At 41.6% G+C, this 1153433-nt stretch overlaps 17 protein-coding genes across 52 annotated transcripts; 13 read left to right on the top strand and 4 right to left on the bottom strand.

The window, feature by feature from the left end:
- The first annotated feature begins 155192 nt into the window (after positions 1 to 155192).
- ERCC6 (ERCC excision repair 6, chromatin remodeling factor) lies at positions 155193 to 204683 on the top strand. 9 transcript variants are annotated; one of them, XM_074591280.1, is made up of 22 exons: positions 155201 to 155279; positions 156321 to 156754; positions 159282 to 159402; positions 160805 to 160930; positions 161666 to 161774; positions 163539 to 164265; positions 173466 to 173591; positions 177372 to 177530; positions 182076 to 182211; positions 189254 to 189424; positions 189909 to 190085; positions 191447 to 191563; positions 193014 to 193109; positions 194896 to 195114; positions 195815 to 195925; positions 196368 to 196487; positions 197563 to 197657; positions 199531 to 199676; positions 199763 to 200488; positions 201102 to 201303; positions 201646 to 201724; positions 202169 to 204683. In XM_074591280.1, exons 6-22 carry the CDS (start codon positions 163565 to 163567, stop codon positions 202595 to 202597), a joined length of 3810 nt encoding a protein of 1269 aa, XP_074447381.1. In that variant the 5' UTR covers positions 155201 to 155279; positions 156321 to 156754; positions 159282 to 159402; positions 160805 to 160930; positions 161666 to 161774; positions 163539 to 163564; the 3' UTR covers positions 202598 to 204683. The 9 variants fall into 9 exon arrangements, with proteins under 9 accessions (XP_074447382.1, XP_074447376.1, XP_074447379.1 ...); XM_074591275.1 differs by lacking the exon at positions 160805 to 160930 and having other exon boundaries at positions 155196 to 155279; XM_074591276.1 differs by lacking the exon at positions 160805 to 160930 and having other exon boundaries at positions 155216 to 155445.
- Positions 204684 to 211325: 6642 nt separating this feature from the next.
- On the top strand, positions 211326 to 215920 carry LOC141745222 (bone morphogenetic protein 7-like). Its single transcript, XM_074592553.1, has 5 exons — positions 211326 to 211614; positions 211806 to 211945; positions 212693 to 212809; positions 213608 to 213809; positions 215472 to 215920. The coding sequence occupies exons 1-5, from the start codon at positions 211326 to 211328 to the stop codon at positions 215918 to 215920; spliced, it is 1197 nt and encodes a 398-aa protein (XP_074448654.1).
- A 16053-nt stretch (positions 215921 to 231973) lies between these two features.
- DRGX (dorsal root ganglia homeobox) lies at positions 231974 to 248785 on the top strand. Its single transcript, XM_074592101.1, has 6 exons — positions 231974 to 232007; positions 234622 to 234719; positions 234970 to 235071; positions 237745 to 237917; positions 238249 to 238361; positions 248520 to 248785. The coding sequence occupies exons 1-6, from the start codon at positions 231974 to 231976 to the stop codon at positions 248783 to 248785; spliced, it is 786 nt and encodes a 261-aa protein (XP_074448202.1).
- Positions 248786 to 264422: 15637 nt separating this feature from the next.
- On the bottom strand, positions 264423 to 283924 carry C6H10orf71 (chromosome 6 C10orf71 homolog). 2 transcript variants are annotated; one of them, XM_074590158.1, is made up of 3 exons: positions 283573 to 283924; positions 272363 to 272533; positions 264423 to 270434 (listed from the first exon to the last, which is right to left on the bottom strand). In XM_074590158.1, the coding sequence occupies exon 3, from the start codon at positions 270256 to 270258 to the stop codon at positions 265609 to 265611; it is 4650 nt and encodes a 1549-aa protein (XP_074446259.1). In that variant the 5' UTR covers positions 270259 to 270434; positions 272363 to 272533; positions 283573 to 283924; the 3' UTR covers positions 264423 to 265608. The 2 variants fall into 2 exon arrangements, with proteins under 2 accessions (XP_074446259.1, XP_074446260.1); XM_074590159.1 differs by lacking the exon at positions 283573 to 283924 and adding an exon at positions 277594 to 277824.
- Positions 283925 to 316672: 32748 nt separating this feature from the next.
- Positions 316673 to 341771, top strand: TMEM273 (transmembrane protein 273). The gene is made up of 6 exons (XM_074592268.1): positions 316673 to 316857; positions 322297 to 322347; positions 323210 to 323320; positions 325547 to 325571; positions 338593 to 338619; positions 339447 to 341771. The coding sequence occupies exons 1-6, from the start codon at positions 316803 to 316805 to the stop codon at positions 339490 to 339492; spliced, it is 315 nt and encodes a 104-aa protein (XP_074448369.1). The 5' UTR covers positions 316673 to 316802; the 3' UTR covers positions 339493 to 341771.
- A 19867-nt stretch (positions 341772 to 361638) lies between these two features.
- Positions 361639 to 401454, top strand: VSTM4 (V-set and transmembrane domain containing 4). 3 transcript variants are annotated; one of them, XM_074591192.1, is made up of 8 exons: positions 361639 to 361775; positions 367296 to 367694; positions 375641 to 375709; positions 377179 to 377286; positions 381340 to 381373; positions 386364 to 386476; positions 387311 to 387372; positions 398808 to 401454. In XM_074591192.1, exons 1-8 carry the CDS (start codon positions 361721 to 361723, stop codon positions 398931 to 398933), a joined length of 966 nt encoding a protein of 321 aa, XP_074447293.1. In that variant the 5' UTR covers positions 361639 to 361720; the 3' UTR covers positions 398934 to 401454. The 3 variants fall into 3 exon arrangements, with proteins under 3 accessions (XP_074447293.1, XP_074447296.1, XP_074447294.1); XM_074591195.1 differs by having other exon boundaries at positions 397843 to 399019; XM_074591193.1 differs by lacking the exon at positions 398808 to 401454 and adding an exon at positions 391345 to 392727.
- A 6283-nt stretch (positions 401455 to 407737) lies between these two features.
- Positions 407738 to 569720, bottom strand: WDFY4 (WDFY family member 4). Of its 3 annotated transcripts, none has more exons than XM_074591165.1 (62): positions 569592 to 569720; positions 551092 to 551365; positions 543551 to 543665; positions 542842 to 542945; positions 541235 to 541381; positions 540681 to 540870; positions 539339 to 539528; positions 537151 to 537311; positions 536333 to 536785; positions 533202 to 533306; positions 532141 to 532331; positions 529003 to 529616; positions 524551 to 524644; positions 517936 to 518150; positions 516930 to 517033; positions 515751 to 515958; positions 515416 to 515492; positions 513929 to 514147; positions 512718 to 512902; positions 510032 to 510263; positions 507972 to 508123; positions 507373 to 507484; positions 507068 to 507258; positions 505354 to 505506; positions 504876 to 504949; positions 503884 to 504045; positions 502062 to 502153; positions 500942 to 501041; positions 499941 to 500146; positions 499161 to 499330; positions 498489 to 498614; positions 497901 to 498062; positions 497594 to 497791; positions 495948 to 496065; positions 495239 to 495396; positions 494563 to 494801; positions 491920 to 492029; positions 490785 to 490976; positions 489262 to 489401; positions 472455 to 472532; positions 471355 to 471558; positions 470487 to 470538; positions 468885 to 469051; positions 458498 to 458646; positions 457245 to 457365; positions 454680 to 454765; positions 452651 to 452713; positions 441174 to 441216; positions 440245 to 440364; positions 439716 to 439833; positions 438931 to 439040; positions 432441 to 432594; positions 432048 to 432139; positions 425389 to 425601; positions 424700 to 424847; positions 423674 to 423831; positions 421843 to 422001; positions 417766 to 417945; positions 414780 to 414962; positions 414076 to 414163; positions 411783 to 411894; positions 407738 to 410714 (listed from the first exon to the last, which is right to left on the bottom strand). In XM_074591165.1, the coding sequence occupies exons 2-62, from the start codon at positions 551350 to 551352 to the stop codon at positions 410648 to 410650; spliced, it is 9585 nt and encodes a 3194-aa protein (XP_074447266.1). In that variant the 5' UTR covers positions 551353 to 551365; positions 569592 to 569720; the 3' UTR covers positions 407738 to 410647. The 3 variants fall into 3 exon arrangements, with proteins under 3 accessions (XP_074447266.1, XP_074447265.1, XP_074447268.1); XM_074591164.1 differs by lacking the exon at positions 569592 to 569720 and adding an exon at positions 556724 to 556857; XM_074591167.1 differs by lacking the exon at positions 569592 to 569720 and adding an exon at positions 556724 to 556729 and having other exon boundaries at positions 551092 to 551353.
- On the top strand, positions 445977 to 453415 carry LRRC18 (leucine rich repeat containing 18). Of its 2 annotated transcripts, XM_074591190.1 has the most exons (3): positions 445977 to 446318; positions 448631 to 448745; positions 450670 to 453415. In XM_074591190.1, exon 3 carries the CDS (start codon positions 450761 to 450763, stop codon positions 451571 to 451573), a length of 813 nt encoding a protein of 270 aa, XP_074447291.1. In that variant the 5' UTR covers positions 445977 to 446318; positions 448631 to 448745; positions 450670 to 450760; the 3' UTR covers positions 451574 to 453415. The 2 variants fall into 2 exon arrangements, with proteins under 2 accessions (XP_074447291.1, XP_074447292.1); XM_074591191.1 differs by lacking the exon at positions 448631 to 448745 and having other exon boundaries at positions 450670 to 453411.
- ARHGAP22 (Rho GTPase activating protein 22) lies at positions 561676 to 722675 on the top strand. Of its 8 annotated transcripts, none has more exons than XM_074591170.1 (10): positions 561676 to 561791; positions 591543 to 591742; positions 599352 to 599439; positions 679614 to 679742; positions 699740 to 699947; positions 703999 to 704131; positions 708825 to 708898; positions 710739 to 710860; positions 713653 to 714559; positions 718671 to 722675. In XM_074591170.1, the coding sequence occupies exons 1-10, from the start codon at positions 561749 to 561751 to the stop codon at positions 718897 to 718899; spliced, it is 2133 nt and encodes a 710-aa protein (XP_074447271.1). In that variant the 5' UTR covers positions 561676 to 561748; the 3' UTR covers positions 718900 to 722675. The 8 variants fall into 8 exon arrangements, with proteins under 8 accessions (XP_074447271.1, XP_074447269.1, XP_074447272.1 ...); XM_074591168.1 differs by having other exon boundaries at positions 679614 to 679790; XM_074591171.1 differs by lacking the exon at positions 561676 to 561791 and adding an exon at positions 573030 to 573414.
- Positions 722676 to 722677: 2 nt separating this feature from the next.
- On the bottom strand, positions 722678 to 1040344 carry MAPK8 (mitogen-activated protein kinase 8). Of its 15 annotated transcripts, XM_074591187.1 has the most exons (14): positions 1040079 to 1040344; positions 939634 to 939762; positions 883546 to 883737; positions 749846 to 750012; positions 747077 to 747206; positions 745769 to 745827; positions 745505 to 745643; positions 740524 to 740689; positions 735986 to 736057; positions 733402 to 733584; positions 732431 to 732555; positions 731391 to 731454; positions 728982 to 729059; positions 722678 to 727972 (listed from the first exon to the last, which is right to left on the bottom strand). In XM_074591187.1, exons 4-14 carry the CDS (start codon positions 749965 to 749967, stop codon positions 727956 to 727958), a joined length of 1155 nt encoding a protein of 384 aa, XP_074447288.1. In that variant the 5' UTR covers positions 749968 to 750012; positions 883546 to 883737; positions 939634 to 939762; positions 1040079 to 1040344; the 3' UTR covers positions 722678 to 727955. The 15 variants fall into 15 exon arrangements, 14 of the variants coding, with proteins under 14 accessions (XP_074447288.1, XP_074447279.1, XP_074447280.1 ...); XR_012587527.1 differs by lacking the exons at positions 883546 to 883737; positions 939634 to 939762; positions 1040079 to 1040344 and adding an exon at positions 775254 to 775368 and having other exon boundaries at positions 722678 to 725853; positions 725953 to 727967; XM_074591178.1 differs by lacking the exon at positions 1040079 to 1040344 and having other exon boundaries at positions 722678 to 727967; positions 939634 to 939736.
- On the top strand, positions 785181 to 842781 carry FRMPD2 (FERM and PDZ domain containing 2). The gene is made up of 29 exons (XM_074593049.1): positions 785181 to 786663; positions 799089 to 799217; positions 801742 to 801899; positions 802858 to 802923; positions 804153 to 804342; positions 805557 to 805679; positions 807391 to 807522; positions 816895 to 816979; positions 820051 to 820201; positions 821825 to 821896; positions 822570 to 822744; positions 823484 to 823634; positions 823731 to 823869; positions 824778 to 824930; positions 827128 to 827313; positions 828217 to 828373; positions 830975 to 831185; positions 832084 to 832187; positions 833206 to 833308; positions 834397 to 834563; positions 834687 to 834885; positions 835359 to 835509; positions 836090 to 836194; positions 837549 to 837642; positions 838146 to 838231; positions 838431 to 838578; positions 839627 to 839841; positions 841122 to 841220; positions 842413 to 842781. Exons 2-29 carry the CDS (start codon positions 799094 to 799096, stop codon positions 842779 to 842781), a joined length of 4113 nt encoding a protein of 1370 aa, XP_074449150.1. The 5' UTR covers positions 785181 to 786663; positions 799089 to 799093.
- On the top strand, positions 865333 to 870570 carry PTPN20 (protein tyrosine phosphatase non-receptor type 20). The gene is made up of 6 exons (XM_074593048.1): positions 865333 to 865365; positions 865945 to 866035; positions 867305 to 867639; positions 869121 to 869336; positions 869601 to 869663; positions 870499 to 870570. The coding sequence occupies exons 1-6, from the start codon at positions 865333 to 865335 to the stop codon at positions 870568 to 870570; spliced, it is 810 nt and encodes a 269-aa protein (XP_074449149.1).
- Positions 1015469 to 1028379, top strand: GDF10 (growth differentiation factor 10). The gene is made up of 3 exons (XM_074591196.1): positions 1015469 to 1015850; positions 1021140 to 1022047; positions 1027361 to 1028379. Exons 1-3 carry the CDS (start codon positions 1015553 to 1015555, stop codon positions 1027550 to 1027552), a joined length of 1398 nt encoding a protein of 465 aa, XP_074447297.1. The 5' UTR covers positions 1015469 to 1015552; the 3' UTR covers positions 1027553 to 1028379.
- On the top strand, positions 1033200 to 1036894 carry GDF2 (growth differentiation factor 2). Its single transcript, XM_074591212.1, has 2 exons — positions 1033200 to 1033676; positions 1035378 to 1036894. The coding sequence occupies exons 1-2, from the start codon at positions 1033331 to 1033333 to the stop codon at positions 1036316 to 1036318; spliced, it is 1287 nt and encodes a 428-aa protein (XP_074447313.1). The 5' UTR covers positions 1033200 to 1033330; the 3' UTR covers positions 1036319 to 1036894.
- A 6359-nt stretch (positions 1040345 to 1046703) lies between the features above and the next one.
- RBP3 (retinol binding protein 3) lies at positions 1046704 to 1062090 on the top strand. Its single transcript, XM_074590104.1, has 4 exons — positions 1046704 to 1049751; positions 1057352 to 1057542; positions 1059800 to 1059942; positions 1061762 to 1062090. The coding sequence occupies exons 1-4, from the start codon at positions 1046704 to 1046706 to the stop codon at positions 1062088 to 1062090; spliced, it is 3711 nt and encodes a 1236-aa protein (XP_074446205.1).
- A 7184-nt stretch (positions 1062091 to 1069274) lies between these two features.
- On the bottom strand, positions 1069275 to 1089972 carry ZNF488 (zinc finger protein 488). Its single transcript, XM_074592102.1, has 4 exons — positions 1089810 to 1089972; positions 1076768 to 1076990; positions 1072923 to 1073151; positions 1069275 to 1070986 (listed from the first exon to the last, which is right to left on the bottom strand). The coding sequence occupies exons 2-4, from the start codon at positions 1076984 to 1076986 to the stop codon at positions 1069821 to 1069823; spliced, it is 1614 nt and encodes a 537-aa protein (XP_074448203.1). The 5' UTR covers positions 1076987 to 1076990; positions 1089810 to 1089972; the 3' UTR covers positions 1069275 to 1069820.
- A 3564-nt stretch (positions 1089973 to 1093536) lies between these two features.
- Positions 1093537 to 1151983, top strand: ANTXRL (ANTXR like). Its single transcript, XM_074591510.1, has 18 exons — positions 1093537 to 1094425; positions 1106431 to 1106502; positions 1106637 to 1106708; positions 1108841 to 1108922; positions 1109026 to 1109059; positions 1110927 to 1111006; positions 1111114 to 1111182; positions 1111385 to 1111465; positions 1111568 to 1111628; positions 1117849 to 1117947; positions 1120104 to 1120173; positions 1121307 to 1121385; positions 1125699 to 1125794; positions 1126520 to 1126558; positions 1129733 to 1129831; positions 1131514 to 1131681; positions 1132874 to 1132954; positions 1151607 to 1151983. The coding sequence occupies exons 1-18, from the start codon at positions 1094265 to 1094267 to the stop codon at positions 1151835 to 1151837; spliced, it is 1674 nt and encodes a 557-aa protein (XP_074447611.1). The 5' UTR covers positions 1093537 to 1094264; the 3' UTR covers positions 1151838 to 1151983.
- Positions 1151984 to 1153433: the final 1450 nt, after the last annotated feature.

The raw sequence follows: 1153433 nt of genomic DNA, 5'->3' as shown, positions 1-1153433 counted from the left end.
TCTTTAAAACATTCCTGCACCAAAAAGTCCCGCCTCCTCTCTCATTTAAGTTATCACTGTTCTGTTACTAAGAGTTTTCATTTGGGGGTTTTTCGACCCTCTTCTATGTTTTGTTTATCCTTAGTAAAATTTTTGGTTTCCGGTGAGATTTCAAAATCTTCTTGGCAATAAGACCTAGAAATATTTCACAGCTACCCGCCCACACCGAAACACTTGTGACCCAGCTGCTGATTGGACAGACAGGGGCTTTTATTTCGTATTTCAGTGCTCCATTTGTGTAGTGAGGAGAGCAGTAATTCGCTGGCTAATGGAGAATAATCTGAAAAGCATGTTAAGCCCATGCAGCCCTAGGTCTGCTTTCTTGTACGCTCACTCTGCCCTCCCCAATTTACATGTGGTCTCATTAACAACCTTTGCTCAAAATAATATTGTGTGATATTTTCTAGAGCTGGATCTTGGCCTGACTCATGCTGAAATCAAAGCATGTTATGTCCAGCCCTGGTTTTTTTCTCTTGCCTTGCTCCTCTGCTGCAGGTTTTGCCAATCAGGCTTTTATTCAGAAGTATTGCACTGTGCAATCCTCATGCCTGAGTTAGTAAAGTATCATTAGCACAGAGGGTCTTGCCGCCTAATGACAGATCTATCGCTGAAGCACTTGGCACGAGAAGGATTGTCTGGAGCGGGGGATACCACACTGGGACTAGGAAAACCTGCATTCAATCCCTTGTGGAGCAGTCACAGACTTCCTTCCTTCAGCTAAATCACTTCATCTGGCGCGTGTTTCAATTCCCCATCCGTGCAGGGTGGATAATGTTTCCCCCTACCTCCAACACATACAGTCATCTAAATCTTTGTGGGTCTGGGGTATTTTGATATCACACGGGTGAGGGCAAGGACCAGGGGGATACAGACCCAGAGAATCACAGGTGGCTTTCAATGAAATACCCAAGTAATCTGTGAAATACGGGGTTGGTAAATACCACAAAAGCAAGATGCAACTGATAACTAGGCGCATCTGATCACTGCGAACAAGGATCACATTTCCTAAGCCTGAGGAATGACTAAATATGGCAAAGGGGGGGAAAAACTCTATCAGAAAGCAAGGACTTTACTGAATTTCGTATCTTCAGTTTCCTAGCTTAAACAGATATAAAAGTGCAGTTCTTCCTGGGTCTGGGGGCTTGTGAAGGCAAGGAAAAAGCACATTAGTCGTCAGAACTTAATTTTCACATTACCACCTCTCCCTCTCCTAGAGACACCCACCCCTTCTGGTTTGTATACATCTTTAGTACACATCATTAATTACCACATGCTGATGAATTTCTGATGCTGTGTGAAATGTGGAGTTTCCAAAGAGTGAGAGGACGTGATGCAGGTCCCAATGGGATCAGAAGGATCCAACAGTAATCTTACAGCGCAGCTACCTATGGGAGTGGGCTAATTTACTGGGGAGAGATGACAACACGCTCAGTACACAGCAGGATGGGGCCCTGGGAATCCCTTTCCTAACCAAACCCACATCTCATTGTGTAATCTCTGAGTTATTGTTAGGGCTAGTTTTTTGGAACTCCACATTAATAAATGTCTCTCAACTTCAGCCTCTTCTCCATAAAGCATAACAAATATTTCACAGCTCCAGCCTCGTGGCCATAAAGCACAATCCTTCTCAGTGACCTGTGTTTTTCTTCGCAGTAATATTTCTCCTCTTATTGTGCCTGTCGTGGCGTTGCCGGCACAGCCCATCAATTAACAACAGTGCCTACAAAGAAGGGATTTTATACATGGAGTTAAAACAGAACCATCAGGCGTGGGGGTTTTAATCTCTCCTTGTGTTTCTGTACAAGTAGCATGAGGTGAAAGTGGCAGGAAAGGACGTTCTCGGGGGGGGGGGTGGGCAGCTGAGATAAAAGCCTTCATTTAACACCATTTAAATGTAAATTGTAGTGAAACATGTTAGTGACAGAGGGGAGGTTATGACTGATCAGATACGGGGCTTTGGATCGTTTGCCAAACCAAACTTCTTCTAGGTATTTTCCTTTTTTCTTTTTTGCATTCTTCTCCTCTCAGCACGTTTGATCGGTGACATACACAGGGATGGCTGCTATCAGGGAGTCAACAAACGAAGCTGCCCAGAGCAGGAGCAGGAATACGGGATAAAAAAGGAAACTTGGGCATATCAAAGATATTTAAGCACAGGGAGAACTTCAAGGGTTTCTTCCAGAGATAATGAACAAACTAATGCAAAGTGATACTGAAGGCGAAGACAGAAAGCAAGAAAGAGATCTGAGAATATTTCTGCTGGGGAGGAAAAGATCTTTGTAGAGTGAAAAAGGGATCAAATAACAAACCTCTTTCACAGCAGAAAGACCAAACCCAAATGATACCGATGTGTTGCTTCCATTCACGTCAGATGCAGACCTTGAGCTCAGACCAGATCTTGAGCTAAATTCTGACAGAAAAATATCCAGGGGGTTCATGTGATGGAGAAGTTCTGTTCCACAAAGTGAGCTGATATGCTGATGACAGCATGAAGAGTAAAATCATCAGATTTGGAATGAAAGATTCTGAGAAAGTGGGATTATAAATGTCAGGTTTTGAACAAAATATGTGCAATTTTGCTTTTCTGTGTCATCATATATCATATTGACATTAGAAGAAGTATTTTGTTATTAATTCCCTATGGAGGAATCCAGATGAAGCCCTTGTTTAAATTAGAGGATTTTTCACAGGGAAAATTTTGAAGAGCTCTGCACATAGTAAGTGAGGTCACCTTGCTAATTTGCACAAGTGTTTGTCCTGCTGTAGAGAAAAAGTTCTGGACTGAGCTAAAATCCTCTGCGGGCTATTAATATTTTTCATGACACTCCCAGAAGAGAAATATATCTGAAGAAAAAGCCTTAGCTTAGGAGACCTATATAGATACAAGGCAAAAATGTAGACTTAGGTGTCTATGAATGTAGACACGACTTTCCAAAGTTTGGATTTGCTTATTTTCACCAGATCTTATAGGAGAGCACGCATGATGGAAAATAGAGATCAAGGACTTCCACATCGCCCAGTCTACAAAAGCAAAGCCAAGGAAAACTTAAATAGCAGCTCTAATTCGGTGTCCTAGTGAATGACGTGAAGGCTTGTCCAGACCATTTTGTTAGTAGAGAATTGAAATCTCTCTTACAAAATGGAGTAATTGTGTAGGCACAATAGATCAGAAAGTGAGGTCTTCCAAGATCCGTCCAGGTGTCCGTCCTGCTGAGCCACCTAGGGCTCAAGTCACACCTCATGCTCTCTCTCTGTGTTTTCAAAGCCAAGGCACAGGCGTCTGATTCAGGCCCCCTGATCACTCTATGGAGAACCTGGTTTACTTCATGGGTGATATAAAGATTCAGGACTCAAAAGTCCTCAATAATAAGCACTCACATGCTTTTTCCTTGAACTTAGCTACCTCAGTAGCTCCTAAGTCTTTTACTGTAACTGCCTTGCATTCTCTGAATATGGCATTATGTTCATCTGTGCTGCCTGTCCTCAGAGGGACCTAACTGGTGTCAAGATGCTGATCTCTGAGTGTTGGTGTTCTGCATAGATTGATCCTAAAGTGCTTTGGTTTTCACACATTCAGTAATTAATAAACTCCAGGGAGAAAATCCACAAGTCATCATACAGAGGTGAATCAGGAGTCACTAAAATCCATGGAGTTTTTCCATATTTGTGGATGTTTTCATAAAATCTGGTCTTGGATCTTGAGTACTCATGGTTAGGCCCTTACAGTTGCTGGGACATTTATCTGCCACGATTTCAATTCAGTTGCCCAGTTGCTACTTGAAGTGTCAGGTTCCTAAATCTTACAGTCACCTGCTTTTTAGTGGCTTGAATTTATAAAACCATCAAAGCGAACTGTGTCTGTGCATTACCTGTAGCTCAAGCTTGCACCAAAGGATGGAGATGCCCAGGTTTTACATTTAAAATAGATAAAGAAAATTCCTGACAGATTCATCAATAGTATCATGTATCCACCATGGACTTTCTACTTGTTGAGACCATTATCATAGATATTAAACTAGAGGGGTCTATTATGGCGCTTCATGGCCCTATGGCCCTACATGCCTGAAAGACTTCCATGAAGATAAAATCTGGTCCTGCAGAAGCCTCCCTGTGCAAGCAATTAGATTTTCTAGAGATTTAAAAAGCATCATTTTTCTAAGGAAGCCATATTCACTTGACTTCAAATCATGGCTCTAAATCATCAAAAAATTCTGATCCTGATCACACACATGTTTATGGGATATTCAGTTAAATGGGACTGTCCCTGAAGAAAACTATGTGATTCACAGTTACACATGTTATTTGAGTTGGGAAAATTTTCGAACTTCCGGTGGTCGGTTGTGATAAAATGCAGTATAAGGTAATGTTCTGCAGTCAAAACATGGAAGCTGGCACAGAACAATGTAAACCCTACCTACACCATGCAATAATGCTAAAAACACCTTATCAAATTTTGACCCAGAAACACATATGTAGCAAGATAACAAATAACTCGTTCCTGGAGAAAAGCCCAGCACTGATTTATATCTTGCAAGCCAAATAAATATAAAAAGCCTGCCAGAACTGAACATGTAAATCTTAACCACCTCATATGGTTTCGTTCTATGAAGTGAAAAATATGAGGAAGAAGGTGTTTTTGCACTGTGAATGAGCTATTCAGGAAAAGTGCTATTTATTGAACTCTATGGGAGGGAAGTTAATTTCAGAAGTCATAAATATGATGAATTATAGCTAATATCTTGGAGGAATTAAATGGAATTGAAAGGAAAAAAGGTCCCTATTTTCATTTAAATAACAATTGGGGTTGAGCAATGTTAAATATAGGTTTACACCTGCCAGGAGCTGGCTGACTAGCAATCTTTGAAACCATCGCGGATTAGCCAGAGCGGGGACCATCTCACAAATCAGTGTCACCCGTGGTTTGTGTGTTCAGTCCTCATGGGGATTTGTGAGGCAGTGCTGGGTAATAATTTCAGCCTAGGGGTGGTTTGTGACCTATTTGCTTTCACTCTTTGCTGTTCCTACACAGCTGATGATCACGTAAGAAACCTGGAAGTGTCCCTGCTCCCACAGTGAATACTTTCAAACTAGAAGCTACTGTCAGGTTCAGTGCAGTGCTTTTTGGTGCCCTGATTTTATGAATACAGGTGCCAAGACTGTCAGATTGGGTCATCAAGGGCAAGTCACCTTCAGGCCCATTTCTGAAGCTCCCCCTCAGCTTGGACACCTGCTTTGAGATGCTTTGGGTCTGTTTTTCAAGGGGACTTAGTACTTGTAAGTCCCCACACACATCTCAGGTCTCACACACTGAGAAGGGCAAAAGGAGAGGTTGGATATTTGGATGCAGAAGTAAGGATGTTGCATTAGGAAAGTGGATAAAGAGATATAAGACTGGGAAGGAGGAGCACTGGAAGAAGGAGGTAGGGTGGAGATGGGCTTTGGGGCAGGACAAGGCAGAGGACATGGGGTATTGAGGTAGGATGGTGCTGTAAGCAGGTGGTATGAGGGGATAAAGCACTGCAACAAGAGAGCAGAAAGGTAGAGGCAGCGTAGTGTTGAAGTCAAGAAAAGCAGCCCCACTAATTGGATTTGTGAGCTGCTGTTCTTGTCTTTAAGCTGGAGACTATTAGTGTCTCCAAGATACAATCCCTTTTCCATTCACATAACCTTGTCCATGTCCACCCCTGGGCACATGCACAGGTACCTCCCTATTCAGACACCCCACATCACCCATGTTTACATCAGCAGGCACCAACATGCAGAGGTCCTCAGACTTCCTAATACATAGATCCCATTGCTCACAACACTGAGACCTGCAGGTGTTTGTTGTAACTTTATTGCCTTTAATAGCAACTTTCCATGGCTCCCAATACACAAAGATGTCTCAGCCTTGCATAACCTTGATGTCGCGAGCCTATGCTAATAAATCTGAATAAGTAATGGACAGATACAAATCTGGGTAATAGAGTTAAATATCCCTTCTTAACTCAAACACAAACCAGATGTTTTCCATCTACCAGCAGGCCTCCACAATTATCCACACTGCCCATGCCGTCCCCCCCGGCTCCCTGCCGGCCCCTTTCTCCTGGGTGATGAATATGATGCATCGCCATAGCTAGCTTAGGGATCAGGTTGCATTAATTCAACAGTACTTTTGTCAGGCAGGTTTGTTGTGTGTCTTTATTCAGCTGCTTTAAAGCACCTCCTGTTTTGTTTTGCTTTGTTTTATTTTGCTCCCCTCAATCACAACCTCTGCTTGGAGCCAGGGCTTTGCTGGGGAACTCAGCCCAGTCACCCGTACGGAGGCTGGAATAATATTTGGCTTTTTTTTTTTTTACAATGCAGTAAGTGATCTTTGCGGGCAGCATACGAGCAGTAATTAATACTTGACATATACTGTGAGGGAGAGCTCTGCTGGCAGGAGCTGAGACGAGGTGTCGTTGTTACACAGACCTTTGGGGTGGACGTGGGATTCAGAGGCATGCTTCCCTGCACAGCCTTGTGGTGTAATGCAAGCCCACCGGCCCTTCCTGCCATTCCAGCAGCTCAGAAGAGCTTCCAAGCAGGTGAAAATGGGCAGGCAGAGGACTCCATGTACAGCACAACCAAAAGCCCCATATTTTTTACTGTGTAAATATGTTATAATTAACAGTGGCTTCCCATAGAGCTCTTATGAGCTACTACACTGAAAACCATCACTGCAAGCATCGCTGTACAGCACTTGGAGAGCTTTGGTAGCCCACGCAACAGCCTCACAGGCAGCACTCATTGGAGGCTTTCTGGCCAGCTCATGACTGTGGCCTGAGGCCATCTTTACCTGCTAAAGTGGAGGAAATCTGTTGATCTACATATCTGGGATCACCATGATGCAGATGAAAAGGCAATGATGAACTAAACAATAATCTGGCAAGAAGCTCTCAAAATTTAGCTTACTTATTTTTAATTAAAAAAACACTTTTTTTCTCTCTCTCTCTATCCGGAACAAATTGAGAGCAATCCAATCTTGTAATTGTGTTTCCACCGCAGTGTGCCAAGGCAATCAGAGTAGCCAGGACCAAGCTGTCTTCTCTAAGAGTTAAGTTTTATTAGCAATCTTGCTTGCAAGTCAGCTGCTTGAACTCAAATTTATCCCTTGGATCTGCACAGCAGAGCCTCAGCATGAGCCTCCTGATCGCTCGACATAGAGAACCCTCCCAGCAGGATGATTAGAATAATGTGTGCAAGGATAGCACCAAAATTCAATTAAAAATGGCACTGTTTGTTGGAAACAGAGCGGGGAGAGCAGCTCCAATCTCAAAAGCCAGCTTGCTTCACTGGGCCAGAAAGCATGGTTTTACAGGAAAGGCCTATTACGGGGATTGCGTGACTTGGATAGTTGACTCTGGAAGATATGGGGTCTAAAATCTGGTATACATGGAACATTTGCTACCAAATTCATTTTTTGGCTTTCAAACACTGTCGTTGTCTTCTTCCCCATTTCCCCCCTCAAATTCTTTGGAACTTAAGGAGTAATTTTAATTGACCTTTAACCACGAAATCTTGGCTGGCGGAGCAGTCAATGCCTTCAGAAGGTCAAAGTTGGCTGGATGCAAACCAGATCCTAGAGCTCTGACCTCGCCAGACTTAGCAATCTCTAAAGAGAGTCCAAGGAAAAGTGAAGAGTGAACATGCTCTTCTCCAAATAGAAATTCCCTCCAGGGCAGGATTTAGGACAGAAAAATTTCCATCGCTGCAGCCCGAGTTGGACCTGTCCAGCAAATATTTAGAACTTCAGGGTGGCTTTCTGACTTCAGTTGGACTGAAGTTTGACCAGTGTTCCTGTCCTGGGGATTTCAGAGATTTCTTTCCTAGTACCAAGTCCAAAGAAATGAATAACATTCACCTTTAAAAAGAAAAAAAAATAAAATAAAAGAACATGAACATCTGGAAGTCAGTCCTCGCAAATGGCTGTGTATAATCAGGATTAAGCCATTACTGTGTCTTGCTTCTTAAATGATGGAAAATTGAATTGTTCTGAATTACAGTTCTCTTTGCTAAGAACCTGCTACAGAGAGAGAAGAAAAGAAAGCATTGCTTAAACAGCAGCAGCAGAAGAATTTCAGCTTTTGAAAAACTCAGGTTTCCCCTGCGTAAACCATTCAAACACTGGAATGTAAAGTAGTGATGAAAAATGAAAGCCATGTCAGCCCAGAAAGCGATATATTAAAGCAAAGTGTTTGGGAGTCAAAGGCCCTTAAATAAATCTAAAATACATACTTTATTTTAAGCCCTAAATCTGCTGCTGCTAATCCTCATATTTAAAACCAGAAATCTATTTTCCTGGAAAGCAGCTGAAGCAGGATGGAATTTGACATGTCTAGCGCAACACTAAGTCATTGTCTTCGATATTTGTTGTGTCCATCGCTACCAGCATTATATCTCTGATGTATTTCAAAATTACTCTAGTACTTTATTATACTCCAGTGAGTAGAATATAACCCTGGAATCAGGAGCCCGGCTCCCTGTCCCCTGCTGCAGTCAGTACGGAAGTTGTAGGTGGTATCCTAACCTGCTAACCTGCCCCATTTCCTCTGCTGACAGCAGTCACCATTCACACCTTGTCTTTTCATCAAACTTTGCACATGTTTAATCCTGTGCCAGTCACGGGGCTGGCGAGTCTCTTTGTCACCCTTTTGTAGTGGAAGGAACTGGAAAAGGGAGGTTCAATGAAGTGCCCAGGGGCATAGAGGGATGTGATGCTATAACAGGAGTTAGGAACTGGAGGTGACGTGGTCCCATGGCTATAGTACATGCCACTGGGAGCCAGGAAATCTGCATTTGGTGCCCAATGCAGCAGAGAGGTGATGGGGCTTAATGTGATTGCGTCTTTCCTCTGAACACCAGTTTCCTTTCATGCAATGAAAAGAAATGCAACGCAAGTTTCTTTTCCTGCAATGTCCAGGAGTCCCTGGGCAGGAGGGGTCAGCCGAAGAGGACATAGCACAGGGGGACTTTCCTCCAAGTGCCTCTGGGCGCTTCTGTGTTATGGATGCAGAAGCAAGAACAGATGCAGTGAGAAGAGCCAGATTGAATTGTTACTCAGAGATTTGTAAATTATCTTCCTCACTGTGTGAGCAGCACGGAGAAAAAATGACGTGTTGCTGTGAGATTCTGGTACGTGAACTTCGGGCTCTTCTGTGCCCAGCAGCAAGAGCGTTAACCTTGGGCAGAGTGGCACAGAGCCCTCCAGACCCCACGGCCAGCGAGGGCAGCAGGGACCTCTCCCATCACCAGTACAAAACAAAAACCTGTCTGCAATGTGAACCTCTACAGCATCCAGCTCTGCTCCCAGAATAGAGGGATTTTGTAAATTTTCTGCAGGCAGAAGCCTTTTGGGGAAGAAAAGCCCAGTCCTTCCGGAGGAGGTGGGGAATCACAGACTGCAAGCACTCGTCCCACCGGAGCCAATGCCTCCAGCTTCTGAACACACGCTTCGGTCTCACCAGATCTTTCAGTCCCTGTTTCTCCTTTCTTTTAATAGAAAATCCTATTGTTTTTAGGTTAAAATCAGAAACTCCCAAGAGGTTCAGTGGGATGTGACTAATTAGACGGCATGGATATAATCTGGTCTACATAAGCAGCGCCTAACTCCTAACACACTGCTAATGAATAGACCTGACCAATAAATGAAACAAGGCAAAGTTTTCTCCTGCCAAGTAATACATTTTTCTGCCAAAAATATTTGAAGCAAAATAATCTAAATAATTCTGTTGACTTTCAGTCCCAGGTTTTGATTTTCACTGGTTTTAAACTTCTCTGATCTTTGTGAAGGGGAGGTAGAGGGGCATGTTCCTGTCCTTTTTTTCCCACAGATAAAGGAAATAGAGAGGAGAGAAATGGAATAAAAATGCCAGTTTTCAGATCTCTCTCCATATCCTCTCAGATATTTTATTTCTCCCTCTTTTCTGGGTGGGGATTACAGTAGGAGAAAAAGAGGAGGGAATGTGTGAAATGAGAAAGGAGCAAGGGTTTCTTCCTTTTATCTCCTCTTGTTTGATTTCTTTCCCCCCCTTTTTACAAGAAGGTAAGAGACTGGATGAAATGATACTAAAAATTAACAAATTCAAATGCTGAAAAGATAAATCCAGTCAAAGACTTGTTAGGCAACACTGAATTAAAATGTTGAATTTTAATTTACTTGAAATGTTTATTGGAATTGAACACTTACAAAAAGCTGCTTCATAATAAGAAGCATACTCCATTGGTAGGAGACTCTAATTGACAAAGGAAGGGGACAAAAAAGAGAATAATCAGGGAAGCCTAAAATGCAGAAACATATTATTACAGACCCTCATTCTGGAATCTGTGACATTTCCCATAACATAAAGGAAATTTAGAAATACCTGTCAGTCTAAACCTTCAAGGCACCGAGTTTTCTCAACAACTCATCATTTCCACCGGAGTGCAGATCGTCAGTATCTCGCAGTATCTGCCCTCCACTCACATATGTCTGGTGTGAAATTTCACCAGGCTCCCTCCATATGGGAATGCCAGGGAAAAGCTGCTCCCTGTCTCTGGCCTTGCTGTGTCACTTGCTATAAACTTGACCGATGAATGAGTGTTATCACTATATGAGAAACTCAGCCATCCCCAGTCAAGCTGTGAAAATCGCAAACCCTGGGATAAAATAAACCAACATATAATCATTGCCACTGTTGCTTTTGCTATAGTCAAGGAAGTCTTCAAAATAGGTTTCCAAGCACAAGTTTCCCAACATCTCACCTCCAGATCTTTGTTTCACAGGCCTCGGCTACAAATCACAGCCCTCCACCCAGGGATGCTGATGGTCTATTCTATACTGAGCCTTCAGCGCTGTATGACTTTCTATAGCATACACCACGCAAGCAATGCTTTCCGTAGTTAGAGGAGCCCAAGGAACTCTTTTGTGTGATCTTGGTGTGACTGAAATGATTCTTTTGTGCTTGAACCAGGCAGCTGATATTCTCCGTGCTGGGGAGATAAATGTCAACCCGGGATGGTATTTCTTTTATTTTTAAATTATTCATCTATTTATTAAAATATGAGGAAAGGGGAAGAAATGGATGGTTTAAACATTCTTACTGGGAGCCCACTTTGTTGCCTAACAGCGCTCTGTTTGGAGGCAAGCTGTTGAAACCAGGCTGCCCTCTCTCCACAGATACTGGGAAGCAGCTTTTGTTGCTCTCAGGAAGTTTTTGCCTGTGTTTGGCAAGCTATGAGATGTTCCCTTCTACTGAGCAGGGACTTCCCAAACATCACATTCTTGTCCCAGAGGTGTTGCCTGCACTGAGCACCTGTGTGTCAGAGAGGGGCCAGACTTTCTCCGTAATTGCTCCCTGGCTTCCCTGCCATGCTCTGCCTCACACTGGGCCGAGCATGCAGGCTTTGTGGCCACTTTCCCAAGGAGTCTCTCTCTGGCGGATTGTACTGAGCTGTTTCTTTTTGGGAGGTCTTGATAATCAAGCACAATTGGAGGGCTTGAAACAAACCAGAGAGATTTTGTGGTCTCTTTTCAAATACTCAGGAATCACATATCAGGAATTACCAGTATCTCTGTGGAGGTAGAATCATGGGGACCTGGGGAAGCTGAACCCAGAATGGCAGCCTCGGGAAGCGATCTGGGTTCTGTGGACTCTCTGTGGGTATCTGTGCTGCACGGAAAGTGCCAACGAGCAGAGGATGTGCCTTCCTGCTTGGTGAGACCAGCAGGAGATGCTGTGTGATGTACTTATGACTTCATTAGCTCAGAACTGCATGACCTGCAGCCTGACCCATGGGGGTGTCCAGAGAGACACGTCCTCCCAGAAGCTCCCCATTTCTGCTGACGTTTTGATTGCCCCCATGGGGGTCAGGGGTCTGTAGTGCAAACGCAGAAACTGTGAAAAAGTATCTCACAGTGACCTCTCTACCAAGGAAACGCACTGTCTTCCTCATCCTCAGGCCTGTACACAGCTTTCATGGCTTCAGTGCCAGCTTTTGTGGACCAGAAATCACTCTTATGTTCTCTGCTTATACAGCTGCTTAGCAGCCCCAGGCACCAAGGCAATGCAAGGTCTAACAGCTAAGCCACAGTAATGCACATTCCCGCCCAGTCTGGCTTCCCTAAAATCCAGTTTCCAGAAGAAACCGCTGTCTTCTCCACCTGCCTTCCTAGCAGCCCATTACAGAGGCCCACAGGCCTCTCCTTTGCAAGCTGCCCCCCTCCATCAGGAGCCAGTGGGGTGAACAGTGCCTGTCCCACTCAGTCTACAAGGATAAGGAGGGGAGAGGGGCCTCCTTGGATTATTCTTTTCAGCAGTAGAAAGGGGAAAAAAAACCAAACCTCCTCTTGGTGAATACAATGGGAAAAATGAGATGAAGACATATTACTTTGCCCCCTTTCCTGCCCCCATGCATTCCCGGTCTGAGCCAGGGGAGCGAGAGCGCTGGAATACAACCTAAAGCCCTTGCTTTATTTTGCTGTTGCTTTCTTTTTGATATTTTTGGAGGGAGATGTTGCAGGTGGCCTTCTCAAACATGTTGACTGCATGTAATGGGGGGAGAAGTGGGAAAAGGCATGATTAGACTTTCAGAAAGGAATCATAGTCCTCTGGAGGGCTGGTGTACTTCAGCTATAAACATTTCAGCCCTCTGATCAAGATGGAAACAGCAGTATGTGACTCAGACACCACCATCCCGAATAGTCAAGGAAGACTTTACGAGTTAGTGCAGCTGAGCTCCATGAGAAATGCATAGTGTGCTGGCAGAAAGCAGCATCAGCTCACAAACAGCAAGCAAAGGGGCAGAGAAGAAATGACCACATCTATACCAGTTGCCAAGCTTCAGACTCTGTGCTGTCACTTCCATCTACCCGTGTATTGTGGAAATGCACCTGATAATGCCAAACCTAATGACTGTTTGGCCTTTGCTCCCACTGAACGCTTTGACCAGCCCTAGGCAGCACAGCACACGTGCTGTGGGCGTGTAACACTCTGCAGAACTGCTCAGTGTTGGCAAAGAGAAGGAACATCATGTCTTTTCCAGCTGTAACTCTTGCAAATCCATGGGAAACTTTTCCTCTCAAACATATCCATTAGTTTGCTATATTCTGTCTTGCTGGCTGGATTGTATTTCTGTGTGCAGATAGTTACAAAGTGGTTGCTTTAGCTACCCTCCATTTTGGTATCAAGCCACATATTTTCAACCCTCCAATATTTGTAATTAATATAAACAGAGGTTGCGCATATATTTATATGTGTTAAACTCCAAATTGGCACGTGTTCTCTTGGCTCAGCCAGGGCCTGGAGGCTTCCCCACACGGTGTCCCTCCAGGCTGCAGGGATTGCTTCCATTTCAAATAACAACTTTTCCTTGAAAGCCTCTGTGGCACCCGTGCTCTGTCAACAAGAGAGCCTCAGGACCGTGCCAAAGCACATGTGGTGGCTATATAGCAGGGAGCAAGCACTGGCTTTCATCCACCTGCCCCACAAGCATGTCCATGCTGTGAGAGCAGAGCCACGTGTGCAGCCTGTTGAGGAACCCTCCCAGCACCACGGGCTCTGGTCCACCACAAGCCACCTCCCAAGCCCCCATCGCCTCTCATTTATAAGGTGTCCTCACTGCTGAGGCCAGAATAGCTCTGCCTGTGCTGGGTTGCTGCCTGAGCACCCACAATAGCCAAGAAGACAGCCTTATCTCTTTCTGTCCCTCCGTCTGTCTTTCTCAGTCCTGCTCTGGGTTCCCTCGTCGAAGTGCCTGAGCACCTCCCAAACCGAACAGCTGCCTGACAAACCTTCTCCCCAGGGCTGTTAGGTTTTGGATGCTTTCAGATCCGCTTCCTCATTCTGTATTGCTCCTCACACATCATCTCGTAGCAGCAGACTCTCTGAATCCAGCACTCAAGCAGTAAGTGACAAAGGAATTGATTGCAAACAGATCTTTTCACTATGCATACATGTGAACGCATACTTATGTTCAAGACTGGAAACCTTAAAATTATTTCCTTGTATTTTTCCTACTTATTTCATGTTCCATTTTTAGCTGTGCTTGCAACTTATTTGGAACTTGCCCTCCTAAGTCACATGGATGAATTATCACTTCGCTTTTTCTGGGAAAATAATACTATAGAACAGTCACTCCAGCATACACAAGTACTACTGGCAAGGAATATGTAGGTAGTTTAGATTTATATGGCTGTAACTGAAAGCAGAAATTGGCTATATTCTGCCTGACTGTAATGTAAAGAGATAGTCACAATGGGCTTTTGTATGAACTTGGCTCCTAGAAATTATGGCAATAAAAATAGCGATGCCATCATCTGTTAATTCTAATTATTTCAAAAGTCAGACATGCAAGCCTGTTCTTAAAGGGATGAGCTGAAATGAAATGCCTAAAAAGAAAGTAGCAATTCTTTTAGAAGCAAAATAGAGGCAACATGAAGTCCTCCAGGAATTTGTATCATGGTCATCAGCACATGGTTTGAATACTACAAGTTCTTCTAGACAGAAACAATAAATGTTTCTCTTCCAACGATGTTGGGATAAGCCTTTTTTTTTCATGCTTTCAGTTTCTGAAGCAAGCTCCTGTTACTAAGATGAATTGTACATAAATGTAAAGAGGCGTTATGGTGACTGACCCATGCCTTGGTCACCTGCACACAGAAATGCCACCAGCCAGGCTGTGAGCCTTATATCTTAGCAAAAGATGGCCAGTAGACCACAGTCAACAGGAATCAGAAGCAGGAAAGCAGTTATAAGAATTTTTTTTCTTTTTTAATTACATTTTTTCCCCATAGGGCCTTGGAACTTTTCTCACAGCTTTGACCAGTATCCAAGCCTTATCCATCTCCTGTTCTTCTTGTCTTACAGATGGTAGTGGCACTGATTTACCCTTTTGTGTCTGTCAGTCTCCCATTAACAATATTTCAGATCTAAGCAATTCCAAGCAGGTCCTGCTGCGCAGTCTGTCCCTTAACAGCTCTGAAAGGGAACAAAATATTTCACTCAAATGCCACGTGCAACTGTTACATTTTGTTAAATTCTTGAATGTATGTGCTTACGTTCAAGTTAATTTAGGGCTGATGACAAATACCACACTGACAAGCCCAAAGTTCAACACAAATTCATCATCTCTTCTTCATGAGGCAACCTGAACATCTTCCAGTTGCCCATGAATCCATGAGGCTCATCCATCCCATGTGAGATTTCTTCCCTCACATCCTCTCCCTGGGGAAATTTGTGCTCACAGAGCCAACATGTTTGGGTCGTATTTTTGTGCAGACAGGAATTTTTGCAGCCAGTCATGCTGCAATTGTCATGCTGCATATGCTGCCAGTTAGTTCCCTCCTCCCTCTGTTGCTTCCCCCATTACAATTTCTGAATCCACTGGCCACTTTCAGTCACATTTGATAAAGTGGGAGAGGTATCAAAGATAAGACGCTCCTATAAAGCAGTGAAAATCAGGGCCTGGGTAGCAGACAGAGACCCCAGTTAGTGTCCTGAGTGAGGAAAGAATTGCAAGGTGAGAGCAGTAACTATCTGTCCTGTTCCATTGCCAGCTGGCAAGGAACAAACGTATCCCAGAGAGCCAGTCAGCACCACACGGCTCAAAAACAGGCTGTGGCACGTGCTGCTTTTGGCTCCGCAGGAGTTAGGGGACTTCTGGAGAAGAGATGAGGGTCTGTGAGGCATTTCAGGCAAAGCGTGGAAACATGAGGTCATGGGAAACAGTTACGTTGGTTGTCATTATACGGATGAAATACAGAAATCACATAGAAAAACAGGCTACATCAATTCACATGATCGGAAAATAACTTGTTTTAGTATTTGCCTGCTTGTTGTTCACTGCAGAAAAGGTGGGTTATGCCGAATGCCTGGCACTGGAAGACAGAAAGTGCTGAGCTGCAGGATGTCCCAAGGGGCCGGTGGAGAACAGTTTGTCCTCTGTGCAATTGAGTTTCCCTGTGTGGTGCTGTCGTGGACCTCAGACTCCACAGCAGATACAAGGCAACTGAAATTAGTTTAGCTCCGAAGACAGGTGACTAAACTCACTCAAATTAGCTTCTATTCGTGGTGGGCAGAGGACGTGTCCACAGACTGCTGCCACAGCCAAAGTTGTGTTAAACTGCAGTAAATGACTTACTCTAACTTCATGTGATGCTGGAAAATACACATGAGATTAACTAGGACGGTAGTTTAGCAAGAAAAGCACACCTGCTGGACCATTAATCACAATACCTTTGCAGCTTCTCATCTCTTTTTGTACAAAACGGTCTAATCCCAGTAATGATATATTTCTTCTGATGTGCTTAGCTTGCTTTTCCTCTTACGTTTCCCCATACAAAGAGTAACAATTGCAATTAAATGAGTGGAGAATCAGGAGAGGAAGATGAGGCTACCGATATATATATTGTGACAGCATTGCTTTCATCAAATGAAAAGACACATTCCCCTAAAGCAATCATACTGTGTTCAGGAACACATGTTGCCCCATCATGGAGTAATTCTGACTGGTCATTAGTCAAAATCAGAGCTTTTTCCTTCCCTGCCCATGTTTCTACATGGAGAAGACACATCGGTAATGAAGATGACTGCCCGCATTGGCTTTGCATGTGACCTTTCTCCAAAAGCAATTCTTTTACGTCAGTTTCACATAAAATGCATCAAAATCCTCTTGTCCAGCATCCTCAGGTCCCCCAGCTGGATGGCTAAAGCATGGGCCTATTCCCTGACCTTAGCATCCATTTTATTATTAAACTCGCAAAAGCAAGCAATTCTTCAGACTGGCAGGCCAGGCACCAAACCCAGGCTTTAAGAAACCACACACTATGCACATGTTTTGTTTCTACTAAGATCACTGGACGTGGCCAGCTGCTGACTCCTAGATTAATGACCAATGCCTCCTCCCCTCAGGTGTCCTACTTAGCTTTTCACTGGAGAAACTGGGCAGCCATCAGACCTGCTGGGATCTGAACCCCAAACTACTTTGGACATTGACCTTTCCAACACGGCATGATTTTTTTAAAACAGTTACTGAAAGTTCAACTAACGATTTATTTATTTTTTAATTAGTCAGCCCTTAGGAAGAAAAGGGGATAGACTCTGGCAGCTCCTTGGTCCCAGAGCTGCTTATCAGCATGTGCAGTAAACAGGGAAAAAATAATAAATACTACATTATCCCTCAAGATAAGGGATTTCAGAGTGAAAGATTGCTTCCCAATAGCAAACTTCAGGGCAATGTCATGGAAATGGGTCACATATTCCCGGAATGCAAAGTCTATCATGGGTCTTCCCTGGAGAAAGGGATTCTCCTTCTCTCCCGCGCAGCTCCCCTATGGCTCCCAGGCAGCTCCACTTCGGCATGGAAAGTCAAGGCGGCAGCCTGAAGGTGTCTGCATCAGCACCTGCACCATGACCTTTAGGAGAGGAGTGGAGCCCATTTTGTTTCTCATTTCAGAGAAACATAGAGTTTCCTAGCAAAACAAGTGGTGTTCAGGTCTTCTATATATCTGTGTAGAGATGAGGTATTCTTGCCTGCTTTGGGAAGAAGAGTACCTTGTGGGCTGAAGGAACTGTGCTCCCCATGGCCCATGCCGTCCCTGGCCTTTCCAGGAGCTTGCTCCTGCACCATACACTTTACAGTGGGAACTCAGCAAGCCCCAGACTGACCCCACCAAAGCTGGCCAAGGAGGAGAGAGGAGCTGCCAAAGCCCATCCCACCACAGGGCCCTCTGGGCAGGGGTCCTGCAGTTGACAGCAGAAGGTGGGCGATGGACCACTTCTGGGAGAGAAACAATGCTCCCCCACCTCTGCGGGAAGATCCTCTGGTTCCTGGCTCTGTTTGGCATTCACAGTGATGACTTGGCGTGTTCATGCTCTTTACATAAATCCTGATAAACTCCTAACCTCAAAACCATGCTGTAACTAGGGGCTCCTGTCTCTAGTTGCCATATTGTGTGAAAAAGTACTTCCCCTTATCACTATTACATTTGCTCCTGCTGCTCAGTTTCACTGAATCTCTGAGCTCTTGTTTTAAAGACAATGTGAATATTGATTCCCCTCTCTTATCTAACCCACCCACTCTCTTCATACATTCATCATGTCCACTCTTACTAATCTCCTCTTGAATATAAACTCAACGTTTTTCAGTCTCTGCTTATGGAAGTTTTGCTTGTCCAAATCAGTAACAGCATCAGTCACTACCTACCTGCCTCGAATAGGGACCAGCAGCCAAAAGATCAAGGTGGCCCTGTATCCCATTATTCGAAAATTAGATCAAGCACCACTTCTTTTAACATGGCTATGGAAATAACTTAAAGGAAAGTCTTATGACAGCATCGCTTGTCTCTGTTTGTAACATAATTTTGCTATTATTATATTCTGTACAGAAGGGCGTATGTTTTATTAATTGACAAAAGCATAAATAGCTTTTCTAGTTTCTATTTAAAGAGCTCTTGGCAAACTGTATAAGGGCTAAAAGAACACAATTTTTTTTACATGCTTTTAATCCCTTCCCTAAACAAATCCTCTGACTTGAATTTTTTACATTTTGAAGGCACTTGGGTTTATGGTTTGCTGCGTGATGCTCACTGTTAATGGTATTCATCACATTTTTGTGGTATCAACGTTGTCTGTTTTCCATAAACGTGCCATCATAATTCAAAACAGCAGCTTTCAAGTATCTTTTGCCTCTGCCCAAGGGACACCACATCACATTTTTTTACACTCTCAGCGGAACTGCAATAACCAAAGTATAACTTGCATGTCTTCAATGTTTAATCAAAATGTCCTGGCATTGTTTAAATACCTATTAATTTTGCTAATTTTCATCCTGACTGTTAAGTAACTGTGGCTGCTTTACAAAGAGACTGCATTTCAACCTCTTAAAGGAAAAAGACATATGCCTGGATGACAGCTTCAGATTGCAGAGACACCTTGTCTGTCTCACTCTAACGCTCCCTAGAGCTCCTCCTTTAGAGAGGGAGAGAGAAATTTGAGGGAATTCTCTTTATGTTACTGCGCTTCTCTCTTCATTATGAAAACAAGAGTCTTCCCTTCTTCCTCCATCCCTTCCAGCCCCTTCCCAGCATAAACTTTACTTCCGCTACAGAGACGTGACACAGGGCAGAACAGAAGAGCCTCAATTTATGTGTGAGCTTCAATAGCAGTGATTTGGTGCAGTTTAATGATGTAAAGGAAAATTAAATATTTACAGGTTTTTGTAGGATGTACAATGTTAGTTCTGCAATGAGGAAGACCCCCTGAATATCTTAGCTATCGTCTCGAAAGTATCCTTCTTCCCTCTAAAATAATGGTCCTTCTGAATTCCTGCTAGGAGTATTTGCATTCCCAGAAGTCATACCAGGACTAAAGCTATTAATCAAAAAGCTTCTAGGCAAAGACGTCACCTTGAAATTCATGTTTGTATCAGAGTCAGTGCTGAGACTAAAAGCAGTCCCTTGACCTGATTTTGTTGATCCACATTCTGTGGCCCAAGGGAGTTTATTTTTATTCTTTCTTTAAAATAAAAAAGGCACAATTAAAAATAATAATATATGAAAACACAAGCAAAGAGGAAATGAATAAGCATCAGGCTCAGAACAATGGGATGGGTCACAAATGACCCTCCAGGCCAAACAAGAATTGCAGTCTCGGCTCCAGCCCTTCAAGGGCTTCTGCATGTGTTTAACTCTACTTCCGCTGGCCTGATCCTGCACTGACTATGTCATTAGGGCCCTGAGTTCGGAAAGAGCAAGAGCAAGCCCTAATGAAACCATCTTGTCCAGGCACGTCTGTAACTTGAGGAGCATAAGCGTACCTCTGAAGTCATGCTGGTGTCCTGGCAAAGGAGAATTTAGTTTCTCCATGGGTTTGATGATGACTTGGGGAGGTGACCTTCCAGAGAGGGGCTGGTGGAGGTGAGAGAGTCATGGTTTCTCTCTGAGACCAAAAAGAGCTAATGTCCCTGCAGATCATCAGGAGACAGCATCCAACGATGGATACCAAATCTTCATTAATCATGGTTTCTCTGGGTATTTTTCTTCAAGATGGGACTGTTACACGTTGAAGTGGATTGCTCTTTGGTTTTGCCAACAGCGATGTTACAACCTTCTCTAGGAGTCTGAGCATCTTGTTATATTTTCAAGAAGGCATTAGGCCAAGTTGCGATCAACTCGTTCAGCTGCATGTTGATCCAAAACAGTCCCACAGAGGTATGCCTGTGGCTGAGATTATACCAAACTGGGGTTAAGTTATCCCAAGCTATTAAATAATCTGACAGTGGCCTCTTAAGCACACTTGAAGAAGTTTGGTTGCAGAAGCCTTCAGCTCACTGAAAAAAGTGTTGTCCTTTGCTGCAGCCTGAGAATCGGAAACGTGAGTTGTAAAGTAGACAAAAATGTAAATACAGGAGCGATGTGTTGACCACTGCAGGCAAGCTCAGGGAGCCAGGGGAACAGAGAGAACTGTAAGCCTTTGTTCAGATGCTGTGACACAGCCAACCTCGGGGAAGCTTAAGACAGAGATCTGCTATGGGCCATTCAATCACTAAAAGGAAGTAGAAAAGCTTTTACGAGCATTTGTACAAGATACCCAAACAATGAGATATGGTGGCAATAGGAGATTCTCATTACCCAAAACTGTGTAGAAAAAACAACGGAGTAACTAAAATCTCTCAAGTAGATAACCAAGGTTTTCAGCAGGAGTAGAAGAGTGAGCAGATCCTAAAAGAGTGCTGTGTTAAAAACATATAGAGCAAGTTACCCATATGGAGAAGAACACCAGGCAGACAGAGGTACAATTCCACCTGCATCAGTAGCTTTCTGAGGACTTTTAAAAGTGGATACTAAAGAAAGGAGTAACGCAAACACATAGCTAAAGATAAGTACAAGGGAGTAAAACAAACAATGAGGTACAGAAGCAGAGCTGCTACAGCACAGAAGGCATTTCAACTAGGAAAGGACATAAACGGGAACTGGGAAAAGTTCTATAAATAAATTTTAATTAGAGGAAGAAAAAGGAAAGTCTTGGTCCATTGCTAAACAGGAAAAGAGAGCAAATAACAAATGAAGCAGAGAAGCCTGGCGTGTCTCTTGATCCAGCCCTTATTTAAAAAAAAGCTGTTTGTGACCAGCTAATTAATGAAATTATTTTTAAAATGAGGTAGGACTGCAGGCCAAAACAGGAAAAGACCAAGTTAAAGAATACTTGGATGAGCCAACGGCATACAATTCAAAGGGACCTCATAAAGTTCACCTGAACTTATTCAAGTAATAAGATGAAGTAATCTGTGAATCACTAACAATTATTGTAAAGCAATTACTGTAAAGGAGTCACATAGAACAGGACAAGCCCTAGAGCACAGGAGAAGGGTGACTCTAGTGCTGATCTTCAAAAAGGAATAATGAGACCCCAGGAAGCTATAAACCACTCACCCTGGTTTCCAAAAAATCTGGAATGAGTTATTAAACAATCAGTTTTTAAATACCTAGAAGATGGTATGGTGATAAAAAGCAGTCCACTTGAGTTTGTCAAGAAGAGATCATGTCAAACCAGTCTAATTTCCCTTTTTCACAGAGTAGCTGGTTTAGTGAATAAAGAAGAGCAAGTGGATGTAATTTATCTTAGCCTCCCGACATGGTCGCATTAGGTATGAGCTAAAATGTAATCACAAAACAGGACGGGTGCACAACTGGGTGAACTTCACTCCAAAAAACACAGTTATCAATTGTTCCTATCAAATAGGAAGTTGTTCAAGTGGGATTCCTCTGGGATCTTTTCTGGGCCTGTTTCCATTCTTTTCACTAATGATGCAGATGATGAAATCTGTGGTTACTATTAAACTTGGAGAAGGTACAAGAGAATCGAAGTCAGAGGATAAAAGTGTACAAATGATCTAGAAAGATGGTCCGCAGCCAACCTGATTAAGTAACCACTAGGATAAAGTGCCACTTTTAGGAAGGAGAAATCAAATTCCCAACTATAAAGCTGGAAGAAATTTGTAAGCAGTGTGTCACGGTTTGGGCAGAAGAAGGTCTGAGGGATGTAGTAAATGACAGGCTGGATTTGTGTTGATAGTGCATTGCCCTGGCAAAAAATATAAATGCCCGAGTTGCGTGTATGAAAGTATCACGTGTAAGACAGAGAAAACAATTATTCTGCTCTGCACTTTGGTGTGGAGGTCTCAGTTGAAAGGTTTTATTAAGTTTTGGGCACTGTACTTTATTAAACATATAGATATACTGGAGACAAGCCAGGGGAGATCAGCAAGTATGATCAGAGATTTGGAAAATACAGCCAGTGAGGTAGAAAGAATTGCATTTGTTTAGTCTAGAGAAAACCGGTTAGTTTACAGAAGATGAAGGCAAGGCAAGACTTTGGTTCCTAAATACACACAAAACTCTAATAAAGATGACAGCAAGCCATTTTTCTGGTTGAAAGTAAGGACAAGAAGAGATGAGCTAAACATGCAGCAAAAGGCTGCTTAGGCTGGTGCAGAGGAGCCGAAGATTGTCCAATCCTCTTCACTGGAGAGGCTTAGGTACAGGTTAGGCAAATGCCTTCTAGGAAGGGAGAAAATACACTAGAGACCTCTCTCTCTGGAGACTCTTCCCTGCCTGAGGTTCCTGCAGCTTTGAGGCTTGGTAGCTGAGGATCCAGGTGTGTACTCTCTGATACTACAATGCAGTAACTCTGTCGGTGCTTCAATAGCAATGCTTTTACATATAGTAATGATCAGCCTAAACAGCCCTGCTCCCCCCTGCCAAGTATTCCTGGCTATCAGATTTCTTCTACTGCTGGTGAGGTAAAACAGATATAATGAAATAAATTGCTGCCTGCGATTTTCTTACATTCGCACAAAGAGGTCTTGGCAGCAAAAACATCAGTGTTGGTTACTATATAAGCACCAAGTGTATGCCCATTTTTATGGCCCCGGGAACATAGCCCGCCAATGTCTGTATTAGGGCAAAGCCCAGGTAGAGTTCTGTCTCCATTTTTCCCAAAAGCTTTGAGAGGGACTGGGCTGCATCCTAGCCGGGATTCACGGCATGCTCTGCCAGGCCACCAGTCTGCACCACCAGGACCACAGAGGGACTCGGGTGAAGCACTGGCAGGTCAGCAGAGGTGCATGCAGGCAGCCAAGCAATCCTTATCCTCAAGGGCTTGTCTGGGCAAGAGCCGGGGGGGAAACAGAGCCTGTGGGAAGGAAGAGCGTGGCCATGGTCACACCTGGGTCCAGGGCAGATCCTTGCCCTGTTGCAGCCTCTCACGCTGCCATCACTCCTTTGATCCTCTGAGAGGAACTGAGACCCCTTGAGCTCCTGAGCCTCTCAGCAGCTGTGCTGCTCAGCTCCCACCGCTTGGAAAGGGCTCTGTGTTCCCCAGCCGCCCTCTATGCTTTACAGGATGGCGTCTTTCATGCCCAATTGCACACAGGAGGGTCCAGAAATGAATACCACCTTCCAAGCATGGTAAAAAGAGGCGGCGGGGGGTGGGGGAAGCCCTGCCAGAATCATCCACCTTCAAGAATCCGTAATTCATACGCACAGCCAGGCATAACTTATCTTCAGTACTTGTTATTCCCCATGTCAGAAGAAGAGCATTCAGAAAACAGGGAAAATTAAGTCAATTAATTGAAACCGACTTTCCCCTCTCTTTTTTAGTATGCTTCTATGTATATCTTTAAAATTTATAACTTACCATGCTTTTTTTTTTAATTTTAAAATTTTAGAGCTGGAAATTTGCTGCTAATTCATTTCAATGCCACCTTTTGTTTTCTTAACTGCTCGGGTCTAGCACATCTGGTGAACAAGCAACATTTTGTGGGGGCCCAGCTATTTCCTGTGAGGCTATGATGTGTTTTGTCCTATCGCTACACCAGTCTGCAAGTGACACTGAGTTAAGGTACTCAGGCTGCTTTCCTGTCTTGAATGCTGTAAATCAGTGCCAAAAACTAAGGGCGTCAGGAAACTAATGAAGAGGAGAAGTGGCAGCAGTCATTAGAACAGATGCCTCCAGGTGATGGCCAAAGATAGTATTAGGGAAATGATGGAAATCTCTGCAAGGGAATCAAATGGGAGAGTATCATCAGTGGATAATTGAATTTTATAGTTAAATTGGAACTGTTCTAATACAGACACGATTTTGGATTTCATAGCTAAAGCACAGTTCCGTTTTGCACTGAAAACAGGAATTCAGCTTCTTTGTTATGCTTGAAAAATATGGTCTCCTCCTCAAATTGGCAGCACTTATCCCTCTGGGTACAAGATGAATGGTCTGGTAATTTGTTAGTTTGTGATTTGCAATTAATTAGAACCTTGGTCCTTTAAGAAATCTGTTCCAATTGTTCCTTTGTTTGAAACATCTCAACAATGAAATAATGCAGACCACAGAAACGTTCCATCTAGTCAAAATTCATTGAAACTTTGCACACAGACAATAGCTGAATAAACTAGTTTGCAATTAAAAAATTTGTAACTAATTGCAGACAGGGAATACTGTGACTTCAACAAAAGCTCATCCAATCATCTGTTTTCCTGTAGGGTGAATTTGCACATGCTAATCCCATTGGCTGTAAAGGATTTACATTCATTACTCCCTTTGACTTGGAGAGGGCTGAATGTATCAAGAAGACATCACTTGGCCAGTTCTGTTAAGTTTTTGCGTTTTGATTTGGTGCACAAAAGGCTGCTGATTCAGTGTATATTTAAGAGTCATTGCTGAAGAACCTCAGGCAACAGAGCTCTTAACAATCCTGAAGCAATGGGACCTTGTGCCCCCTTCACTCAGGTATCACCCTCGGTTCCGTCACCAACGCAGCACACTAGACCACTGGTTTCAACATGCGGGCTAGAATTCCCTAAGTGGCTTAAAAAACACAGTTCCAATGGGATCCACAAAAAGTAACTAAGAACTAACCGGTTGCAGGAGGCTCAAATTTGCTACACAGGAGTGCGTGCTTCCTTTAGAAATTTTGTAGCGGTCCCACAAACTGAAAAGCAAAGTGAAGTAAACCAGTAGCAGATTTGATTCCCGTGTCTTCGTTACCTGTCTGGTGTAGCTCTGGGCATCTACACCAGCTGTAAAACACTGGCACAGACCCAGACAAAAAAGGCAGGAGTAAAAAAAGAGGCGTATTTTAAAACATAGAGGTGCAAGAGGCACGTCAGCAGAAAAAAAAATAAAAATCACCACCAACAAAAATCACACTGGATTAGCCCAGGAGGAGAAATTTAATGAGTTCCTTTCCCAGGAACTGTGGCTGACAACAGCTTCAGTGGAGGACAGAGCTGTCCTTGGAAGGAACCTTCCAGGTCCACGCAGCCATGAAAGCTGTCCCTCTGCCGCATGCTAAGGAAGAATTAACAAAGTGGATCCCAAGGCTAAGAAAGCTGCTGTGGCAAAGGAGGGGGAACAGCTTTTCACACCACAGCAATTTGCAAATCCAAGCACCAAGGGCTTTCTTGGGTTCTGGTAAGGAACTGGAGAGAAAAAAAAAAAAAAAAAAAAAAGAAGAAGAAGAAATCACAAAGACTCTGACTGAAATGAAAAATGGCTGGTTTGGGTAGTTTTATGCAAGCTTTTGAAAAATATTTTTATAACTGATGCCAATTTATAAATTAAAATGTAGTTCAGAAGCAAAAGAATGCTTCTGTTTAGAAAAAGTTGAAAACAAATATTGGTTAACATTTAAACAGACTCATTCTTTTCCTTAAAGGAAACCATCTTTTGGTGTGTATCCCAAATTCATAAATACCTCTGATTCCCCCTTATTTGTACAGTGGGATGAGTTCATCTGGACAAAAAAAAAATAATAATATCTCCCTAAATCTTAAAATAGCTAACATTTGAAAATATCAGATGAAATTATCAGTTAGACATGAACTACTTCCAAAGATTTAACAAAGAACTAACAGAGGAATGACCCGTTGCCTGGGAAAGAGGCCACCGGAATGGGCAGGATCCCTGCCGATCCCAAGGCAGAAACACCCCGACAGTGAGCCCCAGCAGGGAGCCACGCAGCCCCCCTGGTGCGGAGACTCTGCTACGATTGCCAGCCAGGAGAGGAAATCGGGAGATGTAAAACACGAGGGAAACGCGGAGTTGCACAACTCCCGTGACAGAGAGAGAAATCCCAGAGCCGCCAAAGCCGGCGGGGGATGCAAACTGATTTCTTTGCATTATCTGTTAGGAAAACACTGCCCAGTGGAAAGCGTGGGAGGAAGCTCTTACCCCGCGGCAGGAGGGAGGTGGGCGCAGCGGCTGCTCCATCACGTGGGGCTGGCAGCGGGGAGGTGACCCAGGGCCTGTGGGACGTGGCCTTTCAACACAGTGGGCGTGTGACAGAAAAGAGGGGGCTCAAGAAGTCCCACATGGCAGAGAGGTGGCATATGCAGGCAAGATGGTGAGAAGTAGTTGGGACACGAGGGGAAAATCTGCTCTGGGAAATGCCACTGCCAGGAGAGCGGGATGGGGTGTCCTGCACATGGGTGCTGGGACACAGGCACAGATTGGGATCCTCAGGAGCCCTTATTTTCTTCCGGTGCTGGAAATGTTTATCCTGGGGACTAGGACAAAGAGGTTTGTTTTTTCTCCATGCTTCTGTTAGGAATTCCTCTGGGTTTCCTATCCAAAAACAATAAGAGGTTACAGAGGAAAATACATGAATGCTCTTTCTGCTCTGGGACAGAGATGGAGTGGGCTGATGGAGAGGCACTGAGCTGGTGGGACATGTATGTCCTCCCAGGGTTTCCTCCCAGCACATCCTTCGGGAAGGAGCGTGGCTCTCCTTCCTCTGACCATGCACCTCCCAGCTGACCTTTCTGGAGAACAGGGTGGCCAAGGCAGGTGTTCCTCAGGTTGCCCCCTTGGGAACATGAAGCTGCATCTGACGACTGGAGGTGCGATTTAGGCAGTCAATTCCAGTGTGCACAGGTCTGGCAGCAACTCCAGTCTGCAGAGAATTCAAGGTTATAGTACTGAGTAAGGCACTGTAAAGGCTAGCAAGCAAGACCACTCAAACCCAGGAGATTATAAAATAACGTAATAATATAAAACAATCTCCTGGAAGCAACCCATGAGCTGATGTGACTCTGCCTTTGGGTCTGGCAGCTGGACCAGTGGTGAGGAATCACACAATAAAGTAGGTCACGTGTTTCCAAAAGACCTTTTTTTTCCTTTAAGCTTATGAGAAAATGATGATTTATGAAAATCAGCTTGAAGCAAGGCAGTCGTTCTGATAATAAAACCTCAAAAGAGTATGGAGGGCTCTGTCATTACAGTAATGGGCCCCAGATAAGTGCTTCATCAAGAAGACTATACATCATTACTACTTACAATGCGCTGAAAAGATGGGGCAAGGGGAGAATGAATGGCATCTGCTACAAAAATAAACTACAAGAGAAACGGTGCTCAGTGCTTTTATATTTTATGCCATAAAATCCTCCATTTTGGAATTCAGTTAAGCCAAACATATGTTTTTCACCTCCTCTCATCGCCTCGGAGCGCTGCTAAAACGCAAAGACCTCAGTGCAACCTGCGGGTCGAGTCTCCCATGGCCGAGGTGGCCACCCGGCCTCGGAGGGCCCCGCGGCTGTCCCTCCGGAGCGTGCCCCGTGCCCAGCAGCCCCGTGCAGCAGTGGAGGGACATCCTGCTACCCTGTGTGTGAGCCGCAGAGGGAAGCAATTTCCTGCCTTGTTTAAAAGCACGGAGGTGGCTGGTGTGATGCTGAGGAAAAGCAAACACAGCCTCGCCTGGCACAATCGAAACAGAATTTGGTCTCGCGCCTCTTTTCTTCCCCCTCCGCCCATGCTTACAGCACGGCTGGACTGCTGTGGAGGTCGGGATGTAACAAATTGCCACAGAGCTTTGCTTTGCTCACATTTTTTGGTAGATTTATGTAAAGGAAAACACTTTTTCTTGGATTGCTGTGTGTCGGCCTCGATCCTGCTTCCCCCAGGATCCCCCAGCAGGTGAAAAACTGCTCCCAGCTTAACCATTAAAAGCTGTTCAGCCATGTCAGTGGAGTAAAAGCAGAGGCTGAACTGTAGGAAGGGCATGCTGGGGAGGGCAGGCTGCTGGCAGGTAAGGGGGGACAGTCCTGCTGGGACCTCCAACCAGTGTCACCCCACCAGGACCCGGGAGACCCAGTGTCCCCAGCCCGAGCCACTCAGGGAGAGCGCTCCCTGCTCGTGGGGCGACAACCAATAAATAAACAAAATAAATGGATAAAGACAAACCGAGTGTGGGTTCAGGCTCTGAGGCAGACTGTTTCAGTGCTGCTTTCCAGTGTCGGCACTGGTCTAGCGGCAAGGAAATGGGAATGTTTGGAGTGATAGCCACGGTGGGGTTTCATTCTGTTATCGGGTATCATATAAACTAGACACAGCTTCCCTTGCTAGGCTGCACCCTCAGTTGTGTGTACAACTGCTGCTGGTTTATGGCTGTTCAAAATGTTTCTTGTGATTGCTCATCTTCACTAGCAGCAAATTTTCATTCATAATTTATACAGTGCTTTTACAACTTTCACCCAAAGAAAAATAAGTGCAACAGCTGGTGAGTCTGTAGCTGAAGATGGCGATAAAAAGAAGAATAAAGTATCTCTGAAATGAAATTTCCTTTCCAGCACATGCAGTGGGCCCAACATAAAAGGCACAACAGAAAGTTTAATTTGAAACTAATTTATTGGTGAAATGTTATCAGAATCCCAATGAAGACAAATAAATCAACATGAGACTGGGAAAAAGATCAGCTGGTGAGGATGAAAGTTACCAACATAACAATCCGCAGCCTGGGGAGGAGTTACACAAACTGGAGTACATCAGCAAAGCCAGAGTGAAATGCTCCCTCCACAATTTTGCATTCCAAAATGAAATCATTTGAGGTTAAAATGCTGATGGGTGCAAATATTTATTCCTTTCACAAGAAGTAAATATAGATTTTTGACTGTGAAACCCTGCCTTGGTCCCATGCTTCTGTTTCACCCCATTCTGCAAAAGCACCAAGGTGCATGCAAGGAGCAGAGAAAAGGGAAGTGACATTTTTGGGCTATGTTGACTGAGCCTCACTAACACTAGATTTATATGTTTCTCCTTATTAAGGCAAAGGAGAGGTAAATTGGAGCATATGCAGCTCCTCAGTTGCTCTAAATCAGAAGGCCACAAATGTTTTAGTTTGTTTGTTTGTTTTTTTTTCTGGAAAGAAGATCTGGATGAAGGAGAAGCAAGAAACAAAAAGCTGACGAAAAAGCTTCTTCTTGCTCAAAGTTCACCCAGATACTGTCTCACGAGGAGAGATGAGCTTTTGGTTGAGGACCTTGCCAGAGGCTGCACACAGAGAAGTTGCCAGGGAAGCAGGATTTGTATGCCCTTGTAAAAGAGCAAAACTAAAGGTGCCTGAATATACTGCCAATCTCCTCTTTGCTTGCAACATCCAGTAGGGTCCTATATTTTGGGTGGCCTTTTTACGTTACTTGTTTTGCTCAGTAATTAGTGAGTGTCTCAGTGGAGAAGAGTCAGAGTGCCGAAGAAAACGATTTACTCGGTATTCCCTTTGTGACCGGAGGCATGAAATGCTGGACCCCTTTGAGGAGACTCTGCTGTCACAAAGTCTCCAGCCTATACTTGAGAGAAGGTTTTAATTTTACATGAGGCATAACCGCTTAGTGAAGCACCCCACAGCTTGCATTTTGAAGGATGCACTTTGGTTTAGCAATGGCGACCACAGAGTTATGCACAACTGTTCCAATTCAGTTCATGCACAATCAGGCACAATTGTATTTAATCAATGAATTCACTCCTGTGCGAACCAGGGCTCCAATTTGGACAGCCTTTTCTTTCCTATACTGTAACAAATTATTCCTATTGACTGAACAGAGTGTGCCAAAGTTTCGTATGCTCTGATTTATGTGGAATAATTAGCATGATATTGTCTGGGCTTGAGGTCACTCAGCTCTTTTTCTTGTGCTTCAGCATCCACATTTGTTCCCATTCTGTACCATTTAACACAGAGGAAGCAGGATCCAGTCATAAAGAATAGCTCCTCTGCTTCACAGCTTCCAATTCATACAGATTTTTCTTGCACAGCTTCTTACCTTTCCATAAAAAAACAAAACAAAACAAAACCCAAACAAACAAAGCAAAACAAAAAAACCCAAACCAACCAAACAAAAAAATCCAAACAAAAAAAATAATCCCCTGATATGTTGGTTTCAGAACAGCAGAAACACTGGCAAAAAGAAAATAGCAGCAGAAGGAGGGGTAACAGTTCATGTTAAAACACAAATGAGTGTTCCTGATCTTGAAATTGTTCCCTTATAGATGGTAATTCCTTGGGACAAGGTAGAGGTAATTTGTGAGGAATAATAACAGATACAAGTGCTTCTGCTCTCCACCTATCAGAGCACGACAGAGGATTTCTGCAGAGCACATGACTGCTAATTAAAGTAGAATTGGTTTGTTTTCAGAATGAACTTCCCAATCCTACTGAAAGAGGCAAGCAGGGGAAAAAAGAGGAAAGGGGGGGAAAAGCGGGGAAAAAATGCCAGATGAAATATTTTTAGAGCTAATTAGGCTCAGGAAGTTGCAATTGGCTTCATAACAGGAGAGTGAAATGAGAGGGATGTAAATTGGCTAGGGAGGGAGTCCTCAAGGTTTCTTGGTCGTTAAGACTGCTTTATGACAGAGCATCTCTTCTCCAGGTAGCCTGCATTGTTATTGTTCTATTAGAAGAGTTTATGTTCATTTTTCAACAGCAAATAATAGTCTAGGCTAAAAAGAGCTAAACAGGATGTTCTCTGCACGAGTCCTTCAGCTCTCTACCCTTTCCTTGGCATGAGGCATCCTCTCTGGTGGCCCTTGGGATCTCATAGCAAACCCTGCTTGTGGAGCTAGGTTTACATAGGGGTTGCTGTTTGTGCAGAAGGGAAAGCTAAAAAATGCTGCAATTAAAATTCTAGTTGCAGCATAGTGAGGTGCTCATGGCAGGGAGATGAGCCCAGAGCGAGAATGTCTACCCAGATAACCAGATCAGGCTATGTGTTATTGGCACCATTTCTACTAGGGAGATGTACCCTTTCATAGAATCACAGAATGGTTTAGGTTGGAAGAGACCTTAAAGATCATAGTACACATGGGAAGTATTTGCTGGAGCCAGATGAGTAGAGAGACCTTCCACAACCTGAGAGACCTGGAGCTGTAGGAGAGCAGATTTCACTCTAGGAGGGAAATGGGACCCCATTGTAACTGGGATCCAGCTCATCAGGAGAAGCTGATGCTCAGCCTAGTTCACATGCATCCCAGAGAACGAGTGAGAGAAGTCTTCTCTCCAAAGGCATGTTTTGAAAGAATGCAGTGTCAGTAGCAAAAATAAGCCTGGGAAAAAACTCTTTTTTTCTTCCCAAAACCAATAAATCTTAAAGCTAAGAGCTGTACTTTATCTAAATATGTGGTTAGAGTTTGGTTCATTTATTAAATAAACAGCAACAATCACCTTTCACGACAGTTCCAGCATACCACTCTACTGGAACACAAAGTCTGACCAAAGCAATCTTTGGTCTGCTTCTTTTATAAGCATGATTTTGCATCAAAGTGAAAAGAAAAATAAAGTGCGAGATAAGCTAATGGCACACCGTGCTGCAAGCGCTGAGCCTGAGCAGTTGCTGGAAGCTGAAGTTCATTGAAACAATGACATGAAATAGTTCATTTCAAAGGTGCTAGCTTCAAAACCTCTCACCCATTATTAGGATCAATATTTTCAGCAAACCTTTTCAGTAAAATTGCTATTTGATTGCAAATATAGTATGTCCCTCCTTCTGGACCTGAGAAATTTACGTGTTTTTTCTGCTGTTTCTCAGAGACAGCCAAATGGTGATGCTGAGGTGAGATGAGCAGGTGTGAACCACAGATATTAAACATTTCATGTTATTAGCAATCCACATCCATCCTCACCATCCTTGATTAAATTTCATTCTTACCTCTGGAGTAATTTCCAGACTGCCCTGATTGTCTGGCCACTGCTTTCCAAATTCATTACAGTAGTGAAGTGTGTCAGGGGCGCAGATAGGCTTTTCATCTCTTGTGATGGAAAATGTGGTGCAATTACAAGCGATTAAGAAATGTCATTCCCGAAGTGGAGCTAAGGGTCTCACATCCCACTTTTAGGCATTCATCTCCCAATTTGCACGTCTTTTAGGACACCATTGCTACAAGGAAGATTGATGGATCACAGATAGCTTTGCTGGCTGCTTACTCCACGCTGGCTTCTTCCCAAGGAGGAGCAGGTGGCACTTTTGATGTTACAATAATTCACAGTGAAAAAGAGAAGCCTGCAGATGGACCTGGCAAGGCACAAGCAAATTGCCTGCTAACAGATTCATGTTCTCTGAGCATCACCTAAGACACATGATAAAGAGAAACGCAGGATCGGGTTGCAAAGCGGCCTCTTATCAGGTGATGTCTCCTACTGATATCACAGAAGGCCTCAACTAATGAGACTTCAGCTAATTTGTCCTTGGTGTTATATTTCTGAAGAAGTTTAAATAGTGCATTCCTGGGGTGAGCTGTTCTGCACACCTGACATGAGCTGGACACAGTGCAATGGGAGGAGAGCTGCCCATGGTGTTTCTTCTGGTAATGTGTAGCACGTTAGAGAACACATGCAGGGGTCAGAGTTCTGTTTAAGTTTCAGAGTTTTCCATTGTACTTTATGGAATAAACATATCTGATTTCATTTCAAACAAGAAATGAGCCTGAAGAGAATTTCAGCTCCAGATGCCCCTGGAGCAAAGATTAAACGCTAGATCACAGTGTCTTAGTCAGGGCTCTTCAGATCTAAGTACCCCCAAACTGTGAAGTCATGAAGTTCGATCCAGGAATCTGGTCTTCCACTCCCAGCCAGCATTTCTGCACTGGGGTAATTTCATTGACTGTCTGGAGGGTTGTTTTTTTGTCAAAACGCAGATTAAAAGGGGAACAAGTTCCTAGTTATGAATGCTGTGGTTTGGGTAGGTCTTTATCTCCAACCTTTTTCTGACAGCTTCCTTTAAGACCTCTGGCCATTCTACCATCAGTGGGAAATTTACACACATATCCAAGAGCAAGATTTGGCCTTATGAGTTTTATGAGACTGGGATAAAAATAAGCATCTACTAAATCCTACAGCCAGACTGGGAAAGGACAGTCCTTATCAAGGTACTCATGATAGCAAATCTGCATACACATAAGTCTTAGATGAGGGACCAAAATTCTACTCTGCTTCCCAGACTCTCCTGCTACTCTGAAAACCAACAAAATATATACATTGGCAGAGAGCTGTGCCCAGAGCCTGGCTGCTCTGCACTACTTTCTACCATCTGAAGTCTCAAAAGGCCCTACCACAGCCCTTTAATGTCCATTCCAGTGCGCAGAAAATACTGTGCACTGCACTGGAATGGCTGTTCTACTGGGAAGAGCAGGAAGGCACTAAAAGGAGCAAATAATGGTTAACGCTAACGTAGGCAGTGTTGGAAGACAACAGGAGCAATCAACTCTTTCAGGACATGCATCTAGTTACAGAAGGCAGAAAAATATGCTGTGTTCACCAGGTCCACCATGGGTTGCTTGACAGTCCTCCAATATATATCTGGCACGTGCAAGCACTGAAGACCATCTTCAACAACAAAAGGCCGAGAGATCTCTTCCTCTGACGGCTTACTGCTGACCCGTGACCCAGCAGCCAAGAGAGATCACCCACCCCTGCTTGGTGTCAGTGAACTTGGTGTGAAGAAATCAGTGATGTTGGCTCATACAGAACAAGCAGTGGGAAATTTCCATGGAAAATTGAGCAGACAATGTCTGCTTAATGCGATTTACATGAGCTAGTTGTGGCTCTTCTGCCGTCCTGTATCTGCTCCAGATTCTGCCCCTGGGTTATGCTACCCACTTATATCTCCAGTGTGATCATTTTCAGCGTAGCCAAGAGTTTAAGAAATGACAGGTGATTTGAGTCAGTCACAAGACATCTTGTACCCATACATCCTAGAGAGCCCTGTGTGTTCACTGCTGCCTTAAAATCAGGCCAGCAGAAGGTGTCTCAAGGCAAGTACACACAATAAGTGATCCTTTAAGAGGAGCATGGTCAGTCATGGCTCCTTGTTCCATCCTTCCAACCCACAAGCATTGTACTGCCTTTCTCATTTCACCTGGAGAGGCCAGGAAGGCACTTTCCTTCTCCTCGAGGTACAGGATGACCTGACCTTCCCAGATTACCATTACCCACCTTATCCAGTTTCTATGTGTAGTCAGATTCTGCTTTCACTGCCACGTCGGCAAGCAGAACTTCTGCAGTTCCTACCCTTCAGGAGCACACATGATGCTGATTTGTCAGTGTCGCTGGTACCCCACCACCTGCTTCCTTCAGGTTTTCTCCATCTGGCTGTGGTGATTCACTGCACCAGAGGGTCTCAGGAGGCCCCATCACTCCTTCCTCTGAAAATCTTTTAAGGTCATGAAGGCAGAGCATCCCAAAAGACAGAGGGGGAGGATTTTCCCTTTGGTTGTGAGACAGTGATAACACTGATTCAGCTCACCGGTACCTTGCAGGCATTAGGTTTAGGTCTGTCCAGTGGGGGAAAGGTACCAAAGTGACAAAAAGTTCTTCTTCATCCACAGGTGGAGTCGCTTTCACACCTTGGCCATTCCGGGGGTGGGGATTGGAAAAGGGACCCCATGCATGTGCGCCATTCAAGAACAACATCAGGCTACCAGTTTCTAACTGGTCTCTTCAAAGCATCCCTGTGACCTTGTTACTGGCCAGGGCCACTGGGGACCCTGTATTAAGGGAATTGAGTGGAGCCTTTTCCTGCCTGACAATAAAATCTATTCTAATTATAGTTCCCTGCACACATACTGTCTGAAGGGCAGGGAAAAGCTTTCGCCACTTGAGTTCAGGACTGAAAAATTAGGTGGTGGGCTCTGGGCGGGGGGACTCGAGGAACAACTGCTGCAGGAGGCTGTTGGGATAACAGAGATGGCAGGAAAATTGATGACAACCTTGCCGCACACACACCTAGAGGAGGGACCTAAGGAAAAGCCCGTGGTCTGGGTTTTGAAGATTGCAGAACATGCAGCAAATTCAGCACCATGTCTCCAACCAGCTTTGGTGGTGTGCAAGGGGGTGACAGTCCCCCAGCTCAATGGGAGGAATCGTTTCCGCAGGATGCACCTCCGTACAGCTCTGCACACCCCAAACCGCTGCGGGGCAGGTCCTGACCTCTCACCGCTGGTGCAGGGGCTCCTCCTCCGCCTCACTGCTTCAAGGGGTCCCAAAGGAACAGACGTAGCATTTTTCCATTCTACACGAGAACGGATTTTGCACTCAGAAATTTTCCTTTCTCTTTTAAAATTCTAATAGGAAATCTAGAGGTTAGTGCTCTGTTTTTACATTCACATTTTGTTTTAAAACATTACAAAGACACTCAGTTTCAGAATTTTTATTTTACCACTTTTCCTTTGGACAAATCTCTACTGTGGAAAACACGGAGTGGAGAAAAAGTGGGAAAATGAAATCAGAGCCCCTCAGTCTCATTCACTCTATTGCAATTAATGGCGAGACAATACAGGAACAGAAAAAAAATATTGAATTTTGAAATATAAAAACATTTGTGTCTTTGAAAAAATATATATAAATCTAGGTCTAATTCAATGTCAAGATATTGCTAGCAGATTGGAAAAAAATATATGAATATATGAGAAATTTCTTCAATGGAAAAAAACCATTAATTTTCCAGTTGATATTGCTATTGGATTGTTTATTATCTTGGCCATATGAAATATGAATTACTCTTTAAATAAGGAAAGGAGGCGCACACAACTTCAGTCGTTCTCACAGCAGCCCCAGACGTCATTTTATGCTGGCAGAGCCAGCAGCTTCTGACAACATTTCAAGACATTTTTACAGAAAAATGTCTAAGTATTTACTATCTTAGACCAAGGAAAACAGAAATTCTGTATAAATGAGCAGCATAGAGGGAAAAAAACTGAAACATCTATAGTTTTTCTCCTTACATCATGCATCATTCCCAGATTGGAAGCCAGTTGTGCAGTGGTTTTCTAGTGGTGAGAGCAGGATATTGGGTTTCAGGACTCTTGGGTTAAATTATCGAATCTGCCATTGATTTGCAGTGTGACCTTGGGCAAGTTATTTAAAGGGAAATATGTAATTATTGGTTTCAATTGGCCAGGCTCGCTTACTGTCTATGGCTTTATAGCAGTCGCTATTTTTTATTAGAATGATTGGGGCGGGGGAGTGTCTCTTTTCTGGAAACGCTTTTTCGTGTATTAAAGGGTTTGAGGATTTTTTTAGTCTCTCTCATAAAGTATGGAAAACCCATACAATCCAACAGAGAAAACTAAGAATCTGGATTCTACAAGTAGCTTTTCATATACTGCAAGCTATATTCCTAAATACTCAATTTGAACAACATGACTTCCGTTAGTATAGTAGGTAATTGCATATGCACATCATTGAGTGAGCAGCATTTAAAGGAACAGTAAAGGAAAAGCAAATTGCACAAATATGTGACAAGATGAGAATTATTGCCCACTGTAATAATTTAAATAAAGACAGTACAAAAAAGCCCCAAAACCTCAAGGATTTGAGGGTGAAAGGAATTAATTATGAAAGGGGTTTTTTAGCAGATAATTTTGCTCAAAGTTAATGGGGTAAGCAGGAATGATCTCCAGACTTCTGTAAAAATATAAACTTTCCAATAGTTCTAAATAAAAGTGTCTTCTCGATAAAAAGAGCTGTCCACAGGTGGGCTCAAGCACTTTGTTATTTTTACTTAACATAGTAGCAGTGTTTCAAAAATAAGAAAATTCCCATTTTTCACACCTTGAAGTAGATACATTGAAAACAACAAAAGAAGGGTTGAGGGGGTTTCCCACGTATTCTCATGCTTTCTGGCTCATCTTTAGAATTCTTTCAAAATATTTCAAGATGGGAATTTTAATTGTGAAAAGTGTTGGGTGGGGAAATATCCCAATTTTTAACAACATAATTAGAAGAAAGTTTAAAGTTAAGGTAGTCCGTAAGTTAGGATTTGTTAGGATCTTTTCTGTAGCCCAATGGGACCGTGCAAAATACAGTATAATACTTATATGTCCTGCAGGATTATTTATTTTGAAGCTTAGCTATAGTTTATAAAGTGCTTAGAGATCCTCTGATGAAAAAGTAATAACTATGTCATCATCGTCATCATTGTTATTATTGTGAATATCATTATTTTTATTCCCCTGGTGAATTAAGAAATCAGTTTGTAAAGATTACAACAGCTGCGGGGAATGCGCCTCGATAACTTCTCTGTGTTTTGTACCATTGCCAAAAGAAGTTTATAAAACGCTGCAGGAGTAACCGTGTTCCTAGCTAACAGGCAGGAATTTGCTTGGGCTGTCAAATGTTCACCCGATATGACAAAGAAAAGTAATGAGTACACGGTGCGCCATTTTTCTTTCAAGGGACGCATAAAAGTCTTTATATAAATGCCCTGGGATTCACATTTTTAACCTCAGACAAACATTTGTAATTTGTAGGGGCATGCAAGGTGCAGTTATTACGGGTAACGTGTGGACTGTTAAGGGTGATGCCTGGTAAGTGACATAATGAAGAGGTCCCCTGTCATGAAAGCACCAGCTCGTGGTTTGTTACTAACCCTAAACCTGGGCTGTGGGAGCGACTGAAGCCACAGCTGCCACGACAGCAATGGCTCACCAGGGGCCTGAGGGGGCGGTTTCATCTCACACAGGGGTAGATGTTGCTGGCCTTTGGGGAGAACAGGCCCCGAGTACTCTTGTAGGAATGAATAGAGCACAGAATTCCCCAGGAATTTTGCCTATAAACTTTTCATGGTATAAGTGTCACATCCCAGACTTCTCACTCAAAATTAACTGCCGCTTGAGTGGACATTTATCTGACAAGTTAATCTAGTCATTTTATATATGGGAGGAAAAGACAGCAATGACTGAGGATATGAAGAAGGCAAGGTGACCAGAAATTAGGGCCATAAATTGAATCTTGGATGTCAACCTCTGCTCTGCCACAAACTCACCATATGACCACGGCCAAGTTCCTTAATCACTGGTGTACCCATTGTCCAAGTGTAAACTGGGGCTAAAAGCGCTGCCTGGCTCCTCTTCCAAGTGAGGATCGATGCAAGACACCTTGTGAGAAGTTCAAACAAGCTCCTTTTGCATGGAGAGAGTTTTGCTCACCAGGTATCTGAATCAGAGGCCAGTCCTGAAAAGGGATCAGTGGGATTTGTTCAGGTGAAGGCACGTTTAAATAGCGGCAGATGGAAAATTCTCCTTTTCTTTCTAAATTAGACATCACAAACAATGAGAAAATTAAATCCACTTCTCAGGATATGTCCCTGCACAGGAAGTTCATCGCAGGGGCGTTTCCCTGATAAGAGCTTTCTCTGGGAAGAAACTGAGTCTGTCTTTTGTAAGGGGCTCTGAAAAATAACTCCCAGAATCCAGATCCTGTCAAAATGATGTGAGAACATGAGCCATTTTACCATCAAAATATTTTGGCTTCAGAAACTAGCAAATCTTTCCGCCTCTCTATGAGAAGAGGCAGGGAAATGAAGTGATTGCTCACTGCCACAGCGCTCTGTGGCACTGAGAAAATCGTTTCGTTTCCTGCTGTTGTGAGACCTCACAAGCTCCTGGCACCTGGCCCTGAGCTCCAACCGCTGCCTCCTGCCTCCCGCTAGCAGACTCGCTGCTCACTGGCCGGCCGAGAGATGCTTGCTGGAGCATTCCCTTTTTTACACCTAAATTTCTCCTGCTAAAATTATGCCCCACTGGCTCCATAATAAAGCGTTACTGGGGACATAGCTTATACACTCGAGTGTCACCTCCCAAGTTCAGTTGCAGTGATGGGACCTGGAGGGAACACGCTGGCATGTCCCCTAAGCAGGCACACAGGAGCTCAGCAAGGGCGATGCCATTCCCAGCAGCTCTTTTCCATCCTGGGATAGCATTAGCTTGTACCTGGCTTAGCTTAACTGCGGTGTGGCCTGCCTACCATTGCCTCATAAATCATTTACACATTTCAATTTGTTTGGGGGCACTATTTTGCCAGTTTTAAACGGGAGGTTTCTTAATTTCTTGTTAGTGTTTGAAAGTTTTTCTTTATTAACTGAACCTTAGAGCTGTAGTTACTCCCAAATCCTTCTGTTTAAAATAGCACGGCCAGATGTTTTCTTCTGAAGTCTTGTTTCAAAAAGTCCCCATGGGCTTTCCATGACAAAATTCTTTCCAGCAAGCACCTTGTAACGCGTGAGCCCTGCGGAAGCAGGGAGAGCCCCGGCCTGATGCTCCCCTTCAGGGCCACCACCCTGCACCAGACGGGGGGAAGTGGCTCAGGCATGGGTGCTGTGACTGCCTGTGACACCTCCCCATGCTGCAGGCATGGACACTGTGACTGCCTGTGACACCCCCCCGTGCTGCTGTGGGGGACGACACGCAGGGATGGGCTGGCTGCTGGGCTGAAGGACGGGTGAGGAGTGAGGCAGCATTTGTGCAGCCCCCAGCAGGACACGTTCTCACCCAGGTGATGCCGGGGGCAGCTGCAAAACCCACAGGGCTAAATCCAGGCTTTTGCAAACCCTTTAAATTTCTGTCCCTGAGACCTCGGAAAACCTCAGCTTCAATTCACCTGCCAATACAACTACTCTTTCCAAGAGTGACCAGGCAGCTGGAGAGTTTTCCTGAGTCTGCAGCTTGCACATTAGCCTAGTGATGCTCAACAAAAAGTGCCTGAAGGGTCCTGGTGCCCCAAGGAGCTGGGATGGTGGCTCTTCCCACGCAGCCCCAGGACCAAGCCCACCTCTGCCCGCCCCAAATGTGCTCAGCGCCTCATTCATTTTGGGGTGAGCTCAGGCAGGTCTCCCGCTCAGGTCTGCTTCCAATCACCGAGTTGTGCTGAATAAAAGGCTGCTCACATCGGAGCCAGTGCGGGTCAGGGGTGGCCAGGGCAGAGTGCATGAGAACTTCCCTCCGTCCGGGAAAAATACTTTTAATAGAACAAATCTGGCTCCCCGCAGCAAACAGCTAGCCCACAGCGGAGGGGAGGGGGGCAAAAGCAGAGGCTTCTCCAGCAGCTGTCAGCCTGCCTTTATAGCAGCAGCTATTAAAGCTGGTTAATAGGAACCACCCTCCCACGCAGCGCTCTGTGGTCTCTGGCAGGTTGGAGCCAAGGCGAGCGAGCCAAGTGGACCATCCAGCAAAACCGAACACTGGAGTGAAAAGGGAAAGAGGTTTGTATCATGAGGTGTTGCAGTTTTGCCCTCTGACAGACAAGGGCAGCCCTGCATGGGCACCCTCTGAGAAGCTATGGCAGCTCGAAGACCCGAGAGGATTTATGGGAGGGCGGATTCCAGACCCAGATTTGCTCTGATCTGAGTTAAATCCCCAGCCCAATATTAAAAATCGGGTGGTCTGAAGAGCAAATCCTGCCCGGCAGGATGTGAGTAAGCTCCAAGCCAAGTCCCCGAGCTCTGGTTCACAGGGTAAACCCCGCAAAGCCGACAGCTGCTTCGGCTCCAGGCTCCCCTGCCTGCTGCCAGCCTGCAGCCGGGCAGAGCCGGGGCAGGCACGGGCCAGGGGCTGCACCGACAGACCATCGCCTGTGTAGGGTAGGAGCCTGAGTAAAGGCCACAGCTCCTCTCGGAGAAGTGAAAACTAGAAGGAAAAATGTGGCCGATCTTCATAGAAAGCTGGTACTTAATCTGTGTCTGTGCCACACTTTTTGCTCACTTTCTGGAAGGGCAAGCTGTGCCAGCCCAAGGACTCAGCCTGGAGGTGGATATCTTGCTTGTAATCGACCATTAGTTCTTAGGTGGTGCTTCTCACCCGTCAAACACAATCTGCTGCCTGAAGCTTAGGGGCCAGTTAGGATTTTTCTGACTCTTCAGAAGGTGGGGAGGCACCACAGCCAAAGGGACCTGGACAAAGTCACCCGCTGGTCTATGGACCACTAGAGAGAAACACAGATTTTCCAAGCGCAATCAAGTGATGCAGTTTCTAGATCAAATTACATTTTCAATTTTTTCCTAAAAAAGCATTCAACTGGGACGTCTTGAACCCAGTCAAGGCTGGCGCTGACGATTTGCTCAGAGCAGCCCTGATCAGGCAGCTGAGTCACTCCAAGATACTTACACTCCACCAGTGGGAAGGTTCAGCACCTGGTCTTGGCCATCTAAAATCAGAGGGCGACAGGCACCTCCATGGAACTTTTCATCCCACTTCCAGTGGCGTGCTGGGCATGTTGCATCAGCTGGCTATCAAGAGCACCAGGGTGCTGAGATAAAGTAGAGGACTAACATTTCCGTGGTTAAATCTGGGTGAACCCTGTCCAACCCCAAAAGCATTGCTACTGTTTTTGAAAAAGACACTTTCTCATCAGCTGAAGCAGAATGACGAAGAATGCCCCATCTGAGCCAGACTCCTACTGACCACCCTATTTTATCAAGGTCTGGGGAATTTTTCATTTTAGATATACAAATATTTTGTGGCTTTTTATTCATGGCAGCTGGACTTTATCAGCAGGTCACCACAGTGGGGAGATAAGAAGGTTGCTTCTCTAGGCACCCTAGCAGGAGTCTCACAATCCCAGTTTGGCTTATGTGGCCATTAAAAACCCCTCTAAAGTGGTTTTGACCTCAAGCGTCTTTCCATCAGCTCTGTGGTTTAGAGGAGTCTTGTGCTAACAGAGGAAATGAGGCTTTTGTGGGTCTATCACAGATTGAAGTATAGACATACAGACACACCCTTAAAACCACTTTTATTGCTTTTCACATAAATTTATAAGGTGGGACCTCATAAATTTGCCGTCACTTACTCCTGTGCCCACCCTTCTTGCACCACCTTGCAGCACGCAGCCCGTCTCCAGCAATGGGCTCCTTGTTCAAGCGGAGATGGAAGTTTTAGATCAGAGAAGCATTTTAGGAATCTTCAGTGAATTAGGCAAATTGTTTCTGTAAAAAGAAAGGGAAAGAAAGGAGAAAGAAAAAGGAAAGAGAAAAAGGAAAGGGTAAAAAGGAAAAAATAAAAAGAAAGAAGGGAAAAAAAACAGAAAAGGGGAAAGGGAAGGAGGAGAAGGAGGAGGGAAAGAGAAAGGGAAAGGAAAAAAGGAAAAGGAAAAATTCCCCTCCCTCACCCAACTTCAAGACTTGAAATATTTTTCAAATCAAATCGTAAGGAAATTTCATTCTCATTTGAAAACATGAGATATTTTAGAACGGTACTTACAGGAGGTAGTGTTTCAAACTCATATATCAGCTTTTGAAAATACAAACAAGGTGTTACATAGCTGGACATCTTTTAACGTTGTGGTGTTCGAGTTCCCAAAACATCTCAGAGATGTTTTTGCACAAATATATATATTTTTTTTTCCCTGCAAGCCCTGTGTGTCTGACTGGGGATGCGAGACACCCTGTCTTCCCTGTGTGGCGAGGAGGGCCAGTGAGGCACGTCCTTCACCCGTGCTCCTGATACCGGCAGGACCAGCCGCTGTGCACCACCCCGATGCAGAGCCCGAGGCCACAGACCTGCTCTCCTCCCTGCTGCCAGCAGAGGGAAATCAGCCCAAGAGGAAAATCATGGGCCCATCCAGTTGAAATGAATATTACAGCTCTCATACCTGTTTTAGCAGCAGACCTGCACTCAAGGTCTTTGGTTTTACTAGGATGCAGTTGGGCAGAGATTTCTTTGTAGCTTCCCTCATTCCTTTTCTTTTTTAGCAGCACATCTTCCAAGAGGCAGATCTCCATGCTTGGGTGTTAGACTCACTGTGTTCAGAAGAAATTTTCTTGGTGTGGAGCTAACATTGATTTTGCACTAAAAAAATCAAAAAGTAACTCCGGAGCCTGTGGAAGACAAAAGAAAGTTCCTGAAGCCTCCTCACCCTCCCACCCCGTGAGGAAAAGAAACGGGAAGGAAAAAGAAACTCCTATTGGATCCGAAGTGCAAAAATTTAGGGCAGACATGTCGAGGGCTTCCAGTTTTCTGACCAAAAATAGTACACCAACTACGAAAGCACGTGCTTTCCTCCAAATGTCACTGCTGGCAAGTGCCAAAACCCCACTCCTTTTCCCGCGGGAACAGGCAGGGGGTGACAACCCAGCAGGCAGCGTCCAGGCTGAGGGACACTGGGCAGAGCAGGGGCAGCTCCAAGGGCCAACCACCCGGTTTCTGTAGGGGCAGGAGAGCTGCCGGTCCGGGCCAGCCACGAGCTGTCTGACTGCATGGAGTCTTTCTTGTCAACGTTCAAACAGCTTTCGCTTTGCTCCTTCTTGCAGCCATGCCGTGGTCCCACTGGGATCGCAAAGGTACGTGGGACAAAGAAAACTGCAGCCTTATGGATATCACTTCAGCTGGCTAAAACACCTTCTGCCGTCTCTGTATGTATGTATAGATGGTCCCTCCATATTCATATTTCTCTATAGAAAACACCATGTCTTGGAAAAGTTCATCTTGACTGCTGTCTGTCAAAATATTTCCTTACTCCATTAATAACAATTATGAGTGTGTTTACATAGCAGCTAACATTTGCAAAATGCTTTACCCATGAATATATATCCTAATTACTCACAGAAAATTATTTCGTTACCCAAAATTAGCCCCTTTTGTTTGCCTGACCCGCTTCCAATCAGATCATGATTACAGCAAACTTAACGAATGCTTCGCACAGGCACCTTTCATCCTGTGGGTGGCTGGTAATTGTGTGATTGCTGCGAATTTCACTGCGCATTCTGCATTTGCTTTCCAAAATCGAAGCGCTTTTGACTGGACAAATAAATCACTGATATATCTCTGTAATGTCATGTTTTTCCTGAAAAAAAAAAAAAAAGGGCAGATAATTTTGAATTGAAAATTGACTTTGCATAACTGATATATCTCTGTAATGTCATGTTTTTCTTATTAAAAAAAAAAAAAGCAGATAAATTTGAATTGAAAATTGACTTTGCATTGACTGCCAAGCAATCTTTAGGTACTATTCATTGCTTTGCCAGCTTCCCTGACTGTAAACCCCTTTTTTCCCCGGCTGCCCGATACCGATCCAACCACACATACACATACTTTATATATACACACATACACATACATGTACATATGTATGTATATATGCATACATACATATACATACAACAGTCACAGGAAGAAAAAAGCAAAACAAAACTCATTACAGGGTAAAGAGCATAGTGACATTAGTTCACTTTGTAAAGATATAAAACCACCGTGAAATGGTGGGTGTTTAATAGCAAGAATCCCTGAAAATATTCCAGCCAAAGGGCACGAGTGTTTGGTGAAGTGAAGCATCACTGACAGCTTAGGCTGGAAGTTGTTCACAGAGACAAGACTAAACTGATACCTTTCGGATACTAAACCTAAAGCCTCTCAGGGGATCCCACTTGTACGTGCTACGCCAAAATCGTGACCGTGCCGGCGGCTGCACCTGCTGGCCGAGCACCGGGTGCCGGCAGGGCAGGCTGCCTGCATCGCTCCAGAGCTGGAGCCTCCACCGAGCAGGAGCTGCAGAAACAGGGCTGCAGCAAAGGACACAGATCTGTGATTCCCCCAGAGGAGGGAGCTTTGAAGAGCTGCTTTCCAGAGATTTTGAGCCTCTCTGTCTTCACAGATTTAAAATAGAGAGATGTGGACCGGGAAAGGGGAAAGGGAGAGAAGGAAATACACCCAGACGGAAACACGACCTTCAGTGGTTACAGACACTGTTGGAAGGCAGCTCATCTGAAGCCAACAGCGGGCAAAGCCAGTGTTTCAAGGCCAGCATGTGCACGCCGCAGAAAAAAAACCCAGCAAGACGCATGTGCAGCCCCTCTGCAGACAAATGCCCACAGCTGCCAGCTTTGCACCGCGGCAGATTTCATCTTGCCTTGTGCCCACGAGGACGGTGTTGCCAGGGAGGGGAGGGAGTGGGAGCAGCGCAACCATCATTCCTCAAAACCCCTTCAAACAAGGAAAAGGGGCAACAAGTGTATCACTCTGTACGTGGAGGGGACCCAAGCCTGCCACCTCCCAAACAAAGTTGGACGGGACCATGCTTGCTCCATTGAGAGAGCGGCTCTCCGGGGAGAGCAGGCGCGGGACAAAGCCTATTGTTTAGCTGCGCTTGCACCATCTATTCTTCTGTCCCCAACATACAAATTGGCAGGCGCCCCCAGGGACGCTGCCACACCAAGCCCTGCGAGTCCTGTGCAGGGTGGTGGTATGGAGCAGCCCCTCGGCACATCTCCAGCCTGGGAGGCCAGGAGGGGACGAGGCAGCTGCGGCGTGCACGCTCGTGCCCGGCCCTCCGGAAGAGAAGGAAACCGGCAGAGACAGGCAGCTAAGGGACAGGCAGGAGACAGGAACAAGGTCAGCACAAATGCAGGAACCCCCGGTCTCAGCTGCAGACAAAGGTAATTCGGCAAGCGGTTTTAAACTCCCGAGTGAGTAAGGGTTTTATTGGGAGCACTCCCAGCGGGAAGTAAGCAGAGGCTCCAGGTCTGGCACCACTCAGGCCATCAAGGCTGGGTATTGTCCGGATTTGCAGAGGGAGATCCCAAACTCAGGCCGTGGGTGCCCAGGTGGAGCCAAGCCTTGGGAACTGGTGACGCCAGCATCGGGATGTCTGGCGCGTCCCGGCGCGATTTAGATGCTTGTCACCAGGAAAAAATAGGCTTGCCTTGAATTGGGCAAACACGCCTCTCATCTGGACACTCGCTGCTAAAAACAGGCAGCTTTTAGAGCAGTACGGGTTGGATTTACAGTAAAACTGTGTCCTCCCCGCTCCCCGTACAGACAAACGCCCACAGCCGTGCGGGGCCAGCACATGCGGTGCCAGAGAAGCCGTACAGCTGTGCACCCCCGGGGGCTGCGCCAGACGGCGCTGGGATTAAACCCCCCCCACTCCCCCACCCAGGATTAAGCCCACCATTTATCAGTGGTTAATTAACAGATTACTGGGAGGCTGAGAGAGTCTTTTTAGATAGCTAGTGAACTGGTCTGCTTGGCCCACAAGCATAAAGCCGTTGGATTCACTTTGGGTCCAGTGCTATTTCGCAGGGCGGTGGGAACTGCAGATAATCACCGAAACTCGACAATTACTCCATTTTTCACAGATTTTCCCACCAGAAAACAGTATATGGGCTTTAAAGGTCTCCTCCTTTGAAAGGCCTAAAGTAGGACAGACACAAAACTGTTGATACTGGGGTTTTACTGAACGCATGGTTTGCCATTAATAGAAAGTTTTCATGAAAACTGTTTACTTTCTTTGGAAAAGTTTGGCTTTCGGTCAAAAGCAAATAAATAACCAAAATGGAATGGAAAGTTTTGCCTTCCCGTTTTTAATTTTCAAGCAGAAAAGATCATTTGCATGTGGTCTGGTGCCCCAGTGCCTCCTGGGAGATGGAGATGAACATTTTTGTGCTGCTCCAGCGGGGAGGCAGCTGTGGGGCAGCACGGCAGACACTGCCCTGGTGGGAGGTCACAGAAGAGAAGGCCAACAGAAAGGTCCCTGGGGCACCAGCGTGACTCTGGGTGACATCAGAAAAGGGAACCAGCTGGGAGGCAGCCTATATCTTTTTGTAACAATTCAAAATTATCTCTGAAGAGACAGGAAAAATGTCTGAAGAATCTATGGAGCCCCACTTTCCCCTCATTTTCTTGATGGAAGGCCAAAAATTTCTGTCACTGGAAAATGATTATAGCAAGTGGGATACCATCTCCTTTCTCTGCTTTGTCTAGAGTATCCACCTGAGGAGCTGGAGGGCCATGGAGGGCCAGAGCTGAGTAAGGACTTTACCACCCAGAAGCTCCACGTTCCAACACTTCTGTCCCTCCAGGCACATTTAACTAGCGATCAATTAACATCCTAGCTTGCAAAAAAAAAAAAAAAAAGAACAAGCCAGCCTGGAAACAGGCGTGCTCCAAACACCACAGGAAAATGAGATCTGGACCCCGTTAAAGACAAGGGGAGATGTTGCCCTGATTTCAACAGTGTTAGCACTCAGCTCAAAATGAGAGCGGCCTCCGCAGAATCTGCACACAGTCACAGGCAAAATTCGACCTTTCCCTAACTCTCATCCCGGGCTGTAAAGGATCAATCTCCTTATTGCTATGTACTAAGTGATATCTTGCAGGGCCCCACTGAGAAAACTGCTGCAAAATCTAAGCTACAGCTCCCCCACTTGAAAGGAACGACCTTCAGGCCCTGCAAACATCTGATTTCTTACAGCAGAAGGGCTGTGAAGGTGATGCCCCAGTCGCCTTGCAGCCCCGGCAGTGACGCCCGAGTGCCCAAGGTGCAGTGGCACCCACAGGGTCCGCAGCCAGGCCAGCCCAGCCCTGCAGCCCGCTCCTCTTCAAGCAAAGCTCCTGTGAGGAAGGAGCTCCCTCCCTGAACTCCACTTTGTCCTTCTCCTTCTCCTTCCCTCCTTGCTTTTTTCTTCTCTTTTGTGATCACACATTCCCATTTTCTGAAACATTTTCCACTGCAAAGCCGCACAGCGATCACATTAGCTGAGATGCTGCTCCTGCAGACATCATGCACAGGTGTGGTCCTTCGGTCTCTCCGGGCCAGCTGTCATTGCCGCAGGGCTGTGCAGGCTGAATCCCACACCCCCTGGTGCTGGTGGACTTACAGCGTCCTTTGCTCCCTGCAGCATCCTCCAGGCAGCCTGGCCATGCACAGAGACACATCTTTGCAGGTCCAAGGACTCCCTTTGCAACTGCAGGGCAGGGCTGGCCAGGTCCGTCCCGTGGCTAACAAACCACCAGAGTCGCGAGCTGAGGAAGTCAGCGTTTGGAGATTTCCCTACACACCAAGGCAACATGCTCAGTCACGAGGTTGTCGGGGCGCAGTGGAAGGGCAAGGGAGTTGCAGGGGGCCAACAGGCTCATTCCGGAGACACAGCAAGACCTCTCACTGCTTCCAGGAGAAAGCACCAACATTTTGCAGAGCAAGGGCAAAGATTCAGGTAAAGAAGGTGACTTGAACTGACTGAGCAAGATTGTCAGTCTGGAAGCATTTCAAGAGTAGGCTGTGCTGAAAATTTGGTCATTCCTCACACAACGCAGATCTGATATGCAGAATTCCATAAAGTAGGTTTGATCCTCTTTTAGAGAAAAATGTAGGTTTGGAGTCCAGAAACTGCTTTGCAAACCCACATTAATTCTTTTGCCACGGTCACTTAGGAAAAATTACTACAAAAGGCATTTAGAAAAAAAGAAGCACTCCAATTAATTCCTTTCTAAACAAGCCATTTGGGACTTCTGTTTCAAAATGGCTTTCCATTTTTTAAATGCCCTTAGGAATTTCATGCCACTGTATTTTTATAATTGAATATGTATGATGTGTTGCACAAAGTGACTGCAGAAACGCTCTGGTACACCCTCCAATGTTCTGTCTTTTACTTCTCTATTTTATGACTTCTTAAGAGATAAATCTGTGCTGCTCCAAACACAAACTGTTTGTTTTAACTGCTGAAACTCACTGCACCTTCATTTGTCCTGCACTGCCTTACCCTCAAAATGCTACTGGCATTTTGCACCCAGCGATTTGCCCTGGGAGCAAGCTCTCATTGCGGTTGGCACCATGCTAGCTGATCCGGAGCAGCATTGGAGTTTGGCGCTAACCGGCGACCTAGCACAGAACAGGACCTGCTGGGAAAAGATATGTTTAATTTATACAGCCAAAATTTGGAAATGCTGTCCTGGTTTCCCCTGGCTATTCCTTAAAAAGAACAAAAAGGAGGGTGGAGGTAGAACCAGGGGGAAGAATATATCAGCTACGGAGTAAACAGTTTGGAAGCCAAATATAATTGGCTGGTGAGTGCATATTGTGATTCACGAAGGGAAGGCTTTTTTTAAACTCCAGGAGCCACGGAGCAAGGACAGCCATGCAGTCATCTTCCTGTGCAAAACAAAAGCTCCGAGCCAGCGAGGTGCAGCACCAGCGTGCCGGGACAATGGGGACACGGAGCATTACCTCAAGCCTGCAACATGCCACTGGGTGACTGGCCTGGTGTTTCCACAGCCAGGCTATTGCTTTCAACATCAGGGTTCGGTGATTCAAGCCCCATTCCCTCTCAGGGGCTGTGAGTGCTACAGATCATTCCTATTTGGGGAGCATACCTTATCTAAGTCCATTATTGCCTCTGCCTAATATAAACACTGTTTCACTCCGTACAAGGTCTGTGCATTGAAAGTTTTCTTAAACCAAGGAAACCTGAAATAAATACCTCATTGTCTCGAGGACTTTATCACAGTGGTATGAAAGAAAACCAGTGTGTGACTGTTTTCCAGCAATAAAGTTCTTTCAGTCCCAGGAAGGATAGTTTTGATTTGTGAATTTATTGCTCTCACAGTTAGGACTTCACACTTGACCGAAGTAGCTGATATACTGTCAAGACTGATCTGGCATGCAGTCTGCAAACACAGTCTGTTTGTTTGACATGAAAAGAAGAGAGGGGGACTTTTTCACCCAATTTTTTATGGTTTTAACTTAGAAGATCTAAAAGTTTAAAACTTTGTCTTTTAAAGCAAAACAAAAAAGAAGATTCAACATCACCACGTTTCACAAACTTGTCTCCAAACTGCCAAAGTGCTGCTGTCAGGGGAAATGAATTCTGTTCTTGCAAAAGTCAAACACTGTTTTTTGAATGAAAAATTACTCTTACGAAATGTTCTTTGCTTCTTTCTTTTATAAAAAGTCCTTCAAAATTGACTGAATCTGAATGGAATGCTTTATTTCATTCAAAACTTTTGTCTTTCTTGTTTTACTTTCTGGCTTGCCATTTTGGAAGTGTTGACATACACTCGGAGCTGTAGCAGCAGAGAACTGCAGAATTTCCCATGTCTCTGGTGGCATGGGTCCTGGTACTAAATCACAGCTAAGCCCACCGCCTGCTTCTCTGTGCTGCCAAGGGGCAGGATACCAGGTGAGGTGGGTCTCTGGCTTTTCTCTCCCACGCCTATCTCTCCCCCTGTGCCTTCCCGATGGCTGAGCCCAGATTTTTGTCCCTGCTCACGAGGGTGTGCAGATGCGGGCTCACTGTTAGTGAGGAGCCCCTGACGCATGACAGAGCAACGTGGGCAACCCCAGACCATCCCAGGCTGCATTTTCTTCCCACACTGACGAACTGGGCTCCTCACCCAAACTCTGTCCCAGACAGTCTCCTTGCACCAGACAATGCCGATGCCAAGCTTCTCTGGCAAGGGGAGAGAGCTGACACAAGGACATTAAGCACCATGGCTCTGGCATAATTTAGGAGAGTGTCTGAGCGCCCCTGGCCATGAGTACAAAGCAGGGACCATGCTGGTGCTGCACGATCTCCCCTAAGATCAGCAAGCAACCTCTGCCAAATGCTCAGCAGGGTAGATGGCAAACTAAGTCTCTAGATAAAGACTCAAAGGTTCTTGTCTAAAACCACTGTAGTCCAAAATGCCCAGGCCAAGAAGCTCATTTGTCTGATTCAGACCAGAAGTCATCCTGTGGAAACACAGCTGAAGGGATTCCTGAGCATCCTGCCCATCAGACCATGCTAGGATACCTGCTAGGTATAACTAACATTTTGCATACTGTCTTTTGCCTGACTCTAGCAAGAGCCTTAACTCCAGCTCCGCGCCGGAGGGGCAAAGTGCAAACAGCCAAATTTCTTAAACTGTGTCTAAGCTGGGGGCAGCGAAATCCCACCTCGGCAGGGCGAGCAGGGTCCATCTGTCAGGCCTCCAGTCCAAACAGGAATCCCGGCTGGCAGCTTGGGTTTTAGCTGAAAGATGTATCAGGGCAGCATGGAACAACACAAGCGGTCCCTGGAGCAGGCAGAAGCACCGGGTGGAAAGGCTCGGGAGCACCAGTCCTGTTGAGGACGGACTCGTGACACAAAACAACAAACAGGGTGTCTGGCAAGCCCGGCGTAACACCCCAGGCACATGTGAAGGAAGAGTCACTCTAAACACAAGAATGGGACCAGATGAGTTGATTTCAATGGTTTATTGTAAGAAAGCTCCTTAGATTACGCAGATTAAAGTCTTCATGGAAACACTTCTGGAGACTGTGTGTTGCTCAGCTTCCTGCACAAGGCACCGCTTGGTCATGGCTATGTGGAATAGCAAACTTAGGAGAGGGGGTTTTATTAGTTTATTATTATTACAAGGCTACAGAGCTCCTGTGTCTCTATATCGGTTTCCTCTTGCACTGGAAGAAAGTAAATCTCCACTTCAGAATCACCCACAAGTGAAGGGTAAGACCAGAGGTAAAGCAAGGGTTAGCACTTAGGGGAGCATTTCCCCTCAGCCCCTGCAAAACACAGCCCAGGACTACCAGGCTGGAGAAGGGGAACAGCCAACTGCAGTTTTTCCCAGCTCTGGAGCTCCACAATGAAATTGAACAACCTGAATAATTGAGTTACTCAGCTGTGGGATCAGGGAAGGAGTTAAGGTTTCACACGCCAGCCTGGTCCTTAGCACAATTCTTTCACCCCAGTGGTGCAGAAGTCAGAAGATGAATGGCTGGTGCTGTGGTTGCATGTGAAAGCAGAAGTTCCCACAGTGTGTCCTCAAAGCTCTTCTGCAATCCCTCTGAGATCCTTCTTAGGAAGAGAGGCCCTTATCTGCCCACTGTGGTTTTCTTGGTGAAAAAGCTTTAATTTTTTGTGACTACAATCTTCCCAGTGAGTCTAAATATGTTGAGTGCCACTGCTGCTTTCGCCCTGAGCAAGGATTGCAAATTGAGCAATGAACCCTAGAAGTAAAAACCTTCATACTTAATGTTCCCTTCACAGCTCCCAGTCTCTTCCAGTGCCCACAGCCTTGCCAGCCCGTGCTCCAGCTCCTCCCCAGGGCAGCCCTGGGCTCACCTGCCTGACCTGCCTTCCTCAGTGACACCCCAAAACCTCCAAGCTGTACCAGCAAAACCAGCTTCAGTCACTTCTCCAAAAGCTCAGTAACACCATGAGTAAAGGAAAACTCCATCAGCCCAACACCTCACCTTCCCACACTTTTTTCCCCTCCAGGCATTTCCTGCCTACTGCCACATCTCCAGGGTTTCACCCAGGGAGGGAGGCAATGTCTAGCTGTGGCATCGCCAAGACCTCTGCCTGCGGCAGGGCATGGAGCTTCCCTCCGTAGACCACAGGGACAAGTGGGCATGTCCTCCCATTGCAGTCGGGGGCAGAGGAAGAGGGAAGAGGAAATGGTCTCTGGAGAAGCTTCTCTCTCCTTGGCAGCTGTAGAAGGAGCAACTAGCTCACACCAAATGTTTAACTTCTAGAGTGCTGACCTTAGGTATGGAGCATGTTGGGCACGCTGGCTTGTGACTGCTGCTCCTCCTGGGTGGAGAAGGCCACAGCTAAAATGCGCAAAACGCAGCTGAGAGGCCACAGAGAGCTGAGTGAGGGGTCAGCTGGTGGACAACTGGGAAATCACTGGCAGGAAAAGAAGGTGGGGGAGTGGCAGGCTTGGACTGAAACAGAAAAAAAAATTGTGATAAATGGAGGGGGGAAATAATTTTTACTATATTCAAAATCCAAGGTTTCCTTTTGCTTTCATGCTCTTTAACTCTTGTGATTTTTATCGTGCCTGTTTCTAAATGAAAAATCTCCTTTCAAAATGAAAAGCCAAAACCCTTCAGTTTGCAACTATCTGGGGGAAAGGGTCTGGTGCTTTAAAATCCCACCCTGTTGTTTTTCTTCCAAACTGCTTATCAAATTCAGCGTGATTCTGGATATCAATCCAACCACTCTGAAACAGGCTCTCGGTTAATTTACTTCCCCAGTATTAAAACTTGCTATTTCAGTTACCTTCCCTAACACGTCCCCTGTTTGTCCCACCCTTCTGTCCTGCTTTTCAGACCTGCAGCCCCATGGGACTGAGATTCACAGTCTCCAGGTATCCCCCAACAAGTGGGACCTCTCTGCTGGCTGTAGGTGTTCCTTGGTCCAAACGCTCTCTAATAACATACACATGATCATTTTTCAAGGTGCTGCTGGCAGCAGGAGAAGGCTCCAGTTATTAACTGTTCCTTTTAAAATTAGCAGCCCCACCACCTTGAACCCACACAGCAGACCCTGGGGAGGTTACCTACTCCTTTGTGTCCTCCTGAGGCAGCATTTTTTTCCCCCTGAATGGACGTGTAAAACTGCTATCATGGAGTGAAGTAACCGGCATTCATTTGAGGAAATACAGGAATCATGAATCTAAAGTATCAAAGCAGCAAATAAAACACCGAACTCACTGCACATCAGGCAAAACTCTTGTTCCAATGTTTTTGCCCCAAGACCCACCAGGGCCTTAAAAACATAAGGTCAGAAAATGACACGTCTATCCGAGCTGTCTCTGTTTCTTGAACCATGAAGACATCTGTGGGTTTTGTATTCAAGTATTCAAACTCCTGCCTGCAATCACAAGGGACACAAAAAGTTTGGAGGGTGTTAATGATAGCCATGATACCACCTAACCTGCAGGAGACAGGGCTCTGCACAGTGCCAGGCACACCAGAAGAAGGACATGATGGTGGGCAGCCCCGTCACCCTTGCACCACACTGCCCTGGCTCCTTCTTGCTCAGCAAGAAGAATTTGGACATAGGAGCACAAGGAGAGCAAGAAATCCGCCCAGGTCCTACAGGCAGTTAGGAGGAGCCCTGCAATGTGAGGGTAATTTTCATCATCAAGCAGTAATCATGTTTCCTTTCGACCCCTTCCCTCAGAAAAGGAAGAACAATTAAAAAGCCCAAAGATTTGGATGTATGAGCTGACGTTGCAAGCTTGCAACAAAAGCTTAAAAGCCTTTCCTTCACTGCAGATGTCATTCCAGAGACATTACCTGCCAAAAAAATAAACCACCAGTGAAACATTATGTTTTAAAATATAAAAAATTATGTTACATTTTTGCCAGAGAGACACCCCTTTTTTGAGTGTTTTCCAGGAGTTTCGTGGCTTATGGAGTCGATGGAGGCAGAAAATGATAATATAATTATGGCTAATGATTTAGGTGGGGAGAGGGGTGAGCAATTAATTTTTATTATGTTTATCAATATCTTTGGTCACAATGTCATGTGGAAAATGTTTTTTTTGTGACCCAGGAAATTGAAAAGCCATTTGTGGCAGCATGTTTGAGTAACATAAGTAATTATATATTTGTACAGGTTTTATGTGTTGCTACGATAGTTACTTCCTAGCATGTGGCTTATGCATTCTTGTAATTGTCTTATTAGGCCAGTTTGAGTTTCAAATAGCACCTATATTGCAGTGTTTAAAATGTTTGCTTTGGAAGGAATTATGGGACACAAAAACATATGGATCGCTTTATCATACATATAGAAAGCATACAGCAAAAAGCTGGCTTTCATTAGTCCATTAGTATGGATCTAGATACAGACTCAGTGTTGAGACTTGGTTATTCGTATGTTTATGACATTTAGGGCTGCTTTGTGTTATTGTGGATGTACATTCACTCTGCTGGAAATACAACACATCTCTCCACCGAATATTCCTTCTGGTAAATACTGTGAGACTCAGGATAATCAAAATCAGGGCTTGTTACCGGTGAAACAGATGTGCTTCCAACCAGCTGGTACCCCACCATCTCCCCTCGTCTCTCTGCTTCTTATCTCTCCTGCATCCTGTTGTTCTGCATTACAGTGGTGTTCCACGGCTCCAACTGGATGACTGAGACCTTCCTAAAGAGCGAGAGAAAACCAGCAAGGCAGACACGGTAAGGACAGAAAACCTTCTTGGAAGGCCTCTGACCTTCATTAACAAAAATGCTGCAGCACTGTGGATAAGATTTTATACGCTAGCATCCTCTCCCGTGCAAAGCAAACACGACACCGCGGGTGCACGGGGAGGAGTCAGTGCTTCAGCAGCTCTGCGTGGGTGAGCCCAGCCTGGCGTGGGTGAGGATTACTGCTCCCAAGGATAGGGCACCTCGTGGCAGTGGAGGGAAGGCTGGTGGATTCATGCCTGATACACAAAACAGATAGTCTGTCTTTAAACAAAACCCATAAACTTTGTCGTCATTCCCTCTAGTGGTAAAATCCAGAAGGAGCTGAAAACGTTTCTAAGCTTTAAGCTTCATCTGTCCTCTCAAACAAGACAGACTCATGCTTTCAATACTGTAGGTCATGGTCCCAGTCCCAGTGATGGTTCGAGTAATGTCATTTACAGGATCACACTGCCCTAGGAAATCTTTTGGGTGCTTCTAGTTTCCTGATAATATCCAGTAATTGAACGTCATACATCGCATTACAACAGCCAGCCTTTGTGAGGGCCCAGAAAGATGCTTTCCGGGATACTTCCGGGGAGCCATTGGCTTTTGCAGAGGAGGCAAAAAGCCAGCAAGTGAGAATTTATTTGGTGTTGAACACACCTCCATAGCCAGATTAGAGAAAGAGTGTTGCTTTACACCATCAGCTGAAGGGAAGCCTGCTGGGGCTGCGTGGCGAAGTGCTGCATTGGTTATCATACTTTCTTCTGGCAAATGCATTCATCAGCCAAACCCGCTGCTCCATGGAACACTGTGCTTGAAGGGCTGCAGCTGCCTCAGTTTCCCAGCACCTTTACACGATGCTGACAACAGCATACAGTCACCTCCAGTGGCAGGCCCTGGCACCAGTGGCTGCTGGCAGGGAGGCATCACAGCTTGTGGCCTCAGTATAAGCAAAGCAGGCAGGACAGAGAGCTGCTGAGCTCTGGATTCCTCCCTGGAGGCACGATGACTACGCTCACCTGAGCTACTGACATTTCCCTTGCACTAGCCCTTTCACTTGCAGCAAATAGATATAGTTGCTGTTGGGTATAATTACAACTGGGTGTTCCAAACATGGCTTGTGAACAAGTTTCCATGGATCTGAAGTTTTGAGAGTTAGATATCTTTCCATTACTAGTAACATTTGTGAAAAACAGAATTTGTAGGTACCACACACTTCATGGACCCAGATTTTAATTACTTTCATCTTATAAACTATTCAGCAGATTTACTTGTAAATTCTCAGAAAGAACATCCTTTGCCCATGGGAACAGCACTGAATTTGCAGAGGACATGCTGAGTTTCTCACGTTTCCCTGGGAGGCTCAGATCATCATTTTAGCTGCTAAGTAAAACTCTCTCTCTCTCTCTGTGTGGAGCCCCAGTCAAGATCTCTACGACATTCATGTTACCAATGGTGCATAGCGATGGTAAGATGGTCTTTGCCCTACGTACAGCATGGGCCGTCAGTGGGGTCTATAAACCATAGGCTATTTATCTTGTTCCTAACAGAATATGTATGATTAAAAAAAAAGCCCACAGCCATGTATAGAAACCTAATTAATTCTGTAGAGAATCCGGTCAAGGAGTCAGGACAATATCACACTGACTGGGTACCCCACCAACACAAACCAGTGGTGCCTGATGGGATTTATTCCTTTGGTAAGGCCAGGTTTCATTTTCACTCAGTCTGCTGTTTGGTTGGATTTGGGCAGAAAGTATTATTCCAGAACAGATCATTTCTGGTGACAGCATACCTCCTCAGAACACTTCAATGTGCAGCTCTGCTTCCTCCATTGCATCCGAATGGAAATTTCTTTTTGCAGAGTTTTGAAAAGCGAGATTAAGTGAGCTTTCCGTCAGTGTCCCTTTGCAGCCCTGGGGAACTGCGTGGGACCGTTTCTCCTGCGTAATTTCTAGTAACACCAAGGGTTGTGACCTCAGAAGAATCATCTTCTTTCCTTACTTTTGTTGCCTTTATCGGAGCAAAATTAAAACCTTTAACCCTCTGAGAATTTAGTGATTTCACACGCTTTGGCCCACTCTGATTTATACCTTTGTTAATGCGATAAACATTTTCCTGCTCTGTGACTGTTGGCCAGATTTTCAGTTCCCACTTAGCTGTCCCAGTGTAACCATCAATGATAAATGCTTTGAAAACAGGCCCCAAATTCCCCTCTGCCTCTTGCCTCGAGGGCAGAGTTGTTCTACTCGGTAAAATAAGAAAGACACCGTGTACAACTGGACTTGTACCTCTTTGATGGGTCATTTGAACTAATTCTTAGACCACTTTGCACACAGTCAGTGAATAACAGACTTTTAGTCCACTTGCTCTTCCAGTAAATTTAATTATCTATTTAATTGTACATTTTTTTCACATGATGTGGATCCACCTGATAAAAAATATTTTCATTTTAATTTTTTTTTTGGACGAGATGAAAATTAAAATACAGAAAACACACTGGGATTGACCCCAAAACACCTTTTGTTTCATTCTTGATATTTTTGTAAAGTATTTATTTTAAAGCAAAATAAATTAAACATTTACATAGAACATTTGTAATGAAACAACTAAAATGCTCTTCTCAGAAAACGCCTAAAGGAGATATTATCATTTTTTCATGAAGGGAAGGACTTGGGCAAAACAATTTTGTAAATTTGAGACCAATTTATACGTTTTGGTCACTCCGAGCCTACAGTTGCCAGTGAAACAATCCAACTGTTTGAGAAGTTCACATGGCTCTATTTACGCATCCATTCTGGTGGCAATTTTACCCCTGGCTCCCCATCTTGGGCTTCTGTTATTCGAAAGATCTTTGCCATGACAGAAGAAACAATGATCCTGAAGTTCACCACAAAGACTCACAGTCTTTGCTAGTCTGAAATCTCCCCCCATTCATAATTTATCTTACCCTCAAGCCCACTAATTTGTAAACTGCAAAAACAAAGACGGTGCCCAAGAACTGTGCAAGAGATTCCAGCTCTCAGAGCGCGCAGGAGTTCACCGAGTCCCCTGAGATAGCCTGTGAACTCAGCAGCACAAGTTTAATGTTGCCCAATAGCTTTTACAACTTACTTTCATGATCTTTTTTCAATGGCAATATAATAAATAATGGCAGTTTGGGATTTTTTTCCTTGCCTTTTTTTCGTTGCAACAGACAGAGAGAAAATCCATGATAAGCATCTGTTGTGGAGAAAAATTAAGTACAATATGTACACACAGAACACATATTAGTTTCCCAAATCGTCTTAATGATGGGCTATAAATATTTTTTTGGCCTGCCTGCAGGCATACTACTTTCGGCTGTGATCATGTCGGCTTCCACTAACCAGGCTGGATCTGTATTTTTAATGGACAAGTAACATAAATGTAGCTACAAAACAAGAGCTCTTTTTCCTTAGCACTGATCATAAGCTCCACCATATTTCACAAGGGTGTTGTATTACAGAAGAGTCACCTGTCTGACAGAGGTATAAAGCAGATGTCTTATTTGCACTGAGGATCTCGTGGCATTATCTTAAGAGTGCTGCAGGAACATGACGTTCTACCCAAATTGTAACTCAAGATGTTAGATGTTTGTACTCTGCCTCCTGAAAGGCTCTATTACGGTTTGGTTAGATCCACATCCTGTATATCCGACGACTGAGTGCCAAATAAATTTCTGCAGCTGCTCTGCTCCTCACCAGAAGCGGCTGCATTCCTGCACCACAGCAAATAACCTCTCACCCATCACAGAGCGCTGCTCTGAAGCTTATGTAGGTAAAACTCTATAGGGTGATCGGATGAAATTTGACAGAGAAGGAACTATCTGCAATGGTTGGTTAATTATATCATTAAATACTTAGCCACAGCTGGAATTAAGCAGTTGGACAGACTCTAGATAAAGGGGAATTCCAGAAAAGTATCATAAACATTTTGTTCCAACAACAGCATTTCATCAAAATTTCCAGTTCCCAAGCAAGTCTGAGGTGACTGCGCTTAATAGCACAAAATGTAGATGCTGCTAATTCTTGAACAAAAGTTGTACTACAGGGAGCAGCGCTGGAATCGCTGAGGTTTGGAGGTGGAAGAGAAGTGAACCAGGGAGGAATGGGATGAAGTCCATACAGTGAGGCAGCACTGGAAATGAATGGATACCGCACAGGAAGAAGAGCAAGAGCGAATAAAGAAAACGAGCCCTTCAAAGGAAACAAAGACATAAGAAACAAATGTTTAAAAATGGTAACATGTTAAATGAAACATGTTAAATGGATGAGTTATTCACATGACAAGATTGGTTCTGGATGTCGGTTTGGCAAGAAATTTGTGGATTTGCCTGAAGTTCAGAGCATGCACCTTTAAGTCCCGCTAACTTCAGTAGGACTATGCTTACACTTAAATGTAGGTACCTAATTAATTAGTCTGCTAAGACAAAGGCACAATGCACAGTCCTTGCCAATGGCAAACTCTTGCTGTCTGTCATGAATCTGGTATCAGGCAAACAAGCCCAGTTAGAGCAAAAATTCAATAAGGAACTTTGCAGCAAGTTCTGACAAAAAGAATCCAGGTTCATAGTTTTTTAATAAACTTTGTAACTTTCAAAGACCTTTACAAACTACTGGTTAATTAAAACTCCCATGATCCCACTGAAGTATAGGTAATTATGTGATGGTTCGGGGCAGGGAGAGAAAAAAGAAAGCTTGGGTTAACCCATCCCACCCAGTGACCTCAGCTGGAGGCACCTTCCTTGCCTGCAGGGCCTGGATTAAGCTGACTTGAGCAAGGGCCCAAGTTCCCTTTTCCCACACTGAAGGGGAATCTGAAATATGTCAACAATATCCGAGGACATCGGGGAAGAGAAATGAGAATGCAGTGGTGACCTGGAGGAGCTGCCTGCAGGACCAGGGCAGAAAGCACCGGGGGGCTGCTGATGGGCCTGGGCTGCTCCATCCCTTCTCAGCTGGTTCTCTCTGCTGAAGGACACCCAAGAATGATTTCAACAAAACCCAGCGGGTGCCCAAATCCCAAACCAGCTTCAGCTCAGCATCAGTATGGTGGTATCAACAAGGAAATACTCGTAAGACAGAGCTACGTCACAGGGAACAGTATCATGGACAAATTTGGCTTTGTCTGTCCGTAAATTACCTGGGAGAAAGTTGTAACTTTTAGTAGGGTAGTTGCAATTCCAGACAAACTGCCCACAAGAAGCAATGACAGTCAAGGGCTGTTTCATCTGGACTCACATATGCAGAGTTCTCCCCGAAAATGAATTTCAAAATCGCTGCCGCTGGTGGCAGCGTGCGAAGCAGCAGAAGCCCAGCCCAACTCTGAAACGCCAGGCTGAGCTGCCAGGGCTGGGGAGAAGTTTTTAGCAGACTTTTGAATCCTTTTGTCCACTTCCGTGGCAGACTCAAAAGCCTAAGTGCCCGCCCTGGGTGTGAGACAGAGGCAGAGGAATGGATTTTCCGCTGCATTAGAGAAAAAAAAGCTTTTAATGCAAAGATCCAGGTACGAGCTCTATCCATGACCCTTGCAGGGGCACTAAACTGTAAGGAGGGGGAGAAAGGCAGCAAACAAACCGTAGGTGAGCGACTGAATATAAAGCAATGCCTTGCTCAGGGGGTAAATCATGCGTCCAGGACAGGGGGTCACCTTGTTCTCTTGTGAGTACAGACCGTGCCTGCAGCGACCCTGGAGGTGTGCAGACCCAGCGCAGAGGTGTGAATGCCCAGGGCATGCCGAAAGCCGGCCCTGTCCCCAGGGCTTTGGCTGGCATGGAGACAAGCACACAGAAGAAACCGGCTCCCTCACACCCTCAAAGCTCTGAATGGGTTGAAAGGCAGCAGGAAATCCTGCACGATTCCTATGCTGGCAGGCTCTCCGGGCAGGAGAGGTGGTGGGGGAGGCAGTGGCCACAACACAAGCAGAGGAGCACTGCGGGCAGATACCAACAACCGCCCAGGAAAAAGCTGCCCAGCATTTGGAAACCATGCAGAGGCCAAAGAGATGGAGAGCCCAGAGGAGTGGCAGATGTGCGGTGTTTTTTGTAAGGTGCAAACACAGCTAAATAGAGGGCAGTGTTTTGATGCATAAAATGGAGTGGGATGCTATGTTAGCAGCACCCTTGGCACCCTGACAACTGGGACCTGATGTCAAGGTGCTCTGGGAGCAAGACCTGACAGCCTGGGATATGGGAAACCCAGCAGGGATATCAGGGCCAATATCTTGACCCTGGTGGAAAACACTAAGTGTAGCAAAGTTTTGGCCTTAGCTGGAACGGCCTAAGAGAACTCTGGACTCCAAGTCAGTCTGGACCTGATAAAGCTGGCTATTGCTACTGACAGCGGACCTGAAATGATTTCCCAGTGAATTCTTGCCTCCCCTCCCAAAAATGGGACATTATCCACCACAGGCTGAGGGGCAGGAGAGGGGATTCCCCTCCTGGAAGGCCAGAACTTGCCATATTAGGATGAACAAACTCAGCTTTTATTCTGTCTTTGTCCTTCTAGGAGTTTTCCTGATTGCAGTAGGTATGTAAATCCATCTCTGTCTGGTCCTTGTTGTAGCAGCAACCCAGGGGACACACCTTGGAGGGGAGCCCAGAGAGGTTCTGGAATCTCTGTCCCTGGAGATTCAGGACTCACCTGCTTTAGCAAGGGGCTGGACTAGATGATCTCCAGAGATCCCTTCTAGCCTAAATTCTTCTATGACTAATAATCCCCATCCTGACAAATATCAAATGATTCTCGTCACCTAAGCCAAGCTCAAAACCGGCTCACAATCTGGAGAACCAATGTTTCTTCCCTAACCTCAGATACTTGGGGAAAAAAAAGCCTTGAACTCCTGGAAGGGTGGAGGACCCCAGTTAGAAGCCATGGCATGCCGCTGCTCAGCCTTCCCTCCCCTCCCGAGCAGCTGCTAATGACTCACTCACCTCAGAAATGCTGCCAAGGGCCATAGGAGCCATAGGGACTGGGGGAGAATTCCTTTCTCTTCTGCATCCAATAATATTTGTTGAATAACAATGCTACCAGCTCTGAATCACTGCTCCTGTCAGCGGTCAGGTGGTGCACGAACGTGCTCCTTCATCGCTTCCAAACCGACCTCTTTGGCACGATGCTGGTACTAAATGGATCAATGATTGAAGTCCATTTGTCAAAAATCCATCAGGAGATTAAATCTAGAGCTGAGTGACAGTTTCATTTCGGATACTGAGCACATGAGAAACTTGGCTAGGTTGAAGTTTGAACAGAAGCGAAGCTGTCTGAACTGCTAAAAGAGGCCATTTGTCAGAAGGCATTTTGCTTGGGCCTCAAACAGCAAAATCTGGTACGTGTGATGGTTTTTATGATAGGCCTGCACTACCAGCATAGGAAAACAATCATCTGTGTTTTTTTAAACGGCTCCAAGATAAATCACAAGTAGTGTACTACTATTGATTTATTCACATCTCAATGGAATATTTGAGCTATAAATTACGGTTGAATAAACACAAACTGTGCAGAATTTTGCATTGTTTGAACTTGTCAATGGCAGGTCTTTCTTGTGTTTTCATTTTAATGTAAATCAAACTGTGAAATGTATGGATGCAATTTATTTCCAGTTATGTTTATTGGACTTGGGAATGACTTATTAACCAGGGGCTTTACTCAAATTCTCATTTGATTTCCGTGGATTTGACTGCCCAGCCTCTGTGGAGCTTTCATGGCTTGAGCAGTGCAGACCCTAAATCTGATACAAGAGACAACAGTGGTTTTCTCACAGTGCCCTTGTGGAGTCCTGGAGTGAGACTCTAATGGAAAGAGTACATCCTGTAGAGCAGAGCGCTCAGAAGAAAGGGCTGGTGTCTGGGTGAAATCCCTGCTTGGCTGCCAAGTCTTCCCTTCATTGCAGTGGGGCCAGGAGTTCAGTTTCTATGTGTAATTTAACTCTGTGGGGAGACTCGCCCTCCGCAATACACTGTAGATCCCCCCGGTGTCAAGGAAAAGACTGCAAGGATTCAAGAGAAGATAGTCTTTACACAATTTTGAAATAAGGGAAACAAACCCTAATAACACTAACCAAATCCAGATCAGTGAGGACAAAAAAGGTCAGTCCCAGGATGTGATGGTCTTTATAAGCAGTGGAGATGTTTTCAGCCAAAGTAGCCCATGCCTCTTCATGCCACGGTTGATGAGACCCTCTTCTTAAAACGGAACAGACACAGCAACTCTTGTCCTTCTTAGGACACAGGTTTTTCAGTCCTCCTTCAATTTCATCAGCTGAAAAATCCTGACCTGATATCTTGACAGCCGCTGCTCTGATGACTCTTCTCCAGCCCCACACTTCACTGAGTCCTCTGTGGGCCTTGAGGAAATCCAAGTGAAATCCTGGCTATGATGAAGTCAGTAAGAAGTTTATCCTCACCCTACAACAGACTTCCCCTTGTCACCCTGAGGAAGTCTCTCACTGCTGCGTACCTCAGTTTCTCCAGAGAATATAATGCCTTCCTGTTTGGCAGAGGTGTCATGAGGACAAACTCCTGGTGCCTGGGGACCACTAGCTGTGACGCTGATAACAGGCACAGGAAAGTTTCTGTGGGTCACTGGACACATTCCATTCTTATGACACTTGAATACAAAAGAGCGTTTAAATCAAAACATCACTGGTTAAAGTCAATTCTTAGTGAATGGCAGCCTGTAAATTTCTTAGCCTAAATTATTAAGAGAACATTGCATACTTTATAACTGCACGTTTGAAAATACTCATGGGGTCAGGCTCTCCTTTTAGCCCCAAAAACATAAAGTTGGAGTCACTGCCTGACTCCAAGGCAGTTACTCCAGATTTATTTCAGGGTAACTCTGAGCGGGATCCTGGGTTTTGTTTATGACTTTTCATTTGTATTTTGTGAAAACTTAATAAAAATCTTTTAAAACTGAAATACATGGTTCCATAAACCTCACATATGGGATCTTTAAACTCAACCAACTTATGAACTTAACCCTGACTTGTCTTTGTCCTCTTGGCCTTTTCAGCAGCTAGCACTCTTCAGCCATGTCTGTATTTACAGAGGTCAGAAAACCCTTAGATAGCCAACTCTTTCCTTTGCCTAAAACAATAACAGGAACGTATGACAAAACTGAACCACAATGTCTTGAAATGAAAAAAAAAAAAAGAAAGTGCACAAAATGAGGCTAGACAGCTGAGAGAACCCAACTTAATGCCTACAAAGTGGACAGCTTATTCAGGTTTAGTAGGACATGGCTTTAGATAACACTGGAACCTATTTAGAGGTGCTAGTACACAACTAGCACCTTTTTGTTAAGAGTTTCTGTTAATGCAGTAAAAAAGCTACATGTCCTGTCCTAGACGTCTTCCACTCAAAATTCTGCTTGTGACTGGTTCTATCCATGCTAGTGGCAGTTACGCAGAGATTTTAAGGCATGGGTTTTTATAATAGTCTATTCCAAAATGATCAAAGCTGGCCATGGGTTTTTCCACAGTGATTTCCACATTAGACCCAACGTGTTTGATACAATGTACATCTAATGCAAAGTATCTGGTTTTGATTCAAACGCTTTGAAGGAAAGAGAGTTCAAAAGTTACTACATCACCTAGCAACCTTTTCCAAGATTTGACAGTCCTCCCTTTTAAAAATCATTGTGTTTCTGAACATCCCAGTGCAATACATTGATTTCAAGGAAGTTTGCCCTGTGTAAGGAGAGAAACAGGCCTACAGAAAACTTTGAAGATTGGGAGGGTAGAAAGATTGTTTTAGATTCAGACCTGGGATAAGACCCTCTGGTTTAAACTCAATAGATCTGTGACACTTCATATCTCCTGAGGATCTGCCTCCTTGCTTTGCTCCCAAGCAAAAAAAAAGGTGTTGCAGGCTAAAATGTCAAAACTGCCTAAGAAAAATTTAATTAGTTGAGAAATGAGCAAACAGACCTCTCCAGAGGCTTTGAAAACCTTCACTTCAGCATTTTCAGGAGCTGTAGAAGAGTGAAGAATGAAAGGAGTAAAGGGCCTGATCTACATCCCTGGAAGCCCAGTGGCAACACATCCCAAAGAATTCAACATTAGATTTGGAAATGAAGAAGAATAATATGAAAAAGGTTAACTAAAGATACTAGTCAAATGCACAGATGGTGTATATTGAAGTACTCCTCAGTCAGCACCAATGGAGAAGCATTTACCTACCTCACAGGGAAATCAGCCTCAAAAGCACTGGGAGCTGCAGGAGAGCATCCTCTCACTTGAGTACCGGGAGCTGCTCTCCTCACGGGGGCTCACAAGGACACCCTGGGCTCACCTCAGTGCCCCTGGGCAGGCTTGAGCTCTGCAGCCTCCCAGACCACCGCGAACCCCGCCTGGAGCTGGTAGCGCTTCTGGGGGATGTGTCAGGTAGAGCAGACTGCCCAGTGAAACTGCTTAATCTTTGACAGCTGCAGTCAAAGGTCAGGCAAACAGCGGGAACCGTCTTCTCCATGTCACAGACAGCACCGTCTGACCAAGAAACCAAGGTCTTGATCACTCCGGCAAGCGCTTTCCAAACTCTTGTGTACCTTATTGCAAGCTCCAGCCTACCACTTAGTTCTTCTTAAGGGAAGACCTGACACAATGGGACCCTCACCTAATTCAGCACCACGCGAGCACATCCTAAATGGCTGGAAAACTGGAGAAGTGCCTATTTCAGAAAGAAGCTGATAACACAGAAACACCAACCTAGGGTATGGGAGGGAGCAGCGAAGCCAGCTGAGTCACTGATACTGGCCTGTACATTACTAAGCACCTTCCTTAATGATCTGGAAATAAAGCCTTGAAAAGGTGGAGCAGTTTTTAAGGTGGGATCATTTCAACGAAACAGAATCGACTAGGGATAAAAGAGATGCCTAGAGAAAATGTAATTATTGGAGAAATGAGTGCCAGGCATCTCCTGAGACCTTGGAAATATTAAATTTGCTCCATAGACTGGAGGAAGGCAGGCAAGGTAGGAAAGCACGGGCTTTACTGAAGACTACACAGCCAGAGCAGACAAGCTCAGCCTAAGCTCCAAGTTTTGCTCCTATGGCAAAAAAGTAGCAAATGCCATGGTTTAAGGTGCAACCAGAGGAGATATGATGCAGGACAGTGATGATTTTCCCCGTATCTGTAATAGTCACATGCTGGGTCACTGCTGTCAGTTTAGGTGTCTTTCAGAATACGATGCTGGATATTTGGGAAGCAAGCAGAAAGGAACCACTGAAATTATTTAAGGGCTGGAAAAAACATCATCCAACATAGGTCTTGAGAAATGTCATCAGAAGGGGAAGTCCACAGGCTGCAGCCCCTGACATTTCATCAGGAAATACTCTCCTGTAGCAAGGCATTTAAAAAGCTCCACACACTCAGCTTCTCAAAAAGAAGATTTAGTGGCGATTTGATTTTGGTGTCTAAGTATCCTCACATGTAGGATATATCAGTCACTAACAGATTCTTTTAATCTAGAATGGAAAACAGTAATACAAACCAATAACTGGCAAATCAAAGCCATACAAATTCCAGTTAGAAATGTAGCCATACTTTTTTTTTATCAATGTCTGTTGTTAGATGTTGAACCAAATGACCTAAAAAATTGGAGGATGTCTCCATCTCTTGAAGTACTCAGATCACAGCTGAAGCCCACCCTGGAAGAGACACTTTTTGCTAACACACATTACTGAACTCTGTCCAGGAGTAACTTTGAAAAATAAAGTGGCTCGTGATGCACAAGAAATCAGACTCGATGACTTCCTTGCAGGTTCAGCAGCATTGCAGTAATACCAGTGAGCTAAAGGCAACAGTTTTTTTCAGTCTTTGGCATGCAAGGGCAGGCAGTCAAGCATCCCCACGCTGCCCAACGTGTGGGGTCAAGATTTCCCCAGAAGGATAACTATCCCCATAAGTACCCCAGTGCTATCATAACGCTCCTCTCCCAAGCCTTCTGCAAAGCCAGTTTTGCGTTACAGTAGACTGACTTTGAGAAACAAATAATTGCTTCTCCAGCCTACGGTCTGTGGTCTGGTTTTGAATCAATCAGTGGAGCACACAGGTGGTGGAGGGAAGCATTCTAGCCCACGGCAGGAGGACTCGGCGAGCACAGCCAAAATAAGCTTTTATGTCCCAGCTGACATCTGTGGGAATGGACAGGTCTTTCACTGTGTGGGACATACACGATTTATACGACGGGATCCCTAAACACTTTAGTATTCATTATTTTTAAAAGAGGATGGATTCTGCAAGGGGGAGGGCATGTGTTTTCATACCTTGAGAACATTACTCCTTTACATGACACCAATATTTTAACTACTCATTTATTTTCTCTTGTCTAGTTGAACAGAAAAAAGAGAGGGAAGCATTTATTTACCAGCAAATTTTTATTACTTTTCTAGGGAATCAGAGAAGAATAACATTTCTTCCTCGTGTTGATTTTGTAAGATACTCCATGCATGTGATTTTTTGAGGAATTTTTTTACTTTTCTAAACACTGGTTCATGGACATCTAATCTTCAGCTGAATATGACACAGTCTTACAGAACTGCTGGGTGACATGGTCCAGACCTTAAGCCTTATATAAGTCAGGCTGCATTGCCGATTGAATATATATAGTTGCAATTTATTTTGTACATGCAAATTAGGAATATAATGAAAACATTTTAAATTATGAGGCTGAAACACCATTTTTACAGATGGCTTTTTCTGCCAGCGGGCAATTTGTTCTCCTCATATAAACATTAGGAAAATTTAAGCATCTGCTCCTAATTAGTTCCCTTGCACAAGTTACTGATGCCCGTAACTCACACTCCCCCATGCTCATTGCTGAGATCTCAAATGATTAGTTTGTTTGCACACTGCTCCTTGGAATTAGACAAAGCTGAAGACCTGGAATCACAGCTGTTCTCTCTGCACCAGAAATCAAACCAAATTTTATTGGAATGATGAAAATTGCCAAGATCAGATGACCCTGGGAAGCTAACGCAAGTTAATTGGGCCCCGGTTGACCCTAATGTAACCACATGAATTTGAGGAAAATCTGGCCAGTATTTGATTAATTTGTTTACAGAACATGTTGCTTGAATGATTTTTCTATACTAAAGCAGGTCTTCTTACCCAGGAAATTGTTTGTGTGTTTTATCCCTCAGCCATCATGGCTTCCTAACCAGAGTTGGGACAAAGCCATGATACATCTTTCAGAGCACCTTCAGCCCTAACCCTGCTCTGCCCTCTAACACCTGAGCTTTGGGTTTAGAGCAAATCAGGTTTTGGTTCTGGCCACGGTATAAAACTCTGTCACACTCATATGATGTGGAGAATCAACAGAGCCATCCAGCAACTCTTTTTCTACAGTTGATTAGAGCACTGTTTGGTTTAAACCTTTCCAGAAACCCTCACTCAAACTCATCTTTAATGTCTTTAATGATGTCACCAAAGGTTTATGCATTCCTTAAAAGCTTCCAGAAATGTTAGCTCTGGAAAGAATTTTCCTCAAACATTTTATTCACACAAAAGAAAGAGAAATTATTAGACTGATTTGGAGAGACATAAAACATAGATTCCCAAGCCTCCCTGTATTTTAGTATCTGACAGAAATATCTCATATGCCTTGTATCAATATGGATCCAGTTAACAAAAGTGTAGCAAAGCTCAAAAATTCTTCTGTCTATAAGACAATACAGCCACATTCATCCACAGTACACAATTATATTCATCAGCAACGTACTCAAACTTTACTTGCTTAAGAGCTAAACCAAAAGGTTTCCTATGTCTTGCATGGTATCTTTTGACTTTATTGTTCATAAAGTAGCACAAAGCAGAGCATTAAGAGAAGTCTAGTCTCTTTATGACTCTTCAAGTTTTAGCATCAATTAAAGTGGCCAGTCTTGTATACATTAAAAAAAAAAAAAAAGTGTGACAAAGATCTTACAGTCTAATGCCTCAGCTGCAAGAAACTAGATTTTAAAGTACATGGAGCTTTTAATTACACCCATCTCAGGGACTATTTCTTTGCAGTAGTCAAAACACTTTCCAAAGTTAAGCATCATTAAGCCCACTTTTAATACGGGTAATAGACCCCAAGAATGGAAGAATGGAAGGTACTTACCCAGTATCACCCAGCATACCGTTATTGAATACCAATTATTGAGAGCCTGCTTCAGTTCTCTCTTCACAGAAAATACCGCTCCCTTTCCAAGAATGCATAATCACCCATATGCTTAAGTCTTTTTCCAATGAAGGATGTTTTCTTCATCTTACCCAAACACTTGAATACAGATTAAACTAGGTATGCTGAAAAAACAAAGGCACCAGACTCAATGAAACCAGTTTTGTTCAGATTTGTGTCTTATGGATGAGTGACTTTGATATCTAAAGTTTTATTGCAACTGAGACATCTGTAAGGGTTTTTACCCATATGGATTCTCTCATTTCTAATAATGTGCACTCTTGTTCTGCTCTTTTCCCTACTGTCAGGTCCTCCCAACATAATTTTCTTCCACCTGGCCATCTGCTTTTAGAAGCTTACTTATCTTAGACATCTTTACAAGTCTGACAAATCTGGTGGAAGTCAGCCAATGAATTCAAAATGTGTCAAGGACACACACAGACATGCACACGTACACACAGTCCGCTTTTCTGCAAGAAATCAGGGCTCATTTCCCTAGACTCAATTGAAAAACCTAAAAAGATACACAAAAATAAATTTGCCTTCTACAAGTATTAAATCACTGCAATAATTAACTGCAAATTGGAGTGACTAGTATTTCAGTTTAAAAGACTCCAACATCGTCTAAGAATTTACTAGCATCTACTCTTGTGTTCATTAACACACCTGGTTAATACTCATGTGAATTCCGCTGATATCACAGTAGTCATATGTAATACCTGAACACAAAATCAGCCCTATTTGCTTTAATTAATAGAGACAGTAGGCCAGTGACTGCAGTGTGTAGAGATCTACTAAATATTTGGAATAAGAAAGAAAATGTACTATTTTTGCTCCTCGATAGACCAGGGCAAAGACCACCGAGTTTGTTTTTCAAGGATCTAAATAGTCTCGTGCTATTTATTTTCTCAGCAATGAGCTTCACCCTTTGTGTGCGGTCAAGTCTGCCTGGTGTGGAGTTATGAAAAGAAGTGGTTCTGATAGAAACGTGGTTCTACAGCAGCTCTTTACGTGTTCTTTGGTTGTGAAATCCAAGGGGCCATGCTGCAAACACCTTCACAAAGGGCCAGAATTTCAAAGTTCATATTCATCTTTGCACTATGTGGCAAACAAAAGTGTTGGGATGTGCTCTGGTCTGTGTCTATTAGATTAGTGGAAGTTTCTGTTACAAGAGCTTAACTGAAAAACACTGATTAATTGAGCACAAAATACTTTGTATGAAATACTTCCAGTTTAAAGACTTTTGCCGAAACATGCATTCTTGATGCATCTGCGGTCAGAGATTTCCACAACTGCCCAGTGAAATTGATTCTCTTACCATTTTGACAGCAGGTTGTCAGCAAAAATAACAGGAGCTGTCAATTTTGGTGAGCAGAAACAGTGTTAACAATTCTCCATATCACTGGAAATATCTCTAAATTTGGGGGTTGGTTTCATTCAGACTGAAATCAACTTTAAATATATATTTTGTCAAACTGGAAACCCAGTTTTTCTTCAGCTCTAGTGCCCACTTCCACCATGGGCTGGCCTGGCCAACCCTTTTCTTAAAAGTGTCTCATCAGAGGCAACATCAGTGTACCCTCTTTCAGAGAACAACATCAGTGTTTACCTATATTAGAGAAAAGAAAGCATTTGCTGCTGCAAGCTGCTATTCCACAGCCAAGAAATCCTCCCCCTTCTTACTTGGTTCTCAAGCAGTGCTTACTCAGGCAAAGGTCCCATTGACTTCGGTGGGTGACTGGTACACAAGTAGGAACTTCAAGATTTGGCCGACATATGTTTTGTAAGTAACCGCTAAGGGAAACGCAATTTGATCTCATTTCAAAGGCTGGCAGAACACAATATAGCATAATCACTAAAAAATCTAAGACAGAATTTCATCAAGCAAAAACAAACACTGTTCAGAAACGCAGCAGGAGACAGCCAGTCCTGAGTCTACAGTAATTGCAACATTGAGAATAGGAGTAAATTCCCTGAAGATGCTCCATACAGTAGCAAACCATCTGTCTAAACACTTGCAGAGAAGGCTCACGTTTGAAAACCCTGGATCTCGTCAAGGCCTTTGCCATTGGCTTTGGAATTGTAATGACATGGGATATTCACAGATGTTCTTTTCGAATGTCCCCTACTCCCTGTAAGCAGATAGATCTTGGAGACTGCAAAATGAACTACCAGGAAAGACAACAAAACCTTTTCCGCCTCCTGTTGCCTTTCTCTACAGTAGGGACTGAGGCTTCAAAAATCAATTAGCATTTTTCTGCTGATGGTCAATGGTAAGGAAAATGTTTCCTTCAAAGATTGACCATTGCTGAAACTGACCCCCACGTAGAATTTCATCAAGGCGCCCTTACACATGGCCCTGGACCACCAACCTTATCCTTCAGAACAAACATCTGTGATTCACAGCAACTCCAGAGAATACTTTCTAATGTACCTTGGGAAAATGATGACAGCTGTTGAGACCTAGCAAACACTAAGCCCTGGGTTTTTGCAGAACAAGTACAATTCGTCACTAATAGATCTGAAAACTCCAGCCCACAGCAGGGTCTTTAGTGAATGACACAAGTTTGTAAGGCAGAAAATAATTCATATTACAGTATAAAAGCAATGACATTTGAAGTTAAGGGTCAGCTGCCAATTCTCTTGTGAGCGCTATTTTTCAGGGCTTTAGAACTCAAATGACTACACACAACATCAAGTTGACAGTCTCAATGATTTTTCAAACAATGGATTAACTTTCTTAAGCTGATTTCAACACTTACAGAAGGTTTAATGGGAATTTTAGGAGTTGTGAAAAGAAAGCCCACTGAGAGGCTTACAAACTGGAATCTGCTTGTTCCTGTACTCAGCACAGTGTTCCGCACCAGAGAAGGCTTCCTCTGCTGCTGCACCACCGGGCTTCACCCCAGCAAAGAAAAAACCAAGACCAGGTTCATCCCCACAGTGTCCTGCAAGTGGCCCTCACAAGCAGATAGATAAAAATTGATGCTACGGGGATTTCATGCAGTGGGAAATCTAAACAGAATATTTCACTTGCAGTCAGCTTTCTTCTCAGCATCCAGCTGAACTTCTTATGTTGGGTTTTCAAGTCCCACCTGCTCGCACCCACCTGCATGGGCTCTCCTTGGTGGCTGGACTACATCACCCACGCTGCGTCGTACTCTCTCCCTGTAGTTCAGCTGCCACAGGATGATAATTTTTGATCTGATACACTCAACATTTTGCTCCATCTACAAAGCAAAGCTGTTGACAAATGTGGAGACCTTGGCTCAGGAAGAAATTCCAAACAGATTTTTGCACTTCATCCCAGGCATGCAAGGAAGGGAAGGAAGGGCTCTGCTGCTGGGCTACCTCCCATTGTCACCTGGCTACTGTCTGGCTAAACCTGCTCTGAAAGACTCACCTCAACCTCTACTTGCTGCACGATATTTGCTCAGTTTGGGGCTAGCCATATGACACCTATATATCAGTAATTGGTGGAGACAAATGTTCCAAGCATCCGCATCTGTGTTTCATAAAGGAACATGCGGATCTGATAGAGCCAGCCTGCAGGACCTCCCAGAGAACTGATGGGAACTGTCTCAGCTCCCCATGGGCTTCCAGGTAACTGCAGCACAGCATTTTCCCCACCTTGACAACAGGGAGCTGTCATAGCTGCTTTATGGCCCTTCTCAACGCAGTGTCTCACTGCCTCCCAGTTTTTATCGATAGTTTCTTCAAAACAGTGCTTTGAGGCAAGGAAGTCTCATATCCCTATTCACACACCAGGACAGCGAGGCCCACTTGTGATGGAAAGAAAGCACCAGGAGCCCAAAAGGTGCATCCATACGTCTGTTGCTTAGCTGGCTGAGCTATTCCCAGACTGGGATCCTCGAGGAAGGAGCATCAGCCACATCAGTGCATCTGCCATATAGTGGCTGTTGGAAGGCTGCAAGGTATCTAACAATTGGTGGAAACCTTAGCCAAGACACCATGGCCTCCTCTAAAGGCTGAGCTGGAGCTTCTTCCCAGCTTTACTCAGGAGCTCACTTAAAACCGCTTCCAGATCATTTGGACACTAGGTAAGTTTAGGTGCAAATGCATGCTCAAATTCATGGCTTAAATCTAAGCCAGACAATCATTTGATCATGTTGTCTTGGAAGGTATGTCACAGAGTGGAGATCTGGACCCAGGCTTCTCTCCTGTAAGTGGTCTTTCTCCCTGTAGCTTGCTTTACTCTTAGAGGCCTTTCCCCTCCCTATTTGTTTTTCCAGCAACAGCAAAAAAAAAAAGAGAGAGAGAGAAAAGAATAGAGCAAGAGGGGATGGAGAAGAGGAGGAAAAATAGGAAAGCCAAGGAAAAGCAGGAAAAGCAAGGAAAACAAAAATTTAAAACTACGTTATTTCTAGATAATGTTAACTGAAGAATTTTAAAAGATCAAAAACGCAAAAACTATAAAATATTGAAAAAATAACACCAGTACCCTAATATTTTTATTACAGCAACCTTTGGGTTAAAAAAAAAAGTGAGAAAGAAAACTGTGACCAGCTCCCACCAAGAGCCTTTAAAAATTTCTCATGACAAGGATTACAGCACATTTATGAGGTGGCCATTCCACATGCAATCAAGCCAACTGGCTTTTTGTGTTCCTAATAATAAAAAAGAGGTGCTGCTACACTAGTGTAATATTCCTGATGAGAGTGCTGAGATAAGCTTGCTTTCGGTCAGGTCCTTCTCAAATAAATTTTATAAGCTATGCTTGCCCCTTTTACACCAAGCTGCACGATCTGCTTTATATCTGCAATGGAAAATATGTTTATAAGAAATCTTCTCTACCCTGTTTTTATTTAACTTAATACCAGCATCAGTAGCATGGAAAATAAAGACCCAGGTTACATGCCAGGAGCCTTGGAACATAAAACCTTGCTGTGGGCCGATAATATCTCACTGATTCTTACGAGCCTCCAAGACTCTGTCCACGACCCCTCTGCAAAATAAACTGTATGAAATCAAAACTTGCACCCTTCTCAGAAGTCCAGTCCCTTCCTGTGGTGAACACTGCGATAACCAAAGGAATTCTATATTTAGGGACAGCACTTGTTCTTGACCTTCAGAGGATTGTTTCCATTGACACATGCTGAAAGAAAAGGGATAAAAATCCCCTTTGGGATTTCAGTTCAGATCTTACAGTTCTAATATGAAAATTAAACTGCCCCAAGCTGCTAGTGTTATAATACCGCCTGCTAAGTATAAAGCAGAAAGGGAAAAGTCCAGAGGACAATACTTCATTACATGGAAATTCTTTGAATCCCAAAGCCATATGGGACATTAAAAGCCTTGCCTAAATCCCTCTCAGATCAATGGAATTCAAGTGTTGTAGCAAACTTGTATCTGGAAGAAGAAAATTCTGATTTTCTGCATTTCTGAGAGCTAGGAGCTGACTGAGATACATCTGTAACTAGAAAAATAGCTTTTATTTTAGAGCAAGTATAAAAGCCAGGAGTCAAAATCTCTTTTAATCATTTAATCAGCAGCTTTCTCAGTGAATTAGGCTGCGTGCCCTCCTCCGGTTCAGTGAGATCTATGCTTCCCAGTCATAAAAAAATCATTTAAGACCTTTTGCAAATCCTGCATTTTATGAGTAAAGTTTCACAAATAGCTCTGGTTTGTGAACATTCCTACAATAGCACATTATGGGCGTCTGTCTTGAAAGTCTTGTGCTTTCTCTCTGCTGGAGTACAGTAGCTGCAGTGACCCCATCAAAACGTTTATAACTTACACAACTCAGCGGGTGCAAATACCTTCATGGACATACACAGGACATAGTTCATACAAAAATGAATTTGCCTAAGTTGTTAGTCAATCCATTATGAGAAACTAACAAATCTAGAGAGATGATGGCTTTGGTCCTGGAAAAAATTACGGGCAGAAAGAGAGAAAAGCACTATCACTTTCTTACCACAACCTCGAGTTCAAGAGCCTGTTCTGCTGGATCAGGAAAAGGACATGATCCCAAGCTCCCAGATCAGCAGCTGTTCCAGAAAGGACGTGACTCTGCTTTCGGGCTTTCTTGAAAACCATATTTGAAAAAAATTATTTTGCCCCATGCCATCCTCAAAGGCTGGTGGGTTTTTTTACATTACGAAAACTTTCCCTGGGACACAAAACCTGTTTGTTTTCTACCCAGACAGCAGAAGCCAGCATTTGGTAAAATATCGTAGTAACATACTAACTTCCCCGGCAATGTGAGTGACCCACTCTTTGTCACAAAAGGCATGAAAATGGCACAACATTGTAATGAAACTTTCAGAGCACCTCCCTAGCAGTTCAGGGGAGGGCATGCTGCAATTTTTTCTTCAATTCAGCTGGAACAGCTCACTCAGAGGAATAGCATGCTGTGCTTGTTGGCCTCCTTCCATTCAAGGTTATGAATCAGAGCTGTGTTAACGAACCCAGAGAAATCTCCTTCATGCTGAGCGCAGCAGAAGACCAACCAACATTTAATTGTCCTTGCTATTACTCTCGTCTGCTAGGCTCAAGGTAGAGGCTTCAAGCCCTGGGTGGCATGGCTATTCCCACGACACATTCCCCGTTGCACAGAACCCGTGTCCGGCACGAAGGCAGAATGGAGCATGACCAAGGAGTGTGAAGCAAGAGCTCTGCTTGCCATCACCTTGACTTTTCAATGTGCCGCAGAGAGATGTTGGTCATCCATTCTATTGCACCCTGTGGGTTCGCATAGACCTACCATCATTGTACCATCTGGTAATGATTTTCTGCAAGCAACAACATCATACGTTCTTGCCGGGAGTTTATATGAACTACATGGCTCCGGCTGCTCCAGATTCGGGAAATACCTTCTCTTTGGTAAGATCAGTGAGCCAAACCTCGATGTCAACGTTCTGCTCTTTTTCGTTGTACAGAACTCAGACCAGCCATGGTAAGCATCTGCCCCAGTCAAGATGCAATAAAATACAATCACCAGACCCTCTCGAGTTGCATAACGAAGGGCTTTTATTTTATGTCAAGCTTCTTTCTAGTAGCTTTTCCTCACATATGAAAGGATGATATGCAAATAGCTACACAGATTAAATGTTCCCTATGCAATAGTGGGCATTTCAGGAGACTGCGTAACCATGCTATGGTTTTTGTGGTCCTTTCCCAGCATCAGGCTCAGTTTCCCATCACCTCAGGCTGGGCTGGAAGCACCATGGCTGTCCAAAGCTTTCACTCTGCTCTGATCGCCTCTGATACAAAAGCAGCATTCACGCTGCAATAGTACAGCTGGCGATACAGCAAGTGAGGCTGAGGAGAGACAGGCACACAAAACCCCCTTCCATGCCACGGGGGCAGAGGCCAATCGTGAGGAGCAGCGAACAGAGTGATGCATGTTTAGGCAACTAGAGGTAATTAACCCTTGGCTAGTCTAACCAAAGGACTTGGTGGGCCTTCTGTCTCTTGAAGACTTTGAATCAACTTATGATAGCTCTGTTTTTAAAAAATGTACTCTGACTCTGCCACAACTCAGACCTCACAGATGAATCACAGGGTATCCCAGATGTATGCTATAGAGAGTCCACCCAGACAGCCATAAAAATCCCTATGGCCCTAAACACAATGAATCAGGCCTTGTTTAACCTACACCTGTGTTATTTCCAGGGTCAAAGCCAAACCGTTTGCACAGCTCCAACACATTTAAACAGAGTTGTGCCTGCTTATATCATGGGCCTGCATCCTATCTCCACAGAATATATGCAGGTTTTTTAACTTTTCCCAAACTTCTGAAAAACTTCCAGGCACCATGAAGCTTCACTTCTTCCAACTGAATCAGTGACTAATGAATCCTGGCCAGAATCTCTCCATTAAACACCCAGGTTTCTCGACTGTGCTGACCCATTTACACCCAAGAGTTTATTTTAACACAGGATTTTTTTTCCTCCTTCTCCAATTTCTTCCTTTTTTTTTTTTTCTTAACAGAATCAAAAAAAAAAAATGTAAGAAAGTCTCCGCTGATATTTGGTTACTCACCACATGCTGAGTAGAGTTTCCTGTTTAAAGAAGAGAGAGACTGTGTGTGTATGTATGCCTGTGTGTGTATGTGTGCGTGTGTGTGTGTGCTGGGGCCTTTTTATGGGTATCCTGGCCTGATAAACCCTTAGAAGAGCCAATACCCAGGCATGAGATTTTTCTGAGATATCTTGACCCAGCTAGCACCAAACACAGCTTGTGCACTGCAAGCAGGACTGGGCAGAGGTCCCAACAAATGCAAAACAATATTTTTAATTCATCTGGGGGATTTCCTGAAGCAAACCTTGGCATGGAAAGAGCAAACTGCAGTACAGCAAACATGGCGATGTTTGGCTTTGAGAAGGATTTAGCTGGCGATAGATGGCTTTAGTGGAGTGCAAGTTCTTCCCAAAGTTTGTCGCTGAAGCGGGGGTGCATGAGGTGCAATGAGAGAGCTACAGAGCATGAGAGAGAGGCAATTAATAGCAGATGGAGGGAATAAAGAACTGCTTTCAACAGGCCTCCAAAACTGTATGGAAAGAAGTGGGAAAGAAAGGCTGCAGAGAAAGCTCTCCTGCCCCTTGTAAGAGCTGCAGAAAAAGGGGCAGGGGAGAGTGGTGTGCCTTGAAAAACTAGATTTCCCAATATACAATATATACAACATATACATGACCCTGAAAAAGAGGGTCACATGTGGAAGGGAAGGAAAATACCAGAACTAAGAGTCAACGGAGACAATACTGAAAAAAATCCTTTCAAATCTGAAGGGTCACCATCCCTCACAATCTGATTATGGGTATTGTGAAATCTGGTGATTTTTTAAAAGTCCAGCTTGTGAAATCCCAGGATTTATGTGTGAACCTCATCCAGCATTCTCTCTCCGCTTCATGGAGACTTCTCGCCCCCACGCTTAGAAATGTAACTCACAGGTTACCTAAAAGCTCAGAAATCAGCTGCAAGGAACAGAACGCACATGTCTCCACTGTTGTAAAACTCATTTTAAGCCAAGCTCAAGACCTTGCAGGGCTCATTATTTAGCAGTAGTGGAAAATGGGAAGCTGAACTTTGCTCCCTTTTGACAGTCAGGGACTTGCATATCACTTTGGTAAAACAAAACAAGCTTGAAAACAATACGATTAGGTAAAGCCTTTTCTATTAATGTCCTAGCAAGAAATCCTCTATGGCAGAAACAATGTACTAATCTCTGATCTGCCTCTAATTCTATAATATCACTACAAGCACTATATTAAGCCTTATTGTTCCCTTCAGTAAAAGGCAGTTCTGAAACTGCATTTCTGGGGACAGCTTCACACAATTAGAGACTGAATAGCTATAAGCATGACTCCTGCAACTGGAGAGGAATGAGGATTTAGCATGGCCTTTCCTAAAAGACAGAAGACATGAGGATAAAGGTCAAGTACTTTGAACCAAAGGCTGGGGAAGAAAACCAGCTTCTTGCTACTGTAGGCAATGATACCGTCGTGTCTGTTTTGCAGATCTGCTAAGCTCTCTCATAAATGAATGCAGGGTGCATGTGGTAACTTGTATACCATTTTCTTACGAAGTTCCAGTATTATTAATTTGTTATACTTATGATTGTAAGTGTAGTCTAGAAAGAGAGTTAGAGAACAGACCCTAAAGGGTACTTCCACATTTTTAAACATGCATTTGTTGTAAAGACCAGGAGAAGGAGCAATATGAAAATAAAAAAAGGGGTTAGCACTCTTATTTCCAGCGCCTTGCTCTGGCTTTCACAGCTGCCTACAGTCAGGCGTATCACTGCCTTGGTGTCTTAGTTTTCCCAGAAATAATTGCACTCTACGGTAGGGAGAGCATTGAATCCGGCTACTGCTTGCAACCTGCCATGCATGTGTGAGGTATGGTTTAGTAAGTGATATTTACTACTCATAGGAAGGGCTGTATTTAAAAATACAAATTAATTTTCAGATATATACAAGACTATTGACATTGGATCCAGACGCCTCTGAAGTCACCAAATATATTCCTTGTTGACGTGAATATAAGCAGGATTTGGTCAAATACTCTTCCGCACAAGACACCAGTCCTTTCCTGGTGCTGACTGCCAGGCACCTCTGTTCTGCAGACTGTTCTAATCACAGTGCTACTGGATTTTGCACACATATTTTCAAAGAAAAAAAAAAGAAAGAATATGTCCTCTTCACTCTTTCAAGGTGCACTTGCCTCGGAGGGAGCACGCTAGTACAAAGGAAAAGGCTCACAGGTTTAAGGCTCATAATTTTCCTAGTAACGAATTCTAGTTTGGACCCCATTTGGAGGCATCAGACACTGGATAAGGAGTTTTGGCAGGTAACATGAGATTACAGTTGCTTCCTTGGGCAGCAGGAGGTAAGTCTTTGGTTTGTTCCATGGGAGGGACCAGAAAGGTGGCAAAGAGCCTCAAAACTTACTGGAATTAACTAGAATCAGGGATCATTGCAAAGCATCTTAAGTTCTTCATTTCCAATGCAAATTGGTCCAGTGCCACCCCTTCAGATGAAAGGATTTCCTATTTCTAATCAAAAGACAAAATCCAGAACTAAAGCAGAGCAAAAAGCTGCCAAAGTCTCAGCCAGTCCGCATCTGCCTTTTTCCTGTAGGTTCATCCAAAGCTCCCACAGAGTAATTGAAATATCACTATATAATGAAGCTTATAAAACTTTAATATAGGATTTATACTTTTTCATGTCTATTATTTCCAAAGCTTGCCTCCAAACTTTGTCAATAGGTTTCCCCAAGGGTATGGGTAAGGATCTCAGCTGCATCTGATTTGACTACATCCTAATGAAAATGGTGAGTCGATCAGTATCGGATATATCTGAGCACTCTCCCAAAATTACATCTGACATTTACAAGGAAATAATACTGTAAATTCAGCCTTAGGATCTAGTAGTTGCTTGTAAAGCAAGAATTGGCATTGGCAGGCTCATGTTGATCTAGAAATTTCAGGGAATATAAGAATTTCTTTGGCACAAAAAATCTGTGTCTGCATTGGCAGTAAATTTTAAGCATCCAACGTCAATCAGAAATGAAATTTCACAGCAATGTAATTCAATCCCACCCCTTGAGATCTGGCCAAAAAGGAAAACTTTTGCAAGTTGAAGAGTAGACACCAACCCATCCTCCCTTATTGCATAATGCAACCCAGCTCACATATGGTTCTGCTCAGTGTTATCAGACAACACAGAACCCTTCCATGAGCAGGAAATAAAGTCCTAAGGACAGGCCAGGGCAGTAAAGGGAGATTGGTGACAAGCTGCGTTGCCCCAAGCTAACTCTTGGAAGTAGAGGGCTGAACGCCATCGCTTCCTGAGCCAGCTGTCCGGCAGGGAGGACCAGGTTTTTTTCATGGTTTCATAATGCAAAGCCATTTCATCAAAACTGGTTTTCTCCCTAGTAAAGAGTTTTATCTTGTAAAGTTTCCAGCTTGAAGTTTCTTCCTCCTCCAAATTGCTCAAACTTTAACTTTTCAAAATAGCTTTTAATTTCAAAATTTAAGCTGATTGTAGTGTCTGGAAACCCTTTATAAATATCCAGAACAGAACAAAACATTTGACTATTATCTAAACAAAGTGCTGCACTTGACCCCAACCTTATTGCTCTTTTCCAGATTTTCAGTTCACCAATATTTTTCAGATTTTGACTTTCCGGCCTCTGTCAGGACAAAAAGGTTTTTCCAGTACTTTGGAAATCCTCACAAACGGAGAAAATAATTTCAAGCCTAGACCTAGTGCCATCCCCTTGCCCTGCTCCACCTGTAATTCTCAGTTTTGCCCTAGTGTCAAGGACGTTAAAAAGGTAGAGCTTTGTCATTCAAGAGCATGCAAAGACTGTAGCTGCAGTGGGGATAAAGGAGAGGGAACAAGAAAGGAGATGGTGCCAGGCAGATTGCACCTCCTGTGAACCTCAGTCCTGCCTATTTCTGTTTTCACTCCACCCTCAGTAAGCCTCTGCTGGAGCCAATGTGAGACATCTCCCAGCGCACCATTGCACACTGGGTCCTGGTGGCAGTTCCCTTTGTCTTCTGCACTTGATCCCACGTGGCTCAGCCGTGAAGTTCAGATCTCAGTTAGGGTCAGCCTCACTCACAGACTCGTTACTTGCTCTGGGTCAGATCCATAACTTTAGTGCCAATTCTTACTCAGCCAAAACTCCCAACTGACTCCCAGAAGACCTGACTGCAAAGTACGTCTCTGCCATCACTCATAGCTCTTGCAAAATATCCATGACCTTAGAAAAAACACTGGGTGCCCTTTTGGATTTAGAGAAATCCTCTTCTGAAGAGTTTCCATCCACTTCACCCTTGCCTCTCCAGCTTCAGTAGGACCTCTCCAGCTATTACAGGCCTCAGTGGGAGCAGGAGAAGATCACACAGCCACAAAAATTTGAAGTGCTTGTGAGGTCAGATTAGTGCTGCCTCTCCTTCCCTCTCATTTTGCTGCACTGGCCACTGTAACGGGCTGGAGAGCAATCTTCCAGCTAGAGACATACGAAGTAAGGAAATCCTGCAGAGATTGCTGTTCACCCACACCTGTCTGCTCAGGGGACTACTGCCCCTTGAAATCAGTAACAGACAAAGCTGGCAGAGGTGGGGATTCACCTGCCCTGGCTGTAGCCCTTTAGAACAAAGCGTATACCATAGGCTTCGTCTTCTCCCTCAGCAGCCGAGTTACCGCAGGAGAGCAGAGACTTCATCTCAAAAACAGCATCTCCTTGCCACACCTAGTAATGTCTGGGACAACAAAAGAGACAAGGCTTTAGGCAACACCCCGACATCACTGTATAGTGGGAAGAGAGGTGATGCTGAAGGTGCTTGTGGTGCACTGGGCCAGGGCCCCTTGGCTCCACTTGTTGCTCCTAGGCATGCCAAGAGAAACCAGCCCAGAAAGGGAAACAAACCCAACACCAAAGCAAGGACACCACTTAGCACAAAAACAACCAGACGAAGAGGCAAGGGTGGGCTGCACTCCCTGAAGGCACATAAAGCACGTTCACGCGCTGCAAACTGCACAGCCCAGCCCAGGGCGGGGCCACGTGGCTCAGACCACCGTCAGCAGACCAGAGGGCTCATCTCTGAGCTGCCACAAGAAAGGCAATCTATCAGATCTCCTCATTAAGCATGACTTTTTCTTACAAGCCCAGAGCTGAATACCCCATGTGCAATGGGACAGGGTGCAATGCAGCCAGTGTGAGCTCTGGGAACCATCTCGTGTGAGCAGGTCCTCCAAGGCAGGACAGTTTCAGCAGTTAAGTGTGAGGGGGAACAGGCTGTTTGTTCTGGCATCTCGTGCACTTCATTAAGCCAAAGAAGCAGCAAACGCTGGAAATGGCCTTTGCAGCTCTCTAGTGCCTCCATTTCTCATCCTCCCCAGTGCCTCCATTTCTCACCCTGATCTTTATAATGACTGGAGCTGTGTCTTAGGCAGGCTGAGTCTAACGGACTGATTTTCACCCCAGACATCTTAACACTACAGCAGATCTCAAGGCAGTGAGTGACTGTGAGTGCTCTGAAGTGCCTGTGTGAGTTTTAGAAGGAAAGAGTTCTATGAGACCTGGGTGTGGAGAAGTATGTGTTTCTCACAAATGTGGCCAACCCTACCGCCCCAAAACCATACATGAGATCCCCTGAAGAAGGCGGCTTAAAAATCACTGGATTTATCAGCATAACAGTAATGTTTCTGGGATTATTTTTATTTGCCTTCTGGTTTGGGGGCTTTTTAGATCATATTTATGTGTGTTTTTTTCTGCAACCATAAAACCTAAAAACCATGTTGAGATTTTTATTGTTCCCATGAATCCAGGAGCTGGAGGTTCACAGGATGTTCATGGGACCTACGGTAAAACTCATGAGCTAAGAACGCGTAGGCTTGCATGAGAGAGGCCGTTGTGTTGTGCTAAGCAAATTTAGTCCGTATAACAATATGTGAAGGGAAGCATGTGAGGAGGATGTTGTAAGTTCGTATGACGTGCCTGCGGGGGAGATGATGGGTACATAGGGGATTGTTGTACTTTAGGAGCAGAAGTTCATCTCTGGCAGGCATGTTTTCTGAAGCGCGCCTGGTTGGGGTTTTTTTGCAGAGTGCAGAAGTGCATGGACAGAGTTTGCTAGTGATCTGCCGGCTGCGTACAGGAGGTGTTAGAGAACACAGAAACTCAGGTATTTGAAGGCTACATGGACAAGGGTGTGACCAAGAACAGACACGAATGGAGTTGGCCTTTGGGTCAATCCAGACATAGATTTTTCTCTGAGCACAAATCCACTATAGGACTGCATGGTGACCCTGAATCCAAATCAGAGAGAGGATTCAATTTACTTTAATCACGTAGTGCTGGATGGCGGTGAATAAGCTCTAAAGCTAGAAGGTAAAGTACCAGAATCAGCTATTTTTGGCTGTTTTGTGTCCTTTCAGTCCTCAATGCTGGCAGACCCATGGCTTCCTCTAGTACTCCCACATGCTAATAGGGACCCTGTGACACAAATTCAGCCTTACACTGTTTGACTCTGAGATCTGCCGATATGCGAGCCACCCCTGTCCCCCAGGCCCTCCTCATTTCAGGTGCTCGCACGTGCAGCGTACCACACAGGCGCACCCCTCACAATAGCACAGCGTTTATCTGGAGGGGCAAACCCCGTCACAGCCTCACTGAGCTCCCGGAGCCACTGCAGCTGAAGCCAGCATTGTGTTGCTGCAGAAGGCAGGGGCAGGCAGCCAAGACCACCATGCCAGGCTCCCCTGTAAGCCCCGGAGACACGATGCTACTGAGGCTGCGCTGGAGTATCGGCTGCTCTGCGTCCCTGCTGCCCTGCAAAGCCCCACGGGAATCGGCAGCAGTGTCACAAAAGGAAACAGTCAGCGTTCACGACTTATTGTAATCCTCTAAAGACCACTCTATCTTTCAAGTGAGACTGCCTGTTCAAGCCCCAGAGCCAGGTATCTGGTTACCCTTATCTCAGGGACATAACTAGCATGCTATTATCAACCATTAAATTGTCCGATCATTTTTTAATATGCCGCCAACACAATTGACCTGGTGACCCCTCCCCTGCAGCGAATACCATAGGGAAAAACTTCCAGGAGACCCCCAAGAAACCCAGCACTCAGTAAACTGTCCCACTCTGGTTTTCTGGGCTGGCTTTACAGTGTAAACTGCTCAGTTGCGTCAGAGTCTGGCTCTCTGAAAGACCTGTTCTCAGAAATGCCTGTCTCATCTTCCTATCAAGATACAGTACTTGATCGTTTACCATTTTTCTCACAGTTTTCTGCCCGAGGGCCAGCAGCTCACTTGGAAGTTAAGTCCTAAATTGTTTTTCAATACCTATCACTTTACTTGGCGAATTCGGGTTTCTCAATTAGCTATCTTGGGGATTTTCACTGGGAGCACAAAGAAGTGACCACCAGGAACACAAAATACTGCAGACTCTCACATTACCCACCCAAGATTCAGTATGCTTTTAGGCACGCAGTAAAAAGGAGTCTGTTGCTAATTAATCACCTGATTAAGGTTCTGGGCTTGCAGATCTCATTTTTTCTACCGAGCCATGCTTTCTTTCACTGCCTGTCGACATCATCACTTGTCCAGTGTAAGCGCAGCAAGGTCCTCTTCGTGGGCATTGCTTTGGTGATCATCAGTGAAACAGTGGCTTCAGAGCCTGCTGACCTGGAGGATCACATGGAGATCTTAACTTCCACATGACGAACTGGTAGTGATAACTTAGAAATATTCCAACAAATACAGTAAAATAAACATTAGAAGAAATAAGACTTTTGCATATGCACAACACTCCCAGAAGCTTCATCAAGACCCTACACGGAGCTTGCAGGGCTGAACAGTGAAAAATAACCAAATTTTTTTATTACTTATTTTGTCATAATGTTCACTTCTGACCTTACTCTGGGAGCTGAAGCAGAAATGTCAAAAAGAGAGTGAAATTCTCCTTCAGCTGGAGGCAGTGTTGTTCCGGTCCACTTTAGCTTAGCCCACCAGGTTCAGAGCTGAATTTGCACTTCTCAAAATTACAGGGGTGGCCAGTGCCAAAGATAGGGAGGCAGAGCTATTTGAAGTAATTTTCCAGTGAGTTACTGTTTCACTGATGCAGTCATGTTACTGGCGAGCGCGGAACGGCTCTCAAGTGATCCCCTAAAACTGACAGGCAGCTGTTTTTCAGCATCAAAAAAATTTCAATTACAGCAAAATTCCAGGCATGACCCTTTCCACATGTAGTTTAGCTCCTATATAAATCCTTTTGGCAGCATCAGAAGGGAGGAAAAGGCTCTTTGGTCCAACAGTTTAAAACTTATTGTTTTTTTTAAGTAAATACTTGATAACATCTATTTAACACAAGCTCTATGTGAATACGTGTATAAGGAAAAAAAATCTGCATGTGAGAGATATAAGACTATAACTAAAGCTGGTTTGCAAATTTCCGACTAAACAAAGTTTCATCAGTAAACACTGCTTCCTTGAACGTTTCATCTGAAGCATCTCACGTTTGATCAAGTTTTGCTGAAGTTGAGACAAAGCTAAGTTTTAAGAGACTGACAATGAAATAGCTGTGTGTTGCTACGCACCTCCAGATGACTTTCATTTTTCAGTCTTGTTTTCTGAATTTCCAGTACACAACAGTAAAGAACGAATTGGAAACTGAAAATAAGTGCACCCCAGAAAACTTTCCCAAGAGCCAGAAATGCTGATTTTTGGTCACGCTTAATGACCACATCTTCGTTTGTGATTTGAGAAGTTCCCATCCTTGTTCTTGATGCTCTAGAAAGGTGAGATCAGATATTACTGAACAGAGACCAATTATAATAATAAAGTATTGTAATTTCTGCCAGAAAAGTGAAAAAAACAACGAGGGGAGGGAGGAGGAATAAACAATTTCCCAAGTAGTTTCTAATTCTCACCTCTTCAGTATCACTGTGCAGAACCACAACAGCCTCTGGTGTATTAAACGGAAATAGCTGCAAGCTCTTTGTTTATTTATATTTCTTGTTTTTGACCTCTGACAAAACGGTCAGTGATCCCAAAGATCCCAAAGAAGAAGCTGTAGCCACTTGTTTGAACAGTGACTGGGAACTTAGAGGGGCGTGCAATTTAAAGCATATCCCAGGTACCGACTTTCAGAAAGCGCTGAGAAGTCATGCCTTGGAAATCAGCCGCATTGGAGTATCCTCATTCAGAAACTCAAACACCAAGGCATTCAAAATCACTACCACATGGGCTCTTTGTAGTCCTGAAAGCTCAGTCTCTGATTAGGTTGATGAATGAAAACGTGGTCAATTTTGCTATTTTTAGAAACCGTTTTCTAAATAATAACTCCGTTAATCTCCTAACCAGATACTGGAAAATTACCTCCCGCTTAGTTAATCATCTAAAACACTGATAAAAACTTCACTGTGCCTTGATCACTCTGGGAACTTCCAACACTACTTCACGCAGAGCAGCCTCAACGCTATCATTGTCACCCTACATCATATACGTACACATATATCATGTACACACACACATATATATATACATGGTGCTTGAAAGAGCCAAAAATATGCCAGAAGGCCATTCTGGCATTACAAAAAGTTTTAGAGGTATGTGGAGTAACTGTGAAACAGGAGAATCTTTTTCTTTCTCAACGTATCTCAGCATCCGTATCTGCACTTCTTAAATACTATTTCAAGCGCTGGCTGTGCCTGTATGTGGGCCTTGTTCTCTTTCCTATCTGGGTCATTAACTGGAGTAAGTCAGCTCATGTGCAAAACATCTGTTTTTCGGTAAAGTCCTGCTTTTCCTCGGCTTAACAGCTGCATTGATTGAGGCATGAAGTCGTTGCTGAATTGTTCACAAGCAGTGTGACACGGGCAGAACAGCAACCTAGACTCCTTTCCAACCTTGGTTGCTTTCTTTCTGGTGCCAACTCAGAAAAATTAGCATCGTGAATGATGGATAGCATGCAATCAGCTGCCGCCAGGACTATTACCATCTCTAATTCAATGAAGGAGGAGGTGACCCAGTCTTGTTTATACTATTGAAATCTGGCTGGAGGGCTTTGGCTAGGCTGCAAAGGCTCAGTTCAGTCCATTTGGGGATTTATGTCAGCATTTCACACGTTCTGGGAAACTTCACTCGCCATGTAGACAGTGCCTCTAGCTCCAGAAGTTAACCTGGGTTATAGAGTATCTATGACAACCACACCATTACCCAAGGTGGTTTCCATCTCAACTCTAGTTTATGGCTAGTATTTCTAGGGCACCATAGGTGTGCACAGCATGCTTTACGGCCACGCACAACATGGAATCTAGGGCTCAACTCCTGCAATCAGGTCCACTGCTAGGAGCTCTAGTGACCAGGCTTTGTCTGGGAGGGCTCTGCTGGAACATCAGCATCTGGGTCTCTGCGTCTTGAGGCAGAATGAGGGAAAGCCCTAGGCAGTACACAGAGAAGTGTGGGTCAGGGTAGAGGGATGCTGAGACATGAAACTCTGGAGCACAAAACACTTTGGTCACAGGTAGTTTCAGATATTAACTCCGGTGGTTGCTATTAAAAGAAATCTTCACCTAATTCTTTTTTAATTACATTAATGCCATTCAGCCCAACTAACACCTGGACTTGCCTTGTTTATGCCTGTCTCTCCCCATGGATGAAAAAGGAGACAGAAGCAACAAAGATCCTAATTTCAGTACCTCGGTTAAGTGTCTGTATTCGGGCTGAAATACTGAGGAACTTGGAAAAGACAGGATTCCTTTGAGAAAAATCAGTACAACTACAGATGCTTTCAGTGAAAGCAGAAACATGGGGCGCAGGCACAAACAGATAGGGCATTCCCAGGAGCTGTGCGAATGATAGGCAGAGATCTCAGCTTACCAGTATTTAATCTTATCAACCAGTCAACCCACGTCAACCAAGCCTGGCCACTGCAGTCAGGGGCTTCTTGATGCAATGACATTATTGCAGAGTTTCTTTCTCAGATGAACCAGACTAACCAGCTGTCCTGTTCTGGCTGAATTTGAACCATTCTGTTCCTCTCAATGTAAATATGAGCTAGCTGTCCTGTAATAGCAGGGCCTTTAACCTCTCAGGAAACACAAAGCAACTGCCATCTGGTCATCTGTCTCTCAAAGGGCACATGTTTAAGAGAGGAAGCAGGAAGACGAAGTGACGTATGACAATGCTGAAGCCCCAAAGTATCGGTGACCTCAGTGCTTTAAGATCTGGCTTTGCCCCACGTGCATTCTGTTATTCTCCCTTGTTTGTGGGGTTAGCAGCCACACGCACAATTACTGCTGGACTGGAGGTCCTCCCTCCTCTTCATTTGACATTAATGAAATTGCAAGCAGATATCGCCCTGCTTTGGCAATGTTTACAAAGCTGTTACCTTGCTGGGCTCCGGGTTCAGTGCCAAGCGGAGAAAAAGCCTTTGAGGTTGCATTTACTGTTTTACCTCCTTGGATAATGTTGTGTCTGCTGGCTGGAAGCTGGATACCAGTACAGACAGAAACAATTAGCCAAGCCCTTCCACATCGGGCACACGAGTACCTGCATGCTACCACAGCTTAATGGCATTTGACCTGGGAGCCTGATCCTCCATAGACAGCAACTTTATTAAGAACGGCTCAAGGAAATCCCCCTCCCAAGCTGTGCTGTGCTAAGTTGCCCTCTGCTCGGTCACTCTTGACAAATACTGCATTGCTCACTAGGCCTTGGGGCATACACACAAAGCCACTACAATGGATTTTACTGGCATACCCAGCCTTCTCTGCTGTTGGTTATTGCCATCTTTCAGCACAGTGTCGTGGGATGTTTGTGCAAAAGGCTTAAATATTCATCTCTCCGGAGGTTCATTTGCACTGTAACATCTCAGACTTGGACTCTACCTTTTTTAATACATTCTGTGGGATTTGCAGCGTATAAACCAACACAGAGTGGTTTATGAGAAGTTTCCTCTGGCAGCAGCCAAAGTTTCTTGGAGCATGGGAGTTTCTGTGGAGGGTGTGAGTTTTGCTTCTTGAAGTGTTTTTGTTGTTGTTGTTTGTAGCCTGCTTAGCCCAGATTTACATGGCATTTTATGTCTGAGTGAAATCTAATGCCCAAAATGAAACAAGCCATTTTCTTGGGGGAAAAAAAAGAGTCTATGTAGTTTTGATATGATTGGCAAATATGACATCAGCAGAGGGCTCAGGAGCTGCACATCCAAGTCACGGTAAAAAGGCCTGAATATGTGTGACTGCTCATACGTACTAATTGTAGCTTTCTTCACAACTGAGACACCTTTCCAGATTACTCAACCATAAATGGCACACTAAAAAAGGTCTACTAAGACATGACCCATTCAAATTGCTTCTATGACACCACTGATGTAGCATATGAAATTCTGTAATGTTATTATTCCTAACGTCCCACTGAAATGACACGTGCAAGCTGGGACATAAAGAAAGAAAAATGGCACAGTCAAAGCCTCAGAGACTGTTCAGGGCAGAAAAATTGACCTTGGAGGCTTGGAGCACAGGCCTAAACTCATTTGCACTAGACTGGCTGTTGTCTCAAGAAGCTTCGCTTGCAGATGATAAGAACACACACTGTCTCTGTCTATATGTACAGCAAACAACAGGTTTGTTGTACTACAATAGAGTACAGAAAAGACACTCTGGTAAGAGTCACTTGAGGCTGAATCCTAAGGGATTCAAGATCTGGTGGTAAATTTGTGCTACAAAGCCTGAAGTAAAACACCACTCTCCTTCAATGTAAAACACCACCTGTCTATTTCTGGATTTCGGTTGTTCTACTAGGCCGCTCCAATCCAACTAGTCACCTCTTTCTAAGGCCATCTTTGTCTATAAGTTTACGTCATTCTCTTCACAAAAAGTGAATTTATATTCTAAAATGAGAGGAGAAGGGGTAGAACTTCCCAAACAACACTTTTTCAGTTTTGTTTCCTGCTATGGGTAGACTAGCTTAGAAATACAGCAGTAGGAAATATTCACCATGAACTGTCATTGCAGCTGTAATATAGATTCATAATTTATATCAAGTTCCTCAAAGTTTGTGGGCATTTTCAAGTAATGCTCCCCTCCCCCAAACCAGAGCTGAGTAAAACTGGGTTGCTTTATAGCTCCAGGTCAGAACTGTAAGAAATCCCCTCTTTTGACCTCAAAGCAGTTGATTTTGAGTACGCTTAACCCTCAGACCTTGGGCATGCGGATCAAAACCAAAGAAATCATTTACAACAGAAACCCTTTCACCATGAATCTGCAGAGCTTTCCTTAGGAACTGAAGGAAAGAAAGCTGTTGTTCATTCAGCTTTGAAGTAAGAGCACAAATTGTTTAGGATCAGCTGTGTTAGAGTAGCAGGATACTGCAGTGGTTTATTAATCAGCCTAGGATCCAAGACATGTGCCTTCATTTCCCACTTGTAAAACTACATAATGTGATTTTCAACTAGTTCTTTAGTATACAAGAGGGATTACAAATGTGGTGTATTCTGAATACAAAACTTGCCACTGGTGAAGGAGGATTTTAACCTTGATTTAAAACAGTAGGTGCTACAAGGGCAGAAATAGTAACAATCAAAATGGGAACAGAATACTACATGGAAGTGCCATAACCTGTTTCTTCATTCATTCAAAGTTTTCCATTTAGGATACTAAGTCTCTGAAAAGCAGACCGTGCAGAAGCAACATTGCTAATACAAAAACTAACTTGACATCCTATACCTGATGTTCAGAAGAAAGAAAAATCACTACAGAAGGGTTTTTTCACACATTTGGATGAATGTTTAATTCTGTCTTGTATTCTACTTTCTATTACTAATTGATTACAGCATTTACATCAGCTAGAAATTCAAAAAGTAGGTACACTTACTGGGATCACATTTCAGGCAGGTATGAAAATAACAAAACTAGACTAGCGGAGAAGCAGCCACATCCCAGGACATCCACCCTGGAGTTACTCAAGACTTCCCTTGTGTTGCCTACCCTGGCTCAGAGCAGGGCAAGAGGACCAGGAAAGGGGCTAGGGTATCATTCTGGGAGTCTCCTACAGGGCTTTAAGGCTCACACGTCTCAGTTTTTCCTTCCCAGAAGGGCTTTTAAGCTCTTAGGACATCTAGGGTCTAACGTGTAAGACAGGATGAGTCTCAGTCACCACAGAAAAAACAACACTAGGAGTGTTTTCTGCCTTTAGATCTAAGGGCCCTTTCCACAGGTTCTGGGACTCGTTGTTCCATCAGGTTTTCAGCAGCTCTTGAAAGCCTAGGAGTAGAAGATATCTCTAGCCACCAATCCAGACAGATAGATGTTCTCTTTTCAAAACTACAGCTTCCATGTGAGAGAAGAAGCCTGCAGTGAGACCCATAACTCCATAGGAAACCTCAACCTTCAAGAGAGCTCTGTTAGGTCAATAGCAACATGGATGCAGGCAGTGGGAACCTGACCCTGTGTCATGGGAGCATCCTGTTATCCCTGGCAACTTGACTAGAGAAAGCAAGCTGCCCTGGGTATCCAGCAGCCCACAGAGCGAGCCCACTTACTTGGTGGGCTGCCTTTCTAACTGGCTGTATCCTCCGCAACCCTAATATCTTTTGTCCTGAGAATCAGCCTCCTGTTCAGCCTTTGCCCTGTGGGAGAGAGAAGAGGTCACCTCCAGACCTCATACCTCCGACAGACAAAACAAAGGGAGCTGGAAGACTCAATGGGTTTGAATATATATACATAAAAAAAAAATTTATTTTTTTATTAAAGCAAGCTGAGAAACTCAAGTGTTGGATGTGAAAAGTAGCTAAACTCTGTATTATCCAATCCAGACACACCGAAACCTCTGTCAGCTCCTTCCAAGGGAGAGGGACCATTCATTGGCATTTCCTGCACTTTCTGCATTTCTCCTAGGAAAAGGAAAGAATCATTGGGCTTCCCTGGATAACCAACTCCCTACAAGCCCTATAGCAGTGAACTCCTTGAGCTCTAGAGAGGATGTAGCCTTTTCACCTCTCACAGCACAAGTGAGTCTCCTCATCTCCATCTGCTGAATGCCAAACAGGACTGCTGCACTCATAAATATGAGCCCAGATTGCTTATGACACTCGTAGATATGAGAGTCATGCCCTATCAATAATAAAAAAAAAAAACACATTTCACTAGGCAATCTTCCTGTTTTTTCTTCTCCATTGTTTACACTCTGGAATAAACTATGTTTAGAAAAGGCCATGCTTCCCTTGCAATAACTTACCTTATTAAGATTACTGTTCCTTAAGCACCATATACCTCTCCATGGACATTTTCCCTCCAACCAGTAGCATGCTCCTTATCTGCCTGCTCTTCCAAACAATAAAGCAATGAGCAGGACTCGCTCTTAAAACAACTGAGCTCTTTCTCAAAATCATGCCTATACCAATGCTTTATGACTGAAGCTGGCCAACTGACTGGGAATGATGAAATAACTGAGTGAGCTCAAATCTGTTTCCCCAGCTTGATTGAATGGGCATCATTTTAAATGTTAACGACTGAAGAGAAACAACCTGCCTTGATTAGCTGTGACTGGGCAGAGTAGTCACCTGGGATTTTTTACTGGTGGATATAAATTCTACATATGCCAATTATTCATGGAGAGCAATATACTCATTTGCAGGTGGATTGCACAAGCATTTGCCAATGAAAATTGTCCTATTAAAAGCTCCTTGAATGCTGAAAGCGCCCAGCTGCTCTCAGACCATCAAACAGCATTTAGCAAAACAAAAACCCTGTGAAGTGACTGGTACAACCAACATCCCCATCCTCACAATTGCCTAGAAGCATCCAGCTTGGAGAGGGTCCACTCATGCCAAGCATGCTCAACTTTTGTACTCTAGTACAAAAAAAAGAGTTCCTGACCCAGAAAGCTTGTCTTCAGTGCTGCTCCCAGTCCTCCCCTTGGGCTGTGGCTCTTCAGTCTCCTTAATCAAAAGAGCTGATTGAATTCTGTTTCTCAATGAAAAATAGCTGGTATTAAATGGAAATTTAACAGAGATGGCTCCTCCTCTCTCTTTTTCTGTAAGAGGACACCATTCACGATCACAGTGTTAAGATCTGAAGACTTAAACACTCAAACGCAGTGTGGTTTGTGTGGGAGCACTGTAAAATTTGTGTGGGATAGCCCATAAAAGTTTGCTTTAAAGTGCCGTGCCAAAAATGGATTTAAAAGATCAGGCAAGTTGTATGGGAATGGTGGCAAAGAAATCCTCCTCCAAACCACTTTTTCCTTTCGGCCACCCTACCCCAGGGCTGGTCACCCCCACAGCACCCACACTCATGTAAAATCTGTTACAGGAGACAGAAGCTCAATTCTCATTAAAGTCAGCAGGGTCTTCTACAACCCTTCACAACCAGCATGTGCCCATCACCCACCCGTCCGTCCCCTCCACCGGGTCCACCATGCAGAGCACCCCTTGAAGCAAGCAGGAGTTTTGCCAAATTAAGATCTGCAAGTTCAAGCCCTGCATGTTATAAATAATTAGCCTTAAAAATATCCACACAACAAAATTCACTGCCTGAGGACTTGTAAATGTGCGCGGTAAAAATAATTCTCTTGCTGCCTGTAAAATGTGTTTCTTATTAGAGATCTCTCCTGACCCCAAGAGTGCCCACACTGAATTTCTCTCTCTGCCCCTCGTGCTTACACGCATGCGCACACGCGCGCACATACTTTGTTCATTTCTAAACCTGGCAGCTGTAGCAGTAACAGCAGTTGTAGACATTTTGAGTATTTATTCATCCCCCATATGTTGGAAAAGTCTTTGGGGTTTCAAAATGAGATCCTTTGCCCTCGTAGAAAGAAGAATAAATATATTAAAAAGAATGTTACAAATTTGGCAAACATCACATCACAACATCAATCCAGACCCTCATCAGAGCGCAGCGAATAACAATGTGCAGATTTTATTAAAAGTACAAGAATGAAAAAACTGTTTCCCACAACTGAGGGACCTAAAGCCAAAAATAAGCAAGCCCGAACTCTAGCTTTGCCTGCGGTAATGAGCTGTTCCTCCCCTGGCGCAGCGCAGATGACTGTTCGCCTCACCCTGCGTTGCACTCCTTTCTCTGAGAGCTGTCAGTTAAAAAGGAGATTGCTCTGACCAAAAAAGAAAACATTTTCTTCAGTAGCCAATGAATGCTGAGCCCCGCTCTGCCCCAGCTTTATATATTCTCTAAAGCAAAAATAACATTTTTATGGATGAACGCTTTTCCACGCAAGGTGCCTTCTGTTCATTTTCCCACTACACAACGGCTGTTCAGTTTCCACAAAGATGCAACATCACTTGATCTGAACTTTAGTCATTCCCGATCAGAACTAAAGGCAACTTATTGGCACAACTGGCCACGGAAGAAGCACACGTAAGTGACCGTGTTCTGGGTGCGGCGATAACCACAGCCATCAGCACCACAGCTCAAAGAATTTTTTGAGGAGAAGGACAATTCTTTTCACTATCCTTTGGATTGTAATCACGGAGATCAGGCATAAGAGGGAGACGTGGTCACATAACAGTGTAATTCAGAGTTTAATCCCATTCTTTCTACTTTTAACCGAGGATAGCATGAGGTCAGAATTTCCCTGAATGAAAATATGGAATAACTATTGGTTCCACTGACGCTGCTCTGACTTATGCTGATGGAAACAAAACACTGTCTGGCCTTAAGGCCTTTAGTTTTTGAAAAGAACTTATTAGAGGGGTAGAATGCAGCACAGGAGATTAAAAAAAAATAGAGTCAAGCTCCCTGCTCCACATAGTTTCAGCCCAAACAAGTTCTGGGATTGATGCTGAAGTCACAGAGTGAGCTTTCAGACCTGTGCTCTGCAAAAACTCAGATTAGGTGATTGCAGTGATTTCTTCTGGCCTTTAAAACTCCAGTCTATAAGATGAAACTATATAAACCAGGATATGGTGAAAGATCCTTTGCCTAGTTCCTCTGTTTTCCTTTCTATTTCCTATTTATTCACTTTGTCACTGCTGTACTTTGTCTTTGCATAAAACAAAACGTTCTTCAGCTCATGAAAGAAATATCACTAAGGCAAGACTCTGGCTAATAATTCCCAGCAGAACCCCTTGGTGTATAATACTTATTTATAAAATTTGACATTGATTTGCAATTTCGACACTTGCAGCAATTTGATCTCTGCAGAAACTGGCACCTTTACATTGTCTTCAGAGCTGGAGGGTGTTTAGAATCATTCTTCGGACGCTGTAAACCAAGATCCTTATCCCACAAGAGGATTTTACACAGAACTTTGACTGCAAGTCTGAATCAGTTATATTAAACCTGAACATTTTTCAAGCAGTCAGACAAGTTTAAATTCCAGTGGAGCCAAAACATTTTCAGCCATATAACAACCGGCTTTTAGTGCTAATAAATGTCATTTTCCTCCTGTCTACAGCATGTCACTAGATTCCCCCAGCATGAAATGAAACTGCTCCTAAAGAACGCTAACAGAGACACACAATACATTTTACCTCTTTGGACTCCTGGAGTTGTGCAGCCAGGGTAATTCAGGGGTACATTCCAACCTCTAGTGCTTATAAAGTAATTTTTCTTTGTCCTCAAGACCACACTTGTCTCTCTGATGAGGTCAAAACGATGACTGGGATGGAGGAATGCTTGAGCGCAGATCTCATTTCCATCATAGATGGGGCTGCAGGTTACCAGACTCCTGAGGGCCAAAATCAAAGAGGGAGCCTACAACGTTGTAACATCTATTTTCAGTGGCTCCTTTCAGCTTCCTCTGTCAATCCAAACACAGTTCCCCTAGCTTTGTTCAGACTTGGGCTCACTTCTTACCATGTAAATATATGACTCGCCTTTACAGAATCAACAGAGAGCATGGTTAAACCAAGATCGTGCATATGATGGCATATGGCCTTTGACTGCCTCTGGCCATCTGCTTGCATCCCCCCGCATATATGTATGGAGTCCCACATGCCAATAGCTCACACCAAGCACAGAGTGAAAACAGCTAGCAAAATGATGTAGAAAGTTTTAAGCTAGGAGACCCACTCTGATGAATGTGCGCCAAAGAAGATCCTCAACCGCATTGTCTGGGGATAAACAGATCTATGAGAAAATGAACATAAAGGAATCTAAATTGGAATGTTGCACTACCCTACTGAATGCAGCCAAAATTTATTTCCCCGTTTACTGTCTGTAGCCTGAGCTAAGACAACCATATTACCTCACAGTGAATTAACTAGCTTGGCTGAGTTTGAACCCATGTCTCACAGGACCTCGTGGTGAGCTGTCAAGAGTGTTGCCCCAGACATATTAACCAGTGTAACCCTATTAATGGAGAGTAAGCTATGACAGATCAGAACAAGGCTCTAAACACAGATGAAAAATCCACTGGTATCCACTAAATGCATGCAAGAAAGTACTGGTGATAAGACTACATAAGCTTCCAGGTGTAAATTCCCAGTAAAAAGATACTGTGGTTTCTGAAATACTAATTTTAATTATTAAAATCTTCTAGGCTCAGTTACTTTCCCAAAATCACTTGAAAGTTTGACCAAAATGTTCAGCAGCTTCTAGAGCACAAGGATAATGAAAGCCTTCTCCAAACTTATTTTCACTATTAAAATAGGAGAGGAAGGGGAGGTGGTGGGGTTTTTTTAAATACAAATGCAGTAAAAGTTTTCACCAAAATAACAAAAAGAAAGAATTAAAACTCTTCCTTGGACATGTGTATTACAGAAACTACATTTCTTGTCCTCTCCTCTAGTGAGGCTCTGAGACAGGAAAAACAAAGTCAAAACAGTCGTATTAATAAAGCCATGAAGCATAATTATTTATAGGCATGTAGCCAGTATTCACCTGCCATAACCTGGAACTGCACTATGTCCCCCGATAGTGTGAACCATGATCAAGTGGAGGTCACAGACAGCTTTGGGGGGTAAAGGAAATCCAGCATTTTTGCTCCTGTTTAAATATTCAAATAAAAGAACATGGCTCCAAATCGGGGAGGTGGCTCTTTTCACTGGCAGCTGGGGGGTTGGCTGGGGTCACTGTGGAATTCAAGACCATCTGAAGGTAATAGGCAGCACGAAGAGTCCTGGGACTCTGGCTGGACGCAGATGCTGATTCATCCCTTGGCAATGATTGCCCACAGAAGCCACAAGCAGCAGGGAAGCAGAGGAAGCAATACGGGGAGAATTATAAAATACCTAAATATTCTACAGAGTTAGCCAGAGGATGTGAGTTATATTGATCTTGAAGTCATGAAGTTCTAATTAGCCATTTCACGTGTCACAGTGAGAGCTATGAATTCAGGCAGGCACATATTCACAGAAATACTCTATTATACATTTTATGATTTCACCCTGAGGCAAAAAGAACTTGAATGTAATTTCTGAAAAGAATTTGAATGTAATTTCAGAACCACAGTGTACACATATATAACACGAAGCTGCCTTCGTGCCATCTCCTGATACTGTTGTATCATCTTTCTGCTGAGGAGGGGAAGCTCCTTTCAGAAACCACAACAGTCACACTAAGACAAAAGCAAGAGTTAAGATGAATATGTGTTGGGGGCAATTGGACAATACAGTCAAAAGTGGTTCTTAAAAGTGGTTCATGGGTCATTTTAGCCCATGATCGAAAACTTCTAAGTATGGAGAAATCTCAGACCCATCATTTTCAACTAAACTTATACATAAGATTTCTCTAAGTACTTTAATCGTCTGGTTTCTGTTGGGACTGGAGTAGACAGAGGTTAAAATTCCAGTCCAGATTTACGATATGCCAAATGCGGGTATTGCAACACTGAGCCACAGAGCGATATTTAGTTCAAGCGTTCTGAGTCCTAGTCCATTAAACTAGTCTCACTTTCTCTCTGACGCTTCCTTACATGAGAGAGCCATAAACAAGCACAGCGTGACAGCTGTTACCGGGTTTTATTTCCATCAAACCTTTTTCTTTGGAAGTTTGCAAACAAAAAACATTTTTAGCAAATGTCTCATCTTTTACTATTTTTTTTTTCAAAACCTTGTAATTTAGCAAATTTAAACTGTTTGCCAAACATTGCCTTGATTGGAGAAGTTGGTAGAAAGAGGCAGGTATAAGGGAGGCAGATAGTAATTGGTAGTGTCTGGGGAAGGGGAGTTATTTTCTGCCAAAAAAGTGTTCAACTCTCAAAAACAAATGTTTTTTGAGTTTCAGAATTTGAGGCAGATTTCTGAAAAGAAAACAAAAATCTCCATGGTGGGAAAAAGACACACTTTTTTTCACTAGCTCTACATGATTCATCAGCTCAGTTGCGTGTTCGATGAAACAATAGCCTGAAGTTCACTGTGCTATTAATTAGCCAGAGTAATGGGGGAAGGCTGTTCTAAGTGAAGCACCAGCATGTATAATACAAAATATACGTGGAGAAGGTCAGAGCACCGTACACGAGCAGGGTGTAGTAGCAACAGGAAACGTCACAGAGAAGAGATCTTCAATTTGGCAGAAAAATAAGGTATTATTAGGCAGGTCTCATGGCAGTGGATTGGGTAGACAGATAGCTCACATCCAGAAGTTCACGCAACATCCACAAGCCAATAAATCCTGCCAATAATTTACACAACCGTTAGTTCTGGGGCAGCCCCACAAAGGCACAGCCAGCCTGCTTGCAGGGCAGAGTTGGACAGACTTCATGAGAAATGGTATCTCTGAACACATTGCCTGCTTAGGTCACCCCTGTATTATCCGGAGTACTTTCCTGTTCTTTACAAATAGCTAACTTTTCCTCTTCCTATTTTGTTAAAATGTAAAACCTGTCTTTACACCCTCTGATCCCTTGAATAACCAAGCAGGTAACACAGCATCTGTCTGACTGAAATGCTTGCTGATCACTGATCACTGAGTCAACTGAATGGAAGAATTTGAGTGAGAAAAGGTACCTTAGTCAGGTCTGGAGTGGAACTTATCCTAAGAGGAGATGGGGTCCAGAATCCGAATCTGAATCTTTGAGATCCTACCAAAAAAAATTCTGCTCTCTAGGAAAAAGATCATTTCTAAGAAAACTTCATTTCAAATTTCCCTGTCAAGAAATAATGGTTCCCTGTAGGAAAATTAGAAAAAAGTGGGCACGGGCAGGGAGGAGGGTGAGAAAACAAAGACTCCCTTTGTTCCCCATCCTCTGACTATCCTTAAGCTTTTGTCAGTTGAAAATCAGCTAATTTTTTTTTTTTTATTCTAACTTTGCCAGTTGGAACAGAGCAGTGGAACTATGTGCAAGCATTACTTTCTGAGTAGAAATAACACTTCCACATGGAAATGAAATTATTTCCAAAAAAGCAGTTCAAGAGAAACAAAACCTGCAATTGCACCCTATTTCATTCTGGTGAAAAAGCTTAATTTTTGACAAAAAGCTTTTACTTTCATTTAAATGGTTTTCTAACCAGCATATCTTACAGAAGATATTTTAAAGATCTGTTTCACAAATCAGCACGAGCCTTGCTAGTGCTCATCAGTGAGGCACGTGTTTCTTTGTCCAAAGCTATTACCCTTACCCAAAGCTTTCTGCCTCAGCCCTCGAGCTGAGCAGCTTGCAACTGCCTTGTTTCATACTTGAATGCCTCATTTACACCAATGAAAACGTGCCAGAGCCACTTGTGTTGGCTCACATCATATTCTGCTCGGCACAAAAGAACAGCGGGCAATTTCACTAGCAACGGCAATGGCCACTAGCATAGCAATGGCCACTGTGCCTGCGAGACCCACGGCAGCTCCAGCCAGGGTCATTTACAGCCCCACGCACGCTCCGCCGCTGCTCCGGCTGGGAAGACCAGCCTTTCCATTGGGGCTGTTTTGCTGTGAATGTTTTGGTCTCTCCAGCAGGAGATCAGAGGCAGATCAAACACACAGGATCCTCCCGCTGAACAGAGAAAGGGACAGGAATCACCATGAAGCCACTCTGCTTATGGTCTGGGCGGGAAAGAGGCGCTGGGTACTTTCTCTGCAGTTATAAAAAGTCGGAAGCACAAAACGTAAAGATATAAATGGAGCGGTTCGCATGACAACGGGCAGAGTTTAGGTTAAGTGCCAAATTCTCAGTGCAGCGAAAATGCCAGCCTTCATGAGGAATAACTGCCCCAGCCTCAGACCAGATGCCACCCAAAGAAATTCATGGCAGTGCTCTAGCAGCGCAAAACCAGCCCTGAACTGCTAAGGGAGGCGCTCTTCACTACCAAGAAGTCAGTAGCAGGGCTGAGAAGTTCTGCTCGGGATCCCTGAATTAATCCACCTAACCCAGGGGCCACACAAAAGGCTTAGCTTTAAAGATCTCAGTTTCTAGCCATGCTGGAGACTGGGCTCGAAGCAGACGATAGGAAAAACATCATGAAATCAGATGGAGCGCTCTTAAAAATAGCTGCTCTCCATACCTCTGATTGAATGGACTGATCAATATCTTTTTTTCTCTGGTGAAAAAAATCATCCCTCAGCCAAGGCAGGGATTGTAAACTTTGCTTAATTTGGCTCCTGCATAAGGTCGTGCCACCATTCATTACCTTCCTCCCCTCTCTGCTCTGACATTTGCAAGCCCTCAAGCCTTCCTGTGTGACAGGGCTGGAAAGGAAGATACTCCACTGCAGCCTGAAACAGTTTCACACACCAGTCTTTGTCCTTCTTGGGTTGCCCTTTGGCACAAGAAGCCACATTATAATCATCTCCTAGTTGGGAGAAATATGCAGGAAACACCTATGGAAAATATCTGATTATTCTTTCTTATTTTTTTTTTTCTGAGGAGTACAGGGAGGAGGACTGTTAAATTGCCCATTTGCAGAGAGTATTTTCTAAAATGTCCCATTAATAATCCATCTCCTTTCCTAGCTGACCTGCTAGGTAACTCTCTCAGTAATGCAAATTCCTGAACTCTAGATTCTGCCATGCCAATCTGTGGTTGTTACCTGTGTTAAGACTTATTTATGAAGGAAATTAAATGGTAGGAACATCCTGGATGGATGTACTGGTGATCTGATTTCATTTCTTCCCTGTGGCATAAGTTTCATTACCAAACACATCATTACCCTCTGGAATTCATTTCCACGAGATCCTCAGGAGTGGGAGTCAGGAGCCAACTACACATGCGTACAAATAACAGGAACAACCACCGCCAGAGTAGTTGGAAATCACTTCAAAATGCAGAAGACATATCAGCCTGGCTGTACTTTGGGGAATTAGCCAAGCACCATTTAACAGAAATTAGAATAATGGTGCATCCTCTGGTGGTTTTTTTCCATTATTGTTCACCAAGAATTCTTCCATAATTTCTTACAACTTTTTTTCACATCATTTCATACTGGTCACTAGCAGAAAGAGGAGATGGGACAAACTATTTGACAGAACTTACGAACCATTTCTATTTCCTATCTATTTGAGTAAAAGCCACTAGCAGCCCTTAAAGAAAACATTGGCACCTAGATGATGTTGGTGTGAGCTCAGCTCTGTATATGACCAAAGAATCAGTGTTTAAATTGCTTCATCTTTGATTCGGGCACGTAGGTAAGCATTTTCCTGAAGAAAGGCCCCTGTGTCTCAGTTTCCCACTTATTTAACAAGCACAGTAGATTTGTCACCTCACAAAAGCTTATGGCAAGGAGAAATATGTTGGTTCCCAAAGGGTGAGAGGGTGCTCTCCACCTGCCACGTTGCATCCCTACAAGAAAGCAGAGGGAATCAGCCAAGTGTGACCAGTCAGATTTTGAAGAAAGGCAGGTTCATGGTGGTAGCACTAATAAATCCTCTCAGCCACCCCACTTTCCCTTCAGTAGCAGCCTTTCCTGGGACTTTTAATGGACTATGGTCCTCCTGTGCCAAGCAAAATGAGGATCTGATTCTTGGCTGAGAACCACTTTGGTACACTGTGATAATAACAAATAAACAAAAGATCAGTTTTAAGCCATGAATCCAGATGCACAGCGCAATCCATGAACAGCTGACCAGCTAGCTTCTTTCCAGAGCTGATGGGGTTAGGATATTGTCTTTTTGGAGCTGCTGATGGCGAACTCGGGAGGCAAAGACAAGCAGGATCTGTCTGGTGTTCAAAAGTTAGAAAGGAAAAGCTCTTTAGAAAAAGTCAGAAGAGCAAATGGTGTCTCCACGGCGGGAAGATAAAGTAGCGATGACATCCAGCTGAACTGGGTGTTCACATTCATGCCTGAGAGGGACCTGAATCCCTACCCCTAGATCCAAATCTTACCTAGGTCTGGAGGGCACCTGCCCCAAGGTCTGTGCCTCGCAACCACCTACTCTAAAGAGGGCGAACCAAAACTTGTGTCTGAGTTTCCCATGCCATGGGGTGGCCAGAGAGAAAGGCCAGACTCAAATTCTGAGCTTGATCCGCTTCCACAGATTAGATCCCTTAGGGAAAACCAGAGGTTCAGCTTGGTTGCTTATCCCAGCATCTGTGCTTTGCACAGTGGCCTAGAAACCGCAGCAAGCTTGGCTCCCCCTTGGCACTGCAAGATTTCTGCTGGAGTTAACGCTGGAAAGCAACCAGAAATGGCCACAAATCAAAACCACAAAGGGCCTGCTGCAAGTCTCACAAACCTTGGTTTTGCACCAAGCTCATGGCAGCAACATCACTGAAGCTATGCGTGATTTGTAGTCTGTAAGTGAGAACAGAAGCTGGCCGTTTGTGTAGAGAAGCTAAATCCCTTTAATTATTAAAACATATCCTACTGCTGTTGAAAATCCCATTGCCGTTGGAAAAAATACACTTGTAATAAATGTATGCTATACATCAAAGGCCTCTTTTGTAAATAAAGCATTCCATTTTATTTTTTTTCCTAAAAAAAAAATTGGCCCAGGGACTAAATTAATGTTTGATCTGTTATCTTAGAAACATTTTAGAGTGGCAGATTTATCTGCTGTTTACGTTTTTCCTCCTAATACAGCAATGAATTATTCTTGTTGATAGGGGGAAATGATTTAATATAAATGGTTGGAGGGTCCTCTTCTGAAGTCAGTGGGAGATCTGGCTGGGCAGGAAAGGAAGCATTGGAGCAGAGGGTAGGAAAACTCAAAGAAGCATTCCTGCAGCCCCAAATGCATTTCTCAGAGCACAGCACCCATGCAGGCCTGCCCCGTTCTGGCCCTCAGAGACAAACAAAGCTCAAGCACCATTTCCAACATGTACAATATTTTGATTGTGAAACGGGAACTGTGCAATTACATCTTACTTATTATGTGTTATGAATTCATGGCTCTTGCTCTAATAAAAACCTACCTTGGCTTTGAACTGCACCAAAAGAGGTCTAGGCACAACCTGTTCTGCCCCGGTGCTGCTGGCACAGTGGGATGGAGCCACTGGCATGGCCTGCAGCCCATGATGCTCCCGCATGCTGCACCTCCCCACTCCATGCCTGCAGCCCCAGGCACTGAGCCAGGCTACCACTTTCCCCCCTGCAGCGCACCACGGGGACCTGGCCAGCCCTGCATTTATGTAATGCTTCATAAGCGAGACCGTCTAAATAAACAATGTGAGCACAACATCTGCTGCCCAACCCTACCCATTGTCTTTCTGGAGAGCTTCAATCAGCAGTCCCCACTACCCAAATTCAAATTAATGTAAGGATATTGACTGCACATTTCTGCTTTGACCACGTTTTACACTGCAAAGTTGCAGAGATGAAATAACAGACCCTCAGGGGGTTACAGGGGAAATATGTTCTTGGAGGTCCCATGGACCATGGATGCTTTGCATCTTCTTGTTGGCTTCCAGCCCATTTAGCTCCTCTGATCACAGGGGAGGGGGGACCCTGTCATAGCCATTTCCAAGGTGCCTGAAGGGAAGGTGCCATCCCTCCCTTACCCTCCTCACCCCATTGTTGGAGCCTCCGGGGCACCATCTTCTACCTGGAGACTTCTGTTGTGTCCTGAATTTTAGCCACACGTGCCCTGCTCCCTCTACAGTCCCAGGACATGTCCCTGATGCGTCATTTCAGTAGGTCTACTGGGAAGATCTCTAGGTGTCATAAAATGCTTGGCTCCATCCTCGTTGTCTACTCCATCCCTTTGTGGTGCTGGACTGGCACAAAGGGAATGGATTCAGGCTAAGGACTCACCCCGTGCTTGAATACTGCCCAACCCTCACCCTGCCTGAGCTGGATGAACTTGAAAAACATAGACCGTAAAAGAGCAAGGGGAAATGATAAATTAGTTCTCCAAACAATGATCTCCCATCTAGCTATGTCAGGCACTGATGGAACCTTAAGGCAGGGCAGGAATTCTTCTCAAGTAAACCACCTGAAAGCAAAGTGTCATATTAAGGGTCTCCAGAGAGTCAGAGGAGGACACAAGTATTTCCACCCGTCTCTATTCAGATTATTGATGGCTGGACAGGTCTGACAGGACCTTTCTGGAGATGCTGATCTCTTTCTTGACTACAGAGCCTCAGTGACTGCCTTAGGTTTGATGCCATTTACAGGGCTGAAGTTGGCAAAAAAACCCTCCAACCCCAAACGCATATTGCAGTGTGATCGTTGCTAACCAAAGCCATCAGCTGTGGGTGAGGGAAGCCTGGAAAGAAACCCTATACCAGGTTTCATGCATCATGAATGTAACCTGAATGAAACCAACCCCAGATATAATTGTTCCTCACTTAGGCCTTTTCACTCCACACTAATTCTTACAGTTGATATTTATAAAACTCTGTTACTCCCTGCCTGATCAGATCTGCAGACGAGGAGACTCTCCTGTGTGCCTTTGCCAAGTGTTCATACAGTTCCTGTCCCTGAACTTTCAAGTCATTCAGGCAACTCTTAATTCGATCTATAATAAATCCAGTTTTTGTTGGCAGGGCTTTGGAAGTACTCTGTGAGCTTTCCTCCTACCCATGGGGCTGAACTGAAAGAAAACCCACAATCTGAGGAGAAGAAACAAATGCAGAGATTGCTTTTGGGTAGCTGAGAGAGCAGGGTCTATTTTGGGAGTAACTCAATGAGAAATTTGTTTATGAGACTCTGGGGAGAAACAGAAGGTATGTGCTATAAACCAAAATAGGTCCTTTACCCTCTTCCTAAGTACTGCGTACTTGAAGGCCGCTTTAGGGTAGAAATGCATACAATCCTTGGAGACAAACCACAGGAACAAGAGTAAAAAGAAAAATAAGAGAGCTTTGCCCACCCACTCCCATAGCAATATCACTCTGTGAGATACCTAGCCCCACCCCGGGGCAATGGATAGGAGAATGTCTAAGCGGGCTTTGGTCAGGGTAAGAACCTCGGCAGTGCAAATACTGCTGCGGGTTGAAACACAGACCTACAAGGTGGAGTTTCAACCAGAGGCAGTTGGTGCCTTGTGTTCCTGGCTTCCATGGTTCCCAGGCTGGCTGGGGCCAGCTGCCTTCGATCCTACAAGAGATGCATGCAGGGATGGCCACATGGCTCTGCTGACGATCTGGCTATTAGATATTTCGTCAGGCAGATTGCACAATGATTTATGATGCCAAACACCCGCTAGAGAGAATACAGTGAGGTCTTCACAAGGGAATCAGTGGCTGGAAGTTTCATTGAGGTTTTCATAAAGGCTGAGTTTTTAGCTTCCTTATTGCGTTTGTATCACAAGCCTCACAAAGCAACCAACTGGCAATCCAAAGTATACATCCACATCAAGCCTATACACGTTTACATGTTCTGCTTCATATTACTGAGATTACAGACATCTTGGAGCTAAGCTCTGCATCAAACGTCTCCCTCTTATTCTAGACGAGATCATATCCTCACAGGAGCTTCACAGCTACCGGCAAAATTAGACCAAATTGGCTGGACCCCCCAAAAAAGAGGAAAAGAAATTAAAATATTCTAATGATATTTTTTTAAATGAAAGATCTCATTTTTAAAATGCTGAAACATTTCACATTGACTTTTTTTTAATACTATTTAGGTCAGAGTTTGTTTTCAGAATGGAAGTTTTCATTTAAAATTACCTACACTTAAAAAAAAAAAGAAAAAGGCAAAAAGTTTTTAACGTGAGCAAACTGACTCCAGAGCAACTTCACTGAAGTTAGATCTGAATTTTGCTGGAAATTAAAATATTTCCTTCTTTCCCCACTGTATCTGTTTACTACACCCATAACATCAGCTTAGCTCGGTCTCTGCATCAAAAGACCCACTTGCTGCTCCAGCCCTAAGTGATATTCATCCTTCAGCTATGAGTGAGTTTGGTTCTCTAATGAAGTCACACACACTCCATCGAGTGAGGTCACAGCAGTCACACAGGATGTCACAGCTCAGTCCTCTCATGATATACAGTACTCGATCATCTCTCTTTTCCACCCCTCCTTCTGCCAAGAGTGGCGGAGTTACAGGAGGGAAATACACTGCGTGCCGGAGATATGCAGCATACTGGGAAGGCCCTGATGGAATACTGGAGTAGCCCTCAGTCGTAACAAAGGTTCCTTTCCATTGCCCCAGTTATAGGCCATCATTGACTACGGATCAGGAGCAGCAGGAGCTGGACACCCTCCAAATCTGCTGAACAGAGCACCAAGACGCTGATTATAAAGGGGAAGTCTCCTCATGGCCTCTGCTTCAGCAGGACAGAGGCATCTGTGTGAAGGATCACACAGAAGGGTCTTACAGCCCCAGAACTGGAGGAGTTTGCACTCTGAGGTCCCTCTTCAGGCCCATCAATTACCCTTCATTAAAGGGGTGATGATTCTCTGCAAAATCTGATCTGCCTCTTGGGAAAACCAGAGCTGCAGCAGTTCACTCCAGAATACATTTCCACTTTACTGTTTTGCCTCGCCCTGTAGAACCAAATACATAAAATAATTGCGCTAGTGAGTTAGCTAGCCCGAAGCAGGCAACCTGGAGTCTACTCCTGCCTCGGCACCAGCAGGAGATTTGCCTATAAGATGCAATCAGGAATGAGGAAAACCCATCTCAGAAAACGGGTACAAGTGAGTATAATCAGCCTGTGCTCCTTTTTGCTGGCGACCTCTTTGTGCAAGAAGCCAGCCAGCTTGACTCTCAGATTCCAGCTGGATTTGCAGGGCAGATGGTTGGAAAGGAGCACGTTTCCTTCCCAGTAAAGGGGGTGCACGTGAATCGGGTTTTCTGTGCAGCAGTGAGCAAGGCACATGTTCCTTTTCAAAGCAGGACCGCACTTCACCAGCAAATACTCGCGTTAGGGAGCAGGAAACTGAAAGCAGCCCCGATGTCCTAATTATAGGCTGCTGCCTCTCCCAGCTGGAATAGCCATGGAAGGCCCTGCAGGAAGACCAGCCACCCCACAAACAGGGAGCCTGTCATTAAGGGCCAGCCAGTCCCGGGGCCTGCCATTCCTGCTGTCATTCCGCGGCTGTATTGAAGAAGGCAGGCTCTGTCTGCTCCTCTGTGCGTGCTCTGCGCGGGGCTCCTGGCAAGCTACCAGTTGAAGCCGTGGTGGGAAAGCCTGAAATTCTTCCTTTCCATCTACATTTCCCCTTCAGTTTCTCATGCTCTCCAGACAGTCACTCCTCCAGCTTTCCTTCCCTCTCGCCCCGACCCGCTCAGCACCCCAGCGAGGTGGTGACGGCGTTCTGCCAGACATGCTGAACCTGAAAGCATCCCTGTCTTGCCCGGCAGTCACCCAGGGAGGGAGGCGGTATTTATCACCACTCCATCGGCCGCTGCCAGACACTCTTGCCATTAAGATGTCAAAACAGGTTTCTCTCTGGAAATCCAACAGCCCTGCAGACTTACCCTTGCCGGCAGCAGCCCCAGTTGGACATCTGTTCCCTTTCAACCTCACACGTGCACTTAAAATGCCGGTACTGTCCACTTCTTCGGGGGATTAGGCTCCTATTAAAGCTGCCTTCCGCATGATTCATTGTTATCTCCTGGTGTTGATCTGATTTATGGATTGGCCTGTGTTAATTAAGGTCATAAAATTGGGAGCGGGAAAAGGCTTCCAGCACTGTGGTGCTGTTTAACATTGGGTTATTTTCCAGCCCCTACGTTATTTTGCAGGGCTTGGGAGATGGTGCAGCTGATGTCCTGTGGTCAGAAATGAGACTTCACTGGGACGAGCCTTTCCTGCCCTCTGAGCCTCGGGAAAGGAGGCAAGTCACCGGGAAGATGAAACCATCTCTGCTCAGCACTGGTGCACAGACACCAATGAATTCATAGCCCAAGCTGTTATTTTTCAGACTAGGCTTGTGTCTACGGCCCCAGCTGAGACTGGAGCTCCATTGTGCTATGCACTGCACAAGCATCTTATAAAGATTATGTGAACCTGACTTCCCCGGAAAGGGTGATTTCGTTCTCTGTTTCACTTTCCTCTTCCAGCCAACTTCATTACAAGGTTCCCATGAACTGGCTCAGAAATTCACTCGTTGTGGCCATATTAGCCACCAGGGACTTCATAAGTATACTCTTATTACACTTTTGTTTTAACATCAAACTTGGCCACTGTAAATCTGCTATGGCTCCACCATCAACCACAGCAAAATTGTTTTCTTCATGCAAACATGATGCAATCATATATATTTCCAGTGCCAGACAAAAATATTCTATGTCCCATAAATAAAAATGAAAAACCGAGCTAAATATTTCTATCTGAAAATTCAATTGAAAAAAAAAATAATCAAAAGCAATATATGAATAAACTTAATTCTTCTGTTAAGAGTTTGAAGACTTTACCAGAGGAATACTCAAGTAGGAAAGACTAAATACGGTAAATTCTTCATCACATCAAGTCTTCATTTAAAGAGCACATATCTTAAAAAAAAAAAGAAGGCAGAATTTATAGCCTGGTTGAAGGAATTTCTGGGTGAGTTTCTGTGACCTTTGTTATGCATGAGGTCAGATCGATTATCATAATGGTCCCTTCTGGCCATGAGCTACGAATCTGTTAATTTTAGCTCAATATCCTCTTTCTCTGGGGGCTAAGCTAACTGAAATGATATCACATTTTCCACTTTAGGACTAAAGACACACACACAGTCCCAACAGTTGAGCTGGCGTGCACTGCTGTATTATCGCACACTAACTTCTGTGTATATCTGAACCTTTATTCAGCTGGTTGATAAGTCACATTGTCCTCCTTGCATCATGAATTATTACTGATATCCCTGATGATCAAAACCAGACTGAGATAGTCCTTCTGCTCCACCCTCCAAGAACTAGAACATTTAAAAACAATTAAATATTCATCTTCCTTCTGACACAAATGTTTAAGTTCCTGTTTTAGAGTTCTCCTTGTATTCTATTTATGTATTATCACGGCTTATTTATGTATTTTACGAGGACCTGAAGTTCTCTCAGTCGCCCCCTTCCCATAGGTGGGGCTTTAAAAAAGAGTAAACAGAAACGGCGACACTTAGCAGTGCTGCAAAAAGCACCACAATGGTATCAAATCTATCAGAAGATAGATTGAACTATTTTGCAATTAAGCACACCAGCGTATTTCATAGCAGCAAGACCTCTCCGCGGCCAAGTAAAAGCCACAAACTTCATTTCCAGATCCAGCTGTTCGTATGATACAATGTTAAAAAAAGGTTCCTTTTCAACACAGATAATCCACCCGCAGTTAACTGGGAGCTGGCTATTCCGTTTTGGGCTCTTTAAACTGAAATTAAAGCATTTAGTCTTGGCCAGCCCAGCAGAAGCATTCTGCGTCAAGTCAATCTAACGCTCTTTTGCTTTCGGCCCCCGCGCCTCCCAGCTGTTGCACAAAGCGGGCACAGCACACCTGAATCCTTTGCGGGCTGCCCCCTGCATCCACTTCAAGATGTTTGATTCGACATTTTTCCTCACGGTACTTTCTGTGGGAAACAAATGAGTTATTTGGTCTCTCTTTCCCAACTTGGAATGAAAACTAATAGTGATATATGAGGATTTCCCTTGAGAGAAAACATCCAATTTTTGCACAGCGTCTATCCAAGATGTTGAACTTGGATAGAGGGAAGCTTTGGTGAAAGCAGAGAGGTTTTTAGCCCAGGGAAAATTATATAACGTTTAATCCTGATCAGTTCCCCAATCCACTCCTCCACAGGGACATCCAAAGAGCTGTGCTGGTACAAAAGAAAGGGAGAAGGAAGACACGTTGGGGGCAGAAAGGAGTGGCATGAAGCCAGGGCAACTTAATCCAGCTCTCATGAAACTACAGCCTCAGAAAGGGAAGGTCAAAATGGGGTTTACAACAGAAATGCAGACACAATATGATGATGGAGAGACATTCTGCTCTCCATAATATTCCTATTATCCTAAGCAAACAGAAGATGAGAATGAAAAGAACCACGGGGCTGTTCTGTTGTGTTTGTGTAAGAATGCCATTTTAATTCACTTTCACCAGTGCCTTTAAGTCAATTCTTTTTTAGACCTACTTTCTCATGTGAAATCTATATCCTGGCAATTTGGATCAAGATTGCCCCAGGTCAGACACCTGTAAAGCTGAACTGCAACAGGAAAGAATGGCACTTTTGTATTAACAGGCAAGAGACAATTCATAGTCATAGTTTTCCTGTTGGACCTTCAGGAGGAAGAAAGAAAGACTCGTCATGCAATTACAAATGTCCACATCATTATTCAATTTCTCATGACGAGAGATGAGTGAAGGGCGAGATTCCTCCCCCTTCACTCATCTCCATACCCACTTGCAGAGAGGCAACGCAGAGAGGCAGCTTCCAGGGCGATTGGGCATACAACAGATCCATGCCAAATCTGTCTACAAACAAACGCTTTTGTAGATTTAATCAGTTTTTAAAGACTTACACTCCAGGTTCTTTGCCTCTCCCAGACTTTGGTCTCCAAGATTTGTCTAGTAAGATTCCTGTGGCTTAGTCACTGAACTCTACAGTCAGGCAGGGGATTGGGAGGAGGAGGGAAGAGTCTGGTCATTTGCAGTTTATGCCAATATAAAACTACCATAGACGTCCTCAACACTAAGTAAAAACTTGCTTTTATCTCCAAAAAACACAGACAGTGCCTTGACCTAATGGTTCACAATGCAAAACATGTGCTGTGGGCTCCTAACCACCTTCATCCCAACCAACCCTCCCTTAGAGAATGCTCTAATATGTACCCACAACCCCTCGATGTTTTGCCAGCTGAGGTTAAGCATACAGAAAGTAACCTTAGTGAGGTGTCTTTATATCCCCCACCATCCCTGATGCCTGTGGTGAGAGCTGGGAGACCTCATTCACAAGCAGATGGGTTGGGGTGGCTGATTGGGTTACCCTTCCCCACCTTTCCACCCCCTCGTTCTCTCAGAGGTGGCGCCACTGCAGCATGGGTGGCTTAACTGCTCGTGAAACTGTTTCTGAACCATGATAGTTTACTGCCTGATGTCTTAAAGGCTTTTCCAGATGTGCTGGAAGCAACCTCCAAGGGAGAGATGAGACAAACAGCTGAGGACAGCAATTTCACCACACATTCCAGTTGCATCCATGGGTGCCTGTGACTCAACACCCTCAAGCTCTTCAGCTTTGCTCAGAGGCAAGGATCTCCCAGTAGACAGCTCAGCAGTGCTTGGGTTGGAAGAAGAGCAAGCACGAGCAGACCAGGCCTTGAACATGCCACCAGAAAGGGCAACTGGTGGCTCAGAGAAGTGCCAGGGACACTCTCCTTGCCCTGTTATCTTCCAGCAAACAGCTAATGCCAGCGCAGGAGGCAGCTGCAGGGAAGAAAGATGTTGCTGTTCCGTGCACGTCTGCTGCTGCTGCAGCCTGGAGGGTGTCTTCTCTTGCAACCAACCACTGGATTCTCTGAGCAATTCTGCTACGTTTCACAGCAGAGCTGCTAATTGCCTGGAAATGCTAAAGAATTATAGATCCTAAGGCAGAAAACATATATCAACCTTAACTCAAACAAAATTGCTGGATATTATTACATAAGCTGAAGCCCTATTATTTTCCCCATGCTAAGTGCCTCTTAATTGAAATCCCCGATTGTTTTTTCCAGGCCCCTCTCCAGCCCGCTACCCAAAGATTAGCGACGCATGTAGTAATGTGTTGTTAACATGCAACGGTGTGTGGTACGGATTGCCCACGATTATTTCACCAATTCCCTCTGTGGTCTGGTCTTCTTATTGAAGAAAAGGGTCTTGCCAGACTTAATTGAAGTTAAATAAGAAGAAATTTTTCCAGGGGCCACCCTCCACAAATTACAAATCACATACATGACACTCAATTTTGCAGCCCATAATCACATTAGCAATGCCACTGAACTGAACAGAGCTCCTTGGGTGAGCAAGAGTTACTCGCACAAAAAAAGTACTTGGTTACAGCCTAGGTTGGACCAACTTTAAACTGAAAGTTTCATAAGCCCTAGAACTGTTCATAATTCTGGGGCAAAGTTCATCCTTTGAAAAAAGTGATGCCAACTGTACGTCAGATGAGTGTGGGCTTTCTATTTAAAAAATGGAGTGTTTCTAACAACTTAATTCCACTGATGCTTTATGACTACAATCCCAAACATTGTTTTTGCAGCTGATGTATTAGAAATTAAATAAAACCCAGGAACCTCTGTAAGGACAAGTTGCACTGGATGGCATGCACACCTCCACGAGACACAATGAGAGACATATATGCTGAACAGAACAGGACAGAGCCAGTTCTGGTACCAAATACCATTTAATGTAGTTCAAGTCCACGGAAATGACTAGGCTGGGATTTTCAAGCTGAATGGAAAGTCGTGAACCTTGTTTCCAGTGTAACTTTCAGACAGCAGTGTGTCCTAGGGCTACAGGTGTAAAGCTTCAAGCAAAGGCTGTATCTTCTGTAGGCAACACAAAGCCTGTAGCAGCTTTGGGCTCACACAGAGGGGTCATTCACACCACCAGGAGAAATGCCACAACATTCCAGTTGCTAATGGACTTCATATGGGGTTTGCTGACCCACTGAGCTCCTCTCTCGGGCTTTGCCAAGCAGCCCAGCATCCCCAGTAGTCCTCCCATGCCACACCACTGCAAAGCCACACAAGTAGTGGGTCCTTTGGGAGTCAGCATCTAGTTCCTTTGGGATCCTTTTGTTCATAGACAATGCTGAATAACTGCGGCCACCGTGGCCAATATCAGTGACTGTATAGCTCCCCAGAAACAAAACCACAAGGTTTCAGACTGACTTGAACCACAGAGCTAGTCTGCACAATGAATGTCTGCACCACACATATCCACACTGTGTCAGAGCTGAAGGGCCCCTGGAGAGTCATGAAACACTTCCCTCCTCACAAAGAAAATTGACTTTTGTTCTTAATTCCCATTCTCCTGGGCTAGTTCTGGTTGCTCTCTGAGAGGGAAACCCAGCCCTGGCTCACTCTGAAGCTGGAACCAGGCCCCCACAGCGTGATCTCTCTTTCAGCGTGAATTACACGTTATGCTACAACTTTGACATTCCCTGGGGTTTTGCCATGCTGACATCTTATGTAAAGTGCCCAGGCTTTCAAAAGGGCTTTTCCTCACCAAAGAGGTGGCCAGAATGGCCAGGTGGAGCTTGCAGATAATCTCCTACCAGGAATGTCCTTCCCACACCCCAAACGCGCTCCATAATACTGTAAACAATAAGTAAAAGTTTGCTTCCTATGAAGGATTTTTGAAAGTCCTTTGGGACTACAGTACAGATCAGGACAATATAAGCCTTTGGGATCGCAAGTGCAGGAAACAATGAAACAATGTTCAATTTTTTATTATTTTTTAATAAAATGAATTCCATATTGTATTGCAATACTTCTATGAGACTGCATCTCAGCCACTCGTGGCCCTTAGCACACCCTCTTCACCTTCCCTGGGGACACCTGACATTTTAACATCAGCAAATTTGAACGTGATTTATTCAATTTCTTAAATATAGCACTTACCTAGTTATAAAATACTGACCCAATTCTTTTATATACAATAACCATTGTGCTTATGATGACTTAAGCCATGCGTATTATTTTTTAAAAGAATTATATTTACATGGAATGTTTAAGAAAAGAATTTCCCAGATTCCGGAAGTAGAAACCTCCTTCAGAACAGGAAGGAAATCATTAATTTTTACCTTAAAACCCAACAAGTGTAATGGTTTATTACCAGCAGGAAAACAGTGAGAGAGTTTCTTTTCAACTTGATGAGGTGAGTGTTTATATTAAGAGATTGTTCTGAAACTCCGGTGCCACCAGAGAGTGAATAACAACACTCTGATCATACCTCAACCCCGAAACATTTTACAGATGAAGTCAGTAATATTTTGGGATGAGGGGACACATGAGGCACAGTGAAAGATAGAGTCTTGCTCAAAGCCACCTCCGAGGCCAGTGGCAAAGCTGAGCATTGAACATAGGGCTCCAGTCCCTCACTTCTACTGGTCTGACCATGATTCCTTCCTCACTTCTAAAGCCTCAGTCACAAAGTCTTTCTCTATAGTGATTAATTCCTCTGTAACACACAGGACTTTAGGGACACATTCTGACATACTCTGAGGCTTTAGTACACCTTCTGCCTGGATTTTGAGCTCAGTACAAGAGGATTTGAGGAGATTGCCAGTAACTCATAACTTGACAGCATTTTGGAAAGTCCTATTTAGAAATTTAGAGAAGAGAATAAAAAAGATCTACCGCCCTGCTGCAGCACGACCACTGTGTGCTCACATCTATTCATGTCTCCCAAGTGACCTCATTTCTGGAAATGCCCAACATGGATATGCAGGGATCAGAGGAGCGTGATATAATAGGGAGTGTGTTTTCCCAAATAATTTCTGAATCACTGTGCTTGCAAAGCTGAACTGCTCCAACTCCAACACAAATCAAGAGGAAAACCCCACTCCCTGACAGACTTACAGGCTCCTGCCCAACATTAGGAGACTTGTGCCACTGCAAGTACCTCCTTTTGGCCAATAAAGTCTTCTTTGTGCTATCAGTGATCCTTTGATATATGTGAGTAACACAACACCAATACTGACATCCTGGCCATGTAATGATCAGGGAAGTGATGTCTAGCACCTTCCACATTCCTGCTGGTGATTCAGTTCCCTTTGTACCCTGCTTTGCTGCACAGCCTTGACAGTAAATAGGCTGCCCTACTGTGTCCCAAAGGTGGGGCTGCATTTCAACAGTGGCAGAAGTAATTCCTGAGCATAATCGTTTTCTTTTATTTCCAGGTTTCAAAGAGCTTTGAGATCCCTCAGAAGCTAAGGAGATATTACTCCTTCTATCCTTCTATAGAATATTACTCCTACAGACATGCACATACCCCTGGGACCCAAAGGCAAACGCAAGGGGAACTTCAGTCCTAGAACTGAACTCCAGCTGCATTCATCACCTCATCTGTTATTTGATGGACTCTTGCCAGTGGGCATTGTCAACAGGGGAAAAAAAAAAAAAGGAAGAAAAAAAAAGCCACTAACAACTTTCCAGCTAATATTTTAAGACTGTGAATTACACGCCATTTCCAAGAAAGGAGATGTATAGACATTTTGAGCACGTGTTCTGTCTTCAGCTGGACATGGGGGAAGGTAAGTCACTGTATGACAGGTCTTCCAGCATGAGCATTGCATTAATCAGTCAGGAGAGCTGGGGTAGAGGAGAGCTGCAGCCCCTTGAACCATATCTTCTCCTTTGGCAAATCCCCCCCTTCATGAGAATACAGCAAAAAGATAACCAGTAGGGAAGACGATTTGACATCAGGGTCTCCATTACATCCAGATATGTCAATGACTTTAAAAGATCTCCAGCTAACATGCATCAGTGAAAGCAAACTCCATGCTGGCGTGGCCCAACCCTGTGGCACATTTTGCGTACCTCCACTAACACCCATTCACCTTTCGTTAGGGAAATGGGAGGCACAGGCCCTGGTCCCTAAACTCAACTCTCAGACATCACTTTTAAAGAAGACTCCCCCTGCCTTAAGAGCAAAATTAAACTTAAAACCCACACACTTTCCTGAATGCTGGTATGCCCTAAAACAGCCTTCCCAAAAAAACCTTCCCAAACTTTTCCATCCCTCACTTGCTTCCTTTATTTAGTCACAGTTGGCCACTTCATACCAGCGAGCGGACTCCGTTGAATCTGGTGGTGGGCACATGTGTATGCAGTCACGGGCAAGTGCCTGTGCCCTGAACTGGATGAGCTCAGAACCGCAGGAGAGCAAAACTGTGTGTCCTGGACCTTCTGTACTGAAAAGGGCAACATATGATTCACCTAGCTTACAAAACCTTGGCATCTAAGTTTCTGGAGCAATACATTTTATGTTCCTGGTTTCTGTGAAGTAAGATGAAGCTACTGGGTGTGTAGCCAAATCAGGTATTGGAACCACACACTTGTTACAATTCCTCCTCTGTGGGATTAGCAGTTCTCAGAACTGGACACCAGCAGCTGGGGAGGTCAGCTAACTTGCACCCTCTGTATTTCTAACATCTGTGATCCAGTGTACATAAGATTCACCTTCCATAAGAACAGACAGAATTTGCACAGTTGCCACTGCTTACCCTTGGGCTTCAAGAAGAAGAGCACCTCCAGCATTTGCTCCTCAAAGCATCAGAGCTGCACATCCTCTTGTAGTGACTCACAGCAGCCTCAACCATCTGAGCCTGAAGCTCCGCAGAACATTAGGGACAGACATACCAGTGTGTGACTGGACACTGATTCAGAGTTTATGTCTGACCTCGTTGCCAGGACTTGGGGAAAAGGGGGAAGGAAGAACTGGATTGAAGTCAAGATCATTAATATCCTTCTACTTGAAGAACGAGTCCAGAGAGCAGAGGTAAGTAAGGTCAAATGTACATTAAAGTGGTGAGATATAATAGCCACCAGGCAAGGCTGAAGTCACAGGGCAATACTTGCCTTCTTTCCCCTCCCTCGAAACTGAAGAATTTTTGTCTAAGCTAAATTAAGTTTCTGGGCAAAGACTAATCCATATTTATGACCCTCTGTGCTGAGGCAGAATGAAGCAAGCTGCCAGATGCAGGGTGGAGGGGGCTGAAAATGAGTTGCTCTGGGCCTTCGGGATATGACCACTACTGTGCCACAGGACTGTTAGAGCTGCACAAACTGCTGGTCACCGCTGGGCTCCCTGTGATTTGCAGAGTGGCAGAGCACCCTTGCGCACTAGGGACTGAGATGTTTGGGACCTCTGAACCACTCTGCTGTACTTCTTCCCCACGTGGAATAAGGGGTACTCGGTAAACGGAGGCAGTTTGAAATGAGCAGTCCTTCTAAAAGTTGCTCCTCACAACCTGTTACTAGACCAAGAAGCCCCTTCCCGTACCACTGTCCAAATCTGGCTCCTTGTGAAACCAGTGGGAAGAATGTCTGTGCTTTCACTGGCAGGTCCCTGAGAAACCACTGGGAAATATATTTTCAGAAATACCTGCATTTTTCACAAATGTGGTAGGGACATCTCCATCTAGTGGTCTGGCCAGGGAAGAGAGCCTTACAGACTTCATGCTCCATTTCATCCTTCTACTCTGAGCAAGCCCGCTCTGTTTCATGTACTTCAGCTTCTCCAGCTGCACATTGATACAGCAACATTTCCCAAACTTCCAGGGGGTCCTGTTAATGTCAGAGAAAGGCCTGGATATTCTTGGCCGGACACTCCGCTGTGAGCTACAGCCCAGATTCCACCCACTCAGCTCAGCCAGAGCAGAAGGGGATCAAATTGTCATCTCAACATCTGTTTTGAATCCAGTAAGAGAGATGCTGTAGTGTCACACACACGCACACACACATACACACACACTCAAGTGCTTACAAATAACAGGCCGTGGTGACATCCAAGTGGTTTCAGAAGGTGGAGGTGTGAGCGAGGGGAAAATCTGGCTGTCCATCAACCCCCAACCACTATTTACTTGGCTCTCCTTAGCAGCAAGTATAGCAAGTGATAGCAAGCACTACCAACATTGATGCCCTTATCTCCTTAGCATCCCTAAGAGCCAGGGCAGTATTGCCAGCCTCACTTTACAACTGGGGAACCAAAGGCCAAGGGCAGCCAAAGTGAGTCAACCCAAGTTCCACACAAGCTAGAGACAAAATGAGGAGGTGAATGTCGGTCCTCTGCCGTTCAGCCTAGCCCGCTTGCTGAGTCCGCCCTTACTGACTCACTCTGAAGCCTGGCAGAGGGTCCAGAGCAAAGCTACGGCCCAGTATAAATGCAGTAATACAGCTTAATTCCCCAAGCTTTGTGTAAAGTAGTATCTCAGCCAGGGGACACACTCGGATACCTCAACAGGAGAGCTTTGTGTTGTCACCAAGTACGATGATGAATTGCCTGCTAGAAGTTAGATTTCATCCTGCGTGGCAGATGGGGAACAAGCCATAAAGATAGCTCGCAAGACTACGGAGGGGAGCGGGGCTGGGTCCTCCTGCTGACCAGGCACAGTGCATCCGCCTGACACAGGGGCTTGGCCCCCAGTGGAGCATTTTGAGGGGCAGCCAAAAGGGGAGAGTGGAAATGGATGGGGAGGTAGAGAAAATGGCAGGCACTTCACACAATGTAAGCAGACACGTTTGGGATGGAAAAAGCAGCTCTAATCAAATGGAACTCTGAATTTCCCTCTAGACACAGGGTATTAAAAATAATCCCAGCTGAACTTTACCCACCTCTCTCACAGCATCTCCCAGCTGCTTCAAAAATAAACAGCTCTGTCTGGGTGGAGCTGCAGCCACACGTCATCCTGGGCTCCCAACCTGAGTGCAGAGACAGGGAATAGATCTTCCCTGGCCCGGCTGTCCAGGGGGGTCTGCCATGCACAGTTTGTGACTGCAATGCCAACTGCCCCGAGGATAAGGCACAGTGAAATGAAGCACAAGGAGACGGGCTCTGAGGCCGTGAGCTGCTCCCACGCTGTGGCCACAAGCTGCTCCTTGCAGACCTGCAGCCCCCCAAGCTCACAGGCTCCCTCCCACCCTGCAGCCGCTGTGCTGCCCTACCCCAGCGCAGCCTGCGTTCCCATCCAGCTACCCGCTGGCCTCAGCCCACCTCTGGTGAGCACTTCATCCCAGTCTGCTCCCCCTCAGAAACCCACCACATGCACAAGCAGCCCCTGCTCCATTCCCACGCGCTAACACAGCGCTTCCAGACAGCCCCCACCCACTTGCTGGCACCCACACCTCCCTGCAGTCCTTCATCTTACACCTCTCTCCTTCCCACACACACACACCTTCCCATGAGCAGTCCTTGTCCCCCCCATTCTCACCCGCTTTTCCCCCAAAACTCCACCTCATGATGCTGCTCTGCCCCAAAGCCCCACATTCCCAGCACACCACTCCGTTCTGAGATGTCTGTCCTTCCCTCCTCTTCCCAGGCCTTGGCATCTTGTGCTGGTAGGTTTTGAGGTAATCCTGTGTTTTTCCAACAGTGCTGACAGTGTCGTCGTCCCCCACCACCATCCCGCCCCGGCACCCACATGGGGCAGCGCTTTGTCAGGTGTCCCAAGAATAGAAAGCATCAGACGTTCCCCCAGCATGCCAGGATATAACCTCCACGTGACAAGCTGGCAGGCAGCACACACCCCGCATTTTAAGAGGCTTTAGCACAAGTTACATAAATTCCAGTTCCCATGGGACTCTTTTTGCCCACAGACTCTCCAAAACCGGGACAGAAGTTTCACCAGGAAGGCTCTGGTGCCTGGTGGAGTGAGGGCCAAGATGGGGTGCAAGCTCACTGGAAGATCCAGGACCTCTCAATGACCATGTTTAACCACAGTTGTCACGGACTTTGCACCTCTCCTCTGGAGCTGGGCCAGCACCAAGTCTGGCAGCATGGGAGTCGGGGAACACAAAACCAAAGCTCTGTCGGTGCCAGGGAAGAGGACACAGTTTTGGGTCTGAAAGTTCTTGACTGGCTTTTGGGGTTTAAGTGGTTTATGTTGCAATCTCTACTGCTTTAAATTATCTGAGGTTAGTCAGGTATACAACATTTCCTGCACCAGGTTCTGATGATGGTCAGACACCAGAAAGCTTTACATTTTTTAACAAATTCTCTCTCAGGGACTGCAAGATCTAACAGGTACCTGGCAGATGACAAATGAGCCCATCCCAGGCTGGAATGCTGCTCTCCATCAGTTGTCTTTCTGTCCCCCACTCAGTCTAAAGACCAGGATCCCTTCCACCCTTGAACCCTGCCAACTTCTAACACTGTACAGAAACCCCCAGGGGAGGCAGAAACCACTGAGTCCAGCAGACTCCAAGTCTCTAGCAAGTTCCGAATTTTTGAAGGTGTTAACCTTATTTGAAAGGGGAAGCAAGTAACAGGGCTAGTCCACGGCAGAAATAATCAGACTGGGTGGGAATTACAGCTCCTTTTGACGGGGCCACACAATCCGCTCGGCAACAAACCCTTTGTTAATCTCCCACCTATTTCCTGCTGCAGCATTAATTGTCGGGCGTTACTCAGAGGGAGGCAGCAGGCAGCGGCAGGCTTTCCCTTCCGACCCAGCAAGAGCCACCGCCGCCTCACGGCGAGCACATCCATGCCACTTTGGAAAGCTCCCTTCCGAGGGACTTGGCCAAAGGACCATTTCCAATTCTGGCTGCTCTATTTCAGGCAGAGCACGTACACCCACCCTGGGCTCGATGCACCATTGCAGGCTTGCTTTTTTACTTTTCTCAGGTTCTATTCAGGCAAATTCTCCTTGACCTCCATCCTCTGCTATGTTTTTCTCAGAGAGCAATTTACTGATGCTCTCGGCTGTGCCGAAGCAGAGGAGCCTGCACTCTGCTCAGTCGCAGACAATCTCCAAGGAAGCCTCAGTCCGAGATGCAGCCACACGCTCCCACCCGCCCCATCTGCCATGGGTTCACAGTGGGAGGCTCCCAGCAGGGGAACCCCCCAAAAGAAGCTGCAGCCGTTGTTCCTCCCAAGCTGCCCATGTGCTGGAGGGGAAGAGGAACAAGGCTGGGCACCTTCCTGCTCCCAGGAGAGGTTTTTCCCAGCACAGACATGGTGAGAACTCAGCTGGAGTAGCAAGCCTGACCCAGCACAGGCGTGCAGAGAAGTGCCCGGGCTAGCACAGCTCTCCCTTGGTATTTTTAGAAATGTCTTTCTGGCATGAGTGAGGAGCTTTTCATGCGGAACGGACAGGGCATGGGAACAAAGCAGGCATGCACGAGAGAGACCCCTCAGGCAGCACTTGATGAGGGGTTTGGAGAACGTGACGGAGACTGGAAATCTAACGCTGGTGAGTTCACGAAGCGACAGAAAACCATCACTAACAATCATCTCCTTCGAGTCCAAGGCCTCACAGATGCTCCTGTCCCTCCTGCCAGCTGTATTCTGATGTGACAAATCCAAATTTTTAACATACCAGCGTGCTTTCCCCACCTTTCCTATATGGATTGCTCATTGTTCTCTCATTCCTCATGGCAGGCAATTGCTCCTTACAATGTAGATGTTAGAGTCACAGGTTTCCTGAAAGCCGTAGCACGGGCTGTGAAACTAAACAACACGTGCTGTACAATAAGTCATAAAGCATGTGTGAAAAATAGTTGACACAGAAGCTGCCATGGAAACCAGTGCTACCAGAGAGCACGCAGCCACAGAGCTCCCATTAAAGGCTGCAAAGTTGAACACAAACGCTAATCACTAAGGCAGAATATATTAAATTTACCCGCATGCCCCATTCAGTCTTCACAGCAAGTTAGCTGAAAACTGCGACCATTTCCGCTAGCAGCACTGGATGGCAGTTAGTAGTAATTAAATTACCAGAAATCTTCTCATAGAGAAATTCTTTTTGTCGTGTGTACCCTAGAAACTGTTTTTACTGACTAGGCACCGCTCTTCTCCCAGGGAATAGGTCTGTTTAAAACAGACTACAGGCATTTCCCAGGTTTGGGTTATATTCTCCTACTTGATTGTCTCCCAGCTCCCCTCAGAAACAATACCCTGCGAGCGAGAAAAAGCCCAGGCTGGAAAAAGAAACATGGTAAAACTAGATTCGGCTGTTCAGGCAAGATAAAGAGAGACACACTGAAAACTACACAATACATTGCAAGTATTACAGGCGTATCCCACACCGTGATCAAACCTGTGGTCCTTAGATACCAGCTAGAAGGAAGAGACAAAAAAATATTTGCATGTATAGACACCTTTTGACATCCCACAGGCAGAGGTAGAGGAACCTTGCCCTCTGTTGTGAATAAAGATCCCTACAGCCTTTCCTCACTCCCCAGCTGGGCATGTTTCTCAGATAGCCTCACTGGCTGGGCTTTGGACATGGGTGTTGTATGTTCTGATGTGATGGAGACACACCAGAACCCATCCCTGACGGCAGCATTTACAGCCGAGAGCGATGCTGAGCTGTCTGGTGTGGTCTGGATGGAGGCACAAGATGCTATTTCTTCCCTCTGCCACTTGCTTCAAAAGATTTTGATGTATCCAAGGGCCAGAGCTGTGCATTTAGAGTATTTTTCGTGCTCTCTCTCAGGGCCTGGTCTTTATCTCAGTGACTTCAGAGAGCTCCAGGATTGCGCTGTTCAGGCTATGAGGAAAGCCAGCTTTTTCTCTGACTCCACAAACATATAACAAGGCTTTTACTGACCTATAAAGGAAGCGTCTAGGCCAGAGTTGTCAAAAATAGGGCACCGGCAAACTTATTTCACCTTATTTTTAATCCACCTAAATACCATAGGTTGGAAAGTTCATCTAGTACTCAAATGTTTATAGGGATCTTACTTTGCTCAAGAGGCTATAGAAAGAGAAATGGTGGAAGAGAAAATAAAATCCTGATGAAGAAAAATTAGGACTGGTTAAAAACTCCTGATGGAGAAACATTAGGGCTGGTTGAAAAATTTGTCAGAATTCTTTTTCTGGACAGAAGTCAGATCCTTGAGTAAGTGAAATTTTTAGAGTATATGAAAAATGTGTGCTTTCTGTAGAAAATAGAGCCTTTGTCATAACCTTTTGACTGAAAAGAAAGTGATTCTGCCAGATGCTCCTGGCTAACCCTTTTTGGTTTATAGGTGAAAAGTTGCCTTGTTTCACAGGGAGATGCAAGAGGAAGAGGAAGGGTCAGGTAGGGAGGGGTCCAGTTACAGTTCTACAAGAAAAGATTTTAAAATAAACTACAGAATGAGAAAGGAAGAAGGATCCTGAACAGGAGATGAGACAAGAAAGTGTAAAATTAAAGCACAGGTTCAGATTTAATGAGGTGCATAAGAATGACAAAGTCAGTGCTCTTTTAATGTAGGAGTCAGAATAAGGTCTTTGGCCAAGACTGGGGCCTTTTCCACACATTCATCGCTTTCTTTAATGACAAGATCACAACCCATTTTTCCTACAGTGCTGTTCACTGCACGTACCTTGTTATTGTGCTCCAGCATATCAAACTACAATATGCACATTTTTTATGACAAGTAAAAGGTGTAAGCCTAGCTAACACAGATGGCCACATGACAGTCATGATGGGAAAAGGACAATATTTCCCATTAAACGAAGAGCCTTCAGTACATAAATACTGAAGCGTGACACGAGATTAAGCTGCAGCTCATCAGACTGGGTGCAGCTTTCCCTTAGACTCACTGAAATCCAAAGTTCTGCTGCTGACTCCACATCAGCCTAGGTTTGTTTCTTCAAATGAAGGCTGTGAATGCCATGGGTCCAAAGAAGGCATTATCTCTTCATTTGCTCTTTCCCCACATGACAAGATGGGGAGGTGGCTGCATTTCTGACATTTCCCATTTAAAGTTAAAATACTTCTACTGATGCTGCCAGGACGTATACAGACTAAATCATGTTAGGTCTACTGATGTCAATACAGTGGGGCAAATTTACACCAGTGGAACTTGTGACCCAAACTGATTTAGACCTCAGCAATTTTTCCTATGAGATAGACCCCAGAAATGCCAGTTTTATCTCCCAAGCTCGACAAAAGCAGCTTAAAGGCTTTCCCATCACACTCAAAGTGAGAGCTGATAAGGCTCAAAATCCAGAAATTGCTTACTTTACAACTCTAAGTCCCTTTCAAGCTGACCTTCTGCCCCGAAAACCTAAAACCCCTCACCAACAACTATATTTAGGCAACTAAAGAACTGGAACATCTGGGAATAATAACAGCAGTCTCACTTGGAAATGGCATTTATATACCATTGTCTAGAAAGCATCACCATGCTGCAAAAGCTTTACAAAATCCACTTTGTAGATTTCAGACGGGAAAATTACCTGCTAGACAATTTGTGGTCACCAGAGGCGATGAGTGACAATCACATGTAGGAATAATCCAGTTATTTAAAAAAAAAAATCTTAAAACAAGGCTCAGCAATGTGATCTAGCAAAAATAATAAGACCCTTTAAAAAGTGTACAAAACTTTCTTCAACCAGCATGTTTTTCACAGTCTTTTGAAGGTGTATTTCAACGTTGCCTTTCCAGCACTTAAAATGCAAAGCCATCAACAACTGACCAATGCCTGAGAAAGAGGAAATCAAACTGACGGGTATTTTCACCTCCCAAGCTGAACAGCATGTGAAAAAACAAACAAGCAGCCTTCAGGATCTCATAGTACTTTCTTTTGATTGCTTCCTTTTAAAGGGGGCTGCAAAGCTAAATGGAGCTCTGGGTCAATATTAGCAGCGTTAGTTGTTTGTCCAGCCTGCTCTTCATCACAGCTTGCCTAGGGCTATGCATGTTCAACACGTAAGTAAGAAAAATAACTAATCTCAGCTAAAAGTTCTTTGTAGATATCCAGATTTCTGTTGGTCCCCACTCTGATTCCTTGAGAATCCCTAAATGCTTTGGTAGCGTTGAAAAATAACAACTAACAAGCCTACTTCATACAGCCAGGGGAGTAGAAGCAAATGTGGGATCTAGCTTGACCCAACACTAGACGCTCAGGACTGTAAACTAGGTGCAGACATTAGCTGTTGGACCTCTGGATGTCCTCAGTAAAGATCTCTTTGCTGGACTGTCCTGTACCAGCAGTAGGTGATAATCTGCTGAAGCCAGTGGCTAAATTTGCAGCAAAGCACAAAAATAGCAGGTTACAGTTACACAGGACATCATATTCATTGGCTCTCTAATGCGAGGACATACTTCCTCAGGTGGGGGCTAACAGCTGTATCTGGATAGACAACCAGGACAACCCAGGCAATTCCAGTATGATGTGCCAATCCTAGCCAACATCTTCATGCTGTGGCCAAGAGTTGAGGTACAGCCAGTCAAGAACTCACTTGCATCGAGGCACATCAGTCGTGAGTATTTAAAAGCATTTGATGTATCATGCCAATACACGCAGAGATATTTGTGACCAGAATCTGACCTCATTTGAGGCCAATAACCCACTGCCTGTGGCTGAGCCACTCACTCAGATTTACGTCTCTGGTTCTGTCTGCCTGCAGCCATAGCAGCTCCATGTGATAATTAAATGCCTATTACACTAGTACAGTAGTACTAATTCCTGGATTAGCAGGAACATCTTAAATTTAGCAGCACAGCGTCAACACAGACAGCAAACAGTGTAAGACTGTGGGATTTGTTAGCATTTGCAAAAGTCAACACACAGGCACTTACATACCAACCTCTACCACAGCTGAAAGTAAAGGCTGGGCTCCTCAGTCCGACAGCACGACCACACCGATTACTGGGATCAACATTGAGGTCACTGTTAAGCTATGATCCAGTGAGCATCTGAGTTGCAAACCCCTTACTCTTTGTCACCATCATCCAATGCAGTCAAGGGAGTTTTGCTGAACCCCCATACGTGAAGTCAGCACCACCCCCAGTCTCTGTCCTCTCTACTCGGTATTTGGAATTTAGTCAGGAATGCAGGATGTCAGCCCAAGGAGATCCCCTGCAACTCCACCTCACTCCCACTCTCCCTACGCTCCACTTCCTCTCCTACCTCCCCATAAGTAGCAGCAAGTCTGCGAGGGTGGGTAAAAAACTTTTTGAGATAAGATTGCTTCCTTGAGGGGAACTCTGAAAGGAACCTGAGACATGCTGTTTGCGTGGAGCTTAATAAACTACGAAAAAGCAGCATTGTCTGGACAGCCCTGGTGTGCACTGCAAAGTGCCAAGCCTTCAGGGGAAGGGCAGCTCACATACTACTTAGCTGGTGGATCCAGGTCCACTCAGGACCATCTGTGATGTCCTCTTCAGCTCACCTTGGTGATTGTGCATCGTCTACGTGCTCGTTACATGCTTGGCAAGTGCCGAGGTCAAACTGAATTCCCACTGCCTCTCTGATTTCAGCTCTAGGCTCACTTAAAAACCCAGAGCTGTATCATGTAGCACGCATTCTTTAATTTTAAAATTAACTTCTGTGGGGACAAAAGGTGAAATAAAGTAGGGAAGTAGGACAGGGAAAGGCAAAGGAAATTGCTTTACTGGAACACATTTTATTAATTTTGGTACTGTCTCTTTTTCAGCTGGCCAAGTAATTGTCAAGGCTGTTTCAAATCCTGCAGAGGAGTTTGTGGAGACACGAGTGACATGCACTTGTCACGACTCAGCCAGTCAACTTGAGGTTCCCAAGCATCAGCCTCTGAGCCAACAGGACACTTCGTGACTCCACTAACAAAACCAATAATTAGAATTACAGAGAGTGACAGCTATGAAAAATAAACAGCAAGAAAGATTAAAGACTCCAAAGTTGCTCAACCAATGGGAGCTAAAGTTTATGTACTCAGTTTAAAAAAGACCTCTTAGAGCTCCCCCGTGGTCTTCTGGCAATTTGATTTAATTTAGTCTGTCCCTCCAACAAATAATTTTTAAATTAAAAGAAAAGAAAAGGGAAAAAAAAACCCAACCCAAACACTGCAGTGCATTTGTCCAGTGCTCAGACTTGGTTGATTACAGCTTTCTAGCTTCCAGGAAATCTTGGAAAGCTTTAAAAGCCAGAGGACTGTTACTGGATCTATGAATTCTTCTCTTCTGCAGATGTTTCTCCCTTTACTTACACCCTAATAGGGCTCCATAGAGGTAGGGCAGGAGGAGCTACTCCTGGTCCTGCCCCCAGCACCACTAAAGAAGTAAGAGGAGGACTGAAACACACACTTTTCAACCTGAACAGTGGAGCCATTATTACTTTTATCAACTGCTACACACAGGCTCAGCGATGGCTCTACGGATTCTCACTGTCCCTTGATTCTTACAAATTTACATTTCTGATCCTGTCAGTCAATGTTTCATATAAACATATTTCATCCTCTGATCTGTTTGTCCTCTGAATCACAAAGCATAATCATAGTTACAGACGGCAGAAATCAAGAAGAAAACTCATGAGAAAAGTTACCAAAGCTTCTTTGGCAAGGACGGCCAAGCAAACAAAGCTATGCTTTAAAAAAGTATGGTTTCCTTTTACCAGAAAAATAGGACTATGGTGTTTATATTGCCACCAGAGCAACTTCAGTAGCATAGTGACTGTAGAACTTTGCTGGGACATTGATTTAATAAATAAAATATCTCAATAAACCAACACCATTTCCTGAAACACCTGCTCTTGTCTGCTTCCTATCCAAGTTTTGGCATGATTGACTCTTGCTTAGCATTGAGATCTGATGAGATCATAGCCCAAAACAGTATGTTGAGAATTAAAGAGAGGAGTCAACCAACATCACCAGAAGCCCCAAATTCCCATTCAGGTCAACACTGGTGGGCTGCATGCCCTTTGGAAGTAATTACTGTATAGATGTTGGCAAGGCATTTAAGAAATCACCTTTTGTCCTTCAATTCATTTTTATCAGGAAAATAACCAGACAAGGAATGAGTTTCAGTTGTTCCAAGTCACTTATCTTTTTCTAGATTAAAATGGAATAAAAAGTAAAACGGGCATTTTTGCAGTACTTCAAACGCTGCTCTGTGCAGCAAAAAACAATGCCAACATTTTGAGTCAACATTACAACAATCAAGTCCCTCGCTATACTAATGACCTGCAAGTAAGTATCACTTTACATCCTCCTTCATATATTATCTCCCCTACACCTAATCAATGCCATTGTGATCTCAGTGTAATTTGTAGAATCCCTTATTATTTGTCAGTGCGAGGGGAGGGACACAGTCTTTGGGGACTGCTCCATAAGCCATGAGACTATGCATCAATTGGTAACATTTAAGGACTATTGCAATCATTCTTTACAAATTCCACTCTAATTGCTAGGCTGCCATTGACCATGCTGCATGCCAACAGTTCCCGGTAATAGGCTTCTTCACATGAGGAGTGAAAGAGATCTGGCAGTAAGTGGTAGGTAGTGTCAGTGGCTTTCCTGAGTAATTTCCTGAGTTCCTACAGCAAATGAACCTGTAAGACAGCTGCCTTAAAGTTCAAGAGGCATAATCAGACACAGATGTGAAATGAGGGCAGCTCTTTGGGCTCAGTGAGAGGAATACATCATTTTGAACACACTCCTCCATTGGCGGATAATTAGTTCCAATAAAATCGGGTGTGCACTGTTTGTCAGGGCTCTGAAAAGTCATTCACTCCCAGAACACAGATAACAAAACACTCTGCCTGACCCACCTGTGCTGTCATCGAGGTGAAACTGCTCGTGTTGAGATTATTTTTTTAAAGGTGTCTTATCAAAACAACTATTTCATACTCATTAGAAGTATTTCCACCAGCCTTTCTAACTACATCAGTCCCTCTCTGTCCAGTAGGTACAGCCCTGTCCTACTGCTGCAACCTGTCTGGGTTTGCCAAGGCCAGTGATAGCTGAGATATACAAGATTAAGTCCAGGTTTTCTGAAAAGCCCTCTCCACCTCTTCCAGTGATGGAGCATTGCAGAGTCAAGTCAAAAAGCCTTGGAAGATGGAGCACCCACTAGTGGGCACCACTGAAGGCCAGGCAGTATTAACCTTTGTGCAGGTTGGCTGCTCTCCAGTGAAAGCCACCTGGAAGAGCAGCAGAGGAGAGGCTCAGACAGACAGAATATGCAGCATCGTACTTGGAAGGCTGAAAACTACTGCTCAGGTGGAGCCTCTGCAAAGCAATTCAAGTGGCTGAGATGAGCATACCACAGCATTGCAGCTTTGCACCAAGGTGATTGTTTGTTTTCGTTGGGGTGCCTTTTTTTTTTGCCCATACTTAATTCAAAGGAGTTAAGATTTTGTCTGAGACTTGTTAAATCAAGAGGGAAAATCCCATTGACCACAAAGAATGGTGCACCGGTCTGTTTGCAAGGACACATTGTTGGTGTGACTCTAGTAGCATGAACAGACTGAAGATGCTTACATGATATTTACAGACTGGTTTACTCCTTGGAAAAACTCCTGAATGAATCCTGTAATGCTTCCCCTTTTTGTGAATCTTAATTACTTTGACATAATCCAATCAAAATGGCTCTGTCGAGGTTTAACCCCAGCCAGCAACTAGAACCGCGCAGCTGCTCACACGGACATCCCCCCTTTCCCTGTCCCCCCGTTTAGCCTCAGACGGCAACAAAGAACCACGTGCCACTCACTCGGGCCTTCCCAATATGGGAAGAATCAGAAGAAAAAGGCAAAACTCTTGGGTTGAGACAACGGCAGTTCAACAGAACAGCAGAGGGAAAAAGAAAAAGCAACAACAATAACACGGACAGAGGAATATACAAACATGATTACGGAACCGCCGCTCACCGACCGAACCTGGGATGCCCCAGCCCGCTCCAAGTGGTGACTTCCCACACCCTCCCCCGGCAGCTCATGGTGGGCATGGCTCACATGGCATGGAATACCTGTGTCCCTGCCGGAGCGTGCGGAGAATTAACCCTGTCCCCGCCGGAACCAGGACAGAAGGGTGGGGGAAAGAGGGGTAAAAAAGGGAGGGGAAAGGGAGGAAAAAAACCTCATGGCCTGAGATAAAGACAGTTTAATAGAAACAATAACAGAAAAGGAAAAATAACAGCATTAATAACAATAATAATAACGACACGGGTCACTCACTGCCCAGTGAATTCACCTTCCCAAGCAGTGATCGCAGATTCCCACCCCCCGGCTAGCCCCCATTTATATACTGAGCATCACATCTATGGTATGGAATATTTCATTGGCCATTCCATCCTTCTGTCTATGCTTCTATGGGAAGCTGAATAAAGTCCTTGAATGGTGTAAACATCACTTAGCAACAACTAAAACCCATAGGTATTATTGACATTCTTTTCACAGCAATCACTAGAAAGAAAATTAACTCTTTCCCAGCTGAAATCAGGACACTTACTAGAATAACCATATCCTTGAATGAGTATAGTCAATTCGTATTTGGAGACGAGCTGGATCTTACAGGTTTTGCTCATGTTCAGTGAGCACATCTTTCTGCAGCATTCCTCCTCCTCCCCTTCACAAGGAAGCCTGTAAGATCAGGCTGGGATTTTTTTGCCAGGCTCTCTATTCACCAAGCCAAGGCACTGTCCAGGCGCAGTACCCTGACAGTCTGATCTTTTCACTGTAGAGATAAATAAGAACAGAAGCTGCTGGCGTTCTCTTTAATCAATACTGCACTCCCTGAGGAGGCCAGAAGCCAGCCAGGATCAGAAAAGAGAAGCTGTGGTCACTGCAGGTCATGGCTGTATTTGCTTTCTGGCTTCCTTCCAAAGTAATACCTTTTCTTGGACCAGAGTTTATTTTGCATTCTGAAAATATTCTCAACAACACCATTTCCTTTTTCAAGTTATTTTTTGCACAGCCCTTTGGGAAACACCATAGCATGCTGGCCAGCGTGTGTGCGTGAGCGTGTGCATGCCTGGGTCTCACACCACCGCCCAGGACAGCCTCAGAGCTTTCCCAACAGCTTCTGACCCTTGCAACCTCCATTAAGTCTTGAGTGGTTGCTCAGTGCCCAGGCAGCTGCAAACATTACTAGTGGCAACAGAAACAGCTACTGGTTTAGTAGACCTAGGCCTTAACCGTATCTTGTCCTCTCACTCAAAACCATATCTTTTTTTTCAAATATCATATACAGCTCAGCCATGGCAACATCACATTGTGAGGTTAAACCATGCAGGATACCTGTCCCAGTGACTGAAGGGGAAGCAACCGCATTACTAACACCCTGATGACATTTATGCCAGGCCTTTCTGATATTGTTCTATGTTCACAGAGACCACGTACACCTTAGCCAAGGTCTTCTCCCAGAGATCAAACTGTAGATATCATGAAGGCAGTTGCAGAAAAGAGCTACATTCCCATCCAGCATCTTCTGATCTAGGATCTCCAGGTCAGTTGTCATAACTCTGCCCAAGCTTAACCAAAGAAGATCCAGTTTGCATCGCAGCCCTTTCGCTTCCAGTTCAGACACCAGACTTAGTGAACAGCCTCAAATCTTCCAGATGACAATAATGTTGGGTCACAGCTGACCAATCCTCCAGTTAGGAAATGGAAGATTAAACATCACTCGGGTTCCCCCAGCAACGAAAACACAGTGCATTTTCTTCAGCCCCATACTTTAGTTTCCCAGAAGATGTTTACCCACACGCTGACAGAGATAATGACATACTGCAGGTTTGGGGACTTGTCGTGAACCAACCGTAGGACAAACTTGAGGAGCAGATTGCAACCGCTTGGTGTTTCTGAAGGTGAAGAATGGCTCAGTGAGTAGGAGCAAAGGACGTTGATTAATCTTACTTAAAAATTACATGGCTGGCTTGTCCCTACAGAGTATTTTTGTTGTACTGGAAAAATAGCAGTTTGAAGCAAATGAGACATCACATTCTGTATTTAAAAATGCCTCTCTACATTATTTCTCCCTCAGTCACTATGGGGCTAGACCAGGCAATGCTTTCCATGGGTGCTGGACTGAATGTAAAAAGCCAGGGCTGGTGACGTAGCCACCGCCTCCTGAACAATGACCTGTTTCCCTTTTAGAAAAAAAAAAGAGAAAAGCTGAGCTTAAGCCAAAAATTTCATAGTGATCCAACTCTGACTCTGGCTTTTGGGTCAAGTATCAGGGTCAGCAGGGCCACTGTGGTACCTATTCAGTATTCTGCTGTTGGAAAATGTAGTTTTCTTGAACTTCAGATTTTCTGTTGAAAAAAGATGTCAGTAGAACTGACCCTGGTGAGAGGAGGGAAGCATGGAGGGAGTCAAGAAAAAACATTTCACTTCAAAAAATTCCCTGCATCCACTTTGTTCTTCATATCCTCATTTTCTTCAATGGACCATACTAACCTCCCAGCTGTCTCTTAATTTACTTGTAATGAGAGGGAGCGTGAGCTGCACCTTCCCTTATTCTTCCCTATTGAAATGACCCCTTTAATGCAAAGTGAGGAAGTATGCTGAATATTTCTTTCTATTTGCCTGGTGGTTTATGTGTATAGCACTAGTCCAAGTCATTGTACTGAAGAAAGAGAGCACAACCTCCCCCATCAGTCCAGGACACTGCATGGTCTCTATGCCTGTGTCACAGATGTCAGTATCAGAGACCTTTCCCTGGACACAGCTCTTGTCCCAGTTCGCTCTCAATTGCAGATCACTTGTGTTTTTCTTCTGCTCTCAACTCTACCGTAAACGTGAACTCACACACAAAATGATTTCCAAACAACTGTGAAGTGCAACTGCAGCAAAGGCTACCAAGCGAATGAGATTGCTTGTTTAGCTGCTCAGAGTGCCCCAGCCAGGCCAGACTAAAGGAAAAGAGAATAACAACTTCATCAAATGAGCCACACAGAATTACCACACCTCTTTGAGCGAGGCCATCCTTATCAGAATAGGCAAGCCCCACTAAAAGATTTAATTTCCTATGTCCGTGGGCAGTTTCTCAACAATATTAGAAACCTTTTGGTTTTCTTCCCAAAGAGTGGGTGGACAAAGTGGGGAAAATACAATTTCAGGAAAAAAATCTTCAGGACCACCGCAGAATCTGTGATCCATCAAGCTTTCTGAAATGAACCACTTCCACAGCATGTATCATCCGCTAGCCATCACACACGCTCTGCAGAAAAAGTGTCCCCCCCGGTGCAGATTGTCTATAAGTCAATGCCGTGCCTCCTTCACTTCTCACCCTCCCTGTCTCTGCATCCACACTGTGCTGCACTGGGAGCAGGGAAAGGGCCACTACGTGAGCGAAAAGGTCACACTTCTACTCATGGCCTCTCCTGGAGCAGCTGGGACTTCTCAGGATCTGCGGAACAGTCAGTTCCTTCTGCTTGATACCTATTTATTGAGCCACTGCTTTATCCAAGTGTACAGTAGAAGGTGGCCTTACTGTAAAAGCTGCTTTCCCACAGCACTCCTAAAGCTCGTCTGCCTAGATTTATGTTCCTTCTGTTAAATAAATGTAATAGCCCGTACCTCTAATGGTGACTAAGCCATGGTTGATTTGTGTTTCACTAAAGGTTTAGCTCTCGACAAACAAAGATGGTCGGATTATTACATATCTGATGTGAACTGGAGAGTAATGCAATGCTAAATGGCTTAATGAGCTGGAAGAAAGCAAGCTCTGCTTAACCACTGTTTTTGCAGGCCTGTTAATGTCTATAATTCATCCAAATAATTGGCAGATAGATGATCTATAGCAGCCAAGTAATTCTGGCCATTCCCACCTGGACAGTAAAAAATCTTGATGATTAAACAAAATGCCTGAATCTGTTGGTGGCAATAAATCCTTGTGTGTTGACACAGGATCTGAGCTCACAGAGTCCATGGAGACCAGGGATGCTCTACGCTGGCTAGATCCCACCAGGGCAAACTGTGGTTGGGCTGGCAAGACAAGTAGCTACAAAATTACCCTTGATGAAGAGGAGGTGGCAGAAAATAAAATGCTGATCTTAAAGCATCTGCTGCTATAGCTTATATACAGCTTTCTGGAAGGTAGAGCTGTGTAGCCTCCTTGACCTGACTGTGCCAGTCATCTTGTGAAGTTCTGTCAAGCCTGAGGTTTATGGAAAGATGGATGTGCCCCTGTGCCTCACAATTATCTTCCAGTGAGAGGAGCTTTTAGACTCTGTTGAATAAGACATGAGAAAGAAGTATGTCAGAGAAAAATAAATCCACCCTGATTTTAGTGTAGCCTCTTTCTTATGGCTACCACCCACTCAGCTTCAGAGAAATAAACACTGCAAAGTGGACACACAGCCTCCAGTACCCAGACACTGATGGGGTGCTCTGGGATGTATTAAGCTTTTTGACAAAGAACAGCAGCACCAGTGAACTTGTAAGGTAACAGCAAAAATACACAGAACTAAGCACTGCTCGTATGTGCTCCTAAGACACCAGAGCTGGGGTTCCCTTTCTGGCGCTGACCCAATACTTAGAAAAATGCTGCTGTTAGATGCAACACCAAGTCAGCTGTCAACACCATCTAGCTTCTGGGCCTACACACAGTTGCTAACATCTGCCTCTGAACAGATGATCTGAGCCTCCATAAACTCTGTTGAATCTAGTGACAACCGTGTGTCTCGGAGCAATCTGCAGTTACAGTTAATAGAACCACTCACACGCCAATCGTGCTAAGAACAGGGTTTGCCATTAGCAAGGCTCCATGCTTTAGATTCTTTCACGACATGTGACTGATGCTCCCTAACATGGAATTCATAACACAAGCAAGAGTTGACGGTGTAGAGAATTTCCCCTCTTCACCTCAATAAACTTATATTCTTGATCCTTGAATCATTCCAGTTATTTTTAGAACATCACCAGGGCCCCAAGTGGATGCAAATCTTCTAGGCATGAAAACAAGTAGACAAGGTCTTATGGGGAAAAAAAAAAAAGAAAAAAAAAAACAAGAGAAACAATTTGATTTAATTGTAATCTATTACTTTTGCAGACAGATGGAAACTAAGGTGTAAATCTAGGTACCTCCTCTGAGTTGATCAGTTGACATAGGCTATAAAAACCAGAAACAATGTCTTGGAAAACCCAAGATAGTCTTGATAAGAACTTTCATTATTGGCCATTGAATTAAAAAAAATTTTAAAAAAGCAACATTCTGTTCTCATCTGGCACCCTCAAAACAGCCACTAGAGAAGCCCATTCCAGAGTTACAACGGTGCAACCCAACCACCTTCATTTGCTCCCACACGTGCTGTTCAAAGCAAGGCTTTTCCCTGTTCTCAGCAGCACATGACTGTGCTTTCACAGTGGAAGGACAAAGCACCATGGATTTGATGTGCACTCTCAACATGCTATTATTTGTTTTGAAGAAAAATGCGCACAAGAAACCTCAAGCACTTCTTCAATAGATTGCAACTCTGTTCTCTCTGCATCTGGTTTACACTTGCTTTCATTCCAACTTATTTCAAGTTAAGTGTCCTGGTTATTAACTGGAACAAATTGCTCTCATGTTCCCTTCAGCTCAGTAATCAGGGGAAGATTTCACACTCATAAAAACGCATTAGATCGTTGTGATAACACTTTTGGGGGAAGGGGAGTTAATAAGAAACTCCTGCCAGCTTGAACACATTGGATACTTTCTCTTGAGCTAACGAGGGAGGATGTGCTCCACACCTCCAACAGAGGGACTCAAGCTAGTGCTGTCCACATGAACCACCAACAAAGCATAAAGAAATGTCCTGTCATACTTCCTAGCTTTGCTTTAAACAGGTCCTTCTGACAAGGAAGAGTAAGGGAAGGAAGTTGCAGCTCACATGCCCTTGATTATAAGTAAATCGAGAGACAGCTGGGAAGTTAATCTCAGATGTCGCATTTACAGACCATTGTCTTTGATGCAACGCATCTCTCCCTTGTGATATACTGCCTTCCTGTAAGCAGCTGGGAGTCCTTTAAAATATTGCCTTCCTAAAGATGACGTATGCAGACAACAGGTAGCTATTTGAAACACATTTTGGTATGCTTAACTCCAAGGAGGCACACAATCTATTGCTGGGCTGTTCCATGTAATCACGTGCAAGACTGGAGCCCACAGACTGCTTCCGCAGCATCCACGTCAGGTGGAATTTTGCTGTCAACCTCAGTGTGAGCCAGATCAGGTTCCTGAAGGCTCCAGCTGCAGCTCTCTCAGCATACTAAACTGATCTCCAGGCTCACTGCTGCTGAAAGGGTGAAAGGGTCTTGCTGACCCTCCCCACTGATAATTTTCACCTACATTAGTGAGCTGAATCAGGTGACAGATGGACACAGCAGAGTTGGCAGAAGAAAGGGGATGAGATGACACAGCCAGGAGCATGAGCAGGAGACACACACACACACTACCTCTCAACAAAAGTGTGTTAACGAAAATACTGTCAGAGAAGACTTCATGAAATGAGGTAAAACTGAGAAGCAGTTGCATAACAGCAATGTAAGCCCAGGCTGATGGTGGAAAAAAAGCCGGGAAAGCAGAGTAGCTTTGCTCCTGTATTCTTTAGGCGAAACAGCTAAAGAATAGGCTGTGGGACAGACTGGACCAGTTTGCTGCTCTACCAAGTCTGCATTTAGCTGACCCACCTCATCCGGTGGCCACAGCACCAGCACTGCCCGCACAGGGAGGGTGCAAACACCCAGTCGGCAACAGAGGGGTGCACAACAGCACCCTGTTCACCCACAACTGAAAACTAGCTTAAATCAGCTGTGAACAACTGTCTCCGATACAAGGGTCCTAAGTGCCAGGAAGGACTATTCTGCCCTGATTTACCTACCACCTGGTTGTATTAGTTTGTCACAATCTGATTATTCAAGCCTTCAGAGAGTTTAAGAGCATGCTGTGTTCCTAGTTGACAGTATGTTTAAGAACATGCTCTGTTCCTATTTGGCACTAGGTCATTATTGTACAATTTAAGAGTAAGAAGTTGTCAGGCTTCCAGCAGCACACTGTACATGGGGGACGATGTTTTTTGTTACTTAACCATTGTTTAAGTTTAAATAAAATCTTAATTGCAAATGGAAAAAAATCTGCCTAGTCAATTAGGCCAGGTCTGCTCTGAAGAGAGTTTCCAATGCCTGTTCTGAGTTTCATAATTGGGTAGTTCAATCCAGTCCAGAAAAAATTCACTGGAATGAACAATACGAAAGGGCTTGCTCCAAACTGTTACCAAACTCCCACTCAAGACACAAAATCAGCTGGAGAGCACCATCTATTGGCCAGAAAAAAATGCTGTATTGCTATCTTTTTGCCTTCTGTAACTGGAGGCCAAATGTGGCTTCACCACGGCTGAAGGCCCTGTCTCCGATGCCCGGTGGGATATGCCCAGCTGCCACACAGCCCTGCAGGGAGCGGGAAGGCACTCGAACCCACTGCCCACCTAGACACCCCGCACAGGGGCAGCTCTTTTACACATTGGGCAGAAATTTTGGCTCCTGAGGGGAGGACAGTCCGGGCAGTCCCAGTGCTTTATTTCAATGTCATTTTCCTCTCTGTTTGATTACTTCATGGCATAACCAAACTATTGGTGTTTTCTGATTCTGACATTAGACAACCACTGAGCCCTCATCTGAAGGTCCATCCCACAGACCAGCAGCATCCCACACCCCTGAAACCTATGTCAAACTGGCACCTGGCCATTGTCTCTGCATGGCGCTGAGCAAACGCATCAGCCCCTCGGCCTCCTTCTCCCCATGCACACAACAGCATCTTTGTGTGTGTCGCGGTACAGAAGGGGGAGGAGAGGACAAGCCTACATCAGTGCCTGTATTTTTGTGACACTCCATCAACAGTCCCATAGAATGCTGGCTTGTCCAGAAAGTGTATTTTTGACCACAGAATTCTGTTTCTGAAGATTTCTACTCCAAGCTGGTCTTATCTTTAGACTATCTCTATTTAGATGCCTAAGTTTAGATTTCAAGGGTTGGCCTACGAATCCTGCTTTTAACACAACTCCCTGGGGAAGACTTTTTTATAGCTAGCTAACACTTTTGGCCAGAGAAGCAGGAAAGAAGTCTTAAGTAGCTTTTCACTACTTTTTGTCTAATTGCCATTTGTGTTTATTAGAAACACCAAGAGGGCATAAAAATGAAGTTAATGCTGTCCTTGCCCCCAAGGGAGGCTGGCCCAGGCAAGGTCCAACAACGCAGGTCACCACCATACTCCATAGCACCGGTGCTCCCCTGGAAGAGCTCCTTATAAGTCAAATAGGTTGAAAGGTCTTGCTCAGTGTCCACCTCCAGCAAGGTCAGAAGGACCTGGCTGTGGTACAGACATAGGGGAGGAGCAGAGTCCCACAGCAAAGGCACTGCTGCGGGTAACCCGAGTTCAGTTTTCCAGAGGGACACCAGTGGTTCAGATCCTGACTGACCATGAGGAAGGCTCTGCACTGCCCGAGCAGTCACTCACAGAGGGAATATCTCCATCATATGCAGGTCTCTGGAGCATTTCCAGCTCCAGTAGTTTTCCAGAGACTTTTTACAGAAGCTGCACAGAGTAAAGTTGTATAAATAAAAGTTATCAGAGATAACTGAACAAAACTATCAGTGATATCAGTGAATTAAATAGCCAGTATGGTCTGTGTTTTGGGTTGAACTAAAATTCAAGTTTCCTGAGAAACAGAAAAGCTGTTCTGGTCAAACAGAATACATATTTCTTCTAGAAAGAAATCTGTTAGTGGGGTTAGAGGAAGGAGGTGGGAGGCGGGCGAGAGGCAGTTCATAGTTAAATACTGAGTGGGTAAAAACATCAAACTTCAGAGCAACCAAAATTGAGAATCCAGTCAGAACATCTCAGCTCAAATCAAACCCTGGCTGAGAAAGTACTTAACAGTGGCAACAACTGTAGCTCCAACATTTCTGGAAAGATCTGCCCACCGTACCAAATTTCCTGATCTAAAAATGCAGGATGAAACAATATAAATCTAACGGGACTTCATGGGAGGGAGAGGGGTCTTCTTTTGTCACGGCTCTTCCCCATGATCTCCATTCAGACTGGCCCAGGACACAATAATTAATGTGGCAGCACAGAAATGGAAAGGAGGGCCCTGGTAAACCACAAGTGCTCAAAAAAATCAGCAGCAATAAGCTAAGCTCTATGGTAAATTTCTGCTGCAGAGTAGAGAGGAGACGATTAAATCAGAAGCAAAAATTACGGCTGACAAATAGCTTGATACACTTCAGAGAAAGATAAATCAGCCTGTTAGCTACTGCAGAAGAGGCAGGCAAGGGAAGCTCCAGCAGACAGCACCCTGTCTGAGCTGCTTAAGTGGAATTCCCCTGAGAGAAGGCTGGCAGGTCTGAGGTCTCACAGCCCGGAGCACAAATTGGAAAATAATGAAGCTGGTCTGCTGCGATTGCTAGAGAGGTGACAGCGCTGCAAAACAAAGGGATTCTGGAGCCTGAATTAGGGCAGTGGGAGAGATCAGCTTGCACATACGGCAAGGGGTTGGGTTACATGTAATTGCTCCTGTGAAGAGTGGGTGGTTTGCAAGTGTTATGACAGCTGCAGAGCAGAGGATGTCTCTGCTATGAGACAATACAAAGCTGGACCAGAAAACAGGGAGGCACAAATCACCGAACTCTCTAACGCAGGGCAAGTACTTTGTCCCAAGGCACTTGCACTATGCTGGCACTCCAGAAGCAGACAAGTTTATCAGCACTTAGGTTCATCCGTTCATTCCCTCCCTGCCTCCAAAGAGCACACAGTGGCTGTACACAGACAAAGACATAAACTGCAGGGCAGCTAGCAGGTCCATTCACTGCACAAATCCATGCATATGAGTGGGACTTTATCTTCTCACAGTTCACAGGGCAGGGCTGGAGGACAGTCATTTTTCAGTCTAGGTCCGTCATCTTTACTGGGTTTTCATACTCATCACTTGAAAGCAAAAAAGCTTTAATTGCATGTTCTTAACATGACAGGTTGTCTTGCCAATATAATCTGTATTCATAAGTTCCCGGAACTGCACTGCTAATTACAATGTGATTTTACCCTTTAAATGACTGATACGCAACCTCACCTTTAACTCCATCTTTACATCTTTTATCTAGCAATGCATTTGGCAACCAGTCCCTCTTGTCTGCACTTTCTATTTAAGATACTTAATACAAATGAGCCAGCAACAGGACAGCTAGCACATTCCTGCACTAAAAGCTCCCACGCACACAAGAGCCAGCCTTACGTCTTGCTGCTTTTAAAAAGGGCACAGTGCTCACAAAGCTTCCCCTTGCATCCCAACAAACTGGGCACCAGTACCTTGTAAATGCACACTCAGGGAGCCTGGCAAACTGCCCACGGCCGAAGCATGAGCATGGCCTTGGGCTCGGGTGGTCCAGCTGGCCAGGGACGCTCAGCCTGTGGGCACTGCTGCTGCCGCCGGCTCATCAGCCAGCCCCACTCACCGTCCAGCAGGACCCCGTGTGTGCTGGTTTCTTCCCTGTTGGCATCAGCGTCCAAAAGCCTTTGGAAATGCTTCACACTGGATGAGTTTGCGGTGCAAGCAGGGCACGTTTTCCCCTTCTGATTTTATTCTACTGAGTCCCGCGCAGTGGTTGATCTCCTAAACTATATTCGGGTACCACTTGGCTTTCCTGTTCTAGGGAAATGGGCAAGTGAAAAAAGGACTTGAGCAAAAGGGGAAAAAGTTGTCCTAAAGAGCAGGACAGCTGTTAGCCTTCCCTCTGCCAGAGGGGAGCAGGACAGCATTTTTAACACAGAGAGCAAGGCAAAACTCCAGCTTAACAGCTCCGTTTTGACACTGCAGCAAGAAATGTTCTTCCACAGTGCTTTCCATACCAAGTACTGCCATGGAAATGAAATGGAGACCCAAATCCATCCTCCTTCCTGCCCCGGTGCCCAGGATTCCCAACATTTGATACCTGTGTGGTCATTTCCTACAGGCTGCTGTTTGGCCAGTCTTTGTTCACCCCCCTCCTCAGCCCTATGGTCACTTCCCCAAGGATATAAGCCCATTACAAGCCTTAATTACAGAGCCCACTTTAGCTCAGCCTGGGCAGACCCAAGTGCTTTCAGCACAGGAGTTCTCTCATTTCAGTCCTGGGGGAACCTACTTAGACAACCAATGCCACAAAACTAGTAGAGCCAGATTGTGCCTTGAAGGCTTGTGCCCATGTGGGAGCATCACTGAGCTGCACATCCTGGGCAGAAGCTGGAAATGCGATTCTCCAAGAGGAGGTGCAGTCCTTCCATGGACTGATAGCCATCTCTGCTGTACTGAAAGCACTGCCCCCTTCCCTCGCTCAGTGAGGGTGGCTTGTGCCTGACAGGTCCACAGAGCTCTGAAAGTAAGACCTAGAAAAGCACTGGGGAAGGGACAAGCAGGAAAAAAGCACTAAAAAGATAAAGAGGCTTTGTATCTGCCCTGCTTCAACACATGCTTCTTTACAAAAGCAAGACCAGGTATCTCCAGCTCATGCCCTGAAAGAACATCTCTTGGTTCGACTGATGTGCTTTCTCCTGGACCTGTCTTTGACGCAGAGCAAAACCATGCCCCATGCACCACAAACTTCAACTCTGTCAGGAAATCGAGGAGTAAAACTGAGAACGATGCTACAGAAACACAGTATCTCTCCTTCCACACCTCCCTGTCCTCACAGAAAGGGCAGACAGCTAGCACAGTGGCTTGCTGCAAAAGGAGGCAAAGCAGCGCACACCAAGCCATCACTGCTCAGCGCCCAAGAGAAGAGGCACTCCTGCGCCAGGTCACTCCTGCACATACTGCGTGGCAGGGGAGGTGAGCGGGGGACCTCCAGCCTGGGGGACGCAGCTATACACTCTGGCAGCCACTTCTTTCCCCCCGGTTGCCCTTTTATTTAATCGCACTATGGTGGCTCACATAAGTATAGGAAAAGCCTGTTTGACACTCACTAAAGAAAAATTTCCTTGCCTCTGATTTAACAGATCTAGCGTTTTCAGCAGAGAGGATCAGGCTCTTTGGCCAGCTGTCACTCCCACTTAGTTCTCTGAGAGTTTACCTGAGTAAAGTCTGAGAAATTCAGCCCTTCCACTGCAACCCAGCATGCACAAACCATGGGCAGAGCCACAGGAGTGTTGTCACTGATTTTGCTTGAGCCGTGATTCCACTTAGTTTTCTATTGAGAGAGGAAAGAGAAGCCCCCCCCGCTTTCTGCCCGTGCCCCATTCTCACTAGTGCTTGCACATTCTCCAAATCTATAGCACAATTTGCACAGGAGATCTTTTGTTATTTTTCCTTTCCTGTAGTAGCACAAATTTAACATGGAACAATCTTGGTCTTTTTGATGTCAGATATGACTCATGAGATAGACACTGGCTTTACTGATTAATCTTACTTACGCACATGTCTTATTTCTCCCCTATGACTTGCCAAGAGCATTTATTTCTGCTACACTAGGAACAAAATCTCAGCTATGTCTCCGGAGCATTACATATTGCAGACTCTGTCTCTTTGGCCCTCTGCATTAATTTTCTTCAAATGACACCAAGGGGCCAATATGTTAAGTTTGCACTATTGGTCTGACAAAATTTTGGCTTCTATTTATAATCATTTGTGTAAAAAGCATTAGTTTGGGTTAGCTTAGACCTATTGTGGAGGGAATTGCTCTAGCACAGATCATTCCAAAATTGCTTTCACTTTCTGTACTTGCTGAGGTTTGTGTTTTTGATGCAGTGTAAATTGTATCAGGGATACTGACAACCCTCTGACGTGCAATTGGAGGTGTACACTGGAAGCCTCTATTAATCCTAGATTTGGTCTCCTGTCCTTTTTAAGAGGATTTCTTTATAGAATTAGGTATTGATCCTACCCTAGTTATTGAAGTTGATTCACAGCTGCATGACTCTACGGCCTGCTGGCATAAAGAGTCTAAAATCAGATGAATACTACAAGCAGCAATAAACTAGATGCAACAAGGGCAATTACAATTACATACTAGGGATGGAGATTTCTGAGCCCCTCAGGACCCCTACCCCAGTGTTTGACTATCCTTACTGTTCTCTTTCTTCATCATCCAGAATCAAAAATCAAAGATTACTCCTCACACAGTATTCTCCCAAGTTTGGGTACATCATAGTTGTATGTGACCCATGCTACAGGGCTTCTGATGTTTCTTCAGGCTGACTTAACTGCAATAAATTTAGCTGTCATTAAGTTCTTTGATATTTAACCTGAATTTTGTTTTTAAAGTTGTCATAATACTTCTGGTTATAAATGAATGCTGTCCCCAGCTACTCGACAGGGAGAAGGACTGTGAAGCAGTGTATCTTCATCCAAAACATTCAGAGAACACAAAGGTTTCCGTAACAGTGAGAGGTCTAGGGTGGATCCCACTCAATCAAAGGAAAAATACCCTCTTCTCTTCATGGTTATTCATAGATATGTTGAAAAAGCTCTTGCAAGCTTCCTTTTGATGCAGGAGCTATGAGCTCCTAGACCAGCCAGATCAGCCTGCTCATCTTGTGGACTTTTCCAAGACAATTCTTTAGGATCACTCCTTGGAGCAACTTGAGAGCATAATGAACCCTGGAAAAGTCCTGTTGCTGTCAGCAGCCTACCCCTGCACACCTTATCTCCAATCATTCCTTACAATGCATCCAGCAGTTCTGGCAGCACTGTGTTCCCTACACATGCCGAACCACAATGATATGGATACACGGTAAGACAGATACTTCCAGGACTATCAACCAGCGTACCTGACGGAAGGGGAAAACCTGCACAATGCCACCATTCCCTTACACAGAAAGGATGCAAATAACCTATCAGATAAAAATCTTGTCTCTGTAAACCAATCATAGATCTACTTTATATTATTTTTGCAGAAAGATACAGGAGAAGAGGCATGCCAACATCCTGAATGGACTGAGCAAAGACATATATTTTAATGCAGAACTTACTGGCTCACAGTTCCTACTATGTGTCCCAAAGGCAAGCATAGCAATACCTTTTATATATACCTAAACAAAGGTAATGCTCTGCTTTGCTATAACTAACCAAATGGCAAAATACAAACCAGAGCTCTTATGTCCTAGAATTATACACTGTATACCCTACCATGTAGCAAGTACTAAACTGAATCTGTCTTAAGTTACAAACATGGGACTATTCACCGAGGAATTTTGATCTGAAGTTTTGGCTTTTGATCACTTCACAGGTAACTAAGAAAACAAACTGATGAGGTAACTGATTGATCCACGTTTGGGAAAAAAATACTGTGCTGATGTATACAGCAAGAGAATATAGCTACACAAGAACCATCCCTTGAAAAAACAGACCAGCACGGACAGAGTTCCAAACACCTCATCCCTTCCCTTTTCCTAGCTACATTGTAATCATATTTGGAAGCTTCTGGAATTTAGGAAATTTAAGGTTTTATACATGTGCTTATGAAAAGCCCAACAAATTTTTGCAACTTTAGCTGCATCTTGCTGTAATGAAAAGCCTCTTAGAAGAGGGTCTAAAGAGCCTGGATCTGCTCCAGAGAAATCTATGGAAGGTTGCTTATGGGTTTCAACCTTCTAGGCTCAAATCTAAAAAGATTCATTCACACAAAGAGCCTCAGTGAAGCCAAATAACTAGGCTTAGCCTAGGCTGCCCTGAGATATTTTATTACAGATGAAACCAATTCCCTTTGAAGATAAGGGAATGCTTTAGTCGATAGACTCTATTTTGCCTTTGGCTAGATGTGTGTAAATCTGGAGTAATGCCATGACGTTCATAAGAACCTCTCCCCAGATTTACAGTGATGTCACCAGGAGCAGCATACAAGCCCTGGTTGATTGAAAACGAGTACTGAACGCTTTAATTGAAACTGAATCATAAAGTAACCAGTGGGAAGATATTTTCTGAATTGCACTTGTGATTAGTTTTAATTTTTATTTTAATTTGTAGTTAATTATTAATGTAGCCATTAAAGTCTAAGAATTCACATAAATCAGCATGATTTATGTGAGGAATTGACCATACCTAATTAACTCCAATTATTGGTTATTAATTATTATTTTTTCTGGGTAACCAAGCCCAGAATGCCCATAGTGCATAGGTAACCAACCCTATAATGCTATAGGGTGAGCCAGAAAGTCTTGTCTGCTTTGAAAATGTATAGATATTTGGGATTTGTAGCATACTGAAATGCCCACATTTACTTCAGTATAACTTCCCCCAACTCAAACACATCCAAAATGCAGTGCAGGGAGAATTATGTTTTTTCTTAGGTAGACTTTCAATATCTTGCTTCCAAAACATTTGAAATTTTTGACCAAAATAAGCCAAAAACATATATGGAAAGAGAAAACTTCAGGCATAACCCCATATTCTTCAAAAGTCTCTTGTTCTGGGAGAAAAGCACTTCTGAGATACCTTTTTTCCACACTACTCATAATGCCAAACCATTAACCCAACGGCAAATATGTTAGGGTTATGCCATACTGTTAAATGCTATTTAATGTAACATTAAGAAATCACTTGAGTTCCTGGCAAAGTCTACTCATTCCTTTATAAATGTTTAAGGCTCAGAGGGACCATTATCATAATCTAGTCTGATCTTGTGCAAAACAGACAGCCAAGCATCAAGAGGGAATATGTTGTGGATATTGTTAGTAGTGAGGCTTTGTATATCCAGTCTGGACATGGAAGACTTCATGGTGCCATTTGGAAGTTGCACTGTTCTTTTAGTCTTAACCTATAAGGCTAAATTGGTGGAAATTCTCAAGGTAAATTTATTTACTCAGCCTTATTACTTATTACTCAGCCAAATTTATTTACTCAGCCAATTACTTATTACAGATTCATGTAATCTTAAGAAATTACATGATACAGAGCTAGGATTATACGACAGAATAGCCACTTACCTCATAGATGATCTTCACCTTTTCACCCTACTCTAACTTGCATCCAATACTGCCTACCATTAGATCATGGCCTCCATCAACTGCCTCTAGAGGCCATTACCTTTCAAACCTCCCAACACATGTAGTTAAATCCCTATGCTGAGCAAGGTCCCCCACTGAGGCTCACCTTGGGTCATTATGACACAGAAAGCAGGCTGCGGGGGCATTACTATTTCATCAATGATGTCAGTAGCCAGGACATTTATCCAGATCCTATTTCATTCTCCAACAGGCTCCTTGCCTCAGAAGATGTTATGGGGTCAGATCTGTGTAAAAGTCCAGAGCTGAGAACAAGGAGAACACCAGCCTCAGAACAGGTCAGAGAGGGGTGGTATCCAACACATGGTGGCACAGACAATAGCAACATGCTGTAAAGCAGCAGGATGTCTTCCTGTTATTCCTAGAACTGATATTCTGGGCCTAATCTGTAATCCCAAACTTTACAACAGTCTGATCAGCCTCTTGGCCTCATCTTTCTCTCACCTCATGCCCTCTGGATCTATTTAAAACAGTCCAGCTAAAATGATTTTCTTGGCCTGTTATTTGACCATGTCACATGCATCAAACCAGAGCCAAAGGCAGATCCAGTTCAGGCTGTGATTCAGGTTTGGTTTTAAATCAAAAGAATGCTTGTGCTTTGAGTAGATAGAACATTAACAAGTAACAATAATGTAATAGACTGTAATAACAAGTTTACTTTGGAAGAACACAGTCACAGATGAGTAAAAAGAAGAAACTAATCCCGTGGGTGATACGGGTTTAGAATTAATATAGTATTAAAACAGTTAGACCTTCAGACATACAAACCGATCCAAAATGCAGCAGGGTTTGTTTGGCACCAAGCTTCCAACTTCAACTCCATGCTAACAAAAATCAACGTTTTATATATTTTTGTATCTTTCCCTAACTTACATAAACCAATTTCAACCAATTTAAAGAGCAAAACCTTCCCTAACTACCAAAGTTCAGGCGCCTCTATTTTTTGCAGCTCCAACATTTTTGCTAAGACATCTCCTACTTTGTGACATTTTAATTATTCACAGCACCAGCGCTCTGCAAGCGGAACATGCTGTGTATTCTCCACTCACTCATTCATTAGTTTTAATTAAACCCTTTAATTTTATTTATGCTGTCATGGACTGATTAACAATTTGCAGCACAAACCAGGAAGTCTTAAACAGCACCTTGAGAAATCTTCCTTGCTCTAAACAGAGATCTGCTATAATAACTACAGATCTGCAGGATTGTGTTCTGAAAGGCAAAAGGAACCACATCAGCAGCTTTCCCAATGCAATTTTCTTTTAGCTGTTTAACAAAACGTATCTCAAGGCCTTTGGTGAAAATCACAGATGATGAGGTGTCCAAGGGATTCAACAGAATGAAACTGCAGACAGAGACTGTGAAAGTTGCTTTATTAGAAGCAGTATATGGCTGAGCTGGAGCAGAATGATGCAATCAGAACAGTGGACCAAGTCCCACTTCAGCAGTGACTCAGGACATTTTTAGTGTTGCCAAAAGGATGAAAGGCACTGTCTGGAACTTGTTAAAGGATAAATCCAAGCGACTCTAAACAGGGTCTTGATAGCTGTAAGTTACACGTTATATTATTCTTTTGAATTCCTGCCATCCATTTGAAGTGTCCGTAACTTGCACCTTCTGACAACAGACCTTCTATCTCTCAAGACCTTCATCACAGTGATCTCAGAGCACCTGGGCCCATCAGCATATGTGCTATACCTCACATTAATTCAAAGATTTAAGTCCACTTAAAACAGCCACCCATATACCTATGCACTGCCCTGCTCAGCAATTAATTCAGGTCCTCAGATTTCATAACAGCCCTTCTCTCACTCTTTACATCTGTTCTTTTCTCTACAGTCCCCCTCCACACATTTCCTTCTACCCCCATCTGCACACCTCAGCTCTGCTTCTCTTTCTCTTTCAGCAGTGTTTCATCCCTCCTACCTGACTGGAAAAAGACTGCCTCAGAGCATTATTTTCCTCCTTTCCCTGCTAGGTGTAGCTGTGCTCACCAGCTGAGGCAAGGCAGATACAAGTCTAGAAGAAGAAAAAAGAGGCATCTCCATTGAACAGAGCTCATTGAAAGATTTGGGGAGGTTACCCAGAGCTCCTGGGTGCTTTCTACTATCCCATGTCCCTTCTCCATGAACCACCTTTATTCCTGACAAAAAAAGGAGTGGGGGAAAAAAAGAGGTAATGGTACCCCCTCTCCCCCTTTGCTGGGATTAACTTGCAGGGTTTTCAGCTACCTGGTCCCTGCTTTAAAAAATTAAACTTCCAAGTCTCTGCTCAGTACAATATATGCCTTATACCACCCTGGGCTACTGTCGGCGGCTGTGGAGCCCCCAGATAAATACCCACATTTTTCTATGGTCTTTTCGTGCAACCTAGCAAAATGCAGTTTAGAGATAAGGAAGCAGTCCTACCGTGAATGAGGGAGCTGCGCATTATCTACCCCTTATATGGCACAGGATCCAAACTGCAATGGGAGGAGCTAATGGGGTAAAGGGGAGAGGGAAAGCCTCTTCAGGGACCACAACCCTCCCTACATAGCCACCATCATTAAGTCAATCCCTATTATTTTGCTTATAGGCTTGCAATTAGGGAGAAATAAATACAGAGTAAGGCACTGACATTTCATCTTCCTGGCCTCTGCTTTGAGTACAAACTGAGGCCAGACGGGGAAATCTGTTTGAGTGTGTCAGTCTAAAGAGGACTAAAACAACACAACTCTTTATCCTTTGGCACAGCCTTCAAAATCTACTCACACAAGAATTCAGCAATGAGCTATTTATAGAGGCTGAACTACCTCCAGGCCCTGTGCAGAAGGTTGTCCCAGGGGAGCCCAGCTAAGACAAAGCGGAGCAGCACAAGCTGAATCTGCCTGCCTCATCAGGAAGGTTGAATTTCACGCTGGCCAAGAGCATTCTGGGCAACAAATGAGGCCTCCCATAATGTATTCCAATAAAAACAGAGGCTTTAAAAAGAAATCAGTGTTTTGTTCCCTTCCAAGACACATAAATCGTTTTAAATTGCGCAATTTTAGAAGCCTCTGTGATTTCTTTTAGGCGATGCCTCCCTCTAGTGTTAAAGCAGGCAGGTGGTTGCTACTGGCTCTGGCTCTGTCAGCCTGGTTTTTGAAGAGGTGAAAGATTTTTGAGTACTTGAATATTTCTATGCTTCTCTTCCTGGCACTATCTGACCGTCCAAACATGACCTTAGCATGTCTCTGCCAAGGAGCTTTAGGAATCATCATACACTGCAAGGAGACCCAGCACAGGTCATCAGCAGGTGAGAGAGCAGCAGCCCACGGCCGGCAAGGTAAGATGGCAGCAGACGATCCTGGTTCTGGGATACGAGGGCCAGAGCCTCATCATAAACTTCCTGCTGAACAGCTACGAAGTATACAAAATGTGAAACGCCGGTTTGCAAAGACTCCATAAACTTCCAGGTTTAACTTCCCTCTTTGTCTGCAGGAGCCTGATGCAATTGCTCTGGCAACATCCCAGTACATGCTTACTCAGTACTTAAAACTAGTATCCATTTGTTTGCTTTTTATATGGGCTTTTAAAAGTGCTGCGTACATACTGCTATAAAAGATAGATAGCAAACGCACATGTGAAGCAATGATCTGGCTGCAAGTTCAGGAACAGTCCTCTACGAGCTGCCACAGATTTGGCTAGAAAATCACTTTTTTTCTTCCTCTGGAGAAACATACAGCCCAAATAAGCACAAACACAGCACTTTCCTAAGAATTTTGTATTGTCAAGAACTTCCTTATGTGTAAGCCTCAGTCCAGCAATATTTGTTGGAAATACAAAAGGTGAGCAATCTGACCACAGTAAAGTAGGGGGAGAACCCTTCACTTCTGGAATTTGTTCCCATTTGCGGTCATGATTTTTCCAGGCTAATAGTGCATTAGGAGTAGATGACTGCATTTAATTTCCTAAATGCACCACAGCAGGGAGAGAGAGGGAGAAAAAAACCCCAGTTTTATTTCTCTGCAATATAAAGAGTAAAAAATATTGCTTGCCACCAACTACACAATTATTTTCAAAGAGCTCAGCATCTCTCTTAAGTTGATATATTATCTTTATTACACTGGCATGGCTCTGAGAGATACTTGCCACTCAACTTGCTGGTACAGAGATACAGATGCTTTATTACTGTGGATGGAATTCCCATTTCTGCCAATGCTGCCGGCAATTCTGTGCCCTCCTGAGAAGTAATACAGCCCCTAAATCATTTATTATCTATTTTCATCACAACTTCACAGTTTTAGCGTTTTGTTTTAAATGCACTAAAAGTGTCAGTGTGCCTCAGTGTATAGCATTTTCACCACCAGCACAGAAACCTCCGAGGGTGTTGGCTCAGCCCCAGAACTGATACTTCATCAGGGAAGGACAGAAAACTAGAGAAGCTAAACTGATACGCACCAAAATCTGCCCCTGACGTCTGTTTTTTACCAGAACAGTGCTGCCTGTGGGCACCAGGGCACTCCATACCTGACTAACTGACCACTCTAGCATAGTCTTGGGATTTTCAGCTTCTAAACTGGCCTCAGGCAGGACAAGTGTATCCAGCTGATCAGCTCAGCCACGAAAGCAGCATTTCTAGGAATAGCCATAGCACAGGGAAGCACACAACTGCTTAGGGAAGTTTTAGGTGGAAGCTGAGGTGTCCATACCATTGCAGACCTCTCAGCAGATAAGGGGAAGTTTCTTCTCCTGAAATTCAGCCTCAAGATTTTACAAAGCTGTGTTTGAGGCTTCTTCCAAAATTCCTTTGGGGTCTTTCCCTCCACTATGTTTTAACAGGCCAGCCCCTTATTTCAGCACCTGGGGTTGTTTTTTTTATTTTTTAACCTAGTGCGTTTCAAGCTACTTGAAACGTATTTTTTCATAGCAAGGGAATTAGTCCCTAGAACAATTAACCAAGTCACGTAGTGGATTTTCTACTGTTCAATGTTTTTAAATCAAAATGTGATGCCTTGCTAAGCCATCTGTGCTACCTCAGCTCCAAGACGCAGGCCTGATGGAGGAGTTACTGAGTGAGAATTTTTGTTGTGTGCCACACAGGAGATCAGAAAAAATGATCTAATGGTCCTGTCTGGCCTTAAGCTCTATGAATCTATGAATAAATGAAAAACCTAGGCCTAAGCACTTTGGGACAAGGAACGTCTTTAAATATTTAGCAAAGCACTGCATCCACTGGGACTGCTCCATAAATAAGAGTAGCAGTCACATGCCCGAGGCTCAGCCATCTCAGGTCACCTTAATGCATGTAAACACTTGTGTGATGAGAGCTTGAAGATGTCCAAATCCTGGGGTCACTTAACTCTGAAAATGTAGTGGTTCAGATTACTTTTTTCTTAGCTGGTAAGTCCGAGCCTTTCTGTGCAGTTGCTCTGTTGCAATCAGTCCTAGTTCACGTACAGCATTTCCTCAGAACGAAATCCATAAATATGTTCTGTCACAAAGCCCTTCCTTAGCCTTCAGTTTGGCAAAATATATACTAAAATCTGTGGAGGAGAAGCCTAATTGAAAAAGCAAGACTGTCAGCAGGGCACACCCTTAACAGCACAACCAGGCCACTAAAGGGCTTGAGAGGACCATCTCCTGCTAAGAACCAGGGACTTACACATGGCAGGTTATTACTGGGTCCACTGGGATGTGTTTCTCATAGAATTCCCAGGCCATGACTCTCAGAATAATTTTTTAGAGTAGGATGGACTAAAAATTAAACCACTGCCCCTTTCCCTCTCATCACTGACAATAATTTACAGAAGCTGATTTTTCATTACCCAATTCAGAGTCACAGAAACAAGTTGCTTCCTTTCCGAGTTGTTATTCTATTTGAGCTTCCTTGGGAGCCTGTTTGCGTTTCCTCGCAGCCCTCCAGAACCGACAGCTGAGGTCTGAGCTGCTGCTTTGCACGGTCTGCCGGGATCCTTCCCAGTAATCCCGCAAGGCTGATAGAAAGGGAAGATGTCCACGCAATTTAATTTCCCAGTCTTGCTAGTTCAAGTAAAAGAGCATAATTACTACTTGTCGAAAGCTGCCAGAACCAGCTCCAGCAAGGACTTAGTGTCAACACTAATGCTTGCATGCGAAGGGGGTGAAGATCATGGCTACATTCACAACATTAAAAAAACCCTAACCAAACAAGCAGAACTACTCCTACCCAGCAAACCACACGGCCAGAGTGGTTTAGCAGAGTAGCGGCACTGCAGCTAGCAGTCATCTACATGTAGAAAAAAACTGAGGAAAATTAAGGTAAACGCAATGAAATACTGCACTAAAATACCCAGAAACATGGATGCATGGGACTCTGCCAGTGACTATGTGAAAAGATCACAAGCCATGTACGAATGTAGCTGAGAGCAGACTTGAACTTTTGGTTCACCGGAGGTTAATTTCTCTGTGAAAATGACTGCATTAAAAATATTACTTCAAAGTAATTTTGTTTTTTAATACGCATCTTGAACTTTTACAGCCTTTGTAATGGACAGTGCCAGGCATTAGCTGAGGCTGCGAACAGGTCGAAACCATAGCTCTCACCTGCTTAAGCAAAACGATGTGTTGAGGTAGAAAAGGTGAAGAAAGGCATAATGTTGGAAATGCATCAAGGATGGACCACCACGGAACCAGCTTTAAAGGCCTACAGAATCTATCCCTGCTATGACTTCAATGGAGCCACGTTGATTTTCAACTGCTGGGAGACCTGGCTTCAGCAGACTTCAGTCGAACAGCCTCCACACACACCACCTGGGAGCCTGACCCAGTTTGCAACAGACTAGTTGCACAATAGGCTTATTATTTATACATCATTCCCAGTGTACGTGGTGTTTCACAGACAGATGACATTGATCAGCCTCTGCCTGAAGGGCCTCCCACATTTTTATATCATGGTTTGAGAACACTCCCACAAAGATCATCTCAGTCCCATATATCCCCTCCTATACAGAGCACAACAGGGATCTTTATAAGCAAGCCCTCAATAAGGGATGTCTGGAGTCACAGTCAGGATCCCAGTGTAACTGCTTTGTTCTGTGAGTACCTGCCTTGAAGCAATAGTATTTAATATTGGATTATAGCCTCTTTCTTTTGGACTCAGTATTGACCATCTCCCACTTTAGTAATCTGGTAACCCACAGAAGTCTGCTAACATATAAGAAAATCTTCACTCATTTTCCTCTCAAGCTTGGAAAAGAAGCAGCCACTCCTCTCCTAGCAAATAATACAAAGTTCTTTTACAAAGTTCTTTTTTTCTTCTTCCAGGACAAGTTATCTTTTCCCCTTCATTAATCAGTTTCTGGAAAACTGAGCTTACCACTCAGTTTAGTTTTGACAACAGCTTGATGTTGCTCTGTCCTTAAATGCCCCCTTGGTTGCTGCCTTTCTGACTCTGCTGGAAGACTTTGCACTCCACATTTTCAATTGTTTCAGCAATTACAAAGCACTGCTCCTTGAATTTAGAACATGGCAACAAAGGTTAAAAATAAGCCTCCTTATTCTAGTCATTAAATACTAACTAAAGGATATTTGAAGCAATAGCATATTTCAGAGCAAAGGAAACAAAAAAAGAGTGTATCAACTAAGCACTGTCTTATTTGCCTGCTGACCTTTTGGGTCTTGGCCTTACAGACCTTACAGGGTCAGTTCTGTGTTTTCTTGAGACTTCCAGACATTTGGGGGCTGGAGAGAATAAGGGAATGGAAGGAAGTGAAAGGAACATCTTCAGTCAATGACCTGTAATTGTAGTTCAGAATAAAGCCAGGCCACCAATAATTTTGAGAGTTATTCATTAATACTCACACCAGCGGATATTAAAGGAAGTGGTATAGCGTGTCATAGAGAGCTGGCAACATGGAGAACTTGGAAGGATACAGTATTTTACTAAAACTGTCAGCGGTGGTGATTTATGAGAAAAAGTAACAAAATTCCTAGTCTTGGAGCAAGTGTGTAGAGACTCTGTGGGTGTGTTAGGTATGCCACAAATTTGGCTAAAAAATGTTTCTGTGATGTTTGAAATGCTTGAATCACCGGGTACTTCATTTATCAATGGTGTTTTACCCCAGCAATGTGGGCTCCATCAAGGCACTGTAGGAACACAGCTGAGAAAATGTCAGACAACCAATGTCTAGAGAGACTAAGACTTTCCTGGTACGAGAGTCCAGATAAGGGCCACCAAGATGAGAAGGGACCAGACCATCTCCCCTGTGAGGAAAGGCTGAAAAGAGCTGGGACTGCACAGCCTAACGAAGAAGGAAGGGAAGATCTCATCAATGTGTACAAATACCTAAAGGCAAGGTGTAAAGATGGCAAAGCCCAAATTCTAATAAAAGTTACCTTCTTTCCTTGTACACCCTAACCTACATCCTTAAACTTTTGTGATTAAAACATTACATCTAGTCATACACAAACACCATCTCTGCTATTCCTCTGTTAAACAACTGTGACATTTCTGAGTAGTTACAATCATAATCTTCTACAATCAGGGTGACTAATCAGTAGGATCTGGGACTTCTTTGGATCACAGGTGTACTATAAACGCACTATCATTACCAGGCAAGCTTTCTCTCTCATGGTCTGCAGCATTTTGCTGAAATTAAGCACAAGTTGGCTAAGCTACCATGACTGTCACTTGCTTATATATGCCTCGTCTCCACCCTTGAATAATTTACAAAATAATACTACATTTTTAAAAATCTGTGTCTTGTTTCAAGACATTCACTGCAAAAAGATGGCATTAAGAATACATGAAGCAGGACAACTAAAAGGCAATTGAAGAAAGCAACTCTGTGGTCAAAGTGAATCACAAATTGTCCCTGTTAAACTCTATCTGCCTCAGCATTTAATTAGCAAAACATTTCCACGTATATTCTACCATGTATTTATCCTCTCACAGCTGGCCCAAGGCTATCAGCAAGTAAATTCAGTTCTGCTGCCCAAAGGAGAGGGAGCTGGGTCCAAGACTCTCATGCCACTGGAATGGGAATATAGAATGACAAGAACAGATGGCACAGACCGTGAAAGGTGCCCTGAAGAAAATCTAGTGTTCTGCTTTTGTCACTACCAGAGAATTAGGAAGAAAACATAAAGGCAAGCAGAAAACAGAACTAACTGCTGCTACAGAGCCCAGCAGGCAGGAGAGCTGTAGCCCTTAAAACATTGCTCCTTTCGACAGTTGCTCACTAGGTCTATAAGCAATCCTGCTGCTATATCCCAGCTGTGTGGCACCCTTCTCTTTTTTTTTCTTTGCAGGAACCTTGAGCAAACACCATTTGCTCAACAATGCCTGTTTTTCGAGCCCTGGGCTGATCTGCAATTGCATGTCCTTCCCCGAACCTTTCAAGGGACAGACACCTGACGTGCAGGCAGCTCAAGGGGGGAAAATGAACTTCTGAAACGGTCCCTGCGAGCGGCTGCTGTGTGGCGGTGGTCTGTGGCACTTCTGCCACGAGCATCGATCCCCTGCGGCCTGGCCAGCCCGAGGTGACCCATGGGCCTGTGGGCAAGTGGCCCAAGCCGGGCCCGCGCCCGATAACACCGGGATAACGAGGCGGCCTGACGGCAAAGGCCTGCAGCTGCCAGCGCCCTCACGGACGCCGGCCACGGCAGCTCATCCCCAGCCGGCGGGCGGCCGCTGCTGGCGGGTTCCCGGCCGCCCGCCCTCTACCCGCTCCCCGCCGCCTGACGGGCGACGCATGCGCAACCGTGACGGTCACCGACGCTGAGGAAGTGACGCAGCCGTGCTCGGCGTGGGTGGGTGGTGCGCCGGTGTTGTGCGTCGGTGAGGTGTTTCGGCTGCCGGGTGGCGAGGTGAGTCCCGCGGTGGGCCTCGGAAGCCGCCAGTGGCCCTGCCCGTCCCCTGCCCGGGCAGAGGCGTTGCCCCCGCAGCCCCTCGCGTTTCCATCTCGGCCGGGCCTTCGGGCCAGCGGTCCTGTCCCGGCCTTGCTCTCGGAGAGCGGCGGCGAAGCACGGGAAGGTGGGGAACGGTGTAGGCGGGGGGCGGGCGGGCGGGCGGTGTCCGGGGTCCCTCGCAGGGAGGTGGCCGGTGCGCGGCCTTGTCATGTTGCCTGATGCAGGGTCGGACCCGGTGCGTGCTCGGAGCTGATGGAAGGAAACGCTGAGCCGTGACTGGGATCCACGGCTGCCATGGTGGGAGAGGTTGCTAAGGAAGCCCACCCGCCTTGATAGTGTCTTCCTGCAAGTTAGTGACAGCTCTTTCTCACCGAAGTTGATAAAAATATACATCCTTTCAGAAAACTGTCTCACTCTAAAGGCTCCAAACAATACCAGTCTTTGTAAGTCACTCCAGCGTCAGTTTCCTAACAACTAAGATGCTTTATGTTCTGCTTCAAAGCTGAATTGTCAAACTACAGCCAGCTGTTCTCATCAGTGCTTTCACTAGCAAGTCTTATCCTGTTTCAAAAACTTGTACTTTTTGGTTTGGGATATGCTAAGTTGCACGTGTTTTAGTTGTGTTATAGTCTTCTGGAGCCCACATTTGCACACAAGAGCTCACTCTCCTTGCCAGAGTGATTTTGAGAGGTGAAATTTGAAAGGAGAGTAATTTTTACAGGTTATTTTATTGGTCTTAATATCAGCGTCTTCCAGGAGTATTCCATATAGTTGCCTTTAAGAAGTTTTGGCCACTTTTTCCTTTCCATTATGGGAATTAGCACGGAGAAGACTTTTGGGGGAGGACTGATGGAGGAGTAGACTACTAGGTGTTTTAAAACAAGAATTTCTCATAAAGAAACATGCCTACTTTTATTTAGGCACAGCCTCCATGAGGAACTTTGTGTGTGTGTGAATGTTCTTATGGTGATGTGGCTCTTTTTTGTTGCCTTTGAGCAGAAGATGCCAACAGACAACAGCCATCTGCCAGACAGTATCCAAGAACAAGACCCTGTTGCTACTTCAAGCAATAATGGCCAGCATAATGTTGAGGAACTGGGAACTGAGCAAGAAAATAGCACTTGTGACAGTGACCTGGATAATAGTATTGGAGTTCCCAACTCTGCCAGCCAGTCATCGACTTCCGCGGCTGTTCCTTTGGAGGTGCCCAGAAGAGGACAACCCCTTTTACAGATCAACAGGCAGCAGATTCAGTCCATCTCATATAGTGCACAGGCTGCTGAGCTCAAAGGTCTAGGAGTTGATGTCTATGACCAGGATGTATTGGAGCAAGGAGTTCTTCAGCAAGTAGATAATGCAATTAATGAAGCTAATAAAGCCACAAAAATAGCTGATGCAGAGAAAGAATATCAGTCAGTGCTGGATGACATAAGGTAAATTGTGTCCTTTCTTACTGTTCCTTTCTGTTACTGACTATCTAATGAGGCTTGGTGTCTCATGTTTTTAAAAGCTGGAAGACGAAAAGATATTTTGAAAGCACTAGAGCACATGTACTCTTCTGAGTAACCCACCGTTTTTTAAAAGGTGAAAATATTTTTCACATTAGAGCAATGCTTCATTGCTCTTATTTGACTAATTCAGTCACGCATCAAGGCTGTAGAGGACAGCACATCTCCTTTTTCTGCTTTGTCTCCTACATTACAAACATGCATGTCTGTTTTCTGGGCAGTGGAGAACTGCATTGTACTCTATTATTCAAAGTTATAGTCAGAAAAAGTGCCAGTTCTTCGATTCTCTATGCTTCATGGGGTTATCTGCCTCCTGTTATGTGTCTTCTGTAACTTGTATGACTCCATATCATGAGCGGACTACAACCAAAACAACCTTATCACAAGTTTTTGTATGAAGTACTTAATGACACCTTAAAAGAATCAAATGCTTAATTAACATGATATAGCGATAGTAGAAGACTTTGAGGGATAGGAACCACAGACCTTTTGAGTTTTGATCTTGGATCTCCCTTTCTGTTTTTGGTCTCATTGTAGAGTTACCGTGTGAACTACTGCAGGTAAATAATACTACCCATGCATCTTTCACTGTATTGCATTAATGTTGGATTTTAGTGCTCAAGAGTTCTGTAGGCCTCCATTACCTATGTGAACTCTCACATAGCTCTCTTGTTATGCATATCCTTAATTTTATGCACTTCATTAATTTTCCAGTTTGGGTGTGGAGATGTGAAACTAAGTTAGTTTGCAAAACCGGAATCTAATTTGAGATGTTATGTAGCAGAAGGACGTAATAAGTAATGTGATCATTGAGAGGAAGAATGAAGCAGTGTAACTATTGCAATTAGATTATGTGGTTATTGAAAGTGTGGTACATGGCACTGTCAATTAGTTGATATTTTCCTCTTATTCTTTAAGGAGCATCCTATGATTTTTTTCTTACTGCTCTATTTTCACCTTTCACTTAAAGTTGTAAAATGAGATTTACATGGAGGGCGTACAAATGGTTTCTGTGGGTCTGTAGAACCTCTTCGGTATAAGATGTAATGTGCAAGTCTGAAAATTGATTTTGGATGAAATTAGAGAGATAGCTGGCTTGTTGAGCAGAGGGACTAACAAAAGTAAAGATGTGTAAGTAGAGCGTGGTAGTGTAGGTTAAAGTCCTGTAACACGATGAATGCATGACAAGAGGTAAAGTCAGGCAAGAAGTGGTTTTTGAGTAGTTGGCACAGAGTTCATGGTAGAAGCTGAATGATTCTGTAATATACACACAAATTTAATCAGAGGAAGGAGAATAAAAAGTGGTTGAAGTTTAAATCCCACAGTCCTGTTAAATAAAGCTTTGTGGAGGAGGACAGTAGTGGTAGGTGTCAAGAGACCCTAGGGCCAAGGAAGCAAGAGCCAAAAGGTGGGAGATGTGCGAAAGGATGGTGTACTTTGAAGCAACAGAACTGAAGACTGAGAAGGGGGACAGGGTGGTTCAAAAGTGTTGATAGAGAATGGAGGAGATGACAGTGATAGCTGTGGAGCTGGTAGAATACATCTCCTAGAAGAACAGTGGTAGAATCCAGATTAGAGCTCGAGAGAAACTTGGCCCAACAATTTCCTCCCTGACAATTGCAGAGACTTACATAGTGCTTTTCTTTGCCTGTGAGGTGAATAGTGAATAACGGCCACTTCACAGGTGTTGTAAAAAGTTTTCTTTGACATTTTCATAATGCTAATTCGGGTATCTTTATGACATATTCTGCTATTTGAATCAAGAAAGCTAGTTTTGTTGCTTCTGACAGTGGAGCAGTGGCTTCTTCCTTGCAAATGACTTCAGCAGCAGAAACAGATGGTATTAGCTTATAGTATCTGGTTCAACCTGAATTCCGTATTGTATATGGAAACGTGAAAAATGCTAGCACATGAGAAAGGGAAGTTCAATGTTGGTGTGCGTTTTAATTCTTTGAGCTCGTCTGTCTTCCTGAAACTTTATTTGTATCTTGTAGTCTGTTCTTTGTGTAAAAGAGACATTGTAAAGGTAAAAGAAAAAGGCTTCCTTATATAATGGCATCGAAGTATTAACATGGGATTTCCCATTTAGATTTTTGTTTTGCATTTTGTTTACCTTGAATAATAAAAACAACCACTATCATTTGCTTATTGTCATCATCAGACTTGTAACTTTTGACTAGTAAATATTGCAGTGGTTTGTTCAGTTTCCTTGCCTTTGGAATTTTAGTATTAGCAAAATTTTGTTTAAAAATATTTTATGAACTACGACTTTTTAAAGTGTTTAGTATTTCCAGTGTTGTTTAAATATGAGGTGCTTATTTATAAACTTACCTTTAGACCTTTTTTAATCTTACTTTAAATCTTCTGGAATTTCTAAATTGTCTGAATCGAGAATGTGCTGTTTTTGTTACCGGAGTTAACTAGTACATTGCAATCTTCTTGTTTTTTTCAGATCATGTACAACATCTCTGAAACAAATAAACAAAATTATTGAACAACTTTCACCTCAGGCTGCCGAAAACAAAGATATAAACAGAAAACTAGATTCTGTAAAACGGCAAAAATATAACAAGGTGATGAGATTACGTTAATTTCCTGCTGACAATACTTAGATTGTGCTTTGGTTTAAGTCTTGGATTATGTGATACAATTCTTGCTTAATTACATACTTCAGAGTCAATCTATAGTTGCTGTTCCTTCTCCTTTAAATGGTTTAATTTTCTGCCAAAGAATGTAAATAACCGATTTAAATATGTGAAAGTGAGAACTGAATTGTTTTTTTTTTTTATTTTATTCTAAATTCCAGGAGCTGCTCAGAAGACTGATTTGCATTAATCTAATTAAATCCCTCCCAGTAGTATTTGGAGAATTAGCAAAGCATTGTTAGGGCATATTCAATAGTTGACCTAAACCTCAGCTCTCTTGGTCTTCGTTCCTTACCTTCCTTTCCTTAATCCTCTTTCATTGTCTGTGTCTTTCTTGTACCAGTACACATCATTCCTTTCTGTGAGCCATTTTAGCTCGTTGATTTGGCAGAAACTTCTCCTGCTTTTTTCTGCCAGAGTAGTAAGTTAAAGGAGCTAGTCGAGTTAAAGGAGCTTATCATTTTCCTTAATGATAAACCTGACTGAAAAACTTAATGTCCTTTGCCCTCATATGCTTCTTCCCAGTCTCAGGCCATTTGCACCGACTCATTCAGTTGTTTGGTTTTTAAGCTTGATCATTTCAGCAGCTTGGATAACACTGTGCTCATAATTCGGCCAATTAAGAGAGTGAGGGGGGACAGTGGCATGGGACTAGGAGTAAGCCAGGTGGAAGTAGTGGGAAGAAATGCATTAAACCAGACTTACCACTAAAGGGTGTTCATGTAATTGGACACTGTATTTTGCTTGTTTTCATATTACTTGAAGTTATTTACGCAAGCATTACTTGCAGGGGAAGTTCAAACCTTGTTGCAAATTCATCGTTAGCCATCTCTGGCAGTCCTTGAAGTGTGAGGATAAATCCCTGTATGAAAACTATAATCTCCGAAAGTGGTCCTAATAACCTCAAGAGTGTTTTGGAGGCTGTTTGGAGGCAGACAGTGTATTTAAAGCTGGTCTTGAGCTACTTTTTTGCATGGAGAAGTGCCTTTTAGTACTCTTCCTTTTGTAGTATTTTAAAAACATGGTTAAAGACAACAGAATTCTTCTGTTATTGAGACAAATGGGAAAATAATGACTGGTACAAGACAGCTATTTCCTTAAAGCTATCATACAGGGAGTGGTTTATGATATAAAGTACTGTTGTAGCAGGGATAATAGTGCTTACACGGGAGATAATATATTGTACCATACATCAATATACTTAGCCTTTATGGTTTCAAAAGTGCTACATGAAGACATGTGCGGCTAGTGAACTGTTATACACTAAAAAGAAATTGCTCATTTTGCCATGAACTTGATTTTTACTGAAGTATGTGTCTCTCTTGTTAAGGAAATATTTTCAAAGCATGGAGTTACAAATGTGGAAAGTTACATTGCCTGTGTCTTTGTTTTACTGGTTGAAATTTCTTGTTATGTAAATGAAAGTTAGTAACACAAAGGAATCGCAATATCACCAGTAAGTATACAATTGAGGATATTACAATTAGGTAAAAGGTGTAACAGAAGAGCTAGCTATGAATTATTTTCATAGCAGTAATGAACTATACTTATTATAGCATCTGTAATGTTGATCTTTTTCACTTATTCACTTTGTATTTTTTGCTGTTGAATTAGCTGTGACCACTCCAGCATTAACTGTGTACAAATATTTATTAGGATGACAGACTGATTTACAGTTTCAGTTTCTTTCTAACAAAAGATTCCAAAACTTCTGGGATGATAAATAAATCTTGTATCTGTTTTCAGTGGGTTATTAACCATTAACCCAGTCTTGCAAATCATGAGGAAATTTTTTGGTGTTCTCTGTGCACGTCACTAATCTGCTTGATGGGCTTCTTTCACTAGAATCAACACATTTATAAAATGACCTTAAAAGATGTACAGAAAACTGCATAATGTGCATGTGAAATTTGTGCATATAAACAATCTGATCTTATTGTATGCATATCGTAAGATGATTGTGCACACAAAGTCGTGTGTGTCCTGTGGGTTGGAGCCCTACAGATATTGTGGTGACACGTTTTTTTTTTTTTGCACTTTTTTTTTTATTTCGAATGCAATACTGTGAACATTTGAATGTGAGCTTCTGGTGGAAAATAATGCAAATGTAGTCATTTAAGTCCTGTTTAAAAGGATAGCAAGTTTATGAACCGGTTTAAAAATTCAATTATGTATCTACTTGTCATTCAAGGAGCAACAGCTAAAGAAGATCAAAGCAAAACAAAAGCGTCTCCAAGCAATTCTTGGTGGAACAGAGATTCTTGATAAAGTAAATGAGATTGAATTTGAGGAGGATGAAGGTATGGGAGAAGGTTGAAAGTTCTGTTCTACTTTTATGTAACGCCTTTTTTTGTTTGAAGCTAGTTTACAAGATCTTTGCCAATAAGGAAATAAATTTCAGTGGTTTGCTTTCAAAGAGAGAGTTAAGAACACTTTTTCTCTGCACCTGCAGACTTGCAGATCCTGGCATATTCATGTGGGAAGTTTTAGAAAATGGATGTTAATCCATGTTCAGCTCAGTAGGGATGGCTGAGGCACATTAGAGTATTGGGCTTAATAAATTGGAAATCCTAACATTTTTTCACAGCTAATTTGATAAAAATGACTAACATCATGATTGAATTACATTTTATATGCTGGATGCTATCAATCAGCATTAACAAAATTGGTTTTTCTTACTGTTGGGAAGTATCAGTAGAAATGGAAGGAGGAAGTGCTTCTCTCTTTCAGGCTGCACTGTGATTTTGAAAATAAGGTTTCTTCCAAAGCAGGATATTTGTTCTCTCAGTGTTTCATTAGGTGTGCTTTCTCGCTGCTGTCTGCAAACTGAGCTTGGATTTTGTAACTCCAGCCTGGCCGTCTTTGCCACAGTCACTAATCTGCAGTATTCTGCAGGGCAAGTTTGAAACCCATTGACTTCTGCACATCATCTTTGGGTTATATTGTTATTTGCAGAAGTATAAACTCTGCGCCTCTGTGCTATTTGTCCATTACAGATGTGGCTAGAGTGGGTTCCAGATCTCACAGAGCTCAGGCTTCTTTCCTGGTTCAACAAATCTTAGAGGAGTCAAAACCAGTAAACTTTGAAAAGTAGAAAAGCGTCTTTAATCCTTTTTCGTTGAATGGGTTCATGCAGTAAAACTCAGGCACCCAGTGTGATGAAATGTAACTAGGAAGCGAATGGACCCCAAGACAGAAGAAATGGAGTTCAGCGGTTCCAGTAGTTTGAGAAACGGAGAGGGCGGAGAGGGAGGAATATCATGCCTGATGCATCATCATTACTTGTTAAACATGTTTTGGTGATAAATACAGTGCTTTAAATGGGACCATATACAGTAGTGTGTCATGCTGGCAATTCTGGTACAGCTATTTTGAAATTTTGCGCCCTAATAATAGATTTCAGTTTGGAATTCCCCTTCAGCTTCCTGAATTCAAGAGCTTTTCCACCTCTTTGGTTTCAAACACAAATTATAGTTTGTGTTAATATGTTTAGTAACTGTGTACACAGTCGAACTGAAGTGCTCTTCTATGGAAACATGCTGTGCAGCCAATCTGACTTTTAAAGTCATAATCCTAATTTTAGTATTGTAGAGTGGGAAGATGGGGTTTGTTTTCTTTTTTCTTTTTTTTTTTTTGAGGCATGTGGGAAGGCAGTCTTTTATGTGTTTTGTAAGATTTGTGTCTGTCCTGTATGAAATGTCAAATTTCAAGCTTATGAATAGGACTGAAAAAATGTTAAGATAGTTTTTGCTGCTGTGTGTTCTTTCAGAAGTATTCGTGTTTTTGTAGTATGTATAATGTCTCCTATATAAAGTTTGAGAAGTAGTTTGAAGTAAAAGTTACAGTTGGACTTTTTCAGCCTTCTGTTTGTTGGGTTTTGCCGTTTTTGAACTTCAAATATTATGTGAGACGGTAATTTGGGCTTTTAAGTTATATATATAAAAATTGAACTGAATGCATATAAAGCTGGGGGAGGGGGAAGGAGGTAAAAAACCACCCTTGTTCCTGTGTTTGAGTTATTCAGAAGGTATTAAAGATGCTGAATGTTCTGATTTTTGTTGTAGAACCTGGTCCATCATGTCTTGGGAGTATGCTTATGCCTGTTCAGGAAACAGAGTGGGATGAGCTTATTCGTACTGGCCAGATGACTCCATTTGGAACTAAAATACCTCAGAAGCCAGAGAGGAAGACACGACGATTAATGCTAAATGAAGCATCTGATTTTGAGAAGTACTTAGCAGACCAAGATAAGCTGTTATCTGAAAGAAAGAAGTTATCGCTTCACAAAGGAGCAAAAAAGAAAGTGCAAGCCAAAAATGTTAAGAGCAAAGCTCCTGCGTCTACTACAAAGGAAAAAAAGGGTAAAGCCCTGTCAAAAACAGATAAGCGGTTAAAAAAACACCTGAGAAGACTTCAGAAGCATGCCCTCCAGATACAGTCAAAGGCAGAGATTCCAAGAGAAAAGAAATATCTTGAGGCCAAGAAGTTCAAGCGTGAACAGGAAGATGACAGTGGAGAGTCTGAGTATGTACCTGATGAGGAGCTCTTTGATCCAGAAGCAGTAGAAGAGGAGGAAGAGCAGGCATCTCCTCATGCTGAGAATGATTCTGATTATGAACTCAGGAATTTGTCAAGAAAAAAAAAATACTTGGTGAAGAGAGATTTTAAAGAAGATGAAGATGATGCTGACTTCTTTCCAAGCTCTGACGAAGAAGAGCAGACACTGGGGAAGCGCAAAGTGAAGAGATGGCGAGATGATGGAGACGAAGACTATTATAAGCAGAGACTAAGGTTAGTCCTAGACATTTTTATAAGTAACACGAACAGATTATGTTGAACACACAAAGGGCAATGTCTGTAATACATGGCTAGGAACTAAAGTATGGAAAACGAAACAGTCAGAATAATCATAACCTTCCAAAAGAAATCGGACATACCGCTGAATTACAAGGACTTTACTGATAGATTTTTCTGATTGTTATAGGTCCTTCAGTAATAAGCTACTTCTGTATCAGTGTGTGTGTTTTTGTTTTCAGAATTCTGAATGTGCCCAAAATGGAGCATATAAAAAAAAAAAAAAAAAAAAACCCACGTATTACTTGGCAGCTTTATGCTTAAGTACTGCCTTTGTTTCTAGATCATATACCTACCTTTCAAAAAGAGGAAAAAAAAAAAAGCCTCTGTTTGATGGGCAAAATTACAGTGCAGACAGACAATGCCCTCCCTCTTCAGAAGGATGGCACTTTTCCACTGTGAGAGAAATCTTTGGTTTGGGATTGGGTGAGATGCTTAGGTTTTGGCTTTAAATTATTAACTGCTAGTCAAAAAGAAATCATTTGAAGAAATTATAGTTACATACTATTTCTGTAGAATCTGTTAGTTTATTGAAATCCGATGCAATTAAGTATAGTTTATAAGGCTAACAGGTTTATTTGAAATCAGTATTAAAAGGATCTTTTGAATTTAACCTTGCAAAAACTTTTATGCCAGAAAGGACAATATCTATATTATTTGATTATCAGCATATGGTATCTCTTGTATAACTTACATTAGAAGACAGAAGTAATGAAGACTGAACATTTATACGGCTCTTAGTCGAGTCTAAAAAGAGCTGCTCTGTTTGACAGTGATGTTTTCCTCTCTTTGGTCTTGATGAGAGTGAGGGTAAAAACATCCTTATTTAAAGAAATAGTGACAGTGGTGGTACTAGTGGTGTTTTCTGTTGCTATGATGACCTAAGGTTGTAAACTGAGGAAGGTTTCCAAGGAGAGTCCAGTATGTTGAGTGGAGAAATACACCTAAGAACACAAGTTATTTTTGAAAATGGCAGGTGAAACATCTTGTGCCAATCTGTGATTTATGAAATTTATATAACCTGTGTGTTGATGATCTCTCTGTAGCTACAGTGTGCTCTTGAGACGTTTTCTCTACTGATAGCATAGCTGTTGAGCTCCTAACAGTAAAACTGAGCAATATTTCCACTTTCACAACTGTCTGGAAAACATTTTGAAGGGGCAACAAAGTGACATGTAGTTTGTTAAGCTGTTAAAATGCGAACTAGACATGCCAGTCAAAAGATAAAGATCACTAAAATCGTTGTTTTGTTTTAATTGTTCTTTAACCACTGGCGTGTTGTCCCTTTTCTAGTATAAGGGTCGAACTTCATATAATGAACTTCACTTTGTTGATAGCATGCGTATTTTCAATTAACTACCTTCAGTAAATGTCTTTCAAGTACTTTTATAGTCCTCTAGAAAAATCACGGGTTCCAACTTGAAAACAGCTGCTCTAGAGTGGAAGGAGGAATATGTATTAGAGCTATCAGTGAAAGGTGATTGATGTGGTGCTAAGGCCCAGCAAAGGAACTCAGTTAAGGCTTGGGAACTCGAATTTTACACTTCTATGGAAATATAAAATCTTATGGATTTAAATGAAGCTGTATCAGAGAAGGGGTCAAGAAGCAGAGGTATAAACACCATCTCTTCCTGTGGTGAGAGGTTGGGTTGCTGTGGAGGAAGAGGTATCTTCTGATAGCATAGGTACTGACAGTTGTAGAATTACAGGTAAAAAAAACCTCAGGTGGGATGAGCCCAACTTCACTTTCATGTCCCAGGTTACAAAGGCAGATCAGGAGCTGATATTGAGGCAATAGGTTTGCTCTCCCAGGGTGCTACTTTTCAAAGTTAAAGCATAGTTTATTGCTCTTGAATAGAACATTTCAGCAAGAGGCTAATCTGAGCAATGTCCAAAGGGTCAAAAAGAAATATGTTTTTTATTGGATGCATTAACAAAAATTAATTGTACTTAATTGGTAAAATATTTACTATGTTATTGAATAAAACTGTACTCTTCACATTTAAATTAGACCAATATTAAATCATTTTTAATTCAGTGTTTTCATCAAGAGTAATTTATTTTGATTGAAAGTTTTAATATGACTCACAGTTTAAATTCATTCAAACACGTTTTTTAATAACGTTAAGATTGTGACAATTTATCCTTAGCAAAGTCATATCATAGACTACATTTCTTTTGGTTACTAAAGTTACAATAAAAGCCTAAATGAATTTTAGAAATATCAATAACTGTAATTGCTACCAAAACACTACATCTCTTAAAAATTTCATAGCTACAGTTATTGTGGCTGTTAAGCTGCAGCTGTCCACATTGACGTTTTTATGCTGACACCCCCAGGTAATCTTCATTATGGGAAGTGCCATGAGAAAATAAAATGTAGTGAATTAAGAAACATATTAAGAATGCTATAGAAATGCTGTCATTTGCTTACATTTATGTCTTGTTTCATGTCAGTTTTACTTTTGAATGCAAATAAATGGGTGAGATTATGGTATATTTTACCCCTGAGAGAGGCAGGGGAAAATCCTTTAGGATTACTTTAGTCTTCTGAACATCTAGTCTTGTGCTTGGTGCTGAATACAGTCCTGCGCTCTTAAAGATGGAAAATGAGTTTCCTTTACATAAAAACTTTTCAGAGATGGGACTTGAAGAGATTGGTCTGTGTCAAGGGGATAAGATGATGATGTTCTTAAAGCATGATAATTAGCTAACTGCAGGACTGCGAAGCATCTCTAGGACAAGAGACTGTTTTCAGCACAGGAGCTGGTGTTATCTGCAGTAAACAGGGCAGGCGGGAGAGCACCCAGCTCTTTCCTTTCCTCCTGAAGGCAACTCCTGAAGGCAAGATGTGATCAGTGGAACGTGAAAAGAGAATTCAGCTCACGTTCTCACTAATTTCAGTTCTTTTCCCTTGCGTGGGTCTTGCCTTTCTCTAGTTACTGTTACTGGAGCCATGTTGCTGTGCAGACACGCAGAGCAAAAATCTGTTCCAGAAAGGGTAACGTCTAAGGTGAACCATAGCTTTCAAGAGTAATGTAGCAAGGAACATCAGGGTTATGGAGACTAAGGTAAATAAGTAGGATGCTGTCAGGCAGCTAAAAGATAAGTTTCAGATTCAGTGAAAAGTAGCATATCATCATTCCCAACTGTCCTTCATGCTATTACCAGCTGAACCTAGAGGACTAAGTAATCAGTCTCTAGGATGGTGCTGGGGGTCTTGGAGACTTGATCTGCATAAACAGGTATGTTATGGATGTATATTTTTGTCATACTCAACAGTGACCATCTTGGTCTAGAAGTATTCAGAATTGGTGCTGGTGGAATCTTAACCTGGTGCCTCCTGCCTGGTGGAATGGTGGTCAGGTCATGGCAGAGCCAGTTTCTTTGAATGGAATGAATGAATTCACTATGGAACGAGTGAGGGAACACCTGTTTTCACCTTTTTTTACCTAGGACCACAAAATAAAAGTAACCTTGTATGCCGATTAAATGCATAGGAAATAAACCTTTTCTGTGTTTTCAGCAAGAAAAACTGATGTATGGTTTTCTTGTATTATTCTCAAGACTTTGCAAATGTGAAAACTGCGATTTGTCAGGATTGTTATTTTGTTTTGCATATTAATCCAAGTTTTCCTTTGCATGTATTAAAATCCAGTGCGTAAGTATAACCAAGTAATTTTTGCTGCTTATAATATATGTAGTTAATGTCTTACAGTATTAGTGATGTCAATAATATATCTGCATAAAGTAATATCTTGGAATCAAAACAAAAAATTATCAGTCTTATGGTCACTATTCCCATAGCAGTTGTCAGTATGCATTTGCCTGCTGCTTCAAGGAAGGAATTACATGTCATGTTACAGGAGATAAGTGCCATATCTGTGTCTTCTTCTGTATTCTGTATAGTTCATGGAGTACAGTTGTTTGAATTCTTCAGTTACTGTCCAGTGCTCAGAGACAAGGCTAGGAAAGCGGCTTCTTTCCGTGTCTTCCACGTGACATCCAAGCAGCTGAGTAGCTGGAAGTTGTGGCTATCAGTGTACAAAGCAGTTGAGAGAAAGAATCAAATCAAAAAATAAAATTTGCTTAAAAATAAGTTGTTTTTTCTCAAATCAGATCAGTTTTCGTGTGCTAGCTGTCTTTGAAGTATCTGAGTCACTGAATCTCTTGATGTTTCGGAGTTATAAATTAAAACAGGATTAAATATTACCTTCCCTAAAAGATACTTTCTTAGAGCATCCTAACTGCTCTTTAAAATGACAAAGCCGAGACACAAATGAAGATATATTTTGGCTCACTCACTGAGTACACCTTTCATTCGAAGCTCAAGTGTGTAATTGTCTACATCAGTCTTAATTTACTTATGGAGACTTGTGGTACTAACTGCATGTATTTCATCTGTTAGGATGTACCAATTAAATCCACCCATATAGACCATAAAAAGTTAGATCAGAAAAGTAATGCTGAATGCTTCAATTTAGCAAATTAGAATAATCTGTAAGGGATTCTTAGCTGTCTAAAATAGAAAACATATTGTGCTTCACAAATGCAAACTATATTAAACACTCAGCTTGGTTCCTGACTGTATTTTTTTTAAAAAATCAAATTGTTCTCATTACTGTTTGGGATGGAGAATTTCTTTCTAGGGTATTGCAATAAATGGGAAATGGGCTTAGGATCTCAATGCATTCTTATATTAAGAAAGATTTAATTGTATGATATATGGCTTTCATACTGCGCTTTCAGAATGAAACTGTATTTCTGTCAGTGACAGTGGACAACATAAAATAGATTTCTCAAAGGTCATGCTTTTATTTTCAAGAGACTTGGTGGTATAGTAAAACCTGTATATTCTGGTTGTTTAGACATACTAATGGTGTTTAACTGAGGTGCGTATGGTCAATACGTTATTCTGTAGTTAAGTGAAATATGAGCTATGTTTCTCCCTCCAAAGTTTGACTTCTGGGGAAAGGTACAAGAGCAGACTGACCAACTGACTGATGTGGTCTAGCAAATGGTGTTTGCCCTCCCATTGCTTCAGCCATTTACATATTTACACTATTTTAAAGAAAACAATGGCGCTTTAGTGTAGAATATCTTAATGCAATGTCTCACATTAACTTCACAGCCTTTCAAAAACTGAATAGCATCTTCAGACTTTGAAAGTTTTTGGTGGTAAAAACAAATTGCTGCTTTTTCTTTAAATGCATAATTGAGGGGAAAAAAACCTCCAGACCTTTGGAAGAGATGTAGTGCCAGAGCCTTCAGTACTACAGCTTGTGTAATTATACGCTTCAGTAAAGTAACAGATACAGTGTGTATAAAATAAATTTTTCTTAGGAAAATCAAGTATGGGATTTATTAGTTCAAATTCTAGACATATGTATTTTCTAGGTAGCTAATAATTTTAAGAGAAAACCCAACATTAATCACACTTCTTGCAGAAAATGTAGTAATTATATTAAGGTGAAGCGCCTAAATTCCTGGATAGCTGCAAGCTAAGCTCAGAACGTTTCTTCTTGGTTGTTTCTGGATCACTTTTTCTAATGTACACTAGAGGGCAATGTCTTTCTTCCCAGGGGAGACTGAAACTCCAGTGTTGGCTAGTGGTGATTCGTATTGGAATATAGAATCAGAAGCAAACTCGTGTACAAATTATTTCCCTGATTGAGTTTAATATGGATTATTTGTCTAGCTGTCACTTCAGAAGCGGTGCAGTCTACAATTGTTTTGATTTTAGTGTCGTAAGTAGAAGTTTTCCTCCTTGTTTTGAGTTTTGTCATGACCCGCTCAGATAAAACAATCAAGTTCTGATGTGCCTTGGTTCCAGTAACGACACAGTCTGAAGCAATGACTGTCAGCATTTGTGAATTTGAATCCTGCGTCTTTATCTGTAACTCAGAAGAATAATTGACCATCTGTGTCTGATAGCACAACATGGTGGTACTGAACAAAAATAAATGCTTTTTTATGCTGGGCCTCTAGAATGTGTCATATCTGCCTGCTGGACTCCAGATCATGAATGTTATTTTCCTAAATCAAAAATTTAACAGACTAGTCTAGGATAGATATTTCCATTCCTGTGTTAGGATAACTATATAAAAGTATCTGTGGGGAAAACTTTGACACTGTATATATTTTTAGTAAGTTCTTTTTTTACTACTTAACTGGATACATGATTTCATATAATGAAATAAGAACAATCCAATAATAAACATTAGCAAGTCATCAGTTTTTAATCAGAAAACTGAAGATTATCTTTGTCCATCCTATGGGTTTTTTCCCCTGCAAATGCTGCTTTTTCTCTCCATTGTGATTTTTGCTTATGAAGACTTCCTGTGTTAAGAGATTAAAATATATTCCAGTGAAGCTGGCACTCTAAACCTGTCCAGCATTGTGTTGTCTTAGTTAGTTTTTCAGTGCAATTATTTTTGGCAGTTAATGGAATTTGTGTATATTTGGAGATGGTGGTATTTATTTTCACTTAATAAAACAATACCACAGTTCCAAGATTGTGACTGGTTCCATAAAGTCAGGATGTGTTTTCCCAAAAGATGCTGGTGAAAAGCTGATCTAGAAACCTGCCATAATTAGCTTTCTTTCATGAGAAAGGGTGTATGATTGTGATGTTTGTATATGAAGTGTTGAACTCCTTCCACAGTTCTCTTGTTCCTAACCCAGGTTTTGTTAAACAAGTTTCCGAGAGATGCAGAAACCTTTAAGTGGAAATTTCAACAAGTAAGTGGTCAGGAAGACAAGAGAAACTCTATTAATGCTGCAACTGGAGAAAACACAGCTTGAGCTTAAATCTTGTTATGAGATTGCAGATCCCGTGGAAGATGATTTTGAATGACCTAACAGCAAGAAGAGTCTCTCTTAGTGTTTTCACCTTATTTCATACCGGAGAATGAGAATAGTGTCCTTACAAAGACAGGCATCATTGGTTTAGTTGCCCCAGAACTGCTTATGTAGTTAAAAAATACAAGGAGAACAGTAGACCTTTGTTGCCTGATTGGCTGGTTTTTTCCTCCACTTATGTGTTCAAGATAGAAAACTTGAATCAAATTTGATTTAAAATGGTTTTAGCTAAGAGGATTTTTCTCTAGTGGAGAAGGCACTTCTCATATCAGGCTGGAAGGAGTTACGATAAATGACATTGTGCCAGTCATGCCTGCTCTTAACATGACAGAGCTAGATAGCAGCATGGCTGAAGTCTTAGAAAGTTGGAGCAATGCTTGAGATGACGTTTTATGGTGCCTTCTGGTTTGTTTGCCAGGTTGGAAGTGCGAAATGTCAGAGATGGTAGCTGTCTTACAGGCAGTTCTTTGAGAGAAGTTTTAACAGTGACTTCTGTCTCCCTTCTTTTGGCTAGTTAGGTCAGGATATAAATCAAGGTAGTGAAACTGATTAAGTTTCTGTAGCTGATGGTAATGTCAGCTTTAGGCCAGAAATTAACATTTTTATGATATTGCTTCTTTTTCCTGACACGGATAAAATTGGGCTGGTAGTTTGAAAACATAAGGCACTCAGCCCATAAGCTTAAAGCACACTGTATTGTCCGTAGCAAGGCTGGAAATAAAATACAGTTTGCACGTCAACCTCTAGATGCAGTTTATCTTCAAATGCTTGAAAGCAATGCAGAGCTTTACAGAAAAATCCTGATTAATAACTTTTAAAATTAAAAAAAAAAAGAGGAAAATGTTAATTTCCTCATATTTTTAAATAGTTCAGAAATCCTTTTTCCCAGAATATGGAGTGTGTTTTGGGGAAGAGGGTTGGGGGTTTTGTTTTGATCTTTAGAACTCTGTTGATCCATTTTCCTGTTCTTTTTTTGGCTGCTACAGAGGCAACCTAAGCTAACAAGAAGCTGTTTGTGTAATGGGTAAATGGTAAAATGTTACCAGGACGGAAGCGGACTATTCACTCACCTGTGATGTTTGTCATGCAGAAACTAGAGGCGTACTGGAAAGCTGTTGCATCCTATGAAGTCCTTCTCCATGCAGTTATTGCAGGACTGTTCTGGAGCGCATTCTCCAGGGTTTCTTCAATGCAGTAGATTTCATTGCTAAGTGGCTTAACTTACTTTTTTTTGGCCTGAATTTTCCATTTGCATCTTTTCATACCATCACTACTATTTCTAGTTCTTTGGGACCTGAACGATTTTAGCTTTCCTGTTCTATATTTCAGATACTTCAGATATATCAGGTCTCCTTCAGCCTTTTTCTGAGACGAAATATGGCTGCTTTTCCACTGCATCTAGAAGAGTAACATAAGAATGTTTTTCATCTGTTCTGTAGCTTGCCAGTTGCTGTAGGGATTTTGTTGGTTTATACACCACATTCAGTGTGCCTGCAGTGAACGGCACTTTCATGGGAGAATTCCAGCAAAACCCAAATTGTCAGCAAAGTGCTGTGAATTGGTTAGTACATACCCAGCTAGCAGTAGCGTACACTTTACTATTACAGGTGGATGCTTTTGGGTCACTAAAACACAAGTTCATAGTTTTCTTGGATGTTGAAGATTTCTTTCGTACCTTTTCAAAAGCAGGGGAGAATGATGGGATGGGAAGGCAATTCTCTAACCTGCCTAGAGTCCAAATAAGATTAGACTGCAGACCACAAATCACTCTGTAATTTTATAACCTCAAAAAACTCATTGCCTTAATAATGACCGCTTAATAGATTTAGAGCATATCACCCCAAAGATTGTGATGTCTCCAGCTGAGTCCTCTCTATGAGATTAAACTGCTGCGCATTTCTCTATGTGAAGGAAGTTATTTAAATATTTGGTTAAATTAATAAAATAGCTTTGGAATACCTAAGCTTTATTCATATTTTTGTGGGGTTTGTTGTGGAGGTTTAGGAATTTAAGGTAGCCAGATTTTTTTGATGGTGTCAACTGTTGATTCCATTGAATTAGTATTTATGTCTGTAGAAAATTGTAACTAACTATACTAATTAGCTCTACTATTATTATACTATTAGCTATACTAATACCAAAGGATTACAATTTAAATCATGACATCAGAGAATGCATTTTTGTTGGGTTTTTACCTGATGGAAAAATTCAGTGTAATTTTCATATAGTATCTTTTCTATGCAATAATTGTATATCGACTCCTTGTATCACTCTAGGAGGTGGCAAAAAGAATGTTTGAAGGACAAAGAACATCAAACAGCTGAAGAACTTTCTGAAGAAAGTGACACTGAATTTGAAGAGGGTTTCAAAGTACCAGGATTTCTCTTCAAAAAGCTATTTAAGTATGTAGTGTGTACTTTATTTTAATATTGTGCTGCTGTATGGTGTTAATAATATTGGTAGTAGCAGTTATGGTGATTTCTGGGTGCCCTTTGCTGTAACTTTTACTTCAGTGAATGATGCTTCAGCTTCTACTTCAGTTGTTTCTGTAGGATTATTTCATTTTAAAAGGCTCCAGCATCAAACCTCAAAGAACCTAATTTATTACAAGCACAAGATGCAGTTCCATGAAAATACAGATGATAACTGGCTGATGTGAATATTGTGAATGCGTATTAGTTAAACTATGAATTGAGAAACTCTCCTTGTCTATTTTTATAAATGTTTTCTCTTACTGATAAGTGCTTTCTTTTAATTCAAGTGTAGAGTGGTAAAATAACTTTGGAGAACAAGGTGTTGGCAAGTTGTGATAAATGAAAACAAGAAATGTAGGTGTTTGTGATTGGGTGGAATGAGTGAAATTTTCTGCCAGCAAAAAATATGTAGAACTTTTTCTTTAAATAACTACTCAAAGTAACTACTTATAATTCATATTATAAAATAGTCTTGAACATTTTTCCCAGTAAAATTTTAAAATATGAAGAGTGCGTTCGTAATTCCTTTAGTAGGTGGAAAACACTCTACAACTCATTCTTTCATCGTTTAATGCTGGATTTGGACGTGACTGCTTTCTGTTTCAGTTTTTTAAGACCATGGTGCTCAGTGATACTTTCAAGTTCATCACAAAAAGCTATTTACAAAAGGCAGCTCAAACAATCTAGCAGCTGACAAGTTAACTTCGTCCATAATCTCTCCCTTAACTTTCATGCATAATAGGCTTGAATTCGTTTTTGTTGGCAACATTTTGCACAGCAGGAAAAACATCTTTTTCAAAAGCTAACTCTCTAGAATCTTATAATTAGTGTAGTAGAAAGCCCTGGTTTATAACGAGTGTGCATGGTATCCCTTCCAACAGGACCACTTAGTCTTAACCTCAAAGAAATTATTACTGTTGTCCTGCAGTTACTTCAGGAGGAAAGCACTAGCTCTGAAATGGATTGAGTTAATGACTTGGTTGCCAGGACCATACACAGCCAATATGTGGTCTCCAGTTGTTTATGCAAAGGTACTGCAGAAGTAATCATCCTGAGAACGGATGTGTGGTCTGAGCAACCCGAAGGGAATTGAAATAAGGCGGACAACTAAAAATTAATCTTGGAGATATCAGCCTCGCTAATGAAGGGTATCCCTGCAAGCATGAGTCAGTTGGCAAAACTTCCTAAGTGGTTAGAAAGATCAATTGAGTTGAATGATTCGTCTGACTTGTAACTTAAATGCTGAAATCTCCGATGTAGGTAGGCCCATAGTCAATAGGCATTAAACTTTCAGTTCTGAGCAAGTTCAGTACAAAATGTGGAGGTATATTGACCCAAGGAGGTGTGTATAGCTGTATACTGGAAGTGTTCCTCCTGTATTAGCTGAATTGAATTCTGAAAACGTTAGCTCGCACCAGAAATAGTAGACCCTTCTTTGGTAAGCCTGTTAAAGTGGACTGTCTGTTTCTTCCCTGTATACTTGTCTGCTTTGAGGAACATTCAGCAAAAATACAATTGGTGCTGCTGTGGAACAAAACCAAACATAGTGAGCAAGACTGACTTACAAACATTGCCTTATACTGTCTGCACTTAGCCTGAGAGAATGCTGTCTGTATAAACAGGAAACCAGGTTTCTTCATTAATTGCTTTCAGTGTGTGATTTCCCTGATACCTCTGAAACGCAATTTTATCTCGGCAGCAATGCAGCTAAACGCTGCTAGCTACTGTGGTGAATTTTGAGGGGTGCATCACAGCATGATTGCTCATGTGAAGTACAGTCCAAACACAACTAGTTTGGAAGACAAAGCGACATTTTTATTTTACTTCTGTGGTAATTTGGGGGTAAAAACCAAAATATTAAAATTGGTGCAATGAAAGCATAAGATTAAAGAGATTTGATTATCTCTCCTTACAACTGTAAAAATTATGGGAGGGAGGATTTACTTTAATTTTTGCATAGTTGCAATTATTGCATGTTTATATGATTATACAAAGAAAGCACCTGCATCTTTTCCATTTTTAGATAACCTTAGAGCAAAATTCGTCACAAACTTAATTCTCTACTGTGAAACTTTCTCAGGAGAAGGAGGAAAGGGAGAAAGATGCTTATAAATGAGGCTAGCTTTTAAGCCCTGGATGTAATCCTAAGAAATAATACAAAATAATATCAGGAAGTTCTTGAATGGTTGTCTTCTGAAGAGACATGCTGGACATTAGTCTGGGGGAGCAGCTTCTGAGTGGAATTAAGGTTCTCTGCAATTCTTTAACATTTCCCTCAGAAAGTGTTTTGTCTTTATGAAATGTCGTAATGGTAGCATCGTAACCCAATTATAGCTAATCCCGCAAGCCATTTCATAGTTGTTTTTAGATTGCTGCATTTTTAAGGTGAATTAATTTCCAATAAAAGGGGTTTTTTAAGGGCTTCTTGGTGTAATGCATTTGAGACACCAGCAGATAGTATGATGTCTGAACCATTAGATGTGTTCTTTGATCATCTTTTTCTAACTACTCAAGCCATTTGTTTGTCTCCGTTTAGCATTCTTTAAATCCATGCAGAGGTCCTCATGAATTGATTTTTAATAGTACTTAGTAGACACTAGTGTCATTAGCTGTCAGTAGTCCTAAATATTACTTGTTCAAAGAATGAAACAGGATTTTGAAATGCACACAAGACAATGCCCTAAAACAATCACTACTTAAAAAAAAAAAAGGGGGGGGGGGGTTTGCTCTTTGCTATGCTCTGCACTCCAGGAATGCATGCCATCAAGAAAATGTTATCAGTAACCTTGTTCTTCTTAAGTTACAAGACACAGAAGTGCTGAAACATGTTTTGGTTTTTTTTTTTATTGTATCTTAAATATACTGTTTCTTCATTTCTCTCTGTCCTGTTTTCAATTTAACCCATACATGTGATGTGTTATTCCTGCTTGTCTTGCTATTTCATATCCTTATAAAAAAGCATGTCCTAAAGTGATTCTCAGTGCAGCATCTTAGCTCCACCTTTTTAGCTTCCCACTGTAAGTCTTGCTTTCTAGTCTACATCTTTCAACTGGAATGTATTTTACATTGTTGCTTCTACAAGTTCCAGTGAATGACTGCCCTGATACTCTCACATAATAGTGCTCTGCTGCATCCCATTCACTGAAATAGTTTCTATTGTTTTGCCTTCCAAAACATTTTGCCTTTCTGGCTTTTTTTTTTCTTTCATTGGAAGAGACTAAATGTTATTAAATGAATTTATGTGAAAAGAAAGCATGCTTTGGCAGATGTGATCGGTTTTCACAGTGGAGTATAAAGTCTGTACCCCTTACAAGTCAAGCTTTTCCTTCAGTTCAAGGTATATGTTCCGAATAATATAATTTACTATATCCTTACATGTCATCTTTTCTGAAAAGATAATGCTTTGTTAGAGTAGCTTTCCAAGTTGCTTTTAACACTTAAAATATACATGAAATAAAATACCCTCTAATTACCATGACTATCAGTTTAATTAGAAATGTTTTAGTGTTGCATAAAGAATGAAAGTCACATGTAATGTCTGAGTGCATCAAAAATGTATGACCTAGTAAATACAACACTCATGTAAAACACACATCCAGCATATTACTGTAACTAGTATAAGAACCTTGCCAAATGATTAATTCATGAGTACTTTCTGTTATGATCTGTATTATCAAACGTTTGCCATCTTCTTTTTCCTTGTTTTAGGTACCAGCAGACAGGTGTTAGGTGGCTCTGGGAATTGCACTGCCAGCAGGCAGGAGGAATTCTGGGAGATGAGATGGGATTGGGCAAGACCATCCAGATAATTGCCTTCTTGGCAGGTCTGAGCTACAGCAAGATCAGGACTCGTGGTTCAAATTACAGGCAAGTGCTTCTCTGCAGACTGTCAGTCTGTGGAGCTCAATTAATATTTCATCAGATGTATTGCTGGTGGAGGAGGGTCCTGTGAATTATTAATGACATTTCAATTACAATATTCCTTTAATTCTTTTAGTGGGGGACATCAAAGGAAAAATTTTACGAGACAATGGAGCTGTAGGGCAGGAAAAATTAAACATGTAACACTTTTAATGAATTCCAGGCATTGATGCTTCATTTTGCAGATGAGCTGCACTAGATATTTTGGGTCAATACAGTGTCTAAGGTTAGCTTCCACAAATGGATTGTTTACAAACTCAATTACATTAATATCAATAGTTTACACAATATGGAATTTTAAATTAGATGTAATACCTTTAGTTCCATTTATTAAATTTTACATTAAAATATTTGTTCTGGCAAGCCACCAGGTAAAAGCTTTACAGGAAGTAGCAAGCTGATTTGCAATGAAAGTTAGAGTTTCTGATAGGCAGGGAATTATCCATGCCAAAAAAATAGCAGTAATAGTAAAAACACTAACTTATACAGAGGAATTTCCATCTACTATTTTTTTGTTGTTGCTCTTCAAACCTATGTTAGAGTGACTGGCCTTTCTTACAAGATCTCTTACGCTTTTTTGTTACTGAACAATGCTTTAAAATTCCTTCTTCATGGGTGAAATTACCGGAAAAGATACTTGTTGTTGTCCTTGGGTTTACAAATGCACGCGTGAATAATACTTGATTTTTCTAGTTCTGTTGGCCTGTTTACCTGATGTAAATTACTACATGCAATTAAGCAAATATCATAGTACTACGCTAAACAAAAATAATTAACCTTGTATAGAGGTATACTTAAATTACGTTCAACATGTACATGAATTGTAAAATAATACTTTAAGGAGAAAATATTACTGTCTTTTCTCCAGTTGCTGCCTACTGTAGCCTTTATATAAAAAAAAGCCATGTCTTTGATCAACTCAGGTGAGTTGATTTACTTTGATGTGGCTGCCTGATTTAAGGATGCTACTGTAGAGATTATTTTGTGTAATTATGTTCCCCGCCCTAGTTGGAATACCACTGAACGGATGGAAATGCTTCAGGAACATCTCTTGACATTGTTACACAGTTACAGCTTTAAGACCTAAGGTACTGCAGGGAAACTACAATAAAGCTTTGAAAAGGCCAGAATATAATTGCACACCTAAGTTGCAGTGTTCTTTCTGCATATAAGATAATGTGTTCAGTTTCATTTTTTTGGTTGGTGCATGTCATTAAGTCCATCATGATAGTAATTCCATGGGAAGAAACAAGGTTTAATTTTTTCATGAAACTTACTCTGATTTTGTTTGTGTGCTGTAAGGCAGTGGGTCTAAACAACTTGATCTTTGCATATTCAAGTATTTTCACCAAAGGCACTTTGAACTGGGAATACGGTAACACTGGCTAGCTAGCTTCTATGTGAAAACCATCTAGTCTAGTAAGCAGAAGACCTTCTGGTCAGTCTAGCTGAGAAGTAGGCCTTAAGAGTGGACATAGTTGTGTTGTCAGCATGTTTAAACGTCTTCCAGCCTGGCTCATATCTCATTACCTTGATGTGTAGGTGAGGGTGGTGTAGTGTACTACTGTATGAACCTGGCACTGCGGGCTTTCCCAGCCTTAGCTGGCCTTCCGTAAAATGAAGATAATACTGGCATTCTTGTGCAGAATTGCAAAGATTGTCATATTTGGAGGCACTTGAGTATTAAGACAGTAGGGTCACTTTTGTTGATATTCAAAATACTCAGCTTTATTTTCTATCAGTGAAACTTTCTGCAAAAGTATTCTTTCAAATAAGATAAATAGAAATTTCCTTTTGTAAACAGCTTCCAATTCCAATTTTCTGATTTTGAAGGAGCCTGAAGACTAGCTGAAGTAAGGAACTACTTGTTAAGTGGAGTATAACTTTTACAAAAATTAAAATGTTGTCTCACTTCTAACAGTTCCTGAGCCAAACAGCTGGGGAAAGACAAATGTCAGGTGAGGTATCATAGAAGCGTCGTGGCTATGGTGGTGTAAGGATGTGAGGGAAGCAAGACCTACAGAGGGGAAAGGTCTATTGTTAGACAAGCTGAAATAGTTGTAACAAGCAAAAACTTTCAGACTAATGGTCCCTCCACAAGAAAAAACAAAACAGCAGCAAAGCTCGAGTAACCCATCTCTAGCCTGTATCTAGGTTGAAATCTGTTGTTGAAACCTGTTGAAGGGCTTGGGGGTCCACAAGTTTACTTCTTTCCAAATACATTATTTTGTTTAATAATGATGTTACCTTTCCCTACAGACTTTACTTCATTTATTTGAGAGATCAGATGAGAAACTCTGCCATAAAGTTCATACACTGATTATTTACTCATCTGTGCTGCTCAAGATACTGAGATGTAATCATAGACGTTAAACATCAAGGCTCAGTCTCTCAGTGGCAGAGAGATTAATTTCCATGGTGATTACATAAATAAAAATCCATTGCCCCAGAAAATTTGTATTGCTCTTGCTGCCCCGTTCTTTTATTTTCACTAGGATTTAGTTGTCATTTCAGTTTGATTTCGTGCATGGCACATAGAGTTGGTTATAATGCAACATGTTTTCCTCTGCTAATTTTTTGAGTACTTAAAGATTATAAATCTAGTATGACTACAGCTTCCTTTTTCCTGGTGGTAAGTTGCAGGAATAGATCTTATTTGCAATTCTAATCACATCCAAGTGACTAAGAACTAATAACGGATACTTGCTGTGAATTTGGGTTTTATAAACCAGCAGCAACAGAAGAAGAAAAGGATTTGAGTATGTTGGTCATTTATGATATTGCCCATAAGCTATTACTACAATGCAACTGTGAAAAAGGGACAGAATACACTATGACACTATTCGGGGTAGGAACAGGGCAACATTAGTACCCTGGCACAAGGCACCAGTAAGACTTTGGTTTGAAATGTTATTAGTGTCACCTTTGTTCAAGGAAAACAAATATAAATTGCATGGGCAGCAGAGCAAATCTGTTGCAGGGATGAGGAGAATGAAGGATGGATGCCTCCTCAGTGTAGCAAGCAGAAGCGTGTGGTTTGTTTAGTTTTGTGAAACAGCACAGACTGTGAGAAGTTAGATGACCCTTTTATATAAATAAATAACAACTCTCAAGAGAAGAATAAAATGTTGGCTAGTGGAAAGCGGTTAGAGGCAGACTAGACACAGAAGAGGTTTCACACAACTGAGTGGAGGGGGAGTGGATTTTCTGAAAATTGATCACAGGAAGTGTGAACTCTTTGTCTAAGCTGAGGGGAAAAAAAAATGGGTAAACCCAGCATATGAGCTTGTTTGATGACGACCAGGGGAATAAACAGAGGTAACTTGTTAATACCCATGAAGAATAAGAAACTAAGGTGTTCTGGGAAAGTTGCCTTTTTTGCTATAGATATTCTTAAGAGCAGTGCCTTTTGGTATAGATATTTTAAAAAGCAGTAGCAGTGGTTATTTTTATTCATAGCATTAGCTTAAGCTGGTTTTTGCATCTTCAACTTGGAGTGCTGGGAATTTTTTAATTGGACTATGTAAGGTTGTTACATAACTTTTTTTTTTTCATATTGAAAGACATAAGCAACATCCAGGTTGTCAGTCTGCGTATGTATAAGCTTTTAATACAGAATATTATTTCTTAATGTCAGCTATTTCTAAAGGCATTAACAGTGTTTTTTTTAAAGCAGAGTATTGCTGGTGTCTGGCAAATCCTTCTTTATTGCTATATGTATGTGGTCTTGAATGTACACCATGATCTTTTGAATTGTTTATTTATTATCACTTGAATAGTCAGCCACACACAGATGAGTATGTAGTAACTGTAGCCATTTTCTTGTTTGGCTGTTGTGCAAGAGGTTTTTCTCTTCTTAACTTTAATACACAGAAAGACTGTTTCAAACGTCCTCAGTAATTCTCAGAAACAATCATATGATTATGAATAAGAAACTTAGGAGACAGTGTAAGCCCAGCTCAGACCTCAGCTTCCATGGATAATGTATTCTGCTGCTTTAGAGTCCTTGTCTTATCTGTAAATTATGGTGGTAATAGTGCAGTATATTACCAACATGAAGCAGAACACCTGTGTGTAAGTCCATTTGTGAGACACGAGCTACACATTCTTTTTAATAGAAGCAATAAAATAGTTGTTTGTTAATGATTTCTTTTCTCTTATAGAAACAGCAGCCACCCAAACCTGATTTGTATTGCCACACGAGGAAGTTCCCTTATGCCTTATTGTTTGGAGCTTTTCTATTTCTGTGTTTATCTTGATAGATGCATCCATTAACTGTTCAGTGGATAGATTCTTATAGCAGTACCCCTTTCATCTTCCTTTAAAAAATAGACTTCCAGAAAAACAAAGTGCCAGTTAATTTCCATAGCTCTCATATTACACTTGAACTATAAAGTGTGTCATTTTAATATGTGTGTATTTTAATGAGCCACTTAATATAGAGTATTTATGTCATGTTAAACTTTTTTTCTCTTGAATACTTTATTTTAGGTACCAGGGATTGGGTCCAACAGTGATTGTTTGTCCGGCTACTGTGATGCATCAGTGGGTAAAAGAACTCCACACTTGGTGGCCTCCATTTAGAGTCGCCATTCTACATGAAACTGGTTCTTATACCGACAAAAAGGTAACAGTTGACATCTGTTTTGTAATTACAGAAGCTCCTCTTGGAGGAGATCCAAGCTTTCTTCCCTTTTTTTTTTTTTCTTTTGTGCTTGCAAAAAAAAAAAAATCCCCTCTTTCTGAATGTTTCTGCGTAAGCTTGTGCTCTTTCTCCAATTGTTTTCAAAGAAGAAAAAGGTCGCTGTCTTGTGTAGATTTGTTAGGAAACTGGACAAAAAGGGGATGACACAAAGTACATTTACGTTATGATATAGACTAGCATTGCCTGAACAAATTAAACATAGTAACAGGTTTCTTGGTTGAGCTCTGCTTGTACTGTAGTCCATGCTAGGAGTTCATGACTAAGACTGTTTGTGTACCAGATATGTGCTTCTAGTACTGGTGAATTCTTTCTTAGCACTTTTGTGCATCAATATGTCATTGATCTAATATTCAATATGTTTTTCTTGCACAGGCAGTTTCTCTTCAGTTGGTCGGTATGTCAGGTGCTATCACCTAGTCTCATTTTCTTTAATAACAGTGTTAACTTTGTTTTCTTTTTTTCAAGCAGTGCCTTTCCTGTCTTTTAATTTTCTTGTTCAGCCTCTTAATATGCATGTAGTTGACAAGCCGGACTTGTCTGAAGCTTCAATCCTTGGTACCTTGCAGGAACAAAACAAGGAAAACTTAGATTTTTGTTTTCTCTTGGCTTCGTCTTTCAGATGCTTAAATGGATTTTCAGGATTCAGCAAAGCATTTTTAAATTTCTCTTTAAATATTTATTGAATTTCTTGTAATAACATTAAAATGATATGGTGCTTAATTGCACTTGATTAAACGTATTCTGAGGTAATTGATGCAGTTACAGTACATGGCCAAAAAGGAATAGCACACTCTAATGTGCTAATAGCTTCCTGTTGTTCAATTAACTTGGTATGTTTTCAAGCCCTAAAAGTCTGTTGACCTCAATAACATGCTCGCATGTCTTCCTAAATTAAATCGTGTGTGCTTATTTTGGGGTATTTGTTAATTAATGCATTTGACAGACTGGCTCAAATTTTTCCATCTGCAGGAATTTTGTCAGGTTTTCAGGACTTCACCTTTCCATTGTCCTCCCGCAACTGCTTACTTGACAACTTTTAAGGAATTTGTATACCATACAATCGCTTTAGATAGGCTCAGTTCTCTAATTCTGCCCTAATGCCTCATCGTCTGAGAGCTGCAGCAGTATGCTTTAAACAAGAGTCACTGCTGATGTGGTCTTCACCTTATGCACTTTTCTTTTGTAGAGGCTTCTAAATCAGAGAAGGGCAAGCTTTTGACTAAAGTTAAGTTTAAAAAAAACTTTAAAAAAAAAAAAAAAAACACCACCCCATATCACATCAAATACAGGCCAGGTGATTTACTCCAGCCTAGAATTTCTTTTCAGTGTACGTTCTTTCTATGAATAAGTTACTGCTGATCTGATCTCTTGACAATTCCATCTTCCGATAACCTGTGGCATTACAGGAGACTGCATTGCATATATTAACTTTATAATACTCATCCAGGGACCGTTCTGCCCTTACGCCTTGGCATAAGGCATAAACTTAAATAAATTTAAGAAATAAATAAGAAAATTATCGTTAAGCTGCGTAAGAACATAAATTTGTTCTTTGATAGAGATTAATTTTACATGGCCAAAGGCCAGGTAGCTGTGCACCTGTGCTCTCAATGTTGCACAGACCTGTTTGGAATTAAACTGACAATTCCGGGATTCGCCTGTTCTGTTAGTATATCATGGTTTATCACAAAGTAAATCAGAAGAGGCTTGTGTTGGACAACAAACTTGCAAGAAGACAGGACTGGGAAACTGAATGTTGTTCTTTGCTTTGGAGTAAGAAAAGTTACTTCAGCCTCTGGACTAACGGATGTTAGAAGGGTCTGAACCGATGGAAGAACATAATTGTTCCTCAAATTTTAACTGGACATAGGACAGTGAAGATCTTTAATGGATTTTTGAGGAATGCATTATCCTGTAGTGCTTGGCCAGCAGGTTGTTCATGGTGAAACAGTATTGCAGCTTGTTCTGTAAAGGCCTATAAAAGAGGGACAAATTATTTCTAAGGAACAGAGAAAGATTAATGTTAAAATTCATGAAGGAGAATTTTTGAGGAAGAGAGTTAAGCAATGACAGGTGTCCCGTAAGGCAAGACAGTATTTCATAGCAGAAAGAGGCAACAGCTGAAGTTTCATTTGATAAAACTTAAGTTGATCTTTTAGGTGAGATGCATCTACATAATTATTACCATAATATTGTCAAGAATCCTGAAATACTGGTAAATACTAAATCTTTCAGTACTGGTGAAATTACATGCTTTTATGAATAGGTGTTTTCTGTTGCACCTGCTGAAGTACCCAGCCGTCAATGCAAGATCCTGTCTCCCAGTTCTTTAGACTTGCCCATAGAAATATTTGCTTGACAGAGAAGAGTGAGGAGCAAATCCATTCCAATTGTTTTATCATAAATTGGTACTAGGCAATACCTTGCACACGTTTTTGGTCAGTGACAATTCTTTAGTGTCATAAAAAGATGCATGGATCATTACGTTGGCATATCCTCTCTTCCCAGTCCATTTTGATTTTCTTTGCAAGGAACTTTAGGATTTTCCATAATAAATGGTATTAAATAACAGCCTGAATTGTGAGTACCAGATTGGCTGCAAATCTGGTCAGCCTGTTTCAGATGAGTCATTGAGATGTACTGCTTAGGTATCTCTGCTGCTATAGTACTTGTGTAGGTTTTTAGCATATGTGATGCTTCAAAAGAAAGACTACTTCATTCCTTTGCTAAAATAACAATGGTAGACAATTTTGGCAGTAAGGGAGAGAAGCGTAAAGTTCCAGTTTTACCCCTTGAAATATGACTGCTCATTTAAAGGCCTTCAGCTGTCCACAAGGGAAGGCAGGTTGGTATTTTAGATGGTGGAAGGAAGACATAATAGCAAGTTGGATAGGTTTCTAAGACTTCAGAGCTAGTTAAAAGCATTTGGATGAAATGTAAAACTTGCTTTTTTATTATTGTTGTTTGCGATCACAGAAGATCATTTGGGATTTGTGTGATCGTAAATGTGCGTAAGTTGGAATCAGTAGTAAGAACCAGATTTAAGTAATAGTCTTCCCCTATGAAGTCAACTTTCAGTTTGAAAAACGTACAGCATTTGTGTCTAAATATGTCCTGTGGTGCCATCTTAGGCTATTAACCTCCTACTATGGTTTACACTCAAATCTGATGTAGCTTAAAGTGAGTTGTAAGTATCAAGTGCTTGGAGATCTCTAAGGATGAGAGAAAATAAAGAAGTAAATCTAATGTAGTGTATCATAAATACTGTTTTATTTATGGTATAGAACAGAAGATAAGGGGAAGAAAGCTCTGTAAGTGTAGGGGCAAAAAAGCCTCTGTACAAAGAGTTGTCCTGTTTCAAAACTTCTGATGACACATGAGCATTTGTAAATCATAGAATGTAAGAGGCAACATGAACTTTGGTTATCTTGGTTTAACATAGCGCGTATGGAGGGAGGCTGTATTTTTTAAGATCAAGGCTGAACTTCTAATTTCTTGGTCTTCAGAAGAGGTATCACTGATCTTAACAATTCTTGATGGTGGTAATAACATACCATCTGTAAAGCTGTAACTTTATTTTCCCTTATTCTTGTCAAATGCTGGACATACAATGCAGCTCTCAAAAGCAATTGTCAGTTCATGATACCTGAACCCGTGGAACCATTGATTTGAAGACAACTTTGCACACTGAAGATTTTAGACCTTGTACCCTGACAGTAGAGTACGGAATCTACATGTAAAGAAAATAAGCTGCAGAGTTTACACTTACTGGTATGACTGCATGTGAAACCTCTGTTTTAGCCAAAGGTTCTAATTCTGAGTTAAGGACCAGACTCAGATAAACTTAGTATCGTGCCACAAGAAGTAGCATTCTTGTTAAACATGTAGTATGTAGTAAGTGCTTTAGATCTTTTTATTACAACTTTTACATTATTAAACATTGTAATGTGTTCTTTTGAAGCCTCTTCATGGTGCCATTTAGATTGTTTTGTTGGGAGGAGGGAAATAATAGCGGTTTTATAGGTTGAATTTATGGATCTCTGGGCTTAATGGTTGGTTATGCGATACTGATAAGCCTTCTTAAGAATGCATTTTTGATTCACAAGTGATATATGGTTGTGTAAGTGACTATATATTATTTCTGTAGGTTCACGCTTGCCTTAAAGGTATCTGAATGTTTAGAGCATTTCATAGTTACCACTAGTCTAGTTCTTTAAGTCCAGTCTTAACATACACATTTCTATTTAAGAAAATTATCTTTTTTAATACACATTATAGAACAGTTCAGGTCCTCTTAAATATTTTTAAAAGACTACTTTATGCTAAAAAAGATAAGCCTTATTTCTATAAGCATGCGTCAAAAAAATTGTCCTGTTTTTGTAGCTTCAGAAACAAACTTGTAGCTACAGCAAGGTACCAACAGGAAAAAAACATTTTCTTATTTCCTTAGAATAAATCATAAACGTTTTAGCCTTAAGAAATGGTGCTTGCCAAAAATCTTCCCATCTTTGTATATTACATGTGTCCCAGTGAAGACAAGGCAACACAATCAACTTATCACCCTAACTTAGGAGAAAATACCGTCCTTGAATTGTAAAGGCTTGAAATAGCTGTGCTGAACAGAACTTCAAGATCAGAATTACTCTACTTGCATGTTCCTCTATTCATTAGCATCTTTTAAAGGCCAGAGTTCAGAATTTGAAAGCTAGATTCTGATGTGTAATCTTTTGGCACTAAGATTTATCTCTCTTAAGATGATTTTGGGGGGGGGGGTGGTTTTTGCATTGCTTGCTTCCTTTCTCTCTTTTTTTTTTTTTTTTTTTTTTTTTTTTTTTTTTTTTTTTTGTAGTTTAACAGTGCATGCCCTGAAATCATAGAATGGTTCGGGTTGGAAGGGACCTTAAAGATCATCTAGTTCCAACCTCCCTGCCCTGGGCAGGGACACCTCCCACTAGACCAGGCTGCTCAAAGCCCCATCCAGCCTGGCCTTGAACACCTCCAGGGATGGGGAATCCACAACTCCGCTGGGCAGCCTGTTCCAGCATCTCACCCCCCCCGCCCAGTAAAGTATTTTTTCCTAAAACCTAATCTAATATCTTAAACATGCCTGAATCTAACCAAACAGGAATTGTGAATTAAAGAATACATAATAAAATAGCATAAATTCTGAAATGCCACAGCCTCAAAACAGTGTGCATCCAATATTAAATCTGTTATCATGTTTTAAAATATTTAAAATTATTACAAAAACTGCAATTAAAGCAAAGGGAACCTCTGAGAAAGTACCCAATGCAGTAAAATGAGTTAATAAGTGTTGTAGTGTGAGTTGATAAAATTGTGTTGTTGTATTTCTTCATTGTCAGCACAAATCCTTGTTTATTAAAAATTTAGCTTGAAGGAAACTTTAATTAATTACAAGTTCAGTATATCCTGACTAGGATTCTGCTGTGGTGTGTTTACAGTGAATGGCCTTCATGTGCCTGTGTTTCACTTCTGTTCTCTCTGCTACCTGACAACGTGATTTATGGCTGTTGTTTCTACTAGTCCACTGTTTGCCCTCTAGGAGGGATTGGTCTCTTGAGCCTCCATAATAACAGCAGCACTTTCACAAAACATCTTTTAATGACAACAGTGTAGCATTCTGTAAGTCAGGCTAATTGCAGACATACCCTATTAATTGCAAAAACTAGGAGAGGTTACATATTTTACAAGCTTTTAATTTGAAATTGCCCGAGATGATTTGTCTGAAGTGTGTGGGTAGAGATGGCTCCAATATTCTATGACAGGCCGTTGCTGAGACTCTAGGACATGGCTGCAGACTACAGGCAATGTACCAGGTAGAATTAAGCTTTGGATGTCCTCACCTGCCTAGAAATCCTGCTCTGTCCGTATCACAAATTGTTCTAAAGATTGCATATTCTCTTGAGAATCACGATGTCAACATCAAATAACATGTCATAGTTTTATCAGGAGATGATAACCAGAAGTAGAAATTCTTGAACAGTTAAATGCAGAATTGCTTTTTTGAATCTTAGGGTATGTCTGAGCACAACATTTTACAGTAAGAGATTGTGAACTTTTAACCCCATCTGCATCTTTGAGGTGGATTTTTCCCTTTTGTTTTCGATGGTTTTGTTTTGTTTTCTTAAAGGCACTTCTAGTAATAAGGGTTTTGTCTTTCCTTTAGCAAATTCTGTGGTGGTTCTATTCTTTTTTTCTTTTACATTGGCTATGGTTGTTTTATCCAGAATCACCTCCCAGCCCATCATCTTCTGTTTAAGTCTTCTAGATTTATGTGGAGGATAAATGCAAAAAAGATGAGTCTTGAATACTGTGAATGCTGTGGAAGGTGATGTAGACTGTCCCTTCCCTACATAATTTACAGCTATAAAGGCTAGTAAAAACATGGGGAAAGGATATAACTTACAAGAGAAACACAAAATGTGAAGATTAATAACAAATATGTCAATCCTGTGAATGAAAAAAAGGTTGGACAGAATTTAGGATTAACCAAATAGATTTTTGTGATTGTTGTTCGGTTTTTCACTTGTTTGATTTTCCTCTAATGTTCTAGATCTTGCATGCAGTACACAAAGCTAGGTCTGTGAGGTGAATGTAGGAGAACTTGAAGAAGCCGGTTACTTTAATCAAATTTAATGTTTGTGTTTCAGGCATTGCCTAAAAAAAGCAAATTAAAAAAAAAACACCTCACTGTTTCCTTCTGACCAGGTTTCAGATCAAATTCTGATCTGTTATACCACAGCATTCAAGTGCTTCATGCTTTTACAGATGAGCTAAGAATCATATAATCAAAGCCTTGCCTATACTTATTTTCTTTTCAAAGTAAATTATATATCTGCTTTTTCAAAACTTCTTGTGTGTACTTTGCACAGCAAACCTGTAGTTCAGTAGGTCTGAGTTTTCTGTCTCGCGGTTACTGACAACATGCGCCTTTTGCTTTTAGGTGAAACTAATTCGTGAAATTGCTTCATGCCATGGAATTTTAATTACGTCTTACTCATACATTCGACTGATGCAGGATATCATCCACAGCTATGACTGGCATTATGTGATTCTGGATGAGGGTCACAAAATCCGAAATCCAAATGCCGCAGTCACACTTGCATGCAAGCAGGTACTTTATCAAAAACAAATGAAATCTTGTAAGTGCTGGGTGGGAGGTTCCAAAATCTAATAGCCTATACTACTTTATGATAAAAATACACATTTGGCCATTAATAAAGAATAAAAGCATAAGTCATAATGGTCTATACTGGACTATTTAATTTACTTAACGTTTTTAATGAGTTTACATCAATAAATTTATAGAAATATGGTAGAGGAAAAAAAAAAAAAAACAGAAATGTTAAATTGTGTAGTAACTTACCACTGGAGATAAATATCAAATTGCTGGTGTTCATTTTCTGCTAACAGTTGATGGACAATATATGCAGAAAGCTGTTTATTTCAGGAATATGAATTTCAGGAATATTTCAGGCCACATATTTTAAAATGAGAATTGATTGATGGTGAAATTGAATATCCTCTGAGCCTGGAGGGAGGTTACACCATGAACCATGAGAATAACTTTCTTTTGGTTTTGTATTTTTTATTAATAGTTCCGCACACCTCATCGAATCATCTTGTCTGGCTCCCCTATGCAAAATAACCTAAAGGAGCTCTGGTCCCTCTTTGACTTTGTATTCCCAGGGAAACTGGGAACACTACCTGTGTTCATGGAGCAATTTTCTGTTCCAATAACCATGGGAGGATATTCCAATGCCTCTCCTGTGCAGGTAAACGCATCAAAAATGTCTATTTGTTTGAAGGAAACTGTTATGTTGTTTCAAAACTGACTTTCAAATGTACCTTATCCTGTGTGTTCTAGATGCTAACGCAAAAGAGAGTTGCATGTGTTTTACTGCTCTGTGTGTGTGAAAAGAACTATGAGACCATTCCATCTGTATGGGGTTATAATTTATACACGAGTTTTTCTTGTCAAAAGCCCAAAAGTTTAAATCATTACAAGTATTATTTGATATAAAGTACAGAAAAGCAAGTTGGGGTGGGAGGTGACTGATCTCATATTTTGATGTATTTAAATAGAACTTTCGTGTTTGATATCAAGCTTTGGCAAATTATGCAATAGAGGAATTCTTAAATCCAAACTGAAAACTATTCTCATTGAAAAAAGCTAAAATAGGCATTGGAAGTCTGAAAGTAGATAAACTATTTAATTTTGAAAGCAAAAATTATTTGGAATATTATTTTGAAGAAGTCTATTAATCTCTGTAGTTGTGTTTCTCAGTATTTATGACTTTTTTCATTTTTCAAATTAGCTGATAGATAAATTGTCTGCATAATAATCTGCACACTGTTTCATATGAATGCTAATAAACTTGTTTCCTTTTAAATATTATTTGTAATGTTTTACACACATACATTCTAAAGTTTTATTTTCTTTTTGAGTTTAAGTGCTTCCCTTGTCTAAAGCTTAGTAATTTACTAAATTGGACAGCCAATTTGTTTTTTACGTATCAATAATTTATTATATTCTTTGTTTTGCTTTAAGAGAAACGAAGGTATTTTTAGCCATTATGTACAGTTAATACCCAACTCACACATCCATTACCCATTATAGAACCATATGCTCCATTTCAGGCCAGAGTGACCTTTAGTTTCTGTGATCATGGGGATTTTCTTGTACTGTTGGGTTTTGGTTTTTTTTTTTAATAGTCTCAAGCGGGCACTAATCTTCACTTATTGTCTAGTAACCACGATTGCTGCAGGGTTCTTTTTTGATCTTCAGTATGCGTATTGGCAGTTTTTCATGAGGATTTTGGTTTTGCGCAAGCTTACATTTACTACATAGATTGTTTTCTAAAAGAAATCTCTCATTTCTGTTCTCTCTTAAATTCCACTAAATTAGGAAAGATAAATTAGCAGTATAGAGAGACTTATTTATTCAGTGTTATTGTTGCTAACATGAATTTTATTGCAATTCATGTTGTGGTGAATAAGTAACTATAGATACACATAAATCATAAACCATCTGATTTTACAAGGACTTTTCTATTACCAATTATGGAAATTTGCTTGTTGATAAAATTAATACCAAGAACCAAAATAGAGGTTTTGCTTTTTCTTCCTTTTTCAGGTAAAAACTGCATACAAATGTGCCTGTGTGTTACGGGACACCATAAACCCCTACTTGCTGCGAAGAATGAAGGCTGATGTAAAAATGAGCCTTTCCCTTCCAGATAAAAATGAACAGGTTTGCTTATCTTTACTATTAGATCTGAGCCCTCTTCCTCCCCAAAATCCAGTCTTTCATGGACATTTAGAAATTATTTCTGCTAATAGCAGATGAAATCCTGTTTTAACTAAAGATAAGATATAGAGCTTTCAAGTTGCATTTTCTTTTCACACGTTTTCTGAATATTAAATGGTTGTAGTCTTGCAGGGACTATACAAGTACACTTTCATCTGAAAAACAAAGGATATATGAAGTGCAGTCAGGTCTGTTTAATACTGTCCTCGTAGGTCACAGGTGCATACGGATTAGTTGGCTGTGGAGTGTGTCCTATGGTGCATCTCTTGGACACTTCAGCATTGTTTCCTGCTGTAAAAAGGTTAATTTGGGTAGAAAATGGTAGAAAAGTACTTGATGGCAGTTGTTCATATTGCAAGCTAGCTGGATCTGTGTAAATTCTAATACATTTCCAAAAGACTAGCCTTTTGATTTAAAACTTATTTTCTCTACAAAGAAGTGGGATATTTTTTTAGGAAAGTAGAGGAGGTTGAAAAGGATTATTTAAACAAATCAAATTCCTACAAATACTCACGTCTAGTAATTTTTAGATTCTTCTGCCACTCAGGTTTCAGTGCTTCAGGCTTTCTTGTCCTCTGCTTGTTTTTTTCCTTCCTGTCTCCTCCCTCTTAAATAAAAGTAGACATGGCTAGTCTTTGTAAGCCAGTGCTGAAAGGTACATAATAAATGAGTAGGCCATACTCAAATTTATGCTGTGCAGTCTAGTGATCTTTTTTTAATCAAATTTTGAATTTTTATATACTTTAAAGAGTCTGGGCTATTTACTCTTGAAGATTGCAATCATAAACCGGTTAAACAAATTTAATTTTTGTTCGTATCAATCACAGGGCATTACATAAGTTTGACTTACGGCATAATGTTGGGTGCCTTGCAGGACGTGAGGAAGTGATTTTGTTCCATTTTAGCCCATGAGACCATCTAAAAAATCATTATGTGCTCGCACTCGAAGGCTAATGACAGAACAGATTACGTGTGCTAACCTAGTTTTCCCATGAGGTTCTAAGAATTTGCATGTTGTAAGGGACTTAACAGACACAGAAAGGAAAGCGTTTCCTATAAACATAGCTTTGAGAGAATGCTAACATTGCACAGTTACCTCATTAAAACTGGAAAATGGCAGCACTTTGAAAACTAAAGCAATTTGAGGGGAAAACTTAACAACGGGGAAAGGGGACAGAAAAACCCATGAAATCCATCTTAATGATTATGTTCATTCTCTAAAAAGTCAAAGCTTTTTTTATTCTAATTACTTCTATATAGTATCTTTTAACTTAGTATTTCAATATGTCAGATATCTGTGAAGCTTCACTGTAGCACATCATAAAACTTTAAAATTTACTGTATTTGAAGTTTACAGGTTGGGCTTGAGCAGTTCGTTTGTTTGTTTTGGTAGGTCCTCTTTTGCCGTTTGACAGATGAGCAGCGTCAAGTCTATCAAAATTTCATCAACTCTAAAGAAGTTTACCAGATTCTCAATGGAGACATGCAGGTTGGCATTAATTAAGGTTAATGGCAGGTAGGGTTTAATGGATAAAGTCATGGACTGACCTTCGCATTCTTCTAGCTGGATTCTGAGCAGAAAGGGAAGCAAACACGCTGATCTCAGTTCTGCTTTTGTGGATGTCTGCTTTTAACTCTCAGAAATGTTCCATGGAATATATAGAGTTAGTGATCCTTTTGTAGTGACGTGACCAGATAAAAATAGGAATGGAATGGCCTTTGCAATGTGTTTGAGGTGCTGGGAACAAATTATGGCTTGTTGGATGAGCTGCTGTAGGTAACTGTATGTGTGCTTTTAATCAATTGCAAAAGTGAAGCAAAGGAAAAGAGGAATTTGTCCTGAGAGTACAGTTCAGGTATGATAACTTTGTGATGAAACAGCTGATGATTTCACAGAGTCTTAACATATAGCAGAGCAAATAGCAAGCATCCTTTTTATTGTTTAACTAGTCACTTCAACATCTTTTGCCTCCATCCTCACAACATAAGTGTTGAAATTGCTGTGGCCAGGATGACAGCAGTAATTGAAATACAGTTTCAAATGCCTGCTGTTGCCTATCTAAAAAGTCTGCTGTTCCCTGTGACTCCTACATTGCACACATCTGGTCCATTTGACTTCTGTATGCATGCAGTGGATATTTTTGAGTCCCATTTTAGCTGCAGGATACAGATCTACTGTTAAGAGGAGAAGTAACATGTCTTGGTTATAATACCTCATTTCCTTGTCTTGTGAACTGTGAAATCCCTTCTCCCCTCACCCCCAGTGTCTCCAGTTAATTGTATGGTCAGTACAGCCATGTATATTGCAGTGTCATATAAAGCAGATATTGACTTTATCACTGGTTTGACTTTTTTATTTTTCCAGATCTCGCAAAGGTATAGTAGCCAATTTTTTTCAGGTGCCTAGCCATTTTAATTATCCCAATGAAAATTATTTTAAGGAGCTTGATCTTCAAGGGGTGGCTTGTACAAGACCATCTGCAGAAATTTCTCTAAAATGTTACAGCATGAGCTATCATATTTGCTAGACTTCTGAAAATTTTGAACAGTAAATGTCAATGCTTTTATTAGATGCTTTGTGATGACAGCAGTGAATCCCAACAGAAAAACAAAAACCCCACTGTAAAAACAAACCATAAATTATGAGCAGGCTCATCCAATTTGTAGTGATAGAAGATTAAGGGATTAGGTGTTTCAAGCTAGTTCGCTTTTATGAGTGCCCATTATATCAGAAGAATAAATAACACTTGTAGTATTATTGAATTAATAACTGAACGGAACCCTTCTAACATGGCATCAAAAGTGGTAATTTTCAGCTTCATATGTTTGTTCAAATATGTTTACTCATCTGGTCTTTGTTACTATGCATTCTGGTGGGTCTACTTGCATGGTAACTTGCTATCCTCAAGGTCTGTCTTAAGTTACCTGCTAACGTGGCGGGAGTTGGAAGGAAGGACACAATAATTTCAAGTAACAAACTTGGTGGAATTTTTCCTTTTGAGTAGGAAAAGTTTGACTATGAGTTACAGCTAGGGATTGCTTTTGCTATTGTGGAAATTGTTGCAGAATTCTCTTAACATTGTTTTTTTCCTAAAACTTTCCATGAAACAAATATTACCGTCCATTGGCTTCTCTAAAGAGCAAACCACTGTGAAAACCAAACTTCTTGATGATGACTGGATTAATCAATTGGTGTTTATTTTTCTCAACCACAACCCATATAGATACAAGTATTTGTCAAGAAAACAAAAATATTTTTCTTCTGTATTCTTTAGATTTTCTCGGGACTAGTAGCTTTGAGAAAGATTTGCAATCACCCTGACCTCTACTCTGGTGGTCCCAGGATTTTGAAGGGTGTACCGGATGCTGAAGTGGAGGAAGCAGATCAATTTGGATATTGGAAACGTTCTGGAAAAATGATAGTAGTAGAATCCTTGCTGAAAATATGGCACAAGCAAGGTCACAGAGTGTTGTTCTTTACTCAGTCAAGACAGGTAAGTTCACTAATTGTTTTTAGTTTTAGTTATTACTAAAACTAAAAAAGTGCATGTGTGTGTCCCAACAAAACTTGTAATTAGAACCACCTTTTGTAGTCTCCTTTTAAGAAAATTAACATCTTATTGAAAGAAAAACCAAAATTACTAATGTCTTTGGAATAATTGGAGACCAGTTCCCAAGTTCAGTAAGTTTGATTGGAATGACGCAGCATTGCACCAGGGTTGCCTAAATTCAATATACTGGGTCAAAGCTTGTATCAGTTATACCCATATATAATACCAGGCCAAAGCAGTGGTGATATATTTATTGTCCCCTACTGTGTAGTTTCAGGATAGAATTGGTAGTCAGTTTGTTCTCTCTGTTTAGTGCATGTGCACATCAAATCCTCGGGTTTGTGTGCTTTGGGCCAGCAGCACAGACAGTGGCCTTCATTTGTTTTCCTTATGTATTCATAATTTTGTCTTGTTTCCATGGATTCCCTTAGCATGCTGCACCATTTACCTCGTTAATTCTCTTGAGACCATGGCTCTGGATTTCCCAGTTATTTTTCTGATCATTTAAGATTCACAAGTTCTTGGTCTTCATCTTGTCTGTTTGATTGGCACTGCAGTTAGTATCAGAAATTCTTATGACTTGATCAGACAGTTGCTCAGCCTTTGCGTCTGGATTTCATTAGATTTTTTTCCATCACAACAGATGCTGCAGATACTTGAAGTCTTTGTGAGAGACAGAAACTATTCCTACCTCAGGATGGATGGCACCACAACAATAGCTTCCAGACAGCCCCTTATAACAAGATATAATGAGGTGAGATGTTGCATCCCACACACTGATGCCTGTTAGTGAGTATGGTTGAGTTCTTGCATTCCCTTTTGGTCTGTTTTTAAATATACTACTTCAGGTTTGAGACACAAAGCTGGGGAGTTCAGTCAAAAGAAATCACTTTCTTTCTGAGAGGAGAAAAAAAAGTCATCACTTTTTTCACACTTAAGTTGGGTTTTCTGCTAAGAAAAAAAGCAGTTGAAAAGGAAGGGGGGGAATTCTATTGGACAACCGTAAATGAAATTTAGATCAAACTACTTCTCTTTGTCAAAAGATATATTAGGCAAACAAGGACGTGTATTCCTTCTCTTGGCTCCCTTTGCATCTTTGCAAAGCATCCTGATAATAAAAGAATCCAGGAAATAAAAAAAAAATTATCTTGTAGTTTGGTAATTCTTGCTTTAGTAAATTTTCTCTTTTGTTATAGGACAAATCCATATTTATTTTTCTTCTAACAACTCGTGTTGGTGGCATTGGGGTTAACTTGACTGGTGCTGACCGGGTTATTATTTATGATCCTGACTGGAATCCCAGTACAGACACACAGGTGAGTTTGGTTCATTACATTCCATTTACCAGCTAAGTTGAAATAAAACTGAAGATGGAATGACATTTATCTCCTCCAATAATGTTAAAGCAGTATGTTGCTCTTCCCTAAGTTGCTGTTCCCAGCAATGGTTGCTTAGGGTGCAGTTCCACATTACGATTACTCTTGTGGCAAAGCCAATTTAAGTGGTTCCCACCACATCCCCTTTATGCTGTTATACCTTACCGCTCTTCAATATTGTTGATTCATATAGTCTGTTTAGAGTGTAGGCAAGCAAACAGCTGAAGTGGCCTGGGTTTTTTTGGTTTTTTTAAATAAATAAACAAACAAACTAGATGTTTCTGAAGGGAGAGTATGGCTGTGCAGGCTCTTCAACAGGCTTGACTGTTCATGGTGCAATACAGGGTAAGAAAAGGAGAAAGTGTTGCTTAAATTGGCCTTGTCACTAAATAATGATACGTAGCTATGCCCTTGGAAGCTGCTGTTAAGCCAATACCTTAAAGAAGTTGTTCTTTATCTGATGGTGTGATGAGACTGGTTTATCAGATCCCTTAACAGTATATGGGGCTTACATGTTTGAGAGGGAAAAAAATGGTTTTTAATGGAAATCCGACATGCAAATCTGAGATCTGCAAGTGTGTAGTCTGGCCTAGAGTGGTCTGTTTTAGTGGTTGGTTCAAGATGAAAGCTTTCAGCTAAGAAAAAGAAGAAAAGTTCAAAGGAAAGTGTATATTAAAGCTGTATTGTGAAATAGATCCCTTTTGGAATAAGTCTATATAAATTACATATCCTAGATGTGCTGAGTTCTAATTTAGACATAATTTATTTTTTGAGATTTTTTTGCATAGATTTCTTGGTACAATTGGAAATTTGTCTTACACATGTAAACTTCCTAAATTGTTTTCCTCTTCTGCTGAGTTAGTTGTCCTAATGCTGTAGAAATGCCACAGCTATGTAACTTCTTGAACTATTTATGAAATGTCCAAACTAGGTTTGAAACGGTGGTATCGATAGCTGTCTGTCGAACATATGTCTAAGAGGCTAATGTCCAGTAACCAAAGCTTTTGTGTTCCAGGCTCGGGAACGTGCTTGGAGAATAGGCCAAAAGAAGCAGGTGACTGTGTATAGGCTTCTCACTGCAGGTACTATTGAAGAGAAGATATACCACAGGTCAGTCAGAACGGTCCCTTGGATACAGCCATGTGCTCAAGAAAATATTTGTAGCACATCTGAGGTGGTGTAACAGTGACATACCTGTGCATGTACATACATGGCTTGTAACCCTCAACTGTGGCCATGACGGTCACATCACGAAAAACTGCTGAGTCTAATATTCTTCTAATATTAGACTCCCATCCATAGGGCTGTGCTGCTGCCTCTCTAGCTCCAAGACCCGCATGCCAAATATACCTCAGTAATCTGTTCCAGCAGCTGTGTCCAGCACATCCAGAATTCACTGTAAATAAGAGAGTATGAGGTATAGTCAGGAAGAAATGAGCCCCTTATTCAGAACGTGAGATTCAATAAGTCTGAAATGCAAATAGAAATCAACAAGTTCTTTATATTGTCCTTAAGATATATAAGGATGTATGTGGTATGTACATCCTTTTACTACTCTGCAAACCCAATTTGATTTTGTTTCCAAATCATTCCAAAGTTAGAGAATTAAGTCCCAAGAACACCCGTCATATTCACATTATTTATTCCAAAACGTAGCTAAAGCCTTAAAGTGCTTTTATTTTGAAATTAATTAAATCTTTTTATTTTGCTTTCCCATTCAGCTTTCTCAGTAGTTAGCTTCACTCACATGAATTCCAAATGAATGTACTTGGGAATCCTCTATTTAGGCATTACTCTTTAAAACTGGAATATCCTCTTTGAAAATGCAGATGAATGAAAAGCTCTAAATAATGAAATACCAGAACTTAGTAAGTGCCTTTTTTTTAATCTGTTTTACCACGTGGACACAAAGCATCCGCTGTTGGTTGGCTTGCGTCCCTCTGGTACATTTCTGTTTGAACAACACTGACCACATCAAGGAAGTGGGCTCTAAGGGTCAGGACATCAAAAATTCGTTTATTTCCAGAACAGTGCAATGGACTTTGAACTTCAAGTTGTCTTTTCTCTTTGCGTGTGTTTTACTTCCTGCAAATATGTGATCATCGTTGCAGGAAGCTATGAAGCTCAGTTAATTCTTAAAAGCTTTAAAGATGGATGCGCTACAGTAGCTGGCACCTATGTTTAAACTTAGGTTTTGCCAATTGGATTTAAAAGTAGTTTCCCTGCTTAATGCCAGTAGAGCCAAAACCATGATAAAAACACTTCTTGAGAACTGATTTCCAGCTCTATTTTGGGATGTATTTTTTGCACAGGAAAATAGTGCCTAGAACTTGCAATAAAAGCTATCTAGTACAAACATGGCACAGAAGTAGATTTACTAATAGGAGAAGACTTTGTGCGGACGAGTTCTCCCCCAAATTTGTTCCTTTCAGTCCTCTGCAGATGGGCTCTTTTTTTCCCTTCCTCTCAACCACAAGTCTGATTTCTCTTTTCAGTGGTTGTCATCCAGTCATCGCCATCAGACTGAGCCACTCTGCTGCTTTTGATTCTTCCAACCAATTGAACCATTAAAATGTTGTCGTTTTTTAACAAGCTCTTGGTTTTCTTTCAAGGAGCTTTCTGGCAGTTTTATTGTAATATATGCAAGCTTTTCAGTTTTAATGGACAAAAAAAATTCTAGCTGTGAAGTTATTTATGGCTTAGTTAAAGGATTCCTCATAGGACATTTCAGGATGGTGGTTACCTGTTGTGTTATGGGGTTGTTGCAAAACAATAAATCCCTGCATTTAACAATTTAGTTGGTTGTTTGAAAGTTACTAACTCAAGATTGTCTTTTGGAAACTTAACATCATCTTCCCACTGCTTAATTGTTCTGCAGGGTAACATTTGCACTTATACAGTCTTCTGTTTAAGTACTGTATTCAGTACTTAAACATAGCTAGACATTGTTTCATGCATAAAGTACTTTTTTTTTCTTTTTTAGACAAATATTCAAACAGTTTTTAACAAACAGAGTGCTGAAAGACCCTAAGCAGAGGCGCTTTTTCAAATCCAATGACCTTTATGAACTCTTTACTCTGAGCAGCCCAGATGTATCTCAGGGGACAGAAACAAGTGCAATCTTTGCAGGTACACATTTTTTCCTATTTGTTTAAAAGAAAAAAAAAATGTTTGAAGTGTTTGATAAATGGATACTAATTTCATTCATCCCTCAGGTACTGGTTCAGATGTTCAAGTCCCAAAACACCAATTTAAACGGAAACTTGAAAAGACACTGGATAATGACACTTCTAAGGGTGATCTCCATCTTACAGAAAGCAGCTTGCCAAAGTACAGCAAGCTATCCAATTCCTGCTCAACCACCCACGTGACAGATTCTTCTAAACCAATAGAGACAAGTGAGGGAACCAAAGGAAATTTTGAAACCTTTGACCAAAATAGCCATGCAAAAGATAATGCACAAGCAGCTACTAATGTAAGTTCGTTGAATAATAGCAAGGACGAAAGCTTGGAAAGAGCTGACAAATCTGTGTCCCAGTCATTGCCAGGTGAGGCAGGGTCTTCAGAGAATGCCAAATGTCTCAACGCCGTGGTGGCTGATGAAGTACATGGAGCAGATAATGCAAATGTCAAGGGAGCTTTTAGCCTTACATGTGGTGCTGCTGGCTCTTGGGAAAAGCAGGTTGCTAAAACTGAAGATGGGCAACTAGATAATAATCATTATAAATGTACCTCAAAAACAAAGCACAGGGTAGATATGCTGTCACATGAGAGCCACAAAGATAAGTCTAAAAAGAAACATCACAAAGATGCCAAATTTGAAGGAGAGCGCATTCCTCATCTAGTGAAACAGAAGCGATACAGAAAGAACAGTGAAGAGAAGGAGGAAGACTCAAAGAAAAATGATGATTACGTCTTGGAGAAACTTTTCAAAAAATCAGGTAACTATTGTTATTTGGCTGCTCAACATTATCAGACTATTTAAACAGAGGTATATAAAACTTATGCAAGTGAGGGAAGGGGCAGTTCTGTTACTCTGATGGTTAGAACTACAACACAAAACGTGGTTTATCTGTTATTGTAGTGAAGCATTAAAATGGTCGATGTTGAAATGCTCCAGTTATGATTGTGCTAACTACCTCGGCACAAACATCTCGGAGACATCTGCAGCCTTCCAGAAGCACATGCAGTGTTTCTTCTGGAAATAAGGATGCAACCAGCCTTCATTTACACAGCGGTTACGCTTCTATCTGTCCTGTCCATAACAATAGAAAAAGATCGATTTACCCACATAATTGCCAAGTCTGTTGTGAATAATGACCTCATCAGCACACCAGAAGTGGTTTGCTGTCAAATTGATTGCTTAACTGATAGAAGAGGGTTCTCTTATTAGAAATGACTATACTGAAGTGCTGTATATAATATATAATCAACCTGAAAAAGGAAAAATGTGATTGTGGCATTCAGTTAAATGTTGAATGTTTAATTGTACAGATAACCATGTAAATTAACAGATGTTCTCCTTCACCTTTTCGTGTACCTTCTGGTTTTTAGGGGTACACAGTGTTATGAAGCATGATGCCATTATGGAAGCTTCCAGTGCAGATCATGTGCTGGTGGAAGCAGAAGCAAGCAGAGTGGCCCAGGATGCCTTAAGAGCCTTAAAAGTCTCTCGACAGCGATGTTTAGGAGCTGCTTCTGGTGTGCCGACCTGGACAGGCATGAGCGGTCTTTCAGGTGCACCATCAGGAATAAAGTAAGTTCAGTTCTCACATTGCTTTTCCAAAAATAGAAAAGTTCCTTAGGATGCTGTGGATTTATCTTTATTTGCACTTGGTATTTGCAGTAACATGTATCAAAGTGGAATTTCATGTTTTATATTTAATATTGACGTGAAGGCATATTACAAGCTTAGGAAGTCCATTCCAAAGTGCAAAGTACAAAGAAAGCATTCTTGTTGCACAGTAGAGGAAGCGACAGTCTGGCAGAGGGCTCTTGAGAACCCTAAAACGCAAAGCCAGTCAGTGTCTTTGGCAAAACTATCCTAATCATTTTGAGAAGGATGTTTTATGGACTTACTTCTTCTGTGGGTTTTTAGGAGTCGGTTTGGTCAAAAAAGAAACTCCGTGCTGCTTTCTTCACATTCCACTTGTGCATCACCTGCGAAAAAGTGCAAGGTAAGAGACCCAAGCTAACATTGCTCTTTTAATAGCTGATATATGTGAAATGTTCTGATTTATGCAACAAATCTGATTTATACTGTAGATGTGTCTCATACCCATTTGTTGTATGATTATGTAGAATTCCAGAATTTTTAGTCACACATTAATTTAATTTTTCATCTTTTGATATAGCATCTTGATGAAGTATAATTAAGTAGAGCAGTCACAAATTGCAACATGGTCTGGTTATCTGTCTCAAGACCAACAATGCTTTTCTTTTGCTTCCTAAGTTTTAAAGTTGAGACCAGAACACGTTGCCTCTTTATTGTGTATTTCAGATGACTAGCTTCTGAGTGCTCACATTTGTTGTTTAAGTCTGAACAGCAGGCAGAATTTGTTTAACAGATTCTGTGGATCTCAAAATCCAACTTTCTCCATAGTCTGTATGTTTATTTGCAGGATGCAGATATAATGAAGAAAGAAAATGTGAAGAAGTGTAGTTCCAATGGGCATTTTGATGTAAAATCTGGAGAATCGTCATCCAGTGCACTAGACTCTTCATCTTTATTAGCTAAGATGAGGGCAAGAAACCACCTTATTTTACCACAACGGACAGGGAATGAGGGAGATGAGAATCATCAGCAAGCACCCGCCCCCGCCCCGGTTTCAACAGAATACGATGAACTGCTCGTGGATGTGCGTAACTTCATAGCGTTCCAGGCCCGCGTGGACGGCGAGGCTAGCACTCAGGAACTACTGCACGAGTTTGAGTCCAAACTGCCTGTGGCACATTCCTGTGTCTTTAGAGAACTTCTCCGCAATCTCTGCACCTTCCATAGGAGCCCGAACGGTGAAGGTGTCTGGAGGCTAAAGCCAGAATTCCACTGACCTTTGTCAAGGGAAGGCACCTGCCTGCGTGCTCAGCCACCGCTCTCCTTTCAAAGACTTACTGTTTATCTTTTAAAATGAGGAATTATTTCATATTCATGATATAATAATTGACTTGAGCAGTCAGTGGTGCAGTGCTTGTTGCAGGCTCAGAGCTAACTTTATTTCTGATTTACACTATTTATATGGAAGTGCCATCTACCTCATAGATGAAACAATACAAAATATCAGCACCTTTTATTTAAAAGAAATCTTAGTGTAAATGGGATGAAGAATACATACTGACTTTTTATTGCAATAAGAACCATGGGTGTTGCTGTGGGTTGTAAGACTTTTATTTGATTTCTGTGAAATTTGGAGAACAACTTCCTCAATTTCCTGTATGTTACTTGAATGGTCATGGGGCACACAGTGTACCATCAAAAAAGAAAAAAAAAAAAAAGAGGAGGAGATGGTAGTGGTCAGCCTGAGAGATTCACTTGTACCGAAAAGTGCATCAAAATCATTGTATGACACTTCCTTCAGTAGTGAGAATTTTGCTTTAAAGTTGGTGCTTTTGTTGTTGCCAGCATCTAGCATATGCAGTGTATCTTACATCACTACTTAACTTGGGAAATAATTCTACTGCCACAGAGGTTTAATCACAAAAAAAAGAAAGCCTGGCAGGATATTGAGAGGAATGACAGTTGATATTTATGGAAAACTTATTATATTATGGAAAACCCATTTACACCGTAATCATGAATTCGGTTACAGTCCCATACACCACTGGCAATTGCTTGGTACGGTATTTCTTAGCACTGAGGTGACAGTAGTTGTTATGTTTGTCACAGGTTGTGGACTGAAAATTGAAATCCCATGAAATGTTCATGGATCTCACTGTAATTCATGTCAAAAGCTTTCCAGTTCCCTGTTAGCACTTAAAATGTTATACCTTGACAAAGGCTGAGTGTTAGTTGGTCAGAGGGGGAATGGTTTGACTGTATTTTCCTAAATGTGATCTTCCACGTGAGTCACAGGTTATATCTGCTCTGCAGATAGGGAAAATCTCAGTCTTCCTGACAGTCAGACAACTTCTAATATCCATTTCCTTCCAAGGAAGGAAGGATTGGATTATTTGTAGCAAACCCAAGCGCTACATTGGCTCTGTCTTCAAGGTACTAGCTTGCTACATAAGGAAATCTTAAGGGGGAAAAATGGATACATTTTGAGAAGAAAACCAGGTTCTTGCAGCAACATTAAATTACTGTATGGCTTAAACTAGGAACAGTTAAATATGCCTAATGTCCTTCCTATCCCTAAGCTATTGAGAAAAGGGAAAGCTGAGCTACTTTTAGGGTTTTGTTCAGCGTGAAAGTATCTTGTTTACTTCAAATGAAAGTACAACTATGGAAAGATGAATGGTGAAGCAAAAGTACAAACTGTTACTTTGTTCTTGTAAAGAAAGTCTTTAAGATACTTCCAATGGCTTTTTCTCTTGTTTTGCTCAGTGCTAAAGGATCTGTAGAGATTTGCAAAAAGCGGTGCCTCGCTGTTTCAATAACTGCTCAGTTGGCTTTTTGCAGACTGGAGTTGGAGAGGGCAGATAGCCCAAGAATCTACTTCTTTTCCTCATGGCATTTGAAGGTGGGACTGTTCCACCATTTCCTGACATCTGTTTTTCTGATGCCATTTATATTCACTTACATTCCCTCTTTCAGGAGAAAGATGAAACCAAGGATCTAGGCTGCAATTACAGAACACTTCAAAAACTGTAAATCTGTTGATATGACTTAAAATGGATCAGTAAAAGAGTAAAAACAAACCAATTTTTCTGTTCTCTTCAAAGCTACAGAGAATTTTAATTGGTTTTGGGTGTCCTGCCCCCATGCGTTCCTGTGCCCCAGGAACAGACCAGGAGTTCAGCTCTCAGCAAAGCTGCTGCTGTCACCTTAGCTGTCCGTTGTGGCCTCCTGTTTTATTTGCTACTTCCAATCCTAAAGACATAGTTCCTATACTAAGGAAAGTTCACAACTTCTCACTGATCTGTTAATGTAAATGGACTTGCATGTGCTTTTTATAAATCCTTGGCTTTTATGGACTTATTAAAAAAGCAAAACCGAAAGTCTGTTCTAGAAGTCTTCTTTGGGGGCGGGGGGAAGAATGGGGTGAGGGAGCGATATTTTCTTGTATCATATGGCTCTGACTAAATGATTTATATTATCGAGTACACTTCTGTTCTTCATACAACTACAAATTATGCATCCTAGCAACTAGATTTTTTTTACAGTACTAGCTTTTGTTTAAAAGAGTGAATGAATGTTAGTATAATACTAAAAAAAAAAAATTTTAAAGCATTTAATCTCAAAAGTGTATGTGATTAAAGGTCTACAGGCTGATTTATCAGTAAAAGTCCTGGAATATAATACAGCTGCTATGCATTTTAAAGTAGAAGAGCTATTTCAGAATAATCCTACTTTTATTCCATAGTGTTATCCGATTTTTTGTTTAACTTTACCTGTGTAAAGTGAATTCCTTTCACATCTTCAAAGAATATCTAAAACAATTCCTGACTAATGATATTGCATACTCAAATATGTTTACCATTAAATAGCTTATAGATACGTAATACTCTTAAAACCTTGTATTTTAGTCTTATCAGTTTCCAAGTATTCAATGCTGCAGTTGGTCAGTTGGTAGTTGCTACTTTATTTGTTTGTGATTCCAAAAATCACTCATGTGGGATGCTTGTGTGTTTTTAATTTGTTTTCTCACCTCAGTAAAAAGGCGATAAAGAATGATCAAAACACAGATGTTAATTTAGGAATCAAGTTGAAAAAAAAAATCATTAAATCTTACTAAGGAAAGACATTTCAGCATGAAACTGAGTATAGTCTTTAAATTTAAAAAAAAAAAAAGTATACTGCAAGGAACTACTGAAAATTTCTTTATGTAAAGATGCTAAAAGCTGAGCACCATGCTACTCCAGAAATGTCGTGCCAGTGTAGATGATGTGACCTGCTACCCACACAGCTCAGCAGACAAATGCTGTTGAACAAAAATCTAGAAAGGTAAATAGCAAAAACTTGGATTGGTCTGTGTTTGTGGCTATGTACGGTGTTTGGGTAAAACATGCTGCACTGGTGTTTTAATGGCAGAAGTTAAAACTTATCATAATTGTTCCTTCTGGTTTCAAACTATATTTGTAGAGAGGGAGGTAAAAAAACCCTCTTGCTTTGTCTATTAAGATGTTTCCCCCCATCCTGTCCTCCTTTTACATTCTTGCAGGTGTTTATTCTCCTGTGTTCATCCTTTTGCTGAACACGTAAGTCTTGTATAGCCAACTCGCTCACCTCTGGTAGAACTAAACTCTAACCTAGAGAAAAGAGACTCTGCTAAAGTTGTAGGTGTTTGACTCTTCTGAACAATAATGATCCGCCACAAAAGAAATGTTAGCAAGGTGCTGAATGGATAGATTGATAGAAATGACGATTAAAAATGAGAGTATTTTTAAATCCATAACTTCATATTGTGGCTCAGCCTCTTCTCAAAGGGCTACACCATGTGGAGAATTGAGTCTACTACAGCTAATAAATGTTGTCCTCCCAAGTAAAGCTGTAGAGAATTGAGCTTTCATATCTGTAAGTTTTGGCTTCAGATGATAGTCACCTATAGACAGTCGTACTCAAGTCACAAGGTCAATTTTGCTTTTGATTCCAAGGTTGCTAAACTTGGCTAATTTTGACTGTCTTCTACTAGTGCAATTCTCTGCCTTACAAGAAGCTGCAACTGAAAGGACAAGACTTTCAAAAGGACTTGATGGGATTTTTGTTGTTCATAAAGTCCTGCAGCACTTCCCTTTGAGCTACTGAGTCATTAGGACTAAGAAGCTTCCAGTTCTTCAGCTGTTGTAAATGCAGCTCCACTGACATGGATAGGCTGATGCTGCTTCCTCGAGGACCTAACCTTCATGAGAGCCAAAACGCGTGTTATCTGGGACGCTGCGCGTATGTGATTGAAACAGCTGCAGAATGTTAGCCTTTCTCCAGTTTCTGTGTGTTTATTGACACTGCTGTACAGACAGGACAGTTAGAGGTGAGTTGCGTTCCTGAAGAGGGATACCTGTTGTACACAGGTTTTTGGTTGATTTTTACAAAGAATGATCTTGTGAGCTCCATTTTTCTCTGAACTCCAGTTACAATGTGAGAGGTGCTTTTCAAAGCACACGGAGATAGGTGATGGCAATGATTTTAGAAGCCATCTGAAGAGACCTTTGTGTGTTGATTCCCCAGTTAAATTTATGTATAAAGTGCATTTGGTTATATTGATGTTAGTCTGCAATTGAATCAGGGCTTTTTTCCTTATCTACCAATTAACTCTGTTTGATAGTGAATGAATACTGCCAGGACTCATAATGCCCCATCACTAGTGTGTAAGGAAAAAGCTCTTCACAGAGGGAGAACATTTTGCCTTCACTAAGACTGAGCAGAAACACAAAATATGTTCCATAAACAATGATACTACTGTATAACAGTGTGAAAATGAGAGGAGAATCTTCTTCACAGCATCAGCAGGGAGGGAGGAAATTTTGCAATAGATTTTCAAATGTTACACATTGAGATCTATCAAAAAAAAAAAAAAGTCCACATATAATGATATACCATCAGTGACAAAGATATCTAGGCAGGCATCGCGTAACTAGAAAAAGCTGTGGGGAAGTTATTGCTACAGGATGTATCCTTCCAGGAAACCTGTCACTGGAAGCAGTAATTTAAGCAATTAATTTGACAAAACAGTCTTACAGAAAACAGTAACTTGACTAATGTTCTTTCAAAAGGGTAATGCTTTTCTCCAACATGAAATAGTTTTATTTTTAGAAGAAGGAACTGGGTAGATGAATAATAAAATTTGTGAGATAATACCTGACTTGCATTTTTTTTTTTTTATACTGCTCTGATCGCTACGTCTAGTAACAACAGTTTAAGCAGTTTTGTCACTTGGAGGAAGGAGGTGTTGAGGAACACCAAGGATATCTTGGTGGTTCAGCAAGGAAGGACAATGCAGTGTCTCCTGTGCTGGTGGTGGCTGTGGTTTCTCAAATGATACATAAAGATGATGAAAAGACTCGATGTGGAGAGAACCCCGTAGCAGTTTTATCCAAACTTGGCTTACTCCTAGTGTATGGCGAAGTAATTACCTAAACCATGAGGAAAAATTAGGAAGGAATTAAGTTAGGTAGCGTAGTCACTGAGATGGCTTAAAATGCGGAGTAATCTACCTGTTTGGTCTTTTAGGAGCAGGGAGATCTGGATTCTCCTGCTATAAACCTCTGGGTGACTTTGGACATGGTACTATACTGCCTGCTGCATTGGTTTCCCCATCTGACGGGTGCGCCTTTTGGGGAAGGCAAGAAATCTTTCAAGTCCTTTGGAAGTGCTTCAGGAAATGACAGCACAGTACAAAAAAGTCCTAGTTGGGAAAAGAGAGGTAATATGGCATCTTATTGTCTAGCTCATTAATTCAGCAACCGTAGTTCACACAAAACTATCATACAAAATTGCTAAGAGTACAGTTTTTTGAAGGGCTTGGGTAGGGCACATGCCTTGGAGTCAGGATGTGCTGGCAGCACTTGGGAGTTTATCTCCTCTGGGAGAGGTATTTATATATTAGATACATGGTAAAAACACTCTCTGCTACTTAGGGCCATTTATAATTTCCCTGTTCCAACATTCAAGCTAAATGCTGAATATACGCTTACTAACTCAGTGGCTCTCTCCATCCACCTGGCCCTCAAGGGATTGCTATTCTAGGCGCTGGGGTGACGTCAACACTCCGACTTCACGCAGCATGGCTGATGTAGTACAGTCCCGTTCCTTCAGCTGAGACTTAGGAGCTGAAGCTTTTCTTAGTAATTCTTAACTTCGGTTGGTGACCCTGGTTTTACTGTCTCTACTGTCATTACAAGTAAAGAGAAGTCTGACATCTTTCACACAAAGGCCATTCCTCTTTTCTTTCTTAAATGGGTGTAAGACAGCTGCTGTGAAGTAAGTGAAATACCCTGTGTTCTTGCTTCCTGCCTGCAAAAGCCAGTGAAGGCTGCGGTGCATCGTTGTTGTGTTCAGGGAGCAGAAAACTACTCTTCCCCGCCTCCCGCGGAAAAAGAGATGTGTCACTAAACTAACTAGGAACTACAGAACCTGCACAGAGAGTGTACAAAGTGTCAGGCAGCTGTGTTGAGAAAGAAGCAACTTCCAGCCTGCTCTATCCACTAGTTCCCTATTATTTGCGCTAATGTGAAATTAACGGGAGAAGGGAGAGCGTATGCTGAGCCGAGCTCTTTGTTTCTGAATGGCAGGGTTGGACTTGCATTTAATCCGAACTTGCTAAGGTTCTGAAATGGACAATGAAAGCTCCCAAGTAAATGTTGCTCTGCCCAGTAATGATAGCATGTGATAAACGTGCCTTTTCAATATTGTTGTCTCATATTAATTGTAATGTCATCAAAGATGATATGGCAGTCCACATGATAAATCCCACCATTCTTACATGTAAGCTATACCTGAACGCCTGATGATTTTGAACTCCTCAGATCCTCCAAGCTGTTTATGCAGTCACTTGAGAGAGGGAGAAGGAAAAGCAATGCCAATGCTGAACTCTTTAGAGAATCCACCTGAAATTTTAAGTCGTTAACGATCTATCATAGCTCCCTACAGATTCCCTGCTTTTCCTGTGCTCCCAAAGCCACACTGCTCACAACATGTAAGTTGAGAGAACCTTTTTTTATTGTACAGATCAGGGAGGTTGAAGCCTTGCACTAATTGCAAACCAGTACGTAGTATCATCAGTGGAGCTATGACCAACTCCTGCATAAGGCTTACATAAGTGGTGAGTCATGCAGTCTTACGAAAGAATAGGGAGTGAGGCTTTCATTATGTTGTTTGCCTAATCAGAAATATGAAAATAAAAGAACACAGCACTCAGTGGGTTACGTTTGGCTAACTGTAGGCTGGAATTTCTGCAGTTGCACTACTACGATGGAGGCATTTCATTGTTTGTGGTCCCAGCTTATATTAAACAGAGAGGATTTTTTCATAAATCTTTGCCTCTAGGGCAGAGTTAAGGTTGTTTGGGAACCCTAGCTTTGTGTTTCCAGACATTAATGTCTGGAAGCAGCACCATGGGAGTAGAAATGGAGGTATATGCCTAGGGAGGATACTAGGAGTAAATGAAGAGGCCCAAGGGCAGGGTAGGGTTTGTGAGGATAAGCATGCAAAGAAGCAGTGGAGTGGAAGCAAAGCTTTTAGGATGACTGAAAAACAGTCTAGTGATGATTTCTCATATTTTACTAGTCCCTTTCCATGCTCTCAGGCAGGTAGTTGAATGGGTATTACTTTATCTAGCGCTGCTGTCAGCCATGGGCTGAGATACCACAGCCCTTAGAAGACAACTGGAGAGCTTTATGTGCAGGAATGGCGCTCTTTACACCGGTCTGAATCACCCATCACTGCTACCCATTTTCCTCCGTCAGTCCTCTGCAGCTCATGTGGCAAACTGAATCAGCAAGCTTGTCTTCTGGGGGAAAAAAAACCATAGCAATAATTAACCAATTTTTTTTCAAACATGTGGCTACACTAGCTGAAGGCTGGAATGAGTGACAGTAAAGGAGTCTGGAGCTGAAGAGCCATGTGGCCAAGTACCCTAGGAACTTCAGCTTTAGCGCAGCAAAAGGTGAGTGCCTGCTGTATCAGAGCTGTTTGAACAATCCAGATTAAACCTTTTTGTTTTTTTTTTTTCTTCAAATGGATAATTTGGGAGCGTGTGGAACTGTATGGTCTTTGTCGCCACCTCATTCCCCTATGGGCCCACATGCTTGCTCAGTGCAAGTGCTCCTGCCTAACGCAGCGTGCCGAAGCAGAGGAGGCAGAGATGTTTCTATCTGCCCCACAACCCACCTCCCTTTGCTTTCCTGCCTGGAAAGGCAACACGTGGCCCTGTGGCACAACCAGAATAGGCACTGCTGCGTGAACCGTCAGGAACATAGAACTGCTCCTCAGTAAGCTGCCAGACTGCCTTAAAAAGGACTAGTATTCAGGATGCTTAGGGGTTGGGTTGGTTTGGGTATCTTTTTTTTTGGGGGGGGGGGGGGGAGGTGGAACTCCCTTCACCAACCAAAGGCGGGGGGAAAGGCAAATTACTTAAAGCTGCTTTGGGAATTATTTAAGCCTTTAAAATGGCTTTTCAGAAGGCGTGTGCCTCCCCACGTCCCTAACGATGTCGAAGCCCTGCTGCCCTGCCGTGGCGGAATCCCGGCCTGTCCCTAAACCCCGACCCCGGGCAGCCGCGGGGCCGGCGCTAGAGACGGCGGTACCGGTGGGTACCCGGGGCCCCTCCGGGGATCTGCAGTGCCCATATCAAAGCCTTTTTTAGTAAAGAATGAGATTTTCACAGGCGCGCTTTTCTTTGCAGAGACTTGGGCTTCCCCTTTCACCGGCAGCCGCTCCCCCGGCCCGCTGATGTTAACGACCGAGCGGCGATGCCCCATTGAGCCTTTATAGGGCCTTAATGGCCCGGGCGAGGCGCGGCCGCCCGCCCCCGGGGGAAGCGGCCATCAGGGCTGGCTGGGCTCCTTGCCCCGCTCACTCGCCTCGCCGCCCTCAGCCTCAGCGGGCCGGGGCCGGCGGAAGGGCCGCTGCCTCCTCACCCCGCTGCGGCCACCCGAGGCGGCCTTCCCGAGCCAGCGCCGCCGGCCATGGCGGCCCGCCGGCTGTGGCCGTGGCTAGGCCTGGCCTGGCTGCTGAGCCTGCCGGCGGCCGGCGGCCTGCCCCTGGCCCCCGGCCCGCGGGACGAGGTGCTGGCGGCGGCCATGCAGCGGCTGCGGGAGGTCTTCGACATCGAGGAGCTGCCGCCCGACGTCCTGCCCCGCAAGAAGCCGCCACAGTTCATGGTGGATCTCTTCAACAAGGTGGCCGACGCCAACGGCATCACCCGCGCCCCGGGGCTGCTGGAGGGCGACGTGGTCCGCAGCTTCGAGGACCGAGGTGGGCCTGGGGCGGGGCCGGGCCGGGGCCGGGGGGCGGCGGGGGCCCAGCCGTGAGGTGAAACCCCCGCTGCGGGGTCCCCTGCCCCGCCGTGAGCAGGCCCGGCGGCGGCTGTGGGAGAGGCGGGGGCCGGGGTTGTTTTGTGGGGGTCCTGCGTTGTCACTAAGGGGGAAGGGGGTGTCTCTTTCCAGTTGTCATGGACCAGTACCACTTCTATTTCGACATCAGCGCCATGGAGAAGGGCGAGCAGATGCTGAAAGCCGAGTTCAGGGTCTTCAAGCTGAAGAGGACACACCGGTCTAGAAGGGCTGACATGAAACACTTTTGCAAAGTAAGTGGGGAAGTAAGCTGTCAGTTATAACATTTACTTGTGCTTTACGTTGTTAGTAATACTGAAAATGAGGAGTGCAACCGCTTACCACAAACCTGCTTTACTTTTATTTTCATTTGATGGTCGGCCTCAGTTGTTCTTTGCCTCCAGCGTGCAAAGAAGTAGGCGCAAGGTTTTGGCTGTCCTTTGCACAGTATGGCAGCGCGCTATCCCTAAAGACGGCTCCGTCAGACCTCTCTCAAGCCATACCGTGCTTTTCTGGGGTTTGAAACGTTTTGAAACTTAAATCGAAATTTGTCTGCTTGAGCCACTCAAAAAAAAAAAAAAAATAGCGATTTGGGATCCGTAGGAAAATCGTGCAGGTGAGGACTCTGATGTCAGTTGTACCTGTTCCTTTGGCAAAAGGCAGGATCAGACATTTTGCAAACCTAAAAGTAAAGCTGTGGAGGAACGGAAGACTCCCACAGTATCAGATGTTCAAAAGAGAAAGAAAAAGGATGATCAGGATATTCTTCTATAGTATCAAACAGTCCAGTATCCTGTCTCTGAACACATCTAGAAATAGGTGTATGTACTGATACTTGTTTTTCCCTTAAACCGCCCCAAACCAACTTTTTTGCTTGGTCTGGAATGGTAGTACAGTTTTCCAGCTATGATGTGTCAGAAATATTCATAATCTTCATTCTCCTTGTTTTGCTGGAACAATTGTTTTCATTCTTGTTGTTTTGTTGTATTGTTCTCATCAAGGTGGAAGTGTATGAGCTCTTGGAGAGTGGAAGTAAGATACAAAAAAAGCATCTCATTGCATCAAGATTATTGTCCCTGTACACAGAAGGCTGGGAAGTATTCAATGTCACACAGACGGTAAGCAGAGAATTCTGACTTCATTTTAATTCTAAATCTCCATTTAACTTCCTCTGTAGACTTCTTTATTTGTTAGTTTCAAGATTTGTTTTGTAGATACCCTTAAACTATAGCGGTATGTGAATGCCTTTCCATAGCAAAAAAAAAACCCCGAAAGTGGTTTAAAACATACATTTTCCTGGGTTTAAATCTCTATTCTCAGACTGTTTTTCATTGCCAACGCTTTATAATCAGTCTGAACAGCATGCTTGGATGATTGGCTGAGTTCCGTCTTAGGTCATGATAGCTCAGTTTGAGAATGGCCTGGCCTTATCTGTTAGTCTGTGATTATAACAATTAGATAAAGTAAATTTGCTTGATTGCGAGTTAATTTCTTCGAATGCCATGTTTGTTAGATTTAAATGAGTTTTAATGTTATGGAAAGTCTGGAGAGTTCATGTTGTTCTGTTATTAAGATTGCTATGAAAAATAAATTCCTGGATGAAATCAGAGAGGATATGTTTTAATGTTAATTTTAATTCCTAGACTCATCTATTCACTCGTAGATTCTCTGAAATTAATTATCTTCCTGTAAAAGTAGCTTTGGGGAATGCATATGGTTTTTTGTATTTTTAAATGTTGAATTACTGGTTTAAATATTAAGCTCAATTGAGTCTCAGCTATACAGTTAGCTCACTTCTGTTCTTATGCTCTCATAGCTTGTTGCCCGTTCCCTTTTCCTAATAAAAACATTGCTTAATCATAATGCTGTAATAAGAATATCGAAACGATATTTTTTCATTTCCCTTTCGTTACCAGGTTTCCAAGTGGGTTGGAAACAGCAGCTCCAACCATGGCTTTTTGATAACTACCACACATGTATTCAACAATAGAATTGAGCACAACCTGGTTAAGTTTGCTAAGAGCCAGGGCGCTTTGCAGGAGAGTAGAAATGCTCTCCTTGTCCTCTTCACCAACAGTAACAAACGGAGGTCTTCCAGCTTTGTACCCTCTTCCACAAGTAAGTTTGTTCTGATGTAGAATATGAACTCCCTGTTCGTTTTCTGTTATCTTCTGCTGCCTCGTGTATACCTCATCTCAGTATTTACTTGCAGTGTTGAAGAGTTTTGCAAGTTCGTCTTTGTTGCTTATCAGAATTTCATTCGATAGTTCTTGCTAGTAGGTCACCCACCATCTTAAGTTGCTTCTCCCCTCAAAAAAACAGTGTTTGTAGGAAATATTCAGGAAGCCTAGGGTGGGATCTGGTATATTTTGTTTGTAAGCGAGTGGGAGTTCTATTTTTTTTTAGTTACTGTTTATATTATTTTTGTGGTGGTGAAGTTTGCATGAAAATTGTAGATTAGGTTTAGGCAAAAAAAAACTCAGTGACCTGGAAAACTTGGTGAAAATGCTGGTAAAGCAACTGTAAGTAGAGTTATTAAGCACAGCTTTCAAGAGTGGAAGAGGTTGTTAAATAAGCAATTTAAACCTCTCTGTCCTTGGCTTGGTTTTTAAGCACCTATTTAACTTCAATGACTAATTAGCATTGTGACTAAAGGCTGCTTTCATCAAAGACAACGCCCTCATCCCTTAAATTACAAAACACAGTGTTTTACCTCTCCCACTGGTCTTCCAGTAAAACCAACTGAGGCTGGATTTTAGAGCCTGATAAATGCAAAGAGCAAAAGCTGCGAGAAGGGGCAAAAATTATTCTGTTTTGGCTTTGCAGGGTTTTCAGGTAAACGATTGCATTTGCGCATTAGAAAGAAACTAGGTAGGACTTGCACCAATATTAAGAAGTAGGTGGTGAAATTGATTAAAAACAAAAATAAGGCTGGCCTGTTTATTTTTGTTTTCCAAGGAAAACTTTTATAGTGAAATCCTGCATTCCGATTTAATGAGCATCAAGCTCCGTATGGGATGCTGTGCCAGAACTGAGAAATCAATACCCTTTTCTCAATGAAGAAACTCCTTAGACCCCCCTGTTTGTGGTCAGTGAATCTGCGCAGTTTGTCCTTCTACCAGCCTGTATATCAGTGGTTTTCAGCCTCTCTACATGGATCTTAAGGTCTCCATGGACATTTATTAAGGCTTCTCAGAAGGTACTTTGAAAGCAAACCTATTGTCAGTAAGCTTCATTTTCTAGCAGAATTCCATAAACCTGGTGGTAATTTTTTCAGATCGAAAAATTGAAAAATATTTTTAAAAATATTACTTTATAGGAGCACTGTCTGTTTTGCAAGTGTATGGGTAGCGTTCCTGCGAGGAGAATACTGGAGAGAGAAAAAGTCTGTGATCTCCACGCTCTGTTAGCACTGCTCAGCTTGATCTGTGTTGTAGGAGTGGCCGTGTAAAGGTTGTTAAAACCATTCCGACCAGATCCAGCTCTGAAAAGGGCCTGTGGAGTTCACAGAATGTATTTAGTATATCATTGAGCTTTTCCTTTGTATTTCTTCTGAGTTTGGGACACAAAATGAAACACAAGATGTGGCAGTTTTTGAAATATGGCTGAAATAGCAATTGAAAACACACACACCCCTTTTGGTACTTTCACAGTTGAATGTAATTTTTAAATCTATCCTGAAGACTTAGATGAAAATTTATGGAATAGGCTTTTGTGCAGAATACTGTACTTGGGAAATTAATTTATTTTCGGAAAGATTAACACGCAGCTTCCTTTCAGAACCGGAGATGAACTCTGCCAAAAATGATGCTTCACGTGTGCCTCGTGAAACTCGGATCACGGAAAGCAGCAACGCAGGCATGAGCAGGAGACCCCGAGCTGCTGCAGTCCCTTCTGCCAAAAGCCAGGTAACAGCCTGTCATCGAAGGGAGCTCTACGTTGACTTCCGTGCTATTGGCTGGTCAGGATGGATAATTTACCCGAGTGGATACAATGCATTTTATTGCAGAGGATCCTGTGTCTTCCCCTTGGGAGAAAGTCTAAATGCAACAAACCATGCTACAGTTCAGTCCATAGTCCATACCCTTAAACTGTCTGAAGATGTCAGCACGCCCTGCTGTGTGCCAGATGAACTGAAGTCCCTCAATCTTCTCTACTTTGATGACAAAGAGAATGTGGTCCTTAAAAATTACAAAGACATGGTGGCAACAAGGTGTGGTTGTCATTAGGGGGACCCTTTTTACCTTTTTTTGTCTGCAGTTGGCTTGCACCTGGATTCAGTTCCCCATTTGCCATTACCAATGGAAATGGCATTTTAGATTGCAGATCAGGAGAGTCAGAAGTTCATCTGTGCTTCAGATCCTTCTCCTCTCATCATGGCTGTGTGGAAAGGTGTTTAAGGATGGCTTTTGAAGAGCCATGGGCTTCTGGAGGGTATGCTGATCTGCATGGAGAGTTCTTTGAGAGCCTGTACACCAGAGGAAACCATTAAAAACAGGAACTTGCTATGTGAAGGAGTTAAAACACTCTTAAGATGAGTGTTCAAATTAAGGTCTTGTTCTGTATATTGAGGCACAGAATTTCCTATGATTTAACAGGCATGGTATCCTGCCTCAATCCAGGACGGGGTGCAGGTCTCAGTTTTGACTGCATGATCCAGTGGGGATGTACACTCCTACATAGACCTTTCAGCATAAGTGTTTGCCCAGAGCTAATCTCAGAGGCCTCTACCATCTGCAGCTCGTGCATTACCTGGAAATGCACTTATCGCACCAGTTCATGCAGAGACCTCCTTGTAAGTCCGCCTGGGGCTTGCTGGCCGATCTGAGGGAGCACATAGGTCAGCATTTGTCTGGAAACCAGGAATCTTCGCTTCAGACTCAGGGCTGCCACCTCTGTATGATCAAGCATCAACTGGTCCTCCTCTTTGTAAAATCATTCTCTTCCACCGTGGTCTGCTGGTGGCTGTTGGGCAGTGTGTCAGCAGAGAATTTATACAGGGGCTGTTCAATGGGATCCTAAGGTTGGGTCAGAATCCCCATAGTTTGGCAGGATGAAAAAAGACTGCAAAGCTTTGGACGTCTGTGAGAACATGCTGGATGCTGACCTGGTCCTGTATCTGAGGCAAGTTTGATGGAAGGTACGTCACTGATTCCCTTCCATTCCTTCTTGAAGAACAGGACATAGACTTGCAAGGGGCGCCCTGACCCCCGTTAATGCAGGCAATCAGCCCATTGCAGTTCCTCAGTCAGCTCACTGAGTTGTAACTTGAACCTGGTTAGGTTTCTTGTCTCCATGAATCATGGAAGGAGGTAGACTTCTCACAGAACATGACATCTCCCATGGGTAGAATGGAGAATCTTTTTCGTCCAATGAGATTAAAAAAAAAAAAAAAGGTATTTATGTACATGTTTTTCTTCCTGTAAATACTGATGTGTGTAATAAATTTATTTTATTTAAAACCCAAACACTTGGAGTATATTAACTTAATCTGTAATATAAAATGTTAATTTTCAAATAAATGTAACGTAACATTGGTATGGTTTTTGGTGTTGTATTTGAATGTCATGAATCGAATACTTTTCCAGAAGAGAGGATGTTGCCGATGGCTTCAGTGGGCACTCTATCAAGTCCTCTGACTCCATGTCAAGGAGTATAATGGATGATCAGAATAAATGTGTTTACCTTCAGGGAGGATCCAGTAATTATTCCTGAAGCGAAACTTGCATCGAAGCTTCTTGTAACTCTCACTTGAGTTGGGCACAGAGATTAAAGCCCTTCAGGTTTGTCACATGCGGCGTTTATAACAAAGGCTACCTCATGGAGGTCCTGAACTTAACATACCTGAGATGACTTCCATTTTCTTTGTGTCTGAGACCTTGTTTTCATGTATGTTGTAGTATCTTGGGATGCCTTCATTAAAATTCCACTAAGTGAGAAAGCCAGGACAAAAGAAATACTGTTATTTGCAGGTACAATGTATGGATGAGAAGGCTGGGCCCCGTATGTGTAGGCCAGGCTTGCGCTTGTTGGAACTACAGCCGGGGATGGGTGGAGTAGAGGAGACTGGGTAAGACAAGGATTTAGAAAGAAAGGGTGGCATGCATGGGTCGGTGTGCTGAGAAGGGCGTTCTCCTGCCTGGATGTTTCTCTGTGTCCTGGTTTGAGGTAAAACAACCGATTTTCTGTTCAGTAATTTTACTTTACAGCTAAGCCTCTTCTAACTAACCGAACTCTTTGCAATTAACAGCACATTGTGGAGACACTGTTCGCTTTCAGGGTGGTAAGACCTGATTGTTCTAATTTATGCCAAGGAACAGTATGCAGAGAGGCTCTTGCTTATGCTTGTTGCTATAACAACTACGGTCAGCAAACTTTGTTATTTGCCCCGTTGGAGGATTGGAAACAGAAAAGCGCAGAGGGGTCACACCTGTGGGGAGGAGCGGACAGGGCAGGTGACCCAAAACTGACCCACAGGGTATTGCATCCCATCTGCCTCATGCTCAGTATAAAAGCTGAGGGATCACAGGGTCAACTCTTTCTTCAATGGCTGACGTCTGAGGAGGACTCTGTCCCTTCGTCTGCCTTTGATCCTGATCTGTGCGTTCCCGAATCCAGTTCCCATCCATCGCAGAGTCCAGTCTGGGACTTTCCTGGTGCCTGCCAGTGGACGTGATCATCATCCTGTGTGCTCAATACTGGTTTTGCATATTGTATATATTTCATTACTTTCCTTTTTATTATTTTGTTAATATTTTTATTAAAGTAGTTTAGTTTCTTCTAAGCTCATGAGTCTCTCTCTCTTCCTTCTCTCCTTGGAGCGGGAGGTGGGGGAGAGCATCTGTTGTTCGCCTCAGTGGCCAGTCTGTCCCAAACCACCGCACTCTGGAAGGTTGCAGAGGCTGCTGTAAGTATCAGCAGAGCTGCGACTTTCCCATGTCGGAACAGCTCCAAGAGCAGGTCTTGCTGCTGGGAGCAGCAGTTAAGGCAAAGGAGCTGGTGCTCAATCCAGGCTGGAACAGGCAGCGGAGAGTTCAGGAAGCTCATGTCTGTTAGGGACAAAAGGCTTGATTCCCCGTAGCCAGGGAAACAGGCTCTAGTGGGGCTCCTGTATTTCCATCCAGCAGACCACATGTCGAACTGGTGGTGTGTGAGTTACACACGTGGAGGCACAGGGACTACAAAAGTGTTCGTCCTTTCTGCAGAACAGCCCACCATCAGCCATGCTGACCACACTGCCTTGTGTTCAGAATTCCCAGATAAATGGACAAAATCTTCCTCTGCCAGTATAAAACTACTGGGGAGGCGGGGGTGTGGGGGTGGGAATGTGTTTTGATCTTGGTACATGGTAAAGTGGAATATAAATTGGGTAGCAGGGTGGTGCTAAGTGCTGCATCAGCCACACCCAGCCGTTGGATCCAGGGCCATTGGCAAAGGGACCTTGGAAAGCATAAAGGGTCATAATCTCGCTTTACTGGTTTATTTCCCAGGCTGCTGTTTTGCACTTTTCCCTTCTCGCTGCAGAAGTATCTGTGTTGGTTTAAGTCTGTAGGAACCACAACTTGGGAGTGGGAAAATGTATCTACAGCAAGAGTCCAGGCAAGGTCAATTCTGAATAGTGACTTCAGCTGGTGCTGTCCATGCTTCTTGTGGTGGGGGCCCAAAGAACTGAAGCCAGAAGTTTTGATTGCCAAATAACGCTGCGAGAAGGACCGTATTTGGATCGGACCGGCTGAGGCAGGTTCTGCGCCCAACATGTTCCAGTCTTCTGTCTGTGACGTGACAAATGCTTCTAGCACCATCAGCTGTGTATCATAGAATCATAGGATGGTCTGGGTTGGAAAGGACCTTTTAAAGGTCATCTAGTCCAACCCCCCTGCAATGAGCAGAGACACCTTCAACCAGAATCAGCAGTATCCTTTACTGCTCAACTCAGAATCATCCATTTTTTCCAGGATATCTTAATCGGTTTCTTCTTGTTTCAGATGCCAGAAAAAAAAAAAAAGGAAAGTTTTCTATTGAAAAGCAAGTATGATTAATAAATAAATGATGGGCGCACTGAATATTAGCTACCATAGTGCTGCCCCACAATAGGTGAAATATGCACAGTCAAGCTAGGAGCACTCAGTAGTTTTGCACACATTAAATTATTTTTTTCTGCGCCACTCAACATAGTCTCATTATGCCCCATTAAACCCTGATAATTAAAACAAAATATATTGGAATTGTTTATCCTGGACTTTGTAAGGAAATGAGGTTCATAATAATGCCAAGGGAAAAAATTTACACTACACCAGAACTTGTAATTAGAATAACAATTAAGCACAAGTATGATCCTTTTTTTTTTTTTTTTAGAATAAAGGTGCATTTTCTTGTTATTCATTAACTGAAATAAGTAAGAATTTAAAAATAAGAAATGCTACACTTTGGAGTCTTTGTTTAATCAGAACATCATACGTCTAGGTGGCATACCAAAAAACAACAGCTATGGTTTTGGAGGGAATAGGGGTAGTGTTCAGCATGGACAGTCTGGAAAAGGGCTGGTGACACAGGTTATGTGTTGTTATATCACGTTGCATCACAACAGCAGCAAGAGAAACCAAGGCTGGTAGCAAACCCCGTTGTGATAAACACTGTACCAAGACCAACGAGGAGCACGCCTGGCCCTGAAGAGCTCTCCATGTACACAGCAGAAGCAAAAAGGAACGATTGCACTTTTTATATGCCGGATGCCGCCAAGAGACTGAAATTTGGAGGTATACAGAGGAGGAGTCCCACGTTAAAGGACTGAGAGCCTCGCGGCATCTTCCCCTGCCTCCAGCTCCAAGCCTCAGCACGGGCACAGCTACAGCAGGCGTGGGGTGTCTGAGGGGGCTCAGCTGGTGGCTGGAAGCAGAGTGCCCCCATGGTGGTGCATCTGTACAGCGCTCAGCTCTGCAACCCGGGGTCTGCTGGCTTGGGTCTCTGACAGCTCATGGCTCTCTCTGTCCTCTCCATAGCATGGGATCGGTGTGATTCTCCAATACACCTCGCATTTTATACCCACAGGCACACGGAAAGCAGGATTTCAGAGGCAGAAGGATTCAGACAATGACTAGGAAGAGAATCCAAGCCCGTGTTAAAGCTGTAGGGTTATGCTCAACCCCGTGATAAAGAGTTTGGCCCAGATTTGGAACCAGAAGAGGTCCAGGTACGTGCAGTCGTGCTCATTATTGTGAAAGATGAGGAAAGCACTAAACCTGGCCCCAACAACACTGCAGTGGGATGGTAATGGTATGTTGGGAGGGAGGGGGGCAGCTAACGGTAAAGAGCACACATCCACAAGAGATCAGACTTCCACAGTCTCCTGTTTGTAGAAATGTTTGTTTTAAGGGATTTCCGTGGTGCTTCTGTCGTGAGTTATAGATAACGGGAAGGGAAGGTGCGTCTTGGCACTGAAGCAGGGGAGGGACAGGCTGGGGCTGTCCTGGGGCGGGTAAGGCAGAAGGGACGGGCTTGGGGAAATTGGCCTGGGATGGTTTCCTTTGTGAGGGGGGAGATAAGTTAAACGTGCCTGCCCTGAGGAAGCTGGAGCACAGCAGTGCTGTAAGCAGCCAAAAAGCCTCTGCTCTCTTCTGTCGGCTCGGCACAAACCATGTTCAATAGGAGGCATCCCGTCAGAAACACTCCGAGTTGTTTCCAAACTGCCTGGGGTAGTTACTGTGGCTCCTGTTCTCCGTGTAGGAAATGGGGCATTCACATGCTTTACTTGAAAGATCCATGGAGAACAGTATTTCATAGCCCTGGAGCTTGTCTTCTGAAAAGAGCGGAAAGAAGCTGAGTGCCTATCATAACTTCCAGGGCTTTCCCACAGGTACCGAACCCTCCAGATTGTCCCCAGTCCCTTTAAGATCACACATGCAAATATATAAATGTGTATTCCTGCGGATTCTTTCTTATGTACCTTCACGGGCACATACATTCATGTTCAGAGGCAGCCTCCCTCCTGGTTCACCCCAAACTGCTTCCCAAAGGATGGTGCTACTTATCCGCAGCTGAGGTGGAGCGCTGATTTGGGAACATTGCCATATCCAGAGGGTGCGTTTCAATGGCTTTGTGCAAAACGATGTCACACCTAGGCCATTTCTCCCCTTCTGGCCTCGAGCATAGCTCACCTCCGGGGACAGTAGTTAGCAGGTGTGAACTCACCTTTGGTGAATGAGACAATTGTGCCTTAAAGCGGGTAATTAAATGTTTTCCTTCTTGCTACAGGGTTTATTGCTAGAAGCCATTCACAGGTAAGAGAGACTGCTAACTTGCTGTTGTCACAAGGATGTGTGCAGCTATAGATTCGCCAGATACTAACTGCCCTAATTCAGAGCTAGATCACAGCCTGTCTTGGCTCTGGAAAACAAAAGCTGTAAGTTTTGCCTGCAAGTGGGAAAGTGACCTGTCACTGGGAAGTGGTTGGCCTTTAACTGAAACCATGATTTGGAGATGCTGTAAATCCAAGCCTCATGACACAAAGTGGCGTTATGGCATAAATCCCACCACACTGGTTCTGATCTGCTCACAAAAATCTTGCTTCGTTGACTGTTGGGTTAAACGGAGTTGTCAGGCAGCATAAAACCAGTGTGTGTACTCAAAAATCTGTATAGACTCCGTACTGTGATCGACTGTTTGTCCACGTCAAATTTTCTGCTGAATGTGCTGAGCCAGTCTTGGTGTCCAGGGAACTGTGTCCTCAAAAGCCATGGACAAAAGAATTAAGTATAAAATCAAACTAAACACTGGGCCAGCTTTCCTGACAGTGAAAGCCCTATAGGCCAAAGTGCTGCTGGGAATAAACGATCTAAATTTTCAGAAAAAGCAGTGAATTCTGGGTCTCCACTGCCCCTCCAGGGATTCCCATTTTACTGCTGAAGTCCAGGCTGTACGTGGGAGGTGTCAAGGTTTTTGTGGTTCAAAATCAGAATTAGAACAGATGATGTTGCAAGAAAAGGAATTGAACAATAGGAGTTAAAGCTCTGATTTCTTGACTGTAGAGACAGACACTTGCTGTTAGAGCTAAGACACCATCTCTGGTTAAAAAACCAACCAAATGTAACTATGTTAGATACTCCACTGGATATCTAACTCAACTAGATCAACTGATACCTTCTGAGAATTGTTTCAGTTTATTTAGTAAGGTTTATGCTTTCTGTACCGCAACTATTACTAACTGTAGCTAGTGACTTCTACCAGGATGAGGTTTTGACCTGGACATTAGACTGCTTCTCATGGGCATGGGCTGATCGGTGGCTGAGACCTGGAGAAAATGGGTCTGGGATTCACTTCACCCAGCTTCAGATACCAACAACACAGACACCAATGTGTGATCAAATTAATTCCACCCTGAGTGGGAGTCCTGGAGTCCTACGAGAGCCTGGTAGGCTTAGAGCTGGACGGCAAGGCTAACTTACCCATGGCAAAACAGTGATGACAGACACGCACCAAGTGACATTTTCAAACTGGCCTGAGAGATTTGGAAGCCAAAAATTGCCGTACAGGTGGATGGGAGTCAGAGGCTTCAGCCCACTTGCCATTTCCAGCTGCCCACCAGCTCCCTCCCCTGGAGGCCGCTGCCACCGCCGATGTGCTGCGCTGGAGGTGGGTCCACGGCCACTAAAGTCACCATCAGGCTCCTCATACTGGTTTATAAATGCGACGGCTCAGAAGCTGTTCTAAAGGCAGCGGTCTTCAGTTCATGGACAGGACAGGTCATGGGCACACACCAGGACACCAACTGCCTCTGTGGGTCAACACGTTTCAGCCCCACTTCTTCCCTGCAGCAGGTACCGCACAGAAATGCGCAGAAATATTTTTCCCCATTGCATGAGAATTTTCAAGGTCAAGCGGTCAAATCAGCTTTCAGATTTTTGCATGCCAAAAAGAAAATTTTGCTAATCTTTTTCTCAGAGTTCCATAGTCCTTTATCCTAATTCCAACAACATAATTTTACATTTGTAATTTGAAATAATTTTAGGGTTTTCTTCATTAGAAGTCCCTTTTGGGCATTTTGAAAACTTCTGTTATTTTTCAAGCAAAATGGCGAAAGGCCTTTTTTTTTTTTTCTTCTGTGAACAGCTTTAGCCTTCAAAGCTCAAAATTTAATCTTTAAAAAGGAAATAAATAAACATTCAGAACGGGTTCATTCTCATTCTGGGCAGCAAGAGATATGTGTTCTGAGACTTCTGATTACAACTCAAATGCATGTATAAAATGTGAACATCAACTTTGAAAGTGTAAATGTAACACGCCTAAGTACAGGCTAAGAAAATAAACTTAATTATAAAAAATAAAAATGAAGGTCTGAACATTACAAACCCTAAATAAACTTCAGAGAATGCCAGCAGGGTTCTCTGCTCCCATCCAGACAGGTAGCATGAACAAGCTGATTAAGAGCATGCCTATGGCCATTCCACTTCTGTTGTCGCTTGGATGACAGCTCATGAATATATCACTTGCTTCTTGAACAAAGCCAACCTTATGTATAAGAAGTCCATCAGCTCCTCAGAGCTTTGTGCTCCTCAACACCATCCAGCCTTTCCTTCTTCACCACCTACTGTCATGAGATCAGCACTTTGTGGCAACTCCCATCTGTCTGCACAGAAGCCCACAAAGTAGATTATGCCTCTTAGTTGATGGGTAAGTGACTTTGCAAGTTCCATGATGTGTGACAACCTGTTCCTGTTCCAAGTCTTGTCTCAAGCCTTCCAGGTTTATTTCATCAAATGCTCCAAGGTGCCTGAGACAGTGATAGGACCTGTATTTTAAGGTAAGAAAATGGGACAGAGGGCATAGGAAAGGGTGGAGAAAGGGCTTGGTGGTCCTGCTTTAAGAAAATATGTTGGGAAAGATAAGGTTCATGAAGCTGGAGGTGAAAGGCTGAAAGGCTATATGGATTCTCTTTCTGGGTTTTTTTTAGAATGCTTTAAGACCCTGCCTTTAAATTTTGCATGACCTTGCACTGCTTTGTTCTTAAGCCCAAAGAATGAATTGAGATTTCCTCCTTTCCTTCATTCATGTAATATTCAGTTTGTTTAAATGGTTCCCTCTTATTCTCTGAATCAACAAATCTCTGAACATCAGTGAACATCATTATCAGTGTTTCAGTAATGCACGGAGTATCCAGATCCTTGGAAATAACTCCAGAGGGATTTGGATGGAGAAAGGCCTAGTCCTAGTTTCCCATTGAATCAAATATCAAGCGGTGGAGCAGGAATGGGCTTGAACACAAGCATGGTTACAAGGGTGGGCTGAAGGACTGCGGTGTCACACATAAACTATGTCACCACCCCCCATGAGAAGAAGAAAAAAGGAGAAAGTTTTAATCCTTTCTTTGTGCTATCTCACAGAATAAGCACAAAGGTTTGTCTTGTTGCCACTAAGGTAAAGATTTGACTTTATTCTGCCTGGCAAAGACCAAGGCCGTGACAGCACCAGAATACCTATCCAGCTAGCATAAACATGGCATTGGACCATCTCTGTGCTCAGCTAGAGATCTGAGACAAGCTTATTGTGCCAGCAAGTCAATGACCCGGTCTTGTTAACACAAGGAGCTGCAAAGACAAGAGACCATGTCTCTGGAAAAGGTGAGCTGTTGTCAGGATTTCTAAAGTCCCAGATAACAGTCAACACCTTTGAAAATCAGGTCATTGTTTTAGTGGCTCTACATGGATCAGGAACCTAAAACTGGGCAGCTATTTTTGAGAATATTACATGGTTCCCAAATATGTTTTGTAAGAACAAAGGAGGAATAAACAGTAGTACAGCTGATGTATATTTCAAGGTCCAGTTCCTGAAGATTTCCAAGCATCTGATCCCAAATAAACTAGTAAGTCCCTGGGAGAATTAGGATCGCCCAAAGAAGGTGAAAACTTAAACCTGAGATATCATGTGTCTTTCATTTTTTAACTTTGACCTCCACAGCTCTCAATCTTCCAGTAGCTCTGGATACCTTTTAGGCAACACGAAATCACTTTTCTGCCTTTCACCAGGGTAAACAATGTCAATAATCACATCACCCACATTTATGTGAGATCTGTTCCATTTTCAAAAACACTGGATTCTGGTAAGCCAGAGCAGCTGTTTCTGGAAAAGGACTTCTCTCCAAAGGTAAGGTCAAATGGTTAAAATATTAACTTACACGCTCTGAGTTTACTGCTCTTTTCTGCAGTAGTTGCCCATTATGGACAACCTAAGTAAATCGATTAGTCTTTCTGTATCTCATTTTCCTACCTTCAAGTAATGCTACTACTTTTTCTCACTTTTACAGCTGCTCCCTTGGAAGTCTTTTCTCACAGATCTTGGTTAGAAGACTCATTTTAGTGGGAAAAGAGCACATCTGGGAAGAGACATCGTTATACGACACCTTCGTTAAAAATGCCAGACAAATCCCTGAAAACCAGTGTTGTTTTGCCTCAACAAATCCTGCCATAGTCTCAGCCTGCGCTCTCAGCCGCTTCAAATGGTAAGCAGCGTGGGGACCAGGCGTAGGTTTGGTAAAGGCATAGCTCTAAGCAGAGAACTGTTGCTGTTGAATAAGGCTCCTGGCAGACTAATCCTCTGCACTGCTAGAGGTGCTACAGGATACCTTCTTGTTCCCCATGGAGAGGGAAGGCAAAGTATGGTTTATGGTCTTGTGTCTTCTGCAGGTTTATACAGGTCTGGCTTTAGGACGATAGCCCTGGCCAGCTCTGAATGGAACACATAGTTCTCTTAGACACGATACTGTATGGCAGACGGGGGAGAAGATGTGTGTGTATCTACTTGAAGCTTGGTGTGACCTGGGTTGAATGAGCATAATACTTGTGGGGACATAAATCCAAGAGGTCATGGGATCAGGCCTGGCACACTGAATGACTTCTCAGTGGTATGTAATGCAAGCTAATATTCTTCCCCTCCCAAGCACTTCCTCTGCCATGTCCTTTCTGTCCCAACTCCAGTGATTGTTCAGCCCTGACCCAGGCTTTGATTGGAGATTTTTCTCTCCTATGTTGCATGTTCCCATATCTAAGGATCATGTAATTTCAGTCCAAACAGCATCTCTCAAATGAGAAAAAAAAATATATCCAGTATATGTAGTCCCCATTCGAGGGGAGGGGGAAAAAAAAAAGAAAAGAAAAAAGAAATGAAGGCTTGCTTTCATTATAAGTGGGACCAGGAATGGAAAAGTCCAATTACCAGAATGCATTTGCTTTGTACATTTTAAACCTGCTGTAGCTAGTGTAACCGGCACGTGCAGTTGGGTCTAATTGCTGCTTTCCAGCTTGGCCTAATTGATGTTCTGATTTGCAGTCACCTACCTCTACGAGACCATGTTTCATTACATTTTACCCTTGCTCCTGAAATCCTAAAATCCCCATGGGGAGAAATAGATTACAGCAATCCAGAGCTTTTGTGTGTGAACTGACAATTCTTTCTCCCCTGTACTTTTCTCCGTCTACACGTGAACAATGAAAATACAGTAGGTTGACAAAGAGATGCATTAGTTACCCCAAAATACTTCTTATTTAGGCAGGCATGACTGCTTTTGAACTCACTAGGAGTTTTACTTAAACTCTGAATTAAAACTGCAGCAGTATAAAATCAGCTCAGAGGTATTTTCATAACTTAATTGGGTTGTTTATATTACAAAACTGTTATTCTCAGTCTTAGCTTACAATTACAAAGAAAAAGTTCTTTCCTGAAGAATATGTCAGTATTTTCCATAGAAAATGATTTAAATAAAAGCTTTTGAAATATGGAAACCTCATGTTTTTACCTTTAAATAGTCATTTTAGTCATCATAAAAAAATCCCTCTAATGTCTCCTGCAGCTTTGATTTCAAACACGTCACATTCTTCATTAAAGCAATCATTGTTAAAACAGAGGGACATAAAGCAACATAGGATTTATTCCTTCATTAAACTGATGATCCGTATATGAAGCCAATTAACATTATGAGTCTGGTGAACATCAAGTGTAAAGAGGTTACAGAAAATTAAAAGCAGTCACCTTGGTCTTTAGATAAAGAAAGAACACTTTTACATTATAAATTATAAGAGTGTCCAAGCGGGACAAATCGGCAAATTTGGTTAATTGGAAAATACATTTTACTGCACATGAATTAGGGTAAAATAACCTTTTAGCTGCTAGCCTTTTTTTGTGGTCGGGTACTGGGAATCATGGGGAAGGAAGTGTTTGGACACAGAAAGACAAGGGAGCCATTTCATCAAACTTGAGCCATTCAGACCTGCCTGAGTTTTACAAATGATCCCCTCAAAGCTGGGCACTCTCAGAAAACGTCCATTCAGTGAATTTCCTCGTCAGTTCAGTCCTGGCTTTTATTGTCATGGGAGAGAAGTGAGAAGGGGGGTGTGTGTGTGTGCACGCAGCACAGGAGCAGTTCTGCCTTAAGATAGGCAAAATGTCTATCCAGGATTGTATTTAATTGGACTTTTCCTTGAAGACCTAGTAACTAATATTGATGTAATGATAGTTACAGTAATAATAACAATAATAGTAGTAGTAGAAGCAGTAGTAGTAGGTAATAGTAGTAGTAATAACAGTAATTTAAAAAGTGTATATGAGAGAGACTTTAAGGACTTTGCATAAAAAAGGATTTTTTTCCTGCAATATTGTAGTTCCCCTCTGTATGTTATTTCATGCCTTAGCTTGTTTTTAATGCTTGCCTTTGGTAGCTAGGTGAGAGGAACTACCAGAGAAATAGCCTACTAGCCATGATCCAAAGCAATTTATTGTTTGGGGTTGGTTTTTTTGGGTTTGGGTTGTTTTTTTTGTTTTGTTTTGGGTTTTGTTTTTTTTTTTCCCCTGTAATCCCAGCTTCCGAGGAAAGCGCCTACAGAAAGGGGGTTCCGGAGATCCCCAGAAACAGCGCTGACAGCAGCCGTTCCCCGGGGCAGGGGCTCACCCGCCGCTGCGCCCCCGCGGGACGGGCCCGGCGCGGGGAGGGGGGGGGCCGGGGGCGCGGCGCGGCGCGGCGCGGCGGGCGCTCTCCGCGGTGCTGAAAGGCGCCGCCGCTGCCACCGCCCCCGGGGCTGCGGCCGCCCGAGAGCGGCGGCCAAGACTCCGGAGCGCTAACTTTTAATTATGTCAACCCCACGTTTCGGGCATTAAAATTAAACATGCACGGAACTGGCGAGGGGTGGGGGATTATATATTGCTTAGTTATCTCCTTGTTTTGCAGCTGCCGCTCCTTGGGAGAAAGTTGAGCCCTTGCCCGGCTCAGGGTACTTCTGCTTCTATTTAAAAAGCAGCGACTTGGAGCACTTCCCCCTGCTCCATTTCCCCCGCTCTGCCTCCTGCAATGCGCTGAACTTGCAGGCTTCAAACTGCTGGGGAAAGTGAGTCTTGGAGCCAAAACGGCAATGCAGCCCCCTCACTAGAGCAAGGCCTGAGAGCACCATAATGAAGTTATTATTATTTTATTAGGGGTTCTTATGATAAAACGCGGTCTCTCACGCTCTTCCCGACGTCAGAGAAAAAGGAAAAGGTACTTCTGTCTCTGTGCAAAGGGATCCTCCAGTACTGGCCCTGCGTGGATTTTAAAGCTCGGGGTAGGGAGGCTGGCAGGGGAGATCCAGACAGTACTTCTGGGTTATGTTCTTCTTTTTAAGATTAATCGACCTAAAGCTTGTGCTGCTATTTTAAGGAGTGCAGTCGGACTGAGAACAGTGGTCTTGCATCTTGCTCAGTGCTGTAAAAGCCGTATCAATTCATAGTACACTTTGCTGTTCAGATGCTTGCCTGGATGGTAAGTCAATATCTGTTGTCAAACAGCGATATCCCTAAAAGCACTTATGTATGTGCATACATGTAAATATATATATATATGTGTGTGTTTGTATATATAAACATGTTTGAATGCAGCTTTCTAAATCTATCACTAGCATGCTAAAATTATAGGCAAATGGATAAGATCAGATCAGATCAAATTAATTTGGATCTCGGGCACAATTAATTTTTTCCTTGCTTTGCTAAAATAATGCTTTACAGGATTGAAATGTAACTTCAGCTTGAATATACATTAGGGGAATTTCCTCATCTCTGCCTAGTGTGAAAGGCAGATAGAGCAGGAGATATTTCTAAAGCTTATTAGTGTTTATTTAATGAGATCATGTATGCGGAATAACTTTCCAAACACATCGTCTCTTCTAAATCTCTATCTATTTCTGCACCTGTATCGTCAGTATCCATCTCCTTTGCTCTGGTATGAACGTGCTATGTCTTTAAACTCCCATCAGATCTAAGAGAGCCTGTGTAGATTTGCTCGCCCTTCCTGCACAGAACATTACAATGTTTATAAAATATTAAATTTGTGTAGTCTGCCGGAGAAGCAATTGTTCCAAAATAAAATCAGCAGTCTAGACGAAACATAGACACCAGAACTTATCAACAGTTGTCTGACTTACATCTTCTGATGCATCTTGAGTGGGTCATAATACCAACTTTATTTTCAGTGGTGCATAAATTAATTACACGCATTTAATAACCAAAATATCATTATATTCCCCCTTTAATATCATAAAGGCTTTACGCCAGGGAAGCACTTAATGTGCAGGGGGCCATAACAGGCTATTATCCTTGTGTAATGCTATTACAGAACCAATTATGCGCCATTATACTTGCTTTTTTTGCAGTTTATGTGATTTGATCCAATCCCGCGTCCCTGACTTGAAAATTTCATCTGGGTACTTTAAAGTCTAATTTTCACCCGGGCTGAGGCAAGGGCCATCTCTCTCCGCTGAGCCTGTGTCTCGGATGCATTTTAAAAGTAATTGCAAAGGGTCCCGCCGCATATCATTTGCAGACGGGAAGCGAGCATAAATCCAGAGACCCCTCGCTGTGAACAAAATCAAACTTTGCCGTGGTACGATCGCTTGGAAAGGCGAGGCGTGTGCAGAGCGGCCCCCCAAAACCCATCCGGCGGCAATTATCGGCGCTTTGTCAGCGCCGGGGTCCCGGCGGCGGCGGGGCAGGGCTGGCCCGGCGGGGGCACCCCGGGCTGGGGGGGGGCCGCCGAGCCCCGGAGCGCCAGCGCGCAGAAAATAATGGGATTTTGGTGCTGCTGTTCTCATTCCTGGTGTTTGCTGAGAAATGATGGGTTTTTTCTTTTCATCTTTTTTTTTTTCCTTCCCTTTTTTTTTTTTTCCCCTGCTCTGCACACCACGTGGGCCATTTGTAGGGCCCAATAGACCTATCCAAGTTACTCACTGTAGACAGCGCTGGAAATAATCAGATTAAGGCCAATTATGCGTGAGATTATAAAGGCAAGTGCTGAGAGGCAGAGCATGCTGTAGACAGATATAAAGACATCTGGCCACTTCCAGAACTCCACAGAGCCCTTCTGTCTCTGCAGCCAACAACTCACAGCGCCTTATTCCAGTGCAAAATACCCCCAAACCTTACTGGTGAATTTTACTTCTGTTCGGTTTAGGTATGGATTACTATTTCTATTTGCCTTCTGGATTTTTTTATGTGACTGCATAGAAATTTGAATATGTTTTTGTTTTTTTTTCTTGCCGAGGACTTTGGTTTTCAACCCAAACACAGCTCCCAGTGTGTTGGATGCTTAAAAAGAAGACAGCTTTTAGGTTTTATTGCTGTTTCATTTAGGCAGAATAATTTAGAATTAGGTTTTTTTTTTAAAAACGGTTCGTTCTTAGCTATAAATATTTTTTTTTCTCTTTATGCAATTATTTGATCCGGAAAGGAATATCTGAGATAATTAGATGGATGGATGGATGGATGGATGGATGGATGGATGGATGATAGATAGATAGATAGATAGATAGATAGATAGATAGATGGATGGATGGAAGGAAGGAAGAACAAGAGATAGATACACTGCTATTCGGGGGAAAAAAAAAAAAGGAAACCAAAGAGAAGAAACAAAGTTTTACTGATTCTGATTACTGTGCACCTACCACGGAGTTTTCTGCCTTTGGCTTTTTCAGTTCGTTGCATAGGGTTAGACACTACTTTCTCTGCTTCCTCTGGGATGGGATCTAGGATTATCAATGAGTTTCTCTAGGTGCTTTCTTCTGGTTATTCACCTATGCTGTTCTTTCCCTCTCTCTCTCTCTCTCTCTGTCTTCAGGTCGGCGGGAGACACTTCGGCGGTGCGCGGCTGGGGAGCTGGTGCCGTTGCGTGGGTGCAGGGGGTGCGCGGAAGCCCCGCGCCCCGCGGGCTGGCCCCGGCCCCGGCTGCCGCCGGGCTCGCAGCGGCGGGCAGCGGTCGCCCGCCCAGACGCAGGGCCATGTTCTACTTCCACTGCCCCCCGCAGCTAGAGGGTGAGTGTTGTCGCACAGAGACGCGTAAGTACAAGAGGTGAACTTCGGGGGTGCGTGTGTGTGCGCTGGGGACAGAGGGAGAAACTGTGGCCTGACTTGCTCCAAGGCTGCCGGGGTACAGATACGCGCTGAGATAAGATGCAGATCTATAGAGACTGCTAAATATAAAAGCGCATCATCTATTGCCTTGAGAAAACACAACCTTCTCCCCCCCTCCCCGCGCCCAGCTTTCCCCTCTTGTCACAGGATGGAAAGAAGGATTGCATGATTTTTTCCCCCCCTTTTTTTAATTTGATTCCTGTTGGAAAGGCCTTGTTTTTACACCCCCACCCCCGTCATTTTGCCACCTGCCTCCCCTCTGTGGATAGCGATCCCGCATTTGAGCCTCAGGCTACGAAAGAGATGCTTTTCTCCCCTCCCAGCACAGATGTTGGTGTCATGGCTGTAATCGGGACACTTTCAGGACGTGGTCACGCCTCCTCCCTCCAGCCAAAGGGACCGCATAAATCTTTAATGATATTTTACAAACATTCTGCGGGAGGATGGGGAAAGATGGGGCAGGACTGAAAAAAAAAAAAAAAAGAAAAAGCGGAACATAAATGTTTGGGAGGATTTTTTCTTTGTGTTATTGATCGGAGGGGTTTATTTTTTTGTTGTTGTTGTTGTTGTTTATTAGTTTCCTTTTTTAAAAATATGGTAGCTTTCGGGATTTCCCCGTGTCACCCCCGCATATGTCCAGGCCTCTCTGCACCCGCTCCCTCCGGCCAGAGCATCCCCGGAGCTTCGGCCGCGCAACTTCAGCTCCGGGCGGGCTGTCCTGCTCTGCCCGGGCACTGCACGGCGGGGGGAAGCGGCCCGTCCCGGTAAAATCCCCCTGCCCCGCTCTTTGCAAGGGCATCACACGACGAGCAAGGGGCTTTCCCCGCTGTAGAGCTGCCAGGAGGAGGTGGTCCAGCCGTTTCATCCTCCTCGGGGGAAGGGTCACCTTCCCTTTAAGCTCGTCGGGACAGCGGACTCAAGCCGGATGGAAAATTCGCTCCCCAAAGTTGTCCCCGGCCCGTCCGGCTTTGTTCGTTGTTTTTTGGCAGGCAGCTTTGGAAACGTGCTCTTGTTTGGTTGTGTGTGTTTGTTTGTGTGCTTGTTTCTCCGGGGGCAGTTAGGGGCCGGTGCCTGGTTTTGGCGGCCCGAGCCGGGGAGCGGTCCGGCGGGCTGCAATCTCTCCCGGTGGGGGGTGCGGAGGGCGCCGCGCCGGGGCCGGCCGCTCGCCTCCCGCTGTGGGCAGCAGTGGGGCCGGGGGGTGGCCGGTCTGCTCTGCTAAAGGGTGAAAACAGCGTAGAGCATCCCGATTAAAAAAATAAATAAATAAATAAAAATACCCCTCGCCCAAAAAAACACCCCACCCCACCCCCCACCCACCCCCAAACCGAAGTGGCAACAGAAAAGCCCTCTTCGGCCACGGTTTTCAGTGTGTTTAGGCGCCCGGGGCGGCCCAGTGGTGCTAGAGAGAAGCGACCGGGCTCTGGGGGTCACCAGGACCGTATTTTATTGTCTACTGAGCACCTCCCAGGGCCGCGGTGACCGGTCCGTGTTTATATTCCAAATGATGCCGCAAGACGAGCGGCGACCCTGTGCCCCTGTGCCCCGAGGTGTGGCCGGCCCGGCCCGGGGTGCTCCCCCGGGCAGGTCTGCAAGTAGGGTCCTGGAGACACTCGGCAATGCTTCTGTGGGTTTGGGCACCTTTCAGTTCCGTGGGGTTTTGTTGTTTTGGTTTTGGTTTAGATTTTAGGGTTTTATTTGGATTTTTTATCCTGTTTTGTCAGCGAACGGAAAGGGAGTGAAGCATTTCAGCCAGGGCCCCAGTGATGCGTGACTGGGGGAGCCGCCAAGGCCGGGGTCTGCTCCGCGGAAGGTGGTTTGCATCCTCGCGGATGCCTGCTCTCCCCCGGCTTCCGACCGGGGACAAAATCCCAGTGCCCCCATCTCCACCTCGGGTCCCTCGAACCCCCCGTCGGAGAAGGGCAGGGGGTTCCTCCTCCAGCCCCGCTGCCGCGTCCCGGCCGTTCAGCTGCGGCCGAGCCCTACGAGCACTCCCGCCGCCCCCGGTGCTCGGCGCTGTACGAAGCCCCGGGTCCGTGTTGGGGGTTCACCTCCAGGGATGAGGGCGAGCACACGGGGGGCAGCTCGGCCGCTGCTCGGAGGCTGAAAACTGCCAACGGCCCCAAGTCCTTCCAGGCACGGGGCGGGGTTCCCCTTTTACGAGCTCGATCTGCTGTCACCATGCCTGGGTCAAAGCCTCGTCTCTTCGACCTTTTAAAACACAAAAGTCCGAAAAAGACCCTTTTCCCGGGGCGGGCTGCCCCTCACCGGCTGCCGGGTGAGCTCAGGTCGACAGGGCTCCCAGGTGCCGGCAGGACCCCCCAGCCGGCCGAGCTGCTGGGGGCTCCGCGCCCCGCGGAGGTAGGGCAGCGCTCCCCGCCCGTTCCCTCCCGCTCCCGAACGGCTCCGAGCCGCCGGCCCCGCCGGGGTGGCCCCGGCTCCCGGCCCTTTTGCCCCCGCCCCGGGGCAAGGCGGGGGTTGCTGTTCCGCGGCCCCTAACGCGGCTCTCCGCCCGCAGGCGCGGCCCCCTTCGGAGGTCACTCGGCCGGCGACTTCGACGACGGGTTCCTGCGCAGGAAGCAGCGCCGCAACCGCACCACCTTCACCCTGCAGCAGGTAGGAGCCTGCTCCTCTCTGCCCCCTGCCCCGCACCCCGGTAGCCCCCTGCCTGGTCCCTGCCTGCTCCCTGCCTGCACCCCCCGGCCCGGCCCGCTGCCCCAGGCGGCCCCGCTGTCCCCGTCCCTCGCTGAAACCTCCCTGGGGCAGCTGGACGGACACCCCCCCCAGACGGCAGCTCCCCGGCCCGGCCCCCGCTCCCAGCTGTGCCCTGCCCCTGACAGATGTTTGCTCTCCTCCCCTCCACCAGCTCGAAGCCCTGGAAGCCGTTTTTGCTCAAACCCACTACCCCGATGTGTTCACTAGGGAAGAGCTGGCTATGAAAATCAACCTCACGGAAGCCAGGGTGCAGGTAAACATTCTGGGGAATTATTTAACTCTCGGGTATTCAAACTGGCAAACTTTTTTTTTTTTTTTTTTTGACATCATGACTGCAGAGTGCACATTTGGCCAAAGAACGCAAATGAAGACGATCTGTCATTTTCATGATGCACTTTAATAACATCAACATAATGTGGAATATTAGATTAGGTTGATTAATCGGTCATTCATAATTAACTAGTGATAATGTTCTACACTAATTTGTCCGCGTCTCCAAGGTACTAAATTACATCAATGCACATCCATTTCCTTGCTTTTGGAGGGGGTGTGTGTGGAGAAAAGAGCTGAGACGTGATTCTCCAAAGCAACTATGACCACTGTCAAGCAATGGGGTTAGTCAACGGCAGGGAGCTCAGCTGCCAGGAACAAATCTGCACCTCTTCAACTTTCCTCCCTTTTGCCTTCTTTCTAAACACTTAATTTAGACAGCTTAAGAGCCTGCAGAGCAATTCCCACACCTTTAATATGATCCAATAAATACCATTGGCCACGATTACTCTCTTTCAACCCCCACTCTTTTCCTTCCTTCCTTTCTTCCTTCCTTCCTTTCTTCCTTCCTTTCTTCCTTCCTTCCTTTCTTCCTTCCTTTCTTCCTTCCTTCCTTCCTTCCTTGCTTCCTTCCCCCCTTGCTTCCTTCCCCTCACTTTTTCTCCTCCTTTTTGTGTTTGATCCAGGTGTTTTTCTGTATCCAAGGGTTAACTTCATGTGTGTACATGCTCTGCTAAGAGCAGCAGTCCTGTAGTTGTCAGAGATGGATCCCTAGACCTCTGCAGGCATCCACCACAGAGTTACAAGCCATTTTTTGAATACGATTATGTATTAATTTTATTTATGGGGCTTTTCTGCATGCTGTTTTTGTATTTTTTTTTTATTTAGGTGCTCGGGGTTAAGACTATGCAAAGATCTAATTGTAGGAAATATAATAGCTTGCCTTTTGTTCCCTAGGGTCATGTTAGTATCTCTTAAAACCCAATGGCTGAAGAGAGATAATGGAATTCACCGCAGTAAATTGGGGATTGTAAACAAATTATTTCTCCTATAATCAGATTATGCGATCCTGATTATTAAATCTGAACATGAATCATTGGTCATATGCGGGCAAATTAAACTGATTATTATTTGGAAATGAAAATCTCCTTTTGCCACTGCATTGTAGGTACTGGTTTAAAAAAAAAAAAACACAATAAAAAAATGCCATTTTGGCTATTGGCGCCTAAAGACTGAACTGCAAATTGAGATAAATGGGACAATTATTGAGCATTCAGAAGTGGAAGATCATAACTTCTTCCTGAAAGGTGCAAGGGTGAGATAGGGGTGGTGACAATTAGATTGCTGAGGACTGGTGTTTAGCCTTGTTGTTGGCTATTATGCAAACAGACAATAGATGCAAGCATTTGTTTAGCCTGCTTTCATGCAGGGACACGGGGAAACACAGAGGATGGGAGATATGTTTACATTTATACCCCTTGCTCATTCAAATATGATTAATGTGCTATAAAGCAGAGTCTTAATCGAAGATGATGTTGTCAAACAATAACTAAATAGGGAAATAAACGACTTCATCATGCTCTTTCCTCAGAAGCAGGCGAACTGTCAGTGCAAAGTCATTAAAATATGATAATGAAAAATAGCTCAATTAAATGTTGTTATAGCTGTGACCTTCATTCAATTAAGACGCAAGAAAGTGTCTGCATTTTGCTTTGCATTTAACCGCTCTAAATTTAGAATATAGATAAAATCATTATTCAACGTTTGCTGATATGTGCAATTAAAAGACAGCTAACTAAAATGGAGTTGTAGGAGGAGAATAATAATAATAACAATCTCGCCTATACTTGAAGTCACGTATTAAAATGTGGATTTCCTGACCTCAAGAGAGGCTTGGCATTTTCAACCTCAAATAAGGCGCTTTCAGAGCATCAGCTCCAAGGTAAATGGAAAAAAAAAGTGTTTGGACTAAAAGTCGGGGGATAGAATCAAGAACACAGACATTTTTGTTGAGTTACAGGGAAAAAAAATAAGTTTTGGAAACCAGTGTGTATTAAACTGCAGAATGATCTTCCAAAATTAGCATCTACCACCTTTTGAGTCCTCTAAATGCAGACTGGGCAAACATGTCATAGAAATAACAGCAAGTATCAGTCCTCTCCAGGAAATGGGCTGGATAAGACGGCCTAATGCATACCTTTTCATTTCTGACCTCTTTGATTCTAGCAGCAGCTCATTTAAAGACTTACATATGGTTTCATCAGAGTGCTTAGATACATATTTAAGTCCATCCCTATACAAAAGGCTTTATGTTAAAAGATAGAAATCAGTGAGAATTAAATGTATGCATAAAGGCAAGTACACGTTTAAATATTTTGTTAACTGGCACAGTAACATTAAAACTTTTTTTTTAGCTGTTGTTTTATTTTTAACATGCCTTTTGAATATCTTTAGACATTCCTGGCTTGTTTTCTAGACACAGAAATATTCCATATACAAATGTAGTCCTAAGGCTCAACTAGAATAACAACCGGGACACAAAATAAGAGGAAGTCGTAGCCAAGCTTCTGAATGACCAATTTCACTACAGTAACAATTTCCTTGCATCGCATTGGGCTAAACAGGGTATTCAGCCTGGATTGTTCTCCTGCCCCAGGTGTGGTTCCAAAATCGAAGAGCTAAATGGAGGAAAACAGAGCGGGGTACTTCCGACCAAGAGGGCTCTAAGGAAACCATGGCTGAGGTGGCTCCTCCTGCGAGGAATTTAAATTCCCCTTCTCCAGCAGATCAAACCAGAAATAAAAAAGAAGGCCTGGAGATCCAGCAGAGGTGAGAGTAATACATATTATCAACTGCCTCTCTGGGGCAAGCATGCATCATACATACGTACATACATACAGACTTGCCTGCTGCTGAGCCTTCACCCACACAGTAGCATCTTCAGGTACAGTCTGAAGATCATTAGAAGATGAGCTGTCTCTTGTGCAACTCACTGCTCCCCGTGGAGATGCTGGTGGTTGTGGGAGGCTCATGTTATCCAGGCTTGGTCCCATCCAGTTGGACGCTGAGACACCGGCGTGTTTGTGTGCATGCACACATGCCGTCTTTGGAATCAGCTAGTTCTGTTTTTGTAAGGAAGTTTTTTTCTCTTCTCCATCAGCCTGAGTCGAGCAGTGGGTCCTACAGGACCTTTCTTCCCTTCCTGCCTGCCGGGGACTCTTCTCAACACAGCCACCTACGCACAAGCTCTATCCCATGTCGCCTCTCTAAAAGGTAAGTGGCTTTGTTTAACTTCAGGGATAAACTCAGAGCATCTCTTCCAAGCTAAGCGGCATGGTCCCACTCGTGGCAACGGGGAAACCTTTGGGAAATGATGGATCCTTCTTTCTGTTATGACTGGCAGTAACTGCACTGACCGATGCTGCAGGTACAGGAATCTTCTGTTGTAATTTGTAGCATCAATTGTGGCAATGCTCCTTCATTTTACTCAGACAGTTAGTTTTAGTAAGGTCAGGGTTTGTCTCAAGGAGCAAGGCAGGGAGGGTTTGCTCTTTTAGAGTTTTCTTTGCATATGCTTTTTTTTTAAGAGTCAAATTTATACTAATAAATTAGTTATACACATCCTTTTGCATTATACATTACCTGGCACCGTTACTGATGCCTCATCCGCTCTTCGCATGCGGTTTCCTTCGCAGTACATCTCTGCACAATGCCAGACCTTCCTCTGCTCGAACAGTAGGTCCCCTTTGAGAACTTGAATAAAGTGTGTGCAGGGGGACAGGGGAGGTTACGAAGTAATTCCTGGGACCCAGGCTTCGGGAAAGGGTACCTATCCTTTTCAGTTCCCAAAAAGCAGCAGTGTGCAGCTTTTAAAAATAAATCACCAGCTGATCCATTAGCTGTTCCTAGTCTAACAATTTGTAAGACTAAGGGTGTAAGCAGGATGAATTCGATTTATAGATTTATAGGATGTAAAGCCTCATAGCACTGCCAAGCACAAAGTGGCACATACATTTACTCTCCGCCCCAGTAGGGTGCATTTTTGAGGAACATTTCCCAGTCTAAGACCCTCCACTACGAACACAAATGTTCTCTTAGTACCTCTCGTTGTGTTCTCTGGCATTCCTCATGCTCTTCATGAGTATTTCCAGTTAAATCAGCATTGCCAAGGTGTACTCCTGAAGCAAATGCTTGACACAGCTGAGTTTTGCATTAAGTCCAGTGTCCTGTCCCCTCTTCCCCCTCCTTCCAGTCTTTCTAAAAAAGCTGAAGCCAGACACACCAGACAGCTACTGCTATTTTGATAGTTGTGGGACCTGTGATTTTGAAATAAGAAAAGCCATACAGGTGTGACCTGAACCCTAAAACTTAAAGGATGACTGTCAGCCTAAACCCTGTAAAAGAGCAGTGGCTCTTGGACTGCGTGAGTCCCCTTCATCTCCACCCTGGGACAGCGAGGTCTTGGGGCAGACACTTTCGACTTCTTCCATCGGCTTCTTCCATTGGGCAGGAGCAACCTCTCTGGAGTAGACACAGGCGAAATTCTGGCAAAAAGATTGTTCGTTGTCAAATGTAGTCCCGGACAGGTTGAAAGGTGTGGACATGGGGTGGTGTTCGGTGAATAATTCTGGATGGAAGTAAGGGATTTTTTTCCTTAAAATTTCCATTTAAGCATTTTCAAAATTAAATGCACCAATATGTTGTTATCGCTTGTTTCATGCTTAAATGTAGCTAAATTTTAGGAAAAATAACCCCAATAAAAAGACGCCAAACAAAATGAAATAAAAATGAATGAAAAAAAAAATGTCATGAGGGTGGTTTTGTTTTTTTTTTTACTTTTATTTATTTGGAAGACTTCCAGATATTATTTTCTGTGATTTTACAGCTCAGCCACTAAATTGAGAAATTAATAATTTGCTCCTTTTTGCTTGATTGCAGTTTTAAAATTTAGGGGCAGGACAAATCCTATTCCTGAATCTCTTGTAGAGATACTTATTATATAGTCAGTTGCCCAGGCTAAGACGCAGTGTCCCTGAAAAATTGGTCCCAAATGTAAATATAGGGGTTTTTGTAATTTGTATAGGGAAGGTCAGTTCTCAGATGCATGCATATTCTCTTGATGAATGTTGTCAGCTACACGTGCAGTTCATTGCTGAGATGCCCAGTTTCTGTTTCCTGTCTGGCACTGGAAATCTCCAGATACGTGCAAGAGGACCGGGATTATGTAGTATATTTTGTACTATATTTTGATTTTAAGAAGTCCTCTTATAGATTTGCATACCTGCATATCCACCTACCAGGAGCTTTGTGGAGCTGCCTACGCCTGTCAGCATATTGTTATACTTGCAAGGAACTGGTAGACTGAGTTGTTACTTTGAGGGAAGATCTTTTTCTTCTGCAGCTGGGTCTCAGTAAGGTCAAATTTTGGCTTTGAGGTTAAGGGGGAAGAATTTGTTTTTCTGTAAGGTGGCAAATTTCATTTATACAAGCAGAGAAAAATTGTAGCTTCTTTCTTGTGGTATTTATACATGGAGTATTGTCTCCTCTTTCCTTGTCTCACCTCCACAAGTTCCTATTTCCCTGTTTCTCCAAGAGCAATTCACTTGGGCTGGGGTAGGGGCTATGCACAGCAGACCTTGAGCTTCAGTCTCGTTAACTGTCAGTGATGAACAGGATGATCTCTAGAGGTTCTGAGCGGACCAAAAGCATCACGGGCCTGATTCACATTTTGTTTTTCTTTGGTATGGAAACACCAGGTAAATGATGGTTCATCTAAACCAATGTATTGGAGAGCACAACCAAGTTCATATCAGTCTGGAGGAAGAGATAATGGTTGTGAGAAGGAAGGAAAGGCTTGGGAGAGACCCAGTGTTCACAAAACCTTTATATGACCTTCTTCGTCTTGCTCCATTCAGTTTGTTTGACTCTCGTTTCTCATTTCCCCCTTTGAGCTAGGAGCTGATTTGTACACTTCAGGCCTGTCAAAGAACTAACTTACATTTAGGTGGGCATTAGTCTGTGTCCTTATGTGTCTTGATGAAGTGACCTGAGCCTCTCCCTGGAGAATCTAGTCCCATTTTGCAGCAGAAATGCCAACAGGACTCTGCCACAGTGATTCTGAGGGCATAGGACTTCATGCCACATTAAATCACATCAAACTCAGCACAGGGTATGAAATTCTGAGCTCTTTGGTGTTTGGATTGTTTCGATAAGGAGAAATTCAGTAAGCAGTAAGGTTTTCCAAGATTTTACAAGTTTTATTGAAGAGTGACGTGATCAAGAGCTCTTCCTGCTATCTCTCTTGTGCCGACTAGGCTTTGAAACTACCAGGAACTCTTTGTGCTTTTGAATGCAGAATAGTTGCTCCAGAATCAAAGCACCATTTCACTACCAATGGATGCATGACCCCGCTTTCTTCTATGGAAAAGTCAAATTATAGGCACCTCCCCTATATGGATCCCATAAATAGATATGTTCCCACCATTGGGAGAACAATTCTGGCCAGTAAAGGGAATCATACCCTTCAGTAAGGCTGTAAAAGGTGCCTGCAGACAAATGGGCACTCCCAGCACATCAGGTACTACTGGGAAGTCTACGTTGTTTTCTTATTCTAGCGAGGAGATGAGATGTGCTTTGCTGGGCTTGTGAGCCAACACTTTGTTGGTGTCAGTGAGTAACATTTGATTGATGCTTTAGAAGGAGACAATTAAAATCAATAATCAATACCGTGAATAACAAGTGATGATGGTGATATAACTAATTAATAATTATTTTATGCTCTCAGGGACTACTTTCATTTTGCCACCGGAGAGTTCTCTGTCTTCTGTAAAGAAACTAATGCCTCTCTTTCTCCTTCTCTGACTTTGATTGCTTGGCTCCAGACCCAGATTTCCAAGGCTGCTGCTTAAAGAATCTAGGGCATATGGTTCCTGGGTCTAATTTGTGGTGTAAGGATGTAATAGTTGATGATGAAGTTGGTCTAGTAGAGACAAGAAATCTCAGGACAGCCTAGCATGGGGCAGGGACTGGGCCTGCAATTTTGCTTCTGGAAAGACTGGGCAGTGCACTGTAGGCTCGCCTCATGCTTTGTGTGGCTCTGCAACTCTTCAACAGGCAGCGCTCACCTGAACCCCACGTGTGCTGCTTCTAGGTAAATGGGGGATTTTTGTTGGAGCATGAGACTAGGTCTGCTCCGATGAATGAGAAGAAGCTATTCTCCCTAAGCACGATGCCCCATGAACCCTGCTGTCTCTGAAACTGAGATTTTTTTTTTTCCCTCAAAGGGATGATATTACCACTGCAGGATGTTCTGTGAAGCAAGCAGGCCGGCTGTACAGTAGCAATCAGAACTGTAATTCAGAGCATAGACTGTTCCAGAGAAGAGTGTTTTACCACTGGACAGTTTTTCTCTGTTTCTATCAAATATTGTCTATTTAGTAATAGAACAGACCTTTTCCTTTCTTTAGGTGAGTCCTCTCCCTCTCTGAAGTTTGGCACTTTGGAGGCTGTACTTAGTAGCAAGCATCTGCTAACTACCATGTCACCTCAGTATATACTATTTTTTTCAGGAAATACAGTTTCTCATTTGAAATATTAGCATCAGATTATAATTTCTGTGGTATACAGGGTTTCCTGCTGCAGAGTTTTAGTTCTTCACCATTGTCCATAGTCATGAAGAAGGTTGGCTTGCATAGGTGAAATTTCTGGTGTTTGTTACTCTCTGAAATTGTCCTAATTTGACAACTATGCTACTTCATTGTGGTGACTCCGACATTTCCATGATCTTCCAAGATGAATCACTTACTGTAAACCATGCATCTGCAGTCCATTTAGTAGATTTAATTGCAGACCTCAAATATGAAGGGAAAATACTTGTTTTATTTATGGGCTGTATAACAATAGAGTCATCGGGAGAAGCTAGTGTTCTGTGCAGAGAGAGACCTCAAAGTACCTTCTTAATGGATGACAGCATGAATGCAATTCATTAATGTAGAAGATGTTATTAATGGGTGTAAACAAGAATCTCCGGTTTTTAGCGGAAGTGTTGTACCATTCTGGTGGCTGAGGCCAAGAGTGTGTCTGTTACATTCCACTGAAATTTCCCCAGACCCTGTGATGAGTGCAGTGTATGAGGAGAGAAATAATTACACTTGCCAGGGAATTACTTTCATAATTCACTCACAGCTCTGCTCTGTGCAAGTTATAGCTCAGTTGGTTTTCACGGCACCTCCACACCACTGATAGAGAAGCAGGATTGCATTATGCACATCAAAGTGGATATTCCAGGGCAACATTGATTAGGTTCTTTTATGGTTTGTTGCTGCTGTGGTTGCTGTTGTTCATATTAGGAAGGCTGAATTGCAGTATCCAGGAAAAACCCACAACAACTAGAACTGCACATCCATTACATTTCAATTTCTGTTATGGAAAGACGAAGAGAATTTGCCCGAATCCATTGGGCAATTCCCGTTGCCAAGGCTGAGAAAAAGTGTCCAAGGACCTAACTTACCCTTGAACTGGTGTTTCCTGAATGGAAGTGCCACTGCTTACCCTAAGACCAGAGAACAGGAATAAAAACTTTTGGGGTCCTTTATTTTTTCTGTTATTCTTGATTATGGACTTACTGACCTTTCTTATGTAATAAAGCAAATAGATCAAGTGGGTTCTGTTTGGCATTTCCCTAGTTTACCTGCCACTGTGACTTTTGAGAATTTAAAATATTTCTTTAGTTTGCTACAGATGCACAGACCTTGAGCAAACGACTTTGATTCCTGTACCACAAGTCCCCAACTCTAGCAGGTAGATTTTTTTTTTTTTGGTCTTTATCACAAATATTAGGAAATATGCAGCTACTAGGAGCCCTAGGAGCCATGGGAAGGAAATCAGTGCTGGATTGTTCCTTCAGGACAAACCTAGATTAGGTTAGCGGACTTTAGCTGGGCAGGGATTCCTATTGACCCCTCTTGGAGTGACACATGTCAGCAGGATTTAGGGTCAGATTGTGTATTTGATAAGAAAGGGAAGAGTGGTAAACGGTTGCTGAGCTGACAGTATTTCAAAGGACCGGTTGTGTTCTCCCAGCTTTTGTGAGCTTTGCTGCCAGCTTTCATGTCCAAACAGGCAAGGTCCTGGCTTCTGAATTATTTTTTTGGAACTGTACTAATGGCACAAATAAAGGATGATGAAATCCTCCAGTTTCAGTGTTGAGTTATTTACACAAAAAGGCTCCTGCTAGAGCAACTAAGCCAGATCATCAGCTCTTTGTTGTTTGCACTGGGCACATAGCCAAGGAGGTGTGAAATTATAACATTTAGACTCTTCTGTCAGCTCTGAAGTGCTCTTCCAGCCTCTGGGTAGTACAGGGTGTCTTCCACAATTAACCAGCTTAGGCAGTAGAAAGAGGAACCATCTAGCACAACCTCAGCAGCCTTGAGGCTACCCTAAATTATACTGGGAGCATCTGGTGCCTCCTCATTTCAGGCTTTAAGTTCAGGCTTCGCTTGTTCTTCTGGACCTCCTGATTAAGAGTTTGAAAAGGTTTGGATAAAGATAGTTTTGTTTTTCCTGCTCATGCCTCAGACTTCAATAGACAGTGTTGGCATCATATATGAAGAGCAAGAGGGAGGTCCCTTTGAATCAGCTCTCACTGGTAAATTACACTATGAACTCGAGGTTGCTCTTGACCTTGTGAAAGTGACTTCAGAGTTTATGAGGTTTTAGAGCTCAAGCAAGCCAATGTGACTGCTATTAGAAGAAAATGATGCTTAATTCAAGCGTGATATTTTTGCTGCAAATGAAACAGCATGCATTGACAGGTGAAGATTTTAAATGGGAATTTTTCCTCTGTTCCCTCCATGTCAGGTTGCTGTTCAGCTGTTCACATCAAATGCTGATATGCACGAACACTGCAAGAGGAAGGCAACTGGGGTTTTGCATTTTAGTGGGCGTATCTATCAAATTCTGCAAACTGTTAAAATACAAAATATGCATTTTCAATTCTTGTTTATCAATATGGGCCCCACTCCCACCCCACTCTTCTCAGCTGAAACTAAACCTTGGAACTACACAAAAGGGTCCGCAACAAAAATTGTAGATCAAATATCATTACAATTGAAATGTGATGTTGGCAGAGACAAGATAGAACTAATTTAATTTTTCCTGTCAGTCTCTGTAGTAGATCAATTAAACTGCCAAGTGGATCAAATATTTCAGACTGTATTTATTACATTAAGTATTTATGTTCAGGCTGAGCATTTAAAGTATGATCTCATATAGGAATACAAGGAGGTTCAGATCAATTCAGCAGAATTTGCTTTAAGTTAATGGAAATCTAATTGTGTATTTTAATTTTGTGTGCGGGAGGCAGTAAGTTCCTGAAAGAAAGAAAACTGTACCCTGTCCATATTGTAGCAACCTGATCCACATCCCATTAAAGTAATATCAGACTGTCATAGATGTAAGCAAAAGCTGGATCAGGCTACCCTAAGGTTAACGGCTTAACCCTCACTGATTTTGATGGGATCTAGGTGCCTGAACTCCTCCGAGGATCCCAAATAAGTAGGAACGATTCCTTCCTTCCCCACTGTGGGCTCAGGGTTACGGCAATAAGATGTAAAAAAACGTTGGCGTCTGCTATACGTGGATGCCTCTTTCTTGGTGAAATGTCACATCTCTGTCTGTCATGGGCTGACTGACGGGCAGGTGGAGACCTTGGGCTCCTGAGACTCCCATTGTTTCTCTTGGCTTTCGTGCCAGCAAAGTCCCATACTACCTGCAGACACAAGCAATTGCAAGGTAGATTCAACCTCCCTTACAACCTACAAACAGAGCTAAATCCTACTCTTCTGTATTCTACCTGAATAGACCCTGGAACAAATTACACTTGTTACTTCACATTTTTTTTGGGTGTGAGCTGTTGTTTGCAAGTGTTTTAGCATCAGTGAAAATGAAAGGAATGGTTTATGGGTGCCTTATTGCTAGAGGTAGCCTAGTTTCCACCACAGGTAACTGAACCCTCAGGTTGCAGAGCCACTAGGTAATATCAGGTCTAATTATTAAAAAAAGAGCTTAGATTGGTACTGAAGACTGATAAATATTTTATCCCTCTCTAACAATGGAATGAAAATGATTCTTAGGGGACGGAGCTGATTCTTTTCCACTTCTCCCCACCTCCCACCGCACAGACAATGTCTGTGCTCGATCCCGCGTTAGGTACCACAGAGGGGCCAGCCCTCCCCTCGGCCCGGCAGCTGAACAGCCGTGTTCCAAAGCCTCATGCAGTTTCTGTTAGAAAGCAGCGGCGCAAAGACAGCTGATGCACAGGCAGGCCCCCGTGCTCCCCCCATTGCAGAGCTGAACCTTAAAGGAGCGGGGCTTGATAGTAATGAAAAAACAGACCTCTGTGAGGCTTCTGCAGCTAAAGACCTGCTGCAAACTGCAGGGACTCTGAAGTACTGGTCTTCCTCTCCTCCCTCCTGTTAAAACAGAGGCTGTCTAGCATCCCTGAAGTGTCTGTGATTCAACAGGGCAAAAAATGACTTTATGAGCATCGTTGGTGGTGGCAAAAACTGTAAGTTGTGTTACTGAGTGGATTTTGTGATAAACCCTCCTTCTGACCTGCTAAAAGCAGCTGTAGAATTCAAGATTGATTGCTAAAAGCAAAAAATGGAGGATGTTAGTCAAGTGCTAAGACTTACTTGTGCGATTCATTTGAATGCCTGGACCCATGGAAATGTTGGTCTGCTGTCATGTGCTCTGTCAGAGGAGTATTACGAGAAAAAAAGACTTTCCAGTTACGTTAATAACTTGTCCCTTGTAGATTCTGTTTTTTAAAATGCAGAGAGTACTTTTGTCCTGAACGTTACCTGCAAGCTGCTAATCTCTGACAATTGCTGTGGAGAAGTCTTGCCAACATCCTAAAAGCAAACAACTGTCTGCCTTCATCCCTAGCAGATGGGTGCTGACCCGTTGCTACCGAGAGCAGAAGTGTAAAAGAAAGACTACCTGCTCCCTGCAGGTTATTAGTTCCATCACTTAGTCATGAGCCATTTAACTCAAACATTAACTGCAGAAATTAAAGCAAGTCCTTGGCCTGGAAAGATCAGAGGAAGACATTGCATCATGTCAGGATGTGCGCGGCCGGGCTGCTTCTTGCTGGGAGGTAGCATATCAGTAAAGGACAGGCTTTTGCCAGGGGCATAGAAGAGGATGTGAAGAAGAGTTTCTGTGGCCTCTGAGACCCCTCTAAAAATGGTGTGACCCAACAGTTTTCATCAGAGAGCAAATTAAAGTAGTAGCTCAGCCATCCCACCCTGCCTCCCCTCCCTACGCCTCTGACACATTCTCCTTCATTCAATAGATTAATCTAAGCCAGGTAACAGGGTGGCTTTTTGGATGGACTGCGCGTCCTGCCTAGTGGTTATCCTACACCTCCAGGTGTACTTGTTTGGGAACTGGACCAAGTCCCAGGATTATCAAAGGTAAGCCAGGGGAAGAGCCTCCAATGGTCCAGCTCAGGAAGGCGACTGGTGGAGTGAGGACTGCCTCTTGTCAGTGGGTTGCATGGGAGCTTTTTTGGCTCAAAGGGAGAGGAATATCCTTTTCACCGTCTCTCCAGTGTTTTATTGCCGGCTTGGAACAGCCCATGTTTCCCAGATGACAAGGTAGAGATGGTCTATCCCGTCTCTTCTGGTGGAACTCTTAAGCCATGTCAGCAGCAGCAGTTTTATGTGGCCTTGTCTCACTTCTGGAGGCCATTCTCTTCACGGTGTCATCCTTAAGCAGCACAGACATTGGGTGGATGACAGTAGAACAGACTCCTGCAGGTAGACATGATGCCAATAGTTGGCAGGGCCAAGGAAAAGCCTGTCTCATCTGACAGTGAGATAGGAGAAGGTCATTAGTTCCTGCATAATAGCCAGGATATTTTCACCTTTCTCTCTGCAGTAATCTTTCAGGCATAGATAAGGGATGGGAACCCCACACCCATCCAACAAATCCAGCTGCCCAAATTGATCAGGCTTCAGTGTGCAGGTGGAGGGCAGGGGACACCTCCAGCATGGGGCTGATGGTAGCCACAGGGCAGCAGCTTGGTATGAGAGCAGGGGACGAGCTCAGCTTTGCATATGGGGAGATCTCATGTGTGATGTAAACTTCACTGCTTGCTCCTGACTCTGCTTGCCCTCACTCACTCTGTGTGACTCACAGTGTAAGGTCCGTCACAGTGGGCCTCAGCAGAATGGGATCTAGCTTTTCTAGCCCTGATCCAGAGAATATCTATGCACCCACTAAGGGTCAATAGGGGAGGGGGTTGTTGCCATTCGAGACGCCAACCCCATCTCTGCCCTCTCCAGATGGACCATGGAGGGGACAGTGAGACAGTCCCCGTGACCTTCCCCATCCGTGATGGTGCCTTGTCTCCTTCCTCCTCAGGGAGCCCGCTGTGCTCGTGCTGCGTTCCAGACCCCATGGGCCTCTCCTTCCTGCCCACCTACGGCTGCCAAAGCAACCGCACCGCCAGCGTGGCCGCGCTGCGCATGAAGGCCCGGGAGCACTCGGAGGCTGTGCTCCAGTCTGCCAACCTCCTGCCCGCTGCCAGCAGCAGCCCCACTCCTCCTGCCAAACCCAGCCCCGAGGGCAGCCAGGACAAGCAGCCCTCTCCGTCCAAGGAGCACATGGAAGGAGAGAAGAGCGTATGAGGTCGGACTGGTGCCGGCGCCCCGGCTCAGGGCAGGGACCTGCCGCTGGGGCTCTGCTGCGGGTTGAACTGCAGTGTGGCCATGCCCCGGCAGGACGTCACAGGGCCACCAGGGACCCGGCAGATCTGAGTGGCCTCTCTGGCTGCCTTTCACGCATCCTTGCTTTTCTTGCGCCGCTGTAGGGTCATTCCCCTGATTTATCGGCACTATCAGTGTTTGGAAATGTTTGTGAAACTGTTTTTAGCCCCTCCTCCACATCCCAGGGACATCAAAATGCCCAGGATCCTGGCTTGCTCCTGCAAACCTCAGCTTCCCATCCCGTGTGAGATGGAGGGCTGGCAGCCGTGCAGCGCTTCCAGACGTGATGTCTGAGGTCCAGGGCAGAAGAGGCATCCAGGCATCATTTACCCCACTGCGCACAGCAGAGGAGAAGGAACACGCAGGTATAGACCAGCTTGGCCTGCTTCTTTCTGATGGCATTTGACTTCAACAAAATATATGCCAGGCAAGGTGTAAGAGAGCAGAAAATAGAATGAAACTCTTCATAATTTTTTCCCCTCTCTCTTCTTTTCTCCGAAAGCAAAACTCTCCATGGAGTAGATTACTGGGAAATTGCTGAGATCAGTTTACCTGTGAATGAAATACTTGCACTAGTCTCTATGTGAACATTAGTCTGTATTTCTTGCCATTCCCTGGGTTAGGCATAAAAGACACGTGACTCCAGAGCACCATTCATAGCTTCAAACGGTAACGCTGGTATTTAATGGAGAGTGCAGTTATGTCTAGATCTGCACAAAGATGAGGTAATTAGCGTCATTCTCTTGGAAAGAAAGACTGTAAACCAAAATAATCCTGCATTGCAACACTGCAACTCTGTCCTTGCATGTTGTGTTTTTAATAAAAAGGAAATATAACTTGGAAGGCTATTCCTTTATGCCATCCAATATCAGACTATTCCATTCACTGAAGGCTTGTTGTAATGAATCTAGATATGAAAATGTCTTAATTACTACAGAGTGGCCACAGTGCAAAGGAGAAATTGATGCCTCAGGCAATACAGTCTTACCTCTGACCCAAAACTCCCCAAATCAAAGCAGACTAAGATCTGATGCTCTAGAGCAGGCATTTTTTATCTGGGGTGACCCACATTTTTTCCATGGGAAACGCAGATGCAGATTTAAACTTAGTGACACAGGCTTGCTTTTCTTAGGTACCTTTTTCAGACTCCTTAGAATTGTCCACAGATGTCCCTGGAGAACAAAGTGAAACCACTGCTCTGAGACTTGACCAAGCAACATGGAGGCCAGTGGAAAGATTCCTGTCAGCTCTGAATGTCTTCAGAGCAGGTCCTTCATGAGAATGCTGCCAAGGTCTGTCCGACTGCCAACAAGAGGCTCTGCATTACAACCCTAGAAGTGTTTTAACCCATGGGCTGATTTTGGCACAGAATCTTAACTAGCAGAGCCCATGGGTTTCCACTTACCAGTGCAAGTTTTTTTCTGCCACTCCTCATGCAGGGCTGATCCTGCATGTTGTGCTGAGGACCTCCTGCAATCTGCTGGCATCTGCTTTTACACTAGGTTGTGTTTGGCTTCACACAGGATCTGAGCCTGAGGATGTATTTGGAAGGGCAGTCCCAGGTAAGCAAAAATTTCTCTACCTTACCCGACTGATCTCAGCCTGTGATCTCAGTCACAGGACCTGGGACTTCTCACAAGACCCTCCCATACCCCCAGTGCACACCTTGGACACGGCTTGGTATCAAAGGTATTGAAAGGGTGGAAGCCCTGGTCTTCAGGGGGTGGCTCCGTAGCACCAAGCACCTTCATTGCTCCAGGAGTGAAGGGTACCAGGCATCCCCCCCCGGAGGGTAGGATTTGTTTTTTCTGGAAACAAGCCACTGGGGAGGGCAGTGCTGGGTCTGTCCTTGGATCCAAGTACAAACAAAACTCCAACAGGGCCCATATTCATCAAACGGAGTCATTTTGCTTTACTTTTGCCACACCATGTGTTCTTTTTGGCAACACTGAACTGTCCTGGCTGTGGGGGGAACGTGCAGTAGTCTGTGATCTGCCTTTGCGTTCCGGCCTCAGGGGTTGCTCTGCTGAACTGTAGGTGGAGGTGGCTTCCCTGGCTGCAAATTATGGCTTAGTTTAAACAGCAGCAGCAACCTTTTTCTTCCACCAAAATAAAATTGCTGTGTGCTTTGCTGTGGGGAGTGGTTGGAGAAGAGAAAATCACTGTTTTCTTAGTGATCTTCCCAATCATAATTTTTTTTGTGTCCACCCCCCCAAAAAAAAAGACTAAAAAAAATATTCCACTCCAAAGAGGCAGGACCAACTTCATTTCAACATAATTACCTTGCATTCAGTTGAACTTCAGCCCTTCTGTACACTAACTCTTCAATCTAATTGTTTGATTAAACTCGTATTTCCTCCAGAAAGGTACATAAATAAGTGAATTGTTGAGCAAATTAAGAATACTTAACAGCATTGCATCTGAAAAGTAGTTACGCTGATTAAATTTTCTGTCCTTGAGGATTTTCAGGAAATTACTTTTGATCGTCAATAACACAATTAAGTAAACTACACGCACATTAGCATGAATAATTGATAAGAAATTATGTATTACCACGAAGCACTGATTTAATAATTCATGATGCGACACTCTAGTGACTGTGCAAAACTGGATAACATCGACAAGTCTGCCTGATGTTGCTGGAAATGCTGCAATTACAAACAAGTCCATAGTTTGGTTGTACAGTAAAGAAAAGTATCTGATGCATGCTGTAATTTCTGTTTGGTTAATACTTGAATAAATTTAGAAAGAAGACCCTGAAAAATTCCTGTGCTGTTTTCATTCAGATCAATTTTTCCGTCCAAGCATCTGCTCTCACACCGACGACTGTCCAGTCCTGCTTAGACCACAGAGATGTCAGAGTGGGGGACGCTCTCAGATTCACAGCTGGAAACTGCTGGGTATCTCGCAACTTGCAAAATTAAGGGGCTCAAAGTTTTGCAGAGCCTTCTGTTAGGAGCAAAGAGGCATTAGCACCCACTTAAGCCTGAGCCCAAAGTCTTTTAGACTCTTCAGTGTCTGATGTGTCTGTGATTATAGTTACTCAGTATGATTTTGTGGGTGGTTGCTCTAAGTCAGCCATAAATGAAACTTTCAGATTTGTACGGTTTGAGTCTGCACCTCGCCACATTAAACCCTAGGCCAATTTGCCAACAACTCTCGTGACTTCCCTAGGGGAGGCAGATACATATTTGCATTCTCGTTAGCACGTTGGGGAAACCAGAGCATGTGAGCCACATCTTCCTCTCAAGTTTTGGCATGAGACTTGTCTGCTCAGGGCAGTGCAGCCCAAGGGAACATGCTTGAGGTCACTGAGCAGTAGCACAAGGCCAAGAGCAAAACTCAAGAGATCTGTGTCTCAGTCGTGTCCGCTTCTAGCCACCAGACCCCCAAATAGGCTGCCCACTGTGGATGAGCCACCTACCTTCTTTCTGTGCTATCATATATCAGGGCTATGCCACTTAAACCACTCCTGTAATGGCCATCTCAGTAGCTCTGATTAAGTCTGGCATTTAAAAGTTTATAACTCAGCTATAAAAAGTCACTCAGGCTGAACCCCAGCGTGAGAGGCCCAAGCCCAAGGGGATGATTTACATGCGAGCTGTTCCAAAATCAGCCTGCATGATATTCTCTCAGTTCTGTGAAGGAAAAATGGAAGCCCAAGGTTTGAGGGACAGATATAAGACAAAGATGTTTTGTTTAACAGCATACTGCACTGTCACTAGATCCCATCCAGTAATTCTCTGTGAATTTCCATACCAGCATGAGCCAGGCGCAGCATGAACGGCCTCTGTGCAAATGTCAGTTGCATTATTCTGGCAAAGCATCTCCAGGTCTGGCCTGTTTTCTCAAGAAATCACAGACATTCACTATGCCCAGACTTCCCCTTATCCCCCACCTTCCCTGCACGGGCCATCTGCCAGCATCCTCACCCACAGCTCTGTGGAAAGCCTGCAGTCCTGAGTCCAGCTCTGGTGTTGACTCCCTGCTTATGCTGTGTCCCCGCCGCAGTCCCCCTGCCCGGCGCAGAGCCCTGTCCCAGTGCCCAGCCCAGCCCCGGGGGGGGCTGCAGCAAAGCCATCCGGGGGAAGCCATGCTTAGGACTTGTGTGCGGGGTTATTGCGGTGCATTGGTCTGGGGTTTATTAATGAGGGTTGATGAAAAAACACCAGGCCATGGGACCTTCTTTATAAGGTTGCGTGCCATCCTCTCAGCTCTCCATGCTTTTTCTCTCTTGCACATCTACGTAGGTCTCCTTATGCCTACATACCTTATAGCAGGAAATGTGAATGCACCTTCGCTCAGTTACGCCGTAGGCTAGTGCTTCCTACACTGCATGCTGGATAGTAACGAGATTGTTAGGCTAATTGGCTCTTTATTAAGAGTATTATTTACAATAATGCTGAAGGCCATGTGGATGCAGAAAAAGATCCTGGTATACCATTAAACTCTTCCCTCTTGCAGTCAGTGTCCTCCCCTCTGTGTTCCCCACAGGTTGTTGCCCTTGGCCAAGTTTGGGCTGACCTTCTCTGCACCCCCCGGAGGACTCCCCCGTCCTGGGTCAGGGCCAGGGAGAAAAGCCTGCTGGTAGGGCCGCATCTCTGAGAAGTTTGCACTTCTGCTGTGCGCTTAAGCTTTCTGCTTCCCTGCAGCAGAAAGAAGCCAGCTCAGCGCGGGAGGAAGTCGTTTGCTGCTGGGCAGACCACGAGGGAGCAGGGATGGAGATGAAATGCTTGTGGTGTGCTGCTGTGGCACATTCTCCCTCTAAAAGAGCTGTTGTTACTCGATAAAGATCCTGTTGTGCCTGGCTGTTTGTGCGATGGAAGCAGTGTGTGCAGCAAGGGAGGAAGTGAGAAGCCCTGAATTGATACCTGAGCTCCAAGTACATAATTCAGACCTCTCCCCTGAAGAGTTTGACACCCCTGCCATAAATAAAAGAGCAGTGGAGTACAATAAACAATGCTTTATTCTTTCCAGTTAAAACCTTCCTTTGCACTGTAGTAAGATATCGACTTCAGGTGACCATATTACCGCAAAATATGACCTTTTCCTGATACCAACCAAAGAAACCTTTACATAGATCTGGCCAGTGAGAATGAGAATTTCATTGGCATATAGCAAATCCAGCCTTATTTGAGAGTGTTGTGTCAACAATATTTTAATAATCCAACCACAACGTCCTTATTGCCTGCCCTAAACTCTCTGCCACGAGACAAGTAGGTGCTGCTCCGCTGTCTCAGAAGACTGAGCATCATTTTTTGGAGCTGTGACAAGTCTCCTGTGGTAAACTTGTGATAGTTAAAACTCACCAGGATTTAAAGTATTGGCCTGCATAACTTTTCCAGTATTTAACCTTGATGGCTTCTTCTGCAGATGGTGCTTTTGCGATACTGCTATAACATCTATGACATGAAGCAGAGAAGGAAAAAAACATGACCACCTCTGTAATTTTAGCCAAGAAGAGTTCTCACGTGCAGAGCAACAAAAGGCACCGCTTTTCCGAATCCCTTCCAGATCTAATGCACACCCCCACCTCTGTTCTGATGGGCCTGGAGGTTACTTTGCATCTATATTTTCTCATAAAAGGTGACAGCAACATTGAAGCTGTTTCTGGTTTTGGACAGTTAACAGTTCAGCTAAATCACCCTATGGTCTCCTGGAGCACCTGAGACTGCGAGAGCTCTGTTTGTACAGAGGAAATACCCACTTCTCCAGGCTGGTCTAATGGCAGGGTGGTTGTTGCTGCCCTGCTTTGTAAGCCCCAGCACGGGCCAGGTACTGCGACATTAATGCTGTGTACAGGTGGACACCTGGAAGTATGTCATCCTTCAAAACTTACCCATCTTCTGCCTCATGGATGGCCTGGACAAATACAGCTCATTAGCTGCTAAGGTCTATTCTGGTATGCGAGTTCCTGTGTGCTCTGAGCACTGCCTTTCAGACTAGCTGACCTGAAAGGTCCCTTCCAACCTAGGCAATTCTATGATTCTATGATCTCTGATAGCATGGTCAGAAAGCGCATGTCGAGAGCACCCTGGACACAAACAACCTGAGATGCTGGTCTTTGGGACTGGTCAAGGCCAGGAGAAAACTTTCAATTTCTAGTTAAATTGTGTTTGCTTTGTCAGCTGAACTGATTTACCTTTCGGTTCTCCTGCTTGAGAATTTTTGTTTATTAAACTCCAGCATTCAGCATTGGCCCTAGAGACTACCACTTTGCTATAGTGGCAAATTTATTAGGGCTCCCCTAGGTATTGAATAGGCTGAGTTTTTTTATTGTATGCACACAGCTTCTTTACACCCGCACTGTACATGAGCCGATGTGTTAAATAACATCCAAGGCCAATTAACTGAAGAAGCCCATCTCTGCAAAGAAGACTCCCCAGGAACCTAAACTCTGCCTGTTACAGTACGGCTGGCTCACCCTTGCTCTGTCGTGCTGGCTGAAGCCATCAGGTTTTGGCAGACACTTGAGAACCAAGATGCTGCTGTGATCACCAGTCCTTGGCACAGCAAGGGATAGAAGCATCCCTGGGAGTTGTTCATTTTTATTAGAAATATTTCTGTAGCAATGCACAAGAAATTGGCTGCTGGCAGGGAAGGAAGATGTACAGGAGAAAAGAGCTAATCCTATTTCTCCTCTGAACCATTACTTGCGTTTAGAGTTACACCTAACTGGGGCTGAGCCAGAGGCTCTCCAGGGAGGATTTCATAATCACAGTCCAACAGGGGTCAGAAAGGAAAGTTTCAAAATCCCACTCAGAAAGCCAAATACCTGAACACTTCTCCCACGGGGCTGAACCTGGGAGTAATCCAGATCGATGTCGCAGCTCGCTGCTCAGACAAATAGCAGAAATTACAAGCAGCAAGGCTTTTGTGTGTGTGTGTTCGTGTTGGCAAACTCCAACTTGATCTCTTTTTGATGGGGTTTCCCTCCATAGGATCCAGGACCTGCGTTTAGGTGAGTCAGCTTCATGCACCCCACAGAGCCTTGTCTCTGCCAGCGAAGCCCAGGGTTTACTGTGCAACAATTTATCTCTACCTCCACCATGAAGCTGTGGGACGGAGCTCTCAACCTGGGTCCAAACTGGAAGAAAAGGAAGGAGGATGCTTTCTTACTCAAGTGCTTTCCTACAAGTGAGCCCTTTGTGCTGTGCCCAGCCATCCCGAGACCTACATAACTCTTTTTTTCAGTGCAGACGTACCAAAGGCAGGTATTTCTTGCTAGGGCATCCCTTTCTTCAGTAACTGAACCAGCTTCCCTAGCTTGGGATGCTTGCTGTCATGAGCCATCTGGGACCCCTCAGTGCCCCTGTGTCACCCTGCTGCTCAATGCCACTCTGCCTTGGTTGCATCACACCGTCACCAGAGATGAGGAGCAGTACAGCTGAAGATACAGGTGATACTCTTTGCCCCATGCATCATTAGATACAGGCTGACGTTTTCTTTTGAGGTAGCATTGGTTGGATTCAATTTGTTTTGTTAAAATGTCATAGGTCTGCTGCTCTGTGCAAATGTTAAGTGCCTAGAGAGCTGCTGAGGCTGGGAAGCCTCTTGTTTATGGGAAACTCTGGAAACCTTCCAATTTCCATCCAGTTCAGATCAAATCAAAATTTTAAAACAATAACCCAGTGAGTTAAGAGCTATGCCTTTGCACCAGCTCAATGAATCAGATATACATGCTAAAATTACTTTAGTCACACTAGCACTTTTCTGTTCTGCAATACACTGTTTGCCAGACATTGTGAAAACAGGAAAGGCGTGAATAAATGAGAGTCATTGATATTAATTAGATTTTAGAATTACATTTATGAGCCAGGAAAGGAGGAGCCAAGGTACTGGAGACACCTTGTACCTGCTACCATCGCATGGGCAGGTGATTTGGCTTTGATTGCATAGTCTCTGTCTCTGGGACTTCCATGTGCCCAACTGAAATGGCTCCTGCCTGTCAGGGTGCATATACCTGGGCCGCAGTTTAACAAGGCCCATAGGAAAGCAAGCCTTAGCGCCTGCTGCAGATGGGAGTTGCACTGGCCAGATGTTTCTTTCGTAAATGATGACACCTGTTAAGCACATTGCTCTTCCTTCACCCTCTGCCCCTGCCCTCTGCCTGGGACGCTGTCTCTTCCTGAGCTCACCTCCTCGCATTTCTATGAGCAGGAGGGAGCATTTTGGGCTTGCTAAAGGTGAACCGGGAAGCCCTTGTGAAGTGCTTCTGCCAGCAGAGACAGCAATAAACAGTAAGGGGTAGAAAAGTCTTTGAACAGCCCAGTGTGGTATAGGAGACGATGGCTACTGTGTGCTGAGCTAGTTAACAGCATATAGGCAGCAATGTGAGCATTAATTTGGGGGAATTAGGAGTGAGTGGGGGTTTAGTTTGATTTGGGCTGGATTTAGGATTAGCCAGAACAAAAAGCATGCACTGGGATCTGTGTGGTTTTATCTATGGCCCCTGAGCATCACAGGCTTCCTCCAGCTCAACGCCATCAGGCATACATGATCTTGGCTGACAATGCTGTTGCAGCAAAAGTCACATGGCTAAAAACTTTGTTTTACGTTTTGGGTCAGATTTATTTACAGGGTGGTCTTGCTGCCATGGTACAAAGCTCAGTTTTACTGACAAAGCTGTGCCCCCTGGAGTGCTTCAAGCGCAGTATGAATACACCATTGCTCTTACATTAGTGCTACTCTCACAGCGTGACTGTGGCTGGAAGCTTTTCAAGGACCAGGCTGTTTGGGTTTTTCAGATGAGAAGTGTAAAGATTGACAGGTGCAAACCACATTGTTAGTGTCCTACTGAGGCATGATCAGATAACCTCCCTTAGTATACTCCAGGGATCAGATATTGCACACCACTAAACATGCCTTGGATGCCCAGAAGGATATAAAACTACAACCAGGTTCCTCTACCACTTGAAACCACAGTCAGTTAGCAGCGTGAATAGCCCTCCCTCAGCATTAATAACAAGACCATCGGCTCAGAGCTGGTCTCACGGCAGCTGTATCCAGAGACATGGACAGTCCAGCACAAGAGGGAGCGCCACAGTGGCTCATCGGTGGCAGCCAGCGCTGGGAGTACTTCTCTGCGACTGGACCAGAAACTATTTTCCCCTCACATAGGCATTTTGGTGATGGTGACGTCTCTTCCTCATTCCAAACTGGACAAAAGAACCCAAACCCAAACAAACAAACAAACAAACAAACCTAAAACAAAAAAAAGCCAAAACAATGTTCAGTGCAACAAACCACAAAGTAATAAACCAACTTGGACTATCGTAAACATTTTGACATTTGAAAACTTTTGCTTTAGTTTCAGCTTCTTAATGAATGTTTTCTTTAAAAAGTTCTTTCAATCCAAAGAAAAAGTCTAGGACTGTTTACTTATGTATGAGGACTTCTCAATAATCTTTTCAGCAAATTTCCCAGGTCAGAAGACAGGAGTTGAAAAAGAAACACCCCAAATGTGCTTTTTAACCAGCAGTTCCGGTGTTGTCAAAGCAGCTTTTTTTTTTTTCTTTTTTCTTCAGAGAAGCCGTTTTATTGCAAAATTCCTGCTAAGGTGCAGTCATGTGAGTTGGCTGTGTCAGTAGGATTTTGGGCCAGTACTCCATCTGGTATTTGGTCCTGCTTGGTTTCTGTTAGGGCTCATCTGGTTGCTAAGAAGTTTACCATTAGTCAGATCAGTGCTAAGGGCCAGTTATTCTGCTGGTCTGTGGCTGTCCTGATGCCAGGAAAAGCATTTTGTGTCTCGGGTTGATAATGCAGTGGTATCAGGAAGGGGCGGGTATTAAGCAAAAGTGCTTCTCCGTCCCTTTTTACAGTCCCATCTGGCGCAGGTGGGGGCACTGCTCAGGATTCACCAGCTGCACCACCTTTAGCAAAAGGAGTCTGCTGGACCACTCGCTCCTCCAGCAGGAGAGATGGAGGTATGGGGGCATCCCAGGTACACCCCTTAGTCCTGGAAAGAATATGGGAAGAGGTGAACGTTCATCTCCCTGGGGTAGTGGAACATGCCAGAATACATGGGAAGCCCAGGGGAAAATGGAGCTCCCTTGGGGCAGACCCTGCAAGTAACGGGACACGCGGACTGACAGCTGGGAGATGCAAAGGACATTTTAAGGGCACTATTTAGATCACATCCAGACACTTCAGTAGAACATGAATACTATATGTATAACTATATATAGACATGTAGATATACCTAGATACATCATTATATAGGCATACATCCCTGTATAGATGTATTACCAACAATAACATTGTCTTATATCATAATGCAGTATGACATTCTCCTTTCATTCCTTTCTGACTTTTCCTTTTGGAAAGTTCACAAAGCTACAGCCAGTTTTGGCATGGAATAATTCTGAAATGTTTTCATCCACATTTCTTGGGAAGGGATGCAGTCTCGGGAGACCTGATCCAGGCAGGCAGCGCTTGCCAGCAGAAACTGATTCTGCCAACAGACTTCCAGCAGTCTCAGTGCAATCAAAAAAAGGGTCTCTCCTGGGCCAGGTCCAGTTCGCATCCACTGCAGCTTACCAACGCTGGGAATAGAAAGAAGGATCGCTGTCTATCTTAGAGTCTGTCTGTGCAATCTGCGGCCTGTCGATTTGAGGAACATCCTGAAGAAGGCCACCTTAGCTCACCTGAAATGCTTCATGCTGTTGGTGACAACACTGGCGTTTCCGGCATAACAAAAAAGCAGGGGTTGCCTTTTTTTGTGTGCTCTGAATGCTGCCTTTCCCTATGCCAGCTTTAAGCTACTGGAGGAGCAGTTGTGAGAAGATGAAGCTCTGACACTGAATGCCAGCGGGCAGAAGTGTGAACACACCAGGTAGCTCCGGGACACGGGAATCCAAGCCAGAAAAGGGAAGAAGCGTTAGCCTGTCAGACAGCTTGACTTTGACGAGCCCTGGCTTTTCAAAGCACGTCTCCAGCTTTGAACATTTTTCACTTTTTGCTGGAGTTCAAATTCTTTCCATTGCTAGAAGGAGTTCAAAGATTGTTCGTCCTTCTCACAGAGTTTTCCCCCTCTCCTTCTTTCAAAGTACCCCAGGTCTCAATTTATTCAATATGGACTTTGACATGGGAAAGTGCTTATCTTTTAGCACTGCAAGCTGCTTCCCCAAAGGCTTGAGTTAAATCTGCTTTAATAAAAGCACAGAGCTTTACGCAATTGGGACATAAATGATTCCTCTTCTGCACTATTGAAATGCTGCTTTCTAAGTATGTTCAATAGCATATTAGAAACAAGTCTCTAATTGACCATAGAGTACTGAAGACCTGACTATCTAATGTAAAAAATCCACATCATGAAAACTTTGAGAATATCAAAAAGAAGCGAGGGAAGACCACAGGTCATTTTCATCTATTCCCTACCCATTTAAACCCCATAACTACAATATTATTTTTAATATCAGGGGACAGTGGTGAATGTAAGATCATCATAAGACCAGAATAATCATTCTAAAGACAAAATAAATTAATCATTGACCTCTGTTGTTATAATGAGCATTTAAAAAAAAAAACCACATTGAAGTTCAATTTACTCGAGTGTTCCATGTTCTTTCTACCTATCTCCTGTAAGGCTCTGAAGCAGAGTTTCTTTAATAAAAATGACTGATGAACACCAGTTGCTCCAAATTACATGTTTGTATGTATCACTAGAGGCCATGTAATCCATCATGTACAGTATCACCAGCTTCTGATGTGGTTTTTGAGTGAGACAGAGGATCAAACTTAGAGTTCTTTACTCAGAAAAGAAACAGAGTATATCCCCCAAATACAGATATGCAAATCTGTCAATGTGTTTCTGGTAAAAATATAACTAGCAAACAACTTTTCTGTTTATGGTCCGTTATATTCAAACCACAGTAACACTTTCACTGTCAGCGAGGCCTGCTTGGCTAGTCAGGTATCAGAGCAGAGCAGATCTAAATTAAATTGCCAGCCTGGGCAAGGACTGAGCCAAAATCACTTTGAGAAGAGTCTCTGATGTGTTTCATAATGCAACGGACAATAAGAGAAACTGAGGAGAAAAGTAAAACCGTCACTGACAAGACTTTGGAGACTACATCCAGTCTGCAGGACTGGTTAGTAATGAAAAAGACAAATTACATGAAGTTACACACCTGGTAACTTCCCCCAGGTGAATGGGGCACAGGGAATGCGAAAGCCCTGATGTCCTCTGAGTGGTGGCAAGAAGGTGAACCTCTTCCAGTGCTGCTGGACTGGGTGCTGGCACCACATCCCCAGGGTCCTCTGGCCAGACTGCTGCCCTAGCACAGCAGGGAGGGGCGGAAATGACCGCGGGAGTCCTGGGCTAAAGGTGTTTCTTCCCAGCCTTCTCTTCCCTCTCTTTAGGAGGGGGAGGAAGGGGGAAGAAGCCACGCATACAGTCATCTCCTGAATCTTTTAATTGTGTACCGCATACCTGCACACACAAACACACGCTTCCATATTGTCAACTTTTTCTGACAGCATAACTGGAGACAAAATTACAATGAGACATAATTACAATGAAATAGCTGTCTAGAAGTCATTCCAGTATTGTAAAACAAGTCCCATTTATTTTTTTTATTAATTATGAATAATTACCTTTCCGCAAATACAGTTGCATTGATGGAACATGCCAATGACACACATTTTCTTGGACAGATGACTTAAGAAGGCACTGAACGCCCAACGAGGAGTTGATAAAAATCCACACTTGTAGGCCATTTCAATTAAAATGCACTCTCTAAAACAAATCCAGCACTTTGCAAGAGGAAATCTGAGTTCTTGGGACAGAGCCATGGCTGCGGGATGGCAGTCCAAGTCTGCCGTGTGACAACTGGACTGGAAGGCGTTGCAGTTGCCCCAGAAGGAGAAGGAGGTTCAAAGGGAGGTGGTTCTGGCCTTAAAGCCAAAGACTAGGGAAGTCATGTTTGGGCTCAGTCACATCTGCCGTGGAAGAACCACCCCTGTAAATGAGCATCACGGCACCCAGAAATGCAACATGCAAAAAAAGCCCCATGCAGGAGAAGGGACCAGCGAAAGCAATGGCCCTCTGTTCCCTTCAGCCTGCTGTGCGTGCAGAGAGCCTGCTGTGTTCTTTAGTTCTGACCACCGGCTGCTGGCAAGGGAGAATTCAGCTTAGTTTGCCTCAACACCTCTTTAACTTGTGATTTAATGTCACTGTCATTTGCATCATGAAACAGTGCTTTCTTACAACTGTTTTCATGACTATTGCACATTTCCCCATAAATTTCCTCCCCCCAGAAGGAAAAGGTCAATTTACAGCTGTCATTTTGCCTAGTAATGACCTCTTCCATCCTAGTTTCCCACAGCAGCAATGGAAAAAAAACAAACCAACAAATACAACCAGAGAAGGGCAAGGAAAGAAAAATATTTGTTATCTGAAAAGGTGTCATTTGGCTCTCTTTTAATGCACAAACATTTTGTGTTGACCATCACAGGTAACGCTGCTCTCTTATACTGATATGCAAGTGGCAGTTTTATAGGTATATTTTTTATATATCTATATAAAAATAATGTATTTTATCTATATATAGGGTTGTTTATGTGCTTGCATGTGTGTTTGTACACACACACACTCCCACAGCCTAGCAAGAAGGTGGCCAACATGTGGTCTAGGAGACAGGTTCATTGATGGGTTCATACTCAAATGGAGTCAACACCAAGGCTGGGACCTGGAGCAACACTTGTATAACATCATTCACTCCCTGTGGTAAAATGCTCTAGGGAAAGTTCTGGATATATGACGAAAACCACTTTCATATTTGTTTTCAAAACTCCCCAGTTCTGTGTCTGTTTAGCTGCAAACTCTCTAGGGCAAAACTCCCTCTGGGACACGCACGAGCTTAGAGACACAGTCCGCTGTGAATGCAGCTCCCTTGGCTAACAGAAAGGATTGTCCGAAACAAAGAAGTCCTACTTGAAACCTATTTGGTATCCAAGTTAGGACTGTCTTCTTTTCAGATGCCCCCATTCCAGTTCGCCTTCACAGTAGAGTAAAAAACACACCTGTCTTTCCTTGCATACGTAGAAGTAGTATACTGGAGGATCCCATTCTCCACAGCAAGAGTTTAAGGCAGCCCTCAAAAAAAGGGTGCAGAAGTGTACACATCTACCACACAAATGACAGTTAAACAAGCAAAAGGGATTTGTTTTTTAAAACAGTTGTCTATTTCTCTTATCAAATCACCTTTTCTTTTGTATCTGTGCACAGATACTTTGTATCCACAGGCTCCCCTTGGAAAGCAAACTTTTATCCTGTCCTTTGAGAGCCTGCCTACTTCTTGACTTGTTAAGGGCATTTAAATTTGTAATGTCAAACCAAAAAAATGGCTTGTGCACTCTGCTAGGCTTTCAGATTACATAGGTTCGGTCTAAATGTACCATGGAAAACCTTAATAGATCTATTTATCTATATTTTAACATGTAGATGACATTCTGCTCTATACTGGATAGACATTACGCTGTATACAGTGACAGCAACAGAGAAGCGCAACATGAATAGCACCATGTCAGTTTAGCAAAATATATGTGACCAAAAAAAGGGAAAAATATTCATAATAGGAGCAATTTCCCTTAATTCAACAACTTGAAAATGGATCCTTGTTCCTGAAACACTCTTGATCTTCAAATTCTTTTTTATTTAATTCAAAATGAGCCCTTTCCGAGGGGAGACTGCATTTTCTGAGTTCCAAGTCAAAGCGGGTTTAAAAATTTTACTGTTTGCAGAATAGGATCATAGGATAATTTAGGATGCAAGAGATCTCAGGAGGCCTCTGCATGAACCTCCTGCTCAAGGAGGGTCAGCTCAGAGGCCAGCCCAGGTTGTTCAGGGCTTTATCCAGCCAGGTGTTGAAATTTTTCCTGTTTATTCAAATATGGGCATTTGGCTGAATGTGCTCAAAACCCAAACCAAACGAGTACCAGCTTCTCCATTTCCACCCCACACCTCTGCTGCAGCTGTCCCTGCCAAATGACAGAACGGCAAATCTGACACAACTCTGCATAACAGGTGAAACAAACCTTAGAAAATCATTAAGGGCCAAATTCAAACCACACCGAAATCAATCAAGAGATGTCCTTAGTATCTATCTAGCCTGTCTAAGGGAAATATTTTAGCAATTAGCACTGACAACAGGAACTGTCTCATGGGATCAGGACAGGTTCTGAACACACGGCTCTCATCAGGGACGGAGGAAGGCTGGGAGCCAAGTTCAGGTTGGGAAGGAGTCAAAGCACCACGTGTCCTGAAAGCAGCCTCGGTCCTGGGAAATAAAGACCCTCCTGAAGAAAACCTCTATCATAAATATTAAAACTGTGAGAGTAGGGCAGTGCCTGTGTCCCATCTCCATGTTGCATTTATTAGTTAAAGGCTTGATTCTCCCCTTTCTTTTCTGGAAGTCAAGAGTCACTTCACTGAAAACAATCCTGTAAAACTAGCCTGAGATGTGTATCAGGCTGATTTCTTCCTTAGAGCTCCCACACTTCAGTTTTAATTGGGGAAAACAGTATGAAAATGAGACAGAGAAAAAGGAAACCAACATCCAAATATAGATATTTATATGCAGGCATATTACATTCAATTTTTCCATCTTTTCACCAAGGTTCTCTCTTTATCTATGATGATAAAAAAAAGCCTACGCAACGATGAGTGATATTTTGTTACAGATCTTTCAAAAAAAAGTGATAATCCAAAGAAGCACTTTTTTAGAAATTAATACTTTGGATGTTTTGTATCTCTTTTTTTTTTTTTTTTTTTAAAATCACAGAATTCACAAGACCAAAATTAGGTACAATGTTTTTCAGGTTTTAAAAGTTAGCACTGTATTTTAGTGGGAGCCTGAAAACAAAACAAAACAAAAAGCACTTCAATTATAATAAGCAAAGGTCTTCTCATCCTAACAAAAAATTAAAAGCTGTTATGGGATTTCATTCAACCTTGCTCCTTACCGAAATATTTCAGGCCAAGTATCAAGATAAATTGAAGGTTTAAGTTGCATTATAAATAACCTCTGACTCTAAGGAAAGTTATTTGGAGATTATAAAGAAATATGAAGAATTCAGCAGCATGTTAGTGGACACTGCAAAAGTATATGAGAAGTCTAGAGCAGCTGTAACTGTATTCTGGTTGTTTAAAGGTTTTTTGACATAGTATTGCGCATCCAGTATACAATCTTTTTGTCAATAACATCTGGGCAATCGTTGTGTGCAAAAAATGAATCTTGGGTTGATGGCATAGTTGTAGCCATATGCTTTCTACCTGTCAACATAGTTCAAAGGCAGTGAGTGAGGAAAGTTTGGTAGATGTGGCACCTGTCCTAGGTCTCATCGGACGGACAGGATGGATTTATACGTTTTACTTTGTGCCATATATCGTGCAACACATTTGGGCAGAAGGACACTTGCTTTGGCAATCCCAGCCATCAAAATGGCAAAGCAGCAGCAGCAGCAAGCAGTGGCTTCATTCTGTCGTATTTATTTGTTTAGCTGGCATTGCCCCTTCATCTCACTGGTAATTTGGTGCTTACTCAATATCTCACTTCTTCAAAGTGATCATCACCTCACATCTCTCAATGTGGTCAGATTTCATTTTCCTTCCCACCCAAACCACAACGAGATTCAGACATAAAGTGTTGTACAAACATCAAATCTGCATGTGCTTTTGTGTGCATGTGTCTGTTTGAACGGTTCTTAAAAACACTAGCTGGCCTATTTTGGTACTTCAGTTTTCAAGATACTCCTTCAGCAGCAAAATCATCTAAATCAGTGAGGGACACTATGCCAGTATTTGGGGTCGGGCTCATGTCCTTTCGTAAGTGAACTTGAGTTTCTTCAGCATCTTGACTGTAGGAGTAAGAGGCTGGTTCAATATAGGGCCGAGTATCCACAGATTCAGTGTATCTGTAGTCCTGCTGCCCATCTTCTGGTAGTTCAGCTGGTTCTCCTGGTACAGCTGGCATTAACCAGGTAGGTTCAGAGAGCTGAGAAGATGACTTCAGCACTGCTACAGATGAAGCTGGCAACGGCAGCACTCTAGGGTAGGAGGCATAGGGAGAATTCATAATTTCTGAAGAGGGGGGTTGGTATAAGTTCCCTTCCGAGGAAGGGACTGAGACTTGAACATACTTGCCAGTTTCTGGGTCATAAAATGTCTTTAAATTGACTTCTGCTGGTAAATCAACTACGTAGTATTGACCAGAGTCAGGGTCTTGAAGGAGTTTACGCTGGGTTGAAGAGGGTGAAGGGCTTACTGCTGATGCACCACTGGGTCTTCCTGTGCTGGTTTCTGTGGGAGCAAAAGTTGAGTGAGGGGCAGGATGGAGAGGAGAATATCCCAAGGGTGAAGGAGATGCTAGTGTCTGTCCAGAATGAGATGGCTTTCTCCCTACAGCATCTTCATGCTCACTCTGATGTTTTTTCTGCTGCTCTTGCATTTTCTTTCTCCTGCTTGCCAGCTTTTTGGCCCGCCGCAGAGCCTTTTCTGTTTTTGGTGGCACAGCAGGAGGCTTGCCTGCTGCTCTCTCCCCAAGTCCCCTGGGCTCCAGGCTCTCAGCTTCCCCTGCAGAACTGGAAAGCAGATTCCTCCGTGCCGAATCAAGTATCTCTTCCGCAGACATATCATCTTGGCTCTTTAGTGCCACGTTCAGCAAGGCAGGGTTTATAACATCCTCTGCCTCTCTAAGGCCAGAAGTTGTTGGTTTGTCTGACGATGAACTGGCAGCAAGAGAGTGCATGGTGCTGCCTGACCTGGGGCTTGTAACAGCAGAGCATACAAGACTGTCTAACAAATTGGGTGCACCTTCTGCATGTAGGATGTCCTCTAAAGCTTCATGGAATACAGGAGAATACTTGTGGTCCTCTGATATGGAGCCAGTCACAGGGGAAATTGTCTCCCTAGTGATTATTTTTTTAGCACAAGAGCCACCTTTGCGATTAGATAAATGATGATTCTTGAAGTAATTTGTCGTTCTTTCTGCAGGATAGGTGGGGTTGTTTTGTGCTTGGTCATTTTCCAGACCTAAATTTGGCTGTGTTAAACTATGTCTTGCCTTCCTAATCTGGGGCTTCTCTTTCCTTCTGCAGACACTTTTCTCATTCATTTTACCAACTTTATTTAACAAAGCACAAGTCTCTTCATCTTCTTCCATCAGCCTCCCTAATGAAGAGCTCTCTGTATCTTCCAGAAGACCGGGATCCAGTGTTGCTGAAGTAGATCCAGGCTCACTAGCCTCTTTCCCTCCATCGGTTGCTCCATCCCTCACGTTCTGCTGCCCTCTGTGCCTCAATGCCAACCAGCCTCCCTCCTGGGCATGCAACCTGTTTCGGTGCTTCTTGTTCCGCTCTGCTGGGGACATAAACCTACTTTCCATTTCCTTATAACTGCTGCTCACTGTATCATCCAGGGAAAAGGATCTGAACAGGGGTAGCTTGACGGCCCTTATCACCTGAGGTGACCTGAATGTGTTATCTTTGATCATAAACAGACTGGGTTTGGTTGAGCTTGAAGATGGCGGTGTTTGTGGTTCTTCAGACCTCTGAATGGACATGTCCCTTATACTGTCGGCAGCAGAATCCATGGTCTTGGCGTCTTCCTTTTTCTCTGTCCTTAGTTTCTCTTTCATCAAGCTCCTCTGTTCATTCCCAGTAACCTTCCCCTCCTTCTTCTCTGCTGCACCAGTATCAGAGTTGATACAAGCATAATACTGCAGTTCATCTTCCCCAGCCTCTTTCCCTCTCTCCTTGTGGCTTTTCTTACTGTCTGAATTCATTTCACTCTTAGTCCTCTGGCTTTCTTGAAGGATTGCCTTCTGCATCAGGGGCACTGGTGGAAATGGCTCCTCCTGAAGTGGCTGCTCTACCGTGGAAACAAAAGATTGCTCTGAAGAACTAGTGCTTCTTTTGCTGTGTGCTTCATGGCCAGTTACCACCATATTGTTTTGGACGTCACTGTAAGGCACGTCCTCTGCTGGTGAGAGTTGGTTTGGGATTGTTTTGAAGGTGAACTCTTCATTCTGATTAGCAGCCTGTCTTTCATTTTCCTCACCCTGGACGCTGGGATTTTGCATGGGCTGCCTCTCTGTTGTACCTGCACTCTCTCTACTGAATGGTTTCAGTGCTGGATACTGCAGACGTTTCCTTAAATCAGGTTCATTTGATTCATGTCTGAACAAGGGGAAGCTTTCATTACCCCTTGTGTTTTTAACCAGACCTTCATGTTTTGAATCTTCTGGCTGCAAGTTGTCTCTAGTTTGGTAAAATAAAAGGTCTGCTGTTGTCTGGGGTGAACTCAAAGTCAGGTAATTGTCTGTAAAGTGTCCGGTTAAATCAGTTTTATTGTCCTTCTCAGGTACACTGCCAGACAATACAGAGGTTATATCACTTGATTCATCTTTCTCTGCAATATTTTTGTTACTTTTTTCTTGTAAAGTTGAGAGTGAGGCATTCATTTTTGTACTCTCCTGTATATTTTCCCTAGCTTTATTTTTCTCCTCCAAGGCCTTTAACAGGGGAGAAGGGGTATAAATTCTTTTAACACGTTTACGTACATCCTTCAAGTTGAATAACAGACTTGATGCTTTTGATTTGTAACTATCCCGAGACGTGTAATCTCCAAACATGCTCTCTTCATGGTCTCTCGCTGACGCGTTCTCAGTGGGAGGAGGTGTCAGTGGGATCAGCTCGCTTTCCACGGGGTCTGCCTCCTGTTTTGGTGGTATGATGGGTGTTAAGAGTTCACTGATGTTGAAAGAGGGACTGATCGATCCAGGGGAGTTTACCTGTGTAGCCAGAGGAGTCACATCCAGATCAGGCTCAGCACCAGTCACCTTTTCAGACAATGAAACCATCTCATCACTGGCTGTGGACTTCTCCTTGGAAGTCCGTCCCCTCTCTGCTGCCCTTTTTGTAGCCCTCTGTCTCCTCCAGGGTGGACCCATATTGCCCACTTGGGGACTGAGGGCTTCCTCTTCGGTTAAGGTGGCCAGGGGTCTTCGTGGAGGCGGGCTGGGTGCCTGGGACATAGGTGAGGATGAAACCATCCTGTAGGACACGGACTGAGGTGATACAGAGGCTTGGGACATGGCACAGGGGGAAAGCTGAGCTGGCATTGGGGGTGGTGGCACAGGAGGGGCTTCAGGGATGGGGGGTGTTTGGGGATGGCCCTGCTGGGTGGGGGGTGGAAGTGGAAGTGCCTGTGGGACAGGGGGTGGCCGAGGAGGACCCTGGGGCGCATGGATCCTAGGGGGGGGACTGGGCGGAAGAGCAGCAGTAAATTCTGTTTCTGAAGTGAGGGGACCCTGAGGTACACAAACAGCAGGGAGAGGGATGCTGAAACCAGTTTCTGGTGGAGTTGACTCCCTCGGAAAATCTTTCTCCTGCCTCTTAGCAACAGTGGTTTTGACGGGTGGCAATTTATGTTCACGTATGTGGGATCCTTTAATAAATGGTGCTTCTTCCAGGTATGTAAGACCTTCATTTTTCATTTTTATATCAACAAATTCCTCCTTTTCAGTCAGTTTTTTGTGATGAACATTCCATGATTCAAAAGCACTATTCTCACTGTGAAGAAAATTACCTTTTTTTGCTGGCTCATTAACTGTCATACTTCTGTTTTTTAAAGCCTTTTTAGAAGAACGGGAAAAATTTGACTTGGCTACTTTTGACATCTCAATCAGCACAGGATAATAACCATCAGTGCCACAATAACTCAGGTCTATCTTATTAGGTCTTCTCTGTGGCTCATGTTTGCCACTGAGACAGTGGCTACCTTGACTACCGTCAGAAAATCCAGAAAGTTCCTTGTGGATGCTTAAAATGTCTGTGTCATCCCAGCAAGCCATATCATTTCCATGATTTAATTTATATTTTTGAAAGCTATTAATGGGCTGCTTAATGGCTATCAGGGAACCTCCTGACCCTTGGTCTGCAGTCTTATCAAATGTCTTAATCAATGAGGACACTTTTGAAACATGTTTATTGTTCCTTGGGCCAGGGACTGGCAAATTCAGCTTTTTTCTTTCTGTGGCAAAGGTGTTACTTTTAGCAACCCTCTTCTCCTCTGGAGCACACTTTGGTAACTGCTGGAATGTGGAAGCCCATATTGTATGTTCATTGTTTTTTGCCGTTAGCTTGTTACAGACATTGCTTTTCTTGACGGCGTGGTTTAACGTCCCTGGGTGAAATTTAGCAGAGAACTGGAGGGTGAAGTCAGGTGAAATGGCAAGATCCGGTTCATTGTAAGAGTCTTCGAGTTCTGCTACGCACAAACTTTTGAAAGCCCGGTCTGTGAGGCTGCTCACCTCTCTGTCTGTGTCATCCAGGAGACTCCCAATACTTGAGGAGTCACTATGTCCTTCTGTATGTTTCTTATTTCCCTGCATTGTTCATGGGAGTCATGAATGAATTATCCAAAGGAGTAATTTCAGGGGTCAAATAGGCAGATGACTGTGTGGGGTGGTTCCAGCTGTTTGCAATTCACAAGCACAAAGCAATTCCTCCAGACGGTGCTGCTGCACGTCGATTCATCTTACGGAATAGCTGAAGGAAACTTTCTTCTCTGCAAAGCCAAAAATCATAAATTATCATTTTTCGATATTAACACTATTAGACAGAGAGTATTTTCCAGATACATCAGTCACTGACTAATTTGCTCCTACATGCATTCTAAACAAGATGCTAGCAACACAATAAACAACATGAAAAATAATTGTTATTTTGGTCAATTCAAGTAGCTCATGGTAGATAGTTTAATTTCTGGAAAGTGCCATTAAAAATAGTGGTTTTACCTCAGATTCTTTACTTAGGCTCTTAAACAAGGATATAAGAGCCAAATTTCAAGTACTTCCCTTTCCATACCTCCAACCATAAACACTTCCAAGTGCTATGCATGTATTTAGCTAAGAAGGTTAGCCATGTTTTGGCCAAGAGTAATAAAAAGGGAGAAAACTTACTTAAAAAAAAATGTCACTGGGTACATCATTGCATGCTATGTCCAAAATGAAAGAAAAGTTGATAAAACTTACTTGTCAAGATCTCATAATTATAATTTAAAATATTTTGTGAAGAATAAGGTTATTATAGAGGATTCTATTCTCACTTATCTGCTAGATCATGACTGCGGAAAATTAAGTCTATAGAGATGAACCTGCTTGTATCAGACTGGAGTTTTGCTGGGACAATTACCCTGAGCAGAACCCTTGTTTGAGAAAGTAGAATGGCACCACAGGTAAAGAATATGTACTGTGCATTAGCATGTTCCAAGCAAACATTGCTGGGGTAAAATCCTTTAGCCACCCATAACCAGGTACGGTTGGGTTGGTATGTTGAAACTGAAGAGGCTGCTAATATCATCTTAACCAGCAGAAGGCAGGAGTGCCTAGGGGACTCTAGCAGACCCACTAAAGGAGCACAGGAAACATTTGGTTTCAGTTCCAGAACTGCTGAGATCAAAAGGTAACCCACTCAACACAACTATAAAATATCACAGCCTTCTGTTAATCCCTGATTCTGATGCACAGTCAAGGCCCACAGCATTGTGGGTTTTGTCTATCTCCACATCAGTCTGCAGACAGGATGGGGGAATCTTTGGATGAAAGAAGTATAAGCAAAATGGACCCTTCAGCTATACTTGAAATTTCTACACTAAAACTCTTTAAAGTTTACCCTGTAAACTCTTTAGATACTTATTCTCACATTCAAGGGCTTGGGCAGCTTATTGACTAAACTACGGTGAGACACAGTTTAAAAGCATATTCAAGAGCTACCTAAAAAGAAAGTCCTTTTAGACTCCTTAAGGAAAGTCTGATCTGTATCTCCATTTCCTAGGACGCTTGCATCATTCACTAACTTCTGATGAGCTGAAACACCTCGGTTCATATCTACAGCAGTTTCCAGCTTTTATACAAGTAGAAGCTGTCTCCATCTCAAGCTTGGATCCGCTGTAGAACTGAGCAATGAAATCCAGATCCAGATTTCAGACCCTCCAGCTGTCCAAATCCATGATTCCATTTGTCCCTTCTCAGTGAGACTCTTGGAAAGGGCATGGTTTTTTCCCTGTGATGAACCAGTGCTGGTCAAAGTATGAAAAGCCAGAGGAACTGCGCTTAATCAGTTAAGTTACTCAGGCTCAGTTATTTCTTCAAATGAGAACACTTTTCACCTTCCTTTTCTATTTAAAAACTCCTCAACCAGCCTATTTTTAGACACAAAGTATCATAGTGAATTTTGATTCGGTCCTTCCAGCCATGCAATTCCAATGACTTATGCAGAACTACAATAGATTTACACCAGAAATAAGACAAGCTTAATAGAACTTCTCCATTTTACTTTGTACAAAGATTTTTCAAAAGTGATTTTCACTCCCCTTACTGCACATACATTTTTGTGTATAATGCAGCAAGAAAAAAAGAGAAGAGAAATGAAAGGCCATCCCATTTTTGGTTTTGATTCTTAACTGTTATATAAGTGGGAAGCACAGGTACATACCTGCCCTGTAATTTTGCTTCTCATCTTTAGAACTCCCTTTCATGCTTGTATTTGGCTCCATTTCTGACCATTTTTAGTGAGGAGGTAGAAATAGTCCAGTGGTGTAGATTTGACAGAAATAGTGTCCCGGTATGTTTCCGCCCTTCAGCATTTTTTGATCTTGAGTGAACTCTGCAATTTGAAAACAAAGACATGGGTTTGCATGATCTGAAGATTGTCTCGTGCTGTATTCGTTCATTTATTTGTTTATTCACATTTAACAAACATTTTAGGGGGGTTTTACCGATTTCTTACCAAAAAAGACAGGTATCCATCACAGAGAGACAATAATTAGATACCTTGAGGGTTTGGCAGCTTGCGGAGTGCAGTCAAGTTCCTAGCAAACAACTATCACAACCTCCAGCACTCTCTGGTAGCCCCAGCAGGGACTAACAGCTGAGTGAGCAATGGTTTCCTGGCAGGCTGCCCATTGCAAAGGCTGGGTGATGTCTCCAGGCTAAAAAGAGGGGTTGTGCCAGATGACTTCTTCCCTGCTGTTGTCTACATCCCTGCTGTACCACTCTTTCATAGGGACTGCAGAGGAAAATGTGTGCCTCCACTCCATCTGTATATGACTTCCTACTGCCAACAAATACAGAGAGACATCAGTCTGGTGGACTGGGAACTAGTGCAGCTGAGGTCTGAAAGACCGCCCTTTTCACTGTCCCTGTTGTAAACGAGAGGAAAAGTGGACAGCTGGGATGATGAGGGGCAGTAAACAAAAAATCTTTTTGCTTCCATGCATCAACCAGAGTCAAGAGATGCTAACGGAAAGCTCGGCTATGGTGACCGTGCATTGCTGCTGTCCTTTTGCCGTGGAGACCCCCAGGGTTCAGGCTAGTTTGCTTAATCTTTGCAAGAATATATCCATTTCCTACAACAAGACCTGCCTGGCCCTGAGGTAACGCAAACAGCACGTGCCTTGAGGTAATGCAAATAGCACATAGGTGCAGATACAGCAGATTTTCCTGAAGCAAGGGTCTCCTCTAAGGAAGCTTTTGTGTCAGCCCATGGTATTCAAAACACATTGGCAAAAGTGGCAACAAGGGCTCATCCACTGGGATGGTCTCCTACACTTACCCGAGGAAAGACAGTTGTCAGTGTTAGTTTAGGGACAAGCCTGTACCAAGCAGAGATTTTTGTGGTCCGTTTAAGATGTCTGAGTAAAAAAATGGTAAAAACAAAGAAAAAAAACCCCAATGCTATGTCTGGTTGCAGCCAAATGTAAAAGGGTATCCTCATTGCAGAGATGTGTACTCAGTTATCTCCTTGCTCAGAGGTTAAATTACAATTTTACTGCATCTGTGGTGCTCTTAACTGTGCAAAGCCAACGCAGCCGTGGGAGATTGTGATTATGTTCTGGCTCACTCATCGTCAGGGCTGTTGACTAAATTCCACCAACACAATGTTTATCAGTATTTATTGGTGGTGGTGCCTGAACTAGGAGGAAGCTTGGCTTTCAGATCTTATGGACAGAGGTCTGAAGAAACATCTTGTCCCTTGTAAGCTGAGAACATTTGCTGAAAAGTGAGTAGGGTAACAATAAACATGGAGATCATGATGTAATCTCAGCACTTATTTTCCTAGATGGAGTCACTGTTACAAAAACAACTCAGCGCCAATGGTTAAAAAAAAAGAATAGCGACTGTCACTGTCTCTGAAACCCTTGTGAAGATCCTTGTCTTGCCTGGCTGTAATACTAGCACTTGGGCAGTGTAACGTTTCGAGCTGGAAAAGCTGTATCTACAGCAAGTGTTCAAGGTGCAGATCACTACTGGGACTGGATGGAAACAGCAGCACTGTACTGGTTTAGCTATCCCTTGTATAGGTATGATGGCAACTTTTGAACTTTGGGCAAAGAAGCTGTTCATGGCTGGTTTAATAAACCGGTAAAATACCATTTCTTTACCATTTTGGACAAACATGGCAGCCAGCAAGCAAGGTGCAGTGTTTAAGTTTAGGTCAGGATTCAGCTAGTTCAAACATTTAAGGATGTTTGAATTTAGCCTATTTTCAAGACAGAGGAAAGCAACGCCGGGCATTTGGAACTGCTTGAGAAATGCTGAGAAACATGTGAGGTATCTTCAGTAGGCATCATCTGATATGAGCTACCGAAAAAGCTTGCATGAATGTACAGATTTCAAGGAGCTTAATCAGAAACCAACCTCCCCTCTCTCTTAAATAGGAAGCTTTTTTCAGTGGCTCTCTTAAGTGCCTAGCAAGTTGTGATGAGAAGGTTAAATTACAGAGACTATTCCTGGCCTGGCACAGACTGAATGTCAACTTTTTTCACTAGACAGGAGGTGGGCAAACAGCAAACTTGGCTGGAGTGTGTGACATCACTGCTGCTGCAATATATAAAGGGCTGGTTGGTTCCCCCACCCGTCTTGGGCTGGTATTTGGCTGAAATGTTGTGCCATGAGACATCGCGGTGGCATTTTGGCAGCGCCCTTGGGAGCCGCATAGCAATCTGGAGTCAGCAGCACTGCATTCCCCTCGAGGATGGGAAGAGAAGGGAGAGGGACAGAAATTTTGTTTTAAATCTTTGTGAGCTGGTTTCTTCACATGGTGCTCTCTATACGGCATCCATCCAAAACTCCAGCCCCAAACTCAGAGCCCTATGGTGACTGCTGGCTGAGGTTTATTCAGAGGCCTGCTCTACTTTCACACATGCTGCTGCTTTGGGCTTCCAGGGGTTCATCATGACAATGAGTAGTTAGTGCTTCGTACCATGGGAAATAGGAGAATCCCTAAATAATTGATGAAATTTTTGCCTAGGTGCATGTTTGCTCATGGCACACACAGGAGCACATAGTCAGATGAGAGGACTGGTTGGAAACAGGCCTGTTCAGCTATGTGTCATCAGGCAGAGACAACGCTCCCAGCCGATGGCAGCTCCTTGCTAGGATTTTCTAGACAGAATATCACAGCATGGCAGCAGCGATCAGTATGTGAACAGCTATTGAGTGTGCTGCTGTCAGTCAGTGGGCATGGCACTGCTGTCTTCATGTCGCATTTAGGAAAACAGACAAAAAGGTGTCAGGGAGTTAAAGGTCACCCTATGAGTCCCTGTCAGAGACAAGAAGCCAGAAGAATGACCATGAGAAATGAACCCCCCCTGTAGTCTGGTGTAGAATACCTGAACATCCCCCCAGACAGTGCTGGGCTGTTTGGACTACCAAGGGTATGTGAGCTGCTCACATTGGGCTGCATTGGAGCCAGATCTGCCCTGCTGCCAGGGCTGCTCCAGGCACACTGCCTCTCTGAGCAGCCCCTGGGGCACATGGGGCAGGATCACAGCACCCCCACCAAGGAGGGGAGCTGCCTGGTAAGAGAGACAATGGTGCTCCAGCCACATTTCCCTGAACTGTCAAGAAAGGCAGCTTCTGGATTAAGATAGTCATAAGATGAAAGCTATTAGCAGGAGTCTCCATTTCCCTCGTTCAACAAGATCACTTTCACCTGTGCTTTGTGGTCATAATGGACAGCCAAAGTGAATTCTCCTGCCTGGGGAAAGGGGAACCACTTTCACGGAATCACGGAATCTTCAGAGTTGGAAGGGACCTCTAGAGATCATCTAGTCCAACTCCCCTGCTAGAGCAGGATTGCCTAAAGCACATCCCTCAGGGCTGCATCCAGGCGGGTCTTGAAAATCTCCAGAGAAGGGGACTCCACAACCTCCCTGGGCAGCCTGTTCCACTTTGCCCAAATACAAATACCTGCTCCAGCTGATGGAGAGTGGAAGACTGGATCTGTCCTTCTTAGGGTGAAGATCCCAAACACTGACAGAAATGACTAGGATAGAAGAAGGTGACCTCAGCTATTCCAGCATCAGATATTTGATCATTGCTGTGGAAAGCAAGGTGAAGGAACCATGTGTCTGAACCAAACCAATGTAGACTGGGTCCATTCCCTTTGAGGATTTGGCCTAGCAATTGTGTCTCGAACAGCTTGTCCTGGGCCACAGAAGAGGAGAGACTGTTCTTGACTTTGGGCCAGCTTCTGTTCTCAGTTACACTGGTATAAATCTAGAGTCATTTTACTGACGTCAGTAGAATAACTGAGAACAGAATTGGTGACTCTACGTACATCTACTTCCTAAGCCGACACTGGTGCACTATCCAGAAGGCTACATAACTAACTGCAACCACAGTAAAGTGAATTCCGATGTCTCTGAAGAGCCAAACCTCACCCCCGTGTGGCATTCAGACCAACGCGCAGAGGAAAGGGATTTGGAACTGATACCATATTCCTGTGCCATCAAATCATGTCCTCTGTACAATTCTGATTTTCTAACCTGTATTGCTTGCCACTGACAATAGCAGTACTTTTGGGATAAAGTAATTTTGCTCTTTTCTGCAATATTCACTAGAATACCTAGACCTAAAAGTGGTGTGGTAGATGTGCAGTTCCAGACTGGATCAGCAGAGCTGGCTGCCAATCTGAATTGGCATCCTGTGGACAATATAATCTTTTGGAAATGCAGTTGTGTGTGTGTGTGATGGGTGAGTGTTCTCATTTAGGTTGTTTGTGAAATTTCACATGGAATAAAGATTCTGAAGAGAAATTAACTTATAAATTTCAAAATTTCATTCTAAATTTTTTAAAAAATTTTTCATTTCAGATTGTTTCACTATTTTTACACTATAGGCCATGAGAAGTAACATGTAATATATACCATAACAGTTAAAAAGGTATATTATAACTGTCCTTAAGTCAGAGACAGTGCATGCTATTTAACATTAACTGAAACTTTTAATTTTATTTTTTACGTCAAACAATACTCTGATGGTATTGCAACAGAGAGTGTGATCTTGTTTTGAAATTTCCCTAAGTAAATATTCCAAATGATAAAAAAAAATAATTTCCAATTATCTTTCTAGTGGAAATGTCATTAAAATGAATATGATTGTGATTTTATTTGTTTAATCAAACCAATTTTTTTCTGAAGAAAAGACAGCCGAAGTTTTTTTCTCCCAGTGAGCTCTACTGAAGCTAGTGCATCTGTTGCCATGGGAGCTGCAACTGGGGACACGTCAGACTCACAGCTCAAGGAAGGTCAGCGCAACCTGGTGGAAGTATGAATGCAAGGAGGGAGTGTACCTAGCTAATGACCGTGCGCTAGGTACCCTGCTTTGTGTCCTTTCCCCAGAGGATGTGAACCTCTTCCAAGGGCCAGCTGGAATGCTTACCTCTTCAGCTCGGATCACAAAGCTTCAAGCACTGGGAGGTGAAGACATCACGTGAAGAAAAATGGGAGGAACAGAGACTGCTTGCAACAGCTATGGAGAACCACGGCAAGTGTCTCTACCTTTCCCTTTCTGGTTCAATGGCAAAGACCCAACAGTTATTTCCAGCTGGTCTCTGGACTGCCTTTCCCACAGTCCTCCAAATGCCCCATCCTGCCAAGAGGCCTGTCAAGTCTGGAAGAATGAGATGTCTCTCAGAATGGCTTGTATCTGGACCGAGGCTTTCTTGCAATTCCTGTTCACACCTTCCATTACCTGAGCCCTATCCACTGCCTTTGAAGAGTCAGTAACATGCAGACAGGGTGGAAGAAGTCAAAGGCACAGAGCGTGTGACTAACACAGGCAGAGGGCAGGTGCAGCACTTGACAAACAGCACAGCTCTAGGAGAATGACAAGGCAAAGGGATGGTGCTCCTCCCATGACCTGAAGTCAGCACAGACAAGTGACATCTAAGCAACTGAACCCAAACAGTGCATTTCTTGGCATTAAATGCCTGACTGGAAAAGGCCACTGCCTGTAACTAGGTCGGTCATTATACACTGAGATATTTATACAGCTCCCCAGTAATATGGTACATGAACACCTCGTGGCTATTTATCCTTACAAACTCTCACACTGCAAGCAGGATTTCTGTCTCATTTGTAGATCAGCAGCTAAGGCCCAGATTCAACTGACCAATTTGCCCAAGATCAAACAGGGTACGTGTGGCAGGGCAGGGAACCAAATCTATGTTTTCTGAATCACACAAGAAGAGCTTAACTTTTGTCAGTTAAGGCAAAAGTGTGCCTTCCCACTGCCCTTCACAGGGCACAGTACTTTACCACAAGCCTCTGCAAAAAACACCCCTTCAACTGAATATGGAGCCGTAGCTTGGCATTGTATTGTATTGTGAAGTCCATCCAGATTTGCAGGTGACTGACTTACTGCAAAGGTCTCCACCCTGCCTCAGATTCTTGATACCTGTATCTCTCTCTGAGATCATGAAGAGTCAAGCCTTTCTCATAGTTCAAGGTGACAACTGACATTTCATTAGTACAGCCCCCTCTCTGAGCACTGACAGGATTTTGGCTGATAAGACAGGTATTGCCTCCTTTCATTTAGTCTCAAGGAGGGCTTAGATGATGAAAGCTTCTGAGTTTTCACTTCCTGAGTGTGAGAAAGGAGATTTTCCCACAGTAGAGGGAAAGTTGTAAAGTACCACAGCATTGCAATGGCTAGAGATGGGAGATAACGAAGGGGGAAGGGAAGAAAAATACATGGACAAGAAAAAAGAAAACAAATGGCTTGGATGCCTTGTAAAGGCACATGCCAGACAGTGCCAGCCCCTGTCATGGGAAAATTGTAATGATACCAGCAAGTACGCTAGACACAAGAGGGAAGCAGGTATATTCTCCTCTGTGACCTACACAAGGAAATCTGCAGCTACCAACCAGCCATGCCTCACTTCTCTTTCCAGGCTGGGGAATCTGAAACCATCCCCTACTTACACTGCCCTCCTCATCAGCCCCAGCACACCGATACCATCTGCACTGTCAAGTTTACGCTTAGACCACTTAAGCTCCTTGACAAGGGGAGTCTGACCCACACCCACTCACACAGGATACAGTCTCGGGAGATAACAGGCTTGCAGAGAACAAGTATTGTTCTTTTACTGGTAGTCTCACCTTCTCCCTTCCTTTAAATCTTCTGGATATTTCCAGGGTTTGGAGAAGGATTTTGCTGAATCTGTTTTCTATAAAGAAAATAATTCAAGCCATTTGTATGTGCTGGGTTAAAAATTGTTTCAAGTTCTAAGCAGTTTTCTCACCCACTGAATTCCACGGGACTTAGGGACATGCAATATCCTGAAATACCTGTCTTATGTTACCAAAGACAAATAGGTGTATGTACCAGGGGGGGAAAGAGAAAGTGGAAGCTTTGGTTTTCAAGGTTTTCTGGCTCAGGCTGCAGGAATAGAGCCATTTCTTACTTACACCTTGCTAAAGCTTTCAAGTGCAATCAAAAGAGCTCAGTCCTTGAGCAAGCAGTGTGGCAGGGAGGGAAATACACACATATACATGCCAGAGCAATGACTCAAGCACACAACCATTCATTCACATCACATCTTTCCTCTGATGACAAACTGCTCCTCGACCATTTGTGATTATAACAGAGCCATTCCAGTTGAAGGACAAAAGCTGTGGCTTGCCTAACTTCTGCCTGCTGTCTGGAAGATGGCCATGGGACAGCTAGCCATTTACGGCAGGACTTTGAGAGGGCAGGGGAGAGCCCACTCACCCTTGCCCTCAGGTATTATATCTGGAGGCCATACTATTTTCCTCCTTTTGAGAAGGAAAATCCAGCCAGTGGTCTTGTCCTGAGCAAGATGGAAGCTCCCTCCAGTTCCCTCTTCACTCTGCAACAGTGGTGGGGTTTTTTTCCTGGGAAATGCAGACTGCCTCTTCCTATTCGGAGGTTGATTCATTGTTATGATTTAATGGCGTGTCCCCTGGGCAATTCCTCATTCTTTTACAGTTAATGCTAGGTGTTTCTTGTGATTACTCAGTAAAGGACATATGCAAAAGGCAGGAGGGAAAATAGCAAGAGTTTTAAGCAGAATCCACATTTGTTCCCTGAGAGACAGGTCAATGACTCTGGCTGAATCAGCCCCTCAGCAACCTCAGCGATGCTGTCATCACAGTGCTTTTCCAGCCCCCCCAGACCCTCTGAAGAACCCTGAAGGCAGGCAACAACATCATCCGCAGCTCAGTGCTGTCACCAGCCACTTCTTCTTCCCCAGCCCATCTCCTCAATTCTCCTCCATACCCCAAGTGGTAATTCTACCTACTTATCTATGGCTTCATTCAATTCATAAGCCTAGTCAAAGAATAATTTCTCAGTTTTGGAGAAACAGACTAAGTCCTAATGCTGCTACTTCAGAGCAGATTAGTCAAAACAAAGAGTCTCAGTGAACAACAACGTCATGATCAGGAAGGCTGCTCCACTCCCCCAGCACAAACCCTGGGTGCGGCTTGCAGGGTGCAGGTCCCTCTGAGCATGCCTTTGCTTCTGCACCAGCATCCCAGACAGTCCTGAGCACTTACTCCAATTTCTACACAATGCAGCCCTATGCTTTTTGTGTTTACACAAAGGATGGGGAGAGGGACACACCTCAAACACATCTCAACAGAACACAAGCCATCAGAAGTGTGCAGAATTGTACAAGGGTCTATAATGAAGCTGACAGGCAAGCCAAGCTGACCTTAAGGTATGACAGCTTGTGTCTGATCCAGGTAAAGGTGATAGACAGAGGCACATCTGAGACTAAGAACCTGCAGTAGCTGTAAAATGCCAGATGCTGCCGTTTGCTGACTCTGCTTGTTAAGGTGTAGCCAAATGTTAACCACATGCATGTCTGTTAGAAGCTTTTCAAAAACTTGCAGGGATTTTCATCTCTATCTTTTCTAAGTGGAAAGTATGAGTTAGGCAGCCTTCCTATACCTGACTGTCATAGCCCGATCACAGTTCCCAAAACAGCCTCAGACATAGTGTGTAAGCAGCAGGGAAAGAATCCCTGAAACTACTGGGATGTAGCTATGAGAGAGACTGAAAATAAAGATGCATCACTATTTGACCTGCTTGGCTCCTAAAAAGACCGGTCTGACTGTTACCAGATGATTTAGATTAATCATTACCGGCTTATGCCTTCTTGTATATCATTATTTGCAAGCACAGGAGATGGATGATAAAGAGACATAGGACTATAATTAAATATCTGCTTTCTATGCTTGTCCAAAGAGGATCATTTGGCAGGTGAACCCAGGAGAGAGAGAGAAACCTTACTTCTGGGGAAGGGTTGTCCTCTTATGTCTTCAACGCTGCCTCAGTTTCTCTGAGGCTGCCAAGGGACAGAGGTCTGAGTGGCAGTCTATCTGGTCATACACACTTGAAAGCCATAAAAACCTGGCAAGCAGCAACATAGTCGCAAAACACCAAGCTTAATATACATACATAAATATATATATATATATATGCACGCACACCTCTGGATATGTATGTATAAGCAATCACTGACCCACCCAAAAAACATATGTAGGCTTGATTGAAGAGGGACAACCCTTTCTCAAGGGTAAAGGTCCCCGTCAGTGCTCACATGCAGCCCCCGCTATGGTCCCTTTCCCCACACACCTGTCAGCTGGCTCACAGACCGCTGCTCCCAAAATGCGACACTACCTCAGGCAGCGTTCGCTGGCTCTAAAAGCAATGGACTCACCCGCCCGCCTACAGCAGACAAAGCTCTGTGTGACCTGGCACCCCGGCCGCAGGAAAGCCAGCACAGCGAAGCCTGCAGCTCAAAACCACTTGCAGAATTTGCCTCTGCCAGCAGCTTTCTGTGTGTGTAAACTCGGCTAGACGAAAGAAAGGAACGACTGGTACAGATGCGCGGTATTTTCTCCCAACCTGGCTCATTGGGTTAGCTGGCTTTTTTCCTGGTCTTGGAGGGATTTACATTTTCGTGGGCCTTTTGCACAGCCCTAGTAATGCAAGCACAGACAAGACAAACGTTTCAGAGAAGCAGGTAGGAATAAGAAGCTAGAGAGTGAAACTTCCGCGAGCTTTTGGTTTGTGGTGCAGGGATGCAATTATACTTGCATACCTCCACTCAGCTGTGGCCTTCAAGTTCACTGGTGAGTGCCTGTTACAACTGTTTTGGTAACCAAGTTGTGAATATGTATGTAAATACCTTCCTAGTGATAAGCATGGAAGGATGGAGAAATTTTGTTGTTTGGGGGTTCAAATATACCGGGCATCTTTTATTTGTTAGTATTTTCCACGGGCCTTATCCTTCAAGCATGTAACCGAGGACATTTGCTTTTTACATGGTCTGTTCCTTGAAGAAGTGAAGGAGAAGGGCCACGGATTTTGATTCTGTTCAGAAAGCTTACATCTCCTTACTTCTTCTCACTTTTCCTTCTCTCTTGCCTCCCTCCCAGCAGTGGCAGAGGACTAGTGAGGAACCTGCTGGCTGATACCTTACAAAGTCAGTGTGAATCAGTTGCTTTGGCCTGCTGCTGGAAAACTTCTTCCTATTCAGATTTAATCAGATTCCCTGTTCACAGGCCATTTAAAAAGCATAAGCAGTTTGGCTTCTCAAGCTCAATTTTAATTCTTTCTGTTCTTATTTTGCTCCTGAGTTCTGCAGCTAGGCTAACAAAATGCAGATCCTTGGGATGGCAGATTAAGAAGTTCTGCAACAACTGGACTCAGAAAAGCTTACGCCATTTAAGAAATTTTCCAGTGATTAAAATTGGATACAAGTCATAGTCACAGTCATTTATAGTGGCCTCTCAGCACTGCCTAAGTATTTGAACTATTTTACTTTTTCAGGCTCTGTAGCATACTAATTGCTCTCTATAAAATATTTAAACTATTCTCTTCCTATTTGTTCCAAAAAAAGAAATAAAAATTACTTCAAAGCCCTATACAAATCACTAAAGTTTTTAAGAGTATCTTATCTGTAGGCAGTAATCATCTGGAAAATAAAATCAATGTGTATTTGCTTAAAGTTGCTTACAGCACAATGCACAGGACAATTAAATGTAGCTTCATAGCAATTTAGTGGTCTTTTAAAAAGATCATACCCCTGTACCAAATAATTATATGTCATAAGCAGCAATCACTGCATACAAATCTATATGTATGTCTCTTTCCACACACAGACTTTCAGAGACAATCCTACATTTTTCAGAGCAGAAAAAAGCTGGACAAAATGAAAGGACTTTCCACCTCTAGTCACTGAAAAAATGGTATAAATGCTATTTGATTTCTCTTATCTGATCAATTACACAACCGATCCTTGAGCGCACACACATTCACACGTTCAGAGACCACCACTCTTCACCATTTCCCTGCTTTAAAAACACCCATAGGCTTCCCCCTTACCTTCTGTGCTCCAGCTTCCTGGTCAGGGACAAGGCAGGGCTGCGCTTTCTTCCCTTAAGTCAAAGCCCCAGCACATTTTACAGCAGCCTGCTTACTATTAGCACTTCCCATTATTTATGTGTTTCAGACTCTCTTTCTGAACATGGTTATCTTAATAGAAACAACCACTGAAAAATAAATAAAACAATAAAAGCAGAGGAGCTAACCCTCGAGCCCTCGCAGACCTGCCCAGCCAGGTGAAGTGGAGTGAGCAAGGAATCCAAAGTTAGTAAAATGTATTTAAATAGTTATCAGGCAAGGGGAAACCAAACAGAGATCATGGTGGGGAAGAGGCAAACATACGTATTGGAATAACCATGCGGTGTCAAGTAACAGACAGATGAAACAAACAGTCAGCAGCTATTTTTACATTCAGATTCGCCATTGGTAATGCTTCAGAGATAACTAATACAGAAAGTAATGCTGTGCGATTGGCTCGCTACTGCCAGTGATTCAAACCTTAAAGGACTGCATTTTTGCATCTACAGGTGGGAGTCAAAAGGTTTATTAAGGTCACCATTAAAAATACTGTGTAAAACATATTCACATGCGTAACACATTACTGTCCTACCAGTGCTTTTTCATAAATAGCTCATTTCATCATCAAGGCTGGACAAATGAATCCGGCGTTCTTGGAGTAAGGACCCCATTCCACTGTCCTTCCAAAGCAAACAAGATCAGCCGCCCTCCTGGAAGGCACATGCCAGCATTGGATTTCATTTGGCAAACTGCAATAGGATGTTGAATAATGGGGGAAATATGCCATAAAGTCAACAAGCAAAGTTTTTGTACCGCCGATATAAACAGCGGGTCACACCCTGTGCCATGCTGAGTGCACAGAGCTTCTTACTGAAGTCACGGGGCTCTCTCGGGGCTCAGCATCACGCTGGACTTTAGCCACAGCCTGCTGCAAAATGAAGAGCAGAATCCCCTGTGATTACAGCCCAACTCCTACTTCCACGGCAGAGCAGGACTCCACATGAGCCCAGTGCTCATTTGCATTTTAAAAAGAGCTGCTAATTACATTGCTACAGCATGAGCAAGGCAACAACCATGCGGTATCTGCTGCCTGAGAAACTCCAAGCATCAGGAAGCTTGTGATGAACTAATCCTCCCTGTGATCCAAGAGCAGTTGAAGCTTACCGGTCCCTGGAGGGACAATGACCTGCCTTCTCCAAAGCAACCTTCAGCTTTGAATTCCCCACCTGTGAGAGGTGTATCGTTCGCCTCAGATCCCACCAGGAAGATTTTGCAAAGCCCACTCTGCTAAACTCCTGGTCTGGGCTTTTGGCGCTCAAGTGCTTCTCCTAACTCATCCCAAACTGAACGCTGGTCCTGCCAAACATCAGGGCACTTTGGCTAAGTTCTAGCCCCAAACTACGCACTTCCAACAGCTACTCACACCTTTCACCCATGAGAGCATTTATGCACAAAGATCTGCTGCATCTTGAGTCATGGCACCTACAAACTGAGACATCGGAGAGAACTGGCGCACACTGAAAAAAAATAAAAATGTTTGGGATGAAAACAGGGAGTGGAAATGTAGTTTTCAGGCACCCACCACCACTAATGTCTGTATACGTGTGTCTGCCTCTCCCACACATTTCTAAAGAGGGGTGGAATGTATTTCTGGAATACTTGTGCTAAAAATAAACCCATCCCTGCTGTCTATGAAGAGAGGCAGGTATAGCCCTGCTTTCTGTAAGCCCATGAACTTGTGAACTGCTTAGAGGATGAATCGCAACTAGAAAGACCCCTATGGAAATCGCAACTGCTAGTGCAGGAAGGGTGGCTGATTGCTTGGAAAATCCAAACCAGGCCTCTCATATGAAAGCAGCTGGGGTTAACGCTATTCATCACGATGAATGTGCTTTACAGACTCCAGCTTTGAAAGGGCTCAAATCTTGGGATAGGCATTATGCTTATTCAAATATGATGATAATAAATACATATATTTGCAAATTCAGTGCTCAGATGAGACTCTGGGATCAGATGGCCTGTCATTAAAATAAAACCACTTCTGGGGAAAATTACTGAATAACACACAGCAAACACAACCCAGTGGCACTTAGATGTTGTTATCCTGCTCCCAGGATATTTAAAAAGCAAAAATTCCTGCTGCTTCCTTTCAGTGGGTGTAGAGCAATAACAGATCACACTGAACTTTTGTAGACGGCAATTTGGATTGAAATTCTAAGTTTATATGAAAAGAGTACACAATTTGCACAAATATGTCAATGGAAAATGAACGAATGTAGGTATAATGAAATCCATCTTTCACACACACTTGAAACTTTGCATGCTTGGCAAGGCTGAGACTACAGACATGAGAGCCTTATGCAAGAGCAGTAGTTTTCAGCCTTTTCTGACTTGTATCCCATCCCTTAACACTTTCTCCAGGGAAATAAATAGAGTTCTGCCCTACTGAGAGAGACAGTTTTTTCCCTTTGTTACCTTAGCGGCAAATCCCAGAGAAGCAGTATGCAGACCCCGAGGGGTCAATGGACCGATCACATGCAAAGAGTCCCTGGTACATGGAAACCAAAAAGTGGAACTGATTACAAACAGAAATTAAAACATGCCACCCCAGTCTAGGAAAATGCAAGAATCAAACTGCTTCAGTTGTAGAAAGTAAATGGTTTATAACTCTCATGGCATTAACAAGCAAGGAGCCTATTTAATAACCCATGAGAGCTATGTGACTATATTGAGTTTTAAGTTGCTTGTTTACAGCACTTTTCATCCAGAAGAGCAATGCAGGTTCAATTCTTACCTGGCAGCGACAGACTGAATGATTTTTTGACTGTTACCACAGTCAGCGCAATAACTTGACCTCTGGGCACCGGACAGATGAGTGCAGAGCATCGTCCGGACAGAGCAGCCCCAGGGTCCTATCAGCTGAACAGAAGCAGTGAACCAAGGACTAGAACATGTCCCGCAGCAGGACACCACCTTCAACTGCTCTGCATGTTGTTCCCCACACTTGCAGGTAGGTATTGTTGTGCCTCACCTGAAGCCTCGCAGGGCCTGCATTTCTCTGGGGGTGTTTCTAGCACCTGCATGTCTGCTCCTTGATGCGCCCAGGAGCATGGCAGCAATAAGCGAGGAGTCATTGTGCAAACCAGATGCTGCTCCACCTGCCTCCTTGGGACAGCCCAAGCCCATCCAGCTTGTTTTCCAGCATGGGGGCTCCACCTCCATGGGACGTGTATAGATGGAGTGGTGGCTGCCAGTTCTATCCCATTCCTGCAACATCAGCAACCTGGACCCAAATCCCTTCCTTCCATGCTCAAGCTGATCTGACCTCCTCTGATGACGGAAATACTCTCTGTTTCTGGGGAGGCGGCACACCACTTGTTCCTCCTCTTGCAATCTTTGCATTTCACACCTTGCTGAAGGAGAGAGGACTGAAAATGAGTTGAGGTGTCCAGTTTTGCATTTTCCTCTAGGAGGCACTGGACTTGCCTGAGCGTACGCACATTTTCTGCTAAATGTGAAAAGCATCACTGCTTCCTCCTGCAGCTGGATTTTGTGCAAAAGCTCTGGTAAGACCTACCCCCCTTCCCTTTCTGTAGGAGGCAGCAGAGACCTGAGGGTCCTACAGGAAGAAGGATTGCTATAGGTATTTTCTCACCCAAAGGGGAACAAGATCAAGGTTCCATTTTCCCTCAGCACCTCCCGTTAGCCAACACAGGCTGTGCCTGGTATCAGGTGAAATGACAAGTAGATCTCTGTCATATTCCTCTCTGCCTTTATCCTATCTGGGTCCAGCCCCTTACATACCCAGGTTTGAACCAACTTCTGTCCTGATAAACCCAGCTGAGCAGATGTAGCTGAGCTCAGAAGGGTCCCCAGCACCTGAGACCAGTAGCAGTCCTGCGGCCTCCTCCCTTGGGGACATTTCTATACCTTGCTGGAAGGTCTGCTTATCCACCTCTAGCGCAGAATTTGTGCAATGAGATAGGTGCAGGACTCATCTACAGCCTCTCTCCAGGGCTACTCCTTAGGGCTCAAACCTTGTCAGTAGCTGGAATTTATTTGTCCCAACTCCAGGGACTCCTAAAGCTCTGACAAGGAGAGAAATTCTAATTTTTGAAGTCCTGGAGCTTTCTCTATTTAGCCTTATTGCAGCTTTGAATGAAGCCTGGCAAAGTAAAAATCCTCTGCAAAAGGAATCTCTGGAAGACATTTCAGCACGGTTCAAGCAAAAAGAAATATTTTCTTGATTTCACCTTTCATAATTTTATAGCATGGTCTTTAATATAATACAATATCAAAATTGCTTTCATCCTGCCCTCAAAAAGTAGTAAAAAATACTATTTTCTAACAAACAAAATGCTATAGCTCTTCTCTGAAATCAGATTTCTCAGGAAACCAACAAACTTTGCTACATTTCAGCTTTGACTGCATTTGTGATCACTGACAAACATTGGTTCCATCATCTCTTTGTCCCTCTGTGAATATGACCTTAAATTCAATTTTAAAAGAATTTCTACAGCCTGATCAGCTCTCCCTGCTGCTGCCCCATCAATACCACCTAGACTCAGCTGACTCAGAGACAACTCGTCTGGATTCCAGCCCCAAACACTCATCCTAAAACTGGGAGGTGCCCCCCCATGGCACCAGACTGGAGCTCAGCAGCTCTTTTAATGGCTTTCAGGGACAGAAGGTAGTCTAGAAGGACTCTAAAGACACTGTCTCAGTGACAGTTTTGGCAAGGATATCAGTCACAACCACATCCTACTTGTTTCCCCCAAATCAAACTGACTTTTCAGTCAGGAGCAAAATCTTGCTTTTGCCAGTAAGACAGCCGCCTCACATACATTGATCATATCTGCAGAACCCCAAAACGATGTTTTTGTGTAACTGTTTCGCTATTAAGCACTCTGCGAAGAGCAGAACACAGATGTGATAGAAAAAAATCTTATTACAGTAAGTGTTTACACCAGAAGATGGCTAAATTATTCTACAAGTAAGGGTTTAAGGTCCTGCAAAGCACTGTTCTGTATCTAAAATAGCTAAAAAAACATGTTAGGTACCTATCTGCCCTCAGGGCACAGATTTACCTTGGAAATCTTTCCCTTCCCATCAGGAATTGTCAGTGAAATGAGCAGGAACTGACAACACTTTGCAATTTGGAGCAGAGGTTCAGCCCATCCCAGGACTTGCAATAAATCAGTCTTTCAACTAAAGGTTAAGAAATGAGTACACTTGTGACAGGTCAGATGAGGGGAAAAAAAAGCCTGTAAATAGTCTGAGTGATCTAAAAGTTAGTTCTCTTTAAAAACATCATATATAAGCCAGTGACATTTAGAGATATTAGGACAAATGCATTAGGTATTTATAAACGTAGCTACAATACATCTAATTTAAGAAAAGAGGTTGGAGGAATGTGGTGTTACTGGCCTAGTGTAAATATTTCTTATTTACAAATCACAAAGCAAAAACCGGAGACCACAGGCTAATTAAAATAGCTGGACAGCAACGATGGGAAACATAAGATGCTATTTTTAGGGGATCATATGAGAACGCAAGCAGCTAGAAGTCTAGTCAACCCCGAGGTGTCACATGGCTGCTCTGAGTCCTTTGCACTGTATCACCCCACTGCAGACAAGGTGAACTATCTAGCCAGTGCGGGTTTTGTTCCAGCCCCCCATGCCCCCATCCAGATTTCAGGCAATACTTTGCATTTTACACAACACTTTGGATGAATTTCCACGGAAGTTTCCACAGGACCACTGGCCCTGTCCTGTGCCGGGTTCCTTTGCAACTGAGGGAGGGGTTTTGGGGCAGCGGTTGCAGGATTGGCTCCCCCTGACCCTGGGAAATACCAATGTTTTTACAAGAGGAAATTGTGTTATGCTGCAGAACAGCTGGTACTGCAGAGGTAGCTGCGGTTCAAATGTGGGCTTATCTCTGGGTGGAGAGGGGTGAAGAGAGAAAAGATAAAATGTTAAAACTTGTTATATGGAGTTTCATTTTGTGGTTTGCAGAATACACTTGCTGCAGGCCAGGAAGAGGAAACAGTGAAGCACAGCAGAAGAAAATATGAGAATTTTATTCCTCAGCAGTCACTGAACTTTCAAAACATATCTGCATTATCTCAAAAATTCATAGCACTGCAGACTATGTTCAGAAAAATACTGGGGTGCAAAACGTCTACGGGCTGGAGCACTGGTGGGCAGTGAGGGGAAGGCCAGCTTGGTTTAGGAGAGAGGTTTCAGCCCAGATGTGAATCAGACAGGGAAGGAATTTATATTTGCACTTCCTCCTTCCCAAATCAGCTCTCTGCCCAGCTCAAAACCCTTCCCAGAAAAGGAGCACTGGAAACCACAAAAGGTTCTGAAAAATATTTCAGTTTTGCATATCTTGGCAGAAAATGGGCACCACTAGTATGCAAGGCACAGCAAACACCATTGCCTAACCCGTTTCCAGTCTGCTAGCGGATCAGAGCACACCAGTTAACTGTGAAAAGCAACATAGCTTTTTGCCTTTTTCCCCTTCTGATAATCCGAAGAATTATAATACTGTATTTCTAAAGTGATATGACATTAAGTCACGAAGAGTAAGTAATCTAAAATTGGCATTCAGTAAAACAGGAAGCACTAGAGAGAGAACTAAAAGTTTATGCCCAGTCTTTCAGAAAAAGCCAATGTGTAATTGTTCAAGATTTTGCTGAATGTCAGGAATGGAAGATTAACAAGCCAACAGATGGTCATGCAGTGAGATTATCAGTGTTAGCGGGAGGAATTCACGCAAACACAGAAAGGCCAAGAACAGCTAAAAAGCTGGCCTGAAAGATAGCAAATGTGCTTCTCTGCAGAACGGTGCTAAATAATAACTGAGAAGAAAGGAGCCAAATGAGGAACAGAAAGCAACCGCTGCAGAAAAGCGAGAGAGCAGAAATGCGGTAATCAGGAACAGAGCTCAGTCGTGCAGATTTGCCGCAGAAACCGGTCCCAGCTCCTCTGCCTGCAGCACACCTGGGCTGGACGACACAGCCTGGGACCTGGCTACAAGGTCCTTGGCACGATCTGCCCAGGGAATGGGGTGGACTGGAAAACTGGGGATGGATCTTCGTTCTTTCCCTGTGGCTGAACTTGGAGAATAAGATCAGAGAGATACCTCGAGCGGGAAGACAACATCAGAGAAACCCCTAAGAATCCTCCAGACCTAGAAACTATGTTGCAACCCCTTAATGAGGATTAACCAGATGAGTCCCAGGTAATCAGAGACGACTCTTAGCAGTACAGTGATTCCTAGGACTGAAATTCACTGTGCCAAATGTACTGAAGTGGCTGGTATTAATAAACTGACAAATGCAAACAAAAGAAATCTTCTTTAATCTCATTCCATTAAGGAAAGGGCATGTGGTTTGAATTATGATCATATAAACCACTGACTTCAGGCACTTTTTAAAGGTTTGTAGTTTTCAAAACTCATTAGAAAATTTATGCTGTCAGATATTTGAAGAAAAATATAATGGGAATAAAAAGATAAATATTGTCTTTTAAAAATTGTCACAACTGGTTTCCTTTAAACTTTACAAAGGCATTTTAGGCAAAAAGAGAACCATAAACCAAATAATAAAATTATTACTGATGAAAATTCTAATCCTGCAAACATGTATGTGATTAATTATCTTCCTGCAGAGATCAGAGGTCCTTCTCTTAGGAACAAAACTAAACATGTTCGCAGAATCAGGGCTGTAAGCAAATCCATAACTTCACTTGTACAGATATTCTCAGTGACTTCAGCAGAAGTGTTTACACTCAATGTAGCGCACAGACTGAAGCATTTAAGCACTACAAGCTCAAAGTGCATTTTTATTGCAATCTTTTTGTTACTGACAGAAAGTATTGCTGTTTCAAAATACAACACTAAATCCCAAATCCAGGGCGTATCTGAAATCCATTAAGAAAATGACTGTGTATGCAGGCAGGCCTGAACAAGGAGGCAAGGTTTGATGCCTCCCCTGATAACACTTTCAACAGCGTCCGTGTCATCTAGGATCACAAGTCCCATTGATTTCAATATTCCAACCCTGCCGAAGGACAATAACCCCTTAGACCTTTCAATGTCATGCATGGAAGCTGGATATTTTGGAAGTGGATGTCGACTGCAGAAGCAGCCTGGCAGATACAGCTGAGGCGGCTCCAATCAACAGAAACCCTTCCAGAAACATGAGTGGGAGCTGGAACATGCTTTGTTTGCTTATTGCTTTAAAGACTGAGTTTGTGCTGTCCTCACAGAAGGGATGTAATGAGACCTTGGACTAGTCTTTTTCCAGCCTAGTTGAGCACGACAAGCATGAAACATCTTAGTAGAAAAAAAAAAATATCCCTGTAAATACTGAAAGCATACAGATTTTTAGGAAAACAATTGAAGAAATAAATGCAAAACTTCCACGTTAGTAATGCAAGACCAGCAAATATGAAGAAAGCAAAGAACTGGTGGTGCAAATAGAAATTAGTAAAAATTAAACGTTATTTAAACAACAATATTTTTACATTATTCAACATTAGGTGCTCTGATGTAGGGTTAATTCCAGTGTCCTGATTCACATTTTCCTTTTTACCTTTCACAGCTTTACCATTTATTTTGGCATCAATATAAAAAATGATAGTCACCACATTCTCATAGTTGCCTTCAAAAATAACTTGCAGGCTCACTATTTCCACAGGATACTTCATATATAATCACACAGTCCTTATTTTTACTATTTGAGTTACATTAGTTTGTGAAGTCCATGAGATTTTAATATTAGTCATCAGGTATATTGGGGTTTCCACTGTGGCCAGTACCAGAGTAAGCAAGTGCTTAACCTTGCACTCAGAGAAGATGATCTATAAATCCAGATCCCATGTACATCCGGTCCTGTTGCTTAAGACAAAAAACCCCAACAACTGTCAATTTGAATAAAATCATGCTGCAAATTACATAGAGATTCACATCAAATCCTTCTATTGGAATGCTTTCCAGATCTCACTTTATTTAAACAACTACAACACGCTGCGTAGACATGTTGTTAGACAGATTCAGAGTAACTAAACTATATATACACTGGGAACCTATAGAAAAGCCAGGAAGAGAATCCAGCTCTATCCTCTTCCAGCATCATGGACGATTCATCAGTTTATGCTGAGTCCTAGATGGGGTAGCCTCCAGGGGAAGATTTTTATTAGCACATTCTGCCTTCTGCAAATTACTATTGTATGATCATAATGCCTTTGCGCTTTTGCCTACCTACTGGTAGTATTTAGAAAGTGCCTATTGCTCTTGAGTCTAGAGCTGCATAAACAACAACAACAATAATTAATAACTTTTGCAATTATCTTCTGCCAAATGAAATCTCATCTTCAGCTTCAACTGGATACATTCATCTGTCTTAAGTTGTTGTCTAGGGTTGCTATGCACTATCTAACTGTTGGTATGTTCCATCCCAAAGGTGTCTCTTTGGGAAACTTTGAAGCTCTATAAATAGAAGATATTATTATTATTATTATTGGGAGGGGGCAGGAATGCAGCAATTCACCCTCAGGGGACAGAGACACTCAAGAACACTTGTTTCAGCATTCCAATGCACGGATGGTTCACGATTGGTGACGTGAGGGAGAGAAAAGCTCTAGTACAAAATACCCTGTATGAGCAAGAAGATGAGATCCAGCGGATGGAATCCATCACACCCAATGCTGGCCTTTTACAAGTTTAAACCGGCCATCTAGGCTCCCCTTCTCATCAGTGGAGGCTAGCAGGCACCTCTGGGAGGTTTGAAATGCTTTTCCTCCCACAGGCAGAATCACAGTCTCAGGACATGGTCCTCCCCGCAGATGAGCGGGGAAGCCTTCCTGGCCGGCTTAGGCTGGGCACCAAGAGCTGGGACAGCTGGACACAGGTGGCAGGACTCTGGCCCCCAGAAAGGGGACTGAAACCCAGCAATGGCTGAAATCCCCAGAACAAGGGAATACAAACAAAATTTGAGGAGATGTAAAGGGAGTGGGGATACTGGGAAAGTCCTAAAAAAAATAAGAAAAGAATAAAGGGAAAACTAGGACCAGTAAAAGAACCGGCGTCATTGTTTTTCATCTAAACTTTGTGGGTCTGGTCCTATTTCTGTTGACTCCTTGTGAATTTTCTAGCAGAAAATATGAGCAGATCCAGATTTTCTAGGATCAGATCAAAGGTGCCTAAACAAATTAAGCATTCTCCTCTACGTCCCTTCATTTCAGCCTTCCTAAGCAAGCTGCACTAAGCTGTCACTCTGCCTGAGAAGCCCTGTGAAAGTCCTGCTGTGCTCTCAGCACCGGGCTGCCTTTGCCGTGAGCTTTTGCTTTCAGACACGAGTGTCGTTCTTGACCACCGCAAGGCCATGGGATTTCAGAGCTAGGCTAAAGAGAGGAAGAGAGAAGGTGGGCGCTGAAACCAAATTTGAGCAAGATGGGGTGCCATCCCCCGCCAGCAACAGGTTCACAGAAGCAAAGGGTCTCACATTTCACTTCAAAACCAGTCAGGAAACAGGGTTTCACCCAGAAAGATGAACTAAAGAGATAATGGACCCAGTGGTCCTCACAGAGCAAACCTGCCCATGCCGGTGCCTTCCTTCCCCCACGGTGGCTAGGAGAAGGACCGTGTGAAATGGCAGGGCCGCGGCGAGGGGTGCTGAGCAGCGCTAGCAGCGATGTCCCCCGGGACTGACACCTCACCCGCCTCCCTTCGCCTCACAACCACATCGCTCCCCCTCCTACATTATCAGGTGCCTAAAGGGCCTTTCAGGCAGAGCCCATACTGCTGACAGGAGAGACAAGCAAACCCTGCCTTTGCCTACAAGGACAGGTGCCGTTTTCCAGTTAAACGAGCCTTTAAGTCTGTTTCCTTTCACTGTGCATTTGACAGCCCTGGAAAAAGTGCACGTCCTCAGCTCCCAGTGTGCTGAGCACAAGGGCTGGAGGATGGCGGAAAGGGTGGCAGTGGCTTGGCCCCGCTTCAGCAGGTCTCTGCCTGGAAGCAGTGAGGGGGATGAGTACTTACAGTTCAACTCTTCATTCATCAGATTAAAAATTTGCCTTAACCGTACCTCATTCTTCTCCAGAAGAAGTCCAACAAAGCAGCTAGGGCAATGCAACCTGCCTCTGCCCAGCCGCTGGCAAAGACAACCCCAACTGACCTCTGTCAGGGAGCTCAGGGATCAGGTAAACACTCACACAAAGCACTGGAGCCAATGGTCTGAGCAACAAGGCCTGAAAGGAGGGTGGAAAATCAGTAGCCATGAGAAGTGGCCATTAGCAATTTAGGCTTCTGAAAAATGCTGCTAGTTAGAAGATCTTTGATTAATACTACTAAAGACAAGAATCCTTGCCCACCTAGAGCTAGGCATCTGCTGCCTAGTTAAAACGCCAGGATGGAAACTCTGCAGCCTCTATCAAAGGGCCAGATTTTTTTGCAGCCCTCTGTAGGGGCTGCCCTGTCCACACAATGGGACAGGCCACCAAACCCATGTGGATGCAGGTGCCACAGTTCAGCCCAACCTTCCTCATAGCAGTCTGGCATCTGTCGGGAAAAAGATGCAGGGACATCCTTTGTGCCCCCATTCAACTTGCCTTTCTGCCAGGTGATCAGCATAAACCCCAACCCTCTCCATCACACAAACCCTATTATTTAGCGTCTTGCAAGAATATCAGAAAAAATATCCTGTCTCCAACTGTGGCCAGTATTATCTTTCCACTGGTATTCATTGTGTGGCCTGTAGTTCCTCAACTCTGGAAATGGTAAAAAAAAATAATCTCTATCAGTTGTCTTTCATCTAGGCTGAAGAACCCTACTTATTTGATCTCTTCTCATGGAAGAAGATATTCTGCACCTTTCTACACTTCTTCTCTCTGTACCTTCTCTAATCTACTCTTACAACCTTTTTGAGGTGATGGTGATTACCACAGACAGTATTCAGAATAGATTTACATAGGGACACAGTCCTATTCTTGATCCCTTTCCCAGTCTTCTGTTTGCCTTTCTGACTGCTGAGCACGAAGCAGACAGTTTGGAGGCATGAGTCTAGCCTACCAGCACAGAGACACAGACATCAAAGCTAACACAGCAATACACTTTAGCAAAGCATCTTGGAAACCCCTGCTCCTTTCAGCTCTCTGCCAGGACGGCCTCTCCAGGCTACCCCATGAACGTGTGCTGCATCCACAGCAGAGTCAAGGCCTCAGTAACGCCTGATGCCATGTGTGAAATATACTACACAGTTTAGCTTGTCCATGTTCTCATTAACTACCTCCATTTCCCTATGCCTGTTATTAATCCTGGCAACTAGCGCTAACAAAAACCTATTTCTTTTTCCAATGAATTTGCCATTCATTGCCAAAGCCCCACAAATAAAGAGCACTGAACTTGTGCCCATTAATTTGCATTCAGTGGAAACTGAAGGAGTCCTTCAAATGCCTGAGCACAGGGACAAAGGAATGAGTCAGATGAGGAAAGATATTTGCAAGTACCTACAACATAGGCTGGCACTGGTCATTTCAGGGCTTGATGCTACGATCACTACGAAGGACGGCACTCTGCCAGCCTTTGATGACTTAGCTCACAGGTACAAGATGAAATTGATTGGGCATTTCTAGGTCCATATCTTAGTCCTGGAAGTGTTTGCAGAGTTACGAGTATTTGGTCTAGATTGCACCGAACTGAATTCAATCCCACCGAATGTCTTTCTGTTGGCTGCTGCTGGGTTTTGGGTTACCCAGCTAAGACAGGTGACAGCCAAGTCATTTGAGGGCTGAGGTGACACCTTACCAAATGAATTTTGCCAGTGTGTGGTGCACTGGGGTGTGTGCTACAGGGACCTCAATGTGGCACCCGTCACCCTCACTCTGGAACAGGAAGGTATCCAAGCATGGCAAGGGCAGTGCTGTTCAGGGGGAATCATCTGCACCAAGCGGCTGTGTCCCAGGGGCTGCAGCAGATCAGTTGGTGGTGGTCGTAGGTCTCTGCACCACAGAGACATCCTACTGACAGCTGGAGTCCCACAGGCTCACGAGACCTACGCCCACACATTGTGGAAAGACACCTGGGAAAACCTTCCCCTAGAAGTTCTTGCATATCTGTCACGTTGCTAATCATTTTATCCCAAGAATTATCTGTTTGCCTTGAAGTCAGAAATGCCTTCCATTTGTGGAGTTAATTCACAGTCTTAACAACACTAGAAGGCAGGTTTTTGTGGTCAAATATATTGCCACATTAATAACTTCAGAATATTACATGAAGCACAAAAAGAAAAGAAAAGAATAAATTAACAGAAGAAGCCTGCATGGCACACTAGAGAATTAAAGTGCCATTTTATTACACACACCTTAGAGTTAAAGTTTTAATTTTCTTTTAAAAGATAGCAATATATCATTTTCATGCTCTATGTTCAAAAACACTTAGAGAGGATGATTTGTTCATTGTTGCAATCTACAGGACAAACAAAGCTGTAGTCAAGTGATGTTGACCAAATCCCTGCAACTTCACAGTGATAACAGAATGGTTATTATTGTTTGTATTCATTATTGCTCTAATAAGGGACTTTTCTCCCAGGGTCCCGATGTACAAATGAATGAGTTTTCCCTAATCCCTCGTGAGCTGTTAGGTAGTCTTATTTTACAAACGGGTTACAAAGGAGGACACTGAGGCAGAGTGGGGTTACTGGCCTTATTTTCACAGGAACTGACTTTGAAACAATTCCTAGTTAGTGGTTTGGCTCGGGTCAAAGTTCTAGCTCTAAGTCGGAAGCAGCTCCAGGAATTATTCCCAGCCCCCTGGTTGGGACATGCCTCCCTCTCCCTCTCCAGATGTATGGCTGCATACATCCATACAGTACCAGTACAGTAAGTGCTGCCACTTGCGGGTTTCACTTGCTCTGCTGAGCCGGCACTAAGGAGCTTTTAAAAGTGGAAAGGCATTCAGAGGCATCTTTTTCTTTTACAAGCTGCAGACATTTGCCTCTTAGAGAAGAAGGTCACCAACCAGGCATAGAGATCTCGGTGGATATCACTGCAGCACAGTTTCGAAATGGCTCCACGATCCAGCAGCTCTCCCCACTGCCTTATATTGCAGACCAGCAGAGCTATATTTGGAGACAGACACAGGGGTTATGTTCCCAAGGGCCTCTGATGGAGTAAGTTCAGAGTGTGTTCTCATGATGGACGTGCACACATGTGCCCTAGCAGAGTAGAGGTCAGCCATCATTCATGAATATGTGGAGACCACTTACAGTCCAGTTACAGCACATGCTAGTAACACGTGTTCCCCACCCACCCACCCACCCAGCTTTCTCCCTGGTAAACTGCTACATTTTTAATGTCTCCATTAGCTCTTGGAACAATTGACAGCTTCAGATCTTCCCCTGCAATGAGCTACAATGTGGAAACGCCACACAGCTTGCTTTCAATCACAAGCCAAAAGGCTAAAGCTTTTGAGAAGAGATTTCAGTTTCAGAAGAGGAAGCCTGCCCAGTCAATGCTACACCTTTAATATAATTATTAATTATTCATAAACAACTATAAATTCACCTAGCTCCTGCAATACCATTTCTCCCTGGAAATGCTCTTGCTGAAATTGCCTGTAGGTGCCTGGATTTTTCTCTTTCAGTGCATCCACACCTAAGGCAAGGTGGCTGGCCCTAATGCTTCTATTGAGACTCAATAGATTCAGTGTTTCCTGCAGACATGCCAGCTTATCCCCAAAACATATCAAATTTTATGTTTCTTTTAGCACAATAAATGATTCTTTCATTTAAAGACAGAACAGTGCAGTTAAGTGGTTTCTACGTAAGGCAGTCAGACCTCAGTCTTCCAAAAACCACCTAAGTCCACATCTACAGCTGCAGAAGAAAAACCTGAAGCTGGCTGGTGTTGCAAAGGTTCAAAGTGCCAAGCAAATAGAAATAATATGAAGCATCTGCTCTCCTGAAATCTTGTGTTTTGAAGAGATGCTGTCAGCCCCACCAGCAATGAAAGATGTGCTCTGGTTAGAGATAAAATGATGTTTCTTTAAGTGCCGTGTGTTTCAGTCTGGGAGCAGAAAGTCACCCAAGGCTCTTAATTGAAACATCACTGACAATTACCATTTTGTTATCAAAAGTTGGCTCAGTCTTAGTGGAAAAGCCCAGCTACGGAGAGACACAAGCCTGTCCCCTCTCAGGTGGTTAAGCTCTGCAGAGCTATCAGGAATAGAAAGAGGTAAAATCATACTTCTGTCACTGAAGGAAGCCATGCACACAGTTTGAACACCAATTTAAATCAATTTAGAAAACAATTTTGTTAAAACAGATCCGTCCCTTGGTATAGTTACTTTGATTTTAGCTTGACAGCACTATTTTGGCTAAGGGACTCACTGAAGAAAGAGCAAAGCAGGTCACTGAAGCTGCAATTACACATGCTGTGCCGATTGCCGTCAAGCCAGTCAGGACATTACTGCCCAGCAGTTTTCTGGCTTAACCTTACTGCCCCATCTTCCCACTCCAGATCTTACTGGCTCCTTTGGATTCCCCAAGCCTGACTCTGCAGAAACAGCACAGACTGAAAGTCATCGCAGTAAGAACTTACACTTCATCTTTCTCAAGGAACTGGGTTAGGGAGAAACCATACATAATTATGTTGGCAGAGCAGATGGGACAGTACGCCCCTGGGTAAGTAAGTAGCGATATGTGGTAACCCATACTCTGTAGGAACTCAGACCTCAGCCTGAGCCCCAAGTTATACCGCTTAAAACTTTGCCTGTTGTTTTGACTTGCTTCAATCGTTCATGACAAACCTTTGTATAACACACGAAACCTGCAGACACATGTGCTCCTGTGACAAACTACGTTACACATTTTTCACCACCATGTATCAACTGAATCATGCTAACTGGCCATGGGCTCATTGCTGCAGCATACAGCGAATATGATGTAAAATGTGTTGGCTTAAATTCCGGTCAAATGAGTGATGTTAGACTCATTTAAGTTAAGCCACACTGACGTGTATGGACATATTGTTTGAAACCTTGCTGGCATGCTTAACCAGTAGAAGCTAGAATGCTCTGGGTTCAGTTTTAGCTAACAGACACATCTATCACACGTGGTTTTTTTAGTGAACCATTTAATTTGAGCTTTTCGGAGGCACCAGTATGTACCCAGAGGTGGAGAGAGATATTTACTGATAGGGAAAGGAAACCAAGTAAGAGAGATATTTGTGTGGTAAGCTGTGGCTAGCTGAAAGTGATAAGAAAGCTTAATAATTTTAATCCTAAACAACCGTTGCATTTGAAGTTAGAAATGAGCCTAAATGCTCATTTTCATCCTGTGGTAGTGTCAACTGCAGCAAGGCATTATAGGGAACGCTGGCTAGCCTTGGGGTAGTTGGGTAGTTATCTCCCTGTTGCTATTAAGTTCCTTTCTTGATGGTACCCTTCCCAACTGGGACACGGCATGGCAATGAACTCTGCTTCCAGACCAGGGAAAGGGTCCTCCATCATGCCACACATACAGCCTGTGGGTGCAGGCTGCATAACCCTGTCACCCTGTCAGAATCTTTCTGATACTGCTTTCAGTTCATGTAAGGTTTATCCACACTTTTTTCCAGATGAGCAAGGAGATAGCATCCTTCCTTTCATTGTCTCCTCTCCCCCTTCTACTCTCACAATTTCTGCAGGGATAACAAGTGCTCTTGCTTTTTCCCCACTTGGGAGCAAACAACTTCCCATCAGGTGCACTTTGGACAAATACATTTCAACTTATTGAAGCCTTTTGTAGGTTACCATTCACGGTTATACTCCATCACAACAAATGAATGACAAACTCTCATAAACATGAAGGAAACCAGCACAAGAGCATTACCAAAACCAGCTCACTGATATAAATCTTCAAGAAAATTCTGCTGCAGAGAAATGTTCTGGCAAAAAAACCCTAACCTCCACACATTGAAGTGTCAACCCTTCCCCACACAAGCTAAGAAAATGGGTCACGAATCCCATCAGTCAAGATACCCACCCACTAAAGGTCTCCATTCAGTCAGCTAGGCACACATAAAAAAAGATAATTATGATATTTAAATGCAGCTGGATGTAGGCAGAGAGTTTTATTTTTACAATCCTACACAGATGGAGAGAGCCCTGGGACCACTGAATGAAGTCCTGACCCTCAGTACCCAATCTATCTCCTGGATGATTCTCCCAACAGCAACAGCAGCCAGGGGAGACCTTGATGATGCAACTTCTTTCTTTACTGTGCTTACTGAATGGCTTTAGTTTTCGAGTAAGACTACAGTACCAAAAATGCTTGATGTAGGTATAACAGCGTGTGCTTAGCTAACATCTGGCTTGATGATTTCATAAGGGAAAAGGCTCTGTGAGAACATACCTCTGAGAAGGGGTGAGCTGGGGGTTGTGCATGAGGAAAGACTGCCTACATCATGCTCCCAGAGCAGGGTCTCCAGGCAAGGCACTTCCAGCTCTCTGCTGCCTGGGCCATGGGGCTGGTGCTCTGCAATCAAGTCACTCACTGCGCTCTTGAACTTCGACGCTGCAGGCAATGCCAAAGCAAGCAATCAGACCTCACCCCTTTATCTTCATGCTCACACTTCAAAGTCCTATTTTCAAAAAAAAAATGTGAGCACTTTAGGAGAGTAAGTCCCAATGAAAATGACTCTTTGCAAGTGGCACTAAATCCCTTTGGCACTTTCAGAGCTGTATCTTGACCTCTGCTTGTGCAGTATGGCCAGCAAACCCTTTTATCCAGCTGCTGACAGCCTATCTGCAGAGCACAGCTCCTCAGGCTCCTAGAAAACATTCATTTCTAAACAGGACTAAGCCAAAACTGACTAGATCTACTGTTAGCAATAGACAAGCTCTAAGGAGGTTAGGCAAGAGACACTGGATCTTCTTTGCTACCAATGCTCCCGTGATTTCTATGGCTCAGGAAGGAGAAGGTACTGTCAAGACTCCATGTCAGTCCCTCAGCATGGGAGAGTCTAGTCTTCTCTAGCATCCTTCAACACGACGATCTCAAGATTACCTACAACCCAATTTATTTCAGTCCTTCCAAACCACAATGAGTCCAGGAGCTGAAACACACCAGGAGACAAAAAGACTCTCCTCTAAATCTTCCCTGTCGGGGATTTCAGAGGGAAATGCGAGATGCACCTATTCCATTGTGGTAGGAGAAGACTTTGAGGTGTGCAGTCTTCATATCTACGCTGGGAAGTGCAGGGCATGCCCTTTTCCTGAGGGGAAAAAACAAAGAAAGTATTTTTGTTGAAGACTAACAGATTAGACATTTCTGCTGTAATCCCACAGAGTTCAAGAGAGATTGTATGTGTGCTCAGAGGAACGAGCAAATCTTTGTAAATGCTGATAGACTGTAAATAAATAAATGAAGTATTAATCATCACTGCCATCAAACTCTGGGAGAAATCTATCTTTGTATTATTTGGATGAGGCTCTGTCATTAGTTCAACCTTGCCATTTTTAGAAATTATTAGAGTTTTATAGCAGGTCTGAAACTCTATGCCAATGAGACTGTGATTTTAATGCATATTAATGGGACAAGTGGGGGAGGGGAAAGGAAGTTGGTGTGATTCCCTTATAGAGCAGAATGCTAAATAAGAAGATTCCAGCTGTGCAACAGGAAAGTTAAAATGGTTTGTTTGGATCATTAATATTGCAATGAAAACTAATTAAACCTAGAGCTACAAGGAGGAGCTCATTAGAGATTTGAATAGAGGCAGCACAGCACTCAGCAGCCTCCAGTTTTAGCAGTTTCTTTTATCACACCAAGTGGGATAGCAAGAGTTCACTGAACAGACAGAGGAGAGCCTGAAGAGCCAGGGAGATATGGATGCCCAGTCCAGGGGATGTAACTGCAAGAGGTACCTGACTGCTATAGGCCTTTTTTGGAGAACGCTGTGTCAGTTTTGTAGCTCTGTAGAATGAGTCAAGCCCTTTTACTGCTTGGGTCTCTGCTCAGACTAACGTCACTGTGCTCTCTGCTTTCACCTTCAGCTCCGGCCTTGTCTCCTGCAATGTTATGACTTTGTCCCCTTGTCTGACCTGAGATTTGAAACTTTACCTAAAGCTGCTTTACAAAATATACCTACTTGTATATCATTGGTCCCTCTATGCCCACCCCCAGCCCTTCATAGTCTGTAGCTTTAGTATGACCCTCAGTTTTGCATTTCGTTTCTTCTTTACCATGCCATGCAGCTTTTGCTATTGCCAGAGAATGTGTCCCTGCCCCTGCTCCGTGAACATCAGCATCCTCCTACAGCTATTTAACCCTTCTTCCTCAGATACTATCTTTCCCTCCCCCATGGCCTCCCTACATCCCAGCCCCCACAAAATCCTGCTTACAGCTCCACACAGAAGCCCAGTGATACAGGACTACATCAAACTCTTCCTTAGACATTTGTCTTAGGAGCGAATAATGATCAAATTGTGCCTCCCTAAGTCTTGCATCCTTGCAACCTCAAGTAAATACTGCAGCCCCAACTAAGCTGTTGCTTATCCGTACTAAGTCCTAGTAACGGTGCTTGATTTCACCCCAATAAAGGCTGCAAGGATGAAAGAATGAACCTCTTAATGCTGATCATAAAGGACTCTGGGGGGGGAGGGTCCTCACAGATGAAACACACCTTGTAATTCTATTAATCTTGCCTAAATGTTGCTCAATTGGGCTCTTGCTGGTGACCTGGGAAATTTAGAAATCCTTTAGTCATAGGGGAAACAAAATAAGATACTAAACCAGTGACACACTGAACTGTAGACATGTAACTCAGATGAGAATTTTCCTTGATGAGTTAGATAACCAAATGCCAAAGAAACTCCCTCAATTGCAGGGTCAGACCATTTGAACATGGGGATCACTGAGAACCCTCCCATTTTCAAATCACTATAGCAGATGCCAACTCAGTTTTTTATTAATTTGTCTCTATCTTTGGGGATCAGGGAAGTAAATTTTGAACAAAACCCTCTGCTGTGTTCACTCTTAGGAGACAGTACAGCCAAAGAGGTTGGCAGGAAAAGAAAAAAGCTCACAAAAGGAGAAAATGGACAATTAATACTGAAGATCCCAAGAGATGAGAATGGATCCAAGCAAGTCAGCAAGACACTGGCTCCAGCCCAGCCTGCATTTCCAGGCAGGTGTTATCAAGGCATGGACTTCCCTAGATAGCCAAGGAGAAGAAAACCATGGAAAAATGCTGTAAAAGTAAAAAGAAAACACTGGAGATGCAAAATTCATTCTCAAATATGACATCTAGGCATCAGTCTACTCCATCTATGCCAGCAAAGACCCTCAGAAATGCCTTTGCTGCAGCATTTCATGGTGGGGGGCACAGAAAGTTGTTGGACAATGAAGTATATTGCACACCCTGCAGATGCAAACCCGTTGCACATCCCCAGTCTGTGCCAGCAATCTCGGGGAGCAGGGGCTTCTGCACAGGCTGAAGAGATGACAGATGCCTCCTGTCTGCTTAGCACTGTGTAACAAAACAAACCAAAATGCTTTACAGAAAGGCTAACAGGGAGAACCCCAAGCTGTGTGCTATAGGAAGAAACAGCCCCAGAAGCCTCTGGGGAGTGAAGACCTGTGAAGACCTCTCCCCCTGGCATCCCAGGAGTGGATGGTGACATTTAAGGATACTCATCACCAAAGGGGGATGATTTTGATTTTCTGTGGCCAACACATGCATATGTAGATGTGATCTCTTCCTTACTCCTCAGCCTGCAAAGTCTTGCTTTGCTGAACCCATGAAGAGACTCGGTGTGCGTAGGCAAGCCCACAGAGAGGATAAGAGCCCAAGCGAGACAAAAGTGTACTTCAGATTGTCCTTGAACCCGGGAGTCCCACCCTAAATTTAGATGCACGTACATACACTGCATGTACACACCAGATTTATACAAGCCCTGCAAAATTCACACCAAGACCTGAGGTAATGTTATCTGCACTGTTTCCACTTTTTCCCTGGGGAAGAAATAGCTGAGTTTGTGGTGATGGCACTTTTTCCTCTTAATAGACTGCAATCCTGAGAACCTACATTCCACTTCTTTTTTTCCTCTCCCTCGTACTCCCCCTTAACCAAAGTCCTCAACAGCATAGTTTTGGAATGACAGATATCTGCCCAGGCTTGAGTGACTGCAGTAACCTCACATTCCCTTTTCTGGTGCAGCTTGCATAGTACAAATTCACATAGTTCAAAGTCAGCTCTTGAATACTTCACATGCTGGTTCTGCTCTTTCCTCCCCAGACATCAACACCTTTAAGCAACGCTGTGTTGCCACTGAACTAGTCCATCTGATATACTTTTGCTTGACAAACAAGGACAGTGACAAACAAGGGGGAAGGAAATCAAGAAACAGGTTATGGCCAAGGACTTGATTTCCGCAGGGCAATAAAGACCAGGGAACACATTAACTTCACATAAACTGTGGTCAATGGCCACCTCGCATTTGTTGTCCATCATATAAGGCTTTTAAAAACATTTTCAAATAAATCTAATTCACAAAGTGCTTTACACGAGGGAAGCTGGGGAGTGGGAGACTACAAGCTCGATAGAGATGGACAATACAGGGGAACGGCATCTACCTGCATCTGTGGTGTTTCAAGGATTTAGTGGGAAAGGCTGTTTTGTTTCAGACCCTTCCCATAAGATTATTTTGTGATGTGATGCAGGCAGATGTTAGTAACGTAGTCAAAGTTGAATGTTTTGGCTGTCACTTGATCACACATAGTGTTGATTTTACTAGCAAAGTGACTGGGCACTGAGATGCTGTTTCTGCTAATTGCCCATCATTAACACTGCCTGCATAGGAAAGACCTCAGGCCTGATCTGTCAGAAAGACAACATCGGTTAGATTCTCTAACCTAATTTAAGTACCTTAACTCGTAATGTAGGTGCTTAAATTCCTGTTGAAGGAGCTAAACCAGAGCTTTACATACCTAAATCTATATATAAGTGCTTAAAGAAAGCAGGGAGGTGACTAGAAACTTACTTAATTCTCTCATTTGGGGCATCCAGATTTGGATTTTGGTGCTCTTCTTACACATTTGTCGATAAACATCTTTCTACTCACTCTGCTTGGTATGCCAGAGCAAGGCAGGCACAGCCCCGCCATGCAGAGACTGAGATTTTTGAGAAGCCTCTGTCAGGGGCTGAAAGCTTTCAGCTTTCCACAGCACCGTCAACAAGAGCAAAATGACTGTCTTCATTTTGGGGGAATCTGCACGGAAATGAATGATGAATGGTTGTTTTATTTTAACTTGGTGTTTATGAAGATTGCCTAATGACTACTGGTGCTTTTCAGTGTTTGTTAAGTGTAAAAGGAAAAAAAATCGCATAATTCTAATCCCAAAGCAGGACAATTGGTTTGTTTATGCCTATTATATTCCATTAAAGATGCAATATCTGCTTTATCTCAAGAGATGTTCCAGCTTATTTGTGCTATCTTACCCTTAGCGTAAGGACAAATATTAGTTAGCACCAAAATGGGATGCAGTTAAGTCTAATGTCACGTCACCAGCATTGCTCATATTATAAATAAAGTAAGTGGCAATTACTTTGAGGCAGAACTGGATAGGTTGTTCAAGTGGCTCCGCTTTATGCACATTCAAAATTTTCTTCCAACAGCAGGATTTCAAGAGTATAGTGCAACATGTTCATACATCTGAGGAATAATATAAACATGCTGTAGTAACCTATTTGTCCACTATTCATGAACCATCACTGCCCCTGACTAGCAGTCTGCCATCAAATGATTCCCTTTTCATTAAAACAAACAAACAAAAACACTCCAAAAAACCAAGCTGAACATTTCTGCTTAGAAACTTACAAAGCTTTCTTGTGGAAGTTACATATCTGACATTTCATGTCCCCTCTTTTGACGGCTGAATGGACTAGCCAAAAAAAAAAAAATAAAAAAAAAATCCCTGGATGCATCAAATTTTTGCTGTGCCAGCGCAATAGATCATTCTGTCCTCTGGTTACAGAACATCATGAGAATGCAATTCAGTGGGTGACTCAGCCAAGAGAGGATAACAGGGACATGAACTACCTGAATTACAACTCTTAGAGGGCACTGCATCTACATTCTCAAAAAGGAACAACCGGTGTTTTTCAGGAGTTCATTGCTGATAGAAGCTCTACCTTTCCATATTTGTGGCACATTATCCTGAAAGATTTATTCTGTTAAAAGCCCTATTTTACACCTAGGAACAGAAGAGGCAAAAAAATTTCATCCAGATCATCACCCATGTCTCTTAGCGGGTCATTTGGAGGAAACAACCTGCAGACTTTTGGCCATAAAGAAACCAACTTCTGCCCAGGCCAAAAGCAGCAATGGACCCTGAGCCTTCTATACATTGCCTAGGCACTAAAGCTGCAAAGTGACTTTGGAAGAGCATCGTGTACTTATATTGCTCTGTACCTGTAGCATTAGGTACTAGCTATGAGCAGTGTGTTACGATAATCTTATTATTTCCTGAAAATATCCATTACTGAATGCATTTGTCAGTTTTATATTTAGATATGGCCCAGAATTTCCTACATGACTGTTTTAAATCTACCAGCTGGTCATGTCAGCCATGACCACTTACACTTATTCTCTCCTTAATGAAGTTGAGGGATTGAGATGAGTTAGGCAGACGAACAACGGATGGTTTTCTTCCTACTAAACTAGAGAGACATGAGTACAGTTGTGCTCTCTGAGAGGTACCTAAATGTAACTGCAGTTAAGCACAATTTTAACAAGAGAATGCAAAAATATCTCATTAAAAGACACATTCTCTCCTGAAATCCTCTATCAGAGCCAGATGCCATGCCTTTGACACCATTATTTTTGAAATACTACTAAACCGCTTAAATCATCACATAGCAAAGAGCTGCTTCCCCCACATTCAACACTCAGCACAGCAAGCGACCTTTTTGCTACCCGCAGAGGCCAGCAAGTGTAGATTCTCCTGGACCAACGTGGGGAGAAGCCAGAGAGGAAATCCTGGTGTCCTGCCCTTCCTCTGTGAAACAATGAAGCTGTTCATTCAAACGCCTCCCTAAACTGCAGCTGTTGCATGGAAAGAAATGGTCTCTATGGCTGTATTAGCAAAAATGGTTAAACTAAGTTTCCCAGTTTTCCCACCACCTCCAAAACTGCATCCTGTCCTATGCAGGACTCAAAGGACCTATTTCACTTTCCTGACGTCAGCATAATTAAAACAGGACAATACACACATGCAGACAAGAGCAAAGGACCAGATCATCTCCACTACAGCAACTGAAAGCAAGGGCAAATCTGTCAACTCTGCCACCTTCTCCTCCCATCCACCTCCCTTGATTCTTCCCTTCAAAGCTTAATCAGTCCATTAAAAATAATTATTACAGATGGGTGATATATTTTTGCTATCCTCTTATTGTTCACCCTTAAAAAAAAAGGATACTTACTACCTCTAAAAACTGTTAGCATCCCAAATACCTTCAGAAGCTGTACAATTACAAGGCAAATGCATCAAGAAAAGGCAAAGCTAAAAAACAGGAACTGTGACTACCCCAGGTGTCCTGTCTTGCTCATTTCGTGTCCTGCTTTAAATTAAGTAAGTACTAATACATAAAAACATAAGTGTTTTAGAAAAACAACAATAGAAACACTCTGTTTTGGCTATGGTGCCATTACTTCCATATCATTTGACTTCCTCATTTCTTTCCTAGGCACCCTTATGTTTACCATTAACATAACTATTTATGTTCATATTCTTATAAACACTGGCTAAATATTGTGCTCCATCTCCCGAGTCAGCAGTAGAATAAATAGGCTGATTTTCAGAAGTACAGAGCACCTCTCGCAGAGCAGGAAATGATGCTCTCTGTACCTTGACAGCAGCAGCAGGAGGACACAACCTGAGAGTGACTGGGATCTGCCTCCCAGTACTGAACGCCTGTGAATTGCCAAGGTCTAAACATAATTTACAAAAAACAAATGCAATGACAAATCAACTGCTAAAACCAAATCTTTGCATTAGAATCACATGCTGTCTGAAGAGGGCTGAGCAAAACCTTGTGCCTTTGCAGTTACTTCAAAATTTCTGATGGTTTAACTTCCTCTACAGTATAACTCTATCTCCAGATTTCAGTATTTTGGTATTTTTTTTTTTTTTCAATAACCACAATGCCCTTGGAAGTGTTTACCACATTTACTGATATAAATCACTCACGGTGGCTTCCCTTTGTTAAAGTTCAACATGCTTATACAGAGTACAGGTGGACAGAAGGTGCAAGAATATTGGATGGGAATTGGACATACTTTAGTCCTTTTTTCTCTTGCTCTGAGTTTTGCTGGGCACTGCATTTTTCTCCACCACCACACATGCCACCTTCAAAAAGTAAACACCCAGCCGTTTTCAGAGGCTGCTTAGGAACTTTCTAAGTCATCATTATACACTTCAAAAGTATTTTAAGACACAGATGAGTGTATCAGAATGTGCAACAACGACAAAGCTGGGCTGCCTGGGATGTTTTGTTCATGCTGTATGAAAACCTACATAGTAAAAATTCCAGCAGTGCTGCCTCATTTATCAACACAAAGCCCTCTGGTGAATGAGACACTTGATAATCAGAGAAGCAGACAGTATTATCCAGTGAGTACTGGAGCCATCATTTAGGGTCACCCAGTCCTAAACTCATTGCTCCGAGAGCCAAACTCTCCCCCAAGGATATCTTTAATCAGCTTTGTGGGATTGTTGCTTCCTCCCTCAGCCTCCCAGCTCTTCTAGCACCTTTCCAAATGCTACAGTATCTCCACCGTGACTTACAGTGCTTCAGAGAATATAGAGTATGGGGAGGAATATCCTCCTCCAGTAGCTCATTCAGATAGACTTGAGCAATGAGACAAATGCAGCGTAGAGAAGTTTTCCCACAGGATGCCAAATGTACTGAAATCCACGTGCTCTGTGAAGAGGGTCTCTTCTTTCCCTGAGCAGACTCTTAACTCCAGCCTGGAGGGGACCTGTACACAGGCTGTTAGCCAAAGCCAGACAAGGAAAACAAGCAGACACCTATTTCCCCAGCCAAACTTAGCTTTCTGATGGAGTTGGACCAAGTGGTGAAAGGCACCCGCCGATGCACATGAGCAGCTTTGCTGGGATTAATACAAGTTTGTTCTGTTTTTAGCACAGGGGACAGATAATAAATAGGGCCTGTTAGTTCCACTGAATGATGGAAATAAGGAGATATATTGAACAACTGCCTTTTTTGCTCTGCCTCATTCATCATGCATTTCAGATGAGGTGAGGATCTGTTCTTGAAGTCAGGTGGAGAGAGGACAGGGAGGACTGCCTACCACGGGACCACGTTACTGAAGTCTGTACTATCATGGAAATATGCAACAGGTTGAATTAATGTATCTTATATCTGAAATTTCACATGGTAGCCCAAAATAGCATTTCCAAAAAAGCTCGTCTTAGTGCAATACAGTCCTTGTAATGTTATTTTGTAGTGTTTCCTAGGTGTGTGTTTTGGTTTTAAATAAATAAATAAAGAAAAATCCAGATTTGGTTCTCTGACTTTGTAACTGCATCTATTCAGGCATCAGCAGCAGAGTTAGACTATTGAATTTTCCATATTGTAATAGATATTTTCTATTCAACACAAGAAATTCATCCACGCAATAGAGAAGGACACATAGTCAAAAAACCAATAGGTTATCTGCATGGGAGTACACACATTTTATAGACAACCAACCCAAAAATATTGCAGGATATTTCCAAGAGGCAATGCAGGTGAGAGACAGGAAACCGTAGGTTCTCTGTGGCATGTTTCCCTACAGCAACAAAGCGCGTATGATCACACTGTCTGTGTTTGTGTCCCTCAGCCCTCCCAAAGGCATCTGAACATGCTAAACAATTTCAGGGTTAATATCTTTTCCTGTTGGTGAGGTTTTTGTAATTTTAAAAGAAACTTCCCACCTGCAAAACCCTCTGAAAGATATCAGAGCGGAAAAACAATCCCTTTCGGGTGAAAAAGCAAGTCAAATCAGATGGTCTCAAGTTGCTACTAAAACATGAACAGGTTCTCTTGAAAATAAAACAAGATCAACCTACAAAACAAAACAGAGTCTGTGCCTGTTTACTATTATTTGCAACCTTGCTTTTGGAGGAACATAGGCCTAATTCTCAGTCTTCTCAGTTCCTTTGACTTGTTAACCTTCTGCTCCATGTGTTCCCACACTCATCCTTCCCTGTGACTCACAGACTACGATGTCTCAGGCAGGATCCTGACCTCTTTCCTATTTCCTTAGCTAACTTAAACACTTCCCAGTCATCTCAAGCATGAACACAACCTCCTACTTCTAGATTCTCTTCTAACTGACACGCCAGCTGGTGATTTTATGAGAAGCTTGGAAGAGTCTTTATTATTAATCTTTTTAACGTAACTAAACTATTTTGTACTAGACTATTTGTCTCCTCCTTTTATAAACATTTTATACAACAGGCTACAGATCAGGCTATGGTTGCCTAAGACAAGACAAGTCAGATGACAAGTTTCTGTAAAACCATTCCTCTGAGCTGGGGCCTACAAATACATATGAGGCTGTGGACTGTGTTTAAGGGTCAGTAAAGGTAATCCTAAGAACACAGCTATAGGTCTAAAGGCACTAGCTGGAGACTGATACCTGCCCTAGAAAATTTTTAGCTGAAACCAGAAAGGAATTGAAATCCTCTGGTCTAAAGCAGAGGAAGATGGGAAAAAATGCTGCCATTGCTGATGCTCTCTGTATGCCAGCTGGAATCCCAGCTTGTAGGAAATTAACAGTAAGAGACACAAGGAAAACACTAGAGAGACACTTGCTGCAATGGTCACACAGCACAAGGTCCAGACAGGAAAGAAAGATTTCCAATGGCTTATAACACGGGTAACTCTAAACAGATCTCCCCCTGGCAAACACACAGGGAGAGTGAAAAAACATACCACGCTGAGTGTAAGACCACCTCACTGAAAGCCGTGCTACGCTGCGTGTAGGTGCCAAAGCTCTCCAGCTGAAGGGTATCAGTATGGGAAAGCACAGAGGAGGAGAGGAACAATGAACGCTCCCGTTGTCTGTACTCAAGTCTGAGCTATACACTGTGTCATCAAGAAACAGTATCAGTAGGTTCCCCAGGATCCCAGACCTGGGATCAGTGGCAGGAGTTTGAAAAACTCAGCCTAGAATGAATTTGACTGTTTCATGCAAATACCAGATATGCACCTTTCAAGCAGAAAGATTAGATTTGTAAGTTTCCTACCAAAACCTTTATTTTCAACCCAAATTTATATCTACCTAGTGGTGTTTCACCTAATACACTCATTGCTATATGTTAACCCAAAAGACATACAACCTCCCAGAGTGATGTGCAGGTGCCTTCCTTCACCATCGAAGGCCTTCTGTTTTAATACCATTTTTCCCTGTTGTAGCATAACACAGAATCAGTCTAGTTTAGAAATAAAAAAAAAAAAAATAAAAATCTTCTTCACTGGGAAGCAAGGGGTAATGACACATAGTTGCAGACCACCTGAATGAATAACCCAAATATATCTAGTATGGAAGAAATTAAGCTCAGTAAAAGTTATAACTTCCATGAGGGACACCACACAATTTTATAAACCTAAGAAGAGAGCAAGACCTGGGGCAGGACATCTGCAAATTAATAGACTGCTCAGATGAGCCATGGACTGCTTCAGCATTTTCTTTCTTGATGTTGCATGGAAGAGACTTGAGTACACGTCTCAAAGCTTTTTCCTCATCTCCTTGCACCTCTCTGAGTTGGCAATAGCACTAAGATATTGTCCCTCAAGTAAAATCAAGAAAACATGTTTTTAAAATGTTTACAGCATCTCTGTAACATAACACATTTCTTCACGTTGAAAAGGAAACAGAGAAAAAAAAAAAAAAGGAGCAAGACTGAAATGTTTGTTTCCCATAGTATTCCTTAATGTCGAGGGAGGAAAGCGCTAAATAACTGGTGCAGGCACGTTTCCCTTTGTTAACACACCCGACATCTGTGATTCTGCTGTTTGCTGAGATGTGGAATCCCTCCCAGTTGTCCCAGCAGCTCAGAATCCTGACAGAGGAGGAGATGGAGAAAATAGCAAAGGAAGAGCAGCTGTGAGTTTTCAAACATAGTTTCCATTTGTTCCGGATGCCCATAGCAAAGAACCTTGATTTTTGGCAGTAACCAGCCTGAACATGTTTTCTTCAATTTGTTCTGTGATGTGACGTGACATGTTAATGGAAGGCAGCACGTCCACGCACACCAGGCTGCCCCGAGGTTGACTAATCTCCATCAACATCCATCAAGCCAAGCCGCAAACGTTTTTAACCTTTTTCTAAGAATCTTTTTCAATCAGACTCCAAGACTTTCTTTGCCACACTCTGAAAGCAGATTTTGAGCCTGAGTACTGGATTTGTGTGATAATGAGTTCTCATTGAGAGCTGTTAATGAAACAAAGGAAACGGCCCCTTGATCAGACCAATGAACCTTTTCAGCCCCAGCAGTGGCCCCAGTAGAGGATGCTAGCAACGGTTACATATAGGTCAGTCAGTAACAGAACATCCTGGTCAGCCTGAAGGGGTTTTTTTGACTTCTTACTTTGAGGCTGACATGCATCCCGTTGCATTGGAGTTTCCTCTTTCTTTTCAAAAATTGCCATTATTAAAAAAGCATTCCTTTCCCCAGTTTGATTTGTCCTGCTGAATTCTTCATTTCACGTTTGCTTTCTCCCCCCTTGCTCATTTCTGTGAGATTCTTTAATTCATTCTGTCTATAGCTCTGTTGTGGTTCCTTATATTGTTGCCACACTGGAAGTAATCTGAATTTTCTCCTCTCTGTCTAATGCCTCAATTTGCTACATGCTTTTGCTGTAAGGACCTACTCTCACAAAATCATGTGGTTAGTCCTGGCTCAAGCAACTAGCCCCAGTGAGAAAAGAGGCACTGCTATGTGGGTAGAGGCTTTGGAGAATGTGATCCTAAATGCCCAAATCCTTTTTTTAGTTAAGCAGTATAAATCAGGCCACCTCCACAAACACAAACTGTGTTACACCAGGTAAAACAAAAAGGGAACAAGCACTTACATATCTAGTTCCACAGAATCTTTTAAGAGGATCCCCTTTCTGAACCCACTACAACTATCCGGGTACCCGCTCACTCCTAAGCTGCTGCACTGGTCTTTGCTTTGTCCCGCTTAGTGCAGTTTGATTCCTTTTTTTTTTTTTTTTTTTTTTTTTTTTTTATTTTGGGACTAATTCCACAGAGAATCAAAGTTTGCCAGAAGGACAGGTTTCTTTTGAACCTTGGGTGGAAGAGAAGGAACATTTTAGTGTGCTTCTAATTACAGCCACCATGACAGTTCATATGTGTAGCAATAAAAATAACCATAAACCTACCTAATCATTAAAGTAAAGCAAACAGCTCCTCTCTGTATCATCATACACAGGTACTGGAGTTGCTAATAAACCAGGAAGAGCACTGAGGCACTGGAGGAGCATCTTTCCTATCTCCACAGTTTCTTAAACAACTTTAGAGGCATATTTTTATTAAGTATATGCAAGGCAGATGATCTTAAACCTCAAAAAGAGTCTGTATAATAATTGTGTGCTCTTCTAATGCTCTCCAAAGACCTATTCAGAGTCCATTCTGAAAGACAATAATATATCAAGAACTTCTGCAAACTTCCTCCTAATGAACACATGCCAATTTGAGACCAAGAATTCTGGCCTCAGAGGACAAAATAACCACTGCTCTTAGTCTCTGGGTGTTTTGCTACTTTATTTCAGAGTGATTCAAAATCTAATTAAATTTCTAAACTCTAATGAAATTACAGAAGAAAAATCATTTAGGATTATATTATATACAATTACTCACAGCTGAAAATTACAGTTAGCCTCTTTCACCAAGATAGGGTCTCCTGAGAAATCCTTGTTATTCATGTAACATATAAATCTGACATTACTCCCACTATTTACAGGTCGAAGGTAAAAGCAGAATTAATTAAACATATATATCCTGCCCAGTGGCGGGATGGTGGAGTGTGGGTAATAGAGGGAAGGTTGATAATGATGACTATGCTTGAAACCACATATCTCAGTTTGGTCAAGAATCAGAATAAACCCACTACAAAACAGGATTTTATGAAGCCTGACTTATTCTGAATCAGTGCTTTCCCTCACTGGAGGTATGCTGTGAATGAGAGTAGTGATGCATACATAACCAGAAGTGCTCAGTCAGCTAGATGAGCTAGCTGAAGAATTTTGTGGAGAAGTAGCAATGGAATAAACCAAGCAGCTTTAGAGAGTTCAGCCAAATGCTCAGATGTTTAGTTGATTCTCTGAAATACAAAAGCCCCCTGAGACCACTGACTTGGCCTGGGGGGAGCAGGAAAAAGAGAGAGAGAGAGAGAGATGACATTCATGTTCCTTCCATGAGAGGTTCTCAGGAACCTTGGAGCATGGGATCATTTGCAGATGAAACACATGAAGTATGGAAACATTGGAGTTTTCTTATGAGAATCCTGATATCTTTTCCCTCCCGCTGATGCAGAGATTTTTGTTTGCTTGGTTTTGGTGTTTTCAACTCTGATCTCAGAGAGAACCAGGAACAGTGAAAAAGCAAAAACGAATTACACACACATGCATGTGTGCACACACTCACAATGGGTCAAAGCATTAACAAATACTTTCTATTACATCTACCACACTCAGTCAGTTCTACCTATGCTTCCTACAGTAAAATAAGCCAGGAATTAAGGCCACCTCAGAGGGTACACGGGTCACCTTTACTTATATTTTCAGTGCCTCAAGAGTCTTATTTGTTGGCTAATGTTTGCTTATCCCTCCACAAACACCTGGAAGTCATAATCACGATTTTTCACTCACAGCTTGTCAGAGCAACTAAACATCTGTGAACATCTCATTTGCAGTATTTTTTCCTCCAAGGTGGCCATACACATGCAGTCGCCAGCATTGCTTATGGTCTAAAATAGTCCCATCAAAACCAGACTTCTGGAAGGAGAACGTTACAACTATAATTTACTCAGCAAAACATATGTTTCACCCAGCTTTAAGATGTGAGATTCTGCTGAGACCAGATTGCTCAGACATTCCCTCACCAACAGGAGGAAAACGAAATACCCAAGAGGTTTTTTTTCTCTTAAAACTTCTCACTCAAGATGTGTGTCAGATTATTTTGATTGGAGTATATAAGCATCTACCCGAGATGATAATACCAGGCAGCAAAGAACTAATCTAAAAGAGAAAGGCAAATCAAGAAGCAAGAAGTAAAGGAAATACAGAGTCCTCTGCTGCAAAAAAATGAGGCCCATGTTCTTGTGTTCTCCACCTCCGAAGGATGGACCTGAAATGAGTTGAGAGGAAGGGGTTCATTTATCAAAAAGCATTAATATTTACTTGTATGTTTTGCTGTCATTCCATTTTGGAACAGGCTAAGCTGTTTGAAAAGATGAATTTTCCTTCACTATGGTTCAAAGAATAAGCTCGACTCCTATCAGAAGCATCATCTGCCAGTAAGTTCCTGCTTTTCAGTTCCTACTATGTCAAGACATTTTTCCAAGGTAGAAGTTATTTTCCAGGAACTGACTTGCAAAGGTTTTGCAGCCATGATGAATTTCTTCCACTCTGCTCCTGAAAAAGCTGATTTTGAAAGGGAAATGTTCAGCCAAGTACTCCTCTTCTCAAAACATTATGATGACGTTCATGTTGAGATTAAAAAAAGAAAAAGCTGGCAACATTGAGAGAGATTGCCTTAGAAGTTTCTCCTTCAAAGACAGAAAACCCACTCACATCTCAATGGATTTAGAAGACTTCTGCGGAGCCCAATTCACTGTGATAGAACTTTTTCAATTTTGTAAAAATAAATGTTAGTATTTAAAGCTCCCTTAGAGAGCAAAACAGCTGAAGTAGGCTGTGACTGTTGTCTGTCCACCGTCTCCACAGAACATTTTCAAGCAGGGAGTTTATTTGTATGTTGAACTCAAACCCAAAAAAGGGAACTTCTGTTTGCAAATGTAACTACTCAGGATGTGACTGTAGTTTCACAATATAGTCACATGACCTGCTTTGTTTTTTTTTTAAAAAAAGACACCACAGACGAGCTAAATTCAGAAAATTTTGCTGAAAACACTCAGTTGTCAAAACTTCACAATGACCCTACTAACGAGCTGGATATCAGTCCTAATGTCATTTCTTCTTCTCTTACGTAAGTGATCTATCATATTTGTTTTCCATTCTTCTTAAAAGCTTTTTTTTTTCCCTGAACTTGGTGGTATTATTTATTTCCCAGTCTAATTGTATGTATGTTGTTTAAAACTTTGTTTAGAACTCTGCTCCCTGGAGAAAGAACATTTGTTGAGACAGTGGGGTATTTTGCTGAGTTTTCTAGCTAACATGTCATAGACTGAGTGCTAAGGGGTCAGCTGTGTGCAATCCAGAAGAAACCATGAATTTACATACCTGCATTTTTGCAGATGAGACGGCAGAGCTGCTGAGCATCCTTGTTTGGCACTGTACAGAAAACTGTACTTCAGTGGAGCATAAGGAAAAAGTTGATCTGTGTGCATGCTATCTGCAAGCTACTTTTGATCTCTGCGACTCTCACTTACAGGACTTCAATGCTCCTGACTCAGGCTGCTTCTGATGCTCCCTGCCAGCCCAAAGCAGGGCTTTCTCATCCTCACAACTTGCCTCTGACTTCACAGTTACTCACCTCCACTTTGTGCAGGGAAGAAGTGGAGGTCATGGACAGGAAGTGTCAGCAGGGGTCATATTAACATTGGGACTAATGAGGGGGACAGAGCTGGCAAGAGCTGCCAAGACAGAACTTTACTTGGGTTACCGTGGTCTCTGAGACCTTAGGTAAGGGGGCAGGCACCCTCTGGTGGCAAAATCCTGATCTTTACCTAATGGACACCTCCCACGCCACCCTACTTCATGCAGAAATTCAGAGAAAATCATCATCTACCCTTGGGGAGTCCCACAAGGGCAGTTTGCCCCACCTGAGTCATGCAGACTAGCTATTCCAGCTGGCATCCACTGGATATCCACTCCTGCCTCAGCTTCTGCAGCAAAGCTATCCATGAGTCTACAGCAGTGCACTATCCTCTTGTCATCCTTCTCAGGGTATACATAGCAATTTGTCTCGCACTATCTTTTTTTCTTGGCCCTTGAAGCCCTCTGCACCTTTCTATAGACACTTCCAATATTCCAGAGAACTGTAGACTGTCCAACACACAGGACATGCATAACTAACTGTTCTTATAGATGTGAAGGAAAGTCAGCAAGGATTGCTCCCTAGTTACAGACTAGTTATTGGTCAGCAAACAAATGGCATGAGTCTCATTAATTGCAGTAGCATCTGCCTAGAGCAAAGAGATGTAGAATCAAGAGCAGCAGGACATGTTCCACAGCAAGAGGCACTTTGCAATAGATACAAGGAAAATGCATTAATTTGCTTCCATGGAATGGTGCAGGCAACGGCAAATCTACAGGCCTTGGATGGAGGGGTCCCTGGCAAGGACTGCAGCTCAACAAATTCCTGTCTCCATGTAGGAGTGAATCCTGTCCTCATCTATTACTACAGAGAAGGAATTTGCCTCTAATTTGAGGCCCAAGGAAGGACCCCATTTGCCTGGGTGCCAACAGCGCCTGTCTTAGTAAACTTACACCTGGCTGGGAATTTTGCTACACTAAATCCCAGCCAAAATTTACGGTTTTTTAATAATGGTTTTCAGGAATGGTTTCCAGCAGGATCATTGCCTGTAACTGCTTTGTTGTCATGGGCATTCCTTATTTGAGTCTGGAGTTGCTCAGACACCCACTGTGAGCCATCCTTTTTTTCCCACCCTACCTTTGGGTTTCCCAGATCATAGAATGGTTCGGGTTGGAAGGGACCTTAAAGATCATCCAGTTCCAACCCTCCTGCCCTGGGCAGGGACACCTCCCACTAGACCAGGTTGCTCAAAGCCTCATCCAGCCTGGCCTTGTGATACTTGCTTCCTTTCCCATTTGCTGCCTCAAAGATAAATGGCACTGAACCCCTGGCTCCTGCAATGCCACAAGACCAGCCACTATCTGCTGCAATGAGGAGAAACCCAAGATGGGGGAGGAAGGGAGAAGAAAGTCACATGGAAGCAGGAGACAACAAGCAAAGGGACGTAGGCAAGTGCTGTGCCCTGAGAAAAACAAGGCACATGTTGCTGTTTATCACTGCAGGTTGTGGCTGGGAGTTGTTCACAACATCTAATAAGGTGGGGAAAGTGAGCTATTCCTGCTCCCTGATTGTATGCCCAAGTTGTGCTCTGCACCACTTTCCTCACTGTGCTGACCTATGGGCATGGCACTGCGTGAGCACAGTTATGTGGCAGAGGGCACAGGGAGAACAGGACATCCCTCGGTGTGGCTCAGAAGCTGTTTTCTGCATAGACCAGCTCTGCGCACAGCAGGTCTGAGGAGGGCTAAGCCTGCCCAAGGGTACGCTGAGATTGCAGACCAGGGGCTCCCAGCCCAGTGTATTTATTTGCAGGTCCATCATCTGCTCAGCAGATGCACCTTGATGGAGGTAACCGTGCTGGCAGAGGACTGCAGTGGGCAGCCAGAAGCAAAAGCTTCCTCAGCCGCACACCTATCTCCAGCATACCTCACTGAGCCTGGCTCCTCAGGCAGGCTGCCGTGGCAGATGCACACTTACTCCATCTCCGTCCCACCACCTCTAACGTAAGACCTGTCTAGTCTGCAGTCTCATCTCCGGACTCTCTACCAATGACACTCACACAGAAACATTTCCCCGCCAGCTGGAGACACAGCCCGTGCCTCTCACCAGCCCCCTGGTGCAGCCAGAGCCTTGGGGGGCATATCTCTGTTACAGTACCTGAGCTGGAGCCAGAGGAGAAGTGAGGAAGCACCATGAGTTGCTTTGAGACCCTTTGAAAAATGATCCATGAGTCACTCATGTATAGATATAAAATTAATCTGCAAGGCTCTTCCACCCAGAAGCAAATATTCTCCAAGTTCAGAGGGTTTGTTCAAGGCATGGGAATGAGTCTAAATCCAGTATGTGGAGATAAGGGGTCAGAAAGCTAGCACTGGGACTGGAGTGCTGCACAATCTGAGGCATCGTTTCTAACTCCTCTGCACTAGGAGGTTTGTGTACATCCCCAAAAGATCTAAACTGAAGAGGGGATCCAAGTCAAACAGTGACACAAGTGTATTTGACTTGGTCAGTCCACTTCTTTCCACCTAAAGAGAAACCGAAACAAACAGAAGCTGGCTATCTAACACAGTCCTCAAAAGTAAACGGTACTTAAGCAGCATCCAGTAAATGATATTAAACCTTAATTAAAACCATATTGAAAGTATGAATTGAAAATGTTCTAGTCCTGTGGGTTTTCAGGGATTTCCCTCCCTCCCTTTTTAAAAAGAAACTAATAATTTAATCTCAATATATTAAACTGACCTACATAAAATATTCCATGTAAAATATTATTTCTGCCATAAACCACATAATCTGTCACTGGTTTAATTCCATTAGAAAGCATACATTAACGTCTATGTATTATGATCATTAGGATAATAAAAGTAATACAATATCACTTTTATTATGTTTGAATTTAAAACATTCTTCATATGAGCACAAAGAATAATTAAGGAGAAGGAAGAAAGGGGGTTTTTTTAAATTTATAATGAAATAAATTCACAGGCGAGAGCAAAGAGACTGGTTTTTAATCTGGAAAATCAGGAGCTATGCTTTTTACACCCACTGTGAAGTCTTAGACTTTTTTTTTTTTTTTTTTTTAATTTCCTTTTCTTTGTAACTTTGATTTTGGTCATTTAGAATAGCCAGCTTTTGGGATCATATCTATGACTTGATTCCCCACCCCTCCCAACTCCCTTCTCTGAGTGTTGTGGGCTTTTTGGAGAGAAAACTTTTCTGTTTATATAAAATAAGTTTCCAGACATTTTAATTATGAAGAAAAGTTTGGCATAAAAGGACTTTCAAGTCAGAATTATAGCTCCCAAAATACATTTTCTTTAAAACTCAAGATTTTTTTTTGAGCTCGTCACCAGATTTTTGAATCTTGATTTGTAATTTATGAAAATTTGGGATTAGAAATGTGATTAAGACCAGGAAATAAAACCAAATCTGGTGTGAGACACCCAATATATCAGATTTTTCTGACATAACCACGGAAGTCCCAGAGCCCACACTCAGCTCAAGAAAGAATTTCAGCAGTTGGAAAAGCAGACTCGAGATGGGTTTCGTAAAGGTACCAAAATGGCTGGTTTTGGAGTGAGAGGACTGTGCTTCAAGTTTAAAAGCAATCATATTTCTAGCATTCATTTTACTGGACAAGAAATGAAAGTACAACCCCCAAAACCTCAAGAAGAGAGAATTATTTCTCCACAAGTGGAGGACAGAGAGGAGAGGTGAGCTGGGACTTATGATGTTGGACACCTTATAGCAGTAGGAAAATTGGATGTATTTAAGACCTTAAAATCCCACTCAAGTTTCAGCCAGATGATACTCCCTCGCAATTCCCCACTATGGTGGGGAATGCCTATGAAACGACAATGTTGTGTGCAAAACGACTATTTTCTCACCAGGTCCCATATATACAGTCACCCAGGCAGTGGATTGCCAAAGAGCCAGAGCCATAGGAGAGGACTTCATGTTCTGCCTGAAGCATGTACAGGAGACAGAAATTTCATAGCATACTGTTTTAAAATGCAGGAGTTATATCTGCCTTTAAAGCCTTCTCGTGTTCCGGGCACCTCCTGCTGCTACACATCAGTTACATCATTTAGAGCTACTTGCAAAGACTTTGGTGGAATATCCTTGTATGCTCATCCCTGAAAAAAATATTTGAGTGTACATTTTTAGCAATTTCCTATAATAAGCAAGCAGCATTAAAACTAAACATGACTTCTCTCCTTTTTCTTGACTTTTTTTTTTTTGTCTTGTTTCAAAAATGTTGAATCTGTTTCCTTCAAAAAGTGTATGGGAATGAATTCTTTTCTTCAAAGCCACTCCGTTCTGAGGGTCTGCACACTCCAAGCATCAGGCAGCACAGCTCAGTGGCTTTACAGAAAAGGGAAGGGCCAGGAAAGTCTCCTTTTGATGAGCAGGGAATTTGGCATGGGAGTCTCTGAAAAGGTTGCTTCCAGCCCATAGGTTTTCTTGCTAGAGGAAAAGACTCTCTTCTCTGCCAGCAGTAAGTCACATTTTGAAGACTGGAACTACAGGCAGAACTGGGACTCATATTTTCTGGAGTGGGGTGCTGGGGTGTGCCATAATCTCTCCTGTTAGCACCTATATTAGCTTTACTGCATCCATAATCTTTTTCTTGATTTATAGCAATTTCTCCTGCATACAGCTCTCAGGTTTGTAGTGAAAAAACTCTAGAATGGAAACAGTGCTAAGACAACATAAAATCTTAAAAATGTATTTTCTATTTGGTCCAAAATCTGGCATGTAGCGGCCACATTCTTAGGATGTCCTCATTAACTTGACTGATAACACTTCACTACTCCAGGATGCCTCAGATCCTTTCTTAAGCTTTACCAGGATCAACTATTCCCTTGGAAATAGCTTGATATGGCATTCTCCTTGATGTCCTAACAGGCTAAAATACTTCCATTTCAGATTTTTGGAGAGCAAAGGTCTGTGCTTCTGGAAACTCAGAGGAGGAAACAGGTGAGTTCAAGGTGAGATTTTTGCTTCTAGACAGGCACTTAGGGACGAAGTAAATATAACAAAAATGAATGTTCTTAGAATACTTTACATACTCTTTATGTCTAAAAGATAATAATTTGGTTGTGTGTTTGTACTTTGCCTAGCACAGTGAAGTCCTGCCATGTGACTGTGGCCTTTAAATGACTTTTAAGTTAATATAATGGAGCACAGGGAGGCAAGGGCCTGAACACAGATCCTGAACACAGGCACTCTCCTGTCTCACAGATGAAGGTGGAGCCTTATGTACACACAGTGATGCAAAAAAAAAAAAAAAAAAAAAAAATCACAATATAGTTCGTAATTAACGCTTAAAAATTCTCCTGCTTTCTCCCAGTGAAGACTTATAGAGGCAGAATAGTTGGTCAGGGCAGGAGGCTGGGTACTGGGAGGTGGAGATGAAGCTGTGCGTGTACAGCTATGGGAAGCAGGAATAAGAGTTTGGCAGGATACAGAGTGGCAAGGGAAGGGGGATGGGAAACTTCACTTTGGGGGGAAAAGTAGAGCCCTAGCTCTAAAACTCAACAGAGACCTGTACGCACCAAAGGCTAAATTTGTTCATTATCCTAAAATGGCATTAAGCCCCTTAGCCACAGGTTCACATGGTTTCACGGTGTGCAGGGGGTTGATAGAGTAGACTCTTCTCAGCTGCCTAGTCTTGTTCAGCATTACCAGCCCCTTCTGAAGACCAAGCATAATTTTTAATTTTTTATTTTATTTTAGGAATGCATTTAAACTTTGGCAACTTTATGTCACGTCTGAAACGCAAACACTGTATTTATTACTTAGTAGTGTATACTCACTGGCTTGTTTTCAATTTTTGCAGATTTCACATATCTTATTATAGGAGTTACTCTGGGAGCGTTTCTAGCAATCGGTTTTGTAGCAGTAATAATCTGCTTGATCAAAAAACAAATGATTGACAATGTTTTTGGAGGTAAGAAAAAAATACTCCTGATTTCTTATCCAGAGATCTAGATCTCCTTATGTTCTGATACAGCAGATTGGAGCTTCAGTGTTAGGAATTATTTAGGTTCTGGTTTTCTACAGCTCTGGTTTTCCTTTGAAGAACTACTTTAAAAGTGTCTGAAGTACTGGAGTCCCTAGAACTGCGGATTCATGTTTCACATTTCAGTATGACCAACTCTGCTCTTCAGCTTTACAAGAGAACTAGAATTCACTTCAGCTTACTATTGGGGTATCTTTTAGAATAATTAATTTTAAAAACAAAATTCTGTGTGTTCAACATAAGTTAAAGAACCTGTTGGATTTGCAGGATGGGCAAAAGGCTTGCCCACACTTCCTAGCCAAAATTACTATTTATTTCACCGGTTCTGGACTTTCCCTTCAAATGTGACTGTCTGACTCAGATACGCAGTTTCCATCAGAGTACATTGCAAAACTCCCTATAACTTTTACACTGTGACTGGTTTTCAGGTTGCCCCAAGAAAACATTTTTTTTTCATCTGAAACAGGCAAAAGCTCTTTGATCTAACATCATAACTGCTGACAGCAACAGCTTCTTTTGACTTTGGACCAGCAGTTTACAACCCATGGTTTTGGGTTTTGGATTCAAATCCAAAATCTTAGACTGGATAACACCCATTGTTCCAGTAGACAGAAGTTAGTGACAGGCAGAATTTGTTCCATTGGCCTCCCCAGAGGCAGTGCTGGTTCACGGCCCTCCATCCTCTGCACAGAGCCTCTCTTACTTGACGGGACTCCAAAGTGCTCCACAGAGCACTGTAGAGCAAATATTGGGATGATTTCTTCCACTGCTGAAATAACAACTGTCGTCTATGGAATGAGATAACAGCACAGAGTAACACTCAACTGCAGTTGAGAAATAAAAAAAAGCATAGCAAATACAACAGCAACAGATAGAGGCAAATGAGGAAATGCAGAGTCCTAACAGTCGACCAGAACATCAGTATAAGCTGGGGTATTTTTGCAAAAAAGAATCATGGGACTTTGCTAGATCTTTACAAGCTAGGTTTCGCTTGTCAAGAGAGGTCTGTGCTCTTAGAAGCACATGAAAATTTGCCGTGGAAGGAAACCATAGCAGAAACGGAAACAGTGAGGCAATCTCATGAAACATGCGGGGAAATAATCCTTACTGAAAGAAGAGGGACTATAATAACACAGTTTGGGGACTGAAAGCATTGCTTTCTGTATGGCATCCCCACAGTGAATTTCTAAAAGCACCTTTCCAGCTCTGGTTACGTGCAAAGTGCCAGATCTCACAGTCCACTTTTAAACACAAAGAAATTCTCATAAATGTAGCCAGTTTCCACCACAAAAATGAGCCAGACATTGAACAACGAAAATGCAGTGAGAGAACTCAGTCAGGTTGCTACAGCACAGGACTAGGAGCTGCTTGTCCACCCACTGTATACAGAAACATTTACTTCTGGTGGCCAGATCTTTGTGTTGACCTTCACACGACAAATGAGAGGTAATTTCCCAGCATCCAGAACTGTCTAACCCTACTAAGTCAGCAGTGCACCGTGACACACTGCTTCAGCAATAGTAGTAAGTAGTAGACTTTTACTTAGCAAAAAGGAGAGCAGAGTGTTCTTAACTCTTAAGCTTGAAGTGAAGTAGCCTGAGCTCTCTGGGCCCAGTACTGCCACAGTGAGCTCAGCCTATCAGTCACGACTTGATTCCCTCCTATTTACAGTAAACACTCGTCTTTTAAAGGACAATTTTGCACACAGACTCCCCAGGTACCCCATGAGGATACAAATGACAATATAATGCCTCTTCCTGAAAGACAAATGGCCAATGCTTTCTTTCGTGGCACTGCGTAGCAGGCCTAAAGGGAAACTGCTTCCACCTCATCCTCACCAAGCATCTGCCTTCAAAGTTGTTTCTTATGACACTCTGGGGATGTGCTACAATCAAACTCAAAATAGCCAAAAATAGCAACGACACAGCTCTGAGAAAATTGACATGAGATATTCCAGTTGCAAGAATGAAAAAGTGCTTTAGGCAGGTTGCATGACACTACTAATATCAAAGAGTTTTGCCGCAGAAAGGATGGATGGATCTTTAGCAGCTGTAACCATGTTCTCCTGGTTGCATTCTCACAACTTCTGAGCAGGCTTATCACCCCTCTGTTCCTGGTTTCTTAACTAATGGCATTTTCCTGTTCTCTCTTTAGAGTCAGATGGCAAAATGGATAGAAGGTAAGAGTCATTGCCCCACGTCTTTTCTGAGGTGGCGTGATACACACACTGCAATGTTTAACTCCTCTCTGTCTCTGTGCATGATGCTTCTCCACAACTGTGATTTGAATAATAACACATAACACACGTGTAAGCCTCTAGAGAGCCATGACACACAGTGTATCTACTGTATCTGCACGGAAAAAGGAAATTCCTTCTAACAGGGTTTTGACATTTAAGAAATAGGAAAGAAATCCCAGCAGACTGAGATTCTCTTTAAAAAGAAAATCCTTCAAACACTTTTGATTAAGCTGTTTTTTTTTTTTTTTTTTTTTAGTTTGGTCTATGTATTATAATTGCAAACTCATTAAAAAAAAAAAAACCCAAACATTTTTTAGGGATAAAAGCCAAGGCATTGTTTCAAAAGTGCTGAAGTTGGAGGTTCTTTGACATTGCTAGAACGTTTCCACATTTTTTCAGAAACAAAGATTTTACTGTATTGTCACATAGTCACAAGCCCTTTAGGTTTAAAAAAAAAAAAAAAAAGAAAAAGAAAAAAGGAAAAAGATGTAATCTAGGCTAAATACTTCATCAAAAATTTCCCAGTTATTGTGTCTGGATCTCAGTTTTGAGAACACCCTTCGCTCCAGGCTCTTACAGGTCAAGGTCATGCAGCGATCATTCCTGCTGGAAGGGATGCATTTCTGCCCTTCACCTTCCTCCCCACTATCCAGAAACAGATCATTTTAGGTTTTGAGCACCTGGTGGGACCACGGGCAGAAGAGGCAATGCTAGACTACTTAGGCAATAGGGTAGAGATGTACAGGAGCAGGGACTCTGAAGGGACTCTGGACTGCATGTTGTCTGTTGGCTCATGGTAATCTACAGATGTGGAGACTTTTTTGTGTCCCTTTGAGACATTTTATAAGTGACTAAAAAACCCCAAACATTAATTTATCAGAATTCTCATGAACTGAAGACAACAGCTGTACTCAATGACCTAAGAAATGGCTTTTAGCCTCTCTCAGAGAGCTGGATAGAAGGATGTTCCTATCAGAGTCATTCCTCATAAAGGGAGCACAGCATATGTAAACACTCAATTGAAGATCAAAGCAAGGGCACCCCTTGCAGCAAGTACTTCAATGTTTTGACTGTCCAACAGAGAAGGGCCCCAGCCGTGAAGCATCTGTTATTTTCCCAGGAAGACGCTTCCCCAACATAACACAACTAGCTGTCACAAAATGTTTCCATTCTGGTAACATACTACTCTCTTACAAGACACTGACAATCTCCGTGTATTAACCTAAAATAGATTAGGACTATTAGATGGCCAGAAGAACAAACATAGAATACGCAGTAAACTTTCTGGTGTATTAAGGATAGTAGAGACAGAGCAACAAATGGGAAGGGCGTGAGAAAGAGCTAGGCTGAAATAGAAAAGTCAGACGCCAGAGTCAAGAGAAAAGGGAATAAAGGGAAGAGAGGGACAAAGACAAGAAGAGACACAGAAAGCAGTAGATTTACTGCCTGGATGAAATGCAGATGGTACAATCTATGAACTACTCCACACTGAACTTTTCTGCCTCCCTTTGCTGTTTATTATGTGTGATATTTTCCTTCAGAGACAGTTTGAACATCTATGATACCATCCTCTGATCTTTCTAGGGGAAGTGACTGACTTTGTCATGGCAGCAAAATTTAACATCTTTAGTGATGACCTTACATTCACCCCTTTGATGATTCCTCATCCCAGTCTACAGGCGTTTGCTAAAAGGTAGAGTGAAGTTTCCAGTTTCATGCCAAAACTCTGGTCTTAAGGCTGGAAATGTGACACAGTACACAAACTCTTTGGCTTAGAGCCACCAACGCTGATCAGTGAGAGAACTTGTAATTCCATAATGTTTGAGGGCAAAACTCTATATGTTAAAGATTAAGTAGAAAACAACTAGAAATCCACTCTCACTTCTTAAAGTTGTACTTTTCAATTCTACTGTGGCAGCGAGTAATTTGCTACCAAATCTTTCTTCTCATTCACTTCAGGGCATCTCTGTATTACTCCTTGGTGACTCATTAAGGGATTCTATAATGCAGGTGTTAATCTGAGGAAACAGTACAGCCTTCTACCAGTCTCAAGGAAACCTCTGACAGTAAAAAATACTACCAGATCATAGCAAACATTTAAAAATGCCCCAGAAACTAATCCTTAGTAGGATTAGTGAAATGCAGATATCCTCAAGATAGCATCAATTTTTAGTAAGGAAATATAAACGGTGCTTTGTTTTATAAACAAAGCTATACTTTTCCGCATCTCAGATAGATAGCTGATGCAGAACTAGCTTAGTTGGTTTTGCCTCATCATTCTGCAACCCAAGCAATCTACTCACAGAAAATCAAAAGGAAATAAAGCATACAGGATTCAATGTACTTTTTTATCTTTCCTCCTAACCTTCTTCAGGGTAGGGCCTTTCCAGATGGTAGAGTTTGTGTGGACATGTTAAACTGGCCTATACTTAATGGGAATATCTGAAAGGTTGGAACTGGATCTTTATTGCACAAGTAATAGCTGAAGTATGTGGTAGCCTTCCATAGGCATGTCTTTGTTTTGGGACCAAGCTTGACCCAAAGAATGGGGTTATATGCCATGTTTTGGGCTTCAACACTCTTCTTCTAACTGGCTGTGGTTGTATAAATCTAAAAGAAGATTTATGGCAGGTAGCCATTTTTAACAACAGTAACCAAAAAAAAATCCCCCAAACCCCACAAACACAAAAGCCACCCTGGGTCTTTTCCCGAAAAGAGCAATTAAATATTACTCATGCTGAGTACTTGCACTGTAAATGCTGCAGTATTATAAATACCAAGGAGATTCCTCAAGAAAATCTAAGCTGCATGTTCCTTTTTATCTGATTTATTTTTCATCATAGGGATAGTTTCCCATTTGTTCAGGTCACCAGCAAGACATGTGATAATTAGGTCTAAACTGATTTTAGCTACTTGCTTCAAATTCCCTGTGGATTCTAATTCATGGCATTTTTAGGTCAGTAGCTAGTCCTGGAAAACACTTTGATAAAGCAAAGTCCATTACCTGAAATCACCCGGTTCTAGATTTACTCCAGCCAATAACCCAGACATCCTGAAACCCTCAGTGATAATCAAGACACTACCCCTTTAGGATCGGAGAGGAGAACTGGGGATCTGGACAGGCTGGATCGATGGGCCAAGGCCAACTCTATGAGATACAAGAAATGCAGGGTCCTGCACTTGGGTCACAGCAACCCCAAGCAATGCTACAGGCATGGGGAAGAGTGGCTGGAGAGCTGCCTGGCAGAAAAGGACCTGGGGGTGTTGGTTGACAGCCATCTGAATATGAACTGGCAGTATGCTCAGGTGGCCAATAAGGCCAATAGCATCCTAGAAATAGTGTGGCCAGGACTAGGGAAATGGTCATAGCTTTGTACTCGGCACTGGTGAGGCTGCACCTTGAACACTCTGTTCCAGTTTGGCCACCTCACTACAAGAAAGACACTGAGGTGCTGGAGCATGTCCAAAGAAGGACAACGAATCTGGTGAGATGTCTGGAGAACAAGTCTGATGAAGAGCAGCTAGGGAACTGGGGTTGTTTAGCCTGGAGAACAGGAGGCTGAAGGGAGACCTTATTGCTCTCTACAACTACCTGACAGGTTGTAGACAGGTGGGGGTTGGTCTCTTTTCCCAAATAACATGTGATAGGACAAGACGAAATGGCCTCAAGTTGTGCCAGGGGAGGTTTAGGATGGATATTAGGAAAAATTTCTTCACTGAAAGGGTTATCAAAGATTGGAACAGGCTGCACAGGGAAGCGGTTGAATTACCATCCCTGGAGGTATTCAAAAGACGTGTAAATTTGGTGCTGAGGGATATGGTTCAGTGGTGGACTTGGCAGTGCTAGGTTAATGGTTGGACTCAAGGTCCTAAAGGTCTTTTCCAACCTAAATGATTCTATTCTATTTTCTACTTGACCAGTGATGATTATTACTGTTTTTTTCAGGAAAAAACCTTTATCCAACTGATAAAGCATTCACCAAATTCACCTTCAGCCAAATTTTGTTTTAAATTTCATATCGTTATTCCCACAAGCGTCTCAAGCCACTCAATTTCTCTCCCTAACTGGGACATACTCTGAGTGGATGTCACACAGCACAGTAGCATCATTATCGATAGAGTTGCTCAGCCTCGTACCAGTTGAAGGCCTCAGTGCAGATAATCTTTTTTTATGCTAGAACCTTGATTATCTGGTACTGAACCTAACCAACACATTTGAAGAACAGGTTTCCACTAAAATCAGGAAGCATTCTGATGTGTCCTCCTTGATTCTTTGCCAAATACTTAAACCAGAAGTGTTTCTACACTGACATGACACTGACAGCTCATTGTAAAATAATTAATAGCATTTACTTTATTTAGTCAGGTATGTAACATTAAGATTTAAACAACCAATTCATAATGGGATGCCCTTAAACTCAATGGGATATTTACTAACACTTGAGAAGAAAAAGAGGCTTGAGGCAAGCTTCTGTCAGCTAACAAAGCAGTAATCTAGATGTCAACTGACAATTATTTAATGTCCTCTTTTTTAATTAATAGCCATGTCAGTTTCAAATGCCATCTTGGTGCAAGCTTGGTAAATTATAATGCCTAAAAATTTCATGCAAGTTTAATGTATTAATAAAAATGTCTGGGCACATTTAATGCTAGCAATATTTTGAGTTAACTACACTGCATGGCAGCCAGATTTATTTTGACAGAAGGAGACAAAGAAAGAGACATACAAAGACAAGGAGAAGGATGGAGAGACAGAGAGTGTTTACTAAAAAGGAAAAGGTACATATTTTAAACCTGCTGCAATAACAAAAAGGAATCTGTTGCCTCAACACATCCTGGGCAACAGCGTACACCAAAACTCCCCATGCCACTCACTGGGTTCTACAGGCCCCCACATAAATCACTCAGCAGGAGATCAGGTTTTAAATGCAAATCATTCTGATGTTTGATGGAGGAGAGAAGGAGCTTGAGAGCTGCATCGGCCAAGTGCCAAGCGTATCAGTGGTTTTCTTTTGCTACCTAAAGCAGCATCTAGATGTTCTTTTGTATTTTCCCCACTCGACTTCTTCTAAGGGACAGACATCTCTTTCCTTTGCTAGACTATGCTTGGGAAACACAAAGTACTCTTGAAAATGAGAGCATTCTTTAGGCAAATCGAGGAGGGCTTGGAATGTCATCACACCTTGAAAGCCTGCAGTCTCCTTATTGTCTAACTGTGAAAACACCACCATGGGTTAAACAGGAGGTGAAGTCATCCACTTGGAAAATATAAACATCAGAGATGGATGGCATGAAAAAGACTAGGTTTGGGCAATCATATGCAAGTTTGAATATTAAGCTGCAGTTCCTTCCAACTAGAAGAACTGTCTCAGCCTAAACATTTAAGCAAAGAACATTTTCCCTAGCATTTTGTCACATTCAGGTCTGTAGCCAACTGCACTGACAAGCAGAGATGGTGAACAGGATCTGATCTAACAATTTCATATCCTTCAAACATGTTTAAAGTCAGATAGAAAGAAAAATCTCTGGTTTTGGAGAGGACAGCAGTTCTTTCTGATCTAAATACTCCAAATTGGCCTGTAGTACTGTGAATTGTAGAACACATCATTTACCAAACAGGAAGCCAATTGAGTAGGTATGAGTCATATCACTGATATTATCAGCTGCAAATGAGACACAACCTGTCTAATCACCAGAGTTTGAGCTAACAAATGAACTTAACTGGAGACCTAGTTTTGATGCTAGGGTGTTTGAGAAAGCCACAAGCAGGAGTCTTTTGGAAAATGGGCCCAAAATCTACAAATCAAAATCCGTACGTAAATACACATGGAAAGAGAGACTGTAGCCTTGTCTGAATATGTCCCTGGAATAGTGGTGCAGAAGGAAAAAGGATCAAGATCTAGAGCACAGCTTGCGCAGGATGCTGGGCACTGACATGCATTGCAGCGACTCAGATACTGCATCAGCTAGTCACACGTAACACTATACATTCACTCCGCAGGCGGCGAGTGATACTGTCTCAGCCGCCCTACTAGCCATTGAAATCATATCTGCGAAAGATGGAAGCGCATACTGCTGCTCTACTATAGGCAAGTTCAGTTGCAAAAGTACTTGAAATAGCATGATGCCAAAAATAAATCTGCAAAGGAATTATCCAGTTCCTAATCAGAGTAACTAGGATGTCTTCTCCACAGAAGATTTTTATACAAAGAGAGCAGGAAGAAGGGACTGGTATTGGTTGCTTTAAGCCATGCTACAGCAACTTTTGTGAATTTTAATTACTTTGCAATGAAGTAATTCCCTCCTGTGGAAATTTGTTAGACTTGAAGACAGATGTTTTCTTTGCACTGAGCTAACTTTAAGAGAACATTTTCCCCAGTAGTAAGATATCTCACTTCTCAGCCTCGAGAGATACCTGGAATGAGGCTAGTTCATTCTCCACATTTCATTCAAGCTATGGCCTTCCTGCTAAGACCCCCATTAAAAAGTTAACATAAGATTTGTTTGGACACCTTTGCAAAGGGAGGTGAAATAAATGACTCATTACACCTAATACGTGACCACTGAATTGTCCATCACTACAACGCACTAATATTGTCAACTGCAGATGGATATGAAGAAGCTCACATTCTCCTAGGCATAAATTCTATGTCCAGCACGTACCCCCAGGAAATGGGTACTATAGCATCCCTTCTTTATCTGCAAGTTTACAGTCTCCACCTTCCAAGTTTCCTATTGCTTAAAGATGCTCCTTCAGTTACTTCCATCTGTCTCTTATCTTTCTGATTCACCTCATCCAACACATGGAATGCAAGCAAGAAATACAGGCATAGGAAAGCCATTTTTAAAGCACAGTCACTGGTATTCTAAGGAAAGCGTTTGAGAGTTACCAATCCTACCAGAACAGGAAGTCTTGGTATAGAATGGTTTGAAAAGGTGAGTTGGCTTAGCCTGTCACACAGAGTCCCAGCTGCTTGGTCTCATCCTAGTCTGGCCTTTGGACATGTAACAATGAAGAATCCTGATTTTCAAAAAGTACTTTCTTCTTTAAATGTCATATATGACTCTGTGCCATTCACTCAAACTGCAACCGACTCAAATTGCAAATTCAACTCACTAGCCTTGTGAAAAAGAAAAAAAGAAAACAAAAAAGAAAGAAAAAACCCCAATCCAGTGACTTATGAAGATGCTGAAGTCACATGGCCAGAAGCCATTCAAAACCATTGGCACCTGATGGGTCTCTCATGGGCAGTCGTTCCTGAAGTGTCTCATATTTCTGCATTAGCAGAAGAGTGCCTGGAACGGACTGAATCCTCTAAGATATTTATCAACAGCAAACATAGAAAACAAGAGCTTCAGCTGTCAGAAACTAGAGCTGCCAGAAAGACACCTGGCAGAAGGCTGCTCACACTGCAGCTCGGGTGGGCCTCCCTGGCACAACAATCACTTCACACAGTCCCACAAATCTCACCCCAGTGTATCCACCCCACACCACCAGTTACCTCCTTTTCCACACTCAACTCAGCTTTGCCCTTATTGTGTGCAGCCATGGCATTCCTGCCAAAAAAAGAAACCATTGTCTGGTCTGGAAAGAGCAAGATCCAGCGGAGGGATACGGGAAAGCAGAGAAAAAAAAGCACTGGAGAACATACCAAAAAGCTTAAAACTCTATCCAGCTTTCACCTGCCTATGAACATCACTGTAGCAGATGGAAATGGCAGAGCTCTGTTGCCTCCTAGTCCATCTATTTTCCCATCTCCATTATGGCTATCTTTCCCGGTGCCTGCTGGGCTTTCTTCACACCTCATCTGTAGCCTGCAGGTATATGTTTCTTCTCATGCGGAGGACTACAGATGGTGGTGCTTATAGAATACAAAGTATGTCACAGCTCCCGTACCTTGCAGACCACTGCTCTTGGACAGACTGACTGCATCCCTGCCCTTGTTTTGGGCTGTCTGAGTACACTCTTTGGCTTTGAGTCTTCATCGTCCCCAATTCCACTCCTGTGTGCCACAAGCATCTTCTGGACTTGCAAAGGAGGCAAAACTGAGTTTCAGTGCTACAGATACTCCTTACAGGAGCTGCGATCAGTGCAAAGTAGCTTCCTCAGGCATGATGATAAAGCAACAACAGAAGTGAAGAATGAAAGGGAAAAAATTAGCCATACCCTACATGCACCCCTCTTCTCTCTAAATCCTCAGTAATCCAGACAACTTCCTGGATTTCTTCAGTAAGCCTCAATTTCCTTAGAGCCACTGAGTTGCCTGCATCTGTTTTTGTTCTAAAACAAGCCTCTTTTTTCTTTTCCTTTCCAAGGAATATTCCTTTTAAGTTTTGATGGTCAATGTCATCTTCTTGGATCTGGAAAAAAATCAGTCATGTAGAATCTTTGACACCTCTGGGGTCAAAGACTTGAATATTTTTCTCTTAACATCCCTCAGCTATATACTAAGCTGTTCTTTCACTTGCCACTCTTTTTTTCTTCCAAGCAGCTCTTCACAAGCTCTTTCATTCTGCCAGCTAACATATTCTATGAACAACCCAATCATCAGGTCAGCAAAGTTTTTCTAAGTTGTTAGAGGTTTACAAATAAGGAAAAACAGAGCTAATAAAGACACTTAGCCTCCTCCATTATCTAAATAAGCCTTGCAAAATCAATCAAAAATTAATCCTTTTTGGTCTGCTTTGACTGCAGAGCCTCCATATTGCCCCCATGGCCAAATATCAGTAGAGAACAACTATGGGGAGAATGGGAGTGGAAGACTACTTGGGCTACAGTCCTCTTAGTCAGAGGTGCATTTGCACTTCACTAAGGAGCAGACACCACCTGCACAAGATGAGTCCGGTCCTGCTGATACACCGGGGCTGGCCCCATTCCTTGCTCAGTGCTGTAGGGATTAGTGGGCGGCTGATAGACTGAAAGCTGCATTCATTGCTTTAGGTTTTCTCAGTAAGCATCCTAGGAATGGAGTTTAATGAAAAATATTTAAAAGCTGCACAAATGCCATAATAATGCATGCTATTGGAAATAAACATAAGTACGAACACAGATGGCCTAAACAACTCCATGTGTGTTTGTGTAAATGTTAAAAAATGAGCAAATGATCTCAGCAGAAATGGCTGTCTCAACTCCTTGCACATACACACTTATGGAAACAAAACGTAAATACCCATTCTGTGTTGAGGCAATGGTCACCAGTGACTAGAGCAATAAACTGCCTTTTCTACCTGGTTCTGTCACTGTCCTGTCTAGTCGAACTTGTTGTTCTGAACAACCTTGGACAAGTTACTTTGGCTCAGGTTACCCTTTCCATAAAATGAAATTAATCTTTATATCACACACTTCAAAACCAAGGACACTAAGCTTTGCACTGTGCTGGAGACACAGGGCTTTAAAAAGCAGCACTAAGATACTCTGTAGGCACTTTGAGGCTCAGTTCCTCTTAGCACCATTCCCGAATGGAGAGAATACTTCATATACAGACACACACGCACGCAGAGACAGTTTTTTATATATATACACATACATACAGCCCAGACTGTTAGGGTGAGATTAATTCATTAAACGCCTTTCCAGGATACAGCATACTTCACTGATGCCAGCTACCAGCCTGACAGGCAGAGCCACGCTCCTGGCTATTTTTTGCTCCTCTCTGGCCACTCTCCACATTCCCTGGGAGAGCATCTGGCCCAGGATGCCTGTGCCCCCTTCAGATCTGGGGGCTGCAATTGAGGTTGACCTTTTCGCAGCTGACAAACAGGGAGCAATCCTTACTCCTTCCTACCCCTCTGCACAACTGTTTGAGGCTAGTCTTGAATAGCTTTAAATCGTTTGATTGTAAGAGTTGATCCCAAACCTGCTGAGTCAGGCGAATGCTTTCCTGGTAATACTCAGACACCTGTTGGAGGCAATTCCTTCCACAGCCATCGTGGTCTCTGCTGGCAAATTTGCTGGTGCCACTGATTCCAGCAATAAATGAGTAACTCTACCTTTCCCTGGAGCTGCTGCAAGTCTGGATAAAAAAAAAAAAGAATGAGAAATGTTTCTGGAAGAGTACCCTCTTCATTCCTGTCAACAGACACCCAGGGTAACTCAAATATTAGATGCCATCGAGCAGAGAGCCTCCTGCTCCCAGGCAGCACCCATCTGACATCCAGACTGAGTAGCTTTATGTTGACTAGGGCTTGTCAGAGAGGTGACAACATGGGATTAGCTAGGAATGAAAGCTGCTATCATATCTAAAGGACAGCTTAAAAGCAAAAACAAGGCCTCCTGACACAAGAGACACAGAGTGACACGGGTCTTAGCCAGAAAAGAACAGCACCAAATGAGAACTCCTGCATATTCTAATTCACAGAATTTGCTGTATCCCACTGAATTTATGCACAAGGTCACACTAAACATATACAAAAGGAATCACTAATTTCAGAGGCTACTAAGAGCCTTTTTTTCAGTGCCTTCTTGGAAAGTAAGATTATTTATAGATCCTTTTTTAAGATCACGTATATAGTCTGTCAGATCATTTTATTTCAGTTCCCTGATCTCCTGCTCTCCAAGAGTTCTGCCTTGAAGGGCCTGTGTTAGGTATCAGCAAAGCTGTTTGTTTTTCTTCTGGTTGCTGCTTATAACCACCCACCTCCATATCCCATGTACACTTTAGAGCCTGGTGTCAGAGAGCAAATAGCAAGCTGAAAGAAATATGGAAATATCACACAAAGAGATGCTGATGTCTGCCTTGCAGACTGCAAATGCTTGGGGATCCACAGAGTATTTCTCTGGGTTCACAGAAGTTTATGGGCTTAAAGGCTTTCCATATAGGTTTAAATTGGGCTTAAAGACATTTCACAGAGGTGCACAGCTTCAATGGAAAATTTGTATGGACTTGTAAATGCAAAAAGACAGAAAACCACTGTCTGAAAAGTAACTAGGTTATTTTTTGTGCATTAGAAACAACACCTGGCCCACTCCCAAATCTGATTTACTACATAGACATTGAAATGTTTGTGCTGGCACTGGAGAGGTGGAGGAAGGGACTGAGAGCTGCAGACAAGTGCTGAGGAATAACTACCTTTTTAGGTTGAAATGCTGTTTTTATAGTGTTTATGAACTGGTTCCTTTGAGTGAACTTCCAGAACTCCCTGGAAGAGAGCAAAGCGTGGGATCAACAGAGTGTCCCATCCCCAGAGACAGTCCTGCTCCACTTCCCCCTCCCTCTCAGCGCAGCCACATGTCCTGGTCATGCAGTCACACATCTCCTCTGCCTCAGGGAACTGGCCCTGCCAAAAATCTATGCGGTATAACATAAAAATCATTTTCAGAGAGATCAGGCTGTTCTGTTCAAGGACATCTGTCACAAAGGAATTAGTGAAATATTACAGCCGAGGTGCTGAGAAAGGCTAGACCATCCTTTTCTGCAGCACCTGGCATTGTCAACAGCGGGAAGGCTGCCTGAGAGCATCAGCAAGAAAGCCGCACACTTTAAGTGACTTACTGATTACGCTGGGCAACATGGAGAAAAGTATTGGCGTTCCAACCAGTCTCTTCTTTGCTTTTTTTGTATGTAGAGAATTGAGTTACTTAGGATTAGGCCACAGGCAGGCAATCACTTAAGAACAGCACTGAAAGACAATGACCTTCCCAGCAGTTTCCTGCCACCTTCTTCTCCTCCGACACAGGCAGGGGAAGGGATCAAGTGAGCATCCCTGAACCTAATTCATTGCTGATTCACCCCAGTTAGCTCAAATCACTTTGCAATGGCCTTGTTCTGCATTAATCTGTTGTCATAGTCAGAAGAAGAGGGAGAAGGGTTTTTTTAATGGTTACAGTTCCAGACAGGAAGAAATTTGTATAACTTAGTTCACATGCTTAAATCTGTGTTGTGTGAAGAAATTTTGACAAGTTCATAAGCATAGCCCATATCAAGTCTCCTGATTATGTTTTGAAAGGCCTCCCCTTCCTGGGAATGAGCTGCCACAAACAGTTTGGAACAAGTTGAAAAATCTTGCTACATAACCGTGATGTCCTGGATAACATCAGAGCTGTGTCACTAAAAGGAATTCCTTGTGCCTGTGAAGTGCCAGACCAGTGCAGGCAAAAGAGAGCCGAGACAACTCCCAGGTACCTCCAGTGTGGTCACCAGGCTGCAGGAGAGCAGGCTGAGGCTGGCAGGCAGATATGAGCTAGGTGCTGGGGAGTTTGCCTCCTTGCACTCTAGCAGACACCTTCTCTGGGTGCCCTGGAAGCTCCCCGAGGGCTGGGAAAGCAGGCAGTACAGAAATTTAGCTGTGAAAGTGCTGTGGGCTGGTGCAGGCATTGCTGTTTTGTAGAGCTATGCTGACTCACCCCAGCCCCACACTAGAGAAAGAAATAAGGGAGGAAATAGCAGAAAAAACCCAGAGATTTCCCTTTGATTCCAGCCTATATATGCCTTACCATATGGTCTCCCATGGACTGCACGCCCCATTCAAACTAGAATCAGGTCTTAACTCATCATTACAGACACTAACAGTTAGTGCAGTGAATTTCACATGAAGAGAAAATTTCAGCACAGCTTTTTAAAAGACACGTGTGACAAAGTTTCTCTCGGAGGAGGAAAAAAAAGACAGGCAAATTACGAGAAGCCTGCCAAATCTCCTGTGAATTCTTTCTTTAGCAAAGTCACCAAAAAATGCTTAAGTAGTATTGAAGGAAACGGACTACAATGGATACCATTTCCCAGTGGAGTCATGAGATCTAAGAATATAAACAAGTTGAGGGCTACAAGACAAGAAAAGATCTTATTTCCAAGCACTGACGCTAGATGGAGTAAAACTGAATAAAAGATTAACAGCAGAGAAGAAAAGAGAAAAGATTAAAAGTTCCTGCATTTCCCCAGCTGCTAATGCGTTGCTTCTTTGAAGGCTCATCTTTGATTACTACTCTGAAAGTCACAATTAATATCTCACTTTTTATACTTTGCAGGTCAAACATGGGATCAAGCCAAAACAGGTATGTTCTGGTGGAAAGGGGAGTCTAGTGGAGCAGGGAGATGGAATGACAGTACCAGGCAGACACATAGAAGCTGTAAATGCACATCCACCTAGATAAAGGGAAAGGCTGCACAGCAATAAAGGCTGTGGGATTACCCTGGATTCCTACTGACAGCCTAGATCTGCCTGCAGGTCTGCCAGACACTCTCCATCACCTAAGGCAAGTCATTTAAGTGCCTTGTCCTCCAACTTCCCAGTTGTATACATGGAATACCCTAACATAAGGCCCAGGTATACTGCAAGGCTGTCTACATTACGGCACAACTATGCTGCAGTGCAGCTGCCCCCCCATTAGCAGGTACTGCAAGTAGTGAGCTCATGGAAAGATGCAGCCACAACATGGATCCAGGAGCTGCTCCCCACTCACATGATGAGGCAATACTGGGAAGCAGCCCAAACGACAATAATCCAGAGCGTACTGTGAGCAATTCTCATAGCAGGATGCTGCCCTAAAATGCATTGCTTGCTGCTAGTGGATTCCTACCTGTCAGCGAAGAGGGCATCTGGACGTCACCACAACAGATAGAATTATACACTTGTTCTGTTAACTCACTTTGGAAAAACAGGTATCTCCAAAGACACAAAGAAACTTCTAGGAAAATAAAAGTTAAGTGGGAGAAACTTCATGAATTTAATTCTAGCAACTCCATTAATGATTTTCCAGAATTCCTATATTTTTTATCTGGGAATCCCCCAGCTCATCTTTTATAATGATGCTATGGATCATTCCAGACAAAACCAAAGCCAGAAAGTCATCGTTAACCTGTGATGTTCCTTTCTTTTCAGAGACGACATCAATGTACTAGGAAAACAAAGTACAAATGATCAATAATCCTTTTGCAATCAACAGTTACCTGGCCTGAGGATCAATAGAAGTCTCTTGCGCACTGTCAGGAATCTCACCAATACTGATTCCTTTCTTTGTTCTTTAATTGAAAGACTGATTGATTGATTACAGGAAGAGCTTATGGTGCATGCTAACTTCAATCACCTGCACACAAAGAGCCTGCAATCCCCCACAGCATGTATATGAAGGAAATGTATGAGGACAATAAAATAGGTGAGCTCTGCTCACTAATAGGTCCTGTTTAGTCTGTGATAAGTATATGTTTAATTTCTAAAATCAGTTAAGTACAAGGTAATCAAAAAGGTAGTCATACATTTCAGCAGCAGAATTCGTGGTCGTGCACATATTTCAAGTTAGGTAAATAATGACTGAAGTAACTTGAAAAATCATTCAGTTGAGGTTGAAGCAAAACAAGGCTTTCCAATTTTTTCAGGAAATCTATGTTTTGTGTTAATAGGAAAACATTTCATTCACGCAAAAGTTATATCTTTTTTAGCTTTAGGACTGATGTCTTTTGTTTAACTGTAGGTGGTAGTGTTCATTTCAGCATTTAAAATGAATTGTGGTCATTTAAAAGGAAGAATTCCTTTTTGAAATAGTGTTTTTCATGTTTTGTTTTTAGAACATTGAAACGAAAACAGTCTTGTATACTCAAAACAAAAAATTTCTGGACATTTGAAACAAAACATTTCATGTCAACATTCTACAAACAAGCTAATCTAACATTTCCAAAATTCGTCCATCCCCACTTTTTTAGTATAAAACAATGCACTAAGTTCAACCAGAATTTATGAATAATTTGTCTCCCAACCCCTTCGTTCTTGTTCTAGCCTTATATTCTGTCGAATTTGATTTCATCAAAATTGCTTTGTCTGGCTCCAATTACAAGCTTCTTACAGTGGGAGTGACAAGAAGAAAAATTAGAGCTTTGTCTCAGAACATTTAGAATAGTTTAAATAATTTAAAATCGTTTAAACCCAAGATACTTTGTAAACACATCCCAACTTTTACCAAAGCTGTGAGCCTGTGGCTTTGGTCTCAGTTTAGAAAATAATGCTGCAGACTCTATTCTGTTTAATCCACTTCTTTCAAGAATGCTGTATTATAACAGATGTTGTCATCACAAGGTGCAAGAAAAGCAGGAAGATTTTTGTGTTTCGAGCCAGGCTTTCCTTTCAGCTTGTGAAAAGGGAGCAGCAAATGTCAGCTGCGGGTGCTATGGGAGCACTTAGCTACCAGCAACGCCATGCTGGGCATCCTCTGCTATTCCCGCAGCTCCTGCCAGGAAACCCAGCAGGACTCAAAGGCTTGAGAGCCTCAGGTAGAAGGCATGCACAACGTTAAGCAACGTCACAGTATTTCACAGGTATAGCTGTTGTGTCGTAGCATTACAGGATGACTCCAAGCAGGATGTTACGCTATTTTATTGTGACTTACAAACAACCACTATCCAGATGCAAAGACCACAAACTGTAAATAGATTGGGTCTTCCTAAACTTTTAGCTGAGGCCAATGTCTATAGACATATGGATGTTTTTTATCTCCCATCTAACATACATTCCTCAAGTTAACTTTTAAACCAGTGTCTGCTCTCTGTTATGCCATGTGCCGGATCATAATAAATAAAGTCCTTTCCAGTTCTTCACTACTGCAATATAACAGAAGTTATCAACGTAACAAAAAAAAAAAAAAGGCAAATGTTAGGCTGAAGTTCAATCTAGAAATTCTGTGTATTATTAAGAAATAGCACTCAAAAAAGTCACAGAAACCAGGGCCTCCCACCCAATAATCAAGTTTCAGACCGTGAAGAGCTGCAATTAATCCTACACATTAAAGGCAGAGCTGATGTGCTGAGTCAGGGACTTAGAGTCAACACACTGTCAGAGCATCAGAGCAGATACATCAAAATGTTGTCTCTATGAAGAATAAGCTACTGTACTACTTGTAACTGTAACTAAAAGGATTTGGATATGGTTTTGTTCTGACTTTAGCAAAGCAGGTAATTTTATGTATGTGCAAAGGAACATGAAAACTGGATGTCAATTTTTCCACACATTTTGAACAACAAAATGTAAGGTTTATTTTCAGAGAAAATTGATACATTGGAATAACTTTCCTGGATTCTTAGGTGTCTGTTACCCAGTTCAGCAACACCGCAGTTCATTAGCAGCACTTGCTAACAGATAAACTAAAGCAGTAATGTGATACTTGTAAGTAATTGTGTGTGTGTACATGTGTAAGTGAATAAACCGTCTTGTAAGGTATCTGTTAATTGATTTGCTTCCTTTAGTACCATTTTAATTAAGAACTTGGAACAGAAGAGCGCATGTGGTCAGGGAGGGAAGCTATTACCTTCCCTTATTTGTGTGAACAAATGTTTCTTTCACATCATTTCAGTACACTATGGGAAATAAAGATGAAAATAAACAAAAAATGGTAAGTTACAAGCAGTAGAGGAGAAAGGCCTGGAGAATTAAGTTTAGTAATCTTGATTAGGCAAATGTGCTGGGGTGGTGAATAGATTATGGGTTCCTGAAACCTTTTGATGTCTGTCTTGGCTCCCTGGGTGTGGGAAAAGGATGGGCAGCACTGAGACAGACAGCCTGGGACGAGGGACTCCCATAGCTGCTGCTTCTGCTGCTAAGGAGAGGTTTGGGCACACGTAATAACTGCCACCATCGCACAGGGCTGCCGTGGCAGCAGCAATCGGTGCCTCATAAAGCCTAACTCTCCCACCCCACAACTGCAGCAGCCAGCCTGACTCTGTACAGACAAATGAGGCTGATGCAACCATTTTGCCAGCCCGAGGAGCTGCTGGTTTTGCCCATTCCTACAACCAGCTTTTGCAGCTCTGCTTGCAGCATCAGCAGCTCCTGAATTCAGGCCAAGCTGCACAGCACTGCCTGGAAATAATCAGTGAAGGAAAACTAGATGAAAGGGGAGCATTTTGGAGGCATTCAGTCAAAAGACAAAAGACACTGCTAGCTCCACTAATTCTTGATCAAAGATGCGGCCCAGGCAGTCCACGACCAGCACAACAGGCATCTGTGCTCACTTATTTGCCTGTCCAGCACAGGTTACACCTGCCCATGCTGAGCACCCTGAGCTCTCCCTGAGCTCACTGGCATTCCCCTGAAAGGACAACAGTGGGAAGGACTTTGGAGTTGGGGTTTGGACACATACCCCAGTTACGTCATGCTGGATCTGCAGTGTCCTCACAGCAGATGCACAGCAACATAATGATGCTTGTGAATAGAGTTATTCAGAAGTGGAGTCTGTTGTAGACACAAGAAGTGAGCTAAGAGGTGCATACACAGCATGCATTTCTAACGAGATAACGATACAGCATTGGCTTTAGTTACAACGCATGTGCCACAGCAACAGTGGGATCATTCAGGTCAGATCCTGTTGTCAGCTGCATCAGTGCAAATTGAGACTAACTGCAGGAGTCACACAGCTTGGTGCAGCACTCGCTCACATGGTAATAAATCAGGCGAAAATCCATTGGACTCAGTACAATTGCATGGGTAGAAAAGAATTGCCTGTGGGAGGAGTCCTGTAAGTCAGACCTCACTGATATAAATCTGATCTGAGCGGTGTGAGGAAGAGAAGAGTCTGATTCAGCTCCTCCCAAACAGAAAGGATGGCAAATGTCATAATAGTCAAAACAGTCGGAACCTGAATCTTTCTTGGCCTCTCTCATGTCTGTAAGTGGAAAATCAGATTGTTTTAGTCAAGAGTATTTTTTCTGTTTCTTATAACTGCACTTAATCAATTGCAAAAGACTAAGACTATTAAAAATGCTTTGACTCACGAACCAAATATGGGAAAACACAAGCAAAGGAAAGTACCTATCTAGCAAACCTGATAAAGAAAGGATACAAACAGGACCTATAGAGCCTTCAAACTTCTGTACTCGTTACACACAGGGAATATTAGAATAGTCAGCCTAGGCCTAACTGAAGTCCATCTTCTCCAATAGCCACTTTGCCACAGGGGCTAATAGCACACATCTAGATGAAGCCTAAGAGCATCACAAGCATGTGCCAATGCTCTCCTAGAAGAACATACCACCCTACAGCAAACTTCTGCTTAGCGTCACTAAGCCAAAAGTGGTCCTGTTGAATTTAATATCTTCTGATGTCCTTTCCTTCCATAGTCACAAATGGTTGATTCCGTAGATACTATATATTTATACATAAAAAAATCACAGAGGCCCTTGCCGCCCCCCGTCACTACATCAGTGAATTTTCATGGTCACTACTAACACAGCATGAAAGCAATTCATGCACTCCTAAGAAGGCACATCCACTCTTTACAGAGAGGGGAAATGAAACATGGAGCAGCCCAAGTGCTGCGCCAAAGGCCAATGCAGGATCAGCAAAGCAGAGAATACAGACAGTGCTTTCCAAGTTCAACGTGGGTGAGCTAATTATTAGACCATCATTCTTCTTTACTGCTGCCGCCAACAAAAATGCTGGTTTTGGAATGGTTAGGTGTTAAGTATTTCACCTTATTGAATATATACAATCTCGATTCTCATATTTCAGACTTTAAGCCCAAGAAGAACCCTGTGCTTTCACTCACAATTGCATCAAACAGGAGCCTTAGCAAAGTCAGTGACATTTCACTTGGGTTAAACACTGTGTGGACTAATAATGAGCCCAAATGCGAACTGGTACAGTGCACATGTTCTGTCTTCTGCATTCAGTTAAAAAATATGTCGTCCCAGCCCCGTAATGCATGCAGTGCTCACAGGAGGTTAGCGATATTTCATTTCCATCCCTCACACCGCTGCTGATGGCAGTCTGTCCTGATGCAGACAATCCACAAGGCCTTCCTTTACAGATCAGATTCTACTCATTGCTATCAGAAATCTTTCTGAGTCAATGGGCAATTAAAATAATTACCTTTAATCATATTCTTCAATTAGTCCACAGTACTGAGGGAGGACTCACAGAGTTGGGACCAGATGCAAACGTATTCTGTTGTGATTAAAACTGGCTGAAATGCTCCAGTGAATATAAAACACAGATTATTCACCCCTTTTGGGAACAATCCCTGTATGTTTTAAGCTGCTTGATATTTAAACTCATTACAGTGACACCAGGGAAGCAACGGAAACCTGTGGTGAGTGCACAAGGGCTCCTGCAGGGACCTCTTCAAAGGAGCTGCCACCTTGAAATGCAAACAAAACACAGAACAGCTACTTGCAAGAAAAGACTGCTGCGTACTCACGGGATGAGCAGTTTTATCAGCAATTGGCAAAGCAACCGTGAAGGCCGGGCAGGCTGGTTGGTGAATCTGCCCCTCACACACTGGGTTTCTCCTAAAGCTCTGGGGCCTTGCTATTCCAACCCAGGTCCCTCTTTGGGAGGCTATTGGCACCTTTTTGTCCTGAGGGAGGGCTCCTGGACTCAGGTCTCAAATGCTACAGGTACCTGTCTGTTTCCTTTGGGACTCTCACCGCCGGAGGCTTCTGCTCTCTCCTGTCAGAGGGATGCAATGCTCAAAGTAGAGCTGGAGAGGCTCTGAGGTGCCTCAGGGAGTTCTGGTGTGAGGAGCTGACTGGATGTATTTGGTATGAGACTGCGGACAGTGGCAGGTTAGCAGGGACTTGGCTGGGGATGCCTGTGAAATTGCTTTTTCAGATAAGCAAACTGATGATATTAAGGAGAACTAAATATAAGAGAGAACTAACTGATGTTGGGAAGGGGGAAAAAGTGACTGCACAGGAAAAGGCAGGCTATGTGAACTTAAAATCGCCTTAAATCACTGCTTTAGCAGTCAGGAACAACAGAAAATGCAGAGTGCTGCCAACAGTCATTATATAACTTAAAGTTTTGCACTAGTTGATACTCTACTTGAGACACTACGTCTTCAAAACATGTGGCTGTGGCAACCTCCACTTTAATATAAAATATACCTTGCTTTTGAGGCTGTAGAGAACAGTTAGAAGCTCTGCTCTCTGCTACATCATAAAGGCTCAGAAAATGGCGATCAATAGTAATAAATAAAAAACCCAAAAACCTCTAACCTGGCAGGATTATTTTGAACATGCTTATGGATTTTTGATTTCACAGGATTACGAAGACAAGTTTAGTAAACAACAGGCCCACACCTGCTTGCTACCGGAGAGGTAGTTCATTCCCTGTGACACGCACCAAGTTAAAGAAGATCCTGGCTTACAAAGGGCAAAAGCCCCACATCTCCTCTCAAAATTACTCCAAGATGTAGTGCAGTAAAAGCGCATATTGCTGGGGACTCATATGTAAATGATTTCCACTAGAGACTGGCAGAGGTGCATTAAAGGTGTAGAGTAAATGAGAAGCATGCATCGGCATTTAAATGTATATCCAACTACTAGGCAGTGATGATAGTAATGAGTTTGCCCATCTCTGTTCCCTTTCCCCCTACTATATTGAGACCCCTCTTAAATTTACCCAACAAGATCACTGCCTTAGTCCTGCATCCCCTACATAGAAATGATTCCTACAGTCGGTTTTCCTGACTACTATCATCCAGATACCAATGCAGTACATTCATAAATAATTTAGTTCTAACTGATAATATTTTCCAAATAATGTTAATGAGACAATAACTCAAATCTGGTTCCTGTTATATAGCATGATCTACACATACAAGAGGGTGCAAATGGAAAATTATTCTTGAGCCCACATGATACAACATCTACAAAACCAATAGACTTTTCATTCAGTTCTATCACCTGCCAGGCTTTTCTAACAAGATGATGAAAGTAGGCAACACTGTACACAGAGTTCAAAGATTAAGATCAAATTTTGACACCTTTGCCCTGTGCTTTTCATGAATCAGACTGCAAGACACTTAGATCAGATATTCATGAGAGGAAGAGCAAAAGACCTTATTTGGCACCTCAGCACCAGCTTCATCCCCAGTCTGTGCCCAGACGGAGCAGCCTGCAGCTTGGTGCACCAGCACACATCCCACCCATGGCTCTTCGCTGCTCACGGTTGGAGCTTGAAGCTTGAGCCACAACAGCACGATGGCCCAGCAACACACACTAAAATTAGAGCAGTCTCAGTGCATATGCCGAAGCCTTCTCCTAAGGGAACATAGGCTTGTGAAGTGTAGTCCCTTAGGCACACCACATTGAAGGGTTTAGGACACTCTTTGCATTCATAGTGGCGCACAGCTACAACTGACTTTAGTTTACCCATTGAGCTTAATGTGAACAAGATGAAGCTGTGACTGGACCTTCTGTGTGAGCCATAAATGCCTTCCCACCATGACTAAGGAAAAAAAATAAATTCATCTCATGTCTGTGATTACTCAGTAAGTAGAAACTAGTCATTGGCCTAGGAGCATGTGGTTTTTCATGCATCCTTCTTGCGGAGGTGATGCTATTGAGCTGAAATGGGCCAAGGCTTAGAGCGCATGGGGAAAGGAGCAAAGGGTGGCTGCGACTGCTGTGAGGATTGTCTGCAGCAGGAGCGAGGAAACCACACAGGGGTCAGGGTGCATCCAGAAGCTGTACCAAGCCTCCAACCAAATAACAGCTGGTAGTTCTCTGCTCTCAAGCCTTCCTACTGACTTATTTATTATCTCCTCCTGCGTAATTTGTCATAATCTCTGACTCGTCAGGCCAATTAATCATGCTTCAGAAAAAATGAGATTTCTCACAAGGAGATTATCTGTCTCTGACAAACAAGGGATAATTCAATTAGCTTCCTTTTCTAAACATTTATTAACTGGTTTTGGTAAATTAGTCCTTTTTGTAATTTAGCTATAATTTAGGAAGATTTAGTATGTCATTAGGCACACCGAATTCTGTGTTAATATAACATTACGGCTGAGATTTTAATTGCCCCAGAGTCAGGAACTGTATACATAAATGGCTTGATTCCCACATGGTAGCGGCTGATAGGAAGTACATAGGGCTCCACAGAAATTCTCCTTAAAAATCCCTTCTTCCATGAGTTAAGCACATGCATAAGGACTCTGGAGAATAGAAGGCTTTCTCTCACTTGGGTAAGAACTCTAAGAATTCAGTGAGAAAGAGAAATATTTACATATTTATTTTCAGAATTTGTATATACTACAGAAATTTGTAGTATACATGGATTTAACCCTTCTCACAGTTCTCAAAGTTCCTATTTTCCATACTGCAATTTGCTGGGAAAATCCTAGTATCTAACAGTAGTACCTGACTGCGTCCTGTCTGATGAAACTTTCTCCTCTGTTTCATTCTGGATTATGCCTTTTAGTCCTTTTGGACACTGCCAATTGATACTAATGTAATGACATTAAAGAAGTCGATGCAACTTCATACTGAGAGTAAAAATCAGCCTCTTCCATGCTGGGGGAAAACCAAGAGAAAATCAAAGCAATTGAGTTGTGTGGATCTTAAAAGGCCTAAGACGAGAAGCAGATCCAATTTAAAAGCAATGTTAATTACTTTATCATAGCAGGGCCATATAGACTTTGCCTAAACTGAAAGTGAAGGGTCAGCTTAAGCAGGCTAATCCCTACATACTGCTGGCTGCAGCCCAACCGTAGTGTGGATTCAGAGCATCACAACTGATCACTAGAACAGATGAACTCTAGGTATTTCCTGGAACACCCGCTGGTAACCTGCCCACGGCAGATCCTTTCAGACTTTGTGTTTGACAGCATGGATCCACCATAAAGTGCTGTGATTTGGGGAATCTTTTCGTTCAGAGAATTTTGGACTTCAGGCCAAGCCAGCCTCCTCCCACCAACATTTGAATAGAATGGCCAGTTTCTATCAGAACTTGACAGAAGGGCAGAAGCCTCCAAGACAGTTACAGTCCAGCCCGCTTCATGAAGACAAGCAGCTAGAAAAAGACCTGATTAGCCCTCTCTACAGTGTGGATACTAGTGCCTAAGAAGACACAAAACCCCATTTTAAGCTTTTCCCAAGGCTGGGGCATTCTCTAGATCTCTCTTTACAGATTACCTGACACCTAATTATAGCCGTAGCCTTATTTAGCTAATAAGTCAACCAAGCGCACAAGACATATCTGTTGGGAAGCAGACTTCACTAGTTCTGCTGCTCACAAGACATATCTGCTTACATTTGAAATACACATCTCACAGCAGAAGTAGTGGGAAAACGGCCACAATTTAAGACAAACCAGTTGAGCCCATCAGACTGGCACACGCAATACACGCCAACTTTGTGGTAAACCACATTTAAGAAAACAGAAAGGTTTTTATCACAGGCAGCTGCCTTTGTGACTCTCAGCTGAAATGATAGGTACCCATTTGCAGCTGAGCTGACCAAGAAAAGCCTCAAAGCAGCAAGATCTGATTCTCTACCTGTCTTGAAAACACTCATCACAAGCACGACCAGGGAGCTTATACCTCTGGCAAAAAGCCAGATGTTGTAACCACTCTGCCATCACACCCTCACTTAGGGAAAATAAGAACTTTCCTTAATATTATTTTATGGTTAAGATATTCCGGGACTCATTACATGCCATGCTGCTCACTAGTTTAAAGCCATAAATTCATATTTGAAATAAACTGTATAAAATTGAAGCTTTTTCGTGAGTTATTTCAAGTGGTAACAGGAGGCATTATTCTGCATTCAGCAACACACCAACAAAGACTGGGAGTACCATGGTGGAATTATTGCAGGACAGAGCAGTACAGACAGGAGGAGAGCACACACCATGTATTTTTTAATTTTAAATATTCCTATATTTAACTACAAACCCAAACTCAATAATTATTACCATTAAGGGCTTTATTAGGCAAGGATTGCTCTGGAGAAAGCCCAGCTGACCTCAGTGGGAATGTTGCCCAAGTAAACTTCCCATTGGAGTATGCAATACTGCTCTTATGCTCACACTCATAAGCATTAGCGAAGCCCAGACCCAAACCTGAAAACTATTTCATTAGCTCTCAAAGGTGTCATTAGCAACAGAGGTGAAGCTTTAAAAACTATTGGGACAGGTTCCCTCTGTCCCTTTTTGGTCTGTACAGTGTCCATTAACACTCTGCTAGCAGCTGGGAGGAATTCACAGCCCTGGGCTGCAGTGTGCATTAAGCTCTTTTAATTTTTCTCCTCAATGCCACTGTGGGGCATAGAAAAGGGGGTGGAAAGGTAAATGTCCTGGGGAAACAGGAGTGTTCACAGCAGACGTAGAGCTGTGCCTTTGAAAAGTGTTGGTAGGAGACACATAGAAGGAAACATTCAGTTCGATGGGCGTTCAGCAAAGCAAGGCTGACATGTTCAGATACCACAGTTAGTCTGTCAGACTCCCAGACTTGGCGTTATCTCAGGACAAAGTACGGTATTAGGGGAGACTCAAGCCGGAAAACCGTTCCGCAGGAATGAATAATGGAGGGGGTCAACTCCCTACTGGTGAAAAAATCCTTAGAGAAGACCTGCAGAGTTTCTATAGCTGCAAACAATGAATGCTATCAGAATACTGGGCAGAATGTCAATTTTTTTCTGATAAAAGTTGGATCTCTAACAGTTGAGGTTTATAATATTTTTCGATTAAGACAGCTAAGAGGGTCACAATGAAAATAAACTGCAAAAACTTAAGGAGGACTGCATTACATACAAAAATGGAACAAGATTTCTTAATGCATGGGGAATGGAAAGTATAAAATGCAAAAGAGTTTGTTAACAGCTCTAAGACCTGAAAGATGAACATTTTTTCTGGAGGGGGGAGAAAGGGGGTTGTGGAGGATGGGAGTTGAGTAACTAGGTCCCTGATAAGAGAACAGTTCTTCATTGGCGTTAAGACACACACGCACATGGAAGTCAGAGACAGGCTCATGAAAGACCCAGAAATAAACTCTGGCAAAACATCTGGAATCTGCCAAGAGAAGGAAGTCACCCAGACTTGACTGAAGCTCACAGAGTGTAGGCTGCTTGGATACTGTGGCCACGATAGTATACAAAAACCACCGTAAAGAAATCAAGACGGGAACCACCCGTGGAGCTCAGAGACCAAAACAACAGTACAGGTCTCGGCACACAAGCCAAAACTATGCCGAGTTTAAAACTACGCAAGAGCCATAATTCTTGACAAGACGGCAAGCAAGGCCTGGCAAGTTCAACGATGGTAACACCAACACTGCTGTTTCTGGAGAAGTCTGCATAGCATGGCTATAAAACATGATTTGGCTAACAGCTGTGGCATGCTTACTAATTTTGTCTCTGATACGCAAGCCAATGTAATGCCAGGAACAGTGATATTAGCACTACACTGAGGATAAAATAGGTCAAAGGCAAAGCCCATATAAAGAAATATAAGAATTTGATGTTTGGACAGTTAACAAACTGGAAATAAGACAATTGTCTAAGACTTGGTGAAGAAGGAAAATCTTGTAGCTGATGTTAACGTAGTAAGCCTGATCAAGACAGAGCACTCGTCAGAGAAGGAGTGATCATAACACCCAGAAGAGGCTTTAGGGACACCTTTCAGGAAATACAGCGGCTCTCAGAGTGCTGAACAGCCCTGAAAGGACACAATTACTCCATGACACAGGCCCCCAGGAAAGAGGGGGCCACAGGCCCCCTAAAGCAGAGGAAAGCTTAGGCCCTTGTCGCTGTGAAGGGAGGGAAGAAGTATCAGTCCAGTTGTTGAACATCTGTTCTGGTTGCTGTACGGGGAAAAACAGACAATTCCTGGAAAGACAGGAAGTCCCTGAAAACAAATGCTGATATAAGCAAAATCAAAGTACGGCTCAGGGTATTACCATTTTTTAATTTAAATGTTAAATGTGCTTTTGCACATTTTATTAATCCACAGAACGTGCAGCATTTAAAAATGGAAATATCATAGCTAGAAAATGCTACAGATGTTAGTAATTAGCGGCACATTACTCACATTTCATTGTAAAACAGATGTGTGTATTATTTTAATTATAATGATTAATATAACATATGCCTTTGACATATATATAAGCATAATGTTTTCTGTGAGTCAGTGCTTTAAGTATGGTTTTGATTTTATTTACTTTCCTAAGTTCAGTGTCAGAGAAGGAAAGTATATTTGTTACATGCTAAAAGATCAAAAGAAGCAGAGAAAGTCTCTGTGTATTATCGGAAACCTGTGTTTTGACGGTATGCATTTGCAACTGGTAAATGGAATGTTATGAACTCCAGCTTCACTCAAATTACTTCTCTTTAATGATGATATTTCCTTACCCTGAGGCTATACCACAAACAATTATGGAACATTTTGGAGCCTGCATTGTGTGCTATTACTTTTAAAAGACAGTATCCTGCTTCCCCTTTTCCCCTACAATCTTTCTGTTTTCAGAGAAACATCCAAATACACTCCTTTTTGAAAATTACTTGCATATGCCATGGCTTGTATTATGGTCATTTAGCACTGTGGTCATTTACTCTATGGCTAGCTTTTCTTTTCAGTCAAATTGTTGACTGCCTTTGCACTGACAGTCAGAGAGTAGTCTGTATAAAAAAAAATAATAAATCAGATTCAAGAGCAGAATCACCAGCAGATATTCAACAAGATACTAATATACTTTATGTGCCATTCAGGCAGAATTTAGATGCTTTCACCCATCTATCCTATTTAATTTTAGAGGTTATGTAGGTTCAGATACAGCCTTCCCTAAAAAACAGCATGGTGTCTATTGTGAATCCCAGAGAAGGAAGGAGCTGAGTCCTCCTCCTTTCCATTGGTATCTCTCCATAGACACTCAGGTACACACAAACCTTTGAGCCCCTCCATCAGCCTGGTGAAGTCAACCCCAAGGGTGGGACATCCAATTTACACCCTTCAGCAATAACTCTCCGAACTGGAAGGCCTTTGCTCAACATCGGCTGTGGACAACATAAATTTTGATAAAACTGCTGCTCCATGTAACAGCCTTGCTTTTCTGAAAATAATCACACAGACCCATAAAATGCAACAGAGTGGTACTGACTACACCTATGGAGTGATCCTTCCCCTGACCAAGGGAGGATCATTTTGGAGAACCTGAAGTGCTTCACCTAAAAGTGATGCACTGACCTTAGTATTACAAGTTCCACCCTCTGACATCCCAACCCCCCACCCCCCTTTTCCATTTTCTCCTGACAGATCCCCAAAATAAAAAGTGGATGACATATTGTCACGGACCACCTTCTCAAGGGTGTAGTAAATCACCACGGTGGCAAATTAGTAAATTACATCCTTTTCTAGCTGCTGTCCAACAATTTCCAAAGTAGCCTGAAAAGCCCCCATCCTGCTGCAGCTACTGAGACTCAGCAGAGACATGAAGCCATGGATAATTAGCCTAACAGTATAAGCTGGCTTGTGTCAGCTCTGCTGCTGTTCTCAGTATTGCTGTCGTAAACTTTGCTGGCAATTTCCCTGAAGTTTTTCATATCTGACCTTTTTAAAATTTCACATTTTATTGTTTAGATTGCCATACCACTTCTGCCATTGCACTCAGACACTGCTTATTGGCACTCTCCATCAGCAATCTCCATCAAAACCCTCCACTCCTATTAATAACTTTTGACAGACTTTAACCATCGGACTAGAAACATTCTATGCATAGGCTCTCCACCAGGAGTTGGGGTTTTTTTTTCAAACTAAGCAAATACTAGTCAGCCATTTGAAATTAAAAGAAAAAAACCAACAGAACAACCAAAAAAACCCACCAGGGAGCTTTGACATCTGACTTAAAATCCACACAATAAACTTTTAATACCTTCACAGGTGGGAAAAATCTTTTGTCATGTTTCCAGAGGACAATCCTGAGTTCAAAGCTGTCTTACAGGTTTTCTGTCATTTAGAAAGTGTAGAGGAAAACCCCTTTTTGTACTTACACAGAGGAATTTCACGGATGCTCACTTGTAATTCTGCCCACGTCCCTGCTGCCCTGCACAGACTATTGTTCCATGTAGCCATGGAGCCAGCAAATCAGACCAGACACAGCCAAAAGGGATCTGGCTGCTACTTCACCACATCAAAATCGCTAATTTTAATGGGTCAAGACCTCCCCTCTTCCATCAAAAAAGTGCAAATAATTTGGTGCCTTTCTAAGGCCCGCGGTTGAAGGAGTCGTCTTCTCCCTGCTTGGGCAGATACATGAGGAACTTTGTCTATTGCCTTCTCATGTAAGGAGAGGAAAGCAGGAAAAAAAGATCTGATTTTTTTTTTTTTTTAAATTAAGTAAGTAGTGCAAATTTGAGAGTTTATACAAAGTAACTTTTCAGACAGAAGAAATACAAGCTAATTTTGTGATATGGCAACTCTACATCTTATCCACATGGCCACAACACTGCTAAGAAAAATGTCTATGTTTGGTTAAAGGATGTATCCAAGCATACGGTATGTACGGTATGCAAGATGTGGCTTCTCTCATATTCTCTGCAAAGAATCATTTTACTAATGGCACCTGAACTTCTGTACTTTAAAAAAGAACAGATATAGCATTTCTTTTGCTCCTTATTTTTACCTTTAAAGGAAAGAAGATGAAGAATACACAATATTCTGCACCTGCCAGCTATGTGGAGATGCCTTTAACTTGCTACAGTATCAGCCTATTTTTCACTTAAAGGCAAATATTATACATCCTCATTTACAACATGAAAAAGAATATATCCTAAAATATTCACTATTTGAAGGACAGGAAAGTCAAATATTTTGTTTATTCAAAGCTGTGCCAAAAAATCTTCAGAGAGATCGTCTTAGAAAAATAAGTGAGGTAACTTTTTAAGCAGTTCATGGACCTGTTGGATACTTGCAAGGATATTTGTTCATTATTTTACCGCTCAGCAGGCAACATAACCACTTGTCTCATCCATAACTCCTCCTGAAGCTCAGAGGTCCAAGTTTGACCACTATTCAACCCTATATAACATACAAAATTGGACCGGAGTTTACTGATTAAACTGTCTCTGGTAAAGATCTTTACTGAGAAATTCCTTAAGAAACAGTAGGTTTTTACTTCTGTTTTTAAGTTTAAAGAATCTTTTTAAAAGTTAACGGCTGCCAAAGTGTAGCAACACCATTCCTGACAACAGAGCAAAAGGCAGGCACGTCTTCCAGGGACATTCCTGAGGTTAGGGAAGGATTCCCTGCTTTTGTGACAACAAACTGAGCTGTGGGTATGTGTGTGGGTACTTTGTTTCCAGCCTGGAATGTTTTAAAAAAATGCAAAACACAGAGATGCAGGATTTATTATCCAAACTTAAGAAAAGCAGAAACAGAAGAAAGTCTTGGGGACATGGTAGAAAACGGAGATAAGAGAGCAAGATGCTATCTGTGTCTGAATTACACAAAGTAGGTCGGAGACAAAATGTTGTTATTCCTTGGGATGTGAAGAGCTTAAATGTCTTTTCTGTGGCCTGTTCAAAGATGCAGTATTTTTACTAAGGGAGACAACATAGAGAGTGCATAAAACAGTATCAAAGAAAATAAGGCTAGAAGAGTTCGTCAGATCTCTTTCAACATCTAGTGCAACATCCTTCTGAAAAGCTGATCAGCTCTACTTAGACCATTTCTGATAAATATTTGTCTAATCTATATTTAAAAACCTCTCATAAGGAGGGCCCCTTACCTCCCTATTGCAGCCCTTAACGAACCTCATTGTTAGAAAGCATTTTCTAATATCTAATCTCACTTCCTGCAATTTAGATCCGCAGTTTCTCATTCTACTGTCAGTGGACGTGGAAGGTTGTTTATTCTTTCTCTTTGCAAGAGCCTTACAACACCTGGAGATTTATTATGCTTCCCAGGCCACACTGAGCAATCTTAGGCCATGTTTTCTAGAGCTGTGATCTTCCTTGTTGGGCTCTCCTCTGGGCTTTCTTCAGCTGGTGCTTATGTTTTTTCAAGTTTGTAATTGCTTTCCAGCTGTGAACTTCAGCTCTTTCCAAAGGTGAGCTAGCAATTTCTAAAGTGCGGATAGTAATTTGGTTCCACTTGTTAGATAACAGAATTAGTATGAGCTTCACAGTCAATTTTCCAAACAAACTTCCTGGAAAAGGCAGATTTGAGATGTATCATAGCTCTGCAGGTAGGAATGCATAGGAATAAAACATGTAATTTCTGTTAGGAGCAATATTTGAGCAGTTTTTGTTCATATCTCATCCACCTCTTCACCTTAATTCACCTCCATCCAAAACTTGCATTCCACAACCATTCATTTCACTGCTTGAACACTACCTCCATCTTTCTCCTCAATCCATGTGGCTAGATAAAGGCAGATCAGAAACACCAGATGCAGGCAAGGGGCACGTTTCTTGTAATATTTCTGGCCTGAGCAGAAGCAGGTAGGCCTAAGGAATTTATGGGGAAGCCTTTATTCTTAAGACACATCAAGGCTAAATTTTCTAAGTTGGGAAATTTGTTGAAGAAATGTTTGAAAACTTAAGACAATAAATCCAAACACAACCATAAAAACGCTAGACATGTACGTTATACCTTCTGATATTACTTTACTGCTTTTGTCGTGTGACTTCTCATATGAGCCATGCATTAGCAGTCAACAGCAGTGTCTGTTCAAGTGTCCCTGTGCAGGTTCAGTGATTTGCTCATGGTCAGCTTCAACTCACAACGTTTTCCCTCTGTAACCACCAGGCTTTAATCCTATCAGGGCCACATCCAGTACCGTGGGAGCCACAGAGCCACCCTGACCCAGGAGGAGGGACGTGCTGGCAAACGTCTGTCTCTTCAGCCCAGAATGAAGTGATCAAGGAGCACGTAGTGTGGTTGGGTGACATCAGTGAGGGTCTGAGACACAATATCTTGCTGAGGCAGTGAGGGCTACAAACCATATGAAGCTGGAAAAGTCTCATGGGAACATAGTACTGTGTGTTTGCCCTGCCCATACTACACTCCATTAAGCATTTGCTATCAGCCACAGTCAGAGAGAGGGCACTGAGATAGATAGATCATTGCTTTCTCAGTAGAGTCATTCTTACATATCCTGCTGACAAAGAGGCAGTGGAATGTCTCTTAGGCTGAAGATCTGGAGACAAATTACGGACACAAAGTTTTAAATACACTGCCAGCACAGGGTGTGCGGAAAGCACAGACCAAATTCCACGAGGCAGGAGAATTAACAGATTGACCATGTCCCTGCAGTCTTTGTGAGAGGCTTGTGCTTCCTCAAACTTGGTCGCAACACTTAACTGGGGAGACAGGCAAACCAAAACAGAGGATGGCACGGTGCATTGTCAGGGAAACTCTCAGTGACGGTGTGGTGCTGGAGTCAATGCCCATTCTGAGCCAGGCAGAGCGGGATCAGCAGGGGCACAGCGGGTAGCTCAGAGCAAAGTACTGTCAGTGATGCTTTAAATGGGACAGGCGCCTAATGAGAATGCATAGCCAGAACATATTAATGCTCTGAAAAGGCTTTGAAATCCATCTTAGCATGACATTTGCTCACCTACTGCCAGAAATAAGGAGAGCTAAAAGCAACATTTTAATATCTTTGGAGAACAGAACTGGAACTGCAATGGATTTTTTTAGTGGTCCTCAAATGACACTATATGAAGCTGAGACAATGTCTTTTTGCATGAAGATGCACAGTAAGACATAGCAAGACTTAATCAGGTTTCAATCTCTTGCACACACCTAAGGATGCAGAAAGTACACGTAACAGAGGCCCTAAACACTCTTGCAAAGCATCCACAAATCTCATGTTTTCAGGATTAGCAGTGCCCTGCAAACTGGAATAATCAAACTTGAAGTAAGAGCTAAGAAAAACATAATAAATCCCCTGTGCTTTTACACAGTTCCAAACATAATCATGGAAGTAGTAACAAAAGCAATTTTCCTGAACTAAAAAAAAAAGTGCTCTCATTGAAGAAAGAGAAAATGGAAAAAAACACGTTACAGTATCAATAGTAAGGACTTCACCTATCCAGGAAAGCATGGCTGCACCACGCAAAACATCAGATCCTACGCAGACACATCAGTATCATTCATAACTGTGAAAGAAAAAGGAAAAGATAACAGAGGAAGGATGCCGAACACTGGAGGAAAAGAGAAGTTGGGAACAACATCACCCTATCTAGCAGCTTGCCAATCAGTCAGAAATAAATGGCAAAAAATAAACCAGCATTAAAGCCCCAAACACAGTGTAAACATTGCTTGACATCCAGAGACCTAAAAAGCATGATGCTTATATTTTGGAAGCTCTTACGTAGCGTCTGTCCTGTTGACGTGGAGCTGGATCCACGAAACAGTATTTCCCACACACCAGTCCACAAAATAGCCATGGAAAAATACCAGGGTAGAGTTTTTAATCCTAAACCATGTTGTTCAGAAGCTCTGGACTGTTACAGTTCAAAGTTAATTTGGCCCATTAAAGGGATGGGAAAGTTTGGATACAGATCCAAACTCCCTCCATGTTTGGCAACACTGAATCAGTTTGGATTTTATCCATTTCTAATTATTTGTAATTAGGATTCCTTGGGCCATGGGAGCTACCAGCTGCTGGATTCTGAAGAAGACCTGGCCATAACTCACATCTCTGTGATAAGGTTCAGGCAGGCAGGTAGCATCTTTGCATGCTGCCTGGATGAGGTGTGGGAAGATGATAAACTATAACTGCACTGATCAGTTCAGGTAAAGAAGAGAATTTCAGAGATACAGTGTTTTGCTGTAGGTGGGTAGCAAACTCCCCTACGTCACTCAGAACAAGCACAACTCTCCTTAACAACATATCAGGTATGAAAGCAGGCAATCAGCCCACCCCAGACCATCTACACAGTGAGAGCTGCAGTCTCACAAAGACATTTCTCCCAGTGCAAGAGCACAGCCAAAGCAGCCCTGCGGGAGCTGCAGTGGGTGCTGCTGTGTCCCGCCACCGTACCACAAAATTGCTTCAAGGGAAAGCCACAATGCCGCTCACAGGAATCCTGCGGGAGTTTTTGGAGACAGATTTGGGGATGTTGGTAAGACCTTTTAATAGAAGAAGACAGGTTAAGAACAGCAGTCAGGGAGGGAGGACATGACAGCAAAAGCCTGTTGTTATGTCTCCTGATAGATGCGACTTTGCGGAGAGGCAAAGGGGATCTGTGCAGCAGGTCTTGCCCGGAATGACTGAGGCTGATGGTTTCCATAACGCAGCCCCCAGGAAGCGAGAGGCTCCCAGCTCTGCACAAAAAGGCAGCCTGAGCTGCCTCAGCTGCGCCGGAGTGCTGAGTAGGCATTTTCTGCGTCAGAGCAGACCCGTTCCGGCAGGAAACGAGGCCACGTAGGTGCTGCCAAAGCCGAGAAAGCCATATCCTGCGGGTCAGAGGCTCCGCTCGCATGCGTCAGCACACTTCCAGAGAGGCTAAGGGAGGTACACTGGCTTACGGAGCTGTGTGCCTGACCCGCGGGTGAAAAAGGGGATTGTACTGCACTTTCATTTGACCTCTGGGAGTTTGGGTGCATGGGTAAACTGTGACAGTGTCAGGCATGAGGCATCAACAAGCCTGAGTGAACGTTTTGCAAAAGAAGAGACATCTCAGCTGCTACAAATGAGTTGAAGGGATGAAAGATTTTAACAGTGAAATAATGCAAACCACATAATTGCAACCTTTCATGCAGGTTGCCCCAGTTCCATTAGCAAACCCTTCCAATCCAGGCACAAAGGAAGGTTACAGATCACCCAGCTGCGGCCCAGAGTTTGGAACCGATTTGCATAAAATCATCCAACAAGTCATCAGCGAATTTGAGAAGATGGGAGGTCAGCGGTCTATGTTTTTCCACAGCTCACTAGCCTGACTAGTGCTGTTTGGCCCATAAGTATATCCCAAGAGATTCGCAAAATGTAGATTTGTTTAGGCATGTTAGGTGCTGGGTTGCCTAGCGAATGCAGCTGGCGGTACATTAGTGGCAAGAGAGAGACCCATGCATAGAAACTTATGGGTCCTGTTCCTATCTGTGCAAAGAAAAGCTCTCCCTTGGTAAAAAAACCTAAAAAGGTAGCATCACCTGAGCCTATTTATGCAATGACAAGCATAAAAGACTTTCAGCCTAAACCACTTTACATTATGAAATCTAAAAGAAATATCCCTTTAAGAATAAGGAGCGCTTTTCATGTTCTTATGTTAATGAAGAATGAAAGTGGGGGAGAAATTAACTAAATAACACAAAAGAGAGAACCCACAACACACAGGAAACTGTCAAAGGTGCAAGATCACAAGCTGCAAACCAGAAAGAAAACGTTTTCAGTAAACTGGCAAGCACATGAGACTGGAGAAGCCCAAATGTGCCTCTGACTCTTCTTCTATCTATCTTCTATCATGGGCCAATACATAATATGAAGCCTTCTCACCAACTGATTGATTTAGGTCTGTCCAAAAGCTCATTAGGCTTCTTGATGCAATTAAAGGAACTGTTAGTGCCATCAATAACTGGGATGGGTTGATAAACAACAACAAACATTGATACTGATTCTCATAGTGCATCTTTAAGCTCTGGAGGGTCCAGACACTCACATGAGAGCTTATGCAGTCCTTATTGATATCTTTACATCGGTATTTTGTATACACCATTAAAAGATCAATAGACTGAAGGAAATTATGAGACACATGGAGTGAGGCATGACTTAGCCTAGCGGAATTATATCAGAAGGTCTAAAATGTCCATCCAGCTCAGTATCTTTTCTCCAACAACGGCAAGCAGCAAATGCTTTGGAAAAGAGTATGCAAAATCAGTCATCCCTGGTTTCCCCCTCAATCATCAGTCCAAGGACTTCCTGAGATGGAGCTTCCAGCAGGACCATCAAATTAAGTAATTGCTCGTACAGGGTTTTTTTGTGAATTTGTCTGTTTCTATACGAATTTGTTTATCTCTTTAATAGGATTTCCCTTTGCTATGTTAAAGGAGTAAACTCGAATCTACAAATCTTGATTAGCTCCCCAGGTACTACAACTTTTAACAACTCCCTCTGTTTCCTCATGTCTGCTGATTGTTCTGTGCACAAACCAGACCTGTCATTCTCTTGCAAGGAGCATCTGCTGAACGGACACTGAAGTCTCTCCCTGAAGTAAATGAGTTACATGATATTAAAGGCAGTGTTCAGTCTCATAAGGATCAGACAAAGCACACGCTAAATTTTCTGTGATGCTTAAAAGCAGACATGTAGTATCCTGCCTAAGTGATTAGTAGGAGAGGGGTGGAGTAGCTAAATATGTACTAATTGCCCAATTCAGGGAAGCAGGAATGCCAAAGTGTTTGTATCATCCACACTTCACACAACATGAATACCAAAATCAGGCATAATCCATGATACCTACTGGTAGAAGGACTAATCCCATGTCTCTGGAGATTTGTGGTCGTTCAAATAATAAACACTTTCAAAAGGAGCAAATGGGAAGGGCAGGAGCAGACGGCCAGATGCCAACTTCCCTTGTCCTTTCTGATCTAGAACTATAGTGCCATTTGGCAAAACAAGCACAGTAACCTTAGGGTGATGCACCTTAAACTGCTATAGCAGTTACCTTAGGACTTTTTTAGAGGGTGAATGTCTGCGGTCAGCAGTAGTGCTGCCACAGCAGAGGGTAAAATCCTCCCAACACCAGAACAACATGTGTAATGTCCTAGCACAGGTGTCCAAACAGCCAAAAGCATCCACCCCATGCCTGCTGAAGGGCCACTCCTGCCTGCCAGATCTCCTTGTCCCCAGGCTGCCACTAACAGAGCCCACAGAAAGGGGGACAGCCGTTAACTAGAACTGATGGGAAATGGTGGTTCTCTTCCAGTTAAGGAGTGGGATGAGGGTAATGGGCGAGAGGGCCTGCAAAATTTCAAACACCTCCAGAAAAGCAGAGAGGATGCATAGCACAGCCTTCCCCGTCCCACAGCCCCTAGCTGCCAGAATCTCTCACCCGCTCGCAAAAGAGGCTTTCTGTGCTCAGAGAGGGGACCTTCCCGCTTACCATCCGCACAGTTCCATGTCCTTTGGGCAGGGGGATCACAGAGACTCCAGATGGAGCACCCCTATCTAGCCTTAGTGCCCCCGCAGAGGACCGAGGTCGGTGGGGAGAGAAGAAAGGGAAAGAAGGCGAGAAAAAGAGGAGGAGAGTTGAACGGGGGGCTGAACGGTGGGAAGAGCAGAGAAGTAGGGAGGGAAGGAAGAAAGAGGAAAAAAAGGAGGAGAAAGGGGAGGAGATGAAAGGCAAGGGGAGAAGGGAGGACCGGGCGGGGAGGAGGCGAGAGGCCGGGGAGGAGAGGAGGGAGGCAGCTCGGCAGAGAGGGAAGGGACGGGACCCGGCGCCCCGCGGGCCATGCGCCTCCTGGCCACGGCGCTGGCCGCCCTGCTGGCCACGGCCCCGGCCCCAGGTAAGCGGCACCGCGGGCGCGCAGCGGCCGGCGCCCGGCCCCGGCAGCCCCTTCCCGGCCGGGACGGGGCAGCCCCCCTCGGCCGCCTGCGGGACCCCGGGCTCCGCCTCGGGCTGCCGCTCGCCCCTTGGCGCCGCGGAGCAGGGTCCGGGTCCCCCCCGCACCGGGGAAGGGGCGGCGGCGGCGCCCGAGGCTCGGGCGGCGGGAGAGGGGACAGCGAGAGTCTGGGGGGAGCCGCCGCCCGGGGAAGCCCGGCAGAACCGCCCCACTCGGCTCCGCTCCGCTCCTCCGCACCCGCCGGGCTCTCCCCGCCGCCCCCCCACGGGGTGGTCCCTCACCGCCTTCCCGGGGTCCCGGCAGCAGCGCTTCTGCACAGCGACCTGACCCGCAACTGCCTTGTCACAAAAGGACCCCCTTCCCGTGCAGAAGTTTATGGAAATGTGTCCTCTGCCGCCTTCTGTGCCAGGCGGGACAATGTTTAGCTGCACCGAGGAACTGCAGGCAAAGTTGAGGCAAAGGGAGATTCGGCATTGCTTTTTCCACGGCTGCCTAGATGCTATAGGCATCCAGTGGAAATGGAACCCCTAGTTCACTTGGAAAAAAACCTCTGATACTCAAGACCTTTCTGTCTCCAAAATCAAGGGTTCATTGGCCAGTGTCACGTCCTAAAGCTGCAAAATGAACAGAGAGTCCAGATCTGAACTTCAAGGTGCAGTGAGGGTTTGGGAGAGGGAAAACCCTATTAATTCAAGATTAATAAAAGAGCTGGATTTGGATCTTCACCTCAAAAGGGCAGGAGATGGTGGAGGCAGAGGTTTGGTTCAAGTCCATCTTTAGTCACTGCGGAAGCTTTCTCAGAGAAGGAGCCTCTGACTTGTGAAATTTGCTGACAGATCCGTCCAACTGAAAACAGCTGCTTGCTTTTGGTGATCTTGCTAGCCAGCTCGTAATTAATTTCATTTAAACAAAGAGCTTTGCCTCTTCCTGGCTTATCTGCTCTTATAACTTTTTAATTGTAGAGAACTCAAAATTAAGCAGGCTTTGACAGCAACATTGTTTCACAGAACAAACTACAAGGAGGCAAAAGCCATCCGATATGCTTCTGGTCATGCAAATCCAAGATCAGAAGATAACTACCCTGATGGCATGCCTCTCTAGTCCCTTGGCTATCAGCAGGGGCTGAGGAAAAAAGTCCTCTCAGACCTAAAAGTTGGGTTGTAGATTCTGCCTGTCAGTCTCCATGGAGGAAGGAAGAAGGGCTTGCGAGTATCACAAGTGAGCACTATGGCTCCCTCGGATTGTGAGCAGTAGTGCACAGTACTCCTGAGTGTCTCCACTGGAGTAGCTGGGGTTCTTCCACAGAAACACAGCCACGCTGAAACAGCTAACCAAATGTAAGGATCCAACAGCGACAGTGGGGCCTCTGCTACTGTTCCAGCACAGACAGAGGGGACAGCCCTGGCACAGACAGGTTTCTGGCTGCTATAAGTATCATTTGTTGATTCTGACAGCACCATGAAAGTGGTTTGCTATCTAATACAGCAGACAAAAAAGCTCAAACCTAGCTAATACCTGGAATTGAACTGGTGTAAGCAGAAGTCGACTATCTTCAAAACAGGATTTTTCAAAACAGAGCGTAGTCAGCAGTAACCCCCCCTGACTCCCCACAGGCTGGTGAGAGGGGCAGGTGGAGAGTACCAAAGAAACAAACAGGTTGGGGGCAACTAAGTGAGCTGATTGCAAACAGAAGAGATGGGTTTGATGAGTAAGCATACTGCAAAGGAATCCTCAAGTCTTTGACTCACTCTCCTCCCCTTTTCTATAAATAGTTTCCCTTTCCAAGCAGAAGCAAGACTAAAACTCTTGTGGTAAGCTCCACCTGAGCAGCTACATCACGCTATACTGAAGGAAGGCAGGAGAAGAAAAACAGTGATTCCTCACTTCAAGCAGCAATCTGAAGTCTAGAAGTTCAGTGCTCTGTTGGCACACAAGCCTGCTCTCACGTTGTGGAGGAGTCTCCTGTCTTGGCAAGGAGCCCATTACAAGGGTAAACCTCATGCTGGGGCTGATCCAGCGCTTGCTAAAGACAGGAGGAACATTTCTACCAGTGTCTGGGAGCCCTGAATGAGGCTTTTCCTTTCCACATAAGAGGTAAATGACTTCTTTCCTCCAAAATATACCACTGTTTCTGCTCCAATGGCAGTGGGAAGATGGAGTCAAATGGACACTTTTTATGTTTTATATAAAGCATCACCTGACCATGTTCAACATAAGATGAGATCATGGTAAAAGCATCAGGAAATTTCCAAAACTCTCCCCATTGCTGCACTTGTACAGCCACACCAGTAGGAACTACAGAAGAAAGATAAGGAGATGGGTTCCCGCTGATTAGACAACATGAAGGATGCAAAATTTGATATTTCCTTATAAAAAGGCATGCCCCCAGAGGAAAAGTAGAAGCCTTAGGTATAAAATGCCAATGTCTGTATGAGTGTAAACAGCTAGAAAGGAATCAGAGACTCCACATACAATGCTGCTTTATCTTCTTGCAGAGGCTTCCATCATCACCATATCTGAATTCCTCTGTATTTTCTCTTGGGTACTTTTTGGCACTATGTTCTGCCTAGTTTCGAGTTAAGCAACAATTCTTTTGCCTTTTATTTTGGGACTCTATTCCACAATTAATCCTAGCCAGCTTTTTCAAACGAGAAGTTCACATGTCAGGAAAATGACATAATTGTTTTTCTTTACAGTTTTCATGACATGTTCATAATTTCAGTAGAAAAAGGTTGTGGTTTTCATTTACCCAAACCACATTTTTATGAATTATTTATTAAACATTTATAGCCTAATTAATTACGAGAACCCCCAGAAGTACTGAAATTCTTAAACCTATTCCTTATTTACTGAGCAGCACAACCTTCCAAATTTAATCTTATTTCGATGGCAGAGGTGGCCATCTTATCTTTACATCTGCCTGGAAAGCACTAAGGTCAGGTAACTCCAGCAAGTAATAACTGAAGTTTCATGCCTGGAAAGCTTTTAGTGGTTTTCAGCAGCCTTCATTTTAAATTTCAACATCCCGTTCTACTTGTGTGCTGTCTACAATCCAAAATAATCTCTTGCTTTGGCACTTAAAAGAATTGCACACACAAACATCATGCACACATAATTGTATCAATAATCTAGGCCGTGCTTAGCTGTAGTTTCTTAAAGAAATTAAAAAAAAACCCCACACCCTAAACTTTCTTTATACAAATTATTTTCTCCTTCATAAAGAAAAAATAATGTCTACTTAGAAAAAATACACCATTCAGTAGAGCTTTCTATTGAAATTACCCCAAGGAATTATTAAACTATTCATTTTCAGAGGGTTCTTCCCAAAAAACTGCAATGTAACTTCTTTAATTTAGTGGCTTTACTTTAAGTAAGGTGATAGAATTCACCACTAAATTGCATGGCTTCACTGGGGCCATAAAACCAGTGTCTCTGTCTCCAATACTCCTTCAGAAATAGAATGGAAATACTTGACTTGCTTATTTTGAAGATAAATGTATGTTTGTGTTTCAGGAGCTGATGTCAGACAAGAGTCTCTGCCAAAATGCTCATCCCCTTTGTTAAAATGTTCCTAGCTGATGTGCTAGAAAAGTGTCCAGAAATGAAAAAATCATTCTCCCAGAGTTGCAATTCTCATTAGTATGAGAATCTCATTAGTACAGTATATTCACATAACAGGAAGCTTAATATTCGTATTTTAGAGGACATTTCACGCTTTGCAGAGTGCATTTCAGGGAGTGCTCGCTCACTGTTGAAATATGGTTCTCTCTCTAGTGGATGCCATCAGACCAGTAGATTACACATTACAAGTCATTTAGGGAACACATTGCCACAATATACCATTGGTCAAAAATAGATCAGTCTCTAATATGACTAATAAGAACATTCTTAATGTACATTAGGAAGGAAATAAAATGAGTGTTGATTCCCATGCCTCAGAAAATCAGTCCAGCATAAATCAGTTAGGTCAGGAAAGAAAAATCTTCCTCTAATGAACTGCTATGGATTTCTTTCAACCTTCACCTATCCTGGACATGGTTGGAAATAAATCAGAAAGACAAACAACTGGCCTAACTGTTCATGCTGAAGAACAGAAAAACAAGAGTCAGAAATTAACAGAATAATGGAATAATAATTTGTCCCAATATAATCTCATGCAATATTTTGTCATGCAAATAATGCCATATTAAATTGAATTTGAAGTCAGAAAGACTAATCTGACAGATTTAACGCAGATTTGAGATGACCATTTGATTATATTATTTAAAACAGAGGCAATGGGAAACTGTAAATTGAGGAGCTGGTTATGGACACGCAGGGAAGTTGGCAGTCTTTCAGTGATCAGCTAGGGAACAGTATCACATAAGGTTTGTACAAGTGATGTCTAAAAGAAGTAGACAGAAGCATGCACGTTGAAGTTATGCGATTTTATCAAGTTAGCATAAGATTGGGATAACATGTAGAAAAAACTCAGGCCCAAGTAACAAAAGTGGAGCAGAATGTAGTAAAGCAAAGTCACATACTTGGGTGTTAGCAAGAATTTCTTTGATGCACTGGGAACTGAACCATAAATGACAAAGAAGGGAGAATGTCCAATTATATTATTTAATTGCAAACTGACATATCATGATATGTGAAAATATCACGAAAAAGGACAACATAATTCTGGGATATACCAGGCAAGGTATATCCCAGTCAAATCTGGGAAGTACTGTGACTATTTCACAGGACACTGGACAGCTTCTTTCCAGACAGCGCCTATAATTTCAGTCACCCACATTAAAAAAAGAATTAAAATAATTACAATCAAACGCTAAATTTAAACTGAACCAATGCAGAGAAGGGCTCCTAAGGTGAACAGGGAAGTGGAGACACTACTTTACTTGAAGAGACTAACAGAGCTTGACTTCTTTAGCTCAACAAAGCAAAGGCTGAGATACCAGATAATTGCTTTCTATATGGAGTCAGGAAGCAAGTGCTAGAGAAGAAAACACTATTTAAACTTAAAGTTGGCACAGGCACAAAGAGGCATAAGCTGGCTATTGAAACAGTTTAGGCTGGCTATCCTAAGAAGGATGCAAGTTGTCAAAAGAGCTGGTCATGGAACAGCTTTCCAAAAGACATTCTTGGCTCTTGCTCCAAGCTAGTTTTAGATTAACACTTGTTCAGACTGACAAAAGATTTTGTGATGTTGGGCCTTATAGGTGGCAAGGTGTCCACTTCAGCCCTATCTTATTAATTAGCGACAGCAAGAACGCTAGAGCAGATGCACTGAAGGAGGGTTTCATATCATCTTTAACATTCGCAAAGAGACAGTAGATGTCAGGTTCTAAAAGCTCATTGAATTGCTGCACACGGAATGGATGCCATCAGTTTACCTGCAGCGGACTTGCATGCTGGGACAGATTATGGTGCTGTTGTGCCGATATGGAGGATTCTCACCATCTTTTCTTTCCTTTGCAGACGTTTGTGAGGCTTTAAATGTGACAGTCTCTCCGGGACCAACAGTGCGATACTCCGAGGGAGATAATGCTACCCTTTACTGCCACATTTCTCAAAAGAGAAAGACAGACAATTTGCTGGCTGTGCGGTGGGTCTTCGCTGCATCACCGACCCAGGAGTATCTGATGATCAAAATGACAAAGTTTGGGTCTGTCCAGTATTATGGAAATTATACTCATCATTTCCACAAGCAAAGACTGCATCTTCTTAAAGAGAAACATGGAACTATGTACAAATTTCATATTCTAAGTCTCCAGCAAACAGATCAAGGACATTACATATGCAAAGTCCAGGAAATTGGCAAACACAGGAATAAGTGGACAGCATGGTCAAATGGCACAGCAGCTACTGAAATAAGAGGTGAGAGACAACTGATTTCAATTCTGTCATTTTTCTTGTGCCACGATCCCTGTTTTTCTTTTCTTGAAAGTTCATCCACAAGATATTGGAAGTTAGGTTATTTTTAAGTGTTATATGTGGACAGGAGAAGAAAACCTAATACTCAGCTTCTTTACTTACACATTACAATTTAAAAACTATTAAGCCCATTATAAAATGTAAAGAAGTGAGAAGATTGGTAGATTTGTAGAAGACAGTCTATATTTCCTTTGCCCTTTACCAGAATAACAGTAATTAGAACTCCTTTACATTCAGCTACAGGTTTCTACAACTTTCCTAGTGGGAATAAACAAATGCCATTATTATTTAAATACAAAGAGACAGAAACAGAGAGAAATTAACTTATTTTCTGAAGAATATGCAGTGGGTCTGCCAGACATAGAAACATTAAATTTAAGATTTAAGTTTTTCCTCTCGCTTGGTGTTTTCATTGGTTTTAGTTCCAGCCTAGCAGCAGTTGGTAAGTAGGATTTCTAGTATAATTTCTGTACTTTTGATTTTATCACTTGTAGCCAGAAAGCAGAGCTAGAAAAGCAGTGACCAGCCTGCTGGTATTGAACTTCAGATAAAGAAATAACCAGCAACAAGTGAGGGTTTTGAACAGGCCTTCTCTTTGGCGTGGGTCAGCTCAAATCTACCACCACCACACCCACACTTTCAGAGATCGGTGAAACTGGCTTTTAGAGAACAAAGTCCTTTGAAGAGGTGGTTGAGCTCAGCAGTTGTATCATTAGCAGTAGCTGGCAAACTAGCCCCCTGCTTGTGGCTTTATAAACAGAAAATTGATTTCACACAGGTGCACCTCTAAAGATAATGCCAAAAATCGAGTATGACTGTTTAGTCCATCAGTCTGGAAATTCAAGAGGTTCATCCAGCAATCACAGAAAAACTTGTGTGAGAAAACTGTACTTCACAAAGTTTCTGCCATTGCTGTTGATGCTAAATTTAATGTTGTATTTAGACTGCAAAGGTTATTCCTGTAGCTGGGAAACCCTCATCCCATTTATCCAATTTATGTTTTGGGGAAAGTGGCCCTGGCTCTCCTCTGAAACCAGTTTTGCTTAGAGGGAACTCTGTGGACTACAGGCCTTTTCAATATAGATTCAAACACGCTTACATAGTCTTAATCCAAAGCGTGTTCTGTCAACGCCAACTTCACTGGTGTCATTCAGATTTCTGTATCACTTTTGGATAATACACACACCAGGGAGACAAACGTGACAGTAAAAATTAATCTTTGTGAGTGTATGATCTCCTGTGGGTAGCTGTCAGGTACCACAAGCTTTCATTTTGATCTATCAGAAGTACAAGAACAAAGATGTGAAAAACCACAATATAAGAAGAGATAAAGAGCAGTTTCACATTGATCAGCAATGTTTAAATTTGCCTTAAGAAATCATGGCATTAACATAATGTAATTAGCTGATTATTGTTAACAATGATGAAAGACAGTAACGATCCAAAGCTGAATTTCTGTTTAGATTAGTAGCAAACACCACGGATCAATTTTAAACACCAGGAAGAAAATCCTAGTCTAAACTATTTGGACTTACTGGTTATGCAAAACTTGCCTGGAAAGCCTCTAAGACATTCGTATGGTATTTCCTCTGCTTCCTAGTTGCAGTCAGAAATACAAATAATGACAGAGCAGGACCCAAGTCCAAACTGGAACCCTTACCTGTCTCCAGCAGGGAAAGCCCACCCCTCCAGAACCCAGACCCCAGCTGTGTGTATTACCCACGCTTCTTTTGCACAGAAGACCAGAGAAGCAGGACTTAAAGGAAAACTTCACCAAAGCTCGTTAGACTCCTAAATACTAATCACCAGAGCAATCAGTACCACAGGTCAGAAATGTAATCCTGCAGCCAAATGTCATCTGTAATCCTGCAGCCAAATGTCATCTGTAATCCATAACCTGATATCCTAATGAAACCAAAGCCTACATGATCACACTATCAACTAGTCCGCAGCCTTTTGAATCCATGGCCTGATTTTAATGAGATAACAGTCTTAAAGATATTAAGGTTGTACAAGTCATGTGAAATTGGCTGCAGGGAGGGAGAGAATATCTGTATGAACTTCCTCACTGAAGGAAAGCTGTAAGAACAAAAAAGGTAATTATTGTTCTTGAGCTGCCATGTGCCCAGTGACCTTCCACATCGCAGTCAGTAATTGGGTCTCCTGGACATACCACAGGAGGAGGAGGCCGGTACTAAGGTGGTCGTGGAGAGGGGAGCCGCTAGGGTACGTGACACAGAATTCATTAGCTTCACAGCTCAAAGAACAGTTTCTTGTTTGATTTTTGTTGCTGTTTTCACTCTTGTTTTTGAATGAGGAGGAGTAAAAACACTAGAGCCCAATATCTCCTGATCTCAGCCATCTCAGTCTCTGGAGAGCATTAAGTTCTACAAGCACTGACCCCATGTTGGGTGGCTGGAGCTGAGACACAGTGGTTAGTCTTGTAACCACACAGGGATATGAAATGAAACTTTATTGCATGCATGATTTAGCCCTACAAGCTTCAGGCATTAGCTGGCTTCATGCTCAGCAGTTGTTCTTCCCTGCTGTTCCTGCGCTTGGCTAGGAACTGGCTCTTCTGCTCTCCCTATCTCTTCCTCCTTCACCCCTCTAGATTTGGCTGAAAGGAGAGATTCAGCCACTGTCAAGAAGGAACCGGTAAGCAGGAGGACCGATCACCCCAGCTGCCTCAGCCTCTCAGCTTTGGGAAGATGCAAAGCTGGTGACTGGTGCAGGGAAGGGAAGCCAAAGCTCTCATCTCAACATACAAAGAACAAGTACTTCAAACACTGTGCTTGGGGAGAAGAGGAGGAGAGGCTGAGAGTAACTACCAGGTGTTGTTACTTCCAACAGCACCTCGAATGGATGGCCAGGGCTGAAGCTTGCAGGCCTACAAGCAGGGCTAGGAGGTCACCATACAACCCCGGAGTCTCCTAGGGGATAGACCACACCTTTTTCCAGTGCTTTGGGGAAGAATTTCTGAGGGTAACTTGAGGGATGGGAGCTAGAGAGGGCCAGCTCTGGTGTCAAGATGCAGAGAGAAGCAGCGAAGGAGGAAGGTACTGTTTCAGCTGGGGGCTTACACTATACTGACCCTTCCCCTCAAATCCTCTGCACCAGACCAGATAGCTGTCTCCAAGAGTAGTACGCTGAAAGATAGAGTGGATAACAAGTAATGTGCTTCTTGCATGAAGGACTTGCAAAATAGACAAATAGATGTACCCAAGGAGTGCAGAACAAGTAGGAGGCTTGCAGGGGAGGAAAAAAACAAAAACCAACCAAACAAAAAAACAAAAACAGAAAAAAAAAGAAAAACTCAGATGAAGAATAATTTTTAGGAAATTCCTGTGATAATGTCACTTCATAGGGCAGGCCAGCATTTTAAGGAGTGTTTTCTCATTCACTGAATGATGGAATTTCTTAAATGGCTGTAGTGAAACATGGATTTGTCAGGAGTGCTTGGAAAGGGAATGACATGTTCCAGGTAAAAGTCAGCAGAAGAAAAAGCAATATAAAATATTGTCAGACCACCTGTCATACCCCTCCTCACAAAAAGCCACTCCGCATCTTTCATAGCTGCTGAGGCTATTGCTAACTATAACACAGGAATTTCTCATTGCTCTTCCCAGCTAAAGCGTGGAGCTCAGATCAATTTAGTTATTGCAAAGAAAGAATACCGTAACTTTTTAGTTCAGCCCTTCGATACTACATTTCCCCCTGATTTTTAGTACGATTTATGAATACATAACCAGAGTGGGGATTTGAAACATTTTCTTCTTTCTCACGCTGTCTGCTCAGCTGTACTGCTGCTCTGCTTCAAACGTAACCCAAAGCAGAGCAGGAAACCCAAGACACGGGAGGAAGGCAGGCCCACCTGCAGACTAAACACACTGACAATACACCCTGTGGGGATCTAAGGCAGACACCACCACCACGCCACCCCCCCAAAAAGAGTATTTGTCCTAAATTCTAAATCCAGATCAAAGATACTAAAAGACATCTGAAAAATGCCATAGCAACTGTTTTACTGCTAAAAGCCTCTTTACTGGAAGCAAAGGACTGCCTTAGCTAGCATTCGGCTAATGCAGCGTGAGCGCACAGGACTTGCCACACATGGGAGGGAAGGCAACTCTTTTCAGAGCGGTGATAAAGTCTCCAGTTTCCCCAGTGGTAACACTTGTGCTTTTCAAGGAAATTTTCTTCCAAGCACATTTTGTATTTTATATTATGATCAGTTACACTTTTTATTGCAAAGGGATTTACTTATATTACAGTTAGATCCAGGATGCAACAAAAGGAGCAATACAAATTGCTTGAAGCATTTGGATACTTAAGTTGTAGTACTTGTGCTTTATCAAATAAGGTAACAGTATTCAAACAAATCACAGTTGCTGTCTTGTCTAACATTTTGTTCCAGTTAATGTGTCTGCTGTTGTGCCCAAATTCAAAATAGCTATCTTTATGCTAAAGCACCAGGCAAATTTCTTACAACCGTGCACATCAAATGGATGCAGAAATAGCATTTAGGTCCCTTTTTTGTTCACTCAGGAAGAGGAGGTCACTGTGCAAGGCAGAAATTTCCAGAGGGAATGGAAAAGGATCATTCTGCTTCAAAATCTGTCTGGCTTTTGAAGCAAAAAAACCCTGGGGCAGTTCAGTACACAGCCTTCGTCAGGCACCAAGCATAGTGCTAGTCAAAGCAAAAGACCTTACCAGATTACAGCTGGGTCTGTAGTATCTACTGCTATTAACTAATATTCAGATCTTGTTATTTGCTAGCAAGTTTGCATGTGTGAATTTTTGTAGGCCATTAAGAAGTTGCAAATACATTTTCTTGCAACACATACATTTCTACAGCTAAACATATTAGAATTGTGGAAAAATAATTGAGTTACAGGCTACAGTTCCTTAATGTGGAAGGATGGCAGTTAGAAGTTTAGCTACATATCTGTCTTCTTTAGGGACATAAGAAGTATTTTTCAGAAAAGGAGCCTCATCTGATGGGGATGGAGTCCTTACAGTCTTCCGTTCATGGATTCACGTGTCAGCTACATCAACTTTGTAGTGTTTTCAGAAGGCCCAGCTGAAATTTGAACTGTTGCAGTTTGCCCCTTGAGGTGTAGTGACTACAAGACATCAAATAGGATTTATTAAAAGTCTACTGTTAAACCTTGGTAGCAAACTCAAGAGAAGTCCACGTCCTAATGTTGCCAAGACGTGTCTCCTACTCCAGCCACGCAACATCTTCCCTCTAAGCTAAGGCAAACCTTTTCCCCTTCACCCATCTTCTTATCAAAGGCATCTGTTCTTTTCCTGGGCTTGTGTGGTCAATGTTAGCCTAAACCTAAGTTAGTGATCTTCATTATAATACAGAATACACCAGAAAACAGTTAATTTGAGGAAAAAGAGACATCAGAAAGATGTTTCTCCCACTGCCTTCCTATCAGAAAACTCAAAGTAGTGAGTAGTCTTCTCAGAACAATATGCAGCACCTTCAAACCATCATTTACAGTTGAGTAATCCCTCAAGCCCACTATGGAAGGAGCTGCACATCTCTTAGGAAGGGCAACACACGTTCCAAATGGATTACAAGCCGAGAGAAGACACTACATGTAGGAGGACAAACATAGAAAATTAGGCAGTCTGACTATAATCCTACTGGCATGAACACAAACAAGTAGAGACCACAACAGTCTGATTTGTTGGGAAGTTTGTGTCAGGGTTTCCCATAGAACAGAGTCTGAGATCTATTAAGTATTAGTCACATGTGGCATTTTCTAACAGTAAAAGTGTTGCAAGATACAGGAATGCAAGATTATTCCCCCACCACCACCCCCCCAAAAAAACCCAAAAAACACAACCCCACAAACAAACCAAAAAAGTACAAAAGCCTGTTTTTCAGGGAAGGTATTCTAAAATACTTGTCAAAAATATACATGTGTGATGCTTTCATGTAACAGATGAGTAGATTTGTTAAAATATTCAAGTTGCGCTTCACATGATTCATCACAACTACACAGAAGATTTCACTAGTGCTGAAAGCAGTTCCATATCCATTGAGTTAGCCTCACACCTCACATCCCTACGGGGCACTCCTTAATGGATTCCCTTTTCAGTAGGAAATTTGTTCTTTAATGATTTGCCATGTCAACCTGTCTTGGATGTTCAGTCTTCATTGCCAATCTGGAGGACATCACCAGACTCCCACTCCATTGCCAGCAGAAAAAAATCATGGATTAACATAAGTGAGATCATCTAATCTGATGTCATCAAAAAATGTCAGCATGCATAAACAATCTGGCTGAGGTCAGCAGAGAGGGTTTTGAACAGTGATCCAGCAGTCAGAACATTTGGGTACTAGTGCTAGATTGTACAGCTGTTATGATATTGACATTCATCAATCTGCCCAAAGCTCTGAAAGTCTTCTCCTCCTCTTGAAACAGAGACGACAATTCTGTGCAAAATCTGCAGCTATTTTCCCTTTTAATTGAGTTAGAGCATAGTCATTCAGTCAGGCCTTTTTCTAGGCTACAAAAGTGAGCTGGTACAACTTGTGGCCGCGCAGTCTTTCTGCGCAGGAAAAGACTCCCACCCATAGTCAGGTGAATTACACCAGCTGAGAACTTAAGCTGTTCTGCACAAAAATGTCAGTGGCCATTGTTACAGCAGTTTACGTCAGTTAAGATGTTCAGCCTAGTCTGTTTCTACATCTAAGCCAAGGATACTGAGGGTAAGTAGATGAATTCTGCTTTCCAGCTCAAATATGCAATTTCTGAAGCATTTGGACATGCTTCAGAAAGTCCGTGCATACATGGGTGAGTTCTTTCAGATAGGCAGGTATCATACCCATGTATATTTAAAAGGCAGGGCATAGAAGTCAATTTTCGAGGGAAGTAAAAAGAAAAACAACTCATGAGCAGTACTCTCATTTGGGGTCTCTCAATGTGTTATTTGGGTGCTGTTGTAGGAATGGCAGGACAGTTCAACCTGCCAAGGGACATCCACAAGAGTTTTGGAAGGAAGGCAAGGACTTTTGGAGCAAATCCGGAGCCTACAGAGTCAGTCTTGAAGCTGGGGCAATGCTATCACGTTGTCAGAGATTACTTCAGTATCAAGCATTGCTAGAGTGACTTTCCTGTTTTTTAAAAAAGCTCTGTCTAACGTGGCTGGCTCCGAGTCATTCTCAGGAAGCCTTCAGAGCTGTGTCCTTCAGTAAAGCTACTGCTCTTCCAATTTTTTTTTTCCTTAACCTCTAAGACTTAGAAATAGACTCCAGTGTTTAAAATACTTCTTAATAACTACAAGAGAAATGAAATTCCCATTCTCTTGAGCAAAAGTTGTTCACATCGTCTCTAAAAAGTAGCCTGTTTTGGGACAGAAACACAAATTTCAACCCTAGAGGTACAAGTTCTGGGTAACTGAGAACACAGAGTTGGAATAAAGCCAGCTACACACAGCATTATTCACAGGTTTTTCCCTGTGGAAAAAAAGCCACTACAGAACTTGCAAGCACACAGCCACCCTATTCTAAGGCCTCGGCTCTTCTAAAGCACGTTTCTGTTCTCTTGCTGTTCTTCACTGCATTTAACTTTCAATTGAAGAGTCACACATTGCATTTTCCCAGAATAAGATGACAACAGGGAGGCAGTCTCAAGCCATATGGCACTCATGGGGGGTGCCAAACCAGATGAGATTTGCTGGAAGACATTTTTATAATTCTGTTTTATAACTGAAGTGTTTCATTGAAAGGTAATTATCCTGTGAGAGAAAGCAAGATCCTTGTGCACTGAAGTCTAAGGCAGAACTGCATTTACTTCAAGAGGTCCCAACTTTTTGTCACACATTTTCAGTTCTTGTCATGTCATCTTTGGTTTTTTGGTTTTTTTTAGTGATTTCATCAAAATCTTCTGATGATCCCAGTTTCAAGAAAAACCATGAAGCTTGGAAGTTTTTTGAAGGTAAAGATGCATCTAACTGCTACTGATTCCATGCAAGATGTTAGTTTAATCCAATGCTACAGGACAATTAAGGTGTCCCAAACAGGACCAATTTTGCTAGTTCATGTGAAAACTCAAGCCTTCCCTGAGAAATCATCCTTCAGAGTACAAGGGGTGCTGGAGAAAAGAGAATGGAAGGCTCCAGCTTCAGTCTGTCATATATTTGTTATGGTCAATGGGAAAATAACCTATGCCTGGTTAATCATGCAATGCAGACCCTTATTCCAGAAAGGTGCTGAGCGTGTCTGAAGAGGTACCAAGCACTCTACACTCCCAGCAGCCTTAGAAGCTGCTCACTGAACATGCTTTGCACTGCAAGAGCAGCTTAAAGCTCCCTTGAGTTTCCAGGCAAGCGCTATTTTCTGTGTAGATTAGAGGGCAACCGTTTCGGGAGACTGAAACGCAGAATTTGCATGCAGTTGGGATTCCCTCCCCCTCCTCCTGCCCCAATCCAGAGCACCAGTGAAGCGCCAGCACAACATTTGCAGCCGCTGCGCTGCCTGCCAGGCAGGACTGCTCGTTTAAAGGACAGCCTTGATTCTGTGGGGACCCTTGCTGTTTAAACCACAATTTACAAACTATATTGTTGTACTGCGTAAGGGGAACAAAGCACAGAACTGCAGGTCAGGGGTCTAGTTCCAGCAACGCTATTTTCTGCAAGAACACTTGACCTCTGAGGCTCAGTTTCCTCTCTGTAAAGCCGGAGAAAAGCCAATATACCTCCCTAAGGACATTTCAAGACATTAATGGGTAGAGCATCCTTAAAGTACTCTATTTAGAGTTCTAGTAAAAGCAGAATTAAGTCATTAAAAATTTCTCCATCTGAACAAAATACTCCACCTTGATTTGCCATGGTACAACTCCTGTCACCTCCACTGGGAATGTATTATGGCACCTAAATGAGAGCCATGAAGGGAGACTGAGGCTGTAAATTAAAAAATAAAAAAAATTTACAAAAATTTCAAGCCAGTGCTGCCACAAGAAGAAACAATTGCAGACTTCCTTCCTCAGCTATTCAGCCCTCCCACCCCTCAACTTTTCTTGTTTTGTTTCGTTTTTAATTAAAAAAAAAATGTACAGCTGTTTGAACTGGGAAATAGTTCAACTGAAGTCCTCTTGTTTTCTGGTTGCCCAGCGAAATAAAAAAAAAAGGAAAAGAAAAAACCCCAAACCAGCCCTTTCCTCCCTCCTGAAAGTAAGCCATCTTAGGTGTAGTTACACCTACTTGCAGTTATGGTGACTTCAACCAAATTTTAGACTGATCAGGATACTATATGAAAGTTTCAAGAGGGTTAAATTACTTCTGAACTATTACCCTAAAATCTTTTGGGCTGGGGTCTATTTAGATCTTGTAGATGTAACTTTTTTCTATCCTGTAAGCATGAAGCACGCAGTTGCAACACTGACCATCATCTATGCTTGGCTTTCAGATCTGTACGTGTATGCGGTGTTTGTGTGTTCAATAGGAATCATCAGCGTCCTCCTTTTTACACTTGTCATTCTCTGTCAGTCACTTCTGAACAAGAGGAGATCCACGGGTGAGTGAAGTGTCATTTTGCAAGGCCCTTGCCAAAGAGGGAGAGGGGGGAGAAGGAGAATGCAGAAAAAGCAGGAAAGAGAAATATCTCCTTGCCTTGATTTTAATTTAAAAAAAAAAATGGTAGAAAAAAACATTTCTGCCAGCAAAACTAGAACAAAGGCATTTTGCTCCCTTTGAATCACTATTTCACTTTAAATTTGCTTTGGACTTTTCAAAATCTTTCAGCTTTGCATAAACATAAATTAAACGTTGTTGGAACTTCTTTCGAAGACAACCAAGTGCTGTATCATTAAATTGCATTCCAATCAGATCTACCTAGCCTTTTACACGAGCGACATTTCTGCAGATGTTTAGAGGGGTTTCAAAGCGGTCTTACTCTGGTTTTCCTCTTCCTTCCCGACTAGCTGTCAATATTCTTGGGAGTAGGGCAGTTGCTATTAGCACTCTCATTTGTAGCATTGTTTGAAACAAAAGCATCATTTCATTATTCAGATCTGTCTTTTCATAATAATCTTTCAAGATCAAGGATTACTGTTTCATTCTTCTCTTCTTCAGAGAAGGTTTCTCAAAGAAGCTACATCTGAATGAAAGCAGCCCTGTTGTAATCAAAAGTGCTATTTCAGATCCGTGGAATAACCAGTGCAGGCTCTACTTTCATTTTGGTTTAAGAGGGGTTTATTTGGAGAGCTCACACAAGCTGTGAGGGTGAGATGCCAGCATGCTTAGCAGCCACCATGTTAGAGGAGAGCGGAAGGACCACCTCTGACCAGAAGCTTTCAAAAAGTGGTTAGTGATTTATCCTGGGAATGACAGGAGAGAATCGTGACTTTGCTGCCTCTTCAGCACTACAAACATACCCTGAAGGAATGAGTGACTCAGATACACAAGGGAGAAGACATGTAAACCAAAAATAGATGTATATAGAAGTCCTTGCCTGACCACAAACACATTTCAGACTGTGGCTCTTTCTTCCCGGTAGTATGCTTAGTAGAGTAACTCTGATTCTAACTGAGCCCAACAACTCTGCTTGCCAAGAGGAAGGAGCAAGATCAATGTTATTCTTCCTACCCTGTTAAGTGATGACAAAGGTTTTGTGCCAAGGGAGTACCCACACTTAAATATGTTGGTCATGGTGAGTCACCCTGAAGCCACAAGCACTAGACACACTGATGTATCCCATTTTTTCTTTAGCAGACATTCGGCTAGATTTTGCTTCTGGTGTGGGTGATTTATACTGCTGTAAGCATACAAGCGGCTTGAAGAAAAGGTATCTTTACATTGAACCAACACCAGTTAAATATAGAAGTAATACAGAATACAATATAAAATAAGTATATACAACAGAGAAAAAGTAATTTCTTCTGAGTTGCTAAATCCCTTCTTCACCACCCTAATATCTGAATAATTGCAGGCTTCACCAAATTTTTATTTAGATTTTGAACATTACCCAGTAAACACTGGCAGCATTAATCCTATGGATTCAATGAAAATGTAACACAATTAAGCTTAGACAGGCACCCAGCATAAAACAGATAAGATTTTCAGGCAAGCCTTTCAGCTAGGTCCACTTGAACAGAGTATTTTCCAGAGCCACATTAATTTGCTCAGCATTCAGTAAAGCATCAGGGAAATAAGTTTCTGAAGCAGTAGTGGAAGATGTGTCAGTGACTGACACAGTCTCCACTAGCCTCATATTGCTTTTTCTCCCCCTGACTGCTGGGCCACGGCAGCAAGCTCAGCCCTGAAGGTCTGCCCTGGGGAGCAATAGCTCCCTGGGAGATACTTTCCCCACTCATCCGTATGGGCATGGGGCACAACAGCCCCCTCCTCCCTCAACACTCTTCTACCCCTTCCAGAGGCACCTTCCAGGAGTTAGGGTCTGGCCACAAGATATCCACCCTGTCAGTCAACAGCAGTGCTCTCACATTCAGACTGTTAGAATAAGGCATCTCTCCTCAAAAAGTATTATCTTACCTCCTCTCCATCCTCAGCATTCTGTACCTCCATCCTGGGTTGGACTAGGCAGATCCTAGTATTCATGAGAAAAGAGCCTGCAGTAAAATCCTGAAGTCCGTCCTTCCTTGAGGAAGGGAGGAAAGACAGCGACAGCAAAGCAATCCTCCCTCTGCATCACCACAAACCTCCACATAGGCTCCAGGCGCAGATGCCTTCCACCTTCAGCAAGATGGTCGCGGCATCATCTTCCTCAGAGGTTCTTCCAGATCAGGGGCTCAGGACAACCAAAACTAACTCCTTACCTCACCTTGCTGGGCAAATTTCCATCAGGGCTTCTCCCTGAACCTCTCCAATCACGCCACCCCTATCACAGGGACACCAACAACTCCCACCACTCCAGCTTCCTCCCATAGTTCCTCAGCCTTAACACCTCAAGGAGGATAACCTGCCCTGCCCTGCCCTACCCCACCACCACATACAGGGATTGGAGTCAGACATCCAAGTACAGGGAGAAGAGGGAGGGAAAACCCTGCCTAGCCCTCTAAAAGAACAGCCAACCCTGGGACAAAGAGGAACTCATACCTGAGTTAAAAGTTGGGATTTGCAGTAGGTGAAGCTGGAGATGATCCTTCTGGAGCATGTCTGTGAAACCTGAGCAGATCCTGGCCCACCTCAAGGCTCTCACATGAGAAGGGTAATGCTGAATCCAGTTCCTCACCAAAGGAGCTCCCTCAGTTTGGTTGCACTGTCACTGCAGCTGGGGCTGGCCCCTAGCACAGGGCAGCTATGGGCTGCTGTGGGAAGCAGCAATGGCTGCTTCTGGCAATGCTGCTGTGGTTTTGGTAGAAGCCCGTGCCCATTTGTTACAGGAATGGTTGCCCTTCCTAGTCCTTGGTTCAAAGTCTTGGAGTATTTACTGTAGGGCAAAACAAAATAATACATACTTAGAGATGTTCAAAAGAATGTCAACAATGTACGTGATCATCCCCTTACTCCCAGCGGGTCAGGCCTACTCTTCACCCGTACATCCGCAAAAGGCCAGTCAGATGGGTGGAAGCACTGCCTTGGCTGGCTTAGACATGGCCCCTGCGCTAGGCCCAGTTCCCGGTCCTCACAGCTCCCCTTTCCTTAGGACTAAAATGTACCCTCCTAGGAGCTGTGTAGCTTCCTTAGAATGGGAGAATTTAGGTAAGACCAAACATGAAAACCTTCCTGTAGAGAGGGGCATAATGATGTAAGTGCACTGTTGTCTGGTTTTCATGGCCTTTTAAAGAACAGAGAACATGAAGGGAAGGGGGTATCTATGTTTTATTCAACTTCCCATCATGGCTCAGGGACGCACCCTCTTTTCTTTCTGACAAATAAGTTGGCAGTAGGTTGACAAGAAGAGCCAGAGACTCTCCCCCTGCCTGCATGTCCCCACACTCAGCACGCGGCACAGTTTGGGCAGAGCGCAGAAGCCACTAAGCCACAAAAGAGCATCTTAATAACCCTGGCTCCTAAAAGGCTGCGGGGAGGGGAGCTGCCCTTGCTCAGGACTACTGATTCAAAGCAACGTGAAGCAGAAGGATTTATACAGCTCACACGCACAGCTGTCAGAGACGGGATAGTGGCTGGACTGGACCTCTGATCTGATCCCAGGAGGCAATCCCTTTATGCCTGAGCCCGCAGTCTAGCTTACATTAGGAACAGCAGTGGCTCCTGTGGGTGAATGGTTTATTTCAGGCTTCTGGAAATAAATAGAGGCACCACAAGGGAAACAAAAGTCTTCAAAGTAAAATTACTGGCCTGCTGTACTTTTCCTTAGCAAGCTGTCTTTTGGCTGGGCTGACCACTGGAATGTGTGTTGCCCAGCTCTTCCACAGCAGATTTTTGGTGTTGTTTGATACATTCCTCTCTCCCACGCCTACCTCTGTCTTTGAGTCGGAATACATTTTAATACACAATATAGTGATGACCAGCAGCTCTCCCAGTGTAACAAGCTGGCAGCTCCACAGTCTCAGCAAGACAAGTCTATCTGCAGTGCCCAATTGTAACTCATAAGCCATGTTGGTGTGAAGCCACATTTTCTTTCTTTCTCTTTTTTCTTTAACAGTGAAGCATTACCTGGTGAAATGTCCCCAGAACAGGTAGGAGATTACACTTCTCTTTACTATAACACAAGGCACCAGTTCTGTTTTTGTTTTGCTATGTATGCTGAAGAAGAGTAATGTTTTCCAAAATGCCTACAGGAGGATAAAGGGTCCGGGGTCCATGACTCATGAATGTGACTGCAAGCCAACATCTGCTGTGTGTGATAAGGGAGATCTACCTGGGCAATCTAGCTGTAGGTCCTGCAGGTCTTCAATGACAAGCCTCTCCTTGAGGCTCTGAACTGCTTTCTGGATGAGCTTGCTTTCATCCTGCGTGACTTTCTAGGGTTTCCCAACACCTCACCAGATGGTAATGACTTAAACCGTGCATATACATAGAACAAACCACAATGTTACCCAGTGATTCCCGCACCCAGGAACAGGGAGTGGGGCTCAAAAGCAGATTTGCAAGGCCCACAGTCCATTCCCAGCTGAAGACTCCAAGGGACGGGAAAAATTCAACTTCTGCTGCAGTCATTAATCACTGTCCCTTTAAATACCACTGACTGCCAAAAGTTTTTGACTGTGTGGTGCTATAAAACTGATTTCCAGTGTATGATTTTCCTGAGATATAAATTGTGCTGGAGCTGCAGCAAAAAAAAAAAAGATGACAGAGTATTTTACAAACAAAAAAGATTAAAGAGGGATGCCTCATAACAACACAGAAGAACATCTGTTTCCCAGTTTTCAGTGACATAAAACGTGTGTTTCTAGCCTTGTAGTTTAAATCCAATATCACTTGGTATCACAGATACTATTTCTTATAGTATTTTTTAAAATCCTATGAGATTCAATGCCAAGTACAGCATACCCTAGGTCCTCCAGTAGCGTAATTTTTAGTGCATTCTGATGGCATTATTGCTGTGTTCAATCTCACCAACACTTGGATGCAAGTGAAGTCACAACAAAGCAACAGAGAGGTCAGGAGAGGCCAGTACAAACTGAAACTTTCATGTTATTCATGGAAAGATCTTTGTTCTGTGACCCTGACCAGCCATTGCACCACACCAAAAATTTACAGAGACAGCTCAGCAGTTTTCATTTTTCCCTGGATGCTTTCTCTTTCCCCTTCTTTATTAGCTGCTGGGACAAAGTTGGAATTACAAAAACAAAAAAAGAAGGGGGAGGGGGAGGAAATCAAAGTAGATTGGTAGACAACACAAGAAAAGGAGAGAAATGAAACCCGACTGAGAAGATGAGTGAAAAAATGGAACATGGCAGTCAGATAAAGAGACTTGTACTACAGAATCTGCCTCTCTGTGAATAGTGGTAGTAATACTACCGCAAACACTAAACTTAGGAGGCTGAATAGCAGGGACAAACAAGCCAACATGATTTCTTCACTGTAAAACAAAGTCTCCGAAAGTGAAAGTAATGCATGACTCTATACGGATAAAAATATGGTTTCATGTATTTCAGTGTGACAAGATATGCTAATGAAAGCCCCGATCCCACAAATGCATGTCTAAAGCGCATTGGCTTAAGGGCTTTAAAATTAAATAGCTATGAAAGTGTTACCAGCATCATCATTTTTGTTATGTTTCACACTTGGTACCATTTTTTTTTCACCCTCTGCTCAAAACATCAACCATTAATTCCTTTGAACTAATTTCTCTTCACCTGCACATTCGTTGTCTTGGAACTTATTCAACACGTTTAGACCCAAAACTCAGTGTCTAAATATCCATTAGGCCAAACCGATGAACTAATTTGCATGAGACTCCTGCCAGTCAAAATGACTACACTGTGCAAAATTCAGCCTTTATTAGAGAGGCTCAGCTCCAACTCCCTTAGTGATATTTCAAACTCAGAGCGGAATCCAGTTTCAAAATTACATTAATAGTCCGGTCTCTAAGAAATGGCTGTACTCCCACTGCAATAATACCTAAGTATCTTAAAATATTTCATGTCTTGACATCACAATGGTGTTTTTACTTAATTGGAATCTGAAGCACAAATGGTTAAGTGATTTGCCCCAGGTCTCACAAAATGGCCTTGGTAGAAAAGAAAATTGAGTCCAGATTTTCTGAGTAGAACAAAGCAAATGTTTGGGTTTTGGTTTGCTACTTGACCAATAACAAATTAAGGAAAAAAAAAATGAGTTAACCAAAACCTATTTCTTTCCCACATTTTAAAAATAAATACCTAAATAAAAAGTACAGTTATTTTGGGTTTTCCAAACCACCTAATTCCCTTTTCTGGGGTTTTCTTTTCTTTAAATATCCTCCTTCTTATTATATTCCTTGTTATTAGATCATTTTGTCAGTTTTCAGATCCAGAAATCCCCAGGAGGTGTAGCTTTGAAAATAGGAATATTTTTTTTTCTCTCTTTTATATTTGTTTTTGGCCTGAACTGTCCAGTCCATTGGTGACTGCTCTTCTGGAGACAAATAATTTGTGGTGAAAAAAGTGTTTACCTCAAAAAAGCTGTCCATCTCGACACTTCAGTTCCACAGTGCCAACCTAGCGTCGCAGGAGCAAATTCTGCCAGACTAAAGCAGAACCAAGTACCCAGTCCATCCCTGGCACCTTTTCACACAGCTCCCTTGTTTGGAAAATACCAAAGCAGCTCCCAGTTCACTCAAGTGAATTTTTTGTCATCCCTCTGCAGACCTTTGACAAGAGAAAATAGCTGACTTAGATGACAACAGGAAAAGTCCCAAATCCTTGACTCTAATAAGGATAGTAAAAGTTTGCCAGCTCTTGGGACAGCCACAACCTCCAGGGAAACTGCTGTCCTGGTGCCATGATTGCTAGACACCTTCCACAGGTTTTCCCCCCAACTCCTGTATTTTTCTTGCTCTCTAAAAACTCATTAGATCCTTCAAGAAATGCACAATCTGACGCTGTTGAAATAGAAGCCAGGAGGCTGGAGGAGGAGCTGGAGATAAAAAACTAACTTTCCTTTTAGACATAGAACAAGACAAGCTCACAAAGAAGCAGTGTTTTGGAGCCAAGGAATCTTTTCTGAGCTGCCTTGTTTGGTTTGAGGAGCTCAGTTCTAAGACAGCAAGTACAGTTATTGTGTCTCCCAGAATTAGTTAACCCTGTACAGCCCTGGCATTTAAATGGAAAGCGTAAGCCACAAATACATTTCTCTGTAGCTTCACTTTTTCAGTGGCAAAGCAGGAATAATAACTAATGCAATGAATTGACACTAAGCCTTTTTATATGTTGTGCTTAAAGTAGCTGTGTTAGAATAATAGTATCTTTAAGCTACACATCTGCCTTAATGACCTTGGATATTAAAACAAAAAAAAAACATCAAAAAAAAATCATTTTCATCTCCTTTTTGGTATTCTTTGTTTTTTTGCAGTTTGCTGTGTTTGGGCAACAGAGACAGGAAGGACAGTTACATTTCCTGCTGGTTTTAAACCATTTCATGTTTTGATTTTAATATAGAAACAAGTGGTTGTTGTGGGATAGGTTCACAATAGTGCAGGCAGACTTTGAAATTATTTTACTGCAACCCTCAGTTTACATAATTTATGTGGTTTATTTGTAAATCATGAAAATATTTTACCTTTTAAACACTTTAAAAAAAGTTTGGTGGCAAACCTATGTTTTGGACTGACTAGGTGGAACAGAACTCAGGAAAACCAGCAAACCAGAGGCTTTTTGTAATCTATGCAAGTGTAAATCCAGAGTGATTTTACCAATAGTAGTGACAGTCATTTGGATTTACAGCTGTGGAAAATGATAACGTCTGTTATTTTGTTATTCTTGTGTGAGCAATAGCTGAGACATCTTAACTTTCATTAAGACTTTGGCCCAGTTTGAATATTTTATTCTATTAATATAAAGAGAATGTTTCACTATGCAAAAGAACCTGGAGAGAAACAGCAACTTGGGACAAATGATTTAAAATTCAGTGAAATCCGTGTTGTCAGTGTTATGACTATGAAGATCCTGGATGGATCCCATTGTGTGGTGTAACTCACAGAACAGAAAGGTCCCCCCAGCCATGCTGCATTAATCTTTCCAGGGTGAGCCCATGGTGAGATGCATCTGAGCAACAACTGCTTACCAAGTCACCTCCACCACCACAGTCATCATAACTAACTGCTATACACTCTCCCCCTACCCCAGCTGTAAGTTAAGATTTATTTCATTACTGATTAAGCCAGTACAATTTTATTTCACGTTAGTTCCAAGCTAGGAGGACCTACACAGTCAGTTACCACAGCTCAGCTGACACATGATAACAATTACTGCAACCTGACTGCGTATCCAAGCCCTAAATATTCAAAGCAGGATATACTACCTCAGACTTTGGGAGATGCCAAGGGTAAAACTTAGAGGATGTTAACTGTAATAGTCCGGACACAGAAGCCTTCTTGGACAGCAGTCTGTTTACAATATGGCTTGTAGACTTCCCTCATATCTATTAGTGCTTTTTGAGCATGGACATACCGAAGAATGTCTGAGTTTAGAGTGTGGGGCAAGGTTTCTCCAATTTATATGCACTAAGCTTATAAAAAGTTGTGGGTTTGTGAGCTGTCTGAAGACATGCTGCATGCTCTCCTGGCCTGCTGGCCCCTCAGCCAGTCAGCCCAGAAACCGCATCAAAGATTTTGCTTTGCCCTATACTTCCCGTGTGAGCTTACCCAAGTCACCTAACCCGTCTGTGCCTCTGCTCCTCCAGGACAGAAGGGTGCAAGCTCATCTGGGGTGCAGGAATGGGGCCATACATGTTTTTAAGAAATAGGTGCTATGAAAAGAGTCTTGTTTAAACCTGACGCTTTGCATTTTCTGTGCCAGGACAGATCAGACTCCTGAGTTTCTCAGCCAGGCTGTATGGTTGAAAAAACCCAGACCATTTCCCACCCCTGTAAGCGGTTTTTCAGTACACCCCCAGGTCACAATACAAGTTTTTGAGCAGGGACTCCACAAGTGGCAGGTGATGTGTTTGCATGAACTCACTGGACAAACGGTCTTTCCATCTGTTGCCTTCACTTTTCCTCATATATGGGTCTCTGCTTTGCAGCTCAGGGGAGACAGTTACCAGTGTGACAAGCATGTCCCCTCTACAGCCCAAGAGAATAAAGAAAAAGAAGGAGAAAGAGAAAGTGGAGCAGCCCCCAGCCATCCCAGCAAAAGGTATGAAAACAGAGGTGCAGAGGGATTTCTAATCCTCAGCACAACTGTGGAGGGACAGCAGAATGTGGAATGTCAGGACTCTGCCACTAACTGTGCCTGTGGGGTGACCTTTGCTGGCTCCCATTGGTGGGGGAAGAAATGGCCCGTGCCTGCTGCTGGGACCAGGGCGCACACCTCCCTGCAGCTTTAGCTGTTGAAAAGCCAGTCACCGACTCTAAGCAAGAGTTCTCAGCTCCCAGTAATCAGAGGAGAGGAACCTCTGTAGAAATATTCACCCTGCTCAAAGAGAAAATTTAAGTTAGGCATGACGAAATATCATGTTGAGGATAGACAGAGGGAAACCAGCACATTGCACTCTTAAAATTGCTGGTGCACTTGAGAAGTTAAGCAAGCTGAGCAGAAAAAGATCAACCTCTTTGGCAACCTCACTTTCAAAGAGGATTTGTGATTGCCTCTGGGGTCAATCACACAAACTTTTGGGCGTACTTTCTGAGCACTACTGCCAGTGCTGAGCCACTGGGAGGGAGGAGGGAAAGGACCTGAAGGTTTACTGTGGGTTAGATCACAAGTGATCAAGTCTCAAGAGGTATATTTGCTCTGGCTTCTGCACACAAACAGCATGTTTTGCATATCAGATTCTTTAGTCTTATGAATTTTTCTAATTCATAAGCCCTATGCTTCATTGTAAAATATGTTACCGGAAATACAGTTAAAGTACATGTATTTGCTCTTAATCCACTATTAATCTGTAATTTATAAATTGATAATGCATATACTAAAAATGACAGTGAATCATGATAATATGAAATGATCCCTTAATATTTATTTCCATAGCTCCAATAGCCAATAATTTTACTAAGCCCAAGCTCTTGAAACCTCAAAGAAAATTGATCCTGGTAAGTAACTTTATATGACACTATTTTCTCCATATTCTTCTCTTTAAATACAATTGCTGTTATGCTGCCAGAACTCTAGGTTCAGAAACTATAAATTGGCTAAAAAATCATACAAATCCTTTTTTTTTTAAGTAATACTTTTTCAAGTGATAAATTCTCTTGGCTCTTTTCATTTTGAGCATTAGGTTACACTGGGTTATGTTTCCCAGCTTTCTAGCAGTCATAGCGTCTACAAATTGAGCCTGTTCTTAAATGAAACCTGCTATTGATTCTCACATGCTTCTGGCAGCTGTTGCTTTGGAAAAAATACCGGTTACTGATACAATCACAACTGTACTGGTCACGCTGCTCTTGAGACTTTTCAAGTCAGAAATGGGGGCCCTGGTTCTGGCCTACGGTGGTGTAAGTCAGGAATAACTGAAGTTGCAAGAATGAGTTGTATGTTTATAGCTCATATTAAGGAAAAAAACTCCAACTCATATGACAGTTTCTGTTGAATATGTTTCTGTTTGAAAAAAGCCAACCCTGCAGATAGATGCCAGACACATCAAACAGATGGAGAGATGTTTCCCTTAATTACAAAGCAGTACCTGGACAAGACATCCAGGGATCATAGAGACAAGAGTTTTATACCAACTACCTTCAGCTGCCTATATAAAGAGGGTGGTCTACTAGATTCCCTATATAATCAATAGGAAGAGAGATGAGTTAGAGTTGGAGCCTGATGCTCCTACTAGTTCAGACTAGATGCTCTGAATTGCCTTTGGGGGATCTTTTCTCCCTTCTCTGGCAATAGAAGGAGCCCAGAGTGACTAACTCCCTAACTTAGGTGAAGGAGGGTGCCTAAAGTTAGGCCATGTGAATAACCCAAATGCCTCTGTGATGGCTTCACTTTCAGATGAGGGTTAGCATCAGCATCAGGGGATGACAGCCGCCCTTTGCTGCACGCTTACTGCATTAATCACTGCGCCCAGGCATATGGCTCCATCAGAAATCAGTTAGTCTTCAGCCCTCCTAGGAACAGCTCTCATCAGTTAAAGCACTCAGACTCTTCCTGCAGGTCAATAAAGCACATCAACACATGCTGAACTTGAGGTAAATCTCTTTCCAGATGCTTTTTCTCTCTGGAATAAATCCAAGGATATGGGCCACAAATAGCTGTTTGCTCTTCCCTTTCTGCTACATGACCCCAGTCAAGGTTCAAACTCTTTGGAGGTGAGCAGGAATAAAGCCTTTTCAAACAATGAAATTAGCTTTGTTTTCCCTTGCGTGACTGCAGATCTGCATGCAGCCAGGAGACTCGGTTTTAATGCCTTGCTGTCGGACTCGAGTCTGGCTCTGCTATTTTCCCTTTCATATTTCACCTCAGAGTGCACCTGGCGAGACATCTCAGCCTGCAGAAAACGCACAATCCACGGACATGAGTTAGTTTTAAGTCAAAAACTAAGCCAACAGATATTATCCAAAGGATTTTCAAGAACAAAACTCACCTACCAATACTTTAAAGGGCCAAGTAAACTAAACCCATGTCAGTCTATAAGGCACATTAAGAAGCTAAGCAGGATACTCCCCAGAGCCATTTCCCATTTCTGTTCCTCTTGCCTGCCTTTACAACACAGTTGGTTAAACCCCTATGTTTTACGTTCTTAGAAAAAAAAATAAATCACTTTTTCTGTTTTTAAATGATTTTTCAGTGAGGAACTTGAACTAATTGCAGTAAAAGAAGTTTCAACAGAGATAGAAAATTGTGATAATTACAGAGAAAAAAGAAATATCAAATTCATCTAAATGAAACATTTTATTGATTTTCAGCATGCTTGCCTCCCCATTTTTTTAATTCCCAAAAATTTCTCAGATTTTAAGTTTTCAGTCTGCTTTGGGGCAAAAAATACTATCGTCATCCTGCCATATCTCTGCAGGATAAAAGACTTTTTCCTTTCCAACTGTAATTATTGCACAGCTGGTGTCTGCACTAGGTCTTTTTTCATTGATGGCACATAGTTACTAGGTAATTGTCACTGCAAAGACAGACTCATACTGCTGTGTTTCCAGACTTCTTCTGCAGCTTCCCTGTGCAACCCAAGGAAGGTACTACACTGAGGCACCAGGAGAATATTCTAGAAAACCTAAGCAAACAAGCTAGAGTATAAGGGAACATTACAAAATAATTCCAGTGTTTTGGGAAATTTTTTGTAATAATCTAAATACCAGGAAAATTATTTCCAGAGGACATGTGCTTCTGGTTTCTTGAAAGATGTTTATAATAAGCTGGAGAATTTCTTTCATTGTTAACGTGCTAGAGTGGGTTGCAGTATAATTTTACAAGAATACAATAACCTGGATAAAATATGGACATAATCTCAATGAAAATTAAAAAAAAAAAAAAGAGAAAGCCTAATATTATGTTCAATTGCACAGCCTCGAGTAAAGCCTTTTAAAAACTCTGCTTAAGTCATATTGCTTTTGCTTTAGCCAGAATAACAATTCTATGCTCCCCTTGTTGCAAAAATATTCCCCATCAGTGTCATTCTCTATTAGCATCAATGAGAAATGTGTACAGATCAAAGGAAATAGAGATGCTGAGATGAAAAAAGGGATGGTTTTTATAGCATGCAAGAAGCACGGAGAGTCGTTAGGAAGAAGAAAATTCCAGGGGCCCGCAAATTCTGCTCTCTGAGGGCTGTTCTACTATAGCCTTAAGTACTTAGCCCTTTGAGTTGGTAGAGATAAATCTTATGCTTCCTCAACCAAATTTTCTGGTAAGCTTTTCATTGCCTCCTAGAGATTAGTTGTCATAGCCCACGTGTGTCAGTTATAGAACATCATCTAAATGAGCAGGTTTCAGTGTCTTTTCACAAAGGTTTGTACCACCAAGCTTAGGAGCTCCTGTGTGATTCACTGGAGCCAATGAAAGGATGTGAGAATTCAGGTTAAACCAAATCCTGCAATCTTTACTTATGGAAAATTTTCGTTGACTTCACCATTGTTACACTAAATTTTAAGGGGAGGAATACCTGCACAGATAAGACAGGCTATAGGGAATCTTCCTGATTCTGCTGCTGACTTATGTGGTCTCTGCTAAGTCATATAATCGTCCCACTTTGAAATCAGCTAAATATATCCTATATTACACAGAATCACAGAATGGTAGGGTTGAAAGGGACCTCTGGACATCATCTAGTACAACACCCATGCCGGAGCAGGGTCACCTAGAGCAGGTTATTACAAGGCCAGATTCCCTTGGGCTTAATTCTTCAAACACATTGTACATGTGCACACAGTACATAAGAGTTGTCTTCTGCTGTTCCTACACTGACTAACGTCTTGAATAACCTTTTTACTGGAGTGTATCTGGCTTCTCTTGCTCCCCACCACAGAACATGTAATGCTCCTGCGTGACTTCTGAAGCAGAGTGCTTTCAGTGACCAGAGCTGAGCTATTTAAGAGAATCCTTCTACTTTCAGCTCATACAGCATAGACAGCATTGTTTATCTCAGCATGGATTGGATCACTGCTGGCCCAGCACCATGTGATTGCCGAGATTTTCCTTTGATGACGATGATGTAAAAGCTACATCGTCAGGAAGGGCTTATGGTTATCTAAGACTGAGGGAAATTTCTGGAAGTCATTTTGTTAACTTTGAGTGAAAGTATAATCTTTTGCACTCGTTCTGCCTGCCTGTCTGCCTTTTTCAGGCACCACAGCTTCCCTGCTCCTGCCATGTCCACAAAGCAGAGGGGTGTTGTTTTGAACAGTAACTTTATGTAGGTTTGACACCTGTGGAACTGAGAAGGCTGTGGCTTGGTCTCATCATCTGCATGTACTCAGCAAAATCAAGCTTTCAGCATTACACATTTAGCTCAGTGTCCTACACTAGTGTATACTCCTGAATCAAGCAATGAAGACAGGTGTTCTTAAAGCTGCTCAGAAGCTTAAGTTTTCTTCACCTGAAAAATCCTTTTGCCTTTTTAGATTTCAGGAGTGCATTTCCTGTTGTACCACAAACCAACCAGATCCAGTGTATATCAGAACCAGTGACCCTGGAGTCCTTTTGGGAAAGAGGACTAGATGTGCAAGTGAATTATCTGCAGTCTGATTATCACGTCAAGAGCTGTGAAATGTAAAGAGTGGCTTTTGGTTTTTGATTGCTGGGGAGTTTGTGCCTTCTAAGCCACACTCCAGCCTGCTGTCCTGCAGCTTCAGCCTCACAGAAACCTGGGAGCAAATTTACACATTGCAGGATTGTACTTGATGGATGGACTTTATTTTTTTCCCCATCTTCTTTCTCATCTTACAATTAAGCACTACGTCATTCAAAACAATCTTATATCATATGCATCAAGCTAGCTAGGAAAGGTAGGTTAGTCAGTTCTTTGCACAACTAGTAGGATTCCTCATTAGTCTTAACCTGTAGGTACCATTGGCCCTTTCCTTGAGAAAGAAAAAGGAAGTGAAATACATTACATTACAAAGGAAATAATTTGTGGATTCTGGATCTGGGAACAATCAGGTCTTCCTTTCTCCTGGACAATTTTAAATTAAAAGCTATGCCACCCTCTGTTAGAAGAGTTGTTTCCTCCACAATATGTAACAATGGGTGATGATTTACGTTTCCAATTTCTTAAGGCATTATTGATCTCCACAGACTTCAAGTAACATTGTACATATGATATACAAAGAAATGGTGAACACTTTTTTCCTTGACTCCGTGTGATTCTTGAATATTTCCATCCAGTCCACATAATTTCTCTCTGTGAGATGAATATTCCTGTTTTTTTTTTTTTTCCACAGTCTCTCCTTAGGATGTGAGGTGTCCATAGGAACATGAATATCATTTACACATTCAGGTTGACACTCAGAACACAACATATTCAAAACTGCTGAGTTATGCCTGCTTTCCCATTCAGATTACAGGTTGCTATCTTTACTCTTAAGAAGGAACAGTTTGTATAAATACATAAAATCTCTTGCTGGAATTGTGCCGAGGCTTGTGTATTTACAAAATCCCATAGCAGATGATTTTTGTGTGATGACACATTTGGAGTAATAAAAGTGTCACCAGAAAACTGAAAACCTTTAATTACTTCCTTGGGCCTTTTTGAAGGATAAGAAGAAATCAGCCTGATTTCCAGCAGTGTTGGTTTAGAATCTAGGAATAACTCTGCAACTGTAAAAGGAATAAAGCATTAGCAAAGGTGAAAATGCTCTTCTCCAAAAGCTGTTAAAACACCTCTGCCAGGTATATTTAATTCTGCTAATGAAGAAAGATGGTCTGGCACACCCCTTAGTGTCCCTGCCTGCCCTATATTTGTGGGATTCTCTTTCTTTAAAATAAATTCATTCAACAGGATTAGTAAATTATCTTTGTCCCTGACTTTGTTATCATAACTTCTGTGGGATTCAGTAGTAAAATTTTGATGCAATACTGAAAGAGGCTTCACAAATTGTTGTAGATATTGTTTCCAGGGAGTCTGGGAAGTATTTTTTAGTCTAGCTAGTAAAAAATAGACATCTTAGTGAAAAGGACCTGTCCTTTTTAACTGATAGTGACACTAAAAGTCGTATTTCCTACTCCCCGTATTTTCCAATGTCATATTTCTCAGCACTGAGAAGACAATGGCTCCCTTGATATTTCAGCGCTCTTACTGGCCAGCAGTTGCATTTCTAGCAGATAACTCATCTTGCAGATCTAGCTTCAGTTTTTCATGAAGGTCTGCAGAGGTAATTTTTGAAGCTCCTCTCCTCCAGGGGAATCTCTGGCTTTCTGCCTGCAATCAAGACACCGACATTGGTAAACATCCGAAGCTCTAAAGAGGAAAAAAAATAAATCTCTCTCTTTCTGACTCCTGAGTAAAGTTACTACCTTGATGAGGGAGTCATCCCACCGAAGTTCATAGGGTTTGAGCATAAAGTGTATCTATGGCCCTGAGGAGCGCTACTGATTTCAGTACAAGACAGACCACACATCCTAGAGAGAGTGGTTTTCCAGTGTATACTAAAAAATAGGACTATCAAAGGCTAATCCTTTTCTCTCTGAAGCTACAGTGAGTTTTCTCACTGTTAACTTTGCAAAATCCTGCCTAACCCCACTGCTGTCTGCCCCTGCCCTGGTGACCCAGAGAAGGGAATTGCAGCCTGTCCACCAAACGTACTGAATCTTGCTTCAGCACACTCTTGCCTTCACCTCCATAACTGACCCTCCGGTGACAGACAAGCTGGCAGCCATAAGCCATTGCCTCCCACAGTTTCATAAAAGAGATGCTTATGAAAAAGAGATATGCAGAGGAAAAGATGGGCTAGCCCCTCTTCCTTAGGCTGCATGCAGTATGCAGTTTCCTCCTATCTGGGCATTCATGCAGAGAAAAGCAACACTCTGTCCCTGTGGCCAAAGCCCATCCAGTTGGCCTGGAGAGTCCTGTTTAGCCACTTTCTGACAGTGCGCTCAGGCTGTGATACAGGGTGCTCCCGAGCTGTGCCATCTGGACAGTATCCACATTTTTCCTGTGGAGCTCTTTACCAAGTGTGAATACAAAACACGATGTTTCTCAAATATGAAAGGGAAAAGGCCAAAGATTTGAGTTTGGCCTTTGCAAGAGAAAGGGAGAGAAAAAAATGGTAGTTCCAGCATGTGCTTGCTAAGAGCTACTTCATGGCACTAGGGTTTAGGGCTGCTTGCTTTGTCTTGTGGAATAGCCTGAAGAGAAGTGCAATTCCTAGAGACTGGATCAAAGAAACTTCACCACTACCTCTGGACTCTGTACCTTTTTCATTTGCATTTCCTACAGCATCCCCCTGGCACCGCAGTGTGCACCCAACATCACAGCGTGGCCAGTCCATTGGTGGCAATTTGCCATGTACTGGCAATCAGACCAGCAAACCTATGCATAATTGGCAAGGTTTTATCCTTGCTGACCTAACACATAACACCCATAACACAGGGCATGCCAGTGAGGGTGGGGTTTCATTTTCAAGTGTTACTGCAGGAAAACTGATTTACTAAAAATATTATGAAGTTCTGACTGGAACTTGGGACATATACTTACTAATTCCAGAAAAGTCAGAGATGAAAAATTCAATTTTGTCTATAAACATAATTTTCTTGCCCTGGTCCCATGTTACAATCATTCTGCGTCATATCCCGAACAAAAACATGCAATCGTATAGACACTGAATTCCAAGGCAAATGTCTGCAGCAATAGTTACTAAAATATTTACGATTGAAGTGAACCGGGAAGTGAGCCCTTCTCTGCTTATTTTTGATAGTAAACTAGAATCAGGGGAATTTTTTTTATTTATTTATTTTTTTAATTAGAAATTCACATCCATTTTGTCATCTTTGTGATAACTGGTGTGGTCATGGAACAGTGAGATTGCAGCAATCCATAAGTGCAGGTTGGCATCAGTTGTTTTTCCAGACAAGTTAAATTTATGAGGTGGTTATTTACTTGTTTTCTTCATAGCTAATTATAAATTTGGATAGAAGCGTTGTAGTTAAAACTTCAAGAACTTTCAGTCTGACAGTCTTCATGGTAAACAACCTTGAGGCTGCCAAGAAACAAAGCAGCTAAGCCTAGGAAGAGCAAAATTGACATTCCTGGTAATTATGACATAAAAAAATCATTAAAAACCCAACCCTTCTACGTCCTTTCTAATACGTTTATATACTGGACAAACCCAATAAAAACAAGACTAGTATACACATACTTTAGTCTCCTTTAAATATTCACATTGTAGACTTTGCAGACTGTTTATTAAGAAAAATGTTCCTATAAGTGAACTCTTTCAAACAATTGCCCTTGGGAAACTCTGTGACTGGAATAAACTAAAAATCAAACTGTAAGAGATCTGGAAGAGGAATTATTTTGCATGTGCCAGAAGATATGCTGGAAAGTGATGACTATTCCTAATGTATATTTTGCAAAGTGTGTGATCCTAAGATGCAAAAACAGATATACGAGATAAAGACTGTATCTAGAAATGTCACTTTGGAACAGAATTCTATTTGAAGAAATCATTCCAATATTATTTTAGAACAATGATGTAATTTTTCAGGAAAGGCTGTTGCAGACATAGAAATCCCAATGACCTCCTAAGTGAGAGCCAGGATGGAAAGAGAGGTGCATGGCCAGTCATTCATTGTCTTTTCCTCTTCTGTCCTAGTATCAGTCCCACCTATAACATCAGTTATTAAAGTCATGCTATTGTTCCAAAAAGGAGATGGTGGCAGGATTTCAGGTTTACACTGCCAAAACGCTATCCAATCCAAACGAGAGGTAAAATTGTAGAATTAGTTTTCTTTCCCTGCCTGTTCAGAAAAAAATTGGTTTTGGACAAACAAACCAGCAAGATTAAATTAAACATATGGTTGATAAATGAAGTACAGAAGAGCGTATAGAAAAAAAATCCTGGCTACCATAGGTACTTTAAAGTAGTGTTGGCTTCCATGCACTGTTATTACGCATCCTTTGCTGAAAACTGTATACCCTTCACAATTTTGAACCTCCTGTGTGTTTCCTCATATTTTCAATCAAATTATTACATACTAGAAATATGCATAAGGGAAATTATTCTACACATTTTATGGTGTGCTGTTGCTTGTAGCAGTAATTGAAGTACCTTTTCCACTTATGAAAGTACTAATTTTATTTGGTTTTATTGCTTTCCTAGATGCAATTATTTATTTAGTGTGTTTTGGCTTTATTAAATTATGTTTACTATAGGAACATCATAAAAATGTATGAAAGCAACACATCAGCCACTACTGCCCAATGACCTGTTTTGGGGAATCTAGTGTTATTTTTCATATCCAAACATAATAGAATAAAGTAAGAATAAAGAGATAATCTACACTAGAAAACAATGCAATTTTGAGATAATATAATAAAACACCTGGACAATATGATTTCATAAATCTTAGTTCTAAAATTTACATGAGCTGGGCGTTGGGTTGGCTATTTTAGGACATGTAGCATTTTCTAAATGGAAACATAAGATGAAATACAATTAAACAGCAAAGGGGAAAGCATGTACAGATTTAGCTTGCCCTGAGCAACTGATTTCTCCAGAACAATGAAAACATTTCTACTTCAAAAGATGCACTGGGTCAGTCTTAGAAAATGAAGAGTTTTACTCTGGCAGTGAACAACAGCAGGTTTGTAAAGTTTTATGAGATTCATTTTTGTTTTCACATGCAGCGTATTAGTCTGCATTTAGTGTCTGAAGTGACACCCACTGAAGTTGGCAGTGAAACTCCCAGTGCCTTAAAATAGAGACTAGGTGTGCTGTCATAGACAGAGAATAAAATCTTCAACATTTGCTGGTGGTGGTGTGATGTCCAGCCCCAACTTAGATTCTGCATTTAACCTCTGTACTACCTATTGAATAGCACATATAGTTTTGAAATCTCAAAAAGAATCTTTAACTTATCAAAAAAGGCAAAAACAACTTAAGTGCCCAGAAACTGAGGCTAATACTCTCAGGCTAGAAAGAGGGGAATATAAAAAATAATTAATTATCAGAGCAATTGACCAAGAGTTTTTTCTAACTCTTTAAGCCAAAGCCAAGATAGGACAGATGTCTTTCTGAACATTGTGGTTTAGTTCAGTACCAATACACGAACAAAGAAAAATAAGTGATTTTATTTCTGTCACATACAAGATCAGGCTGGGATCCACAGGAAGTCCTTTTACATCGTTACACCAGAAAATGCAACAAAAGCAGGAAATCCATGTTGTCAATAGTGGAGCATTTGATAGTGAATGATAACCAGAAGCTGAGATCAAATAGGACTACCCATGCAAGAGGGGGAAGGAGGGAGGGAAGACCATGTGAATAATCAAATGCAAAGATGACAGTCCTGCAGTTAGCCCTGCAAACAGCCTTACTCACATGCACAGATCAACTGGCTTCAATGACACCACTTGCAGCAGCAGCAGCTGCACAAAGTATTTCAGGATCAGATCTGCAGAGAAGAAATAAGATTAAATTAATGCTGGAAAAGTGTAAACTGATCCACCCAGAGGGAAACAATCTGAAATGCAGAGTGTGAGCAACTGTCAAGGCAAAATGAAAGGATTCCAGAGCAGTACAAAAGACAGGAAGCAGGGGAGCACAGGGACTGATTTTAGAGGATATTGGATGTTTATCTTTTTATCCAAAAGACAGTATAATAATTATTCAAGCACATTTCAAGGAAACAGGAATAATTTATGTTAAATCAGAAAGAAATGAATAACAGTAAATAAAACATAAAAGGAAACTCTTGACATTGGAAAATGTTGTCAGTTTCTTCATTATAACATTTAAGCACTATATGGAAAAATCTTGGTTTATGAACTTTGAGTCAGTTTTCAGTTTACAACTGGTAAAGCCTTTCTTGGTCTCAGAGGTTCTTTTTCTGTAAGGTATAGTCTTGTGACTGCAAAAATTTGCATGGCTGAAATGTTTTTTTGTTTTAATTGTCCTTTTTAGGCTTAAACTTGAGGACACCAGTTATATTCAGGTAGTCCACAGTACCCAAGAAGATTAAGGACCAAATTCTCCAGTTCTTCACTTGCACAGGGCTTTAGCACTTCCCCCTTCTTCAGAGAGCACAGACTTTAATCTTCTGGAGATGAAATGAAATCCATTTCAAGTACTAGGGCCCCACGTACAATTCAACAGAAACTCTTTTGTTTGTTGCTATACTTTCTGAGGTGAATTTGATATGAACAACCCACTCTCAACTGATGAGCCAACACACACAAAGGAACACGAGAGAAGACTTTCCTTCCTGTGCCTGAAGTCCCCAATAGCAGCAGGCAACTCTTCTGTCACCCTCGTGACATTTGTTCAGTAAATTTTCTTGATAACGTGTCTCTTAGCTAAGTTTTATAGTTTTAAGTCTAAAAGTCAACCAGTGTAATACATCAGACAGCTTTGGTGGTATGGCCTTTTTTGCTGCCTTCTACATATTTTTAACATGTTTTTTGGTTCTGTTAAGAAACATAATGAGAGGTACTTTGAGTGGCTGTGATTAGAGATGTAACTGGTCCAAGGTTTACAGCTGGGAAGTAAATCTGGCATATATATTTCAAATTGTGAAATCTGCAATAACTAAAATTAAATTGGGAAATTTAGGATTAAAAAGGCTGAACATTTTGCTAACACACATCTTTCAAATGAATTGTCAAATTAAAATGTTTAGTGTTTGAGAAACAGGAGAAATTGGTAATGAACTTGAAAATCCTACTATTTCCTGTTTCTTGTTTTTAATACTATTCTTGTTTCATCTTCTATGAATTAACTCTAGTGCAGACTAAACTGATTAAAAGCATAGTAGAATTGGCATGTGTGAAAGAAGAAATACAGCCCATTCTACAGAATATTTAAGGCATCTTTTACATTCAGTGGGAACAACATTATTAACTGTAATTCTTTTGGTTCTGTTTTTCTAGCCAAAAATTGCAGAGGAGAATTTAACATACGCTGAACTTGAACTTATGAAGCCGATTCAGGAAGCCAAAGGCATTCCCAGTACGACAGTCTATGCACAGATACTCTTTGAGGAGAACAAGCTGTAATAGTTCATGCCTGTATAAATGTCCTTTGTCTGTGTTCTATTTAATTCTTGCTGTGCTGTTTATTTATAAAAATCATACAAATGTTCTTATTTTTTTATTTCCATTCATGCACTTCTATTTTTCTATGAGACTTTTAAACAAAATGTAGTTGAAAGTAATCATAGAAAAGCAGCTGGTCTACAAGTGACATCCCAGAGACACCCTTTGCAGTGTTCGGCCCCCCTGTTTTAAATGGACTGAAGTTCTACCTGGGGCATTTTCAATACTAAGTATTATTCCTTCTTTAACGCTAATGTGACGAGTCCAGCTGCAAACATCATCATCTGAGCAAGCCTCAGAAGGACTAGTGGCAGGATCCGTGTACATCAGCCTGCTTCTGAAGACAAAGACCACTGACCAGGAAATTTGTCAATTTAATGTTTTTCCCATCAGAAAAATATTAATTCAGTAAAGCTGAGACTTTTTTCTATAGCAAAGGAAAAGCTAAAATTACTTTTTCTGCTATCCAGATATAATTATCAAAAGAGTTGGTTTTCTGTGTTTTCAAATTCCCTTTCTAAATGACTTTGTATTTAATAACTCATGTTACTTTTAGTAAAGTTCTTCTTTGGTGCTTGAAATCAAACACTTCAAAATAATCCAAAGGAAACATTCATAGTTAAATACCAATGATTTGAGGAAGAATATTTATAGCTTGGGAACATTTTCCAGCATTTGGTATTTTTTAGATTCTGATTTGGAATAGGAAAAATTTTGATAGCAAGTAAGACTTCGACACAACCAGGACACTGCTTTTGGCCTTGATGTAGATTGGTGCTCCCAAACTTGCAAAAGTTTCCTCCTGTGGCCTACGTTACTGAGCTGCTGATCTAGAGGAAAAACTGTCACAGCTTCTCCTCTAGTACGGAGCAGACTCTGTTAACACACTGCTCGCTCACTTTGGAGTTCTTTCTTTGGAAAGACCAGGGCTCAGGAGATAGGGAAATGAGCCTAAAGTAAGAGCACAAAATACTCATCCTTTCGTCACCTCTTGATAACTGAGAAGAGATTCTTCTTTTTCCTTTGACACACATTCATGGAAAATGGGCTATTCTGTGGCATCCTGGGCATTTCAGTTGTAAAGGATAGGCAGACTGGTGTTTTCAAACTCCTAAACCTTCAATGCCCAAATTCCACCAAAGGTCAGGGAGGGTTGGGTATGCAACATCTTTCAGCCCTTGAGAAGCTTTGCCCTTCAGTAACATCAGAGTTAACGGAGACATAAAAGCATGGGCTCTTAGCTCACTCTCAGACCATGAAGAACTGATACTTCCCATGTGCCAGGTCCTCTCCTGGTCTGGGAGGAAGTCCCTCAACAGGCCACACCTTCAGCAGTATTTGGTGCTGATTTTGGAGGAGCACTTGCAGGCCTTAGGTTTTGAAATCCTAACCAAGGTGATCCAAGTTGCTTCCTCCTTTATAGGTCAGGCCTTTTTAGTGATACAGCAGCTTCTCACCAGGGCTCAGAGCACAGCTGGGAACCATCGCAGGAATACTCATGCCCTTATTCCTGTCACTGCATGGGAGCGTAGGAGAGGAGGGCAGGGTGACAATGCAGGGATGAGGACATGCAACAAAGGAAGAGAGCACACCACTGCCTTTTGCAGGTTTTCACCAGAATAAGTGAGTCTGCATAAACTGCTTTTTAACTTTTTTTGAAGAGGAGTAGAGATTAGGTAACATACATAATCCATTACTGTGTAGCCAGGATGTGTAAATGTAAAATTCAGTCACTTGCTTCCATGTTAGATAAATGTCTCTGGTATAACAAAAGAATTGAAGAAAAGCTTGTCAGGCTGGCCATTATGTACAGTACTAATTCCAACTCTAGTCCCTCATCAAGATAGTTCTTTCCAAACAAAGGCCAGCTTTTATCAATAGGTTTGCTAGTAATTATTTGCATTTTTAATGTTTGCATTTGTGAGCTGTCAAGAAAGTGTTTGTTTCACCTTTTCATTATCCAAGGAGTTTAATCACCCACCAAAAGGGCATGGTATCTATCCTTATTTTCTGATTGGGTGATGGATTTTCAATGACAACAGCAATCAACTCATTGACCAGAAAGAAATTGGTGCTAAAGAGTCATCAAACATTCAGGGATCAATTTTGGAACAGCCAGAGTTTGACTGACTATTCAGAGAGGACAACTCTCATGCAGACAGCTGTAAGGAAGGCCTTAGAAAAGTATAGAACTTATTAGTGATTCATTTGGAATTAAAAATAGAACCCTAACACATTAATGAGTTGACCACTTAGGTGTGAAAACTTTCTAAAGTTTGGTATATAAACATTCCTTTTACATACAACGGGCCATTGTGCCCATTGTTCAGAAAATCCTCTACTGTATGTTTATGTCCAGTATTTTAATGAATAGCATTCTTTGTGTATCAATAGTCTATATAGTCTTGTTTATGTTTGATATCTAATTCCCTAAAATAATAGTTAATTAAGCTAAATAAATTACCTATTTTGTTGAGATTCATTATCTTAGTCTGTGTAGGATTTATTGCTTGCTAGAAAACGATTCAAGGATATGTGTTTATCTCATACTCAGCATTTAGACAATCCGAATAGGTAGGAATTGAATTTTTCATTCTGAAGAAAATTCCGTGATTTTAAAATGTTTTCCATTTGTGACCAACTTCAGATGACAGCAGAATCCTGAAAGGCAACAGACCAGCTGAGTGAAAGGAGGCCAGAAATACTACTTAGGAGAACACCCATCTTCCTGAGTAGACATTTCCTATGCTTTTTCTTATGCAGTGTCCACTCAGATTTAATAAAGTCAGATCATGTCATTGGAGAAAGAAAAACATCATTCTTTACCTTCCAATTAATTGTACATCTTTAAGTATCAAAGCAACTCACTTGAAAGACTATGGAGAAGAAAATTTCACTGAGTATAATGTGCTTTAGTGGGAGAAATGCAGAATAAGTTGGATTTAGCTCCTTCTAACACGAACTGCCAGGCTGAATTAATCTCTGGCCTAACTCCCTCTAGCTTCAGCAGAACAGCAGCAGAGCTGAATGTGGTCCAGTGCTCTTTTACGGCAGGAGCTCCCATGAAGACTCTTAATATCTTATTAAGCAGCAGTTGGAGTCTGCTGAGTCATACTATTTCGGTTACTCCTCCTGTTGTCATTGGTAAAACACAGCCTAGTGCTGAAATTTTAACAAATACAGCTCTATTAGCTTCACACCAATTTAGTATCAGACTGTTAAATGTTAATGTACTGCACCCTATAGCTTTAAATAGAATTAAGAGATGTTTACAGCTTTGGCTAAATGCACCTTGTTCCTCCACATTAAATTTTATTACTAGAATCCTCCATCAGCAAATAGGAGTAAATCATATTAGTGTCACGGGCTGTGTGTGGGTTGATTCTGCAGCCCAAGGAAAAGGTGTTTTATTACTCTTTATTACAACTTTCTAATTGGTAGGTGTGGTCAGAATGTCATTATCTCTGTAATTACAAGCAAATTATTTGTTTTAGAATAACTGTAACATAATTGTGGGGTTCTCTTCATTAAGACGTTCAATCAACTTGTGTCCTTCGCCAGGGTTTGGCCAGGTTCTGCTGGCACAGCAGGACTCAGACCAGATGAGGTCTCATTTGATGTTTGATTTGTAGGTCAAATTCAACTTTTTGAGGGCTTCCCCAAAACAGCTCTGATGAGTGACATCAGGGTGCAAAGATCCTTTTTGGTTTCAGGCTACCCTGCCAGGGTAAAACATAAAATTCCACTGCATAACAATTACTCTTCTGAGTTTCCTGCACTAATCTGAAATATACTCATTTGGTGTGCTTTGTTCCACCACCTGATTTGACTCCATTTTATTACCTTGGTTGGGAGGTAGAGTAGATCGAGAGAATGCACGTCAATAGAAGACTCCGAGTTTGTGTTATTCCTCTCAGAAAAAGAAGACAAAATGGAGATGGCACAGATTTTGAGATGTCACCTAGTCTATCACCTGATGTCAAGGCTGGACCAACTCAACCTGACTTAACCTGGTAGAGGCTGATCTAACCTCTTAGAAACTTACCATGATAAGGTTCCATACTCTCCTCACCACCCGTTTCCACAGCCCTAATCATTCAAAATGTTTCCTAGCATGCAGGCTGTATCTTCTTGCCTTTTCCCCAGTAGACATACAGAACATCTTACTCTGCTCTTAACAGTGTTTTCCGTATTTGAAGACTATTGAAGGGACGGTCAAAAAGAGAATTGTCAACCTCAGTTCTGTCAGGCTTTCCTCTTGTAAGGAACAAATGATTTCCAATACTGCTTCTATGGAAAAGATTAACAAATTATTCCACAGAAAACAGCCCAGGAAATTCAGGGAATGGTTAGATTAGGTTCAGTTCTGAGCTGGCTTCCCAGATTGCATTCTGAGTGCAGCCCACGCAGGAAAATGCTTGCTGAAACACCTGAACAAAACACACCATAGCTCCAACACATGGGTCTCAAACAATCTCTCCCCCAGGCTGCCCCAGCTCTTTCAGCAAACTTCACAGCAGTTTCACATTCCAGCATTTCCACTCAGAGTCTACATGCTGAAGCAATGTGCCCTACTGACTGCAGAGCCATAGGTAGGGCAAGAATCCTACCTGTCTTGGCACCGTATTGTGTCAAATGTCTCTTGTTCCTCACCAGCATTGCTGGATTGTTTGCAAACCCCACAAGAGGCTTTTCAGTCTTTAACCACCCCAGTCAGAAATGTTCTGGCAGCCCTTTTTGAGCCTCCAAGCTGAGAACTGCTCAGGTTTTCATTTTAATACATAACACCACTAGTCACTGCAATTGCATTTCTCACCCCTGTGCAGGACCTGGGACTGTCTTGTACCTCAGAGCAGGGAAGCAGGAGGTCATATGTACAGAGGCCCCAGGCAAGCTCACTTGGGTTCTGGTCCTGGCTAGGGAAAAACTTTGGGGAAAGGGACTTCTTACCTCCCTGCCTGCCTGTTTCCTGTGCCCCTCTTAAACGCAAGCTGTTGAGTCAAACTCAAACTTTCCGTCTTGGATTTAATTTGAGTTGTTAAGCCATGTTAAAAATCCTGTTTATCTTGTCTGCAGCAATATTTTACCATAAGGAAGAGAATGAGAATACAATGGTGCATTAGGGCTCTGTACATGGAGCTGCACGAGACAAGATCACCTTTGGGGGCTTTTGCCTTCCTGTTCTGGGCTGGCATGGTCTTAGGCACAATTGTCGGCAGATACAACACTTAGCTACCCACAGCCCCACGTCTTTCTCTGAGAAATTAGCCATTGATCCTTTCGGATTATCCGCAGGAAAGAGGAGTCCCCCAGGAACTTCTCTGACTGCTAACAGTTCTCTCCTGACAACACAGGGGAGAGCACAGCACAGAACCAGAACATCACGTAAAATATACAGAGCAAAAACCACATGGGGGTGGGCAACAGTTATCACTTTCAAACATGGTAACTGGACATGTGTCCTCCACTTACCATAAAAGCAAACAAGGAGTCACCGGACACTGTTCAGGGATGCTACACCACTTCTTCCACCTCTGATGCTGCCTGCTTTGTGCAGGAACTAGAAGGGAAACTGCTCAGCATCATCTGTGAAGGCATTTTTCAGGCAGCCAGTTAAACAGCTTTACAAATCTCATTCCCCTGCACCACTCCTGTGGGAGACAAGTAAGTGGAGAATCCTGGCCTAAGTACCCAGATTGGAGAGGATCAACAAGGTTGACAGCCAGCCATCATTATTCTATATGGCACCTCTATGCCTTAACTGGTCCTGCCTTGCAATGGCACTCCGCTCTCATGGGAACACGTGCCCTTCAGATCCTTCAGGCAAATATAGCTATGCTCACTTCTACCTCTACTTCCTCCTTGCTTGCTCTGAAAGAGCAACCAGGGGATAGAAGAGCTCTGTCCTGCCAGGGAGCTAACTCAAAAGACAAAATTAGTAAATCACTGTGCACATGACGACAGCAAATGGCAAAGGCCACTCCTATGTATCACTATAAAAAATAACATTAATTGGGATGCTTTGCAATTTCCTGTACAACCCATAATTAGGTTAGATAAGAAACTAGCAGTGTCTAAGTGCTATAAATGTCTAAATTAAGTTATTTTGAAAGTGCTTGGCACTTTGACATTTGAGAGTTCAGAGTAATTGGAGTATTGAAATAAAATTGCTTCTGTTATTTAAAAGGTCATTATCTTCTTCGGGTAGATATATGAGGACTATTTTCCACTCTACTGAGCCGTTCTATTTGGTACAATTAGACCTGCTTGAGTAGATTTCTAGTGGGCCTCCTCCCACTTATCACAGTCCCAGCACTGCCACAGGGAAGGGCCTGTAAATATACAGCCCAAACACAAGAGTATATATTCATCTCATAATCGGGCTCTGAAGAGCCAAGAGCTGCCTGGAGCTTCAGACACCCACCACGAACACCACAGGCTGCTACATCCATCAAGGTGGCAACTGAGTCCTTACACAACCAAAGTCAACAAATGTCAGGTTACAGGCAGAAGCCAGCATGCCAGGCAGACAAAGGCTTTGGAGCAAATCAGGATTTCACCTTCCCAACCAAATTACCTCAATCTGGCAACAACTCTCGTTCTTTCAATAACACTACTGGAATCCCTTGTTTACAATATGCATGGTCCCACTCTCACAATAAAGATACACCTTTTCCTTGCTTATCAGATCCGGTGCTCTGCAACTGTGACAGTCAAAGATGGGCACTTAAATGACTACACTTTGACTGCATTTTATTTTGGTTAATCCAGTGGTGTCAGTAAAATAAGGGGGTATAAAGACATAGACATTGGCAGAGGAGATTGAGCTTGTTACCACTGGGGATTGCCACAGCCAGGACACTGGGGGGAGTGCACTGAGTACAGGAGTGGCTCCCACTGTTCATTGCAGTGGCTTAATCCCTGTGCTCCTGCCATAGGAGCTGAGCATCCCACCAAAACTGGTGTAGCTGTAGAAGCATGACTCTTTGTTGTCCCTCCTGGACAGGGAACAGCTGTATGAAGGAGAAGCGAAGTCCCTAGAGCCTCCTGCCCAAGCTGAACAAGACAACAGTTTCTGACCTGAAACAGGAAAAGTTCCCATGCTGTTGCTGCAGTCACCCACCCAGAGACAGCTTCTCCCCTATCAGTAAGAGCTCACAAGGTTCTTTCCACCACAGAACTCACCTGACATCCTCAGCTCCAGCCACCCAGCCAGCACACTCACCGTTGCTCCCTCAGTGACTGTCCTACACCAACAACCCTCCAAATGCATAGGGTTGCAACACTTGAGCATGAAACACATTAAATGATCACTGAACACAGGTGCAGTTGTCCCCATCACAAGGCCTACATTTGCTCAGTAATCATTACAGCAAATATTACTAGTGGTCACCAAGATTCCAATGTACTGCTGAAGGCTGCCTGGTTCTGGAAACCAGGTTTCCATAAGACATTTAACTCCAGCTCAGGGAACAAGAGGGTTCCCTTTTAAAAACTTCATGCGGCAAATTTCCAGGAGCCTCCTGACGCTTGGGAAGAGCTCTGATGACAACCTGTCTGTAAGGCAAAAAGCACAGGGAAGGCTGGCATTCCTCCACCAGCCCTGTTCCCTCTTGCACTGCTCCATCAGCCTGGCTGACTTCAATGACAGTAATTGCTATGCATATGTCTGAAGAGTGACACCAGTAATGCAACAACTAGTCTCATCCCTAAGTGATGTGTGTGACCAGAAGCAAACAAATCACTCCAGCTACCTGGCTCAGAGGTGCTTCATACCAAGGAGGAGGAGACAAGAGAGCTGGGATCAGGTCCAGAGCTTTTCTGGGCTTCTTTTTCGACTTCCCTGGGATGTTGCTCCCAAAAGATGTGACACAAGCATGACAGGCTGCATTTTCATGCAGAATGGAGCATATTCCTGCAAATTATTTTAGCTCATATGGCTCTCAGATAGCTTCCCTTGTGACAGCCATAGGTGATCCTGAATGAGATGATCTTCTTACCTATACCCTCCCGTAACAAGCTTTGAGATGCCTGTATGAAAAGGACTTGGGAACAGTAGCATGTGGTGACAACCACAAGGAAACTTTCCCATGGGAGTTACAGATTAGTTTGCATGGATTTCTCAAAAAAGGTTTGAGAAAAATTCTTTTTTAAGGACTAAAAGGTCCTGCAGTGCACAGGCAGCTCTGCAAATATTGCTTCGCTAGCGTTTATTAGCTAACGGAAAGCTACAGAAATCAGACAGTATTTAATGCTCACTGTAACATTTATAAGACTTCTATTGCCGAAAAAGGAAGCAAGATGGTCTGAGCAATAACCAAATAAGTGTGATTAAGATTTAGGGTTTATGGTCCTCGATTAAACTGATTTTTAAAGTCACATAAAGGTTGTACTGTTCTACATTTCTCCTCTTGGTTTCCCTATGGGTCAGGGTTAAGACCGTGCCTTATTTCTGCATTTCTTATCCTAATGGGATTGGATTTCTTCTAAGGGTAATTCTCACCCTGAGCTACTCACCCCTTGCAAAATTTCGTTCTGAGATAATTACAATACTCTGGTGATGTTCACACTGTGCCACTTACAGTAACAATGGAGTTATGCTGAAAGTATTTGCTATGGAATTGCTCTACTTGCTTAATTTTTCAAGCATATTCTAGATCTGCTACCCCCACATCCCATGCAGCCATTAGAGAATCAGTATCACACCAGGATAACCACCAAGGAGGCACCACTACTGTCCCTCAGCTAGCACTATGTCTATGTGTCAGTGAAAGCTACCTCCCCATCTAGAGCTGACAGAATTTCATGGACATTCTTCATTTACCAAATAAACAGGAGACCAATATGGATATAAAAGTAGGTGCTTGTAAGAGGGTTGGTATCACAGCTAATTGTTTCAACCACATATTATGAATTTCTAGCAGGTCACAGAGACTTGCCTGCAGAAAAATGACCAGGTAGCATTCTACCACTATCACAGACACTGGCTGCATCAGACCTAGGAAATTTGATGACTGCAAGGGGCTTACATTTGTGCCTTAACTCTGCAAGGAGTGGTGCTTTTGGAACTCACAGTATGCACTTCTTTCCATGACTTACAACCCTGGGGAAAAATCCTCTAGAGCTAGAGAAGAAACCAAAACTTTCTCAAGCAACCACTGCTCTACAGCAAATCATTCCTAATCAGAATTTTCACCAGGAGGAAATTGCAAACCATTTCTATCCAATTGCCTTTTATATTCTCCCAAATTACAATTCCCTGAACATTAGAACAAGCTCAACACAGGAAGACATTAATTCTTAACCTGCTGACTTCCATTCACACATGGGCACTCTGGATTTGTTCTCTGTGATGAAAAACAACAGCTGATGCACCTTGTCCTTCTCCTGAAGATGTAAGAGAACTGACATTACGCACAAGGAGATGAGCCCGTCAAATCCATGCATGGCTAGCCTAAAGCTGGCCCTCTTCACATACCAAACAAAGTCAGGTTGATGTCTAGAGCACCAGAGCCATTAGTGCTGCAGTCCAGGCTAAAAAGGTGCCAGTCCCAGCTCTAGGAAAGGGAGTACCTCCCATTGGCAAAGACAGGCTGCACAAAAAGGCTAAAGGAAGAGACACAATTAGCATGCTACCAAGATGACAACTAGGTAGGCTTTCATGGCTCTTAATCACCTTTGTCATGGTTCGGTAAAGCTGTATTCACAGTTGACAGGAGTTCAAGTCTTACTGTCCATGTATCCAAATTGCAACTTACTTTTAAGGAATGTGCAGAAGGAAGAGGAAAGAAGTAGTGTGCTTAATTTGTTGAATTCAATGACAATTGATCTTTCCCCGGTCCTCAGGAAAAGGAAAGATAGGCATGGTCCACCTTTGCTTCACAAGGTTACTTTGATTACAAAAACATTGGTGTGTTTTGGCCTGTTTTCAGTGTACGTTTCACTGAGCAGAGAAAGAATAGTATTTGAGTCATCAAGTCACACACTTGGAGTTTAAAAAGGCTAATCAGCCAGGTCACCTGTGTAGACACAATGCAGCTTTCCTTGTATGTCTGCATCATGAGCTAACCTCTAATTACTACATTTTCCACAGGCAATTACCTCACTCACTGTGGAGGTTAGACAGAGCCACGTGGTGGGCTGGGGCGCGGGTCATGTCTCAGCACTCTGTAAGGAAGGAAGTTGGTTTGCTATAGGAAGTCTTGCTCATTCAGCAACAAAACTCTTCAAAGGAAGAGTCATGAACAAAGCAGTGCCCTACAGAAAGAAAACAGTTGAAGGTGCAGTTAGAGGAAGACGGGTAAAAACCTGTCTTCTACTGCAGATTCTTCCCAATGATGCTGGCATGTCTTTAGTACCAAGATATAGCAGCTCCTCACAATCCTCAGTCTCTGGCTGTCCAGTGCAGCACATACAGGGCTTCACTCCTGCAGTGCTAACCAGTCCCAGTGCAGTGGAAATCAAGGAACTCTCCTGGCTCTGTCTGTTCAGGGGCGTTTGGTGATATGAACACAAGGCCCTTCACGGCAATAATGTCCTTCATGTTCTTCCTGGCTATGCCCTGACCCAGTCTGCAGTATTCAGGAAGCTGCTTTGCCTGAGTGGCTACTCATCCCTCTTGTGTGTAAGATAAGGTACTCAATTTCTTTACCAGGTCAAGGAGGGGCAGGGGAGAGAGGGAGTTATCAGTTTAGCTCCTTCAAATTCTCATAAAATGTTAAGGAGCTTAATTTTTCACACTTCCTCCATCTCCACTAGGGACACAAATGGCACTTCACTACACTATGGCCTCAGCCTTCTTATATGAGAAATACCCACTTCTACCATGCAGGGTGATGGTGAATATAAATCCTGAAGTACATCGCATATACTGATATTCCAGAGAACATCGGGACAAGGCTAGGAAAGGCGGCAGTGAAGGAGAAGAATGAAAGAATATGTTGACCAGCTGTGTCAGATCTTCATCCTCACCCATTCCATGCATTTTGCCTGCCTTGCTCACTATGTAAAAAAAAAAAAAAAAAGTCAGAGATTAAGAAACTAAAGATTGCACCATAACACATGTTCACAGTGGGGCTGGATAAAGGCACCACTGCCAACCTGAGAATTCCTACCTTCACTCTGCAAATAAAATAGCATTTCAGAAGGCATGCATACCTTTTCATGCAGATTCAGGGAAAGAGGAAGAGTAGGAACAGAGATATTAACATAGATGTATGTTAGTAGAACAAAGATACTGCAACAAACTCAACAACTGTTTGAAGCTTCAGTATTTTCTGATCTCATGGTATTAAAATTAGAATATGTTAATTTTATTAAGCTACATTGCTCTCTGGCATAATCAAGGCAGTTTTATTTGCTAGCTATTATTTGTGAAATTCAATGTATTATGTCAAATTCAGTATCTAAAATAACATTTGAAACAGAAAAGTTTTCCTAGGACAAATACTGCAAAATCTCATTGTCTATGTGCATGTCTGTCAGTGTCTTTCTCACAACTTCAGAGTCCATTCTCTAATTACAATCAGACTTGATTGCAGGGTCAGTCCAACAACTTCTTTGAGATTCACTCCCCAGCCATAGGTTTCCAGTTTCTTTAATTTTTTCATGTTCTGAAGGGTAATTTTCTGTCTATCCAAAATGCTGAAAAAACAAGAGTTCTTGGCTATTTCTTCCTACCCATCCACAGACCAGCAGCAGACTCTTCCCCAGTCATCACCAACGAGGAGCTTGGAGGAATTTCTTGAGAAAGAAAAAAAAAAAAAAAAGAGAGAAAAATGTTCAAGAACAAGATGCGAATACGATCAAGGCTTTCTCCTGTGCGTGTAGCAATTAGGAGGATGCAACATTCCAGGGGAGTACGTTATCTTTAACATTAAATTTGAAGAACAATGGTATAAAATAGACAAAGATTTGTACTTCAAAGACTGAAGTCAGAACTGAATCCAAATTTTCCTGGAGTTCAGTGGGTTAGCTGTAGACAATCTAGCCAGATCACAAGCTCTTAACCTTCTTTGAGGCTCTATGAATGTTAAATAATCTGCTGGCTAGATTCAGAATTCAGACTTGTTAGCACATAATGTCATGGCTTCAGCCACTGAAATCTCTCCTTCATGTAGTGTCACCAACACTAACGAAAATGACCCTCCCTCCAGACTTACCCACTTTCAATGCATATAAACATCACAGTCACTAAGTGCTCTAAATCTGAGTTTGCAGAATATAGGAAACATTTTAGCAACTATCAAAATGCCAACACTTTTTGAGAGAAAGAGACCAACAGTTTTACAGTACATCATAACTTCCTGGAGTAGGAGACAACAAATATTACAGCCAGATGAAACTCCAGGAAGGGTTTGAGTAAACTAAAATACTGCTGGCTGTGCAAACTGAGTAGAGTTTAACAACAAAGCTGGGCAAAAGCTTCCTGTTTACATTGTATCTCGAACAGCTCCTAGTATAGTGGTTTTTCTATAGTGTAGAGACAGTGGAGCAGCTACTGATCTATTCTGGCCGAAAGCTGCTGTTTCTCCTGGGTTGTGTCCTATCTGTCCAAAATCCTTCACTTAATACAGTTAGCCAAGCCAGCTGCCAAAGTGACTGCATTTGGCTAAGAGAGTGATTTGACTGAGATTTAAAACACAACAACACAAAAAATCCAACAACAACAAAACCCAAACCACCAGTAATAATACAAAGTTCAGGATAAAATAAAAAACCCGCCGATTTAGGGCAGAGCGATGGAGACCCCGGGGCGGGCGCTATGCCCTCTGCCGCACACCGGCTGCAATGCAACGGGCAGGACGGTACCTGGATAGAGCCAGTGCTGTCACTGCTGGGCTGGTCTTACTTGGTTTTCCAGTCAAGGCAAGGCTGGGATTCAGTTCCCGACAGAGAACAAGATGTTTTCCACACTTGTTACCTGTTGTGTGGTTTAAAAATAAGTATTTAGAAAGTGTCTGGGGGCAGCATGGATGGGATTGTTATTATTTACGGTCAGCAAGTTGTTAAGTTGAGAATAAATATATTTAATCTCAGCCTGTGCTGTTGCAAAATAGGCCCATCCCAATTTAATTTGTGGCTATGATAGTTACATGTGCTGACGTGCGGCTGTATCAATTGTGTGCTAAATTGGATTTGTGTATTATTGCTTTCTAAATTGCATGCCTAGTTCAGCAAAATTGTTCATCAGTTTTCACTGGCTCTATGCTTAATAAGATGCCCCACAATACCTTGCTGCCAGGATATAATACAGCCCATAATTGCCTAGTAAAAAGAAATTACATAAAGCCCTGGTATTATCAACTTATCTAAATCTGCTCATAACAGAACCAATAATTAAATGCTGAGAACATTTCACATACACACACGCATACACACACCCCTAACAACATAACTCAATCATAGTTACTTTGGTCTTTTCAATTACTGTGTTTTGTATTAATTTTATTTTCTTTAATGCATAGAATGAGATGTGGGAATATTTGGCCATTTAAAATAATCCTGAAGTCATCTGAATAAGTTTAAGGGAGCATGTAACTGCTTTGATTACACCTCTCAACTCTTTAATAAAGAATGTGCATCCTTATGCTCATGTGCAAACAGGTGCGTGTGTCTATATGCATCACCAGATGCCTGGGGTCAGTGCATGTCTTCTATGATCCTCCCTGAAAAAGGAGTATTCTGTTGTGCTCCCATGGGTAGCTTTTAAGTCCTCATTTAGAAAACTATTTAAGATATAAATTTTAAAAACAGCTAAATTCTCAGTTCATTCCAATGCATTCCTATGCAATCGTATCTGAGTAAATAGGACATGAAAATATCTGCCACAGGAAGTTACAGACAAAAACTTAGGAAATTCTTAAAACAAATTGGACATTTCTACACGTAAAAAGAGCCAGCAAAATGACTACAGAATACTAAAAGGATTTTGGAAGCAATGCTAAGTCTTTTGCTTTGACTTACAGCAATCTCTGATTAGAGACCACAATAAAACCAAATATATAGCTACCAGAGCCAGACTGTCTCACATCTGGCATCTCTGGTGTTCTTGCACCTTCCCTAGAAGTGTCTGTCTCTAGCTACTCTGAGACATGACAAAAGGTATGATGGGCATCCACTTTGGCATTTCCAATATGGCTCCGTATGTATAAATGTTTTCAGAAAGCAATCTAAGTAATGTAGATGCCAAGTTCCATGAACAGCACTTCTGAAGATCTCAGTGGTAATGGCCAATTACTGTATAATATCTTTTTATGCAGATGTTACATCTATAGCTCTATATTTATGCAAATTGTGTGCATAAAATTGAAGTAATAGAGAATGCGTGTAATGAGGACCACAGCAAGTAAGTGGTATAAATTATACATACTAACACCACAATTCCTTTCTCTTATGAAATGTGCTGCAAAGAGAACCAAGCTGTGCTATTTAGGACGTGCCTTTAAGGGTCTCTGGCAGGTTTCAGCTCCTGTATTTGTTAGAACAGAGAAGCGAGCTTGAGTTGTTTTTAATACCAGTCAGCACTGTAGCCCCATCATCTTATTAACCTCAGCTCTGGGAGAACTCCAGGGTATCAGCTTCAGCTTGGCACGGCCTTGAATAAACAGCTCCATGCACTAGGGCCTGCTGCTGGCCTCCCACCAGTTTGAAGAGCCTCTGACCTCATTTAAGGTGGAAAAGACAACAAACTTTCCTGTTTCATCCCAGTGCAGGATCTGGCACTACCCACTCTGACATTATACGAAGATACCTTAGTACAGGCCATCAGCAAAAGTACCAAGGGAATGAGCTTTCTGAAGCCAGTATAGTTCGTTACTTTCATAGGCTTATGCAGAAAGGTGGTCTATCAAGCTTGACAGAACACGTGACAGAGCCTATGAAGAAGCTTTCAGCTTCATCCAGGCAGGATGTGCACATGAGACTGGTGGCTCAGGGCTGCTCTCTGTCTCCAAGGTGGCTACCCACTACTTTGCTGCTGGTTAGAGTACACTGTAGCAGTCACCTGCACCATCTCCCATTCACACACCCTCTCCTTCCTCACAACCAAACAAAGTCTGCAGGACAGTCACACTGCAGTTCACAGCCCAACCTGCGGCCATACCCATGTTGCCAGGTTCTTCCATCATGCCTCTCTGAAGTCTCAGTCCAGCAGCTTGGCCTGGGGTATTGGTGTAGTCAGTCTTCCACAGCTGTGCCAGCAAGGAGGCAAAAATGGAGAAAGCATGGATTATAACAAAACAACAAGAGAGAGATATGGATGTCTGCTTCCCAGCAAGAGGTGGAAATTGGACTTCTAACACCAGAAGAGGATTCTACAGTGTCGTCTCTCCCTCTGCTACTGTACTGGAGGGCATCATGCTGGAGAAATGTATGCAGGGAGCTGGTGGGGTTGCAGGGCTGACACACTAACAAGGATCCCAGTAACCCAGGAAGCTCTCCCACCAGACTGGGGGCAGAATCAGCAGTGAATTCCTGCTCCTGAGAAAATGTGACTTAATAAACTGAACTGTGAATGAACTCTCAGAAACCAGACCCATTTCTAATGGGCAATATAATTTTTACTTTCAAAATCACACCAGAATGAAAAGCACATTTTCAAAACTCTTCCTGAATGCCAAAGACTCCTCCATTCAGGAGGATAAAAGCTGATAGGAAGAAAATATTTCACTCTGATTTTCAGCTGTGCTTCCCTGTTAAGAAAGCGTTATGGGCTTCTAATATCTCTGTCTCTCCATGTAGGATGCAAAATTCTGCCTTTGGTCTGCAATGAATTAGGATTCCCTTTCCTCTTCCCCTTCCACCTACCCTCACCACTCCATCTGTGCTTCCTGTGACGACGATGCTGCGTGTGTCCCAGTCCATCACTTCCGCAAAGCAGCAGCAAACAATACGGCTTCCGGGGCTGCAGCTGGTGTTAACGCTTGCAAGAAGCTGGCCATTGACTGTCCACAGATATAGGTAAGATCCAGCACAAGAGATAATATCACCCTGTAACAAAGCAAGAAGCAATGTCTCAAAATCCTACAGTCATCCTCCTCACAACTCTTAAGTGTTGACTATAAATTACAGTTGCTCTAACCTTTGTTTTGCTTCTGGGCAGATGATGACAACCAGAGAAAGTAAAAATAACACTTTTTTTTCTCGTGAGAAATTCTGACATTTTTATCTCAGATTTAGCAAGATAATGCAGAAACAAAGAGGGGTTTTTTTTTTGCTTTTTTTAAAATGAAAACATTTCTTTAAATGTTCCCTTTCTATTTTCCAGAAAATCCATGCTTTTAGTAAGAAAGCAGACCAACAAACTCACCTAACTACTGTCAGGGACAGGGACTGTGCACAGGCAATGCCTAGCACAGGTTCCGGGCCAGGACTAGTAAGTGCTCTTTTAAGTTTTACAAATAAGCGTTCTCTTAAACAAGGACATGGTGTTCACCTGCTTAGCTGCCAAGCCTTTGGTGATTTCACAATCCTCCTCTGCCCCTCACAGGGAGCTTAATGTCATCGCATTTTTAGACTGTTTTGTGTCTGACCAATGACCACCTCAGCATTCAGTGAGCTGCGCTGCTGATGCAGAAAACATCCTTTGCAGCTGAACCTCTCCTCTCCCTTCCACGCAGGTGCATAGTTACCTGTGCACAGACTGCACTGGAAGGAGCAAATACACAGGTAATCCTTAGGGGCCAGAAACACAGAACCAAGAGCCAATGCTGCAATTTTAAATGATCTTATCAAAAGTGCATGTTGATCAAGTTAGTAATTAAAATGCCACCTAACCTTTCTATCCTTGATGCATACTAAGAACCAGCTAAATTAAACACCATCAGCAAAGTCATCTGATTCTGGCAAAGGCCATCACGTCCTTAAATTAGCAGCATGCATCTGGTTTAAATCAACTAACACTGTACTTCACCCATGCCTGGTTTGGGGCCAGAGCTCTTCACACTCCAGGGCAGAATTCTGAAGATAAAACAAGGATAGTGCATCCGAAACAGACTTGCCAATAATTAAAGAGATTAAATTTCAGCTACCTTATCTGTATGAGAGTACATAATGTCCAAGCATTTCATAACGATCCACAGTGTTTTTCAATTCTAGACCAGGGATTTAAAACTAACTGAAATCATTAGTTACAGTGAGCTTTTACAATCCTTCTTAGCTTATAAACTTTTTGGGACAGGCTTTTTATTTTGTATCTACGTGATACAAACACCATGAGGTTTGGATCTATAAATGGAGCTTCTAGGTGCTCAAGCATATAAACATAAAATATTCAATATAAAAAACAAGCAGCACATAAAGTGCTGTATAGGGTTCTTATTTCACAGAAAAGTATGTGGTTCAGAAATTTGTTGTCTTTAAAACGTTGCTTCAAAACATTCTGAATTTTCCAGGAAAAAAATACTTGTTACTAAACATGTAATGTTATGTAAATCAAAATATTTAATTTAGCACAATGGAAACATTTTGATTTTATCTTCATGTTATAATATATAAACATATTGACAAAATTTAAGCAAAAACATATTTCAGAATTAAATGTCTTGTTCTGCTAATGTCAAAAAGAATTTTTTAATTTTCATATGGACTGCTTCATCTTTTTTCCCTTGAAGTTTCAGTCATACTTTCCTAAGGGTTTTCCTCCTTTAAATGAAAAATCAGTATAACCATTTGCACTCCAACAAGCTGGAGAACTGCTCTTGGATCAATCACCAGACTCTTCCTGGCATAAACCATCTTGGTTTTGGACAGCTGCAGAAGAGGAGCTACCAACTAAAAAGGCTACTGTCAGTGGTGGGCTGGTACATAGAAAGGAGAGGACTCTCGGGGTGTGCCAGCCCACCCACCCATTTCTGGATGCATGGCACTGGCCATTTTACACTAACCAGGACCCCTGGGGCTGGGAGCTGAGCTGGCACTGAACAGACCACTTAATTCCCACCCTCAATTACTAACCATCAGACTGCATGGTTAACAAAGCTCTGATATGAGATGACTCTTTTGGCACAGACTAAGAGTAGAGAATGTCTGCCTAGTTTCTTACTGCTATGAACTTGATTTTGACTCTCTTGGTACAAGCTCCAGTACTGGATCCAACCTCAAGTTGACTGAGCAGGTGGAGCCCTGCTGTAGTATATTAACAGAGATAGAAAATACAAGTGTGCAAACAATATCTTGGGGAGGTAGAAGGTTGGGGGGGGGGGGTGGAATTCTCATCCAGAGTGTTTACAGTAAAATCCAATACAGAATAATTTCCTATAAACATGAATGCAATTCTGGCCAGGTACAGACCACAGAAGACTTATACCCACTGCTACCAAGAGCTCCCTCCACACCTGAGAGTAGAAGGGAACGCAAAAAGCCAACATTGTCACTGCAAAGGTATAAGGTAGTTGTCAGCTGAGGCAGAAGAGCGAGGTCTAACATGCCTCAGTTGACCTGGCTCACAGCTGCATGAGTGTCAGGAGAAATTAATGAAATAATGGAGGCAATAAGGTTACGGGTGAGCCAAATCCAGGAGCTACTAGGGTAATACTTCATGCTCTGTAAACTAGAAGTTGTTTAATCCTGCTATCTACCCATCCAAAGATGCCTCTACTTAGCCATGCAGCCTATGATGTTGCTGTTAGTGCTCGCCTCTCATCATTAAGAACACTATTAGCAATCTCTGTAGAAAGAAAAAAATCAATGTATCAGACTCTCAGGATGTTTTTATGTTGGGAAGAGCACCCATTAAATTATCATGAAATGTTCATGGATGCCTCAGAGGAAAGATGATAAATGAAGATCTTACTGTTGAATTGTTGATGGCAACAGAACAGAGGCTTGCCCCGTGGGCAGGAAGCTGGTTTATGTACGTCAGCTTGTTCAGGTCCCAAATGATGCAGGTTCTGTCATCAGATCCACTCACAAAGACGCTGTAGGTCACAGATGCAGCAAGGCAGGTCACTGCCTGAGTGTGCCCATACAAAGCCTGGTGGGGGAAAAAGCAACCAATAAACTACAGCAGAGGGTGGCTGATTTGCTAGGGAACCACAGGCCTACTGTCATTTGCTTAGTAAGAACAAGCAACTTATTCTTTGGAGAACATGAGGGGAGAATACCAAAGGATCTTATAGAAGCATCCTTATCCTGAACCCCTGTTGAGGAAAGTTGAGCCTCCAAGAGATTATATGACTTGCCCCAAGTTGCACAGTAAAACTCAGGGCCCTCAGCATACATTTCAGACTCTATGACAGTACTTTGTGCTTAGCAATAAAACATAATTTTTCACTTCAGTCCATGCAGTTTTAAGTAAAACTTATGCTTGGAAATTACTATTTCTCAATATTTAAAAACCATTTTGAAATAAAACTCACCAGGATGTATTTCAGTGACCTTCTCAGTCTTGTCTTTCTGTTTTTCTGAAGAAGTACTAATATTTTTCCAATTTTACTTAAGAAGAAAAACAGCATTTGGAGAGAAATTTTGCTTTAAAACTGTATAGGAATTCCTTTCTCTTTCATCATTACTCAACATTCTTTTTTTGTTGTTGTTTTATAGGTTCCAGAGACACAAGGAGTGCCGAGTTTAATTTAGCCTTATTTAAACAGTTTCATTAAAAAAGACTACACTTTAGGCAATTTAATAGCACAGAAGTCATGATTGAAGTATACTGATGACAATTGTTTAATGCAGCATTCTCAAGTGACAGCAGTATACATTTCTGCTGCATAACCACCAATGACAGTAAAGCCTGTTGGGCAGTGAAAAAGTCCTTCACAGCTTTCCTAAAAAGCCTTCCAGGGCTCAATTTTTAGCTGCCTTACTGTGAAAAATCAGACCCACCAGTTTTAATGTTGGTTCTAACAGTAAATGCATATTCCCTGCTGACTTTCTCTACATGACATAATTAGCACATCTTCAGGGTCTGTCTCAGTTCAGCATGGAGCAGGAGAGCCACATGTCCCAGATGATTTTTGCAAACACATCTCATACTCTTTTCCAGTGTGTGACTGTCAGACTGAACTCTTGCTGGCTAACACGTGCTGCCACTTGCCAAGGTTACTAGGAACAACAGTATTCAAACGTTAATCCACTGGTGAAGAAGCCGAGCTGTAGCAGGCTATATACTACTGAAGGTGACCTGCAACTGCAAGGGATGAATTTCAGCTTGTGATTTATTCCATTCACAAGAACTGCCAACTAAAAATATTGGCACAAAATAGTGTCTCCAACAGTGATTTTCAGAGGTCAGAAACACTCAACTGAGCACAGAAAAGGAGGCTCAACAATAGCTTTAAACTGGCTGTAAAATAGTCTCTTTACAAAGAACTGGGCATAATCCAGTGCCTGTGCTCAAGAACTGCACAAGACCTCTTCAAAAAGGGCTGGGACAAGGCAGGTTCAAGGGCTACAAATTTCCTCTCCTTCCTCCAAAGCATGAAAGAAAACATGCCTACTGTGACAGCATCCAAACTGCCAAGTCAACCCAAGCTAAGCTCCTGCATGACTTTTAATAAAACCTTTTTTTTCTTTTTTAAACCACAAAAGATCCTACCTGGAAGTGAACTGCTTTAAATACAAGCTGAGTGTGGAAGAGAGGGCTAGACCTGAGCCCAGTTATAATTTCAGCTTCAATCCACCAGTGTCTCAATGCATATTCATGCAAAAACAGTTGCATGCTTTTAGCTCTCTGCCGTCTTCTCATCATTGTTCTGCAAAGACTGATAGGTTTTCACTTAATGAGAAATATCCTGCAGCCTATCTGCAGAAAGAACTGTGAGGTCCATCTCTAGAGTCATATCAAAAGACAAAAAAGGACCAGCTTCACTGCAGGAATGCTTAGTGATTGAAAACTTAAACCAAGTTTGACCATCCAACTTAACTGGCTGACACAGACATAGACACTTCACACTTCACCTTCCTGAGAGGTCTGTGTGGCAGACACAGCGTGGCTTGCCCAGGTGCTTCTCCCACTCTAGTGTTTCATTTGGCCCAGAAATTCTGGGGGCTGGATAACATGGATTGCTCTGCTCATGAACACTGAGGGAACTGGTGAGTTGCATGGATCGATACCGAAACTATTATGCTCAATCTTTAGTGTTCCACAAAACTGTGGAAGCAGCCCCTGCTAGAGAGGGAAAATGACTTTTTCTGCTGAAATATAGTTTCTGTACTTTACTACATTCCAAACCAGAATGTGTCAGTCCCATGAGACAGCTGGTAAGTGAATAGCATCCACTTTATAGCACATCAGCTTTACTTAAGCAAAGCTTACTCTCTCAGGAAAGATGATACAATTTTTTTGTTCAGCAGAAAAAGCAGCCACCATGAAACACTGAATTACATGAAAGCAGCAAGTAATTCACTGGAAGACATTTAGGATCATAGTTCAAATTTACATCTATGCCAGACAGTCATCAAAAAAAAAAAAAAAGCCTCTGCTAGCAAAGAGTGGTGAAAAAACACAGCATTTGTCATTGCATGATCTCATGCCACTTTGTGGACTTTGGGCAATACCGGATTAATCACAGTGGAACACATCAGCAAAGCTAATTTTGGATTGTTAAAGACAAAGACATTATACTGGAGATAAGAGAGCCTCTTCAAACAGTTGCCTGAAACTAAAACTGAACCTCTGACTGGTATTATTTTGATGTTCATGAAGATTACTGCTTATGCTTTTCTCTACTGCTATTTCTTCCATTTCTATATCCATGTCCTGGTTTGCAATAATAGGCAACAGAATTAAAAGGTCATCAGTGAAGATCTTGTCTCATATTTCTGGATTCTTCTCAACCAGGAAACACTATAAACTTCAGACAAGGGACTGCTCTAAGCAGTTTCCCCTTAATCTAAACACACAAGAATTTCAGATAAATGGAAATCTAAATACTGCTCTGTCATCCCAACAGACACTGAAGTTTTCACATCATTTAATGACAAATAAAATATGTTTTGGCTCAGGGTATGGAAAGCACTGAAGTATCATCTGAATATCCCTTCAGAGTAAACAGAAGAAGCTCCTAACATTCAGAGACCTTTTTGCTGATCAGCAAACACTTTATTAGTTTGCCTAAAAGTAGCAGAAAGTTTTGTCTCTTATTTTCTTAGGGAAAAGGGGGGTCTCATGCTGCCTTTCAGATATGATAGAGGTGTACTCTAGCTTTACTTGTAAAGCTGAGAACTCACCATAGCTGAACCACACAAACCTGCATGAGAATTCACTTTCATAAATGAAATAGGATTTAGACAGCTGCCTGATGACTACAGAATGAGCTCCAAAACAACAAACACTAAAGGATTTTAGACAGCGAGGACACAAACTATATCATTCTTACTGGATCTATCCCTACCTCATGGAGTAACATAAACATTTTAAGCTCCAAATTCCAGTCGAGAGAAAAGAATCAAGAACTTTGCCTATCTGAGTCTTCATCTGGTAAGTTTGTAGGGTGTTTTGGAGATCCTGTCCATTGCTCTAACAGCCCAAAAATAATTATAACCATCTCCAGGTAATATTGTTTTTTGAAAATAATCCAAGGGTTGGCTGCACTTCAAGTGAGGACAGCACATGCCTTATCTTCACTGTTTCTTTGATCATGATAAACTTTGGAATTGTGTCTTGGTTTTGGCCGGACAGACCAGGACAAATTGCTACCAAAGGGAAAAAACCCAACAAGCAGAATACATAACTATAAGCTGTGGGTATAAGGCATATTATCAGCTCCTGATCTGATAACAAGTTGTCGCATGGTTCCAGTGATTATTGGTTTTTTCTGCATTCTTGATTCATGCAAAGGTTTTTCCTCTGCCAGTCATCTGAGAGAAAGAAACAAATCCTTTGGTTTTCATTATGTTTCTACAACAAAAGAGCCACAGTACTCACCTGTCTCAAGTTCAGACATTTCACTTTGTCCTTGACCAAGGAAAGTTCCCAGACACACACAACCGAGCTTGTTCCAGATGTGATTATGGTAGTTGCTGAAGGACACACAGCACAGAGGCACTTTCCCCAGTCCGCCATGCACTCAAATGTTGTCACATTCTGTACGAGAAAGCAGCTTTCAGATAAATGCTCATCTGGTGATACCATGCATTTATTAAAACCAAATGGCAGATTCAACTTTCAGAACTGAGCCTGCATTTTTTCAAATCCAAAGTTTATCTTTACCAGTCTTTCTGCTCACAGCACAACTGCACAATATGTATGTGCACAGGCTGTAGTTGCAGGCAGCTGTGCCATCCTCCAAGGGCCAAACAAGAAAGCTGGACAAAGGTCAGTGTCTTATGTCTGAGCAGACCCACGTCCCAATCCTTCTTGTGACACAGACTTCCTAGGTAACTTCAAGCAAGCTCATGCTGCCACCATATAGTGACAAAATGCAAACATTCAATGTAGATTAAAAAGGAAGCCCAGGCTGTGACAGCCACTGCTAACAGAGTTATTGCCAGGCTCCGAGACCCTCCTTTTACTTGGACTGAAAAGCCAAAGCACTAAATTCCATTCTGTGCCAGCAGCGCTGTTAGGAGCCCCCAGGCTGGCCTAAACCAAGCTCAGGTCTATTACACACTGCGGCAGTTACAGTGCAAACATCCTTCTGTTCACATTCTGCATTAGCTCTCTCCCACACAACAGGGGACAACACTATGGTGCTAATGGTTCTGGTGGACCTGGATGCCACTGTCACAAAAAACATACCACAGACAGAACAAACCTTTACCTACTTACAATGAGGACAAAAATTTCTTTTAAGCTCATGTCCAGAGGCACTGTTGACCCAGAGAGAACTCAAGTTGGATTCCAAACTACTTCTTACAGTGACTGTGTAATCACAGCAAGAGGGTCAGTGACACCCTGACTTTTGAAGAGGAGACAAAACAAATACTTTACACCTATGGCAGGACTATGAATTGCTAAACACTGATTTTAAGTGAAATCAATAGAGAAAACTCCCAGTAATTTTACAGGGAGCAGAATGTAAAATACATCTCATGGCTTTTTCACTTACATTGACTATGGGTACGTCTGTAAAAACAATGATGTGGCTTGCACAGATACCCAAGCCAGTATCTTGATGAATGATGTATTCTGCTATTCTGGTACCCAAGCTAACTCAGATGTCTTTGTGTGCCATAACATTATTCCAAATACATCAAAAAATCAGTGTGTTTGTGGTAGAGGAAGAAACTGAATCTGTCAAGTACCCTAACAAGCAATGTGATGACACAGACCATTGATTTTTAACAGCAAAGAAGTAAGAGTATTAGCTTTCTAGACTAGAAGACATTATTATTTTGAATGAATGCACTAGGCTTAGCTTGGGAGCCAGAGGGGAATTGACAGATGGTCCTATCTTGATTCCAGCAGAAAGTTCTGCACAATGAAATTTCTCATCAGGGGCCAAGAGACCTTGTATTGTCCTTACAATCTCTGAAATGAGGTTTCTCCTTCATTTTGGCGGACAGCACAGTCACTGGAAGGAAAACTTGAGATAATTTAGAGCAGAAATGCCACATTTTTTAGCAGTGTAGAATGACTTTGTATTCTGTTGAGATATCCAACTTGAGATTCCTCAAGAATCTTGACTGTGAGAAAGTCCTGTACAGTATCCTCTGAAATCAGCTCCCCAACAGCCTCTGAAATGTGTGCCCAAGCCACCCCCAAAGACCACAACATATCATTAATTTCTGGAATGCTTAATCTTTTTCTTATTTACCTTCTCAGAACCATAGTTGCCAAAGCAGCAGGTGAAATCCTCAAATCCCCAGCAGAATGTTTTGCTCCAGAGAGGAGGAATCAAAACTTTATTCTTTTCAACAGCCAGAATGCCTTTCTCAGTATGAACAATGTGCCCAATAGCTCCCTTGGGATAGTCTGGCAAGACAGAGAACATACTTAATTCTGTTGGGTTTAGAGCACTTACGTTAACTTTCCTCCTTGCGCAGGTTGTGTGGTGAGGCTGGCAAATCCTACAACTGGGCTCAGTGCTGTGGCCAGGACCACAGACATAAACCCACTCTTCAACTGAGATTCCAGACAGAATAGTGGAAACTCTCCAATGGACCACATAAATCCATGCAGAGGGAGTGACGTGCTCCAAAGGAGAGGGTTTAACAGCAGTGTCATTAAGCTCCTTTTCATTGGCAGACAGCCATATGCCACGAACTATGGAGGATGCTGGGCATGTCATCAACAGCCTCTCTAGTACAAGCTGTGGGAGCCCACTGTCCCCACACATGTGTGTGATGCAAAGAACACCACAGTGGGATGAAAAAGTAGACACACTGAAGTTTTCCAGGCTTCTTCATGGTAAGAAAAGTAGCAGACTAAGAAAAAGATGAAGAAAAAGAAAAGATTTTAAGATAAAGAAGTGAATAAAGACAGTATTTACTTTGCTGTTGAATATAAAAAGAAAGAATGAGAATGGAAAACAGTGAGCTTTATGTTTCAATTTAACATATTCAGAATGTAAAAGAGAGAAAAGATTTAAGTGTCTTATAAAAAAAATAATCTGGTTTGAACTCTACAATAGAAATTTAAAGATTTCTCCTGTGTATTTGAGTGCTTTCCATGACCACTCACAAAGCACACGTATACAAATAACAATTGGCAGAAGGCATCCTAAATGTACCAAGTCATACAAAGCTGCATGACTATTTTTGTGCTCTTGAAAATCCAGATTCACCCATCCAATAATTCTGCACTTATTAGCTCAGAGAGTGGCACACAGCCCCTGCAGCACCTTTTATTATAACTGGCGAGAGCTTCAAATTTTGCAGGCTACTCATAAAAGGAGGAAGAATTCCACTTGAGTGAAGTGACAGTACAGTCTCTCTTCCTGATGAACTTTTCCCTTGGGCATTCCTGGATGGATGTGGTTTCGTGAAGAGCTAGAACAAAGGAATAGCATTGAAAAATGTATCTGTTTGCCAAATCATGCAGGAGAGACGTGTTTAAATCCTTAATCATAGACTCTAGGACTGTCATACATGAATGTCTTCATTAAAATAAAATCTTACCCTTCTTACATTTTCATCAGACTACATCCCTTCCTCACAGAGATAGGAAGCTAATCTCAGCAGTTCAGGAGGAAAGAGAAAAGTATAGGTGAGACTTTGAGCTGCCTTTATTTGACTGTACTCATTCCCAGACTAGCGGTTACTCGTGTGACTCTACTGTAGGTGCAGAACTCAGATTTGATGCCACAGCTGTACAGCATACACCAGGAACAGCATGATTACAAAGTGGAATCACACACATGAATATGGGTGCATACTGATGTAGTACACAATATGGAGAAGTCTATAGCCCATCTTTCAGCAGATTAAAATCAGAAAATGCCTCTGTTTTAAGTTTCTATTCTTACTTTCCAGTTGAAATACTACAAGATCAAAATAAATTATGCTCTCTGCTCTCATGATAAAGTGGTACCTGCTTTGGTATCTGTCCAAAGTTGCTGATAAAACCCAGGATGGTGCTCTTAATAAGAGGATCTTTAATGTTGTTGAGGTCCATCTTGTCTCCGTAAAAATAAGGGTGATAGGTGTTAACTGCCTCCACTGCAGCTGAGCCATGTTGCTTGTGGCCAAAAATCAGATCTATCCAGTGATGGAGGTGTGCACTGACATAGTCACTTTCCAGTGCCTGAAACCAAAAGAAAATAAATTCAATAGAGTGTATCCATTACAAATGCATTATCACTTTCCATCCCCTGCTGGAAACTTAAATTGTCTGCAAGTGAATCTTCACACTTTCAGTTCCTCCACTACCATCATCCTCACAAAACGTGACCAGAGATGAAGGGTGGATCCCCACAGGAAAAGGAAGGACAGAGTGCAGCATGCTTGACTTTGCAGACACCAGGAGGAATGTCCTCAGAAAGAACACAAGCAGGTTCCACCAAGTAAAGTGCAAGCACTTCACAGATCTTGGCACATCCTCCAACTTCCAGCACACATTAAAGCCTGTGCTATCATGTCTTCACCAATACTGGTACTGACACAAGGTGGCTTAAATGAGTAAAACATCTGTTAGCATTTGGTACCTCCACTTTGCTCTATAGACAAACACAGGTACATTAAGGTACTAGTCTATTTGTAGAAATATGCCTTAGTTATGAATCATGAAGAGAGACATATAAACATAGGCTGGAAAAAGAGATTACTGGCTTTGAATTACGCCTGAAGGATACAGCAGGAGAGGCTGCATGCCATGAACCAGCAAAGAAAGTGTAGAGCTTGTAGAGAAATGGCGAGGGGTGCTGCAAGCTAAGACAGGGAAGGGGGTTTGCAATAGTAGAGTTGGGGCACAGTAGGGAAGCTGTATGACAGAAGCTTCAAGCCTGCTTGGGTCTGGTCAACAAACATTTTGCTACCATCACAGGGCTTAAGCAGGGACAGTCACAGCACCAGATTTCTTTATGCTGGAAAAACTTGGGGTCTGAACTTTTTTCCTCAAAATGAGAAATGGTTAACTTTGATTAGATTTGCCACCCATAGTGACAGATGTGTGGATTAATGGGACCAGAAGAAAGAATTACTACTGGAGAAGACTGTAAGAGATGCTACAAGGCAATACATCCACCCCAACATGGGCTCTCTAGAAAGCTCAATGTAATTGTAGCAGAAAACTTGTGCTTGGAAGACCCAGACACCAAGTTCATAAGCAGTGGACACAAGTTTGAGTTGAACCTTTGCCCACCTCCAGGTTAGCCAGCCTTTCCCATAAGGCTTCACTAAGTGCTACTGCCCCTGCCATCACCTGCCTCACAAAATTTTTGTGCATTTCCAAATAGCCTTGCACAATGATTCAAGCAGCAGTGCTAAGCATTATTAAAAATACTTTCCTATCTCCAACTCATTTGACTGTGCAATACTCCCTGATGCTCAGTTAAAGGTCTCCCAAGCAGACCATCCCACCCAAAGCACAGCAGAAATAAACACACTAATGGGATCCAGAACAATGGCTCATTTCACAGAGCAGTTAGCCCAGTACAGCTGGTTTAAATGACCCTGCCCACAGCTGTAATGATCTCAGGGCAGCTCAGAGAACAAGCACAGCATAAAATCTGTCCCCTGCAAACAACAGGAAAACACTTTGAACAGACTCAGAACTAATCCTCATTAATAAAAGCAGCTAGTCCATGAATTACAAACTGTAAGTTTTGCCTGGCATCACTGCCAGAGCAAAACAAAGCAACTAACAGAGCTGCAACTGTGCAGCCTCTCAGAGTATTTCACTGAGCACTACGACAAGCCCAGCCAGGGAGGGAGATCTTGTGGTCTATGGAGGAAGTAAATACATGTCTTTAGTAGACTAGATTCCTAACTTATTAAACATGAAATAGGGAACTACTCAGAGCTTTATGTCAGGAACAATTCTTTGCTCTGATGTTCATTAAAGCAATAGACAAACCTCAGAACAGTGTTGACCTGGATATGTTTAATGCACCAAACTCACTGTGAAGCCTCCTAAAAATGACCATGATACCAGTAACAAGTATATCCAATCTTGTGGATGATTTCGAGATCTTGAATTCTGAAACATGAGGGTTTTTGTCTTCTCTGAACTCTTCACTGCAGGGTTAGAGAACTTTCCCAGGCAGGCTAATCAACTTACTTTCCACAGCAAGGTTTCTTGAACTCTCCTGTGTAATGTCTAGTACTAGCTATGGTTGGAGAGAGAATATTGGACTGACTGTACATGAGGCCTGATCAGGTCTGGAAAATCATTAAGAACACAAATCTATAAAGATGATCTTTCATTTGCTAAACTGCTCCTATTTGAGATTTGAATTAATTTGTAAAAGCGTGGCTTATCAGATGTGCCAATGTTGTCAAATAGTGCAGCTTACTGGGAGCAGATCTGTAGAAAAGAACAGATGGTAGAGAGGGCCCAGTATCCACATTACATGCACTGTGGGGGCTTTACTTCAAACTAGATCTAGTCTGCTCCCACAGGCTGAATGCCACCAGCATCTGGAGTGCACAAGTGGAGCGCAGCTTTTGGTTTCGTTTCGTCCAAAACAGATCTAGTTCACACAATCTGAGACCACTCTGCAATGACAGCAAAACCGTGCTATGCAGGGCTGACTGACAGATTCACCTCCAAATTGCACCCTCACTCCAAAATATAAGGGAAAAGCATATGTTTCCCATTGTATCTAAGTGTATTCAGAGTGCTCACCATTACACAATCACTAAGGAGCACAGCTTAATAGTTTACACTCCAAACAAGCCACAATATGAGAGACAGCATTACTCCCGATGTTTTTCTTTAAAAATCATCAGCGTAAAATTGCAGCAGCTTTCAGGCATCCATGGATTTCTGTCTGCAGCATCTCTGTGAAGGAAGGACAGTTTGTCTTCTCCATGTTTGGGAAACGGGAGAACAGAGACTAAGCACCTTAGAAGGTCACAGAGAGAGCATGAGAGAGCAGGGAAAGGAAAGAGAGAGCCCTCAAACCTATGTGCTTTCATTGGAGTCAATGGGAAACACCAGGGAACTGTTGCATGTTTGACACCAGTGGCCAAAACCTCTTTGCAGTGAGTAGCCCTGAGTTGCTTCCCTGAAAGGGAAGGGACTGGGCACTCCCTAGGCTCAACTCTTCACTTTAGCAAGGACTGTACTTCAAGCAGCAAGCTTGCAGCGCACACAACACTTACAGAAGGATCTCCTTCCTCATAGCGTCTCTTCCGTTCCACTGCCTTTCAGTGTGACTAGAGCTCCGAGCCTCTAAATCACTCTCTAGGCAGCTTCAGAGATGCCTGACTCAGTAATACGAATTACTGTGTATGTACAGGAGCTTAAGCAGTCTGAACAGGGCTCTTAATCTCTCTGCATCTCAGGATTTTGGTGTACTGGCTGGGGTAGAGTTAATTTTCTTCATAGTACCTAGTATGGGGCTATGTTTTGAATTTGTGCTGAAAATAGCGTTGATAAATACAGGGATGTTTAAGTTAACTGCTGAACAGCGCTTACACAGAGTTAAGGCCTTTTCTGCTTCTCGCCCTGCCCCACCCCACCAGTAAGTAGGCTGGGAGCACACAAGAAGCTGGGAGAGGACACAGCTGGGACAATTGACCCCAACTGACCATATGGGTTGCAAACAGGCAGGGGACAGAGTCAGATTGAAAAATAGAAGCTAGGTTCTGGGAGAAATTCAGACACCGAACAGTGTTTTCTTTCCAAGTCAGAACAAAAAGCCTAACCTCAAATTTTCTCATGTATTAAAATCCTGCTCACCCAATTCTAAATTTGGAAAAATTACAGCCTTTTATTTTACTAATAATGAAGTTATATTAGCTATAACAGCTACATCACACCAAAAGTATTTTCAGTTCAGCCTGTATATCTAATATAAGCATTGCAATGAAAAGATCTTTTTGAAATGTTTTGATAACAAAGACAGAAAGTTGAAATGACTTATTGAGACATTTTCTTGTTACTACTGACATGCTCCCATTTCAACCTGTCTAGTTTTCTGGTGAAAAACTCTTCCATACGTTTTTTTCCCAGGCAGGTCTACTCACTGTGCCCTTGTCAGACCAGTAATACTGGGCTGTGATCTGAGTTACACAGGTAACGGCTACAGAAATACAAGGTAAAACAACAAGAAGATTAACATAGCTTCTACAAAAGGGACTGATTAGTTCCTGAATATGCTGTAAATTCAATGTACTGGCTTAGGTTACTAAACTGCGTGGAAGCACACCACCAAGTCAAACTACTAGGCATGGAGACGCTTGAGACCTGCTAATAATAGTAAGCAGCTATTCTCCACACCACATAACTTGGAACCTCATTAATTCACAAGCTCTTATGTATTGAGGCAGGATTCTGGGGCAAAAAGTGGTAGATGACTACTTTCAATCACATTTTCAAAATGATTGAAAACAACTTTTTAAATAAGTATATACACAAGTTATCCATTTCAAAACAGGTAAAGTAGCAAGATAGAGATTTAACTTCTTTTAAATATTTTTTGCATTATTGTTCTGACACAGGCCTAAAGTCAAGTGTTCAGGTCATGAATTCGCAAGAGACACTAAAGGGAGGCTCTTAATCAATTAAACCAAAAAACAAAATATCTCACTATATACTCAACAATCCTAAAAAAGAAACAAAGGCAAGACTACTGCACGAAAAAGTAGGCAAGCACAGGCTCAGGTCATATCCACATTCACTCACAGGAGTAACCTGAGCATGTGTGAATGAGTCCAGAGTTGAACAGGCTCACTCTCACACTCAGTTATTCACAAGCCAAAGTGTTTGCAGCATCAGGAACCAGCAGAGACAGCATGGGATGCAGGTGCTACAAATCACTGTCTTGTCTTTGGAATATAATGTTTAAACAATTAATTCCTTGCAAGATATGCAGATGATGCATGCTACCAGTAGCCTGTTCTCTTAAAACTGGTTTAATAGAAGAAAATTTTCTTCAGGGTGGATTCACAGCCCACAGACCAGCTTATAAAGGATTTTTTTTTTTTCCAACATGGATAAAAATGGCATTGCCAAACATGGGACTAAGACTAGATTACTGACAGCATCCAGGTGGCTGCAGGGAGAAGGAGATGTAAGAGGCCAGAACAAGTAAATCAGACAGATGTGTAGGGTCTCAAGAAGGAAAGGAGAGACACTTTAGGTATGAGGAATTAAACCACACAGAAATTCAAAATATAAGGGTGTGGGGAAGGGGATTTGTACGTAATGCCAGACAAGGAAGATGGTCCCCTTCCAGTTGTCTCTGTACTAACTTGAAACAACGTATCAGGACATCAGAAAGAATGATAAGAAGATGCAAAGGAATGCCCAAGAAAAGCACATAAAAGATTTAGTAGTATGGACAATCATAAAAAGGACAGACTCTGAATGCAGCACAGAAGTGCAAAGCAAGGGACATGAAAGTAATGTTAACTTAATGGGAGCATTGTGGTGGCTGTCAATGGTTAAGTGAACAGTGGAAAAAAGAATATTTACAAGACAAGAGTAGGACTCTGGTTTTGTTCAAAACAGGAAGAAAAAGTTACGGCAAATAGTGAGGAGGCGGAAGACAGGATTTAGGAACCAGCATTTCAAGACATCAACTGAGGAAAAGCTTATTTGGACATATCAAAATAGAGAATATGGTTGTAGCCACAGGTTTGGATGCAATCACCTACAAAGAGATTATAGAAAGTGAAAGCTGAACCCGCATAGTGTAGGAGAGGTGAGAAGAACCCACTGAGGCAGAAACTGAAGGTACACATGACAAACCAGGATGATGCAATGCCTTGAAAATCATGGGCTATTTGTTCAGTCCCACCAACGCTAACACATATAATCATCACACTTCTTGTACACAGCAACAATCTGCACACACTCACAAATACAGATTTCCTTTCGCTAGAGGAAATCTGATGAGATAATGGAGGGGCATTATAGTACAGCCCATTCCCTTTTTAGCTCTAACAAAAAGAGAGACCTGCACCAAGATATCCTGCTGCTAAGTCTGCGTTCAATGCAACAACCTTCACACAGAATTGCCTTTGCACTCACTACTACATAGCAAGTGACATCATACAGAAGTAAGACTTCTTAACTATTAATAGATAACACTAATTTCAGTAAATCTCAGGACCTTAAAGCTATTTGCTTTCAAATTGCCAAGGCTGACTCCATTAAAAGCAGGAAGTCACATGAGGTTTCCCCCCCCTAAAATAAAAGAAAAATAATTGTAGTTCTGGCATGACTCAGAGATGGAGCTAGATAGTTTAAACAAACACACAGCTGGTTAGCAACAACATGAAACTGTACGAATATAAATGCCATGTGCATCTATTATGTTATGTTCACATATACTTATGGGCTGAGACAGGTCCAGGCCACAGACCTAGATACAAACCTCACCTGGTTTGGAAAGTTGGCCTTGATTCAGGGTGAGTTGTGAGGCAGACAAGTAGATATACAAAGTTCAGAACCCAGCATGAACTCCGCAAAGGCAGGATGCGCTTGGATCTAATATTTTGGTTTGTGACTCTAGCCTTCAGAGTTCCATTTTCAGTGGGACCCATTTCAGCATTTTGTCACAAATCTTGATATTCACTGACCTGTCTGTGCAGGAGAATGAATTTATGGGGGTCTCCATCCGCCCAAGGAGGAAGCTGCACATCTCCCAGCACTGTTCCATCCTGCATGCAGCCTGTAGGAATTACAAAGGGAGAATTAGAAACAAGAATCACACACATTGCAAATAGGGACAACTTTTCTAGAACACCGAAATCAAAGGAAATTGAGGTGATTTCCACACATGCAGTTTCAGGTTCTACATCAAAAGTTTGTATTCTTGTAGCCTTATTTTAATAAAAATTGATCTGTCATTGCTAGAGAGCCTCATCAGTCCGCATAGTCCAGGAACCAACGCTCAAAATGCGATCTGGATCTTTTCCCTTGGCAGGATGCTAGAGCAGCAGGGGAGCACTGAAGTCCCTTCTAGAACTTACCAAGTTCAAAGTGATTCTCATTGGTTAGGAACTCTGGCAAGTAGAAGAATTCAGGGATGAGTTCCCTGACATCACTCATGTTGTCCCTTGATGCCGATTCCCATGTGCTCTTGACACTGTGAAACATCCTGTCTGCAACATCAAAACTCCCACCCTGTGAAATGGAGACAGACAAAAGACTTCAGTGTGAATATTCTGTTAAATAAAAAGCAGATGCAGAATCTTAGCCAATTCTGAAATAATCACCTCATCACATGTTTGATTAGGTGATATCTCAAGATCTGTCCCAGCTCTGTGTACTATGATCTTATATTAGGGACTGTCTTAGTCCTGGTTTGTAGATACGTAGGTTGCGAATACCATAAAGCTTGGAGTCTTAGCATAACTTGCAATAAGACAGAGACAAGTAGAAATGATCATGGGCAACTTGAGAATATCGGTGTACCAATTATTAACGTTTCTGAGGGCAATTCATTCCTTTCATAGAATCACAGAATAGTTTGGGCTGAAATGGACATTTAACAGTCATCTAGTCCAACCCCCCCCTGCAATAAGCAGGGATATCTTCAAGTAGATCAGGTTGCTCAGAGCCCTCTTCTACCCGACCTTGAATGCTTCAAGGGATAGGGCATCAATCACCTCTCTGGGCAACCTGTTCCAGTGTTTCACCACCCTTATTATAAAAAAAAAAAAAAAAAAAAATTAAAAAATCTTCCTTATATCTAGTCTAAATCTACCCTTTTTTAGTTTAAAACCATTACCTCTTTGTCCTATTGCAACAGGCCCTGCTAAAAAGTTTGTCCTCATCTTTCTTGTAAGTCCCCTTTAAGTATTGAAAGGCTGCAATAAGGTCTCCCTGGGGCCTTCTCTTCTCCAGGCTGAAAAACCCCAACTCTCTCAGCCTGTCCTTAGTCTCTAATTCTTCTACATGAGCTTTTGACCTGATTCCCCCCGCTTCCTCACCAGTCTCTCTGAACAGCCTGTAGCCATTCATAGCCACACTCCAGTCATGGGATTTGTCCCACCAAGTTTCAGTAACGGCAACTAGGTCACAGCTTTCTAGAAGCACAGCGGCATCCAGCTCCTCCTGTTTGTTGCCCATGCTGCGTGCATTGGTGTAGAGACACTTTAGCTGGGCTGTCGTCTGTGCCACCTTCTTAGTGGAACACTCCTTAATTCCCTTGAGGTATGCCACTAGTGTTTCTGTCTTGGCTCCCATTACATCAGGAGCCCCAGGCTCATTTCTATAAGGCTTCAGGTATGCTGCAGTGTAGCCAGCATGTCTCAGAGCAACAGGCTGAGGGCCCTCGCTAGCACCCCATCCCTCTAACCTTGGCATGTCATCCCACAGGTTGTCACAGGCAAGCACGATATTATCTCCCTTCCCCCTTCAAGCCTGGTTTAAATCTCTGTCAGTGAGCCCCGCGCATCCCAAAGTGATTTGCAAACGGTGGACACAACTTGCATGTTTTCTCTTCAGTTGTGACCCAAATAGTTGTGAACAATCTTATGTACAATTCTCCTGAGAAAAACCTTTGGAGCAGCAGGGGGTACCACTGAAATAACATTCATCAGAACCAGGCAAGCAGGAAAGGCCCAGTGGGCAGGAGGCTTCAGGGACTGGTCATTCCATATGGGAAGAAGGGACAGCATAAAGAGGGGAAAAAAGGAAGAATATCTGGGTCCCAAGCTGAACTGGTATGTAAAGAAGGAGAAAAACTACCTCACATCTTCAGATCATTTGCATATATTTAGTTTAATTAGAGTCAGACACTAGATGAAAGCAGCCTTATTAGACCAGGCCATTCTGAACTAAGGCCTCAAGTAGAAAGAAAAGGAAAATAAATGAATGAAAATAACTCACCAAATGAAGAGAATTTGCCTTACATTCTAATGGGATTTCAGATACTGTATGTATTTGTGAAAATCCACGTTCACCTTTACATATGTATCCCTACATCGAGTATGAAAGGATTTATTTTAACATAAAATTTCTACAATAATGGAAATAACCAAACAGACAGTTTTTGGAGATCATCTGAATGAGTTTGTCAGAATGAATAAGCTGTTTCAGAAGAAAATTGACTTTTTAACTGTATAAAGTGACAGAACCAAATTGTTTCTCAATACCTGGCTCAGGTACTGGCAGGAGTATAGCTGCCCAACTGCAGTATGCTCCCAGACTAATATAGGTGTTTCTCATTGGGGTTAATTAATTTGGATTATATGTCATGGGACATAACATTACATCCCACTGCCAGGGCTCAAGAGAGATTGCCAGAGATGGAACAAGTATGTTTAAATAGTTCTGCAGCGCAACGAAAATGTATGAACGACTGCTCACCCTCAACCATTCAATCATCAAAGCTGTTTCACTAGGCAAACAGAACAAGCCAGCGGGATTGCAGACTGAGAACAGTAAAACCCAGAGGTGGTGCAAGAGTCAATCTGTTAAAGAATATGAGTTGCAGTCAGGTTCTGTCTGTGGCTGACCTCTTGGGAAAACTTGATAGCTTTTGGTTAGTTTTCTCTCTGCCTGTAGACTGTTGCATGTGCCAGAGGAGGAGGATGCTGTCGTCCTGCACAGTAACAGTCAGCTGAAGCTGTGAACTGCAATCTATTAAATATGAAAATAACGTCTAAGCATCTTTATGCTGTAAGGATGGGATCCCACTCCCATGGACCAGATAAACCCTGAGCAGCAGTTTCCACATCACTTTCTGATGGTAAGAAACCATCAGACCCCCCCATTTTGACCCCCTCATTGCACATCTGTAATGCAACTCCTTTGGGTCTACAAACTCTGCTAAGCCTGGGAACTGCAAGTCAAGAAATAACTTTTGCCATATCTTTTGTTTGGGAGAAACTACCCTCATGGATAAGCTATCAAAACACAGAAGTCAATAAACCTTAAGTTCTGAAGCCCCATCTCCTTGCTTGTCTTTTGAAATAGACTCCCACTAAAAGCCAACACATATTCCAGATGGAAAGGCCCTGACACTGGTGAATTCTGACCAGCCTTTGGTCCAGCCTCATCTCTAAAGTGACAGCATAGTTCTGCTTTACTTCCTGGAATTTTATGTCCTTCTTCCTTAAACCACTGACAACTGTGAAGCCTTCCCACAGCCACTCAAGAGACTGAGTGAAAAAGTGGCTAATCACATGAGGAAGCCTAGCTGGAGTTAATCTGATGCACAAGGTCATCTTGTTCTTGATCATTATTAGGCAGGGACCCTCGGAGTCAAATTCAAATTGAAATTAAAACAGAGTAGAAAAAGGGCTATAAATAAATCAACAGCTAACAAGTATCTCATTGAAGCATATTAAAGGGCTTTGTATATTTAATCTGCACACAGCGCGCTGTGTCTGGTGGTGATTGATGCTTTTTCATCTTTTTTTGCAGCTTTTATGAGAGCTGATGGTAATCTCCTGAGAAACAATATGATTTGTAATAAAAAGATTACCTGTATTAAATAAAAATAATATATACATAGGAAATGCTGTTAGCGCGACAAATCTGGTTAAAGATATTACCACCACGAAAAAATGTGATTTTTTCCCTGGCTGTCTAATTCATTTTAGGGAAAAGTAATATCTTTAAAACTTAAGCCTGTATTATTTATAAAGGAAGCAATAACTGATTTTCCCATTTCCTATATTAATAAATTTATTTGCATATATTTATATCAGAATTAATGAGTTTTCTCTCTCTATGAATGCAAAAAACTGCACTGAAAGGGAAAAAGAGAATCAAGAATTGCTTTATGCCTTTAGAGTTGACAAACTCTTATGGCTTTTCTATAGCTAGATACAGTAAGTCTGTTTTCTTTCCTTTCAGTAGAGGCCTTACGCTGCCATCAGGAATACCAGAAAAACGTGCTTTTTAAAACTACAGTTCAGCAGGGTATATACAAAACAACTAGTCAAAGTGATCTCTAGAGAGAAGATAAAACTTTCCATGTCTATAAAACTAAGCATCACTGATCTTTGGTAGCACTTTAAACCCGAAGACCTCGGAGTCTTGAGCCAGGCTTGATGAGGCTCTGAGCAATCTGATCTAGTTAAAGATATCCCTGCTTACTGCAGGGGGGTTGGACTAGATGACTTTTAAAGGTCCCTTCCAACCCAACACATTCTATGATTCTATGAAAGTGTTTCTATGAGGTGCTTACAAAGGTGCAAAGACTTACCATGTGCCCAAAGATACTGAGAAGTAATTACCTGCACACAGTGGTTAAATGACTGCTCAAGAGTTAGTGACACAATGAAGATTAAGAACCCGATTCTCTATAGGTACCTTTGAGAAGTAAATACCAGGAAAGAAGATCAGCCTGCTAGCAGTGGGATAAGAATTCAAAGGGATAAAATCTGACTTGAATCAAAAGCAAGTGCCACCAATTACTGAGGGAGTGGGGTCCTAGAATGCCTTTCCAATGAAGACACTAAACACAGAAATGTTTGCTGCTTTTTTGTTGTGCTGAGACCAATTTCTGACAGGAATTTTAGCAGGTACATGACTAAGGTGAAGTGGAAGGTACCATACGACACCTGTCTGATGAGCCAGCTTTTAATCCATTCCAGCACAATATGCAAAGCACATACGCATTGTTCTCCAGAGTCAGATCTCAATACACTTAAAAAAAGGAGTGAAATAATAAGGTTTTGTATGCTGCTGTACCCTTCCCTTACTAGAGGCAATGCTTTTTCACTGCCTTCCGTGGTCAAGTGCATATCAATTGTTTGACTTGAGAAACAGAATGGTACGCCAACATGAACTTTTCACAAGGTGTGCACCCAAGTTGTTGCATCTCCTTGTCATATGCATTGAGACTGGAAGTTTGCATAGCTTTTCCATTTTTTAAGATGCTGAGAAGCTTTCACAGCCCCCAACTCAGCACCCTTCCAAGGTCTTGGGTTTAGGAATACTCCTTTTCCAATCTGGTCTTGACTTGATCATACAGTTCTCAGGTCTGCTGTTTGCCTGACTGCATCTCACAGTTAGCAATTGCTACGCCACTATAGGACCAGTCACCTGAAGGAAATGACAGCAATGAGCTCAACTCAAGATGCTGCAACATAAGAATGAGAATAGAAGAAGTTCAACAGTTTCAGTGGATCTACATCCAGACAAAATTTTGAGTTCTTCAGATCTCAGCAGCCTTTGAAGATAACTGTCCCCACAAAAACGCTGGTTACCCGCTAATCACACATAAACACAGTAGCTAAGCAGCTATTCAGACTGGGAACTTGTTATGTATGAGAAGTATGTCAGTGAGATACAGCAGCCTTTGATGTTTACAACAAGAAATAACGGCTCCACAGTCATTCATGACTGCAGCTAACATATGGCTCACAGAGTGTGATGGTAACCATTGCCTCAGGTGGTTCACTAACCCATCAGCTACTGCTGGTAACAGCCAATATCATAGGGCTTATTACTTAATTAGCACAGCGCTTTATTTGTATTAGTTCATTAAAAAAAAAATGGAAAAAGAAAAAAAAAAAGACCAGCACAACAGCAAAGAACTTGGAAAGCTGCAGGATGCATGGCCAGCCCTCACCGTACGTACAACAGTCTGAGTGTGAAATATTCTGGCCTAGCTGTCTCCCTTACATTGCTTCATAAGGACAGGCAGATTTCAGCAAGACATTCCTTAAAAAATACACTTTTGAGGACCTGTCCTCCTGGTAGACCCTACTATAACACAACTCATATTACAGAGATAAGGGTAAAAACTGTCTGCTACGGCCCAAGTGTCTGTGCTTGTGTGTCACCAATGGCCTGCGCTGAGGAGGGCTGTCAGAAAATTTGGTGCCCCTGTATGCTGACCAGTTGGAAAAAGTAAGCACAAAATTCAGTTTCCATGACATTCAATTCCATGGTGAGTGCTTTTGGCACCATAAAACAGTGCCAAGTTCGGAACAAGCTAAAACAGTATATACCTTCTAGAGCACTAGATGTAGTCTCACCCGACTTCTCCTTCAGGGAGCTGGTCCCATGACCCTATCATTGCCAACCCATCAGAACCTGTGTGTCCTCATCTGGCCCAGGAATGCTCTTTATGCAACCACAGCCAGCTCCAAGTGCATGCCTGTAGTCACTTGCCTGTATGGGCACTTGGGCTCAGAATACCTACCATGAAAGTCTCATCTGCCCTGAAGTCAGAAGCTTATGTTCAGACAGGTAGTAAAACATTGTCTAGGTGTTTACATGCCTCAGCTCTCACAAAATGCATCACAGGTCCAAAACTAAATAATCCTTCTCCCTCAGAAAAACAACCCACAAATTCATCAGGCAATCAATCATGCTCCCATTAAGATGTTTTCACTGAATTCAACAGACATAAAATAGAGACTTCAGTAAGCCCAGAGTCCACACAGAGTATACAGAAAATACCAAAAGAATTAATCCTCCTTCATTACACAGCCACTATAATGTGCTACATGGTTCAAGACAAGGTGTAGGAGGGGAACTACCTTGTCCCCTTACCTGCAGAGAACAGAAGGTCTGGGTAAATGGCTCCATTCGGACCAGGTAAGACGCCACTATAATTGCTGATGAATAGTGAGTACAGTAATGGCACTGGGCTGACAGGTCTCCTGGAAATTGGACACAAATCAGATTTCAGTGCAAAATATCACTATTTCAAACCCATAGCATCCAGTTACCACAGCACAACTAAATAGGGAGCAGGTCTTTAAAGCAGATGTGTTCAAGGATCTTTGAGCAAAAGTACACCTTGCATATTTGCATTAAATGTGCACAGTGACTACCAACTCTTTGTCTTCTTTTCTTGCCTTCCACATTTCATTTTCTAAAGAATAAGGCCTTTAACTTTCCAGACCATCCCCTTCTCCATTAGTACAAAAAAGGTCTTGATCTCCAGAGGTCAACAGCCTCAACGTCTTGTTTCCTTTTCTTACAGTAGCTGTTAGCTAAGCTGCGTGCAGCAGTCTCCTACTAATGTGTGCAGCTTAGCTAACAGAGCAGTCTTTTCTAGGGAACGTTTTTTTTCTCTAGCATCGCTTCCTGCCCAACAGAAGACAACAGAAAGCAGCAGTACAAGACACATAAGGCAGCACTTGCAGGACTCATTTCTCTTTGAATCCTCAACCAGTTTGTATCCAGAAGTGAGAGGATCTTCTTGGCATGGTGGTTCCCATAGCTCAGCTCTGGAAAGTTTTTGGGTGACCTTTTCCAAGGGATTCACCATCATCCGCAAAGGCCTGAGGGGACTCAAGCCTCTGCTGCCTGTTACTCTCCTAAAGACTCACCCTCACTCTTCTCCACCTCATTGTAGCGCTGAATGAACTTGCGTTTCCTCTCCACAGTTTGTGCTCCCATGGGTTTTGACAGGTCCCGAAATGTATGGGGATTCGAAAGGTTTAGAGTCTGAAAAGCAAAACCAGCAAAGAGGTGGATTTTTAGATCCCTGAGTCATGTGACACTGATGACAGCTCAGTAACACTGGGTAGCAGCAAGGCTGTGTTGGAAGTTTGACCTATACAAGAAGGCCACAGACTCAGTACCAAAACTCCCATCTCCAAAACTGGAATGGGACTTGGAAAGAGAGGGGCAGCATATGCCACTGAAAGGACAGCTTGGAAAAAGAGCTTCACAAATAAAGGACCTGTCAGGTTGCAAATTGCTTTCAAGGCTTTTCTGTCCAAATCTCCTTGTCAAGGGCCACAGAAGCCTACCTCAAATTTTGAACCCTTGGTCTAGACCCCTCTGTTTCAATGGCATCATACAACATACCTTAGTATGGGTGCTATCATAGAAAGTACTGCAGCAAGCACTGACCTCGGAGTGATAGTCAGCGAGGACCCATGGAAACACAGGATACTGCATGTGATCGTTGTAGCTGCGACCAGCCAATGTGTTCAGGTACATGAGGTAATCAAAGTTGCTGATCTCCCTCTTCTATCAGGAAAAGGAAACAAGCATTAAAATTTCCCAACTCCACCCCTGAAAACCATGCCTCAAAAGGTACCCTCAGAGCCCTGTAGTTCCTAGGTCCACCAGGACAGGAATTATAAATAATGTAATCAATCACCCACTGCCACTCAGGTCAGCGCAATCTCTCTTATACAACAATCCATTCAACAGAATCTGAGTCTTCATTCTGGCTCTTCTTCAGACAGGCCATTTGTATTAGTCTATAATCACCCAGTGCTTTTATGCTGTATTTGCGTAACAGAGCACTTTTTCCCCAATTTAAAAATGAGCCAAATGCATGCAATGTGTATATTGGAAAATCCTGGACAACTGCCTCTACAGAAAAGGCTGCACAAAGTGCTAGATATAAACAAGAAAGTATAGATTTCTTCAATGTGCCTTGGGTCACCAAGATCAGGGGTACACGAAAGTAAATGCATCTCTCAGCTCTGCAAAACATCTTGGAAAATGAGAGGTATGCTGATTTAGTTGTGCAGATCATCTGTGAACTGCCATTCAACTAGGTGTCCCTCTCTTGTCTCAGTTTAAAAACGTGCATAAAATCACACTTAATCTGCCAGACAGTAGCACCATACGTTTCACAGCAGAAGCAAAACTTCTGCAATAACCAGATGTAAATACTCTGCTCCTCTTGCAAATAAACTCACCTCCAGCAGTGAGATAACAGCTTAGGCCTCGAAGTACATACATACATATGCACATATCTGTGTGCAGACACAGGGGCAGGTGCTGATGTTCTTTACTTAACCATACGCAGCCAAGATTTATCTTACCTGCCACTTCTGGAGCATTGTCTTCTCCCCTCCTGAGTGTTTCCTGCGGGGAATAAACATTTGATTGAAACAGCCTGCTTCATAACAAGAGAAATTCTGTACGTTAACATCTGTGCTCTCTTTGTCCCCTGCACTTGTCCCACAGAAATGAGAGAACACCAGGACTAGAATAATGTTGAGATTTCATCATTGATCAAATAATTCCAAAATCAGAGTGTCACCGGTTAAGTTAGTGCTGCACAATACAAATTTCATTGCTGCTTTTATTAGGAAGGAAGGCTCTGTCTGATGAACAGGGATGGCCTAGCTTCAGGTGGCTGATGAATTTATCACTGTCAGTTACTCTCCCTGTGACATGCTGACTCTCCCTAAGTTACTCACCAGTTTGCTCCTGAATGAAGTGCCATTTAAAGTATGACATCTAATTAAGAAAACAGAAGGAAGTAGGGTGGTGCTAAGGATGGATTCTGTTTGCTTTAAGACATAGCTGCAAACTGCAGTGCTGATGCCACATGGTAAACTGCAAGAATTCAGAAGCTGACTCACAGGCAAAGATGATGCCCCTGAAGCAGAGGCAGATGGACAGCTGGGGACAGCAACCTCCTCAGGTGTTCTGAGGTAAGCCACACTGCTAATCAGTCTGTGCTCCTGGTCTCATCCCACTGTAGAGCTAGAGCGCTAGTGACAGGTACCATTAAGGCTGTCTCTTTCTATTCTGAAGCCTTATTCTCAAAGGCTTATGCTTTTCTGAAGCATTCTGAAAATACTAGCTTGAAAACAGAGGTGTCTCAGTCTCCATATCACAGATGTTTCTTTTTGCATAAAGAACTTTGAAACTAATGTAGTCCTTTAAAAAAATTTGTAAAAATGGCAAACCATTTTTAAGTAATAGATTAAATATAGGTTTTCTACTTTCTTTGTTCACAAAATGAAACTTTTTAATGAAATTTTAAACAAATAACCAACCAGATGAAGGCAGATTCTAAATAGGGGAATGCATCTGAAAATGTTAAAGGGTCAAAGGTTCTGAGCAAATAAAAGTAACATTTCAACTGCACTGAGCTAGAAGGTCTGTCACTGTCTGAAGGCCATGGACTTGTTCTTGTCAATTCCTAGAAACTGAAATGAGACAAGTGACAGCTTCTGGATTAAAGAAACTTTTGATCTGCCAAAGTAAACAAGGTTACTGACACGATACCATACTGGTGGTAGGAGATGCTTTTCCCTGTGAGTGTACAATTTTAAACTAATCCTAAAGTGCCAGCTCAGAGACAGGATTACTGACTTCCTGAAGTGTAAGGAAATCAGTTCAGCCATAGATTATAAAACTGCTACAGGAATAACTAGGTGCTATTTTGCACTCTTGTGCTCTGTATTGGAAGACGCTAGAAAGCCACAAATACCAGAATGGTCTATGATCATTGCAGTTCTATTAAATTTGCACTGGTAAATTCTCGTAAAATATCTCTCATGATTATGAATTATTAGATATAAGGAAGAAATTCTTTACTGTCAGGGTGGTGAGGCACTGGAACAGGCTGCCCAGAGAAGTTGTGGATGCCCCATCCCTGGAAGTGTTCAAGGCCAGGTTGGATGGGGCTTTGAGCAGCCTGGTCTAGTGGGAGGTGTCCCTGCCCATGGCAGGGGGGTTGGAATTAGATGATCTTTAAGGCCCCTTCCAACACAAAGTCATTCTATGATTCTATGGTTACTTTACTCCCTATTCACTCCTGAACCAGTTAATAGTATACATAAAGGAAAAACACTACGGTTTACTCAACACAGTATTATATTCCTTGCTTAGGCACTCTCTTCAGAGAAAAGTGTGTATCTGAGGGAAGAGTTTTAAATAACCTAAGTAATAACCTATTCCATGAACAAACACGAAACCCCGGACTAATTCTAGCTTATGGTCTACAACTCCTACACTTTGTTTAGTTCTCCTGCTAAGCATACTAAACCTAACAATGACAGGCTATATTTATAGAAATCAGTCAAAACAAAAAAGGTGTAGTTTATATCTGATATGGGAAAATAGGATCTTCACTCTTTGTCCAAAAAAAATGAATAGGTTATATGATGGTCTAATTTGTAAATCAGAAGTCCATTGACTAGCATATAGTTATGGTGGTTTTGCATGCCCAGTCTGAGCCACACATAGCTCAAGAACGTAGGAATTTTAAAGTAGAAAATATATCATGAGTGCTTACCCGTTACAATTCAGCCCTCTCACACTATATGTAGATTTCACAGAGCTTTGCCCCACTGGCCTTTGAAAGGTCTCCAACAGATTTGGAACTCAGAGAGAGTATCTCAAAAGGATGGAACAGGATCAGAATTCCTGGCATTATCTGAAGTGTGGTTGGATTAGGGAGTTTGCCACAGAGGGATCAGGTTAGGTTCTTCCCTTTCCAGAGGGGCAGGCTCACTAAGACTGCCCGGGTTTATTTTGGATTTATGGCTGAGTTAGAAAGCAGGGGGTTATGTAATGTACAAACCTGCTCAATCCATCAGCCCTCCCACATTTTAAAGTGAGATTATTATGTAATACTATACACTGGACCAAACTGAGCCAGTCTGTGCGTATGTTATGCAAATACACATATGTTGACTTGTGGGTGCCATGACCCTCTAGTGGAACTCTTGCTCTGCTTGTCACAAGCCCAAAACAGCTAATAAAGACTCTACAAGGGTCAAAACAATCCTCTCTCTGGCTGAAGCTGGTTGGAAGCTGCTACATAATTCAAAGAGGTTGATGAGTTCACCGCGTCATGAAAATACGCAAGGCTAAATGTAATCACTCCCTTGTAAGAGCCGTCCTTCTGGGTCTCAGGGGACCAGGCAGCATGCTCCGTCCAAGACCCCAGAGATCTGGAATTCTGCATTCTCCCTTGTCAACTCGTAGAGGCTTAGAACACGAATCGCATTACAGGCAGCTCAAGCCCTCTGCTTGGTAATCAATCAGCATTCCTCCAGACAACACCTCTCTAGCCAGCACAGCAAAAGCTCAAAGTAGATCAACCACAGCTATCCAACCACAGTAAGTGCATTTAAAAATAAATAAATAATCAAGGGCTTGCTTGAAAAAGAAAGAAATGTTTTATAAATGTAATTAACTAAACTTCAAGAGAGAGTGAAGTTATGTAAAGTCAAAAGAAGTACCTACATATTCGTCTACATCTAAATCTATAAGGTATTTGTAGGGCGCTAGCCATGGCAGAATCTAAGCATGATGTGTACTAATGATGATCCACTTTTGGCTACGCTATACATAAGTGATTTATTAGTCCCTCTTCCATTAACATCAGACTATGATCTCACTCTTGTGATAGCCAGTGCTTTCCATTTGCTAGAGACAGGTGGACCTCAACCCATTTGGAGATTCATTGCATATGAGAGAATCTCAAAGAATAAGATTTTGCCCCCACTGAAATTAGTACTAAAATTCCAATAAAGTTAATTGGGTTCTTAGACTTCACAAAGCTGCTTTCATTTTCTTTTTGTCTTCCATCCTCCAGACTTCATAAGTTTGCAAATCAGTGTTAAGGCTCTCCTAAAACCATGTTTCTTAAAAAAATCTTTGTAATTACCAGAAATATTGTGAGGAAAATCCTCTTCCTGGTAAGCTACAACCTAGGTCAAAGTCCTACTATTAGAAGAGGAAAGAAGAGGGGAAAAAGGGATGTGTCACAGCACACAAAAAGATGTTTCACAGCTTTTCTTGTGAAACCATCAAGTCTCTCTCAAACGTCAAAAAAGTGTTAAGTTAGATTACTTTAGAATAAAGCTATAGTGTCCTCCTTGTTTGATTGTTCCAGTCCACCTTCTGGGTATTCTTGCTCTTTTCTCAAAGAATACAGGTATAATACAAAATTTATAAATAAGTACAATATTAAAGTAGGGTTCCTTGAAGTAGGATGTCTTGAAGGGGCTACAGAGGGAGAAAGGAATCTCCCTCTTTTATGGAACACTGTTTGCACTGTGTGTATTCACCAAAGGGATAACGTTTCCACTGCAGACACACTTCAGGTCACAGAAGAAAAACATCATGTACATTCAATTAATTTGTTGAGGTGAGCAGAATGTAATCTCCAACCCTGGAATCAGGCAAGCACATCAACACTATCAGCTTCTTTATGCCAATAATATCCCAGATCCATTATCAGCAAGAAAGGGACCTCAATGTTGCATCCCCTGTGAACAATACCTACCAGAAAATACACAGCTATTTCTCTTTCATAGTTCTTTTTTTTCCAGATACTATTTTGAAATTATTGCAACCAGTTACTAAAAGCTTGAGCTTGGTAGCCCCAGACATAGAGACAAATTCCAATAAATTCACATCTTACAAAATGGAAATTGTTGTACCAACTGTTTTGAAGGGTCACAGATAGATTAACATGAACTGCAGCTCATATCTATCCTCTCTGCTGCACTGTTGAACGAGCCTTCCCTCCTGTGTCCGTGTCTATGCGATACCGAATGTGCTAAGGATGGTATCACAAATGTTGTGAGTGCATGCAGGAGATACATACAAGTATCTCACACTGTGTTACAGCCAAGTAAAATGAAATAGCCACATGACTAAAATGGACAGTTAGGACAACGTTAGAAGCTGACGAACAGCTTCTAACCAGGTCCAGATGCTTTTTCTTTCTGCATAATTTGAAATCTAACATTTCAGGCACTGCATGCCGTTCAGTTCTTTTCCCTCCAGCTTGAACATGCATGCTGGAATCAAACATTATGCTAATGATCTCCAAGGACATAGCATTGCTGTTGCTTAGGAACAGAAGTTTCACAGGCTCTGGAAGGAGAACTGAATAGACCCTGGAGCTGGGGAACTCCTTTTTGCCACTCCTCCTCCTCCCTGCACACTCACATACACAAGTTTCTTGAAGGGCTGCCACTTTCTGTCAAGGAAGTATGATTCAGCATTTGCAGGACTGTGCAAAGGAAATTGTCCTGTGCTCCCCACTCACAGGTTTATTTACAGACTGAAAGACCAATTCGTTACTCAAAGAAGAGTAGACAGAAGACGACTGCGCAGTAACAGACCATGAAGTTTCATCCCACACTACTGAAAAAAACAAGAAACTTGCGACATCTGTACCTCGCCTTCTAAGTCTTCCTAGCTGCTAGCTGGTAAGATTCTATGCAGGGGGGCAGTCTGGCAGAATTGTTAAATGAAACAGTATTTTTGTTTATTCTTGGTGGGCCTTGGTTTTATAAGTGACCTTGTTTTGAAGTGATCTAGAAGAATAAGAAAATTAAGGAAGGAAACCTCTCTCTATCTATTTGCTCATGGCAGGATTTAGTCCAAGCCTTCCTGTTAGCAAGGGACTGCATTTAAGATGGTCAGTGAATTAATCTCTGTTCCACAACAGGTTTTATCCAACAACAAAGAAATGGTAACAGGCTTGTAAGCAGGGAAATAAAAACGTACCCTAGCTGGAACTGCTTGGCTTCATGTAAAATCATTTCACTGCATGAATGCTGGTTTTAAGCTTTATATAAAAGTATTTCCACAGAGCTACTCCATGGGTGAATTAGAATGTGTCACCTCACTGCTTTCCTGCCCCAAGAAAGCTGTAGGGCATGCATAGCTCTGCTGGGCTTCGCAAGCCTGCTCTGCAATACACAGATTTCCAGGAGGAAAGATAGAGGTAACTTTTCTCACAGACTAGTTCAAGATGGGATCAAGATGGTTCTGTACAGCTTTGGGTGCAGTGAAGTAGGAAGCAGCAACCTATGGGAGGAAAGGAACAGGCGGAACCACAGAGGAGGAGGTCCTGAAACACCCAGTGTCACAGGCAGAAGGCCTGTTCTGCTCCTGCCAGCCCTATGTTGAGAAAGGAAGAAGAAAGGTTCAGGTAGAAGAGACTGCATCATCAGGGTCCAAATCTGTATTCTTCTAGAATCAGATCTCCTTCTTCGGACAGGCTTAAACTACAATGGGTCATGACTGGACCCTGTGCAAGTGCTAAAGTGCTCCAATCCTTTCTTGCCTCAGAGAGACATTGACAGTCCTAGTCCTCATGCGCAAGGTCTGTTCCCTCACTACAGCTCCCAGCAACACAGAGGACCACAGACAGCACAATGCCCTTGACACACATTTCCTATTAACTTCTGTATCAGGTCAGCCTCAAAGCTCTGGGCCTCTGAAACACTCCTAAAGCTCTGAGGTTAGCCCAGGGCTTTCAAAAGACCAATCCAGACCAAAAATTTTACCAAGTGTGGATAAAAGGGGGAAAGAGTTTTCTAGTCACAGTGCTCTTTAGTGAGACCTTATCACATAGAAATGCAGCACCCTGCCCTTGGACAACAACTGGCTAGCAACTCAGAGAGTGAACGCGGCAGTGGGGTGCGGGTTCAAGAGAAAATGAGTAAAGACAGTTCTCTCTCATCATCATTTTTTCTTAGGTAATAGGGCAACACAAGTACCTCTCCCTCTGCTATCCCAGGAGATACACTGTGAGCATGAGATCAAACAGGCATAATTAACATTTACAGCAAGGAGGGCTCCTGCAATTCCTGAATTTTTAATATCAGTGGCTACGGAACTGGAGCCCTCTTATGCAGAGCTGAAGAAAATGAGACGTGGCTAAGTAAGCTCCATTATCTCCAGCTACAGCCCTGTGAAATACTGATAATTAGTTTACAAGCATGCAGAGACAAGAGAGTTATTCATCCCCTTCAAGCTGTCTACTGCGCTGTGGTGTTTCTGCAGAACTCAAACACTAATCCCTATCTTTGGGACTGAAAATCACGTTTTTGTAAGTTTTAAACATAGCTTCCACTTTTAACCCAAAGGAAATAGCACTTGGAGAGTGTGAGCACTCCCTAGGGACTCATGTTTTCCTGATCAGAGCATCTTAGAGGTCCACAGTAGTATTAAAAAAAAAAATATCACTAAATGAGGTGGTTAAATCTCCTTGAAGCCTGGGCATCACACAGAGAGATCTGCCTTGAGGAAAATCACACTGATGTGTCTGTTTGGACTCCTTAAAAATTTCAAAGGTCCAGGTTCAAACTTTGTTACAGGTTGGCAAGGTTTATTGACAGAAAAGCACCCAAAGCCAAAAGGTCAAACCACCGTTATTCCTGACAAGCCTCCAGCACTCAACCGTCTACACCAGGCTCCCTCTAGTGCTCCCAGGCAGGCACAGCACAGAGGGACACCAGCACTGGGAACCAGCATTAACAGCCAGACTCAGCACAGGATGAATTTTTGTCCAGGTGGTATTTTTAAGAAAGGAAACTGTTTGGGATCAATGTTTCCCCCTCGGAATTTAAATGAAAAGTAACAGGAAAAAAACTACTAGGAACTGAACAGATTTTTTTTCTTTCTCAGAGTTTTAAAGATGTTTTTAAAAGCACTTTAAAAGAAATTATCATTTTGAATTTAGAAAAAAAATATGTATTTTTCCTTGAGGCTTCCTTTCATTTTTTTAAAGGGCATACGTGGCTGAGAAACTTCCAAGTTCACGGGTCAACTCATCCAACACAAAATTCAAACAAAGAGAAAGTTGGATCCAAAAATCACCAGTTTCACATCAACTGCCGGAAGCAGTAAGTCTCTGCATCCTCCCAAAGCGTGAGGAAGCTGCCCTGCAGATCTTTTTATGAAGCATGGTAGTCACCCTCTGTGCACCAGTAAGGGACTTAGGATGTCCTGAATCAGCAGTAGGGCTCTGGCATTTCCCATGCAGCTGAACTTTATCTTCAGAGAACTGCCAACAAGAATATTGCATCAGATCCTTAAAATGAGTGAATTGTGATTAAAAAAAACCCCTATTGTTTTGATCTCCAGAACTTCCTACCTACTCCTGGGCGAATTATTTAAGCTAACATCAACAAAGGTGGAAAAAGTGCTTAATTTTCCACCGTAGAGTACTTTGCCTCAGTTATCAGTCTACATTATGGAAAGAATAGCATTGATATTGACCCTGGGACACCATAAGGTTAAATAGAGCAAACAGCGAGAGGCCTTCAGACATAACAGTAATAGGACCCTGTAAGTGCTGTGGGGGTGACATACACAGAGAGATTTAACTGTTTAAATATTTTTATACAAAATAACAAAGATTAAATTTTGGAACATACCCTCTGGGCAAGACTGACCCCACTGTGCTGCTTCCAGGATTTTCTGAAGCATCTGCCTCATTACAGAGCTCCCAGGAGGGTGGGTGGTAACTGGCAGAGATCCCCCTTGCTTTTGCATTATTTTTGGCTATGGCATGTAATTGAAAAGGAGCCTGAGCTTCCCCTTCATGTATTTGCACATGATTAATGAGTAGCCAAAAAGCCTGAAGGGTTTGTAATGAAGCCTTTGTAATAGTGAAACGTATTGTAGACAAATCCATATTTTGTCCCAAACAATCATTCATCAAAGCTGCAATTTGACTCTTCACAATTAAATGCCAGAGCACCCAGACCGTCCTGAGATTAGCCAGCTGTAACCCATGCTCCTCTCTGCGCTCTGGCTGAGAAGGACATTGTCATCCATTTCCAGGGAATCAGCCTATTTCCTTTGTCACTAGCCATAATTAGCACCTGTATTTGATGGCCTTCGATTAGTGAGAGAGAGATAGCCAAACCTGAGACTACAGTGGACTACCACTCATACAGGTCTCAACTCAAAGCACACAGCATATGCTGAGCATCAGTATGAGTCAAAAGTCTGACCAGAACACCTACACGCATTTTTTGAGGGCAGGGCATCTTCACAGTGGGAGTCCATCTATCCCACAGCATGGATGAAAAGACAAGGTTAGAGTACCCAGAGTCTGTCCTTGAAAGTACAGAAGATACTCGTCAAGGCCTGGTTTTGGTTTAATGTGTCATTAAGCAGCACTGACACAGACCCCCCGTTCCAGTCTGCCCTGCAGGTGATATGTGAACTGCAAGCAGTCCTGACAAATTTGGAAGCCCACTATGTTCCTGAAGTCCTGGTTAAAACAAGACCCTTAATCATTTGCTTTAAATATTTGATCTTTCAGTAGCATTCAGAGCCCAAATCTCAGGTTCGTTAAACAGGATGTTTAACCAACCTGTCAACAGATGCCAGGCCTGGAAAGAAGGCAACCTGTTAGTCTGGTAGAATAAGTACAATTTTGGGTAGCTTCTTTTAGTGCAATCCCTAAGGACTGCGTTGAGACCCATAATACATTTTGCTTAGGTCCTCAAATGGCTGATGGCTAACAACACATTTCATTCAGTTTCATTACATGCTGAGCTCAAATTAGTATTTAGGGTTGAAAGACAGCAAGTTTCTCCTACTTGCAATTTCACCCTGTGATGCAATATAGGTGTTACAATGCAATAAAATTATATTGTAAATTATTAGAATTTCACATACTCAAAATATTTTCAGGAAGAACATTCAGAGTTGCAGCTCCAGGGTTGAAAACTCCTGACCTTATAAAGAGACTTCTAAAGAGTCCGGTGGTCACACGTTAATATATAACTAAGCAATTATTTTGTTTTTAATTAGGGAGTAACAGCCACTGTTTTCAAAGGCTTTACACTGAAGTTCCCACACTTCATCGAGAGGCTGGTGTGTCTGTCTGTCTCTCAGTGGACAGATGGCCAAGGGGAAAGCAAAAGGTCCAAAAGGGAAGAAGATCACCTTGAAAATTGCCAAAAATTCCATCCGTATAACTCTTGATGGAGGACGCCGTCTTGACTTAAGCAAGATGGGTATCACCACCTTCCCCAAGTGCATTCTGAAACTGGCTGACGTGGATGAACTTGATTTGAGCAGAAACATGTTAAAAAAGATTCCAAGCAGCATCCAGAAGTTCCAGAAACTGCGCTGGCTGGACCTGCATAGTAATCAGCTTGAGGAGCTGCCCGAGGCAATAGGTACACTTCAGAACCTTTTCTACCTGAATGTATGCAACAACAAGCTGACCACCAAAAATCTGCCAGAAGGGTTGAACCTTCTCAAGAACCTGCATATTCTCAACCTTGGTTTGAACTGTCTTGACAGTATTCCTACCAGTCTTGGGGCTCTAAGGGAACTTACCGAGATAGGTCTCTTTGACAATGCCTTGACCACCATCCCAAACAGTGTGAAAAAGCTCCCCAAGCTCAAGAAGCTGAATGCAGAAAGAAACCCTTTCCCGGATTCAACAAAGCAAGTGGAGCATGCCGACTCCATCAAACGTGTAGAAATGCTCCACTTAGTACAAGAGAAAGACCTGTGCTCTTCTTGCCTGAAGATGTGTACGGATGAGAGGGACAAGCTGAACAAGTTAATGAACGTGACACCCAGCTGCTTAAAGAAGCCAAGTTTCCCTTTACTCCTTACACCCAATTCTACTGCAAAGGATAACCAAGAAGAATGGAGATTAAGAGACAATCTACCAAGGCATTCCACAGACCATGTCCCATGAAATCCAGCCCAAACTAATAAAAAGCTGACCTTCTTCCTCCTCCCTTTTCCTGCAGTTCTCTTCCTTTAAAGATCTATGCAGTTTTAGATGCAGCAGATCTGTGTGGTCTCTAAATCAAAATCCAACTAAAACAGATCTACATTTGGGAAAGGGTGCATTTGGGAAAGGAAGGACTATTCCCTAACGTATGTGCCTGTTCCTACATGTTGTCCATGTTTGGGTTTTGAGGGTTTTTTTGGTCTTTTGTGTATGCATGTGTCCAGTGAAAGAATCTTCAAAAAGTTTTTCTGGTAACTCCACTCCCACTTCTGAGCCCCAAACATTACTCCTGTTCATTTTCAGAGAGTGAGACACAGTTAAACTAGTCTCAGAAAATACCATTTGGAGGAACAGGAATATACCTCAGAACTTTCTGCTGCTGGTAGTTGCCACCAACCCCTCAGAGCATCTCAGATAGGCACTGTCGGTGTAGGAACCATGAGCCCGTTCCAATTCAGCAAATGCAGTAGATACAAATATTATGCTCAGGAGTAACTAAGCAGTGCAAAAAAAAAAATAATACGCTAAGAGCTAAACAGCCAGTGATCCTGTTTGCCACCAAGGTGCCAGACTCTGCTTAAGCAAGTTCTCTGGGATTTTGTGTGCTACACTTGAGTGCAGTGATCTCTAACTTGCACAATAAAATCAACGCCACTATAACATGCCAAAACATCCGTGTGTACATCTATCACCGCCTGCTCTAACCACACAATAAAGAAGCCATTACACAGAAGCATTATGGATTAGCTCTAACCTCTCTTCACTGTCTCTTTCCCACACTAACCATCTGTGTAGATTTTACCAATAAAGTCACATTAATGAGGTAATAATTATTAATCAACTATGCATAGTCAGCTACTCAACACATTCTTCATGTCTTCATACTGTGGATACTGCACACTAGAATGCTTTTTGGCTTTTTGGGGACACCTTTGAATCTTTAAAATAGGAGGCACAAATAGGTAAGCTTCTAGATGCTTTTTTTAAAGGTGAAATTGTTATCTACAGTTATCCAGTGTTTCATATGTTTTGGTTTACCTTATATTCAGGGACTCTTCTGTTATCCCCTTTGACTTCAAAGCAGGTTGGAAAGAGCAAAATCTATAGGAGATATGAAGGGTCACATTACAATTATTTAAATAGTTATCCGTATACATCACATGTACATATAACCTATGTCACGTCCTGAAGGACACCACATTTCACTGACATTCTAACTCAGGACAAAGCTGCAGGACAACACAGCAAAAGCACACATTGAATATTAAGGAGTTGCCTATGGGCTGGATAAAAGTAGTTTCTTTCCCAAGTAGGGCCTCAAATTGATATATAGTGCTATGGACTTATGATCAGGTCGTTTAAGGTTCTACTAATTAAAGCCAGAGAATAAGAACACACTGCCCTGGTTTCAACTGGGATAGAGTTAGTTTTCTTTCTAGCAGCTGCTGTGTTTTGGATTTAGTATGAGAATAATGCTAATAACACATTGGTTTAGTTATTGCTAAGTGATGTTTACATTAGCCAGGGACTTTTTCAGTTTCCCATAGAAGCTGAGAGGGAGCATAGACAGGACAAACTGGCCAAAGGAATATTCCATACCATAGACGTCATGCTCAGTATATAAATGGGGGCTGGTCAGGGGGCAGGGATCTGCGATCACTCCTCAGGATGGGATGGGCAACCGATCACTGGGTGGTGAGAGTGACTTGTGTTGTATTACTTTATTTTGTATATTCTTTTACTGTTGTTATTATTATTCTCTTCTGTTACTGTGCTATTAAACTGTTTTTGTCTCAACCCATGAGGGTTTTTTTCCTGTTTCTCCCTCTTCTCCCTACCTTACTGCGGGAGGAAGTGGGGGAAGTGAGCAAACAGCTGCATGGTCCTAGTTGCTGGCTGGGGTTAAACCACAACACCCACTCAGACATTTATCTAGCAAAAATGGCAGAACAGAATACCAACCCATGTCTCAGCCATTCCTATTTACTTTCACTGGGGGTTTATGTTAGACATATTAAACCCTTGAAATATATAGGTTTGGTGACCTTCGTTTGAGCGGCAATACAGGGAACTGAGAATCAAAACATTATCTTGAACTGCCTCTGCAAGATTCCCCCCAGAAATGCTTGTCAGAGCTGAGAGACAACAAAGATAAGGGCTAAACAAAGCAGCTGGGCCTGGGGGAGAACCTGGTGACTCTAAGTAGCCACACTGCACAGCCAGTTTAGAAAGGAAGAGTAGATAAACCTGCATTGACTTTTTAAGCAATACTCCATTTGAAACTCTTCAGAGATTTCAGGAGCAGAAGGAGCTGCTACGATTGTTTAAAAATTAACAAACAGTACCAATCCTCAGTCTGGGCTGCAGACTTTACCACAGAAAGTACTACGTATTGAAGTATTTTTCCTGCATAAAGGACAGCAAAAGCAAACCTGAAACAATGGCCAGAACTGTAGTAGGGAAAAAAAAAAAAAGCAGCGCAAGAGAACAAAGTGCAAATTAATTACTTCATAGTCTTACAAGTTCCATCAAACAAAACAAGAACATAAAGAGAAATCTTTTTAAAAGAAAAATCCCATTGATAAAAGTTAGCTCCGCACCAAAGACATAAAGATGGAGTCAGAGAGAGAAAGACTTTTTATTCCTAAAGAATCTCATGACAGACACTTTGTGTGTTGGAAGAAAGCAGGAAGAAACCTTTCACCCAGCACTGTGAGGTGAGATGGAGGTGGCTCTCATCTCAGTGAGAGGAAGCAGCACAGCTACAATTGCAATTTGCTGGGATGCAGGGACATAATATACACTGCTGGGTGCTAGAAGAGTCCTACACATGCATTAGCTCCCTTGATAAATCAATGGCTATATAATGCTCTGAAGAATTCCCGGGTCAGCAAAAGAAAGATTTGATAGCTTTGCTTAAGTGTAACCCATTAAAGACCAAGGAGCTGCAATTGAAGAAAAAGCCCCTGGAGCAGCAAAACACAGACATCTGAAGCCAGGATAAATAGGGGTGATAGAGCAGGAGTGTCACCTGGGTGTTCACGTGTTATTATGAATTAGTGATTACCTCTTAAATATCTTATTTCGGTCGCTGTCATGGAAGACAAGAAATCTGGAGTAACCATTTTTGAAGAATATTTCCAAGGCGATCTCCTGGAAAGGCAAATCAATTACAGTGTGAAGAGCTGCAGAGCAAAGCCCAGTGCTGCAAAGAGTCCATCATGGACTGTCCAATTCTTCAGGACTTTGGAAAAAAAAAGCCTTGACTTCATATCAAGTGTGAAGAAGTGTAGCAAAATATGCGTAATATTCCCAATTTCCCCAACTGTAGGAATGGTCCTACTGGGTTGACTAGGAGTTCAAATGCTTCTCTGAAGCAAAACCAAACTCCAGATATTGGTTCCATCACCTGCCTCCTCCCTGCTGGTTTTGAAGCATTTTTATCTTGAAATCTCGGTGTGATTAACAAGACACTAGTAGCATTAACTTCTAGTTAGGTGAGAAAGATGACATGAAAAGGGGATGCTAAATAAGCATTTTTTTTTAGAAAGCAACCATACTGGTTTCTAAACGAATAGTGAGCTCAACAAGAAATGCCAAAATAATTTCTCTTGACTAGAAGCAGCAGAGGAGGAAGGGGAGTTTACAACATTTCTCACTGAAGCTTTAAAATAATCGAAGTAGAAAACTTTGCCCCCTTTTTTCTGCAGTGTCTCCACACATTGTTATGTTGGGCATTTGCATATAACCCTGTTATTTACTCAGTGAGTGGTCCTTTTTTCCCCAAAGTTGGTCAAGTAAAACTATAAATATCACATAGTGTCTGGGAATCCAGACATGAGCTTCAATCCAAATGTGGCAGGTGCAATACAAACCTAGAAATACACCACAATGGCAACTGCCCCATACATGATTCACAAATGAAGTACAAAGCAGAAAGGTAATATGAGAGCAGCTATGACAATAAACAGCTTGCAGCATTTGCTCTGAACTTCAGCTTTCCAAACCAAGTCTGATCAAGTGTTGTCATTACAGAATTGGGCCATGTGGTTTCACAGTTTTTGCTCTGAGCTGGGCTATGTGCATGAACAGGAGATCAGCTCTGTGAGGCACAGGAGCTGCCTAAACAGCTGATCCATCTGCCCTGCAGGAAAAGCACAAGGAATCAGTTTTCTTCTTTTTCTGCAATATTGTTTCAGAGTAGTTTGTGGCATGGCATCCCCGTGCAAGAATTTGAGAGCTTGATATAGATACCAGAGTTTTCAGTTCATTAATTGAAACAAAGCAAAAATAAACAAAGAAAAAAAAAAACACCGAAAAAACCCCACCAAAATAAAACAAACCCAGAACCAAAAAGCCACAAAAAATCCTCAAACCAACAAGCCTTGTCTTTGCCCTCGGTCCATTCAAAGACTGTTTTTACTCATCTCCATTTTATACTTTGGATCACACAAACCATTTCCATCTCACATGTTTAAAAAAAAAAATCCATGCACACACAAACGTGAATATATAAGAAGCCAGCAAGATTCCACTGGTGACTTTGATGCTATTCATGAAACAGAAGAAGTGCCAGTTCTGTTGCCCAGATTGCTTACCAGTCATGTAAGAAAATAAACCTCATGCAGTTACTCAGGAGACCACTTAACATACCTATACATTCTTGCAGAGCGACCCAGCCATTGAGATATGCTATATCCTGAAGGAAGTCTCACCTACTAAAATTGTCCATTTTGCATACATAATTAAACATAAAATAAACCAGGACTGAGTCACATATGAGTGCCATACTACATAAGACCATTATCAGCCCCATTTTCTCCAACTTTTGAATTTTCTGAATGATTTCTTAATTCCCTGTTGAATCTCAGCCTTCCAAAAATGGATTCAAAACAACAGTAACTAGTTATGGCTGCTTCAAAACTCCATATTTTTGTCAAATGAAATCTGTGAATTACTATTTTAGACTTTACCAAAACCCTCCAGAGCAAGTACAGGCTCTAGTGCTGCAAGGAGCTCTAGCTACAACTCTTCTGTGATTCTCATCACAGGCTCATTTAAACCAGACAAAACTAAAAGGGCACCAGGCCATCAGTAATGAGCAGCTTCTCGGTAGCACACCTAAAGACACAGAGGATTCAAATCCTCTGCTCCAACTTAGGATTCATTTATTGACTCACATGCACAACTTGAAAATTATTCCAAGAGGACTGTGTACACGTTACACATACCCATAATCCACTGATGTCCTAAACTACTTAAGTCTGTGGGAGCTGAGTATTACTGAAAGTCAGACACTTACTGGGAGCTTCCATCAAAACTCAGGAACTTGACTTCAAGTCTTATTTTCAAAAACATTGAGATAAACTGTGAAGTTGTGAACAACTGCGATTAGTTGTTAGACTTACAACTGATGAGCCAACCACTCCGGTAAGGGTCCTTAAACACTCTTGTGAATATAGGAAGGAGTTTGTATTACCAAAGGCTAATGAAGCAACGATGGGCGTAAAAGCATTTTGGGACTCAAAGAGATCTCAGCAGTCTTAGTAAAAATTGTGCAAGTAGTTTTCAGTCATACGTCATTATTGCTGTTGCAGCTGTCCCTCAAATGACCAAGCATGTTAGTTCCTACCTGCAGAAGAAAGCGCATCAGATGAATCTCTTTGATATCATGATACGAATAACGGGAACACATCTGATCTCCCACAGCATGATCTTTATGACATAAGTTGAAAATAAAGGGATCACTGATGCTAGAAGAGAAAAATATAAAGAAAGAAATAATAATTTGAAACAAAAAAGATCAAGAGAGCCTTCATGAACATCCAAGTCCTCACTAAAGAAGAATAAAAATACTAAGAGATAGCAAGATCAATTGGGGCATACGTGAGTTGAAAACAAAGCTAAATATTGAAGGTGGACTTTGTACTGGTTCCCAAAATAAAATAAAGAGCTTGTGGAGACTAAGGGTAGGTTTGGAATTATTTTAGTGCACACAAATAGGCAGACAGCAATGTTTTGCACACACTGAAGTCTAAGAAGCAGCAAGGGAAGGAGCTGGGTGGGAGAACCTAAAAGCCTGGGTCAAGGGCAAGCATCATATGGGCATACAGCTATTATAAACAGCAATTAATTGGAAATAATAATTAAGTAATTAATTCATTGTTACATTAATCGTGTACATGTACTGCAATTGCTATCTACAGCGTTGACCATAGAAAATCCGTTAGAAAAACAACAACCTGAGCTTTTATTGGACCCAGTCTAATTGATCCTTAAGTCACTTGATCAGATTGACTGATATTGGACTTAGGAAGAATCGGATGCAGAGCAGACAGTCAGGGAATAAAAACACTGAGTTACTCACTGTCCCACTGGGCTTTGCACATGAGCACAATATGCACAAAGAGCTAAGTCTCACAGACTCATTTTCAATATTGATTAGTTTCAATAAATCATGAGTCAAAGATGATAGCAGTGTGCCAAATATTAATTATGATTCTGTCTTGGAGAAACAAACAAAAAACTTATGAGACAATGAAGCTAAAGGCTCTTGTAATGACTGTTCCATATGAATAAAAGATGGGAGCCAGTCAGAAACATTAACAACACTTTAAAAGAATTGAAAAAAGCAACCTATGTGTTAGACTGCCCACCATCTCCATCTGTTGGAGCTGAGAGTTCTTGTTGCACCTCCAAAGCCTGTCAACAAGCACCTATGTTAGTTATGTTAAACAATTCTGTAAACAGATGGAAAGGATGGCAAACTTCTTGCTGTGCTAACATCCCTCTTGAAATGCCCCCTTAGTTTGTGCAAATTCAAGGTACCCATGTGTCAATACTGAAGTTAATCAAGCATATCTCTAGGAGGATAGAATGACTTACCTGGACAAGCAGTGGCGTGTACAGTAGACTTCTTCTAAAGGGGATAAAACAAAGCACTCACAGATGTAAAAGTGCTCTTTGCCAAAAAGCAGCACTCCTTCCAATGCCGTATGTCCCTGCACAACTGCCACAGAGCACTTGAACGTGACCTAGTATGGAAGAAAGTATAATGAAGCCAGGAGTGGGTAACACAGGAGACAGGGACAGCAGGGAGCAAGACCCAGTGATGCAGAAGGACATATGTTTGGACCAAAACAGCTGCCATTTTGATTGGGATGCAGCCACAAAATCACCATATGAGTGATAGTGCATGCCTCTGTGGAACTAGTAGTGGAAGGGTCTGATGCCCTCTTCCCCCAGTAAATCTGTTCCTTTCCCATCTATCTGTGGCTATATGACGAGCCTGCAAGTGTTGCAGGAGTTAGCACTGCAAAACTTTGTTCGACAGCAATACTTACTACACAGGCAGAGGGTTGAAGCACTGAAGAAAGAAGTGACTTACAAAACATGATACAGAAAAATAGTGGCATTTAGTAAATATATGTCTATTTAGAATACGGAGAAAAGGCAAATACTTTGATTCAGATCCCAGTGAAATCTATACTTGAAAAAAATCCTGCAAAGGGATCCCAGGGAGCAATAAGCAAGGACAGGATTTAATACTCTAGGTATCTACCTCACCACATCCAGCTGAATCAGCATACAATGGATTGAAGTCTCAGTAACACGAAACTCCTTTCATTGGCACTTTTCTTTCCTATATTATACAGAAAGCCAATCAAAATATATGATTCTATGATTCTAGTTGTCTTAAAGACGAAGTTAAACATTCTGGAATAGTTTAAAAAACCTCCCTTGGCATCCTAAGACTCACTTTCCTTTTCTTTCTCCTGAGCAAATTAACTTGGCCCTTAAAATAGAGGAATTTCTAACACACAATTTAGAAACATTGGGAATTTTTCAAAGTAATTCTTCAGTCATATGCCAGATCATAGAAAGTTTTCTTGGGAATTGACCCGTTTTGATAAAGAAAAAAAAAAAAAAAAAAGGCTTTTTTCTGGAACAGTTTCTATGGCAGAGAGATGGTGTAGAAAGGAAAAAGACCAATACGGAGACCAGAAAAGCCCAACTACCCATAAAATTGCGTGGGCTGCGTGGAGGAAGCTTAATGTTCTGATTTTAAATCAAGCAGTAATTCAGTGCAAAGAGCTTCCACAACATTTAAAGGCATGAAGTTCCTTATTTTTCTTGTCTGTTGATTCAGTCTTCTATATACACTCAGCTCCAAAAGAGCAGTCCCCCGGTTGGCACAGTCAACTGGGAGGATCAAGGTCAACTCACTGCTGTGCCCAGTTTGGACCAGAACTTTGAACACTAGGTACCTCCTCCATTCCCACGGAAGGAGGCAGGAACCAATCATCAGCCTATTGGCCCAGTTTCAGATGAAGTACTCTCTATTTGCAAAAATCCCTTCAAACATTCATACTACAACAAAACACTAACACTCCCAAAATCTTAAAACACTAAAACTACCTTACATACTCACTGCTGAGCTCCCCTTGTAAATCAACACAATTCTGAACTACATACAATCCAGAAACGAGTGTAAAATATTGCAAGCTGATTTCATATGAAACTGCAAGGACCAGAGTGCTGCAGGCAGAGGGATTGGATCTGAGAGGTATTTACATAACAGGAAAGTTTGCCGGTTCAGAAAACTAGTGCAATGTTCTTGAAAGAACTGACTGACAAGTATGAGAAGTGTCACAAAGTCTGTTTTTTCTCTTAAGATCTCAATGATCTTACCTCTACCAAACTTCATAAGAACAGAAGTCCTGTATTATTTTTTGTGCATGCAAAAGTGACCCAGAAATAGCGTTGGTTCTATTACATCATGTAAAGTCTACATGACGGTATATAGAGTAAGTACGGTTCTCCTTTGCTTTTTACCTTTATTCCTATGTCACTATTTCTGGAACCACATCTACAACCTTCCATGCCTCCATCCCAAAATACACACAGGCTAACTCAGGTGTGCTGAAACCTGCACTGCTACAGGAGCTTTCAGTCTTGGCTGCAAGCATAACATAAATAATAAATTCACAAATAATTGAGATCAAAACTTGTTCCTACATGTTTTTTTAATTTTTTTTTACTGAAAAGCAATTATTTTACCAACAAAATGGAGGGGGGATCATTTTGAAATCACTTGAGTACACACAGAAGGTTGTTTTCATTCTGGGACTGAAAAAAAACAACCATGGAGATTTCTGTGGATAATTTTTGATGAAAATACCTTGAATCTCTCTCTTTCCCTTCTAAATTATTTCTAAGAGGAAGGCAGCGTTTTTCCATCACCTCTCCTGCAGATCCCACAGGAATGCCTGTCTCTGCAAGGATATGACAAACTCAGAACTCTCTGAACTGGAATGCCTGTGTGTGTACGTGCCATTATGTGGTTAGAGGCATGTATACCTGCGCTGAGAATACTGGAGAATTCTGCTCACATTAGAGAACCACAGGGTTTCCTGAAGTAATTAAATAGCAGAAAGATTACTTCTTCCTGAAAGGAAGGTAACTGAATGTTGAAGCATCAGGCAGTTGTGTAAAATTGCTAAAATGGACACAGGTTGAAATCCAGACTTTAAGAAATCCACCTCAGCAAACCCAGCCCATATGCCCGAGATCACGTGTGGTTTTGGGAGGTGCGTGGATTGTGAAGGGGACCTGCTTATGATCATTAATATGGTCTGGCATAAATAATCACTTTGTTACTCCGCCTAAGGCAGGACCAGGTCACGTTAGCAGGCCTTGAAAGGGGAGAGAGCATGTACTACTTTTTCTCAAACCTTAAACTCTAAGCCCCAGTACATTCTGTCTTTTGTACTATACCACCAGTAACAGTCATCTGTGCCAAATCCATTTCTTCAATTTTATGTTATCACCCCCAGTAGAATTAAATACATCTGCACTGTTAGAAATACTAGAGCCCTTGGGCTGAGTCAGTTGTTCTCATTTAGGGAACGGGGCTCATTTTATTCCAGGTGATTAATAAAAATCTGACAAAGAGGTGTACAAGAGAACCCCCACCAGGACAGTCTTGTACCTACAAGTCTTGCATTGAAACACAAAGAAGCCTGAAATTACCATAGATTAAATAAAAACTTTCCTTTTCTGTCAAAACAGAACAGAATCCAGTTCACTAGCCACTAGAATCATTAATCAATGAAGCCAACATGACATAAAATAGTTGAATAATTACCTTCCAAGGTATTGCCCAAAGCCCTGCGTCTCTCAATTGCTGTGTTCATTCAGATGTATGAGGGAATTAAAGCTAAAGGCATGGGATTTTTTACTTGTTTTTCGGAAGAGCTGTTTGTAAGTGTTTCAGTTGCGTTTAAGCAAATAGACATAAAAGCATATCTGCCCTGGAGTTCGAGAGGCAGATTTCCAAAGGAATTACATGCCTGAAGATAGTCTTTACACAGTTTTCAAAGACACTGGAAGAGGTTAACCATCGATTTCTGCAGACTCTAGGAGTGTTAGCATGGCCACTCCAGGGAAAAATACAATGCAAGGAAATTAAAGTCACAAAACCATGTCACAGGAACACAATTACCCATACCACACAATCACCTGAGCATAGCATTTTTACAGAATGGGTACAAAAGAATGGTACTCCAAATCAGTTCAAAGTCCATCTAAACAACTATCCTGTGTCTTAGCAACAAAAGCTTAAGGAAAGGGTATAAAAAACATGCCAGGTATGCAGTGATTCTTGATCTTCATATACCTTCTCAAACAGTGGCTTAGGGACTTCCTGAAGCTCCTTCCTCCTCCTCATTGTCACATCTCATGTTTCGCTATAAACACTCACAGCTGTCTCTAGTCACTTGCTCAGCAAAAGGTACAAAAACTTTGCATGATACACATAAAGCAATGCACCCAGGTAGCACTGCAACAGGAATCATAGAGATGAAACCTGTAGTTATACACTCTTTCTGCCCTTTCTGTGGTGTATTGAGGAATCCCAGGGTGCATCAGCTACAGGACCTGTAGCTACAGGACCTGTCAGTAAAGCACGGTCAGTGTTATTTAGGGCCACAGAGTTTAAAAATAACTAGGACTACATGAAATCAAATACATTGCTTTCACAATTTTTACTAGGGAAAAAGACATGTTATCAGTAAGCGAGAGCAATACAGGTCCACTTCTCTGTGCCACTCACAAGACCTTTCCTGCAATGACTGTGTTTGCTTGTGGTTGAAGTCTCATCTTACTTGGAAACGATCACACACGCGTCTCATCAATCACAACTTAAGAATACATGACAGGTTGCTTCATTCTCTCCAGCTGCTCAATGACCAAAGGAAACTAAATCTACCTGACCTAGTCTTTAGGGGTAGGGGCTCTAGGCTCAAGTTTGGTCACATCTGAACTGTTACAAACATTGGATCAAATTTCTTCTGCTCAGACTGAAGTGAAACCATTACAGTTGCTAGAAAGAAAGTCTTGTAGTCACAAATTTGCTTTGAAAGACCCAGGATACATTCCATTTTTTCAGGTAGCCTCCATTCACCTTCCCTCCCTTATTCCGCTGGAGGAAAAACCCCATGCAGGTGGTGTTTCTTCAGCGTGCGCTTCCCAGGTTTTAACAACTTCCCAAATGCCGCAAGGAAAGAATATCAGACATTTAGCAGAAAGGGAGGGACAGCAGAAGAAAGTTCTTGTCTTGTACATGGTCATGGACGCTGGGACTGCTCTTTGTCCTTGCTTTTGGTGATGAAAGCTGCCATCTGTCCCGGCCCGTCGCCAGCCTGAGAAGCTGGCATCTCTTAGCTGATGACAGCATCTGGAAGCCAGTTCTAATAGGATTGTGCTCATACCTCTTGCACACCCAGACGTCTCTGTCTCACTCCAGGCTCCTCTCAAACATAAAATGCTGCCAAAAACTAATATGAGCCCTTAACTTTTCCCTTAGGTCAGTTCACTCAAGTTTATGCCCTTCCCACTGCTCCCATGACTCTCTCAGGAATAACTACAGCAAAGTCTGCCTGCTCCTTACCCTGCTGCATCATTCTACAGAAAGCAACTAACTGTTAGGGGATCAGCTGTGCTTGCTTGAGGTGGTAGTCAGGACCCTGGGGTTTGTCAGGAGCTCCGCAGAGATCTAGGGAGCAGCTACAGCCTTACAACTGAAAGATGTTTTGGTTTTTTTTTATCAAGGCAAAAGCCTAAAAAAAATCCACAAAGCAGCAGATATGAAGGGGAAATACTAGGAGGTATCCATGGAGCGCAAGCAGCATGGTGAAGGAGCACATCCAGAAGAGCAGAGATCTGACTAAAGCTGCTCTGATTGTTGGGTTTTTTTGTGACACAGCATGAGTCAGATCCTGTCCTTTGCACCTACTAGCACAATTTTTCATTGAGCTGGGGTAGGGGTAGAGTGGCATGGGCTGGGGAAAGGGATCCCAGCAGCCTCTCTACTGCAGCAGAAACCCAGATAGGGAAAGTCAGAGGAGTAATCATCTGCAACACCTTGTCCTTCTGCAGGTGCTCCCATCTGAACAAAAGAAGAGTTTCAGCACTCCTTCCTGCAGTGAGGTAGCCATTGCAATCTCTGCTCCTGCAGCGGGAAGAGGAGAAACTGAGGTGCAGAAAAGGGAAATGGCTTGTGCCAAGTATTTAGCTTCCTAATCCTCTGGTTCGACCACAACAGCTAGTCCCTGTTCCCATTGCACACCAAGCACATGTAAATTTCTTTACTGCTGCATCCTCACACTGGGATAAGGTGTAACACTGCTTCCATGAAAACAGGCTGCCTTGCTGTCTTGCATAGCTCTGAGGTATGTGCAATACCCCTAAAAACACTGGCTCCACCAAGTGGATGCAGAGCTGCCGCACCATTCTGCGGGTCCTAGATGTTGAACCTTACAGCTGCTCCCTCTTTCAACTGAGCTTGTTCTTTAATCAGCTCCTTTCTCCCAACCATGGATTCTACTCCCTCTAGATGATTTATGGTAGTCCCTTCTATTATTGTCCTTGGCACCTCCTGTGCTCTCTCCAGACCCTCCTTCAAGGAAAGACATTGTAGCCAGATTTCTGCTAGGCCATGCCCACTTGTTAACTTCAGATTCATTACCCCAGCTGCTTGGATTTCTTACCATCTCAAATGACTTGCTGGCAAACAGAGGTTTACTTTTCTCCAAAATTCAGAATTCCCACACCAAAATCATTCCCCAAGCCTTCCTACGCTTTCTTCATCTATTACATGCTAACCACACATTAACAACCTGGCAGGACTACTTTAGGTTTGTAAAGATCAGGGATGCAATCCAGCAGTTGGGGGCTCAGGTTGCAGACGTAAGAATCCAATCTCCCTGTCTCTGCTGGTAAACCAGGGTTATTTAAAGGGCTGGCTCTGGCTTTTGGTAGGCAAGTTGATTAGGTCAGAACAGGTTCCTATCTGCATTTCTCTTGCACAATTCTGCGGCAGCACATGTTGTATAACACCATCCACATCACATACAACCTCTCCTTCCATGCCTGTGGTGTGTACAGTCTCCGTATACTGAAGATACATGTAAAATGTATAACCAAGGAGCCAGGGTATAACACAGTTCAGCAGCTTCTGAGAGGACAGCCCTGAAGGTAACACCTGTAGATCTGCACCTGCAGTCTGATATATTCATATAGTGAATTGCGCACATTGACTTCTGTGTGCAAGAAAAAACCATCTTGTGCACATACACATAGATACTACTTTACACTACTGGAATTACAACACCAGTTCCAAACATTCAGCAATGAGGTGACTCCATTCCCAGCTTTGAGTTCAAAGTCACATTTTTCCCAAGCACACCAAGAGCAGTCCTTTTACCCAGCTTTTACAAGTAGTCTGTAAGGGAGGACGTGAAACAAAATCTCAGCTATCAGCTCACCATTTTCCTTTAGTCTGCAAACAACGGCCCTGATCCTCCATCCCTTGTGCCTAGACTCTCAGCGCATGTGTGAGCCACAAACATCTACAACTCCTCTGAATGCCCACTTACTTCTTTATGTACCTCCATAGAGCCAAAACACAACAATGGCCCTCTGCGTCTTGAATTTTACCAGCACTGGTGCAGAGTATAGAAAGAAACAGGGAAAGAACAGTAAGGAGCCTCATATAACTGGAAATAACACTACATGTCAGGTAGGGTAACTGCAGAGGAGAGACTGGGACTCTCTGGGCAAGGGAAATGAGATGAGATCAAGAATCCTGAGAATTGGAGGCTGTGCTATGTAGGTGAGAAGAATGGGACAGATAACTCAAACACAATAGGAATGCAGGGGCAGCTGAGAGGGGCAAAACAGCTGAAGCTAAACTTCAAGTAATCAGGAAAGAAACTGTGCTCACCACAACACGCTGTCCCTTCCAAAGGCAAGGCCAGGACATATGGTGGAGGAGATTTGAGATTCTTTTGCAACCTCCTCCCTCTACAGTACAGGACCATATCCAGGATCATAATATACTCCTATCCCCTCCGGTTGGCACTTCGGCAGACATCATTATAAAAGCCTGAAAGGCACTAAAGGTGTTTTCTCTGGCAGATGTCAATGTGATACCCACAGCTTTCAGCAATTCTGCTGCTGGCCTGCTATTCTTGGGAGGTCTGATAGAGGCTTCTATTTTCAAGCTTTGGGAACGTCACACAATTTAAGAACGCATTATTATGATCTACTATGAACTACATAGTCTTATCCTCAAAAGTCAGCCTGAATTCAGACCCTTTGTATATGCATTATGTTACCATTTAACTAACAGAATTAAACACTATTTTTTTCATAGAGCCTGCTCAGGATGGGCATATTCTAGTGATAAACTAACACTGTGTAAGGAAGATGACTGGAATCTATAGCAGTCCTGCTAGCTGCAGAACACAGAGGGTGCCATTATATGTATTACAAGGATCCTGGCCAGAAGAGACAGACTTATGGGTCAATACAACTAAATACTGCTTTGAAGGTATGCATTTGGATGTACGTACCTTCCACCCTATGTACTAGTAAAGCAGAAGGGATAGTTTTATGGCAAAATCAGCAAGTGATTGTGTCATTAAAGGCTATAATTGCACAGATTAATTTCTTGATTTCTGGCATTTCCTAAATTAAGAGTATTTGACTTTTAAATCTGGGACATGCATTCCTCTGTGGGTAGTTTAGTGTGTAAAAAAAAGCAACAAAAAAGGACATGTCCAAAGGCTGAACTTTGCACAGTCTGTGTGTTGTTCAAACACAGAGTATGAGTGTTCCCTCATACAATTAGTCTCCACTCTGCCAGAGACTAACCTTCACCACTCAGTAGCTTCCTTCCTTAGCCTATACTAAAACTGCATCCATTTGCTTTCTCCTTTATAGTCCCTTTCTCTCGCAGTCCAAGTGAGAAATACATTTTGTTTAATACTTAAAACCAATTTCACAGAAATGCCTAGAAGTATTTTCTAGTCCATTTTGCAAGCAAGATAAAACAAAAGACTAGATATTAGCATGACAACACCGCACCTGTATCCATATTCTCCTGATCGAACTTGCTGAGAATAGACTGAACCAACGTCAATAGCATTTGATCTACTGCTTCTGCAAAAAGCCATCTCACATATCTGAACATGTACAAAGGTGTCTGTTTAATAGTAATGCAAAAAAATAGCACTGAGTGACATTATAAAACAATGACCACTTTCCAGAGAAGTGCTATCCCTGTGTTCCAGAAATCAATCTAATATCTGCCAAAGCATCACAATGACTATCCTGTGCAGTGCAGTAGGTAAGATGGTTCCAGTTGCCTGCTTAAAGTGCAAAGAGCTCACAAGGCAGCCATTTACAAGGCAGGACTGCAGCGCACTAAGTGAGCGCAGGACAGCTAATGTCACCCCCTACTGCTTTTTTTAATACTTCTGTCAGCGCAGCAACACAGTGACTGCTGCTGGAAAAAAAACATGCTTGGCATTTCTGACGGCTTCCTGCAGAGTTACATGGAGAGGAGACAGACAGCCTGAAGGCTCAAAATGAGATCAGCACACGGAAAACGCCTCACATTTCCATGCTTGTCTCCTTCTGCTGGGGAGAGGTATGGGCCGGGGGGGGGGGGGGGGGGGGGGCGCAGGGGTGGGAAGGAGGAGGGGCAGGGAAATGAGTTACGATGAATTATGATGAATTATACTCTATAAACAGACACTGAGGAAGCCATCATGTTAGAGTGCACGAATGTGACCCCTGGCCACTTGCAAAGCATCAAGAAAAGCTGGTGATGGTATTGAGACATAAAAATAAAATAATTATTTCTATACCTATGTACAACTATCACAGCACGGTGATGGCTGAGTTTAAATACTCCAAGACTGACTCTTGACTTCCACTATAGGATGCTAACTCTGGGGCCAACAGGGGGAATGATGCCATTGGAAGAAACAGGTACACTGCAAAAGATCAAAGAGTGAAGCCAGGTCTACTCATGACAAAAATCTCTCACAGTCCTGCGGAAAATGGCTATGTGCAGTGAATAGCCAACATCAAGGATTTGATTTGGATTCACCATTGTAGGGACTATGCTGAAAGTGAAGGGCAGGTTGCTGACTTTCGAGCAAAGAGATTAAATTGAGAACACCGGATGAAAGTAACAGATTCACCCCTATTTACTCCACAGCTTGTCTCCTCTCCCAGTGTTCCTGAACCTGCCTCTTCCTTATGCCGGGTAGAAACCTGGGAGAAGGGCATACAGTCCAGTACAAGAACAAAGAAGGAACAGCACCGTTTTGACTAAATGACACACAACAGAAACATCAAACAGGAAGTAGGGAAAGTCTCTATGGCCTTAGAGGGAAGAATCTGTCCAGCACTCATGGGGTGGCAGAGAAGAAAGAGGCATGTGAAGGGAGGAAGAAAACATTTTCTAGTATTCAGCAGGAAGAGATTTTAACTAGCAACCTATGCAAAATTGGCACACTCTTCCACAGGTAATAAATAAATTTGATCCAGGCACTGCTCTGAGCATGAGTAAAGGTGAGAAAGCAGGACAGGAATTCTCAGAGTCTCATAATTTACCATGTCTTAGGCAAATTCAGACAATACTGTCTCACAGGTATGAGAATACCTTGGTCGCATGCCCAAATTTTTTTCTGTTACTTCAAAGAGTTAACGGTAAATGCTCTTCAAGAATAAGTCTATATAGGAGCTCATACAGAGGCTGGAAAACTGCAATTGCTCTAAGGAACAGGTAGCGATGATGTTTACTGTAGCCTGAATCCACCCGAACCCCAGGCTGAAAGGAACAGATAGGCCTCCACATCCAATTCACCCTCTAAAATGCCATCTCCCCAGAGAAAGTGTTGTAGTTCATCTTTCCTACCTTTTCACTCTCTGTAAACTCCTGCAATATAATTTGTCTCTCCACACACAATTCAAAGAAGTCTTCTGAATGGAAACTTTCATGTAGAGCAGGGAAGAATGTTAGCTGGTTACAATCTGATCCCTTCTTATCCATCTCCCTTTCTGCTCCATTTAATGTCAGCTCTCCTATATCAGTAATAAAAGAGATTGCAGTTTTAGTGGCAGTCGGATGACATCAAAAGCATTTGCAATTTAGATTTTCACCCAATCTGTTCTACCTTGGGAAACAGCATTATTTATCTACCAAAAAAAACAGGCAAGAGAAAAAAATCTGTCGCTGCTTGAAAAGGATGCTTAGTTCAGGGAACCTAAAACGGGTAGCTGCACTTAGTCACAATTCAAACTAAATTCCTATAATCGCTGAAGATTTAAAAATATTGAACAAATTTATTTATTCTCATTTCCGCACTGTGTTGGGCTGTTCATCTGACAATCAAATAATTTAAAAAAAGAAGAATCTGTTCACATACATGAAATCAGGAAAAATTGAAAATGGGAGTCTTTTGGGGACATGCACTGAGCAGGATCTTAAGAGAACCCAAGGACACACAATCTGCTCATATCTTGCCCACGCTGTGTCCCAAGTTTTGCAAATTCATGCCGTGCACACGGTCAGGGTAGGAATGATCAGGTTTCTGATTGAGGTAGACTGTAACCACTCTCATCCAGAAACTACGTAGTACTTCAGTCTTGTTTGGAGTCTAGAACAATGAGCTCCCGTATCACTTGATTTCTAGGCCCTACCACACTATGAAGTATACAACAATACTGCCTATTTCCAACAGTGTACACTAGAAGCTTGACTTGGAGCAGCCATACAGGAGGCTGAAATCCACTACCTTAGACTTGGCTGACATTTCCAAACTACAGTTCTTAATGTGTTGGGTTTTTTCTCCCTCCTCTCTGAAAAACTGGTAACTTCTGTATCGTATTTCACCACGTCCCACCCCATTCTTCTACTGTCTCACATAACAGAAAACCTGGGCTTGGAAAATGAAAAATGTTGACATACTGGAAAGATCTGGTTCTATTTTGAACAGTGAAAAACAATTTGACAAGTTAATTTTCTTGATGATTTCCTTTCACTCTATAATTTTGTCCACATTCTTGGAAAGTTACAATTCCTATTACCACTTCTCCGAGCCATGTATCACCTGGTTTTAAATACTATTTCAGAAGTAGAACTGAAGTGTCTACTAAAAGTGGGGAGAAAGTCTGCACTTTTCCTTCTCAGTTTAAGCAGCTGGAAGCTTTCCAGGTGCTCAAGAATGCCCAAAGGTTTCATTTCAAGATAGCTTTTTGCTTTCAGGTCTTACGGGTTGCAACAAGAGAGAACAAATTCTGAAGACAGTTTATATACCACCTATAACAATAACATCAGTCTTTTCACAGATGTTCAAGTCACTTTTTAGCCCAGACCACTGACAATAAGTTGTTTGGGTTTTTTTACTAGATGATTTCTAGATGAAATTCTGACCTGCAAGTCCATACACTAACTCTAATTCTCTTTGGCTGCTAGAGTCCACTCTCTTGATGATTTAGTTTAGCTCTCAAAGGTTACCTGGATTCACTTCAGCAGTGGGGGTTGTTTCATTTCTGTTTCCTAGGAGAACCTGAGAAGAGACTAGGTATGATTAAAGTGGAATATGCAGGCAGGTAAACATAACTTAGAACCTCGTTGCAGAGAAAAAACAGATTTAGAACTACGTTGCAAATAAATGCCTTGGAAATTCAAAGAAACTAATTTGAAAGGGCCCAAAGGAACAATTAAATGTAGGAACAAATGTCAACAATTAAGCAAAAGGACTGTTGTCTTTCCAAAGACGACCCTGCATGAGGCCAGTTCTGGGATAAAAATCATACCACTCAGGTTACAGGAAATTGCCAGAATCCAAGCTTCCCAGAAAAGCTGAAAATGTCCTAGAGAGGGGAACCTACTGATGTACTAAAGTGCTTCAACTTCTGGTTGATAGGATTTGGCACATAGACACTATAGAGAGTAGTAAATACGCCACACATACAATTCAATGCTTAGTTCAAACCACTCTAATTCCCCTTTTGATCGTCCACCAGTTCTAGCAGCCCTAGTAAGCGTAAGACTAAAAGACAGTGCAGCCTTCTAACTGGACTCTGTTGCATACATTGGGAAGTGCTATACCCTTGAGATATTACAAGCAGAAAAGTATGGTCGGGTTATGCTCTCATCTGTCTTGGGACTTCTTATACCAGAAAAAAGGGAAAATCATTCTGTTGCTGCTCAACACGTTGCAGTCCCTCTTACTCTCTCAAAAGCAGACCCGTTCAGTGGGTTTTCTATGCATAGCCCAGCATATTGATGAGTAAGGTGACAAGAACCAGAGGAAAGAGGTGATGATAAAATCTCCAGCAACTGCTACAGAAATTGTGAACCTCCTGTAAAAGCTTTCTACCTCAGTCTTCATTTGCATCATTGTCGCTCGGGTGTTCACATGCTGAATCCTCCTCCTCATTCGTGAAGGCCCTTCATAACAATCAAGAATCCACCGTGGCTGTAAGGATCGTGATGCATGTCCCCACGGGCCACTTCCGTAGAAAAGTTCCTCCTCAAGTATCATCCAGTCCTTGGCTGCTTTGCTGTAACCACACTGCAGCACCTGTGGGACAGAACCACTTTGTGCCACTTTTTGCACACTTCCCTCCTCCCATCCAGCAGTGGCACCACTCCAGTGATTCAGGGGGATCTACTACTGCAGACCCAGCAAACATAGGTCCAACTGTCTACTGAAAGTGTGCTGTGGGAGATGTTATCATTCAAACTAAGATACAGTGACAAATATAAGCATGCCACAAACTTCAACCTCCTTGAAAATGGCTACTTTCACTAGATTTTCAACTCAAAAGCAGTGAACCAGGAGAACAGCATCACAGAGGTTTTATTCACTCCAGATTTTCCCTACTGAACATTTGTGTCAAGTGGCAACAACCGTGCTCACTGAAAACACAGTCTGAAAGTCTCAGTCAGAAGTGTACTGTCCTCCCTCCAAGCATGGCATAAGTTCAATTATTTATATTTAGAAGGCGTGTGCAGGGGGCTGGGGGGTACTAAAATATCAATTTAAAGGAGAGAAAAAGTTAGAATTTCAAAGAATGAAAAGCTTATTGGTCTCTGATGGCCAATTCTGAAACAGAAACGTAACTGTGAGATTTTACAGGCTATGAGCTTGAGACCACTTGAAAAGGTTTACTGGCTGCTAAGAAAAAAAGGTCAAAGTCCTCAGTTTCATTTCTGCCATTGTAAGAGTGGAATAATTTGTTTAAACAAAAGAAAAAAAGGCTCCTGAAGATAAAATGAGGATCTGCAATCTGATTGGTGAGTGATGCTGTATCACACTTCAGTGGTGATGTCAGGAACAGAGTACTGACTCATTAAGTCTCAGCATTTCTTTGGGCATACTACTCATCTCACTGATGAAATTAATGATTTCTCAGGGTAGTCCAAGAGCATCCTTTCAACAACAGGAAGCTGTTGCACAATATTCCTGTTCTTTACCTGTATGTGGTTCTTGTACAAAGAGGCATACAGCTCCTGCCCAATTCTTCGGTACCGTTCCATACATGACACAAATCCCTAGAAGAAACATCAGAACATATTATACCAAGCTGCTGCAGGTGCAAACTCTGTGATGGGCAGAAGCAAGCATTAGCTGCTCTGTCTTTCACAAGAATAATTAGGGAATATTAGGGAAAAGCCTGTGTCTGTGTGTTTGATGGCTATCCAGACAGTATAGTGATGAGGCAATCATCTGAGAGCAAGTTGCACACTTCGACCAGGAAGACAAACATTTTAACAAGGGTCTTTAGTGGAGCTATTCAGAAGGAGAAAGAAAACAGCAAATAAAATTTAAGGCTTCTCCTTTTGGAGCTGAATTAGTTAGTAATGCAAGTAGCCTAAATGACAATTATCTGTTTTAAAGAGCTTGACTGAGGTAAGGATCTGTAACAACACACCAGCTCCTTGCTGCATAATAGAAAGTGTGAACAAAGGAATGGTCCATGTCCCCCTTTTTGCAGACAGGAAACAAACTGTTTCCAAAACATTTTTGAGATTTAGGAGCCTAAATCCTATGGCAACAAGTGATTTGGAGGATAAATACACTATTTAATGGGATTGAGATGCAGAGATGTCTGAGCTAGCTCTACAACCAGAAACTTGTAGAGCTGTGCCCGTGCAAGACGAAACCCGTTAATAACTGCATCTGCTCAACCACACAGCACAGACATGCCCTAAACCCCAGTGCTACTCAGATGTTTCTGGAAATACATGTTTTCTAAAGCAGCCTCACCGAACTCCCTGGACACCTTTCCTTTCCTTCCAGAATGCACTAGACTCACAGAACAGTGAACCTACATTAACCGTCATTTCATCTGCTGTTTTATTGGAATGAACTTCTCAAGTGAAGGGTCTTTGTGCAAGTACAAGACTGATGAACTGCTGTCGAGAGATTATGAATTGCATTCCCCACTCTGCAGATTGTGATGTGATCTTCAGCAAGACATTCAATTGCCCTAAACCACCACCTCTCCAACCACAAAACAGAGACTATAAATACTAACGTCAGAGTTACACAGGCTAAGATCATGAATAATGGTCCAGTGTGGTGGGATCCTTAAACTCAGGGAGTAGGAAAATGAAACAGGTTTCATTCTCTTCTTACCTACTTCACCAAAACCTACAGGTTTTGGGGTCACAAGGTTCACAGAGACAAGACCTATACAGAACACAAACCAGAGAATCTCAAGCAGCATGAGACTTCCTTTTCAAAAGATCAGCAGAAACATTATTAAACTCAATGAAAACTCTCAGGTGCCAAACTAATATCATGCAAATAACATACAATCTGGGATATTCACTATCATACTAATTTCTCAAATTCACCTGTTAAACTTTAATCAAAGACAAGCTTTCAGCTTTGAAAGTGCTAGGTTTGTTCCCCCCTTTCTCCTAGCCATCTATGAAATTCTGTGTCCCAAAGAGACTTGAAGTATTTGTTCTCATGACATTTTTTTTGCCCAAGCAGAAAGACAAAGCATATGGAAAGGCTGTGTGTATAGTTGAAGCACTGAACAACTGAGTAAGCTACTGGCTTGTTTTATCTTATTGCATGAAGGCAATTGAAGAACCAGCACAGGACTCTCCTGTACGAACAGGCTGTCCATCGCTCACAAGACTGTTCTACAGTCTCGTAGCTCAGACTTTTCTATGCAAACACAAGGACAGCTGCTTCATCAATTTATTTCCTTGCTCGGTATCTCTTCCTGTGACTGCTGACAAGTAGCTACTGGGAGTTCGGTGTCAGAGCCTTCTTACTAACAGTCACAGGTAAAAATTCCCCTGTTTGACAGTGTATTTCCTGGAAAAAAGATTGTAGCTATCCTATTACAACTACATGATGGCATGTCTGATCTTCTGGGCACGCTTGCTTTAAAGTTTCCCAAACCTCAGAAAGAGCAACTTTTTTTTTTTTTTTATTGAAGTCAATGGTATAACACATTGGGACCTGACTCAGGATGATGCTCCTAATCGCTACTGAAAGAAACAAAATCCCAAAAGTCACAGTATCCAAATAAACCATAAATATCTATTCCATGTGCCAGCCAAACATGTAGGAAGGATTCAGCCTCACTTGAACATGATTTTGAAGTCAAAATAAGATTGCTTTCCCTTCCCAGGAACTTACAAAAGGTACAAAGCCATGAAATAAAAAAAAAAAAAAAGAAAAAAGAAAAAAGAATCAGAGTGGCCAGCCATTAACTGCATTACAGAGAGTAGCAGAACTATCTGTTCCTTTCATAAATTCTTGAGGATTAGAGGTGGCAGAGAAGGCAGAAGCTGTTCGGAGATTACACAGGAGAGGTCAGAGTCCTCCCAGTGCCATTTGAAGGCTCTCATGCCCACCCGAGCTTCGCTGACAAAGGTGAGACGGCTATGAGCCGCAGCATGAGGCTAAACTAGCTGTGAAAGTCCCAGCCTCTCACTACCTAAAGCCACAGATCAGATGGGTAACTTTTAAATGCATTGACTGTGTCACGCTGGCAGTGATTCCTCACAGCAAACTGTCTGGCTGCTGCTTGCACTGTGCTATAATTAAGTTAACACACAAGGTCTATGTGGTGTGCCGATTACTGCTGGCTGCCAGCCAGGTCTGTATCCCTGCCGCGAAGTCACATTTATTGGTGTTTCCCTGCAGGAAGCTCCTGTTTTACACTGATGAAAGTCATTACATTTTTGTTTGTTTAAAGCATCATTAAACCTGTAATCACAGTTGCGGCCTCACAAAACTATTCCATAATTCATATAAAACTCCCATAAAGACTGACCTAGAAAGCGACAGCATCTCTGTGCTGTTGAGCTGGGCTCAATACAGGAGAAGGGCTGATTTCCCAGCTCTATGTGGGCATAGAGTAAAAGCCTTTCAGAACAGACAACTAATTCCTCCAAGAAGCAACAACCATTTCAGATACCCACAGGCCATTCAAGCCGACTCAGTACTCTACTGGCAGCTGTTTCAAAGTTGCTCATAGTCTGTATTTTGTTCACGGCCACCAATCAGACCCCTAAGGTCAAAGTCCACATCACAATGATTCTCACTGTCTTCACAGAACCAGCTCCTAACCTTTGAAACATATGAAGGGTCCTAAGGAGGAAAAATTCTGCTAGCTGCTTCTGGTGAACTGAAGACTAACCACTTTGGCTTCTAAATGAGCTAGCCATCTTCAACCAGATGAACATGTCCCTGATGATCATCCCCACAGGAAAACCATCTGGTTGTAAAATGAAATGAGCAGTTAACAAAATTGGAGATGACTGTGATTAGAAAAAAAACCAAACAAACACAACAAAAAAACCCAAACCAACAAACAAAACCAACACCTGAAAAAGATATCTAATAAACATGGAGAATATAGACCAGGCTATTGTTTATTAAGTGTTCAGTCAGAACAATTACACTGTAAGGTTTAATGAACAGCTAGTCCAAACAAGTTTCTAACAAATAAACATTTTCCATTAAAAATTGTAGGTGATTGTCTTTTAAAATGGCAACTCTTTATGCAGTAGATTAAATACAATAGTGCCACAGTGTAATATCTATCTTGAACAAAAATAGTAGGCCAGCTTTGATAATTTTTATATTGCATAACATAATAAAAGGTTTGAGTTTCATATGCAGAAAAGCAGGTGTAAATGCAAGAAATATGACTTGCATTCTAAGGAAAAGCAGACTAAAAGACCATATTGATCCATCCTGGACTAAAAATCTGAGTATGATACCATATTTTAAGTCTTTTTTTATACAGACTTCTCTACTTTGCAGCCTTAGACAATCACATTCTAAGTAGAATCAGGTCATTCTACTGCCTCTGATTCCCCAGCAAATATTTAGAGCTTGAAAAGGTGATGGAATTTACAAGCTATTTCCCTATTAAAAAAAATCAAACCACAGAATCAAAAAACATTTCTCCTCTTGCTGCCTGGAGACCTCATGCAAATAGGAGAGAAAATGATTAGCTTTGGGGAAAGGTAAAACCAGCAAGGAGAAAAATGCTGGCAAACAGAGAAATTAGCATGCCAAAAAAAATAGAGAGTGGATTTTCTATAATTTCTTTCAACTAAAGCAATCAAAAGGCTGCTTGTAATAAGAAATGATTGAAAAGAAAAAAAAAAAAGGTTGAGGTGTGACTTTTAAGTTAACAATTCTCTACTGAGCTCTGGAAAGTTTTATGTCTGATTTTTTAAATTATATATTTTATGTATATATATAATCACTTAGGACTCCTGCACCCCATAAATATTCAGGCTCGCCATAATAAACTCATATTGCATGATACAGACGCTACACATGCCACAGCTCTTCCCTAAATAAACATTATGCCATTGGAGCTCTGCACTCTGAGGCTTTCTTTGGGGAATTAAAGAACATATATGCACACAAAAGTACGTGCCAAAGCTCTTAATAAATAAAAATAAGCTTCAAGACTAAATAATTTTGGACTTGGAAGACCCAAAGGAAAAGCCCAGATGTCCAGACCCCTCACAGTGCCAAGTGAGCAATCCCATGGATGATAGTGAGAATACCCACATACTTGTTTTGCAGCATGTGTTTTAGTCATCTGTTGGTGAGGACTAGAACTAGTGATATTAGTCTACTACTTTAGCTCTTCTGAGCAAATAAATATTATAAATATATAAGCACACACAGTAAAAGCATTCATATAGCATCTTAGCTATAAGAAAAATACCTACTCTTGTACAGTACTTTTCACCAGTACATCTCAGAAATCTTTATGAAAGAGGTCAAAGTTTTTAGCTTACAGATGGGGAAACTAAAAACAAGTGAACTTCTGGAACATTCTGCCGCTAAGACTTGGTTGCGGGGAAAGGGTGGTGGTGATGGGGCAAACCCAACCTGAATTAATTTGAAACAGCCTGATAAGCCCACAAAGAGGATGTATATGTTGACAGCATGCAGTAGCGGTAGGGGAAAACAATTTGACAAACCAATTTAGAAATCGCTTCTACTCTTATGTTCCCAGTGCCAGATTGTATTCTAATATAACTGATTTACCAGACATTAGATCTTATATCACAGGAAGAGTCCACATACCTTATTCCCCTAACCTGGGCTTTTACAATTCTACATGGAAGGTTTTTCGATCTAATTACAGCTATTCAAGCAATCACTAGGTTTTCAGTAACTACTTCACGGGCATAGAAAAAAAGAACAGCAGGTAAGGAGCTCTTAAGGACACAACAAACTACGTGTAAACAGAATCACAGAGTCATGGAATTTTTTCAGTTGGAAGAGACCTTTAAGATCAAGTCCAACCCTTAACCTAACACCGCCAAGTTACCACTAATCCATGTCCCTCAGCACTACATCTATGTGTATTTTAAATACCTCCAGGGATAGTGACTCAACCACTTCCCTGGGCATCCTGTTCCAATGCTTGACAACTCTTTCAGTGAAGAAATTTTTCCAAATGTCCAATCTAAACCTCCCCTGGCGCAACTTAAGGCCATTTCCTCTTGTCCTATCGCTTGTTACTTGGGAAAATAGACCGACACCCACCCCACTACCACCTCCTTTCAGGTAGTTGCAGAGAGCGAATAAAGTCTCCCCTCAGCCTCCTTTTCTCCAGACTAAACAACTCCAGTTCCCTCAGCCACTCCTCATAAGACTTGTGCTCTAGACTCTTCACCAGCTTTGTTGCCCTCCTTTGGACAAGCTCCAGAACCTCATTGTCCCTCCTGTAGTGAGAGGCCCAAACCGAAACACAGTGTTCAAGGTGCAGCCACATCAGTGCCGAGTACAGGGGGAAGATCACTTCCCTCGTCCTGCTGGCCACACTATTTCTGATACAAACCATGATGCTGTTGGCATTCTTGGACACTTGGGCACACTGCTGGCTCATATTCAGCTGGCTGTTGACCAACACCCTGAGGTCCTTTTTCACCAGGCAGCTTTCCAGTCACTCTTCCCCAAGCCTGTAGCATTGCTTGGGGTCGTTGTGACCCAAGTGCAGGACCTGGCACTTGGCCTTGTTGAACATCATACCGTTGGCCTCAGCCCATTGATCCAGCCTGTCCAGATCCCCCTGTAGAGCCATCCTAACCTCAAGCAGATCAACACTCCTGCCCAGATTGGTGTCATCTGCAAACTTACTGAGGGTGCACTTGATCCCCGCGTTCAGATTGTTGATAAAGATATTAAACAGAACTGGCCCCAATACTGAGCCCTGGGGAACACCACTTGTAACGGGCCACATATGCAAATAGTCTATGTGACAGTGGCAAAAAGTTCGTGCATGGCAGAAACAGATTTGATGACCCTGATTCAAGAAATCGCTGTGTTTCAGGATGCATATACTTTGCAACTTATATGTAGAGGTTTTCAGCTACTGAAGGGGGACAGATTTGCCTTTAATAGAAACATTTAAGATATAAAGATACAGATCATATATATGCATCACTTGGAACCTAAAAGTGGCAATTAAACATACTTAAAACCACTATGGTGATGACTGCAAGAGGGAAACAAGAAATCAGCATCATTAGAATGAGAAAAATTACATGATACTAACATGATACATGCTTCCCATCTTGACCCAAACAGAAAAGCTGCATTTTTGATGAAATGGAACACTAAGGAGATGCTGTTTTATAAAAAGCAAATTGTTCAGTTTCACTTACGCATATATTTCCCAGCGGCTGAACATTAAATGGCACCCACCTGTGGTGCAGCATTGCTCCTCTCAGCAGCCCCATATCCCAGCTTGGTCCTCTGGACTGCATGCCCTAACCAGCATGGCTCTCCTGTCACTGATGATGTGACTTAGGGAGGAGACACTTTCTTACAAAAGCAACTGATTTTTGCAGTCACCATCTAAAGCCAATCTTTTTTAATGGAAAATTCCTGAAAGACTATGACTTACATAGCTCCAGAGACAGATTATCAGCAGTTCAGTTTTGAGCCTAAACTCTTTTGAGGTGTAAAAACTATCTTCTTGTATTCACTTCAGTTCTTATGCTCTGCCTTTTTCCACATATCTAACCAGAATTTCCACTCCTGACATGCACAATGAAAGCCCAATACTTCTGGTCCTTTCCTGCTAAATCACAGAGAATAAGTCATCACTCTTCATCAGCCTTGCAAGCAGAGGATAGGATTACAGCTAGCGCAGCAGTTTTTCAGAGAAGCAGCTGAGTGTTATAGTGAATTACTAGACCTGGGTGAAGTCTTCAATTCACCAGCCCTGTTGTATTCAGACACTGGGCCAAAGCACGTAACATCTCCAACTCAACTACTGCTACTAAATCTAACATGGTGAATCAGAGACCAGGTACACCGCTACCCTGGCAAACAATAAGCCACCATCTTGTGACCAGACTACTTTTCAAGTAATTGACTATGCACTAGGAAGCGAGTAGGTTCATCTCATAACAGGAAAAATTGTTTCATTAGTCACCAGGTAACAAGCATTAAGCTAAGGCAGACAATGTTTTCCTTAGTAGATTAAAGAGCAGTTTGTCCTAGTCCTTTGCATACACTCTCCACACTGAGGGTTGTTTGCAGGCTCTTTTGAATCACAAAATTGTTTATTGCCATGTGGATTTTATTGTTGCTTTGCCAAAATTCATTTAGCTTTTCAACAGACTGTAGTTCCAGCAGTTAAGTGTTGCATGGAAGCTTCGTGCCTCAACCCACTAGGAGGCTAATGCACAGTGCCAACTGCTCCTAAGGATCATGGATGGATTCCTGGCATTGCCAGTTGGTTGGGGAATAGCAAACTTAATGAGAAAAGCCTCCATATTTCAGTGCATCATAAATGTACCCACACACAGGGGTGGGTTTCAAGAGGATAAAGCCAAAGTATGGTGTACATGTGATGAGACTTCCACACTGTATTTCTGAGTTCAGCGCAGGCGGCACAGAAGCAGCTCTACTTCTACAGTAAATATGTATTTGTATGTACATATGTGTGCATGCACACACACACTTCAACAGATGATACTACTGAAGAGATGAATTCCTGGGAGAACAGATAACTTGTCTCCTAATAGCAAAAAAGCACAACGGGAGATGAGTCATGTTTGTTCTTTAATCCTCTCTGAGAATCATTTCTGACTTTGGGATAATTCACTCATCCTCTTGAGGGCTCAGTTACAGCAGAAGTATTAGCTTTTACCTCTAGCGAAAGGTGAAGGTCAGACTTTGGCATTATGGGCAATAGCAATGGGGTGTCTTGCCCTCACTTGTTCTGACTTGACATTTTCCTATTTCTATTTAAAATGGTGATTTTCTATGACGTTCTACAGGTGTATATAACTTAGGGCTTTATATTTATCTGAAAGCCTCATGCACTGATGTTTTCTGATTACATTTGAATCATGGCTTTTATTTAAGAAAAATGTGCACTTCTAATCCTTTAGCTGACAAAAGAATTCTGTAAACATTAGCATATTCTTAGAGCTCAGAGTACAGAATACAAAGAAACACCTCTTCCCTGACCCCTGAAATTATTGGTTTTCCTAAAATGACAAGCATTTAGAGGTGACAAGATTACTTTTGGAGATTTTTTTAGTGCCTGTAGAACAATCCTGGACTCCTCAGGCTACTCTACAGCAGAAAGCATGAATGGAACACAGACAGGCACAACCAAGCTTTATCTTTAATTTGGCTAGCAAAACAAGAAATGAATGGTCACAGACTTGCGCACATGTTAGCAACCTATACCCTCATTTAGGAGAAACATTTAAGTTCACCTTGCAGAGATTTCTAGGGTCTCCCCTGATTTCCTGTTCTCTACTTGCATGTACCACCATCCAGTTCATGCTCTTAGCTATTTTCTATCCCTACTCTCTGATAGAAACTCATACTTAATTTTCTGGGCACCCACACTCCCATGTGCATTTTATACTGCTCCCTGCATGAGATGAGACATCATATATAACCTCATAAATTGTTGATATGCTAATTTAGTCATAATTATTCTCCTTATAAAGATTTATAATTATAAACAGCATAATTGAAAAAAATGCTGTATTTGTCTCAAAAAAAAAAGAACAAATATAGAACTTAAAAAACAATGAATAATGGAAAATTATTTTCTTATGAGAAACTGTGGATGAGAATGTTGACTTCACCCAAAGTTTTAAAACAAAAATATAGGTTTGATTCAGTTTAAATTGCCACTTCAGGCTTTTGAATCAAACAATGTGTATAAAGCAACTTAATTCAAACAATTTCTTTCTGAAATTATTATAAATAAAATGTTGCAGCAAAATTCTGGAAGAAAGCATACATATTTGAACCAAGAAATACGAAAAATTATTTGTCTTTCTACACATTCAGTAGAGAGAGAAAAATAAAAGTGTGTTTCAGTAGCTAGCACTTGTTTCTAGGGTTTCTCCGCAACCAAATAAAACTCTACTTTCATCCACATTAACACCATTCAACTCATTTGGCATCCTCTGTGTTATGTGAAAATAAAACTCTGCAACCAGCAGCTCTTGAAAGATGAGATTTCAATGCCAACAGCTTTAAACATCAAACTCCACCCACTGAAATCCTATATCCAAGCTTAAACCTGAACCAGACATTCTCTATCTTGAAAGGCAAAAATATATTTAAAAAAATATGCAGGAAACAAAGGAAAACAGCTTTTCCTACAGTGTGTAATTAAATGAAGGGACTTCACCAGCACAAGACGCTACTAAATTTAAAAGCACAGAAAACCTCCGTCTGAATAGTTACCCACAAGAAGTTTTGGAAGGAATATTATTTCTTGTATTTCAGATTTTAAGATGAAACTTATTAACCAAGAAAGGAACAATTTTGCTACAATAGATTTTCTACTGTGCATTCTGCTGTCACACACCATCTCCTGTAGCAACTGCTACTGGATTTTTAGGGGACAGATTGTGGGGTGAATGACCTGTGGCTCTGAGTCAGCCTAATAATTTGTATTCATCATCATAAAACCTTTATATTCCAACTTGTCTGCTAAACAGTTATCTTCAATGAATGTGGAAAGTATTCCTGTACATTTCAGAAAGTTTGGTGATTTGTATTACACAAAATTAGATAGCTCTGCAGTTTTCATGCAGTTCTTATCTAGTTTCTTGACCTGCTCAATTATTTCTTTATGATCTTGTAAACAATCTGAAAATGATAAATAAGCAGTGTGTCAGACATCCGCTTAAGAGGACATAAATTTATTTGTTCAAAGTTAAAGAAACTTTTCCAGCTTGTTGCCGCATACTGTAATTTAGCTTTGAGCCAGTTATTAAACAAGACAATAATATTATAATGGAAATTGTTTAATATACATCATTAATAGTAAAGTGCCTGCTTTTATTGAAGTAAAAAAAAAAAATGTGTGCTATGAGCAGTTTTGAAATGAATATTTGATTCCAAACTTCCCTTGTGCATTTAATGACATGCTAATTTACATTTTAATTACTTCCTAAGAAATCAAAGCATTTGTTGACAGAAGAACATAATGTCAACTTCACGGTGCACTGTTGGTAGATAGTTAATGAACTTAATTAGATAATTAGTGATGTTAATTATCTTTCTGTTATGAAGATAAAGATGTTACACAAATGATGCACTTTTCAAAGAAATATCATTATATGTTTGCTTGTTTTAGTTCAGTTAACTTGAAAAGCTGATAAAAGACCAACTGAGTGATTGGTAAGAAAAATATTTAAGTAATAATTGTGATTATGTTTCAAATATTTCTATCTTCTTCATTTCACCTACTGTGAACTGTACCTGGAGTACTGTGTCCAGCACTGGAACCCTCAGCACAAGAAGGACACGGAGGGCCATGAAAATGATCAAAGGGCTGGAGCACCTCTCCTATGAAGACATGCTGAGACAGTTGTGGTTGTTCAGCCTGGAGAAGGCTCCAGGGAGAGTTTACAGCAGCCTTCCAGTACCTGAAGGGGGCGTACAAGAAAGCTGGGGAGGAACTGTTTCCAAAGGCATGTAGCAATAGGACAAGGGGCAATGGCTTTAAACTAGAGCAGGGTAGGTTTAGATTAGACATTAGGAAGAAGTGGGTGGTAAGACACTGGAACAGGTTGCCCAGAGAGGTTGTGGAGGCCCCGTCCCTGGCCAGGCTTGATGAGGCTCTGAGCAATCTGATCTAGTTGAAGATGTCTGTGCTTACTGCAGGGGGGTTGGACCAGATGACCTTTAGAGGTCCCTACCAACCCAACACATTCTATGATTCTATGAACTGCTAAATTGAGCTCATTCCTCCTTAATACCAAATTAGCAAGCCCTTTTTGTTCAACACCGCTCTGCTTTTCACTACCTCACATACCTCCCCACCTTAAACAACCACTCTCTGATGCAGCGGCTCTGCTGAAGTTTGAAAACCCAGTGGTCAGCATCAGCCTTGATTTTACAGTCAGTTATTGAAAGATGCTATAACAATGCTGGGTTTAGCTGCTAGTGTTGCCGCTGACATCTTGGGTGATAATATCGAAGACTGTAAACTCATGTCTGTCAACTTGAGATAAAGCTTCTTTATACAGAAGTCAAAGCCCACTAACACACAGCATTTTTAGCTAATGCTGCTTTTATGTCATAGAATGGTTTAGTTTGGAAGGGATCTTAAAGATCATCTAGTTCCAACCTCCCGGCCATGGGCAGAGAACACCACCCACTAGACCAGGTTGCTCAAAGCCCCATCCAACCTGACCTTGAACACTTCCAGGGATGTGGCATCCTGGGGTTCAGTCTTCTCTTCCCTGACAAGAACCTAGTAATACATCATCAGCCTTCCAATTCAACAAACACTTCTGCTTGGAAAGCCTTGTTTAAAACTACCCTCTAAAACACAGACTTGCACACAGACTTTTGCACACAGACATCTTACCCAAAAATTTGTGCATATGATCTGTATATATTAATTTTAAACTGGCCGTTTCTCCTCCACACCTAACTCAAAACTTGTAAAGGCGGCTGCAAAAAGCGTTAAGCAGGACTAAGAGCCAGGAGCGAATGAAGCCCCCATGCCCTTTCCTTATGGAATCACGTGGGCTGAGAGCCCTGCCCTAGGAAAGACCAATTCTGTATCCATGATGCAGCTACTATTTGTACTAGGTAAGTAAGTCCTAGCACAGCACAAAACACTTAAACTCCTGTAAGTGTTGATATAGAGATTCACACTTCCAGCACGGAAGGAATTTAAGCCTGTAGGTTCAAACTTCCACTGAAGTCAATGGAAATTTTATGTTTAAATACTTCTCAAAATATAATGCATCACCACCACATGTGAATCACTAGAGATACTAGGTATACTACCTGTACTTATCTTAAGAATGAATGTTACATGTGAAACAATTTTTTAAGATATTTTTGCTGGCTGTGAAATTTGAAGATTGAACAAGTAAGTTCCTGTAGCAACAACACTTTTAGTTGCTGGCCTAAGAGAAGCCTGATGAATAAACACGTGAGAAAACTAAGAAAATAAATTTTCTGTAAATCTAAATCTAAAGAAAGTCCTAAAGACTTTGAAATAACATGTTGTTTGAAACATGCCTCAGTCTTTCTCAGACTTCAAAAGAAACATTAACTCCTAGAAGAGATTTGAGAGACTGTCTTTCTCCCTCTTGGAAATCTAATTATAGAGCCAGAACTAGACAGACAACTTTCAGCGGAGCTTGCCCAAGAGACATTTGCTATTACTTCAACCAAGGGTACCTGTTGTTAGGAAACCATGCAGAATTCAAGTGGTCCTTGGTCGTGTCACTATCTTCTAGCTCAGTGATATGAGGAGGACATACAACTCTCTTTCCTAAATGAGTTAATGAATTTGCAGTTTTATTTTCAGCAGATACATCAAGACTGCTTAGCCATCAGTATAAATAAATAAAATATTACATTTTTTAAAATTAAGAGGAAGAATTTTCTAGAGGAACTGAAGTAGATTCCCTATCTGACAGTGATTTAAGTTACAGTCAAGAGGTCTGTTCTTGGAGCTCCTGACTTCAGAAAGTTATCCACAGAGACAAAGGTGGCTCTCGCTGACACATCGATGCAGGTACCTTTTCAGATTTGCTGTGGATTTAACAATCTGCCTGTTGCTTACAAAAGTAAGCACAAGGCTCTTACTACAAAGCCAACCAAAGAAAACCAAATCACTCCCAGTCAAGCCAAACTTAGCACCTAGTGTTTTCTGGTTTGTAGAGCTACACCATTAAATGCTTTTTCTTTGCTGTTAGCTCTGCAGTGACCTTGCATACACTAAGGGCAGCAGAGCAGAACCATCATGCTGCTCAAAATACCTTAGAGTTCAGAGGCTGCACTCTCCCATTACTTAACTAGGAGGAATTCTCTCACAATGACAGAGTGACAAAACCAGCACAAAGGACGTCAGATGGTGGCTCTTTATAACTGACTTCACAAGCGTACGTTTGCTGGCCAAAATCTTACCGTAACGTTTCTGGTTTTGCAATTACAAATTAGGAAGTCTGTTAACCTCTTCATTCTGAAGACTGAGATTAAAAAGACTTTTTAATTTCATTCTCTCAAGGTATATAGGCCCCTGGCATAGAGGAATGTAATTAAGGAACCAAAATAGAAGAGGACAGGCATGATCAGGGCTGTTGTAAAACCCAGAAGGCTCTGCATTTCTTGTAAATAACAACTATATCTACAGCCCTGACGCAGCGTTGTCTTACAGTAGTTAGAATTATGCTGCTTGTAACCTTGCTGAGGCACTCATCCCTTAGGAAGAATCTCAGGACACTGCCTAGAAGAAGCTCTTGACTGATTTACAATTTACTGAAATGTGATTGTTATAGCGGTCCCTTGCTGCTCTTGCAGTTTGTGAAGATGACAAAAAACAATCAGTCATTGCTAATCTAAAAATTTAATACATATCCTAGATTCCGAGAGCGAAACTGGAGGGGAGGGGAACAGGGGGAGGAATGGAGAAGAAGGAAGCAAGAGATCAAAAGGCTTGATTTGAAACAGGAAAGTCAACGATTTGGAAACCTTTGGCACTGTATTCATAGTTTCATAGATCTTCCTGCTGGCAAATTTACCCAACTCTCTACCTTTAAGCTTTAAGAAATCTGACTTCATACAGTGCTCCTCTTGTTTCTGCATGGCTACCCAGACTTCCAAGAAAGCACAACATAGCAACTACTAGAGCAGATCGTCATTCTACTACCAGAAACGTGATCACGCTCTCCTTTCTGAATGATCATGCCTTCCAGACAAAGCCCAGAGCAGAGCATGAGATACCAAAGTGGATTCAGAAACACAGGGAAAATGCAGCTGCATTTGATTGCTAATTTTGACATTTGCCACCAAATAGCAGGGAATTGGCTTCACTGATGCTGGAGATCGTGAATGTGAGTACAACAGAAAGACAAGGCCTGAACCTTTGCTGGAGTGAACACTTTGAATTTTACTGTTATTTCCAGATTGAGGATTGGGTCTCAAAAGCACTCTTGCTATCTTGTAAGTGACAAGAGGAAAAAAAGTTGATAGTTTTGAGGGGGATGTTTTGTATTTTTGAAGTTTGTTTTGGTTGGGGTTTTTTGTTTGGTTGGTTTGTTGGGGGATATTTGGGGGGTTTTTTGGGGGGTTTTGTTTTGTTGTTTTGGTTTTTTTTAAAATCTGCAAACGCTACTACTGCTTCAACTTCTTTGTTTATTTTCATTCTATAGAGGAATCAAATTAACAACCCAGTAACTAACCCATTTCTTCCTTCTACTGAGCAGAGCTTTGAAATCCTGGCTAGATTACTAAATTTTGCTCAGTTAGGAATAGCTGTGCTTACTCCTCAGTAAATGCAAATATTTTTCTTTTACTATGGGATTTAGAGGCTTTGTCTCTCACTGCGTAGTTCATACTACTCTTCCTTTTATCGCCATGTTTCAACCAGGTGCCTATTGCTGTAGTACATAGGTTCATAACTAGCAGTAGTGAAGACAGAGGCCAGTATATGAAGATTTTTCCCAGAAATGAATACAGAAGGCACCTGAGACACCACAAATGATACAAAATCACATTACAGCACCTTTAGAATGACTACTAAAGTGAGGTAAAAAATACAAGTTAAAAGCATAAATACCATTTACTTTTAATGTAACTTGTGCTCCTAACTTCCTTTGATATTGAAAATCCCACCATATACCTTACTTAGATTTCACCTCTCTGAAAAGTGCATCAAACTATTTCAAAGATAGGCTGGAGGGAAAAAGGGGGTGAGGGAAAGCAAAGAACATTTGGAACTGTAGCTTCACATCTCATTGAGAGGAACAATTTATCAGAGCTGTGGAGCTGTCAGTCCTTGACATGATAAGGAATAACACCAAATGAGTAATGTTTCCTCCAAACCCAGCTTCTTTAATTACAAGCCGCTTCCTTGCAGAAGAGAGACAGAAGATGCAGAAACACCAATTTCATGCACTTGTGCCTGAATAATGTCTCCGTGCTGCCTTTTCCAGATGGCAACCTTTTCACTGGAGGAACTAATGATGTGGGCATATTTAGGGAAAAACCAATAACGGAGTCTTTAACCTTCAACAGCAAAAAGCATGTTGTACAAAATGTTCCTTGGGATACATTTACAAATATCAATTACATTGCTCACTGAGGTGTAATCAGCTGTAATAATCAAAATTAATTTTAAAAAATAATTAAACAGACCCCAGGGCAAATAGTCGATGCTCTTGTAATATGACATCACAGTCTACACATGTACCTGGGAAGAACTTGCTCACTCTGTAAGCAACAAAGTGATTTTAAGGAATTAGAAGGAAGCTGTGGCATGTTGAGAAAAAACCTGTAGCTCAGTAAGGTACTGTCAGACACACTGCTTGTATACCATAGCTTTCCTGATCAACACACCTGGAAGTGAACCAGTCATCACTGGGGATAAAGATGCAACCTGCTACAGCTTGAGCTAGAGGGTTAAGACTCCCTAAACTGATGCTGTAACAGACTCACTGTCTCCTCAGCAGGAGGAAAAAAAGACTTTAATATGTTCAGCACTGCAATAACACAAGCTCAGCCTAAAGCTCTGAATATTCTGTCAATGCACTGCTGCCTTATGCTATAACTGATTAACCTAGCCCTAACACACTTAAATAAGTAACATCTAACTGGTGCTTTTTATTTGTGTTCTTGACAAATGCCCAGGAAAACCATGGAAATGGCCCTCTCTCTCAGCAAAGGAGGAGCTTACCCATGGAAAAGATTGTCCAGCTTCATTTCTAGCAGTGGGAATGCTGTATACCCTCCAAATCCACCCCTAGTTCATATAAGCACTTGTCTCCTTATCTCTTGAGGCTAAACTAAAATCTGGACCTTTAATACTTCATATTAAGTAGAAAATGACAGGACAGTACTATGGTAACACCTGATCCTTCCTACTAATTCAGTGTCTGTAGGACAAGGTTAACATAAGCAGTGTAAGTCAAAAGCAGCAACAAAGCTAGCATCTCCTCAACTTCCTCTGGCCCAAGCAGAGCCATGTATGCACAAGCACACTCGGGTTCCTTAGGTTTTTCCTTTCAAAGTGCAATAATTAGGCCTCATGCAAAAAGTATGCATTAATACATTATACATTAAGGCTGACAACCAAAGTTCTTCAGATCAATGACTACTTCTTAGTGATTATTTCTAGCAGACTAGAAAAGGAACCTTAACTGCAATAGGTGTCTAGTTTACAATGGAACATGTCAAGAGACATACTCACAAGCCTCTCAAGTCCAGGCAAACTCTCCAGAGCCAGGAAAAAAAAAAAAAAAAAAAAGCAGAAGTTACCTCAGATTTGCATGCCATTTCCTTTGTGTTTCGGCCAGGCATCAACCTAATAGCTGAAGAGAGGCTTTCACTCCAGGAATTGTGCTTGCTCTGTGATAGGCCTGGCCCTGCTTTATTCTGGAGAATCTTCTTTTCAGATGCTGTGGGCCAGAACAGAAAAAAAAGCTTATAAGTCTTGATATTGAGCCTGTGGGAAGGTAGCATGTTTGTATCCACGTTACCCAAAGACGCAACAACACGGCAGTGCCTCACTCCAGCTGGCTTGTCCTTCTATTTATAAGAGGAGCACTGAATTAACTTGTACTTCTCAAGTCTTTAAAAGCCACACAGAGGTCTGCCATAGACCAGTATCATTATACAGACATGAACTTTGAATCCCTGCAGCACTACACACACTGGGATGCCATTCTTCACCCAAATATTCTCCCCTCTTAAATTCGCTGATGGGATACAATTGTCTATTTCTTGCAGTACAGCACAAACCTTACAACAACCTTACAACTTACAAACCTTACAACCTTACAAAACCTTACAACTTTTGTTTTTTCAAAAAAAGCAAGTGTAGGGTCCTGCACCTGGGGAGGAAGAATACCAAACACCAGTATATGTTAGGGGCGGACATGCTGGGAACCAGCTCTGAGGAGAAGGACCTGGGGGTCCTGGTAGACAGCAAATTATCCATGAGCCAGCAGTGTGCCCTTGTCGCCAAGAAGGCCAATGGCATCCTGGGCTGCATAGGGAAGACTGTGGCCAGTAGGTCGAGGGAGGTAATTCTCCCCCTCTACTCTGCACTGGTGAGGCCACAACTGGAGTACTGTGTCCAGTTTTGGGCTCCCCAGTTCAAGAGGGACAGGGAACTACTGGAGCGAGTCCAGCGTAGGGCAACCAAGATGATTATGGGACTGGAGCACCTCCCTTATGAGGAAAGGCTGAAAGAGCTGGGACTCTTTAGCCTGGAGAAGAGAAGGTTGAGGGGGCACCTGATTAATGTTTACAAGTATCTAAAGGGTGGGCTTAAGGAGGACGGAGCCAGGCTCTTTTCAATGGTTCCCAGCGACAGGACAAGGGGCAATGGGCACAAGCTAGAACATAGGAAGTTCCGTTCAAATACACGGAAAAACTTCTTTACGGTGAGGGTGACAGAGCACTGGAACAGGCTGCCCAGGGAGGTTGTGGAGTCCCCTTCTCTGGAGATTTTCAAGACCCGCCTGGATGCAGCCCTGAGGGATGTGCTTTAGGCAATCCTGCTCTAGCAGGGGAGTTGGACTAGATGATCTCTAGAGGTCCCTTCCAACTCTGAAGATTCCGTGATTCCGTAACATCACCAGACGATTACAGAAGGGCTGGGGCATGACACAGAAAGAAATCAGAATCCTGGATGAGAGAAATTAAAGTCTGCTTTATCTAGTACATGATGTGCAGAGGACGGGTATAACCAAGGAATCAGCAGCTTTCCATTAAGCACTACATTTACTGCAATGTCTTTGCTTACTACAATGGGTGTTCCATAAAATAACAGAGACCTATCAAGTGTTGCCAAGCTTTTGTCATAATTTCTTCCCATAAAGGAGTGATCTCCGTTATCTTCATGTCCCTTTCTTTGTCATTTCCTTTTACAGAAAGATCCATTTTGTAAGTGTCCTCCAGAACCTGCCGCCTCTGAGAAATGAGCTGCTTCCAGATGATTTCTACTGTTCTCAGAATCTCCTGACGAACTAGGAAACAAAACAAACTGCAAATGAAGAATCATTTTTTTATGTAATAAGTCAAGCAGCAGATAAAGCAAAAACATCTCATTTGAAACACCATTAGTCCAGAGTAACTGCTGGAGTCAGTGGACTTGCTTCATTTTATCTACTGCCTCTGTAGGTTCTAAGCCAGACTAGTTACTCCACTCTAGAAAAACAGCAGGACATTTCTTTTGCTATATTTCATCTCCCTGAAAGAAACAAGTGGGAGTGACAGATGATTCTAACCGGTTTCTGTCTTGGAAAACCATTTAATCAGAATTTTGATGATCTTATTATCATACATAGAGTACTAAAGCATCCTGTTGCCAAACATCATTAGAGTTAGTGAGGGGAAGGTAAACAAGTTGTGAAACAATTTGACACAGCCACAGGATGCTGTACAAGGAAGTGCTGAGCTGTTTTGCTGTATTTCCCTGCAAATCAGGCTTATTTGATTGCGGGAGGAGGGGGAAGGGGGAAGGGAGGGAGCATCACTCTGCTGTAGGGTTGAGCTGACAGCCCCCACACTGAATGCTGCCCAAAAGTTTTCTCCACTGTTTCTCTTAAAAGATCAAAGTGTTTCTTCCTGTGTACAACAGATAGACACAAGCTCTGTATAGGCTGTGAAAAAAGAAAATAAAGCTACAAATATTATGTAGGTGGGAACTAATACTGGCCACAACATAGGGAAGTAATCTCCAAACTGATATCTGTTGCTGCTGAGGATGTGGGGTGTGAATCTTTCATAAAGAGGTATGACGCCAACAGAAGTCCTTTTTAGCACAACATTCCTTTCTCTATGCTGTGCCGGCAGTGCCTGGACACCAAAGAGGCAATTAAGTATCACTCACACAAGGTGCTCTGGTAACTGTTTAGGCAAGGCACTTTCCTGCTCTGTAAGCCAAAGGCAACATGTGCCATAAATTACCATCATCTGGAGTAGGCAGGCTGCCCTTTTCCTCTTCACTGGGTGCAAGGAAAATTTGGTGATAGGAAGCCATCTTTGGTTTTGCATCTACCCCAAAACCTTCTGGATAGCTGTGACAAAAAAAAAAAAAAAAAAAGAAAAAAAAAAAAGGAGGGCATGTGAGGAAACCAGACTACAAGCAAACTGAGGATAGTGAAAAAGCTAAATATCTACATATTTATGTAATAATATATATTAAAAAAAATATAGATATAATAAAAAATATAAATTTCTATATATCCACTCCTACTCAATTAATTTAGTAAATCAATATCCCCAGGCTTGAGGACTTAAACTAATCACCTGATACTGAAGAATTTACAGGAAGCGGGAAATAAACCACTGCCAGTCAGGTTTTCAAAGTCAAGGAGCATTCATCAAGATCCTATGGATCACTCTTGTATGTGCCTTATCCCTGCCCTTCTTAGTGCACTGTATCATCTCAATTATCTGAAACGCAGGGCTGTATTGGCGTAGCCAGATTGCATACAGCATTCTTGCACGTCCCCGAGCATCTTGTATGCTGTCTCTTTGCTTTGAATTTCTTCATTAGAAGTATCTTCCATTATGTGGGAAACACTGCCTTGCCGTACCCTACACCTGAACTGCTTACTTAGACTGAGTTCTTTGCACCAATGATTGTTCATTCAGTTTATAAAGCACTCAGCACAAAAAAGCTGAAGACTTTAGCACCGTGATGTTAATGTCACATAGATGTGAGTATAATTGAGAACATCACTGCAGCCAAAAAGAGTTAGTGCCACTTTGGGGTGTGTGTCAGATAATTTACCAGTCAGTGGGTAAAAGACATCAGGAATTTCAGCACATCGGTAATACTTACAATAAATGCGACAGGCTTAGTTAAGGCACCCAGACAACATGGACTTGGTCACAGAAGTGCTGTCAATAGTATATATATTATATATAACTACTAGTAACATACTACATTCTTTCAACTGTAAACAGGCACTACTACCTGGGTGAGTCAAATTTCTTTGTCATGAAAAGTTGCCATTTTTATTTCTGATTTTCTTTTAAATACCGCAATATTGATTACCTGGATCTGCTATGTTTGGCTTTTGCATAATACCAACACTTCTGTAGTTTATTTTGTTTTAAATATTTATGCTTTTGCTACATACAAACAATCCTTACCCTATCTCAACAGTTTTGACCTGGAAATTATTATCTGACTGGAATAAGAACAATGAAGAAAAGACCTCTGGAATTGCTGCTCATTTCTGATCTGATACTGTATTCAATTCAGACCATCTAAGCAGCACAGAAGGCTTTCATGGGAACAGCAAACATCATTATATTGAATAAACTACTAGCCAATGCTTGCTTCTTTTGACAAAACAGTGTTGTCCAAAATAACTCCCCAGCTTACATTAGCAAGAGTACCTCTGACACATCACCTGTAAGAATAGCAAACAGAGTGGGTATGGATGTTCTAGCCCTATCCAAGACAAAGGCAAAACTCCCAACTTCAGTACGACCAGGACTTTGCAGCTCAGATTCAAGTAACAACAACCATAACATAAAAATGCACAAGATCCATGCACAGTTTTAAATACGTTCTAAACGTACCCCCACAAGAATAGCTGCTGGATCAGAAAAAACATCTCCCTAAATTAGTCCATGCAGATGTCTCGGAGAATGGCCACCTGCATGCTTGTGGAGTGATTCTAGCCCACATCCCAGAAAGACTTCCAGATTCTCATTTTAATGATGGGCTTGTGAGCCAACTCCACTGAAATCAGTTCAAGCTTGTTAACTGCAGTTACTACTTGAAAGCAAGTAAGCTGCTGGAAATGCTGGATGAGCAAAACAGATACACACAGATGTTTTGGTTAATAAAGAGTAGCAATTAAAACTATGTGCAAATTTAAGGGTTCTGCTTAGACAAACATGCAAGCTTGTCTGGATGTCTCTGAAATGAAACACCTTTTTCAAAATGAAAAAAATGGAATTAAGTGTTATGTTATTACCATCCACTATGCCTTTCTTATTACACCTACAAACAGACATGCTAGTCTGCCTCTGTACAAGAGACATGGTAGGAAATTTTCTGCTCACTAGTATTTCAAGGAAAAAAATAGTCTTCTGATTGAAGAACAGTTTATCCCTTCCGCTTTCTGGATGAAAGACAATCCATTGCCTCATTAGTAACCTTCCTCATTGCACATTAGTAACCTTCCTCTCCTCCAAATTAAATGATAAAAAAAAATTACATCAAAACATTTCTGTTGCTGTTTTTCATTTTTTAAAGTCTATGAGGAAAACAACCATCTTTCCCCAAGTGGCTTTATTCTGCCACTTCAACAGACACCAAATAAGAGTGGAAGGTTTGCCCTATTTAAAACAGAATGGTGCTTTAAACTCCCAGGGCACAGAGTCCAATGGGTCAAATACCTGCAGGATACAGTACGTATACTACATCTGAAGTCCTTAGTCTAGCTGAATTCAACTCAATTTCAGCTTCTAGTGATTCCCCAAAATGGATATTGCCTAAGTTTTGTGAAATCTCCCCCTTTGCACCCACCCCCATAGATAACAGCACAGAGATGTAAACAAACATTATACTGAGATGAACATTTGTACCTGCCCGAATTCAGTTGGCAAAGGCAGTACATTAGGCAGACGACAAAATTATTATTTGAATTGTAAGTTGCAAAAATAATGTCCCACTGCTCCTGCAGGACATTGAGAGTGTTCAGGACATTAAACTGTTCAGGCAGCGATTGTTGTGGTCTGGATAAGCAGTATAGGATGGCTCTGTTTAGACAGCTGTACAGGGCACTGAGGAAAACTTCCTTTTGAGAAACGGAGCTCTCTAAGACCTGTGAAAACACAAAACAGCAGAGTACTTGGCTTCCTCAAAGAAGTCTCTCCCCAAGGATCCACTCCTCTCAATTTAAGCTGTTGCAAACTTATTTCAGCAAAATTCCTGTGAACAACCTGTTAGATACAAATTCAATTTTTCTGTATTTCTGCTGAAGTCCATGGAATTGTGGAAGAGATTAATTTATTCCTGTTCAGCAACATGTACATAGCCAACAGACAGTGACACAAAAGAGCTATCTCTTTGTTAAGCTGCACCATCTAGCTCTGATTGTCATTTAGAGCCATTATGTGCTCATGCAAGAAAACAGGAATAATCACAATCACCAAATAGATTACAACCATCTTTTTGAGAATTGCGGTATCATGACCTCATTGTCAAACAGCACATTACAACATGTTGATAACAGTTGGAAAAAAATTTCATATGATTCACCCCCATAATCTGTTTCGCAATGAAGATCAGGATTTGCTTGGGGTCAGCAGCAAACATTCTACTGTTCAGCTTTTCAATCAGCTTCTGAGCAAAATAAGCAATATTCATCATGGATACAGGTGCAGTTGATTCTGAAGTGCCATGAGGCTCACTGCTCCCTGGAAAGGATGCAAGAGAGTTGATTATTCCAAAAGAAGCTGAAATGCAAAAAAAAAAAAAAAATACAACATGTGAGGTTCCCAGAGCTGAGAAGGAACAGTCTCATGCCATGATGTCTCAGAGTTGGGACAAATCTAAGAAAAATCTAGGTCTAGCAAAAATACCTTACTCAGACTGGAAATGATGGCTCCATGCTAAGGACAGAACCAATCTCACTAAAATACAACCATCAAGGACTACCATGGTTCAACTAATGACTCAGAAAGGAGAGCAGCAACAACTAAGTTATCAGGGTTGTTTCCAAAAATGCTCAAGGATAAACCTAAGTTTATAAGTACTCCCTTTTTGATGTTCAGAATATGTTCTCAAAAAGAGGGAAAATAAGTGAAGAGGCTCTCTAGAAAAATGGTAAAACTACAGTAATTTATGTAAACTGGCCTACAGCCTGATGAGCTGGACTGTCCTTCCACCTACTGTTTCCAAACCTTTCTAGCAATTACAGGTACATGCTAAATACCAGCTAGCTAATGATCTGATCCTCACCACCCACCTCTTGGTCTTGTTTTCCCTTCGCCTTGACTGGTAACACAGAAGACGTCCATAGCAGACAGCAAAACTTTTGTCTGAAAATGTCTCTTCTGCTCAGCGGTGGCATCCTCTGGATAAGCCTATATAGTAACCGTATACACATTAGTACAGCAAAAAAAACAGCCAGGAAATCAGACTTGAATTCACTTTCAGCCTTTATTCAAAGGCTTTTTATTTCATTGGATCTTTGTCAGATTATACCTGTCAAAGATCCAGATTCAGTAAAAGTTTCGGTCAAAGCAGCAAGTAGAAATTACAAGAGACAGTATTACCCAAGATAATTCAAAATGCCCAACATTTCCCTTAAACACCTAAGCACCGTGTTAGGAAGAGGAGGGGAGAAACAGCACAAAAGTAGTAAGGACAACCACTCCACCTCATATGCACACCTTAGACCTTGGTGTGGATATATGCAACTTCTCAGCTTGCAGCAGCTGTTATCAGTGACAGCTAATCCACAGTAACATGTAAATGCAGAGATCTGGTGTACTCCTCCGTGCAAAGGCAACGTGGCACCTCTCATACAGAGTTCAGCAAGTGTGCATGTGTGCACAGTTACTGGGCAGCAGATAAGATGGCAAAACCTCATAACCTAGCTGGGAAAACAGGAAATCTTACATAGGTCTACTCCTTCTAGCTGATAGCCATCACAGTTGCCCTCTGCACACTGAACACAAACGAAGTTTTTCACAGGGACAGAACCTATGTTCACAGGTGGTTCCCAAGAGAACTTGCCCTCAAGGAATTTCAGGTCCATTCACCAGGCTCAGGAGTCGGATAGTCAGAAAAGCCATCATGTATTTTAAACTGTAACAAGCCTTGGGATGTTACTGTAAAAACCTTTAAGGAACTGCTATTCCACAAGATGATTTACCTCATAACAGTTGCAGTCAAACTTATGTTCATTACTATTTGTATTGGTAAGCTAAATCTGCATCAGAACTCACATCTGGGACACCTAGACTATTGATAATTTGGAGCTGAAGCCTAAATTTTCCCATTTTCCCTTTCTCAGACTACTCTGACTCTTTCCGGTGCTTTGAGTATTTGAAATCCATAAATCCAGATTTAGCTGCTACAGTTTCTATTAGTCTGTTCTAAAAGTGGGGACAGTTGGTTTTGGTTTATTTGAGCAATGAAAAGAAATTGTTATCTCAAAAAGCAGTACGCAGGAATGTTCCATGTGAAATCTTCTGTTCTCAACAAATTCAAGGGCTGCTCTAATGACAAGCAGGTATTACTCAGGAAAAAGGAAAATTTTTTCGTGCCTTACTTCAATGTTAAATATTGCCTGAAAAATGCCTTTGTTGTTGTCTAGGGGCAGCATTTTCTTAGTTCACATGAATGCAGAACAGGCAGAAAAGGCTTTTCTTCATTGTTGAAAAGGATGGAATTCCGTTCCACTAAATAGGCTGTCCAGACTTGCCAGGATGTAGTGCATGCTCTCTGAGAGCTGGAATCCCAGCCCTATCCTAGACTCTTGAAAGTGCTGACTGAATACACCTCTGTCACTGCAGTTTTTTCACTAGGCCACTAGCAGGATACCTCCTGTCCTTTCAACCCCCAGTGCAAGGTAGAGCAGCAAAGCCTGATGATTACAAGAGAGACCTCAAGAAGCAGCTCAAGCGGATGCCCTTGTTTGTTTGCTGGAATGTTGAGAAGACTGTCCATCAGGAGGACTCGCACAAAATCCCACACTTGTTTCTTGGCAGGGTGTGGTAGGAGCGGGAGAGAGGAGGGATCAACACAGCCTTTCCCTTCAGCAATGGCTGGACCATCAGGACTCAAAAGGCCTTCAGAGCCTCCCTGTGGAAGCAGACAGTAATGCATTTTAACTCATAATCTTTAAATTGATTTTTCCTCCTAGCATCCCACCTCTGATCTGAAGAGCTTGTGCTGGCTCAGATGCACATACCTTGGGTGGTCCAGAATGGAAAGCAACCATAGCCAAAGTTTTCAAGAAGTCAGGACAGTGCCAGACAGGGTCCTGAGTATAACTGTGATAGATCAAGCACAGAAACTGGATAACGTTCCCTGGATAGGCAACCTCCCAGGAGGCTTCTGCATCTGCAATAGGCTGAACACAGACAAATGTGCATCTAGTTAAGGCAGCATTCCTCTCACTCATATAAGCTCATCTTTTCTCCTCTCTAGGTATTCCTAAGCCACTAAGCAAACATGACACAGCCACAGAGAAGTCAGGCAAGGCACAAGCAGCCAACTCCTAGCTTGTAGACTGAAGATACGCCCAGTCAGAAAGGTGGCAGATCCTCACCATCACGAATGAACAAAGTGGGTAATGCAGTAGGTAAGATCCATCTCTGTGTTCAGAAGTTCTTAAACATGAGCCCATCACATCATCTGCTATGTAACACAACCAGGCCAATAGCTGTGTCGACACTTTGAAGTCCCTGCTCACTATTACGTTCAGTATTGCCCTGTGAGGGCAGAGGAAGGCTAGGGGGCCATTCACACTGCACTGTCCTTGGAACAAAAAGCTTACCTTGTCCACAGTGACTCTAACCATTTCCAGCAGTAAAGCAGCTGCCTCTGCACACAACCCAATTTTGAGGACATTCTCTGTAAGGTGGTTCTGCAAGATCCACTGCAACATAGACTCAAGATCTTTCTACAACAGGAGAGATGTTTCAAGAAGAGATAGGAATTATATATGATACATCAAGAACGATGCCTGCTATCTTCACATCAGAAAAAAAAACAAAACATCTTCACCTCTAGCAGCTCCTCGCTCTCCTATTAAATGTGTTTGCCCAGGATAACAGGAATGGATTGTCCTCTTCTGAAATGTACCTTTGGCACTGCCACAGCAAAAATGCCTTATGGCTTCTCAGGACACTGGGTGAAAGTATCCAAATCCACTAATTCTGAGATTTTAATGAGTCTTGACAATGTAAGAACAGACAGGGAATCTAATCTGAATTACCTTTTAAAGTACAATAGTTAAATAGCATTTAACACCTGCATGAACAAGTTTCTTCCAAACACAAATTAAATTAAGTTAATTTACTTAATTTTTAAAGTTGGAAAGTTTAACTAACCAATACAAAAACTAAGTAGGCTTAACTTGCCTGAGAATCCTCTCATAGAAATGACTACAAATGCCAAAGCAGTAAAGCAATAGCAGCTTCACGCTTGTCCACTATTTTTTTCATACCTTGGCTGCTTCGGGTGGCTCAAACTGTGGAGCTGCCAGAAAGAGCCCTGCCACGAGCAAGTAGATCTCAGGGATGTGGACATGATCAGTCAGACATCTTTGCAACACAGAAAACCCAAAAATCAAGAAGGAGCCATTGTCAGGCACTGGAGGTCGAGTTTTTAAATTATCTTTAAAGGAAAAGAAAAGGAAAACATTTTGAAGTAGTATGTAAAAATAAATGCCATATCAGAGGAAGGATTACAGACCCAACTTTAACCTCATTTGTTTGTGTCCCAGGCCACTCAGTACTCCGCTATGCTGCAATATCAACAGTTTACAAAACTTTCTCAGGCTAACAGATATTTTTTTCCTACTATCGCTTTTACTACATATTTTTTATTTCTGAATTCTTCTTCCTTTCTCTTCCCTTTCTCAGAACCACAGGTCTAAGTTATCAAAAAGCAAGGTGAAAAAATCTTAAAGAAATAGAAGGTATCAGGGCACAAGCCGACATCTGAACACCTCACAGGCTTATCAGCTAGCCTGATTTTATGCAAGACAAAAAGGCCTGTCTCCCTGCAATGGGTAGTCAGAAATGTCAACTATCATCCAAGGGAGAAGCAATGCTTTCCGCTCTTCAGCACAGAAAAGCTGAAGTACTAGGACAAGCTAGCCCCAGAAAGTATCAATTCTTGGTCTACTGAGATCAGTGGGAATTCTCCTATCACCTACATCAGTGATCTTCTATCACTGAGCTGGATCAAGGGATTGTTTTGGAACCATTAAACCAACACATACCCATTAGAATACTCAACTTCTCAGAGCTATTTTCCAGCCAGCGCCCAGCTACTATCCCCTCCTTGAATTTGTTCAACAGTAAACGATTGTGGAGGAAACACAGAAGTAGCTTGATTCCTAGCACAACCGTGCTAGAGTGCAGGTAGCTCTGTGTAAACAGCAGAAACCAGTCTGGCCCCAGCGCCAAAAACGTCTCCTCTTGTTCCCTAGGACAAACAGGGAAATGAAAACACGTGAAAGGAGACATGGTGGAAGACAGAAAGGAGATTTTATTTAACATTATCTCTGAATGATTTAGAAGCTCAAGTTTCTCTAGAAAAAAATCTGAATAAAGGCATACCGCAAAACAGAGTTACAAAGATTTAACAACAGACTCATCCACACAGTTCAAGCCACTTAATTTCCACTAAATCCAATTTTATATTACTGTCAGACAAAAAAAGCTCGTTTACATGAAGCTTCTTCTGAGAGCCTGTATCAATAACTGAGGTCAACTACATCACAGATGTAGTGATCAGATGAGATCTTTCAACCTATGAAATTAAAAATTCTGATTTAAATTTTGAAGTCCAAGATATGTTAACTGATGAAAATTCCAGCACTATGAACTCTGCCTTTCAGTTATAAAAGGTAGAACTACAGTAACTGCATGTTCATGGGTCCAATAGAGGGATGCGAGTAATCCCACATTAGAGTGAATTTATTTTCAAAGACATCTTCAACCCTTGCAATGCAGAAGAATTAGCAACATCCAAGTTCCTTCTTTGAGACATTTTGGGAAAAAATTAAGCTTTTTTTCAAAATAGATATCAGATGTGTGGTCTGATCACACATCTGTGGGAATGCCAGATAAGCCACTGGAAAAAATAACTCTGAATCCAGTCTGCTCTTAGTTACTATTTTGTTGAGACTCATCATGTTTAGTCCTGGTCGAGCACCAGCAAAGAGGAAATCTAGAATAGAGACACTTACCTATGCCTTCCTAAATTGTTTCTACTTACTCAGAGGACAGATGAAGTTTTTCTGAGCTCATTACATCTAACAGCATCTTCAGTAACTGGTTTCGAAGCCAGATTGTCTTTCCAGATGTTTGGCTTAAGGCTACAAATATCAGAAAGTAATAAAGAGTAATGAAGAGACAAAACACATGTTCCATTGCTTTGATGAACAACCTTGTTTGCACCAGATTAGCCCAGTGGAAATACTTATATCAGTCTTTTGTAGAGTAAAAAGACACAGACATCAGGATTTTAGACATAAGAATTCCTGCTAAAATCAGAAGTGACCAGTGCTTACATTGTCAAAGTCCTCTCTTTACTCAAAACTCATCCAGACCACACGTTGAATAATAATCCACAGGAAGCAATTTCAGGTTAAGTAGACAGGGAAATGTAAACAGGCAATCTGATTTGTATTGCCTAGCTGTGATGTCTATATATATATATATATATATAAACTACAGTTATCAGTGTGTCCTTAACATAATATATTGTTTAGAGGTGCAATATCCAATATAGTCTCAACTGAAAGGCCACAATAAAAGAGCCAGCCGACTAGAAGTTCACAGATATTTTATACACACAGTCTTTAAAAGGTGCAGAGCTCCATATTTGGTAGAACTGTAAGTGTAGCAAAGTGTTCACAGAAAATCCAAGATGCCAAGTGAAATTTTATTCCTTGTAACAGCTCAGTACACTAGTTTTGGGGCAATTTCAATTTAATGGTCTTCATCTCTGTGCATATCTGTGAAATACAACATTGTGTAGGCTCTGGAAAATGCAGCCAAAGTACCGCTGGCTTATTAGCAGAGAGGGGACAAAAGGAGATCTTGCTTAGCAGGAGGAGGATCTTGGAACCGGTCAGGCCTTCCTGGATATATACACAGTAACTGTCACTTCACTGTTATTCACCTCAGCCCTTTGTGACAATATAAGTTTTCCCCACAATTTCAGGTCACCTCAATGTAGCCTGTCCCTTTCCACATAAAGTCATTTGAGTTGTATCTCTTCCTGCCACTGGAGGCAGAAGCTATATGTTGCATTTAAGGTTCATCATGCCCTGGGGAAGAAGGGAAGTACTTTAGCTATCTATCAAGGACACGCACCAAAGGTAGCTCCTCACCTTCATTGGGCATCTCAGCCACACTGTCTAGGCAAATCTGATTTTCATCCACAGAAGAAGGTTTCAAAGTGTAAACAAGGAACAATCCAATCCTTGCAAAGAAAGAGGGAACTAGTTTTGGTCAGCAGAAAGACACACATTTATTTAATTACTTTGAGATTATGTGCAAATCTCAATACTTATTAATGATGACTGTTAACAACAACGATTGGAAATTCTAACTGCTGCAGAATTAGAGTTGAAATAGGAATGCAAAAGTTCATAAACTAGGAAGCAAATAAAAAGGACATCTATCTACAAATGCAAGTAATATCTAATATCATCTGCTATGGAAACATTTTTTTCTTTTTATCTCTTGATTTTAAAGGTCTTTCACCATGAAGAAAGCAACACTGAGTTAAGCACCCTGTTCATACAAAAGATTCTGAACTGCCTGTGACACTCATATCACTGTTATCACCACTCGGTTTCCAAGCACACAGAAGAGAGCAGAGAAACCTCAGCAGGTACTCAGGGAGGAGGACTGGCAATCTCTTTTCATCTGTAGTTTGCTTTAACACATTACCTGGTTCTAAGAATAGACAGATTAATGTGCTCTACACACTTAGTGAAAGTGCATAACCTCTTGCCCACAAGAAGGACATTTCCTAAGGGACGGAACACCACTTGTTCTGCAGGAACAGTCCATGCAACAATTCCCATTAGATGTGTCGAAAGTCTGGGACCATCAGAAAACCCAGCACCTTTCAGCGCTGATGAGAGCCCGCCATAGTCTCTGCTGTCCTGGAGCTGGAAGGATAGGGACTGTCTTGATCCACTCGCTCAGCCCTCATGGGTGCTTACTGACAACCAATCAAATTACCACGGAATAACAAATCTTGATATTTTAAGAAAAATGCTCATTCACACTTCTTACCACATGGCAATTTTGATACACTAAATCCACTACTCACACCTGCATGAAAAAAGAATAGGCTAACTCATACAAGCCCATGCTAGGAACATACATACACGTAATTCCACAAAACAGCTGTCAAGAAGTAAGTTCACACATTAGCTTACTCCGCAGTAGCTACTTGAGGTGCTTGTACTCTTCAACAGAGTTAAAGGCTGACTGCAGAGACCACAGGTTTGACATGCAACTCTGTTTCTACATTTTATTTGGACAAAGTGCTTTAAAAAAAGAGCTGCCATCTGAGCAGTGCATTTCCCTAATGTTAGGTGGCTGTAGACAGCACTGTGTGGACCTTCCTCAGTTCATAGGCTACAGGCCAATTCCCAACTAGATTGGGAATATAAAAACGGAGCGGTGTTTACATTCTGTGGAAAGCAAACAAGGATTTAAGTTCTTTGCCTCATGAAATTCTGGCTAACATATCTTAACTGTTTGAAATTCAAGAACAAAAAGGGATATAAGCCTTTACTGGGATTTACTGGGATATAAACCAAACCAACAGGATTAGGCATGTAGTTGGCTGGGGCGAAGTTGCAGTGACTGCAATACTTTAGGGGCAGGCTTTAATGAAACCAAATATTAAGCACAGACTTTGAGAAGTCCCAGTCATACCAGCAGAACTCTTTGTGTCGTCATTCTAAGGGTCATCACCCAACCCACCTTAACACAAATATAAGGTTGGATTGAACTCTGTTTTGAAGGCATGAAAGAGTTTTTCCATCAGTGGAGATCCTGAAGTTGACAAAGATCTGGGGGGGCTCCTACCAAAGACGAAGCAAGGGAAGGTGTACTATAGAGCTCTCTCCAACACTGGCAGGAGTATAGCTCATCTGCAAACTGAGAAAAAGCTATAGACTTGAAGGTTACCTGAGAACATCCCTTGTGTTAAAGTATCCTTGCAACAGATGGGAGAGAATAGTGCAGGCCACAGTGATTCTGGAGTTACTGATTTCAGGATCATTGAAGAGGAAAGTGATCTTGGACACCATTTGCACCTGGTAGGCAACTGCAGCATTCTGACATCCATCTCTGTAAAAAAGCAGAGGGACTATTAAAAGCTTTTACTGGAAAGAACCAAATTTGCTGGGTTTCAGCTAAAAGGATTCTCAGGTTGCACTGATACTTTGAACCTTTGGCTTTTAATGTTGCCTTGGCAACATTTCAAACACTGTCAGACAAATTGAATATGTGTCAGCAATGGAGATCTGAAGATTTCTTTCTGTTCTCTACCCTTCCCATCTGCCCTCTCCCCTAGAAACTCCTGCATTTCATCGCGTTCAAAGAAAGCAACGTTATTGAATTTTCAAGCATGAGTTGGTGATAATAAATGCTATTCCTGTAAAACTCAGCAAAGGACACCACACAGCTCTGCAAAGGAGGAATCTAGCATCCTGCTCTACTCAGCCCCTCTGCCATGCTATGTCTCTTCAAGTACATTTAGTTCTAATACAGCTGATTAAGAAAGTATACTGTTATTAAAAAGTCTTCCTGGGTTGTGTTTTGGATTTAAACACAACTTCAATTATAATTTATTTTTTGTCAATTATTATTTCATACTCAGTTCAAACATTCAAATTTCCCCTCCCCAGCAGACATTTAAACTTTCATTGTACAGCAGCGGTTCCATGTGAACCAGGTCACCAGAGAGCTTTTCCCAAGTCTGGCCCCACAGTCATCTCAGAAGGTGACCAAATCACTAACTCCAGCCTTGAAAGAGCAATATAGGAATGATTCACTCCCAGAATCCACTAATTCCAACTAGGATTGGACCCTTCATATCCACCTCGCAGTTCCAGCTTCATGGAGGTTATAGATGAGCTTGTCCCACATGTTTCTGATTCAAACACTAGCTTGTATACCTGGAGGACTGCAAGATCTCCACAAGATGTGAAAAAAGAGCAAGGTCAAGATTTTCTGGTGCTTTCATCCAAAGCTGAAAGACAAGGGAAAGCAGAGTTTTTACTGCTCTGCTGAGCTGAGAGGACAGTAACCTATGGCAGAGAAGCAATTACAAGTAGTTCAAGGAGGATAACATCATAAACTCTCAGTTGTTTTTGCAATAACAACCTGCAGACACTGGGAAATCCCCCCTCAGTGCTGCTCCTGAGCTAGCCCTCCTGAGGAGCAGACACTCAGGGTTTGCAGAAGCACTCCAGAAACTGCACCAGGGCACAGTGGGGAGCCATGGTGACAGAGGACCTGCCATTCCAGGAGCTACCACCTCCTCAGGTGACATGGATCCAAATATTTGATCCAGGAGGTCCTATGAACAAACCTCATATTATAAAGCCATCTTTAATACAGCCAAAACCCACAAATTAAAATCAACAGTTTTACCTCAAAGTTGCAGAGAATGTACTGGAATGCACTATAATTTTTGATGACTGAAGACTCAAAGCCAAGCTCAGCTGTGCCCACTAGGGAGAACATTAACTGTAAAATCCTGTTGTTTAACAGCTGTGTCTTCCTCTTCAGTAGATATGTCAGCAACTGGAAAAAAGATTTAATAAGTATCTGCTAAGTATCAATCTGTATATGTAATCTAACATACAACACTTTTTTAATTCAAAACAAATGCACAGTTTACTTGGCTGTAGTAGTCATACATACATACATGTTACATAAGCATTATGAAGAAAGCGAGGATTTCAGTCTAGGCATAAAATTTTGTGCAGTAAGTGAAAGGGTAAGTTTTTGAAGGAGTTTGACAACTGTGGCATTGAACAGGAGCAAAATACATGCCATAGTATGTTTAATGGAATTTACAAAAAGCAACATACAAATATAATTGTAAATAACCACAGTAGGTTTTCTTCATGGATGTATTCTTAGTTGCTTGCAAATAGTGACAGCTTAAAAAAAAATAATTAATGTTGACCTCTTCAAATGAAAGACATTTGTGTGAAGCTGTCAGTTTCTCAACTGAGTCTATCTTTGATTATTCAATTAATTCATGATACAGTGAGAAAAACATTCAGAAAGCTACTACCTTTTGAATAGGTTGGCAGAAGACGACATTCGTTTGAAAATACATAAAGATACCTTTTTATTCATTGACTGTTTTTTAAAAAAAAAGATTCAGACAGCCAAACAAAGAGCAAAACCACTCCATTGCAACACAACGATCAGTTACGTGGAGAGAATGCTATTTAGCACAAAGTCAAAAGGAACAGCTAGTACACAATCTAAAGGCTGGCTTTCACCCACAAGAAAGGGCTGGGCAAGCAATATCTACATATGATAAATATATTCATATGAATCAGGATCAATTTATAAACAATTCACAAATTGGGAAAATAGAAAGTTTATAATAAATCATTCATGAAACCCTAGTGTTAAGAGTATCATCTGGAACCATCTCTGTTAGAGTCTTCTCTGTTCCATAAGACTCTGCTCAGCCTATGCAGCACAATGTAAATGACATTGAACTGAAACTTCACACTTGAGCCTTAACCCATCCAACATTACATATATAGTGCTTAAATACAACCAAACTCTTCAGTCAGTCAGCAGATTTCACGTTTGAAAGATGAATTTAGGACAGACCTAATCAATGAAATACAGACAGCACTTATTTATATCAGCACAAATTCCTAATACACAGTGAAGAGTGAGCCATAGGAATTAATTGTCAACCCTACACTGGGCAGTCTGTAATGAGAAATCTTAGGCTGGATGAGCCAAGGGGAGGAAGCAGACCTGCCTGAGCAGTGGTATCTTGTGGGAGCGACCAAGTGTGTTGGTAAAAGTTGAAGGGTGGGTCACTCACAAATCTTCTGAACTGGCTTATTCAGTTTACTAGATCATGTCTGACCAAGAGACATCTGTGCTGACCTTCCCATCAGCAGATATACTCTTATAGAGGTTCCCAGCGACTGTAAGCACAGGATTTAGAGCACTATCCTATATCCCCCTCAAAGATCTCATAACTTACAAAGTTCCAACCAGAAGTGCTAATAGCCAGCTTGGCTCATTGCCGTCGATAGGTTTTGGGATAAGGTTTTCCAGCCGAGAGACTATAATCAGAATGAATGAACAAAAGAGTATCTACCTCGTATCCATGCATGTGCCTCATCAGTTTTTCACTCATTGGGCTACTGTTCAGGATGGAGTTCAGGACTTTGACGGCTGCATACATGGTGTGGTCATCACGGGCCATAGCAATGAGACCCAGGAGAATGGCAGGGCCTCCAATGAAGTTCAGGCTAGTAGCTGCTGGAGAGGACTGGAACACTCTTACCCCTAGGAAATTGCATCATTACTCTACCAGCAAGTTACATGGACTAAATCTGTTATTGGACAGAGAAAGGATCAACTCTTAAAAAAGTATGAAACACTAAGGCATAATGCATTTACCATATTGGCCCACAGCAACTGACCCAATAGTCCGCAAGGAACCCAAAAGGTGTCCAGCAATATTCTTAGCTAGGAATACTGGAGTTGAACTGTCCCGAGAGTTAATCCCAATCTGAAACAGATAAGAGACATTCTAAGAAAAACTGTGGTGGTACTGAGGAGACAAAAACCAAACACTGCGATACTTTAGATTATTTTATTACTTTTAGACTATGAAAACCTTTTTTTCCTTCGAAGTCGATTGTTAGGACAAACATTCACTTACCTAAAATATCCCACAACCCCATTACTTCAACATGTCAGTAGGCCTGGCATTGGCAAGAATGCTAGAATAGCATGTGAAAGGTCATTAAGAAATCACAGACTGAAACAAATTATCATTAGACCTGGAAACTATGGCTTCTCCTGCTGTTTCAAGAAAGGTTTTTAACATTGTGTTCATACTGTCCAATCTATTCCTCCCCACAGATGAAAACAAAACCATGAATAGAACAGAGTTAAGGAGGTATGTAACTAACACAAAGTCACAAACTTTGCTCCAGGAAACCAATCAGAAACAAGAGAAAACATGTTTAAGACAAATGAAGGAAATTTGTGACCTCTTTGGCAATCAGCCGGCCATCCACTTCATTGTAGGAGCTCTTTATATCTTGGACCGTAGTGAGAGAGGAGCACACGGCATTAATTCCAAAAGAAATCTTCTCTTCTGCCACCAGAGGTGTAGGATTATGATCATTGTACTTGTCCTCACCTAAAACAAGGGAGACTATAAACCTCTGAAGGAATTTTGCATGCTCAACGTGGCAAGACAGAGAGAGGCAGATGAAAAATAAGTAGAAGAAACCAAAATTTAAATAGGAATTTTTTTTTCACTTAACTATAATCAGAAAAAAACCCCTCACTGTTTGCAACACAGTCCATGGCATCTTGTCAGCGTAAGCACCAATAGGAGATGTGCTTGACTTGTCCCCTGTGGTTACTGCTTTGGGTAGATCCTACGTTCTCTTCTAGTACCTCATGAAGCTCAGAAAAGTCCAGAATAAGCCTTTCACTATGCACACAATACAAACAAACTTTCTGGGCTGAGAAAGCATTTCAGAGGCCTTCCATGTTACTGGGAGCTTTCTCAGGGGTACTAGGAGCAAGGATTCATGTGGAAGAAAAAAAAGACAGAGGCAAAAGTTCAAAGCTGCCAACTGACAACATATGGGAAGCCTCTAAAAAGTACCAGGTTCAGTAGCTCAATGATTGTATGAAATTCTCAGATTCTTTTCTATAAAGAATTTTTTATTCCTGCTCATACTTGGAAAAATTATATGTACCTTTAAAAGAAAAAAAAATCTTGTATTTTTGACAATTTTACAGACTTTCAAAACAGTTGATTTATGAAACTGTTTACTAATGCTGGTGACATAGCCCTTATACTGCATGAAGATTAACTAAAAGTAAGTGCCTCAAGACTGTGTCACCTATTTCCCTTCCAGTAGGACATGAACTTCTGGCTAAGCCTCCACACGGCTGCTGCTGATTAGTGAGAAGCAATAAGATATTGGTGAGATGGGACACAACACTGCTGAAACAATTCAAACTGCTGTTTGCAACAAGGTCATAAACCCATTTTCAGGAAAAAACCATAATATTTTGGGGGTTTGTGCTGAAACTTTTTCTAAGTCAAAATTTCCATTAGAAAACTTTCTTTGGGTGTTTTAACGGAATAGGGAGATGTTAGGTACCACCTCCCCTCCCACCACCACCACCCCACCACCCCAAAAAAAAATAAAAGAAAAAAAGAATGTGACGCAGAAGGGGAGGGGGGTGAGCACCCCAGACTTCATAAAGAATCAACACTTCAAAAATCAAATCCTTCTGACTTCTATTGGTGATATTTTTATTTTAGAGCTGTATTTTGATATAATTTCTCTTTCAGCAACTCCTTCTCATGCTTGACTTTGAGATTTTTGTGGTTTAGATTGACAGCATTTTGAGTGCTTTCAGCCACTCTTTTCACTTTGCTTTAGGCTGGAGCATCATCAGGTGAAATTATTCTGCTCCTTTCACATGGGAGATGACCATCCCATTTCGTTCCGAGCTCTAGTACAGAGGTGAATGAACTACTTGTTGAACAAACAGTAATCAATAACTGAAATGTTTTGTCTGCCTGTTTAATAATTTAAGCTAACAATACACTTTAGTTAAAAAGCCTCTTCATTAAATGGAATGTAACTTATTCCCCTACCCCTCTCTCCCCTGTGCTCTCTCCTACACTGCAGGAATTTGCAATTAAAGATGATGATGATGCTTTTTCTGCTGTGTTTTTCTGTAGCACCATAAATGCAGAATGTCTCAGTTAAAGCTGCTGCTATAACACTTGTCCAACAGAAACTGCAATCTTACATCTCCTCAAGGACATTTTATCCCTCTTTACTCTCCAGCTCTCTGCGCTGCTTAATTCCTGCCCTTCTTTTCCTGTCCAATTTATAGCATGTTACAAGATCCTCATATTATCTTACTACAATCTTGTACAATACTCAGTAACACAGAGTTCCAGGCTTTTAGAGTGAGCTCTAGGCACAGCTGGAATACTAACAGCAGATTATCAAGCTAAAAAGAGCATTGCCTTGACAAACAAGTAGTGGTGGATATGAGAATTATCACATACCTTGAAGCTGTACTGCTTGGAAATTGCTACAATACTGTGGGCCAAGCTTATTAATCACTTCCATGGTTTCCACAGAGATGGCTTCTTCAAATAAGTATGTAGGGCCAAGGCGCCAGGTCAAGGTGGACTTCTGTTTCCAAATTCGAGGAGTAGCTATGTATCCATAGACATCAATAAAGGAAGAAGGTTCCATGGAAATACAGCTACCTGGTAAGGGCTGAAAATACTGCATCTGCAACAGAGGAAGAATTCACTGAGGGGACCTGATACACTCAAGATGCCTTAAGGTCTTGTCCCTGCAAGGTACTGCCTGCCCCCTCTTTCCTCAATGAAGTCTCAGTCAGCTGTGCAACACAATTATCAACGACCATTTAGAAATTGGACTTTCAGAAGTATCACAAACATAAGCATTTTGTAAAGTTCAAGCCTCCATTTTGTTCAAAAAACACAGTCAAAATAATTTCAAGTGTTCTCAAAGAAAAACCCTATCTTGACCCCAGACTTATTTTTCCTGTTCTAAACTTTCGAAACAGAAAGCCAAGTTACAGATAGCACCTTGTACCATGCACCTAGAGAATAAACAGTTTTTGAAGTGTAGAGTGTTGAAATGCATCAGTTAGCTTCAGTGAAAGTGACATACTTTAGGAAAGTGGACTATTCCTTTTTGGTATCAAAATAAGGATTCAGCTTCCTAAACTGAATCTATAATTTCATTTAAATGCAGACAGCTCTAGTAGGAAGCAGTTGGATTTTTTTTTTTTGGTAAACTATATTTTACTTCAGGGCTTAGCCCTGCCTTTAACTATTTGTTGTTAGGATGACAGATTCCTAGCATTTACTGATCTCTGACTACTGAGATGTAGAAGACAGGGATGGTCAATATTAGGAGGCAGGACTTGATACTTGAGTGAACAAATATTAGGCTTGATACAACACAGTAACCCACCAGTTCCACCACCCCAAAAATCACTTTTGGTAATGTTAACAACCTTTGTGCAATTCTAATTCCTTACAAAATTTTTCTTCACTGCACACATCAGGATGAAGGCTTGCATCATGTCAGACACCCCAGCACTGGGACCATCTTTTATTTACTAAAGTCTTGTTTTATTTATTATGAGCTGCTTCATCGTATGTTAAACACATTTGCTGTGAATTCTTTAATCAATTGCAATGCTTAGGCCTAGTTTTATTGATGACTTTCAGTCTCATTTGAAGGAAGGCAAATTAAATTAAATTTTCATTCTTGAAATGGATATAGGTCCCAAAAGGCATTTAGAAGACAGATCATTTTTCTCAAGTATGGGAAAGAGAATATTTGGAATTAAACAGGTTGCTTTTACAAGGCAAGTATAAAACACACAAGTGAGCTTTGCATGTGTTGAGACTGATTTGAAATACGGGAACAAAAAGGAAGAGACCAAGGTTACAAATTTCATTTAATAAAAGGATTCTATTCAAAAACAAAACCAAAAAAACACTACACCAAACACAGCTGCAATAGAAATAGGCTGCATTTTCAACATTGCCAGCCTGAAGCATTCAAAATACAAAAATCAAATCTTTGAGATCAGCTACAAGACCAGGAGCATGATGATAACCATAACACAAAACAGGGGCTCTTCTCATTTATCCTGTGGATTATGAACCCTTCAGGTGCATTTGGATTGCTTTCTTGTGATATCTCATGCAACCTGAGAAATTCACTATTTGAGAACTGACTCCTATACAACAAGAAGATCACAAGAAATGGCACATTACAGGAAATACTAGCTACACTAATATTTGCAATTATATCATTGGAATTTACAAACTTCTAATTGAAACATTTCTTTCATTTCTATTAACTCAAAACAGAAGTATTATTTTAATTCTAGAGCTATATCACACACTGAACAACTAACCTGAATGAATGCCTAGAGTGCCAGCGGGAAGAAGGCCACTGACTCACCAGCTGATTGTTCAATGGGTGTAACAGGAAGAGGAGAGCTTGAAACAAGCCTGTGTAAGATGTTTGAGGAAACGCCATCCATCTTGGAACTCTTGCAAAGAGCTGGCCAGTCACAGAAGTTTATTTCTTTATGACCTTTCCACTTTTCCAGGCCTTTCTTCAAAAATGGAAGCTCCCTATGTAACTCATCACCTTTGCGGTTTTAGCCTAAATCCAAAGCACCTTTGGTTTAGGGTTCTCTGATCACAACTTAATGTGATGTACTTTTTATAGATGACAACTTCTGAAAATCTTGGGTGTAAACTAAGAGATCTTCAAAATCACTAGCCAATTCAGAAAAATTTTGTCCTAAGGGTACAACTGAATTTCATCAACATAACCCTGAGCTACCTGCAAACTAGGTAACCCCAACTCTCAGACGAATGTCACCACTCAAAATTGCCCTGGTTATCTGCATGCGGGGGTGGGGGGTGGGGGGGGAGAAGGGAACTAGTTCAAAGCATCAATATAAGCTGATAACATACTTCCAAAAAGCAGCACAAATACGCCCTGATTTGTATGGATTTCTGACTCCACTCATGCACGGTACGGAGTGGCACGTTATACACACAAATCATCATGCTTGGAGTCTCTCAGGTTAATACCAAAAAGTGATGGTACGTGCATGGGGAGATGAAAATGAAAAAGCAATGAAAGGCAAACGTCAGGCACAAGACCTATTCAGAGAGCCTTTACCTTTGCAGAACCAAGCATCTGACCATTTACATAAGCTGACACAATGCAGTTCTTCCTCGTTTCCTTAGCAACTGTCACTGTGAGATGATGCCACTGGCCAGTGACCAGCAGGTTGCCACAGCCAAACTGGACTTGCCCGGGAAATGGGGAGGGATTTAAGACCTCACCCTCAGGTTCCATGATATCTGTAACAGCAAAAACAGGGGGCAGTCAATAGAAAGTCTCTCTTGCCTTCCCTTGCCTCTGGAACACAACTATCAAATGTGACACAAAGAACATAACTCTCTGTAGGTATATAGAGTGATTCAGTGCTATTCTGTGCAATGTCTTTAAAACATTCCCTGAAGGTCTATTATCAGGACCTAAGACTTGCACAACTCTCAAGAACCCTCACACACACAATGTGCCATACTCATAAATAATACCTGCTAACTGCTTCAATGCTGCAAAACTAGACTGAACTAGGACAAAGCCAATATATTCTAAGAGGAGAACCCCTCAGGATATTCACTGAGTTAGCTAACACAGAAAAAAATTCCTAGAAAATTCATGAGAAAACTCTGTACATGAATTTGTAGTTTTTAAGAAAAGAGGCAAGCTGGGATTTTTAACCTCATCTAAGGGAATCAGAACACTCACAGAATGTCAGCTGTGCATGAAAAATCCCAGTTACTATTCCCACTCCATTTTCAACCTCCTCTGCAATTCACATTTTAAGTACCTACTCTACTCAATAAGGAGAAAGGGATAAATGTCATCAAGGAAAAAGATTAATAGGCTGGCATGACAGAAAACATTCTAAAAGTGGGGGGAGGAAATAAGCTGTTTGATTAGGAAGCTAGATGCTGCCAAACTCCTCAGTCCTACTCCCCAAACCTCCCTACTGCCACACAGAACAGGCAGGGACCAGCTGATTCAAGTCCAGTTCCCACAGCTGCACACAACCATGTAACTGATATTCCAAAGTTTTCCTTAGAATATCTATAAGTTTTATCATATATTGCAGGACACAAAATAATTCTCAATGGCTACAACAACTTAAAACTGAAATATGATGAAGAACTACAATCATAACAGGCTGGCAGAAGAAAACCAGAGATACAAAGTCTCATTAATGTCCTGGGTACTTCTAAGAGGAGGAGATTTGTTAATGAAAAATTCCAGATAATCAGAGGACACAGCACTGCAAGCTTGACTGAGAAGAGCCTTACCGAGTGGCTGGAATTCCACTTCTTCTGTGGAAACGACCAAAGAACGGTCCTGTGGGAAGAAGCTTACTGAAAAGCAAATAAATTCTTGCTCTGTCCTTGACATGTGCCTCACAACCGTGAGGAAACGGAGTGGGTGACTGTTGTGCATTAAACCAAACTTGCTAACAAGAAACCAGCAGGAGAGCGTCAGGCCACTTGAGGGAGGAAACATTCTGGTGCCTGTAGAAAGGAAACAAAAAGGCAGTAAGGAAGTGGGTTTCCCTGTGCAGACGTTAGCAAACTGATTTCTGTTTCATTTGTAGCCTAAACCATATAAGAACCATCATTAGAATATGAGGTTTAATTTCTGTTGGTTTATATTAGATTTCACTCCCTCTCTTCAATAACATAGAAACTGCACATATGAGTGTGGGCACACGTATAAATGACCTAAAATTGACTAAAAAGAAATGACTACTAGATCTCCATGCCATAGAGCTCATCAGTTGAGAAGCAATGAGACAAAAACAAGTTTTCTCAAAGTTCACAAAATTGAGGAAGCAAAAAGTACAGCCATTTCCTAGTTCACCCAATAGAGTATTTTGATCTACAGGAGTATATCCTATTTCATGTCAAGTGATAGTTTCTATTCCTTCCATGGGAGATTACCCTAAAATCTTACTTGGCTCTTACTCGTTAAGAGTGTTTTCTTAGCAGTCTGCTTTAAATTTGTATTGCTAATGTTAATGCTAATACATCACACTATTAAGTTGCGTCTAATACTGTATTTTGGTGAGCAGTCTGAGTTACACAGTTTAGAGCTGGACTGGGACGCAGAGATGGAAGTGTATTGAAATAGCAGCTTATTTGCTGCTATTTCTTAGAAATGTTGAATGCTTTCAGTGGGGATGAAAAGTCACTGCTTTCAGGAAGCTGTAGGTGAGTCAGAGCGAATTCACCTAGAATTCACTTTGAATTCAAGTATTTGCTTTGAATACTGTGTTCAGTTTTGGGCCCCTCACTACAGAAGGGACATTGAGGTGCTGGAGCATGTTCAGAGAAGGGCAACAAAACTGGTGAGGGGTCTAGAGCACAAGTCTTATGAGGAGTGGCTGGGGGTGTTCAGCCTGGAGAAAAGGAGGCTGAGGGGACACCTTGTGCGCCTCTACAACTACCTGAAAGGAGGTTGTAGTGAGGTGGGGGTCGGTCTATTCTCGCAAGTAACAAGCAATAAGACAAGCGGACACAGCCTCAAGTTGCACCAGGGGAAGTTTAGATCGGATATTTGTAAAAATTTCTTCACAGAAAGGGTTATCAAGCATTGGAACACGCTTGTCAAGGGAAATGGTTGAGTTACCATCCCTGGAAGTATTAAAAAGACATGAAGACATGGTGCTGAGGGACATGGTTTAGTGGTAACTTGGCTGTGTTAGGTTAATGGTTGGACTTGATGATCTTAAAGGTCTCTTCTAACCAAAAGAATCCTATACTTCTATGAAAGTGCTTACCTATGCCAATTCCTCCTGAGACAGACTGCTCTACGCTGGGTCCCATGACAGTGGCCAAGGTAGGGAAGTATAAACACCTACAAAAGCAAGCAGAAACATAAAATCATCCCTGAAAGTCATCAGTGACTTAATACTGCAGAATCACCATTGCAAGGCAGAGTCTGTGCTATCACAATAAGACAATTACAAAACAGGTTGTCAACATTACTGCAAGGAAGGCAGCAATAGGGCACAAGAATTTACTAAGATAAAGAAAGAAGTGATCAGTTGCTGTCTCCAGAATAAGGGCTTGGAGACTGCAGAGCAGCTAAAGAGAAAAGCAACAACAGCAATACCCATATCCTTCCATAGACATGTCAAACTCCACAAATGACGGAGCCAAAGCAGTGTTGCGGAGCTGGAAGTTTCGAGGTGACGTCATGGAGATGAGACTCATTGCAGTTTGGAGTGCCAATGCAGATCCCTTAGACACCCAAGGAGAGCTGCTGACAGGCACAACTGTCTGAGGATCAGTTTTATTGTCCACCATGTCCTTTTCTGAACCTGCAAGATCAACATAGTGCCTGACCACCTCAGTGTCTGCAATACTGTTTTTGATCACAGGTTTACCCCAATTCAGTTCGTCACTGCTAAGAACAACATTGCATGCTCTTCAAATAACACATCCTCAGCCGCCTGAAGAAATCCTCAGCAACACACAAAAATATTGCACTGAAGAAATTTCAAAATGGGAGGCTGGGAAGAGGGATGAGCTTACAGAAGTGATAGCCATATTTTCTTCCCACACATCTTCAGGCAACTCCAACTTCTCCTCTAGTAAAAAAGGTTCCTGACCCCTTGGTTCCATTTTTCTTACACACAGACCATTCAATTCTGCCATAACAGAATGGTTACAACCAACATGTGGGAAAGGATCTGAGGAACAACTTCAAAGAACACATAATCCAAATTTGCACCGTGCTCTATCAGGTGTCTCATAGGCATGAGACCACTTTAAGCACCAAATACTACTATTGTAGCCTTTCATCTGCAAAATATGTTAGAACAGAGAAAGGACTTAGATAGAAAGTGGCCCATATAAGCAAGGTAGACTACTAGGATATTTTAGGGATTACAAAAAGCAGTGCTTTTTATTCACACCTTTATTAGATTTCTAGCTATAAACCACAGGGAAAGCATGCTGCAAACCCAGAAGTTTGTGGGTTTGTTTTGTGGAATATGATTAGTATTTGTATAGATTGCTTCCATGTCTGATCCAGCAAAGTCTAAGTATATATCAGCATCTGGCTTCAGCACACGTATTATAATTTGATCTCTGCTGGTCATCAGATCAGCTCTCAGTGTTGGTCAAGTACCACCCAACCTGGGCAATACCTAGTCTAAAACGTCCAGGCATACTCCACCTTCACCGTGACTGCCTTGAAGAACCTACTTCAATAGGAGTATCCTGTCGTTACAGGGATATCTATAACCCAGCTGCTGTATCAGCAACCGGCTGTTCATTGTGTGCTTACCTTCGTTCCAAGCTGTGTTAGCTGAATCACATGAAAGGGCAGTGGACTTGTTTTTGCTGGGCCTGGAAGGTAGTGGTGGAGAACCTCCCAACCAAAGAAATTGCCTAACATGAAAAAAAAAAGAAGAAACCAACCAAAAGAAGGAAAACAGTCAAGCCAGACACCCTGGAGTCACAGCAACCATGCAAATACAGCTCAGCCTTCTGGAGACCAACTTTCTTATTGGATACCAGATTTTAAAACCATCACAAATAAAACAGAAGGAATGTGTTCCATTGTATCATCACAAATATTTGTTTTGCTTTACACTCCCCCTTTCAAGGTTTTTCTATTGAAAAAAAATCAAAAGTTTATTTTCTTCAGCTGTACTTTTGAATACTACTAATTTTTCAGAAAAAAAAAGTCTATGTTGGGTGTTTTTTTTGGGGTGGGGGTAGGTGGGGCGGTTTGGTTTTGGTTTTGTTTTGTTTTTTAAATAAATTCTGTTCCATTTTTTAGTAAAATAAATCCAATCTTCCACTACATATTCAACTTGATCTGCACTCTGCTCTCTATTAGCATTTGTTAGCATTAAAGAAGAAGGTACGTCCTCAAAGTAGGAACAGCAGACTGAGAAACAAGACTACACTTTTTCTTTCTGCATCTGTCATCGACATGGATCAGAGATAAGAAAAAGGTACTTTTACTCTTCATGAAACAGCTTCTCCACATGAATACCAGGGGAGTTGTTTTGCAATTACTTAATTAGTTACCATACCTAAATGGCTTTACAAGCCCTGCAGAGATGACACAGCAGAACACTACAGGCTCTTACCATCTTCATTCAGTAAGTCACTCAAGTATATACCCCGGGATTAATATGTGAGTAGTATTAACTGAAATTGAAACAAAAGGCTAAGAGTCTTGCCGAATTACAGCACTACACAAAGTATCCAATTATTACACAAACCTTGCAAAAAATTTGCACCACTAAGGCAAATTGGTTCCATTAGATACAATCTGATACCTTAACACATCTGGCTCAATAGCCTGTGATGCAAGCTTCTCAAACACTCTAGTGAGGGGCAGATGCAGTGGATGGCTCTCATTGCGGAAGGCATCCTGACAGGAAGTTATGATGGTGCTCAGCAAGCCAGATCCACACATCACCTGGCGACTCTTCTCTGACTTCACCAGAGACTGGATATGATCAACCACAGCACATTGGATTTCCTGGGAAAGCTGAAATAGACACAGAACTGAAGTCAGTGGAACTAAAACTGTACACAGTGATCTATTTATTTATTTATTTTCAATTTACAAACCTCTGAGGGTAAAAATCTGTCCCAGAAAATAAGCCTCTAAGGCCAGAGGCTCAAGTGCAACTGCATGCCTGTTCTATAAAGCTCCACACTTGAATAGTGTGAGTATATCCTTCTGAGGAGCTGCTCGGCGATCCACAGTTGAGCTTTCCTGCCACAACACTACGGTAGTGAAGGAAGAGAACAATCGTCTCTCATTCAAAAGAAGTGACCACCACCAAGGGCAGGTTATTAGGCATAAGCTCCAACAGTAACACAGTAACTTTTGAATATATAAAAAAGATTAAGCACATGGAGAGTGATATTAATAAGATGTACTCTTCGTTATAAAAGCACTGTTCTTAAACAAAACTGTATCTGGCAATATCAGGAAGCACTTAATTTTAAACACTTCTCTGTGTGTTTTGCTGAATTGAAGTTTTACTTCATTATTGCTTCTTAATGTTCTTGAAGTATCTCAATGCTCACAAATTATCTTTAGAACAATTTGTTCCCAATTAGGAGCAGAGCCTACCTCATTGACCTAACTAGATTTCACACAGAAGTAGCTGTGCATCATATGTTTAAACACAAGTCTTACAAAGATTAAATGTTCCCCACCCCCAAGAGCTCTTTGACTTTCTCATATGCTCTTCTAGGAAATAATTATGCAAACTTTTAAAGAAAAGGACAATAACTGTGCCAGACATGCAGACAAGGACATTGACATTTGATTTTATTACATGAATAAGAAGCAACTTCACTGGATTCAGAATAAACTGGCTTAAGTGTAAAGAGGAATTCAGCTCCTTTGCATCCAGACCAAACTCAAAACCAGTACAGGACAAATCCAAAGCCAATAAGCAATTTGTTTTCAAAGTGCTCAGCAACCAAAAGCCCCTGTTGCAGCACTTAGACAATAATACTAGCACACCCAACACAACATACATATTGTTTTTGTAAACTCAACTACTATTTTTGATACCTGAAGGGCAAGTTTTGTGTAACATTTTCTTCTCCCTGAATTCATTCCCAGTGAAGTTTCAACGTGCATCTCATTATACACAGAAATCATCCCCCAGACTGAAGTACACTATTCTTCACAGAGAGGCACTTACTGTTACAGTGCATCAAAGCCTCACTTATAACTTTATGGATCTTTAATTACTATTTTACTCCATTTATGACTGGATGCAGGAAAGTATCTGGATGTATAAAAACACGTGAAAACAAAGGACACACGTCTTGACTAAGCGAAACTACGGGTTTACTCCAAAATAAATCCAATACAAGCATAATGGCATACAAAAAAATTGATTGTTTTCATTAGCTTAGCAGCTTTGTCGATACCAGTATTGCCTTGTTTTGAATAAAGTGTGCTGTTTTCGTGGATCTTAGTTCCAGTAAAATGATATTTTAGTGGAAATATTAATGGTGGCCAGGAAACCAGGCTGTGTGTTTCTATATGCGTGGATTGATTTTCCTAACATGTATTACTTGAACATAATACATGAATCAGGATATTGAAGGTGCAGTTAGAATGTAGTTGGGCTCACAGCTCTGCCTCAGATTACAGTCTTAAGGGCAAAATGTCACCCAGCAATTTCCCCGATCTGTTCAAGTAGTTCCCTGATTCTTGCTCCTAAGAGCCCAGAGTTTCAAAACATGGTAGCTGAATTTCATTCACTATTATTTGTCTTCAAAATGATTATGCTATGTTTAAGATGAGCAAGAACTTTGAACCTCTGGCAGCATGTTTTCATTTCAAATGGATGTTAATTTTCTTAGGGTTTGGAATGATACAGCAATAATACTATGTGCAATTGCAAAAAGCAAACTAACTTTTCAATCTCAGTAGCACCTCTCACTTGAAAAGCTAGTAGCCTTTCACAGAAATTTAGAATTAACTTCCTAACATACCACAGAGATTTAGTTTTACTAACGAAGAAATCAAGGCATTGAAAGTTAGCACTTTCAAAAAGTTCCAAGTGACCTACGATTTTAAATCACGCTTTCAAGAAAAAGCTAGACATCCATCGGCTTAAAACCCATTGTCTGTAGAGTTTGAGTCACTTCTGAAAATCATCTGTGCAATATTTTTTTCCTTAAAATGTTATAAAAAGTAAATAATTCATAAATTTATCACAGCTCAAATTCCTTATGAATAGTTCCTAGCCACAAGCACATTCCCATTCTATCACAGTATTTTGTTGATTAATTCTCATCCACTGACCTTAACAAGTGAAACTTACTTTGCTGACAGTATGTATAACTGGTTTTACAAAGATACAGAATAACCTATGTTCATGCACTCCTTGCAAGACAGGGGAAAAAAAAGCATAATGAAATGCGTGAACTGTTTCTACTTTTCCAAAAACATGACATAGATAGGACTTAGTTAAATGTCTCACATAAATTATATCATCTCCAACAGGCTTTCCACATTTCCCCTTGGTACGGCTTATGTGTAAGAGAAGCTACAGAGTTTTCCTCGTATGAATACCAGGGGTACTATTGCCTTCTAGAGAAAATATACTAGCAAGTCTTGACCATTTGAAGCCAGGCAACAAAATCTCTTCATAATGTTAACAATCCTTTTTTTAGTTTTGGTGGTCTGACAGCCCTCTTCCTCACAAAATTACATTTAGTTGCAGTATTTTTTTCCCCACCATATTAGCTGAATGCAGTGTTTCCTTCTCATTTTTCTAAGCTACCGTGCAGTGTTACAATATGATGCTCATCAGACACCTGAGAGGAAGGGAAAGCTGTTTCTGTGTGCCACCTTACAAATGATATGTTTGCATGAAAAAGAAGACAAAGTAGAAAATGATCTTCAATACAGTTAGCCAGAGCTTCTTGGCAGAGTTCCCATCTCTTCAATCCAGGGTACATTACCAAGACTTTAGTGCAACCTCAGAGACACTGGCTGCTTTTTAAGGAGAAAGCGAACAGCAAGAGAAAGAGGACAAATAAAAGGGCAGGCTGTGGGGTTGGAAGCACAAGAGGAAAATTGCTTGGTCTGTATAAACAGTGAAAGCTTCAGAAGCTGGCTGATCAATGAAGAAGCAAACTTCTTACTGAAAGCTCCAAAATAACCTTGGAAAAGAACATGCAGGCTGCCTGTGCAATTTTCTTTTTTTTATTTTTTAAAAAAGTCCTGCTGTAATCAGAACAGGCTCAGCAGAGAAAAATCCCCCAGGAGACAAAGCTGGAGCAAAGCCCGCAGGAAAGTCTTCAGAGGAAAGAGCTGACCTTCTGTTACCAGCCCAGACTGGAGGACCCACTGCCAGGGTGTTTCTAATCGCCTTCTTCCTACCAGAGTTCTGGTCCATTCTCCTTTCCTTTCTCCCAAAGCCTTGGCTGCACAACCCAAATGGGAATGAAGCTCTAGCCAAATACCCAAAAGAATTTCCTTGTGCAGATAATGCAGTAATTTAGGATCTCACTGTGATAGTAACAGTTACATTAGGAGTGATATTAGTAATATATGTCTGAAGGCAGACAAATCTCAAAAGACACAGTCTTCTGTGGGACATACTTATGTCAGAGACCTTTTCAGTTTAGAAAGAATTTACATTTTTAAGAATTTTTGTTTTTAAGATGCTGTTAATATCTCTAGTGAGAGCAAATAATTTAGGCAAAATTTAAAACAGAGATAAAGGTCTTTTTAAAAGTTGCAAAGTCCTTATTGATGCACAATATTTTAGTTTTACAACTGTCAATATGACAGCAGTTCATCACAGGAGACACATAGATAAAAACAGAGAGGAGAAATCCAGCTGTGGAAGCAATAGTATTATTTAACAAAGGTATAGATAATTTACATAATGAATCATGTGAGGGGCTTTTTTTTGTCCATAGTCACAATAAACCTGCCAGGATGATGACACAGAATTGAATCATGCCTTGATTCTCTTCCCAAAAGTTCTTTTCTTTCCCTTACCCAGCCTTGTCAGATTTTGGACATCTCCTTATCTGACATTGCAAACAGAAAAGATCTGGCATTACACTCTGGAGTCTTAAAAGCTGCAGTTCCAAAACGCCAGACAAGGATGAGATAGGTATGTCTGAGGGGAAACTTCTTTCTTTAAAAAAAACCCTGTGAATATCCTGAGCCACACACCTGAAGCTGATGTTAGCACGTCTCACTTGTTTCTTAATTTTTGAAACGTGTGACAATGCTATCTTTAATCACTGAGCAGGCAGCATATTAATAAAAGGAAAATCCACCTTATATTCGGTCAAATTGTATGCAGTTTGATAGGAACTGGATTAGTACCAGTCCTGGGCATGAACATGAGCAATATTCTCTAAATACAGTCTACTTACTCAAAGACTGTCTCTTGGGGGGGTTTAAGGCTTTTAAGCAAGTCTTCATACCCATATGACATTAAAATGATTTTTGATCATACCTAGGAATGGCAGTAATATACAACCACAAATCTATTCTCCTCAGCTTTTAGTTGTCATTCTAGACAGTCAGAAGAAATCGCTGAAGTGCAAGACCACCTGTTTTACTGTCTGCTACTGTTTTTTCTATGCTGACAGGTTCAACATTGCTTCACTGTTTGGGTCTGACAAAGGTCACTGAGGAGCAGCAAATTTGGCAGGAAATAGATATTATCTCTGAGGGTCAGAATCAAAGTACATTAATTTTATTGAGTTCCATTAACGTTTCTGTAAAAGCAGTGTTTTCTTATTGCCATTTCTGTGAAAGCAAAGGATTTGCACATGACCTGAACTGATTCTGAAGATTTTTCCACATTACTTCTGAACACCGGGCCTAAAAGATCTATCACAGCACTAAACCAAGCAAAAACAGATTAGTTACTACCTGTCCTTCACCATGGCTCATAAAAAACGTACTATTCGATTCAGGCTTAAACTCAGAGCAAGAAACCTCTTCAGATTTTTGAATGAAAGTCTACAGTAAAAAAAACTCCATCCACAAATAAATTATTTCATCTTTCATGTAGTTGTTAAACACTGCTGCACTAAAAGAAGGAATAGTATTCTGTTTGTGACAGAATATATCTATTTAAAGGGAAATTCCTTCAGTTATCCTTCACCAAGTAGCTCCCCTTCACTAGCAAATGAGGTCCACCTTTTGCATCAGATCTTGCCTGACTCCCATGTTCCAAGCAGCATCTCATTCACAAGGGTTCATGCAGTGGTATAAGTTATGAGCAATGGTACTGAAATCCAGCCTCTTCTGTCACTACCTGGTAGCATCAGTGAGCTGCCCACGCTACAGGACATGAGGTTCCACTCACTCTCTCACCCACTTTTAAATAGAATTAATCAGAAAAACTCTATTTTTCCTCTACTCTTTTTGTGGGTCATTTGATGAAAAACTCTTCAGGACATGTGTTAACTCCTAGATAGAGTCTGACTCAAGACCCCATATAACAGGGAGGGTTTTTTTTTTTTTAATTGAGGCAATCCTACTCACAACAGCAATACTAAAAAGCCACTATCAGTATTAATTTCTTGTTGACTAAGAAAAAAAGGAGTGAAAAAGAAGAAGAAATGAACACACTTAAATACATGACTGAAATTGCTGCAATTTGTGCTCTAGCCCTTCATATTTTTAAGAACACTGCCATCTACTGAGGGTCTGAGAGGCTTTCTCTCTCATACAGCTCAGCCCTAGAGCAAACTCCAATAGTTTCTTCATGACGTTTTCGTCCAATTAACCATTCTACTTGTTTTTCAGAAATTAATTACTGTAATTAACAAAATCTCACTAGTTGCTGGCTTGGTTCTGCTACACAAAGTTGGAATGTGCTAGCAGTTGGTTGTACTCCCACCTTCCATATCACTGGAGAAACAATCTGGTTTTATTCCAATCCCTCCATATGTACTTAAATTGTATTCAAGTATTTTAGTCCAGATAGCAGATATAATATCAGCAATATACTTGTTCAAAGTGGCTATGTGTATGGAAGGTTTGACAAAGCAAAGCAGATTCTAAGCTGCATTGAAAGTTTATGGACTATTAGGCCTAAAGAGCCAGCCTGTTCTGGTTGCTGGCTCCATTAGCAATATTTTAAACAATTTTCAAGGGACTTCTATGCCTGTACCTTTGTAGTAAGTATTCGGGAACCAAGACCCATGCACTGCATCAGACAAGTATAGAAACATTTAGTCAAACTGATAGCCAAGAGCCTTTGTTGTTCTTATATCTGTTGACTCAGTGAGATTTGCACTGTTCCTCCTGCCAGTGTTATAGGTAAATTTTAGTACTTCCACATCTGCAAAAAGTAAGCAATTCTTGTAAATGAAGCTACAGAAAAGCAGCAGACACTGCTTAGATGGCACTTTGATATGTTCAGACTCACCTGAGAGTGTCCCTCTTTGTACAGCTTTGGCAGCAACCTCACCATAACACAGACAGCACCTGGATGTACAATGGCGCAGTCTCCCATTTCCCACCTGCAGGAAAAAGACACATAAGACTTATCATCATAATTATCACTAACAACAGTAAGGAGGGTCCAACAATGTTCCAGCAGAGTACAGCATTAAACTCTCCTAGCAGTAACCAGGCTCAGATTTGAAACCAAGCAAACAATACAGATGACCTGGAACAGCTGGAAGAATCCTTAGAGTAACAAAGACAGGACATAACCTGTTCATGGGCTCACAATCTCAGGGACCTGCATAGTCAAAGATGTGCAGCAGCCTCTTTAAACAAACTTCGCTTTCAAAGGTACTTGCAGTACAGAGAACAGACGACCAGAGGGATATCTCTGATGCATCAGCCCAGAACTAGAGCTGTATTTTCTATTTTCTAGCAGTTTGTAGCTTTGGTCAGACAACACCTTCAGTACTTTCAAACCATAATAGCAATAAGCAAAGTTGAGACAGTCTTGATGAAACCAGTATGCCACCCTTTCCTTCCAACACCAGAATCTGCCTAACTAGTAAAAGAAGTTAAACATCTGTGATTCCCCATCAGTTTTCATTTTTTGCCATGTACCACCTTTGTACATTCAGGCACAGGAAGGAACTGGGGCATCAGAGTTATGACACAGAAGATCTGTTTATGCCATGATGCAGGCTAGAGGTTAGATGTATCTCAAAGATGAAGCTACAGCACAGCAGTAACTCTAGTTTTGGCACTGCAGGCTCACCACGTTCAGAGTATTATCAGCATTTCTGAGTGTACCTCTGAACCGGAGATGTGATGTGCACTGTCAGAAACATCTGTCCCAAATAGATCTCATGAGAAAAGCACAGGCAACATCTAACAGCCATAATTACACTGAAGAAAAAAAAAAAAGGCACAATATGCTCTGTGGACTGTATAAAACAAAGGGTTCAAGTAAAAGAGTGCGCATAAAAAAAAAAAAAGCTTTTACAAGGGACCTGAAGGAGGGTAAAAAGGCTGTAATTAAGATTTTAGCCACCTCTAAAAAGGCTCATCTGATACACCAGAGCAGGTAGTAATGTGTAGCACACTGCCACACAGTGACAAATAATTCTTACTGCACCCTCAAGAAAGATACTTTTAAAAGAAATTACCTTTTTACAATATTTACTGTGTAATAAATCAAAATCAGATCTGGTATAAATACTTCCTGCAGCAGTGGCTCCAGTGTGGACACATACACCTGTACTTGACATGAATGTGGGGGAGTTTTTAAATATTAAACAGGAAAATAGTACACACTGAAAATACTTCCTACAATCTCCCCCAAAACACACTAAATCCAGTCCCACCAGTATCAATAGGATTGAAATTTCAGTCTTTTTTCCTGCTGTGGCTGTGCTCCCAAGAAAGCTCATTTTTAGCCTAAGCCACTGTATCCAAGGACTGACTTTCCAAACTTCCAATTCAGTTCAAACTTCCATCTCTTGCACTGTAAAACTATGTTGCCAGGCAGTGTGTTCATTTCTCCTAACACACAGCAGTCTTCCTAAAGACTTAGGAACTGAAGAAATATGGTTACCTCCGAACCTCAACATTTTTCTTTCATGTAGAGAATTTGTTTTTATAACCCATATAATGTACAGTAAAAGTAAAATGTGAGCTAACAAAATGTAAATATTAGAAGACAATAATATAAAGCGATCCTTTAAAAAATAAATAAGATCATGTAACGGTTAAGACATTGCCATAACTATAAGAAGATGTTTTCTTATATTTGAGCATTTTGGCAGGTTTAGCACTCTCCAGGGCTGTTAAGAAAGAACAAAGAAGGAAAATCCAGAGTTCCTGACCAGCATTGAACTACACCTCAAGTTCCCTGCCAGCACCGCACGCTTGCTGCCCTCTAAGATTATCATATAAGCCCTATCTCCAGCCTTTTCTGTGGTTTTCCAAGAGGCCCTCATTTTCTGGCTTGTCTTCATACAAGAGCTGTCTCCGTGAACCACCTCTTCATTCCTGCAAACATCCCATATCACACACTCCTGCCTCAGGGCCATCCAGTCAGCCCCATGATTGCACTACATCTACACCACCAGTATCACGGTAGGAATCCCAAATCTGCTCTGCACCGGCTGCTACTTAAAAGTAAGACAAATAAGAGGGTCTGGAGACAAAATGAGATGCCACAAAGAACGTGAAGAGCCATTAGCACAGTGAGTCTGTGATAACAGCAGCTGCAGCAGCCATTCTGCTAGAGTGGGCACGAAGAGGGGTTTCCCTCCCAGAGACTGATTAGCCTCAGTTAACACAGCTTGCAGCAGTGATTTCTAATCACCAGGAGCAAAAGGGAAGACAGAGACCCTATGTGTTACAGAAGGTGTTTCAAACATTAACGCAGGAGCAGGAACACAGAGGGCTGTTTTTCAGATGGGAATGAAAGGGTTGATTCCCCTGTGGCCCAGCAGCTCGCAGCATCATCGACCACAGGACAGTGTAAAGGGCTAGAATATTATCCAGTTAAAATACTGATTTTCCTGTGTCTCAGTCACAGGCTCACATAGGATCACCTCCTTTCCTCTTCTCTGGGATGTTAAATACACATGGCAGGATGAGGCACCACAGGCCACCTACATTGACTGCACTCGAGTTCCTTCTTTCAAGTTGCACAGCTCCAGGCTGAAGCTGTCTTCAGGAGGAAGTGTGAGCATGGAGTACAGCTAAGAGGAAGCTGCATCAGGGGAACCACGGGCTTGCAGGAACTCTGGGAACTTGGTTTCTATTTTTATTTTAAGAAAATTTACTTCTGGAAAAGGATGCAGGCTGTGTGGCCTGAAAATTGATAGCTTTCCCATACATGTTCCTCTGAGGTGTTTGTGTACACTTGTCCTGGACACTCTCCAGCCACCTCTGGCTTCCCTTTGTGCCTTCACTTCCCAGAACCAAAGCCACACTGCCCCAAACCAGACACTGAACTGAACGGATCCCCATTTACATTACTAATTTCTCCACAAGTGGTATTCATTCAGTTACTGCACAGCCTCACAGCTCAGCAGACAAAACAACACAAGTACCTAGGAAGCCTAGCTTTATGTTTCAGATCTATTAACTTAAGACAGACAAGCAGAAGACAGAGCCACACCCTTTCCAGCATTGCCACTAGTCTACTCTTTCTCCATCTTCCCTCACCCTTCCTTATACAAACACTTAAGCTATAGGCTATGGAATTCTCACAACCACGACCATCCATACACTCTCCATACGTTGACCCACATTCTCCCAAATGGGGCCATAGATCTACTTTGAAAAGGGTATTCATTCCTCCTGAGCCACCGAGTCCTCCCCCCAGCACCAAGTATCTAACCAGAGTATTTTCCAGTGTAATTCAGAAAATGGTGATAGGGAGCAAACATTTCCACGACTATTTTAAAATCAGTTGCACAAGGAACAAGGAAACCTACAGCAGGTCTTTCCAGTTGCTTCAAACAAGTGCAAATATTTGTTCAAATACTCAGCCTGCCTTAGTACTCAGGGAATAAAAGTTCTGCTGACTTCAGTGACTGCTACCCACAAGCAGCAGACCTAATGACTTGGTCTTTAAACCTGGAAGACAACTGTGGAATAACGTAAGGGCTGAAGGAATCTCACAGTTATAAACTTAACCTTTTTAAGCATAACTCCAAGCAGAAACATTTTTGAGAAGAGCACTGAGAGATCCAAGATAAAGCTACAAACACATGAAGGGGCAGAAGATCTCACAAGTTACAAAATGCAAGTTATTAAGAATTGATTCGCAGCTGACAGCTACTTTGATTTCTGGTGTAGTCTTTCCTTGCTGCAAGGGATATATATTTCAATATAATCCTTCATTATATGAGGCAGGCAGCATTACTATTCATTTTCCAGTTTTCTCTATTTCAGCTGTATGACTAAATGAGTGAGAGTGTGTGTGTCTGTACACATGTGCCTGGACACACATGGGGGAGCATTTAAAATAACTTAAAGTAGCTTTTATTTTTAATGTATCAGGTGATGGGAAACAGCTTTCCACATAACTGAAGAAGTCAAAATTCATTGGGGCAGATTCAAGCAGAGACTAAATGCAAGCTTCAAGTCCCAGCAACCCTTTCCTTAGAGCCCAGTCCTGCTCCCACATTGCACGTCTAAACCTTCAGAACAAACTCTGCAACTCTCAGGGTTGTGTGTCCCACTGCTCCACTGAACACTTATGGCCCAGTGTTTACCATCATCTACTTTTCAAAAAGAGGTGATTTCTGCTGTTTGGAGGGCTGGAAGTTGGAACTATGACACCGATTTGTTTGTTCTAGGCAGGTTATGTCACACGTTATCTTAGTTTACTACCATATAAAATGCGATACCTGTCTTACTAGTATATTTCCTGTAGTAAATAAAGACTTACTTCTCTTCTAGATTTCCCCATAACCTATGGGCAGAGGCAGGTAATTTGTTGCCTGGTCTTTTGAAAGCAACAGGATGCTCTTCTTGAGCTTGGGGTCCCTCCTGATCATCTCTTGATGCCTCTCCCATCTCTGGCTTTCTCTCCTCCTTGAAGTAGCTCTCCAGATGGAGAGTTCCTTTGACCATGTGGTCAAGAAAATTCAGAATCCATATGCAGTTCTTTAGCCACATTGGGAAAGGTTCTGAAGAGCAGAAAGCTGCATCCAAGAATTCTCCAAACGTCCTTGTCCTCTCAAGGCTCAGAGGGATTTGCCATTCCCCTTGTGTCCAGAAGCATCCAAGTGACCCAAGATCCTCTGCCATCTTTTCGAAAAGACCATTCCTCTGGAAGAAGTTGCTGTTGACAGGGTCCAGGTGCAGGGCTGCTGTTATCCCCTGAAGCGTGTAGAAAACAAGCTCCAGTATGCAATTCTGTCCAACTGCTGCCCACAGCCCAGATGGAGGGTCCTGCAATGCACCTTCCATGTCTGAGAGAAGGGACAGGAGTCCATTGAATCCACTGCAGGTTCTGAAAGCTGAGTGGCTCTTGGGACTCTCCAGTATCCTCAGGAGTGACTACAAACATTGAGAAGAAAGGAGACAAAAGAAGCACTTAAACCAGGGGACAAAGAAGCTTTAGAGTATTTTAAAATTCCAAGTTTGTACCAAAATTCTTTCACTGAAATTTCACTCTGAACAAAAAGTTGTTCAAGGTAAAGGTCACCACTGCACAACTTTTTTCCTCCTCCTTTCCCCAATGTCAAACAACCAAGAATTGAATGCACCCTCAGGAGCAATCCATGGAGTCAGCCTGACAGGTAGGGAATCGCACTTACAGGGATAGGCAAATAAATCAAGTTTCCTGCATTAAATATCCTAGTCAGTTTGGCCAGAAATAGTTTCAGACCTTTGGCTATTCTTTCAGCAGTCTTCTGAGACTTCCTCAAGAAATCTGCCTTTGCCATAAATAAAAGAAAGATTCAATTGTAGATAACCTCATATAGAAATTGAGAAGGCACAGCTCTCTATAGGCAAGTTTTCCTACAGCCTTGGATATACATGAGGAACCACACTAGACTTTTGCTCATATGACTGAGCAGACCCTTTCCAAAAAAGCAGCGACAAAGGATGGCCCAAAGAATACTGCAAGCAGCAGTCTCTCCTCATTAAGGCAATAATAATTCCCTTTCTCAGAGGAGGTATTTTTAAAGTTTGCACAACACTTTGGAGAAAAAAGCCATAAAGAGTCAGATCCCAAGATAATGAAGTCATTAGATTTTATCTAACTTCAATGGGTTAAAGCAGGTTGTAAGTGAATGCCACTTGACAATATTACACATGAATGCTATGGGCTTGCCATTTTAAAACAAATCTAGAAAAGTTATTAAGAGTTGTAGTGGTGGAAGTAAAATCAGTGAGAAAGAACTTGTGAGGAGGCAGTCTACTGTATTTGAATGTAATCCATTTTTGGTATGTTGCATAATTCATTTTGTAAATATGATGCTCTTTCAGGCACCAGGGACCTTTCAGGTTTGAGGCTGTACCTTTTCACGTTGGAAAGGGCTAATTTTACATATAAAGTTTCCCAAGAGATATCCAATGAGAGAGGTTCACTTCACAATTTGCTGAAGAGGAACAGATTCTAACATAAATATATCTCCCTGTAACAGGATCTAGGACTGTGAGAAAGGGTTGCCAGAACTGGAGCGGGAGGGGGAACTCTATTACTGTCATTCAATTTTGTATGATAATGTATCAAACCAGGCAGAGACTTCTGAACAGGGAGTAAATTTAATAACTCGGAGTTGAAGTTATCAGGATGGCTTTAACACATTTCAGAGAAGGTCAACAGTAACCACATTTCCTCCAGCTCTAACTCAGTTAGAATTTAATCGCCTATGAGTTAGTATTCCTCTGTCACGAATCTATAAAACTGATGTCTGCTGGAAACCCCCTAACTCAGTTAACGTTAACAGAATTTATTTCACATTCCATTATTTGTTATTCCTCATAATTGTCCACGTGCCATGCTGGAATACAGCAGTGCTAATTGCATTTGGGCTCAAGCTTTAAGAGCTAAATATATATTAGCAAATCAATCTGAATTTATGTGTAACACAATCACAGTCCCAGTCGATGCAGATAAATTCATTTGCTTACATTATGCTTTAATATAGTTATCATTTGTCAAAATTAAACACTGAATCTGCATTTATTTTCATATTAGTTTGGACACCCTACTCAACTTTTCCACAAATATTGTTAAAGTTTACTGTTTCAAATCAAAGCTATAAACTTTGCCACGTTTTTGTTTTTTTAAAGTAACATGGTTCTTTTATCACACAAGCAGCTGCTGAAAGGTGAATTCAGTTCACACATAGAGAAGGTAGCATGAAACCTTAAATCAGTGCTCACAACACTACTGCTTTTCAACTTGATGCCTATGAACTAAACCAAAATAAAGCACACTAATTCATTTCCCCTGCTTCATTACTTATGGATCAGACCCTCTATAAACATAGTAGAGGCTATGAATAGTTTCAATTTCTTCCTGCAAACATTCATAAGACTCCTCCTTTCCATCATATCACATCTCTTTTTCCATGACACTTGTGTGTGCAAGAGATAACAAGATTAAGGACAGCAAAATTTCACCTTGTGAAAATTATCAGAATCAAACCATTCGTTCCATGCCTACCCCACCCCTTCCAAATCTTACTCCTTTACCTCTTCTCACATCCTCCCTCCACACCTCCTCTGCTTCCATTCACATTTGTTTCTCCTTTCTCTGTGACATTATATAGAACTGCTCATACCACTGTGACCTTTACCATTTCAATTTCTCCGCCCTGCATTACGATTTAAGTCTTCAAAATACTTCACAATCTGATACTGAGTGACAGCGTTGACCACACACACATTGCTAAAAATCAAAGTGCATAATATACCAAAATCAAAAACTGGCCCATGGTTCTTTTTTCTTCTGCACTTACCTTCTTAGAAAAAAATCATAGTGCTAAGGGTGAGATTAAGATCAATTTGCTACAAGCCAAGCAGTTTCCAAGAAAACAGCAACCCTGTGGGAAGCTACATTAAATACCTTCAGCAGATCCAGTTTCAGATGTAGTTCCCCTTGAGTAGAAGAACAGAGGGCCCCTATAATAATGCTCATATACTCTTCATAGTTGATGACTGATAGCTGCTCCAAGATGCTGAGAGTAGCACTCCTATAGCACTCATCATCCAAAAATATCTTGATATATGGCACCATTCCATAGTCCTTCAGAACAACTGGGGACAGATATGGTATCATTTGTTAAACTGTGCTTTACTTGTCGTTTTCAAAGGCAGATTTTCAATGTTGGTGTGAAGTGACACATTTCTACAAATACAGCAGGAGAGGCAAGACGAAGAGCTGGTTAAGCTAAAGATGACACAAACTGAAAGGAACAACTAGGGATAAAATGACTGGATGACCATGGTTTCTAATCGTCAGAGATGACAGCTTCCCAATATAACAATGAATGAAAAGGAAAAGATGCCTTATTAGTTTTCAGCTTAAACATCTCTTTAGTTTATGAAAGGGACTGTTTGATAGTGGATGACAACATATTTGGGCTGTGTAAGATGCTGCAAACCTGATGACGCTAGGATTCAAGAGTGAATTAAGTGAGTGGATTCCAGTACTCAGAAGAGTTCACTTCTGTATTACTGTGTTGCACAAGATTCCCCACACGTGCACCTCTTAGACATGCCAATACTAAATGTACGAGTGTTACTCAGCGTATATTTGATCCCATCAAGATTTCAAATAACAGACACCATGGAAGAAAATCTGGATGATCAAATAATACACAAAACTCACACACAGAGTTTTGTTTTCCACAAGGTAAATTTGCATTTTCTATGTTAACACTTCAGGAGTATCAACATAGATAAAGGAAGCAGGGTGACTGCTGGGATAAGACTGATTATGCAGCATGAGAACATCTTTGCCACATTTCTTCCTGGTGCAACACTGTTATCCCTAGACTTCTAGCTTTTATCCTCCCCTTCTCACTGAAGCACAAGAGACAAAATTTGTTGGTGCTCCTTAAGAAGCATTGTGGCCATTTACCACCAAATATCACAAAGGTAATGCACTCATATGTCATATCTTACCAGTGTTCCTCACAGACCCCACTGTAAGGGCAGCCACCATCTTCAGCATAACAGCATTTAATTCCTTCTCAGTGCCTTCTTCCAGACCAGGCTGATGGGTTCCAGCTGTCGGTATATTAAAATTCATAATACAATTTATACAATACATAGTTAACTGTAGCTAAAATATATCAAACCAAAAAGGAAAACCTGTTCTCCAGCAAATTCTACTTCTCTTAAATATAACTTAGAAGCTACTTGAACCTTAAAATGAGCAACAAGATACAGACAAGGTATCATCTAATCAGGGTCCAGTCTGGAATTAGGAAACACAGGTCTGATTCTATGCTCTTCAGACCGTATCTCTTGCATAACTATAGACAATACTAGTAATAGTGGTGTTTCCACTTCTCAACTGATGTAGAGTTACCTGTTCAGTGATACCTGCTAGGGTAGGAACACACACAAATAAAAGAACATTACAGATTATGAGCTATGAAGCGGCAAAATATTATAGCAACAGGGAGTACTTAAATACCTAAACTAAAAGTGAAGAGCAGAAAGCCTCCTGCAGGTTCAAAAGCAAACATTTTCCAGGATCAGACAGTGTAAGGTAGGTTATTTTTAGATCTAAAAGACTTGAAGTTTGTAGGCTAAATTTCTGGAAACCAAAACAGAGTAACAGTGCTCACTTTACACAGTGTCTTCCCACCTGCCTCCTCTTCATCTGTGTGTCTAAATTTACAAATTACATAGCCATTCAATCACTCATTCTATAGAATTTAGATCACCAAGTGATCTGACACAGTGAAATTAATGCAAAGACAGAAGTAAGCCCCTATGCACCAGCTTATAACCAGAAGGTGAGTTTTCAAGAACCTCGGTGTTTATCTTCACAATCCTTATCTAAGTACTCTTGTACAAAACTCTAGTTCTCTGGTGTCAAGAATGCAAATCTAAGTGTCCTTGCAGGTAATGGATGTCCGCATTCCGGAACTTCTGTTGAAATTCATATTCCTTCTGTTGCTTGGAGTAAATGTATATAAATAATTCAATGGTCCTTGCTGCATCAGAACTTATAGCTAGTACTTTGGGTCCCTCCTTCTTTACTAAACTACTATTGCACTGAAATTTAAAGGCATTTCCCAATTCATACAGCACAGAAAATGTTATTGTGCATTTTTCTTTCTTTAAAATAGCATTTATAAACTTTTATATATGTGAGCCTGTCCCTTAAGACAGCTGTACCCCACAGTTACCACACCAGGACTATTATCTTCCTGTTTTCATAACAAGAGATAACTGTATCAGATGACAATGAGTGGCAGTAATTGTGGGTAATATATGGCCAAAATTCAAGAAGCTGTTTTCCATCATTAGTCCTCAGGACTAAGTTGTTACTTTCAGAGGAACTAAGCACTGTGGAAAACTCTTTCTTTCTCTACTCTCAAGCTGGCATCCTAGAGAATCTCAAATTGAGACTTGTTTAAACATGTGGGCTGAATGGTACCTTCCAGAAAGATTCATCCACAAGAAGGGCCGGAAGGAGGATCCGGGGAACTACAGGCCAGTCAGTCTGACCTCGGTGCCTGGGAAGGTCATGGAACAGATCCTCCTCAGTGCCATTACACGGCACATGCAGGAGAACAGGGTGATCAGGCCCAGTCAGCATGGGTTTGTGAAGGGCAGGTCATGCCTATCAAACCTAATATCCTTCTATGATAAGGTGACCCACTTAGTGGATGAGGGAAAAGCTGTGGATGTTATCTACTTGGATTTTTGCAAAGCTTTTGACACTGTTTTCCACAGCATTCTCCTGGAGAAACTGGCTGTTCATGGCCTGGACAGGTGTACTCTTTGCTGGATAAAAAACTGGCTGGATGGCCATGCCCAGAGAGTGGTGGTAAATGGAGTTAAATCCAGTTGGTGTCCAGTCACAAGTGGTGTCCCCCAGGGCTCGGTGCTGGGGCCGGTTCTCTTTAATATCTTTATCAATGATCTGGATGAAGGGATCGAATGCACCCTCAGTAAGTTCGCAGATGACACTAAACTGGGCGGGCGTGTTGATCTGCTTGAGGGTAGGTTGGCTCTGCAGAGGGATCTGGACAGGCTGGACCGATGGGCTGAGACCAATGGTATAAGGTTCAACAAGGCCAAATGCCGGGTCCTGCACTTGGGTCACAACAACCCCATGCAGCGCTACAGGATTGGGGCAGAGTGGCTCAAAAGCAGCCCGACAGAAAAGGACTTGGGAGTGTTGGTTGATAGCCGGCTGAATATGAGCCAGCAGTGTGCCCAGGTGGCCAAGAAGGCCGACAGCATCCTAGCCTGTATCAGGAATAGTGTGGTGAGCCGGACTAGGGAAGTGATCATCCCCCTGTACTCGGCACTGGTGAGGCCCCACCTCGAGTACTGCGTTCAGTTTTGGGCCCCTCGCTACAAGAGGGACATTGAGGTGTTGGAGCGTGTCCAGAGAAGGGCTACAAAGCTGGTGAGGGGTCTGGAGGACAAACCTTATGAAGAACGACTGAGGGAGCTGGGGTTGTTTAGCCTGGAGAAGAGGAGGCTGAGGGGAGACCTTATCACCCTCTACAACTACCTGAAAGGAGGTTGTGGAGGGATGGGGGCTGACCTCTTCTCCCTGGTGACAAGTGATAGGACGAGGGGAAACGGGTTCAAGTTACGTCAGGGGAGGTTTAGATTAGATATTAGGAAACATTTTTTCACTGAAAGGGTTATTAAACATTGGAATAGGCTGCCCAGGGAGGTGGTGGATTCACCATCTCTGGAGGTGTTTAAAAAAAGGGTAGATGGGGCACTTAGGGACATGGTTTAGAAGTGGCTCTTGTCAGGGTAGGCTAAAGGTTGGACTCGATGATCTTAAAGGTCCCTTCCAACCTCAACAATTCTATGATTCTATGATCATACACTGGTGAAGGATAGCCCAGAACTGTTTAGGCTAGTGAACAGAACAATAAACAGATAAGATTTCAGAGAGGACGCAGCTTAGTATGTCATAAACTTAGGCCAGTTGGCTTGCAGACAAAATCTAGCTACCCAGTATATAAAATTTATAAATCGACTGTAGAAAAAGATTCATTAATTCCTATCGACCTACTTCAACAATCATTGTGAATGACATTAAGTCGTACCCGACTTCCTCAGGATCTTGGCTTGCTTCCTCAAAAGTGCCAACAGTAGGCCTAAGAGCCCAGAGTCACGGAATATGTCGCTGAATAACAGGTCCTTCTGAGTCATGCTGAGAAGGCACCGGAGAGCTGTTAAGGTGCAGAATGGTACTGTGTTTTCCTTTATCAAATACTGAACCTTCTTCAAAATTTCATGGGGGACATATGAGAGGTCTAGCACTATGGACTCCACCAGTCTGAAGAACTGGACTTGGACTGGGTGTGGTTTGAAATGGATTATGTCTGTAAACTGGTTGATAGGTTGTAGTGTCCATTCCAGAAGAAAGAAGTTCACTGTGTCCCAGGCCCATATGGTACCAATTGCCTCCAAGATTCTTCCACACAGGTGCTGATCATTACTTTTCATGAAAATGGACTGCAACACCTGAAAAGCCTGAAGGTTTTTCACTGTCATTCCTGTGAGATAAAACCAGGTGAGATCATTTTTACATCAATGTTATTTAACACTGCAAGCACCATAACTATGATGTTAAATCATGTCTGAGTGTGGAAATAGGAGTCATAGACATGAGGGATGTGATTGGGAGGCATGTTCTTAACCTTGGATCACACCCTACAGCTGACACAGTCAGTTCAGTTTGATGTAGGTAGCATTCAGACTCCAGCAGCATTAAGCTTCTGATGACATCAGAAGATGTCATCTCATATTCTTTCCTCCATCTCACCACACGTAATGAATAGAGCTTCATTTTTCTATGACCCACCTACATAGCCACATATATATGCGTGTGTATATATATATATAAATGTATATACTGTACCAGAAGACCGTGTCTGTTCAAAATTAAAGTGCGGTAATTGCGGGTGTACAATGTTGCCAGAAACTTTCAGTTCAGTTTTTCCACAGGTTGTAAGGCAAGTCAGCATGTCCAAGATCTCATCCAGATAGGGGTCTCCTTCATTTTGCTGCAACCCCTCACACCTAGGAACAAAGTTTAGGACAGTCATATGCTCATGCCATAGTCATACAAACATTTTGGATATATCACCAGGTACTGAGTACACAGGAGCTACCGAGTCTGTTTTACTGTCTTCCTGTCTTATTTCCGTGACTTGTTTAAGCATCTTATAAACAGTAACTCCACCAGTAACAGTCCCCACCATGTGGGACATTCTGAATCAGAACAAAACTTACAAACTGAAGAAGAAAACTGAAGTGACACTGTAAGAGTCTTCTAAAGAAAAGGAAGATAAATGTTGGAATTTAGTCCAGTTATGTGTACTTTAAAAAGAAAGTAATTTTGTGAGAGATCAAAAAATTAAAGCAGATACTTCACATTAAAAGGTAGGCAAACAGTTGGCAAGGTAAGCAACTGGCTAACTGAGATAAATAACAGAAAAATCTCAGCCCTTAGGAAGGGAAAAATATTGCATTGCCTGAGCTTTGTGAATCAGACATGAAGGTGGTATATCTCTCCTACATAAGGAAATAATTTGAACTGTAACCCCATATTTGCCATAGTTTAGACTGAAGTGAGAGTCTATCAAAGGGCAGCAAGCTGCTTATCATGTTATCCTATTCTGTACTGCTTAGAGGGGTCAATTCTTAAGGAAAACTGAAGCACCTGGGCATGTATTAGTGTCAGAGCAATAGACTGATACCAGAAGTTAGGAAGATCTCAGTAAAAAACAGAACAAATATGTTCTATTTTAATCTAAACAGGAAACCAAGGGACGGGGCAAATGCTAGTATCCATTTTGGCAGGAAAGAATGCAATCAGCAAGATTCTTTTTACCTGAAAAAGAAATTCCAAACATCGGAGAAGGGGAAGCCTGGTCACAGAAAACATTCAGGAAAGAAGCTCTCTGTCTATCCCTTTCTGCCAGTATAAACTGGGAAGGGAGACTAATCTGTGCACCTGTATGCTATCTTGGTCTCTCCAGCTTAGTTACATCCTTAGTTAGAAAGGATGGGGACACTCATAGCCCTTACTTATAAAGATCAGGTGTTTCCCCCCTTATATGGATAGAATTTCATCAGAAATATACATCTCAACACAGCTTATTTATAAGGCAAAGCTAGACAATCTATGGTAACTAAAGAAAACACTGCCAGAAAAAGACAAACCTTTTTCCAATTGTAGGTTAATAATTTTGTGCCATCCAGAGATCATCAGAAATCATACTCACCTACAGATATCTTTGGATTCATGATTCAAATTACAATCCTCTAGATCCAAATTACAAAATTACATCACCCCCAGTCTAACATACTGGACAGGGACCAAAGTTCTTGCACATGTTGGAGAAGTACAAGAAGAGGCAAAGCCAGAACAGAAGCAACAATAGATTGAGAAGATCGGGAAATGCTCTCTTCATATGATATTGAAGAAAACGAGAAAAAAGCTCCTAAGTGCTTCTGGGGAAGTGGTATAAGGTACTGTTTTGACATAGCAAACTCAGAGCCTGGTTAGACAATGCAAGGAGGCAAAGACAGTAAATGATTCCACTTTGTACTTTTGATTAGGATAACTACTGGGGATTTGTGCTGATATGTTCATATTCATCTCAGTTCTGAAGAACGTAACTATTTAAGTTTGGGTAAGGTTTTTTGTTTGTTTTTTGCACAGCAAGGAGATCCACTTTCCCTCCCTCGCTGTCTGCATTCCTGGACCAAGAGTTCACCTTAACTGTGACAAATGTCTCTGACCTACACCCCCTCTAATACTAATTGACGAAGAACCTTTGTCTTGTGTTCGGTAAGTCCCTATCCCACCTGTAGACTAACTTCTCCTACTGTTAATTTCCATTATGGTTTCAGCAGAAGTAGTTACGTACTGCTTCCCTTTCTAAAACAGCAATGAAAGACCCACTATCAGTGTCTTTATCAATGGCTTTGCAGGCACGCAGGATTACCTATATGATTCATATTTTAAAAAAAACCACCATGTGTTCTGAAAATTAAATTTTACCATCCTTTAGAAGCCAACTAAAAACATCTCTACTTACCTGAGTATAATTTTTAGCAGGAGTTGGTAGCCATCGTTATTTTCAAACTCTGTTAACAAAGCTGATGATATGGGATAGGAATCTTTCACAAAGCACAAGACAATACTAGCAGCTTCACACACATCACAAGCAGGTATGGTATCAGCCAGTTTAAAGAGATTCTGAATAGCTATTTTAATGCAGTCCACAGCTGTGGGGAAAAAAAATAAAATTTAGCAGGCATTTAAGAACTGACTGTCTAGCAAATTCGAAGTTACTAACAAAAATGGAACAACAAGTTTCCAGAAAAAGTTATTTCCCAGTAAAATAGGAGTCCGTTAACTCTTCTCCTAAAAAGACAAGAGGATATAGGAACACCACACTCATCTCAGAGGCTACGTGAAGAACATTCCTGGTTTTAAAGTATGCATGCATTTCTTTGCTTAATCCCCAGAAGCTGATTCAGTCTCAGGAGTATAAGCTTCCAACGCATCCACTCTCCAAAATTCATATACTGTGAATCCAAGGTAAGTGGAGGCTGACACGTTTAATTGTCTTGTACTAAGTCAATCACACATTCTGTGCACAGTTCACAGATCAAGTCTTTGCTCAATAAGGCATATGTAATGGGGTATACACATCTTGCTCTGAGCAATGAAGCCTTGTCTTTCTTGTCTGATCTGATGTCCAGTCCTTCCAGGCCAGCTTCGAAATGTCTAAACAGTTCAGTACTCTTAGAACTATTATTCCTCAGTCTTTCAATCTCACCTGGAAAGCCAATTTTTTTTATTTTAAAATAATAAAAGTACCTATATGCAGTTATTCCATGACAAGGAATACCAATAGTAAAGTGTGGATTATAAAACTATATTTTTTTCCTTCTGAGAAATTGAGACTCATGGCCTTTGCACTTCTTAATAATAAAAAAAAACTGCTTACTCTAATAAAGCCTAGAAGAAATGAGGATGTAATTCAACAAATCATGATATTGTCCCAAAAGACACTGTTCCTCTTGCAGTGCCCTCAGCCTTATATTTAGAGTGTGCATGAGCCTTAGGCTCACACATTGAGTCACACAACTTAAAAAAACCGTAATACATCTTGTCCTTGCCTACATTAGTGTGATCAGGTGGGACTGGCTTTTGCCTGTAATTTTATTTTTTTTGTATAAAAAACTTCAGTTTTCAGATAGCTACCAGTGCTAAATAAAGCTCCTGTCTAGAAAGCCAAAAGCCCATGCTTTGCAGTTGACTCCCTACCAGATGATGTAGAGATAAAAAAATTTATCTCAGGGAGACTCTTCTTGAGAATTCATTCTCAGTGGAGCTATGAGAAAAGGAGAAGCAAAATTACTAAACCAAACCTTGTAAGTACACAATGCTGGTTTTAGTCTGAGCCTTTGAAATAGTTCTCAGCACACGGCCTGTAGGTATTTTCCATGAGTGGCTACACTGGTCCCAGAGGGAAGCAGTTGCTATAATTAATGACTGAAGCTTATCAGCTGCCAGAAGTTCCTCTACACCTTGTTCCTCTCTGTACATGTTAAGCATTATCTGAAAAGAAAACAAACATCAGCTACAATAAACACCTCTACAAAATATCTTGGAGATGAAGAAAAATCCATTGGGGGAGGCGGGAAATCATAGTTTGATACTAATACCAGGAGAAAGGATGCAGTGAAATGAACAAGTAAAACTACCACTAGGATATCCTAGGATATTCTCAATGGACTTTTTTTTTTAAACAAACAAATAAGAAATATAGTGGAATCATCTCAGTTTATTTTATACTGTTCTTGATGCTTCTTCAATGGTTTTCAGTCCAAACTTACTCTTTTTAGCAGTTTGAATCAATCACTAGCTAAAAGCTTAAGATCTGAGTACTCAGGACAAATGAACTCCCAGAGACGCATCTCACCTTAACAAGCATTTCCTGAGTTTGAGTGTCATCCTCGCTTGTCTCTCCATCATCACTGGTTTTCTTCAGAGGAAAAGTAAAGAAAAGGTACAGGCACTGCATCAGAGCAGCTGGAAGGCCAGATCCAATGATGTTGCACATAGTTCTCTAAGTAAGGAAAATAAAAATCAGCCCCTCTAGAAGGTGACCACAGTTTCCTTGGGTTTCTACACACCAAATGTACGCATGGCAGTTGAAAGAGCTACTTGAGCATTTTACTCTTACAAGTGCTCTAGGACACACAAGTGTGTCAATCATAGAGCATGGCTGTACAAATCCACTGGACAGAAGTAAACACACTGACTGTGTGTTGCCATAGCTGCTCCCAGGACTTCCCACTCCAGCTGAACTACAGCTTTGACAGTTATTTACTTACTATGTCCTGCATAAGGAGACCTACAGTCAATAAAGCAAACAACCTGCAAACTAACTAGCAGCTAAATTAGCAGTACATCCCAGGCAGACAGTGCTGCTTTTATCATTAGTTCACAGAACACCCTGCAGCGATAGAGGCCTAACATGTTAAAAGCATGAATTCTCCATTCCCTCCTTGACCCAGCATAGCAGCAATTTAGCTATAACGCCTTTGCTTTTGTAACATATTGAATAACTACACACACACTTCTAATTATAGCTTTTATAAATGCAAGAGACACCATTTCTCCACAATGTTTCTCAACACTTAGTTTCTTCCCATCTTCACTGCGGCTGTGTACAACTTACAGAGAAGTCCCAGTGTGCTTGCTTGGCACACAACAATTAAAAAAAAAATCAGCAGCAAATTAAACAGAAGAGGGAGGTTTGTGATTTGAAGTTTTGTGAGTGTGTGTGCTACAAAAAACAGCAACGTCTTAGATCTGTGAAAAACCCAAACCTCATCAGAAACTTCAGGCTGTAACTAACTATAAATAATTTTATAAAACTCCTTGTGACACAGAACATGTCCACTAGAAGCTGACAGTAAGATTTTATTTCCATGTACCTGAATAAGGATCAGCTCAATGTCAGGGATAAACACACCCCTGACACCCATCACCTGGGTATACTGCTGACGCCAGTCTGCATCTACATACAGTCTGATGGGTGTACAAGCAAATTTTGTGAAATGCTTTGAAATGCTTCAAAGTGAGCAGCTATCAGGATGGAAAATCCAACTACTGTATTACCAGACAGACAGATCCTTACTAGTCATGGTTTTGATATGTTAGCTGGAGTGACAAAGGTTGAAGATCCACAAGGGGGGGAAAAAAAAAAAAAAGAAAAAAAGATAAATCAGAGCAACATGAGAAAAAAACAGCTGCCTGATGATCAAAATAAAAAGGGTATCTGAAAGCACAGAGCGCTTACTTCCCTCCTTTAAAAAAACCTAGACTATAAACCTGGTGGTGTGTCATCTATCTGACCATATACCCTGGGCATGCTGAATCACAAAGCATTGGAGATAATGCAAGCATTATGAGACTTAGGTGTTCCACTGTTGATTGGCTACCCAGCTTCTCTGAAATAAAAAGGAAAAAAACAAAACAAGACAAAACAAAAAAAACAACCTTTGTAGACGTTTCTCTTACCAAGTCAGTCTGTGAGAGCAGATACACTGATTTCAGGAGCAAACGGCCATCTTCTGCTTCCCCTTTCTGTTGCAACAATTGCTCCAAAGCAAGACGAGCTTCCTCTGTTACCACAAAAACATTAAACTTCAATTCCTTAATGAAAGATGAAAATACTGCATTGATCCTTTCTTAACAGATCTGACAAGTTTAACAAAGTTACAGTAGCAGGAGTCCACTGAAGTGAACAGAAGGACATAAAAGGATTTTTATCCAGCATCAGGCTCAGGTCAGTTCATGTAAACTATGTGTTCCAAACTGACAAGCTTCACTGGGAATACCAGCTCAGTTCATGAAGTCTGCCAGCTGACCAGTGCTAAGAATTTACAACAGCTATGAGGAAAGCCATGTGTGGCTAGCAGTATTTTTTTCATTAAATAATGCACCTCAGAATGGCGTGTAGCCTACTCTTTTACTGCTTAGCTGCAGTATTATACATTTCCAGCTACAAAAGTTCCAAAAATCAAGGTCATCACAGCATACAAGGCCAGATCTTCAGTGCAATCACCCAAAACCAGTGCTAGCTCGCACCTACTAAAAGATCTGGCTTGCCACACTTAGCATTCTCCTGTTGCCCCTTTATTGCCCTAATTGTAAGTACAGAGGACAGCTGAATGTCAGCACATTCCCAGAATAAGTGGATGCAGTAGTTACGGTATGGGATCATTACCTGCAGGTTTGCCATTGAGGTTCCTCTTAATTTCTTTTGTCAGAAGCTTGGAAACCTCACTGGCTAATAGCTGAATGTTGGGGAATACGATTACTCCAGCAGACTGTTCCCAGGCCTGAAATCCAAGTGTAACTGTTAAGTCTTTCTGATACAGCATGTCTTTGGTAGATTGAGAAGCACTAATAAATATAAACAAACAAACATAAAGCTAATATTGCCCTGCAAATTTCCCTCCCCAGCCAATATAGTCCATTAAGCAGCATTTGCCAGACAGGCAGGAGCCTGACACTACAGATACAGAAGTCAACCTGGAACTACTTTTTGAATCATGTAATGCACGTACTAGAGAGCATTTACATTATTTTCTCCATTTAATACAATCAAAACAAACATAAATGTTTGCCATAGCCCCTGTGTCACTAATTATTTGTATCAAAAAGCATGCTAGTCCTTTTTGAAATACAACACCCTCTACCCTGAAGAGGTTATAGCTACAGTTGTCCAAGAATTTTTCAGTGAAAGTATATCCTTCTCCAAAAACTTGCCTCCCCAAAACTGAAGTTAATCATAAACAAAACCCAAGTTTTCAATGAAATAAAAATTTAAAATAAAAATTGTATTTTCGCCATTCAGTCAGTCATTGCACAGTCTCAGCTACTTAGAGACTGAAGTGGGACTGGAAGTGCTGCTCTCATAGAGCATTTGTAACAGCTCTGTCAAAAAGACACCACGGTAATACAGGACTACTGCTCCCAGGCATCAGTATACTGGCCAAGACTCACCTGAAACTTAATGATTCCTTTCAAGTCAATAAATTTATATAAAAAAACCTTAATATCACAGAACAAACAAACAAGCAAAATCCTTTATGGTTTGGTTGTTTGGGTTTTTTTTAGTTTGGGGTTGGAGGAGGTGTGTGGTTTTCGTTGTTTGTTTTTTTTTTTTTTTAAATACATTCATAAAGTTTCTGCCTTGCAATTCTGCTCTATTTTAGGAGGAAAGTAAAGCTCATAAATCAGCATTTCTTTCAGGACAGAAATAATCTTTGTTGCAAACTAAGGAAATAAAAGAAAACATGAGGAAATGAGCTGAAAAAACAGAAATATTCTAGCCCAAAAGGCACTAGGATGTGATTTTGCAGCAATATGTGTTGCCTAACCCATCTGCCTATGAGGTTAAGATGTAAGCTGCCAGGCCTGGAATGACAACCCTGCCTGTCCGGGAATTTACATTTGTTGCGTGAAAAGGGGCAAAGCGGTTTTAGCAGAAGATAAACCCCCTTGCGTTCTAACACTCCTCACCGAGGTGGGAGGCTAGGTGCGGCTAGGTTTAAATTCTGAGTGATGCCCAATTCAGCACTATCAGTCCAATCGCGTTTAATATGTATTAAACTATTACGATTTGGATACACTAATAGTGGACTGCACCTTCAGTCTAGTCGTGCTCATGAACTAGCACGGCCACTCTCCAGTCTTTGGTCGCGTTCACTGAGAAACCAAAACGACTAGCTACTTAAAAAAGTGCAGTTTATTTAAACAACAGATATATAGGTTCTTAGGATTGCCGGTGATAAATACACTGTCTGCAAAGCACGTGCAAATGAAAGTATTGTTACATATACAAAACGCGCGACAAAGTTATAAACGATACAGCCTGGCTTTAAATGTAGAAAAAGAGAGTCTCTAGAGAAATTTCTAAGTTTCCCGAGGAAGCACTCGGTATAATCTAAGTCTTACCCAAAGGCGTCCCTATGGGGGGGGAAGAGAGGCTCAGCCCGTCAACTGATCCCAGAAGTCAGTGATGTAATTCTTTATGATGGTGTCTTCCCTGGGTATCCCCCCTCTCTTGGGCTATTTTTATACTATTTGTTATCTTCAAGGTGGAGTTTGAGTGACTTTAGTCATACATACTTTTATCATGATTGGTGTAAATTTCTCTCGCTTCACAATTAAAGGTATAGTTTACGAGAAATTCAGGGCACAGACTCAAGAAGGAGTGGTCGCACCTTGGAGGCGGGTAGCCTTCGGGATGGAGGTGTGTTTTGGTATTATAATGACATTATAATGAGCAAAGTTCGCACAAAGGACAGCATTTCATCAAAATTTGACAAAATGTTGGCTCTGAGCATCTAGCGGGCAGCTAATTGGCAGCTTCATGCCAGCTGCGGCTATTTTCTACCTCAGAAGCCTCTTGATTTTATACTTTTCCTTAATGTGTGAACAATGCTGTACTTTTGTATTTTTCAGCCAATTTAGTATTTATTCCACAACATTACAAGCTAGCTTACAGCATGAGTACAGATCGGTGCTAATACAGGAAAAGATGCAATTCTAAAATTCTGAGACTATGACAGTAAATGTTTACCAGTTCAGGATTTCTAAACATTTCCTATGCTATAATAAGCACCCCAAAATAGGAAGATATAGTCCTAAATGCATAGCTAGCCAAGGAAAATAAATGTATAGACAAGTTTATAAACAATTTATAAATAAGTTTATAAATCACTTGTTCAAGAATGGACAAGCAATTCAATGCAAAACTGACAAGTGGAACAACAGCAAGACTTGATGATTCCCTGTCTGACAAACAGATCCCCTCTCAAATACTTCTTAGCCTTGACTCTGGGGAGGAAAAAAATATCCAAAAGGAATAAAAAATATTCCAGTAGGTTAATACTATTGCACTCAACTGGCCTCTGAGGTTCATGTACTATTATTTTTATAGAACATCCAAAGCTACACACATCAATATATTAGGAATAGTGCAGCATTCATCTCTAAATACCAGGCTGAGACACCTCTGTTCCCAGCAACCTTGCAAATTTTCTTTACAAAAATCTCCTCCTTCTAAAAGCTCAGAAAAATCAAGCTGTAAGGCCAGATGATGAAAGGAAGGTAACAAAAATAATAAGACATCTGTTCTCCTAAAATAATTTGGAGCAGACACCCCATAATACTGTCTGCCAAGAAATCAGTACAACTCTTTGTGAAAGAAGTTGTTCTATAAACATTATTTCCTTCCCTACCACCGCTTTCAATTACTTGTTCTTTCTTTGCTGATGGAAGCTTGTGGGCAAGCTATTTCTTTCCCCAAAGTGCCAGCTGTCTATCGGCAATAAGGCCAGCACTACTTTTTACTTAATTTTACTGCATTGACCTCTGGAACTGCACCCAACTCTCTTTTCTGGGCTACAAAAGAGTGAAATGCAATCACACAGTCTGCCTATCAACTAATTTTCAGTCAATCAACAATACAAAAAAAACCCCAACATGCTGGTTTTTTTTCACATGGTGACCATAAATGATTTTCAGAGACCCTCAGTTGCAGGAACAAGGTCCACCGATTCCTACACTTCTGATAGAGAAATGAGAGAAGAACTGGAAAGACTAGAAGCAAGCTGGGCAAACACAATGACAATAACCCCACAGCTACTTAAGAAGATACAATGTTTGTCATTAAGCTATACCCTTTTTCAGAAGAAAACAGTGATAAATTCCTGCCCCTCTGCCTCAAAGAACAACACCCTCTGAACACTTCAGAAATAACTTGTTATACTCACTCTTCTGCTAACAGAAAGAGCAAGGAATATTACAGAAGTTCGGACCATACTCAGCAGAGAGCAGTTGTCAAACGTTCATAGCAATGCTACCATTGTGCAAATATTGTGTGAAGTCTAACTCACTACAGATCAGGCCACTAATATTCTGATTTAATTTCATAGGTGATCTATCTGTGGGTCAGACACCAACCTCTAGAATACACTCTCGTTTAAGAACAGACCTAATCAGTTCCATATTCATCTTTAAACCTATAAAAGATCTGTATCTGGAAGAATATCAACCTGACTTCATTCCAGGATGTCTGCCTTCAGAGGAAACTCAAATAATATGGTATCAATGTAATCTGATTTTATTTCTTCCTCTTAAGGCTGTTTCTACATGTTTAAGACTCTGCCACAAGTTCCCTGTGTCTGCTGTTGCCATCTGTCCTTCCTATTCCATACTTCATGGAGAGATGCTAGCTCAAAAGCCAGACATGTAATAGAACATTCTGATACTTTCTGAGATACCAAGAAGAAAGATACAGAGGGCACATTAAAATGACTCCCAGCCTAGGCCTGAATCACAATCTAACATTTTCCTCCTACACCTTTTCCTTCTACATCAAGAAGTATCCATAAATAATGAGCCTCCACACCCCAGATGGCTCCTGTTAGTGCCCTCTCTCTCTCCAGGCAACTGAGTAAGTGCTAAAGCACTCTAAGACAAAATGAGAGAGATGCACTGGCATCTGCGTGATCAAACAAGGAAAGGAAAAGCAAGAGATGAAATCCTCCAGGGAGGGCAAAGACTTATGCAGAGTCCCCTGTTAAATAATAGTAAGGTAGTTTCTGTAAGAACTTCATAATATGTGCCACTCAAACTGAGATGCATTTCCCCAAGCCAGCTCAGAGGCTTCGCACAAAGCAGAAGGCTGGTACATGAAGGGCGTAAAAGTCATATGAAGAAGGACATGATGACTCAAAGCTAAAGGGCCGGATCGTCCGTAATGTACTCCTAAATCAATGATGCAAAGACAAAATGCTCTAGCTACATATCTGAACCTAAACGCCTACAAAGCATTGCAAAGCTCACTGATACATGTAAGAAAAGTGAAGGGGAAGAATCTCTCTTAGACCACAAAACCAAGTGTTAAGCTAATGAGAAATTCACATGTCCATTCTGAATATATTCAGAATGGACATATAGAGAATTTAAAATCCTGTCTTTGTGAGCATTACTGCAATCAGAAAGTAACTTTCTTCAAACCTAAAACATGTGAAGTTCAGCCCTACAGAAGGGAAACTCATGACAGTTATGCATATGCACATTGCCAGTCCCTTAGCAATACTCAGCTGGCCTCCTGGGCAATAGCTGTCCTTTGACCCACTGGCACTAAAGTTTATTTCTCATGTGTCATGATAAACAAGCAATTTCCTGCTTTGCTGTTCAATTTTTAATTCCTAAAACATCTAGATTTTATAGCTTTTGTCACCTTTGTTCAGTAACAGTTTCCTCAGTCCTTTGAAAATTTCACTCCAAAAAATGACCTTCAAATGGAAGGCATTCTTGTTATTCATACTTAGTTAATGATCAGTAAATCTGAAGTTATTCTATAGAATCTCGTCTTGCCAAGGTTTGTTTATTTCATCTTCACTATATGGTATTCAAAAACTAAAGCCGCAACAGAACTCAGAAACCTTGAGATCTGAGAATTTCAATTTCATTGTGAATTTGAGACAGGAAAACCTCGGCAGGAGAACATCACAAAAAGCCTGCAATACATTGCTTACAAGAAGGGGAGGGAGCACTTTGGAGAGACAATAGCAAAGCCTATTTTTGTTGGGATGAATTTATACCCTTAAAATATTAAGGATGTATGTTTTACATGGAGCTTCAAGAAGAAGGAAGACAGGAGGTCTGATAACAGCTCTAGGAAAAGCAGAATAGATGGCTTTTGCTCCAAGCAAAAAGGCTGTATCTTGTAAACAAGTTGTTTCTGCTGCCTCAGAAAAAGAACAGTGCAATATTCAGCAAGCCGTTTAAAAAGCAGATCCATGGAATAAGGTGCTTCTCTACAAAAAATTGTCAGATTATCAGTCTTGATCTGACTTTGAAGAGCTGAAGAAGGAACGCTGCCCCTTCTCAAAGCTAGAATTTTTGTGAGCTGATAAAGCAGTGGTGAGCTCCCAAGAGAGCCAAGTATGCCCCAGCACATGTAGTGCCATATGCAGAGAGACAGAGATTCATTTCCAGTGACAGGCATGTACACAGAGCAACAGCTCTTCTGCTCAAATATAGCCTTCGGTCCAGGAGGAACACTCTTCTATGCAAACAACTCCAGAAGCTGAGAGGAAGTGCTGAAAAGTGAAAGCTTTGTTCAGTAATCATAAAATATCTGTAGGGCTATTTAGACTAAATGAGAAGGTTGCTTCTGAAACTGCAGGCTATACATTCACTGCCTTTTCAGACTCTTCCATTCATTTTGTCTGCACTGCCTTGGAGCAGGGAAAACTTGTGCCCCAACACAGCAAATTTCACCATAGGTATCACCAGATCCTACCCGCAACTCAATTGGTTGCATCACACTGAGACAAATGAGAGACCTGCTTCAGTGCTGCTGACATCAGCATCTACACCAATTTCAAAGTCCTGTTCTGCACCAGGACTTACAAGCTTCACAGGTTCACGCTCCATCCAGCTGAATGAAATATTTATTACTATATGGAAGCTATTCCTGCTTTAGTCTCATGGACACCAAAGATTTCATGGTCCTGTGCACAGTGATTTCCCTGCACACGTAGTTAAAAATGTCCCTGTCACTACAAAATACCACTTTTCATGTCCCACAATGCTTCATATGAACAGAGGGACCACATTACTAACTTTTTTTTTTCCCCTCACCTACCCACTGACTTCTTTTTAGAAAAACAGTTCAGCTAGGTAGGGAACAGATGGATTTGAGTTTGGTCACTCACAAACGCCAAAAACTCACAAGAACAGATGGCTGAAATATGCCATCATTAAAATAGGTTTTCACCAAAAAGATTTTATTTTCTTTTTGAAGGATTTACATAGTAAGAGAGTGTAAAAACGCAGAATCCATACCCATGAACATCCAAGGTAATTCAAGAGAAAAACAGTTCTTCTGTACTGCAACATGGCCACAGTGCACTTTAGATAGGCCAGGTTTTCTGCTCCTCTCAGTATAAGCTCTGCCATTCTGTCGCTGTATGGTCCACTCAAACAGTTCCCTGTACATTTTGCATATTCTAGCGAATAAAACCAACAATGGCTCTCATCCATTACAGAGCTCTTCCAGTTTCACCTTTCAACATGGCCATCTCAGAAATTGTTGGCTGATGGAAGCTCTAGGGCATGGGTTAGGGCAGCCTGCTAACTAAAGCGCTCTCGTTCTCAGTTGTGTCCTTCACCGACAGTACAACTTTCCTCTCCTCATGCCACAATTTCCTTGTCTATAACACAAATCCTCTCTCAAACACTAAAATTAGATATCAGCACTGTCATCAACCCAAAAATTCCATCTAAAGACTGTAACCCTGCATTTCCCCTAGCTGGCTACATGCCACAACCACATTTTCCCAGACTGAAACTGTGCTCAGCCCCCTGCTAAGTAATAAAATAGATGAGGCAGACATGAAGCGGCGTCTTTGAAACATGCCTATCTCATCAACACATCCCTTAACTCCAAGAATAGAATTTAGCCATTCATGAAAGTAAAGCAGTGCTTCCCCACATACTTTTCTCATGTCCCCCCCATATACTTTTCTTATGCTAACATAGCAGGTTACTTAGACAGAAGGAGGACAAGAAACTGTTTCCCCAGGATCCCAATAAAATAACAGTTATTATAATCTAAACAAAGGGATCATGCTCCAATTAACTCCACTGGCAGTTAGGGTGACCACAGAACAGATAGAGCAACAGAAACTCAAATTTACATCCTTAGCATCTGCACCAAAGGCAAAAAGGAGAACAAACCTTTAAGAAGAGGGGAAGAAAGTCCAGCAGCCTTCTCTGTTGCTCCTCTGGGATGAGAAATGGAGCCATCTGCTCATACTCTACAAACTGTCTGCCTAGAATCTCCCACTGGAGGGTATGGCTCTGGAGTGGCTTGTCCTTGCTGTGTGCAGGCTGTCCTGGCACTTCTGCTTTGTCTCCATCATCAGGGCTTTGCTCTTGCTGTCCTGCTTTGCCAGGTGAATCCTCCAGCTGCCATGTGAGTTCAGCTGCTGTCTCCATGCTGAAATGAGACCTGAAGTTAAAGATACTGTGTTATTTACAGTTAGCATCATCTCTTACCAGTCAACTGATCCAATGAGCCTAGACACTGACCATCTTAACTATTGGAGTTGGGGAGTTTACAAGTATGGAAACACTGGCAGCCACTGACTCTTTTCCAATTCTGATAGCAAAGCACTCTGCTCCTGGACAAGTGCATTACTATCTTACAATCACACGACCCATGACACACGTGCGCATATGCTACACAACTCATCTGGGCTTTGGCAGGACAAGCTGGTAAACCATGAAGGAAATCCAGATCCCAGCCTGAGGTTTGCCACCAAGCCAGATCCTCTCCCTATACTTCAGTCACCCCAATTGTAAAACAAGTCATAACTGTTCCATCATCAGACCTGGAACAGAAGAGCACTACCTAAGAGCAAGGTTACATGTTTCATTGAGAACACATGCTAAACTAAGCTGTGCATCTCTGATGCATTCCCCAACTACAGTGTGGCTGAAGCACTGGCTGGAACAGCAGCTGTGTAAAAAAGCCAAGGAATCCCCACATGGATGTGCTGGTCCAAATAGGCAGCACCATTCATCTCTTCTATCCTGCATACGTACAGCTCTGTTCAAGAGGTAAGTATTTTCACTACAGCCTTACCTGTTTTGCTGATCCTGTAAACTGAAATGGATATGCCTCAATGAAGTTGCTTCTAGCAGCCTGATTTCCATCAAATTGAGCCTACAATGGGTCCATCTTGCACTATAGGTAGAGGAATCCTTCTGGTACCCTCATCTCAACTCCAAGTCCTCTCCTCTACTTTCCAGCCCTGTTTTCATCCACAGTCTTCTGGGAGGTCAGTGATACAGCGTGGAATTCACAGCAACCCTACTCCTTTGCCATCTGTGAGCTCACCCTGCTACCCAGAGCCTACATAATGACAATGCTTACAGCAATGGCAATTAGGCTTCTCCAGTTTCCATCAAAATCAGCCATGTGCTTATTGGTGTCTAGGACATCATCTCACTACTCAAAACATGACACACACAAATTATCATAGTGTGGGCAGGCAGCTGAGGAGTTGTCACCAAGAGGAACATAGCTCATCACTTTACTTACCAAATACATTGTCTTTTAAGAGCCTAGAAGAATCTTTAACACATCATTACACTTCCTCAAAGTAAAACACCAATGTACCTCCATTTGTAGGAAATAGGTTCCTTCTCTACAGTGTCTCTTTGATTGCCATTCTAGCTTGTCAATAAAAATGCCAAAGCAAATGTCACTAAAAAAATAAGTCAGATTTCCCGCTCTACCAATACATATACCCCTTAAAATAATTTTTTAATAAAACTATTATGAGCCTGGTTTAGAAATTATGAGCCAACACCAATACTATTTTGGATTCTCTTCGTTTGCCATCCATTAGTTGTGCAGCTTGCTTACTGCTTGAGTCCTGCTCACTCCAAGCCAGATGAACCAGTTTCACTTCCACACTCACACAGTAGCTCCATATTGCAGAGGTGAAGAGGGTGACATTATCTTGTCACTGTGCACCACAGCACCTGCAGCAAGCTGATGGTCCCTGCAGACATGCATGCTTGGATGCTGATTATGATCCTTCACACCACAGAAGAAGGTAACTTACTCTACCACAGCCCATACTCCATCCTTCTCTAGGAGATGGAGAGCTACAAAATTTTGATCAGTCTCCAGGGATGTCAGTCTGGAACTTCCTCCTTCAACAACATTTTGTGTTTCACTGCTGTTGTTTTCCTTAATTATCTGTGTTAAGACAACACAGCCCGGTGAGCAGAAAAAGTGTGATGACTCTCTGTACAGAGTAAACAGGAAGACTGTTCCTCATGACTGCGTGGGAGTTACATTTGTCATATGTTATACTTAACCCTGGTATGGGATTTCAGCCCACTTGACTCATTGTGAAGCTGTACAGTGTGTTAAGAAAGCCTGGGTACTGTTTTAGGGGTTTCAGTGAGCATAGTTCAGAGTTACTTTTTCAATGAGGCTGCTCTCGCATCCCAAATGGCACCCTTCCCAAAGGAAATCTCTCACCTTGCAAGCTACTCTGCTAAGCCTATATCAATGCTGAGTAACAAGTAACTCACTCCCAGTGCCTACATTCACTTTAGTCATTTGTATAGAGAAACCCAAAACCCTTTATAGAGGCATTTTACAGATTGTGAAACTGAGGCATGGAGAAATGAAATGAAGTGCTTACGCTGGCTCAGAAGGTCAGCGACTGACCATCAACATCGCAGCTTGAACTGTACTGCACTGAATGGCACCGCAAATGTGATTACCAATTTTCTCTCTTTCTATTCATAATTTACTTACGAGGCCTTTCTTGCTGGTGGCACAGCTAAGGCAAGCAGGGCTGGTGACTCAAAAAATTCTCACTCTACAGATCTACGTAATGAAAGAATACTTTTCCTCTCCACAGATACTATTAAAACCAGATATGCACATGCAACATCATTAATGAAGACCTTAATGTAACAGACTATGTAAAACATTTGAGTTTACATGGAAATCTTTAATCTACAGAAGTACATGAAAGCAAAATGAGGATTGTGATTTGCCTTATTTACTGCAACTGTCTAGACAACAAGAGGTATACTAGAATAAATATCAGTCCTCTAGTATTAGTCTTGTTGTCTCCACTTGCACTATCTCCTTTATGTATTCCTGCTCCTCATAGCCTTTTCTTGCTTCTCGCATCTACAATTTCATTCAGACTTCTAAATCCTTTGCATTTTCTGTTTTTCTTGGAGGATAATTATCCTTCCAGACCAATCACAACATCACAGGGTCTAGCATTCAAGTATCTTTGGTATTAAGGATGGCTTAGATACTTTGAAAATACCTTTTATGTTGGCTCTCTACTACATCCCACCATTTGTACTGATCCTCAGTGTAAATTAATGGCTTATTTTAGTTTTGATAAGTTATAAATATTACAATGATACAAAAAGTAAGTCTAAATAATAAAGATTTTAAAAGATATGAAAGTGAAAATACATCAGATAAACCTGATGCTATCATTCAGAAAGTAGTGTCAGGTAACAGAGAGGAAGTGGAACTTATTCATGTATTTTCCCTTTTGTTCTAAATGAAGCTTGCGTGAAATCACACTGCAATGTGGCTACGCCTTTTCACACTGGTTAAGACAAAAAGCAAGAAAAGCCTGACCAAAGCTGGCAGAAGGACAGGCAGAACGCTGGTACTAAAAGCGTACTGGCTGAACAAGCATGACTTTTAAAATTACATCTTAATTATATTTATCTGGAATTAACTCCCCCAGAAGTCCAAAGAATGATCCCATACAGCTACAAAATCTCAATCTGCACCAAGACCAAGAAGTTTGCTTATATATCTAAAATAATTTGTTATCAGAGAAGAATCTCATGACAAGATGGTTGACCAAAACACAATCAAGTCTCATACCAAATTTCAGAGTATGGTCCACTTTTTATGATAAGTATCTGCAAAAAATGTCAGATATTTGAGCACATATGGAAATCTTTAATCTCCAAAAGTATATGAAAGCAAGATGAGGACTACAATTTGCCTCGTTATTTACTCCAACTGTCCAGATGACAAGAGACATATTAGACTAAATATCAGACCCCTAGTACTAGCACTAACTGCCTTAAGTATTCCTTCTCCCAATAGCCATTTCTTGACTATTAAAATTTAGGATTCTGGTGACTATCAGAAACACACAGCTCACAGCACCCCAAAAATCCACTGTGTGATATCTCTTTATACCTCCTTCCTTTCCTTGTCAGCCAAGATAAGTCTGCTCATTAAACAGTCATACCAGACAATCATTTTAAATGTTAATAGCAGGGATTCCACTACCTCCCCAGGAAAGCTGTCGGATGTCATAACAGACCCAAGCAGTAGAAGGCATCACTTGTTTCTTTTATGAACCATCTTATCTCACAAATTCCGGTTCTCTCCCAATTCAATCACCAACTCCCTCTTTGTGGATTACACCATTTTGCTCACAGGAAATGACAGTACCTCAGAAAGAAAACTGTGCCAGATGCTGTCCATCTACTACTCTCTTACCTCTGTCCCTCTTAATCACCTCGGTTCTTCCTCCCTGAACCCTCTCTGCTTTTAAATTACCTACACCTATCAGTCCTATGCCTACTGATCATACTTGACATATTTTATGAGGCAAACCTAAAAACGCCACCAAAACCATTTACACTTTGATGTCACTCTATTTACCTTCTCCAATACAAGGACTGCAATGAATTAAAACATGTTGTAAAATTAAATATCCTACCCATCCTTGCCAGGTCCATTTAATTGTAAATTTTATGGGGAGGATATTCTCTCATCCTAAGTTCTGGCACAGCGCTTTAAAAATAGGAACCTAACCTGGCTGGTGTCTTGAAACACAAATCGCTGACAAAATACAAAGAACAGAGGGGTTTTAAAACACTTGCCAGCTTAGAGAATGTTGAGTATTGTTCAAAGAATAAGTCCTATTTCGGTAGGACATGGCCCCTACTTTTTCAGCAATATAAATACCATTTCATCTTGTTTCAAGAAGGTTTGACATTATTACTGCCAAAGGAGTTGCATTCATTTACATTAGCACTTAATTTGTCCAAGCATACTTCTACTTTTTGAGTACATCTAAGTTGGACAAGGCATTTCTGCAGTACAACCTCACAAATCGTTTGTTCATTTTCAAACACTTAACTGCATTTCTCTTTATTTCTGCTTGAAGACCATCTCCATGCAATCCAAAAGTAGCTATAAAACTGACTTAGGCTCTCCCTCATGTACCCACTCTTCATTTTTTCCATTTTAAAAAGTAGTTTCTAAATATCTAATTGGGAACAATTTCTTCTCTGACTTGCATATACCCTTACTGCAGGCAAGAGAGACGCAGAGATATTGGGTATATGTGCTTCTGAGATGTGGTCCTCCTGGAAGTGAAGTAATGTCCCCACCTCAAGAGCAAACAGAATGCTTCTGGTCAGTCACAGACAACATAGTTGCAACAAACTTGAACAAGACCAGGGCAATTCTGATCACCTCAAAACAGCTCATTACATAAGGACGTGCAGTTAAACAAAATCTAACAAGTCTCTACCAGCAGCAGCAGCAACAGATACACCCCTTATATCTGCAATCCTGTTATCATTCCTAGATTAAAGAATACAAGCAAACCGCTCATCCTTTTTCCTTCTTGTACTGCCGTTTAGGGTGAACTTTGGCTGAAATCTCTGCTGTTTGAAAATGATCCTACCACAACAAACCAGTTGCAGATAATACTGAGTTTCCTTCAACAGTTAACAGTCTGTTCCTTTTGTTTTCACAGCAAATCTCTTGACATACCTGGGCTCCTAGATTTGGCAGCTCCTATTGCAGTCAAAAACCACATGCAGAGAAATAAGCGTTACTGCTTCAGTCCTACTAGGCATCTTGGTGCATGCAGCAGCTCCCACTCTGCTCTTTAAACTTTCCACTGTGAATCACCTGATTAGCTGCTGCACTTATTTCCTGAGGAAAGCAGAAGTGGAGAACAAATGAACCACATGCTCAGGACCTGCCAAACTCCCAAAGCAACTTAGTAGAATTCAGCTTATGCACAAACCTGGCAGGCATTGCGTGCTTCTCCCTGGGTCAAGAGTAACCAGGCATTTCCCTCCATACCGTATCCAAAAAGAAGAGGGGTGGGGGGTGGTGTTATTTCATTTTGTTTTTGAATTTAGGGTTTACCAAACTACAGGAACACAGCACCACAAAACTCATGCTCTCTGTGCAACCTGTGCCCAAAGGACAGGCAGCAGTTGGGAGTCCTTGCTCAAATGCAGTACCCTTAAACTAAATACATTTGAATGCAGAGGTGAATGCAAAGTCCTCGACCTCTCTATGAAAAAGGTCAAGGCGGCTGCTCAGATCAAGAGGCAAACAAGCACTGTAAGCTCACTGACAACATAAAGGAGCCTAGACCAGCTATGGGGTTGGGGGAAGGCTACTTCTCAGTTGTCTAGCTGCTTTTTTGTTCTCCCTAATAACACACCTGAAAGGCTTTATAATTAGTTTCTAAGAGGAGATGGAGTTCAAACAGTTTTACACAGGAAATACAAGTGTTTCCTGAACTGCTTCTCCCTGAGACCTTGAGAATCAGTGGAATCATGGCCTTACAGTGACTGAAACCTGAGGGGGTTTTACCCTAGGTCGTTAAAGTCATCTGTTTTCTGTTAACATCTACTTCACTCAATGCCTGAAAAAGTATTCAGGAGGAAAAATAACTTTATCTTCTCAGTGTGAACCTCGCTGAAACACACACAGGCCTGGCTGCGCTCAGCACTGCACCAACATGGCTGCAAGGCCTCTAGGCAGGTCTGACACAGGCTGAGCAAGCTCACACGGCCTGCGAAAGGCTGTGCCAAGACAGCCATGAGGCTCAGGCCTCAGGCCATTCATGTATTAGCTGATAATTTCCCAATCTAGCCAAAACTATAGTGGTGAGATGAATGGCAGAAACACAGAGACACAGAAAAGAATACCAAGCCATAGAGAACATCATTGCTTTCCCTTTCCTAACTCAGAAGCAAGCCTTAATGTGATCCACTTCCACTCTTTTTGTGTCAGTTTAAAACCACAAAACAGAAGGCCATTAGCAGCAGCCCCTCCATGCTGTTTCACCAGAGAGGCTTATTTCCCAGTGATGCCCCCCTCACTAGATGCTATCACGACTCAAGCAGTCATACAGTCATTAGTATATTTCTAATCCACACAGCAGAAGCGGAAGCACCATTTCTCTTTTTCATCCTGCACAAACTGCTGATGGGGCTGAAAGTCCAGTTTCAGTACGCCCTCCCACTTAATCTCTGCTTCACTGGAGCGGAACAGCTGTAACCAAATTATCTGTAGTAAAAATAACTCAAGGGCTAAAGACAAGCTACTAGCTAATGTAGTAGGAGACAGTGCCACAATGCCCTTTGTCAGTTTGGGTCTGTTTATATTACCAACCCCTTGCACTGTGCCTCAACCTACAAAACCAGAGGGAAAAATCCTTCCTTCATTCTTTTTTCCCTAGTCTCACAGGGGAAAAAAAGGCATGTCTCCCACATACTTGCATTTGGATCTATGTGCAGGAAACCTAGCTCACAGCAACCCCTATCTTGGTCTAAGGTTTCTAGAAAGGGCATTAGGAGCTAGCTCTACCAACGCTGACTGGAAAATGCCATCTGATAGGGGCAGCACTCTGAAGCAGATAATGCACGGCCCAGTGGAGATGAAATGTCCTGCCTGAGCTGGACGTAAGTGGGCTTCCTGAGGCAAGGATCTGGAGATAACTACAAGGTCCACCTGTCTCACAGCATGAAATAATGTCCCTTATGTGGATTCTTATTAAATACCTCTCTTCTTTGCCATTCTAACCTCCACACACAAGTGGAAAAACCCTGTTTCATGCCTTTGTAGTAATGATACTACCCGCACAGAGGTATCTTTGTGGTCCAGAATGGCTAGAAGCACAGCATTTCTCCAGCTTGAAGCTGGAGGTCAACTACTGCACGTTTCTCCTGAAACCCAAGTTGCAGTACATTTCAGTTGCATTAGATTCATCAAATGGCCTGACTGGTTACACCAAGAGCAAACGTGTGTCCTCTGGCAATTGCAGTGCAGTTGCCATTGCCTGAGGGGCTGATAGTTTAGCCCCCCTGCAAACCCAAATGGGATGGAGCTTTGCCAAAAAGCCTGTATTTTTCCCTTCAACACGTTTTTCTCCTTGAAGACATAAGAAATAAAATGCAGGTGAGTTTGCTGAGACAATACATTTTTTTGCTGCACATTCATAACCTTCAATCTAGAAAAAAAAGCCAGTTAAATGCATGTCCCTTTCAACATTGCAAAGCGTCCAAAAGTTGAGCTAGCTGCCAGGTTTTTTTTCCACTCTTCATTTTTCCTGCTAAAATCCAGCTATCTTCTTTCTTTTTTGTCTTGATAAAAAGAACATTGATTAAAAAATGTTCATCAAATCATTTTTCATTTCTTTAACATCATAAAGGGAAGCGGCACTGTTTCATTTTCCTCCCCTCTTTTCCATGGCAGAGCAGAAGCTGACAGAGAGACCGCAGAGAAAGGCAATGCAAAAATTTAAACCATCTGCTTAACCGTAATTTTCACTCATCTTTTTTCTCAGTAAACCTGGAAATCTGCAGTGAAGGAGCTACCTAGTTCAGCTCCTTCAGCAAATCTTCCCAAAGAAGTGAAAGCAGCAGGCCACGAAGCGGAAAGCCACAGGATGGAGAGCTTGTGCAGCTCATCTCCCCTCTCCCGGCACACACACAGGGAGGCCTGGGGACAGCCACCCCACCTTTTTGGCCAGGTTTTCCCTGGAGGACAGAGCCCCGGGGAGGCGGGAAGCAAAAGCCACTTTCTGCTGGTGCTGCCCAGCAGCCCTGACCTGGGGCAGGGCCCTGGAGAGGTACCTCCCCTCCCGGGGCCTGCAGCCCCCAGGGAGCAGCACCACCTCTGAGGAAAATGAGTCAGTGCGTAGTGATGCACAGCCACACTGTGCAGATTGTAAGGTAAAGTGCATATTTGGACACCTGCACAGATAACTAAACTTCAGCTTTAAATTAAATGGAGCTCATGCTGATAAAGCCATGAGACTGGTAGCTTGTAAAGATGTATCTGTGAGGCAACGTTTCCCGCCTGTTGCCTGACAGCACTCTTGGGACCACAGCGCTCTGGATTGGGAGGCCTAGTGATACCGCTCTGGGACTGTGACTGACAGGCTGTAAAGAGACAGGGCAGTTTGCAGTGTCGGTGCTGGAGTAAAGCTCCTAATTTCTCTCAGGGAAGGAATCCATTTCCTTCCCCTGGTGGGCCTGCAACCCGTCCTTGGTGCCCCCCAGCACCCAGCCTGCACCTTTGCGCTGGTAAGGTTTGTTTAGTGCTAGCAGTATTAGGTGATGAGGATAATTTGTTACGTGGAATTCTGCTATTTCAAAATGTTTCACTGGAAATTGGAACAAATTCCCTCCATCAACAAAAATCTGTGAATCAAAAAGCGATGTTTTCCGATGCTGCTGCTGTTTAAACAGGAATGAACCAAAGTATATCCAATAGCCTCATCTTAGAGGTCAGACTGGAGCAGTGGTTTTCAGCCTTTTCCAATCTGTACAATCCTGAAGTAGTTTCCTATGAACCCTCACACAGCAAGGATGAGCCTGCTCCTTCACAGCCCCCCCCGCCCTTGCTCATTTTTTTTTTTGTCTCCTTTAAAAGTAGTCAGTGGTGGGGAGGGGAAAAATATCACTGGACTATATAGTCACAGAAATACCTTAAATAATTTTAAACTATTTTTTTTTATTTTTATTATGTGCATAACTAAATGCCACCAAAATCATTCCAGAGTTAGTAAAACAATATCAGCTTTTAAAAACACAAGAAAAAAGAAGCTACATTTAAAAACTGGTTTTAACAGAAGTGAAAACATCCCTGTTTGAAACTGCCAGACCCAAACATCTTGATCAAATGAACAGAATCCCCACCACCACCTCCTGAAGAAAAAAAAAGTTTCAAATATGAAAGTTCCTCTGGGAAGCTGCTATTTTGATTAAATGACACTACTGACTAAAAAATTTTGTGCAGGAAAATTTTTAAGGCAGCTTGACTGAACACATGATCTCCACACTGGAAGGCATGTTAGTCTAATAAGATTGAGGAAGTTGCAAGGCTAATGCAAAATATAATGGCATACTATTTTTTCCCCTTCCTGTACCTCAGATTAACTTTCTACTACAGGATACACAGGAATTCATTGTTTTCATGATCAACTCAAAAATTGCAAAAGGATCATGATACAGAAGTTCTGCAGGAAAATTTTTACAAATATTTACAAAACAGAAAGGTAGACTTTAACACATAGTGCTTATCAAAAAATACCACTCTCAGACACAGCCTCAGACAAAAGCACAAGATATACTTACATAAATATATATTGACCAAGAGCTATGGTCTTGAAAGATTTACTCTTCTCACTCTCTGTGCAGAAGAAGCACTGAAACCTCTGCAGACAACACCACTTTCTTAAGTCTCAGAAATTGGTCCTAGTTCCTGTTTAACACCCCTCTTTTGCTCTCCGCAAGGACATTGTGTAGCTTGCACAGCCTATAGCCTACTCTCATCGTCATTTTAGAGGAAATAGTGATCCCGAAGTTCAGACTAAACAAATCAAGCAAAATCCTTGCAACACAAGTGTGAGAGCAGACATTTTTCTATCTCTGATATGTCCCCTACTAACTACTATTATTTTTTCTTTTGCAGCTTCCAAGTCTATTTATAGAATCCTGCTCCTGTGACCTTGCTGTCCTATAAGCTGTGCACCCAGAGAGACTCTGCATGTATCCAGGAAGACTGCTTTCTCACAGTGATAACTACTCAGGTACCTTCAAATACCTAATAAGCATACTTGATGAGCTGTCACACCCTATTCATGGATAGACCTAGCTTTTCTACAAATATTCTTTTAGCTCTTTGAACTAGACTCATGTATCTTCCACTCTCTTTAATTCCTTATTCATAGAACTAATACTCCAATTGCATTTGGTTGCTAGCTTTTGTCATGTCATACAAAACACCACACAGAATGAATGAGGACAAACTAGTCCTCCAAACTAGAATGGGGACAAAAGCAGTAGTTTGCTGCCTGGTATGCTCTCGTTTAAAAAACAATTCTTGAAGCTGAGTAGCTTCCCTGGGGACTGTAGTTTCCTCCCCCCCCACCCAGAAAAAGACTGCTTTTAGGGTGTTAAGATGACTCTGTTCTAGGCTGGTAAATAATAAGAAAAATCTCCTTAATTTCCACTTAATTTATAACAAGATTCTACATTAGTGTTTTATTTTGTGCTACGAACTTGACCTATAAGGATACACAAAAAATTGCTGCTGCTGCTCAGTAGAGAGGTAATATTAGACTTGAAATTAAACCCGAGCACTAAACATGTAGAAATACTTCATTAAAAAAAAGCAAAGTAGAGCAACAAGAAACTAGTCATTGGCCACACGATCATTTGTGAGGTCAGTGTATTCATCAGAACTTGAAAGCATAGCTTTCAAATTTGAAGAAAAGGCTGCTACCACTTGGAGTAAAGGACGAACTGGTAAAAGAATGCAGTAGTTGCCTTGCAAGAGAGGCTCACCAAAAGATGGAAGTGCAACAGGCTCCTCAGCAACTATGTGTCAGATAGGAGTCCCTTTTGCTGTAATACCTTTCCAGGACTGGAGAGCAGTGGGTCAGAGCTGACAAACCGGCAAATTCCTCCTGTGAGGGTGCATGTTAGGACGACAGTTCAGACACAAGGTCTCTAGGGCTTTCTCTGCCTTGAAGAATTGCCTCTCTGTAAGCAGGAAAATGTGAATGGCAGGCTTCACGGGGAGGTCTAAGAAGGCTTATTCAGTAATAAAAGTTGTTAAGCTGTCTAAAAAACGATGCCAGTCATGAGGTGAAATTTAAATAATTGTTTTGTATCTCAGTGCATCGGTCACTATGCAATGCCTAGAGGAATGTGCAGATGCCCCTAACTTGAAGGAAACAGACACCTACCTTGTAAAAGTTCGGGACCAACACACATTCAGAACGTAATCTGCAAGGTTTGTCCCCTTCATGCCAACTACGTAGCAACAAACTAGTACCAGAACCTGAATTCAGACCATTGGCAGAGTTACAAGTGGAAAAAAACTGACTAAAGTCAGTCCTATGGCTTGTTTTTGTTTTTTTCCTGCATAATGGGAGGAGTAGCTTAGAGATGGGATCCATCTTAAAAGTCATCCTGAAAGCACAGATGACAAGTGTATGACTAAATAATTAATGTAGAGAAGCCAGACTCTAGTAGTATTTTTATTTCTAATTAAGTTCTTATCCTTTCTCATTTCCATTAAACTTTTATTTTCTATTTTTATTTCTTTTTGGTTTTGCTCAAATGAGATGAGAATAAAGATGAAAAATTCAAACAGCCCGCATTTGCCCAATACAGACATTCCTGCCAGAGATATTCAGAGCTCTGTTTCCCATGCACGTATTCTGTCCATACAGACCATAAATATGAAAATGTATCTTACAGCCTTTTAGCCTCTGCCTGAGCTCCAAATATTACCTAGTTTGTATGTCTCAGCGGTAACATGGGCAGTCTTAGTTCTGAGCATCTTTTATGTTGGCACCTTCCTCTCTGAGCGTCACAAGGTGGCAGCACAACAGAAGAGCTTTCAAGGCCTGCTGTTACATGAAGCAGCAGAAATATATAACTGCAGGTACACAGGTCATTTTCATGTTGTAATTGCAGCTTCCATTTCTTTTCCTCAGTCCACCTTAAATAGTGAGACAGGCGAGTATCACAGCACAAAATATAAGGACTTACTTTCCTGTTTATTTACTTTCAGCAATTTGAGCATTTATAGGATTATATTTTCATATTCCCAGCAGCCTCTGGAATGGACAGGTTTCAGTTGGGCACCCAGCAGAGAAGCCACTTGGAAAACAGTGTGTACGTTGGTCCTCTCACTCTAGGGGCACTGATTATAAAGGTGTCAGCATGTAGCAGAGCAGATAAAAGACTGTGAATGAAGAATGGACCTTTGGTGGGAAGCAAATTACTCGTAAACTGGGTTAGCTTTGGCAAAGGAAAAAATAAGGGATGTTTAATAGAAGAGGGTTTTTCCAATACTTTCAAAATTAAACTAGTTGATCTTTTGTTTTCAAAAGGCATTTTTTTATTTTGAAAATAAATATTCATTTAAACAACAAACAAAGATATTAGTAAGGCTAAATAAAGGATAACATAAAACAGAATATCCTGAGACAAATGGCATTTGTGGGGAGTAAATAATTTTTAGAGGGTTATTTGATTGCTTTTAAACAAAAAAAAGTCCTATTCATACAACTTTAATGAACAGTTTAGTTCTGTCTCTGTAAATCCAGTGATATAGAGCTTTTCAGTACTTGGGTTTTCCCCCCCTCCCCCCAAGCTGTAAACTCCCTGCAGGAACACAAGCTTAGGAACTGTCTTGCTAAGGATTTAGAACCACAGGGTTCTAATTTGATGCTACAAATTTTTTATTTTCAAACAAAGTATCTCTATGCAGGCTCATTACATTGCAGCTGCTATGAGTGGACAACCTTCACAGGAGATCATATCTGAGAATACATTTGTATAAATACTCACAGTTGGATAGTCCAAATAAGTCTGCTCCATACATTAACACAGGGACAAGGAAAGGGAAGAAGTATTTGTCACCTTCCAGGAAACATGTATACTTGTAAGTGAGATGCCAATTACCAAAATTCAGACCACTTATATTAGGATTATATCTGCTCTAAACTGAATTATGATTTTAAAAGACTATGATCTCTAAATTATCCCCTCCCACCCCAGGAATGCTGACATTGTTTTAAAAAAAATAAACACCAACAAAAATGCTTTTCACATTTTTCGTTACATTTTGATCTAAAACTATTTACAGGAAGAAATTTTCAGGTCACATTTTTGCTTAATAATTAATATTACTTATATTAAACCCATTTTATTGGACATTTTTCTTCCATACATCTTGAAAATTTTATCAGAGAGGACAGTACTACAATCTCCATTGCACAGGCTGGAAACAGACATTAAGAATTGAAGTGACATATCCAAGACCACATTGCCAGCCAGTGGCAGAGACACAGATATTACCTGGGCCTCCAAAACCCAAGTCCAAAAGTCATTAATAATTACAACTCTATTTTAATTTAATTAATGTCTCTCAGTCTGCTTAAGATTACTTGAAACAGAAGAAAAATGGGCCAGTGTTAAAATAATAGCACATTTGAAATTTTTAGCTCACTTCATTTTTCACCTAGCCTCCAGTTTTCACCCTAGTTTCATTTTGAATCAGATCTGCCTAAATGACTATTTTTCCCTGAGACAGCAGGAGGAGATACATTCCTGAGGATGCTAGCCTCAGTCCCCAGTGTCTAAAATATGCATGCGCTGCTCTTTGGTTCCTGCCACTAAAAGAAAAAAAAATTCTGTTCTGCAGAGATAGCATTTAAGTTTTAAATAATGCATTTCTGTATCTCCTCTCTGAATCAAGGACCTCATTTCTTCTAGGCACATAGATGACAGATAGGATAAGTGATTGCCAGCTCAGGTTGCCATGTTTTAATACAGCTTATTCGTGAGGTCCTGCAACTCCTGACTAAAGGATATATTGCTGTTACTGTTCTCAAAAGTGCAAGGAAGGTCTGTAGGTGTAGAGTGAGCAAAAAAAAAAAATCAGTAATCTCTCCAGGCTTTCACATTCTACCTGTCCCAAGAATGTCAAGAAACTCAGACAAATTTTGTTGGGAGATCTGAGCAAGAGCAGACCGATGTCAAGATACAAGTGGAGGCATAACTGTGTAGATAACACAATTAGAATCAGAGACCTGGACTGGACAGCACAGTTAACTGGGACTTGGTCGTGTAGCTTCCTTTGAAGTTTAAGGCTCTATGCTTTGCTTACATAATGCAAAATCCAAATAGCGTGAACTACTCCAATAAATCCTGATCCACTGTAATCCAGCCATGTTGAAAACCTCTGAAGACAGATCTCACATGCTCTGCGGGTATCTGCCCCAGTGCTGCACCACCCTCCCACTGAAAAAGTTTTTCCTATGCTCCAGTCTGAGTTTCTAAGCTGAAATCTGGTGCATTGCTTTTTGGTTTAGCATCTACTACTACCAAGAAGCGTTTGGTTTCATAGTATTTGAAGCTGTCTTTTAACTAGTTGTAGGTTGCTATTAGATCCCCCATTAGCCTCTTAACAGATTAAACAACTCTGTTTCCCTCAATCCTTCCTTTTAGGTGATGCACCCTCATCTTCAATCATCTGAGTAGCCCTTTTTCAGATGTGAAACAGATCTCAAGACAAGTACAATTCGGGAACAATTTATTTGTATTTACCTTAATTCTGTCACTCAGTATTTTATCTGGCTGAGACACAAGTTGCAGTGTCATTGCCATTCCAGATTGGAAAATATCTATTAGATCTTGTATGGAGCAGAAACAAATAATTCAAAGTCTCTGATCTGCCCTTGGATATCTCCAGTAGATATTACAGAAGGTAAAAAGATTTCTGTCTGCTTCATTAATAAAGCTATCATCTAGGCACAAATTTAAGATAGGCACTGGTTGTCCATACAATTAGTATCCATTCTATACGTAACTTATCTCCTTACCCTGTGAAAGGCAAGTGAGATGCAATACTTGGAGCCACCTTGTCTCAGTAACCCTATGTTTGCCTTCATTACTAAAGAAAACATTGCTTGCAGACATGTTTAGGAATACTGCAAGAGAATTTCTGTATTGAAGGGGGCATATAATCTCCATTCCTGGTGTAATAAGGATGATAACACAAAGGTTGGAACAGAACATAAAATTTACAAAATTAAATAAGAACTAGGAACGTGCTTGGTCTCACTGTTTATAAAGTTTAGAAGAGTCCAGCATCTTTGGATTTGTAAGAGATTTGTTGTTTTTAAGAAAGTTCTTATATTCATAATCTAAGTCTTGCCTGCCTCCAGTGTATGAAGGTGCATCCCAAAACAAAGTTTGAAATCTTTATCAGATCATTCAGAATTGTCTAGCCTTTCTTTTGTCACTTCTTTAGTTGCACTGCCTAGTAACTTCTTGGAAGTCAGAAATTTCTGTTAAAGATTTTGCTTCTCATTAGTATAATGCATACCCTAGGCATGGTTAGAGACCATTGTTTATAACAAAACCAGAAAGGTCACATCAACATCTTTGATATTAGTCAAGTATAAACAAAAAAAGGGAAATAAAGTACCAAGTCAGGCTTTCTCTGTCTACTATGAAGACTAACATACAAGTCTTAAAGTGCTTTTGCAGGTCACTTAAGTAAAATACCTATTCTTCCTACTCAAGGGGCACTCTTCTCAATAAAGTCAAATGACTTTCAGGTATTTGGTACAGTAGTAGGAGAGATCTTGCATGGATATATGTACACTTTGTGCATGTTCATTACTGCAAGAGAGAAAAAATTAAAGTCATCTTTAGCTGCCAGCAGTATGTCTACTTGGTAAGTTTCTCGCCCCACTGAAGTCTATGATAGCTGTGTTATAGCCTTCTCTCAAGCTGCAGCTACTCTCTAGAGATTCTCTCTTACATTCTGAAGTGAAAGATGAATTACTCCTGACCTATTTGTGGAACGTGACTAGATGGGAAGAGATACCTGGAAATTGCCTAGTTCCACTCTGCAAAACAGTCAAAATTATTCTTGTTTACAGTCTCCACCTTAACCCCTCATTCCTAAATGTAATTCCATGAGATCATAGTTCTCTCCTCTCTTAGTAGTCTTGATGTGTTTGGCATATTCACTGCCTCCTCCGGGAAGCATTACTCCTGGGAAGCCCAAGATGCCATTAGGCTTACACATTTTCTTAATTTTCAGCCAAACCTAAAGAAATTGCTCCATTTCTTATCTCTAGGCCTTAGATAATCTCTGAACTAAAGTTTTTCCTGACCTATTAATTTTTATCGAAAATACCACTGAGCTTCCAGTTGTTTTCAGAGCTGCTCTAGACAATCTGCACAGCCTTCTCCATCCTGCATCACCAGCTTACTGGTCACTAAAGGAAATAAAGCCACTGGTTACTGGCAGATGAATAGCCAGTAGTCCTTTTCACCTGGAAAACCAGCTAGCATCATGATCAAAATGTTTGAACTGGTGATCACTTAGTCTGGAAGCAAGGGTCATATCAAACTGTAATTCCTTCTGGTCATTAGATACTTGAAAAGCTGTCATATTACATCCAATCTTCTTCAGCAGAATTCCCACAGTTCCTGGATATATAATTATTCTAGCTTGCCTTGCAGAGGCAATGCTGCTGCAGTTATTGATCTCAAAATGCACACCATGGTCCGTCTTGTTTCTTTGGACCCTTTTTCATCAACTCCATTTTATACCATATGAGAGCAGATCGTAACGAAAGTAGCAATCTAAATAAACTGGATGTGGATTTCAATGGTGCCAGAGGCCAGGGTGATTAGATCTTGGGCTTTGATCCAGATGCATCTTGCTGATGAGTAAAAAAATATATCAATCAGCTAGTTACAACAAGTCCTTGGCCTGCATATGGAAGCAGAAGATGAGGAGGAGGAAAAAAGGATATGCCATGTAATAATTGGTAGGTGACAGCATGCTGTGTGTGCAGCCTGGGGAAACAGAAATCCATTCAATCCCCCCCACACAGATTCAGCAACTTCACTGGCCCACGCACTCTTCCGTCTCAAGCATCTGACATGTTTCATAGCCTCCAGCCATCAGCCTTGGCGCCAACAGATGAATCATATCTTCTGTGAGCGTCCCTGCTGCAGTAACTTATTATCATTATCATCCACTGCACTTAGATAGCATTTGCCAATCCCAGGTCTCAAAATACTGCATGAAGGTAGATGGGACCTGGGACTGAATAGCTTGCTTGTAGCCATGGGAAATCAGTTGGTATTAAGGCTGGAAGCCATGCCTTGCTGCTCTCCTTAAATCCCTAGGCCAGATCACCTTCCTTCATTACATGTGCTTAGCAATCAATAGTAAACACTTATGATATACAGAAGAGTTTTTCCACATTCCAAACAGGCCACAGATAGTTAATGAGCACATTTATTTTTAGATTCAGATAAGAGACAGATAGTAGTGCTTCCCTAGTACTTGGTTAGTCATCTGATTTCTGTTTCTAGCCTTGTAGATGCTTATTGCTCTATGATAGACTGCCATTCTAGATTTGGACAAGCAGAGAGATATAACCATGAGAGGAGTGATTTCCAACAACTGGTACATACCTTGACATTGTTATCTCAAGCCATCAGGGATGCCCCTCTTACCTCAGATCAGTCAGTCATAGAAGTCTTATTGCCTACAGCCCAGCAGCTTCCTAAGTTTCTCTGAGAAGCCTACTAAATTAGGCCACCTTTAGCCTAGCTCTGAAATAGGATGACCAGCAATGGCTATTTGCTCCAAAGGAAAAAGGAAGGACAACACACCAGGGTAGAACATAGTCCCCAGAGTACTTAAGTAAGGAGAAAAGACTTAGAAATGACAGTCAGGAGTCCAGATCAAACACATTTATGATGATGAAGCAAGTCTAGGGTCAAGCAAGGAAAACCACCTGCAGCTCATAGCCAGAATTGCATTGGATGAAGCTTACCAGTATCAGACATAATCCAGCAATTACTAGGTAGACCCACAGCAACGAGGTAGGTACAAGGTCAAGCAGAGAAAACAGTCCAGACCCATACAGCAGCATAGCTGAGCTAGAAACCAATATCCCTACAAGATAGTTCAGGCTATAAGTAAAGCCCCAAGCCTGGGCTTAAATAGAGCTCCTGGGCCTATGGGAAGAGGGTGGTGGCCAGGTGAGGTTGGTTAGGGCTGTTAAGGCTATTTATGCACTTCAGGGCCACAACATAGGCTTTTGTAGTCTTTGTAAAGCGTGCTTAGGTGTAAGAACAACTCTGCTGCTTGCTGTGCGTCCATTTCAACTCCTTCTGCACCTCTATGCAAGTATTTTTCTGATATCATAACCCCAGGCTTAAGTACTAAGACATAGATGAGTTGCATTCTGAAAGAGCAGGCAGGCATTACTCAGAATTGCTGGTGCAAGGACTCAGTCTGAAGCTTCAGCACACAACTTTGGGGTAGTCTCAAGCTGAGGAGCCTGCCCACATGCCTTTCACAGCATTTCTGTCTAAATTCTCTGATCAGGGTATTTTCAAACTCCCCTCAAGGATACCTTTGCTAGGTGAGAGAGGAGAACTGGTATCAGAGAACTGTATCTCTGTTTTCCTCAGTTCTGCCACCCCTGTACTTACCAGCTTTTATTTAGCAATGAAATATGGGGTTAATATATCCCTGGTTGGGCTGGGCTAAACCAGTATCCTGTTTGTGTTCTATGTGACTGCATATTCAGGGAGAGACCTGATGCAAATACAGTGAAAGTAAAACTTTCACAGATTATTCCTCATTCTTCACATCTTTACAATCCTTTCCCTTAAGTAAAATTACTGCACTAAAATAATTGTCCCTAGAAGAACTGCCAGATGAACTTCAGTATACTTAAATTATGTACTCTTCAGATTGCAATTACTGTCCTTCACAAACAATTAAAGTCGTCAATACCATTGCCATTTGGAAAGAGCATCTGAGTCAGACAAAACTTGATGTAGGGAGAATAAGCTAAATCAGCCATTACTCAATCTTTTTTTCCCCTCCTGCATCACCATGGACTACTCTGAGCTCTGTCACCTTTTACATAGGGGCTTTTTATACAGAAGGGTATATGTTCAAAAAGCCTCTTGCCAACTGTATGTGTTGAAGGGGCAGCTGGCAGTGGTGTGGGACAGATGCAGATGAAGAGTTGATTTGGCTACAGATAAAGTGCATTCCCAGCCTTGCTCTGCAGGCAGGGACCTTGTGGGATGTGCTTCTGTGAAGTTGGTACAGCTGAGGAGCACACCCCCTGAGAAGCTAGCTGGGGCATGGAAAGAGGCTGTGAAACCCACAGGAGAATTAAGGTAAATACACACCACTGCGATATGTTGTCCTAATTACCCTGCTCAGTCTCAGTAGTTCAGTACGCAAGCTTCAGAGATTAAGCATTCCCATAAGGTCTGGTTCCTTTAGACGCTTGCTAGGCTACCTTTCTATTGGACCTATTCTCAGTGTTTCTTTTCAGAAAGTACTTCCTTAAATTGTCAGAGCAAAGCACTGCAGCCAGCATGGGAACCACTAGCTGGAGGTGACTGTTTTTTTTTTTTTTCTCTTAGCTGGCATTTTTTTATAGCTTTTTTTTTTTTTTTTTACCCTGAAAAATAGTTTATTTGCCCCAAAGAGTACATCTGAGAAATTCAGGTCTGAATTTATTGTGTTTAAGCTAGGGAAAAAAAATGGGAAACTTCTAACTTTAAAAAAAAAATTATTTAAATGCTGTTTCTCTTTTGAAAATTGCTTTAAGAAGGGCTGGAAATGTTTACGTCTAAGGAAAACATTTCAAACAGGATCAAATGGAATATTTTTGTTTACACTGAGTACTTTTTTATTTAACCAAAAAACCATCAAAGTTAGTGTATAGGGTTGAACTTGGCTGTTATGTGTTTGAATGTTTTTATTTTACCCATGAAAATGATAATTATTTATATAGGTCCCTATATAATGTCTTTCCCCAGAGAGGAAACCAAGCTTTCATGGGAAATAACTTAGCAGGATGAAGTGTCCCATGTTTCCCATGAGGTTAAAAGTTCACTTAACTTTATCTCTTGTCATGTTTTACTGTACACACCTTTTGGCTTCCTGCTCAAACTGCAAAATGACGTGTATAAACAGCATCAAAGCAGACAAGAAATGCTAAAAATATGGAGAGAGAAAGAGTTCTGTTTAAATGGTTGTTAGGAATGCATTTTTGATCCAGGGACTGTGTTGGTCAAAAAGGCAGAAGCATAGCTTCCCTCTGCTGATGCTCTTGATGGCTAACCACAGTATCAGGTAGCTTGCTAAGCTTGTTGGCGAAAGGATCACCAATTAGCTGTTCTTCACTGTGCTGGAGCCCAGCTAATACAGATCATTAGTGGGGAGATAACTTCAAGAGCCTGTGTATTCAGAAGAGACAACAGTTCAGATCCCACTTCTAGCCTCATTTACAAGTGTGTAAATCTGACACAGCCACCATGAACGCAAAGACTTAAAATCACTTCTAAGCAGCTGGTTCCACCAGCAGCTAAAGGTCCAACCCACCTCAGTCACTGTTGCAGCCTGCACACTGAGAAGTAGAGCCTCTGCAAAGCGCCAGAGAACCTCTTCCACTATTGATTATGACCTGATGGCCAATATTCAGTATCCAAGATATGATGGATATTCTTGGCAGAGGAGGAAGCTGCCAATCTCAGATGCTTTTTGTCAATGCAATTCAGTAATACAAACCTGCAAGGTGATGCTGCAGGGCATACACATTGCTAGGGAGGTATTTACCCCCTTTTCTACACTGCAGAAGGACCTGCTAGGCAGACGGGGATGGTGAGGAAGGAGGTTGTTCTAAAAGCAGCCCAGGTGCAGGATGTGTAAATTATTTGGATTCAGTTTTCATCCAAGTATCTATTTATAGATACTATTTAATAGTACTAACTATTTCATCAAATGTTTGTCCTTTGCTCCCTCCGTTACTGACTGCGGACTTTGACTCCCCTCCACCCCCCCAAGGAAGGGGTGAGGGAGAGCTTAGCAAGGAGTACAAATAAAAATGATAGGTGCTAAAACAGAGTGATGGCATTCCCCTGTGCGCATCCCGCCAGGCTGTCAGTGCAGGCAAGAGAGATTTTTCTTCCTTGCAGAGAGCAGTGGGTCGTTTCTCAGCTGCCCGGCTCCCACCGGAATACCCCCCCGGGAGGGATGCAGCGCTCAGAAGGCAGCCCTGCACGCCGCTGCCCTCTGGACCAAAGCACTTGGTATTCTAACGCACAACCTTATCAGATGCGCAAGCTTCTCGGCGTGTGCTTTGTGCCCTTTTTCCCCCGTGGCTCGGGCTTGGAGAGAAGATTCAGCTCCTGATCTGATCCTTGTCGAGTCAACGCGTCTGTTGAGCGCGACCGGAGGAAGATGCAGCGGGGGAGTGCGGGATCAGCGCTGCTCCCTGAAAGCAGCATATTAATAACACTGATGCATGGCCAATTAGCAGAAGGAGCCAGGTCCAGCCCTCGTGTCTGCGTGCTAGTGATTTATCGACAGTAATTACCGGGCCACTTAATGCCTAGTTTGGATGGGAATTAATTCGAGGCCGGATAAATAATGCATTCGGGTTTATTTAGCCCCATGTGAAGCGTCACCCCTGAGCCAGAGCTGGGAGTGAAGTGGCGCTGGAGCGGAGAGCGGCGGGCGCGGCGATGCGCGGGGCGGCGGCCGGGGCCGGGCGCTGAGGCTGCCGGCAGCGGCGCGCCCAGCCGGGAGCATGCTGAGCCCCAAGATCAGGCAGGCCAGGAGAGGTGAGTGTGCCTTCCCGTGCGCCTCGCGTTGTGGGCAGAGGGGCCGTCTGCCGGTACGGCGAAACTTCCCGGCGGTGGCGGAGACACCCGCCCCGAGCTGCAGTGGCCCTCCCCCGGCAGAGCGAGGCTGCCGCCCCGCTGGGCGAAGGCTGCCCTGGGGAGGGCAGCGGGAGCGAGCGGCGCTTGCAAAGGTTCGTGGAGAATGAAGCGTAGGAGGAGGGGACCTGTGCTTGTGTTCACCAACGTCGTCTGCAATGTCAGGGCTGAGCAGCAGGGTTAATTCAGAATTTGTACTCCGTCCTGGGACTCGATGGAGCCTTTGCACCCCTGTGGTTGTTGCTAATGCTGTGTTTATAATGCTGTGTTTATAATGCTGAAGTTAATTGTAACAGCTGGAGACAGTTGTGACGAGTTTACCTGCAGCATCTTGGAGAAGTAGTTAGCTGTTGCATGTTATTACTCCAGGGCTGGAAGCAGGAGGTGGGGCAAGTCGTTCTGTCTGAGCTGTGGACAAGACAAAGGAAGGAAAGAAGGAAAACCTGCCCTGGGTTTGCAACAGCTGCTTTGAGCAGTCGTTCAGACCTGCGAGGTGTAGTATGCAGCGTTAGTAAAGCAATCAGCTGGGGCTGGGCACAGCCGGTGGCGGAGATGCTCTGGCAGGGGATGTGTTGTGTGATCTGCTGCAGCACCAGCTCCTCGGCTGACATGGCATTTGTTGAGCATCGTTGCCATTCGCAGCCTAATGACAGTCTCAGGGGGATATCTTCCCGCCCATCGGAAACAGAGGCTAGATTAATGTCATTTAGGAGCAAAAGCAGGCACAGTCAGAAGAGTATGTAAAGATTAGGTTTTTCTTCAGCCATGCCAGCATTATAAAATAGGAAAGTGCCACTGGTTCTAGCTACTGTGATTCTGAGACAAGTACTTCCATCCAAATGTCACTTTGCATCATATATATGAAAGCAGTATTACGCACTGAACAGTCCTCAAAATACTAACAGGCCATTAAAAAGCTGTTAGTATCTTGGAAGGAAGAAGCTTCCTGCCATCTGTAGGTGTCAGGATCAGATATGTACAGCCTCAGCCACAGTAAATTCATCCATATTTATTTAGTTAGTTTTCTAAAAGTTCAGCAGGTCTTTTGTAGGTGCTGTGTCTTCGCCATCCCCCTTCTAAGGGCTGTCTAATCTTCCAGTCTTTAATATATTTGTTATGCAGCATTCCTGTGGGCTACTACAGCTCTGATGAGACAAGCTAAACGATGTGACTAGAGTGGTACAGAAGTCTGTCCTAGTAAGGAACACAGGCTTTCACAACTGCATGCCCGTCATTCTTCCGCTTTCTTCAATTCATCTGGAAGAGACTAAATTGTACGTTAATACATATTGAAGTCTAGTTATGGGACAGATATTATTCTAGATTCCTGTGGGCTAGTAATGCTTGGGGAGCAAAATGTAGTGTACCTTTGTGATTCAGTTTCAATTTATAGCAGTATATGTCATTCTCTTGGGGTTTGTTCTGTTTGGTTCATTAACTGTGCAGTGGTAGGTTTATTTCTGAGGGAATTTAGAACTCATGAAAAGAGCTGGCTTGATGGGTTTTGAAACTTCAGGACTTTTCCTACTTTTGCAATGCCATGGCAAAGCACTGGTAGCCTCTTACAAAAGTTACCAAGTAGGACGTAATCCTGCAAGGTTCTTCTATAGCTCATGTTCACAGGAGCTGTAAATAAGCAGTGCTGAAGATGCTGAATGCTTCTTGAAGTTAAGTGTCCCACCTTGTAAGACTGAGCTGAATGTGAAATGGTAGTTCATGCTCCCTGGACTCTCAGTTGGGGTTGCTAATGAAGGTTCAAGTGGTGGGCAAGCAAAGTATCGAGAAGGCTGCAAGAATCTGTTGCTGACAATGAGCATGAACAAGGGCAGGAGATCTGCTGCAAGCTGCTGCGTGAGTTTGGCTGACTTTTCAGAGTAGTGGCTCTTAGCTCTGCCATTGAGGACTTAGTTGTGTAAGGGAGGCAGCATGACTTCTCTGAGCAGACAGAATGAAGAGAAGGGGCAGGGAAGGATACTCTGGGTACAGCCTGTGGTTTCACTTGAGTGTGATAGGAAGCAGCAATAAAGCTGAACCTAGGGTGTTCATGTATTTGGTGTAGATTTCTTGTGGTTGAATTACTCAAACCACCTTTTTGTGTGTCCAGATCCTTGCTTCTAGCTCTCTGCATCTGTGCAAATAGGAATGCTTCATCAGCTCCCCTTGTTTATCCAAATCTCTGCTGAGAATGTACCTTTACACCTTAAACTCGTGACATCTGATACTGTCATTTTTGTTTGACTTGTGGATGATCCTTAAGAAAGCTCCTAGGTTTAAAGACATTCAGGCTTTTGAAAATGCTGAGTCTGGACTTCAGCCTGACAGCTGGGGTATAGTTCTTAACATCTGTGAAAGGTATGGTAGAGAACAAAGATAATTTGCCTTACTAGAGGTAACTGTCAAGTGTAATGCAGCCCTGGCCGTTCCCGCAGCAAGCTTGCATCTGTAACTCAGAAACATACATTCTGAGGTACACTATGTTTTCATGAGACCTAGGAAGGTGTAAAATTTCACAGACTGAAAATCTTAATGTGCATAAATGGGCCTTCTGGAAAATCATTCATCCTGGCTAGGCCTGAATGGATTTTGCATTATTTTTTCATCTACAGTGTTTTACGTCCAGCAATTGGCAGAGTCCAGGATTCTGAAATAAGTGACTGCAATGGAAAACATCTATTTTCACATCCTTTCTATGTGATGGGGCATAGAAATACTGCCTTCCAGAGTGGAGGCAACTTTCAGTATGGAGACCAGGGAAAGCAGTTTTCAGACTACATCCTCAGTCTCAAAGAATGCATTTTTGTTTCATTGTTTTTAAGAGATGAAAAAAATTGAAAGAAAACATTTGCTCCTTGGTTTTAAAACTCTCAAATAGGTTATACCTGCCCAGTTGCATTTAAATTTGCTAGGAAATGGAAGTTGGACTGACTACAAGCTAATGCATTTGTTTTCTAGTAAGTGGTGTGATGGGATTGCCCTCTACAGCAAGAGCGTTAGCCTGCTGACATGATAGATTCTTCACACTATTCCTGTCTTCAGCTAAATCTTCTCTCCTTACTGGGACTTCGTACTAAAGGGTGTCTGACATTACGAATTGTCTGTGCTTCATTGACCTGTTATTTCTGTTTGTGGCATGCTCATATGTATGTTACAGTATGCTGAAAACTTTATTCACAGTCATAATAATTAAACTTTTGTTTGTTTGTTTAATTAAAACTTAGAGCCTGGAAAAAGTGATGGGAGACATTTTGGCTAGCTAGCCTGCTGCAGATGTACTGGTTTTACCTGAGTTATCCTTCAGCATGGCTGTAGTAGAATAGAATTATTTCCCTCTGTCTTTTTTCCTTCTCTGAGACTTGTCATAATTCAATTTTAATGAAAAGTGGGCTTTAGCATACTTAAAACATTTCTAAGGATTTTGTATAGTAATGCTGCCAGGAGGGACTTTAAAGGGTGGAGTACTATTACAGCTCTCTGGGAGTGTGCATATTTACAATGTAAGCTTCATGTGCTTCCAGTGAAGACAGCTAGGTTTTAATATTCAATGCCTTTGCAGTGGTGTCATTGTATTTTTAATGAAAGTGTTGTGTCTTTGATTACAGGAGCATGAATACCCTATGTTTAAACTGCTTTCTTATGGCAGTAAGGATACATGATTGCATGATTTCTCAATCAATCTCTGTCCTAACGATTTTAGAGCTGTATGTGTTTTGCACATGCCATATTTCACAGGTAACATTTATATTCTGTGGATTAGGGAAAAACTCTAAGCCACATATGAATTCCAAGGCAGAGCAAGGACTTGAAATGAGTTTCCCAAGTTTAATGTATGGGAAAAAATACTGGATTATTCTTCTTTCTTATTCATCAGTTTTCACTGTCCACTTTCTGTCATCAGAACACATCCAACTCAGTAAGAACTCACCGGTTAAGAACAACTTAGACATATAAATGCAACCCTGCAACTTTATTTCTTGAGTAAATGGAGGGCATAATAGGATGAAGATACTGGTATGAAATTGCGGGGGATGCCTCCAGGAACTTTTTTCTGTACCAGAAACATAGGGTGATTGGGGATCCCTCTAGAGATTTCTTGTCTAAAGGAAATGACATTATTAATCACTTCTTCTAGAGAGTCTTAATCACAGCAGAATGCTAGCAACCAGTCATGGCTTTCAGGAGTTCTCATCTATCCTGAGTTTGCGAGACCCAGGAATAAACTTTGGTAATGATGAGTGACATCTAAGAAAATATGAATTAGGCAATTTTAGACCAGTGGAGGTCACCTCTGACTCTGTTAGAAGATGCTGCTTGTTCAGAGTCCTATTTGGGCTGGCTAGTTAATAATTCTTCAGTATCACCAACACACTTCAGGTTCCAGGAGTTGGACCTCATCTAAGAGGCACCTATAGCCCCAGTAGCAGGCACAGGTAGCAGGTCAATCTGTATGACAGGCAGAGCTGAGATGAGGCCCAGCAAGGGAACAAAAAACAATGGTTAAAGGAGATTTCAACAAAAAGGAGAAGAACTAACAGTGTGCGATTCAGTTTTTGAAAAAGGACAAGGCAGAGAGAAGAAACTAGAAACAGTGAAATAAATATATTTCATAGGGACCCAGAGGCAGCTGAACAGTCCTAAGTGCACTCGGACTTTTCTGTTTACCAAGGCATCAGCCCTCCAGCTTCTGGCTGTTCTCCAAGTCCTCCACAAAGAGGAGGCAATTCTGCTGCCCCATGTACAACAGGAGTTCACTATCATGTTTCTATTTCCCTCTGTCATTAGGGCCGAACTGTTGCAACCTTGTCCCCCAACTCCTGCAGAGGCCAGCACTATGCTGCTGGAGCAAGTCCTGGATCTCAGAGACTGCTCAGTGCAGATAGCTCCTCAGACTGTATTCTGTTAAAAGTCATGCTGTGTGAAGAACCCTCGTTTCACTGGGCAGTGAAAGGCAGAAAAGGGGAACTCCCCCATGTGTCTAGTCACCCTCATCAAACCACAGCTTAGCACCTGCAGCCTCTTAGCTGTGCAAAGAACACCAATGGCTCCACAGCCCCACGCTGCAGCTCTGGTTTGAGGTGCTGATGATGCACACAGCTATCCCAGTGCACATGGGAGGCCAGTACCTTGGCACCTCTATCTTACCAGGCAAAAAATAACACCCAGCTTCCTATTCCTAGAACCAAAGTAAACAGCCCTGGAACTGTGAACTCCTCCAAACACTTCCCTCAGCCCCTGAGAGCCCACCAACATTGCTGGGAGCACACCAGCCCCCGAGGCAGTGAGCAATCAGTGTGACTAGCTGCAGCTGGCATGGCAGAGCCACCATTAACGAGGAACCCAGCTGTGAGGGGGAAGTTCGCTACCCTCCTTTCTTAGATGAGTGATTCCTTAAGGCAGGAGGCAATTTTGGGAGCTGAGCTTTAGAAAGGTACGTGGGTAAAAGGCTAGGATAAAGTGCTGGTAAATATGATTAGGTTTACGGCTCAGTTTGTGAGCTGGTGGAGGAAGGAGTCTGTGAGGTACTGGGGAGGAAGAGGTGGCCCTGCCTGTGGTGTAGGTTGTCTGGGTTTCATCTTTTTCCTTTAGAGAAATATGAGATGAAGCTGCTGAGTTGAGTTTAAAGTTCTATGGCAATGGTATTGGGGCTGGAGCTAGTGCGCTGCTGGATTAACTGCCCTGAAGGCAGCGGGAAGAAGTAGGCCCAAACTAGAGGGCAAAGTGCGGTAGAGAAATGAATGAAGAGGGAGCTGGGTGTTCCCTCTCACTGTGTGGAGCCCTAGGGAGGTGAATGAAGAAGGGAATTACTTCTTGGTACTAGGTCAGTCTCCTAGCACTGTGCTGCTTTGGCGCAGGGGTGTGTGGCAGCGAGCTGCATTAGCAGCTGTGTGCTGCAATTACTTTGTCTCTGTTGTCATGGTCTAGTGGCCATGTGCATATACAGAAAGGGTCAAGAAAGTGATATTTGTGGGATTTCTCCAGAGAGAGGTTCAAATTCCCACTCTTGCTTTGTGGTGTGTCCCATGAAGAAGGACTCGGGCTGTTTAAAGGTGTAATCCTCTCATCTCTGTAGAGATGCCGTCCTCTTTCCACGTAGGATTCATGGTGTGTGCTGAAGTAAGTGTTACTCTTAGCAATAGCAGCTTTCTGTCCTTGTCTGAAGGCTCAGGCAGGAAATCACTCTCCTTAGGAAAAGCCCTGAAAAGTTTGTAGGCAGGCACTAGTTTATTAAGCACAGGCAATCTGAACTTGAAATAACAAGCCATGGCCTCACCTCCTGGGAAGGGGCCTTGAGGGAGAGCAGTAATTCAGCTCAAAGGGTAGCTGGGCTGCTGGAGAGAGAACTTGCGGGGAGGGAATTAAATATTAAAAAATTAAAAAGCCATAGGGTCTCTTAATTACTTGTAAAACACCCACTGAGTGATTATACGGTGAAACTGGCAGGATTGTAAAGAGCACAATGGAAACACTATAAATGCTAGCACCTTTCTCCTGAGAGGACAGTCACCTGCTTACTTTTAGTGCCTGTATAAATGTATTCCTCTTCATTGCAAGGTTACTTTCAGAATGACTTGTTTACCTTGCTAGCTTTCCGTTTACATGTGTGGTAACTGACAGGCAAGCGCAGCAGCATAAGCAGCTTAATTTGTTTTTTTCAGCTCCTTGCATTATGGGCAGAGGTAGTTTCAGACAACAATAAAGGCACTTGCACACTAGTGGGAAGGGGAAACCTCTTGATGAAGCTGTAGTATGATCTGTCTGGTGAGTTGGAAGAGGAAAGGATCTATGCCTAGACTTTGCCCAAGCATGCATGTGTTTAAGGTATTTAAAACTAATATGGGGGAGGGAAGCTGCTGCTGATAGTCCTTCTAATGTGTGTCCCTTGTGCCCAAAAGGCAGTAAATTGGTCTTTATGAAGAGCTAAAGAGAGAAGATACTAGACCTTTGATGCGGTTGAAAAAATTTACTTGTCTATCCTTCCTCTTAAAAGCAGGTGTTTAAGAATTATTTACGCTTCAGTAACATAGTCATCCTGTGAACTGGTATTGAAGTCTAAAGAACAAACCTATGGTGTAAGGAGCTAAATAACAAGGAAGTTGTATATGTTGGTTCTAAGGTGAGAACTGTTTCTGTGGCAGGGGAAAGAATTGGGTTGATCATGATCTCTTTGGGAGAACTGTAGGCACAGGGTCAATATTTATTCCTGTGCAGACCTCCAGTTTAGGGGGAGCCATCCTTACCTTATTAACGAGTGACATCTTGTTACAAATACTTATAGCTAGATAATCTGAATTGGGTACTTGGGTTCAGAGTATGAATTAACATAGGAGTAAGCATTCCTGGATTTCTTCTGCCTTTGTCCCCCAAATCAACCCTGGTGTTAGCGCAGATCACCTGTTGTGCAGAGAAGGAAGCAGGCTTTGTTTGCACACTGAAAGTAGGTACAACAAATGGTCACGTTGAACTATTGGTTCAGTACTATACCCTGAGAAGTATAGGGGTAGGGTAGGAATAAATACCTTCCTGATGTTTGGATGAGGGAAATGAGAAATACAATCTTATGGCCAAATTCAGGGAAGTTTATTGCTGAAAGTGGCTGGTCCATGATATCGCCTCAGTTGTATATCCAGTTGCTGGCAAAAGGCTTTGACAAAGTTTTCAGTACTCCTGATTATTTTTTCAGTCCAGAATAATTTTGGGAAGTGATACCCCATGACATGTGATAGACAAATGTCTTTGGTGCTTGTACCAGTGATGCTGGCAGCCACTGCAGCATCTGAATAACCATGTGCTTGGCATGGGACAAGTGTTATTGTTTATTATAAACACATGGGTAACTGGAGGACGTATGACTAGCTTGAGTTGTTATGCTGCAATGGACCTATGCTTGTGCTGCAGCCTTGACCAGGACTTTACGGTGCTTGGTGCTGTAAGAGCTCAGGGAGTCCTAGCTCCAGTCTCAATGTTACCGTGGTCAGCATTTTTTTTGTTTGCTCTGCAGGCCACTAGGGCTGGGAAGGCTATTAAAAACTTAAGTCTTAAAGCCATACCCGTACAGAGGATTACAAGAGGCTTTTGCTGATTGCAGAGGGAGTATAAGGTATTCATTCAGTCTCCTTCTCTGACCTGATTTGACTCACTAAAATAGCAGGAAGAAAAAAACATGAGATAACTTTCTGCCATTCCAGTGAGTAACTGTTCTTATAAAAAGGTCTCACCTTGTCAGTGAAGTGTGGGAACATAAGGCTGGGTGTATCAACAGAAGGAAAGAGCAGTGTGGGTGTAAGGAGAAGGGAGTAAGACTTCCCTCTTCTGGCAGCAGTGAGCTGTAGCTCAGCATGGTTGCCCGTGGCACTACGGAGCTTTGCCAGCAGCAGAGATGCCTTCAGCAGTGCTTGTCAGGTAGGCAGTTCTAACCAACCAGATGGAGATGATGTACATCTTTCAGGAGATTCTGCCAAGGTTCAGTGGGACTGGAGAGCTGGTGCTTGTGTTTGCTAGATAGTTTTGTAGTCCATCACACATAAGAAGTGGGCATGCTTTATAGCGAATACCAAATGGTTATGACCTAAGTACTGATCTGTCTCCCGAATAGTCTGCAGTGGATCCAGTTGGGAACTATCAGAGGATGGTGCAGATAAAGGGACCTGAAAATTAAAATACAGTCGTTTGCTGGGAGCAAGTTTCTGTACTTGGGCTGCCTATCAATATGGTCTATAACTCTGATTTTGCAGTAACGGAGGACACAGCAGGTTGAATTTGGGGCTCTGACCCACTGGTTACTGAGTTTACTCCTGATCAGCAAGAAGAGGAGGTAAGAATATCATTGAGTGTCCTGTCCCACTCAGCTGCCCCCCCCACCCCCCCCCAAAAAAAACCCAAAAAATTAATGAAATGAATCTCTCTTGGTAATGAAGCTGAGCTGAATCTCCATGTTCTATTGGTGTAGCTTAGTGTAAATCTATAACGGACTGGCCCTCCGGCTTCTGTGTATCCCTTTCAGTACTTCACAAATACATGAAGCATGTGAGTATTACTTGAGTGACTAGTGTTCAGTTCTTGGAGCTTGTAGCTCTCTAACCCTGCCTCAAGAGTACAGAGTATTACCTCATTATTCTTGCCTTTTGTGTCTATGTTCGTTGACTTGGAGAAAACTATGCTAAATGGGGTGCTTAAAATATGACCTGCAGCAAGCTATGCAAATCTACTTCCTCCTTCTATTTCTAGGAGGGAGAGGAGGCCACTGTTAGCGAAGAAAAAGTTGTGAGCACAATGAAGGCAAATTTGAATGGTTGTGCTCTAATGTATTTTGTGTGCTCTGTCATAGAGAAGCTAACTCAAATTGCTGCATGAGTTTGATTTTTTTTGCTGTAGTAAAGTATCTGATACTGGAAGGAAGGCATAAGCATTGCCGTGGGATATCATCTCTTGAGAAATAAAGAGCAAGTAGTTACAGTGGTAAATAAATGATGTCTTTATTACTTGTCCTGTCACTGACTTTTTTGCAATAGTTTCTCTTACTTGTTCTGTATGCATTGTTATTCATACTGTAATGATGCAGCCATGCTGCTACTTTGGATACACTGGAAGCAGTAAAACTAGACATGGGAATAGCTAGGTTCAACAGCTAAGACTTGAACTCTTCAATGAAGAAAATAATTATAATTATTAGTCCCTACTACTATAATATCTAAAAGCATCACTATCTACTGTCAATTCTGCCAAGCATGTGCCTCTGTCCATAGCCTAAACTACTGGGTCAGTAGGCTGATCCTGGCCATCGTTGTCATTTGGAGTTGTTAGGGTTGTCTACATAAACATCCATTTTGGTTTGGATAAATGGCATGCTTTTGGAGCAGGTCTCCTGATCTTTCCTACCTACCGTGCTTTGGTTGGTGTTTTAGCATCATTTTGGATTACTTTTGAATGAAAGTGCACTCCATATGCAGTGTGCTTCTATGGTCAATCCAAATAAAATCACTGAAATAATGTTGTGTAGATGGTGTGTCTGTGGTGCCAGGTGTTCCTCCCTACTTGTTCCACCCTACACCCAGTGTGCTGTACTAGTTTGTAATATAGACCTAGCAAATTCCCCAGTTCCACAGAGAAGATGCAGGTTACCTCATGTGAATGCTGACGGTTTTCAGTGGTTTCCCACAATACATTGTGTTTTTTAGAACAAAGTATTTCTCTTTACTAGGTGGTAAATCAGTAGGTCAATTTATTGTAGCAGAAAGAATCAAGCCATCTTGGCACTTATCCATGATCTGATGCTAGGGTTTGACAAGACTGGCATGGCTTTGTATACTTACAGGGCACTCTTGCGAACAGCTGGCGGCAGGTTACCTGCAGAATTTTAGGTTTATTCATTGACAGGTGCCAACCCCCCCCACATATTCCCACAACCTGGGGCAGTAATTCAAATGCTTTTGAAAATACAAGGTTAAACTCTTCAAATGACCGGTCTGCAGAGTTGAGACCTGCTGGCCTTTTTGCTGCTAGTGACAGCAAAATAAGGCTGGGACTTCTTTGTACATAGGTCAAAGGTCTCCAGAGGTTAATGAGGTCTCCAGAACTGGAGTGAAATGTCAACCAACAAACCAGTGCCCCTTTACCTATATGACAGCAGCAATGGATTGACAAATTTCTTACCAGTTCTGGAGTCTAAGAGGCTGTGAATTTGTAACAGTAGTTTGAAGACAAATGTAAATTGTTCTTCAGGAGTAAAGGGCTAAATTATCCCACTGACTATGTGGGGTTTTTTTCATTGTGTGGTGTGGGTTGCATTAATTATCAAATAGATATGAGTTTTCCTTGACTTGTGGAAAGGCCCTGCGTTAATATATATCAGTATGTGCTACTGTAGTGTGTTCTTTGATTCAATAAAGACAAGACCAGGTCATCTGTTACCATATTTCATGGAAGCCTTGAACCTTTATGTCATTTTAAAAGATAAATAAGATTTAAGCTCTTTCTTGTATTTCTTCAGCCTGATCCCCTCCGCTGCCTTGTTTAGGTGCACTACCTGCATACTTTTGCAAAGTAACTCTGACCAATAAAGCTGCTTTTATAGTCACATTGCACAGGCCACTGGAGTATAAAATTATTTTTCTGATTTAGAACATGCTTTATACAGGGCTGACTGTACCTTTTTAAGGGGTGAAAGGTCATAGCTGCTATCTTCAGTGCTGCAAAGATAACCAAGATTCATTTCTTCATGCCACTCAGGAGGCAACTGCCCTCAAATTAGTGTGGTTTTGCCTCTTGGTCCTGACTGTGTTCTGTAAATGCTGTACTGTAGGTAGAAAACAGGCATGGGTTTTCTATATGTTCTATGAAGGAAATGGTGCATGCTTATGGAAGACTGATGCAAAGATCTCAGCTAGCTCTGATGGCTCTAGAAAGGCTATAGGCAACTTTAAATGTGTGTTGCTGTGCCTGAGCTTATGGCACGGCAGGGCGACACAGCTTTCAGTACGAGATGCAGCATGTGTAGTACAACAGCGTTGTTCTCGTGTTGCTAACCTGCTAGCTAGCAGGAAATCTTGTCTCCAGTTCTGCCAGATACTGTCAGCATGCCCACCCTTAAAACATGCTGGTATGGAGAATGTATGCAGTTTACTTTTATTCTTCAGAAATCCGTGGTGCACGTGCAGTTCCAGTCTCTTTTCCTTTTGCCAGTGAAAGAGCACTGACTCATCTGGCAGTGCAAAAGAGATAACAACCCTTATAAAAAAGCAAAAGTCTTGAAAGCAGAACCTTCAGCTTTTGTTCTTAGGAGTTCTGAGAGGGGATGAACCTGTGTTCTGGAGACAGGGTGCTCCTTCATGAACAAATCTAGTTTCCCCAGTCCATCTGTGCTCCTTTCTGGGGTAACTGATACATCTTCTGCTGCAGTGTATAGTTTATTTCTTGTCAGAGTCCTTCAGACTGGCTCAAATTCTCTGACTGTAGCTGCGCTCTGTAGCTGAACTGCAGTTTTTAGTTATTCCCTATCCATCTCTTTGCTCTTTCAGCTCAAAAGGCTGTCTGTGTGGTTGGTGTGTTTTTTTCTTTTTTTGTTTGGTTGGTTTTGATTTTTGTTTTTAATCAGAATGTGTCTTACCTATAGGTAAATATCTATAACCAAAGTTTCTGCCCTTCAGGCAAGAACTGAAAGGTATTTTACCCTGTATATGTAGACAGTTTCTAACATCAGTCATCTCTAGTCTGAGAGTGAAATTGTAATAGTTTATGTTGGATTTCAGATTTATGAAGTGGCCTTCGGGAACGCAGTTGTTTTTGCAGGAACTTAATAATATCAAGTAAATATTCGTGCAAACAGATCACTTCTTCAGACTGTCAGAATCTTTTCTTGGCAAGGTTACCTGCTCTGGCACGTGCAGTCTGGTATCCCAACATTGCAGAAAATACAGGTTACTAGACAAACATATGTAGAGCTAATTGTCTCTCTGCTTTTCCTTGGGTTGGACAGTAAGTGCCCTCCAGAACTGCTTCAGTGTAATGCATGTGTGGTTTCTCTTGGAACAAATTATGGGTTTCCAGACCCATTTGTTTTTCTTTTCATTTTCTTCAGCAATATCTGATGGATGGACATGAAAAATAATTTTCCACAGCAAAATATCCTTCCATATTTTTGTTTTGGCTGAAAGAAAACCAAGACAAGGGAAGGAAGTACAATGCAGCAGATCATCTTGGTCTATAAAATGTTATGAATAGACAGGTGTAGCTTTATTAAATAGAAGTAATGGAGCACAGCCTGCTCTTATGGTAGTGTTTCTGAATATGGTAAGTGTTCTCCAGGTCACAAAATGTGAGCAGGCACATGTCTGTGTCGCACCCTTTTGTTTCTGTACGGTTTGCTACTCTGTTTGACTTAAGGGAACTAAAAGCCCTTGCCAGTCTCTTGTAGCTGATATCCTTCTGGTTGCCTAAACACATCTCATCACCAGCCACTTCAAACATTCTGCCTTTAATTTTTTTGCTTATTGTGTTTCAAGATGCTAAATTATCAGATTGTGTTGAGGAAGTGTCTTGGTTTCATTTGTGCTCACTGGCTGTGGTATCTTAGCAATCAAATCCGAATGCAAACACAGATGTGTAACGAACACAGAAAACAAATCTAAACCAAGTATTTTATTTCTTACAATTTGATGAGAGGAAATACAGTATGTCTTTCTAAGGCATATGACTCTTGTGTTTTCAGTACATCCATTTTTCAGGCAAAGTTTGAATTAAATAAAACAACTGAGAATATTGTTTATAGTATGTGAAACCACTTCCCTTTGTGGCTAGTACTTTAAACAAAGACTGAATCAGAAATAATACATATTGTCACAATGTCATTAGACTGAAGAAACACTAGAGCAAAGTGCCTTCACTGTAGGACAGTTTGTCAGCCAGAAACAATTATAATGGCTATATTGATTTAAGCTAACTGCCTATGGAATTTAAAAAGATTACAACTTTAATTGATATTGAATTGCATTGACTTGACTGATTTCCACATCCCTGATTTAAGTAGGTACTTATTGATTGCCCAAATCCGGCAAGGAGGCAGGTCTGAGTTGCGGAGGAACTCTTGTAGGAGCGTATGATGCTCTGTTAATGGGGCAAGGAGGAGAAATGGAGAAAGAGTAGCTTTAGCCAGGGCTGAGTTGGGATGGAGATAGGGATTGCTATCTCTGTAAGGAATGGCAGTGTGACTCCATCTGATTTGATCCCTCCACTCCTTAGGATAATCTTTGAGTTTACTATTAAAGACCAAGCGTGTTACTATTGCAACCAAGTATGAGGTTTTGGATGGGGAGCTTATTTAGTGTAGCCCAGGCTTTCTTACAATGGGCATTGATCGTCACCCCACTACCTTTGCTCGTATTCCTCCTCCCATATTCATCTAGATGTGAGAATTTACATATGTCAGTGCCACTTCCAGTCACAGGGGTATTTTCAAGGTCTGCAATTCTGATTTCTCCCTTCTAATGGTTTGTCATCTCAAAAAAACAGGCTTGGCTAATTGTTAGTGCCACCTATGGTGCAGCAAGGATTTGGGTCTGCCTGGTCTGTTGTAGTCTTGCTGTACTGTGATTGCCTTGTTTCCCTGCTTCTGAGTGGGTATGTCCTGTTGTTGGCCCTTCAGTACTGCTGCACTGTGCAAGTGAATCCTGTACCTTTTCCAAGGAGAGCTTGAAATCCTTTCTACATTGATTTCTGTTTAGAACTTATGTGTACGGCTGAATCAATAATCAATGAAAATGTGAAAAGCAAAACCAAACTGTGTGGTGTTATTGAAAAGGCATTACTGGATCCGAACTCTAGAGCATGGTAAAGTATTTGCTGAGTTGTTGTTGAGTCTGATTTATTGATTTTTCTTCCTTATGCTCTGCTGATTCCATAATTCTGTTAAATAGTTGAGCACTAGGAATATATATCTACCATTAAGAATCAGGGGCTTGATGTACTGGATCGGATTATCAAAGCAGATGTTTTGATCCCAGTAGTATGAGATACCTGCTGCTTTAAAGGCAGGCTGTGCTCATCTGTGAAAGTTTTTGTCTGACCTCTATGCAATTATTGTATTCTGTGAAGCATGCAATATAAACATCAATGCTGTTAATAGCTATAAATAATTCCTCCTTCTGAAAATTTCTATCTGATCCCTGTTGTTGACTTACAGATGAGGTTGCTAAGTATCTCCCTAATGAAATTAACTATTGCAGTCATGACTAGAAACTCTAAGGAAATGGAAAGCTCAGACAGCATGAAGAATTAACAACCATAGCAATTGACTAAGACATGGTGCTGCTTAAAATAAAAATATGGAGATACACATTCTCTAGTGACCGATTACAAAAGCCTTAACTCTTCAGTATAATAAATAATTACTAGGTAGAGCTGTACAAATAACACCAAAAGGTGTGTGAGGGGAAATATGAGATAACATATGTTGGATTATTCCAAAGGTAGATGTTTGATGTCTTTTGTGAGGTCTGTGTCAATATAGATGCTAAAATAAAGGTAGTAGGTTTCTGGTTAAATAAATCTAGTTTCTCTTGGGGGTGAGGGGGGAGCAGAGTGAAGTAGGAGAGGGTTTATATGACTATATGCAAGTCAGGAAAACTGGAAACTGCTGGGAGTTGCACACTTAATCTGGAGAGTGCTGAAGTGCTTTGGTGTGGAGATGATTGAGGTGCTTACTGAAGTATGGATTTTGGAATTATTAGACTAATTGGTTAGGTTAATAGCCAAGATGTTGCCTTAGAAACATTATAGTTCCATTTGGAAAAGCAAATTATTGGGATAGTTGTTCTTGTAATAACATATGTTGTAACATGAATGTGGAAAGGAACCCGGGCAGCCTAAACCAGATTACAGTTTGGTCCTTGTGGCAAAACGTGGTCTGGGGTGAGGCAGAGGTGGTTCCTTCAACTAAATCCTTATAGGCCTCTGCAGTAGAGATTTAAATGTTAAAAGTCTGTTTTCTTACTACGTGCATATGAAATAGGATCCTCCATTTCTTGTCAGTGATGGGGGGCGGGAAGAGAAGTTGTTCTGGTATTTTTCATAATCATCTGCTAGAGGGCACTGTGTTGCCAGAAAGGGATATATTAAGGCATAAGGATCTTAGTTTCATGGTGAAAATCAGTTCTTTATATGTTTTGCTGGAATGAAAATCCCTGTCTGTGATGACTCATAGTACAGTGAATAAACTTAGAGAATAAGCATGGATACATCAAAGCCTGATTTTAAGTGAATTCTGTATTGAGGTTTTTTTTTTAAAATTCTTTTGGCCATATAAAAATAATCAGAATTGAGGAGTGCTGGGTTACTTCAGTGAACCTGAAGCTCGCTGATCACTAATGTAGGACTAATGCTGTATATGAGCTCAGGTTAAATTCAGTAAGGTATTTTAGCCAAAAATAAGGGAAATGTAATTCTGAAAAAGCTATGATACTCCATCAGCACTACTTATAAAATTTCAACTTTTTAATTAAATTTTAAAGTGAAACTAAAAACAAAATAAAAACAATTTCTTACAGAAAGAAATAGTTATAGGTTGAAACCTAATTTCTCTTGATTGAGGCACAAGGCAAAACCTGTTATTCACAGTTGTCTTGAGAGTAGCAGAATTTTCCTTAGCAGTTCAGAGAAACAGAAAAAAATAAATCCCTTCTGCCTGTCAGACAGGACTTTCACTGAGTCTGAATTTTAAGATTAACAAAGTGATGCCGTCTTCTGCCTATAAAACTGGTGAGTTGTCAGAGGCCAAACTGAGTGCCTGTGGAATGGTTACAGGAGAGGTAAGTGGGTTTTTGAACCGGGGGGTGGAGTATATGATACTATAGAGGTGGAGATTGCTGTCATTGAGACTTTTTGGTAATGGATGATGTGCTACCATTCAGATCTGCCCCCTGCTGACAGAAGTGTTCAGCGTGTAAAAGTGCTGTTTTTATATTTCTTTATGAAGTAGAACATGATGGCCTGACTGACAGGTTATGGGGAAGGTCAAAGTAGTTTTTATCACAGACGCCAATGTGATTTCCCTCTCTGGATTACACTGAGGACGCTTTCCAAAGATTTGACCTCAGTCCCTTACCTGCCTCTCCTATTGCAGTTTGCTTCATGGGACAGAGGAAATAGGATTAAACTTAATATTGCTATTGTGATTTTTTTATTATTATTTTTTATTCACAAACCATGTCTTCCACTTAATTTTTCTTTCTTTGGCATATGTTGTCAGTTCTGTCACTGTGTGATGAGGCACCAAGGGCAGAAACCAGAGTGAGGTGGTAACATCAAGGCCACATGTTTTAATTGTCTGAACACAAAAGAGGTAAAACTGGACAGTACTTTGAGAGGCAGAGGGTTGTCCTTTGTTGTGACAGGGCGAATTAGCTGTAGTGTATCAAGGATGCCTGAATAAGAAGCTTGCCTGTTTTTTAACTGCAGCAGTGTACATCATTAATGTAAGACGTCAGTGATGTAGACTTACTGGTACTGGCCTGTGAACTGTAGCCCTGTTTCAAGTGGGCAATTGTAAATTGTGCTTTAAGTTAGTTGAGTGTAGAAAGTGGGAGAGAACATGATCGTGTTAGCATTAATGAAGGAAAATGGCATGAAATATTAAATAACAGTTATTATAAGATACTTCATAAATCCAAAGGAAGTAGAGGTGGAAAAGACCTATGAGGTTATCTAACCTATCCATTCTAGAGGACTGGCTTGCTGCCTACAATATATAATCATTATATACTACATATACAAAATCTGGTACTCCAGACTAGCTTTAAATGCCCCAAGCTTCAGTACTCTTACTTGCAGGCATGTGGGAGGATAAGAAGAAGGAAAGGGCAATAGACTTCAGTTCTTCTTCTGAAACCTTTCCTGATATTTACACTTTTTTTTTCTCTATTTTGCCTTTTTTTATTTCCATTGTGTTTTTCTGCTTCAATGTCAGAAAACCCTGAAGAGTGAGGTGACTTTAGCCATTCTGGGTAGCTACTTTATCTATATGTGACTCGTCCCTTTTTGAATTTTTCTCAGTTTTTAATCTCTTTTGGTCTTTGTTTTCTTTCCTGTGGCAGCTGGTTTCACTAGCTAATCACCCCAGTAGTGGCAGTGTGTGGAATGAGAATATTTTCTTATGCTCTCTCCTTCTTCCTTTTCTGTCCCCTGTCACCAGACTTACATATCCTCACTGGATAAATATCCCTTTATTAGAGAGCAATATCATTATTCCCTTGTAGAGCTGGAAGGCAGTAATGACTTGCCACAAAGAAAGGTAGTATGAGCCCTGGTGGAGGTATCATGTAACTTAGAAGGTTGCTAGAGTAAACAGTACCAAAAGGTTGATGTTTGTCTTGTCTTTGACTCTCACGAGTTTGAGTGTACACCCTGAAAAACAAGTACCTGCTCAAAGAAGAAGCCGGCATGTAATAGTCTGTCAATGTCTGAGAGGTATGGAACAGTTACTTAGCCTCTCTGCATGTTCTTATCCTTATTTCTTTGTTTCATTTACTCTGTAATTGCTTTTTCAGCCCGCTCAAAGAGTTTGGTGATGGGTGAACAGATTGGGCCTCCTTCCAGACCTTCTTCTCCAAACCCTCAAGAACGTGTGCTGAAGTGTGGCTGGCTGAAGAAACAAAGGAGCATTATGAAGAACTGGCAGCAGCGGTGGTTTGTGCTGCGTGGGGACCAGCTCTTCTATTATAAGGATGAAGAGGAAACTAAACCTCAGGTATGACTAGAGAACTGTAGGGCATGTTGGTTGTGACTTCTACGTGGGTCACAGTTACTGCTTTTATTGACAGCTCATTTCAGTTGCTCTCCCTTCTAGCCAAAACCATACACACTTAAGGAGGTTCAAAGGCAAGAGACGTTGCAGGGAGACTTAGCTACTACCGAGGCAAGTAGTAGAGCTTGAGAGAAAGTTACAAGGTGTTTATTTACCCACTAGGGCATGCCGAGCTCCAAATGTTAGTATGGTCATCAATGAGACTGGAGTTTGACAGGAAGAGCTGTGGAGTTCCATATTACTAAGGCAGAAGCGAAAAATCTTGCTTAATCAGCTGGGATTCATTATCTCCCAAATAATCCATTGTTCATCAGAGAGGTGAGCTAGCTGGTATGGGTAGAGTAGGTATTATTACATGCCAGCAAGTAGGACTTGAGAATGGGCTGTAATGTGTGTTTCAGTGTGTTTTATGTACACCTGGGAGTTATTGCTTTTCTATGCAAATTTTGAGCAGAAAGAATTTACACAAGGCTTTGTGCTGTGTCTGGAAGGAGGAGTGTGTGTCTGACAGCAAAAACTAATTTAGCAGACCGGGGAACAATGTGACCCTTCTACAACGGGGGAAAAAAATTAAACTCTCTGAAGTTTACCTTTGTCAAATCTTCTAGACTTTGAGCATGAATGCAGAGAAGAATACTTCTCCTGGTGGAAAACACTGGTTAAGTCTTGCTGTGCAATATGTGTTGGACAGTGTCATAGAACTGTCCCAAAGTAGACTGTGGAAAGAAAACAGACAGAGGAAAGGGAGAGGATCAAAGTTTTTGGGAGCTAGCAAGAAGAGAAAAGGTCAACTAGTTGTTAGATAATTTAATAACAACGACTAAATGATAATTGAATAAATTGAACAACAGTAGGGCTACTTAAAATAGTAAGTTTAGATCAGCTGTATCAGTTTGTCCATGGGAGAACAAATGTGTGCAAGAAAGCTTTCCAAAGCACGTTTATTCTTGCAAAGGACTTAGGAGATTCTCGTTAACTATGTACCGAGTAGCTGTAGGGCACTTTGCTGGTGATAAAGGGTAATAGGCAGTGACTATGCAACATTGCCATGGGCACATGACATGTTTAACTTGTAACTTTTTGGTGGTGAGTATTTTAAATATTTCTTCTTAAAGTGAACATTGCACAAGTATGTCTCTCTTAAGCCAAGTATTAAGTAATGGAATTTTTGACTAACTTCTTGCTGCTTCACATACCTTTTGTGAGTGTGTTGCTGGTCTAGTACCAATTTCTTACAATTAAATGTGTTTCTCTAAAACAAGTTATAATGAGAGGACAGTGCTGCTGCACCTAGGGTGAATGCGGAGCTGAGAACATTGCATTTGTCAGTCTGGACCAGCATTAAATTCCGGATGATTTTCTGCTTCTCTGACCCTTCTATATATACATCACTTAGTAGGGCAATGTGTTACGCTACAGGATGGGATAAAGCTTACAGCTAAGATGAAGAATTTCTTATTCAAGTTCTTCAATATGCCTGTAAAATATTCTTGACGCATTTAAGCTAAGGGCTTTCCTAGTTGCTGTAGTATATTATGCAGCATATTTCATGTAGTCATTGTTTAGACTGTCAGGCCTCTAACCAGAGTCATTGATCAGAGGGAACATAATTGAATAAGCCAGACAGTGTCCCTGTACTGCTGCCTCCTGATGAGTCAGTACAGGCATTACAGAGTGACAGACAGCTGGTGTAATATCATCACCATCCACGCTCTCATTATAGCCTATTATTAAACTGCTTGATACAGCTGCGTGCTTAACTGTTACACATAAATTTCATTGTAGAGTGAGAAAGGAAATGAATTTTCCCCTGTGAGCCTGACACATGCATGGTAGATGCAGGAGCATGTTGGCTGCATCTTATGTCTTGCACTTACCTAATCAGAGATTTGATCCATCGTTATGGATAGCCTGCTGTGTAAAGGCTAGAAAGGCTTGAACTCGATGATGTAACCTGTTGTTACTTAGGACTCTGCAAGCAACAGCTGGATTTTGTGCATTTAAGACAAAAGCACCCTATCTTCCCATAAAATGCATGGGGAGAGCTGGTCATTTTCTGAACTGTATCAGTGAACATGATGAGGAAGGAGCTGCCTCAGGTAGTCATGTTGGAAGGAGTTTCTTTGTCGCCATACATTTATCACTGGGGGAAGCCATTTTGTATAGGATGATAGAGGACCACATCCTGACTATTCTTGTATCAGTTCCAGACTAGGATTTACATCTGACTTCAGCTAGGACTGTACACATCCCAGAGGTTAGATGTGCTTTTGGAACATGTAGATAGCTGTTGCTTGGAATCTCTGAAATGAAGGGACAATGGTACAGGCATGCCCACATGGCTTAGAAGAAAGCTGTGACTCTTGAAGGTCTTTGTTACAGCCCATGTAGATATTTTCATCAGTTGATATTAATCTCTAATTTCCTTCAGCTCTAAAGATATTCATGCTTCTTTTAAATCTTTCTGTTTTAAATATTAAGTATGGTCTGTGAGCTTGTGTGCAAAAACTAAATCAATAGCTTCACTGAAATTCCCATTGATCTTCTTCTACTTGATTATTTATATGTAGCCTGGAAGACGGTCATATTCTTACTGTTTTCTGATGAAGTCAAGTGAGATTTATGCCGTAATGCTTCAAAAGAGAAATCTTAACGTCTTTTTGTTTGTTGATGTTGCATTGCCGATTTTTATGAAAACCTGTGTTTCCGGGTCCTTAGTGGGAATTGTAGATATTCTTCCTGTGAAAATAATGCTGAAAAGGTGGAGCTGTAATCTGATGTCAGGAGAATGGCAGAGACTTACTGGAGTGAAGAGGAGTTATTCTGTGGCCTTAATGGATTGAATACTGTTGAAGGCATGAGTGTTTGTGTGCCTTATGACATAGTTGCACAGTCCATTCCGTCAGACTGACCTCTGTGCCAAAGGTTAGAGAGTGAACTTGCAGCCTTTGCTTTTCTTCAGTATTTTCTCAGGTGTCCCCATGAGGAAAGGGGGAAGGGGAGGATTGACCTGCAAAGAGCTTTTGATGCTCCTGTTTACTCTGTCAATATATGTGTGGGGTTTTAAAGTAGCTTTGGGTTTGTTTCTATTCCCAGGGTACGAGGTAGCATGCAGCCCTCCCCAATTTCCAGGGGAACAGAAACCACTCTGCAGTTAATTCATTAACCTTTCGTTCAGTATTGACTTGGTATGATGAAAGGCTCTAGTGCATCTGCAGTGGCCTTGACTTTTGCAGCTCTAGAAAACAGTAGAATTTTCTAGAATGTGTTCTGGCCACTGGACTCTGAAGATTATGTTGTATATGATACTTTTCTGTATCCTTTTGGAATAATTGGTGATGCATTTGCAATTTTGTAATGTTGCCTTTCCAGTGTTTTCCTGTTATCTTTGGAATGCCTTCAGCATGTCTTCTAATTTCAGTGAACCTGAAAGTCAAAATGTAGGACAACAGAATTGGGAGGGAAGGGTGCTGAAATTTTATTCTGTTCTGTTTACTTGTTGTTTTTCCTTCATTTTAAAACTTACAACCATTCTAGATAAACCACTTGGTATCGACTTTAAGTACCCTCCTTTTTTACTGTCTTTTTTTTTTTTTCTCTGTCCTTTTTTTTTTTTTGTTGTGATTTGGCCTGGGATTCAGAAATGCACACCTGAGGGCAGATTTGAGCCCCACTGTTTCCCCCACTCCCATCTTGTAAGCATTTGTAACAGTGACCAAAGTGCTGTGTTAAAAGTAATGGTATAAGAATTAGGATAATCAGTGTTCTGCCACCAACTGTGTTTGTTGAGGGGCTCAGTGAAGAAAAGGAATCTTTCCACTCATGTTTCATGTTAAAGCTTTTCTTTACCAAACCCTGTCTCCACACAGCCTGGTACAGGGCAGGACTTCTCAATTGGTCTTGTTAGCGAGGACTACAGTAATACTTCTAAGGTATGAACGCTTGTCCTCTTTAAGATTCTTCCTCAAAGCAACAAGGCCTTGAAAGGGTGCAAGGTGATGCTATCATCAAAAATTGGATTTGAACCTTCAGCTTACTGTAAAGTCTGTAACCTGTTGCCTGCCCCTTGAGCTTCTGAGCCATCTCAGGCTCCCAAAGCCTGAGAGAGGGAGGAGTAACTTACTTGTGAATTGAAGCTTGTTTCTGGGGCATGCTTTGGCATATATCAAGTTAGACCTTGGGGAATTTAAGCTGATTTAATGCATCATTAATTTACTTCCCAAACAAGATTGCTAATGCAGTGTGAGTGGATGGTGGACAAGGACACGTCAATCTATTTAAATTTAGTAATGTCTTTCTACCGGTGACAGCAACTGTCAGAATTGATGCAGCCTCCCTGCTAAGATGAATTGTGGTTTTTTTCTACCTTTTCAGCTCTGTTTATTTAGAGTTCTCTGTTGTGTGCCAGGCAGATTGGACAGCTGTGAGCTAGATATGTCATTGCCCTCTGGAGAAGCGTTTTGCCCCCTAAAAGGGCTAGTTATATAAGATAGAAGAGCTCAGCACAGTTCCTGGCAAAGAGAAATACACATGAAGGTGATCTGAAGATCTTTGCTATATATACACCCATAACCTTACTTTCCAGAGACGGGCCTAAGTTGCAGGCTTTTCTTGTTCTTCGCAGGTAGAGTCAGCATCCCTCAATTTTCCTCTCTGAAAAATCATTCTTCTGGTTCTGTTATTTCCCTACTCTTCTTCCAGTTGTTATGCTACCAGCTCAACTTGCTGCAACTTCATTGCACAGCTGAATGAGGTGCACGCTGGTAAGGACAAAGTAGCTGTACTGGTGTACAGTCCACATTGCCACTGTGGCTGCAGCAAGTCCTTCTGCTGCCCCGTAGCTGTGGTTGGTTTTCTGTTTGTTTTTTAAGTGGGCTCTTCTACATACTGATCTTTCCCTTCTCCATTTCATCAAAGATGGTTAAAATGAGAATAAAACCCAAGTCACTTTAATGAGAACTTTCTACAGAATATATAAAATCAAATATGTTCTGAAAAGGATCAAAAAGGAAGTGTGTCTTGACTGGGAAATGCTTTGGTTTAGGGTGCCAGTTCAAGCAATTTATGCCTCTGTACTCTCTTCTAGAGTGAACATCACTCTCGTGTACCAAAGGTGCGTCTCACTGAAGGGAGGACAGGTCACATTGCACCATATGGTGCATCAAGCATGGAGAAAGTCCATTTGTTTAGTTTTGTTGCAGGAGAAGGGTGACCTGAGGCAAGAAAATTACAACCTCTGGAAGGCACTGGAGTGTGAGATTTTGGGTTAACCCTTGAACTTCATCACTGACTTCAGTTTCCTGCGGAAAGATGGGCTTTCTGAAATTCCTTAATTTGACTGCACTTTTCTGTGAACAGCTACTGCTCTTCACTGTAAATACAGTCTGAATCTCCTGGTCTGTATATACTACTGTACATCTTCACCTGGCATGTGTATCATTAGTTTTTGCCTAAAATATGTGTGACCTGCCTATATGTATTTGCTAAGTTTACTAATACAGGCTGAGGGAAAGAACCCCCCAAAAAAGCATGCCTTTTTCTGAAGTAACACAGGGCTTTAGTCAGAGTCCTGGGTTCTGCTTGACTATAAATGTGAGGTGTAGGTAACTGTTTCAAATGGGGATTTACGCTTGCTTTATACTATTGTATAAGGAAAGTCTAACTTTTATTTTGTGCTGGCTTGGAGACACTACCCAGTTTGAGACTGGCTAGTTTGCTTACAGGGCTTCTTAAGAGAGGACTGTACATTAAAGCAGGGGGAGAGAGAGAGTTACTGCCTCTTTAACAACTTTTCTTTCTACAAAATGTAAATTGGTCCTCAAAGGAAAGCAGCTGTTAACATTTAAGAGGATTACATCTTCTGACAAAATGGCTATTGCCAGCTTTCAAATGATACCTGAAACTCTGAAAATCTGATCAGCTGGGATCAACTGATATCATATTAGTTCTTAATGCTATATGTACATTTCTAGCTTGTGTTAAGAAGCTTGTTGTCAGAACTGGAATGCCAGCTTGTAAACCTCCATGACTCGGAGCCTATTTCCTAGCTGAAGCATTTTCCATCTCAAGCATTGCTGCTCTGGTAATTTATTTGTAGTAGTTCTTGAATGTTCTATGTTCAAAGAAAAGAGTAAAACTAAATTCATCTACATTTAATACAAGCTGGCTCCTTGGTTTATTACAGTGGTTTCTCCAAACAAAGCATCTGTAGGAAAAATGTATTACCAAGGGGCAAAGCCAGGGAAGTTATGCCATAACAGATGTAATGAAAAATAACATAACTGGCTTCTCTATTTTATGGAGAAGATTGAAAAGGTCATATGATGGCTTGTCTTTCATCAGTTGAAATCCTGGATTGTCTATCTCATGAGACACTAATTGTATTACTCAGTAATATGGATCTGGAAGCTGACAAAGAGAATAACTGGGATTTGTTTTGATTACCAATGTTATGATGCTCCAATCTGTCCTGGATTTGGCTGTTGCCCAGTTGGTTGGAGAGAATGTAACTGTGCATGTTTACTAGAGATATACATGAAAACAACTGGTTGAAACAACTTCTTTTTCTGCTCAGCCAAAAAAAGATGGTTTGGACCCAGCTTCCATTCCAGGGCAGTTCTGTGCAGGAGTAGAAACTGTTTATTACACTTTTCATGGCTTAACTCTTTAGAGTCCCAATTCTTACTGCCTTTTATCTGTCTTATTGTGTTTATGTCCTAGAGAATGTTAGCTGGACACGCTTTATAAATGTCAAAGATTAAACTAAAAGATGTGGAAAAACAATGAGGTCCAAATAGCATGTTCGTTCTTGTTATATCAACATTACTGGACAAGAGCTTCCTGTGATCTCTTTTTCTAGCTTTTCCATAGATGAAGATGACTTTGTTCACATTGAAGATACTATACCACCAGCTATGCACCGAACTGGAATACATTGTGTTAATTATGCGTGGGCTCAAGGTGAAAAAGAATCTGAATTCTGGCAGCATTTGAACTTAGGAAGTAAAGGGACTTAGATTTCTTGTTAGGGAAACTACGGTCCCTTGGATTAAAAGGTGGTCCTGTTGCCTTGCAAACCTGCATCAGCTGCTGTTCTTCCGTATCTTCCTGGGAACTTCTGTGTACTGCAAATCTCTGGAAAACAGGCCATTTTCTTCAGTTACAGAACTAAAGATTTAGAAATAGAGCTTCAGCCACCTCATTGCTGCAGGCTGCAACCGGAAGCTAAAGGGTGAAGGAAGAGTAGATGTAATGTGAGATGAAGCTTTTGCAAGGGATAATTAGTTATGGAAACCAAGGAGAATCACCTATGCATGCTCAGAGTGTTATTCCAGAGGAAAGATCATTTAATCGGAAGTGTCCAGTGTGAGAGAAAGGCTAGGTGAGGCAGGTGCATGACTAGCTCAATCTTTTTCTTGCTTAGAAGGGTGGAAAGGAAATGGACTCAGTGGAAGGGTGGTGCTTAACTTTGCTGTGTCTGTTATATTTATCTTCTTTTTCCTTACCTTGGTCATGGCCTTTCCCCTTTCACTGGTGTTTGTGTCCCTTACAGGGTTTGATACTACTGCAAGGTAATCAGGTGAACGAGCTGCCACCTAATCCTGATGAACCAGGGAAACATCTCTTTGAAATTGCCCCAGGTAGGCCAGCATTTCCTTGTACTTTACAACATAACATCGTCTCATTCCCATTGGTTGTCATTAATGATAATTAAACTGTACTGATCACTTCACTTTTAAGCAATTCGGTATGCTAGCCAGATTGTCTAGAGACTTGGAAATGGAGCTTGACAAACTACTCTGTGTTCCTTGTTTTGGATATAACTGCTGCCGTGGTACCTCATGAAAATAGTAGTTGAGATGCATCATGCTCCTTGATTTTTCGGTTTGGCGGGGCTCCTTGCCTGGAGTGCTGTGTGGTCTCCTAAGCTGATGTGGTTTTCTGGTTATGGGAGAAGCTGACACAGAGCACAGCACAGAATTTGTAGAAAAAGAGTGTGCAGTATCTGAATGTAATTCCTTTCATGTACAGTAATGGGGGGGGAAACATTTCAAAATGTATCACTTTCAGATAAAAGGTTTAAGAGAATAGATGACCTGCCACAGAAGAGAGGTTGGAATTTTGTTAGGTAGAAAATCTAATGGTCTGTCAGCATAGTCTTAATGTAAAACTTTTGAAATCCTTTTAGCTCCCCTGTAAATACTTCCTGTGGCCTGGCTTGGTATCTCGAGGGTATACTTAGAGTTAAGTTCCCTGCTGCGGCATAGGAGTATTAACTTTATTTAGTTCTGAGCGCAGTTGGGAGAGGACCGTCTCTGAGCACAGATTTGAATGCAGTATATTTTGGAGGTAGTTTCAGGTAGCAGGATCTACAGAGAAGAAAGCTGTTGCACCACTAGCAGTTTAAGACCAGTGGAGTGAAAAAGATGAACCAGGTTAGTCCTTCCACAGCTATCTCCTAATAACCTGAAGACCGAGTTCCTGGAAACAAAGAGGGAGACAAATGTGACTATGGTAAAAATTACGTGAGTGTGCTGGCTTAGTCATGCTTTACTTCACAGCCAGTTTCTCGTGCGTGGACTACCTATCCATGCTTCTTAGTATTGTCTGGTTCCCCACAGTGTTGATGCTGTTGATAGGGTAGACAAAAGTTATTATTTTAGGCTGCCTCTTTTTTTTTTAATGGAACGGACAGCACAGGGAATACTAGTTGAGTGTTACTCTTGTGGAGGCAGGTATGCTTTTACCAGTGTCTTTGGGGTCTTTTTCTTACCCCCTAATCAGGCTGGCTTAAAATGCCTGTGTTGCGCACCTCTTGACACAGTATCAGGCAGTGGAAGAGGAACAGGCAGTGCTGCAAGGTTTTCAACTACAACAGCAGGCAGGGTTTTGCAGTAACTCAGGCACAGCATTCTGTTTGACACAGAGGAAACTACCTGGGGAGGAGAGATTTATTTTTGTTTTTTTCTTCCTTATCACTGCACACTATCTGTTAATGCCATCTCCTTCTTGTACTGCACTGTGCCCTCATAAGCAGCAGGGCATTGGGCTCAGTGTTACTTGCATGGAAGATCTCCTAGGAAGTGGCATTTGGTGCCTCAGTGTGACACATCTTCTGCAACATTTTCCAATGATTGTGCACCATATGGTTGTAGAAGGACTGTGGATCTGGGATGTGAGAGCACTTGGGTTGTTGTGGTTGTGAACGGTCCTATGTGTTCAGGCAGTGATCTGAAATCATTAACTGAGACACAGACTGGCCTGGATGAGTTTCCTGCAGATTTGAGTTTGCCCTCTGGTTCCAGGTGGGAAAGTAGTCATTATGCACTTCTTCCCTAACCTGTCAGGTTATGTTACTGTAGCCTGCAGAAGAATTGTCCTGAACTGAGGTAGCTGTTGCTTCAGTGGAGTTGGTAAAGCAATGCCATGTGTCTACTTGAAAGAGGCTATCCAGAAGGGTGGCAAAAAAATGACACTGTTCACAGCATAGTTGTGAATCCCAGGACATTTGTGTTCAGCTTGTGTTTTTGACATTGCCCTTCTCTGTGTTCCCTGGAAAAAGGATTCAGCCTTAGTGCACCACTGTCCTGCCTGCAAAATTGAGATGTTTTCCCTACCTTGTGGAGCTAAATCCACTCATGTTTATAGCAAGCTTAGTTGCTACATGGATAGCAAGTATTGAAAAATGCTATAAATAGATAGTCAATACAGAATGTGACTCGGCACAGACGTCACTGGAGAATGTGGCCTGAAGATTTCCTCATTCTCTTCACAGTACACTTATTCTGTGCTGGTTTTGGCATAAATGCCTTTTCTTTTTTGCATGTGTTCTGAAATGGCTGTTCTGCATGGTTGCCAGCCAGCAGAACACCCACTTAGTGAACAGCTCTTAAATGGATGCCAGATAGGAAGGGGAACACAAATGATCTTACAGGACCCAAATAATTATTTTCCATCACTTCCCATCTTTCCCTGTGTTGGATGTACAGCCATGATCATATCTTTGCCCAATTGTGCCTCGGTTCTCCCCCCGTAGACTAGGACTATATAGTTGCTATAGGGATGATGAGATTTTTTTTTAGTCGTCTTAACTAAGTTGGGGATCTTGTGAATACAAGTACATTCCGTAGCTGTAAATATAGATAGGGGATTTTACTGTGCTTGTAAGCAGCAGAACTCTAACAAAATTAAAGTGTGCGTTAATTAAAGTGTTCATTAGTTAAAGTGCAGCATTCCTAAAATGTTCCCATAGTGTCCTGATACCAGTTTAGCTGGTAGAGAGGAGAGGCTGAGATCTCCCAGCAAGGAAACGTCCAAAGTTTTCAAAAGTCTGTGGTACCAGTTACCTCCAAAAAAATACTTTGAACTCAATAGGTAAGGCTTTCAGCATTCTTGTTGCTGGAACTGTTGCTGGGATCTTCCCACCTTTCCTCTTCTGCAGGCTGTGTAAAGCTTGGCTGTGGGAGCTGCTTCCTCAGAGTGCAGGGACTAGAGTAACAGCATGTCCTGGTGCTGTAACAGAGCACGTATTGATTTTTTGCTGAGTAACAAGAACTAATGATGGGCATTGTGTATTATTCATGTTTCATCAAGTTCATTTCTAAGCTGTATAGTGCAGCTGGGAGAAGGGTTAACTAGGGACATGAGAGACTGCAGAACAGTTCTACAGTCAAACCAGCATTAGATCTGGTGTCAGGGCTTCCTGAAATACCTCCTTTGGCAGAGATGCTCTCTATCCTCTTTTCTGGAGAAACTATGTAAATTTCTGGACCCTTTTTAATCCATCCATGCTTTTCTCCCTTACAGCTAGTGAAGTCCAAAGTGGAATGGCAAAATAAGCTGTAGGCTCAAGTTACTCTCATATTCCAGTGCCTATTAGCCAGGCAGGGGGGAATGTTTTTATAAAATTGCCAGGGTAGTATGAGGCCAGGTGCAAAGCTTTAACCATTTGGTGTAGTCATCACACAGCAGCTGGTATTTCTGGATAGAATTAACCACTGTATGTTGCTTGGGAGAGGAGTCCAAATCTGGTAACAGAATCAGCAGCCGACTGATTACTAGGGGCAGCAAAAGAACCATGTGTTAGCCTGGGGTTACAGTGCATTTCAGAGTGGTGTGATGCAGTGTGTAAGAAGCACAGGGATTGATCTCTGAGAATGTCTTAAGGAATATTTATGGCTTAAATGCTCCTGAGGTCTCACCTTTTAGGAAGCTGATGCTTTTAATGTCCTGTGGCAAATAGTCTGCCTAGTTTTATTCTCTGGTCTTTGCAGCACTATGAGATTTCTCTGACTCTCCAGGGAAACTTGAGTGTCTCATCTCACAGTGCTGCAAAGGAAAAGGAAGGAAATGGTAAAAAGGTTCAGAAGTTAGTAGGTGAAAAGCGTTGTCTTTTGATAGGAATGGCAAGAGTTCTTACCAGTTGATTGGAGAATAGCTTTTCTTTGTAGAAAACTTGGTGACTTTTAAGAAGATTCTTCTGTTCTGCTTCAGAATGGATTCAATTGATCTTTTCAGGGAGAGTAAGAGGGAAAAGATAGAAATGTGAAAAAAGTTTTCCATGCATTACCTGCTACCTCTTTGCTAACATTGCCTCCTGTGAGGCAGGATACCCAAGTTTCTGTTGCACTGGGTTTAGAGTAGGAACCTCAATCTGCCACTTGCATAGTGGGCGAGTGTTCTCAGTGGCTACTGTTTGGGTTTTGTGTTTTTTTTTTTTTTTTTTTTTTTCTGGGAAAGATATTTTTGCCTCATTTTTTACTATGAAGTCATTCTAGAGTAATGCTCTTGTCCAAAGAAAATGTGCCCTTTTCTATTTCAACAAACTGGTATGTTATGGTTGAAAGCAGCCTTGCTGAAAAATTCCTGGCCAAAGCTCATGGTACACATCTTGGTGGCTCCTTATCCCTGATGACGGCTAGTTTGTGTTTCTTGCTACAGTGCTTTCTGCTAAGGTTGACAGTGACAGCTCTTAGCTGGGTCTTTCTATGAGAATGAGTGCAGTTTTCTGTTGAGTTTAATTTGATTTCAGTGGAAACTGCTGCTGAAGGTGTTGATCTTGCTTTCCCCCTTTCCTCTGGCTTCTTCCCCAATACCTAATCACATCTCTCACTTCATCTCTTATGACTAAAATACAGTTTTCAAATCAGCTGGACTTCAGGTTGATCCAACTAAGCTTGATGAAAACTGCAACTTCAGGTTGCTTTATGTGCTCCAGTTGAGTAATGTCACCAGCCCTCTCTTTAGCGAGGCGGTTCAGTTCTCTTCAGAACTGTCGTCTCAGGCCTTTTGCAAAGTTAGAGCAAAGATAACTGCCTATGTTTGATTCACATGTAGAAGGTTATTTTCAAAACTTTAGAAGTCAGAGCTCTTTAATTGGTTTTAAAGACTGAACTCAATATATGCAGCTTGCCCTTATGAAAGGGACCTGCATTTAATAGTGACTCCTTTAAAGTTGGACTAGTGGTTGCAGTGTGCCAGAAGTTAGGCTGGGGCAGATTAGAATGCCTCATCCTGGAATTTTTGTGCAGAGTTTAAAATAGAATAGGGTTTAGAATAGAAGCTGTTTCACTGCCTTGTTTGTTCTATAACAAGGAAGAAATCAAGAAAGGCAGAATCAGAAGGTGGGAGTCCTAACTCTTATAGGGACAGTAATTGTTGACTGATTGTTCTGTAGGGAGCCCGTCAGTGTCATTGGCAATGTCTCACAGAGCGGTTGGAGTGGCAGCCTGTTTGTCTTGTCCCAGTAGGGTGAATGATGCCTACAAAGCAGTTTGCTCTGTGGTACACTTCTGCATCTCAGGTGATCAACACCAATTAAGTCATTTTTGTGGCCTTTTTATCTCAGTTCCTGTTGAGATGGTGTGTAATTAAAATACCTGGAGGGGAAATTAGAAATTCAGACATTAAAAATTATTCCATGTTCTCTATTATTCAATGCAAATTGCAATTCTAACTAATAGCAGGAAACTGAGTTTGCTGCTGGTAATTAAATTTTCTCCTGAAGTCTACAGCTGATAACTGACTGCATGTCTGAATACATGATGATGTTGATATTTGAGGGTTTTATTTAGGTTTCTGGGATTTGGCACTCAGCACGTTGACTAGGGAAGTGGGAGCAAAATTAAGTAGTTCTGCATCCTACTAGAAAGAACAAGACAGTGTAGTTTCAGCAGTGTGCTGTAGAAACACATAGCAAGTGAGAGCTGTGGACATCACAGAGCATCCATGGCATTGCATTGACCTGCAGGAGAAGATTGATGGTCTTGGTTTTGCAGTGGAGGGCACCGCCTGATCTGTGTTTAGCACTTCTAGATGTCTGAAGTACAGCTGTGGGCGTGCAAATATTTGTATGTCACTAGAAGTCGTAACTGTCTTTTGGAACAGGAGATAGACTTTCCATTTACTCAGGAAGGAGAAACCTAAAATGTGTTCTCTGAACTGTCTTCTGGAAGGACTGCCCAGAATGATAAAATTGCATGCTGCCTTTGCAGTCACAGAGTCTGGAAACTCTTGTTTATTATTACCTTATAGCTTGGGTTGAAGACCTTTAAGGTAGTAAAAAATCTTAGCACTAAGACAGTGACGGCTATATCTGGTTGGCTTTTGCCAGCGGCAGAACCTCTTTTTACATGCAAGATAAGTGCAGCCTGAGACTCTGTGGAAGTGTGTATCCTGCACTTCTATGTCTGGAAGTTGATACATTCTTCTGTATGTTCTGCTTGCTCCATCTGCTCCTGAGCTCTAGATGGTGCTGGTTCTTTCCACCTTGTGCTTGGGCACTTGCTATCAGTTGTGGCGTATGTCCTGCATCACTTGAGAGTGAGTTCATCCTGTAAGAGGAAATTAGCCACTCTTTATTGTTCATTGGTGTCTCCTCAAAAGCAAATCAGCAAGCAAGACTTCCCTAACAATGTTATTGCCCAGCCTGTGAAGTTAATGCTGTGCTCTGTAGACAGAACATAGTATCTCATGATTTTCTGCACATTTGTCCTGCCATGAGCATCTTAGTCTAAGATACACAAAATGGAATGCTTTCAGCTGCTGTCACAGATGCCAAAAGCAAGTCTTTGAAAACATTCAAGTTCTAATTATTTTTACCATTTAATCTTAAGATGAAAACAAGATTTATTTGTTATGAAAGAGCAAATCACATTCTATATAGACATGTGCAGTAATGACTGTGTGGGAAATCCTCTTGAACCTAGGCTTCCACTGCTTCGGGTTAACATGCTGACCCAGGGGTTACTAGCTATTTTGTGGCATATGTCTGACTGTTTTCTTCTTCCTCCATTTTGAGCCTGATAAACTTATTTTTCAAAATATCTATCTTCAGGCTTTTACAGTTTTAATGAATTGGCATTTGTCACTTTCATCTGAATGTGGGGCTGAAGAAGTTTGATCAAATCTCCTACTGCATTGCTGCTCAGAGATCTGCTGGAAAGACCAAAAGATACTAATTGTCTTCCTCAGGGTAACTCCTTTCCTAATGGTACTGAAATTCTTCTATCTCACTGAAAAAATATTTTGTGGCCTGACCAGACCTTGACAACTTCATTTAGCATCAACAGAAGTATCAGCCAGCTGCCAGTACTTCTAGTCTTGTTATATAAATGGACTTTAGCTGAACAACTATTACTTGAGTAAGTTAATGGAGGCCCTAGTTTCCTTTGTGCAGATATTAGACACTAACAACTCAAATCTTCTGCAAGCAAGGTATCTCTGCTTACTGATCTCATGATCCGTACTTTTCCTGAACACTTGACTGTACCATGACAATGAATACTTCTGAAAAGTGAACGTGAAAAAAGGGACTGAACTTTGCCCTCTGAATTCATGTAATCTTACTGATTTCAACGGTGTTGTGTCCAGTCTGGTGGTGTATCCCTACAACTTGACCAATACACTATTGCCTACTTAAGGTGATGACTCATTGCTGCTGAAGGTCACCCGACCATATCCAGACTTTGGTACAGAAAGGTTATTAGGCTCCTCTTTCCCCCTCAGGGCTACGAGGCTCTCTGATAGTTAAGAATGTTTTGGCTCACCTTATATTATCAACTTAAAACATCTTGAAGGGCATCAGGAGACACCTGCAACCCATAAATTGCTTTTTGCTTTGTTTTTTTTCCCTAACATATGCAATGCCCAAGGCTTATGTTTGCATTTGGCAAGCAAAGATCCTGCTTCATGAAATAAACAAGATCCTGCCTTTGTTTTGTTAGACGTGTTTGATCTATTCCAAGTTATACTGTCTATATCCCCCAGTGCTGTGGGGCCCTGGGCAGTTGAAAGTAGGCCTGGAAATGGGCTGTGACAGCATACGTGTTCTGCTATCCTGGAATTTAGATCTCCAGGAGAAGCTCTGCATCTGATCCCTGATCAGTAGCACCTAGCTGTCTTTAATGCACACACTGGCTTTCAGTAAGAATGCTGGTTTTTACAACTTCAGTTGCAACAGCATGAGGCCTGCTGGGAAAGGAGCATGAGGCTTAAGGAGTTTCATGAATACCTTTTTCTGGTAGTGCAGATCATTAAGGCAATCTCTGACTGGTTTTGAGCAGTTTTTCGTAACCCATTGTGTTCCTCAAAGTCAAATACGTCTGCATAGCATTTTGTGTATGTTGCCCTTTGGGTATAGAAATGGCTCTGTAAGATGATGGCATATTGTTGCGGGAATGTACAAGGCAGCATTTGATCCCATCGGGTTGGCTTTTTAGTACAAATTAGATAAGATTTTTGAACTCTTCCTGCTGAGACATTCAAGAATAAGCTCTGCTATTGAGTATTCTGCCTTAAGGATAATATATTAAGCCCTAAGGCATGTGTGGTTAGTAGAGATTTTTTTTTTTCAGCACTTCTGTGCAAGAACAGCTTTGTTCCATAAAGATATACTTATCAAACTGTCAAAATGATCAGTTATCTAGTACCTTCCCTATATTTCTTGCTAATTTGTTGAAGATCAAGTCTTTAGTGCTGTCTTGCAGCTTGTGTGCTCTGGTGCTGCTGTTGCAGGTTAAGCTTTATTCAGCCCCAGAAGCAGCTGTATTCCCATTTGCAAGAAGGATGGGTGAATTCTCCACAATATTTATGCAGTGTTTGGGATCCCCGAGGCTAAAAAAGTACTCTAGGTTAGTAGATTACCATGATGAAGTAAAATAAAATAAGACACATTATATACAGCAGCGTAGTTCATAGCACACAGCAAATTCTAGCAGTGGTAAAAATAAGTATTAGAGGTCAACATCACCATGAAGAAAGAAAACACCAAGCTAAAAGAAAACACCAAGCTAAAAGGAAGTTTACTGCTTAGGCGCCTGCTCCAACAAATGTTTTACCAGCTCAATAGTCTTACTGAGGTGAGTTGATCTCTAAGTCTTGTGGGATTGGGTCCTTCATTTGAAGTCCATCTGATGTTCCTTGTGTAGTTCAGTGGGTTAATTCTTGTCCCTAGCTTATCAAGCACAGTTATGTTAAATTACAAATATAAGGCATTTTAGGTTAATTTGCAGGGTTGTACTGGCTGTGTTAGCTGGAGATACAGTCAGGGTTGTTCACTTTTTTCCTTTAGTGTTCTCAAGGGCTGTTTTCCTCTTTATTTTCTGTACTTGAGCTTTTAAGGGTCAGCATTTGTGCTGAGTGCATTTTCGCTAGCTCTGATACTAGGAGAAGTAAATTGCTGAATTTTCAATGGATGGATGATGATTCTTTCTCTGTTGAGGTGGCTAATTTTTTTTTTTAATACTCTCTGAATCCTGAACCTGTTGGTGGATGAATGTATCTGCCTGCAGAGTTCATGCTTTATAATAGCAAGAATAAAGAAAAAATCTCTTTGTTTCTAAATGTAAAATTTTGTGGACAAGGAACAGTAATTGCATTTTTTGTGTACCTGCTCTGCTCATGCTGTTGTTCTTATAGAATTGGTGCAACATCTGCAGCATTTAGGGACTGGTGGGCTTACTCTGACTTCCTACCTGCTTTAAGATGGTGTGGATTTGATTTCTGTGATGTGTGCAGCAGGTGCAGGCTATGCAGAATGTAGAGAAACACATACATGCTCTGAAACAACATCAGTCACAGTGCATCACTGAAAAGAGAGCAAGAAGCAGGATTGGTCTCTAAACCAATGCAGGATGGTACATAAGTGAAAGAAACTGAAATATTTGCTCCCCAGACTGCTCCAGAGGGAATTCTGACACAATTTAAAAAAAAAAACCAAAAATCAAAACTTAGCTAAATGAAAGAGAGGGAACCATCATCCAAAAATACTGACAATCATATAAGGCACCAACTGCTGTTGCTGTTGAAGTACCTGTTAGTGCTGGTAGCTTAACTGCTCAGTATAATATGCTGACTTAAAAAATACCAGCTGGAAGTTATTCTTGGGAGCAAAGGTAAGAAAAATAAAACACATTTCCTTTTCACACAGCCCACACAAAAGTGTGTGGGGGAAGGGAGGCAAAGATGATAACGTGCTGCTCCAGTATCCAAAAGGAATTATAATTGGGAAACTGCTATGGGGGGTGTTTATGAAACTGTGTCTTTGAAAGATGCATTAATGCCAGTTTGAAGTGGCAGCTGGCCCGCTGTCAAACAGCTGTGAGGGTTCATAGGCAAAACCCACTTTGTGTTTGTCTGAAATGCTTTAGGGATAACTAGTGTGCTGTCAGTGAGAACCAGTTTGCACTGGGCTTTCTGAACTTCATAGGGATGAGGAGTAAATATGGCAAAAATGTAGTGCCTAGGGCATAATGCTTAAGATTTATACTTTGTTAAATAAGTCATCGTGCTATAAAGTAACAAGACCTTAATGTTACATTACAAAAGCTTTCTTTAGCCTTTTGCTACTTCAGGTATTTCCAAAGTATTGTATGATGAGTGGCGGAGGAAGGCTGGGGTGTTGAAGTGACTTCCATGCTCTTTTTTAATGATTTTCAGATTCTTATCTTACACGCATGCCTGTACTTAGCCTTACCTCTGCATAGGGTCCTATCAACTTGGTTGCTCACACAATATATGCCTGACTGTGAACTCTCTGATAAGATTCAGTTATATTATGCAGGAGCTTAGACTAGGTCATCACACAGGTCCCTCTTGGACTTGATGCTTATCAATAAATTTTAAAGAACACAAGTTACCACAGGGAAACAAATTGGTCTGACTCCTGAATCTTTGAAAATGCAGCCTCTGAAGAATGATTGCAACATGAAAAATGGTAAAACATGAAACAAGCAGAGCAGTTTATTTCTCTGGTACAGCCAAGAGAAATACTGACACTAATCACATAAAAAAAATGGAACACGTGCAGTTTTATTACTTCAGAATGTCCCTGCAAAGTAGAGTGGCAAACTAAAGAATTCATTTTGTATGTTTTAAAATTAATAAATTATAGGAATATCAGTCTTTTTCCATCAGTTCCTGTTGTTCAAAGAAATTCATTAAGTGAGGGATGGATGTGTAATCTTTGGCATGTCCAGGATGTGCAGGATTTTTTGTGATGCAAGCTCTTCTAACAGATAGGAGCCGGTAGATGCTTGGATATTGGATTTATGTACATTTCAGGACACTGGCAGAAATTCCTCCTTCCTGATAGCTTTATGCGCTATAGAGAAGTTAATTCCACTGAATTCGAGTAACTTGAACACAGCCTGTTTGATCTGGTTAAACTTTTTTGGCTTAAAGGGAAAGTATCCTGACAATTTTGATTGAGACCTAGTTATTAACCAGCATGGTTGTGTTTCACTTTTCTGTGGTGTTTTTTTTTTTTTTCTGGGAATAGTTTTAACTGCCTGTACTAGTTACCTAGGTATAACTTGCCTATAGGGCATGCATGAGTATGTCTAGATGTATCCTCTGCTATGTATTTTACATTGCACTGCATTAATAGACCTAAGCTATGCCAGTAAAGAACTCAAGTTCTGTGTTTATATTAAGGACACTAGAAATTATGTTGGCTTTATTATTTTAGCAGTCTGTTTCTAAACAGTTGTAAAATGACAGATCTTGAAAAGTACTCCTTATTACTACAAGTACCTGAAAAAGCTGTATTTTTCACTGACATTTTCTGTCTTATTTTCGAAAAGATTTTAAGAGGAGCTTGACATAGTGAACACTGAGAACAAGTTACTAAAGTGTAGCTAATCTGTGTTGAATTTAGTGGCATTACAACAACTTTATTGTCATAAGTTTAATATAAACTTCACAGCATCTCTACAGTACCCATCACAGGGACTCTGGTCAAAGTGCTGTTGCATAAAAGCAGTAAGGCAACTGGAATCAGGACTGTGTTCTGTTTCGGGTAGTATGTTCTGATAAATTTAATAATCCTGATTTTCTTCAAGCACTCTAATTGAAATGGATGTGATTTCTTCTATTAGAAAGACAAAGTTCAGGTCACTTGTAATTACAGGACTCTTAACAGACTCTAAGTGTTTATTTTCTCCAAATTTGTGTCTTCTATCTCTGTTTTGGCAGGTGCACAGCCCAGTGCATACACGTTCTCCAAAGTCTGGCTTTGAATCTCATCCAGAGGAGGTAGATGTATTTGTAACTGCAGGATTAGGTAGTGTATTCTACATCCGTAAACCATTGCTCATTTAATTAAAATCCATTTAAGAAGATGTTGATATCCGTGCCTCCATGTGGTACCAAAGATGCTATGTATCATGCTGAACTCGTGATGCATTGTTGTTAGTTCTGGGGTTTGTCTTTAATCACCAGCTGTCTGACACTCATGAAAACTTGAGGTAGTGGGCAAGAGGAATGTGAGATAACAAAGAAGAGTTATGAAATCAAAAGTATACAGTGTTAAAAAGAGTGTCTGTGAGGCCATGAGGAAAGACAGTTATAACCAGTCATATATTCTTTGATTTGAAGGGTCATTGTACAAACTGTGCTGCTTCCCCCTGTATTTGGAGTTATGGATTTTAATATGAGGATTTATTGGCACACTGGCAGCTGCTAACTTGAGAGATGAAGAGCCTTGTCTACATGAGGAATGCTGTGCTGGTATAATTATGTCAAAAGAAAGCCTGTACTAGCATACTAGTGTATCAAGGAGAAAGATTACTTTTCTTAACACAAATACAAGTGTCTACAAAGATTAGCAGCCTTCTAGCTGTGCTGGAAGGCACAGTTGTGTGCCACTCCACACTCCACAGAGAGCATAAAGGCTTGGCTTTGAGACCATGTGGTCTGTATATTAATCAGAGAGTCAAAATGATGCCTTCTGGGAGGGTTCAGTGGAAGATCTTTTCCAGACTCAGTTTCCTGTGGTCTGTTTTGAGTGGACAGACTAGGGTTCAGCAATTTATTTCTGTCCCTTTGTCCGTATAGGTCTTGAACATGTATCATCAGTGTCACATGTTGCTGACACTGCAGAACATGAAAGAGCGCATCCCACTTTTAGTTAGCTCTGTGTCCCAAACACATTACAGCAGAGAATAGAGAAAGTTAGTATAAATTGAAATATTTTGCCTACGATCATTCTTGGTAAGAGACATATTCCTTCCCGAGCCCCTGTTCTGAAGCCGGTGGGGGTCTGTAGAAGGTGTCATAAATATGGCTGTGGATCTGTAGGGTAACTGTCTTTCTAAAGGGAATACATAAGGATTGGGGAGGAGCAGTGAGAGGTAATTCAGTGTCTTCCCCTAGTAGTGCTTTGAGATCACAGCTGCTTCCTCTTGGAAAGCTCAGTTCAGCCTTCAGTTGTAATGTTAACAACATTGCAGCATTCTGCCTTGGTCTCAGTAACTTTGATGAAAATAGGATTAAGCTACGCATAAGGAGTTGTTTCTTAACCACCTCCACCAGAGCACCCCAGCCTGTAGGAATCCAAATATTTTCTATCCATCTCAGACCTTCTTGCCATTATCTTAAGATTCTGCAATCAGTGAAGAGTTATGTCTCTCTGTGAGCCAAAGTGAAACAGTAAGGACATCACCTTTGCCAGGACTAGGTGCAAAAGATTCATTATAAAGGGATTTTGCCCATGGGTAAGACTGAATATTCAGGGATTTTTTCATTGCTTCCTCAGTACTTCAATGCCAGAACCCTAAGAGCTTGCTAACGCTCCTGAAGTAAAGACCTGGGGATTTACTCTCTAGCACAGTGTGGTTAAAGGTGTATTGGAATTTACAAGCAAGCTTTCTTCATTTGTTGATTCTTGCACCTAAAATTCTTCTATTTTGAATTTGCTTAGAAAGCTGTGAGCTTTTCACGCACAACAGATGGTCCATTGGAATTTGTGGGATTTGTTTTTCATTTAAACAAGTGCTTTGGATTGTAGAGTCATTATTTGAATGGAAGAAATAAAGAAGGTAGATACCTGGGAATCTCTTTTAAAATATGATCAGTGCTATGGAAAAAATGTCAAAATGCCAGTGCAAATTATTGTCACATGAGTGTCAGATGGTATAAGTTCAGATGCTGAACTTCTCTTGCGATTGCAGTGATTGGAGGGAAAAGAGGAGGAAACAGACCTAGTCAAATCAGAATAACTTTTCATAAGTTCAGTATCTTGTGACTCTTTCTGGACTATAAACTGTTTAATAGGATAAGGTTGTATCTTCTGAAATATCGTGCCTTGTTATAAAGCCTAGCCTAGCCTGGCTAATGGAAGTATGTTGTTATATCACCTGGGAAAAGGCAACGTGTGAATACCAAATGTATACTTCCATGCAGTACCTACCTCTCATACAGTCTAGTGATATATCTACATCCGAGTCATGTTCTTCTGTGCCAATATCTTCCATGAGGAACAGATGAACTATAAATTGCTCCTTTAAACTGTGAAGGTCTGATCTCCTCTCAGCAGGTTATTTGTCAGAGTCTTACCAGCCTGGAGAACTGGAGTTTGCAAAAACATGTCCTTCACAGTTTATATTAAAGGCATTAGAAGTGTATATTTGGAGGGTTAGGCCTTTGGGGGCAGGGGATGAAGGAGACACAGGGGCTTGGAAGAGAAGAACGGTTTAGACTTGCCTGTCTCAGGGCAGGTAGCGTGCCAGTTTTACTAAAGAGTAGCCCAGAAAACTCACTTTCTAGTTTTAGGGTCTTAAAAGAGATGAAGTAGGTCTCTAAGGGAGTTACAGTATTTAGAGATATTTGAACTGACTGCAATATACTCTTCTACCTGTGTTGTTATATTGCCAAAATATTCTCTTTTCTTCCTGAGATCCAATGGCTATTAGGAATTCTGTGGTGGGTCACAGGGTGTTCCCACTGTGGCCTGGCAAGCCACTTTTAGTTGACCTTCACTATGTATTTTGGTAATGAAGTAAGGGAATAATGCAGGTTTAATCTGTTTTCTCAAAAAGCATACTTGCCATTTTAGAAAGACTCTTAACTTTTGAAGAGGAAGTCTGCAGTTTACCAGCTCCTTGACTTGTAGATTTTTTTAATTATATGGGGAAGCTCATAGTATAAATAACTCTGCAGATTAGACAAAACAAGCTTTTATTGGCCAAACTTGAAAATTTTAACACATTCTTCTGGATTTTGAACACGGCTATTGGCATAAATTTTCAGTTCTTCTCAAGTGCATCTCCTTTGTACTGGCTGGCTCAGATATGTTCTCTGTGAAACACAATTTGCCTGTTTTCATGTTAATGATTCAAGGTGTTGCCAACACTTGTGTTCTTCCCACCATTTTGTGCCTTTTAGGGAGGTCTTGAGGGGGGAAAAAAAAAATTAAAAAATTTGTAATCCTTGCCTTGTGTCTTAAAGTTTGAAAAGCAATATTTGCCCAGCTCTAGAGATGCAACTCTGACACATTTGGAAATCACTAAAACCATTTGTCTCCTAGTAAGGGAATGAAAAATAAATACCTTCAGCCACCGGTAAACTACCACATCTGGAATGAATCATTGAAATAAATAGCATATTCCTCTACTCTCTTGCAATTTTTATCCCTTTTTTTATTGTTTTGGGTTTTTTTCCCTAGAATGTAAGTGGTTGGCTTAACTAAAATGGAAATCTTTACCTGTGGTTTCCATATCTTCAGCTCAGTCCTTAAACAGGAAAATTCATTATTCGCACAACAGTGTTTAGCAGCCAGCTTTCATTTTCAGTGTCAGCCAATACACTATCAAATTTCTTAAGAAATGGGAGGGAGTGTAAACTTTAAATCAAGAATTTCAGATGGTGAAGCCAAGAGCTATGGCTGGAGAAAAGATGTGCAAAGTGTATTGGTTATTCAGAAAAACTTACAGTACTCAGCCTGCACCAGTTCATTTCACAGGGTAAGTACTTGGTGTTTTTGAAAGATCACACTAATTGCTTAGTACTTGAAATCAAGATTTAGACATTGAACTCTAGGCTCTTGATTTTGTAAACCTTAGTCTAAAGTTGGTATGTGCAGTTTAAGGAGGAAATATGCATGGTTAACCATAGATCTAAAAGGTCAAATCATTAAGAATTATAGAAATCATACTTTGAACAGCTCCTGCTGTGCGGAGTGAGTTATACATATTAACAGAAATGAGTCTCAAAAAAAATCTTACTGCAGAGTAACCGGGCTTTGTTGCTGGAAAAGTGCAAGTCATATCCATCTTATTGTAGGAATAGGCTAATACCTATTGGAAACTTTCAGTGTGTGTAAATAGAAATACATTTTATATAATATTAAAAAAAAAAAAAAAATATATAAAATCTCAGTTTTGTTTGACCCACACAAGTTTGGCTGTCTCTGTGTTTACTGTCTTGTGTTGAGCCTTCAAAACCTGTAGGAGCAGAGTTTGTATCCGTTTCAGATATACGTCAGGGTCTAGAATGAGAGTTTCTAGGGTTGCCTTTATATTTAGGCAGAAGATCTGGGTGGCAGTTCTGCACTCTTACCTTCATTAGCTGGCTGCTGGGATGATCTGCCTGGGCCTGACTGCATTCAAAAGAGGAACTAAATGAGGTTTAGCCATTGAAGAATCTTGAATTTCCCATGGCATGACAGATCTGATTTCTGCATCTCCCAAACATTGTCCAGCTATCTCAAAATGGCTTTTTTTTTTTTTCATCATCCCCCCTCCCCCCCCAAAAAAGGCTGTCTGGTTTGTATAGATGTACTAATCTGCAGGCTAGGTCTCCCGCTAGCTGCTTCTGTCTGGCAGTATTTGGACTGGCAGTGTGTTTGATAACAGATACATATTGGTTTAAGTTTTAAGAAACAAAATGCTAAAGCTAGAATGACAATCTGTGAAGTATGCTGAAGGTATGTACAGCATGTATGTCCTAGCTTATATGGATTTTTCAGGTCATAAAAGAGGTTTTATGAAAGGGATAGTCGTTACAGTATTTTACTAGTGATTAGGTCTCTACTTAATCCCATACATCTAATTGGTGAATCGTTCCTATATTCCCACTTCCATTTCTTTGGTGGATTTATCAATGAACAGCTGAACAGCTCTTTAGCTACAGAGAGATGAGTTCCTCCCCCGCCCCAGGCTTTGTGTTTCCTAAGTATATTGCTAAGTCTTTTACTCTCGAAACTCTGACATAAACATATATAAAAGGCACCAATACAGTGAAGATTTTTTTTTTTAAATGAATCATCCATTTTTCTATGAACCGGTATTGAAGAACTGCTTTGTTTTGGATGAAATTTATATCTTTCTGTGAAATTGAAAGTGTGAATGGTTCATGCATATGCAAACTTTGGATGGCTTTCTGAAAGCTGTCAATATTGGCTTGTTTTATTGCTGAACTTCACTGTAACTATTATTGCCATCCAGAGCAAAAGTGAGGGAAAGGCTAAGTGCTCTTTAACTCCATTTTATGTAGTGATGCTCTCGGATAATGTCACATTATGTCTGTGTAGTAACAACATCAGAAGCTTTGCCTCCCTCTTGCAATGAATGCTTCTGAAGATTATTCTCTTAAATGCACAGTGATGATTATTGCAGTAAATGAATCTCAGCTGTTTTCATTTGGGACCGTTTAATTCCTTCATGTAATGTAACATAAGCAAAAGGGAAGACAAACTTTTTGTCAGTTTTCCAAATATTTTGTGAAAAGAAAGGGGAGTTTAGAATTTTAATCTTTCAGTAATAGGAATGCAAAAATTCATGAAATGCTTTACTGAAGCTGTCAGTTTGTTTAAAGCATGTGTGTTTAACCCTAGAGCAGCCTCTCTTTGTCAGTGTGAGGTGATGTACATAGTAGTCCTAAACCTTATAAAATGCTCAAATTCAGCACCTCTGGCTAGTCTTAGGGCTTGCTCTGAGGTGTAGCATCTAGTAATAATCCCTATGGAACTGACTTGGCTGCCAGGCTGCTACCAGCCGGAGAGCGGGGTGCTCTCCACACGTTTTATCTACCACTGATCTGACAGCATCGTTAATAAACACTTCGTGTGAGTTTTCCAGAACTTGGAAATCTTACCCCTGCTAGGGGGCTCTCTGAAGTTTGCTTTGTATGAAATGCAGGAGTGTTGCCAGGAGAGTGTCCAGCCACTCAAGCAGGTGGTTTATGTGCCTATTCTCTGAGATCAGATCACCTTCTATCCGAGAAGAAATAGAAGTATCTGCTGTTTCACAAGGGGAAAGTAGCACTATGCACAAGAGATGAATTTCTAAACAGCTATCAGCTATTAGCATTATTTGACAAGTGTAGAGGCTCTACAAAACAATTGAGATGAGTTCTCACACCTGTCTGCAAGAGAGGCGAGTTGGTACTAGCGAAGCCAGAGTATTGGATTTCCTTCAGTTCTCCTGCAAGAATATCTTGAGTTTCCTCTAGCATGCTTAGTGGTGATGGGAAAGTTTTCCTGCCCTATCCACCTTCCATCCTGTGTGGGATTTGGTCTTGTTCTGTTTTGTTTTTTGTGCTAACTAATGAATGCTTATAATCTGGGATGGCTCAAGTGTGCAGTAACAGCTGTATACTCTGCAGGAGGACCTCTTTGTAGCACATTTTTATAATCTTATTTTTAAGATGATGGGAGATCCAGTACACATCTATCCTTTATTTTATTTAGTTTCTATCCTGAAAGTCTAGTCTGAAGAATTGGTTCAATCTCAAGAGGCTGGGGTACGTATGGGAGCAGGAGCTGCAAATTCTCATCAGTTCTCAGGTTCAGGCCGTTTCTGGTATTTGAACTACATTTAAAGATACAGGTCCCTGCTACCACCCCTGTTCCCCTGCACACCACCCAAAACTTCTCTTTGTGTATCTCTCTCCCCTCCCACCCGGACTCTAATTTGTTTTGTGCATTGCACACTGCTGTCAAAGAGCATTCTCTTCTGCATTGCCCAAACTGGACACTATCATTCAGTGTCTTGCTTGTGACCTCTTTAATGCTTGATCCAAGCTTTGCAAAGGCACCCTGTTTGCCTGTGAGTTGCTGTATAAAACAAAGCTATGCATTTATGCTGCAATGGTTAGGGCATTGCTGCTTCTGGGTGGTGGGTCTTCAATAAGCAGGGTCCCTGCTGGTTTAAGTGAAGTGCTGCAGAGTCTAGAAAACAAACACTGAATGATCAGAGACCCAGCAAACATCTGTTTGTTCTTTCCTCATCCCAGAACAAAACTCTTATCTTGTCTTTGTGGCTAGTGATTTAGTTAGGTTAATGCAATTAAAAGTAAGTGTTTAAACAAGTCTTCTGAATATTGCTAGAGCAGCGCTGACCTTTGCAAGAATGCAAGGTCCCTGTAACTCTCAGTACTTACAATCTCTGCAGAGACTCACAGAGTTACATGGTTAAGTGTTTGCTCTTGTGGGGGGAGAGTGTATTGTGTGACTCTGTCCTGTGCTGACATAATTTTGCAAGAGGTGAAATGGCCTTTCTACTAGTATCTTTTTATGCATACCGAAGGTTTACATTTGGCTTCTGCTGCCCTCTGGCCATCCGAAAGCAAGCATCTGCCACTCGCATAAAGCAGCCTCTGGCGGCTTTCATCCCTTCAAAGGGGCGAGTATAATTAATAAGCCGGTGAAGTTTAACGGGCAGAGAGAGCCGTGAAGCGCTGAGGTCTGCTCCAAGGCCGGCTAGAAATACGGGCGACAGAGGCGGGGAGCCCCAGGGCACCAGCCTGCCGTTGCCCCCTGCGTAGCCTGTTGGGAGCCCGGGCCCGGCAGCCCCCGCTGCCCGGGATGCTGGAGGCGGCCCCGCCTGGCGGGGAGCGGGCTTGCCGGGGCTGCGCGGGACGCTGTCACCTGCCATGGGGCTATGTTGCTGCAAAGGCTGCGATGAGGAGCCCAGAGGTAACTAACTGCCCCCTCAGAGGTGACAGGGAAACTGAGGCGGCGGCCCCTCTCCTTCCCCCCCTTCTCTCCCGTCCGTGCGGCACAGCTCTGTCCCGGCGGGGCCCGGGGCCGGCGGCTGCGGCGGTGGGAAGCTGCCCGCTCGCAGCCCGGGCGAGCGCGGCTCGGGAGCCGCCGTCCAGCCGCTTCTGCAGCCCCTGCTCGGCGGCGGCGGTCGGAACTGCCTTCCGCTTGAACAGGACGAGGTAGAATGGGAAACGGGGCCATTTTTCCCTGCGATCAGTATTCAGTGTCTAGTCCTTTGGAAGGTGCCATCGCTTCTTTTGTGGTTCATTAAAAAAAAAAAAAGAAACCCCAAACAAGAAAAGAAAACAGAAAAACCCTAAAAACTATCTCTGTGTGTGATCTTATGCTTAAAACGCTATTCATTGTTTCTTCTTTTTCTCTGCTAGCAAGTGAAGTGGGAGAGGGAGCGGTTGTTTCTTTTCTTTTTCAGGAAAGTTGTTAACGTGTCAATAGGATTAGCTGACAGTCTTTCCTCATCTGTTCTATGTCCTGATGGACTTGAATACTTCCTGAAGTGTCGAGCTCCCGGGAGTCTAGAAGAGGCTGGTTTAGAGGCAGAGAAGCAGTGTGCTGATCCACGTAAGGCTACTGCAATTCTCCTGTCTCCATATGGATTGTCAGTTGCTCCCACGGTAGGTCCTGCATGGATTTACCTGTTGAGACGAACCCCCGACATCCTGTTTGCTTTGGTGAAAGTTTGTAGTTTGGATTCAGGAGGTTTAAGAACAGGTAACATGTGAGCACCATTAGCAGTGTTTGTGTGGAATGGCACTGAAAAGAACAGTGGAGCAGCTGAGTCTCACTGTGCCTGCTATCATAGAATAACACGTAAGAAGGGACCTCCAGGGAAGACCAATCCCAAAAAGAAGTGTAGGTCTTCTTGGTAGAAAGTGATTTCTTTCAAGAATTGTGTTCAAAAACATTAATGTGCTTGGAGTTACTAACAGGAACTCGTAAATATTTTAACTGTTTGACAGCTAAAAATAATTTTCATTCAGTAATCAAAAATCCTCTGAAGTTGGAGTCCTGAGGAAACTCTGGGAAAAAGCAAAGTCCACACTTAATAACAACTGCACTGATTCTAAAAATTGTTGCAAGTTAGCACACGCATTTTTGTTTTGAGACAAAGAAATTGGTGGAAATTTGGTGAATGTGAGACTGCTGTCTGCATTGCAGTTGTATCAGTGTGAAGTTTATCAATATACGTAAGCTTTGTGAAGTTAAAGAATGCAGTACAAAAATAAAGCTAGATGAAAAGTACGCTCATCTGAGGTAATATCAATACCAGTTATATTAGAAAGAGAGATAAACACTGAAATGAATTTTCCCTGTCAGGAGTAGGGAAGGTCAGGTAAAGGTGTATCTAGTATTTCAGTCTCTTACTGAGTTAACTATGCTCAGATTCTCAGAGTGACATCTGATGAAGACGTCTTGCTCTTCCTTCTAGAGACAGGCTCAGGAAAAAAAGCTTTGAGCAAGATACCCCTGAATTTTGTATTTGAAATGCTACGGGTTTTTTCATGTGCTTCTGTTTTTAATCTGTTGGGGAAGGCAGGCTTAGATTGGGGGTTTGTTCCTGGGATAAATCCATCACCTCATTCACTTGAGTGAAATTGTACTTATCTTCTTCAGGAGAGCTTCCACAAACAGTGGATGTTTCAGCTAGCATATTGCGTTCAGGCTTGAAAGAACAAAGCATGTTTGTGTCAGCTTTGCCAACGTTGGTGAAGCCACACCATTCTCTGAGAACTGGTGTGATTGAGATGGATATTTGTTAAGCTGTACTTTGCCTTTGGGGCCATGTGGTCGTCAAATTTCCTGAAATCTGAGCATGTAACACCAACAAACATTTTGAGGATGCTGTGATATGTATTCTTAACTGGGACCAAATTCAGCTTTGTGTGGTGCTGCTGAAACTCATTTGTTCCTTGGTGCTTGGTGTAGGCCCCTTTAAAGCAGTAAGTTTGTTTTCCAGTGCTTTTCAGATACTCCTAGATTTATAAAATACATAGAGAAGCCACTGATTGGGATTGCCCACGTTGTTTTTGCACCGTGTTATTTCTGTGGCCTCAGTGGAAGTTTTTTCACTCATTTGCTGCTGTGGCATGGTTTCACAAAAGTCATTGTATGTGGCTTTAGAGAATGATTTAGGCTACTGTTGCACTGACCTTGTGACCATGAGCTTCAACTAGTCCTGCTCTGCGGTGAGAATACTTTTGGCAGATGTGGGAGGTGTGGCTGGGGACCAAGGTACTGATAACAATATGTTTGGGGTTATTGTATTTGCCCTATCAGCTTTTTGCCTTGATAGGTTTTTAGCACATCAGGCACAGATAGGGCTAACTGATGAGTAGATCCTGCTTTCTTAGAAGAACTGGCAGGCTGAAGTGTTAGTCTCCCTGAATGCAACTGTTTATCTGCAGCTAGCAGAGACAAGCTTAATAAGGGAGTGAGAGGCTAGGGATATTTTGGGCGGAGACCCACATTGTGTTCACTGTGGTAAAGAAGCAAATCAAACACCAGTAGGTTCCACACTGGGGCAAACATGGAGAACTCAAGTTTTCAGCCTAACATTATTTGCCCTTCCAATCTTGTCTGATGCCAGCTGCCAAGGCATGCTTTCTGTTATGAAGGTGCAAAGTATCTAGGGCTTGTCAGACAGGGACCACGGGTTAATGGGGCTTATCTGAGATACAAAAGCTGGCTAGGTTTTTTGATGATGGTTGTGCTTTGTGTAAGAGGAATAGAAAGGGAAGTCTTGAAAACTTGCATCTGTTGGATGACCTTAGCACCATCCACTGTAGGAACAAAAAGGGTAAGACATTAGAAGACCATACTTCAGAAGTATATCATTCATCACGCCTATAAAATTTATTCAGTATCTTCCAGTCTGTGATATTGGAACACTTTACAAATGTGGTCTCAGGGTTCATGATACTACCTCAAAATTAAGAAACTAATTTTCCTGCTTTAAAAAAAAAAATAAATTAAATTGTTTCTTCTATCTACTTATTTTTATGGATTCTTTTTCAGCCTTCATAGTAACTATGAAGATACCTTGTAACAGAAGACCAGCATGGGTTCTCACTAGGAACATTGAGTAGGTTTTGACAACTTGGCTCTTCCATGCACAGTTTTCTAGGCTGTGCGGTCATGTGAAGCACACAGTAGCACAGTGCCAGTATTTTAGAGTTATGCTGTCCCCTGATGAAACAGCATGTGTATAAATAAGTTTGTGCGGTTATTGTTTTGCGCTTTCCTTCCTATGAGAAACAGTTCTTTCCTTTGTGTGGTGAGACATAAGCAGTGTGAAAGCAGCCTGTGTTGGATGGGAAAGTATATAAAGTTGGTACATGAACCCATTCCTCACTTCAGTGACTTGATCCTTTTACATGATAACTATAGGAGCAAAAAGGACTTGGGAATTTTCTGAGAATTCTGCATCCATTTCAAAAACCCAAGATGTAACAAATGGCAGAAAGGAGGACTTCACAGTCTCCTCCAGAATGGGGGAAAAAAGTGAATTGGGATTTCTGTGAGTACAGCAGAGAATGTCACCTGCATGGATCTACAGCTGCTGTTCCCTAGTGTGACTGACCCAAATGTGCGTCCTCTTCCTCCTTCCCTGTACCTATAGCTAATAAGGATGACATTTGGAGGGTATATCTTGTAGTAGGGGCAAGACTCTAGTTTGGTTATTTTTGATGAAATTCTAAAACTAACCAGAAACTTAAAAAGTTGAAGAATTTGTTTTAAGAAGAAATATTATCCTGAAGTTATCTGGTTAAATACTATTTGTCTAGAAATTTTTCTATGACTGCTTCTGTCAGTGAAAGCAAACACTAACCTTTGACCTAACGTAGCAGACCTGTTGTTGTGTTAGTTGATAGAAAAGTACTATTAGCCTTTATGGTCTCTACTACTTATGCTCCAAAGAGGAAGAAAATTAACTGATAGTGTTTCAAAGGCTTGATCATGTGTTCGGTCTTTTTTCTGATTTGCGGTCTCATTTTTTGGCTGATCATGGAAGATATTGGCTGGTTGCTAAGCAGAACTAGTTGCAATTCTTTTGTTGAAATAGTTACTTAAAAAGACTTTTTAATCAAAAGTTATATTTCTACAGCTTTTGATTGCTGTAACTTGGAAACATATCTTTCAATTAAAAAATAAAAAAAAGGTTTCTTTCTTCCCATAAAATTAATACTTTGCACCTGGAAGTGATGAGTACTTTTGGTTGTCATTGTCACCCAAGGAAGTAAATGTCACTTTGTGTGATGTTGGACCTTGTCCTCCAAAAACGAGCATGTGATGTTATTAACTGGAGTGGGATACAACCTTGCAGAACAGTAAATGTGGGGCCAAAACCAGAAATGGGGCTACTGACATTCATCTGAAGCAGTGTATCACTGCTTGTTTGTGGAGGGTAGCTGTACAGAGGCTTTTTAATGTATAACAACTGTATCAGCTGAGAAGCTTAAGCGGTTCTTTACTCTGCGAACAGCCTTGGTGCCCCTTCAATGAACTCCCTTTCATAGGTTAAACTGCCTGCTGCTTTTAATCTGTACACAACTGAAGCTAACACCTGAAGATTTGATAACATCTGCTGTATACACAACCTCTGGCTTGTATTTACTGTCAACAGAGTCTTGTTACTTGTTGATCTAATTTCAAGCTCTCATACTGAGAAAGCTCATAAAGGCAGCATGGACCCCTGCAGAGACATTGCTTCTGCTCTCTGTTACCACATCACTCACTCATAACAGGAAAGCTTCCTAAACGGCATCAAATGGGATGTGTTCTCTCTCCTCCAACTCATTTAATATCGTCTTTTCTCTTTTTTTCCTAAATACAGTGTCCATCTATACATAAGGGCTTTCAGCCTGTCATCCTACCACAGGTAGAACTTGTGCTCCTTGTTTTTGGGACCTGATGAAGTGTACAAACTTGCTGTTGTTTATGTAAATGTGTTGTGGGAAAGACTTCTTGAAGCTAATGTTGCTAATTCTTTTCAAAGGGGTTAATTTTATGAAAACACTGACTTCAAAAATAAAAAGACGTTATAGAACTCTGTACCTAGAGAATACATAGGTACTCTCCATCCCTGACCAAAGGATTTATGAGCCTTTCTTGACCTCATCTAGCTTTTATCTAGAATATCTCATATAGAGGTCTATATGAGTGGCTTTGCAAGAGAGTTGAATTCATATATATTAAGAAAAAAAAACTACAGTAGGCAAGCTGAGGGACGGAGAAATAAGGAAACGTGTTCAAGAAGCCAGCTGAAGACTTGGTACATGCAGGTTTCAGACTGCTAGAAAATTATCTTTTCCTACCTGTTAGTGGTTATTCCAGCTAACCAGATCCACTGATTAATTTCCATGTGTAGAAACAGCCTTTTAGGTTTTTTGAGTTTTGATTGACTTGTCTGAGCTATACCATTCTGAGACCTTAGGCTTATAGCATGTCACAGCTATGTCAGGAATTGAGGTTTCATGGAATATTGTCTTTTTTTCATAATCGTAGCCTCTACCTAAACACCCACAAAAGTTTGGGAGCACCTAATCGTATGCAAGTAGCTGTCACCCACACTACATATGTGAAAATCATTATCAAGGGTTTTTGTTTTCAATTTGGAATGTTGAGTTGTTATATCTAGAGATGTACAGTGTGACAGACTTGGACATGTTTTACTGGGCTTGCTGCCTGAAACATTTGAAATAAATTCTTGGAGTACTGGCTGCATTGGTAGCTGCATCTTATGTGGTATTACGTTGATTTATATTTTGTGTTTTTTCAGAGCCAACAAGCAACAGCAGAGGCCAGAGCACAAGTGAAAGGTAGTGGTTGATGTGAATATTAAAAAAAAAAAAAAAAAAAAAAAAAAAAAAAGAGAGAGGGGAAAAAAAGATGATGAGAACTAAGTGTTGGTATGGAAACATGGGGCTGTAAGAATTACTTCAAGAGGTCATCTTACCCAGCTCCTCTGCTCAGACCAAATTACATGCGTGTAAACCATCTCAGATAGGTGACGTAGAGCAGGGTCTTAAACTTCTAATGAAAGATTCCACAACACAAGTAAGCTTTCTATTCAGCTTCTTCAAGGAGCACTAATAGGAGAAACTCTCTCCTAAAGCCTACATGAGTCTTTTGTTAAAGTTTATTTCTCAGTGACAGCCGTTAACATACTATGAGATTATCAGAAATCCCTACTTCAGTCTCCTAGACTAAGCAAACCCACTGTTTTTCATCTTTTCTATGAGTTTTATTCTAAATCTATCATTCTTCACTGATCCTCTCTGGTATGTCTGTCCATGCCTCTGATGTCTAAACCTAGCTTGCCAGCAAAGGTGAAACCTCACCAGGACAGAGAATATGGCAGAAAATCTGCTGGTTCTGTTAATAACTTTCAGAATGAATTGCCTTTCTGCAACAGTTACATTATTTGGTTTGTGGTTCACCCTACTGAAAAGCTAAACGAGGCAAGCCTTATTTTTTTTTTTTTTTTTCTCCATTATCTTCATTTTATGGTACAGGGAAGGAAAGTGACTTAGCAAATGCTACCCAGCAAATACTCAGGAGAATAAGAAAATAAGTTTTTGTTTCCTGATGAAAGTATTGAGAATAATTTGTTGTTTACGCTGTTGCATTCCTGTATTCTTCTAAAGGCTGTTTTGTTCAGCCTGATATGACAGTGTTGTAAATTTTTCATTGACTCAAAAATACACGTTTTCACCGGATATTACCTAGTCTAAACTTTTTTTTTCTAAAAAAGAACACCAAACCTCAGTTATTTTATTTCATTTGGATTTGAAAAATCAACATTCAAGTATGCCGTCTTAATTCCCCTTAACACAAAGCAGTTGGATATTCAATTTCAGCAGTTTTCTAATTAGTTCTGTCACTTGTAATTTTGTCCTGGACCCAAAGAAGTCATTGAAACAGTAAAGTTAAGAAAATATGTGCCATGCAGCATCTGGATTTTTTGGTAGAAGGAAGATCCACCAGGCAGTACTCTTGAGACCTAAAATGACATTTTAAACAAAGGGCAGAGACTTATGTTGTGTGGCAAACACAGCAATTCCGCTATCTTTCCTGCTCTAGAAGTGCCCAGTACCCTGCACACTCTCTTATAAATGAGCAATGGGAGATCAGAGCAGGTTAGATGTTTTGTGTTCATTCTCTTCTCAAGCCACATGTCCAATTTGGTCTGGAGCATTTACGTTGCTATATTGATAAGTAATAGTATTCCTGAAAACAAACACGGGTAAATAATGGCTATTGCTGATTAGGATGATGCAGAACTCATTCAGTTCATATAAATGAAGCAAATGAGGTGCCTGGGGTTTTTAACCAGCGTACAATGTGGAGAAGAACCCTTTACAGCAGTATGGGAGAGCTGAGCAGAGAGGCGGTGTTTGGAGAAACACAGCGGCTAGAAGCTGGCATAGCGAGCTTCCCACCCCCCCAAGCCCCCCAAATAACAACTGAATAACAAAAACCGAAACCATAATCTGTGTGCCAGGCACAATTCTCAGACAAATGACAGTAATAAAACTCTGTTTGGGTACCCAAACCTGCTCGCGGAGCAGTTGTGGGCTGTGCTGAGCAAGGTCCAACACTGCTGGGATCCCCTGCCACCTTCTCAGGGAGGTTAAAAAACTGCTCTTTCTTCCCTAAGCAAGTAAGCCATGAGTGACTCTGGAAGCAGGGGAGATCTCACCTACGCAAGTCAATGTTGCTGGGAGTACGTTGGTTGGTGGTGTCTCACCTGCTGCTTCTCTCAAGGGACCCTGGGAAATGGCCTCCAGGGTTACCATAGTCTGCTGACTCCTGCAGGTATCCGTCAGCAGAGGGGACTCTGCAGAACAGCCTTGTTTGTGTTGCAGCCTGTGAATGACAGTCTTGTGGAAACTTCTTGGACATGCTTGCTGACTTGAAGGAGTTAATGCTTCAGTTTCATACATTGAAAACAGCTGTGCTTGTTGTTATCAACTGGTTTTACTGTAATTAATATTTGATACTTTGTTTGAATGTTAACACTGGATGCCTTGCATCTGTTGTAGGTTTTTGCTGTGAGCAGCTGCTATAAGCAAAGGGGGCTTTCAGCTCAGTTACTGACAATGTTTAGGGATGGGACTAATTTAACAAAACAAAAACAAACCGTTTGTTGAATGTTTATTGGAATAATAAACAATGCTATTTTGTTGATTTTTATTCTCAGGAAGTACATTAGCAAGTATAAATCTAGCAACAAAAGCAACATTTTTAAGGAATAACTAAGGTTTTGGGCATCTTTGACTTTCAGAAAGTTGTCTTATGGTATAATCAAGGTGATTATGTGGCAGTTCATTCCATATAAGAAAGAATGTTGCTTTAAAACACACCCCCCACCTCCCTAAACCATTTCCATAAGGCAGGCTTTTCCAGCGTTTGAATAGAATAGTGCTTAAGTCAGTGCTTTTTTTGCATCATTAATGTTTGGGTTATCCAAGAGGTTTGGACCAAATGCAAATACAAATCCTTTGTGAATCAACAGCTATTTGGGTTTCTGATACTGGAATCAGCACTTTGAAACAAGATGGTAGTCCGTGTTCCAACAAATATACGTTTTAAAGCATAAAATAAACTAATTATTAAAGAGAGCACAAGGGAAGAATGGGAGAACACTAGGTGGTGTTATAGTATGGTAAGTCTAATAATTGTTTTGCCTTTTTTTAAGTATCATGGAAAAAAAGTTCAGGAACTGTTCTGTTCTTTGGGATATTTTGTATTAGCAAATAGGCTCTTTATTTCACTACTTTAACAGTTACCTGTTTTACTACTGACTTTAATTTCAGCAGTTGCCTCAGTCTAGGCAGTGAAACGGTGGTCTGGAAGGTAAGTTTTGCAGCTCTTGTGTAATCAGTGTGCTTCTGAAATGAGTAAGTCGTTAAACTTGTTCTTAACTAAGAAGAGGGCATGTGATATAAAACATTACAGCAGATATGTACTGTGGGGGGGACCCTATGGCTTCATTTTCTATTCTACAGTTGGTAGACGCTACATGAGAAAGTGGACTGGAATTTGCCATAGCTTGACCCCATAGACAGGACTGTCCTCTTGCTCTTACAGGAATTTCTTGTCTTAAAAAGTTGGTAGTAAGGAGAAAGAGTTCACAGTGTGCTCTCTTTGACAGAGGCTTTGGCAATAACTGTAAGTGACTTGAGTAAGCTTTTGGGAGGACCAGGTCCTGTAAGAGAAAAGTTGATGAATTGCAGTACTGTTTTGGGAGCAGTTGGGGTTGCAGGAGAGGCTCTCTGCCCTCCGACAGCCTTTGCAGCAAAAATGTTCTCTCTAAACTTTCAAAGTGCGGTAACATCTCTGAGTAGAAATGGGTATTCAGTCATGCTGTGTTGGCAGGTTTAATGAACTGAGCAAGTGAATCTGGCAGGGAGTTGAGAAATGAATGAGATGAACTATTTGAAAATCTCCTTTTAAATTAACTCAGTTCTAACAAATCTATAAAAAGGCCATTACACTTCACTTGGGAAGTGTAATGTATGTGCTAGTTCATTAATAACCTGTGACACTGAGCTAGCAATTGAGGCCTCCACGTTACCCAGGAGCACGAGGTACAACCCTTGCTTCCCAGTGATTTTAGATATGGCTCCTCTTGCTGTGTATCCCTGTAGCGGGACCAACTGTGAGTTGGTCATTTACTGTGAGCTGGCCATTACCAACGAAGTGGGTTGGGCTTTGCTACTGGTATCATGAGGATGAGAGAAAAAAAATGCTTTTATGAAGGATTTCCCCCCCCCCAAACCTTGTTCAACATCTTGTTGTTGGATGGGTGGCAGATACACTTCTCCAGTTTGAGTGGCTGAGGCAGTATCCTAGCAGTACCTATGATGGGATAGCCTTGTCTCCCAGCACCTTTTGTTTATCAAAACATAAATCAGAAGTGCAGTTGATAGGGGAAGTCATTAAGTTATCTCCGTAGACTGTAAAGTCTTTTCTACTGAGCGTTCTCTTTTTATGAGGTTGCTGGGATATGCAGTGACTCCATAGTGAACAGCTGCCGTCAGAATAAGAAATGAAAAAGGCCATGTATCTTGGCCTTTTCACCTATACCCATGGCCTCTTCACCTATATTCTTGCCATTGAGATGCTGTGGATAAAGACTAGAATACAGAGGGTAAGAAGATCTAAGGAAGTCTAATGGTTAGAGCATTGGTTTGGGAGACTTGAGTTTAGTACCCTGCTCTGCCTCAGTCATCATTTTGACCCCAAGCCAGTTGCTTAGTTCTGTAAAGCCTCGGTTCTTTATTTGCGAAAGATCACTAATAATGCCTTGGATTAAGATTGAACACTAAAGATTGTGATATGCTCAGATACTGTCATAATGGGATCCACATTATTTTCATGAGTCTTATCAGGTTGTATGTTGTATGAGTAAATGTGTTATGGCATGACAGTCAAACAACGCTTGAAGAAATATAATTACATACCAGTAGCTGCTCATTTTATCAATGGTAGGCAATTTAGAATACATATTGTTTTACTCCTTATTTGCTGAAAAGTATTGTCGTTGTAAATACAGTCATGCCATTTTGCTCCCCATATTCAACAATTTATAATTCTTTGTAAAGTTCACTGTGGATATGAAAACTTTTTATACTTATGCTTTATCCAAGGGAAACTTGCACTATATATTGAAAGGTTTTAGAAAAAAATCAGACTAAACACTGGGAGAGCGGAATAAGAATAAAAGCTTTCTTTTTCTTGTTACCAATATTCTTGTGAACTTTTTTGAATATCTGATGATGGCAAGAAATTATTCCTCATTTTAGAGAAGTTTCTTTGACTTTTCTGATTAGGCATTGGTAAGATTTGGTAGTTATGACTTGTGAAAATGGTTCATAAAATCAGTCCTTCCCTGCTGCCTGCCTCTCCTCCCTCAAGTGCCAGCACAATAAACGATTCTGTCTAGTCACTTTTGAGAAGACACCATCTACACATACTTACATGTAGCAAGTACAGAGAACATAGGTAAAAAAATCAGATTCGGAGATCTGCCCATATAAAATTTCTTGGAGTCATCTTCTTAGATATGTTAAACATTTGAAAGTACTGGCGGAGGCATGATAAGTTGGTTATAGCTGGCTCAGCACCAAGTCCTTAGAGTATTTTGGATATGTTTGAGACATTTGTTTTAGTGTAGGTAATTGGAACAAAAATTATAAGGGGCTACAAACCTGCTTCTAAGTTATAGAAAAAGGATGTGAAACTTAAGAAATAAAATAATGTAAGGAAGTTTATCCTTATTGCTTTGAGTGATATACCAAAATCCAAAACATAAGAGGGTGGTTTTGATTATGTGAATAGGGTGTGTTGTTTAAGTAATCACGTTTGTGTGCAGTTAAAAAAATCCAAATCCAAACTCCTGAAGTAATTTCCATAACTATAGTGAAAATGGGCTATAGCAGGGCTGTTTTCTGCCCTGAAGTGTTCTACACCTCACACTCTAGGGTGTTAGGTGCTTGAGAAGTTATCTCTGTGCTCGTAATCCCCATTCCTTTCTCTGATTCTTTGCATCCAGCGTGTGCAGCCTACAGCCAACATCCAGCACCCTGCCCGTGTAATCGGTGAAACCCCTTATGCCATACTGCTAAATTCAGGTCTTTCTATTTAGCTTGCTTTTATGTCTTCACACTTTCTAGCTGTATTTTTTTTTTAGGGTGGAGTTATATAAATGTTACTATTGGACTCTCTAATGCTTATCCTTTGACTTTAGGACAGTGGTCTATTTTTTGAATCTCATACTCTTATCCCTGTCAGCTGTACTGTCAGCACTAACAGCACTTGCTTTGGGGATGGGTCTTGTCCTGTGGCAGTTGCTGTCTTGCGTACCCCAGACTGCCCCCAGTGACACTTAGCAAGGTACTCCAGGGCTCCAGTAGGAACTGAGTAGGGAGCAGGGTATGTGCAGTTTGCTTCCCACCTCAGTCTGCTGCCGAAGATGTTTTCACCTTGAGCTGCTCTGGGTACAAAGGGGGACATTAGGTTGAGAGATAGAAAAGCCCTGGCTGAACCTTTCCACTTTACCACTGTCTTCTCATGCTCTCTGAGGACTTGTTTCCTTCCCATACAGAGGGCAGCATCTTCCTGAAGTTAAAACTACTTTAAGCACCTCTAAAAAGGTGGAATCAGGGGCTTATTTCCCATTGCCCACAGCATGTAGGCCTTTTGTGTTTAGCTCTTGAAGTAAAGCTTTGAAAAATCATTGTTTTGGCTTTCTGTGTGGGAAAATCTGTGTGCGCCAATGTGTGTGCCTTGCTGATTAGCCCACTGGGTCAGGCACCCCTCTGGAGTGAAGAGTCGAACTGAAGGGCGATGGGAGGGAGGGCTTTGGCTCCATCAATCCCTTTCTGTCTGCAGCTCTCAGGAATGCTGAGAAATCATATGCAGCATTGTTCCCCCCAGCATATTCTCATGTGCTTTGTCCAGCCTCGCTGTAAGCAATTCAAGTGACAAGCATCCAGCTCTCCCTTGGGAGGCAGAAAATAGTTCAACCATCATTGTAGGGAAGAGAATGAGATTGCAAGGAAATGAGGGGAATCTGCTTGAAAACTGTGAAGGGGCTCTTAGATGTTACCGTCAGGGGTTTACCAGTCTGAGCCAGAGGCAGACTTGGGCAGTTTTGTGCCTGCTGACAGTGGCACTGACTTAGAGCCTTACTATGTGTTATTTTACGTTGTAATTTGCTTCATTCTTGATTCTGGAGATCCAGTATTGGCATATATATGGTAGAGAGAGACTTTAGTAGAGGAGAAACACGCAAGGGAGAGTGGGATGTGAAATCTTCTCTTGAAGCAAGGGGGCTGGACTAGTTGAGAGACTTCTTAGGCAGTTGTTTAGGGGGCTGGAAGGGGTCCCTGAGCACACTGATGTGAGATGCTTTGTGAATTACTGCTTTTAAAGACCCTGGTTCCGTTCTTAATACCAGATGTGTGTTGCTAGATCACCTGGCAGTATAATGTGATTCTGATCCATAGGACCAATTCATCAGTGACTATATTGGGTTAGGTAGAGCACATAGTAGGGTTTTATGCTTGTGCTTTATGCCTTGTATTGCCTGTGGGAGCAGACTGTGCCCGATCTGACATAAAATCTTCAAGAGAAACTTACCCTTTCATAATATTTACTAAATCTGAACACGGCAGACAGAATTGGTACCCTTGTTTTGCACTGTGCCACAGGGATGTTTTCAGATATGATGGGAAATGCCCTAAAACTTGCTTTACTGCCTCACGGGACAGCAGCCTTGTGAGTCGCTTGGCATTGCCCACTCCAGTTTCCCACAACTCTATATCCTCTTGACTACACATTACTGAGCCACCCATGTGAATTCATGGTCTTATTAATTAATCAGGTCATTCCTCTTGCTCAGAGCATCCCAATAATTTATCCATACTGAGTTGTTCAACCTGTCAGAGACCAAAGCTGGTGTTACTGGCCGACTTGGTTAGTCCAGGAAGGGCTTAAGAATCATTCTCTTGCATTTCTCTGATGCTGTAGATGAGCAGATGGTAGTGTAGAATTGAGCAACAAACATTTGAATGGAGGAATACAAATAAACCTTTGAAAGTTTGTGGTTTCTGCGGAACAAAAGTAAAGCGTACGCTGATTTCATGACTTTGAAGCTGATTAATGCACATCTCCTCTCCTGCTCTCAACACTCCTTTCTGAATTATCTAAAACAAGAGGAATATCATACTTGAAGAAGTCTCTGCAGCAATAGCCTTTCTCTGACAATGGCTAAAACAAAGCATGATCAAGGCCTGTTTTCACTGACAGTTCAGTTTCCCTGAACAGAACCCTTGCTGAGCCGTTAATTATCAAATTATCTGAGTCTGTTGTTTTCTTTTTCTGAGAATGCAGCAGTTGCTAGACTGGATCTGACCCAAGGTCTGGTATTCTGTCTCTGACAGTGGCTAGCACCAGATGTCTCTGAAGTGAATGGGCTCTGCAGCAGCAGGTGGGAGCTAATCTACCCCTACAGTAGATTTTATCATGTCTTTAGCAGCTAGAGATAACTTAAGATCTGAAAAAGATGCTTGAATATTTCTGCCAATTGTCTGCTGTTACACTGAAGTGATCATTCTGGATAGTCTTGCTAGCACTAGGAATGTACAATACCTTTGAATCATAAATTTTGTGGAGTTTTCTTTAGTCTCTTTTTTTTTTAAATTTCTTTTGTTTTTAGTTGCCCATCTGTTGTGGTGGCACAAAGGGAGCACTGCTCCTGTTTACTGAACTGTCAGTTCTTCCACTGGCCTTTCCTAGCTCCTCAGGGAAGTTTTAGCTGTTCTTTGGTTTGGATTTTTTCTTTTTAAAAAGCAGTGTTCTTCTTTATTGAAGCCAGCTTAGCTGCAGTGATGGTAAAAGTGCTGCTTGCTGTCTGCTGTTCTTGGGGGCTTCTCTGCTGAACAGTGTTAACCTCTTGTTGCCTAGATGCAGCCTGGCCACTTGTGGAAGTATAGGCAACTTTATCTCCTCTGGTCTTTTGTTAGCTGGAGCTCAATGAAAAATAGCTCCATTTCTGTAAAGGTATTGTCTGTATTTTACAGAAAGGAAGACTGAGGCAGAGATCAAGAATGTAATTCGGTCAGCTGGGATTTGAGCCAGGGAGTGTGGTATCTCACGCCCACCAATGGGCACTACTTCTTCAAAGAACAGTGTGGGTTTGAGACCTTGATCTGTTAGTTCAGCTAAATATGAGTGTTAGATGATCTGAGAATCACCAAGTCTAAGAATGGAGTAGCCTTGCTGACTATGAGCACTACCCAGTTGTCATCACCTAGTGTAGGTCAGGTCCTGGAAGCTAGAACAATAACTTGGATTTCTGGAGTTTGAAGAGACCTCCTGCAGCAGCTGTAAATCTGCAGTTGTCGAGTGCTCCATTGATTCAGAGCAACATAAAGGTAGAAAATCATTGATGCCACACATTACTACAGTGTTCAGGAATAATTCAGCTGGAGTACAGGTCGAACCCATTCCTATTTAAAGGTGAGGTTGCTGAGACACTGAGCAGTTAAGAGATTGACCTTCAGAAATGCAATTCAGAACACCCACTGAAGTCAGTGGAAGGTAGGAGGACATGGCAGCTCTGAAAAGCAAGACTTAAGTGACACAGTCAAAGTAGTGTGACATGCCCTTGAAAGACCGTGGGAGAAAACTTGGGATTCCTGTCTCCCAGCATAGATCTACATTCTGTAGTCTGTCCAGAAAAATATGTGCTTAAATGCAATGCTGATAGATGTCTTAGCTGTGTGCTTTGCTGAGTGACAATGCAGGTTTGTTTCTATCTGTTCAGTTGTGGAAGGAATGCAGAGCCCCAGAGGAGAGAGGAATCAATGAAGACTTAAGTAGACTAATCTGAACAAGTCTCTTTGCTGCTTTTGAGAATCAAAAGGTGCACAGACTGTTCATTCATGGGGTGAATGTGTGGGATAAGTTTTGATTAAATGAAATATACTGAGACAATTCTTCAATAGCAGTAATGTACCAGAGGTCTTGGTGTCCTTTTGTCCTGGAACACTGGGAAAGTTTTGCATTGAAGTGAAAAACTCCTGAAATAATTTTCTTTTGTCTGTTTTTTAATCTCCTTCATACTGTGCATAAAAATCCTTTCTGGGATAAGGTGTAACAAGGCCCTGAGGAATGGTGGTTAAACCATCAGGGTAGGTGGCAGTCCCTGAAGCTGATGCCACTGAGTGAGCTCAATAAGGCATGTAAGTATAGCCAAAGAACAGATCCAGAGGCTTGTCGCACATTGGTTTTTACTCCATCTCTTTCTTTTTAGCTTCTTTCAATCTAATTGCATCAGTCCAGGTTTGGAACTGAGCAGAACTGGTATGCAGGGCATGAAATGGTCTGTGCGTGTGGCTTCTTGACAAAACCTCTGCTGCTGTTAGCCTTCCAGGTAAGCCATAGAACACTGGGATGCAATATTCATCATCCCAGGAGGAAGAGTTTACTGGTCCAAACCCTGTGTCATGTAGTAGCGCAACAGATTAGATCTGTCCTCTGTCAATCTTAAAGGAAAACCATTGTTGAGGCAGCATTTGCCAACTTGGTTCCCAGTGAGGCAGTGTGACTTGATGATGGGATGGGAGGGTATGCTAGTCTCAGCAGCCAGTGTGTGATCTGCAGGGGAGGGGTTGATATTTTAGTGGTGATTTTCTAAGAGATATGTGCTTTCAGCTGTGGTGTGACTAGTGTTCAGTACTGATTCTATAGTGAAAACTCTTCATGTGAATAAATGTCATGGTCATCATCAAAGCCAGGGATATGAGGTCTGGTAATCTGTATTAAAAATAATCATAGAAAGGAGAATCCCCCTTAATGCGTGATTGGGTAGGGGGGACAAGGGGAGGTATGGGTCGTATAGATTTCTCCTGAGGAGGAGTCAGTAAGTTCTGACACTATTTTCTAGTGTCAGGATGTTGTGTCCAGTCAGATCCTTAAGAGTAATAGTTCCAGTAGTTTTCTGTTCTGGCAGACCTTTTGTTCTGTTCCAAAACCTAATTGCTAATTGGAATCAATATGAACTAGGTAATAGCTTTCAACTGGAGCATCCATCACAGTCTACTCCTCAGGGAGTTTCATAATTACTACCACAGGAGTGGGCTCGATGTTTTGTAAGGTGTGGCAGAGCTAGTGTGTTTTTGCCTTGTGTGCATTTCAGTGCTTTCTGTATCACTAAAGAGGATGAGCCTCAGAAAATGCAGGGGAGGATATCCTCAGAAAAAGCAGGAGAAGCAACAGTTGTTTGTACAGGTTTGAACTGGAATGGAATTTGAATCCATGCAAATGAACTGGGAAGCCTAAGACATTGCCACACAGTAATTGAGGTCCAGCTTAAAATATGTTACAGGGAGGAGATGTAAGTTTATGTCATAACTTTGTCCATTGCAATCCCCAAATATAACCATACCTATGAAATTCCCCTGAGATACTAATAGCTATTTAGTCTACACTGAGCATTACAGATATTGGTGCATCAGCAGCAGCATCAAGTTTATATTTGCAAGCCAAATACTCTGGTTAATTTTGTGCAGCATGTCAAGAATGGCATAGAACCAGTTTATACCCTAAATAAACTGTGCAAATGGCTTTTCTTTTCACAGCTACTGATGTTTCCTTACCTACTGCAATATACGGGTGGCAGCTTCAAAGCAGCCATTCTGTTTCTACAAACGGATGTGTCTGCTTAATGTTAGAGAGAGCATCTCTATTTTTATCCTTTGGTTTGTCCAAAACAAAGGAAAAAGCTCCCTCATGTAACCTCTGCAAGCACAAACAGAGGATGTATAAAAGCATATCTGAAGTCTCTGTTGCCCTCCTTGTGTGGAGGAGGGTCTTCTCTGCAGGAAGATGGTGCATTTGTTGGGCGGGTGGAATCCAAATCTTAGCCCACAGGTCCTTGCTCTTGGCAGAAGGTCCAATCTGATTGTCATTAGAGGAAAAAACTTGTATTACCTTTCATGGATTTGGAAGAATGGTTAAAATTAGCGTCAGAAGGCGGCAGCTGCTCAGAAGACTAAGCAGTCTTCTGCTGCTTAGTCACTTCCAATCTCCCCTTTGCATTCTTTCTCCAGTGCATCAAATGCAACTTTCTCATTCTTTACTCCTTATGCACAATTCAAGCTCTTTTGTCAAACATTTCTGCACATCTAGTTTCTCATCTTGACATGATGAGCTCTCTTAAAAATAAGAGGAAAGTGAGGTGACAGAATATAATCCATCCTCAGTGCTCTTCTGCAGTAATCATCATAAAATCTGTTCTCTCTTCAAATAAATTTGTTGTTCTGCTGTTAGTATTAGGATAGAGCTCTGTGATCACTGGCTATCAAGTTAGCGCACCTTAAACTCTCATCCTTTGCAGAGGTATAACTTATTGATGTACCTCTGATGAAAATGCAAAGTCAAATGTGTTAGCTGAAGAAAATGCAGTGGTGTGTTAATACATCTCCCTTAAAAGTGGAGGCTTCTAGATAATGACTGGTAACTCCTGAAGATGTGCCAAGTAGATGGTCTGACCACAACTTCAGTGTTTTCACTTAATCGTTGTGTGTGCACTACAAGAACAGCTTTTCTCTGTTTCTTTGAGGCAAAGACATTCATTGCCCCAGTATAGATGAAAGTAACCATATCCATCTTTCCAGATTCACCTAAACTGGGAGGAGGAGTAGACACTGATTTTTAGTTCTAATCTGCGTTTTTCTGGTTTGTTTGAAAGTCGCTTTCAAGTAGGGAGCTTGTTTGGATTGCTTTGACTAGGGATAGCCTCTTTGGTTTCCTTTTTTATCCTTTTAATGCTTTGTTTCCAGGGAAGCCAAGGTCAAAAGCCATGATGTTCGTCTAGAACTGCTGCTTATTGAAATGAGGCACTGTTTAAGGACAGTACATAAATTCTGCTCATCCAAAGTGTCTGCCTAGGATGGGGATAGTTGAAGGGGCAGTATAAGTTGTTTTGCATACAAAGCGTCTTCAGCCCCTGGCAATACTGATAGTGTGGTAAAGGACTTTCAGAGCAAAGTCAGACTGGTGCTGTGAGGTAGTACTTGGTGTTATGTGTCAGCCTGCTCACAGTGCGTGAATGTAGGTAGGTTTTATGCTGTCTCATTAGGGAAGAGATGTATTCAGTTCTGCTGTTAACTACTAATCCACTTTCCCTTCACAGCTGGATTTGTGGAGGGGGGAAAAAAGACAAAAATTCTCAGTTCCTAAAAAAAATTCTCACCATCTAAAGTGTATGGACTGCTCTCACTTTATAGTTTCTCTAACATCTTAATCAGTTATTGCATCTGGGTAACTTAAAGTGCCATGTGAGTGCTAACTAACTGTCATTTTATTGATGTTATCCTAACGGACTGGCTGAATTGTGTATATGCAAATAGCTGTTGTCATGATTAATAGGACAGAACTGGTAGTACTTCATGATTGGAGGAATAAGGCTGCTTATTTCTGGCAGTGATTTTTAAATTATTTTTATTTTTTCCTTTAGCATCCATGGTGAGGAGATGAAACTTTGGTGTTGAAACCTTAGGCCTTAGCTTGTTATTGCCTTGAAAAAGTTCAGACAAATGGAGCCTATCATAGTCTTATGATCAAGACAGGTTGAAGTATAATAAGAATAAAGTTCAATAAGTATACTTATTGAAATATTAATTGTTGATCTACAAGTTGAAACTCTATCTGTAGCCATTCTAGGAGGCAAACTTTCTTAGCAATGCTTGTCAACGGGTATGCATCCTCATTCTGTGTAGTTGATAGTGGGTTTGAGGGTAGGTAGGACCAGCAGAGCACATACCACTTGAAAGGGATGACTTCCCAGGTTTGCTCCAAATCCAATGAGCCTTCATCAAAAGGACTCTCTGAGAATGTAGATGTAGCATTACTTAAGGACCCTAGTCATTGCCTACAGCCCCATTATGCTTAGCACAAATGCCAAGGAAACATGCAGTTTATAAAGTAAATAGGAAATGACTGTGTAAATAAATAAAAATTAAAATGCTGGAGAAAAATGGAGAAATGCTTCTGCAGGCCCTAGAATACTTTATAAACTCTGCTTAGAAGTGAAGGCTTTTAGCCCAAGTTAGGCCAAAAAGAAGCGTTGAAGACATGACATGCGGGAAAGGATAAGTGTGTTGTATATGGCAGTGAACTTTTCACCTCAGTATCCAAAACTGACTATAACCTCTAGATTAAACTGGTTAAGATACTCAGAGAATATAAAAATTGTGCTAAAGGCTAGGTCTAGTAAGTCCAGAGTGACAAATTAGGAAGTCTTCACATGACAATGATGGAAAGGCTCTGCCCTGATGTACTGTCCCTGTGGTGTTAAATTCCTGTTTCCACTCAGGCTCCCTCCTGCACTGGTTTAAAATCTTCCTAGGCTTCAGCTGTTATTTCTAACAGACTGGTTGCCTCTTAGTTTATACACGTTAGACAGGATACATGCAAATATTCAGATGTTGCATGCTCACTACATTGCGAGTCAGCAGCTGCAGCAGAACAGCTCTTCTTAGCATTGTGCTAGGCTTGTTTTCTGCATCGTTAAGGACAGTTCTTACCTTTCTGTAAGACCTAGGTCTTCCTAGATACATCTCATGAGTGCCTGGGCTTGCACTTTCTGACCTTAAAGTAGAGTAGCATCAAAGTGTTTAATTTGCACGTGATTCTTACACTATTTGCTTGTACTGGAGCTTTCCTACACACTGTGTGGGAATATAAGGTCTACTACTGTCGTGACATTCCAGTTTTAAGGGGACACCTTGAGATGAAAAATTTGAATATTTAGTGACTAATCATTAAATAAGGGAAGGAAAGCATGATGTCGTTATGCCAGTGGTATTCTATTCTTGTCTGCTTTATTTAATTTGTTCAGTGAACCCTCATGGTTAAGTCAAAATTCTGTATCCAGCTAATGGTACTCATTGGGTTGCTTGCTTTCACTTTGATACTCATTTGAAAAACGTTTGAAGGAAATTGAATGTTATAATATAGCTGTTTAGAAGAAAACGTTCACACATAACGTGAAACCTGTAAACTGTGGACAGTAGAACAAAATTGTTGTAATTAGAAGTAACATGTTGTTAGTTTGTTCTTGAGCATAAAAATGTGATGCACTAAGACTAAATTATATCTGGGATCTGGGGGCTAAATTTTATTTTCAGTCTTTTGGCCTGACTCAGCCATCTGTAGACTGTTTAAAGCTGCAGTCACTTAAAAATATGCCTGTCCCTGCAGTGATACCCTTGTTTCCTAATCCCAGTTCTCAAGGGCATGTTGGATTAGCTTGAATAATGAATGTGTCTAATTGAGGGGAGTTGACACTGGATGTAGCTAATACAAAATAGGGTTGGAAACAGAGCGTGTGTAATGTAACCTTTCAGAGGACATACTAATTTTTCTTTTGAAATGTGTGTCATGAAATACTAATTTTTCTTTTGAAATGTGTGTCATGAAATACTAATTTTTCTTTTGAAATGTGTGTCATAAAAGACCATTATTACAGGTGTTGACATGCCATGGTTCTTAAAATCCCATTCTCTGAGACATCATGGATGCTGAGGCTGGATTCAGTTCATGGATCCTTGTTTTCAATTGCTTGGTAACAGAGCGAGCAGAACTGATGGTTGTACTCCGGTCTGTTTTCTGCAGCCGCGTGTGGAGAATGGCCTTTGGTGCCTCGGTTTCCCACCTTCCTAACATCTTTACTCAGCTGCTGCTGTTTTTCCATATAGGTAAATCTCAGTTCTCTAAAGAGATGAAAGCTTACAAGAGGATAAGCTTTACATGGTAGTGAGTACTGTTTACAACACAGCCACGATGAGGCAAATATGAGTATCAAAGGAGCTGGTTTAAAACTGTAACTGTGAAGAAAGGAGGTGATGTGGTGGGATTTCAGATTTCTGGTACCAGTGCTTTGGCCGATGCAAGTGTCACTATTACAAATGAAAACAAGAGGTGGTAGAGAGCCTCGGTTTTGTTTTGTAATAGCTTTTGTTTGTTTCTTCTCTGTTGACTCAGCAATGTGTGACAGCTCATGCAGAAAGTTGTTTATTGAATGTATTGAAGGTTTTGCTTTTTTTGAAGGAAAGAAATGAGTCCCTTTTGCCACAAGAGGGAGAGCATGAGAAATGCCAGAGAGAGGAAACTGCACTGTGACAGTTCTGCTTGTGCCTTCATTTTAGGCCCCACAAAAGGATATAGGGAGATTTTTGGAGCTGGACTCCTGTCATTATGCCCATACTTAGTGTAAAGCACAGATGCTAGAGATGGTTAAAGTCTAACTAAGCCTTGTCTACTCAGTGTTGCCTAGTGCTTCTTGTATGAGTTGTGATTATCGCTCAGCTTGAGATGTACATCACTAGGATTTTATGAATCAAACTTGCAGACTAATTCATTCAGCGAGTCAGTCATAGTGCTGGAGTTGGGGCTTGGATCCCAAGGAAGAAATAACATCAATGGTTAGAATTCATTGTTGCTTGTGTCTGGTTGGCAGCCTATTGCTAAACCCATTTAAATAAATGGATATTGATTTTTAGTTCACTTACTATCCAACCAAGTCATGCTGATGTGTTTTTAATGTATTCTGACTTTAGTTATGCTGAAGGCCTACATCTATTTAACTGCATTGGTTTTTCTGTCAATTTAGTTAAATCTGTATAAAAGTGAGTATTGACAGGCTCTAAGTATTTCATAATAGGATTTTGCATTTTAAGTTCATTCTCCTATCAGTTCAGATTTTATCCCATGTTCAGGTTTTCACCTGGTCTGCAGTGATAACGTTTCCTGAGTTTATTTTTTATTTTATAAAATCCACCACAAGAGTCATTGAATATTAACACTGTAAGAATGAGCACTTCCAAGTCAAGAAATAGCTAGCCTAAAGCTGCCTTTTGTTTTGCTTTCTTCTCCTTGCTGCAGGTGTGCTGTTATAGTAGTAGTCTCAATCACCTAGTCATTTTGTCTTATAATATTCTTTTTTTCTTTGATAATAAGTTTAACAGAGATACTTTCCAATCCTCTAATACTGTGATTAACTTGCAAAGTCCATGAAAGAAAACTGCAAAAGTTAGTTGCACACACTTCTCGGCTCATCTGAGATGAATGGAAAATAAAGCAGCGAGTAGATCTGCTGGGAATGTGTATGTGTGTGTGTGGCTGGGATTTGCGTTGTGGGTAGTGCATGGCACAAACGGAGCAATATGAGTTCCCACTCCTGGCTCTATTGATGCCTAGTGTGCAACCATGAACACACTGCTCCCTTTGCCTGCAATTCTCTGCCTGCCTGTTCTCTAGTCTGCTCTGATGATAAACTCTGCAGGGCATGGACCATCTCTTGTTGTGGTCTAAAAAAGCCGTGCACATCCTCATTATATACCACTCCCTCGGTAGACTATTTTTAGTTGTTGTTTGTCTCAACCAGTTGTTACTTCTGTCTTGTAGACAGTGGAGACTGTCAGCTGCATGTTTGGACAGCACCTAGCACTTTGCAGCTCAGAATTAGTGAACATCTTCAGTCACTACTGTGACTATTTCCACCACAACTTTATATTTTAGAGTGATATGACACAATGGAGTTCTGATATGGATAAAATTTTATCTGTGGTATCTGTGTCAGCTGTTTCAGTGGTGGTGTTATCAGCCATTCCTCAGTGTATCTCAGGCTTTGAGTTCATAAATTAAGTTGAGAGAGGTAAAGTTTGGGGCATAATCTGCAGGGGCAAATTGCACACTACCAGTGGTATGTAAATAAGCAAGTTGAATTCAGTTGTTTCCTGAAAACTGTGGTGGTGGTGGTGGAAATCCACTTTCTTTAGCCAACTAAAATCTTCACAGTTCATGCAGGCATATTAATTTAGGACACTTCATTCTGTATTTAAAACTTTTTTTAAACTCTCAGGACAGCCTGAGGTTTCAAAAAGATTAATCCAGGGATGCCAAGCATACACCACACAGGCCAGAACATTCCCCTCCCGTCCTGTTTGTTGGTGGTTCTTCAGATGTGGGCAGGAAGTGGGTCGAGGACTGGAGGGATTATTCTGGTAGTCCTGTCCCTGCTGTGCTCCTACCCAGAGGCTCCATAGATTTTTCCCAGCATGTGAATAAAGTAAATCTTTCAGGTGATTAAAATTCTAACAGCTCCTATGTATGCAATAAGGGCGCATCTGGTGATATGTTGGAAAGGGCAGGGAACACCTGCATCTGACTCAATGTGCACATCCCGTCATGAGATGTCATCTGTCCCTGTTGTGTGACACTGACCTGTCATGTGATAAATCTTTAATGACATGAGTTATGAGTTACTGTGTTTGTGTTTTGGTTTTACCTCAGGCAGAGGGAGACTGTGACCCTCAGGTAGTTCCCATGCTGAACAGCTGAGCAGACAGGAGACGGCTGTGACTCCTGGCTGCTGCCCTTGCCTCTCTAAGAGCTCACCACGTGCTCAGCAACTTTAGTGCCACAAACTGGTGGAGTTAGTTTTGTAAGGTAAGGGGCACGTGGATAAGGAAAATGGTGTCATGGCCTCAAGACAGTTGAGATGCAGCCTATGCTTCATAAGCTGAAGTTTATAACAGACTATACATCTGTTTGAATTATGAACCTCTACTCCAAATAGACTTCCTACTTTTTTTTTTTTCCACATGGAAACAGCTACCCATTTTTATGTGAGCTTATGGGAAAATCCAGTATTTGTCCAATTAGAAATAGTTCTGAAACTGCTCAGATGGCTTCCCTTTGAATGGGCGCAGCTCAGCAGCCGAGGCGATAGCAAGGGATTATGCCAAAGACCATGAAGAATTCCAGCTGTGAGCAAATGTGAGCAAGCAGCCTCTGGGTACCCAAGTACTGCCCCCTCCCAGCTATCGTTTCTTTCACAGCTGTGGGAATGCTTAAAAATTATGGATGGCTAGGGAGGAGGGGAAAAAAGATCACAGTGACTTTCAAATCTTTGGCTGAAAGCCAGATACATTGCTGTGGGCAGAGATTCAGCATTGCAACTGCAGCCATGAGAATGACTGCAAAAATGACTGGGGTTTATTTTTAAAGTGTACTTAATTCCAAGTTTCTTTCTCAGAATGTGAAGCCCTTGTTGGCATGCTGAGGCCCAGCCTGCCCTTTCTTACTCTCCTGGCCCCGACCTGGTCTTTCTCATTCATTCCCTTCAGCTGTTATTAATAGAGATCGCTTAGTTTATTTTTCATTCTCTTTCTTTCAGCTATTCCCACTCCAATTTCAGTGCTTGAGGAACTTGAGACAGCTGAGATGGAAGTGAGGAAGCTGGGGTGGATAGCGGGGTTAGATTGCTGTCTCCAGATGTTTACTTGCCAGGTTCTAATCCCATTGCTTCCCCCACATCATTGGGGAGCTTTTAGGAAGTTGACTGCAACAATTGTGGTTAGTGATTGAGAAGATTCCGGCTGGCCTTCCTTAGGTATCAATTTGAAATGCTCAGCCCATGTAATTTGCTGTTCTTTTCAGTGCAGGTATCTCTTTAGGTGCTGGAGTTGAGAGCAGTGAGTATCCAAAGCATGTGAAGTATCCTTGCTAGGATTTCCCTCTGTGCATCCAAAGAATGTTTAGGTTTAGCTTGTCATCAAAAAGAATATTATCATTAGAGTTGGATTAAGGGAAAGAATTTTAAAAACTGAAATTACTCAGTAGAGTGCTGCAAGTTCAGAGAATTGTTTGTGTTAAAAGAATGGGGGAGAAAATTTTAACTTTATTTTATAATATTGTTTTCCATATGTCTTTGAATGGGTGGGAATTGGGGGATTTTTCACTCAGAAGGGACAAATTTCAGATTAATGGAGAGGCTTTTTTTTTTGATCCAGAATTGGTTATGGGATTGGAGAGAGTTGTTCTGATGAAAAATATGAAACTGTGTCTTTTCATGTGTCCTTAGTCTGTTATTGGGACCCTGTCTACTTGCAAATCCTTGAAAACCCCTGGCTTCAGTGTACAGATGAATGACGTCTATGGATGTGGTAGCCTACATCATTCAGTGGGGCTGTTATTGTTATCCTTAGACTGCTGCTGGTGAGGCTCTATAAAGAACATTAAAAGACTAGCCCAAGGAGGATGGAAGGGCCTGAGACCCAGGATGTGGATTCATTGTGGAGTATCAGTGACATGCTGCATGTTCATGCTTCCTGCTGAGAGGTATCTTGATGCCCTGAATTGCAGGTTCCTAAAGCAGACTGTGCAGCTTAGCAGAGGCAGCCTTGTTGCTTCTTGGCTACTCACAATTCCGGTGCTGGACTGCTCAAGCTGAGAGATCCTCTATGCCAATTTAGGATTGCCACACCTGTGGGAATGGAAAGTTTTGTTAGGTTTGCCAGCTACCCTGAAAAGTATCTGAGCACTAAAGAGACATTAGGATAAAAGAATGTATTTACTTCTCAATAAATACTGACATTCATTCATCTATATTTTAAATAGTTTCTAAGAAGATCCAGAGAAGACTTCCTGCTATTTGTAACTTAGCAAAGAATTCACTTTTCATGCTATTTGGGCAGAAATGTAAACTGCCTAATTAGCTTCTGTGATGGTGATGGCCTGTGGGCCATCATCCATCCAGACAGTAGGGAGCATGTGTTTACCACTTACCTGTAAACATAGTAATTCGTGTCCCTTAGGCCCACTCCTTCCTGGTTCAGTGGAGTACAGCATTCAACACAGCTCTTAAAACTGAACTAAATTTTTGTATAAAGTTTAAAATAGACATCTATATTTTACATAAACGTATAAGGGAGAGGGATGAAAGAAATTGAATGTAAGGGTATTTGACTGAGATTAGACATAATGTCAGACAAATAAGTTTGGGGATAAACACTACTAAAGAAAGTTTTGAGGGACAGAGAAGTTAAAAAACCTTCATTCAAAAAAGACATAGACATCAGTAGTCACTTATTTGATTTACACTGCATTCCCTACTGTACAAGGAGATTGGGAAAGCAGAATCTGCTCACAAGGAATGAGATGTGTAGATGGAGTAAGGCTGCTAGAATACGAACCCAGAGTAAATTTAATATTAAGCCAGCAGTGAGAAGGTGTCAGTCTTCCTAACTGTGACTCAAGAGACAATCTCGTTTTTATTAGGAAAAACAGATTTGTTTGTTGCACCACATTAATTTGTTAATATTGTAGAAATTGAGCCTTTGAGGTTCATTTTTGTCATAAACATGCAAGTGGTGCGTATATGTTGTAATGAATGGTTTTAATAAAGTTGATTAGGAACTGTGTGTGCCTCACTGCTAATAACACCAATCCAACTGGAGAGGCTACAGAGATGAGCAACTGTTGTTGTGGCTTCTCACAAGGGTTCCCTGCAGGCACGGAGCAGATGGGAGGTGGGGGAAGCATCTGAAAATGGGAAAAGGAAGCAGGGAGTTGGGGGAAAAGATGGATTCCACATTCAGTCTTTATTTTTCTGTTCTGCTGTTTTCATATATAAGCCCAGTTGCTTATGATGGGAGAGATCTTGCAGGAACTACAGGTTCTAGCAGACTCGTGAAAGGGCCAGCTAACCATTCTCTCCTTGCAGCTTTGGCCTTTGGTGCTCCAGGTTGTTGTCTTTCAGACCATTTTGGATTTTTTTTTTTTCTTTTCTGAATTATTCTTAGCAACATGGCCCTGTTGATGTTTTCACATCCCTTCTGATAAGTTCAGTGTCACCTGCTCTTTTTCTGCTCACTTTCTTGTCTTGAAGCCATGGAGTACTGCAGGGAAGATGCTTCAGACTCGATACGCTGTCCAGGATGAGGGTCAAGCTGAGTTGTTCCTGTTGTATATTCTCCATGGTTTGAGGTTTACATAGTGTTCTCTGGGTTATTTCTGGGTAGTGTTTTAGATATTGATGCTGAGGTTCATATCAGGGAAATGTGAAATGGCATTAAGAAATGTGTGTCAGTGCAGGACAGTAGGGTTTACACCTACTGATGACAACTCCGGAACTGCCTGTCTGGTTGAATAGCAACTCTGCACGCTTGAAAGCAGCAGTTGATTAAAAAAAAAACCCTATAAAGTATATGTGTAGGAAGAAGGGGTAGAATTTGTTCTGAGTCACGTATGTAGTTGTCCTAGCCTTGCCAAACTGTTTACGTTAACCTGCGTGTAGGCTGTACAGTAGCACAATAGCCAGTAACAATTTTACTGTAACCTTGCTTTTTCAAAGGTAGATCTCCAATCCTAGTCACCTACTAATTTTGTTAAAAGCTAAAACTTTGACAGAAATCTGCTTTTCACAGAAATTAGAGTTTTTCCAGTTTTAGTAAAATCGCTTAATTCAGATGACAGCGGCAGGGAGAGTCCTGGCCGTGAGGCTGGAAAGGTGTTCAGCTGGGCATACAGCAGGTATGACAACATGTTAAATTCACAGAGCCATGTAATGTGTTGGAAGAGGATTGATGTGAGGTCTCTTATTTTGCAGCCTAAACTGTGCTTTTTTGCTGCTTTTATCGCTTACAAATTCCTTTGTAATTAGCCATTCCCTGTTATCTCCAGTTGTTGCCAGGATTCATTTTTTCCATAACGTACACATTGTTTTCACATAAGACGTAGTTTTTAATCTCCTGTGGTTATTTTTGTCTTTGTAACCTATCTGGGATTCTTCTTGCTCTACTTCTGTCACTGCAGTTTGCAACACTTTCACTATCTTCACATGCTCTCACACTTTTCTGCTCTCAGATCTTTATGAAGAAGTTTGAACACTAAATAAAACATTGCAAGATGTGTTCTTTAGGGAAAAAGAAATGTTGGATGCCTCTAAATGGAGTAGATATTAATGCAAACAAAAATCTAGATACAAGACCTGAAGCACAGCTGAAACTGGAGCCTCATGCTGTGTGTATTGTGATGAGAGATTTAACGTGTAGTGAAGAGTTGACAGACTGAGGTTTTTTCAAGAATTTAACATGATTTTAGAGCTGTTAGTACCAAAGATGTAGCCGTGTGGTACAAAGTACTGTTCTGATATAAATTCATTTTGATGTTTCAAATTTATGTAGGAAAAAAAAAAAAGAAAAAAGAACCCCCCCCAGGCTGTAAACCAGCAAGCTTTATTTTGACTCAGATACGGTCTGCTTATATCATTACAATTTTAGGTTTGATTAGGTATCTTTTCTCCTGCAGCTGGCATAAAGCTGATGTAAACTCTCTATTGTGTGCTTTTGCTAACTTGACAGAAATGTGATTGTGTCCATGCCTGTTCTAGCTCAGTCATGCCTTATTAAGTGATCTGGTGTCTTAGAGCCAGCATTAATTGTTGTGGAACCTCTGCCATGTTAGGCAAGACAGAAATAAGAAGTTGTCTTCTTCACTATTTTGCACATGGGGAGCTACTGCAAAGGGAACAAAACCATGTTGCAGTTCAGAGCAGAACTGGCCTCCTCTCTGAGCTTCCTACTCTGCTGCTGGCTGTTGCATATCCCTTCTCAAGGTTAGTATGCTGCATGATACGATAATGCCTCTTTGAGAAGCCCTTCGAGTTTTCAGTCTTTCTGGTAACGTTCATGTTGCAGACAGCTTGAGTTACTCAGTAAGGAATTCAGGAGTCATGGAATACAGTACCATAACGAAATCCAAGCATGTTGCCCCTGCTGCACTTCTTCACTTGTTTTGCAGTCTCATTGTAGCAACCCAGTCCGTTTTGTCTGAAATACTTTGCCCTTTATAAACCACACTGTCTCTGAAATCCATTGTTTACCATTTTACTGATTAGCGATTAGTCGTCTTCCTATTACTTATATTCTTGCTTGGAGGAGGGGTCTGGCTCAGGCCAGTAATTACATGGATTATTTCTCTTTCTTTTTATGCCTGCTTGTAAAACAGAGATTATGACAAGATTAAGCTTTACAGTCAGCTGGAAATTTTGCACTTAATTTTGCACTTGATCTCAGTGTTCAAGGGTCTGTCAAGCCCTAATTATCCTTTAAGGTAGAGTTAGTACCAAGTAGAGAACACAGTTTGGTGTCTACCCAGCAAACCCACTATCATGTGTGTAAGGTTATTACAGTAAAATTAGGAAGCCTAATTATTAGAAGTATTGTGTGAGGTCCTGCAGGTCCAACCAGCAATCTTACCTCTGTTTTGTCAGGTCCTGGATGGAGTGGTCCAAATGCCAGGTAGATCTCCCAGAGTTTCCAGACTAGGAATTAACCACTGGCCTTAAGGAGTCAGTCTGGGGGAAGGGCTGTAGAGGAAAGTGCTGAGGAAGAAGGTAGTACTTTAGAGGACAGCAGAAAAGACCTGAAAGCTAGTTCAGATGGAGTAGTAGGTGAGAAGGCTCTATGTCCTACTCACATTACCATCTTGGAAGGATCAGTTGCAGACATACTTCCCTTGCTCCCCTCCCTAGGCAACCCAGTCAGACTCAGCAGAATTCACTTGACTCCTTTCTATCAGGACAGAAAAAACTTGGGCAGCCATCAGGACCAGGTTGGAGTTGCGGATCCATCCTGGACAAGGCAGCCCTTCCTGCGCAGTGTGAGCTGCCAGCCTGTGAGACACAGGCAACCCCTGTGCAAAACAGTTCTCTTTTGGCAAAGTTACAGGCAACTGAAAGAAGTCTTACAATGGATAATGCTGGGCAGTCATAAGAGGAAGCAGTGTTCCCAGCCTGGCAATAATGCAAAATGCTGTGTTTAAGCAAGAGTTGAACACAGGGAAGTCAGACAATGTCAGTTTTTAACCCCACTTCTCTTGCTCAGTGGCTTACCATGATATGGCTGTTTCAGCTTGCTGGTCTGATACAGAGCAATACTGTTGCCTGCTCCTTCTGTGGCAGTGCTGTGGACACAGTTTCAGGAAGGGTGGCTGTGGCTGAGCACTGGCTTCTGGAATGGCTTCTTGCGTAGTAGATAGGCAGTGCACGACAGCATGTCTGTTGTGCGCTGTCAGCTGCTGTACAGGGAGGCATCCTGTTCAATGTGCATCAAAATAGGAAAATCTGAAGCGTTCCCAGCTAATGTGCTGCTCACTGTTGCTCTAATTAGCGTATCAAAAAAGATCTAAGGAAACAAGATGACTCCAGAAAGTGTTTTCACACTGGTTGGCTGCAGCAACCTGTTCAGAACTCCTAAAAATAGCCACCTATGGATCAAAGCCAGGAGTGCTAGAATTGAAAATGCAGGCATCCTAGTGCTGTACTCTGAAACCACACTGTGCACACATACTGCAGAAACAGAAAAGAAACAGCAAAGCAAAAAATCTAGATGAGGAGGAAATGTCTTGTTTCCCTTCTCCATCTCAACACCAGCAAGATGCTGGTATCCTAGGGAAGACTATCAAACTCTACTGTCTTGGGCCATCTTGTCTAGAACTTTTGCCAAATACACTTGCCTAGTGCTTTTGCCAAGAAAGGTTGGGCCAGATGATCCTTGACGTCCCGTCCAACCTGCTATTCAGTGATTCTATGATACTAGGCAGTTCCAGAGTCTGAAATGCAAGAATAAGCTGCTATTAATGTTATTCCTCTTTTTGCCCACTTTTATTGAGGGTCTGTCTCACTGCACTTCTCCAGTGAGAGTGCATTAGTCATCATCACTGTAATGCTGGTCTTGAATATCAGAAGCCTTTCCTACATTCATTGTGCCTGTTGGGGATTGTTTTGGTTCCACTTCCACTAACTTTCTCACTTAGGAGTTGTACGCACAGGACAGGAAATGGAAAATCTAGAAGTAGTTTATAAAAACATAAAGCAAAAACCAGCAGTTAGGAGAGCACCCTGTAAAAGAAACAGTTACCTGAATTCCCAATGCTGCCCTGCACACTTTTTCAGAGGTATGGTGCTCAACAGACAAAAGTCAGTATAGCACTGCTGACTTGAATAGAGCAATGCTACCTGGAAAGATGAGCTTGTAGGGGACTGCCTCTTTCATATGCAAATTTACAATCAGTCCTGGGTTTTGTGTCCCAAGCCTCACCCAAGTCCCATAGCGGCATGTCTGTTCTGTGGTACAACAGGACATTGCTGTAGATTTATTGGCAGCCTTGCATCCATTTAAAAATTAGAGGAAATACTTTCAGTTATGCATTTAGAGATGTTTTCTTTCTGACAATGACATCGGTAACCCATTTTCTACGGTCATCTGTCCATTTTTACTCAACAGAGATATAGGCCTTTGATCATGGTGTTTTCCTCCTCTAATCTATTGCAACAATCTCCAAAAGAGACATATCAAAATTAAGAGCAACAGGAATAGTTTCAGGTGTACGCGTGGGTCCATGCACTAAGAAACTGCCTAGAGCATGAGAAGAGATGATTGAGAGTTGGGTACAACAGAACTGGATATAACTCTGAACAGTATGGGCAAAACAAAAAGGGAATAATTCATTATTCAGGACTCTTCATAACACAGCAGCTAGTATCACTTAAATGATCAGAATTCCTGTTTTTAAAATGAACAAAAGGGATTGTTTTTCTTCACAGTTCACAATTAAATTGCAGCTCCCATACTTTATTATGGGAGATAAAACCTAAATGGCTTCAGAATGGGATTAGGCACTCAGGAGATAACAAGTCCGTTGGTAGCTGTTACTACAGCAGTAACATATGGATATATGTATACTATATACAAGAGCAAAAAAAACTCCAGTCTTGGCTTGTATTTTTTCTGTGCCTTCTCCTCTACATCCAACTCTGATCTGACTGAATATGTCTATTCTTCTGTTTTATAGTTTTGTTTCTTGGTTTTAACTAAAATCTCAAGTGTGTATAATGTTCTGAAACTTTTTTAGCTTGCACCATTGCGGAGCGTATGATATACCCTGAACTAAACAGTTAATCACTGATACTGGGGGCTGGACTTGTGAATCAAGATGATCCAGGCTGGGTCCAGTTTTCTGGTATGTTTGATAAACCCATGGGATTCGACCCTTTTGAGCAAGTGCTGTATTGTATAAATGCGTGAGGCTTTTGAATACCCCCTGCTCTGGTCCTTCCTCCATCCTGAGACTGCATCCCCCTCCCTCCCTGCCTTGGGGGCTGCATTATGTGCTTGACGTAAACCATTGATGTCTTGTTATCGAATCTAATCAATACTGATATATCTGTCTAAATATTTAAATTCTCAGTCTTTGGAAGAGTATTGTAGTAGGAAAGCATCCTTTATGGCAGCTGTAGGGAGCAGTTGTCCCCACTCTAAAATGGAGATTGTCATGGTGCAGCTGCAGATGTGGTGACAGGGGGGCTAAGTGTGTTACCTGGATGTTTGTTGCAAGTGATTAGCAACAAATCATCTTAATCTGTTAGGTGAGGATATTTGCATTGTCATTACTGGATTTCAGTTAATATCTCAATTCCTGGCTCATCAAATCTTTTTGAGTGTTTATCACTGCACTGGCTTCAGGTATGTTGGGATGGTTTTCTGCCATGCAATGGGAGAGAGAAACATGGAGGAGTTAGAGCGCAGTTTAAAGCAAAATGGTGGTGAATTTGTATAGTACATCAAGCCTCACATCTGCCATATTCAATATGAAAGGTGGAGAGACTATGTTTCACTCCCTAGGGACAAATGAGTAAAGCAAAGTAATGCAAACTCAGACTAGTCACACCTATGGACTTGTGTACAGTAGAAAAGTGATGAAGATGCTGACAGTCCTTATCAATGAGGTCGGTCGTGTGAAACGTTTTTTCTGGTGGGTGTTGATGGATCAAAGCAGTTCAGAGCACGGAGTGTGCACGTCTCCTCTCCACAACGTACTCCACTGGGAAAGGAGCTGTCTGAGACCCTGTAAGGCTGTCAGATGCAGGGCCTTTTCTCAACAAAGAGGAACTCTTAGGGCTTAATCTAGATACCACTGAAAAAAGTAAAAGGGGTTTTTTTTGCTGTTGCATGGGTTTTTTCTATTTTTATTTTTGCATTACTTGCTTACATTTTTTTCCCTAGGAAAGTAATGATCTCAGGGGAGGAAATCTGGGAAAAGGTAGCGGTTTAGGCTTCTTAGGGAAAATCAGACAGAGAAGTTCAAGTTACTTTTCAGCAAAGCAACAACAAAAAATTAATTTTGGGTTATCCCAAGATGGTTTGCTGACTTTCGAAAACCCAAATGTTTTTAGTTTATTTTTACATCGATTTCTATTGTTTTTGCCTAAACTCTTCTTTTGCTGTAGATCAGCTTTTAGATGAAACATACTTGTCAGGAAAAACATTGAAATACTTCATGCAAAATGTAATATTTGAGAGGTTTTAATTTAGGCCAAATCCATTTGCACTGAATTGAAAAACGGTTCCAATCTCCTTGAAATACAGCTTCCATTTCTTCTGACTCTGTTCTGTTGTGGAGATGCTTCTGTGGGTAGCAGTGTAGTTAAATTACCCTAGTTGCACCAGTCTGAAGCCGAATGTACATGAGGTTTTTGTTCAGGTTGAACTACAGGATGCATTATGGTAGCAGATCTACAGCTTTGTTAGTCTAAGCTGAAGGTGTATTAGAATGATACTTCAGTCTGTGTACTGATATCCCTCTGGCATCACTGGAAAAGCTCTTCATATGAATCTAGCCCTGGAGCTCTGTTATCAAGCCTAGAGCCTCTTAGCTGTGGTTGTGCACAGGAAAGAAATGGGGACAGATCCTCAGCTGAGGATAAATTAGGCTTTGCTGACATCATCAGAGCTGATTGACGACTTCTACCTGCTGAGAATTTGGCCCAGTATCATGTCTGTATTTTTTTGTCCTGCTGCACCTTGAAATACAGCCAGGTTTTGTTTGATTGAATAGACCTGTAGTCTTCTTGTGACAATTACTGTTGTAACTGCCAGTTCTGAAGAGAAGGTGTTTAGCTGCTCTCAGCTCTGGTAGAGAGAAAGGGAAAACAGAACCATTAAGTCGCTGCTCTGAGGAGGCATCATCCAAACAGAAGGGATCCTGGCCTGAGTGCAGGACTAAAGAGGTGGTCACAGGCAAGCATCAGTGTAATGCTTAAAGGTAGCACATCCTTCGTTTAGGAGTCTTATGGGAACCTGCACTGTTTCTGTTTCTTCACACTTCTACATGAGAGACAAGTTCTGTCTCAGTCTCTGCCCAGTGGAGGGATGTGAAAATAGAAATACTGAAGTATAGTACCTTGGCACTTCAGCCTGATTGTAGCCTAGAATTCAGATTCTGTTCAAAGCCAGTGAATTTCTGAGGCTGATGTAGTATGCTTGAATGAGCTTAACAAGATGATCAGGACCCTGTTTACCAGTGTGGCTTGCTTAAAGCAGTGTTCCAAACACCCAGGGAAACAGGAAGAAATTGTAGTTAAAGGCAGCTTTGAAATTCAGTATGTGGCTGATTTGCAATTTACCATTTTATTCCTCTTTCCCCTTGCCCCTATAAAAGCCTGGGGAGGTTTGCATGGTGAGGCTGGCATTGCTGTGTTGCATTATGTATGCTTGAGGGACTGTGGAGAGGCGATTGTGTAATGAAGGTGAAAATCAGAACTTACTCTAGGGAGTAAAAAAAACTTTTCCCTTAACTGGTGCTCTCAGGCTTTCATCCTCTTGATTGCACACTTGGGGCAAGGTTGTGACTTGGTTACTAGCAGTGCTGGAGGAGACTGTCAGGGGGTTGTACCCAGTGGCTCTGGAGCTGCTGAATAAGGATACCTCACAGAAGCTGTGCTGCTAGCTTATGTTGCACCTGCAGCCTTTCTGTTCAGTTCCCATCTCTCTGTCTTCACTTTCATTATCCTGTTTGAGGTGGAGAGTACAGGTGTCTGTGCTGAACTTTTTTCCTAGTAGAACTGGGAGCAATATTGCGCCTATTTCCTGTGCTGAGGACATAAGCAAAGGCTCCTTCCCCGCTCTTATAATGTTTTCAAGTTTACAGTAATTCATTCTGTCCCGTTTTACCTACTGTGTCACTAAAAGCCATGCCTTGCACCCAGTACCAGCAGTAAAAACACTACTGAATCAGTTTGCTGTATCAGTATCTTTTAAATAAGCACTATAGACTTACCACTTTGTCCTGTTCAGCTTTGTTAGTGCTATAGATATATTTCTGTCCTCACTTGTTTCATTTCCAAAGTGAATTAAGAAAAAGGTAATAAGGCTGGGGGATTTCCCATTCAGAAATACATAGGCGTGAATTCATATGCTGTGTCTCATTATGTATGCGTTTTCCCTTAAAAGCCCTAATTCTGAATACTATGATTATGTAAAACTTGCAGCTTTCATTAATAAAAAGCATGTCTCTTGGTGCTTGTGGATTTAAAATAAAGCTACCAAATAGGATCTGTAAAGGCTCAGAAACCAGAAGATAAATAGTAGTGAAAAATTCTGTTGGTTGGAAGCCAGTCTCATGATTTTTGGTGGGCTGACCTGAAATTTGTGCATGCCTGGAGTGGCAATGATTCAGAAGCCAGATTGTGTGCAGGCTGGTTGACAAACAAAAGTCGCTGTTACTTTAGAAACATGTCACTTAAAAGTCAATTAAGATAAAAATGCCTTCTGGAAGCTCTCAGTGGACTTCATGCTACATTGTAATCTTGTGTATCAAGTGTTTTTTCAACACATCACCCTCTTCAGCTTAGGGAGTTCAGGAAGTCCTGGCAAACAGAATAAAGAAATGCAGATGTGTACTAGGGAAATGGCATCTCTTCCTCTGCCATCCTCTGCCCTGTTAAACTAGGAAAGAAAAAAAAAAAAGTAGGGCAAATTCTGTAGCTTTTATGCAGGGAAAGTCCCATCAACCTCAGCAGGAGACTTGGCTCACGGAGAAGTACAGGAGCCAGGCCAAAGTTTGCATTCTGATTTTTAGGAAGTTAATATCACATGTTCACAGACTAATGCCACAGAGCTTTGCAAAGGTGGCCAGTGGAGCAGTGAAATGCCTGTGACTCAGTGGAAGTTTGCTTGAATGTGACATTAGGAGTACAGCCAGCAGCACTCGAATATAGCCACAACACAGGCATAAATTCAACCCCATTCTTGCTATGGGGTAGATAAGCATGAAGGGTCTTAGTGTTCTGCAGATGAATCATACATAGCTCATCAGTGAGTGCCTTGATTTAATGAAGCCATAGTATGTTAATGTTAACACTACAAAAAAAAAAGCTGTAAAGTTACAGGCAGCCATGCTAACTAGCTACAAGCATTTAAAAGCCTGGGCATGAGCTCCTACTTGGCTATTCTGGCCATAATTAATGATGACAGGTATGTTGGAAAAATAATTATTTTGCTTGCTTTTAAAGACAATTACTTGCTCAAGGCAAGTGAGGGGGTGGGATTTATGTGGCTGTAATAAGTGTATGTAGATGGCATCTTCCCAGAAGAATATTGTAGCCACAGGATCTTTTTAATTGACCTGAGATTCTTTTGTTCTGCAGATACAATTTATGTATGTGGTCACAGACTAAAATGACCCTACTTGTTTTAGGGAAGGCTGAGTTCTAAACTGCTGAAAGGAAAAAAGGCTGCTTTTATCAGCCCAGTCAGCAGCAGATAAAAATCTCTCTCTGTCACTTTGTGGGGGGAAGAAATCTTTTTTGAATAGGTACCCTGCACGCATGCTCTTTCCATCTGATAAAATAGAAGATGGGAGTATGGCAGTGGGCTGGAGTGAGTATTACTGCATTCATCTGGTATCTTTCCTGTGTCAGGGCTCGCATAGCACAGCAGCTTTTGTCTGGCATGTGGCCATGCCATTCTCTGATGGCCACCTGCCTGCTCATTTACCATGATGGGCTGTAAAGCCTTGGTCCACTTCCAGCCCAGACAGTGGTGAAGTCAGGGAGGGAGTGGCTGCTCCTCCATCGCCTGCCACTGTAGAGCATCATGTTACTGGGTGATGGAGGGCAACTGCTCCACCTCTGCTCCTCCTCCTTCCCCACCAGTCATTGGCATCCCCTGCACTGAAGGGCTATGAGAGCTATATTGTCTTATTACATAGGCTGTGACCAAATGCTTTAACAATAAGGTAGAGTCTCACTGCCTTTCTCTCAGAGTTTCATTCTAACTTGGCCCAGGTGGGAAATAACAGCAGAAAGTCCCCCAAGGCTGTAATTCAGTGGAAAATTCTGAAATGTGGCCACAACTAATAGCCTTTAATAGAAAGCAGCAGGTTTTATGTCTGTTGTCAGTCACTCAACTGTTCCTCTAAGGGGGTGAAATCCGCTTGGGCCACAGAAGAGAGAAGGGGAACCAAAAAAGTTATATGCTGATCACTCATGTACGTTCAGAAACATCTCCCTCTTATTCCCTTTTTTAATCCTGTTGTGGTTGTACAGAAGTCATGAATCCCTTTCTCCACTTCCCATCTGTAAGATGGGGAAGGTGATGCTGACTTTCTTAGTAAAGCATTTTGAAACCTGATACTGAAACTTGTTACAGAAAACACAGTATTAAGAGTCAAGGTGCTTTTCTCTGCACTAGCCAGCCTGCTGCTGGCAGCAAAGGTTGTACTCTGAAGTCAGTCTCTGTGAATTGGGATCTGAAGTTGGCGGAAGGAGGAAGACGAAAAGAGGAGGGACCCAATAACTATATATTAGTGTGGTTTTGGAGTGATGATACATAACAAAAATATTTACATTTCTTGCAGTCCCGGTTGTATGTAGTCCTTTCTAAAAGCATCACTAAAGGAAGCAGACTGAAAGCTGGGTGAACGATAATGTTTCAGGGTTTGCATCCAATTCAGTCTATTCTTGGTGTCTGCAAATTTTTGTCAGGGTACAAATTTTCACCTGATCTCTGTTTGGAGAGCTGATTAAGGAAAGCTATGCCTGAGCAACAGAAAAATACTAGAGGATGAAGAATAAATAGTTCCTCCATCATGAAGATACGAAGTCTTAGGGTTTCTTAAAGTAGGTTGTGGCAGTAGGAGATGGAGAGTGGAAGAGAAGGAGCCTGTGTTTCATTGCCCTGGATGAGAGGCACAAATGTTTGTTTGCATCAGTTCAAAGTTCTTCCTGGCAATTGCATGTCTAACAGGAGAGCAACCTCTGCTTTTGGCTCCAAGGGCAGAGTGAGTTGAAAATGAGGCAGAATATGGGGGTACTGGAGGTAAAAGCAATAGGGTTTTGTGCAAGGTCACTAAAGGGCCAGATACTTAGGCAGCTGGGAAGGATTATTGCATTAGTCTAAATTTGACCCTGTGTTAAACTGGCAGAGAAGGGAATTCCCTTGTGGTGCTGTGGTTTTACTGGGTATTTCTTTTGTGTTTTTTTAATTTACTGTGAGCAAAAAGGCAGACTTACTTCAGCAGAAACTCCAGCCTTGTGTGTCACTGTGTGTGGGGCACATCTGCTGGCAAAGAAGAAGCTGAAGGATAAAGGGGATATTCCAAGAGCTGTTTGGGCATGACATCTTTTCCCATGTACTACACAATGACAGCAGGAAGAATTGTCATGAGGTTCAGGGATGAACTTAGAAAGTTCATCGTGACTGCTGAGTTTCTCCTTCAGAATAACCAGATTCTAGTGTAAATCTTTGTTTGGGGTCTCCTGGAAGGAATTATCAGTGATGGAAAGCCTGCCCTCCCCAGACCCACACATCCCCCCACCCCTTCCACAACTTTTACAGATATCCGTGGAAAGATTTGTGAGCCCGTAAATTGTTAGATCTGAGAGAAAGTCTGAGTCATCTTTGATGACATGAGATTAGGATCAGGCATTGTTTCCAGATTAGATATGGTGTCGATAGGCTTTACAAGACCAGTTCCTTCCATACTCACACATACAGGCGTCCCCCAGTCTTTGAGGGAGAGATGTGTGCCAGTCTGATCATGGATGGAACATCCACATGTAGTAGGTAAATGCATATTGACGTGTACAAGATTTTTCCAGCTTCTGAAGCAGATGGTATTGGGCCATCTCCAAGGACAGAGATGTAAGTAGCTCAGGCCCCCCATTCCAAGATCATGTGAATTCCCCAAGTCCAACCCACAGCCGGCAGTGTTTCACCGGTGGCAGTTGGCTGTGTCACTGACTCAGAGGGACTCTTTTCGCACCTCTTTCCTTTCTGCTGTTCCTCTCTGCTCCATACCTGCTTCAGTACCCTTTTGCTCAAATAGGTTAACATAATTAAGTTGACTTGAGCTTAGCTTGACGTTTGCTATGGAAGAATTGTTTGTGTGTCTGAAAGCTTCTCAACTGATTTCCAAACTGTCTAAGGAAAGAGCAGAGACTTGGGGCTTTTTGGTATCATGGTACAGATATATCACACCTATTGAGCATCATAGGATTTACGAATACTAAACTGTGGCGAAGATTTTCAGATTGCATGCTGAATGGATTTTCCTCGAGCATGAAACTTGGCTTTCCAAATAAAAACCGTATTTGTGCGCTAACAAGAAGTGGTTCAAGAAAAGGCCCTGCTATTAGCTTTCTGCTTTGTGGAAGGCACAGTTTATACAGTCTTCACCATAGAGTTGTGTATTCTTTTACTTTAAAAGAATAGTACTAGTTTTATTTGGGTCACTTACTTTGCTAATCTAGAAAACTGACTTCAAATACAGCCAGTCAATAGGTTATTGGTTACAGGTTATAAATGTTCTCCCTTTCAGATAACTACTTACTTGCATCTCAGTGCAGTGATGACTAGGAGCTATCCCAAAAGCTGGAAACAGTAAAAGCCAAGAGCTAAAGCACCCGTGGAAGTATAGATCTTTTGCTTTTATACATTTTCCATGACAAGTCCATGAGCTTTTAAAAGAGTGTGTCCCATCTTCTAGTCATTACACATAGGAAGACTTGAGGCGTAGAGAAACTGATGTGCCCAAGACTGCGTAGTTTAATTTCTGGCATTGTCCTTTATATTCCAAGGAGTGAGGGTAGAGGTGTTGCCTGCCCAAGAGATATGCTGTAGTTGAGTGAATTAAAGGTAGATGACTAGGAGGCGGCAGACATGGATAAATGTCATTGCCATTAAATGTACTGTCCCAGCTTTATGGAATTAGGAAGGATATGAAGTGAGTACCAAACTGCCTTAAGTTCTTCAGAGAGGCAGCAGAAGCAACAAGAATAAGACTGAATTTCCAGATCAGATTATCTTGGGTGAATAAAAGCAAGAGATTTTTAGGTGGCCTTTGGTCCTAAAAGCAGCCAGGCAGAGTGAAGGAAAATAAACAGTTGTAATCATGGAGGCTGAAGCAATGGGGTTAAGCACTTGTTCTTCTTTTAGTACCTACTGCCTGAAAGCCTCAAAGATATGTACATATACAAACATGGGTGTATTGTCACCCCATTTGAAAGATAGGGAAACTGAGGCATAGGGTGGTGTTCGGAATCAGTACCTTCTGATGATTTCTTTAATTGTTTAGAAGGCTTCATTTTTTTTTCAGGAGTGCCTAAGAAGCAAATGAGGGGATAGCCCAGTGACGTGACATGGGAGATTTATAGTGATACCTTTTCCACTCTAGACAAGAACTGGTTAATAGAATCAGGTTTTTATGTTATCCAAACCTGATGTGTTTTTTTTTTCTTTCCTCTCAACATATTGCTGGTTGCTGTAGCAGCTGAGTAATGCAGAAGTTCTGCCTGAAAAAAATGCTTCCTCCTTATATGATACTGTACATATTGTCATGGAAATTGTCCTCATTTCCCCCGAGCACACTTTAAATAACTCAAACGGCAGTGCTAATGAGCAGAAAGATATCTGCAATCCCCACCGTGCAACTTGACATACTTTATCCCACTCTGAATTCCCTTTGCTCATCATTGAGCATTTTAAAGATCTGGGATAATAATTTGCTTCCTCTCTTTGGTCCAGTCATTTTGCTCTTAGCACTTGGTAATAAAAGGTCAGCTTTGGCTGAAATCTTAGTGTAGCAGCCATGCCGTTTTTTACTGCCAAATATCTTAAGAAAAGCAAGTGTCTCCGAAAGGGTAAGTCATCATATTTTTGGTGTGTTTAGTGTTGTCTGGTTTGCTTTAAATCACAGTAAAGGATTTATTTTGAATTAACAAGCAGTGGGAATGGATCTATTCATGCTGCCGGTCAGTTAGCACAGGGGGTTTTATTATGCTGGGTGCATTTTTCGTTCAAGATACACTGTATGTTATTATCTTGCATTTTACATTCAGTAAAGCCGACTAAGCGAGAGAATGTTTAACCCTTTAAACATGGAGCATATGTTTTGCACAGGGATGGAATCCCTAAAGCAGAACAAAACAGCAACAGAATGTCTGTGTATATTTGTTTTTGCAGATGAGTTTAGGTAGGCAGCTGAGTAATTCTCTAGTATTTTAGTTTCTCTTGTCCAAAAGGAGCATTTTTAAAAAATCTACACTGAAATAATAACTTACAATAAATAATTCCAAGTGAAGGAAAAGCATGTTTCCTTTTAGTATCTTTGCTATGTAGGGCTACCTGAGTGCATGATTCCACATAGATTTTCAGCTCAGTATTGTGAGGTTTGCTTTGAGAATGGCTGTGTGGGCTTTTCTAGGAAATGTGATTGTTCTACCTTCAGGCAGATAGAAAACTCTTCAAGATAACACTTTGCCTCTAGCATTATAAAAATTGACAACATAATAAACTCCTAATAGAGAAATACATTCCTTGTATTTTTCTTGTTCCATTGCATGTGTCTTTATTGTGACATTTGTTATCTAGCCAGCAGTCCAGATGCGGGATTTGCATAAAGGCAAACAGCAGTGATTTCTTGTAGCTGGGACATGCATCAGTTCCAGGGGATCTGAGGAATCTGACTTGCTTACCTGCCTAAGCATTTGTGTGTATATATATATATATATATATATATGCATTTCTCTAATTCCTTGTTTGAATATAAATTGGTTCTAAGGCATAGCTAATAGCTAGAAGGTGGAATTGTATAGGTTTTCATCCCAAGTTTAAAGTTGAAGAAAGGGTTTTGAAGAAATGCAAATTTGCTTTCTTTAACCTACCTTTGTGTTGCCTACTGGGTTTCTATTTCAAAAGGGGATTGCACAACCAGAACTAGCAGTTGGGATGTGAGAATTGAGTTAAGCTGACCTGTAGCCACTGGTACCAACTTCTTAGTAATTTGTTGAGCAAAATGTGTGTGCATGTCTGCAGATTTACACAGTCCTTCAGGAATTATTAGGAATAGAATCATGTCAGCAAAGTTTTTATTAGAAAAAAGTAGAAAAGATTATAATGAATTCTTAATTTGCTTTTGCTAAGTTTTTTGTCCTGTTTTTTTTTTTTAGAATTTTGTTTTATGTGCGTACATATATATACCACTTTACAAGGGCACATAGGACAATTTTTGCTTCCTCTTTTTGCTCATATGCTAGGGGCCCTCAGCTGACCAGTGCCTCTTTCCCTTATAGCACATGCCACCACAGTAGGAGTGTCTCTCTAGACAGACGCTGAGGAAAGGTGCCTGCCTTACCTGTGTCTGCAGCAGGCATTGCAGGAAAGGGCTGATGCTACAGCCAGGAAGGGTAAGGTTATTCTGGCACATGCACCTGAAGATAAACTTGCCCAGCCCTGATGCCTGCTACAAGAGCAGTGTGTGTGCCTCCTGCTGAATGCCTGCCCCTTTACTGTGAGGTGTTCCCTGCCTCTCTGTGGTAAGAAGCTGTGATTTATTAGATGCACAGCAGCCCCTTTAGGCTTAGAGCCCAGCTTTAGACATCCAGCACGAGTCAGTGTGACCCTCTGAAGGTTACAGTTTGAAGCTGAGGAGCAGTCACTCACTGCTCAATCCTGTCCCTAATCAGATGATCCTTGTTGCTGCTTTGTTATGATTTGACATTCCCACTCGCCTAGGGGCAGATGCTGTGCTGATATGGGAAAAGGGCTAAGCCTCCAGAAGTAGCAGGCCAGGTAGGAGGTGTTGGTTGTAGATCTAGTCTCGGTGGTGCTGCGTCTGTTGGGAGCTGCCTAGCCTAGAGCTCAGCCTTGTGAGAAAGCCACATAGAGGCAGTGAGGAACTGGGAGCAGTAACTTGGTGACCAGCCTGTGCAAACAAGAGAGCACTGTGACGTGACCGTTCCTAAACCAGAATCAACATGGGCATAATCTGAGCTTTTAAGAGATGGCTGGGGGAAGCTCAGCCAACAGCAACCAGTCATATTCTTAGTGAGTCACTACCAACGTGAAGATTTTCAGCTAACTGAACAGCCCAAAGAGCATCTTAGTGCGCCAAAGAGGGTAGAGGGTGTTGGCTGTCTGAGCCTGCTTCTGCCAAAATTTTTCTGATCTGTGACATCCATTTAGCTATCCAGAACACCTCCTGGTTCAGGCACGCTGGTAGCGTAGGGATCCTGCTTCCTTCTGATGCCCATTCTAGTCTGTGCTGCTAACCTTTCTCCTCTTGCTTTCAGGACAGTCTGGGAAGTGCCAAAGCATGAGGGGAGAACCTGTGTGTCTGGCTAGGGAGTGCTGAGGTAGTTGGGCATCTCCATGAGCTGTTTAACAGCAGGATATCACTAATGCTGCTTTAAAGAGGCTGAACTCCTGTCACTTTTTGAGCCGCTTTCCATCTAGTTATTTGAGGCAATCCCTTCTAGATGTCTTCCAGAAAGCACTTCATTTGCAGAGGTTTTTACTGTGATTTGGGTGAGGAGATCCTTCCCAGTAAGTAAACGTGGTCGTTAAAAGGTATTAAATGATTACAGAATGCCCTAGGCATAGCATCCAAAGTGCAGTTGCATAAAAGCTATAGTAGCGACAGGATCCAAATGGATCTGTACTTGCTGCTCTCTGTATCTTGAAACAGGGAAGGAGCAAGCCAGCAAGAGCAGTGATCTCTTTCTCACAGGTTCAGATGGCCTAGGGACAGGAGCTGGGCTGTGGATAAGTTCATGGCCAGAAATGTTGGTTACATGGGAAAGAAAAGTCCCAGATAAAAACTCCTGATTCGGCCTTGAGAGGGGACTTGCCCAGATTAATACAGGAAGTGGCCAGCAGAGCTGGGAACTGTGACCTGATTCTCTGAAGTCTTATAGCCTGAAACCCCAGGCAGTGCAGGGTTTTTCCTCATAGCTCTTTGGACAATGTTTGTACCAAGTTGTTGCTGAAGCCTAGTTCTTCCCAGGTGAGCTTTATTTTCACCAAGATCCATTTTCTTTTCTCACTGGTATTCCAGGCCAGCCTACAACGTATTTTGGATTAATTCTCTATTTGTTTTTGTGGTGGTTGAGAGAGTTTCCAGACACCTCCGAAATGAAACAGCCAAGCCGAAGTACAATGTTCTCTCTTGCTGTGCATCCTTTGCTTTGCAGACTGTTATGCCAATGGAGATTTCCCCCAGGGTTCATTTGGTGATGTATCCTTAGCTTACCCTGACCCTCTGGCAAAACCTACAGCAATGAGAGATTCTGGAAAGATACACGTAAGGGCTCCTTTATTTCTCCTATTACCAGTTGTAAGCACCATTACACTCCAATCAGTTACATCCCCCCCCACGCACCTTGAATAAGGCATCAAAACAATGAAAATATTTATCAACCTCTGCAGTGTTGTTAAAACCCACTGCTCACTCATATGCCCTCCCACAATAAAATTTCTGTTTTCCTTCGGCCATTCACTGGGTACTGGCTCAACATTACTCAAAACTGGGCTATGAAATGTCATAGAGTCAGAATTGTCTCTGGTCTGGCAAGTCACCATTGAATTTTTACCTGTCCTTTGATTTCTAGTGAGGGAAAAATAAAGTTTCAGCTCCAGCAAAGCCTTTTCCTCTTTAATTCAAAAAAATTAATAATGAATGTTTTATTGCCAAGTGGTCCTTATTTTACTGCAGCTGTAGATTTACAGGACTTCAAAGCTGGATGATTAAGGCGCAGTTTTAGTTTGTAGCCAGGCAAGCCAAACAATCTCAACTTCAAAGGAGGGGGTGTTCTTTAATGTTGTGGGCTCGCTCTTTGTGTTCAGCAAATGGAGCTGCTGGGGAAAATGCCATGTGCAGCAGACAAGTGATGTGGCTGCCACTCCTGGGAGGGAGTCTGTTAGCTGCTGCCTGAGAAGAGCAGCCCACACCCAGCAACCTCAGGATATCTGAAGGCTGCTGATTAGGTGACTTTGCACGATATCAACCTATGAGACTTCCAGCGTCTGCTTTTAGTGTGTTCAGAGCTTCTGTCTGTGTGGACCCCCAGGGGTGGCCATGCTAAAGGCAGGATTTGGGCCTGAGCTCTGTTGCCTCTCCTGCTCCCTTCTGTCTGTACCTGATTCTTCCTCTGCTCTGATGTGCTCGCAGGGTGGGTAGTTTTATATGCATTAGGGAAGTTGAGAGAGTCTATTTCAGTGAAAGGAAGCATTCAATCCATACAACATTGTGTGTTTGAGCGGAATAGGTGTCAGGACTGGAGATGAGGATGCTCTGCATCTATGACAGTCATGTTAAAAAGGAGTCATCATGATTTTGCTCATATGTTAATACTTTGTTCAGTCAACGATACATCACCAGTTGAATCTAGCAGGGCTGGCAGGGTGGGAAGAGGAGCTGGATAGCTCCATCATTAGACAGACCTAAACCCAGAATCATGGTGGTGTGCGCTTTACTCTGAAGCCCAGGCAGTGTGACCTGACCCTTTATATTTTATTAAACTCCTTATCCACATATCTGGTGAATGCCCCCGTACAGAAAATAGAACAAAAACCTCATGATGAGGCAGAAAAGGGGGCTGTTACCTCTTGAACCAGTGAGAGTAGAGACTATTATTTTCTAGGACTTGTTCCTCGACTAGAAATCAGTCTTAAAAACAAATAATGTCATTCCATAGCTTTGAGATACAGCAAGGCGCAAACATGCTGTGGTGAAGTGTCTGGGATCAAAGCAAGGCGTTCGGGTAGAGGATGAGCCCACAGGCAGTCTGGATCCTGGCTGCACATTCTGCCACTTTGAGCGATCAGAGACTCTAGGAAACAGTATGCAGGACTCCATGGGCCTGGAGATATGAAAGGAGTTGGCAGGATACCACAGAGATGCGTCTGTCGTTCAGCAAATGACTTCCAGAGCCATGTGTCTCTGGTGCAAATAGCCCTCATCAGTACTAAAATCTGAGTGGAACTGGGGCTTTGTCCAACCAGTATCTAGGCTTTTGTGAGATCCAGGCCGCTCTCTCCACAAGCCTCTGGGATTCAGCAGCCAGAGACGCCAGCGTTGCCAAGAAGCGTAGTGCTCGCGAGGCAGAGTTGGCCAACACACTGCCGTGCTCTCAATGAGCCATGCGTATGCCGCTGAGAGAGTGGTGACTTCAGCTCACCAGTTAAAGCTCTCCAAAAAGAGGGGGTGCCAGGCAGCCACTGGGGCTGCTGAGTGAAGGAACAGCTTTTTGAGACACAATACGCTCCTAATTTCTGTTGTGGCTTTCCCATTTTGAGAACACTGCTTTGATGAGAAAGTGGCCGGCTTTCCATTCTGTGCTGGGGGAATAATCTTCGTGCTGTTTAGTTTGTTCTCTCTCATTCTTCTCTTTCTGCTTTCTAGGGTTGGCACTGCCTTTGCAGTTGCACATGACTGACCTCCCAAAAAGTATTCCTTGCTTTATGAGAATCAATGTCTGATTAATCCAGGGTGTCTGGATGTGGTAGTTCTGTTTTTCATTCCTGGGTCTGCTAGTCGCTAGCCAATATCATACTGGAAATCATTTAGTGTCTCAGTATCTCAGTTCTCCACTGGTATGTAGGAATTTCTCACTATGGAATGTGAAGGCCTTTTTTTTTTTTTTTTTTTTTTTTTAAAAAATACAGAGATGGCATTTCCCCGCTGATGTACAGTATAACCTTGGAAAGTAATTTTACCCCCTCTGTGCCTGTTCCCCCAAAACACTAATGTTTAACTCTGTGATAAGCATATTCCAGCAATGGAACACCTTTTTTGATTTCATTTAATGTATTTTTTTAATAGGTAAAGCATACACTGAAATCACTTCCGCTCACCTATACTTATCATAAGGTTGTTTTGCCGTTACTGTGTTGTGACTATTCCTCATCTGAAAAAAAAGCTGTGTTGGATATTTTTAATTGAACAGAGAATAAACAGAACTGGACTGGATGAAGCTCATTTTAGGATAAGGGTTATGTTATGAAGAGCTGTTTTTACTGTCTGCCTGCTTCTGAGAATCAGCCTTGACTCGTATTTAGACATGGACAGGACTAGAATATCTGTAAACAGGAGCATTTAAGGCTTACAGATGTTTGACTATGCATTTGCATATGTGCTCACTCCTTATGATCATTTTTTATGTAATGCTTTCATGCCTAGATACCCAGATCACCTAACTTAAATGAAACAAGGCAAGAGAATTATTAAATCTCTCTGGAAGGCTAGAGGAGCTGTGTCTGTTTGGCAAGTGCTTGGCAGATTGGCTTCAGAGACTATGGATTGAGTTGTCTCTTAAAGAGAGATAACAAACAGAGATCAGACTGGCAAGGCAATAATTTACTGCTGTCTTGGGTTCTTGTTTTCACACTGTGGGCCGTTTAAATAAAAATAACGGTAACACGTAACCTTCCGTGTCTTTAATGCTAGGCTTAAAGCCTAGCTAGTGACTGGCTGCAATCACAAGCCATGAAAGCTTATAGCTCTGTTATTTTTCCCCTTATTTTAGGTTGGTATGCACTTTTAGGGACTTTCAAACTCGCCTGGTTGCTCCCAATAAAAAATGGGCAAGGGAGGAGAAGGAGGCACTTTCCATGCTCCCCCGATTCCCTCTGTTACTTGACTGGGGCTCAGACAAATCATAAAGCCGTCACTGATTTTTATTTTTTTTTTTTCCCCCTAGTCTTGCAGACCATTAATACAAATAGTTCTTCCATTTCCAAACCTTGTCCTCCCTAGCTCCCTGCGTACCACAGCTTAACTGCAGATACATAATTCATTATCTGGAAAGCTGCTGTTTTAATGTAATATTAAACAGGCAGCATCTCAGCAGGTGTCCCCAAGGTAAGGAAGGCAGCATGCTGCTGGCAGCAGCTGCTGGCTTCAGGCTTATCAAGATTTCTTTGTTTTGAAACAGAAGCTGGAAGGCTTTTTAGTACAGCATGTCATTGGCTGAGCAGATCCTGGTTTCTGGCTGTTATCCTGCCTTTGACTACAAAGACAAAAATTCTTATAACACATGCTGCCTGCAATGGACGCATACAGTTCTGCGCTCTCAAGAAGGGAGCAGGATGAGGAGAGGGAGGAGGCTCACAAGGCAGAGACATGTGCCTATTTCCTGCTCTCATTTTTCTTAGTGGACCAACTGGGCTAAATGTATCTGTGGAGCAGGCCCGCTGATGTCAGCATTTTCAGAATGGGCCTCATGCTTCTATAAGCATAAAAGTGCCCAAATAGGTAGCCTACAGAGAGCATTCCAAGCAATGAGGCTGATATTCCACCAGTCTCACACAAGTGCTAGTACTCAGTGGCCTAAGTCTGTGTAATTAGATCTAATTTGTATAGTTAATGTCACTCTGGCAAAAGAAGCTAAACTGGCAATCCTGGCATTTGTGTTTGAGTAGTATATCACAATGGGCATTGAGCAAGGCTTTTTTGTTCCTTGGGAGAACAACTTCATCTTCCGTATTTGAATGTCAGAAAATATGTTGGTGGCTGGATTTTCCCAGAATATGTGGGTCCTAAACTGGCATGTGTAAATTGTATGTGGTAAGCCAGCTCCATTTACCTGGTACTCGATTTAGGCTTATAGAAAGTGGAGATTTTTCATAAGGTAACATTTCTTGTTCTAGAGATAACTGAAGTGTAGTTACGGAGTTTGGCTACCCAGTGTGAATATCTGTGCTGCAAACATGCTCTCACACCAGGAGAAAGTTGCAGTATCCCACCTGGTTGTTCTATATACCTCTGTAAGACTCCAGGACTTTAGGGGCACATTCCTGTGAGTTGTAATCATAGAGTCATTTAGGTTGGAAAAGATCTTTACCATCATGAAGTCCAATCATAAACCTTAATGTAAGGTGTAAACTGTAGTGTTTCCTGAACATTTATCTCCTTTTTGTGCTCCTTTGTGGAAATTGTTTTAGTTTGCCTTGTTAGTAAAGAGACTCTGTCTTGCTATGACTGTGATCTAGCTTTGGTCAGCAGCCTTTGCTTGAAGAACGACAAAGACCTGCAAGCTATCAAAGAGCATAAGATGATTTGAAGGACCTTCTGGAAGTGTAGCTTCACCCTTAAAAGGTGACAATGTGCTTTGCTAAGAAACTGTGTGTGCTGGCATAGTGGAGCAGAGGCTGCTGATCCAGGTTTTCAAATACAAGGATTTCTCTTCTGCTAGCTAACCATTCTGTAGGAAGACTACCAGTACAAAGCGCTTAGACTACAATGCCATGTAGATCTATGAAGACCAGCAGAAGTTCAAGGATTTCTGCAGGAAGGAGGTCACATTACTGGGGTTTGCCCCAGTCCCCGAGTACTGAGATGTACAGACAGGAAAGCTCGTACCAGCCTAGAAGCAGGTTGCTGTTGTCTGGAGGAGCTGGACAGCAATGTCAGTGGGTGATTGCTTTGGTGCTGGCGGGCTTTCCGTGCTGTTGGAGCGGAAGCTCGCAAAGCAGTACTTGAGGCAGTTCTGCTGTGTGTGATGAGAATTGACAATAGTCCTAAACTATAAATGTTCTTTTACAAGTAGTCATCCTGTACTGTGATGTGGCCTCTAATGATATGCACCTGGGCTTTATTGTCTGCTTCTACAATGCAAAGGTGACTATCTTAGCTTGTCAGAAGAGATGCTACCTATGTGCAGGCCTTTAGCCTATCACGGAGGAAACATACAAGGATCAAGATGGGATTCAGTGGGATGGTACATCTGTAGTATTTCAGTATGCTGTAGTGGCAGTGAATGCTGCAGACAGGACTTCCACTGGGAAATCCATTGAGACCCAGAGGTGTTCAACACTCCCTTGAATTTCAGTGGGAACAAGTCCATCAACTGAAGATGTCTCTCAGGATGAGTTGTTGTTTACCTAACAGCTTCTTTTAATTTCTTGCTTAAATTGGAAAAAAAATCAGCATGTTTTTGAAAAGTGAGGTTACATCTGCTACTGATTAACCACTTCAAAGGAACTTTTGTGGACTTTTTGATAATGCTATTAACTGACAGGAATTTGTCCATTGCCTATGGGTGGAGAGAATTAGAATTGATTTTTCTAGGTGTTGTTCTGCTAGCAGTTCACTGACAATTGTCCTAAAGCACAAAGAATCGAGGCCCCCACTTTTTGCATCAGCACAACCTTGAGTCCATTAGCCATCCGCAGTTGTGTTCTGAGCAGTGGCAGTACTGACCCCAAGTGACAAATATGAACTTTCCTTTTTGCCAAAGAGCACTGTTGCCACAGTGAAGAGTGCTATGGGTTACACAGTCATGTTTAGGAGATTCATTGGTTACCCAGTGTATAGCCAGGTACAGGAGGAGACTGCTATAAAACTGTTACTCTGTGCAAACTGTAACAAGACCATGGACTTAGAATATCCCCGAGCTCTTAAGTTTGGATTTACATCAGTGGTATTTCCATCTACATTGCCTGATCATTTATATTGGCAAGGGTTTTTTACAAATTTGCCAACAATTTGCCAAAGGCCTACGGTATATATTCTTTTGCCTTTCAGTCCCTTTTCTGCATTAATGCAACAAATAGCTTCATTTTGGTAAAAACAAAGTCTGCAACTGTTGAATCCTTAATGATAGTCCATTTATTTGCTTCTGCCAAAAACTGTGCTTGTAAAGCTTCAGTCACTTCACTGAAGAAGATAATATTGTTTGTAATTGGCTTGAATTTCTGCAGAACTCTGTATTCAGTCTACAGAGAATCGGAGTCTTTACAGGCTCAGCTAAAAGCGTAAGCTGTAGCAACTGATGGCTTTACCTCAAGTCTCCTTACTTCAAAGTCCAGAGCATTGGCTAAGATGGGAGCTACATAGTCCTTTAAAGATACAGAGTGGATGTCTTTGGTTTCATGGTGGACCAACTGCAGAGGAAAGAAAAAAATAGCCTTATGAGGGGCGAGGAGGAGAATATAGTTGGAGAGAGATTTATTTAGAAAGCATGAGAACCACTTCATTCCTATTGGTGGGCAGACCTGGAAAATGTGAGCACGACAGTCCCAGAAGAATGCAGAAGCTGGATATTATCTCTCCAGGATGAAGTTGTCAAAGAAAAATAGATCAGACTTTGCTGTTCTGATGTTGTGGTAAGTCATTTCTCATCAGGAATTAAAATTCCCCGCAACTCTTCTCTTCAATCTTAAAGATTTGAAAAAAATTATGAGAATTAGAAAATTACCTGTGGTTGCATGGTAATGCATAAAAATTATCCAGTCATTTTCATTCAGATATTTCAAAGCATGAAGTATCATCATCTTTGGTCAGGAAGGAATTTCCTCCCTTATAAATAGCGTGTAAACATAACCACAGTTGGAATATATAATTTGATACATTCCTCAGAAGCGTTGAGCACTTGCTGCTTTGGAGAACCACATGGAACTGTGTGGCTTGCTTTGCATAGACATGTCACTATTTTCTGAGTTTTTTGTACATACTCTTTTGTATCCTCAAATTCATAATTGCCTTATTTTAGATGTGTCTCCTGCAACGTGTCTTAAGGGGCAGGCATACGGCTTCTGCCAGTAGGCTGACCTGAATTGCCTTCCTGTGAGTGTGTGGCTTCTGCTGCCCTGAGAAAAAAATTCATTTCCTTTCCATCCAGACCAGAGGACAGTGAAATGACCAGGAGTTCAGCGTAGCCCAGGCAGTTCCACGCTTCATCACTGTTAACGATTAGGCTCCCTAAGAGCTGGTGACATGTTGTACAGATTTTGAAGAGGGGGTTCATGAGCTCTTGAGCTCAAGTTTGTGCAAATGGAAGAAGCTGAACCACAACTATGCCTGGCCTCCCAGCACCTTCAGATTCTTTTCCAGTAGGAACTTTTTTTCCAGTGAGAAGCTGGTGCCAAGGTGGCAGATGCCTCTTGTCTGGCAGGCAAAACAGTGTTAGCGTCAGCAGAGGCAACATTACGCCCTAAATTTGTCCACTTTGTCAGCAGATATTGCTGTAAGAGGCAGTGACCATGCCATTGCACACTGAGAGCTTTACCTTTTAAAGGTGAAGCTTCAGCTTCTTAAAGCTGCTGCTATCTCTGTTATGATCGAGGTTTTTTAGTGAACATGTTCAGTCTGCACAGTAATCCCCTATCAGGAAACGTTATTTGAGTTCAGCCACAAGGGTTTAATTGAGCAAACTGTTACTTATTTGACAGTCTAACCCCTGAGGCATCGTTGGACATAATTAGAATATCGGTACTCTAGAAGTCACACTTGGGATGAAACGCGCAAGTCACAGCAGAGGCGAAGTGGTATCATGCAGCTCCTAGCAATTGCTGCTGTAGTAGTTGCTCCTCATGTTAATTATTGTTGATTGATTTCTTTTTGGTATGGTTTTGCTGGCTTACTAAACTAGCTGTGACCTTGTTGGAGACATTTCATCTCTTGCTACTAGCTAATAGAAGCTGATACAAACCCCAAAGCATTAACAGTACAGCTTGCTTATAGGGATACTATACACAGTTGGTGGCATGTTTCACAGGCTCCCAAAACTCTCTAGTGAGGGAGGCAGCATGATCATGGTTAACGGCTCTTCCCTTTATAGATCAAAGAAATTCTGGGCAGGAGCTGGAGGGAATAGTGCCTGAGCTGTGTTGGTGCAAGGGAGATGCTATGTCCTAGAAAAAAATTACGTACTTAGCAGTTGGGTATTATGCCTGGGCCCATCTCAACCCTAAATATTGGGCTGCTGCAGGAGAAATGGTTCCCACAGTTGTGAATTCACCTTACCCAAGTTAATGTGGCCACAGTGAGCAGCACATCCTAGGAAGAATAGTAGTTTCCTCTCTGAAATTTCAAATTATTGAAAACAAGGAGGCATGAGAGCATTGGAGTACAATTACAATAAATATGTTTTTAATAGCAGAAGTGTAACTTAAAAATGACTGAACTGTTTTTTACTGAAACTTCTCACAACTCAGCCTAAAGCGGATGAAGCACATTTAAAAAAACCAAACAAACCCCAAAAACAAAAAACCAAAACCAAAAAATCATCTGAAGTAGACTTACCATTACAAAGCACTGAGCAAATGAAAACGGGTTTTATAAGCAGGGGCTTAGGGTGGCATTTGTGCACAATGCTACTTGACCTTCCTTTAAGAGTACTTCACATTCTTTCTCCCTTCCTCTTATCTTGCATCTTTTTTCTGTTTGCTGTGGTTCCTGGAGTGTGACATCACTTACCAGCGTGTGGCCTACCTGGAATATGAGTTTGTTTATTTTCAAGGTTTTGGTTTATTTGAAGTGACCAGTAGCATTAACCAATTTAATAGATAAATCTAGAGTAATATGGGTCACACAAATATCAAGAAAGGCATCTCCAGGCAGGAGTTAAAAAGCACCAAGTTAGCTTGACCTGATGTCTAAAAGGCCAAAGATTAAACAAAATCTTCATTTCTTTCGTATAGTTTTAGTAATCATAGACTTGATCCTGAAAACTGAAACAGAGCATTAGCCTTAGGTTTTTAAGGGTTTTCTGTAGTCCATGTTACCACTACAGAGAAGCTGTAATGCCTCTGTTCGTGTTAAGTCTTGTCAGAATTTTTGCATAAGAAACCACAGTTCTGAGGTCTAATCTCTTTGTTGGTGCTTTTTTTAAAGCAATTTAATGGTGTCTGAAACCACAGAAGGCATGGGAGGGGAGAACAGATCACAAGGCCTTTGGATGAGTTTATAGATGGCAGTAGCTTTAGAGTGCCTGCCTTTGCTTTATTCTCTGGGATAAGGTCTAAGATCTGGGATCTAAAAATTATTTAGGGACTCTGCAAGGACTTTTAGGTGAAAATTTGGTGACCTTCTGCTTGTAGCTTGTAACCTGGTGGATTAAAAAGCGTTTAAGGAAATCATGCATTTATATTTGGCTGAAAAGTCAATGAGATTGCTTACAATGCTTGTAAATCCTGCCCTAAGAAAATACGGACCATGTCCATTTATGAGCTGAACTTACTCTGTAAAATAAAAGGTATTTAAGATTTAACTTTCCTCATTAACACAACCAAATGAAAGCTGAATGTTAGAATCCCCTCAAACTCATTCCGAACTCTGGAAATAAAACATCCTTGAACTCTAATTGTGCATGTTTTTTTAGGAAAAATTGCCATTGGGTTGTCCATTGGAACTGAGACACAATAAATTTATTTTGATTCAAAGATTGTTTCTTTTATTTGTGCGCTGTATGATACTAAATCCCCAAACCTCATTTTTTTCTTAATTTTATAAGGTTTTTGAAGTGTGGTCATGAGTTTACTCTCAGCTTCCAAGTCAACTTCCAACTTGGGTATTCCATATATAGATAGATGGGTAGGTGGATATGGGTAGAAAGATACAAATACAAAAATCATAGCAAACACACATCACTGTTTACTGTACTACTCAGTTCCTCACAGATCATACCCTTGTAGATCCTGACAATTTTCCTTGTTTTTATGTGTCACTCATTGACTATTTCAGGTTTTTCTTTCTGCTTTTGCTGTTCTCAAGTAGTGTAAATGGAGCATTTCAAGATCAGTTTTGCATTCACAGCAAGTTTTCCCTTCTATTAAAACAATCACCCAGAAAAAACAGCAGAAAACCAGTAGAGTTGTTATTGATTGTAGCAAAGTTTAAACCGCATGCTGATGGTAGCTTAACCCAAGATTCAGGTATGACAGACGTGGTCTATCTCTAGCATTCAGGCTCTTGGAAAACTTTGGTTGGCAGGGGGACAGTGCTTAGGATAGCATTAGATGGATTCAAAGGCAAGGAGTGAAGTGGAATTAGGTTTCAAGTGACTATTCCAAGCACTCCTAACGACCTTTTGTTTACTCACTAATATTTCTTTTGTCTCTTTTCATAATCCAGAAATCAAGACTGGGATGTTGTTTTTTTTGTGTTTGTTTTTTTTTTTTTTCTTTTTCCTGCTGTGCAAAGAAATATTCCCCCTAATAGAGCTGCCCTTAATCTTGACAGAATTCATCTACCTCATTTTTCACCTTTCTTCATTATCGGGAAGGTCTTAGAGCCCTGAATCTGATACTCACTGTTAAGGCAATCATAAAAAGCAGGTCAGAGAAGATGAATCATTGCAGTTGTTCTTTTCAGCTGTGGGTGCTAGTTTTTGTCCATTTGTCAAGATCTTTGTTGCTGCTTGTCTGTAATCAAAGGCTTCTTGTCGCTACTTGCTTTAGTACTGAGGGCAAACATGTCAGCCGGGCCTTGCGTTACCCACCAGCCACCCCTTTCATAATTCACCCTTGAACTTGCCATTTGCCTCCCTGTGGGCTGCAGCGGCATGCACATGGCCAACTACAAATTTCACTCTTACTGAAAATACAGTTCTACTATCCACACCAAAGCAATACAAACATGTAAATATATACACATACACAAGCATTTGTAGTTGTATAAATTTTCAGTAGGGTTGATGTAATGACAACACACAAGCACATCGGTAAGCAGAATGATGTAAGAAATGGGTGAAAGGCAAATAAGATGGGAGGTGGAAGGAAGGGGAATAGTCTGAACAAAAAAAGAAGCTGCCAACTTCAGCAGAACCTGACAGCAGCTGTACTTGAGAATAGAAAAGTTTCTCCTTTTACATGCATTGGAGCAGGAACATCTTCTATTAGGAATTCTAGTCCTGTTCCCCTGAGCTTCTGTTTCCATACAGACAAAGGGGGATCTAAAGCTTAGCTCCAGAAATGTTGATCTTAAGAAGGGTAAGCTTGTGTGAATGAAGTTCAAGGCAAACAAAAAGGGAGAGATGCAACTGAACGTCTGTTACAGGTTATTTGAACAGGAGCACAGGGCAGAACAGGTAAATATAGCATAATGGTAGCCTGATACTTTGCACTTTCCAGTGAACACACACCAGACTAAGGATCGTGAAAAAAGGAAGAATTTTCAGTGAATAGGATTTTGAAATGTGGATTGTGATTCCTGCTGCTGTTGCAGCACTCCATCTGACCATCAGCAAGTCACTTAAGCCCCATTCTTTCAGTGTTTAATTTTCCCTGTTGTGGGGCATGGGGGAGAGCTGAAAGGAGGGCTGTTATTAAGGATTAGGAGGTGGCATGTTATTCTGAGGTGGATACTATAAGGCTGACACCAGCAGCAGATGGCTCCGAGGCCGTATGAAGTGCAGTTGCACAAACCGTATGAGCAGACAGCATATGAGAGCAATTCTGCCAGCTGTAACTAGTCTGGGCCTGGAAGAGAGAGCGTTCGTGCAGTGCAGCTAGGGGCCTGGAGCTATGCTGTTCCCTTGAGGCAACGATACCTACCACTGTACGTAAAGCAACTTGATAAAGATACCTTGACACAGGAGTGGCAAAGTATTGAAGTCAGCTGGGACCTGCAGCCCTTTTGGTGGTAAGCAGTAGCAAAACAAGTTCTATAATCTTTCTAGGCTGTTACACTTACTGTACGTACTTGTATGGTTGCCGCCACCTTTCCTGCTCTTGAAGTTGTTCAGTTTCTGTACACTTGGGAGTGAGGCACGTAGCGCTGACAACTTGCTTTGTAGAATCCTGTGCATCTTGTCCAACATGCACTGGAAATCTGTAGCAGAGCAGGCGGCTGAATGCAGGATCCACTCCCTCATCACAGGTTAGGGCTGAAGCAGATGGACTGTTCGTCCCCAAAGTTAAGTCCCTTGCTTCTGCCACATCTGTTGAGGTGCTTGCACTTTGTGTTTGCAGTTTTATTTTTCCTTGGATCTGAGATGAAAGTAGCTTTGAGCAGAAGGGCTGGAATTTCTGCCCGTGGTAATCCCGAGCTACACAGAGTTGGTCCCTGAGGGCCAGTCTTGTTTGTATGGGAGCTCAGTTAAAGATGAGTGAGAAGTTCTGTTCAAGGGAATGGAAAGACAATGTCTGTGTTTAAAATTGTTAGTAGAGTGTTCCTCCCTACCATGGTGCTGTGTGGCCAGAGCCCTGTTCGATTCATGCAGTAGAAGTAGCACTTGTGCACTTCAGGGTTGGAGTCTAACAACAACCATAGTAAGGTAGAGGAGAGGTTTGAACGCAGTATCTGGATGCAAACTTCATATTGCTGTGAGAGGCAAAACTAAAATTCCATATCCAAGCGTTTCTAGGCAGGAAGGTTTAAAATTATTTTCCTAAAATAATTCCTAAAGACTAAGGTGTTTGAATTGATACAATGCTTGTGTTGCCAACTCAAATCCAAAACCTGTAAGAAGATCCTGGTTTGGGTCTTAGCCCAGAAAAGAAAGCATTTGTGAATTTTGGACAAAATTCTGGACTTCTGAAGAATGTGCATGTGGCATTTTTTCCTTGTTTGTTTGTTTTTTTTTTTTTTTTTAAGAAGATCTAAGTGTTTGAATTTAACTGTTTCTTGTTCTTATGACTACTAAGACTCAAAACCTGTTGGATGTTACAACAACATAGAAAGACGTGTCTGAACCCTGCCCTTTAGGCTAGTTGCCTCAAAGATGTAGTGAAAGGAGCCAGCCATGTGTGGAAAGGAACATGATTAAAATGTTATTTAAAAAAATAATAATAGTTTATAGGTGGATCTGCATGCTCTGACACTGCATATTCATGTCATGCAAACATATGAGGCTTTTTCTAAGAAGCAATGCTGAAGTGCATTCTTGTTTCTAAGCTAGTCTCTGTGTGTGGAGTTGTCTTCATTTGCACGTACTGATGCGACTAGTCACTACTGACTCTCCCACAGGCAGCTTGTAGGGTCATGACCTTGCTCCTATTTAAAGTTTCAGCGGGGAAAGCAACCACAGAGGAGCTTTATGTAGTTTTTGGCAGAGTCTCAGGTCTAGCGTGTGTAGGATTCTTTTTTTCCCATCCTGTTTTTACTTTTTACACACTCAAATAGAAGTATTAATGTTTTTTCCCCAAAATGCTTGTGTGAAAAAGGCCCACCAAGCTTTAGAAGGCAGCTGGCTGGTCCAAAGTAACATCCTAGGGGAAGGGGAGTTGTAGTCAGGTCCCTGTGGTACAGTGATTCAGTGGGAAGATGCTGAGATACCACTTCTGCAGAAGTCCAGTAAGAAGTCATCTTCTTCCTTCTCTGCTTATTATGCTTTATATGGCAATATTTGTATGGGTTAGTTTACCAGTTCTGACTAAATTTGTGGTCTGTAATTAATTCTAAGCTAAGATTCTGGTCTCTTCTTGGCTCAGGTGGGCAAATCTCAGCTGGGTCCCCTTAAATTTAAGAACAGGATCTGTCTTTTATCTTGACCAAACTCAGTTGTTTGCTGGTGGTGTGATCCATACAGTACATGTTTTTTTGAGACTGTTTCATTTCTTTGAAAAGCTAGTTTGAGCTCAGGCTATCTATCTGCCAGATCCTGAACCCCGGTTCCTGATGTATGATGAGGGCTGTGAAAAGCCTCTTTCTTGCTATCGTATCTCCTGTAAGATATTTGGTTGTGAAAGAGCATTGGCAATAGGTCTGCCAAGTAACATATAAGAATTAGACCTGGTGCCTCTTGCTTTCACCACGAGGCCGAGTACGTTGGTAAAAGAATTAGGCTGTGACAGGACTTCCACTGGCTGCAATTTCCTGCTCTGACAGTTCTGTATGCAAAGGATGAAGTTTGTCCTTCTTGCAGTGGAATATGGTGGGGCATTGATCTGTTCAGATGCCTGCATCCTAGCCTTGAGCTAGAGAGCTGTTCTGCTTCATATATCTTAAGGAATATGAATCATTAAGTAAATTCAAAATGGGAGACTGTCCGAGAGGATTCTATGAGGAAAGCAGTAGAATTTGGATACATGTGGGGAAAAAGCATCGTGTCTTTTTTTTCTTAAGCTGCATGCCTAGTCTCAGGTGGCTGTTACTTTACTGAAAGACTTCCTCGGTTTCCCAGTTCCGTGAATTGCTCCTCAAAGAGCCACAAAATCCTTACCAACACTTGTCATTTTACCCCTTTTTCTTTCAAATCAGCATATGATCCATGAGTGTGTCTAGGCCAGGAAACAATTAATAGCAAGAAAAAGTACTTCCTTGGCTTGCAGGCAGCTCCCAGCTTGCTCCTTTCACCAGATTAGTGAGGATTTAGGAGGTGTACATTGTGTGTACGCTAAATCAGTTCTGCAGAAACCACCACATACCATCATCCTGCTCTTATCTCTGAATTCCATAGACAGACAATCTCAGTGGCTCAGCGCAGGCTGGCAGCTTTAGCTTTCCAGTAGGTACTGAAAGCCATGTAAGCGTGGAAATGACAGTGACACAACAGCTAGGATGTTATCTCTGTAGCAAAGTCAAAGGCAGTTTCCATGGTGATGGAGAAGCTCCAGGCCGCTAGTGATGCAGCTGCTGTGTTGGACAGGATCAGTAGCCTTTTTGTATAGAGGCTGCTACAGTAAAGCTTTTATGTGTTGTACCCAGCTCTGGAACATAAAATGGGGTGAGGGGACGATTTGAACTGGCTGAAGTGGATGCTGACCTAAAAAGAAAACAGGAGAAGAAGGGTGAAAATGCTGTAAGTCTTGGAGTAGGCACAAGTGACGGATGTATATGACAGCTTGAGTGCATTTGATATTCTGGTCAGTACTTTCCTGAGATATTGTGTGCCAAAATTTAATAGCTCCTTCTGAATTTGGTGCAAAAATCAGAATAGGTCTTTTTTTCTATATTGACACTAGAAATTCCCAGGGACTTGAGGAAAGCAGATGATCTTGTGACTTCTGTATCTCAAGCACTGAAATGTCTTATGATTCACTTGGTCCCTCTTTTGGGTAATAATCTCTCAATACCTCAGCACGGGTATGTGGAATTCATTTTGCACTCTTTCTGCAGGGTCTTACAGCCCGTGCTTACACTTTGATTATTGCTGGGGCAGCGGGTACAACGTTGTCAGGTTTACATGCTGGAAACACACATTTTGCACTTCTCCTTTGATCTTATACCAACCTGTGCTTTGTGACTGCTGCAGCACATGAGTAGGAATTGCATGTAAAACTCTTCAATTAAAATAATCATCTGATCATTTTGACCCAGACTTTTGGTAGTTTTAAACATTGGTTACTCTCTTCTGAACTAGATGCTAAAAGAGATTTGTATTCTGTCTTTCAGGTGGTGCAGGGGACCGGGAAAAGATGCCTGTCAATCATGAGACTTTCCTGCTTATGGCTAATTCCCAGAATGAAATGGAAGATTGGGTGAAAGCCATCCGACGGGTTATATGGGCTCCATTTGGTGGAGGTATTGCAAATAGCTCACATGCACATAAATTAAAACATTTGCCTCAAGGTAAAACATATTCTTGTGATACTAGGATACGTGTAACACTGTAAAATCACTGAGATGCCTAGATAAGCTCTTGATTGTCTGAAGTGTTTTGTAGCAAGGGGATTGGGTTGATTTTTTTTTTTTGCCAAGGGATGGAAGGGAACGGGAGGGGAGGGCACATCCAGATTGTATAACTGACTCTCAGTCAGAAATGGGTGAGGATAATAAATATATCCCTATTGTCAGTACTCAGTTTTTTACAACTAATTATGAACTATTCTGTGGACCTTTCTTACCCTTATGGACATAAAGGAGCGTGTCCTTTATGGAGGGCAGATGCCCATCCTTAACCTCTGTACAACCAGAGGCAGCAAAGCTTTTCATATAGCTAATGTAGAGCCCAGCTGAGAAGACAAAGCTTCCACTGGCTTCAGTGGGGGTGTAGCCTGAGGAAGAACAACAGGGTCAGGCCGAGTGAACACCTGTAGGATAATACAGCTGTTGACAATTCCTGTACTTAAAATGAACAAAAAGTCCAGACTCTCAGTGTTGATATTATGCCACAGTCTTCAAATTCTCAAGTCAGTAGATTAGATAGGAGGTGTTTTTGTGGTTTAGCGTAGAGCAAGGCTTCACAGATGTTTTCTTTTGGGTTCACTGTTGGTGACAGCAGCTACTGGCCTGGTACTGGACACTCTACGCTTTGAAGTGCCTTGTGTGCTACTGATGGAGTTCATGCAAATAGTGGTATTGTCCGCAGATAGTGATATCGACCTCTTTTGAGAGGTACAGATAAAAAAGGGACAGATTAGGGTTAGGTAATACAATTACTTTTGCTGAAATTAAATTACCAGTTTTCCTGGATCTGGGGGGGTGGGGGAAAGAGGAAGTGACCTTGATGCAATTGAGGGAGGCTCAAAAACCACAAGGTCACTAAGAAGGACCTAGTGTTTGTTAGTAACTTTCATCTTGGTGGTTTGTTTTGGTTTTGTTTTTTTTTTTTTTTTTTTCTTAAGAGACTTTTACAATTTTGAGTCTGTTGTAGCAGCATTTGGTTTGTCTGGAGGAGATACAGTCTCTACTGATGAAGTAATTTTTTCCTTGGTCCTTCTTTCACTTAGCAGAAAGGGTGTGTGTACAAAAGGTGGCTTGTACCTGATTCTGAGAGCTTGCATGCAATGCTGTTGTGCTGGGGGCAGAACAAGACCTTTTCACTAGTAGAAACTGATCTACCATGATTTCTCATTAAACATGAGTATGTGCTTGTTTTGCTTTCCTTCTGAAGTCCAGTCCGCAGTGAAGGGTCTTTTAGACTCTGAGCTCAGTGCAGGTCCCTGCAGCTCCTCCAACAGAAGTCTCAGAATCTCTGTGGCCATTTGTGGTGGGCCTTACATTGTGTATTTTACAGCTTTACTATGTGCATCAAATAAATACTGTGAAGAAAAAGGAGACATTGAGTCATGACAAATGATACGCACTCCAGCAACAGCCTCCTTCTTTAGGGCATGATGTTTTCTTTAGGGCATTGCTGGTATCAGTGCAAATTTATCTTCTTTTTTGTCAGTGTCTTGGAATAGTTCTAGAGCAAGCATCTTTTTTTAAGTATTAAAATAATAAATAGTTAAAAATCCTAAGATTTTAAAAACAAAAACATGAGGATGGCATAAAGGCAGGGATGGATTTCTTTTTTTTTGTTTCTTTATTGGGGCAGTATTGTCCTAATTAATCCAGTCTCTTTCTGTACCTCTAAACTTCTCTGCAAAGCTATTGGATAGCATTTTGGTTTTTGTTTAAATGAGGCAGATACTCTTACTCTTACATTTGATTTCAGGAACTGGGGCTTTATGAGATATCAAAAAACATAGAATGAAATAATGAGAATGTGGGAGCAGGCAGTGCAGGGGACAATACAGCAGCTGCTCTTTGTTTCTGTTTTCATGTACTGCAGATTTGATCTGGTTCCATCAATGTCAGGGTAAAGGCTGCTTCGGCTGTTGGTGAGAGCTGGCTTAAACCCTGTAGGAGGTTTGTAGGGTTTGTAGAAGGGTTGAAAAGGATTGCAATTGTGTATTGATATTTCCTCTATCTGTGGATTAAAAACTGCCTAAGAATACGGATACATCCTGGGCAGTCTGCCCGGCCTGAGCTCCCTGCCTTAATACTCAAATTCATCAGTCTAAATCTAGCTTGGCTATGTCTGCTTTGTAGTCCAAGCTGCATGAACAGATTATTACGCTATGGTTTCATTGCTTCTCTGAACTGACTGAAGTGCTAGCTGCTGTCAGGAATGGTCTTTTCCTACCTTGCAACCATGTGTTCCCACCACGTTTCATTCTGCAAATACTAGTCGTTATGCAGCTGTGCAGTAGGAAATCACCTGGCAGGAAAAAAAAAGCGGGGAAGATTAGTTTGTAGCTTGATTGGCTCCCTGGCCCTGCTAACTGCTGGACTAGTAGTCCCAACACGATGAGGACAGTGGTGAGAGCTGATCAGGTGAAGGAGAGATGATGGGGTAGAAGAGGGCATGCTTGTTCATTCTGACTGCAACCCACACATAAATTGGCTTAAAGAAACCATGGAGCTGCATCCTTAGTCTCTTTGCACTTCACAAAGTATTTATAGAAATGTTAATAACTAGGAAATAGTTAAGATGTTCAAACCATTGTTTCCAAATTGTTTTAGCCTGTTTAGGGAAATGATCAAACTTACTAATCCTCCATCAGAATGAGAGCAGGGCAATTTTTCTGTGAGTGAAATCTGAGCTTAGCTCAAATGTAGGAGGACAGTAAACATAGCTGTCTCTGTGTTTTAATTGAATAATTTGAACTCTGCTTTGCTACCACCACTAATTTGAGAGCCAAGTCTTATCTATCGACACGTTTTAATATATGAAGCTAAAGGGATGGGGGGAGGAATTAAAAAGCAGGATTCATTATTAATATGTAAATATCCAGCTCTGGAGAAGGTTGATATGGTGCAAAAATGAATTATGCCAAGATAAAAGAGGAGGCTTAGCCACACTTTAATCTTTGCTGATATATTGAAGAAACATAAATCAAAAAGGTTGAGGGTATCTTCTTACGTGTTGATACGGGCACATGAACTATGTTTAAAGGTGAACAGCAAAGGCTTCTTAAAATAAAACAGAAAACTCCCCAAAGCTGCTGAGGATCCCAAATTATTAATAGGAGACACATTCAGGCTTAAAAGCCATATGGAATGTGTGCTTTGAAATACACTTCAAATGTGGCCTTAAAATAAAATCCTAGAGTTACTAAGTCTTTTGAAGATGAGCTGTCTTGTTTATGGGGAAAATAATTTCTAAGAAGTTTCCCTGAGTTTCAGGCTCCTGAATTCTTGAGTCTAGTCCATCTCATTTGGAGCAGAAGATTCTGTAAACTGAGATTTGAGAGTACTCCGTATGTTTTGATTATGTCTTTAGGAATTAAGTTTGTCACAGTGGCTTGATAAAAGTGAGTTTTGAAGCATATTCTGGCAGAGGGTGATTAAAACTGTTCCCCATGATCCTTCTTACCTCCATGATGAACAAATTTTGCTCTGAGTTTACACCACTGAAAGTTTATCTGGAGAGTCCTTCTGTGCCCTACAGTCATGCTGTTCTGCAGTTGCTCTTTAATATGGAGTGCTTGTAGCAGTGCTGTAGCGCTAAATGCAAAGGGTTTGTGGCCATAGGCTTGAGTGAGGGCGAGCCTGACAGTGTCCTCTGAAGGTGGATGCATTGAAAGTGTTGGGTGTAGTGGGGGGGGAGAGGAGGTCATTCCTCATTCTGTACATGTGCAAAGGGGCTTTACTTCTAGTCTGAAGAAATACAGCTACTTTAAGGAAATCCCTTTACATCTGCTCAGCTCTCATTTGGCATGGCTTCCTTATTTTTGTCTTGCATCAGATGTAAAACATAATGTGTTTAGGACTGAATTTTGGGACATGAGGTACAAAAGCTGAGTTTTTTGGTACCTGAGTTGAAAGCCAAGTGGCATAACTCTCTCTTACAGCTTAGCACACGACCAGCACTGCATGGGGACAGAATCATTCTGTGTTAATCCTCTATTATGTTTGTGTTTGTTTTCTTCTGTTTACATATTCTTTCTTGCCATGAGCAGTTCCCTGCTCCTCTGCCAGAAATGCATGTCACAGCCCCTTTCTTTCTCAATTACTTTATCCTAATTTCCCCCCCTCCTCATCCCAGCCTTTCATCAGTTCCTTGTGATGGACGGGAGGTGAAGCAGTTGGAAGGGATGTGCTTCCCTCAGGCAAACATGAAGAGCTTTACCCTTTGGCAAAGTAATTATGCTGAAAGAGCTCCACAAGTGTTTTCTCTGTTTAAGAGGAATAGTCACTTTTTAACTGGCGGGCTCTGAAGAAGTGTCCACTGAGGAAGTCACTCTAGTATCATTAATTCCAGTCCACTTATCCATATAGATAAACCGTGATGTGTGGATTCTTTATTCTTCTGCCAGCAAACAGTGCAGAGAATGGTTTTGCTGTCAATCACAGCCCTGTGCAGACCATGTCTTGTTATTAGGGGAGAGCTGCAAACTAGGGGACAAGTCTCTGAATGGTAATCAAAGAATAGCCCTACACAGGCCTAATTAGGGATCCTGTTTTAGATGAGTAAATGTCTTTCAGATGACATGTGTGTGATAGCAAAACATGACTGTTTTGAAAGATAAGATATTGCTGTTAGGTGCATGTCCACCAGGATGCCAGACTGTTTAGGAGCTAGAATATGATGTTAAATCTTGGGAGTCTGTGGTTTAATTTCTCCTCCTGGAAGATGGGGATTTTTCAGTAAGAGAATCATGAGCATAGAATCATGTCAGTGAATTTAGGATGCTAAGATACCCCAGTAATGAAGAAGAGAGAGGTGGCTTCTATTATATGCTCAGTGTGAAGACAGAGAGGAGGTTTCTGCTCCCTGTCTTGCTAGAGGGCTCCCCCAGAGTGACAGTCTCAGGTGGGATTCCTGGCTGGGCTAAGAGGAGCCCCTTCACTAGGTGGTGGGGTGGGCTTCCCTCGTGCAGGCTCCCACAGGTGTGTGGGGAGTGGTGCTAGGTGTTTGTTGTGCCTGATATGGGCTGCTATCTCTGCACAGAGACAGCTGGCGCCTGATGCATCTTATCAGTGTTTGCTCTTCGGTGTTGTCTCACACTGGGAGATGGGCCCAACCAAGGGAAGAGGAAGAGAAGGATGATGAGGGTTATGAGTTTAGATATCTGCCCAGGACTACGGGATGCGTGAATCATCTGTGAGGAGGTGTGGTTAGCCTTAGCCCAGGTAACAGTATGGCAAATAGAGGGCACTTTACACAGAGTAGAACTAAAGTAAGTTTTGAGTGGATCTTGCTGCTGAAACTGCTTACAACAGAGAAAGTTTTAAGATCTGTTTTTGAGATCTGATTAAGTTATTTTTTTCTAGCTTACCTCTGTCAGATATATCTGGGGCTTCTATTACTGCTTTATGACCAACATGTTTTACCATCATGATGCAGCCCTGAGGTAGGGAAGGGCTATTGTCCTCATTTTTCGTAAAGGAGGAATCTGAGGTATTGAGCAATCAAGTAACTTGCCTGAGGTCACAACGATTATCTGTAAAAGAGCCACTCTGAAGACATTGTTCATCAAGGCAAATAGAAGGATTGCAACTCTGGACCTCAGGAGAGCAGACTTTGGCTTTCTCAGGGATATGCTTGGAAGAATCCCATGGGGTATGGTCCTGGAGAAAAGAGTCCAGGACAGCTCGTTGATTTTCAAGGATTACTTCTTCCAAGCTCAAGAACAGTCCTCCTCCATGTGCAGAAGTGGCGGGAGGCCTGTGTGGACGAACGAGGAGCTCCTGAAAAAACTCAGACCTAAAAAGGAAGCATAAAAGAAGTGGAAGCAGGAACAGGTGACCAAGAAGAATATAGAGAAACTGTCTGAACGTGTAGGAATGGACTTAGCAAAGCTAAAGCCCACCTGGAGTTGAATCTGGTGGGGGCTGTGAAGGGCAACAAGAAAGGCTTCTTCAGGCCTATCAACAACAACATCAAGACCAGGAAAAATGTAGGCACACTACTGAAAGAAGCAGGAGACTTGATGACAAAGGGCATTAAAAAGGCCAGGGTACTCATTGCCTTCTTTACCCGCAACTCTACTGATAAAATTTGTCTTCATCATTCCCTAGCCCCTGAAGCCAGTGGGAAAGCCTGGAGCAAGGCATACTTCTCCTCAGTAGAGGATGATCAGGCTAAGGAACATCTAAAGAAAATGGATATACCTAAGTCCATGGGACCAGATGGGGATGCATTCACAAGTGCTGAGGGAGCTGGCCAATGTGTGAGGCCACTCTTGATAATCTTTGAAAAGACATGGTGATTGTGGGAGGTCCCTGAAGACTCCTAGCTTCAAGAAGGGCAAGAAGGATGACCTAGGGAACTATGGGCTGGTCAGCCTCACCTCTGTTGCTGGGAAAGGTGATGGAGCAAACAAACCCAGAAATCACTTCCAAACATATTAAGACCAAAAAGGTAACTGGGAGTAGTTAGCATGGATTTATGAAGAGGAAGTCATGCTTGACCAATCCGATAGCTTTCTGTGATGAAATGGTGAATGAAGGGGAACATCAGTGATTATTGTTTGTCTTGCTTTTAGCAAGGCTTTCAACACTGTCTCCTGTAATATCCTCATTTACAAATTCATAAAGCACACTCTAGATAGACAGTGAGGTGTATTGAGAACTGGCTGAACTGCTGCACTCAAAGGATTGTGATCAGCAGCCCAAAATCCATCTGAAGGCCAGTCATTAGTGGTACACCCCAGGGACTGATACAGGGGCCAATACCGTTTAACAGCTTCATTAATGACCTGGATAATGGGACAGAGTACACCCTCAGCAAGCTTCCAGATGATATTGGGAGGAATGGTTGGTGCATTGGATGGTTGTGCCATCATTCAGAGGGACCTCAACAGGCTGGAGAAATGAGTGGACAGGAACCCCATAAAGTTCAACAGTGAGTAATGCAAAGTCCTGAACCTGGGGAGGAATACATCTAGGCAAGAGTACATGCTGGGGGCTGACTGGCTGGAAAGCAGCATTGGAGAGAAGCACCTGCGATGCTGTTGGACAAGTTGAACATGAGTCAGCAGTGCACCCCTTTGGCAAAGAATGCCAGCAAATTCCTGGGCTGCATTAGGACGAGCATTGCCAGCAGGTTCAGGGAGGTGAGCCTTCCCCTCAACACTGCTAAGACCACATCAGGTGTGCTCTGTCCAGTTCTGGGCTCTCCTGGACAACAAGGATGTTGGCTTACTGGAGCGAGGACAGTGAAAGGCCCCTAAGATGATTAAAGGATTGTGGTAAGTGAAATACTAAGAGAGGCTAAGAAGGCTGGGATTGTTTATCCTTGAGAAGAGAAGGTTCAGAGTGCATCTTATCAGTATGTGTAAATACTTGATGGAAGGGTGTAAAACTAAAAGCAAAACTAGTTTCAAGGGCAAAAGGTGTTCCTTAATGAGTTTTGAAGATCATACCTTTAGAAGTCAGATGGCTGCTCCACTTCCATGTAAAATTAATAACTTTCACATCTTTTTAGTTCACTCCTTGTGTATATTTCACCTTTAAAACTGGTGGCTAAAAGCTTTAAGTGACATTCAGTACCAGTTCCCAAGCTTATCTGGGCTCTGAGTGGAGACTATGCAGTAGCATGGTCATCCCAGAGTAGAAATGGGTATTCTTGGGGTACTGTGTCAGTGCTTGTGCAGTCAGAGGGGCAAGTCCTCTGCTACTGGTTTCAGAAACTTCAGGCAGCAGCATGATTTCTGCACTGTAATGCCGTTCCAGTGGCTTCTGAAGGATGATGCAGTTTGGCATGAGGTGAATGAATTGGTAATAAATACTTTGTCTGTTAGTGTGGGCAGTCCTGGGCACCAAAGAGCAGGCATCCAGAGCTGGGGAATGACAGGCAGCTGAGCAAGAATCCATCTTGGTGCCTCTGCTCAACTAGATAACAGAGAAAAACTAAAAATATAAATGGCTTCTATACATTTGCAGGTGAGCAGGGTAAAGATTTTCATGGGATCTGCTTGATGAAATGTCTTTTGGTTGGGAAATGCTGATTTGATAAAATGAAACGTCACATGGGAATATTCATATTTATATTTGCATGAAATCTGTGCTGGGAAAGGTTTTTCAAGCTCAGGGTAGAATTTTTCATACAAGCTCTGCCCTGAATTGGTCTTGTATTCCACAGGTTGTATAAGCAATTAAGATGTAAAATCTATCCAATTTAAGCCCTTTGAAAAAGGGTCTTGGAAAAGAGAAGATTGCAGGAAGGTCTGATGGATAAAATTACAAATGTAAGGAAGAATTGAACAGTGCAGTTATGAGGTTTCAGCCAAGAAAAAAAGTGTTTCATGCAGTGCACAATTAAGTTAGGAAACTCATTGTCACAAGATGTTGTGGAAACAAAAATAATAAATGGATTCAAAATAGAATTAGATGGGTTCGTAGGAGGTACGTCAATCCGGGCTATCAAAGAAAAACTTCTGGAGGGAGCCATTACCTTCATTGCTAAGAGCAATCCAGCTTTAGGTAAAATATGGTGGGGATTGAGCTTGCTTGAGTTTTGAAGAGGAAAACAGATTGTTGGTGGCTACTGCCTGTAGCACACAGTCTGATCAGTACCACCTCCTACACTGGATTTCTTAGTGAGACTATTCCTGTAATCATTAGATTCATGCTTGAAGTTTGAAAGCTGACAGTCTTTAAAACACTGATGGTTCTCACTGCACGTCCTGGCAGTGTATGATTAATGGGACAAACATGTTCCTGTGGTGTTTCTCAGCTTGCAGGCAAGTATTTTAATTTCTCTGTATTAGTCCTTTGATGAATGTTATGAGGATATGTGCTTACTGAAGGGCAATGGTGATCTGCTCCTTGTGAGTTGCAATTTTAACCATTTAGGAGCTGAGAACAAAGAAATTCATCCTGTCTCTCTTTTCCTATTTCCTTTCTAAAGATTACCCTTCTACCGCCCACAGTTGCTCCTTTTTTCTTCTCTTCCATCATCACGTAATCTGTCTTGCAATTTCTCCTTCCTACCTTCTGAGTTGCAGGTCAGGGAAGGGAACTTTCAGCCCTTGACGACTTCTAGAAACGTTCCTGAAAGGCTAGCAGATTTACTGAAATGTTTCATCTGTTTTATAAATTGGAGCTAAATGCCATCCCCTCTCCAAGCACAGCCAGTCAGGTTCAGCTGTTGCTAGAACTTAGACCATGACCTTGTGCTTAAGTGGTGAAGGTACAAGTTATGTTTTATATTGACTGAGGATTTTAGTTGGGTAGTGGAGGATAAAGGTAAATGTGTGGGAATTAGCTAACAGATTTTCAGGACTGATTGAGTTTGAGGAAGCAACAAAGTGAAACCATATGAAATCTACCTGGTAGTGAGTTTTACAATTGCAGGTTACATATTGACAGAGGTATTTATGATGAAGTTTGATTTGGATAAGCACCCATGTGTGCAATGTTGATCCTGTCCGCTTCTCGGTGACTGATTGTGCTTAAGTTATCAGCTCCTTAGGCTTTGGATATGAGAAGACTTGAGGACATAAGCTTGTTCAGTTTAATGAATGGATAAAGGGGGCTGGTCTTCTAAATTTTGGTTGTGAATCTAGATCACAGGCCCTGCCAGGTTCCAGGTGCCTCATTTCATTTGTACTAGAGAAGAGAATCAGCAACAGGTTTCAGACTCGCTGATACTTGCATTTGAACGCACGAGACGCTGGTGGCAACAGTTATACTATATCATAACTATTTTTTACTTACTAACACCCAGAATTTTTGTAAAACTTACCTGTGCAGGGCATCAACGTGCAGTACGCTTGAAAGAGAAGATCTGCTGTTCAGATGCTTTTTACAGACATAGCTTCAGTCAAGTCTGTGGAAGCTATCTACTAAATGTAGACAGGCATGTACAAGAGTCAGTAAATAAGAAGTTCTGTAAAAGATGTTCTTATGTTGTGGGGAGAATGCAAGTTTTACAGGGCACGTTTGTCCAGATCACTGCTTGCTAAAAGGCATTTTTTTGTTCCTCTTGATGTTTTGTTCTCTAAATGCTTCTTGCCTTTGTTTAGAGAGAAATAGACCAATAGACACAGGGGTTTGGCTCTGGATTCAGAATGCTGTGGTTAAGTGATGTTTAGGTCTGTTTATCATCATTTCTCTGTAAGCAAACAGTTATAATCTCAATTTAGAGCATAAACTGGTCAGAGTCCACGGCAGGGTAATTTACAGTGCTGCTCAGTCAGTTCCTTTCCTGACGTATTTTAGGAGATGGGAAGACACCTCACACAGGTTAGGCTGTGTGTGTGATAGAAAAATGAACATACCTACTTGCTAACCTTTTAACCCAGGGTGAACTGGTTTATCTGTCAGTAAGCAGAATCCTGTTTATCCTCAAAAGATTTAATTTTTCCAGTAAAGGTTGAGACCTCAGCCAGGGGGAGCTGGGGAGGGGTGTGGGGACATAATTTTGTTCAGAGAAGGGTCTGTCTAAAGTGTTTGGAGAAGGAGGAAAGTGGAAGGGACATTTTCTGTACAGGGGACATACTGTTGAAGTCTTTTCTGCGGGGCTCAGCCCTGTGACAGATCACCTGTAGCCGTTTCACTGACAGCTTTCAGCATATACAGGGAGATGTTCAAGTGCCCATGTTTGCCTGGCTTAAAAAATGCGTCTGTAACAAGGCTCAACTTACTTGAAAATAAGGGAACTTCAGCTCTGATTCTAACTTTGATATTAGGCCCTTTCTGTACAAATAGATGAAGCAATTTCCTAGATCTGAGCTCCCTCAGACAGGTCTGCTTGAGTATACCTGTACGTTAGCTAATACTCTGTGTAAGCCAGTGTCTAAAAATACCTGCACCCTATGGGCACTTGCTAGAGCTGTGCAAGCCAACAAGTTTGCTCACAATCGGAGATGAGGAGGAATATTTTCTGAGTTCATGCAAGTTCACCATTCCTGTCTGTTGCAACCAGATTCAAGACTGAATTTGACCCGAGTTAGATGCCAAGCCTTGAGACATGCCTGGATTTTCAGAGGTTGTGTGAGCTTTAGTGAACTTACAGCCAGGCTTGTAGTGACATGTAGGGGCAGGATGCTTTCTCCCTGTTCTGGTACCTGCAGCAGAATAACTGCAGTGGTGCTAGCTCATGAGAGCATTACTGGAACTCTCTCTATACAAGGAGACCAGGAAAGAAAATGTCTCCAGTTCCCCAGCAGCCAGATCATGTGAGATTTACTTGGTAAATGCTTTTAAAAACCTAAGTTGTTCTTTACAAAAATGAGAGCCACCAGTGTTAAACTTCTCTACAGCTAAACAAATTCACACCAATGCAGAAAGGGGGAGTTCAGTCTCCATTACCCCTTCTCTCCTTGGCACACGTGTACAGGGAGATCTCCGGGTTAAAATTGTGATGGTAATTTATATGCAAGGTGGCCAGCTCTCTGGTTTTCATTGCTATTCTTGTAGTATCAAGTATACTGCTGGAGTCTGCAGCCCCTGAAATCCATTGATTATGTGTGAATCTTGGATTTCATTTTTGAGAAACGTGGTTAACAGACAAAGTGTGACCTGGAAATTCAAAACACAGAAGACAAATTAAATATATGTATATATACACATAGTGATTTTTATTCCAGTCTCATCATACTCTGTGGTCTAAGTTATGATTTTTAACACAATACTTTTAAGCGGCTTGAGAATTGTTTTACATAAGGAGATAGGTGATGACTGGGGAGTGTGTAGATACGCAGCACAATGTTTCGTTCTTCTCACAGAAAGACTATAGCTGCAGAGTTGCCATGTGCAGGGAAAAACACTGAAGAAGCTGCCATTTTATGTTTTAGTTGTGATGCTCATGTGAGCAAGCATGCGCTCCTTCTGCTTTTTTCTCTCACCAGAGAGCTGTGTTTGCTCTTTATTTGGAGTTTACATCGTCTTTGTCATCTCTTATACAACTGATGGTTTTATAAGCTATGCTGAAGTCTAATCAGGCTTTGAGTCATGCTGTGTCCTTGGCCACAGAGAGGCTGTGAATTTCACGGGTTAATTATACTTTGGGTATAACAATATCCATGTTAAACAACTGACTTTCTATTTCATTGGGTACCTCCTTATTCTTATGTTTTGAGAGATGGAAAACAGAAATGGAGAAGTGAATGGAAGAATAAAAGTCTGCATTTGCTATCTTCTGGACTCCGAGCCAAAACATTGAGTACCAGGCTCCATAATGTTATTTGCAGATGTGACACATTTTAAGGCATTCTTCCAGGGAATAGTGCTAAAAATCCTGGTGGTGTCTCAGCCATTCATAAGAGAATTGGTCCTGCTCGCCAGTTAGCACTGTGGGCAGGCTCTCTCTAACCTGCTGTGTTCACCACACAAGAAGAGAGGATAATAAAAGGGTGAAGAATACTCAGGATCTCATTTGTACTTTCTGTTTAAGGATCTCCATCACTTTCCAAATATTCTTTAGTGGGCTTTAAATACTGTCTAGTGTATTGTCTGGGCTTCTGGTGTGTAGCTGTGCAATACCTTGCTACTCAAGGTATACCTTACTACCTTGCCATTCAAGAACTGGAGGTTTTGATCCTGGTACTGCCTTCACCTGTGGTGGTAGATAGTAACTTCTTCGGAAAATTTTTTTGATCAAAACAGAGAATGTCAAGACAGAGTTTGATCTCAAGTTTCCTGAGTTGTGGGATAACACTGTCTCAGTGGCTGGAATCTCAGAGCTTGACTATTGAGTCACTATCTTCTTGGACATGTGTGTTCAAACTGAGCCTCAGTGTAGCTAAGAAAGTGGTGGGCCACTAAGTTCAGATGAGTGTGGTCTATACAGTGACCACAGACATGATATTTTAATAACAGAAGCAGATGAGCAGCTGCAGACAGGGATAACACTTTTCTTTTCCTGCAGAGGGAGATGAAGTTAGCCAAACTTGATGAAATTCCCCAGAAGCTTGGTGCAAAGGTTTTGGGTAGTGACTGCTGCAGACCTGCAGTCATATGAGTGCATTTTGTAAATGGGACGGAGGGCTGACCTCTGTATAAGTGCATGGGGCTTCTCACCTTGAGAGCAGGAACCAAGGGGCTGAATGTTTTCCTGCAGGTACGTCCTGGGGATTGGTTCACATGTAAGGAGCTTGTAGTTCCTCCCCCTACCAGTTACTCAGCTGAGCTATTCATCATCAGGCAACTTTTCTCTAAAGGGCTAAAGGAGAGGCTGTAGGCACAAAAAAAGCTGCACAGATCAAAGACAGTAGCTTTTTCTAAGCTGTGTAAAACTTCCCAATGTGTCCCAGAGCTGTGGAGATACTCTCAGAGCACGCTAAGGCTGAGGTGGGGGGATATTCCCCTCCAAAATGAGGTTTCTGCTTCTGGTGCTTTGCGAGCAGATGAGGTTGCCTGCAGCACAACTAACATTGCCTGTATCAGGAAGAGATCCAGAGCGTGGCATGCAGACAGCAACTGTTGCTCAGCTTTTCCAGCTATCTAGAATAGATCTGACAAGCAATTAGAGCATGAATATATTACAGAGCCGATGGGGGATGCCTTTGTTAAAACTTGTGACCCATACTTAGCTGCTGTTTACATTGGCGGCAGCTTCGAGGGTGGGCAAGACCCTACCTGCCTGTCTTTCTCCTCTCTCCTTTCCCGTGTGGAGGGAGCCGGGGAGCTCTGCATCTCATTGGATATTTCAAATGCTTTCTGCACAAGTCATAATTAATGCCGAGTTGCGGAGCTAAGACCAGATGTGCTGCCGAGATTATCTCCCAGGGCAGATCGGCTGCTCTCCGCTCTGTAGCGCTGGGTGAATGGAAAGCTGCCAGTGCTGGGACTCAGAATGTGTCTGATGCCTGAAGTCAGGACTTTCTTTCTCTGCCGCTCCTGCTGTCTGACACTGCCTGGTTTCTGCTTGAAGCTCAGCGCCTGTCATGTAGCAGAGTGCTGCACAAGAACGAGAGGTATGAGATGATTTTCCAGAGTTTAGATTTGTTATGGTTTTCTTTTCCTAGAGGAAGAGCAGATATTTGTGCTTAGCCTCAGACAGAAGCTAAGAATCTAAAAAAGGAACTGGCTTTACAAAGCGGGGAAGAGTGGGAAGGGCTCAGTCTATAGCCAAAAATACTACCAGATGCCAAGCTAACATTTAAAGATAGTTCTGGGGAGGTGTGGTTTTTTTTGCTTTTACATAGAACGTTTAAATGGATTTATGTGTATGAGAGCAATCGGCACCCAGTACGTGGAGGCTGATTTTTGTGGGGAATGGGGTCAGAAGATGCTAAGTTCTACCACAGACCCATTTGTGTTACTTCATCAATTTCTCTTTGTTCCTAATCTGTTGCTTCCTTTCCTTTCCCCCATTCTTGCATGCTTTGTCTGGCTGGATTGTTTAGTTGTTAGGGACTATCTTTTCTTAGGCATGTACAGCTCCTAACGTGGAACTCTTTTTCAATTGCTGCTACAGTAATTCGCATAGTGTATGCTTGGGTGGGCCAGGGGAGGGGAAACAAGAGTTATGGGTTTGTGTGTGTTTTGTGCTGTGGAAGCATATGCATTTCTGAATGTCCGCCCATGATTTTTTCTCAGTCCTTTCATGTGTGAGAGGGACAGATAAATGGGAGCCTAAGCATGAATGTGGGAAGGTAAAAGCAGACGCTTACCTGTGCAGGTAAGCACGTACACAGTCTTTACATCCATAAACCGCCTGTCTGTGAGGCACCACATGCATGCGCGGGTGTATGTACTGCTGTATAGCAGCATCCAGGTGTGTGCCTGATTATCTTCCCACACATCTTTTAACGTGTGTGTACTAAGCTGTTCGTACAGCTGATGTAGGTGTGTCTGGACTTTTCCCACTTTAAGCACATACGGAGTCCTCAGTCCTCAGCACAAAGAAAACGTACTCAAAAACTGACTTTATTATCTCTGTCTTTAGTTTATTTTGGTTGAAATCAGAGCTCTGATGAGGAAAAATGAAGCAGGGAGCATATATTTTCCTGCCCACTGCATGTCTGGACAGCATAGCTGAATGTATAGGCTTTGTATGCCTGGAGCTGGTGGGTGAGCTATTCAGGCCAGGACAGAGAGCCTGTCTGTGTCTTAGTCAGTACATCATTCCTGGCTCGCTTTTTCCACAAAGAGCCACCTAAATCTTTAAAGAACAGAGGCAGTTTGTTGGAGTAGAGGAAGGAAATTCTGTAGTTCTGCTAGCCCATTTTTTTAGTATCTCTTGAATCTTTCTGAGATTAAGGATGTGGTCCCAGGCATGCTGTTTTTTTTTTTTTTTCTCCTTTGAAACCAAACAAAAGGGCCTAGCTATAGATAAGGGCATGACAAGGAAAGTTAACCCTTGGGTTGCTAGTACCTTTTGGCTTTATTTCCAGCCTAACTCTGTCTGCGACTGTGACTGGATGGCACTGGCTCCCCTTCTTCTGAATGAAAAGAAAGACTTTAATGTCTTCCAGCAGGATCATCAAATGGAGTGAAGCGTTGCCAAGTTCAGTCTGAGCTGCAGGCCCCAGTGATTAAAAACAGGCCTGTGCCCTGAGGAGCCGCGGATGAGGCTGTGTGTCACTGGTTCCACGTTAGCTTTTCCTTGCAAGGCAGGGCAGTCCCTGTCCAGCCCGGGGATGCTGTCATATCCCGGTGGTTTCAGTACAAGCCCTTCTGAGACCTAGCTGAAGTGAGATGAGCTTTACAGAGCTAGCAGGACGCCGCCTTCTCAGTCTGCCCTGTTTGGCCCTGGGAGACTGAAGTAGGTGCGTCTGCTATGTCTCTTGCTAGTGTAGCTGTGAGAGTCCTAGCAGTAATTTTCCCGAGGGTAGGCTTCACATCAGGGCCCCCCAGCAGATGCCCAAGTGGAAGGCTTCTGTGAGCCCAGAATTGTCAGCAGCTCCAACTTGTCTGTGACAGTCCCTTTCCAGCCACGCTCCAAAGATAGCTCTTAGCTTGCTCCTTCTCTGAACCCTAAGAATAATTTCCTTTTCTAAGCCATGGACAAGCTCAACAGCCATCTCACAGGTGAATGATTTCTCCAAGGCCAATTTTCCAGCCCCACTGTAACTGCAGCTCTGTGCTTTCTTTCTGTAAACCCCAACCCTAATGCTCTTACTGCCAAAAGACTTGGCCTGAGAGCAGTCTTTCTTCTGAGCAGTGGCTTGAGGGGTCCTTGTCTATGGCTCAGCAAAAAAAAAATAGAGCTAGGATAGAGAGAAAGAAAAAGCATAGAGTTGCAGTGTAATTTGGGCTGCAAAGGGACAGCTGCAGTTACCAACAGACTTGGCTTTGGCGAAATATTTTGTCTGTGCAATGCTTGGTGACCTTTTCTATCCCTTCGATGGAAAATTAGGGTTCAGGGAAAGAGAAAACATAGATCTACAATTGGGCTGGAATGGGGCTGCCAGACCAATGTGGGAGGCAGCCAAGAGAGCTGGGCTGGGAGAAGTCTTTCACTCTGTCAATGGTTTCAGGGTCTTTTCTTTCTCTCTGCAAAGAAATTACCTTTGAGGGCCATGTGATCTCACCTGTGCAGCCCTTCAGCACACACTGTCACACAAGGAGAAACCCACACTTATGCCAGCTCCTTTTACTCATCATGTGATAGGTAGGCCAGCTTCATCCTCAGTCAGGTCGGTCTTGGTTTTATGGCTGTTTTTTCTTGTTACCCATTTGAAATGGTGTGGAGGGAGGTGAGCAGTATTGCAGTAGAAGAATATTATAGTGCCTTTGTTTCCTCCAAAGATTGCTGTTTCCATCCAGGAGAAAAAGGTGTTACCAACCTCCATGCCTGAGAAGGGGGAAAGACAAGGTCCCCAGCATCTGGTTCTGCAGTAGACACCCACAGTAATGTTAATACTGCACTTGTGAAACTTCCATCTGCTGCCCCTTCTGAATCTCAAAGCAGGTCTATCTCTATCTGTTATCTTAGCATCACATTCCTTAACCTCTGTGTCAGCGGTCTCTGTTTGGCTGCAGTCAACTTGTTACCTGGGAGTCACTGAGGGGTTGATTGTACCTATAGAAAGCTATTGCTGCTGTGATCCAAGTTGACTTTAAAGGCAAGAACTGATGTTGCCTGACATGTATTAGAACATGTTGCTGACCACAGAGCAGCTAAGGCTAGGGAAAAATAGGCAAAGCTTCACACTGCAAGTAGAGATTATGTTATGCATGCAGTTGTTCTGTGTATGCTTGTATATGTGTGTGTCTGACACTGCCTTTGTCCTTGCTCTGAGTTAAGTCTAGAACACCAGAACATGAGCTTCTGGAAAAACATTATCTCTGTGCTCTATACCTGGGGAATGCAGAGCATTTACCTCTTTCCCAGAGCCTTCTCTAGACAGGCCCTCTAGGAAAAAGGGCTGATTCAACAAGTAGAGATTTGAGAAAACAGGGCTATTATCCTGTAATTGCCCTGACATCTACCGCAGCCTGACCTCCCTAAACCTACATGTCTTGCATCTAGAAGAATGAATACCATGTATCATTTTAAGGAAGTAGATGGGTCTGGTGGGAGGAAGCCTGGCTCAGAGATTGATGTTAGGATATGGAGTTTTTTGTCTCTAAGGTGCACAGCTCGGGGTCTGGGCCCAAACCTAATGCTGAAGGACCTTGGTTTGCATTGTCCAGTGGCCCAGGATCAAACATTCAGGTCAGAGGGAGAAATGATCACTAGCGGAATAGCATGAGGGAGGTTTGACAGGACACGTGCTTTTCACAGCTGAGGGGCTTGCGCTGTAGCTTGCAACTCTTGTTACTTGGATCATTCCTGTGTGTATTTACTATGATATGCAATGTTGAGCAGAATCAGCAGGGAGGCTGAGAGATGAACAGGCCATGGAGACTTCACTTTTCCAGCTGTGATCTGGATTTGGAAGTTATCTGAGAAACGGGGCTGAAAAGGTTGTGCTTTCATGGCTGCCAACCCTCTGTAGGTGCTCTGGAAACTCTTGGACAATGCTGAGCCCCACGTACCAAACGGTTCTGCTGTGCCCCATCATGACAGCAGGGGTTACATGATGAGACTACAAACCAACCTGAGCAAAAGCAGGAAGAGGTTCCCTGTCCTAGAACTTAACTTCAGAGACACTCATCTCAGTGAAAATTCAAACAGATTAGAAATGAGAACTAGTAAAACCTTTACTCTGCAACAAAACCAATATTTACAGTGATAGAGATAAGTGACTCCCATGCTCCAGGGCATGCCCTCCTGCCAGGATAAGGAGGGAATTTCCTTGGAGACTCTTCATAGCCCTCCAGCTCTGATACTGTAATGCAGTTGTGTAGGCTGGGGTGTATGGAAGGTTTCTGTCTTCTGATGTATAACAAACTGGCAGGGAAAGGAAATTGGACTCTAGGATCCTTCTTGCATGTTTCATTCAGGGAGTTGAAACTGACAGTGAAAGGTTTGTTTCACTGAGGATTCAGCAGGGTTGGACTGAATATAGAAAGCAGGTACGGTTTGACATGATGTCTCCCATGACGGACAGTGAATGGTGGTTAGGAAACTTCCTGTCAGGAGTTATCAGCCTCCCGTGAATATAGCACTAAAATAAAAATGGAAAATGTGGTTACTAGCAGGAAGGTAAGTAGAGCCTTAAGAAACTACCAATTTCCCTGGCCTGGTATAAGCACATGCATGCATCAATTAAACACTGCTTCTGGCTGTTGGTTGCGAACACAGCATAACTCCAATATTGCATGCTGCTGTTTTTTTCAGACCTGCAGGATTAACTGAGTGCTGAACACATGATCTAAAGCTCCTTGATATGAGCAGAAAGCTTCCTGTTGCTTTGAGAAATATTTGAGTAGAATTTCCTATCTACTGTGCTCAGGTCTGATCTGAAATTGAGTAGGTTCTGGGATTCTCTCATTTACTGAATTCTTGTGACTGAAATATAGTTAACCTGGATGCTGTCCTCCCTGACTCCACCACACCTTGTAGGGTGCTAGAATTATGGTTTCAGAACACAACTCAGTGGCTGTCCTTTTAGATGGAGCAGTTTGTTGGTGGCTGAGATTGAACTAAGACCTCCGGGTCTTACAGTCTGGGCCTCTTCTGTGTTGTTGAAAAGATCTGGTGCCAATAGTGGCATTCAGCAGCTGGTGTTGACCAGGAACTCCAGTTTCCCCAAACAGAAAGGCAGTGCTTCATACGTGGTGATGTATGCCTACAGAAGATCTGACTTAAGAACTACCTAGGCCAATCTGTTTTTAGAGTATCTGGTGCTTCCGATATTTTCAAGGTGCAAGAAGTACAGCACACACATTTTAGTAGGAAGGGCAATATATTTTGCATGCATTTTACTCCAGCAATTTTAATTAAAGGAAAAGAAATAGAAATGCAAAGCTTGCAGGGTAGTTGGGGATTTTCACAATAGCCAATTTTAATGTTGACAACTGTATTCTGTCATGTTAGCAATCCCCTGCTAGTGGGATTGCTACCTGTTGGGCGGGACAGCTTTTTGAAGGGCAACTGTGTGACAGCTAAGAGGTGGGTGCACGTGGAGAGGAATTGTGTCCCATAAAGTCAGTGTAGCCTTTGCCTTGGCATTCTTGGGACAGAAGATGCAATGGAAGTATAATTACTTAATCCAGATTCAGCACAGCTGTGGATAACCATAAACATAATCTTAACCCCACATTCCTTGTGTATAATGAGATATAAACTGGATTAGGGTAGAGGATAGTTTGAAGCACTCTTAATCAGGAAAAAAAAATAAATCACTCAGCATGTAATTCTCAGTTTCAAAAATAATTTTATTGTTCTGAGTCTGTTAGAAACTGGACCTTCACACAGGTTCACCTCCTCCATTTGAAAAGTTTCCCTCATTGTACGCCCTGAGCGATAGCTCAAGAAGAGTTTAAGCTGACACCCAGATGTCTCTCATGCTTTCTGTTGGCAGGGATCTTTGGACAGCGATTGGAGGACACCGTACAGTATGAGAGGAAGTATGGCCAGCGTTTGGCCCCACTGTTGGTGGAACAGTGTGTGGATTTTATTCGGGAGCGAGGTCTTACAGAGGAGGGGCTCTTTCGGATGCCTGGCCAAGCCAACCTTGTCAAAGATCTGCAGGATTCTTTTGACTGTGGAGAGAAGCCCCTTTTTGACAGGTGAGTTGACATCACCGAATTCAGGCTGGTTTATCTGTGGCATGTAAAATCTGGCAGGAATGACCTTGCAGTGGCTATCCTAGTTTACATGTCCTTTCCACACTATTGTTCTTTTCATTTAAAGTGCTGCTGGGGCTTTCTCCTGCATGGTGTTGGGTGTGGAGGCCTTCATTCAGATAAGTGCTTGAGGAGATGGAGAAATTGAGCCCATTAGTCTAGATGAGGCTACTGCGGTGTAAGCACACGTTGAATGAAATGCATTGCTAGATTTGGGTGTGACATACTCAGCAGCTGGTGGGATTCCACCATAGAAATTGATATGACAGACGTGACCTAGGTGTTTTACTGCTTTCAGACGTTGCATTCTCCCTTGCTGCAATCACAGTGGATCTGCCCAGGGGCAATATCTTGCTCTTCCCCTTCCTCTGTCACCAGGTTTCAGAATAGTCACCACCATCTCACACATCTTCGCTGGCTGTGTTATACATGCAATGCATAGAATTGGTCAGCATGTCATAATAAAGCACTTTCTGACCCCAGAAGAATTCTTGGCCAAAATGAATTTTTTTTGCTCCATAATTTCAGCAGCTGAGGTGGAACATTTAGTTCAAAACTGAATATATCTTTTGATTTTCAACAAAACTGGAGTCAAATGTTTCTGAAATAAAAATAGCAATTTTGCATTTTTCTTCCCAGTATAAAAATGTTGATGTAATCAGTCCTTGCCTGGTCAAATCAAAGACATGCTAGCTGCTAGCTCTCCTGCTGACCATGCCAATGTCAGGGAGAAGCAAGGGCCAGCTGTTCCACAAAGCAAGGTGAGCCAGGAGCCAAGTGTGGTAACAAGGCTGGCAGATGCAGTGACGCAGTCCAGTGATCACCAGACAAGTCCACAGTGATGAGGCAGGTCCAAGATCAGGCTAAGTAATCTGTCCGTGAGTCTGGCTCCAGGTCCAGATCGACAGGGTCTGTAGCCAGGCACAGACATGGCTGTGTGGCAGTGGGAGTTTTAGCTCAGACACAGGATAAACAGTAGAGGCTCAGCTTAATATCGGCTCCCACGGGAAGAGTGTCAGCCCTGTCTCAGAGTGCTCCATCCAAGGTCAGCAAGGGAAGGGGGGCAGCTCTCAGCTGCACTATCTCTACATTGGCCCTGAGCCCAGACAGTCAAATCATCAGGAGGATGGTTGCTCTCAGGGCCCTTGCAGCCAAATCCTGTCCATACTCTGTAACTAACATTTCCAGATGTGAAGGTCAACATTATGCTAACCTAAACAGTGCTTTGAGAAATGGGCCTTGACCCTAACAGAGACCTTGAACTCTCAGGGATATTTGGATCCAAGGCCGTTGTGTAGAGCTAGCCGAATCTCTATCACAGGTCCAGAAGTGGGATCAGATCCGGGATCTTGACTTGGAGACCTGGCTCCATTTCTTGCTGGAACTCACTAGCACCGCTTTCCCAGGTGATGCAGGCAGCATCTGGTATATCGACAGCACGTTAACCCAGGGAATCACTTCCCCTGTACCTGCAGCCAGTCTTGACATTGCCAATAGCATGCTTGACTACTGCTGCAGGAGGAGCTAGCACCCTCCTGCATGGGTAGCACAGTGTTTGGTCTCATCCTAGGAAGAATATCCTTAGAGTTTATTTGGAACATTCTTCTAATTCTTCCCTCCTCTCAGCTTCCCAGACCACCCATCCTCCTCTCTTTGATTCTTAACCACAGTCAGTATTTGGTCCCTAAATAGAAGTGTCAAATATTTAGAGATATTTTCATGAAAAAATAAAGTTTGAAATCATCAAATTGTCTCACTTCATCTTTTCGTAAACTAAATCTTTGTATTTTTAATGAATGTCTGCATGTTCTAGTTTGGAATTAGGATCATCTTCGTTCATGAAGTGAACAAGGTTATTCTGGAAAATGCTTATATTCTGGAACAGGAGTATCTGCGCAAGGAATTAATTAGGAATGACAGTTTCACTTTCATGTTTTACCTTAGTCTAATCCATACTAACTTCATTGTCATGAAGATAAACCGAGCTCGCCCCCAGCATTTTTAAAGGAGAAAGCACCTTTATTTCCATAGGCATTTGCACTGGCTAAATAGATCAGTGCTAAGTCTCACCTTTAGCAGAGGCAGTAAAGATCTCCATGAAGGAATGCCTGCCTTTTGGGTAGTTGATGTGAAATGTGATAACTGAAGGTTCAGTACAGAGTTAAAGGAGGCAAGCCTAGGGGTATGTGAGTAGTGTGACAATAGAGGGTCTTCCAGTCATTGCCTTTTGCTCATTCCACCATGTCCACTGCATCTATAGTCACAGTGAAATGCTTCTCTTCCTAGCCAGCATAATTTTCTCTGTGTGCAACTAAAACTCTCCATGTATGGCCTAGGATGCCTAGGCAGCGGCAAATATTTTCTGCACATGTGAAATCCATATGCTTGTTTCCAAATCAGGTGCAGTGAAAGGAATATCATTTTCTTCCTAGTTGCAGTCAGTGCTTTTAGACGTCTTTTTGTATCTACAGTGATCTTGCAAATGCTGGAGCCTGCCTGCTCCGTGGTGTATTGGGTCTGTGCGATGACTGATAATTAAAATATTTATTCTTAAAAGACTTGCTTTTCCAATTTGGCTTTTAAATGCATATATATATTCTTATGAAAGGTCAGATGTTGCTGTTTTGGAAGTACCTCCAACAGCCTGCTCCTATTGCACTTCCATGCGGCTGAAAGTTTGGCTGGATTTCACACGGCCTTGTGGATGAAACGATAACCGCAGCCAGCAGACCTGAACCTGTAGCCTGGGCTCTGCTTCTGAGTGATAGTCAGATCCACCACCCATGCCTGAAACTCCACGCTAAAAAAGAAGAGCATTCATAATCAACTGAAGAAACCCACTATGTGAAACTGGTATTCTCAAATATGATGGAGATGATATGGAGCTCAAATATGATAGGAGTAGCATTATCGGGATTAACAGCAAGTGGTAGCTGCTGGCAGCTTCCTATTGTAATTTTTCCAGTTTCATTTTAGCTGTGTGTTCCAAAAATGCTTAAAAACATACTAAGCAGAAGAGATTCACCTTTTAGGTAGAGGTGAGGATTTGAAGCTCTGGTTACTGGTGTGGTTTTCTTGGAGTTCTTTAAAGACTGTCAGGGCAATGGTGGGTAGCTAGTGACAGAATCTGTTTAGACTTCCAACGGCTGAAACCTTTGAGGAGGTCATCTGCAAAATTAGCAAAGTTGTACCACAGGAGACTTGGAATGAGGGACAGGTATCGCCATACATCAAAAGCTGGATAGGAAATGGAAAGGGAAGAATAGGTGCGTCTTCATGTCATGGGATCTGACACCTGAACCCCAACTTAAAGCAAAGGAGAGAGAAGAGGAAAAAGAAGTTCCTGGAGCGGGAGAGAAAAGAAAAGCTGATATCCCAGCATAAAAAGATGGGCTAGGAAATGCCAGATACCCTAGCCTGGGGGAGGATATGTGACCCACAGGCTGGGCAGCCCTGCCAAATTGCAATAGAGGGCCTAGAGGAAATACAGCTTCCTCCATTTTTTTCTGAATGATTGATCCAGGACACTTGTGAGCCTGGTCCGTCAGACGCAGGTGGGTGCTGAGTGGGGAGAGTATTAGGCAGGAGGGATCAGTGAGAGGACCAGAGGTTATGTTTGATTGTGTGAGGATGCAGAGCAATCTTGTCAGTGCAACATGATCATGATGGACTTGCCTGGACCATATTGCACACATTCCTGATCCACATTGTCTGAGGAACAACAGCACCACCCTATCTTAAGCAGTATCATGGGCATAGCCCTTCCACTGCCTGTATAGCCTGAGATGCCTTTATACCTTGACAAAATGGGAGATTTCCCTTGTTCCCAGGTAGATCCTTCTGCCCTACAAACGTGTGGCAGTACAGCTTCCTTCCACGTGCCCACTTTGTCCCTGTCCCTAAGAAGAGGGACCTCGGTGCACCCCCCAAAAAAGGCATCAAGCTTTTGGGGTAGTGTGAGTTTCTAAATTTCCTTCCCTCTTCTCTATTGCAGCAACACAGATGTTCACACTGTGGCGTCCCTCCTGAAGCTTTACCTTCGAGAGCTGCCAGAGCCTGTCATCCCCTTTGCCAAATATGAAGACTTTCTTTCTTGCGGACAGCTACTCTCAAAAGATGAGGGAGAGGTCAGTGATCCTTCTAATCTGCCTCCTTCTACCTCGAAGATTGTTCCCAAGACTCAATGTAGTACAGCTTTCTTCTCATCACTCTTCAGTCTTGATTTAAAATCAGTAAAGTTCTCGGGAACCTTCCCCTGAATTTTCCTGAAGCTGTGAATTGGGCATTAATAGCACAGACTCCTGCTTGAAGCAGGAGCTTTTTTTAAGTCAGTCTTGTAGCCTCATGCTTCTTTCTTCTGAACAAAGCTGTTCCTTAGCTTAATCAGCAAAAGATGCAAGGTAGGAGATCTGGGTTCCTTTCCCAGCCTTGCTGTTGATTCGTTAACAAGCTGTGTGAAGTCACTCCCTTTTTCTGTGTTTTCAGTTTCATGTATCAGAACAGCACCTCTGCTTTCCAAAGTTTTTGGTTGATGAAACGTTGATCAGTGCAATGGTCTCTGTATTTCATAGACAAAAGACACTACAAAAGGGCAGGCTACGGTATTATCCCCAAATGGGAGAACTAATGCTATGAATACTTTGCCAGAACCTTCTTATGATGTTCGTCTCTTTGGTTTCCAGGCAAGGGAAGGGGCTGACAAAAGCCTCCAAGTCTGTGGCAATCATGGAAATTTTGATTCACTGCTTGGGAGGAGCAGGATAATTTACAATATGATTAATTGATCTGTTTCATCCATATTGTTCCTCTTGTGGTGATGCCTGAGCTCTTTGCTGACTGAAAAGGCACGTTGGATCTGGTCTAATATGGGTGGAACTGTGCCACCTTCTAAAACAGAGGTTTAAAGAAGCTGTAAGGGTTGTTACTAGTGGCAGCTAAAGAAGCAAAGGCCTGAGGGCTTGTAAGTCACAGTCCACAGTTCTGTTCTTTTTCTGTGTGTGGCCTCAAGAGCGTGCTCACATCTTTGTCTGTGGTGGGGATTGTAAAAACTGTTCTTTACTGAGAGTCTGGGGTTCATCTTTAGTTCAAGTGGCAGAGGGCTCTGGGGAGATTCGTTCCTTCATGATGGCCATAGGAAGGTGCTTGTTTGCATGCATCAAGGGTAGCGTATCTAGTAATGTCATTTTTTTACGGATAAAAGGCAAGTTTGCTACTATCTGTACTCACATCGTGTATCCTGTAGCCAACTCTGAGAAAGCAATTTTCTGTGCATGACACAGCACGTTACCACACATGGTTATGCATTTGCATCCTGGACACTGCCACGTCTGTGTGTCAGTGCACTAGTGTTGTCTTTTAATAGGTACAGGTATGTGTCTACTAGCTCTAAAATAGGCTCATTTTCTGCCTTATCCTCAGTCAACTCGGGCATCTCTGCAAGGTGCTGTGTAACAGACAGCGCGATGTTTGATTTCACAAGAAACGGCAGCATTTCTAAGGCGGCAGTGGGGCTGGTTTCATTTTGGTCGTAAGATGTGCAGACTGGGAAGCTTTGGATCCATTAAGCACTATTGCACAAGAGCAGAGACACTGCCAAGTTGGGCAAACATAATTCTATATCACTGTTCAGCTTATTAACTACGTAGTTTGCCTGATTTTGCCTGCACAGGCTGCAGCATTTTGCGAAGCAACATCTGCGTTGGTTTTGTGGGAGCAAGGCCAGACTCAAATGACTTGTAGTGCCGTATTCTCTTTGGATTAGAAAGGCACTAAGGAGCACTAGATAGCAAAAATGAAAGCTTACAAAATACGGTACTGCTGATAGTACAAAGTTGTCTTGTTAAGCTGCTGTTGTAAACATAACTATTTTCTTTTGTCAGGGAAGTCTGGAACCTCGAAAAGGGCTTTTTACTTTTTCAGAATGGAGGGTGGAGCGTGCACACCAAGGGTGGAGAGGCTGTACGTGCACAGCAGCACGTGGAACAGAATGCAGCACAAAGTCATACCCAGCCTGTAGGGCCTGACTCGCCTCCCACGTGGAAAATCCCCCTGCTCAAAAATGTGGTTTCATTCAAACCATAATCTTTTAGCACAAAATGATAAGGAGGGAATTTCAAAATCAAATGTTTCATTTTGAAAAAGTATTCGGAAACAATGTGCAATCTATTGTTTTAATTTGAAGTAGTGTTTTGTTTTCATTTTTCACTTGGAAGTTTTGAATGAGACTTTTGGACTCAAAATATCATTTTCTCTAGTTTTGTACAGCCACCCTTCCAATAAAAACAGAATTACTTAAGGCAAAATAGCCGTTCAGATAAAATTGTCGGCACCTTATGCTGCTACATTGTGACCATAGATAGGAATTATTATGATGTTAGCTTGGCCTAATCCCCATCTCCCACACTGCCCTAAGCTTTCCATTTTTCATTCGGATTGCTGTTCATTCTGCACTCAGCTATTCACTGGTGTTGGAATGCAAACAGAGAGGTAACAGAGGCCTTGAGTTGTACTGAGGCCTCCAGGTATCTCAGCAGGACTGAACTGTTAAACAAGATTTGATTCTGATCCCAACTGGTTGGGAGGAGAGATTGAAAATGAAAAACAATTTTAGAATAAGAGTAATTGAAAGTTCTTCAAATCTCTAAAGACTAATTTGAGTCTGAGATGTGTTGACATGGTAGTATTTTAGCCTTCACTGCTGCCTGTACGCTAGAGATGCACATGGCAGTTCTGTGGGCTAAGCATGTGGCTTTGAATTTTTAAAGAGGGATCTGAATTTGGGTGAACATCTGAAGCATTGCTAGTTTTCCAGCCCAACTAGAAGTTCCAAATTGATGCTGATCTATTATATGCTTTGCAAAATCCTTGATTTTGGGATCACTCCTGGGAAAGTATGCATCTGTGGTAAATTAGACACGCAGCATTTTCAAGGAGGTAAGAGTTATTATTGCAAAATACCATGATAAATGACATGCAGCGCCTCTATTGCTGGCTAGGCTGCAGCCAGAAACATGATCAGTGCTATTTGTTAATAACACAGCTCACATTTCTAGCTTGTATTTTCCTTTGCACTTTTGCTGTGGTGTTACAAGGCTCAGCCTTCTGCCATCTGTTGGTCAGGTGGTTGGTGGGTACAAATCTGTGGCAGAGCTGAAAAATGCCGCAGCAGGAGAGAAAGCTTTTTTTAACCTGGCAAGTGTTTGTACCTTGGCAAATATGAAGGTACTCTGTGTAACACCACGTTTGTGATTCCTCATGACAGAGCATGGATGATAAATGTTTAGAACTGTTTTTTCTTTCAGGTAACATCTTGTACCTTTAGATTATGTTTCCAGCTGTTCACAACTGCCTGCAGTTTCTGTTCCAAAGCCCACTCTTGCATCCAGTGGGGCCATGGTATTTGAATTCAGAGCACTTGGAATACAGTGCCAAATACCATCCTGATAGCTGTATTTGAAATAAAGTGGGTTACAGAGCAAAATTCAAGAGGAATTAGGTCTGTTAGCTCACCTATTTCCGGTTCAAACTCCTCATTTGAAAGCTGTGTGACCTGAACAACTGACCTTAACCTTCACATCCGTAGCAGCTGTCCTTGATGCAAATGTTTTCAGAAGTTTAAGAAAAGAAGATTGAGATTTTCAGAAGTGACTGGTCTTTTATTGGTGTTTCCATGGTTGTCACTGTTAAACCAGCATAATTTTAAAGGAATTAAAAAAGGCTTACTGTTTTTAAGAATTCTTTTTTAAGTTTCAGGTTTTTATTACAGGACTGCTTTTGTGCTGGGACATACAAAACAAAAAAGTGTCTATACATTCAGGACTTTAAGGATGGAGGCAGGAATACAGACTGGTTTCTGGATCTTTCTGACTTGTCTGGACCAGAGAAATCAGGAAGGTCTTGCAAGAGCCTGGCCAACAGAATCCCCTCCCTAACAGTGCTTAATAAATCGAGGAAGTTTTGAAATGAATGTCCAACTTGCACTACTTTGGCTAGGAACCAGCTGCTTCTGGAATTTCTCCATCATTAATTAGCAGCTATCACTCTTCCCAAATGTGCTTGGGTATCTGTTTTGCCACAAAAGGTTTAGTTGTCTCAAAAAATAAGCAAAACTCCAGGGCAACTGCAGCATTAACAGGAACAAGCAAATGATGCTTTGGACTGTGGAAGGACAATAGCTTTCTGAGTCAGAGTTTTTCATTAGACGATTTAAGTAGCTTCAGGGTTTTAAGTCATTCCTCCAGCGGATGTCTCATCTTACATTTTAATGTAAAGACAGAAATTTTATGAGGAAGTATGTCACAGCTCATAATGACTGCAAATGGAAGTAAGTAATTAAAAAGGAGGTAGTTGAATTGGAATGTTGTTTAGCTTTTTTAAGAAAAAACTCTGCTCAGTTGAGCATTATATACTATATATATAGTATATAACTATATACAGTTGAGCAGTTTATACTACACTCAATGTCTCAAAGTTTCAAACAGGCCAGGTGCTGAAAAGGCACGTTTGCTGATACATCTATACCAATGCCAGTGGGCAGACTTTGAAGACTAGCAGGCCTCGCTAATTGAAGGCTTCTCATCAACCGTTAAAGCTGACAGGAGGATTTCCACTGATTTTGAGACCTGAATCAGGTTCTGGAGACTGTGATTTTGGTAAGGCACAACACACTGGATGACTTCTTTAAAGCAAAGCCTGCTGGTGCTATTACCTGTTGTTTACGGTTTGATTCTGGAAAGAGGACTTTGTAGTACCAAAGAAAGTCACCTCTGCTTTGCATCATTTATATTAATAGCCCTCCTTCTTGTTTTTCCTGTCCCTCAGGGTACCCAGGAACTGGTTAAACAGGTGAAGAATTTGCCCCAAGCCAACTACAACCTCCTCAAATACATATGCAAGTAAGTGAAATTAATTAACACTTGAAAAAGTCACCAAGTTTTGTGAGGTTCAGTCTTATATGCAAATAATTTACTGTGAAAGCATGAATATTCAAACATCACTTACGTGTAAGTTAGTACTCCTATAAAAATGTGGAGGTGAACATGCAGCCTGCCTGAAGGAAGCTCTTGGTTTATCCAAGAGCATCAGCCAAGCAAATTGCTGTCACCCACAGCCTTGGCAGCAGGTATGAATGATACTAATATATTATATTGTTTATTTCAGAAGCACTTAAAGACCAGTAAAGAAAGACATTTTTTCCAGGTACTGCACACTTGGAAGACTTATGACAGAAGCTGAGTAGCAGATGCAGTCAGAATAGCCAGTCTGGCCTCAGCTCGGGTTTGGAAGTGTGGTTGGGAGTGGCTTCCCCTTGGAGTACCAGGGACTCTGCAGCCTTGTCTCCCTCATCTCTCTGCTGACTCTCCCAGTTTTTGCAAAGTGGGCTGGAATGTGTTTTGGGAGCTGGAACGAACTGTTACCCTAGTTACAGCATAGTGAACTTCATGCTGTATTCTAGTCTCCGTGGTAGTTAGTCCCTTTATGACCAGTGGGATTTGCACATCTGGAGCAGGCAGTAGACACAAACACTGACATTGAAGCCCATGACTTATTCAAGAGAAGTCAAGCCCTTCCCAAGTGTACAGACAGATAGCATTTCTGAAATGTATTTTTTGAATGCTTAAAAAAATTTATTTTGCCTCACTATGTACTTCTATAGCCATTTGTTGTAATATCTGAGCACCTCATAACATGAATGGCTGAGGCAGGGGAATATAATTATACATGTTTCTAAGTGAAGAACTGAGGAAAAGAAAGGCAAACAGATTTTTTTTTTTGACTTAGTGAAGAAAACAGGATTCTTGTGTCTCAGCATAGCGTCCGCTACAGGGCAACGCCGCAGAAAAAAAGGGAGTGCCTAGAAAAGTCATACTGCAAGTAGGAGCATTCAGAAATTTGCCAAGTAGTGCAGAATGACAAGGAAACTTTTTCCCTGCCAAAACCCATCCAATCATCCAAAAATTTACAACAGTTTAGGAAACAGTACAGACAGACTGAGACTGTTCACTTTTGAGGCCACTGAGTCCTCTTTCCTGCTATTGTAGGTTACCATATAGTCCTTTCTACAACTTGGCTAATTATGTACGAGCTATTTAGGTGTTTGTTACAGCCTTTCTCTTACTACAGCTCCTATTGGGAGGCTGTTCCAAATTACAAAAACATTAACTGTTAGAAACTTTCTGCTGATTTCCAGCTTATACGTATGGATAGCCAGTCTGTCTGGATTTGTTCATGTGCTGTCTTTGGCTTGCATGATCTTTTTCTTGTGTTGACGTTTGCCCAGTCGATGCATTCATAAGAAGCATTTGGGCCACCTCTTTATCTGAATTTTGTTAGATTCAAGCAACAAAGCTCTTCCCACAGGCTGCAAGTTCTAGGATAAGGAGATGAGTGAAAGGTCTTTTTACGTCTTTTATATCTGTAAGTGAAAACTGGCAGAAGTCAATCTGTGTAATTGAAGAATTCCTATAAAAATGTGAAAATGTTTTTTCATACACAGTAAAAGGCAGGATCCCTGGCAGGCTGTTCTGGCAGAAACCATCCTGTCCTCTCGTGATCATACACTAGGGGGGATCTGGGGTTATTACTGAGTATCTAAGCTGCATTAGTCCCTAGAAGCATTTCAGGTATTAGGGTTGTATAAACACAAGACAAAACTGTTCCTGCCCCAGAATGCCTACAGTCTGAGAAGTGACTTATTATTCCTCTCCTTTGATTTTTCTGGGGGGGCTTTTCAAGGTTCCTTGATGAAGTTCAGGCTCACTCCAGCGTTAACAAGATGAGTGTCCAGAACCTGGCTACAGTGTTTGGACCAAATATATTACGGCCCAAAATGGAAGATCCAGTGACCATGATGGAAGGTAGGTACTATTTGTGTGAGATAACACAACACCTGTGTTTTGGAGCTGTAAGAGTATGTTGAAAGTCATACATTCATTGGTAGCTCTATTACATGACTGCACAGTCAGGAACAAGTCAAGCAATCACTTTCATCAGTGCCTGTGAGGAGATGTACCAGTCAGCCTCTGCTATCCCACTCACCGCTGGTTGGGGAGTGTCTATCCCCTCCACCACATGGAAATGCCTCTGCCCTCTTCTAAGTTGTTTTGTGAAACTCTCTTTGAACCCACTGCTAAAATGAAAAGTCAGGCGTTCTTCAGGACCGTGCTTAAGTACCAAACTGCTATCATGTAGTACTGGTGCATTTTGGTGGTTAGACAGCTCCCTGTAAAGGACATCCAGTCCACAATGGAACAGGTACTGTCATTTTTGCTGTGACACAGTGGCCATAACTAGGTGTCTTAGAATTGTTGTGGTCTAAGCAGGCTGTGTATGGGTCAGAACTTGACAGAACCTGAGGAATAAGTTGAAAAACACTTAATTTTGGATGTAAAAATCTGAAGCTTGAAAATTATCTACCTCCATATGGGTCAGGAGATGCCCAGGGTATGATCTCTGTCTGGCTGACACTATAGCCCCTCTCCCAGGTGGCACTGGAGCACAACTATTGTGATGCAAGTTTTAGCAGGGTATGTGCATCAAGTTTTGTGGGATCTTGGCAAGCTTGGAAAAAGAATTGATGGATTCATCCAGCATTAGGCACAGGTGGAGATGCTGTGCCCCCAGGATGTCTGAACTCAGCCCTGGCACTGCTCCCTAGCTGTAGGGGACAGCTGACGTGGTGTCCTGTGTGATGGAAATCCTTCACAGAACATCAGCATTATCACATCTTAGTAGCAGCCGTGTCTTTAGCGCTGCACAAGTGACCTCTGAAAGGCACAGCAGATGTGTGCCGCACAGATGGCAACTCACTATAAGGTAACAGGCCAGCTCCAGAGCATGGCCTGACATGCTGTAGTTGTTCAGGGACTCAACCTGACACAGAGATGTGGTCCATATTATTAAGGGTAGATTCTGAGATCTTCCCCTCAAAGTGGGGAAGGTATAAAAACGTGGGGAGGAGGAAAAGGGAGTGCAAGAGCAGATGCTGGGTTATTCAGTATTATGAAGGTGGGGATGGCAGAAACCTCGATCTGTTGTGTGATGCTGTGACTTCCCCTAGTGGCCAGGTGGCCAGCGTTGATAAGAATCTTACAGCCTTGGCCAACAGCATGCTTTTTGTTCAGTTGGTGCAGATGTCAAGTTTGGGTTCAGTTCACCTCAGGCATTTCATTATGCAGTTCAGCTGATGGCAGAGGTGCTTGTACTGCCTGTAGGTGCCCAGGTGCCACAGATGCTGTGGTCTCATGGTCTCTCCTAATCATCAGATAAAAACAATACAGTGACCTGACCTGGAATTCTGTATTACCAGAATTGTAGAAGAACAGGGAACTGGTGACTGGGTTTTTAGACTTAATCATTGTACTCATAAGCAACAGCAATGGCAGTGTTTTGTTTTATTGTTAGTTGAGGATAGAAGATTGGTTAAATAGAAATAATGGAGAAGTGGAAAGACTCTCAATAAATTTTTTTTAGCTTCAGGGTAAGGTGGATCTGCTGAATCAACTGATAACAGAAAAATACTGCTGCCAGTTCTTAACAAGAAGCACTTTAATTGTGTTTCTCTTCCAATTTAAACCATGAATTTCAAATAGATATATCTGAAGTTTGACAGATGAATTGTTAGGAATGCCCTTATCTTCAGAGTTTTATTTCTCCCCCTGCTTTCACAGACATAAAATAGAAGTTGTAGGTGAGCTCAGTACCTCTTTCAGGCTGAAGCCGCATTATTGAATTCAAGCTCTTATCTTGAACCCCTGAGTATGTTAGTCTTATTCCCTATTTCAGACAATACGTAAAGATAGAATTACATGTTCACTCTTTTTAAGGTTTTCCTCTTTTGTAGAAAGTGCTTTGTATTAGGTTTGGTAAGTGGTGTTCACTGTTAGTTTATAATGGTCTACTCCACTACTGCCAAACAATGACAACTCATTTATGTGGATTTAAATTTTGCAAGTACTTTCTGTACTTGCTGTACACCCTCTGCAGGTGCATGCATCATACAGATGTCATACTTTCTGCAAGTTTCTCTATACACTGAGTGCAGCAGAAAGCCTCAGCTGAAATTTCTGGTTCTTCTATAAACACTAGCTCTGAGTCTGTTAAGACTGTGAAACTGGATGCAACGTAGTTGTGGAAACCCGCTGGTTTTGGAAGCTGGACAGAGGAGGTGCTTTATCCCAGCGAATAGGTTAGTGTGTTCAGGATCCGGCATGCATCTCTTCACAGGTCTGTGCTGTCCTGCATGGATGCAAACACTGAGATTGATGGCTGGCTCTGAACCCCATGACTTGGTGTGGCCCTGTTTTCCAGGTGTCCTCCTCCTCTGTCATCCTCAAAGGTGTCCTTAAGCATGCACATTTATTAATCATTGCTAGTGATCACCTGTACTCTGCTAGTCAGCTACACTCATGAGCTGGACTGACACCTACATCCTTCACAGTCCCCGTTTCCAGCAAAGGGAACGATTCCTGTTGCTCGCAGTCCTGTACAGAAAGAAAGGCCCAGAGCAGTTGTTTGTGCAGACCCATTGCAGTGCATGGTGGCCACAGGCCTGCCTCACAAGGAGCTCACAGGGCATCTCACAGACACGGGGTGAGTGTCTGAGGTCTTCCATGTCTCATCAACTGCTTGCCTTTTTTTCTCCCCACAGGCACCTCACTAGTTCAGCACCTGATGACAGTGCTGATAAGTGAACAGGGCCGAATTTTTGCTGTTCCCCAGGCAGATGTGCCAGGGAGCCAGCTGGAAATCAGACCTGTTCGTCAGCGCAGTACCGTGGAGTGGATCTCTGAGGAGGACGGGGAGGACAGCAGGTCAGAGAACAGCATTGCCGGCCCCGCTGATTTGCCTTCGAGCAATGCTGTGGCACTAGAGGCCACTCCTGGACCTGCAGTGAAAAACACGCCTTCAGAGCACAGTGGCAAATTGCCACAGCCTGCCACTAGCCCCAGTAAAAAAGTGCAGACGCTGCCTCCGTGGAAATACTCCTTCCGCCAGCAGGGAGCACGGTCTGTGAGTCCAAAGCTGGGCAGCTCATCCTTAGATATCCCCAACCTCTCCTCCAGTGGGAACTGGCTGATGAATGGACTGTACTCCCTCCGAGGCCATCGCCGGACAGCCTCTGGGGAGCGAGTGAAAGACTCGTGTTCTTCCCAGAGACTCTCTACCTATGACAACGTCCCTTCGTCCAGCCTCTCCCTCAGCACACACAGTATGGCCAGCACCACATGGTCTACATCATCGTGTGAAATCTCCGTGATGGACTCGGTCAGCAGCTGCCCAGCCTGCCGGGCCAGTGACTCTTCTGCTTTAAGCTCTCTCAAAACCGAGTGGGTAACTCAGGGCTCGCTGTCTCAGAGTGAGGTCAAGACTGCAGATCTGGAGAACAGCATCGACAGGTTTGACGCATGCAGCAGCAGCAGCAGCAGCGAACAGAGCAACCCGGCTGCAGCTTCCAGAGACTCTCTGAAATGCTCTAAGGCCTTACAGAGCTTGGTGGTGGAGCTAAAGACAGAACTGAGCAAACAGAGGACTGAGTATGAGACTAGTATCAAAAGGTAATGTCATCTGCTGGGGGGGGGGACAAGGAAGTCGTCTGTCAGCATTACCCCTGTTTGAACACGGGTGTGGGCTACCAAGCGTATCAGGTTCTCAGACCTGGAGTTTGGGGTTGGGAGACAGCGGATTTGGTTCTGTTTTTTCCTCACTACTATCTAAATGCAACTTTTCACTCTCTGATCTAAGAGAATCCAAAATACATGATTTCCATCACACAGGGAATTCCAATATTTCACATTCTATGTTTTCACTGGAACTGCACAGGTAATGGCAAAGTCTGCTCTTTCTTGGTGTCCTGAGAGAAACAGCAAAGAAAACATCTTGGAGGGAGGGATTGGGACCCAGGATAGTCAGGCCTCAACAAGGAACTGTGCAGGTGCTGAGATTTGTACCAAATCAGTCTGAAATTCAGGGTTTCTTGCTGCTTTTCCCAACAGAAACATTCTTCGAGAAACTGATCTTGACTGTTCTCTGGGTGGATTTTTTTGGTTGTGGTGGTGGTGCTGCATCTCAGTTACAGCTTTTTCAGCAGCCCTTTGGTGTTGAACTTCTAGAAACCTCGCTTTTGATTTTTGATGTACTTGCAGTGGTCCTTTTGCTCACGTGGCCAGGCACTGACCCAAAGTAGCAGCAAGGTGCTCGTTGTACGGCAGATCCATGAATTGTGTAGTTCTTTTCCCACTCTGATGTTTACTTGCACAACTGCAGCTGCTGGTGCTGTACTGTACATCTGTGCTCACAAAAGTTCCAGTTTTCAGGAGAGATGTGTGTGAGGGCAGGGGCTTAGGAAGTAGAAAGTATTAATAACTAGGAAGTCATAGGTATTCATTTGTGTGAGTTAGTATACGAGGTTTTATGAGTGTAAGTGCTTAATAGAATGACTTTCAGGCAAGTACTCAGAGAAATATGTGCATGAAGTATTGTTGCTTAATATACAGCTATATGCAAAATTGCACACCATCTTATCATACAGAAGAGTCATCACTGGCCTGGGCTCTGCAGCACTGGTACTTTGCACTGAAGAAGGGCTGTAGTCCCATTTCTTACAAGTAGTTAAGTTCTCAGCTTTTTTTGTCTGTTAAGGTCATAATTTATACTCCTTCAATTATTAAAACTCTGGTAGCATTTACCTGCCTCAATTTCCAATCAGTATCCCAAACACGGTACCAAAAGCACATATAACTGTTTGTAGGGATTGCATAGCACAGCTTTAGGCTACGTTTGTTGCCTCCTTTTTCTTGTTAAAGTCATTTCCTAAAAACGTATCTGAACTGTGATCTCTTTGAGTGGGCCAGCTGTTAGGGTAGGAATTTCACATGCTACCGTCCTGCTTTATTTTATGATTTCCTATGGTGGTGCCTTGGCAACCTCTGCAGCTTCTCTGCCTCCTGCATTGTACTGCCTTGGTGTGTGAAGCTGGAAGGAGATTCGAGCCTTGTAGCAGTTTCAGTTCCCACCTAACATAAAGGCTTGTTGTGTTCTGGGTAGAAGAGCTGATGAGAACATCACCGCCAGTTGTTCCAACACACCAGCATGGTGTGTTGGAAAAGGTCTGTGAAGGAGGGAGGGATGGTAGTTCATGGCTTATTTTGGTTTTTTTAGACGTCCTCCTGATGCGGAATGGAAGGGAAATGAGGGTATGTGCCTTGCATTTAATTCTGCAGAGCTGCCCTGCCAAGCCTTGTTGCAAGGATCCAGAGTAATAAACAGAAAGGAGAGCAGGCTGCAAAACTTGGAAATGTGTATATGCACAATTTTTCCTGCTGCCAGGGGGAAAGAGATGGCTTTCCACCTCTTATCAGTAAAACTGTTCCAATGGGGCCTTCAGCTGTTGAGATCAGGGACGTCCAGGAAAGACCTGTTCTTCATTCCAGCTGTTGAGCAGTTTCAGGTGCTCCAGTTCTAACACCTGCCTCTCCCCTGCAGCTCGCCAGGGACAGGGCACCCTGGCTGGAGGGGAGGGCTATAAATTGGCCAGGTCTCACAGGGCAAAGTAGCTAAGAGGAAAATGCCTAATGAACTAACAGTTTCATAAAACCAGGCAAGATGCAATCACTGCCTTTTTGTATTAAACAGGATGACTCCAGCTGTTCAGGATTACAGCCCGAAGGATCTTGCTGTCAAGTCTGAGAATTTCAAGCCAAGTTTTTCAGCTCTCAAAAATTTTGCAATGTTTTTACTACATCTGCAGCAATTTACATGTGGAAAAATATGTTCCTTTTGAGACTGCGTGAAAGTCTGCTCCTTTGGAAAGACAGGAGCTAACTAGCAAAGAAGGGAGGCCACTTAGCAGGAAAACTTTGGGCTGCCTCAGTAGCTTTATTTTATCGAAGGTAATTTAGTCCCCAAAAGTAATAATTAGTTCCTTTACAATTGTATGTGTGCTTGTGTGGTTTGCAGAACTACAGTGTGTGTAGCAGGGCATGTTTTAATGAAGGAATATGAGCTTTTTGTTGGCACATACGTAAGCGGAGGGAAAGCAGAGTCAGTATCTGCCTGGGGCAGAGGTAAGGAACACTTGCTGATGGAAAAGCTGTTATTTATCATCATCAACTGCCCGTTTTCTCTCTCTTAGTCAGAGGGAGGCAAGTTTTATGGCCTTCCTGTAACCAGTCTGTTCCAGAGCATTTCTCCCTCAAGGGTAGTATAATTATCAGGCATTCTCTGCTGAGTTTCAGTAATTCAAGTTTACCACCTGGGACTCTTAAGAAACTGGAAGTATCTTGGAGAGGTCTATTAATGTTGTGTATGAAGAAAGGCACTAAGTACTGTGACCCTATGCAATGCAGAGCATGGACAGCTGGTCTAGGCGCCTGTAGCTGACCCCTAAACTTTGTGGTGGAAAAATTTAATTGGTAGCTCAGAGCTGTAGGATGTAACAAAAATGTTATAAAAGGTGTGTGTGGGGGGGAAGTATCCCGGCTTCAGAAGAGTCCTCTTGTATTATCTGGGTGATAAAATTGTGCCTTGAATTGAGAGGGACACTTTTTTGCAGAGAAGCTACACGTATCTGTTCACTCAACCAGTGCAGCTGTTGGGCTGCTGGACTTTGTGATCAGGGCACCCGCATGTGGCTTCCCTAATTTGTTGTGAAAGTTGTGACAATGATCGTAATGTCATCCTAAGCTGCATGTGAAGGAACAGTTTAAGGGGCTGCGCTGCATTGCCTGCATAATTGCCCCTGTCTAAAGATAACCCTTTCATGTTTCACAGGGGAGCCAGGCACTCCTGCTTCAGAGTTGGGTATTATACTGATCAATGAACCTAATAGGTGGTGATTATTTTTTTAATTATTTTTCTAAAGCTAGAGAAGGGACCCTTTTCCTACAAAGACGCCTAATTTTTAAAATTTCCCTTTCTGAATATTCTAGTGATCATAAATTGCTATCTGGATATACTCCCTCCTCTCTATTACCACCACTACTCTGTCTTGCAATTAGGAAACATGATGGGGAGGACAGCAAGTGATGGGCCTTCTGCGCTTGTTTCAAATCAAAAAGTCATGAACTTTGTTCTTTGATCTCCTTAGAGAAAAGCATTAGAGCTTTGTGCACAAATTTACGAAGGTCTGTTCTTCAGATTTTTCCTCATATGAAATGTTGTTTTTTGTAAAATGTTGTGCAGTATGAAAAACTTCTATTCCCCCACCCCAATGCCAGTGAAAAACTTTACAGAAAATACCATAAAATGGATGGTAACGAAGGACCGTGACTTCATTCCTACCTGACCTCCACGGATGTTCCTCTGTACTGGATGTTGGTATAGGGAAACACGGTATCAGGATGAAAATAGAGGTTAAAAGATTATTTTGGAATTATATATTTGAAGTCAGGCTGAGGAGTTAATACATCTCCTCAGATGTTCAGGCTGTTGCCCGAGAGTGAGCATTGTTTTGTAAGACTTGAGCATATTTTCTCAAGACACAAACAGAGGAGGCTCCAGTCTCTGCCTTTAAACTCAACAGTAATGAAACGGCAATTAGTGCCCTCCTTTAGAACTTCCTCTTAGAATGAAGATAACTTATATTTATCGTAGCTATGAGCAGTATTTATCCAGCCACATAAAAAGCTCTTTTTTTTTTTTCCCCTCTTTCTCTCCTTTGGTTTTAAGAATTGAAGAAACAAGTGCAGACCTGAGGAAACAAGTGGTTAGATTAGAAGAAGAACTGGACCAAGAACGAAAGAAATACACGATGCTGGAGATAAAGCTGAGGAATTCTGAACGTGCTCGTGAAGATGCTGAGAAGAGGAATCACCTCCTGCAGAAGGAAATGGAAGAGTTTTTTTCAACATTAGGATGTTTAACTGTTGGGAGCCGAAATGCTAAAGTCCCCAAGTAGGACAAGCTGATGTACAGCATAGAAAATTATATTTCTGGCAAAACCAGTGAAAATGCACGTTTTGTTCTGGTATACTCATGTATCATGAGTAATTCTACACTGATTGTGCTCTTGGTGACACTTGCTCTCTTGTCTTTACATGTGCTGTAGTATTTGGGCCAGCTGGGAAAGACTGCGAAGCATAATGCTTGAAAGTTAGATGTCTGATTGCCAAGAGAGTGGGCACCCTTTTTATCCATAAATTAAAAGGTACTATTCTCCATAGCTGTACTGCTGCCATCTTCGGACTGACTGCACCATCCTTTTGCTGGCTCAAGGACAGTGGAAAGTCCTGCAAGGTGGGTGGGATGGCCAGAACGGATGGACGGGCTGAGCCTGGAGCTGGGGGCCTCCTACAACTTGCACTTGGGAAGATGGCGGCAGCCCCAGTGTGTCACCACATTCCATGTGGTTTAGCATATGGATTTAATGAGGTGTTTTTTCTCCCCACTCTCTACATAAAATTTGTTCAAATTTCTTATTCCTTAAAGTGGCGTTATTTTATGAAGATAATGTGAAAACAAGGTCTACAAATGAGCTGAAGACACCACAATCTTGACAAGTCACTAAAATTGTCCCTTACCCACTGAATAGTTCCAGTGTTTCACAAAAATGCAACTTGTTAAAACTGTATGTGAATAATAATCAGATTGGCCACACAAATTCCGTGGAACTTTAAATATGCACATTTTGCCGTAGGTACCTGGGTTTGCTGAGCCAAAAAAAGAGCAGAATTAGCTGCAAGAAAAAAAAATCTCGTGAGTTGATATGTACTGATCAGACATCAAGGTAGGAGAAGAAAGATTCTTATCATCAAAACACATCCAATGGCTGAGGGTTTTTTTATCTATAAAACTTTAATAGCAAAACCTATGGTAAGAGAAACTAGTGCAATTGGCAGGGGGGAAAAAGGAGGGGAAGAGGGACTAAAGGGGGCGGGGATCTATATTTAACCTTCCTGGGACAATTTACACTTAACTGCCTTGTAACATTTCTCATGACACCAGCTGATTTATTTTTGTTGTTAGTTCACAGGGAGATGAGGGGACAGGAGGAATATCGCAAACAACCCAGCAGCCTGAGCTCATTACTTCTACTAAAGAAAAATCATGAGAATGAAGCTGTAATTTCCCATAACTAGCTGCTAGGGCTGACTTCCCCTTCAAGGGGACCTTCTTTGAGAAGTTCCACGTAACGTTTGTAGCGCCCTGAGCCATGCGGAGCCTGCACACAGACAATTGTTTCACCAGATTCAGCTTGACCTCTGCTCGCCAGCCCAGCACTCACAGCACTGTTCGCTCTGTCTCGGCAGGTATCTTTGACAGCTGAGGCAGCTTGGGAGTCTCCGAGGAGAAAGATTTTTAACAGAAAAGCGCCACGACAACATGAACTGGCTACAGGGAAAGTATAGACTGTAGTGAAGGTTCTTGCTTTACTTAAGTATTTTGAAAAAATGATCTCAATCTGTCTTTTCTTACTAGAGAAGAATATAACTCATTGTCTGTAAATAACCTAGAATGGCTTTTTTACGTACCAGCAGATGGTACGCCTTTCAGTATTGACTCTCTCCTCATCATCTCACAGATATCCAGGTATTTAAACATCTAGAAGTTACCTTGTTTCTACCTCACTGTAACGCTGCTCCTCCCTATAGAAACCCAAACCACTAAAGGGAGCAAAAAGAAACATTTTAACCTTTTTATTCCTGGATAAGACAAGTCAAACAAGGTGGTAAAGTTAATTCAGTTATTTCAAGACATTTTCCCTTCTTCCGAGAATATCCAGCTGCACGGGATTCCTTACTACCCCTGGCGTGAGGCAGCGTGGCAGTACTCGAGCGTTCAGCGGGAGCAGCCTGCCACCTGCAGGCACTAGCATCGCCCTTTCCTCTTTTTTCCCACCCTCCCACCTCCTGCCTTGTATCATTACTGACAGTCACAACTGATCCTGCAAGGAATATGATTGCCTGTTTTACCTGGCATCCATTTTATCCTGGCATTCTTATTTTCACTATCACAAACGCAATGGTATCCACTCAAACCGATTAATAGAACTAACCATTTCCCGGTTGACTGTTGTGTACCAGCAACACCCGTTCCTCTTCTTTGTGAGGAATAAGTTTCAGGTCCTTTTTGAAGATGATCCACTGCAGTAAATAAAGCCTCCAGGAAGCTGCAAACTACCCAGTTCATGCTAAAATGCACCACGGTAGGATGTTAACTCTAAAGCACGGCAGCATAACGTTCATGTCCTGTCATGGGCAATTATGAGAGCAATGGGAACACACTTGTGCTCTTGTGCACAACCTCATGGAACACCATGCCCTTGTTTGAGGAAGATGACACACTCTTTCCTAGCTTTAACTCCTGTTTCTCTACTCTCTTTCCTGCCACTTCATTTGCCAGCTTCATGGACCTGAGGGAGCACTGCTCATTACTTTTGCTTATTACAGCCCCCAGTTTAAAGTGCCAGCTTTCTTAGCAAGCGTTTAAAAGCTACAGGTTTGTTAGTGTTAATAAGATATAACAAAAGGCTCCTAGAATCAGGTAGATAGATAAAGCTATGGTAAAAATGTATCTATCTATCTGTGCAATCTTTCCAGCCTTCCAGTATTTGCGAGCAAAAAAGTGTAAAAAATTTTCAGTGAAAGAAATCCAACAGAAGCGTATGCTTTAAAAAAAAACAAAACTCCAAAGCCAAACAGCAGCATTACAGAATAAAAAAAAAATTTCTGTAGGTCTCCATGGCATTTCAAATACGAAAAGGAAAATTAATAATGCTAGTTTATTTAATTATCTACATTCTCTAGTGAGTTCCATGCAAGCCAGCAGCTCTATGGAGTGTTTCAGTTCTGAGAAACTCAGTCACCCACAGACAAATCCCTGGCAGAGCTAAGACTGTCCCAGGTCTTGCTCTATATTAATATATTACTTGGAATCAGCTGCAATTTATGCTAACATACACAAATAAAAAAGAGACTTTCTGAGCCTCACCACGTTCCTAAAGAGCGCATCACAGATAGCTAGTCCAGGGGAACACAGCAGGCTGCGCTGCACTGCCCACGGTCACAGCACCTTGTCCTTATAAGTAAGTGTACACAAGGGCAATGGAACAGCACACCGACAAACGCAACTCAAGGGCACCTCGAGTCTTTGGTTACAGAAGTGCCGAGACCCTGCTGGAAAGGAGGGCACTGAAATGCATTATCTTAGGATTTAGCACCACAGAAGAGATGCCAGTGAGGAAAGTGGTCCTGGCACCCAGGTTAGCACTCCAGGAAGAGCTCTTCAGAAGCTGGATCAATCCTTCAGGCTTCTCTGAGCTCAGTGTTGAGAAAGATTCTCCTGAGGGCAGAGGGACTGGGCTCTCCTTTTGGACCCTGGACGGCCCATGGCTTACCTCTGTCTGCATCGCAGGCGCTCAGCAGCTGTATTTCCAGGCAAGAAGGCAGCTAGAGGTGGCAGCAAGGATGTAAGAACAGATTCCCAGCAGTTGCTTACACACTTGGTATGAACAGTCTGTGGCACACCCAAAGCTCATGGGAAAGGAGAAAGGGAAGAAACACGTCACTTTGCCCACGAGTGAGCTCACACACGAGAAAGGACTTTAAGCACCATTAACACCAGGTGAATTCTCAGGAAGCACTGATGCTAGTGAGACTCCAACTCCAGCCATATCAGGAAATCCATATGAAAGCCATTCCAGCCTAGCAAATGAAGAAACACTAAATGCATAGTGGTCAAACTTTTTTTTTCTTTTTTATTTAAAATATCATTATAACCAATTGACATACTAGATAACAATGTATACATTCCAGTGGTGCACATGTAATGACCTATGGCATGAACGAGTAAAAAAACCACGATGTTCTCAGTAATGCCCCACCAACAGCTTATTTGGAGGGAATAAAGGAAAAACAGGAAAAAGTATCAAATGCGGGGAAGAAAAAAAATTACAGCTTTCCCCAGTATTTTTAATGGTGTATCTTCCCCTTCGTATTTCTTGGGACAAAATAAATTTAAGAATATACTTTAAAAGGGGCAGAAGGAATGATCACAATAATTAGGGGCTTTTTTCTCAACTTTAGTAATAAAAGTTAAAGAACTCTCAAAAATAGACTAGATATTGGGCCTACAAAAGTAATTCATCTGTATGCAAAGCTTACCAAGAATTATTCCTTTTGTAAAATGTAAAGGATGAGCTGACATTACTAGTAAGCTATTTTTACCTACAAAACCAGACTACAATAATAAAATCACCAATTTACAGCTAACACAATATTCTAGATGTACATTATTGTACACAAGCTATATATTACACATGAACATCTTACGTGAAATAGATAAGAAACATACTTACTGATATTGTCTCAACATTGGCCAATAGGTTTACTTTTCTAAAGGAAGTGTATTTTTCTATTCACATTCAGTGTAGTTCCAATAGCAAGGGTTAGCTTTACTTAAGAAAAGTAGAAAGTTTGTGTGAGGTAGTTCAAGAAAACCTAGCTTAAATTTTTAACTGCAGAAGTAGAAACACAACGTGATCTGATTTATAACACGTTTCTGTAATGCAGAGATAGCTAAAGAGGAGGAGAATGGCGTGAAAGCGATCACTGAAAATACCACTTTTATCCAGTGCCCTTAACTAAGAATAAATTAAATTAATTGCAAATTTGGGTAGGCAGTAGAGTCTCATCACATTTCTTCATTAAAACCCTCTTTCTGGTCCTACTGAAAAATGCAGACAGCTCTCCTTTAACTCCAGTCCTCAAACTAAATATGTAAGCACCAAAACATTGACAGGAAAATAAAACGTAACAGCATGGAGAGGCTGCTGCCAACAGCAAATAAAAATGTATCTATAGAAATAGTCAGTTGCTTCCTTCAGCAACTTGAAACAGTGAGACCTAGTGTAAGATGAACTGCCTTCTTCGCTTTCTCCTATAACCTTAATCCAGAAACATTTCGTGTCATGCGCTTTGGATTATTGCCTGGGTAGGAATTACGCTCCTGTACTAGGCTTTTTGATCATTTTTCTTTCTGCAGTGTTGAGCTGAATGCCATATACATTAACGCAGGGCATTATACTCATGCACATGCCCGACGGGGTGCTTAACTTTTGCTCTCTAAGAAAATAGCCTGTGTTCAGAGAAGCAATTTTCCATACGGCAGCCCCCCATCAGGAACACTCCACTTGGCCGCTGAGGCAGCAGAGGGTGCTAATGCCACAACCGCCTCAAATACAGCTCCCGGCTCCTCCCCTCAGTTCACACCTGCCTATTGGCAGAGGGGCCTTACCCAACAATTTATGCTGATATTATCTTTGTATTTACCCGGAATTCCTAGCCAGAAAGATACTACTGCATGCAGCATAGTAAGGTTCTTCAAAAGTAAAAACCCAAGCCACACAGCACCTACGCAGGGAAAAGCACCATGTCATAGAATCATTTGAATCATGTCTGTTCAGCTTAGCAGAATGACTGCGATAGAGGTGACCTGGTCCATCAGGCTGGTCTAAGATCGTTCATCTGATGGGTACTGCTCTGGCAGCCCAGCTTCTCACACACGCTAACGCACAAAAACCTCAATTCTGCCCCCATTGTCTTGCATCAACAAAAGACTTCACAGAGCAGAGGCGCAGCACACTGTAACGGTACTGATTTCCCCCACTTCTATTTCAAATTCTTGAAGAACCTACTTCTACAAAAGGAGAGGAGCTTTTATCCTTGATGCCTGCCACAGCTCTGACCTCAGATGGTGGAAAATAATCTCATCGTTACTTCCCAACCTGTAACCTCACCTGACATAAGACATCAGACAGCTGACTGTAATTCAGTCCCTACCGACTCCCAATGGATTGGAACGGCCCTAGAAGAGGAAAGTTGCACGCACTTTAGTGAAGCCTGCTGTCATGAGAAGGTTCTGGAATCACAGACTAAAATAAAGCTTAATAATACTTTAAAAATAAAATTGTACAGTGTACAGTGTAGATAGTACATGATCTTACAATATAATAGACAAAGACAGCTGAGCTCTAGCTACCCTTTTGTTTGCTATCTGTGTCAGTGTACAACTATCTGAAATTATTTTATATTTCAACAAATAAAAAGGGAAGTTAAGACTAGCATGTTGTTGTGATGATTTGGTTACAGAATCTGATTTTCTTGTCTTTGAAATTCACCATCACTTTAATTTGCCTAAAATGCAAGCAACTGCAACAACAAAAAAACCCCAACAACAACCCCCCCCAACCCTGCTATGAAGATGGTGCCAAAAGCGAACTCGAGGTTTCCACAGGCACAGCTCTGACCTCAGGGAAATAATCCCTTGAAACAGAGCTCGCTCACGCTGCAGTGGGTGGCAGTGGGCGCCCCCACCCGCTCATTAACCCAGCCTTAAAGAAGAAAAGCGCAACGCTCCTTAGAGCTTATGAACTCAGTGAAGTTACTGTACATAAGCACACTCTGGTAAAAGCCTAGCAACTGTTTCCCTCAATATTCATTTTAAAAGTAATTTTTCTTTAGGACACTGGGAAGTGATAGTAAAAATTATATTTAAAGTTTCAAAATATTTCAATCACCACTGCAATCCATAGGGGTCCAAAAGAAATTTAAATAGGAATTATATTTACCATTCTGTTCTTAACAGCACTTACAGGCATCAGAAGTTGATTCTGTCAGTCTTATCTTCGTGACACCGGGGTGACCAGAATATCATTTGACCCCACATACCAACGGAGTACTGGTGTATGACCAAAAATTTTGGCTTAATTCACAGCTTAAACTTTGATAAAAAATTACAAAATAGACCGTTCTGTTGGTCTCTGTTCAACTTGAGCAGATTTTCTATGTTCCAGTGCTAGATGAATCCAAACGTGTCCTGCCTGTTCTGAGGTAATAGACAATTTGGCGGGATCCTGTAAAAATAATTGCCTTAACAAATGTGGTTTAGAAAGGCAATATTGAAATATTAGATACAAGTGAGGAAAGCAAAATTACACGCACACAGCACTTACCAGCAGTCTAGCCAGGCCAGGAAAACAGCTGTGCAGTTTATCAATTTTCAATATCATCTTTGAGACACTACCATTCCTTGTAACCCTGTATGTTTTTTAAAAAGACAGTCAGATATCGAAAGCAAAGATTTTCTGCAAAGACAAATTTTCCTCTTTCAATTAGCACTTCAAAAAGACACCTATTTAACCCAACGAGCAGAAGGAACCACACTGAAGAGCATCAGTCATTCCCGGATGACCTCTGTAGCCAGTTATATTATTTGCTTATGCTCTGCGCCTGGCAAGACTTCGGTATTTTTTTATGCTCCTTTTTGTGAGCATTGCTAATTTAAATTCCTCTTCACATTCTAATTCACTACACAAAATATGCATCTACACAAGGCAATCAATTATACAGCCTAGCTTCACTAAAAATCTGCATTTTCCAAAGGAATAAATTCTGAACGATTGTTCAACTCATACATAAACTTAAGTCAGTTATACATAAATCATTCTGTAAATATAAAATGTAAACAGTTAAAATACTTCTGTGAGGAGCAGCACCATTTTACATGACTATTTAGTAACTGTTCTATATATTTCAATATATCTTTTGTTTAAAAAGCGTGTTGAAACCTGGAGTTTCAGTGCTGAAAACTCCTGACTATTTATGACTTAAAATGAACCATTATTAAGATTTCTGCTACACCGGTCTCGTGTTGAAATGAAAGAGATAAATATTAATTTATACAGCACTACTTCTCCCTCCTTTGGATGGCATATATTGCTCACTTAATGCATTAGCTACAGAAATCCTGAGGTTCTCCTACCACTTAATGGTTTTGAGCAATCAGTTACTTTTGGTGGAGGAAGAATAGCTGAAGTTTTGCCCCTATTGCATTCACGTCATCCCCTCCTCTACCCAAAAAAGCACTCGCCTCAGTAGACAAAACTAGTAAGAAACAAAACTCCCAAGAACCACGTATTTCATGAAAGTAAAGCTACAGCATATCCGTTTTCCCTCTCGGCAGTCTAGACATCCTGGATACACTTTGTTTTGTGTGTACAAAAACAGGCTACAAGCTAGAAGTAAACAGTTTATTTGCATTGCAATGTATTATTCATGAAGTATCCTCGTGTTTTATGGTGATCACAAGATTTGGCATGCCGCAACTCTGCAGAAAACATCGCATTATTTTGTTAGGCTAGATATTTCTGCAGCTTTGAAGATATGCTTTGCTTTCTCAAGTTCATAAAACCATTCAGATGAGGTTACTCTGCAAAGGATTGTATACTGTTTGTTTCTCGAAAAAAAAAAAAACCCTACTAATTGTTGCTTTTGCTGAAGTATTATAGGCAAGTAGCCAAAATAAACCAGGATTTTGTTCACTGCCAGCACCGCAGTAATGTGCCCAAAACTACAGACAGCTGGCTGCACTGAATTCTCCCCCTCCGCCTGGACACGGACATAGGACCAAGCATAAAACTTTGAAGGATATCATGAACAAAACATCTGGAATAAATTCTAATTAAAAAATTGAAAACCTATAAAATCTTAAATAATTCATTATATGGCAATGACCACAACATTAATATGTGCTTTGATAAAACAAATTTTACAAATTCAGTAAAAAAAGATCAGCAGCATAATAATAAAGCAAATATGCAGATTTTAAAACCACAATAAAAATTATCAGGTTTAATATTTTACAGTTAATTACAGCAAAAAAAGTGGCTGCTTTTAACACAACTTACAGTTTAAAATTACAGCACTTTATGATGAATTCTACGATTATTTTTGAAAAAACACTCAAAAATACCACCAAATTTTAAAGGTGCCCTATTAATGACTAAAAGGACCCCCCTCCCACCCCCCAAAAGACCAAGTAGTCATCTACAGCAACCCAGAGGTCCAGCTGAGGTTTCTAGACTGCTGTCTGTATCAGAGGCCAATGTTGGATCTGTTGACATTGAAGACACATCATTGACAGATGACGATGAAGATGGATGTTGAGAGCCATTGATCATTGCTGCACCTGTGCTATGAGAAACAAAACAGCAAATCAGTTGCAGATACAGTTGCACGGTTCGGCGCTTGCATTAGTCTGTCTCTTCCTAACAGTCACTACTTTCTCCTGTTTCGGCAAGCGTGAAGAGGTACGTCTCAATCCATCGTCAAAGTAAATAAAACACACGTGTATTTAATGTGGGGCTTAACGAATGGCATGTCAAGAACCACAGACCTCATGTGGCACCACGTCTGTCAAATTACAGTACATGCTAGTGGTTAAATGGTTAAAAATCACAGACAGTGCTGCATAAAGCCAGAGCCAAGATACCCTACAAAATGTTGAGACCCAATGCTAGAATATATCTACACATTTTGATAAAGAAAGAAGGGGCCTGGTTTTTTTCCCCATCAGATCCCTTCCCTTCAGGCTGGGGAACAGCTGGTGTCCAGCCACTTCACATCCATTCAATCTCAGATACGCAGTAATTTTTCAGAGTCTGGACTTCAGTGAACTCTGAGCAGAGTCAGCAAAAGCTGCCCAGCTTTTGCCATCATTTTTCAGCAGTGCAGATGGAGTCCTGTCAACGGTCAGTTAATGGGCACGTTTTGCTACAGAATTCAGCAAGTTTCTGAAAGTGTTCCATGATTTTCCAACCTAGAAATCCTGTTTCATTACTTCATAAATGTAAGTAGCTGTTATATCTTTATGTGAAACTGTACCAGCCACACATTACACATCGAACCAGTTTATGGCCACAGAGTACCAGCACATACCAAGATGTTTCTTGAGGACTGAAATGAATGAAGCATCAGTTACACAGGCACACTAACAGAGGAATTTACCAGATTAATAAAAAGAGATGTCAACCCCATACACTCCATTCGAATAAGCAATATCTCAAAGAGAATCCAAGACGTTATTGGTCATTTAAGAACCCTGTTTTTGAGTTAGGTTACTCTTGGATGTCCTGAACAGCTTTACTCCCTCCTGACCTACAACTCAATGTAGCTGTGGTACTGTGCTTTTATTGTAACCAACCTAAAGGGGCTGGCTGTCCGCGTATAACCCCGTTCTTGGTTCTCTCCTCCAGGTCCATGACCTCCTTGTATATCAACTCTGAAAATGCAGAGAAGGGAAGGCAAAAAATGAATTTACAAACCCAAGACTGGATCAATAACACATGTCCCATTAAAATGTAACATTCAAATTTCATATGCTTATTACTGTTCAGAATTAGTTTTGAAAACAGGCTTTAGGCTACAGAACAACTGGCAAGTGATATAAAAATGTGGACTTCTTTTCTTTTGGAGCTACAATGGCCTGGCTCTCTCGAGAACACACTGACATTGCTCTAAGACTCTCTTGTCCAGGCTGCCTGGGGACCTGAGGTTAAACTGAGTCTTAACGAGCACTCCGTTTTTATCAATGGCTTCTTTGGTACAGATAAACTCCATCTGCAGTCTTCAAAGGAACACGTAGGAACAAGCCCAAACAGCATTGCCATCCTCCTGACACACATTTGCCACTAAATTTCCTCAGCAACAACATCTAAAGGCCCAGATCACCATGAAATGGAAAACAGTATTGGCATATAAGTAGCCACTCCAAATGAAAGCAGCAACTTTATCTTCCAGTTACAGAAGTTTCTCATCCTTAAACAGGTTAGAAGTGCTTATAACATGAATGAATCACACACCCTGTGTATCGCCCAGAAGGTTTCTAGGCTAATGGCAGCTTATTATCCAGAAAAGACTTCAGATGCGAATCTACAAAAGTAACAACAGAAGAAAAGGACTAAACATGTTAAATGCAACTCATAAGAACTGACTGTCAGAATACTACTTCTTATCTGTCACTGGCAAACTAACGCAATGTACAAACAGTTTGGAAGAAAAAAAGCATTTAAGAATTATAACTTCAAGGGCTCTGGGAGTCTCAAAAATAAACTCCATATTGCTTGAAATACCCTCAGCACATCTGCTTCAAAAAGGAAATAACTTTGCTCAGAAGGAGGATGGTAAGAGAATTTCCACAAGTCTCCCTATCTCTGCCTTTATAATTAAAATTCAGCTTCTAACAGAAAGTGACTTAAAAGCATGGTAGTACTAGATTTTACAGACTTGTGTCCATTACCAGCCAACACAATGAAACTGGCAAAAACTATTCATGAAACATTTTCCCCGCTTTTTTCCTCCGGGGATAAAAAGGTTATGCAGGTCTAATATCTGTAGGAATGTGTCTGAGAGAAAATGGTCATGTGAGCCAGCCTCCCTACTATGAGAGATTAGATTAAGGGCAAAACAGGTGGTAGAAGATGGAATTAGTACATGGGAAAAACAGGAACTGAGAAGGTAGAAAACATGTTGTGCTAATGACTAAGCAATTTACTATGTGAATTCTTGTAACCAATCTGATCTGTGAATGAACTGCATGGACAGTGCGTGAACAGAGACTGTAAGCCAATCATATAGCTGCCGCTAGCGCATGCTCTTATTGCCTGTCTATATATACTCTGTGAAAACTTGAATAAAGGGAGAACGATCATACTCATATTGAGATTCCATCGTTACTCCGGGTCCGTCTCCCACTCCGACATCCTCCGACAAATATCCCTTCCTAGACTCTTTCAGTACAAAGTATTAGACTGCCCACTGCACTAAGTTCTTGCTTAAACGCCACATTTATCACCTGCACGGCAATCTGGTTCTGCATTTTTTCTGAGCACTAGAACCTCTGCACTACCACACCTTTCAGAAGCCATTTCAAAATGAAGCACAAGCTTTACAAATAAGAAAGATGCTCCCCTTATACTTTACCATTTCACACCTCATATATGACCAGGAAATACAGACACTAAACCAGTACTGAACACTAAAGCTCGTGCTCTTGGAGGTACGAGTCTTACGTCACACTACAATCCGTTCTGCACCTCAACCCCCGCTACCGTCTCAGGATCCCACAGCTGAGAACCACCAGCATCTCCCACACCAGCTCTAACCTCACTATCTCGCCCATGACTAACACTCCTTATGGCTTCTTCTTACAAATCCTCTGCTTGATTTATAAGATTTAAGAGAGTACACGAAAATGCTCTTCACTTGGAGACTAGTGCTTCTGCTTCAGACTTACATTGCTGAAACGCCTGCATCTTCTTCAGCTGTAGCAGTTTGTCCAGAGGAGTTCCCCTCCGTGAAAACGCTGCCTTTTGGTTTGCAAAAAGTGACTGAAATGAACGGGTCTTAAGTTCACTACAAAGGTTCAGCATCTTCGCAGGAAGATTTTTAGTGTCCCAACAATCAAGAGGTTGAGAAGCTCTGATCTATGCTCTTGCCATTCCAAGCAATTTAATAAATACTATTAGGTTGCTCAGGAGAAACTTAAGAACAGTAATTGTTGGGGCCCAGCCCACTCCCACAAGCCTTATTATACTTAAAATGCCCTTCTTACCTTTCCATTCTTCTATCGTGTGCTCCCTCTCATCTAACTGCTTATCTGGTATCTTTGGTGGAGGCTGAAAAACAAAACTAACTCATGATAAAGCAATCAAAAGGGATATAAAACCAGAATAAATCAAAAATGAAAGTAAGCACTCAGAATATGAACCTGATTTAAAACCACTGTATTTAGATGGTCAAATGTTCTCTCATACTTGGACTTGGCCTGTTCTCTAGATGCTGCTACATGTTTTAAAGTTCTGCCGATTAACAGATTTGCTTACATTAATGTAATTATTAAAACAGAAACTGAACAGTCTGGTAAAAGAGCTGCTAAGTGCAGCAGCTCCTAAGCCCAAGCAGCCCTTTTTACCTACTCACTGGTAATTACTAAATTTTCCCTCTAGCTATTATAGATCAGCACAAGTCTAATTGCACCATTTACATCAAGCATCTTTTCCTATTCTTAGCGGCATATCACCAACCACCTTTCTTTTAAAAAAATGACACTTTTCTCATTAGCTGAAATTGTCCTGAAATTAATTTATTTTAAAATTTTTTCACTTAAGCCCTTTGTTCACTAATGTTAATAATTGAAAGCTCAAGATCTTGTACTCAGATTTTGCTGCAACACTTATTTTCCAGTTTAAGAGTCTTATCAATTGCTACAACCAATGAAAATATTTCTCTCACCCGGAAGTAAATACCTCAGAATCTTACCAAGGGCAAACAAACCTCACTGAAACAACCGAAGCTCGATAAATTAGAACCTTACATAAAGGATTTCAGATGCATTACTACACGTCCCGGAGATTATATGCAATTATACACGAACACACACACACATGTACATTTGGGCAGTTTGTGCCCACTCCTAATACCATTTCTAATACACAGGTCTATGGATGTCAATAGAAGTGATTACAGCTCAGTTAAGCTTCTAGTGAAATGTGTAGATCCTGCAATAATCTTCTCCCAAGCAGCCATATCAAGCATCACAAGTTTGCTTTGGTACAGTACTATCCTGATCAGAGACCTAAACCAAGAACTTACAGCTTCTGCTTCTGATGGATCATACCAAACATTGATGTATGGGTGCTGCAGGGCTTCATCCACAGAGATTCTTTTAGAAGCATCTATAACCAGCATTTTTGATAACAAATCCCTTGCTTGACTTGCTGCGAAAGTGAAATTTTCCATTTAGACTAGTGCCATATGTAGTGCACATAATACAATATTTCAAAGCTCATAATAAGAGGAAACCCAGAGTAAACAAATTCCAGTTCAATATCTATGAAACCCTCTGGTAATTTGGGGTTTAGGGAAGTGGTCCATTTGGTGGGAAAAAAAAATGAGGAGGATAACACAGGTGGGAAAGGGGTTGGACACGTTTCACTGTATATTTTCAGCACACAGCGGCCCTTGGCGTGACATCTTTTGTGAAATATAACTCAGCTGGCAGTACAGCCTGGCCTGGTATAGCAGCGGGCAAGGACCTACCACCCCCTCTTACAGTTTATGGAGATAAAACTGTCACATACTGTTAGTCACAGAAAATACGGTGAGTCTGTGACTCCACTGAGTAGGTGACTTTTAGAATCAGTAAGTTATTTCAGTAACTACAGGTATCTATGTATCATCAATATAAACCCCTCATTTTCATCCCTAGAGAAAGAAGATCTGCTCTGCCTACACGACTTCCATTCCACCCTCCCTCTACTCTTCTCTAAATCATGCTGTTCTCTGTCATGGAGAGGGATATATATATATCTATATCTATATCTACCTTTACTTTTCTTTATAAAGATATCTCCAGAATAGGAGCTGCTTCAGAGAAAATGGGAAAGTGGAGGTAATCATACGCCAGCAAGGTCATCCACTCCCATGATAAAAATATTGTAATATTTAAACATTTACCACGATGATTTTATAGTGAAAAAACCCAAGATATGTTACTGTTCGATATATATATATCACATTTTTTAAACTTTCACAATATACAACACACAGAAGATAGACCTTACCTTTAAGCTTATTGTGTTCAGAGTCAGCTGGGAAAAGGACATCTGGGAAGAGTTTTTCAAAACTATATCCAGCATATTTCGGTCTGTTCTCCACATAAGTTCGGACTGTAGGCTGTAGTTTCTTCATAAATTCGGGACATGGTGTTCCTAGCTGCTCTATAACTTTATTCCATTGATCAATATCTAAGGTTATACAGCTAAGAAAAACACTGAGTCGAATTTTCAGCTAGGAAGTTACATTAAAACAAGATGAAATAACCAACAGAGAGAAAACACAGAAAATGATAATAAAATATCAAGTTCATCATCATTAATTAGGACTACCTTCTTAGAGAAAACAGTGAAACAAAGCAAGACTATGATAGCGTACTCAAGCAACGCGTATCGTAATTAACTAGCAAAGGATATACTTCTGAGAAGCAGAGAAAATTAGAAAGACTCACAAAATGTTTAAATGTATTTAAATAAAGGCATTTTTTGGGTTCTGGAGAAGAACTCACTCCTGATCTGAACATGTTCACAGTGGTCAAACTACTGCACATCACCAAGGCACCCGAGAGCATTACCCGCTCTAGGTGCTTCGTCTTTCGTTCTCATCTCGATACCTCAGCCCAGTTTGGACTCTCCCAAATTCGCAATCTCTCACTAACAACGTGGGACCCTGAGTGCCGGTGGGCACACAAAGGATGAGATCTTGGCCTGCACAGCTCAATGACAATTTTGTGCAGAAGTAAAAGACTTTCAAGGACACGTAAGGAACATCTTAATTAAAAAGTTTAGACAGGTAAAGGGGAGATTGACCAGCTCACTGAAGAAGAATTTAACATGTGTTACTGAATAAAAAAAAGCAACCTTTGGCTCAAGGAATTCCTAGTTGTAGATGGTTAGATACTGGGTGAGAGCTCAGGTAAAATTTTATATATGCCTATCTCGTTCATACATTCTCCCCAACTTTTTCTTTTTGGCTACTGTCAAAGACTGGACACTGGGCAACCTAAACCTTCAGTTGGATGTAGCAAGCGCCCTCTTATGTTCTTAAAACTTAAAAGCAGACCTTTATATAAGGACTTTCAAGGTTTGCAAGTGCTTTAATATAGGCCTTGGGAAAAAAAAAAAAGTATTTACATTGTATGACACTGAGCCACACTTGCAAACCAGACGCATAACGCTCAGCGCGGGGCAGCTCCTGCAATGAGAGCTCTGTGGAAGTAAGGATGCCCTGGATCTCCCCACTGCACCTCTAAATCTTCACCCAATCTTCACCCCTAAATGGTACTATGTCAGTTATTAAACAGTTAACCTGTGGGAAAAGCAGGAAAGATTTCTGACGGCATCTAAAAAACTGAAGTGTAACTATTAGTATAACAAGTAAGATGCCAAACTCCAATTAGATCCACTAATTGTAGCGATGACCCAGAGGTTTCATCTCCATTTGCTTGGAGCCGACCCTTTGTCGAAAGTGTTGTTCACAGGACGACCCGTACAGATACCATCAACCCGCTCATGGAATAGAATGGCAGAACTGCCAGATATTTCTGAAAGCTCTTTGCAGGATCATTTCTGCATGCAAAAATATAAAACTCCAGACTGTAACTAAAGAAGCTGGTTAAGAATCTTTTGTAAACATTTCCTATAAAATGTAAAGAACAATAACTGCTACCACGCTCGAGTACTAAACAAGATTAGTAAGCTATTACATAAAAATGATCTCCAAAGCAAAAATCAATGCACGTGAACCAGTAAGACACCACCTAAACAAAAAAAAATAATCTGTCTTAAATGTGACAACATCTAAAAGCAATGGATAGACACTATATTAAATTGAAAGAAGAAAAAGAAGAAAAAAAAATAGAAAAAGGAAAAAGAAAGAGTAAGTCTGTTTGCCCAAGTGGTATTTTGTTCATCTTGCTTAGTATTAGTCTCTAATGACAGTCATACACATTAACGCTGTCTTGTGGTTTTGCCTTAAATGGTACAACTGTAGACATTTTTGCAGCTTCCTGGAACCAAACAAATGAACTTGCGAACTGTATTTTGAAAGGCAGTTTAAAACCAGTATTTTAAAACTTAGAACCACCTTAATCTGGAACCATAGCGCTGCAGTATCTTTTGACCTTTTACGACCAGATGCTAGGCCAAAGGTAAGGATACGATCTGTACCAGGAAATAAAACACCACCTTTGATCATTTCTCCCATGATGCACCCAACTGACCAAATGTCAACTGAAAACAAAATGCAATGATATTAACATAAAAGATAGTTATTAAAATAAAGTAAATAAAAATATCTAGAGAGACACACACATGAAGTGACTATAAAAAGCGTGTGTAATGGACGTGAGTGAAGGTGAGTGTATGCTAACTACAGGACCAGCAGAGACTATGTCCTACTGCTAGGTGCAGCCTGAATATAAATGAAGTTCTTTGGGTTTTTTTAAGTGTATCACAAGAAAAATCCATGTTCATTTAATAAAAAAAAATAATAAATAAATAATTGTACAATACGCATTTTCATGACACAACATCAATAAAAAGGTTAATCACTTCCTAACTAATTCAACCTGCTGCAGCAGCACAAGGATACAGTCCCTTCCTGGAAAGAGGATTTTGTGGCAAACCATTTCGCCCATAATGCACCCCACAGACCATAAATCCACTATGTTTGTAGCACAAAAAGAAGGAAAAGCAAAGCAAACGGTCATTTAAAATTAAAAGAAGCATAACATGACTGCATCCTATAAACTGCAGAGACAGCACAGGAAAAAGAGCAAGTCTTTATATTAATCAATGAAAACACTTTAAAATACACCATATATAAGGATTAGCTTTTAACTGTCTCAAATACAAGGCAGAAAAACATCCTTTTGTTTAAGAAGTGCTAGAGCGAGAGCAGAGAGAGAGAGACACACACACGAATCAAGCAGAGCAAAGCCCTTCTCCAAGCTCTGAGGTCTGCAAAGCTGCCTTTGCCAGCAGGCTAGAAGGCAGCACCAAAGACAACTTTATTTCTTGAAAGCGATTCCATTGTAGTTGTAGGAATAATTTTAAAAGCAGCCAAGTAAAATGACCTTTAAAAATACTGCATATCTAAACAGTTCGTTCTTTTAGGAGAAGAATTAATTGGTTATTACATAGGAATCAAAATTTGCCATCAAGTATTTCCTAAAAATCAGATTACCATGCATCTCTCTTTCCCTTTAAATAAAAAGCAAACACAATCAGTAAAAGATCACTTAGAATTTTAGAGGATCAGTTAATGACAATATTAGTATGCTCCTAAAAGATTTTCAGTTAAAATTATTTGTTTAAAAATATATCCCCAGTTATGCTGAAATAACATCTTATACAAAAGAAAAACTCAAAAGCAATTTTTTTTGGTATGAAATACACATTTTCTGCATCACCTTAAAATAAATCACTCGGAAGACATGCTCAAAGGTGCACAAGTTTACTTTTTACAGGTATGCCAATTTCTTTTGTGGTTGCTTTCAGAGATGCTGTTAACTCTGTATGCAGAAGTTTTCTTGAAGTTATAATAATGAAATCGCATTATTATGAATACTTTCATGTCAAACATGACACTGGAATTTCAATTAAGCAGATAAGAAGGACATTTAAATGAGAACAATTGTATACTAAAATCCGCATGTAAAAGTTCTGAAGGAGCTCAACATTGTCAAGCAAACAACGTTGCTTCTTATTGAAAATATTCCTTCCCCCTTGTTTACAAGTTCCTCTAAAATAGTACCTAAATCATATGATAGGAGATTATAGTTGTACATATTAATAGGTCAAAATTAAGGGCCTGGTTCATTTAAAAACTGATTGTCAACATTTTATGATTAGTGGTGTTTTTTCTTTAAAAACTTGTTTCAAATATTTAAGAAAAGTAGATATTCTTTGGCTTAGAGACCCAACGATTTGAAGCCAAGTTTTGCATTTGACTTTTTAAATAAAATTCTGAATGTTGACTTTTTCACCTGCAAAACAATCTGCTGCCATTACAAACCAAAATATACCCAAATCTGTTGTAATTAGTTTGTGCTCAACATGATAAAGTGACACCCATAAGTGCACGGACAAGTCTGGGAAGAGAAATAACGTGAGTCAATGACTTATCGTCATGCCTCAGACAACTAACTACTTCAGAGGTGAAGAAAAACACTGGAAACTATTCTGCTGGTCACTCCAGAAAATCAAACTTGTGATGTTTGGTGGTGTTTTCGTTTGCCGCTTTCACTAATCAAACAAAACCTCTCTATATATGGGTTTCTAACTTCTTTATGAAGCTAGACTAACTTGTACCTTAAGGATTGCTCCTGTGAATACTTCTATAGAAGACTGAGTAAAATCTGATTACAGATTTCATAAATCTTTTAAAAAGATCTACGGCTTGCCATACAGAGTGTATTTTATTTTTAAAAACCCTGTTTGGAGCAAATTTACTATTTTCTATAATTCTAAGAGAAAAAAATATCAAGTGAAAATGAAGTTCAAACCCAGCATACATAGTAGAAAACTTAAAAGTAGTTGCTTCAGAGTGCCTGGGGCTTTCCTTGCTTTTCAGTGCATCCTTCCTGATAATCACGCACATAACAGCACATAAATCTAAACACGTTATGGTATGTGTGCACAAACAGTGTTGGTGCCCTTCTTCAGGTCTGAATTTCTTGAGTTTGCAAGGCCTGGGTTCTTAACGTAATATATCCAAATGTGCTTTATCTCCTTCAGTATCAAAACCTATGTAGAAGTTAACTCTATAATCAGTCTGTCTGGGATCTTTGCTAGTTTTAAAACAATTAAAGATTTCCTATGTGCGTAATATAGCACCAAAAGAATACTACTCTGTAGTATGTATCTCAGTCATCAAAACAGCTACTGCAATCCTCCCACATAAGTTGAGCAGGGCACTGAAACGGCAGAAAGCTGCCAGATGACCCTCTTCCATTAAACTAAACGTTAATGTTAACCATGAGTTAGATGGCAATTTTCAATATTTAACTCTAAATTAAATAAGTTAACTTTTAATTTAACTATGGGTTTAAAGGGCTAAAATAGGCATCAGGTGCTAAGAGGTGAGGATCCTGGACAGCCCACGGTTCATCCTCCATCCCTGCCTCCCTCCAGGAGGAACTGCTCAGGCAGCCATGCAGAAGAGTAACAGTTTATGTAAATAGCCTTTTAATGACAACCGTACATATGGAAATGCAGATTGTCTTCTGACTCAGTTAGCACACAGATTTACTTTTACATTCTCCAAAAGTGTCATTCTCAACACAACGACCGTGTATTTGGCTTTGGGAAAACGTGATGGTTTTTCATATGAAAGTTAGTTTTTATTTATATTCTGCTGCACAACACAATTCAGCCTTGCTTAAGGAACAGGATTGTCACTAGCATGACAGGGTGATCTAGAAAACAATCTAATGAACTCCAATAATAACCTAAGAAATGTTTCACTGGAAATAATGCACTTTTGCAATTCAAAATTACTTAAGAGAAAAACGTAATCTGGGCAAGCTATGTCAGAAAACTTGTGACTTCCATTGTATCAATTCCTTCTGTAAGGCAGCTGCGTGACTCAGACTGCAGCTTTAGGTTCTTTTACCTAGTGTCTCTTAACTGGCCAATGTAAAATCTTGGGGGGAAAAAAGATAAATATATGCTTTCTACTAAACTTCAGTAGTTAAAAAAATAACTTTAAGCTTGCTCCAATCAACCTCTGACTGCTAAATTAGGGGAAAAATAGCCAATCATGAAGGCCATTTGAAGAAATGTACATCCTCTTATGAACACTAACAATCCAAACAGAAATAAAAACCACAGCCTCACAAAAAAGTTGTATTCTCATTCCTTTGAGCTGGCCTCTTTCATTGCCAACACCAATAGAAGTTATCCGTCTTGGCTTTTATAAAGGACAACAAGGTCAACTCTCTCTGCACATAGCAGCTACCGTTTACAAACAACCTGAAGTCGCTCGCCCTACTGGTATGCCATTGCCAGGGAAGTTTGCAGAGTATATTAAGAATCCTGACAAGCAGAGCAGCCCCAGCTCTGTCAGCAGCCTGGGGAGCCACCCTCACATCACCCGGAGACAGCCAGCAAAGCCTCAAGCGTCACGGCATCTGATGGGCCTTACTGGAGGACTAATCAATAGAGGGTTTAAAATCCCTTCAGCGAAGGGTGGCCTCTGTGCACTGTGCCTGCCTGAGGTGGAAACACCGAGTGACCTGAACTGACCACAGTGACAGCGGGTCAACGAAACAGCAGCAGAACTGGGGCTGCTACGACAGAACTGCAGGAATGACGTGTTACTGCGGTTTCCTAAAGGATAGTAGCTGTTCCGTTCATAAGGTGCAATGTACTTGATCATGTGTTTCCCTCACATGCTGTATCCTTTCCTTATTTTCTTGCAGAAGGTATTGAGGAGGGCCACAGAGCTAGTATAAAGAGGAGGGAAATGTACTCAAAGAGGGATGAAGTAAACAAATTTCCTTGGCATTTATCATGGACCTCAAAGAATCTATGAAGCTTCATGACGATACTCTCTGCATTCTTGTCTCAAGTATATTATTGAATTTTTCTTCAGCAACATTAATTAAGAACTTATTGTGAGAGGTTTAAAGCAGGCCAGTTTTAATAAAAAGTAATGCCACAGTAGGTAGTTCTATCTTGTTTGTTCCTCAGTAGCCTTTAAGTTCCCTACATCCTGAAAGGCTATATTGAATATAGTTATTTAAACGTTAAATTCAGGACACGTATTTACTGATGAATTACAACTTACTTCCTCATCAAGAATAAAGTCAGGTGAAGGTGTATCAAGGTACATACCATGTATTAAGAAAATATATTTCCAGTTCTTCCAGGATGAAACTTAATCTACCAAGCAAGTTATTTAATTTTTTAAACAAACAAGGCCCTCAATTTCTTCTCCTATTAAATGTAAACATTTCTAATGGGTTGAGTTGAATAAACAAATTGGTGTATCCAGAATCTGCATTTTGGTCACAAGGGTAATTTATAAAATTTCTACAGCTTGAAAAAAAAACACATTAACATGTAAAATGTGGTGCGCCAAACAAAAAAATAAAGCTATGTCAAAGAAAGACTATATTTGCTGACCGTTTTCTTTGTATCCCATCCCTAGGATGACCTCTGGTGCTCTGTAGTAACGAGTCACTACATAAGGCGTCATCATAAAACTAGTTCCTGCAGTTCTGGCCAGTCCAAAGTCAAGAATCTTCAAAGTGCAGTCTGACTTTACTACTATATTACTGGGCTTTAAATCCTTTAAAAAGAAACATCATATATGACTGCTAAGACAAGCACAAAGTACTCTGTGGTTCACATTTTAAAAAGATAATACTGCTAACATTAAACCCCACATATACAACTCAGTTATTGCTACAACTGCAGTTTCTTTTCCCCTTGCATTAATTCATGTGCATTCAGCAGACTATGGAATTAATTCCCTTATTGTGCTTGTAGATTTATATAGCACTAAAAGAAGGAAAATACAACCAGCGTTACAAGATATGTTAGCAATGTCCGAAATAAATTGAGGTTAGTAAGAAATGTTAGCTCTGAGGAAAGGTCTAGAAACTGCTCACTGGAACAACGGTTATTACTGTGATGCAGAACACAAGTAACATGACAATTGCTGGAATCATTTGATGCAATAATCATCTCAATACAAGAATTATTAAAATCATAACATGAATGTAAGAAGTAAAAGGTTTCTTTGCTATTTGAGGCTGCATTACCTCTTTTGAACCAATGCAGATGTTTCTCTGAACAAGAAGGAAATCCCCATTTTCACACCGATTTAGTTTCCCATTTAGGATTTGGTTTTATACTAATTTTAGCGACCAAACCCAAAAGGGCACCATTGAAAAACTGCCAGAAATTAACACAATCATTAAATTGGAGTGGAGAATGCCCTGATACAGCTTCAGATCATCTTAGTTAGAAACTTGGTAACTGTATTCTCTTCATTTCAACCCTAAAACCACATTGACAACAGCGGCTTTATGACATCTATTTATATGGATGCTACACAGGCATAGTCGGTCGTTATTTCAGGAGGATCTTACACACATCTGAATGTCACAGAGCAGCAAATATTGCGAACAGAGTAACTTCAGAATACATTTGCCATCGGAAAATCATTCATAGCACACAGGCTAGCAGAGATAAGGCTTGGATCCTTTCTGCCTACACTCTACTAAGATTAATGAGAGAAAAACCCGAGACGTGGCAGACGACTCCAGCATTCGAGCTGCAGGCATTTGACAAGTAGCCCTATCTTTCTCTGTTTCATAAAGACTTAAAAGTGGCTATCTGCAAGATATATGTCGTTTTCATTTCTACTTGTATGGCTTTTGCAAAACTCCTCAAAAAGCTAAGAAAGCTGCATTAAAGGGAGAGGAAACCACAAAAAAGAGTTCCAGAACAAGAATTTTAATGGGTAATTAAAAGTCTTGCATACTTACATATTCACACACGCACTTCCAAATCACACACACAAAGACTCTGCAGACAACTTTGGCTTAAAAGATTCTCAAATGCCACAAATGAATTCAAGTATTTTAAGGCATTCCAGCTATTTAATATGCCTGTTTCAGATTCTGCTACTATCCTGTTTATTATTAGCTTCATTTTTGCACACTTCTATTATTTGGAGGATGTTGATTGCAGAATCCCAGGTGAATGCTCATAGTATTAATTATATTCATCTTCCCCAAAGCTGCAGGATTAACACTGAAAATGTTAAGAGAGCTTCCCTTTGCAAAAGAAAAATCACTATAAGGACAAAAAACAAAAGTGTACAGAGTACTGCCCATCCTTAATTTATGAACATCATGTAGGTGTCATGAAGCCTAGGAACATGCTGTAATTTAGAATACAGAGCTGTCCTTCAAAATGATGGAGGCGAGAGTTGACTTACACTGCATCCAAATTCATGCAGAACCAATACCTCTTATATTTTAAATAAACAAGGACTCGAAAGCTCCTCTAAGAGTGATCAAGTTAGTCATGCTGTATAAATATATCCAGAACCTATAGCAGAAGATAGCTCTCACATAATCTTAAAAATGTAAAATGTCAGTGCCTAAAAATCAGAGATTATTCAAGGCCATCTCCCCATTAACCAGACAGGGAGAGAGGGGTATCGCTGGAGGGTAATTCATGGCTTGTACGGGATTTTCCCTTTCTAAAGAAAGATTTGTATGAAAGGGCTTCCATAATTAGGCACCTTTGCTAAGTGCTCAAAATCAGTCTGAATCCAGTGTTTCAGAGCCTCCACGCAAGACTAATGAGACGTTTTGTGTCCTTCAGCAAGTCAGTGAGGCACAACTCTGCAACGCTGATCATTCATCCTCTTCAGATTGTGAAATATAAATGAACATGTACTTCTACACTTGCTGGAAACTCCGTCTCTGCAAAGAGTTTTGAACAAAGTAATGTTCATTTGCCAACATCTGTTAAAGCCGCTGTAAAGCTATAGTCAAATCTTTACCAAGATCAAATCTTTATCCACTGATGTGGCAGCAAAGTATGCTCCCAACAACTTCTAGATGAAATTGTCTGAAACTCTTTATGTTTGATCTCTGCGTTGTTCCGTGCCTCTAATTTGCTATGAAAAAAAACCCCACTTATTTCTATGGCAGGTAATATCCAGTGCTACAGGCACACATACAGATCTTTGTCATTTCAGTCATTCAGCAAGCTCTGAAAAAGTTACTGAGATGCTGAGATTATCGCAACTGTGTTAGAAGCTGAAAAACCCAGTTAAAATCCATGTGGAACTACCAATACCAGAAAAAAAGCTTAAAGCTTTAGAGAACACTAAAGAAGTGCACTAGATTCATACCAGAGTGCTCCACAGGCAGCCACGGTAGTGCAGACTATGTTTAAGGAGTAACTAATTTCAACAAAGTAATTAGCTTTAGACATTAAGGACAGTGGTGCTGAAAGCCCAGAAGAGTGATATAAAAAGGTTACTATTGCAGCCACACAGTCCATATGAAATATGTCCCTTTTCAAGCATGTCCTCCTTATCTCCTGAGGTTTTGTTTAACTTGTTCCACAGGGAAACAGGATTTTGATACCTTGAAGTATCCAGGCATAAGGCACACAGCAGGTGAGTAATGCAAATGTTTTGCCTGAACACACTTAATCTTCTAACAAAGTCTGAGAAGCAGCTGTCAGCTCAAAATCTTCCATGAAGACATGCAAGTGAAATCTATCTGCCCATATCCTTCAAAAGCATTCATGCATACATATGTTACTATTTACACAGCAATTCTATCTATAGTCTCTTTGGAATAGGTTATCCCTGTACTTCATACTACTGCACAACATGAAGCATTTCAAAGACTTCACCAATATCTACAGAGGCAGGAATTCTATCCTCAAAGCTGTCTTTACTCCTGCCCAACAACTACCTGAGTCGTTACTTCTTTTCTATAAATGTATGAATGTTTACATTTATCCATGACTTCTCCAGGCTCAATGGTTTGATGCCCACTTCATAGGATTACAAACCGCCCTTGAAGCAAATTCTAGAAGCTCCCTCCTGCCTGCGCTAAGGTCCACAGAAAGAGACCCTCTTACATTACCTACTCTAGCACGTCCGTACAATATGCAGCTTTCCAAAAATAAAAAAAGACCTAGGAAAGCCCACAGCATTAAACTTGCATGCCTAAGCACTGAAGAGACCAGAAAATGTGAAGCTGTGGACAAAATCATTATTTCAATCCCACAGACGCACGCATTAGGACACAAAGGGCTGCTAATATCAGTCCTATGCAATATAATACCACAACTGTGGCAAGTGAAGAAACCGAGTTTTGCCCAGCATTCCCAGAACAATGCAAGAAGCCCACCGACCTGTCTCAATGCAGACCAAGAAGCACAGGGTCCAATGCCTGGTTGCGGGCGATGCTTCTGCCTACCTTCCCTCGCCCATCTCTTCCAAACGCAGCAGTTCAGGGCAAGCTGCACACAAGAAGGAACCTTCACCTTCCCTCCCCAAGCTCCTCACTGGAACAAGGCAGCTGATGAGTACTAGAGCTAGCTAAAGGAAGCTCTTCGGCCATTCAAACATATTCTCTAGTCTCGAGGCCAGATTGAACAGGAGTGTCATACTGCCAGGTCCAGCTTGCAGGCCATTCAACACACCGGTCACAACGAGGTGGACTAATTAACTGGACAAGCATCCTAACACAGCAATTCCTGCGGTAGCACTCAGAATTGCCAGTGATGATTTGTTTTGCTGTGTACAACATCCATGAGGAAGACTATGCAGTAATGACTGAAAGTATCACACATGAATAAGTTTAATTACATCTTCTACATCCTTTCAGAAATGAAAGCTTTTAAAACTCTCCAAAAAAAAAATACAATGAAAAACATATCACTGTAGAACTATAAGCTTACAATTTCCCAAACCAGCAGAGATTAAATCTCTGCTAAATCTCAAGCAATCTTTACACTACGTACAAATATATATGAGATGTTCATCTTCAACAGGCAATCTTAAATTCAGAATTTCTTGACTGGATTGCAACACACACATGCCATTTAAAAAGCAGTAGTCAGTTTCGCCTGCAGGCAGTCTGAGCGAATGCTTTGTGACACACAGGTATATGAAAGATCCACTTACAGGCGTTTATCATCATCTGTTTTATCTGGAGACTTCAGATATTTATTATTACTCTGCTAGTAAAAGAGCAGAAATAAAATGGGCAGTTCTTACAAAAGATGGCATTTCAGGTTTGGTTACCAAAACAATAAAGGCAGAGATGCTTTCAGATATTTTTTCCTGCCATGACTACTGAAAAAGAACATTATATAGAATTAGAGGAGGTAATGCAAAAATCTTCAGTTGCTCTGTGCAGATTATTATCAAATCATTCAAACATTCAAAAGGTTCATTCCAGAATTACATTGGAAAAGCTAAGCGTGACGATTTCTCTCCAGCTTTCTCTGTCTGCCTATGGGACAGGCTATGGATCAACCTTTGTGCTCAAATTTCTGAATTAAATACTCAAGGCAAAACCAGATGCAATGCAAAATATACACACTTAAGTTCACTTACCCTATGTATAATTCCAGCTGAATGAAGATGTTTGATACCACACAGCATTTGATAAAGAAGATAAGACATTCGTTCATGGTCTAGCTCCATCTGAATCACTTGGCAGAGATTTGCATCCATGAGCTCCATCACTATGTAGCTTATGAAGAAAAAAAAAATAATAATCAGATAACACTGCCATTATATTGTGTTCTTTCCTGTGTTCATCTTTCTGCGTGAATATACTTTAAATTAATTCTCAGCTTTAGTTCAAATCAGACTTACACGTCTTGAAATTCTTCCAGGGATTTTTGTGGTGTGAACACATTCAGTAGGCCGATTATCTGTAGGAAGGGGGAGAGGAAGTATAATTGCACCATAGCAATATCAAAGTCAACATTTCAAAACTGATAGCCAGTATTCTGATGTGAACCTGCTGGTACACACTGAAGCTCAAGATGCTCAGTGGCTCAACCAGACCTAACGCGCTGTAATAGATGCTAATGATTTTAGGAGGAATGTCTTTCCTCCACAAATCACATAATGTAAGGACACTCTGTGGGCATTAACAAGATGATATTCAAAGTTTAAAACCTAAGGAATTTCGTGAGTCTTTCCCTGTCTTCTACTTTCAATTTGAAGAGAGCTGGTAAGATTTTTATTGCATATGAGGAAAAATAAAATTAAAACCTGACAATGACTACCTAAGAGATACAACTTTGCCATTGACAGAGGCGATGCAACAACTCCACCCAAAGACAAAACAGATTCTTGGAGCTGCTTCAGGACATTTCCCAGTTGCTAAGAACAGATGGGATGTGCAGGAACAGGTCAAGCAACTACTCATCAAGAGTCAGTCAGGCTTGCAAAAGTTTATCATCGTACAAATTATGCTATTAGGTAAAAATTCCTTCAGAGAATCCACATATAAACCATCTCTGTCTTATAAAAAATACAAAATTTTCCCAAGCAGCTAAAAGACAGAGTAAGTCTTCTATGACTTTCTCCTTCCTTAGCAGGCAGGGGGAATTTTATCTTGCTGAAGGGGGATTAAGAGGGAAGGTGAGGAAGACTGCACACAGCAGTCTCTGAAGGAAGAAAATGGACAATACCAGCCATCTGTGGTTCAACTTTTATCACTTAATTCTCCCCATTTCTCTGTGATCTGGTCTACTCCACAGCTTCTTAAGCATCAGACAGTTTCTGTTGTCACAACACAAGATTCCTAACTCATTCATGCACCAGGGAAAAAAAAAGCACAACATCCTTTCTTCTCCTATCTGTCTAGCAACAACAACAGAAACAAGGATGCACTTACCACTATTGGTATTTTTATTTGCCAGCTGCCTGCAAAGCGTAGTAATGTAACACTTGCTCCCTTCCTGAGTAAAGGGGGTAGTTAAAGATTGGGCTGGTATAAAAATTAGTCAATAATAGCTCTTCTGAAAGACCTTCTGTGCTTATCACAGAGATACAACCACACAATGAAAATCTCTACAGAGGATGCCATCCTCTGAAGTCACTTTTAAGACTTTTACAAAGAATAACCTTCCAGTTAAGTCTTTAACATATAAAGCAGGACACTGCACTCACATTTTTGTGATTAACGCACTTCATAAGAACAAGCTCTCTGTAGGCTCTTTTTGCATGAGTTTGGTTCTGAAACGGTCGGCTTAACTTCTTGATTGCAACATTTCGTTCGAGGATGGCATCATAAGCTGCACTGTAATTAAAAATAACATTACCACATCTCAGTGTCAAGGTCCTTTAAGCTGTGGCAGTTGCTACCTTTTTCAGATACCTTGTATCGTGTCTGCAGATAAACCAAATTTCCGGTACTATGTAATAGCAAAGTGCTCTTGTATGCTGAGCGATTCAAAATTTAGAAATGTTTCCCAGCTTCATAGTATTAACACATGACAATCTCCAGGAAATAATGCAGGATATCTGCTTCCTAAAATATCTTACTAAAGATATTGAGTTCTTGCCACTCATTGGCACTCAAGAACAGACCGTCTAAAAACGATCCAAAACACTTCAAACACAAAAAGCACATCAATTTTATGTAAAATCTTCACACAGAAAGGAAGGGAGAAGGAGAGAGGAAAAGCAGGTTGTATAAAGGTCCCATGCTTTCACTTATGCAGTTGCTTAATATCCTCATGACAATGACCACATAAATGTCAAGTTAAAACAAAAAAAAAAATGTTAGGAAAGCTTTAACATCTTGATGTCACTGTCTTTTACTTGGTAAAAAGAAAGAATAATATTTTGTTTGCAGACTAATGCCAAGATTGTCATATGATTCAGTGACACGAGCTGTTTAACTGATGAAGACTGTTACAGGGGACAACTCCCATACATATCACATTTCCATGGCAGGAAGGCACGGATTTTGTTTCCTGTAAGAGGTAATACGACAGCTGACTACCAGGCAGACTCAGGAAATATTTATCAGTTACTAAAAAAAGCCTCAGCAGGGAAAATACTGGTTTTTTGTCTCTTACCAAGAATGGTACTCAGACCTAATGATGAATATCTGCCAGTAAATGGTGAGCATCTACTAAATCCAACTAGCTACTTGGAAAAGCATGTTGTATATACAGTATGTAGGCTTAAATTACATCATCAAAACCTCTAGTCACTATAGAAAAAAGAAAAAATGGGAACAACATATATACTGGTAACTTTCTTTGGTTTACATTTTCCACTATCTGGAATTTCCCCCACCTTATTCCCAAGATAAGGAATATCTTATGAAAGAGCAGCCAGGAAAGATTGCCAACATGGGACTCCTGCACCAGTATTTAAACTTGTACATCCCCAGTACATAACGGTAGCCTTAGAGTCCACTTCAGTATTAGATATGGTTGAGCCTTTAGGCCACCTACTTAATATTCCTCCAAATCAAGTTACATCAGCTTGTAAAAAAAAAAAAAACGCAACAAAAACCCCCACCCAAATCACAAGAATTACACCCTGTCTCCTCCAGACACGGGCAAGATTTAACCACATGAGCACTGCAGTCCTTCTCAGAGTAATCAGAGAGGTTTAACTGAAAAGGCTTCAATTACCACTAGCAACAATTACAGAATGAAACTAGAGTAATTACACGGTCAGGCCTGGATCTCAGCTCCAGGAGGGGCAGTAAATTTGGAAAACAGGCAGTAACATATGACTGGGAATGAGAAGGACAGCAATAACATCCAAAGCTTTTGCAGGCCTTTCTGTAGCAACTAAACAAAATCCAGTCAAACAACTGTCTACATCCTCATTATGTTAACACACATGCAAACAAAATCCAGATCAGTTTTTCTGCTGCTGCTAGTTACAGACCAAATAATGCCAGAAGTTACCACTTCAAAAATACCTCTTTCTAGAGTCCTGGCCTTCAAATTTCCATTTGCACTAAGCACACTGTTTTATTCTTAACCCAGCTAAAACACAAAAACGAACTAAAAACCCACCCACACCACACATTCTCTAAACATTGATCAAGACAAGATCAAGGAAGTGAAGAGGTTACAGGGGAAAGTATTTGAGAAGATTATGCTTTTCCCTACCCTTCTCTTCCTTGATGTTTCTTTTGTATTTTTTATGTCCCTGTGGTTAGCGTCTTAAGAGTTACAATAAATTGGAAAATCTGCAAGTTCCTGTGCTATCTATATCCTTCTCCTGAACCCTCAAAAAGCTCACAAGAAGCTTAAATCGACATTTATCTTTGGGGCAATGTCACTGCACAGGAAACAGTGCCTAGAAACAGCTAGTTGTCACCAATCTTCAATCAATCAGACACTCTTCAGTCCACACAGCAAATCTCTTATTCAGAAAATTATATTGTCAAGTCATATTTTCCTGAGCTGCATCAAGTATTTGCATATTATAATAACAATCAGCATCACAAATGCTCACTAACCAGTATCAGAGACTACTTAGATTATGAAACTAAATGAAATAGGCCCCTAACAAACCATTTTAAGAAGTAAAAGCATTTACAAGCAGCAAATATTATCTAGAGTATTTCTGGATTTTGTTTCACTGTAGGAAGTGTGGTTTAGGATTAAGATTAGTTTCTTTATTCAGGTTTCCCCCCCCCATTAATTTATGGGACTCTGCACAGCTGACTGAATTTGCACAGAAGGGCATCAGTTCAGACGCAGGAAAGGATATAGGACCAAAAGCAACAGCCCTTGTTGGGGAAAAACAGCCAACAATTACTGTTAAATGACCAAGAATTACTATTGCCATTTTACACATAAAAGGTAGTTCTCCACACTCCTTCTCAGTAACAAACAATTAAAGGACTCAGAAAATTCTATTAAGGGAATGTAAAAGTACATTTAAATTTTAAAGAAACCTTACCATACTATCCCTTGTGCTCCTGATCCTATTGGTTTTAAGTTCTGATACCGTTTCAATACTGTGAAAGTAGAGTCTCCAATTTCAACACTGTAGAAATTGTTGTCACGCTTGCTTCTGCTCATGACGGCAATTTAGTTAGATCACTTCATCCAAATTTTGCTTCTGGCCTGTAAAGAAATAAAATTTGAAAAACTAAGATTTTACAACTGTATGTAATCTGACAAAAGGCAAAATTCTTTATAATATGCAGAAGACACTTCCCAAATAAGTCCCATATGCAAACTGATGTTATTTTTAATGTCTGCAGGAATGAGATGGCATGTGCCCGAAACGTTTTATTTTTAGGAATGTTCCCAAGATAGGATTCTAGAAGGGCAAAAAATAACAGAAAAACAAAAGTGAATGGATGGTAGCAAAAATCTTTGGCAATGACAGAAGATTAGAAGGCAGGAAGCTATGCGTCATCCAGAGGAGCTGCAAGAGAGTTGCCATCCCTTCACACACACACATGCAGCGAGGAAGCGGGGTTTGGACCAGGCACTCTTCAGAGGTCCCATCCAACCCATCCAACCTAAATTGTCGTGTGACTCCGTACACACAAGAGTGACAAAACATCACCAAGTCTTCCAGACATTGCAATCATCAAAATAATCTTGTTCACAACTGCCAGGAATTTCTGTCACTGATGTGGAAACAAACACAGTCAGTCTAGGCCAGGAAAGGAAAACTGGCCTTGTCAGGCATCTCCCACACTAGCTCCTATGAATAAAAGTAACCATCAGGGAAAGAGAGAAGAAGAGCAAGAAAAAAGGATGTATATTCCACCAAACCCCCCTCATATTAAAACAATAGAAAGGCAGCATCTCAATGCACATGTCCCCAGGAGAAAAAAAATAAAACTGCACGGTGGCTTTTACTGTATTGTTTCCTCTTTCTTTGATGTTAGCGGTGTGCTTTTAATTTTCTCTTCACATGGGTTTTGGGTGTAGCTGTAATAGATGTTTAGTAGCACAAATCCCTGCTTGACTAGAAGAAGAAATTTCTTCAAGAGCAAGAGCACGCTGTCTTCCCTTGTTACTAACCTAAGGAACATTTTCACATATTACTCTTAGCTTCCATACGCCATGACATTATACATTTGTTAAATTTTAAGTAAGCTTTGAAAACACAGGCAGCGCAAATGTGGCCTCCACAAATAACCACAAATGTTGTACAAGTCGAATTCTTTTAAGAATCTGTAAACTTCCCAAATTCCACTTTCAGCTAGCTAACCTGTATTCATTTCACCTACACAGATGCAATAAAAAGCACTCTAAAAACGTTCTAAAAAGGACACATTTTTAACTACTTGGTGTATTATAAGCAAAAAATGCACTACCTTAGTTGGCATTTATCTCAGAAGAAACATCTATTAAACAAGCCACTTTTCCAAAATACTTTTAAAAACCCGAGTCTCTGTCACAAAGACTGACCTAAATACCAAAGGAGCTTGTATCAGCTTATTAGCAGTATTGTTAAAGGCTTCCTTCTGCAGTTGATAGGGGAGGCATAATTAGACAAGAATCATTGCCTAGCACAAGAAAAACTGTATACAAGCCAAGGAACCCAACTGTAAATGGCAGCTCTATGGGTGGAGGTAGGCTTACTGGAGGGAACAAAAAGCCTAATTTCTTAGGAATACATGACAGCATCCCCAGCTCTCTCTTCCCCATCCCTTTTATCACTACATCTTTGGACTATGCCTCTGCCTCAACACTTTCTTCACAGATGTACTCAGACAAAGTTTTAGAATAAAGATGCCCAACAAATACATAATGATAAAAAAAGCCCTGAATTAGCGGAGAGAAAATTTTCTATGGAAGGTACGAAATCAGCCAAACAAATTTTTGAATGAAGACAATAATGCACACAATCTTACATCTGTTCATCGTCAGCTGAGAAAAAAACACTATTGAGTTTATCCACTAAAACTGAATTAAGATGTAGTGACACTGAACAATGTAGGATTAGCCAGAACAGTTTAGCAGATAGAGCTCTGCTGTTTGGTATCAGCATTAAGATAATGGAAGTTTAATACTTCAGTTTGGATAATTCATCAGAAACAAATGCAGCAAGAGCTGTTCCTTTCCACCCAATGTTTTCAGATTAATGTTGACACCTTCCCACTTAAAGGTCAGTATTTTGAATAGCCAAAGCCAAGTATTTAATTGAATTTTCTTTCAATGTGGTAAGACTCAAAGAATCAAAGGGTGAAACAAAGCAAGTATAGTTTAAGAAAAGATCTTGAGACAGTATTGTCTTAGAAAATAATTCCTTTATATTAAGAGATTTTCCACATATACCTTAAATGGTATCATTACCGAACAAATTTTATTGCCTTAAAGTTTTGTCATTTGTTACATGTTCAATAGTGGAAAACGTGCTTGGTAATATGTACTGGGAAACTTGCAGTTACTAATCATTTTATAATTCATAATAGTATTTTAGCATATAGGCAGCATATAAAATAAATTCTCGCTTATTTTCACTAAAGTAAAAGAAAGAATTCTTACTAAAGTAAAAAAAGAATCTTTCCATAATAAAGCTTTCACTCCATTCTGAATATATTAGCTTTGCAGTCACCTAAGTACTGCCTACAACCCATTAGTCTACCGCTCTCTGCTCCAAATATAAATGAAAAAAAATAAACCAACCATCTGTACACTAGGTTTAAGCTTCATAATTGGAAAGCCCACACTCTGGACTATTATGGTAGCTATGCTGATCCTGAAAAAATCAAGTTTGTGACAAGGTTTGGTATGTAAATTCCATTTTTCCCTTTAGCCAGCAACAGTATCACGGATAGAGGAAATCACCAGGAAGCGCTATGCTCTCACGGTCTGTCCCCCTGCATTCTGTAGGTATCTCCCAAAGCAAAGCCACCAGGGAAGACAGGCAATCTACTCACTGGTCAGAGAGAGAGAAAGCACGAAGGATAGTTTTGCCTATACATAAGCATCGTCTCACTCCTTCTAGGCTGAGTCTCCCCTTCTTCAACAGTCCTTGGTTTTACCACTTCCACTCTCTGCTGTGCATGAGGAACAGAAAGCCTCACCTGCCTTTCCATGCCCATGGAGAAAACCAGCCTTATCTAAAGAAGCCGTGTCTAACTAGGCTTTTTCAAGCCTCAGAGCTAGTATGAGATGATTTTGCTCCCCAAGCTTGAAATCAGTTAGAGCCAAAGTTTCTTTTCACTGGACTGCCTATATGGAGAAAGGAAACATCTGTAACATCTACTTCAACAATCAAAAAATATTTACAGTCCAAAATTCAAATATTTCAAATGTATTTAAGTAGCTGTTCAAAAATTTTTAAAATAGAAACTATTCCAACATAGATTCCTAAATCAAAATACTGTAGATAAAATGCCCTGAATTGTCATACAGTGTAAGAGTTACAGTTAGAAGATTTGGGAAAAAAAAATTATAAAAAAATCTGTTAAAGTTTCTAGTCCCAAGAATTACTGCATTCTGATCTGAATTCCACACAAATTACAAACTCCTGCTGTGAATGGATTAATTATAATTGGTTACTTAAAAAAGAATGAGCTGCATGTTTGATACACATGATTAGGTGACAGTCAGATATCATTAAATGTACCTCTACCCTGTTGAAAAAGTCACCAACTGATGTCAGTCACCACACTTAGAACTTAAAATTAAAAAAAAAAAATAACCAAACCAAAACCAAACCAACAAAAATAAACAAAAAAATTGAATTAGTAAAGAATAAAGAAATAAAATGGAAAAACCCCTAACATTCTATAAAAGCACTATCAGGTGATGGTTTAAAAGGTTTTCCCTGACACTGGACTCTTTAAAATGTTGTTAAAAAACATGCCATACATTGCATCTGAATAATTCTGAATAGTGTACAATACACTGTATGTTTCTACTGAGAGATGAAAAACCCCAGTCTTCTAGTTGCCGGTGTACCTATCTAACTCTTTACAAAATAAATTACAAGCAAGTTTCAGTGAATGCTTCCCCCTTAGTCGTGAAACTTTTGAAGTAACTCCTTATAAAAGCTGTTCTTATAATAGCTACGGGTATTCTGCAAGAGATCTGATTTACCTGGACCATGCCCCAATCACCCCACTGCTACCTTGACCCAAACATCACCAGCCTTGCAGGACTGAACGTTTCTCAGACCACTATTATGGCAATATTTCCAAGTCCTAGGAAATGAGTAAAGAGCAAAACTGGGGAGATGGGTTTTGCAGTGCAAATATTGCCTTTGCAGGAACTATTTAGAGGAGGAAGCGAGTAAAAACAAACAACCCTGCTCTTAAAGCAAAACCAAACTTCTGCACTTTCAGTAAGGCATTATTTCAGGGAAAGGACTGCTCTCTGAAAAAGAAAATATTAAAGAACTCCTGAGAAACTTCAAGTTAGGGTGTAATATGAGTAAAAGCAGCCAAAACACAGAAGAAAAATAAATACTCAGATACAACTGGGAAGTTTTTGTACTTGAATATACATTTGCATAGAGCAGCTCTGGAGTACCACTTCAAATTTAATGTATCTTTTACAGACTAATATACTTATCTTGTATCCCAATGTGCACCAGAAAACCAAAAAAGTCTACTTTGAACTAGGATATTCTTGTTTACCATTACTCAGAGTATTGACAGCCAGCCCAGTTCAAAATACGAGAAGGATGAAGATACCAAACAGGCGAGCTGAACACATACATTGGTCTGTTGCCTCACTGACTTAAAAATAAGCCTGAAAAATCTTCATGTAGCTCAACATATGCTTGAGCACATGCAACAAGAATCATAGGAGTTGGTTCCTTTCCATGAGGTTTGTTCCCATAGGCTTCACTTGAGATTGAAGTGTAGGCTTATAACGGTGGCTAAAGCACCATTCAAAGCACCCCAGACCAACAGACAGGATAGAAAAATTATATCAATTAAACAGTGATAGCAAGAGAGAAGAGTGAATAAATGAGGAAGGAGGGAGAAGTATCCTGGAGTAAGGAAGGAGGAGTATCTCCACTTGCATCTAAATTATCATTGCTTTTTCTGCAGCCCCATGGGCTGTTCATCAAAAATTATCAGCCTCTACTGTGTTAGCGAGAGTCTATCCCTTCATTTTACATGCATGCTCTTCTAGCATAAAACTGATTAACTCAGCCTGAGAAGAAAGGGAGTAAATTCTCAGAAAAGCCATTTCTTGCAAATTTTGTATGGTGAGCTATTGTGGGATGTAAATATGCCATTTGGGCGTAACGCACCCAGATCAGCACAGATGAGGTCTCAGAACACACATACACTTTCCCCTCGGCTCCAACCCTCTGGCATTTCATACAGCCATTACATCTTCCTCAGCCTGAACCAGCCCTGACATCCATCTCCTCTGCACACCTCGCCTCAAAGTCTCCTGTAACTTCTACACAGTTTTGTCCACCAACCATGGAAAGCCCGAGTCTCTCATTTTATAAGCAAGTTTACTTCCACTCAATACTTTGCTCCCACTCAGCTCAGAAGCTGTTGTGCTCCCTGTCTCTTCACCTTTCACAAAAACATCCTCAGAAGTGCCTGGTATTGCCCAGCTCCATAAATACAGCTCCCAGAAGAAAGCCAAAGGCTTCATTTTTTCCTGTCTGCTAATTTACTGGTGACTAGTCTTATGAAGTCTAGCTTCAAAGATCCACAACACCCAAATTCTTAGTCTTTAAATATTAAACTAAGTCTAAATTCAGAAACTGTCACTTTCAAGATTCCTACACAATGTATGCCTGCAATGGTTTTCATTAAAACATGATTAAGCTACATCAGATAAACTCGCCTGCCTGAAATTTGACATTTTGTTCCATTTTCAAGCAATTTTGCAGAAGCACATATGGGAAGAAAGGCAGGATGCAGATTCCAGATTTCTATTATTAATGAGGAAACTAATAATACATTTGTCCCATTAACTGTCAACTTGCCAGAAGGCTGTCAACTGTCAGCAGGGGAAGAATCATGCAGAACACCTCAATTTCCTCTCACACATCGACTATTGTGCTTTTCCTTAAAAACACCTCACCTAAGCAAATTTCAATATACGCCAACCTTTTAGTGGCAGCCCATAATGATTCAAGATAAGGATGTTCCAAAACTGAACCCTAAGATAGCACGGTGTGGTTTAGCATATTAAATTACTAATTCTTCAGATCGCTCTAAGTAGTATTTACCCAAGGAAGCACAACGAAAATGTTAGAAATGGAAATAACACTAAATCCATACAGTGAAAGTTCCCTCAGGGACCTGCGAGGCTGTGCATAAATCTTAGTCTGTTTCCACTAAAAGCAACTAAAATTCAACAGTCCTGCAGAAGACTTAAGATGGTCAACAATTTCTACTCATCACTTCTTTTATACAGCCTGATAAAAGTTTAAGTTGTAAAAGCACTAACATGGACACGTTGAACTTAGAGCTCCTTGAAAATACAACTAGCACATATCTATGAAAGTAAATATTATGGCTAACCTTAAGAAATATGGACACCTATAAAAATGTTTCATTGACGCCCCCTTCTCCTCCTCCTCAAGTGAATAATACTGACAATGAAGATTGACCAAATTTCTTCACCCAGCTTTAAAATAAACATATTTAAAACAACAGAAAGATTTTAGAACAAAAGAAACCATATACAGCAATGTTTATATAAAAATACACAAACATCTGTTTAAAGAAAGGCATGTACCTTAGCATTTCTCAACAAGACTATTCTATATAAACTTGCTGATATCTGGATATTGAGATATCTTGAAGATAATATAATGCTGTACTTTAATACTAATATCAATCTTTGTCTCCAATACAGAAAGCATTCAATTTATTAATCAAGATACAGGACAACGTATGGACAGCATACTTGAAAATACTTTTCCAGTACAGCCTAAATACATTGGAGAAACAGAGGATTTGGGGATAGAAAGGTGGGGTGAGAAAGAGAAGAGCTAATCCTTTGCTCACACAACTTTCACTTAAAAAGTGCTACTGCAGGTGCATTAAAAGCCTTAGAAATGGCCAGATGGAATTAGACATAGATAAAGCAAAAAACCTGCAAGGCAACATTATATAAACAGCAGCAATATATTTGGTAAACTTACCTTGGCAGAGTGTGTAAATGGATTTCTCTAGAAGGCAGAGAGATGAGCTGATGCTCATTCCAGACCCTGTTTTATTTAATGCTTTTTACGCCTATGATCTATCCCACTGGACAGTGATATAAAGGGGCCTCCAAAGTAACAGAGTTTCACCTCTAAACAGCACACTCCCAAACTGTAAATGAACTTATGCGTTCGAACTAGAGCTGGCACTAGTGTGGCTCAGTGGAGGTTTATGCGGAGTGTGTGGTACACACATGGTTATCAGAACTGTACCCCCTGTGTCATTATGGCTGGATTTGGGCAATCTCACGTTTTGCTTTTAAAATCAATCCAGGCTCGTCTGCACCCGGACTCTGAGAAGTTCAGCTGAAACAGCAGGCAATTACAGGAACTTGCCCAGCCCACAGGGGCCCTAAGTGTCATACGCCTGAGTTAACTACAGCAAGTTTATGTATCCACAATTAGAATTTAATTGGAAACTCCTGTGTTTTCAACTAGACATCTGAGTATTTACTTTCAGCGCAGCACTACCATCAAATAATATTTTCTTGGCTATTACACCTGCTAGCCTTCACATCAACTAGAATACCAAGTCTGTGCTTTTTAAATCAGAGATCACTTTAAAAACAACATACAATTATGCATAATGTTACTTCTCTCACGCAGTGACCTGAATGCATGCATTCCAGGCATTGAGAGGAACAGAAATGGAACAGGTTTTGCGGAAGAAAGGATCTCTCAATTTACATAAGAGCACAAAATATTTTATGACCTCTTCTGCACTTTTGCCTCACTAGAGCTAGTAACAATTAACAGGAAAGCTTCACAGGTTACATTGCAAACTGACAAAAAGCACGCATTTGAGAGATGTCTCCTCCTTTCAGACAAAGAAATAGAACCCAAGAGATAATTTTCCCACTAGGGACATAGAAATAGGAGTGGCTAGAATACTGCCAGCTTAAAGGGTGGAGAAACATATGCTCTGTACAGCTAAGTTCTCTAAGACCGCTCGTTAATTGCTGTTTTATACCTTTACTAGACAACATAAAATTAAAATCCAGGATTCATCCCATGTTATAGCGCACAATACCTTACCCCTAAGTATCTTTTTACATAAGAAATTATACGTATTCAGTTTGTTCCTAGTGCAGTGAAGAAGTACAGCTGAGAAGATATTTTCATACCCTAATACCTTGAAATGTACTAAGATATAAGCAATGTCTTAGGTACAACACCAATACCAACTAAGACAGCTACTTCCTTACACACGCTGAAGAGTGGGGGCTCCTGGGCAAAACTGTTTTACAATTAAGAAAGATTACTACAGTAGCTGCTCAGAAGCCCCGTGACAAAAGATGAAGATCATGACAGTTAAAGAGACACAGAAATGGAAGAAGGTAATTTTCATATAAAGCAACTGCATACATTACTAGCAATTGCATACATCCTAACACATTCATTAGTAATATAATCAACATTATAATCACATAAGCTACATATCAATGATGTTTCAGTAACTCCATTTAGAAGGGGATCTAATACTATCGAAATGAACATTCTGTAGGAATCCATGGTTGACCTAGAGAAAGCCAACAGTATTTTGAGTATATGCTAGATTGCTACTGAAAGAAAAACAAAGGCACAGTGTATATAAAGCTCTGGCATTAATGAATTTTATTTAATTTCTTTGTGAAAATACAGTTCACACATAGCTGATTTGTATGCATGTGAATGCTTGCCTAATTTTCAGCTGTCACTTTTAAAGGCTTCTGGACATCTGCTAAATGGATATTGCAAATAGGGCCCAGTTTTCATATACTTAATAAAACAAATGCTTCAAAGGCTCAAATTTAGGAAATGAAAGAACAAAAGCATTCTGTTTCTTAAAGGTAACTTCATAACTCATTCAGTTATTCACAAAAATAATCATGATTTTAGTAACATTTTCTTTTTCCATACAGCCCTTGAAACCAAAAGTTATATTTCATAATACTTCCAGCTCTGTTAAATGCTAAAGCAGATAAGGAATTTGGAAAAAGGAGTTAATGTTAACTGGATGAACAATGCAGCAAGATATTACTAGACCATTATAAATGCTAAAAATGTCTAAAAAACCTGAAGCTTATTCTGAAGTGAAATATTCTCATTGCTGACTATAGGATTAATTTTCTTAACATTTTGCATAGGTTTCAAGTTACACCTTCACGAATCAGATGGTTTTAAGTTGAACAACTTCCACACGACTGCCTAAACTACTCTGAATGCTGACGTGTGTTTAATGAGGTCTTTAGCTTGTGCGTAATTGATACGGAAGCGCCTCGCACACCATCTAACGTACGTCTGCACTACAGGAGTCCTCTGTTTGGCCTTCGCCACTCACAGGAGGGGTGGCATAGCAAAAAATTTAAAAGCTACAGCTTGATCTCAGGAGTTATCTTCTACAGGCAACTATTAAACAAAACCACAAATACACTGGAGTGATTCTTACATAACACAGGTCTGAAGTGCAGTGCAGGTACATTCTTAAAATAACATTATATTTTAATGTATCTTTTGGCCATCAGAAAGTCAAACTTCACTAGTTACAGATTCACTAAAGCAAAGGTGGACACCAGATCTCAGTGTTCATCCCGAAGAGAAGTACTGAGGCAGGGGAAATATGCATAAACACAACAAGGGCACATTAAGATTTCTACGTTATGACTTGTCTACTGCTTTCAAGTTCAAACAGAGAAGGGTAAATCATTTCAGTTTGCCTGAAGACAAGAGATTTAAGATGCATTTGATTTTTTCCAACTTTACGACTGCTATGTTTTCTTTTTTAATACTAATTTTTTAGAGCAAATTCGAAGCCAATTTCTTTATTTCCAAGAGCTTGTTAAATATTTAACAATAGATGGCTTTCTCTGCTAAAGATGATAATTTCAGAAAAAGATGATAGGTTTGGTATGGAAAAATAAATATGTTTAAAGCAAAAACTTTTGACTATGCAATAGCAAAATGAAACTTAAGAGAATGCAATATGGGCTGTTTGTACCAACCAATTACCTCAGTGGTTCAGCAAATATCACTGCCAGATTGATAAATCTCTTGAGAAGACTTAGAGCCCTTTCTGTTAAACTAACTCTGTTCTCAGTACATTTTACAGGAAACAACTATGCACAGTCCTAGATTAACAATGCATGAAGTCCATTAATACTAATGCAATCTTTCCAGTGATTTAACGTTGCAGTTTACAGGCTCATATAGTGGCTCTAACCTCATACTCCAGCCAGATCACATGATAACTTTTTCTAGTCATCTAGAAAACTATATATAGTTTTCTTCATATATTTCTGTCATCTCATCTGAATATTAAAACAGCAACTGCAATCTGAGGAATCTACTAAGAAGGGGAGAATATACAGGGAAATAAACTACTCCCTTCTCCACTCCAGCAGCCTTCTCTTGGCCAATATTCACCTTATTACAGTTACCATAAAAAGATCACCTAATTGAATGCAATCACAATGAACTGAACTTAATTCTGCATTCCAAAAATCACTTAGAGCCTCAAGGAGCTGCCTAAAACAGCACAGGCTCCCATTGCAGCACCCGCACCCCATACTGAATTCCAATTCAAACCTGCACAGTGACCCCTCTCACATCTATAGAAAAGTAAAATAAAGAAATCTGCATGAACATTGGCTTTACTTTTAAATACAAAACAAGTGTGTATGGGTCGATTGGGAGCACAAGACGCTCTAAGCACAGGTGGAAGCATGTCTTTGGTTTGACAAGGAAGATCAACAAATCACACTGCTTGGAAAAGAATACTTGCATAAAACTGGTCTTGTAAGCTACTAGTAAAATACCTAAAGTTCAACTACTTGTTCTAAATTTTTAACCTGGTAAATAAAAAGTCTATACTTATTTCTTCATCAGTTGTCAATAAAAACTCCCTTAGTAAAATCTAAAATTCTGCTAAATTCAATACTTTGTGTTGTCTACAAAAGAGCGTCCCAAGGACCTGTTATCACTTCTTGAAAGAGGCTCTCACAAAACAAGTCTGATAATCTGATTTTCTTCTCCACAATTGATGTCTTTCCCCAAATCCCAGTTCTGTTTGGAACAGTCAAGTAATCCTATTACCTAACGTACAGGGAGCTTTCTTACAACCATGATCTCCAGACACAAGTACAAAAGTATAAAGGACCTCAAGAATCATGAGGTGGTTTGAGTCTTCAGCCCGATTGGTAGTGACTGAAGGCAGAAACTCAAATGGAGAAAATTAAGCATTTTTAAGACTGAACATGCTTAAGTACACATGGTCATTTCAGTGTTGACTGAGCCATTTGCAGATGAGGTACTCTCAGATGCTCTAAACGAGGCCCCCTTCTTGCAAAACATAAATCTCTCCAGCCTTTGGGTGGCTTCTGCCCCATACTCCTCTCCACACGTAACAGTACGCACTATCTATTCCCTGTTTCCATTTTTACCTCAAAAATGCTTGCATCTTATACTCCGGCAAGTCCATCTTTGGGGCTGATCTCCCCCATCTCCAGCTTCCAGCAGAGGCTTTCCTGGGCTTCCTCACAGCAGAGGCACGTCCTTGAATCCTCACCCTCACAAACTCCAGACCTTGCACTTCACACCTAAGCAAGGAACTGTGTCTCCCTTATAGCTCTTTAAAAAATGTCAAGGCAGCCTGGACTACCCTAGAAAAAGGAATCTTTATAACTGCCAGTAATGGCTGTGGATTATGGAAGAAAAACTGCAGTTTTAAAAATCAGAAACAAAGCAAGAGTTTTTCCAGATCCTGAATCAAAGCAGAAATACATATTTAAGATTTAGTAAGGATAATATGAAGACAAAAAGAACAACAAAAGGGAGCCTGAATTAGTAGAGGAAGTTCTTCCCCATCTGTAAAATGCACAGTGAGGAAGAGGCAGGAGATCAGAATTCAAGTGCATTGAGGATGAAGAAGTCTTCTAGAGGGACACCAGGGCTATCTCCAGAGCTGCTGATAAATGCTAGTCAACTTCTCAATAATCCAGAGAAGTTCTTCAGCAGACACCCAGGCACAGCCCTCTATATTTTCCTCTTGCAAAAATGGGTGAACTTTTATTTTTAATGCTATTATAGTAGAATTTGAGCGGCAGAAAAAGAGAAAACTTCTTCACAGAAACACAACCAGCAACTTTTTAATTTTTTTTTAATTACTTTTAGGGAGCTTCCTGCAATTTAAATCTTTCCCAACCTAACATTTATACATTTTATGAACTTTAATGCCCAAGCCAGAAATTGTGTTATTCACTGAATAAAAATAACTCCAGTGTGTTATGGAAGGGGGCAGAATGCTTCCATAAAATTTCACACGTACTGAAAGTCAGCTTCCAGCTTAGGGACAGACTAGAAGTTATTAAAATAAAAAAAATTAAATATATATACAGATGAGGATAGCAAATGCACGTTTCATTTTTCATCTTAATTAACGGACCTGCTCCACCTTCTAGTCACTTCAGTCAGTGAATGCTCCCGCGGAGGGGCTGTGGGAGCAGCTGTGGGTACACAGCCTGACCTCCAAGTCCCACCAGCACCTGGGTGCTTCCTTGTTTGCTTTGGAGGGAGAGAAGGGAGAGCAGAGTTACTGCTGGCAGCCAGTCAAGGATTTCTCCGGGGAAGAGGAACACACTTATTTCCCAAGCAGAGCTCTTCAGTAGCAGCTGCTGGCAAATGCAGCCCCTTGAATTTTCCCTTTTCGTGCTCTTCCTTGACCTCTCTGGAACAAGGCGGTTTCACCAAGGCTGAGGACACATTCTGCTATGTCACTGAAGCTAGGACCCCCTAGAAATTATCTTTGCAGGGTTAGTCATACAGGCAGGAACTTGAAGCTGGAACGTTCTCTAGCACTGCTCCTGTCAGACTTATCTGATCAATGCCATAGAGTCTCAGACAAAAGTAGATGTTCCCACAAAGCAGCACGTCATTTTGGGAACTTCACCCCAAATGTTTCACAAGCCACAATAAAATAGTAACACCAGGAATGCGCTCAAACAGATAATTTTCAACATTATGCACCAGTGCTTGAATTCCCTCCATCAAATTCTGTTCAAATACTAGCTAGCCAGAAATAGCAATCAGTCACAGGTTGCAGTCATCACTGCCAAAATGTCAACAGCTGAACTGAAACTGGGGAAATCTGGAGCTGGAGAAAGTCAGCAGCACTCAGTGATTTTTGTATTAGGCAACTAGAACCTAAGCTTTTCCACTTCCATGTTTCAAGTAACTTCAAACAGTCTGTTATAATGTCAGAAGTGACTGATTCAGAGGTTGTTTAACAGTAAGGAAAGACCTATGACTGGTAGCAACAAAATGAAGACTGTAACTGGCAGAATATTGAGATACTGGCATTTGTCTAGAAATAGGTAGTGTAAGATCACATCCAAACACATAGAAAGCCACAAAACCAATTCCTGGTGTTACACAGTGCTCCAGAGGAACCATTTCCTAGTGCTGCTCGGCCAGCTGGCATGGACAGAACCACCAAAGCTCCAGCAGCGATTTCACACACTGCTCCCCGTGGAGCGCAGGCAAGGCCAACATGTCCACTTCACATCACATTTTCCTCAGAAGCTCAAAGCATGCATTTATATGCAAACCAAGTATCAAACAGCTATATTTTCTGAAGTGGTTTAAGACGATGGTACTCCTGAACAGGGGTCAGCAGCACCAACTTCAAATGCTGAACCTGCATTCACAACTTTTGGGTACCCTCTGTATAAGAATCAATATTAAACTGCTATGCACATTTCTAAAGAGAATTCTCATATTGTGAAACGCCTCTTACAAAACATCCAAAAAGACAATCAATATAATTTCTGCTGCTTCTAAAACATTTGTTTTGTTTAATATTGAATTAAATTCATCTGAGAACTGAACTTATTACAGTCAGATAAACACACCACATACCTTGCACAAGGTGGAAAATGAAGAACCAAGTAACAAATGCACACGCATAAGTTTTGCAATGATTCTCTTTCAAAATAGACATTTTCCTGCTTTTTATCAATAAAGTTCTTATTGAGAGGATTTCACTTAATCCACCTTCCTACTCTTACACCTCAGTTTTTCTACACTCTAAAATATCGTCACACAATGCCAGTCTACAAGCTACGGCCGTTCCACTACAAAAAAATACTAGCATATAATAGTCATTCACGAAGCATTAAGGTATTGTTTGTTAATGCCAAAGAGACAATAAAAGAAATTGCCACAAAGCACAGGAAAAAAAACACATGGGACTGTACATTTCTATTTATCTTCTACACACTCATCTTACCTAAAACAGTCAGATAACTGCCCTCACCCCTGGCACTTTTAGCGTTACTCAGTTTTATCTCCCCTTTACTAAAGCAGCTGGTCACAGAAGAAAATTATCCACAGGCTTACTGGTCTTATCCACTTGGTTTAGGCCCTGCCTGGCAATTAGGTAAAACACACATTATGGACACCTGCAGCTCTAAACCTGTAACATGGGAAGCTGAAGTACAACAAAACTAAGATTCAGAAAACAGAAGAATGAGAAGATACATTAAAACATACAGCACAGTCTAAAAATCAGCCTTCCAGTAGCCTGAAGGCAAGGAATGAAAGAAGCATGAATGAATGCATGCTATCAGCTCCATGAAAATACATGAATATTCTTGCTTATCTACCATTCCTTCAGCCATCTCCCTCTCCTCTAAGGAAGCAGGGAAGTCTGCCCATTTGTGCCAGGGAAGATGAAACCTCACACTTCATCATCGGTATTGCTTCATCATGTATATTCTTCATCATCAATACTAAACACTTGGTGCTACCCAGATTTCCTGGTTTCTGGAATATATTTTTTTAAAAGGTACGTATTCTGAACACGAAGCAATCTCTAGAGAGAGCCACCAACAGAAGCATTTAAAACATCCTGAAAAGTTTAGTAAGAGTTATGAAGTTTAAGATTCAACTGAACTTTATCTGAGGCTTAAGAGTTGATTTTGGTGATAGTAAAATCAGCCCCGGTTACCCAAATCAGCGACAAATAAGACAGCAGCACATACAACCTCCCAGCACTTCTCATGGTCAAGTCAGCTACTGTAACGTGACCAGTAAGTCAACACAGCTGCTCTGGAATACCAGTGCACCCTCCCTCTCTGGGAAGTCCTCATCTGTGGCCAATAGCACTTACTTAACATAGATATCCTCACCAAGTTATAAATCATTTCTGATCAATATTTTCCTTCCTCTTTAAAATAGATTTTAGATTCAGGTGCCAGTAGGATGTAACTGAAGAGGCAGATAGACTGCACCATGCAATATTAAACAGCCTGTAAACTGAAGATTCTCACCCCACCTTTCCTCTCTATTTTTTTAATGGACTCCTGAACTGTGACTTTAATCACAAAAAAAATTAATAGGTACCATTTTTCTAGAACAAGCATTTTCAGAATGAAAAGTGCTACATCTACAAAAAAACCCCTGTCATTCTGCTGTGCTACATTTCATAGGAGAGTATCTCTCCAGCTTCTTCAGTGTAATGTCACACAAAGCTCCACTACAGATGGATCCATGATGAATCCTATTATCACAATATATGAAGTAACACTTTGCCAACTGTCTCTTGCAGGTCAGTTTTGCCACAGAAATCATAAACCAGAATGGTTCCATCAAAAGAAAACTTGTGTAATTCTACAGTTTGGCAAAGAAGCTGTTATGACAGCAGATTAAAAGACTATTCTTAGCAAAACTCTCTTTTTCAGAAATAATAGGATAAGGCAAAGATCTTCCAATTCCTTAATCCCTTTTAAAATAAAAGATTATGCAAAAGGACAGTAGGTGGGGAGAAAATCAAAATAAACATTTTTTAAAAGACAAAATATTCAGGTTTATGGCAGGACATTATTTGTCACTCCAATTTTTTTTTTTAAACAATGTTCTTAAAATCTGGAATCAGTGAAAATTCAGTGAAGGAAGACTTCAAAAAGCTGTCCCATTTTAATTGTGTCAGAAATGCAATCTGATGCATGCAGCTGGACCCAGAAAACAGGTTAAAAATCTCACTTAAACTATAATCTTGCCAAATGACTGGGAAGAAAGCATTCAAGGGAATGCTATTCCTTATTGTTTTATATACCTCCCTTTTGTGCAGAATCATATGCCATGGCCCATTCAATTTATTCAGGTACTTGAATAAGCTTAACCATAATCTAACTTGAAATTCACAAGAAGAGAATAAATTTTTTATTCTGGCACTATACAGTTTCAGCTAACTTCCTAAGGGACTGTTAATTCTAACCGTACCACAAAAATTTGCCTGCATACGCTAGTCCTCTGCCCATCAAATGATCACTGGCAAAGCAGTCATATAGAATAAATAGGCAAACCATCAGCAAAGTAAATCAGTAAATATGACTCAGAGTGCTTCAATAAGATCTGCACACAGACGCGAAATCCCATTCCAGGATTACTCTGGGGTAGGAGGAAACACTTGTTCTTTAACCTCTTCTTGTAGGGGAAGATGAAGGATATGGTAGCTAAATGTTTCAGCAGAAGAAACAGATCAGAAGATTCTCTAATTTTTTTAAAGGGCACAAACAAACAAAAGATACCAAGTGACCTAAAATACTCATTAAATATCAGTGATGAAGAGGACAATAGCTACAGGACATTAGAGGAAGTAAGGAGTTGCATAACAGCTCAGAAAAGAAGTTTTCAGGATGTTTTAAGACTACACTAAAGAATCACATCAATAGTTCCACAAAAAATAAATAAATCTTAAAACACTTTAACTTTAAATCCCAGTTACAAAAACTTAGAATCCAATTATGAATGTGCTACTTTCCCTAATTCATGCATTTATCTGTTAAGTACAAGCAGATTAATGCGCTATGAAATCCTGTCTAAAGTATTTGGCACAAAATACCTCAGTAATAAGAGCTTTAGAATGGAACAAAAACCTCCAAAACATATTACAACCTAAGCACTGGCAAGTCCTTCACAGATATCTCCTGTAACACAGTATGGTACTTTGCACAATAATTTACTGGGAGTGGGGTGGGAAGGAAGGCACTACGTTTCAAAATAAAGGCTTTACTTTCTAGGTAGTTTGTAGGGAACCACACCAATCTACCAGATTCATTACTAACAGCAATAGTCTGCTCTGTTGTCCCGTTTCTCTTAGACTTCAGTAGTGCCTGATGCTCTGTTCTAGCAAAAAAAAAAAAAATTCCTAAGACAGAAGGTTTGAGAAGAGTTTGAGAATGCCCATTCTTTAAACAAAAAACCCTTCAGAAGCACTGCTGCGCACTGTACGCTAGTGCTAGTGGCTATGCACACGAAGGGCTGTGATAGGAAATTTTCTGAAGAAAACTAAGAAAGAATTCAAATAAGCTAAAAGATGGGGAGAACAAAGTAGCTCTAGTCACATTAAGATTTTCCAATTTCCCCACAATGCCACACTAATATTAATGAAACCCTTTTATGTCCAACATAATCTTATTAGAAACTGAACTGTCTTTCTTTTCCCCATCTCGACATATAAGTGGCACAAGACTCTTGCAATGCTTCAATTTAAAAAACAGCAAAAGAAACCCTAGCTATTGTTCAACAAGGAGGAGTTTTGCATTGCAGCAACCGTGCAAATGAAAGCCACTCGCTGTTGGAAGGCTTCACAGCTCATTAAATGAACCGCTGCCACACACAAGGACCTTCCGCTACTGTGTATCTCCTGAGTATTCACTTTTGGCACTAAATGAAACAAGTGAACCGAGCCCACACCTTTCTAATAAAGCTTTTTAGGATATCATGTTACTACCCTTCCTACTTTGAAGGTGACCAGAATGTTTCTCACCATCCAAAACATTCACACAATGAACAATCCAGAATTTATCACGATTTATGCTGAGCAGTATGTCAACCACTGCATTTGTTTCTACGGGTTCCATAATAAAACTTAAAATTGGGATTACAGATTCAAAACTACATTTGTACTTTCATACCCGAGATCCTGCAAGTAAGCATCATACCTACTGTTAACCTCGCTCCAACAGGCATTAAAGCTGTTAAAGAATACATCTAGGGCTTGCAATGATGTGCCATCCCCAACATCAGATTCCACACACAACTCAAGGACAGAGTCCCACACGAGCAGCTGTATTTGCATATTTAACTACCTACAGGTTCAACCCCCAGGACAGCTGCTTTGCTAAGATACAAAACAGTCTCTCTGGGTTGTACCTTTCTATTCTGCTCACCTCCCTTTCCCGAAGGTTTCTGGTTAACTTTACTAAATGGAAAAATATGAAAGAACTAACAGAAACAAATGAGCTGCAGGATGCTGTCTTCTCAAGGCAGCACAAGCACTAAGGACAACAGCACAGAAAAATTTATGGATCTGCCGTGGCATTTTTTTCTTTCTCCCAGCTGCTATTAGTCCTACCACCTCTCTGCAGTCATGACCTGCTATTGTGATCAATTGGAAATCAGAGCTGGTTTGCTCCCTGAAGCCACTTTCTGGAGAAACCACACTCCAGCTAAGAGTAAGGAACCCTCACCCACCCAGCAGAAGATCAAAGCCCTGCAGAAGCAGCTGCCAACACACTCCTCCGCCACAGAAAGCAAGACCTGGACAAACTTCAGCTGGCTACCAGGCTGCTTACTGCAGGCTGTTCCTTTGGAGATGGGTTTTTACATTCACCACAGTGATCACAGGCATGATAGGTACTATAACCTTATTTTTTGTCCTTTATGCTAGCCTGCAAGCACTTCTGGCCTAATCAACTGGAAAGTTCAGTGCAGGACAAAAAAATGCCAGTATTACCACCAGCAGACTTGAATGAAGATGCTTATCACATCTCACTACTTTTCCCTCCACAACTTCTAAATGCAGTTCTGAGCAGCCTTGTTTATCTACATCACTGTGCCTTTCTCTTGCCAACTTCCTCAAGCTACTTTGAAAATAAAATTTAAAAAAATTTATGAACAGCAGAATCATAATATGGCTTGAAAGCAACCTCTGGAGATCATCTACCTGCTCAAAACAGGTAGAACTTCAAATTTGTATTCATATTGGGCTACTCTGGACCTTGTCCAATCGACAGTCTCCATGGATGGAAATTCTGAGGCCCCTCTGGGCTCTTGGTGCTGCACCCGCCCACTCCCATGCATCGAGACATCAGGTAGGACATGATGTCCACCATGTCCTACTGAAATTTCCATTCTTATGTCTTGTGACCATTGACTCATCTTCTCACTGTACACTTCTGAGGTGAAAGTGGCTCCATCATCTTTACAACCCCTTACTTAAAGATGGCTAAATACAGCAATGACATTTTCCATTAACTTTCTCTTCCCCAGGTCACAAACCCAGTCCCTCCTCCACTCTCAGGTGCTCCAGCCCCCAACTGTCTGAGCTGGACAGTGCTGGACTCCCTCCAGTTTGTCTCTCTCTGTGGATATGTGTGATCTACTGTGCAACACTGCAGCTGGAGCTCCACAGCTGCCCCACAGATGGGAACAGTTCCTCCCTCTGGCCAGGCTCTTTCTAATGCAGCCTGGTAATTAGCCTCGAGGGCTACAGAGGCACACTGCTGATTGCTGGTCAGCTTCTCATTCATCAGAAGCCCCAGGTCCTCTTCTGCAAGAGTTGCTGCCCAGTCAGGGGCTCCCAGCAATCGACAGCAGAAGAATCACTTTCATTTTATGTGCCTACGTGCATACGGACACACACACTTAGAGCTGGGCACTTCCATGACTTTAAGATCACAGTGAGAAATATGATACTTGATGTTCATTCTTCTTATGTCACAACAATCAGAACACCAGAGTGGAGGCAGGTCAGGTTTTGTTCAGCAGACTAAGGTACAAGGTAAATGTTCAAATGGACACAGACTACAGTGATGGGAACACACATTTTAGCCACAGTTTGTAGTTAAAAGAGTAAATATTGAGTCAAGACATTTTCTTGCATGCTTTTAAGATCTATAGTAAAAAAAAAAAGAAAAAAGAAAAAAGCTTGGTATAATGTCAATATAATTAAGTAATGGGAGGTTGCCAAGGATTTTTTTGGTTGGTTTTCTCTCTCTTTTTTTTTTTTTAAATACTAAAAATCAATAACTACAGTGAATAGGCTATCCAGCAGCACTGCAGAATTAATGTTTGCCCTTTTTATTTATTTTAAGTGTACGCACATATGAGCACATGTACAGTATTTGCTTTGTTTGCAACACAAATGACCATTAAGTTAAAGTATATTTTCTGCCAGTCACCATTTTAGCATTAGCCTACAATATCCAACTGAGAACAATTAATAAGCATCCCGTCCGTTCACATATCAAGCAGCATTTATCCAACAATAAAAGTGACAATATGGGCAACAACTATAAGGTTTATTTTAGTACCAAGCTTACAAGCAATCAATTTGGACAGAAAAAGAACCAAGGATTAGTTTTTAATCACTGAGAGGAAAAAAGCATCTAAAGTTAAGAAGAAATGTGTTGCTATTAATTATAAGCTTGGTACACACCAAGATCATTATCTCTTCACACATAAATCAAAGAAAAACGCAGGTCTTAGAAAACCTTACAAAAATATTTTACAAAATAAGTAACAGTCAAGGTAACAGTACTATATAAACAGCTGGTTGGGCAGCTCTCCACGCTGATCTGATTCAACCTCAGTAACGGATCTCTTTCTCACAGTTTGATGCAGTCAGCTCCAGTCTCTTGGAGGCGTTCTCACCCAAAGGCTTTGTAAAATCTAGAGCAGAAGCAAACTGCTATTCACAGCTGGCTGTATGATAAGCTGGAGTGTTCCTTATGCTACACAGAATGGAAGAGTCTTCCAGTTCACAAAAGGAGGCTCACTACCACGTCCTTGGTGTGTTCCTTGAGCTCACACAGCAAAGCTTACATCAAGGAAATCTTAAGTTGCATTTTAAAAGCATGTAGCAATTCCGGTTGGTTTTGTTTTCTGTGACCTAATTCTTCAAATTCAAGTATTAGTTTCCCTTAATTAAAGGTTGTATCATGCATAGCTACACTTATTGCTATGTACTTCCCACGAATTTCAAGTCAACTTACTGGCAACATATTCCACCCCTCACCCAAGTCATCATGAATTTCTCAGCATCATCGTCAAATTCTTCTAGGATAGCATATTTCTTAAAAATATCACCATTCACTAAGGCAGCTACTGTTTTGCCACAGGACAAACTTGTACAGATGAATAGTACTAATAAAATTCCATTAAGTATTTGATAAATACCAACAACTTGGGAAACTACTCCGTGACCTGCATCTGCAGTCCCGTATTTTGAATAAGAGCTGGGACAGAAAGAGAGTAGGGTATTTCAAGCTTTTTTCTTGAAGGCTTCATATATTACTGAGATATAATAAGCTGGGAAAAGCTATAATAAAGGAAGTTTTGAACACAGCTGCCCCTACCGAGCAGAATAACTTAAAAGATAAATGCTGCATAATTTTGAAGTGCCACAAAAAATAAGTAAGCATTTGCACTCCTACATGTAAAATACAGCCTGAAAACAGTTATTTTTTTTTCTTCACAAACAGAGCATTTAAAGAAAGCAGAAGACACAAACAGTTATCAGCACTGTGAGGATGCATCTTCTGGCTCACAGTCCAAAGATGTCCAGATTGTTTTATTTAAGGGCCGCTATTAATACTACACATACACTTTGAAACGATTCATACAGCTAGGTGTGGAAGAGGTTGTCCATCCACATAAAGTTAATGACTCTCAACCTCTAGATCAACATTCATTACCAAATGGGTACTCATCCCCAATTCAGTTTGGGCTCTACAGTGCATGCGAGAAACCAAAATAATCATCACACTCAGAATGCTTTTCAGTAACAGCAGCTGAAGAACAAATCTGAAAACAGATCTTTAAACCAGCACTTCTCAATGTAAAAGAGGTTTGCCCATCTCCGTCACTTTAGTCTTCCAGTAACCACTACTCGATGTGTGAATACCTTCGTGCATATGCATGACCGATAGCAAGCCCCACCTAAGCAGCTTCCTTGTCTTCCAACCTTGCAATGGCATAGCGGTTTGTTCAGACACATAAGGGAATTAATCAGGCTGAAAAATAGTCCAGAAGGAAGATATTTTTTTTCCAGCTGCATCAGTTATCTCCTTGATCTATTCTGCCACACAGCAGCCAGCAAGAAAGAAGAGCAGGTAAGAGAAACTGCTTAAGCAAGGCAGCCACTGAACATGAAACTATGGTGTGATGTTATAGCAGTATAAACACTTACAATTGCTCTGAAAACTCGATGACTTTATCAACCAAGTATCTTTCACCAACACTACAGTCATCACTGTTAAAAGGAATGACTATCGCTGTGTTTTCGTACCACTATACCTTGTAATGAAGCAATGAATGCTTCTCTAAATATAGCTCATCTTTTCACAAGGATAGCCAGAAAGTGCTTTATCAAGTTTAGAGGTGAATTTCCATCTCCATTTAAACAAAGGGATTCTTGAAAGATTTGAAAACTAGATGTTCACATTCTTAAATCAAAGTAAAAATTGGTTTCAGAATCCATGTCCAAACTGGCGAATTTCACAAAAAGCAAACAACATAAGTAGCCTCAACTGAATTTTTGAAGAGCTTTCAAAAGCCAAGAGATCTTTCTGTAACATAAACAGAAGGCTGTTTCTGCAAGTTTTGAATTAAAGACTAAGCGTTTTTTTTTAAAGGAAACATTGACAGCAATAAAATACCTCTCAGCTTTATTAAAAAACCTAGGATCAAAACCAGATTGGTCTAATTTCTGAAGTGATACAGCAATGAACAATTTATTTTATATACATACACACATATATATATAAAAATAAAAATGCCTAATAAAACTATATAAACACAGAGCACTTTTTTTTCCAAGGGGGGGAGGGGATGGGATGGGAAATTATGTTTAAGCAATAGCACACCATACTTTTCATCAGACTATCAAGAAGGACACTTGTATTTGTCCAGAATACTGCATCAACCCTCAGAAATGAGGATCTGAGCATGTACCTTCTATGCATCTTTTAAACAATAAGCATTCAAACAATTTAGACAGTTGAGGAAGTATAAAGAAAGAAACCAAAAACAAATACACAGTGAACAAATAACCAGGCAGTATTATGATCTCAAATGCTGTTCCATTAGCTCATGGTTAAAAAAAACCAAACAAACTACAAACAAACAAAACATGAAATAAACACATCGATTTCAGGTAAGTAGCAGGCAGAAAATAAATTCAGTTGTTAAAAATCTCCAAACATTTGTTTATCCCTCAATATTTGCATAACAATCCACCAATGTAATAAGCTTATCTAAAGCCTTTACAAAGGAGGTTATACCTCCATGCCTGTAAAGCCAGCAAAGGCCTTGGTCCCTAAAGAGCAGAATTAAAAGTCAAAACACAAAAACCATACACAAAAAGCAATTCTGCCTCTGCCAAGAATAAGCAGGCCAAAACTACAGGACTCAGAACCACATGAGATCATCTCACTAATGTTTCTGATCTAGAAGTCTCCATAAAGCGTATGGTAGCCCACAAGATTACTTTGAATGCTCATACAAGCCAATAGTCCAAAAAGCTTGGGAACTTCTGCACTGGAAGACACCGTTAAAATTCCTTTTCAGAGTGATGACGAAACAACTTTGTACATCCTCTGCAACTCTGGATTGGTCTCCTTCAGCAAATGTTTCTCTCTCCCTTCTCCTATCCTACTTTTGCCCAGCTTTGGCCCTGACAACTGTCAAGATCTGATGAGATGCCTGCAACTCGTCTGGTCCCTGCACTGGCATCACACATTCTGCAGAACTCCACACCTGCATCCCACAATCACACTACCCTGTGTTACATGTCTTTGAATCAAGTGGGGAGAAAAGACAAGATGGCTGCCCCCACGGACTGAGATCAAAGCAGGGGACTATCTGAAATTCAACATATTTTTCTTAACTGCTATTAGAAGAATTAAGAGTTTCCTTTCATTATATACAATGAAGGCTCAAGTCAGTCGGTGAGCTCACTTCGACAATACCCTGAACCAGGTTTGGCCCAGTTCCTCTTCATGTCACAGTTCAAACTGTTTCCAAGTTATCTAATATACTGATACACCCGCAAGCACGTAATGATGCATGCCATATACTATTCTGCCCTAGAAGTGCATTTGTTGGCATCTCTAGAAGTGAGACAAGGTCTCATGTGACAATCATTGGTTAAGTCTCCACACCTGTAGGTAAAACCCAGCTGTGAGAAGCTTGCTCAATTCCACATGTACATGCCCAGGGGCAAGCAATACTTTGCTTCCCCGAACAAGCATAACACCCTTTGTGTTTATATTATCAGATAGGCCAAAGCGTGTAGGATGTTTCGATTGTCTGAAGGGCTTCAGCAAGCCTGTTCCGTACAACATTGAAATTAAAAAAACATTATTGTAGCTAGGAGGGAGGAGAAGAATTAATAATCAAGTGGCATTTTGTATTTGTAGATTATTATCAGTGCTCAGGTCAAACTTCCCTGATGGAACCGCTCCAGCAGAAAGGCATAAAGAAACCAGCTTTGGGAAGTAAAACTGGATACTGTTAAATGACAGAGAAACCAAAGAGCGGAAGAAATTCTGCAAAGAGATCACTCACTCCTTTTGCAAGAAATATAAGAATAAAAAGGCAAAAAGAGTCAAAAGATATTGCCGGGCTCCCCCCAAGCCCCTGGAGCAGCTGCATTATCCCAGAGGAGCTTTTTTGGCTCTGAGAGGCATTTTTAAGAGCAAGGTCACGAGAGTTGACCACAGCGGTGGCTCCTTCCCTGGCAGGGCTGCGTTCCCGCCTCCCCGACCGCAGACCCTTCCTCCCCCCGGAGCCGCGGGCCGGGCCTGGCCCGGCTGAGTGCCCCCACTCCCGGAGGGAGGAGGAGCCCCGCGCCGAGCCTCCTGCCACACCAACAAAGAGGCCCCCGCCATTATCCACCGAGACACCTCCAGCCCCGAGCACACACGGAAGGTCACCGCACCGCAGAGCCCCCCGTCTCCACGCAAGGCCGCGGGCCGCCCCCGGCTCCCTCCCCGCCCGCTGAAACATAAACAAAGCACCCGGGCCCGGCCCCCGCCCCCGCGGCGCGGCTGCTCACCCGCGTACCGTACCGCGCCGCCCCGCACTCCGCACCGCTCCGGCTCGGCCCCGCTCCACCCCCTACCCCCGCCGCTCCCGCGGGGCCGCGGCCCCCCGCCACCGCGCTCACCGCCTCCCGCCGCCACCTCCTGCCTCGGCCGCTGAGTAATGAGCCGGGGCCGAGCCGCGCACACGCACCGCGCTCCGCCCGCCCGCTCCCCGCCGCGGCTGCGGCTGCCCGCCCCCTCCGCTCGCCCCGCCCCGGACCCTGGGCTCCGCACCGCCTCCGCCTCGCCTCAACCGAGCGGCCGTGGCGGGCCCCCCCCCGGCCCCGAGGTGGTCCCTGCGGAGGCCGCGGCTGCCCGCGGGCCCTGTGTCGCCGGCATCGCTCTGGCTGCTCCGCGCCCTTTCCCTGGAGCGGTTCCTTTCCTGAATCGCCCCCCTTAGCCAGGCTTCCCTTCCTGCTTGCAGAAAAAAAATTGCATTTTTCAGGTCTTTGCCTTCATGCCCTCCGCCAGCGCTTTGGCACCCAACCGTGGCACTCTGGCATTCGTCTGTCTGCTGCTCCTGGCCATCTTTCACGGCCTTGGCAGCTCCAGGCTTCCCACTGCAGGCCTGGCATGGCAGCGCTTTATCTCATTATTGGGTGTCTGGAGTGTTGTAACGTTTTCATGTTCTTTATCTGTTTTGGCGCTGTTTTTCCTCTAAATCTTCAGTGCCTCTTTGTGGGATTTTGAGTTATTCATTACCATTGCCTTTGGCTGTTGGCACCTGACATGAGAACTCTCTCCTTGGTTTTTCAATACTTTGCTTGGTGTATCATTGTCCTTTTGGTTTTTTCTTCTTTTTTTTTTTTTTTTTTTTTTCTCCCCAGGAATGTCCCTGCTTAGAGGCAAAAGGAGGCCCCCTCGGTGCCTTGAAGCCATGTCAGTATGGTTGAAGCAAGCCTTTGTATGTTTTTACTACATAGTACAAAAAAGGCCTTATGAGCAGTATTTAAAAATATATAAAATCTGCCAGTTAGGCACAGGGCGCTGTAAAAATGGACATTTCACATGTCATTCATGGTCAAACATTTGAGTGGCCTATGCCACGTTTTTGAAGATGCCAAATATTATATTGAGACTGTTGCTGCTAGCAGCTTTTATCCATCTGTAATGAGCATGGATTTTTACATAGTAAAGGTGGTGTTTCATGATATTCCAGTTTTGCCCGCTATCTTGGTGTTAAAAGCTTCATTTCCATAAAACTGTCCATATACTACTCACATGCCCATTTTAGTGAGATCTCTGCTCTCTCTGGCCTTAAAATTATCACTTGATTTAAGCAAGCCCATTTTCACTCCGTATGTTAGAAGTGATTCTTCTAGAGATCCCCACAGACAGATACGTGATGCTTCCTTTATATTTATACAAAAACCCCAAAACAAAACTATCACCCAGACTCCATCCCCAGCCCTCTATAGATGCCACTGGGCTCCAAGGGTGGTTCTAAGGCACACCTCACACCTCACCTCTGATTATTTCCATGGGACAGCCCCAGAACTCAATTAGCCAGTTTTTAGCTTTGAGGCTTTTTCTTGTTGCAGAATGTTCAATCACAGCCAGACATTGCATTCTCTTCCATGTTTATGTATGCCAAAGGCAAAGCTGGGGCAGAAGGGGCAATATGAATCCCCAAAATACACTGTAGACAAAATTTAATCTGGGTAGGTCACATTCATCTTCATCAGCAGATGAAACTAGCCCTGCTCATTTTGGCTGATACAGGTGATGGCACCTTCAGATGTTTCTTTCTATTGGCAAATAGAGCTCCAGTGTTAACCTCTGGTCTCCTCTGCACAGCAAGAAACAGGGGGGGACATAACGTTCAGCCAGGTCAGTTATTTCCAACAAGACCCGTGGCCTTACAGGTCACTGATGTTACTCCTGATCTTTTTGGGAGAGCTATCGTTCCTGATCATCCCATTTGAAGTAAGACTGCATTGAGGTTCTCAAGCGAAGATGAACAACAGTCCCTTTAAAGTATAAAATGGTGTTTTGCGTAGGATCCAGATTTGTCACATTTCTTTTTCAGGGCACAATAAAATTCTCATTAAGATTTTATAGTTTACAAAGTTGATGCTTTTAAACGGAGATGTATTTCTAAGTGTCTTTTTAAAACTAGTCCTCACAACCTTGTACGCCATCATCATCTATTGCTGTCTTGCATGTAGAGCTGATAAGCAACAGAAATAATGATGCAAAAATTACACAAAAAGATCAGAGTAGTGTTATTGCAAAGCATGCTGAAGGAACATTATATATTTTAATAGGGGCTCCAAAATATGTAAAGATTTTATGAAGGAAAATTGTCAAAGGAAGATAAGAATTTCATACTGTAAATTTGCTACTTACCAATATAATGGTTTAAAAAACTAAAGATAATATGATAGTTAGGCTGTAAGGTTCCTGTACACTATGCAAAATTTACAAGACATTGTAATAACACCTCTCTAAGTAAGGACAAAGGTTTCTTTGATTGTGTGTGTGATCAGATTTGCAAAACCAAGTCCCTGTATAAGAAAATAAAACTTTAAGAATGTCATTGAGCATCGCTATAGTATTGTTTTCAAAACTGCTTTGCAGATGTATTTTGTTACAAGCATAATGGCTATACTTATATATTGCATATGTCTGGGTGGAAACTTTTTCTGGATTTTCCTGACTGATATCCAAGAAAATACAAAACTAAAGTGCTGATATCCATGAAAGTAAGCAGGTATTTTGCAACGGACTTTAATAAAACCAGCATTTTTCTGTGGACCTCTTAACGGATTAGGAGGATACAGAAGAGAGCACAAGTACGGATGTGCTACAACAGAACGTATAGGCCAGCATACAGGAGATTCCTATTTGTTTATAGAGGATCAGTAGCAGAAGGGGGAAAAAAGTTTTGCAGAACAATACAAAGAGAGCAGACTACAGCAGGAAGCATGGCTGCCTGGCAGGGGGCAAGGTCTTGGCAGCAAGGGCTCTCCCACTGCGGCCCTGCCGAGGCCACAGAACAACATAACTTGACAGGATTGTTGGTGACAGGTTTGACGCTAAAGGTGCATGGTGGCCCATGAGAAAGTCTGAAAGCTGATAAGGGTCTGTTTGGCAAAATAATGGAATCACCAACCTCAGAACTTGAATTTTTCTTTACAAAAAAATTTTATATATAAGGAGAATCTGATGAGTAGTTTTATTTAATAACAGAAACTCCAAAATTAGGTTAATGAACAATCTGAAGCATGAAAATAATTGTCTGCATATATGTAATTGTTAATCATTCTCTTACCTCCTCAATTTCGGTGTCCATGTAGCGTTAGTCTTGGATTTGGACTGCTGCTTCAAAGTAAGCAGTTGTTGAATGTTCAATAAGTACGTTGATTAAAAAAGTGCCAGTAAAATTTGAATCATGTCAAAATACTGCAAGCTCTCGCACTCCCATACACTGGCATACAAGTCTGTTTATGCACGTCATATTAAAATGTCTAGATTCAGCAGTCACGAAATTACGTTAAAAATGTAGTTTTGTCATTTTTTAATATTTTCTTTAAGTTCTTGTCAATTACCAAACTCTTGGTAGCAAAAAAGGTTTTAACATACTGATGTTTATAAACTGCAAAGCAAACAATTCAGGCTGAAATCTTTGGAGTCAAGGCAACGGATCTGAATAGCTGATCCAGATTTTGATGTAGAAAAAATCAAAATGTCAAAAATTAGAAATGATAAAATAACAGGCACAAACATAGATGGAGTAGTCACTTTTGCCCCAAAAAATCCATAATAAAGAATAATGATTTAGTTTTGCACCAAAATGAATTAGCATAATACACCCAGTAACTCAATAGGCTTCAGCTGAGTGGGACTGCAGCGAACATGCACAAGGTGGTAACTGCTTAAACCACAATAGCTGTTTCTCAAGTAAATATCTGATTATGTCTACAGTCATTTTTAGACAAGCTGAAAATAGAAACAAGCTATTCTAGGCATGTGTTGTAACTACAAGATACCAACATTTAGATAAAGAACTGCATTTATTGATTTTTTTAAAATCTTTTTAGTTATGTATTTAAAAATACTTCTTTGCGAGAGTGGATCATCTAACCTTTCTTTTTTTAAACCATCTCCAACAGATTGCCTTGCCAAAAATTGCATTTCATGGGACTTCTCAGGCTGAGCCACCTGTGCAAACACGCAGCCACTATAATTCTGTCACTTATTTATTTTAGACGTTTATATATTATCATCACATAGGCACCTAGGTACCTTGCGGCAATGAAAGCCGCCTTCTGGAAATTAACCAAATTAACTAACCCTCTCCTCACCTCACTAATTATTTCATCATGAAGAGATCAACAGGAATTGTGGGCACTCAGGAGGCCCAGTTTTTCCACACTAAGGCTTGATAAGTCACAGCCAGGATCGACAGCCATGTCCCCCTTATGAAAACAGGTTGATAAATACTGTTTGCTAAGTGAGATATATGTGGAAAGAAAACCCAGACTTTGAAACATTTTAGAAAATTCCAGTAGTAATACAAACGTGACGTGAAATAAACAAAGCAGTTTCTTAATATCTTTTCTTAAACTTTTTTTTACCATTGGTTGTGGCACAGAAGCTGCATTTCACAAAAGAAAGTGAAATGGAAATTCGCTAGAAACTAATTACAACCACAACCCAAATTAACTGACATATGACAGCCTAAAAAAGTGTGCAAATAAACACGAACCAAGAATCACACATTCTGATTGTTGATAAATACAGCTAATGTTAAAATATTTCATCTTAATAATGAAATAGATAAAAAAGAACCTATTAAAAGAAACATTGTAACAGCTAGATTTTTTATTTAATTATGCATTGAAAAGCAGTATGAAATCAACTTCGAGTACCTAGCTGGAGGGATGTGTATTCCATCTTTGAACGGAACTAGAAACAGTCAGTAGTTGCCAAATGTTATTTTACACCTGAATTCTGACTATTAACAAATAATCATGAAGTGGGGTAAACATTTTTTTAAGTAGTAACCAAAATGAATCGAGCACTTGCTGGCTTAAGCAAACGCAAGAGAAGGCAAGCAGCCACCGTGGGGCACCATGCGACAGGTTATGTGAACATGAACATGAGGGTAGGGCCACCTTCATGGCTAAGGGATACTGAAGCTCGGTAAAAATGACATTTCTGTATGCCTTGTCAAGCACCTGTGTTCTCTGAAATGACATTAATACTATTAACCCCTTCTTTGCTGATCCTGCAAAGTTCTTTCTGAGCTGCTGTAATTTCACACGCAGCCTATTTATATTAATAGGTATACCAAGTTAGCAGGCAGCAAAGTACGTACAAGCAGTAGATATATTCAGCCAACTGGAAATTGTGGAGAGAAGTGTGTTTTAACCATTAGAAGACAGTGTTTATGGTATCACATGCCTCATATTTCTATACACTGATATTAACACAGCATAGGGTGTTCTTTATTTATACTACTACTCAATTGAAATTTTGCATGGGCAATTTTAGAAAAAGTTCTTGGGGTCTGGCATTATTTGAGGACAACATTAGACAGTGGGTTCACTGGGCTGGATTGTGGCAATATATTCTACCTAAGTCACAACCAAGTTGTTACGGTTTCTTTACTGAAATTCTTTCTTGATTGTAAATGTGTGCATCATTTCAGCTGTGGGCTTTATTTCAGCAATCTGCCAAACATACTTCTAATTTATATCTGTATCCCACTCCTGTCTTTCTAAATTGCATACTGACATGCCTGATCTCTCTTCCTGAACACCTATAAATGAAGACTTTGTATTTGGCTTTCTAAGAATAATTCCAGAGCAAAAGGCATTTCCAGGATTCAGAACAAGACCATAGGAACTTTCATATCAGCTGTTTCTCCCTTGTCATTATAAGGTGATCGTAGTTGGAGAAGCCCCTGTACCATCCTCTGTTCATGGTTTCCACTACATGGCAAGCATTGAAAGCTGACATAACTTTAGTGACCTTACACTGAACACCACCATGGATGACTCTGGTGCTGAACTCAGAGGATACTGAAGGCAAACTTTCAGTTATGTTCTCTCCCACAAGTATTCAGTGTTCTTCAGCCTTAAAATTGCTCAATGCACCTTTCTAGTGAAAAAAAAAGACTTATCAGGAGTGCCCAATTCTTGTCAGGGTTTTTTAATTTCAACTTCTAAAGGCTAACACCTCTCCCATGTTAGATAATGTGTCGTGCATTAGCTCTGAAGAGAGCTAGAAAATTACTGCATTTCAAATGAAATTGGTCACCACCAATTATCTGACAGCCTGTCTAAATGCTAGTCGAATCTAGCATTCCATATAACGATCCCAATACAAAACCTAATGACTTCTGCATGTCGTTTTGAAAAACAACTAAATATGGGGATTGTGAGCTAAATGGCAAGTAGAGGAATATAGACAATTTAGCTTTATCTCTTTTGACTTGGTATTTTATTATGAACCGACCAAGGCATTTGGAAGATAACTGATAGTGTGTGTTATGCCTATACTGCACAATACCGTGACTTAGCACTAACCAAACTACACCAGCCAGAATAAGAAGGGTAACTGCAATAGCAACGGATTCCCCATGGGTGAAACTGCACCTCTTTGTGCTAGTTTGGTGCCTGCACATACCTCTGCATTGTGGAATACTACCCTGTGATCACTTATGTCCACTCATTTTAAGATTCTGAAATTAAGATATATTTTGATCACTTCAGCTATTGCAGAGAAAAATACTCTATAGGTAAAGTGTTAATCTGATGCACACAAGTAGATCTGAATGTATGCAGGTTTCATTGTGGGGTCCAAGAACAAACCAAATATAAAATCTCTTTTCCAAGGGAGAAAAGAGATTTTTTTCCTTATAACCAGCATCCATGTCATTTCTGGGTAAAATGGCTATTTTTAATGAACTGTCCATGGAGCACCATATTCCAGAAACCTTTAAAGAAGTTTCACTCTTTCCTCAGATTAATGGCCTGAATTTACAGTTCTTACTTAGAGAGAAGCTCCGTTACAGTTTGAGAGCGTTTGGCATTAAACAGTGCCAGTTTCTACTTTATATCATGAATTACTTGTATCACACCCTCTCTTCTTCTATCCTAGAAAGATGCATTGGAGGATATATTATAGGAATACTGCCTCTCATTGAATTACTTATGGGATCAGCAGAACTGCAATCAGGTATCACAAACATGAGGTACTTGACCAATCATGTTTTATTGCCTCACATCACATCTCAAAAGAGTGTAAGAACCAGAAGCAAATTAAACAGATTGTATTAAAAGTGATATTTTAATTGGGTCTCATCCGTTCATAGAACTTTCTAAAGTTTTAGAAACTCCCAGGGGTTTGATCCAGCCTTTGCCAATTATTGTTCTTAAGGAAAACCAGTTACTGTCACCAGTGGCAGGTAAGACTTATGCTGCCTTCCTGCCCTCTTCAAACACAAACTTAAAAACAACCCCAAAAACACCTCCATTCTCAGTTTAGTGGGTTTTTTTAATTAACTTAGGAATTTTTTCTTAAAGGAAAACAGGCTGTTCAGATATGTTTGTTCATCTATTAAGTTGAAATTAATTTCCTTATGTAGATCTTTTTGTTGCATCTTGCCTACATATTGGCCTCTTCTCTTTTTCTTCAAAACTGAGATCAGGGCTGCACAAATCAAACCTGATTCCCACGAAGATACTGCTGTGAAGTACCCCTGACAGCAAAGATCAGAAAAGAGCATAGACTCACATCCCTATATTACTTTGCTAAGCTAAATATAGATGACTGGACCAATTCCAATCTGCTTAGAAATCGTTATGGAAATAAAACTTTAACTTGTATGTATACTGGGCATAGGGCTGATGCATGGAAATTCACTATAAGAAGTAGTGGTTAGGTCCTGTTATATGACCTAAAACAAAAAGGGAGATTCCCTGATTTTTCTGAAAGCTGAAGTGATCTCCGTTTAGCTCTGACAGCTCAAGCAGCTTATGATCCACTCCACGGGACTCTGACCTAAAACCAGTTAAAACTTAACAGATACACTGTGAGTCTTCTCTGTTTAACAGAAACCCCACGCCCGACCTGTGGTTGTAGTTTTGGCAGCCTGCTTGTACCACCATCAGCTGAGAAGTAAATAATAATCCTCACCTTTACATAAACTTTAAGAGCTTCCCACACTTCAGCTTCTATGGGATGAAAAGGCATTAATGTCAGAGAATAATTGGATTCTAACCCTTGCCGGTTCTCAGAAAGCTGGACAGAACATAAGGGAGATCCTAAGCCTCCATCCAGCAGTTCCTTCACTCAGATAAATAGTCTTTCATCTTGTTAACCTTCTTTCATAGTGATCTAGTTACATAAACTTTGCCACAATTACATACGTGTCATCTGTACACAGTAAAGATTCAATAGATGAACAGAATGAATGCAACTGAAGCTTTCATACTGTCTGTTTTGAGTTTATGAGTCTGAAATATTAATTTGGCTCAGACCAATATGATGTGAATAATTTTTTAAAATAGCTGTTTTCAATGACTATTTAGAATAGAGAAGGAACCATGGGTGAGAATTTGATTTCACAAATCTGGAACCAGTGTTTACACCAACAGAACTACCACAGCTTTGCACTGGGCCCATGTGTTCATGAGAAGAATGATTGGGCCTTTTCTTAAAGCAATGGATCATAAAGTATTTAGGAACCTTCATTAGTTAATCAAATCAACATTTCTACCTGATTTAATGGGAGCATATTCACATAACACATAATTTCTAGCAAAATGATTCAACAAGCCACTCGCTCCATTAACACCACAAACAGCATTATACACACATCTACTTAAATCTGGTAGCTTGAAAGGCACCACTATAAATAACTTCCTATCTCCTCCCCACTCATTACCTGGGGAAGGAGCAGCCACGAACTTCTGTGCTGCTTTTCTCCTGCTAGTATGACTGTATTGGACAATCAGGCTGAATACACCCCGAGGTGCATCAATGCTCAGGGTTCCCTTTTATCATCAGCCTTTTGCTGATCTGTTGGTATTTGGATCCCTGAATCCAAAAAATGAAAAGCAGTATCAGTCCAAATGATCACAGCAAAAGGGTCAACAAATAATCTTTATTGCACAGTTGATAAGATTTACTAGTAAATGTTGGTTTGACAATTACAAAATGTTCTTTTTGAGACATCACAAATGTAAGACTTTTCTACCTAGTTTTATTCCTGCCTGCATTCCTGGCAGACTGCCCTTCAGGTCAGATTTATGACTTCTGGACAAAGACCAAATTTAAAAAAAAAAAAGAAAAGATTTATTTTGCTGCTATAAAGAAAAGGGACCAGAGAAGGCATACAAAAAGATGGGTGATGTGCCCAGTGTGAGAATTCAGCAAGATGGATGTTTTCAGTGACATTTTGGATAAGGCAATATTGCGTTTGTCAGTGTCAGAGGAGAGAGATTTGCAGGAACTGAGATGATGAAAGCCTGAATAAATTTTGTTTAAAGACAGATAAAGAAGACCATAGCTTGTAAATTTTATTCAAAAGCACATGTCAAGATCCAAATACAGTGGAAGGGTTGACCTAGGAAGAAGACCAAACTGAACGTGAGACCCAAAGTATGGGCTAGGCGTAACAGTGGCATCATTCACAGTGACTAAGAAAGGAAAAAGGATTGAGGAATATGGAAATAAGAGTGCCTTTTTTTGGCCTTTTTGAACTTAAATGACTAGTTTGCATGAAGTTAGGCAAAGAGAGACAATGCAAGGTTTTCATTTGGACATGAAGAGAGAAATCTACAGTGGAGACATCTGTGAGGCATTGGCATAAAGATTGTAGCTGAACTTGCATTTGCAAATCACATTGCTCAGGGACAAATTATAGGGAGAAAGAGTAAACAAATGCAGCTTTGTGAAATGCTGATACAAAGCTGGGGGGAGAAAGTGAAGGATCCTCCAACTATTCCCCAGCAGAGCATTTATGGAAGACAAGAATCAGGAGTGGAGACAGTCTTACAGTCCAAAGAAGGAAAAGACATAAAGAAGAACATGATTGAGTGTCAGCTGATAAATCAAACAGTATGAGGATCTAGGGTAATGATGATTTCAGCTTCTGATGTTAAAATAATCTTGACTTGTGTCTACCATAGACATAGACAGCAAAGGAGATGGTTCCCTGATAAGAATATTTTCTTATTGTAGCTTCTGGCCTTTTGTATGATACCGTATTTTCTGTTGTGTCATCCAATTTTTGAGGGTCTTCTTTAAAAATAAAATGCTGTCTGCTGTATCTGAATAGTAACTTATATCACAAGTGGATATTTGCCATTGCAATACATAACATACGTTTTGATAATTTCTTCTGAGTTTGATTTGGTTTTGTTTTGTGGTGTTTTTTTTTTTTTAACACTTGGAAGTAAACAAATGCATTCAGCCTTTTTGGAGGCAGACGAACTTCTATTTAGCTCAAACCAGAGGAAAGCTGTTTTGAAGATGGAAAGAATAAAATAGAATGCCAGGAGAAACAGAGCTGGGAAGAATGGGGGAACAATTAATGTGAATATTGAATAATTCCAATAGAACTTTCTTTTGTTTTCTAAGGTTTTTTTTTCTTCACTTTCTTATATCCAGTTCACAGTTGCCCTGCAGCATCGCATCAGCCCCCTTTGCCCTGCTCTGAGATGCACCCTGCAATAATTAACCAGAATTTTTCACATTGAGCAATATTTAAAAAAAACAATCAAATTCCCTTCTTTCAGTTGTTTTTTTCTGCCCGGCAGACCCATCAAAATCTTATCCACATTGTTTATTGAGTCTGATGGATTTTGCAGCTCATAAAAGACACCCTCACCCCCTCAGACCATCAGTCTCTGCTCTGGTGTACTGCTTCTCTCTGGATTGGCAGGGGGCTGAAAGTGACATCAGTCCACAGGGCTTTAGATCTAATGCTCCCGTGTGCGTCAGGTAATCCAATTGAGTTCTTATATGTTGATGGACCCAGAGATTTATATTGAGCCACTTCCTAAAAGCTGACTCTTATTACCTGGCGGGTGAACTACCGAAAAAAAAAACCAAACCCAACCCAAACCCAGAAAAAAAAAAAAAAAACAGAAGGAGTGTAAACAGCCTCAGCAGACATGACGTTGCCCTCAACTTCAAACCAGGAGCTGCTAGGCTTGGCTTGCAAGCAAGAGAAGGAACCTTACTGTTTACTTGCTTAGCCACTTGCCAGACCACACAGTGCTTGGTTACAAGATATAAACAAAGCAGTAGAAAAAGGAAGAAAGAGAAAGAAAGAGCGAAAGAAAAAGAGAAGACAGAAGGAAAGAAAGAAAGAAAGAAAGAGACAGAAAAAACACCAAGAAACAGAAGTCCAAGCAAGTCCTGAATATGTTTAACGTGGCATTTACAACTATAATGATCTAAACAATCAGTATTGGGCAAAACTATAGAAGATTTTGGACTTTTCTGGATGCAGCATCTGTCCAACTTGTACAGGTAGGTTCTTACGTATTTCTCTTAATCTCATTACCAATTAAATAAGTATTTAAGCATTCATCTTCTTAGCTTTGTACAGCAGTATCTAATATTTACCCTGGGTTTTTTGTCTTTACATTAAAGCTCATTTGATTTCTCATTTCATTAGAAGGCTGCTTGCTTGTATGAAAAATGATAACACAGAGTTGGTCAGATCGTGGCCCAGAATTTCAGTGCTTAGTCCCTCCCACCCTCTTCTGGAGTGAGAAACATTCACCTATGACAGAATTTCACTAATAAAAATTCGCAGTACCTCAGCCTATTTTTATTTTCTATTGAAGGCAAAGGAATAGCAGGCACTAAATTGTTACTGCTCTTATGGCAGGGGTAAGTCTTCACAGTATAACACAGTTCACATGATTCTGAAAAGCATGTTTAAGTATGTTATTTATTCATAGATTTATACCGAGTACTATTATGTAGGAAAGAACACTGAACTCCAAACACCAGAAAGACACGTCTCTAGTGATTACAACCTGGGACTAAAGACTCTCAATTAAGAAACTGGTTTCCTATTTATTCTCCACTGCTCTCTAATGTGTTTTAAGGCAAGTCCCTGCATTACAGTTTGCAGTTTCTTAAATAAAAGCAGCCTTATTTTATGTAAGTTTTGGCATAGGCTTCATAAACATTACCGATTTAGAAATTTTTAGATGGAAATTCCAGAGGAATATAAATAATGGTAATTTACTATTTACATCTGAAGTGGATCACTAATGATAGCGAATGGCACCATCCTCAGTGAGGTGGTGAAAAAGGCACTGAGACTTCCTCAGGTGATAGAGCCAGTCACCATCAGAATCAAGATCAGAAGCTTTGGATATCTCTCTACCGCAAGGAAAGATACAACTGTGACACTTTCAGGACTCAAAAACTAGCTTTAGAGTACCTGTTTAACATATGAACAATAGGCAAACCACAGCAGCATTGACTACAGTAGGATTAGCTGCTTGAGAAGTTATGGAGAGACTTTGGGACGCCTGGACAGTATAGGCCAGTATAGCAGCAGAGTACTATCCTACACTATAGCAGTATAGGACAGTATAGTAGTTGGGGCTTCATTTTTCTTTGGCACCTGAAGAGGCTCGAGTAAAGCCTGCTCAGGTTCTTTTACATGTGTTGTGGTGCTACCTTTTAACCTCAGCATCAGCACATCATTTGACTCTTCATTCCCAGATCCTATGTCTGGAACAAGGCTGCCTCATTACAGAGAATTACATAATGCCTAAAAAAGGACATAAGCCAATAAACAGAAAAGAGAAATACTACTATGGTGCTTGAGTTCTACTGTCCCACTATTTGAGGCACCACAGCAGCAGATAGTATGTCTTTGATGCTTCGATCTTTGAAGCACTATAATGTAGATATGTATTAGATGTATTAGATTCAGTTCTAGGCCACCAGTCATTACGCTTTCTTGTAGAATGAACTTTTAATGAAGGGTGCATGAGAAAAAAAAAAGAAAGAATGGCAGTAGCTCCCTATCATAGATATTCTGTGAGGTCCTTGTGGCTTGACGTCAGCCAGAGTGGAGGTGCTAGGGCATACAAGCTTACCAAGAACAAACATAGCACCACTTTCTTTTGAATGCAGTTATCCCGTGAGATGCTTTTATACATTTCTACTGAAAGAATATCTATTTGCAAAATGTCCGCAGACAGTGTAATATTCACCTCTGACATTCACAGGTAGGTTCCCTTTGATGTAAAGAGGAAATTGGAATTTGGCCCTGTAAGTCTGATTCTGTGGGATGCTGAGTTCTACATTTTCTTTTGGCATCAACAACATTTTGTGTCTTTGAGGAACAATGCCCATAGAACTTGTGAGAAAGCCACATCTTTTAACACCCTTACCACTCAGCTCATGAAATTCACTACAGAGAGGCACGTAACCACACTGTTCAGGAATAAGATTTCAGCTCTCTCCTTCAAAGACTAGACTTTTTAAAGACTGGCCCAACCCATGAGAAGTTTATGATTTCCTAGCAATGAAATTTGGCTCTCTTGAGCAATGAAAATTTATTCACCTTGAATGGTGAATACTCTGGTTAATTCTCCTATTGATTCAAGTGCATGTTTCTGGAAAGGAAATAAAATAAAAGAAATTTACTTTAGAGGGTGAAAAAATATTGTATAATGAAGGCTGTATCATTACAGCTCTAATTTCTGTGGCATAATCTTTCAAAGGAAAAGTCATGCTTTAGCAACAAGGCAACTCCCTTATTGACTTGTGAGTGTTTACAGATTCGGCTCCGCCTATCTACTTTATTTGAACAGAATTTTTTAACATCATTTTAAGTGTTTATTCAAATCATAAACCCATAAATTTCCACCCCATATTTCAGAGAGTTGAAATCATACTTAATGAGATTCATCTCTCTGGTATGAGGAATACAGTGTATTCTCTCCAAAATTATAATCACAAGTGTACAATGAGCCAGAGTATAAAATTTGTATATGGAATATATGTGAATAAATCAGGTTATGGTTTAAATTAATTTTAAACTATATTTTTCAAAAAACATGCTCTTTTCAGTCTCTTACAACTTTTTATGTAGCTAAAATGTATTGGTAATTTATGGACAAGCAGCATTGAAATACAGTAGATTGTACTTAAGGAAAGTAATTCATAATTATCCAGATTTTTATCCAGTTATTATGCTTATATTTCCAGGTGAAAAACATGTTGTCATGAATGATACCATGTTTCAAGAACTGAATTTAAATATATTAAAGGGTTACTTTATTGGCTCTTAAATGTATTATATACACAAGAACCTCCAAGTTTAATTTAGGCATTTTTAAAAGTCTAAAGTAAACAGTGAGGGCATCTAATCTCCCCAGATTCTTATCCTTTTTTTTTTTTCTTTAGAATAGTCATACAGTTATGATTAAGTTATTATATAACATTTATTTTCAATACAGTTTTTTCTGTATTTCCCCTAAGATCAGTAATAGCCATTAGTTTGGTGATAGCAACAGCATTCCCTTAATTCAATTTCAACTACTTTTTAGTATATTTTGAGAATTTACTGTTCAAGAATTTACTTGGTTTTTCAATTTTAAATGTTATAGATAGTAAACAATTTCTATACTCTATTTTTGATAAGCTTAATTTGTCTTATGGAAGAGTACTGTTCTTCAAAAACAAAATATAACCTGAAGAAAATATAAACAGATCTGTCATCAACACAATAGATGCAGTCAGACCTATCACAATTACAGACTGAAGTGATTATTTTAATTCCTCTGTAGCCAACTGCATGTTACAGTTTTGTGGATTCTCATAAATCAGATGCAAAACAAAACAGATTTAGGATTCTCACTGGCAGACATTTTGGTCCCAGCTTTCAGTGCTTCTTCAGTATCTCCTAAGTACCCAGTCTAGTTATTTTGGAGATCAACACCTCTCAAATTCTCCATACAGTATTCAAAATTACAGAGATAGGATTTTTTTTTTTTAAGAAGCAAACAGCATGCAGACTTGAGCAACAAAAGATTATGATCTTCATGTGAAAATTGTTCATTCAAGAATATTTAAGTGTATACACTCTTGAGTGGGTCAGAATTATTTCACTCCCACAATACAGAGACCCAGAATCAGTTTAATACGTATGTATTATGCAATAATCTTGTGCGTCTATGAAAAGGAAGCCCTATCTTCCCATTTCAATTCCAAAATGATTCTACACATCAAATATTTAATCTGTATGCACACTAGAGTAATTTTCAATTTCAAAAACGTTTCTACATTCACATTTATAACTATATAATATTTAAGTGCATAAAGGAGATCAGTGAGGTGTCTTCCTGGAGATAACTCCTACAGAATGCAGAGACGTGATTCTGGCCCTGGTTCAGGTTTGTGCCACCACAACTCGGGGAAGTCAGAGGCAGTGAGATTGATGGTGGCTGCAGCCACTCCTTCTCCACCTGGGACTGCAGAAAGCATTCTGCCTTCAACACGTCACATCAATGTACTACTAGGCTTGGGACAGACTGTTCATAAATTCCGCAAATTTACTTTGGAATTATCACTACTTATTTCAAAACTATAGTTCAATCCAAATGTTAATATTGGCCCTATTTTTAATCCCCCTGATTTTGTATTCCAAGTTGGATTTTTATTGCAAAGCAAGTCCTGAGAGAGGCTGCAAGAACTTCTCTTAGGGTATTTGCAATACTTGCTATTAAAAAAGCATTTGTCTTACCCTTAGTCAGATATTATTTGTGTTTTAATCTATTTCTAGTCTTCAATGAATTGTCAATCCCTTTTTATGAAGTTTCTGAACTCCTATGTCGTAAAGATGTAAAGATACATATTCTTCACTAGGCTACTCTTAAACATGAGGCACTTCAAAGCAACATGTTACAGTAAGTTATTAATCTTTGAGGGGTGGAACCACAAAGGAAAATCAAGAGATAGGATAGACAGACTGATCTGATCTAGGTCAAAGACCTCACCTGAGTGTGTTCAGAAATTACATTACTTGATATATTAATTAACCCATTATCTAGCACCTCATGTCAAGTAAAAGGATGCTGATTAAAAATGTATTTTTCTAGGTGCTTTTCATTCTGATCTTTCACACAGAATCACAGAATGCTAGGGGTGGGAAGGGAGCTCTGGAGATCATCTAGTCCAACCCCTCTGCTAAAGCAGGTTCACCTAGAGCAGGATGCACAGGATTGCATCCAGGCAGGTTTTGAATATCTCCTTTTGAACATATTTTCGAATATCCCCTTTTGAAGGAGACTCCAGACCTTCTCTGGGCAGCCTGTTCTGGTGCTCTGTCACCCTCAAAGTAAAGAAGTTTTTCCTCATGTTCAGATGGAACTTCCTGTGTTCCAGTTTGTGTCCTTTGACCCTTATCCTGTCACTGGGCACCACTGAAAAGAGCCTGGCCCCATCCTCTTGACACCCGCCCTTTAGATATTTATAAGCATTGATGAGGTCCCCTCTCAGTCTTCTCTTCTGCAGGCTGAACAGACCCAGATCTCTCAGCCTTTCCTCATAAGAGAGATGTTCCAGTCCCCTGATCATCTTTCTAGCCCTCTGCTGGGCCCTCTCCAGCTGTTCCTTATCTTTCTTGAACTGGGGAGCCCAGAACTGGACACAGTATTCCAGACGCAGCGTCACCAGGGCACAGTAGAGGGGGAGGATGACCTCCTTCGATCTGCTGGCCATGCTCTTTTTAATGCACCCCAGGATACCATTGGCCTTCTTGGCCACAAGGGCACATTGCTGGCTCATGGTCAACTTGCTGCCCACCAGGACTCCCAGGTCCTTCTCTGAAGAGCTGCTTTCCAGCAGGTCAACTCCTAACCTGTGCTGGTGCATGGGGTTATTATTCCCTAGGTGCAGAACCCTACACTTGCCTTTGTTGAACATCATGAGGTTTCTCTCCACCCAACTCTCCAGCCTGTCTAGGTCTCACTGAATGATGGCACAGCCTCCTGGTGTATCAGTCACTAGTCCCAGTTTTGTATCACCAGCAAACTTGCTGAGGGTACACTCTGCCTCCTCATCCAGGTCATTGATGATTATGTTGAACAAGACTGGACCCAGTACTGACCCCTGGGGAACACCGCTAGCTACAGGCCTCCAACTGGACTCTGCACCACTGATCACAACTCTCTGAGATCTGCCATTCAGCCAGTTTTCAATCCACCTCACTGTCCACTCATCTAATCCACACATGTTAAGCTTACCTATGGGGATGTTATGGGAGACAATGTCAAAAGTGTTGCTAAAGTCAAGATAGACAACATCCACCGCTCTCCCCTCATCTACCCAGCCAGTCATGCCATCATAGAAGGCTATCAGACTGGTCAAGCGTGATTTCCCCTTGGTGAATCCACACTGACCACTCCCAATAACCTTCTTTTCCTCCACATGCTTAGAGATGACATCCAGAGTGAGCTGTTTCATCACCTTTCCAGGGATGGAGGTGAGGCTGACTGGCCTGTAGTTTCCTGGCCTTTTTGAAGACTGAAGGCCAATGTCACATTGGCCTTCCTCCAGTCCTCAGACACCTCTCCTGATCTCCATGACCTTTTAAGTGCCAAGGTGCTGAGTTTGCCTAAATGATCTCTGACCTGATCTTCCTCCACCAAGGGAAAGTTTTCCTCACTCCAGACTTTTTCTCTTATCTCTAGGGTCTGGAATTCCTGGAGGCCGACCTTAGCAGTAAAGACTGAAGCAAAGAAGGCATTCAGTAATTCCACCTTCTCTGTATCCTCTGTCACCAGGGCACCCACCTCATTCAGTACCGGGCCCATGATTCCCCTAGTCTTCCTTTTGCTGCTTATGTACTTGAAGAAGCCCTTCTTGTTGTTCTTGACATCCCTTGCCAGATTTAATTCCAAGTGGGCCTTAGCTTTCCTTGTTCCATTCCTGCATACTCTGACAACATTCCTACATTCCTCCCAAGTGGCCAGTCCCTTTTTCCACATTCTGTAAACATCCTTCTTCCATTTGAGTTTTTCCAGAAGCTCCTTGCTCATTCATGCAGGTCTCCTGCCTCCTTTGCTTGACTTACGCACCCATCTTGACCTTGGAGGAAGTGGTACTTGCATATTAACCAGCTCTCTTGGATCACACTAACTCCTAGAGCCCTAACCCATGGGATTCCTCCAAGTAGGTCTTTGAAGAGGCCAAAGTTAGCTGTCCTGAAATCCAGGGTTGTAATCCTACTTACTGCCCTGCTTCTTCCATGCAGGATCCTGTGCTCCACTATCTCATGGTCACTGCAGCCAAGGCTGCCCCCAACCTTCACATCCCCAACTAGTCCTTGTTTGTTAGCACAAGGTCATCAGCACACCTCTCCTCATTGGCTACTCCACCACCTGTGCCAAAAAGTTATCATTAATGCTCTTCAGAAACCTCCTGGACTGTGTGTGCCTGGCTGTGTTGCCTTTCCAGCAAATGTCAGGGTGGTTGAAGTCCCCCATGGGAACTTCAGGCCCCCACAGGGCCTGTGATCGTGAGGCTACTTCCAGCTGTCTGTAGAAGGTCTCATCAACTTCCTCTTCCTGGTCAGGTGGTCTACAGTAAACACCCACAACAGCGTTACCCATATTAGACGGCCCCTTAATTCTTACCCTTAAGCTCTCAACATGTTCTTCACCCACCCCTAGGTAGAGCTTGATACATTCCACTTGCTTTCTCATGTAGAGAGCAATCCCACCACCCTGCCTTGCTGGCCTGTCCTTCCTAAAAAGTACATAGCTATCCATGACAGCATTCCAGTCATGCGAGCTATCCCACCATGTCTCTGTAATTGCAATGAGATCATGGCCCTGAGACCACACACAAATCTCTAGTTCTTTAAGAGTTAGCAAGTCTGTCTGTCTGCTATGGACCCCTTTTCAGCCCTTAAAATTAGTCTATTAGCCCTCCAGCACCCTAGGAAAACATCACTTCAAATTCCCGTCTTTCCTGGCATTTGATCAGCTTAGATTTGAAAGCAGATTGCTCAACATCTTGCAGAATAGCACCTGAGCTCCTCTGGCTAAGTCCCTTCTTCCAAAAAGTTTTTATTTTCCCCACTTCATCTTGCTGCCAACTGATACAAGAAGTTTTGCCTTTGGCTACAGTGAAGCAGGATTGGATATGTGGTTTTTGCTCATTTATTTACAGGAGTAAGACTATCAGGCAGCACCTGAGGCCTAAAGGGAACTGCTATACATAGCTAAGAAATTGGAGTACAACAGCTGAAAGGGATAGAAGGCTAAAAAAAATACTGAATCTAGAGAAAGCTGGGTAAAGACCACCTTTTTATAGACTTGTGTGTAGTTTTATTAGTGTGTCCTTCAATGCAGCACTAGAAGAAACAACTAAAGTTGCCCTTGAAAGTGACCAATGTATATTCAGATACTTCCACACAGGATAGCGGTTAAATTAAGCAAAATCAGTATTACCCAACTTCATGTGTCTTCATGTGCAGTGGGTTTACACCAGCTTCCATGTAGTTATGAGTAGACAACTTTTTCTGGATATAGTGGTGCAAATGAAAGAGGTTACATTCCATGCCCCCTCTCACTTGCCTGTCAGTACAAGCCTACGTTCGTACTCTCTTAGCAAGGTCAGTGGCTGAGGTCAGTGGCTGAGGTCAGTGGCTGAGGTTAGCAACCTCTCTGATCTGTCAGAGGACCTACTGACGTGGCCTCTCTTTGGCTCACTCATAGTCACCTCGGGTAGAGGGGCTGTGACGGGTATTTATGTCCAAACCATAAATAGGCAATACACTTTTCTCAGACACAACCATTTCCAAAATCCACGTCTGTTTACACCCTTCAGCAAGTTAAAAGGTGGTTAAGTTTCCAGCTAGGTATTCTGGAATATACAGATAGAGTAATGAAGCAGAACTGGATGTTCAGTCAGAAGAAAGACAAGACCTCTGCAAGAACAGCTTCCAGGCAGTAAAAATTGAAGAGCATTTCTGGTTTGACAGAAGCCTTTCCAGTTCACAGAATGCCTGGTTCCTACCCAGGGTTAATCCTTTGTTTTTGCTGTTGTTGTTGTTGTGTTTACACACAAAATTGTTACCAAAGTTCTCATTTCTAGTTTTTCTTCAGGATGTCCAAATAGGGCAAATCTGTTCTTGCTTCATGCCTTTAAAAGTAGATCAAAACCAAACTTGACCCCATATTTTAAAAACCTAACCATGATTTCTCCTTCCTCACCATCTTATTCACTGCATGTCCTATGATCTCTCTTCTTCATCTGCTTTTTCACCATCATCCAGGTAAAGGATTAAGACTTTCATGCTATAGAAACTGACTCTACAACTGAACCAGCTCACCAGTAAACCCCCTCTGACAGGCTTGCATGAAAAGGGCTGTCATTTAGTTAGGAATCCAGATGCCCCATTCCCCTTGAGGTTGCTGAATTCACATGACTGTGTTTGCTAATGGAAAGTCAGTTTCGTTAAAAAAGTAATAGGTTTTAGGTCTTTTTTTGTCTCAATACAGTTGGGAAAGCAGCAAAAGTAAAGATGAAGGTTGACAAAAGCCAAGTTGCTCCCTTACATTTTACTAAATATAATTGCCAAACCTAATGAAGCCAAATTGCATGTAAAGTGACCCTGGCATATGAAATTACTAATGTGTGTTTGTTATGAAGTGTTAAATGCAGATGCAAAGCTAAAGTTCATTATCTTTTATAATCAATTCAATTTCTTTCATTGAGCCTAGATTTCAATGACTCTTTGGACGAAAGCTTGCACGTATGATAAAACAAAATGTACAAAAAATAGAATAAAATAAGTTAAAAAGAAATGTGACAAATAGGTGGATGTTTGTGTCAAAATGATAGGTTAGCCTCACCTCAGTGTACCTTTCATATCTATGCAAGAAGAGTAGATTAAATTCTTCCAGGGGAAAATCTATTGACTTGAGACAGTCGATGTAATGAATGAATGTTTTGCAAAGATTAGAATGGGGAGGATATTTTAAGGTAATTTGCCTATTTGGATGGCACAACCTTCTTCCATAGAAGTCAGCAGAAGATTTGTTTGACCTCAGAGCATGAATTGGCACTGAAAGCCCTTTGTTATTTTTCCAGGCACAAAAACATTAACCTCTATATTCTGGCCAAACTCCAAAGTGGGTGATTACATTCTGCTGCTCTAATTTTTCCCTGCAGGCTTAACTAGATCTAGCATCATTTCCTGATGTGTAATGTCACTGTGAACTATCAAGTCCCTTTTTGCAAGGTTATTGTTAACTTTTTCCTCCTTGCCTCCTAATTTGTCTGCTTCGTCTTATCAGCTGTAGCTTGTTTGAAGGTCAGAATTGTTTGGTTCTGGATCACAGGTTTTATTAAATTGAAGGACCAGGAATATGTGCAGTGCTGCAATTATAACAATATCTTCATATCACTTTTACTCTCATATCATATACATAGTGTAGCATGTCTAGAAAAGGAAACGAAATGTATTTTTTTCCGCAAGCGCTTACACAGTTATATTTTTGTCAAATATCGCATCATGCTGGTCTTGAAAATCAAAAGTCCAAAATACAGCCCAAAATTACAGGGCATTCTGGGTGTGTTTAAAAAATCAATTGTCAATTTGCTTGTAAAATAACTCTACGTTGCTTAACTCTGCATTGCACTAAAGCAATAATTCATTACACTTCAAAGAGATTATGATTTCCATAGCCATACAATCTAACAATTTTTGGAAGAAGTTTGCACATCATTGCTAGCAGAATTCATTTCATTCATTCTTAGTATTGATCTGAGACATTACTTTTTACTCTTAGAAAAAAAACATTCAATACAAAATTAAGTAGCTCTGGTGTAACTGCTGATTTCACTTTGACTCTATAAAGCTGTAATGCCTGCACTCGGGATAGTTGCTTATTGAGTAACTTAAGCTGGTTAGAAATATCAGCACTGAAATCACTTGGTATAAGCACTTCTATCTAAAATAGAGGATGCAGTGCTCCTTCCCCCAGCACGGCCTCAAACAAAACAGCACTAAGTACAGTCTGGTGGATTACCCATATGGAGAAGCCACACAGATTCTAGCTCTGGGGACGTGAATTGATTGCTGAGTCCCAGTACCACAGGGTTAAGTGAAATGCTATCACAGTAATTTATTATTAAGAGAAACGGTGATGGCTTAGATTAAGAAGATTTGTCTGTCTCTCCTAATTAAAGATAGGTTCTTAAGAAGCTTTAGTGTCCTTTGAAGCTACAGAGACTAAAATTAGGACTCTGGTTCTGTTTAAAATGTCACTAGGTTGGTCCATAATCCTGTAGTGATTGCAGCAAGGGATCATTCTTCCAATGTTGCGATTCCTTGTTTGGAAGCTAGTGAGCCAGGACAAGACCCCCTGAATCAAAATCTGAGTAGTCTATTAATCAGCAACAAGTTGGTCCTGCAGGACATCGCAATGCTCTTGCAGTGACCCCTTGAAGGCTGCTTAATAAATGAGAAGCTGGCAAAGAAATCAGCTGTAAGACACAGTAAATTCCATTGCAGCAAGAGAGAAAATGGTAGCAGTAAGTGGGCTGTTTACAGAGGGTGAAAAAAATGGTTTGGGGTGAAGATATGTTTTCAGGCTGTAAATGAAGTCATTTTACAGTGATGTTTATAATCCTATACATGACAATAGCACCCTAGGCTCTAGTGTCCTCACTTGGTGGTCTACAGACAATGTCAAAACCTCAAAGCAATAGGTGGATCACTTCCAATTTTTCTCATTATGCCCCTATTTACACAGCGTACACTGAACCTATGGAGCTGTTACAGGACAGTTACAGCAAAAGCGTAAATTAAGTTCAAAAATGTTTAGCAAATTTTAAGCTTGGATTCAGTTTTCCTTACAGATGTGTAGACCTAGAGCACCTCTGCCCAGATTAGTAAATTACAGAATTGTAAAACTGATGAAATGGAAAACTCAGACCCATTTATGAAGAACAAAACCTTCTTTGACAATATTTGGTATGATAAAATATTCAAAGGAAAAGAAGCCTTGATACTTCAAGTCACAAGTCAGTTTCTAGTTGTCTGGGATGAGGAAAATCCTTTTCCAATAGTAAGACATTAAATTATGATTCACTACAGGATGCCTTTCTCTAGATGATCTGATGCTGCATTGCAGCTGAGAAAAAACAGGGAGAGTGTGTGGGCCAACGTTCTTCTGCAGTACGCCAGGTCTTATGTACCTGTCAGATAGGACAGTGTGCTGGGAGCCACTAAATTGCTATTCAGCAGCTCACAGAGGGAATCATCTTTTAACTTGGTTTAGTGAGACAAAGCAAGTTTATACGTATATTGGTATGGATGAAGTGCAAGTTCTGAGTCTCAGTTGTCTGACCAAGAAAATCTCTCATCAATGAATTCAGTAAGAGTCTACAAGCTTTTACTGATCAGTCTGCTGAGCAATGAATGAAACTCAATTGCTCTGTTGGAATGTGTTCGTAAACCTTTCATGTTACAGTGCATCTCTCTTGCTTTGTGATTCTTCTTCTCTTAGATTAACTCTGTCATGTTTTTATAGACAAGAGCATCCAATTAAGCAGCAAAATCAATGCCTTACCATTCAGATAACCATTCACATGTCTGAACAGCACATATTCACGAAGGATCGCCCAAGTAAAAACTATTTGCCCCACAGAATCTTGTGATTGGTGTCAAATGATGAGTAAAAGGGCTGAAAAAGATTACAGGAAGTCACTTACTTCAGTTCCTTTTATTTACTCTTACTCAGATTAAGATAGGGATGAACAATACCCACCTTTTGTGAACTAAGAAACAGGGTGGTTCACAAAATACGTCTTATTGGGAGAGAAGGGTACAGTTGTAATCAGTATGGTTTGCTTTGAGCAATTCAGTCTATTTTATTGTGTCCAAAATCCGGTTTCTGTTGCAGCAGGCATGAGCAGTTCCTGTGTGACACTGGCCGAGGTTCTGTGGGCAAAAGGAAGCCCTTTGGAGGAAGAAGAAATATGGGCACTCTTGTACCTGGCCACAGTGCAGCTTCTGGAGGACCTTCACAAAGGTGAGGTGAAAAGTATCTTCTTATAGTTCTTACTGTGGAAATTCATTCTTAAATTATTTTAGCTCTTTTGAGGATTGTTGGGGTTTGGGTTTTTTTGGAGACAAAAAGCACTAATGGGCAATAATAGCATATTGCTAATAAAAATGAGAAATCTTTCAGTGCTGCTGGGATTACACGCAGACTGCTCGGCCTACATAAGAGATCTTCACACAGTTTGGTTTTTTTTCCAAATTACACATCAGATATTAATTCATCTAAGTACAACTATACACGGTGAAACAGGACATAAGAGTCCTTCCCAAAGTCTAAACAACATACACACACAGAAAGTGCAGTGCCAGCTAAGGTAATGTCCTTCATGTACCAACAGAGAAGGACAGGCAAATCCATGGCTCCTCATTCAGCTAGTAAGAGACTTTTATCCTTGATGATAATAATGTGACTTACCATAATGGTTAGGCAAGTCATCACAATGAATGCTTGCCAAGCAGGCCAGCTGTACAAGAGAGCACAGCTGAGAAACCTGTCACATTTTGAGAACTGTTTATGACAATATATATTCCTTTTGAGGGGAGAATGGACAAGATGTGTTCTTACCTCATAAGCATATTGAATCAAAATACAAAATACCGAAAACAGGTGATGTGTAACTTCTGCTATAGCTGAAGAGGTGAACTTTTATTACCAACTAGTTCTTAATGGACTGGAACGCTATAGCAGGTTGACTATACCATCAGTTCTCTATTATCTAGTGTAACAAGAGGACAGAACAGCCCAGACAAGACAGACACTAGGAATGTGCAAATGTGCAAAAGAGTGCAGCACAGAGATACACACATTGATAGATTCAGCTCAAGTTCATCATAGCTTATTAAGTCAGTGCCAGACACTAAGCTGACACAATGCTCTCCTGATCTCGTGTTGTTGGTTTTTTTTAAAAAAAAGACGAAAAAAGATGTCTTGTCGGATGTCTATTGAATTGAGACAATCAGCCTATGTTCCCTGTGCTGCGCCAGATAAATTCAGGGTATTGTGATCAGAAGGTGAAGAATAAAACAAGAGGAAGTAGGGATGTAGAACCAAGCTGGTCTATAGGTCAAGTGCAAGGCTGCTCAAACATGTCTTTAGAGAGCTCAAGTCCAGAAGTGATGCCAAGTTGGATGCATTCTGAAGCTGAATGCCCAGTGCTCCAGTTTCTTGGACGGCAGTGAAGGTGAACTGCCTCTGCATAGCATCATCCCAGTTGACTATGGCATATCTCTGGCTCCACATCTCTTAATTACGGCTATATTGCTTCTGGAATCAGCCTCTTCTCAGGGCTAGAACTGACATGTTTGTGCTGCACTGTGCTTGATGTAATAAATCCTGTTAGACCTGGTGATGGTCAGCACCACTTGCTAGAACAATATTTCCCAATGTGTTTGGGCACTGATTGGTTAGACAAGTATGCCGACTTGTTGGATGGCCAACATTACAGAAGGCCAGGTAATCTTCATCGAGACTAAAATACAGGCCGGTTATCTGTTTCTAAAACAGAGCAATTTTCCATCATGTGCTAGTTGTATTTGCCTACAATACTACAGAAAATGGGGAAGGAACAAGAAAGAAGGCTAGCTGATGATTTAAAGACCTTTAATTGCCTAAAGAAGTAAATACAACTGTTGCAAATACCAGTGGTCCATAAATCTTGAATCTCTGGGTCCTCTGGCTCTACAAACCTCACAGGTGGATACGAGTTCCCAGCTTAACATTTTACCCATCTTTACCATCCATTTTCCTGATGTTAAGTTCACCATGCATGACAACTAAGTAGCCATTTTTTTAGTATATAATTTTTAGATGCTAAAATGCTGAAGAATTTAGGGCATGTTTCTGAGCTCTTATATGGAGATCTGAATGGTCTCTGTTCTCATGGTCTAGACTGAAGAGAGTGGTTCAAGAGCCGACATTTTTTTTTAAATTACCTGTATTTCCAAGAACCCTATATCTAAATATTGGCATAGTTAATGCACCTTTTCCTCTTTCTAAAGTAAACAGATTTATCTTAAATGCATTTCATCATGCTTTTTTAATGAATATTTTTAATGAAATCACTTGGATGCCTTTGGTCAAATTCACCTAATGTGTATGCAAATGCAGAGTATCTGATAGTATCAGAAGATATTCTCTTGTGCTTTGCATAAAAAGATCTACCAAAAATGTCAAGATTCCCAGAATCTGCACATAGGATGTAATTCTGCCTTTCCTTAGGCTTAAGAAATCCATTGAAATCAATATATTGTTTATATGTGTGAAATGTTGTGAGAGAGAAATCAAGTCTTTAACCATCACTGAATTCCAGCTGACAAAATCAGCCATGAACAGAACCAGCCATGAATCAGAACATGATTCCATTGACTTTTGGGCACATCTCCAGGAAACTTCAGTGATGGGTTTGGCTATGCAGCTGAGACACCTGATATGATTTTCTGAGTGCAGTGAATTCAACACTAAGAATTCCATTATCTTCTTCAACATTTTTCAGACCCTGCCATCTGTGTGATTTGTCCATGGTCAGTATTACTGTCTGCTGAAGGAAATTTGTCCTTCCAAAACAATGCATCTCAGATGGAAGCTGCCCCTTTCAGTGCACCAGAATTGCTCCATAGACAAAGTAAAAACCAGCGCATCGGAATAACAAAGGTGAGGTATATTACAAAATACATCTTGCCAGTGCCCCGTGAAGACAAGCTTGTGAGTTTTAATGCAACATACCAGGTATCTATTGTCAAACTCCATTTCTAATAACACTAGACAAATTAGGCTACAGTTAGAAAGATTTACATGTACCTTGCAGCTTGGCATTAGATTAGCATGCGTGTCAACATCAAAATCAATTTTGAACATTAGTCCTCAAGGTCTGCAGAAATGTATTATTTGTGAAGGCCCAAAGAAAGGAATAAAATTTCTATGAACACAATGTTTGACCAGATGCAGTAACTGTATCCCAGAAGCAGCAGGACTGCAGTATCTATACAATCCAAGAGCAGAAGCACTCCCAGGAAATCAGAAACATGTTCATCTTTGTTAACAATTTACTTTTCTTCTCCCTGCTAAATGAGTCTCTCTGGCAAAACAATAAGATACAACACTCAGGAACCTAAAAGTTTTAAATACCACTAGGACTACATCAGTGCATACTTCCCTCAGGCAGAACACAGTAGTTTCAGACTCACACACAACTGATCACTTAGATGCTATGCAGAAACGTGAAGCTTTGGAATAGATGGCCCTTACTCCAGTAATCCTCTTCCTGGACATGACTGCTAGCCAGTCCTGCAGGTAGGGGAGAGCTTTAATCACCAATGGGAGAGCCTGAAAAATTAAGGAGTTCAAATTTATTTTCCTACTTATGGCATCACTGGACAGAGGGCAGCCTGGTTCACCTGGTCAATACTCATTGCATGCTATCTAGTCCATTAGCCAAGAGTCACTATTGCACTTTTATATATGTTTCCTCTAGTCTAGATTTAAAAAAAATGATCTGTTCGGCTTCTGCCATTTTGTGTCCAAAGACACAAAAAGATGATCTCTCTATACTACAAGGCTTTTCTGTATTTAATGTTGACTTCATAAAGGGTTTCCTTTTCCGTTTTGACAGATGTTGGTGTATTCCTTAGGAATGACTCTCTATTGGTCAGCAGACTACCAGGTTCCTCCCAATCAGGCCAGTAACACAAATATTTTTGTTTCCTTTTATTCTGTTTTATATTGGTAGGTTCAGAGACTGAGAGGCATAATCTGAAGTCTCAGTAAGAGGGGCTTTATGTTTTGGACCACTAGAAAGAATTGGAAAGCTTGTGTCAAGGTCCAGACTTCACCAAAAATACCAGTTCATCCAAATCAGGAATTTACTTAGGCCTCATCTTTACTTTCCTTTTACTTTTTTTCCCCTTTTTCTTCAAAACCCAGAATTGTTTACATTAAGATGAATTGTACCTTGCTTTTAAGTGTAAAGATTATTTATTCCAAGACTGTAATAAGGAACAGGCTACCCAGTGAAGTGGTTGAGTCACTACCTCTTGAGGTATTTAAAAGCGTGTAGATATGGCACTTAGGGACATGATTTAGTGGTGGACTTGGCAGTGTTAGGTTTACAGTTGGACTCCATGATCTTAAAGGTCTTTTGCAACATAAATTATTCTATGATTCTAAGATAGGGAGGGCTAAAAGAAAAACATCATGCCAGCATGACTGTGGTGCTGTGCACATTTATGTGCTTTTTCAAAGAACGGGATGCTAGAATAAAACTAAGTAACTCTCCTTATTTCTGAGCCAATTCTACCAGCTTCTCTGCTAGTTGAAATTTTGCATTTTTTGCGTACCCAGAATCCTTCCAAAGATTTGTAGCACCCATTTTGCTTCATTTCTGTATCCATGCCTTTGATTGCATGTTTTGATTTGGAAAGCACGAGCTTTTAGTAGATTTAACCCCCCTTTCATGGGTATACGTGGTCTAAAAGAAAAGGCTCTATAAGCTAAATGACTATAAAATTTAAGTATCTGGTCTCTATGGTAACAGTTTTGCCTGGCGTAACTCCTCACCTTTTTGAAGCTAATGCTGCCACATGTCTTACTTGCATGAATCTTTAAGGTTCACAGTCTAATTAGCAAAGAGCTGTGGAGCAGACTGAGCCGTTGTCTGTGACCAAGAAGCCCCTATACAGGCTGATGCCCCTCCTTGTAGATGCCAGTTTCCTCCAAGGCTATCCTGGATCCCATTTGAGGCTCCATTTAGTGCTGTTATGCTGCTTCTCTGGAATTTTCCCAAAGTCTAAAGGAATTCAGTGCCCATTTCTCACCCAGGGTGAAAGGCTTACAGAAACTGGTCCCAGTTTACACAGGAATTCAGACCACTGGAAGATGTCATTTAACAGTACCCCCATTTTAACTCAGTCTCTCCAGCTGAGTGACCAACTACACATGCTCTTGCTGACACTGTGTGAAGATCTGCCACATAAAAGACTCTCTCCTGAATCAATTCTGGAAGCATGTGAGGCACATCAGAAGGAATCTGCTTCCTTACCAGCAAATGTCTACATAAAGAAAATGGTCCAGTTTGCTGTGGGAAGTGTCAGTGAGGTAGGTACTACTCTCATACTCTAATCATCTTCTTTTCTTTGGTGAGAGAGGTGAGCAGCAACACAGAGTACAGGTGAGTAACTGCCTGAAATTAATGCTTGTATGAAGTAAGGAAATGAGATTTGGTTCTAGACTTCTAAGCAGGAAACTGAGTGGGCATGCGTACAAGCAAATGAGGCAACAAAGCCGTCTCTCACACCACTCTTACACTCTTGGGAAATGATACAAATCCAGCTTTTGTGCTGTCGTGGTTTAGCCTCAGATGGCAACAAAGAACCACGTGCCGCTCGCACGTGCCTTCCTAACACAGGAAGGATCGTAAGAAAAGGCAAGACCCTTGGGTTGGGACAAAGGCAGTTTAACAGAACAGCAAAGGGAACAGGCAAACAACAACACGGACAGGGGAATATACAAACGCGACTACGGAACCGCCGCTCCCCGCCGCTCGCCGACCGGCCGGACCCGGGACGCCCCAGCCCGCTTTTAAGCAGCAACTTCCTGCCCCCTCCCCCGGCAGCTCAGGGTGGGCGTGGCTCACATGGCATGGAATACCAGGAAAAGTTAACCCTATCCCCACCGGAACCAGGACATGTGCTTACCATATCTTCACTTCTTTGGTTAATATTGAAGCAATTATAACCTTTAGAGAGACTTCATATTGGCCAAAGGAATGGACTTTGGCCAAAGATTTCCCCATTGCCACTCTGGTTTCAGACTTTCTTTGTGAAATTCAAAGAAATCATATTTACATCACATTGAGAATTTCATTCATCGTCCTTGAACTGAACATTTGCCGTGCAATCAAGCCTGACCACATGGAGTCTTTAATAAGTGAGCACCCGAGTGTTTTTCAAGATTCAAAGTATCAACAAACATTTTTTGTTGACAAGGTGAATGAAACTGGAAGAAAACACACTGCAAGTATTTTTTTTCTGTTTTCAACCAGTATTCATTAACATTCTGAAATGAACTTTTCCCTTGCACTCTCTATTACTCATTTCCCACGGGAACAGAGGGTGTCCCCTCTTAAACACAGCTAGCATGAAAGCATGAAGCCATCGAAATTCAATCCTCCTTTGTGTCTGAGAAGATAAAGTTGCTTATACCAAGTAAATCAGCAGCCTCTGACAAGCAGAGGGCAAGGATCACTTGAGCATGAGAGTCTGAAGTCCACATACCATATGACATTGACTTGCAGTATTACTGTCTTCTAGGTAGAGCGGGTAGTCACCGAAGACAGCACAGCCTCTCAGCTTAACAGAAGTCATGTCATAAGGAAAAGACTGCATGAGAAAATACCGGACACCTCACCGCTGTCCTCCCAGATGAATTTTCACCAAGGTAAAGAAAGATTTATAATCTGAACTGTCTAATAAGGATACAGCCAGCCTTTTCTGTGTCTTTCCCAAGCTGGGTGAATTGTTTAATTTCATGCTGTAGTGATTACATGTAGTGTTGGGTAGGATATTTATTGCTTTACATATAAATGACTTCATAATGGAAAGACTCTGAGGCAAGTCAGCAAGGTTTCTGTTCCTTATTTCCTCAAAGGATAGCAGTCTGAGGGCTGTGAAGCAATGATAACGAATCAGCTTGCACAGATTCAACTCTTAAAGCACTTTGTATAAAACCTGTGCATATAAAAAACCCACCTACTTTCAAAACTGCTTTTGTACTTTGTATACTCCAGTGTATTTTCAAAGGTAAAGAGTGGGATTCTGTGAAGTTATCCTATTGCCATTAAGGAATATATATTCATCCTTCCTATTTGATTATTAGAGCAAAGATTTGTGCTTTCTTTTTGATTTTAGTTCTGGTTTTCTATTCAGAAGATGTTTTATAAATTCACACATGGATTGCTGGCATGATTTCAAGACACAATGCTAAATCCTGCTCACTATATAAATAAACCAGCATATACTAATTTCACATTTCATTTGACTACAATCAAGATTTTATTATCCCTCAGAGTAATTCTCTAACTGTAGCTAAACGTGGACTTCAGGTTCAGATAGTTCTTTTTTCTAGTCTCTATATTTTACTGTTCACTGTGACAGAAATGTCTGATTTTGGGGCAAGGGGAAGGTTGGCCCAAGCTATGCAGGCTTTTCTTGGATATGCTCAACATTAAGCGTATGAACAATCCAGTTTCAATTCAGCAAATCACATATATGTTCCATTAACTTCAGATAGAATCAAACACACACTTAAATACCTGTGGAACATTCATTCAGAAACTGAGCTTATAGATTCACACTTGCATAAGCTGGTGAAAACTCTGCTGCTGCCAAAACGGATGGTCCCATCTTTAACCTTCTACTAACCAGAAATTCCTGCCATTTCCCTTCTACTAGTTCTAGTGATTACGTATCTGGAGTGATCTATGTGTTTTCTAGGGATTCAGGTCACATGGCTTACACTTGCTGAAGGACTTCAATGAATCAGGATGTTGATTACATTGGGAACATGTGAACCACACTTTTCAAGGCAGCATTCCATTTCTTTCTTTTTTTTTTTAATTAAAAGTGATCACCTTCAAAGATTCTGGAAAAAGACAAGAGACAATGCAACCAAAGTAAAGTTAGGGTGCAACAGAAATATGTACTTCCTAATGACTTAGGATGACCCCTTAATGGTACTTCTGCAGTCCACTCTGGTAGTGGATTGTGTCTGGGCACTGTCCATCCTGCACACAGAAAGAATACTTCATAGATGAAGGGTTTGGGCCTCAGAATATTAGGAAGGAGAACTTTGCAGATTATCTGTACTTTGAAACCTTTCAGTTAAACATGTAGAATAGAATTAATATATTTGTTTTATTTGGAATGGTTGAGGAGAACTATGAGAACTATTTTGGATCAGACTAAGATGATGAAAGTAATAGAATGAAGTTACCAAGCGTTCCTTGGTCCTTAAGGAATTGAAGTCAAGGTTAGAAGACAGACAGGGACTATATAAAAATTAGTAAAGCCAAATGTTATTTACATTATCATGCAGATACAATGATTTGAATTAAAGTACGTGACTCACTATATTTCCTTCCTGTTTCCAGACAAAGGGTCCAGATTAATGAATTATAGTCAGTCAACAGAAGATTACAGACAACTGTCTGTGGACTACAGTGACTCTAACAGTATTTCTGAAAGTACGTCTTTGATACTGTCTAACCGAGGACACAGGAGAGGTAAGATTTTCCTGAAAGATTATGTTTATGAATTATGTACTTACCTCTTTTTTCCCCTGAAATGTGAGACTACTCATGTATGGTCAGGTGACAGGCACTTGTGGTTACGTGACTAGGGAGATGTATTTGTGCTAAGCCGCAGAGAAGAAAGATCCTTTTATACTGGATTCCTTTCTACTTGTGTCCTACTGTAAAGCTATATATTCCCTGGTTACCATGCTGCATCATCACCTATTTCTTGCTTTATGCCCCCTTTGCCAGGTGAAGCTGTTCAGCAGATCACAGACAAGGCCTGACCAGCAAGTTTCTGGCACATGGGGTCTTGAAACAGATGAGAAATGGTGGAGCTACCCCACAAATGCATGTGATGGGCAATGTCAAGATGAATAATACCTAAGACTTGAATGGTGGGGGTTAATGTTTCTTCAAGCCCATTCAAAAACAAAGGGACAAATATGAAATCTACAAGAAAAAAACATCCAAACAACCCTTTTCTTTTCATTTTTGTTCTAAAGCCATTGAGTATTTCTGGCTCAGCATGTTGACTTCATTGTGCTAAATGCCAGGTTGCAATGCTGCTCTTCTGATTTACTTTGTCCGGAGATATTACCGTTGGAATTTTAGCTCCATTTTCAATCCTTTTATGCAGGAACAGCATGAAAGAAACTGGGAGAGGATCCATTCAGTAGAATCACTGTGGTAAACATCAGTCAGGGTCCTTCCCAAGCCACTTAAATTACAGATTAGGGGGATACTATGAAGCAAAGAAAGGAATTCAGCAGGAAGGGTAATACTGCTGTGCCTGTGTATCTTCATGTTTAAATTGGAATCCAAGCTAGGGACGCCTAGATAGGACATTCTCACTACCCAAGAGCAATGAGTTCCTGTTGCCAAATGCCATCAGCGTCCCCTAAAAATCCAAGCTTACCATGCCAGCTCACCATTCTCAGACTCCTACCCATTTCTATTCTCCGTTCCACAGCTCCGTAAGCATGTGTGGTTTTTTTATTCCAGAAATTTCTTCCCTAAGGCAATAACACCAGAGTCCACAACATCAGTTATATTGCAACAAGGTATGCACACCAACTGGTTGGTTCAATTGATGCCATAAATAACAGAAAACTGCTGAGTAGTCCTTGCTTTTTCTCACTGAGGAGCATTATTATGGGTTTATGATATCCAGCTGCTGATTGTCATGAAATTCATAGGAACATGTCATGGTTTAGCCTCAGACAGCAACAAAGAACCACGTGCCGCTCGCTCGCCGCTTCGCGATTACGGAACCGCCGCTCCCCGCCGCTCACCGGCCGGACCGCAGCCGGGACGCCCCAGCCCGCTTTTAAGCAGCAACTTCCTGTCCCCTCCCCCGGCAGCTCAGGGTGGGCGTGGCTCACATGGCATGGAATACCAGGAAAAGTTAACCCTATCCCCACCGGAACCAGGACATTATCCACCCCTTATTCCATACCATCTATGCCATGCCCAGCAGGTTCCAATGAATTGCCACCACTTTCCCCTGTTATATATATATATATATATATATATATATACACACACACATATAATGCCCTTAGTTTATGGGCCATCCCTCCAAAGTGTCCGTTGAGTTCTTTTAATCCACGGCTTTGGGCTCCATCTGTTAGAACAGTCTCTCAGGGCAGGTGAGATGCTGGGTGGTGCTGGTCTGTTGCATGCTGTATTTTTCGGAGCTTGTGACTGGTGCACCTGGTGTGGCTCATGCACGCAGTCCGTGGGCTGAAGATGTAGATCTTGAGGAAACTGCTGGGCGCCAGCATCCTTGTGCCTTACTTGTAGTACAACTGATAGCAATTATAGCAATGAGGACATACAGTGACAGTGTTACTTATCAATTAACAGCACACAATCTGATTCATTGGCTATTCTCGCCCAAAATCAGATCCCCATGAGTTACACATCGGACTTCCCCATCCTGCCGCATCACCCAAGTGCACCCAGGTCCTTGGGCAAAAGCAATCCCACGGATGGGTTTGCCTTTGCCTGAGGCAGGACTAACCCAGACTGTCTTCCCTAGCATATTCTTCATGTGCACTACGGGGACTTTATCCCCTTCTACAGTACGTGGAACTTTTGATTGGGCAGGGCCAGCCCGATTGTTAGATCCCCTGGTGTTAACTAGCCAGGTAGCTTTTGCTAAATGTGTATCCCAGTGTTTTAAAGTCCCACCACCCATTGCTCTCAGTGTAGTTTTTAACAGTCCATTGTATCGTTCTGTCTTCCCAGAGGCTGGTGCGTGATAGGGGATGTGATACACCCACTCGATACCATGCTCTTTGGCCCAGGTGTCTATGAGGCTGTTTCGGAAATGAGTCCCGTTGTCCGACTCAATTCTCTCTGGGGTACCATGTCGCCACAGGACTTGCTTTTCAAGGCCCAGGATAGTGTTCCGGGCAGTGGCATGGGGCACAGGGTATGTTTCCAGCCATCCAGTGGTTGCTTCCACCATTGTGAGCACATAGCGCTTGCCTTGACAGGTTTGTGGCAGTGTGATATAATCAATCTGCCAGGCCTCCCCATATTTGTATTTCAGCCATCGCCCTCCATACTAAAGAGGCTTCAAACGCTTGGTTTGTTTGATCGCAGCGCATGTCTCACATTCATGGATGACCTGTGCAATAGTGTCCATGGTCAAGTCCACCCCTCGGTCACGAGCCCATCTATATGTCGCATCTCTCCCTTGATGGCCTGAGGAGTCATGGGCCCACCGAGCTATGAATAGTTCACCCTTACGTTGCCAGTCCAGATCCACCTGAGCCACTTCAATCCTAGCGGCCCGATCCACCTGCTGGTTGTTCTGATGTTCCTCCGTGGCCCGATTCTTCGGTACGTGGGCATCTACATGGCGTACTTTCACAACCAGATTCTCTATCCGGGCAGCAATATCTTTCCACAGTTCAGCAGCCCAGATGGGTTTGCCTCTGCGCTGCCAGTTGCCCTGCTTCCACTGCTGTAACCACCCCCACAGAGCATTTGCCACCATCCATGAGTCAGTGTAGAGATAAAGTACTGGCCATTTTTCTCGCTCAGCAATGTCCAAAGCCAGCTGAATAGCCTTCACCTCTGCAAACTGGCTCGATTCACCCTGTCCCTCACTGGCTTCTGCAACCCGTCGTGTAGGACTCCACACAGCAGCCTTCCACTTTCGATGCTTTCCCACAATACGGCAGGACCCATCAGTGAACAGGGCATATTTCTTCTCATTTTCTGGCAGTTTATTATATGGTGGGGCCTCTTCTGCACGCGTCACCTCCTCCTCTGGTGACATTCCGAAATCCTTGCCTTCTGGCCAGTCCATGATCACTTCCAGAATTCCTGGGCGACTGGGGTTTCCCATTCGAGTTCGCTGCGTGATCAGTGCAATCCACTTACTCCATGTAGCATCGGTTGCATGATGTGTGGTGGGGACCCTTTCTTTGAACATCCAACCCAGCACCGGCAGTCGAGGTGCTAAGAGGAGCTGTGCTTCTGTACCAACTACTTCCGAAGCAGCTCGAACCCCTTCATATGCGGCCAATATCTCTTTTTCTGTTGGAGTGTAGCGGGCTTCGGATCCTCTGTATCCACGACTCCAAAACCCTAGGGGTCGACCTCGAGTCTCCCCTGGTGCTTTCTGCCAGAGGCTCCAGGTAGGGCCGTTCTCCCCAGCTGCGGTGTAGAGCACATTTTTAACATCTTGTCCTGCCCGGACTGGCCCCAGGGCCACTGCATGGACTATTTCCTGTTTGATTTGTTCAAAAGCTTGTCGTTGCTCAGGACCCCATTTAAAATCATTCTTCTTCCGGGTTACTTGATACAGAGGGCTTACAATTTGACTGTAATCTGGGATATGCATTCTCCAAAAACCCACAATACCTAAGAAAGCCTGTGTTTCCTTTTTACTAGTTGGTGGAGACATAGCTGCTATTTTGTTGATCACATCCATTGGGATCTGACGGCGTCCATCTTGCCATTTTATTCCTAAACACTGGATCTCCTGCGCAGGTCCCTTGACCTTACTTCGCTTTATAGCAAAACCAGCGTTCAGAAGGATTTGGACTATTTTACTCCCTTTCTCAAAAACTTCTTCTGCTGTGTTTCCCCATACAATGATGTCATCAATGTACTGCAGATGTTCTGGAGCTTCACCCTGTTCCAGTGCAGTCTGGATCAGTCCATGGCAAATGGTGGGGCTGTGTTTCCACCCCTGGGGCAGTCGATTCCAGGTGTATTGGACGCCCCTCCAAGTGAAAGCAAACTGTGGCCTGCACTCTGCTGCCAAAGGGATTGAGAAGAATGCATTCGCTATATCAATCGTGGCATACCACTTGGCTGCCTTGGACTCCAGTTCGTACTGGAGTTCTAGCATGTCCGGCACGGCAGCACTCAGCGGTGGCGTGACTTCATTCAGACCACGATAGTCTACAGTTAGCCTCCACTCTCCATTAGATTTTCGCACCGGCCATATGGGACTGTTAAAGGGTGAGCGAGTCTTGCTGATCACTCCTTGAACCTCTAGTTGACGAATCAGCTCATGGATGGGAATCAGAGAGTCTCGGTTAGTGCGATACTGCCGCCGATGCACCGTTGTGGTAGCAATCGGCACCTGTTGTTCTTTGACCCTCAACAACCCCACAACAGAAGAATCCTCCAAGAGACCAGGCAAGGCAGACAACTGTTTAACTTCCTCTGTCTCCAAAGCAGCTATGCCAAAGGCCCAGCGGTACCCTTTTGGGTCCTTAAAATACCCTCTCCTGAGGTAATCTATACCAAGGATGCATGGAGCCTCTGGGCCAGTCACAATGGGATGCTTTTGCCACTCATTCCCAGTTAGGCTCACTTCTGCCTCCAGTACAGTCAACTCTTGGGATCCCCCTGTCACCCCAGAAATACAAATGGGTTCTGCCCCTCTATAGCTTGATGGTATTAAAGTACACTGCGCACCCGTGTCCACTAGAGCCTTATACTCCTGTGGGTCTGATGTGCCAGGCCATCGAATCCACACCGTCCAATAAACCCGGTTGTCCCTTTCCTCCACCTGGCCGGAGGCAGGGGCCCCCTAATACTGGTCATAGTATCCATTACTCACTTCTTGCATAAATGACCTGGAAGTTCCTTCAAGAGGATCAGAAGCAAGATCAGGCCTTCTGCTTTGTCTGGGGAACGGCCCACTGGAAACTGGGGCGGCACTTTTCCTGGAGGGATCCCCTTTTATGGTTGTCCTTCCTTGCAACTCCTGTACCCGTGTCCGCAGGATCGAAGTAGGTTGTCCATCCCACTTCCTCATGTCCTCTCCGTGGTCCCGCAGGTAGAACCACAGGGTGCCTCGTGGTGTGTACCCTCTGTACTCTCTCTCTTGAGTGGGGAAATGCCTGCTTCTAATAGCTGAGATGCTGGCCCGTGCAGGTGGGGAGTAGGACATATTCTCTTCAAGTTGCTGGACCTTCCGCGACAGTTTCTCCACAGCTGAGACAAGGGGGGAAGAGAGACTTTCTTCATATCGCCGGAGCCGGCCAGCTACCTCATCCACTGTTGGTCCCTCTTCACCTTTCCATTCCATTACTGCCAGGGAGTTGGCATACAACGATGGTGCGCTCCGTACAAACTTCCGCCACACGGGCCTTGTGCATCGCACCTCATCAGGGTCTGTGGGTAAGTCTGCATTGTCCAAGTCATAATAAATCATCTCCCGCACGGCTAATTCTCTCAGGTACTGGATACCTCTTTCCATGGTAGTCCACTTGCTTGGCTGACATACAACATCCTCACTGAAGGGGTACCTCTCCCTCACACCTAACAGGAGTCGTTTCCAGAGGCTGAGGGCTTGGGTCTTTTTCCCAATCGCCTTGTCAATGCCGCCTTCCCTAGACAGGGATCCCAGCTGCCTGGCCTCCCTACCCTCTAATTCCAGGCTACTGGCCCCATTATCCCAGCACCGGAGCAGCCAGGTGACAATATGCTCGCCTGAAAGTCGGCTGAAATCTTTTCGCAGATCCCGCAGCTCACTCAAGGATAGGGATCGAGTAATTATCTCTGGTTCTGCCTCTTCCTCCTGCTCTCGTGATGGCCCTGGTTCATCATCATCTCTTACTAAGCGACCTGATTTCTTTGTGTACTTCTTCTTCTTCTGTATGGGGGCAACTGATACCGGCACGGGTTGGTTCCCTGGTTCAGTGGCAGTGGCTGCTATGGGGGTTGCAGTAGCCGCAGTGTCTGTCGCAAGGATTGCAGTAGCTACAGTGGCTGACGCAGGGGTTGCAGTAGCCGCAGTGTCCGTCACAGGGGCTGCAGCAGCCGCAGGGGCCGCCGGTCTGGTTTCCATCTCTTCCCCTTGAGGGTGCTGCATAATTCTGAGCAGTGCCTGGTAGATACTGGCCAGGGCCCAGCACAGCGCGGTGAGTTGTGCCTCTCTAGAATAGCCACAGCATTTTCCCTTCAAATATTCTACCACTTTATCAGGGTCCTGTAATTGTTCAGGGGTGAAGTCCCAGACCATTGGAGGCGAGTAGTTCTCTAGGTACCTGCCCATGCTCTCCCACATGCCATGCCACCCCTGACTATCCAGCCTCGGAGCAGATCTCCGGGTGGTAGTCTTAAATAGTCGCTTAACCCTAAACAAGACCTGGAACGTATTCAGGAGACATAGCACTAGGAACACACTGGTTTGAGTATCCCAAGGATATTCAAAATTCTCAAAAGCTGTCATACCTGACCCGAAGGAGAAAAGGGAGGCAAAAGGGCTGGGGAAATTATTAACAAATTCTGAGAGATGGTGTCCAATGTACGGACAGGACAGCAAAACCACATAAACACCCCAAAATAGCCGTCTGAACAGTGATGTTATCATATCATAAACAGATAACGCACAGGACAGCAGAATGATAATCCTCATCCCTCTTCCAGACACGGTAAACAGCATCACAGGGAGTACATAAGCCATATAGGAATTTATGTAACACAGCCATGAGAACAAACCAAGCAACATGATGACCAGTTATCTCAACCCTTCGAGCCCCACGTTGGGCGCCAAAAAGGACTGTCGCGGTTTAGCCTCAGACGCCAACAAAGAACCACGTGCCGCTCGCTCGCCGCTTCGCGATTACGGAACTGCCGCTCCCCGCCGCTCACCGGCCGGACCGCAGCCGGGACGCCCCAGCCCGCTTTTAAGCAGCAACTTCCTGCCCCCTCCCCCGGCAGCTCAGGGTGGGCGTGGCTCACATGGCATGGAATACCAGGAAAAGTTAACCCTATCCCCACCGGAACCAGGACAGAACATTACCCATACTCTTCAAATATGAAAGTTTTAAAATTTACTAGGCAAAAATAAAAGGCTTAGAGCATGATCTCAAGGGACTAATTTGCCTAGTAAGACGGCAAAAAACCTGGGTGCCCACTGCATTATCACAAGTCTTCTAGGAGATAATTCACAGAGAGAAAGTGATCCTGGGAAAAAAAAGCACCATGTAATAAAGCCCTTACCCCAAGGATAGGGAAGGTGAGGTTCCTCATACAACTGCTATTGATACTCTCCTCCTGAAAGGAGCTTTTCTGAGACTCCAGAATTGCAATCAACATCAGCAGCCATAAAAACCTGAGATTGCAGCTGCTCCCTATATGACGCACAGGTGTCAGTCACATACCTAGTGGCACACAGTGACAGTAAATTCAGGAGCCTGATTTGTAAGTCCTTTATTAAAAAAAATTGGTTATAATCATGACAAAGGCTCATTCCACTGAATTTATGTGTGTCTGAGTCTCCACTGAAACATTGGTAGCTGTTTGTACTCAGGATTTTGTAAGCCAAAACTCTAAAAATACAGGAGAAAACACAGAATGTGAGAGCTTGTTTGCTACAGACATTCTTTCACGAAATAATGTATTAGAAAAATGCATTCTTCTCTGAAAAGAAATATTAGCATCTAGTAGAGCACCAAGATTATCAAGGGAGATCAATATCTCTATCCAGACTGTCCTTTAGAAGCTCATTTAACATATAATAAATTAATCACCTACAGGATCATCTTCTTTGAGGGCCACGTGTTACTTAAACATGAGGATTGTGTTGGATTTATGATCAAAGCATGGCAGTCTGGCCACTAAAACTATCCAACTTGTCCCACTGCCATAACAGCTGAGACAGAAAAACTAAGGGGAATTTTATGTGCTTGTCAAAGTATATTTGTACAAATATGTGAAACCTATAGTCTAAGCAGAGAATTTTGCAAGGCTTTGTCATTAAAAAGCATGTAGTTTCAGAACACAGGACTGAATCTTAACTTTGGTAACTAGCCCTGAGTATTTGGCTTATATCAAATCTCACGTTTTGTCGCTACCATCTGCAGCTTGAAAAAACATGTTTATGCATATTTTAGCAACGTGACTGTAGATTTTCTAGTTCTTAAAAATACAATTGGTGGTTGGTACACTAGATTTCAATGTCATGCTTTCATGTTGGAATTCAGAGTGAGGTCTCAGGGTGTAGTTCATGGATATTTTATCTGGAGAAAAAGCTGACCTAAATGATTACTTCCACATAGCTCATCTTATCACCTCTGTCATTCTGCCTATATAATAATTTGAGACACAATTCTTCAAATAAGGTCAATGAAATGATCCCAGTGAAGAAAAATTCAACCTTCCCACCCTTTCCTAAAGGATTTAAAACATCTCTGCTGCTAGAAGAAATGTTCATGAAACTACCGGTTGCATATTCCTTTCTGGTTCTACTTTTAAATTTCAACCTTCATGTTCTTGGACAAAGCAATGCCTATCCTTTCTGTAGCAGCATAGATGATGGAAGGTGAAAAATTATACAAATCTTATGTGCTAATGACTCACAAACAATCCTATATTCCCACCAGACTCTTACAATGTAAAAATATTCACAATATATTTAATGTAGCAAATAACCAGTGGAATATTTACAAACAGTTTTCATTTAAGTGATTTTATATCCTACTCTGATTAAGCCAGAGAAGTTTCATGGCTTTCCCCCCCCGATTTTATGCCTGGAAATAGAAGAACAAAGAATACTAGGGGTAATTTCTGAAGAGCAAAGGCTGTTTCACAAATTACCTCCATACATATGGAAATAACAACCATTCTACCTACACAGCTATTTTCCAAATTACAATCACTTGAAGGGTTATGAAGAGGAAGTAACAATAACTAGAGAACTGGGAATACTGCTGGTGTAGTATTCACTTAGCCTTATCAAATAGCCATTTATCATGCGCAAGCAAGGACACGAGAGGAAGTAGCTGGTCTAAATTTCATCCTTGTTGTAATTGTCTCAAGAGCTGATGCTGAGTGCTGCTACAATTGCTTCAATTGTGAAATTTCCTTTATTAATTTCAGGGAGAGTTCCACAGACACACAGGTCATGGGACCCCACCCTTAGTGGTTCAAGGACACAAAGTAGCTACAAGCTCTTCATAAACAGGTAATCAAAACTCATATTCCTAAAAGATAGAAGCTGTTTTATTACCACATGAAGCAAACAACTAGAATGGCAATGTTGTTATCAGAAAATGCCTGGATCGCCATCTGAACCTGTTTTACTAATAGATACTATTTACGTAGAATTAAAGCGTACCTAGAGTCGATTTGTCTCCAAGTCAAACAGTCCAAATGCTGTAGTGAAATGGAGCTTGGGCCCTGAACAATCCATACAACACGAGCACACTGAAGTTTTCCACCTTTGCTCTTTACCACTGTGTCCTGCCAGATGTCAGTGGCCGCCCAGAACAGCTGCCCCTGGCACGTCTCTGTCAGAATCAGACAGGTAAGTAGCAATAGCTCGCTGTGACTGAAACAACTGGGAAGCAGCTCCATAGAGAGTATGGAAGGGAAAAACTTGTTGAGAAGGTATGAACAGTCATTGCTTTCACTGGCAAGGCATTCTGCAAAGTCCATATTTGTCTACATTCAGATTTTGGATCCAGTCTTGCCTTGCTGTCACTTTAGCAGAGGTGTTCTGGAGTGGTTATGACAGAGCATGTATATGATCCACCATTTTCAGTGGATCATTTGCATTTCCCTCTCAGTTCTTAGGCTGATTTGCCTCACTTGTGTCAGCCACATCCAGTGACTTTACTGAAGAGTTATAGGTAACTCAGGGACACAAGCAGTAAAAACCTCTGCTCTGTCACGAGGATTAGCCTCATTTCAGCCATGGCGTGTACAGCAGCCCCGTAGGCATAGACTGGAAAGCTGAGAATTGTACAACTGATAGTAACTCCTTTTCAAAAGCCAAGGGAAACACCACTGTTGCCAAACAAGAGTTTTCTAGACTGGGTGTAAGCATAGTGCAGCTGTAATCATGGCTGTTTCCCAATGAAAAAGAGATGTAAGTACTGTTAGCCTCTAGGCACCACAAAGACCAGAATCCCATAGTTAAGCACCATGTAATCCCTACAGACATCCCATTTAAATTGAGTTCTTGACCCAGTTAAACAGGAGTTTCTTCTTTTAACCGTGACATGAGTAATTCAGGCCCACAGGAAACGCTCCATTTAGATCAACTCCCAATTAAATGTTTCCCAAGTAAACAGTTTGAACTTCCTGATAAATCAGCCACGATAATCTTAGCAATGTGAGATACACATCTAAACCTGCAATAAGAAAGAACTACAAGCAGGCTGCAGCATAGTGGCAGCTTTTGTGAAGAAAGAAGTCTCTGTCTACCTGTCCAACTACACATATACATATACATCTGTGTACACAGACATCTATATATGCATCGCACACTTGACAATGATATCAGTAACAGAAGATATATTTCCTGAGTATTTTGGAGCAATTGTCAGGCCTCTGACTAGCAACCTGGGTATCATCTTGATATCCCCGATCTAAAATCATGCTGCCAAGAAAATGTTCCCCTCCTCTGCTGAAAGATGAACTCTCTTCTCCCAATTTCCAGCAAGCTGTTTCCCATAGAACTTCAGGGACTGTAAACCCCACTTTTGGTTGTAAGCATCTGCAATTGAATTTCTAACAATGTCACCATCCTATTGTAAGTACCATGACAACAGTGGAGTTGAAATAGTTAGTTTGGAAACCACCAATTTCTCATATAGGAGGACAACCAACACAAAACTTAGTGATGGGCTTACTATCTGCTATCTATAAAGCTTACTAATATCATCATGCTCACTTCTGTAAGCAGTTCAATTGACATAATTTACATCTCATAAAGTCAAGCTTGTAGGTATACGCAGGGCTATGGCCTATATATAAAAAATTGAATAGTTCAGTTGGAAGAGACCTGCAACAATCATCTAGTCCAACTGCCTGACTACTTCAGGGCTGGTCAAGCATGTTATTAAGGGCATTGTCCAAATACCTTTTAAACACTGAGAGGCTTGGGGTATCAACCGCGTCCCCAGGAAGCCTGTTCCAGTGTTTGTCCACCCTCTCAGTAAAGACATGCTTCCTAATACCAAGTCTGAACATCCCCTGATGCAACTTTGAATCATTCCCACATGTCCTGTCACTGGATACCAGGGAGAAGAGGTCAGGAAGTACTCCAGTAACTCTGTTAAAAACCTTTTGAAACTCCATGAATAGCTCCCTGACGCAACTCTGCAATACATAATTAACAAAAATCCACCCCAAAAAGCCCTTTCCTTCCATACCATATAACCATTATATAATCATTCTTTCCTCATTGATAAGAGTATATATTATATTCTAAGTTTATTCTAAGCACACGTATGTCTGCTTGTGTGGAAAACACCATTACTTTATACGTTAAAAGTATAGTATAAAGACAGCTTTCTGATCTTTCAGACATCTTTCTCTTAATTAAACTGAAAACTCCCTCGGTTCCCTAAGACATTAATTTATTCTAATGAATTTGTATTCAAATAATTTAGTTCTCATTTCTGGAAAATTCTGAATAATGTAACAACAAATGTTATGGTTTTCTGAAGCTTTTTTTGCTTCAGAAAAGAAGAAATGAGGAATTGACTGCATCGTGTAGAACTCCCAGAAAGGCATGAGGTTAAATTCTTTGCCTGTTGGCTTCACCACTCTTAAACCAGCCAGATCTGTCTCACCAAATGGAAAAAAGGGAAGGGAAGGGAAGGGAAGGGAAGGGAAGGGAAGGGAAGGGAAGGGAAGGGAAGGGAAGGGAAGGGAAGGGAAGGGAAGGGAAGGGAAGGGAAGGGAAGGGAAGGGAAGGGAAGGGAAAAGAGAAAAGAGGAGAGGAGAGGAGAGGAGAGGAGAGGAGAGGAGAGGAGAGGAGAGGAGAGGAGAGGAGAGGAGAGGAGAGGAGAGGAGAGGAGAGAGCTGTTATTGAATTAAAGCACAGTTTAGATTTATTTATAAAGGGCATCATTAATACATTATTTTTTTTTTCTTTTTCTGTAAAGAAACATTTAACAAGTTATAGCTGACATTGTCCTGGATTTCATAATGTTCTGCCATTCAGTGTACCTTAAGCTCTTTGTCCTCAAGTCTGTGTTGTTTTGATTGTTATATGTATTGCTCATTATGACATTTCTTTTGAAGGTCAGTCAGTGCTGTAGAAGAAATCCCTGGTGGAACTCAAAAGAACAGCAGACAGAACCTGCTAAGTTTAGGTTCCACCTTCTCTGTGTCTACAAAGGACTACACAGCAGCTGCTGCATCACAGAAATGTTTGTTCCACAGGAAGGAAAAGGTGACTAATGAAAAACGTATAAGCTGATTTCAAAATGTAAATATCACTAAAGAGAAACCCCTCATCCACTTGTTGTTCACCAGTGATGAGCATATTAGCTACACTCATCTCATTAGATGAGTATTCTAAATTGACGGACTACAAATTAGGCATGATCTAGTTGTGATAACTCAGAACTGAAGGCAGTGAAAGCTCTTGTCCATAACGATGAAGCAAAAGCTTACAATTGAACCCTCTCTGACCTACATGTGTGATTTCTGCAAGCATCAAACACCATAAGGACTGTTTTCATCAACCACTTTGACAGGAGCTTCAGAACAGCAAAAACATTTACAAAGACACTGAACCCAAACACTTGCTGGTCAATGGTACTCAAAGGATTTATTTTTTTTTACAGTGTGTGCCTGGACAGAAAGCACAGGCTAGCAGTGAGTGTGCCAAACCACGAATTCACCTAAGGGTCTATTTCTAGTTGCTGATTTGTTGTAGGAATCAGTTAAATGGGAAGGATAATGTTTATTTGGCAGCTGGATGACAAAAATCCAGAAATAACTGAATCACAGAAAACTCCCTAATGCTGCTGCCCATGGAGTTTGCTGTTGTGGACGCAGAAGGGACAGGTTTCAGGCTGGTGTGTCCTTTCATCTGTTCCCAGTTCAAAAGCCTAAGACTGACCAGTAGCAGAACTTTGATCAAGATTTTCAGTTAGATACTTTGGAAATTTATCTTTTAATATCTAAATTTAGTTTTAAATGTTGTTAATATGATTTTTGCTGGGATAATAATTGAGTTCCTCAGAAGGAGTCCAGTAACTGTTACAACAAAGTGCTAGTCCCTCTTTATATGTGATACAAAACTGCATTGTCTGTTGTCAGGGCAATTCTAGTATTATGAAACAATCCTAAATTTTCTCAAAAAAAAAAAAAGATCTAAATGGCTCAAGGTCACGGATAATGGTTGGAAGGATTCACATCTTATCACTTGCAGACATTTAGTTATTTCTGTCTACTTCAAGGATCTAAAACCATAGACGAACCCGAAAAAAACACACTATACAAAATTCTTTGAGGTAGATGCTCAGCAAAGGAAGAAGCATTGTGTGCTGTTAAAGTTTGTTGAAGTTAAAGCAAAAGAATATAAGGTCTGCTATTAAGAAATATCAGTCAACCTTCATTACAGGAAAGAAAGTAGCTCTGCATTTTAGTCTGGTTCCCTATGGAAGCTAGGCTTATGAAATCACAGTGGTGTGTATGTATGTGTGTACATGTCTGTGACTGTCTTCATAGTAACTTGGGAATCAAATGGTAAAATTTCTCAGAAGAAATTAAGTTTCTCTAAGTGTCATGAAAAGAGGTGCCTTGCAAAGGAAATGGATCTTGGTTAAGTGCCTTTACAGAAGAAAAAGCTTCAGCATGAGCTTGCCACTAATTAGACCCCAGAGAGTCCACACAGGAGAGACGCTGAACAGAGAGGTCTTCAATCAGCATTTGCACCTTTTTAGACACTGAAGTCAATTAGGTACAGCATACAGATCACCAGAAATGGGTTTCATTGGTACTGGTGTTTAGGATCTTCATCACATTAAGCAGACATTTATTAAATTTCTAAATTGCCTCCTTACAGTTTTCAGGTCCAGAATTTATTATTTTGTCCAGTGAACCACCAGTGACCTTACAGCTGCCTGGATCGATTGTGGTAAGTATGAACATTAAGAATGTAGAACTAATCTAGTGACCTTTTAGTTGGGGCTCTTGGTAAGTTGCATGTGAGTCCCAGCACAGTATTCTTTCCGTGTCCTCCTCCCAAGCTAAGCTAGGGTTCCTACAGAGGTATTAAGATTTAAAAGGAGGTCACTTAATTCTCAGTGCTATGTAGTTATTTCTGTTGGTGTGAAAACAGCTTAATTTATCCTTCTCAGCTAAGAATGCTCACTAAAGCACATGACTTTTGAAGCGAAGATTATACAGCAAATATGCAATGTGACATCTAATGCCAATGTATTGGACTCCTCCAGTTTGCAGGCACATCCTCTACCTTTCATTAAGATAAGGTAAAAGGCTGACAGCATACAACAGTATAAGTAAGGGCAAAGAAAATTTGGAATTACCCTCAAATGTAGAATAACCCTCGTGACTGCAGAGTCTGAGTATGCTCAGCTGTTTTGTTGGGATTCCCTGGGTTTTATAAAATTAGAAATGTTTGGGATATTAAGTTATGAGAAAGGAGGCAAGGAATAGCATAGTGTTGTGAGCAAATCCATCAGTTTATGCAGAGACAGGAGACTAGGGGGCGTCAGTAGTAAAATGCTGTGGAACATGCATTGCTTGTACTTGGCACTCATTCTTCTTTTTTTGTTGCATGTTCTTAGACTAAAAAAGGAAAATCCTATTTATCCCAAAGGGATCTCAATGTGATTCTACTCAATGGGCAGTGCCTTGAGGTGCAATGTGACATCAAGTCCAAGGCAAGAGATGTTTTCAACACTGTGGTGGCATATGCAAACTTGGTGGAACATTTCTACTTTGGCTTGGCTTACCTGAAAGGTAATGAGACACAGCTAACCACAATAGCAGTTCTCTCTCTCAATGCCTCCGTAGTCCCTTTATTAATGAATTCCAGTAACATTCCTTTAGATTCTCAGATGAGAGCAGATCCAAAGCTAAGCAAATGTAAGGTACACTGTTTTAAACTGTGCTGCATGTCTACCCTTGGACTGTGCCATACTGTTACTGGCTGATATTCCCATGCAGAAAAGGCTGTGTCCCAGCCTTGCACTGGAATAATACTGAGCCATATAGCTCCAGCATAAATTCCATGAAGCACTGTATTGAGGAAGGCTGACTGTCCTTGTTCCTAGATATAAGTTGGAACACGGGCTCAGCTATTTCATCTACAAGACCCACATCATCCTAGCCTATTTCTGATGGCATGCATGGCTGAGACGCGAGGAAGAAGCATAACTTGTGTGTAGGGCATGAGGACTACAATGGGGTGCAGAACCTGAACGGTGAGCAGAATGCAAGAACTCAATACTTGAGTGATTCCATAGAAACCACACCAATCCAGCAGCTCACAATTGTGATCCTAAATTACACACTGTTATCCTAAGTTCTCCATCAAAGAAGTAATACATCAAGCCATGGCACAGAGAAGTAAATCTCAACTGACATCCACGATCTATTTTATTTTTTATCGCTAGTGACATACTGAATGAAGACAGCAGAACTTTGAGCTACTGAAGTATCTCCGGACTTATCACAGAACCCAAAATTCTCATTTCAGGTAAAGAATTCTTCTTTTTGGATGAGGAGACCAAACTCTACAAAGTGGCCCCAGATGGCTGGAATGACCAACCCAAGAAGAAAACCTCCATCATCAATTTCACACTCTTTCTAAGGATAAAATTCTTTGTCAACCACTTTAATGTTATCCAGTAAGTGCACAGTTCTGCTGACTGCAGGAAAACCAGCAGCATTTAGGGTGACTATTCAAGGCTCATCCTGTGTTCCTAAACCCTTTTGTGTTTCAGGCACGGCTTGACAAGGCATCAGTTTTACCTACAGCTTCGTAAAGATATTTTGGAGGAGCGATTGTACTGCAATGATGAGACTGCCCTGAAACTCGGTGCTTTGGCTTTACAGGCAGAGTTTGGCAATTATGCTTCTGAGGTGTGCATAAATAACACAATATTTCTCACAGGTCTCTCTCCACAGCTTTTGCAGCTTCTGTTTGTCACATAGAGTTTAAAGACGAAGTATGAATAGCACATAATTTCAGCTAAGTCCTTCAGTAATCACATTTTAGATTTAATTTAAAAAATTACAAATTTTGCCTGATTAAGGAGCAGTAATAAGTCAGACATATTTGTCAGGAAAAATGGCAGAATGATGAAGGATTTTTGGTCCTTCATAATTGATAATGTAGGCCAGAAACTCCAGAAAATCTGTAGAACATTTCCAACATAGGCACAGCTTGGATGCGCAGAGGGGCTTAAAGAGATTAGAAAACATGGAAGAGAAAAACAAATAAATGCTCCAGAATTCACAGCTATTTTGTGCGTAGGGTCAGATCTACAAGCTGCAGAGACAGGAAGGTTGCTCATGGTATATCTGAACTAGTTATCCTAGTTTTGAAGTGTACAGAAAATACTCATTTATGTTCTCTGCCATACCTTCAGCTATATAAATTGGTGCAGCTCTATTAATTGAACTCTGAGTGGTCTGATCCATCTGGTCAGACCCATCCCAGCATTGGGTCCCCCACTGTAGGCTGTAGTGACGCAGCTGCAGCTGTCAGCTCTAAGTGCAAGACTGCGGACATGCCTGTAGGCCCACCTCTTTTCTCCCCTCTGAACAGAGAAGTAGCGTGTCCTTTGAGCACCTGGCTGAGTACAGGTGCAGGAGGCACATCTGGCTGCCAGGAATCTACCTGCTGTTCCCCATCTTCTTTTAGGAAATGGCAACAGGGTGACTTCAGCATATGGGTCACCCTGAAAATGGAAATGCACCAAATAAGAAAAGTCAAGAAAGAACAAAAGGCTCCTCTCTCTTTTGTTTTTTGATTTTTTCTCCCAAAGATGCACGGAAAGAGCTATTTTCGTGTTGAAGACTACATTCCAGCAAGCCGAATAGAGAAAATGACCCTGGCATATGTACAGCGAGAGCTTGCTAAATTACATCATATGAATCGTTCCCTGTTTGAGGATGAGGCTGAACTAGAATTTTTAAAGGTAACTTGAAATATCCCAAATGTTATTTATTTATTTAGAGAAAGAAAGCCTCTCTCAATTTACCATTGTCTATGATTTTCTTGCCTGATACAGTGGATTTTAGATAACGTGAACAAATTTGAATAGTCAACAAAAACCTCATAATATCATTCTGCTGTAGATACTGTCACTCTAAATAACTTACATCACGTTTACATGGTAGGTTTCCTTTCACTGATAGTTAACGCACATTTCAGGGCATTTTCAATATCCTAAAGGTTGATGCAAATTTTCAGCATGTTACCAAGGTGTCTGGGTTCCAGATGATTATAAACACACCTACTGAATTTATTAGAGATGATTATAAAACATAGGAATACGCACTTTCTTGACTTCTGAAACTACAGCAGCTGTTCAGCGACTTTCTAAACATGTAGTGATTATTTGTTTAAAAATATCTCTGAACCCTGGAAGTGACGAAGGAGTTATCTGAAGCATTTTCTCACATGACTATTTCTCTAGGGCTCTAGAATATCATGATGATGTGAGATTTAATTTTTTTCCCCTAATTTCTCCTTCTCCCCCAAACTTCTCTGCTTTCCATCAAATGAAAAATATCAGGGATTAGATAATAGATAAATTTCAGTAGCCATTTTGCTGCAGTGACACATGCTTTTATTTATAGCATCATTTCAGTTCAGTTGCTGTTTAATTATGCTAGTTCCTCATCTAACACTGTCAGTGGAATTGAAGAAATAGACTGAAGCTTAGCCTTAATGACAGTCCCATCATGCGTGCCAAATCCAATGAAGAAAAGCAGCTTTGTTCATATCTGTTGCAATGAGTAAGTCTGTGGAAGGAGCCAACACATCAGACAAAGTGAGAAAGATAGCCCCCATGGCAAGAACATGCAAATTCCAAATATGAAAGGGATTAAAAATTAAAACCTAGATTCAGCTAGTGATTATAGATGCCCCAGTTTTCAGGACCTGAACATTTATGCTCCGGATAGTTTTTGAAAAACAGATCTTCTTGAAGTGTTTTATTTTGGTCACTGAAAATCTCTACTCACAGTTAAAAAAGTCACTTGGGGATTCTATGTTAGCTTCCCAGAAAAAAAAAAAAAAAGTTTTAGAATAAAGTCATATTGATCTGCAGATTATGAAAGAAGATGAAAACCCCTCCTCATATTCCATAGTCCTGTAAAGGGTCTGAGTCACATTTTAACATTTTGTGGCCAAGTGCAGGAGGTAGAAAGACAAGCAACAACAGCCAGAACCTCTGGGTGAGTTCCTCAGGGCATCCTCTACACAGTTAGAAGGTGGGGGCAGAAGCTGACTCCCCAGTCCCTTGAGGTATAATCCTGCTTAACTTTTCACCCATCACGAAAGAGTGAAAAGAAGCGGCACTCAAGAGTTGTTACTATAAAGTTTGGCACTGAAGGGAATTCTGGGGCAGTGAAATTCCCTCAAAAGTCTCCACTATATTTAGGTGAGATACTTTGAGGTACAATTTAGCAAACTCTATAACTTAATATTCTTGACAATGGAAATTTATAATGTTTGATTTTAAAAGATGATTGCCATGAAAGAATGAGTATGTGGACCCCAGAAAGTTTGTTGCAGGCTGGGAGCTGTGGCGTTACTGCAGTTAAGATTTCCAGTTGGTTGTCGCTATTGCAGAAAGGAAACCACACAAGCCCATGACAACGTCAGAGTAGCCCTGGCACCAAAGTATTAGCAGTTTTACTAAGATCGTCATGTTTGCTGTACCTCATGGTTTCTGTGTTTGCTCAGGGAAACAAAGAAACAGAAAAGAAAATGGAAAGAAACAAGGTTTAACAGTAGTCAAGCAGCATTAATCCTGCATGGATTTCTAGTCAGAAATGCACAGAAGTGCCCAGTAGCCATAGTGCTGAGTACCTCAGTCCCATGTAATGTTTAGATTATTGTGCAGGAAGCTACATAATCCTCCTACCTCTTGACACGGGGTGTGTGGGAAAGTGTTACTTCAGTTTTACACATGGAAAATGAATGTATGTAATGGCTCTCTGACATACCAAAGTAAGGTATGAAAATTTGGTTTTCAAAGGTTTCTTGACCCAGTGAAAGAATATTCAGTAAAGACACTCAAAATCATTTCCTCTCCCATCTACCTACCGTTTCTTCCCATGCCTGTCTTGGAATAACTCACGGTAGATGCACTTTTTCTCTACAAGGTGACTCAGCAACTTCCTGAATATGGAGTGTTATTCTATCGTGTGTCCCAAGAGAAGAAAGGAGCAGGAGGGGACATCATCCTGGGAATCTGTGCCAAAGGCATCATTGTGTATGAGGTGAAAAATCACACAAGAATTGCCAGTTTAAGATTCCAGTGGCGTGAAACAGAGAGAATTTCAGCTCATGTGAGTTGGAACCAAGTGAATCTCTTCTCCACTTTACTACTTCACTCCCCTCCTGCCTGTCACCTTGATAGATTTATTGCATTCAGAGCCAGAATTAGACTCATTCTGTCCAGGCAAGTCCTTCTTGAAAACAGTCTAAAGTCAAGGTTGGATCTGGATGTGGATACCAAGACATGCAGTTCTTAGTGAGGTTTAGTTATTTTGCTAACGCTGCAGTCAAATTACTATAAAACTGAATAATCTGGTGTTGGCTATTACAGAGATTATGTCAAACCTCTTTATGGCGTATTCCATATTCATTCCTCCCTCGTCTTTACTTCTCCCTCTCTTTTTCTTTTGTTTTCCTATCTACATCAGGTCATGGGATCACGTTTCCCTCTTTCGAGATCTCATTATTCCCATCCTTGTCTCTTAGTATCTCAATGGCTGTTAACAAACCAGTGTCGCTGATGAGACTGTGACCCCTTCTAAATGGTATTCTGCCATCAGAGATATATCAATCTACAATTATACAGTGTAGGCGTCAACCTGCATCACACATTTCCCTGCCTGTTTGCTCTCCCAAAATGACCCTTCTGCCCCTTGAAGATATTTTCATTTTCACATTAAATTGGTTTAATCATTTTAACATCTGTAGGGCCAAATTTTTCCAGATCTATCAGCCTGCTCTCAATGCAGTCAGTGTCCAAAGGCTCTTAACTTTCGACACAGGGCTGTTATGATCTCAATGACAGATACCTCACTAACAACTGTTGAATTTATGATAGACATTTACTGCACCCAAAAGGCATGCAGCCAGGCATAAATACAACTGGACAAACCAACAAGATTATACAAATGAACTTTTAGTGCCTCAATGTAATGACTGATATATGAAGCAAGCTGTGGTTTTTTTCCCTTTAGAGAAAAAAATTCATGATTGAAAGTAGCTTCAGTGGCAAGAAACACACTTTCATTACCGATACAGCAAAGACATGTAAATATCTACTGGACCTCTGCTCTGCACAGCACAAATTCAACGCACAGATGAATTCTAGGCAACTTCGGCAAACTTCATCAGGTGAGGTATAAATGCACTTTTGTTATTCAGGCCATAGGACAAGGTTAGGTTTTAGAAAAGGTGCATTCAGTGAAGCTGAGAATCAGAACCTGCCCCATCAGTTTCACTGTGCTTCAGTTTCTCATTTGCAGACTAGAAAGTAATTTCTCCTACTTCACTGGAAGTTAGAGGTATGTAAGTCTAATTTAGCATTTGCATGTGAGTGGGCATGTGCAGGGGGTGGAGAGGGGTTCTCTGATTATAATAACTATGTAGCTAAACTCAGATTTAAAAAAAAAGCATTATTACACTTCCCGTCAGGAAACCTGCTGAGATTTATGAGGAAACATATCAGACTTACCCCAATTGTAACTTGAGAAATGTTCCACAAGAAGAAAAACTATAGTAGTGTCCAGACATACCGGAGCTGAATTTAGTTAACTCATTATCTTTGCATAAAGCAGGGGCTCATCTCTATGGTTCAGTCCCAGGACAAAACCACTAAACCAAAGGCACATCAGCCATAGGCACTCAACTATGTAGCTGCTAGCTGCTCTTATCTTAGATTTTTGCCATGTCTGTGGAAAATATGACCAATACCTCCTTAGACTTCAGATTTTCCCTAGTTTCTAAGACAAGGTTCTGCTCAACCCAGGGCAGTTACATAGCACTTCTCACCCACGGTTCTCGGCATGCTCTGTAAAGGTGGATGAGTATCATTATGGGGAAACTGAAGCACATAAGAAATAACAGCCTAAGCTGACAACTGTCATCACTGTTGACTTCAGTGGAGCAACATGAGTTTTCACTAGCTGAGGACTCATCCATTGCCTTGAACAGAATCATGATAATTTACAACCACTAAGTATTTGACCCAGTGAGTCACAGCAGGAGCATCAAGTGTTCTGCCTTAGCTGCTGGGGTACTCCTTTCTCTAGTAAAACTGTAAAAGCGTTGGAAACATATTATATCAGGGGATATAACAGGATGATTGATATATTGCTTCTTTCCCACTAAAATTATTTCATGAAAAGTGAAATTCCACCTGCACAAATTTGTTACCATGGAAAAAGGCGCTAGGATGGTATTTAGGTTTAAGGCACCTTTTGTTGCTTGGGCTCCAGTAGCTTCAAACGTAACTTAGTGGGACTGTGATTTGTAGCATACAAATGAGTGCTAAGAGAGAATCTTAAAGGTTCCTGTGTCACGTTTGCTTGTGGTAATAGAACTTAATAAAAATTACTACATTCCATGTATAAGAGAACAAAAAGATTGCGAGCTAAAAAAATGATAACCTATGATAACCTAAGTCCTGATTACAAGCACCCCAAATCAGTGAAACAAGCCAGACTTACACGAGCTGTGTGACTGCAGGTTCTGAGGTTCGGTGTGTGCTTGCTGTCCCAGAAAAAAGGCTTTGTGAAGGCAATGACAGCCAGTAGTTCGCAATGCTGCCGTTGCCACCACAGTGAGGCTGTAAGTGATTCTAAGGCTCTTTCTGCATGAGAGGGAAACTCTTCCTTCTGCTGCACTGTTCAGATGTACAAGTCACCATCTCTTCAAAACTTCCTAGCAGCCCCCACTTTGAAATCACCATGGCAACTCTCAGACCGCGCTAATACTGTGGACAGTTAAGCCTTCTGATGCCTTAACAAACGCCCCTGATCAAAGTCGCTGAGGAAAAGAGGGAGCCTAGTTTAAAGCTGCAGAGTAGTGTTCTAGAAAGCTGCATTCAGGCTAACATTTGTTAGGAAAACACACAGGAGGTCAACTGTCATATACAAGCAGAATTAAAGCCCATATTCACGCTAGCCTGTACCAAGCAGGGTTCTTGTTTTACTTTCCGACATGCCTCCAACTGCTTGCTGTCCCTCTCTCCTTCAAATCCCCTCTCCAGCCCACCAGTTGAGAACCTAAATAAATGAACAATGCTTCCTCCAGCACTATATTGTTTCAGGGAAATAAAACCTTTTGAAAGGACAGATTTGTATGTAGCAGAGCCCAGACATCATTAAGCAACTAGTAGATTTCATACAGAAGCAGAAAATTAGCAGGATAGCAAGCATTGACACCAAGGTGGTCCTCTACTCAGCTTCACATTTGTAAATCGCTCAGAGCAAACAGCCAGCTCCTTGGCCCCTCTCTGAACTTAAGAGAGCATGTGTTAGTAGGGCTTCTGTCTTCTCAGATGTACATATATTGGAATGGTGGGCGCATGAAGGATGGGAAACTACCAACCTGACTAATTCAGTCTCTGGCAGACAGATATTTCTCATACACTGAACATTTACAAAATACACTTTACAGAGATAATCAGGTTTAAATTATAAAGGGTTGTACATTTCATCTGTCTTTGTGGAAAGTGAATTTGCAGTATAATTCATAGAAATGAAATCTAAATACAGCGTATACTTTCTATGAAAGAAATGGATTGGAAACTGTTTCCACTCACTCCAGGGCCTAGGTATCCTTAAGGATACCAGAACAAATATATCTGTGATGTCAATCTTTATTTCTGGCATGTTCAAAAGGTTAGAGAGAAAGCACCTTTGAGCTTAAAAAGATGGGATAATATCAATGGATTTATCTTTCTTTCCTCCTTCTCTCTCCCTTCTTATTCAGAGGAAAGTAAATTTGTGGAAATAGACAAATCCAATTCTGCATATGCAGCTCAGCGTGAACACCTTGCCCTGATTCAGAGACTGTCTCGTTCAGAGAATGTGCTCTATGCGGCAAACCTGGAAAACCTTTCTGCTGGGATGATGAGCAAATCTTGTGACAACCTCAGTGTGGAAACCAACAATAGGACTAGAGAGAAAAGCAATCTTGGCAGGTAGGTTTGCTTTTGCCTCTCAACATATGTAAGAACACTCAGTCATAGACTACATCATTGCAAACCTCTATGGAAAACCGTGAGGCAGACCTTCATTTTTTTGCAGTTTTTATTGTGGTCACACCAAAAGGCCTGGGGCTCCCTGGTGCCAGCAGCAGTGCAAACACAGGCAGGAAGCTAACAGTCTAACAGATAAGAACTTGAAAAAGGGTGGCATTTAAATTTGTACCAGACTCAGGAATGAACCACTTAATGGGTTATGGAGAAGGATAAAAATCTTTAATGTCTGTGCATCTTCTCTGGAAATGGCAGTATGGCAGAACTGAATGCACAGGGGATGCTGGATTTGAGCAGGTCTTATCTAATTGATTCCTCTGTATCTAAAGGTGGAAACCACATAGAACACTGTAAGAGCTCCTCCCTTTTCATTTGCATTGGTACATTCACCAGTGTAGGCGGTTACTATAGCTGTACACAGTTTCAAGGCCTTTGATGAATTCTAGTGCCTTTTAGAATACTAAGTGTTAGAATAGAGCCAAGAGGAACGTGAACTACCAGGAAAACTTTCAGACGTGGTTTTGTCTAAATGGACAGCAGGGCTAAATAAATCATGCTGAGGCTACGCTGTGTTTTCCTGATGTCTGCACTCATCTCGGAGAAAAACGCAGGGGGAAATCAGTTGATGTGAGTGGTCTAATGGCAGCTGTTTTTTGGAAGCAAGTGCTGGCAAAGATAAACTACCTCTCCTCTACAATGATATGTGGCCCAGAAATCAGTATACTTGTTGAAAGGCTATAAACATGTGCATTCCCAACTTGGCTCTGACAGACTAATGAGGAGTGCTAAACACCACTGCCGATTTGTTATTGTAACACAGTCTTCATTTCCTGCTGTGCAGATCCACATCAGGGCTATCCCAGTCAGAAATGCACATCAATTTGAACGGAAAGCAAAGGAGTTATGACTACCTCTCTATCCACTCAACTCAGAACACAATCAGTGGTGAGTATAATAATAATCATAAAGGGAGACAGCTCCCTTCCATATTTATCATTTCAATAGCAGGAGATATATTCTACTTGCAGATGAAAGAATATCCTTTTGCACATCTAGTCCTGGGAATTAACCCAGAATTTAGCAAGACAAGCTGTGTTCTTCCCTTTCACTCCTGCTTTCCAAAAGGATGGGTGATAAGGGACTTGATGATAAAATTATTCTATCAGTGGTGCCTAATGCGCCTCAGAGATGTAGTTCAGTACACCTGGGACTCTTGCATGGGACAATATCCTTATGCTCAGAGTTCATAATTTGGTTTGCAATTGAGACAAACCCAATTAATAATGCATGATACAACATAGGCTCCAGATCCTTCCTCTGTTCTTGCATTTGCATGACACTAACTGGAATAAAACTGGACACCTAATTTTCCAACAGAAGCCACATTGCATGCACACAGAATATGGTATACAAAGCGATGATTATTTGGTTAGTTCATTTTAAAGTCAGAACTGTACTTTAAACACACTGTGGCAATTGCACAATGTTAAGTAGTGTTAACGTTACAAAAGTCACCATCACAATCAGTACTGACTGGATTGCACCTACAGAGTCAAAAGGGCCTACAGGGCTGAAGGCTAGAGTTTCCAAAGGAACCCATAGGAGATTTTGTTTCCACACCATCCTCATATTCAATGGGCACTACATGCCTTTCTCTATAGATATCCTAGTCTTAACAAAAATATTGCCAATAAACACATAGTCTCCCAGAAAGGAACATTATTGGAGGAGCCTACACAGCTACTGTACTTACACTTTTCTAAAGAATGCAAATTTCCAACTTGTTTGAGCTTCCTTCATGAATTATATTGATTCTGAATTATATTGATTCTGAAGTAACAGTAATGTTGAAAACAAGGACAAAATATATTTTTAATTTTTGAAGCCCCTGTTTTGCATACTATATGAATCTACTGTCTCCCTGCATTAATCTGCATTTATTCTAGCTGTTTTGTTTCTGCAGCACCGGGATCACCAGCCATCCAAAAGGAAGTTTTCCTAAGTGGTCTAGAAAGAGAAATCATTTGTGTCAGCCTAAAACGTGACCCTAAGAATGGATTTGGTAAGTAAGGAACATGAATGTTACGTTTGTTACTGGGACTATTCAGATCCTGGTGCTAACACTGATACTTGCTGACTCAAGCTGGGCAAGATTGTACCCTTCTTCACCTAATTTATTGTTATTCTTATAGAATAAGACTACCAATCTCTGTGAAGGATTTAGAATTTCTGGGACTGAAAAGGACTAAGCACATAAATCAAGACCACAGTTTTTTCAGAGGATTAACTAAGGCCACAGAGGTCAAGGGGACCAAGTGCTAAGATTAGAATGAAAGGAACAAGGGTCTAGTTGTGTGTCTGAAATACATGCACGGTGATTTTATTTATCTCAGACCTTACACAGGGGAAGATGATGTTCTGTAAACCTTTCAGGTATTGCCTGTGGGGATGCAAAATGTGTACACAAGCTTAACATGTTTCCCAACTTTTGCACTCTTATTTGGATAACATTTTTGTTATACAGTACACTATCCCACTGTATCCTGTTCTTGTGGATGAGTTCAGAGGACCATCAGGTTTCAGAGATGACCATTACTACAATTAAACATCAAATTTCTAAATGGTGCAGGTCTGTGTGGAATATCCTGATCCCAAACCCAACTATTATACCAGTGAGAAGAATATATTCTGCAATAGGCAAAATACTCTGAGACAGGATAATGAAATTCAACCACTTGACTAGAGATATTAGATAGATATATAGAATTTTCTTAGATATCTCTTTCATATCCATTAGAAGTTTACATGGCCCACCTCAGGAGCCCTAGACTACATGATGTGGAACAATGTTTCAGTTTATCTAACGAGCTTTTATACCATTTTCCTCCTGCAGGTGTTAAATACTAAGGTCCACATAGTTTATGACTCCTGTAAGAAAGTAGCTGGAACCTTTAAAATTCCCAAGCCAGGAAAGTATTCTTATTAATAAATCATATCTAAATAGCCACCAAAGTCACCAGAACACTTTAATTATAATGGGAGTTTAAATCTCTTTCTAATCAAGACCTTGATGCCATGTAAATCAGACCTCACCATTCTCCAGACCATGTATAAAACTTGCACCATTGGAGTAAGAGCCTTTTATGCTCCTAAGGTTCATCTTTTCTAATACTGCCAATGCCTCTGCATTCTCATGCTATCTCATTTTTGCAGGTTTTATAATTATTGGAGGAGAAAATGTAGGAAAATTAGACCTTGGTATCTTTATCGCTTCAATTATCCCTGGGGGACCTGCCGACAGAGCTGGAAATATCAAACCAGGTCATTGTCCTTAGTTTTTAATTAGAATTAAAATACTTTCATGGTTTAAAGTTAGCTACTCTGGATTTATTTCCTTATTTAGATGTGCTTTGTCTTGGTTTTATCCTTTTTTTTTTTTTTAAGGAGGACGACTCATCTCTGTGAATAATATTAGTCTTGAGGGCGTTTCCTTTAATACTGCAGTTAAAATCATACAGAATTCTCCAGATGAAGTGGAGCTCATCATCTCTCAACCCAAAGGTATAAAGGCAGATGCCTTTGCTGGCTATGGAGTGCTAATAGTTAACTCAGGACACTGGTATTTATTAGGCAGTGGAATGTAGTAGTACTTTCTTGCTACTCAGTGACAGTTATAATAACCATAGGCTAGCAATGAAAATAGTCAACTTCTAGCAGGTATCACATGATCTCTGTTCTACAGTCAGTGTGAAAAAATCTATTATGGGTTGCATTGCTGAATACCAAGGGAATTTTGGCATTTCTTTCTCTGATAGAGTCATAGTCCTCTGCAGTGATGAAGCAAATACATTTATCCACAGTTAGAATAGCAGCGCTGGATTTTACAATGACTGACTCATTTTATAGATCAGATTTCACAACCACTTAATGTAGGAAGTTACTTTGTCCTCCTGTGTTGACGGATAATATTTGCCTTCAAGTTTACTTACTGTTTGCATGCAACAATGTTTTATTTTGGTATGGCTTTACAGACATGTATGAAGAAGGACTAAATGAAGAAAAGAATCTATCAAGAGGAAACAGCACCAGTGGATCCGAGATCTCTTGTGTAGACAGTGGGAGGAAAAAGATTCAGGATTGTCATACAGCTCTCCCCAAAGAACAGGACACAAATATAGATGAACTTGAGAAGGCTCTTTCCTGGAGTTTAGCACCAAACTTGGGCCCTAGGATTCCAGTTCCTTCTGCTGATAGCCTGGATGTGGAGGTAACTGAGATTTTGATGCTCTTCAGTAACATTACACCCAGCAAGTGTCTTAACAACATGCCAGTTATATTAAGAATGGAAAGTAACCAAGAAGTTAAAAAAATGAGGAAAGGAGAAAGAAAACCTTGGAAGATGTTGCTTGTTAAATTACATTGGAAATGCCAAAATGACAAACATGTCTAGAATATGTGAAAAAATGGGGAAACCCTTCCACAAAATGTTATTAAAAGATGTCCTCCCTTTTCCAGTGGAGATACACATTTTTCATTATTTTCTTGCAGTCTCTTAAGTTTTCAATTAGACACAGAACAGCAACATTTTGTATCTAATTTCCTACTATTAGATAGCTTCCCTATCTATACTCAGCTTATGCACGTTTAGACAGATTGTATTTCAAGTAACATTAGTGTAAGCTTGAAATAACATCAGGGATATAAATGGTACCACTCCAGGCGTACAGTGACAGCAGGATCAAACCCTTTATATCTTCTGGTAACTCTCTTTTTTTTTTTTTTCTTCCTTTTCCCTCCTTTTTTATTGAGATGTTATAGTCTCATTAGTGTTTATATTTTTGAGACAGGAAGCTGATTCTTCGTACTTACCATCTCCACCTGAAACGAACGCAAAGGAAATCTATACTGTGGAGCTTGTTAAAGAAGACGGGACTTTTGGAATCAGTGTGACTGCAAGTGTTACTGTTAATCTTTCAGTGTGTCTGTCAAACTGTTATGTGACCAAAAAACACACCGGGAAGTGTATTTATGTGGAACAATGATAAAAGATAGGCTGATAACAAAAACTGTTAGCATGGCATGTTTCAAACCTAAGTTTACAATTGACTGACAGAGAAAGCATAAAAAGTACTGGCTCTGACCGTTCCCCATTTCTTGCCTGCAGAATCTGAAAGCTGCATGTTGGCATAAAGCTCATGGCAGCACAAGCCCTTTTCATCCTTACTCAATTTGAGAATGAGACCTACCACTTGAAAGTGGAGTTTGGTCAGGGAGGGATATAGCCAGAGCCTCTAGAACACACAGTGATTCAAAGAATTCTCCAAGTCAAGACTGGTTTTGCTGCTCCCCTGGAGCTCCTGGAACTCAAAGGCTATGTCTGCACAAGCAGATTACACAGGACCATGGCATGGGCCCAAGCAGTGGCCCACAGGCGCTGTTTAATTGTTGACAGCCCCTAATATGGCTTTGGCCTGTGCCTCAACAAGCAGCGTAACAGAAGCCATCCCATGCTGGAGGGCTGAAAGTTTATCTGTGCAGACTCAAGATATGCCTTGCTTCTTCCTCTGAAGGCCAGAGAAAGGGCCACAGCCAATTTTATTTTCTAATAATACAAGGAAATACAGTTCTCCATATATTTAGAAGACGAGAGAAGGCAGCAGTGGAAACTATCTGCTACATTTGAATAATTCCTTGTCCTGGCTATCAAAGTTGAATTTACCTCTCAAGCCTCAGATGTCTTTACAGTCCTTGCTAAAATGGAGTGGGAAGTAACAGCCATTTCATTGCCTGCAGAAGAAATTGAGGGCTGCGTTTTCATCTGAATTTGGACAGGGGATGTAGATGGACAGAACATGATTCTTGGGTTAATCTGAAGTTCCCCTGAGCTGTAGGCTCTCAAGTGGCTGCACAAGTTCAGGTCCCTGCTTTACATATTGTCTGAAAGGTTAATGATTGCTGAATGGATATTGCATAGTTTGGAAGCTGGGCTAGAGACTAACTGAAAGACGCAACCCAATCTTTATGTTAGCATGGGGAAAAATTTATGAACATTTAGTAAATGTTTTTATATAGCCACATAGAAACACATTGCATTTCCCTGAAAAAACAAGATTACTGCCTAGGGGACTATATTACAACCAGATGGGTATTTGGAGTAACATCCTCTTTCCTTTTTCCAGTATTAAAAAAAAAAAAAAGTAATTCCTGAAGCAGGTGTTTTGCAATGCAGGTGTAAGTTGCTTTGATTTTTATCACAGGAAGCACACATGAAGACTACACTCTAATCTGTGGGCATATGTTTTGCAGGGTGGAATTAACACTAGTGTGCGTCATGGTGGGATATACGTGAAGTCAATTATTCCCAGGGGACCAGCAGATAAGGACGGACAAATAAAGATAGGTAACATGTCTGGCAATAAAACTCTGGGCTGTAGAACTGAGTGTTAGTGCGGCATGCTTGCCACAGCAACAATGAAACACATTTGGGATTGGAGGTCATACAACTGTAAAATGTAATATGCAGTCAGTCCATCATTCCTCAGCCTGTCCCTGTACTACTTGTAGACATCCCACTGAAAAACCAGGAGCCTCATATCAATATTGTACAGTTACTCTCTGTAGCTGCACATCAGGCTAGCAATTCTGACATCTACTTTCAGTGTTGCTGTGATAACCAGATACTATCACTGCTGTTACTTACGGAATATCCTGGTATGTTTTAAGTGCTAGCTATAGAATGCTGTATAACAAGCAGTATTGCTTTCACACAGAGTAACATAATTTGACACATGTAAGCATGAAGATCTATTGCAATGTTGGTAGCCTCAGGGTTTACACCCATTGAACTCGAACATCAAAGCAATTTGACCCTTTTTTTCGTTTGTTTGTTTTCTTTCACTTCAGGTGATCGTCTTCTGGAAGTAGATGGCATCAGCCTCTGTGGCATCACCCACAAACAGGCTGTGGAACACCTTAAGAAATCTGGCCAGGTTTGTACAACAGCAGAGCTCAATAAGATACCCAGCAGAATAAACTGCTCTTAGTATAAAGCACAGTTGCAAAGCTGGGCCACAAGAAACATCCCCCTCACCTCAGCCCACCCAACCCCATTCTCCTAAAAAGAAAAGTAAAAAAGACTGAGGGCTCACAGAGTACTGTGTAACTGGAACCTGTTCATCATCATTTTAGGTTGCCAAGCTGGTTCTAGAAAGGGGAAACTACCTATTGGCAGAGCCATGCCTGACTGCTAATGACAGAAAGGAGGACCAATGTGCAGTTGTTTCTGTGGCAACACCCTTCACAGAGGGTACCAAGGACTGCTGCTTTTTGACAGATGGTGAGCGACAAAAAAGGAACTCAGGGTGACTTCTTACGATGTGCAAGAAAGGAATGGATGATACTAATTTTATGAGATTTCTGCATGTTTGAAGGAAAACTGCATACTGAATGAAAATACAATGTGCAATATTAATGGCTTTATCAAATACCAATTCTGCACAAAATATTTCTGATGTACTTAGAGTTACAGTTGCCAGATGTAGCTGAATTTATCGTAGGCTTCATGAGATGGGGCTGGCAGAGGACATCCCTGTCTGTAGTCTATAGCACTGCCAGGCAGGAGGCGGCTGTGTCGATGCTGTCAGATTGTTACCCAGAGAGCGTTGCCAGCAACAACTGCTGATGCTGTCAGCAACGAAGCCAGGGTGAACTGCTGCCCCAGGGCCAGGACTGGAGGCTGCCATCACTTTATTTCTTAAAAGCAGAATCATAGAATGATTCAGAGATCACTTTCACTGAATTTAGACAACAAATAAATGCTGTATCTTTTACTGTAAGGCTGTCTCATAAACACTAAGTCCCGACCATACTTTCCCATGGGGCAGCTACTCCTCTACATTGTCCCTAGCAGAATGGGGTACAGCAGCAAGTACAGTATTTGGGAACGGGCTGGTCTCTTGTTCTTGGCTTGAAAGAAGAGTAGCTTCGATTCTACCTTCTGCTGGTTAGTGCAGGACCCAAACTAACATCAGGCAGCTACAAAATAGTAAGATATACCCAATACTTACAGAAGAATGTCAGAAAAGGATAGCATTTGAACCATTTTATGTTGGTAAAAAAGGCTTATCCTTTATGGGCTTGTATCAGGTGGCATAAAGTCTGAACACACAGTGGAACAGAATCCAGTTCTCCCCATTCTGCTTGTGTGATTTCAAGGGCTTACATAAGTTAAAGGAACACCAAACTCTTCTTTTGCCATTAGTATCAGAAGACCTACCTCTGCAGCTCACAGGGAAAAGGTGTGCTGAGGGCATAATTTACACCACCTCCTAAAGGGGTACATATGCCACAGCTCCCACTCTTTTTCTAATCCCTGCTTTGAACAGATAATACATTTGAAGTCAAGCTGACAAAGAATTCTGGAGGCCTCGGCTTTAGTGTTCTGCAAATGGAAGGAGATGCTTGCGAACACTTTGGAGGAGCTATTGTCAGGATCAAAAGACTGTTTCCAGGGCAGCCAGCTGAAGAGAATGGCGAAATTGAAGTCGGAGACATCATTTTAGCTGTGAATGGGAAATCTATTCAAGGACTCTTGTATCAGGTACCAGGCAGTACTATTACTGGGAAACAAACTGGTAACATGTTAATAAAGACAATGGGATGAAACTGCTTTTAAACCTAATTATCACCAGAGGAAGTCAGAATTTGCATATAATGAATCTGATTTCTATGTAGGATTGTTCTCTAGAATTCTTATGGAGAATTTCCTTCCTAGCAGAATTCTTATAGAGAATTTCTTCCACTATTTAATTTAAAATTTTCTACTACTGATGCACAAAGTCTATTGTTAGATGCACACCAGTTGTTAATTAGTTGGAATCTTTGTTGGTGTTAAGCATAATTGGAACATTTTTTCCCTCTGGTCATTCGTGCTTTGTAACGTCATGCTATAATACCATGCCCCAGATTCAAATCTACCAGGTGAGGTAAATCCAGTGTAACTTTTTTACCTGAAATGACAAATTCTGTAGTCACATGATGAAATTAAAAGGACTATATATGTATTTATTTTTTTCATCATAATCTTTTCACCTTATGAAGAATCCCTGAGTTTTGTATATGAATATGCATTGAATAGGTAAGATTAGTAACAAACAGAAATTATGAATTCATGCAATTTTCCCACTGACGGGTCATTCATATCATTAAATAGCTACAGCAAAAGACAAGGTGCTGTAAGTCCTAGACACCTGAGGGGTACTGTAGTTGTACTCAATTTTTTTTTTCTGACCTGAAGTCTGTCCTTTTCCAGCACTGTTTTGCTCTCTGGCATACAGCCTTTTTACTCAGTTTGTGCAGGGGGGCAGACAGGGTGTTTTGGCCTACAGGATTTTTTTTGTCCCCCTCTAGATTAAGTATTTCATCTCCCACTATAGCTGAAAGCTGAATGCCACTGAATAGCTGTTATGTCAAGGAGGGGTTTGAGAAAGTCTCTCTTTTGTTATGTCAATATGGCAGTCTGTGAAGGTATGCTAATATAAGTGACTGAAGGTGTGTCCCTGCCACATTCAGTTTGAATGAATTTGTCTGAAAATCCTGTTTTCTTCAAGAAAAGGAAAAGATCTAAACCTATGTGTCTGGTGGTGAAACAAAAGTTTGTAAACAGAACTGTCTTTACTTTAGATACACATTCACAGAAAAACTATGCTGCACTTATATGACAAACATACAGTAGAGAATTTTGGCCCCCAGATGCTTCCAAGAGGCACAAATAGTAGGAATATGGCATTCACAATAAAAATTGTCTCTGTCCCAGTTGGTAAAATGACACGTCCTATAGACTGTTCCATAAGAAATCTAATATTCCTTCTTCGTGCTTAGGATGTCCTGCACTTGTTGAGAGGAGCTCCTGCAGAAGTCACACTACTACTTTGCAGACCACCAAAAGGTGTTCTTCCAGAAATAGAGCAGAGTGCCCTGGTAAGGCAAAGCTTCTGTCAGTAAACTTGCTTCTGTAAACTTGAAAAAACACTACTACATTTTCTATCCAGTCTTGAACAAGGCAACTTTCCCTTTTCTCAAAGGTCTTTTATTCCATTTCTTTCCTTTCCCGGCTTCAACTCAACCTCTAGAGTTCAACTGATTCTCCTTAGCAACCAAAATAACAGAAATCTGACAGACGTGAAACATGTTTATCCCAGCCCAATAACTTTTAAATTGCAGTGCTGTCATTGGAATGAAACAGCACATACTCAAGCAGATCTTCTAGTGATACTCCTAAAAATGCTCTACTAGATCCTCAGCCAAAAACTGTAGGTATTCTCAACTGCAGCTATTTTAACTCATAGGCTTGAGGTAGCTATATTACTCCCAAAAGCAAGAGGAAAATAAAGAACTTCCTATCCAGACTACCTCTTAATAAACTCAAATAAATGAAATAATGGTTTCAACTGGTTATTCAGCTTCTTATTGACAGTTTGCAGAATCTGCAGGGAAGAAAATAAACAAAACAAACAAACAAACAAACAGCAGAGACTGCAGAGACTAAAACAGTGCCATTGGGTGTGCTAGTGTTATTATTCCTGCTTCTTGAACACAACTCATGGACAAATACACAAGTACTCTTATAACGAACGTGTATTTGCATTACTCTTGCTCCATGCAGAATGGCCCACTCATGGTTCCTGTCCACCCAAGATTTATAAGAGCTACCATGGGCAGACAGAAATGACTGTCAGGACCACCTCCAGATAACTGGCTCCTGTTGCTCTCCTGCAATGTGGCCTTGGCGGATTTCTATGGTCAGTCACACAGGAGTCAAATCTGGAGGCAATTCTACACAGTGAAGAGAATATAGACACAAAGTTGAGGCATGATATGAAAAGAAATAAAAAGTAGCCACGTCTAGCAAAGAGTTTATTGGGAAAAGTGAACTTGTGTAGTAGTTCCCTGGCTGGAACTCCTGAAGAATGTGGAAGATAAGCATAAAGATAAAACAGGTATTTAGTGTGAGATTACCTACCTCTATGTTTTCCCTCCCTTCCAGCTACCATTTGCTATTTTCACATTCAGATGCTTATTGATATTGCTTCTTCAAATTATTTTGTTGTTAAAGGAAAGAAGATGGGAGATAAAAAAAGGAGTTACACTAACCTTTCTGTTATTTTGATAGACTCCAGCACCATCTCCAATTAAGGAGTTTGTGGCAGAAATGCCAGGCAGTACAGAGGCAGAAAACAGTATGGATCAGTCTACCAGTGATGGAGGTAGCACCTCTCCGGACCTCGAAGACTGCCTGGATTCTCCAGTGGCAGCAGATTTCAGTGAGCCTCCTGAAGAGGACAGCTCAGCTTATGAAGACCAGGAAGCTGAGTTTCAAGAGAAGCCCATACAGAAACTGATGGCTCCCAGGGAAAGTTTCTATAAGCATCTTTGGAAGTTTCATCAAGAAGCTGCCAGTTCTGAAGTCTTCCACTCCCTAGAGGAAGAAGTGAAACAGAACTGCTATTCACCATGTGAATTCAGATGGCCCAAAAGGTAGGGAATACTGAAATCTGCTCTGCAGCCTTTCCTTCAGCTCTCAGAATTTTGAAAGTGAATTGCTTAGGTTTAAGTACAGGGCTATCTGCTTCTAATCACTGCTGATTACTGAAGATTTTGTTTTACCATCTTATTCTGACTATCCTAATCTGCTGTCTCTATTTACTCTCATCTTGTTAGAATTTTGCATAAGTCTGCACTGCAAGACAGTTGTACGAGTGCTGCACTACTGTAATCATTTATGCTGTTCAGCTGACGCTGGCTAGAGTTTGAAATCAGTGGAAAGACTCTCATTGATTTTGATAGGAACCAAAGACTTTCTTACTTATTATACGATCTTTCAATTCCAATTTTCACAGAGTTGACTTAAATAGACACCAAAAATTTCTTTCTTATTGTATGATCTTTTCATTTCAAATTTTTCAGAGAAAAAAACCCACCACACAACTCAGAAGATGAACCATGATCAAGGAGAAAAAAACAAAAAGTTATTTTCAAATCTTCAGAAGCCAATAGAAGCCCTGAACCAGAGGGGTTATACAATATACAGGGGAGTTATACAATATACAGACAGACAGAGATTCCAGTCTCTGGGAGTCCCAGCACTAGCTGACTGCAAGTCAAGTGGGGCCATAATAGCAGTTCATTCTTTTAGCTCCTCTCTCGAGAGAGGAGAAACTTCATTCACATTCATGAGTGAAGATCCTACTTACATATACGCTTCTCTTCTACTGAGAATAAAACAAGCAGAAACATGTCAGTAGCAAACATATTTGCCAAGAGACACAGTTTCAACAAAACCAAGTTTATTGTGGGGAAAAAATAAATTCCAAGTTTGAGATTCTTCACCAAAAGAAAGTTCTGAAATAAATATTTTTGTTTGGTACATTCTCAGTATCATTTAGTTTCAGCTTTTGCATTTTCAAAAAGCAGTCAGAGCAATTTAAGATGGCATGCATTTTAAACAATATTTTAAACGTAATCTCAGTTTAAATGATCCTTTCAGCTAAAAACATACAAAAAAAACCCAGAAGAAAATAGGCATTAATGAAGGAATTCCTTTTGAATAGTGAAGAAATTTCTTTTCTTCAGATTGCTTAAAACTTTTCATACAAATGTAGAAATCTTCTGATATGAATTTTAAAAGCTCCCAGCTCAGGGTTTCACATGCAAAATTCCTTTCACTCTTCTTCTCATTGCCACCAATAAGAATCTTTGAAAAAGCTGCTTTGAAAAACTTTAACCCATAATTTTCCCCCATGAAGTCCAGGTGTAGGGGTCATGAGACTCCAAAAGAAAGTCTAGCATGTCAGTGGAGCTTGTGTATGGGCCTGCAGGACCAAGACTTTTGTTATTTCCCATGGTGATGTAGAGATGGGCTAGAAGCTGTGCTATGATTCAGCCACTGCTGGGTCATCGCCTTGAGCTTGTGTAGCTCTACCAAACACCCTTCCTACCCTTTGAAGGTCAGTCAGCACTCCCCTAGCATGTGACAGCTTCTATGACACCCACATTGACCAATTTCCACTGAACTTTTTTCTTTTCTGTCTCCAAAAGAAAGGAGCAGACTGCATTTGCCGTTATCCTTAAACATTTCTTTTAATTATCCCAGCCTTCTTCCACAGTATTGTAAGTATCTGTTGTGCAGCAATTGAAGCACACACTGTCATCTTCATTCTCAGCTTTGCTGTGCTACTGGAGATGGCCAGCTTCTCATTTCCTCCCTGCACAGATACAAGCTAGCAGACTAGATTGCCTCCCTCAGAGCGCATACACCATGAGCCTACAAGTTCTCCTTATTTTCATCAGTATTTCAAAAATACCATCAAAGGCTACTAGCTATACCCAACCAAAATGCTTGTTTTGCTACTGTGCTTTATATTTTCTTTCTGACTTTTGAAACAAGAGCTTAACACTGGGGATCTTTTATGATTTCATACAAGACGCAGTTTCCGTATGTTTGCTTGGGAGATGTTAGACAGTTCAGTTCTGTCAGAGAGTGGAAGATCCTAGGTGACTGTTATATATGAAATGACATGGCATCTTTGCTATGTGAAGCATTAATAAAAGCTATGCCATTTTAAGTGTTTTTAAGATGAATGAAGTTTAGCAATATTTCAGTAAAGACTGATATGAAGAAAACATGTACTTTTCAAAAATACGCATTTCAAGCATTTCTATCGGCTTTAATGGTAAATGTAGTGGGAGGCTATGCTACAGTAGGCTATTAGAGTTCATTAATATTATTTTGGCTGTTGGCATTAAACACAGCACATACAATTACAGCCTGGGCTTTAACATCAAAAGTGCTGAATACTGTGTCTCCAACATAGTGGAATAAAATCAATAATAATTTTAATTCAAGTAATTGAACAAATCCATTGATTTCTGTAGGACAACACTTATGCTTCAAGACAAGCATAAGAATAAAAGCAAGCTTACTTAGTTACTAAGGAAAGACCTGTGGGAGCCAGGAATGTGGCTGGCACTCCTTTTTCAAGAAAAAGGCAAATATGAAAATTTTAGTAGTATTGTAATGTGCATACCACTTACCAGATAAGTCCATATAAGTTAATTAAGTTATTTAGGCAGAGGAAAAAATTATGGTCTAGGAATTGTTTGATTACTCTTTTCGAGAAGCAACCAAAGTACTAATTAATTAATGCCTTAAAAAAAAAAAAAAAAAGAGTGAAAGATTTTGCAGAAGCTGTTTTCAAATTCTGAAAGCTTTTTAATCTTTTAACTAGCTTTGCAAAATACTACTGATTACTTATTTATTTTTATAGTAATGCTGGAGGACCCAGACAGCAATTTAATACCTTTAACTAGTACTTCAATTAAAATTAAAATAAGGTCACATATAAGCAGTAGACTTTCCAGTGGCCATCTAATAAAGTATATGGAGGAAAGCCCCAGCACTGCAATCTTTTTATTTTCCAGCCGCATACTTAATAAGAGTGACGATGACCTATCAAACACAAAATGTATGCCTGAAACACTCTCTCTAACCCCTATTGATGAAGAGTATCTCACTGTCAGCTCAACATCTGTGACCTCACTTTCATGGGGAGGAAGCTCTGAGACACTCTCCACAACCATGGCGACCTCACAACCACGTGCCTGTGGCCCCTTCTCCTCATCCCTGCTTGCTAGAGAGACACATGACAGTGACAATGAATGGGAAGATGTGGAGGAACTGGAGGAAGAGAAGGAAGAAAAGGAAGATTGCACTAGGGTATGTGATTGACACCAGATTATTAACAGGTAGTATATGACAAGGGAAAAGAAACAACTTTCAGAATGCAACATTCTTTAACATAATTTTAACTCATTATACATGCTATTTTGGCATGGGTTTTTTTGTTGTTGTTGTTTGGTTTTGTTTGCTTGGGTTTTGTTTGGTTGGCTTTTTTTACTTTCCTGAATGTCCACAATCTTCAATAAAGCAGACCTTATACTATGCCCAGGTTTTCAGAATTCCTTACCATTTGCCTTAAGGTCATTTCCTTGCTCATGCCATCTTACTATTTCTTCAGCTTCCCAGCATTTTGCATTATTATTCCCAGTGTACAAAGGCCTAAAATCCCTCTAGTAGCCTCTAAACTTAATTGGAGTCAGCTATTTGTTTTTTTTCTGTCATGTTTTAAACCCATGTGGAAAATCACTTTGTTACAGTGATACTACTCTAATGTCCTGATAAGAAAGTATAATCCTTGTGCTAATTACCATTCAAAAATATAAGGCTCAGTCTTGCCAAATGCTGAACATCTTGCATTCCTTCCGACACTAATGAGCTCTGAATTCCTACTAATTTGAGAGCACCGAGGACAAAATTTAGCTCCAGCCATTTCTTTCAGTGGGACAGCAATAGCAATAACACCGATAATCACTGCACCCTACCCTTATAATGCTTGTCAGTTCAGAGGGCTCAAGGCCTTTCTTTACACATTTCAAATACCAAAATTCCAGTCCCTGAAGGCATTCTCTGCCTTATTAGGCCCTATCAATCAATCACCATGAAGCCCCACTAGTTAAAAAGAAGTAAAATTCATTACGGAGCAAGGCAGTGACAGATCAGAAAAACCCTTATGTTTGCTCTTATTTATACCATCTGAGGCTCTGATTTCTATCTGCATATAAGACATAATGGAAGATGTTAATGAAGCAACAGAAAAGCCTACATCAAACATATCTTGTGCCTATTTTAACAGGAAATGGAGATCTTTGTGACTTTGACAAAGTCAGAGAACAACGGTTATGGATTTTCTGTAGTTCTTAACAAAGTGGACAACTGCCTGTATGTTGACGAAATCTTGAACGAGCCTGCCCTGTCTGATGGAAGACTAAGAAGGGGAGACAGAATCATTATGGTACAGTAATTCTTTGAGGAGAAAATATTTTCAGATCAATGCCATTTAGCTTCCTCATTCTTCCTTTCATAAGGGTTCAGTTTATCACATATTTAGGCATGCAAGTACAACTGAATCATATAATAAATGTAATTCTGCTGACTTCAGTAGGACAAATTTCAGACTGAATAGATTGTATGACCAGGCAAATAACATGAATCATCTAGTAGCAATGCAAGACAACTGAGATATTACATGCCTTCCCAATTAAATGGCATAAACTGAATTAATGTAATAACATAGGTGACGTACAAAGGATGCAGGAGCTATGTCCTTTGTAATGTATGAATAAAGCCTGTTTTCTGCCTGGTTCATCTTCAATTTGTTGCATTAGATTATCTTCCTTGATTTTTGCTACAAGACCTTGAGTTTCAAGAAAAAAGAGCTATTTTTATGAAAGCTCTGCATTTAGAAAAATAAAAGTTGAAAAAAGAAATCTTACTGCAATCTTAACTGTTGCATTCACTGACATTAAATACCACAGCAAAGCAGTACCATGAAAGTGCAAACAAATTCAAGTTTATATGCAAAATTCAGAGGCGAGGGAGAAGTACATGATGGTCAATGAGATCTATGACATCATTTTACCGGTTTGTCATTTAGGTGAATGGAATTGATGTCACACCTTTACCATGCAATGAAGCCCTGACTTTACTGCAAAGCTCTCCGCCTGATCTGCACCTTGTGGTTGGTCGTGCTGACAGTGATCCGCGTCCCTTTATTAGGCCAGATGAGATTCCCGAAATTACTCTTACAAAAGGTGCCAATGGACAGCTAGGTGTGTAGCAAATACTATGCATGCTATTTTGGACAGGGATTACAGCAATTGTAAGATAATCATAAGCAACGGTGGTCTTGGATCAATATGATCCTAAGTGACCTTGGCACCGTTATGCTCTCCTCCATCACCCATGACTAAGGAACAGAGAGCTTTATTTTGGGCAAGGCCTTAAAGGGAAAACTAGTAACTCTTATTAGACCAATGAAGATTGTTGGAAAAATGATCTTTGTATTAGCACCCTCTCAGCCGAAGTTTCTGTCAGATTTCCAGTCTCATATTTTGAAGTTGCTGATATAGAGAAGCTGTTGGTAGTTAGATTATAATGTCTATTTAGAAGGAAAGAAAAAAAAAAGGCAGAGTTTGAGAAGGACGAGCCACAGGTTAGGGCAATAGTTTGCTATTCAAAAAATCTCCACTCAAATCCTTGATTCACCAGACACAAGGCTTTATCTACATTGTGCAATACAAGCGATAAAAGAAAACCCCACAGCGTGAGTATCTTGGTATTTCTGCAGAATGTGGTGAGTACTGCACACAGACAAAATTGTAGACTCAGGAAACAGCATACCTATATTTGCTCCGGTACAGCATCCTGTTTCCAGTTCAGAAACTAGCTTGTTCAGAGATTGCTTGAATATCACTGCACAATTCAGTTTTGCACTGTACAGGTATCTCCTTAGTTGTCATATGTCTCCCTTCCCTATGGCACTCGAAAGGCTGCAAGGCAGTTAAGCACTCTGGTAATGAGGGAGACACTCCTATGCAGCTAAGTGTCTTATTCAAATGACTATTCAACATAAGGTGAAATAAAGCACTATGGAATAGCTGAAGCACAGAGATGGACAATACCATGTAAGTTTTTCCCATACTTTTTAAACACCTAATTGCATTTCAGTCTACCAGTCCAGCTCTTACACCCCATCTCACTGGGACAAGACTGATATTTATAATGTCAGTGATTTGTTCAGCCTAGCTTTCAATGACCTACATCTATTCCATTAGGCTGTATGTCACTGACAGTGACATTCAAAACATGCTGCCACAAAAGATGCTTTCTCTGCGTTATTCTAGGCTTGAAGCTGACAGGAGGAGCTGGAAGCAAGTTACAAGGTATTTATGTGCTAGAGATAGTGCCTGGCTCTCCTGCCAGTGTGGAAGGCAGTTTGCAGCCACGAGATCAGATTGTTTACATCTGTGGACTGTGGACTGAGGGCATTAGCCTGGATGATGCAGTGAGAGTGTGTGAAGCTGCCACCCAGAATGTCCAAATCAAAGCCACAAGGTAAATCTGAGCATACTCAATCTCAATCCTAATGTTGAAGCAGGTTTCTAAATTTTACATCACCGATAGAAACAAGACAAACTACAAGAAAAAATGCTTTACCTCAAAGGTCCGAATGTTGCAATCTGATACATAACATCCATAAGATCTCTTAACTTGTAATTACAACTAACACAATGAGTACAAGTAGACTCATATGACACAAATAAGAACTCTTCAAACTTCATCATCCAAACACAAATGTGAATCCTTTAAGTGTGAGGCTGGCCACCGTTTTCAGATATCCTGTTCTCTAGAGAAAATCTTTATATCTCCACCACTGGTGCCAACCTTCTCCAAACAATCTCAGATTCACAACTACAGGCAAGAAACTACCTCTAATGGGAAACTCTCAGTTACTTCCAAGAGACAAACGTTTTAAAAAGGTATTAAAAATGCAGCATTTAATTTGCAGCACATAACAAAAAGTCATCCCAGGCTTGATAAATAACCTGCAGTTAAGAATTTCACTCATCAGTTCTCGGCTGCACTTTAGATTTATTGTGTTCTACAGTCTGATACAGCACCAGCAGAGGTGCTGGACTGATACAAAAACAGTTTTCAAAGATCTCGGAGGAACAGTCAAATAGTAACCCAAAAGTATGTGAATAACTAAGTTTTATATAACCAGAGTGAGCGATAGTCTGTCTGTCACAGCTGTCTTAATGTAGTTCAAACTTTTATCAATGTTTTATTAACTTGCACTGGTCTAGCAGATGAAGAAACTGCAGCCTCATTATACTTTTTGCGGTTAGTAGGCAACACACCCTGATCGTAAGGAGACAAACTGAAATAGGGTAAAGGAAATTACAAAGGATCATTCCCACTTTATAGTGAGGGAACTGAAGGGGAATTCAAAGTATACCACAAAGCAGTTCTGTACTGGGACAGATGGTTTAACAGGTTCTTTTTTTCTCCAACCCATTTAAAAAAAATGTTTTGCTGCGGTTAAACATAATCTAATATTTTATATATTTATATAAATGCTTTTTAGGAAGCATCATTAATAAAATCATAGAAGTACAACTACAATTTAGACAACTGACTTTCTAAAAATATTATTCAAATGTGCTTTACAAAGCATGCAGCTCTTAACGGCTCACATATTTCACTTTTTCTGCCCCCAGAAATGGCAATCCAGTGGTTCCTATAGAGCAGGAAAATAGTAAGTAAGGCTAATATTTTTGATTTTTTAGTTTAGATTTTGGAAATAAGAATAAGGTACTGATTCATTGCATTTTAAAAGTTATTAATAGTCTGTAACTTGGCATTCAGTATTTCTGTTATGGCCATTCTAAGGGTCTGAAGAAAATTTGGTAGCTCTTTAATGATAGAAATAAAGTGTATAGTTCTCTGTAAAAAAATAAAATATATTTATTGCATTTTGCATAGACATTTTCTATTTTTTAAATTTGTTGTTATTAAATGCGAGTTTCACGTGGTCATATTTCACATCTGTTTTGATTGAAACTATTCTCTAGGGGGTTTCCCATCACTTTTTGATCCACTATTTAATATAAGCCACTACTTCATCATCTAGACCAACCTTTTAAACTGTTATCAATAAATCTATAGAAAATCAGAAACAGGCAGCACCAATATTCCTTTGTTAATACAAGAACATTCCTATCAAGGGATGATATATAATAGTATAACTGACACAAAACTTCAGTAATCATCTGCACTACAAAGACTTGACCAGAATCCCTTTAGCAGTAGAAGGAGTCTCAGCAAGCAGAGGCTACATCTGCACCATCAGGCGGAGGGACAGCTATCACGTCTACGTCACTGCATAGAAACTGCGTTAGCCGTGCATGTAATGGTTTCCAGTGTACATTTGGCTGGAGTGTTAAGTCTTAACCCACAGTTTCATTGACCTGACTGGATATCCGATTTTTTTTTTTTTTTTTTAAATCATGAAAAGATGACCTGGAAAAGTAACCCTGGACCAGAACTCCTCACATGCCTACACCCATCTGAATACTGGCATATGGCTACCTGAAAAGCTAGTTACAGATTTCCTACTCTACAACAACTAGCCATGTGTTTGTTTTCATAAATCAAAGCGGCTTATTTCACTTACAGAAGAACAAGCTGCTTTGAACTTACTACAAGTTACAGATAAAGTTATGTGTACTCTCAGTTACTGTGGTATAACTAAAGCATGGTAAATGCATATACTGGTAGTACCTTCCTTACATATCCTTGCACCATTAGCTTTGCAGATTCCAAGATTTCTCATGACACCTTCAAAATAGGTTACCAGGTCTGGTCCACCTCTGACACAGATTTATGAACTCTGCAACGGCACAGTTTCCTACCTCTCGTATAAAACAAGATTCTTCCCTATAGCAATTTGATATTTGGTGTTCTGTTTGTTATCATCTCTGATAGATTTATAAATAAATCTATACTAATATGCTATTAAGGAAGCAAGCCTTCATTTTATAGAATCTCTTAGTTACAAAAATGCATAGTAAAATTGCAAATGCAACCAGGAAATTTTTTGTTTTTTCAGCTTATTTTTTTTTTTTTGTTAAACAACAGAACACTCATCATTTTCTATAACTTATACATTAAAGTACTTTGTGGAAGACAACTAAGACCACCAAGATATGATACAGCAAAACCCCAAAACTGGGGGTGGTTGGGTAGAGGTAGGAGCGTCAAGAAATGCACATTGTCTTCTTACATATCCACCCCTGCAGACACCAACACACCCTGCTTCTTCCTCTGCCTGATGATTGCCACGTGTCTAGAATGTCTCAGTCTGATCTCCGATTGTTGTTACAAGTTTAAAAACAGCAGACCGAGATACAACTTCTCTACAATTCATGACAGAATTGTTTATACCACTGTGCAAACTGGCAAACTTAATCATGCAGTAGTGTCTCAAACTGCCTCATACAGTATCAATACTGGATATTGATGCTTTGTTTAATAACCTAAGCACAGCGTTTACATTCCCTTGTGTATATGAAGGTTAGCAGGAGGCCTGTCAGAACAAACCTACATGTATGCTTTTAGGGCCACCTGCTGAGCCAGAGAAAGCCAGTATTTCTTTTTCAAATGAGAACCTGAATTCCCAAGAACAGCCTCTGCTGCATCAACATGGTAAGGAACTTTTTATTTTTCGATTAGGGTTTATAAAATGCTGTGCCCTCTCCTTGAAAGAAAGCGAGTCTGTAGGTGGTACTGGCAGCACCTGGGAAAGATTAATTCTTCATAAACAAAACTGCCTCCCTCAGAGTTTCAGAGGACACTTATATATTACCTGTTGTCCAACCGGTGTCTCTGATGCTGTAACATCCAGCTTTGAAAGCCTGTTTTGGAACCTGCTCAATGGGAGATAAAAAGTCTACAGGGATAACGCGCAGAAGGTTCAGTTCAGGAGTGTAAAGCCACACAAATCCACAGGATTTTGTTGGTGTTTTATATGTCAAATATAAAAATGCTTTATTATGCCTTTGAATATGATTTTGAGTGTTATACTATAGAACATTTTACCAGTACAACTGTGTAAAAGTTGTCCCTGCTTTTTCACAGAGAAACATTTGGAAGAAACAAACTGTGGTGCTCAGCAAAACACTCCCGATTCTCCAGAATGTAAAGTAAGTGAGAATTTTATTAAGTGTGAGACGGTCCATCAAGTGATGTGAGCTACATGGAGTGAGATTTTTTTTTCAATAGTAGTATTTAATGTATTTGCTTCCTCTCCAGTGTCTTTGAAAATATGAATACAATGCATTTGGAGCGTGACCTGTGAAGTGTTGAATTGCTTCAGCATTCAAGGACTAGAATGCGCTGAGCACTTCTTGGGGTCAGGCTCTTCTGTTGCTGTTTTTCAATGTATAATATCACTATTTTACCAGCTTGGTAAAATAAGCGTGATTCATATAACGCAGACCCTCCATTAGGTCTTCATAGGACTCTTAAGAGCTTACAAGATTAATCCTTAGTTTAGAAAGAAAGTAGCACAGGAAAAAGATACAGAATGTCACAGCATGGGATTCTGGAGAAAATAAGTGTAATTGTAATTGTGAAGCATCTTCCACAATAATTTTTGAAACCTGAGATTAATATGTTTTATTCTGAAATTCCTAGATGGGGCATTTGAAAACAGGGTAAAATTACTCCAAACCTTTGGGGTATTATGCAGCATTGACATAAACCAGAACAGTTTGAATTTGGCACGAGTAATGTCATTTTTGAAAGGATGAATTCCTAAAATACACAGGTGTCTTCTTTGAAAAAAAAGAATAATTTCTATGCTCAACATACAATGCTTCAAAATTCTTACAAGTGCAAACACCACTTCTATTTGTGCAAACACGTGGAAAATAATGTTACTTGGAAGAGAAATTACCCACATTGGGACTGACAGTTCATGGGAACAGATTTACTAGTTTTCTCTTGATTGCGGTTTGCAAAGAAAGGCTGTCTCTTGTTAAAATTAGACCTCCAACCTGGCAGAAAAATTGGAATAGTTTTCTCACTTTCGATTAAGTCATCACTATTACTGCTTCTTCTGCACCATTTAATCCATGATGGCTTATCTGTTCAATTTACTAAAATAATTTCTGAGGATGATATTTGCAACATTGGAACTAGTCATACTGTAAGTCATAAACATTTCTAGGTTGCTGCTATTTCTGACATAATACTTGACCCTAAAAAGCAGCTGATTTTAAAACTGAATTAAATGCTAATGCCAAACTGATGGGTCTGTTGGGGTTGCAAGGTTAAGATTTTCATTATTCATTCTTTCAATAAAAGAATGGAGTATGTACTGCATTACTGTTATGATGGAGTTAAGAGTGACTCGTCTGTCAACAAGGGTGATGTACTTGATGTATTATAGAAAGATTACAAAAGTACATGTTTCCTTGCTCTTAAGAGGTTATTTTCCCCTCCAGCAATTATTAAACAATATTATGGAAATAAGTATGTACTATTTTCATTCTGATACGTACGTGCAGTTGCTATGTTAATCACTGGAAGCTCTATAGACCTATTCAAGAGAAGGATATATCCCATAATCTACATCAGCCAGTGAGGACTGTGAAGCATAATGTGATTCTTTGGCATTAAAAATACAAAAAAAAACCCCAACCCAGTCCTGAATAAACTCCACTTTAGACTGCATCCTTTTCTATTGTAGGACTTCATTATTAAGATTGATCTGGAAAAAGCAGAAAATGGAAGCCTAGGATTTGCACTGGTAGGTGGAAGAAATGGCAGGGCTATCGTAATAAAAGCCATCAGCCCAGACAGCATCGCAGATCTAGATGGGAGGCTGCAAGTTGGTGACATCCTACTTAAGGTAATGCTTGTTCTTCATTTTGGCCCTGTGTTTTCTCTAGCTACTTTACAATGAGCATTCTGTTCAGTATAAACGTTGTGCAGACTGGAAATCTGATGCTGCTTGATACAGTAACATGTAGAAGATGGTGTCCCTCAGCTCCTGGGGGTCAGAGGGCTGCTCTGCATTTCCCCCCACCCCGCCCTCCTTTGCCTAGAGCTCAGCTTCCTGGGGGACTGGGCCTCTCTACAGCTGGAGGTGGTGGCTGGGCGCTCCATCAGAGAAGCAGACCCGGAATAGCAGGACAAGCGGCAAAGTGCAACTACCATGTGGTGTAACTGTGCCCAGTAAGGATTACACACGAAAAAATGAGGGAAACAAGAGTTAACTGACCAAGCGTGCACATAACAGCTAACCAGAAGGACACTGGGAAGAATGTATCATCAGTGCCAGTTAGGTATTACCAAGACAAGCAAAAAACATTGGAATCTATGAAGTTATATAAAGATTTCTCAGTGCTGGGATATGTGATTAAAAAAAGCTTTCTGTTACTGGAATCTGGAAGTACATATCATTGCATTTTTCAGGTGAATGAGACTTTTGTGTCTGGTCTACCACGCCAAACGGTTATAGAGTTGCTGCGCAAGGCTCGAGGCACCGTTCAACTCACTGTCTGCCGAAGCGTGGCTCTGCATTGGGCTTATTCAGGCAATCAGAGCAACAGCATATCTTCCCCCGCCAACACAAAAGCGGAGCCAGGTAAGCAGCTACATCTGCTCAGTACACTGTAAAAGTGGAATTATGTGTTGCCTGAATTCAACTTTCCTATTCACAAAACAATTCAATATTATTAACTTTACAGTTCTGATTCATAGCTGTAGATACAAACACATTCTTAGCTCTCCTAAGCTACTCAAGACATAGGACCACAGGAAAAGAACACCCAAGTGTGATTTTTAAGTGTAGGAATAATGGAAGCAAAGCTACAAGACCCTCAAAGATGCTTTAATTTGGCTTATGTTTTTAAGTCATGAAGGTTCTTGGTCTGATTTTACCCAATTTTATACAACTCATTGATGGAATCACAACCAATCACAACTCAGCTGCTAAAACATATTTCCCACAAACTTCACATCCCAGCACTCCTACCTTATCTCTTGGGAGCACTACACCTCCTGTTCTGCCTGGCAGAAAGCTCCTTCCTTCCTTTCTGTGCATGTGCATGTGCATGTGCGTGTTCAAATCCAGAAAGCCTCTGCTCCCAGACTGATTGCTAGGAATTTGAGAGCACACCCACCTGTGTAGGGCAGTACTTAGAGAGCTGACTACTCTAACTGAAGAAACTTGTGCTGCAGGCTCTGCTCTACTGAATACTCAACAATTAAATACTAATTAAAGCTGGGAGTAGAAGAGGGGTATACTATTCCCAAGAGATTATGGGTTTATATTCCTTAACTTTCTATTTTTTTTTTAATATTTAAATGTTTCCTATAATGCGGAGAAACTTCTTCAGTGAGAAGAATATAGAGCTCCTCCTTAATGTACCTTCTGACCTGCTGGTTACAAATTGGAGGTTTTGTTTCAAATCTTCCAAGGCAAGAAGCCCCTGACATTGCTATTTACTTTCTCCCCAGCTGCCTAGGAAGAGATGCAGAGATGACTGCAGGTTTTGGACATTTATGCAAATGTTTATGCATCTAGTCAGCTTTACTGACGCAAACTTACTTATATAAGTATTGTAGGCAATTCTGCTGTTAGGCAGTAGCTGCCTCTAGGGTTCAAGGATCTCAATTTTTCCAGTATCTATTAGACTGAACCTAATCCTCTTCAACTCCTAGTCTGCGTCATAAGCACTGGACACTTCTTCACTTACTGGAAGCTACGCTGTGTGTTTCAAGAGGAGAGCTTTTCCAAAAGGATGAGAAAGCTATGCTCAGCACCAGCCTAGAAGGAGGAAGTTCACTGCCCCACCCCTATTCTGGTTTAATTTTGGGGGTTAATGATGCAAAAAAAATGGAAGGACAGCCAGTTATAAAAAGGCTGATTGAAGCTCTTGCTCTTTTAAAGGTTGTGGAAATATTCCCATTCCCTTCAGTGAGACTAGCCTTTTCTCCAGCTCTGCAAATTCAAGGAACTAGGTGTGGGGACATTTATTTGCATCATCTCACGTAACATTGGTGAATTACACAGTTCCTGGAAAGTTTAAACTGTGTTCCTGGACGAGCAAAACCCAATGGTATTACAGAAGCACTAGTATCAAAGTTTATCTATGGTATTTGTCCCTTCCCACTGCAAAGTAATGGGCTGCGTTAGGGAAGGCATTCAGAAGGCAATCTGAAAAATTCTGTTTCAGGTTTTTTTATAACTGCTATTGATACAGGGTTCTACCTCAGTGTATCTTCTGGAAACCTGAATTATGCTGGCTTCTTCAGTGGTGATATATGGCACTTGTGCTATCTTAACCCTCTCGAGCATCCACAAAAGGGGTATTCCAGGCCAGTTTCTGGCACTGTATCTCAGTGCCTCTTCCAAGATCAAAGTCCTCTGGTGTGGGTGACACGGAAGAAAGGGATCTATATTTTCATGCTTTATAGGCATTTTACTTTGATTTTGTTTTCTGGTATTCAGATAGTGCTGCAGGAAGCCTGCAAGCTCAGCCTGTTTTCACTTTCAAGGAAGAAGAATCATCCAACCAGATGTGCACCAAGGTAAAATCTGAATCAGGCTTCTAGAAGTTATCAGACAATGTTCTCATATGTTTATTTACAAAATGGGTTTGCTGCAATGCAGGCAAGAACCACACCTTCTTAGAGAAAAAGATTAACGTAAGGGAAGTGTGCTGCAATGACTGGAACTGCTAACATCTGAATGAGTCAAGGGATTCCACTGAGATAAGAGCATATGATTAGTATAATATATGTGCTAAAAGGGCGGGGGGAAGGAAGGTTGCATATGCAAGTCTAGTTCTGGTGCTTTATAACATTGGAATGAATGATTTACTAATTTTACCATTCTTTCAGTATTTTAAAACAATATACTTTAAAAGATTTCTATTCAACTGTCTCCATTAGTATTCATAACTCCAAGGCACCCAAGCTTCTTCAAACATGGTTACTGAATCTTAGCAAGTCCTGCAAGGCATTCCACATCAAATTTTACAGCATCTATTACTTCTAAATTTACAACTGTAAAACCTCTCCTCAGAATATGTGAGAATTACAGGTCTTCTTATCCTCCAGAACAAACAAAAAAAACCCAAAACCCCCACTTCAACCAATATAATCAAACTACAAGAAGAAAAGTGGAAGAAATCCTTGAAATGAATAAGCTGAGAAAACCTTGAAGAGGAATTTGTTTGAGGAAGTTTTATGTACACTGTTGAACAGCTGTTAGAACTAAACTGTTAGAGACTGGTGAAATGTAGTATCAAAACAAGGTCATATCTACGATCGGACAAGGAAGTACACCCAAAAAATAATATCAATGAGAAGTAGGAGATAGCACTAATGTTACAGGTTCCTTCTTAGATCCCTGAGTTAGCAAGGTATTAAGGCACAAGTTTACTTTTAAGCACGTGGTTAAATCTATCTAGTTCAGCAGAGCACATGCCTTACTTTAAGCACATGCTAAACTTTTTTGCTAAATTGCTTCCACTAACTGTCTCTTTTTCATTATTTCCAGGTTGCCTTTAGCTGTCTCCTATGAATAGAAACTATTTATGGTTTACTTTGTAGGGCACAGCTGCCATCTACTCCAAAGACGTAGACTTTGAAAATGACAAGCTACTGAAAAAAAAAAATGGATGCAAAAAAGCAGCAATAAAATACCTCTCCTTCGCAAATAGAAAACAAAAATCCACATAGCATTACCCAGTCAGTGTCGTCAGTAGGTGCAGAAACTGGATAAATGAAGTCATGGTTAAATAGGCAGACATGAATTCCCCTATTCTAATGGGGAAATATAAGCACAAAAGTAAGAAAATAAGGTATAAGTGGCAGCTACCATTAAGATTCTCCGGGGCCTTCAGTAGTTTATACTGTTTAACGTGTCAGGGTGGTTTCTGAGTGCATTTGGAATATTAAGCAGGGATGGAAGAAGAAACACCACTCTGAACTACATTTCAAATAATTATCAAGTGTTACGACCAAGAAGGAGCCACTTCCACATACTAATGGCAGATGTCCTGAATCATTATTTAAATACAGGACCCAGTTATCATTCACTAGGATGGAAAACCAGCCACCAATACTATTGCTTCTACTGCATACAGAGGGTGATCAAAGGTCTGCCTTCTCTGTTAGTTGAGCACTTCTTCCGTAGAGCAGGTGCACCCTGCTTCTGTCAGCTGGCATCGTTGTGTCAGAGATACAAAAAGGAAACTATTACCAACAATTCCATCTCAGACGCTGGTGCTTTCTGCTGCCAAGAGCTGGGAGCTGGAGTAGAGTGTGAATCATGATTCCTGTGATTGCATTTTCTTTGTGAGATCAGAGAGGATATAAGTAACATGAACCTTTCCAAAGTTTAGTCAAGCATGCAAAGTTGTAGAAATGTTTGAAGACTGTATTGTTATGAAACTTACAAATACAGCTGATGTGGCACTTTACTCCACGTAGATACTGCAATGCTGAATCAAAGTTACATACTTTCATCTGAAAGTGGAAACTATTCTATTTTCCCTTTTCTTCTTGAGTGAAGGACAGATTTTGTTAGCTATAAGAAGGAATGTCAATGAAAGTAACTATATTCTTGATGTTTCTGTGTACTGACTTTTCACAGCTTTTTCTTATTTTAAACCTGCAGGATCCAGACAGTACACACAATTCCCCTCCACAAGGTCAGCTGGCTGGACAAGACTATAAGGATATAATCAGTAATGTTTCAGACAGGTAAGTCTTTCAAATGCAGCAAAACTATGAAAAAAAATAGTATAGATAATGTATTCTTACACTTCCAGAGCTGCGCTAATATAGTATACAAATGCACTCATGTGTCGCAAGTGACAGAAATACCGTTCTATTGGAATGCAGCTCCATCTGCAGTAAGAGTTGCTAAACAGCTTCCACACACTGCTAAGACAAATGAAACGTAAGCTTCTAGGTGTAAGAGCTCATGCAGACATGCCTAAGGTAGCTTTTGCCTTTCTAGCTGAGGAGGAGAGAGAACAGTAGTAGTACTATCACGCTGGTGTGGGCAGGGTCCCCATGGGTTTTACTAAGTGTTCCAAGCAGGTCTCGCAGCCTGGGCTGGACCCTGTGCTACTATGGCTGTAGCGATACAGATGTTGAACTCCAGACATCTGGGAATCAAGAGAATTTGAGGCTGTTACTCCAAAGAAAGTACATAGTACAAGAAGAGAAGAATTTTACTTCAAATTTTAAATCTACAGTACAATGGGAAATCAAAAAATAATGGAGTGTTTATAAGAAATGGGCAGTTTTGTCTATTACAATGATGCAGAATATACAAAATATGATTATTCTCTTTACAGCTTATAACCCACATAAATGGAAAAAAGGAATAAATATCTACAATTAAAACTTAAAATTTTGTAAGAACAGTATTTGGCCAATCAACTAGGGATTAAAGTCTTCCCTAACTTACCTGTTTGCAGAGGTAAAGTTTGAAAGAGGCTTTGAGTGCATCTGCAAGTGAGAACATCCACGAGAACACAGGCTCAGTGCCACTTGCTATTATCTCATTGCTAATATAACATTACCTTGTGATATACCAGGTAATCAGATGTGATTATTATTAAATTATCTTGCTCTGTGTGCAAGATGCATAAATGTGTCTATGGCTAATAAAAAGTTATCTTAACATACATAGGGATAACAAGTATCTTTTTGGGTTGCTTTGCAAATAGGATGGTTTTCTGGCCCCTGTCCTGTAATCTGAATCTTTTTACTACCAGTGTTTTCTGGTATTTCTATTTTCTACTTGCAAAAGCTTTGTGTAACTTGAGCATGCACAGCCTGCAATGGTTACTGATATTTGCAAAGCTTATTATCTTGTAAGAGTATCTTGTAAGATACTTATTATCTTACTCTCCCTCTTGAGTGTAGCTTTTAATATTTCTAACATTATATATTATGATCATACATAGGACAGGATAATGTAAGACCGTGGTATGCTCAAGCCTACTAACATAGTTAAATGAGGGTACCGGAGTAAGCCAGTAGAGGAATATTTGACCCATTCTGCACACATTATAGTTGTATTCTGGATTGCAGGCATATCTTTTACCTAAAACATATTTAAGTGCTCTAAAATTTTCTAAATACTTTAGGAAACAGTAACAAGCAAAGCCTACTAGCTATGATAGCCTAACCACTGAAAAATGCCATACATGAAAAGTTGTCTGTAACTGTGACAAATCTTACTTCCAAAAAGTTTTGGGTAGTTTTTTATACAAAGTATGTTCTTATCTCTCTGAAAAATTAAAATATCACATACAGATAATAGTTTTTCACTAGCTATATTTGCGAACTCTACTCCAGACAACATGCTATTATTACTCAAACTTACGTTCTTCAGTGTTCACACTAATTCTTGAAAATAGTTGTTTCAGAAAGTTAAAAGTGATCAAAAATAGATGAAAAAAACCACCTTTGTGTGGTTCAGATTATCAAAGCTTCTGCCATTTCCACAAGACCATGTAACTAATCCTGTTTTACAGGTCACAGAAATATGCAGAATGTGAAGGCTGCAGAAGAGAGAGTCAGCAGTCTGAGTCAGACAGCTGGAACAATGAAGATGATGATATGCCCCACAGGATTTCTGTTCTACCTAGAAGTAACTATGCAAAAACTTCTCTTGTTGCTTTAATATGATAGGCCAGCTCCTCCACATACGTACAGTGAGAAAAATGCTAATCCCTTATACACAATCTAGGAATTTGCTCTTTGTGTCTCAAAGACCAGGGCACTCAGGACACAATTTTTACCAGTGACACATATGCAGGCCATCAGACCTTGGCAACATCCACATGAAGGCGTCCTACATCAGGAGCTCTCCAACTCTTTTGGAGAACTGCTAGAAGGAAGGAACATGAGTCTGAATGTAGTTAACTGAACCCAGGGAGGGCAACTCTGCTGGCCACCACCCACTCACCACTGCTCTGAGCACCTCGGCTTTGGAACTCCAGTTTCAAAAGGATGAGCAACTCTTTATTTTTATTTTTGTGAGGGCTTTTTGTGTCTTTTGTTTTAGTTTTTGTTGGGAATTTTTTTTTTGTAATGCTATATATCATTTCCTTCCTTAAGGAAAATCTCTGAATACCTTGATTATACTCAGTTAGGTGCACAAACTGAGAACTAAGAGGAAAAGAAAGTTGTTGAATTAATTATAGCAACATCATGACATTTGTTCAAATCATGCACTATTGGACAGTGCAAAGAAATGACACATTGTCTCAGTGGCTGAACAAAAAGAAAGAACACTGTGATTTGGGTTAGAAGAAATTTTGTGGGAGCCTCCCAGTGCATAATTAAAAAATTGAAATTCTTAGTTTGTCCCAAAATGAATAAAATAAAAGCACATGGATTACCTTGCAAAAGATAGAGTAAACAGGCTGGATGTAGTACAAGGCCTTTTTCATATGTGAAAGGCAATGACACAGCTGGCTTTGAGAATTAATGGAACAAATTCCAGGAATATGCTACTAAATGTGCTTGTTATCACTAGATGCAATATGTTTTTGAAATCATTCTCCTCTCTCCCTTACTGTTCCCATACAAGTTCTCAAAGAAGTAAATAAAAAGCTTACACAAAAACATAGGAAAAAGTTAAAATTCTATCTCAAGACTTTACTCCCAGAATCATCACATTTCACCTCATATAATAACTTCATTAAAACCTGTAGAACTGATGTCCCTAAACATATACTGAAGCACTTTCACAGCTCAGGTGCTAAAGCCCCTCCGATATCATAGAATCACAGAATGGTTCGGGTTAGAAGGGACCTTAAAGGCCACGTAGTTCCAACCCCCCTGCCCTGGGCAGGGACACCTCCCATTAGACCAGGCTGCTCAAAGCCCCATCCAGCCTGGCCTTGAACACCTCCAGGGACAGGGAGACAGTTTACAGCAAGAATCCGCCTAGTTGTTCCTACAGGGAATTAAGCTGCTTCTCCCCCAGTCAAGAATAATTTGTGAAAGGAATCACACTGAGGATGCTTCAGTATCCCACAGATTCTCAGAAATACAGGTCTCTCCCTGATGCTTCTTGCCCTGTGGAAGCAGTGAATTGCTGGTGGCTCTTATCAGTAGAGCACCAAGCACAGCACCAAGCTGTGCTGGCTAGAAAACAGAAAATTAAAACCAATCTATCCTCTAGTACCTGCTGAAAGTTTGGGGGTTTTATTCCTCTTGATGTGGAAGGAAAGAGTGGTGTATGGGAAACAGTGGGCTCTGTCTGGAGCAGGGGACCTGTCTTCACTGGCACTCTCAACTAGTTAATAGAAACATCCTCACATCTGTGAGGGTTAGAGAACAGAAAGTGAACAGAAAGTGTCTTAGAAGCTCAGGCAAGGCAGGTACAAGTTGTAGCCCAGTAAAAAGCACAAGTGCAACAATTGTGTAATGGAGATTAGTTAAGAGTAGCAATGACGTCGTACCAGAGGAAAACACAGCATTGCTCCTTGTCTTCAGCCTACAACAAACCTGTAGAACTGATCATCAGGTTTTCTTTGAGACAGCTGGCATTTTATTCTTTGTCAATAGTAGCCTATGCCGTAAAGTACAAATTCCATAATTCCTCTGCCTCAAACCACTATTTTTTATCAAACAAGCTACTGGTTTTACTCTACATGGTAACAAAAGTTTTTCAATTGCTCTGGTAGAATTGTGATATTTCTGGAGATATAAATGTTTATCTGTCTTCTTAATCTGCAAGTTTTGGATCAGAACGTATACTTCAGGATCAGCTAATTAGCAAAACCAAACCCTGATTTTGGTGCATCAAAGAAATGTCTCATCTTGTTCTTGAAGGGCAGTGTGAGGTAAGATGAAAAGAACAGAAGATATTTTCTTACTTCAGGGAGGAAGAGTTTGCAGTGATAATTTCTAGCAGTAGCATGTGGCAATACTATTTTCAGGAAAGTGTTGGAAACTTGAAGATGATTCCGTGTTAAGATGTGGCCGGAGTCTCCTATACCAATATAAATTAGCATAAATGTTACAATTCTGCAAGAACAGTTTATTTAGAACAGACTGTATTGTGAAATTATATGAGGCAATAAGTTGCAATAGTTGGATCTGCTTCCAAATTCCATGAAATGTGATGCTGGTTGTATCCATGGTGCTGACTTATTCTTCTTTCTGCTGTGAACATAAATAAGACAAAGATATTTTTTTCACATTTCACTTCCACAGTATAAGCATCAAAATGTACTTCAGTACTGCAGTTCCCTAGTATTTAAAGTCAAGACTTTGCGCTATGAACAATAATAATTAAAAACTACTTTTTGTTGTTGTTGTTGTTGATATATAGGCAGAACCTTTGCTTCTGGAGATGAACTGACTCGGTTAATTAACTTTAAACCATCACTGACTGGAGTAGGTGCAAGGACTGGCATCACAGGTCTTATTCAAGGCCTTCAGTTGCGGATTGAGAATCAAGAGGTGTTAAAGGAGTTTATGGTAAAGTGTGATACCTTTTTAAGATTTGAGTGTTTAGCAGAGCTAAGAAAGTGACTTTTAGCAGCCTTCTGCATACTGTATGGGAGAGCGACTTGTATATCTTTACTGACCCAGCTTTCTCAGAGGATTATTCCAGCCAGAATGGGGCTTCTACTCTGCTGTTTGGGTGATGCTACAGTATATGAATCTCTCTCTTTCCACACAGGTCAGGCTCACACTGTTCCCTGTCCAGAGATACTGCCCACATGGAATAAAAAATAAATAATACACAGAAGTAGAGTATGAATCACTTTTTCCCAGACTGTCTTCTTCCTATTACACCCTCAGCTCTGCTGAGCATATGCCTAAGAACTATTCTAGAGTCTGCATTAAAGCAAGAAATCCATGCCGCTGGGAATTCACTAGTGTTGAAACAGTTAGTTAGTTGATGAAAGGAAAATGTTTCATATAATGCTCCAGTGATCAATGGAACTCATTGCCACACATGCTATTAAGGTCAGGAACTTTGTGAAATTAAAAAGTAACATATCTCCATCGATAATAAAAACACATAATGACATCTGATGGCATATAAATCATGAAAAAGTGTAAAATTAGGAAAGCATATAAAATCTTTTGTTTCAGGCTATAAATAGAGTACTCAGTTATCTGCAAATTCCCAAAGAACAGATTATTTCATAACTCTTCAACACAGTACTGGAATTTCCTTTAAAGGATGTACTTACTCATCACCAGTAAAATAGATTGCTACCACTTTTCCATAGTAATTACAACGTTATCAGTTTCTTTCACTTGCCTTTATATCTCTGACTTTCTGGGTACAAAATCCCGCAGGCTCAAGTGTATAGGATTTGCTGACTTTCCCTGAAGGCTCAAGGTCATGTATTAGTTTCCATTCATTCCATACCATTGCTGATGTAGGCATAGCATACTATAAGCTGAGTCACACATCTGCACAGAAGATGTAAAGATCTAATAGGGAAAACAGCGATTACCAAAGCCAATTTTATCTGAGTAAAAGCTGCAGTAACTGATGAAGATGTTAAAGAACTGTCACATGTATTTCTGTCCATATACACTGTACAGTGGCATAATGCGATGGCTGAGCATTGTGCAATGCATAACAAAGAGGTAAAAGAATGAAGAAAAGTGAAGGTAATTCAAAACTGTAAATGAAATTAACTTGCACATTCCTGCTTCCAGCTACACTGCATTCTGTCCCCCTAAATCTGCTATGAAGTACTTAACGAACATATGATTTGCACTAAACATCATTGATGCTGTTCCCTATATCTATCAATTGCTCCATCACTGAAAAGTATCCAGTGACATTAATTCCTGTTAACAGTGCAATAGTTGATGCTTTAGTCAGTATGTTATCAATTACGAATGCTGACATCTGGCCAAGACGCTATTCCAACCATCTATTTTACAGCAATATATGACAGGGATTTGTAATGACAAGAGCTGAGGATATGGGCTGGAAATCTCACTTGAAAACCCCAAAAATTTTGTGCAGGCTGAAGAAAATATAAAGCAATTTGAATTCCTTGCCTAGAAGTTTAGAGAATGATGTACTGACTCTGCTGTAAGAAGTCTATTTGCCAGTCTTGGGTCACATATAGCAGTAAAGTTTGCTCACACTGACTCTGTAAAGGTTGTCTGTGAAGGATATGAACAACACGGATTGACTATTTTTCTTTGATCTAGGCTTTAGAACACGTGAAACCAATAGATGACTGCAGAACTGGCAAAGCACCAGAAAATCGGGATAAAAACAGATACCGAGATATTCTTCCATGTAAGTATGCACACTATTGAGAACATACATTCAGTGAACAAAGACATCAGCAAACAGAAAAACAGTTATAACATTGAGATGCAGGAGGTGTAAATTCCACCACATCCTTAGTCACAGAGAGCTCCACTAAGAATGAAATGTTTTGAGTGCTCAGAGCCAGGCTGGATGGGGCTTTGAGCAACCTGGTCCAGTGGAAGGTGACCCTGCTTGTAGCAGGGGGCTTGGAACTAGATGATCTTTGAGGTCCCTTCCAACTCTAACCATTCTATGATTCTATGATTTTTCCAGAAGAGGTAGAGTTCACATAAGGATGTCTGTATTGCACAACATGTAATTTTCTGAAGTATCATCTTCCACAAGGCAGAACTTGGTCTGGTAGGGGGCCAGCTGTCTTGATGTTTCCTTCCCTCTTTCTCAGAGATATTGATCTACATTTTTGTGGGGAAGTGTAACTTGAACTATAACAGCAGTTCTTTAAATCTATTTAAATGTACAGCTACATCTACTGCTTGTGACACAGCGGAATTCTGAAAAGTACAGTGGAAATCATGGAGTTATGTAGCTCTTGGAAAGATAAAGATTCTTTCAGAAGTATGTGAAAGCTTAATATCCAAATAGAGCTTTCAGCTGCTCAGCTCTGATCTTAGTCAGAAACAAGTTTCATCACTGATGAGCATTCATTTTAGGAAAGAATTCATTTTAGAAGAGAGATTTGAGTCCAAGAGCTGAATGATTGCTCTTACAAGGATTTCCAAAAAATAATGTACTGCCCAATGATTCCCCAAGAGGTATCATGACAGAGGGAGAACACTTTCTGGACCCTTGATGTTTTTCTAAACTGCAGCAGCAGGACAACACATGCAAAATTTTTAGCCGTTACCTCTCTATATTAATGATAGAGTATACATTCTCAGAAGTTTCCTGTTTTATAACAGCAATATCCAGTGACAGTGTTCCCAAGCCACACATTAAAAGCAGTGCTGGATACACGGTTTTGAATCACTGCCAAACAATTCTATGGTAATTAGAAAGCTTGTCAGAGTGTTACACAAGTATCTTAAGAGAAATAAAGCTGCAGTGAACCATACAAATCATCCGTGGGAATTCCTATTAGCAGTGATTAATATTAGTGCTACTAGCCAAATGTGTTCTACAATCCAGAGGCATACTTTGCTGCTAGAGGCTGAGGTTGCCCATCTTCTGAGTGCTGGAGATGGTAGAACTGTTTCACATCTACAGCTGAAATAGCAACTTTCTGTTTTCGTACAGATGACAAGACACGAGTTCCTCTGGGAGAAAAGAATGGCTACATTAACGCAAGTTACATTAGAATGGAAGTTGGAGAAGAGGAACATTTCTATATTATAACGCAAGGGCCTCTGCCATCCACTACGGCTGATTTCTGGCAAATGGTCTGGGAGAGTGAATCAGATGTGATTGCCATGATGACAAAAGAAGTGGAGCTAGGGCAAGTCAAATGTCATCAATACTGGCCTGAACCTCCCCATGACTCCGTAGACCTGGCTAATTTCCATCTCAGGCTAGACAGTTACCAGATTCTGGAATACTTCATAATTAGAACAATAGAAATGATCAACAAGCAGGTCAGTTGAGTAAACTTAATACTTTCATATCTGATGAAATTGATTAGATATTTTACATGAGTAAATACTAGTAATATTGTTTGCTTCTTTGTAACATTTGCTCAGTATCTTTTAGGAATGTAGAAATCTGGGAAATTAGGGTTAATGAGATGCTTCTTCTTTGCTCATTGGAAAAGCAATGGATCCAATATTACATACAGTTGGACAAGAATGTCCAAAAATTAGTCCTTTAATAGTCACAGAGCTGGTGTGTTCAGTGTTTTGCAGAATTACTTACTGTTCTCATCAAATCAAATCAGTAAGGGCTTCCAGAACAGATTCATGTCCTGTAATGGTGGCTGGAAGGAAAGAGGGGAAGAAGGTGGTTTTAATCCTAGAATTTAGAACAAATGATACTTCTTTCATTCATGAAAAGCCATGAATACATGTGAAACTACAAATCTAGCAGTAAATTTTTAGAAAACTAACAAATACAGAATTCAGGTATAAGAACATGCAAACTGAGGCAACTATAAGTCCATCAGTCTTGCCTCAATATTAAGTAAAGCTTTGCAAAGATTTTTGCAGGACATATTAATTAATGGAATAATTAAAAGATTCGTACTTGTGCCAGACTAACTTGGTGTCTTTTTCCATCAAGAAAACAATTTCTTTATATGAAGAAAACACAATTCACCTAATGTTCCTGAGTGTGAAGCATAGTAAAGCATTTTATATGAGTCTTCCCAAAAGATTAATAAGATGGAAGATGGGCCATTACACATAATCGTTTCAATGAACATGTTATGTTTGCTATGTTTGTCTTGGACCAGTATCAAATTACTACAGAAAGCCACAGGTTTACTTCAGCAGAAATCTAGACATGCATTCACCAGGTAGTTCTTCTGCATTCAGCTTAACATGTTTTGGCAAGCCGGCAACAAGAAGTACTGTCCCAGGACCATTCAATTAATACTCTTTTAAATCTACATTATGAATATTCTTGTAAGCATTTTTTTAAGTTGATTTGGTTTGTGTGTTAGGGTATCCTACCACAAATTATTCTTATGTATCTGATAGCCAGAATAGCATTTACAATCCTACTGTCGTGGCTATCACATTACAACCCTTCTATTAGTATGGCTTGGTTCAGTTACAAAATCAATTTTAGTAAACAGTACTGGAATGTTCTAATTTAATGAGTGTTTTTGTTTTTCCTTTCTACCCAACAAATAAGATAACTACATCCTTTTGGGTCAACAGAGTAACTTCAGTGTCTCACTAAAATTATATGAAGTAAATTTCCTACGCCTGTGTCTTCTGAGTAGATTTCTGAAAACCTAAATGAAACCTTAATAGGGTCAAGTATGAAAATCTGAAGACTTGTAGGATAGACAAACAATTGACTAAGAATGAGGCTGAAGGAAAATTTACCAGTGGAATTCCTTGAAAATCAGTCTTAGGACTCATCATTTTTAACATTTCTGGTCTTTCTGTTCCAGACAGAAGAGAAGCGCATTATAAGTCATTTGCAGTTTACTACTTGGCCAGACCACAATACACCCAAAATGGCTGAGCAGCTTGTAAAATTTATTTGCTACATGAGAAAAGCTCACAGCACAGGACCTATTGTTGCTCACTGCAGCACTGGCATTGGAAGAAGTGGAGTTTTGTTGTGTGTTGAAGTTCTGCTCAGCTATATAGAAAAAGATTTATGTGTAAGTATCAAACAGATCATCAAATATTATGAACTGGTATGGATGTCATTAACATGGGGTTATCATAGATCAGAGTAATTCCTGGTAAAATTCGCTCTAACAAAATTGAATAAACCCAGTTTTTGTTGTTTTAAACCACAAAGATAATAACTACAAATATACAATCTGTAAAAGAATTTACTCACAGCTTCCCTATCTGAACATGCTTAAATCTTTCTTTATAACTTGCATGTCAACAAAATAAAACCTGCTCTCTTCTGATAGTTCAACATCAAGCAGATAGTGAGAGATTTGAGAGATCAGCGTTTTGGCATGATCCAAACTAAGGTAAGTTTTCAATATTCAAGTAGATTATGATTTTTAAAAGCCTTAATTAGTGGTACATATAGACATGCTTTGATAAAACTGGGGCTTAAAGCATGATTTTAGCCCTCTCACTTGAGGAAAATAACAGCCTTCCAGGCAAGCGGTGTCTAGATTTAAATATGAAAGGACTAGCCCTTACTAACTTACTGAAATAAAAGCAAAACATCAATATAGTACAGATGCCAGTCGCCCCTGCTTCATCCCCCCCCCCCCCTTTTTTTTGGAAGAAGAAAAGCAGGGATCAATAACAAAACCAGTGAGATACCATAAACTCTACCCTTCAAAACTGCGGCCTTCAGTTGATTTCTTGCTATTGATGAGTTATCATCACCTCAGTAAACCCCACTACTGCTGAGTTAAACCTACCCCTGAAAAGAGTTTTCACACAGGAAAAGACAAGATGCAGCTAACTCAAGTTAGAGCAAGCAGGTGGTGGGAAGAAAAGCAAGACAAGACTAGGATAGGTTCTTCCTCTTGGCAAATATTTTATTACATGCTTTGATACATTTTTCTTCAGTAAAATGAGTAAGCATGTGATTAAGCAAATAGATAAGCTTCACTGACCTAAATGAGACTTGAGCACATGCTTACAGGTACTGCATTGAATAAGAAAGTGTTCCTGAACTTTTACAAGTAAAGGAACAAAAAGAACAAGGATGCTCTTAGATAGCTAAGTTTTTGTATCCATGTTGCAAAGATGCTGATGTTATAAACAGCACTTCAGCCAGTCCATCCTTCTTTGTCTAGAATTTATGTTGAATGTAACCAGATGTTTCACATTGGTGTCTGCATACAGGATGAGTATTTATTCTGTTATGAAGTTGTGCTGGAAGTCCTTCAGAACCTTCAAGCAATGGATTCCTACTGACTGCAATATGACTTTTCCCTGCTGCTGTTTCCCTTGGACTCCAGGGACCACTCACGAATTGCTTTAAAGAGATGTCAAGCCAGCACAGACAAGTGTTATATTACATGCTTTGTTAGATCACTCTGATTTCTAAGGCATTTCAAAACGTTGCTTAACATGTCCTGGGTAAGGCATTTAAATCTTGGCTCTCAGTTTGGAGAAACAGACAGCCAGCACTACAACAATGCTGTTAAATAGCCATGGACAATTTGCATGCGCTGTGTAATAACGTATTATTTGTTAGGAAAATATTTTGGGACTGTGACAAGGAGATAGCAGCCTTCGTAATTAGCTTTACTTTCCAGAGGGCAACTACAAAGATTTAAGATTCTGCTGCTGTTGGTGGAAAATTAGTTGTCCCTTACATATTGTTATGCACTATTGGCTTCTGGACTGCAAATCAGTATTTTCTACAGTAGTTATGCTTTTGTGTGCAAGGACTCAACTTGTTTACCTTTGGTTGCTTGAACAATGTAGAACCATTTCCAGTCATCACTCCAGCCCAGGAATTTATACCACCATCACTAGACATCTTAAATAAAGAAACTCACAGAAAAATAGGATGCCTTTAAACCCTGGATGGTTCTCTTCAAAGCAGGAAGAACATTCTACTAATTGGATGGAATATTAATTTTTCCCAGCAATATGAAAAGCTGTAGATAGCATCAGTATTCTTTCATTCCGCATCCATGTAAAAAGGAATGCAATACTAAGCAAGATGAAATGACTGTGTGTGCATTGTGGCACGCATATACATTTCATCTTCCCCTGATCCTTTCCATTGATTAACTACCTTGTAATTCTTATCTAGGATCTGAACCCATCTATGGGAAGTCTCACTAGTTTCAGTAGGGGCTGAATCAGATCTTTACATTAGAATAAATAACTCTCTGTACAGTTTATTTCTCTTGTAAATAGTGTTTCTCTTAGTGTGAGTTTGAGTGGATTTGAGCAGAAATCTGCTGTTCAAGTTTGTAAGATTGTACTTGTTTCTATAGTGCTACTTCTAAGTCCTTTATCTAGAAGGTAATATATATGGAAGTGAAGTTATTAGATGTGCATTGGAAGAGTAACTTTTAAACATATGAATTTATTCCTAAGCATTTATTTAACTGCATTGTACATATTTTTAAAACTTTGATTTCAGGAAAGGAGAAAATATTAAGAGGCATTTGAATATAAAACTGCAGTAGAAGCAAGACAATAAAATAGCTGTTTATTTTCATTATGAATGAGAGGTTTATGGTTCAGAAAGAATGAGGGATTAAATACAAATTAAAAGTATGACCTTTAGAAAAAGCCACTGTAATACAATTGTCATTAAGGCCAAGGGCCATTATTTCTTTCTGCCCTCAGACAGTCTGCTGGAAGTCAGGAAAATACAGAAGTGAAATTTACGATATGAGCCAGATGCTACTTTCAAACATATTGATCCATAGAGATCCAGAGTAATGCTAAATCAGCGGAGTAACCCTGGACTTTTATTGGTATAAACATCAACTGAATTCAATGTTTTGTCTTAAATTCATTGAATTTGAGCCTTCCCAGAAGCATTACTCTCCATACATTCTGCATTTACTATCTTTATGTTGCATATAAAGGACTATTTGCACAGTTTTGTCAAGTGTCATCAGCCAAATTTTTGTTTGTAAATTTGTTACCTTCATTTGGTATTTGGCCTTTTGCTTTGATTTTAATTACTGCACATGTACTACTATGCAATGAATGCACTACACTGCACATGAATGCACAATTCACTTTTTGCACCACAAAAATTTTAAAAAGCTTCTCAGTGAAACTATTCCTGTACTTTATGCAAAGGTGTTTTTTCTGTCATTTAGAACAAGCATTCTGGATTTAGAAAACAATCTTCACGGCATTATTTGTTCCTCCACATTTGTGCATCACCTTTGCAGATGTTCCACAGAAGTGTTTGCTGTTTGACAGAAGTTTTTCCTGTTTTACAGGGATATTAAAAAGATTTCTGAAAACAGTGAATCGCGTTTCATTTCAGTTTCATTTTATGAAAAAGCGGCTGTAATACTTAACTACTAACCAGTAAGAGCTCTAGGGAAAATAAACTTCTATTAATTGGGGCTTATATTTAAACTTCCTCTGAAGGCAGATTTTGTGATGATGGTGCCTTTTGCACATTCCCCTAAAGGAGGTATTAGTGACCTCTGAAACATTCTGCCATATCCCATGTTCTTACCCGCTAGGAATATAATAATTATGTGCTTTTAAACAGATAGTATGGTTACGATCTCCATAATGACATCCTCACTCAGACTGAACTTTGTTTTGGATGAGACGTGCTTAACACAGATCTAGTCCTCTAAGGCTGCCAGCAGAGTAAGATAAAGCAGAACCATCTTTCCAGATATTTTATAATCTCTTATATAACAAAGAAACTTTCACCCAGAGAAAGTCTCAGAGCCTCCCAAACCAACTTTGAGTGGAGCCAGATAGATGCAATTTACCACAGGCTGGGTCACAGGCCCTCCACCTGTCACAGTCCCGGAGTGAATCTGCAGAGCAAGTTTCTCAATCCACAGCCTGAAAACATTTTAAGAAAACTGCAGACTTGCAAGGGTTCTGCACGTGTTTGCAGCCAAAGGCTGGTCACCTCAGTACTAGTACTGCTCATGAGCTCCACTGCTGACAGTCAGCCTAGACAGCAGTTAAATTCTGAGGAGGGAAGGACTGAAACGATAGACACAGCTTCCTCCTACAGTAGACACCATGTTTGGAGAAAGAAACAATGACTCATCACCAGAAAGTGCTTAGCAGATGTGGCTGCTGTAAATGCTCTCTTGGAGATGCTGAGGAACTATCTGTTCTCAGTTTCCTTTTAAAGGTAGGATTCAGGGGTTCAACTTCCAGCTGTGCTGCAGGCTTTCTGAATGAACCAAACCACTTGAACAGGAACACTTGAACTCACAGGTTTCGCCATAGAATCATAGAATACCAGGTTGGAGGGGACCTCAAGGTCCAACCTTTCTTGGCAAAAGCATGGTCTAGACAAGAGAGTCTAGCACCCTGCCCAGTTGATTCTTACACTGTCCAATGATGGGGAACCCACCACTTCCCTGGGGAGATTATTCCAATGGCTGATTGTTCTCACTGTGAAAAATTTTCCTCAGGTGTAACTTGTACCCATTACCCTTCATCTTTTCCATCCCAGTCCTTTGATCATCTTTGTCACCCTTCTCTGGACACTCTCCAGCTTGTGCACATCTTTTTTGTATAGCTGTGACCAAAACTGAACCCAGTGTTCCAGGTGTGGCCTAAGAAGCGCTGAGTAGAGTGGGATAATGACTTCTTTAACTCTGCTGTTGATGCCCTTGTTGGTGCAACCCAGCATCCTGTTGGCTTTCTTTGGTGCAGCAGCACAGTGTTCACTCATATTGAGCTTGTTGCTTACCAGAACCCCCAGGTCCCTTTCCACAGACCTGCTCCCCAGCCAGGTAGATCCCAGTCTGTGCTGCACTTCTGGATTATGTTTTCCCAGGTGTAAGACCTTACACTTGTCCTTGCTGAACATCATAAGGTTCTTGTTAGCCCACTCTTCCAGCCTATCTAGGTCTTCCTGCAGGGTGGCTCTCCCTTCCAAAGTGTCCACTTCCCCACTCAGTTTGGTGTCATCAGTGAACTTCGTCAGGGTACACTTGATCCTACCATCCAGATCACTTATGAAGATATTAAACAGAGTTGGGCCCAGAGGGGGCCCACTTGTGACAGGTTGCCAGTTTGAAAAGGAGCTATTTACCACAAAATCCTACACATGAAAGTATCTTTCCTCAGTCAGAAAATAGGCTTCTACTGCTCTGGCCCATTTCTGATGGGATATTATTTAGCATATAAAGTGGTCTGACTGGAACTTGCACACATCCTAATATGCAAGAGATTTATTATGGTACAGAACCTCAGTCTATGCCTGTGGTCACACTGCTTATTTCAGAAGCGGCACTGAAATCACTACTTGTATTTCTAAATCGTGTTACTCTACCACCTAGTCACCAATCAGGACAAGCAAACAGAAAGGACACATTTGTTGGAGGTAGTGCCTGTCATAACCAGCACTCAATACAAGTAAATATCTGCTAGTCCTCAGACTCACAGTATAGCACAAAACCTTTTCAGTGATATTCTATGTTCAGACAGTAGCTTCTGTCAACAGAACAGCACATCTAGTTCTCTTACTCCGGGGAAGCAACAGTTTTACTGCCATTGCAACTGTTGCTAAGTTTTTTGCCTCTACCATTTTATCTCAATTTAAAAGCAAGTATAGCAAGGACAACCATCTCATAGCTATTAAGTTACCAAATCATGTGAGTAGGGGAAAACCAGTGTCTCCATCCTTCGCTTTAATATCTTCTTTGAGTTCCATGGACTCAGGACTGCTTCATGCTGACGGCATGAGAGAATGATGACACTGTTTACTCTAATACCCCATCTGCAATGACAAGATACCTTAAAATGTCCACACATGCCAAAATGGGTGCTACTGGCCAAAAGAACATTGTCAGGTTTGAATAATTATCTTTAAAAAGTACCAAATTGTATTTTTTACAACTTGTACTAATATAATCAGGCTTCCTTTTAGTTTTCTTAGAAAGCCTGAGAGATGAGTTTTCTCTAACTGTCTGTTCGGTTGGAGTTTATGGCCTTACTGAACAACAGAATCTTCTGCGGTGGAACAAAGAGAGTAAATGCAGACACAGCTAGTACTGCAAAAGAACTGCAAATACTGCCATCTGTGGGCAAATCGCTACTGCGACAGCATTAATAGCAATTAGTCACTCGTGTCGTCGGCACAGAACCAGTCCATGAACTTTCACTGAGGTTCACTCAAAACTGTAACCAAGACAGGCTTGGCAGGGTGCCGTGCTCTTGCTCCAGCCTGGCAAGTCCCCTTCTGGCCAGGCAGGTGCCACGTGCTGCTGACAACTATATAGCCATACTGCTGCTGGTCCTAAAATAATGAAGTACCCAGTCGGCCTCAGGAAAGGGTATCTGGAAATCTGACAGGATCTGTCCAAACCTGACAAGAGCCTAACTTATGAATAAACTTGCCCTTGACCTTAAAGCAGGGGTGCTTTTGGAATGAAACACTCTTTCTTCATTTACTGAAAATTATGAGTAATGGGAAATCCTCCTGGAGGATTTACAAGAACTGGTTTTATGAAATACTGTGAGCAGATTAATCTAATCAGGTTGGGGTATATTTAGGGTAAGAAAATCCCTGTAAGCTGGTTTCTTTTGCCAAATATGCTGCAAATTCACCTGCAGAATGAGGATAGCAGATAGTGTCACTGTCGAGGTTTAACCCCAGCCAGCAACTAGGACCACACTGCTGCTTGCTCACCCCCCCCACCCCAGGGTAGGGAGAAGAGGGAGAAAAGGAGGAGGAATGGAAAAAAACTTGTGGGCTGAGACAAAGACAGTGTAATAGAACAGTAATGGAAGAGGAAAATATAATAATAATAATAATAATGATAATAATAATAATGGTAAAATATACAGAATAAAGTGATACAACACAGGTCGCTCTCACGTCGATCTCGGTGATTGCAGATTCCTGCCCCCTGGCCAGCCCCCATTTATATACTGAGCATGACATCTGTGGTATGGAACATTCCTTTGGCCAACTTGTTCTGTCTATACTCCCTCTCAGGTTCTACAAGAAGCTGAAAAAGTCCTTAACTAATGCAAACATCAGTTAGCAACAACTAAAATACTAAATCCAAAACACAGCAGCTACTAGAAAAATATTAACTCTATCCCCGCTGAAACCAAGATAGGCACATATCTCAGTGTAAGGATCCCGATCATTGCACATCGAGGAATGTGATCCACATAAGGGTTAACATGAGCAAGCCAAGTCCAGCCAGTGCTGCACATACAGCTTAGCCCTCAGGCCTGTGTTGTGCTCTTAATATCTCTTAGCCACAGAATAAACATAGCCAGCTGATTGTAACAGAGAGCCTGCAGGCAGCCCCACTTGCTACTGGTGATTATGACACCTGCGAGTTCTTGCCTTTACCTGAAAGTGCAGCAAGAAGTTCTCATGTTCTTTCTGCTGGACACTAGAAATGCTGAATGGAGTTATTTTCTTATGAGAAAATCATATAATAGTCCACATGACCAAAATGGGGTAACCTTTCCATGGACAGGGTCTGCATGGTGTCTGCACCCCAATCAGATGCCTGTTTGATGCTGCACAACTTGGGAGTTCCATGCATCTGAAGGGACATACAGTTATCTATACTATCCTCTCTTCCTTCACAGTGTTAGCACTAATAAACAGCACTTTATACAATACTTTACATAGCCTGAGTGCCTTTCTTACTGGTATAATAATGAAACAGCACCTCCAGGTGCAAAACACTCAGCTACCAGTGAAGGACAATGGTATTTCTCACAGCTGTTAAATCACAAAGCTGGGCTCAACATGAAGATTGCCTGCCTATTCCTTGCAAAGATGACTGAATATTATTGTAATACTACAAAAAATAGATGCCATCTGAGATCTCTACACTGAAAAGGGAGCTCGCCCTTGCAGTCTAAGCAGACTGAGGGTGACGGTCCGCTATTAGATCAATCTCTTGAATGTCCAGTAATGTGTGTGATGGAAGGCCACAAAACTTACAAAGATATGTGCAACAGTAAAGTGTGATTCACATGTAATGTCGCACCGAGGTAGCTCTGTAGGTTTAGAAATAAGCTTGTGAAACCAAAATAGTTTTCTGTAGTGCCATACAGGTATCATATTTCTTGTGTTGGTCAATTACTTGATGCACACTAGAAATAACAAAACCTCCTTTAACATGCTTCTCCAGGGTCAATAACATGGAAAAATTAACAACGAACCACAGAACCACAAAACCACAGAATAGTTGAGACTGGAAGGAACCTCTGGAAAGCATCTAATCTAAACCCCCCAATTCAGAGCAACGTCGTCTAGAGCTGAGGACTGTGTTCAGTTGGGTTTTGAATTTCTCCAAGGATGGAGACTCCATGACCTGCCTAGGCAACCTGTTCTCCTATTTGACTATCCTTAAGGAAGTTTTTTCTGATGTTTAAATGGAATTTCCTGTATTTCAATTTGTGCCTATTACGTCTTGTCCTGTCACCGGATACCACTAAAAGGAGTCTGTTTCCACCTTCTTTATTTCTTTACTCCCTCCTATCTAGGAATTTGTACACAATGGTAAGATCCCCCCCGAGCATTCTCTTCTCCACACTAAACAACCACTGCTCTCTCAGCTTCTCCCTCTATGACAGACATTCCAGTTTCTTAATCATCTCAATGGCTTTAATATGCCAATACTGATTCAGAGAGAGGACAGGATTCCATCCAACAGCTGCATGTCTACTGAAATTAGGAGATACATTTTTTTTGGTGCCCACTAGCATGAGAGAGTTGCTGTTTTAATACCATTTATGCACTGATCAAGGCCCGAGGAGCCAATATGGGAGTTTAAGAGAAGCTGCAGAGTCTGGAGTATCTCTTGGATGTCATTCTGCAAGATCTGCTAGTGACCAGCTCCACTTTTTAGCTAGTCTTAACTCTTCAGTGTCTTTCTTTGTGTAACTGAGTTCTGTCCATAGCTCCCTCACATAGGAAGCAGGTGGCTGTTTAGAATTCATTGTCCCTTCTGCACAGCACCAGATACACACGCATGTCTGAGGAACAGTGAACTTTTTGAGATCCCGCTCTGAATTTTGCAGCTATTTAGCTTGCTCATTAAACCATTCAAAAACAAAAAAAACAAAAACCAGCTAAAATGCCCGAGAGCAGTACACCCCCAACCAGGCCACAGACACAATGAGGTCTATACAGTAGCTGTCCACCACCCAGCTCATTACACAACCTCGCAATTAACTGAAGTTGCCTGTGCTCCTTCCCCTCCCTGCATTTGTTCTATTGAGAGATGACAATTCCTTCTCCTTCCTGTTCAGCCCTCTTGGAAAGGCACCCTAGCGATCGTAGGCTTTCCTTTCCCATCACACTGCTGTTAAAAAGCTCCTAACTATTTCCCTGACCACTTCCATGATGACTGAAGTAGATTTTGCCCCGGCAAAGCTCTAGCTGCGGTACCTCTTGGCCCACTCAGTACACCTACCAATAACTCTCAAGGCAGAAATGACACGCTGTGAGCTTGCTTAATGCCAGCATCCTTGGATGAGTGACAAGGACACTCTGGGAAATAATGAACATTAGGCAAATGTAGCTATAGCAACACTAGAATTCACAAAGCAAATCCCCACCATGAGTGCAAGGAAACTGCTGTTATTGTATATGTAAAAATGCTGATAAAGCAGGAACTTGGGCTAAAGCATCAGGAGAGAACATGCCCAGCCTGCAGTCTTGCCATAACCAGTAACACACACAAAAGCACACCTATAGCAGACAGAAACTTGGCTCACACACTTTTGGAAATGTTGGGTGAAATAATACATCCCAAACTGCTGAGTCTTTACAAGGAAACCCCAGACCTCACTCAGCCAGCTCCACATTTTACCGCAAGTTTAGCACCATGTCATCAAAGGAACCATCTACTGGTAACACTGTCCTGGTGATCAGGAGGCTGCCGTTCCTCCAGAGGCAGGAACTGAACCTCGGTCTCTCACTAAACTATCCTGCCTCCACCTCACACCTATTTTATCCCCTGAAACCAGGCAAAACTTGCAGTTGTGTATTCAACAAGAACACAGACAGTGCTTTCTGACTTTTTTTTTTTTTTGAATCCTAAGCTGAAATAATTTAATTACTCCTGGGGAATTTCAACTTTCAATAGATAAAAGAAATAAAGAGTTAGTTTATTTAACTTGGAACAGCACTGCACATATTCCTCAAGAACCCCTGGGTTCCTCTCTTCATCGTATCTATAATTCATTGTAAGACAAGTTGCTTAACAGTATCATGCCTCATTGTCCTTGTCTACTGTTTTGCTGTCTTAGAGCAGATGCATGAGTCATGGGTAATGCTTGCAAAGTATCATGGTAGTACTCAAGGAAAAGGCAATACAAAGCATAAAATATTCTTCATGCTTGCACTTTTCAGTTACCACACATTCCCCTCCACCACTGTGTGTGAGTTAGGGTATATGTAGCAAGCATCTGTCTCTATTATTAGGAAATTTGTGCTGCTTCATTAAAGGAAACATTTCACATGACTGTGAGGTATTTCCATTGCATGCGCCTGTCCCCTGGAAGGGGTGCTAATGTATCATTTGAACAGCAAGTAGGAACAAAGCGGTTATTTCACAGCTAGAAATTCTATTAGTATCACCTAACTTGAGCCACTTAGCACAGACTGAGCATCATTCCTTTTGCTTGACAGCAACTTTAGATCAAAAGATCTAAAACTGTTCCCATAATCAGAATCCAGACAAAGCCTGGGATGCCAGCACCAGTGGGACCACCACGTCTCTCAGCTCAACTCCTTCAAACCACCATTGCTCTAGGCAACAGCAGCTCCTTCCAGAGTACTCCACGCCAGCTCCTGCTGAGATTTTCAATCTCATGGAGATTTACCCACCTACTCCCCTTCTCATCAACATTCAGTCAGATCCCCAGCTAAGAGTGCGGGTGGCTGCTGGGCTATATTGTTCTGCTAGACTCTGTCAGCGGCTCAAAAGGCCAGGTTCAATTACCAAAGGAGTCCTCCTGGGGACTTACATAACACTGGTTTGAGCTCTATCAAAGCATCTGGTGAAACTCAGTTACCTCCTTGGAGTTCTGTGAAGAGCACTGAATAAGCTGGGAGCACCACCAACAAGTAAATACCTTAAAAATATCCATTAACTAAAACTTTTCTTCCGTCCCCTTTGTCAACAGTTCTCCCTCTTAATTGTTCAGTTAATAGGGCAACAGGTTTGCAAACCCCACTTCTGATTGTGCACCTTGACTTCCAGTAAGTAAAGTCCTTGAGGAATCCAAAGTGCAGCTTGGCTACCTCCAGGTGGTCAGGACTGCACTGGTCAATGGCCTGTAGCCAGCTGAAATGATTACAGCTTTGAGCAGGGAAGAGAAAATTTTATCAAAGCTGCTGCTCTCTGTAGCTTCAGTCCAAGTTGCCTCAAAACCATTACACAGATCAGCTCCCTGGGAAGTCTTCAAAAAGCAATCTACATACAGAACTCAGAACAGACAATAAAGTTTCTTACTGCAGCCCAGGTTACCACTTAGCTTTTCCAGGACCTGTGCCACACTGCTGCTGATAGACGAGGCTGGTCCTTAATCAAAGAGCGTTTGGTCCCATTCACTTGTCCACTCCTTACCAATGCAAGTTTGGTAAAGTTTAATCACACCCTCATCCCTTCTTTCCCACCATTTACACAAAAATAATCTTTGACTAATATGTTTGTGAGATGTGTTCTGGCTGCTCTTCTCCCTGTCCACCAAAGGGAGGACACTGTCCTCTCCACAGCTTTCAGACACAGGGTTTACACATGTTCAGTTCCCTTTGAGGTTTCCCTTCAAAACTCCAGTACTTCTCTTCCCGTCAGGCTGTTCTTTGAACACTGACTGGGATGTGACCAATCTGCTTTTAATTCTAATTTCTTCTTCAACAGCTAGGGGTACCAAGTCTGTATATTGCAATTGCCCTGGCTTCTGGAAGAGGTAGCATATATCCATTCCCAATTATATTGGGTTTGCATGGCAAGGTTTTGGTAGCAGGTGGCTTCTGTGAGAAGCTGCTAGAAGCTCCCCTCATGTCCAATAGAGCCAATGCCAGCTGGCTCCAAGATGGACCAGCCACTGGCCAAGGCCGAGCCAGTCAGCGACAGTGGTAGTGCCTCTGGGATAACATATTTAAGAAGGCGTGAAAAAAAATTCACCAGCAACTGCAGCCAGAAGAGACGAGTGAGAATATGTGAGAGAAACAACTCTGCAGAGGCCAAGGCCAGAGAAGAAGGAGAGGAAAGAGGTGCTCCAGGTGCTGGAGCAGAGATTCCCCTGCAGCCCGTGGTGAAGACCATGGTGAGGCAGGCTGTTCCCCTGCAGCCCATGGAGGTTAACAGTGGAGCAGATATCCACCTGCAGCCCATGGAGGACCCCACGCTGGAGCAGGTGGATGCCTGAAGGAGGCTGTGACCCCTTGTAAAGCCCATGCTGGAGCAAGCTCCTGGCAGGACCTGAGGAACCCATGCTGGAGCCGGTTTGCTGACAGGACTTGTGACCCCGTGGGGGCCCACAGTGGAGCAGTCTGTTCCTGAAGGACTGCAACCCGTGGAAGGGACCCATGCTGGAGCAGGGTAATGGTGTGAGGAGTCCTTCCCCTGAGGAGGAAGGAGCAGCAGAGACAATATGTGATGAATTGACCAAAACCTCCATTCCCTGTTCCCCTGTGCTGCTTGAGGGGAGGAGGTAGAGAACTCAGGAGTAAAGTTAAGCCCAGGAAGAAGGGAGGAGTGGGGGAAGGTGTTTTAAAGATTTGGTTTTATTTCTCATTATCCTATTCTGATTTGATTGGTAATAAATTAATTTATTTTTTTTCCCCAAGTCGAGTCTGTTTAGCCTGTGACAGTAATTGGTGAATGATCTCTCCCTGTCCTTATCTTGACCCATGAGCTTTTCATTATATTTTTCTCTCCCCTGTCCAGTCGAGGAAGGGGAGTGATAGAGCATCTCTGGTGAACACCTGGCATCTAGCCAGGGTCAACCCACCACACCAATTCATCTCGCATTACAAACACACATGATCTCTACTGGTCTGGGAGAAAACTGGCAGGATTGGGAAGGCCATGTGCATTAGTGTGGATGCATTCACCAGCCTACAGAGCCACGGGAGCAGACTGATGATGGATGCAGGCTGACAACAAATTATGTAGGAGATGGGGCATGCAGGGAAAATTCCCACCTTTATTTAACTCCTTGGAGTAATGTCCTTTTTTCTTCTCACCCTCTGCCAAATCACAGAATAATCTACACTAAAATGAGACATCCATTCACTCCTCATTCTAAGATAAAGTAATATGTGTGTTTCTGTGTGAGTGCACAAGTACGCATGTATGTAACACTGCTCTCTACAGAACAGAATCAAAAACATTCAACGAAGTGCCCTTTTACAGCCACAAGAGATTTTGTCAGTGGGGATTTTGCCTTCATTCCTGTCTGTGCTTTGTGCAGGAGAATCTTTCTGCCCCAAAAGATGCCATGTGTGTAGCGTGGCTTTCTCTCTGGGGATGGACTTAACAGCTTATCACTGCATCATAATAGTACCATGAACACCTCAGTATCAGCAGACCTGTTTCCTGATCCAGTGCTGGTCTTGGAAGCTAAAATTGTGGGCTTACCCACCACTAAACTCCAAAGATTCCATATAGTCTGCTATGTTTAAGGTCTGTCCAAGTAGCTTTAGGCTCATGCCCTGTGCTCACTATGACCATGTAAATATCCACTAACTACATGAGCTTTCAGTATGGTCCCCATCTGTGTGTAGTTTTGTGTTTGCATGAACGTGAGGCTAGGGCTAGCAGAGTACTAGCAGGAGGGATGGTGACGATGATCTGTCAGAGGGGAAAATCACACTGTGAGGATATATGTGATGGACTCACTGGAGTGAATTAGGTCACCTAGTGCTGTCATAAACAATAGAGCCAGAGCTCATACAACAGCAAGCAGCCTCCCATATGAAGGTCTTTGGACAATTGGCTCTGCTAATAAGGTTACCAGCAGTGATACTACACGTCATGACATCACTGCAAAGACGAACTGGCAGAGGTCTGAGGAGCTCAAGGCAGGCACCCTGAATCCTTACAGTGAAAAATCTTTCTCCTAAGTAGCTAAGAGGATATCCACTTTGGACTTGATGGATTTCAGCCTGAAAATCCACCCTGCTTTGTCCTCTAACCTACCTCTTTGTTACCGAAGGATGAAAAGATAAATAGGCTGCAGCAACAGGCTGTGATTATTTAAACTTACCAGTGACTTCAATATCTCAGTTCAGCATTCTTCAGTGTGGGAGGGTGAATTTCAGGAATTGCTGTGTATCCATGTTCTGGAATCTCAGTAGCAGCTGGACGTGTGATGTAGCCTTCAGAGTCACTTCTGAAAAGTTTGACCATCATTTTACTGATTTCCTGTTTCTATATCCATTCTTTCCCATTACAAATCCTAAAAAGGGATGAAGGAGAAAAGAAGATTGATTGGTAACATGTCAGACTCTTCCCCCTTTATCAAAGGCCTTACAAAACCCTTGGCAAATGCAGGAAATCCTCTGTCTTTTAGGGGACATACTGCTTTAATACCTAAAAGACACTTTTTATTGGTTATTAGTTGGTCCTTCTTGTGAAGCTGCACAAACGCTGTACACAGCTAGATCCAAAAAGTGCACTTGCAAAAATGAGAGCAAAGGCAATAGTACTTATGTTTATAGCATTAAAAAGATCTAGAAAAAATGGAAAAACTCATTCACATGCATCTGCATGCAGATCAAAAGGAATAATTCGTTTGAACTTCCAGCAACCTACTTCCACTTTGCTTACCAGAATTAGCCTGAATATAACATTAACTACACTACCTTTCCCTTAACTGAAGTTTTGTGCCCATTGTCAGAGCCACGCCTAATCCAGAGTCTGGGCACACATATCTCACTGCTCACAAGTGGGTTCCTGAACATACCCACAATGGTACTTTCCAGACTAACGCATGTATGTGCTTTGTGCAAAGTTTAAACATGATGGAGATCGGTTATATCAAAGGGGCCTGGCTCTGCATGTGACCTGCATCATTTGCCTTTTATACTGACATTATAAGAAGGCTGACAAAAAGATGGCATTTACATGCCTGCAAAAATCCAGTGCCAAATTCCTCGTATTTCAGCTATGTCCCATCAGCATTCAAAGCCCTTTGATCCCTAAACTATACAGTGTTCTGTATGCATCATTATAGCATCGTGTTTGATTTTGTACTCTTGTGATTCTGAGCATAAAATCAATAGAAATTTTTGTGGCTTGTTTTTCAGGGAATATTTTTAAAATTTGTTTTTATAAATTACTTGGGAGTGAAGATCCCAAAAAGCTTGTGATCCTTCTAGTTCCCACCAGATGTCACCAAGCTCTCAAGGATCTCTGGAGTGAGGGCAGCAGAAGCCTCCTGCTTGAGTGCCAGTCACTTACAGTGTCTTTCCCTTTTAAAGAGAACAGGGTAAACCAGCAAATATAAGGAGCTGAGGACGGAGCCTTTCCTTGTGTCAGCGGATGAAACACTGCTGAATCGCTACTGAGCCAAAGCTTCTATGCTTTCACTGCTGTTGGATAGTTTAATCAGAAAGGAGTCAATCTCCCTTTGCATACTACTAGGGAACACTACCGTCACAGTTCTTCTGCTCTCCTCTACCCAAAACATGCAGCAGAGCAGGCAGGAGATACAATAACATGCACAAGAAGGAAGTTTGTGTTACTGCTTTAGAGGCTACAGACTCTGAGATGAAGCGGCCTGCCTGAAACTGCACAGAGAGTCATCTGCTAAACTGGGCACTGAAGCCAGCTTTCCATACCCATCTTAAAAAACACTTGCCAGTAAGCATCTTGCTTCTCAAGGCAGTGGTTCTCTTCTGAGTTTTACTGAGTGCTGAGCATTGTGGTGTCCTGCACAGCATAAATGCCTGATGTCTTACTACTCAAATATGTGTGTTCCCCAAGAATGAGCCAGCTTGCCAAGAGGCTCTCCTCAATACATCCCAATTGGCAGAATAGCATTCTTAAGGCTCTGCCATCAGAGGAAATGTTTAGTCTCAAAGAAATTAGATGCGCAGACTAAGTAAAATGAATAGAAGTTGACAAATATCCAAAATGTATGTTTGAGAATGAAGAGGCTGAACTGGAAATGAATGGATTTTAATGAGAGAAGGGAAGGAAATTCACCATGAATCGCAGACACCTATTGTCCTGAAAGGGCATTGTTCCCCGTGGCCCCAGAACAAGCATGAAAGGCACACATTCCATGAGGTATTGTTGGGGCTGGCTTGACTATGGCAGCTCGGGCTTGTATAGCACCTTTCAGGGAGGGCTTCAAATCATTTCACTTCTGAGAGGCTGGTGACATTATTCTGGGCTTTTTACAGGCTCTGAAGGGCGCACTGAGACAAAATGACTTGGCCTCACGGTGAGCAATTCCCAGAGCTGGGAAAGTGAATCCTGATTAGTATAAATGAACCTCTGGCCTAATGCCTTATTTCTACAACCTTGCTCCTAGGGAAGCATGGTAGTTGGTTTCTATTGCGCCAGCTCTCACAAATGATATTGTGATGAAGAGATCCTTGTCCATAAGAATAGCAAAGCCTGTTTGTCCTGCGTAGCTGGGAATAGAGTGCATATTGCTCCTTACAGTGTACGCAGCAGCCAAGGGCATGCAGAAGAACGAACACAGTTTGACCTTACTCTTTGGTGCCCTGACAAGCTGACAACAGTCACAGGGTGATTCAGCTCAGTAGTTAGTCTTATGCGCTCTTTCTGTGACTCACCAGGTAACCCTAGTCTTGTCTCCTGCTCGCTGCAGCTATCAGTGTTACATTCCTACCAAAACAGCTTCCAATCTAGAACTGGAATATCCTCATTGTTAAGGTGTGAGTTGTCTCTAAGATTTGTGCATATCTTTTTAGAATAGTTCATGACTGCAGACAGAACCATTCACTGCTCCATGATTACATGGTCCCAATTCTGCTTCCTGAGGAGGAGAGGGGAACTACAATCCCAGACTGGGCTTTCTCTCCACTGATTTTTCCTAGATCAACAAAAGTGATCTATACAGTTATCACAAACTCCTTCTCTTCTGGGAACTTCTCTTTTTCCTCAGCTGGGTGAATGACTAAATACAGTATCATAGCATTTCCAATGCTTCATTTTCTGACAGAATAATAGTTTGTCTTCCCACCATAAACATCTTGCTTTGACAGATACACAGAAATAACCAACATTTAAAAGGCAAGGTGAACGTTGTAGCCCCTCCCCTTCTGGTACAGAATCAAATTACCCTTTTTTCTCCCTCCCATCAGCATTCATCACCACGCATACCACCCTGACAAACCCTACTTATACACACATGAAAAAGAAGTGACTATAGGATTGGAAGCACAAACCTCTGCCACTTACAGAACGTTGCTTCTCTCCTCCACTACAGACAGACATGATCACAACTGACACAGTGCATTTGCTCACACACCAGCCAGCCTTGTTCAGTTTGTGGTGCAGCCCGTGCTATTGAATGTCCACTGCTTCTGGTACACAACTTAGCTAGACTTAGTAATTCTAATAGCTGGCAGCTTTTGCAGCTACCTGAATTGCAATCACATCCTTAGGCATACTGTTGCTGTAAGCTTGAACGGCCATCTGTACATTTTGCCTGTTAATTTTTTTGTTACTAGTGGGAAATTTTCCACCTTCAGGGCTATTGGAAGGAATTCAAGCCATAAAGCAGAAGGCTAGCAGGACTCTGATCAGCTGAACACTAACTTCTAATCCAAAAGATTGTTCTATTTCTCATCTGTTAATTTTTTCACAATAAAAAAGAAACAGATGAAGGGAAAAGGATAAAAAAAAATCAACAATGAATTTCAAAATGTATCTGAAAAGCCAAAACCTCTTTGGTTTCCCAAAATCTCGACAAAACTGCAGAGGCCCCCAGGAAGAATTCTTGCTTCCAAGCAGTTCAATAAGCAATTTGAGCCAGGGATTACTTTAATTCTTCTCTAAAAAAGATTCCTCAGAGAGCAACTAATCTTGAACGTTCTGCTATAATAAAATATTAATGGAGAGAAAAAATAAATTTCCAATATCACTGCCATGTCATGCTCACAGAAATAGGTGCACCTACCTTGGCTCAGGTTTAGTAACTTTGGCTGTGCTGTAGAGAGGCAGCCCTACCTGTTGCCTGGCCCTACTGCAAAGCAAAACAGCACATGGCATCCTGGAGAAAGCATATAATGATATCTGGCTCCTTAATTGGATCAATGGTCCTTGCTTGCCTGTGTGTACTTGCTTGACTGAGTCTCACAGACGTTGATCATGGGAATCTCCCTAAAGTGAAGGTTTGTGGTTCTTCCCAGTTATGCAGTCCCTACAGGCACAGTTGCATTCCAGCCTGTGTTTAAAAAATTGCTAATGGAAAATGCTTCCACATCCAGTGGCTAATTACTTTCTCTGTCAGAAGTAAAATCTTGGTTTTGTTATGAATGCAATACCTGTTAACTGTTAGTTTTAAGAGATGGCAGAAAGACCTAGAAGGGACAAGGGAGATCTTGTAGTACCTATAGCACTGTTCTTATTATGCTTTTGCCTGTTAGACTCTGCTTTTAAGTAACCGATAATTAGAGTTTAAAACCCAGTTTGGTTTCCTGTTGACTCATGTCTGAAAATCCAGAATATGACAAATGTGCTAGTGATAATTCACTGAACTTCCTGTAAGTCCCTATATTCCCTATAACGTTCAGCATTGCTGGCATCAAATGCCTGAAAATAAGAGAGGCCTTTCTTCAAAACTGTAAGATTCATTTAAAAATAAGTATTTCCTTTTCGGTGAGGTGTTGGGTTGGTGTTGCTGTTGTTTTAGATAACATGTCCAGATTTTCTTCACCAGCCATAAGCATTTTTTACTTCATAAGCACAGGATTCCATGGGTTTTCAAGGAAAAAAACCCCACATATGTTGTAAGACTTTCCTTTAAAGCACAAGAACAAGACTTAGTGATGCTGACAATTCCTACATGGTTCCAAACGGAACTGCACATAGGTCATGGATCTGTAGGAATCATAGAATCATACAATCACACGATCTGTTCGGTTGGAAGGGACCTTTAAAGGTCATCTAGTCCAACCCCCCTGCAGTAAGCAGGGACATCTTCAACTAGATCAGGTCACTCAGAGCCTCGTAGGAAGTTTCTTGCTGGCACCCACAAGTTCAGAGGATCTGGTCTCCTCCTTGCCCCATCACCACCAAAAAGGAAAAAGATATAAATACGTACTGTGATGATGTTATTGGAAGGAAACATAACAGGTTAACACGTAGGAAAGGGGCCATGGTGTTCTTCAGAAGGCTCCTCAATTTGGATTATGAGAGGCATTGGGTGTCATACGTACTCCAATTTTGACATAGTAGTTGTGACCATCTAAAAAGACCTGTGCAATACAGCCTACAGAGTCAAATCCCCTTATTCAGATCCACAGTTTAGGAGTGAACAATGATACACATTTTAGGGAAACATTGCTACTCTGTTCCTTCTCATTCCCTCCCTGGACTTTGAGATGCTTAAAATCCAGAATTTTACAGACCACATCTCTGTGTGCATTTCGGCTCAGCTGCCTCTTCCCGCACAAAACAAAGCATACTGAGCTCTGACAGTCCCTCAGTTGCCCATCTTATCTGAAAAAGGATCACTCCAATTGGGACATCTGGCAAGCTAAAAGTAGCAGCACAGTGTTGGGAGTAAGAAAGGCAATGATGAGAAATTAAGTCATTTGGATCCCAAGCACAGCTGGCTGCCTTCACATCCCTGAGAGGGCTAGGGCTTGGGGGAGGGGTATAAATTGCTTGTTTCAAACTGTCCTTATTAACTAGACATTTCATTTAAATTGTACTTAGCACCTGCCTCCAATTACCTGACTTCAAGGCCCATGCGTGACAGAAGCTGGAGCTCTGATTAAATCCATGCTTCGTACTAGTGAGCCATTAAACCAAATCAAGGCTCGCCGCTCCTTTGAAGGAGATCATTTGTCTTCATTAAAAGTGGCCATCCTTGATTGCCCTGACAGTAGCTTCTCCCTGCAAGATAATAAGGTCTGTTATTGTTGAGAGGTAAAATAATGTATTGCAGTCCCCCAGAGAGTGATTTGTACTTATTAATGTTCTCACAAATTACTGTACCCTGATTAACATGTGACTGTGACGGGCAGTGGGGTGTGCTGCTCATCACGGCCATTCACGCCAGCCACTGTCTCTCCTCAGATCACTAGATAGTAGCAGAACGTAAGGAAGCTGCCTCCTGCCCTTTAATGATGCCTTGGGTCTGTCAGGGTGTGATGGACAGAGACTTAGCCAGGTTGTGAAAGTCTAACTAATCATACCTTTGATCAGGTCCTAATCTTCAGTCCAGATACAGAAGACTTACACAAAAGTCACATTCTTTGCTAATATCATTATAATACTCCATATTCTCACCACTGTGAACCAGTATCTTATACTTCTCACCTGCAGATTTTAGAGTGTTTTACAAAGGAGATCCAACTTCAGTGGTAGGGAAGAGAAAAAGAGGAAATTCATAAACAGACTTTCTCATGATGACCCAGGAAGCCAGGAAAAAGGCAGGTGCAGAATTCGGGTCTCAAGAACCACTAGCCCCACCGACTGGCACATTGAAAATTGTACAAATCCCAGTGCACTTTTGTGACAATCAAAATCAAACTAGAATTAGTGTAACATGTTCTTCCACAATGATATGGTAAGTAACTCATCTCCAGAGGTCCTGTGAATGGCTGACAGGAAACACACAGGAGATTTAGAAGCAGACAAATAACTGCAATGCCTACCGCAGTTGGGACTGTTTGCTAGCCTGTCTCTGGGTTCCACCCCTTGGTCTCTTTTGTCCACCCCCCCCAAAATTCAGAGGTTCTAGTTTGGGACAATAGCCAGTTCTGGCTAAACTAAGCTCATTCTATATCCTGGCCTTAAAGTAATTTTCAGCATGCCACTATGCCAGTTCACTTTCTGAGGGAAAACAGTGGCAAACATTTCTTAGAGCCCAGATCAGAAAACAGAAATGTGTCTGAATAGCTGCTCTCATCTGTACTATCAAACTAATGTTAGTTCAGCAGCATTCAAATAGGGTTGTTTGATTCAGACCACTATGAATAAAGGAGATACAGTGTGGGGTGAAGGCGAAAGAAGGCAGAACTTTAGAGCAAACTCAAAAGGGATTTTTCATTGAAGCTTTAGGGTGTAACCAGTTCCAGTTGTTGCTACTATATTTCCAAGACAGAGGAGTCTATGATCAGGTTACCAGTTCTCCCTAAATCCATAACAAAACTGAGCTGTTGATACAGTGACAGAAGCTTGCAAAAGCCCTAAATGGATTTATGTTCTGAGTGCTCTAAAGCAGAGGTGGGAACTTTCCAAGCAGACAAGCTTCATAGCCAGTTACGGAGGCAAGGTCTGCTGGGTAACTGCAACTATTTCCATTGATGAGCAGAGGCCGGTATCCTCCAAATGAGCACGGTCAGTAACATTGTAGAGCATGTGAGAATTCTGGTCGTGCAATATGCGTCCCCAGTCTCATAGGAGGACTTATCCTGCTATGAGACAAGACTTTCAAGGGGAACCACCGCATGCCCTTCTGTAAGATATTCTTTTGGTCTGTAATAGAAGAAAGCACTTGGCTGCCAAAACAATTCATTTAGTCTGTCTCAGCATTATCTCTACAGATGAGAGATGCCCAGGAAAAAACGAAGTTGCAGCAGCCTGCAAGCTGGATAAACTGCGATTGCAAACTGAAGCTCCTTCTTGTTCTAAACTTTGGGTCTCCTGGATTTTGGCAAGTCTTCTCAATTCTTTAAATAGACACTTAAACAGTCATTTGTTTAGAATTGATTTGCTAGTGACATTAGCCAGATGAAGAAGCAGAGCATGTGACCTTAAAATTCTTCAAATGTCTCTTTAAAACTCTCTTCCATAAAGACCTCTACAAAACATTGGGCAATGTTTAGACAGCTGAAATGTCCTCACACTTGTTTTAAGTATCCCACTGTCAGTTCACAAAGAGTCTGAGTTTGCTACAGCCACCCCTTCTGAGTATGTCTCTAATTCATTAATCCTAGCAGCTCAGATGCTTTTATTTTTGATGTTCAAACTGGCTGTCACACTGGCCACAAAAATAGCCAGCACTCTGTAACTACTGTCTATTACACAGATCCTTATTGTTTAACTCTCACCTTCTACATCTTTCCTTGTTTTCACTTAACTTTTGCTTCACAAGTGATATTTAGATGCCATATAGAATTACCTGCAGCATTTCCAGTGGAAGACTTTCATTGTTATCTACTGACTTCAGCAAAGTAAGTAAAACCTTAAAAGCATTCAAGGGGGGGAAATCTTATCCCATAATTCCAACCTTTAAATTAATGAGTCTTGACTTGATGATTTGTATTAGTTTCATCCATCTTATGCAGCACATACATGTGTTTGGGTGAACAGATATATGAAATAACTTTGAAGTGGTGTATTATAAGGTATGTTTATTGTTCTTCAGTGAAATTTTCTATAATTGTCTTTCTCTGGGAATTTTTGAAATGAAACCGTAGTACCACCCAGGGATCTAGGCCACTGAGCTCAGTTCTGTCACAAATCACATGTGAACATTCTTCTGTTCTACATACTAGCAGGAGAAGTGATAAGGGAAGGCATATCTGAAAGCGCATACTGAAAAGAATACAGACTGCATCTTCACACTGTGTTTTAGTCTACCATCAGAGCTCTTTGACCCAAGACGGTCAAACAACTGACAGGTCAGCAAGAAGAGAGCAAAGTCTGACTCACTCACATGTGGCCTGTTAGTGCCTCACTGAGAACAAGTTCTCTGCTCTCACAAGCTGCCTGGCTTCCTCATAATTCCTCACATGCAAAGTAAAGCCTGTCATCTCTCTTAATGCACGGCTGAAAACATCAGCCACTTATCAGAAGCCGGTTGATCTGACAGAGGCATGTTCCTTGGGATGTAACGATCAGGTGGCTTTGATCGCGCCTGTGCCATTAAAAATGGAGTAGTGCTGCGTATCCTGTGAGTCTCTCCACACCACAGAATTCTGGATTTTTCTAGTCTGACCTTGAAGTCTTTAATTAGTCCATTACACCAACCCTCTGTCATTTCCTCTCAGCCCAGGAATCCTTTGGTATCCTGCCCTGTTATCTCCAAGGCAAATATGAATAAGGGTCTTGATGATTAGATAAATAGTGCAGAAAACAGATGTGAGGGGCTGCAAAGTGTATACATTATGAATAGCACTGCAATAACATCTTTAATCCCTTAATGAGGGCACTTTGTCAGGGTAAGAGAAGATAGACACACTGAGGGATTTTGCTGCTGTATACAGAAGCCCAAAGAATGCTCTTAAACTAACAAACGTAACCAACATCATCACACATTCTTACTTCTTATTTCGTACTCCGTGAAACTTGCACTGATTTGCACATGTTTGCAGAAATGCCATTTTTATTTTCAGGCAAGGATCTTCTTTCATATATTAAGATATTTGTCTGTGGCTTTAACAACTACATACAGGGAGAGCTGTAAATTGGAAGACAGACGAGAACAGCCAAGATCTACATACCTTTAATGAGTATTTTGAGCAATACTTTTCAAGATCTGCTCACAGAATTTGCCATGACCTGGCCCAGCTGTGTGTTTGGAAAGCCCTCGTGTGCTGCATAGATTTGCTTGGGAAAGTTTGCACGTGCCCAGTAACCAAGAAAGTACAGTCTAAAGAGCTGACGGCCTGACACTGCACTACTTCCCAGAGCCCTGGGGGATGCCTGCTAATCCTGTTACACATCTAGGCCCTTCTGGGGGGCAGGCCAGATTCCTGTCCATGATCAGAAGTAGCATGCAAGAGGCTTGTCTTGTGGTCTTATGGCATTTCTGCTGCCAGACCCAGATGGAAACCAGACATGAAACAACATCTTATTCCAATAGCTAAGTAACTCCAAAGGTTTGGGTTATATTTGGTACTAAAGTAGTGGGAGGAAAGTGGGGAGAGAGGAGGAGGATTGGCACAATATTTTCCTGTTCCCACCTAGACTTGGGTTATGGTAAGATGTCTACTTTCTTTTTTCCCTCTCTTTTTTTCCTCACCTCTAAGAACAACTTAACTCCTGTTAAGTTGTACACCTAACACGTATAACAGAATTTAACACTACTGATGTCTATGGTTGTTAGCCCATACTCACTCATCCTTGGTATGATCTGACAAATCAGCAGTTACACCCTTTTTACCTTACAGGCAGCAGCAGCCTGACACGTGACACACTCCTGGATAAAAGATGCAAAAAATGTTGAAATAAAGAAATAAGAGTAGTGTTTTGTGTATCAAGCTAACATCACAAACTAGTGTACTGACCTATGCAATTGTTCAGAACAGTGGGAATAAATGAAGGACTTAAAGTTCTTTCAACTCTCAACGCAGAGTTATCATTAGCTCTCTCCTTAGAAATGTAAAAGGGCAGGCATGGAGAAGATGAAGAGTTCTGCCTCCTCAGTACATTGACCAGCATAAAGGATCTCGCATAAGGAAAAGCTACTCAGAAAAAAAAACGGTTGGTAAAGTTTAATACAATTTTAGTATAGAAGAGAAGAATGCATAGCCACTCTTTCCCCTTCAAGCGACAACCTGCTTCCAACCTTGGCCTTTAAGGCTTTGTGTCACACCATTCTCAAGATACACTGCAACCTGACAGTACTAATCTTACATGGAGAGAGTAGGGTAAAAATTGGGAAAGTATCTAAAAAAGCTGTCTCTCTGTCTCTCTAAATCACAACCAAACCATCTTAATCTGAACGGGTGAACTGAGGCCTGGTAGGGAGCATCAAGACCATCAAAGCCAGTCCTCCACAGCTGTAGACAACCAAGCAACAACTGAGCTGGCAGAGATATGCAGGCTCTTTTGCAAGATTTCCAGGACTTCCAGCATCTGTCTGGGCTGGAAACCCCCAGCCTGTGCTGTGGAGCATTAAGACAGTACTTCCATTTCAGACTCCAGCTGGAACTAGGGACCATAGTGACAGCCATGAAAAAGAATCACTATTAACAAAAAAAGGGACCCTTTTGAACCAAGCTTTTCCAAGCTGCCAAGAGAAGCCACAGAAAGCAATTGAGCAGACACTGTTTCAAGCAGAACAGAACTGGAAAGACTGGAGTCTGCATCCATCTGGGTGAAATGCAGGCAGGTGATAATATTGCTGTGTCGTGGAACTGTCAAATAGGGAAAGGCACTGATATCTTCTTAGAATGAAAAGGTTTCTGGAATCTCTGCTGTATGTATTATTCTGGATGCTATCACAACAATTATTTGATTGCACTATGCAAATTATCTCCCATCAGGATTGGGACTTCATTGTAATGGGTGCGTGCAGTCCCTGCCTTCCAAAATTAATATATGAAACATCATAAGAGATCTGATTTTATGGACGTTCCTGGTTCCTGGTTGCAAACACTTACTACGCTTACAGTAAAATTATCTCCTGCTTTCTTTGATTCGAAGAACAACCAAAACCAAAAGAGAGTTAGGAAAAAGCACTAACATTTAACTCGCATTTGAGGAGGTGGCTTCACTCAACATAACCTTTCTTATTACTAACAGAGACATTGCCAGCTAGTGCTCTAAGTGACACTGCAACCCTTTTTGTGAAGGTTTCAATTTCTCCGGTCCCTGGTCTCCTGGACATATAGTCTTCAGAGGTGAATTATTATAAATCTCAAACCTTGTAAGTTCAAAACAGAGATTTCAACCTTGCCTTTCAACCTTGCCTATATCCCATTAGCGCCTTAGTGAACTCAAGGGAAGTTGCAAGTCCTTAGCACTGTCCAGATCAGAAAGAGAAACAAAGATCCAGTCCAGCCATTTGTGCTATTCTGCATATCATGAGAAATAATCAACTTCTAAGGACTTCCCACATGTTTTAGACAGTCAGTGGCTGCTCTGAATAGTGCCTGATCATATATTATTTAGCCCTAGGCTTGGGGGGTTGTTTGGGTTTTTTTGCTATGCTGAATCCATACACCATGTGAATCCAAAATGTAATTGTAAAAAAGTCGCCTTTTATTCTAGCAAGAAGAGGATTTACAAATCTCAGAAAAGGAGGCCTTTCTTACCTGTGGTATTGTAAAATCTTCACTCTTTAGTCTTCCTCCAATTTGTTTCAAATGGCATGAGGGAATAAATAGGCATTAGCCAGTCAGCCCCATGTCACAGCTTCGATCAGTTTGTAAATGAACTTCAAGACAGCTAATCATTCTCCAAGTGGGGAAGCTCAGCATCATCAGTGATGAATGCCTATATTTTGTGACAAGGTCTATTTCCATCTGTGCTGAGACTTCCTAACAGCACACATGTGGCAACTTGTGCACCGCTGCATAATGAATTGGATTGGAGAAATTGAAAAGCTTTTCGCTCCTTCTCTATACAGAGTGGGCACGACGCCAGACCTGGGATAAGGAAAGGCGCCAAGTTTCCAGTTGTCATGAGTCACTACCGCTAAAAAAAGAAAATGTGCACACATATACGTAGATGTATATGTGTGCATGTATCTAAACTACTCTGCACATTCTCACTTTTATTCGAAATAACCAAATTTGGGATAGTTAATTCCTGTCTAAATTTTCTGGGGGAGAAGGGGCAAGTCTCTTCCTTCTCATCCAGTTTTGTATTACACAGAAGTGGGTCAATAGCAGGTAAATAGTGCTTCCAAATCCTACAAAGCAGCCATGAAATAATGCACACTGTCTACAAATTACACCTTATACATTTAATAAAATTAATGGAAAACAATGATTAAGAATAGATGTAAACTTAATTCCAGTCACACTCACTTTTGCCTTTACAAATGGACATGGACAATTTCCTCTGTGAGAGCCTAAATTCACTTCCTCTCAAAGTGTTTGGGCATATCCCTGTAATAAGGCTACTCTATGATGACAGAACAAATTTAGCACTACACTAATCCTCAGCATGGGCCCACATGCGCTTCCCATTAAGGTACATTAGTCACTATATTCTGCCCAGAAAAGCATCAACTAGCTAAGGGATAACGGAGCAGGTAGACAGCCTAGGTTTGACCTGCTTTGTGTGTATGTCACACTGAACGGAACTCCAAGCACCCCAGGTCCTAGCGGTGTGTATAACGTAGTCAGGCCAAGGAGCTTGCTGTGCTTTAACGTACTTGCTCGTCTGCATTTTGTCAGGCAGTCTAGCTAGCCTGTATAACCCTGGGGATGTTTACACCCCAAATTGCAGCTACCACCACGCAAGCTGGTGCTTCTAAATGATGCAGTGTAATACTTATATTAACATAGTCTGATATTGGGCTGTACTTTGGCTATGAAGACTATCACTTGGCCAGACAGTTTAACAGAGTGCCACTTTTACATGGCTTTATTGCTTCCAGTTCCTGAAGCTTGCTCAAATGTTGCTAGCTTGGGGTATCTGTATAGGGGAGTAGCACAGTACTGTGCAAGATGAATACACGCTTAATGCCATTCTAAGTTTCACATCAGTAAAGCAATCAAATTCTATGTCTACTTGGGATGTTAGATGTTAATAACTGTTTAAGTTAATCTAGATATACATGCTGTTGCAGAACTCAGAATTTTAATATCATGTTCAGTTGTAGAAATACCAGTTTAGGCTCCCGAAAATGATAATCACACCAAGCTCAGTTCCACCTGATTTACCCCACTGTGTGATGTGCATTAATTAAACTGCATGGAGATCTGGCAGTGTCATACAGCAGTTGCCTTGAAAATGTGACGGCAATTTAATGGATTGCTACTTAGAAATAGTGTGTCTCTCTGAATGTTTTGACCCAGCAGCAGTACAACAATTCCCTCAGATTAGAGGGAATAAATATTTTCCTTTATTTCTGCCTGATAATGTCTCTTGAAGAACTGCAGTATAATGAAACTTGAAAACTGTGACGAAATACAGAGATGGAGATTACTGAGCAAAGAAAGCTGCACTTACAAAGCGAAGCAACCAGTGATTTTCAGCAACATACAGAACTCTCATAGCTGCAAAGCATCAACATAAACAAATAAATCCCGTTCTTTGTGAACTCAGAATGGAACTCCAATTATACCACACCAATGAAGTCCGTGACATTGCTGGAAACATAGACCAAAGAGACAAAATGTTTTGCAGTCATTTTTTATACACTGTAACCTTTGCTGTGAAAAAAAAAAAAAAAAGAAGAAGAAGAAAGAAAAAAGAAAAAAAAAAGAATGCTTCTAAGTAGGGTGAGAAGATGAGGAGGAGGAGGGGGAGTGGATGGGTGGGACCCCAGACCGAGTGTCTCTTCCCTTTAGAATTTGTTGCACATGTCAGCATTCGACAAGCCAGCGGTATTGTTCAGGGCAGACCTTATTAATTACTGTTCAGTAGGTGGCAGATGATAGCGCCCACAACTGCAATTGTCACTGTGCCACCAATCATCCCATTCCATACACTTGCCAAAGCAGCAGCCTTTAGATGAAAAAAGTAAGCACAAGCAATGAACAGACATCTGTGATGGCCGACAGGGGCTGCCCTGGGGATCTGCCGGTCTTTGGATTCTCCACCTTGTGATTTTCGATGACCTAAGAGCAGCCCCTCCTACCCTTCTTTGTTCTTTAAACTATAGGATCTTGTTCTCATCAGGGGGTGCCATGCTCTGCTGACTGGCTGGATTGGCACGATAAGCTTTTGTTCACATAAACCTGTACTGGTCATATAGAAAATATTCTTCCACAACAGTGGAATCTAGAGGAGCAAGCCAAAGCAGATGGAAACTCTAAATACTATTGTTGAGTGAAGGTTTCCAATTTTTTGGCTATGTAAGTGGGATGTTTATTTTTAGAAATGAAAATATCAACTCCATCCTGTGCCCTCCCCCAAACAGATGGAAAAAGAAGTCATGCCAACCTATATTGATGAAAAGCATGTTCTAATACTTTGGGGAAAGAGTTCAGGAACAGTTTATACAAAGGAAAGTATTAGTCTTGTGTTTTCTGACCAAGTCAGTGGCAGCTTGGGTTATCTGTAGCAAACATGCCAGTTAGACATGCCCAGAGAAATGTCAGGCTTTTCCACCCTGCTAACTCATAAACATAATTCTGGTCAGTAATACTGATTTTTCACTTGCTTATGCCAGGACCTCTTTGCTTAGCCCTTCCGCCTTCCACACAGCAAACAGTTTCTGCCAGTGATGCATTCTGATATAATTCCAGGATCAAGTCTAAATGCGATACCTGCTCCAAGCCAGCCTTCCACGCTGGAATGGAATCTAACTGGACCTCATGTGCAAACATTATCATGACCTTGTTCAGCATGCTAGAGGAAATGTTCAAAGACAACCTGGAGACTGCAGCAGATGGTGCTAATTTGTTTGTGGTAATTGTTGTCCTTCTAGTTTCAGGAACGAATCTAATACAATATACTATTGAGGGCTCTGCTGCTCGGGTTTTGTGAGGATAGGCGTTTTGGAGATAAAGCACAGTCATATGATTGTGACTGCAGGGAGATTCCAGTTTTTGAATTCTTAACCAAACTCTGGTTATTTAGAGGTTCACCCATTACTTACAGACCAGATGGGATGAGGAATTAATTTGTATTGCCTGAAAGCTCATACCCCGGGAACTATTTGTTGTATTCACCTTTTTTATTGCTAAGTTGTTCTTCCAGTTCTCAGCATGCTTTTCTGCTGTGTTCCAGGAACAATAAGAAAGTTCTCCCATTGCATACTCAACGCATGAAAGTTTCCATGCTTGTAACCTAACCCCATAAAGCCTAGAAAAAGTCAAGCTGTGGTGGCCAATGATTTCCTTGAAATTTACAGAGTGCTGCTTAGGTTCTGGTAAGCAGTTTCTTAACAACAAATTTCTTGTTTACTGATCATGATGAACAACATCATATTCAAGTTAGCTCTTTGTCATAAGACACACACATGCTACTGCTGAAGCCTGCTTTTACTCTCCCCAACACGCCACCATGTCCAGAATCTTCTGTTGCTGAAACAGGACTGTGGGCTAGACTATTTTTTCCCAAGCAATACTGTTTCATGCAATAGAGTTAGTCTGTCGTAATGATGCGTCATAAGAGGGCAAAGGATGAGAGAACAGTCTGCCAATGTTGCCCCATTACAGCACACACCCTGAATATAATCTAATTTACACTTCCCCAACTCTTCGCTTTGCTTTTAATTTGATAAGAACAAACTTAAACTTCCAACTGGAAGTTGGAAGGAGAAGGATCTTTCAAGATCCTTTTGTTCTGGCATCATTTTGATTTGCTTCAGAAGCACACACAACCCCTTTTATATACTAGGAGGGGCAGTAACAGAACCCACCTGCTGTGGCTGTCTAGATAAATTTAAAAAAGAGCTATGCATCTCCTCAGTATTTCCTAACTTGCCCTGTATATGAACTTGAGCATTACACTGAGATCAACATGTAAAATGGTTTAAGAAGACAGGGATTTCACTAGTCTCCATAGAAAAGGAGGGCTGATCCATTTAAAAACACTCCTTCTCTTCCTTTGAAAAGTGTTTTTGGAAACCTGCACATAGGAAAAAAGAAGACCATGAGCCAGCCATCCAAGTGGATAGACTAGAAATAGTTTTGGCTTGTGAGCACAAGACGACACATAACCCATCTTGGGGATATTATGCCAAGAGAAATGTGTCGAAAAGCAAAGCAGAGTCACCGTGCTTTTATGCAGACAGACCATACCCCCTAATAAGCACAACATGTAAAGTCTATGAGGATTGCAGACCCCACAATGAAACAATAAAGGAGAGATTTCATGTGATTCCTCTGGAGAGAGAATTATTATTTATCTCAGAAACATATAAAGAAACAATGTCAAGACATTTTAAGCAGGAACACAGTAATGCTAATAGCATCGCAGCGCTGGACAGAAGATAGAAACAATAAGCAAGGTTGTACTGTCCCCTCCCACCTTTAACTTATTAAAACTAAACAATGACAAGGTAACCTTGATTTTATTTTTTTTTTAAATGCCGAATGCCAAATATCAAATATCTGATTTTTCATATCATGGCCGCGGACTATGAAAATTTAAAACCAGATAAGAAGAAAAGAAACATAATTAAGAAGGAACAAGCAGTGGGCTATGGGATCAGAGTAGTAGGGTGCAAATTAGGAGGGATTCTGGAATATTTGTGGCCGACCTATTTCCTTATACATACAAAATATTCGAAATGTAATAATCATCTCCACTGCAGCCAAAGGCTAGAGCAGTAGTAGAGTGCTCATGTTTTCCACATCTTCAGAGGGGACCAAACAACATGTTCTACCAGTATTCTGGCTTATGTTTGAAAAATATTTTTTATTTATTCTCATGTAGTGCTGAAGGGATACACGATGTCTTTTCTGAGGGCAATACAGTCCATTTATGTTTAACTCTCATTGCAGTAGTGCAAATACGAGCCTTCTCAATGCTGCTAAAGAATAGAAATGTGCACCCCTTGGGAAGCCCAAATCTAACCTTTCTCTTAATCTTTTATTCCATAATGCAGCCACAAAGAAAGCTGGTACTGACTAGATGTTAGTGGGCCAGTCATAAGGTGCTGACCAGCTCTATCCACGTATCACAAACGCCCTTACAGCCCAGTTGAAATGCCTTCATGAACCTCCTAAATAATCTGAATCCATTGAACTAAGACAGCTTTTGAAGCCTTTTCTATCTTTAAAAATGAAAATTAAAAAAAACCATACAGGTAGGTATATTTGAGAGTTACACAGTTATTTTTACATGAACTTTTAAAAAATGAATAATGTAAAAAAATGGAAGTTACTAAGAAAATTAAGAAAAATAACATGGAAAGTATGAACTAGAATTTGAACAAGCTTTCAAACAGCACGACACAGCTCTTCTCTCATTAAAGTGGATTTTTCTTATGGTACTGTTGAACAATCTGGCACCATTGTAGGATTCACCACTTAGACATTCTCCAACCTGCACGGGAGAATATGACAGCATGGAAACAGATGGATACTGGCTGCCCAATATGCCAGTGGTGCCTTGCTCCAGTTCACACTTAGCTGTTTAACTCTCTTTAGAAAGCACAATTTTGACCTTACTCCTCCCTTTGTACTACTGTGCAGTTTAACAGGTTCTGCTGAGTATCTGACAAAAGAACAGAAAGCACATTTTTAGACATCTAGCTCAATTTGCATTGTGTAGGGAGTCTGACCACCAAATTCAGGACTGTAATTCCATTTTATGACCTGGCATCTAAGTTAGATATTGTAACACTTAGTCTTAGCTGCAGCATGGCTGGGATGCAGCTCGAAGTGTGTCAGTTCTCTGTATAATGAGAATTTGTACAGTATTACATAGCATTACAGTAACTTCATGTGAGAGGAACAAATGCATTAAAAATTGTGAGATAGCTATGCTGCAGGGGAATGGAGCTGTACAATTGCCTTCAAAAGGTGACAACCATATTGAAAAATGACTACTGATTTACCAGCATGTAAGGTCTATGGTGGCAGAGCAGAAGGGAGAATTGTTTCTCCAGTGTCTGTGTTTTTCATTTCTCCAAATGTCCTAGTACTTCCATTCACTGCTTTCAGTTCAAAGTTCATCAACATCTGCCTGGAAATCTTTGTGGTTGTTGTTTTGCTGGTGTTCAAAAGCACTTTCCATTCTTGTCAAATGGTTTACTTAACTGAAGGCAGCCGGACACTCAGGTGGTAGAATATAACACACTCCTGCCATGGCCTCCTTTTTCATGCTCCTTCCTCCTAGCTTTGTTTTGCAAGCACTGATCTGTTTCACTTGCGTCTGGGATTTCTTTCTTTAAAAGCTGTGGCTAACACATGTTTTTCTCCAACCGGGAACTGGACGTGTCTTTGCTAATGTCATTCAGATGCTGACTTACTCCTACATCAAGTTCTCTTGGATTTTTTCCAAAGCAGCATGGTTATCATCATCTCATGTTGCCTTCTACGAAGTCCTGGGTAAGTCTTCTGTTTGTAAAAGATAAACAGCTCCACAGGCCTCAGTGAGCTAATACATACTCAACTAGAAGAAACTGATAGCTGTTTTCCCATGCCTCACATGCCTTCTTACTTTTCCCTGTAAGCTGCTGTTTGATAAATCCAGCCCATAAATGGGATGAAAACTGAAAAAGTATGGTTCTGTTTATTTATTCTAGAAAAGGCGAGCATTACGCTAAGAAAAATAAAAATCAAAGTTACAGAGGAGAAGAAAATTAACCTGCCATCCTGCCATCCTTTTACCCTGTTTCATGAGATGTGAACTGCGGCCGTCAATGAAATTCAACGGCTTGTGACATAAATCTAAAGAGAGATCATTGTATGCAACGCATAGTCAGATGGCAGCGTTCACTGCTGCAGGGGGCACAGAGCTATCACTGAGACAGGGGTTTTAAGCAGCCAGACATAACTGCAGTGATGCGGTCTGAGAAAAAAGAGGATAATCAAATTTCATGCTTTAGGACATGAGCTGATTATTTTCTGAACCCTGCAGGCTACTGCACCCTCTGCAGCACCCACCCTTCTGCTGGATGCTTTAGGTAGGCTTCAGTCTGTTTTTCCAGGGCCATAGTTGAAGAGAAGACACTAATGTACAAAAGAGGAGCAGAATATACTGTGATTAGCCTTGGCATCCTCTTCCAATCCTGAGGACAAAACAGGTATGATGTTCTAAAGGTTGTTCATACTTTCTTCATGAAGCAACTTTGCTGGAAAACAACAGCACTTGGAGGGGGCAAACCTCAAAATATGTGCAAGTACGAATAACTTTTTTCTAATTTTATTTTTCTTCTCAATGTGAAATCTTGTTTTGAAATTTAATTTCTATGTACAAAGTGCAGGCATTTTAAAAGATCAAAGTGAAGCAATGTTTTTAAACTACTGAAACAACATTTCAAGAAACTCAGTCTTTTTTTTTTCTATTTCTACTAGCAATTTTCTAGATTTCACTTTTTCATTCCAGTAAGATGAGCAAATAATCAGAAAAAAAACCAGTTTTCTTATGGAATAGAAGAATAGAACACAAGTACACCTGCTCCCTATTACCTACTGAGATACGAGTAAACAGGACTAAGGCTTCAGTCTCGGTTTCTCAGCTACCAGCAGATTGGACTGTCATACAGGGAGATGGAATTAAAACAAGTGTAACACACTCTGCGTTGACAGAGGCAACATTGCTCCTGGATATCTGTGGAATTCTTGAAAAACAGTATTTTTGTGAGAGGTGAGTAAAAAAAAATTCTTATGTCAAATATAGACTGAAAAATATTGACTTTCAATCATCCCTAGAAAGATGGGAGCATTTCTGCTGATAATCTTGATTCACAACCATACAGAGAGATTAAAATAAGAGCCAGAGTTGTCCAACTGACTTACTTGTTTCTCAGACATAGGTACTGTATGGACAGATAAACTGACAGAAATGAGCATCCTGAACCGCTACAAATTTTGCCTTGGTATATCAAAGAAACCAACAGAGATTTTGGGTACAGCACATGTTCAGGATCAGCTAAGCTACTCATATAGTGCTGTAAGGACTCTCCAAGGGGTAAGGAATCTCTGAGGGAGAGAACTGAACCAGACAGCAGCAGGTGATAATCTCTGTAGCCTACGTCTATGACTCAGAACACCATGTACTTTACTATAGATCACTGAGAAGAAGGATCTGGTAGACCTGTGACACAAAATCTGCGCTTTTGGGTACCAACTCATTACTTTACAAAGACAACTTCCTTCTTTTGACCTTAAAATATAAGTATTGTCCAACTGCGCCTCTCATTTCCCTTGGAACAAATCAAACCAAACCAAACCAAAAAAACTCCAAAAACCAAACTACAACAGAAACAAATCTCTGTAAGTCCATACAGCCGCTAAAAGAGATAGAAGTAGTAAGTGATTTTTTATAAGAACTGGACTGTCACAAAGATGCTAGCTGCTGACATCCAATGTCAGAGTAAGGCTTGCAGGCTTTTCCATGGCAAGCATTAATAAGCAGCAGAGAAACAAAAGGAGGTTGTTTTTAATATTTGGAATATTTCTCAGGTTCTGTTCTGAATCACTTTGAACTTCAGAGGCAGCAACCTCTTGCTAGGTTTCAACCATGATCAAAACAAGTTAAACGGGACATTGTGAGAAGTTTCCATTTCAAAGCATTTGAAGGTTTTGCACCATGAATTTGATTCTGCTTAAGTAAATCTAGTAAAACACTAGAACATCTTGTAAAAGTTGGAGAGAAGAGAGGCCTGTCATTCAGTCTCACATTCCTCCTACACTGCCCTCCAAGTCCCTAATTGTATTCTGTCCCCACAGTCCGACACAAACAATGTCTCCACAACCTCCCAGCCTCTGCAGGAACAAGGAGCTCAAGTCCAACTCTCATGGACTCCAACAGAGGTTGGAGAGGTTCAAATATGGGTCTAGCTGTCAGTAAGTTCTATGTCACATAAATAAAACTTTTATTGACATTTAATCACTACTGAGGTGAACAGAGCTAATTTGTTTCCCCTAAAGTGTCTTCTGGGTAAAGTCAGAATTTCCAAAATTTTTGTTGTTTGGAGAAGAGAAGTGGCAAATTGCATGATCCTTCTCATCTTTAAGTGCCAGGAAAGGATCTTGGTGAGAGAAAGGAAAGGAGACATCTGTGGCAAACATGGTTTGGAACAAGCTTCCGCTAAGAGTCTCTGGCAACAGATGAGAGCTTTCCACCACAATATCATTATTTCCAGTTAGCAAATTCAGCTTTCATGACTGCTCTCAGGAGACCACTGTCCTGCTACCATGAATCACCAGCATCACTGAATGACCTTCTGCAAGCCCAACAGCAAGTCTGTTCCTTGCATTCAAGCAGAAAATAAGGCTTCATTAGCCACTCTCCATGTCAAAACCAGAAGCACAAGAAGTGCAAGGCTTATTACCCATTTATTTGCTGCAAGGACCACAAAAGCATAACTTCATTCCTCCTCCCTCTCTAGCATTAATTTTTCTCCTTTAAATATTATCTGTACTACATTAGGAGCCCATAGTTCCAATTGAGATCATTGTCACATTGCTGTAAATGGTCCATAAATGCACACAGTAAATCTTCACTGCAGAATTAACTCAGACTTATTCACGGTTGCCCCACTCTGGACTTGTGTATGCACAGCAATGTTGTGGAGTTATCAGCTTAAGCTAAAAGACCTAACTGAGCCTCCCTGACTGATTAGGAAAGTCCCAGAGGAATTCAGCTAGCTGCATATAATTTGCACTTAGTCAGCTAGTTGGAACTGGTATGGAAACTCAGTTGCTCTGGAGATCAAACCAGAAGACTGCATTGCATATTTACACAGCTCTTTCTGCAAGAAATCCCCTTTTTCATATCTCTCTCTCTCTCTCAACCTCTTAGACTCCCTACTCCTTCTCTTACCATGCAGAGTCTTTATTTCTTGTCTCCTTTTCCTTTCTCCCACTTAAAGACTTTCCCCTGCTCCCCACTGTCTGTCTTCTCTCCTAAACTTCTTTAGCAACAGCCTTTTTCTTTTCTTCCCACTCCAGCTCTGCATTGACAGCTCACATCTGTTCTTTACAAAGCCTCATTAGTTGCTGGGGTTGCAACCATCTTTGCTGTCTTTTTCCTCTCACACACTCACATAACATTATAGGTGTCTTTCTCTGTCCAAGAATCCTTGGTGAAATCTCTGGGCTTCTCCCCTCATTCTGGGTCTGTTCTGCCCTGGGCCCAGTGATCCTGCTTGAGTGATGGGGAGCTGCTGCTGTATCCAATCTCTTCCTCCCTCAGAAGTTGCGTTTGGGAAGGGATCTAACCCTAACCCAGCCGGTTGCCAAGCTGGAAGAGGAGCAAGTGCAGCTGTCCTCCTTACACTCTTACTCCTTCTATGCTCCCCACATGAGGGGACATTTCCTGCAAAACTGATTTGGAACTATTTGTAAATGAAGCCCAAAAGTACATGCGATACTTTTCACCTACATAGACTAAAAGGTGAGGAACAGCTTCTAGATACATGCCTGACACAAGGAGCTGTCATCATGCTTAGTTTTCAATCCCCACAGAACCTCTGCTGACGGAAAGAGAGGTAGCAAGGCAGCCACATGGTTTTTTTTTATTTATTTCTCTTCTACCAGTCTCTGTCAGGAACCTCTCCCACCCCACAAACAGTTAAAGTCACAGAATTTCATCTAAGGCTTTCCATCCCTTCTTTTCAAAGGCTCTGCTCTCCCAACACTCTCCAACACAGCTGCAGACTGAGGTTCCCTGGGTCGGCTGCCAGCCTGCAGAAGTATAAGCCCATCATAAGCCTAGTATTATAACTGATTGCCTTGTGGTAGGGTAACAGAAAGAGAGTGATCTGGCTTCTCTGCTCGTTAAGAGACCCAGACAAGGTCTACTCCACAACAATATTTTGGAAAGTCTTTAAAAAGTGATCAGCTTTGAGTCAGGAAAACTAAAAGCAGGTATTTGAGTTTGTTCTGCATAAAGTACAGACTATTTCGTTTTGTTGAACTGCCTCAAAACATTTCAAAGCGTTTACCTGCCACCATATGGTTATATGTATCCTTGTATTCCAGATTCCATTTTCTGTGTAATTTCAACAAAGTATTTCAGATAAGATCAGACAGAGAAAAACAAGAAATATTTTCATTTCTGAAGGCTGAAATGTTTTGATTGAAATGATGACAGTTCCAAATGTTTTTGGTTTTGTTTTTTTTTCAGAATCATCATAATGCCATGTATTTTTTTTCAGCTTTTTATTTCACTTTGCAATTAAATTAAATGATAACCTTTTTAGCTAGTTTTTATAACAAGGCATTGTGACTAAAGGGAGGGAATAATCAGACACAGGCCACATTTCCTCTCTCTTTTTTTTTAATTCCTTCTATAAATGTCACCAAGGAGATTAACATTATGGGTTAAAAACAGTTTGAAAACGAATGTCTATTTTTATATTGCAGAGAATCAGCATGCTGATTAGGTAAAGTAAAAACTCCTGTATGCAAATTTTTCCAGTGAATGCTCTTGAAAATCCAATCATATTAAAGCAACAGTAGGATTAGGGTTTGGGGTTTTTAATGGACTAAGCCAATACTTGTCATCAATGTTTTAATACTAAGGCACCAGATTGGGTTGTCGTGGGCCTGCTTTTTCTCAAAATCACATTCACTAGTGCTTTTGAGCAGTCTACAGTCATTAGGACTCATTCTCATACTACCCCAGTTTGCCAAGGGAATACTGAACCCATCCCGGAGACATGAAGCAATCAGCCTATGGTCAGAAATTGAATTTCTGTTCTCTGGAATGCAAGGCCAGACTCCATTCATAATTCTTTCCTTTCTATTTTGAACAGGTTTCAGCTTCCAAAATTCTTTATCTCACATATTTTACCTACATTTAAAAATAAAATCTAGAAATCTCTTCAGTATGTAGGTGAAAATAGTTGTCTGCTTTTTGTTAACTATTGTGATCAAAGCATTGAGATACTGAGATTTTCTTGTATAAGAGAATGATTGGGGTAACTTGTGCCACCCTTGTCAAGAGCTAAGATACGGTGCAACGGGAAAGACAAAACGTCCTTCCCTTACATGTTCACCATCTCACCTGGCCTTGAAAACACCTATTTTGCTCTTTGAAAGAAGCTCATAAATATGCTGTTGGCAAAGAACCTGAAGCACAGGTTGTTATAGACAAGACTTCTGACATAGCTGCAGTAGAGGGAGCTGTTTTACTGGCTAAGGAGGGGAAAGTTGGGATTCCTATCTTGGTAGGTACAAAGGAGCATTTTGAGAATAACTACATCAGCTTTTCCCTTTGACAGCTGCATCATTCTATTGTTCTAGACTATCTGGACTATTAGTATCTGTAGCCTGTAATTAAGCACTGATTCTATTGAAAATTAACTCCTTTCACCAGTACAAATACATACAAGGAGATAATGGAGTAAGAAAAAGTGTTTTTCTCTCTTAGTGCTCTGCCCTGCAAGTGAATCCTGTAACATCCAAGTGCCCGATAATCTAGATACCAGCTGTCAGATATCATCCTAGAGGTGCTCATCATCTCTAATGGATGTGTGCCACACAACGAGACCAGGTTCTGCAGGTGTTTTCCTGACCATGGGATGTCTTTCTGCAGGCAAGGATCTGTGCTTTGTGGAAAGTGGCAAAGAAATCTAAATATGTTGCAATTTTATAGTTATATAGGAGGGGAGGTTATGTAACCAACAACTGTGCAGAGGCAGATCCGAGATCACTGCTACCATAGCATCATACTTCTACAGTTAATCACCTTTCACTTAAAGGCCACCTGTTTGGCCAAATGAACTTTGTTTTGCCCTTAGGACTGTGATCTACTACCATCCCTAGCAATGTACGAATGCAGAAAGTTGGTGACACAGAAAGAGCTTGCAAGGAGCTCCTCCTTGGTGCATTGCATTTGATCCACAAAAGCAACAAGGTGAGTGAACTTCAATATAAAAGAGAAATGCTTCCGGTGTCAAAGTTCTACGTGGGATCCTTTATCTTTTGTTTCTCCGATGTACTAATTTTATTTGGATTCCTTACTTCTTCAGCTGGAGAAATAAAGAGTGGAAAAGTCTCTTGCAGAAACTGGAAAACAAAATATCTTGCCATTCCTTTCACAGAATGTTTTAAAATTTATCTTCAGTACTGTGACAGTGTGCTTGCAGTGAGATTCCACAGCCTACCTGTATCCTGGTCTTCCTAAAATGGCATGCTGTAGAGATGAGGAGTCCCTCTCCTTTCCTTATAGGAAAATGCCAGAAGCTAAGCTGTGAAGGACGGCACTCAACCTAATGTATATGTAGGTATACAGAATACTGTGTGGACACAGAGATCCACATAAACATGGCATTCTGTACATTTAGGAATGCATGACCTGAGTGTCTATAGAGGTGGTATCTGTTCAGTTCAGATACAGAGAAAGAAAAATAATACCACGTGAATCAATGCTTCCATTGGTAAACTGAAGGACAAGGTGTTAATGCTGCCTGCAAGCTTTTGGGTATACCCTGGAAATTGCTTTCAGACATTATGCCAGGTAGAAAGTCTGCAATTTATAGTGCTGTATCTGGTTCTTGACACAGCCTGAGATTGTTCCAGCTCAGGTACCTCTTGAAAGAGCTCGAGGACTTCAATTTAGCAAGGCTTTTTATATAGTACTGTGATGAAAACCTAAAGTCCAGTAGTGATGGGAGTTTCTTTGGTAAATTAGAGTAGATTAGGTACCAGAAAAGAGAAATGTATAATGTGTCTTACTCACCAGGCAGGTGGAGATTGGCCTTTATCCACCATCTACATATACTGAATGCACAAAATCAGAGACCAGTGGATTTTGCTGCAAGCAGTATGTTAAGAACAATAGCCCTATCCTGGTCCATTCAAATGTAGCACATTTGATGCTATTAAACTGTGATATCATCAATTGATAAAAATCAACTCTTGGATAAAAAGCAGCGGGATCAAGCCAGGATAGAAGCAAAATAGAAAAATACTTGGGGAATAGCTGGAGAGACATTCCTTTTTTTTTGCATCCTCTTGGTCTCCTCTCCCATTTCTGGGTGCCAAAACAGTACCAACGGCCAAGAATACTTTTTATATATCACGAGCTGGTTGGAAGGATATACCTTTCTTCCTGGAACCAGTCACAGCACAATAATCCAGGATTTTGTCTGCACTGCTGCAATACATCTACCTGTGACCAACTGCACATGGGCCACCCAGGAGCTCCAGCTGAATCAACAAGGCATAGCAACTTGCCTCTTTTATGGTAAGGGAAAGACAGATGACAACGCATTGCGCCGGGGCTTCTTGATATATATTGGTACAACATGGACCCTCTTAAGGGCCGTGACATTGATCTTAAAGGGTTCAATAAGTAAGCTATTTACTGACAGATAATGATAATAGGTATCAGTGAAAATGGTTAGGCTCTGCAGGGGAAATAGTGCTAAACAAGGAAATCTAGTGTTTATCGTGTGGTTTTCTTAGAGGTCAGAAGGGTCCAAAGATGTTATGCTCTGTTCTGTGATGAACTGAAATCACATGAAAATTTTAGATCAGGGCCCCTGTTAACTACTACAAAGAGATATGTGAAGGGGCTTCTGTTAACAAGACCACATTCAGCAATCCATTTAGTCTGAAATAGGTATAAATAAAAAAAAATTCAAGACATTTGAAACACTTTGGATTTGACTTTAAAAAATAATATTTTTCTTATTTTTCACCTTTGAAAGTGTTACTTTTCAAAATGACCTTAAGGGTTATGTACTTTCAGCCAAATTAAGACATTTCAAACAAACAAATATTATTTGCACCACTTTACTTTATGGGCTCTGGGCAGTGGATGTTCAGAATGTGGTTTGCTTCTCTCTCCACCCTTCCTGACCTGATCCCTCCATCTATGGCATTTCCCTCCCTTGATGTGAACATGGTGCCAGAAATCCATGTGCTTCCTGCTTCTTGCCACCTACAAAAAAGGTAAACCACAGAAATCCCCACATGCACAAAATTAATAGAAAATAAATTTGGTTGATCACATATTTTTCTAATAGCTTTTTGGCTTAGTTGCTTTGGGTAGAATTATGAAACTAAAAGGACAGAGCCAAGCTGAAATGACTAATTGCTGGGCTGTACAGCCCAATTCCCATCTCAGGCTGGTGTAAAACTGGAGTGACTCCAGTGGAGTCCAAGAACCAGTTCCAGGGACACTACACATACGCAGCTGGTGAAGTACAATGATGCACTTATGGCGTTGGGCAGCCTGACTCCTCCTCTCCTGCAAGCTAAAAGAAAACAGAAAAACTGGGCAGGCTGCACACAGTTTCCTAGCAGTTACCTACATTATTAAGATGCTGTTCAAAGACAACAAATCACCAGCCAGATGTGTTCCAGTTTGACAAACGTCAGAGAAGTCAGGAGATGAAGATGACACACTAGATACTACATTTAGCTTCTGCTGTAAAACACCTGAAGAAACCTCACACAATGAAATCTTCCTGACCTTTTTCAAAGGACTACTGTATAGACAAATAGCTCTTCCTTTCTAATCCAAGTGCGTGCTCTCATTTGGCAGCTGACATTCTACTGATATTTAAAAGCCAGTAATCCCAACCCGCACTCCATTTCTAAGATATTTACACATTTACATGGTATAATAATTCCTCCCCAGCTCAGTGAGAATTTCTACCTTTAGATGCCCTTCTCTCACACTTCACAATATTCTTTAAAGCCAGCTTCTCAGTATATTTTTTTGAATTATTGCTATTTTGATCATGTGCAGCCTGGAATAGAGACTCAAATTTCACAGAACATTTACATGTATTACTTAAATCAATCTCTGTTCAGCAAAACATGTCAACATGTGCTTAACTGTAAGTATGCACTCAAAACCTCTGCAGAGCACAAAAGTACTGTGGGAATGGGGCCTGCCTTCAGTACTGTTTGTACAATATCTGTGATATGGGCATTTCTAGTGCAATTCCTGGTTATTCAGGGTGATTCATTTCACACCAGAGCTTTACTGTTAATACTCCAGCCTTCCACAAGAGATAAACATCAGCTGTGCCATCTAGATTTAAGGCAACATTTGAGAAGAAGCAGCAAGTCAGAACATAACCTTGCAGAGCTTTGTGTATCAGTTCTTCTCTTAGTCTTAGCTGGATTTTCAGCTACAACTGAGGCACAGCCAGTGAATGCTGCCCTTTTGCCTACCTGTCTGTCGTCATCACAGCAAGAGCGTTAAGCCTCTAACACTTTGCAGTGCCACACACAAATTGCAAATGCATGAAGTGAAACAAGTCACTCCCAGCCCGGCATGTACATAGAGTTTTGTGAAGTGCGCGGTCTGATACCTGGTACCTGACGAAGTACATGATGCACAGCCTGAAATTATTTTTCCTCCTAGCAAAGACTTGCTTGATTTCTTTGAGGAAGAAGTTCTGCCGATTTGCAAGCAAACTGTTCTCTTTAGAAAGATGAACTCAAAATATATTTCAGTCTGATTTTTTGGAATGGGAAGAAAGAGCCTCAAGGCAGCCTGTTGCATAGCACTCAGATTTTATATTAGCCTTTGTCACTTGTGTATGAAAAAGATTGTGTATATGCAGTTTCATTCTTGTATAAAATTGCACCCTTGGGGAAATGAAAATTAAGTTCCATCATTTCTAAGAAAATTTGTATGTATAATTCCCATGAAGACCCGTGGGTCTTCTAAGTATCTCAATACTAATCCAAGTATCTCAATATCTAAGCCTGAATCTCTAATAAATTTACAACAAAACCCTTTAATCAAAATAAAGCAAATAATATTATCTGCATTTTAAACATCAGTTATTATCTGGTCTATAATTCTGTTTGCATGCACAGATAAACAGTGTATTCTGTCAGGCAGCATGTAGCCTAGTAGATCCTAATTAATCACAGACCAACAGATAAGCAGGACGGAATCACTGCAAAATCTCCATCTTGGAAGGAGCTTTTTGCTGCATTCAGTAAAAAAAAATAAATTGCTGACAATATCTCATCTTTAACCAATACTTAGAAAACACCTCTGCCCCAAGTCTTAAATCATGCATAATCCTGGTTGCTACCAACTAGACACATTTTGTATGTGGAATTTTAACTTTATGATTCTCACATGCTTCTCATGCTGAAGTTCTGAAGAGACAGAACTGGTAACTTTCATTAATAATCAGATAAAGTTTAAAAGATCCTATTGATCATTAGGAAGATGGTTTAAGCGCTCTCTCTTTTTAAATGTGTGTTTTATAACCCATTGCAATTTTAAAAATCAGATTGAAATAACTTTAATGACAGCGGAAAATTTCATGTACAACTTGTCCTTGCAGCTCACTGCTGCCACTTCCATGCTTAGCCCCCAGCTCTTCCACACCCTCCCATACAGTCTCAATCCTGACAACTTCCATTCACCCTCCAGCCACACATCACTGTTAGTGGAGGGAACCGATGATAAAATATAACCTCTCCAAACATACCTTGAGTTCACTGATAGTAGCAACTGTTGAATCCTGACCCTCCTGGAGACACTGAGCAAGAGTTTGCCCTTGTTGCTGCAATCTCTTCAGAAGAGGAATCGTGTGCATGGATCCCATCTTCCTAACCCCAGCACCAACTACATCCCTGCAGTGATTTCTGGAAAAGCTAATCTTGAGAATCAGCTCCCTGATTCAATCTTACATTTGGAAATTCTTGCAACTGAAACAAACAAAAAAATAAATAAATAATCCCAAATCCATACAGGAGTTTGGATTGATCACCTTAGTAAAAGTTGCAGCTGTTCCAAACTTCTCCACAATCTTGAAGAGATCTGTAGATCCATAGCTATGGAGAGGCTTGAGCAGCTACAGAAAAGAGGAGATCAGTGGCACCAGCAGCTATAAAAGTGCGGATTTCCAGAGATGCAAAAGAGTGCACACCCCCTGACACCAGGGTTACTTTGATTTTTCAAATGCTCACAGCTGACAATACTGTCAGATGGCCAGGACATGGGGAAATGTCCCCAGGAGGGGCAATCCAGAATGCATCAGCTGCTATGTGTGGTCCTTTAGGGATTTTTTCATTTGCCAGGGAAGAAGCAGCAAATAGAAGGCAGTAGTGAAGAAACAGTAGTGACTTACTGCTTACATGCAGATTCCAACAAACAATAATGAGGTGTGTGGTCCTAGAATCTAAGGGGACCAAAGAAAGAGAAAGATACCCATCCTGGGATGCACTGCCATGATTTTAAGGAATTTTGCTCACAGTATATCTGCAAAGTAGGTGAAGAAGACAATCTGGAATTGACAAAACTGGACTGGCTAAAGTTATAAAGTACTCCAAAGCAGAACTAAGAATAAGCACAGGAAACACTATTTGCTTACATGAATAGTTGTATAATAAATATAACCAATATGTACACATATCTACATATGTAGATAAACGTATGGTGAAAACAGTAAAGTGGCATTCAAGTGCATTACACAGGTGATCAAGCATCAGCAGATAACATGGGAAAAGATGTGAAAGAGTGTCCAGAGATGTACTTCTTGCCGACTCCCTGTGTACTTTCTGGGCCCATCAGTCTGTCTGCAATGGGATGTTTCCAGCAGCTAGGAAAACTGAGAAAGCCAGCCCCAGAACTCCCAGGACTTACAGTGGCACTCACTCCTCCAGAGAGCAATGTGCTACAATGCAGAGACCCAACAAAGTGCCCCATAAATTAAATCACGGAGGATGGCGACTTCCTGACCTCTCACCTTATGTTCTAAACTCCACCATCATAGAATAAGCTGTTAAAAACCCAACTCAAACCATTGTAACAGTGACCATCATTACCGTGGTTTTTGGGGTTGCCTGAATTATGTTACAGGAGGGAGGAGTAGATGGAGGGAAAGAAGGGAAACTTATCCAGTTCCTACAAACTAACTCAGAAATAAGAAATAAAAAACAAGAATCTCATCTACTTTTTGCTCCTTGAGTACAACAATTATTTTTTTCACAGAAACTTTTTGTCAAAATCTCAAAGTGCAGCATTGTTCCAACTGAAACATTTCACAAACATCTATCTGGAAAATTTTTCCAGCAAGAAGACTGACACTTTTCTTCTCCCATTCAAGCCTTTTTTCAACTAGAAACAGCACTTTGCTTGAAAGGTAATTTTATTTCATAAATTTCATAAAATTAAATTTTAAAGCATCTTAGAAGATGCAACACATCATTTGATTCTAAAAAAAAAAATAAAATCTCCCCTTTTACAATTAATGATAGAAAAACCAGCAGCAAAACAGATTTTCATTTTGAGTCACGGAAAAAAACCCAAATAAACAATTCACAGGCCTAAGCAAGTTGTTTGAGTTGAACAACTCTCATTTCTTATTGCAAAGTGTCCTACAGTCCAGTTGTTTGACTTGGCAAATGGGTTTCTTTAGTGGGCAGCATACAGTGCTAGCTGCTATCATGCATTAATACCACCATACCTGAACCCTGACAACTGCATTTTATAAGTTCATCTTTATATTAGATCTTTGTGAAACCACAGAATCCCTTTCCCTTCCAGGCTCAATAAACAACTTAGTCAAGGTTTTGACTATCTGTTTCATTTAATTACATATCCCTTGATTTATGGTTCAGGAAAGGCTGTAAATGAGGACATCACATTTGCAATCCAACCTCAAAATGTTTTCAAAATCAGCAACAAAAATCCTCACATGAAGTCTTATGAAAACAATCCCCTGGGGAACCACGCGCAGCGCAGCCTAGTTAGCTTCTGTGTTTACTGAACAGGAGAGATGAATGGCTGACTTTGATTTTTTCCTAGGTGTGCAAATAAGGAGCATTAGACTTGCTTGTCCTGAAGTGTTTACCTTCATCTGTCAGTGTAGGGAGCTGAACACGTGGCTCTGTGCCCCAGGGGAGGCACAGGCCAGGAGATGCAAGGCTGAGTTAATGTGGCTTGGCAGAATTACATGGTACCAGAAAAGGCAGAAGAAGGCAGACTGTCAATTAACAGGGGTAGTAAGCACCAGAAATCATAAAACAGAGTTTCTAGATGCTCAGTCAACCTACCTCACTCATACATCAGAGTCTCCAACGAGCACATAAAACACAAGAAAAAAAGAGAGGCAAAACCCTTATGGAAATATACACCAAAACCCTGCTCCAAGCCTACCTGAATTTTAGGGCCATTAAATCCAAAGCCTGCCTAAGGCTCCATATTTATCAAGTGATCTGTTATATTAACAGTGGAAAGAAAGCCCATCTTTAAGTTTTCTGTTCCGTAAGTGGTTCAAGGCACATGATTCGTGTGGCCAATGACATAAAAACCAGCAGCATAGCTGGAATCCCCTCCACCCAGAGCTGTAGCAAGGTACATTATGCACTCTGGCGTAATACTCCCCACTGTACAGCTGGCAGAACAACAATGCCATGTAGGAATAATCTCATATAATCAATCTCATGAACAGCAATTCTAACGGAAATTCCAGGATATGGGATAAATACGGAGACAGAGTCCTGTAACCATGCACATAACCTTGCATTATCCAAGGCATATTTTGGTTCATAGACAGGCATACTTTAAAAACATATGGGACCACTATGATCATCTATACAAAACCACACAATGATTTAGCAGTAATGTTATGGCACATGTTTAATCTGTATTGTACCTTTTAAAGTTATGATGGGTGTCTTTACAACTACCTGACAGTGATAGAGAATCCACCATCCTTCTGGCAAGTTATTGCATTAGTAAATTATATTCTGTTATATAAACTGTTAAAATATTTTTTTTATTAACAGACTAAAACAGAAATCTCTCCCTCTTGTGGGTGTTTTGTTTGAATTTAGATAAGATTAATATTTTGAGCTTCTTAAGCCTTTTGATCTAAGGCAGGTGTTCAAGACTTTCAATCATTCTTTTCAAACTGTAAAGGACTGGAAAAAGAGACACAATATCCTTGAACGGATCAGTACAAACACTAGTCACACTTTGAGCTGGTCAATACATTTATATTTTTTTCAGCTAGAAATGTTTTGCTGGGAGTTCCTGATTCACTCTCACGCAGTGCAGTGGTTGAGGTGAAACTTCAAGCAGGAAGTTCAGCCAGAATGGAATTTCTGATCAAACTGCAAAAGCAGCCTTTAGCACAGGCAACAGTCTGTAATGGGGCAGTCACATGCATAAAGAAAAATGACACTGAAGTTTCTCCTCTAGGACAAACACATCAAGGATGTGAACTGGGGTATCACAAGTCCTTGTTAAATTTTTTTTGATAGGCTATTTTGGAATGTTTCATTTGCATGGCAATGCACCACAAAAACAGAATTTGAAATACCTTATCTATTTTTAAAATTCTTATTCGCTGATCAGCCCCGGATATTTCAGTGAAGGTTTCATTCTGTTTATAAACAGAAGTAATGAACTGCCCTTATCCTACTTGCCATTCCTGTCGCTATATTCTGCCAGCAAGCAGAGATTTAAAGCAGAAAGTTTAAAACAACTCTTTCAACTGCAAAGGTTTTCTCAAGAAAAAATGTCCTTTTTATGTTTCTTTCTAAAAATCAAACGCGCTGTTTCTGTCTAGGTCATTCTGCCCTAAATTACTGGATCCACATCTCCCCCAGAAAGAACGGAGAGGAATCTTATCATTCTGCACTGGCACACTCACCCTTAGGTTGACAGGGAAACTTAAGGCCATTTCATGTGGCTTATGAAATAGCTGACAGGCAGGAGGTGCAGAACAGAGGCCAGAGGGGGTGATGGCCATGGTAAACCTGCCTGAAGTGCCAAGCAGCTCACTATACTGAGTGCTGTGCAGAGGCTTTGTACACGGTAGTCTGGAGATGGAGGCACCCTGCTTCTCTTCTCACACACTCTTTATTAAATGGGCTTTTGTTAGGCTTATGGTTAAGATTAATGCAGCTCAATGAAGTACCAGCTCACTGACTCTTTATTTGATGGGTAAATTTCAAACTGGACAAGCAATTAGAATATCTCACCCCCTACAACTTAATGTATTCCTGAAGTTCAAAGAACTATTCAACAATAAACAGCTGTTGCTGATATTAAAGTTATTTCCCACATATTGAAATGCTCTTGATTCAGATATACAGGGAAAATTATGATTTAAGACACTAGTTACTTTGAGATAGGAAAAGCTACATTTTACCATTCCCATAGTACCAGCCACTGAGGGGCAAAGGCTTATGCAAACAGCATCTTTTTAGTGTTTGTATTCATACTGCCTTTCTTCATATAAAAGCTTGGGTCTAAAATCCAGTCTTCATCTCTTTTTCTTCCTTTATAAAAGGACACAGAACCCACGCTGGAGCTAGGCTCTTACACCATGCTAATGCACACCTTGCCTCTCCCAGTCATGACAAGAGAAAACTGGGAGATGGCTTCCTCCGTGGCATACCTGCCTAATGTCAGGAGCAATTTAGCCCCCAAAAAGCCATTTTTATTTCAAAGTAGCAGTGGTAATAACATGAGGTGCCTTTAAAAGCACATTGCAATTTCAGGTGAATGGCATTGATTGCTGCATCTCATTTTGGGCTGTAAAACAAGAACAGCAAAAGCACATTTATCACAGCACTTACCAGCCTGGGTGTTTGTTTCTAACTCTTGCAGGAGGAAAAAACATTACTTTCAGAAGTCCAAAATGTGAAGAAAACAAGCTCCAGACTTCTTGTGCTCAAAAGCCCTATAGTTCTTTTTGTTGTCATGAAAAGCCAATTTCCCGATTTTTTGGGGTTTGATTTCTGATTTGGGGATTTGACAACACTGTATGTATTTTCCTAGCGAGGAATGGAAAAATGTACTCAAATAGTAAAGATCCCTTTTGCTTGTTGAATGCCTATGTGCCTTAGAGAGGTCATCCTCACCATCCCTGTCATTGTACACTCTCTGCTACACCCCTGACTGTGATGCTTGTAACCTCTTTGGCTGAACCAGCTGCCTAATGAACTTGCAAGGAAACACCAGAATAGGTTGCCCCCCTGGGAATACGCTGGATTCTGGCATTCCAAACATGCTTTTCAACAGCCTGAGGACTCTATTTGGTTCAACAGCCTATTAGGGTCCATGTAGTACAGCCTACCAGATTTTACATAGCACTCTAACATCTCCAGCTCAGTCTTTTTGATTGGTAGGCCAGGGCAAAGGGAGAAAAAAAAAATGTCATAAAATACCTTTCTCTCTCCCTCATCAAGTTCTGCAACTTTGAAACAACTTGTTCAAATAACTTCAAATTAAGTCAAATTATCAACTGCCTACAGCCCACTCATGCCAAATTTGAAACTCAACAGAGTAAGGAAAGTGCTTTAGCAAAGATGCCAGTAAAAACTGGTTTTATAGAGGAAAGCAAATTTTGTCCTTACCTAGAGTGTAAGATTGAGAGTTAGACTTACAGAATGGTATTTGCTTAGTTCTGAGTGATCACTATATCCTCCACATAACAAATAAAAAATCAGATAATGCACCCAGTCCCACCAAGTTACCTTCTGAAGAAGTAGCAATAGATTGTCTCTGTTTCCAAGATCCTGCAGTAAAAATACACAAAATGCACAGAGGAAAGCATTATTCACTTCATTTTTGCATCCAGGCACAGGAAGACCAAGTGAATTATTCATTGTCACTGAAGGAATGGAATTAAACTCAGATCTATTGAATCCTATGACTGAGCTTTATCTGCTTTCAGGTCCATTTGCATCTTTTCCTTCACATTTATCAGTATTTCTAAAGCAATTTGAAACTTCTTGATTAAAAAATTAGCAAAATAGAATGTATTCTTACTTATGCTATGGTGGAAACATACACTTATAAAAGTGGTAGAAAATGTTACATGCAGATAATTCAGAAATTATATGTATTTTCCACATTGTCCATTGATTCACCTTTTTAGAAGTCAGTGAACTGATTTTTGTGGGTACTGCAGGGCTTGCAGGAATTGAAACTTTATTAAATTTCCAGAGGGATGAATCCACTCCCTTTTTGACCCTAGAAATATCTGTATCCTAACAACTACACAAAACAATAGTGAAGTGTGACTAAACGTGAATGGCAATGTACTGCTGACAAGCTCTGACCATTAACATTTTTCTTTCTGTTTAACTCAGCAGGCGAAAGGCAGCTAACAGAAGCTGTCTGCTGTTATGAGCACTCACAAGCATTTCATTGTGAGCATGCAAAAGAAAATGAGTGCAATTCTCTCTGAGAATGCTACTTTCTAGGTTTTCATTATTTCTTCACAGATTAATCGTGGATAAATGCACACAGCATATTTAGAAACAGGACACTTTCTTCTGTTGAGATCTTTGAAGCCTGCAACCCAAGCAGGTGAAATAATTGAGACATACAAGGCAAACATCTGCTGTGCAATTGTACTAATATGATTAGTTTTGCCACGGTGTTACTAAAAGAAGAATATAGTCCTTTTATAGCTTAATTGATCACATCTAGATGTTTGGTGAAGTCTGAATGCAATGGGAAAGCTTCTGCAGGGGTCAAAAGTGACTCCCCCTCACACTAGTACATAGCTTTATTATCAATGTATACGCTGAACCCCCTCAGACTTCAGCAGGGTACAGAACTCAGCTTTCCTCCTTTCTGTGCAAAATTACTAGCTACTCTGTTCTTACATAAAAGGCATGTCCTGCTTTGCTTGCAGTTCTGTTTTAAAAGAAAACAATGAGCCCCGCTCAGTGCTCTGGAAAAAGACTTGTAGGTACCTACATTCAGGAGACGATTCATGGCACTGGATCCTGAATGGATGGAAGAACCTGTGTGCTGTCTAGAATACAAACCTCTGTTTCAGAGAGGGCTCAGTGCTTAACACTTCCAACTGGTTACTCTACATGACTTACTGCTCCCAGCACTGGTTGCTTTGATTCCCATTCTGAAACACCTACCAATCTGACACCTTCAACACCAACCTTCCCAACCTGAAACATCCGGGTACCAGGAGCCTTGGCACTTAACCTTAAATTCTGGATTCCACCAAAGGGACTTGTAACTTACATTTAGGGATTACAACACTTTTCTTTCAAGCGTGCAAGCCTGGGAATTCTTTCTGCGCCTTGACCTCCTATACTCAATGAGACCAGTGGTTGTTCATTATTTCCCTCTATAACATTACAGGATCAGTCCACAAAAATTATTCCAGAAAAATTAACCAGTTAATAAAGGGGCATTCCTAAAAAATATTGTTACACATTTCTCTGTCTACAGGTATGACAGGAATCAGATTAGACTAATCCTTTGGCTGCTGTAAATCAATGTTACTGATGAAATTGGTGCAGATGTGCTGATTTACACCTGATGAAAACCTGGCCAGTAAGATCAATTAAAACAACTATCTTAGGAGAGAAATAAAGACTGTACAGCAATGTTCACCTATAAGAAAGCCTCTGCTTGTAAATGTCATGTTGTAGTTCTCTGGATTGTTACTGGAGGGTTCTACGGTACTTAAATATAAAGGGCCAATTTTAAAGTACAAAAATTTAAATAAAGAAAAGCAAAGCCCATGCTCAGTGAATTATGGAGAGTCCATGAAGGGTGGTAAGTGTGAGAATCCAATCCCTGCTCATAGAAAGAGCCCTACTGTATGTTCCTACAAATATTGATGTTTGAAATCCAAAGCACATGTGATGCATTAGTGTGAAACAGGGATTACATACATGCTGCTCTCTGCCCTGCAGTTCAGGAAAAGTCCTTATGTAATGAAGAACTGAAAGACTTATGAGGGAATCCAATGGACTGTTATCGTGTAAAAATACCAGCGCTCTCCAAAGTCAACTCACAGTTGCTCAAATGTATGCCGGTATGTGTTTTGTTTTCCAATGTGCCTGAGAGAGAAGGAGCTCCATTCATGTCAGACCCTGTTAATCTCATACCTACAGCTCAGTCTATGTGAATGAAACAGTGACTTGGGAAAGCCATTGCTTTTCTTTCCAGTCAATTCTCAAACATATAAAACCTACCGCAGGAGAACCGAACACACTCAAACAATAACAGGCAATTTTGCCAATTACAGAAACTACTTGTAGGCAATAAGAAGGGAACTTTTCATCCAACTAGGGGTCTGATTTTGGGTGTTGGAAAATTAAGAATGATTTCTTGATGCTTCCTTCACCTGCTTCTCTCAATAGCCATCTGAATCCTGTAAGTTTTAATCATACGCTATACAAATGCTTGGAGCAATTCTTGATTTAAGAATTTAAGACTAAAAAAAAAAGAGAAAAATTTAAGAACAAAAACCCAAGCAAAATGTAACAACGGAGCTCCGAGGTTGTGTAGTCCCAACATGTTATAGATGAAAATAACTTCATTTTAGTGGGCATCCAAAGAATAGGACCAAGCCCAGAGTTTTTCATAGGCCAAGTTCTGTGCTCTTTTCAAACTAAGCAAAGCTCCCATTAACTTAATGGCAACTCAGTAACAGTTGTAATTGCCTAAGAAGTGCTAAATACGAGCTACAAAGAGACCTTCATAGTCACTTCAAATATAGCAAATGCTCAGTTCCAACACTTTGGGATGATTTGTTTTACCCATCATGCCTTATCCCACATGTTAAAAACCCACTGCCACTAAAGAATACTACTGCTACAGAAATAAGACCTTTGTTTTGAGAATTTCTCAGTAAATACAGGCCTATCCTTGGCTCCTTTCAGATCTCCAGTCAGATACAACTGGTATTGTCACCTGCAAAGTTTTATACAGTGTGTAATTGTGTATCAGTATGACAGAGTGTTTTAATTCACTCTCCTTTCTGTAGCCAAGCTAGCAGCACCGCCTATGCTTCTAGATCACCTGAGCCCCAGTGGTATGGTGGTATCAAAAAGTCATACGACACCTGGGATAATGGGGCCTCTGACTCGTCCAAAGATGGAAATTTGGAACGAAAGAGCAAGAGTTCTTTATGGTCCATTCAAATACATCAGGTTTGGTGAGAGTCAGGGTGGAAACTATTCTGAGTCTGTCTGCATTTCTAAATGGCTTTTGTGAAGGTCAGTATCTTATTTGTAGCTCTACAGGTGTGTTTTGCCCTGCTAGGTCACAGCGGTCCCATAACAGCAGCTGTTCGATCACATCTTTTTAGGAGAGGAAGGTGCAATTTGTGTTATTGTTGCAACCAAGGAGCGTAATAAGCATGCCATGTATGAAGACATCAAGACCTACACAGGTAAAAACTTTAAGAAATAAGTCCTAGTTTTCATTCTGCTTCTCCACAGACCAGCAATTTCCTCAAGAATAATCTTGATGACAGTCTTTACATTTGATTAGACTTCCAAAGAAAGATTTATTTTAAATTCATGCAAACTTTGCAAAAGTAGAGGGCACGAAACTGCAGGATGGCATGATCCATTTGATAAATTCTCCTATTGGAATAAGACTGACATTTTGGAAATTTTCCAGTATTTTTTTTAATATTTTTTAATATAATTCTTACTACGTGAGAATATCAAGTACGTATAATGAGGAGCTCTCTGAAGCATTGATTTGGTATAAAAAAAAATACTTAAACATTTCACAATGCTGTGAAAAAATATGTTATATACAATATAAGTTCTGGTCTTGATATGGGACTTTCCAGGTAAGACTATATAGCTTCATTACTCAAGAGGTCAGAGTTGTCTTATACCTTTGTCGGGGGCTCCATGGAAATTGCACAGAAATTCAGGTCTTGCTTGAAGTACTGTATGCCAAAAAGAAAGAATGCAGGAAAGGAATGATCAGAGCAGAAAGTAACCAGCTTTGCTTTAACAGCAAAAGGCAATTGTAAATTGAAGAGAAGTCTCTATTACAGTTGGCTTATTCTACAAAGCACAAGAATTTTATATTCCTCGTAATTTGCCCTGGATGTTCACATTCATCTAACTGTTTCTGAAAACCTAGTAAACTTTTAGTCTCCATGACATCTGTGCCAATGAGTTCTTCAGATCAATCATCTGCTACGTAATTTTTACTGTGTTGCCTTTTGATCCCTGCTTTCAAAGAAGTGTACAATATATTTTCACTAACTTCTTCCCTAAACTTTTGCCAGGCCTTTCTTTGTTCATTGCCTCTTGAAGTTTACAAGTTCGAGATCTTTACAGCTACATCTAGTCAGCCTTTGGTAGCTGCGGTTGAGTTTGCAGAAGCTCCTTGTCTGGTTTGTTGTGTGAGAAATGTCCATCAGAACAAAAATTAATCATGTGTCAGTCTGTCTCCAATGCCTATGCTCATTTACAGCCAGTGGGTTCTCTCCAGACCAGAGCTGGAATAAGAACTAAAATACAGCTCATGTGGACAAATGGGTCAAAGTCTTGCCCAAAGCTAGCATGACATTATAGAGACAATTTCAGTCTCTCCACATATAGAAAAGACTCGTGCCTTGTAAGAAAAATTATTGCCAAAAATATGTTTAAATAACCAATACCTGTAAATAAAGCATGAATCGCTGTGGACAAGAGATGAGGAGAAAAAGCAGGACATGCTTTCTGGAAAGCTTTTTTTCAGGTTCCTTTCCAGTCTAGGACCAGATGAAGTGCAAAGAACACCTGAGAGGTTGGGAAAGGGTAAAGGAGGAAGAGCTCTGAACAAATAAGATAGATAGATAGATAGATAGATAGATAGATAGATAGATAGATAGATAGATAGATTTCTAGGAGCAGCAGGGAGAAAAATTGTGGTGAGGGAAAGTACTTAGTGTAATAAACAAAACAAGGAACAAGAGGGGAAGCAACATACACACTGGGCACTAAGGTGAGACTGTCTGACGAGCTGGTGAACATACATTGAGGAGGACTGTTCTGATGGAGTCATGACATTTCTCAAGTGTGGAACAGAGTTATCTGTGGATTTAAAGAATACCTGTTTCTGAGTTGGAACCAGGAAATATCTTGCTTATGAAATCTACTGTGTTCTTTCCTCTACCTCTACCTCTGCCTTGCATCACCTCTGACATTTTCTGTAGAAGGGCATGACTTAAGAGTCTCCTTTGACTCTGACCCACAGCCCTCAGGTCTAGATCACTAATCTCCATCCCACATCGAAGGGATATTCAGTGAGTGCTTGGTGACCAATATCTTAATCATTGGGAGGGATGTTTACTGTGGCTATTATAACACGGACTTTTGTAGAGGGTCACTGCCTCCTTTCCATGCTCACCCTACTGTAACAGGAACTGCTCTACCTATTGCTGCTACTGCCACCAGCTACTCCAGCTGTGTGGCCCTAAAACTTTTAGGAAACTGGTGCCTGTAGCTAGGGAAAGCCCAGGTCTCCTAGCTACAGTACTGAATGCTTTTAGTTGCAGTATAGCTGGCCGGAGTACTTCCTGCTCTGGCTGCTGCAAGATGGGCTGAACATCCTTCTGCCCTTACAAGACATGGAGACAATTGCAGTGCACCGGGCAGCTCACCAGTCAAGGAGTTTTAAAGCCAAGATCTGAATGAGAGCTGACAGAAGTGGAAGGAAGGAGAGGCTTGCGTGATTATTAGAGACCACCCTTCTGAATCTATGCACATGCCTAAGAAAACTCTGCCATCTGTACTTTAAGCTCATAGGAGATAAGGAGAGGAAGGAGAGGTTTGTATCACATGTGCTGCAAAGCCTTTGTAAAGAATGAAAACAAACTGCGGTGCTGACTTTGTCTATGAAAAACAGCAAGGCCTCAACCATACCGATGTTTTGTCAAAAAATATTGAATCAATTAGTGACCGTAACATTTTCAAATAGCTTCCAAACAGCAAAACAGATTTTGGCATAAATAAAAATCCGCTGTCTTTATTGAATCCTTATAAGGCAAGTTTCAGGGAAGAAAGAATTCTTAACAGCAGAGTCATCAGGCTGGACCTTTGCAGCCGGGGGAAACTTTGGTAGCAGATGGGGCACAGAATACAAAATTGTCACTTCACAGTTCAGGCCTCACTTTAAGGCCAACTGGAGTTGCTAAATGGGCGTCAGTGAGACTTCATTTATGGAAAGAGGATGAATGTTTCCACTTAGCACATTAGCTGTATAGATGAGGATTTTGTCCCCTGTCCCTCCAAGGTAAGTTTGCAGGAGTCACTGTAATTCGGCTTCAGTCTTCCTTTGTCAGCCAAAACCCATGAAGTGATTCACATGGTGATTTGATCCTCTGAGTATATTTCCAGCTGACTTTCTTCCTTCTTGGGAATAGTACTCAATGGCCTCTGCAGGGTTATCTTCTCTCCGAGAACATTTTAGGTTTGTCAATTTTGGGGATTCCAATCAAGAGAACAAAAATATAATAGTCAGCCTTCTTTCTTCCATCCTAACACCTATACAGAAGACAGCTTTCTTCCTGATTCTGTTACTCAGTTGTACAGCTGTCTCCTCTCAAGAAAACAGCCACTGCTGTTCCCAAAGTCCAGCTCAGGAACGCTTCAGTCACTCTAAACTTTGCTCTCACTTTGATTAGTGGGTTTATCTCCAACTTTTGCGAGGCCTGCCAGCCCAGCTGAGGAAATAGGTAATCTCTAAATTAACCCCACAATTTTGGATATAATACAGGATAGATACATAGAGGAAAAACCACACCCACACCGAGTACAGCTGGAGCACGGGAGATTTCATTTGCATTTCTAAAGTATTCCGAAATACCAAAACAAAGACCATATTTTAAAGTGATTTTTCACCTTACAGACATTAGGCATATCAATGGCTTACAATTTTTAGGATACTTACAAGACTTTGCCAGAATTGGCTGTTAGAACTGAAATTTCACATGCTAAATGTCTGACAGAGAATAGTTATTATTTTATTTGCTATTTCAGCACATTGTGCTGAAAAAGGTTAGCTGTTTCCAATGATGAAATTAGGCGGAAGATGTTGTTTTGTGCATGTTAAATATATTCTTATAACTTTTTTTTTCAGACGGTTCTGCTGAAAAAGAAAATTTGTAATAATTGAAATGAGTTTCTCTTACGTCGGAGATGACCCTTTTTCTTCCCTGCTACAAACGACTCAAAGTTCTCCAAACTCTAAGTCACTGGGGGCAAAGATGAATGTTTGCCTACAAATTAAATTAAATTCTACAAATTAAGTTAAATTCTATAGTGAGTATATTTCAAATTAGGGTTTCAGGGGCTCATCAGGGTTTTCCTGAAAATTGCTCTTTCATTCTGCTGGCTAAAACATCAAATCTGAGATTAAGGGGAATGTTCCTCTCTTATCTAAAGGGCTTAATTGTGCCCAGGAGTCATGGGACGTAGAATCATAGAATCATAGAATCATTTAGGTTGGAAAAGACCGTTAAGATCAGTGAGTCCAATCATAAACCTAACACTGCCAAGTCCACCACTAAACCATGTGCCTAAAGTGCGACATCTACACGTGAAAGAAGCCTGACTCAAATGTTAAGCATGGAACTAGAAATACCCAGGAGACAAGGGCATATGGGAAAGGTGATCAGGAGCAAAAAGGAAAAAAAGGAATGATAATGATGATGATGATGATGATGATGATGATGATGATGATGATGATGCAGAGATGGGAAGGTAGGAGTTGGAAAGTAAGTAGGAGAAAATCTCACTCTTGGAGTGATAAACAAGAAAGAAGTACCTGTAACCAAAGATTTCCATAACTCACTATTCTTTTGATGTCAGCAAACATTCTCAAACTGCGCTGGCTTTTTTTGTGCAATGGAGCTTTGCGAACTACTGATTTGTTTTCTTCAGGATTTGTCCTTGTTACTGTTGTTTAAAAAAAAAAACAACCCCGAGACATTCAGAGAAAGACTACATGTACTACCTAGGGGCTTGCATGACCAACTGTCAGGGAAGAATGCCGAAGCCTGGCTTAGACCTCTGCTTGCCTATCTCTGTGTTACTCTTCTGTGTGCTCCTAGATCTGCCTTCATGAGGGATATCAGCATTTCCCTGAAGGAACTGGAACAATGAGCACAACAATGAAAGCTCCAGTTAACAACATTCAGCTGGCTTCCACTGCATTTGCAACTAAGAAATTTAGGTCAGTTAAAAGATTTTGCTAGTTCCTCTACTCTTTCTCCAGCTAAATGCAGTAGGGGTGTTGCACACATAAGTGGCCCACAGAATCCAAAAGATTCTGACAGATTGTTTCTAATTGTTCTACTGAAGCCTAAAATATGTAAGAATCAGTTGCATACTTTGGTTTTACAACAGTAGTAGTACACTTCCAGGGGTTATTACAGAGCAGGCTGTATCATATCTGTTATTAACTCGCTCCCCTAGGAAACTCTTAACAATGCAATGCCCAATTAAACAAAATAAAGATGTAGAAATGTGAATGGGCTGAGGCACTTCCTTTAGATTTCTCTGTTCCCTACTGGTATCATCCCAACAACGGCAACTGGGATGCTGCTAATTTTGCAACAGAAATAACACAGTAAAAATTTAAGAATGCACAGAGTAACCAATTTTACAATTCCTTAACTTCTGATCTCTCCCCCAGTCTTCACCTGACTGACACTAATCTTCACCTACCCAAAACTCTGGTCATTTCTCAAACTAAATTTTCAGTTTCTTGGATGTTTTCAAAATTATGAAGTTCTGTAGAGCTGACAGCAGCTGAAAAGATGGGCTTGGAACAAGATGATCTTTAAGGTCTCTTCCAACCCAAACCATTCTACGATCTTAGCAAAACTACCAAAATCTGTGTGGAATTCCATTGAACCTACTAAATGTATATATAAAAGCTAGGCAACTGTTAATAACTCCACAGGATATTCAGGATATCAGGATGAAGAAAATACCTCAAAATTATCTGAACGAGCTAGATACTGTACTGGAGTCAAAACTGTTCGTTTGTCTTTACCTGTGATTACTTTGTGATTTCTGCATTTTTCAATTTTTTTTAGAAGTGTTTGTGCATGCCTCTAACAACAGAATGTATTTTCAGTTGCATGAAGCATTGATTTTAAGATAGGAAAAAGCTGATAAAAAAGTTGTGACAATCGGTATTAGATCAATATGCAGCTGCTGTTGCCTGCATTGCAGAGACAGTCCCTCATTGGTTCTTTAAGCTGCGTTTATCCCTGTTTTCTGTTCCACAAAGCTCTGGTCTTCCTGATCTGTCCGTTTTATCACACCTTTATGGCCAAATCTTGACTTAACTGCTTGCTGTGGCAGACTCCTAGCGTATATACTGCCCTGTGCTCATATATGGTAGGCTCAAACCCTGGATATGTAGATAACCTGATCTGTTTTCTAGAAACTTGTTACTTGGACATGATTCTGACAAACCAGAATGTCAGCCCAGGTTTTTTGGCAGTGTGCCTCCATTTTCTGTTTCTGTAAGAGGCCTTTACTTTCCCAAGCTCCTTGTCCCACTGGTAGTTTTATAAAGAAGCTCAGCAGGTCCCTGGAAGTTCACAAAGACTTCTTCATTCATAAACAAGCTGCTTGCAAGCCCCTGAACAGAATGGCTCTATCCGTGACGTCTGATTGACCTTCAAGAACTGCACACATGACAGAAAAAATAATAATAATAAAAAAGGGGGCAGAAAGTTTAAGGAAATAGACAAATGAAGAACAAGGGGCCCATCAGTGTGTTAGTAATGTGGTGAATGCAAGAATTAAAGATATAAATATCATGATGGGCTGTATTTGCATTGCCACAGTCTGGTTAAAAGAAAGAACCCCAGAGCTAGGAACCGACGGCTCTTGCATCCCTAATGTCTTCTATATAAAAATTGTCATTTTCTTTGTATGATTAAAATAAAGAGCATCAGCAAAATAAACTCTCCCTTCCTACATGTTTCTTTTAGTGAATCTACTGTTGATAGAAGATGCCAGTCTAACAAGTCTGCAGACAGAGGCCTTCTGTCTGCAGAATAGGTACAAGACAAGCAGTGGCAGGGAGAGGGTCTCTGCCACACACAGCTCACTCAGACCAGCGAGACCACCCCAAGAGGGAAGGGAGCATTCGGTCCTTCTCCTCCTGACTGACAGCAGCAGCCTGGGAGCCAATCGGTGCCCTTTGCCAGAGCAAGTTTCGGGCTGTCTGGAGTCTGAGCACTTGTCACTAGCCTGAAGTTAACAGTCCGTTTAGCTTCATTTTCTACCGGGTGCTACTGACAACTACTCTAGAGCGTGTAAGGCAGGTCATTACTGGTCTCTAACATATGGGTCATTCAAGCTATTGCCATTTTTAGTTATTCTATTAGTCACCATTCCCTGTGCTCTCTTTGTTCATCTACCTCCACCAACCACCCCTCCATCCTACTTTGAATCAGGGGCAGCCTTTCAAAACAATCCCATTGCTCTTTTATCCTCCCCAGCAAGCTCACTTGCTCTCTGCCTCCTCCGTACTAGAATCTTTGTTTCTTCTTTTGCTTCCCAGTTGGCACTTTGTTTATCTTCCAGTTTTGCCATTCCAGGGGAATCCCAACAGGGCAGCAAGGACTTTCTTCACCTTGAGCTGTTAACAGCTGACAAACACCCTCTCTCTTCTTCAACAAATCCCATGCTCACATATTTCTAACTGTACATTTTGAAAGTCAAAACTTCTAATTCCTTTCCCCCCTACACACTGCTTCCTGTCTCTCTGGCAACAGTTGATGACATTGCTGTGTCCTCCACAATGCCAAGCCTCTGATGGCAGGCGGAGGATAAGTGAGCAACCTCCCAAGTACCTGCTTTGTGATACTAAGAGAAGATATTGTGTTATCTCTTCTCTCCCACTTGATCTAATGATTTGTTACAGTGCCAGAAAGGATGCTATAGACTTTCATTTTATGTCAAATTCCAACACTCTGAGTGACGTGATGGCTTACAAGACTAGCAATGGAACAGAGTTCAGTCCTGACTAAGGGTGACCACAAGCCAAGATCAGGTTCTGGCTGTAGGTGGCCTCATCTTAGGTGAACTTCTGCAACAGATGCTGAGTTTCCAACTGTCTGAAAAACATCATCATTTTAGGTAGAACAGCTGATGGTTCTCCATCAAGATGCCTGCCAGTGAATTAGTCATTGAAACTAAATTAGGTTTCATTACTCTAGAAGCAGTCACTCCAGCTTAAGACTAAGTCATGCTGGCAAGGCTGTATGGAGAAAACACTGGCATTTCCTACACCGTAAGTGCTCTGTGGGTAAACAAGAACTTTCATCTTTAGGAATGGGAATCCAGAATATCTCAGCAGTGTTCTCATCACAAGAAAATTACCTTACAGGCCCTGAAGGACATAAGCAAGGTCAGGTGGCAAGTCAGTGAAAGTTGTCGGTGGGGACCTCACAATCACTCAAATCATGGTCCTCTTTTTTAATGGTGCTTTGCCCACCTGGTCTCTAGAACTGTAAGCACAATTAATTTCCCCAGAAGCATTCAGGTAAACAAGCTGTGATTTGCTGCTATTGAGATTGATTTAAGCCAGCACATAGCTTGTCTAAGAGGGCTAATATGTACCTGAGCATGTTCTTTGGTACTAATGTCAACTAGTACTAATGTCAACTAGGACAGTCCTCTTCCATGCTATTAGTTTCACTTACCCTGTAACAGGGTGGCCACATCTTAACTGTTTATTGCAAACTGCTAACTCCTGAACCATGCACATGAATTGCGTGGGAGATTTCCAGGTAATGGAAGTGAAACTGTGCCAGAAACATTTTCAACAATCTAATAGCACAGAGAACTAAGTTCCAGTGCTGAGGAACGCTTCCTGGCACTGTTTACTTTACTAGTAGATGAAGCCTACTGGGACACTTTTTACTGCTAGCTTTGCTGGGCTCAGGCACCATTAGCAAAAATGGCAATGTGTCAAAGTTTTCCAACGGTAGACATGGCTCCTGAGTACTTGAACATGTTCCCTTTACTGTTAACAGAGATTTCTAGAATATATCATTTCCTCCTCTGATTCTCAAGAATATAATCATTTTCAGGCTAGAGTGAAAAGCAACAACCAGGTCTTTATCCCCACCCTTGTGTCTTTGGTCCAGGACTTATCAGCTTTACGCAGGTCCTCATAGGTAACCTCTTTGTTTACAGATCCTGATACTTTATCATTAAAAATGAATTAAGCCCCTCTCAACTGATAATTACAATACTTACTTTTTCAGCAGACATATTCTTCCCTGAATCTATATGAATATCAATGCAATTTCTGAATGCAAGTTGAAGGCAGAATTTTAAAAGAGGAAGCATGAAAATGGACTTCTAATGAGGCAATGAAAATCCCGTTTTGAGATAAATTCTGATATTTCACAAATGTATTTGTATTGCATACTGGAACAAAATTTAAAATATTCAAAGGTGTACAGCAAGTGGAAGCACTAAGCCAGCTGCATAAACAAAGAACATTTTTGTGAGCTGGAAAATGGGCAAAGAATAAACTTGCAAAGGAACCAATAATGGATCATCAATATCTGTAGATATCAAGCAAGGCTTTCACAGAGTGAGACAGATCCTCCTGCAGTTGCTTTAATTTTGGCCCTTCTCTAAATGAGTATCTAATATGACAATACACTGCAGTTGCTGGTTCACTCCCCTGTGCTTGCAGATCACATTTTGGTCTTCAGAGCTGGTAAAGCCCAGAATTCAAGTGAACTCCTATTTTAGGGAGTGCTTCATAATTTGTTCTGTGTGTTCAGATACAGCAGATATTGCTTTGATGACTCGATGGGGAGCTCACAGAAATCCAGCAGCTAGGCTGCTGGCTTCTCTGATGTAAACAAAAAACCACCTGGACATCATCTGCTTGGTTTACAAACGGTGTCCTGATAATAGCTCTCCCCAGTAAGCTCAGCACCATGCAATATTTCAAAAAGAATCATCACCCTCGTGAATGCTTGCCAAAAATAAAACTATTTTTTCCATTTTATTTTATTTCTATGCAATAAAACTTTTTTTTCCTGTTTTCAGCATCCAGTCACACCGAACTTCAATTAGTCCTGGTAGCCATTCATTGCAGGCACATTTCGTGATACTCTCAGTTCTTCTAATCATCCAGTAGAGACAGTAATGCCTTATTATTGGTAAACATGCAACTGAACTGATTGTCATTAATATGCCTGCAATAGCACATAGGAGAAAGGCAAATGAAGCCTGGTATAATTGCCTGACTCCACAAAGACGGTGACAGGGTCCCATCCAGACATAACCTGGAATCCCCAAGAATTCAGTTTCTTCTCTCTGTCAATGATGACTATTGTGAGTTCCCTGGCACACGGAAGAGTCATCATCTTGGATATCACAAGGTACGAAGTCTTGGAAACAGACCTCTAAACTCTTTTGTGCATGTGAAACACCAGAGGACATCACACATAGAGTTGAAAAGCCATTTAAGTTCTGGAGTATCATGACTGCACATAGAACAAGCTGGTAGGTGAACAGCTACTCACAGTCAGAATGCCAATATTTTAACTATTCTTTCCACTCATCATTTCACACACTCCTTTTCTCCTAATTGTGGTTGAAAAAATTAAGTCACTACAATTCCAGAGTTGTTTTTATACTTGGCTGAAGACTGCTTTTTAGCTTCTTAGCATTTTTTTACTGAAACAGGATGTGTGGCTCAGAGTATAATGCGGGTGTCAATGTAATGGACAGCGTTACATGGAGAGGGAGAAGATCACCTACACACCTGGTGTACCAACTTTTATTAACTGGTGCACCACTCAAAAAGACTGGTCATTCCATCCAACCTTGTAGAAAACCATCAGAGGTTTTAGAGTATTTGTTCTACCAAGCATCTTTCGATTACAGTGATCTATCACCCGCTGTCTCAGAGACACTGAGTTTTACAGTCTTCTCGCAAGGCAAGTATTAAACAAAGCGATGGAGTTCCATATGTAATGAAGTAGGGCAAAGACTGTGCTTGAATTTTGTAACAGATTTTTACCCTCTCAGTTTGTGGTGATGCACTAAAAGTGTTCCCCAAGGCACTGGAAAGAAAGATTCTATCTTCCTCAGGAATGTGCCTAAACTGAAATGTTTGAGACCTCAGCAAGCCCAGACAAAATTAACTGGCACTATGACCTGGTCACAGTTTTCCATTTGCGTATTTGTGGAGCAGGACATGTACCTTACTACATCCAAGTCAGAACACAGAGAGAACTGATGAAGAATGCAACTATCTTAATGAGAATTTGAAGACTCTCACTAAGGCTAGATGTTTTTGTGAACATCTTAAATGACTATATTTGGTAAGAACTTCAGTTTTACCATTTATGAATGCTATTGTTTTACTTTTAAAATATTTTCAATTTTTTTTGAATGTTTTAAGTCTTTTCTATGGCTCAGTTCTCCTTTTGAAACCCAGGCTTCGACCTTTACCTGTTGGAAATACCACAGCTGCCTGGGAACAAAGACCAGACGCACCACTGATTTTCCCAGATGTTCAGCAGTAAGAACCCTACAATTTTTAGCAGCTCAGTGCAACCTTCATAACTCTCTGATGTTTTCTAGCAGGGGTTATACACACATCTGCTCTAATGTTAACTTCCTATCTCTCCTTTTCTGCCCCCTTCCTCACTCTCCTGGACAATCAGAAAAAAACACAAGGGTCACGAACCTAACTGCAAGCATCTCTTCCTGCTTCTTGTGTGGTTTTCACCCTGACCTTGATACTCTTTTCTGTTTCCCTAGTGGTACCTCATGCTCACACCACCCCCTCATGCTTGCTTAAGAACAGGAACAGCAGAAAGAGGGAAAGAAAGTCTGGCAATTAGAAACACAGCCTGAAATTTCCTGCTTCTAATGCCTATTGCAAAGGGGCTGCTGTTTCTCAGTTAACAGAGAGTAAAACAAGAGAAAATTAATGAGCTTAGCAAATTGAGGACAAATTGAATAAAACGGGACCAAATTCATCCCTGATGTCTTTTCTTTGAGGGCAACAGAAGGATAAATTCATCCTGATATTTTTAACTGGTTTTTAAGGACACAAGTGAGGATTGGAGTTTTTGTTGTTGCTTTGGTTGTTTTTTTTTTCAACCATGCAGTCATTTGGTACTTGCTACCTAAACTACTTCATTAATCTTCTGTACCTTATTATTGTTATTATATCCCTGTAACCTACATGATAGAGAGTGGAAACAACATGATTAAATGGCTGAGTTACTCTCACTAAGGAGTGAACCAGCCACTGAATGACTTGAAACAAGTCACTTTTGCTCTCTGTGCCTTTGGAAATCCCCGGCCTACATTCCCTTAACAACCAGCTCTTCTACACAGATACCATCTCTTCACTATGCTTAAGTAGTTATTAGAGTTTTCTGCTTACTGGCTTGGTCTAAGTGAATGTTTATTACAATAAAATATGTTTATGGCCGGTTTACCACAGAACTATAACAAGGACACTTCCACAGTATTCAGGTGCAAAAAACTGCTATGTACTACATTCAGCGCTAAGAGGTGTTGACAGTACTGTCACCTAGCAGACTTACTTGGCCTCAGGAAAGAAACATTTTTGGCTTGGAATTGTTACAGAGCTTAAATATGCAAATAATTGGAGAGTCCAACAAGAGTTTCCAGTGACTAAAATACTAATTTTCGTTAACCACACTTACACTGTAAATTTACTATTACATAAGTCACATGTAAATGAAAAGTCTTAAATCAGGTGTGGAAGGTACTTGTAGACAAACACTTAGCAATAAGTTCAAATGAAGCAGCAATTGCCCTGTTGTGGCCTAGGTGGAGCATTTGCAAGTGCCGCACAAAGAACTGGCTATTCACATGGTTCTGGCACTCCTTCCTAGTTTCCTGCTGCTAAATTACATTAAGAGACTCTAAACATGCTTTCTTAATATCCCTGCCCCCTGCAGGGAATTATTGTGGTTGCCACAAGAACGTTACTTGATCATGATGGGGCAGGAAAGGGCTTGGTACAATCCTGAACAAGCCATCCATGTAACTGTCTCTGGGGTCCTAATTCGGTTTGTTGTCCCTACTCAGCAAAATACGTAGCCCCTCTGTTTAACTTACAGGAGGGGTTAGGTAAGAGGGACTGCAATGAGAGCTAGTACATTTTTAATTTTCCCAGTGATGTCAGTGGAGTGTTGGAGGTTACCACTAGCGCCACAACTTGCATTATAGACAGTAAGCTCTGCAGAGCATGGACTGTTTTTATAATTTTATTTTTCTACAATACTTCTTATCATTAGGGTTTGAGCTTTAACTGTGACTCCTACAGTGCTACTGTAATATAGTGTCCCATCTGCATAGAAATATAGACGTATTAAGGGACAAAACCAGAAAGCCACAGTATCCCAACAGTTTGATCATTGCACTCGTCTGAAGCCAGCCAATGAATTGTCATGTAGTTCAAATTAGTGTCAGTTCCCTGTTCCTGGGTCTCAGCTTACCCTCGTCTAGTTTTCAGATTCACCACTCTTAAAATGTATTGTTATTTAATTGATGGCAGTACATGCAGCAGAATTGACTCAGAAAGTGCTACTCGGTTAATTAAAACAGGAAACTGTGGCTATATCCCTGTTTCTGAATTTGCTAATCATATATTTATCTGTGAAATGCACACTGATGAAAGAACATTCATTGATAATTCTGAGTGAAAAATATCCAAGCCTCTGTTTGGGTTACGTTTTCTGACTTAAATGCATTTGCCAAATTGTCATACTTTACTAAATATAAGCCAGCAACTTTAAATCCATAGACTCATATCACAAGCCAAGCATTCCGCTTAGTGATGTCCGCAGTAATCCCCAAACCTCTGTTCAGCTACACTAGACTGTTAGAAATGGCCTCTCTCGATCAGTTCAATCAGGTTTTTCTTTGGATCAATCTTAATCAGAGCCTTACTTGCTATAAATTGGTTAATGAAACTAGATCAATTTATCTTTAATGAAGACTTTATCCAGCAAAATGTCTTCTTCACAGACTGCAGGATTGTCCATGTATGTGTTGGTATAAACACATACATATTTCTTGCAACAAAATGACAGGAAAGCCTGACATAGGGTAATGATGCTTCTAAATATTGTCTTCTGAAAACATGGAGCCCCCTCAATCTGTGCTGCTGCCATCTATGAGCTTGTAATCGTAGCAACTACAGGTTCTGTCAGTAACAACAGTGCAGGATTACAAAGGGCAAAAATGTGAATTTTCAACCTTTGACCTCTTTGTGCTCTCTTGACTTATCTTTGCCCTCGTTTCTTACATTGATCTCAACTGGTAGAAGTTCCTGAGAGCCTTTGTACACCTGAAAACAGAACTGTGCACAAATCATCCTTCCCACTGAATCTCAAGTCAGATGTGAACAAGGCAAAGCAACTACATTTGTTTTGCCTAGAATCAGAACTGCTCCTTGCAACTGGTCCCCAGCAAGCTCCATTTCTGTTGTTCAGACTCTTCTATGCTGCGTCTGAGCCTCCTCGCTGTTGCTTCATCCCATGCAGTGGGGACCCCAGAAATGAGGTGCAGGAGGGTTTGCACTGGGACCGTGCATGATGGGGACTTCCCCACACTGGTTGAAAACAGTAATAAGGATTGTGTTCCTGCTCTGTTGCATAAGCAGAATATAGAGTGGAGAGAAGGCGATGGATGTTAATCTGGTTTTGAAATTAATTTAAACCCCTTTTTCTTCTGTAATCCTTTCTTCAAGCTCTGGTGTTTTCACATGATATCAGAAGAATGAAAACACTTAAAACCCTGTGCTAATAGACAATAAAATGTAAATTATGCTCAGTTGGAAGCTGTTCAAACCAAAGGCATCTTTTGGACTTAATTAAAAAGCAAGGTACCCCCATATGAGATTTAGCAACATGTAGCTATTGACTTCTCTATTAACAACATATTGTCATACGCCTATGGAGCTGAAAGCCAGATGTGCTGTACTGCTGCAGCACACAGTTTCTCAATTCTGCTTCATCAATGTACTGTGTGCCAGAATGTGGGGAACCTGATATTAATAGACTAAGGGTCACTGTTACTTTGACAGAACTAGCAGCTTTACTGAGGGACCTATTCTGACTGCGCATCTACTAAGTGCTAATTTACATACACACCTTCTGATATCTGCATGTGGAAGGCCTCACGCAAATCATCAGGGTTTGGTTCAGAAGATGTAATCTGGCCTTGGTTAGGATGAAGTCTGTTTTACCCAGTTTTACTGTGCAGTGAAAACCTCAGTTTTTGAAAACATGTGTGTGAGACAGACTAAGAGACTCTTCTCTCTGACTGACATGATCTGGTACTCTGATATAGATATATATGATTATGCACATAGAAAGCTATGATTGTATGCATATAAATATAAATCTTACATGACTACATATGTATTATTTATCTTAAGTTTAAGCAAAAGTATTCTTACTCCCAATGAAGCTAATGAAGGGACGAAATACTTGCTTTTTGAGGGTATTTTTATATGACTAAAGCTTGTTAATTAATGAAAATAAGAGCCTTTTCATGAAAAAGTTATTCCTGACAAATGAGATACTGCTTTTCTGTATGAAAAATTACACAATTACTTTTGTATGTCATACTTTGTTGGAAAGATATACCAGGGCAGCTAAAAAACCTACTCATCCCTTTCTCTGTAAGCATACATGGTATGTTGCTCCTTGCCATAAGAATGAAAAGAAGCTGTATCAGTGTGCTGCCCACTCACTTCATCATGAATACAGCTGCATCTGGCCAGGGACTTCGTAACAGAGTGATAAGTCCTAGCTGGAATTCTATGGTTGTTTTATGCAGGAAGTTGGGTGAGATAAATATAATGATCCCTTCCAACTTTAAAAAAAAACCCACCCTGGGAATCAGTATTTCTCAGTTTCTAACTTAAGAGATGGCCACAAAAAGAAGGGAAGTGACTGCTTAGAATCATGCAACGGCCTGCAGGAGATGGCTAAGTAAAATCTCATTGTCATGATTCCTGTCTGATAAATCTTGCACCTTGTTTCCTTCAAAGCAACACATGACAGAATTAACACTTTTTCATACAGAAAACAGCCTTTTTACAACAGCTCATGCTAAGTCATATGCTTGATTTTCTCTGTTTAGCAAATTTCAGAGACTGTTGTCATCAGTGCCGATCCAGGATAGTTCTATAAAATTCCAGTTCAACTTTTTGCATTAGTTATGATCAGAAAGACTATATTTTCATAGGAGTTAACTGTAATTGGAAAGGTCCAATGCCTTTGACTGAAAACTCTGCCTTTTTTCTCAGCATGGCAATTCCCGTATCATTACATAGTCAAGGGGTAAACTGAGTATGCTGTACTTCCATTGGAATTTCCATGCAAAGATCCAAATCCATTTTAGAGAAAGTCTGATTAGGAATACTGTTCTGTTATAAAGTGATGCTCAATTTAGTGGCAGAATCATGGCAAGCCCAGTTGCTTCATACACTACACGGAGCATGGACTTGATCTAAAACTTACTAATTTAGTTCCTGTGTTTGAAATCAGGCAGGTAGATGAAAATGGCTCAGGGCTAGCACAAGTGGTGTGTCCATTTGGGTCCCACAGGATCTCTGCTAAACAATGTTTAACCTTTGTAGTGTTGTTCTGCAAATGGTTGAATTTCACTCTGAATCTCACTTTAGAGCTAATAAAGTAATTTATCTCTTGCAAGGGGGATATGAGGGGAGGAGAGGACAAGGTCCCTGGTAAAGGCTGACTCATGGTCTAAGCACTGGCAGAAGAAAAATTGCCTTAATGATTTCGACACGCTGTTGTTGAACCAAATATCTTGTTCCCATAAAATGCTTTTCATCTATCTATAGACAGTAACTATCTGATCATAGCTGAAATGCAGGTTATTCCATAATGTGTAGTACCCTTCTCCAGCCAGAGATAACATCATTTGCTTACCATACATGCCTCTAGAGCAGAAAAACAATATGAGTCTCCACTGCACATTCCAGCATTGCAGCTTTTTCAGAAGGAACTTTCTTCCACTCCAGCTTCAGCTTGGTACCTATATAACATAGGCACTGTACCCTGCAAATAGAGAACAAAACAAACTTTGACGTTCCCTTAAACTAACACAACCATTTCATCCTTCTAGCACATGCCTGTGCATGGATTCCTATACTGCAATTGATATTTATTGATCTAGATTCGTATGATCCAAGAAAAGCTTGACTGCATTGCTTTGTGGTAAAATTATAAGGGGAAAAATTGGAATACAGGGGAGAAGGGAGGAGGAAAGCCAAGCTTTTATAACTCTTTGTAAACCTGGTTTATGTGAGCCTAGCCAACCCAGGGTCTAAATGATCTGTTACGCTTAAGAAGTGTATGTGAAAGGCAGCACTGTTGCTGAGCTGCTGGTGCCCCACAGAATCAAAATATTTCTGCTGAGCTACAATTTAAACAGTCATACTCCAATTATGGGAAGCAGCCCCTGTGAGGAAGTATGCCTTCCTTCTCAAAGCACTTCACCTTCAGCAAGTAAACATTCCTAAGTGTAATATTAAAAGCACTAAAGTTTATGTGCATTTTTATTTTGTGCTAATAGAGCAATTAAAAATGCACACTGTCTCAACTTTGCATTTTTATTCTAAAGAGGTTTCAGTGTTTTCCTGTGGATTCAGGTCTGATCTGCACATCACTATCTGTCAGGAGAATACAGACTTGTCCTGACTTTGTGCTTTCATTAATGTAATAATTGACTATTACGGGTTCTCTGTTATGACTCCAAGGAAGCTTCTAGCAGCAGAACTCCTCCTGCCTGCCACTTGTTCCTGTGCCTGCCTCTAACATATAGGAACAATCTGAGTAAAATAAGATTTCACAAAACATGAAACCACAATTAGATCCCAACTCTCCATCTTCTTCCTTCTCTATCTCCATACAGTGAAACCATCTGTACATTTGGCAGATAATAAAACCATCCTGTTAGAAACTTGTAGATTTTCTGACAGTGCTGAATACACCGTGGGAGAGTAGAGAGACTTGTGCCAGCAATCAGGTAAAGTGTCCAGAGAAACACACATGATGATTGTGAGAAACCTGTATGTGGTGGGTGGAAAAGGGGAACATTTACTCCTTTCCAGTGAGTCTATACAAAGAATTGTCAAGCATCACATGAATCAGAATAGCGTTGTATTTTCCAAAACATACATCCACACAAATCGAGAACATTTTCCAAGGTCTTCAGGTCCTATTTACCAACTTTGCACACACTCAGATTCTTGGAAAAACTCCACACTGCATTGATTTTATGTATATGCCTGGCCCTTGAAAATCTGGCATCTTTTCTGGATGTATAAGCCTTAAGATTCCAAGAGAAGTTCTTTCAGTAATGTTCTCAAAGGCTGAAAATGAATTTGAAATGGCATATGGCTCTCACACAGCTTCTCTGCAAAGAATTTATCCATTATGGGAAAGAAAACGGAAAGAACATCTGGAGGCCTGTTGAAAAAAGGTTAGCAAGAATTAATTCAAGCTTTTTTCCCTCCAAAGCATGTAGATAGATTCTAAAAAGATCTGGGCTGAGGCTCAAAACTAAGGTTATACTCTCCTCACTGGATCTTCCACTGTGTTCAAAGAAGTAGGGGAAGAAGATAAGACACACTGTGAGGACGGTTAACATCTGGAGCAAAATTCTGAGGCCACTAATTGATTTTTCATGTCTCAAGATCTTCACCTGAATATTTGCAGACATGCAGACTGGCAGATATGCTTTAAAAAGGTTGTTGGACTCATTGCTTAAGTAACCAGATGAGATCCTCTGGCCTTTTACACCAATAGTCAGGCTAGAGGATCTAATGGTCCCTCCTGGCCTTAAAATCTGTGAATCTAGAATTACACACCACTATAAAACTTATGTAAGGGAGGGCAGAATAGAGGCCAAAGAATTACAAAGAGTATTTATAAGCCTGCTACAGTCATCACTAATGTACATATAATTGGCAAAGCATTTACATCAGAGGCCAGTTGTAACACATACATTTATTGAAGGCTTGCACATTTCATTATAACTGAATTACTGAACATATCTAAGCCATTTATAGTGAACTGTGGCAAACTCTAAAATAAAGTAAACACATGTGCAGGGGTTATTGATGTGGTATGGCTGTTCTGATATTTAAAGGCATTATAAACTATTTGCAAGGCATTTAATAAAAGTGACCTACATTTATATAGCGCCTTTTATCCTGAGGTATCCCAAAAATTCTGTACAAACTGTATAGCCTGCCACTGCATTACTCCAGGCTGACACCAGCGTGACTCTTCTGAAGTCAGTTGGGTCACAGCACCATCATGCTAGAGTTAGAATGTGTCTAGTCCAATCTTGCATACATAAATGGTGAAGTGATGGGGAAGTAGCAGTCGTTTCACAGGTTTCACAGGACCTGAGTCCTTAAGAAGCCACTGGATCATCTAATTTGACATTTCATATTACTTAGGGCATCTCTGGAAAACAGGCAGAGGATTTGGCATGTTTCCTTACACGTGTGAGCATGAATACCTTACGCATCTGAGCACTGCAACTCTCAAACCTCACATCTAAGCTTGCCTCCCAATAATTTCTTTCTTACATATTCTTCTTGGAAATAGGGACACCAAAACTGATCTCATAAATTCCATGTACAGAAACAAAATGACTTCTCTATGACTGTTTGATATTTCCATTTCATGGCCTTTCTGCCCTCTTACAAGATCCCATTGTCCCTCTTATTTTCAGCACTGCACTAAGAGCTCTTGCTGGGATGGTTATTTATAACAACATCTCACTCCTCTGAATTTCCAAGACAGAGACTCACAGCATGTGGGAATACCTTAGTCAGCAGTCTTAAAACTCAGTTTATCAGACGAGCACATGTCCAGATGATTCCAATCACTACATTAAGTGATATTGGAGCAAAAAGCAGTCTGTGGGGGTCCCTCCTAGCACCTCTTAACAAATAAATTAGATTTGTTGGTGATACATCCTTTTAATTCTAAACAACATCAATCTGTGAAAAAGGACCCTTCAGCCCTGGTCTCCATCTGTATCTTATGGAAGGAAAGATACTTGAGCCGGGAGGGAACTTCCATGCAGTCCACTAGATGCTCGGATTTCATGATCAGAGGTTTACGACTGGATGGGGCCAGGTGATGGGACGTTACAAGAACACCTACCCTGGAATGCAGCCAAAGCCTATCAGTACTAAGTCAAAAGCCTTGGAGAACGCCATGTATGCTTTATCAGAACACTCCTCATATCAAATAGATCAACAATCCCATCAGAAGGAGAATAATAGGTTGACTTCTGGAGATATACTTTTAGAGAAGCAACAAGAAATAACTCTTTTGACCAAAGCTACGATGTGGTAAGCCACAGTGGAACTGAAGCAAAACCCCAGCACTAGCATTCCTGGAAATAGCATTACGGCATCTTTAATTGACACTAAATGGTCAATATAATATAATTTTTAGGACTTCTGCAAAAATGTTATCTGTAGCAGCCCAAAGCCCATACAGCTCTGGCCTCTAACACATCAACATTTTTTCCTAGCACAAGAAGGACCTTTCTAACAAGACTTCAAATCAAGGGCTAATACCCTTTAAATTTACTTTGAGAGACTGTTGTGCGATAACATAGCATGACTGCTGGTATACAGAGACCTGATAATGAAAACAGAATGCCAAAGTACTCCACTTTTTTCAACTCTCTGAAACTAATAAAAGATACTACTTCTCCCTGCAAACTATGCCTGTCATACCATTATGTCATCATATCACTACAATCACATTACTAATGTAGTCTGCAATCTGCTGTAGTACTCTAATTGCATACCGCTGAACTTTATTGATAATTAATGCATGTGCTCACTATATTCTGCAATTAAGAAAAAAAGAAAAAGTCAGCATTGTGCGCAAAATGATGTGCTTCCCCCTCATCTAAAGGTTCCTCTTTAGAATACTCTTAAATTCACTGTAAGAGTCACAAAACGGGTTTTACAGTGTGAAATACTCTAAAATACTATGAATTGGCTCAGGTAAGCGATCAAGGTAGATGACAGTGAAGGACCCTCTACTTGCATATTGTGAAGATCCTTTATTAAGTAACATTCGTAAAGTATTTTCCCCTCTCTTTCTCACCAGGGAAAAATCTAGCAGAGCCAACACACCTGAAGTGATACAAGGTTATTTTATCCCATTTTTGGGGTGAAAGATCAGAGATTTTCTGTGTTGTGACTTCTTTTTTAAACAGGTCGTTTCTTAGACCTCTTTAGATCACAGTTACACAAACGATTTCACTGGTATGACCAAAGGGCTGTGATGTCTAGCAGGTGGCAAGAACAAGCAGCTGACGGATGTAGGCAGGCTTGGCAGGGACAGGAACAGGAACCCTTTACACTCAGCTGTGAAAGGATTTGTAAAATGGAACTGCAACCTCAGGAACTTGAACTTGCTAAACGCTAATGACAAATCAATGAGAGACTCAGGATGTTCTTAGATAAACACGTTCTCTGGTGCCAAATCTGACTTAAGAAGTTCCTGCCCTCCTCTGCACCTGCTAACTCTTTTTCTCTCCCTCCAGCATTGCCAATCGCATCACTGAAATGTGTTGGATTAAAATTAAAACTTTTAACCCTATTTTAGTTCTGGTTTATAGAGTGGCTCCACAAACTGTTGTCATGTAAGTGAAGAGCTGGAGCATGACACCTCATGAAAGGGGCGGGGGAGCAGGGAGGTACCTGAACAAGATAATTATAACAATGGCAAATATACATCTCCTGAGCTTTGGTATCATCTTTGATATCATCTTTGATATCACACATCATCTGATCCAACGATAAAGTCTCCCTGAGTTCAATGGCCTTTGAAATGAGGTCCCAAAAGCAGGTACTGTGCAATAACAGTTTTATCCCCTTCTGGCTAAAAAGATTTTGTTAAAGAAACAAAACACTATTTAGAAAACATTCAAACTCCCCAGAATGTAGATCTGTCTAACCATTGCTATTTTCATTGTCCCATATTGTGCTATTGCTACCTTTAAATTTCAATGTTTACCTTTATCTCTCAATTTTATACTACTATACATAGATTTATTATATAGATTCATGTGGTTTTACAGCTGCCTCACACAGTCTATGAAATCTCAAACATGCTTGTTTAGACTATGAGCTTGTTTATTCTGGACTATGATGACCAAATACACTCTCTAAAGCTAATGTGATTAGCTTGGCCAAGCTGATTAGGAAAGAAGTATGTCAGGAATTCCTCCTCCAGATGTAGCCTGCATTGCTCAGAACTTTCTCCAGTGGGAGCATGGTTCCCAAGCTTCACCTAACTTCACATAGATGAAGAAAAATCCAAAATATAAAATTAAGGGGGCAGAAGGAGGGGTGGGAGAAGGCAATGATTGCCTTAGACATGTGCGCACTTAAGGGAATTAATGTTTACTGATACAATGGAACGTACAGAGGCAGGCACATCGTTTAATGTGTTAGACTTGCAGACCTTTGACTCTTTTATGGTTAATTAGCCTTTAGCTTAAGAAAGCCCCCAGGTCATAGAACTTCCATCAGCTCTGAATTCAAAGCTTTGCCCTCTCTCACCCTGGCAGTTTACAATGTAATGATGATTGATAGCCAGATGAAAGCATTAGCTGGGGCCTGTCTTTTTGCATTGTGCTGGGAGAGAAGTGTAATGATCTATAGCTGCAATGGTTTCAGAAACCATTTTAGTTGATTGTGACCTTAATTACCCACTTACGCAGGCTTTGGCCAAATTGATTTTATACTGCTTTATTCTACAGCAGGTTAAAAATTAACCTTGCAATCTTAGATGCATTTTACAAGGTTTCTATTCCCTTGTTACCTAAAAAGCCCCTAGTGAATACCGTCTCAGGCTGATATTCATGAACTCCAGTAAAAAGGAAGAATGATACCTTTTAACAATGACAGATTTATACTCTGAGAAGATACTGGGTCAAACACTTAACTGTTATCAAAGTTATACTCAGATGACCAAAAATCTTCTTATATTTAGTTAGTGAGCAGTATGTGAGATAGATAGATTCCCACCCAAAAAAAACCCTTTTTTGGTTAGCCCCAGGAATCATAGGCATCTTTAAAATGTTCCAGACAAGCAGCAGCAGATGCTGTTGGGATGAAAAAAACTGCACATACACAGGAGCTAAGTGTCTGATTTTATTGGCCTAAGTAGCATACAGATGAGACTGGTAGAGTATTTGGAGCGGGAAGCACCATACTTCCCCACAAGAAGTCCAGCCTTCACCACCTCACATAAGGAACATTCTGAATGAAATCTGTCTAGACAGAAAAAAAGGCAGAAAGGATCATAAAGACACATTATCCTTTCCCACTTAAAGGGAACCCTCCAAAACAAGGCAAGGCACAGGGGAGGGAAAGATGCGACTTTCTCACTCCACGCTCTTTGCTTACAGGGCAACACTCAGAACATTGCTAAGATTGCTACAGCAGGACTGAAACTGTAGTCAAGCCCAAACTTGTCTTACATCCTCTGTGAGAACAAATGTTTTCTGACAGAGAGAACTCAGGTCTACACTGCCTCACTGTGCCCCACGTGCAACGGGGAGGAGGCAGGGTAACCCCATTCTAGATCTGTTCTGATTGTTCAGCCAATGTGAGCAGATAAAGTGTCATAGTATCCTTCCTAAAGGAGTCTTAAAACTGTCTTTCACAAAAGATCACACAGTCTGTGCTCCCATGGGAACTCTGGCAAATCCACAGAACTATAGGCACTCCATATCTAGGTAGTGCGGACTGGGGAGGCTGTTGAGCTCTGGCCTGCGCCCTAGTCCAGCTGACTGCAATGTACTGCAGATATAACTTAGCTCCTGTGCAGAAGACAACCAAAATACTATGTATCATATAAATACATGGTATTTCTCATTTATTCTCTTTAATGTGATCCAAGAATCTTAAATTTTGGCTATAAACCACCCCAAAACCTTCTCTTTTACATTGATGACATTTTCTAACTGGGATAGCTGGCTCCCCCAGGTTATAGGCTAGGGACCGGACAACATGCTCGCTCCCAACTGTAAACTGCTCACAGAAAACTACCTGAAGGCCTCAAGCAGAAAGAATCATATACGTGTTCGGTTTACTGACACACCAACAACTGTAAGACTTCCCCAGAAAAGTTGCTAGCACAACAGGGAGTGTGGAAGCAAGGAAGTCAGGATGGAAAGAAGAAACAATTTTTAGGTATGGCTTTGCAAAATAGCTGTTGCTCACTGCTAGAGACAGGACAGGGATGCTAATCATGCAAACTAACTCTGTAGCAATGACATACTCCAGTTGGTGCAAGCGTCTGTACATGCATTTTCAACAAAGCCTTGATAAGCTGAAATATCTGTTCCATAGAACAAAGTAGGCTTTTGGCTTGTGCTCAGCAAACTCTGAATGATGCTTTTGCCACCTGTGCTTTAAGGAAAGCACTTTCTGTTCTGTTTTATTCCACCTGACACTGATCTCCACATGGCGCTGTTCTCTGAGACAGAACAGCTGTTTGATGTCAGGAAGAGGCCTTCCTCAGCCATTATTTGGGTGCAGCTGCATGCCAGCACTTGCAGCTGATACTACTTTTAACTCCCATCTTAGCTTTCCAACTACTCATTTTATTCTCACTGTCTTCTACTGTATTTTTTGCTTTCTTCTAGCTTAGCTTTAGAGACCTCCATATTTAAGGGCCAGAAGCAAAATCTGTGATTTTGCCTCTCAATTGAAAATTATTCTACCTATACCCTTTGCAAGACTGGTGATGAGGTTTGAACAGATAGATACCCATGAGATTACAAATTGGGGGTGCTCTTATTTGGGGATTCTTTATTCTACAGGGTGCAGTGCCTTTGAAGCCCAATATCTTTGTTGATCTAGCTTGCACTACTCAGATTTGCTGGAAGTTTGCTCAGTTGTATATGTAGTTCCTTTAGGCCAATACAGCAACAACCAAAAATTAACAGCACTTCCCTCTAACTCTTAGTCTGAGGTGCTTACACCTTAAAGAGACAATACTCTGTGTCATGGCTGTCTTAAGTAATGAAAGATACTTGTAAAGATGATCTAAACCATCTTTTATTAAAATCACTGAGAAAGACACTGAAGGTATTTTGCTGTTGTTCTCTTGGGCTGTCTTAGCCTCCTCAATACAGCGGTCCATCTGGCCTCCAGTGGAAAATGACCCAATTAAATTAAAAGTCCCTTTGCATCTTGCCGGTGGAACCCTATTAATATAATGCAAGTCTTTGGCCCTCTCTACAGATCAGTCCACATGGAAGAGCTCTTGAGTGCCATTTCTTCAAAGGAATAAAAGTATCCCTCACCTAAAGGAACCGACGTACACATCCTTAGATACCCAGGTCCTCATTTAATTTCCTTGAAATAACTATGGATTTCATTTTGGATCTGCCAGAAGACACTGACATCATCTTGCTCTTCTGTTTCTAAGTGACCCACTTAGCACATTTATTTCCTGGAGTCAGTAAGGGACCCCGCAGCAGACACATACAGATTAAACTGCCTTTATATTGGAAATGTTTCCATTTAAAATGCAGTTTTTGGTTAGAGTGTTCTCACATGTGCCAGTGCTTCCTCCACATAAAAGAGAGAGCTTTGATATTCCCGTTCGTGAAACACATCACCATGCATTTTAATAATCCCAGCACAAAACTGCTAAAGTTAAACCAGCCCCCTGGCCTCTGTATTGTTTGATTATTGACACATGCAGTGGTTCTGAAATCTGCTCGTGACTTTATCTGGATGGGATGAAGAACAGATTTGCTTAAATTCTTGGTAACAGAAGTATAGGAAGGATAAAGGAGAGGTTATTTTCCATCACAACTGTTACTTGCTTAAAAAAAATCTTCCCCAAAGCAAAGTTATAATGTGATATCTTGGAAGAACACTACTCCATTCTTCGTTCAAACACCCTTTAACTCCACACCAGCAAGATAGAATCATATTAGCTAGCTAAGGACTCTAAAGATACTGATCAAATCGTTTTAAATTTCACTGAGGCTAGAGCTGGGAAAGGTTAAGATGCACTTCCCCGCAAGAAAAGCAGAACAAGTTTGCTGCCAGGGCAGCCGAAAAAGCTACCCATAATGTTGATAACGCCTTATTGATTCAAACAGCTGCTTTGATGAAGCCACTTCTTTTTTTCCTGCAATCCTTCTGCTGTGGGCTGGAAAGGTAATGCCAAAGGAACACATTTGGCAGTTGGAAAAATATTCCGTGAACACAGGAACATTCAGCAGAGAGAGCGAGCGAGAGAGAGAGAGAGATTGAGAGAAGTGGGTGATTGAAACCAGATGAAGCCAGCTTATGATCGTGGCTTCCACTGCTGAATAACTAAGTCCATGTAAAACTGCCAGGCATTCCCTCCACCATGTGAGAAACCCCAGGGAAGACCAAGCCTTTGTATTCTTCTGACACATGAAGCAGTGAGGATATTATCAACTGATAGAAGGTCCACAATATCTATCACTCTCTTTCGTTCTGGTGAATATTACTACATCTTGCCACTTCCAGATGTGGGCCAATATTAGGAAATCATTACGCTAGAAGCCTGTTGATTGCGGATCAACAACTGCCCCAGTGCTAATTGTGTCTACCTAATAGGATTTTCTACTCTTTGGATGCCACGTAGGGGAAATACCCCTGTAAAATGCTGTAGTATAAATCAAAAGCAGTTGGGCTCCTGTGTTTATCACTGAAGCATCCGACCCTAGTAGAATTAGTAGACAGGATGTATGCAGCCTGGTAGGCAGAGCATTATACAGAAATTCAACGCTTTGGTTTTTTTCCCTAGACTCTAGGGCTTTAAATAATCTTGGAGATGCCACTTCCTCTCCCTATGCTTCAGCTACTGCAGTAAGAGCTACACAGATAACAAACTATCTATCTAGCTGAAAGCCAACTTACTTGTGTTCATGCAAGTTGCTGTCACACTTTTGACTACAGATGGACATACCCATGGGTTTTAAGCTCTTGAGCTCTTGGAGCTGAAATCTTTTTGTTCTGTAGAGTATTGCACACTGTTTTCATGATGGATAGCTCTAAATACTACTGCAGTACAAATGATAAAGATAACAGTGGTCATATGTCAGTAGTTATTTAGAGAAAACCAAGCAGCTAATGCCCCTCATCGAGAGACCAGTGGTCAATAACATGGTCTGGAGGGTCAGATTCAGACAATGACACTTTCAAACTTCCTCCTACAATTGGACAGCCTGGTGGAAGTTAGAAAATCAGGCATCCAGATGATTCAGAAGAATACAGGATCATAGCCACAAAAATCACTACTTTAAATGTTATTCACTAATGGCATGAGTATCTGGGAGAGAAGAAAGAGGTTCTCCCAGTACTGGCCCCTTAAAATGGCATTAGAAAGAACATGAAAGGGAGAGACAAAATGTGTTACTTGTCACAGATGTCCAGAAGAGCATTACGTATGACATTTCCATCAGTGAACAGCACTCCACAAAGATTTAGTACTTTTAGCACTTTGAAAAAGAAAAGCAATAATGGCTGGAATGTTCCTCTGTAGGAAAGTCAGCTAAGAACATTCACAAACCTTGTTGACTTACTTCCCACTGGAGCTTTATAGGAGCAGAGAGGGTATCTTCACAGTTGTCATGCTGATAATTTGGTAATTAACACATGATTATAAGTACAGAAATCCAGAGTTCTAAATGGAATTAGCACCAACCTCTAAAAATGATATATTTTACCTCGGTTTTAACCTAAAATGATAGAGTTATGTAAAATATATCACCTTGTTATACAATACTGGTTAGGATGTGTCACATAACCTAATCCACGAGTGACATATAATCAAGGCAGCAATTCCAGGGACAGTGAAACAAGGTGACAGCCCTTTTCATTCCTACTGTCTCTACCCAGCAACTTTTCAGCTAAAGACAACTTCAACATTCAGTATTCCAAAGCAAAACTACTGATGTAGGCTGTATCGAGGTACTTCAAAATACCAGTTAAATTATATTCAGACAAGCTGAACAGCCTGAATGAGTAAATGCAATTCATAATGTAGACCACTCGAGGGAGTATATGAGTGGCAGAAGAAAAGGTCAAGATGATAACATATTTGTGAACTACAAACAATGATTTCCTTATTCAATAAAATAAAACAACAATACAATTACCAATGTACTATGTTCTGAGAAGGTCAGACAGGACACCATGTTTCATCAACGATCTCGTAAAAGCTGCTTCTACTAATTAAATATTGTTTGGAAAATGATTATGCAGGCTGAGGCACTGGGCTGATTCGCAGTCATGTTGTCTTCAGTTGGATGACTGCTGGAAAGGGGAATGTGCTGCAAAGGCTGGCTGACACAATTGGCTTCAAAGTTTTTACTGATGGAAAATTACTTCAATTGAATATATATTTTCTCCATGGAACTCAAGTTGTGGTCAACATTCTTCATTTAATGTTTTCTGATTTTCTTGCTCACATTTCTCCCACTGAAAAAGGGGGGGGAAAGCAATTATTTCACTCTAACACATTCTTATTTAGATTTTTTTTAAGAATACAAATGTCAGCTATTTGAAAATTTAACAGAAGCATTTTTCTCATGCGAAGGTTCTCACACAAAATGAACTTGCTTTTTTCAGATGATTCTGCTAGTAACAGAAGTTACAGTCGGGACAGACCTTGGAAGGTAAAGGCTTACAATGTGGGTGCACCTGAAAATACCTGCACTTGAGAAGGGCTTGAAAGATGAAAAAGGCAAGAGGAAGAGGAAAGCAAGAGAAACAAGGGGAAATATCCTACTCCTGCACCGCCTATTTGAGGGCAAGGACAGTGCCTGGAACTGACAGAGCTCAGCGATGATTTTACTTGTGCACACTTGGAGATTCTCATCTTTCAAAAGAAGGAAGGAAATAGGGCCCCTCTATCCCTGCTTTCTGGCTACAAGAGGGAAACAAGCCATGCTATCCAAGGAAGCAATATCTTACATGCTCCTTTTGTCAACTGCCACCGCCAACAGCATATGCAACAAAGGATTGTGCGCTCTTGAGAAGGTGGGCCTGCCAGGCCAGCAAATACAACAGCAGATGAAGCAAAGGAACAAGCTGAGGGTGTGTTCAGGGGAATGCTGCTGGACGTTACAGGACTAAAAATGCCTGGTACTTCTGCACTCTGATGTTCTGGTCATTTTTTGTCCTTACTAACCACTGTGGCGGACGACAGAAACTCATCCACTTAAACTCCACTAAAAATCTCCTCTTCAGTCTCAGAAACATCTGGCTTGTATGCAGCAAGAACGAACTTACTTTTTTATTATGTATTTATTTAAAAGTAGACAGGATATTGAACCAGCATGAGTGGGAAAAAGAGATGCAACCAAGAAACCCATGAGGCAAAAGCACTGAACTGCTGCAATCAGGGCAAAGTCCACACTTAGTTAGCTTTTACATCTTCCATTTCCAACAGGAAAGACAGAGGATGGTAAAACAATGTTGGGAGGCATTAAATAGAAATAGAGAGAGAAAATCAGACTCTTTTTTCGTAAACTTATGCTGCAACTTCTGTATTGACAGCAATTTACTACCTTATATTTGTCTTAGGTATGTCATAAGAAAGACAGAGAAACAGAGATGGTTTCTCCTTCTTAGTGTTCCTTTCTGAAGCCCAAGGACATAGAATTTGCCCTGAGCTCAAATAAGAGGAGCATCTTTCAGCACTGTTACAGAATTTCTGGGAACAAAAAAAAGAAATTTGAGATAGGAAAACTTACTGAGTTATTTAACTCACCTCCATACTAACACGGAACTACAGAAACCTCTAATATAGCCTCCAGGGTGTGAACTTCCTTGACTGGAATGGGTATGGTATTTGTCAATTCTTGTATTATTACCATACAATAATTTGCTACAACAAGGACAAAAGGCAATAAAGTCCATGTTGAGAGTTCTGAGAGCATTTTCCATTTGGGTTAGAAAGAATCTGCAATTTCCTCAATACCACTAAAAATAAGACATGGGAATCCCAGTTTGCATGCATACAAACAAACACCCCAAAGACCTCTTCTGAAAGTCTCCATCTTAGTTTCTCTGAGGCAACCTGTGTAGGTTGTTTGTCATATTAACAAATGTTCAGCATTACCAGTGTATTCGATACGCGTGCCCCATTCATGTGACTCAGGGTGCTACCACCAAGTCAGGTCAGGTCACAGGTGCCGCTCCCTACATCCATTGTTCTCCTGTGACAACAAATATTTGCACCTGAGGTACACTGATGATGGATTCTGCTTTGTTCTATGTCATAGCTAAAACAGGAAAGAGGAAATACCTGCCCCATCCCCTTTTTCCCTCTTACCTCATTTTCCTCTCTCTCTCTCTCTCCCCTGTTTGGAAAACAGTCTAGCTTGCAAAAGGTCTATAAAAGCTAATTTTTTCCTGCTGGTGACAAGCAATGGAATTTTTGCTAGCATAAAAAATGGAGAAAGCAGATAGTGATGAACTTACTAATTTACAACCAGGTATCACTGACATCAATGGCAATGCTCCCCTTGAATTTCTGTGGCAGCAATGTGGATCTCAGCTGGTGAGGCAAACATCCTCTTTACTGCACTCTACAGACAGTAAGCTCCACAGGAAGGAAAAGTAGCATCTGGCAAAAGTGGGAAGATTAATGAAGGCAGCACAAGGAGAGATTTTTGCAAAAGTGACTGATTGTCCAAAGGGAAAGTGATGGATTTCAAGTCAAGAGTACTACTGCAAAAGTAGAACTGACCAGTAGTCCAACAAAGCATTTTTCCTCAGAACTTGCTGATTTCGTCAAATTAAAATATTCTGTATAAACAGCTTTATTCCTAATATCTGAGTTTCCTGTTACTTTGGGACAACATTTTCTGAAGATTCAAAATTATTTCCCAGAATTAAAATTCAATTTCAGAGCCAGCTTTATTGCCAGCAAATCAAGCACGCTAAAATCATGAGTCAGGAACTTGTAATCCTAAAACTGAATTCTGGGAGTCTTGAAAAATGAGATCAAATGCAAATATCATTCTTAATTAATTTGGTTTTGAGCTTTGAGCTATCAGGGTTCAATGGTGTCAAACTGTGTTATACATTGTTTTGCACCCAGAAAAGCACGATGTTATTTAAAATAACTAGAGATAAAATTTCATATGACTGTGGGAGCTAAAGAAAGACACCTCGACAAACATGAAAAGAAATAATGAAGCTATTCAATTCCACAGAAATAAGATGCAACCAGAGAGCTGTGCAAGATCAGCTCATTATAAGCTTTGTTCTATATTAATGAAACAAAAAAGCTATAAAGAACAAAAATAATTCCCCTCAGAAAAAAAGCAGGGTATCCTTTACTTCAAATAGAATGCACATCCATTTTTTTTACTAGGGGATTTAAGATTTGACCCATCTGCATGCCTCTCTTAAAAACTGTGATGGCTAAATATGCATCCATGTCAGCACACGGGGAGAGAATTTCATTCTTGTAAGATCTGTCCTCATCCTGACTTGATAATGCTTTGCTGGAACAACTGCTTAGTCAAGATTAAAAAATAACATTGAAAGTATGGTCTTTTTATTGACCCATGTCCTTTGACACAGCAATTAATGTAGGTGACCTCAAAATTAAAGTACAGGGTTCCAACAAGCAGGTTAGCCAGCATACACGTCTGGAGAAATGCTGGCAAAACACAAGGCTGGTGTTAAACGATATTGATGCTAAGCAGTGGCATGGGAGCCAAGTCCACCATGTGAGCCAGTTCAATCAGTCTGAAAAAACAGATACTTACACCTCATAGGGGGCAGGAATTAGTGTCATGCCCAGAAAGAGACCCAGGGAAAAGCAGCTGCCTCAGACTTGCATTCTTGCTGCTGTTCTTCCCACTTCATGTACTACCACCAGCCCATACTTCCTGCTCAAAGGTACTGGTAGTAACATGTAGGTGGTACTTGTGACTCCTAAGTAGGCTTGGACTGTGCTAGGCTCGGCACGGGCAGACAAGAAGAGAGGGATCCTGCTCTACTGAGATTCCCATCTCCAAATACAAGATGCACATAGAGTGAAAAAGGAAGGCAATGCACAAAAAGAAGTGGGCTGAAAAAGAGGGCTGAAGGAACTATGGGGGTCAAAGTATTACCTGACTTGAACCAGCAGGATTGCAATTGCATTCAATTCCCTGCCCTGAGATAGACCTTACAAATGATGACAGATTGCTGCTTAGGGCACGCAACCATTCAGATCCCGAGGCATCCAATTTCCATTGTGGATTTGGGCCTGACCTGCCATATGCTGTGGTGATGGTCCTCATTCAAAGGAAATCCTTACTGATGCTCAGGCCTCATAGCCTGGCTGGCCACAGTCTGGGCAGAGATTGTTGATCTGCCACCTTCCGGCCACCGGTTTGAAATGTTCTCTGAAAGGCGAGAACTAGGATTATTTTGGAGACAGTTACCCTGGAAAGGACAGACTGAGTCCTGTGTATTTCATAAACTATTGCCAAAATATTCTGAAACTTATCCATCAAAAGCTGGTTGGGTTTTTTTGCAGCTGAAACCATCAGAACCTCCTAACCAGGAGGAAGAGGTAAGTAAGAGGGAGGGAGAAGCCCTCATTACCTTGAATCTCAGCTCAAGCATAAACCACAAAAAATAATCAGCCATTGGGCTTAAAGGCAACATATCCCAATGCAAATATTGATATTTTTCAGTACAAGTAGCTATTGAGAGATGAATAGCAAGGGGAACTAATTCAGAGGCCAAGCAAGTTAGTAGATATTGAAAGGGCCTGATTTAACCCTCCCTGATATTGTTACAAGCTCCCTTAATTTCATGGGACTAATTCCTAATTCATAACAGATATAGCAGAATCACAACACTGCTCTAAGCCTGAACCAATATTCGAGATGTCTCACAGCCTGTCTCCTCAGCAGGTGTACACCAGTACTACCCCACCAAAGCACTGGGTAACGTTCCCAGCTGGTGTAAATCAGCATGGCACACTGACATCACTGCTGATTTACCCTGAAACAGAGGACCTGTATGTACATATTTCAAATTCCTGATGCTTTCCTTTTGCTAAAATGCAATCTGTTTGGTTGCAGGGTCGTGGAGGACAGAGATGGAGGAAAGCATTTTAAGCTTTCCCTTTTGTTCTGAGGCATTGTACAGAAGTGTCTCTATTTGTTTTATTGCTCTCTAAGGACTTCTCTTTTTTCCTTTTTTTTTTTTTTTTTTTTTTTCAGAGCAGCAGGCAAGTGTTGGGAGAAGGGATATGTAATTAAAGTAAAACATTAAAACGTCACGTAGCAATTAAAAAATAAAGAGCCGCTGTGCTGTTTGACAGTGTTTTTCCACATATGCAAGCCAGGCAATCATTGGCATATCCAAGCCCAACGTTTGGAAAAACAGAATCCCCCTCGTCTCCTGTGCTGCCTGCAGCTCTGCTAAAAAAAAAAAAAAATCCAAACCAAACAAACCTACAAAAAATCAAAAGAAAATAAAACAAAGAACATGCTACCACCTGCGTACGTAAGCAGAGATATTGAACATTCTGAATGCAAAGACACGCATCTTTTTGTTATGAAAAATTGGGGGGGAAGGAAGAAAAATATTTTATTAACTTAGTAATGAGGAGTTTCCACAGCTAAGGTAATGCATGATAATATGGACTAAACAGCAGCCCATTGTTTGAGAGCAGAAAGGAGCCCTGTATGGGATCACTGCTGGATTCTGTACACCACAGATGGAAGGGAGGAATTACACCCTGGATTCGGGGGGTGGAGAGGGGTATGCATTTCTTTTACAGTTTTATTGGCCTTGCATACAGGTCAGTAAGTCACACACTCAAACACACGCGCACAAACACGTGCTCACGCATATACACACTGAGCACAGACAATCTGTCAGGACTGGGAGGCAGCTTGTGTAAGTTGAAAGTTTAATGAGTGCCCGACACTAAGCTAACAAGGTTTTCAAACAGTGGCTAACAAAAAACAGGGATCAGGGAGACTGCATTTGGTGCCAAGATATTTGTTTTAATATTAACAAGGGCTGAATTCAGGCAATAAAAGACAAGGAGGAAAATAATATCTTCTGAAAGTGCTGAAAGCCAAGCGGTTCAATATATTTGAAACAACATATGTGCTTAAATGAGAGATATTTTTTTCTGGATAAGAAAGAAAATCTATGAATATGAAGCAGAAGCAAGTGGTTAGCAACACAAAAATTTCAGCAAATATGCACATAGCTAAATTCATTTTCTATGCTACATATCTTTAAAATTTGACATAATATTAGCTGTGAAGTCTTTTTTAGGACTACAACCCAGATCCCCCAAGAGAGTCACGCTACGTTCCCACAAAGGTCAGGATAAGATAGTTTAATAAGAGTGCCCATTTTAATACCACTGAGGATCTGGATCTCTGGTACTAATCCACTGCCTAGTTAAGTAAAAAAATGTTAAGTCCTTCACAACACTTTCTAGGCTTTTTTTTGAGGATTTTAGGATCTAGGTTTAGGGCTTTAAGAAATGCCAATGGTGGACGACCTACAAAGGGGTCAAAGGAGAGCACACCAATAACAGGCACAGAGAGGCTGATGAGGATGGTAAGAGGTATACAACATACAACTTTCACAGGAGAATAGAATAAATAGATTAGGACTCTTCAGGGTGGAAAAGTTATGACTGCAGAGAGATATGGTAGAAGTCTGTACAATTATGAATAATGTGGAGAAGGCGAACACGGGATTCATATTATTTTACAGTATAAAAATTAGAGCCCCCTAATTAAATTATAAGTTTTTTGAGGACTTATCTATGTCTATGTTTAAAGACATACATAGTACATATGTAGTACTACATACTACATAATTCAGTAGTGAAACATACATGTGGAGGTCAAGAGCACTACTGTGACTGAAAAAATATATACATATTAATGGCAGATAGATCATGTATCAGGCAATAAACATGTCAGCCTGGGTGCAATCTTTCACTCGGGAGATCCTTAAACTCCTGATGACTGGAAGCTGGGATGATCGAAAAAGGTAATGTTTACCTCATGCTAGCTCTTCTTTTTTTATACTCATAAGAGCAAAACTCCTGCCCCTGTACCTCACTGATGCAATGATTGGGAAGAGTAGAAGCAGCTATTTCTTCCATTACACTCCTGACTCTAACCCCTACAAGTAAATTCGACACCACTGTGTAACTCCAATGAGTTAATTTTGATTAACACCAGAATGGGAAGAGCAATTTCAAGCTTTGCATTTTGCTTTCTCATGCAGTAGGCAAGTTTTTCTAAGTTTATTTTTAAAAGCTAAAACCTTCAGAAATATACTTCAGAACTAGAATTTGTCATTTGAAGAGTTATCAAGCAAAGTATAAACAATGGCTCTCATCTCGCCCAGAAATGGTATGAACTTTCAAAAATAGCGTTATCAGAACCCAGGTGAAAATCCAAGAAATTTTCAGGCAGGCAAAGGCAGAAGCACAGAGTAAGCTTCTCATTCTGAGGCTGCTGTGTTGTTTTTGTGCATATTACAATACCACAAATTATGGCAAACTGGAGGAAAACTTGGAAGTCACAAATTCAATGCACTATTTTACATTTTATTTTAATTTTGCCAGCTGAAGAGCACTGCAGACTGAAATTTGAACCAACGTGACCTGTAACCCTAAATTCATCTGAAGTTCAGTATTACACTTAAACTCTACTAATTCCACTTTACCATCTAATCTGCAATCTACAGTTTCAGATTCCCAAATGATACAAATACTCATAGTGACATGATTTACAGCAGTTCAGCATCTGGTCAGCATATAATCAGAGCATAATCTTTATTTCTTCATTCCTTTCCTGCTCTTCCACTCAAAGGTGGATAAGCAGATAAGTGTACGGAACCTTGGAAAGGCACTGCCAGTCTTCTTACTGTTTTAATGCTTTGCAAAATGTTTTCCTGAAAACACAGTGCCTCATCATTTATGGTATAAGAATTTTTTCAGATTGCCTAGGCTTACCCATTTAAAGGCATAACTGAACAGTACCAGCCCCCCAAATATTCTAAGAAATAGAGATTCAGCACAAGCTGCAGACCACTAATAGAATAAGTTGGCTGTAAATGATGCTGAAAAAATGTTCCCTCATACATCTGGCATGTTTACTCAAAGATGCATAGAGTGTGCCCAGCCCACAGTACAGTTTTCTTAAAGTCTTCTGAGCTGTCTTCACAGCATCATCTTTGGAGTAAAAGATAGGTGTATATGCTCCTGGTGACTTTTGCTCTGAAGGTGTTCAAAGATAATAGCAGACCTAGCACAAGTGATGGCTGCTGCCACCATAATCAGTGCCAGGTTCACCATTGAAAAATGCTTGTAAAAGACTGTACCAGTGAAAAGGTATCCATGTGCTGATCCTATAATAAGACTTGCAATGTTATCGAAGTCTCACCTACCCAAATATACACTGAAAATGAGACTATACCTAATTTCAGAAGCTAAATGGAATTGAGCTGCTCTGTAACAGAAAAGGAGACCTCCAAGTGCACCTGGGATCCAACCCATGACTTTTTCCCTCTGATTCTACTTAGTACTATCGCTACTTCTAGCGACGTTTTACATCAGAGGAAATTGCAAACCGTGGCCAAAAGTTACTTAGACAAGCTAATTCAGATTACTAATACAATGTTCAATGTTCAACAGGCTGCCCAGGGAAGTGGTGGAATCACCATCCCTGGAGGTATTTAAAAGACAGCAGACGTGGTGCTGAGGGACATGGTTTAGTGGTGGTTTTGGCAGTGTTAGGTTGATGGTTGGACTCGATGATCTTAAAGGTCCCTTGCAACCTAGACAATTCTATGATTAAATTTTCAAACATTTTCATACACCTGTCATGATCAGAAAGCATGTAAATTTGCTCCAAGCCTAGACAACTTAATCAGCTAATAGGATTAAAATATATCTGTTTCCATGCCCAATGGTGCACAAAGAAATTAAGTAGCTGACAGTAGTCTGTCTTTGAATCATTAGCCTGAGTAACCAGGTATCAGTTTGCAGTCGGGTCATCTGAGGATGAGACCATTGTCTAAATTATTGACCAATATTGTCTCATTGATTCCCTGTGACCCCCTGCATCTCCGTACAATGCAGCCAGTCCTCATAATTTTTTGGTAATTGCCTTCAGCTTCTTTTCTGCAGCTTTCCTTAAAACAAATAATGGGAGGGATACATGCTAGTTCTTGTGACTGCGTAGAAAATCAGAGATTGGGGGGAATTTTTGACAAACATTATTTTGAAAATATGTTGAGCATTTGTGGACACACACAGCCATTTCAAATAATTTTTGGAGACTAAGGCTTTCCAGGTTCTTCAGGGAGGGAAAGAGGGAATGAAGATGAGAGAGAAAAAGGCAAGAGAGTCATTTAACATGCACTGGCAGTAACACTCAAGCCATGAAATACCTCTAAAAGATTAAAGTCAAAGCTGACAAGGCAGCAACTTCATCCACAATTTAAAGAAAATTTGGTTATCCCAAATCTATAATTCAATTACAAAACTATGTCATTTCTATCTTCTTATATGGATGTAACAGCTGGAAACTACCAAAAGTACTGACAGATGTCTAAATGCCTTTGAAAATAAATGCCCTAGGAAAGTACCAGGGATTAAACAGAATGAATTTAAATCAAATTCTTAGATCAGTCTGAGTTCAGCAACCTTTTATTTCTAAAGTTATTCTACAAAGTAAATGGAAATATCTAGGACATGTTGTAAGCGAAGCCAGAGCATTTGCAACAGCTGACATGCCATTAGGCAACTGAAAAAAATCTGTAAAAGGAGATGTCTGGAAGGATCACTCCACTGAACAAGTGGAGAAAAAGAAAACTTTTGCAATCTACTGACGTGAGCAGCAGGCTAGAGAAAAAGAAAATACTTGGGACTTTTTCCTGCCCATCTGATAACCTAATAAGAATCAAATTTATATGAATGATCTGTCTGCACTCAAAGAAAGCAATTCCACGTGGAAATTTTTTTGCAGTAGCTACTGAACTTCAAATTTATATCCTGTTCAGAAATGATTCCATGTAGCCAAATTTTAAACTATAAATTTTAAGAAAGTGATACTGTCCTTTTTTGTGATTTTACTGCCCTTGGCACAAGGGAGTCCTGGTCTACGATGGACACATATAGATACTATAATGGTGAATAATCATTAATTCCGTGTATCTATCTCCCTTTCCTATCTTTATGAGACAGAACTTTGTTCTTCCTTTCCTGGCTTAAGCTGTTGTACGGTGTCATTCTTCTGCTGCACTGCATTATAAATCAAAGGTGGCTTCCAATTTTAAAGAGTTTTGAAAAATGACAATGAAAGTTATTGATTTTATCTCCCATTCTTAAAAAGGGCCTAGCAGTAAAATACAGAGTTCAAAATAACATCACTATTATGCAGTCTAATTTTATGTTTATAGGGTCTTCAGATTCCAAATGTCTAAGAACTGCATGATAAATGGAAACATGCAATGATGCAGTAATTTAGAGAAGACAATCAGTCACAGGGAATAAATTCTACTCCTGCAGGGACATTCAAGAGAAGTCTGTGAGCGAGGACTTCCTTCCTTCCCACGTGCAAACCTACACAAAGTCCCAGTAGTGTGATACTGATCCCATTTTTCGTATGTTGGTTTCTAGAGGGGACAAGACCAGCAATGCTGTGGAAAGTTGGGCTACCTAACAGTACTCTTCATATGTTAAATGGTACACAAGGCTGCAGCAGTGTATGTTCTCTGTCCCTTCGGTGACATATACAGAAGCTGATAAAGAATGTTTGGAAAAAATCCGTGTCTCTCCGCTCAGCAAGGCTCTTAGGATTTTTTAGTACTAAAATTTTGAGGTCAGTCACTGCTGCTAACGACTGTCACCAGAAATGTGGTACCATATATATTCTCAGACAATGTAATTCCATTTTGCCTTGGTTTCCAGGCTAAATAGTTTCTATAACCTTCTCACAGTAATGGCCTGACTTCCTACCTCTTCTCTTTCTGGTTAAAAATGTGGTGCATACATTAGACAACTGACCTGTACCACTGAAAATCCATATTATGTCCACTCCCCCCCTCCTCCTATTCATGAACAGATAGAGTAAGTTGTAAGAGAATGTCCTTGAAGGATCTTTTTTTGTCCAAATACAAGAAACAACTATGGTTTTTTTTTCAGTGCCACTCTATTTTCCTTCAGATTAATAGAAACAGTAAGGAAAAATACAATCTCTAAGAAGACAGCATGTCACCTTTGAAACATACTGTGTTGGCTCATTGAACAAAGCAGCAGCTTTATAAACTTCAATGTGCAGTACCTAGAAAACAACTACCAAAAGAGTTCCACAGCTCAATGGACAGAGCTTTATGGTAGAGCCAAGGGGCATCCTGCTTTATTATCAATAGTGCTTTACTATCAAATAGTGCTTTATTATCAAATAATGCAATGAAGATGTTCTGTATCTTCAGAAATGCTAAGAATCAGCAGTTGCGCTCCTCTAAATATTAGTGGTTTACATTCTGAAACCAATCGCTTCCCACAGACGGATCCTCCCTTTTAATCCCAAACATGAAGACAGTTGCTGACACTAAAGGGCAGGAAATTTTAGAAGCAAGAAATGGAAAGATTTCTGAACAGCATGAAACTGACCTGCTAAAACCCACCGCCCCAGAAGGTCACAGAGTGAGATTAACCGAGGCTGGGTACTAATGAAAGGCTTGGATCATTTTATAACCATTCACATCTTTAGCCACGCTAGGCGGAGATAATGATTGCACTAATCAGACCAAGATTCAGGGCATAAACTGTCTGTCTCTGGGATATATCTGCCACGGATTACTTGCCAAAATAGGATTCTTTCTCTTTCCCCTTCTCCCACCTCATAAAGTTTTGAACAATTAGCCTTTTACATTAACCGTCATCCAGTTCTTTCTCCAGTGGTGGGTACCAGTCAGTGCCAGAAACACTGGACCCAATTTCTTCAGAATGTGTGGTTTCTGCAGTTGAGATTTTCCAGCGTGACACTAACTAAGACAACGCACCAGCAGGACCTGTGGAGGTTGGAAAACAGCTCAGCCCAGAAACACTTGAATCCTGAATGCTTTTTGCAGCACATGCAACCTTTGAAACAAATATATCAGTCTTGTAAAAGATTACATTATATTTTCCAGTATAGTGGACTCCAAAATTTTTGTCACTGTCAACCCTCAGAATTTCTCTCTGCCCCACCCTTCCCATCCAAGTTTTCATTGGAAGCACAACAAAGGTGATGTAGTTACAGAAACCAGCTACAGACCCATTTATCATTGTTTTACGGACCACCACTGGTCCCTAAACCACAGTTTAGGAATTGCTGGCCTAAAGCATCACAGAAAAGCTAGGAAATAGCAACCAAACTATCTGTGGATTTAAACTATGAGAATAATCGTTTTGGCAAATCTCACTCTTCTTTTTTTGTCCATAAATGCTCTACCAACAAATTGTGACTTTATTTATTATTCACAATTGCTGGGCAAATAGAATCCACATGTCTTTAGACTTCACTAGCATAAAAAATCTTGATCTCAATTCCTCTGCTAACGTGAATTGAAACAGTCACTGTGTCATTTCGAGTAGGTAAAGATCCTGTTTAAATCAGGGCTCTGGGCTGATGGTCAGCCTCTGACAGTTTTACAAGAAAATCCTTGTCAGTAGTTATTTTCTGTCTTTTATTGCAGAGAAACAGGGGCAAAATGTTTTGATTTGATGACTGTTTGCCTACTGAAGTGATGAATAATTTGTCCATTAGATTACTTGCTTACTGGAAATCAATGTCAGATGTGACATTACTGTATATGAGATCCTCTTGGTTTTCAATTACATAGTTGCACATCTAAGACAATTATCTTGCAATTGTTCATTTTTAAAATTGGCATTTATGGCCCTAGTGCAGTGTTCCGCTGGCAGCTAACTAGATGTCACACCTGCTTAAAAAGATTGTTTTTTGTTTAAAATAATTGTTATGATGAAGCTGAAACATTCTGTGATTATTTAGATGGTGCCAAATTACAAGCTGCCATGTTTTTGCCTAATTTTGCTTTAGCAGTCATAATACTTCATATATTATGCCTACTTTCATTGCAGCTTCTCAGCATATTCTGGAAATATCTTGAATATTTACTGGTATCTTCATATTAATGAAAATGTAAATATGCTTCCATGTGCCAGACTTTTGCTCTTCTGCAAAGGAGTGTTACGGTGAAATCATTGCCCCCTGCATCTATGCCAGAACTCGGTGCCTTACATAGGGCTAGCACTTAATCCTGAGCAAGGAATTGGGAAATAAGAGCCAGAAAAAGGAGAAAAAAATTCTAGAAAATGGAAGAAATATTCAGTAAGACAGGTCCTCATCCTGGTACACTATTTCTTTCTGGGTTTATAATGGGATGCTGCAGTTTTGGCTTGTGTTGCTTTACATTACAGTACTCGCTCATCCAGTTCGATACAAGTAAACAGCACAGCAAATGGAAAATAACAGGCTACTTAGTCATAAAAGATATTTCAAACATCCCATAATATGTGACCGCATAAAAATTGTTGATCATAGCAGAAAATGGCCCTGTAAATTTTCCACAAATTTTCTATGGCTCTGGATGAAAAAAAAAAAGAGTGAAAGTTTTGATAACATTGTAACGTTTTTTGTTTTTTGTTTTTTTTAAAAATACAATTCCGTAGTTTCCTTTCTGGCAGAGAGCTGAAATATGTGAGCCCAGAAGGTTTCTGGCATTTTTTTAAATGACTGAATTATTATTATTATAATAAGCTCTAGTGATATAGGATAGCAAGAAAATTGTTTTGTTACTTGAATTTTGATTACAGGATAAACATTTTTATGAAATCTTGGAAGTTGTTCTTGGAGCTACATCATCACTTTTTGGTTACAGTTTTACCCTCTAATTTCTTAGCTGAAAGTTACTGTGACAGAAAGAGCTGGGAATTGGCTTGAGAAGAGCCAACGTCAGGTTGAAATAAAAATGTATTAGTTTATGGGATTACCAAATGATATGGGAGCCCAGTAATACTAAGAATTGCACAGACATAACAAGAATCAAGAATCCTTGTACCAAAGAAGTTTGTGTGAGGTCAGGAAGGTGAACAGCAGAGCTGGGAACAGAAGCCTTATCTCCTGACATCCGGTCCAGTGCCCTTCCTCAGGACTATCTCAAATGATGCCTTTCTCCCTTCTTCAAATTTCCTTCTCTGTTTTTTCAAGTGAGCCCTGGCACTGACACGCTGGAGCAGCCTCAGGTCAAACCAGTCCAATAGGTTCTCTCTAACAGCAGTCAATGCCACGTGTTTCCAAGAGACATTTTACATCTCTTACAATAAAAATTTTTAAAATGTAAGGATCAGACTGTCTTCTGTCAGGCTTTCTCATGTGTCTTTTTGCTGCCTCGTTATTGTTTTCTTCTTTCTCATTTCAGCCCCAAGGTGAGCTGCAGGAATGCGTGCTGCTCTGTTTGATGACTTACACAAAAAGGCAAGGGGACACCAGACACAGTACCCCCTCACCACTTCCTAATGCATCTGTCTCTACTTTCTACCTGCACACACTGAGTTCCTGCTACAGATGGTGGCTGGCACACAAGCTGAGTACTCCCAGTTGTGCTGCCATTCCCATACAAAGGGTCAGTTTTCAGAAGATTTTGGACAAATCCACGTTTCTGCTTTCTGAGCTATTTTCCAGCTTCTCTTTGTACCCAAGAAGTTAGAAGAAGTGAGATTTCCGCAGGACCAACAAGCCAAAAATTTACCGTGAGATTTATGAGAATCACAAGAAATTGCAATTTGTTTGGTTTGCTTAGTTGCACTGAATCACACTGGAAAAAGAAAAGAAAGAAAAAATACAAAAAAAAAACAATCAATCAGCTGATGGTATCAGCTTTCAGATAATTCTAACTTTGAATTGGACTGCTATCAGTAACTATAGTTTAAATATATGTTCAGTGCAAATGGGCAAAAACAGGCTATGAGAGCTGACCTCTGCAGTCCCCCTGAGCCCTCCCGAGTCAGGCAGTTGCTTGTTCATGCAGCTCTTATTCACTGTGGTTACACAGCACACAGTTCCGTTTCAAACTCAAAACACTCTCAGCTTGGTATGTGCATTCTGGTATCATTACTCATGCATTTAAAAGTCATGAAACATTAATTGCACTAGAAACAACAATGTGTGATCAAATGTTAGGAAATGCCTTGCTTTCCTGCACGCACAGACATGCATAAGTTTACTTTGTGCCTCAGTTTCCCCAGTAATGAAATTGAGGTAATAGTACTGTCCTGTCCTCCAGGGCTGCTGGGGATAAAAGCATGAGAGACTCTGTGTTGGTCAGATATTATAGCTACTGGGATCAGTTAGTTCAGAAGAATTTCTTGTTTTAAAAGGGTAGCTGAGGTAAAACCATACAGCCCCGGATTTGGGATTGGCCAGGGATCTAAGCCTCATCCCAGTTCCAGCATTAGGGCTGAGCCTGCAGCAGCAGCTGGGCCAGGACCCTGGGTTCCAAGCTCGCTGCAGAGGTTGTGCCACTTTGGTTTTGGTCTGGGTTCATCTCTTCTGGACCCAAACCAATATAAGAAAGTGATGAAAGATACACAGCTGGCCACGGAAGCACAGACACTGTGGTTGCAAGAGCAGAAGAGGAAATCTGACTGCTCCAGCTCAAAAATAAGAAAGTCTCTTTTAATTTATGCAGTCTAAAGAGCCTGGACTTGGCATACGGCTAATCTGTACAAGGAGAAGGGCAATGAAATACACACGCAACTATCAGTTCCCTGCTGTTCTGTGCCTATCAGTAAACTCCTAGTGAGAGCACGTATATTTTCTCCTCTTATCCTAACACCGTACTTCTGAATGCTGCCACTCTTCTGCACCAGTACTACATAATCAATACACAACTCAATGTGCACAGTGGAGACCTCTGTGTTTTTTCCCTCCCTCTGGGAATTTTGCAAACCCATCCCTGGCTTGTCCGGATACATCTACAGCTCTTCGCCTTATAAACAAATAACAACAAAAAAGCTGCAGTCACAGAACTTTGTTGATTCTTCCTGTGCCATACTGGGGTGCACATGGTTCCCAGTGGCCTTTGAAAACCTGATGCATGGATTAGCTACATCAGCACACGAAGCCCTTTACAGATACTCAAAAAAGGAATGACGTTGTTATTTTGTAAAAGACCTGCACTGTCACTGTCTAGACTTAACAGGCACCCATTCCATTTCAGTGCATCGCAACAAATTTAACTTAATGCACCTTAACAGATGAAAGCTCCCTAAACAATATACCATCAACAGGGCATCATAATTTCAGGTTCAGTGCTTCTGGGAGAATGTGATGTTCCTGTCAAGCTCATATCCAGAGGCATAGTGCTGTGAAGGACCATTCATTGCAGCCAAAGTGAAGGTAGAAGGACCATGCTGTTCGTTTTAAAATATTTTGTCAGCTCAATAGAAAATCTAACTTCCTTTTTTATTTTTTCTTCCCCCCTCCAGTCCTTTGCCTTCTGGGAGGTTTTTTGGGAGGAAGAAATAAAAAGATGTGGAAGGACCCTCCCTCCAAATGTTTATTAAAACAAAACAATAACAAAAGACTACAGATTCTAAATGAAATATAAACAGCAATATTAACTTCTTTCCAGTTTGTTGGAAAATATGCACAACTGTTTATAGCTAAAATTTCCCAGATGGCATTTCAGAGCTTGCTATTCTTCTGGCACTTCCTGTTGCAGAGGCAGGGAAAAGAAAATGGATTTTTATAGGCCCTTAAAAAGTAAATTATATGAGTCAGCTAGCGCACATGCATGCATATATTTAATCACTTAACTCCCTGAAATACAGCTAAGCAAGACCCAAACAGTTCAGTAAAACGGACTCTGAAACCAGTGGCAATATTTCTATTACTTAAGCAGCCAGTCGTTGGTTAGTTAGAGTTACTCCACAAATTTTATCACAGTTAGGGTAGGGCCTCTTTTTCCCAGTACTGCTGGTGTAAAGATATTGCTGAATATTTCTCAAGCAAGAAGTTCTGAAATATTTTTCAAAAGGTAGGTACAAATTTCTTTGATACCCTGAGACTGGTGGAACTAGACTTCGCTACTGAAGTGTGTTTTAAACACAGATCTTTTACTCAGGGACTTGAGAAGGTATGACATGCAAGATAGCTTTTCTAAGACCAACAAGAGCAGCCAAACCTTTAGAGGCTCTAGTGAGAGTCAGTATTCAGCAGAGCGGAATTTTGTTACTTCATATTTCATAATATATTGGGATTATGGAAACAGAAAGCACAAATACAAAGGACTCTCCTTGTACAGCTCAGGCCCAGTGATGATCTTTTACAGTGCACAAATGGCATGCTCAAGTGGCACTTCCCAGCAACTCTGTATAAACTTCAACAGTATAAATTGTCCAGTTCCATGAAACTTCATGCAGCCAGCTAAGGAATCTACATTTTTACATGTTTTTTTGCACGACACTGTGAAACCTGTAAGCTAACGCTCCTATTCCAGGAGTCTGTAACAGAAGTATCTTTTCCACTTTTGGTACTAACACTATGGTTTTGACAACACTTTTTTTGATGGAATTTGAAGTTGCCCATTATAATAAACTTATACACAAACTTAAAGTCAAACAACTTCTGTTGCTCCTGCACACATAAGCTTGAAAATTAATGCTTTGCCATTCTGCAGGACCTTCTGATCTAGGTGCAAAGACAAACTGTTAGATTCTCAGACTTCACATGGGCAGGAATTATTATCCTGTTCTACAAAATGACAAAGAGGGCAAGTTTGACTTGGGGCCCTGCAAAGTGCATTTGTTTACTACTCCTGCAAACTCCAGGTGATGTTGGTAAGTCACTTAGGTTTACTTTTTCAGAACTATCAATCCTTCAGTTCTGTAGGAAAGTTATGTTGAAGCACCTAAAAAACTCTTTTCAGAAGGTAACTAGCATTGAACCTTAGGAAATCGGTCCCTAAACAGACATCACTAATCAGAACTACCCAGGAAGGCAGCCAAAATCCTGGTTACTTAAAAAAGTTATCCCTCTCTGGTTTTCCTTCCCAACAACATCTGTAAAATTAAGATCTAAATCATAGCATGTTTTATTGAAAACACATAAATCAGATACAGGCAACTGGAGTCATGTAAGTACTTGATTAGACAACTAAGCCACAAGGACATTCAGTTCTACACCCAAGTTACACAAAGCTGAGCAGAAATCCAAACTGGCTATCTACGGTTTGCTTGAGCTCTAATTCTCAATTTTTGTTGTTGAATTATGGTCTCTCTGCCACCTTAGTGTAGAAAGAATTGTGTTTTCTCCTTTCAGCTGTACTGAGTGTTGAGCAGGGATGAGGGTGGTTTTGGCTTCCCTTTATTGAATTCAGTGATAAAAAGCGTTGTTAATGAATAATAATCAGCTATCTGCTCTAAAAGCACCATGAAACGAAAAGAACATTAGTTCCTTCAAAGACAAGTCTGACTTTTATGAGTACCCTGTACTAAAACCAGAAGTGCCTTGTCTGCTTTGTGTTTTCAACTTGGAAGAGCTACTGAGATGTAAAAAGCATGGCTTTTTTAATGCACTGATTAACATTGTAAAGTGTGAAGCAGTGAAATCCCTTCTAGTTTTGGGCCAACCTTGCAAAACTTTTTTTCCAAAACAAATGAGGAGAATACAAAATTAATTTGTGTTCCTTTGTGTCCTGTCATTTTAATTTGGCAACTCTATTTTTATTGTTATTCCAAGAAACATAAAATAATCACAGTTATATTGACAAGCACACTGGGGCTACTAGTAACATAATCTATAGAATTAACCACTGTAAAGAACACCGCCTGAAGATAGTAACATCCAGACCAGAAACATAACAAGGGAAGCCCTTAGGTTAAAAATCAAGAATCTCTTAACTGGAATTCAATGACCGTTCCCCACTCAGTGAATATATTTTACATCCAGACAGTCAGCTCAGCGTTTTTATGGGAGTCACTTTGACTAAATTATTCTGCCCTGCTAGTCCTGAGATTGGGACCTCACTGTACACTGGAGTTAGTAATTCTAGTTAAGACTGCAATTGTGGCATACTTTGGCATTGTGGCTATCGCTGCCTATAAAAGCATTGGTCCTTCATGAACAGAGACAGATTTTGGGGTCGCTGTAGACTATCCCATTGGCAACTGACAAAACTGAGACTAGACAACATGAAACAATGACAATATTATGTTCCACATAATAAAAAATCTTCTCTCATGGCATGATATTTTCCTATGGTTACATTTTAAAAAGATATCATCTTTCTCAGCTGGCTGTATACTCTGAGAAGATACCCTGAAAAGAGGTGTCTGTCTGAGAATTCATACAAAACAGCTCAGAGAGATGTGTGAAATTGCCCCCTTCTTCATAGTGGGAAGTTAACTATTCCAGTAAATTCTGGAGCTGCTTCACTCTTCAGAGTAGAGTCATGATGCACTGAATTCACAGAATTCATTGACTTTAATGGAAACATAACTTTGCCCTTAATGGTTGGATAGAATGACAGACAGGGCACATTTTAAAACATATGCAAAGTGAGAGAGATCAACACTACAGCACATCTACATTTTACTACATCTAGTGGCCTTTGCAAGTTCAAAGCAACAGCAGTCATAGCATCTAAAGTAGTACCTTTCTTCAAATAATATGTACTATTTGTTCAAATCCATGTTCTTCTTTCCCTTCAAGCTGTTCAGCATATACCCTACACACCAGTAGAAGAGTTCCTAACTATAATTAACTTCAGTACTAGAATCCAAATAATCCCAATTTGGTAAAGCAAGCCATTAGATCTGACCACCTTACTCTGGAGAAGAGAGTTGAAAAATAATAGTGCTCTCTGCTATACGAAATTTGGACACTTTCTTTTGCTAGTGCAGTATCTTATTTCTCTCTCCCTTTTTCTCTTTTTGAATACTGGCAATTCTTTCTCTTGTGGTTACTTTAATTTCTGCTTTGAATGCTTCCCTCCAAGCTAAACTGGCTGGCCTTTGATTTTGCCTTGTTTTGTTCTTGTTTAAATGGTGGATTGGAAACTTCCAGATGTCAATATTCTAGTAAAATTTTATCTTGGAACAGCCCTTCCTAACATTCACTTCAAAACCTCAGCATTCTTCCAATGCTGATTTACACTGCAGTCCCCCGGCTGGAGAGTGTACCACCAGAACAGGACAGCCACATATCAGGCTGAGAGTGTGCCCGTTGCCGTTACTGCCACTTGTCTTTTATAAACAGCAGCTGGCCACAGTAAGGGAGGCCACTGGCCCATCTGGCCCCAAATTCCACATTCAGCTGTGGCATACGCCAAACGCTTCAGCAGAAGGCAGAAAACTCCTGGTCATAGCCAGTGGTACAAGAGTGTACGTGTCTGGGAATGAGGGAAAGGGGAGTTAAACTCCATGTATCTCTGAGGATCAGCATGCACCTCCGAGAAGGAGATATGGTACTCCCTGAAACTCTTTGATTTACCCTAGCTAATATCACTTGAAATGTTACTGTCCAAATGAATAGCCTACCAAGTCTTGCTCAGGTTCAGAGGGCAATTACTCTGCCAAAATCTTGTTCAACCTGAGCTGCAGTTATGTGTCCTGTTGAGCAATGATGGGCTCTGAGTTTGTGCGTCAGGGTAGGAATGACAGGAGACAGTTTCTAGTCCTGTTTCTGATGCCCTGCTTTTCTCAGCTCTGCTCCCCACCACCTATGGTCTTTTTAGACAAGCAATGATTAATCGTTGGCACAGATGCTAAGTTTAGCATGAATGGAGATTAAAGCTCTTAACAATGAGATAAAACATTTTTAAAATAAATTTGTCACTAAACATCAAAGAGGTCACCACCACTGGTCTAAGGTTAGGGCTGGAGTTAGACTTAACAATTTGGGACTACAGGAGCAAAAACAAAACTTGTTTTGCTCAGACTGGAGTCAGACCACGCTGTAAATCCTCTTAGCTGAGACTAGATACATTACACATTCCAAAAGAGTGGTGGAGGAGCTCCACAGCCTGGAAGAGAACATACCAGCAAAAATGAGTTTCCAAATTTAAGAGGATGCTGAACAGCTTGGAATATTGCTTTCAACAAAACTTTAAGCACAGCAAAGACAATGGCAAAAAATTGAGATATTTAAAAAACAAGACAATACTTTATAATATTAGCAGCCTTCTTTTGCCTAACAGAAAAGTAACTGAATGCAAATTTTAAAATACAATATAAATGAATTCTGATCAAAGGACTGAAATAATAAAAATGGAACTGACCAGCGGGAAATTGACTGCCAGCTGTTATCCTGAGCCACAACATAAATTATTTTGAAACATAATTACAAATAAAATAATAAACTGGCTTTCATGCAGAAATCACAAATTTGTAAGGAATCAATTATAGTGATGAGAAAATAATTAATGTAATGAACTCTGTAAAGGACATTCCCATGCACAAGATGAGACAGAACATTCAGGCAGTAAGCTACATAAGCATTCTGTGATTGCTCACGTAATAGAAGTAATATATTTGTCCATTCTCCCAGAAAAAAAAATTTTAAAAAAAATATGTAGGGTCCAAATTTGAAAATGTGGAAAAGACAAACTGAATGTTTCTTAATTCATGTTAATTTTATAGTTCATCTTTGAATTTGCGCACGGCTTCCTGCTTTGTCATTTTTTAGGAGTCATCGCTGACTTTTATGCTGTAATAATGCAGGTAATAACTAATAACTGCTGTGATAGTGAGCCAGACCTGTGGAAATGATGCACCAAACCCACCAGGACAATCCAAAATAAGCGGTTAGCAGTAAATAATGCCATGATAAATAATGCCATGAAAACTTTTGCTCAGGATTAGTTATTTCCAGCTTGTACTCCCCTCCCCATAAAAATTAGAATTTCTTAAAGGAAAAAAAAAAAGTACTTTGGGTGCTCCATTGTTCATACTATTTTTATAGGAGTGTAACTTGTATTAAAGAGATGGGTCTATCGATATTTCTACAGCCTCAGTACCTCCATGTTCTGTGATCAGAGAGCTCCATTAATCAGAGCACTGTACAAATATTAAGAGTTTCTGTCCCCATGGTGTTACTGTCTAAACACATGGCAGACAAAAGAAATATCATCAGAGAGAAATATGCTCAAATTAAAATTGAAGGGAAGTAATTTGATTACAATTGTGCACTGACTCTATCACACACCCCAGAATATAAATCCAATCATCAGCCAGGCCCCACCTATCCCCAGAGCAAGACTTAAACAACAAAGCCAAAGTGCTCTTTTAAGAACAGTGACACAGACCTGTAGCATTTCTACATAAGGTCAGACGGACCATCAGCATCCTAATTTTAGCTGTCTAAAGCCTACATTTTCACAGAAAGCCAAGGTTTTTTGACAAAGTATTGTGCTGTATGTACCTGCTGCATGCAAATCCAAAGGGATCGAGCACTCAAGTGGCATCAAGTTACATTACTGCAGCCAAACCCTCACTCCTAAGACATACTGGGAGTGGATCATTTGGAAAAGTGTGTGTATAGTGGTGTTGGTTCTGGGGCTTTTACTTCTACTGAACTTATGAAATGCCAGCTATTCCACACTATCTTACTCAGGTATGCTCTTCTTCCTCTTCCCTTGCATCAGAAATTGACTGACTGGTTTTGTGCCTAAGAAGAATGGATCTGAAAATACTATTAACTTCGGGTTTCTCTGCAGTCTAATAGTTAGAGCTGATTGTCAATGTAATAATATTTTCTCCTCAAATATGATGCAGACAGAGGTTTTACAGAGTCATCATCTATGACGTGACATTTCATTAGGTTCCCATCCTTGAGAGTCAGGCTGTTGGGAAGTGATTTTGTCTGCAAAGTTAATGCACATGCCTTTTTTCATTGCCTGCTTACTGAAAAGTATGTGTTATGTCCCTGGCTATATTTCTATATTTTTTATTGCAGTCTATTATTCAGTTTTTGCATAATTCAGAAGACTTGATGGAAGGCACAAATCATTGCCATGCAAATGACTGTGAGATGAAAACCTCATCATTGTGCTATGCCAACACAACTTAGCCTTCAAAAGCAGTCAGCTCCCATTGCAATCAAAGGGAGTTATGTGGTGAAAAGCCCTCTGCAATCCATTGAAATTGTGTCCCTTAATGTTTTACAAATGTCTGCAGCCGCAATGACTCTCTCTTTCTCGGCACTGTTCATATCTTTATCCAGCAGCCAGTTCTTTCTTTTGCAACTCAAATCAGTGATTACAGAAGCAAAGGAAGTACTCTGCAGACATTCACAGCAGCTAACACTGGTTAGGACTTTACAGACTTCTTATTGGCAAAATTTAAAATGGTTTGCAAATATCATCAACTCTACTTCAACAGCTGAGAGGTGAGTTGACTTGCCCATGGTTATCTCGTGAACTAAGACAGAAATCAGGCTCCTGTTGAACTGGGAGCTCACCCAGCCATTAGAATATACTGATACCTTTGAATCATTACGTTATTAGACATTCCTTTTGCCATTCCCTGTTAATCCAAGTTAATATCTGAACACTGGTAATGCAGTACATTTTCGTAGTGCCTTCTGATGTGGTTCTAATATACTTTCCAAATATTTATGATTTTATTCCATCGCTTTCATGAACTTACCTAAGCCTTTTGCTTCATGTTTGTCAGCACCTGGACTACATAGAGCTTTAGAGAGGAGTAAAAATGAAGACAGATGCTTTGGATACCCTCACCATATTGTCAGAGTGTACTTACCTGATTAACACACATCCCTAATGAAACTACCTCTGTGCTAGTAAACTAATGGCTACTGCATAGGCTCAAGCATACACTAGCATACAACCATTCCTACTGTTGAATTATTAGCATGCTCCCTGGCATAATTTTGGCTCATGTTAATTGACACTCTCTCGGGCAATGCCTGGGCATGGCATGGAAATTCTTCAAGTCAAGGACTGTTTCCAGCTGACACTTTGAAGCAGGATGCTTTGTTTTGGGTGGAAGAGAGTAAAGTGATGTGGGCATGAGCCATGTCATGCCTTTCGATACAGGGCTCAGAGAGTGGCCCTTTGCCATTTTGTTTATGTGAAATATCCTGAGAGAACAGTATTAGAAAAGATAAAAGGGAAAACAGGTTTTGGCAGAGCTTCCCACACCATAAATATGAGCTTAATGATATGGTTTTCTATTGAGGCTTATTCCTGCTGCTAGCTGCCAATATTTCAGTGACTGTACATGTGTGGGTTTAGTTCTGGAGACGTACACTCCAACTCTTGTTACCCACGTTATTTTTAAAGTTGTTAATGAACACTGTTTTCATAGCTGATAATGAGCTTGCATTGACTTCAGTGCGACTGAAGGTGTTCTGCGTATCTGTAAAGATCCGCTTCAATATATAGTTGGCTTGATTTTCAGTGTCTGGCTGCAAAATCCAGTGCAATGCAGAGATGCTTCAGATGGATTTTAAACTAGATTGAACTCCTGTGCAGCACAGCAGCTTACTAAATTTCCCTCGATGCTTTCTTGTACTAAGCCATATAATTTGCAGTTGTTTTTTCCATGCTCACATTTTGACAGGCACCATTTTAGCAAAAGCCACAAAACCATTATCACTGTACCCAAGTACGGAGTCTCAAGCTAGCAGGTTACAAAAGCTCCCAACACAATACTGTGCTTACCCAGAACAACTGTGTTCTTAGGAAGCAGTGAAAGATTGCTAGTCATTTGATAACCACCAGGTGAAAACAAAACAGAAGATGTTAATTACTATCTCACAGAGCAATTGGATTGAATTAGTAAGAATGAATAGAATTCGCCATGGGAAACTTCCTCTTCTATGGAAGATTTATGGCCAGGTCATGTTTTAATGGTAATTCATTTACAACGTAATGCAGATTTATTTAAGTTACATACAGGGTGATTAGAGTTATTAGATACAGATGTGGTGCTTCTTGGCCAGATGCAGGGAAACGGTTTATATTCTGTCCTGAGTACTTACCGCATGCAGGTCATTTCTGTTTTTACTGTACCCCAGTGTGGCTGAGTGCATAGAATACTTGTGAATAATGCTGTTTTCTATCTAGTTTATTAAAGTGTATGTGTTAAGCTGTACATATATACATAACTTATCTTCCCTATACTAAGATACAGCCTATATTGTCCATAACAGCAAGAATGTCTTGCTTCTGTGGCCCACCTGACAGTTTACCGACTGAAATGCATGGGCTTTTAACAGCCACCTCAGTTGAATTAAATGTATTTTGAGGCAATTTTCTTGTATCTGTTTGATTGTAATAAGTAATTATTGGGATCACCTATACTCCCTTTGGAAATCTGTTTTGTTTAAGCAGCACCCCTGCTAGGCACTTGTGATGGTTTTCACTTCCTAAGTAAAAATTTGTCCATCAGGTCTCATTTTTCTGTCAGATTGTTGACTATTGGCTGCAGGTTTGGGAGCCAAACTCATTTGTTTACGTTATGGATAATAAATCCTCTCTTGTTATCATTCTGTACCCAGTTTCACATCAAGAGAAGTGTAGGTTTCCTTGTTTTGATCTCTTAACTGTAACAGCTGATGAAGAGGAAATACTGTTTTTGTCAGATAGTGCTGATTTCAGAATTTGGCAGGTGTAGTACTCCTGTATTTTCTACCTAACATAAAAGTATTAATTGCTGTGTCTACACCTTCCTGTTTATTTGATTCTTTTATTTGCAAGGAAAGTCTCCTGCTAGAAATGACTTTTTTTTTTTTAGAAACCTAAGCTTTTTACTCAATGTAGTATAATCCAAAAAGCAGCTGCTTCGTGCAAAAAATACTGCACTTTCTGTAGAAAAAAAATCCCAAATAAAAATAATTAGGCCAAAATACCAGTTATTTGTTTTGGATATGTGAAGTGATGCAAATGCTCTAATGTAGTTTCCTCATTTTGGACAAGAGCCCATTTTCGTCTCTGGATCAAGTCCCTGAGTATTCCTCATCAAAACTACTTTCTCACATCCTGAGGGGATACTTGGGTACATCCTAATCTAATACAACTATCTAATACAACAAGATCTAATACAACTTTTGAGCAGCGCTCCAGAGGGCTAAGGCAGAAGGGGAGCTATTATTCAGCTCTTTGGCAGAAAAGTGTGTGCATACCTCACATGGCCTCCCAGATACGCTGACAGACAAAAAGTGAGAAGGATTTGGAGTCAGAGCATTTGGTGGACTTAGCAATTCTGAAAAATAATGCAAGGCAACCTGCTGCTTACAAAGGTTTTGAACTAATTGCAATTCTTTGTCATACTAGCTGAAACTCCTGTGCTTATATTGCAATACTATGAAATCTACACAGCAAATAAAATGCTGGAAACATGCAGGGGAGTCCTTCCACAAATATTTTCCTCAGAATCAGTGAGCTTAGGTATGCTTTGAGGGGAACCATTTGGAAGCATGTTCCATAAGAGACATCTCCATTCTCTCTGCAGTGGCTCTGGTAATTTTATAGAAATAAAACACATTTCTTATGCAAATATAATTAATTTGGAAAAATCCTAGGTTCCTTTCTAGCCCACAAGATTTCAGTTCTCTCATTCTATAAATCACGTTACTGTAACACTCAAAGAAAAGTAGTTAGTATTTGATAATGATGTAAAATAAACATTGAAAGATTCACTCCCTACTTCTTTACTTTTGAATATGTTGATTAAACTCTACATTTTTCAGAAGCAACTACCTGTTCTGTACATCTGTACAGCACCAATCACACTAAAAATGTACATTCGGTTCTTAGAAGCTCAAAGGATCACTTGTTTAACTTACCTGTCCCTCTGCATAACACAGTCCGTAGATTCATCCCACTGATTGCTACTTGATGACTGTCATTTCTATATAAACTAGACTGTACCTTTCAGAATGGCATCTAGTATTCACTTACATTCTTTACCCTAGAAGACAGAACATCTTGCAGAACCCTAATTATTTGTATTTATGAACCACCTCCACATTTAAAAAATGCGTGCCTTAGCTCTGTGTGCTCTCGTTTGGCTTCCTTTGTCTGCTAACTTAAGTCTATTACTATCATAAATATCCTCCTGCTCATGAGCACAGCATCTGGATCTGCTCCCTGCAAGCTAATTATTTTGTGTATATTAGCCTCTCACCAAAAGAAATAAAAGAATCATAGAAGAATCAAAGAATTCTACCACATTTGCAGAAGGAGAAGGGCTCTACTATTAGTCATAAGGAGGAAAGTGTTTTAAAGCTGAACCAGGACATCAGAACCTGACTCATAATCAGGTATTTGTGGCAATGCCTTATATTGTTCAAATAAGTCATTATGTGCTCTTATGGCTTACTAGTACTATTAAAACATCATACTCAGAAAATTAAAAGATAATTTCTGTATCACACCCATTAAAAGATATTATAAATTTTAAAATGCCATTATAGCTGCAGACTAATTTGTACTAATATATTTCATAGTTAGACCTAAGATACACATAGCATATTTCATGGAGCATGACTAATCTAGCAGGCATGATAATATAGTAAACTAATATAATAAACCTCGCAAAGCACCTGTGACTTAGATAATCATATCCGTCATTATCCTTACAGAAGTGTGGCCTTGATATATAGGATGGAGGAAACCAAAGCATAGAAGGTGACATGCCTACTACTATAAAGTAAATAGGCAGACAAGCCAGGACTGTGCTCCTTTGTATCTAGAGCAATAAATGTAACAATTTTAAATAGCTTTCCAAAACTATTTCCTGGTATGAAGCATGCCAAAAACTGCTAAACGACAATATGGGCCACAGCACAGATGGAAATTGTCCAAATGTGTCGTGGTCTTAATTCTTAATTCCTCAATACCCATCCTTAGTATTGCAGTGCTTTAATTGTGAGCTGCTCCTCCAGATAAGACCTACAGTTGATCACACTTGCACAGAACCTGTCAAGTGAAGGCTCAGGTTCTTTCAAGTGCCTTCATGTTCACACGCTATTAATAGTAAGCAAAAGAAATATTCTGACAACCCACATGTCTCTGACCATCAGAGATCACCATATATCACGTGATTTTTAATCAATTTGTGTCTACAACTCTATTCAGCCCAGTAATATATCCAAGTGCATATAAAAGAAATAAAAGGGAAAAAAAATCAACAAAATCCATTTCACAAGAGAAAATTTGAATCTCTAGCTAATAATAATTTGTTAGAGTTTGTTCCTTTGAGGGGTGGCAGCTGAATTCCTTTGCTCACAAAAATCTTTTATTATTTGCCCTCACAGGCATTCATTTCAGAGAAAGAGAAAAATAATAAATTTCACTTCAGTTTCAAGCTATCTGTGACAAATACACTGTGACATTTGATTCTCCTTGTCTTTTTGATGCCACTTCTAAATAAATATTGATGGCCTGTCATAGCATGGCTATTGCCAGAAATGTTTTCATCCAAAAATTCAGATTTTTAAACAAAATGTGATGGGCAATAGAAAAGACATATTTTCCCAGTGGCTTTTAGTTTTCACAAATGCTTACATCTTTTGATTCCACAGTTGTTACAGATGGGACAAGCTGGAGCTAAAGACAGAAGCGGGTCATGGTTTTATTTTCTATTAAGGAAGTAAATATGAAATGATAGTGGAAAACATGTAGAGAAGTTGACTGTGTTCTTACGCTCCAGTAGAAAGAAGATCAGATCAGGTCTTATAGTCTGAACACATGCTCAGACTCTGGGGAAGTTCTGGTCCTTTGACCAAGTCTGAACTTCGTGGATTTCTGTTAAAGCCTGGATTTTTTGTAGTAGCCTGAGGTTGAATCCCATTGATTCAGTACAAACCAACTGAACTAAATGCATTGGCCTTTGTTAGAATGCAAGTCAAATTAGATGGTCCCTTCAGGCCTCAAAATTTCTGAAGCTATGACTTTATGGATCTTTTCAAAAGTTCTGACTTTCTCTATATTGAACCCAGACAATGAAATTTTGAAAAAAAAATTGATTTAAATTTAAGTAAGTCTTGCATTTTGCATCCACCTCTGCAGCCTAGAGTCAAATGCTTGTTATATTCCACTCTCTAAAGTGTAGAGTATGCACAGGGAAGAATCTTAGTTATGAGATAAGTGTATGTAAGGAGAGAAATGGGAAATATCTAGCAGAGGAAGTGCTGCTTGACAGTTGAGGATACTATGTGTTTTGGAGAGCCACTTCTCCTACGGCACATCCTCAGGGCAGAACTTATGCAAGCTAGCCCAGATACAACGTGCAACAGAGCGCCAGACTAATTAAACCACCTTGGAGAGAGTATCATGTTATTCAGACGGAGTTTGGGTATATCTGCATAGTGCTTTATTATGCCGTGAAGACAGATTCCCTTTTCCAGCTCCAGCATCTAACAAAATGAGGCACTTGGAAGCAGCAGAAGACACCATACAAATAGTGATTTGTCAAATGTTGCTTCTCAGGCATTACCAGTATTTTCCCCTTTTTCACTGAGCACATCTTCATCATGCTGTTTATTTGGCAAAATCTCAAACCAGAGTGACCAACCATGTATTCTTTAACAGCTCCAGTGACACCAGTTTTGGTTTGCAATATATCTGGGTGCTCTCTCTCCAATCAGTCATCAGTGGCTGAAGGAAAAGAGATCATGGAAGCTATGACAGCTGAGTAGCTACTGAGTGACAACAGTAAAGAGTTTCAGAAGTGAAATTCCAGTCCTGACAGTGTGTGGTCCCTGAAAATTTGTGTTGTAACACAGAAAAGGTTATTGGGGCTGAGTTGAATTCTGCAAGATAATGGAACTTAAGCAGGGTCATTAACAGGCTCTCAGAAGTCAAAACAATTCTTTCTCTTTTCTTTCTTTCTTTCTTTCTTTCTTTCTTTCTTTCTTTCTTAGGAGGGAATATCCTGAAATTATTACTTTTGGTGTTTTGTTTGGGGTGGGGTGTGGGTGTCAGTGTGGCCCTATGGCTTGAACAATGGACTGGTGCCAAGGCTCCTTTCTATTTTCAGTCAGCTAACTGCCTGTAGGGTGACCATGGATAAATCTCGTCAACTCTTTCTACCTCAGTTTCCCCCCTGTAATGTAGCGATAAAATTCTTGCACCCCTTTGAAAAACCCTTTGGATTCATGGATATAGGATTTCATATAAAAGCTATGTATAACATTTGTCTACCCCAATGTGCAGTCACAGTGTGGAAAAAAATTCTATTTTATTTCTGTCTTCTTTCTATTCTAAAATCTATTACTCTATGACAAGATGATGTCTTATCCAACTAATTTCAAGGTTTTTTTCTCCCTTTCATTCCTCTTTTTCTTCTTTCTCATAGGTGACAAGTTCCACAGGTTTCTTAGCAAAGCAGTGGTCTGCCCTGCCTGCATTTACAGTCTTTGCCCAACCCCATGCTCTACCCTTCGCTACTGAAATTCAACAGAGACCTTCATAAATTTCCAAACAGGAGATTTTACTGAAATTGACATATTACTATTTCTTTTTAATATGAGACCCTGCAATTCATGTCAAACTATTTTAACAGGAACAATGTAGTTCATTTATGGAATCCATAATAAATGTCCAGACCATTTAGCTCTGATTGATAGCACCAAATGTGCACATGCATTCCTGATATAACCAGCCTCCACTTTTCCCCATAGTTTTCATAGTTTGTTGTCCTCTTTCCTAGAAGCAACTCTCTACCAAGTATTTACCACAGCCTATTCATAAAAAAACCTATCCCGGTCCTAGAAAACTAGAAAATTAATCCAGTAGTATTAGGAGAAGTTTTCTTCTGTATAAGAATTTCAGCCATATTATTCTTCTGTATTAAGTTGCACCCTGAGTGCCTGTTACCGTAACTAGGCTAATCACTTGGTCTATTAAACTGTTAAGATATTAACCGTCTAACAATAAATTATTATTTCCATACACATGGTATATTCCTTTTTGCCTGAAACAAGATTTTGATTGTAACACGCCAAAGAACAGCATGGCACCTTCTAGCTGATACACATAAAGCATATTATGGAAAAAGAACACAACTTCACATTAGTAGGATTTTGCTGTGTGACAACTGCCTGGGAAGAATTGTTTGCAATGCATGTCAGCACCAAAGCAATAGGTACATTGCACTCATATCTGCATAGCATGTCTGTTTAATGCAGCCTAATCAAGCTTTGTAGAGGTAAACTGGGGCTGATGAAGCAACCATTCTTCTAGCTGGTATTCTTCTCCAGCGCTAGTGCAAAAAATATTGGTACCATGTTAGCAACATGGGCCCTTGCAGTTTTTTACTGCGATGCCAAAAATTTACAATTCAACCGTGACAAATAAGAGGGATCTCTTACAGAACAGTTTTCATTCACAAGTCAAAGCACTCTTTAGTTAGGAAGTACCTAGAGTTCAAGTTTTCTTTAACACTGCCTAAGTTGGAACAGACCCCTGTTCAACTCTGAATAGAAAGTGCATGTCCTGCTGTTTAAGTGTTTAAATGCAAACTAAAGTATCAATAGCTAGACATTCTGAGTTCAGTATGCTGTCTGAATCTACATCCTTGCTGGAATTTAGCCTTAATAATGACTCGAACATAGAAACTTTGGCCTCAGTGAAGGTGTTCCTGATAGGTCTCTGCAGAGATGTGTTCAAATCACCTCTGATAAAAAAGCAGTTTTCTTCCCTCACATACTAGATTGGCAGTGATGCTGAAGTTCACCAGGATGCAATAACACAGCCATCAGCTGTTCATAGTTTACTTATCCAGGTTCTGAATTCATGTCAATAATTTACACTTGAAAATCTATTTAAAACGTGATCACCCGCCCACTGCATAAAATACAATACAAGTACCCAGGCTTGATCACCAGAGCAGAAGGCTGAGCAAAGGCAAGAAACTGCACTGGCATATGTGAATGCACACATAAACTTAAGAAAGAACAAGAAATAACATCTTCCAGAAATACAGATCTACAGAAAAACTAACTTGAAAAATGCTATTTCTAATGTTCACCAACCACTTAAGCTGAGGTGAAATGAGCAAATTAAGTTGATCTAAGTGTGGGCTGCCACTGAGAAGGATGCTTGTGTGGTTGCATGGTAATTTGGGTCAGGGAACTAATCCAACTGCAAAACCAACCCCCTCCTTCTGCAAAAGGAAGTTTTCATCCAGTTCCCTGATTCAGCTCCCTGTGCAGCCACATAAGCACAAGTGTGAGCACAAAGGCAAGTACAGCAATTTGGATGCCAACTGCTTGGTGTTTTAAAAATCTTTCCCTCTAATGTTCCTATTATTAAATGAGCTGTTTTACACAGGCTGCTTTGCCAATTTCCTCACGGATACAGTTCCTGAGGAAAGGATGACAGGTATTGAACTACACAGATCAAACTCTATACAATGTGCTGGCTGGTACTGAGGGTGAAGTAGTTTATGTGCAAGAAGGTGAAAAAAACCCTAAAAGATTCAACTGGGAAAGGTATAAACTCGTGAACTAACAGTTGAGAGACACACCCAGAAAGGCACAAATGGGTACAAAGGGGCAGCCAGCTGTGTTACCTTTTGAGAGGCCTATTAGCATTAACCATGTAGGAAGTCAGTATTGTTGATATTAAATCATTCGGAAGCTGATGATTCTATATTCAGATTATTCACACATTTCATAAAATATCATCTTTTTCAATCAAAATATTTGCAGCTGCATGGTTTGATGGAAAAATAAATAAACTTTTCATAAGAATACTTGTGAAAAAATGTTTCTTTTCAGCAGACCATATCACCATTTTCTCAGTAGTTACAACAATGAATACCAGCCAGAGACAAGCTGGCTGGAAGAGCAGCCCAGCACTGGGATGGTTTGTAACATATTATCGACACCCTAAGCCCCCACTCTCCTAATAGGAAGATTTATTCATTGTCACTCCCAGGAATTAACCAGTGTTAAGAATTTGTCAGAAAAACATGTGAGACTGTGAGTATGGCACTGAAAAGGGAGGCAGAGAGATAATTCTTACCACTTTATCATCAGATGGCAAAACTGTATTCAGTTCAGTGAGGTCCACACACTGCCCTGGATTATGATTTTCAGCTCTGCAACTGTCTCCCTTATGACAGTGGGTAAATTCCTTTTTTTTATCCCTCTCAGCCTCTTAGTTGTCTTGTCTAGTCTGTTGGTACTGTGAACTCAAGAGGTCTAAGGCCGTTTCTTGTGATGAATTTAACAGTTATTGTCATATGGGGTACTGATTTAGGACGAATTCTCTAAACACTGATGCAATATAAGTAGAGGTGACCATATATCACTCTTTGATAACAACTTTTTCTAAGTTTTTCCAGTTTCTTGTGTAACTGGAGCTTGTTTACGTGCCCTTCATGTTTTCACCACACACCATGCTCCTTCCACATTTCAGCATCTTGTTTTTCCTAGAAAAAAAGATGTTATTGCTGGCATGGACACAAGATGAATGTTTACATTGGCAGCAACAGACATCACTTCCTGAGAGGGTTTTCATTAGAGGCAAAAGAATTTTTCAAAAGTTTAATCCTCCTACTGTGCTGTCAATTTGTTGCTGCACACACAATCTCCAGCATGGCACTAGGACAAGAACTTCCAGGATCTGAGCAAAAAGGAAACTTCCCAAAAGATTAATGATTCAAAATCAAATTCTTAATCATAGGTCTTGAAATCTGACATTTCAAAGGAACTTTCATGTTCCATGTTACATGCTGTGTTTATGCTCCTGGAAAGCACATTTTTCTAATTGAGGGCTCTTGCGAAAGTTGATGAACATCAGAGAATTTTTCATTTGAAATACAAGAGAAAAAGTATGGGCTAGTGTATACAAGAGAGGACAGAAGATTAGAACTAAGGTTGCACTATTATTTGGTTGTTGTTATTTCTAAAATATCAAGAACAAATTAGTCTTAGGTCAATCACAAACCAACATTTTCAGTCACTGTAAAGTTGAAAGGAAGCACCACTTCAAGCGAAACAGTGTCAGCTTTGATCCAAAACAAAATGTTGTAGTTAGATTTGACAAATAGTAATTGTTTTCTCCATTTACAAATAAAATTGAGGGATATTCCAAAGTTTAAAGGAATTATATTCTGAAAAATGGAAACTCCATTTTAGGGAAATGAAAAAAAACATTTAATTTTTTTAAAGCAGGACTGCAGCTTCACAAATGAGTAGAGAGATGAATCTAAGGCAAGTTTTTTCAGAACACAAATCTGCTTGATATTCAGCTGAAAAATTCTGCCAAACCCTGAGGCAACTTAAGCACGAGTTGTCACTGAAAGAGCTGACAATACCGAGCTGTGAGGTTCCATCCTACTTCTACAACTGACATGCAAGATTTCAGTAGGAAGAGTCAGTCTTTCACACTTTTGTGGGTGGCCTTCACACATTTGGTCCCTGTAGGAACAACCGCTTGATGGACACTCTGTGCTGTGCTAGAGGTAAAGGGGAGCAGGGACAGTTGTAGTGATTTTCTGTGCAATTAGCTTAAATCCTTTAAAGACTCTGAGTAGCTAGACATAAGCTTACCAATATGGTGAAAGGGGGAACTGCCTACTATCTCTTTCATAAGCTACATTGCATCACAGTTCAGAGATAAGTTATCTGATCTATGCCCTGATTTACACATCTAGTAACACTTTATTTACTTCATTTAGTTAGTTAGTTAGTTACATCACTTATTTTTGCCAACCGTCTCATTACATACCTGATATTACAACCTGGAGTAGGATAAGCTTAATATTTGCGAGAAGCTTTGAGATCCTTAGGTAAAAATACATTCAGAAATATTGGTAATATTGCCTGAAAACATAACAGTTTATGTCACATACCAACACCAAAAAGCCGCTAATCCATGTCTGCTCTGTATTGGGATGTTACTCTTTGCAGGAGCCTGAAAATGGCAACCAGTCTCATGCAGACATGGAAATCAGGACATAACAAACTTATTTGTTTCTCAAGTTACCCTTAGATTCAGAATGGAGTCTTCCCATGAAATAGCCTTAACTTGGATGGATTCAATTCTGGACCAATGAATCAGAGTAAATGCTTTGACACAGGAACAATCAAAAGTTCCTATGGCGTTCCTATGACTACTTTGTGTGAATGCCAAAAAATGTAGGCATTCCAGTTTTGAGCAATTAGAATTTGTCTAGAAAGTATCAAATGTAAACTATGGACACAGCTGACACTATCAGAAACCCCAGCTGTAATTGCAGTGTGTTCACTAGAAATGGTGGAAAAATTATCTGGAGTCTTGTTCACCAAGTTTCATCCATAAACTGGACTACTGGCAAACACACACATTTACTTCTCTAAGGGAATCTTGCAGTGCAACCCCTTTCACAGTACATAAAGTCTATTGAACTGGACACCGCAAGCTGCAAAGAAACGTCCAAGCAAAATGGTGTCCTGGTTTCAGCTGGGATAGAGTTAATTTTCTTTCTAGTAGCTGCTGTGTATTGGATTTAGTGTGAGAAGAATGTTGATAACACATACTGGTTTCATTGTTGCTAGGTAATGTTTACATTAGTCAAGGACTTTTTCAGCTTACCATAGAAGCTGAGAGGGAGCATAGACAGAACAAGCTGTCCAAAGGAATATTCCACACCACAGACATCATGCTCAGTATATAAATGGGGGTTGGTCGGGGGGCTGGGATCAACAATCGCTGCTCGGGATGGGATGGGCAATTGATCATTGGGTAGTGAGAGTGACTTGTGTTGTATCACTTTATTTTGTATATTCTTTTACCATCATAATCATCATCATCATCATCATTATGATGATTATTATTATTATTGTTATTTTCCTCTTCCGTTATTGTTCAATTACACTGTCTTTATCTCAACCCATGAGGTTTTTTCCTTTCCAGTCCTTTTCTCCCTCTTCTCCCGACCTTGCAGGGGAAGGTGAGCAAGCAGCTGCGTGGTCCTAGTTGCTGGTTGGGGTTAAACCATGACAAATGGAAAGAGGACCCTCAAATTAAATCAAAGGTAAGTTAAAAGTCACACAGCTAAACATACTGTCACTGAGTGCCCAATTCAGTACTCCTCTGCCAGTAACATCTAATCATGATCCAATAGCAAGGGGCTACACAATGTGATACCATGTCACCTCCACTCCTCTTGAATCAAATATAATTCTTTCATGATTTTATCTACTGAGGCACGTTCTGTGTTTTTTGGTCACAGAAAATCTCTTTCTCATATATACCTTAGAACACGGAATAAGAAAACACACTGTTGGCCCAGTCTTTTTGGTGCTAACTTGGTTTGCTATTATGTGGTCTCTCTATACTCTCTTTAAAATTGTTCACAAAAAATCCATTGGTAATAAACTGTGATCATGGGAATGAAGCACATCCATACACAGCAGTCAGCCAGGCTAATTCAAAAATACTTGACACAGAATCATGTTTAAAATCACATGCTGACACACTTTAACTTTGCTTTGTTTCTGGCTTCGCTAATACTAATAGCCCAGTTGCCAGCTAGCTTTGTTCTAAGCATGTTCCTTGTCCATACACAATGTGGCTAAAATCGATCTATCTGTCAACATGGACAAAAATAGATCTATCTTCATGCAACCTGTGTTTTCCTGGGCTTGTAAAAACTTGTCACATGATAGGTGGGTCACTACTGCTTTATTGTCAAGATAGGTTTCTTTAATTATTCCTGTGTTATCCAGCATCCCAGAATTATGTGTGACAGATACCCTAAAACACGTTAGAGATGTTGTCTTTATTCATGCTTTCTTGTTATGCTATCCTCTGCTAAGGTCCAACACCTAGAGGATAAATACCATAGCTAAAGTTATTCCATCCAGTAGCTGCAGAATGGAGACAAGCATCCATGCTAACCCCCAGAATCCTCATACCAATGCACAAAGCATGGACAATATCACTTCCAAACTCGTTAACGAGAACATAGCTGTGTTGAGACACATAGTGAATATGTAGAAAGGGCTTTTGTTGTATTAAGATCTGGGGTCCAGCTGTCAGGGCAGAGACTTAAAATGGTACAATAGCTGTAGGGTTGGCAGCCTGTTTCCAAGATCTTCAGAACATCCCACATTCTGAATATTGGCATGTGACAAACAGTACAGTAAAATAAAGGGTACATGTCATGTTTCTAGTGAGGACTGCTGTATAGTTTCTTCTGTCCTTGGATCTTCTTTAAAAGAAAAGGCACAATGCAGAGAAGTTTCCTTGTCCTTTATGAAGCTGTTGGCCTTGATGCCTTTGTTAAATGCTTCTCGGACTGAGACCATTAAAAAAACAAACAAACAAAAAAAACCCCAACAACAAACCAACCCCAACCATGAATTTGATCAGTAACAAGACTGAAGTTATATGAGTTACATCATGGAGGTATTTTTCTTAGCTGAGACAAACTGGAGGGATAATGTAGCCTACTGCCTGGATACCTAATATTCTTTATGCTTTTGCTGGGGATGTGTGGTTTTGACAGCTGCAGAAGTTAAAATGGCTATTACCACTAATTATCAGGTATTAAACAAGATTATGCTTGTAAAATAATACCAGCAAAGTTGAGGGTGAACAAAGAACTTAGATGTTTTGTCTGTTTGTTTTAAAGGACCCAGGGTAAGTGGGTGGTCCAGCGTTGGAAAGACTATATAGCAAGATTCAATTCAATCATTCACCTTGAAAATTCAAATGGAGGTGGGTGGTCACTGATCAAGTGAAATGAGCATATAAGCAAAAATGAGCATAGGTGGAGAGGCAATTCTTTGCAACACTGCGTAGAATACAATGAGTACAACTGAATTTTCAGAATTCATAAGAACTACAGGAGGTATGAACAATGCCAAACTTCAGACTAATTAGTCAACTCATATTTTCAGGCTCCCTATAGCCAATGGAAGAATAAAGCTCCCTACAGAGGGAAAGTGATCACATAAATTACAGCACCAAATCAAACAATATCCTCCATCTACAAGCTGTTCAGAAGACAAGATTACAATTCTATTACTCTGGCACCCAGAAACTCATGGTGTATTTGGTGCTAAACAGAAACCGTTGCTACCCTGGAATCTCAGTGAACAAAGAAAAGATTTGATGCCCGGAGAACAGAAGGACGAAGAGATTAAATGACTTCCCCTGAGGTTACACATTGAGTATATGGCAGAACTTGAAACAATACAGTCTTGTCTAACGTCCTTATCAGGGCTGGATGCAGCATACCATGAACAAGGAAGGGACTTGCAGCCTTCCCCCTGCAACTGCATTCACTCTTATCTTTTTTGTATGATGTATTTTCCCTAGGTGTGAGAAAGTGGCATCTGCTCTGAATTAAATGAGATCCTTTTCATTTTTCCAATTCTTTCAAGGAATAGAAATAATCACATCAGCTTTAGTTTGTCCACCAGCATGCCTAGACCCAGTGCCTCAGACTATATAAACAAATGCTGAAATTCACAGATGGAGACAATCACAATGCTTCACTTAATTGTTCTGTATCTCTCATTCACTTGCAGGAAAGGACATAGGAAAATGGAATTGTACACTTTGAATATTCACCTGCTTCCCAGAGCTTAGATTTTTTGGTAAAATTGACTGAAATATGAACCTTAGGGTAAGTTTTCTCCCTGGGCTTGTCAGACTTGCTCTTGCCTTAGAGACACTATCTACAGCAATGTGAAGAAGTCATCTGCACTTTAACAACAGCATGGAATAAACATGCTCAGCTGAAATTTACCTTTTGCAGGGACCAATGATACCTCTCACAAAAAAGAAAGAACAGTAAGAAATACACTTATCTCAATCTTTTTTCAGCATGAACACTCTCGGAGTTAGAATTCAGTTCAGAGTGTATGAAACAGCTTTCGATACCAAAGAGGGAATGGCTCTTTATTTCATCCTAAACTGGCTCTCCACTATAACCATCACCAAGTAGTGATGAACTGAAGATGCGAAGCCATAATTTTGGAAAATCCTAGAATTAATGATTCAGGCCGATTCCTTTCTAAACCTCCGGGAAGCTCCAAGCAGGATGCTCAGCCCTTTCTGCATTTCAAATTCACCACCATCATGGTTACAACAACCTGGAAGTGATATCCGGAATTGAATGGACTGGAACTGATTTGACTTTTGTTAGAGAACAAAGTCATTCAACCTTCTGTCACCATGTTGTACCAGATGAATATTCTGTCTTCAGCACAGTCCTCACAAGGAGTGGGAAGGAGGTTCAAGATGAATTGTTGATAGCTTAAATTCCCCCATACATACTACTAAACCAACTATGATGGTACTAAGACAGCTATTATTTGTACTGTAGCAGTCTGTAAGGGCCCCAGTGACTTGCCTGTGCTAGGTACTGTATTTCTGTTTCCCACTCCTGTCTTCCCAACAAACTCCCCATGCTCTGGAAAGAAGATGGGAGGCACTGAACTAGCCTTTTAAAATATCGTCTTATACTTTCAGGCCAAGATGATTGATGGGGGATGTCTCCAGCTGGGAAGCAGCCATGTCTGAAAGCCAAAAGCAGAACTGAGCCCAAGACGTTTACTTCCAAAGTGAAACTGGCAACTCTGCTGTCTGCCAGTTCCACTCAGATACAAGCATTTCTGGCATTTTCTGCAGGAAGCAGCTTTGATGACTGATTTGAACTGCCTTTACCACCTGTCAGGGAACCTTCAGGGACCTGGAGCCTTTGCAAAATATGCTGCAGGGCTTGATCTTTAGCTCCTCAGCAGCACACAGTTTTGTATGGTAATGTAATACAGCCCCCACTAGTAACCAGTGATACAGCATCATCGCTATATACTGTGTTTCTAGGACCATTTGCCTTTCACATGCACAAATACTAAGTTCTTTAACTTCAGAAATAGAAGATTATGTCCAATGGGAGTCTGAAATCTCCTGTAAAAAGTTCTTTGTGGCAGGTCTCTTTATCCAGGAGAAAATGTTTTGACTTCGGAGGGACAAACCATGATCCTGGGATCAGTACAAGAGAGTAAAAATCTTTGTGTTAAACGCGATAATAAGGATTCCAAGTCAGTCTATCTGGATTGCTTGAAAAACTGATGAATGTACTGAGAAGTTTCTAACCTAAGAACAAAAGCAGTTCATTGATAAAGCATACCAAGACCATACTTTCTTCCAGGCTCAAATGCCCTTTAAAGTCATGCAGATGCTCTTGGACTTAAAGCAATTTACAATGTTTAACTTCAGTCCAGCTTACCACATTCTCCCAAAATGGACCCAAATATTATAAACTGATTAAGAGACAAAAATTTTAAGTTCATAGTAAACTGCAACTTCTCCAAGCATTTTCTGTCTAATATAGTTATTTTACTGGTCAGGTTTTGACCAGCGACAATTTAGAGGATTTTCTTTTTTCCTAAGGGCATTTTATTTACTTTGCTGAAAATCCAAATAGAAAAATATGCATGCATGTGTATATATATATAAAACTAAATCAGACGTCCAAGCTTTTCCAGAAAAAAGATATTTCTCCTGAACAGCTGTTCTGGGAGGTGTTACAGTTTTTTGTTTATGACTCTTCAGTTAAATTTTTTTCTAATTAAACCAGCATTTTTTCATTAATATTCTCAATTGGATGTAAAGCCAGTTTTTATTCTGAGAATTTAATGAAAGAATCTTGAGCAGCTGTGCAGTTTTTATTTACTTGCACAGTGGTTTAGGTACACTGATGACAGGCATGAGATGAACACGGTAGTGATGAAGATACTGTGTAAACGCAGATGTAACCTGCTAATACACAAGTCAGAAGTGAAACTGAAAAACGATGAAGCAAGTTTACTAAGCAGTGAATTACAATTTGTTTCTCTAACCAGATGTTGGGTACGTCCAGATGAATAGGTGCAGACAGTTGGGATTTTACTCTACCATACTTCATACAAGCCAGATGGCAGACAGCACTATCCAAAAGCCATGTAACCATATGAACATGGCATCGAGCCTGAGCTAATATATCTTGCTTTTCAGCGCACGGCTTCTGAATTGGACTTCTCCTATCTGGCAGGCTCAAAACATGGGCAAAGCAGATGCATGACTGCCTTCACTCACCCAGTGAAGCACCTCCCCAGAAAAATCATTCCCATGCAGTTTCAAGAAGGGCGTGATACACTACAATGAAATACCATATGATGACAAAAAATTCAAGACAAAATCATTTCAATACAAAAATCCAGTTACGCCAAACAACATTCCAGCCCACTGAAGTGCCTCAGCTTCTTTATTTTCTTAAACACATATTGTCAAAATCAACAACAACCTGCCCATGTTTAGTTTTCTGGAACAACACTCATTGATGAGAAAATGTCTCATGAAGAAATTCGGAGTAGTTCTGCATTTAGTCCATGAGGTGAATTCCCATGGTAAGAAATTGGTATATTGCTGGTCTGGAAGTCTTTGATGAAATGTTTTTCTTGTTAAGAATATGTGAATGTCTTGGAAACAAATCTTACTGTGCTTACTATTTCAACATAAATTTATCTGTGTTCTTAGATCTTGGATTGAATTTCTGGCCAAACCCACACTCATCCGGGTGGGTGTCTGGATGGATAAGTCACTTGACCGACTTAAAGCTAGGTCTCATGACAGAGGAGAAGCCCAGGCATGCAGCCTAGCATGGCTAAAAGTATTCCCACTACGGTGGTTTGTAACAGTTCCTTATGAGCTGAGAGTGAAGGCAACACAGCTTTAAATCAAGTTAACACAAAACCTCATACTACCTTAAATAAGAATAAATGATTAGATGAGCTCCCCATTTATAGCTTATTCCCTAGGGAGAAATACATAAGCAGTTAACTTATTGGATGATTTTTCTTCAGGATTTAGGCTTGTAAAGAAAAGTGTTCACAAGGTAATAGGTAAGAACAATAGAGCAAAAATGGCTATTAGCTATCTGAAAATACCGAAATTAAGAAGGTCAAATTTGCCTTTTTTCAATTACTTGGGTTTTTTTTCAAAGTAAAGTTTAGGTGTACATATGCCATACAGTAATAGTATGACACTGGGAAAAAATGTATTGTATCATAGTGAAAACTATCCTAACAAAATACAGGAGATACAGATGTGGAATCAGCATGAAAATAGAATTTGACTGCCATGAAATGCTGGTGTCACTCAAATCTACCCTGCAACACTGTGTCTGACTCAGAGACAGATTTCAGGAATTTAATTTGCAATTCAGCTTTCCTCTACTTGATATCTTTCATGAATCTTAAGGAGTTTTACATCCATTCTTTCGATCTTCCTGCACCCCTAAGAGGTAAAGAAGCATTATTATCCTTATTTTACGCATAGCAGATTTAGACACAAAGAGCATGAATGAGTCACCCAAGATCACACAGCACGTCAGAGAGAGAGCCTACAACACCAGCCAGGAGACCTGACTGAGCATCCTATTCTCACCACTTGACCAAGTTTCTTCTTGTTGTAGGAGTTGAAAGGATGGATGCCAATTAGCCACCTGTTTCATTGTTTGGCATTTTCAAGACATCTGATGTGTGCTAAGTGGAGCAATGTGCTTCACACATATAGGACCTCCTGCTACTCAAGCAGGCTGAAGTTTCACACATGACCAGGACTTTTCACTGTGTAAAACATAAATTGTACACATTCCAGACTTCTGTTTCTATTAAACAAATGTTTTGACTGGGAGCACTGATTCCACTTCACCTCTGTTGTTTCTGATTTCCTATTGCTGTTTCCTTTCTTTCCACTCCTCTTCCTCTTCCAACACTGGTGCCAACACACTGGCCACACACACACACGGGTCATGGTTGCTAGTAGCCAGTTGGCAGATGGTGGATATTTTTCTTGCAGCATATGTATGTGTGGATGACTGCTCTTGCTGTGTGACTGACTTAGTTGCTGGCAGTGCTTTTGGCCGGGGTATACTCTCTGGCATTATTTTAGTTCCAGACATTTGATGGGTTGACTCTCCTGTTTTGTTCTCCCAGACAGTATTTTTCAGTATTCCCTCTTTTTCAGCGTGAGACAGTCGTGGCTGTGTGGGTGTCTTTCAATTATGTTTGCACAGCTCCAGGCCTTTCTGACACTTTATATATCTGTGAAAGGAACTGTGGTGTGTAGGTATCTATGTGTGTATTCATGCAATGCTGTTCATGGTTATGTGCCTCCCACTTCTTGTATGTGAATTGCTTCTGTATGTGCACATGTGCATGCATGGTCCTAAGCCCTCCTGATTTTGTGAGTATGTCTGTGCCTATGTGCATATACCTCCATTGGCATGTTCATTTATGTAGCCTGTGTATACCTGAATATGCGTATTTGTCAATGTGAATGGATATGTGTCCTTCTGTGTACCCTATCCTTTTAGTAGATACAGAAAAAATTATTTCAAAAGTATTATTAAAGTTGCAAAGTCAAACAGCAGATATGTGAAAATACTATAATTCAGTTTGCTTGCTCATCCTGAATTTTGACTCTGTGTATGTTTATCTGCTATGATAATCTAAAATCACATCTATAGATTTCTAATTAATTCAGTGCTCAAGGCAGACCTTGAGCCTAGGAAGGCTGCATGGCAAAGGAGTCTCCTGCTTCATTTATTGCAAAAGCTGGTTGCTTTTTAGAGAATGAGCAGATGATTACAAAATGAAGGTCCTCTGGACCCATGATCCAGCATGTCTCATCCCTCCAGACTTTCTTTGCAATCTCTCTATATTCTAGACTCAGTCACCTTGCCTAGTTCTTTATTCCGATCTCAGACTCGTTTTCCAGCCATTTCGAGCTTCCACTAGCTCCCCATCTCTTCTCTTCCCAAACTAGTCACCGTGTCAGCACCAGAACTGTTAAGAGAAGTTCTTTCTGCCTTTGGCATCCTTCAGCTACGTGCCCACTTTATCTATTACCTTCTTTCTCCCAAATACATAAACAATTTTCAATTCATGTCACTTCTACCTTCATCGTTAATGTGCAAAACATGCTTACAATGTGCAATGTTTGACAACTATAACAACAGGCAATTGTCAAGAACATAAGTATAAAAGTATATTTCTACTATTCTTATTATAAGAAGTTCAAGATTCCTGTAACACTTGAAGGACAGACAGAACTTCTCTGATTTAGAAGCTCAGAAGTAGTAAAAATGACTCAAGAGAGTATGTGAAAAGCAATGGCCTAACTACCTAACTATGTGATGCTATGTTCAAACAGTAATGAATGTTTATGAAGTGGTATAGGACACATAACAGCAAGGCATATTCCTGAAACATTTTGTTACAAAATGAAGTATTATTTTCCAAGACCTAAACTCTCTAATTCTTGCTGGCAACATATTTTCATTGAATGATGAAAATTATATATATGTGGTGCTGGTAAAATGGTGACATCAGTCACCAAGCAATGCTTATGGATGCACACTGTGTAGTACCTAATGAGAGGAAGACAAAAGTGGGAGGGAATCCTCAGTTCTGTAACCACAGCCAGAATAGTCAGGAAAACATCCGGAAGAGACCACTAGAGCTTCACCTCACAAGCATAGTGAAAAGACAGGAAACCATGACAGATAAGAGCAAAGTAGCCCATGAATCTTATCTACAGAAGCACACACAAATGCCAAAGAAAGAAAACATAAATACAGTCCATAACTTATCATATACGTGCAGCTGGGTGATGACCTCCGAGTGCTGTCAGGGACTGTAAGCACAAAGCCCAACCCAGTATTTGTTGAAAATAAATTAAAATATTCCTATAGAGTCTTAAAGGTATTGGATAAGTACTGTAACATTTCTTTAATGAATACCCTTTCATGGGCTAGTCTGAGACTTCAGTACTATTTGAATAACTAGGAACTTTTCAAAATTAATGTCAGAGTATGCCAGAGCTCTGAGTTTAGTGCTCTGGGTACACACTTATGGTCACCTGATAACAAGTCTTTTCCAGAAGTCTTCCACTCGTCAGTCTCACTTGAAGGAACGGGGATGTATGCAATGCATTGTAGCTCATAAGACAATTATAGCCAGCCAGTACAGTAACACTGGCAAGCAACTTTCAGTGCTAAGTATGTGGTTCAATGGAGAAAGTGTTACTGGCTAAGCTACACCAATGACATTTAAAGAAACATTCAGGCTATTCTACTAGGGTTTTTCAAAAGGGAAATTACTTATGTTTACTCTGGAACATTTTTTAGAAACTTTTCCTGCTCATATACTGCTATTAAACCGTACAAGTTTTCCTACTTCTACATAGCCATTTTTCTTTACCCTTGAAAGTATACTGGAAATAGAATTGTTCAGAATGTAATATAATTTTGTTTTCAGCAATAGATTTCACTTTCTACTGAAGATCTGTCATTGCAATTCATGCTGCACTACTTACGTTTCACTTGCTTAAAAACACAGATTTCAGGCATCAGAGATGGGAACTGACCACCCCAAATTCAAAATTACAAGCTGGATGCATATAAAGTAACTATTTTCAACTAACTTCTTGATTTATGAATGTTCTTTCCAGTAGCAAAATTGCTAGAAATCCCAACAAAATGCAAACACAAAAATACACAGACTACGCCTTGATTAAAAAACTCTTTCTGGAATTTCCACCATTATCTGTTGGCTCTAATAGAGATGCATATGTGCATTAGAATGATTAGTTAACTCATATTGCTGAAGTAATTTATGATCCTAGTACTAAAATATTTCTATATAATTTTCTTTTTAAAGAGAAAGTCCTTCTCTTCAGTTTGGTACAGCAATAAAAATGTGGATTATCTCCAAATTAAAATGCATTGTGCAGGAAAAATTTAACATATATTCATATAACTGCCTTCAATTACTATACTTCAACCAGTTGTCAAAAATTGAATTCAAAACTAGCAAAGAACATCATTGTTCTATTTTTTTTCATGCCTGTTTAAAATTTCAATGGAATTTCATAGAAAATCTATTTTTTAAAAATTTCTAGCCAATCTAGATTAGATGGATAAAGCTAGAATTTTCAATCCACAGAACACACTCACCCACATAACTTGCTCTCATTCAGATCTTCCCAGCATATCACCTTCATACCACCTATAGCTTCAGTAAGTCAGTCAATACTTATTTTAGCAGCTTACTAAAAGATATACACCTCTATCCCTCCTGAGCTATTTCTTAGCTTACTTGGGGCTACAAACTCATCTCAGTTATAAAGTCTGACACAGCCTTCTCACGAATTTTTCATTCTGAATTACTTTCAAAACAAAAATCATTTTACTGTATAAAACATTTACAAGATTTTAAAAGCCCAATAGGAAAACACTGCAAATATTTCAAAGTAATATTTATAAATAAAATTAATTATGATACCTTGAAATTGAAAACCCAGCTCTGCATTGCTCTCTATTTGAGTAGCTCTATAAAAAGATTAACAGAATAAGCACAAAATTAAGTAATTTGCTGAACTGAAGCCTTGTGATGTAAAGCTAACTGAAGTCACAGAATCATAGAATGGCTTGGGTTGGAAGGGACCCTGAAGACCATCTAGTTCCAGCCCCCCTGCCATGGGCAGTGACACCTTCCACTAGTCCAGGTTGCTCTAAAGCCCCATCCAGCCTGGCCTTGAACACCTCCAGGGATGGGGCATCCGCAGCTTCTCTGGGCAACCTGTTCCAGTGCCTCACCACCCTCACAGTAAAGAATTTCTTCCTAATATCTAATCTAAATCTCCCCATTTTCAGTTTAGAACTGTTGCCCCTTGTCCCATCACTACACTCCCTGATAAAGTGTCCCTCCCATCTTTCCTGTAGGCCCCCTTTTGGTACTGAAACGCTGCAGTGAGGTCTCCCCAGAGCCTTCTCTTCTCCAGGATGAACAACCCCAACTCTCCCAGCCTATCCTCACTGGAGAGATGCACCAGCCCTCTGATCACCTTTGTTGCCCTCCCCTGGAGTCACTCCAACAGGTCCATGTCCTTCTTAAGTTGGGGGCCCCAGAACTGGATGCAGTACTACAGGTGGGGTCTCACCAGAGCAGAGGGGCAGAATCACCTCCCTCGACCTGCTGGCCACGCTTCTTTTGAAGCAGCCCAGGATGCAGTTGGCTTTCTGGGCTGCAAGCACACGTTGCCAGCTCATGCTGGGATTCTCATTAACCAACATCCCCATGTCCTTCTCCTCAGGGCTGCTCTCAATCCATTCTCTGCCCAGCCTGTATTTGTGCTTGGGATTGCCCCGACCCATGTGCAGGACCTTGCACTTGGCCTTGTTGAACTTCACGAGGTTTGCACAGGCCCACCTCTCAAGCCTGTCAAGGTGCCTCTGGATGGCATCCCTTCCCTCCAGCGTGTCAACTGCACCACAAAGCTTGGTGTCGTTGGCAAACTTAATAAGGGTGCACTCAATCCCACTGTCCATGTCAACAATGAAGATGATACACAGCACCGGTCCCAGTACTGATCCCTGAGGAATGCCACTCATCACTGGTTGCCACTTGGACATCAAGCCATTGACCGCAACTTTTGAGTGTGGCCATCCAGCCAATTCCTTATCCACCGCATGGTCCATCCGTTAAATCCATGTCTGTCCAATTTAGAGACAAGGATGTGGTGTGAGACATTGGCAAATGCTTTGCATAAGTCCAGGTAGATGATGTCACTTGCTTTTCTGTTATCCACCAATGCCATAACTCTATTGTAGAAGGCCACTAAATTTGTCAGACACAATCTGCCTTTAGTGAAGCCATGTTGGCTGTCACCAGTCACCTCCCTATTTTCCACATGCCTTAGCATAGTTTCCAGGAGGATTGGCTGGCTCCATGATCTTGCTGGGCACAGAGGTGAGACTGACCAGCCTATAGTTCCCCAGGCCTTCCTTTTTTCCCTTTTTCAAAAAGGGGGGGGTTATGTTTCCCCTTTTCCAGTCAGCAGAAACTTCACCAGACTGATATAACTATGATGGATAGTAGCTTAGCAACTTCATCTGCCAGTTCCCTCAGGACCTGCAGATGTATCTCATCAGGTCCCATGGACTTGTGCACCGCCAGGTTACTTAGATGGTCTCAAACCTCGTCTTCTCCTACATTAGCCGGTTCCTCATTCTCCCAGTCCCTGCCTTCTGCAACTTGGTCAGTGTGGCTAGAGCACTTGCTGGTGAAGACCGAAGCAAAAATATCATTGAGTACCTCAGCCTTCTCCATATCCCAGGTGATCAGGTCTCCTGTTTCCTTCCAGAGAGGGCCCACATTTTCCCTAGTCTTCCTTTTATCACTGACGTACCTATAGAAGCTTTTCTTGTTGTCCTTCATGTCCCTGGACAGATTTAATTCTATCAGGGCTTTAGCTTTCCTTACCTGATCCCTGGCTGCTTGAACAATTTTCTCTGTGCTCCTCCCAGGCTACCTGTCCTTGCTTACACCCTCTGTAGGCTTCCTTTTTCTGTTTGAGTTTATCCAGGAGCTCCGTGTTCATCCATGCAGGCCTCCTGGCATTTTTGCCCGACTTCCTCTTTGTTGGGGAAGTTTGCAGGAGGTGGTCCTTGAATACTAACCAGCTTTCTTGGGCCCCTCTTCCCTCCAGGGCTTTATCCCATGGTACTCCTGAAGTCCAGGGTAGTAAGCTTACTGTGTGCCCTCCTCGCCACCCTAAGGATCTTGAATTCCACCATCTCATGTTCTCTGCAGCCAAGGCTACCTTTGAGCTTCACATTCCGCACCAGCCCCTCCTTGTTGGTGAGAACAAGCTCCAGCATGGCATTTCTCCTTGTTGGCTACTCTGTTACTTGAAGATGGAAGTTATCATCGATGCATTCCAGGAACTTCCTGGATTGTTTATGTCCTGCTGTGTTGTCTCTCCGACAGATATCAGGGTGTTTGAAGTCCCCCATGAGGATGAGGGCATGTGAACATGAGGCTGTTCCTATCTGTCTATAGAGTGCCTCATCCTCTCATTCTTCCTGGTCGGGTAGCCTGTAGCAGACCCACAGCTGTCTCTGCCCTCCATTTAATTCTGACCCATAAGCTCTTGGACAGCTCCTCATCCTTCACCAGATGGTCATTGATGTCATACACAAGCTTCATGCAAATGATGCTGAAATACATTTTTTTGCAAAACAAAGTGCAGGTAGAGAACAGATAGATGTATGTGGCACATAATACAGACTACGTACATATGTTGAGATAGAAAAAATAGTAAAGAAAGAACTATAAAACTTATTGCACAGGCTACAATACTTCATATAGAATATTTTTTTTTTAAAAAGAATGGTGAAAAGTTGAAACAACACACGGGATAAAAAGATACTTTGTCCCAAGGGCAAGTACTGTAGTGATCGATTACATCTTGAATTGCAGGAACAAAATTAACTAACTTGATGGAAAGCACCATATTGCAATAAAAGATATTATATACAGATGAACAGGAATTGAGAATGCTATTTATTTGAAACAGCAGGTATAATATACTGTACCTCTATACCTCCTGACAGAATATTTCTAAATGGGCTACCCATATTTTGCAGCATGACTGCACTTTGATTTATGGAGCCAAAGTAAATGATATGTTTCGCCAATAAAAATTCCTTGCAAAGGCAGCTTTTTCCATTCCATTTTAAAGTGAATATGAAAAGAAACACATACAGAGATTTTTTTTAACAAACATTGCTATGCAAAATGTATGATACAGGTATGAAAGTATGTGTATATATGTGTACAAGGGTATATTCTGTACTAAAACAGTTAAACAGTTTTTGATACAGGAAAGATGGGATACACTTTGCATATATGCAGATAGCATGGAGTACTTCCTGTCAGAGGGGTGGAAATAGTGAATGAAAATAATTCACTGGTTTTGTTTTACAAGTGAATGAAATCTCCTCAGTAATTTTGTGTTATACAGCAATTCTGTGTTAATGTGTTAATAAAGGACACAACCAGTAAGAGGTATCAATGTGCTAGCTGCCTGGCAAGTGATAGTAGACTGCAGGCAGCTGATGGACATAATGCACGCTAAATCATGCATTACATTTCATGGGAAAATTACAATACCTGATACATTGATGGTACCTGCATTGTTAGCATAGTCGTTTCATTATGTTTAGCTTTGATTTCACTTTCAGTGCTGCCATTTAGCCAGTGAAAATAGAAATGGAATGGTCACTAACACATTAAGTGTAGACAGCTGTAGTTCCCCATCCTTAGGGATATTCACAGGATCCAGTTTCAGTCACTTAACTTCGCTATCTGCGTGGTGGAATCTATCTCACATAATGCTGGATGTGTAAAAGCCAGATGCCTCATCTTTCCAGAGAACTGCAGCTTTAGTCTGTGGGGGTCTGTCCACGACAGGGTCACCACCAGCCACATCCAGATTCTGCAGAAATCAGTCTTACTAAAATAATTCCTTGGCATGCACAGGATAATGATAAGAGGAATTAATCCTTATTCACATTAGCCCTTTGTTATTAGGCACATGAAACAAACCCTACCAATATGACTGTGATAAAGTAGTTTAGATTGCATGGATAATTCTACATTGGTTGTAGAAATGAAAGGAAAAGATGAAAACTTTTCATTCTAAAAATAAGAAGAAGCATTAGATAATTCAGCTCAACAAAAAACTTTACCCAAATCTAACATGAAACACCAAACCTTCTCCTCACAGATTCTCAAATCTTCTTCTTACAGACACAGGTAGAAAAGTTGGAGAGAATATATGGTGGAAAAGTTAGAAAGAATATTTCAGGAACTAGATCTCAATGGAACTTCAAATCTCTTTTCACTTTGACAATTCAGATATTTCCAATAGGACTCTGAAACCTTTTGGAGAAGTGTTTGAGGCTGAGAGACCAAAAAAAAAATGCCACTGTTAGCAGATGACCCTTCCAAACTATTCACTCTCTACTCAGATGACCACTCAATAGGACTAGAACATCAACATCAGTACCATAACATTTCTTTTGCTTCACTTGTGACATCATAGTATATATACTTTCTTACCCCCTTATTGATAGTTAGATGTAATTATCATATTCACTGTAAGCATCTTCTCTCCCTGCATTGCACTAATCTCACATTGCAACATCCCTTTCATCAGACAGTCCCTCTGCCTCATTTCTTCCTACCTCTCTCTCACGTTCCTGTTCCTGACAAATCGACCTTTGGTAACATCAGAAAGGCAACACGTTTTTCCTATTCACACCTCACCCACTGCCACGTGTAGACTCCCCACATAAAGATACATAGTCAAGTTAGAATTGCATGATAATGTTTCTGTGAGATTCTTCTTTACCTTCTTGTGATGCCTGTTCAGTTTTGGCACTTGACTAACATGCATACTTAAGCAGATCATAACTCCTATTACGGATGACAAAGTAGTATTGTTACTCTGGTGTGAAATCTCAGAATCAATCTTTTATTTGCTGTCAATCAAAAGAATAGGGTACTTTCTCCTCCTTCCCATCAAGCAGGGACACTTTCCTCTGAAAAACCCTCTGCATAATTGGAAGCTTACAAAATCTCCCAGCTGGGATCCTTGTCACCTGTGCTTACTTGTCTTCCCATGGAAGGTCAGCTACCATTCTAGAACCTTAAAAAGACAACATGTCCTGTCACTAGGAAGATTTTCTTCCACATTCATCATTGTGCTGTTGAATCACTTTTCACTTTAATAAACCAGAGATTATTTAACAGTGATCTGCAATGTGTTTTCAGTGGCATTTATTACAACTCCCTTCTGCTGCAAAAGATCCTGTAACATGTGGGTCATGAAGCAGAATCCCTGAAATTAACCAGTTCGCTTTGGAATAGTTTGCTAGAATCCTTATTTCTTTTCTGGGAATAAGGAGAAAAGAAAAGAATGAGTGAAGTTTCTCTGGCAATGATAAGTAACCCCATGATGAACTTGTGTTCTCTGAGTCATGAGTGCAAGTGGTATTAAATGCAGACTGTTAGCAGGAAGATGAATCTAGCAACAAATCATCTTTGGGGACTGGGCACCACTGACAAGCACTGGAATGCCTTGTGGTAAATACATCTCTTCTGAATGTATCATCATCGGTGGGTTTATTCCAGGTCTGGATCGTGTTGCCATAATTCTGCAATGGCTTTCAACAGCTTATAAAACATATGAGCAAATTAAGTAAAGACAGTAAATAGCAATAAAATGCTTTACATTTCCAAAGTGCTTTGATCCTAAAACTCACAAGGAACCCAATTATAATCATATTTAGGCATGAAACAATGTTGATTGTTGATTAGCACGTAGTAAAATTTTCCAAAATTCCTAATAGAGATACCAGGTTCCTTCTGAAAATGCCATTAGGTACATATACTTCTGCATCTTAAAACATCTAAATACCTTTTTAAAAAACAATACAAGTACATAGGTGCTCCACTACATTTAAGTTGCTTTATAGGTTTCAGTTTAATAGAAAACTTAAAACGCTATTTTGCGAAGACCCTATTGAAATAACAAACCAAAATCAAATGTAAGCTTTAAGTATTCTGTTCATTTATTTCCTAAAGCTGCCTGTTAGAAATAAAAGACGTTTAAAATTCCCCCTACGAGATTTTACCTGAATCATCATACTGTCTAACATTTTCTCTATAAATGCAGAAACAGATGTAAAGAAACATCCCCACAGAGCACTCTTACATCCACAAGCACCAAAAAGTCAGTGCTGCCCCTCGCCTACCCTAAGGAACTGCTCTCCATATACTGCACCCTATTTTCCATTGTCCTTGATGCACTTGTTCCTCTGTCTAGCTCCAGTATTGGAGTCCCTCACAGCTTTGAACACCTCAGTGCCCCACCATGTCTGCAACACTGCCGTCCTTGGCAGTAGTGTCTGTCTCAATTTAACACTATTTCGTGATTTATAGATCTCATGGGCTGTAGCTAGATTGAATTCTGAATTGCTGCTACACTAAACTTCCCTTGGACTGCAGCCTGGATCCACCTCCATGTTCTTATAACTGAAGATGTCAGCACTACTGTTTAATACACCATTCTCCATTCAGTCAAACTTTCAGTGTTGTCAACTAGTCATAGTTGCTTTCTTTACCATATTCTTTTCTTTGCTGCTTCTTTACTGAAACTCCTCACCCTATTCTTTAATCCAGTGCTCCTTAGTTTATATGACAGTGTATTTCAAAACGTATTTTCTAATGTTCTCTCTTTCCATCTTCAGTCTTTATATAAACTACCATCTTTCTTCCTGGAGAAGTCAACCCATAGGTGTGAATTCCAGACCAGCCACTGTGCTGAGAGCTTTGAAGCTGAATAAAATACATATCACATCAAGACTGTTTTTAAATAGAAAGGGACCTAGACGATTAAAGTGGATACGGAAGATGTGAAAAGCACTGTATTAAGCTGGCCTTTGTTATTTAGTATTTCCTAGGGACTCACACTACACATAGCAAGGACTTGCTACTGAGTGCGGAAATGAGCCATGGCAAGTTTTTAACGTGCTTTGTTATGCTTTAATAGTCAAACCCATTAAACTATAAAAACGTAACGATGCTCATAAAAACTTGACACTCCTCACTAAAGACAGGGCCGCTGGAAGCAGCCTCTGCTCCAGCACAACCCTGCTGAGCCACTTTACTAGCTCTCCGACTCCCAGCTCTGGGACATGGCGGCACCACGACTGCTTTCAGCTCCTATGGAAGGAGCCTGACCCACCAAAAACACAAAGTAGAGTCTTAGATCTTTGTTTGACTACAAACTTTTACTGCCTGCTGCAGCCCTTTCCAATTTCAGAACACATTGCTTCATTGCTTCGCAGCTGTCCCACTGAGCAGAACCATGGCGGTTAGACCTTGGTGGAGCCAGAAGACTACTACGCAATCTTTGCCCACTTGGACTACTTTATTAGACTACTTTATTCTCTAGTGGGGCTCTGAGAGATACTAAGATGCTGGAAACAAAGGTCTAGAATATCTGTTCTAACCTATGCAGGTTGTGCTACATCATCTTAGTATCAGAATGCCATCCAATGGTATACTGAGCAACAGAGTTCAGATGTCTTCTGTTTCTTTTTATAATATTTCCTCAAGAGAAGAAACATGAATGAAGAAATTTAATTATTTCTCTAGGTATGGCAGTTTCTTATTTGTTTGGAGTTTATATATGAAAAAAAAAAGCCAATACATATGGTCCTTTATTTATGTAAAAGAAAGTGCATTGTGCCTTGGAAATGCACCTTGCTTTATAGCAAAAGCTGGTGGGGGTTTCAGTAGCCCTTAGTTACTCAGAGTTTTTTTTCTACTGTTTCAAATAGCCCTGAAGAAACCCCCATCTCCTGAAATCCCCAGAAAGCGATGTGCTGCCAAAGAACGGCAGCTGAATGTTTTATTGAACTGATTTTGAACTAACCAGGCAAGTCAGATATCCACCTGATGGGAAGGTGTGAGGAAAGCGTCCATAAGACTATCACTAGCAATCAGCAATTACTTATCTAATATCTAAAGCAAGGTACTTAATTACTTAGGAACTGCTAATTAATTTAATAACCCCTTCTTCTCACGCAAGCTGTGGGCATGTTGTTCTGCACTTCAGAATCCTTGTAAAGAAGCTCATGATGACAGATCAAGCCAGATGAAGAACTGAAATCAGATTGAACTTTTTATTTGATCTGCACAGCTGCCGAGATCTTTCTTAAACTAAAATACTGATAACTCTGCAACAGGAGATACAGATCCTACTGAAGATCTAGAGATTACAAAGCATTTAAGATGGTTCTGTTAGGCACAATCACACCACATATTTAGTGTCTACACTTGCTACTGCTACCATCTTACTATATTAATAAATGCTGAAATAGGAATTTACTTTGCAGATTCGCTTCTTTGCACACAGCTTTGTCAAGTTCACTGCCCAGACTGGTACGTATCACCCTATTGCTTTATAAATACAAGGATGGATAAGACTCATTTTTTCCATTTGCAAATGATACATAGGAAATAGGGCTGGGAATAACATCAGGTCATCCCTTCCATTCTCCTGTCCCACATCAGGTTCAATCCCACCTAATCATTCATCACTAATGTTTGTCTTTCATATCCAGGAAAAGGTCCATCCTCTAAGAGTACATGTCTCTTCTAGTGCTTTGGGGTCTTTCAGTAAAAAGGTTCTGCTAGCCTTCTCAATGACAGGAAATCTAGCAGATTTGACGCAGCTATTCTGCGCTGCTTCTGGAAACATTGTATTTATGAAATTGCACAGACATTCTTTTGAACATAATAAAACTTGGCATATGGGACCAAAAAAAAAAAACCCCAAAAAAACCCATCAATGCTGGACATTATTAATGGATACAAGTAGTTTCAACCTAGCCTTCCCTTCTAAAAGGTAGTCATTTCAAGTAAAATAAACTGCTCCCTGTATTCCTTATTTTCTGACATTAGGAATAAAAAATAAACATTTACTGGTTTTATGCCCTATATGCATTAGGAATGTAGAGTTCATACCTATCTGAGAGGCAATATGACAGTTTACTGTATTATAATCACAAGCTGATTACCCATTGTGGAATAATTACTAAATTGGCCAAGAATACAAAAATACAGCATTGTTCACACATTAAGGAAAGTCATAAAATCAAGAGGCTTCTGAGGTAGAATACAGCCGCAGCTAGCATGCGAAGAATGCCACATCTGTGATTCCCTGTACAAGGTTGTTTGCGAAACTACACAAGGGATGGAACGGAATGCGCTTGTTCCATGGCCTTCCCTTGTGACGAATAGCAGATATGGGGACGAGATGGTACTACGGAACAGATAAGCAGCCTACACGCTACCCGAGCCAACGTTTCATCAAATGTTGATGAAATGCTGTCCTTTTGTGCGAACTTTGCTCACCACAATGTACCAAAACACACCTCCATCCCGGAAGCTATCCACCCCCGAGGTGCGAACACTCCTCCTTGAGTACATTAATCATAATAAAAGTACGTATGACTAAAGTCACTCAAACTCCACTTTGAAGATAAAAAAATAGTATAAAAATAGCCCAAGAGAGAGGGGATGCCAGGGAAGACACCATCGCGAAGAATTCCATCGCTGATTTCCGGGATCAGTCGACGGGCTGAGCCTTTCTTCCCCCACATAGGGACGCCTTTGGGTAAGACTTCGATTACACTGAGTGCTTTCTCAGGGACTTAGAAATTTCTCTAGAGAATCTCTACCCTACATTTATAGCCAGGCTGAATCGTTTATAATTTTGTCGTGCGTTTGTATACTTAACAATATCTTTATTTGCACGTGCTTTGCAGACAGTGTATTTATCACCGGCAATCCTAAAGAACCTGTATATCTGTTGTTTAAATAAACTGCTCTGTTTAAGTAGCTAGTCGTTTTGCTTTCTCACTGAACGCAACCAAAGACTCGAGAGAGGCCGTGCTAGTTCAGGAACACGACTAGACTGAAGGTGCAGTCCACTATTAGTGTATCCAAATCATAATAGTTTAATACATATTAAACGCGATTGGACTGATAGTGCTGAATTGGGCATCACTCAGAATTTAAACCTAGCCGCACCTAGCCTCCCACCTCGGTGAGGAGTGTTAGAACGCAAGGGGGTTTATCTTCTGCCAAAACCGCTTGGCCCCTTTTCACGCAACACCCATATTGCTGAATTTTCCTCTCTTACCCATCCCCACCAGGAATGCAGGACAGCTGGCCCAGGGAATTCATGTTAGCTTGCAGAAAATTACCAGTGCTGGTGCATAAAGTGGAAACAGGTATTTGATGTGGAAATCACTAGTATGTAAAAAACCATAGACATACAATGCCATTAGGGGTGCATAAAGGGGTTGCCATGCCATTAGAACAGTGGGCCTTTTAATCCAATAGTGACTAACCCATCAACTACTGATGGTGGAATTTTTATTATCTGTTTGTTTCTTTTGTTCCACTGATGTGTTGATAATGTAAAAAGTTGTATTAGGAGAACAGCTTTTCAGAGTAGAAATTTATTGAAGTCATACGCAATTATACCTCTAAGTACTGAAAAAATATCTAGTGTTAGATTCAATCATCATTCAGATGATTCTTCTGCTCCGATATTTATCTACAAGTTTTTTTCATTAATTTGCTATAAAGCAATTCCAAGTGAGCCTTATGGAATTTCTGTTATTTCTTCTTTCTGTGGAAAAAATCCCTCTGCATAGCGTTTGGGAGAAAGAGCTGTGAAAGAGTTCATATTGTGTCATTCATACAGATGATGGGTGGTTTTGAATTCAAAAATAAATATGCCAAGAATAGGCCTTAGTTTACTTACATCTATGTACATCTATAGTAAATGGGGGTGGAGGGCAACGAAATTTACAGCATCAGAGATAAGATGTCACAAGATGCCAAGAACTATTACAATACCTCATTTAGAACCATGATCCTATTTTTCTCCACTCAAATACTTCAATCCATTCTGCTTTAATTGACATCTTCCTAATAGCTTGAGAGTTATATAATGTTAATGAAAAGTTAGTGTGAGATTGAAGAACAAAGCATTTTATTTCAAAGCTTAATATTTCAATTTTCAGGGAATGAGAATTTTGGTGGAGTTTCAACTGATGATTTCTGTGGTTGCTAGTCTGGCATGATCCCTTTCTGAGCAAGCTGAGACCAATCACAGCAAGAATTTAACAACTAACAGGGCCAAATTCATCTTGGGTGCAACTCCAAAGTTAATGTAGTGACGTTACATTTTGGCCCACAACTTAGTATAACAGAAAAACAGAAAACATCCCCTTAGTATTCTTTTACAACAAGCAAAATACCCACATGGACCCAAACTACACAAGCAGTGATCTGTGGAGTCGGTTTATACACAATGTGTGAATTATGTTTACTACCAGGAATTCTGCCTATGGAAATCAGAATAAAAACTCCACTTTGAGTCCTGGTCACCTTCTGTGTTGGCTGTTGGTTTTTTTAAGCATACCGAACATAATATGGGACGACAACCTGAATGACTCTTTCAAATTATACAGCTGAGTGGTGAAATCCTCAGGAAAACTGCACTCACCCAATCATGCACATTTCTGCTGAGGGCTGAAGGACAGAATAGGATTTCCTCAGAAAGAGGTGAGAGATGTTAGTATCTCCCTTCAAAAATGTTGAATCTGAGAAAATGAGAGACATATGGATCAAGGAAATATGGGAAAGGGGATATATCTGGAGAAATAAATTCTGCTGAATTGCTGGAATGCCTGAAGAGGAAGATAACTGCTTGCACAAAATAAGAAACAAAAGAAGAGGCTTCATGGATTCAGAAGCAAGGTAATAGCTCTCATTAGACCAACAAGTATGGCTGGAAAATTCAGAAAAACTTCCAGCCTCCCTATGCTAATTATCTAAAAAAAATATTTACCTCTACCCTCAAATCTTATTACTCTCAAATCCTGTGCCCCTAAAAGCATTTTGATCTACTACCAAAAAAAAAAAAAATAAATAAACCAAGATGGGTAAGGAATCACAGTCAAAATAACATGTACATGCATTTACTCTTTTGCCCAGAACTACGTGCTTCCTGTAGAAGTTTGATTAAAAAAAAAAATGCTTAGAAATCTGTCAAAACCTCTCATTCTCTTTGCTTTCATCTATTCTGAAAAAGTCACCTTCATATTCAGAACACTTGCTCAGGGAAAGAATGCATCTAAAAGTATTTATTTTGCAGTATTTGCAGGGTTGAAGGAAGGATGTCAGCATGGATCCAGACAATTACAATAGTAAGAACATGCACTCTCATGTCTCTCATGGTGGAAAAAAGAGCACATGCTCCAAAAAGATGACAAATAGACCTGGGCAAAAAAGTGCTTCTGCATCTCATACAGACTAAGAGAAGCTTAAGATGCAACCTAGTCTTAGTGTATCTGGGTCAAACACAGATGCTTGATAAGTTTTTACGGGGAAGAAATGCTCTAGCATATCTGACATATTTTGTATTAAATTTCTTTTTAGTTGTATAAATTATCATCCTTTTCATTAACAGAACCACAGGATTTTTAGGAACCAAAGCTCTCCAGATCACTTCATTCTTCACCCTACCTCAGAGCGGGATCAGCTCTCCTTAAATATCTGCAGCACCTTCCGTCCCACAGGACTTGATACACTCTGAAGCTAACCCAACGTCCAATTACATCTATGGAAGAGACACCACTGATCTGAGTCAAGCTTTAGTACATTCCCAGTTGCCTTTATTCATTACTGCAATGCTGCCCCTTCTGGGAAGAGCAGGAGAACCACTTATTCTTACACAGAAACCATACTGCAGTTCAAAGATACAAAGAGTGGTATCTGAATCTGAAGCGGAACCAAAACCCAACAAATTTGAAATAAAAATACCATGTAAATCTTAAATACTAATGAAAATATAATTCTTGTTGTGAGTTCCCTATCACTTGCAATTAAGAAAGCATGGATCCTTAATATAGCTGTTATAGCTCAGCAGAGAGCTGTGAGCACTAAGCGTACCTCACTGGGCCAGGTTCTCCCACAAGCACTATGCAGGAGGTCAGCCAAAGCTATCATAAGGCTAAGAAAGCTATGAATATGCAAGCTGGAAACACTGAGGCTACATGACAGAGCTGCTCGCTGGGAAAATGCTACAGGATCATAAGTGATCCCAACTGTCACCTTAAGGACACGACAGTGTCCCATATGCAAGAGAGCAATGGGTTAGCCTTGATTTAGGGGCACGCTTGCCACCTACTGGTCAGCAGATGCTCATCACGCTTTTAAAATACTTCCCCAATTATTTGTCTAATCTAGTCCACCATGTGCAGAAACTTTTCTGTACTATCAGCACAATACATCCTCCTCTCGTCTGCAGCATTACTCAGACCAAGAAAATCCTGGAGAGATCCCAACCTAACTCGCAAGAATATCTTTGCAAAACCAGCTGTGGTCATGGATGGTTCCCAGCTGCTGCTGCCTTTCCCCCACCCTCCCGCCATAGCCTTCAAATTCCACTTGTAAACAGATGAGTATTACAGCTGGCCATCTTAGCACTGATGCAGGGTGTATCACGGTACGCTGCAGTCTCACCAAGCCCATCTAACCCATCTCCCATTCCCACTTACTCTCATGAAAAGCACTAGTGTTTACACTGGCAACTGTTGCTCAGCAGGTATTGATCTTGCCGGCTAAGTGCATCAGGCCACTGAGCTGTGAACTTCTACTGAACACTGACCTCAGTAAGAGTCTTTGCTGCCTAGGAAACAAACTGAGTAAAAGAACAGGGAATTCAAAGCCCTATAGGTTGTTGGCAGGAACTTAAAGACCGGTGCCTAGGGCTGCTTGAAATATTTCCTTAAAATTACTTTTGAACAGGAAATTGGATTTACACACACAACACACGCACACCCTGCCTTTCTAAAGCTGTCTACTTTTGCTTCAGCCACAATCTGAGTGGTTTGATGGCCTTGTGCTCTCATTCTCCTGCATGGTCTGCAGCTTCCCTCTCCCACAGAAGAAAAGGGTATGTATCCCTGGAAGCACAATGGCCAGACACTTGTGACGCATCCTCTCACAGTAAGGAGACATCTCTCAAACAATGACAGGAACTACTGCAGTTCAGGTGAGCTCCAAGGCAGCTTTATCAACCTGGATGAACCAGGTTCTCAACAAATATGAGTTACCACTGGAATTTCTACTGTAGAAGTTTGCTTCCCTTTCTTAATGGGAGAAAAAAACTAGCCTTTTTCTTCCTAAATGATCCTATGTGGTGGTTAATGGGTCACTGAAAAGTTGAAAGTGTCTGCTGTAAAAAAAAAATAAAATAAAACATGGTCTTCATTTCAGACCAGTGCCTAGCAACATCATAGAATTACTACTTCTGCTAATATCAGCCGACATCTTTGCCCTGAGTAACCTATGCATGGAGAAAAACCTCCAATAGACACTGGCAGTTTCTGGGTAGCACCAGAATGGGAGATAAGCTTGTCTAATAGTTGTCTATGCCACTCTCACTACACGTATAAATGGTGGACCTCAAGGTAGAAACACACGTCTCTGGCTCCAAATAGACAGACCTGTCATAAACACATGTTCTGAAAGTCTTCAAATATGGAAGAATAAAATCTGAACTCTCAGTGAGGTAAAACTGGAAAAGTGATACTCATGACACTTTAATTATTGATGGGGATAAGGGATTAATACGCCAATACCTGTTACATGCAAATTGTGTAAAGAGAAACTAGTTAAATCCAGTCTTGCAAAACACTTATTCTGAGGCTGCATAGTGCACGTGCCATCATATACCAGTGAATCTAATGGAAGAGGAAGGTGCTCTCTACGTCACACAACCACCCCCTTAGAGTGAAATTCATCTGCTGTACATCTCAGCCAGCTGACATAGACTTCCTTCATAGCCCATGAAAAGCAACAGGCACCTCTAGAGCACAGACCATATAAACAGTTTTGGACATCTACAGTAGGGTGGAACAAATTATGATAAACTGAACTGAGTCGGTGCATCTTAGTTCCTAGGTCCTTAGTTTCTGTAATTACGCACATTGATAGTGTCGTAGGATGTGGATAGAAGCAATTCTTGCTTCTTAGCAAGATAGACAAAATAAACTTTTGTCACTAAAGATGAAGGATGGGGAGCCTGGCAGAGGGAAAGGCTATTCTTGCCACAGACCAGAATGTGAGAGAGTGTGAATCCAGAATAGAAATCCAAGATGAGAGTTTGTTCTTGAGCTGATGGGATGGAGTGGGACAGTGAATGCTGCTCTTCAAGAGGCAAAGCTTTCCCTAACAACAACAGGCACTGCCTGATGTGCCCAAACTCTTCTCTGAATAAGAGCCTTCCAGGGCTCTGGATAGCTCTGATCATTCTGCTTGCTGTAACAACTAAACATGATTATGTCTCTTTGTTCTTTTTTCAGTATTAAGATAATTTCACTATTGTTCAGAAAAACTGACCAAAACCAAAAGCCTTTTTTTACTGACCATATATCATTCTTGTCACACCACATGATTTTGGATGCAATGTGAAAAGGGTTTTTAGAGTTCTCCTGTCAGTTTCTATGAGAAGCTGCAGACCACTGCCTTTCATTCAGTTAATTTCTAATTAGTAAGTTATATATTTAAAGAATGGTCTTGTATGGTCCTAGCGAATTCTGTAGTATTACGCATAGCAAAATATTTTTGTGAATGAAAAATGAATGAGCTGTCCTACAAAATGTAGTTACCAGAAATTTGGACTGAAGCCCAAATTCAGTAATAATTTATGTTTCATTAATTTCCCTGGAGTTTTGACCTTCATTATCCCCACTACTGACTTTACTATTAAAATAAAGTCAGGCAAAATTATTTTAATATAGATAAATTTAAACCTAAAGGGAGTTAATAAGTTATTTTACCACAGAACAAAAAGAATAGATAACCCTCCTGGTGCCCTATATCCCCTCTTACATATTTCATATGTATTTCCTACATTATGTTCTACAACAAAACACAAGCACAGGTCACAATAGTTTCTTTCTATAGATATCTCCAATTTCATATGAAAATATTATTTGGATTTTTTTTCATATATAAGCTGTTATTAAGGGTGTGTAACACTATTTATATCACAATGATTTTAGCAGGAATTTTAGATCTGCACTTTAAAATCTTCAATGCGTTGCTCTAACTTTCTCCAAGTCCTGGCTTGCAACGCTTTGACTTGAGCTATTTAAGAAGAAGGGGGGAAAAAAAAAAAAAGACAAAAAAAAAAGACTACTTGGCAAGAGCTTTAATTAGCAGAAATTTCCACGCTAGGAATATTATTCTGCATGAGCAGAAATTGCATAGCTCTTGCCTCTAGATGCCTTAGAGATGCCATTGATTGGCCATATTCAGAACAGGGGAATTATGTGACCCAGTGCTAATTTGAATTCCTTTACCAAACACATTTTTATTTCATCATCTCAGCTGCATAAAAGAGTCAAAGTACCAGAGCTTTAAAGACTTTGAATTCCTGCTGTTCTGCAATAAAATAAGGCAAGAAATACTAGCCATCCCTGGTTGATTCTTTAATTCTTTCCCAACAATGTCAAAGTATCAGTGTCCTACAGGTTTTAGTGCAGGTTAAAGACTGATACAAAGTGTATGTCTGAATAGGAGTTTGGAGTGAGTTAAGGAGAGAGGGAACATTTTAATGGGACATTGGTCCAAAATAGCCCAGCTTGTTCCTACCTCCTGCTGCCTCTTCCTCCTTTTCACAGGACCTTGATTGTATAGAAACAGTACAGACAAAAACCACAAACAACAAAAGGTTCGCTCACACCCCCAGTGGAGGTCATGAGCACGCTACCATGGCGAAATAAGAAAAAAGGCATCAAAGGATGGTTTGCCTTATTTATAAGCAAAGATTAATTAATAGGAGGTTTGATACTTTAGCAACGTACGTTTGGGCAAATTTGTATTTGCAAATTGTTCATTTCATACATTCAAGGGGCACAGAGCTATGTGGCCTGGTGCTAATTTTAAAAATGAATCAAACCTTTCTTTGCCCTGATCCAAAAACTACAAACTTGTGGTTCAGAGGCTTTCAATAGTATCTGCTCAGATTTGACACTTCAAGGTTAAAAAATCACAAAAGAGTTGTGTTATACACAGCAACAGTAGCTTTCTCCAACAATTTTTCAATTATTGCATTGTATACTCTCCAAGAAAAGTAACTGTCTTGGCTACTGGAGGACAAGCTTTAAAAAAGGAGTCAGAATGAACAAAGTCCCTTAAAATATACCACTCTCCTTATAGGTTGTCTTTAAAACTGCTATTCATTATAGCAGCATTTATACCCGCTGGGTGACTATAAACTATGATTCAGAACTACCTGTGTCACATGATGAATAAGCGCAACGTGCACCATTCACTTTTAAATCAACCCCCTCCGACCTAAGCCATGTAAATCCTTCAGAAATTCATGCCAGTATTCTCCTCCTTCAGATAACACATAGAAATAGTCCAATGACGAAAGCTGGACATGCACAGCCCCTTTAACCCCTACTATTTAAGTATCTGCTTGGAATTATCAGTGACCCTTGCTGCACTCTTGGCTAGTTCACACTGGGTCTTCCAGAGTGTGGACCCACCGGCGACTTCTCTTTTCTCCGGGATCCTTGAAACAAACACTATTTACAGCGTTGCCTTTCCAAGACAACACTGTCAGCTCCTCCGATCAAAACAGAAAAGACCCTTCCACTTCTTTCTATGCGGATGCGCGCACCCTTTCCTTCCCATGCTGTCCCTGCCATCCACCCACCCTCCCGTCCTTTCCCACCGCCTGCCTGCCCGCTTGTTATCTATTTACTACTATCTTTTAGAAATTATTTTCAAGCCCCTCCTCGCTGGCGCAGGCAGACAAGGTGCCGTCCTTCCACAGCGCTCGCTGACACAGCGGCGGCGGTGACATATGTCTCCAATCAGCGGCTATGCGCTAATTAATTTAGATCCTTTCCCCGCTACGTTTTAAAGAGCGGGGAAGCCCCACGTTGGAGGAATGCAGCGTCCCCTCCCGCGGGTTTCCCCCGCACCCGGACCCCTGGCGCTGCCCCCGCTCCCCGCTGCAGCCCCGCTCCGCCGCCCCCGGGCCGCAGCTCCTCAACCCGGGCCTGGGGATTGGCCCGGCGGAGGCGGCATCGGCGGGGCGTGGGGGGCCGCCCCCACCCTCCCTCCTCCCTCCCCGGCCCCGCCGCCCCCTCGCCCCGGTGCGGCAGGGCCAACCGGGAGACCCAGACGCAGGCAGCGACCGAGCCGCCGCCGCCCCGCGCCCGGCCGCCCCGCAGCATCCCCCCGATGGCCGGTCGCCTGACCTGCTGCCTCCTGCTGTGGGCCCTGGGCCATGGGGGCTGCCGCACGCCTGCGGGGGAGGGCGCCGGCAGCCAGCCCGCCTGCCCCATCCAGCCGCCCGCCGCCCGGGACTCGTCCTCCCCTGGCCGCGACCCCCGCGGGGGCTCTTCGCCGCCCCCTGCTCTGGGCAGCATCGCTCAGGACATGGTAGCTGTCCACATGCTTAAGCTCTACGAGAAGTACAACCGCGAAGGGAGCCGGCCCGGCGACGGCAACACGGTCCGCAGCTTCAAAGCCAGGCCAGGTAAGACGGGCCGGGCGCGGCGGGCGCCGCCGGAGACCCCTCGCTCCTCTTTCGCGTTAAAGTGAGGGGTTTGCGCCCAGGTCGTCAGTGACTGCGGGAGGTGTCACGCTGGGCGTCACTGGGGGGCCCTTGCTAACTACAGGGCCAGGGTGTCTCCCCTCGGCTCTGCGGACGGCTTCCCACCTCCCCCGGCTCCCTCCCCTCCCTGAGAGCATCTCCGAGAAGATATCTCCCTCCAGAAAGACTCCGCTGATGCGGATGCAAACCACCGGCAAAAGAAGCGTTGTTCCCAGTGTAGATCGCACTGGGTCGAGAGATCTCTCCAGAGATACTTGGAGCATAAAACTAGTAGCGAGTGCTGCAGGCGCAGGTCCCCTCCGCCGGCTTTTCCCGCAGCTCACCAGCTCGCGTTAGGAAGAGTGCCGCCTGCGGGACCGCCGAAAACTGCGCCGCACCGGAAAGTCGTTCACCCCCTAAACCTGAGAAAACACTCCCGACCTCCCTCTCCACAGCTACGCTTGGCTTGAGGGTGGAAGAGCACATATACCGTGTGAAAACGACACTTTCAATAGCCCAGACTAATTTCAAAATGAGAAAAAGGAGGTTTGCATAGTTAATACTCTAAATTTGTTATAATTTGCCAAGGAAACCCAAAATAGCTTTCCTGGAAAATGCCTTCCTCTTTTGTTTAACTCTTACAGACTATAACTAAGACCTTAGCTCCTCAAATAAGAATTATGTCAGTTTTTTCTACATTGCCAGAAATTTCTATCTTATGTCAAATGTAATACTAAAGTAATCATTCAAGGAGGAGGAGATCCTATGGAAGGCTAAGTGGCTAATGAAAATGTCTAGAAATCTAGGAGTTAGGATCTAAAGCAATTGCAGATATTTGGGAGAGAAATCAATTGCCATGCTCTAGATCATGAGCTAGCAGCTACTAACTAATAGGGGTTAGGAAGGAACTTCCACTGGGGATGGTTATTCATGACCTCCTACTAACACTCTTCCTTTTCTGTAAACCAAGCAGCTGATACTGGCTGCTACCCAAGTAAGGCCCTGGACCACAAGAGTGATTTGGGAAAAATGCAAGAATTACACTATATTCTTTTTCTTCATTTTTTCACTTAATATGCTGAATAAGTTACTTGCATCTAAGTGGTTTAAAACACTAAAATTGGAGCACTTTCTACCCACAGATAGACTGTACTGAACAATTACGAATTAATATTATTTTGCTCATCTGACAGATCATGAAACCAAGGCAGAGATGCTTGGAAGTAACTTGTCTTTCCATGTAATGGAAATAAAGCACACCTATGTCTAAAACTCCTATCTCCTGTGTCCCATTTGTGTGCCTTCTCTAATGGATCCCATCTCTCCCCAGTAACATGGCATGAAAGCAGAAGCTCCTCTGCAATGTTCCTTTGTTATGACAAGAAATAGTATTTCTTTGTAATACATCAACCCAGTGATGAACAGTCTGAAATGAACCATAGAATGACACAAGATGAGGGAGGGGAGAAGAACCTTATCTGGAAATATGTTTCTCTTTATCTCCTCCAAGAAATTCTAGTGCTTTCTTCAGAAAGAAGAAATTGTCATGTTCTTCTAACAAAACGTGTAACATCCATTCTTTACAAAAATACAGATGATAATTCTGATCCTACTGAGATAAGCAAAACTGACTACACCTACAATAATTTCCTTTTCATCATCCCAAGCAATGGACAGACTGACTTTTTTTTTTTTTATCATGTACCTTTTTCAGAAAAATCTGTACCCTGTTCCTATGCTACAGCTTAAAGCTGTTTGTTAGGGGACACTTGAGTATCAGTGTTAATTATGGTTGCCAAGATGTGGGCTCCAGAGGAGCAAAACGTCGGTCCAGCGTTAGTTTGCTCCTTTGTCACATGCATTATTGATGTCTCCTCAACTACACAATTTTATTGCCATCCTACATATTCCTTAGAGGGTATAGATGGTGTTGACTAGATTATTGAATATATAATATTTCTCCATATTCAGCGTGAGGCACTTGCTATACATATGCATGTACTATTCGCACATGTTCCAAATACAACTTCACTTTTCTCTAGCAGTACTTATCACTCCAGGAAGAGTGCTTCACAAACATCCTCTCAGCTCACCTCTATGTGTGTTCACAAAAATTCATCATTTCTCTGATAAGAGCTGAGAGAGAGTCTATGAACTAATTCCTCAAGTTCTTTATTTCTCCAGGTGCTTTCCAGTTTTCAGGGAACTCTGTAGCTTTAGAAAACAGCACCAATTGACTGAAGTTAGTTACACAGTGAAGTCGTAAGTGGTTTGTGACCAAATGTGAAATACTGTTATTGCCTAACTTCACCTAGGCTTCTGAGACTGGGGGGAATTAGTCTTCATGGCAGCAATCTGCTACCTAAGCCATGAAACTTCCCCATAAATTGATTCTTGCAGCTCAGGCTGACTCCCTGAACACCATCCATCCTCTGTGCTAAACAAAGGCCTTGGTGAATAGTAGAAAATATCAGCCATTTAATTAAGACTACATCATAATGCATACATGCAAGAAAACCAAATCAAGATTACCCAGGGGACTGTATATCTGGCCTCTAGATCCTTGCTTTAACATAATTTCATAGCTTAAATTTTTTTTAATTAGGTTCTTTGCATATTTCATTCTCATAAATGTGTTATCAGAAATACCATGTAAATCTGTTTTGCTAATCTTCACTTACTGCAATGCAACATTCTCCTATGCGGATTACCTACTAAGACTAATATTTTCGTTCCTTGGCCACTTGCCTTTTTTTTCTTTACCAATCTCTTGAGTATATCCTCCACACATCTTGCCTGTATTCCTAACTTGAAGCTGTCTACAGTGATCAGAAGTAGATACAAACAGTAAAATATTAACAGCTTTACTGTATACAGCTAGTACAGTTCAACTCAGAGTACACCTGGAAAATGTAACAATGCTTGCTTGACAGGTTGGTATAAGCCTGAGCAATCTGATGCAATGTGATAAATACAACTATGCTCCATCCAAAACTCAAGTCTCCTCAATTCCTAGAAAGCCAGCTTCTGGGTTTTCAGTAGCCACAGGCTCACAGATTCTTATTCTTTTCTACAAATACTTTTGACTTTCGAAGGGTTTGTTTCACTCTAGAATGCATAATTTAGGTGAATTAAAATTCCCTTTCTCTGAGCTATCATTACACGTTACCTTCCCATCTGAAACCCTGGGACTCTGGTGTTTGAAATGCCTTTATCCCTATCTTCATAGTCGTATCTATAGAACCGATGGTGCTAGGAGCATTCTAGTACTAAAAAAAATACTAAAAATTTCAACTATACACAGCTCAGGGGGGGAAAAGGCAAGTAGACAGACTCTTTTTTAAAAAAATATGCCTTCTGAAATGAACAAACATTAACAACAGTCTAGTGTTCTTAAGGACATACTACGATTATTCTCTTCCTTGGTCTGAAAAATAGGCTGGCAGCCTTGTGAAACTTCTAGCTTCAAAGACTTGGGTAGAATCTAAACTCTTTTTTCATAGTATGAGCACCTGTGCATGACTAGTGTTGATTTAAAAAGTTTACTGATAGGAATCCTGTCCTGAACTGACAGAAACAAACAGGTTCTCATAACAAAATACAATTTCTGTTAGCCTCTCTGCCACCTATGAAACCACTATGTGGGCTTCAGTATAGGCTGTTCACTGCATCAGGAAAAAAAACAGATGGTGTAGATGGAAACTGCATACTTGAACATTTGTACTTTCAGACTGTCTATGTGGGCCTGGAATTAATGAACATCTTAATCTGCTGTGGTTTAGTCCAAATGATGGTTCTATCCAGCATGAACTGGAAGACAGCAAGCACCAATTAAGTGAGATATAGCACTATTACTCTCCACCTTTCAAATGAAACTGCTTAACAGGAAGAACATTCTGACAGGTGGGAGATAACAGTACTGCCTTTCTGTTGTTGCCAAAATTTCTGTGGCTCATCATCCCCAGTGCATTGAAAAAGAAACCTAAGTGTTTCTGGGAAGGCTGCCTGTTGGGTTTGGGTTTTTTGTTTTCTGGTTTGGTTTGGTTTTTTGTTTGGTTGGGTTTTTTTCTGCCGCCAGAGAATTTCCAGGTATGTCAAGAAGGGCTGACAGAGAGTTTGGCATCTGCGTTAACTAAAGGTGCAAACTTACCCGCTGTAGTCCTTTGATGTATTCTAAGTACCAGTCTGAGCTTGGGAGAACAGAAATCAGTTCTTGGTTCTGCCACCACTTTCCTTGCTCTTGAGCTAGTAAAAAAAAAAAAAAAACAAAACCAACCCTGATAGACTGGGAAGGCATGGCCTTTTGATTCTGGGATTACATTTAAGCACACTAAGAGGGGTTACTCCTGTTTAAACAAACGTGGTATAAACAGTTATTAGTGTAAAATTGCTCATCTTCCTTGAGAGGAGAAATGTAACCTGAGCACAAATTATTCAACTAGCTAAAAAGAGGCTATATAAAATGGAGTTCAAATTTTAAGAGTCAGGTCCTATTCAACAGTAGTTGCCAATAACTTCAAGCAGATCAAAACACTAGTCTTAGAAGCCAACTAGGTTTCATAGTGCTTTAAACAAAGTTCCTACATGATGTATACTGGAAAAGAGGATTGCTCCTAAGAATAACAGCCTCCAAAATATGTGTCATACTGCTTAATTCCAACCCCTTTTTGAAATGTCTCTTGTGGACTATTTACAGATTATGAACTTCATGTGTTGCTGCCCACAGAGTTTGCACCCAGATCTTTCAGGAAAGTTTGCAGTCAGCTTTAGCTTAGACCATCTTGAATATTAACTGTAAACCTGGTTTTCAGCTGGTATACCGAGTAAAGGTACCATTCTGAGCTCTGCCGTGGGCAAATTTCATGGCTTCTCTGAGCTTGACTTTGTCATAAATGCAATAGAAGCAAGGATTGCTTTTCTTGCCTGTCTGGAATGAAAGGCAGTCTGAAACTGAAAATCTCTGTGAAGAGACTTATCCCTCATGTATACAAAAGGTGCCCAGAGTGTTGAACACTCCCAATGTTATTGTAATATTGCTATTAAATATTGTTAGGATTTTTTCCTCCTCTTATTCACCATAGTTTTAAGCTGAACTGATAAGCTCACGATACTAACTGATTTGAAGTGGGTAAGTGAAAAGTAAAATTTGTTAACCCACTTATATAGGAATAAGGGTTTGACTACAGTTTTTCGTCTCAGATATTTATCCATGTTTTCCTTGCTCTCTTGCAGAGTTCTTGGCCCAGAAGCCCTTGTACTGCTTCAATCTGACATCCATGCAGGATTCAGAGATGATCCTTGCTGCCACTTTTCACTTCTATGCTGACAAACGCCCTCGGCACCGGGAAGTGTTTTGTAAGCGGTCCAAGAACTCATCCTGCCGCCTCCTTCACCTGCCTCCAATCTTGCGGCTCAACCTCATTTTTCAAAGCATCCACCAGAATTCTGCCTATGGGCAAGTGAAAGGGAACATCACCATATCTCTTCAAAGGCGAGGGGCTTGGCATGCGAAGGACATTTCACACATCATAGAAGAATCAAAACGGGCTGGAGAGCTCATTCTCTGTGCTGAGCTTGATTCTGGGGAGAAACACCAGGGCTTCCCTGAACAGGTCGCCAGTCATTTACCTTATATACTAGTTTATGCCAATGATCTTGCAATCTCTGAACCTAACAGTGTGGCAGTCACCCTACAGCGTTATGACCCATTCCCTTCCAATGAAGGGGACCCAAATCTATCCCCTAATGCTTCTACTGATACCCGAGTGCGGAGGGATACGTACATCTCTAGCTCTCTTCAGAACAATGAGCTGCCAGAAGTAGATTATAACAACAATAAATACAACAAACATGGCATATGGGAGAATGCCTACAAGTCCTTGAAACCAAAAGCATCACGGAAGGACAGAAGGAGAAAAGGGCAAGAAAATACAGAAACACTTACAAAGTCTCAGGTGCTAAATTTTGATGAGAAAACAATGAAGAAAGCAAGGCGAAAACAATGGAATGAGCCGAGGATTTGTTCAAGAAGATACATGAAAGTTGACTTTGCTGATATTGGCTGGAATGAATGGATCATATCTCCCAAATCATTTGATGCCTACTACTGTGCAGGGGCATGTGAATTTCCAATGCCCAAGGTAGTATGCCTTTTCATTTTTGTTAGCTTGCAAACAGTAGATCTACTGTTCTGCCTATCCAACTACTTTGTTAGTTAGATTTTCCTTTAGATTTTTACATTTTTCACTGTGTTCTGTTGCCTTGTTCAGCCTAATTAATTTTAACAATATCATTTCTATAAACTGTGATCGTTTCCATCAGAGTGCAAAAAGATTCCAAGTTATGTTTAAATGTAATCCGAAGAAAAATGTCTCCAGTTTATCTTACAATTTCTCATCTTACATCTTGAAACCATAACATAAAGACTTATATAGCTTATTAAAATATGGTTACACACACTAAATCATTAAACTACTCTGCTATGATAGCAGAAGTATAAAGTATTATATGCTAATAATAAAATAAGGTACTGTATCAGAGTATTTCTGAATTCCACTGGCAATACCTTAGGAGAAAAATGCAGAGTAGTGACACTGATGTATTTTTAACTTTAAGAAACTGCTTGTCACTTTGAAAATAAGAATGCTGATTAAGCTGATATTTGCATCTCAAAATCCTCTGGTGCATTTTAATTTACTGAATTCTTAAAATTAAGATAATCCTGCTGGAACAAAAAAAAAGTTGATTTACTTTACATGACTGGAAATGCCAAATAGCTGTCTATAACACTCTAAAGCTAGTGTACTGAATTCCTCCTATAGAAGCAGTGTGAAATTTGCTAACAGGGAGGCAAACATGAACTCCTGCTCCAACAGAATTTCGATTTCGCCCACTCCCACTCATTTGCTCTGTGGTAAAAAATAGAAATTTTGGCAATCCTATGCAGCACAAGAATTACTGGCATTTTATAGGACTTTCAAGTAACGGGGGGAGGATTTGAAGCACTGCATAACCTGCATGTTTAGACACTGTAATTATTTTGCAATTCTACCTACAAATGGCCTGATTATTTATTCTACTGCTATTTTTGCGTGTGGTCACTCAGCACATAAATAATGGATAGCGCTTTACAGCAGAGAATTTCAAAGCTCTGAGACAGGAATCTGCCCTACTTTACATACAGGGAGATTGCTGTATGTTTGTGTTGAAATAAGTATTATGATTTCAGGAAGAATAGATAACAGGCTAGTTTAGGTCCAGGAACAGTGGAAATCCAGACATCAGGGTATGGTGTACAAATCTGACCACATGTTCTTGTGTAGCTGGCTGATAATGAACCATGTACACATAAATTGATACATGGTCTGGTAAAAATTAAAGCTTGCACAGGCTCACATACAACTTCACTTTTTTGTTGTAGTATAAAGAAATCATGCAATACCACCACTGTTTAACTTATCCAAAACAAATCACAGCCTGGGATATGGGTCCTCGCCATAGACCCACAGTGTAATACACCATTCACACATACCAAAGCAGGGGAAAAAAAAAAAAAGAGAGAGAAGATACATTTAACACATCTGGCTTCTTGTGAGCAAAACAGCATGACACAAAAGCTGACAGAACCAAAAGAGAGTGGATCTGTTTCTAGCCAGGATAGTTAAATAAACTTACACTGCTGACTTATTTAATGTCTTACCTAGAAGTATTACTTCCTACATAATAAAGATTCCCTTGTAAATCAAAATCACTTACTTCAGTTCTCATTTTGATACTTGTTTTCTAGATAAATGAATGTGGCTGCACCACAATCTTGGTGCCAAAAACCCAAAACAACCCCCCAAAAACTAGAGAAAGTTAAAGCTAAATCACAGATACATAGATTTCAGGATTTTTGGTTGGCTTTGATTTGGAAGAGGTCTACTTTTTGTTAGCTTTGGATTTTTAAGAGGGGAAAAAAATGGAGGCTAATTCACAGCTGTAACTTTTTAAAATGACTGTTTCTAAATGAATGGAGATAACTAAGACATAAGTATGAAAGAAGCTTCAGGTCAGAGCATAAGAATTTCTAAATATTATGGAGGGAGAAATAGCTTTTGTTCTTGCACATATTGCCTAAGTCAGGAAAGCATGCATATGGTCTTGGCACTCCTAAATCAAAAGCCAGATTAAGGCTATTCATGAAGACTCGGTCTATACAGTCAACTGCGATGGATAACAGGTAACTTATTTCCAAGGTACTCTTTCAGAACTGTGGAGTCAAAATTATACTTACATGCCAGGTATCATCACTTTGTATGAGTTTTTTTTAAAAGTATTGGTACATCACTCTGCACATCTACTTCAATAACTGCAATTCTTGATCTAGATACAAAACAGCTCTGGTACAAATCTTGTCATAGCAAGTTCACCTACCTTACTGCTGAAGTTCTTATACCCTGAATTGTGAGGAGGAAGACTAGCTTGTATGGTTAATAATAGCTTTCTGCACTGCTGCGTTTGCCAAATAAATGATAAATGCTAGTCCTATGTGTAGTAGAAGTAGGTGGTCCTGGTCTGGACCAGGCCCTTTCCCTGGTCTACAGTAATTAGAATTCTCTTGATTTCATCCTTGTAAGTGAATCAGTTCATGAGTTTCATTTTGAGAGTTAAATTCAAACATGAAAACAAAACTTTCCTGAAACTAATAAGTATTGCTTATTAAGATGGTGGGGCGTGCTTTTTGAGGGGCAAACTCATGATAAAACAAACTTTAAAAGGGCCGTAAGCCAGGCAGAAGGGGAGGGTCTAAAGTATTTCAAACCTGGTGTTAATTGCTTTTCAGCTACATCACCATACTTCTATTTTCTGAGGACCAAAATGTTCTTATGATAGGATTCTCCTAGAGATTAAGTAAGAGCAGAACCTGGCCTGCTGTATAGAACTTAGTAGCCAGCATTTAAAACATTAGTACTTCCTCAGTGCCATCACCACTGGGTATTCAACTCATTATTTCAAGCTTTCCACTTTAGCACATCGGTACAAAGGCTGATGTGAAGCCTAGCCCACGATCGCTGAACACTGGCGCCAGGTTTCCAGAAAGGCTGGAAAATTCAGAGCCTGGCTGGATGTTGGATGGGTGTGCTGTCTGGCTCTGCTGCGGATGTAGGGCTCAGGGGGCCAGATTTTGTACAGAGTAATAGTCCATAATACGCATTTATCTCTATGAGCATTTTTGTGCATACTGTATACACTTGCAGGCATTAGACACCTAATCAGTGCTGTTGTCTTGGTAGACAGCTGCGCACACTAGACTTTGCTCATATCTATTTGTTCCTTGCAGGCATTAGAGACTGCACAGATGGAGAAGATCCTATAGGATCTTCTGCAGGTTCATACTGAGGAATCCTGTAAGTCAGCATTGAGGGCAATGACGGCTATCCACTGCATGAGATCAACAAATTCTATTTCTGTTGCACATGAGGATCTGTGACTGTTTCAAATAACAATATGAAATAATAAAGGTGCTAGGAATATTTCAGGAGGTTTTCATAAAGGTTAAAGTCAGAACTTGATTCTAGAAGCTGTAGGTCTTTGAATTTCTAAACTCTGCAGTTGCTTAAACACACAAAAACTACTTCTGACTCTCTCTTGCTGTCCAGATTTGCTGACATGGCCAATATGGGTAGAAGCTTATTTCTATTTCACATAGCAGCTGTGAGACTAATTCACTGCTGCCTGTTTGTGGACAGCTTTGAAATCTAAAGATGAAGGATGACATGAGAGAGCAAGCTGTTGCTAATTATGCCAACATATGCTAATTACAGAAAGGCACTTTCCAGGATTGGTCACTTGTTGGGACTTGGCTGTAGCATGCTGTCTTGAAGCCCCATAGGATCAAGGACGGATTTCCCAGTTTCTCCTTGTAATGGCTCAAATGAGGTCACTTTAGTTAAGGAATATCTGAACGCCTTAATAATAATTAAGCTTTGTATCTGATTTGCTGATATGTTACACTTAAAGTAGATGTATCAAAACTGAATTATCCTAAAAAATACCTCTTTTGTTATACCAATGGCCTACATAACTTTTCACGTTGAAATGAAAGATCAGGTTGAAATGAAAAATCACGTTTTGCAATTAATCAATTATTATTTGAAAAACAGAGAAGATATAGGAGACATTAGTTCTTCTCACTTGAAGTATGTGCTTCCTTGTGAAGGTGTGCAAAGTCCCTATTTGTTGTCCCACAGATGTCATTTTCCACCCGATAAGCAGCTATGTACCAATAGTGATGAAAGATTTCACATGCCACATACACCAGATCTGTGCAGAAAACTCATGAAACTGTAGCAAAAAGCCTGATATGACTAACACAATTTTGCAACTGTTACTGTACTGATTTGCTGGGACAATATTCAAGTACAACAACTGAACAGGAGCCACTGAAGCTTCAGTCTCAGTGATGGGCTGCATGCCATACTATCGTCTCACGTAACGGGAAAAAAAAGGTTACATTTAACTACTAAACAGTATACTATTTGGATATCTTAACCTGTTCCTTTCTTATTCTCACTGCTGTTATGCCTGATGGCTGCCTCCTCTTCTCAAATATTTTTCCTTGTGTTGTTTACTGTATCCAAAAATCAACAGTAGAAATAAGATTGTGGCTCGGTACCCTGAACAGTATATAGATGCAAAGCTGCTGTGAAACCTCACTTCATACTTCTCCTGCCCTACCAGCCTTTTGTTTTCTTCTCCCACTTCGAGGTTAGCTTGAGGGGGAAGGAGGGGGGGAAGCCTGGTGAAGAAGGCAGAGGGAAGCAGACAAAGACTACAGGTATGAAGTACTTGTTTGTCATGCAGTTATGATCAGAAAGGCTCTGTCAGGTTGTTTGACTATTCTAGACTAACTGCCCCCTGTGGACACTACTTCTGGAGCACTCTGCTCTTTTACAAGAGAGTAATTGCTCCAGGAAAAAGTAACTAATTCCAGCTTAGCATACATGAGGAGAAATACTGCTGGAACATAGGGAAAGTTATTTTGGACATAATTACAGTAGCCAATTTTCCAAGTCAGACAAGACGTTAAGAAAATAAAAGATAAGATCTTATGACTGAGAAGTATGCCTCACCTCATCCCCTTTCTCCTGCATGCCTGCCTCCAGCATCTAGTAGGTGCAGTCATGGACGACATTCTTTCTTCAGGCTACTGACTGCTGGCTGTGCCACCAGTGCCCTCCTCTGGTATTTATGAAGGCAGCATAAGTAACACAAAATATCTGTCGGATACGCCCTGCACAGGAGAGCTGGACATGTGAGGGACCGACTATGCTGCACGGCCCTGTGACTCAATCACATACATTCACTTTTTTTCAGAAACAAAAAACCTGTAACTGTTGTCATTTTCCAAGTCCATCTGGGAAAGTGACTGCTTATAAATGAAGCAATAACTATTTCCCTCTCTGTTCCAGATTGTTCGGCCATCAAATCATGCTACAATCCAGAGCATCGTAAAAGCAGTAGGAATCATTCCTGGCATCCCAGAACCCTGCTGCGTTCCTGACAAAATGAGCTCACTCAGTGTCCTGTTCTTAGATGAGAACAAAAACGTTGTTTTAAAGGTATATCCCAATATGTCGGTTGAAACTTGCGCCTGCCGATAAATTCATACAAACACATCTTTAACGAGACGTATGCATCCTGCCTGACTACACTGGGAAAGTAGTGAATGGGAAATGAATCCACTTGTGTTGATGAATGAATGCAAGCCTACAATTCCTCTACAGAAATCATGCGGAGAGACTAAAACAATACACATTCTCACCTGGAAGGTCTTGTTGTCATCATTTGTCTTTCATATTCTTCTTCCAGGGATTCATTACTTTTACAAATATCTTCCTAACCCAGCTAGCCAAGACACCTGGTGTTTAGTGAGAAATTTAAGTTTAAAGTTTTCCATAATCAAAGGACTAAAATATGTTTTTATATGCTATTTTTCTGACTATATTTTTCTGGCTGTTTTATCTCTTCAGTTAACCAAGAAGATGGGAAGTGAACTTGCAAAGGCAGGCTTATTTTAGAATATCACTTTTGTACACAAATCAAAACTTTTTTGCCTAAAACACTCGTACTCTTAATCTGCATATTTATACTGAAAAATGCTGTAATAAACGGCTTAAAATGTATATTTTCTTCAGGATGCAAGTATAGTGCACTGCATAAGCTTTCATATAAACACTATGTTAATATACCCTTCCCTAATATATAATTTGTACTACAAAAGACACATGTAATATCCCACACTTCTGGTTTGCTGGATAATTTCAGGATGTTAAACATATTCTCTGAGTAACACATACTATATAGTAATATGTTGAAATACTAAAAGTAAAATAACCAAGATTTATATTTTTGTAAATTATACTTTATATCCTCTAGATTGTTACATGCTTTTAACAAAAGCTAATAAATTAAAGGTACAGTAGTATCTAAAAATAGTTGAATTGTCTTTCTATAAATGCCCTCTGTTACATTCTATTAATTAGATGGAAACATGTAAATACATGTTAAGCTTGTCATAATGCACCTCAATAGATTAAAGAAAGAAGGGAATACTGTGATCATCTAGACCGACCTCCTGCATAGCACAGATCAAAGAACTTCACCCAGTAGTTTCTGGTTTGAGCTTGGGAATATCTTTGAAAAACATGCATAAATTTGGCTTTAAAGATTTCATGTGATGGAATCTCTCTACTGGACTACAAGTGGTTGTTCCAAAAGTTAGTGCTCTTTGTTCAAATGCAGTGGCTTAATCCTAGTCTGAATTTGTTGAGCTTTAGCTCCAATTCACGGGATCTTACTGTAACCTATTTTAGTAGATCCCTTTCATCTATTATCCAAAATACTTTCACTGTGTACTTTTAGTATATAGAGCAGGGTCAGAATATATTTTGGCTAAGATTTAAATAGGTACTTTGATTTCTTATTCTAAGCCTCAGAAAAATTTCTCACGGCTCTTTTCCAACAATGAACATCAAAACGGGACACAATATTTGGCAGTGGTTCTGTTAGAAGTCTTCACAGAAATGAAGTGTCTGCATCCCCCTAACTCCTGTACAATCCTCTGTTGATACATTCATTGTAGCCCTTGTAACTGCAGCACTTCTTTAAGAGCTAATGTTCCATCGTTGTGCCTGTCAATAAACAGGCTTGTGTCCCTGCGTGCCAGGACACACATGCCACATATTCCATTTTCACCCACCTCCTGTACAATAGCATAGGCAGACCAGGCGCAGAACAAACTTCTGAAGTCTGTGAGCTAGCACAAACTGAAAGATATGAAGTGTTTCCTCCTCAAGAGACAGTCTAGCCTTCTGCACTATCTATCTTATCCATTAAGAGTTGTATTATTTAGGGGAAGGATGCCACACACACTACCTTCTGATGAATTACTAACTGGAAGGCTCCTATCCTGCTAAGGTGCTAGGTGACTTCTGCCACCAATATTCCATATGCATGTGGTGCAGATTCTCAGGACAACAGAGGTGTGTAAATGTGGTACTTCCTGCTAACCTACATAAAAGCAAGATTCAGTGTGTACAGGAGTGTCTGCAATGTTATTTTCATAGCAGTTCTCACTAGTTCCTCCTAAACACCTCTCAATAAGAAGTAGATAGTTCTAAGGGACTTTGTAGTGACTGCCAGTTATGACTGGATCATGGATCCTGCTAGGCATTTCTTCTTCTCCCAAAGTACTACAGTGATTTACACTGGAAATACTGGGACAAACCTTTGTATACTGTTTCTGTTAAATATCTCCCTTAAAAATGTAGGGTCTTAGGTTTTTATAAATCATGAGAAACTCAATTACAATCGACGAAGTAATGCTAATGCATAAAGAAAAATTAAAAAGTTCTCAGAAATTCATCATTTATTCCTACAGAACAGTGATAAGCATAAAACTTTTCAAAGTATCTAAGTCATTGTCATTTTTGTTCTCTGTGAAAATCTACCCTTTTCTGTAGGTGTAGCCTTGTTCACATGTAGCACCAGCTCTGAACAGAAAGACATATTAGCCTAGTGTGCTTATGTTCTATCTACTGCATTTTGTTTTCCTTAAGGAATCTTTTCTATATCTTGAACTAGTCCTTGGGTACAAACTTTCTTTCCAAGATCAGCAATTAGGAAAGAGATACCATCCTATTGTTATAAGGTCTATAGGACATAAGGGAAAATGCTACTCCTATACTCATTAGGATACCTATAAAACCCGGAAAGGTTTATTCTGCATTTAAAGGTTTGTTGGCATAACTACGTTATTTAGCACAAGCAAAACAAAATTATACCCATTAGTGGAATAGCTCTCGAGGGCAATGCCCTTACTACACAGGCAATACAATTCTCTTACTAGTAAAGTTTATTTCATTTGGAGTTTAGCTTTACCAGTCCAATTCTCTAACGTGAACAAGGTCTTAAACCACTATTTGTTTAACAGTGGCTACTACTTTCTGGGTCTTTGGCATGCGTATGTCTAATCTTATCTAGAAAAGGAAACTTTGCATTTCAAATGGCACAACTGCAGTCAGCTGCTGCTGGAAGGCACTGAAACCCTTACTCTCTTGGTTCCAGCAGATCTTTTGATTTCCTTGAACCTCCAATAAACCATTCCACTCAATGTTTAAGTTTCTAAATAAAGTTACTATTGGCAAACACTTAAAAAAGCAGCTCAAAACAATTCCACTACCTAATCATAAAATAACTGATTATACATTAATATAGGATGATTAAAAACAGATAAAACAGGAAAACAGATTATACTAGCCATCAAAGTGTTAAGGACATTTTTTTTCTAAAACAAATCCAATTTCATACTTTGAGGCCACGGTTTAATTGCCAGAGGTAACAGCAACAGCTAGAATGTACTTAGGTTTTTGAGGAATATTTCAATTCACTTGCACAAGGCTGCATAATTAAAAGAAAATACTAGACAATATTAATATATTTGTGTATCACATGAATTAACAACTGTCTCATTGCCAAACCTCAAAGAGCAGCTTTCAAAAGGAATTGCCACTGAATGAAACTGTTCATTGTAAAGTTTCCACAAAGCTGACACTTGGCCTGATACTATTTGACATCTTTATATATGAACTGGAAGTCTGTATATAACAACCCCCACAGCATTTGCAGAAGACAGTGTTTAGGAGAGAGGTATTTATATAGATCACTTGATTTAGCTGCACTTTATGTAATCAAAATTAATTTTAAGGTAGACAGATGCAGAACTTAGTACCTAGGCACAAGGAATGGAGGCTGTTCCTATTAGAGTAAAAGACTGCACCCATAACTCTTACAGCCATAATTCTTAAAACAACTTTGGTGGATATCAGGGACTTATGGCACAGTATGAGGATCCAAGGTGATGCTATGTAAAGAGAGCTAATGAAAGCCTTCAAAAGATACACACTGGAGCAGTGAACCACATAAGGAAAGATTTTATTTCTGCATGTGGCACTGGCAGACTCCCACTAGAAAACTATGCATAGCCCCCGTGTTCACCTTTTCAAAAAGACATTCAAATTCTGGAAAAAAAACCCCAACCAAACAAACACTAAAAAGAAACAAAAACAGTTAGAGAAAATGCCTTCTAATGTGACTAAATAGCACAATCTGTCTATTTTATCAGAAAGTAAACTGAGAAGTAACTAACTTGACTATACTGTACAAGTACTTTGACAAGGAGAAAATGCCAGTGGTGTGAGGCTCCTCAAACCAGACAGGAAGTCACAAGAAGATGACTTCTTGTCTCACCTTCTAGGCTCCTGTCTAGAAGGTGAAGCCAGGCACAAGGAAATAATAACTGAAGCACCATGGTTTTTTAAGTGTAAGTGACAATCTTACAAAAATCCGTGAAATCTTCAATTCTTCGACATCTTCAGATAAATTCTGGAGACTCTTAAAAAGTTATGTTTTAGCCAAACACAAGTAATTGGTCTCTGCAGGCAGGTAGGAAACACAAAGTCCATGAGTAGAGCAGTCTTGCTATGCAGGAGACCAGGATCCTTTCTGACTTTACACCATAGGAACATAATTAACCAGGTTCTTGGATCCTAGTTGTCACTTGAACGGACACATAAGTGAGTATTTGAGAAGTCTGGGCTCACTTTAAACACTGTGTATGCACTGCTAGAGAACTGGAGAAGAATGGCCAGAAAGGACAAAATCATGTCCACGTGTCTGCAGTGAGATTTTTTTAAATGTAAAAGCTGATAATACTATTCAGACTTTATGGCACTTGTACAGAATGTATTGAGTTGTGCTTAGAAAATATGATACATTAATAGTATGGATAAAAGACTTATGTCTCATTAGATTAAATCATGATACGTTCATTAAGATAAATAGCAAGTGGTATTTTTGTCTATAAATAAACTAGGTTTTTTTCTTCTGTATCACGAGAAATTCTATCATCAGTCTTGTACTTTTGCCTTGGCTTATTCTTCTCACGGATAACAGCATCTTCATAGAAGATCTTCTGTATCTTCATGGAGACCTTTTATTTTCCTTGTGGCCTTAGAAAGCCTATTTCTGTCTTCATTTGAGGTCACTGAAATTATGACTGGTTGTTCTTGGACTGGACTGACCATCAAGAATCTAAGAAATATATTACATAAGATACTATAAAAACAAGACTAAATTCCCATACACCAAAGGAATCAAACTGAAAATGGACAAGCCTGCAAACAACATGAAGCAAACTTGACACAAAACAGATATTTCACTGTGTACAAACAATAGCTCTTGGCTGATAAATGGGAAGAAGTTTTAAGGTTGTTTGTATTGTCATGAGATCATGTCTTGCAGAATCACAGGCCTCCATCAAATGATCGGTGATTTTCTGATGGCATGTGAACGGGCTGTAATAAAGCTTTGTGAGATGTTATTTACTAATAGCTAATAGAGTAATTTTGGTCTAGATCTCTATTTTCTAGTCTTGATGAAAACAGTGTAATCTTCTACGTCCCTAAGAAAGCTCCTCTCTGTGTTGGCAAGGAAATGATAAAAGACTGTAATTAAGCAATGATGACCCTAAAGTGAAATGTGGATTCTTTACAATATACAATGTCCTTCCCACCAGCCACATGTGTTTGTCAGATGTTTATAGAATCTTCATTAACTAAGAGCTTTGCTAGATAACAGAAGCTGAAGCATGGCATCAATGACTGTGATAAGGGCAAGTGTACAACCAATCTGCTTGACAACTGACAAGAGGCTGGGGTTTGAGGCAGACTGCAAAAAGAACACAAGAAAGTGATTTGCAAAGGGCATTCCAGTTGTTTGCCTTCCATCTCCTTTCCTCTGTCTCTAATGAAACAAGGTTTTTAAGCAGTTAAAATACCCTTGTCCTCTTGTCTCTTCACCAGAAAGGAAATATAGAAGAAATGCATTATTTTGGAGTATTAGCTGCACTGTCTGTTTTCAACATCATTGCCTGTTTGACAAGAGGCAAGCCTTTGGAAGACTGGGGCAAGTTATCAGCTATGGGAAAGTCCGATGCACACTTTCATGATGCTGGGGAAGTGGAAGATGAGACTCATTTCAACTTTAAATCTTTCCTGGAGAATACGAAGACAGATTTACTAAGGAGTTTGAATTTATCAAGAGTCCCCTCACAAGCGAAGACCAAAGAAGAACCAACACAGTTCATGATTGATTTATACAACAGATATACTGCAGACAAGTCCTCCATCCCTGCATCCAATATTGTAAGGAGCTTCAGTACTGAAGGTAGGAGAAGTCCTAAATAGGTGGACTAGAATTTTTAATGAAGTACTTTAATGAAGTACAGATTCTTTTGAAATTCAGAGGGAACTGGGCACCCAACTTCCACAGATTCTTTAGAAAAGAAACAGATTAAAATTTTGGATTGTGATCTTGCTTTGTAGTTTCTTTCAATCTTTAAAATAATTCAGTTACCTTTAGTTTTCTTCTTTGACATTTTTACTGTACAATACTACCTTCTCAAACCCATCAACTGAGATAATGCACTGAATAACAGGGTCTAAATGAATCATGTTTCTCAAAGCTAGAGATTTGGGACTGAGTTTTAATGTTAGAATGCAAACTTTTGGTCATCTATAATTGAGACATCCACACTAGAGAGCTCTTCTTTCAGGTGGGCTCTTCTCATACTTAAAAACCACAGCAGCCATTAAGAAATATGTCTCTGGATCCAAGCAAATAACAGTAGTGCTCAAATTCTGGTTTAGATGGGAAGACTGATATGGAAAGCGGTAGTCAAGCTTTTCTAAACTAAAAAAATACAAGATCCCTGTCTGTGTAACATTAAGTAGACTTTTAAAAGCTCCATCAAAAGAAAAAGTAAAAAAGTTCAAAGTAAATGCAATCCTTATGATAAAAATGAGGCAGAATTGAAGCTTCTGTTCACATGAAATTCAGACATACACAGATAATAGCACTACGGAGAACTTCAGATCCCCAAATTAGTGCCCCTAGTCCTGAAATGGAAAGAAACCTTAACAGTATGAGCTAGATAATAGTTTCCATATCTGACTCTCCTCTCTGACTGCTTCAGTGGGTAAACACTGTGAAGAAGTGTCAACATTAGCCGATTAAAACTGCCCCAAAACCCAATCATGAATGAGTACTTATCTTACATTGACTATCAGACATCAATCAGTCAGTGATGACTTTTAAACGTTACCAATCTGATCTTCCAGCCAAATATCTGCCCCTCTCAAGGCAGAGTTTCCGGTACTGGACATAACCTCGCAGAAAAAAAAAACAACCCAAAATAAAATCCACATAAGCTCAGTGAGTCCAACTTGGAACAGACTGGTACTTGGGCATGAAAGGCTGTTTATCACCAAGTCCCAGTTTAGACAGACCCTGAAACTTCAATTCAGGATTTTCAAAAACGTTTCTATTTCTCCAAACTCCTAGTATTCCAAGCTACTTCCAAAATTACCTGAAGACAACAAAAGCCTCAGCACAGCTAGTTCTTAGAGACATTTAAATATGTAGTATACTTCTCTGTATTAGGAAAGTCGTTCATCCCGTTGCATGATGATAACAGTAGGAAATTTATAGGGTTTTTTAAGAATTCTTTGTGCAAAAATATCTTTAGAAATTGCTAAATCTGAACACTTCCCAGATGCCTTATTTATGTACTTAGTACTGACCAGCATCATCCACAGCTTGTTCTAGGCAGACACTTTACACTTCCCTCCAAATACTCACCTGACCATGCAATCTTGGTGAAAATACTACCAACAACAGGGACCTCCATTTCCACTTTTCACTCCCTGCCCTTGAAACTTGGCCAGAAGACGGTATTATTTTTATTTTTTTTTTAATGCTGGGTAAACGTGCTTTTATTCTACACCCCTAAAATCCTGAGTCTTTTAAAAGCAACTTACTTTGACAGTCAGAAGCACTGTAACCACATGTTTTGATTTCCTATTGCAGATGTTGTTTCTTTAACTTCACCAGAAGAAAATGCATTTCAGAAACACATCTTGCTCTTCAACATCTCTATTCCACGATATGAGGAAATCACCAGAGCTGAACTGAGAATTTATATCTCCTGTCACAGGGAAGTCGGGTCTCTGTCTAGGCTGGAAGGCAACATGGTAATTTACGATGTTCTAGATGGTGACCACTGGGAAAACTCAGAAAGTACCAAATCTTTCCTTGTCTCCCACAATATCCACGAGTGTGGCTGGGAGATGTTTGAAGTGTCAAGTGCTGTGAAAAGATGGGTCAGGGCAGACAAACTGAAGACTAAAAACAAGCTAGAGGTTGTTATAGAGAGTAAGGCTCCGGGTGGTTTCACTTGTGGGAAGCTGGATATCAGTGTTACACCTGACACTAAAAATCTGCCCCTGTTAATAGTGTTCTCCAATGACCGCAGCAATGGGACAAAAGAGACCAAAGTGGAGCTCCGGGATATGATTGTTCATGAACAAGAAAGTGTGCTAAAGAAATTAGGAAAGAACAACACTTCGTCTGAAGAGGAAGAACACCGAGAGGAAAAGGCCATCACTGGGCCCCACCAGCATTCTTCCAGAAGCAAGAGAAGCATTGGAGCCAACCACTGCCGGAGAACTTCCCTCCATGTGAACTTCGAAGAGATTGGCTGGGATTCCTGGATCATTGCACCAAAAGATTATGAGGCTTTTGAGTGTAAAGGAGGTTGCTTCTTCCCTCTGACAGATAACGTTACCCCAACAAAACATGCTATTGTCCAAACTCTGGTGCATCTCCAAAACCCAAAAAAAGCTTCCAAAGCCTGTTGTGTTCCAACCAAATTGGATTCAATCTCCATTCTTTATAAGGATGATGCTGGTGTGCCCACTTTGATATATAACTACGAAGGGATGAAAGTGGCAGAATGTGGCTGCAGGTAGTATACAAGGCAAATCACTAAGAATAAGAATACCCCCTTTTTCTGCTCTGTGTAAATCTGTACATTAGTGATGCAAATCAAAATCCTTGTGAACAAGGGTTGGAGCAGGGTATGGGGCTGGTTGTTGTTGTTGCTGCTTGTTTAAAAGGAAAACTGGCATTTAAAGAATGGCAATCATTGTAAATAGCCTGCATTATATATCATGGCAAAGTGAATACTGGATTAAAATATTGTGAGGTTGAATGAACTATGCATTATTGGGCAACAGGGATACAATTTGAATACCTTATTTCCACTTTTCTGTTTAATTGATTAATTAACTGAAGAATTTTCAACGGGGATTTGGGATGCTCTGTAACTGTTTAATAGGTATTGAAATCTAATTCTCTAAGTCCACTCTGACATTTTCAACTTCTGTAAACCTCAGTAAACGGAATTTAGCCTGCATAGTAAAGTCAGGAATCTAAGTCCTGTAAGCCTTTTCTCATATCAGTAATCTCAGAGGCTTTTACAGGGAAATTATTTACTGCTGTAAGTGAAGATCTGCAGTATTCAAAACAGAAGAGACTCTCACTCTTATTTCATTCCCAAGTTTCCTTCTGTGGGTAGCAGGTGCCTTGGTTTCAGCTTTCTTATCCTAAATGTCCCTATTTTTACTCCTTTATGGCACATACTTGAATGATAAGAAGTGCAGCCTTCCGCTTCTAAGACACTGTTTCCTAGGAGGAACAGCAGCCCTTATCTCCGCACAAAGATAAGGAGCCACTTTGACCTACTGCATATTCTTAGTATTTCTTTGCAAGAACATGCAGTCAAATGACGTTCAGCCTTAGAAGCTGTATCTTAAGAGCAGTGGGGGTTCGAAGAGCACAGCACTTGTGAAAAGCCCAGGCTACTTATTTAGAGGCCTAAATATGTTCTTTGGAGTCTGGCATTAGGCTCCAATTTTTTTAAATTTCTTCTTAGGAGAAACTCTATTTTATATACAGAATTCTTTCACCCCTTAGAAGTCTGGGAAAAACTGAAAACTTCTATCTGTGTTCTATGAGACTTACACTGCTCTATGGGAAATATACTATCATAAAATAGTTCTCCTGATTTCAGTTGTATTTTCACTAAACAAGGACCCCATCTTTCCTGCAATTAAACTTCCTTTGATTCTAATGAAGATTTTGCCTGTACAAGAACAGACAAAGTGTCTTCTGTTGGTTCCAGGTGATAGGTGTAAGTGCAGCACAATGCCACCATAGTCCACCTAGCTTTTACTCCTCCACCACCTTAGACATACACCAAAAAAAAAAAAAAAATCTATCAGAGAACACTTTTGATCCAAACCCACGGCAAACTGTACATCTGTTCAAGATGGTGAAGAATACTGATGAGGCAAAAATCTAAACAGTAGCTTAATGTATGGAAGCAACAGGATTTAAATGGATACATATGTTTTAAATTAGGGCAGCCTGAGGGCAAGACGAATTCATTTGGCATGAACAGGTCAGCTTGAAATCTAATACGCAGTTTATTTACTATTGTTAACTTAATACAGAGCAAATAACAGGTGAGTGTGAGCAGGGTGGTTGTAATTCTATCAAGAACTACTGGTTACATCACAATCCATGAGCACAAAGCACAATTCACTAGAATCCTTGGACTGATTTATATCCTTTTCCTTTAGAACTGGGCTGCAACTGGATCAGATCTGAGATCTGGATCCATGAAAACTCCATCCATCCATTACTGCGTGTCATTAACCTCTTACGCTTCCTGTGGCAGTCCTCTCATTTTACCACTCCCCACTGTTTTCTGTCATCTTACAGTCATGGTTATGTCTTCCTCCTTTCAGAACACCCTCTACTGTCTCCCTGTTTTGTTCACATCTCCTAAGCTCATGACATTTTGCACAAGTTCTCTTCATCAAGGAAAAGAAACCACCTAACAAGCACTTGGTGTGATCCTATTAGAAAAGTTATTCACACATGTTAAGGTAATTGTAGCTGTGTGCCCTTAAGTCATCAAAACACAAGGTCCTAGCTGTATTTTGACTTCACTGAATACAGGACTTTGTCCGTAATTAAATGAAAAAGCGGGCAAGGGAAAAGATCAGTCCCCACATGCTGGAAGACAAAAAGTCTCAAGAATAATTTTTTCTTTTTTTTCCTTTACATTCTCAAGTCAAACATTAATCTTTGTTCCCAAGCTTACTTGGAGGAAAAAAAAAACACAAACCAAACCCAAAGCCATTTTTTGCTCAAAACTTCAGATCCTAGCTACGCTATCAGAATTCCAGAGAAGCTTTACAGATCCTGTCCCAAAACTGGACTACAAGTCGCTTTTGTATTTCAACTAAAAAAATCAATTGCTCTTCCAGCCAGCTTTAATGACCACGTTCCCATAGGCTTAATATTTTGGTTGGTACGGTAGTCAAATGAAATATGAATCTTTCCATAGGGTGATGACCAGGGTCAAGAAGAAATGAGAACCCAGCAGTGACTACAGATGCTACCTACAGCACGGCTGAAGTGCGCGTCAAATTGATGTTTGGTTTTACACTGTAAATTTAGCAGCTTGATTTATGTAGTTTTGAACATTTTATTTAAAACACTTGCTCAAGTTCCCTCATGTTTCAACTGCTTTGGGATGCAATGAATCAGCCAGGTAGCCAAGATGTGCTAGAGATTATATAGGTTGCAAAGAGCAGGCAAAGCACCTTGCCCCCTGCTTCAAGCCAGGCCCCATCAGACACTGAGAAAAGCCCCTCTCATCACTGGATTCTGAACGTTGACCAACAGCTTGTAGCTACTTAGGTGCAAGTTGGGGCCTGTGCACTGTCCAGCAGATGCACAGTTAAAATTAAAACTTATTTGTTTAGCACAAACTGCCTGGAGCATGCCATCCTTCTCAACCTCCCTGTAACATCAGAATCACCAGCTGACTCCGCAGACAATTTTAATGCTACCCTACAGCACTTCAGTCTTAATAGAGAAACATGGTAAGCTGGTGGAAGCTGGTCAGGAGATACAGCTGTGGCTATTTTTACATAGCTTCGCACCTTGTCTGTGTACACAGAAGGCACACTGTCCTCTGGTCTCATCCACTCCTCTGTGCCATGTCCCAACACACAAGAACAGCAGATGCAACTCACCACTTAACTACACAGCACCAGCAATCACTAAAAGTCAAAAAGATCTCCATTTTCACTATTCTTTTCCACAGATGAAGAGGCAATGGCCTCATGGGAATCTGGAGGTGTTCAGCTGGTATCTGCTCAGACACCTTTATACTGGAAAGATTCTGACAATATAGAAATGTTAAGCTAGAATTGCCAATTCCTGATATTCAGAATAATAGCTTTTAGACTGCCTCTCAAGCAGACTTATCATTTCAGACATAATTGTGCTCTAACACAACTAATGTTGCTCCCAGATCACAGCTGATTCTTCTCTCCAGCCTCCTCAGAGCCTGGCCATTACCACGCAGGTAATGAAGGCAGGTGCACAGCCATGCACCGTGTAGGTCCACATAGGCACACACTGTAGCTCCTCATAGGCCGTACTGAATCGAACTTTGTTACTGCAAAGAAGAGCTGAAGGGTACAGAGGGGAACACAGAACAAGGTGGCAAAGCCAACAAGCATTAAATGAACAGCTCAGAACAGTGTAACGACAGCTCCACATCCCTCATGGCTGCCCTGAACAGCTAACAAGACACTGCATCTGACTACTAACCACCTCCCTTCTCCCCATGTTAATTCCCCAACCTACCATTTCTTGTGTGTTTAGCAGAGACAAAAACAGGGCGGTCCCTCCACAGTCCGTAGAGCAAGGGGCTCAAAGAGCTGTCCGCTGGGCGGGAAGCTCCAACCGCAGGTGCCTGAGGTGAAAATCTCCTCAGTGCCGCCCCGGGGCTGACCGAGGCCTACAGACTGCCTCAGAGCCATCTTTGCCCTCTCTTCAGCCTTCATTGCTTTCTCCATGCTGCCTCGGTGCCATCGCCGGGCCGTGAGGGGCCTCCAGACCGTTCCCGCCGCGCCATCTCCGGGCTGTGAGGGCTCTCTGTGCTGCCTCGGCGCCATCTTCAGGCTGCGTGGTGCTTCTGCGGCAGCTCTCCTCGTTACTCCCTCAGCCGTCTTTCTTCACTCATTTTCTTACTTTCCCTCACTTGGTACCTTAAAATCCCTCAACTTAAAGATGCCTCCGGCCATCTCCTTCTGGGCTGCCCTTTTTTTGCCTTTTTTGCCTGCTCCACGCCTCTGAGCTGCCCCGCTGCCATCTCTGCATTGGCTGCTGCTTCCAGGCTGCCTCAGCAACATGTCGTCCCTCCAAGCTGTCTCAGTGCTGCTCCTGTTGCTTTTTTGTCCTCTCCCGTAAAGCTTCTGCTGGACCATCAGTCATCATTCAGCTAAAAGCCTCCCAGGAGAATGGCTCGAGTGTAGCCCTTGGAAATGGCACACCCTGAGGCACCTCCCACTGAGGCATATGATTTGGCTGGAGCCCTGCAGACCCACCATTAGCCCTCACGAAAGCCTTGACAGTGGCCCAGCACACCAAAAGAGCCAAGTGAGCTACGTCCCTCAGCCTGGGCCTTGGTACCGGGCTGGCAACCGAAACTTCAGATCCAGCAACGAGGGAGAAACCTAGTTCTTCACAACAAAATGGGTAGTTGGAAGATGCCAATAGCTGGTCTGCCAGGACGCACTGGGCACTTCCATCCTATGCCAGCATGGTGGACAGCAGTGGCCTCATCAGCACAGTCCCTAGGAATCAGTTTGGTGGCAGCCATTGGCGGTGCCTGGCCACTAAAGAGGACGGCTGGAGTTCTCACTGATTCAAGTAATAACCTCAGGATAGAAGGGCTCTCGATGCAGTATTGAATATTCACTATTTATTATCGGCTAACTCTGTTTGGTGCACCATGCTGAACAAACGTGTATCTATCAGAAATGTAGGATCTAAGGAATACAGGCAAGATAATGCAAGCACATAATAGAGCCATTTTCCAAGGACTGCACATCAATTTCCCCTTTTTGTTGAAAAACTACGTGACAAAATCCAAAACTCTGTTCCTGAATTATTAGTTCAGGCTGGATAGCTGCAATGCGTTTTCCTGAAACCCTCCTGAATCTTCTGCTTACCTGGAATATGGCAGTTCATCTGTTCAGTGGAGTTGGTCAGTGTGAGTTTATTACAGCCATGCTCTGTGGGCTGTGATGACTCTCCACCTGCTCCTGCCTGAAATTAGAGAGGTTTAAAATGGGAATATACATTTTCCACCCTTCCCCAATCTTTCAATAAAAGTATAAATTGTCTTCTCATTCTTTTTTTTTCCTTTTCTCTTTCTTCGTCACTGTAAAAAAAAAGAGAAGAGGGGAGAAGGGAAAAGGATTGTTAACAGAAGAAAATCAAAATCCAGTACAAGAACAGAACAGAAAAGAGTCTTAAACCATACCTATGCAATCCAGTCATGCTCGACGCAGACAGCCATGAAGTAGCACTGACCCAGACTTGTACACCTATAAAAGGCAGCGGAGGTTTGTCCAGAAATACTTACCAAAGTCCTGGAAGCATTAGATATTTCATTAGCATAGTCCTATACAGTCCAGATTTAAATTATATGTAAGAATTAGAATTAATGTAAAGGTGATATTGTGCTTCTAAATACTGGGAGGAGTGTTTATTACCTAATGTAATTTAAAAGATGGCTGTATTAGAAGGCTCTACTAAAACCAAAGTAGTTTATTTTCCAAGTTTCACTTTTATCCTGTTGGCATTTTTGCCAGTGAAAAAGTTGCTGCCACCTTCAGATGATCCTCCTGCTGCTGCGGTTTATCAGTGACCAAATGGTCTATATGGGCCTGATAAGGGAATGGTGAGATCAGCCACAGATCAGAACCAAAGAATATTGGAGCAAAATATATAAAGCAAAAACATAGAAAGCAAAATATTTAATCTCACTCTATGGAAGCTTTTTAGCATGTGCTCTGAGTCATGCAGACTGTGCATGCAGACTAGTCTGGGACAGATAAAAGAAAATACCTCTTCTCAGAGTATGTGGGAAGTTCATACCCACAGGAAGTCAGAAAATTAAATACTTGTGGACAGATTTTAAAGGATCATAAAGTTTTATGAGTTATAAAAGCTAGAGTTAGTCCTGAGCTATTGAGTTCAGCTCAAAACTAAAATCAAAATAGGAATTTGGCTTCGGTTATGTTAGAAATTAGAATTGATGGTAGAGTTATGTTTTGGATCAATGAACAAACTTGCATTAAACAACGTTTGATAATAATTTAAGCTATATGTATTAAGAAATTAGTAAGTAAATAGTCATTCTCCAAAGCTTGAACAATCCACACCACATAAGGAAGGATTTTTACCTTCTAACACCGTCTATAAAGAATTACCATGGTAGCAGTGAATGATACGTGTCACACTGAATTCAGGGCAAAAGAAATAGATCACTGAACAGATCCAGTGTGGAAAAATACTTTTTTCCACTGTCCTAACTTTTTAAGTCATGCATGTTAGGAAAAGCATTTATTTTAGATTTACATTATGAAGCTAGTTTTGTTTCTGTGTGCTAGTGATAAAGTGCATGAGGAAAAATATGCATCTGAACTGGAGGAATAAATTGAACTATGGAGTGTTGCCATATCTTGTTTTTTTACTGGGTAAAACTAATAGCAATCCTGTATATATTTCTCAAAACCCTAGCTTCATAAAAACATCAGATACGGTTTCCAGCCCTTCTGATATGAAAATCTTTAGAACATGACACAACACACAATAAATGTTAGAAAAACAGAGAAAAATTACTTTTTTAATCTTACAATTTTACAATAGTCACAGGCAGGAAAGGGCTATTTCTTGTTTTTTAACCTCTAGATAAGGCCTCACTGGAGAAAAATATTGTGAATCTGTGGAAATACTTCCTTATGCTATGAAAAAAATGATATAATGAGTATAGCAGTGGATGTATAAAAGTCTTTTACTTATGAGAGGTAATTATCTGGTACATATCCTGATTAAAAATGCTCAGTTACTGTCTGTTGCTGACTCTTTTCTGAGTATGATCTTCATGGCAATTCATCTATGTCTATTACATTCAGAGTAAGATGAGGTGACTGTTAACACCTCATATGTAACATCTGTAACACCCTATAACACCCTTTGCACAGCAAGTTGGAACGGAGGTAACTTGAGTAATTCTTTGTCATTTCAAGTTTATTAATTTCTATTCTAAAAGCAGAAAGTGGCAGAGAAGAATACAGAACTTCTAAAAAAATAAGATTGTTTTTAAGATTTGCTGTGATTTAAACAGCAGAATGAAATTACTTTCAAGAAATCCAGAAAATATGAATTTCACTAAATTTATGGTAAATAATTTAATATTATTTCCATCATTATCCCATACTTGTTAAGTAGTTTCATATAAATATAAGTGTCCATTATGTACTATGTACTGAAGGATTAAAAAAGAAAGTACTATGTATACTCTATAAACATGCAATGTCATTCTTTTTTTCTGGGATTTAAGCTGCATGCTTAAAGCTACTGTACAGACAGGCAGACATGGAGATCCATCCTGACATATTCTTAAGGACATGGATTATTGTACTTTTTTTCCCAATTCCTGTCACAATGAATCCATTTTGTAACCCTGCTCCGTGGCTCCTGGGCATGCCCTCCTCCAGCACCCAGCAGGAGTAAAAGGAAGAAGGAAATAAGAAACAAGAAAAGGGGACCCATGGAACAGTCCAACCCCCTCACCCAGCAGGCGAAATATCTAACCCGTCCATATTTACACATTTTTACTTCATTGTTTTAGATCATACATATGTTTTCTTTATTGTTATGCTTTGTTACCATCATAACAAAATTAGTCTATATTTTCTCTTTCAAGTTAATTGGAAGATGTTGGAACACACAAAAATTGCAGATAGTGAAGTAACATTACAAGGTTAAGCATGCCAAAGTGGGAAATGTCAGAATTAAGATTATCTATCCATCATCCCCCTCTTGGTTGTATGCATTAATTACACAATAATTTTTTTATTCCAGACATCCGATGCCTTAGTCGGTGCACAGACCACATGGTGCTTAAGAATTAAGTTGGGAATTTATTAAGTACAATATCTTGTCTTTTGACTTGCTTGTCTTAATGTACGCTACAGTGTGTGCAATTATTCCTGTGCTAACAGCATTTAGAGACATTATCAGAGGTTGGAAGTAAAGGTAGGGTATGTAATAGACATTAATGTAGCAAAAGATATCCCTTTCCCCAAAAACGTTCCAAGCTAGACAAACAGAAGAGCTGTGGGTTAGAAAAGCAAGAGAAATTGATGTGCCTGGGGTCCTGTCCACTGTATTGGCCACACAAGGAATTAACGCAGCTCTGGCAATAAATTCTGTAGCTCAAAAGTCAACTTTGGGACAAAGTGTGGTTGTGCTGGAGAGTTTTTGTTCTGGCTACCTTTGCCCTGGAGTGCTGGATTATTTTTTGCAGGAAGAAAGCAAGAAGAGCAATTCAAACTGGTGATAGTGCCCAGGAGTTAAATCTGTGATGGATATCACACAGTGTTGCAATATAGAACAGCCCCGCAAAAGTAAGAAGATACAACAGATCCGAATCTCACTGCTTCTTTACCAGTGAGGCACACAGAATGTTGCTGTGGCATACTCAAAGCTTAATTACTTATTTATACATTAGCAACAACAATTTCAACTATATCCTAGGCCTCTCCTTTGATAAGGGAAGTGGCAACATTTTTTAAACTAGGTTTTTTTACAGATGATAGCACAGCCTGGTTGCCAGAGATACCTGTGTTTATAACATCAAGTATTATAGCTGTTGCCATAGAGCTGTCCTTTCTTTAATGGATTCTTAGAACAATTTAATTGTTCCCTTTGATGGATTTGCATTTGTACATTTACATACACACAGATACAAATCAACCATGGGATGAAATTGTACCTGCATGTATAGATGAGGCTATTCCTATATTCCTATATAGACATGTTAAAGGAATAAACTTCACAAAACTCCTTGTAGTATACTGGTAATATTCTTTGTAATATACTATAATAATCCTTGTAATATTCTAGTAATATACTAGAACTGAATGACCCAGAAAGAGGACTGCACTAAACTTTGCTCATGTGGGTGGCAGGCTTCACTCATGACACTCACACGTGACACAAACAGAGTGCACCCAGCCAGGGTAGACCATCTTTAGACTCTTCCCTCCACATGTATACATATGTAGCAACAAGTGACATTTTGAGAGCAATACAAAAACATGCTTTTCCCAGATTCCCATGTCTATTCTTGCAACTACCTCCGGCAAGCAGAATGGCTGGGGTAGCAACTCATTTCAGACTGAAAGTCAAGAATCTGTTCTTGTATGTCTTTGGCATGTCATACTGGAGCTCTGAATGTTGACAACTCACACGGGTACAGCCTGCAGCAGCATCCCACATATTCTGATCCTCTTTGAAACTCTTTATACAATAGGGTTTCAAATACATTGTGAGCAGAAGAAAACAACCCCCCACGTTCTATTTTGGTATGTTGAGCCTAAAGTCTATTGGCTGGGAGCTGTCATCAGACATGACCATATGTTACCCAATGGTATTACAAGTAAATCCTAATTGAGTGCAAATTATGAAGATTAAAGTCACCTCAGATTTAGCTGCATTATGTTGAGGCAAATGTATTTCAAAGTCCTGTTTAAAATGCTGCAATTCTCAGCACAGAAATTAACAGGCTGTCATTGCCTTGGATTTTATGAGCTGTTCTAAATGTCTGGAGTTCCTTGTTTGGAGCCCTTAGTCATAGAATATAAGAATAGTCCTTTGCAGCTCAGGCTGAAAAACACCAAAGACAATGTATTGTCAACAACTTTGGAAAAAATATTAAATATTGATACAAGTAAGTCACTGCAGAATCTCCTGGTATAAGCTTTTCATAAATAATTGTAAAAGACTGGATGACTGCTTTTCTAATTGGGGTTTAAATCAAAGTTTTGCATTTAAGCAATCCACTGTCCAGATAAACCAGGAACAGTTTATAACAGACAATACCTTACCATTTGGAAACAATTAACTGCCAGAAAGATCTTCCTTGATGATTGAAGTTTATTGCTGTTTCATAAGAGGGCTGTAAAGTAGCAAGGAGCTAAACTTCATCTATTGGTGCACTTTGGATGATGCACTCCATTTTAATGAGATTAAAGGTTTAATGCAGATAAAAGATTTTTATCTGTTCAGTGCACCTGGATTCAACACAGGGATTTCAGTGTGGTTCACAGAGAGTCATCGGAGAGCTACATTCATCTTAATAGATAAGAGCTTCTGACTTCTTTTCTTCTTTTCTATTCCGTACAAAACCAAAATGATGAGGACACGTTTCTTCCTGTTTTCAGCGCTGATCATGTGCAGCATACCTGCTGAGGAAATCTTTCAGCCAACTCTGGTGCTGGACATGGCTAAAGTCCTTCTGGATAACTACTGCTATCCTGAAAACCTAGTGGGAATGCAAGAAGCCATTGAACAAGCAATCAAGAGTGGGGAGATCCTGGACATCTCAGATCCAAAAATGCTGGCCAGTGTCTTGACAGCTGGAGTGCAGGGTGCTCTGAATGACCCAAGACTGGTGATTTCCTATGAACCATCACTGCATGCAGCTCCCAAACAAGAAGCTGGGGCTTCCCCCACTCGTGAACAGCTCCTGAGTCTTATTGAGCATGTGGTCATGTATGACAAGCTGGAGGGCAATGTTGGCTACCTGAGGATTGATTATATCATAGGACAGGAAGCTGTGCAGAAAGTTGGAGCTTTTCTGGTGGACAAGGTTTGGAAGACACTGATAGAGACATCTGCCCTGGTGATAGATCTTCGTCACAGCACTGGGGGACAGATTTCTGGACTCCCCTTCATCATCTCATACTTGCATGAAGCAGACAAGATGCTGCATGTTGAGACCGTATACAATCGACCCTCCAATACCACCACAGAGATATGGACACTGCCAAAGGTGTTGGGAGAGAGGTACGGCAAAGACAAGGATGTCATTGTTTTGATCAGCCGCCACACCACAGGAGTGGCTGAAGATGTGGCTTACATCCTCAAGCACATGAACAGGGCTATCACTGTTGGGGAGAAGACAGCTGGGGGCTCACTGGACATCCAGAAGCTGCGTATTGGCTCCTCCAATTTCTATATGATGGTTCCCGTGTCACGATCTGTGAGCCCCTTGAGTGGGGGTGGACAGAGCTGGGAGGTGAGTGGGGTGATGCCATGTGTGGCTACTGAGGCAGAGCAAGCCTTGCAGAAATCCCTGGACATCCTGGCAATGCGCAGAGCAGTGCCTGGCACCCTAAGCCACCTCATAAACATATTAAAGGACTACTACAGCTTAGTGGAGCGAGTACCAGCACTGCTGCGGCACCTCATCGCCTCTGACTTCTCTTCTGTGCAGTCAGCAGAGGACCTAGCCTCTAAGCTCAACGCTGAAATGCAGACCTTATCTGAAGACCCCCGCCTGTTGGTCCGAGTCATGATGCCAGGCGAAGCTGCTGCCCCTGCTGCTGAGAAGCCAATTGCAGTGGCAGCTAACTTACCTGACAATGAGCAACTGCTGCATGCCCTGGTGGATACTGTCTTCAAGGTGTCAGTGTTGCCAGGCAATGTTGGCTACATGCGCTTTGATGAGTTTGCAGATGCCTCTGTGCTTGCTAAGCTGGGACCTTACATTGTCCACAAAGTGTGGGAGCCCCTCCAAAATACAGAGAACTTGATCATGGACCTACGTTACAACCCTGGTGGCCCTTCCTCCTCCGCTGTGCCTCTGCTACTCTCCTATTTCCAAGATCCTGCTGCTGGCCCTGTCCATCTTTTCACAACATATGACAGGCGCACCAACCACACGCAGGAGCACAACAGCCAGGTAGAACTGCTGGGCCAGCCCTATGGGGCTCAGCGTGGTATCTACTTGCTCACCAGCCACCACACTGCTACAGCTGCTGAGGAGTTTGCTTACCTCATGCAGTCCCTGGGTCGTGCCACACTGATTGGTGAGATCACAGCAGGAAGCCTCTCACACACCCGTACTTTCCCTCTGCTGCAGCCTGAGCAGGGAATAACCCGTGGCCTAACTATCACAGTTCCTGTTATCACCTTCATAGACAACCATGGGGAAAGCTGGATGGGTGGGGGAGTTGTGCCTGATGCCATAGTCTTGGCTGAGGATGCACTGGAGAAGGCTGCAGAGGTGCTAGCTTTTCACAAGAACATGGGAGTACTTTTGGAAGGTACTGGGCAACTCCTAGAGGCTCACTATGCCATCCCAGAAGTGGCTGGTAAGGCCAGTGCTATGCTCAGCACCAAACGGGCCCAAGGGGGCTATCGATCAGCTGTAGACTTTGAGACATTGGCTTCCCAGCTTACCAGTGACTTGCAGGAGGCCTCGGGGGACCATCGGCTTCATGTCTTCCACAGCCATGTGGAACCAACACCAGAAGAACAGATTCCCAACATGATTCCCAGCCCTGAGGAGCTGAGCTACATCATTGAGGCACTCTTCAAAATTGAGGTATTGCCAGGCAATCTGGGCTACCTTCGCTTTGATATGATGGCTGAGGCAGAAACAGTGAAGGCCATTGGACCCCAGCTGATACAGATGGTATGGAACAAGCTGGTGGACACAGATGCCATGATTATTGACATGAGGTACAACACAGGTGGCTACTCCACTGCTATCCCAATACTTTGTTCCTACTTCTTTGAACCGGAGCCTCGGCAACACCTCTACACTGTCTTCGATCGTAGTACCTCCCGCAGCACAGAGGTGTGGACTCTCCCCCAAGTCACCGGCAAGAGATACGGCTCCCTTAAGGACATCTACATCCTAACAAGCCATATGAGTGGCTCAGCAGCTGAAGCTTTCACTCGTTCTATGAAGGATCTACACCGGGCTACAGTTATTGGTGAGCCAACAGTAGGTGGTTCCCTCTCAGTGGGTATTTATCGTGTTGGTAACAGTTCCTTATATGCCTCCATCCCTAGCCAAGTGGTGCTCAGCCCGGTCACTGGCAAAGTATGGAGTGTGTCTGGGGTGGAGCCACACATCACCATCCAGGCCAGTGAAGCCATGGCTGTAGCTCAGCACATTGCCAACCTGCGTGCTCAGGTGCCACAGACACTGCAAACTGTAGGCAAGCTTGTGGCAGATAATTATGCCTTTGTGGACATTGGGACTGTTATAGCATCCAACCTCACACAGAACATCAACAAAGGTGGTTATAAAAGGATTAATACAGAAGAGGAGCTGGCCAGGAAGGTGACAGCCAACTTGCAAGCTCTTTCTGATGATGAGCACCTGAAATTACTCTACATCCCTGAACATGCCAAGGACAACATCCCAGGGATCATGCCAAAACAGGTACAGTTGTCTTGTACCCAGTTATAATGATGCCAGCTAGAATGGGAGCACTGAGTCAGGTATCTTATCTTGTTTCTAGCCCATATGACAAACCCACCAGGATTTACCTGTACCCAGAAGAGAAGCCAGTGCCTGAGTGGGTTTTGGAGGCTGAGGGCTCTCTGACACTAAGGCAAGTCAGGGTAGTAGCTTGTGGTACTAGATGGTAGTTCTGGATGCATGCAACTTGGGAAGAACCCTCAGGCTTTGAATCTCTTTCAGTTGCCATCTCACAGAAGCAAATATGCACGGCTTCACAGTGAGAGGAAAGATACCTCATTGTCTCTATGATCCCCTCTCTTTTAGTGCTATGCCCTTTCAAGCATAATAAATTAATGCCGAAACCCACTGGTTACAAACCAAGTTTGTAATTTACGAAAAATTTGGTTGGAGCAGAGTAAATGCATACACCCACAAAACATGCAGCCACATACTCTTTAATGGATTTTTCTATATAAAATTGCTGTACCTGACTTCTGTTACACCAGAATAATGAGCAACTCCTTTGCTAGTGACAGTGGAAGGTTGTTCTGATTGTATCTCATGCTCAGCATCAGACAATTTCCCAGTGACCTAGAAATACTTTGGAAGAAGTATCTGGTGGAAGTTAGGTGACCCCAGGGAGAAACTGATTTTTAATAATCTACTTTTGCCCTTGCTGTGTGGTTAGCATAACAGTCTGTGCTTTGTTCTGAGCCTGGGTATTTATACACTGGTCTGCCTTGGCAATCTTTCTTGTTCATTGTTGTGTTGGACGGAGCTCCCAGGAGCACTTGTTAAAATTCCATCCTCAAATTAAAGGGAGGGTTAGGATAACCTGATCCCTGTCTTGGATGGAGTTAGCTCCCTTCTGGCTACTGCTCTAGCATGGCTATCAGAGACGTCTTTTCTCCAGGGACTCATAAAATTACTTTTTGAAGAGAATATATTTGTCTTTGCAATGAACCAGGGTATACCAAGTGTCAGGTAACTATTAAATGTTTCCTGGGGGAGGAAATCTGTGGGCTTCCACCCTCTGAAGTTTTTGGCATGCATGATTTAAAGTGGGCATGACCTTTGTGGTATTATCTCCAACACTAAGGTCAAGGACAAAGTCTAAGCATTGCCAGGGAGGACATTTTTTTCAAGTTTGTTAACCAAGAAATGCTGGCCCCATTCTTGCCTCTGAGCTTAAATGGAAATGGAAATAATTAATTAAAGGATTTTTCTATTCTGTCACTCTCTTCCCCTCCTACATTTGTCGGCCGTAGAAAGCTTCACTCTAAAGGTCTTTTTGACAGAGCTCCCTGTGAAATTATTAGCAATATATCAGTAGTGATGCATGAAAATTTCTCCCCATTCTGCAAAGTGGACCCATCTTGCAAATTAGTCAGTGTTTTCACTGAAGGCTGTTAATGGATATTGTTGGCTATTTTTACTTGTTCAAACCTTACTTACTTTATTCAGACCTTTAATGTTGAGAACAGGATGTACAGGACAAATATCTTCTTTGTCACATGACATGAAATTCTGATCCTGATAGAGTGAGGAAATGCCATTATACTAATTAATGCCTCTGTTTACCTCAGTTCTTTGTCAAGCAAATTGATTGGAAGAGGTCAGGGATATATCCATAAGAATCCATATGGATTTCCCTCCATAAGAAGGAAATCACATCAGTGTGGATGAAAATCAGGACAAATGTGAGCTTTCTTCAAGGGGAGATATTGTATAAATAGCAGAGGAAAAGCATGGATCTCTTATGAGGCTAAAATTATTTCCAAAGGTGTATGCATTCCCTCATAGTGCTTGAGGAAACTGGGAGGCAGAGAAACAAGAGAGTGGTGTTAAGACATTTTAAGGTGAAAGAGGGTGAGTGAATGAAGACACATAGAAGTAGAGGATTTTCCTTGTGATAGAGGTGAAAGAAAATTCACCTATTTGACAGAGCACTGGGCAGCAAGAGTACCTTCATTTCCAGCCTTGCTTTTGCAGGCCAAGAGGAATGCTTTCTGTGGAAAATTTCAGGAATACCCCATACCAATACCCCAGAGGGCAAATGCCTTAAGATTACAGTGAAGCTTGCATGATGGCAGTAATTGCATTTGTAAATTTTTTTTTTTTGACAGTCCTATACATGGACATAGTGGCTCTTTTAATCTGTATCACATTTATTCCTCAAAAACCTAAAAGCCAGTTTTTCTCTTGTGCTACCTACCTTCACAGCCATACTTTCCCTTGAAAGTGGGATTTTCTTGATAACGACCTTGACAGTGAAGCAGATCCAACACAATTAAATGAAAGTGATGATGAATAACTGCAGGAAGGATGGGATGGGACATAGGAGACAGACAAGTGAAATGCATGTAGACCTTTGCATCTGCTACACTAGAATAGCTGCTGAAGCATAATACAGGGTAGTGAATACGTCTCCTCTGTGACAGCAGCAAGGTCAATGCTAGCCGGAGTTGTCTGCTGTATAAATACTGCTTTCCAAAGTCAGACTTCCCAGAGGCAAATATTATATATATTGTTTGTGATTCAGAAAATAGCATTTTCCTTATAAGGCAGAGCTCTGTAAACTTGCTGATGTGCAGTTCAATAATCCCTACTTCTTATTCTTCCGTTTACCTCTCTCTCTGTCCAGTCATACCTTCCCTTCCACACCGAAATATTTGTGTTCGTGAATATCTGAGTATTGTAGGCTACCTATGGAAGAACTGCTGCCTGATTTTGGCAAATGTTTTACATCAATTTTAAGTGACAAGAGTGCTCCTGAGTCACTCTTTTCGCCCCTTGATAATGCCCAAATAATTTTAATGCAGTCTTCACACCTAGGAGTATTTTTGTGTTAATGTTTTAGATAAACAGCTGAAAATGATGATCAGAGTAAAAGACAAAAAGGAATCCTTTAAAAGAGAAATTGTTCCTGCATTTGAAGTCCTCCTTTTCACAGATAAATAATATGTATCTATAGCAGAATATTGTACTTGCTGAAGGAGGCAATAGTTACAGATGTTTCACCAGAAAGGAGTATAGTTTGCTGATGTCCCTTCATTAATGAGTGAAATCAAAACGCTCAACCTCAAAGTGTCAAGGTAGATAATCAAATTGCTACATCTATTGCCAATAGGTGGAAAAAAATGTTGTGGGCCCATACAATGCTGGTTTATATCAACATAAACACGGTAAAGTCTGTGGAATTATACAAATTTGCGCAAGCCAAAAAGATGTCTTGTGTTTAACACTCATTGACTCTTTACCTTTTGCAATTCATGCTTGCTTCTTGTATTTGGTGCAGAAAAGACTATGACACTTTGTTAATCACTTTTGTTCTTTTTCTACTACCTTTCATCTTCTGATCTTGATACTCAAGCTCAGTGCAGCTATATGTGCAGTTAAAATCCCACCAGAGATTCGTTTGTGCTCATTTTTTCCCATTGGCATTAATGTTACAGTAGATTTGGCCATTAGTTTTAGAGAATTTCAGTGGGTTTTGGATGAAAAACAAATTTTAGCCAGAAATTGTGTTTTCAAATTTTGCTTTCAAATGTAATATTCCAGAGTGTTGACTAGAAAATAACTGCTCACTGGCTTGCAACCAGTATGTTACAAGCTGTGTATTGTCAGAGTGGGCTTACACACCACTGCGCAGTGTTGCACTTTGCGAGGCGAAAGTACAGCTTCTCACTCTGCCCTGCACTCCCTCAATGGGGACTGAGAGCCTTAAAATAACCTCTTTTAATCCTTTCACAGTCACAGAGGGTTTTCGGCGTTTGCTTCTGGTAACACCCCCCTCCTAGCTGTCTTGGTGCAAGGGGGGACAGGATTAGAATTCAAAGGTACAGTAGTTCTGGAAAAACTGGAGAAACGATCTGTGAAAATCAGGATGAGATTAAATAGGAACATATGCAGCGTTCTTACACAGTTTCTAAGGTGGTAGTCATTGACTGCACAACTCTGGAAGAAAAACAGCTTGTTTAGGCAGAGTCCTATAAAAAGGTATATGGGTTCTTCAGAGTTGAACACAAGTCAGTATAGTCAAGTTGTTGCAGTAAAAAATAATCATCAAACTGGAATGGGTAAGGAGGAATATAATCAATAAGAGGTGCAGTCTTCTGCTACATTCAACTCTAAAAAAATTCAGGTAGAGCATACTATGTGCAGTCTTGGGTGATGCTTCTCTGGAAAGGTGTGGCTCAAGAGGGGAGACAGCAGAAAAAGAGGAACAGGGGTAAAGAGAAGACTGAATAAGAGTAATTTTGAAAAAGTTTCAAAGATTTGAGTTGTTTATTCCAGAGAGAAGAAAACTGAGAGGAGACATGAAAACAGTCTTCAGATACATAAGAGGCTGTTTCAAATATGAAGAGAATAAGCTGTTCCCTTGTCCATGGTAAATAGGCCAAGAAGTAATGCACTTAAACTGTAGAAAGTAGTGAACTAAGACTGTTTATACTAGATATTAAAAACATCTTTGAAATAGTAAGGCTAGTGACGTGCTAGACTGGATTGCCTGGAAATCACCCAGTTAAATGGGTGTTTTTAAGAGCACGGGAGTCGGCTGTCAGGGATATAGCTGATCCTGCGCAGTCCTTGAGCTGGGGGAACCTACTAGGATGGACAGTTCCATTCCAGCCTGTGAGGGTACACAAGGAACCCAAATGTTGTTCTAAGAAAGAAAGGTGCAAACCTGCCACACAGCCCCCAAGAATTCATGGTCCTTAAATCAATTTCAGGATTTTCAATGGCACAAAGGTGTTGGCTGATAATATTTTAACAGCTGGAAGCTGACAGCACTAGCAGCCTGAGTGGAAATCAGAGTTACGTTACAATGGTCAGCACAAAATTAGCTATGAAAATACTGTTTCCATCTAAATAGACAAAACAATTTGGGGGACAAGTGAAAGGGGATAAAAGAGGGAAGAGAGGCACAGTTGAAAAAGTAGTTTGTCCATGGTTGGGTATGTGTCAGTAGCAGAACCAGGGATGAAACTCCATGCATGTGTCCCAGGGCAGCATTCTAGGTCCTATTTTGTGTCACATCACTTGTTCCAGCTATCCCACTTACTTGTGGAAGGAGACTGCAAAATAGGGCTAGAGACCGTATATAGTTAATGAAAAACAATTCTTCCTTGGCTTAAGTGGTGTTAGCTTGGAGGTCCTTTAGTCTAGCCACATTGCTTATAGTGTTCTTACTAAGGCACCTGAGGGTTTATATTTAACATCAAGTCCTTTGTATGTAAACATTGCCTGACTGAACTGCAGGATCTTACTTTCAGCTGCATCCTGTCCCAGCTTGTCCTTGGCCTGCAGACAGACCCCTGCCTTCCAAAGGAGAGTGCGCTGCTCTCTGAAGCTAGACTCACCTCCTTAGGTACCAGCACAAACCGCCTGCCTGCCAGTGTCATGAACCTGCAGTTTTCCAGGACAGTAACTTCATAGTCAGTGCCAGCCTCCTCCCCTCCTTTGCTTAAAACTAAGAGGCTTTCCACACCCCCAGAATTACATTCTCAGTGCTTTTCATCTGACTTCTGGTCTTAGAGCCTTTAGAATAGATATATTTTCATACCTTTTCCTGCAGCCATGAAGTGGACGAGTTCCTTTGAGATCCTTGCATATTCGTTTTACCCCATGAGACCTGAGGCTTTAAGAACAACCTGCCCACCTTGAAATCTGTAATGAATTTCCAAGAGTTAGCGACACCGCTAGCAAGTACTGAAGTCCTCAGTGAACTGAGATGTGATGCAGCACAGTAAAAGAACATGTAGAAAAAAAATTTACCAGACATAGACAGAGAGCTTATTCTTAATGAACATACTTATGGGTATGCATCTGCCAACTATTGTTGGAGAGCTAAGAAATCTGTGTGTTCAATTAAAATATCATTAGTAAGTGGCTGAGAGCAACACATCAATTTTATTCGTAGATGTTAACAATGAGTGATGATTTTTTCCTCCTGGGGGGACCAGTAGTTCTGAACTAGATATAAGCTCTGTCAGAACAATGCAATGCATGCTGGATATATTCTTCAAAACTGTGATTTGTTAATCAAAGTACGGTGGGCAGATCAAGTAGCATTGCTGTCACTGAGAAGTGGATTGGAAATGACAAACTCAGTAGTGCTGGACTGATGTTTGCAGTCCAGATACAATGGATATTTTTGCAAGGTACAGTGAGAAAGAAGGGTACAGAAAAGGACTCAGTAGAGTTTGATTTTACAATCAGATCAACAACTACTGGCCAACAGGGCTTTTAAATTAATGTTTGAAATTTTGGCAATTTTGGCATACGGAAGGCACTGAATGCTGAAGAAGCCTAGGGCAGCCAGAAGTGTGATATGGTGGGTAGTTTTCCCCCAGGTAAAGGTAAAGTGCTTCAACTGTGTCAAATATGGCTGCAGTGACACCCTCTTTCTGCTGTGGCAGACCTGGTTTTGGTGCAGCACAAGCGCAGGCCAGAACACTACATGTAGGGCAGGAGATTGCCTGACTCCTCTACCATTGCAGAACGCCCAAATTCCTCCCAAATTCTGCAGCATGTTGCAGGTTGGGAGAGCACCTTTTAGCACATGGCTCACTGCTGACTCCTTGTTCTTCTGGGTGTAAAAGTATGGATCGTCTGGGGCTGAGCTATGGCAGAGGGCAACTGATTAAAAAGCAAGTATAAAATCATTTTCACAACAACACTGAGGAGAAGAGGCCAAATTGGTGAAGGTCACATAAGTCATACGTATCCCAAAGCTTTACCTCCTTAAGCTGAAGGAAAGTCTTCCATTTTCAGACACATGCGTGCAAAACATAGGTTTGGCAATAGGAACAGGCTGTGTCTCCAATGCATGTAGGGGTTATTAGAATAACTTTATTAGTTGGCTACACATTGCTATTTAAAAAAAAAGTCTGCTCTTTAATAACATAAGCTAAACAAAATGAAATTAATCACAGCCTAACACGTGAGACCGCAGGCACGTGGACACCATATAAGAGATTTAACACATCTACCTCATGAATATCCTAGCACATGCCCAACACATCAGGTCCTCACTGTCACAGGGACTAGCTCATTAAAAGAGGCTGGGGCCAACCTCACCTGTAGCCAGCAGCTGTTTGTCAGCTGAGGCCAATCAAGAGATTATAAAAGTCCCGAGTGCCTTATTTAGAAAGAGCTACTTAAAAAAACCCCAGGGGGGCTTGGGTGGCAGGCCCAGAATAGTGGCCTATGTTGCAGGCTGGGGGATGGTCCTTGTAGTCTGCTCAGCCTCTTTTGTCTGAGGAAATTCCTGTATTTTTGAAAAATAAACTGAGCCCTGACAAATAGGTGCCTGATCCAGAATCTGGGCATGCTATTGACGCACCCTTTACTGGGCAAGCAGTGCAGCAGCCAGTGCTAACCTTTGCATTAATATGCAATAATTTGCATTAATATGCAAAAAGCTTAATATCATTCATTGTGTTCTTCAAACGTGGTTACATTCCTCACGTGTGTTCCACCTGGACTAAACTTGACCCACATAATTCTTTTTGAATCTTGTGCCAAGCTATCAGTGCCAGCAAATTATTTGCTTTGTTTTTCCAAACTCTTTCAGATCCCTTCCCCAGAAGTATTTGAAGATCTGATTAAATTTTCATTCCACACAAATGTATTTGAAAACAACGTCGGCTATCTGAGATTCGATATGTTTGGAGACTATGAACTTCTAACCCAGGTGTCCGACCTACTGGTAGAGCATGTTTGGAAGAAAATTGTTCACACGGATGCATTAATCATAGACATGAGGTAAACCTTTGAATGGCAAATAACCAAAGCTCTTTCAAAACAGCATTTTACTTGTAACAGTGAATTAGCTTTACATGGCTTACTGTCCTGTTTACATGCTAACATTGCTGGGATTAAATGAGAAAAGGAAAACAGCCAAGGAAAACAATAACAGTCTGGAAGTATATCTCAAGATAAATTTTACCGTCACTTAAGATGTTTAGAACTAAATAGGCAAATTTAGGGAGTATGTTGCAGAACGCAATCCTGCAGGAAGGATATCACATCTGTTTTCTTTCTCTGATTTCTTTCTAATCTAACTCTGCGTGTGCCTTGTATTAATTATATAAATATATATGGCTTAATTAAATCTTTTAATGCAGGCAGTGGGCAAGTGATTGAACAGTCAAAAAAACCAGACCATGCATAAGGCTGTGTTACAACATCTAGTTTGCCATATCTGCAGTGATAGATTTTCCTGGGCAATCAGCCCTGTATAGAATGACCCTTGTGCTCAGAGCACAAAGGTGCCTTAAAGGTACTGTTGCCTCAAAGGTACTGTAGCAGTCCTAGACCATGCTGCAGCAAGCTGTAGCATCATATGCCTGCTCTCGACTTAGGATTCTGTTGGACACTTCAGTGCGTCAACAATGCTCCAAATCTTAGGAGCCAGAAGATGGCATCCGTTTGTTGCCAGCTATCAAAGCAGATGAATATCACAAATATGCATTTCCCATACAATATTTAGGTAAGTCATTCCCTTGTTTTAGTTCAGTGCTAATGTTTGTGAGCCTAGAATATTACAAATATCAACTAAAGAAAAGAAGGTCTTTGTGAAAACTCATTTTTAATGCTAGAACCACTTATGTCCATTGCCATCACAGGGCTCTCAATATTTGGTAATCTTCTTAATATTCTTCTGGGATTTACAGCGTGTGCAGGAAAAGATGAGCATGGAGATGAGAGTAGAGAGAGAGATCTCACTATGCACAGAGCAAAGTGAAGGGAGGGCAGCAACCAAAAAGCTACACCCATGACTGAATTTCAGTTCAGCAAAGGCACCACCATCTTCCAATAGACTTGAGATAGGACTGTGACTTTCCTCTTTCTCGCCCCAGTTTTCTCCCAAGCTAAAACTCATATCAGGGCCAGCGGCAATGAAACAGCAAAGGTGAAATCATGTCTGAGCTAGCAAATGGTCTTATTACAGTTCTTTTCTTGGGTTGCTTTGGTGTTTTTGTATTTAATGTATTTCCAGCCCTTTGAGTGCACACAAAAGACCCGGTCTCTGAAGGCACGTGAAAGAGAACCCAAACATTTTCCCTTTTGAAATTGTTCCTAAACCAATCTTACGGTTTTAAGGCAAGGATGATAATTTCAACTTTGCATGGGATTAACCATAATGAATAATGTTTCTCATCTTACAAGTTTCCCTCCCTGGAACAGATGGGCTACTCACAAACTTCATATTTTGATAATTTCAATTTTGCATGGGATTAACCATAATGCATAATGTCTCTCACCTTAATAGTTCCCCTTCCTGGAACAGCTGTGCCACTCATGAACTTCATATTTTTAACTTTCACAGCATTGAGAAGAGACACTGATAACTGAACAGCTTCCCTAATGTCACACAAGAAGTCTGTAATGAAGTACTTCACATATCAATACTGTTTGTTTTACAAACAGTCTTCATAGACTGGTATGAAATTAAACTACAACCAAAGTTTTCAAACATGACAGTCCTAAATGAAGAAGCTAATGCAATGTTTATGCACAAAAAGAAATGGCCTGATCTTACAAGGTGACAAACACCAAGTATTCTCATTGTGTGCAGCAGGAAATAAGAACATCATAGTTCTACAAACATATGTTGCTTAAATTGGGATCTACATTTATATATTAGGATTTAGGTATTTACTCATGCTGCCTATGTCAGTAACAGCATGGGTTATTCAGAGTAGAAGAATAACAAGAATCTGACGTTTCTCTGCAGATTGAGTCTTCGCTTACTTTCTGAATTTTTGCTGGGTTGAATCAAGAAAAAAATAGACCATTCAGTTTTATGTTTGCTTTTGAAGTCAGTTGTGAGCAGTAACAGTCCAAGACTCTTAGACGGGATTTTGTTTTTCTGACAAATGTACAAATGATGATAGGGGAGAATTAATGTAAATGTATCAAAATGTAGCCATAAGCCCCTTTCAGTACTGATGTTAAGGAACAACACTTGGAAAGGAGATTTTCAATTGTTCCCTAAATATTTTTAATTTTTGAAAAGGTACAATATTGGAGGCTCCACAACTTCCGTAGCAATCCTATGTTCATACTTCCTGGATGAAGGACACCAAATTCTCTTGGACAAAGTTTATGACAGACCCAGTGACTCAGTAAAGGAAATATGGACCCAGCCACAGCTCAAAGGTAAAAGGACTATTTCTTTTTAGAGTAGTTTTTCATTTCAGATGTCTCTCCTTGTGTATTTTAAAGTGAGCCATTAGAAACCATAACTCATTTGGTGAAAGCACCTGCCACGATTAGCTCAAGCTGTGCAGAGAATGTAAAAACAAAAATGTCCATTTCAGACATGTCCCTCAATGCCATCTGTGAATAACAATTTATTGCTCCTAGGAATGGCATGTATTTGGCACGGAGGTTTGTAAACTTGTCCCCAAAAGTGTAGCTGAATACTGTGGGCAGCGGTTGTGACTTGTTGCTTTTAAAAGTTGCCAAAATTAAAAATAAATCCTGTGCTGCCTAGACCTCTACTAATATCTCTTCCAATACTCACACATAGTTTTATATGTAGCTTCTCACTTCCTACCCGTGTAATCCACTATTTCAGTAGATTAAAACACCTACAATAGCCCAGTTTGTCCAGAGAATGCAAGACAGAAAGAAAAGCACTAAATTTTGCACATTTGAGTGAGTTTGGAGCATTTGGCAATGTATCACCCCCCCCACACACACCCACGCACCCTGCCCTGCTGTTCAAGGAAGTTGAAAAGATGCAGTAACATGCAGAAACAGAGCTGTTCAGTGCTCATAAAGTGAAGTTAGGGTGCTAAGAAGCCTTAAACATTGGTTTAAATTGTTTTCCCCTTTAAAGCTAAGATAGTACCAAAAAAGGTATCACAATGGTGTCTGCAGTTATTGTCTTGGAGCATACTGAAATGGTTAAACTTTGTCACAGGCTACAGGGTCCATCTATCTTCCCAGGCAGTCAGAGGTGGGCTGTGCTAAGCGATATGATTACTATGGACACATTCCAGTTCCCATCAAAGAGAACAGGCAGACTCATATTAACTTCAAAGGAGCTGGATCTGGTCCTGTATTATATATATCTGCTGTGAAAAGGGTCTTCTAATGGACATTACATCTATAGTAAAATGAGAAGAGCAAAGATGGTGTGAAAATTAATTACCATGCTATTGTCCCTTCTCTTGCAGTTTAGTATGAGAATTTTGTGTCATATTGTAACTTACTCAAAGAATTACATTTTTAAAGCAGTTTAGAGTAGTTTTCAAGTTATCAGCTCATAATTATGACACACTGGTCACCTTTTCAAAGGAACTAAGCTCTCAAAAATTATCTAGCATGTTCAGATATATTGAAAATAAGGTGCAAAAAATCTTCTACTGCTGTCAGCTGGTTTATGTAAGAAAATGAGATAACTTGGCTCATATCCTAGTAATAAAGGAGTATTTGTTGAAGGGCTTGCAACAAAGGCCATGCAACAGCTTCCATTTATAGACTATAAAAAGACTGTGGGAAACCGCTATAATTATAATTTCATAAAATGCTGCCTGCATAGTTTGCAGGCCAAGCTCTGTGACAGCCGTGTTCCTAAAGCAGGGATGAGAGTGAAACTGAACATGCTCCTGGCTGAGCTTTGAGTATTCCTGCTGGAGCAGTGAAAAATGTCGCTTTCCTCACCTGCCTATCCCACTCCTTTGATGGGAGCTAGAGCTCCTGTAAAAGTCAAAGCCACAGAAGAGCCAGAAGTAGTAACCAGAAGCTGGCCTCCTGGCTGGAGCTCATAACCAGAAACTGATGGCACAAGAGCACCACATAGGGTGACAGTGTAAAGTGTGCTTTAACATCATAGGTACAAAGTAAATTTCCAAACTTCTTTGGTTGTTAATAGCAGGTAGGGAATGAAGTGTGTTGTATCTTGGCTTCTCTTTCTCCATTATGCAAATAAATCTCTGAAAGTGGATGCATTTTTTGTCCTTTCCGGCAGGGGAGAGGTATGGCTCTCAGAAGGGGCTTATAATCCTCACCAGTGCTGTGACGGCTGGGGCTGCCGAAGAGTTTGTATACATAATGAAGAGACTGGGCAGAGCCCTCATCATTGGGGAACAGACCAGTGGTGGCTGCCATTCCCCACAGACACATCAAGTAGATGATACCAACTTCTACATCATCATCCCCACCTCCAGATCAGTCATCTCTGCAGAGAGCACTTCCTGGGAAGGGAAAGGGGTGCCTCCCCACATGGAAACACCAGCTGACACAGCACTCATCAAAGCAAAGGAGATGCTCAGTGCTCACCTGCACAGCTCTAGATAGCCCAGTGGGGGAATGTGCCCCTGGAAAAAAGGTAGTCTGTAATTTTCAAAGGAGTCCAAGGGACTTACACTCTCAGGAGCTGAACCAATAATGGGTTTGAGAACCCAGAGCAGGATTTAGCCATAATTTAGGTAACTAATGCAAAATTGAGACTCTAAAAATCTCACAGCATGCATATGTGCATATATGTGCATGTGAGGACATGAGCAGGCTACAAGTGCCCCTCCTCCTTTTGTTATCTGTCTAGCTCAGTAAACCATGGGTTGTTTACTGCACAAGAGCCCAGTTCCAATAGGAGGAGGTGCAGGCCCTTCTTCTACCCAGAATAATTCACAAGCATGAACAACGGTGCTGTTCTGGGCAGCAGCAGTAGATTTGAGTTCCTATCAGCTGTGGGAGGCTTCACAATGGAGTCCCATTTTTTGTGTAAGTTTTCTAGTAACCATGTTCTTAAGGAAAGCAAGCTACCTCCCCAGATGTAAACCCTAGAAAGGTGCGGAAACTTTATTTCAATCTCTATGGTCAGTAGTTGGTTCCCTGTACACAGCTTGAAGTTACCCCCTTTTCAACATGCTGAGTTTTTTAGCACATTCTGTGAAACCTAACTGGGCATGGCTGAGATACTTGGATAATTCACTGGGGTTTCTGGATTCCTCTCCTGTGGTCAAATGTAAATGATAGTTGTTACAGTGCCTGTTTTTAGCTCCAAATCACAGAGATTTCCTTTGGTCCCATAGAAAATCCCACCTGTCAATATTGAAGCCATGCGAACCACCTCAATGCATTTACGCAAAGATAGAAAAGGCACCTCTGCTCCTTTGGAAATTGTGTACATTCCTATTTATACATATTAAAGGAGAATTAACAGTAGCTGGGAGAGTCTGTTTTCCAAAATGCAAGAGCTAAATTAGTCTCTTCTTCATTTCATCATTTAGATGTACCAAAAGTAACCATTCCCAGTCTGTCAGGGTTGCCCAGACTCCTGGTATTTCTTAGGTGCATGCCGGCTTCCCTCCTAGTATCTGGTAGAGAGATGGGGAATGAGCAGGAGAAAGGCAGTACATTGACTCTTTCACCTAGTGCTCAGATCAACAGAGTCAGGGAAAAGAATCATATGTTTTTACTTAAGGCTAAAAACAGATTGCTGCCTGCCCTGCCCCAAAGACAAGAAGAAAGCAGAGAAACATCCTTCACACCCTGTTAACAAGCTACTTATTAAGTAATAGTGTATTCCAGGGCAACTAATAGAGTTATTGACATGAGCTTAATCAATGCACGACATTCCTCGTCTTTCTTGCAAGTCTTATCTAGCCATCTGTCTTTGTAATGATTTAGAAATACATATAACTCAAATCTAGATCTCAACATTTCCCATCTCTACAAAATGCCAGCTGTAAGGCAATTAAGTTAGGAAAATGGTCCTCCCATATTTAGTCTGTTAGAGTCTATAGTAGTTACACATTGCTGTTTGTTTGCTCATTTGTAAGTTACTGCTGTGGTTTTTTTATAAATTGTGTTTAAACATCTGACTGCAGAGAATCTCTTCCAGTATTTACAGGAAAATAATTTTAACAACCAAATAGATTTTCCATCTTTTTTACTACTTGTTTGTCTTACCAACTACACTCAGCGCGATCGCTGACCCGGACTCTTTTGAGTCATTTTCATGTTCTGATTTTTATGCGCTAGCTAGTTGTTGAACTTCTCAGTGTTGTGGAAAATACTTAAATGAATTAAAACTCATACAGAATTTTGTGTAAAGTGATATATGTATGAAGAATATTAAAGATACTTAATATGGAAGAGACTGGAGTAGTCAATGAATGAGTAAACAACACTAATGTATTTCTTCTAATGTCTTTTAAGCCTCTTTAATGTCTAAATGATCCAGATAAATTGCTTTGTTTTCCTAAACACAATCAGTTGTGCTGTCATGTACAAACAATAGTAGTTGTTAAACCCAACATTTAAAAACTTTAGCCGTCCATTCAAGGACCAAAAGCTACACCCTATGGGCACAAATAGCAAATAATTTCTTCCTCTAGGAATATGGTAAGTACTTACAAATGATAAATATGTCTAGAAATTGGAATCCAGTTGGGGAAACAAAGAAGATGCATTTTCTGGTGAGTCCATTTGAACTCAATAGTGCTGTTAGTTCACTAAAGTGATTGATTTCACTGGAAAATTAATGTGCAACCTTGACAAACTTATTAATTGAAAAATATTTACTATTTCATAGGTCATCTGCTGGCTAATTGGCATAGAAACTATCAGGCTTAAAAAATTATTTTTTCCTGTCTTCACAAAGTGCTGTGTCATATCTATTCCCATCTCATTGAGCTTAGAACCTGGACATGGCGTAGCATAAATTGTGTTAGATTGTACTTTTGTGCTCAAGGTAGGATCACAGGAAACATCTTGTTTGGAGACACTGAAAAGACTGGCTTTCTTATCTCAGAGCAGAGAGATAACAAGCAGGACAGATGAACTATATCCTATTCTATCATCTCACTTTAATACAGTGAAGTGGAAAGGGTGCAAATTCAGAACTGACAAAAAGGAAATACCTGTAAAGGCAGAGCCTGCAGGACTCACTGAGGCAAGTGGCACTGAACCTAGTAAGACTGTAGTATTTAGAGGTACCAAACACTTCTACAACATCTAGAATTTTGACAGGTAACAGAACTTTCCCTGAAACCTAAATCTACACTTACAGAATTAAAACTGATCTCTTATCATCTCTGCGGTCGAGAAGACTTTCTTTTTTTCCCCCACAGCTGCTTTCTGCATGGATCTTCCACCATATTCTGCAGAGTCAAGGAAGACATAAATCCTGAGCTGCATGTCAACTTTGTATGTACAGCCCCCAGGTTTGTCTCCACCTGGCATTTTTGATGTTTCTAGCGGCCACCGAAACTGTCAGCTCAAACAACCAGAGCCTCTTACAAAAACCTAAACAAACCATGACCACAGCACAGTGTCATCAACAGATGTCAAAAAATGACAGACGGTAATTGTATAGAAAATTACACTGCATTGAAAGGTCTGAACATCACAAAATTATGAATGAAAATCAGTTGTGGAAAATCCATGTTTTTCTGTTTAAATGAGAATGTTAGACAGAATTTTTCTTAGGAAGGGACAAGTGATTTCAGAAGCGCCCTTCCACAACACAACATGCTGAAACTGCCACCCTTTTCTTTTCTGGTTCCAGAGCTGACATGGACATTCAGCAGTTTATAGCACCATTTCCTTACCTGGAATGACTTCCTAAAGTTTCATCCTAATCATGTCCCTTTTAAAAGCAGCGAGAAAGGAGTTGGTGTATCAGGCCCCTAGCAGTCTTTCTCATTTTAGCACTCACAGAACTCTGACCAAGAAATGGCAGCCAGCTTATTCATTTATTCTTTTTTCTACAAAATTATGCATTCTTGCTCTCTGGAGAGTGTTTCTAATGCAGTCTTTCCTGATCATACCACAAAAGCTGTCCTAGTGCAGTGATTTTCAAGCCTTGGTCTGTAGACCAACGGGAGCTCACAGGCTGCATCAATTAGTGAAAAATTACCCCCAAAAGCAAGTAAATATATACTCTTCAAAATCCCATCTGAGTGCAGTTTCGATGGAGGAACACATCTTCATTAGAAAAAGTTCAGGGGTCAATGAGTGAACAACTATCCTAACCTGGCACTGCCTATCAGTAAACTCACAGCCCCCTGCAGAAGCACAGCCTGAACAGCTAAGCCTGGCAGCAGCGTGTTCTGTCACTTTTCAGTGATCCAGAAGCAGATATTATGAGAAACAGTGGTTTGATCAAAATGACACAGGCTGTTGCTAGCAAAGACAGGAAAAGAACCAGTCAGCTGACCTCAAGTTGTCTCCTCCTGTTTTAAAAAACAAAAAACTTTTTTTTTCTTCCAAGCATTTCTCCTTGTAGAAAAGACACAGATCCCTGCTGTAAAATCACAATATTGCACTGGGACTGAATGCAGTCCTTCATGAATTCCTCAAGTCCCTACATTTCTTCACAAACCTCCTGCTCTAGTGGAGTGCCTTTCCTTCAGCAGGATTTCCTTTCATCTGCACCAATTTAAATGTTCAGACTTCTAGACATGAGGGAAAAAAGCTTCCAGCATGACTCAATTATAGGAAGTTTGTTTTTCTTTGTCTCGTTAGGCTTCCTTCTGCCTGTGCAATATTTGGTTCACTCAGCTTTAATGCGAATATTTTTGTTTAAAGAAATAAAATCTGCAAAAATTTTGGATAACCCCCCTGGTTTATGTAACCCAGCTTAGATGAGACACTCAGTTAAACTTGAGACACATAAAAGGCATTCTCTCTGCCTGCACAAGGGGCTTTACACAAGAGCTCCTTTTACACGTAGGGAATCAAGTTCTGGTTCTGTTGGCATCTGCGCTGTTTTGCTCTGCTGTTAGCACAGGTGTAGCAGGCAACAAGATGTCGTATTGGTCAGTTGTGTGTGGAATCAAGTCTGAGTTCACAAAACGCTTTAGTCAAGTATAAGAAGCAATTTGTTCACCCAGTTTTTATGCCAGTGCCCATCTACAAAGGATCAAGGGCAGTATTGCACACATTTGCCTGCAGTGTGATTTCCATGCTGCAAGAGGAAAATCCCTGGTCTTTACACGCTGGGACCAAACTGCGCTGCCGCTGCAGCTGGAGGAGGTGAGGGCAGTACCAGAAATAAAGCTGATTAAAAACCTTTCCTCTTCATTTTTGCATTTTCAATCAGCTCTGCCACTTTTCATAACTGGTTCTCTTGCCTTTCTGTGCAGAGAAGGCATTTATGCATTGCTTGTCATCACAGTATGTAAATTGCTGTGGCTGAGATACGCCCACAAAGAAACGGGTAAGAGTTCATATCTTCCCCTCTCCTCCAAAGAAAACAATTTCATGACATAAAGGAAAGCTGTCTCTCGCTGTAGCCTTGCTGCTTGCTTAAGCCTCATTCCATAAACACAGTGAAGAAGTTTAATTACTGGTGAGACCTCTAAGGATGTAGATCTACCACACCATTGAAAGAGGTTTTGAGATTCAGACGCTGTTTATCAGTGGCTGATTTTCCACGCTTCCTCAAGATCACTGACACCAACACAAAATCAGTGAAAACATGTAACTGGTTAGATTTGGTGCTGCTTCATTCTGATCTAAAGGATACGCCAGGTGCGGCGCACTGGAAAAACAGGCCCTTGGAGCAGGGTAAAGTTGAAGCGATGCGCCAACATAGCACTGGGGAGTATTACACAGCTGGTTTTGTCTTTCTGAAGCTAGGTTTCTAGCCATAAAACTGTTAAGAAAACATGGCATCTTTCAGTGAGTGCAGAAGAGAACATTTTGCAGCAATGGTACCAAAAAATCTTTAGTCTTATTTATACTGGGCCAGGCTGATCTTACAGTAATTGATGTAAACCAGGAGTAGCAACATGGAATTATTCTGGATTTGCACTGGAATAAATGAGATCACAATCTGGCCTAAACTACTAATGGGAACTATAACCCTAACCACATATGAAGGCAGTTACACCATGGAGTCCTTCATTACACTTTATGGACACTGACTTCACAGTAAACTGGCTGGCACCCAGATAAAACCAGATGGAGTGAAATTTGGCCCATTAAACCTTGCCATAAATATATTCCTTGCACAGTAAATGTTATTGGACACAAAATAGAGATGGAAAGATTAGAAGGAAACCACATCATCTCCTACTCAATGCAAGGTTGTTCCCTGTGCTCCGTGTTTCAAAGCTTTTGTTCATTTTGGTTTTTAATGACTCCAGTGAAAGAGCTCCCACCACTGACCTTGGGAAGCCATGTTACAATCCAGCCAGACCTCCAGTCTCAATTTATGTCTTCTGAACTCAAAGGCATAATGTAACAGTTTAATCACTTTATGTTTGGAAAATAAAGCTGGGGTGCACAGCCAGTGGTTGGCCTCTAATAAGCCAAATGTTTATGTTAATAGGAAACAGCCATGTATTAATATTCAACAGCAATATATTGGGAAGAATACAGTCTTCTGACTTACAGAAATCTCCCAAGAGATGACAGTGAGTGTAATATGTTGATCCCAACTGACAGCCTAAGACTCTCAGGCTGTCTTTTATCACTCAGATGTGTTTTCTTGCCGATACTTGCATTACCAGCCTAGGCATCATCATGGGGACTCAAAGAAAACTTCTGTCCAGTGTGCAGCAGACAAACATTGGACTATATCATCTGTATAGTGGAAAATAATACGGAGCATATTGCATGCAATGTCCTTTACTCTTAGCTGGGAAATGAGTGGTTTCTTATAATTCTTTATCTGAAAGGGAATAATTTAGCAGATGAGGTTCAGAGACAGGCCACAAAAACATCAGACAACCTGAAAAAATACTATACGAGAGAGATAAACGCTCAGTTGAAGAACATGTCATAAACTGTCAAGCGCAAGCCCCTGCATGGATTAAAAAAGTAATGAAAGGCTAATTAGATGAGCTGCAGTAACAATAGACAGGATTTTTGCTTCCCGCACGCACACCCAGAGCAGTATAAACTCATTTGCTTCTGAGATGAAGCAGAGCTCAAACCAAAGTAGGCAAGAGAAAAATGTCTCATACAGACAGGTTATAGAGAGAATTTGGCACTTGCATTTTAAAAAATCTGGAATCGGCCCATGTAGAAACCAGAGGACAGACAAGCTGGTCTAATGCAATGCAGTTCCTGTATGCCCGTGTTGTGTTGTGAAGCACATTCCTCTTCTTGCTGTTAGCAGAAGAGAGCCTGTCATCCACATTAAAGGGTGCAGATTCTATCTATCGGTAGCTAATAGTAACTCAAATACCCTAGTTGTTTTCTGTAGTATATCCAAAACCTGAAAACGGCAGGTCAAACTCTACCCCCATCAGATCTGTACACCTACTAAAGTCACACAGATCTTCCAAGATCAGTGCAGAAATTGTGCTTCCCGTCTACACAATAATGTTGACAACAGGTCACATTTTGATACAGATCCAGGTTGATTTGACTTTCTGAAAGATGTTTCAAAAGTGGCAGAGCCTAGAACAGAACTCAGACACACTGATTTACAAGTCACATCCTCTTTGTCAGTCTATTGGTCAGTTGTTGACGATCACAAATTTCAGAGTGTATTAACTTCAAGTACCTTTCAAAGCCAAGGAGACAGTAAGATATAAGTTTTTACTCAGACTTACAAATCTGATTAGAGAGCAGATTCAGGTAACATAAAGGAGTAAGAGTGCACCAAAGCTGCCAGAAACAGTAACTTCTTTTCTTTCAGCGTATAAGCTCTGATTATTTTAGTGCTTAAAGATTCCTCATTCAATGAGGTGGTTGTTACTTCTGTATTTACATTGCGCTGCACAGACACCAGCAAATCAAATACAAGCAAAGAAAACTCTGTTTGCAAGACAATAACTTTGTTCCCAACTCTTTGCAAATTAATACTGCATGTGCATTCATTTCACTATTTTATTTCCTCGAAAATAGATTGACAAGGGCTAGGTTGAGTTTTCAAAACTTACAACCCACTCAGACTCTTGTAAACATTTTATATTTTTTTGCAAAGCATCTATTATAAATTATTGTAAACAGTGATTTCCTGTAAGAAATTTATGTAAACTCAAAGAGAAATGGATACAAATGAATCATGTTCCCCTTCTTTACCCAACCTGCCCAGTCCCTTGGTGAGATCTGTCTGCACAGCTCTAATTATGAGAAGTCATGTGCCGGGATAAATGATGGCGTTCTCGGAAGTACTCATGACAAATGGGACATGTTAGCTTCTCCTCTCGTCTCCTCTTGCACTGGGACTCAGCTGAGGAGTATTCTTTTTTGTGATGTGACCGCATGTGGAAGACCAAATCAGATGTCATGCGAAAGGACAGGTTGCATTTGGCACACCAGTTCTGGGCAGCCACTCCAAAGGACGTGAAGGTGGGGGGAAGAAGAGTCAAGGAAGAGGAGGAGGAGGAAGAAGTGGTGGTTGTGTTTTGTAACTGTCCTCCTGCTTGTTTGGGCCACAGTTCTGAGGTATATGGGAAAACATTGCTCCGAGTGTTGCTTGTCTGCAGCATCTGAGCATTACACAAATCACTGACAAAGAACTTGGAATTGAGCAGAGCGCTGCAGCACATGATGTCTGTGGTGGCAATGAAGCCGGACAGGTCCCCCAGGCTCTTTGCTGACTCACTCATGGGATGAGAAGAATTTATTGCAGCTCTTTCTGCTAGACGCTTATTGGGTTTGCTGAAAGCACTCTTCTGTTCTCCTCGGGCTCTGGTGGGCCACACAAAGGAGAATGCACTACCAGAGGAGTTCAGCGACACTTCCTTTGATACCTGCTCTTTACCAAGTGTGACCGTGCCATCCTCCTGTTCTGGCTCCTTTGGTCTCTCATTTCTCAGCTTCTCCTTCATCCTACTGACCTCAGTGAAAGCGCTCTGCTTCTGCTCTAAAGCATCCTTCCTAGCTGACTGCCTCCCTGAACTAAGCTTCCAGAAAGAACCAGCCAATGCATGCTCTCCCCCAGCCTCTTCCTTGCCCCCACAGTTACGTTCCTCACTCAGATTATTGGTTTTCTCCAACAACACTGTTTTCCTGCTTCTGTTGTTCTCAGCCTCTTCAGATTTTGCTCTCTTTTCTCCTGTGAGACCATGGGCATCATCTTTACAAGCTGCCATTTTGACCTCTAGATCCCTTGCCAGACTGTGGAAATTCGTGGTCTGCTCAGCTAAGTTGCTCTTTTCAGTCTTAGGGTCCTGGAAGTTTCTCCACAGCAAGGCGCTCTTCTCTGGGACACATAGGAAACGGACATGGGAGAGATAGGAATGCTCGCATTTAAAGACTCGGTTACATTCTTGGCACCTCAACTCTGCAGAAACAGACAACAGATGATGAGTTTTACAAAGTTACAATCCTGGGCATATCCTGACCCTGTCATTGATACAAACAAAAACCCCAGAAATATTTCTTGTGTCAAGATGGCACACAGTAAAGCTAATGCCAGTGCAGAATCAGGCTGTTACAGAAAATGGTTCACCCGTATTTGCCTCCATGTGCTACCCACAGAAATCACTTCATTTAGACTCTCCAGCCAAGTTTGTATTACGTAAAATGGCCAGTACACAATGGTCTAGATTAAACCATATGGACTTCATGACAATTTGAAGGCTGAACTCGGATTTGGGTCTACATTTCCGAAGTAAGTCACTGGCTTTAATACAGGCTGAATGATAAATTCTATATACCCAAGAACTAATGTGTTTCAGACCTGGACTCAAAGATTTTGGCATGAGCCTCTACTTTCTGCATAGGATACTCTGGAAGTTTAATACTTTTCACAAACCATCTGATGATAATGCCTGAAGCCCTTACTCATGCTCATTTGGCAAACCACTATATGCCTCAAGGCACAGATGCCTGTGGCACAGAAAATAATGTTTGCAGTGAAACAATGCCAGTGATGAGGAGGAGGAACGGGGAACATGCATTGGCATGAAACTGTTTCTTACTGGCTTTCGGATGTACTGCATCTCTGGTTCATTGGGGTGATTGATTGCCCGTGAACAGACAGTACGGAATTCAGAGACCAACACACGTGTGGCACATCAGTTAAAATGTTTTTAAACAGCTTTTAAACAGTATCCATGCTATGTTATTTCACAACACACACCAGTTTTTAAATGCAAATGATGAATGGTGTCAGACAGCACCTGAGGCCTGGGATATGTAATAAAGCTCATAGATTGGTTGGGTAAAAGCACAACCCCCTAATTTGTAGGCTCAGCACAGCTCAGGTCACTTCCCAAACTACAGAAACTAAACTCTTTATAAGAAAATAAGGCTGCTGATTTGGGTGGAACATTATTCCTGCTAGTTTAAAATCTTGAGTCTAGATACAGCGTTTCTTATGTAGATAATAATTTGGCCTGGTAAATTCATAGGGCTGACAGCGTGTGTCTACACAGAAGCAAACAGAGTACGCTGGAATCAGTTAAAACAATTTTAGTGGCTTCCTGATACGATTGTGTCTATATTAATTTAATATTAATTTACAGGAAAGTACATTATCATATAAATTTACCAACTCACACCTTTACCAACCTACACCTTTACTAACCAAGCTATATCAGCTGTGTTTAAATCAACAAAAGGGAACGTAGAAAGGGTTTTTTTTCCAGTCTAACTAGGTCAAAGTTTGGAGCAAATGACAGCTGGAGTCAACCTTGTCATGGACCTGACAGCCGTTTGCTTGGTCTCTCCATAATCTAGATTTTTTTTTTCAACAATTGCCAGCTCAATTTCTTTTAGAGCAATTCATTTCTAGCAATATCTCAGTTGAAAATCTTGTCCTTTTCTTTGCTCCCACTGTGTCCCACACTAAAGAGGCAGCCTGTTCTGTATGCGGTACTGTTTGGGTTGTTACATATGTTTTACAGCTCTGCTCATTTACAAGATTAAAGCCAAACACTAGCCTATACCTGATTCCTCAATGAACTAAGAAAAGGCATATTTCCTATTGATATTTTAGGCTTTTAAGATTGCAAGGTAGTCAGGTGCATAGACGTCCATTACACAGCTCAAAAATTTCAGCAATAATCCTAGTGCACCATCCTCTGCTGGAAAGTAGCAATGAATGTAAATTTGTTCTTGCTCTATGCTCAAAGCAGAAGGGCTTTTCTTTTAACTGAACAGCTAAGGATGTAGACAGGTTTTATTTCCTGTATTTCAAGATCACCACGTACTAAAGAAGTTGCAGACTCACTTCAGTCCACAGTGACCCCTGCAGTCAAAAATTTAGTACTTACCATTCTGGGGACTCTGAGCTTTTATCTTATTGAAACCCAAGAGGCTGGAAAGCTCCTCATCATACCAAACAAGCAGCTCCTCGTTTTTGTTGATTTTCCTCGTAGACCGATAATATAACTGACTGTTTTCTAAGTAAGCTTCCAAGTTCTGCTCCTTGCTATTGGCAGCTGCTTGTACAAGTCTCATCCAAGGCAGTCCTGTGGGACTGTGCACAGAAGTAACATCTACCTGTGAGACAGGACATAAAAAAGGGAAGTTTCACATCTCGGGACCCCAAATAGATTTCCATCAAATTCAAGAACAAAGCCTGTTTTCTGCCTCACACAGAGCCCGTATGCCAAAGCTGTGAGCCCAATTCATACACCAGTGTCACCAAATCCAAAGTCATCATAGGGAGAAGGCTTCCCTGGTGTGAGAGCTGAGAGCTCTGGGAACACAGCTGCACGGGAGGGAGAAGAAGACACTGCTGTTCACATGCAGCCTCTCGTGGCAATGCCAGGGAGGGTACATTGGCCAATCTTCAGACCATGGATGGTGTCCTCTCTCTGATGCAGGTTGTCCCATGGGACTGAGACCCCTGCTTACAGAGGAGCACGCCTTCTGTATCTTTATGACCCACATGTGACCCACATAGTCCCATGGGAGAATGGGATATGAGTCAGGAGTGCTGTGGCCTGGGGGGTGTGAGATGTGCAGACCCCTGGATCAGTGCAGTGTGAGCCCAGAAATGAACACACACTCTGGGCAGTCGCATGTGGAGTTCTTCACTGACATAAGAGGAAATGAATCAGGAAGTGAAAGAATAATCTTGTTTTGTTGATTCAACACCCCAAGGAGACAACATCTGCATATATAACTGTTTGGCTAGATTACATAAAAATGGGATTTTAATAAATACACTAAGACACACTTATATGATCTCTTTGCTTTTTCATAAATAAAATGATATATTCCTATTCCTGCCCTTGATAAATCAATTAAATTCACTTCAAGGAATCTAAACAGATAAAACCTGATCAGACGAATATTTTTCATTAAATTATTTCTGAGACTAGTGAGGCGTTGGTTTACTTTCAGTATGTGTACATTCAGAAATACCAAACAGATTAAGTTAAAAAATGTTGCTTACGTTGCAAGGTCAGGCACTCAGAAGTTAAAAAAATAGTATTAAGTCTACTGCCCAAATTAAATTTCCCTTCTGTGTGTATATTACAGCATAGTCCTCAGTCACACCTACTCCTTTCTCCACAGGACTCCTTAAGTCATTTAGTCACAGGTTGACCACGCTCTGGAAATAATATAACTGTAAAACATTTGGCTTTGTCTTCCTCATTCAGTGTGTGGCTCCCATCTTAGTTACTTTATTGCATTTGCTCTGAATAGGGAACGATTTATTTCTTTATAGGGAATGATTTATTTCTTTATAGGTTTTTCTTTGGTGTTTACCACAGCAGATCTATGTCCTCTGCAGCATTTGAAAGACGGGGAAGAATTTCGTAGCTTGGAGGCTGAAATACAGGGCGATCAAGGGCAACTTTTACACGCATAAAAAGCCTCAACTAATTTTTGAAGCACTAAGTCATTGTTTAGAAAGGAAGAAGTTTGGAAATGAAAAATGTCTAATGACAAGTGTGATCTAAATCTCACCCCAAGCAATGTATAGCTCTTTGTTTTCCACTAATTGCAGGGCAGCCATTCATTGGTGTTTGGTATCAGAAACAATATTTTGGCTATTTCTCTGTTTTTAACTCTATTACCTACCATGAAAAGCATGATCACATTACCAGCTTGAATACAAGAATGAAACATTAAGGGGCCATAAGATAAGAGTTAATTAGTATAAGGGAGAGAATAAATTAGCATGGCCTGTAACTGGTTCTCTCTAAACGCCACGGTAATTAACAGTGATTGAGAAATACAAGAGTCTGACAGCAACACAAGCACACCCACCCACCCACCCACAGTGGTTGTAACTAATAGCTATGACAGAGGCTGTCATTTATTAGTTTCTGTGTCTCAGAAATACCGAGCATCCACCCGGCGCTCTAAGCAAAGTCAAAGGGAACACAGCTCCTCCAGAAACCAGGACTCCAGGGGAAGAGCTGAGGGAGCTAAAAGAAGGTGGGGAGGAGTAAAGGACGGAACTACGCTGCCGAACGATGATGAACATGAACCTCAGCTGCAGAGAATCCACCTTGCCAAGTTATTGCTGGGTATATTCTGTTCATATCATAGCCAACATATCAAAACACATTTCTTTTTTGCACCTTAGTGCTATGATAAAAACATAGTATCATGATTGAATTGTTAATTAATTGTCTACACACAGAGTTAGGAGCTTAACAATAGTTTCTGGAAGGTTTACTTTGAATTATGAGTAGCTAACAGGTTATGGGACCACCAATTGCATCTGAAACAGCTACTTGCTCAGAATTTGATGTATTTACTGCCAAAAGACAGAGATCTGGGCCAACTCAGGCATCCAGTTTCATGGCTGCGTAACAATTACTTAGCTCAAATGTAGCAAAACACTGAAGGCAACCCTCTGGAGGGCTCTTCCAGTGTAGAAACCCTTTGAGACTCTTTCTTGTGTCTACAGTCATTTTAAACTCCCTGGAGAAATACAGAAATATTCCATAAATAAAGCCTCATTTCAGGAGACATTTTTCTCCAAAGAGCTTGCAGTTCTCCTGGAGTACTAGTAACATGGTCCAAGCAAATAAGCCGGTGCCAGAGACTCAAACAAATATTCAGAAAAACCCTGAAGCCTCTTCTTCTCTTTCTTAATTTGTTTAAAGCAAAAGTGTCAAACACATATCTCCCAACAGCTGCATCTTCCATATTACACACACTCCCTGGGATTTCTCTCCTCCAGAGCGCAGAAATCTTAGGATAACCTGTCTCTCTCCTAGATCCATCCATGTGGGAAATTTGCTTGCCTCACATTGTAAAACACTACCTCCTGTCTTTAGACCAATGGTGACTGAAATGCACTCCAAGACCCAGAAAGCCAAGATAAGAGGCCAGCATGAGAAATACAGATTGCCCAAATGAAAGTGTTATGATAAGCAGTGGCTAAGGAATTAGAAATCGGGGAACTAGAGCTGGGGAGTGAACATTCCACTGCAGTCCTGGGGTTTCTGACTTTCCTTACATGACAGTTCCTTTTATTTCACAGGTGTATCAGTGTGGCTTCTCTACAGTGATTGAAAAGTCCAACTGTGACACAGACAGACATATCTAAGCTAACTTTAGGAGGTCCATGTACTAACAGCAATAAGTTGTGGCTGCCAGAAGATTGTGTGGACTAGTTATCTGACTGATAGCTTCTACAGTTCATACAGCCTGTGCTGAGATCTCTGCCATTGTGATTTACTTTTATGGATAACTGAGCAAACTGGGTTAACATGGCTCAGGTCTGTCAATAAATGCTGCGAATGTACCACCTGCAGGAATCAGTGCAATGCCACGGTCTTCCCTCTCTGCTCTCGCAGGGCTGTCACACCTCCCGATAAGCCTCCTTTGTAAGGAAGAAACCTGAGCATGAAGAAGTTTCTAAACTACTTGTCCCTCTTCCCTCCTATTCCTGGTCAGCGCTGAAGCAGGTCATCAGTCATCAGCATAGAAGCGAGACTTGGTGTTCTTCTTGCAAGGGAAGCAGTTCTCAGTGAGGTCCCTCCAGTCTGCAGCTCATAAATCAGAAATGCTCCGGCTACTTCTGCCCTTTGGAGGAGCTGTTAGTTGCGCTGAACAAAACAAAAATCTACCCCTCGGCAAAGTCACCTTCTCAGGGATGCTGTAACCCTTTTTGATATGACTAACATTAAATGCTGCTCTCTCCTACCTTAAACACATAGTGGATGTTCCGTCTATCAGAACACTTGAGAGCAATAAAAGCTACAGTGTCCAGCAGGGTGTTCTGGAGCAAGCATGGTCCAAAAACGGCTTCTTTGGGAATGTCTTGTGTGGTATGAACAGTAGCTAAAATGTCCGGAAAATGGTGATGCAAAAGTTTGTTGTCACTTGTCCAAAGGAATTTAGGCAAAGATGTAAGTTCCATCATAAACCTGTAAAATAAACAAGAAATCACATTTGGAATAGAGATGGAAATGGAAAGGGGCACCACTAATTACAATATAAAGACTTCCAGGAGCTGTAGGTGAATTGTAAGACCATGCCAGGACATTGCTGGTTACAGAGTTTACAGCTTTATTAACATACAGTTCAGAAAGAGAAAAATGACTTTGCACTAAACCAAAATCTTAGGTTTGTAAACAAGTGAGTAACTCTTTTCTGGAACAGGCAGACACTCCAAGAGTTCAACTCCTGCTACACTGCTACTCTCTACAGCCAGGAATGAGAAGCTCTGGGAACAGTAAGCAAAATTTTCAGTGGGTGGAACTCAGCATATTCTTGTTCAGCATATTCTCAGATATCCTTCTTATTTAATATTAGTAGTTTGTAGAAGTGTGAAGAAAGGTAGAGAAGGAGAACAATAACAACACACAAAAAAAAGCAGGCACTTCTTGAAACACATTTTGAAAAAGCTGTGCTTTTTGATTTGGGAATGCAACATGAGTCTCGTTTCTGGTTAAGCCAGTACAAAACCAGGAATAACCTGAGTCCTGAGTCTATCCAACCTAAACGCACAAAATCTGTGGAGACAGACAAAAATAGTATTTTCATCCCATCTCAAAATATATGTGAGATCTTAGTTATCTGCTGCTGTTGGGAAAATTGAATCAGATCATGACTCTTTGCATGGTGACACTCTTAGCAGAGATTGCTGTCTTTAGAGGGTGAATTCTTCTGCCCTGAATGTAGAATATTACACTTTCAGAGCAGAGGCAATTTCTGCAATATGAGCCACAATCTGAGGACTCTGGATGCAATGAGGAGGCGAGTTTGAGTTATTTATCGTTCTAAGCTTCTCTAGATTTTTAATAAAGATATTGCCATCTCCAGCTCCCAGTTGGAGGTCATGGAAAAACCCTCATTTATGCCATCAGGAGCTGGATCGGGTCCATTAGGCAGAGAAAATCAAAGAGAACAGCAACAAGCCCTGAAGAGGCCTTAGCCTAATAAATAGTGAGATAGAAGGGCTGAAGATCCAGTCTAATCTTTCTCACTCTCTGCCAACAGAATTGATTTGTTACTCTCTGACTCATGACTTAAACTGAAGTGATATAAAGTGCTCAGGAGAGTTGCATTGATTTAACTAAATCAATTTATAAATCAGTGTAGTTAATTCAGTATAATTTCTTCCTGGGAGGCAAGGTCTAAGACCCTACCCTGAAAATATTAAAATACATGGTTACATAAGCAGTAAGTAGTAAACATCTGAGGGATGGAGGCCTAAACCTCCCAAACCCCCCCAAACCCCCCAAACCCCCCAAAAGAGGGGGACATAAAAGGTAAAATAAAAAGTTGGGTGGCTTGCCAGAAATCAGTCACTAAGAGAAGGATAGACTGGATTTCTACTTGCTGATGATGATGAGTGTCATTGCCTGGTTTCCCAATAATCTCCTAAAGTTACTATTAGTATAAGAACAGAATGATGGGATCTATGTGTACATTTGTACAATATATAGAATCTACCTAAATAAATACAACATATTCATATGTATGTTTGCATTTCCATGTACACTATACCCATTTTTAATAAACGGAAACAGTCAAGGCATATTTATTTCAAATAATACCAAAAGTGAAAGTTCTAAAGAAGCTGTGGCTGCCCCATCCGTGGACGTGTTCAAGGCCAGGCTGGATGGGGCTTTGAGCAACCTGGTCTGGTGGGAGGTGTCCCTGCCCAGGGCAGGGGGGTTGGAACTAGATGGTCTTTCAGGTGCCTTCCAATACACAAACTATTCTATGACTCAGAAAATTAATTTGAGATCCGAAATGCTTAAAAGTCTCTCTAAATAAGAAAAAGTTTAGAAATAAATTATAACCTGAGCCAGTTCCTTTTCTAAAGAATTCACATTCAGGAAATTCCTGATCTCTTCTGACATTACTTATCCACTTGCCTAGAAGGCAATTCCTCTTACTGAGATTTCCCTTTCTGTGAAATTCATCTTGATTTCTCCATGTAAACTAAGAGAGTGCTGCACCTTGGCACACCGCTGTCATTACAGAGGAAACAGAACTCCAGGGCCCTCAAAGCTGAGTTTTCCATGGGGAAGGACACTGGATCTGAGCACACACACTTCTCCTAGGAAAAGCAGGAGTGCTATTTGTGTGCAGTCTTTTCCTCCAGAAATCTCAGCCGGAGCACAGATACAAGGGTCTGAAGAAGCTACACTCCCTTCCAGCTAGCTACTGCTGCCTGCCACTTTTCTCTATTTCAGCAGCTTTTCAAAGAGGTACCATAAACCCAACCCTACCAAGAACCATTTCTCCAAAGACTTAAAATGTGTGGATACCAAGAAAAATTGTAAGAATTATGCGTAACAGCACCACCTAGTGATTTCTGCCATAATATACGTCCCAAAGAAAGACACAAAAGGGCAGGACATGCTTTACCACTCTTGCCCCACTCTGGCTTTGTTACCTGCTCTGGTTTTGTTACCTGCAAGACAGATCCGCAACCGTCAGCTCCCAGAGCACACCCGCAGCTCACACCTCCCACCGGGACATCTTTTCTGAGCTCCTTGGTGAAAGCATCAATGGTTCCCAGCAATGAGTGTGCTGCTTGCTGTGCTGCCTACTCCCCTGCCCCAAATCCTGAGCACAGAAGGGATTCCACACATCCAAAGGGAAAGGAAGGAAATAATAAGTGCTAAGTGACTTGTGAATTAGTCAAAGATGTGTGACGGGCAAAAAAATCCCCCAAACCTACAGGCATAAATGCCAAAGTCTCAAAGTGCAGCCTTGGCAACTGTGGTCACATTCAACTCTTGTACAGAAGGGTCAACTTTGTGAAAAGTTATGAAAAGGATGTACTGTGTGTACACAGCAAATGGGCTTCTTATGGTCAGCCTTGCGCCAAAAGCCTTTGGCATGGGCAGATGGATCCCTTCAAATAATTTGTCAAATGCACCATCTAGTGTAACATCTCAGTATAACACAGCGTCCCATGACAAAGCGACAGCAGGACATCCCCCGAGTCCATGGTGGTGTTAGCCTGTTCATCATCACAGCTTCCGGGTGCCCTGTCAGGCACGAATCACTTCTCTCGGGAGTGGGTCATTCTCTCTGCCACTCTTTGCTCAAACAGGACGCTAGGTGCCTCCAAAGGGGTTAGGTGCCTCCAAAGGTACTGGTTTTTATAGGGTTTTGTCATGTTTATGTCAGGGAGGGAGTGTAGTTTAAATTTAGTGTACTCTTTTTGAAACAGAGAAAGTAGACTGAAGATGTGCTGCTGGTACTCGGAGTGGAGAGTGGCGATACTCTGCAACATCTTTAGAAGGAAAAGGATGGATCTGTCTTCTCTGTTCTCCAAACAGCATGAGAAAGCTCTTCCCTCTGCACGGACGAGCTTTCCACTTGTGTACAGAGGCAAGTTCATCAGCTGAGGGGTAACAGTGAGCAAGCTTGACTGCATTGCTTTCAAAAATGAGCTGCTACCTCTGCAAAGGGGCGTGCTGTGTCCTGTGGGCTTTCCCACCTGGGCCAGCACTAGCTCCAAGGTCTCCATTGCACAGTGCAGGTTCATCCACAGGACAGTACTGGAACCAGTCCCGCCTCCCACACAGGTGAGGGGTGGTAGTGGGTTCTCTGGTAGCCACAGCTCTTATCTTAGAGAACTGAAATACTGACCTCCTCGAAACTAAAGACCAAGTCTTGAAACATGACTTGAGGAGAGAGAGAAATTGATCTGATTTACTCTCTGAACACTCTGGTGAAGCAAAGGAAACACAACAGAGGAGCTGAAGGGAGATAAAAAGACCATGGACAACAGGAGTAGGAGATGAAGGGATAAAAGCTTTTCAGGCATCACTGAAATATTATGCTGGATTGTGCAACTCAGCAGCTGCAGCATAAAAAGGGTACACATGCACACCCACACAAACAACATAGGCAACGTATTTCTACACTGCCAACTTTTTAAAATCACTTTTTCATGGTTCTTGCTGTTAAAGAAACTTATCAGGCTGCGTGGCACTTTTTAAGAAAGTTTACTAACATAAATTTTACTTTTGTCCCCTGAATTTGAGGATGGCAGTGTCTGGAAAATGGACATGGACCTGCCTTTTCAGCAAAGCTCAGGGAAGTTTAGGAGTATCCCAAGCCTAAATCTGCCCTGCGTTCTTCCCCCAGCAAGTCCAGTAAAATACTCATTGGCACTTCACAGGAGTAAATCTCAACAGGGCACGGGCATGAGACTGCCCAGGGCCCTCATCAGCTCTGCTCTTTTCAGTCCTGCCAGCTCTCTTTGCAAACCCAGAGACAGCCGAGGGGTGACTGTGTGCGAGGTCGGGTCTGACTGCTGTCAGAAAGGCATCGGCTGGATTCTCCGGGGGGGTCGGCAGGTGTGTGACTACACGATGGCAGCATGCAGTGCAGAAGGGTCGCTGCATAACAGTCAGTGCAACCTCATAGCTTGAGAGCACCGTCAGATAGCTCAGCATTGCTGAAATATAGCAGCACCGCCTGCGGCACTTAAACAGATGACAGAAATGAGCTGGAACAAAGTGAGATGAAGTGTAAATGGACCAGAATATAAATCTGAAACACCTTGCAATTTTGATGGAAATTTCATTTGGATCTAGACTAACCTCTACATGTTTTTCATTTGGTTATAATCTAAAGCCAAAACTTCAGCCACAACCAAGAATGCTTCTTTTTTGCAAAACTTCCCGTAGTTTTCAGGAACGTCAGACTTGAACCTGAATGGGAATTCTACACCAACCCATGAATGCAGAACTTGAGCTCTTATTTAATTCTAAATCCAGTCTCAACACAAATCTCACATCTTTGCCAACAGTCTTCATAGTCTAAGGAAAGTCATACTTATTGAGAATCTACAAATGGAGTCATAATGAGAAATGGAGAAGGTATACCAGAATGCCTGGCATTCCTCTTCAACAGACTGAAGTAGGTGAATTGCTCACATTCTTCATAGTGAGTGAAGGACAGAAAATAATCGTAACAGAGAATTCTCCAAGACTTCAACTAACCGATTACTCGCCTTACGTTATCGATTTCCACGCTTTGGCTACCTCCTTTAAGGAGCAATAATTCTGCTGTACTCTCATTTCTTACAGATGCACTGGCTGTCGTACATCGGACTAATTCACTCCTTTTCTACTACATAGCAAAGTTTACAGAACTCTGTCCTAAGCCTCTTTGTGAAGGTCATATCTTCAGCTCTGTATCATGCAGGCAATGATATGCTTGCCTCAAACTGCCAGTGCTGGGAGTGCCGTTGCCTCCTAGAGACATGATCCCCCTCGTGCAACATAATCCTGCTGTTCTCACTCGTGTTCTGCATAAGCAGTTCCTATCCCTCTGGGCTCACCCCCACGCATGTCTCTGAAAGAGTGAAATAAAATGAATATTTATAGTGCTTTAGTAGCACATTAGAGTCAGATCACCTGTTAGATGATGGGTACTCTCCATATTCTATCTGTCACAGATGTGAATTCTTCATATGGATGAGTTTAGGGACTTGCTGTTTAATGGGCTCTTCATCCCCCAGAGAGTATCTGATACACATATACCATGTCCCTGAGTGATGGATTTTGCATCTTGATTTCTGAGAAGTGTGACAGATCTGTCAAATAACAAGTACCTATGGGCAGGCAACTCCCTATGGATTATGCAATTGTGGATTTTCCATCAAAAAGCACATAAAATAGATGGTGCTCACAGCAACTGCTCCCAGCCTGCTTGCTTCCAGAAGCAGCTCACAAATTGCTAGTCATCTTTTGGTTTCCTGACTGCTCTTCCAAGCTAGAACCCTGCAGATTCTCTCTCCCCATTTCCAGCACTTGCATATCATCCCCTTAACTAACTGGGGTTACAGCTTCTGCCTTCCTGAAAAATTTTTACATAGCTCCCTCACCTCATGAGAAAAATGTGTTTTAGAGAGGGGAAGTGAGAGAAGGGCATAGGAACAGTTCTGAGCTAATTTTCAGATCCCTGATTTTCTACTGTATGGCCTTCAGATGTCACTGCAAGCTCTTCTAAGAAACGTCTGGAACTGCCCAAATGTAGAAAAAAAACTTGGAGCAAGGACTCCCCTGTCTCCTATTTTCATAGGCCGTGGCCTGATTCTCCTTGCCACAGTGACGATGTTGAACTGTGGTATCACCTGGAGTTTCTTGGGGGTCATAAAAGCACTGGGAGCCTTGCATAATATTATGATCAAATTTGCAAATGTGAAGGAAACAAATGAATCACCTTTGCAAGAGGGGAAACTTTTCAGGCAGAACTTAATTAGCTAGTTCATCTCTTCACAATCATAAATGGAAGGGCATAGTAAAAATTGTTTCCCTTAAATTAATTTGATTTTTTAAAAAAAATCAATAGCTGCTTCTATTTTACCTTTACACTCCATTTTAACTGTGGATTAATTTGCATATAGTGATATCACTTTCAAAGCAATTACCATAGTTGGAAAAAAACACAGCACAGAAGTTACTCATAAAATATAATGAAAGTATTTGATCCTGGAAAGCATCATCCCATACTCTCCCCAGCCATTTTTACATCTACCCCAGACTTTCTCCAGAGCAGGGACTAACGTAAACAGGATAGCTCTGCATTTGCCATGTCAACAAAACTGAAAGGAAAAAAAAAATGAATGAAATATTGAATACTGGAACCATCATTTCCTTCACCTTTTAACTTCTTTCTACTCAAAAGTGTGACAGTGTTTTCCCTGAAGCACATAACCTGTGACTTTGTGCCAATGCACTCCTGTGGCCACTGCCAAAACCGCCTTTGATTTCAATAGGAGGTCTGTCGGTCTGAGGAATCCATGATCAGGCATGCCATGTCATGCACAATAAACTACAGATATTAAAGGAATTGAGCTGATGTGGACAGAGTGCTTCTGTCTGCAACATTTATTATTCTCTGTTGCTATAAGGAACTGAGGATTCTTAACACATGAAGGGAATTCCAAGAGAAACAGAGATGGAAAAGTGAGAAAATCCACTTCTTGGGATTTTTACATTTGCTTTCCTTCTGTGCAAGCTTTTCTTCTCTTTTTATTCAAGTTGTAAACTCCAAAGGAGAAGAACCAAAAGTAAAACTGAAAGACACTGGCAGGAAATCAAAGAAAAGAATGGAGAACTCGTGTTTTAAAAGATAAAATAAGTAATTCCAGAACCATAAAATACATCCTGAAAGAAACTGCAACCTGTTTCCTAAATCTATTAAATTACAAGCTAAGAAGGTTCTTTTAAAGCATGAAAAATCTACACAAGCCTTTTCTTTTAACTCGCTGCTGCTGCAAGATAGAGCTTCTGTGCTTCAGCTTGGGCACAGGTCTGGGAGATGTTCCCTTTTGGGCATGAAGTGGTTCCTTCATACCTTTACTGCTGAAAATCCCACATAAATGAAGAAAATTGTACCAGGGCACATGGAGAAGACAGGCAGCTATAGCTATGTGCCACCATTCCCAGCCTGTTTGGGATGAACAAGGTCAGCTGTGGGTTGGCTACCCCTCAGACAGCCATTATATCCCAAGCAGGCTATACAAAAGTCTTGGATTACCTTGGAAAGAAAGGAGTTGCTGTTGATTTTAAGAAAGAAAACTAGTCATGTGTAACTTATTTCTAAGTCTCGAGTTTAGCAAGCCGTCCATCTTTGAGAAACAGACAATATTCCTTGAATTTCTGAGCTCTGAGTATGCTCTTTCATCCTCCCATTTTCACTGGTGGCAAATTTGGATCCCAGCAATGATTCTGCATAGAAGCAAGTGGGCAGCTGATCCAAAGATGTCCCTTTCCTGCCAGTGAGCCGCTTCCCATCTGTGCGTTAAGAACAGCCCAATTAGCACTGACAAAGTAACTGAGATCATGATAATAAAACCTGTGGAGACTGGAATTTTTTGTTGTCCAGGGCTACAACTGGGGCATACTGTGAGTACCTCTCTTCTCAATTCCTCATAGCCCTTGAGGTACTGCTGCTCTGAACATATCCCCTGTACTCCTGGGATGTCTCAATGCCTGCAGCTTGCCTGAGCTGGGCATCTGTGAAGAGGCAGAAGGAAACACAACTATGCACGAAGGAGGAATTTGCTGACTGCAGACCTGAACTGAATCTAAAGAGAGCAGAATAAAATTGTGACTGATGTAGCCTGATCAACGAAAATGAGTTTCCCTTGGCATTGCAGGCATCCCCAGCTTTCTTTCATCATGCCTTCCTGTACAGAAGCTGCACAACTGTGGCCTGGAAAGCCCCTAAAAACAGTCAGTAGGAACAGGGAAAGTCACTGTCTAGCATCCCCTAAAAGAACATGAGGCAGCTTGGGGTGAAGAGCCTAGTGTCTACTTCAAGCTTCCAGAAACCGGCCCCTTCTGGAGTCTGAATTCAATCTGGAGGTTTTGTTGTGAATCAGAGACCTCCAAGATTACGGGACGCTCAAAACTTTGTTATTGTATCATCATATATTCAGGGAGCAGTCCTCCAATTCTTACTATTTCAAGGCTCTCTGGTCTTCAGACTGTCTTTCATCACCTGAAATCCACAGCACATGCAGTGTAAGCTGACAGCTCTTGATGAACCATCATTATATCTTGGCTGGATACCCAACCTAGTGAATCATGAAGCTGCCAAATCTTTTTATTATGAACAATCTCTCAAACTTCAGTGGGAATAATGAAGAAGACAGAGCTAAAATCCCTGCTTGGGAATGAGTAAATACCTCAAGCTCCACATTTGCCTTAAGCAAGTCTTGTGAAATGCAGCAGCCATTTGGAAGTGCAGATTAAAAGAAAAGCTGTCAGATTTCTTCTTATTTTCTCTGAGATTAGGGAAAGCTGAAGTGGGCTCTCCCCTGATGCATGGTAGCTGCCCCACAGACATGCAGAGCTGCCTCTCCAAAGTAGATGTGGATTGAATCACTTCTCCAAGACCACAAGGATTCAATGTCCACCCTTTACGTGAAGTCCTGAAACAAAATCCCTGAGACTGAGTGTCAGATCTAGCATGATGAGAAAATAACTGAGATTTGAACAAGTCCCAGTAGAGCTATGTACCCTAGCCCCACTGACTTTCAAATGGCAGCCCAGCACCAAACTTCCCTATGTTCTTAGGAAATTTCCACATTGAGCCCATGCCACCAACTATTGCCACCAACTTCCATGGCAGGAAATGGGGTAGGCAGGAGAGGAATGGACATAGCAGAAAAGCCTGGTTAATACTGATTTGCTGGCATGTGTGATGCAACAGTAGCTCCAGGTGAAGCCTTCTTTGATTTAGCAGACGTTTTAGTAAACTGGAGGGGTTAAATCCAGTGGAACATGAGCAACAGAGTCACTGAGGTCTCTGTTCCACACCTCTTGATGCTTGAATACAAGAAATGCAATGCAGGCTCTTGTGGGAGGGCTCTTGATGTTTCAAGCTCGACAATGAGCAATAGGAATACCATGCTGCGTGAATAAGAAAGGATAAAATATCTTTATTTTCTGCTATCCCAGTGGTTCAGACAGACTGGGTCTAGGAGTTTGGCTCCCTACTCCTTTCCAGTTGGGTTGGCCCCAGAGGCAGAATTAGTACTTCTGTCTGGCACTGCATCTGATCTAATGGACCCTGGTGGGTGGTACTGGCTTGAACGAGTCATTCATAAGTCAGACAATCCACCTGTGGATAAAGCGGAGCTGACTACAGCTCTGTAGTCTGCTGGCTTTCAAAGACTTAACTTTTGTGTGCAGGGCACTGCTGAAGGGCTGACTCTTCACTGGACAACTGTTCTGTCTAACGGAAGCATTACTTTCATCTACAACTTTACTCTTGCAGTTTCAAGGCCGAAGACCTACAAAATGGGGTTCCTGTAGGATACAGGGAGCATGTTTTAACTCTCCAGCCAGGTTTGAGGATTATCAGACCATAAATGTTACGGATTAACATCCTTGCAGCTGCATAGTACATGCCCTATACCATATGGATGTATTTCAGTTGAGAGCACACAGTATTTTATATTCCAGACCTGAATTGTGCTAGCGGTCACCTCAGAGCCTTGGTCTGGTTTCTGCTCCCACTGCTCTGGCATTGCTCACTGTTCAGCAATAGGCAAAATGCTCCAAAATGTCACAGAAGTTTTGAATTTTACAGGGGACAACCAGGAAGGGAAAGAAAGCAGATGTAAAAATGCCTTTACTTTTCTCACGCATGAAAAAGCACACAACAAAGGTGCATTTTAAAGCAACAAAATTATTCCATGGGAAGGAGAACAGAGAAAGCAACTCTTCATCTGTCAACATAGTATAAGAAAGTTACTTGTCACACAGATGTTTGTATCCACTTTCAGCAAAGTCCGCATTTGATTCATGTAAATAGGAGCCCTGACTATGGCCATTTGTGCTCACACATTTGTTCTCACAGATTTGTGCATTCGTTCCTTCACCCAGGGACCCACGCAGACAAAACCACCGTTCCCTACGTGTAACCTCAGAAAACAGAGAACCAACCAACCAACCAACCAACTGACACAATCCAAACACAACCAGACTGAACCAAAACCTGTAACTTGTGAAAACAGTCACAAATCATTTTTCCTCTCTCTTCATACAGTTCACATTCATGTCTCCTTTTCACAAATGAAAAGAAATTATGCTATCTGATTGATGTTCAAGATATACAAGGTATGTTCTTGTTTAACAGTCCTGCTATTTATTTTTGTTAGCTCTCAGTTTAAAAAATGTTTTATCTGTCCAAATGTTTCTTTCTGACATAAAACTAATATATTGTTGTATAAGCATATACATATATATATATGTACACACATATATGTATACACATACATGTATTCACAACTATATGTATAGCTATACATATGGCTAAATAATTTTTTAAATTTTGCAGGTTCATTATCTGTATTTAAAGAGAAATATTTTAAACCTAAGAGCAGTCGCTTTCACATGGTTTATACTGGAGATTTCTTCAACAGTACTAAGTAACATTAATTTACATTAATGCTAAACTTACTGCATAATGTCAACTCCAATAACAGCGAGTGACTGAGCTGAAGAGCACTACATAATATGAAATTGTGGGGAACAACGTTAACAACTTCTTTTACACCACAATGAAGCAAAGAAACCTTTTAAGGGAAAGTCAATTATGTAAATTAAAATAATTAACCTAAAATACTTTGTTTCCCAACAAAATACTTTGTTCTGTGACCTGGTGTTTATTAACAGCATTTGCAAGTAACACATGACTGTGCTGTAGGAAAATTATACTAACTGATTCACAGCATTACAGACACAGAAATATCCACATATAACATACTAGGACTTAGCCAAGTAATTTCTTCTGCAAAATCTTCCATACAATCTATAATTCTTTACACAGAATTTATTTTTGTACTTTCTCATCTGGTTATATTATGTTCAGATAATAGAAGCTAAAGTAATATTTTGACTTTACATTAATATTTCTATGGCTATAAAGATATTTTTTTCTATAAGATGGTATCTCTATAGAGCTCTATAAGGCAGCTCGACCTTGCTTAGAAATATTGGAAAATGCCTAAATACTGAATAAATTTGCTTTCTCAAAGAGCAGCTTATGCTTTGGTGTAGCATTGAAAGAAATGACACATTGAAAGAAAAAAATCTTCATTTCCCAATCTTCCTATTGCCTAAATAAATCCCTCTCTTTAGTATCAATTATATTTAATAAATGGAAACAAGAGCTGTCAAGCACTAAATTTTACATTTTTAAAAGGCAAAAATAAGGGATAGCTCCTGAGCAATAATTTATTATTAAATTCCGAATTTCATGCACTAGTGCAATTGCTTTTTATTTAAGAACAACTATAGTAAAAACATAAAACCATTTAAAAATCATGTCTTCCATCAAGTTTTTGTTGAGATTTCTTCTAACTAGTACCTGTCTGGTCACGGAATAAAGACATAAAATGCTTCAAACATTTGTAGTAGACTGAATTTCTGCAGAAACCTTTTCATGGAAAGATTTGCAAATGTAAAGATGAATGTGACATTTTAAAGTGACAACAATAGCAGCTTCTAACTTACTTAACCAGTAGGAAATTTCTGCTAAGGAACACGGATATCCTTATATCAGCTACAAATAGAGAATAACAATGTGAGATATTTCAAAGGAAGTTCATCAATTTCTTAAAAGCAGTTAGACCCTAAGTAAGTACCTAAGACCGCCACGATGCTCTGTCACCTGTCGAAGTTGGAGGGATGAGGAGAGCTGCAACCAATGAAAGGGCAACTGATGCTCGAGAGGTCTCGGCGAGAGAAGAGGAGCCGGGAGGGAGGAACAGGGCTACTACCTTCGGGGTTGCCGAGGGGGGGCCGCCTTCCCCCACAAGCCCTGAGCCGCCTCCGCATCGCCCCCCGCAGCCCAGGGACGGTACCCGCCGCCGGGGGGACTCTCCCCGGGGCCCCTCTCTGCCGCACTGAAGCAGGCGGTGACAAGGTCGGGGTTGAGCACTAGTCACCGAGGGGCACCCCCATGCCCTCGCCTGCTCCCCGGCAACACCCCCCCCCGGGGCAGCCCGGCGCCGAGGCTGGTCGGGGACCCCCTCGGGCCGCCTCTCCGTCCCCGCGGCCCCCTCGGTGCGTCCCGAAAGGCCGCGGCCCCCCGCTGCCGCCCTTACCCGCTCCGGGCGGCCGGCGCAGCACTCCGCGGCCGCGCAGCCGGGGCGGGCGGGCGGGACGGCGCAGCGCTCTGCCGGCGGCAGGGCGGCCCCGCCGGGCCCGGGCTACCGCGGTCCCCTCTGTCCCGGCCCCGCTCACCTGCGGATCCCGCTGCAGCCTCTCCGCGGACAGGGGCTCTCCGGCAGCGGGGTCCGCCCCCGCGCCCCCTTCCCGGCGCGCAGCCCTCTCCCAGGATCCCGCTACAGCCGCGTCCCCGCCGAGCCCTCACCCCACCGCTCCCCCCTCCACCGAGAGCCGCGTCGGCAGCCCCCCGCCGCCGCACCGCCCCAGCACGGCATCCTCCTCCCCCGCCACGGCTCCCCGCCCAGAGCAGACCCCGGGAAACGCCTGCCCCCCCGGCACCCCTCCCCCGGCGCCCAGCCGTGCCCCCCAGCAGTCCCCCTCCTCCGGGACCCGCTGCCACCCCCGCCCGCGGGGGCCGCGGAGCCCTGCCCCGGGCAGAAGTCGTCCCGGGAGAGGATGCGAACCGCGGCGAGGGGGTGCTCGGAAGGTGGACGGGATTCACCCTCGGGACGGTACTTTAAAAAGAGGAGTTTCTTTTAAAGTTGTGAGAAAAAAAAAACAAACCAAACAAAAACACCTTCTTGCCAGTTGTCCTTTAGAGAATCTGACAACACTTTTGAACAAAAAGCTATTCTAGGAGATGCAGGTGTTGACAAGAATGGCTTAAAATGAAAATTGGCGCTTCATAGAAAGTACTCGCAGGACACAAAATTAGGAATTTGTTTGAGGTATGAAACGATTTGTGGCACAGCTGGTATGTAAAATAAAACCATCAAATGTCTTGTCATAATCAAATATTCCCTAAATCTGGACTAGCGACATTGCTTTTGAAAGATGTCGTTCCATATAAATGCCTTTAACGCCTGGTAGAAAATTCTTATGAACATGTTGACAAATGAAATAACCCGGGTTATTTGATTAGTGTCCATGTAATCTGAATATTGGCTTGTATTGGGAAAAGAAACGTCAACCCTTTAATGCTTTTGAAAGGATGGATTTTCGCTGTAATTAAAGCGTAATCTTATACCAATAAAGAGAGCGAATCACGCTCTACGTGTTCTGTGCTACAGGGATTAAAGAGGATAAAGTCAAGAGTTTGTGTTTTCTTTTAAAATTCCTCTGAGGCAGAAGGAGCACCGTTACGGAGCAGACCGGGGGGCCGGGGACCGCTGTGGGGAGGTCCCGCGTCCCACCGCTCCCCCAGCGACGGGCTTCTGTGCCGGGGGCACCTCTTAGTACTCCCGTGGAAACGCGTTCTGATTTGGGGTGCAGATGTCAGGAAACCGAGACGAACAATTCCCACTGCACTTCATATCGCAAGAGTTTATATTTTTGCAGCCTTTATGCACATAGGTACAGAAGGCGTAGCAAGGGGTAATTAGACGTTGTCACCCGCCTTACGGAGCTCGAATCGCTGTGAGAGTGCGCGGAGGTAACCTGTGTCCCAGCGTAAGATCCGCACCTTACGGTCAGCTCAGCTGATGGTTGGTTTGAGTTTCCTTCGAGCAATACCCGAGCGAATGAGCCCGAGCGCCCGGGCCACCGCCAGCCCCGGGGCTGCGACCCCAGCCCGGCTACGGCGGCGCCCCCGGCTCGGCCCGGCCACCCCCACCTTCCCGCTCCCCTCACCTGCATAACAGCACTGACCCCGCACACAACTCGCTCCGGTTTCGGACCTGTCAGACTTGCCCGGTGTGTGTGACAGCCACTGGAGGGGTCTTAACGCAGATCGGAAAACCCGTTTTGTTGAAAAGAGGAGGCTGTGGCGGCGGGAGGCGGCTCCGCAGGGGCTGCCCGCAGCCCCCCGCCCGGCCCGGCCCGGCCCTCCTGCAGAGCCCCCGCATGCCCCAGGATCTTTTTTGTCCGGCACTAGCCCTGGCGGTCGCTAGCCAGCCCTCATCGCGGGGGTGTCATTGCTTTTGCCCAACGAGCCTTAGAGTATGTCCCTCTCTCCGGGACCGCATACCGTTTGGAGAGGGAAGGTCAGGCAGCCTGCTCTCTCTGCAGTCACATGATTTATTAGTGATCAGAGAAGGGCAATGCACGTTACCAGAAAATAGTTACAGCCAATTTTTTCTTTGCAGCGCCTTGTTCTGTTTTGGAGACTCCCTTGAACTCTACCGCGTAATTTTACGAAGCGATCTGATATTCACGAAGCGCCCTGATATTCACGAAGCGCCGAGGGAAGCTGAAGCTATTAGCATTTTTAATTTCGTTTTGAAAGGCCGCGGAGGCTGCGGGGGAGGACGGCTGCCTGGGGCAGGGGGGAGCGAGGGCGCAGGGACGCGGCGCCGCCGGGGACGCTGCAGGCTGCGGACGCTAGTGGGCACCGCCGAGGCCGAAGCGCGGCGGAGCGGGAGGAAGGGGGATTCCTGCTGCCCAGCAGCCTCTTGCTCATTTTTTGTGAATGTCACCAGGGAGGATGTGGGTTTCTTGTATTTCTCCATGATCTAAGTAATCGCTGGGTCTCAACTGGCCAGCGCACAAAAACCTTTAAAGTGGTTAGCTCAAGCAGCGCATTCAACTTCTAGCTGTGCATAGCTAAAACTGGGCGAGCGGCTGAAAACCGGTGGACCCTCTAATCTTTTCTTGATAAATCCCCGACCGCCGCCGCGGTTGCATGTGTCTGAACTCGGTCCAGCACAGAAAGAGGGAACTGAACCCGAGATGCTTTCCCCGCAGCGCAAACTTCATTTCAGACCTGCGGGCGGCAAACCTACCCGCACAAAAGACGCGAGGGGCTGCTGCAGGCGGGGCACCGGCTCCGGCGGGGAAGGAGCTCAGCGCGGCGGGGGTCGGCGCGCCGCCTCCGCGCGTGTCCTTGTCGGGCGCAGAGCGACAGGGCCCGTCAGCTGCGTGGGGGCACCCCGCACATCTCCCGCAGAGCCGGCAGGGCCCGGGACAGAGCTGCCGGGCGCTGCAGGAGAACACCCCACACGCCGCAGCCCTTCCAGAGCCCGCCCGCAGGGCAGCGGGCTGAGCCCCACACGCGCGGGCCTGGCGCCCCCTCGGGTACCAGCTTCGTCGGGGGGAAGGAGGCGTCACTTTCAGCTGTTGGCACGTCGAAACGGCTCCTGGCCGGATGACGAGGACCCCAGCGAAGCGATGGGTGCTTGGGGGGGCTACTGCCCGATGGGGCAGCGTGCCAGCACCCCACGGGGGATGGATTCCCTCGACCTTGACACGCGTTCAAAAGCCTCCCCCCAAGAAAGGGAGAGAAACGTCTAGTCCCAACTCTGTCACGCGAAGTGACTCTACTCGCATCCCTCCCCGTGGCTCTTTTCATTAATTAGGGGCTGCAAAGGGTATGGGGGAGGGGGAAGCGGCTGGAAGCCACCAATTATTCAAACTTTGGAGACAGCATCCAGATGAGCTAGGTCAGCTCTTTAGGGCAGTGCTCTGTAACCTGCGTGTATCAGGCGGGGCATGGTTATGTTACTGTGCAAAGCCTCCATTTAGAGATTTCATTTCACCATTGCTCATTGCCTGCAGGATGTGTGCAGGCTCCAATGTGAGTCAACTAAGTTGTTTTTTTTTATCTCAGAAGAGAAAAAATTTGCTGTGGCATGAGAGGTCGTGAAAACCTGCCCGTACCCCCGCCCCCCGGGAATAAATTTCTTAATCGCACTCATCTCCTGCAATTAAATTTTTCACAAGTGCCCACTCGCGTCGTCCCCCCACCCCCGGTTTGTCACAGGTTTTTACAATGACGCCCACCTCCCACAGCAACTTCTCTCCGCCTCGGTGGCTATCACCCTTCAGCCCCGGTCGCCTCCGGAGCCCTGCTGCTCCCTGACTCTGCGGCCGAGAAGCAGAACAGGGTGCGCAGCGATGCCCCGGAGGCAGCCGGGCTTCCCCTGCCCGCGGCCGGGCCCCCCTGCCCCATTCCCCGCTGCTCTGCTCCCGGAGCAGCCCGCGGGGGCGGCTGCGCTCTCTTTCCCACCGCGGCTGCCAAGCGCCCCGCGGGCTGCCCGAGAGGGAAGAAAGGAGGGAGGGAAGGAGGGACACCCGCCCGCCCTGTGCCCGCGGGGGGCAGCGAGGCCGGGGCGCAGCGGTCCCTAACCTCGGTCCCCCGCTCGCAGCAGCCTTTCCCACCTCGGTATCCCGGAACAGGAAAGTCCCGGTTCAGCTTTCCCCCATAAGATCCTGTCTCCCTCCCCCCCGTTCCCCTCCCTCTGCCCCTTCCTGCCGCTGGCCCCGGCGAGAGGAGCCGCTTCTGGCTGTGCGGGACGGGGCTGAGCCGCTCGGGGCAGCCGCTGCGGCGGCGGAGCATGGGGACAGGGCTCTGGGGACCATCCGGCCGGGCTCAGCCCTCAGCCAGCAGTTCGGTGCCCGGCGGGTAGGGCTGGCTTGAGCCTGCAGGGTTGAGCTGAGATCCTGAAGTTAGGGTGGTTTGTTTTTTTTTTCTTCTTTCTTTTTTTTTTTTTTCCCCCTCCCCCCTTCTGCCCTCAGTGCTTCCGAAGAGCCCTTAAGGTCTGCAGCGAGAGAGAGAGAGACTGGGGGAGGAGAAAGAATTAAGTAAGGGAAAAGATGGCGAGTTGCAGGAGCAGCGTGGAGAAAGCAGCATTTTTGTGCTGCTTCTTGCTGGCGGTGGGGAGCCTAACCTCCTGCGCCCGGCTGGAGGAGGAGGAAGAGCAAGAAGAGCAGCGCTCCTGTCACGGTGCCTTTGATCTCTACTTCGTCCTGGATAAGTAAGTGACAGTCGCATTTAAAAACGTTTATTCACCCTTCAGTGCCTCCTTGCAGCAGCAGGGACGTGTTTTCCCTCATCTCAACGGGTGCCTTCCCCCACCTCCCCTGGTGCCAAACATGATGCGTGGGGCAGGGTCCTTAGTTTTGCTCCCCAAAACTTGCACGTTTCCCAAGCAGAGCATTTGGTGGGAGCACCGTGCATTATCCTGGCTTAGTTGCACATGCAAACCCGGGAAATCAGGTCTCCTTCAGGTGCGTGGGCTGTGGGCTTTGTATTTGAGGGGACGTTGGTCAATGTCCCCGGCACTCCTGGAGTTTGGTGTCAAGACTCGGGCTAAGCCTGAGGTGTCGCTTGTGGGATTTAGCAGCGCCAGGGCTGTGCAGACCTAAATAAAGTTAAGACTAGGCTGCTTGTGTGTAGTGGCTGGTTTTTTTTACAGACTTGCTGTAAGGTTTTATAAAACTTGTTTCTGCTCAACTCCTTTGGAATTGTCTAAACCTGTGTTTGAGTTACATCTATTAAAAGAGGTTGGCAAATACTTTTCTTTCATACTATGTTAGCGTAATTTAGGCACGGCCAGAGGGTATGGTTAAGCTCACATTTATAAGCATGTTATAGCAAGCCCTGGCAAAGTGAGCGGTAAACTGGTGCACCCACAGGTGTTTTTCAGAAGGCACAAATGTCTGTTGGTGCCCTGCTCCGGCTTGACAGTGAAGTAGGACAGCCAGGGGTTAAACTCAGGGAGTAAATTGTTCATCTCCCACATATACTCAGTGTGATGGTTCTGTTATCTAATACATCCTGGGTTACACATGTGACATGGTGTTATGAAAGACTGAAGCCGTTTCTTCGTCGTTCTTACCCAGGAACCAGGTGTGAAGCCTGTGTTGTATTGTTTCCCGGTTAGGAGAACTGTTCAGTCCATTCAGCTTCCTGCATAGCCTGCATGAAGCACAAAGCCGTTTTAGAACAAAAGAATCTGAAGACCAAAGGCATTCTGACTTTCTAAAAGATGCACTAACACACCATGTGGTCATTGTTTTTGTTTATTTTTTCACTAAGAACTTGTTCTTGAAATAACTTTAATGTCTAGGAAGAGCACTGTGGGGGGCTAGTGTTACTTCTTAAACTCATTCTTGCCAGGCTTTCAAGAAGTGACTGGTACTGTTGTTATGCTCACTTCTCGTACTGAATCCCCTGTAACAGTAAATGTTGGTGATTGCAATATGGGTTCTGTGACATGGTCACTGTCTTCTGCAGTGCGACTTCCTTGTTTACAGTGTCAGTGTGTACCCATAGCAATCACTACGCTGCACTTCTATGCTACTTTTCATCTGTAGATCAGAATGCACTTTGCTGGGGCAATTGCTATTAGCGCTCATGTTGGATTTGGGGAAATTGAGGCAAAGAAGAGAGTGACGTGCTCAGAGTTACTGATATGTCAAGCAGTAGGAAGTTGGTTGTGTAAGCAAGTTCCTCTAGTATTGTGGACATGAAATCATACGTTTTCTTTTAGCAGGCTACAAGTCTTGTATCTTGACTCAGGTGCTAACCACTCAGTACGGCGGTCCACTGGAGACCAGACCTGATTATGGTTGAAGTAAAAGTCATGGACTTTGGTTTCAGTGGGAAAATTCTCTTTGGCTTTAGTCACAAACTGAGTCTTTCTAACTTTCAAGAGTTATAACAAAGAGTTCCTCTTTGGTAAAAAGCTGTCAGAAAAGTTACTTGGGCCCCTGAGTGGTTTTAGAATCCATCCCTGCTCCTACCAAGTCTGTGGCAATGTGGTGGCAAAGCTGCTTTTGGCCTCAATGAGATTGCATTACAATCCGTATGAGTAATATTAGAGTGCCAGATCTGAGGAGCCATAGGTCCCATGCTGGCTGAGGGTGTATTTAGTCCCAGCTGTATCCCATGACATCTGGCACAGCACAAGGAGCTTTATGGAGGCAGGGAGGATTGACTGCGTGAATAAACTCTGTATCTTGGGACAGTTCATCAGTAAGGAGCTAGATAATCCATTAGTGTTGAGAAGGGTCAGGGTATTCCTGGTAGGGAGAAGGCAGGAAGCCAGTCAGAAGCAGGTGGTTAAAACTGAAAATGCAGTGGACGCATTTTTCTTAGAATTCTATCCATGCTGATACATATCTGGGAAGAATTCTGGCTCTAATTTCTAATCAGAGAATCCCCAGAAAAACCCAGCCCTATACACCACAGAGTATCCCCAAATGGCCTGGGAGTTTGCCTCCCTTCATTGGTGCCTCCCCTGTCTGGGGTTAGATGCATTCAGTCTTCATTAGCTGTCTAACAATGGGATTGAAGCATTGGCTCTGTGAAAACTCCAGGCTTTAATCCTGTGACCCTGTAGTTTGCTCTTCAGCTGAATGACAGGCTCTGTCGTTCTGACATAAAGTCAGCCTGGGTGAACCAAAATGACTTTAAATCTGCTTTGCTTTGCTTCCCCATAAAAGATGTAATCTTGCATCAGTAGGAGGCAAATTGGAAGAAGACAACAAACCTTTCCCCTTATGCATCTAAGCACTGTGTGTTACTGCAATGACTTTATTGGGGCATGATTTTTTTCTTTTCATTCTGCCAGGCAAAGTCTGTGGGGATTTAATCCTGCAGGCAACAACCATCAGATGGAAAAGATCATCTGCTGGTGAAGTTATCGTTATAATATATATGCTGCCAATTAGAAACTCACTGATTTCTTACAGTTTTTATCTGCCTGAAGTTGATTGCGGCCCTTAATGTTAACTCCATGGGATAGGCAAGATCAGAGCAGTGGAACTAAGCCTTGGATGCCCAAGAAGCTGGCACAGTGAAAAGGAAAAGCAGCGTGTGTGGGAGGGAGACCTGCCACCATCCTCCTTAGGATTGTCTGACCGTTCCAGGGCCACGTTAGGACTGCCTTGTCCCTGGGGGTGCTTAAATGAGCAAATCTCTTGAAGCTAGGAGAACTGGACGTTTTCTGGCTGTAGAGACAGCTGCCCAGAGCCTGTAATCTTGTGCTGTCTGTATGTCAATACTTTGAGTTATGCAGGCTTGAGCTTATTTGGAGGTGTAGCGGAAGACTTTGAAGTATCATACTGAAGCAGCAGAATTTTTTCTGTTCGCAGCTAAGCCACTCCCTCTGCATGAGGTAAGGCAGTATGCGGTGCAGTTGGTGCACCCATCTCTCTGATGGCATGTGGTAAGATCAAGTCGCAGGTGATATCGAAGATCTCATGTTTGCCTTTGAACAAGCACAGCTCTTAAGCCCGGCATAATGGATAGCCGAGTAGTTCTCACTTGCTTTGGTTGCTTCATTTGCTTTGGTTGTCCAGGTGCATGAAGAACTTCTTTCAGTCCCATCCCAAGCTGCCAAGGACAGGTCCTCTTAGGGATTTGATTGCTTGACTGTCAGGTCTTGTAGTGACATCCTTGTACTCGAGTATGTAAATAACTCCCTTTCATCCCTGCCTTGCTGCTAACATCCAGCTGTTGTTTGTAATCATATTGAAATGCACTTGCACATCAGAAAGGACGACTGACCTCTAGTGTTTTCTAATTATAACAGTGCCCGATAGCATAGTTATGATTGTTTATTAGTGGAACAAATAGAAACCCTTTTAAAGTAAGGACTTATAACTGCCACAAATACCTGCTGTTGGTGATGTTTGACACGACAGATCTGAGCTGCAGAGCTTTCTGTATTTACCAAATATGAAGAGATTTCTTTCATTATTTTTTGACTGTAAGACATGATGGGAAATGGGGGGTGGGAAGAATGTGAGATAGTTAAAAGTATTTTCTCATTTTTCCTGCTGGGATGTTTGCTAAGAGATTGTTTGGATTTTGAGGAAAAATGAGCTGCACAGCCTTGGGAAAATGTTTTCTTTTTCCATGGCAGCGCAAATGTCTTGAGCAAGGCCCTGCTTGATTTTTGGAGCAGTGATTATAACACTTTTTGGGGGAGAAGCTGGCCTAAATACCCTTTTGCTACTCCTCATCTTCCCCTCGAACTTCTGGGTAGTCCCTCTTTATGGTATTCCCATTTCTTGGGCCCACAACAGTATTTCCTTTCACATCAGTTTTGCTTTGACTCCTGTGCTCCCAAGAGCATCCCTCTCAACAGCAACTTTGGTAAAGACATCAGTACGATGTGGCCAGCCTCTCACTTATAATCCATTTTCCAGCTGCCTCTCTTTTTAAATTTGGTAAGCCTCACCCCAGAGGTGCATGTCACTGGTGGGGAAGACCACAACCTCTGATTAGATGGGAAATTAGCTACCCCATCTCATCTCCTTCCAGGTTTGGTTTTTGGGTCTGTGCCTACCTCCCAAACTTCCCATGAAAAGCCAGTTTTGTGGGAGAGGGAGGTGTCGGGAAGGAAACAGGTTGATACTTCCTAATTCACTTCAGGAAAGCCAAAAATCCATCAGAACAAAAGGCAGGCATTTCAGGAGCTGCTATTCTGATCTCTACATACTTTGTTTTTTCATGACATGCCATATTTAAAGCAAACAAAGAAGAGAGTTTGGTAAACATGTTTTGTCCCCGCCACACTCCCCCCAATGATTTCCTTGCCAATGACTTGAATGAATTTAGCGCTTGTGAATTACAAGTATTAGCAAGAGCAAATATTTTTGGCCTTAGGCTCTCACTGTATCCCTCTGCCTCTCTTCCGGCAACCACATAGTCCCAGCCCAAGAGTGTTAGGATGGAGCTGGACCCATGGGAACTCAGCACGGAGAGGGAAGCTGCTTATCTCGGTCCAGTGCTGTTTTGTGCACTGGTTTTATGCAGTGCATGAGGAGGGGAGGAGTGTGGCTAACAACATTGTTGTGGTTGGAAATCACACTGCTGGCAAAGATAGGTGCCTGAACACATATTCTGTCACCTAACTTAATTGCTTTTGAAAATCTTGTATTGACTGACAAACCACTGCCAAACTCCCTTTTCTGTAAGCACGAGTATCTACCTACTGCAGCCAGACTTCAGTTCATCTTAAGATGTAGGACCTGGTGCAGGTCAGTTGCCTGTTGAGATTGAGAGGAGTTGCTGTCTGAACAAAAGTATCAGCTTTGTTCCTTAGATGGCATTGATTATTATGCATGTATATTAAAAATGGTTGTGTCTGTCTATCTTCCTCCTTTGCTGTCTGACTTTTTTTTTTCCCCCTTCATAATGTAACCACATCATCTACATGACACCTCTCAAGCTCTCCAGCTGCCTGTAAGCAATCTTCTTTATTGTTTTCAAAACATAATCTGTTGGTATTTTGCCTTTGCATGTTTCTTTGTTGTGGTTATATCACAGTCAGTGCTGTGATTTTCTTACAACCAGGTATAATTGCTTGGAATGTTCCAAAGCAAATTTTTACTCAGCTTCAGACATACCTATGTTATTGGAACCAGGTTTTATTTGTTTGTATTTTGTCTGATATTATTCTGCCAGATTTGCCTTTTGGCAGCAAAAAATGTTCAGGAAAACCAATTCTCCTTCCTTCTGCCCCAAGAAGAAAATTCTTTATAAAACACAAGGCAGAGCTAACGGGTAGTGGTTATTTGACATAGAACGTGTACAGTTAACGGGAAGAAAAAGCCGTGGCAGCTTGTCATTTGCAGTCTATTTATGCATGTAACTAAATCTGATTTATTTGGGGCTTGAGCCAAGGAAGTAAACCGTAAGATTCCCCCTGACCTAGGATTTTTGTTTGTGTGTGCTCAGTGATTGAGAATTTCATTACTTTTGTCTGAGCTTGCAGGCCAAATGCTGGTGTGAAGTGTGAGTTTGTATGAGGCGTAGTATGACTGAACCTTTTCATCTCAAATGCGGAGAAGATGAGTTGACTCTTGTGAGTTATTCACAGCTCAAGAGTTGTATCTCCCTGCTCCTAGCTATTATTTGAGCCTTGTTAAGCGTGACTGGGACTGAGTGCCCTGCTTTGCTCCCCGAGTTTTGCTAAGAGACTGGGATGCTGAAAGGGCGTCTTCCAACTCTGACACTGCGCAAAGCAGCTCTGGAGCTTTACAGGGGGAGCTGAAGTGGTTGGATGCAGTCTGAGCATCGCTTCTGAATTTCACTTTGTGCTCTTTTATTGGCAAAAGCTATAGCAAGAGCTATAGCACTAGGTGGGCAGGACTTGTGGGTTAGACGGATTACTGTAGGAGCAAAGGGAAATGTTTTGAGACATGACTTACAGAAATCTGTAATGTTGCTGAAGACTTTGTCAGTAGTTTTATATGAGGAAAATGCTATCTATAAAATTAGTGATTTTTGTCATGAAACCTTACTGGATTCAAGTACTTTGTGTCCTGGGTTTGGGGTGCTGGCCTAGACCTAAAATCTGTTTTCCAGTCACTTCTCTGCATCTTCCCCTCCACGTTCCATCCCTTGTCTTGTCCATTAATATCACAAGTACTCTGAAGGAAGGACTGTCTCAGAATCGCTGCCTCTGCCAGTGTTTCTAATTGCCTCTGGAGCAGATAATATAAACTAGTCCTTCCTTGCCTGGATGAATCACCCAGTCAAGGTCCCTTCCATGCTTGCAAGAAGCATTGTTTGGGAGAGGAGGATTCTTGTCACTTTGAATGCTCTGCTGTCTCAGAAGGGAGCAGAGGGCTGGATGAACATGCGCGTGCGTGTCTGAAACCACAATAAACTAGATGCCCCAGGGTTTGCTTTTATTGCAGAGCAGTTATTAACCATGTGCAAGAATTCTGGTGTCTACAATGTGGTTGTGCCCACAAAGAGCTCTCCAAATAACAACAACAAAGTGCCACATTTCTGAGCAATGGACCGTATACAGGGCCACCATTAGCTCAAGGGGATACAGACTTACAGGGACCTGCAGACTCGATGGGTGTTGTACTCCCCTCACACCATACTCAAACAGAACCCAGCATCAGTAATAATGGGTCTGGGTTTTGCTACAGGATCTCTAGAATTGTTGCCTTCAGCTAATCTGTAACAGAGGCAAATGTGTATGGCGGGGGAGTAGGGGGGGTGGGATACAACAAAGAGCAGCTCTGTATCTTCAAGGGGTTTCACTTTCTTACTTCCAGTGGGAAGGAGAGGCTTTGGGTCCTGCTGCCTCCTCTCTGTGTACATGTGGTAATAAAAATATTTACTGTTTGGGTAGCGCTGGGGTTTTAGCTTTCACTGCTAAGCTGCGGGTCTGATGTGTATCGCACTCGGTCAGTGCAGGCTCCTGACAGTGATTGTAGCTGTAACTGAATCACATATGCCCTAGGAATGGCACCTTACAGCTCACCCACCTGGTTTTTGCCTGCTGCAGTAACTGGGCTGAGTGTGGCACCCTATATGCCAGGGTTGTGCTGCTTGGTTTCCCTGGGCTCCAGCTTCCACCGCCTCTGGGAGCCTGTTAGGAAAGAAGAGGAGGTTTCCAGCCCATCTTGCACTTTCTTGTCTTTACAAACAGCAGTGAAATACCTCAGATTGAGGCAGGCGTGACTCTAACATGCTTACCGCTTTTATACGCGTATAGAAGGAGTCGCTCCACAGTAAGTGATCGGGAGCAGAATCAGGCCTTGCACTCACATCACTTCCTTCCACCCCCAGAAATACTCGCTGACCTCCTCTTTTCCCCTCCCATCAAGCGGTAGCAATGTGAAATTCAGGAAAGCAGCAGCAGCAGCAGCAGCTGCTCCTCTGAGCCGAGTCCCGATGAGGCCGGGAGCACATTCTTTCCTATGTTGTGGTTTGCTGACTCTTCTCTTTGTCTCGTGTGTAATGGGAAGAGAGCTCGTGGAGCGGGGTGGGGGGGGCACGCTGGCAACAAATAGCTCCTCTGGGTTTTTTCACTTTGCTTGCGCCTACTTCTGATCCCAATTGCGTGGGTACAAACCTGGGGAAATTACACTATTTCTCTGGACCCGCTCCAGGTTCACCCCGGCGGAACCAGCAGCAGAAGCAGGCCCTGAAATACTTTGTGTACCGCTCGGGCTGCCCACCCCAGCTGTTTACTGCTTTGCATTTTCCTTCACCATGAGACTTCTGTAGCCTCTGAGGGCTGAAACCTCGCTGTCCCGCTGGACTCCGACAGGCAGATGCACCCCTTGTGAGGGGTGGGCCACTATCCACAGAGGCCTTTGGCCTGTGGGGCTTGGTATTTCACAGAGAACATCAGGCTCACTGGGCTTCTTCAGCGGGGAGAGGGCAGGGAGGCAGCCTGGGGCTCGGCTGGGCAGCGGCGGCCGTTTTGCTTGATGTGAGGAGTTGAACCAGGTAGCTGATGACCGAAAGCAGGAAATCTCTAAGGCGTGCGCCAACAAGATAGGTCTGTCTGTAACATAGTCTTTCTCTGCAGACAACCATAGCGCTGGCTTGGTGTATCCAAACCTCCACAGCTAGATACATAGGATTCCCTGGCTGCATGGCTTCCCTGTGGCATCCCCCAGTGAGGGGGTGAAGGTGGATGCGTGTGTGTCCCACACCCAGTGCTTTTTCTGCACAGCACTGATCTTTTCCATTCTTCATTATTCTTTCCTCATTGTTCAGAAATCCTCACAGTACCTCTGAAATCTTACGGGAGTGTATTATTTGGTGGCCAAACAGGCCACGCTAGGAATCTGCTTGTGCTTATTTACTGATGGCGCTTTGAGACAACATGGCAGCTTTGTCTGAGGCTCCTGTTAGCACAGGTACGCTTGTTAACAGGAGATTTAGTTACTGTAAGGTTCTAAGGGAAATAACAGAAGCACCGAAACTGCTGTAAAAATCATGCAGTGTGGATGTCCAAGAATAACCTATGATGGAGAGCATCACTGAAAGACCCTGTGCTTTCTCTAGGCTCAGTAACTGTGGAGTTAAAAATGAGTATGGCTTCCAAGCATTGGCTGTGGTGATAAAGGAGCTTATAATATGCTTGGAGCCTCCCACTTGCCGTGGGAAACCAAGGCAAAAACCTCCTAGTCTGAGCCAACCATGAAGCACAGCAATTTAGTTTATGCCGCCAGCAAAAGTGATTCTGCAGTGTGAAAGCTAAGATCCCAAAAGCAGTGAAATGCATCAGCATTTTCAATAGTCCTGGGCAGCTTCTGTTTGTCAGTGTTGGGAGGAATATTTTGACAGCATTTGGCAACTTAGTATATAGTTTAGCAAACATTTTATTGTTGTAAGTTTTGGTGTAATTAGCCATGAAAGCTGCTGTTGCTGGTTATGTAGGGTCAGGCCTCTGGGGCAACAGGTGAAACTATATCAGGACAAACCCCGGAAGCCTTCAGAAAATATGTATATATGAAACAGCAAATAAAAAGACTTTACAAACAGGGATATTTAGAGGTGAATTTGAGGGAGAGGGAGGGGAAATCCGGTTCTTCTGTAAGCCAGGACACCCCTACTGGTGTTCATGACCTGACTGGTGGCACTTGGGCATCATTTGTGGAGGGAGGCAGTACACCTGGGCTTGGGGGAGCGTGGTGAGGGAAGCGATTAACTGCTGACCACTTCACTGGTACTCTTTATTTGAGATTTTGAAGCAGTGAAATTTTCTCGCTAGTATTTCTGTCTGGCTTTGACACTTCCCAGCTGATAAGTAACATATGGGTGCATAATTCCTCCTAGGGGAGAAGGAGACCCACTGCCATGCTGCAGAACCTCTGCTCAACAGGGTTGTAGCTCAGTGATGTAGAACCAGGCACTCCAAGACCTCAGTATGCTTCCTGTGAGGACTCGCCAATGAGGGAGACCTCCCTAGCTTTTTACAGTCAGTTCTAGTTACTCTTAGTTTCACTGGTTGTTCCATTTCCCAAAAGGAGTGTTTCATTGTAGTCACTGTGTGTGGAAATACATAGTATTAAAGTTATCTGTGCATTTTCACCATTAGTGGCTCATGGTTTTCTTAAATTTTTGATGTCTAGGCTGTTTTGCCAAGCTATTCTTTGCCTGAAGGATAGGCTTTTTTAAAAAAAGGGGGGGGAAGTAATTCCGACAGTCCTAAAAAGGTGCTGGAAATGATCGGGTTTGCTGTTTTAAAGAAAATTTCTCTTTTGGATTGCATCAGTGCCTCTGCAGCTGGCAGTAGAAATTTGATACTTCATCCAAAATAGGTCATTCTTTCCCAAGTAAGAAACTGTGGCAATTCTGTGTAGGGAAGTGACTCCATTGGAAATTGCAAGAATTGGATTTAAGTGGGATGGCAAGCTCAGAATGAAACTGAAAGTGTCAACTCCAGGGGGGGAAGAATTAATAAATAAAGAAATAAAAATTTGGGAGCTGTAAATGCATCTTGCATAGCTTCAAGGAAAATCTCTTTGAGTTCGTCATGTTTAGAGATTTAGCCTGACACTTTCAGAAAAATCCTGGAGAATGATAGGTGTTGGATTGCCTCAGATCTCTTTTGGAAAAGCACTCTTTAAAGTATGTAACTCACATTGGTATGGATTATTTTTTAATGATGAGAAAAGGGCTCATTTAGTAGTAGTGCCAGCACGTTTCATTGGTGCTGCTCACAAATATATAAACATGTCATTGTGTAGCACACATAAATCGGAGACTGCAGAGGATCCAGACCCTTGGTTTGAGAAGTTCCTAGTGCTTTGTTGCTCTCCCTCAGTGCCTGGCAATTTCTTCATTCTTTAACCAGTTTATTCTGTAAATGAATTGTGAGCTCTCCAGAAGAGCAGCATGAAAGCACAGGGCTATACAAGCAAGCTTATTCTAGCTGATGTACTTCAGGGGTCTCCTTTCGGTCCTTGTCCGTTTATCTTTGCTCTTGTTGTCCACTCATCAGCACTGCTGTAGGACAGGCAGTGCCATAGTATATGGCACAGGTTGGCTTCTGTATGCTGGTCTGTACCTGATGTACAGGGACAGGAGTCACTGGCATAGTGTCACTTGGAAAGCCCATAGCAGAACTGAGAATTGTAATAAAGGATCATTTTCCCACTTTTTTTATACATTTACACAGAAAAATGTCTAACAGCAGTTAGAGGAAACCTACTGCTTTACAGTAGTTAAATTTCAGAAATTTTTTAGCTACGTGTCTAGTCCCCTGTGATCCTTCTGTATGTGCTGTTGTTTTATTTATCTTTCTGCGTAAGACACCTGACATATGAGTTTGCCCGGCAAAGAAAGCAAACAAGCTGTTCTTTTCATAAACACCACAGTCCTACGGAGGGTTTTTAAAATCATTGACTTCTCATGCTTTGTAGCCTTTTTAATGACTTGAAAGTGTATGGCATAGATCCACGCAGTAGAAATGACCTATCATTTATTGTAGAGTTGCTGCATGCAAGGCTCTGTTTGAAGTCTGAGTCCCACCAGACTGTGGGGGTCTCTGAGAATGTAAGGCTAAGCAGAAAAAAGCCAGGGAGTGTCAGTAATGCAGTTTTATATATTGGGAATGGCAGCATGAGTGTGTAAGTTTGTGCATGCAACTAAGTTGCCCAAGTTTTCAGAAGAAATCCATAATGGAGCCAGGGACTGGCTGTCCAGAATGCTAGTCCAGCAAATTAGCTACGAGTACTGCCTTTCCCTTCTGAATTACTTCAAAAGCTTTCTCTTTTGAAACAAACAGTAATTCATGCAAACGTTCTCCCACACATTCTGAAAGAATAGAAGATCAGTCAAGACTCTCTGTGTGGCTGCAAGGGTAGAGCTGTGCTCTAGGAAAAGTAAATAATCTGCTAGCAGATGATTTTGGGAAGTCACATAAAATTAATTAAACTAGAAGAAAATATTTATATTTTACGTTATAAGAGGAACAAAAACAGATGGAAGACTTACTGAACTTGTTTCAAAATTGTATGGTAAACCATTTCAGACTTATTTCTACTTCTCTTTGAGTCAGTGGTATTTGTCGTGGTTCCTGTTACAGCTTCCAACACAACTGCTGTAGAAGCCTCAACAGAGTTAGCTGCCTTGTCTCCATAGACCTCTATGTAATTTGTGTCCCTAACTACCTTTGGAGTAGCCCAGGCTTAAAATTCCGAGTGGAACAAGGAATTTTGCTGTGAAATAAGATGAATGTAATCAATTATGTTTTGTATGCAGGTCTGGAAGTGTGAGAAACCATTGGACTGAGATTTACTCTTTTGTGGAAAGCCTAGCTGAGAAGTTCATAAGGTAGTTTTCGTAAGCTTATATTTTAATTTGCTATATATATAATTTATTTTTTCATTCACTGCTTGTTAACAAATGAAAATCTGACCAAATAATATGTGTATGTGACATGGATCTGGCTTGTTCTTCTGTTTCAGTCCAATGTTGCGGATGTCTTTCATCGTTTTTTCTTCACGAGGCACTACAGTCATGAAACTAACCGAAAACAGGCAAGTACTCCCCACAGCTTTCATCCAGAACTACCCTCCATCCCCGCTTTCAAGCAGCAACTGGTCCCAAACCCAGAATTTGGAGGTGTGTTTTGGTCCTTGGTATGGCACCAACTGAAATACTTTCCACTGTTCCCAACTGAAAGAGGGCTTAGAAGGCCTTTGGGTTTCCCATTACCATTTTGTTTTCAGCCATACAAGAGAAGGGCAGCTCTAGGCTGTTCTTTACCACAGTATTTCACGGACGAACTGTGTTTCCAGTCAGGGATTTGTATACATCCTCACTATCCCCAGCTACCCAAATAAGGGCAGTTCTGTGTAAGAGATCTCAGACCCTGAGCTGATGAGCAAAAGACTGTATGAAGTCCCACAATGCACTTCGAAGTGACCCAAAGCCTTGAACTTTATGCCAGCAGCTGTACCCAGGTTGTACCCAGTGCTGGAGCACTACCTTGCCAGGCTGTTGCACAGCTCTCCTGGGCTACCTTCAGACAGCACCTATGCCAGAGGTGGTTTGCAAAGCTAAGCAATGGTTTCTTGAGAAAAAAGAGAGCCTGAGGCTAGAGCAAAATTGTTGTTGCCACCTTCACAACTAAATCCTCTTTTTTAAAAAAACCAAACCAAAAAACCAAACAAAAACCCCAAAACGACCAGCAGCATCAAAAAAACCTAAAACCACACCAAAAAAACAAAGCCAACCCCAAAACAACAAATCTGAATAATTGTGGATTTAATTTGTCTCACATAGAAATCCATGTCATGGATGTGTTTCTAAGCATTTTCTTTCATTTCAACTTAATGCCCCTGCTTTTGCTGCTGCTTCTGTCCGTGTGAGAGGGCCTCAGTATTATGGTGCACTCTACAAATAAAGGGGGCACTGGAGCAGTCTTGAAAGAAACGCACACACATTTTGTACTCCAGGGCCTCATCCAAAAGCCAGAAACCCTGCTGGAGTCTTATATTTCTGCTGGCTCCACTGAGTATTGGCTCAGGTGTTGTACCTTGGTGAGAGAGCTCAAACTTGCGTACTTCTCCCAAGTGGATTTGCTCTTTGCAAGGTGGAAAGTAGACAGGAACCCTGTGGCAATACGTTGAACATGGTATTAGAATGTTCTCTTTCTTCAACTCCTGTTCTCTGTGTGATTTACCATGTATGTCTTTTCAGCTCGTTTTATGTTTTGAAAGGGTAAAAATGTGCTTTTTACCCTAAGAACACGCCCAATCCCAGCTCCTGATTTTACCTTGATCCCACATAGACTCCTCTGGTAATTGGGGTTGTGCTGCCTGAAATGCCCAGCTGTGAAACTGAGTTTAGAGAGGCATTCACTGTCTTTTTTAAAAAAAGAATGTCCCATAGCACCTGGAGCTGATGTTTGGAGTGCCTACATCTTGCCTGTTGAATATTTATGCCTTATTTGCCTTATTTGTGTTCCATTAATATAATGAAAACTTTGCTAAGGATCAAGGTCTTTCAGTGATTAATTAAGTTATTAATTTCCCTGAGCTATCCTCTTGCTTAACAGGTATTCGTGGGGTAAGAGGCTATGCAACAGGAGTCATGGTGTCAAAGTCACCTTGCTCTTACCAGGGAACAATCTGTGCCCCAGGAAGGTTGATCAGTCCCTGGTCTAGGATAGGAAATTCTCATCATTCCTATCCTGTTCTCTTATCTTTGGCCTCTGTCTTTATAATGGAAAAGTCCTAATCCCAACTGTCCTGATGATTGATTAAATGCAGAGTTTTTATTTGTCCCATTTTTGTGACAGGGTTATAAGCTTTTAAATTCTCATCCCATCTGCAGTTTGTCAGAGTTTAATATCTGGCATTTGCTTTAATTCAATCTCATCCTGTCTGACAGTATACCAGAATGGGGGAGCAGGGACAGAATTGCACCCTTAAAATGTGTTAACCCGAACATTGTACGTCCAGTTTTGTGCTCCCATAGGTGTGTGGCTGAAAAATTGTGGATTTTGAGAAACCTTGGTTTTACCAGTGTTTTAGCTGCTATGTATGCACACTGTGCAAAGTATTGACAGGGTGCATAATCTAGCTGTGATACAGGAATATCTCAAAAAAAAGAACTTTTATTAAAATTTTATCTGTTTGTTTATTTATTTATTTATTATCCAAAGGGAAGCCATAAGACGAGGGCTCGACATTCTTCAGTATGAAGTGCCTGGAGGAGACACATTCATGCATGAAGGATTTAAAAGGGTACATATCGCAGTGCCTCCTTTCTTTGATTTATACATATAAACTTTACTTTGCTTGCTGCCACTGTACTTATGAGCTAACAATGTTTTACACTTCATTGCAGGCAAATGAGCAGATTTACCACGAAACCTATGGAGGTATGTGTTGTATATTGCTCACGTTATATATCTGCATTAAAAAGACAGGGATGATAGTTCTTTATATGACCTGCAGTAAACCCGCTGAAAGAAGTGTTGGAGAAGGAATTGGTGTTACACAATCACTACATTCCATTTTGACTACAGCCCTACTTTTAAATGCGTGATTCATGGTTTATTAAGACCAGAGGAGACCAGTATGATCACAGATCTGACCCAGTCCAGAATAAAGACCAAAGCATTACAGCCAGAACTGCCTGTCCTGCACCCAGGGGACAGGAAAACCCAGATTTTCTTGCACCCTTCTGTCCTGATGCACTCTGCCTTGTGCGCCCAAGTCCTCATCCTCATTAGTGTATGTATGAATGCAATCCGCTGAGATTTTTGTATCAGTATGAATTATTTGGGATCAGATTGTGAGTTCCTAACATGTAAATTTTCACTAAATTTTGAGAGGGAAATGTATTTGTGTTTTCTGTCTGTGCCAAAAGAAGGCCTAATTAGTTAAACTGAACACTTCTTGCCTGGTTTGTACCCTTGTGTGAGGTTGTTCTCATTAGCGGGCTGGTGGTCTTTTTGGAAGATGGAGAAATGGGTCAGTGCCTTTTCAATGAAATAGGCTGTGAATGTAGAGTCTTCGGCAGCGATTCTACATGGCTTCTCAGGCACTTCTGCCAGTGGAATCAAGAGTCCTGAGGAGTCCAACTGAAACCTATTTTTCCTCTTCATAACATATCACTAAGAACTAATGAACTATTCTGGAATTTAATTAGGAGTAGATGAAATCTGGATTTATAAGCTAAAATATCAGAGAAGAAACAAGTGTTCAAAAGAAAACAAAATCTCAACATTTTCAGCCTTTTTCCATCATGCTGCGCAGAAATTTTCCCCCCATGTTGCAGGTCATTTTTTTAAGATTTATGTCCGTGTCTGACATGACATGGGAAGGACTGCATGGCATAAGAAACCTGTCAGAACTAATCAGTCTTTTATTTCAGACAGTATGGGGAAAGACACTTGAAATTGTAACAGATTATTTTGAAAAAATAACAAATACTTCCCTGAAAGTAACATGTATATGTATTACTTACTTTGCTTAAGAACTATTGAAGCACAATAGTTGATTGAGCCACGGTTTGCATATTAATTTGGTTTTATTTTGTTAATGTGTTGCCTTTTTCTAGGTAGTATTGTATTCTATATTGCATTACATACATAGCTATCCAAAATCTATGCAAGGTTTTCACTAAAGCTTAGGTGGGATATGAAATGTCTTATCACGAGACATGAATTTTCTTCAATGGACCTGATCTTAAGGTTTTCACACACTCAGAATTCCTGTGAACTTCACTGACAGGTCTTGTTGCTCAAGAAGTGTAGGGCTGAACCCCACTATAGAAGCACTCTTCATGCCGTGTTCAATGGGGTTGCACCTTGAAAGTCTAGTGGAGGGCAAGGTAGGATGGCAGGAAAGCTCCTCTTGCAGAGGTATCTCCTACTGCAGTCTCTGGACAAGGTTCGTGTAGAGACATGTTTGTCAAGAGAAGAGAGGAAACCTCTCCCTCTCTGCAGATCCATTTTGCCACTTCTCCACATGAAGGGGTGTAATCTGATGGGTGCTGTATTATACTCAGAACAGAGAAGTTTGTGTGTGGACCTTGCTTGCATAGGTTTTGGCTTACTGCATGCTATTATGCATCTGATCTTCAGATGCTATATCTCCAATAAAGTCTGTACAAATCAGGCTGAGTCTGGCTTTACGGTTTTGCATTTATTTGTCAGCCAAAAGCAATGCCTCACTTAAGACTTTTTTCATTGCTGAGTCCCGTGTTATACGTATGCAATCTGTTAACTGTCCTCCATGTAGGAGTTCGGACCGCTAGTGTGATTATTGCTCTGACGGATGGAGAACTGCAAGATGTTCAGTTTTATTATGCAGAACAAGAAGTAAGTCACCTTCACGTTTATCCAAACTAGCTTATGTCAAACCTATAGGCATTTATTGCTGGCTCCACTGATTATATGGCTTTGCACTTAATGGCAATTTTTTTTAGGCCAACAGAGCCAGAAGCTTTGGAGCTATTGTTTATTGTGTTGGAGTGAAAGATTTCAATGAAACTCAGGTAACTTTGCTTTCTTTCTTCTTGTTTTGTTTTTCTGTTATACTGTGCACAAGTAACAGCATCAGATGAAGGCATTTATTTAATTACTTGAGGCATAAATCATTTTGTGTCAGTATGATGTCTTTTAGCAAGTATGAAAGGGCCCAGTTTTGTTCACTGTAATTTTGTTTTCCTCATGATTTATGATTGTCTTTCTTTGCAGCTGTCAACAATTGCTGACAGCATCGATCATGTTTTTCCAGTTACGGGAGGCTTTTATGCCCTGAGAGGAACCATTGATTCAGTAAGTTGGGTAGTCTGAAACCCAGAAAAGGACACCCTTTCCTGTATTAATAAAGCATAGATAAAAAGAATTGCCAAAAATGCTATTATCTAAATCTTTTAGATTCTCAAGAAATCTTGCATCGAGATCCTAGCGGCTGAACCATCGAGTGTTTGTGCAGGAGGTAAGTTTCCACAAGAACAATGTGATAAGGCAAATGAATGACAATGATGAAATGTCAGTAGCTACCTAATGTGGTATTGGAGCTGAAGCCCGTGGATGTGTTAGAGCATCCCCTCGGGCTGTGGCTAAAGCCCTGTGTGTTCCTTCTCACTTGAGGAAAAAAATTGTGCTGATAAACACGTAGCTTCTGTGGCTGAATGACAGCTTGGAGAGTTGACTGAGGTAGCACTAAGGGAATTGGGGATACTGCTTTTTAAATTATCTGAGAGAAGGAGGAGACATAAGTGATGTAAAGCCAGACTGCCAGAGGTGCTATAGAGTCTAGAGATGATGTCTCACAAATTTCTGGAAAGACTGCATTCCTGGGATCTGCTAGGACTCGTGAGCAGTTAGAAGAAGATTTTGCAAAACCTTCACAGAAATCTCAGGTTTATTGAACCAGATATAATTAATTGCATAGGCCAAGGTACCTAGTGTGTTTTCCAAAGTACTAATGTTTTACTTATTCACAATGAAAGAGCCATTAGTGTATATGGTAAACGTGAAGAATCCCCAGAGGAGCTGTTGGTAATTTCATGCCTTTCATGTCTAGTATGTTTAACTTGGATTTGTTCTGGTTTACATTAGCAATTCACTTGCTGTGTTTCTGTCTACTTAAGAGGCTATTGCAGCAGAGTAAGAGTGACACCATAAGTTTGCTGGAAGGTACAGTTTACAGCATGGTTGTTTAGATCCAGTGTTTACTGTCTTGTGTTCATTTCCTTATACACCGTAAAAATGAGCATATAAAAATAAAATAGCGATGATGCATGAAAGCTGACCTCAAAAACAGATAAAAATAGGAAACTCAGGAAAAATCTAATAAATATCACAGAGAAGAGAAATTGTTCACTCTTCATTTCCACATGTTGATCACAACATGATCTTGCCCTGAGTATTTCAATTTAAAATGAAATATCCTCGTATCTTTTGAACTATATCTAAATGTACAATTGTGGACTAGGCGTTTGTGATAAAATATTGTCTGTGGAAAAAATTAAAAACTGAATGATTTTGCTTTTAAAAATCTCCTTGTGGAGTTGATAAAAAAAATAATTTAAAGCTTTGACATTTCAAAGCTTTTTTTTTATTTTATACTGATAGTCTTTCTTTTTTTGCTTGCTTTTTGTATATCAGGCAGTTTTTTGTACACCAGTTTATTGCAAGCTTTCCTGTTCACCAAAAATTGCAGTTAGCTACATGAAAATGTGAGTGTTCCAATAGGAGGGATTTCAGTAGTATTCTTGTGATTTTTTGGAACAATGTTAAGAATACTGGAAAGTTGAATTTGAAACCATTTTTTCGAATGGAAATTTGAAAATATTTTTCTAAAGTATTTGAGCAAATAAATTTTCAAGAGAAGATTTGCTTTTAAAAAATATTTGTTTCATAAAAAAGTAGAATTTCTCTTTTTCGAAAAGAATCAGTTTGATTTCCGGTTCATGCATTCAAACCACTTCATTTTTTTGCCAAGCTTGCTAGGTAACTAGTTTATCACAACTGTGATTAAAAATAAAAAATAAAAAAAAAAATGTTGTATTACTTGCATCTGTAAAAATTTTTCAGTGTCTTTGTGGCTTTTGAATCAGACCAATATAAATCAGTCAGGACCATTTTCTGTGTGTATCGCTGCTGATTCAGCAAAATACCAGCACTTGTTTCACTTAAATTCTGAGGTTTGCTCTGTCCCTGTTTTCAAAGCCGTCCGGCAAAGGCTGGCACGTGGTGAAGCGTGGTGCTGAATCACCAGGGCATGAAGACTTGGATCTTGCATGCTTGAAACTTTACTTATAGCAGCAGGGAGCTTGACAATAGGAGGAAGCCAAAACTGCAGCTCCGAATGGTGCATACTGTTCTTGTGGGTTAAATGGTCTTTAGCACGAAGAATCAGGCCTGAAATAGCTCTTATTATGAGTCTAGTCCTGCAAGGCTTATCTGAAATGAACTCCTGGAAGAGATTTTATATTGTGAGGCTGCAAATATTTACACTTGTGCTTGGCTTTATTATCTATCCTTTGTTATCCCATTTACTTCAACATAGCCAAAGATTCATCTTTATAGCTTTGTGCACCACTGTCTCCTGGAGGGAATCTCCTGAGATTGAACAGCTCTTTTCATGGTATGAATCCAGATCCTGAATCCAGTTCACTGGACAGTCCAATATAGTTCTACTGTATATGTAATGTAATTTATTTTTCAATGTACTTTATTTGACTTTAACGCGAAAAGTACTGAAGCCTATGAAGTAATTTCAAAATTCTAATGCATTTCAAATTTAGGTAATTGCTAAGACAGTTTACTGATAATGTATAGGTAAGATATATAGCCATTGAATCCTATATAAAAATATTTATACACCTGCACTTAGAACTGGCTGAAAACTAGAGCATAAGATTTCCTAGAAATGCACCATTCCTCACCCTTTTTTTTTCCAAGACAGTAATTTTATTTAAAAAAACCCCATATAATTGAAACTTGCATTTCAAAATTTTAGTTGAAAAATAGTAGACATTTTTAAAGAGTGCAATGTGTTATCACATTCTCCAGCAAAGAAGCTTGCTTGTTTACAGCCTTGAAATGTGGCTCTGTCCATGATTTTTGTATAAAACTTATCTGAGTGAGGAGGTGATAATCAGTTTGGCTTTTATCCAGCAGCATTACTAGTTTTTGGAATCTGGTGTGAGATCATGAGGGCTTTTGTTGCTCTGTGGAAGCCAGTTGTGATCAGGGCTTAAAGCAGACTGACCCACTCCTTGTAACTGTTCTTGCAACTCATAATTACCACTGTGCTGGTGGTTATAGGTAATCTCGGCTTCATTTTTGACTTGCCAGAACTTTAGTAAAATGCTGATGAAACAATTTCCACATGGTGACGATTCCAGTTGGGGCTCTGGCTCTCTGTGACGAAGCTGTCTGGCAAGTCCATTTACAAATTGATCTCGTCATGTTGTGACAGCTATCTGATGCTTAATGCTTTTTGACCCTGCAAATTCATCGTCCCAAATGTGCAGCAATATAGTTGGGTCCTTCCTGTTCCCTCTAATTTAAAGTGACCAAGACATGCAGCCTGTAAACAGGCTATCAGTGTAGAATTGGAGGTGCCTCATATCCTGTTTGACAGCATCATTGCTTTGATTATGCTTACGGTACATGGATGTGATTGAAAGGTTTTGTTGGATGTGGCATCCTACTGGCCACATCAACTACCAGGTGTGGATGCAAGCCGTCAGCTTCTCATCAGAGTCACAGAAGCGAAGCCGACAGCGCAGCCAGTGCACACCAGCTTCAACCTACCATCTCGCTGCCAGCGCCGCCCGGTTATTTCAGTGCTGACCTTTTTCCCTTCGCTGTCTTGTCAAAAGCTACAATCTACGATCTGACAGTAACTAAGGAAGAAAAGGACGCAGTCAGAGCCAGAGCGCAAAATTAAATGGAATTAGCCATTTCAACAGACCATCATCCAGAACATGTTAATGCTCTGGAGCATCCAAAGGGGCAGGCTTCTTGACAGTAACAACCAAATCCAGTACCAGCTGTTCACATTTCCATGCAAGTCTGGTATTGAAACTATATTGTCAGCTTGTGTTGGTGGACAGGTTACTACCCAGTCAGTTATTAATGACTGACTGTGCAGAGTGGCAGTGATGGTGAAAAGAAGGGCAGGAGAGGTAAACTGTCTTGACAAGACTAAACTTCTAGATGTAGCTTTTACCTTTGATGTTTTGTGTTGAAAGTCGCTTACTTGCTGCATCTTTTTAAAGCCACTGAAATAGCTATCAATTATGCCTTTGTGGTTGCTGCCTTTTAAGACCATTAATTCGGGAGAGGAGAAAAAAAAAGTAAGTGCAATTTTATTTCAGCAAGCTGCTTTTATAATATAGAATTAAGAGGAAAAAATAAATTATCTTAGCTGGGTGTTCAAGTCGCTGTGGAGTAGGCTGGCTACAAGCAAGTTTGTGGTAATGCATGGTCCCAGGCAGGTAGTTCTGGCGCGTGGGCAGAGGCCCCGTTGCCCTCAGGGCTGACCGTGACTCCGAGCTCTGCTGGCAAAAAAAGGGATGCTCATCAAGAATAACTCTCAGCATATCAACTGGGTTAGTTGTGGAATGGCTCAAGGCATGAATCAAACTTAGAGTAACTCCAGATTCTTACTGGAGTAAGAAGCAGCTGAATCTGCCCTACAGTCCATTTTTCTTTGTTTTAAAGAAGCGCCCTCCACCCCCAGTGGGAACCAGGAGGTATAACCCTTCCCTTAAAAAAGAGCCCAAATTGTGATGCTGGCTTTGTGTGTTTGGCTTGTGATGGTGCTCAGTGAGGTCTCAAATTTGATGGTCTTTTTCAGCAAAGTGCCAAAGTATGTGTTTCACTTCAATATGCACTCCAGTAGATATTTTCTTTTTCCCCTCCCAAAATATCTTCTGATTCCCGTGTTCCTTGCAACCTGTGTCAGTTCAGAGCACTGCTCTAAGGGAAGTTACCACGAGGAAAGCCAGAGTGTGGGTTTCCAGTGCTTGATCATAACTTGTGCATGCCCTTGTCCAATTCACCCAGAGTTGTGTTAGGCCTCAATGTAGTGAGAATGTGTTTTTGGCAAGAACAAACTGTTTGTACAGAAAAGTTGAAGCACTCCACATCCTCATGCTAGCTTGTCTTGCAGTAACTTGATAGTGAAGAGCAGGCAGACTAAGCTGAATATGTATTTCAGCCACCTTTTGGGCCTCATGTAGTGTTATCCAAAGAGAACTTCTTCCTCCAAAGCATACAAATAACATGGCAGTACATCATATGAAATGTTATCAGAAGCCAGATCTCGTATCACTAAAAGTTAGGTACAGCTCCCCTCAATCCTATCAACATTGTTTTCCTCTAATTTTTAGTATGTTAGTCAAAATGTAATTGATAATGCATGTGGACTTGTTCATGATGGTTTTGCTTGCTGCTAGTGGAGAACTTCTATGCAGTTTATTCTTATTTTTCTGTGTGTAGCTTGAAGATTAATTGATCCTGTGTTGTGCTGCTGTCCCCCTGGTATTGGGCTGATCTCAAATGCTGCTCAGTGGCTGGTGTAAGCGATCTCTGTGGAGGACTCAGCTGAAGCAGGAGATTTATGTATGAAAGTGCAGCTGCTTCTGTGCTTTCCCTTGCTGTGTGCCGTGGGTGTCTGCTGTCAGCTGGCTCTTGTGTGTAGCATCAAAGGGAGTTTCAAAAATACATTTGGCACAGAACAAATTTGTAATGTCTCTTCACCTGTCTACATTATCTCCTTGATCTGCTTGAGGTTAGGATGGCTCTACAGAGGGACCTGGAGAGACTGGCTCAATGGGCCAAGGCCAATGGTATGAGGTCCAACAAGGTCAAGTGTGAGGTCCTGCACCTTAGATCACAACAACCCTGTGCTACAGGCTTGGGGCAGAGTGGCTGGAAGGCTGCCTGGCGGAAAAGAACCTGGGTGTGTTGGTCGACATGTGGCTGAATATGAGCCAGCAGTGTACCCAGGTGGCCAAGAAGGCCAACAGCGTCATGGTTTGTATCAGAAATAGTGTGGCCAGCAGGACTTAGGAAGTCATCGTCCCCCTGTACTCAGCACTGGTGAGGCTGCATCTTGAGTACTGTGTTCAGTTTTGGGCCCCTCATTACAGGAGGGACATTGGGGTGCTGGAACATGTTCATAGAAGAGCAATGAAGCTGGTGGAGGGTCTAGAGCACAAGCCCTATAAGGAGCAGCTGAGGGAACTGGAGTTGTTTAGCCTGGAGAAGAGGAGGCTTGGGGGAGACCTTATTTGAACAGAGCTGCTGCTGAAAGCCAAGTGCCATCTGGTGTGTGGAGGTAGGAGGAAGGACTTGTGGTTAGCAACGGTGTCTGGCCCAAAAGCCATGGAGGAACCATGAAATGACATCAGCCATGTCAGGCTCACAGTATTACTGTGGCACCTTTAATTAAGGCATTGGGGGGTCAATGGGATGCTTGCGGGAGGAGCCTTGAGATGAGTGTTGCTCTGTGAAGCACCAGTACCACTATGGCACTCTTGGCCATTGCTGCTGAATATTGAGAGTGCCAGTGTGAATGTTTTGATTCAGGTATAGTGCAGAGAACTGCCATTGTCCTGTCGTACTTCAGATCATTCTGGAAAGAAATGCTGTATTTGAGCTATTTTTCACAACTTTCCTGTTTTTACTTACAGAATCCTTTCAAGTTGTGGTAAGAGGCAACGGCTTTTATCATGCAAGAAATATTGACCAGGTACTCTGCAGCTTCAAGCTCAATGACAGCCTTACTATCAGTAAGTTTGCAGGCTAATGGATTCCAGTGTCCCCTGTGGCTGTGTCACCTCATGAGCAATAGGTGGCACAGCCCACCTCTTGTCCGTGTTGGGGGACTGCTTGCAGTGGATGTGGGGGGATCTGGGAGGGGATCTACACCTAACAGAAGTTTGAAATTTATCCTTATTCAATCCTGTGGGCATTGTGTCGTGAGGGCTTTCGTGGGGTGTGCTGCTGCCCAATGAATTTCAGTGTCATTGCAATGATGCATATAGGTGATGCATACAGACAGTGAGGACTGGGTATCAGGCTTTAAGAGGGAGAAGTAAAATTGCTCTCTAATCCCTTGTTCATCACCAGTAAAAAGAAATAATGCTATCTTGATCCCCTGCTGCTGTCTTCAGACTGTTCACTAATTCAGGAGACACTCACCATAAAGCTCCATTCCTCTCTGACACCAGTTGTTGGGCTCATCACAGAAAGCATGTAACGTGGAAACTCCCTGTCATCACTGTGACAAACGGGGTCTTTTGTTTGCTGTCTCAGCAGCCAGGCGAAGGACTGAATGGCCAAAAAAGATTGAGTGTCCAGTTTCTCAGCAGTCTTCTCTTATTCCTGAGAAGCAGTGTATGGCTGGCAGGGTGAAGCACAGTGTGGGGAGGGGAGCTTTGCTCCTGTTCTGTATATGCTACCCTTGTTGGCTGAGCACAGTAGAGGCTTTCATATCCTGTCGCGGTCAGACTGGTGCCTTCCCTAGCAGTGAATTCGCTTACAAGAAGGGAGCACATGAATCGCTCCTTCATTTCCCATCCTAGTTGCCTACGTGGAGGCTGCATTAAATAAACTCTGGTGGTCTTGCTCTCATTCCACTTACAGATACCCTTTTCTAGGGATCTGTTTCTTGTGGTTTACCAGGTAGACAGACTTTTGGTTTTTCCTTCCATGTCCCTAATGCACTGGCACCTTGACTGGACTTCACACACTGAGCGGTGACCTGGGCCTGGAAGTACGCAGGAGGAGAAATATCCTAATTCCACATCTTCTCCATGCTGTGTTCTCCTTGGGTTAGGTCTGCAACACTGATCTATTCTGACTGGCTTTTTTCCCCTTAGGCTGGCCCTAAAACATGCAACTATAATTTTCACAGTCTCATCTTTGCCGAAGCAGGGAAATGAACTTTGTCTTCAGGTGTACTTGGGGTGGGTGAAGCCTGAAGGAACAACTCTCATATCTGTTGTTGCTCGAGTTAATTTTTTTCTTTTTGCCTAGGTAGAAAGAGTAATCAAGCCTCTAAGGTTTAAATGAGCTGACAGCTTTTACCAGCCCCTAATTCACTTGGCTTGGACTTTTGTGGACCAGTCTTTCCCTGGACTAGCACCTTAGCTGCTTTGCTGGGCCATTTGGAGTTAACGTCTGGTCACAGCAGTGACTTGTCTGCTCTTGTGCCTCAATTTATGCACTTTTAGTGGAGCGGCATTGCAGGATTACTGCTGTGGCTCCTCTTAGTGTTCATGGCGCTTGGAATTCTGGGTGTGGTTTTTGAAAGCAACAGGATTAGCACTGCTTATTCTTGGAGCAGCAGAGTGCAGGGAGGCAGGAAAACACCCATTGCCTTGCTTTTGATTGCCTGTATCAGTTATGGTCCCCTTCTGCCTGTCTCCCATATATGACCAAGCAAGTTGGTTATTTTTTTTTGTTTGTTTTTTCTTTTCCCCTCTGGTGTCTGTCCACTTCAGTCCCATCCCACCTCTGTTATTCCTTTTCCCTGGGCTCAAACAGTGAAGCTTTGGCTTCTCCTGTGCGTGTGTTTGGAAGTGGGTATGCAGAAGTTGAACCCTATACTAATATGAGTAGAGTTTGCATGCACTTGTCAGACAGACAAGATGAACGTTTCTCAAAGCTGGCTTCCAAATGGCTGATCACTGCTGTCAGGAACAGAGATGTACTCCCATTTCTTAGTGGTGGTGTCTCTAACCTGATAACATTATATGGGCATCAACAAGAATGGTCATCCAAGTACTTGGCTTTGTAATCAGTACCATTGGGGAATACTGGTACTTGCCTATATACTGAACTGATCTGTAGCTCTTGCTGGTGTTAACAGTTCTCCAGGGGGTGGTCTGCTTGGTGCAGTTTCTTTTTTTCATCCATAACAGTTATATTCATTTCTTTTCAGATGAAAAGCCAACCCTTGTTCATGATACTTATTTACTTTGTCCTGCCCCAGTGATAGAAGATGCTGGACAGTAAGTATTGCTTTCCAGCACGTGTCAAGAGAGAGGGGACTTCTGGATGAGGATGTCATTACTGAGCTAAGAGCTCAGAATTTTGCCCAAAGTGCAAAGCTAATAAATTTGTGTGTGTGTGGCAGGATTACCTCCATCCCCTTTGTGCCAAATCCTCTCCTAGTATGAGCCAGCATAGCTCTATTCAATGTTTTGTCTTTAGCACAGCTTAATCAAAGGCCTTGTTGGACCATGGTCCCGAATTATAGAATGGTAATTTCTCCTCTGTTCCTACATCCTGTTTTTTCAGACCAAAGGTAATTGAATTCCAGGCAAACTTTTCATTTTGGTTGAAAAGAGATGCTTGATTTGAATTCCTTTGCTGCTGTTGTAGATGTTGCTTCTTGTCTTTTGCCCTGCTCAGGCTCACATTGGTATTTTTCAGTTGTTGTAATCTTGCAGACTGCTGGAAGAGATGGCACGAGGCCCTGCCTTCCCCCTGGGTGATCTTGTGGGTGCTTAAATACTGCACTAGGGGTGAGGGGCAATGCCTCCCTTCCCTATCCTATTTGTGGGTGAGGGAAAGTTGTTTGGTGGGATTTTTGTGGGCTTTGTTTGTTTGATTGTTGTTTGTTTGGTTTTTTTCTCAGACTTTCTCTGATACTGGAGAATGGCTACGGCCAGATTCTTTTTCCACTGTCATTTTGGTGTTTTTACCCCTTGACCTCATTGCAAGTGTTCTGGTTTTGCTTGGATATAAAAGAAAACGCGTTCTGGCTCCTTAAGCTGCAGAAGGGGTTTAAAAAAAAAACAAACCACCTTAAATTTTCTTGTGCTATCTAAGGTACTATTGCAAACGTCTGAGACTTTATGTTATGACTCACTGTCCTAGTGGCCTTTGCCCCAGGTGGGATGGTGGTTTTTTAATAAAGAGCATATGCCCCAACTCAATTAAGCCAACATAAAAAGAATAGCTCCTGGGTAGGCAGAGGGACAAATGCAGGTAAGCACTTGAAGCCATGAAAATGCCTTGACTCAGCAGGGCATGTTATCCATGCATGTTCATGAGCCAATGGCTAAAACACAGCCAGAATAAAGGGAACAATGGGTATAAAGATGACACTAAAAATAAGTGTATGTGTTTTGTGCTTTAGGGTGGTTTTCCTACAAGTCAGCATGAACAACGGGCTCACATTCATCTCCAGCTCTGTCAGCATCACCAGCACACAGTGTGTAAGTAATTGCAATGGGGCTTGACAGAGAAACCATGAGATCTTAGAAAGAGACGGTGGCTCTTCAGGCAAAGCCTCCTTGAGTGAGCATGAGCTCTCTATGGCTTCTGCATTATGGTTATTGATGGGATCCCAGCAGTTCTTTGAAAAATAACCAGGGCTAGTTAAGATTAAATCATTATTGATGATGCATAGATCATGATAGATTTACTGAATAAAAAATCATAACAAAGGCACCCTGTCCATTCCTATCCCAGGAAATAGAGATCCTCAAAGCTAGGATCTGACTAGAAGGGAATCTGTGAAAATGAAGGAAAGATCATCATGAAGCAACACCCTGTTGAGCTTTGGAATCCCTTATGGGACCTGGGGTGAAAGGTGCAACTCCCAGGGCTTGGATCTGGAAGGGACACAGCATGGAAGGTCCTCTAAACTTACATGATTATTTTTTTGGTTGGAGCTTACAGCGTTTGTTCTTAGACCCTCGCAATTTGCCTTTGCTAGTTCAGGATTCATTAAGGTGTTTTTACAGTTTTAGTGAGAGGAGCTGGTTCCTTTTCTCCTGATGTCACAAGAGATGACCAGAAAGAGAGGGAAGCTTTTTGGGATGAGCGTCTTGATAAAATGCTGCTGCTCAGCATAGCCAAGGGAGAATGTGCTGCTGTGGGACAGCAGTGGTTGCAATATGAGCATCTACTGGTCAAAAAGACCACCTATCTTTAGGTGGAGCATCAGGGACCAACAGCTAGAAGTGGTCCTTTAGCAAAATCTGATTTTAGAATCAAACAATCAAAATGAAGAAGCTGACTACTGGATAAGCAGTCATTGCCTTTGCCTTGGAGTAAAAATAGGCAACACCCATAGCTGGTGCAAGCAAGTACAGTAGCTAAAGATTTGGCCTTGTGCTTGTGGATGAAATAAAGTTTGGTCAAGGACCTGATAGCAAACAAATTGTATCAAAGTTGAGCTTTATTATTATTAGTGTCAAAAGGACTTTTATAACCTATGCCAAATGCTGTCATATTGGTTTGGAATCATTGTTGGCCTTTTTGACAGCTGCAGAACAGAAGGGAAGGAAGGAAGAAAGAGGCAGTGACTGGAACTTGCAAATCGCATTTTCTGATGTTTGGAGTAATGAAGCTGGGAAATCTCACACCAGATTGCTGAAACAGTCCGGGTGTGGGGACTCAGAATTTATCAGAGATGTTTGCTGCTTCACCTGATTATTTTTATTTTTTCAAAACTTTTCCTCCAAATTTTCTACACTGAAGACTGATGTTTTCACATGTTATTTCCCTCTTCTACCTCGGATACAATAAAACCTTTTGAGTCTGCAGGGAAACACAAGTGCTAACTGATGTGTTTAGTTACCCATATGTAATTCATTTCTAATGAAGACTGAAGTCTTAGCCCTAGCTGGGGTTCCTACAGGCCAGAGTGTGGACGGAGGAAGCTTTCCTCTCGATAGCCTTAGGATAGAGAGAGGAATCCAATCTCCAGTCCTGTCAATCTGACGATTTTTGACCAGCCTCTTGCAGATTGAATGTGAAGGAGGCAGGGAGCCTGATTCTCAGCTGGTACAAGAAAAGACTGTCTCACTCCAGTTACATCCCATAAGCAAGGAGGTTGGCAGTTCAGTTTCCAACTTTGTCTTAATTTCATGCATTTCACTCTTCTTGTTTTAGACACTCCCTCCATTTCCTTTCCTCTCCCGTTTCCTTTTCTGTGGGTGGCAGTCAGCTGGCCTGCTCAGCTCTTCTCCCCAGCTGGCCCTTCTATCCTTTCTGTACAGTAAGTATCTTCACTTTACTCCTAAAGCCTCTGTGTGATCGCTGTGCTTGTTTCTGTTCAGCTGCATGAAGTCTGCTATTTCCTTTCTGAAGTCCAGCTTCACTATGATGCTTTGTATATTTAATCGTTAAAAGAGGACTCTTTAACTTCTTGCTGCCAGCAGCTCCTGAGCTGCTGCTGGCAAATGTCTCCACAGTTTATATGAGCACTTAGCATGGGAAAAGCAATGCCTGGGAACAAAGACTACAAAACAAGGAGGTAATGTGTTTCTGGAGTAACAGTAGCGGTGGTATGTGCATCTGTGGCTCATGCACTGCATTGCTACTGTGCTTGGATTTGTTTTTAAGGCATGTAGCAATACCTCTTAAAGTTATGCTTGACTTTTATTCATCCTTTTCTCAGCAAACTGACTTCACTGGGAATTCATGCCTCTCAAGTGTCTGCTTTCCAGAAGCATTAGTGCTACATGGGGCCAGAGAAGGGAACTGCAGCTGCATAGTGTGTCTTCTAACAGGACTCCTTTGAGTACAGGGTCTGGCACACGTCGCAGCACTCCACCTTGTCTTTCTTCTGCTCCCTGACCAAATGAATGAGGAGAGCTAAATAGTGTATCCCAGAACAAGTCAGTTTGTCGCACCTATAACAATAAGGCACAGACTAGTGGAGGGATGGTGATGCTGTGACACAGAGATATGGAATACTGGGCTACCTGCCTAAAAGCATGGAGTAGGAGCTGTGGTTTTGTTAGTCCCGTCTTGAACATGTCAGTCCTGACAGCTCTAGGATTTGGCCTGAGGAAGAACTAGGTACCACCCAAATCAGCCACTTGGGATCTCACCCAGACTTTGCTAAACTCTTATCAGCTGGTACTTTAGTTTCCACCCTCAACCTTTTCATTGTCCGAGGGGAAAACAAACCCACTTGGAACAGTGAAGGGAACTCCTGTTGTAAAAGGGGCTAAGCATCAGTTTCTGGTGTTATGGGAATTCGGCAAGTAGTTTCAGATTTACTAAGGTGAATCTCATGGACATTATCCTCAATAAATCTTTGGAACTTGCTTTCTTTCCGTTTATCCTCCCACCTATCCTCCTTTGAAAATCTCTTCTCTAGCCAGCTCCTATTCCCTCAGCCTGATTCACAGATCTTTCTTTAAGTGCTTTTCACATCTTCCTAGTCCCTGGATATCCTGTAGTTTGCTGAAAGGTTTTGCCTGTTCTGTGGTACCACAAGTTGCTGGTGAATCAGACCTCTTCTCAGGCTCTGAAAATCTACAACTGAGGAAGTTTCTTTTCCCAGTATAAAAGAAATGGCTGGAGAACCTTTTCCCAGTATAAAAGAAATGGCTGGAGCACCTAAGCTCTTCTTAACCTCATCCCAGAGCCCAGTGTAGTCTGAGAAAATGGCATGTCCCAGCATGCCACTGCCCATCCGTAACAAATGTTTAATTTCCAAAAAGCCATGTGCTGTGTATGTTCTGCAGGGGCCAAGCAGCATATGAAGACCCGCTTTCCTGTATGCATCAGGACAACACACAGAGTTAATACTTCTTCTGAACACACTGACATGAAATGCTCTGAGTGCAAGGAGTCCATCAAGATTTACCCAGGAAAATCAGAGCTGTGATTCTCTTTCGTTGAGTGGCTGCTCTGAAAAGCTAATTTCACGTGTTAGCACTTGATATTTTTTTTATTTTTCTTTAAATCCTAGTCCTTTTGAAGAAAATTTAACTTCTATTTTGAATGTAGACCCTTAGCTGTCTGGCCCCAGAGTCCCACTGTTACTGTTCTCTGTAGAGAAATAGATGGAATATAAGAATTGGGAATGGTTAAGATCATGATTACAGCATGTCATTAACAACAGTCAAACCAGCCACAGGATGATTACCAAGAACCGGCAGTATTAAGGACTAGTTTGCATAAGCACACAGGCTGGGGTTGTGTGTGCAGTTTGAGTCAAGGCAATGTGGGCAGGCTTGGGAGCTGATGAGGCTGACCGAGTAAGTTGTCCTCTGTTCTGTGATGTTGGTATGTGAACAGTTACCCGTAAGCTCTTAGCTCCAATATTTCCATGCTTTGAATATCAGCATTTACATATTCTGCATCTCTAGTCATGAAAGGTTACTCCGCACACCTTGGAGTCTGTGGTCAGGTATTTTGAAATACCCCTCTGACAGTATTAAGGGACCTGTTAGCACAGTTTGGGAATAGTTTGCATATAAGTTTAGCACCCTTGAATCTAGTGGGCTATAAGAATACCATAAACTTATACATAAATTATACATATATATATGTATAAACACCACAAACAGGAGGTGCATCCCTGAATCATGACTTCAAATAAAGATTTGTCACACTGAATACTGACGTGACCCTAACGAAAATAGTGATTGACTGCACAATCTATCGGAGACCTTGTAACGAGGGAAACTTGGCTCATTTTCCCCAGTCTAATTGTGTAACGTAAGGGCTCCTGCCTTGTTTGTGACACATGCAGATAACTCAGAAGTAATCATCTTGTTTGCAGCTGACTGGGACCATCCTTTTCATTGCTCTCCTGATTCTCTTTCTGCTGCTGGCTATGGCTCTCCTTTGGTGGTTCTGGCCCCTTTGCTGTACAGTGGTAAGTACAGGTTTTTATTGTTTTGATTGGTTTCATCTCTTCTCTGTGAAGGCATAGAGTTAGTGTGTTGAAGTGGGTGGCTAACTTCGTTTAAGAAAAATGCTGCCAGGTTTGTAAGGCCCTAATTCAACAAATTGCTTTAAGTGCTTGTCTAAGCACGGGTCTGTCTTTTTTGAATGTTGCAAGGCCTATGTGATTTTGACACTGAATGAGAAGTTTAAATGAGCTTGTGGACGTGGCTGAAGTTTCTATAGGGATCAAGACCTCCTTAGAACAAGATTTGAAACCTGCTGCAGAAAAGTGTAATGGAACCAATTTACTAATACAGGCATGAGCTGATACGGTCCTTTTTAGAGACAAGAGTTAGGCTTTCTTTTCTTTTTTTTTGGTTTGTAGGAGCTGCAGATTCTGAGTGAATATTACCAAGCACTAGCTTGGTAATCACATGACATTAAGGCAGAACTACCAGGATACAGAGCTGTATTACGAGTTACTTAATAAGGCACTTGACTTATTGGGTAGTTCGATGTGATAGATTTAGTTTCTCATCTGCATTTATTTTATGCCTGCTGAAAAGCAGTGGGGCTAATGATGGGATTGAATATGGGGAAAACTGACCAGGGCAACCTTTTTGAGATATGCGCAAGAAAGCAGAGAGGGCATAGCATTGAGATGGACGAACGCTACCATTAACTCGGTTTTCTCCCATTGTTTATATATTCCAGGTGATCAAGGAGCCACCACCACCACCACCTCCAGAGCCTGTAAGTATACTATTTTTGAGCTGTTATACTGTCTGCAGCCACTGTAGTGTATTGTGCTGCCCAGGAACATCAGCCCTGTAGGTGTCTTAATGACACCTTGAAGGCTGTGGGAGGAAGTCTTTTGGGTCAGGACAGTTATTTTCTGCCTTCTGCCCTTTTTATATACATACTGCAAGATTATTTCTGTCCACAGAGAAAATAGTGGCATAAATCAGAAATCCACAGACCAACAGTTCCTATGGTATTTTATTCCTTCTGCTGAGCATCAAACAGGTGTGTAAGCAAACCTTTGCTTCTCAAGCTGTGCTGAAAGCTCTCCCTCCTCCACTAAAACTGGTGTTGCACTCAGCAGGAGTTTAGCCCAGATTGGCAGTAAGGAACAAAGGCTGGCAGCTGGAAGAAAGGACAGTGAAGGCCACGTTCTTGTGGCTTTGCTACAGGAGAGGGAGGCAAGAGCCTGCTCTGGCTGTGGTTCTGCTGCAGTGTGACCTTTGGAAGGACACTTAGCCTTTCTCCATTTAGGTTGGGAGCTGTTTGAGGCAGGGTTGTGTTTCACTGTTTTTGGGACAGTAGCACAATGATCCTGACCTCAGCTTAGTTTCACTGTACTAATTTCATGAAAATAATAGTAATAAATAAAAGTACCTCCAGAGAAAACTCATACTTGCCTTTCTTTCCTAGGCATAGACAGTTAAATGATGGAAAAATACTTGCCTAACCCACAAGAGAAACTTGAAGTTTGCTGCTAACTTGCTGTAACTTGGCATGAATATCAGGAGGCAACCACAGCTGCTGTCTTGAGGTTGCCAGAGGCCATGATCACTGTGTATGTGATCCTGTTGCTTGTCCTGGGCAGCAGCACTGTGACAATTTAACTTTAGAATATGCACCAAAAATCATGCTGGTTTTAGGGTGATTAGTGTTTTCATGAAGCATGCAATTGCAGCCATGCTGTGTTTGACGGAGGTTCCAGAGAGCATTGCACCCCTGCAGCAGAGTTCCCAGATGCTTTGTGATTATTATGATCAGCAGAGATTTTAAATGCAATCAAAAAGACTGTGAGCTGACGTAAGCCTCCAGGAATAACACAGAATACAGATGGTATCCATCCCTTTACTTGGCCTTGTCTTTATCCAGTATGGAGAGTTTTTTCGTTATACTCAGCACTAGCCTTGCTAGGCATGGTGACCTGCCCTTTAGCTCATATAGTCTGGTATTTCTGCTATCTAAAACTTGTTCTAAAGTGCAAGTATTAGATTTCCATTACTTTTCAAAATGTGTGTGGTAGCTGTTGATGTTGCTTAGCTATGTGTTCAGTGTAGGGGATATTTGGTAAAAATCCTTTATCAGTTGGAAAAATATCAGCCATCATGATTAACTGTGTCCTGCTACTGTCAGGCTTGCCAGCAATAGGGGTTGTTAAACATGAAGTCTTGAAATCTGTGTTACATTGCATGGAGGATGCAGGATATATTATGTAGTACTCAAGTTCACAGCGAAATCAAATATAAATGAATTAAAACTGCTGATGTAGTTCACTGGGTAATGCTTTAGATGTGGCAGGAAATTTGATAAAATTTGTGTATTTCTCTTAAAAAAAACAAACAAAAAAAACCAACAAAAAACACCAAAACAACAACAAAACCCAACACCAAATGACAGTGCCTTTCTTGTATATTTATTTCCCTGATTTAGTATTAAAAAAACCACCACCAACAACAAAAAAAAAAAACAAAAAAAAAAACCAAACAAAAAACCACACAAAAAAACCAAACCAAAAAACCCAACCCCCCCTTACTAGTTAATGAAAATGCCAACTCTAGTCTGGCCCAGCCATACTAAAAAATTTGTTGGAGGAACTGACCCATGAACCATAGCTGAGAGATCAGGTGTCACTGAATGGAAATACCTTTCTTCAAGGCATAATCTAAGAGTTTAACATGAAAGAAAAAAAAAAAAATTAAGGCATGTTTTCTAAAAGCTGTTATTGGCTTTTGGACTCTCAATTTCTTTTATGTTCCAATTGAAACATGGAGGGCAATTTTGAGAAAATGTCGCTTAGTAATCTGACAATAATTTGTGTCCTTCTGTAATATTTGGATTTCACTTGATTTTTGTTGTTCTGTTTTAGTTTTTTAAGTAAAAAATAAGTCTGGGCAATGTAACTAGAAACATACTTGTACTGATGAAAACTAGCAGAGAACACTGCGCGTGGCCTGTCCAAGAGCAGCATGCGTATCTGCCTGTCAACACGAGGTGTAGTTATTTGTCTTTATATTAAAGAGTGTGAGGGACGAAGGTGGTATTACAGAAGGCTTGTTGGGCTCTTTCCTCTATCATGTATGTACTTGGAAAGTGTCATGGTGTGACTTTCAGCTGCCTCAACTCAGTGTAATGATAGGAACTCTGAGAAATCCCAGTGACTTCTATCAACTCAAGGTGATAGAGCTGGAGATAAGTTCCCAGGGCTGTCGAACCAGAAACATTTGCCAGCTTTTAGTTATGCAAGAACAGAACAATGACCCTGAAGTAAAACCCTGATTCAGACTCTCCCATGTTCCAGAAAAAAAAAACCTAGTCTTTATAATTGCAGATCAAAAACTCTGGATCTGAGGTTCCTGACAATTCGGAGATACTCAGTCTGAGTCCTGGTTCCAAACTGTACAACTCGAGCCAGACTCTACAAAGAAACAATCAGCTTAGAGTAACTGGTTACAGCTGCCATGAGAAAAGGGTCTGATGCACATGTTGGAAAACTCACAGTGGTAGCTCTTATCCCTGTTAAGTAACATTAAGTTCTAAAAGCGCAATTAATAAATGATTTCTTTGGGCTGATTGCTGCATTTTCTGCGTAGCATAGTGGCAAGCCAGTATAATGTACGATTCATCTCCACTTTGCCTTCCTTTACAAGTCAGTTGTGATTTTGAAGCTCAGTGCATATTTGACTAAATAAAAGCTGCCTGGAGAGAGGAATAGGCAATCCTCTTTGGCTTCCCTAGTTAAAATTGCAGCTGCAGAGACAAGTGACTTTTGTTTTTGTCAGCAAATAAGTATAACACGCAAAGCCAGATATCCAAGGATTGGACCATAGGATGTTAATTTGTTTTCCATGGTTTATGCTGGTTTTATATTGCTGATATTACAGCAGTAATAGCTCCCTGCCTTTCCCATAGGAATCAGATGATGAAGATGGATTGCCAAAGAAAAAGTGGCCAACTGTGGACGCATCTTATTATGGAGGTCGAGGTGTTGGTGGGATTAAGAGAATGGAGGTATTTGGCTTGTTCTTTTGTGTTGTAAAAATCAGCATGTTTAATTATAAATAGTAGCAATATGGTTTTTTTTATGCGACTATTTTTTTTAAAAAAGCTACCTTGATGGTCTAGAGACTGCGACTTAATTAGGGCTTATCCACCTGATTGCACCTGCTGTCCAAGTAGCAGACATCAAGCTCCCATCATTCACATGAATAATTAAATTAATCTAGCATTATGAGCCAGAGAAAATTTGCAGGCTAAGAAATGGGATAAGCACCAAAAGACGTTTTAATTTACTGAATCAAACCCCTCAGTGCAGTTGGGTCTGGTTCTCTTGTCTCAGGCAGAGTTACATTGGTTCTGAGTATTTGAGGGTATCATCTACACTGTGCCTGGCAGGCTGGAAGCAGTTGGTTTGGGGAATTTAAAACAGTGATTTTTCTTTTTTTTTCCTCTTTTTTTTCTTTTTTATAAATATTTTTTTGGGTGGAGTTGTTTGGGTTTTTTTTTTTTTTTTCAGTTAAGCATTAACTCCTAATGCACAAAACCACATCTGTGTTAAAATTGGCCAATGAATCAAGTCCTGCCCTGGGATTCATGCACAAGCCAGTCTTGATGTATAAAGTGAGGTGTTACTGTGAAAGAAATTTTCCTTGTGCTGTCCTGTGGCATATACATTCCAGGAGGTCAGTGGAAAATGCTGTGATCAGCTGCTAACTCCTGTAAATAACTACATTAGTGAAATCAATTCAATATTCCTAACCATGGTTAATATAAGGCAGGGAATTGTCACTCACCTGTATCAACTGAGGGCCTAATGATGACTTTTAGGGATGTCACACCAGAAACTCCCACTAGATCTAATCGGTAGCTGAGAGAGGTGGACTAATGTAAGCCAGCTGAGGATCTGCATCAAACTAGGGCTAACAGAATGAAAGCAATGGCTTCCCAGCAAGTCCTTGCAAGTCATAGAAGTCTGCAGTTTAATATCCTTAACCATTTTCCTTGGGATAATTTTATCCTTGATGCTGAGTAACCCTATGGATCATATATTGCCCTTGAATGCAGGATCACATTTCTGTTTGAGGTAAGTCAGACAACCAAATCAGAATTTCAGCTTGAAATAAGTAGCATGTAGTATGTGAAGATAAAGTTACTGACCTTTCTTGTGACTATGCAAGGTATCTTTGAAGGAGCTGGTTTTAGTAGTAGCTGCACAAGTTTGAGGGCTGATGCTCTTAAACCATCCCCGTACTTGTCCACTGACCCTTTTTTCACTTTTGAACTGAACAACAGGAACTGCTTAGGGCTAGTTGTAAAGACTGCCTACCTTCAGTTAGTGCTGCTGCCTGCTTTTTGCCTGAGGCAATGGGAAGTGTATTACACCTGTGTCCTAGCAGATCTGGGTGGAACGCTTCAGATTTCATGTGGAAATGGGTTAATCTGCCCTGGATGCTGTGAAGTCCCACAACACATTACTGGAAGGGGAAAAGGCTATTAGTTCAAGTAGAGTGAGACTATTTGACTCTTAAATGTGTATTTCTGGTTACAGTGGGAGTTTGGTGCCTTCATCAATGTGGCTTCATGCCTGGTGGCATTGGGTCATCTGATGGGAACTAGATTAATGTCTGTGAAAACAACCTGCTGGTGGGGACTGCAGTAGTGTCTCCTCTTACGGTGTATTCTCCTGACTTCAGGTGCGATGGGGAGACAAGGGGTCAACGGAGGAAGGAGCAAAATTGGAGAAGCCCAAAAATGCTATTATTAAGTTGCCAGAACAGGAGTATGAGCCATGGGAACCCAAGCCAAAAAAGCCTCATGTACGAAAACCACCTTCCCAGCGGAAATGGTACACTCCGATCAAGGTAATGCATCTCCCCCTCAGTTTTACCAAGACTTTTATGTCACTCATGTTACTACATCGTGCTTTCTTAGTGCAGTTTTTCTTATGCCAGAGCTGTGAGAGCCTATTTACAAAAATGGCCAGTAACCCTGAACTTTGTCTGTATCTTGGAACTTGCATGTCACCTGGCACTGTGTCACCACAGTTTTTTGAGGAAGAGTGGAGGGTGTTGGAAGGCATGAGCAGAGATCTTCCCTCCCTCGGCTCACGCCTTTTCAGGTACTTTTGCACAGCCTGGGTTGCAATATCAGATATCTCAATTCATAGGGGAGGGTGGAGAGAGGGGTGCTGTTTTGTGCCATGTGAAGGCAGCATATAAAAAAGATCAGATAAACTGCCCCATCCTTGCTTTGATTGCACTGTGGCTAAGGCCTTGGGTTGGGATTCAGCTCTGTTCCCCTCTAGTTCAGCCACAAGATGTAGTGTTTGATTTTGGGCAAGTCGCTCAGTCTCTCCACACTTTCATTCCCGTTTCTCCTGTGTCATTATAGTATCTGGTGTCTCCCTGTCTTTTAACGTATGTATCCTCACACAACCCTTGAGGCAGGGCTGAGCTGTTATCTCCACTTACAGGGAAGGAAGCTGGAGGGCTAGCTCAGGCCAAGGGAGCAGCATACCATGCTCATCCCAGAAACCTGTGGCTGTGTGCCAAACCAGTGCTTTGTAGGATGAGGCCCCCCTCCCCACCATGCTGACAGATCCGTTTACAGTGTTTGAATTTATTGTCTTGAAAGTACCTGTGAATTTTAAAGCCTGCCTGGGTAGGTAATCTTGAGGCTGTTTGTCCATACTCCAGCTCGCCTCCTATCAGTACAGTACTTTTATTGTTCAGCCTTTTGTTAATGTAACACCTGTCTAATATACCTCTTAGGGGAGTTGTTCACATGAAATTACAGTCATCCTCAGTGAGTTTCGAGCAGGCTGAATTTGGCCCATTGCATATCAGGTACATGTTACCCCATTGAGGTCTCTTTTTCTGTCTAGATAAGCAGTATACAGAGAGCAAGGGCACAGAAGCAATGTTTGTGCAGACAGTTTAATACGGAAAGGCTGGGTCAGCTCACCTGTACTTTAATCTCATGCTGTTTTCCCCAAATTTCTTAGTCAAGTCATATATGTCATATATTTTTTTTATTTTTTTTTTTTTATTCCAGGGAAAACTTGATGCACTGTGGGCTTTGGTTCGACGAGGCTATGATCAAGTCTCTCTCATGAGACCGCAGCCAGGGGACAAGGTAAGGTATCACAAACACACTGGCATGTCACTTCTCTATTAGCAGCAGCAATGCTTTCCCCCCACGCCGCAACAACCCCATCTCTTTTTTTCTCTTCCTTTTTTTTTTTTTTGTGAGCTTGTCGCTTTTCACATTACCCTAAGGCTAAAAATTTGTCACAAGAACCAGAGACTTCAAAATGAGCTAAAATGTTTGTGGTGGCATCTATTTAAAAGTATTGCCCCAAAAGGTCGACAGTAGTGTCTCCACTGGGATGATTTGAGAAGACTGAGGGAGAAACTGGCCAGCCACAGTAGTGTATGAGGCCTTTTTCAGCCATATAAGTTCTTAGCATTTTTTCTGGGTGCACATGTTGTAGTTAAAGGATAGGTTCTTTATTTGTGTGTTCTGGGGGACTGCTGCTTTTGAATTTAATATGCAGTAGTTGTTCTACAACAGTAATTATTCTTCCCATCCAAATTCATGAACATGCTTCTCAGATTTGATAATAGATTTAAATGATTAATGACAGAAATTGTGAACTGTGCGGATGACAAAGAAACAAATTATGACAAAGTTAAAGAAAAAATTTTCTGTAGAATTCTGCACAAAGACACATTTCTCAGTTATATCCTATATATAGCAGAAAGAATCTCCTGCCTTGATAAAGTCTGTTGGCCAAACGTATGTCAGGAGTAGATTCCTCCTGGGGGGATGCAGGCAGTTTGTGCCTTTCAGAGCTACAGAGATGTCTGTGTGCTGCCCCTGAGTCACTCACAATAGTTTAGTTCAGAGCGCTCTCACGATTTCCCTGTGAGAGCCTGGCACTGTTACAGTTGTCTCCATCTTGTTATTCTGGGGGCAACTTCATAAGAATTGAGTGCTGTTGTACCTTCAGATTTGGTTTTCTGCAGTGGAGCTTTGGAACAGGAGGACCAAGCAGAGACACCATCTTTCTCTCCCCTGTGGCGCTTCTCTGGCCACAGTCCATACATTTCATCGCCTTTGCTTTCAGGGGAAGGGGTTATAGAGTTACAGCAGTAGAGGCCATAAAGTGCTTTTTTTGGGGGGTAGGAGTAGTGCAGAGGCCCTTGTGCTGTGCTTGTCTGCCTGGATGATTTTTACACCTAATAACAGTCTTAAAAAGCAGCCCTAATTTGCTAATTTGCATCATCTACAGCAAATATGCTACATCCCTCCAACTTTTGGGGAAAATACTGGTAGGGCATTTGTCTAGTTATTAACCAAACATATGCAGCTTCAGTATTTAAAGTTTAGTCTCTTCCCTTTTTCTTCTGGTGTGCAAGGAAACTAAGAGAACAGACTCAGCTTCCTATGCTACTTTGTAAAATGGTTTTAACTGTTACACTAAGCTGCATTTTCAAGGCAGCTGTGCTTGAGACACCTTATTTACTTTTTAAGCACGATCTAGAGCTTGTGAATAGGCTCTTTAGGCCCAGCTGTATTTTGATAGCGCTAACATTGTATAATATGAATCTGTCCTCTGCCTTTCACTCCCTCGGTTGGGACATTTCTATCAGTGCAGAGCACAACAGGGCCTCTGTTAGCCTGTGTGGTTGAGAAACATGCAGGGGGCTGGCTCCAAACAGGGATCCTCAGTTCCTTGCCTTCCAGCTCTGCTGTGGGGAGGACAAGGGACTCAAAAGAGGCAATGTAAAACTGAGCAAGCTGAAGGATTATTGTATCAGGGAGAATATTAGAAAATCAAATGTACATCTGGGAAATAGGCTGGAAAGAATCCTATTGAGTCAGATTCAGTGGAAGAATAGGATCATCTCTGTTCCCTGGCCTGTGAAATTAACTAAAGCTGAAGAATATTGAAAGTGAAGCAAGAAAATGACTAGATATCCTCTGCTGTAAAAAAAAAAAAAAAAAAAAAAAAAAAGATATCACAGGCCTGCATTTCATGGAGAAAGCTAGCACAGAAAAGAGCAAGGTTATTATTTATTGTTTGCTTGACTTTTCTAGTAGTGATCCCTTGGTGAAGAATTGACTGCTTGTGAGTTAGGCTTTTGGTGGGGGGAAGTGTATAAGTATAAATGTACATACACATAAGTATATATGAGTATACATGCATGCAATTGCTTACTTTGTGGCTGAGGAATGGGAAATCAAGTCAGTGCTATGAGTGACTAGCAGCATGGAGAGCCTGGAGCTCTGGCTGTGCCGAGCACAGCCCCAGGAGCAAGCCCACAGCCCCATTCGACCCAGCCCTGACCAGAACAAGGCCACTTCTGTACAGGTGTGCTGACAGCAATGGACTGATTTTAGTTTACTGTTGGGTAGACGTGAAAATACAGCCTGACGTCCCTCGGTGCACCGTGTTCTTCCAGACTGCACCATCCAGAGGCCAGTGACTGTGTGGTGAACTCGGAGACGGGGATTGCTTTGCTTTGTGGGGTTTTGAGTTTTTCTTGTGATGAAGGGGGAAGAGTTCTTTGGGTCTTTTGGTTTGCCTTTTTAAAATTATTTTTTATTTTATTTTAAGGTAATTTCATAGTTGTCTTGATTTTTCAGGAAAACTTAGAGCTCAGAAGGCAAAAGGAACGCACAATTTAATTGTGTTTTGGGAGTGGCATTTGGAACCGAGAAAATTCTTGTCTCTGAATTTCCTAAAATCAATCAAATTATTATTTTTACATTTTCAAGGATTAACAGAGATAAAGGTTGTTTCCCACTGCAACAAGATAACTCACTGAAGTGACATTTTTCCAAATTTCTGTTTCAATTTACCTCCATTAAAAAAAAAAAAGTTGTCAGTTTCCATTTTTATTGCTGCAGTTGGGCATATGTTCAGTTTTTGTAGCCATTGGGGGAAATTATAGCAAAACATTTTTTTTCTGTACACTGAACATACTAGTTGTAGTAGTGAAAGAAGATCCACAGTATTTTTCTCTCTGTATTTTTCCCAAAGATTTTGGCACAGGAGAAAGATATCAAAAGATAAGTTTTTTACATTAAAACGCTCTTTTAAAACTCTCTTGAAAAATGTATTTTCTTTCATCATTTGAAAATGAGTACTTTGGTTTGGGAGCTTTTCTGTGCCCCCAAAAATCTGAAAAATACTTGTGCAAAAACTTTCCTTGATAGTTTTGGTGAAAACCAAAATATGTTAATGTTTTTGGTTGATTTGCTGATGTATCTCATTTTGTTAGAAGCAAAAGAAAAAAAGTTAAATATTTCTCAGAGCTGTTCAGCATCTTCCCCCAAAACACGGCCCTCTTCTTTTTGGCTCTGCAGAACATACAGGATGGCAGTATTGATGCCCCAGGTTTTCAAATCATGACTTCTCCCTAACTCCCATCATGAAGTGAAATTAAAAGTGACACTGTTCATACTTTTTGAGCCTTCATGTGGTACAATCCATTCCAGAGTGTGTGCGAGAGTCTTACAGTGGAAATACAGGCTGAAGTGTGTGTGCAGGAATAGAGGGCTGACTGCTGCAAGGGACTCTGTTGCCCTTTGCTCTAGGTAGCCAGGGCTGCTGTCCACCCATCCTCATTTCTTCCTTCATCATGATCCTGTTGCCTTTCCCAAACCACCTGCTGTTTTCCCTGCCTGTGACCCCCTTGGACTCCTGCCCTAGACATTCCTTTCTGTTTCCTTCTGTATTTTCTTCCTCTGCTTGCTGTCTCTATCAGTCCTTATTTGCCTACACCTACCCTTGATGAGACAGACTGGTGCCCTGCAGTCCTGCCCTCTGAGATTGATGGGCTGGTGACCAGCTTCTTTCCCCTATTCTTCTCATGCTGCAGGAACAGAACTGCTAGTAGGAGTGTGCCCTGGGTATGGCTTTGCTGCAGAGCTGGCTGAGGCTCCTGAGAGCTCCCCTGTCCTGGCTGGTGCTTTCCAGAGCATGGCAGGGATTTCTCAAGAAAAAGATGACCTGGCAGCATTGAACAGGATTGTATTAGTAGAACTGGTTGTTAAAGTCACAGGCGCTTTTCGGAACTGACTAAAGAAAACCAGCCAAGCGCAAGCTCTGATGCCCCTTCTCCTGAAAGCTGGGCCTGCAGTGTTTGGCTTGGCTCTGCAGACAGCTCCTCCACGTGGTCTCCATTCAAGATAATGTCGTAGCTCCACCACTGAAATCGCCGGTTATTAGTTTGGCAGATACCTCAGTACAGGGTCACAGGACCCTGCTCACTTGACTTCTGCAGGTCACCCCTGGCAGGAGGCTCTATTGCACCAGGATGAGACAGCAAGGGATAAACACATACTTAGCTCTACCCCATCATTAGCAGACACGCTGCTATTTGTGGGATGGCTTTTTGCTGAGCTCTTCAACAGCATCATCATCAGGGAAGAGATGAAAAAGGGGCTAGCAGCTCTCCTGCAGATCGATGGGCTTTCTTCCTTGCAGTAATGTACAAAGGCTTCAGCCTTGATACGCATTTGTGCTACTATTGCAGTGATGGTTCCCTTAGAGCTAGGCTGCTATTCTTCCCTTCCTCCCTGAGAAATTTGGGGCTTAAAGGACCAGCAGTTACTCTTCTGGCCCAACAAAGGGATTGACGGCTCTGAGGTGGGGACATTCTGCTCATCCATCAACAGAGAGCATGTCAGAGTGGTCACAAGGCCTGGCGAGCTATGTGATGCTCAGGCTGCCTTGAGGACTTCCCCATCGCCTCTGTGTTGGTGTTCTCCTGAGCTTGGTTATGAACTTGCAGGTGGCTGCTATAAAGATTGGAGTTTGGGAAATGTTAACATCTGGCTATCTAGAAGCATCTCATAGAAACCACAGTAGCTTGTGGGGCAGGTTGTCAGTAGTCTCTGCAAAAGGGAACTTTGAAGCTCTTCCCCTTGGCCTCATGGATCGAAAGTGGGTCTGTTACCAATGCTAGCAAGTAAATATTAAAAGCCCCGATATGTGCAGAGAGGAAGGTGAGATGCTTCTTTCAAATGGTCTGCTTAGTTGCTGCTTTCAGCAAATCCATTCTATTTTGCATTTCAGCACATACTGTCACAGGAAATTCTCAGAGGCTCGGTTTACCGAAAACCTCAACTGAAAAAACCCTACATTTTTCCCCCTGGGCAGAATTGCTCTTGTTTACTTTAAAGCTTTAGAAAGTGATCTCATTTTTGTCACTGAAAATTACCTGCAACAGAGTGAGAGTGTAGACTGGATTTTACTGTCATCATCTCCCTTATATACTCGTGGGACTTTACTTAGAAAAAAGCACTGCTTTAGCAGTACTACCCTTTGCACAGGCAAAGCTCTTTCTTGGGGAAAGGGACTGGAAGCAGGCTGTTGTACAAAAACCTGAAAGCTTGTTTTTTCCCTTTTTCATTCCATAAAACTGAAAGTAAAAAAAGCTGCTGTGCAGCTGAAAATTTCACAAACTATAAGCTGCTGGTCATATGTGAAGCCAGGACCTCCTGGATCCCTTCACGTTCTCACCATTGAGTCACTGTGTGACTTTGAACAAGGCATGGCAGCTGGAACTTTAAACACCAGCCTCTGAAATTAGAAGAACAGGAGTATTTGGGTTCCTTATTCTGTGCATCCCTTTCAAAGTAATCACTCATAATCTGATAGGTTTGTTAAAGCTCAGAAGGTCAGATTACCCTCAAATTTTGAGTGAATCCTTGTAATACTGACCGTGACATCTATGTACCTTACTTTTCCCAACTGCAAAATAATCATGAGAACACAGTATTTACTTTTTTTTTTTTTACAGCTGTGAGGTTTAGTTAAGGCCTGCCAGGCACTTGGGACTCCCCAGAGGAATGGTGCGACATCAAGCCTATGGATTATTAATGACTAGTAATTATTTTCTGTCTGCTGCCCACAGGTGGTCAGCAGTTTGAATGCAGCCCATGGGGAGGGCAGTACCAGCCTGTCACTCCGTGCTGCCCAGGTATCAGTGCTATTTGGAGCTCCTACTAATTACTTCTTTTCAAGACTGAGTAATGGCCTTTAACAGGCTCACCTGCCACTTGCTTGGAGATGTGTTGTAATTGCCCAAGTAGTAATTGGCAGAGCTACAGGGGGTGCTGGAAAAGCAGCACTGAGCTCCTTCAGACTATATTCATCAGAGACTGCTGCCTGTTTCTGGGGCTTTTCTCCCTTTGCTTAGCCTTTCTGGATCCAATTACCTTCATAAGCTGATGAAAAATTAAAGAGATGGGAACATCGCCTGCCACGGTAGGTGATCTCACTTTGTCACTTTCATTGAAAATGTGATGCACGTAGCATCTGTTTTACTTTTTTTGCTTTTTGCAAAGGAGACCAGTATCTCTAAGGTTCATTCCTGCTGTAGGAGGCACGACATTGAGGGGAAAAAAGCTCCCTGGTGTGGGACTACTGTCGTAATGCATGGTTCCCAGGATGTGCTGAGCACTGCAGCTGGAAATATATAATTGGTGACAAATGAATTTCCTGTCCTGCAAGAAGCCCCCATACTGGCATTACCTCTCACTTGTGCCAGGATCACGTTATTTCTGACATGGAAGAAGAACTCACAAATGGGCCTTGGGGGTAGACACTGCCGCTCTTCCCCTAGGTGGAACTAGCAGTGTATCCTCATCTTTGGGAACTGGAGGCATGCTCAGTAACAACAGACACAAGATGCTCTTCTGAAGGATGGGTACAAATCCCAGGGCTGGTACTACTTAGCACAGGCTACACAACAGGATGTGAAGAAGGATTGGCCTTGTGGTTAAGGCACTGAGCTGTCACCTCAGAGACCCTGGCTGTAGGTGATGTAAGTTGTTCTTCCCTACTGTTGTACTGTACTTCTACAGTGATAAATTAGATGAACAGTAAGTTCTAGGAGGGTGAGACCATGTTCCTAACAGCACTTTGAGCACTTCATAGATGGACTCTGTTAGGTAGACAGGGGGTTTTTCTGCTACTCTTAAAGCATGTGTACCGCTTTGATATTTCTTTGATATTTATGGTAAAGAAAAATGTTCATCGGGTCTAATTCTCAGGGTTGTTTTTTTATAGGGAATGTGACTTTGGGGTAAAAACTGGTGACTTAGTCCCTTGTTAACTGCAACTCTGACATGTCTGCCTTGGGGGAACAAGCTCTCATGTGTTGTTATCACAGTTTTCCAGGCAGCACTTCGTTGATGCTCCACAGTCGTATTTAATCGTACTAAGCTGTGTAGGCCTGACTTCAAGTCAGGTAACTACCTTGGGGCTTAGGAGGAAGCCCACAACTGAAGGTACATCTCTTTTGAAAAGACAAGTACTCAAATGCGCATGCAGTTGCTTATTAGGACTGCATGTACAGATCCATGATTTGCACATGTGAGTGAACAAATATGCTGCAGACAATGTGTTTATCTGTTTCTTGGCAGCACCCTGGATCAGTGCTGAACCTCACATTTCCTTGTTTCAGTTGGATTACTGGGAGCTGTACATCCCTCATTGCCTTCTGAGTTATGTGACAGTCCAGAACCTAGCCAGCCTTCCTTAGCTCTCTGCTTTCACACTTCTGGTAACTGCACAGGAAGTTGTTCCCCTGTACGCAAACTGAGTAATGCTGTGACCTTCCTCTGAAAGTGTTCGAGCTTTAGAAATAAAAAACACTGTGTAAGTTAATGTATTAATACTATTCTTCATACTAAATTTATTGGCCAGAGTGATAACTAAAGATCAAAAGGTATTGCATCATTGCTCCATACAGAGGAGCTGTGGTTCTGGATGACTCTGTTCTTGTATAAACTATGGTGGTTCATGTTGTGGTACCAGAAGAAAACCCAAATGACTGTGTGTGCCATTGTACAAGTAACACAAATATACTACCCAGCCTGAAGAGTTTGAGCTATGTCTGACAGATCTTAATTTTAACGTAATCTTGGTTTGAACATAAACATCAGGTCAATAATAAATCCTACAGTTTTATATGCCAGTTTTAGCCTCAGATAGGAACAGTTCCTGGAACAACAAGACTGCAAGCACTTTGTGCTCTTTGCAGCAACACTGGTGGTTTCTGCAGTGTTTTAAGATCTTTCTGCCTTTTAGGGGTTTTTTTGTTGTTTTTTTTTGGGGGGGGTTGTTGTTTGTTTTTTGTTTTGTTTTGTTTTTTTTAAATTGTGGCATGTGAACATATCCCTACTTTTCCCCTCTTTTTTGGGTCACTTCTGGGGAACGTAATTACCCAAGTAGACACCTCATTCTTCACTGGCTGAGAACATTAAGGAGTGGGATATACAGAAACTTTAAAGCAAAGCCTACCAAGAGCCATGTTGCTTCTCGCAATGCTAAAGGCCAGGCACTCTTGAGTGGAGCAGAGCTTTGAAAAATGAAAGGAGGTGTGCCTGTGTTTTTTCTGCTACTGGGGGACAGGCCACTGTCTCAGGTAAGTGGAGACCAGGGTATATAACAGAGTTTGTATGAGAGAGGTGGCAATGGGGTGCGCATGGAGAAGAGTAACTTCAAAATGCAGAGCTGGTACTTGATAGACTAGTCGAGCTGCATGGGAGAAATGTGGCAAGGATATATTTGCATAGAGTGTTAGGTCTCTATAGCGTACATGAAATGGGAAGGAGAGATCCGTGTCAGGACTTCAGTACTTGAGTTGCTTCCCTGGTGTGTTCATTCCTAGAAATACTAAGGTGGTGGTGTCCCAAAGCACTCTTCTATCCAACTTAAGAGCTTTTTGGAGGAGGAGAGGTTTTCTGTGCTTTGTTAATATATAAGCACTGATAATGAACTGTATGAGTCTCATCCCCAGAGAAGAAAATCCTTGTAAGATAAGCACAGAGGAACCTGGGAACTGTGGGTTTCCCATCTATGTGCTCTGGGTAGCTGCAGAGCCATTTAGGGGCCAGTTACCCAGAGATGGATTGGGGGTACTCGTATCTGTTTCCAGACTCTGAACAAAGAGGCAGCTTGTCTGTGATCTGGGCCAGGATCTTACATTTTTGTCTGAGGCAAGTTAAAATAATAACCATTTTCACCAGAAATCTCTCTGAGAATCTCCATCATTGTCCTATACCCTATGTGGATGAAGAGCATTGTGTTCTTCCTCTGTGCTTGCCATAATCCTAGCTTGCTTCCAAAGAGACAATCAAACAATTCACGCTGGAAAGCATGATGACACTTAATTATAGTTTGAGCAAGACCAGTTATGGTCCTTTGTGGCCTAATTTGCTCCTCCCAGCAAGTCGCCAGTACCTCAAGGCTGAGCCTGTTGCACCCAGCAAATGTTTGTTGCTCTTGTTGCTATGCTCCAAAGCCCTCCCTATTTGAGGTGATGGACTAATGCAGTCTCCTTTTCCCTGAAAATGCCAAAGGAAAGAGAAAAATCTTTTGCAAACCAACTACTGTTTGGTTTTTTTTCTTGAACCACATTCTAGTCTGGTCAGCATTCAAGTGTGGAAATGTGTGGTGCTGTGGTTAAAACAAGGGATGTGAGTCACGAGTCCTGAACTTGTAAATACCATTTTTTTTTCCCCCGAAGTTGCTGCATAACCTTGTGTAGATGACATGACCTGATAGTGGCTCTCCTCACTTCCTCCACTCTGGGAGCCTCATCCATAAAAACTGTCAGAAAAGGGGAAGACAGTAAGTTATGTGTTTTGAGTGCAGGTTTAGGCTAAGATATTTTTCTCAGGTTTGGGTGGGATTTGGTCTGGCGTGACTGTACTTTGAGATAGGTACTGAGTATAAAGTATGCCTGATAGACCTTAACTTTTATTATGTCTAGTGTTATCCTTTTCTGTTCCCTTTACCACTTCAGCTCTTTTAGGGCTCAGAATCAACAATGTTACGGATCTGCACTGTGCATTACTTCAGCCACAATCTCAGCAAGGTCCAAGACATGTGATGTTTTGTGCATTCCTGCAAGATATCTTGTGACTCTGGCCATTCTTTCAGGAGGTGTCTGTAGCCGTTTGCTGCATTTTCCGGCTAAGGCAGGGCTGGAAACAACATGCAGCTCCCTGATGAATGGATTGTGATACAAATTATTTGAATAGCCCTGTCCTCAATACTGGGCTGGGCTCTTTGTGTCACTTCCCTTGTGTGCCTAAGCTGGAAAAGCGGTATTAGGCATGTGAGAGCTGAATGGTGGGGATGTGCTCAGCACAAGGTTTATTTTGCTGAAGGGTCCTGATCCTAGCTTAAAAGGCTAATTTTCTTGGCTGAGGTATTCCTGTCAGATTCCTCAGTATTGGTTGGTTTCTCCAGGGCAAAACTGGAAGTAACCCACTTCTCTTGAGTGTATTCCTGTACTGGTCTTCAAACTAACTGAATAGACTGCTCCCAGAGGACCCATCCCTGGTTTCAAGCAGTGCCATGCACTGTTGAGACTGTGAACTGAGGAGTAGTGTCTGCAGATGTGCATGTCTTGGGAACCTATCAATACTTGATTGTATTCAACTCTCAATATTCTGATTAAAGAAGCTACAGTAGCCTGGGACACTGCAGCTATTAACCTTACTGCAAAAGAGTTCCTATATGTATCATAATTCCCTAGTAGATCTGGACACTGTTTTCCAGATTACTCTCTTTGTTTTGGCTAAAAACTGCTTCTTTAGATGGTTTGTATGTATTTTTGTATGTTAGTGGAATTAGCTAAAGTGGAAAATATACCTTTGAAAAAGTGTGAATATTTTAAATTTTTTTTAAACACCTTTTCCCTCCGAAACTCAAAGAAAAGATGTTTTGGATTGAACAACATACATGTTTCAAGCCCAAATGAAACTTATTTTGACATATTTCTTCTACCTGAAAAATGAAGTCTCTTGGTTGTTGTTGGCTTTTTCCTTGGCCAGCAAGTGAACCGAAAGATGACTTTTATTGCCACTGTTAGGTGCAGTGCATGCCATAGGCCTGTTTGTGCGTTTGCCCTGGCAACCCCCTTCCCTTGTCCCCTGGGGGATCCCCTGGATGGGGTTATCACACACTTGGTGTAAAAAGAAGAGCTCCTGTGCTCTCTCCTCCCTTTCCCACCCCATAAATCCTACTTTCTCAGCTATTTGCCTCCTGTAGCCAGGGCGCCTGAGGGCACACTGGGATTCTGAAGAATTTCTTCTCCCAGTCCCTTTACAAAGCAAAGCTGGTCTCTCTTTGCATCTGTGAGAGGGACTCGAGCATCTCAGCTCTCGCCTAGATGTTCTGGGCAGCAATGTGGGCCATGTCTTAGCTACACCAACAGGTTTTACTCCAACAATGTCAGTAGTCCAAGGCATTGCTTAGCTGTGTCTCGTCACTGTGTGCTCTGCTAACAGCCTGTATGCAGCTATCTTCTCGTTTGTCACTTGGGTGTTAGGGCTTCTGAAGTAGGGACTAACTTTCTGTGATGTGTCTCCTTGGGGCTATGCCAGTGAACTAGTGACCAAAGGCTTGTGGGCAGTTTAGTTTGGTTGCTAAAAAGTCGGAGAAAAGACACAAGAATTGCTTATAAGGTGTGGACTGTGTGAAGGATCGGCATGTGCCTCAGCTGCTTTTAAATATCACTGCCCCTTCCTGGGGCAGGAGGTGTGTCTTGTTTAAAATTGTGTTACCTCCCACATCTTAAATCTCAGTCTAATTCCACCTTGCTCATGCTGTGCTGTAAACAAAGTTTTCTGCTACTCCTTGAATCGTCCTTGTGCATTTGCATTCGTCATTTTGTAATTTTCAATTTGACTCTGTGATGTACCTAAGGCATAGGGTCCTCACTGGTCCATAATAGGGTCCTCACTGTTACAATATGAGTGATTCACAATGCAGTGATTTCCTTCCCCTCCAGTAACTCCATCACAGAAGGAGGGAGCAGAAGTTATATGAGTTCACTTATAAAGAGGTCAAATAATACACTGGATAAAGAAAGGGCTGAACGGATTTTCCTTTTTGAAAGCAGCACTAAAGAAAATAATAATTATATTCTCATTGTTGGACACTGCCATTTTGCTGGACCTTACTTTTAAAGTCTTTCTTTCTTCAAGTCAACCCCATTTTTCTCTTATCTCTTCATAGTTTTGGATTGACATCATTTTAGGCATCAATGCTGAGCTGCCAAATAGGTCACCAAAAATTGTTATTGACAAGAGAGGACTTCTAGGACAACTGGAAGATATGTGAAGAATCAGATTCTCATGTAAACAAATATTTTATGTTGATGATATTTAATGTTTTGATTTGAGACCTAAAAACTGAAAATGGCTTCATATAAAAATTAATTACAAGATAATAAATTGATTGTTAATGATTAATGCAATAACCACAGCATAATTAATGGTGATGAGTAAAAATTAATGGTTAAATTGTTAAATGTAATTATAAATTAATTATAAATCACATTTATTGACTTGAAAGCATTATCAGCCACCAAACTGCTGATATGGGAGTTTCTGACATTTGTAATTCTTTATTTTTAAACACGAAAACACTATCTGAATCCCAAATGTAAGAGTAGGAGTTAGTAAAAGTTACTTGAATATGCCTGAAAACCAGGCAGGCTTAGGTTTTATGTGACAAACTGTTTCAGCAGCTCACTAATTTCTAGCCTGTATGCTGCAGGGTAATCAGTGCAATTCCCAGGAAATCCGTGAAGGTTTTAATGAGCCGTGACATGTTCAGCGCACAGTCAGCATGAAGCAGTGCAGTGTGAGGAAGCTTTTGGCAAAGCCTGATACACACAGATCCTGGCTCCTGAGAAGCCAGCTGCTAATCCTGACACTTGCCCAGGGAACTCGAATAGTGGGAACTCTGTACCACCTCTGTTCAGCTTTCTCTATAAAATTACTGTATCCATAATCTACCTCATTCATAAATACATTTGTTAAACAAGTTTCCCATACTGTTGCTGTTTTAGGATACTCGGTGTAGCTGTTTCTGCTAGAACACTTTTGTTCTTTATTAGAGGATGGGGTTTGTCCTGTCCTCTAATTTTTCCAAGATTCAACTTTTGCAAAAGTCACTAATCCTAAAGGTATATATCCCATTGGTTTCTGGGTGTGTGGATCAAAACCTTCACTTAGCTGAAGTGATTCTGACTGTTTGTAGATGCTCGCTTTTGTGGTTTTGTAGGCAGCCTAAAACCCTAAATCTGTTCTTTTGAGTTTTAGAGCTCCACTTTTACAGTGAACTTTAGGAAGCGAAGCTACATGCTGACGAACCATGTCCATACAAAACTGGCAGAGTCATCCCAGTGACATCCGTAAACAAAACTGGGGAGAAACGTGACTACTCTGAGCCCAAGGAAATTATGTTTATTTCAAATTTCAGCATCCTAAATGTAATACTGTTGACTGGCAGCTAGTTTACTTTTTTAATTTGGTGGTCCAGCGTCTTGGATTGCTATGCTCAAACTTTAAAGCAATGATTTTTATTTGAATCCATTCTAAAATGTAAAGGCAAGTATCATGTTCTTGCAAAGTCAAAGACCAAGAAATTTCAGTAAATGTTCAAGTGTATCCTCAGTCAGATACCCTCCTTTGCTAGTCAGAACTGCAGCACTGAGACTCCATAGGCAAAGCCAAGAGTGAATGAAAACTCAAGCGGAATTTGTAACAGGAAGGATATCTTTTTATTAGGTCAACTAATGCGGCTAAAAATAAGAAACGGGCATGCTTTTGTGTATGCAAACACTCTGGCATGCACAGAGATAAAACTGGATTTGATTTTTGTTAAATAAACACCAATGGACGTATTAAAATGAACAGAGGAAAGGGACAGCTACTGGCAGATGGGGTGGATTTTTTAAATTCTTTTTGCTGTAGTGCTCTCAGTATTATGGGTGAAGAGACTTGCCCATGGCACTCTTTGAATTGCCTGGATTCTTTTAGCAGTTGTTCCTTTCCGTTGAAAACTTGCTGAGTAGTAGCTAAAGATTTCGGGTGAACAAGCACCAGGGAATGATATACTGAGCACTGTGATGAAAGTAGCCCAGAAACAAGATGCGGTGGCTTTCAAGAGGTTCCTCTCTTCCTTCCCCCCTCTTAAACCACACACAAAACCACATCCTAGGTGGTCGAGGAGGCATTGCCTAGAAGTACAAAGTGCCTGAATTGCACATGTGATTGTTACACTGGGATAAAAGCTGGAGTCGGGACAAGGGCGGATCCCGCTGCTTCAGTATCTGTACTTTTTGAAAAGGCAATTTGGCAAGCAGCATAACAAGAGCCTAACAAGTGGATGGCCATATGGGGAGGCAAAATAATTGTGCATTAGGAAGACTGTGCAGATGTGAGCTGAAGTAAGGGCGTAACTCCATATGGCACATTGCTGACCTTCAGTTGGTGCCTGAATGACAGTACGCGGTGTGGGTCGCACCATCTGAGGGATGCTGTACTGGGAGCGGGGCTGAAACCAGACAGAACTGGATTTACGCAGATCATCTGCTTCCTAGAAAACAATAAAGGAGCTCCTGACAGCTGTTGTGCATGAGATCATCATGGTATTAATGCACCTTGCAACTCTGACTCCTTCCCTAAAACACTTTGTGTAGACCATGTTTCAGGGAAAAAAAAAATACTATTACCACCACTAAAGTGGTGGTGGCTGGTGGCTCTTAATCCCTGTTAATCCCCTGTGCAGGGAGAGCACTGGTGAGCGTGCAGGATACCTGATTTCTGTCCATGTTCTCTATGGTTTAAAAGCCTTTATATGCCTTTGGAGAGGAAACTACTTAATCCTTTCAAACACAAAATATTAAAAAAAAACGTGTCTAGCATGTTTATTTGAGAAACATCACGGATTTTTTTTCATAAACTAACCCCAAAGGGATGTGCATGTTAGGTAGAATAGCTGTGGCACTCTGTTATTAGGAAAGTATGATGAGTGGAGGGCTTAATTCTTCAACCTAGAAATCCTTTGATGACATATGCCTGATAAGTCCAAGCTAAGATTTGTGATTTATTATCATGTGTTCCTTCCTTTCCCTTTTGTCTGTTAATCCTAACACTGGCTAAGAGTTCGGCCTCGTTTTATCAATGGCTGCTTGAAGTGCTCAGGAGGATTTGCTCCAGTATTCACCAGAAGTCTTTGATATATGAGATTGTAGGCTAACACCAATATTCTTTTGTGAGGAAGTGTCACAATACATGCATCGATCATCCGAGCCCCTATCTGTCAGACTCTCCCAACCCAACCGTATTTTTCATGACACAATGCGGCGCATGGCCTTTAAATTACCCATCTGTCTGACAAATCAGCGAGTGTGGCAGAAACTGGCAGCAGTTTGACGTCGCCTATCACTTTAACTGAAGTGAAAGTAATGCAAACAGATTTATGGGATCCCCTTTGATTATAGACTATGAATATATTTGGAATTGATGTTTGAGAGAGAGACACAACAGAGAGGCAGGAAAGGCTTGTAGGCAAAAGCACTAGTGTTGGGTTTGCAGCTTTGCATTTACTATGAGGGAGATTGTCCTGGTCTTCTGGTCTTAATTTTTTATTTTTTCCTTCCCCATATGGTACATCTCATCTGAATACCTCTGGCAGGTTTTTCTTCTTTTTTTTTTGTTTTTTTTTTTGTTTGTTTGTTTTTTGGTTTTGTTTTTGTTTTTTTGTCTTACGTGGTTATTTATCTGTTCTAAATTCCAAACTTTATCAATGTCAAGGCTGAGTTTTCTTACACGTATTTGCAGTACAGCTGTTAAATATATCTGTAACATTCATTGCATGGCAGTAAATATTGCTGAATTTCCAAGTGTGCTCTGAATACAATAGAGCGCAGCAGAAGACAAATAGCTGACAAGGATGGCTGCTCACTGCAATGTTATAGAATCGTAGGATCATAGAATAGTTGGGGCTGTAAGGGACCTTTAAAGGTCATCTAGTCCAACTCCCCCTGCAATGAGCAGGGACATGTGCAACTAGATCAGGTGGCTCAGAGCCCCGTCCAGCCTGACCTTGAATGTTTCTAGGGATGGGGCATCTGCCACCTCTCCAGGCAACCTCTTCCAGTGTTTCACTACCTTTATCGTAAACAATTTTTTCCTTGTATCTAGTCTAAATCTTCCCTCTTTTGGTTAAAGCTATTACCCCTCATTCTATTGCAACAGGCCCTGCTAAAAAATTTGTCACCACCTTTCTTATGAGGCCCTTTTAAGTACTGAAAGGCCGCAACAAGGTCTCCCCAGAGCCTTCTCTTCTTTAGGCTGAACAACGTGAACTCTCTCAGCCTGTCCTCGCAGGATAGTGCTCCATCCTTCTGACCGTTTTTGTGGCCCACCTCTGGACCTGCTCCAACAGGTCCATATCTTTCCTGTGCTGAGGACTCCAGAGCTAGACGCAGTATGCCAGGTGGTGTACCAACTCATGTTGGTGAGGACTTGAGTTCTGTGGAGTAGAGCAAAGCATCGACCTGGGTTTCTTTGATCCAGTGGTTTATCTTTATTGCAGAAGTAACTAAGACCTTGGCTTTTACCCTTTGCCTCTGTGCAAAGGCTCTAGCCCCAGTATAGCATTGCCTTGAACCTGGTTCGTAACCAAAGTCTGCTGTAACAAGCTTGGATTTTTAGAAAGGGGATTTTGTCCTTCTTGAGGCTGTTGTTCAAGTGCAGTGGTGAATTGTGATGGTAAAAGCTGGGACTGAGAACTACTAAGTATGTCTTACGTACAGGCAACAACATGCCCATTCAAACAGCTCTTGGATGCAGCTGAACTTGTGAAGCCATGAGCCATCCAATCTAAGTGGTAGGGTGGTACCCTTTGTTGAATCATTTTCTGAGCTCTTTGGAGCTTACATGATCTTCTCTTGATATGCTGCTTGTCTTTCTTCAGAGAAGCCATAGGCTGAAGTGATTCTCTTCTTTTCTTTTTAAAGAAATAGTTTTCATGAATGAAGGTGCAGGCATTGGAAGTCGCTTAACAAAACAGATAGTTGTGGTTCAGCTGGGATGGCATTTGCCTGGATTCCACAGTAAACTGTCACTTGTGGAGTTGCCACAGAAACTCACCCCATTCCCTAAACACCTTCAGTTTCCTCATGCCAGGCAGCACTGAGCTAGCAGCAATCTGTCATTGGTGTGGGTTCTTATATTTTCCTGTTACCAGAGCCATTGGTAGCTGTGGGGATTGTGATTCACAGCTGCTTAGCTCTGAGAGAAGCTTTTCTAAATCTGGAGTCCTTCTCGAATTTTGCTTGGGGGATGTTGGCATAATCGTGAGTTGAATTTGGTTTGTTGATTCCAGCATGCAACCTAAACCTCTGGCTGTCATCAGCATCATGGCTCTGTGGGTCTTTAAAAGCAGTGGAGTGTAGATGCCTTCTGGGACAGATATTTTCCAAACAAACCAAATGGGTTTTTTATTTTTTCTCCCAGCTAGTGTTTGCCTTGAAAAGAGAGAAATAGGTAACATTCCCCTCCATCCTGAAGTGTAGAGGCCATTTTCATTAAGATGATTGCTACATAGAACAAAACCGGCCTGCTGCGCAAAAGACAAGGTGGTGGCAAATGGAGTTCATCACTGATGGGATGAGTACTTTCCAGCCCACAGTTACTTATTTGGAAACCACATCCCAGCTCCTGTAAATGGGGTGTTGGCGGTGTCACTCCTGCGTTTTCAGGCGGTCTTTGTTGCCAGCCTTTGTACATGATGATGAGAGGCCTTTTTGACTTCCAGGGGCAGGCTTCTGCTTGTGGCAGCTGGGTTCTTGCATAAGCATCTCCCACATCCCTAGGTGAGGAGGTGGAGACAGTGATGCCAAGTGTTGCATCTGCTCACACAAGGTTGTGTCTGCAGGTTTTCATGAGGCCTCCACAGAAATAGTGGGTCAGTTTGTAACAAAACTTTTAGGGGTCGTGGGGAGGAACAAGTGCAGCAGACAGCAGAAACCTTGGTGTCTGACTGAGGTTGTCATACCAGTTTTGAAGTGCCCAGAAGCCTCTGGCTGCTCCCCACAGAAAAGCCTAGGTGGTCTTTGGGGTCTGTCTGTGTCTCTTACTGTCCAGAACTTGGTTAGTGTGAACCTATGCAAAGCTTTGTTTTGGCTAAAGAAAACCCTGATGTATTTGCATTTAGCCACTAATTGACTAGGACATCCCCAGTGCTTGGTGTTTTTTCAAACCCAAGCTACTCCTGTTTTAAAATCTCCATCCCTAGTTCTCCCATCAGGTCCATCCTGCCTGCCTGCATCCCACGTCCATTCTGAAAATTCATTCATTGGAGAGTCCTTTGTGCAAGTCCCACACCTTGTTGGTGTTTGTGGGGAAGTCACATGTACATTTGGCGCACAGAAGACAGATGTACTATCCCAGTATAGTGTTGAAAGTATGGACACCAGCTAGGCTAGCATCACAATGAAAAGGAAAGCCACAGATAGTATCTTTGCTAAGGTTGTTTCTCTGGTATAATCCTGTCTCTGACACCAGTTTTTTCAATCACAGCTTTGTCAGTCAGGGATCCCACCAAGGCAGGGATCACTTTGGTGGAGCTGTGGCTTCAGGCATGTTCTGCATAGCTCTTAGTAGCAGAGCAGAGGGCATGTGTGAGCAAAATCACACTGGGTTACCTTTTGGTTTAAACCAGTCCCAGGCTATTCTCTGTATGCAGGAGCTCTGAAACCCAAGGAAAGCATTGGTTTCCAGTGCTGACCTTCAGGACACCATGGTCTGAATGTTATGTCTAGGACCTGGTGAATCATACTGGATGAAGATCTCTAAATGCAGCCTGGCCCCTCTGCTTGTACTCCTTTTGGTTAGCTGCTGCTGAGTCAAAACACCTGCTTTTTATGAATAATGAATTTTTCTTTTCCTCTAGGGAAGATGCATAAACTTCACTCGAGTGAAATCGGATGGAACCTCTGCCCCTTACAGCCCACCGCCAAAGCTGCCACGGCGTGACGATGTGCCACTTAACAATGCTCCAAGGAATCCTTCTCCTCCCGTGTCTCTGCAGCCCCCTTCCAGGCAGCCTCCTCCTGGACCCCCCCCATCCCGAGCACCTCCTGGACCTCCTCCTTCACGCCCACCCCCACAGCCCATGGCTTAGAGTGCAGCAAAACCCTCATCGACAAAACATGTCCCTTTGCTGAACACGGCATATTTATTGAGTATTGGTTTACAGTTAAAGATATCAGAATTTGTTGCTGGTCAGCAAAAAAAGAAAAAAAAAAAAAGAAAAATTGCCATGTGTCAATTTTAGTGTATGAATATATTTATACCACACGTGCTGAGTAAACATTCAGTGGATAGATTCAGAGCTATGGGGTATACAAACAAACCAAAATGATCATCTAGATACAGTAGCAGCTTTTGTATGTATACATTTGAAGATCTATTTACATATGACATTTGTCTGACTTGGTATGTCAGATCATTCATTAATAACTTTAGCTGGTACATGTGCATCAGTTGATTTTGATAGCTGCCACCTGCAAGTTGGTTAAACGTAGTTTGTTGAGGAATTTGCTTTTTTTTCCCTGCAACAATACTGCATCCAGATGTTAATATGGAACAATAATTGCAAAGATAACTTTCTGCCTTTGGTTCTGCAGGTCGAATTTCCATGAAAGTTTATAGGACAACTGAAACAATAATGAGGTAAAATGAGACTATGTGCCAATAATCTAGCAACAGTAACCTAGCATAGAAGAGAGGTATCTTTTCTCCCGAGAAAATCAGTTTTGAGCCTGCCATCTCTGCCTATGTTTAGACTTGGTTGCATAGGGTAGCCACTGAAGGACAGATATTGGTTCTAGAAATCCAAATCTTGTTCCAGACCTGGGTTCAGATTTGTCCAAAGTTCAGAGGAATTTTGAGAAAAACATTTTGGCTAGGTGTTTAGTTTTCATTTGCAGAAAACATGGTCCAAAATGGAGCAAATATATGTGCAATTTGAGCACGAATGCTGTAGTAGGTGAACAGCATATGTTATTTATATCAGCAGCATTGAGGGACTGATTTCGTTGCTATTTAATTAGATAAATTTCCTTTTTCTCTTACTGCCAAGCAGAACTAGATCCTCCTGTGATTCAAACGTGAATTCCTCTATGAGGAGCTCTTTCTTTAGACAGCCCAGATCCCACTAGTATGTAACCTTACAGTCTACCTGTGGTTGAGAGGCATGGCGTGATGTGTCGGTTTGAGCTTTTATCTCTATTTTAGATAATGTTTGGCTAGAGCATTTCCCAAACATAGTGACTGCTCACCCATGACCTCAATTCTGTGCGTCATCAGAAAGTGATATGAGCACCCACACAGAGGTGGGAATTTTTGACGCGGGATTGTGGGACAGCCCATGAATAGTGTTCATTAAGCAACACCTGAGTGGGTTGTGCCCAGATCATTCCCTAGTGACTCAAAATAACACCTGAGCTTGCTTTTTCTCCACCACTACCTATCATATTGTATTTGAGAGGGTGGCTGCAAATCCCTGTGCTGGTTCGCTTTGGCACTAGCTGTGTTATTAGGATAGTTGTAGAAATAATGTTTATGTTGTATTATGACACAGCATATACCTATCCCTCCATCTGTGTGTAGGTGTGGGTGTGTAGCACATCACAGTAGTTACTGGCACATAAGTCTAAGATAAAACATTAACTGCATTGTGTAGTTACTCCAGATTTAAGGCCTCTTCGTGCAGTTG

The sequence above is a fragment of the Larus michahellis genome, chromosome 6 (assembly GCF_964199755.1).
Source record: "Larus michahellis chromosome 6, bLarMic1.1, whole genome shotgun sequence".
NCBI classification, from domain to species: domain Eukaryota; kingdom Metazoa; phylum Chordata; class Aves; order Charadriiformes; family Laridae; genus Larus; species Larus michahellis.
This window is presented reverse-complemented; position numbering and strand designations above follow the sequence as displayed.

Excerpts from the sequence above, each read along its gene's own strand:
- ERCC6 (XM_074591275.1), top strand. The coding sequence starts at position 156,324 with ATGCCAACAGACAACAGCCATCTGCCAGACAGTATCCAAGAACAAGAC. Across the intron at positions 191,564-193,013 it reads TTCCAGATAAAAATGAACAG|GTCCTCTTTTGCCGTTTGAC; the intron begins GTTTGCTTATCT and ends TTGTTTTGGTAG. Across the intron at positions 199,677-199,762 it reads AACAAGTGCAATCTTTGCAG|GTACTGGTTCAGATGTTCAA; the intron begins GTACACATTTTT and ends TTCATCCCTCAG.
- LOC141745222 (XM_074592553.1), top strand. The coding sequence starts at position 211,326 with ATGGCGGCCCGCCGGCTGTGGCCGTGGCTAGGCCTGGCCTGGCTGCTG. Across the intron at positions 211,946-212,692 it reads ACATGAAACACTTTTGCAAA|GTGGAAGTGTATGAGCTCTT; the intron begins GTAAGTGGGGAA and ends GTTCTCATCAAG. Across the intron at positions 213,810-215,471 it reads CTTTGTACCCTCTTCCACAA|AACCGGAGATGAACTCTGCC; the intron begins GTAAGTTTGTTC and ends GCTTCCTTTCAG.
- DRGX (XM_074592101.1), top strand. The coding sequence starts at position 231,974 with ATGTTCTACTTCCACTGCCCCCCGCAGCTAGAGG. Across the intron at positions 234,720-234,969 it reads CCACCTTCACCCTGCAGCAG|CTCGAAGCCCTGGAAGCCGT; the intron begins GTAGGAGCCTGC and ends CCCCTCCACCAG. Across the intron at positions 238,362-248,519 it reads CCATGTCGCCTCTCTAAAAG|GGAGCCCGCTGTGCTCGTGC; the intron begins GTAAGTGGCTTT and ends CTTCCTCCTCAG.
- C6H10orf71 (XM_074590158.1), bottom strand. The coding sequence starts at position 270,258 with ATGCAGGGAAATAAGAAACATACAGAAGGACATAGTGACTCCTCAAGT.
- TMEM273 (XM_074592268.1), top strand. The coding sequence starts at position 316,803 with ATGACCCTACTAACGAGCTGGATATCAGTCCTAATGTCATTTCTTCTT. Across the intron at positions 322,348-323,209 it reads AAACTCAGAGGAGGAAACAG|ATTTCACATATCTTATTATA; the intron begins GTGAGTTCAAGG and ends CAATTTTTGCAG. Across the intron at positions 325,572-338,592 it reads GATGGCAAAATGGATAGAAG|GTCAAACATGGGATCAAGCC; the intron begins GTAAGAGTCATT and ends TATACTTTGCAG.
- VSTM4 (XM_074591192.1), top strand. The coding sequence starts at position 361,721 with ATGCGCCTCCTGGCCACGGCGCTGGCCGCCCTGCTGGCCACGGCCCCG. Across the intron at positions 386,477-387,310 it reads CCCAGCCATCCCAGCAAAAG|CTCCAATAGCCAATAATTTT; the intron begins GTATGAAAACAG and ends TTATTTCCATAG. Across the intron at positions 387,373-398,807 it reads CTCAAAGAAAATTGATCCTG|CCAAAAATTGCAGAGGAGAA; the intron begins GTAAGTAACTTT and ends CTGTTTTTCTAG.
- LRRC18 (XM_074591190.1), top strand. The coding sequence starts at position 450,761 with ATGGCCAAGGGGAAAGCAAAAGGTCCAAAAGGGAAGAAGATCACCTTG.
- WDFY4 (XM_074591165.1), bottom strand. The coding sequence starts at position 551,352 with ATGGAGACAGCAGCTGAACTCACATGGCAGCTGGAGGATTCACCTGGC. Across the intron at positions 533,307-536,332 it reads CAAGATCCTGAGGAAGTCGG|CTGGAACCCATCAGCCTGGT; the intron begins GTACGACTTAAT and ends ATATACCGACAG. Across the intron at positions 517,034-517,935 it reads ATTGAGCCAGATGTGTTAAG|GCAATTTCTTTGGTTGGGAG; the intron begins GTATCAGATTGT and ends TTTTCATGTTAG.
- ARHGAP22 (XM_074591168.1), top strand. The coding sequence starts at position 561,749 with ATGTATCCAGGAAGACTGCTTTCTCACAGTGATAACTACTCAG. Across the intron at positions 591,743-599,351 it reads AAGAGGAAACTAAACCTCAG|GGTTTGATACTACTGCAAGG; the intron begins GTATGACTAGAG and ends TGTCCCTTACAG. Across the intron at positions 710,861-713,652 it reads TCCAGTGACCATGATGGAAG|GCACCTCACTAGTTCAGCAC; the intron begins GTAGGTACTATT and ends TTCTCCCCACAG.
- MAPK8 (XM_074591178.1), bottom strand. The coding sequence starts at position 749,967 with ATGAGCAGAAGCAAGCGTGACAACAATTTCTACAGTGTTGAAATTGGA. Across the intron at positions 736,058-740,523 it reads GATGGGATACAAAGAAAACG|TGGATTTATGGTCTGTGGGG; the intron begins GTCAGCAAATAT and ends CTACAAACATAG. Across the intron at positions 729,060-731,390 it reads CACGATAGAAGAATGGAAAG|AGTTGATATACAAGGAGGTC; the intron begins GTAAGAAGGGCA and ends CTGCATTTTCAG.
- FRMPD2 (XM_074593049.1), top strand. The coding sequence starts at position 799,094 with ATGAGCAGTTCCTGTGTGACACTGGCCGAGGTTCTGTGGGCAAAAGGA. Across the intron at positions 816,980-820,050 it reads TACAAGCTCTTCATAAACAG|GTCAGTCAGTGCTGTAGAAG; the intron begins GTAATCAAAACT and ends TTTCTTTTGAAG. Across the intron at positions 832,188-833,205 it reads AACTCAGAACACAATCAGTG|CACCGGGATCACCAGCCATC; the intron begins GTGAGTATAATA and ends TTGTTTCTGCAG.
- PTPN20 (XM_074593048.1), top strand. The coding sequence starts at position 865,333 with ATGGCTGAGCATTGTGCAATGCATAACAAAGAG. Across the intron at positions 867,640-869,120 it reads TAGAAATGATCAACAAGCAG|ACAGAAGAGAAGCGCATTAT; the intron begins GTCAGTTGAGTA and ends TTTCTGTTCCAG. Across the intron at positions 869,337-869,600 it reads ATATAGAAAAAGATTTATGT|TTCAACATCAAGCAGATAGT; the intron begins GTAAGTATCAAA and ends CTCTTCTGATAG.
- GDF10 (XM_074591196.1), top strand. The coding sequence starts at position 1,015,553 with ATGGCCGGTCGCCTGACCTGCTGCCTCCTGCTGTGGGCCCTGGGCCAT. Across the intron at positions 1,015,851-1,021,139 it reads CAGCTTCAAAGCCAGGCCAG|AGTTCTTGGCCCAGAAGCCC; the intron begins GTAAGACGGGCC and ends GCTCTCTTGCAG. Across the intron at positions 1,022,048-1,027,360 it reads GTGAATTTCCAATGCCCAAG|ATTGTTCGGCCATCAAATCA; the intron begins GTAGTATGCCTT and ends TCTCTGTTCCAG.
- GDF2 (XM_074591212.1), top strand. The coding sequence starts at position 1,033,331 with ATGCATTATTTTGGAGTATTAGCTGCACTGTCTGTTTTCAACATCATT. Across the intron at positions 1,033,677-1,035,377 it reads AAGGAGCTTCAGTACTGAAG|ATGTTGTTTCTTTAACTTCA; the intron begins GTAGGAGAAGTC and ends TTCCTATTGCAG.
- RBP3 (XM_074590104.1), top strand. The coding sequence starts at position 1,046,704 with ATGATGAGGACACGTTTCTTCCTGTTTTCAGCGCTGATCATGTGCAGC. Across the intron at positions 1,057,543-1,059,799 it reads GCATTAATCATAGACATGAG|GTACAATATTGGAGGCTCCA; the intron begins GTAAACCTTTGA and ends ATTTTTGAAAAG. Across the intron at positions 1,059,943-1,061,761 it reads GACCCAGCCACAGCTCAAAG|GGGAGAGGTATGGCTCTCAG; the intron begins GTAAAAGGACTA and ends CCTTTCCGGCAG.
- ZNF488 (XM_074592102.1), bottom strand. The coding sequence starts at position 1,076,986 with ATGATGGAACTTACATCTTTGCCTAAATTCCTTTGGACAAGTGACAAC. Across the intron at positions 1,073,152-1,076,767 it reads ACATCCACTATGTGTTTAAG|GTAGATGTTACTTCTGTGCA; the intron begins GTAGGAGAGAGC and ends CCTGTCTCACAG. Across the intron at positions 1,070,987-1,072,922 it reads AGCTCAGAGTCCCCAGAATG|AGTTGAGGTGCCAAGAATGT; the intron begins GTAAGTACTAAA and ends CTGTTTCTGCAG.
- ANTXRL (XM_074591510.1), top strand. The coding sequence starts at position 1,094,265 with ATGGCGAGTTGCAGGAGCAGCGTGGAGAAAGCAGCATTTTTGTGCTGC. Across the intron at positions 1,094,426-1,106,430 it reads CTCTACTTCGTCCTGGATAA|GTCTGGAAGTGTGAGAAACC; the intron begins GTAAGTGACAGT and ends TTTTGTATGCAG. Across the intron at positions 1,121,386-1,125,698 it reads GCATCACCAGCACACAGTGT|CTGACTGGGACCATCCTTTT; the intron begins GTAAGTAATTGC and ends TCTTGTTTGCAG.